The sequence below is a fragment of the Melanerpes formicivorus genome, unplaced genomic scaffold, assembly GCF_026170545.1.
Source record: "Melanerpes formicivorus ecotype bairdi unplaced genomic scaffold, bMelFor1.0.p_v2 SCAF_19, whole genome shotgun sequence".
NCBI lineage: Eukaryota > Metazoa > Chordata > Aves > Piciformes > Picidae > Melanerpes > Melanerpes formicivorus.
Genome location: NW_027142371.1, coordinates 9,793,645 through 10,866,604, shown reverse-complemented (window position 1 = coordinate 10,866,604; position 1,072,960 = coordinate 9,793,645). Strand labels below are relative to the sequence as shown.

Sequence of the window (1,072,960 nt, the reverse complement as noted above, 5' to 3'; positions counted from 1 at the left end):
GAAGAAAAGAAAAGAGAAGGAAAGAAAGAGAAGAAAAGAAAAGAAAAGAAAAGAAAAGAAAAGAAAAGAAAAGAAAAGAAAAGAAAAGAAAAGAAAAGAAAAGAAAAGAAAAGAAAAGAAAAGAAAAGAAAAGAAAGAAAAGAAAAGAAAAGAAAAGAAAAGAAAAGAAAAGAAAAGAGAAAGCTTGTGGCAAATGGAGATGCAAATTCTTTTGAAAAATGCTTTCTCTTTCGAGAAGTAGCAGCAACAAACATTATGTGAAGATCAAAGAGGAACGAGGCTGCACTCAGGACAACTCAAAAATAATATGGGGCAGTTGCTGAGCAACTCTCCAATGCAAAGCATTGCCTGTCCTCTGGAACCTTCCCCAGCTGGTATCCAGAGAAAGTCCTTGTGATTGCCCTGAGCACAGTTAGATCTGAGGTATTTGCAAACAGGCTCCTATCAATCAGCTTCAGGCCATTGATCTTACATCTAAAGCACTTACTGAAAAATAAACTATGCTTTTTTGATCTAATCAACTATTAAGGATTATTTTCAGAGGCTGGGTAAATAAAATTCATCTATCAGAACTTGCTTAATAATTATTCTGGACACACAACGGACCAAATTCTGAGTGCAATATGAAGCAATGACTCAGGAACCAGATGCTGATTTCTTTTTCTCTGGTCCTCTTATTTTCCCTGTTGGAAAAGCTAGTCTTTAACCAGGCTGCTGACACAATTTGTTGCACAATGCCAAATGAATTCTCTAATCAGGGCATTGTCTGTTATCTCCCAAGCACGTGTGTCATGCGGGTCTGCTGGCTTCAGATTGGTACCCTAGGATTTTACCTTTCTCCTCCTGCAGTTGCTTCATCCCTGTCCTGCTTTTCTGAAGCTGTTCCTTCTCTGTCTAGATGCAAAAATGCTGTTTGTCTTCCAAGGAGGGGCAGCAAGTCTCCATCCATGGGGATCTTCCAGCATCAGGACTGCACTAATGCTATCAGGCAGTCTATGGCCACAGAGGCAGATGCCATGACAACTCCATTGCACCTAAGTCAGGTGGTCACCATCCTTTGCTCCTACTGGGGTCTCTGGGGAAGAGATGCTTAGATCCCTGATAGCCATGGAAATATGTTGCTTCCTCTCATTTTGTCACAGAAGTGAATAAACTTGAACCTTCAAAAAGGGAGGAATTAGCAAGGCTGCCTTGGGGCTGACACAGGTGAGCTGGGCTGGCAAGCAGATCTGTGTGTTCAGCTCTTCACCAACACACATGTGGCTGTGGAGGCTGTGGCCCAGTGCCTGCAACTGCATGGCATACACGGAGCAACACAGAGGAAAAGCCCAGAGCTCTCCTGATTTCCACCCCAGCCCAAAGAAACAGAGGCATTCCACTTTTCCATCACCCTCTTCAACCAGGCAGGATGGAGATTAGGCTCAGTACTACACCATACACCCCGGGAAGAATCCCCATGAGCATCCCTGGAGCAGGGTCAACCACAGGATCAGGGACTCGCTGAGACCCCACACAATGCTTCTTCCCAGGGGATAGACTGGAGGCAAAACAGATGCTTGACCCACACTGACACTGGGAGGGCAGGGCTTGCCCTGCTATTTCCTAGTGTTGGGTTTTCTTAAACTACCCCTTTGAAGGCATCACAGCAAGCTCAGCTCTGCCTCTTGGATGCTGGCATGCAGCCACCCTTTAATTAAGTCTGCTATTATGTCTAATGCTGGTGGCAGCGCTTCAGGGCAGCACCCAGCCTGTGGGAATCAGTGCAGGAGATCAGGTGCTGAGGAACTGTGTGATGGCTTAGACATTTGGGCTCATATGCCAGAGTAAGAGTGTCAATATCATCACCCTCACTCATCAGATCAGCTGGTGAGCGCAGATCCAGCCAGAGCACGATAAAACTCCTTTGCCTGCAAAGAAGAGAGTGGCTGGAGCAGAGAGCATTGGTTTGAAACCCAGCTCTTCACTTCATGGCACAAGTTGTGGGGAAATGTGCTACAGAGCCCTCTCTAAAGTCCCCTGATACCAAAGTCTGTGCCCACAGTGTGAAGCCAGCTCAGCAGTCTTGCACAAGCGCCCATGCCCTGTGCACATGGACAACCCACACAGCAGGGGCTACCTCTGGTCCATGCCCAGCTGAAGTGGGTCTGAGCTGAGCTTTCAACCTGGGTGAAACAAGCAGGGACTAAGGAAAACACAGGTTTGGTATCTCTCACTGCACTGGAAACCAGACTACAGGTCAAGCCTGGGTAGTTTTGCCTCCACTTGTGGGTGCTCTGCATGCAGCAGCTCAGGTTCACACTGTGTCACAAGCGCATTGGTGATATTTGAGCCTGACCATTTCACTGCTATGCAGCCTCTCTTGCAAAATGCAATTTTCTTCAAGTGCATTCTTCAACCTCACATCTACTTGCACAGCCTCCTGGGAGGAGAGGTTTTTTCCTCTCCTGTCCACTCAGCTGCTGTGGTTGTGCAACTCTAGGGCTGCATTTTTTTTCACACCAGTGTACAATGACTTAGCGCAGGACACGTTGCTGAGGCACAGCAAAGCGTGTTCCACCTCAAACCCAGCTTTGTAGCAACCACCACACTGCAAATCCTGGTCCCCACTGTCAGATGTGTCCTGCAGAGGCTGTCAAAACTGACTTGGAGGCTTTGGAAAATCACCCTCATGCTGCTAAATGTTTTGGGATCCTGGCTGGGATGTGTGACTCTGCCTCCACCAAGTGATCAGCAGAACGAAGAGGAGGGAAAAGGCTGCACTTGTGTAACTGCAAATTGGTGTGCAGCACCCAGTGATTTGTATTCTGCCTCTTGATCTTCATCAGCTGTACCCTGCTGCCCTGGAGGAGCTAATGGCTCCCTTGTCCCCACCAGGCAGGCTGATTTGATCTGCTCTGCTCACAGATAATGCCACAGAGAACGCTGTATTGCAATTAAATATTTTCCTCTCTCTGCTCAAGAGAAGCAGGAAGAGCTAACAGAATGTGTAATGGAGATAATTACAGGCAAGAAATTACAGACACAGCCCTCCCTCCTCCTTGTCCTCACACTGCTCTTGCCACTGCTCCACACTTGCCATGAGTCTGATGCGGTGACTGGAGTTGTGACGATGATGAGCGGAGCAATAGAAAAGCTCTTTGAAGCACACCCCTTGAAGCTCCATCATCTCTCTGATCATCTCTCCAAGGCATACCTCTGCAGGGCTCCATGGCCAGGGCAGGCAGGGGAGGTGGACTTCAGGTGGGCTGAGCCTGCCTTCACAGGAGAGGTGCTCAAGCCCTCTGATCATCTCTGTGGCCCTCCCCTCTGGACCCACTCCAGCAGGTCCATGACCTTCCTGTGTTGAGGACTCCAATGCTGGCCACAGTACCCCAGGTGAGGTCTTACCAGGGCAGAGCAGAGTGGCAGAGTCACCTCTCTCAACCTGCTGGCCACACTTCTTTTGATGCAGCCCAGGATGTGATTTACCTTCTGGGCTCAAGTGCCCATTGCTGAATCATGTCCAGCCTCTCACCTACCAGCATCTCCAAGTCCTTTTCTGCAGTGCTGCTCTCAATTGCATCATCCCCCAGCCTGGACTGATAATGAAGCTTGCCCTGACCCAAGTGCAGGACCCTGCACTTCTCCTTATTGAACCTCATGAACTTATTTAAACTTTCTGAAATTCAGCTGCCCCAAGTAGCAACCCAGGCACTTTCCCAGTTGCTTTCATTTCTTGCTCAGTATTTGGTTTCTATCTAGGAACTGGTTTTCAAAATACTGTGCCCTTTGCACAATTAATTCAGCTGTGAAAGCCTTCCAGTGTGTGCCAGTGCTCCAAAGAGGGCTGTGACAGGCTGGGGAGAGCACACCTCGACGTGTGTGAACGACAAATGAGCACATTTTGGTGGGTGCAAACTTAGAATTGCTTTGAAACTGCTGAAGTGCCTGAGGACAATGCCATGATATTCTTAAACACTGAGTGTCCTGTGAGATGGCATTGAGCATCACTTCCCTCTCCTTCCCAACCTGCCTGCAAACAAGTGGGATTCACAAAGGCTGTGGGCACTGGGAGCAGCACCAGCTGTGTGTGAGACATTATTAACAACTGGAGTTATTAACCCCATTTCAGAAAACTGCTCAGAACTGAACCTGGTGCCCCTGCCCACAACTGTGAGCAAAATGACAGACTGTGGTTTGATTTGGCCAATTCCTCTTGTCCCTGACAATGCTGACAGACAGCAGAATACAAAAGAGAAGGGGAAATAGCACCTGAAGTGGCAGGTAGAGCCTTTCTCACAAACCACCTAACTCACAGAGTCAAAGTGGAGCAAGACAAGTGGAAATTAAAAGAGAAGTTGTGCTGAGGTAGAGGTGGGAGGTGGTGGCAGAATAGCGAGGCTTGGGCCCTGGTGAGAGATGGGGAGAGTCAGTATCCCAGCTCCTCACTTTCTGCCAAAGCTTTTAGCCACCAGAGAAATGCTAAAGACAACTGGTTCTAGTTTGGTCTCTCCTCTAATGCCAGTTGCCCTGACTGTGCTTCTCCAGCTGGCTCCAGCTCCAGGGAGCACCCCTCTGCCCGCAGGGAATCTTTGCTTTTTCTCTCCTTCACTCTCTGATTAGGAAATAAGCAAATCACCTCTGTGACCAGAGAGATACCCCCTGGGAGCTGTGTAACCACAGAAAACCTCACCAGCCTCAGCCTAGGTGCAGGTCTTCATCTCATTTCTGTTTTTACTGCTCTACTCTGTTTTCTGAACAAATTATTGAGCAATCCTTCACCTACCCGGTATCAACCCAGCCCTCATCAGTTAATGCCACCCACAAAACTGCACAACAGAGTTTTGTGTCCGGTTGACATTCATTTTCAAGCTTCCCTGGGTCTTGTAGGCAGCGTGAAAGAAAGGAAAAAAGCACAAAAGAGACAGGTAGGGAATTCTTCCTCGCTTCAGTGCCCTGCTAACAGGCGATGTTTTACAGCCTCCGAGCAGCACACAGGTGTGGGAAGTGACAGGGTAAGAGGAGTTTCTGTGGCCACTGCTTATGGGATTAACAGGCAAGGTTTATTGTGCAGGCTGAAAGGAGACCTGGCACCTGATATCCCCCAAGTTCTTGCTCCTGTGCACTCTTGCACTACAGGACGCAGGAAAATCACTGACTGATTGTCTTCTTCTGGAGGTGCAGGACCCAATCAGTGACCCTGTGCATTAGCAGCCAACAGCCAGAGAGATGACAGAAAACATCCTTCAGAGGGAAGATGCAGCTCCTGCACATCTTGTTTTCCCACAGCTCTCATGTAATGCAGTGCCTCAATTCACAACAGAGACATCTAATGTTGTTCCTTGTTCCCAGCCTCTCCCACCTCCCATGCAGCTGCACCCTGGTTGTGCAGAGGTGAGACTGGCAGGACACATTACTGACTGCACAGGGAAGGACTCTCAGTTTCCCTTTTTTTCCCCATTATTTTTCCCAAGATGTTCTGAACTCTGCTAAGATTATGGTGACTGTTATGTTCAGTGGAAGCTCTGCAGCGTTTGGCTTAGCAGAGGGGTTTGATAAATGCAGCCAGGAAGATGAGAATCCTGTTACTTACAGAAGCAGCAAACCCTTCTTTACAGAGGAGCAGCTCACAAACCTCAGCAAACGCTGGTCTGGATGGTCAGGTGGATTTTGTTGCTGTAACACTGCTGCAAGCCAGCCCAACAAACAAACCTGCTGTGGTTCAGCTCCTTTCTAGACCCTGGAGTGTTCTGGTTCTTTTGCCTTGTAGTATTTCTCTCTGAACAAATCTGACTGCAAACTGGCTTGTCTGGAGGCCAAAGCAGCTCCAGGAAAGTTGATTTAGGCTTGGAAGGGTAGGGCAGCAGACAGCAGCACAGGCAAAATCATCCCAAGCATCGTTGCAGCTTTTCCTGCGGTGAGCTGATGCTTCCTAAATGCTTTGTTTTCCTCCTGTCAGCGTGTCCCTTTTAATCCCTCTTTCCCATGCTTTTGTAGTCAGATGCCTGACAAACTCTCTATTAGTCTCTGCTGCCTTACAACAAACATCAAAAGGAAGCCTGAAGAGATGAGGAATCAGAGATCAGGACCTAGAGCAATAGCTAACAGAAGAGAATACATTAGGCATGCCAAGGCTCAATAAGAAATACATTTTCTGTCTGCCTCTGTTAGATGTAAGGGCAGGCTCAATGCTGTCACAGGCAGCCAGAGATGGGGTTGAGGATGAGTTTTTTATAAGAAAATCCAGAAGTCAGGGGAAATCCTTGTCCAGATAAAGGTCTTTCTAAATGATTCTGATCTGGACACTGCAGGCGACTGGGGCTTTGGAAAGCAGTGGGCAGGGGTGGGGGAACCAACATCCCTCTGCCAACAAACTTGTAACAGGGAAGTGGAGCACAGTCTGGCCTCTTCAAACACATAAAAAAAAGGGTCATGGTGGATCACAGGGAGTGGGGCAAGGAACTTGGCAGAGCTGCTGAGGGCTGGACGGACAGGAGGACTTGGTCCCTTCTCCCCAGGGTCTCTTCCTTCAGAGAAAAGCACTTGATAACTTACTGTGAAGCTGTAAGACCTTGCAACCTTTCCCAGAGTGCCCTTGAAAGTGCTTTAGAGACTCAGCCACTTGAAATTCCTGCTAAGAGTGGCAATAGCAGATCCCTCAGGACAAGGGTCAGCTCAGGACCAGCCTGCCTGATGAAGGTGCTGGTCACAGCCCATAACTATACAGCAATTGTTTGGACAGACAGTTTTGGTCCATCCAAGCCAGTTCTGCCTTTTTCTTCACTTGTACCTCCACAGCATCTCCTCCCTGCCCTCTTGTGCATCAGAGCTGTCCTGTCCCCACTTCCCAGGAACAACCCGCACACCTCAGATGAGGTCTCCAGTCAGCATAGAGGTCACTGTTGAGAAGCCAAGAACCCATCCCACAACTCTAGGAGTGCAGGGTCAGGTCATTCTCAGGGGCTGCATGTGAACAGAGGCCTCTTCTGTTTGTCATGGCTGGCTCAAGCAAAGCATCCCCTACTCTGAAGAAGTGCCGTCCAGCCTGCAACAGCAGAGGCTGCCTTGCCTGCATGGCAGAGGGACTTCTCCTGAAGCAGGTGTTTTGGTGAATGGGAGTTCTGTCCACAGGACCTGGAGAAATGCTGCTGCATCATTCCATGGAAGCCACTGGAGAGGGAGAGAAAAACAACAATCTGCAGTCTCTCTTGGCTAGACACTGTCAAGCAGCCTGGAGATATCAGGCCTCATTATCAGAGACTTTGCAGAAGTCAAACAGTCAAATAAACAAGTTAAAGACAGCTATACTGCTGATTTTCCTCATCTCAGCAACAAAGATCTTGCTTGCCTTCTGCTCTTCAGAGAAATACCTTTCCTCCTCTGCTGGGCTGCTTTTACAACCTCATATGCTTGGGAAGATGTACCAGAGAGTGAATCCAGAGTTCTCTAAGTCAGAATTTTCTGACTTACAGAAAAATCCCTCAAATATTGTGCCAGAAGGACCCTCCAGCTTGTAAGATAACAAGAACTTGATGGGAATATTTGGGAGCAGCTTCTCTGTCACCTACACTGGCATGATTCTGAAGGCACTCTTGCTTCAGTCAAGTTGTGCAGAGACAAGAGCAAAGTACTCCTTACTTCTGCTTGGAGATGACCTGGCAGAACAAGGGCTGCATTGTCCTCCCTGATGCACACCACAAATTAATGCAGCTGCATCTTTGTAAGGGAGAAGAGAATGGGGCCCATGTTGAGCAGCAGTAATGAATTAAACTGAATTAAATTTTGATACATATTAGGGATATGTTAGTTACTATATAAAGTAATATTCTTAATTAGCCCAGGAAGTCTGTTGAATATTACATGAAGTTACCAATGGGTTCCTTGCCTCCAGGCCCCCGTGGGCCAGCAGGAAGCAAGGGAGCTGACATTTGTAAGGTCTTCTCCCATGAGAACCTCGTGGTAGCTCTGAAGAAAACCATGGACTCCTCAAGTGGGCTTGAACTCTAATTGCTTAGTGTCACAAAGTTGTATGAAGTTTGATGAACATTCAGGAGCGCACAGTGCTGCAGCCTGAGCCAAAGCCCAGAGCAACCCAGCTCATTTCTCTACAGCTGCTCCATTTTTCCATCTGCCTGAGAACAGCTCTGGCTTCAGTTAGAAATTATTGAGTCCTTCTCAAATGTCCTCACATCACTCCTAACCCACACCACTTAGTGCCATCAAGAGTATCAGGAATGAAGCCCAGCCCTGCTTCTTAAACCATCCCCTGATGGAGTACCAGATTTAATAGATAGATTTTTCAGCAGAGCTTTAACATTTACTCCTCGGTGTGCCAGAATGCTTCCAGCATGGCTGGTAGCCGCCGAACATCGATATGATGTTGTGTTACTCACACCCTGCTGTCTCTCCCTGAAAACATCTCTTGGTCTCAACAGCTGCCACCAACTTGGTCCAAGCTGACAGATGCAGGATGGCTTTTGTTTTCATTCACCTTGTGCCCTGAAACTTGCATTTCAAAAAGCAATATTGAGTTGGCCTTGACAAGAACCAGGTGTCAATTCTGATCAGACAGTGACTTCATTACTAATGGTGTTACTCAGCCTGCTCTGCTGGCTTTCCTCCCCCAGAGTAGCTAAACTCAGCATTTTCATGCTCACAAATTGTGGTAGGTTTGCAGAAGACCAGAAATGTGATTCTTCTCTGGTGACAATGTGATTTGTAACTGCAAGGAGCAAGAAGCTAAAACCAGTCACAGCAGTTTGGGACAAGTCCAGCTACAAACAGCTTCCCTGCACAGAAAGACATATTTTTGGACACCTTAGGAGCATGGATTTGAGTGTTACAGCTACATCTGAGAACAGACAGAGAGAGGGAAGGGAGGAGAGAGGAAAGATAGAAGGAAAAGAAAGTACTGAAAAGGTGCTGGGCTTATTCTGAACAGAGACGGACACTTAGCTGAGGGCAGTTTCCTTCCAGCATTTGTGGTCCTTCTCAGAAGCAGGGTGTCTTTGCTGCTGGTGGTGCTGTGCAGTACAGCTCTCAGCATGTCCTGCTTTGGTAATAGAGATATTCATGCTCTTCCTAACTTCCAGCTGATTCACTGGGTATTTGCATTTCTGAAGACTATTGCTGTCATTATCATCTTTTTCCAACACAACCTTGCTTAATTAAGTCCTTTGCAGTATGGTAGGAAAAGACCTGGTCTCACCAGCAGAAGGGCAGCAGGATGAAGAGCACCTAGCAACTGATTTTGTGATGTCCCATCCAGGTTTGGATTGCCATGCTGCTTTTCTGTCCTAATAGCTCTCCAAGTTTGACAGACAAGTTGCTGTTTGGTTTTAAAAGAGAAATATATATCAAAGAGTAGCATTTCACATTCTACTGATGCCTTGGCATTTTCTGTGTCCTATCCTCTTATGGTACCTGTGAAAAATTTATATCAGGGGTTGGCTTCTCTGTTTGTGCAGCAGCTTGGTGGTCTGGCAAAACAGGAGCTCCTCCAGAGATTTAATCCTCAGCCACTCTTGGATCTCTTTTTTCTGTCACACTGCCCTTACCCTCACCCATGTGTGCTGCCAGCTTGCAAGGAGATCTCAAAAAAGGGATTTTTTCCAAACTGAATAAACATCTCCTATGATGAAAGGCAGAAGAAAAGGAAATAAAACAAAGGGATGGGTTTCATAGTGACAGGTACTTGTGTGAATGCCAGAGCAGTATCACGGTATCACAGTATCGCCAAGGTTGGAAGAGACCTTGAGGATCATCGAGTCCAACCTGTACCTTTCAACCTCATCAGTAAAGACATGAACACAAAGAGGGTTTTTTTAACCATCTCTTTCTTTACAGTTTGTTTCACAGAGAAAGTAGTTTCCTGGGACAGAAATAAGCAAAGGGAAAACTACAATTCACGCACAGCAGTAAGAGCATCCCTCCTGGAGGTTTGGAACTCACATTGCCTCCAGCCTTGCACGGCCTCATTGCACCATGGATGAGCAAACTCCTCGGTGTGGAAACTCTGCCTCCATGGAAAAGCAAAGACAGACACAGATCAAAGAGAAGGTGTCAAGAAAGCTCTCATTTCCCTAGTCAGTGTTACAGATGCCAATGTGTCTTCTGACATCCACAACTCTGGATTTGGGACACACTTGTACTCACTGTGTGATTGCAGTGATGTGTATCAAAACCTGTACCAAAGTGCAAACTCCTCCATTGTCAGGTGGGAGGAGGCTGATCAACATCCAGGGACCTTTACTTCTGTCTGTACTGATTATTAATAACTCCTCTTCATTAGCACTTCATTTACTGGCTTTATTTGATTTATTCCAGGAGAGACAGGAGCTTCTATCTTTCCTCCTCATGAAGAAACAGGTGAGAGCAGTGCCTGGATGGGCCCAGCACAGCTGAGCTCATCCATGGGTGGGATGCTTTGCCCACTCATCTGTGCCCCACAACAGAGGCAGTGCTGATGTCAAAGCAACATGGGATTCCTGAGCTGAGTCCAGCACATCACTGCAAGCACTCAATTGTAGATGTGCCAGGAGTAGAGGGACTGGAGTAGATTTTTGAACCTTTTCAGCCATCTGCTGCCTCATGGAGTCAGGGCCATTTGCACATAGAAACTGAGTGCCACCATCTCAGTTGGCTTGGGCTGGGATGCCTGTGAAACTGATTTCAGGACATGCCTCTTAGAGTGGGGAGCAATCCAGCTCCTTACAGGTGGATTTCTTGGTTCATTAGAAAGATAATATCTAGATATCTAGGTGGTAAAGCATGGTCAGAGTCATGGGTTGGGTTGAGGAGGAACTTCTCTACAAGGAGGGTGCTGGAGCCCTGGAGCAGGCTACCCAGAAAGGTTATATGGAGTGTCCTTCCTTGGTGACTTTCAAAACCAGCCTGGATGCATTCCTGTGTGGATTGCTCTAGGGGATCCTGATTTTGGCAGGGGGTTTGGACTCAATAATCTCTGGGGGTCCCTTCCAACCTCTAATATTCTGTGATAAGGAGGGTCTAACAGATGCTAGGAACTTGATCAAGCTTCTAACAAATTCTTAGCATTCCTACATCGCTCCTCAGGAGCTGAAAACAGGGTTTGGATCATGGCTCTCCACATCCAGTGTTTTGGCATATGTCATCTTGAGATTTTCATGAATTGCAAATAAATGCATGAGGCAACCAGTGACAGTGGCCCAAGACAAAAGACTGCATGTGCAATAAGTTCTGATTTGACATGGACTATAGCACATGCCTTGTAGCTCAAAGAATCCCTTAGGTGAAAACATCTTGACCTGGGTGTTTAATAAATCTGTAGTATATTTATAGTCTGGAAATGATGGGGATTTATTAAAACTAAGGATGCTAAATTTCACAAAGAAGGAGAAGCTTAAACCTGGCCTGTTGAAGAAGGTGCCCCACCAGGAAGAGCAGAGCTCAGCACTGTGTCTTTGGTGGCCAGTATAATCAAACTTATTGGGACACAAGTTCTTGGAGAAGGCAGAACTTGTCCATATCTCCTCTGTCCAGCTTGCAAATCTCTGTGCAGTTCTGCAAGTCACAGGAGAAAACACAACTGAGATGCAGAACAGAGGAAATATATCTGTGCAAAAGAAACTTCAAGCTGGTCCCCAAAGGACCTCCAGACTAAAATGATAAACAGCAGACACAGAAGCAGTGGCACTAAGCCACATGCACACAAAGCATGTGCAAAACACCCCATGAGTCACACTGGTGGTGTCGCTCCCCACAGTCACCAGTACTAAGCAGAAAGGCAACGGTGACCAGCAAGGCTTAGCAAATACAGCAGCAGTTGCTGGTCCTCAGGCACTGCTCTGCAATGTGCCAACACAGATTTTTCAGTGCCCAGAATTGAGAACAGGGCTAACTGCTTGAGTTCCCTAAGTACCAAGGGGCTGCAGAAGCTTTTTATCTCACCCTGAAGGTTTCACATCACAGAGAAGCTGCAGAGTGCAACCATCTTACCAAGAGGGTTATTCACTTCTTGTACATTTTCTGCTTGAATGCGAAACAACCTTCGAGTGCAGACTTCTCTTCCACTACAATGCAGCCTTAGAAATCCATGTAATATCCTTGCCTCTTGTGGATGATATAGAAGCTCTGCAGAACCCGAATTCAGGCTAAATGCATCTCAAAAATAATGTAGGGAAGGAAGCAGAGAAGGGAAGAGAGCTCCCAGCAATTTGCTCAGGATCTCCCCAGGAAAAGAATTGCTTTGCAGCAGCAGGGCTGGCTAGCAGGCTTCACCCTTCTGGGGGGCTTCTAGGAGTTGTGTAGCTGAGCCATAAGTGTTCATTCAGGGAACATTGAATTACCTCAGCACCCAGACTGGGAGCTGCGGCTCTTCCATTGCCCCACTGAAGCCAGTTGGGATGTCCTGGCAATAGGTCAGAAGCCCTTGAGAGCAGGTTCAGCAGGGAGCTCTGGTTTGGGATCTCTGTATCCACTGTCTCTGGTTTCTTCTCAGTCACAACCTCAAAACAAACAGAACCCAGAATCAGGAGAGCTTATAGCTGAGCTATAGCTCTGGTGCCCCAAAAAGGTCCCATTTTGGTCCCTCTGTCTACACAAGGATTAGCAGTATTCAGGTTCTGAGGCTGTGGAGGCATCCTATCCCAGAGGAAGACCCCATGGCCTGACTGTAGGATGATCAACACACCCTATGTGAGCATATATAAAGCACATATGGGATATCTACATATGGCATATGTACTGCTTAAGCCAGGTCAAAATGTTAGCTATCATACCATCTGCTTGCATGTATGTCACCCCTTCCAGGCTGAGTGATTTCCTTTGTGTTATTACCATGAGAGCACATTTCCTGAAACTTATTAGAAATAAATTTGCTCTTCTGCTGAAGCAAGAGAGGAATATCACATCCAGGAAAACTATATTCTGCTAAGCTCTGTCATCTCTTATCCATCTAACACCCCTGGCAAATTACTCTGGATAAACAACAAGTGAGGTTTGCCTACCTCTCATTTTGCAAATCACTTTATCAATTACCTGAGGTACAAAGTAGGGCTTCCACTTTCTGTCTGGATGCTGAAAACTCTGAATAATGAATGACAGCTAAGAAACAGCAAACAGCTCCTAGGGATAGTGCTGCAGCATGCACACAAAACATCTGGGTGCGTACTGATTACTGGATAGCTAAAGATTACAAACACCACCAGGTCACAGTCACAGAATGAAAGTGGTCTGCAGGTTCTTTAAACACCAAGAAGTGAAGCAAAAAAAAAAAACAACCACTTTGTCCATCACATCTGAGATGAGATGCACAAAATTCAGGTCCTCTCTGCTGTGGCCGTGCTGCAGCTGCACAGCCTGGCTGCTCATCGCCTTGCTGGCAGTTCAGTCGGGTGTGTTGTTAAAGCTGATCTTCCTCAAAGCAGTACTGAAACCATGCATGAAGTTCCTCAAAGCCTCCCAAGGGCACACTGTACCATCCAGCCATTATCCCACCAACCAGGAGTTCCTCCAGCTCTTATCCCCCTGATTGCATGCACAGCATCCTCTGCTCTCCCACGGGCCCACAGTGACATCCTCCGTCAGGACACAGCAGCAGCAGGGACTGAGTCCTCTGCTTCATGGAGTGGCTTGGGGACACTTGGCTGCCTGAGGAAGGAGACACACCATGTCCAGCAGCTACAGGCCTGCCTGCCTGCACTGCTCCTTGCACAGCTCCTGAAAGAAGTAAGCCTGGATCTGAACGTGGAGTCAGAAAGTTGTCCTTTGCTGGGAGAGTTAAGGCTGTTTTTTGCTGGAGGCCACCCTTAGATGGGTCCCACCACAGGTCACTCTTGTAGGAGCTCTTGGCAGGCTGCCTGCCTGGACTACACTGAGAGATGCTCTTGCCTCCCAGCTCTGCTGGTTGCAAATGACTTACCATGCTTTGAAAAAGCCCTTCCAGCCTCCTGGTGATGGTGTGTATGAAGAGGGATTCTGTGAGGCTGTAACAGGTCCAGATGTGAAAATAGCTTTTGGAGCTATCAGGAGGTGGCAAACCCCCTGGGCATTATCTTCATGCATGTTGATGGGTTTGCACAATTCTCCTGTTTTGCTTTTTTGATCTCTGTCCCTCAAAGACATACGCAACTTATCAGACTTCCCCAGAAAGAAAGGTGCTTGGCAAGGGTCTCTAGTCAGTATACTTCTCTAGTTTGCAGTGCTGCTGCCCAGCACATCCTCATGGGATTCTCCAAAGGGGGGATTGTAGTGAGCCCATAGTGCCCATGACATGACACTGGTGAAGAAGTTTCCAGTCCTGCAGTCTGGAGCAGGTGCTGTGCACATGGGGTTTTACTGTAGTGGTAGCTTCATCCTGGAGCATCATCAACTGAAGAAAGTATTCAAACAAAAGCTATTCCCTTTAGCTATGAAAAACTAAGCAGGAGGAAGGAAGAAGGAGCACGATTCACCTCCCAGGAGCTGTGACTCTGGGCAAGGTCTCTCTGGTTTGAAGATCAAGTGACATGTCCATTTGGTCAAGAATCTGGTGCTCTCAGGCAGCTTTACTTCTTCCTCCTGTTGCCCGTGAGGAGCATGGGAAAGGATATTACCCTCCTCACTCCAACTGCCTGAATGACCTCTGATTAAAAGACAACTTAAGCCTTGAGCTCTGCTCCTCTTCATCGAGGCAGAGACCCCAAATCAGGAACCAGAAGCACCCCCCATGGGCTCTGACTTCTGGGGTATTCTTTGGGGAGATGCAGGAACATTCATGTGGGGAACGCAAGGATACTCTGAGAGAATTCAAGGATGCTCCTGGGTTGAGGGGGAAGGAGAAGTGTAAGGAAGTTCTAGAGGGGTGCAGGGATGCTCCTGGGTTGAGAGGGGAGTGAAGGATGTAGGGATGTTCAGGAAAGATTCAGGATTGCTCTGGAAGGATGCAGGGATGCTCTAGGGCGGATTCGGGGATGCTCTGGTGGATTTGGTCTAACTCTGGAGGGATGCAAGGGTGCTCTGGGGGGCGCAGGGATGCTGAGGGCTGGAGTGTCGGTTCCACCGTCGCAGGGCAGCGCGGGGCTACGGCCCCCGGCGGGGCGGGGAGGGGGACGGGCCGGGGAGGGGCGATAGCCCCGCAGCTGCGGTTGCGGCGCGGAACGGCGGGGCCATGGAGAGCGGCGGGGGGCTCAACGGCTCCGCTGCTGCCACCACCACCGGGCGCTTCGCCGCCGGCGGCACAGCGGCTCTGGCCGCGCTGATGGCCCTGCTGATCGCCGTCACCGTGGCCGGCAACGCGCTGGTGATGCTTGCCTTCGTAGCGGACTCCAGCCTGCGTACCCAAAACAACTTCTTCCTCCTCAACCTGGCCATCTCGGATTTCCTAGTAGGTAAAGTGCTGTCCCCGAGGGCTCCGCGCCCGCCCCGCCGCTGCCCGCCCCAGCAGCAACTTCTCGGCGGGCAGAAGCACCCGGGGCTGCCGCCTGCCTTGTTGCCCTGTGGTCCCCACACCGGTACTCTCGGGGTCCTCTCCAGAGATGTTCCGCTCCTGCCCCTCACGCCCTCCCGCACCCCCTGGGTCCGGCGGTGTCCGACTCCTGCCCCTCGACACCCTCCCGACACCCCCCCGGCTGCTCCCTCCAGGCGGGGAGCAGGGAAAGGATTCCGCCCGGAGCCCGAGGCTCCCCGCCTGGGCAGCCACCCTGCAGCCTCCCTCTTGTCGATGGAAACGGACCCCTCTGGTTGCAGGTGCCTTCTGCATTCCTTTGTATGTGCCCTATGTGCTGACGGGGAGATGGATCTTCGGGAGAAGCCTCTGCAAACTCTGGCTGGTAGTTGATTACCTGCTCTGCACCTCTTCAGTCTTCAACATTGTCTTGATTAGCTATGACAGATTCCTCTCGGTGACAAGAGCGGTGAGTCCTGTCATGACAGTCGAGAGGGGAACAACACTCCTCCTGCTTATTCTCCAAATTCTCTGGAATAATTAAAAGCTCTTTAAATCCTCCAGAAATTATGAGTCTTTCAGGCTGGTGATGGAAAGCAATAATTATCCATAAAAACATAATTCAGCTGTGGCTTCAGATTAGTTTTTCTGGTATACCTGAATGATTGAAGGTTCAAACCCCATTGTGCAGGTGTTCCCAGATGAAAGGACAGTAGCACACAAGAGAGTCAGTGAGGTAAGCAGACGTGTAACTAACTTGCAGAGGCTTATTATCTACAGAACAAGCAAGTAGATTGCATTTGGACTCCCGAGTTCTCCCTGGCTACTGAGGCAGCAGACTGCAGTGTCAGCTTCAGCCAGGCACAGGTGTGAGGTCTCTGGGTAAGTGACAAGGTAAAAACGCTCAGCCTCTTGAAGGAGGTAACAAACAATTCCCAGGCAGATCAGATCCATTGTTGTCTGCTGGTCCCCCAACCCCAAATACACATGGATTAGTCACAAGGCTCAGAGAGAGCCCACCTAGCCCAGAAGATGTGTGCCTCTTGCTGGCAGCCACAGAGAGCAGCTGGGGACAACTCAGGTAAGTGCTGGGCTCCAACCAAATCAGTACATTTCCACTAAGCAGAAGCCACATCTGGTTTTGGAGCTGCTAGATGAGGGTTCTAAGTCTTCCCTGCAGGAGTGTGATCTATCTAGTGATTGATGCTCCTGTTGCCTATAGCACATGAATTTGTCAGGCTGCCGGCGTATTGCCTAGCAACTTTACCAGGAGCACTAACCGTTCATTTCTGCAAAGCTTCCACCAGCTGGGGTGTGTGACCGTACTTAAAGAGACGATTTACCCGTTGCAGGTCGCCTACAGAGCCCAGCAAGGCAACACCAGGCGAGCAGTGCTGAAGATGGTGATGGTGTGGGTCCTGGCGTTCCTGCTCTACGGGCCTGCCATTATCAGCTGGGAGTACATCTCGGGCCAGAGCATCATACCCGCTGGGGAATGCTACGTTGAATTTTTCTACAACTGGTATTTCCTCATGACTGCCTCCACACTGGAGTTTTTCACCCCTTTCATCAGCGTGATGTTTTTCAACCTGAGCATTTACCTGAACATCCAGAAGCGCACCAAAATGCGCCTGGATATCTTCCACGAAGTGCACAACCAGTCCTTCACTGAAGAGATGGAAATAAGCCCAGAAGCAAAGCTCTCTTTGAAATGCTGTAAGTGGGAGCAGAAGGAGACAGCTGAAACCCTCGACCTCTCCAAGAGCAAAGCTCAAGCAGTGGTTTCCACTGCTAGCCTGGATGCCAAAGACCTGCTGTCAACAAGCTCTGAGAGCTCTGGGAAATCCAAATGTTGCAACAAAAAGAGCTGTAAGAATTCAGCATCCACTCTGTCCTTAGAGAAACGAGTGAAGGTAGTGTCCCAGAGCATGACTCAACGCTTCAGGCTCTCTAGAGACAAGAAAGTGGCTAAATCCCTGGCCGTCATTGTAGGTATTTTTGGGATTTGTTGGGCACCATACACTCTCCTGATGATCATCCGTGCTGGTTGCCACGGCCACTGCATCTCTGACTTCTGGTACGAGACCTCCTTCTGGCTGCTGTGGATCAACTCAGCTGTCAATCCTTTCCTGTATCCTCTCTGCCACAACAGCTTTAGAAGAGCTTTTATTAAACTCCTCTGTCCCAAGAAGCTAAAGATTCAGCCCAACGACCCCCTTCAGAAGTGCCAGAAGTGAAGCATGTGGATGAGAAGAGCTTTGTTTTTAACATGAGGAGAAATACTGGATACAAGGAAAAGTTATGGGAAAGTACTGTACCTTGCTTCCTTGGAAGAAGCTGGGAGCACTGATCTGGGGCATGTGGGGAAGGCAGCAATGAGATCACTGTTTATTTATTCTAATCCATCAACTACAAAATCCTACAGAAGAGAAGGGTGAAAGGTTTTTGACGTGAACCCCAGGCGCTGAAATCTGAGTCCTCCACTTTGCAGGTGCCACAGAAGAGCTCTGCTGCCACCTAGTCAGCCAGAGCAGCACCAGCATTTTGCTGACATAAAAACCCAAACATACAAGCTAACAAAAATACTTGTCTCACTTGAAACTACTGGACTAAACTACAGTTTACCTGTTTGTAGGCCTGATTTTTCCTGTAAATGGGAGCATTTCCCCCCTTATACTTGGGATGTTACATATATGTGATGACATGGAAAGAAAAGAACAAACCTCAGGAGGGAAACACCTCATTCATCATTGTTTCTACAGTAGCTGCAGTGATAATCTACACCCCTGTTGCATGTGGGAGAGACCTCCCACTCCCCAGGAAGGGACAAATCTCTGCACGAAGGAATTTACAGCCAGACTGGGAGGCGCTGAGCATCCCAAAGTGCTGTTGGCATTCCCTGCTTCAAACCTGATCCAATTTCCCTTGTGTCCAGCCCCACACTAACCAGTGCTCCCACAGCACACAGGAGCATTTCCCTCCTGCCTGGAGCCATGCAGCTGGAGCAAGCCCAGGCCCTGATTCTGGCTGACCTGAAGAAGAGGCTGCTGTACCTACATGAAAGGTCCCAGCAGCATATCAACTTCTCCATGGGCTTCCTCATGATGACCCAAAGACATTTTAAAACCCCTTCTGCAGGATCTTAAAAACTCTCTTTTGGCAATGTGTTAGAGAATGACAAGCACTGAAAGAAGTGATTACTGTGTTTCTTTCCCCACCCCCCCCACCCCCCCTTGCACTGATAGAATCAGAATCACAGAATTGTTTTGGTTGGAAAAGACCTTTAAGGTCATCAAGTCCAACCAGTATCTAACACAATCAAGTCTGGAGCTAAACTGTGTCCCTCAGCACCGTATCTCTGCCTCTTTTAAGCATTTCCTGAGATGGAGACTCAACCACCTTAGTCTGAGACCTCTTAATTTTAGCAAGTTGCAGAACTCTTGTATGCTTCCTTTTAAAACACATACAATTGGAGACCTAGCTTCCTTAAACCAGTCAATTAATGCCACAGATAGAGCACCAGATTCAGAGCTCCAGACTCAGTATTAGCATACAATCTTGGTCATTTTCTCTCTGCCTCCCAGCTTGTGCTCTTCATCACTGAAGATTCATCCTGTAACCTCTTTGGGAACAAAGGTAGTATGACCATAAAAGAGAAGATTTCAACTGCCCATCTCTGCTGGCACTGTGATAGAGTAGTAGAAATACGTAATTAGTTGCCATGGCAAATGCTCATATTTAACACTATTGTACAAGGAAGCTCAAGATTACAAGTCTGAAAACTACATTTAAAATAGCAACTCAAATGCTGTAAAGTAGCACCCAAAAGCTTATGATGTTGTGATTGCAAATTATGTTTCATTGTTGTAGGCAAACTGCTCTTTGGCTGCTGCTAGCGGTGAAACAAAACCCTCTCCAACTTTATTCCAGTGGTGTTTGTTGTGTAAATCAGCGTTGCCATCTGAAGTCAGGTTTTAAATGATGTCTTGGTTTGTGTCTGTGATCTATCAGCCTTGTGATATGTTCAGACAGACCACTAAATATGAGTTAAAATGTATCCTTTGAAGTAAGTGTAGTAAGAATTGACATGTGTACTGTTGAGCCTGGTTGTACCTTTCCTTGTGTCTGCTCCCTTTGGAAAACCTCAATAAAGTATTTTTATAGGAAGCTTGCCAAATGTTTTATGACAAACAGGGTGTTGCTGGAGATGATACAATCCATCTGAAAGCCAAATATCTGAGGAGACAACTACAGACTGTACCTTTCACCCCACCCAAAAATAGCTCCTGAAACAGCTGAGTTCCTCCCACCTCTGATCAGCAGGTTCCTGACAGCACACTAGAGGTGTGGTGAGCACACATCACTGAATTTTTTCCTACTTCCTCTCTTTTCCAGAGCACATTACATGCAACTTAGATCTGAAAAGGCTGCATTAACACTAACACTCCCTGTGATTTATGAAATCCACTGGCCTGCCTGAAAATGACAAAGTCATGATGTGAACAGGGTGCCAGCTTCCAGCTGTGGCTCCTTTCAATTGTTCATAGAGAGAAGTGGAACTGGTAGATCATTAGTCTGACAAAGATAAAAGCTGCCAGCTGTGTCAGACCTTCGGTAAAAGAGGTAGAGAAATCGTTGTGTCTGTCTAGCAGTTTTGTGTGGTTGGTTTTGGAGGGGTTTTTTTGGTGGTGGTTTGTTTGTTTGTTTGTTTTTAAGCTGGTATGAAATAATGGTTACTTTCTCAGCCCTCAGGAAAATGGGTTTGTATTCTTCTTTAAAATACTATGCTGCATCATCCTCTCTGGATCTGTGGGAGGTCTCTGAAGTACAGCAGAAGGTAGGCAACTGTTAAAATGACACTAAATTGCTTGTGAAAGGAAAATAGGCCCCATTTCATCTGCTCTTCCAGCATTCAAAGAGCCAGCTTTCTCCAGGAAAGTCATGTCCCCAACACTTGCTCCCATGCCACTTCTTTTTCCCCTCCATGACACAAAAGTCTGTTTCTTGTATCTGCAGAGCACACGTCCTGCTGTTATCCTGATTTCTACTCACCACTCCTCAGCATGCTTGCAAATAAACGTTGACTGCTGTCTACTGCCAGCAGGCTACAGGTGAAGTCAAACCAGAGAGCAGGTGCTTAACAAAACTGAGCAAGACTACAGCATAACACACCTTACCGGGGTCCTTCCCTTCTCCCTTCTTGAGAGGGTTGCTTCTTCACAGAAATAACCTGAAACATAACTGAAACTCAGGAATCTTACTAGCACAGACACTTTGCTTTCCATTTTAAGAGAGAAGAAATTTAACAGAACAGATGGAAGTTCATCCAAGTAAACTCTGACAGCTTTCTGTGGTTAACAGCTGAACCTCTGACAAATTACATCTTAGAATAGCTTCCATGCAACAGTGTTGTTACTTCTGACTAAACAAATGAATGAACAAAGAAGTTATCAGTCTTTTCTATACAAGAGATTTGCCTAGAGCAGGGACTGGTAATTTGGCTTTCTAGCACAATAAAGGAGGAAGATGACACAGGGGGGTGGGTCTGGTTTGCTTATTTCCTGCACACTCTTAACATGCATATTAAGAACATTAAACTTGTTTAGGCAGGAAGACCAGAGTGAAGCAACAGGGAGCATATATTAAGTAATTTTAGGATGCTTCTTCCCCCCCTCTTCTATAGATTTCCCCTTCTTAGAACATGAATTTACTGAATCAAATTTAAAAACAATCAAACAAACGAAAAAACTAAACCAAAGCCACTGCCCAAACCCAACAAGTCAACAGTCCTAGCTCCAGAGCCTGTGTTTCCTGCACATGATGAACTGAACAAGTAGCCATATTAAAAGGGATTTCCAACTGTTTAAATTCATTCCATGAATTTTTTCCAGATAGTCTGAGCCTCTGGTCTCAAATTGCCAGCTTGTGAGTAAGTATTTACACACTGAAGGCAAACAGCACATTATCCCTAACATCGGGGCTTGGAACACAAGCCCTATGAGGAGAGACTGAGGGAGCTGGGGCTGCTTAGCCTGGAGAGGAGGAGACTCAGAGGTGACCTTATTGCTCTCTACAACTACCTGATGGGGGGTTGTAAACAGGCAGAGGTTGGTCTCTTCTCCCAGGCAGCCAGCACCAGAACAAGAGGACACAGTCTCAGGCTGCGCCAGGGGAAGTTCAGGCTGGAGGTCAGGAGGAAGTTTTACACAGAGAGAGTGATTGCCCATTGGAATGTGCTGCCCGGGGAGGTGGTGGAGTCGCTGTCACTGGAGGTGTTCAGGAGGAGACTTGACAGGGTGCTTGGTTACATGGGTTAGTTGATTAGGTGGTGTTGGGTGATAGGTTGGATGTGATGATCTTGAAGGTCTCTTCCAACCTGGTCTATTCTATTCTATTCTATTCTATTCTATTCTATTCTATTCTATTCTATTCTATTCTATCCACTGGCAGTAACTTTGTTCAGAAGTTAAGTTTCAAGGTGATTTTGCAAGCACATGGGCTAGGAAGTCCTTCTTTTTACCTGTTCACACAATTAAACAGCTAAAGCTATAAGCAAAATACCCAGTTTTAAGAGCCTCATAACATTCAGAATACTTACAGGGAGATAGAGACTGGTTTTGCTGTCAGTGGTCCACAAGACTATGATCATAGAATCATTTAGAAGGAAAAGGACCTTTAAGATCATCAGGCCCAGCCATTAACCCATCACTACAAAGTCCCTTGTTATACCAGTCCCTCAGCACCACATCTACATGTCTTTTAAATCCCTCCAGGGATGGGGACTGCCCCACTTCCCTGGGCAGCCTGTTCCAGGGCTTTACATGCCTTCTGGTGAAGAATTTTTTTCCTGACATCCAGCCTAAGCCTCTCCTTATATAACTTGAGGCCATTTCCTCTCGTATGTCAGTTGCAGCTTGGCTGATGATGTACCTGCACAGAAGCACAGATGCCATCTGTACAAGCACCACACTTTCCTATAGTCCCAGTAATGACAGCAATATATTTCTGTGTAATTTCAAGTCTTAATGCTTCTTTTCCGAGCTTCCAGAATGTGCTTTTGCTCTTAAAATCCTTTCCTGAAGAGGGAAGGAATGGACACATCACACTACCAGCCTTTTGCACAGTATTTTTATGGTCTCTGACCTCTGTCTGTGCAGAATTACCTACACTTGGCTGAAAGTAATTTTATTCATTGTTGGATTTTGCAGGGAAGATACTTATATTCCTTCATGAAAAAGAAGAAAGAGCTCTTGCCTTACCAAATAGAACAGAACAACTACCACTCTGGATGTGAGGTCACACCTGAGCCTGGTTTTCATACTGAAAATTTTATGAGCTGAAGTTTCCAAGTGGCTGATGAGTAATTCAGATATGTTTAAATGAGTATTTGAATTCTGTTGGGGTTTTGTGTTCAGAATGCAAAAATCTTCATGCATCTGGAGGAAGCAGGGACTAGGGAGCTTCTAGATATCAAACATGAACTGAGGAAATACATACCATCAGACAAGGCAGGCAGACTTACATATATATATATATATATTTTGTTACCATATTGTTAAAAGAAGAGCCTCATTCCTATTGTCCAGAAATAAAGCAAGCAAGCAGGACCTGTTTCAAAACCTATGAGAGAAGACTTGCTGGAATTCTGAATATGCATCAGATACCTGTGGAAGCAGACAGGCTTCCACACCAAAAGGAAACCCAGCTACTTCCAAAGAGTTGTATCCAGTTTCTGCACAGAGTGTTGGTAAGCAAGGATCATGCAGCTGCATATTGTACCCAGGAGCTTTGTAAAGAAACAGAGCTAGTGACTTGCCAAAAGACCTGTGAAGGGGCCATGCCAGTTCCCTTCTCTTAGTACAAGCCTACACACCATTAACTCAAGGATGTGAAGGCCATAATAACAAGGTCTGTGGTCCTTCCATAGAGCAGCTTCTGCATATTAATAAGCTGTCAAAGAACATTTTTCAGCACAGCTACTTTCTTTTTGGCTCTGTAATGCTTCCTCCCTAATCATCTGTAATAAGAGATCTCTTTACAAAGAGGGAAACTTTGCTCCCACAGCCTCTCTTCAGTGCCCTTCCTCAATTATGATTCCTTATTTGTTCTCTCCAACCTGTAGTTATATAAATTGCTCCATTGTTCCAGAGACATCACTGAAGCTTCATTAGCTCCAGTAGGAGGCTAGAGAAGAAAGAATCAAGAAGGAGCTTTTGTTGAAAAACACCTGTCTGGGATAATTAATGAGATTTGCTGAGAGGAACAGGCTTTGAAATCAGGGAGATGCGATTCTATTTTGACTTGAAAGAATGCTCGTGGTTTTCCTCCCATGTTTGTAAGTGAACATTCATTCTCACAGGAGAACTGGGATGGACAAACAGAAGAGAATTCAGGGGGAATTAATTTTTCATAACCCCAGTTCCCATGCAGTGGCACCAGCACAACTTTGCAGTATAGAGCTGGCCCTGAGAGAGAGACCTTCTCCACTCTACATAACTCCTTCTGCAAATAGATAGGAGACAAGAAGCAGTGTCTTTACTTCTGATGTGGAAATTGCAGACAGGAATAAAAACACGTTGCTAGCTGCCCTGGATGAGTGCCACAAAAGGGAAAAGCTCTCTTGAGTTCCAACACCACAAAGCCAACCTTTCAGGCAAGACTTCAGAGAGATGCTTGTGGGCAGCAGGAAACACACAGCGTTTCTGTATTCCCTTAAGCTTGTCTGAAATCTCCTTTCCTTCTTCCTTATCACTGCACAACATACTCTTCTGCCAGTATTGTATTTGCAGGGATAAAGAATCATAGGGTTTAGAACACCAATTAGGAATTCTGCAGGGCAAAATGTGTTATCTCTAACCTTTATCATCATTCCATTGAGGTATAAAACTACCATTAGCATTCACTTAAACCCACCACTACCTGGGACAGAAAGCCTTGCACACACACCTCAAAGACAAGAAAATCCACCTCTGTCCCTAAATCTCTCCTCTTAATGATGATTCATTAAATCAGCACTGGCTTTACTGCTATAGTCCCAGATGCATAAGTATTACTTATTACTAGGTATTTACAAACCCCATGGGTTTAGTCTATAATTTATGAGCCGCTTGCACAGTCTGGGGATAAAAGAGAAGTAGTATTTAATCCCATTTCCAGACACAAAAGGTAGAGCCAGGCATGCACATTTGTGGGGGAAGAATGAAGCTATTATTTTTTCCATTTGCAAACTTCTACAACCCAAAACATTTTCAAATGACTCAGGTGCACCAAGCAGGACTTTTTGTTGTGTTGTAAAGGCTTTTCTTTTACATCAAATTCCTATTAACTACTCCTTGGACACCCTGCCACAATGATTATATAGTAGAGACGGGAAGGAAAGGGTATGAAGGTAGGTAGCTGCGGTGGGTGTGTGTACAAACACAATAAATATCCCTCCTGGGCATGTAAATGCACATTTCACAGCAAAAGGTTTTTATAGGCTGACTGTGCCCACAACTCAGGCAACTCTTCGTACAAGCACAAAAATGCATCTGTGTGGCACTGGCTCTTGAATGGTTTTTAACACAATATCCCAGGATTCAGCAGCACAATTAACACTGAAGAAAAGCTGATTGTAAAGTAGTTAATAATCTCATTCAAGATCTCTCTGTGCATTTACAAACAAGAAGCTCACTGCTAGAAGGGCAATGACAGTTCTGGCAAAGTTGTTAGCTGTTAAGTAACAGCTGACACACAGCTTTAGTCATTAGGAGCTGTTTATTGAACAACAAACAATAACGGGAGTTGCATGTATAATTCCTTGAGCAGGAGGTTGCATGTACACCCTGCAGTGTTCATGAACTGATGATGGATTGACAAAGCAAAGCAATTACCCTCCATTAGGGAAATAATTTATACTCTAAGAAGCACCAATGTAACAGACAGTCTGTAGTGAAGGATGCTTATGATCAGAATATATTTCTGTATGTGTTAACCCTCCTTTGTCCCCCCCCTCCTTTCTGGAGGCAGCAGGGGGGATCCTGGCGCCACTGAGTCCAGGTAAACAGCCTACCTGGGCGTGGTCTCACCCCTGCAGTACTAGAGGCAGGCTATATGTTTGTTTCCCCGAGTATAGCATATACTCAGGCCACATTTGGTAGCTGGTAGTTCATTGGTTAATGTTTGCGTTGGCAACAGATGCTTATTGGGCCAGTATTCACTGGGGCAAATGGTAAATAGGGGTCGTTTGGCAAATGAGCCCCCCACCTCGGTGTTGGAGCCTGTGTGTGCGTGCGTGCCAGCCAGTGCTTCGGGAGGCCTCGTGGTCCTTTTGCCACCGTCCCAGCTGTGTGCGGTGCCGTGGACAGCACTCCGTGGGATCAACCGCTGCGTGATCCATCGTAGGAGAAAACCTGGTAGACCGTGTGAACCAGCGTTGCTGACCTGCCACTGCCCCCCTCTGAGCCAGGAATTTTGTATCCTGGGAGAGAACAGCAGAGCCACGCGGTGCGGCCACGCGGCCAGCGTCATTTCCTGCCTCCTCATTACGGCACATCCGTGCCACGTTGTCTGGATTATAAATATTACTGAGGAAAGACTCCACGAAGTTCTCAGCTTGTGAGTAAGCCAAGCCCTTTGTAGAGCTTCGGTTAGGATAGCGTTTATATTGCTCCGGGTGGAGGGTTGCCGGTCACTGACCAACCCCTCCCCCGCCACTCTCTGACTCAGTTTAGGTTCTAAGTTCTGTGAATCATTTTGGTTTAAATGCCCATACATAACATTCTGTAAAGATAGTTCCACTAACCGAATATTGATACCTGTGAAGGGCGATTGTAAATACCCCGTTACAGAGTTTGTATATATATAAATAAACTTATTATTTTTCGTTGATGGATCTGCCGTGCATTTCTGAGGGCATATCCACGACACAGTCACAGCTGAAGCACTGTTTAATATCTCTGATACAGCTTGTATGCAAAATATAGAGAGGTAAGATAGTATAAAACTTGCATGAAGTCTATGTTAAGCACTGAGAACTAGGAATTAAGCTGTTACTCAAGTCAAGAGCTTTCATGAGAGCAACAAGCAAGATATTTTGTTGTCGCTGTTAATGCTTTTAATGGAACTGAAGGTCACAAAATACTTCACAGGACTCTGTAGACAGAAGAATGCTGACATATGGCTAATTCTGAAGTAAAGGAAAGACTGAAGCCCAACATGCATTGCAAGTATATGTCTATAAGGTCAATTAGAACCTCAGCAGTGGACCAAAATGCCCAAAAAGTCTTTTCTGAATTTCCCACTGGGAAGAACTTGTGCAAACTGAAGTATGGAGAACAGTTCATCTGTTTCAGAAAGACAAAGTGCTGACATTCCTGAGAGGCTTGCCTCAATAGCTACATTTTCACCTCAGCAATTAATTCACTGAGTCCCATCACTATGCACCACTTCAGCAGAGTGTCCTTCAATCACTGTTTGGAAAGAACAATTTCTAATCAATATCCATCCCTCACAAGCATGGCACTACAAGTTATCAAATCAGGAGGTAACACAGCAGAATAATTGTCTCCTCCACGAAGCAAAGCAAAGCAAATCACAGATTTTAACCTAAATGCCACTTGTACAGTGATCTCTGAAGACACATTTGTGTGCTGACAGGATCTACCACAGTGCCTCAGAAAAAGCTGCACTAACTGTCAAAGGCAAGAATAAGCATAAAAGATTTTCTGAGAAAAATCTGAACAAGTTCCTTCTTTATTCAATTATATTTGTGACCATTTGCAATTATCTCCTCCATCAACACAGCAGCACTCTGTCTTTCCTAGCCTGCAAGTGGGACTACAGCTATTTTTCAGCTTGAATATTCACTAAAAGCAACTTTTCAGCTGGACACTCATTCATCCAGAGACCTGGTTAGCTAAATGCATTATTTGGTTTGCTTCAGACTAAACATATTAGGACATTAATTTCTGTAGCACTACCTTAATTTAGTCTTAATACACAATTCCAGGACTGCTCTGTGCTGGTAGTTTTCATAAGCTACTTCAGTAAGCATTAAAAAAAAATAAACCCACTATCTTTAGCACACTTAATTAGTGATAATTTACATTAATTAGCAGCACCAGTTAATAAACTGTACACGTTTCACAAGGCAATTTGTCATTCATCTACTAATCAAGTTTTATTTACTGTGGAAAAAAATTCCTAAGCGCCTTCAGAGAAAGATGAGAGGAGTTGAGTTGGCTCCTGGATGCTGAGCCAGGCTGCAGCACCACAAAGTGACTGGAATTCATGTAATAATAATAATAATAATAATAATAAACAACAACAACCAGGTTGGGAGAGACCTTCAAGATCATTGTGTCCAACCCATCAACCAATCCAACCCACCTAAACAACTAAACCATAGCACCAAGCACCCCATCAAGTCTCCTCCTGAACACCTCCAATGATGGTGACTCCACCACCTCCCTGGGCAGCCCATTCCAATGGGCAATCACTCTCTCTGTATAGAACTTCTTCCTAATGTCCAACCTAAACCTCCCCTGGCGCAGCCCGAGACTGTGTCCTCTTGTTCTGGTACGGGCTGCCTGGGAGAAGAGACCAACCTCTGCCTGTCTACAACTTCCCTTCAGGTAGTTGTAGAGAGCAATAAGGTCACCCCTGAGTCTCCTCCTCTCCAGGCTAAACAACCTCAGCTCCCACAGTCTCTCTTCATAGGGCTGTGTTCCAAACCCCTCACCAACTTCGTTGCCCTTCTCTGGACTCATTCCAGCAAGTCAACCTCCTTCCTAAACTGAGGAGCCCAGAACTGGACGCAGTACTCAAGGTCCGAGGTGGGTAAGGTGGATACTGGGGGATTCTGTGGAGGGCTGATGTGAAGCAGCACACTGTACCGGGTGTCTCTTCAGCGAGTGAGCTGTGTGTTTCTGTGCTTCTCTGCCCACTGGGTGAAGCACTTTGAAGCCACAAATGCAAATAAGGCAGAGATGGCTGGCTGGAAGTTGTGGTTGTACCAGGCACACGCACACACACAAAAAGGTAGTGTCACAGGACTAGCACTACACTGTTATTTCACAAACTCCAGGCCCTCTGCCTTGCCACAGCATTTCTGGGTGACTGTGCAAGTCACTGGGTCTATGTCCAGACAGATACTGAAATTCTAATATCCATCAGGCTGCAGGCTTTTCACAGCCTGGCTAGATTTGTACCTCAGCCTCTTGTGATTCAGCTTCTAGCAGTGAAAGCCAAATCAATCACTCCCAAACAGAAGGTATTGTACTTTATAAAAAAATAAAAAGCATGCAAAACACATTAAATTTTCATCCCTCAAAGCCATTTTCCTAATGGTCATAATTACTGCAGCTAGAAAAACCTGGTTGATAGAGAAACAGAGATAAATTAGCTCAGCAAAATAAAATAACACTTCTTAACAGCTGGAGTTACAGGGATCACAAGGACCTTGCATGGGTAGAATCGTAGAATCATAGAATCAGTAAGGTTGGACAAGACCTCAGAGATCATCAAGTCCAACCTGTCACCCAACACCTCCTGACTAACTAAACCACGGCTTCAAGTGCCACATCCAATCCTCTCTTGAACACCTCCAGGGGCAGTGTCCCAGTAGTAACATCCCTAAGTATCCCTAAGTATTGTCCACTGTATAAAACTTGAAGGCTTTGGAAGAAGCAAGCAAAACAAAGCATCCACCACAGCAAGCAACATGGCTGGAGATCTCTTACAACCATCAGCATCCTCCTAAAGTGTAGAGAGCAGCTTCTCTGCCACTCAGTTCTTGGCTTTTGCATCTTACTGCTGATGTGGCAGTGGCTCACACGAGCTCCTACACAGCTCAGGATCAGGACAGTGCTGAGCAAGCAGATCCTGATGCCCCCCCATTTAATCACATTATCTGTGCAAGTTAGGCCAGTCTGCAGCCCCGGAGGACTCGCAGGAGTAGCACAGTAGCGCAGGACTAAACCCACTGCAGAGATGGGCAGGCTGCAAACCCACAGCTTCTGGCACTGAAGTTACTGCTACCAGTTTTTGTTCTTCTGGGCAGAGCTGAGTGTCCCAGTGAGACCTGTTACTAACTATGATGGTACATGTCCGGTGTGAGGGTGGATGAGTGAAGAGAATGAACGTTACAGAGCAGTAAAAAGAAAGTTGGTTTAATACAATGACCTTTTACCAGGTTATTTTCTAAATGTGATTAATGTGTGTCCTGTCTGGACAAGGCAACCTATCTGCCCAAACTCATCTTACTGATTTGTAACAGAGGAAAACAACAGGAAATCAATAGCCACAAACCAGTATGGTTTCATGAATAAGATAATCAAAATAGATACTTCATCCACAATATCCCAGATGTCCTGTGGATAACCAGTGTTTTAGCAATTACACTGCCTCATGCAAGTATTTTTCTTCATAAGCATTTTCCAATTATAGTGGAAGACTAATTTATCTAGATTTAGCCAGTGAATAGCTAACTTCTATCAATGGCTGAGTAGTGTGTGTACAAAGGATGTACTGGGTGGGGGAATCACATATCTTTGGAAGACAGCAATGTTCTAATCTCAATGCTAATTAAGCACTGAGGAACTAAATGTCAAGATCCAAACGAGAAATCTTTAAAGCTATGACCAAGCTTTTCCACAAGCCCAAACTGATCCCAAACTCTAGATGTGTTCTAAAACACTGACTCTTATTTACGCATTGACTACTGATTTCTCCAGTCAAAGACAAAACGGCACCACTGAGGATCTGAATAACAAAAGGCAATTTGGTCTGCAGTTAGTTTTCAGTCCTGCTTTCCAGCCGGTGCTAACAAGTTTGATCTAAGTGCATTTCCAAATCATGCATTTTAAATGGCAGTTTAGTCTGTATAAAGCATTTTCAGCAGAGATGAATAAGCACAAGGCTCTCCATGTTTTGGCCATTATTTTACCCAATAACCATGACATAAAATAACAGCATTTGAGAATCCTGCAGTGCTACACTTCGGTTAAAAAACCTCAGCCTGGGCTGGGGGTCACGCCTGCATTACGCCAGAGTGCCTGCAATTAAAATTAATGGAATGTTAGGAGAAAAAAAATGGGTTTTAACAAAGTAACCAGCCATAACCACTACCTTGTGCTGAAATTGAGCATGCAAGAGATGAGTTAGTGATTAAATCATAATTACGTGGTTTAGAAGCATTGTTCTCACTCATCCATCAGGAAATACACATCGAACACACCAATAATTCCACCTTGGTGATGTAACAGTAACAGCAATAAGCAAAGTAGAGAAGCCTGAGCAAGAAATGCACACTTCAAGGAACCAAAATGGTATTTTAGATAAACAAGGGCAGAGAACAAAAAAAAACCCACCAAAACCAAACCACTAAAACATAAGCTTGTGGCGAAGAAATAAGCAGCTGTTAAAGGCCTCCTTGGCCAATTCTGTTTCAATCTGGAAAGAGGAGATGAAAAATTACTCTCAGTGGGAAAACGAAGGACAAACACAATCTCAATATTAAAACAAGGCTGATAAAAATCTCTCTGCCTTTGTCCTACCAGCTATGCCTTATGTCTCAGAAAAATGGGCACATACCACATAATAAATTTCAGAACTGCATAGAGAAAAATCCAGAGTGCAGCCTGAAGGCAGCTTTGTTCTCTTATCATGGGTTGCAGAATCTTCCCTTATCATTATTGGCACACATATATAACCTCCTCTCCAAATACTAATAATTTCAGTCGTTTTAGACCTCTGGTGCAGCCACAATTAATCCCTGTTTAACAAGATGGGGAAATTTGCTAATGGGAAACAGCCCTGGAAATTGCAGTATGGGAGACAAACAGTACAAAACAAACCTGTTCTTTAAAGGCCAAGCACACACCAATACTGGCATGAGTTTAGCAACTGCAAGATAAAGGTTTAATTTACAGCAAACTCAATTTCACAAAGGTGATGAACTTCATTATTAATGGAAGTGGTCCACAGCCAAACCATAACTTTCACAGGAATGACAGGGCTGTAGACCCACTGGGAATGCTGAGCTCCAAACTTACTGCTTCTCCTTATAGACACTATAAAATGCATCACCTCTCCCCAAAAGCCTCATTTCTCCTAACTTGTATGCAAGACAATGATCTACAGACTATGGCATCCCCAAAACCAAGAGCTTCCAAAGCAAAGGTGATGTTGCTACTAGTAAAAAAAAGAGAGGCCTCGAGCACAAGCCCTGTGAGGAGAGGCTGAGGGAGCTGGGGTTGCTTAGCCTGGAGAAGAGGAGGCTCAGGGGAGACCTCATTGCTCTCTACAACTACCTGAAAGGTGGTTGTAGCCAGGAAGGGGTTGGTCTCTTCTCCCAGGCAACCAGCACCAGAATGAGAGGACACAGTCTCAAGCTGTGCCAGGGGAAGTTTAGACTCAAGGTGAGGAGAAAGTTCTTCACAAAGAGAAATGGTAGCCATTGGAATGTGCTGCCCAGGGAGGTGGCGGAGTCACTGTCCGTGGAGGTGTGACGGGATTGGATGTGGCACTTGGTGCCATGGTCTAGTAGTCATGAGGTCTTGGGTGACAGGTTAGACTTGATGATCTTTCAGGTCTTTTCCAACCTTATTGATTCTATGATTCTAAAACATTTTTGCACTACACTGATGTTGGTAGAAAGATTAAACCAAAACACCTATTAATTGTTTTTAATTTCCCCTGCAGTTAGTAGAGTGAACAACAGAGCAGCAAGCCTGTCTGGTCCCTGTTGATGTTCCACCTGTCATTCAATTAATAACTCATTAAGCTGCACACCTGCAACACACCAAGCCTCTAGCCCAGGGTTAAAATTGCATCACAGGTGTTGGCCACTGAGCCCAGTTAGCAACAGACTGTGGAAGACAGCAATGAAGTTGGACTGGTGTTCTGCATCCAGTAGCTCATACAGACATGTGCAAATGATGGAAAGGTCCTGTTCTACTGGCAGCAGCATCTCTGGTTCACAGCCATTCCTCTACTTCTGTAATTTGAGTCAATATTTTAAACCAGCAGGTCATGAGGTTTCAAGCATGTTCAAGTCAGAGCACCTGCCACTAATTTACTTGCAAATAAAGATCACTATGAAGAGGCTTAATAAAACACATACAACAGTGAAAGAAACATCCCTTGCAATGGAAGAAGCTGAGATCTGATACTTCTGGCAGCCTTTTCATTGCATTCAAGCACTTGTGACCTACCATCACTTTAGTATCACAACTCTGAGCATAGATCTGATCAGAATGAAGGCAGGCATTACACAGCATCTGCTGTCACATCCTGCACCTCCCGCCCCGTGCCGAGCACCCGAGCAGCGCCATCTGCATGGCTTCCCCAGCACTGGAAGCAGGGTGGTGGTGGTGGCAGAACCACCAAGCACAAGCTCAGCAAGGGTCTAATTTTTTATTGCTGTCAATTCAATCAGTTGCAAACACCTCCTGATTTAACTAAAATATTATGTAATACAAAAAACCAAACCCAAGATGTTACAAACCCATAAGTAGCACACCTCAGCACTGATTCAATGTTCAGTTTATGCACTGCAATGAGCTCTCAACAACCATGTTCAAAGTTGGTCCCTATTAAGGGTTGGTTTTTACACCATCATTTCACCTTTTTCTGTTCATTTGCTACCACCTACACTTTCCATGTTACAAAGAGGGAGGACTGCAAATAAACATAACACACACCCCCACACAATTAGCACTAAAATACTGTGGTCATCTTGTACTAAAAAAGTGTACTTAAAAGATGAATGCTAGAACTGTGAGGTGCTAAAGCAAATTACAGCTCAAGCTTTTCTAGGAAATACGATGCTGGCTGGATTTCAACTCACATTGAAAGGAGGTTTGTTGTCAGAATGAGAAATTAAATCTCCCACCTCTTCCCTCTTGTTAACTTGAAAACCAAGGACAATGTCAAAGGTTGCAGCAGAGGAAAACATAAGCTAGTTAAGGAAAAGCATGCAGAAGAAAGCCACCAAGTCCCCCTCAAAACCTCAGCCAAAACAAGCCCACCCATGCCAACCCCAGCCAAAAAAGAAGTGGGAAAATGCCCTACAGCACAACATTCTTCTCTGCAACAATTCATCGTTCACACTCTTAACCTGGTTACCTTTTCTCTGTAACCTGATTACTTCTCCTTCTCTGTTCCTAGACTTAAAACTAGTTTCCCTTTCAAATACTTCATTTTCAGCAGAACTGGAGGTTAGCCCTCAGTTCAAATGGGATGCAAGAAGTCTTCCTGCTAATGCTGTAGAGAAATAGGACACAAGCTGAAGTGTTTGTACACTGCCAAGCAGCACACAGCCTCTCCTGCTCAGCCTTAACACAGGGACTTCTAATGCAAGGTTTCTTCATTTAGTGTGGATGTAAATTGACAACAGCAAGCTCAACAGTTCCAATATTAAAGTTGGAGCTAGCTGGCACTCTTCATGGACAAATGAAGGAGTATCTGCTCCTGCGAAACCTCCCTGAACCCTTTTGAACACGTGGTTAGGAACTCCTGTCATCTTGGAACAGGTGGCTGAAATGTTAAGAACAAAGAAACTAATTATATGATCAATAGGACGTTCTGTTAAGCCATCCAGCCACCCGCTGTGCTTTTTGCACATCAGTGCACAAGATACTCTCAGCTCAAAACCAAGAGGTTGCCTGAGCACTAAGAAGGAAAGGTGAGAGCTCCTGTGAACACAGAGGCTTTTAAAACAGCCTCTTTCTCAAATACTGCAGATACTAAACCAGAGAAAATCCAGGGTATTTGTAGGTATCAAACATTCTGCAAAGAAGCTGCACCAGCTTTTGTGTTCAAGCAGTCTTCTTCTGGCTTTATTAACGTGCCTGGAAAACATCTAAGCAATGAAAGGAAAAATGAGAGAGAAGCTTAAAAACGCTGCACAAAACCAAGCAGAAGGACGGAACCGAATATTAACTCCCATCTAATTCAGGTGGGTAAAGCTCAGGGATGAAGTTAAGGATGAAATTGAGCATGAGAGGGACTTTGGGAGTTAATATTTGTTTTTCCCATTTTTTTCCTGATCATCTCTATAACTGTACCACTGCTTATGATGCACAGATTACTTTGCTCACCTGATGACAAATCAAAATACTCAGAATGGGAATTTAGGAATGGTAATTACCTGGTTGGCCCATATTTTTATATCATAATTCAGGCATTTGAGTCATCCTTGTACTTTTCCAGAATAAAAACCTGCTGCTCTTAAAAAAACAAAAAAAAGAGGAGTCTGTATTTTCTTTTTATCCAGGGAGAGTTAGTTCATCATCACAGAGCTGATCCCAACACCGCTACAGCAGGAGGCTGTGAGTGGAACTTTAATTTAGATATTGAACAAGACCACCCCTTTCCAGCTGTAAGTAGTCAGGGGAGAAAGTCCATTGTTCATGGAATCTTTCGAGGCTGCTCCATTTAGCATTAGAATATTAGAGATGAAATCACATAAAATGTGCAAAGTGATAGCAGCAGAGAGAATTATCACCTTTCCTGGAACCTACAGACAGGACTAGGGGCTACAGACTAATTTCTTTTAAAACCCATCAAGTAATTCCCACTACTGCTGGCAGAGTAGAAAATAGCCAATTTAAAACAGAATTAAATCCTTATTTGAAAGCTAACAAAGCTCAACAAAAGACAACTGGTGGATGCATGTTTTGCAGTGCACCAAACTGTCCTTAAGTGTTGCATTTCCTGAGATAATAAACCCAAGCTTACAAACATCTCACCTTCCTATTTTATGGCAGGGCTAATGGAGTTTACTTTGTACTTGATCTGCTTCTCCTGCAGATCCTCAACTTATTTCCACCAGGGAGCATTCTCTTCATTCCATAATTAACTAGCTAATGCCAAACAAGACCCAGGTTTCCAGTTCAACACCCATCATGATTAGAGTCTTCACATTTTGCTGTAAAACACCTGAGACTCCAAAGGTGAACAAACAAACAAATCTTTCCAATGCAGCAGTTCAGGACAAATCCACATGCCGTGCCCCTTGCATTTAAAAAACCCCAACCCATATACCCCCCCAAAAAAAATCACACAGATGCAATTTAATCAAATTAGGATTTATTTATTGTTTTTCCTAGTACAGTTCAGAGTGGTTGTGGTTTCTACCACTTGACTGGGCTCTGCCCTCGTGATTGTTCTGTCTTCACATAAGTATCATAGAGTTCTCTCAAATACAAGAACAGTTCTTCCAGGTTGTCTCCTCTCAACGCAGACAAGGCAATGACCCGGTCTTGCACCTGCTCTTTGAGGAGTGGCAGATTGATCCTGGACTCAGCAAGGTCAATCTTATTCCCAATGACAACACAAGGCCTCTCAGACAATCCTTTCTTGTATTGCTCCAGTTCATATTTCAAGTCCTGCAGCTGAATCCATGGCTGAGACACTGAGAGATCCACCACATATAAGAGAAAGCGGCAGCGTTCAATATGCCTGAGGAAGGCCATCCCGAGGCCCCTGTTTTGATGAGCACCTTTTATTAGGCCAGGAATGTCAGCAACTGCAGGGAGAGAAATGTCACAGTGAATCCAACATGTCCAAAAAAAAATCAAAACCACTCTTACTGGCCTACACCATGTACTTTTAGAATTACATCTCAACATGCCACTATAAAGCACATCTCATGCTAAGTTGAGTTGCTCTTAGCTTTTAAACCTGCTGGATTTAGCTTATTCCAGTGAGATACAGATTGCTGACCTGACATTAAGAGCACAGATGATGAATCTGAAATAAACTTTCATTATTGTTTTGCTTGAAGTTCAATAGAATCACAGAATAGTTTGGGTTAGAATGACCTTAAGGATCATCTAGTTCCAATTCCTCTGCCATAGGCAGGGACATCTCCCAATACACCAAGCTTCTCAAGGCACCACCCAACACTTTGACCACTTCCAGGCTTGGAGTCTCCACAACTTCTCTGGGCAACCTGTTCCAGTGGCTCACCACCCTCATGGGGAAGAATTTCTTCCTAATGTCTAATCTAAATTCAGATTCTTCTAGTTTGAAGCCATTACCCTCCATGCCTTTGTCAAAAGTCCCACTCTAACTCCCTACTGCAGACCTCTTGGAAGGCTGCTCTAAGGTCTCCTCAAAGCTGTCTGTTCTCTAGGTTGAACAACCACAACTCTCTCAGTCTGTCCTCACAAGAGAGGCACTCCAGCCCTCTGATCATCTTTGCAGCTTCCTCTGAATGCACTCTAACAGTCCCATGTCCTTGTGCTGGGGGCCCCGGAGCTGGACACAGCAGTTGATGTGGGGTGTCACCAGAGCTGAATAGAAGGTCAGAGTCACCTTCCTTGATGCTCTGCCCATGCTGGTTTTCATGCAAGGAACTAGCAAGAATTCTACAGAACTGTTAAAGTTCCTTCTGCAGCATTTCAAAGAATATCCCAGGTGACAAACTGCTATCCAGGTGCACACAGCATACCTGCCACTTGTTCATAGTCTTGATAGTGGACAATGCCAACGTGGGGATTCAGGGTTGTGAAAGGGTAGGCAGCCACAGCTGGCCTTGCACGGGAGATGGCTCTCAGAAGCGATGATTTGCCAGCATTGGGAAAGCCCACCTGGAACAGAATCATTAAAGCCACAGTTCTGGGTTAATCCTGATTTTAAAACACCAAAACAAAACCACTGGAAGCTTTTGCAGATGTGTCAGAGTTCTTCTAGCTTCAAGAGAACATTAATTTTGCAAACTTAGTTCTGAAAAGCATCCTGCTTTCCCTTTTTTCTCTCCCTTAAACATTAAATTGCTCAACAAAAGGTCCCCTTAGCTGGTTTTGTACCACCTTCAGTATTTACTTTGTTCAGAGCCAAAAGGGTATATGCTGCAAGATCTCTTTTACCCTGAAATAACATTATAACACTTTGTCCTGCACATCTTTATTTGTGTTTTCTGACTCCAATTTATTATTTTCCACAAGAATTCAGAATTGGCTTTGGCTCTGACTCAGCAACATAGTTTGACCTGTAAGTAACCAGAATGCCTACAAGTTTGGGATTTTCATAGTCTTGACATCAAAGAATTAAGCTGAAGCTTGGCCTCTGACAGAGAAAAATTTAAACAAACATATCCCAGAAATGAAGTTACTCTGAGATACACCAACAGCTGACATACAACAGCTATACAGCTAATCCTAAATTCTATGTGCTGATGTCAGACACTGCAAATTCTTGTCAGAGGAAGTAAAGTACAGAACAGATTCATCTCAGATTTCTAAATCAGTGCCAAGAGTGTGAGAAATGGACCAGTGTCCAGGTGGTTAGAGTTAAATGTATTGGTCCACCAATTCTCTCCTTAGTTTCCAAATAAATGCACAAAATTCTGCTGCACCAGAGAATCATTCTGCAGTTGAACATCAGCAAGAACTCTTTGCAGCAAAGTGTTGTTGTAACAGCTTCACCAGCTGGCGTTAAAACATTTCCATACTTTATGGAAATGAAGACAGCTTAAACCCTAAATTGACTTTGTATTCAGGTCTGTTTTCATTTCAGAGGATGTTAAATCCGGAACTAACAAAGTCAAATGTTCACTATTTGTAAGGAGAGAAATACAGGGATGAAATACAAGGTGATTTGAGCTTCAGCCACTTCTTTTCCTGAATACCAAGGAAACAAAAACTAATTCAGAAGAACTCTCCATTCTGTACTTTTCATCTACAGACAAAGCCTGCTCATCAGTGAGTCTGTTGAACACTGATCAATCTTTCATGTGGCTTTCCTACATGCAGCATTGATTTTAGCTAAAGTAGGATGACATCAAGCAGTAAGAGTGACAGCTCTGTAAATCACTCTGGACACCTTTCTACCAAGTAACAGCAAGAAAGCATCTAGTTGCATGTCTAAGCAAGTGAGCCAAAAGGCTAACAAAAATGTTATCAAACATTATATCTTCAGTCAGTCAAGTGTCTTCCCACAATGGTAAGGATGTTGAAGGACCACAGTGACTCACCAATCCTGCATGAGCTGTTGTCTTCAGTTCCAGGTGGAGAACTCTGTCCTGACCTGGCTCTCCTGGAGTAAAAAGTGTCGGAGCTCGGTTTTCATTGGAAAGAAAGAAGCGATTCCCTTTCCCTCCAGCTCCTCCATAAGCTGCAACATACTCTTCACCATCCTGTGTGAGGTCAGCCATAACATTCCCATCCTCTTTAACCAATGTACCTACAGGGACCTGAAAGTGAAGGGAGGTACAAGCATTACACTGATGCTCAAAGCCTACAGCAGAGCTGTCTTCAGCTGCTCCTTTACCAGGCAACTTCAGATTTGTTGAAAATCATTCCTCCATATCCTCACACTAGGGAATCCAAAAGAGCAATGTACTTCATGACACTCACTTTATGGACCCAAATGGCACTGCCAGACATTTACACTTCATTAAAATGTTAACAGTACTATAACCCTCCTCCTCTCCTTTTATGCAAAGGAACCTAAGCACAGTAGTGACCTAAGAAATGTATTGTAAGTGTGCACCAAAACAGGCATGCTGAGGTTAAAAAAACAGAAAACTATAAAAGGAAAAAAAAAAGAAGTCTGCTCCTGTTTAAAAGTTCTGTGTTGTGATTGCATACAACCCCTAGAAGGAAAGCAAGCTACAACTGTATTTATTTTGGCCAGATGTCCAAAGAAGTCTGATTTTTGTAAGCACGTTAAAAGCAGCTTGACCTGCCCCTGTGCCAACCAGCCCTGTCTCAGCAGAGACAGCACAAGGCTCCCTGAAAAAACACACATGAGGTTCTCTCACAGTCTGAAAATCAGCAAGGTTAACACAAAGCTAACAAACCAGCATGCAACCTTAATCTGCTTACTTTAACATACACGCATGCACCGTTGGCTCCGTAACAGTTTTTGCTTCCTCCTCTCTCTCCATGGACACCCTGATAGAAGGGGAGGACTGAAGAAAGTGATTTTGTTTCCCGGTCAGCTGTGAAGCAGAACATGTGTATTTTAAACAGATGAAGAATCAGAGGAGAGCACCTTCTTGACTGTTCTTTCCCTCTGAGTACTGCATGAATCTACTACCTCAATAATAACATACTAAGGAAGACTAATACAAGTTATGAAGTAGTTTAACTGCCTTTATTATCTGCTGAGCTTTATTAACCACACACTTTATTAACTGGCCACTCTAAAATCAGCCACTACAAAATACTCTGGGAATTTCATTTGCTACCTTAGCAGATCTTGCAGCAGGGTGGTGGCAGGAGCATCTTTATCCATCTTCAGAGTAAAATTTGATCAGAGCCCAGCCTTACTATAACACAGGCAGGCACCAGCCACTAAAACCTATCTGTAACATATTTTGATTTCCAAAGTGATTTCTAGGGCTGTATCACTTATGTCCCTGTTACCACAGGATAAAAAGCAAAGAAATTTCATATAGAAATAACCACTTCAACACTTTTGAGTCACATTTACCATTTCCTACCATACATGTGAGTTGGTTTGGCTGGGGTGGGGCATGGAATAGAGTGTTAAATGTCATGAAACAAACCAGATTTAGTGAGTTTTACCTTTCAAAATGACATGACCACCATCACCTCCATTTCCACCATCAGGACCTCCAAATATCTTTCTGGGCTCACTATGAAAAGAATGTCCCCCTCCTCCTCCTCGTCCTCCAACCACACGCACCCTCCGGTGATCCACGAAGTAGCGTGTCTGTAACAAGGATGGGGGTTGGACCCTTTAACTACAGTTTAGCAGAGTCATCCCACAAGAAACTGATTGTTCTGCAAAACTCAGTAGCAGGTAGACCTGCTGCTTTTAAGTCATGCTGAGTTCATTCAACAGCAAAACAAAATAATCTCCTGCTGATTCACACTTTCTATACCCAGTGATGAAAACAAGGCAAATTTCAATCTTCTGCTAATTAAGTACTAAAGACAAAAGATAGAAAGTATTTGCAAACATCATAAGCAGAGAAAATCTTAACATATGCCATAATTTGTTGCTCAAGGGCTCAAAAAAAAAATACAGTGTAAAGAGAATTCCAGATCTTGGCTCTATTTCTGGCATTAACATAGTATTTGACTACTGGCAAATGAATTCTATTCATTGTGTTCCAGCTTTTCTGCCAGCAGAATAGGTTTGATGATATTTAGCTATCTCCAGGAAGCTGCCTGAAATCCCCAAGGGGAAATACTAGAGAGGTAGATTCATAGGAGCAGGTGAAATTGTCTATATATCGGGGTGAAAAGAGAAAGCACGACCTTGACTGCCCGGGGAGGTGGTGGAGTTGCCGTCATTGAAGGTGTTCAGAAGGAGACCTGATGGGGTGCTTGGTGCCATGGGTTAGCTGTTTGGGTGGGTTGGATTGGTTGATGCGTTGGACACGATGATCATGAAGGTCTCTTCCAACCTGGTTTGGTTTATTCTAATAAAGGTTTATTCTAATTCTAACAACCTAATCCTGTCAGACTTCATAATAAGAATGAACAATAAGGGTCACTTCAATTAAACAGCCCAAACAGCAGGTGAGGGGGGAAAAAAGGTCTTATTGGCATTATGATATTAGTATCTAAAAGCAACCAAAGAGTTAATACTATGACCAGTGACGACTTACAACAAATCCTCTTTTAGAAAAGCATTTGGCACCACCACACGGTGAGACAGGAAAGCATCGCTTTAAACGGGAGGCGATTTATTGCTCATCAGAAAACGAGATTTTTGCGAAGAAATACAGTTAGAAGAAGGATGTCAAAGAAAAATTCTAGGGAAAGAAAGTGTCTATTTCCAGCTAACTATTATGTAAGGCTACACAAATAAGGAGAAAAGGCAGTATTTTAAAAACTCTCTAAGACTTTCTGCTTTCTCGACCCACGGATGCTTTCAACCCAGGTGTTGCAGCTGAAGGCTGTCGCCGCCACACAACCCCTCTGAGCACTGGTAATGTCACACAGCAGACTTATTTAAATCCTCGCTATTCAGCGAGCTTGTCACGTTTTAGACGAAGATTTCCTCCCACCAACACCACGCGTTTGCAGTGGGAAGGGCACGGAACAGGGCAGCTCTGCTTTCTGACGCCTGCCGGGTGGTGCCCGCCCAGCCACGTACCCACACACGCCGACCGCTGATTTACACCAGGACTTACCAGTTTCCGTTCCGAAATGGCTCTTTTTTGCCTCAGCCTCCTGTTTTTCGAGCACTTCACGCAGGTGGTGGAGAAAGCCGGCTGCCGGCCCGGCGGCTGCAGCGGCACGGGGTCGAGGAGGAGGAGGCGGCGGGCCGGCCTCCACTGGCACCGGCTGCCCAGCACGGTGCTGGCAGCCGCCGGGACAGCCCGGCCGCCCAGCACAGCCCAGCACCGTGGCAGCATGGCCACCCAGCGTGGCCTAGCACCTCGGCAGCACCGTGCTGGCAGCCACCAAAACAGCCCAGCTCAGCACCGCGGCAGCCGGGCGCCGGCAGCAGCTGGGACGGCCCGGCCGTGGCGCAGCCGCATGCCGTCCTTCCGCCGCGAGCGCGCCTCGCCGCGTCGGCGCAGCTGCGCTCCGTGGGGAAAGCGCGGGAAGCTGCGGTCCGCCGGCCCTGGCCGTTCCTCTCCCCTCTGTCTACAGCCTCCGGTCCCCCCCCGCATCCCGGCGGCTGTGCCGCCGTGCCTCACAGCCGCTGCTCCGGGCAGTGCGTCGAGACCGGACACTGGGCTATGTGCAGGGGACCTTGTTTCTACATGTGTCCCGGGCTCGAACCTCCCGTCCGCAGCTCGCTCCCGTGAGGGTTAAGCTAAAGCGCTGAAAGCGCGGTGCTGCGCATCCCGAGATTGAGCGCTGAGCAAGGGCGGCGGGAAGCCGGTTTCTGATCCTTTTCGCTCAGGAGAGCGCTCAGTGTCCTGCCCTCTTCCGTCGTAACGGCGCTAGAAGTCGCTGTCTCCGCAGGGAGCCTGGAGTGAGCGGCTGCGGCAGCTGCAATAACGCCCGTGGGGCTGGCAGGCTGACCGAGGGACGGAGAGTCATAGGATGGATTGGGTTGGAAAGGACCTCTCAAGGTCATGCAGTCCACCCGCCCTGGCAGTGAGCAGGGACATCTGCAACTAGAGCAGGTTGCTGAGAGCCCACATCAACCTGACCTGGAATGGGGCATCTACCTCCTTTCTGGGTAACACAGGTCAGCGTCTCACCATCCTAATAATAGAAAGTATCTACCTTATATCTGGTTTAATCTTCTCTCTTTAAAATCATCACCTTTTGTTCTGTCACATCAGGCGCTGCTAAAAAGATTGTCCCTGTCTCTCTTACAGGTCCCCTGAACGGCATCTTGGCCTCCTGAGAAGTCTGTGACCCTGAGGAGTCCATGAGCTCTCCTGCACCGTCAGGCAGTGTGCCACATGTTCCCTGCTCTGCTGCTGTCTTTGAGATGAGCTGTTAACTGCCTGCATCCACTCTGCACACACTTGATCTTTGCATATCAAATAATTTGCAAGCCAGGACAAGCTTTCATCATACACAATTATCTATGAAGTGTATCAGAGAAGTAGGGGACAAGGTGCAGCTCTAAAGAGCCTCCCTTCATCTGTTGCTTCCACTCAAAGGTCTGTGTTGTAAGAAAGGTACCACCAACTGCATTTTCAGGTAATTTTTAACCTAAACAATTTTCAAGCAGTTCTGTATTACAAAACAGAAAATGATACAATTAATGGAAGAAGTCAAAATGCTGGGATCACTTTGTTTCCACATTAATACATAAAAATGGACAACACATTAAATAAACATTTTGTTATTAACAATTAGAAATATTAACACCAAAAATCATGTATAAATTAGGAAAGAAATGTACAAACTATTTCCAAAGTGCTCTTTCAAATACATTATATACACAACATTCAAGAAGTTCTTAATGTAAGACATTTCAGATTGATGTAACGTTGCTGTTTTGTTTTAAATGTTGCTCATATTCTCTCAAAACTATTTCAGCACTTTCAAAAACCACATAAAAGGCATATTTCCAAGCTGGCAAAGAGCAATATTGCATTCTTCTGGCTACCTGTAATATTAATATATCATAAAGGAAACAATCTTACTCTTTTTCTCTTCCTTGCTATTTGAGAGAACTTATTTGCATGAAAATACCAGCAGGGAAGATGACATAAAGGAGAGCTGACTGAAAAAATGCCTTCATATCAGTAATTAAAATTATTAATGTAGCAAGGGCAGTGCTTGGACAACATTTAATAGAAAATTCTTCAGTTGTCCAGGTAGGATTTTACAGGGAAAAGAATACAATAAACTGAGAGATCTTGTGTTTTCCTTGTGGTCTTGGTTTTTCAGAGTATAAAGTAACTAGAACTGGAAATCTCATAAAGACACCAGTTCAAACAAAGAAAAGGAGACAATCCTACAGAGGATTTATTTACTCTCTAGTGTAAATTGGCAGTTAATCTCATTAAAAAATGCTCATGGAGTATAGTCATCCTAGCCTTTTGCCTCTGAGAAGGTTGGGCATGGTATTTTGTTCAACACTTAGATAAGCACTTTATAAGTGCTTTTTTTCCCCAACACTTTATAGCAACATACAAAACCGAACAGAAGTGACTTACATTGTTCATACTGCCTTTTACATACCACTAGGCTTTACTCCTAAATTCTTCCTCTATAATTATTCTCTCACTGGCTGACCCCAGTAATAGCTCCCCTCTAAATGCATATTGTTTCACAATTAAAGCTGAATGTAGTTGTTTATCTGCAATTAAAAAAATGCCTTTTCTTTTTTTCCCTTTGACTTCTGAACTATTTTCTGTCAAGCAACATGAGAAAAAATAAAAGTGATGATGAGCTGTAAGAACACTAGACCCAAAAAATCTGACAATATTTATGGTTCTAATACTTGCTGGAAAATCTGAGCAAGGGCACTGGAAGAATTAGAAGTAAAGAAGGATGCCAGCCACCTGCCTGTGAAATTTGGCATGAAAATTTATATGCCAGCTATAAAATTTGTAGTTGTGTACTTAAGACTGGAGTTTTGCCAGGTGTTTTTATCAGCTAAGCACAATATGAAGCAATATTGATGTCTAGCAGGCTGACACTGCAAATCTCAGAGCTTCTTTCTATTTTTCTTTCCACCACAGAAATACCTTAGTTTCCATGTCTACATAAAAGGTGCCTCTAGGGATTAACCTTGACTATAGGGTTTTGATCTTCTTTCTGTGGTTTTTACAACAGAAACATGAATTTGTGCAGATCATTGGATTGTAAGACTTGGGTAGTTAGCCCTGGTAGGTATTGCCAAAGCTGCAAAGAATTTCAACACGTAGCATAGAACTGTCTTCACATAAGAAATGCATCCATCCCGTTATTCTTAAGAAATAAAGTGAAGAGCTGTGGATTTTGGAGGCTGGCAGGTAATCTTCAATGCATTCAGTTAAAAAAGGTCAATCACCTACCCCAGGACGTGTCCCTGGACATGATATCTGATGGAATGACTTTGTGTCGAGCCAGACTGCCAAATAACCTGGCTGCTTTCTATAGCGGGGCACAACTGCAATCAAATGATGCTAAAGCTATTTAGAAACATCAAGAATGGGGCAAGGAAGGGGGGGTAAATGAAAAACTTCTGCGTTGTATCAACATACAGTACTATACACAGCACCAAATATCAAACCATTAAAGCATTGTCTTGTTACCAGTAGTGCACTGCTTCATATCCAGCATGAAATGAACACTGTTCACATACAGACGCTGCTTTGTGCTAAGGGGTAACCAACATATTACAATTAATCAAAATTGCCTGTACATCCAGTTCAAAAGATGGAGATACTATTGAAGTGTATCTGGCATCGAATTCTTTTATTGCTGGTAATTGCCATATTGTCCCTGTAAGAAAAGAGAAAGAAAAATGTTGGAGAATTATGTGTCAGAGGTTTAAAACAGGAAGTTAGATAACTTCCTTTTGGTCTATGGATTTTGAAAGACCCACTGAAGGATCACCCATCTGCCTGCACCAAATTATCAGCTGGCTTTCTATGTGGAGCTAACAGCTAAATCTGCTTTTTCACAGCAGAGATGTAGAGTTTACCTGCTCGTAGCCGTAAGGCCTTTGTTGCTGAGCGGACGGGCCCGTCTGGGAAGCTCTGTAACTTCCATATTGCTGCCCCTGCCCCTGTTGGTAGCTGGAATACTGTGAAGAGGCTCCTTGTGCAGGACCTGAGAAGACAGGGAAATGTATTACCATGGCTTGATTTGCTTATGGTTAAAAGTAAAATGTGATGGTAACAAAGCTCTATGAGTGCAAACTGTGAGTAAATTTTGCTTAGACCTCCCCTCTAGCTTCAGACTGGGAAATATTCATGCTAGTCACAGTGCTGGTGACTTCAGTTTAGGTTTTCAGCTTTGCTCAGAAAATTTTATATACTTTGAGGTGATTTGCTTCTCTGAAATTTGGATTGGCACAGCCCAGTATTACCTAGATGCAAGCTAACTGCCTTTTATTTTAGTAACAACTGCATGTCTAACTTCTTGTTTTAACCTGGCTGTGCCCTGTAAGCACTGCTGACCAGGCACAACCTCTGAGAAATCTCTTTGATACATGTAAATGAGACACACAGCTGCATGGGGATATTGATTTCCTTTCAGTTGTAATGTGTGTATAGCAGCCAGTGTGCACTTTCCTTTTGGCATTATTGGTGGATTTGTATGAAGGAGAACTTTTATGAAGAGGAAGGCCAAGTTTTAAGGTCATACACTGAATTTTTGGTTCAATTTCACAAAATTTGTCTGGTCTTAGTAGTCCAATCTACTAGTGCTGCAGAGTCAGCTGCTGATGACTTTCTTGGCTTTTTAGGCATGTGAGTTCCATTTAGTGTGATCTTGCATTGCTAAAGTGGGTTTGCTGTTTATATCAATATCAGTTCATTGACTCACAGATTCATAGAATGGTTTGGGTTGGAAGGGACTTTGATTTATCCAGTTTAGTTAAACTTGACAGTTCAAGGTCAAGAGATGAACCAGAAGTCCCTTGCACTGAAGCTAGCATTTAGATTATTCCCATCTCTCTGGCATGTTTCTGTAATAAATAACCTGCAATGCTTTCTTTCTCCCAAAGCCTAAGGAAACATGCAAGCAGCCTCCAACTGGGCAGAAAACTCAGAGTCTTGTGATGGTAGTGGGGAGATCTGCCACTGGTGACCTGAAGGGTTTGAAAGCTCTGTGTCAGTGTTATCTACATGTTCACAGAACCTCCACTTCTCTGTTTTCACCTCAGTCCCTCACCAAATCATAACCCCTACTGGGATGTTGTAAGGAATCTGCATGGGGGAGTAATGATTTTCTGGACTGTTGATGTTAGTGTCTCCTGTCACTGTTAGATGTGTGGGAGGTCTGAGAATCCAGGCAGTGATCTCGGGCAGACACTTAGCAGGAAGTCAACATGAAGCAAAAGTATCTAACTTTGCAACTTTCAAAAGAGAGAGGGATTCAGCATGCTAACATAACAGTATGGAATGTAATGATACACTAAGAGATGTTACTGCCCAGAATCCATCCTCATGCCACTCTCTTTGGCTAGTTTTGGTATGTAGATGTCCAAGGTTAATCAAGGAAATAGCTTAAAGCATATCTTAGTTTAGGATTGGAGGTGTTAGGATGAAACACTGCAGACACTTGACTGGTCAGTGACAGTTTTCTTACCATATCCTTGCTGTTGTCCTGGGTAACTTTGTTGATTTGGGTATTGCTGCTGGGAATATGTTTGCTGTTGTGCAGCTCCCTGTTGGTATCCTGCCTGCTGCTGGCTGTACTGGGAATTTCCTAAAGAGGGAAAAATTGAGAAGTTTGGTTGCAACTGAGGCACGTATTTCACTGTGGATCATAAAGAAAAGCAAGCTGTGAGGAGCCTTGGTCTGAAACTCACAGACAAGTACTCTTTTCTGACATAGGTAATTGCATTTTGCCAACGAGGATGTTTATTTCTTCAGTGGATTTTAATTCTTTTGAGCAGGAGAGGGTTGTTTATTTATACACATCAGCAAACAATCAAATGCAGCAGTTTCCCAAGGGATTTTTTTTTCTCTTATCACAGTATCACAGTATAACTAAGGTTGGAAGAGACCTCGAGGATCATCGAGTCCAACCTGTCACCCAACACCTCATGACTAGACCATGGCACCAAGTGCCACGTCCAATCCCCTCTTGAACACCTCCAGGGATGGGGACTCTACCACCTCCCTGGGCAGCACATCCCAATGGCCAATCTCTCTTTCTGGAAAGAACTTTCTCCTCACCTCCAGCCTCAACCTTCCCTGGCACAGCTTGAGACTGTGTCCCCTTGTTCTGGTGCTGGTTGCCTGGGAGAAGAGACCAACCCCTTCCTGGCTACAACCACCTTTCAGTTAGTTGTAGAGGGCAATGAGGTCACCCCTGAGCCTCCTCTTCTCCAGGCTAAACAATCCCAGCTCCCTCAGCCTCTCCTCACAGGGCTTGTGTTCAAGGCCTCTCCCCAGCCTTGTTGCCCTTCTCTGGACACGTTCAAGTGTTTTGATGTCCTTCTTAAACTGAGGGGCCCAGAACTGGACACAGTACTCAAGGTGTGGCCTAACCAATGCAGAGTACAGGGGCACAATGACTTCCCTGCTCCTGCTGGCCACACTATTCCTAATGCAGGCCAGGATGCCATTGGCCTTCTTGGCCACCTGGGCACACTGCTGGCTCATGTTCAGGCGGCTGTCAGTCAGTACCCCCAGGTCCCTCTCTGTCTGGGAGCTCTCCAGGAGCGTTTCAGAAAAAAACCTCAAAACTGTCACAAAGATAAGGATGCCAGGGTAAACAGCTGGCTTCCCAAAAAGCTCTCCCACTGCACTTCCTTCTAGATAACTGTGTTTATTCTTATGTCCCAGAAAGACCTAGCTAGTTGTTACTGGTAGTTTTTTAAACACCTTTGATGAAAATTCCATTTGCACTATCTTGAAACAACAAAATGAATTATACAGAGGACACTGCCTTTCCTACATGCCACCTGGCTGTATCATAATTAAGCTCATCTTTTTGCAGTTAATTTAATTTAGAGTTCAGCTATCTTAATATTGTCACTGAGTTTACTGATGTGCTACCATTGAGAGGCTTTTAATGGCAACATTGTTAGCTCACAGTATTGCTGTTTTTCAAAGATCAGTTTAACTTAACCCATTGGCTTTTGCAATTTGTGAATTAATTAAGATTGCTGCTGTATTAACCAGCATGCTTTCTTACTTCAGAGAATTTTCCACCTATGGCTGCTATGTTTTTCCAGCTCTGAACCCTATTTCTAACTGTAGCACATTAGTTTATCTCTGTCAGCATAACCTTTTATGTTAATGCAGCCACTTTTATTTGCATTATATAAAATGTTTGTTAAACAAGCTTGCAGGAGAGGAGGATACTGATATCCTGGAAATCTTTTCTCTTACTGCAACAAGAGTCCACTATCCATAGCTGTAATTCCAGCTGGCTCAGGTACAACCAAGAATAATTTTTTTTTAATGGATATGGGGCTACACAGAAGTTGTTAGTGATCCCCCAGTGCTGCACAGCACAACTGCCTCACAATACAGCTACTGACATGAGTCTGAGACAGCCTTGCTATAAACCATTAAGTCATGCCTAAGTAGGAGTTAGTGATGCAGAAACTGCAAGTAATATTATAGAACTTCATAAGCATTTCATTAGTATTTTAGGGGATTAGAGCTCTGGTTTACAAAGACTGCCAATGTATTTTCCTACCTCCTTCATAATAGTGTTGTGTAGAGTCATCAAATGACCTGTCATAGCTCTGCTCAGTATAGGATGACTGCTGATAGGCATAATCACCATGTCCTGCAAAGAGTGGTCAGATATGCATTGTTAATATAACTAGAAATATATTGCTGAACACCATATTATGGAGCTGCTTGTGCACAAAGGTGAGGCTAAGAGGAAACACAGACCCCTCAGGTACGAGGCCAAATACATGGCAAGAAAAGACACCCAGGGATAAATCTCCTGTGTTCATTAATCCATACTTGGCTTTGTGCTCTTTGAAGCAGCGTGGATAGCAGGATGCACTGATGCGTGTGTTTGTGCACCAGCCTCCCGTGCCCTGGGATTAGAATTTTCTAGCATTTAAATTGGAAATGAATTGTAATGGGTTTGCCATGCCCTTGGATGTGGCAGCCACCCTGGTCTCCAATTTATCAGTGTCACACTGACTGCAGCTCAGAGGAATTACCATCTGGGTAGTATTGCTGATTCATGGGTTCTGAGGAGCCTTGCCCATGGCTGTACTGTTCACTGTAATATTCTTCCTGACCCATGTACTGCTGCGAGGAACCTGCAAGGCAAAGACAAGAGAGAGCAAACTGAGCCCAGGCACTCCTAAGGGATAGCTTTTTCTTATCTATTTTTTCTTTATGAAAACAGTGTTTACACCTGAATAAGCAGACAAGTTATCTAAGTTGAGAGTAGTTTCAAAGATGTTCTGCACCTGTACTCTCAGAAATGGTGCAATGGTCAGTAACATGTCCCAAACTCACGCACTCTGTGGCAATTCCAAACTTGATGGCTACATTTCATTTACTAATCTGAGTTCTTAGAAAGCTCAGTAATGCATTCCATGCTCAAGAACCCAGACAGAATTCTATCTATTTTAATTAATGCATGAATTTGTTTCCTAGCAAAATTCAGGTGATGTTAGAATTGGCCTAGCAGCTTCATTACCTGTTACAACTTTTTCCAGACAGGTCTTAGAGCAAAGTTGTTATCCTCTGGCATTTTCCTCCCCTTGGCCTAATTTTTCATACTAATTGCTAGCAAACTACCTCTTCTTTGCAGAAATGCTCTGTGTGTTCCTTGTTAACTGTGCCACGTTACAGCTGGTACAATGCCATTTGAAACAGCAGAAAGGATTCCCAGTGAGCTGTGCATCAAATCATCTTTTCATTAGAGATAGATGATCCCTTCTAGAAAGAATTATTTTCATAAATCCCTTAAGTAGATATATCTTAAAAAGAGATTAAAGTTTGCCTGATGGTCATGATCACTCCATGATTCAAGGTTTCCTCTGTTCCTGGATGGGATTTGCTGTTCATGAACATGACTTGGAAATCTTGTTGAATTACCTATCCCACAGGATGGACTGAACATGATCAATCTGCTAATTAATTATCTCAGTAATCCAACACTAGATCTTACCTTGCTGTGAAGCTCTGTAAGGGCCCATTGGTCGCTGCCCCATCATGCTGTTGCCTTGGTTGCTCTGACTCATCATGGCAATGGAGGACTGCCCCTGGTAGTGCTGGCTGCCACCTTGTGCCGAGTTATAATGTGACGTTGCTGCTTGCTGGTGCATCATGGAGACTACAATGTACATGGAAAACACTGTTTTCTGACAGGATGTGACAGTTTTCTCCCATGTCTCTTTGGAAACAAGTTAAAACCTTTAACTAACATGTACCCTCATAATTCTGTGGAATTTCCACAGGGGAAGATGATTTCCCAATACATGCATGTACCTCTTCTGCACTGTGATGTAGAAAGGATGTTACTGCATGGTCAGTTCTTGCCCTTTGCTTCAGTAAAAAATGCATCTAGCCTTGATTATTGTTAGGTCATTTAAAAGAATGCAATAATCATTACAGTAGGATCTAAGAAAGAAATGAGAACTGATGCTTGTTCCTCTCTATCTCCTGCTGCATTTCTTTTCTAATCAATTCATTCATTGCTGCATTTCTTTTCTAATCAACTCTTTCTTGTACTTCCATCTTATTAAACACCTGATGATTATACAGTGTAAATAAACTGACATTCTAAGATTTATTTGATCTCTACATTTCATATTGTTGGAAAGAATTCTTAAGCATTGGACCCACACCCCCCCCCCCCATTCAATACTCAGTAGCAAACATATTTACAAATCAAGGGACTGATTCCAAGTTGTGTGCTTGTATCTCTACGTCCTGCAAGCAGTGTGAAGTATCAATGAAATAACAAAAGTAGGGCAGTAATGCACAAACAGCAAATGTGTAACACTCCTTGGCAGGCCCTTTCAGCTAGGATAAAGGCGCTGCTCAGATCCTTCCCACAGTAGTGGGATCTGCTGCCAGGGCATATCAGATAGTACTGCTGCACTTTTAGCTCACCCTCCTTTCCCCAACTCCTTGCTAACCACAGCAAGGTGGTGTGAGGTAAAGCAAGTCTGAAACTGCTCTGACTTACACTGGGGGCTGACACCTTGGAATTCAGAGATGTCTTAAAGCTGTCTTTCCCTCTTGAATGTTTGTGGCTGTCTACCAAAAATATTTACAGAACAACTTCATGTGTGGTAAACCTTTGAGGTCACTGAAAAGTCAAGTTGGCCCAGAAGGAGGAAGAAGGAGTTTACCTGGATTAGACTGCATGTTGATGTTTGTTCGAGAGACATAATTGCCTATTGACCCCTGGCCTTGCATTGGCACATTCTGAGATGCAGGCACTGTATGGCTATAGCCAGGCCCAGTTCCATGACTGCTGACAGTCATACTCAGAGAGGTTGTGGGCATAGTGTTCTGGCCTGACTGCTGCATAGACACGTGATTAGGACCTAGAAAAAAATAAAGAGAGCAACAAGAAAATCTGTGCTATTATTGGCAATGTCCAGTGACCATTAAAGCCCTTGCAGCCTTTCTGAAACACCTGATGAACAAAATTTTCCTCCATTATTCTTTTATCTACAGACAAATTAAAACTGCCTACTGCAGTGGGAGTGAGCCTCCTCCCTGGCAGCCAGATCCAGGCTGTACAGAACTGCAGACAGGAAGAACAAAACAGGCAGCAATGCCCTACAACCAGTTCCTTGCAGGCAGCAGGACAAATTCCAGTGATTTCAGACACTCCAAAAAATGCATGGACTCTGGAATGTGTCCTTTCCCTGCTCAGCGCTGCTGTGGACTCCTCTTCCCCTTCACACAGAAGGGAACAAAAGGAAAACACAGTAGTGGCTGAGAAACACTTTACACACTTCTGCGTCCATTCAGCTCTCTCAAGTGTGAATTGTCTGTGCATATTTATCCACTGCCCAACAATATTTGACTGATGTAAAACAATCTCTCAGACTCAAAGTCTCTCTACACATCCAGACTGCTGTGTCACGCAGCATGACTGTGCTAACTTGTTTCTAGCTGGCACAGAGACAGAGGTGGTAGAGGCTGGCAGCCAAGGGGAGTGTCCCCAGGCCCAGGGGTGTAAAAGTGCCATTCTCAGAGCGGGCACTACCATCGGAGCACGTGCCATCACTGCTGCTAACTCAGCAAGCTACGGCACTCCCAGTCACACCTTCCTTCTGAACTGTAGCTGTGTCCTCAGTCTGGCTTCCAGTGCATTGATATTCCCACTCTACAATACCTGGCACTACCCAGGTGACAAATTCTCAGTGAGAGGGCAGAGAGTGAACTGCCTTGAGATCCCCACAACTCAGCCGGGGCTTTACTACTGGGCTAGGGCAACAAGAGGTAAACTTGCAATAGGAGGCAAACTGGCCTGGCTGCTTCTGTTCTGCAGATGACTCAAGTCTTCAGGACTGCCACTCTGGTTCTTTTAATCAACACTAAATTACTAAAAAGAACTGGAGGGTGGGGAGCAACTTAGAAAAAAACAGAAACAATACCACTGAAAATGGAGATTCCTAGTAACACAAAACAATGTTTTGACTGACTCATTACAATACAAACACTATGTAATAGTTCTTTCAAAATGAAGGGCCCAGATGAAGTTGGTAAATTCACTTCTTCACAAGCTGTTTAAAGTAAGTCCTTCACCCATCAGTTTCAAAAGTACTATCAGCTTGACCACAAATGGCTTTTCAAAAAGTCAGGAGTAATTTCACAGCTTGCATCTGCTCTTGAGTCCTGCTGCCAAGGCCTGTGATTTTACAGTCAGATATTTCTATTTATAGGAACTGTTTTCCCTCTCTGTCACACTTGGGAAAGCCCCACAGGAAAGAAAAAAAAAAAAGAAGAAGTGATGAAAGAACTATGTACAACAAAACAAATAGGTTATTCAGATCATAAAATGCACAGAGCAAATATGTGTATATAGAGTAAAAAATTGTTGCTTTTAATTAGCTTGTATTAGTTGCAGGAACAAAACCAAAGAGACAAAGCTTATTGTCCTACTGATATGAGATGCCTGTGCAAACTCTTTGGCTATGAGAATCTCTGCAAGCTTCTGCAGAGGACAAAGAGTGAAACAACAACAAATTATTTTCGCAGAGGCATGTATCCTGCAAGGTCTTTGTAATCTAAAGGCTGGGTTGTGTGGTTAGTCATGCAAGCAGTTCCATTTTTACCCTGCCTAGCCCCACCACTTTCAAGATAAAAATAACATAATATCTATTATTTTGTGCTAGAAACTTGGATGCAGCTTTACTCAGTGATTTTCATTATACATTTTAAACCAAATGTGTTTAATTTCCCCTGTAGGAATACTAATAGACTGGAGACTGGCAGAAGCCAACATCATTACTGACTGTAGCCATTTTGTGATGATTTCAGCATGTGCCTGAAATCCCCATATGCCTGAAAGGTGAGTTAGGAGAGGTCTTTTACAGCTCTCTAAGTATATTCTGCATTAATGATTTAGTTGCCAAGCAACAGAAAAGCAGCACAAAGAGGACTGAAGCTCACCATTGCTAATCTGACTCTGCATGAGGGAGGAAGGAGGCAGGCCCGTCCCAATCGCATCGCTGAGATTGCTCTGTGAATGGAGAGATTGGTTGGATGCGCTCTGAGTCATTCCTCCTGGGCCCAAGTTTATGTTTTGCGTTGGTGGCTGCAAATAACAAGGAGGAGAAGCAAATTTTTGGTTAGGTTTTTAATTAGAAAAACAATAACCCCCAGATTAGCTTGACTATGACTAAAAACTGCCTCAGCTAAGTATGTGCTGCTTTTGCTTTTAGGGCTCGCTTGCATAAACCTCCTTCTTCATTTGACTCCTCTGTGAATGACATCCAGCTTGGGATGGAGAAGCCAGCAGGGAGCACAGTAGAGATCTTAAAATTGTGCTTGTAACAGAGTCTGGCTTCTGTGCCCATTCTTCCATACTCATATGAATTTCATTTTGTGCTGGTCAGAACATAATTGCTGAGGGGAGATACATTAGCAGAGGCAAGACAGGAGCATGTTGACAAACTGACTGCTGTCAAGCATAAAGCCATGCTGTATTTTGTGTGGTACCTCCAAAATCAATCCATTTAGCAAGAGTAACACGGTGTTTAAAGACAACCTAATACCCAAATGCTGAGTTGCATTTTTTCATAGCAGCATTTTTTTTTCCCTGAGTAAAGAATACAGTAAGAATAGGTAAAGAATAATGGATCTGGAACAGAAGGAGGCTGTTCAGATCTGTGCCACTGCTCCATTTATAGTATACAGAATTTGAGCTATGGGTTCAGAAGTTAACACAAACATCCCAAATAATGCATTTTAAACACAGTAAAAGTAACTTTTAATTTGGTTAGTGGCCTACTTGACCACTCCAAAACTTTTAGCTGGAAAAAGCCTGGTTTATTGCCAGTGATCAGTAACAGAATCAAAGAACATTTCCCTCTGGCATAGTCAATGTATCTGATAGGAGCACTGGTACTTACAGCAGGAAGCAAGGACTGCATATTCTGGTTAGAATCTGCTATTGTTGCCAAGTAAACCAGGTTTCTGTGCAAGATTTGTTGGTATCTACAGAAGAAGGAGCAAAGCTTATTTGGAAAGGGTTAACAGTGCAGAACATTCCAAACCCTTATCTTTTTTTTTTCTTTCTTTTTTTCCCAAATGATTATTAAATTACATTAGCCCACTTTTCATCTGTCCTAATAAATAGCTACAGTGGTGACCTCTATCTGCACTGTCACATTGTTCACCAAGGATCAGCGTGTTCAACACCTCTTTTACAAATGGGTCAACCTGGGGGAAGGGAGAGATAAAATACACTCTGCTGTGAAAGCACTTTGAGTGAACTGTGAGGCTGGGACCTGTCTTTGAGAACTGACACCCGTCAGCTGCTCTAACGATTAGCCACTTTCTCTTCCTCTCTTTAACAAGGGTCCTAGTGGCAATGAAGTTCCAGAGCTCCAAAAATCAAACCTGTTTGTCCTGCCAGCAAGATGAGAAGAACAAAATCTTTTTCAAGAGTGCTCTAACTGGAGTGTTTGCTCAAGTAAGCACTGCCAGAACCATTTACACTTCTTCACAGTTCTTGAACTGGAAAAGCTCATCATAAAGAACAGGAGAGCTTCCAAAAGCAATCCAACAGCTGTGCCTCTCAAAAAAGGTGAAGAGGCAAAAATTTGGAAACAGGGAGGGTTCCAAGAATGCAAGAGAAAATTATTTTTGTGGCATGAGTTGTCTCCTGATGAGGGGAAAGCTGCTGGGAAGTGGGCAAAGGTATCTTTCCTTGGCAGGTTTTTGGAAAGTGCAGCTTTCTGGGTTTGACCCCAAACGTGACCTTTCATGGGGTAAAGTGGCTACTATTCCTGACTGAGATTTAACCCCTAGAGTTTATACAAGCATTTTGCTTTCAAGATTAGGAACAGTAAACAGTGGCACAAACTGGCACGTCTACATCCCTATTGGTTTAGCCCTAGATAACCACAGGGCTGATCCTTAACATTTAATTACTTTCTGATGAAGATCTCCTATTAACTTCGCACCTGATTCTGCTTGCATTTGGTGAACCTGCATACAGCAAGTGATTCAATAACCATCATTATTTTGAGTTATTTCAATAAATGATCTGTTAGAAATACTGTAAATCCTAAATACTCAAACACTTCAGCAAAATGTTCCAGGACCAAGCCACATTTCTCAATGCAAGTGGATCTAACAAAAAATAGTCCAAGTATTTTCTCAGCGATCAGTGAACAGAATTGTTCCTGGGAAAAAGCACACCCAACATTTCTAATGTACCCCAAAACTCACAATACTCACTGAGTACATTCTGCAGTTTTCCCCTTGCTCTGATAATCCATAATACATTGTATTAGGTGGTGATTTTCATCTAGCATCTGCATAAAAGAAATATGATCAAAACGCATTACTGTGAGGATCTAAAGTCCCGTGCTGGTGTGATGCTCCACATTCACCCTTCTTGGCAGTGGAAGGTGCTTGTGCAGTTTTGTTGCCTTGGGATATTACAAAATGCCTCCACGTGGCTTAGTTGAGCCACAAGACTCTGCTTTTCACATCATTTATTTGTGAACAGCTATCTTTGAAGGAGGCAGATCAAACACCCACAATTAACGGACTTACCTTTTATGCTCCTTAAATAGCAGATAGATCTTTATGCTGAAGAAGGAAAACACTTTCACTTAGAAATACCTCTGTCTCCTTCCAAAATATCACCCAACCCCTTCCAGAACTCCAGGTTTGACTAACATACCTACTTCCAAATTACAAAGACACTTTCCAACAATTTGAACCTATTATTTTCCTGCAGAGGAGTGAGGTGCAGACTGCTGCACAGGAGTGCAGACTGCTGACCCTGATGGAGTAGAAAATAGGCATTGCTGGATCTACTGAAACCACATTTGAGAGAATTCCATCCCAGTATGTCCTTTTGCATAGTCCAGTTCCAATTAATTCATGGAGAACTTCAAATGAAAGCACAGAGTAATTGTTGTCAGTTATTTGAACTGTGTCAGTGGCTGCCAGCTTGGCTTCCCTCAGTAAATTTTAGCGACAGACTTGTTCCAAGATCAGAGCTGCTGGACAAAAATGACCACTGACCTCTATTTAATGAACTTGTAATACAATTAAAAGCTTTAAAATATCCCTGATTTGGTTGAAAATTTCACATGCAATAGTTTGTCTCTTTCCCCAGCTCCCCTGTGAATGAAGCAAGTTTTCTGCAGGTGAATGGGTGCAAAAATAACAGCAGCATTTACAAATTTAGATCTGCCTCTGGCAGAAGTTCCCTACATAAAGCAGTTTGTAAGCACCACTGCTGTTGAGTACAAGACTGGACCTTTGAATCACTGTATCATCAGGATGGAAGAATTCTTGAGGGAAGAGTAATGTTTTCATAGGAATTGAGTATGGATTAATCTGTGTAGGTATGTGCTCTGGTCAGTACAAATTCCTGACCTGCTGAGATGCAAGGGGTGATGAGGAAAATGAGCAGAAGAGTCTTTGTGATGCAACTGCAATCTAACTGGTCCCTCCCTTGGAGAACTCAGCTCATCCTGCTTCTGGCTTGTCATTTGCAAGCTGATCTTCACTTTGCTGGACACCCTTGTCCATCACAGGCTCTGACCGCTGGCACTGGCAGCGGTTCCCTGCAGTGGCTCCAGCCCGCGAGGTCTGAGCAGCAGAGGTGCTGCTGTGGCCTGCGCAGCAGGTCGGACGCTGCTCTCCAGCGCTGACAGGGGACGTCGGGATGGTGTCAGTCAAGAATCCATGTTCTGCTGCGTGTGTGCCTGTGCTCACATGGCAACCCGAGCACAGCATATCATTTTAGGGGAAAATACTCCCGCCTGATTCACAGTGCAGCTCTTTGTTTCCTGCTCTGTACTTGCCGTTGGATAGAATTTTCACCTGTGTCACTGGAAATTCTGCACAGAGAATTAGCAAAGAACACAAACCTTTTCTTTTTCACTTTCCACAACAGATACCACTGGCAACATTTTCATATCCAGTTATGATCTGCACTCAACAGCAAGAGTCCAAGTGACATTACAGATCTCTTTGTCAGAAAAGGGCTATGTTTCTACAGTTAGCTGAAGAACATTCTGCTTCCTGAAAAAGGAATTGGGAAGAGCTCATTACCCAGCTTAAGTGGGGGGAAAAAAAGGACCAGGTTCTGATCTCCATTACACAGAAGAAACTGAAGTTTGCTGCCTTGTAGATGCTATTTGATGAACTATTTTGAAGCACCATCGTTGCTACTGTACTGTCAAAGCTCCAACTTCCTCCATGTGAAATCTGTTTTAGGAATAGTTGATACTGGAATAATAACAGCTTTGCAAGGCTATCAAAATTGAGTTAATAAACAAAAAATAAGCTGCTTATATACTACAAATGCAAATCAAAGTAATATTTTTTTTCAGTGAAATTTGTATGTGTACTAAAGTGCTAATTTTTATGAAGATTTTTTGAGTTCCTAGCCCAGCACCTGCTCCTTCTCTCACTGCCCCATTTCTTGGCTGCAAAGCCCACCCAGTTCCTGTGCCTGCAAGTCTCCCCCTCAGCATCACAACTTGTCAAAACAAAAAACACTGCCAACAGCCCAACAGCGATGAACAGTCCTGAAGTAACATGCCAGCAAATGTACCCAAGATGGGAAATGTTTTTACACGTTATTTGTAATGAAATAATATTGTGAAGCTTCCATAAAGTTTATGAATATGCAAAAAAGGAAAGGGTTTGAAAGTCAAACTGAAGAGACTTTGGCTGCCCTTTGTCTGTGGCTAGTCACAGATTTAAGTACAAACTGCCTGAATTGTGAAATTCTGCCCTAACCCAAACCAGCCTGGAGGCAGGAGAAAAACTTACCCACTGAGCCTGAAATATTTTAGTACTTAAACCAGTTCACAATACCACATGTGCTGCAAGTGCTACACGAAATGGGCTTAGTTTCCAAACAGTCTCCTGAGATTCCAGTCACCTGTCAGCCTCACTTGTGGCAGTTTGTTCTGCCTTAACCTCTGTTCTGTCACAGCCTTACACTGAGGTTTTCCCCCCCTCAAAGCCGTAAATTAGCACCAGGTAATGGCTTGGTTGCAAACCCCACTGATGAGCAGTTAATTGCCATATGAGCAATGACACTTCTTCACTGGTCACTACAAGAGGACCACGCAGAACATACACACCTGGCTGCCACCACACTGCATAACTCCACATCAACAAAACACCTACGCGGTGGGGAACGCGCCAAGAACACGGTAGGAGTACAAATGACAAATAGCGGTCAAAGTAAAACCATGCATGTTCTTTATTGACATTTCCAGCCTCTTCCTCACTGACCGTCACCTGCTGCAGGAGGAAGGGGTATCGGGCATGTGTGCACAGTCCCTGCTGCCAACCCTGCGGAATAGGAGACAATAACTTCCCAACTAGGAGCCTTCTGCTCTGGCCTCCACGAGAGACCCACGCAGAGGTCTCCTCTCCAGAGGAAATATTCCCAAACCTTTGTTTGTCACTAAACATCACTAAACACATCACAAATAACGGCAATAGTGTACGAAAAATACCGGTGGTCGGTGCTCCCTCTATCTTCTGAGAGATTAAAATTCTGCATCCAAGTACAAAAGAAAACCCTTGCAAATCCAGTATTTTATGGTATTTCATTTTGGAGGTTGGCTTTTTTTGAGAGGGGGCAGAAGCTGACATACCATCAGAAATGAATCATGTATTTGCAGATTTTATTGCAATTTCCCGATGTATTATTGGCAGCTTTCCTCCCCTTTGCGAGCAGTAGACCCCGTTGCCATCCCAATTTTATTCCCCAAGTCCTCTCGCTCTGTCTTTGCAGTGATCTGAACACCTTTGCTTTGTTCCACCTCCTCCTCCTCCTCCTTCCCCCACCTCTCTCTCCAGCTGTCCATCTCTGCAGCCCTCGCAAATTCACTAGTTTTCCTGCTCGCCCTAGAAATCAGCCTCCTTCCTCCGCTGCGGGAGCATGGACGGAATAAACGTCTAGAATTGTCTGTAGAAAAGCATGCTCTTTTACCTTCTGGATAGTTTGCTGGGTGACCTCCCCTTTGCCTCTTGGGCGAGCAGAAGCAAAGGCAACCGACATGGTGGGGCTTTTTTTATGTCTATAATATATCGGTTCCCGGCTCTAATAATATTGTTATTATCTGGCTGCTATTGCCGTGCACGGATTCTCCGCAGTGCACGGCGAGGGGAGCCCGGCGCAGATGGTACGATCTGCGCCCCGCAATCAGCCGCCGCCACCGCAACCCCGGCCCGCCACGCACCGCCCTAGCCCTGCCGCCCGCGCCGCCGCCTCGGGGCGGGGAGGCGGCGGCGGCGATTTGAGGAAGGGGCGGGAGGCGACCGCCACAGCCCCTCCGCCGCCTCCTCCCCGCCTGCCACACATGGTGCGTCCCTGCCTCCGGGCTTCCTGTGGCAGGCGAGCGACGGCTCCCTGCCTCCGCCGCCAGCCGCCAGCTGCGTCAACTGCGTAGGGCGGCCGCCCTCTACGCCAAATGCACCAGCGCGAGGCTGCCTACGCCAGCTGCGTAGCGCGGGCTTCGTACGCCAAGAGCGCAAATGGAGCCCCACCTCCCGCCCCTGTCTCCGCGCCGGGCTTTGGGGGTGCAGCGTACGGAGTTGGCGTAGGGGGCGCCGTCGACGTGAGGCGGGATGGCGCGCAGCTGCGGAAGCGGCGGGCGGGGGATGAGTGTGCTCTTTTGAGGGAGGCGGCTGGTTCCGGCCCCGCGGGGACGCACGGGCGGCAGCCATGAGCTACGACCGGGCCATCACCGTCTTCTCCCCGGACGGGCACCTCTTCCAGGTGGAGTACGCTCAGGAGGCGGTGAAGAAGGGCTCCACCGCGGTGAGTGAGCGAGCGCGGGGCGCCGGGCTAGCTGGCGGAGGGGAGGCCCGCAGCGGGGCCTGCCCCTCGCCGCTCTCCCCGGCCTGCGGGCCGTGGCACCAGTGGGACCGGGCTTGTGGGGAAGGGCGGCCCGTCACCGTGTGACCTGCTCCCAGAGATCTGCCTTGAGGCCGTAGCAGCGTTCGGGTTCGGTGCTGGGTTCGGAGCTGCCTTAGCGATCGCCGTTTTCTGCAGCGTGGATGCCGTGCTGTTTGGGAAGCTCTGGCTCTGTTTCAGGCCATTGCCGCGCGGTTATGGGAATGTTGGGAGTTCTTAGGCGTTGAGCCGCTGAATAGGAGGCTGGGTATAGGTGAGCGTTCCTCCCATGGTCTTGACAGCCATTGCACTCCCTGGCTGCGCTCAGCCCGCAGGCCCTGGAAGGCAGAGTTAGCAGAGCTGCCTCGGAGGGGAACAAAGCTGCAGCGATCCCGCAGGAGAATAACAATCCTCGATTTCGTTATTCTGCATGATGCAGACTCCTAGTGGATGGGGGAACGTGGCAGTCAGGGCATGCAGAAGCAACTTTCTGCCTCCTGGCTTGCAGTTGTCCCAAGCTTTTGCTCAATGAAATGTGGATGTATTTATTTATTTGATTTATTTCGGCGAGAGAAAATTATTAATACCCAAGTAACGAAGTACCTCGAGGAAAACTTACTGCATTCAGGATGGAAATAAACGTAACAGGATGTAGTGCCATCACACTGTGAGAAGCAGTGGGAATGACTGTGAAAAGTCAACTTTTTTTGTTCTCCCTGATGTTGGAAAACATATTCAAAGTATGAAGCGGGATGGGAAAGCAGCAAGCTGCTGACAGGCTGCTCATAGGTTTTTATTTGGTCTGAACTTCAGAGTTCACTGTCGAGTTCTGAATTGAGCAATACCAACAGACAAGTTGTCGAGGGAGTTTTGGTATTGATCCTGCTGCTGTGGCTGCAGTATTGGAGAGAGTTTCATAGTTTCATAGTTTCATTCAGGGTTGGAAGGGACCACAAGGATCATCTAGTTCCAACCCCCCTGCCATGGGCAGGGACACCCCACACTAGAGTTGGGGAAAACACAGTTGGTAAGAGGAGTGAGAATGCATCCCTTAGACATGACAGGGATTTAAATTGGTGTAAGCTGATTGTGAAACTGCATCTAACGCAATTTTTGTTACGTCTGTCTTTTCTGGAGGTTGTGGCAACACAAGATAAAATCCTGACTTCCAAGTTGAATTGCTGTCCATGGTGTGGGGAGTTTGTGTTGGTTCACTTGTTTCAGCAAAGTTTGCAACTCTCAGGTTTTTAGAGCCTAGCTTAACTTTTTCTTTCTTCTCCTTTTAATGCATTGAAGGTGGGAGTTAGAGGGAAGGACATTGTTGTTCTTGGGGTGGAAAAGAAGTCTGTGGCAAAACTTCAGGATGAAAGAACTGTCCGGAAGATCTGTGCTCTGGATGACAACGTCTGCATGGCATTTGCAGGTAAATGAACCCTTCAAGGGGGGGGGGTGGCAGTTAGTGGAGCACCTTTAGCTATGTTTATGGATTCTGAGAACATGAAATACTTGGCATAACTGGTTGAGGATTATGGTGAAGGAGGATATTTCCATGGCTGCTTACTGTTTCTTAAATAGGAGTATCCTAAGTGGATAAAGGGAGAGAGACAGCAGTCTAGTGAAAGGAAATAGGTGTTAAAGTTACTGAGGTCTTCTAGGTTTAATGGGAAGATGACAGAACTGATGTGTCATTAGCATATGCATCCTTTTAAATGTAGAGCTAAATTTATATGTATATAAAATTAAATATTTAAAACCTTCTGTATAAAAGACCTATTATTCATACATCTCACAGGAGCAGGTTGTCCAGGGAGGTGGTTGAGGCCCCGTCCCTGGAGGTGTTTAAGACCAGGCTGGATGAGGCACTGTCCAGCCTGATCTAGTGTGGGGTGTCCCTGCCCATGGCAGGGGAGTTGGAACTAGATGATCCTTGTGGTCCTTTCCAACCCTGACTGATACTATGATTTCAGAAGGTTTGTTCCCTCTTCAAGTAGTTTAGAATCATAGTGTCAGTAGTGCCTGAAGGGCAGATCTGCTTTATAGCCAGCAAAAACAATGGGGTTGAGGTTTGGTGTGCAAGGTTGATGGACTCAGAAGTTTCTCTGTGGCTCTCTTAGCAAAGGGTTGAGATGCCTGCAGGTGGGTTCACAGCTTTGCAAAGAAGTTCTCTAATGGAGACAAGGTTGTAAATGAAAATGGCATCATTCACTTAGTACAATAAGACATTAATTCTTTTTTCAAGTTCATAATAATTTTTGTTACCTAACATCACAGAGCTGTAGCCTCATCAACTGGACAAGATTTGATGTGCAGATGGAGCTGGTGTATAGTTAGGGTGATTGCATGAGAAACAAACCCAATGTATGTGAACGCTGAGATTGCTTTGCTACTTTGCTCTTAGGTGGAGTGCTGCCATTCTGCCAGCAGTATTGTGGCTACCCTTTGTTATCACAAATAAGGAAGCTGCTCTGTGTGTTTTGATACATTGGCTTCTTTCTGCTGCCTTAAAATGCCTTTTTTTGTTCAGCAAACCTGAGAAAGTGTGATCTCATTCACTGTTCTCATTGCTGTTGACAGTGACCCCATGAGTTTCAGGGCAGGGCTGGTGGCTTTATTGTGTGTATGGTAAGGAGCACGAACCTGAGAGCCCACTCTTGTTTCAGGGCTGACAGCTGATGCCAGGATAGTTATAAATAGAGCTCGTGTGGAGTGTCAGAGCCACAGGCTCACTGTGGAGGATCCTGTCACCGTGGAGTACATCACACGCTACATCGCTAGTCTGAAACAGGTACGTTGGACCACACAGAGGTGCTTAAAAACATGTCCTGACCAACAGCACTTCCAGATGAGTATGTAAAGTGTCTGTCTGGGCCTTGTTCTGCTCAGATGGTAAAAGTCAGCACAAGAGTGTGCATTGTGGGTGTTTATTGCAAATGGGGATGCAGTAACAGAAAAGGATTGGTTACTGTTGGGGTTCTTTCTCCCCAAGATGAAGAAATTAATTAGTACTTGTAAGGACTGCGTGACTGTGTGTGTGATACCATCAGGAACACTGCTCATCTACAGCTCTAATCGCTTCCAGAACCATGGTGCTATGTTACTCTCAAAATGTCTTCAGGGCTCCTGTTCTTTTCCTTACTAAGCTGCTGCAGGGAGGGGTAAGAGGGGAGCAAATCAGTGCAGTACTCAATGTGCTTTTCTCTGGGTACTCAGGAATTCAAACAAATTACAGGGTCAGATTGCACCAAATTGTGTTCTGTGATAAAACTTTCTTTGCCAGTGCATTCAAGTCATGTTCAGCAACTAGTGGGAATTGGAACAAGTCTCATTTGCTTATGCCCAGACAGGTGTTACTGTGGTGATGGTGATAAGTGTCATTCCTGTAGCACTCAACAGCCTGCTAGAGCAGAATGCTGCTCCCTAGAGTTTTCACTTTGTTCCTTTACAGTAACCTCAGGTTCATGTCTGTTATTCTGACAAGTTCAGTATTGCTTTAAAATGGTTACAAACCATGAATCACACAGCTTATTCCTGCTGGGGTGATGTGCAGGTGTGGGGCCTTGTTCCTGTGCACTTCTGGTGTGCAGTGTGGCAGGGACTTTGCCAACCCACTGTAACACTGTTGCCAGTTATTGCCACAGAGGAGGCCCTGTTTTCCCATGGAATTGGTGCAAATCATTGGTGAAAACTCTGTCCAGGTAGTGTCATCTAATTCCTTAAGTGTGCTCATCAAAGCACAGTGGTACACCCAGCCTGACAGACCTGGCTTTGTGCCTCCAGCATCACCCATCAGTGGAGAGAGATGTCCTGAGAGCTGAAATCACACAGCAGACTTCAGTGGGTGTTAGGAACAGGGTTGAACATCCATCAAATCATCACCTCTTACTGCCTTGCTTAGGATCTTCTGTGCTACTTCAACTACCTGAAAGAGGTTGTAATGAGGTTGGGTGATGGTCTCTTCTCCCTAGGGACAAGTGATGGGATGAAAGGAAGTGGCTTCAAGTTGCAGCAGGGGAGGTTCAGGTTGAGTATTTCACTGAAAGGGTTCACAAAGCCTGAAACAGGCTCCCCAGGGAGGTGGCTGAATCCCCATCCCTGGAGGTGTTTAAAAGCCACAGAGATGTGGTGCTGAGGGACACAGTTAAGCAACAGGCTTGGTAGAGTTAGAGAATAACAAGGCTCTGAGCAACCTGAACCAGGGGAGGATGTCCCTGCTGACTGCAGGATGGTTGGACTAAAATGACCTTTGGAAGGCCCTTCTAACCCCAACTGTTCTGTGATTCTGTGATAATGGTTGGACTCAATCTTGCAAGCCTTTTCCAACCAGATATTTGTATGATTCTGTAAGACACCAAATCCTAACACATTGGTGGGAAGAGCCTGCTAAAACTGGTACTTTCCTGTTTGTTAACTCCTGCAGTGTCTGCTCTAGAATGTGTTCAGAACCACTTCTGAAGTATTTCTTCTTTCTGTCAGAGGTACACACAAAGCAATGGTCGCAGACCCTTTGGTATCTCTGCTCTTATTGTGGGATTTGACTTCGATGGAACCCCACGGCTGTACCAGACTGATCCCTCTGGCACATACCATGCTTGGAAAGTGAGTTGATTCTGTCTCTTGTGGAGAAGTAATGAAACACTTGTGAGTTAGTGCCTCCTTTGAAGAGGCATGGGTGTAGAAAGGAGAACTTGCTGGCCAGATGGTGCTGGCTCTCAGCTAGAGAAATCATTAATGATGGCATTTAGTGAGAGTGGCAGCCTGCAGTTCAGCTTTCCTTGGGAAGTTTTGTCCTGTGCCCAAAAACCCATCTGTGCCTGAGGACTGTCTTTTTGTGTGACATTTGGGCAGTGACATGTGCAGTCTTCTGATCACAGAATAGGTTCAGATTATGTAATTACAGGACTCTTACTTCTTGCTTGTTCTGTAAATGAAGTCTTTCCTAAATGTCATTATCCTTTCCCTTTTGATGTTCCCAGGCTAATGCCATCGGCAGAGGAGCCAAATCTGTGCGTGAATTCCTGGAGAAAAACTATACTGATGAAGCCATTGAAACAGATGATCTGACCATTAAACTGGTCATCAAAGCTCTCCTGGAGGTGAGTGTTTTTTGTTCCCTGCTCTGACCTCACTGTCTAGGTGAATTTCTCAAATGAGAGCACATGAAAATCACATCACAGGAGAAAGCGATGAAAGAATCTGTGAAAACTACTTGTTGCAGGCTGTAGGTGTGGGGTTAGTTTGAGGCTCAGAGTATTTCAGGTAACAATTTCTGTTCCTTACCCAGAATGTCCTAGCAGCTCTCTAGGGAGGGAAACAGACTTCAGTTCTGGGCATTAAATGCACCAAAGATGTACTATAACCCAGATGTAGTATAAACCAATCCATAACCCATTTTGTATTGAAGCTTAAGATCTAGAAGATACTAGCAGTTGGGGGTGGAATGAGGTGTTCTTCAGCTACCAGACACATTGCTGCTAGCAGAAAGGCCTTTATTCCTTGAGGGTTACACTGCTACTGGAATGAAGAGCTTAGGGCTTCTGAAGGAAATATACATACCCTTCACCTTCTAAGCAGACTCAGAAGGGGTTTGTTAATGGATACACTCCTAATACCCAAACCTGACTCTCCTTCAGGTGGTGCAGTCTGGTGGGAAGAACATCGAGCTGGCAGTTATGAGGCGAGAACAGCCACTGAAGGTACTGCCTTTTGGTTTGCCTTTTGTCTCTTTGTAGCTGTTTGTCCTTGATCTGCCCTAGCTTCCAGCCCTTTATTTGCCATTCTGCCCCAGCAAGGGCTTGTGTTTACTGTTAGTAGCCAAGGACCTTGTGTCCAGTCAAGGTTCCTGCAGGCTGGACAACCACCAGTTTGCTTTCTTTCCCTGGCAGAACTGGAATTGCTGCAATAAAAGGCTTAAGTTGGACTAGTGTCTACAGGGTCACCTGTTGTTTCTGTTTTAGATCCTCAACCCTGAAGAAATTGAGAAATATGTTGCTGAGATTGAGAAAGAAAAGGAAGAAAATGAAAAGAAGAAACAGAAGAAGACATCATGATAAATGAAGTTTAACTGCTTAGCTGCTTTTTAATTCAAGTGATGGGTTACTCTGTATAGACACCATGTAGGCATTCCACTTACTCATACTGTGCCCCTCTGGAGACCTACAATAAACCTACTGAGTTTTTTTTTAAAGCTGTTATTTTAAACCAATCTGTCTGTTCCTTGGATTTTGAGCCTCTAAGATGAGTTGGTTGGCTACAGAGCAGCAGCGGTGATCCATTAAAGGACAAAGATTCTGTCTGCATTTTTTCCTGGGACCCTTCACTTTAATGATTCTCTTTCACAGTCTCCCTTTGCATCTCCTGTTTTTATCTGGCTGGCTGAAGGGTTGTGTTGTAGCCTCAGAGCTAATAGGAAAAATAAATGCAAGTGTAATACAAGTTAAGGAATAATGCTTTTAAGGGCCAGCATTTGGGCATCAGCCCTGCAGCAGGTGTCAGCTTCACCCCTGCAGGACGGTAATAGAGGTGGTGGGGTCTGGTTTAGGGCATGAGAACAGGGTGCTGCAGACATGGCATGGCAACAGGGGTGCATGACTTGGTGCTCACATAGACCATGCATGATTCATCTGGTTCAGAATAACATGTTGTTGCCCATGAGGAGATTTACAGACCAGTAAGTAACTGGTCCAAGTAACTTGTGCTAAAAATAACTCAACAAATGTTACATACAACATGGTGAAACCATCCAGCTCTGCTCCTTTCTCCTTTTGTGTTGCACCTCAGCTGCTTTTGCTCTACACTTTACCACAGGAGCGTGGTTGCTTCTCCCAGGCCCAGCAGTTGTGAGCCCATTCTCTCTTCCTCTGAGCAGAGGGAGGTGACCGACATGCTGTAAGGGATGTAGGGACCTGGCTCTAGTGCTGGGGACCAGAGTGGGGAGAGGCAGGCTCTGTCCTGTCATCTACTCACTGCATACATTAACATACAGAATGTAATAAACTTAGAGAAATCTAAAGGTGTCAGGTGAAAAGTGTTCACTCGGATGCTTTGGATCCAAGCCCTGGAGTGGTGGGTAGGAACAAGGACTGAAAGCATCACAGAACCCTGGAAGAGGCAGCTCAGCTACAGGCGTCCCTGCCCCAGGACATCTGGGGCGGGTGCTGCTCAGGCATCCTTGGACTTCTCCAGGCAGGAGACAGACCTGTAGCAATCCTTTCACTCCCTGGCCTCACTCCATAACCACACTTAAGTCAAAGACTGCAAAGGAAAGTTGGCAGAGGACAGAAGCCATGGTCCTGCCAGGAGAGTGTTGGACCACATCAGCTAGAGAAACCAAGCTGCTGGAAGCCTCTGTGAGTTTATTTTTCAGTCCCTGAGTTGAATTTGAGTTAAAAGAGCTATTTGGTTTCCTGCACAAGTCACCTCCATCATTCCCTCATGTTGGGAATTTCCACCTGGAAGCTGATGGGGCTGCATCAAAAGCCCAGGGACAGCAGTCTGCTACCCCAGTGCCAACAGGAATGAACATACATTCCCTTTGGGGAAGGACTTGAGGTGAACAAGCCAGGGGCTGAGCCACAGACACTCAGTATAGTCATTCTGCACTGGAATGAGCCAGCTACAGCAAACTCGGAAAGGCTAGGACACATCCATAGTACAGTAACTCCAGCAGTGCCAGTAACAATGACTTCATCTCATGCTAGATCCCTAGGCTTTGCTGTAGAAACAAGGGGAATTACTGCCTTAAAGTAAATGAAAAGGCATTATCACACCTTATGAGTTCTCATTTTGTCAGAGCCACCCTGGACAAGTCAGTTGACTCTGGCAGCACAATTCCATTCCAGCACTCACTGTCACACTGGCTGTTTTGCCAGCAGAGCAATTAGAGGCTTGCAGCAGCCCTTTCAGCACACACCCTACTCTGCTGGTAGGAGCCCAGAGACCACAGGCTGTTGTGGCTACTGACCCAGCATGCTGCCACCCAAAGCAAACTCAAGCTAAGCCCCAGCAGCCCAGGGACTTGGCAGCCTCACCATGAGGTGAACACGCAGGGCAGTCTGGGCAACAGCAACGCTTGGCTGATTCCTCTGCAAGAGTAGAGCACAGAAACAGGGTAGCAGTGACAAGGGGGGGTGTCAGTGCCCGGATTAGGGGTTTTAAGCCCTTTTCAAACACTCTGTAATACCCTGCAGCCTGCCAACCTGCTTTTCTCTTACATCTGAGCCCCGCTGCCTGGACAGGCGCCTGACAAGCTGTAGGAACCGATGTTACTGAGCTACGGCCAGAACAGAGCAAGAGAGAAACATTAAACATTTACATGTTTATTGTAATTACAATTTACATTACTCCAAAGAGCAGCCCCACTGCTATGTTCTAATTCTTAGCAATAAGGTCCTACAAAAATAAATCCAAGCTTTTACAGGAACCTAGGTCAATGCATAACTAAAAACTTCTAGCTATGTAAGGGGTTCAGTCGTCAAGGTGCTTTTTCAACAAAATTCCCTACCAACCAAAAAAGGGACACATGCCTAGAGCAATTTAACCCACTTAGTCATGCAAACAAAGGTAACCCCTCCCTCCCAGCCCTTCTCCCCACATACAGGTTGTTAAAAACAAAAGGAAAACCAACTAAACTATTTACAGTATGGGGGGCACAGAGGAAACAAATAAACATGCCCATCTGTTAAGCTTCATTATATGGACTCCCGTCCCTAACTTAATGAAAACATTCCAAAGTGTTCCACCACACTCTACTAGCGTACAGAACTGTGTGTTTGGTACTACCCATGAGTGAGGTACAGACTGAGGCCAAGTCAGAGCTACAGATCCCCTTCCCAGACAGTCAGCTACTGCCAAAAACTCTGCTGTGAGCAGACAGTTACATTTGCTGCTCTTGTCCCACCACAGATGCAGCACTATCCCCCAACACTGCCCTGACCCAGCAGGGAGCTCCCAGCCTCTGAGGAGTCCCCAGCACTCTCCAGCTGGAGTGAAAGTCATAGTTCTGTGTGAACCTGCAGTACCTCCCTGTTAGTACCAGCAGACAAACAGTTGTACAATCACTTACACTACTACATGATCAACAATCCAGTATTCCCAAGTGACAATATACACAACTCCTTCAGCACCAGGAATCCATTCTTCCAGATACCAAGTGCTACTTCACACCTGCTGCCATGAACAGTGAGACCAGCAGCACCAAAGAATCCATTTGGTTCCTCAGAACAAACAAATTATAGCTGGTTTGTTTCAAGTGAGCTTTGGTTCCATGTTCAAAATAGCATGATTTATCTTCTTCAGGGTTCAGAAAAGGAGTCTGACTTTAAGCTTAGACTGTAGCAGCCTTTGAGAGACCCAGAAAGAAGAACCATGTAAGTTAATCTGCACTTAAAAAAATAAACCAAAAAATAAACAAAAAAAAAAAAGACACCCTGAAGAAGGTACCCCTGAACACATTCCCTCTTCCAAAGAATACTCCAGCTGACAGTTGCTGGTCCAAAATAAGTCCAGAATATAAGCAGTAGTACATGAAGTTCTGTCGCTTGAGCTGAGACAGTAAACAATATGAACCATTTTCCCACATTAGTGCAGCAGTTGGTTGTTTTCTTTCTATATACAGTTTTCATCCTCTCAGGAGATGTGTGAGAACCTATTCAGAAGGAGAAGCAGAATTAGATTTGGCATCACAGGGGTCTTCCCGAGAAAAGCAGCAAAGTTCACACCCATGTAGCAGCTGAAGTGTACGGCTAGAGCCTCAGCTCACACAAGCAGCTCTTGCCTTCTCAGACAGAAGGCTAGCCCAAGAAATCAACAGAACAATCAACATAATGAACACAACAGAACAACTCATACTGCCTTCTGCCACTTAGGACTGATCAGATCAAATAAGGACCAACTCTTGTTATATCCATGAGATTGAAGAGGAAGAGGTTGCACAGATAGTTCAGGCAAAGAGAAGAGACCAACCTGACTCAGACAATTTATTCCAACTCAAAGAAAAACTTGCCTCTGAAGTTACACTCTGCCAGTACCAGCTCTGTGAGCGGTCTGGTTTCGCCGTGCTGCTCCATTACCCCTTCCACCTCGAAATCCACCACGAAAGCTGCGGCCACGGAGGAACCGTCCGGACACTCCAAATGTCTCTGTATTGAGCTTCCTTTCTTCAGCCCATGTGGTGCGCCTGGAACTGAGCACCACTGCATTCAGGTTTCATCTAAACATTAGATGGCCACCAACCCAGCTAGCCAGGAAGCCTCAGGCTTCCCCATTTTCTTGAACCAAAGTACAACTAATGCCATTCACAAACTCACTAACTCAATTCCTCTGCTAAGCACAGATCTGAAAGTGATACCTGTTGGTTTTCTTTTCACATTGGAAAACTGAAGATGGGCCTAGAAAAAGGGTTGAACACACTCTTACTGACACTTCTAACCCTGTCTTTTCTCAAAAACCACAGTGAAGCCTCTCCAGAGACCCAGGAAGCCCTGTCATAGATGAGGTTCTGCAGTGCTGCTGAGATAGCTCTACAGCTCCAGCATGCTGCTTCCTTAGCAGAGCTGCCCAGTCCTGAACACCTTCCAGCAAGCACTTAGTAAGAAAGCTTTGCTGAAGGGAAGCAGAGCCATTACCAAGGGAATTTCTCACACTGACACTGAAAGGAAGTCGGAATTCACCAGGCAGTTGATAATATCAGTGTCTGCAGCAAAAGATGAAGCTTTAATACTCCCAAAATTTAAACCTGATGCATTCCCAGAGGTAGACCTGACCTCCTCCCTACCCCAACTGCAGGCTTAGCTTGCTCCTGTCTGCAAGTGGCACTATCTTCAGCACAGTACAGCCCTGATGCCTCCTCTCACAGATGAGGTAAGAAATTTGCTTGAAATCAATGGGCTCAAAATGAGTTCCAGGAAAGAACTGGAAATTCCTATAGCATAGTTTAGGCAAGTGTATCAGCATCAGCTGAAATCCTTGGGTTTCGTTTGATCCCACTGCATGAAGTTAAGATCAGTTGTGAGCCACCAAACCCATGGTGACACTCCCTCCTAAAGACCCTTCTGCTGACTTTGTGTGACATACATCTAGAATTCTACACTTAAAATTGCATTAAAAAAAAAAAGCAAGCTTTTAGAGCACAACTCACCTAGATTTCAGTTCTGAAGAAATGTTGTCAAAGAAGGACTTGGATTTATCATAATAGCAGTTGGGCCCCAGAAGGTCCTCCTCCGCATTACCATCATTGTTTTGAGTTGCCACTCCAGGGTCCCCTTTTTCTTCCCCCGTCTCTGCTTTGTCATCTGAAGATAATAAAATGCATTACATTCCCTTGATGCATTCTGAAGAGCCATCTGTTCTCCTGCTGCCTCAAACAAGATTTGAGATGCTGCCACATGTAATCATGCAGTTTCTCAGAAAGTTTTATCTGGGCAGTGTTTACTACTAGCTCAGCAATTCATATTTAAGGAAGTCACAAACCTTTAAAGTTTAGCTTCTTCTTGAATTCTTTGTCAAGTTCCTCTCTGTTGAATTGTGCATTTGCACTTTCAAAGTCAAAGTCACCTTCAAATTTTATTGTATTTTCCTTCACAGTAGTTGGTCTGTTTTGCCCTCTAGAACGGTTTCTGGTTCTCCTGTTTCCTGAAAGCAGGAGAGTTTAAACACTTGGTATCGCACAGGGAGGTTAAATGACTTGCTCAAGACCAGAGGAAACCAGGGTTAGAACTCAGGAGTTTCTGGCTTCCAGTCCTGTGGTTAGGCCACACCTCTTTGAGAGTAACTTCTGAACTTGGCTGTAGAAGACACATTACAGCAACACTTTAAACTTTCTGAAAAGCATTCCTGGATGTCAGTCTTACCACTAAGACAGACCAACTTCCCTTCCAGTGTGAACACAGGAAATCAGAACAAGTATTACGCCAACTGAAGCTGAGGGAAGTGAGGAAAACTATCTTGCCTGTCTGGTCTCCATCTGCAAGCATAATACCATAATTAGTCTACAACCCCATCACAATGGGTGAAGTGGAACAGGCCACTGGTTTCAGAAAACCCACCCAAGACTCATCCACACACAAAGGGAGATTGTACTTCGTATAGTTACTAGTTTCCAACTGAGACACCAACAACAACTTCTTGGAAGGGCTATAACCCCTTCTACAGTGCTGCTTTGAGGCAAATTGAAGACCTGGGTCTGCAGTTCTGTTGCCCAACTCTTATTATTTCGCTTGGGCAGAGATACTTGTTTGATTTTCATTTTGCTGCCTTCTTAGCTGTGCTTAAAATGCAGTCTCGAGATAGGAACTCCAATCTCTGGAAGCAAGGGCTCCATAGCTCCTCTGTTATGGGAGCTCTGGAGATCCTTTAAAAGGCTGCTCTTCCCAGTAAATGTATTTCAGGTTTCAGAGAAGCCAACTCAGAGTACCCATTTTTATAGTGTACCTTCAAGCCTCTAGAAAGACACTAGAATGCAGTCCCTGTAATGGTCTGGACTTCTGTAACTCCAGAACCCACTTTGTCAGGGAAGCATCTCTGGATGCCCAAAGCCTTATCAAGTTTTATTTGGTTCCCAATATTCTGCCTGATAATCCTTCACTGAAGTTAGCAATATTTGCCTTTATGAACTAATCTGACTTCAGTGTCAGGTTAACCTACCCGATCTTCTCCTTTGAGGTCTTCTGTTTTCATCATTCACCTGTCCTTGGGTTTGCACAGGTGCTGGCTGGACTGTATCTACTGAACAAGAAGGATAAACTTACAGGAGCACAACAACAAAACCAAACCACTTCAGTCTTGCTCTGCCCCTTTGGAGGATGCTTCAAAACAACACTTCATGCTGCAGTGGTGCACACCTACCATTTGTCTTACCGCTGCCCTGCGGCACCTGCCGACCATTGCGCTGGACCCCAGGGGTCACTTTCACTGGGGGTGGCTTTTGTGAATTCATGTTGTCAACGGGGCCAGTCTGAACTGCCTGCTCTACCATGGGGCTTTTGCGGACTGGGTGAACAGAAGGAAAGCCAGCACCTGGAAAAAATCCCAATGACTAAGTGCCTCTTGGAAAAAGTCTGTCAGCGCTATTCAAACCCTACCCACCTCTACGGAGAAACCGTTTTGTCAGGAATTACTCAAAGCTATGAATGTTTATCATTACATGTGATGTTTAAGTGGCATATACAGTAGGTAAGGCACTGCTGCCATAGCAGCTGTGGCTCTCTAATCCAGAGCCTTAAAGTCAGGACATCTACCCATTTATTTCTTAAAGTAAGTTAGACATACAATGAGATAAGCAAGTCAGGTCAGTCTCTTTAACAGTTTATACCAAGATCTATTTTGTAGGTGTATCCTTGGTTATGTAGGACTTTACTTTATACACTACTTTAAATCTGAGGCAAAAATTCACTGTTTTGGAACTGCTCAAGAAAGCTTCCCCACTTTGTCAAAAAAAAAAATAAAGAAAGAAGAAAGAAACAAACAAAAACCACAAACATTTTGCAGCAAAAGCTTAACCACCTCAACTCTATCCCATTTTGTAAGCCGCTTTTAGAAGTCCTTCAGTTTCATTGCTAAATTGTTAGCTGTCAGACAAAGAAAACCTGAAACCAGACCAGGATCTCAAAGTTACCCTTTTAAATTCCTTCTTGGTCAAGGCCAAAGTGTTACCAAGACTTCTGTTGCTCTTCCATCCAGGCTTATTTATTCACACTACAAAACACGTAAATACTTTTCATGGTTTGGTATACCTTACACCAATGATATTAAAAAGTGACAGTCTTCAGTACTCAGAAGAAACACTGCATTCTAGACTTAATTAGAGCTTTGGGGCTACTACAGGTTTATGTAGTTATGCATAAGAACTGCTTGGAAGCAAACTTTTAATGGAATATACTTAAGAGCAAGAAAAGTGAAAAGCTGAAGAGTACACACAGACCAAGCCACTGACACTTCTGGGTCACCCAAGTCCACATGAGATATACCCAGTAGGTAACATCATGCAGGCTCTCAGTTAGTGTACACCTGGAAAACTTGCAAGGAAGACAGACACATCCTAAGGATTATTCAGTAGGACAAAGCTGCTGTGCAAGTTTAACACAAGAAAGTTTTGAAGCTTAGCCAGAATATTGAGAAAGTATGTACAGATAGATGGCCAAACCCAGGGTAAGTACAAACAGTTTCATGCCAAAACAAGCACACATGCTTAAGTTAAAAACAGATTAAACTAATTACCATGTGTAAATGCAGGCTGCACCTGGTCTCTCTGCTCTGAGGACAGTCAGTCTAGTATCTCTAGTCAACCTTCTTTAAAAGCATTTTACACAAAGAAGCAAGCACCCAGAACTATGTTATCTCAACCTACCACAACTCAGAAGTTGCTGTTAGTCATGCTCTACTAATTGGGAGCCTTGACAAGGTATCATGCCCCATCATGCATGAAATGTATCCTGATGTTTCCTCAATAGCAGCAATACTCCTGAATTTTCTGTTAACCTCAGTCTCTCACAATGGGACCACCCATAATTTAAGCAGTATGCTAATCTTTCCAGGAAAGGCTAATTTATTCCTCACCCATTCCCTGAGGAGACAGGTTCCTGGATAGGACACAGCACATGAACATCCCTAAACCTTAGCCCTTAACCTTACACAGGAGGATCCACTGTTCTGTATGGCTTTTTTCCCTAACTGATACTTCTAGGACAGGTGAAATACTTCATGTGATGAAAGCCAAAAAGAGCTGAGAACAAACTAGTTCTACTAGCATTACCCACATAAGTACTATCATTCTAGGAGGGGTTAACAAGAACAGAGTGTTTGCAAGTGTCATGCAGTTCTTCCAAATATTTGGAGTCCTCAAACTGCTGTTACCCTTGGAAGAGAGCTGATGGGGCTCTGAAGACATGTCAGGTTCTGATACAGGTTGTGGAGACGGAGAAGAACTAGGGCTGGAAGCAGCTGCTGATGCTGGAGGGCTTACCAATTTCTCTGAAGAGATAGAAGGAAGAAGAGAGAGCAAAGATACATGGATAAGATACAAGGTAGTGAAACATCTGAAGGACTTGGAAAGAGGTACAAGAATCTCTAGAACAGCATTAGAGCGGCTTATTTACAGACCTCTCTGGGAATACAATGGTTTTTCACATGTGATGTGTGTAAGGTGTGTTAGGTTAGAAATGGACTGGCTTCAACTGTTAGGTGTTCACGTTACTTCCAGCTGTTTGGACTGTTTCTCCTTCGCGTGCATGTGTGTGCAAGTGAAACACAGGCCTCTTTGCAGCAAGATCACTGCAAAAAGCTGTTAGCTACTTATTTGCTGCTTATTGCAGACCAAGACTTGGCAAAGAATTTGGCATTAGTCATTTGGTTTCACAGTAGCTGCATACAAGGACTGTACCTTTATTTTAGCAAGTAAAGTTTGTACTTACCTAAACCTAAGGAAGCTGCATACTGCTGGCTAAGCAAAGAACTGGCAGCAAGCTGGCTGTAAGGTGGCATACCTCTAAACGGGCTGTAAGGCACATGTGGCTGAAAGGATGATGTAGAGGCAGAGCCCAGTGAAGACTGTAACAAGACAAAGTACATTTCCATTTACAGTGTCCAGAAGTCAGATTGCTTTGGCAGTGATTCTTTACTTCACATACAGCATTACTAAAGCTTAAGTAAACACTGAGGAGGGTTAGTTTACCTCTTTACGATTTTCCTGCATTCTCAGCTAGGTAAACTAGCTCTGGCTTTTGTTGACTGAAGTCTTTAGTGTTGCTGCTATTTTAAACATTACAGTGAAATTCAGGACGCTTCAAACAATCTGAAGATTCCTGGAGACACTTACTGGCCTTCATTTTTACAAGTTCATACCAAAAGTCCAGTCAGCAATGTTTTATCACAGCTTTCTACCAACATTTCAGGCTAACTTACTTGAACAATGGCAGGATCTTGTGGCAGAGTATGCTGAGCTTTTGGAGGTTCACAGACAGTGATGTCTTTGATGTCACTTCCTCGGAAAATAATGTACTCATAGATTTCTTCTCTTGGAGGAGCAGGTCTGTCTGTGGGCCGGTCCTCGGTGCCGAAGGAGCGCACTTCATGGAAAAGATGATTGCTAGCTCAGAATTACCACTGCAGCGCCGTGAGAATTCACATTTAAGCAATTCAAAAGTCCTTTTGCAATACTTGCCAATTCCAACAACAACAACAACATGTTACCTCCAGAACCCTGAATCTCCTTATCATGCACATCTGTTCCCTCAAATGCCAAATTTTTCAGCAGCCTGTATAAACAGTTTTGTTTACATCAAGCTGTGAAGGTAAAGACCACAGACCAGCTGGAGTGAAGAATCCTGCTCCAAAGCTGAGGACTTCCCTACAGCACTGTGCTGCCACGTTCCCCTTCTCTCCCAGCACCTGTCCCATGCAGGCACTCAGCTCAGGACAAGCGCTGCTGCAGCAGCCCACAGAAGAGGCCCCCAAAGCAGCATGGAAAAAAAGAATAAAATCTTAGACTTTAGAGCTCAAACTTTCACCTTGGGTTTCAGATATTTATTACACAGAGGTAGTTTTATCAGTTACAAGAACTTCCCACTAAAATTCTCTCTACTCCATGCCACTGGTTTTATCATTAATAGCCACAGCTTAGTGATTAGTCTAAAACCTCAGTGCTACTGAGGTTTCAATTGAGTGCAAGCTGTCAGAACCCTTGAGCAGGTACCGACCAGGGATGTCACCCAGGAGAGTGGAAAGAAATCTGCAGTTGACTGTGTGGCAGATACCAGGTAGAAGTATAAGTGAACTTGAGCCATTAAGAGGTCAGATTGGGACTTACTGGACTGTTAGTGCAGTACAACAGGCAGCATGGTTACAACAGACACTGACACCTGAAAGCTGCAATGGGCTAGAGAATAAGCATGTTCTGCACAAACAAGAGATGTCTCCAAGTCACAAGTTTATGGAGTGCACTAGTCTAGTTATTTTCTGTCTTTGTGAGGCTTTGCCAGCTGAGAAACACCAGCACATACTGGTTTGATGCACAGTTTCTGCAGTTGAAGAATCCTGTATTGGAGTTGCATCATTTGCTTCTAACAGGTTACCCACCGCTGAATTAACTTCTCTGCCAGGACATGCCATGATTCCTGCAGTACCCTTACAAATGACATCCTTAACAGACCTTTCACAAGCACTGCCATGTCACAGTCTGTGGTGACATGCCAGCCAGTTGCCATTCCCACTGTACAGGTGGAAAGATAAGCAGACAGCTTTATCACATGGATGACAGGGAACACCACAGTTTGGCCAGAAAAAGGGCAGAAAAAGTGGGTCCACTCAACTCCAGTGCTCAGCATTCCTAGTGTACTATACTGTTAATAACTTTCTGGGACCACTGATGGTTGTGGACAGGGCTACTCATCAAGACCCCTGTTCCCAGAGACAGGTGGTTCCATTACCAAGCAGCAGTTCGTGCTGCAAGCAGTCTTCACCTCTGTCCAACATGTATGTAGTCTCTCAGGGAGCAGCAAGGTCAGGGCCAAACGTTGTTTCTCTCATGCTGATGCTGTTTAGCACCTCAACACCTCTAACTGGAAGGGAATCTTAACTGGAACAAGGAGAAGCTGTCAGTCACTTCCTTTGAAAGGCTGTCTTCCATTAGTTCCTAGGGTCTATAACCTCTCCAAGTTATTTTAGACCTCCAGCTGCTGTTTGATCACGTTACAGCTGTAACCTAGTCAACTAGAAACATTATAAACTGCAAACAGTCCTTGTGGCCTTTTAGATGTGAACTGTACCAGTGATACCCATGTTCAAGATTAGATTATTGCAGCACACAGCTCACGGCAAGACCTACTAAGGTTATCCAGGGCATACTGCAGAATCTCATGGCTTGCCTGGAAAGAACCACGTCGTCTTTGAGCACCAGGATCAGCCTGTCAACTTCCACATGGAGAAACACATGACTGGCAGAGCCTGAAGCTCAGTTGGCTGGTCCCAAGGCCTCCAACTAAAAGACTGAAAAACTATATCCTTGTTGGTATACAAGGCAGCAGTGAGAACATTTCAGAGGGCTTGAGCATGCCTGCCCCTGCTTTGAAGTGTTTTAACAATTTCCAGCCCACCATGAAGCACAGCTTTAAGTTCCTGAGGACATCCAAAGGGTTGTGTCCCATGAAGAGTTACAGGGACTATTGTTTTCAGATGAACAGGAAATCAATCCCACGCCACACTGCAGCTAGTGTTTTAAAACGTTATCTGTGCTCATGTGTAGGGAGGGCTCAGTTGAGCTGGACCTCTGAAGGGTCAGGAAGCATAAATTTAGTGACTAGCTGTCTAGACAGCAGAGCTTATACAGCTACTTCTTGCTCAAAAACTTTAGTTTCCTCAGACTTCTATAGGAGGAGTAAGTTTCTGACATTCACTACCAGCAGGACAAAGTCCCTTTGTTTGCAATTTAAGTTTAGCACCCAGCAAGCCAAAACTTCCTTGCAGTGCTTAATCAAGCACATGGAATGTCCTTATCCAGTGTTTTAAGATACTGTGCATCTGTTGAGATTAACCAGGAATCAAATACATTGAAGTTAGTCCTGCTCTGAGCAAGAGCCTGAACCAGATTCCTTCCTGAGGTCTCCTTCAACATAAACATCTCTTTCTATCACTCAGATGATAAAAATCAGACTAGCACTTACATTACCTACTGAAGTTACCTGAGCCCTAAACAGGTAGTACATTAAGTCCTAGATGCCTCTATCTGAACAACTTCAACTGCATGCCAGTAATTCACAGTTCTTCCCACCCTTTAGAGCAAATCTTTCAAACCACTGTCACCAACTTGAACATTGTTGCTATGTTCATCCTTCTCACACTAATTTTGATAAAAAGTCTCCAAATTCAAAGAGCTCCCGGAGCTAAAATGTAAAGCAGGGTTTGCAAAGTTTATAGACTAGCACTTCAATAAAGATAAATGTATTCTCTATCTAATGAAACAACTACTTCTCAGGCATTCCAGGCCATCAAAATTGAACACTGAGGCCAGAAATATTACACAGAGCATGTGCTTTCTCACACCATAAGGCACTTTAATCATATATGGCTTTGAAACAGACCACTCAAGCTCTGAAATAGCAAGTGTCATGGGAAAGTCAGAACCTTGTGAGAAGCCATTTCTACTTGCTTCTGGGTAAAAGTGAAGAGACTTTCCTGCATGTGCAGTAGAGGAGCTTCATCCTTCTTCCAACCTCTCAATGATTTTGAGTGAAGCACTAATAAACAGCTCCAGTTGTATATTTAAATAAGAAGCTGGAAAGTGAAAATTCACACTCTTAACTCCAAAACACACACACAAATAGATGTTGAATACTCATGTCCAGCACCACATAAACATCGTTATACTGAATAAACACTTTGGCACAGGCTAACTTGAGGCTAATGGAGAATCAAGTAAGTTCATGTGCCAGCAGATAGTCTTTCAAAACAAAAAATATCTGGTTTGTGGACAATCCTGATGGGTTCCTGAAGGCAACAAAGAAAGTGTGAACTTCTCAAGAACTGGGAAGGGCAAAAGTGAGGGAAAGAAAAAGCTGATGTACATTAGCTAGAGTAACCAAGCTGGACATTAAAAGCAATGCAGAAGTGAGACCTCGTTTGAGATACCAAACAAGACAGGACAGGTTTTTCTGAGGGTAAATATGGGAGTTCCCAGCACAGGCAACAAATGACACCACCTAAGCAGAAGATAAAGATCACTACTTCTACAGGGAAACAAGACACAAGGCCTTGATGAGCAGCCTGCAAAGGCAGAAAGAGCCAGACACACGTGCAGACAGCCCACAGTGCCCTGTACATGAGTTCTCACTCTCTTCACCTGAGCAGAGTCCAGTTATCGATCACCAAAGGAACAAAGACACACCAATAGCAACTGTGGTTTTTTCCCAGCACTGGCCTGGGGCCCTGCTCAAGTCAAGCATGGAGGTACTGCTGGGCATCAACGTACAGAGAGGAAGCAAACCATGAACAGCGATGCAGACCATCACCTTTCTAGCTCTGACAATAGTACAATGAGGCAGCACCGCTGGCGGCTCTCCTTTCTCTTCAAGAGACTAGGAAACTCAGCGTGAAAACCAGCGGCTGTTCAGCATTGCGGGCCCTGGCCGCCCCGCCGGCTCGAAGCGAAGGCAGAGCAAACCCCCTTCACGGCTCGTCTCCGCATCACGGAGCGGCCTCACAAATGCTGACTCACGGAAACCACCAGCGCCGACGACGCTGTGCTCCAACCCCGTCGCCCCTCGCCCCAAGAGCGGATAAGCCGCGGGCCCCGCCGCAGCCCCCCGCGGCGGGCTCCGGCTGCCGCTCACCCAGGCCGGGCTCATTGTTCAGGGGACAGAGGCGGCGGGCGAGGCGGGCGGGCCCCCTGCCTCCCCTCAACGAGCACCGGGCCGCGGCGCTAGAGCCAGCCTAGGCCCGTCCGCACACCCCCCCCAACACATACACCGCCCGGGAGGGATCCGGAGCGCCGCCTCACCCTTGGCCAGCGCCACGGTGGAGTTCTCTGTGTCGATGGTGTAGAGGATGCCCTCATAGCGGATCTGTGCTTTGGAGATCAGGCTGATCTTGCTGCCGATGTAGGGGGTCCCTGAACTCATGGCGGCGGCGGCGCCGCGCTGGGCCAGGCCGAGGGGAGAAGGAAGGCCGCGCGGGTCCCCGCGGAGACACCGCGGCCGCCCACGCACACTGCGGAGCCGGGAGTCCCGCCGCGCCCGCCTTATATAGGGCGGAGGGAGACGGGCTGAGGGGAGAGAGGCAGGGTTGGGGAGTGCTGCGACCCTGCCGCGCATGCGCCGCCACCGCCTGCTATTGACCAGACGGGAGACGGGGTCAGACGCGGGGGGGCGGGGGGGGGAAGCCTAAGGCCTGAATCACGTGACCGGCCCAGGCGAGTGTGCCACGTGCGCTGGCGGGCGGGGCGGAGCGAGACGGGGCGGGGCGAGAGCTCGTGCCCTTCCCGCGCTGCTGCGGAGGCTGAGGGGAGGGCGCGGGCAGCGGGGCGTGGGCTCCGGTACCGATACGGAGGAGCCGTGTGTCACTGTTCACTCACCCGTGTGACAGAGGTTTTGTCACGTAACGCGAGGGGAGGGGAGAATTGTCTCCTTTCCCGTCCCCCCTCTCCGCTGGCAAGCCAGGCTCTGAGAGGAGCGTTTCCCGCCCTAAGAGCTTCCTCACTTTATCCTGCTCCACACCAGGCATACCCGGAGGTTTTGTAGCGAAAAGGCTGCTCCAAGCCTCCACCAGACCTCCCGGGGATCCTGCAGCAAAGAGACCTCTAAGGCTTCCCACGGATGCCTGCTGCCCCAAGCTGCAGCAGCATTCCGAGGGGAAGAGGGATGGCTGCCTCCTTCCCTAGACCCTTTTTCTCTCTCCATCTGAAGAGGTTGGTTTTGTGCTGGAAAAGCCCTCGGTGCGCGGCGGGGCCTGCCCCGTGGGGCGCACATCGTGTCTTTGTTCATCGGATGAGATGGGATGTACCCGGTGTGCCGATGGCGGCGAGTCACATCGTGACAGAGGGACCACAATGCTAGGCCGCAGCTGGAAAATTAATCTTGCAGTGCTGTGTCTCCTGGGACTTCTGCGGCTCCCCAGCCATCTGCGGGTCAATGAGAGACAACTGGTAGCATCTGGCAGACATAGTCACAGGAGGTGAAGTCACTAACCAACGTGAGGGTGGATGGGGATCAGGCAGGGCAGTTACATTTGGGGCAGCAGGTCAGAGTGCACAAATCTCACTAATTTGTGTGACGCAAATGAATAAGATTCAAACCCAGCAGCTGGAGACAATACAGCGGGAGCCATTGTCTAAGTGCAAAAAGGTCTGCGGGAGCTGCATGGGCCCATGCCTTGGTTACATGTTTCCATCAGTGATACAACAGTGACACAGTAGTATCAGTCCACAGGTTTATCCTGGCGTCATGAGGACCTGCTTCCTCGAGCACTGTGGCTTAGAGAGCTTCTTCTCCAAATGCCCCAAGCTGTCTGCCCTGTGACCTTACGTGTTTTATGGCACTACTCTTCATGCTGTTTATACAGCCTGGAGAGCAGATCTCCCTGTTTGAACAGGGAACACACCCTCCTTTTCACTCTCTCTCGTGGACACACTTGAGCAGTCTTTCTCTAGTTAAATTTTCATTGTTCTAGCATGGAGAGAGTGCTAAAAAACAGTTGAAGCAATTTGCTATATATTAATCGGGCAAACGGTGTATGTGAAGAGAGAGTCAGCCCCTAATGCCAATCTTTTAGTTCAGTCTTAAGTATAACCTATAGAGAGCAAGAAAAGATTCATTCCTTTTACTGCAGTAAACAGTGCCCTTTAGTGGGCAAACAGCTGGTTAGAAAATTCCCTGATTAAAAAAATCATCTGGCTCCCCTGGATGAGGAGTGTCTAGTTTAAGAAAGTGGAAAAGTTCAAATGGAGAAAACAAATGGGCAAATAATAACAGTAGTAACAATAATAATTACTCACTTTGGGGCAGTCACAAATAATTATTTTGAGTGGGAAACATTATGTCACTATGGGCAGTGTCAGTATGAGAAGTACTCTCTCTTTTGGTTCATATTCTCCAACTCCACAATATATTGAATTTGATCCTCCTTGTTTCCACTTTAAAAAGGCTTTTTGGAAGTGGCAAATGGGCCTCTGAGTTTTTCAGATCAGGTGTTTGGGTTTTTTTTCCTGTATACACACTGAAATGTCACTGATTCATAAGCACCTCTAATTCCAGTGTTTTATTCTATATACAACAAAAGAGATTAAGATTGCCTTATCCTTTTACTGTTTTATTTTTAATACCAGGTAAGAGAAAGAGACAATCACATGCACCAATACAGCAATATGGATCCTGCAGGAAGACTAATTAAAGCAATGTGGATAAAAGAAGAATGCACCAAAGTGGCATGAACTATACACTGGAAAGGAGAGGTGTACAAACATACAGAATTTTAGTTATAATCATCACAGCCATAAATCAACAGCCTCTGGGAGATGCTCTTACTGTAATGAATTTCCTCAGAGTCTTTTGTTTGACAACAGTCAGAGATAGCAAGCGATCAGCAAGAAGAAATACAACACGGCATTTTGCATGCCCTGTCAGTGTTTTTAATTCTGAAAAAAAAAAAAAATACAGGTCTTCATCCATTATGTGTAGAAAGAGGGATGAGAAAGCATCTTTCAGTGTGTAAACCCATGATAAGTGTGTGATCCTGGGCAGTCCTCATATGAAGAGGGAATATCTGGGTTCATACGAAGATGATGGTACTGGGAAGAAACCTAGCAGAGTTGCACGTCATGGTAGCAGCTGACACAGCTTTCACAGCATGTTGGACCACTAGCTGTGGGCTTTGGAGACTGACAGATTATGTAACTACAGAGCTAGCTCATTTCTAGGAAAGCCTGTGCTGCCAGAACTGAGAAGACTCCCACAGCAGTTGGAAGGCAACTAGTGGCATCTTGGATGGTCCACACTGACCATCTCACGACATTTCACAGCAGTTAAAAGAGAAACCTGTGACTTACAGCAATGATGAAAATTTGTGATGCATGATGGTGAGAGAGCATTTACATGGTGGCTGATGGCTGTGTCCATGGTAGTGTGAATCAAACTGACATCTGGCAGAGTTAATAACAGAGGGCAACTGTTAGAAAGACATTTCCAACTAACTGCCTGATGAAGTGAGCTGGGCACTGGCTGCTGAAGCAGCCCCTCTTGCACCTGGGGACAGTGGGGTATGTTTGCAGTTGGTGGCAAAGAGGAGGACAGAAAAGAGACTATCATGGAAAGCGCAGGAGGTGAAAGTGGAACAGAGATTTGAATTTTGGCTACCAAACAGAAAGAATGATACAGAGGAAAGGAGAAATGTGTGAGCCATAGAGGATGACAAGTTAGAAACACGTGAGGAGTTTCAAAGCAAAATGTGGTGGCTGCAAGGGATGGAGGCTAAGGTCAGCAAGTACAGAACACAATTCTGTAGGGGTGCAGGGAACGGGTAGTAGAAAAGATCCCAGGAATGGAGGAGGGACTAGAAAAAGATGGAGAAACTGAAAAGATGCAGAGAAGATGAGAAGGATAAAACAGATTTAGATTTGTAGTCTAAATAAAGAAAGCAGAAAAAGCAAAATAAAGCATGAAGGAAACCAGAATAAAGGGAAGAGAAGAGGAAGGAAAATGGATTAAGGAAATGAAAAGAAAAAAAATTATAGCATGGGTAAGTTAAAAAAAATGAAAATGTGGCAATTTTGATATAGATTAGGTATGCTTCACACAATTTTTTTCTCCCATTTCCCACCGTGACAAAGAGATACAATGATGTGTGTAGGAACTAGGGCTTAATTACATTAGTTGGTCTTGCATCTCAGGAAAAGGGGTATCTCTTTGGAAAAAAAAATCCATCATAACAATAGTTGTTGGCTTCTGTTTCATTCCAGGAATAGATCCATGCCCTACTGTTCTGTCCTCTCTCCCCTTTCTCTCTTTCTCGGCTTTCAGTCTGTGCCTCAGACATTTCAATTTTGACATCTTTCATTCCGCCCCCATATATCAAACTTAAAGTTAGTTTAGCTACTGGATTTAAATCAAATATTTTATAAAATGTCATAGTTTTAGGCTTGTGTGGGATTTGCTTTCTTAATTAGTGCCTCGACTGTGTTCATAAATCTGCATTGTTCCAGTGCATTTCCCAGCAGCCCAGGGGCATTGCACAGTCAAGATAAAGTATATTTCACCACAGAGGTGGCGATGGCAAAGAGCTTAAACTTCTTATTCACTGGGGATTTCTGCTTATTTCAATGCTTAAACTGCATGAAATACAAATATAAGAAGAGGAAATGTTTGGCTGAAAACAAGTGTGATTTTGTACAGGTGTGGTGTCAGTATTTGAAATGAAGCTTTACCAATGGAGATTTAAAAAGCAGCATTTTGAATTACATGTTAGATTTAACAGGCTCTTGAGCTATACTTAATAACTGGCTTTATTATAAATATACTCACATTAAAATAGTATGTCTTTATGTATGCATTCAATACCACTTCTCACACTGCAGGTATTTCAGTCTTTTCCCTGTAAATCAATCATTTTATACAGGGCAAGACAGTTCTTTGCTGTAATTCCTTTTTGTGTTTGTGAAACTCCAATGTTAAAATTACAAAGAAACACTGGAGAATTTTTTCTGTTTGTGTAGCACTTCTATATGGAAGATTCAGACTCCCATGTGGGGATTCAAATTACCAGCCTGATTTCTAAACACTTCAGGTTTTTTGAGATAGGTTCTTCAGATACCCACTTAAATTTATTCCAGCCTGTTCAGTATGTTTGTACCTCATGACCTGCTTCTAAAAGTTGTGTTCAATTGCCTGAACCCTATAGAGGTTAGAGGTCTCTGGGACACTTTTGAGGCAACAGAATAAGAAGGAACATATAGTTACTTGAGTTACTTGTTTTTATAGAACTGAAATATCTTGGGCATGTCTAACATATTTTATTAGAGTAAACTCAAACTGTCACTCCAGACTTTTTTCACACTCATACTACTACACTACAGTGTCTACTTCACAGTCTGTAAAGATGAGACTAAAAATCACACTCAATTCTAGACATAAGACCGAGAACACACCCAAAATCCTGTCTGCTGCTGCCATTCATTTCATGGTTGAAGCACAGGGGAATTGAGCAGTCAGAGAAGTGCAAATACCTTTCCTACTGAGGCTTTCTGCAGCACAAATGGCAAGATGAAGTTATCCTGGATAACTAGGTGGTGATTTATTCATGGCTGTGGAAACTGGAGATAATTTTAAGAGATCCTTTCTTGAAGACAGGTAAATGGATAATGTATGTGATATGAAAAAGGTTGACAAAGATGAAGTTTGCAGTTTGGTCACAGAAAACAAAGGATGAAGTCTTAAAAGCCAGACCTAGATTCTAAAAAAGGTGTTTAGACATCTATCTCCCATTCAGATGAGTAAAAGGATTGAGACCTAAGTTTAGAAATAATTAGGGCATAAAGAGAGATAGTTGTCTATCTAGGACAGTGGGGAGCACTGAACAGAGCCTAAAATACAAAGTTCTGTTAGGAAAATATCTGACTTTTTTCTTTTTTTTTCTTCCCTGCATAAGCAGCTTTTTCTGTTGGGTACTGTTGTGCTGAGGTGAGCTCAAGCATCTGCATATCCTCATCACAGCTGCACTGGTGTGAGGGGATGGGATGAAAGCGGGATTTCATAAAGGATTTTTCAGGCATGAAGTGAGCAAAAGGTGGAGTGAAGAGCATGCTGAAAGGTGAATAGGAATAATAAATGGAGAAAGGAGGCAAGAAATGGGCTTTATAGAATTAAATACTGCAAAGGAGGGATTAGACCTCAAATATTTTTGCAGGGTTTCAGGTTTATGCATCAACTGGGATAGTAAGAATCTAAGCATTTAGCTTTGTGCCCAACTTTCCAAGAGGTTCATGAGCTGCAGTGATAACCAGTGATGTAAAGCACTTCTAGGCTGATAAGAGTCCAAGTTACAATTCGACTATCACTACTGACCTACTTGGTGCACCTGACACTAGTCTCAGTGGAGACTCTAAGGAACAGATGGGAGTATAGCCTGATACCTCTCCCTGTGGACAGTCAGAATTGTGTTTTGGAGAGTATAGGTTGTATTCAGCACACACTTCAGACCCTCGGATGTTGCAGACTAGGAAATTTCATCATGCTATGCACAGAAATCTATCTTTACTAGTTGGGTTTGGCTAAAATTCCAGAAGGCTCCATAGCAGTGTTTCTTCAAGAGCTTTTCCTCTCTTCCTATTTCCCTCCACAAATTGCTGAACATGCTCAAGCTATCAGCACTAAGCTCTATTTCGTTGGCACTGAGGCTTGAACGGGATTGAACCAAGCCTCTGCTGCCCAGTTCTTGCTAGTGCAAATCAAATCACAGGACAACATACATCACTAGGCTGAGAACATAGAGGAAGGAGCTCCTTTGTTAGATATTTTCACAATAATTTGCAATAATTCTTTCTTTCATGTGGGCTTGACTCTTGAGCCAAAGAAATTAATCACCCTCTCCTTACCCATTTTATAAACCAGCTAGTAAATTCTGCCTCTTTCTGCCCAGCCAGGCAATAGATTGTTTTACCTAGGCTTGGCAAAGGACTGTTCTGTCCCTGCATGACATCTGCTGCACACTTCATAGTTTAAATTGTTCATGACTTCATCTTGGTCTCTGCATTTTACTCCTTAACATTTACTGTGCCCATGACATCACCTGTGACAAACTTCTAAAGGCTATCTGAGATGTACAGCTGTCAGTAAGATGCTTTGAAGACAAAAGGTTGAAGACAAAAGGGTTTTGCAAGTATAACTCAGACCATAAACTGGTCTGAGGAATCTTAATAACTAGTGAAGGAGAAAGAACCCCATGTAGAGTTGAGGGTGAGGCTGTGAATTGAAACAAAACATACCTTCTTTTAGTCTGAACTGCAAGATATCTCATATTTGCATCTGAAGGAGAATGGCCTGGAAACCCAAAGTGACATAGCACTGAATAACTTTTCAAATGGGCATCTGAGCTGTGTCAGGATAATGATGCACTGTCTTCACAGGGCAAGAGGTGGTGATTCAGTCCCTGTGAGATGAAGGTGGCTCCTTACCCCACCTGGATATAAAATTGGATGGTGTAGCTCATATAGGAGAGTTGAGCTTTCTGATAGCTTGCATTTATGAGTGCCTAGAGAGTGACAGGAAAGCCTTAGGAAGGGGGCAGCTTGGTTCTGCACTTTCTCTTTCAGTCAGTGGAACTGCTGGCAATAGTTGAGGGGTAGGAGCTGTGTGGTCACACCAGCACCTGTACCAACATGCAACTTCATAGCTTTCAAAGTCACAAAGATGTTATGTTTGATGGGTTCTTGCTGGGGATGAAGGTGTAGCAGGGATGGCTTCAGGCTGCCAAGTTGTTCAATTCTACTTAGATCACTTCATGTCAAGGAGTAGTAACGAATGAGCAAACTCACTGACCCAACTAAACTGTACACAGCAGCAAATCTAGATCTTTCTTTGGCTCTGCTGAAAAGAATGAAAAGAAACAAGTTTTAGTTTCATAAAACCAATTTGTCATTCTTACACAAGGACAAGCTGTCTGTTGCTTCCTTAATGACTCACCTTTCCTAAGCGAGATGTTACATTTGTTGCCTGCCATTTTGTCTGGTCACTAATAAATGGTTAAACAGATGGATGGATTTACTGTCCTAGCTAGAAAATTAAGTAATAGTACCTGCTATTTCTGTTGTACTTCTTTCTGTGCTAGTGAAAGAGTGCTATGTGCAGCCCCATACAGAGAAAAACTGACAATAAGGAACAAGTTACTCTAAAAAATGCGCCCTTCTGAGTGTGTCATTTCCTTTGGATTGAAAGTTTTCCCCATTTTCTATTTTGAGAGGTAAAATATTTGCCTGACTTGCTTCAAAGCATGCACTAGTTTCTTCTGTCAAGTGTAGGAACACATCCCATATTTAATTGAATTATTGGATTTGTTTGGAGTTTCAAAGGAGTTTCAAAAAATGAGCAAAAGCTCATTAAAGGAATAGGGGCAAGTCCTTGAACTCTGCCTTCGACAGAATGTATTTTAGGTAGTGCAAGGAAGTAACCTATAGTATGGAATCACATCTCCAGCTATTAAAGACTGCTGGAGAACTCAGAAGCACCCCTTGTGTAATAGCCTTTCGTGCTGCGTTTTCATTAAGTCTGGGCAGCTCAATAAAGAAGCTGCAGCATGATTTATTTTAATCAGTTATTACAGAGAAGTCATTAAAACCCCAACTTGGCAAAATCTTGCTTACCTATTCTTTGCATTCCAAATCCACAAAATGTTTAGATACAATCTCATTTTATTTACCACCAAAACAAACCTCCTTTAGTAGATTTCTTTAATTTTGTTTTAAATAATGTTTTCATAGCTCTTCTGTCTATACTGGCTTCTCAGTTCAGTCTCTTCCGTGTCTGTGTTCTTTGTAATGTTCTAAGATCAGTCAGGTTGCTCTGTGGAATCCTCTCATCCCATACAGATTAGTAAGGACATTTAGGAGACTACGAACTAGAGATGGAGAAGGGAAAATGATTTGGGCATTTTTGTCATCTAAAAACAACATTCAGAAACATTTGCACTTGTTGTCATTCTTTCAGTTCAGATCTGCAACAGCCTGGATTTTGACATATGTATTGTACATATGCTGAAAGGTTTACCAACTTTGTGGCCTGTTTGTTTCACTTGACAGTTCTTGTTGTTGAGTTCTAATGTGTGTGTGCAGGCACACACACAATCCTCTTTTTAACTAAATCCTATGTTTTAAAAGAGTACCACCATGGGGCTATGGAATGATTTAGAGAGGGGCACAGAGACAAAGAAATGTGCTCAGCTCTGTTCCTGTAATGTACAGTCTCTAGGCATGGTGATAAAACAAATGCCTATCAAATTCCATAGGACAAATGTTTTCGTCTACAGCAACTGCTACTTCACAACCAAAGTGGCATTAGCTATACCTGTTCTTTTCACTGACCAAGAACAAACAAAATGAAGATTTGTCTTCAGCTCTTTCACTTATTTTTATTAGTGGACTTTTGAAGGGGAGGGAGGGAAACACACAAAAAAACAAAGAAAAAAAAAAAAAGAGAAGATAACATCAGTTGCTCTAACTGGTCAATTGTTAAACAACTGTCCAATAAAACCTCTTTTGGATGGGGCAAAAAGCAATGATCTAAGACTGCTGTGTCATGGTATTGACTGGAAAAAACACAAGCAGTCATCAGTTCTTGAGAGAAGTTCTAGTTTTCAGAGCACATGCTGCTCTGCTTTGGGTGCACAGAGCAATGAGTATAATAGCATCACAACACTGAGGGTCCCATCTCCCCTGGCTCTTGGTTTTATCTGAGATATAGAAGAGTATTAGAGAGGAGAAAGCTGCACACAGCAGAATCACTGACAGAACAGTACATTGACACCAAAAAGCTCATTTTCTGTGGTCTTTACACCTTGATTTAAGCCATCCTTACTATACCCCTTAAGAGTGACCCAAGTAACTGTCACTGTATGCCCTATATGAAGCTTGACTGAGCTGTGAGATGAACAGAAGCTACCTTCTGACTATAGGAGGATAAATGTTTGTGTCTAGAGGCAATGAAACATTGTCCATTGTTGTTTGGTTTTTTTAATTGTTAGGAGATAGAAAATTGCAGCCTAGGAGTAGAGGAAGAGGAGCAGTGATGTGCTCTGCTCAAAAAGTAAACTGTGGAGAGTGGTGGAGGAGAAAGTGAGTGATGCTGGAAAGCTCAGGGAAGAAGTAGAACAGTTCTTATTCAAGAGGTTGCAAAAGAATCCAGAGGTGGAGTATTGTGCTAGAGTGTGCAGTCAGAAGCTTCCACCTTCCTGTAAAAGTGCTCCTTCCTCTGAGCAAAGTTCCCTAGCTCTTCCCTTATCAATGGCACTGGATTTGTCCAGTTCTGGGCCCCTCAGTTTAAGAAGGACATCGAAACACTTGAACATGTCCAGAGAAGGGCAACAAGGCTGGTGAGAGGCCTTGAGCACAAGCCCTGTGAGGAGAGGCTGAGGGAGCTGGGGTTGCTTAGCCTGGAGAAGAGGAGGCTCAGGGGTGATCTCATTGCCCTCTACAACTACCTGAAAGGTGGTTGTAGCCAGGAAGGGGTTGGTCTCTTCTCCCAGGCAACCAGCACCAGAACAAGGGGACACAGTCTCAAGCTGCGCCAGGGGAGGTTTAGACTCGAGGTGAGGAGAAAGTTCTTCACCGAGTGAGTCGTTCATCATTGGAATGTGCTGCCCAGGGAGGTGGTGGAGTCACCGTCCCTGGAGGTGTTGAAGAGGAGATTGGACATGGCACTTGGTGCCATGGTCTAGTCATGGGGTCTGTGTTGATAGGTTGGACTCGATGATCCTCGAGGTCTCTTCCAACCTTAGTTATACTGTGATACTGGATATTGGTACTTCCTATCTTGGCAGGCACTAACAAACATCACAGGATAGATTAAAAGCAGTTGGGAAAGAAAATCAGTATTCCACAGCTTTTCTATACTGTAAAGCCTTGAAAGCCTTTAAACAATAATCTTAATCCCACAGTATATTCTCTACACATCTTTTGGGCATAGGATGTTGAACTGCATGGACTTTGCAGAGTCATACCCAATTCTATTCAATCCTATCTCACTTAAATAGTGGGGGATTTTGCCATACCTCTTCCACAGCAGCACTGTGCTAGGTATTCTGTCCAGAATGCTGAACTGCAAAGGGTTGGTGCTTCTGTGGCTACCAGAAACAGTCTAGTACAGATTGGGATATGCTATCTTTAAGTGGAAATAGGAGTGTGGGTGGGGATGGTTATTGTAAAATGAAAAGGGGCTGAACAGCTCCTTTCTGAATCTTCAGTTCATCTCTTTATTTCAGAATGCAAGGATTAAGGCCTTTTCCTGGAGCCTAGCATACTTAATTTTGAATATTAATCCCTTACTATTAGGAGCATTAGACTTCTTCAGGGATTTACCTAAGGGCAGTTGAAGTACAGGGGATGATTTTTAAGAGCAAGACTTTAACAGTATTTGATATTCCAAGGAGAGGATGATAAGGACTGTAGACTGCAAAGCAGCACTGGTTTTATTCATCTCCACATGCACACCTGTAGTAAAACCACATGTGCCTCTAAATTCAAAGTTAAACACTTAAAGCAGGAATATTTTTCCTATTCCAGATACACATGAAGTCTTGCTGGCATTGCTTAATGCTTGTTAGCACTCAAGCCCATTTGCAGAAGGACAAGCACATAGACAGGATTGTATCATACTCAACCAGGGCTCTACTCCACCTCCTCAGGACGCTCTGTATTTCTCAGATTGTACATTGAGCTCTTGAGCTCCCCCCCAATAATTGGAAATAGTGTACAAGTTAGAAAGGTGGGGTGGGATACTGACTACAACGACAGTGAAGCTGTCTGAATAAAACCAAAATTTGTGTGGACTCTGTCATCTTGTTTGAATGAATTTGTGGAACCAAGGTATCACTGGTTAAAACTCAGCATTTTAAAATCAAAACTCAGCAGCTCTCAGCCAAAAAATCACCAGTCAAAACCCTCACTAAATCAGTGTTTCATCTCTTTATTGATGGGACTTTAGTATTCTGACTCATAGGAGTATAGTATTAAGAATCATAGGAGCTGCGTACAGACTTTCCTTCCCACAAACCTCTGAACCTCTGATATGTCCCTTATCACCATAATTCATACTGCTGTCATCTCTGTCAGGGGTTCCTGTAATGAATTCTAGGCTAAACACATTTTTAGAAAACACATGGAAATAACTGCATTTCCACTTGTATCTTGAGACACAGCCTCTATGCCATCATCTACAGAGAGGGGGGAAAATGTGCTTTAAATAATATACTAAAAGGAGCAGGTTCAAAGAACTAGTAGTCCCCCCCTTTTCCTGTATAGCTCCTGCTAGCTTCTACACTTTGACACTGGAGTGAATCCACAAATGCCTGTAACATTCAAGATCTTTCCATGTAATTGCTGATAGGTGAAATACAGCATTCACCATGCATTGAGTCTGTACATTCTACACCAACATCAACAATTACCAGTAATCCATTATCAGAATTCTTATGCAAATTGGGGGTTTATACCATTTAAACCAGGTGAGCAATACAGTAGAGCCATGATGCCAGTCCTGACAATCCTGTCTAGGAAGTCACTTCCAGCATCAGACAAGAGGCAGAGCATGAAAAGATAAATTATTCAGCAATGAATCCTACACACTTATAATGCACAAGTTGTAATGAACCTCAGTTACTCTTGTAATTTGGTGAAGTTGTTTACCTAATATGGTAGCTACACCATATGGCACACTACTGAGAGCATCAGAACAAGGATATGACAAGTTCTAGGGTTTTATTTCCAGTTTAATATGCAACTGCAAACTACACCCAAACTGTCCTAGAATGCAAACAGTAGAAAGATACAGGCTGCCCTGCCTCTGCAGAGTGGCTACTGCTACCACTTGATAATCTCATCTCTCATGTGACCCGCTTCCTCCATCCCTCCTGAGACACCATGGCCCAGCAATGGGCTGTGCTCCGAGTTAAACACCCTGAACAACAGACTTGCAGCCACTTTGCACCTTTAAGCTGTTTTAGCTCATGTCTAGCTTTCTGTCCTTAATAAATCATGTAAGCAGCTAATGTAGAGTAACTCTTCCCCTGTTTAGGGAATGTGACCAGACTTCTATTCTAGATAGATCTTTGGTATGTTGCTGATAGAATTTCACCATAGCTAAAACTAGCAGCTCCACTGTGGCAGCAATTTGGTTGGGACAACAGTGCTTGAAGCAGCATTCCTGCCTTCTAAGACACAGGCGACAGGACCTATGGTATCTGTAAAACTGCAGCTACTTGGTAGCATTGTAATTTGGAAAAAATGATTAAATGGAAGTTAAAAGTAATTTGTTTCACTCCACTTGAGTTTCAAGTGATGACTGAGAAATGCTGTAGAGTACAAAATACTGGAGAGCAAAAGATTAACATAAAACTTCCCAGAAGACTGAGGCACCCCTTCTAGTGATGCCACCTGGTGAAGTGATCCAAGCCTTAGAAAAGCTCAGCATTATAATTTTTATTCAGCAGCTCAAGTCTACTGCAGGTGAAAGATGTGAGAATCAAGAACAGTAACATCCATTTACCACAGACTGAATTTCTAAGAGCTTTAATTTAAAGACACTTACTCACCCTATTATTTGAGGCCTGTATGTTAAAAACATACACCTGCCAGTTTTTCTGTTTCACCTGCAAGCTTTTGGTGAACAGCTTAACCTTGTTGACACACTCAACTATCTGGGACAGGACAAGGTGTGGGGCAGTACTTCAGCACCATTCCCACTGCTCATGGGGCCAGCTAGCAAGCAGAGCAATTTAATTCACCTTACAGTACTACAAGTTAGGCGATCACCACAAATACGTAATGCAGGAAGCGTTGACACCCATGTTTGGGCAACTCTAAGTACAGAATACTTTGTCTCTGACCTATTTAAAGCAATCCCTCTCACAGGTAACTCATAGCTCTTATGCTTCAGTCTCCACCTCCAGAGCCCTCAGTCATGGCCAGTCCTCTCTGACCATCATCAGCCAGGACATTAGCAGGTGCTGAGTTGATTCCACTGCAACACAGCTCTAGCCTTTAATTCCACCCATTCCCTATACGTAAGAGCAAAGCTTATTTTATAATACTGAAATAAGAGGTGCTATTTTAAGCTTCATACCCCTTTAAAGCTTACCACATGCTACGATTTATCTTTCAGTTAATATTGTTCCATTAGTTCAGTTTTCAGGAGAAACAGTGCCTGGCAAAAGAGAGCATTTATTAAAAGGCAGGTTGTATTTTTACTTTAACTATATTTACTTCCTTTATGATGGTTGCACAATAAGGTCAAAGTGCAGCTCCCTACAATAAGGCCAGCACTGAGCAAGACGTGTCCACCTGCAGCCAGCGCCCGGCTGAACACGGCCGCACCCCTCCAGTCGCGACTGAGGCTCCGGGCCCAACCCCGGCGCGGTAGGGACGCGGGGGCAGCCCTGGAGCCGGCGCAGAGTGCACCCCGCCTCGGTGCCGTTCTGCAGCAGCACGGCTCTCCCCCCCAAGGGTTAAGCGGCAGCGGGGGTGTAACGCACGCTGACACACAGGCGGGGATCGTCCCCGGCGCGGCAGGGCCCCCGCCTTGCTGTGCCGGGCTCGGAGCTGCGAGTGGACCGTTTAAAATTGTCGTCTCCCTCTCTTTTCTCCCCTCCCCTCTCCTCTTCCTCTTTCCCTTCCTAGTGCTGAAACCGCAGCCGCCCGCCCTTCTCGGGGCTCCCCTCGGCCTCCCCGCGGCCCGTCGTGCTGAGTCAGGCTGCTCAGGCCGCTGAGGCAAGCTTGCGGCGACCGCGCCTGACACAGGACGGGCGGCTCCCGCCTCCGCGGCTCGGTCGGCGGGGCTACATCGAGGGGCTGCAGCCCTCGCGGCGGGCAGCGCTCCGGGCCAGCCTGCCTCTGTCAGCGGCTGAGCAAGGCGCAGCGGCCGGCGCGCTCCTCCTCGCCCCGCTGCCCCCGCCCGAGGCTGGGCGTGGGGCCCGGCTACCCTCCGCCTCCTCCCCCCCTCTCAGCCGGTGGATCAGTTACACGCAGCTGGCACAGGTGTGGGGCGCCCTTCAGACTCGCGCTGGCGGGGGAGACCCGGACGCAGGGAGCAGCAGGGAAACATGCAGCCATTTTGGGCCGAGGCAGACAAAGAAAAGCGGCCGCCCCCGCGGCTCCGCCGGCCGCTCCCTCGGCCTCGCCCGCTCCCACAGCCGCGGCCCGCCAACCCTGCGCCGCCCGCTCCTCTTCTCGCCCACCCCCGGCCGCCTCGCCACGCAGCCGCCCAACCGTTGCCACCCGACTCCTTAACTAAGAGTTCGCAGCCATTTGCCCTGCCTTTTATAGGCGGCCGGCGGCCAATCAGCGGCGGGCGGAATCCCTCTCCGGCCGGTGATGTGAGGCTGGGCGCTTGCGCCTGCGCAGTTTGGGGGAGCCGAGTGTGTGTGTGGGGTGGGGGGAGGGAGGGAGGAGTGAAAGGGGAGGGGGGGGAGGAGGGAGCAGCTCACAGGAACCCTCCAAAAAAAAGATGGCGGCGGGCTCGGATCTGCTGGATGAGGTTTTCCTGAACACGGAGGTGGATGAGAAGGTGGTGAGCGACCTGGTGGGCTCCCTGGAGTCCCAGCTGGCGGCCTCCGGCCACCACCACCAGCACCACAAGGCGCAGGAGCCCCTGAGGGCCGCTGGGGGGCTGCTGGGGAACCATGTTGTGAGCAGCAGCAGTAGCAGCAGCAGCCCTAGCCCTAGCCCTGGAGGAGTAGTAGTAGGAGGCAATGCTAATGCCCAAACAGAGAGCAGCAGCAGCAGCAAGATGGGACTGAGTGCCCCAGAGATCACAAAAGCAGGTAACATGGGCAGGGGTGGGGGGCTCTGAGGGGAGAGGGGCCCTCCCCTCCCCCCACTCCCCAGCTCCGGCTGCCTCCTTCCCTCACTGCTTTCCCCCCTTTCCCCTCTCTCCTCGTTCTGGCAGGAGCGGGAGTGCAAAGGGTGGTATCGATCATATGGGGGAGAGCCTCCCCTCATCATGCCCCCTCGGTGTGTATCCGCGCCTCTGCTCCCTCCCCTTTATTTTCCCTCCTCGCTTCTGCTTACTAGAGGGTGTTTTATCATGTGTGTGGGCAGCCTCCCCGCTAAACAAGCCGGCAGTGCCCGTCCGTGACTCTGCCGGTCCCCTCTTCTTTTCCTGCCCTTGTTGCCGGAGAGTAAGGGGGTTCTCTTAATCCCGGGGGCTGAGGGAGGCAGAGCCCACCCCCTTGGTAATGGCTGTGCCTGCCATGCCGTCTGTGACGGCTCCCCTTCCCTTCCCAGGGACGGAGGTTATGGGGGGGATTCCCTCTTAATAATGCCGCCTTAGCTGTCTGTGTAAATGCTCCTTCCCCTCCCCCTTCTCTGTTGCCGAAGTGCAAGGGGGTGTTATTAATCATGACACCTATTTCCTGTAGAGGAGGAAGCGAGGGGGGATTTCACGGGGAGGAAGTCCCTCAAAATGCTTCCCCCCCATATCTGCCTGCCTGGATATTCCTCCCCCACCCCTTCCCTTGTTCAAGGGGCTCGGAGGGGGCATTCAACACCTCCCGTTCCTCCTCTGCCCTCAAGGGGGTGTTGTCACAACACCAGGTCCCAGGAAGGGGGAAAATTCAGGCCACAACACCCCACCTCGTACAGTGTCTTCTCCCACCCACCCATCGCCCCGTTACCAGCCTGGGAATATTCCCTGTCTTCGTGTCGTGAAGGCTGCAGGGGGATAGTGTGAAGCCTGAGATTGAGGGCTCACTACATGAGAATGGAGGAAAGCTGTTTTTCAGGGGAATTTAAAAAAAAAATATGTCTCCCCAGAATCTCTCTGCAATTCCTCCCCTCCCCCCCCACCTTTTTTTTTTTGCTTTCTTTCTTGTTGCTGAAGTGTAAGAAGATGTTACAGACCTTCCATTATGGTTAATGCAGCTCTTCCAGGAGAATCTCCTTAACCCTTATAAGATGCATCTCAATATCTGTCTGTCACTATTCTTTTCCCATTTCTGTCTCCTTAGGACCAAGACCTGGACTGTATGTGATTGTACTTGTGATAACACCAGGCCTCATCAAGGGGCATGAAGATTATTCAGGACAAGAAGCTACATCATCTTGTCCCTTCTCAAAACCAGCTTTGCTTGCTTATTTATCTGTTTGTTTTCCACTATCTCTGGCTGTGGGAACTTCAGGTCCAGAAGAATAAATTCTGTAATAAAGGGGAGAGGTCTTCTGGTTAACCTACTCCAGGCCTTCTTATCTTGCCAGGCCAACGTTTTTCTTTCCTTTCACGTTTTCGTGTTTTGCTGTTGTTGAGCCTGCTGATCTAACTGACTTACTCTGTAGGAGATGAAAGAATCGGAGGGTAACATGTGCTGGACACAGTGTATATGTCTTATTAATGTGTCTTCCATTGCCATTTTTCCCTCCTTGCAGTTGCAGTCCTGTTGCTAAATGTTATGTCAGGCTCTAGAATGGGGAAGAGGTCTAAGATGATCTTCCTTCTCCCTTCCCTTGCTTCATATCAATTCTGTTTTCCCTGTTCTGTCTTATGTAGTGCTGAAAGCAGGGGTGTTACAATTAATATTGAGTATGCCAGTCTTTGAAGGGACATTGGAGGCTTCAAGATAATGTCTTCAAAGCCATCTTCAATTCATACTCTGTCCCATTTTCTTGGCTCCAGGCAGGCAGCCTGGGAGGTAGAGAAGATGAGGGAGAACATTCTGTCTTCACTAGACTACTCTTTCTGCTTATTCTCTCTGTTTAACCTTGTTGTTGTTTTGCAGGGGCAGGAGGAGTGCAAGGGGGTGTTATTAATCATAACACCAGGTCCCAGACATCAGCTCTGGATGGAGCCACCACAACGAGCACCAGCACCACCACTGCAGCGGCAGGAGGTTCTGAAGTCACTGCTGCTCCAGGGACCCTCAGTCAGGGCAAATCGGTGGTTATCAGCACCATGGCAACTGCCTTGTCCACCAGGAATGGCAAGATTGGGACCACAACAGTGCAAACTTTGAATGGGAGTAATGTGGTGATGAACTCTCACCATACAGGAAGTGCTGCTTTCTCTGGGACTCCTGTGACTGCTAACCCTGCTTCTGCACCTGCTGTGGCCCCTCTTGTTAACAATGGACCTGGATCTGTGGGGAAAGGAAGTACTGTTAATGCTGTTTTGCCATCAGCTTCCAACACTGTCATCCAGACTTCTTTCCTTAATACTGCTGTGTCCTCTGCATCTTCCTCCTCACCCACAGTTATCTCCTCGCAGCCACCACCAAGCATTGGAACTGGGGCTCCTACGGTGACGCTTGTGAGGCCACCGATTCACACAGCAGGACCCACAGTAGCTGCAGCTGGTGCAGCCACTCAAAATGGGAGCAATACTGTGATCAATTCAACCATCAGTGTGGGGAGTTTTCCTGCTGTTGCTACAGCCACTGTGGGATCTGGAGTTTCCCTCCAGACATCACTTGTGAACAGCCAGTCTGGCTCCACTGTGCCAGCAGCTCCCACCGCACAGGTCATCAAATCTGAGTCTCCTAAAACTATAGTCCAGGCAGTATCCCAGCAGCAGACGCTGGCTACTGGTGGCCAGCCTAGTACTACAGGGGGTAATATGATTATTGGGCAAACTATGCAAGCTGGGCTCTCCAATGTTGCTCCCAATCCTGGTGGGATACCTCCTGCAGCTCCGGGCACCCCTACAGGAATGGCTAAAGGCACTGCCAATACAGTGGCACAAACTCTGCCACGGACTCCAACAGCAACTACAAGTGGAATCAGAGCAACTTTGACTCCTACAGTTTTAGCACCTCGTTTGCCTCAGCCACCTCAGAACCCAACTAACATTCAGAATTTTCAGTTGCCACCAGGTAAGAGGATTGAGGGGCGTTGTTTTGGAAGTGTGTTCCTGGCAGGGAAGGAAGGATCCATGTATGATTTCTTGCTGTTTGATGGTGAATTGTGGAAAAGACCTCGGATTTAACAATAAGAATAGTCTGGTTTTGAGCAGTAGCCTAGTAGCATTCTGCTACTTAGTGTATCATTTTGGGTGACCAAAAAGTCTTTTCAGTGGTAACAATTTGAAAATCATTCTGCCTGGTGTCATTGTTAAGCTGTGAGTGCAGATGAAGCTGCAAACTGCCAAAGCCTGACAATGGAATATTGTCAAATCAACACTGCTATTGCGTTTTTACGTAAGGCATTGTGACGTTGCAGGGGGGTTTGTCAGTAGTTCGTGTAACCTTCCCATGCTGTTCGGTTCCCTCTCTGTCCCTGCATGCCCCCAGTACCACAGAGTGCTGCTGAATAGAGAAGCAGCAGATACAGCACGAGGAAACTACCTTCTTTTGCTTTAAATACCTTCAAGGTCTGACTTAAAAATTCACAGATATGAAGCTTATGATCAACGTTTTAGTCACTGGAGCTCTGATACAAAAGGCAGTCTTCCTATGTCCTTACCTCACCCTGTTGTGTCTGGGGTTGCAGCTTTTGTAGTAGCTAGTTCTCATGCTTAGTGCTGAGCATCTCTGGACAAGAAATCTAGTCCTGAGCTCAGTGGGTGAGTAAAAAGCAGGATGAGAAGCATTTCTTTTCTAAGAGCTGTTCTGTCCCTGTATAAATATCCTAGATTTGAAGGTTTAAGGTTATAAATTTGCTGTTATTTTTAACCATGCTTGTACTTGTATCCACTTTCATTTTTAACTGAAAATACTTGTGTGAACCTACACATAGTTTCCTATCTTTTTAATAGCATAGAATAATAGCTGTACTGATACTGTTCACTGTTTTCAGGGCAGTGTACAGAGAGCACCTAAGTGTATTTTGCTGCTAGTACTGAGTGAGATCAGTGATGGTTGTGTATCATCTGTTTCAGCTGGTCTTAGTGAGAATACATCTGTTGAAACTCCCAACCAGCCTTAAAGCACCTGTCACCTATGGCAGACAAGGAACTGCACTGTGTCACCACACACCATCTCCTTGTGTGATGCACTATCTATGGGAGATGATGCCATGTGGTTTGATGCAGCCTGTCAGGCATCCTGTGTATCAAAGTTCTAGCTGGCATAAATATTCCTCAGTGGTTTGCTTTTTTTTGTATGGAAGATTATTCCCTGTATGAGTAATTTGAATGACAGGTGTTGCTAATCTGAAAAACAGCAGTAAACCTCAGACTGTGAATCCCAATGATTAGTTTGGAGCTACTAAACTGATAGGCTGGAAAAACCTTACATATTTATTTATTGCCATAGAGTATCAAAGGATTTTTCAGGCTTGCAGTCTATTGCCATGTGTACCTACATGTTCACTAATACTGCATTATAGACCTGATTATGGGCAAAATGCCACTGCTGAGTCCAGTGGGACCTTTTTTCCAGGTAGCTGATGTTTTCAAACTGCCATAGCATGCTGAAATGTGTTACTCTTAGCAGCAGTGTTGCCAGTCCTTAAGCATAATTGGGCCATAAATTGCTCCTTTGGAGGTCTTGATAGATCAAAGCAAAACAATATAGGTTCTAACCACTTGAGGTTTTTTATTAAGCACTTTTCTTGTCTGTCTTACGCTTTAAAACATGTTTATAACTTCAAAAGAGTAGCATGACTCTCTAAATGATCAAGTATACATGAGTGAATACATAGAAATTGAGTTCTTGCATGATAAGGCAGACTTAATATTGCAAAGGTCTTTTGTTTAGTGGAATAGATTATTAAACTTTGGTTTATGTTTTCATACTGTGCAAAAGTAGCCAACTTGACTCTGTTTTGCATAAAGCATTTCTTACGGAATACTGAAAAGCATTGAGTTCTTACAAAAATCTCAGAGATGCAAGGGCTGAGCACCTCTGAAAGTGCAGCCAAGTGCATCTGCTTTAATCCTTGGTAGAGTGCATCTGCATCCATAGTGAGAGGAGAATAGGTGACTGCTTTTGAAGTTGTATTTCAAATTACAGTGTCACAGGCTGGACTTTTAAAGGCAGTTTGGTAGCGTGAAGCTGCAACTGCAGTGCTTGTGTGCTCTGCGTGTACCGCAGGCATCAAACCTACAGTCATAAGTTTGTTTTAAAAAGTTCAGAGTGTGTGCTGATAAGAGTTTGCAAAACATGGTGCTCAAAATAGCTTGAGCTCATACACTGCACGTGTCACTTTTTACACCAAGATTTACAAACACTTGGCAAGGAAATTCTTGGTGGAAGGTTTGACCAATAGGCAGCATACATTCCATAGTTATTTTCTTACCCTGAATTACTGCTTCGAGCTCTCCAAAATAGTTACAGTTTCACATGTATGGAAAGCAGGATATAAAATGTCAGTGTTATTAACCTGGGACTTCAAAATTGGAAACCTTGAACGGTTTCAGATGTTCTCTTAAAAAGAGCATGTGGAAAATAAGCTCAATCAATGCTCTTTAAAATATATTACTTTTAGAATTATGCTTTGTATTGCATCAAGGCTGTTGTGCAACAAACATGGGCTGACCAAATTAGAGGTGTTTGAAGAGCTAATGGGCCCTTGTTGTTTTGACCTTACTGGATTCTGGTATATTGCTTCTCAAAGAGATGGGACTACTCAGAGTATCTGCCCAGTAATAATTGTTTCCCTCAACTGACATCTTTAAGGATGAGGACTGCTGTGCTTAGTTTTTTGTTCAGGAGTCCATGTTTGGAACTTTGTGGTCCAATTGCACAGATCCATGTAGTGAAGGTCCAAAATATCTGAGCAGATATAAAAATATTCAGGTGATTTTTCTAGGGGGCATGAGCACAAGTTTCCCTTTATACAGGGCTGCTGTAAAGGTGCAACATCTTTGTGACTGAAAAGAAACTGTATGGAGTTCTTTGTTTCTGAGTACTTCAAGAAATAAGGTGAATTGTGTTGTATACAATAATGTGATAAGAGGTAGGAAAACTGGTGAATTTGTTAAAGCATTAAGTCAGTGTTTTGCTATTACAGATGCTGATAAAAGCCTGCAGAAAAATTGTTGCTGAGATTGTGTCCCGAGATTAGTCTTTTGCCATGTAGGAGTTGATTAAGCATTTAGAGGTCATTGTTGACACATGGTAGAATCATCTTGTAAAATGACAAAACTTGTGTACTTTAAAAACACTGCTCCAAGTACTGTCTTCTCCAGCAATGCTGTAATTTCAAAACCAATGCCTGTGCATTCTTTAGCAGTATTGTCAGCTTGAGGGTTCAAAGTTTTGGTTTCTGTTTTTTTGCAGATGCTTTGTTGTTACTCTCTCCTGATTTATGCTTATGTACCAGCATCTCATACTAAGTGTTTCAGGTGCCTGTTTAAAGAAAGGAGGAGGTTGGAGAGAGTGCTGTAGGTACACGGTAAGGACAAGATAGAGTTGGTACATCTGGACAGTTTTCTCTGCTAGTTTAGTTGAAACTGAAATCTAGAAACCTTTCCTTTTTCCTGTATCTCTCCTCCTTTTTTAACCTGCTGAGTGAATGTTAGTACTTAAGAAAATTCGTTAGCTTGATCCTAAAGATTAACGTTTTTTTCCTGAATAAACAAGATCCTATGACACTCAGTTGGACTTGAAGACAGGAGCTAGGAGGATAGGTTGTCTTTTTGTGATTATTTTTATGTCTGCACTCATGATCAGTATTCCTACTAGCAGGAATGCAGCTGTAGTAGAACTGCTAGCAAAGATTTGCTATACTTTGTTTTAAATAATGATAATAAATCTTTGTTATTACTTCCATCTAACTCAGTTGAACCTGCCAGTGGCTGATGACAGGGGATGAGACTAGGTCTCAAGTTGTGCCAGGAGAGGTTTGGGTTTGATATTAGGAAAATTTTCTTTCCCAAAAGGGTTGTCAAGCCCTGGAACTGTCTGCCTGGGGGAGTGGTGAAGTCCCCATCCCTGCAGGTATTTAAAACATGTAGATGTGCTGTGGAGGGACACAGTTTAGTGGTGGATTTGGCAGTTAATGGTTGGACTTAATGATTGTGAAGGTCTTTTCCAACCTAAATGGTTATTTCATTCTGTTCTATAATTACTGAATCGTGAGAGTGTCTCACATGCCATTTCTGTGATGACTACATGATGGGCCCCTTCCTGACTTTAAACCAAGTGTTCCAGAATTCAGAACTGATACAAATGACCTCTCAACTGCAGTTGAAACTTACTGTTGGTTCTTTCTAGAAGGAAAGTCTTGGGAGGACACTGCTGCTGTACTCTGCAGACCTAGGAAGATATACCATATCTATTCAGACCTTCAAGGCTATCTTTAGGGCCTTAGAGGCTGGAAACTTCATGTTGTGTTAAGCAGAAGCTTAACTCTTATAGAAATCAGTGTTTTTTACCTTGTCCCTAAAAAAGGATTCTAACTTAGACCTTTGATTGTAGCAGCTTTGGGAAGGGGAAACCTACCTGAATGCATAATTTAAAGCATGAGTTCAGGTCCTTTAGACTTGAGCAGTCATAACCTTTTAGAGCTGGCATAGTTGAAAAATAGTTTCTGCAGGAGTAGTTCAGTTTCCTTCAGTAATGAGCTGGAGTGCTGGGCTGTCAGGCAGAAGAGAAGGGTGTCAGGCTGAGAAGAATCACACTATCTTTTAATCATAAACTAATTTGAGTTACCTTTCGTTTCCATACTACATGCAGCATTCTTTTGGTTTCTTTGTACTTGAAGCGTGTACCCTGGAAGTGCCTGAAGTAACCAGGAATATACCTAAATAAGGAAATCTACATACTTCATGATTTAAAGAAAAGTAGAAAGGAACAGAAGAAATAGTATGAAGTAGTGGAATGTACTTGTTTCTATTTCTCATTGACTAGCAAGCGAGTTCAAACATATCCTGATTATAGTTTCCCTGTATGTTGCATATGCTGCCAATATTATGCCTGTTAACTGTGTTGGCATGGCTCTATTTTGTTAAAAATAATGCCTGTAATGTACAATGTTAATAGGAGCTTCTTGTAGTACTTAGAGTATGCTTTACTCTCAAAGCATTTTACAAAACTTAATCCTTGCAGCATGCCCGTGTGGTTGGTAAATAAAGTAGTATGAACTCAGTTTTAGAGCTGGGGGAAAGAGCAAGTTGGAGAAGTTCTGACTTGCCCAAGGCCATGAGGGAATCAATATTTTGCCAAGACTGGAGCTCAGAAGTCCCATACTTGGCACATAAAGTTCTGTCTCTCTTTCTGAAAGATAACTGTGGATTCTTCTGAGGAGCCCTTCTGGGTGAGGGGTAGGTTTTATGTTCAGATCAGCAAAAGGAACATTTTGCTTTGTTTGAAATCTGCCACATCAGATCTACCATATGTCGCCAGACTGGGAGTTGTGTTTGTTCTTATTGCAACTTCCATAAGTGAGGAATCTTGCACGATTAGCTTTGAACCCAAAGAACGTGAGACACTCAGAGCTGTGTAACAGAACTTGTGTGGTGGGGTGTGTGTTTGTTTTGGTGTTTTGGGGTGGGGGTTTTTTTTTGGTTAAAGTGATTGTCGTGAGGTGTTTTGCATATCTGATAAGTATCCCTTGAGGTGATGGGATCTAATGGGGATTTGGTTAAGCTATGAAAGCTGATAACTTTTCATATTATTCAGTTCTGTTGTGGAAAACACTGTGGTTCTCAGCAGCCTTTGGAAGTGCATGTACAGAGTTGCTTCATGTGCTTGTCTGCACTTCAAATTGTGGTTTTTCTGGGGTTTTTGGGTATCACTGGGCTTAGGATCAAGGTTGTTGGTCAATGACCAGGAGTGAGTGACTTATTTCTTTTGAGCCATTTTTCACTCTGCTACTCTGGGAGTTACTTGATGTTTCTGTATTCAGTGAGCTAAACAAATTTTCCCTCTCTGACTATATGTGGGTTACTTCTAATATGCAACGTCTTGGTTTGAGGACCACAAACTTGGATGCTGCCCAGGACTTGAATCACTTCATAACATAGGATGCTGCTGCAGTGTTAGCAGTCTGAGGTGGAAGAGCAACAGTTTTGGGCACTGATACGACACAAATGAGTAGGTATCACAAACTCTCCTCAAATGAAGTGTTTCAGTGTATAAAAAGTCTTATTACTGTTTGTCTTTGCTCTTTGGGGAAATGGCATGTAAATAGAATCCTAAAAAATGTATGAAGTAGTTCAGGAATGCATTTGAAAAGGCTGATACTAGCCTTGCCTGGGTTTTAGCAAAGGGAAGATACCTGCTTGTGGAAAGGTTGCTTTCTGTTCTCAAAAACTGTGTGATCAACCACTGAGCGTCAGCTTAGTAGGAACTGGATGTAGAAGTCGCTTAAGGACATAGAATCATAGAATCAGTGAGGTTGGAAGAGACATGTTACATGTTTTTTCTTACTATGTGCAATTTTTGTCACAAATACCTGAAATTGGCATTTTTACTTGAAAAAGACTAACTTTTGACAGGGTTGTTCTGTGTTGAAACTCTGAATGTTTAACTCCGTTTATCTGACTGAATCTATTCCTGCAGTGTGATGCCATTGCTTCATGTTAAAAAGAATGCTTTTGCCAGCTAGAAGTCAGTAAGTGTTAGCATGTTTAATTTGTTACTCATACTGTCTTTTGTGAAAGAAGATTTGAAGAGGTAGTGGTGTGAAAAAAAATACTTTTTCCCCCAGCTGAAGGCAATAATAGAAAAAGAATTTTTAATTGTACTTTGTAGAGAGGTTATTTCAGTTGTGTTACAAGCTGTAAAGCTGTATGCAAAGGAAAGCCAAACTCCAGAGACAGTCTGTGGCACTCCCAAGTTACAAAGGGCTTTTTCTGTGCACAGCCACAGGGATGTTCCTGTGTACAAATAGTTGTGTGATCTGTGAATGTTGCCGAAGTTTCCCTGGTGCACTTCTGGGACTGAAGCCTCAGTGCATCTCTGTCCCTTTGACAGGCTGCACAGAGTTGTCTTACAGAAATGGTGGCCGTGGAGATATTTAAGCTTTGGGTTTGTGGTGTTGTTAATTCATTAGATTTTATACTAATGAAGGTCTTGCCTGAATGCAAGTTTATACTGACACAATTTCTTGAAGGTTGTAAAACCTTTCTTGTCAGGATACAGTTTTTGCTCTATCAGCCCTCTTGCATACTGCTTCCTAATAAGACAAGGAAAATAATTTATACAATAAGCATCTTATGCAAAGATGCAGTTGTGTCCACACTGGAGATGGCACCATGAAATTATTGGGGCAAAATGATCCAATTTCCAGCTCAAATACTGAGAGAGGTGTAAAAACCGGTGCACAGACCAGGCTGTAACTACACAGGTATAAGGACTGTATGATCACTGCTACTTCAGAGTAGATGAGATTTTATTCTCATTGAGACTGTGGACACAGGAATAGAGCAAACTGGGGGTTTTTAACCTTTTTAGGACGGTTTTACCTCAGCTTAATTTGGAATTTCTTACCCCTGTTCTATTCTGTGGTAATTTCTTTCCAGAAATGCTGGTTATCTTTTGGAGGTCAAGATGTTTCAAGGAACTAAGTTTTTACCATGAAGCCTCCTGTCTCAGTAATTTTCTTCTGGTGTCATTAATGTAATACTTAAGGCCTCAGCAACAGTTATTTCAGATTATATTATTTATAGATTTAAGGGTTTGTATAATATAGAATATTTCTTGGTGAGAACAAAACCTTAATTATCATCACTGTATACTGGTATAGATTATCAATAATCGAGAAAGGTGATAATTACAGGGAATGGATACCACTGTGCCCTGTTCACGCAAGTGAGATCTGTACAGGCAGAGTGCAGCACCTCAGTAGGTATTGTACAAATGTAGATCATCTTTGGCTCTGTGACCATTGTCAGGCTAGAAATAACATTCAAAAAGATGAGTTTCTGTACTTGTATTACCAGTCATCAGAAAGTTACACGCTGAACATAAAAGACTGGTTCTCAGCGAAGTGCAGAAATAGGTTATAAATCCTTTTACCCAGGGACAGTTCTTTTACTGTCTGTTTGTACAGGATTTAGTGCAATGTTCAACTCAGTTGCCAAGCTCTTTTTGTGGGATTTGGAATAATATAGTGATAAAAAATGAGCAACTTTTTGTCAGTGCAGGGCTCTGTTTATAAATGGGAAGGATACATGGAACATGATGTATCTTTTAATTGTGATGCCTTTTTTTTCCCCTTAAAATGCATTACTAAGATCCTTTTTATAATTTTTTCCCCCCATAAGGTACCAAGACAACTAGTAACATAAAACTCATATTACTTTACACAGCTAGTGTGACTGTTCTAAGATGTGTATTGAATCAAGTAAGTCTCTGTAGTAAAACTGGTCTAACTTACCAGCATAACTTGATTAATACATACTTCTCAGAGTAGCTGAACTGTTAAAAACTATCGCTGTACTTTTGTACTAGATAAAGCTGGGTAGACTCTTTACAGACAAACAGATCAAACAGAAGAATGTGTGCTCTAGATATTGGACTATAAACAAAAACTATGTAATGAGTTGTGGTGCCATGCTTTAGTCTTTCTAAGATTCTTCGAGGGGGCAGCAAGGCTATAGTTGGCTGTCTCTATGCTTTCCTTCCGTTTAGTAATCAAATATTTCTGTAAGGGAGGGTTAGATTTAGTGCCTTTCTCAGAATGTAATAACATCAGGTGCATCCAGCAGAGGTGGTGGTGTGGCAGGTGGGACCAGTTGTACTCAGATGAGTCAGAAGTACCAGCTCCAAGGAGCAGCACTGAGGAATTGCAGCACCTCTGGCAACAGTCAGCGAAGAAGACCAGAAGAGCGTTGGCTGAGGAATCAGTATTAGGAGGTGGTCGGAAGAAAGTCTGGAGTAGGATGGCTGAGAGTGGCTAAACTCTGGAGAAGTTTATGGGAATGTGTGAGGAGTGGTTAGTTTTCAATACACGTGTGTGCAGTCAGGTTTAAGGGTGGACTGGAAGATAAGTGTTCACACCATGAACTTCATCCTTTTGCTTTTGTTCTTCTTTCCGCCCCCCGCCCAGTGTATCACTTGGTTTTCTTTCCTTCCCTCTCCTCCATGGGGGAGGGGAGAGAAGGCGCTAATTATTTGTAAGTGTTAGTCATACCCAGTCATTAAGCTTAGTCATTACTCAGGACTGTGCATTTGATGGTTGGTAAAAATCAAAATAAGACTTGATTTTTGTTAAAACTCTTTCTGAATTCAGGCTTACAGGTGTGAAAATGCTTTCATTTCTGTGTTCAGACTACCTGAAAAAGCAGTTCCATTTAGTAAATGTTGCTGTCAGCCAAGTGATGCGCAATGTCATGTCCACACTGATAGTTTGTGTTTGAACTCAGAGGCATAGTGTTTGGCTTACCCTCAAAGCAGAGTAAGTTCTCTTTCAGCAATGAGAGTCACAAACTTGCAGGCTGTGTCTGCAGAGGAGGATTTGAAGGGAATGTTTGCACTGAGGCTGTTCTGGGCAGCTGTTAGCCAGTGGAATTGTCTAATGTTGGGACTCTACAGCTCTTGGTGAAAAGGTGGCATCATCAAAGGATTTCTGGTCACTGGTAAAATTACAGAGTGTATACCTAGAGCAGGGTATTCACTGTGGGGACAAATTAAAGAGATGTATTTACTGTGTGTATTCAGGTACTTGGCTGGTTTAGGATGTTGCTTCTTAAAGGAGGGTAACATGGGTTTAATGTGTTACTCTTCAGTATTTTTGTGCAGGCTGTGATCCATGCAGTGTGGTACATTCCCATTTCATCAAGTGCTTGAAGAGCACAATTGCTGATATGCCTTGGTATAGACAAACTGCCAGAAATGAAGACAAGCAGAGTTTTAAAATCTCCTATTTAGAGTATCAGATCAAAAGAATTAGTGACGTTTCACCTGTGTCTTCCTTTCTCAAAACCAAATCCGACTTTGGTGAAACAGCATCTTTGATGTAAGTGCACCAAAATTAATGGCAGAGCTAAATCTGAATCACTTGGAGATCAATAATTAAAGTAATTGGTTTAGCTCTTGATAGTGTTTTTCTTAGTCCTTTCTCATCAGACTAAAGACAGATTTGTGTGATGACTGGGTTGCAGTTTGACAGAGTGCTCTGGTATTTTGGCTTTGTATGCTTGACTAGTAAGGAATGTTAACATGCTTTCAAAGAAGATAGCTTTCTAGAAAAGCTAAAATAGTTTCACATCACACTGTTGTGGAAGTGTTCGTCAGTTGTTGCTATATAAAATGACATATTTCCCAGAACACTTGTTACACATCCTCTTCAGCTGAGCAGGTAAGATTGCCGCCCCCCCACACCCACCCTGGGGTCACTTTTAAACACAGTGGCTTTTTGGCACTCCAACATGACGTTATTCCCTTAATAGTGTTCTGAAAAGGCTTGTGAATCAATAGGTTACAAATGATTCACTTCTCTTTTTAGACAGAGTTCTGCAGTTTACCATGCAAGAATTCAGTTTCAAAAGTAAGCAGAAGCTTTTACTATGAAGTTAATCTCTTCTGACTCTTTAGTAGGAAGATCCAAAAGCAATTTTTCATCATGTGAACTTGTGTCCTTGATTGTACAAGATACATTTTCTGTGCACTGCAGTCAGGATTCGTGATGATTTTTAGAATGTCTTTTGTCTCTGTTGGCAATAATTGTAACTCAGCTATTCAACAATTAGTGTTTCATAGACCATAACTGTTAGTTATGATCTCTGTGTGTGCAGATTGGGCATGTGGGGAGGGTGGTGATAGGCAAATGGAGTGCTGTAGTAAACTATTGCTGTCCTAAAATTTATAGTCATTGTATCTGGGGAAAATGTGATTTTATTTATGTGACATGAGTTGAAAAGTGAAAGGACTGATGTGCTTTTGTAACTCTGTACTAAGTTCTTGTCCAGAACTCTGTTCCATCCCAGTTTTTTCTGTGGTGTAAAGTTTAGAGCCTGTCAAGTGGTTTGTGTCAAAGATGCTCTGAAGCAACAGCTGACAGTCATGTTTTTCATTGCAAGCTGTAGCTCACCTGAGGCACAGCAGGTGCTGAACATTTAACAGGCAGCTTTAAGATGTTAGACATAGTGTGCACAAGGTGCTCTCCATATAAGCATTAGCAAAACTTCAGCACTCATTGCTTTAGAGTGCCCACTACTGATACAGGAGGTGAGGGGATCTGGTACAGTATCTCAGGTTGCTTCAGCGTGTTGGACAGCTCTGTCACTGCCTGGCTGGTTTAAGGCCTGTAGTCCTGCAACTCAGCAGGGGATGTGTCTGTGACTAACTCATATTTGTACAGGCTGACCTCATCTGTGCCAGTGCAGTGCAAGCACTCCTGGAGCAGGTGAAATCACAGTTGTGGGTTCATCTTCAGCTGGCTGGTTAGCAGGAGCTGAAACCTGCACTCTGTAGACCTCTCTGTAAGCACTTTGGCTTAAAACAGCTTTACAGAAGTCACAAACCAACCACACTTGTTGAGAATCCAGAGGCTGGATCACTGTTAGTGTCAAGGGCTTTGGCAAGAAAGTTGAAGTAAAAGGTTTTGGCTTTTCTTCTGGATTTGTTGTGCAGTACAAATCACCTGAGGTTCTGAGCACTAAACTGAGATAGTGCATCTACTGTGATGGTGCATATGGCTTATAAGGTACAAAATAATGTGTGTTCAGTAATGCCTAATTGATAGCTGTGTGGCCATTTAAAGTTCTGTGCTATTCGTCTTGACTTGTAACCATTGTTTTTCATGAGTTGGTGTACAGATTGTCCCTCATGAGTTGATACACATCTGATGGTTTACTATAGAAGCTCTTCTTTGACATACATAATTCTAAACTTGCTAGAAGTTGTCTTAGTATTGGAGAAGATTCATAGAATAATAAGATGGTTTGGGTTGAAAGGGAGATTAAAGATTATGTAGTTCCAACCCCCTGCCATGGGCAGGGAGGCCTCCTGCTAGACAGGTTGCTCAAGGCCCCATCCAGCTTGGTTTTGAACACTTCTAGGCTTGGAGCCCCCACAACCTCTTTGGGCAACCTGTTCCAGTGCCTCAGCACCCTCATGGGGAAGAATTTCTTCCTAATGTTTAATCTAAGTCCAGTTTATTCCAGTTTGAAGTTATTGCTCCTTGTCCTGACGATGTCACTACCAGGTTATCATTTCCTTTGGTGCAATAACAGACCCTATCACCCAGTTCACTTCTGCTGATGGTTCTTCCTGGTATAGACAGTGATCTTTTTCTCCAGCTGTCTTCAATATTCTTCTAGCTTTTTTTATTGGGAAGATCTTAGAAACATTGTACTTCTGTAAAGGTTTCATCATTCCAGGATCTCAGTATAGCCTGATCCCATCATCTACGGAACGTTGACTCATCCCCTTTTGCTTTATATGGCTTTTGTGATCTTTATGAGATCAACTTGCAGAACCTTATGCGCCCTCGCTTCCCTTTTTGTTGCAACAGAATACCTACTGACAGCACAGAAGAGATACTATTATACAGCTTTCTTCTGGTAATACGGCACAGCCCACTTCTGATTACTGTCAAGGTTTTTTGTGGTGTCAAATGTTTGCAGCATCTTGCTACAAATGAGTATGTGCTTGAGAGCTTAAGATATAAACTGTTTGGACATTGCCATAACCTCTTAGTGAACTTCCCTAGCAGATCTAGTTGGGATTTGAAGGTTTGTGTTGGTGGACTTTATGATCAATACCCATCTTTTTCAGAGGTATTTGTTAGGGCTCTGATTTCCTACACCAGACCTCCAGTTATTCTTTCAGGCTTGGACATTCTTTCTGAATATCATCATGTGTGTTTATTGAAGGTGATGCTTTGCTGCCTAACAGTTTTCCCTGACCCTAACTGCTTTTACTCTGAAAGTAAAGTTAAATTACTTTTTTACTCTAAGAAGATAATTTCCTCAGGAGAGACACCAGAAGAGGGTATTCTCCATACAATGTGAAGATCATGCATCCATTCATTCGTCTGTCATGTCTCAGCTACTTAAAAAAAAGACCTTATTAAAAGCCTGAGTTCCTTAGTAATGGATCTGCATTGATCTGAATTAGACCATGAACTACATTGTAGGTAAAGAGCAAAATCTATAAGCTTGAGCCTTCTTTTATTCATTGTCTTCATCAGAGCTATATTGTCACTTGTGATCCTATGGGATACTTTCTAGGTTTTATATTTGCCAGATAAGCAAGAGCTTCATTATTTCATGCTGGTGGGCCCAGTGCCAAGCATGGGCATCCCTTTTTAATGATCCTCATGTTGGGTGCTTGCTGACGGTAGCTGAAGTCTTTCAGTATGTCACTTAGTATAGGAATTGAGTCTCTGAGAAATAGAGCATTTACTCTGAGAGAGACTGACAACTAGATAGGTTGCTGTTTGAGTGGCTACCTGCTAGGTGTGATTGTCAGAGGTGCCAATTTGCTGGACTCTGTATTTCCTCAGAACACTAATCTGAAGGCGCCTGCTGTATCTGCAGAAAGTTTTCACTCTCAGTGGCAAGGCCAGTTCCCATAAATGTTATTAATCTAGATTTACCCATGAAAACTGGTTAAAACAACCAGGAAACTGGTTTGGATGTAGAGATTCTCTAGCTAGAAAGCTGTATACCTCAGGAATTATGCAGATAGAGGGGCCTGCAAAGGCTACAGAGGTGGTGTGTTGGGTTGGTGTGGATTTTTTGTGTGTATGGGGTTTTTTTGTTGTTGTTTTGGGGCTTTTTCCCCCTTAGTCTTTGCTAAACCAAGTTGTGTTTCAAAGAAAGAAAGAAGAGCAATGCATTAGGAAAAAAGGCCTGGTTTATATTTTGTGTGTGATATGGCTTGGCCAAAGCTCTTAGCTTTTTATTGCATTGCCTGATTTTGCAAGTTTTATTAATCAAAACCCCTCCAAACAACAAACAAAACCCCCAAAGCACAGCACTTTGCAAATGAAGGTATTAATAGAAAAGGGAAAAAGCTGACACAGTGTAGAGTTGTGCACCTACATTGTATAATGAACTTTTCCATTCAAATGCTCTCAAAACCCAAAGAGACCCAAGAATGTCTCCACAACAAGGACACATGAGATGACCATTTTACTAGTCAGGAGCACCAGGTTTTTTTTTCCCCCATGAGGAACAATCCAAGTCAATTATTTTCATCCTTCATTTGGAGCCCTGATGAATTGTTTAATTCCAACTAAAATACGAGCCTCTTTCAGGATTCTTTTAAGCCTCTAACTTCTAACAAAAATGGTAATTAATTTTAATTTTAATTAGTTTTTTAATGAGGGACTTGGAAAGAATGCTTGAATGTTTGCATTTTTAATAGTGAATATGATTTTAGAGTACATGGAATCAGACTTTCTAGGAAAAGGAAGGCAGAGATATTTGAAATGGCCAAGTTCTGTAGTCACTCTTCTAATTGAGCTTTTCCAATCATCTTTATTAGCTGTTTGGTCTCAAATAACAAGCCATGCATTTGTGGAACAAAAACCTGGATGGTAAACTTGAAATAGAAAGATATTTTTCATCCTTAATATAAATATGTTGCTGAATTTAATTAGAGAACTGAGACACCTTGGTACAATTCTAGCTGTCTTCTGGTACCTGGGACTCATTTCTGATCTGCTTCATAGAGTGTTTGCACCCTGGTGCATTGGAGTTTGAAGTTATTATACTTATCTGTGTTTAAATATTTAAAATACAAGTTTTGCAACATGAGAGAAATGTTTTGCTTTGGCGTTTTTGTTTGTTTTCCTACACACATGGATGTTGTTTCCTCCTTTTTTCCACTGCAACAAATGAATCAGCAGAGAGGTGGTTAATGTATCTATGGAGAGAGGGGTTAATATGGACTTAATGCTGACTTTGTTTAGAATTGAGAAATAAATGGGACTTTCTTTTTAATTCTTAATCAAGTTAGCTCCAATGAGCCTTCTGAACTTCACTGTAAATCCACTTAATGCTAGCTTGGGTATAGTTCTGGGTTAGTGAGTTGCTTTTTTATCTAATTGAGTTGGAAAAGCATCTGTAGCTGGGTTGCATGGAGAGGAGCTGAGAGAGCAGTTCAGCTCTGTCTTCCTCTTTAAAGAATTCTCCACGAGGCTGGAAAAGTGTTGAGTGTTCAGTCAGAAGTGACTTATGTTCAGGCTGGTTTACTGGTGAATTTCTGCACAGAAATTGCAATGGAGAGGTTCATCACAATCTGAATTTTTACATTATTTCTTAAATCACCCGTACACTAATAAGATATAATTTAAGGCAGGTAAAATGTCTCATATCATCATACCATGATTAAAGTTCATGCAAGACTAGTCTGATGTTTGTAATTGTCTTTAATGCCTGTCTATAGCCCATTAAGTGTGCACAGCTATTTGTCTATCAGTGGTAGACCCTAACTTAAAGACATGTTAGAAACTGTACAAATTGAAAGTAACTACGTGTCAGATGAGTGCAGTCTGGAAGAACCAGTTAAATAGGGACAGATAGGAATGTAGCTCTGTGTGACTTTTTTATTCTAACTCAATACTTGAGGGGCAATTCAGACTTCCTGGAGTTAGAAATTTAACAGGATAGTGCTTACAGGCAGGGTTTGAATTACAAATGATTGTTTTGTCTGTCTGCTGCCAAAAATTAAACTTCCTTGATATGTTTTCTAAAGCTCACATTAATATGCTTTTCAGCTGTCTGTTTCAGCAGTTGTGCTATGTTAACGTGTAGGCATGTTCTAATTTTGCATGTAGCTCAGGGAGAATGTTTCATTGTTCAGGCATTGTGCTTGCTCTTCAGCGGTAGGCAACCTTCATCCCGTGGTTATCTCCCATCTCTCGCTCCTCTCATTCACGTTTTGGGAAGCAAAACAAAGAGTTGACAGTGCTGGTGTCCCGAGGGGTGGTTGTGCTGTTGCAGGACGCTAACTGCTTAGTGCAAAGCCATTCCCGAGCCTGATGTATGTATTGAGATGGAGAGGGAGCAGGTAGAATAGGGCTGTGTGCCGCTGCCTGAGGCTATGAAGGTTCTCATGTGCGGGTGAACTGCTTTGAGTTGGCGCTTTCAGATAACTGCAGTCGCTTTTAGATAACTGCAGTCGCTTTTGTGCTGAGAGACGTCTAAAAAGCAAACAACTCCCCTTCCCCAAACTAGATTTAGTATCTCTTACGTTGCTTCTAGAAGGGGAAAACTATTTAACTCTTTGAAGCATTTTAATGGTATGTTAGCTGTGGAATATCCCTAACCCCAAAAATGGTTTTAAGCAAAAAGTTTCTTATGGGATGTCAGTATAATTTTGTGACATCTGATGGCTCCTGAAAGCACAGGCTTAAGTAGCTGCATTGGACTTTTTCAATTGCTAGAAACTAACTGGCAATCAACAAGCCCTGATGTGTGATGTTGCCTTGAAAATAGGTCTTCTAATCAGACTTCCACTGTACTGATGCTTTCAGTTAAAGTAGTTTTGAAGATTTCCACTGATTCAGTGTATAGATTATTCAGCTGATTTTTTTGGTGAGGGGTGACAAAAATGGGCAACATGAGTTCATTTCCCAGGATTTTTGGTTTGTACATTGGAAGAGAACAGCAAATTCTGTTTGTGTAGGTATGAGCCTGATGTAGTAGCAGGGCACTCCTCAGCCTTTAATATATTTAGTTTCTTTGGATTTTGTTAGTAGCCCTCTCCCCATAGTGTGAAGCTGATGGTAAAAGAAGTAGTGATGATAGTAGAGAGCTGCTGCTAAGATCAAACTTTGTATTCACTATTGGGTTTTTTAAATTTCTTGTAGGCTGTGGTAGTGCATGGCTTAGCTCTTCTAATGAAAATGCTTCCTCCTGTCTAAGTTACAGGAGAAAATAACTTTCTGGGATGACTTTAGAAAATGTTGTTTTATTTTTGGACTTGTCTACTAAACTTTTTCTCCAGTCTGTACTGTAAGCTTTCCTTTTTCCTCTTTTCCTACATAAAAACAGTTTCAGAATATTTGTTATAACACTTGTCCATAGCATGTTGCAGTCCCACCTTACCACTTAAGTAGGGAAGTCACCTTTTTGCTGTAAATTAGTTTGATGTCTGTTTGTGACTCTGCTTCATTAAAAGAGAGTTAATGTGAAGAATGTAAGGAAACAGTCAGGAACAAATGAACTAATAGGGTCTGGTTTTCTTTTGAGCTCATTTTGTGGAAATCAGTATATGGATATTTGCAGTTTAATTTTTGAACAGTTTAAGGTGTTGTCTAGAAACATTTCAGTACTTCAATTGAATACAGAAGCAAATACAAGCTTGATTCTTTTGAAGGTGCTTTGAGGTGACATAGAATACATCTCCAGATATTGCTGGGGAATGTGTAGAGTTTTATTCACTGAAAACAATTCAGGTAAACTTTCTGATTTCAGTAGTGCCTCTTGATTTTCCTGGTAGCGTTTCCTCCTGTAGTTTGGTGCTCAGTGTACCTAATTTTGAGTGCCCAGTTTGTTTCCTTAGGTGGCTTTTTCAGAGCTGATGAGGTCCTAAGGCTGTCATGGACTAACTGAAGCGTGCCGAATGAATGAGCTCTTGGAAAGCAGTTCATGTTGTCCAGATCCTGTTTGTGCCTTCAAGAAAAACAGGCTATCATCTGAAAATCTGCCTGTTAAAATCTGCTTCCCTATAGCTACCCAGTGGGGTTGAGTCTATTGATCTGAGTGAGTGAGCAGGGAATGACTGCCTCATTTCCCTCTCCATTTTATTTTTCTTTTGGGGTGTAGTGTGGCACAATGCAGTCTGTTGCAGATGCACATGAGAAAGATTATGATTTTTATAGCCACTTTCATTACTAAATTTGTTATGGGAAATTAATTTAAAACTTGACAATTGTGTTCCTGTTGATGGTGAAGCCTATGTTTGGTGAGATTATTTTTCCCCTCTTAAAGAAAAGCTAACAGGAATCTTGCCTAATGGCAAGGTTTTCTTTTATTTGCAGTGCTTCATAAAACAAATCTCTTACTAAAGAGCAGGTAGTGTTTTTGCCTGACTGCTAATTGCAATCTCTAGTGACATGGAAGTTTTTGGTTGGGCTACATACAACTCCTGTGTTCTGATGCACACCACACTGAAGCTGTTTGATAGAGAAGGAGAATTTCTGTAATTAAACAATTCTAAACAAAAAGTGATAATGCAGCTGGGGGGTTTGCTTTTATTCGAAACCACATTTGTTATCTGTGTAGTCCTTCAACAGTACATTAATTCCATATGCATCCAACTTGGATGAAAACAAACTGAAAAAAAATGTGTTCTTTCATATTTGAAAAGGATGTTTGTCTCTTCACCGGTTTCTCTTTTGACAGGCATGGTCCTTGTACGCAGCGAGAATGGGCAGTTGCTGATGATCCCTCAGCAAGCCTTGGCGCAGATGCAGGCACAGGCACATGCCCAGTCTCAGCCTCAAAATACAATGACTCCTCGTCCTGCTACACCTACCAGTGCTCCTCCAGTGCAGATATCGACAGTGCAGGTTAGTTCAGGAATTTGTAGTCTTAAAGCTGTAAGATTTTTTTTTTTTGCCTGTGAAGAGTGTAACAGAAGGTGGGGTGTGATGTTAGTGACTTGAAGAAACCATTGGTCAAAGTGGCTGTTTCCACATGGCATAAGGATTGCCTCTTGTTCCTAATTCTGTTACAGTTTGGCTGCTACTCATCAATAATACTTTTTCCTAGCTGAATGGCATTAAGTTCAAAGCTGTTTACTATAAAGATCACCATTCAAGACTATATATGGTTAATGTGTAGAACTCATTTCCCCAGTGAATCATTACTCTTTATATAACCAAAAGAAAAAGTTGCATATGGGTACATGTGTACTGAGGTCATCACTACTGCATGAAGTTAAGACTTAGAATCCTTCTCACAGTTTTATAGTGGTCCAGATGTGTTCATTTGTATCTGTTACACAGGCAACTATCCAGAGGGGAAAGTTCTAGGTAAGGCAGATTATATTTAAATACAGGACCTAATACATTTGGGTTTTTTCCTCTTCCCCAGGCTCCAGGAACACCTATTATTGCACGACAGGTGACACCAACTACTATTATCAAGCAAGTGTCTCAGGCTCAAACAACAGTGCAACCCACAACAACACTACAGCGTCCTCCTGTTGTGCAAGTGAGTTTGTAAAATATAACATTATATGTGAGATGCATCTGTTGTTGAGGTTAGCTGGAAACCTGCTGGAGAAAGACAGAAATATAGGAAATGGAATTGCCAAGTGCATGGAAAACATGCCTTCTTGATGTCTTTTCTACAACATATGCAGATCTCAATTTATTGTGTATTTTGGGTATGTAATTTGTATACAATTCTGTTATGATACCTATTTCCATACATCTTTAAAGGTGTGCTGTTATTAGTTTGTATAAACACAGAATTGACTAAAATAAAGTACTTTTATGCTTTCTGTCTCAAGAAAGTGACAGCAATTCCCTTTTGGATTTGGAGCTGTGATCTTATTCCTCTGATGGATCTTTGGTCCTCTGAGTTCTGCAGCAAAATTCACCATTACAAACTGGACCTCACTGGCAGCCTTCTTTTCTACTGGCTTTCTCTCTTACATGAGTCTCTGCTTTGGTCTGTGTGCTTAGGAAGAGTCTGATAGTGCGGGAATAAATAGTGGTCTCTTAGCATGTGGGCTCTTCTGATTGCCTGCCTTGTATTAATGATAGGCTTCATTGTAGACTTTTTATTTTTTCTGAGGGGTAGTGATGTGAGCTTAAAACAGTGCAAAAGTGTGAAATTCTCCACATGGCTTCCAGGCAACAGTGATACAATATGATTGCTGTCTCCTAATCTGTCTCATTATGCTTTCTTCATCATTTGAGTAGACAGGATTAGAGAGTTTTAATTTAAAACATGCAGGTTTTGCTGTGCATCCAGTTAACCTTTTTCTCCTCAGAGAGCCTTTCCCCGTGCCAGTGATCCTTCCAGATCTAAGAGTTAATTTACCTAACTGAGGCTTCATAATTTGCACTGCTGTTACATTGGACAGGAAAATCATTCCATCTGCATATCTTTTGCTGTAATGAGCATAGCAAAGACTTCATTTATCCTGATTTTGAAAAATGAGACAAATTAAATCCTTGTCTCCTTTTTTGTCTCCCAAAATACCAAGAGAAGTTAGCTTTGGCAGCACTGGAGCCTCTTTGCTTATGAATCTTTATATGCTCCTTATAACTAGCAAGTTTAGAAATGATTTGTTAAAATCCTGAGAGCCAGCTTTAGCTTGGTAAAAAATTGCTACCTGGCTGACTGTGGTGGTGGTGGTAGTAGTAATTGGACTGTGTTGAAAGTCCATGAGTGACCTGTGTGTGTGAAAAGGTCTTGTTTACAATGTTGATTCTGTGAAGGTGGTATTCCTACTTTGAATTACCAACTTGTCTACAGAAGCAGGATAATGTTTTGTCCCATTGTTAACCAAAAAGAAATAGATAAATCCTGAGATTTGTCTGTTGTGCCACCTTAAAAATTCCTCTGTTTGGAAGGGGCATTTAAGGGAAAGGCAGGAAAAAAGCTCTTGCATTCACATGTGGCACCTGTTTTAATGAGATTTTGAAATCACAGTAGGTGAGGGTGTGTTTATTCTTTTGCTGCTTTATTCAGTAACCACAAATCGTGCAATTCTTAATCAACTTTTAGGATTCCCGTTTGGAAGGTGCAGTATTTTGTGCCATCTGGTGGCTTTTTCTTTCCACTGCAACAGATGACAGATTAGTAACTTCTTTTAATAGTAGCTATGAAAGATGTTGTGCTGTCTTGTAGGTCTGTTTCTTTTTGATGGTTTGGAAAAACAGGTATGTTCCAAGTAAAATAATCTGTTTGCATTCTCTGCAGCCTCAGATTGTTCTGGGTGGTACTGCACAAACAACCACGTTGGGGACAGCAACAGCTGTACAAACTGGAACTCCTCAGAGGACAGTGCAAGGAACAACAGCAACCTCCACTATTGCCACAGTAAGATATTGAGTGCATGTAGAATCTTTGTTCCCGTTCACATATGTGTGTGCTTGTACATAGATACGTGCACATGAACACAGATTGGACTGAAGGGTGGTAAAGATGCAGGAGTTCTGTGAACTGTTGGTCTTGAAAAGATAAACTTTGGTAGAATCATGCAGTTTACAAAGCGTGAAATCAGGACACCTGAATTTGAACATTTGTCAAAGTATCCATTTTGATTTCAGTGACAGTTTAAAAGCATTCTTTTTAAAAAATACATTAGCTGTGTCCTGGAGAAGAGTGAATTGTTCAGCAGTGCAGAGTAGAGTCAGTATGGGAAGGGATAAGAAGTTGGCATGAACTCATTGAAAAGGAATCTGTGCACTAGGAAGGAGGAGCCTTGCTATTTGTTGCCCTGCTAAAATATGTATTTTCCTGTACATGATGTGCTGGTGTTTTCTAACTTCATCAAAAATCATTACTAGATTTTGATAACAAATGTACAATACATTTATATACACACGCACATATATATTTATGAAGGACAATAATAATTTCAGTCTGTCTCTCAAGTGATGAGGGACATGAACCTATAAATATTCTGCAGTAATGAACTAGAGGGGGGTCTGTCTTTCTCACTTTATATGGTTAGATCGTGTATGAAAAATGTTTATCTTCTCTTTGACTGTTTCCCTTCTCCCCCTCCTCCTTTCTGTAACAGGAAACTATGGAAAATGTGAAGAAATGCAAAAACTTTCTGTCCACGTTAATAAAACTGGCATCATCTGGAAAACAGTCTTCAGAAACTGCGGCTAATGTGAAAGAATTGGTACAGAACCTGCTGGTAAGAAAAAGTCATTCAAGTTGGGAGAAACAGCAGAAAACTGATGATTTGGGGGTTTGGGGATTTTCTTTTTCTTGAGAGGAGGGAGGTTATAAAACTGAGAAACTAAAACTTCACTTTTTCTGAATTGAAATCAGTGTATTTTTCTTCAAGCTTGTACATGACATTACTGCTTGTATTCATGCAGGAGAACATGAATTGAAATATGAGTAATGGAGGTGGGGACTCCTGAAAGTCTATATTTTTTTTATTTTATTGATAAAGCAGTAAATGGATGAAATACTCTACAGCTGGTGCAATAGATTGGTGTAGGAAATCACAATTTTTCACAAAACTGAAGTAAGCAATATTGTCTGAAGCTCAAGTGAAAGCTTGACATCCTCAGTACTTACAGAATGACTACTAGTATTGCTTAGCCTAGTTGTTACCAACCTTCAAGTGAAGGTAGAGCTGTGCCTTCCAGATTTTATCATGATAGCCAGAGGTTATCACAAGACTGAAAGTCAAAGTGTATCTTCCAATGAGTGTCATGCATTTAGGTTTGTGAGGGACATCTGTCTTTTGAAGATATGATGGGCACAACTTTAGTTATTTGAAATCAAGGAACTGTAGTGCTCAACACCAGAGATGGGACTGCCCAATTGTTATGAGCAATGGATAGCTGGCTGATTGCAGGTCACACAAAGTATTCCCATGGGTTCCGCCTGGCTTTTTCATCTTTAGACAGGATACTCCTGTAATGGTGAGAACAACTGCAGATACTTCTTAAAATTATCTGCAAGACGGGGAAGAAAAGGAAAGATGGGACTGTACTAGTTGAAATTTGTCATCAAATTAGTTTCTAACACAAACCTATTGGTAACAAAAATAGTGAGCGGTGATAAAAGCACTGGTTTTCAGTAAATCTTGTATTCTTAAATTTTTGGGGTGTTGAATATCTGTCAAAGTTAATTTCTATGAGTTCATTCACTTGGATTTTCTGTTTTGAAGGATGGAAAAATTGAAGCAGAAGACTTTACCAGCAGACTGTACAGAGAACTTAATTCTTCACCTCAACCTTACCTTGTGCCTTTCCTGAAGGTAACTTGATGACTATATTTCTGTGTTTAGGTGTCAGCAGCAACGAACACAAGCACATCTTTTACCAGTAGAGATGAAATTCCAAAATGCTGTAAATGGAGGTTTTAAATGCTACCTGGATTTTTTTTGCTCCCTTAAAAATATTTCTACTCATTGGTATGATTCATTTGCACAGTCAGCATTGCAATTTCTATCATAGTGTTGCTTAAGTCAGAAAGTAAACTGCAGATTTCTTAAAAGAGCTACAATGCAATTTCTTTCCATAGCACCAAGCCTATGAATTGGTTTATTATCCTCTTTTTAGTCTTGGAAAGAAAACAAGGGATTGAATGATGTCTCTGCTGCGTACCTGTTTGCATAAGCAGGAAGTTTGTCACCTCTCAGTAATAAATCTCATTTGTCATAAATTTTGTAGTATTTGAACACATCTCAAAATAAAGTTTGTTCTGAAACATTCAGTATGTGAAAATCAGAGAAAGTACAACAGTGCTGTATGGTAAGAGTGTAACTCTGCTTGACTAATGTGTGATTAAAGGATGTAATTGTAAATGTGTGATGTTCTGGCTTCTTAAATACTTGTTCAACCTGGAGCTGTTCATGAGCACAAAAAATGTTACCATAAGAGAACAACTACTGTAAGAATCCAGTAAATCTTCCAGGATCTCTTTGAAGCCATCATGTGTTGTAGCTTGGTATGTATGTAGGAATAGAAGCAAGGAAGGCAGCATGAGCTTGGATTGTTTTAATACATACCAGAGGTTGCAAGTAGGCTTACACAACAGGCCCATGACATCTAAGCTTCCACAACAAAGGTACTGTTGCTCTGTCTAGCTGTAGATGGCAAGCAGCATATTCCTGTGTGCACCCTGTCATGTTTGCTCGGGTACACTGTTTGCTATGATGGACCAAAGTGAAATGCATTGCTTTTTACAATGAATGTTTTCTTATGTGATCTAGGATTAAAATACTCAAGTAAATTCTTTCCTTTCCATTTTTCAGAGGAGTTTACCTGCCTTGAGACAGTTAACACCAGACTCTGCAGCTTTCATTCAACAAAGTCAACAGCAGCAGCCAACAACGCAAGCAACGATAGCAACAATTCCATCCGCAGCAGTGATTCTGAGCTCGGCAGTTCAGCGCACTGCAGGGAAGGCAGCTGCAGCTGTAACGAGTACTCTCCAACAGCCTGTAATCAGCCTAACTCAGCCTACACAAGTTGGTGTTAGCAAACAAGGGCAGTCTACACCACTGGTACGTTAGTTGAAGTGCATCATCTGTTGTTGCACAGGGGGTTTTTTTTGATAACACAATGACTTTCCCTCTTAAATTGCTGGTTTGGCTCAATTGATGATCTTTGACCTCTTTAGAGAAACTAGCAACTAAGAGAAAAAGAAATATAATTTAGAATACATTCTTGATCAAAGTACTATTATTTCCTATTTTAGCATGAAATAATACTGGCAGATTGTGTCAATCAGAGCAGTGTTCTGGAGGATCTTTCATTTTCCATTTCATGAATCTCGCAACAGATTATCCCAAAGGAGAAAAAATGTTGTCAGTCCTGGATATAAACCAAATAAGAACAGTATGGTGTGCAGCGTTTTCCTTTTTTACCTCTTGTAGCTGAGCAGTGCCTGAGTATAAGCTTTTTCTAGGATGTGTGTTAATTAATATACATTGTTACTTTACTAGTACTGTGTGGTAGTTTTAGGCACTTCAGCGTTACCTGTAGAATGCTTGGCATTCATCTGAGCTGCTCTCTCCAGACATTTCATAATAAAAAGGAGATATCTCTTTGTCAATCTACAAGTATTTTTCACCTATCTTGAGAGAAAAACTAGTGATTATATTTGTCTTACTACCTTTATAACCTTGGTATTACAGAAAGAGGAACAAAAACTGAACATTGACTAATTAGTACTGGATTTACAAGCAAATAGTTTGGCCTTTAAATAAATATATAAAACAGTAGCAAAAGTACAACGGGAAAAAAAAATATGACTTTCAGAGTTGTGGATGTGGAGCTTGCAAAACAGGCAGAGTTGGTAGAGTTCTTTACAATAGTTTGAAAGTGAAGTGTCTGAAAAGTAGTTGAGGCCAGAAGATGAGTTTGTGTGAATGACTCTGACATTGCAGTGTAAGGTTCACCTTCAGAAGCCGTGTGGCTTCAGTTTCCTGAGTCTCGGTCTACCCTAACAATCCAGTAGTACAAAGCTACATGGCTGTAGCTTATGCTGATTCTGGATGAAGACAGCATGTGTGGTACCAGCTGGTTTGTCTTTATCGTGTCTCCACTTAGGTTTAGAGTTGGTTCAGGCAGATCCAGTTTGCTTTTATGTCTCTAATATAGAAACCAGATGGAGAAGTTTTAACTGGATCTTTGTAATTACAGGTGGATGTTTGGTTTGTAAATAGAAATAGGTTAGCAATTTCTTTTCTGTATCACAGAAAGTGCAATATTAGGTTTCCTATAAGGTATAATTTATCTGAAGAAACTTCTAAGTACCTTTAAAATGTGCTGATTAAAACAGGCAGATGTGTTAAGACCCTGTCGTACAAGTTGATTATTAGGGTCTGTTCTTCCTACCGGTTCTTAGCCTTAGGCATTTCTAAGATTGTTTACAGTTCTCCCTTATTATTTGCAGGTTATCCAACAGCCTCAAAAAGCAGGGGCATTGATAAGGCCTCCACAGGTAACATTGACACAGACACCAATGGTGGCGTTACGGCAACCGCATAGTCGTATTATGCTCACTACTCCTCAGATTCAACTGAATCAACTTCAGACAGGTAAGAGGTCAAGATGTTTGACAGCAGTAACTGAAGTCTGGTTTATGAATATTAGTTCTTAAGTGCCATGTTATCTATATGATGGTTGCTGTATTACTGCTAAAATCTTCAGTGCATGGTGCCGTAGTGGCTGGGGATATGCATGTGTCAGGGCAGCATTTACAGTTTGGGTACTGGAACTGTGTGGGGGGCCCTGTTTCAGATGGATGACATGCAGACAGAATATACTGAGGTAAAGGCTTTGCACCAGACTTCGTGTGTGACTGCCCACGACTGCCTTGTAAATCTGCACTCTGATATAGATTTGATGGAGTACAAATGCGTTCTGTCTTCTTGCAGTACCGGTGGTAAAACCAGCAGTATTACCTGGAAACAAAGCTATTGCCACTATTTCGACACAAGTAGCGGCGGCTCAGAAGAATAAACTGAAAGAACCTGGGGGAGGCTCTTTTAGGTGAGGAACCAGGCACTGATTTGTGCTTGTGCTGCCTGGGCGGCCTGCTGAGCTCAGTGGGAACCTTTCTGTGTGCTGTAGTGCTGCTGTATCAGGCTGGGTAAACTCACAAGAAATAGAAGTGGATTTTCTGTGGGCAGGTTTCCTGCTTTAATGAAGACTTTAACAAATAACTGTGGACATGCTTGTGCCAGAATGGTTTTAGCCCTTAGCTGGTATTAAGGATAAGCATCAAACCTCACAAACACTTTCATCCTGGACAAGCAAATAAAATTAATTCCTTTGTTCCTCCCAGCTCTGCTCAGGTTATTTGGGTATACAACATGTCTTACAGTAATGAGTGCAGTTTGTTGTTTTGTGGTTGTGATGCGTCTCTTGTTTCTCAAGGTGTTGAAAAATTACCTAAGAAAGAATCTTGAAAAAACAGGAAGTACTAAACTGCAAAAATCCTGAGTGCTCTTTGGATACAAATTGTGTTAGTTTGATATTATTTCATTTTATTTGCTTCATATAAAAAAGTGTTGAGGTTTACTGTGGAATTCCTTATATGCAGCTGTGGTATGAGGAGAGACTGAGGGAGCTGGGGCTGCTTAGCCTGGAGAGGAGGAGACTCAGGGGTGACCTTATTGCTCTCTACAACTACCTGAAGGGGGGTTGTAAACAGGCAGAGGTTGGTCTCTTCTCCCAGGCAGCCAGCACCAGAACAAGAGGACACAGTCTCAGGCTGCGCCAGGGGAAGTTCAGGCTGGAGGTCAGGAGGAAGTTTTACACGGAGAGAGTGATTGCCCATTGGAATGGACTGTCCGGGGAGGTGGTGGAGTTGCCGTCACTGGAGGTGTTCAGGAGGAGACTTGACAGGGTGCTTGGTTACATGGGTTAGTTGATTAGGTGGTGTTGGGTGATAGGTTGGACGCGATGATCTTGAAGGTCTCTTCCAACCTGGTCTATTCTATTCTAGCAATGTGTGCAGCTAAACTCTTTATGGTTATAATGAGTTTTCCTTTCTTAAGGGATGATGATGACATTAATGATGTTGCATCAATGGCTGGAGTCAACCTGTCAGAGGAAAGCGCTCGGATATTGGCAACAAACTCTGAACTAGTGGGTACTTTAACAAGGTCCTGTAAAGATGAAACCTTCCTTTTCCCAGCACCTTTGCAAAGAAGGATATTAGAAATAGGTATGTTGATTTTTCCTGAACTTCAATAAATAATTTTCATTAGCCTTGGGTTGAATTGAAGGCATTTTCCACAGAAATCATTTAAAGTCGCTGGAGTCATTACCTTTTGTATATCCTGATGCCTGTGGGTAATCATTCAGCTGAGGAATGCAGAGTAGTGTTTAAGGGGTAGCAAACCTTTTGAGCTGCCTTCTAAAATGATGGAAACATCAAAATTGTTTAAAATTGGTTAAAATTCTGACTGTCTTAGCTGGCAAGGTGTGTCATGAGGTCTGTGGCGATAGGTTGGACTCGACTATCTTCGAGGTCTCTTCCAACCTTAGTTTTACTGTGATACTGTGAAAAATAACAACATTTGGTTTTAGGAAAATAAATCCAGAAACACTTTTCTGGTGTTTGCTTGTTTAGAATTGATGGTGCAACAAAAAAATCTCTTAAGTTATTTGTGATGCTGTAGTATACAGCATTTATGAATAGGTGGTAGGTGTTGTTAAGCTAATTTAAGTTTTCATTTGTAAGCCTCTCCTTGTTTAGTGCTTGTCTGAGAAATACCCGAGAGCCTTATTTTGCAAACAGCATTTATACTTGCATGACTGAGATTAGCCACGTGTTGGGCTGCATTATAAAATCACTTTTTACAGCTGTCTTCTGTCCTGCTCATAGGTAAAAAACATGGAATAACAGAAATCCATCCTGATGTAGTTAGCTATGTATCACACGCTACACAACAAAGACTACAAAACCTCGTGGAAAAATTATCAGAAACTGCTCAACAAAAGAATATTTCCTACAAGGTAACTGTATGTAACTGCACAAACAAAGTGGCAAAATGGCACAAATTCAGCAGGGTATTGTGTTGGCTGTAATGCAGGAGTTCAGGTGCTTTTCATTCTGTGAAGTGAGGTTGTTTAGTCTTTGACTCATTTATCTTACATTAAGATATCAATGCACACGAATGACTAGAACTCCTCAGCTTGCATATACAAAATGTTTTTAAAACAAATGCAGAGGAGCTGTATCCTCCCTTTATTTATTATGTCAAACATTTAGAGTCTGGGTGATTGTACAATTGGGCATGCAGATAAAAGTGCTGCTTTGAATTCTCAAGAGACTTATCTGACAGATGTATGTTCTTAATAGATGCAGATGCCTAAAGAGCGTTTAAAAACCCAACAAACACCACACACAGCTCTCTGAAGTACATTCGTGAGGTTAAAGCTGTGATGGTATTAGTTTAGAAGTCAAAATCTGATGATTCACGCAATAGGACAAAACACTTTCAAGACCTGCAGCTGGTTTGACTGGTGTAAATACACACTTGCTGCTTGTTTGAAAAGGACAAAGCGAACATTTGCGCTTTAAATGTATATGTTCTCCTTAAAGTACAGTACAAGCTAACAGCTTTGTTTTTAACCACCCTAATGAGAAACACATTTGCCCTGTTTGCAGGATGATGAAAGATACGAACAAGCGAGTGACGTTCGGGCACAGCTCAAGTTCTTTGAACAACTCGATCACATAGAAAAGCAGCGTAAAGATGAACAAGAAAGGGAAATTTTAATGCGTGCGGCAAAGGCAAGTGCTTGGATTTCACACGTGGCTCCAAAGTGTCAGTTTGACGTCAAAACCACACACTTTCTTTTCATTCTAAAGTGCTCACAATGCAGGGGAAGACTAATCTTCAAAGGTGGAGCTTGATGAATACATTCTTTAGCTAGAGCTGTGCTCTGCTTTTTGAGGGTACAGTGTGTGAGACAGCTTCTTTGCCAGTCTCATTGCGCGTTCCTGAATTAGGTCTTTGCCAGTCTCATTGCGCGTTCCTGAATTAGCTCTTTGCCAGTCTCATTGCATGTTCCCCAATTAGGTCTTAAAACTTAGGTTTTACGCTTTGCACGGTGGAAAACGGGAATTTGGTGTCTCGGTGGTACTCTTAAATGGAATAAAGTGGTTACAGGTATTTCAGAGGCTGGAAAGACTTCAGAAAGGGTTTTTACAAGCTGGAGAAGTACAGTAAACAGGAAGCAGTTGACGTAAACACAAATGTAAGCATTAGATTTTGTGGCTTTGGTCAGTGACCCTAATATAGGATGACTGTGACTAGGCAGGAATGCTGTAGAAATTGTTCACAAAAGAGGTGAGTTAGGCTTCTGTGGGGTTTGTGGTCTGGTATGAGTTGACAATGTCAAAATTCAGGGGTTTTGCTGCAATATTAACGAGTTGTGAACTAACACTTCCAGTTCAGTTGGGTCCTGTTAGACAGCTGAATACTGTATCCAGCTTTTGTGCCATACATCAAGGAGACTTCAGAAGGAAAGCAATTTAAAGATCTAGAAAATGTGCCCTGTGAGGTGAAATTAGAAAGTAAACCCATTTGCTTCAGAAGAGGAAAGACTGAGGTGATGTTAAATCTTACGACTGTCGCATATTCTTGTTATTCCCTGTGCCTAAAGTGCAGCAGGGAAGACGTAGGTTAATCATTAGGAAAAGCCTAATATTTTAAGAGTACTTGAATTAAAACTGTTTCTAAAGGATGTATGGGATTAACAATAGTCAGAATTTGTTTGAATAGAGTTAGTCTGGAGTATAGATAGGTGGGTGTCAGTCACTTCACCAAAGCAACAAGTGGAAGGAAGAGAAAATGTCATCAAGTTGTGCCAGGGGAGGTTTATGTTGGACATTAGGAGCAATTTCTCCTGCAGAGGGGTTGTCAAGGCCTTGAACAGGCTGCGAAGGAAAGTGGTGAAGTCACCGTACCTGGAAGGATTTAAAAGTTGTGTAGGTGTGGTACTGAGGAATGTTGTTTAGTGGTGACCTGGCAGTGCTGGGTTAACAGTTGGACTCTATGATCTTAAAGTCTTTTCCAAGCAAAATCATTCCATGATTCTAAAAGTGTGGTATGTACAAGTGAGTGAACTGGGCAATGATGTAAATGGTCTGTTGGTCAGTTAGCTGCAGCTTGTTCAAAGAGGAGTCTGACTTGTGTGTGCAGGTGGAGCAGCTAGGGAAAGGATTCTTCCAAAAAGTACAGGTCTGTTTCCTTTTTCCATATGCAAAGTGTGTGAATTTAAGTTCTCAGATCTGTGTAACTTTTGCCTTGTAATAGTTTTAAGGCATAAGTGCTTAGCTGTTGCTTTGTTACTTTTAACAAAGCTGAAAAAGGAGATCCTTTTTCCAAACCAGATATCTGAATCTAAGGAATGGAAGACTGCTTTTAATCTCTAAAAATTTTCCCCTGTTGCCCTTTCCAGCAGTGGTAGGTGTTCTCCATTTCCTGCTGAATTTTAAGGAAAAAATGCATATTCTGTGTAAATCTTACACTCTTTAGCTGCTTTTGTAACCAAATTGCTTTTTCTTTCTTTTTCCCCAACCATTCCACGTTCATCCTTTGTCAATGCAGTCTCGATCTCGACAAGAAGATCCAGAACAGCTTAGGTTGAAACAGAAGGCCAAGGAGGTAAGTGTCTGTCTTCACCTCAACTCTTCTTTTGGAAATGGAAAGAAAAATAATTAACTGTACTTGTTCTGGCAAATGCAGATGCAGCAACAAGAGCTAGCACAGATGAGACAGAGGGATGCCAACTTGACTGCATTAGCTGCGATCGGTCCCAGAAAGAAGAGGAAACTAGATTCATCAGGATCTGGATCAGGGACAGAGGTACAGTGTCATTGTAATGTTTGGTTTTGCAGCATCAGCCACATAGAAACTTTTCTGTTCAGAACTTTTTTCCTAGTTTGTGGAAGCTTTGAGTGGCAGAAGTGTTCAGATTTGCTTGCTCCAAGGTCACGATCAATTTTTAGCATCTGTGCAGTGCCATGGGAAATAAAACTTGGATTGTTGTTCCCTAATTCTTGGGGCAGGAGGAAATGTTGTAAAACCCATTGTGTTCTCTCAGGTCTCTGCTCTTTTTTGTCCTCTATAGTTTTGGGAAGGAATTGTTGTGGTTGTAGCCGGTCTGTTCAAATGATATGGGTGGGTGCAATGATAGAGTTGAATCACTGCTAAATTTGACAGCAGGAGCTTCAGGTTACAGGGATGTCCTTGTTAGAGCAGGATAAGGAACTTGCACAATTTCTTTCTTCAGCTGTTGATTTGTCTTATTTTTAGTGTCACTAAAGCAGATCAGCTTGACCACTCCCACCTGATCATGGTGTTCTTGCATATACTTTGAATAGTCTTTCAATCTACCTGAGTTTAAGTTAACATTAAAATAATTAGACACTGACCATACTGATACTTAATCTGCAGAGAGATTTTTGAAAGGCCAGATGAAACAGCAGAATATCTGGTGTGCTCCTGAACAAGTTAATAAACATGAAATGGTATAAAATTGTTTCTGCATGGAAGACATTCAATGTAGTGTTTCTCTGTTGTTTAAAAGGAATAAAACCTTGGAACTCTTATTAATTTCCAAGGTCAAGGGCTTTCTTCATAATATGAGGATTTTTCTCTGCAGAGTTTTGTGTCTAATAGCAAGTGACAGGAGAGAAATAATTTAGTAACGCTGTTCATAACTTCCTGAGCATTCCAAATGTTTAGTGCTGAAGCATTTATGCTGTAGAAAAGCCTTTTGTTTCTAAAGAATTCACCTTTTATACTGAATTGCTAGAAGCAACAATTTACACATCCCTGATATGTTAGAGAACAATCTGAATACCAATTGATGTTATTTTTATTTCTAAGAATCAACCCTCTTGAGCGTCTTTTAAGGTAAATTTCAGTGTCAACATTTACTGAGATGTTTGTGACTGATAGTAAGACTCACACAGTAATTTGTTAACTTATCTAAAAACACAAATGTGGTTTAAAGCTGTAAAAATAGCAGAATGGGGCACTTCTACAGAGATAGATGTGCATATAAATGAAGTCCTCTCTGAGGAATACACTGAAGCATCACATGCAGCATTGTTGTTGGCATTGCTTACTTAGGCGTGCTCAAGTGTGCGCCATTAATGCTCTGTTAATGTCACTTAGGTTATGAAATGCATTTTCCATCTACTGTGAACACTTGTTTGTATTTCATCTAAATTTGGCTAATTTAGTTATCCTAGATTAATCCCTTACTGGTTAACCAATTAACTACAGGTTCCCTTGAAATCTAATCTTTTTGTCTGTTTAATTAAGAACCAGCTGCTTTTGATCTGATAGACTCACAGCTGTGCTTTTTGCTGCTCTGTCACTTGACATTTTTAAATTGAGCTCCACTTGCCACCATTTGTGTGCAGTTTGTAGTTAAGGCATATTGCAAGTGTGGAAAATAGGGTTTGTCATTGCTTAGACACTGATTTGTAAATGTAAGCTTTTGATATCTAAGGATCCTGAATCTTAATTACAGGGAAAATAATATCTGAGTAGCAATTGTACTGTTTTGTTTCAAGATTCAACCAAACAGGTTTCTGTCACTTTCAGAGTTTTCTGTCCATGTGATTTTATTGACTTACTAAGATGCTTCTTAACTTAGGAGTAGCATAGTTCAGTGTCTTAAAAGACTCCTGAAATTTTACTCTTGTACTATGGCAGAAATGGTAAAATCAGGCTTGAGCCTGATTTTGAAGCCCCCAAATTAAAACCCTTTCCACCCATTCTCTTGTCAGTCAGTAGTCGTGTGTGTATTTGAGGGAATTTAATTAGCATCCATTGCTCTTCTGCACGATGGAAATGTAGCACCTAAGTTGTGCCAGTGCCTTAAAATAACTACAGGATTTCAAGGATTTGATGTTTGCTGATTCAACAGCTAACTAGTCTGAGAAATAGAAGTCTGGCTTAATTGTTAGCAAGAGCCCCTGCACTGCATACAGTGTAACTCAGATGGTAATTCTCAGCTCAAGTTACATTGCTTTCTTAATCAATGTTGTACACTGATCAGAAATACACTACCTTCACACATAGAGAGGACTCTGTTGGTGAGAACCTCAGCAGGATATTCACATGGCTTTTGCACTATTCTAAATCAGGGCTTCTCTCAAGTCTGAGGTGTTCTTATTTAAAACTGTCTTTTAAAGTTCTCCAGGCTCTCAGGCAGATAAATATTTATTGACAAGTGAAGTGTATTTGGACCTTCATGTGTCACTAAATATTGAAGTTTCATGAAGCAGACAAAAAAAAAAAAGAACTTATCCTTATAAATGAAATTGGAGGAAAAAAGAATCCATACAATTGTAGAACGGTTGATGTTGGAAGAGACTTGATGGCATCACATCCAACTGCTCACCTAGAGCTTGCAATGCCATGACTACCACTAAAACACTACCACTAAAACACTACCACTAAACCATGTCCCTCAGCACTGCATCCACACATCTTTTAAGTATCTCCAGGGACGGTGACTCCACTGGCACCTCCCTGGGCAGCCTGTTCCAGGGCTTGATAACCCTTTCTGTGAAGACATCTTCCCTAATATCCAACCTGAGCGTCCCCTAATGTCTAAAGCCACAGAAACATAACCTATTCCAGTTCCCTTGAAACACCTTCACTATTCACAAACCCGCAAAGAGCAAGTTGTCAGCAACAGACGCTGCCGGTAAGATTGCTGACGTCCCAGTCTGCGGTGGAATCCGGCCGGCCGGTCTCTGCGTGCCATCTACTGGTGACGAGGCCTTACTGCTGCCATAGGCAAGGAGCGGCAGGGAGGCTGCTGCTTCAGTCACAGAATGTTAGGCTTTGGAAGGGACCTCGAAACGTCATACGGTCCAACCCCCTTGACAGAGCAGGATCGCCTGGAACAGGTCACACAGGAATGCATCCAGGCGGGTTTGGAATGTCTTCAGTGAAGGAGACTCACCAACTTCTCTGGCCAGTCTGCTCCAAGGCTCTGTCACCATTACAGTAAAGAAGTTTTCCTGCACGTTGAGGTGGAACTTTGTGTTGCAGTTTGTATCCACTGCCCCTTGTCCTGTCACAGGACACCACTGAGAAGAGACTGGTCCCTTTTTCTTGACACTTTTTCTTGGCTCTGGCCAGCCTGATCTAGTGTGGGGGTATCTCTGCCCATGGCAGGGGGGTTGGAACTAGATGATCCTTGTGGTCCCTTCCAACCCTAACTGATACTATGGTACTATGACACCCAGCCTTCAGATATTTATAAACATTAATAGGAACCCCTCTCAAGCCTTTTCCTTTCCAGACTAAACAGCCCCAGATCTCTCAGTTCTGGTTAGGCCATAACTTGAGTACTGTGTCCAGTTCTGGGCCCCTCAGTTTAGGAAAGATTTTGACTTGCTGGAGCGTGTCCAGAGAAGGGCAACGAAGTTGATGAGGGGCTTGGAACACAAGCCCTATGAGGAGAGACTGAAGGAGCTGGGGTTGCTTAGCCTGGAGAAGAGGAGACTCAGGGGTGACCTTATTGCTCTCTACAACTACCTGAAGGGAGGTTGTAGACAGGCAGAGGTTGGTCTCTTCTCCCAGGCAACCAGCACCAGAACAAGAGGACACAGTCTCAGGCTGTGCCAGGGGAGGTTTAGGCTGGAGGTTAGGAGGAAGTTCTACACAGAGAGAGTGATTGCCCATTGGAATGGGCTGCCTGGGGAGGTGGTGGAGTCACCATCACTGGAGGTGTTCAGGAGGAGACTTGACAGGGTGCTTGGTGCCATGGGTTAGTTGATTCGGTGGTGTTGGATGACAGGTTGGACATGATGATCTTGAAGGTCTCTTCCAACCTGGTTTATTCTATATTTTCTCTGCAGATCTTTGGAAAACCTCGGGGAGGGTTGCTGACGCATTCTGATCTCTCTCCTCCTCTCTGTTTCAGGGGTCTGGCTCGAGTGCAGCAGTCCCGGGCAGCTCTGGAGTCGGAACCACCAGTCAGTTTAAGCGACAAAGGATAACGCGGGTGAACCTCAGGGACCTCATATTTTGTTTAGAAAACGAGCGAGAGACAAGCCATTCACTATTGCTATACAAAGCATTCCTTAAGTAAAATGGAGAAGATCAAGGGTATTTTTGACGGAGAGACACCTGAGGACGTTTTTTTTATAACCTTTGCAGATTCCGCCTTTTTTTGTAACGAGCAAACGGGATATTGTTTGAGAAACAACCACCTCTTTACACGGAACAGTTTTGTACTCCTGTTTCTAAAATAAACTCTGCAGTCTGAGAGGAAACACATTTCTGTAACAGTGAGGACACTTGCAAGGCCTGTGGATGCTCTGAAAGGACAATGACATTTTAACTCATCTCTTGATTGAGTGGCCTTCTTGCCAAACAAGCCATATATAAAGACTGATGGAATCGTTTAGCAAATAACTAGCTACCCTTTGTCAGCCCTGTAGCAGTTTCCACCTTTAATTGTGCATTTTTAGTTCAGTTTTACTCAACTAAATCGATTCATATAGGCGTATGTCTACAGCAGATGACCTCATTTCATTTAGCTTATTTTGTTGGTTGGTTTTGTGTTTGTTTTTTTTTAAAGCAATCAGTTTAGCAAAGCAAACTGATTTATTTTTGGGGTTTGTTTTGGTTTTTTTTTTTTTAAGGATATTTATCTTCCCCTCCCCCCATCCCCCTGAAAAACATTCAAAAACCTAGAGGGATATACAGTTAATTTTTAAACATAACCTCAATTTTAATCACATTATTGCTTATTAGAGGCCCTGAACTCCCATAAAGGAGGGTTACTTCTGAATGTTTTAGCAGCATCTGTAAAAAAAAAAAAGAAGTAAATGCATTTTATTTGCTATAGTTTGTAAAGCTGTAAAGTTTAAAAAAGAAAAAAGGAGGAAAAAAAAACAAACCACAGACAAAAAGGAGACAAAAAAAAAAACAAACAAACAAAACAAAGAGAGAAACCTTTTCAGCATAAATATATTTTACTTGCACTGTGTTTTTTTTAGCTAAAGTGAGAGCTTAGATTAAATAAAAGTCAAAAGTGGAGAGGAATCATCACAAGACTGTTTCTCAGTGTGAATCAAGTGTTGGAAAATGGTTGGTGTATTTTGTCAGTAATTGTACATAATTTTTTGGCACATAACATTAAACAAACAAACAAACAAACAAAAAAAAAATGGCTATGTAAACTATAATTATTTTGCTAAAAGACTGTATGCAAGCTGTGGGCCTACTTTAAAGACGTCCAGAGCAAAGTCCTTCCTTTGTACCTATTTTTTTATTACAAAATATACTAATTGGTTCTTTATATTTTCAGAGGTTATTGTATTAAATTGTCTATTGATAGTACTTTTATGACTGTAAATACTTTTGGCTTTCTTTGTGTGAACTCTCATGGTAGAACTTTAACTCTCTTGCGTGTAAACTGAATGCTGATCAGTATTTTTATCGACACCTGACAACTGTTACACCCCCTTTTATTTTTGTCTCTTAGGAAATCCTGTCTTTTCCATTTATTTTGGTGTTTTTGTTTTGGTTTTTTTTTCTCTCTCTCTCTCTCTCCATGTAAATTTTGCACAGTTACTTGTTCATATGTAAATATTTTACTTTCAAAAATGAAGTTTTTAATTGCTATTGTTTTATATAGGATTGAAAGAAAATTAACTCCTTTATTAAAAACAAATTTATCTGTATTTGCTAATGTATTTTTTTTTTTTGGTCCTCTCTAAACCTTTTCACCTTTTCTCCTCTTGGGGTTTGCTTTTCTTGGTGCAGTAAAAGATTGGTCTACCTGAGGGGATGCTGCTTCCTGATGATGCACTTTGGGGTTTTTACATTGTTTTGTTTTGGAAGTGTGTACCTTTATGAATCTTGACATTTCTTTGTTGTCTTGGGGATCTTGGAGTAAGATCAGTGGAGAGTCGGGTTTAGTTTGTTTGTTTTGAAGCAATGAAGGTTTCTGAAGAGGTCTTAAAAGTATTTTGGTTTTGTCTGGTGAAGGTTTAATACGACACCCTCTCCCCGAGGGCATCCTGCTTCTTCAGACACAATTAGCTGCCATGGTTTTCAGGAGAAGGTGTGACCTAAACCACAGACCTTGGAGCCCAGCTATGAAAGAATATAATTAGGGACACACTCTTATTAATGTGAAAAGCTGAGAAGGTGCATTTCTCATGCTCTGCTCTGAATGTTTAGCTTTTGGGTTGTGGGGTTTTTTTAATGCCTGCTCTCATGAGTAACATAAAATAAATCCACAATAGTGAAGCCCTAATCCTGCTATTTATTTAATAGCAAAAGTCACCTTAATGGGTAATTATGTCTTGCATACAGACAAATCTATCCACAGGCTCCAGCTCCAAGCACACCCCTGTTGAACTGGCATGCAGCTGGCACTGGCTTGGTCCACGTGAGGTGTTTGTGAATGCCTGGATTAGCTCCATACACTCACCTGGCAACATGTGCGATGCTTACTTGAAGCTTTTGATTGTTTGCAAACCCCAAACTGTCTTTCAGATTGTGTAGTGTTATTGAGTGGAAAGAAACAACTTTGACTTTTGGTCAAAACATTGTCATAACCTTCCTTTAATTGTAACGAGTATTGGTTGTTAATACTGATCACCACTGGCCATCCAGTGACCAAGCACAGTGTCTGCAAAGCTGTGGCAGGTAAGTTGGGGAAAAACCTGACCTCCAGGTGTTGCTTGGGGGTAAGGCATGTTTGAAAAATGTAAGTCATTACGTGGTGTGTTGTACTCTGCACTCCCTCTTCAGCAGAGGTGGTAGCTTAGAAATACACTGGAGAGGTCAATCAAGACAGTTGGGAGGGGGGGAAGATCTTCTGTAGGACCATAGCCCTTGGTTTTGTTTAAATAGCACATTTTAGAGCACAGTCAGCCCTTGGCTCCATGTAATTTTTCTCAGCTTTAGGAAGTTCCTGTTCTTAGTTTGACAAGCTGGTGGTGTCCATCTCCCTCCAGTAGTCTGAATTAATGTAATTTTGGGCTGTAACAGTGGCGCTTCAGTCCTGCAGCGGACACTGCCTCCTGTGGTCGTTGGCATACTTCTGAGAGATGTTCTCACTGCAGATCTGTTGTTGCTTGTTTGTTTTGTTGGTTGGGTCTGTGGTGTTGTCTTTGTTTTGCTTTTCAATGATAAAGTAACTATTTTTGAAGCTGCCCAGAAGCTCTTCATTTCAGAGCAAAGTCACAGCTGAGGAGGGGTGGCACTGATAGAGCAATACAGGTGTGCAGAAGCATTTTTTCTTGTGCATTAGTGGCCTGGAAAGGGAGAAACTGTGATTCCTTCTGCCCCCTGAGCTTGTGCAGCTCCACCAAAGAGGGAAGGTTAAGGTGGAAGGGAGTTTTCTGCCCCTTTCCTTCATCCTCTTCCTTCAGAAGTTGTGTAGCTTCTTTGTAGGACCTCAGAACTGGAGGTGCATGCATTGAAGATAGCCGCAGGTGGATGGCTCTCTCCATGCATGAGTCAGTGATGTTTTATTACATCCTTTGTTTAATCACACTTTCAGTTCAATCAAGGACAAGTTGCTTCTCTCTTGCTTGTAAGTTTACCAGCATTTGTCTGTGTGACCTAGAGGTGGGCTCTCCACCCTGTTTTACAGAAGTCTTGAAGGCTCTGTATTTTTTTAACACCTTTTATTGGGTAGTGCATAGCTCTAGTGTTCATTTTTTCTAGCAAAATAAAATCAATCAGAAGAGAGAGGATTTGGTTAGGCACCCTGAATTCAGCCTGGTTTTAATTTTTCAAGTGTATAATTAAATAGGTGTGTTTTCAGGCAGCCTATTGAAGTACGTACTGAGACACATGCCTGAGTGCTCTGATAAATGCCATCAAATCTGCAGTAATTAAGACCTTATTGGAGATTTTCATCTGATTCAAGAAGTTTCCCTGTGTTTGAGACTGTCTGAATTACAAATGATGACAAGGGAAGCCTACTGCAATGATAATTGTAACTCTTCTCTTAAGTTTGCAGTTTAATTGTCTCAGAGAAGAGTCTGAACTTTTGAGGGTAAGTCAGGTAGGACACAGCTTGCTTGGGTACCCAGTTGTAATGACAATGTCAGCAGTAATGAGCCCCTGGACTGTGTCCCTGGGTTGAGGTAAGCTTCCAAACCCTTATGCTTTCAGTTCAAGTTGGGAGGAGTCCCTTCTTTGAAGACTTCCAGTGTTTGTACCAAGAATTTTAACAGAGCAGGGCTTTAGGCAAGTGCAGGCCAACCTAATGTGCTAAAGTGTGCTATAAAGTGCAGAGAGGAAAAGACTTGGGTGTGGTGATCCTCCTCTTTAGCCTTCTGGAAGGGGGTAAGGCTTGCTTCTAGGTGTTTGGGGAGATGTTTTAGCAAGTGACACTACCCTGTTCGTGGCAGCTGCCAGGCTGACACACTGGGGAGGTGTTTGTTCATTGAAGGGATAAGTGGGGAGGGCAGTACAGCAACGCCTGCCCTGCCTATCGCTCAGCTGAGATGTGCTGCCTCTGTAGGCATGTGTCCAAGTCCTCCCAGTTTGAACATCCTGCAGGCTACCACTTGGGACTGGGCTTCAAATTGCATTTTAAGAGCATGGATCTCTCCTGCCCCTGCAAAACTGCCATGGCCAAAACCTGCTTTCTCAATTCTCCCATTGTCACCCTGGGCACGATTTGCAAGCCAGAGGGGCAAGCCAGGACTCCTTCACATGCAAAAGCATGAGATGCAAATTTGTGAAGTGTTCCAGGTTTTTTCCAAGGCTCTGAGCAACCTGATCCTAGTGGAGGATGTCCTTGCTCACTGCAGGGCTGTTGGTCTAGATGACCTTTAGAGATCCTTTCCAACCCAAATAATTCTCTGGTTCTATTTTGGGTGTTGTTATTACGTGTGAGAAAGGGAATAAGTTTTTTAGTACGAGACATGGGAATTAGGTAATGAATGATTGGACTTGATCTTAAAGGTCTTTTCCAACCAAAACAATTCCAAGTTCTTTAAAGCTTGCTGTTAGGAATTCAGTCCATGTATTCCTGTGGCTCCTGAAAGAACCCTGCTCTGTGCTGCTGATGATGTGGGAGCCAGGAGCTCTGGAGGTGCTGGGATGAGGCTTCATAGCCACTGCCCTAATCTTTTGTTCTGCTACTTCAGAAATAGCTCATGAGCTGCTTTCCACGTGAAATGTTTTCCTTTTGTTTTCCTGCTCAGCTTATTTACTGTTGTTTTCTGTAAGGAGCTGGGTTGCACCCTGTTTGGTTTCCTCCTGGGAGTCTCCCAGTTCTGAAGTCGATTAAACGGCTTGTACAAACACCGGGAGCAGCATTTGGTCTGTGATATGCACCACACTTCTCTGGAAGTACTGAATAAATGCATAACAAATCTCACTTCTCCCGCCCTGTAAAAGCACTCTCTGCTTTCACTTGAGCACTTATGTACTTTTCAATAACAAATCTAAGTTGCCAAATAGAAGGGGGGAAAAAAAGGTGCAAGCGCTTTCTAGTTTACTGTGATGCATTTGGTGCTCTAATTTCAAGCAAACATCTTGGAGTGTTGCCCAATTATTGCAGATTGGGCTGTGAAGAACCATGTATCTAATTTCCCAGGAGGCCAACTCGGTGGTGTTTAGCTACAGCCTCTTTAAGAGAAAATGAAAATCATAAAGTCGTCTCAGGTGTGTCACTGTTTAGCAGCCAGGCTCTCTTAACTCCACTCTGAGAGGGACAAGAGAATAATCTGGGTAAGTTATGGGTGAAGCCCTTCACATGGAGGTGGATTGGTGTGGGACTGATCATTTCCCTTTGAGAAATAAGAGGTACCTAAAAAACCCCTAACACCCACCCAAACAATAAATAAGTGAGATGTTCTCACTCTTGTCATAGTGGTGCCCAGCAGAGGTGTGTTATTGGATAGTGTGGGGTTTTGCCTTCATTTAGTAGCTTTTCTTCCTTGAGTGGGGGGCAGGATGTTTTGTGTATGTATGCTTATTCTTAATACAGATATTTCAGGGTCTCTCTTCAGAGCACAGCCCTAAGCCACTTGTGCTCTCCTCCCAGTGGAGCTTTGTCCCTCCTGTCCCTGCAAGGGCAGTTGTGCTGTGACTCAAACTCTGCAAACACTCCCCAAAACGTTTACAGCAAATGCCTGAGAGCTCCTGTGGGTAGGGGTGAGAGCAGGAGCTGGTGCCTGGGGAGGAGGAGACAAGACCTTTTCCTCTTCCCCAGCCTTGTAACCCATCTGCAGGTGAGACAGTTGAGGTGTGAGGCAGCACAGTGGGACAAGTGAGCTTGGAAGCTCTGAGCAGCTTCACCCCATGGAAATGTGCCTGAGGCTGCCTGTAAATTAGAAAAAATAAAGACATTGAAACTTAAATACCTCCACAACATAAAGCAGGTCTGTGTGAGCATCCTCTTGTTTCCTTGGCAACAAAAGCAGGCAGGGAGTGTGGGGAAGGGTTGGGTGTGATGGGCGAGTGGGGCTGGCCTGGGTGGGCAGCTGTGGAGGAGAGAAGGAAAGGGCTCAGCCCCCAGTGCCAGCATCACATCTCTGAGAAGTGAACTGCTCTCTTGGAGGTTTTCTAGGCTTGAACAGATTGTTCTGGGAGTTCATGAAGTTGCTTTATCAATGTGGAGGAACGTCAGGAGATGTTGTGTGATCCTGGGCTCCTTGTGGCTTGAGCTGCACCAAGCCACCACCTGCAGCCAGACTTGTGGCTGCTCCTGCTCCCAGCTTGCTTTATTTATTTACACACATATATACATACACTTAATATATGTTTGTATATAGATTCTCTCTATACTTACATATAAATACACTTGTGTACATAAGTCTCTGCAGGGAGGTTCCATTCTCCCTGCAGTGGGGCCAGCTCTGAGACCCAGCAGCTCTCCTGCATCTCTGCTCCTGCCTGAAGCTGATTTTGCAGAGCTGGGGAGTGCAAGGTGTCACCCAAAGCTGCTTAGAGGTGTAAGAGGGGATCATTTTGTAATTCTGTAGCAAGGAGCCTCTTGGATACTTCATCCTGCACATGAAAGGTGTGCAGTTGGGATGCTCACTCCCAGGACACAGATACTAACAGTAACGTCAAGGAAAGCCATTCTTTTCCCCCACCCCTATCCAGTGAGCATTTCTGTTGTACTTTGTGGCTGGATTTGGGAAAGGGGTGGGGGGAGTGTGTGTGAGAATCTGAGACATAAGAATATCAAAGTGTTGACAAAGTAGTTCAACACTCAGCATGACTTTAATGGCAGAAGCCTTGGGTCAGTGTGGAGTCGGGTGGGAGGGAGGAAAGAGGTCAGTGCCGAGGGTTTGGTGCCCTGTGGTTGAAAGAGAAGAAGTAATGATTAAAGTAAGATAAGAGAGGAGAGTGGTGGAGGCAGCTGGTTGTTATTGCCCTGTGCTTTCACCCATCAGAGGATGAACACTGCATCCCATTCCTGTCCCAGCTGCATTTCTACTGAGGGGGCACGCAGAAACCCTGGGCTGGGAAATGCTCTGTAATTGCTGTGATTTCATGAATAGGGCTCTGGGAAAGGCTGGGAGCCGTGCACGGGCGACTGGCTCACCCGGCAAGCAGCAGATGGTGCTCTGAGCCCAGCTACGCTGCAACCAAGTCCTCCATCCCTTCTCCATCCCTCCTCAGTGAAACGGTCCTGTTGAAATCGCAGGCTAGGGAGTGCGTGTGGGGGATGCTTTTCTGCTTAATGCAAAAGATAAATTATTAATTTCAGTACTAAATAATAGAAAATAGGAAGGGGAGGAAGGGGGATGCAGCTCAGTTGATGTGGTAGGAAAAAAATAACCCAAGCTTCCAATTTATGAAAAAACAAGAAAAGAAGACAGCCCTGTGTGCTCCAGGAGACTTTGATCAGAACAGGTGCCCTGGACTATTTATTTCTCTATTTCAGTCTTTTTTTTTTGGAGGGCAGTTGCAGTAGCAGATGTCTGGGAGTTACAAGTGCAACGGCAGGTACAAGCTGGGGGAATTAGTTGAGATGCAGAAGAAAGTGAGCTGCCGATTAGAAGCGTTTACAAACAGGACACGTGTTCAAAGGCAACTTCTGTGGTGGCAAGATGTAAGAAAAGCAATGTCAAAAAGCACAGTACACGCTGAACCAACGGTTTAACCACTGCCTCTTAATTTCCCCCTCTTCTTTCAAGTGCTGTGATTCCTACAAGCTTACAAACTTTGATACAAGATGTGTTTGAAGACGGTCGAGGTAAGCTGAGCCAGGAGCTGAGGCTGCTGGAGGTAGGAAATCCTAAATATCTGAGGAATGTGCTCTGGGAGGGCTGGCAGGGGTGAGAGCATGGGATGGGAGCAGGGTCTGTCCTGGTTCTTGTCAGGATTAGCTTCACTGCTGCTTTGTGCCTTTGCAACTTGTGTGTGGGGAGGAGGGGGTTGGTGAGAGTTTCCCTGCTGCATGGGTTTTGGCCAGGCTCCCTCTGGCTCTTGACCCTAAATCTCAGTTAATCTGCCCTGAGCTGAGCAGCTGTGGGATTTTTTTCCCCCCTCATCCATCATTATGAGATGCCAATAATGGGGAAAGGTGTGCTCAGGGCTGGACTGTGGGGACCCTCCTTCTATCCTATCCATCCACACTACCAGCAGCAAGTGGAGAGTCAAGCCTGCCCCTTCTCCTGTCTCCCTGGTTACTGCAGACCTCCAAGCTGCTTCCAAACCCAGCCTTTAATGTCATCCCACAACTCGAGGGCTGGCTTGGCCCCAACTGCAGCACTGTGTTGTCCCAGCCCTGCTTGCCTCATCGATTCCAGGTCAAGCCACCCCACGGGCAGTGCCCTGTCAGAGAATCACTGCCTTTTCTAGGTTGTTAAGTCCTTTGCTCTTTAATTCTTTGCCTCCTGAACACCCCCAAGGTGTGTTATAATCACCCCAAAATGCAGCCACTGATTGTGCAGTGTTCCCGGAGGGGAGGAAAAGCAGAGTCACATTAAATTGCAATAATCAAGAGCTTCTGTAGCAAATGAACTCGAACCTCCTTGACAGGAGGAAGCAGAGGTGCTGCCTTGTGCTCCACAAACGGCCGTGTTCAGTGGTAATCTTATTTGTAATCTAATCAATATGTTTACTGAGGGGGAGAATATCATCAGGTATTACTTCAAGACAGTTAGGGGATGTGACACCATTCACAACTCTAATGCAAACATGTTAGTTGACTGCATCTGCTAATAGGAAAAACACACAGTGTTTTGTTTGGACTGGCAGAGAGGTTTATTTGGGGAGTAGGGGAACCCAATTTGCTCAGGATGCCAGGGATGTGCTATCTTGTCTGAATCTCTCATCAGCTCCCCATCCTACCGTCTCCAAGTGGCCCTTTCCTGGGCTTGTGGGCAGGCAGTCACCTCCAGTAAACTGGCTGATGCTGATGCCTGCTCTAAGCTGAGTCCATGTGTCCTGTCCCATGAAGCTGCAGAGATTCATCTCATGAAGATGATGACAAAAGAGCTTATGTTTCCATAAGAATTCAACAGGTTACAATGCCCCAACCAGCTCTTTCCACTGGGGAAAGACAAGTGATGGTGTTTTGCCTTCAGCCTATACTCTGCTTTTGCTGTGTTTCTTCACACTGATGCTGGGAGGACCCTTTGGCCTGGGTCAGCACCAAAGACTGTGAACCTGGAGTGTGGCTTCAGGGTCACTCCATGCCAAGCAGAACCAGGTTGGTCTCATGGGCATGAGGCTGGAGAGACCAAAGGCAGTAGGAGAAGGAGGACAGGCAGGAGCTGTGGGCAGGGTCTTCCCCATCACTGAGGACAGCTGCCGCAGTAGGCACCCACATGGGCAAGGGTCTAAAGCGATCCTGTCTTTGAAGGATGAGACTGCTCATGTTCTGCAAGAAGGAAATGCTTCTGGGCTCTAAGTCATTGGAGAGGGAAAAGGTTTGCAGCTTTGCCCCCAGCTGTGGGCAGGGCAGAGGAGAGCAAGGCTTGTGCCCACAGATGAGAGTCTTTGGGCAGTCTGTTGGTTTCAGGACCCTCCCTGGAGGTCTCTGTGGGAGCTCAGATTTTGTTCCAGAGTTCTGCTGAGGGAGATCTCTCAAAATCCCAGAGCTGTGCCTTTTACTGGAGGAGCAGCTTGTTGGCAGCCTCATATGTAGCTGTCAAACATCACTGTGGCTCAGCAGCAGCACTGCAGGAGCTGAGGGCTCTTGCTGGCCAGAGAGGATTTGAGGACTCTGTCCCAGCCCAGTGCTGTTGTGTTATGGCCACCTCAATACCACACAGTGGTCATCCCCTGAATGCTGAATGGTACTAAGGAGCTGTTGCTAAAACAAAGGGGGCTTGGGTGTTCTGAGAACTGCTGCTTCTTGGTCTCTTGGAAGGGGTTAGGACATGCCTGAGCCACCAGAGTTACACAGGCACAACCTGCCAGTGCCAGTGGTGGAGGCTGATGAGGGGTAAATGACAAAGGTGATCAGGGACCATGCCAGCCCTGGCAGCTTGGGGACATGTGACTGTGGGGATAAGCAGGAGTTGCACTGTCAGAGCTGGGCAGCCTAAGCTGAGATATGACTCAGAAATGTGAACAGTCAAGGTTTTTTGGTGGTTTGTTTGTTTGGGTTGTTTTTTTGGTGTGTGATCAGGAAAGTTTGGAGGCTTCAGTGAAAACCAGCAGGGCAACACACAACATCCATAACGGACAATTAGGCTCTAATGCACCCAGTGGAGGAGTTTCCCACTCACCCCAGGCAGTTAGAAGGTACTTTTTATCCTGAAACATGGGGGTTGTGTGTATAAACGTGTGTAATGTTTCTCTTATAAAATTTTTAACCTCTCTAATGTATCCCAAAGCTCTTTAAGAACTGAAAATGGAAACTCCAGAGGTTCAGCTGCAGTTGCAGGGGAAAGGGATGGCTGCTCTGTTCAGCACAGCCCCTCTGGACTGACAGCGAGGTAGGACGTTGTGTGCTACCAACGTAGCAAGATTGGCCAAGAGAGGTGAGGCAGGACCATTCTGATGGGTCTTGGCTGGACATGCCAAAATCCTGGAGCATCTTTCGGGGTCTGGGTCCCACAGTGTGGCACAGACACCCACCTCACCGCTGCAAAGCACCACAAATCTGAGCTAAACTGACAAGGAAGCCGGTAGGAAAATAAAAACAACGCAAAAAATAAATGCTGCCTGTTTAATTATTTAAATTAAGACTTATTTGAGAGCTGTGTTTGCAGCAAACACTCCCCCCCCTCCCCTTTATTTTTTAATGAGCTTCTGTGCATTGAAAAGGGGGGAAAGAATCCAATAATCTCCCCCTTGCAGTTTCTTAACATGTTTAATTAAATAGGTAGGAAAAGCCCCTCCATCCGCTGCTCCTGGAACAGGCAGCATCAGCAATCCCTCACCAGCACATTATCCCTTGCCTGTAGGAAAAGGCCCTGGGGGATTTCCAGCAGGGCTGGGGGGATGCCTGCTATGACCCAGAAAGCATCTTGGGGTGCAGAGCTGAGGGCTCAACGAGTTTCTCCCTGGGGAAACTGAGGGCTACCGCCAGCCCCACGCACGCAAAGGTTTTCCTGCGTCCCTGCGGCTGACGCGGCAGAGGAACAGACTCGTCCCTTGCCTAGGCTAAAGGAAAGAATCACCGAGGGGAACATATGTCATTTCTACCCTCCTTTTGTCATTTTAATTGAATTGTGTCATACTGCTTTACTTTGCTAAAAATGGTTAATTAGCAGCTCAGAGCAGCAGGCCAGCGGAAACGGGGAGGACTCAACTCACTGACGTTAATGCGGTACTGGAAGGGCTGAGCTGGGGAGAGGAACGAAATAAACCAGCTCTGGGAGTAATGAGATAGTTGGAGATGGGGAAGGAGGTCAGATGTGAGTTAGAGCCATGTCTGGACAGTTGTTTATGTGAAGAGAGGTGGACAGGTGGGTTTATGTGGTCTCTGAGCACGGTGGCAGCCCCAAAGGACTAGCAAACAGCAGCTGATGGGATGTGCTAGAAAACGAGGATTCTTTGCTTGTTTGTTCTTGTCTTTGTTTTCCCCCCAGAGCTGTGCTTTGGTCTAGTTTGGGAGGGACTGGCTCTCCCTCTCTGTACCTCACATGGCCAAGCCTAGTCTTGGGGAGCCATCAAGTTATTAGATAATTAAAAATCAAAGGAGCTCGATGCTTTAGTTTGATCTGAAACACAGAAGGGTAGTGCAGGCAAAAGGGGAATCACTGAGATCTGTAACGTGGATCTTGTGCTTTGTGGCCAGGAAAGCCTGCATGCACTTATTGGCATGCCATGAAAGCTGCAGAAAAATGATGCCTGCAGCTCTGCACTCTTGTCTCTGTGCTGTTTCCCTGTGCCTGTCCTCTAGAGCAGTCACCTGCTCATCCTGTTCTCTATTGACCCAGGTGTGTGGAGGGCAGGAGAGAGGGGGTTGGTGTTTGTCCCATGTCATCGTGTGCCAGGTCACCAAAATGATTTGAGCTGCTGGTGCTTGGTTCTTTCCCATCACAGCTGGAAAGGGGTGACTGCAGCTTGTGTGTCCCACTCACCATCCCTGCATGTTGGCCAGACTGGGGCTCAGACATGGATCTGTCTGTCTGGGAAAGGTGGGGATGAGGCCCTGCTGATGTGAGGGCAGGATCCCAGGAGACTGACAGCAACTGTGGTGGGATTCCAGCAATTGCAGAGAGGCATGTTCTGGGCTGGCAATCTCATCCCAAAGCCCAGCACCTCTCAGGCATCAACACACCCTCCCTGAGCAGCCACCATAGCTGCAGGGGCTTGACTGTGCAGCTGGAGGAAAAAAAAGATCAGAAAGGTGGGAAGGATTGGGTGAGCTGGTCAAACCATCTGCAAAACAGCACTTGCCAGGGTCCTGGGGAGGATGTGCAGGTGGTGGGGGCGTAGGCACCCAGGCAGCAGGACCATGTACACCCTGGAGCATCACCTGTGTGTTAGGTGTGTATGGCTTGTGGTGAATGCAGGGACTGTTGGACCATGCTGGCACAGTGCTCCTAAGGTGGCTTGCTGGGATTTGCTTCACTCTAGGCTTTTTGGAAGTGGCATATTTTTGTTTGAATACCATAAAGAGAAGTTTAATATAGACCCCACTCATCACAGATGACAGGGCAGCTCTAAAATCCAGGAGGGAAACGCCAACACAGGAGCCCCAGGCGATTGGAAAAGCCGATGGGTAACGGTGGGTGGCTGTGCTGGGGCTGGTCCTGGCACCAACCTGGCTGTGAAGCTGCTTCCTCCTGCCAGGGAACAGGGACAGTGAAGAGGGTGAAGGCACGTCTGGTACAGGGAGGTGCAAGTCTAGGTGCTTTTGGCTGTATGGGATGGGTGTGTGTGATGCAGTGGTGGCCCTGCCTTTACCTGCTTAATGTCCCCAGGGCCCATGGGGTGAGCTGCCTGGAGCAGAATGGGAGCAGAGTACAATCTGATAGGTTTCTACCAATTCATGCTGCACAGATGCTCTGGAGTTGACATCTTGGCCATAGCATTCCCTGCCAGCTGCTCAGTCTCTGGAGAAGCTGGGCATCTTGTTCCCCTGAGCACCCACTGCTAGCCACCAGGAGTGAGGTTTGGGGTTCCGATCCCTTAGTTTAAGGAACACTGGAGGAGGAAAAGTGGGAGATGTGTGATGTTTCAGGGGTGTCTCTCCAGAGGTCCTGCCGGGGACAGGCAGCTCATTCCCCCACGCTGGCTCAGACATTCTCTTTCCTTCCAGTCTCTGCTCACCTCCCACTGTGCCTCCCCATGCTGGTGCAATGGGGCCATACAAACTCGAGCAAGCCATGAACGGCTGCTGGCATTCCTTGCAAGGCAGCAGCACAGAGCTTGTCTTCCTGCAGTCTGCAAGCAGGGAGCAGTGTCCCCACACTGATGTCTCTGCAAACCTTCCACCAGTGTGCTTGCACTTCCATAGCAGAAATGTTGTCCTCAGTCACCCTGGGCACTGTCCCTCTGTCCCTGCTCATGTCCACTGCTCGCACAACCACCAGCTGGGAGGAGCTGGTCCAGGTCTAGTGTATCTTGACCTGAGCACTACCACTGTCTCCTGTGCAGGGAGAGAGTTTTGCTTTAATTCTGCTGTTATCAGATAGACTGAGTCACACCAAGACAAATTCTGCAGCCACTGTGGTCTGTGTGTGCCTTAGGAAGATGTATTTGGATGCTAACGTTGCTGGTTGTCACCATGCTAGGAGAAATGCTGCAGAAATAGAGGAAAATATAACAAATTCTTCAGATTTGCAGCCTTAATAGCTTTACAGCACATCCTAATTATTATATATCCATCACATCAGGATGCTGCAGCACTCGTGGTATTTTTACTCAGCTCCATCTGGTGTATGCTAACATGCTCCTGACACCAAAACGAGCACGAATTGGGGGGAAAATGTGATGTATGGTGCTGCAGAGAGTTTCCTCAGAAATTCTAAAGCAAGCATGTGTCATGTAAAGACAATACTGAAGTTGGGGCAAAGACAACACTCCTGGGTGGAAGGGAGGGATGTGAGTGATTGGAATTCCACACGCATGGAAGCTCTGGTCTGGGTCTTTTGCCTGTGCCCTGCAAATTGGGTGTTGGTGCCATAATTGCTGATCTCTCAGTACTTAGCCCTTAGGGGTACAGGGGTGCAGGCTGATTTCAGGTTTTCTCCAGCTTTTCAAGACTTATAGGAGTGGAAGGGACAGGCAAAGGGGCACTGAAGACTGAGAAATGGGAATGGTGCAGCAAACCCCCCTGTGACAATGGGAATGGGGAAAGGCATAAATATTGAACAGTGAGAGAGATTCTGTTTGATGCTGGCTCCTTTGCCAGAAGTTTCTGACTTCCTCAGCTGTGCAGAGGAGAAAATGACTTTGCTTAAATGGTAAAAACAAAGTAACTTCCCTGCTTGCTTCTCTCCTCCCTGCCAGTGCACCCTCCCCTGGGCCAGCAGTGAGGAGCTGGGTGTGCAGATGCCGCAGCCATTGCTGAGCCGCGGGGTAGAAATGGAGCCAATCTGGGGAGTGTGGTGGGATGCCTGCTAAGAGGCAGGAAGGGGTTTTGTGGAGGGAAATCCCTTCCCACGCTGTGTGGGGAGAAGGACATGCTGCAGGTGCCTCTCTGCAAGCATCCCTTCCTGGGGAAGCTGCCTGCAGAGCCTTGAGGATACAGTGGGGCTGAAACCCTCTTTTCTCCTGCTCTTGCAGGTTCACATTCGTTCTCACAGATGCGGTCTAGGAAACACAATTGTAGTGACGAGCTCCAGGAATGAACTCCTGCTGCTGCAGCAGAGAGTGATTTTTATAGCCAGGCCAGCAATGGGCAAGTATTAAGGGCCTGGCTCCATCCAGCCCCAGGTGCCCTCCAAGCATGTTGGCACATCCCACTGACCCTCCAGGCACTGCAAAGACAGTGGCTGCAGCTCTACCTGTGAGAAACTGTGTGAGGATCCCAGAGATTGCTCCTAACTCAAGGTGTGATATGTACGTAATGCAGGTGAGAGAAGACCTCCACAGCAGGGTATCTGCAAACTGAGGAGGGATGTTTCCAAGGAGATCTCTGCCTCAATGGTAGGACATTGGTGTCTTCACAGACCCAAGTTTTGTGGTCAGGAAGGATAAATATATCATAAGTTTCTGTATAAACCCAACCTGGTCCTGCACTGAACACAGAGGTGTTCCTGACCAACCTGCACTGCAGCAGACAAAGGACTTGGCTATATTTACTGCTGGAGTACTTTTAATCATCTGTTTTCCTCCAAACAAGGTGTTGCCAACTTGGTACTTGGAGATCAATGCATTTTATTAATCACCTCCAGGCAGACACCATCTCCTATTAATGTTTTCCCCACTTTACTGCCTAATTAAGGTCATCTGACCAACAGAATGCTGCTGTGTTTGTTTTAAACCACTCTACCTGATTATGTTGTTTTAAACCTTGCATAGAGCAGCCTGTGTCAGACCAGCACATCCCTGCTGCAGGCTCGGTGTTGTCTCTCACCTGCTCAGGGCAGAAACTAATACCTGTGGGGACACTGAACATCGTCTCTGGTGCTGCATTTCCTTGTTTTAAGGTTTGGGAGCTCAGAGGAAGCCCTGGAAGGTGTTTGGCGACTACCCAGCCTTTTAGCATGGGCCAGTAGCAGAACATCTTGCTGTGGAGTGACCTCTGTGTGGTGGGAAGCCCCATCTGAGCCCAGTGGTCCAGAAGCACCCAAAGAGTGGTGCATCTCCCACAGCCGCCTTTAACGGTACCCCCCACGCTCTCAGCACTGGTGTCATTGAGCTTGACTCAGTGTCACATCTGATTTTGTCTCAAATAACCTTAAAATCCTTTGAAGGGCACAGCTCCCCCTAAACAGATTGCAGGACCTCTGTCTACCTCTCTGCTACATTTAAATCAAACTTTTCTGAATACATTACACTGCAGAGCCATATGTTCAGTGCCACTTCCCTCAGCGTGTCATGCATTTCATCGGCTCTAGGCTTCCTGAGATCCATGGACATTGCCAAGAGAGGGAGTGGGGGACGAGCCCTCCTCCCACTGCGGCAAGAGACACATTTTCAGCTGGCTGAGGAGGAGGTGGGGTGGAAGTGGGCAACTGCTAAATGCCATGTATGAGTAAATGCCTTAAATTTTGCTCTGTGGAGCCCATCTGGTGAAGGCTGTGAGGGTGACCCTTTGGCTGGTGCTGGTGGTCCTCCCTCTCACAGGAAACCTCCCCAGCTTTCTCTGTCTCTCAACACTCAGAGCTTTATGGCTGCACTATGAGGTGGTTTGGCCACCCAGCTGAGACAAGTGGGTGCCTTTGATTCTTTGCTCCTGCTGTGTTTGTTGGTTCCCCCAGGTCTGTTGGGTTTTTGAGTCCTGCTGTGACCATCCTAATACCCAATCCCCTCCTGTCCCACTTGGTGTTTTCCATGGTTTCCAGTTTGCATGTACATGGCTAAAGAAAGTGGAATGTGTTGGGCAAAAGGCATTAATGAACTTTTGCATCATTGGAGGACAGCTGTGTTCCATTCCCATCTGAGGAGAATGATCTTTTGGAGAATGGGATCTACTAAAGACCCAACAGATTTCATGGTTTAATGGTGACCTGGCAGTGTTGGGTTAACAGTTGGGCCTGATGAACTTAAAGGTCTCTTCCAACCAAAATGGTTCTATGGTTCTGTATTAGCAGTCTCTCCATGGCGTTATTGGGTCCCCACTCCATGGTGAGGACCAAATCTCCTGCTCTTGTGCCGATGTGCCCACCCCAGAACGAGTCCCTCCCCAGTTCTATTTTGCAGCTCCCTTTCTGTCACCTTGTTGGTTTGTTTTTTTTTTTCCTCCCTTTGGCTGTGGAAACTTCTGAGAGATGCTGCCAACCCCAGGGGTGACACAGCCACCATGGCTTGGTGTGCATGGAGATGTTGGACTCTGGTGCTCAGCCATGGGGTTGCCTGGCCCCATGCCCAGCAGCAGCTCCAGCACAGGCCTCGCTGAACGGGCAGCATCGGCTGCAATTACAGCTCTGAAATGCACTTTCCTGTGAGTGCCTTCCAGCCCCAGCTAATGTATGCTCCGAGATTGGCACTGTTTTCCCTAATATTCCTGCCAGCCAATTCTCTGCTCTGCTTGAATATTCATGGGAAGTGAATGTGAAGAGAGGCACCAGCCTAAATGAGGTGAGCTCAGTTAAAAATTCAGGCTGAGAATTCAGCGGCTACTCCTCGCAGCACTCACCCAAGCGTTAGCTCCTGCTCTCCCTTAATTTGAGTCCCTGGTTTTGGACTTCTGAGCAATTTCTTTGCCCTGCCTTTCTCCCTCACTGAATCTACAAATTCTTACCCACCCCACCCCAAGGTCAGTAGCTTTGTATGAAACCAGCAACTCTCCATGCTGAACTTGAGAGTCAAAAGATTTGTTTTCCCCCACCCTGACTGAAATTACTCTGCCTTCCCCTCCCTGTGCATGGCTCTGAGCATGTGGCGGCTCTGCGCTGGGAGTGAAACGATTCTTGCTTGGGCAAACTCTCGTTTGAACCTGTCAGAGGGATGCGGTGTGTTGGTAATTAAATGCCTCTCACACCTTCTTTAACCTCACTTACACGAAGTCAAGGCGCTACAAAAGCCTGTAAGAGGCAGGAAAGGCTCATTTGCACCTGGAAATGCCCATGTTTTTGGAGATCAATGCTGTCTGCGTGGAACAAGGCTATAAGCGACTGTCGAGTGGTTTGCTTGGTTTTTTTCTGTAGTGCCTTTTCTGCATATTTGGTTTATGTCTGATGATGCTGTGACTGAGGTGTAGGATGATAGGGGAGCAGCCTCTAATGCATTAGTTCCTTTACACCTGCCGTGGCTCGAGCTGGCTTGGCTTTGCTTTCTTCTGCTCACTCTCTCCCAAATATAATCACAGCCAGCCGGATGATGGAAGAGAAACATTCCCCTTACAAAGCCAGGCGTAGGAAGTTTAGACTGTATCGGAATTAGGGTAATTAGTGTTTGCATTAGGCTGTTTCCCAGCTGTATGACTAACTCCAGTTGCAGGAGTGGTGGGGGAGGCAGGAGGAACTGCTGCTGCTCTCCTCTTCCTCCCGGGAGGTGCTACTGAGTTATCAGTACAGGATGACTGCTCAACCTTGTCCTTGTCCTCTGGCTCAGGGTGGTTTGAAGCACGCTGCATTCATGCTGAGCTGGGAATTGAGGAAGCCTGAATTTTGCCCAGCTACCACTCTGCCCATGGTGCTGTCAGGGTCAGCTGGGAGCGGGTACCTCAGAAATCATCCGTGAGCCACTCGTGACGAGCTGTGAAAATTCTGATTAGCTTGGAGAAAGTGTAGATAAGCATGTAATTCTCAGCCCAAATTGAATCAAGCATTCAAGCATGCTCTTCCCTCACCACTCTGTTGCATCTACCACCACCATCTCCCCTTTGCATCCTTTAGTGGGGGATATTTTTCTTTTTAGCTGTGACAAACATCATCCTTATAGTGCAAACTTTGCTAGCAGATGGAAGGAAGGGGCTGTCATCTTTCTTTGATTTAAAGAAAGGCTTTGCTGCTCTGAGGGTCTAATGCATACACAGGTTTTGGGTTTCACAACCAGTCTCATGCCAGGCTGGCCATGGGTTCAGTCTGCTGCAGCAGGGGAAAGCAGGAAGCTTAACTTGAGGTATGGCATCACATTGACTCAAAGAGGGGAGTCCTGGGTCTGGCTCATCAGGAAGCTCAGGCAAAGGGTTTGCATTAGAAACTCATCAACAGTTCTGATAGGGGAAAGTCAAGGGGATATTAATGGCCCATTTATTAACAATCTCAAAGGCCATTTGGGATCCCATGGAGACCCTGAGTAAATTAGATATTAGAAGACAAACTGGTGCTGTTGCATATGCAACACTGCATTTGTGCAGCCAGCCTGGTCCAGGTAAAGAACATCCTATGCTGCCAGCTTTCCATGAGAGCCAGACCCCCAGGGCTGCTGTGCTGCTAATGGTTCCCAGCCCCAGTGTGGCACAGACTGCTATAAAAATAAGTACAGGATGTATCAGGCCTTGGCTTGCCTCACTGGAGCAGTATTTGGGGTGCTTGGAGGTGCATTTATAGAGGGCAGATGAGCCCAGTTCCACTGGGCACATCTAAAAAAATGCTGATCAATTATTTTTGTGCCTATGAAACAGTTGCTCCTAATTGCTGTCATTGTGCACCCTCTGGTTTTGAGCATGGCTGGTGAGAGGTTTGTGCTGGGTTGTAAGGATGCAGGCTTCTAATGATCAGAGAAAGCAGCAGTGAACTGAAAGTTCACAAAGCACTGCTCTTATTACTGATTTCCAGTGTGAACTTCTCCCTTCTGTGGCTCCTGCAATTTAATAACGTGGGTGAACCCAGAGCCAGGTGGAGAGGGTGCAGTACAGATGATGGCTCAGCTGCAAATCCCTGTGATGGAGGTAGAGGGCTCCTCAGATCATAATTGAGATTTCTGTCACAGAAAGTGGGAAGAGAACTCACTTTCATTACTAACCTGCTACTTCCAGCCATGGGTCTTGTTCTGCAGGGTAGACTTGAACGTGCTGCTCTGGCTGAAGATACCTGTGGTGGCACAGCTGGGAAGGGCTGGAGGAAGGAAATGGTAGTCTCATGCTGGAAGAAAGCACCACTCCTGCAGCTGCACACCCTGATTTTCTTGTGCAGTTCTTTGGGAATAGGGATGATTGTTTGTGATTAAGTAGGTGGGTTTTGGTGGAGAGCTTTCATCCTGCCAGCAGAGATAGGAGAGTGATGGAAAGAGAAGAGTGTAAGGAAGGGAGTGGGGAGGTGAGAAGCACTGTCAAGATGCTCCTGGCAGACTGGGAGGAGGTGATGAGCACAGAGAGGAGATGTTTTCTACTGTGGCTCAAATAGGCAGAGGAAGGAATGGGAGCCTGGTCTCCTGCTCAGGGAGAGTTTTCTCTTAAACCTACACTGTGATACAGATTGGTGGCATGAGATCAGTCCAAGATGCTGGCAAGAAGGGCAGTTTGACACAATGTCCTGCAGCCCCTTCTTGCCTTGCTCTCACAGCAGCCCATGCAGTGTGTTTTGGAGATGGATGGGTTTGACTTGCAGATGTGATGTAGAGCAGCATATTAGGCAGTGTGTTGGTTTTGGTGGTGCTCTGGGTGTTTTAGTGGGAGCTGTGGCCTCAGTGAGGGATGGGCTGCCCAAATCTCTGTTTGTAGGGCAGTGATCCATGCATCCCTGGAAGTAGCAGCTGGCAACACTCAGGACATGGGGACAGAGCAGGCAGGTGATGGCAAGCTGCCTGGTGCCAGCCCATCCTTCTGCTTTTGTTGAACCCTCCTAAAATGAAGGATCCATAGGCTCATGGTCATTGATAGCATTGCTGGATGTGCAAGTCCCCCAGGAGCTGTAGGATAAATAAACCCAATGCAAGATCTCCCTCCTGACCTAGCTCTCCTTGCAGGGGAGAGCTGGGGAGTGCTGGGCACAAGGGTCTCACCCTCTGCCTTCAATGCAAAGCCTGGGGCCATCCCACTTGGGCTTCCCCAGCCTCAGTGCATCCCGGAGGATGAGGCAAATGTGTCTGGATCAGATCATCCTTGTAAAGACAACCTCGACACCCCCACGCTTTAATACAGCACTTCAGTTCTCTGCTGGAGGTTTCATAGTGGAGGCTTCTTTAAAAAGGGGAATTTCTGGCATTATTTACAGTCAGAAAGATTGGCTTTGACACATTTATGGCTGAGACAGTAAATATGACTTACGACAAATCAATCTGAGTGCGGCATCTGCGCTGCCAGGGATTTGATTGGGCATTGACAGGCTGGAGGGCTGGGAGGTGCCACTGCTCTCAGCTTGTGGCTATCCAAGGTCAGGGCTGGAAAACCACAACTCCCACAGTGTGCCAAGGGCTCAGCCCAGCTGGCCCCACCAAACCTCTTCTGCTCTTCACAAACCCTGGGAATCGCTAGCGGGGGTGGGGTTGGATGAGACTGGAGTGAAGCCTTTGTGCTGAGTTGGCATTTTCTCAGCTTTGCTAAACTTTTGGGTTTGTTTTCTGTTTCTTCCCCCTCCCCTCCTTTCCTTAGAGCCCATTTGGAAACAGAGAGACACTGAAGATGGAATTTATGCAGCAAAGCAAAGTGGTACAGATAAGGGGGGTGGTGGGGAGCTGGAAAGGCAGCCTTTTTTTTCCCTGTGTTTTTAATTTTGTCACTGGTGGCAAGTGGTAAGAATGTTTTATTTATGTATGCAGAGAGCCGCCAACGTTCTGTTTTCCTCCTGACTGATGCATGGGCTGCAATGACAGCTTACACCAACTGCCTGTGCACGAGGCTTATTTCCCCTCCACAGACGCCTTCCCCAGACTGGCAGGGAACTATTCTGCACCGTGAACTGCTGCTCCATTACTACAATGCAAATTGAACCTCTTCATGTAAAGGGTATTTAATTTATTTTAATGTGCAAATGAGATTCCCCCCCCCCCCCCCCCCCCCCCCCCCCAAAAAATATACTGGCGTTGGAGTGTAGACGTTTGTTAGGAGAGAGGTGAAGGATGTGAAGGATGTTAGGAGAGAGGTGAAGGATGTGAAGGATGTTAGGAGAGAGGTGAAGGATGTGAAGGATGCTAGAAGAGAGGTGAAGGATGTGAAGGATGTTAGGAGAGAGGTGAAGGATGTGAAGGATGTTAGGAGAGAGGTGAAGGATGTGAAGGATGCTAGGAGAGAGGTGAAGGATGCCAGGAGATCGGTGAAGGATGTTTGGACCTTTCTTACTGCTTCCACTGTTGGAGTGGAGCTGGATTTTGCTCACCCCGTGCATCCCCTGGGCCCATCCCTCCTTTCCACTTACTATCACAGAATTGCCTTGATTGGAAAACACCTTTGAGATTATTGACTCCAATCACTAAGTCCTTGACTAAATCATATCCCTAAGTACTACCTCTACATGATTCTTAAATGCCTCTAGGGATGGAGACTCCATCACCTCCCTGGGCAAGCCCTTCCAATGTTTGATAACCCTTTAAGTAAATAAATTCTTCCTAATACAAACCTAAATTTCCCTTCATACAATTTGAGGCCATTTCCTCTTGTTCTGTCACTTGTAATTTGGTTGAATAGGCCAACCTCCACCTCTCTCCAGCTTCCCCTCAGCTAGTTGTAGAGAGTGATAGTCTCCCCTGAGCCTCCTTTAATCCAGACTGAACAACCCCAGTTTCCTCAGCTGCTCCTCACAAGTCCTGTTTCCTAGACCCTTCAGCAGCCTTGTGGCCCTTAGAGTCATAGAATCAATAAGGTTAGAAAAGACCTCAGAGATCATCAAGTCCAACCTGTCACCCAACACCTCATGACTAACTAAACCATGGCTCCAAGTGCTGCATCCAATCCCCGCTTGAAGACCTCCAGGGACGGTGACTCCACCACCTCCCTGGGCAGCACATTCTGATGGCCAATTACTCTTTCTGTGAAGAACTTTCTCCTCACGTTGAGTCTAAACTTCCCCTGGCACAGATGGAGACTGTGTCTCCTTCATTGAACGTGCTCCAGCTCTTGATGTCCTTGTAGTAAGAGACCAAATGAATGGTGAACAGTCACCTGTCTGCTTCTCTCCAAAACACTTTTTTGGGTCCTGGTGTTTCAAATTAAATAAGAGCACAGGTCAAGATACAAAATGAGAGAGAAATGCCAGAGGGCAGCTGCCATGGTTCTGCAGCTGGAGATGGTGACCATTCCCAGATGCGTGTGCGTGAGCACACGAGTGTTTGGGAGGAGCTTTCACCAGCAGATAGGTTCGTGCTGATGCTGGTCTGCTTGTGTCACACTCCCCACCATGGCATGGCTTCAGTCCTGCTTCAACCTCAGCTTGGGAACTACTTTGGCAAAATCATCACTAAATGAGGTTTTGAGCAGCATGTGGTATGGAAGGCATCCAGGATTGTGGTTTTCCGAGGTAACAGGCAAAGGAAAAAAAGAAGAAGGGGGGGAAAAAAAAGGTAAGAGTGAGCCTTTGTTAAGTAATTAAAGAATCCAGGCTTGCTGGAAAGCCCCAGGGCTGCTCTTCTGTGCCTGATCAGGAGTCTTTGTTTGCATGAGGTTGGTAAACAATTTGCAGTTCTTGGCAATAACCTGAATTAAGTTGTACAAAAATAGGAGTTGAGAATGCTGGGTTTAGAGAGTAATTTCTGGGCAGGGGCAGGAATCAGGGAGGTTTCTGGTGGGGGTGACGTTCACTGAGGTCAGTGTGAAGATGCCTTCACTTCTCTAGCTCTGTCCATGGGATGCTTTTAGGTAAATAAGTAAAGTTTAGTGAGAACAGAGAGCCCAGGATGAATCAGCATCAACACTCCTTCCTTCAGACTAGGTCTAGCCTCTGCTTCTCAAGCAGCAGGGCTCAGTGCATGGCATTAATATGCTCTATGTGTATCCTGACTGTGTGCTCACAGCCTGCAGATTTGCATCCGAAATCTCTGCTCCTGGAGCCTCTACACCCACATCTTTAATTAAGTGATGCCCCATGTTCCCCCTCTATAGGATAAGGGAATATATGCAGCTCTAATGCACAGGAGAGAATTTGGTGATGATTCTGCTGTTTGTTTAAGCGAGGAGGAAGTTAACTTGGTGGGTTAGCCTTACCCCAAGCTATACTTCCTTGGAAAAATAAAACAAGCTCTGATTTCCCAGTTGGCACCGGCTGCCAAGGCAGTGCTTTTGCTGGTGTGTATGGAAGAGGTGGGTAGTGCTGGTCTCATCTTCTTCTGGTAGGGTCAGCAGCTGCCTGGCCAGTGTTAGCTCACATCCAATGGTCTCCAAGGCTTTGGGCTGGGGCATGGTCAAGGTGAGAGGAAATGTAACAACTGGAGTTAAGCGGGAAGTGCATCTAAAATACACACTGCATGGCCCAACCCTCTGGTGCTCCAGTCTGCAGCAGAGGCTGGGGGATCACCTCCACCGGTAGGTGCTCCAGCCCCACAGCCCTTTGTGCCCACATCTCAGCCATGCCATCCCATGAGCTACCCACTGGTGCCTGGCCTGCCTGCCACAGGGGTCCTGCCTTGGGTATGGGATGGCAGGCAGCAGGACATGCACTTCAATCCCCTTCAGTCCTGCAAATGGCTTAAGAGAGCTTCTTGGACACCTCTTAGGAGGTGCTGCTTCTATGAGAGTCTCATTTTTAAACACTGTTGACTCTGCCCAACCTTGAGTCAAGTGGTGTTTGATAGCATGGTAAAGGACACACTCCATGGGCTTTGCAAAGCCACAGGAGTGGCTTTATTTTTTTTTTCTTTTTTTTGATTAGTCACAGCCACTGAGACTGAAAAAAAACCCAAAGCCCAAAACCTAGAGAGCAGCAGCACCCTTCCGTGCCGCACCGCGGAAGAGATCCTCTGAATTAACATGAGCTCCTTGGCTATTAAATGGAAATCTTAAATGGGAAGAAAATTCTGCAGTGCCTGCTAAATTGTGTGTCAGCAGAAAGGGAGGGAAAGCAGTGCCTGTCATTCCTATTATCGTCTCCAAATCCATCTTCCCTCTACACGCCATGACGGTGGCTAATCCCCCATACGGTGCCTGCATCGCTGATATTTGCAGAGGCAGGATTCTTGCTTTGGAAGACTTTTGTTCTGCACATCTCACCCCCTCCCCCCTGCCTTGCAAAGATGGTTTGAGGTGATCTGAAGCCCTGAACATGCTGTTCCTGGGGAGTGAGTTTTGACACCGATGGCAGCAAAGTGGCTTCTGAAGTCCAGGGAGTCAAAAGCTTCTTGGAAGGGGAAGTCACTGCCTGTGTGTGTGAGGGGCTGCGACCTTTCTGTCTGAGGTTTGGGTAAGATCTTGTGTCCTCACGTGCTGTGTGCTCAGCTGTGGAGTTGAACCTGCTGACAAGGACGTGGGATATTTTCCTTACAGAAAAGTGAGGCCAAGCCTAGTCAGGATGAGGATGAAATGGCAACTGTGTGTACCTAGGGCTGCAGAAGAGCATCCTCAAAAAGACAAAGAAAATCTGTGCTGTTTCTTCCTTGCCTGTGGACAAGCAGGGAGATCAGACTGGAATGCCAGGGCATGACAAATTTTGCAGCACCTCTGTCTTCTTAACCCCTTGGTTGGACCAGATGCAATTGGACACTTTGCTGTGATGGTTTTAGATGTGAAGCACATGAAGGTGATGTGGGGATCCTCACTGCCAAGATGCCTCTACAAATCCCACAGCTCCTCCTTGGGACTGGGGGCTCTGGCTCTCCCTGGGGCTGTTGTGGACATCTCAGTGGTGAGACAACCCAACTCTGGGGTAGGCTTAGCACCCCACATGGTTTGTCATGGTCATTAGCCAACTGGGATTGGATGGACAGCCTCCTACTAGTGGGAATTCAAAGCAGGGCATCATGATTAAATGGGAGTGCACCGCACACATTTGTTAGCTCTGGGGATTAGTTAATGGTCTGCCATGAGTCTGCTCTCCAGCAGATATCTTGGTGGGTTGAAGGACAACCTTGGCCTCTAGCTCCCTCCACCCAGTGGACAGGCACCCAGTGAGGAAGTGGTGGCTCTCATCTTGTCACAGCTTTGGTTTTCCACGCCAGGCTTTGGCTCTTTCATGATGAAAAGAGGCTGTGTGTGCCAGGTATCGGCAGGCAGGTTCTGCAGACTGGTGTGCAGCCAGTGACTTTGATTTGGCACTGACACATGGTCTGTGAGAGACTCCTGGGCAGATGGAGAAGTGTGTGTACAGCTGGGGGTAAAAGCCTCATGGTCTGAAGTCCTGCAGCATGTTCTCCTGGAATAAGATTCAGTGTGAAGGGAAATTCCCACCTGTGCAGCAGCTGTCTGACAGGTAGGAACTTTCAAATGGCTTTAAGTGGCTCAGTGTAATGGGACTGGTTTTATCCTTTTACTCTTTGCCTAGGGGAGGTTTGAGCTTTATCCTGCCTTGCAAGCTTGAGAAATTTATGTAGCTATCTTTCTGTTCTCTGGCTGATTTCCTCCCTTTTGTGTACCTTCAGGAGATGGTTTCCTTCATCTTTTCCTTCCCCAGCACCATTTCACTGCACACTCCTGCCCAGAAGAGCTTCAGTCACTGCTGTGATGGAGGATAGCAATGATGAAAATGATGTTTCTGAGCACATACCTGTTACTAAGGATGAGGTATGGAGGATCCTTCATCCGTGCCTTTGCTTGGCTATGTCTGGATCAGGGATGCTGTGACAATAAGGTAAAGCCCAGTTAAAGCATTTCACTGGTTGACCATGGACTTCACAAAGATGTTACCCAAACACCAGGGGAGAGCAGGGAACAGCTCATGGGAGTACAGGGATGACTTGACTAGCTATCTCCCAAGGCTTTTGTACTGTTTGCACTGACATGAATTTTCTTAGCTGTGTCTCTGATTAGAGATGTCTAAGATGCCAATCACTGAATTCCCAGAGGCAGAGATCTGATGCTAGGAATACAGCTGGACCTCCCTATCTCCCTGGGTGTGCAGCCTCCCTTCTCCCACCCTGATGGACTACTTTTTGCTGAGCCAATGGCACCAGACATCCCTTCATGCTACAGTAGAAGGCAGGAGGTGGGGAAAAAAAGCTTTTTATCCAAATGAGCTTCAATTAGGAGCTCAGGGTCTGTCTGATTCCATTGCCAAATCCCCTCCTGGCGATGCAGTCAGGAGCTCTGGGTCATCCTGTCCGCATTGTGCCATGGCTCCTGACCACAAGCTGAGTCCAATCCTGCTCTGAGCCTCTGCTTTATAAATGAGGGTGTAAAAGAAATGTGAGCGTAACACAGCTTCCCAGGAAGTTATTCTGCAGCCTCTGCAGATGAACTCGCCATCTCCTTAGCTTAAGGCCTGGGTAAAGAACTAATTATTTGGACCTAAGCTTAAATCTGTTTCCACAAAGATGGATTTGTGACTCTTGCCAGCTTCCCCTAGAGGATTGCAACCTCATTTTGTTCCTCATGAACTTCTGCTGAGGTGTAAAATAACAACAATCTGAAGAGCTAAAATCGCTGAAGGATGGATTAAATTATAATGCAATCAGTCCAAAAGACCTCCTGTCTGCAAGCAGCAGCATCAGACTGTCCTGGGAGCAGGATTACCCTGCCTGCGCCGCCCGCTTTGTCTTCACCAGGAGACTGCATTCCTTGGGCAGAGAGATGACAGTATCAGCCATGTGTGTTCCTTGGGTGCCTCAGCATCACCCTGCCCAGGCCAGAACTCCTGCTGAGAAGAGCTGTGTAAGCCCAAGTCAAAAAAAGAGTCACAGACAGCAATGGCTATTTTGAGGTCTGCAGCACATTCCCTGGCTTCTGACTCGCCACCTCTGCATGGTCTTTAAATCCCAGCTTGAGAAGCCAGCCCTGTCTGGGCTCTGTTAATATGTGTTTGTATAGGATTTATCATAGCAGGACTCCAATCCCCATGGAGATTTTCAAGAATAAGCTCCTATAAATAACTATGCTGGAGCCCAGGGGATGATTTCCAGGTATTTGAAGCACCCTGGGCTATGACCTTGCAGCCTTCTCACAGCTTGAGGAGCAGCTGAGAGAGCAGGAGCTGCCCAGCTATGACTGACCCTGCCAGGTCTTGCCCTGCTTCTTGTCCTGCTGAGGCCTTCACCCTGGAATTCCAAGGTGCTGCTCCTCTAGGCATTCCAAGCCTTTGTGTCTTTTGCACTGGGAAAATGAGGCTTGTTTCTCCAGCAGTGACTTGGTACTCCGAGTGCCTGGTGCCATGCTGGGTGGTAACCTTGTAAGAAACAAATCATTTCACAAATGCCAGTGCAGAGATGTTGGGGTCCTGATGGTTCCTCATAGATGGCTGCAAGCTCTCTTGGAGGTTTTATCTGTGCTTGGGGCAGGTTTTAGGTCTCTTTGGCAGGGAGACTCTTTTTTTTGCCTATATAAATTCTGTTTTATCTGCTCCTTGAATGAAGCATCTGAGCTTACAAAGCTCTCCTTTAGCCCTTTATTTTTCACAAAGCAGGGACTTAATTATCCTTCTGGCTCTGTCCAATTTAGCTGCTCCTCATCAATGAGTTCAGTAGTATGTGTGGAGAAGGGAAGCAGAGGAAGGGGATGCAGGCAGAGCAATGCTGCTTTTCCTTAAGCAAGTATGCCAAGAAGCCTGGAGATGACCCAGCATTGCCCTCTGCTCCATGCTCAGCCCGCAAAAGAGCCTCACCATTGTTTGCTGGATGGATTTAGAATGCTTTGAGAAAAGTGATCCTTGAGGACCCTGCTCTGGTGCATTCCTGCAGAAGACAGACTGAGCCTGGCCTTGGCCCTTTGGCTGTTCAGCTGCATTGTTCCTAGGCAATGAATTTGAGTTCTGTTTAACACCCCTGCTTCTGCCTGAGCTAAAGTCTGGAGGTTTAGTACAAGCTCTCCTGAGGAGGGAGCTCAGATGATGGGGACTAAGCTTCCATTTGCAGAGGGATAGCATGGCCAGGGGCTCCCCCAGTGACTACACCTCATTTCCAATTTATCTGAAGCCTTACTTCTTTGGTTCCTGTTAAGTCTGGTTGAAAATTGTGTTGGCTTTTGGTTCTATTTTCATTTACTTTTTAAATGCTGGTTTAGGCTTTTTTACCTTGTGTTTTTCCCCATGAAGAAGGCACTGTGCTGAAGTGGGCCTTGCTTTACAAAATGGCCAGGTCCTTTCCTGTTGCATATGCAATTGCCTCAGTGCCACCAGGGTGCTCTTGTAGCTGCAGAAACATAAGAACAGAAGGGAGAGAGACACAGTGAAGGGAAGGAGGACAAATGGAAACCCAAGATGCTCAGTGAGATACTTAGCAAACCATTTTGAGCAAGGAAAGGTTGTTCCTCTTCTATTTGTCATGAGATTTGAAAGCCATGCACTGCCTGCTTGCAAAGAGCTGAATACCTGCAGCAAAGCCTTGTTTTCTATTTGCACATTTCTTTTTTGTTAAGGCAGGGGAGATGGTAAAACACTTTTGATCAGAGTCACTTTAATAGCAGAAGACTCCTATACAAGTGCGTTTGCCTGCTCTGATGTACTTAGGAGCATGTCTCAGCCAGGGCTGGGCGGCTGTGATGATGTGTGGCCCATGGTTGTGGTGACATCTTGTGCTGGCAGACCTAGGACAGCCCCTCCTCAGGAGCAGGAGGTAATGCAGGTTTTGTGTCAGCCTTGTCCCAGGTCCCCTGGGCCAACGTGGCTGCTGTGCTCAGCGATGTTTGGTTGTTCTGGGATGGATATTTGCTCTTGGCTGCATGTCTTTTACAAGGGCATAAATGTAACGGCAAAAGGAACCACTTTGGTGATGTGCTCAAAAGTTAAATATTTCATGCAGTGCTGTAGCAATGGGATGGAGTTGCTGCCTTGACATACTTTGGTTTGCACTCGAGGTCTGCAAGTTGGGACTATTCACAGGGCTGGATTCCTGTATCCTTGCCTCTCCTGGGTCTCATGTGCCTTTTTCACAAGGTGCTGAATATCTCCATGTCCCTACAAAATGGTAAGAGCAACTCAATCACAGCTCTTGAAAAAAGTCAATTCTGATTATATGATGTTATTGTTTCAAGTGTTCAGGATCAATAGTGCTGTATTAAAGCAGGGCACTTGCTCCTTCTTGAGGTGCAGTGTGAAAGGAGATCCATAGAATCATGAGATCATGGAATATTTTTGGTTGGGATGACTCCAGCTGTTAACCCAGCATTGCCAAGTCACCACCACACCATGTCCCTCAACAGCATGCCTGCATGTCTTTTAAATACCACAGGGATGGTGAATCCATCACTTCTCTGGGCAGCCTGTACCAGGGCTTGACAACCTTTTCCTCATGTCCAACCTAAACCTCCCCCGAATGAGTTGAGGCTCTTTCCTCTTGTCTACCACTTGTTCCTTAGGAGAAGAGGCTGATCCCCACCTCACTCCAGCCTCCTCTCAGGAGCTGTAAAGAGTGAGCAAGGTCTCCCCAGAGTTTCCTTTACTTCAGGCTGAACAACCCCAGTTCCCTCAGCTGTTCCTCAGAAGACTGGTGCTGTAGACCCTTCACCAGCTTCATTGCCCTTCTCTGGACAAACGTACAGCAGCCTTGCTCTGGCTGCCAGGGGCCTCAGCTGGGGAGCAGCTTAGAAGGCACGAGCCAGTGAGTCTTCATGTAAGTGTATATACACCTGTATGTCTAATTTGCTCTGATTGGGACCCTGGCTGCAGGAACTGGGTGATGAGTGATTGCCTTAGCAACTTACTCCATCATGGAAATGTGCAAGACAGCTCTGGGAGGCTCAACCTATAAGCCAGCATCTGCAAGACCCTAAAGGTATCTGTCAGCTCTGAGTAATCAGCACAGTGCCTTTGACCAAACCCGAAGTACTTGCACAGCACCAGCATTACCATCTCATCAACACAGGACATCATCAGTGGTGTCTGGAACTGGTTTTATCCCATCCTATGTATCTACCTGGGGAAAGCTGTGTGGGATGTGGGCAGACCTCTCACCCCTACCTTGCCCATGCCACAAAGGCTGGTGATGGGATGTTAAACCCCTGGTGCAAAGGGCTGGGTATTGTGCAGTGAGCACTGAGCACTCTAAGTGCAGTTTTGCAGAGGACTGTAAATGCTCTCATGTTACCTGGAGGTTACATTCCAATCAATATGATTTTTACAGACCAGGATTAGTTATGTCACCTTTTGTACTCTAAGGTAACTCCAAGTACTTCATAAAGTAATGAGTTTAGCTATAGATAGCACAGGTTAATGATGCAGCCATTACGTACTTGGAGATAAAGCTTCCATGCAGCCTCAGATATTATAAATCTGGTTTATTAAGAAGGGAAGTATTGACAGAGACATGGTTCTGCCTTATTCCTTCTGCAGCCTCCCAGGGATTTGTGACAATCCACTTCTGGCAGCTTCCACCACAGACAGAGACGTTAATCTCTCGGAGGAAAACTGCTATTTTGGGGTGAGCATTAACCCATTGATCTGTATTTGCAACCATTTGCAAGTGTTGGGAGGCTAAAATGGGAGCCAGGATAAGCATACCCCAGAGGGGATTCTCCAAACCAGGATAGGGTTGAACTGCTTTGAAATGATGCTGGTTGGACATGGCCAGCCCAGCTCTCCATCCTTCCCATCTCACCTCCCAGCCTGAGCATCATGTGCTGCTGTCCAACTTGGTCTAGCAGCCACTGAGTGTTAGATGATGCTTCTTCCATAGCTTTATTACCAGACCTAAAGGCAGATTTTGAAAGGAGGAAATAATAAACAAGACCCAGCACCAGGGAAGTCCACAGCATTGTATCTTGGTCACCAAGGAAAAATAGAAACAGGAGCCTCCTACACAGAATGACTTAATGACTGAAAGGGCTTCTAATGTGCCATCAGAGGCGTTTCCAGTCGTTAAGTTGTGGGTTTAAATTAAATTCCTGGGTGGAAGTTCTGTGAGGAGACCAGGCTGGAACTGGAAGAGGAGAGGTTGTTCAGGAGGAGGCAGGAGCAGCCCTCAGCCCATTCTGGAGAATGGAGCAGCCCGTTTCCCCTGTCTGAACAGCTCCAGGGCTTTCCCCATGCTATTATTTTATTTGTTGCCTTCAGAACAAAATAGGTCCTAGTGAGCTTGGGTCTGACATCTGCTCCCAAGTGTCCATCATGCAGTGCCAGATCATGCTGGACAGCACTCAGCATCCAGTACTGAGCCTGCACTGGAAACAAAATGCCTCATCAGAGCCTTCTGTTGCTTTTCCCACTATGAACAAGGTATTTAAAGCCTGCTCTGCACCCCCCTTCCCCCCTCCCATCATTTTACTCTTGGTTCCAGGGCAGATAGAGTGTGTGGGTTGGGGTTCACAGCCTTGCAGACACAAGACCCTGGCTCCAAACTGTGAATCCCCAATTAGCTGGGCAGGGACAGCTTCCCTGTCACTCCAGGTGGAAACGACCCTTCCCAAAGCCACCGGGTCACTAATTAAGGCAAACTCCCAGTGTTACTTGAAGAAAGGCTTCCCCTCCCAACCCTGCCAGCCAAGCACAGCTCACCAAAGCCTCCAGGCATTTCAGAAAAGATTTGGGGTCATTTGGGTTAGGCTGGCTTAAAAACGACCTTCCTGAGGAGGCAGATAAAAGGTGTCAGCTGAGGTGTCCCTCTTCCTGCTCCTCTTGTGTCTGTCAGGATGGGGCTGGATGGTAACAGCTGGGAGGGAAAACCTGCCAGAAAGCCATGGCCTTTCAAGAAAAAAACCCTAACAACCCAGGAGTAGCCAGGAAGGTACAAAAATGGTTATTTTTTTCAGCCCTGGCCATTGCATGAGGCCATTGTCAGTGGGCTGGCAGCGTGCTCCATGGCAGCCCATCATGAGGAGACTCTGACACTACTCACAGACACCCCCCACCCCCTAGCTGCTGCCTCCTTGGTAGCAGAAAAGCACACACACAAGTCTTATAAAAAAATGGAAGGTGTGGAGGGGGAAGCAATGAGCAGGGAGATGGATTGTGCTGTGGCAGTGAGATGAGTGCAGTGAAGCTATACATTAATCATTGCAAGAGAGGAGGGGGAACTCCCACAGTTCTATCAGGAGAAGGCACTTGCTGTTGTGCAACAATGCTGCTGCAAAGGTCCCACTGTGCCTGCAGCTTGCTCCTTGCTCTGGAGCGTCCAGCTCCACTGCTGGGTGGGGAATCCCCAGCTCCCAGGCTGCCATCCAGTGCTCTCTCTGCCTTGCATCTACATACAAATCTTTAATGTCTAACGCTGTCTCCCCACAGGATCTGCCCTGTATGGGAGAGGAGACCATAATAAATAACAACCAGCTGAGAAGACAGAAGAGCCCTGCATGTGCTGGTGATGCCCATCCCTTTCAAGTATCCTGGCTTGTCCTTCATGTCTTCCAATTCACACCAGGATTAAGGAGGACACTGCTACTCTGGCTAACAAATGCTTGTGGAGTGGTACTGTGGCTGGAAGGAGAAGCACCAACACATTTTCAAGGTAATTAGTCTAAAGAGCTACTTAGCTGGGCACACAGTTGCTGCAGGTGTCTGTGTCCCCCTGTGTTCTCTGTCTGCCCCATACATACCTTGGTCCTTTCAGCACTTTTGACCATGCTTAGAAGGAGAGACATTGCTGCACAATGCAGCTGCTCACTGTCTTCTTCCCAATGCATCTGCATACAGCAAAAGAAGCCAAAGCTCCTTCTCAGGGTTCTGTTAATACCAGTGCATCCTGGTACTGGGCAGAAGGGATGCCCACACCAAGGGACCACGAATTGCTCAGGAAGGTGGTGGAGTCATCATCCCTGAAGTTATTCAAGGAATGTGTGGGTGTGGCACTTTGGGACATGGTCTGATGGCCATGGCAGTGTTGGGGTGATGGTTGGACTCGATCAGAGCTCTTTTCCAACGGAAACAATTCTATGAGTCTATGTAAAGGTGCTCAGCTGGAACACACTTGTCCTCACACTCAGGACGCATTCGGGAGGGGATTGGATGTGGCACTTGGTGCCATGGTTTAGTCATGAGGTCTGTTGTGACAGGTTGGACTTGATGATCTTGGAGGTCTCTTCCAACCTTGGTGATTCTGTGACCTCATCATACCTTTAGTTACAGCCAATAAATCTTCTTTATATGGCATTGAATTGAAAAAAAAACCCAAACAACAAACACAACAAAACCAAACCAAAACCACAGGAGGACTTAGGTTTATTTTATGTTTTCTTTTATTCATTTATTTATTTTACATTATTTTTTTCAAGACAGGGAAGTAACTTGGCCAGTGGTTAATAAAAGCATTTCATCTTCCCAATGCTTCCTCTGCCCCCACCCAGGGGCCGTTTATGACAGCGATGTAAGATTGCAGACAGAGTCTTGGTTGGTCTTCTTACTTTGTTACCTAAAACTGCTTAATGTGTAAACTCAGGTTTTGGTTAAAAACCTGCTGTTTAAAAAGCTGGGGGTGGGGCAACAGTTGTAGTAATACACAGGTTTTACTCTGGAGAACAAAGAAAAGCTCAGTTATTTCATTTATTGAAAAAATAAAAGTCATAATCCCTGCAAGCTTCAGTTAGATCTGAACCAAATTCTGCTGCAGATTCCAGCATCTGCCTTTGACTTGGGAGGGGAAAAAAAAAGCCCAACCCAAGAGCCTCTGATAATAACTGAAATAGCAATTGTTATTATTTTTACTTTTTGGTACAAAAGTCCCTGGATTTGAGGGAGGGCAGCTGTTTCCATCAGCTTAGTGAAACTATTCACATGGTCAAAGTTAAATCATTTGAGGAACAAGACTTTCTGCAGGCAGATAAGAGCCTAATAACGCAACGATGAGAGCCCAGACTTACACAGATAGCAGAAACTAATATTTGTGATGCAACAGTCTTGCATTATTCAGTAGTTAAAGATAATTCTAAGAAACAGAACAGCTTGAGAATTAGCAAAACTAGCAATAAAATATTCTTAGCTGACTCTGGGGGGAAGTAAATTGCCATGTACAGGATTTGCATTCATCTTCATGTTTATTAAAAATGAGGCAGAGCTGCTTTCCATGTGCTTGGCTGGAAGAGCTCCTCAGCTTGCTGGATCTACTTGTCCTTCCTCAACCCTGGTTGGCCATAGGACCCACTCAGGCCTCTTGCTAACTTGTGGTAGATGTGGGTTGAAGTCAGGGTGAGGATGATGGAAACTCAACTATCTGCTCAGGCCCTGGAGAAGTCCCCAGGATGATCCTAGCTGCTAGCTGCAATCGCTGCCTGGCATCACAGCCAAGCACAGCTGGGTGCTCATGCCTTCTCCCAGGGCTCTTTGTGAACTATTAAGGGAAAAGCAGCTGAAGAAAAGCAAGAAGCTGATGGCCCTAAAAGAGGTGCACACAGAGATGATGCACAGAATTCCAGAAACCCAGCAGGGTGGGGGCTAGATGGGAGGAGAGAGGGATCACCCAGAGCAGGTTGCCCAGCATAGCAATGTCCAGACGGGTTTGGAATCCCTCCAGAGAAGACTCTCTAGCCTATCAGGGCAGCCTGCTCCAGGGCTCCACCACACTCAGCAAAGATTTTTTTTTTCCTTATGCTTAGATGGAACTTCCTGGGTTCCAGTTTGTGCCCATTGCCCCTTGTCCTATCACTGGACACCACTGAAAAAAGACTGGCCCCATCCTCTGGACCCTGCCTTTGCAGCTGCTATGGAGGTTAACAATGTGCTAGCAAGCAAAGACCCCTGAGTGTGCCTGAATAATGTGAATGCACAAAGCTTGTGTGGCAGGAGAACAGTCACCCCCTGTCTGGTTTGCACCAAGTTTAGTGCAGCACAACCTTATATGCATGGGGCTGCCGGAAGAACCTGCACCCGTGTCTCCCTGCTGCTCCAGACAACTGGGCTGGTGATGAGCCACACAGTGCTTTAACAAATGTAAATTTCCTACCACCAGCAAGCCCAGAAGCACCTGGGATGTCACCTGGGATCTGCTTTTTGTGCTTGTGGAACTATGGTGAAACCAGAGCCCCACTGATGGGCTTGATGCAAGGATGACAGCTATCACAGAATGGTTGGGGTTGGAAGCCTTCCCTGAGCCTTCTCTTCTCCAGGCTAAGCAACCCCAGCTCCCTCAGCCTCTCCTCATGGGGCTTGTGCTCCAAACCCCTATCAGCTTTGTTGCCCTTCTCTGGACACTTTCCAGCAACTCAACATCCTTCTTAAACTGAGTGGCCCAGAACTGGACACAGGACTTAAGGTGTGGCCTGACCAGTGCTGAGCACAGTGCAGAATGACTTCTCTGCTCCTGCTGGCCACACTGTTCCTGATCCAGGCCAGGATGCCATTGGCCTTCTTGGCCACCTGGGCACACCGCTGGCTCATGCTCGGCCTACTATCGACCAGTTGGCAGCGAGTGGGCTGGGATGTGCATGTGGGGCAGGAAAAGGAAAGAAATGATATTATTGTTGTTATTAATCATAAGAACAACACCAACTGACTAAAAAAAAGCAAGTGAGACTATTCAAAAGGGGGACTTTATTTTTATTACACTGGAGCCAAGGCGTCAGTGCGCCAGTTCAGCTTTGATACACAATAAATCAGCAAAGCTGTCACTCAGTTTGGAAACCAAGATTGCAGTGGCACTAAAAACACATTGAAAACATTTACTTGCCTCTTCTTTTTTTGTTGTTTTTTTTCCCTTTTTTTGGGTGTTTTTTTTCCTTTTTTTTTTTTCTTTTCCCTCTTTTGTTTTTGGTACAAAAAATGGTACAAAGGACAATACAAAATATTTGTGCTGTTTGACGGTTACAAAAAAAGGTTATTCCGGACTGGGTTCGACGGACGCGAAACTGCTTTTGGCGCTTCAGCGTGAACACGGCGAGAACAGCAGAAGTCTTCCTTGAGAACAACCACAGTCATGCGGGGCTGCTACACACAGCTCATCCCTCCTTAAAAGGAAACATGCAAAAAACCAGAATCCCAATGAAAAGAAAAAAAAACCCAACAAAAAAGAGAGAGAAAGAAAGGAAGGAAGGACTAAAGTGCTCCGATTCTACATCTATTATGTTGCTGTTGCTTTTCTTCCCCTATCGGTCCGAGCTGTCGCTTCAAGCACTAGCTAACTACATTATGTACACGGTGTGGGAGCAGTTGGATGTGGGGTTGGTGTGTGCTGGAAAAGAACTTTGCCCCATGGAGCTGAGTTGGCTTGGTGTGGGACACACGTTGGCTAGCTGCTGTTTTAAACATATGCATTCCTTCTTACACAGCATTCCCCCCCCCCCCCCCCAGTTTGGTTTCACATTTACAATAAAGAGTTCCAAAAGACCTCACAAGGAAATGTCCTGTGTTTTACCTTAAATATGTTTTTTTTTATTTTCTTATTTTTTCTTTTTTTTTTTTTCCCTTTTTTAAACTTTTAGACTAAACAAAGTTGCAATCTTGGCATATTGTGTGGTACAGACCCTGCACTGACCATCACCACTCTCCAAGGCCCCAATGTCTACCCTACGTGAAGCAGTTGCAGGCGAGACAGCCATCTCCTATGTCCCACTTAACTGCTGGAGGCTGGATTTGGACCCAACTGTCCCTAAAAACCCCTGAAAGAGGCCCAGAGTGGCTCAGTCACGGGGAAGCAACCCATGCCCCCCGCTGCGTTACAACCACCGGCATCGCCTGGTCCAACCAAAACAGGAAAAAACCATACAGTGGAAAAGAAAATACAAATCCAGAAGCCAAACCATGACTAGCACACAGGACACCTAGAACGGCATTGCCTATTTACTGCCATCAGTTACGTGCTGGATCTCCTCAGTGCCTTCCAAAGCCTTTCCCTGACTGATGCTGCTCCCTATTTACAGGCTACATAATAGAGTGATGGGGCTGCATTGAGGCCATGGGGCCATGGTCTGCCCAGGGTGGCTGTGGGCACAGCAGTGACATCAACCCTGCACAGGTTGCACAGGGATGTAAAATCTTCCTGTCCAAGAGGTGGAGAGGCCACAGGAGGGGTCTGGTGTCCTCAGTGTCTGGGGAGCTCACTGTCCCTGTCCCTTTGATAGCATGGAGAGCTACGGTGGTGTCCCCAGGTAGTGCTCTGGAGTACGGGGTGTGAAGCTGGTATTTTGGGGATGGGCTCCCTTCCATCTGCCTGAAAGCAAGTCCTTTCCCACTGTCTCATGGCGTGGGGGACTTGAATGTGTGGGCACCACTTCTTTAATTAGTTTAATGCCTTAGATTAGTCAGAGAACAAGGTTCCAAGAAGCAACAGTGACTACATGTGCTGCTAAAGTCACTGCTTCCCCACCCCAGCTCCTCTCAAGTTGTCACCTCCAGCTGCGAATAGCAACAGCATGCTACATCCATGAGGATCAGAGCACAGAGATGGCACAGTCGCTTTTTCAGTGGGACCCCTTGGGTTGATATAAGATTTCCTAGCTGGGTTACATAAGACCACAAATTTTAACAAGAAAAAAGGTTTGCTAACAGTGACCTATTTTCATTGCTTGACCTGCTCCTCGCTTACCTTCTGCCGGTCCCACTGCGAGGAAAAGGGCCTGATGCTGCTGATACTTGTGGAGTTGTAAAACTCAGTGGTGGAGGATGCAGGGAGGAGGAGGAAGAAAGGAGGAGGAGAAGGAGGAGGAGGTCCTGCAGGGGGAGGCTGAGCAGAACTGGGTCAAAAGATAATAAACTAGTTGGTTTGATTTATAGGCTTGTGGGGTTGGAATGGCTGGATTGCAAATGCTGCAGAAAAAAATATCTGCTGATTTAATAAAAAAAAAGTTGCCAATGGAAACAGGTTGGTTTATTTTTAATCACTCAAACACTTTTGTTTGACTTACATTGCATAAATGTTCTTAAAACCTGAAATGTTTAGACAAGCTGAAGTCTGACAGCATCACCTTCACAGCCAAGCGCCTTCTTTCTCTGCACGTCCTGTCCCCTCAGGTGACAGCAGGGTGATGCACACTGCTGACCAGGTCCTACAGCCTCAGGTCATGGCCCTGAAGCAGCTATCCCACACCGCTGCCAGCCCCTTCCCTACCTGAAATCCATCACCCAAAGCTGAAGCCGACACGAAGCACCAAGTGCTCTGGAACAGGGATTTAGCTGCTGCTCTCAGTTAAGTGATGCCAAGTAGATTACCTGGCATGGCTTAGATTGGAGACCCAGTGAGTCTGCACCACAGGATCCACATGAGCATCCCAGGAGCTGTGTGGAACTGGCAGGCAGCATCAGCAACCCAACAGATGGAGAACCATCAGCATCGCCCCAGCCCTTGAGCCACATCCACCTCCTGAGTTGGTGATGAGATTACAGTGATGGACACAGAACATGGACAGGTAGTCATCAGCCAGGAACACTAAGTGCATTTTTATTATTCACTACTTCTGCTGTGATGGGGAAGCTTCTGCAGAGGGGCAAAGCCCAGATGGTGAAATGCTCTAGCCCATGGCTTTTCCAAAAGAACAGGGAAAGAATCAAGCCTGGCCATGGGTGAGGAGCAGAGTCTACAGGTCAGCGCAGCCCACCCATGCCAGGCAGCTGGGGGACAAGGGCTGCAAGATTTGCCAGGGGTGGCCAGGAGTGGGTCCAGGGCAGTTCATGGCAGAAGCAAACTAAAAGATGTTCACAGAAGTCACATTAGGTGACTAAGTTCCCAGCTATGAAACAGGAATTTGGAAAGGGGTCAGGTACCAGCCAGCCACTGCGCTTCACCCCACCCAGAGCACCATGAAGCAGGGTCTTCATCTTGCTGCTGCCATCGGAGCCATTCCCCTCCTGAGGGCTGAGCCATCACCTGCTGGTTTCCTTAAGAAACTTGGATGAGTATGTGTTTGCTTTCCGAGCCACAAAAGGACAAACTGACCCATCAACTGACTGACCAACCAAGACAAACAGGAAGATCATATCCTTGGGAGTCAATAACATACCGGTAACGCTGGAGTCCCCTCGGGCAGACTTTTACCACATTCCACTTCATACAAGACACATTTCAAATGCTCGTTAATTTACAGAAATTGCATTTTATAGAAAATATGATACAGTGAAATATAAAATGCACTAAGAGCATTTCAAAAGTTCTAGAGAGACGATCTTGCAGCCTAGTTTACCCTCCGAAACGACGACCACTCATCACCGCAAGCTCTCGTCCTTGCATTCTCCCGCTCTCTCCCCCCGCCCTCCCCACCCCCCCCTTCCTTTTAACTCTTAGCATTCAACTTGAGAATTAATAGAGATATAAAAAAGAAAAAAAATAAAGAAAATAAAGAAAAAAAAAAAGGCATGATTATCCCCTGGATAATCACCTTCCAATACTGTGCACATTCTTGGATTCAAAGGAAAATATATCTAAGCACTTTTACAAGTTTTAGCGAACCCACTGCAAAATCGTCTGCAGAATATAAAACACAGGTAATCCAAGATTTCATAGCACATTAATTAAGTGGCTCATAATCCATTAAATGTGATTTATATTACACATCCATGCAGTCTAAATCTTTTTTTTTTTTTTTACAAACATTAGACATAAACCCACTAGTCCAAATCAGTAAAGGAAAAATGTAATAAAAAAAGCTAATAACTATTTGTTATTGGTTAAACTGACCCTACATATAAACTAGGTAGTATGCTACCACTTATAATACTGATGTTGAATTACGCCTGGATGCTGCAAAACCTCTTGCTTACTTGGCAATGCTTGAGCATATTAACCACAAGATACTTAATAGCCCCTCCTTGCACCACTTCTCCAAAAGAAACATTGACTACAGATAGCAGCGCCTACCCATTGAAGAGAAAGGACACACATTAGCTGAGTTACACGATGTTGTTGAGCTTTGGCTACTAATGCTCCAAGGCATTAATCTTGTACTAGACTAACTTCATACTTATGGATGGCAAAAGTGCTGATAAACTCTTCCTGCCCTTAGCACTGCCCTGGCCTCCGGCGGAGCCGCTGCGCAACCCCCTCCTCGCGCCAGGAGAACGTTGCCGTTGGCTTTTGTGTTAGCGGGCATCCCCGGAGGTGCAGGACACCATCCCCTCACCCAGCCCGTGGTATTTACATCACTCAGGAGGTCGTGGGAGCCAAAACACGCCGAGAGCATAAAAACAAACAAATGGGCCTTTGGTCATGTCACGATTTACTTTGTAGGGTTGAGGCAAGGGCTGTTGGAGATTTCTGTTGCGATAACCAAAGGCTTTATCAATGCTAGAGTTCTATGCAGCTACATTGAGTGTGACCAGGTGACAGCAGAGCCCCCAGTCTGTATTTTGCATCTGATAACACTGAATTATATACAACATGATGACTAGTTCACCACCTGCTGAGGCTTAAAGATGGCTGTTAAGATTTTGACTCGAAACTATGTTCCACCCACCCCCGAACCCCCCATCCTCTTCCACCCCAGAATGAGTCAACCCCTGAAGAAAAAAAAAGAAAAAAAAAACCCAAAAAAAAACAAAAAAGGAAAAAATAATAAAAGAGAAAAGGCGAAAAAGAAACAATCTCCACAGTTCCTTTTTGTTAACTCCTTCCCAGCTAGGACTGGCTTAGGGTCACAGGGAGTGCTGCCCAGGATGGTTGTATGTTTGTTTACATCACTCCTGAGATTGAAGGGAATCTGATACATGCACCAAAAGGCACTTTCAAATATATATATATATATATTTTAAAAACAGTGCTTCTGTTCTAAGAAATTCAAGTTAAGACAGAGTGCCTTTCACTCTCTTTAGTCATAAAGCAGATAAACGAGCAATATCCCAGCTGACATGAAAAAAAAGAAAAAAAAATTCAAACCAAACCAACAACAACAAAAAGAACCCAAACAACCCCCCCACCCCCCTCCAATAACTGCAGCAGAGACAAGTGTTCATGCGAGACAGCTCAGTAGCCTGAAAACGAAATGAAACGAAAACTGGAAAGGCAAAAAAAACCCAAACCAAACCACCACAAAATAAAAGGAAAAATAAAAAAAATAATAAAGAAACATCCTATATCACCACTAAAAATAACAATACAGTCAGCAGGGGATATTAATTAATTAAAAAAGCTGCCACATCTGTACAGTTCTTGCTTCTGCATCGGCTTGTGTTGTTGTTGTTGTTGTTGTCGTCGTCGTCATCTGTGGGTTTGTTGGTTTTTTTTTCTTTTCTAAATTGTTTATGTTCTTTGTTTCTTCCTTTTATTTTTTTTTCCTTCTTCTTTTTTTTTTTTTTGTTTGTTTGTTCCTTCTTTTGTTTTGTTTTGTTTTGTTTGTTTGTGAGTAACGTGAGGTCAGTTTAATCTTCCTCGCCTCCCCCGTACATGTCCGCCAGTTTCTTGAACCTGGGCCCCCAGTCGTTCAGGTAGTCGTAGTCCTGGTCCCCGGAGCTGGAGGAGTTGAGGGAGCTGACGGAGCCGGCGGTCGAGCCGCTGCCCTCGTAGTCGAAGACCAAGAGGGAGTCGTATGGGGGGGCTGTGGGGTCGTTGTCTGCTGCACGCAGGCCCTGGTTGGGGGCAAACACATGGTGTTAATGCCCACCGTGGGCTTGATAGTGATGGTACCACAGATGGGGGCTTGGGTAACAAAGACACTAACAAAGTTCACCTTTCTTGCCAAGCTACCTTCTGCTAAGAGGTTTTTCAGACATAGTCAGGTTGGAAAAGACCTCAGAGATCATCAAGTCCAACCTGTCACCCAACACCTCATGACTACCAAACCATGGCACCAAGTGCCACGTCCAATTCCTTCTTGAACAGCTCCAGGGGTGGTGACTCCACCACCTCCCTGGGCAGCACATTCCAATGGCCAATCGCTCTCTCTGGGAAGAATGTTCTCCTCACCTCAAGCCTAAACTTCCCCTGGCACAGCTTGAGACTGTGTCCTCTTTTTCTGGTGTTGGTTGCCTGGGAGAAGAGACCAACCCCCACCTGGCTACAACCTCCCTTCAGGTAGTTGTAGACAGCAATAAAGTCTCCCCTGAGCCTCCTTGTCTCCAGGCTAAACTATCCCAGTTCCATGTATTTCTTCAGGAACTCTTCCAATCACGAAGGGTCTAGGGGGGTGGGATGTTCGGGATCCCTGCAGCAGTGAGGATGATGAAAAGCTCAAGGATGGTGTGAAATGCTCAAGGATGGTGAAAAGCTCAGTATAGTGAAAAGCTCTGAAGGGATGGTGAAAAGCTCTGTAAGGATGGTGAAAAGCTCAAGAATGGTGAAAAGCTCAATAAGGATGGTGATAAGCTCCAGAATGGTGAAAAGCTCAACAAAGGTGATGAGTACGAAGGTTCTGAGGCTTCCCTGTGTGTGGACACTCCTCTCTGGGTGAAGCCCTCCCAGCTGCCCCCAGCAGAAAACTCACTAACTCCCAGTGCCTCTGTAAAAGAGAATGGATCAGGAGGTGAATTATTCCCAAGGATGTAACTCTGGATCTGAAAAGCTTTCGGTTCTGGACAGCATGTCCTCTCTGGGGTTGCCTGTTAAGATTTCCAGCTTGGCCAATGAAGGAATGAACAGCATCCTTCCTCTCCTACTAGCAGCCACTATTTTAATTCTGATGATTATGATTCCTTTAGGAAAAGAAAAAAGTTCTGCAATTAGGAAAGATTTGGGCTATGAAACCCTGAGCAGAGGTTTGGGAAGCTTTGCTGTTCCTGAGTGTTACAGGCAGCAGTGCAGGCAGGCCACGGAAATAGCCTCAGATTATGGAGCCTAAGAATTGTTTCACAGCAGCCCAGGGTCAGGAAAAATCCCATGGGATGAATCTGCAATGAACCAAAATGTTCTGCATTCATACCTGCAGAAGCCCAGTCTGAGCATGGGGAGATGCAGCAGGTTTTACTGCAGTGATGAGCAGCCCAAGTGTGTGCAAGAGTGAGTCTTGCCAGGCATGGATGTGTGTGGATGTGAAGGATGGGCAGGAACCAAAGAAGAAAGAATTTTAATGATGAAAATGAGAAATAGCACAGCAGGAAATGGATATAATAACAGAATTAAATAGCTGCAACATTAATTTTTCTGACTTGGGAAATGGATGGTGTGTTTTCTCTCAGAGGAAATAACACATTGATTGGTTTGTAACCACTCAATCACTCAAAACTAAAACAGATAAGAAATACTAAAGGGTAAGATATTTGCACAAGCAGATAAAGGAGCAGCAATGTAACACAAAACACAGAAACCTTCTCTGATCTGAGATGGATCTCTCTGTTCTGCAAAACTCTCTGAGGCTTCAGACCAAACAGAGCTTATTAGGAGAGCATAGACTGAATGACAATTCCAGGGGCCACAAATGGCATCTTTGGCTTTCGGGATCCCCTGCAGCTGCCTGGTCACCACCTCCCTGTGAGGACCATGCTGCTTTGTCCATGTCCAGACAACAACTGCAATACCCACAGCAATCCACAAGGAAGGGGATCAGGGTGCAGGGTGTGTGTGATATCCACGTCAGAAATCTTGGGATCTTGTTGCACTTCAGCTTTCTACAGCCTCAGTGCCTTTATTAGGCCAAGTCTTGTGTCCTTTGCTCATCCCAGTCATTCCCCTGGCTTTGATCAGCCTCCCCACGTGAGTAATACCATCACTTGGGACATGCAGCCAGGAAAACATTGCAGGGCTGATTTTAGTTGGCTGCCCAAGCTTTTAAGAAGCGACACAGGACACCCCACAGAACACACCTCGTTAATAAAGTCACCGATATCCCCTGGATGTGGGATTACTGGTCTTATAGGATACTGTGGTTCAGCACCAATAGGTCTTTCATCCACCCTTCTGACTCCAGGTGTCTTGTTCAGCACATGATCCATGGTCTCTGGCTGCTGGAGCTGGCTTAAATCATAATCCTGTGACAAATGGAAAGGCACAGAGTGAAACCAAGAGCTTTCCTTTCACATCATCTACTCACCCAATGTACAAACAAGTCGGGGGGTCTAAACCTATTCCAGCTGAAGTTTGCTGGCAAGTCTCAATCCTGGCTATTGCAGCACCTCTAACTATCTAAATTACAGGTAAACCTGACCTCTGAGCAGCTCATAAAGTCGACCTCCTAATAGTGCATCTTAAAAACCTAGTTAAATCAAACATTCAACTAATTCCTGAATATTTTATGTGGTGTCTAAATCTTTGGGATAAAAAATTAGCCCTTTTGGTTTTTTTTTTTGCATGTGCAGAGGGATGTGCATAACTCTCTTTGATGAAACACCTCATATAATGGTAAAGACTCACCGTTGGTAGATGCATTATTGCAATTACATTTGTACAGAAGTAAAAACATTAGCATGTGTATTGCATTTATGCATGCAGGCCTTTCAAAGTAATTATGTTCTTTCTGCTTGTGGAAAAAACCCCAACAGGATAGGTTTCTATCAAGGAATGAGAAGCAGGTAATACTTCATTAAAAATGTATTCATGTAGGTAATGGTGTTTTGCTGCTCTTCCTTTGCTGTTATTTTTAACGAATCCTTTCTTAAATATTTAAGCCTCCAGTGTAGTTGCCTGAAACCAGATCCTTCAGCTCCTTTGAATGCTTATAACAGTACTTTGTTCTGCTGCTGAAACTATCCTTGTGCTCAGACAGGGCTGATTGAACCTCCAGGAGCAATATTTATAAATAACTTGTCAGCAACAAGAAAAAAAGAAATGCTAATTGCAATGACTTTTCTGTTGAATAAGAAATTCTCAAGTTTTGGGCAAAGCCCCCGCTTCTGCTCCCCGTGGTGACTCTTGCCAGGCTCATCTGTCTGCCCCTGGATGCCACCAGGATGTGCTGCTGGAGTTTCATCTTGTCCTTAAGCACCGCCACCAGTCACTGACTTTGAGACTCACTGACACCAACCATGAGCTCAGCACCCTCTGCACAGACCCATGGACCATGCAGTTCATTTAAACAAGCAAGAATAAAGCCATTCTGTGATGCAGAGTCACATACTTTGCATGTCATGGGATCTTTACTTGTGTTAGGTAGGAATAAACCCTCCCAGTGACCCAATGGTTTTAAACTGGAGCAAGTTGGACATTAGGAGGAAGTTTTTTACAATGAGGATAGTGTAATATTCGAACAGGTTGCCCAGGGGGTGGTGGAGGCCTCATCCCTGGAGACATTCAAAACCAAATTTGACGTGGCCTTGGGGAACCTGGCCTAGTTAAAGCTGTCCCTGCTCACTGTGGGGGAGTTGGATGAGATGACCTTTGAGGGTCCCTTCTAACCTTGTGCATTCTATGATTCAATTACCAAACATGAGTGACCAAACTTAGCCATTTTAGCTGAGGAAATACATCTGTAGCAGAGGGACAGCATATCCCAGGAGTGCAGGCCAGGGAAGTTCTCATGTGACATTAGCAGTGGTGAATGTAAGTAGCCACCACAGAAAAGCTGACACTTTCGGGCAGGCTGTGGCTTAGGGCTCTGTCACAAGCAAAGCTTTGCCACTGCAGACTTGGTGGTGGAAAAAAAAATCCTCAAATGTATTCAGACATCCCTCACAAACCACATCCAGAAATTAAGAGAAATTAAAGACCCATTAGAGATGATTAAGTTAATGCAGGGAAAGCCCACAGATGCTCAGGCAAGTGCCTGCAGCCACATGTCCAGGGGAGAGTGGTAGCTGCTAGCTGGTTTTACTAAGATCTCCAGTGGGTAATGGTAAAATACACAATTTTAACCACCAAACCAGCAGAAATAGTGTTTGCATATGATTATTTAAAGGTTGGTTTATAGCCACTCTGCAGGGAGCTGGTCTGTAAGGTAGCAAAATCCACATAGCATTGGACTCCCTGAAAAGGAGAGAGTCCCAGTGAGATGCTGGACCTCAGCTGGCTCTCACTGATGTCCATGCCACACTGGGAAAGCCAATAAAGCTGCCTGGACATAAACAAGAGCAAATGCAACCCTTTCCAAGTGCTTTAGTGAAAAGAATGTGGGGTTTTTTTGGATACAGATTGCATGGCTGCTCTTTGGCCAGGACCTGTGGGCTCTTCTCACCTGGTCTTCCTCTCCACCTCCCTCTTCGTCGTACTTCAGAATATTGTCCCTGACATCATCCTCAGGGTCAATGAGGAGCTGCTTGGTGTGGCGCTCCTTCTCCCGGCGTTTCATCCACACCACAAAGAGCAGAACCATGGCTGTAAGGGAGAAGAAGCAGGGTGAGCCTGGATCTCACAGTGTATGAGGTCAAGCTGCATGGAGGTCAGTGCATGGTGGCATGTCCCAGCACCTCACCTGCCCTTCTCTGCTATGGAGAACTTCACTGGCTGATAGTATGAGGAATAACATTTTATCCTATTGCAGGTTCTAATTTATAAGGGGGAGCTTTGAGAGCTGTAAATACTGTGACAGGCCTCCACTACAAACATCTCTAAGATTCATCAGGAATGCTGACTGAGCTGATGTTTATCACACGTCAAACACATCATCAAAGGAAAAGCAAGCAGGAAAGTGCAAAACCTGACGCTTTCTGAAGACATCTGATCCAAATCCTGAGTTTTCAGCATTAGATCTCTACCTTTACTTTATTCAGGGGCATAAAATAAAGGTGGAGGAAAGAGAGCTGCAGAGGTGATGAGAAGCCAGCAGGTGACTAGCACTTGCGCACAAGCAGCTGCTCCACCAGCGTGATGCAGTGATGCTTGTGCAGGTCACAAGCCTGCAGTATGCTGTGTAAAGTGATCTGGGTGGCGGGTGTGTGGGTAATGCCAGGTCACATAGTCTGATTTGGGCTCATTTATACTCTTTTGGTGAGTGAGGGAGGCTTTCTACACTCCCCAGAAGACATTAGCACATGCACTTGGCTATTGACTTGCAAAGCAGATCTAAGATCATTTGAAATCCTTCTGGGGAGCAGGGCTTGCTTTGCAGAAGAAAGGAGAGCAAGTCTGGTAGCAGGCAGCCAACCTCCTCAGGCATCAGCACTTACATGCCAAGCCCTGGCTAATCTCTCTCAATGAGGTACCAGAGAGAGATGAACAGTTCTTGAATCATGAGACATTTTCCTCCTCTTAAACAACTTTACCTAAAGGGAACACTGTCTCTCTGCTCCACAACCTCATCCTTCAAAGGGCCACCCGTGTCCCAGAGGGTGTTTGCTCTCTGAGACTGACTGCATGGAAGTCCCTCAAGGAACTGTGTCTCCATTAACATAAGGGGACTTCTTCAAGAACCTGCTAATATGTTTGATTTTATTCTTGTACTCAGTAGCTGCAAACAATGCCATCAAAAATTACATCAAGCATGGCCAGCTGAGGTAGCTGTACCTCCCTGTGTCTGATTTCCTTCCATTCTCCTTGCAAGCCGCACATGAAGCTGTGATGGTGGCAGTCTGCAGAAGGGAGTGATGGATGGACAGTGGAGGTGGGAGCATTTGGCCATGGGAATGTGTTAATTTCACTTAGGGCAAGCCTTGACTGTGTCAAAACAATTCACTTAACACAAGTGAACCTAGGCAGGACATAAGACATCAACTCTCTGTGTTGTTCAGCTGCATAAGGAGAAGGAATAACTGTTGGTTCCCACCATCTCATACTCCGCAGGGAGCTCTTTCCCTCTGCCTCTTCATGGAGCCTCAGTGTGGCTTCACTGAAGGCAAAGGTGGAGAAGAGACCAGACCTTGGGGACACGGGCAGGCAGCCCAGCCTGCAGCCCCACTGCATGGTGACTTGGTTAGGAGGATCTGAGCTTTTCCTCAAAGCACCAAAGTGTTTATACCCAACAGGAATCCAGTGAAGTGAGCAGAAGAGAACCGGACAGCTAATTACCACCATTGTGTGCCAATTGGCTGCCATCCCTGCCTGCCAGCTAACAGAATTGTTTTCAGATAGTTCAGCATTTCTTTAATGCTTATCCTAGATCTATTCAAGGGAGGAAAAAAAGAAAAAGGGAAGAAAATGTAACTCTTATCTGCAATATAAAACCTCAGCTATTTAGCCGACTATTGAAGTCCTTTTCTTGTCGTTGCTTTTCAAGTCGCTCACAACAAGATACCTGCCTAGTCCACAAAGACAATATTATAATGGTTACCAGGATTTATCTTTTTCTTTCCTTTTCTTCCTTTTTTTTTTTTTTTTTTTTAATAAAATGCTACTTTTTTCATGCACTTGTGGAAAAAACTGTGCCATTAACGCCTTTACAGCTACCCTGAGGAAAAAAAAAGGCCTTCAAAGTGTCAATAGCGGATGTGGTGCACTCTCCTTCCTTTTATTCACTCTGCAGAATGGGAAGTGCAATTACTGCTGTTAGACCCATTTTCACTCTGCATGTAGTTTTCCTTGAAATCTATTGTCTTCACCCCTCACCATTTTTTTTCCCTGCGTTGCTCTTCTAAATGTGTTATTTGTGCAGCTAATACATCAGGCGTCGGGAAGAAGAAGAAAAACCCTGGAGCAAAGGTAAAGGCAGAAATTTCCTTCACCTGAGCACTCAGATCTGTCCTCTTGCTGCTCCTTCCTTTTAAAGCCATCAAACTTTGACCTGCTGGCTCTAAAATGGACAAATAGCACAAAAAAAAAATAAAATAAATCCCTGCATCTGCTTTTTTTTTTTTCTCAGGCTATTGTTCAGAGGTGATGACATAAAACAGATAGAAAGGAAGCAAAACATCAGGAGGATGTAACTGGGAAACTGCTCATTGCAAATTACATTTTTCATCACTGATACAGTGCTTTGCAGCTCTTGAAGATTAAAAAAAAAAAGGCAATTAGAATGACAATGAATGTAAAAATAAGCTTTTGTAATAAAAACCCTAATTTAAAATGGGATAATGTATCTGAAAATGAAAAGAGGAATCTCTTGAATCAAACGTCCTTCAGCCGAAGTTAATTTCAGTCAATAGGATTTTCAGCTGTTTAAATCATATTTCAACACTGGATTTATACAAGAGCAGCAGAAAGAGGCCCCGTGTTGAATCACCTCTGTGGCTTCCAGTGCACATCTTTAGCCCATGAGCATCATGCTTTCTTCTGGGTGTGTGACTGCGGTGCTTTTACAACTAAGGCCTGTGCTGAAGGGAGCAGTCTAAAAGGTTTTGCTATTGGGATCCCACATCCAACAACGGACATCATGGCTGTGGATACATTGAGGATGCACTGGGGATGTTTTCAGCGGCTTGGATGAGATGGATGAGGAGCGAGGACAGCATAGCCATAAACCCCCATTTTTTTTGCATGCTCTCCAAATCAGTATGGGAAACCAGTTACACCATGAGATGTCCCCATCCCTGGCCTAGGAGAGTGGAGGTTTGCCCAGAGATGACCCATTCTCTTAATGTACCATATCACATCCACATTAGGTGACATTCGTAGCATACGTCGCTCTGTCTGCTCTCTGTTTAAACACATTGGGGGTAAATATTAAATGTGATTTAGCACCATAACTCCCATTAGCTTTAATGGGAGTCCCGTGGTTTCCTCCTGTGTTTATTGATGAGTATTTACCTCATTGTTCATTTTAGCACTCATTTTTATCTATTCCTACTGTGCCAACTCCTGCTTGAAGTTGTAATGATACCATTTTTATTTGTAAGCGTGTGCACACATGGTTATTGGTAACGCTCATGGAAGCCTGGGACTAACAGTACTGCTGGGCAAAAAGAATGGCTTTGCCTCAGGCAAAAGGATGGCCAGTCCTTCTCTGTGTGCTCCCCAGTCCTCCAGTGCTCCTGACAAACTGGGAACCCTTCCTCCACAAAGGCTCACAATCTACTACGATTCACCAATCTGCTGTCATTTTACAAGGGAAGAACAATGGCACCAACTACCATTCTTCTCTTCCTTTGAACAGAAAACTGCAGCTATGCACTGGCTCTGAGAGAGACTCTCATAACCAGCACATCTGTAGCTGGGAACCAGTACACCCACAGACACCACAGAGTCTACCACAGAATTTTGGACAAGTCCTTCAAATTTTTCCTCCAAAATGTGGACAATTATTCCACAACAATTACCCGTCAGTTATAATGTTCATACAATCACAGAATCCTTTTGGCTGAAAGAGACCTTTAAGATCATCAATTTTAACCATTAACCCAGCATTGCCAGGTCATCACTAAACCCTGTCCCACAGCACCACATTTACATGGCTTCTAAAACTCTACATGTGTGGGGACTTCACCGCTGCCCCAGGTAGAGTATTCTAGAGCTTGAAAACCTTTCTGGGGAAGAAATTATTCCTACTATTCAACCTAAACCTCCCCTTGCCACAGCTTCAGGCCATCTCCTCTTGTTCTATCAGTTGTTCCTTGGGAGAAGAGACCAATGTCCACCTCACTCCAACATCCTTTCAGATAGCTGTGGAGAATGGGAAAGTCTGAGCCTTTTCTCCAGTCGAAACAACCACAGTTCCCTCAGCCATTCCTCACAAGGCTTGTTCTCTAGATTCTTCACCAGCTTCACTGTCCTTCTCTGGATCTGCTACAGCACCTCAATGTCCTTCTTGTAGCGAGGGCCCTATATCTGAATCCAGTATTCTGTGTGTGGCCTTACCAGTGCTGAATACAGTGGGACACTCACTTCCCTACTCCTGCTGACTAGACTACTCCTGGTACAAGCCAGGATGGTGTTGGCCTTTTTGGCTATGGCTCATATTTAGCCAGCTATTGACTGACACTCCCAGGCTGTTTTCCAGCAGGCAGCTTTCTAGTCACTCTTCTCCAAGCCTGTGGCATGGCACAGGGTTGCTCTGACCCATGTGTAGGATGTTTGTAAAGTTGTTTTTCTCAGAAAAAGAAGCCCAGTGCATGCAGAGTGCTCCACCTTGCTTTCCTGATGCTGCAGTGAAAGAGGTTCAAATACAGACGTGTGAACCACCTCCTCAGCCCAAAGCTCATGGCTCTGTCCTTTGCATGGAACTTCCACTTGAAAATACCCTGTATCGCAATAGGACAGCAGGGACCAGGATGGGAAATGTGTTGTGCCCCAGCAGCATCAGCCCCAGGGTACTTACTTAGCAAAATAATGATGCAGATCAGGATGGCGATGATGGCACCGGTGCCCAGCCCCGCCGCAGCCACCGCCCCGATGGTGGTGCAGTCGCCGTTCTCGTCGCAGGGGCACACCTTCACTTTGATGATGGAGGTGTTGTACAAGGGAGGGTTCCCTGAGTCTGTCACGATGATTGGCACGTCGTACACACCTGCTTCCAGGTACATGATTCGTAAACTAAGCTGGGCATAATCACCTGGAGAGACCGAGACAGACAGACAAACAGATGACAGATGCTCTGTCAGAGCCTTGCAGCCCCACGTGTACAGGCTCCTCTGCCAGAGCAGGCTTCTCAGTCCCAAAGTAGAGGCTATGAACAGCAGGACTGACCAGGACAGTGTCAACCTTCTCCAAACAGGCTAGCCAATAAACAGCCTGTGTTCTGCAAAATACTGTGTGTTTTCACTGCTGCACTAACTTAGCTTGATGCCATTTGCAAATACAGCTGTATGTGTTTAAAATGGCATGAAATGCAAACACTACAGCATGGATGATGCTCCTTGGCTACTGTGCAGGCTCTCTGCTTGCCCACTCTCCCACCTTGGGATTATCAGGAAGCCCATGGCCCAGTGATGATGCGCTCAGCCAGCTAAGAGCTGTGAGGACACAAGCCACTGCCCCTGGCAGAGGGTGCCAGCCCTCAGCAAGGGGGACCAGCTTTGAAGATAAAACAACCCCATGGCTCCACGGTATTTTCCATTCTCTGCTGAGACTACCAGTAAGAGGAGTAATTAGGGCCATTTGTGGTTGCAATACAAAAATCCTTCACATACTGGTAATCTTCACTCTCACCTAGCCCTCCTGGTTCCCTGGTAAATTAAAAGGCTGCCTTTATGCAATTATGGTCAGAGAAATGAACATTGATCCTGATTGTGGCTTATGACAATTACACTGGAACATAAGGAAGACTGATAATAGCTTTTTTCCCCTTGGCCATTATGGATGATTTATACTCCGTTCACTACTGATAACTGTTCATAATTATGAACTGCATTAAAAGGAGCCAAGTGCCAAGGCTCTCAGAGTTATGCTGCAGGTCTGATACAAATCATTTCTGATTAACTATCTTGTCTATAATGTCAGCCATAATGTGCTTTAAAAAAATAAAAAATCAGACACACACACACACAAAAACCAAGTAGGGAAGTTTGGAAGTTTGAAGCCGCGCGTGGCCTCATTAGAGTCCACATCGCCTCAGCAGCGCCTGCCCCATTTACCGTTCAGCCGCGTTATGGTCCAGTTCTTCCTCACCGCAGATGGCACACTTGGCAGCTCGAAGACAAAAGGCCCAACGTTTGGATCGATGTCAGCATCCGCGGCTGTTATGTTGATGACATTCAGGTTTGGCTTTTCACAGATCTGCGCCTCCTTTGGCAGCAGCTCAGGAGCATTATCGTTGATGTCGATTAGGTAGATCTGCAGAGTGCCGGTGCCGCTGGCCGGGGGGATACCTGAACGGGAGAGGCAGAGCCAAACGCAGACCGATGACCAGCAGTGGGAATGACAGCACTGTGGACCAGCATCCCTCTCTGCCTTCCAGTTTCAATAATCCAGAATTTTTCACCCTTCCTCCTTGGACCTTATTAGGGACATACTGCACTTTCATGGTCCCTTGCTTTAGGAGCTATTATTAAAGCTTCCCCAAGCCTCCTAATGCAGCTGTTTTGTCACTCCTGCAGAACACGGAGGTTGAGCTCTGCAGATTTGTAGCCTACAGCGATGTCCTTGGTCAATCTCTAAAAATACAAGGAGGTGATGCCAAGCTGCTAGTGCAATTTTAGTAATGGCTGTTTTGAAGAGGAAAACCCATTAGAAAGATATCTAACAAGAGGAAGAAGAAGGCTGAGAGGGGAAAATTATGTAAGTAGTGTAACCCATTGGTCAGCATTTACTACAGCAATTGTTAGCCACTTTTTAGATTTGCAGCCTACTAACTGCTTCAGAGAAAGCCCAAGTCTCCAGCCCATCCCACAGTCAGCCCTAGATTTAGTTGTGAAAGGTCCTTGCTCAAAGTCTATGTTATGAGCTAGCCATCAGCAAACACGCTGGGTGATGCTGCTAACCCCTGGCAGCAGCACTATGTCCCAACATACAGTTCCTTACCCTCTCTACATTGTCCCAACCAGCAGGGATGCCACAGCACAGCAGTCTTGGTCCTCCAGCCTCTTAATGACGAAGAACCACTTTTGTCTGACTGATAACCACTTACACAAGGTAATACCTGCCCTGACAGAACAGCCTTCCCAGAAATGGCACAGGATTTTTTATTTCTCTCCCCACAGACACATCTGGCAGCTCCATGCTGGCCTGCCCACTGCTTCCCTTCTCAGGCAGTGTCGTTTCAACAACTCTTTTAGTTTGTATTTTCAGTCCTGGCTCTTCCTCCCAGTGCTGGACATAAAGCTGCACAATACACTTCCCCACCAGGCTTTCAAACATTCCTTCTGCTTCCACAGACTTTCCTTCCCACACTCCTTTCTCATTTCTGCTCCATTGTTCAAGGGAACCTTGAAAACTTTGAAGGAGCCCTGAAAGTCCTTCTTTTATAGTTCCTACATAAACTATTCAATCATTGATCTCATCCTTTTATGTAGTAACCACGGGGTAGGTCTCCCTCTAAAACAAAGTCTTTGATCAGCCTTGAAAGTTTCTAGAGAGGCAGATTAGCCCATCAGGGTACTGGAGCTGAACAGGAAAACGGACTTTTGGGACCAAGCAAAGTGATTTCACTGTTTTGACATTACCCAAAGTATCTTCTGGGATGAATTCAAGGCCAACACTCTAACCTCTGAGACAGACTGAACGCAAACTAGCAGTTCTGAGAGACACTAACTGGCATGTGGCTGACATAATCTGCAATTGCTGCACATACACACATGAATTTGTGGGGCTATTGGGTACTGTTGGGCTCTGGTTCCTGATATTTTTGGTTCTTTGAGCTTCTGAGTGCAGTTCTGGGGCAGTGTCAGAAGAAATGAAAAGTAAATAATTTTTGTTAATGTCCAAGCACTACAAACCATGGAACATTTCAAATTCTTTCAGCTGCTTTAGCTGGAGAGAGCAAGGACATGGATAGAGCAAGCACTGCTATACTATAAAGGGTCCTTGTACTCTATGTTCAGGAGATGAGGACTATCACAGCACCACAGACTCCAGTGGAGAAGTTGATCCATTTCCTGAGATTAAGACTGAAATACAAATGACAATATTTCTGAAGAAAGGTAAGTATAGAATCATGGAATCATAATAAACATTGGGTTGGAAGAGGCCTTTAAAGCTCATCTAGTCCAAACCCCCTGCAGGGAACAGGGACACCCCCAACTAGATTGGGTTGCTCAGAGCCTCATCAAGCTTGATCTTGAATGTCTCCAGGGGTAGTGCTTTCACCACCTCCCTGGGCAACCTGTTACAGTGTTCCACCACCCTCAAAGCAAAGAACTTCTTCCTAATGTCCAATCTAAATCTACCCTTCTTTAGTTTAAAACCATTGCCCCTTGTCCTAGTGCTACAAGTCCTTTTAAACAGACCCTCATCAGCTCTCCTGTAGGTCCCCTTCAGGTGCCAGAAGGCTGCTCTAAGGTCTCCCTGAAGCCTTTTCTTCTCCAAGCTGAACACCACCAACTCTCTCAGCCTGTCCTCATAGGAGAGGTTCTCCAGCCCTCTGAACATTTTTCTGCTTCCTCTGGACCTGCTCCATCAAGGTCTTTTCCAGCCTCAACGATTCTATGATTTCCATTCCCCATTGTTATCTTTTCCACAGTGCCAGTGTCAGGGCTCCAGGAGCAAGGTACCAGCCAAATGGCTTTTACATTCAGCTGTAAGCAGGAGTTATTCCCATTCTGCTTGTGCAAAAATTTCTAAGGAACTTGGTCACTGTCCTGACACATGATGGCAGAAATGAAAGCTGTGCCTGTGGCTAATTGGCATCTTCTTGTCATCTTGTGCCTGCAGAAAAGCAGAATTCTGCATGCAGGGCCACTAGAGCAGCTTGGCTTCCTACAGACCTGGGCCCCAAGGGTGAGTTCCCATGGGTTGCTCCAACATTGAGGCAGGGGCAGGACACTGCTTCCTTCAGCTACAGAGTCTCCCTCCCCTACTCAGCTCCCTGATTCATGAAACCTGTTGGAACACAATGTATTTGAGTTTTCAGCTTCCCTGTCAGACTGGCTGAAACTGGCTGAGGTGTTCAAACACTGCCAGGCTCCACACTTGTGTAGACATAGTATGGTCCAAGAGCCTCTCCTGGGAAATCAAGCTGAAAATACGTTGCTGATTGGGATTCCCCTCTTCCCCTCTTATATTGCAGCCAGGATGCTTCTGCACTGTAGCACAGGAAGAGAAAAGAAGCATGTCCAAGAGCTATTTGGCTAAACTTCTCCTTTATCACACACTGAAAACAGCAAACACAACTCCAAGGAAACAAGATGTTGCTGCTTCTTCAGGAAAGAAAAATCTCCACCAAAACCCTTGATCCAAAGCCTTGATGAGTGCATGATGCCAGAGAACTTGCAAGAACTGTGGGAAGAGTCTATTAGCCTCGATGAAACTTTAGCTGTTATCCTAAGCACTCTAGACAGAATTTTAAATCAGGTGTTGCTTTATGTGCATTTTAATGGCTGCAACATACCCGTGATAGATTAATTTTTCAGAATAAAGAGATTTATCTAGGTCCTCACTTTCTGAGCTGCTGAATGATGGATGTGGCGGCACTGATGCACTGCAGCATCAGCACCAAAGTCAAGGAAAGGGGTTAACTCCAAATCACATTGTACTAAGTGCCTGGCATTTGCAAGGTTAGATGGTGAGGATTATTAGTTTGATGTTCAAGCTCTACCACTGCTTCTGTGGATAGCCTTGGTCAACTCATTTGACCTGTTGTGTCCTGCAGCTTTTGCAGATGAAGACTGCTAGATCCTCCTGAGACTATTTTGGATTTCACTGTCCCAGTTACCTTTGCAGAGGGGAAATTAGAATGGGGCTGTGGGACCCCACCAGTCCTACCACAGATGGGGCATACAGATGGGGCAGAATTTGCTTCTCGGTACTGCTACTCCACATTGAAACTCTTCCACGAGTTTGTTTTGCCTCTGTGACCCAGGATGCAATTACTAAAGTGAATCCTGAAACTCCAGATAGAGCAAGTTTTCCACAGACCTCAAGCACCATCACAACTGCTCATAAGAGACATTGGACCCTTCAGCCTGAGGGGTGACCAGAGCCCACATGAACAATGTCCTGAAAATACCTACAGAGTATGATCAATTTCTATAGGTGCTCACAGCCAAGCCTAGATTTAATTTTGTTGCTGAAGCATGGCTCTGGTTTGATGTGAGCATTCAGCACCCTGAAAGGGGAAGGTAAAGGTGGGAGAGGGGGCAGAAGGCCCTCTCATTGAACAGGGAAGCTACTGAGCCCTCTGCAGAACCTCTTCCAACTGAAGGAACTGATCATGGTTAGGAAAAAGTCATCATTAGCTCCTCCAAATCAAAACTAGGAGGAGAAATCCAGGGCAGCAGCAACGGACTGCTTGCCCTTGCGTGAGGCTAGCACTGAGGCTCGTAGTGCTAATTTGACCAAAAGCACTGTGTGATCTTTAATGAGCAGAGAAGAACAAGCCTTAGCAGGACCTCTCACAAGAAGATCTGTACCAGCCTCAGTGCCTTTGATAACAAAGTACCCCAGCATCCAGGCGCTCTGATGATGGCTGGACATTTCAGAACTGGTAGAGGACAGAGAGAGATCAGCTCTGGTGACAGACACACACCTTCCATGAAAGCCACAGCAGTTCAACGGCTTGGCTCATTCTTAACACCCTCCTGCCATCCCCTACAATTATTCCTGGTTTCCTGACGGAAGGCTTCCTGAATGCTCTGCTCAGTGCCTGTGGGGCGATGAGCAGGGCTAGTGTGCTCAGAAGCCCCTGGAGAGCACATCCCCTTGCTGTTTTTTTAAGTTCAGGCTGCACTGCTACACTGAACTCCCCAAATCGATTTTCCATTTGCCCTCCCTTTCCCTTAATAACACTCTCCGTATACTGTGCACATTTAATTTACTCCAGCAATTTCCCGTCCCACTTTCACATTTTTGACCATAAAAACCTGGGAAAAAGATAACTTATACTGACAACTCTGTCAGGGCATCATTTCTCTTAATGCATCACATTAGAGTCTTATTGAAGCATGAACAATGTGAAGCCTGGGCTCACCGTTGTCAGCCGCCAAGAATGTGGCCTCGTAGACATTATTCTTAATGTAGTCTGACTCTCGATCAAGGACAGCAGCAGTAGTGATCTGACCATTTGTGGCATTAATGTTCAGCCAGTTTGCAGGATCTGACAGCTTAGAGTATCTACAGAGAAAGGAAATAAATACATGGCAGTCTTTGCACTGACATACCCTTAATATTGCTTGAAATAAGGTTTTCCTGGACTCCTGACCCACAAGTCAAAGGACCTTCGCATATCTGGTTTTGTTGACAAACAAAACACTAATTGAGCATCTGGGGTTTGACCTCTACAATTATTCAATTTTTCTATTTCTTTCATTTTAAAGGTTTTTCTTTCCATTAAGTGCCACATGCCAGCTTCTCGCTGCTGGCAGTGGACATAGCCTGAAGTCTCTACAGCTGAGGAGAAATGGGGTCTGCAATGACCACTGCCTTTGTATGCCTAAATTAGAGGATGGATTCCTGCTCTCTCCTTAATGCTATTGCTCTAAAGCCATGGGTATTCCTTTTTTTCTGCCCCACACTAATAAACAACACTTTGGGAAATACCACACTGGAAGCACAGCATTTTTCAGGCCACTCTTCTGTATCACAATCATATCTTCAGCAGCAACTGCCTTGAGGACACTACAATGGGAACTCACAGCTGTAGCAGATTCAGGTCTGCTCTCCTGAAACATTTTTCATGCAGTCCTGAAATAGCAGGTAAGATGATCCTGTGCATGTGGGAGGTTTGAAGACAGCAGTGACAAGGGGGTCCCCTTGGCCTCCCCAGTGTGCCCTGGGCTGTAAGGACTCACAGAACCACAGAATGTTAGGGGCTGGAAGGGACCTTGAAAGATCATCCAGTCCAATGGCCCCTGCCAGAGTAGGATCACCCATACCTGATCACACAGGAATGCATCCAGGTAGGTTTTGAACATCTCCAGAGAGGGAAACTCCACAACACCCCTGGGCAGCCTGACTCAACAGGAGACTCACCTCCCAATTATTTCATCAACTCATAGCCCCACTCTGGTCATGTCCTGTGCAGTTAGCTATGACCATGGTTTGTTCTGGGCTAACTTTCCATGTCATCCAGATCAATGTGTTCTTGTTTACCTTTCTCACTCACTTGTTTTTGCTTGGTTTTATTGTATTGATTGGTTTTTATTTCTGCTTCTCAGTTTTGTACAGTTTGAGCTGGACCCTTATTACCTAAGCTGGAAGCTAATCAATGGCCAAATTACACATTACTGAAATAAGAAAACAAAAGCTTTTATATATATATATATATATTTTTCCTGCAGGCAGGAGAACTTCTGGCTTCTGGTGAAATCCCTTTCCAGAAATGGGCTGTTTGAAGCTGAAACTCAAAGTGAAACTTGAGTTGTGTCAATTCATGTGAGCAGGAAAGCAACACATAGCTGCACAAGTCCCTGCCAAAGGGAAGAATTACATTTCATGGAGCTAGACTTCTTGGGATATTTTCCCTTCTTTTTAATATCACTGCAGTGAGTTTCCTGCCCTTTCTCTGCTAAATGACCAGGGATCCAGTTTCAAAGCTGGCTTTGTGAATGTGTCTGTGGCTAATGAGGATAACTTGAGGTGTGACATTGGCCATGCCAAGCTGTGCCTTACTGGAGATGCTCCTGCTTCCTCATCTTCTATTTGTAAAAACTCTATTTTGTTGCTGACTATTTAGAGAGAGACTGAAAACTGTCTGCAAGGCTCAGGGCTCTGCAAAGTGCTTATCATAGATCTGTAGGCTTAGCTTTTTGGGTTTTTTTTCCTAATTCACCAATGCTAACTGCGAAGAAACCCCAAAATATCCTTTGCATAGCTCACAAAGACAGGACCACAACAAGCCCCACTGCTTCCTGCAAAGCTTTGGCACTGGAGTGTCCTGATGAAAAGTGGGTTAAAGATGTTGTACTTGGGTTCAAAACCAAAGTGCTGTAGATACATAAAATGTGAGTCCTGGAAGCCCTAGGAAGAAGCAACTCACGTAAGGGGCTGTCCATATTCACAAAGGAATGGACTGTGAGGTGACAGGAACGACTCTGCAGAGCCCATCCTTCTCCAGAAGTGGCAGATGCTCATTTGGATTACAGATCATCCACCTTGTGGTTAGTGTATTCACTCAAAAATGAGCTGTTATCTCCTCTGAAAACCAGCCTTGGCACAGATGTCAGGGAAATAAAGACCCTTCAAGGGCAAATATTTCAAAAAGAATGTAAGAAAAACAGGCTTGTTAGTTAGGATGATCTCTCTCCTCAAAAGCCACAATGCCTGTCTAAGGACAACAAGATGAGGCAGTGACTAAACTATCATTCTCTAGACCAGACAGCTCTGTGCCAGGTGAAATACTTCAAACTCTTCCTGACACAAAGTGTCACAACTGATGTAAGTTTAAGTGGCCTCAGCTGTGGTCACATCATATACTCAGGTTTTGCCAAAAATACTGCCATCCTTAGAGGCTGGGAGTGAAAAAGAAACAAACTTCTGTGGATGTACTAGTACCCAAGAGTAGAAAACACATCTCCTGGCTGCACGGGCAGAGGCAGAAATACTTGTGAAAGGTGTCACAGACGGGTGTTTTGGCCCATGTATTTCCCTGTGATAAGGTGTGTGAGATGGGGGCCTGAACTGTGGGTTCAGTCCTCAGACTGCCCAGGTGGGACTAAACACAGGGAGTGCCACCCTGACAGCCACAGCATGGACTAAAGCTGATCTTAAAGTGTTTAGTCAAACATCTGACTTCAGAAGGCTAAAACTCTGCCATCTGAATCTCATCATAGGGAAAGCAGCTAATGAAGAGGCGAGGTTTGGCAGGTGGTCTAAAGTGAAAGGGAAGATCAGAACATATTCTGTGCACCGCAGAACAGGCAAGAGCTGGGGTGGGTTATATGGACTGGCATTAGTCAGATAAAGACTGAGTACCAATGGCATGTAAATGGGTGTTTAACTGCTCAGGCAATTTTTAACTATATGACTTTAAAAAGCCTGTTCAGCAGCTGTTTGTAACCAAGCCAGCCTTGCTCTGAACAGGCTGACTGCTCCTCTTGCTTTTTAAGCCAGGTTGGACCTAAATCCTCTCTCTGGAAGCAACAAAAGACACGATTAAAAATCTCTCTGGAAATTTAACCCTAGCCCTTTCTATGTCTCAGCTTCCCCCTGTAAAACAGAAATAATAAAGCTGCCATTTTCTAAAGCACTGTGTTTGTAAAGTGCATGAACCACACAGGTCAAAGCATCCTTGACAAGGCAGAGACAAAACACAGCACAATACAGCCCTGACCTCTGTCTTTGTAACAACACAGGGACACCTTGCTATCAACTGCTGACATCCAAAGCTGTGAACTGCCTCTCTGCCAGCCAGTAAGGTGGGCTCCAACCTTGTGTGTCCTCCTGGGCCCTACCACTCACAGTCTGGCTTACCTGCAGCAGGGAGGATTGTGAGTTTACAAGCTTGCAGGATACTCTGCAAGCACTCGATCGAGGGTGTCAGTCCCTGTCAAGCATTTTACACATGTCACACCATGAGTTTGTGGGTTAGCTTCCCAGACTTCTGCAGGTGAAATTCCCCTCCTGTGCATGAGCTCTGGGCTGCCTGATCTCCCACCTTACTGCCTGCTGCATGAAGCGATCAGGATCCACCGCTGAAAACGTTGTCAGGACTGTCCCCGTGGGCACCCCTTCCTCCAGCCTGATTAACTTGTGGTTCGTTGGGAAATACGGCGCTTCGTTGACATCTGTGACTGAAATGGTGACTCCTGCTGTTGACTGGAAGGACATCTGGATGCCACTGGCCAGGGGAGCTTGGTTTGATACCATCACTGTCAGCATGAAAGCTCTGTTCATCTCATAATCGACTGCCTAAAACAAACAAACAAGCAAGCAAGCATAGAGCCAAGCAGAGAATAAATTCTACCCTCTAGCTGAAAGCTGCAAGATTCAGAAGGCAGATGATATCAAAGTCATTCCCTCATCCAATTTCCTCCTGAGCTCAGTTCTTTTGAAGGTATAAATCCAGACCAGCTTCAGACCAGTGGAGGATTTGGTCTTCTAGTATTTGGAGGGTCAAATAATTAAACAAAGAACAACACAAAAACTGCACAGAGGAGAGGGGATCAGCCTTCTCTCACTCCAAAAAAGAACCTGTGTTAGCTGAGCATTGAACAAATAAATCTACCAAAGGCTGCTCTAAACACAACTGGTGAAGCCTGCTCAGAAGGACTGGACAGGATGCTGTTAGCAGCTAAAGCTGCTGACTAAGTAACTAGGACAGACTATGTGGACTCAAGAGCCTGAAGTGCTCTTCATTTGTCCTCTTAAGTGAGTTTATAAGCAAAGGTGGAGCTGTATGGAACAATGCCTGGTCTGATTAATCAGGCAGTCCTTCCAGTGGGACCTCTTGTCCTCTCACAAGATGCCTTGTGACCTCTTGAGGTTGCCTGCATGCTCCTAAGGTTGCCTTCACACTCCTACAAATAGATTCTACTGCTGGGTGGCCACAGATCTCATTTCAACAGACACATAAAGATGATGTGTCTTGAGAGCCAGAAAGAGTGAAAAGCCTTTGCTGGCACAACTGACTGAACCACAGTATTATAATAATTTCCAAACCATCCCACTAATTATTATAAGGGAAGTTGTTAATCATCTGCCAGGGAAGCTTGAGTTATGCAGGGACACACCTCTGTGTGTTAAAAAGTGCTGGGCTGTAATTTGTCAGTTTAGAAGGATAACCACGCTCCCAGTACCTGCTCCAGGGCTGACTCTGCAGAGTGCACTCTGATGGTGTAAAATGCCACCCTTACATGGACTTTGGCGGTGCTGCACTGATTTACATCAGCAAGATCCGGCTCCCACATTCTGTTTAAACCCCAGTATTGTCAGGAGAGAAATCAAATCATAGGAGGCTACACGAGAGAAACAAATTTCAGGGGCAAAAGGTAAAACCGTGCAATCCCTATTCGACTGAAGTGCAAATGTTCCTGTTGCTAAATGGTTTCCTGACAGGCAGGGCCAACATTTAATAAATAAAAGGAAGCCTAAGGATTCCCAGTACGTCCACCAGCACTGACTCACAGACTTGTACAGCATTCAGAAAAGGTGCATGGTGAAAGTTCCCTTTCAAACGCGACTCAAGGCCTTGAAACAATCTGACTAATGCATTTCCTCAATTTCCTTTCACACCCTTCTAATTGATATTCCCCCCTCTGGTCGTTTTTGCTAAGCTTGCCCACAGCCACTCTGCACCTTCCTCCCTGCAGGGACTTAGAGCCCAGCAGGGCTGATCTGAGCAGCTCCAGTGGGGATTGATGTGGGAAACCACTGGGTTCCCTGCATGAAGATGCTCAGAACACACTGGCCATACGCACATCTGCTAGGATGTGGCTTGATGTAAAGGCATGGCTTTCCCTGCCCCCTTGAAATGTAAAGCTGCTTACTCAGCTTCTTTTCCTCTCTTCTCAAAGCAACAAAGCCAGGGCTGCAGAAAACCAGAGCAAGGAGTGGGGCCAGACCAGGATCATCCAGTAATGCCCATCCCACAGACTGTCCTGGAAGCATCAGTGCCATATGCTGGCCTGTGGTGGCACAGTAAGAGACAGCCAATCTGCCTCCTTCTCTTTGCTGTCCATCTGAGTTCCCTTTCACATATTTTTTTGAGGACAATAAAGGTAAAATCATGTGGCTGTGCCTTCACAGCAGTGTTTGTATTTTCCCTGGTGGGACAGGAACACCTTGCAGTTGGACACAGTCCAGCCCTAAGCAGAACCTCTTTCACATATAAGCAGTTTCTACCAGGACAGTTCATGCTTTTGCTCCCTGGAAGTGCCTACCCCTGAGGCTGGCAGAGCATACTGTGGTCTTCACACTGCACCAACCCCTGCTATCTCCACACATCACACTGAAGAGGCTGCATATTGCTCAAGCCAACAGCAGAAGCAAAAACACATGGAGCTGCTACATACAGGACAAGGAGTTGGATTGTTACCTACTTTTTAATTTCATGCCCAAGAAATATGTGACATTAAATTTAAAAGCAGCACCTTTGTAGAGACTTTGGATGTTCAGTGACTGATCTAGCACAAATGGCTCTGAAACATCCACCCAGGAGATGCTGCACATCCTCCTCCTTCACTGGCCTCTCTGACCTGGATGCAGCAGACTGAATCCAAGGGCTTGCCACATGCCTTCCTCTTCTCAAGGTACTTTTAACTGATGAGAACAAATTTGCCTTATGTTATTGTTGAGGCAAATAATAGTGGAGCTTCTGAAGCATCTCTCATAAATTCCCAGCTCTGATCCATGCAGAGTTTATAATAACATTTTACTTAGCTGGCTCCCACAGGGCAGTCACTGCTGCTCTTGGAGATTGTCTCCAGACTCTGTGGTGTCTCATCTGAGTGGGAAGTTTCTCTTTCCCCTTGATCAAGGCTTTCTTTGAAGATTAGGGTCTTGCATGTTATGGAAATGGTTTGGAAAGGCATGAACAGAAAAAGGGAATTCTGTTTGGTGATTGGACTGGAGCTGCAGATGAGGTTTTGCTGAGAGCAGCTGCAAACCAGGCCCCATGAGCATCATGAGAACTCCAAAGGGCTTCTTGCTTTGGAAGCATTTCTGGCCCTCTATTTCTGGCTTCCAAACTGCTGGTGGCGGGGTGCAATTCTTCATGGAATGTCCTTCTCTGTGACTACCATAGCTGAGTTATGTATAAGCAGCTTCAAAGAGCCACATGAAAACCCAGCATTGTAAGGTCTGTAAATAAAAGGTTCATTACTTGCCAATTTTTTACCTATGTTTTCAACTTACATCAGGGATCAAACCAGCTAGAGGCTGCTCCCATGCCATGAAGAACAAGCTCTGACTTGCCACCCAGTTTGCACACATTCCCCAAATCTTTAAGCATATTCACTTATTAACAGAGAACAAAATATATCAAAGAAGAAGGTGGAATCCTAAGAGTCTTCCCTTCTTCACCATGAAAATTTAATCACAAGCAATTTTACTCATTCTCCCTGCTGAAAATGCACCAAAAAGCCTCCCGGCTTGATAAGGGTAGGAAACTTGGGGCGCCCAGGAGGATCAGGTGAGGTTATACAGTGAAGATATTCAATGCAATTTCAAGCTCTGAGTTCAGCTTGACAAGATAGGGATTTTCATGTGGCTCTTTGCATTGTGATCAGAGTGGGTTACACAGCAGTGGAAAGTCAACACCAGCAACATGGTGTCTTGACAAATCTGCCCTGCTTTCTGCCTGCTGAGTGCTGAGAAAGGGATGGTTCATTATGCAGAAGTCCTTGTGTAGCAGTGATGATCACCTAAGTCCCCTGTTGTTCACTCTGACGTGCATTTAAACTGAAGTCATGACACTTTACTAGATGAAGTGGTCCTCCCCTGCTCACAGTGACACCATTGGCCTTTCAACTTCAGACTGGCTGTTGACGTCAACAGAAGTTAAACTGTTGCATTTTACGTTGCTGAATGTTGCCTGTTTAAGTAGAAAATACATATCTATGAATACATGCATCGATCCATACATGTCCAGAACTACTGCTAAGCTTGCAGAGGTTTTGTACCATTGCACTGGGTAAGACTGTCAACCATCATTACAGAGCAAGAAAGAGTGATAAATAAGAGGGCCCTGTTGAAATATCACCTGGCAGGTAAAATGATGTCTCCCTTGAAGTTTCAGCAAAGTGGCAGCTGCAGACACACACACGTAGCCTAAGGGTCAGAGAGCAGGACAAGCTCACAACCTCACACATTCCTACCAGCATAACCTCATTGGCATTTCACTGATGTCATTTTTCCTAATTCCCAAAAGAGTATCTATGAAGAATGACTGCAGCTTATTAGTTACAAGGGAGTTGAGCTGCTCTTAAATCATGTTGTTCTTGAAACATCAGTGTTTCATCCTAAACTGTTGATTAAAACTTAGCAGAGAAGGCCAGCCCAGCCTTATCCAAAGCTGCAGGCTTTGTCCCTCACAGCAGTGTTATCCTGTTCAGGTGCAGTGCACACTGCATGTTGGGTGAGCTCCTGCAGATCACAGCAGCCTATTTGTGATGACTTCACTCTTTTGGTAGTGAGAGGCAGCAACTGTCGGCATCTTATCTGGGAAGAGGCTCAGGGACTGCTGAATGGATCCACTTATGCTCTGGCTGTGTGTAATGACTGCAGAAGTGTTCACTACCTGGGCTGCTGGCCTCAGTAGCTGCTAGGGACATGAGCACTCAAATGAAAATAAAGTCACCTTCTTTGGAGGCAAGGAGGGAAATGGAATTGATGCTTGCCGTGGTTATCTTGAGGGTTCTGGCTCTCCTAATGCTGAAGGCAATGGATGAAAGAAAGAAGGGATGGTAGATATTTACAGTCTTATTTCTCAGAGTCCCTGGACAAGATTCTTTGCTGAAATAACCTGAGGAGTGGCTTTCACTTGAGAAGAGCTATTCTGAGTCCAGAATCTGGCCCACACTGTGTGTTTATCATGTGATATTAGGAAAATTTCTCCATTTCTTTTTTTCTGCTAAGCAACTCAACTTAGGGTAGAATCTCTCCTTTTCTTCTGTTACCAGGAAACTCACTCCTCCTGATATCTCTCCTCACTCCTTGCTTTCATGGAAGATTACTTGACTGAGCCCCTGCAGTGAAGTGCTACCCCTGATGCACAGCTAACAGGGGGATTTCCAGCTCAAAAGGAGAAGGTGCAACCTCTGCCCTAAAGCTGCCAGGCAGGGCAGGGCTGCCCAGCCAAGGTGCCATTCCCTCTCAAGCTGCCCAAAAAGCAAAGGAGGATCAGGATGTGGAGGTCAGGCTCAGATGCTAGGAGGTGCCTTCAGCAGATGAGAGTTTATGAAAGCTTACAGGCTGGGCTGAGTTGGCAAACCCAGAATCAGTGGTAAAGGCTTGGAGTAAAAGTAGTTAGGACATCTGCACAGAGAGAGATGGGAATGAGATTGGAACACTCATATTCCCAGGTAGAGAAGGCATGAAATAACTGCAGGCTTCTGGCAGTCCCTGTAGCCTTAGCTAAGTGAAAGAGTGACAAATCAGGCTTTTCCTTGGCTTCCCCCTTACCTTCACAACAGTTACCATGCCTTCGTTGGTGACGGGGTCTGTCCGGACGGTGAAGTGGCCAGAGGGGTCTCCACTGATGATGCGGTAGATGGCATTCCAGTTGGGGGAGTGAGGCTGGTCCCGGTCCATCACTGTCAGATTGGCCACCACAACCTCCACTCTGTTCTCAGGAACTTCTCCTGAATACTGCAAACGAAGGACAAAAATGGTCATGGTGGGAGTTTTTGTGTTGGGCCCCAATAGTTGCCACCCCTCTCCCCTACATCAGCACACCGACTGGCACATCAGTCCCGTGAAGGCCACCACAGGGTTCTGTGCTTTATTCTCACTTCTGGTCTTCCTATTATTTTCTTTGCATGTTTTCCCAAACCTTTCAAAGCCTCATTTCACCTTTCAGCCCAAAGAACAAACCCATTAGCACTCAGCTGCTGCCAAGTTTCAGAAAATGCTCTAAGTAAATGAACTAAACCGGTTCTTCCTATTCTCATTCACACACAGCAATCAGAGAGTTAATTGTCAACAGCAGGGGAAAAATGGCAGACTAAAATGTGCATTTTTTAGGATGATTATGTCCCTTTAACCTGAGGTATTTTGCCTCACTCAGATTTTTAGTGATAGCATTTTATTTCTTCTTCAGTGATTTTACTTCGTTCTCTTTCTTTCTTGTCCTTGATTTGATTTTTGTCTCATTATCTAAAGTGTTCCTTGCGATTCTGCAGTAGCCTTTCCTGGTGCCTAATTCTCTCATTTAGCACTGATTTCCATGGAGCATGTCCCGTTCAGGCATACCCTAATGCATTAGCTGCATTCTTTCCTGCTTTCCAATCCTTGATTTATCATATGGCTGATCAGGGACCCTGGCCTGTGAATACTCCCAGTGTTTGGGACTCAAAAGCTGTCAGTAAAGACACATTCCCAAATTTTCAACTGTCCTCATCTCTCAGCACTGCCTATTAGGAGCACTTGCAAATCACCACTCTGATTGACATATGGCAAATGAAACACTGGGGAAACGATGGGAGCGGCTGGCTCCGCGTCTGCAGCTGAAATCCTGGCCCCAAACTGCAGGAGCAGAGCACTTCTGAAAATCTGGCCTTCGGTGTGCCCAAATGCCAGGTTATGTAAATGATAATAAATCATTCCTTTGTTAGCACAAGAGACCCTTTCCACTCCTAACCCAAACCCATCCAGTGGAGTCTTCCAGTTCTGTGTTTATATTTAGTATATATTATTTCACCTCTGACAGCAAAAATATTCCATCTGCCTTATCTCTGCAAATTCAAATTTGCCCTTTAGTGGTCTCCTGAATGGCATTTTGCCCTCCTCGCTGTTATGCACCTGTCCTAAACAAGTTTTCATTAGTGACTGCAGATGGCATCTCTTTCCAGCCATGCTGAGTGGTGGGGAAGAACAGTGGGAAGCTGTGGGATAATTCAGGTTCCAGTATGTGCTACAGCTCTTCTTTTCTCTTTATTTCCCATGAATTTGCTTTTTTTTTTTCCCCTTTTAAACCAATTTTCTTCCCCAATTTGGAATCTCTGCAGCACGTGGCTTATGCAGGGGAAATATATGGAAATTTATCAAAAGCCTCTTGAAAAATCCATTAGATTATGTCATATGTACACTCCTATTATCAACCTTTTCTGAGACCTGCTCAAAAGAACTCAAGGAGATTTGTTAAGCAGGATTGTCTCTTACTAAATCCACACTAGTTATTGCCCATTACATTAAATTAATGTTGTATGACATGCCAGCAATGACAAGCTGATGAGCCCCCAGTCTCTTCTGGGAGCTGACTGCACTGCTACCATCAGGGGATTGTATGGTAATGTCAAAGGAGTTAAGTACTTTGTGCAACCATCTCACATCTTTGACCTAGGACCACAGTTTTTGGTCTGTTATTAACAGGCTTATGTCCTATTCATCCAGAACAAGCCACTGGCTGTATTTAAGAGGGCTGCTGTAGTTTGCTGCTCCTTTAGTTGATCATAACCCAGGTGCTGCCAAGGAGTTTGGTTTAAATGGAAAAACCCTACACAACTGCCAAGAGAGTTTACAGCAGCCCTTGTAAAAGCCATCACATCTGTTTTCAGATAGTGGTGATAATGTTTACTACAGGATCACAGAATGATAGGGGCTGGAAGGGACCTCTGGAGATCACAAGATATATTTTAAAAATAAGAGCTGTATTAAGAATTATAAATACACAAGCACATCTCAGTACAAAGCCTGGAGGAAGACCACAACAGACTATCAAGTTTTCCACCTATGGCAGATCCTGCAATGCTCAGCATATTCCATTGCATTCCATTGCATTCCATTGCATTCCATTGCATTCCATTCCATTCCATTCCATTCCATTCCATTCCATTCCATTCCATTCCTGTACTGGGCAATCCAGGAGTTCATCCAGTTGCTATTGATACCTATTAGGTATAGTTAGGGAATGATCCACGCTGAGGGTGGATGCTGTCTATTATGCCTATAAAGCCAAGTATTTTTCTGATGAGAACACTGTACCTTCACTGGAATCATGGTAGCCAATGGATTCCAGGACAAATCCAGGATTTCAGGAGGTAGTTCCTCCTGGAATCAAAGGATCAAAATCATCTAGTCCAACCCCCTGCTGGAACAGGATCACCTGATTTACTCTAGGTGATCCTGTTCCAGCAGGGGGTTGGACTAGATGATCTTCAGAGGTCCCTTCCAACCCCCAACCCTGCATTCTGTGAGCCATCCAAAGCTCTTCAGATTAAGTTGCGAATCTTGGGGAGATACACCATGAAGAACAGAACAATTTTCAGCAGCTGCTGGGAATCCAAACCACAGCCTGCCTTTCCTCCTCCTAACACTCCTCCGCCATCATTATGATAAGTAAACACTGTAACATGTATTGTCCACAACTGTCTTTCCCTTTAATAAAATTAAGTAATGACTTTAAATTACATCTCCTAAAGAAAGGATGGCAGCTCAAAGCTACCCACACTTCTCTAATGTCATTCCCTCCCTACCCTGGAGTAATTTAGGATAATGAACAATGCCATCTTTCAGTAGGCTGCTTTCCAGCATTCCCTGTGCTGTGAGTTCTCTTTCACAAGATTACGATTGATTTTCAAACAGAAAGAAGCACATCCATTGAAACAAGGTAAAACAATGAGCAACGGAGGAGCTGTGGGAGTAAACATCGAATTGATAAAGCAGTGCTTGACCTGTACCTGTAGCATTTACTCTCACTCCCCTGTATTTCATTTAGCTTCCCTTTCAGTTGTTGCATTTGAAGTCCTTAATTTCCAGAGAGCCTTTTAAAAGCCCATTCACAAGGATTTCTATGGCTGATTGTTACACTCTCTGCTTCCCTCCTCAGATAAGGATTTGTTCTGAACCTCACATGTTCTTAAATCCTTAAATTCTGTAGAGTCTTTTTCCTTCCCCTCTTATAAAAAGACTCTGCTGGCAGAAGTCCCTCTCTCATTCCTCTGGAGCTGGTCTGTCTGAAGTCATGTCTTGCTGATTCTGATGTTCAGGTTGCATCAGATTATATTAAAATGGGCTAATCCCAGAGTTTGCCTTTCATCTCACTTGCTACCTGACAGCACATAAACACACAGACAAATATCACTCTGGAGGAGAAAGGGATTGATGTGGGGGGGACAAATGATGAATTCTCACAATGACTTGACTTTTTGCAATCAATCTGGAGTCTGGGTGGTGAAGCCATGCACGGCAGAGTAAAACCAATTAGCTCATTGCACCCACTCCTAGGGAGGTGTGGAATTGAGATGGATGAATACAAAGATAATTATTCAGGCTTCCTTCTAAAGGGAGTTCCTCCCCCCCCCGCCCCCCAACATTCTTACTTTTTTTCAAGCTGCTTTTGCTGAAAAGCTCTGCAAACAGTGGCTTTTTCACCTGAATGTCTGCAGGAAAGATTTCTGTGCTGTCTCCAAGATTTGCTAATGATGTCACAACATTTGTTACAGACAGAAGCAGTTTATGAAGGCTGAATTGCCTGGAGAAATGGAGTATTTTATGACCTATAGCTAGGATTAACGTAGAAGCATAAGGGCATCTCAGTTCTCTTATTAGACTCTGAGCCCTTCCCCTGACAGCTATGACTGCTGCAAAGCGTTGCATCTTCTCTTGGGTTCCCTTAGGTCAAGAGAGGCTGCAATGAGAGTGAGTGAACATGCATGGTGGGGGGTGTCCCATCTCCCACCACTTTCTGCTGCCAGGCCACTCCTTTATGCAGCAAGCTCTGGCCACGATGTGATATGCAGCTGGGGAACCCTGTATGAGGGCTATGTTTGTCCACACAAACTGTGTGAGCAGGGACCCAGCCTGGACACCAACCCACAGCTCCTAGACCCTTAAGGGCATACTCCCAACCAAGTGCAGGCATGTGAGCCAACTGTTTACCTTTTCCACACAATATTTAATAGACACACTTGAATACTAGGCAAATTAATAAACAACTGCAGTCTGGCTCTAGAAATGTGTGTAAAATGGGGGGGGGGAAGGATGAAAACCTCCTAATAAATCATTAATTGTGATGTGCCTACCCAGCTGCAGCGCAGAAACAAGCAAATGCCATCCTAATTGATTGCTTCTTATTCCATCTTTATAGGCCTGCATGTTTTTTTTTAGTGTGGGGGTTGAATAAGCCCAGAGGTGTAAAAAACCTCTAGATTGTACTCTGTGTATCTGCCAACTTGATATTTAGATCAATAATCCTCTTTTTTTTTCTTCCCCCCTTACTCCTACCACCAGTAATTTAGCTTTTCTTCCTAGCAGCCTAATTGCTGTTTTCTTAAGCCTTACTATCAATTCTCTGACCTTTAATTTCCAATATTGTTTGCTGCATGGATGACTGTACCAGGTCTGCACATTATCCTACTCCCTCTACTCCATATGGGTCAGACTGGGCTATCAGTCTCTGTGACAGTCAAACAGTGACCTCCAGGTTCTTGCTCCACCATGGCAGAGACCACAAGTTTGCTCAAATTCCCACAAAATCACCGTATTTTGCTAAGCAGATTTTGAGATGCTCATTTCCTAGCCACATTTTATTAAAGAACTCCTTGCTCTGGTGTGGTCTTGAATGATGATCACCTTCTGACTCCCAATGTTCTCGCTTTTTTTCCTGAGGCATCCCATGCTCTGCATTAAACCACTCAACAACCCCTTCATAAGCCTCTTTGCTGCTGGCTTTTCAGGCTCATGCCCACAACATCCTCTGCACTGCAGCCTCCCTGCTTCAGTTTCACATTCCCTTAGGTCTGCTCTACAGTCCATCCATGAATGCAGATCATACTTCAGACTAGGTACGTGGCATGTGGCAAATGCTTCCCCAAACGTTATCTATAAAGCTCACTGTGCTCTTGCCAGCTCACCGTCTTGCTCTGCAGGCGTCGCCTTGCTGTGGTTGGGCAGGAGTTACCCTGGCCCAGCTGAGCAGAGGGAAGTGCAAGATAATTAGCTCACAACTTTAAAAGGATGCTTTGCAAGTTCTGCTTCCATCTTCAGTGGTTTGTGCTATTCAGATGTCTCACCTGCCCGCAAAGTAACTCCCACAGCTCTAAGCATGGTGTGGTGGAGCCAGGCTTATTGACTGGGAGTTTATACAAGGAACAATGAGTGATGTGCAGCATGGTCTCAATGTGCTGGTTTAATTCTGCTGCATGAGTTGAAAAACAAAAGAAAGCCCTAAACTTTTCCACTTCTGAAGCTAATCTTACAATGAGGTGTAGGCAACCTCCATGGTGTTCTGCAGCACACAGCAGCCATCGGCTTTATGCTTTGTCTTTACTGATGTTATTTGGTCAGAATTGCAATTTGGTCAAAATTGTAATGAATGGCTAGTTTTGGATTGAATTACAACACTTACTCTTTGAATATGAAGACAAAGCAGGAACGGAGAATCAGAGGATCAATAAGGTTGGAAAAGACCTCAAAGATCATCAAGTCCAACCTGTCACCCAAGACCTCATGATTACTAAACCATGGCACCAAGTGCCACGTTCAATCCCTTCTTGAACACCTCCAGGGACAGTGACCCTACCACCTCCCTGGGCAGCACAATCCAATGGCTTACAACTCTCTCTGTGAACTTTCTCCTCACCTCGAGCCTAAACTTCCCCTGGAGAAGCAGCAAGCTAAACCCTTTCTTTCAGAAGCAGCAGAACAAACCCCTCTCATTTCAGCCTCTCTGAAGAAGAAGTGTGCAGGTCTCATTTCACCTTGGTTCAAAGACTCTTAGAGTACTTGCCGAGAGTTCAGAGATGAAAGCACGCAACAGTAAAAGGATATTAAAAAAGAAAGGGAGTTTGCATGTCTGACAATGAGCACTAATTTTTTTTCATTATCAGATGTTGCATTCTTGCGACAGTCTGAAAAGATGCCAGAGAAATGATGACACATGACACTCTCCTGCTGCAAGATAACCATTCCCAGATAAATATATCTTATGAAATGAGGTTCGACGTTTGCATAGGAATGTAGGTATTTTATAAAAGTGCATTACTACACAAAGGAGCTTTTTACAACATCCATATGAAAGGTTTAAAAAGAGATTAAAATTATGTCCTTGGAAAGGCATACAGCCTTGTCAAGAAAAAAAAAAAAGGAAGAAATCATCTGCATTAACCCCATGTAGGAAAGCTGTACTTTATCTGTATTTCAAAGGCTATAAGGAACCACTTTAATCAACCTACTTGACTCTGGGGACTTGCACATCTCTCTGAAACTCGTGAAATCTGGCATAGTGTGGTTTCCAGAACACAAAAGCCTTTAATCTGTAACCCAGTACCCTTGTACATTCAAATCCTGATACTATCTCCTTGTTAGGAACTAAAATTGTGTATTTATCCAAAATGGGATCTCATCTCGTCTAAATGATGTAGCCTTTGCAACAGTGACCTTTAACAATGCTTATACTCAACAATAAAAGATTTTATGTCAGGAGCCAGTGGAAACAGTCTATGTTAAAATTCTGATCTGATAGCACAGCCTTTTATTTTCCAGTTTTAGACAAGAATCCTTTGAACATTTCATTTGCTCTCTTGTCTAACATACCTTTGTTTCATGCCTACAGAATTAACAGCAGGAAGAGGTAGCTGATACCTTTCTGCAGACTATTTGATTGTCAGGTGTAATTAGCAATGCTATCTTTTAAAGAGAGGCATAGATTTTAAAACAGCTGGAACCACCTACAAAGCCCCATTCTTTTTAAAAAAAAATAATATACATACATTTATGTAATAAACCATTTTTGCATAGACACATCATTGCTTTACAGGGGCTGACAGCCCTATGCTTTCCTTCAGCTGCAAAAACTAAAGGCTAAGTGACATGTCCATGTCTCCCGGGGCAGTCACAGAGCTGGGGCTGGAGCTGCGTCCTGCCCTCCGCTGCCTGGGTTTGGGCAGGATCCAGAGAGCATCATTAATTCATGTGTTACTTGATAAATCCATTAGGTCAGCCTGGATTAGTCTATTGATCTCCCCAGTGCGCTGCCATGTAGCCCTGTGATCCTCGCTGAGCTACCAAGATGGGAAAACTCCTGGATGAGAAGGCTGGCAGAGAATGGTGTGCCTTTCACTGAGACACCAGAGCAGGTTGTACAGCTGGGGAAAAACTGGCCAAAAGAACAACCTGTTGTGAAGCTTCACCCTCCCAAGGTCAACAGCAGTTTGGCCAATGGGTCAATTTGTGGACCTCAAACAGTGCTGCTGTCCCATGCCTCACCCACCGTGGGAGGAGGAGAGCTTTCCATGGGCAGACTGGGCTGCCTACCCTCTCCAATGCCCCCCATCTTCCTTAAAAGAGGGTGAAATTCAGTCATTTGTTGAAACATCACACATCAGATCTCTTTCTTCAAACTGCACAGCAGCAAGAACTGTGCTGTCTTGAACAAAACTTTGAAAGCATATTTTCCCCTGACGCACACATAAGCCAGACTGACAAAAACTGTGTGACAGAGTTCAGCTCCTCAGTGAGCAAAATGTACTCCACAGGTCTGACTCTCATTTCTTGGTGAAATGTGTAAGAAGAGGATGTTTCAATTCAGTCACCCATAATAAAGTTTCATAAAGAAGGGCCTTAAGCTGCTAAGTCTGGTTTAGAATTTTCTTATTAACTGCCCACTCCTCATAATGAGTTTTTAATTTAATTTTTTTTCCCAGACTTTAAGGCATATAAAAGCCACTCATGTGCCTTTGGGATGTGAAGGCAGGCATTTGGGAAAGGGAGAATTTTAAGAGTACTGAATCAGAATTTTTTATGTGTACTATAATCCCGGTATTGAGATTTTTAACAAGTTTCCTGCATAGCACTGCTCAGCTTGTCTGCCTGATGACTCCAGCTCAAACCTCCTCTGCACTGCAGTGGAAATCTCTCTGGTTTCCAGATTAGTCTCAGAATTAGCACACATGGGATTTTATAAGTTTTTCTCCTTTTTTTTTTTAAGGACTAGATAGATTGGAACACCACCATCAGATACTGGAAAGCCCACAAGGTCTGGTCAGAAACAGAATGGACAGATGATCCTTGTCGGAGAAAGGCACTGAAGCATAGGATTTATTTTACAAGTGCTGCTGTAGTGGTTTAAAGATGTGATTTTCTGAGCTGATGTCATGATGGCCCATTTTTTATGTCCTTACTGCTGCCCAAAGTGTTAATGGCAATGCCTGTCAGTGGGGTGAGAGCCTGCACTGACAGGGAGAACTGTGTGTAACCACACAGCTCTCCTGAGCCATGGTTTCTATGGGAAGCAAATCAGGAGTAAGAGACACATCTCCACGGTGCAGGAGTTGCCGAAGGGCACTTCTAGTTTGCAGACTGGGTTAACCCAGATGGTTCAAATGTAGCCCTGTCCTGAAGCAAGCTGAGGAAACCTGCCCTTTTGAGCTCACTTTCAGATAGAGTCCCTTAAGTCATAGAGTTACAGTATGGTTTGGGTTGGAAGGGACCTTTAAAGGTCATCTAGTCCAATCCCTTGCATTAAACAAGAGAGGTCTTCAACGACTTCAAAATCTGGCATTACAGAAAAATGCATGCCCACCTGCTTACAGTACTGAAGAGCACAGAATGAAGGCTATGTTAAATGCTGTGCAATTCATCAGACTTGCCATGAGAAAGGGGCTTCTTGCTGAAATTTTGTTCATGACAAGAAAGTTTGAGTGTATCGAGAAGAAAGTTTGAGTGTATCGAGAAGAAAGTTTGAGTGTATCGAGAAGAAAGTCTCAGTGCATGTACCAGAGAAGAGAAAGACAGTGAGAAATGGGAGGGTATTGGGTCAGAGAAAAGAAGGAGTCACTATGGTCTTCTCTCTTATTTGTTGGCAGTGAAAACATGATATTGCACAAAGCCAAATTGTTTGAAAACCTACCATGCTCAAAAAAAGCTATGTGAGATTTCTTCACCATCCTCGTTTGAACTCTTGGCTGTTCTCAGTGTCCTGACCTCTTCTTCTACAATTGGGAAGCATTTAAGACACCCTCAACAGTTAGAAGTATTTGATAGAACTCACAGAACTACCAAATCCTTTGCTAAATCTCTTTCCCCCCTTACCCCCACCCCACCATGTCACTAAAGATTTCATAAGTGAAATGTGCTTAATGAAATTCCAGATACATATCCTCTTAAAAATGACATCCTTTGGAAGCAACTGTTTTTAAGGCAACAGAATATTGAAGAATTAGAAAGCTGCTGACCCAAGGAAGTTAGCCAACTTCCAAAGGGGATTTATTTCAGTGCCTTGCAATAATGGAGTTACAAAAAGTATTTGAATTTCTCAGCCTTGCATCACTGCCTGAGATGCTGTGTACCTTTAAGATAATGAAACAATCCACTACAACTGGGTATTTCCCTGGCACATTTGGCAGACATGGAGATACACCTCCACAGGGCGGTGTGGATGTCCTACCTAACTAGGGACCTCCTGGATCATGCAAAGTGTCTACATTCAAACAACTGAATTGGGCCCTTCAAAGCCAGGTCTGGGCTTAGGAGGAGAATCAGGATATTTAATACATATCCAAAAGCAGAAAGAGGTGCACAACCTGGAATAAATCATGAACATTTGAGAGAAATGCTACAGGTGGAGAAATGTTTGACAAGAAACAGGGGTGCAAGTAAATATGTGAGATCTGAGAGCACTGATCTCTCATTTCTCCTCAAAATTTTAGCTTGGCTGACATAGCAGAGATAATGACAACACAGTCTAGTCCACAAACTTGTATCAGGTGATGGAGACCACAACACACCACAGAATAGGAAGGGTACTTCTCTGCAGCTGTTTCCTTTGACTACACCTAGCTGTGTCACACCTTGCAGCACATGTGGTTCACACATCTCCTGGCACCTCTTTCTCGCTGGACAATTCCTCCACAGCATTATGGCAGGCATGCTTTGGAGATGTGGCCTACAGCTCCTCCCTCCAGACCTCAAACAGACTAAACAAGGACAGAGAAGTAGGAGAGAAGTCCCTGCTAAAAGAGACATGACATCAGGAGACACAGCACTGCCAGATGTTGCAAATGGAACAGCTCATGACAAATGGGTTATGGCAAGCAATAGCTGATAGGTGCTGTCATACCGCATGGGCTGGGGGTGGTCTTGCCAGCGTACAGATATCATCTGTGTTTTGACAGGATTAACTCGACTGCATAAAGCAGCAAAACAGCAGGCTAGAAAATCCAGCGTCAAAACAAATTACCAGGTCTCACTCTGACGCTGATGATGGATATGCTCAGCCCCAGTACGCACAGCTACCTATAGGCACTGTAAGGAAAGCAGAGCACTGTGCTGTATGTTACAGGTGGGCATATATATGTGTGAGAGGGACACAGGCACAGAGCTTGCGCTGCTGCTCCTTGATTTCAACTGCTTCCATGCTGAGAAGCAGGCCATGAGCAGCATCCTGTGCAGTGCTGTAGCTGTAATTGGTTGGGATTGTGCTCTCCAGCAATGAGAGAGAGGAGGTTGTATTACTCTTGATTTTACACTAAGCAGTACATGTGTCCAATATGAGAGAGACCAATAGAGCATTTCTTATATTCCCTTCTTCTTCTTCTTCCTTTTTTTTGTTCCTTTTTTTTTTTCCTTTTTGGTGACAGAAAATTGAAATCTCTAATGAGCCTATTGTTCCCATTTTTTAAATCACTGGTCTCTGGCAATTTGAAACTCTGAGCTCTGAAAAATTCATTACTACTAACCTCCGCCAAGGGTGTTCCTGAAACCAAAATTACTTAATCAACTCAATTTAGCTTCTTGTGTAGACCTAATTCAGAAAAAAAGCTTTATCTTCTTGAATTGTTATTGCAATTAACTCCCACCCCACCTTCTTATTTTCTCTTTTTTTTTTTCCCTCCTTCTGCAGCAGCAGACATTTCAGTAATTAGATATTTTATAAAACGGAGCTATTCGTTCAGGGCAGCTTCACTTTTATATTTGATTAAGCATATTACCACCAAGGTCTGGGTTTTGTCTCCGAGGAAAGTTTAATGACCTCATTTTAATCCTCCTTTTAACCACCAGGCAGGTATCAATGAAGAGAAATAAAATTATCTTCTTTTTATTTTTCTTCTTGCCTCCCCTTCTTTTCCAAACTCTTTTGGGCAATCTCAAGATTACATTTGATATATATATTTTTTTTTTTCCCCCAGTGACTGACCCCTTTACAATCAAGAATCCAGCTGATTCCAATGAGGCTCAGGACAGAATGAGGCTAAACAGAGCCTTGAACTATGCCTTGCTAACTAATGCTCAGTGTAACAGAGAGGAACCAAAACTGTTTCACCAAATGGCAGTTGGTTTGAAGCGCTGCACATGATTGATTTGGTGGTAATTTGAGAATGAATGGACTGAAAGGAAATAAACAAAACCAAAGCCACTGTAAATTCAGGTTTTGATTAATGGGGTCTATTAGTATGAGACTCCTATCAAGGTGACCATATTTTTCTCTATCAATGCATATATACCCACACAATGTAATGGAATAATTCATTTAACCTACAATTTGTCTGGGAGTAGAGACCTGGATATTATTGATGGGTGTTTGCCTTATAACAGTATCTGTGTATGCTCTGAATCTAGCTATATGCATATCTATGCTTGTGCACTTGTACATCTTTGTATCTATCTATCCATTTTGCAGACTACTCAGTCTCAAAGGTATTTCATCCTCTTTGTCATATGCTACACTGGTGTAAAGACTTCACAGAAATCACAGAGGGGACTTAGGCTCTTTTCATTAAGACAGGAGGAATGATTGTTTTCTCATAAACTGAGAAATATCTTTCATTTCAGATGAAAGAGGTGACAAAATCAGGAGCAAAAGCTGAGCGTCCACGAGAGAGTATGAAGCGTGTTGTGTTTTCTACAGCCCCCAGGCACTTCAAGATGCCTGCAAGGAGCTGTCCTGCTCACAAAAAAATCTGCACCCTGAGTTGGGGACCTCACTCATTCTGTATCGGAATCAAAAGGGTGTAGGCACCACATCTCCTATGTTCTGTTGGACAGGCTTTGCACTTAGGTTGGGTTCTGTCTCCAAAGCTCAGTTTGATTCCAAAGCCAGGTCAAGATGCAAGTCAAGATATAAATACTTTCCTGACCATGGCTGCAGCAGCAAAGCCCCTAGCACTCAGTGTGGCAAGTACTGGGCAAGGCTGAGACACGGTGGGAAGAAATAACACAGATTCTGCTTGTGCTGTTTGTTACCACTATCCCCTGACCTAACACCCTTGTCTAATTCATTGTTCATGCCAAAGATTTTCATCAGGACCTGCACTGGGATGCAGAAAGCCCATTGCAATTCATAAACACCGAGTTCCTAGTCAGGAAAACTAAACTGAGACTTTGCACATTTAATTGAAATGCACCCAGAATTAGCTAGGTGCTCCTCCACCCAAATGCTACTGGGCACATTCATTTCACTGGAAGGCAATAATTTATTTCAGTTAGATGATGACAGCTCTGTCACAGCCCCAGCTCTACTGTGGAGTTTGGCTGAGCTGCATTTTGATTGGAAAATTGCAAGGAAACAGAGTCACCTGGGATTCTCCATGAAAGCACAATTGATTTTTAACGCTAAAGCCTGTCTGCAGGACTCTACAGACCTCCTGGGTTTGTTTCAGCTGTAAAACAATGCAGTCCTGCAAATAGCCTCACTGTGGTACTAGGTCTTCCCCCCTGCTAGCTCTGACCTGTGCTGTTCAACTTAATTTCTACCTCTTCTGACAACTGCCTCTTAATTATGCCACGGGCAATATGTTGATGATCTTTTAAATTCTGTAGCATCCAGGCTAATCTATATTCAAATGTTATTGTGGACCTTGTGGACTTTCTGAATGGTACAGGTGCAATAAAGGGAACCTTAAGAGCCGAATGGGCAACTACATATGCAGCTTTAGTCTATACTCTGGGAAATGAGGTACATGGCTCTCAAGATTTAAGTCCTTGATCATTTCTGGATCTGAACACACACCCAGCTCCTGTGTGGTAAGTTAGATACCCATTTCTACTGGTTTTCCCTGGACCAGTATAACAAGACCTCTTTTTAGGATGTCCTTAGTAGGCAACCTGGTCCCTTTTTCTGTCTGCAGACTATCCCACTGAAAAGGGATTCTCCCTTCACAGCATTCTTTGTATGCATGTGTGCACAAGGGATTCCTCCTCATTCTCACGTGTCCTGAAAGCTCCTGGATACATCTGCCTATAAATGTGCTAAGGAAACTCCAAACCACTGGCAGGCTGATTTGGTTTCCTACCACCATTGTTTCCCCAGGCTAGACTTACTTACATCTTTTCATCACAGTCATTTGGAAGTCAGTGCCTTTCAGCCTGAAGGAAAGGCTGAGCATTTTCCTTGCTACTTTGCTATTCTTGAACTCTATTAAAACCAGAGCTCAGCAAGATTCAGCTTGGGGGGGGGTGGGTGTGGAGATTAGGTGAAGCCTTCACCCCAAGCTTTGCCACTTGCAAAAAAAAGTCATATTTTTACAGCTCCTATCAGTTGTTTCTGCAGCTCTGGACAGTGTTGTTCTTGTGTTGGTTGATGCACAGCTATATTTTGTCCTTTAGCAGCATTAGCATGAGAACAAATGCACACAGAACAAGGAATACAATTTTGACTTATGCTTGTTTGCTTTGCTGGAATTTTGGCAAATTCACAGAGCAGGAGGGCTCAGAGAGCTCTACGCCACGGCTGTCAAAAAGGCAAATTTGATCCTAGCAAATATTAGTGCTCTTGCTCAAGACACTGAAAAAATCTCATCTGGATTACTATACACAAATTGGGTCAGAAGAAAGAAATCTGAGCAGAGCAGGGTTAGCCAGATAACCAGGGGAATGGAATGCTGTCACCTAAAAAGGGGTTGGAGAGAGCTTGGCTTGTTTAGCTTCACAAAATGATGTGCACTAGAGTATCATGGTCGAGATGGGAGAGAAAATGGGAAAGAAACATCAAAGCAGGAGAAGGAAGAACTATTTATGGGAAAGGACAATGCTAGCATGGCAGTGATGTGCTGAGAGCCTGCTCACTTTCAGCTTTCAAAGCACTGCTCAGAGTTGGGCTCATTACTATTTCCCAGAGTGTTCAGAGGAACCAGAATACCTGCACAAAGGTCACACATTTTGGCAATGCAGTGCCAAACCCCCCAAATCCATTTTAACTTGGGCACATCTCCATGCCATTTTGCTCATGAAGTGGTGTGCTCTTCACTGCAGACTTGGCTGCTGACTGATTCAGTCCAGCACCAGCCAGGTAACTAACTCAGTGTTACTGCAGCAGCCAGAGATGAGTCTGACCTGACATTATTAATTAAGAAGCCCAGTTAAACACTGGCAAGAATTGCCTTTTCCAACATACTTGCAACAAATATTTGCTTCTCCGCTGATCAGCCAAATCCACTTTGTAACTAGATTAACCTAACTCAGCACCACATCCCTTCTGCTAGATGAGCATCTCTGCATGCAGTTATCCTGTACAAGCCACTCTGCTCTGAGTTCACAGCCAGCCTTTGGCCAGATTGCCTTTCCCACCACTGCCCAGGTGCTGTGAAGCATCCACCCATGCCTGATAGTCCAGTCCTAAGCCTTCAGAGCTGGTCCTAATGGGAGTCAGTGCCCAGATTAGCCAGCGAAGCAGCGCGGCGGGGAAGGGGATGTGGTCCTAGAGCTGCCTCTTTAAAACATGCTCCACTGGATTCAGCCTCAGAAGAGGAGATTCTCAAAGCAGTGCCAAAGGGCAAATTTTAAAGTAGCTTTAAATAAGACCTCCTAAGGCTCAGGAGCTTAAAGAACTTGAATAGCCCAGTTTCCTTTTTCCCTTTCTTTTTATTTATTTTTTTTTTAAAGGAGAAGTTGATTGCCAGGCAGGTTTTCCTAAGAATCCACAAGCTCAACTAATCATGGGCACTTCAGCCCTGTGAAATAATATTTCTCTTACCCAGGCTACTATAAAAACAAGTTCTGCACAGTAGGCAAATTTAAAATAACTTTTAATTAACATTTAAGACACAGAAGACTGATCATGCAAATTCATCTGCGTCTCCTCTCTGAGCCTGATTGTTCCTGATTGAATACGATAAAAATAGACTTTATATGAGTAAAGTGTAGGCATGGATTTCTTTAACTTCTCCTCCCCTCTGATTATGCATTTCCTTAGATAAAGTGGAAACCCTTGGATGGCTATTAACAGTATCACGGGGCAGACGGGAAAGGGCATTCCCGCCTGACAGGAGTTAAAGATTTCACTGGAATTAAAGACAGCCCTTCTGTGAGCAAAAAGGATGCTTCCACCTTGCATTGAAATATCACCTCAGACTATCCAGCATTGTTCTGTCTTGGTTTCCTTTTAATCTCTGAAAAACCAACACTAATTTGAGAGCACCTCCCCTGTATCTGAGGTGAGCACCTGGCCAGAGGCTCCGCTACAGATCTGCATTAATATGGGAGAAACGCAACTCGCCTGCACACCAGAGATAAATATTTGAAGGCAGGCTGAGAAATTCCCACATAATTAAGACATGTCAGAGGACATGACCCTCTTATGAGCAACAAGGACTCTGGATAACAGAGGGCACACTGATACCAGTACATTTATCTTGTAACAGTAATGGAGCTAGTTTCCCAGTAAAACTTCCCACACAGTCCTTGTAGCACAGTCCAGCTAAAATGTCACTGGCTTACACCAGCTGGTGATTTAAGAGATGCAAACCCTGTCAACAGTGTCACAAAAATGAACTATCACAGATAATCACTTCCTAAGTACAGTGCAAAACTTGGGCATGGGGAGTTAAACCACCCTCTTCCAAGGCATCTGACCCAGTGCTGTGTGCATGGGCTGGATGGGCATGCGGTGAGGACAGCATTACCTCTGCTCACCCAGAATCCATACCTCTGCTCTTCAGCAGAGAGAAGAATTGTCTCTCTTCATTTATTTTTGCAAGGGACAATGTCACATGAAGAACACAACACAAAGACCAGGCTGAAATCCCTTAGCTAGCCACAAGAGCATTTCCTGGGTCACGGTCCTGCACTACATCATTACAACTGCCCAAAATAGCTGCCTGGGATGTTTATAGCGTTTCATAGGGTGCTCCACTCTTCCAGTGCCGATCTGATTGCTTCCCACCCTGGGGTTGCCTCTCCTGAGACATTTCCTCACTGTTAGCTGCTCTCTGATGCTTCTCAGCATGGCTAGATATCATCATAGATTGAGAAAACCTTCACCACCACAAAATACCAGAGCTGGACAGGACTTGAGGAGGTCACCTTTGTCCTTGACATACCCAAGTGCCTCATGGCTTGATGAATATAGTCTTGGTCATGAGAACCAGGACTGGTGGTGACTTGCTGATGGAGACTGGACATATTTTTTTGTTTGGAGACTGTGATTTCCTGTCCTCTCCATATAATTTCAGAATCCTTGGTATAAGAAAGGTTGCTTCCTCCTCTGCTATTGCATAGGATCTTCCCACAGAATGGTTTGGGTTGGAAGGGACCTTTAAAGGTCATCTAGACCAACCCCTGTGATGGTGATGTACTAAAGGGTATGAAACCACCCCTGATCCCCTTTCATGCATGCAAGCAATAATTTTGGAGTTTTATCAGAGTATCTTCAGTTTGTACATTTAAGGATCTTCCATGTGGTTTTTATTGCTCTTTTCCACTTTTCATCTAGCACTACATTTTGATCACAGCCCATCTGGTATTTGGATGGCCGTTAACCATCATACCTCCTCAGGTCATCTGCTCCTCTGGACGTGTGATTTTGGCTCTTGTACTCACGTGCCTGCAATTTCCCATCCTCCATGCATGCAGTCTTCTCACCCCCCAGCACAGAACACACAACTATGGACGTGACCTGACTTCCTTGCTCATCACAGTGGCTGTTTCCTTCTCTCCTGTCTAGTTGTTAAATTTTACACAGTAACATTAATTCCTGCTGCTGAATACATGAGCTGTGACACCAGCATGGTGCAGTGTCCTCCTGAGCTACATTCTTATCCAGAAACGATTAAGTCTGAAACCACCCTGGCTGAATGACAGGTAATTTAGGAGCACTATAGGGTGGGCCTTTGTACGTGTCTGTGCTGAGCACAGTTCCTTGAGTTCCTTTTGCCTGGCAGCTCTCCAAGAGCAAACCACAATTTCAGTTATTCAGCTGGTTCTGTTTTTACAACAGCATCTCAACACAGAAGTATTTAATATAAAAATATACTGTATCTCTCCAAACAGTCCCCAGGCTTACAAGAGACCCTGGGTATGCTTCCCCTCTGAGGAGCTGTAGCTTTCCTGGAAAGAGATTTTTGCTATTTCTTTTTTAGAGGTGTTAACATGCAGATTATACTATTTGAGGACAGGAAGGAGATTCAGCTCATCTTTAAAGAGAATGATCAGCCTGATGCTGTTCTCTCTGCCAGTCAGGGAAAAAAAAAACCATGTTATACTTTCATGCTCACATGAAATTCATCCTGGCTATACCCAGAAGTGTATCAAAGGTATTTGTTTCCATAGAATCAGAAAATATTATTGTAAAACACCTTTGGTTTTCAAATCTTTATGAAGTCCCATGTGCTACTGAGTAAAGCCCTTTGGCCCTTGTGAAACTCTTCTTCAGTGATTGAAATTAGAGAAACAATGGTAAAACACCAGCCCTGCTCAGAGGAAGAGCAGCGTTTTCTAATCCATTTAACACAATCCTGTGGGTAATTCTCTTGAATGCTTTTATTCCTACTAGGTCTAACACACATTAACTAGACATTAAATACTCAGAATTCACCTGTAAGCAAATTTCCATTATCCCACCTTCCATCAGATTCAGCTTTGGAAAGACATTAAGAGACACCACATCTGGAGGCATGCTGCCCTCCAGAAGGCACTGACGGGTGCGTGTGACAAATCCTGGTAGAGCTCATCCCCTTACCCCAAACCTCACCTCCTAACTTCCATTGGGAGACAAGGACCGGGAAACGTGGGGCAGCTGGAACAACCTGTGCTTAAATGACATGGCCACTAGATGTCATTCCTTTTTCACTCAAATGTAGGTTAAACGAGTATTTACCTGGCAGAATAAGGTTCCTCCTTGCAAACACCAGCAAGATGGGACACATGTAATGCTGTGCTGAAAAGTCCCATGGCCCAACACCCTGTAAGACTGGTTGCTATAGAATTTTCCCATGCTGGCAGGAGAAAGGACTACATAGCCCAAGACTTGTATCAGATTCTTATGGTTCCTCCCAACTGTATGTATCATACATAAGGAGATATTTAATGATAGCTTTACAATACAAAGCTTGGCGTGTTCATGAGGACAGAAAACCTGTTGGGTGCCCACTCTTCTCTGATTCAGAAGGAATAGAGTGTCTGTCTTTTTCTGAGAATCTAGAGCAAATTCACTTTGTCAGAAAATGCTGGGGCAGCTCGGGAGCTGAGTGCATCACATCCACAAGCCTCATCTCGATGGAGATGTGCGGGCAGGACCCAGACCCCACAGCTGGCATGGAGTGAGTCTGGGTCTACAGTGGCATAAATTGGGCTCTGCACGACTTCCCTGAGTTCTGCTAACTATTTGTAGTTTGTAAGGGCAAGACTAAGGGGAAACTTTGGTACTACATGAAGAAATATTTGCAAAACCTCTAAGACAGAATGAAAACTCAGAATAATCTAAATGATAAAAACATTTCTCAAAGGATGTTCAGTGACTTGAGCACAATGCAGTTAGACCTTCTGCACCTTTAAAGATTTGGCATTGGTTAAAGATACATCATTGACTGCTCCTTGTTGACCCTCACATGAATAGTGGCTACACAATGATTCCTCATTTATTAGCACGTGGACTGTAGTGCTCTGTGGTTTCTAAATAATGTGGATCATAGAATGGTTTAGATTGGAAGGGACCTTAAAGATCATCTAGCTCCAACCCCCCTGCCATGGGCAGGGGCAACCTTCCACTAGACCAAGTTGCTCAAGGCCTCATCCAACCTAGCCTTGCACACTTCCAGGGAGGGGGCATCCACAACTTCCACAGACAACCTGTTCCAGTGTCTCAACACTCACTGTAAAGAACTTCCTCCTAATACCCAGTCTAAAAATTCCCCTCTTCCAGCTTCCAACGTGGATGTTCCACGTCTATGGATTACAAAGGGTACTAGACCACATCATTTCACCTTCCAATTTTTCACTTTTACCTTAACTGGCTCTACAAAATTGTCAGTTAAAACCTCTTCATTTTTTTCCCCTTGTCCCCTGGTAACAGCGGTGTGGAGCACGAGAACAGAATAGAGAAATAGTGTCCTAATAAAAGAGAGCTCTTCAGCTGATTGAAACCAGATGTGCTAAAGAATGTCTGCACGTTTACTGCTGGCACACACAAATACATCTGTTAGAGCTATCAGGGAAATACAAATTTTAGTGGATACCTGTTACCATTTAGAGTATTTACAGCTTCCTTGAAATCATATCCGAGCTACGGAACCCAAAATATCTCTGACTGCTCGGGATTTCACTCATAAGCAATAACTACTCTGATATGTCTACAACCAATTGCTGTGAAACAACTGCATCCTCTTTGGTGCAATCAGAGATAGTCTCTTTGCCACATTATTTCATCCCCTTTAGCACCTCAGCAAAATTGGTCACCAAATCGTTTTGCTAGTTCATGAATCTTTCCACTTTTCTTTTTCCCCCTCCTCCTTTCTCCCCTCAAAAATCTTTGTTCCATGGCTATCTGTCAAGTTCCTCCTATCTGCCAAACCAGCTGAGAGAGAGGCTGGCTATCAACATCCATGAATTACAAACACATTGTGTGTCCATGCATCAGCCTGCTGAGGTACAGATACTCACGGTGCTGGTAGTGAATTCGGGAGGGTTGTCATTCACATCTGTCACTGTAATGATCGCTGTTGCTGTGTTTGAGAGACCATAGTTAAGATTTCCTTCCATATCTGTGGCTTGAACAATGACTACATACTGCTGGACTTTCTGGAAAAAAAAACCAAAACAGAAACAAACATCAGGAAATAAGTAGATGGGCAACAAAAATGCATCCTGTAAAAAGTCTTGGTTAATATTTCATGTGCAAGTGTAATCTAAGAGGTTCAAAGCATTAGCCAAAAAGATAGAGGCAAGTTTTCTGTCACAGTTTTGATGGGGTTTTTGCACAGAATGGTTGATATCACCTGTTTTATAAGAAAACAAACATCTTATGGGCAAAAGTCCTTGGTTGAAACAGACATTGCTGTTGATTGTTAAGCCACATTATTTTTTTCCCAGTAACATTAGTTTCTGTCTTCTGAAAAACAGCAAAAACTTTGCTAATGTGTTTCCACTGAAAACATCACCAAGAACATTATACCCGCCCCCCCCCCCCCCCCCCCCCGCCTCTCCAAACTGACAATAACATTGCCTGGCAGCCTTCCAGCTCATTCTGCTCACACAGATGTCTGCGTAGCATTTTGATACTTAAAATACCCTCCATGCTTCAATCCTTAATGTAATATTGGTAAATAAGGAGAACTGAAGTCCAGCATGATTAAAGTAAAACTATTCAGTCCAATAAACAGAAGTTCAGTGGAAGTGATTTAAATTCCTGAGCACCCCAAACGACACGGCCCTCAAAGGAAAAAAATCCTGACACAGCCAGCCAGAAAAAACACCACACATTAAAGTTCTAAAAGATGCTGCATGTCAGTGCAACTGGAAAATAAACCTGAATAAAATAGGAGAGGGTGTCTGATCTTGTGTGTGTGTACATCTCCCTAGGATGTCTCTGTACTCGGGAACATCTGCCCGCACTGAGAAAAGCCTCCTGATCTTTAGAACTAGCCTCGACAATAAATATTCATTTGGAGGTGCAGAACTTACTCTTGATGTCTACACGTGTCGTGCACAGGCTACACAGAGCACTTGACAGGCAGCTAGGAAAGAAAAGCTCCTCTCCTGAAATCTGGGCAAAGAGATGTGCTGAGGACCAGAGAGGGCTGCAGCCCAAACTGGGGTGACTGAAGGCAAAGCTAAACATTTCACCCTACTCCTCAAGGTTTAAGGTGTAATTCCAGACATGAGCTGGGGATGCAAGGACCAAATGGCTCTGACCGCACAGCAGACAGCCCAGAGCGTGGGGAAACCAAATGGAGGCACAACATGGTGCAGGGAAAGCTGTGTGTGAAGGCAAGTGAGGGACTTCCCTGCCACAGGCTGGATTGCTCCTGTGCTCCAAACACAGTCCAGGGGACTTGGGAGCTGCCCTGGTGTGCGTTACATGTTACAACTGTGTGTAAGCTGTCAAACATCCCATGGAATTGCAAAGGGCAAGAAATTAGGGCAGCCAGGTCTCCCTACTCCGATATAAACATTCTTGAAATACTGTAATTGGCTCAATTCTTTAATTCTTCTGAGTTGCTAGAATAACTCAGATCTGAACTTTAGCTTTATCTTCAGTCCAGGACTTTTTATTGGCAGGTATTAGCTTGCTAAATTGACAAGGCATCACACAGAGGGATCCATCAGCACCTTGCAACTGGAGTGTATTAGGGAAATGCACTTTCATTATCTCGTGCTACCTTGCATAATAAAACATGAGGGAGAAGCTATTGTAGGCCCTTGTTCTTTTGCTCACACACATAAAATGCCATCCTTTATTCCATTTGTAAAGCACTGTCAGGCTGTAATGTCTTTATTATTTACACTTAGTATTTTCCTTCCTTCTTCTCTCTTACAGACAACTTGGGAGGTGGACAGAAGTAACTCTGGTCAAAAATTAGTGAGGCAAGTTAGATTTAAATCATAGAAGCAGGGGCAAGTTACTTTTTTAAAGGTCTTTTCCAAGTGAAATAATGCAATGATTCTATGATTCTAACACCTGCAATGAGGACAGGCTGTGAGAGGTGGGATTGTTCACCCTGGAGAAGAGAAGGCTTTGGGAAATCCTTATTGCAGCCTTTAAATATTAAAGAGGGCTTTTAAGAATGGCAAAGACACACTTTTCACCAGGGTCTAGAGTGACAGGACAATGGTTTTAAGCTGATTTAGATTACATACAAGGCAGAATTTTTTACCTTTTTTATGATGAGGATAGTGAGGCAGGGGAACAAGCTAAGCAGAGAAGTTGTGGATACCTCTCATTGCAAGTTTTCAAGGTCAGGTTGGACAGGGCTTTGAGCAAGCTGATTTAGTGAAAGATGTTTCTGCCCATGGCAGGGAGGTTGGACTAGATGGCCTTTAGAGGTCCCTTACAACACAAAGCATTCTCTGATTCAGTCAGATTCCACATAAATTAGAAAGAACAAGTTGGAGGCCATTTCAGAAGTGCATTGAAGGGGCCAAGCCACCTCTGCTGCTCCTTGTTGCAGTAAGAAGCAGACAAGTAATTCACAGCATCTGATGGCACAACTGTCACACCTTGCTGTAAGAGCTTCAGCAGCCAAGAGGGTAATGGAGCTGGCTCCTTCACACTGGGCTTCCCTCCGAACTTGGTGTTTTTCTGTTCCCTGTGCTGGCAGACTGACCTCTTTCCAAGGGAGCCCAGGGGAGCTGGTACAGCAGTGTGCCTCCAGCGAGGGCACAGCAAAGGCAGCTCCCTTTCTCTGTCAAAAGTGATGCTGGAACCTGTGACACTGTTATGCAGACTTTAATGAGAACTCTGAGAAAACACTCCAGACCTTGGGTAAGGTCACTTTCTGTCTGCACAGCACTTCCTCATACCTGGACCCAGCCTGCAAACCTCCAACCACCTTCAGCTCCTTTCTAGCTTGCTTCACTTACTCTGAACCAAAACTTCCCCAGAAAAATGAACCCTCAGTCTCCTGGGCAACCTGTTGCAGTGCCTCATCACCCTCACAGCGAAAATCTTCTTCCTTTTATCTAATCTAAAGCCACCCTCTTTCAGTTTAAAGCTATTACCCCTTGTCCTATCACTATAAACCCTTGCAAAAATACTCTCTCCAGCCCTCTTGTAGGTTCCCTTTAGGTAATGAAAGGCTGCTATAAAGATTCCTGAGAGCCTTCTCTTCTCCAGGCTGAAACCCTCCCAGATCTCTCAGACTGTCCTCAGAGATTCTTCAGCCCCTGATCATCTTTGTTCCCCTCCTCTAGATTTGCATGAGTAGGTCCATGCCCTTCTTGTTTTGGGGCCCCAAAGCTGGACCCAGCACTGCAGGTGGGGTCTCAGCAGGCTGGAGCAGAGGGACAGAATCCCCACCCTTCACCTGCTGCCCATGCTGCTTTTGATGAAGGACATAGTTGGCTTCTGTGCTGTGAGTACGCTGCCTGCTCACGTTCAGCTTCTCACCCACCAGCACCCCCAAGTCCTTCTCTCCAGCCCTTCACCCCCCAGCCCAGGTGCAGGACTTTGCAGCTGGTCTTGTTGAACCTCAAGAGGTTTGCACAGGTTTGAAAAAATGAATCCTCTTGTACAAGAAGGGGTAAGAGTCTAGGAAGTCTCAGTTAATAGTTCTGATAACTTCACTCTTTTCCTGCTTATTAAATTATCCCTGCTCTGCTGACAGGAGCGTGTCTGTGTGCACTCAGACTCTGCCTTATTAATCTCAGGTTTACAATAAAGTTTTTTATTTAACAAAGAGCCTTTCACTGAGCATCGCAGCACAATGTTAATGAAAAAACCCACACAAATCCAGAACACTGAATTAAAGAAATGTACAAGAAAGATGGTATCAATCAGATAGCACCACGTCAAAAATGAAGAGGCCCAGAATTTAGTAATGTACAGAAGTACCAGCCTCAAAGAGATGGTGGATGAGAGGAGGGGAAGGAAGGCAAAAGAGGGCTGCAAGTGTACCAGCAAGCGCAGGGAGTCCAAGCCTAGTGAAAGAGTGTGTGAAGAATTAGAGCAGATCTCAAATGGATGGAGAAATCAGGTGAGATTGTTACAGAATGACCACATTTGAGATGGGTGCTGCAGCTCAGGATACTGGAGACAGCTGCAGCAGTTGTGGACATGAATGAGGCGAGCTGCTGGTGGAAATTCAGAGACATCACCAACATTGCATTTCATCAGTGGAAGATGTAACTATTGTGTCTAGAGCAGAAGTGTAATCTGACATAGAGAATGGCTTTGGTTTGTATGTAAAGTTGCATAAACCACAAAGACATATAAATCATAGAACAGAATCACAGAAACACTGCAGTTGGAAAAGACCTTCTAGATCACCAAGTCCACCTACAAACCTAGCACTTCAAAGTCCACCAAACAGAAGTGGCCTGTGCTATGTCAACCCTTTAGGCACTCAGTTGCCATCCAGTTCCATTTGAAAGGATCCATCATGGGCATGCAAGGGTGGTGCTTTCAAGTATGTACTTTCAGTTTATAACTAATTCAATCTTCACTGAGATTGGCCTCAGCAGATAACAAATTACTGGGTTTTTTTGGTTTGTTTTCCTGTAGCTAACCTTTTTGCTTTTGTGCATTAAGCTGATTTTATTGAACTATTCAATCAATTTCAATTCCAACATGTCCTTCCAATTTGTCACATCATCTCCAGGGGCATCTTAGTTTGTTGTCCTAATACTATCATTATTGTTACAGCTATTAGGGAAAAAAAAAAGGCAGCTCTGTGCCCCCAAGCACCAGAGACATTTTCTTGATGGCATTTTGATCATATAGAATAATTCTCATATTCACTTTCTTTAGAAAAAGAACATTTTTTTTTTAATAGCACAGGTCAGAAACATACAGCATAGAGGTAACACAGAGACATTAAACAGTTACTATATGTTCACTCTTGTAATGATGCTACAGAATCAAAGAAATGAGCCTTTGCCCCAGGGGGGTCTAGACTGAAAATCCAGCCCCACTGAAGTCCCTGGTTGCTCCAAGGCCAGTATTTTTTAATAAGTCTAACAAACCTTCATGCTAAAGGAAAATAAATGTGCTGCCTCTACTTAATCTAAGGGAAAAAAAATACTCATCTTGGTAAGCACAGAGCTTTCACCCTGACCTAACAATTAAGAGCAGCTTTGGAAGGAAAAAAAATTACAAAGCAAAGAATAATTAAAGGAACTGTGGCAGATCTAATATGTCTGCTCTTCTGTCAATCATCTGACACAGTGTCATCAAGAAATACATCAGCTAAATTGCAGAAGACAGGAATTAGATGAAGAAATTGGTTAAGCTGGTTAACAGGACGCTGATCAAGGGCTTGGTTAAAAAGATAGCAGTGCCTTGTACCGGAGGAAGCAGCAGTTTGGAAGAAGGGTAACATGACAATTAAATAGCAGAAACAAGGAGTGATGTAATAGTATAAACCACAACATAATCCAGAAAGAGACCAATAATAAAACTTTCCTTGGAAGTTGGTTTATTGGGGATGAGAAAGGACTGGCATCATGTCCCACCATCTCCCTGCCACTGAACAGGTCACAAACACGGTCGGTAAATGCATCATGCATGGTATTAGCATTGGAGATATTAATTCCTTGTGGCAAGCACCAAGGGCTCATCAGGATGCCCAAGCCCCTTGTATTCACTGCTGGGCACAATCCAGGCCCCTTGTGTTCACTGCTGGGCAGCCCAGATCCGTCCAGGTGCTGGCAGTGAAGAGCCTATCACCAGAGAAGAGCCTAGAAGAGCTCAGCTTGTTTAGTCTAGCAAAATGAAGGCTGATAGCAGATATGATTGCTGTCTATAAATACATCAGGAGGATAAACACTAGGAAGGCAAAGGAGCAATTTAAACTAAAGGACAATGTTGACACAAGAGCAAATGGGTATAAACTGGCCATGAATAAATTTAGGCTGGAAATTACTAAGTCCTTCAGCACTGAAGGAGTGAGATGCTGGAACAATCTAATACAGGGTCTGGGGAGCAAAAATGTTCAAAAGAATATATTAAATTAGGGATAAAATCCTTTTGGTTTAGGTAGAAATTCTGACAAATGGAAGTAAAGCAGAATTCAGATCTCTCAGTAATCTCTGTGTGTAAACAACTTTTTAGGAAGGAAAAAAACGCCAAACAACCAAACAAAAACCTTTCAGCCCAAATACCACAAAACGCTGGTGTGAAAACGGTTTAAGACTTAACACCGATCGATATCACCGAACCAGCCCATTCCATTGCATCGGCACACACAAAGGAATAGGTGCCTCAAACAAAATTACAGTTATTGCAAGTGGCTCTCCCCATCCAGACACAGGCTGGCACCAGAGACACCGTCTCAAATCCCTGGCTGAGCTGAGCATCGTCTTGCTGAGAGAGGTTATAAACAAAAGTAAATCACATTCAGAGAGGAAGTCTCAAAGAACAAAGTGTTTCAAATGAAGTCCTAGTAACAAAGTGCTGTCTGTGATCCCAAATGTGCCTGCACAGTGTTGTAGTAATGTGGCTGCTCCTGGTTTATACAGGCAATGATTATAAATCACACACAAGCTGGGTAACTGTGGATACCAAAGTCCAGAAATGTGGTAATTATGTGATTAAATTAATCTGCATTATGGACAGAGGGTTTGCAGAATTAGGACCTACAGCTTCAAAACTTTGTACAAATATTGGCCAATTAATTACCACTTCCTGAGAAATGGCTGACCAGCTAATTTTAGCATCATGTCTGGTAAAGCAAATAAGGTTACCAGGATGTTGCTGTAGGATATATTGAGCAGGAATCTATTGGTGAATGAGATAGAAAATCTAAATCCCATTTCCTCCTATGACTATCCTCACATCTGCTTTATATTTATGTGTTTTTCCATCTCCCCTTACTTTGCAATATCAATAAGAAGAAAATGCAATGTTCTGCTGGTTTGTTTTCTAAACCATTTCTCTACATGCTAGTGAAGCTCTGATGCTCACTTTGTTTGGTGTAAGATAGTAGAAGGTGAACACAGGAGTAATAAATATTGTACCAGAGCCAGGAAACCTGATGCAAAAACAAATAAACAAACTCCTGCCAAACACTCACTTGACTCTAGCAGAAACACTTTCCCCCAAAAGCTCTGACTAGCCCTCATTTAAAGAAAGCTCCCAGACAGGCATTTTAAAGCACACATCCCCTAATAGCCCCCACTTAGCCATGGCTGAATACAAGCACAGATTTCCAGAAGAAAGCCCTATTCCAGCAGCTCAGTGAAGAACTCAGCTTTCACAGAACCAGAGCACCCAACACCTTTCACAGCCCCTTCCCCAGGGACAGTGCTGGTGTTCAGTGAGCTTCACCTGCATGCCAATCAGGCAGAGTCTCTGATACACCTTCAACCTTTCATCTCTTACATGCAGCACAGCATCATGTTGTGTGTGCATCAAACACTGGGCCCAGGAATCTCAAAGCACAAGCTGCTGCTGCTGCCTGAACTAAAAGAAGCAGTTTTACTCCATCTCAGCCTCACCACACAGGACTATTAGAGGTGTTCATGCTCCTGCTGGGACAGGGCTATAGCAAGGGAGGGGACCCCCTTTTAAAAACCAGCTGGGCTACTTACTCAGTGCTGCACCACCAGGAACACTGGAGCAAATGGACAGGTTTATTTTCTCCATTTGGCTGGGGTTATATTGGCTTTTCTTCCAGCACAGCATGGTGTCCCCCATCCATGAGCATCTGGCTCACTTGATTTTATGAGCAACCTGTGACTGCAGAGTTCCTGAACAGCAGCAGTGTCTTGGTCTAACTCTATCAATGCACAGCTGACTCTCCTGCAAGTAGTGGTGACTTAATTATTGAGATGGCTTTCTTCCTTAACCAAGGATGTAAAACATCCTGCCCTCTGACATACAGGTTAGACCCCAGGAATCCCTGCTACCACCTGACTGAACCTGCCTGTCACCCAGATACTGAAAAATGCCTCTGGTTCAGGAAAAGCCTCTGTCCCACAATCCACAACTCTCCAAATCATACTTTGCAACCTGGCCTCACCTCTCCGGTGCCATTAAATCCAAAGCAGTGGCACTGCCCAGCTGCTCAACATCCCAAAATTTCATCCTGCAGGCACTGCATGGAGTGCTGGGTTGGGAAAGCTGGCACAAGCCAGGCAAATGCTTAGAGGAGATTTTCCTCTGCTGTCCTTAAAGGATGAAGCACCTCCATGCTAGGGGCCATCCCCAGCTCACCATCCCCCACTTGCATGCCCAGTATACTTAACTGGAATTTGAAGAGGAGTCAGGCAGGGGATGTCTTCTTGTGCTAACCCTCTGCAGGGAGGGGGATCTCTGCTGGCAGAGCTGAGCATGTGTGACTCAGAAGGAAGGAAAATATTTATTCAGGAGTCGTTCTGATGAGCCCTTCTAATGTTTGCTCTGACTCACTGGCTGAAGCAGGGGTGGCTTTCACCCACACCACCAGCCTGGAAGAGCTGTTCCACAGAGCTTTAGAAATCAGCCTAACATGGGCCAATTATTTCTGAGGCAAATCAAAGTCCTAAAGCCAGAAGCCAACCTCAGGGTTTTCACTTGGCACTGCACCTGTATTGACAGCCAGCCTTAAAAAGCCTTCCCCTGACAGCCTGATTAACAACCAGCAATTAACTCCTTTTTAACACTTTCCCTCTCAGCACCTGAGACCTATAACCCATGGGATCTCACATCTCTTACTATTCTTTTTCTCTCCTAATCTACTTCAGTTTAAGACAGTACATTAATATGTTACAATTTACACATCTTAACCCATTCAGAACCAGCAGACACACAATCAAGACTTCCAGCTTCTCCCAGGATGGGAGCTGAGCCTCCCACACAGGTGTCAACAGGACCTACTCCAGCTTAGCAGCTATTTCCTCCTTTGTGTGGTGGGTTCTGAGAGCAAATGAGTTTCTGGAGGTGGGTACAACACCCAGCGATAGCTGACTGAGCCATCGTATGGAAGTGAGAAGAAGTGCTTTAAAAGTTATCTGAAATACAGTGACTATGATCTTTTTATCACAGAAAGGTTAGGAAATCAAAGAACACCAGAAAGCCTTTCAGGAGTCTTACTCTGTTTGGCCTTTCAGTAGTGAGAGACCAAATAGTTCAGTGACTGTTGCCCCTGGCTGCCTATTTTTTGTGTTATTCAAACTGTGAAAAGTGGTGGAAGTAGAAACCATTCCAAAGGATGCACTTAGGTGCGGAGAAGACACCAGCAGTCATACCGAGAACCTTCCAGCATCCTCTATCTCTCTGTAGCCTGCAGGACAGAAGAGATGTGAACCAAACCGAATTGCTCATCCACCTCATTTCATTGTGAGCAGGATTTTGCTGAACAGCAGCTCCAGGAGCAGTGTTATTGACTGAGAATCTCATCCGAGAGAGCGAGCTGCGAGTTGTCAGGGATACAAAGGGAACCTTAGAAATAGAAACTCCAAACACCAAAAAGCCTTGAAACAAACCCAGATAAAACCCCCAGCAGACAAAAAACTGAAAGTGGTAACAGAGCCCTGGGATCCTAGAGAGTAATTTTCATGATTTTCTTAATGCTTGGTGCTAGCAACACTGTGCAAGGAAGGGCTGTATGGAACAGCAACAGAGATGCTTTCGAGCGTGATATGCTGCAGCCACATTCATCTGATATATAGAGAGTTATCTTCATATCTGCTTTTTCAGAGTTGGTTTTATTCCTGAGGGATCAGACAATGAGCCTGGGCTATCCAGGTTTTGTAAAAACACCCAAGCTGAAACCCCACTGTGCTGGAACACACGAGGAGTATTAAAATGCAGCCATTTCCATCTAAAGAAAGGGACCTACTGGAAAATACATCCACCAAAAGAGTCAACTGACCCAAACACACCTTGCAGAGTGTTTAGAATTAGAATAAACCAAACCAGGTTGGAAGAGACCTTCAAGATCATCGTGTCCAACCCATCAACCAATCCAACCCACCCAAACAGCTAACCCATGGCACCAAGCACCCCATCAAGTCTCCTCCTGAACACCTTCAATGACGGCGACTCCACCACCTCCCCGGGCAGCCCATTCCATAGCGCAATCACTCTTTCTGTATAGAACTTCTTCCTAACATCCAACCTGAACCTCCCCTGGAGCAGCCTGAGACTGTGTCCTCTTGTTCTGGTACTGGCTGCCTGGGAGAAGAGACCATCATCCACCTGTCTACAACCTCCCTTCAGGTAGTTGCAGAGAGTGATAAGGTCACCCCTGAGTCTCCTCTTCCCCAGGCTGAGCAGCCCCAGCTCCCTCAGTCTTTCCTCATAGGGCTGTGTTCCAAACCCCTCACCAACTTTGTTGCTCTTCTCTGGACTTGTTCCAGCAAGTCAACCTCCTTCCTAAACTGAGGGGCCCAGAACTGGACACAGTACTCGAGGTGTGGCCTAACCAGTGCAGTATACAGGGGCAGAATGACCTCCCTGCTCCTGCTGGCCACACTGTTCCTGATGCAGGCCAGGATGCCATTGGCCCTCTTGGCTGCCTGGGCACACTGCAGGCTCATGTTCAGCCTACCATCGACCAGTACCCCCAGGTCCCTCTCTGCCTGGCTGCTCTCCAGCCACTCTGACCCCAGCCTGTAGCACTGCATGGAGTTGTTGTGGCCAATGTTTGCCATACCCTGACCCCAGCTGGCCACCACTTACGGCAAGAGCATCTTTTGGAGTATGCAGTGTACAAGGTTAACAGCAAGGCAGGGGCTGTTTAACCTGATCCTTGTTCTAGATGTCCAGTTGCCAGCGGTGGGGATTAGAGGTCACAACATTTTTTTAATCTGATGTTTGAGCACAGTTACTTATCACAACTTGAATGTAGTTTAAGCCCAAAGAATTGTTCTCATATCTGAAATTGTGCTTTAAAAATTGTCCTCACTCATTAAGGCTCACCTAAAATGTACATAGTACCTCCGCTATTTAAATCTGTGAACAGTATTCTCCAGTTTTGGACAGTTTCAGAAGGTGAAGATAACATTTCTTAAGATGGTTTTGGGTTGGTTTTTTTTGGCTTTTTTTTTTTTTTAAGTGAGCCTTGGCAAATAAGACACCAAGCCTGGAGCAAACACAAAATAAGGACTGGGCTGTTTTGAGAAGATAAGTATGAAAAAGAGGCCAGTGCTCTGTAGCGTTTCTTTTCTAGTCTTAAAATGGTTTATGTGCCGGTGCTGCCACTGAGGGACCTAACAGATATCCATGCCTCAAGGAGTCCAATAAAGGCACCTGGGATGTACACAGGCTGCTGAGGCTGTTCAAGCATGATGGACAGACTTCAAAATTATTATCAGAACGATTATCAAAATTATTACCAGAAGCTCTACTGTAACAATATGTGTCCTTGGATAGTATTGACTTTCCTGTTTAGAAAGACTGTCAGTTAATGAGCTTCTCATATGGTTCTCTCATTTAATGCCAAAATTAGAATCACAGAATCATTAGAAATAGGTTACACCTCGCTCTTCAGCGATTCAGAGTACAGATCAGACATAAGTCCACAAGGACACGGGAGAGGAATAAGGAAAATGAATTACGTGTTCTGATTGCCACCACTGATAGTCATGGAAGGGGGTGGCAGAGAGCTCCTATGAGCAGCAAATAAATTTCATTAAAAAAAAAAAGAGAGATGACAAATATCTTGGATAATGTATTTTGATTCTGACTACAGCCACCGAGTCTGTGCCAAAACAGAGCAGGGTTGTGATTAAAGCTGCAGGCTGCCGCTTGGAAGACCTGGATTTCTTTTGCATTTTCCCAAATGCTCCCCAAGTGACCTTTAGTAGGTCATTTAATTTTTCTGTGCCTCAAAGAAATTGGAAATAACACTTCAAAATGAAATGAAAACACTTTCTTATCTCATAGTGATATCGTGAGAATAAAAATCCATTAGTTCACTGAAGCACACAGCCACTCCGACGTGGAGGGCTGCAGAAGCGCCCATCTCCAGCACCCTTCCTGCAGGTGGCAACAGTGCTGAAGCTGGCATCCTTGCACCCTGGCAGAAACAAGCAGCAACTCAGACCCAGCAGACAATGCTTTCAATTCCTGTCTATATTTTGCAGGCTTTTACATCCTGAAATGCCAGGTCATCTTGCAAGGCACTTAAAAGGAGACCTGAGGAGTAAGCTGCCTAACTTTTGGCTGAGGTGATTCTTGTCAAACCATGAAACTACATTTGGCTTTTCTTGGAGAGAAAGAGACGAGCAATAGTTCAGTGTCTAGGTGGTCACACAGCAACCATAGCTGCTGAGAGGTGCCCTTTGGTAAATAGGCCAGCGTTAAATTGATGCTGTCTGCCACTTTCTGACAAAAGGAGTGAATGCTGAGGGGAGGAGGAAAAAAAAATGCAAAAACCCCAGGCAGGCCAAGAGAAAGGGAAACAAACAACAACCTGAGAAACAGTTCTGAAAGTACAAAATGACCTTCTTTGGACTTGTGCAAACCAAATTCTTCTTATCGTGTGTTAACTTCTTGGTGATTACCCAAAGGCCAGGCTTTGGGGAAAAAATAAATACCCTAGTTACGTCCATTGCACTCTTATAATCCCCCAAACCTTTGCTGTCAAATGCTGCCAGAGCAATTTAATAAACAGGGAGAATGCCTTAATGCATTCTGAAACCTGAAAACCACCCATCATTAGCCCCACATGCTGTTTTCCTGCTTTCTCTGCTTTAAGCCATTTAGCTGCTACAGCTGTTTTTCTTGTAAGTCTGACTTCTGTTTGTATCGGCTTGATTTGTTTTCTGGTATATCTTGCTTGATTAAAAAGAGGGAGAAAAGCCTTTCACAATTCAGGTAAAACTGCCTTCTTCTTCTCTAAGCTCCGTTAGGCTGGAAGCTTGAAAAAGATGATCAAGAAGATCAGTGCAGGTGAATAAATATTCATAATATTGCTCATAATTTATACTTGGTCTCATTTTCGCAGATAGGGTTGAAATTTCCTGCTCACGGCAGTGCTGCTGTAGTCAGACCTTTTTACTCTTAGGCACACACGAGGTTTTCTGAATCCATCAATGCAGCAATTAAAAATAGAGAATCAATGTAATATATTCAATGTAATGTATTCAAACCACCTCCTCTAATCCTATACCTATACACCTGGTGTGTATCACCGGATCCTGGATTTGAAAATGAATGGCAGTCAGGAGCAAAAGGCAAGCCTGGGGAACCTGCACTGTGTTGACTCTTGATGTTCTGGGTAGAATAAACTGATGTGGTGTCATTTGTTATTCATTGCTGGGAATTATTTTAAGAAAAGAGCTTGGCTAAGCTCTTGCGAGCTGCATATCATCGGTGCCTTCACCATTATGAATTGAAGGGAACATGCAAACAGTGCAGGAACAGGTTATAGTCGGGGAAGCAGCTGATTTAATTAAATTTGGCAGAATGAAAGGTTAGTGGAAAACAGTCAAATAACTGAGAAGAGATTAATGTGAGGTGCTCCCTATTGTATTTCGCTTAAGAGCCGTTTCACCCAGTATGGGTAGGGTCAGGTTGTGTCGATCTGCTGAGAGAGAATGTGATTGACAGAATTGCCACAAAAGAAACTTGGTTTGGTCGTGAGGTCAGAAATGCTGATGGGGGCTTCCATCAAACCCAGCTCTGCCTGCAAATGGCTTTGTTTCCCTGGCTTTTCAGAGGGCCATGCTCTTCCAGGTGCTGTAGCCAATACTCCAGACATGATCCACTGGTCAGGTTATCAGTGTAGGCTCAACTGGAAGAGCCCCTTGTTTAAAAGCCATCACAGAGACTGTGCCTTGTTTGCAATGCTAATCTTCAGTCTACTGGATTTGTGCTGGAGACTGAGTAACACAGGTCATAGAGCAAAAATCCCTGCCTGCCTTCCCCATTGCTTGCTTCTGAAAATTTGACCCTCAAAGCTGTAGTAGTTTGCCCACTGTTTTGTGTCAGTAACAACTACAGAGTCGCTTTGCATGGCACCAACCCAACCCCTACTCTGACTGCTGTATGGATGATACCTGAGCTAACCTGCAAGCCTTGCTGAATATGGAAAAGCCAATTTTTATGTGAAAATGGATGCCAAGGAAAAATCTTCAGTGCTGTGGGAAAAGAAACCAGAAGTTTATCCTGTGAGCAAAGGATTTCAAGCTGGCTGAACATTCTGACCCACGACATCAAACAAAGACATGAACATGAATGAGATTTGGTCTTGCTCACTTTGTGCATATTAGTAACGCTGAAGCTGTAAAACATGATAAATAAATATATGCAGTTGATTCAACACTTGATTGTTGTACTATGTCTTGATGTAGAAGATGAAGGGATACAGACTGCATCTGATGGAAGAAACACTTAAGTCAAGAGCAAAATACGATAATAAAGTTTGTGATCACTTACCAAATGCTACACAGCTACAATTACTTGGACAGTACAAATCACTCACTGAACAAGATCTAGGATTAATGGAGGATAAAATGCTATACTTCTTCAAAGGAGGCATTTCATCTGTTTTTTAGAAGCTAATGATCCCAGTGTTTATATGTAGATGTATTAGACAAATAGAAAAGAAAGATTCTTCATTAAACATTGTATTAATGGATTTGAGTGAAGTCAAGAATGGATTATCATGTGTTCTCTTACAGAAGAAAGGCTACCAAAATAAAGCAATATTTGCAGGGAGCAGTCTTAACAGCGCAGAGCTTCCTGTGGAGCTTACCAATGGTGCTGAACGCTCACTGCACTCTGGGGTGCAACATTTGGGGAATGAGAAACAAAGAGACTGCAAGAAAATACTGACTGCTATATTGAGCAATCATAGGTTTGCAATGAAAACTGGCTGCAGGGCACTTGGGCAAACTTAGTTCGGGTGATGACGTCTGCATCTTTTGGGTTCAATTGTGCCCGAAGACTCGGCAGAGAAATACTGCAAGGAGATCCGAAACCCAACCTTTGGTGATTCAGACACTTAGCAAACACCTAGGGGGAATGGAATGAAGCTGGAGGTGGGGAGATTCAGGCTAGATGTGAGGAGGAGGTTCTTCACCATGAGAGTGGTGAAACCCTGGAATGTGCTGTCCAGGGAGGTGGTCGAGGCCCCGTCTCTGGAGGTGTTTAAGAGCAGACTGGATGAGGCTCTGTCCAGCCTGATCTAGTGTGGGGTGTCCCTGCCCATGGCAGGGGGGTTGGAACTAGATGATCCGTGTGGTCCCTTCCAACCCTGAATGAAACTATGAAACCTTTTGAAGGATGCAGTGGCAGCTGTATGGGAGCCCAGCTTCAGCAGGCTTTCACCACCCTCCAGGGTATGTGTTTTCTGTTCTGGAGAGTGAAGCCCTGTACAACTCAATATACTGCCGGCTTGGAGGGTTTGAGACAAGAGATAAAACTGGGGAAATGAGGAGCAGGAATGAACAGCTTCATGATAAAGTGAAAAACTGCTGATAAACTAAATGACTGAGAAGCTGGGCTGGCAGAGTGCCACCACAAGAATTCACTGTGATGAGCAGGACGTTTTCCTTCCCATATTGGGCCTGTCAGCCTTAATCAGATCTCTGTTAGCAGAGCCACTGTATGTCCAGGTGAGACTACAAAGAAAGCAATCATTATCCTCCAGGAAACAAACTGCTCAATGTCAGCAGCAGGAGAAGAAGGTCTGGTCAGAGCAGTTTTTCAGAAGGCGCTCCAGAAGAATTGGTACATGAAGCATGAAATGTAAATGCTGTGTTTATTGATTGGATCAAGGAGGGAGCAAATCAAGAAGACTTTTTGATAATTCTAGACATGTCCCAGCAGTACAGGGAGACCTTTGCAGGGTAACTTGGGCCCTTGCTTGTGACCCTATGAAAATGAGCACTGAGCAGTAGCCACAAGCCATTTCAATAATTGATGACAGGATTTAATTTTCTCAGATCAGGCCTTTAATCAAGCAGCATTTAATTTCTTTGCTTTTTTTGTCATCTAAGGGATGCATGGGATCTGTACAAGTGTCAAAGGCCTTTAAGTGACCAGAAACAGGTTCCATCTTAGCAGGGGAAATTTTATAAAGGAGGCAGCACAGTAGAGACTCCCTTGACAACCTCCCAAGTTCTTGTAATATGGAATTAACTTTGTGGTGCCTCGAGGTACGAGAGAGGAACTTGCCAGCCACCTTTATGTGATGAAATGCAATTCTTGTGGTTATAAGGTTGGAGGAACGTAGCAGTTCCTTGGATATTTGCTACAAGAGGGAGTTTCAGCATTTCAGTTCTCTCCAGTTCTGGCTACATTTCCTCTTAAAAAACATTTACGTATGGAAGTGCTGAACTTCATACGAGAAGCAAAATGACCCTGAGTTTTAGTAGCCTGCATTATAAAATATTCAAAAGTAGCAGACTGAAATGAAACACTGCAAAGCATAACTCTGCCAAGATAATTAATCCTCGTTAACCTGTGACCTGATCATCTACGACGCTGCTCTGACGAGCTTACTGAAATGCTATAAATAATGCCAGCATATTTTATTTTCTTTGTAGGCATAAATATTGACAAATTCATACTCATTAAACTTCTGTGAGCTGGGAATTATCCCCGTTTCTCAAATGGGGAACAGGCAAAAGAATTAAGGCTATTTTTTTCAGAGGCATTCATCAGTTCAGGGAGTCCAGTTTGAGATGCTGAATAGAGTTTTAAGCCTTCTTTAGGCACAGAACCTTCAAATCCATCCTGGCAACATTACTTTCTTTCCCCACACCTTCAGCTGAGACCTGCTTCTACGTTTAAGAAGGTCTTTTTACTGAGATACACCAGCTTCCTAAGCAGAATTTCAGCAGAAAGACACTTTTTGCCACCGTAACTAGATTGATTCTAAGTTCTGGGCAGCAATTCATCCTGTTTTACTCAGTGACAGAACTAGCCCAGTAAAACTAACTGCAGGATATCAGGACATCAGTACACAGAATAATTACTCTGGGACATGCTGGGGTATGGATTTACAGTGCACATGTTCCTCCCCAGAATCTGCTTCCATGCTCCCCTTAGCTCCAGTTAGCCTGAGGTATCTTATCCCACTTCAGGCCAACAAGTGCTCACTGTCAGTTGCTCAGGTTAAGTCAGTTGTAGTCCTTACCCTAGTACTGATATTTTCTGAGAGTTAGAAAGCAAAGGGCTATTGTGGTATGAAGAATTCCTCTAAACTACAAATTTTTTACTTGGGTTGTGCTGTGGAATTCAAGCAAAACCATCTCAGCTGTCTGTGGCCCCATGCTCTATAATCTCAGGTCCCTGAAAAACAGGAAGGAAACATCACCAAAACTGCATTGGTACTTCCTTCAGAGTCCAGTTTAACATCTCAGTCTTGTAGCAGATTTAGAAGGGGATAACAGGTCCTATGTTTAATGTTCTCCTAAATACTGGTGTACTTTTGGAAAAGAAAATGTTTATTATTCAACTTCTACTGCAGTACAGAATATTAAACCTCTGCAGAGCTTCTCACCTCAGGTTCTGGAGGCAGTGTACAAGCTTACACTAAGTAAATGTTATTTGTGTGTTGCTTTATTTCCTCCACTTTTCAGGCAGAGCTGTGCTGTGAAAGTAGAAGGTCTAGAAGGTGATATACCTCACTGCAAGCAAGAAGCAAGGCTGTAAGACTGAGATCCACCTGGACCTGGTGGGACCGTCCTCTTCAGGAAGGATGTGAAAGGATTTAGGACTCGTGTCCATGGTCTCTGTTAAAAAGAAGCTGGAGGCTGTGATAAGTATGTGTCAAGATTTTTCTGAGATGGATTAAGTAACTCCCTGTGGGGAATAAGGTGAGATCATGAAATGTATTTAATTTTATCATAAGTTGCACTCATTTGTGCCCCAGAGGTGAAAAGGTTTTATCTCATCCCACTTACTGCAGCGTTTACCTCGCTCTCAGTTAATGGGAGCTGTATGGATTTTTTATTTCTCTTTTCTCCTAGCAAATGTCAGAACAATCCAGGTTTAGAAACATACTCTCTGACAGCAGAAACAAAGTGCTAACTCAAACCTGATTTAACAGGTCCCCACTTTGAATCTTAAAGGTCTCTAACTAAACCATTAGCCCATGGAGTAACTTACTTAGAGGACAGACCTTGCCCCATATATAGTCAGCCTGTCACTTTGAAGGGGTAGAAGCAGAAAACACAGTGCACATCACAGACATCCCATTTTCACTGCTCCATCAAACAGAAAAGACCATCTTAGGCTGGCACCTTCCTCCAGTCTAAAGACTTGAAGGTGTGCATGGAGGAAGGGGGATTATCCCAGTTCAGCTGCACTGCCTGCAGAGAGATGTGAGCCTGTGCCAAAGCCTGGCGTGCTGTGAGGAGGGTGGAGTGGGTACCAAGGGGTGTGATGGGTGCAGGAACAGCTCTTCAGGCAGTTTTCTCTTAAGCTTCCCTGGAGCCTGCTGTCCTGAAGGCCAGCTTTAGCTCAGCAGATGAAGAGAGAACATCCATCCTAAGAAATCTTCCCCTCTCTCCCTGAAAGCTGCCGTGGCTCCTGGCTATGCTCTGAAGGCACATGGTGGTGAAGATTCTGGGTTTTCGGGCTCTGCTTCTGGAGTGGCAGGCAGGGTTTGGGAGGCTCTGTACATTTGCCTGATGTTGTCACGTTCTTTTCCTGTGGAAGGGGATGTTCAACCCCACCTGCCCAGCACTGCTCCCTGTGCAGCATGTGGCCCAGAATTGGGCCTCTGTGCGTTTATAAAAGGGAACAAACAAACAAAACAAATCAACAGATGGAGATCCTCGGATGGAAAGAGACATACTGCTTATTTATTTAAAGCGCTGCTAAGGTCTACGGGAAATTTTCAAGAAGCTTCAATTCCACTTAGAACTAGCAGAGGTTTATTCAGCCCATATTTTCTGTTTGTTTTCAATCATTTCTCATAGCAAAGCACATTTGCCACAAGTGCTCATTCCTAGCATCTTCAATTGTGTATTCCCTAGCTTACCCTGGTTGCTACGGAGACAACTGAGATGCTACAAACAATAGCTAAGCTCTCCTGGTGCTGAAGCAGTGCACCCAGGACAGAAACATCCCTGTGAAACACAAGATCTTCCACAGCCCTGTACACAGGCATGGAAAATGGGTGAGATCTATAGGACATATAATGTGCTGGACTTTGAGGGTAGCCCACAGAGCATTCCCCTAGAGTTCTTTCCCTGTTGCCAGCTGCTTATCAGGCTGCACAAACCATATTAGTGTAGACTTGATGCCAAAGAACATTTTCTACCTGGATTTGAATAATGTGAATATATTAATTAAAGTTGATAATGGTTGATAATGATTTCCATCAGCAGTAGAATGTTGCTATATTTATCATTACCTATGTGATTCTTGTACCTAACCATAATTTATACAGAGAAGACTCGAAGTAACGTGACTTGCCATCTTAAGAACTTTCCTGGTAACATCTTTAAAGTCACAGAACATTGTTTTCTCAGACAATAAATCAAGTTGTCAGTATGTGAAGGAAAGCAAAGTGAGGGGACAAAGGCCTCTGACTTTTGCTTTGAGCAGCTTGCCCTTGAAAAGAGTTGGTCTTGAGACTGGTTACAGCACTGGCAAAAGTATGAAAACAATTTAACATTTGTATTTAATATGGGCATTGCTTTGCAGAAATCTGATACGGTCTGCACAGAGAAGTAGGGCTTAAAATAAAGCAGATAGGGAGAGGGAGAACAGAAACCCTGTGCCTTAGCCCTTTCCAAAATCTAACAGGAGATATCTGTGAGGCTGAGGGAACTGCACTCCAGCTTCCCTGGCCTGAGTGTTTTGGGGTTGGCAGTCCTAACAGTTTCTCCTTGGATTTCAGGGCAGAAACATCTGTCCTCAGGCTGTGCTCAGGAGTCCTTCAAAATGAGAGCTTTGGCAGCCAGAAGTAGTAAGAAAAGTCTTGCAAAAGCCAGAGAGGATGCAGGAGGAGGAAGGCAGGACGATGTCTTCTGCAGCCCAGCTCTTGGCCTGGAAAGGTGGAAAAGGACTGGACTATCCCTCAAGGAAGAAGAGACTACATCCCAGTAAGGAAGGATCCAAATTCTGACACAGAGGTGGATCACAAGGACTTGCAATCCAGTGGGGTAGAATTCATGGGATGCCCTCACACTGTCTTTAAAAAATATCAGGTCACTGGATAGAGACATGCACTTGAAATACCTGAAAAAAAGTATCAAAATCAGCATTTCCTATAAGATAGGAATGCATAAATTATGAATTCATAAAAGATGCAAAACATTCACTTTCAGCTAGTATGGACAGAACACAGAAACATAAGTAACAGACAAGCAGAGGGCAAAAACAAAAGCAGTTTGCAAAACAAAATAGGTAAAAAACACCTGGGACCCCTAAAATGTCTCCAAGCTCCAAGCTGATGACATAACTGCTTCTGGTTTCAGCAGACCTAGATTCAAAGAGAGAACAAGAGGAATCTTCTCAAATATTTGTTGTTAAGGTAAATCTAAAATGATTGTCTGGCACGATGTTAATTACATTGTACAGCAATCAAAACAGAGACGCTGAGTCTAATGAATCCCTGCTCTCACCTTTGGAACAGAACTGGAGTGTCTTGTTCACCTCCTTATTAGCCCATAAATATTCTAATTAGGAAGCAACTCCAGATGAATAGGATTAGCAATAAGGACATTTTAGACTAGGTACACAAGAGATACTCAAAACTCTCATGTCTTATCTAAGGCTCTCCTGACATTTATAATCATGTAGAAACGCTGAATTTACATAGCTCTGCCTAATTAGACATGGCTGCAATTATGTTTGTGGGCTTCCTTTTTTCCTGCCCAAGTATAACTTAGACTGTCAAAACAGGAAGCAGGAACTGAAGAAAAGCTCAGCAAGTAATAAAAGTATTTTCCACTATTTATGTTTTGCTGGCTTTAATTTGAAATTCATATTTCATAGCTTTATGTTTTTGCCTTTTTTTTTTTTCCTTCTAGATCTCAGGCAAGAGCTGGCTCTTATGGATCCAAGGCCAGATCACTGCTGCTTTAGATGCAAAAATTGCTTCTTTTTATTTTAGATCAGCCACATCTCAAGAGCAGGTGATGAAACAGCCCAAATTCTGCAAAAAGGTCATGTGCTCTGCCTCTAGTTGGTGGGTTGCTCCTGCCTGTGATGAGAACAGAAAACAAAGAAGTTTGTTTCTTTGAGGACTGTAAGCTCCCTAAAATTCATCCTGCCTATGTATTTTGCTGACTGCCCTGTGGTCTTTGCTTTCAGCTCCTCCCCCCAGCCCGAAAGAGCCTGAGTCTGACATTTCTGAAGTAATTCTGTGTTTGCTCTTCTTGGCCTTCAAAAGGATGGTGAGAAGCAGGTAATCCATCAAGCTATATTTTCTGTGCAGCAAATGCTGGCATTATTGGGCAGGGATTTGATAAATGATGTGTACATTATAATAACTGAATTTCAATATATTGTCTTTGATGTCTATAATCACATACAGAGTTCTTTCACCTTAGCTCAAACATAAATCAAAGTAAGTGATACCCACTCAATTCAATGTGCTTACCAATTCCCATTTCTAAACTAAACCAGGCATTGGAACAAGCTGCCCAGGGAAGTGGTGGAGTCAGCATCCCTGGAGGTGATCACAACCCCTGTCCCCCGGCACTTTGGGAAGTGGTTTAATGGGCATGGCAGTGTGGGGTTGACAGTTGGACATAACGATCTTTGAGGTCTTTTCCAACCTCAGTGATGCTATAATCATGAAAACTCATCTATGTTGGCAGACTCCACCTGCAAGGAGCTCTGGCTTCATTCATGGAGATGGCTATACTATGTATAAACTCTCTGAACTGGGTTATTAGGAAATTCCCAGGCCAAACAACCACAAATCCACTTTATTGACTCCTTAAGGTCTAATTCTCTCTGCTCCTAAATACTTTATTAGCAAACCAGCATCTTATCTGCCTCCCATGCCAAGTTTCAAGCTCCATGCAAATGACATCAGCAGAATAACAGCGCCAGGCTTCCTTGTGGCAAAGCTCAGTGGATATAGGCACAGCAGCACTAAAGAATACCTTCTTAATAAAGACTCACAAGGAGTGAGAGAACAACCAAAGAAGGGTATTGAAACCCCCCTGTTTACAGCTTCACTGCTTGGAACGTGGGAGAGGTGAAGAAACAACACTTCTGCTAGTGCACATTTGTAAAGGCCAAAATTAATCAATTAAGAAACTGGGCAGCAAACTGAATAAAGCAGATCAAGCAGCAAAGTGACTCACATGAGCACACTCTGACTGTTTAACACACAGCCCAGATCAGTAACATCCACCAGGTCGGGGTCAACCCAAAACCAGCTGAAACCCAAAGCCTGCAGAAGCCTCACTGCAGCCTTCCAATGAACCTTCCATTGAGGTTCCACAGAGCTAGAAGGAGCTAACATGTTTCTGAATGCCTGCATGAAGTGCAACAGCCTGCTTCTAAAAGGGTACAACCAGCGTGTTTTCTCTGGCTGGGGACATCAGCCTCATGCCTGCTTTTTTTATCAAGCTTTCTGATGAGTTGTATCAATCAAGATAGCTGGATCTGAAAGCTCAGGACGACAGCCCAAGGAGCTGAAACAAAATCAATAACTGTACAAACACCACTCCCATCCTCTGCTCTGCTATATTTAAGATCAATCAATATGCATAAATGACTAGTGCCAGGCACATCTGCACTAGTCTAGCACATAATCAACTTTGTCTTGTCTCAGCTTAATATAATTTTCCACCATATTAGCAGTCTTTATGATATCCTGTCTTTTCAAATAGACATAATTCAGAATCACCACATAGTTCAATTGGATTATTTGAGACACACACAGACCCACACTTGTGCACACAGAGACAGATCTGCTCTTCAGCGACAGGCTCTCTTCACTCCACTGCAGTTGGGATTACAGCCATGTTTAAAGTGTTTGCAAGGAGGTGACATTTGAGGCTGCAGCCAGCCTCTGCCAATACCTCTGGCAGAAAAAACTCTGTGTGTGTGTATAGGTATACTTAACAGACTGGGGAAAGAAATGAACAAACTTACCAAATGCCATGCCGAAGCACCCATTAAAAATTGCACACACTTTTAATGACTTGGGTGAGGGTTGCTGTTGCATAAATTTATTTAACGTTAATGTCCCTTGTTTGCTGTAAATTTCACACTGTGAAATTACCAGGGCAATTCTAATGGAGCTGAAGCCTCCAGCTGCACTCTATGATAAAGGAGGAAATAATTATGAATTCCTGTGGGAAGCCAAAGAAAGTCAAAGATCTCCTTCAGAACTGCTCCCAGATGAGCTGCTCATCAGCAAGCTCAGGAGGTGCAGAGCTGCTCTCCAGCGCCAGGGGAAGCAGAATGAGCAGGACGCTTGTGCTGACGACTACTCCACCATCAACTGACATTTAATTTGAAAGGATTGAAAGCTGGTGTCTGCAACAGCTTCTGCCAAGAAACATATGAAGAGTCAAGACAGAGCATGGCAGTGGTTTTATGTTTCAAGTTAGGATACTGTGTAATTTTACATCTAATCACCTAGCGCGAGACATAACCACCAAACACACAGCTCCAAGAACTCATGCCTGAAGCTCTGACAGATGGCTGTATCATGAGAGGATTCATCCAGAACAGCATTTCTCTATCCCTTTGAATCTAGAGCCTACAGCCTTCACCAGAGTTCACATTAAGAGTGTAAAAAGGATTTAAAATAGTAACTGAACCCTTTGTGCCAACCTCCTGCAAACATCTCCCCTTCTTTCTGTTTTATCCCCACCTTGTCCTCCTTATGTCTCCCTGTTTCTGGAGAGGCAGAGGACTGCAGGACAGATGTTTCTCTTCTTTTCCCTTCCTCCACTTTTCTCTTCCCTTCCGTTATGGTCTAGGCTGGTCAATGGTGCTCTCTCAGCAGTGGGAGAGCCCACCTCAATAGCAAGCAGATGAGGGAGATCCCAGTCCCTGTCTCCTCCCCACCACCACACTCCTTGCCTGGCAGTCAACATCCCCCCTTTGGTCAGCTTTGAATTTAGACACAGTAATGAGTGACACAGTAATTGGTCAAACTGCACCTCTGAAATGATAAAACTCATTCCTGGGAAGGAAAGCAGAGGAAGGCAAGAAACAGCATCACCTAATGGAACAGCCAGGTAGTATTTATTCAGTCGCTGCCCTCGCCCGTCACTCACAATGACGTGTAGCAGCCTACTTCAGGCTTGTTTCCCAGGAACAAATAGAATTCTTATTTATAATGCAACAAAGGATAAAGCAGGTTTCCTGATTCTGATAAGTGACTCTGTGATTATTTCTTCAGTAAAAACCATCACATCTTTCAGATGATTCTTTCACGTTTCATTCTGGTGTGGAACAGAGAAGGCACAGATGAGCCTCTCTGCGCTTTATTTTCTCATTTGTAAAACCTGGGGACCCACTGGAGAACACTTCAATGGCACTTAAGGACTTCTGAACAGTGGATTGAACTTTGTAGACTGGACTCGCAGGAGCACATAACCAATGCACAGCTAGGGAGAGCGTCACCGTTTATCAGGTAATTGCATCCTGTGAGATGATAAGGTGGTGGCGGCGGGCGCGCGGCGTTATCACGGCGCATCATGACACGGCACTCCCCTTGAATAGCAATCACCCTGCCTTCTGAAGGAGGACTCAACCAACGTGCTGCTGGGAAGCCTGTCAGCAAAATGCCTCTACACTGCATCAGCATGCTCCTGACGTTGGCTTGCTGTACCAAAGAGGGGTGAGAAATGTTAAATGAGATGTAATCGCCCGCTTGGACTTTTGACTTACGCTCACATTTCTCTGACAACAAAAAAATGTATCACATTATTTGCCATGTCTCCTTTTAAGGTAGCTGTCACCATCCGATTCAGAAACACCAAACATACTAAGAATGGGATTTACTGTGTCAAAATGTCCCATTGAAATTCAGACACCTCCTTCTCACAGTCTGTGCAATGCTGCGCAGCAAACAGGGCCTGGACCTCAGTGGAAAAACATAACAAAAAAAATCCCCAAACCAATTCTGTGTTTATGTAATGAGGTATTTATTTAGGGCGACTCCAAACAGATACAGCTGGTTAGACTTGAAAATAACTGCCTGTGAGAATGCAAACAATAATTTATGTAACTTAAAATGAGTTCTTGCAAGACTTTCTTGATGTGTTTTCTCCTGAATGCTCCCCTGCACATGTGGCTATTAGGGATGCAATTTAACCTACCTCATTTCCTACAGGCGCTGCAAGAAAAGCCCTGTGCCTGTGCTCCTCTCTAAACCTGCCCTGGTGCAGCATCTGGGGGCAGCCCATGAATGCAAAATCCATTTCTCCAATCTGTCAGTCAGCCTTTGAAGATGCTAATACTGCAGGCAATGGTCACTCTGAGTTACATTAATAGGCTCTTACTGCGAACAGTGGAATTAGTTTTGAGGAGAACATCTCTAAATACCCTTTTTGCTATGGTAGGATGACAGCAGTGGCAGAGACCATACAGAGAGCTGAAGGGGCCTGAGGATGAAAGCTGGTGGAGAGTATTATGACAAAGTGGTTTTTCATCAGAAGATGCTAAGAGTGAAGCTGCTCCCAAGCAAAGACATTTGGAGCCTCTCCCTCACTTAGAGTTTATTTTCATACTGCAGAAGAGCTCCTTTTAAAATAGTTTTAATGGTTTGAGGTAAGTTTGACAAAAATTGCTCTTGTAACACATCAATCATTTTAGAAGACCAATATCCATGTGACATTTATGCAGCTATTACAATAAAAATATTGATTCTCTCTATTATTTTTTTTTTATTGATAATAATGATTTAAAAAAATATAAATCATTGCCTTGTCTTAATCTAGGGGTGGGAAACTGTTCCTTCCTAACTGCTCCTGCTAACCAGGGTCATCATGGGTGACCATACAGCAGCCTTCCAGTATCTGAAGGGGGCCTACAAGAAAGTCAGATAGGGACTTTTTACAAAGGCTTGCAGTACAAGGATGAGGGGCAACACCTTTAAGCTTGGGGAGGGCAAGTTTAGACTGGGTGTTAGAAAGAATTTCTTTATGGTGAGGGTGGTGAGACACTAGAACAGGTTGCCCAGGGAGGTTATGGATTCCCCCTCCCTGGAGGTGTTTAAGGCCAGGTTGGATGAGTCCTTGAGCAACCCAGTCTAGTGGAAACTATCCCTGCCTATGGCAGAGTGATTAGAACTAGGTGATCTTTAAAGTTCCTTCCAACCCAAACCATTCTCTGATTCTATGACCTACATAAAAGCTTGCTACTGCTTCAGTTTCTACTCACAGGGATATAGATGAGAGATTCTCCAGGTTTCTGGTATGGGCGTTCAAAGAAATCCTGCATGGCCAAAGAAGCTACAGGCAAGGCACATACCCACAGATCTATCCAGCTTTTCCTGGTCTTCAAGCTGTTCTACTAGCACCAGCCAAGTTTGCTCACAGAAGGTCAGTTGGATCCCTCTCTATAGGCCATGGTCAGGGCAGTCACAGCTTTGCAAACAGTTGATATGGTGAAGTCAGGCAGACATTTGGTGATTCTCCAGCACACGCTGATGGAAGCTGCCTCTGCTTCTCCCCATAGGGCTGATTTTCTGATAGTGAGGGCACTGGTAACCCTTCCAGATTTTCTCTTTATGCTTAAACATCCATGCATGCAAACCACATCTAGCTGCTGATTTACAAGCAAATACTGCTCATTACCTTTCCTGTCAAACATCAGGTTTTCTGATATCAAACATTAAGGGGGCAAAATGCACATAATTTCCAAATCCAATAACACATTTCCCATCACGCTCCTCTGCATTGCCATGGCCACAAAAAGATGGAATCAGCCAAGATGAAAGCATTTTCAGGGCTGAAGTTTAATGGCTAAAGTAATTGCAGAAACATACACATCTCCAAAACAAACCACTTCCAGAATGAATAATGCGTAGAGCATCCTCTCATCAATACTTCACCTCAGTGCAAGCTCCCCTGTGAGCAGAACACACACAATATATGGCGGGGTATTTCAAACACTGTACATCTCTATGGCTTGGGCCAGCTCCACTCTGCTGCAGGCAAACCACAGGGTTTGCAGAGCACTAGAGAGACAAGGAAGCTGCTCCTCTTAGATCTCATAAATTCACCTTTGGAAGGTGAAAACAACACTTCCCAAGAAGGCATTTTCTTCGGCATATGTTCGCTTGGGTGGTATCAAACCCTCGTTTTAGAACAGCAGATATCTACCAGAAAAGCTTTACCACTTCTACTAGACTTTGACTTACAAACCCTGCTTCCCACCCTCAGGCAGAAATCAGCCTGGCCACTTTACCCATTTGAACATCTGCCCAAACCTTTAACCATTAAACCAAGATTCTTCCTCATAAACTGAGATGAATTCCATGCTGGTATGAATGTGAAACTGCAATCTATTTATTTTTCAGAGCACTGTATAAATTCAGACTGGAAAGGCCAACTTATTCAGTGTTTGGAGAGTATGAGTCACCACATTTTTATCCAATTAGTTCCCTTTTTAAATTTTAGCCAGCAGATTTGAGGTCAACTCAGTATGTGATCTGTTTACTTTATCTGAAAACTACATTTATTTGTCTAGAAAGGCATTTGGAAGAGAAAGCATATTAAGTGCAAAAAAATAATAATAATATAAATACATAGCTTGAATAAAACATCATTGGACTGACACACACTCTACTTAATGAGGATTTCTTACACCAAATCTTCAGAAGTTTTAAAGAACTGGAACAACAAAACAACAATGAAAGGAAAATATTTAGCCTTAAAATGGGGAGGTTACCAGGACAAAAGAAAAAAACACCAAACCTCCCTGCCCTGCTACTGCAAGCTTCTAGATACCTTAATGTGCAATTCTGGGAAAAATAAGACACAGCTCCTTCCCACCTGCACATGACACCGTGTTGGCCTTGTCCAAAGAGCCTCTCTCAACGTGCAGTGAATGAAGAACGCCCCAAATCATGGCATCCAACACTGTGGTTATTTACAGACAGCCTAATGAAACTTGCAAATGTCCAACAAGAACAGTTGTTTTCTCCTTCAAAAAGCCACCTTCTGCCACCTTTTTGGGTACTAATTACACAGAATCACACAGAATTAACCAGGTTGGAAAAGACCTTCGAGATCATCAAGTCCAACCTATCACCCAACACCATCTGATCAACTAATCCGTGGCACCAATGCCCCAACCAGTCCTATTTATACACTTCCATGGTGACTCCACCACCACCCTGGACAGCCCATTCCAATGGCCAATCACTCTTTCTGTGAAGAATTTCTTCCTAACATCCAAGCTAACCTCCCCTGGTGCAGCTTGAGCACAGATTTTAAGGCATTGAGACAGTACTCATGGTGCAGCACAGGAAACTCCCATATTTTTTCCCTGTGCACACATTTCTGCCTCCTTGGAAGCATTAAACCCTCAGCAACTACATACTCCATGATCCTGATACTGTTCTGAAGCTGTGGTGAGGTGAACCACAAAGACTTTAGATATATCTCCACTGAAATTACATTTTACAAAGCACAGACTAGTTTCTCTATTGTTTACATTGATGATTTTCCAGTTTAAGAATACTTTCAGAATAGAAGGCTTTATATCTGCTCTTCTGACAGTGGCATTCCTTTGCATTATAGCTGCCTTTTTCTTTTACTCTGATAAGAAAAGTAGCTGCCACAGACTGACACATCCTCTAAACTCACTCATGCTCTGGCAAACGTATTGATGACAGTATTTTAGCCAGAAATTTAGCCAAAGAAACATATAGGAATGGGTTGAGTTATTTAAAACCCCACTTTTAAGTCTAAGAAGAAGAGTTAAAGTCTTTCTTTAAAATGCTAATAACAGACAATGGTCTGTGGATAAGTTAATTAGTGGAGCCAGCTTGTGTTTAATTATTTCACTTGACCCAGTGCAGATTTAGACAGTAATCCCTTTAGAGAGGGGAAGGGGCTGTTGGAAAGTATGTGATGTACCAGAAGAAAAACTTTTAAATCTGCCTGAGCTGAGCAGGTAGTTTTCTATCTAAAATTGGGATGATACACTATTCTTCGCTGTGAGAAAGCTCAAATGGAAAAAGAAAGGCAGGGCTGAACGAGAGAGATTATGATAAGGACCTGGTGAGCCTTCCGCTCCAATACTTAACTTTTTCCCCCCCTTTCCTTATTCTGGTGGGATTTTACTATTGAATAATGTATAAGCCAACCCACTGTAGTCAGAGGTGGGATTTGAAACAAGTGCAAGCACACTGTACCAAAACTCTCTGAACATACTAAAGTGTGTGTGAAGAAAGAGAAGGGTCTAGAGACTATTAGTGGATGTGGCATTTTCTTACAGCAGAGGCTATGAAGATTTCCACACTGTAAAAAAGAGAATGGATTAAGTTGGGTTTCAGTCTTATTCTTGCTCAGACTCCATAATCGGATCCAATTAAACTCAAAGGTTTGTTTTATCTGAACAGGTCAACCCCAAATCACGTAGCTTTTCAATTTGGTGACATCTCTTCAATAGCTCACCCAAATATGAACAAGAAATCATTACAGTTTAACATGTGAATCACTCCAATCTCTTCCAGAGGCTCTAGCATCTGAATGCTAGCAATATGCAAAGGAAGTACTATGTCCTGGAGCCTGGAGTCCTTCATCCAGCTCTGGAGACCTCAGCACAGGAAAATTATGACCCTACTGGAGTGGGTCCAGAGGAGACCACAAAAAATTATTAGAGGGTTGGAACCCCTCTGCTCTGAGGACGAGCTGAGAGAGTTGGAGTTGTTCTGCCTGGAGAAGAGAAGGTTCCAGAGAGACTTTCTTGTGCCTTTCAGCACTTAAAAGGCCCAATCAGAAAGCTGGGGACAGACATTTTAGCAGGGCCTCTTTTAGCAGGACAGGGGGTGATGGCTTCAGACTGAAAGAGGGAGATTTAGACTAGAGAGAAGGATGAGATTTTTTTTTTTTTATTATGAAGGTGGTGAAACACTGCCCTGGGTTGCCCAGGGAGGTGGTAGATGTCCCATCTCTGAAACCATTCCAGATCAGGTTGTTTGGGGTGCTGACCAAGCGGCTCTAGTTGATGATGTCCAGGCTAACTGCAGTAAAGTTGGACAGGATAACCTTTAAGGTTCTTTCTGACTCAGACTATTCTAGGATTCTATGAAGCCAGGTGTATAAAGAGAGTCTAATCCAAATATAAAAACCCCTGACTGTCAGGCAGTAAATAGCTTCACATACACTGTCTGAGTGGGAGGAACCTCTTTGTTTCAGCAAAGTGTAGGACCCATTGCTGGTGGAATCAGCTACACAGGATGTGTAAACTGGTTGTAGGTTTGCTTTTGTACAGCGGCTGAAGCATCTCCACAGGGACTCAAAGTGAAAAACATCACAGAACAACTAGACTGACAAAAGCTGCACTACTGTTCTATTTGAGTCTCTTTATTAAAACCATAATTTAATTGAGAATACAATGTCCTTGGACCGGAGCAAGGCCATGACAAATGCAAGCTGCATGTGGCAGATCACCTTGTCAGATATTTACTGCAGAGGAGCACTGTGGTGCCGAAGTGGGCGCTCCATCAGCTCCTCTGACAGCTACATTTCACTGGGGCACAGTGATTGTCAGCCTCATCAGGAAAGATGAAGCCTGCTCAGCAGCAAGTCTGCAACTCTGAAACCAACTTCTCAAGAGGACTGGCATGACCACAGGCCCTTCCCCATCCCTCACAAAAAGCTCTGACACTCTCCTCCTTCAAAAGGCAAGAGGAATGGCAAAGATACAGAACGTCCCAGTCATGAATAAGGTGTTTTGACAATGTCAGCAGCAAGACAAAGAATTACTGAAGACAAGTTCAAAATTAGCACTAAAAAAATGTTAGGACTTGCTTAAGCTGGCAACAGGTTGACCACCAGTTTCTGAATCCCATAGGGTTTGTGTTGTGTAGACTGAAATAACAGGAAGAGCATCATAAGTTTTCATGGAAACTATCAGGCTGAGCAGCTTGCTTAACCAAACAGGCTCTACTCTACCATGTTTTTCCAGAGCATGCAAAGTGCTCCTTCCCCAAAAAGCAGAGGTGTCAAGGATTAAATATTACACATCTATCAGTCAAGGATTAGCAATACAGGTGGCCATAAAATGTGCTCTGCCTGTCCAGACAGCATGATTAAATACACATTTGCTGTGTTGTCTTCCTTCCTTGATTAGTGTTTCTCTTTGCTTGTCAATGTTATTTAGTTCCTAAAACCCCCAGTGATGACAGGGCCATTAGTGTCTAAGCAGATAGAGGATAAATGAGTGTATGTGTGTGGATGAAACCACAGCTAGGCAGAGCATACACAAACTCACACTCAAACTGTGCCAACAGATCATCACAATTTGTGTAAGCAGTTGGTCTCCAGCCTTTTAAGTCTGAGTCCTTGGTAGTGATTTTTTTTTTTTGGATGGAATTACCATGGATATTTTCCTATCTTCTCAGTGGACAGGTTCCAAACTATTTACCAGCTCCTTCTATTGGAAAGCTCTTCTGTTCTTTAAGAGTTTCTCCTACCATCTCCAAACACTCTTTTTACTTTTTCTTTTCCACTGAAACATGTACTTTTGGCATTGTCTTCCAAAGCTCATGGCTAAAAGTCCTTCCTCTGTCAGTCTCACCATTGTACCGAGCCATCAGATTGTTATCAATGAAAAATAACTTAAAAAACCTTCCACATATATGAGCTCTAAAACCCCATACTTGTTAAATTGCATCAATCAGGCAGAAGACCAAAAGGTACAGATGATGTGGAAATGCCTACCACAAAGACATGCAGCCACTTCTAATCGAGAAATGCAAACAAGGAGGAATATCCTTTCCAGGCTTCAAAGCCACTGACACAATTCCTTTCTTAAATAAAACAGGTGGCATTATTTCTGTGAGGTAGCTTTGCTCACATCTTTCCCATCCTGCACTCCTGCTGAAGAATCCATTAAGCAATGCTGGACCAACAGCACTCAGAGCAGATTCAAGCCCTATCTGCTAAGTGCTGGTATCTCAAATTACTGCGACTTGCCTTCCATTGGGCACTAAATGGGGTTAATAAAATGAACCTTCTTCACTGATGAGTGGTAGGGCTCCTCGCTGTAATTTGCTGAAAAAGGTCATTCTTGTCTGTAACAAGAAAATGAAATGCTGGAATGATGGAGCAAGCTCAGATCAGTCCCATGTACAATGCAGAAACATAAACTAGAATCAAGCATAAATCTACTGGCTAAATTCAGCTTATGGTTAATCAGCTCTCCCTTTGACAGGATATGCTGCTGTGGAAATGGGATAATTTTATAATGGCATAATTTAACCAGTTTTATCTTTAAGTAAATGATTCCAGGCATATTAATATATAAAGCTTCAATATTTACATTTTTGTTACATGGGCCTGAAAATTTACAAGCTATCAGGGACAACCCAGCATTTAATGATAAGTGACATTTATAGAGTGGTTTTCATCCTCTGGAATGACTTTGTGCTCCACAAATCCCTGGGATGGTGTGTGGCAGCTGGGCAGACAGTGAGGGCAGAGCACTGCTGAGTGCAAGGGCTGGTGAGAATTGCTTCTCAAGAGCAAAGGAAACATTAAGGCCATGGCTAGAAGGGACAAGTACAACACAGAATCTGACCTGATGCACAGAGGATGCTTTAGTAGTTCACCTGCTTACCTATGTTAAGACTCCAGTAGTTTATGTCTGCCTTAAAGACATGTTCCACAAAGACTTCAAATCATTATCTGAATGCTGGAGAAGTGGAAAAAGCCACTTACCCTTGGAAGTCTGTTACAGTCCATCATCTCAGTCACTTTGGGAGCCTGCAAGTCTGGAAGCTAAATAGAGGGGCTTGTGGTCCAAATTCAGAGAAATGCCCCACTGGTAAAAGCATTACTAATCTCCCCCTCTTGTTCTCCTCCTGTGAGTTCAGCTAGGGATGCATTTTTCTGCACGTTCTAATGCAGTGATACAGCAACTTCACCCTTAGAAACAAGATCCTCGTGGCTCAGCAGAATCTAACCACCTTGTTTTAGTTCTTCTCCAGAAAATACAATGGAGAGAACATGAAAATCAGAATCTCTCTCACTTTAAAGAGCTGGTCTAATAGATACCAACAGCAAACCAGTGCATGCTGGATTGTGCCGGTCAGAAAGTGACATCCTCTTACCAATTTTGCATTGGTTCTCTCTGCTTCTTGGAGATGACTAATTTGAGTGAGGAAAATGGGAAACAGAAACTCTAAGGACACAGTCAAGCCATTTAGATGTCACTTCCCTTTTTCTTTGTATTTTGTCAGTACCCATACATGACTGATAATCTGCACAGACTCACTCATCTATCACTCTTATCATGTCGAGAGCCTTCAGCCTCATGCTGCAGCAGATGTTCCTCCAGCCCTTCTCAGAGGAGGAGGTGCAGCTTTGCAGAACATCACATTGATATGCAGTGAAGGGAAATAATTAACATAGGCGATAATAATTTAGAACAGAATAAATTCCCTTTGTTACATTCCAGGGCTGGAAAAAGGATTGAAAGCTGCTGGACCCCCCTGTCAGCGGAAAGTTTCCTGGTACAGAAAGCAAGGCTCAGCCTGTGTTCCCAGTTGGCAATACTTAAGAGTATTGGCTGGCTGGAAGAGACAAGTCCAGATTAAACCCACTGTACTTCGGCAAGCTCAACCTAGTGGATTGCTCCCTATGGGACTGCTTCACAGAGGCTGAATTACAGTAGTCTTACTGGCTAAACTAATTCCCATTATCAGTGTGATGCCCTGTTTATTCCTGGCCAGCATCTGAAACGTAACAAAGAGGTTTTGAAAAGCTACTGCACTGACCTAGAGATAAATGTGCCCAGAATAGTTGCTGCATATGGTGAAAGCCAATCCCTGCTTAGTTTTTGGAGGAACAAGAGTACTGTTGATTTGGTTTTTTTTAACACAACACCTCAAATTTCTGCTCTATCAGAAATGTCTACTTGCACCAAAACCAGAGAGCTGGAAAAGAAATCAACTGTCTCTGCTAATCAGAAGAACTTCTCCTCTTCCCCACAAAAATCCTGCCATTTCATTCATAAATAAAATAAGCCACTAACTCAGTTGTTGGCAGGCTCTCCTTTTTATCTTTCACTCACTTGAGAGAGACTAGCAACACCATGTTTTTGGAAAGCCAAGTGTAGTAATCAGAGAATCGGATTTCATGTATTTTTAAAAGCACTTGCAGCAGCAGAGCTCCAATCACTTTGAAAAGAAATATAAACATGGCAAAATTCGGAAGAGGCAACTTGGAGTCCTGACTTTCTTCATTCCTTTAGCACTGGCTGAATATGCTGGAAAGGGACTCCTTTCTGAAGGGGATCTCGAAAAGTTAGCAACATTACACTACAAGCACTGCAGAGCCAAAATACTTATTATCTCAAATAAGCCTGGACGACATTTGAGATGTCTCGACATTTATCAGCCTGCCAGCAGAGTGTGGGATCAACCAGCTCCTTTTCTCTCTTTTTTCCCCCCTTCCTGCTTGCTCAAAGTCCATGCTCATAAAATATTTAGGGAAAGCTCTTCACAGGATGATATTGCCTATACTATAGCTCCAGTGCAGGTTTACTGTGCTATTGAGACAGATATTCTGCCACCAGAGAAATCAAAAGAGCTGATGAGGTTGAATTACTGCACCAGGAGCTCCATGTCAGACTGACAGTCTGGGCTCCATCCCAGCCTGGGACACCAGCATGAATGGCAGTGGACAAAATAAGCTGAGACACACAACTGATCTGGCCCCTTTTGCACGGGTTTAAGGAGAAATGTTACTTTTCAGAATGGAAAACAGCGGTATGAAAGTTCTGTCTGATTCTAAGCCCCAGCTGGGGACAGCTGACCCTTTTTTACCTCTTGTTATCTTCTTCCCAGTGGAAAAAAAGAAAGAGCAATGAAATCTGGCATTCAGACTGCTAAATTAAGCTATCAGTTAGGCAGCATCTCCTTGTAGCACCACCCATTTCTGTAGCATAAGTTAAATAGGCTACCATGGTCCCCTCCTACCCTCTGAACTTTGTTACAGCCTGTCCATCTCATGTTCATCGTAGCCTCCTCTATTAATCCACACAATTTGTGCTCCCACTACTATTTGATCTTTCTGTCCCAGTTTCATTAAATGAGTTAGAGATTTCCTAAGTTTCCCTGACGTTTTCCTGTATTAGAGCAAGCATCTGCTTTTAACCTTTCCATCTGTGCCTGGCTCTTTGAATGCTCCTTTGAACCTCCGGTGCACTCTAAATACCTATCATTTTCCCTATTAGTTCAAGGGATAGCTGTTCCTTTGTTCCACCTTTGGCATTTCTCACCCTTTGGTATCCAGGAGTTTAATTCAGGCGGTTGCTAAACTGTCCTCCTTTAATAATTTTTATGAAGTGCAGTGCAATTATCTTTATCTTCCTTGGGGATCCATTCAATTAAGTGCAGTCGTAATGAGTGAATGGACACAGAGCATTGTAACCATATTTACATCCAGATTAATGGGAACCAGGTAAGATAACTTTAAAGCCATCAATATTTTAATACCTTGGCTTTTCATTTCGCTATCTTCAGTGTCAGACACATTTAGAGAGACCAAGCACAATTTGAGAGGTTGTGTTTTTAATTTCCTCCTTGGTTTGTGGAAATGAGGGCTTAGAAACAGCAAACTACAGGAATCTGTCTTACAATAGGTTTCTTGCAGGTTAACTCAAACAATTCTCAAGACACAAAACAAGCTGAAACACTTTGTCCAGTTTCTTGGACAGTTCAGCAATGGAAGGTAATGTAAGAAACCAGCAAAGAACCAGTATTAAGTGGAGATGCTGAGAACACTGAGAAGCTTTATTTAATGAGCATGCAACAGAAATGCTGAGCTGGAAAATACCAGTTCTGGAGTGACTTTTCTCCCCTCTGAAATACGAATGCTGGATCTGGAACGTGGACCTGTCTCTTGGATACAGAATAGCTTTGACAGTTATTTTCACACCTACTGTTAGGCACCTTTGCATTGCAGGAAAAAGGTAGAAGGGTCCAGTGGAGACTGAAAACCTGGTTCTGTTTCAACACAGCTTAACATAATAGTGTCACAGGCACTGATAAATGTGTCAATAAGCATTCGGAGAAATAACTGGTATCCAGGGAATTTATCTTGGTTGTAGTAGTTTCAGCTCAATAGGTCAGATTTGTTAACATTTTAATTTACACAAATCTGCATTCCAAATACTGCTCTTCGAATCCTTTTCCTAACAACAAGGAAATGTCAGCAGCAAGACCAAATTTACTCCTCTAATAGCTTTCACAGGATTTCAGGAAAAACAAACAAAAACAAAACCCTCGTCTGTGGTACAGCTATGGGACTGCTTAAACACATTTTTCAATTCAGACCTAATAGAATTTTATGTTAATAAGTCGAAAACTTTTGCCAATTCCAGACACAATCCTGAAATGCAGCAGAAAGCGCTGGGAATAAGCATGTCCCATAGCTTCAGGGCAGCCCCAGGACTGTGCCCAGAGCTGGTTGTTCTGCCTCAATCCAGGTGTCCCTTGCTCAACCTGGTACTCAGCTTGGGACACTCAACACTGTATTTCCATACACAATGTGCCAGATTGCCTTGACTTTCCAAACCTAGCGCAACGGGGGAGCTAACATAAAACATTCAGTTCCCCTGCAAGTTTTTTGAGTACTTCAGATGCAATGAGATAAATCTGAAAAGAGGAAACTGTTCTGCCTTATCCTTTCCCCCTAATTATCACCTGCCTCTTTTCTCAGCTGATTTGCTGTGATTAAAACTTCCCTCCCACCAAGACTTCCCAATCTATGCCTTTGAAATTAATACAGACCAATGACCTTTTCCTACCTGTAAAGACCTACATTAAAATGCTGGCCCCTACTGATGTCAAAGGGGCAATAACAGTTCTGTCATTTCCATAAAATCAGCATTTTCCTGCCAGAATTCTCCTCCGAGTACATTGCCACCCTTCCCCCAAGGGCTGCCAGCAATCTCTACAGCACTTGTTTCTTCTCTTCGACTGCAAGCATGCTGCAGGCTCCAGCATTGCATAGGATGATCTACCTGCTTAAGATTCAGCTAACTTTCTGGTTCTCTAAATAAAAAGAGCAGGGAAAGGTCAGATCTGCCCTGGGTTGTGTTTGCAACGTCTGCCATATCATGTGGGAAAGAACAGGCTCTGGTGCTCCTCCTGCTCTCTCAGCTCTCCTTCTTGTCTTCACATCTGGATAGTGCTGCACACCCGACCTTCTCCTTGGAAAACTCTTTCATACAGTGCTTACCCCTGGGTCAGCTCACCCTGAAACGGTGCCTTAGGCAAGCCCCAAATCTGTGCCATTCCCACTCAGCAGCCCCTGTCCCTGTGCTGGTCCCACTGGCTGCCCTGGGGCACCCCACTTGCTGCTGAGCTGCTGCTGGTGCTTTTATCTGCTCTCAGCAGCAGCTCTACAGCTGCATTTGGGATTCCTACCAAAGCCATGGTGTAGCTCTGAAGCAAAAAATTAGCCCCAGACATGTGATTGCAATGGGCACAAACCCCAGGAGAGCAATTCCCATCGGCCAGCACTCAGCAAGAGTGCTCTGCAGTGGGGCCAAGAAACTGCCTCTGGGGCTGATGTGCAAGGGAAAAAAGTCTCTGAGGTGCTGGAGGCTTTCACCCCTCTGAGTTTGTTGTCCCAGGCAGAAAACCCATGCACTAGCCCACATGTGGGGCCTCCTGCTTGCTCTGTTCCTGCCATTGGTCACAAGGGAGGACAAGAGAGAAAGAAGAACAAAACCAATTTCTGGTGCCTTCCCAGAATGCAGCTCTCTGGGCTTGCTCAAGGAGGATTTCACTGGACTTGTTGACTCTGGGGACTGTCTGAACTTAAACATCTGAGCCTAGACTCTGTAAGTCCTTACTTTCATGTTTGCTGCACAGCCATGCTATCTGGGGCTGCTTGCTCAATGGAAAAATGATCCTTCCCATCATTTTGTTGATCAGAACCCCTCAGTGCATTGCACAGGTGACACTCCAAAAAACGGCACAGTCCATAGGGAAAAACCCCAGAACCAAAGTCCTCCCTCACCCCTCACACCCATTGCCCACTGCCCCTTCTGTCCCAGCTACTCCAACTCACAAGTGATGCTACTTTGATTTTTGTTCATTGTGAGAGATATAAATGCTTTGTCCTTGAGCTCTAGTCACAACTAGGGAAGGCAGAGCTCTGAGAATCATCCTTACACAGGCACAGTATGCTTTTGTCAGTAGAAATGAAATTTCTTCTGTATTTAGAAAAGCTGTAAAATGCCAGGAAGGAGAGGCATTAAAGGCTGTGCCTTATACAAATCCAAAATCACTGGAAGACATTTTCCTAGCTTGGAAACAACACATCATGAAACATGCAAAGTGTGTTAAGTATAGGCTGTGTAACTGCTTCCAAAGATAACATGCAAAGAACTAAGCAAGACAGGTCCAGAAAGGGCTATAGAAGTCTGGCACTATATTTGTCCCTCAACAGAAGGGGGACAAATGCCAATTTATTCATTCCTCTGCTCCTTCTGGAGTATTTTCTACATCTTTGAGTTGCACAAATTTATGCAAGGAAAATATCAGCTTCATGAGTTTGAAGATTCTCCCAGGCTTTCATCGACTGATATGGATTAAGACAAAAATATCACATCAAAGCCATGATGCCCCTCAGTTGCTGCTGAAGCTAAGACTGCAATCTCCACACTGCAGCCCAAACTTTTAGAGGCCCAGTATTCAAGAGAGGGTTTGGGCTTGGCGAGTCAGCAGCCCTCAACAACAGGCATGCTGGTATGTGGCTTCTAAACTCACCTCTCTGTCAAGTCCAGCAGCCACGGTGACGATGTCTCCCGTCTCGCTGTTTATAGTGAACATGTTTTGCGACGGGCTCTGCGGGGTCTGAGTCACGATTCGGTACCTCACCATCCCGTTGGCTGTAGTACTATCATCTGCATCATTGGCTGTCACTGTCATCACGTAGGTACCTTGGAACAAAAGAAGATGAGCTATCAGGACTACCTCATTGCAGAGCAGATTGCAGTCCTATTGACTTGGGGTCATGTGTTATACTCAGAAATGCTCTGGAGCAGACATCCCATTTCAATCCAGACAGCTAGGCAAGAAGAGGATTATGAAAACAGCAACACTGCTGAGACAAGATGATCTGTAAGCATACTGATTACACATGACTGGTATACAGCGAGAAGTCATATGAGGATATCTATGATTAACTTCTAATTCTTTCAGTGCTTATAAGTTTTAGGGCAGCATTTTTTGTCCTGCAATTTCATGTAGACTCTCACAGGACATTTTTTCCCATCCAATCACTGCATTCACACATACCCAAATGTGGAGTTTAATAGTGGTGAGCCCATCAGACTTCTCAGCAGTTTCAGAAGGCCCCCATCAACATACTCATGCTCAATGCAGGAAGCAACTGCCTGTTGCTCCAGTTCTTGGAGAAACGTCCACCTTTCTGGCCTCTTCTGGAGAAAAAACCCCAGATTTCTGCCGAGCAAATGGAACAGCTGCTGCCCAGCAGGACAGAAAATCAATGATTTGGTATGTGTGGCCAGCAATGTATTGAACCGTTGGTTTGTTTCTTGCTAATCATCAGTGTCTTCATTTGCCTTGCAAAAAACAATCCCCACTTTCTAGATACTGTTGGGAGTGCACTGATGCACTGACAGGCTCATTATCACTGGAGTTTGGCAGCAGGGTGTTCTGCTAAAGTGGGAAATTATCATTATGAGGGTAAAAGATGTTACTTGATTGGATGGACTCCTGCAGCTGCATGGTCCTGTGACCCCCCAGAGCTCATAGGGCCCAGCTTTATGCTTGTTATATTGGTAGGAGAGGATGACTAAAAGGGCAGGCACATAGTGCTTACAAAAAGCAATCTGCAACAGTGGATGAATCTAATGATATGAGACCTGAAAGGAGAAGTGGGAGGTAAAGAGAGACAGAACCTCGTTTATTGACCATCAAAACCCAACAGCATCAATAGAAAGATGGAAGGTACTGCTTGAGCACTGCTCATTTGGGAACTCCAAACAGGATGAGCCAACTCATGAGCCTGCTGTGCTGGAGGAGATGTAAATTGCTCCTGACAAGAACCAGAGCTAATTCAAGACAGAATGATGTGTTGTCTCACAAAAAGCTGAGGTTGTTCTGCCTACTTGGTTAGATGTGAGCCACTGACAAATTTGAGGACTTGTAGCTACATTACTGCATCACTCCTCATCTAATAAGCCCAGATGCCCACCTTCATCTAAAAGCTACCAAGCTTCCAGTTCAGAGAAAGTAGAGAGCTGGAGAGCTTGCATTTGTTTGCAAAGGAGCTCAAAAACATACCCCACGCTCTCAGTGAGCAGACCTACCAACTCAAGTTTTGTACCACAGCCAAGTGTCCTTCAGCCACTCAGCACATAGGCAATCCCCCCAGTATCTCTCCATACATTTCCCAGTATTTCTGTTTGTATTTCTGCACTGTGGAAAGTGCTTTGCTGATCTCTTCCCATCTGGCTCAATCAGGCTCTTTTTGTTCTCTGTGGTGATACATATCCCTCTGAGTTTTCTTAGTTCAATAAGAATTATAGATTAAAAAATAAATGAATGTGTAAAGCAAATTCTAATGATGAATACATTCCTATCTTTCTGCAGTAATCCTGGTTCACAGTTGTGAAATGAAAACAAACTATTCAACAACTTTAACATTTTTCCAATCAATAAGCTGCAGGAGAGGGAAGGCAACACGGAATTGAAACAAGGCTCTGCAAGCAATGAATCTTCTCCTTTCTCTTGAAGCGCTCTTCTATTGCTCTTTTGCAGAACCAGTTATCATGAGACAACTGATACAAATAAAGCCACCCCTTAGATAAGTACAGGGGAAATTTAAATAGGAAATCTGCTGAATGGGATGTTTGATTTGGAATTTACATTATCTTAATGCATTCTGTACTGAAAATATCTCTGAAGAGAATGTCAGAACCTAGGGCTAATGAAAACAGACGTGGAAGAGGAAAACAGAATCTATTTTAGGACACATGTGGTCTTCAGATGTATTCCAAAAACCAGGTGGTATTCACATGACTGACACCCCACAGTTCTGGTCCCTCCTCACCTGTGATCTCAGACTGCACTGTAGTTTCCAAAATAAGCCAGGACACGTGGGAGATGGTGGCTTCCCAGCTTGGAACAAGAACCCAATAGGCTGCTGCTATGGTGGGCATGGGGTGAGTTGACAGCAGCTATACTGTGGATAGAGTGTATGGTAGGTCTCTTTCACTCTTTCCCTGACCTTTTGCTTCTTTCCTGCAGTGCAGCATTGGACTGAGCACACCTGCTCTAGAAAAGAAGACTATTTCAACAGTGTTTGACCTACATCGCCATAAAGGGAGATGGGACTGGACTAATGTCTCTGAAGTCGTGAACTGAGCACCAGGGAGCTGTATTTCAAGAGGCAATCTGCTCCCTATCTCTTATCTTTAATTTTGATTATGAAACCCAACCGCAGAGAAAATAAAGAGAGGAACCTGGCATTAATTACTAACTTGTAACTTAATAAAGCATCCTTTGCAGAGGGCCCTGTGTGGCTGCAGCATTGCAGCACATGATGGAATTGCAGCAGCCGCTTCCTTCCGCAGCTCTCCGCTGCTCCCTGGGGCAGCTCGTCTGACCACAGTCTGCTGTAAACCAGCTGCAAATTACTTCTTCCTCTGCAGTCTGGATGGTGGTTGATATGTCTGCTCCTGTTCCTATGCACACACATTCCCTACCTCACAGTGGTGACCTAAGAATAAGAGCGTGATGGCATCTCCTGCTGCCCATGCTGAGGGTAGCACTCCTGAGGACTACTCCCAGGGGACAAGCTGGTGCAACCTGTATCACCTTTTATATTCCACTGAGATTTCTGCATATTTAGGCTGTCTTTAAGCAAGATATATCCTTTAGATACCTGTGTGCCGCAGTGAATGACATAAGCATATATCCATGTACAAGAGTATTCAATAGAGCAATGCAGATATATACTGCTACTGTGTCTAACATCTTCTGGGTGCCATATAAAGTCTTTCACAATCCTAAGATGGTTGGTGATGATTTACCTGCCATAAAAGCAAATAATGTCATATTTCTATGTCCTATGCATGGGGATATATCTTCATGTGCTTTATATTAGAAGAGAGGAAATACATCCCCATATCCAGCCCCTATTACTACACAAATTAGGCAAATATACAGTGGCAGACAGTGCAGTTCTTACACGCTGGAGGATTGAGGCTGGCATTGTTAGTGCTTAAGTGAAAAAGTACAGACTGTCCAATCTGGGCTGTGTGTTTTGTGGAAATCAAAGTATTAACCACAACATCTTTAAATCCCTATATTCTACCCAAACACAGACTGAAAACACTTACTACAGACCAGAAACACTGGGCAAATTCCTCCAAGGCACACCCAAGAGCCCCACACTGCACTCTATTTCTGGGTCAGACCCTGCCAACAGTGATGGAGCTACCAGAGAGATGTATGAATGGGACAAGAGGGACTTTATGCTTTCAATGTGTGAGGGAAGCATTAGCTTTATTTTTTTGCTCTGAAGAGCTTGCTCAAGCCCACTGATAGCATTAAATGAATGCATGAAGTGCTGAAACCCTGAAATTTGCCCCAGTTCTGCACAGTGCATCACCTAACGAATACTCAGTCCAGATGGTGATGGGTGTAACTGTATAAACTCCACACCTGGCCTACCAACTCAGGTAGATAACCTGTTGAAAGAAAAAGATTTTTCATCAAATAAGGCACATGGTATGTGTAATGAAATACCTAACCTAGTACATCATGTCAATATTAAATCAAATTTGTTGCATGTTGAACAGCTCTTCTGAGAAGCAGATTGAATTATCATGCACAGCTAGTGATGACAAGATTACTGTGCATTAGCTTTCATTAACTAATGTGCCAGGTTCATAAATCACCTGAGTTAAAATACGTGGCATGATGAAGGAGATCTATCAATAAAAGGCAGGAACCCAAGAATCTGCAACTTCACAATGCATTCCTTTTGATTTCCCAGAGACCAGGATCTCCTAGATGTTTTGTGAAACAGGGTACTTTTCAGTCTCACAATGGATAAGACACATGAGAGGGATGCTTGAAAGCAGCCTCTATGGAAAGTATTCCCATTAGATTAATTAAAGTTTCTACAGGATAGGCAAAATAATGCCTTGCAGAACCTGGAGACAAGGAAGCAAAGTGAGATATTTTTTACCTGTATATACAGTTTCGTTTATCAGTTTTAAAATGAATTGCATCTGCTTGTAAAAGACTGCAAAAAGATTACATTATGTTCACTGTATCTCCTTTGATCTCTACATGTTAAGCAAAAAAAAAGCAGCAAAACAAGAGAGAGAGCTGCCCTCTGTATGTTTAGGCAGATAAGCATATAGTTGTAAATAAATGTTCCCCCCAATCACTTTGGAATCTAAGAATCAGCTCAATTCTTTCTGGCCCAGGCAGTCCCAGAACATGCCAAGGACTGCTAATTCCCACCACGTTGTGTGCAATCTCTGCTCTCCCATCCATGCAGCTTCATTTCTCTGTAAAGACTCAGCTTTCACAGTTTTAAGGTGTACAAACAATATCTTAGCACAGTTGTGGTGCTCCCAAAGTCTTCGTAACAATTGCTTTATAATTACCATTTTTCTATGCTGGTTTGATATCCATTAGTTAGATTTAATGCATGTTAAAAGAAAGAGCTAATGGGCACTTATCTGCAATACAAATTAAAAAGAAAAAGACAAAAACCCCTTTCACTTTGCCCTTTATACCACATATCACTATAAAAATACTCCATCTGCTCTGTCTGCTCCTGTAATATAAACACAGAAAGCCAAAACTTCATCCAGGTTTTACTGATAAGGCTGATTCTCCCCTTCAGCTCCATCTTACAGTTTGTGTTTTTTAATGGCTGGTAAATGGTTGTGGAATCATTAAAGGTTGGTTAACCTTCTCAGTCTAATTTTGACCTACAAGATACTTAATTTAATCATTCCCCCATAGAAAAGGATTGAATCATTATGTGCAGACATGTGGTGATGGCCATATTACATTAGATCTTCATTAACCCAAGTTAATAATGGCTTTGTACTAATGGAAACCTCCCTATCCTCCTAATTTTTTTCCCCCCAAATTGGAAACCTCACTAAGTGAATACTCTGCATCTGATGCTAGACAGGGAGAAGACAATAAATAATGGAAAGATTAAATACTGAGAAGCAGTGTAAAATTTACAACACATCCTTAAAATAAAATTTTCTGTTCAGAAGAGTTTCCTGGCAGTAGTTTTTTCCCCCCACTGAGGATGGGAGTCTTCTGTCTCTACTCAAATAGGAACACTTCACCCTGCAGTGTGATTTCATTCCTTGCAACAAGGTCTAGGGAACAGAAAGACAGTGCACTAGGAAAGCAAATATGTCAAAACCAAGTTGCAAAGAAATATATGATGGGATCCTGAACAACTCTTCAGAGTACCACTATTCACATAATTACTTGTATACAGCTTCCCTATGTAAAATATGCTCTTTCTTACCACAAACATGCTGAAGTGTGTGCACTACTTGTGTTTTAAATTGATCAATACAACTAATCAGATTCTTCTGTTCTGTACATGGGGGGGATGTGAGAGGAGGGGAGGGAGGGGTTTGGCCCCAGGTCCAGAGGCCACAATATGGCTGAGCCATGCCAAATTAGCCTTAGTTGCCTTACCTGACCACTGGCAGCCTAAGCAGCACAGCACAGAGCTCCTCATGTGTGAATTCACCTTGGCAGCAAGTAAAAATTTGAGAATGGTATTTGGAGAATTGCTTTAGCATTAGAGACTAAACCCTCTCAGCCAACAAACTTGTATCCTCAGGCAGAAAAAACAAACTGTATTCAGTAGGTGATTTGAAGCATTTTCACATCCTGGCTGTTAAGGGTTTCAAATGAAAAATGAGGAGCTGACTCACCAAAGGTGCTGAGTGCAGTTATACAGGGACACAGGAACGTGGGCAAGGCATCAAGATGACAGAAGTACCTGAAACTACGGCAGATGTAATAAATTGCAAATATGCTTCAATTAAACTGCATCCCACATGCTCTAGAGAGAAAACTAAACAGAAACAGTATTTTCCTTCTGAATGATATTCTTTGAGTCATAACTGATAGCTACTGTCATACTCTTTCACCATTATTTTTGTAATCACTGGCAAATTCTGACCTTTCAAGCAGCTAACCTAATTCATAAAGGAAGCCACCTCCTAATTAGCAGAGACAGCAGATTCTCAGCATCAAACAAGGCAAGAGCCAACCTAATGAGAATAAAGAGTGCAAGCAGGTTTGGAGAAATGACTGAGTGAGTCAGAGGCTGTTGTCACCCAGCACTGAAATAATACCTTCTCACTGTTAAAAAGGAAATAAATACCTCCAGAGAGAAATGAATAGATGCTCTGAATGCACCACACACATGTGGGTGGCCAGATTTGAAGGTAACTCTTGTCCAGCAGCCTGCACCCTACACAGCCTGTGCAGCACAGAGAAATAGCAGAAGTCAAACTTCTGGATGGGCAAAGGCACATCCAGCCTTTGAGCAAATAGTTTTGACTCCATATACCAGTGAGCTTCAGCTTGGCTGAGTTCCTACAGATGAATCCTCTTGATTCCTACAGGCTGATTCAAAACATGGAGAAAGTGTGACTCAGGCCAAGGGATCCTGAACACCTTCACAGCACTGTGCTTCAAACTATGTCTAGGCTTCATGATTAATTGAAAGCATATGCAGCTACTGAAATCATTCAGACCTGGCTGCACAAAACCTGAGACTTAACACATCTTCCACAAGGCTTGAATTCAGTCCTTGAAGTTTGAGAATATAATATAATGTATTATAATATAAATACTGCAATACAGATAATACTCTGTTATTTGTCACTGCTGGTTAAAAGGATGCAGAGTGCACTAGTGCAGTGCTGTAACTCCCCTCTAGAGTGGTCTCAGAACACGATTTCCACATTTTATTTCTTTGAGTCAACTTGGCCTTTTTTTTTCTAGATGGAAAAGCCATCAGTCTGGGGATTTGCATTTATTTCTCACCTACAGTCCTATAATTCACTTCCTTGCTCTTGGGACTGGATGTTTCTGAAAAGGAAATTAAGAGGACAGATTTCATAACCACTCACCTCGAAACAAAATGGAAAGCACTACCAGATGTGTCTGCAGAAAAACAATTTCTTATCTTAAAATTGTGCTTGGCTGAGCAAAAGAACCTGAAAAGAATATTGTGTATCCTAAGTCTGTGTGTAATGTGTGAGAGAATAGAGTTGGGCTGGACAAAGCCGTTTTTAACAGCATACAAAGCACAAGGATAAGAGCAGCACCTACTCAAGCTGCAGAAGATGGCATGGCATTGATGCATAGCTTTAGGCATGTGATGAACCCAGAAGTAATGCACCCAGCCTGGGAAGAGCTCTGGGATGACTGGAACAGTCTGTTGAGACCTGCCCTGGCTCTTGAAGATTTGAACTTTATGTGATCTCTCTGAGATACAGGGCACTGGCATGATTTCTAGCTTCCAGTGCTACCAGCAGGAACATGCACCAGGCATGCAGCCAGCTCACTCTGGGCCATGTCACCATCAGTAGCAGTCAGCCCAGGTCCAGGTGCTCAGGTGCTTTGCTGAATTAGGTTCTTCCTAAATAAAGAGTACTAAAACTAATACACCTCCAGGCTGGTAAAAAAATATTGAAGGTTATAATTATGAGCAGCACCACAGAGTTTTTGGGATGGGTTGTAATGGAAGAAAGGGGTTTTCACTCAGTGTCCTAGGAATGTTTAAAAATGAAGTGTCTTCTCTTCAGATCTCAAGTGCTGCTACTTTCTTTTCCTCCCTGGCCACCCAGCAACACTGCTCCTTCACTGACAGAACCCCCTGCAGGACACCAGCCACCTCTTTATGAATGGTACTGCCAGCAACACTGCTCCTTCACTGACAGAACCCCCTGCAGGACACCAGCCACCTCTTTATGAACGGTACTGCCAGGTTGGAGAACAACAAGCCAGAATCCAAATTCTCCACATGAATATATATACAAATGCAACTATATGCCTTAAAAGATTAATTTCAGAAGCCTTAAATTGCAGTTTAATTTGAAAACTAATTCAGCCTCATAATTGGCTTTCTGTTCAAATCACTGAGGCTAAAGATTTAAATTCTTAATATTCAGATGACTTTCAAGTTTCTGGCCCCATCTGTGCGTTAGTCCATGGTGTTAATCTCTGAGGGAATCTCTGCTGGCATAGAAATAAAATAAACAAACTGGGACACTGGTAGAATAATCAGCTTTTAAAATACTTGTTTTGGGGTTTTTTTTTTGTTATATACTGCTTATTTTTATGAGATTTCTTTAACTCAATTTGCCACATATAGATTTGGCTCCCAGCTATTTAATTTTTCACGTGGCATGCTATCAACAATTATTGTATCAGAGTTCCATGAAACCAGGAGGAGATGGGGAAAGTTTAAATTACAACATTTCTCATCTAAGAAATACTCATGTGCCTTTATTTTGGAGGACTGTCCGCATTTGGCACTCTTTCACACCACTCCTAAGGAGGGTGGGAGGACTAAACCATCCTGCATGACACCATGAGAAAGGAACTAGATGGAACTCTAGGTTAAAAGAAACCACTTGGACTTCTGCTGTTGATTTGAAAGGGACAGAGAGTTAGTGAAGTGGAAAGGATGAATGGGAATAGAAAAGGCCAATGTGACAGGAACAAATTGTTTTGGAGAGATGTGTTAATTTTTGACAATCCTTCTGTTAAAACAAAAGAGATACAACCCAGAGCAAAGCACTCGACTTACTGAGGAGCATTTCACATTGACCTTTTCAGAACTGAATGCTTCAGTTGAGTAAGACGTCCACATCCAACCATAAGGTACATTTTGTGGTGGTTATATCAAAACTAAGCTTCTGCAGTGACCAAAACAATCTTTCTCCATCACATTTTTGTTCCATGATTAAATTACCTTCTCCCATCCCCCCTCTCTTTCTCTTTTACATTTAAGCATTTTCATTCTACCTTATTGAGTAATTTAGGGGTTTTTAATGGAAGCTGTAGAATTTCTTTTGAAATAGCTTTCCCCAAGGACATCCCTGGAAGGCTGCACAGCCAGCAGTACCAGTGCAGGGGCTGGGCTTATGGCAGGCAGTAACTGGTGTGGTACAGAGAGGAAAAATCCACTCCAAAGCCCATCTCCTTTCTGCTGTAAGGTGGTGGAGTCTTCATGGTGCAGCTCGGAGCTGTGGGCTTTGACAGGGCAGCAGAATCCTCACAGGGCTGGCAGTGCTGGGCAGTGAAGCTGTGCTACCTGTCCTGCTTTATCAGTGCTTGAAAGGCAACTTCTGCAGTGCTGGGACAACTTCACTGATTAAGGCTGCCAGAGGGACCAGGGGAATTTCAGCTTGAGCTTGCAGCTGCATTTTTAAAACTTGGTTGTGTTCTTCGTATGGAGGTAAAGTTCAAAGAGGCAGAACATTATTCAATATGAGTAAAACATGGTCTTTTAAGATACACTTTCAAACAGTGGCACATTAAATCAAAACAACTCATGGAGAGGGAAAGCATGGAAGAAAAACAGTCCTGTGGAGGAGAAAACCTATCATCACCATTCCTGCTGTGCAGTTTCGGCAGGGCATGCATTTGCCCATTTATACTGCCCAGGTGCATGACCTTAGAGCTACATTTAAACGTTTTGCAGAGTATCAGAAATGGGAAAATGCATGCAATTCAGTCCAAGAGCCAGCACATGTTTGAGGATGCAGAGGGGCCAGGCTGTGCCACACGTGTTCACACTCCAGAGAATGTCACTCCACCAAGAACGAGCTCCTGATTTCAAGAGCACCATGCTACCGTGTAAGACACTATTTCAATTAAGTTATTATAATCTTAACCAGCAAAAACATCCCATTATAATTAATAATACTTGATGATTTCTTTTCTATTCCTGTCAAGGGCTGCTTCAAGGTGACTTGCACACTGCAGAGAGCACGCTCCTTGGAAACCCAAGCAGTCTGAGTGCTCTGCAGTCTGGGAAGCCCCTTCACTTAAACCTCATCAGACTGTCTCTAATGAGTCTCTTCACAACGCTGCCAACTCTTACAGCTCTTAGACAATCCCCTTTGAAGGATATTTGTATTTTAGGCTAAAGCAAACTTGCTTCTTTCATGGGAGGCTAAGTGCCCAGCAGCATCACACCGTGCTGCAGGCTGGAGTACGCATCCTTCCTGTGTACTCATTTCCTTGGTTCACTCTACCTCCTTTTGGCTTATTCACTGTCAAGTCAGTAGGTCACATCTTGCTCTGCCACCCTCCATCCCCTGACAGGGCCAGGCACAATTTGCAGCTCTCCTGCAGGGTCAGAGAGGAGACACAGTGCTGTCTTCCAGCTCACTGCACCCCGGCTGCTCAGAGGGGATCACACTGTCCTTGGTGATGCAGCATCCCTCGGAGCACAGCCCTGCCTGTGATGTCTTCTCTTTGTCCTGAACTCTGGACTGTGCTGTGACAGCACTGCAGAGCCCTTTCCTGTGCAACTTCAAGCTGGATCTGCTCTATTGATCCTGTGAAAGCTTTATAGGGGCTTTCCCTGCAACTCAAGGTCACTGTGCCCTGCTCAGTATGTGCTCCACAGCATATTTTTGACAGTCTTGCTCTGCAAAATTTGCATGGATAGAGCTTGAGCTCCATATGTGCCTTTTTTTCTAAACCTGGGCAAAATTCCTACTGACTTCAGTCACTGGCTGCTCACACTGCTGCCCTCAGTCAGCATTTTTTTGGAGATACTCTAATACTCCCGCTATTTTCCTCATAAGAGGTGTGCAAAATGATTAAGAACACTGCAGATACAGTGGTAATTGAGTAATGCTGCATTTTTAATCACAGCCATTATAAATGGGCATATGGAAGATATGAGAAATAACAACTGTACAGGATATCCAGAGAAGCATTTTCAGTCCTCAGGCATAGTTCAATAGCAATGAACAGTGGAAAACAAATGCTGAACTCCTGTAACATATAATAAGATATTCTCTTTTTGTTTGCTGGAAGCAAGTCTGCACTTTATACATGGATACACACACACATATCTATTTATAGATGCATATACACATGCAACTTACTATTGAACCAATACTGAACACATTTTGCTGTTACCTTTAAGAACATCCAGTGTCTTTCATTTGTTGACCACTTCCACAATCATGAGTTCTGGCCAGATAACTTTTTCTCTTGGCTGGTGTGGTACTTTCTTTGCTAATATTCTGAAGCATTGTGAACTATAAAATAGTTTCCAAATCTTTCCACTTAGGATCTGCACTTAGTTGAACACATTGTCTAGGTTTGTCCCAACACAAAAGAAGGATACCTAACTTTGAGGCAAAGGGGGAGCATGCAGACACCCTCAGTAACTCTATGACCTCCCTATCACTTTCTCAAAGACATAACATGATGATTATTGCCAAGTACACGCAATGAGGGCCTCAGATATCCAAATTCCCAGGAGGTTCTACAAAAGGAAGGAACAGAAATTCAATACTAATAAAAACCTTTAAAAGAATACTGATTAAACAGGAAAGAGGGAAAAGAAAACCCAAATACATCAAAGACAAATGTAATTGCTTTTGAATAAAACCAGATTGCTTTCTACCTACCTGCCTTAAAGGCAAGCACTCCAGCCTGGGATACAGAATACCAAAACCCAACAGTAGAAGCAGAGGCACAAGTGTTTTGTAGGCAAAGTTATCCTATTCTGATTTAATAGCTCAAAGGCTTACCTGGGTGTCAGACAAGAAGAGGATGCAATTTACTGCTTCTTTCACACAAATAACCAGAGCTAGTTAAAACATTTGGGAACACTGAATATTGATCTGTCCTACAGTAAGATGTAAGAAATTTGATTTGCTATGGAAATGTTGTATCAATCTTCAAACCCAAAGTGGCCTTCAAATGAAAACCAGAAAATCTTGCTGGAAGACACCAGTAGAGCCACCAGCTCAAGGAGTTCTGCGTCCCCTCTGGGGAGCAGGACTGGGATCATCACTTGGAAGCTGGTAGATCATCACCCAAAGCATATCAGGAAGGGAGCTGTACCTACTCTTTCCTCCAAAATAATGTCACATTCTGTCCCCACGACGTGTCACCACAGCAGCCCATTCCTCACAATGCTGAGACAATCAATCATGACTGTGAATCACCTTGTTAAAAACAGTGGCCACCGGAGACTTCCCTGTGACACCTCAGGCAGCACAGAAGCCATGATAAATGTTTGCTGACACAAAACAAAGTCAGGCGGTGCTTAACCCCTCAGCTGGCAAACAACTGAGGATAAAAACTGCCTGGGAAAAACCTCCCTCACATTTCAGGAGGCTTCCAGTTGCACTGGTGACAGTTTTCATAGTATAATTTATGTTTGAAGAATGAATCTACTCATATTAGTTACGCTTGGCAATAAGCTACAACACCCCATTTGCCAAATTGGAAACTACATTTTGGGGGATGCACCCTACTTAACAATAAATCCTTGACAGAGTTGAAAAGAAAACATTAAAGACCTCTGTAATTGTATTCTTCCAAGCATATAACTGTGTTCAAATAAAAATAATCATAGAATAGTTAGGGTTGGAAGGGACCTCAAGAATCATCTAGTTCCAACTCCCCTGCCATGGGTAGGGACACTTCACACTAGATCAGGTTGCTCAGAGCCACATCCAGTGTGTAACTTACACCCTCACTCATTTTTGACCTGCAAATTTTCTGATGTTCTGCAATGGCTTTTTCCCCATTTCACCTTTTCTCAGAAAAGCCCATGGGGATGGAGGCTGAGGCAGTAATTTCACTGGGAATAGTCCCACTTGAATAGCTTTGCACCAGGCCCCAAATAAGAAAGTATTTTCTTCTCATTTTGGGAAACACAGACCTACTTGGACTCTGACTGGGTGCCAGATACTGCATTTTCAAACAACTGGATTAAATATCAAGGTGGCAGGTATTGAGCACTTCAGGCGTGGGGTCAGTGAGAGGCCACTGCAGTGCTGGTTTTCAGTGCTCTGAATAAGAGCCCTGTCCATGGGCAAGAAGCACATGGAATGGTAACAGAGAGCATTACTCTACACGACTGCTGCTTTTGAAAATTCCACATCTAGCGAGGGAACACCAGGATCCAAGTTCCCTCTAACCCAAATCTGCACTTTCTCACTGTCTAGAGAAAGAGACACCAGTTGAATTGCTTTCATCTCCTTCCACAAAAAGCCACCATCATCAATCTCTCCTACATTCTCTGTTTCAAGAGAAGACAGAGCCACCATGCCAGATTAATGTTTGAAAGCTGGTGGTAACTCTAAGACTTTTTTCAACTGTACCTGGTTTAGAGCCTTCATCAACGGATCCGTTATAGACTTGGTTTATAAACTCTGGTCTGTTGTCATTCATATCAATCACATAGATGTAAAGGTCAATAGGATTCTCCACCTTGTTTCCATTCATATCCACTGCATGAGCCCGGAGCTGGGAATAAGCACAATGAAAACACGGTATCAGCGATCGGTTTGATGCAGAGCGAGAGACCATGTTTTGTAAGAACTGACTTCACCTCATAAACACGTCCCCAAAATTGAACAAAGTGGGTATCTAATTGCAGCAGAAAGCAGTGAGATGGTTTCCATCCAGACTCTACACACAGACAGCTTTTCAAAGCTTAAGAGAATATTGAAATAATATTTTAAAGCAGTAATTGTCAGTGGAAGTGCTTTATCTCTGGTTAATAGAATCTGCTAACAGATCACTGTGTTTTAGTTTTGAAGATGTGGTGAATCTTGTCTGGCAATCTGGAAAGCAAATTTTGCTTGGTTCCAAATGCAGCCAGGAAATGAGTTTAACTTGAGAGGTTTCTTACGGGAACCTGCAGCTTTTCATACCCACAGTACCAGGGATTAATAAGGGAAGAGGTTTCAGAATGACATTAGTGTTGTTTATTCCTTGTTTAATCATGGTCTCTAGAAACAGCAGCAGCGACCAACCCCATTGCTCTACGCACAAAGAGACATTAAAATAAGTCCCTTTCTTTCAAATGATGGCAGCATTTGTGGCACTAAGAATGAAATATTTTGCTCAGGCTTGACTAAAATATCCGGTGATGAAGCATTACAATAACCAGAGCCACAGTGTTAAGTCCTCAGTTAAACTGGAACTGCGGCTTTATCTTATTAGCAATAACCATCAGTAATAATGCTCGTAAACAAGAGCATCTGTTTTCTGAACAAAAGGGACAGATACAGCATGTCAAAATGAGTAATTAATAAAACAAAGCAATCAACAATAGTCTGGAACAATCAGTAATCAGGTGAAAAAAATGGATAGCTTTCTCATTAAAGGGAACAGATGGCTACTCTAAATGGTGTGTGCGCTGAACGGAGCTGCTGCTGCCAGCTTCAGAACAAACCCAGACAAGTGAGGACAGGGTGGCACAGCCCTGACAATGGGTGGGTACTGGAGAGGCATCACCTGGGTGTGAGCATGGCAGATGCCCTATGTCATCCCTCTTTGTTTCAGAGCGTGCAAGCACTACTGGACCTCCACAAAAACTGGGGATGGTGCTCAGGATGACTGTGACATCCCTCAGGGCTGGTGGGATGAAGAATGAATGCTTCAGAGGATGTCAGCTTGGTGCAAAGGCTGGCTGGAAGAGCAGGGTTGAGGGACAGGGGACACACCGGCTCATGCCTTCAGAAGGACTGAAGCCTCTGGTTCCTCCCAGCAGCTCCCCGGGCCATCAGGATGCTGCCAGGAGTCAGAGCTCCTGTGCCAAGGAGGTCTCCAGCTCCTCTGATGCATGACAAATAAATGTGCTAATTGCATTAGCACTGGCTTCCGTCTTGCGCTCTCGCTGTGCCTGTGATTGATGCAACTTTCTCCTTCATCTATGGTGTTCGGAAGTCCAGAGCTTAACAAAAGAAACTGCATACTATTAGGTTGGGCTGGATTAACATTTAATCAAGCAAAGAGACCAAACTGCCACATGAAATGAGCTGGGAGCAAAACATTCTTTTTAAAGGAAGTTAAGCAGCACATTTTCTTTAAAGCCTGAAGAAGCCCAGCTCCCGTTTCAATACAGGATGTGCCATTTGTATTTCATGACTTGTAATGCTCTTACTATCTGCATTCCTTGCCTGCATACAAACTGCTCTGACTCCCACCTGTTGAGCTATCCTTCATCACGTCAGACGTAGCAATTCAATAACTTTACCAGTCAGAGGTCAGGCTGCCTTTGAAAAAAAGTAATTCGAAGCTAAAATTAAAGTTATTATCTTCAAACTGAGGCAGCACGGGGCTCTCTCTCGCTGCATTCCCAGCAGCGGAAACGGTTCCATTCAGAGATAAAGCAGAGAGCAAAGCTGGTATCTTCCCCCTCAGATCTAACTCTCCCCCTGCAAATTTTTAATTACATTTGATAGCTTTTGTTTGAAATCTCCGAGAGTAAGGGGTTTCTCAGCAATGCATGTCTATCTGCTTGTTGCACTCACTAAGCACATGTACCCACGAACGTGCTCCTGCCTGCACTCAAGGAAAAAAAAGATTCAATAAGCAAGGCTGCAGGAGTCTCATCAAACCGGCAGTGACACGCACAAGTGTCCCCTCTGTCCTGAGCCCAGTGCTAGCCGCTGGGGAGATATGGGAGGGATGACAGTGACTGAGGACATGGGTGGTAGTGCAGGCACTGGTGCCCTGACTAAGGGTTTCTAGGTAGTCAGGACAGCACGTGCTCCTCAAGCCCAGTACAAGAGACCTCTCACCTTTTTCTCCTGGACTGTGCTGGTGTCTGGGAATTCATACCTGCTCCTCTTTTGCCCTCTATCACAGCTGTTGCTGCTGCCCTGTCTGCCCACCTCTCTTCTCTCTCCTGCTACTTTTTTTCCTGACTTCAAAAAACTTTTCTTCTTTTTCTCTCTTGTGCTTGCTTGAATGAATTTCCTCTGTTCGTGTTCTTTTAACAATTCTCATGTGCCAATGCCTCCCTATCCTTCCATAACACATTGCTCCTCTGTGGTCAGTGCCAACTGCAGCCAAGGGAGAAGAGAGGCTTGAGCCAGAGGGCTGAATCTCAGCTGAGCTCAGTGGGAGCTCTTCCTCGCTAGAGACCATTCCCAGCTGAGAAAGACAGGAAGGAAGGAATCCAGTGGGGCAATCTCTCCACTGGGAAACTAGTTGTATCTCCAAAGCAGATCAGATACTACATTTCCTTCCTTAATTCATCTTCTTGTATTCATGTGGCACTCTCAAGATGGACAAGACAATTTGTTCTGGAGTTGTTCAGATGCCAAGGAAGAACTCATTTGTGTGAGGCATAGTTTTGAGTCTAACATGATACTCTGCCTCTCAGGCTGCCATCTGCTCCCACCTATGACCAAGAGGGTGTTTTGGTGGTAGAGTGATGAATGGGATGACAAGCAGATGCATGAGAGTGCTCAGAGGCACCGGGAAAGGTGCTGGCTGTGCTCTGTCAGACACACAAGTCATTTAAAGTTGGAAAAAACACCAGTGAAAATGCCAGTGAGCCCAGCCTTGGCCACAGGATGCATGCCAGACACAGGTCATGCATGAGTACTCAGATGGGAGCTGGTGGCTGGCTGGAAACACAGTTAAGAAACATTTATAAAGTTGGTTTGAAATATTTATGTTGTCCCCAACAGGGAGAACAAGACAGGAGAAGGAATAAATAAAATCAAATGAAATACCTTGCAGAGGATTTTGAAAAATTAATACAGGTAGCCAGTGAATCTCTAGCTCGTGGATCACACCACTGTGACCAGCCAAGGAGCTGGATCCATATCCTTTGACAAATATTGTTTGAAAGTATGACACTCATTGCTATCACATTCAGCAGCAGCTACCACAGGTCTCTGAGGTTTTTTTCTACTGACAGTTTCCAGTGCAAATGTAGCCGCTGGCATACAAATGATTCAGTATCATGATTATTGATTACACTGGAGGCTGGTGGTATCTGAAGGTAGTTAGTCAAAGTCAACACAGTGAACTGTGTTAAATACGAATATTACTTATGCACTAATACTACTAATACAAATATACATGATCAATCAGTGACAGAGCCTCCAGGCAATAAGCATACAATACCATGCCTAATTTGTGTGCTCTTAATTGTGATTAAAAGTTCAAATTAGAGTATTGTGACACCAATGGCTGCCATTACTCCCTAGATTTTGGTTCATAATACTGGCATTTGCTCTTGCATCCCTTAATTTCTACCAAACTTTTTTGTCTCCTTGCAGTTCAGATCTTTCCTTCTCAGACTGCAACCCACCTGTTCTGGCCCAGCCACATTTGAGATAGTATTTCATCAGTCTGATGCTGAAGGCATATACATGTCTAGGACTGGATTAGGACTTGCTTCAAAGTTTCCCCATAATACACATTACTTGAGTATCATAAGCAATGACTACATAGTGACACATTTATGTTGATGTCTTTTGAAAACAGAGCTTGAAAAATGCCTTGGAAAACTAACCTGACAATTTACTACCCCTTGGTGCTTGCCAGGCCTAACTGTAGCTGGATATGAAACCAGTGTCTGGATCAGAAAAGACATTCAGTCACTAATTCTGTCAGCAGCACCAACGGGACTTTGGGAAGGCAGTTAAACAAGGCCAAGAGAGCTCATGCATATTAAATATCACTACCTGCTGAAACTTACTTGGCATGCAATAAACATTAAGGGCTGACTACAAGGGGAGATGCAACAACACACGGCTGCCAGAAGCAAGATGGGGGGAACCAGCTTGTGCTTGAGCTGGGGGCATGCCCCAAGGCTGCGTCCCCAGACACCGGCACTAAAGATGCTGGCCCAGCTCCCATGGCATCACTCAGTGCAACATGTGCAGTTCTGCACCACAATGTGGTATTGGTTAAGCGGCTGCAAAGCCCTTCTCATTTTTCACTGCTCATATTTGCAGCTGACTCTGCGTCTGGGATGTCTGCAAGGTCCCTGGAGAATTTGTACTCCAGTTTGTAGTGCAGAAGAGAAAACAGATGAGGCCAAAATACAGCTGAAGCCACGACCGCTACTAGTGCCCGCTGTGCTGTGAGGCTGAGGCAAGAATTCCAGCATACACCACACCTGGGCCGACGCCGTGAGTCCCAGAGGAGGGTTCTTGTCTGCATACAGCAAGATTGGAATGATCTTCCCTAAAAGTTCAAGAATGATGTTGAGAAGTTGTGCTGCAGAACTCCCGATCTAATTAGAAAAATCTCTGTTTCACCTTAGGGAGAAAGGTAGGTTTCATCAGACAAATGGCTCGCTAAATGCGGGGAGAGTTAGAACACCAGTGTTTTAAAAATGGCAGTCCTGAAGCAATGCAGATAATTATGCATAAGAAAATACATGTTGAAAATGTGGGAGTTAATGAAACAGAACTCTTCATATGTAGCCTCACAAACACTTGCAAATTATTATTATTTTTTTTTCTTATATAATTAGTTTTCAGATTACCTGGGAATGAAAGCGGCAAGGACAGCACTCGACAGTGACAGAGATGCTGGAAAGATCTCATTCTATTTAAGGCTGCAGAAAACTTCAAGCACTCATCGTCAGCCAGAGTGGTGAGCCCACAGCAGACAAGAAACCCACGTCCTACTGGGTAAAAGGGACCAGGGATGGTGCCTTACAGCTCCACTGACGCCCTTTACCCCAGATTAAGGGTTAAATTGCTAATCTGAGCTAAAGAAAACTCTACAGCAGATGTCAAACCAATTTAAAGCTGGCCAAGCACTACAGTTCAGATCCAATCCTACACCTCGATCACTGCTTTACTGTTCTCAGTGCTAGCCTAGCTCCAACTCTGCTCTTCCTTTCAATTAGAGTCTGAGCTATATGAAGTGGCATAAACTCCTCCACTTCTTGGAACCTTGCAACAGTCAAGACTTTGGACCGTATCTTCTTTCTGGAAGCTGGCCTAATTTCTCTACTTTCTAGGACTGTCCATTTTGACTCCAAGTTGCTGCGGCAGTGTTTGGGTCATTGCTTTGTACACGGTGCATTTATAAATGCTTTGTAAAGGATTATTAAATGAACAATTGATGTTTCAATAAATCATCCATCCATTACCATTGAGGCTGAAGGATCTAAAGGTTGTTTACAGCCATGACTTAAAATGTTCTCCATCACCTTCTACTGCTCTGCTAACAAAGATTTTCTATCACTTTCTATTTCAGTCTATAAAGTCTCGTAACATACTTGCCAGTTACTCACTCTCTATGAACTGCATCTTCCTGTAACCTTCAGAGTGTGGATATGCTTATTTACATATGGATGTTCCGTAGGGAACAGAAAAGGGTGGAAGTCCTTGGAAGACTTACTGAATTCACCAGAACCAGCAGGTTAAGTTCATTAGTAGGGGGCATGTAATTTGTTAGTATGAAGGACAAAATCTTCTTCATCTTTTGCTTCTGACTGAGGGTGTCTGAGAGTAGACATCACAGTGGCACCATCAAAAGCTTTAACTGGTGTATTGTGTTATTGACTGCACTGTTATAATAACCTGGCACTGCTGAAACAACATCAACAATGCCGAGATGACAAACACTGTATCTCAAATATTCCTTTTTCCAAACAACCTCTCTTCATATTTTCCTAGGCACAGCAAACAAAATAATTGGTCTTGTTCACAGAGGATAAAATAATTTTCCTTCAGATCTTCTCTTTTACCCAGGGGAAATCTCTTTTTCCACCCAACTAAAGAGGTAATCTATTTTCTTTATCCTTCCACCCCAGTCCAGAAGCTGTGTCAACATGGTTAACTGGATACCTGATAAAGCTGACAGAATGTGCATCTCTGACGGCGCAGTTAGGAATATGGTGTCAGTGGAAGTGACCCGTGCCGCTTCGCTGACACTACAGCATCCCTGGGAAGGGCTATTACCATGCCGAGAGATGTGGCTAATGCTGATACAAAGCAATCCATGAAACAACCTTTCACAACCACTCCAGCAGAGAAGGGAAGCGTAGATGCAGAAAGCATTTTGAAATTTTGCAGGGCTATCATGCAAGGTGCCACACATTTTTTTAGCAATTTGTGGGACTGTATCTGCTGTGCAATTACACCGTGCAGCATAGGGGCTAAGATTGATATCCAAACATAACGGCCAATTACACTCTAAGTATTCTGCAGGTAGAGCATTTTATGAACTAGGATAGCATAAGGCACCACTTGCGAGTGTAATTAATCTTAATTAATTTCCTCATATTTAATATCAGCCTATCTGCATATTTAAAAACCTATCTGACACACCCCCATCATACTGCCTGAACATCTCCCAGTGATTTAAAATGAAAAATGACTATACCAATTATTGCATGTTTAGCTGCAGTACTGATTCTCAAATTAGTCATTTCCCAGGACGTGCTAATGTAGCAATTGGCTTCTCGCGGTTTGGGGGGGGTTCAGTCCACACATCATTTTGCATGGATTTAACAAGTACCACTTTAAACAGACAGCTCTGACTTTGTGTCTGAAAGGACATCAGCTTAATGCTGCTCTGCACTGGTTTGCCAGTGCAAATAAAGAAACAAAGCCAGCATCTCCACAGGCACAACTCACAGCGTTGGTTCAGCTCAGGCACTGTTGTGCTGTCAGCTCCTCAGGTCTCTGCTGGCACACAGAGCCAGTCCACACTATGAACTAGCCTCTGATTTTGAACAAAGTTCCTGGTCTTCTCAAGGCTACACATCCCTACTTCAACCCAGCAATTCTGGTATGCTTTTGTTTTGAGCTTGTGAACCCAGATAAAGCTCCAGACGTTTTATGCTTACATGGTAGGAAGCTCTTTCTTCTCTGTCCATCGGGCGAGTCACATACATCCTGCCAGACACAGGGTCAATGCTGAAGACTTCCATCGGCGGCTGGTCGGCTCCCACTCCAGTGATGCTGTATCTGATATGGATCTCTTTGTCCTTATCAGAACGAATCTGGATGAAATAACAAAGACAGCAATCGGTAAGCTTTGAACAAAAGCCATATGGATGTTTAAACAACTTTAAAGATTGGAGCCTAAAAGCTACATAAATGTAATACTGCTGTCAATTCTGACAAGGGAACTGTATACCAAAGGTTTGGGGAAAAGCCAGGGAAAGTGTATTCCACATATTTTCAGCTCTTTTCCTCCTCTTTTATTCATGATGATTCTCTAGGAATTATTGAAATTCTAACTCTTTGCCTCAGATGTGGAAGAATCTATATGCAACAAAAAAATGTTGTTTACACGGTTTTGAAACCCTAGGCTCCTAAAGTGTCCAAATTGTTCTGCCATACTCCGAGTCTCTCAGCTATTAATCACTTCTGAAAATGCTGTCTGCAAGCTCCCACATCACGTTCTCAGTCCCTGTGACTGTGCACACAAACACTCTCAAGAAATTCGAAGAACAGGGCTGTTTGCTCCATCTTTCCTCAACCCATCTGGATCAACGAGGCAGGAGCAGGAATGCCCGGTGGGATGTTATCAATTCATCTGACTATTTGTTGAGGAAAAGTGTGCTTGGCACATCGCTTCTGAAACCCCTTCCTTCCCATACTTTGAGAACACCACCACAAGCTGAATACAGCATGACAAATTACACGAACCTGGAATGCAGAGCTGAAGAAATAAAAACGGGAGGTTAATATGTTGTCCTAGCAACCCTGACTATTTCTTTAAACCAAAATTTAATTTTCTGATCAAATGTTGAAAGAAGTTCTTGCAACAGCATGACTATTCCTGAAAGAAAGTGCAAGGTACAAATAAATTACCACCCCCTGCACCACCACAAACTGTCTTGGCAGTGTAAAAGTGACATGCATAATTTTTTCCTTAACGGGTCTATGAATACAGGAAAGCAGTGGGAAGATAATAGAAATCTCGTAGCTGAGTGCACGGCTGCATCTCTGCTATGGCAGCTGCATGCTCAGAGAGGTCTCAGTGAGCTCAGTGGGATGCAGGAGATTCCCCCCAACCCTCAATTTGGGGAGTGAAGGTGGTTTCCCAAGGGAAGAGAAGGCAAAGGAATTGGGACGGGGCTGTGGGCTGCTCTCGCACTCCTCCTGCATGTGACCTCCCGCTATGCCTTTCCCTCCTGACGTGGGAGGCTGACAAGATGCTGAATGTGGAGAACAGCATCAGATCCTCTGGCTCTGAGAGTCTCCTTTGATACCTTTGTACAGATCACTACCAAGTTTGTACACTGCTCCCCTTGTACTGCCTCCACCAAACCCTCTGCCCCTGTTAACAGCTAATAATGTCAGTTATTGCTAGACACTGCCAGGATTGATTCGTGCTGCACCGACACTTCTGGAGCTGAAGGTCAGGGAACAGAGACAGTTTCATCTGTCTTTTCTCCACAGGATTCACTGCTTGTTTAGGCTATTAGTACCAAGGAAAAGTGATTGGACTTACACTGGTATAATCACTTAAAAGAGGTACTGGGGACATTGTGACAGTGCCCTCATGCTGCACACAATAGTTTAGAGGGGTTTGTGTGCCCAGTGGGTATTTGTAACAGGGACACAAGTAGACAGGTACAAATCCAACTTTCATTAGCACATCTGTGGGTGAAAGAGTCTATTAAAAATCAAACTTTGCTTGCACAACCATGGTTTTAATGATGGCAACCAACTCACCAGTTCAATAACTGGAGTTGAAAGACCCCATTTTTAGATGTCAGCTCTCATCCGGCAAGGTAGAGCTGAAAACGGAATTTATGTGAATGTGCAAATGCATAGCTCAAGTCAGGGAGTTCAAGCTCTAACCCACAACCCACGTCTGCAGCTAGACTCAAGGTATGTGGAAAATGTAGGAAGCTGCTTCTGGACCTCCAGCATTGAGTCAGTGTGGCATTTGCAGATTAGAAATTAGAAAGAAAGGGGGGAAAATGGAATCTTGGGGGGTGGGACAACAACAGTTGCATGTCTGCTTATTAAAGTGTGTCTGCACAGCTCCTGTAAAGTGTCAGGATAAAACCAGTCCTACACCCTAAACAAAGTTTTCCCTTATCAAAGACAGAAGGGGAAAAAAGCTCAAGCCCAAAGTATCTGCATTTTTCCAGCACTGAAATATGGAAGCTGGGTCACCCCAGCTCCAGCTGGGCTCAACTATATGACTTGAGCACAAGTACCAACAGTGAAACGGTCACTCTCCAAGGATCTAAGATGGAAGCAATTTAAACTTGAATCATGGAAAGGAAGAGTCTGTAAGTTCTTCGTGGACATTTTTCTGCTCTATTTCCTGTTGCATATAGTACCCAGATGTCATTGTGATAGAGGCATTAGAAATGCATAGAGAGAGACGGGAAAAGGGAGAAGGAGCCTGGATTTAAATATTCAGTGCTAAAGGCACTATAGTTTATTTTCAGGAAATGCAGATAAACAGAAACTCTCTAAGAAAGCCATGTACAGTTTAATAAAGTGTATGCTATAGGATGTCCTTGCAGCACTTTTCTTAGCATTAATAGGGTCTGAGCTGTCTGTATGTAAATCATTGCTGATCTAGGAGATGAAATATATCATAAGACCCACGTGACTTATTCAATTATACTAAGAAAAATCCATGAGCTAATTACATAGCATTGAGCAAAACAAAGATAGGGAGAAATGCACTGCAAATATTCAGCAGTGACTCATTATTTGTTGCTAATTGCCATCACACTACAATGGTCTGCCTGTTACCTGTACTTAATTCCCTTTCCAGTAAGAATACAGAAGAAAAGTTCAGGAAGAAAAAAAACACCTAAGAATGGCACTTGTCACAGAAAGTTGCAAGGACCATTGACAAAGAAGCATAGCACATATCACTACCAGGGAGACATTCACCACACAAAGGTGCATGCTTTATACATTGGAACATGTAATTTTAGCACTCTTAATGAGATTGCTTAAAAAATAAAATAAGTTTGGGTTGGTTTGTTCCATTTCCACCCCCCTCCCCCAGTAATCCTGTAACATTTTGACCAAAGGTTTTGTTTGTATAATTCCCAGGGTGCAATTTAGTAAATCTTGTTGAGAAGTTAAGAACATTATCCAAACACAATGCAAGGTTTACTTCTTTTGTTGAAACAGCTCCTGCAGCAGTTTACCATAATAATAATAAGAATAAAACCCCCTCTAGTCCCAAGGAGCTCACTAAATCAGGAGAAAAAAAACCATACTGGTTGGGGGAATTTACCAGCTTAGGAGGGAGTTGCTTTTTGCCTTCACTTATGCTTGGGAAATGGGAAGATGGTAACATACCCGTACGATAATCTTCTGCCTGCAGAACATAGACATGAATTTCTTCCATTTATCTTTCCTTTTATAATGCAGTCAAGAGAGATGCAGGTTCTGGGTTACAGAACAGATGGCAGAAGGATAGTTTTCCTCAGATGCATTTATACATTTTTCACTCTGAGAACCCTTAGAGCTTTGAGCTTCTCCAGTACCAGGCATGGCATCACACTGTGTGCAGAATGACTGATGATGGCTGATGATTGTCATAAGACAAATTTGCTTGTAAAGCAGCTTTCATTCTCTAAAAAACTCCTCTGGGATAGAGCTTAGAGCGGATTGTTACACTGGTGAGGGAAAATGACCCAGATCAAAAGGCAATTTATGGTGAAAGATGTAATCCCCTGATCCTATCCTGTCTCATGAACACAGATGAAATTCTGCACACAGGAACCCTGGGATGCTGAGTATCCTCACCTATGCTGACACATACAAATGCACCATCTCAAAACTGTGGGACTGGCCACCAAAGCCCAAGAGGGAACCTGCAGCAGAGCCCAGCATTGAACTCACATTGCTAGAGCTCTGATTGGCAGTGGCAAGAACATGGTGGTCTTGTAGTGCAAGAGTGAAATAGGGGGCTGCCAAGGGGTCTGTGCTTGAAGCATTGATGCACCATCTACAGACAGTGTTTGCAACTCAGAGCCAGAACACCAAGAATCTGATTCAGTAATCCCAGGAATGGGAGAAAAGAGTGCAATTTCTCAGGTGGGTATTTTCCACTGCAGGTTCTGATGTAATAACTTAAAGGTGTGAAAATAAGCATTGCACCTCTTGAGATAACACAGAGCTAAGCCCTTCAGAGCTGGCCTTCTCTTCTGTAGCAATGTCACATCTAGATGGGCTTGAAAAGCTGCCTGTGCTTGTGACACAGGACTGTATCCCACTTTCACAGATAAAATCTTAGGGTTCCTGCATCTCCATCAGGATTTACTGAGTAGATAAAGTGTATCCACAGGTTTTACTGGTAGGCAGAATTTCAGTTGATGAGCTTCTCTGAGCTACCAGGTGTTATCACTGTTTTCCTCCGGTTGATCCATATGCTTCTTGTGATCTTCGCAATTCCATTTCTTGCTGAAGAGTTTTGAGCCCTCTCACTGTAGCAGATGACAAGATCCACCACAGATCCCTGTAACTGTCCAGTGCCAGCAGCAGAGACAAATCAGACTATGGAAACTTGTATGGTCAGCAGACCGAAAGAGACTGGTAGGTCCTTAAATTATGCAGGTTTTGGAGCATGACATTGCCAGAAAGAAGTGGTCCAATGGAGACTGTTTAGGTATCAGTAAAAGAAGTGCCTTGAAGCTAGGAAATGGTGTGGGTCAAGAAATGCTGGACAAAGGAGGACAATGGAGTATACAGAAAACAAGGTGGGACTGCAAAAAGAATATTCCTGTACCTAACACACTATATTTAGAGGATTTCACCAAGCTGTATGTGGTCAGGGTTCTGCTGATCACCATGCAGTGCTATATGTAAGTGCCTGGGAATGTATCTAGAGAAAGCAAAAGCAGGGATTTATCCTCTGCTGCATTTTCTATTCACAGAGCAAACTAGAAAAGAAATTTCTTTTGAAGTTCTCCAACTTGCTGTATAACATATGGAGTTGAGAATGCTCTCAAAACCCAGTTTCCTAAATCTGCCATGGAACACTATGCAACATTTGCACTAACATGACCTGGGGAGACTTTGACTTGATTTTTTTGTTTTATAAAACCCATTATGATTATTAATGAACACATAAAATAATGTAAATGATAAGCAGTAAGTGCCTTTTATTATTAAGCTCTTAGCTATTTTGCCCATTAAGAAAACCAAATTAAAATAATTGAAGACTATAATCTGTCATGCATTCAAAATGCTCAATAGAAATTCAGACAGGCAAACATATTCAAAGTCTTTAAATGAGCACACTTAAGAGTCAGTCTAAGCATTCCAGGATTGGCTCATTAATTTTAGTGGAAATATTTTAATTCAGCTACTCTTACTGCTTATTGAAAACCTTGCTAAGGACTTATTTATTTTTAACTGAATCTGCAATATGTTTAAGACTCATTTGTATAAAAGTTCTTAACTCTTATTTCACAGTTGTTTTAGAAGCCAGTAAAGAGACGCAATCTCTAGCCCTGTATTTCCAAACAAATTGCTGGGTGCTGCTTAAAGAATCACATATGGATTCAATAAATAGATTCAAAAGTCAAATGGACAGAGAAACATTAAGATATATTTGGAGGCCCAACCAGATTAAGGTGATATTTAGCAAGTTCTGTCTTCTTTTGTCACACTTGCCAATGATCCCATGCTACTTCCCAGAAAGAAAGTAAAAAAGAGAACAGAACAACTCTCTTCAGAGAAAAACATCTATTCTGTGCCTTGCAAGATGCTCTGACACGACAAGGGCAGCTGTCATGTCTGGATAAAAGGGATATTTCCACTAACTCCACCACTAGGCTTAACAGTAGCCTGCAAGTCTTTACTACTGGACGAAATGACTATCAGTTAAGCTGAGTTTCCCATGGCACAGGCATTTGCAAACACAGTTAAGTAGGAAAAGATTTCTATTAGCAAAGAAATGAAGGATGGAAATACATGTTTGTAACGGAGAAGTTCTTTCTTCCCTCAACTGGGACTGGTTTCATCTCATACATAGCTTTCTAAAGCCTTTCTAACTGGTCTGAGATAGGCAGATAAAAAGAAGTCAAGCAAGGCTTTCCTGATTGGAATCCATCTTCCTGTCTTGAATGCTTAAGCACACATCACATTTCCTGGAAGAAGTTGTTTCCTCTTTCCACATACTGTATAAAGGAGTATGCTTAGACTAGATGCCCAATTTTCACATGGCTGAGATTCACTGCGATGAGTGCCACTCTTCCTGCAGTTACAAAGAGCAGTTGCCTACTATCATTACTACTATGCAAGAGCTTCTTCTTCCTCTTTAAAATATAAATCCAAAGCCAGTGTAAAATCATTCCTTTTGTCCCAATGGTTGGATGGCTCTTCTGTCAGCTTGAATCTTCCTCTGCTCCAGTTGAAATCTGTGTAAAATGACTTATAAGGTATTAATTTTGATGATAAAACAGAGTAAAATTAGCATGCCAGAGATAAAAGCTGTCATTTAAGTCACTGATGTAACTGCTGATGCAGCCTGTGTTAGAAACTCTAAAATACTTGAACCCAGAAGAGAAGAATCTTTCTCGGATGCCTGGCTTGTGCTCTGCAGAGGAACCCACTCCCCATCCAGCTTGCCTGCTTCTTAACAGGAGGAGTTTGCTTCCTCTGCACTGACCCTCCGAGCACTTGGCGAAGGCTCTTCACCAAATGTTCAGTTGCTGAAAGCTTCCAGCTTTTCACAGGTCCTTTGGCTTTCACATGGGTCCCTCTGTCCAAGGGCTGCTGTCCAACGCAGCAGCTCCCTTCAGGCCAATTACATCCACGTGGATACGTTTCTCCGGAGCTTTCCCTATGCCCATCAGTAGCTTTGATAGTCTTCACTCCCTCTCTCCCTTCCAGGTTTTTTTGAATTGGTTACCAGGGTTTTTCTCCTCTGCCTGGATGAAAATGTAACATTGAGCAGATGGAGAACAGGAGAATGTAAATCAGGCTCAATAAGGAGACCGTAATGCAGTGGGAGAGGAGAGTTTCTGCCTGCAATTCTGGCCAATAACTGTGTGTGACCCCATGCATAAGCACGGGGTGAAAATGAACTTGTCAGACTCCTGGTCCAATTCAAAGCTACCATTATTCTGCTTGGGATAAAAGCAAAACAACCATCACTCTGCCCAGGCAACTGAATTTTGTACATGATCAGATGAGAGGCTACCAGCACAGAATAAGTGGCATGCAGCAGTGCAGCCAGGCTCAGGATCAGCTCATTTTAATTTTGCTTTCCCACCTCCTGGAACAGCAAAGAATTTATGTTTTAGCATGAGTTGCCCAGACACAATAAGACTGAGGTCTGCAGGATTTGTGGGGCCAGTCTGCTCTCTGCACAACTCCACAGGTGGGCCAAAGTTTTCAAGTGGTGGCTTGCTAGTAGCAGCAGCCCCACCAGGTCTCTGTTTTTACCAGTGAAAACTCAGTAAATTGCAATTTGTTGCATGGTCTTCATGATTAAATAATTAAGTGATTTTCATTACTTGCTATTATGAAGGTCAAGAAGCTAATGTGCCTATATCAGGAACCGGCCAACGCTAATGGATCTTCCACATCTCATGGTAATTGATACGGCAGAGTAATCTCTAAAGCAACATGTGCCTCTCTTCAGGCCTTCTGCAGCCAGTTCTGATTTTCTGTTCTCCCCTGTGGAAATGCTTCAGACCATACCAAGAAAGTAGAGAGGGAGAAGAGCAGCTCTGAGAGGAAAAGATGTACCTCCACATGACCAATGTCTTATCACTGCCAGAACACTGATAGTAGAAGCAACAAAACTCATTTTTACTACTTTTTCCTCACTTAAAAGAGAGCAGATTCTTCAGTGTAGTGACTGAAGGCACCCCAGGGGAGTTGCAAGTGCTGCTGGCAGGTGAATTTTGGCCCTGAAGAACTGAGTCTGGTTCATACAGTGCAAGATGCAAGTAGCTGATACTGACTGTGGGATTTGAACCAGATGCACAAGATCTCCTCTGCTGCAGAGCATGCTCCATGACAAAAGGTCAAAGAGAATACCTCTGAGAGTTCAAAACATACTTTCCTTATTCCTGTGCCAGAGGAGTCAGGCAGGCAAGAGAAGATCATCCTCCATTATTTATGAAGGGCTACACACTGTTATCCTTGCATAGGGTATCAGCCTGCAGCACCATCTTGCAGCTGACCCTGATGCTGTCTGCTGTGACTACACCTAAATGAAGACCAAGTCAAGAAAAATGCATCACAGTAGTGGAACTTTGTCCTCATTTTTTTTGAGGTGTGCCTGACCTGAAAACTTATGTCACATCTGCCACAAAGCCAGACTGGAAAATAGAATCTAGCATCTCTCTGGGTAAAATTGAGGAGGAAACACAAGTGCTCAGTGCAGAAGATAAACAAAAGTAGCAAATATTGACCTACACAGGAGTAAGCTGATCACTGTAACTAATGATGGAAGCCCTCAGCTAGTATAAATCAGAGTAGACTCACGGGCTTCAGAGAGAGGCACACTAATTTATTTCAGCTGAAAATCTGGTCCATGGCATTTAAAAATGAAGCTACACAGCAGAAGAACAAGTGAAGAGCAATCTTTGTACAACCACATGCAGCAATTTAACACAAGCAGCATTCCTCTCAGTAGGACAGTGAGTTTGGACACAAGGGAAGAAGTATTCTGTCAGGAACTTGTGTCCTCATGAAGGGAGTTTTTCCTAGACTCAAGGAATATAATTGGTCTTTGCTTTTATAAGGCTCTGGCTTCCCCAGTCATGCATAGCCTTGAATTGAATTCACATTCTGCATGACACCTACAGATATTACTGATCATGGAGAAGTGGTGCTGTGGCATGATTGTGAATGCTAGTCACAACATAAAACTAAACTTCTGGACCTGTCTGCAAATAGCTAACAATAGGAAACAACAATAAAACCCTCCAGCGTGTGTATTTTGGAAAGCAAAATCCGCTGAGGCTCATGTTTGAGACACTGCTTTGCGAGGCTTGCAGAGCAGGATTTAAAGCTCTGTGGTTCTCAAAGTCTCTCTAATAAGTTTAATTATAGGAAATGCAAACCCATTTGTTTGTTCTGTAGGGTAGATTACATGGCACAGTTATAGAAGTTATTTCAACACTCAGTAAAGGGAAGCACCAACTGTGAAGAGGCAGAAAAATGAAGTTCTCTCTGCGCACTACAGGAGCAAAGCTAATGGGCATCAGTGCAGGTCTACACTCGATGATCCTTATGGGTCTCTTCCAATTTGAGATATTCTATGATTCTGTGCTTTATCATCCACTGAACAAAGTGAAATAGCACTCATCCCAGGACTAATCCTCATGTGTTATGCAGACAAAATATTGCATCCACTGTAACTTTTCCCTAATGGCCAAATTCTGCCCATGGATGGACACATACACTTCCCTCTGCAGCATGTAAGAGCAGCTAAGAAGGACATCTGAGAACTTTATTTTTCTTTCAAGCAACTGCTGAGCAAGACACCACAAGAACAGGCTGAAGTCAGGCATGTGCACCCCAGCCCATACCACACAACCCAGCAACATGGCCACGTGTATAAATTTGCTGTGCACGTGCACAGCTACATGCACTGCACCAGCTATCCATGCTAAGATCATAGAATCATAGAATCAATAAGGTTGGAAAAGACCTGAAAGATCATCAAGTCCAACCTGTCACCCAAGACCTCATGACTACTAAACCATGGCTTCAAGTGCCACATCCAATCCCTTTTTGAACACCTCCAGGGACAGTGACTGATGCTGCATACCAGCTCCAGGAGCATGCTACCATATGGATGCCAGCTCCATTTCTTACCATCTACAACTGCTGACCACCTGCATCCTTCTCCCCAGCAGCTCTCCTCTTCCCCAGTCATCCATCTCATTTCCCTGCAGCTTGGTGGCTTTGCTAAGAGTCCCTCCAACAGCTGCAGCTCCTGCACTTGGGCTTCACTTTGCAGCAGAACCTTTCCCTTTGGTGTGGGTGTCCTCCGAATCAAACACCCATTCCTTCTGCAAACCTGCTTTGTGCATTAAGGATGGGAGTTTGCCTTCTAGGGAATTTCAAACCTAGCTGTACTCTGCTCATTTGGAATGAATTCACAGGGCTGAATTTTTGGCAAGCTTTTCTCTTTCATTAACCGTACTTCTGTGGAGGTTAGATCTGAGACCCTGGCTTCCTTTGACTTAAATTCACGTTAGACTTATGACTTATTGATGTGCTGCCTTGGCCACATGCTTCTAACACAAGAGCCAGATGTGGCACTATATATTAAAAAAAAAAGAAAAAGACAGTTATTTCTGATATGTTCTAGAGCCTTTTTGCACCCCAAATCCATGTATGGCACATTTACACTTTGAATTTAACCATCCAAAGCCAGGAACAGTTCCCAAGAGTCACAAGCACAGCCAGAAGCTGCTCTCCCTCCAGAAAGTTCATGTAGGTGATTCTGTTTGCAGAAGGCAGAAAGCACAGACACCTGAACAAGCAGCTGAGCTGCCACACTGCTGAATGAGTCTCTGCAGATATGCTCATGCAAGTCCACCCAAATACCTTGCAGGCAGTTGGAGGGGGTGTACTTGTGTATGCTGGCGCACGCGGCTCTGCACCACAGGGAACAGGCACTGTGAGGGAGCCTGGAGCTTCCTGAAATGCTCCAGAGACCAGTTACTTCCCATGATCTCAAGAGGCTCACCATGAGAAATCATCTTATTACTAATTTTTTAATTACTAATAATTTTCAGGGAGGACATGTTAATTTGCTGGTGCCATTTGCCTTTCCAAGCGCTTCCACAAATCGGTGCGAGGTGCAAACCACTCACTCAGATTTTCTGTACAAACCTGCAGCTGGGTGGACTTGGCTAACAAGGGTCAGAGAATTGTTTCATTTGGAAAAGACCTCTAAGATGGAATGGAATGGAATGGAATGGGAACGGGAACAGGAACAGACCAGCTTGGAAGAGACCTTCAATATCATCGCATCCAACCTATCATCCAACACCACCTAACCAACTAAACCATGCAACCAAGCACCCTATCAAGTCTCCTCCTGAACACCTCCAATGATGGTGACTCCACCACCTCCCTGGGCAGCACATTCCAATGAGCAATCACACTCTCTGTGTAGAATTTCTTCCTAACATCCAGTCTGAACCTCCTCTGCCGCAGCCTGAGACTGGGTCCTCTTGTTCTGGTGCTGGTTGCCTGGGAGAAGAGACCAACCTCTGCCTGTCTACAACCTCCCTTCAGGTAGTTGTAGAGAGCAATAAGGTCACCCCTGAGCCTCCTCTTCTCCAGGCTAAGCAACCCCAGCTCCCTCAGTCTCTCCTCATAGGGCTTGTGTTCCAAACCCCTCACCAACTTCGTTGTCCATCTCTGGACTCGTTCCAGCAAGTCAACATCCTTCCTAAACTGAGGGGCCCAGAACTGGACACAGTACTCAAGGTATGGCCTAACCAGTGCAATGTACAGGGGCAGAACGACCTCCCTGCTCCTGCTGGCCACACTGTTCCTGATGCAGGCCAGGATGCCATTGGCCCTCTTGGCTGCCTGGGCACACTGCAGGCTCACGTTCAGCCTACCATCGACCAGCACCCCCAGGTCCCTCTCTGCCTGGCCGCTCTCCAGCCACTCTGACCCCAGCCTGTAGCACTGCATGGGGTTGCTGTGGCCAGTGTGCAAAGAGGTCTGAGGAAGAGAAAAGGGACACAGATAGTGAAGTCCAGTCTGATCGGGGACGTTAGTGCTCAGCTGCCCCTTTAACTGCAGATCCTCTGACAGCCATAGCGAATTTCCCCTGTTATTATTATTTTTTTTTTGCAGCATTATTAATTGGTAATTTAATTTCCGATCTGGTGAATTACATGCAATTCCTTCACCATCAGTTAAATGACAAGTTTAGAGCAGAATAGTTTAGGTAAGCAGATTGCCAGTGCTTATGGCTGTAAGACATAATTATGTACAGCCGACTGTGTAACGCGCTTGAAAAAATTATAAGCCTAGGCACAGAAATTAAAATTATTTCGAGATGGAGTTGTACAAATACAGCTGCAAAAAAAAAAAAGGAAAAGAAAAGGGGAAAAAAAGAGGAAGAGAAAAAAAAAGGCTGCAAAAATCCTATTAATTTATTCCAACTGCAGTGGGTAGTGCAGCAGGGTTCCAACCGCTGCTTAAGAAAGTTTAACTATAACAACCAACCAATCAAAGCTGGATGTTTGAACCTAAAGAGGGCTCCAGAAAACTATTTCAGCTATTATTTATGTCCTCATAAACTTCTGGGCATCAGCTGGTAACTTGGCGTGATGACTCCTCGGCATAGCGGGCCAAACATTAAACACTAAATTACCATATGTCAGCTTAGGGTAGTTAATAATTCCACCACATCTTGGACAACTTGAAGGCTTTTCTGAAACTGCTGTCAAATCGAATCTTTCCTTCGATCAATAAAGCAGCACAATGAAATAAGCTATTTGTGGTGTCTGAAGGAATAGATTAGCAAATACTGTAAATGCAACTGGCAGGGTCTAACTCCATTTCTTAACTGGAGACTCCCGGTACAAACGTCAATACTTGAAACGAGGTGACCCACACGAGGAAATGACAAGTCTGCATGTCACCTATTTCTCTGGTATGTGCACTTCTGGCTTGTCGCTAAAGTGCCCCTGCAACCCCAGAGCTACATGTCACCTGCGGATCTAACAGGCAGCAGTTAATTACGGGAGCAATGTTTGTTCCACACCGCTGGGTCTATCAATCGCAGCCTGAGGAGTAAAATAGAGAAAGACTGCAAGCATAGAGAACCCGTCCGACCTTCTGCCTGTGTTCCAAGCTGTGTAATAGAGATATCTCTGGCAATACTGAGAGCAAGGACCAGCAGTAATCTCTGGGAACAGACAAATAAGGTAGAACATGCAGAAATCTGCATGCTGGGGTTATTTAAAGGGCTACTAACAACCCAAATCATTCTTCTGCTGCCACTTTCAGTCAAGTACAGCTGCAACTAACACATGCTCCTGCAGTACGTGAAACAGATTGGAGGGAAATGTTATTTCCTTTGTGCATTTGACAGCATCAGTGACACATTTCAAGAGACACCACAGTGACAAATCAGGCCAGATCATCAGTGCAATTGTGTTCCTGGCAAAGCAACCTGAAACCTAAGTCAAATTAGTTCCAGGGCTTGCTGTGATTATGCATAAACTCTGTCCCTGAATTCCCACAGTGCAGCCACAGGTCATTTGTAGCCTCTCTGCGAGTCCTTGCAGTCCTGGAGGAGATTTTTACTTAACAGAAACCAAAGGCAACAGCACAGCACCCAGCCTGGTGAGCAACCCTCCAAAAGCCATGCTGAGAAACCCTGCACTCATTTCTTTGTTGAAAATAAAAACAGAATCTGAACTCTTACAGCAATTCTGTGTCTTCTCTTGCTCTCTGGTCTGTTCACTAGATCCACTGTCATGTTAGATTGTGTAGTTCAATTGTACATCAGTAATCCGCCCTGTAGTTCTTATAGATCCATCCCATCTAGGATAGATATCTTTTTTAAGCCTTGCTGGAGACAGGTAACAGCAGAAATGGACTTGAAGCCTGGTGGTCCCCAACAACCTTTAAAATTATCAGCAGCAAGTAAAGGAAAACCATTTCTTATTGAACATTTTTTTGAGCATGGGGGTTTCTTGTAATGCAGGTCACTCCATCTGGTCCTCCGTTGCTGGTAGATTTAGCTGCAGTGGCTGTGCTTAGGCTGCAGGGCCCTGAGAAAGTGATGTGGAAGCTGCTGGTGGCAGGAAATTGCCTTCACAATACTTTCAATTTACAGAAGTTGATAATGACGCAGGGAATAGTCCTGTGGGAACTGGGAGGGATGAAAATAATCCACCACTGAAAGAATTGTGAACTGCTGACTTAGGGCATTTAACCAGGATGGAATTAGAGGTCATCTTCCTCTATCAAACCCATGCATACTCAAAAGGTGATACTAAAAAGGAATGGATGATTATTATTTCATGCAGTAGCTTTTTCTGTCAGAGGAAATTTAAAGAAAACAGACTGTCCCATAGCAAAACCACACAGCTGCTGTAAAGGCCATGCCTTGCTCTCCAAGCCAGTGTAAATCAGGATGACTTCATTAGTTCAGTGGCTTTACACCCCTTTTCACTGGCTGACAAGCCAACCCAGTATTTTCGTGGTGATTAGAGTGGGATATCACTTCATGTTTATTTCTAGGAAAGCTCAAAGTTGGCTCTCATGCCTTTGAGAAGCTCTGTGTACGTGGGGATGTTTCTTCAAACTCTAAATCTTCAGGGCTTTTATTTATTTATTTTAATAAGAAGCAGGAGGAAGATTTCCTGACCCTCTGAACTATCCCTGGGTTTGAATATGCTACATGGTATGTCTGTAAACAGGAGAAGAAAGCCCTTATGTGGAACTTCTTAAACTGCAGAGGATGACGGACAGCAAATGGGATGGAAGCCAAGGAACATGACAATTAGCACAGAGAAAGTTTTCAGGGTTTATTCCATCAGTCAGCACTTAAGGAGGCTTTGAAGGGGAAAAAGCATCCTTTTATATATTAATCCACTACTTCTGCACTTTCCCCCTATTCCATGGATTTAGTGCTTAGCTGCTAAATATCTATATGCAGAGCTTTATTAAGAGGAGTCGGTTTACTTCTTGAAAGATTCCACATCCATTCGTTTAGAGAGAGAAAAAAAGGCAAAGTCATTTTGCCTGCTGCAATATCCAGAGTTTAAATGACTATTTACTCTTCCTCAGCTTTCAGTGCTTAAAGACGAGGATGAGAGAAGCACGAGCACTTTTTGCAATGTTATTTCTGGTCATCACCTTACTAAAGAGTCAGGTTGTGCTACTGATGATAAAGGAACTCAGTGAAAGCAAAGGGAAAATCCTCCTTTCTCCCATCCCACCCCCTTCCTGTTCTGTCTTGGCAGACTTCACATCTGAAGCGGCACCTTACTGTTCCAAGATAAAATTATTTTTTTTTTCCCCCTTTAAAAAGAAAAAGTTCTCTCAAGCAAGAAGTTGGGCAACAGCAGGGGACAATGCCATGCCAGTATTAATTAGCAAATTCCAAATGAATCATAGTTTGTGCTTAGCGGGGTATGCTTGAAAACCATTTGAGCTTTTAAAATGCTGTGTTGAGCGTAAGAGTTGCAGCTTATTTTTATATATTTTTTAATCAGACTAAAAAAGAAAGAGTAGCTTTGGAAAGGCATCTTATTCATTCCCTCCATGGCCCTGTTACCAGGCACTCATGCTCTTGCCGTTCTCTTTATTTGGAGGATGACAGCCCTCTTAGCTCATCCCTTTCGCTTTGAGGCCACTACTAAGGGACAGCATTTTTCCCTCTAATTAAGAGGTGGCATGTGTGGTTGTCCACACTGTGCCCTGAATCATCTAGCAGGGGGTACCCTGTGACATGCCACACTTGTCATTTCCTCAGCTCTTTGATCCCGAGTCCCCAGGACTCCAAAATCTGCCACCCCTGCAGTGCAGTGGTGCTCTGTGCCAAGGCTCCCACTGCTCCCCAGGTTGGTGCTTTCATGCACCCAACTGCCTGCCACAGCATGGGAGGCAGAACTGGCCAGTGGCTACATATGGCAGCGACTGCAGCAATGGACTCTGATCTTAATTTGAGGATTATTTAGGCTGTGATTGAGATGGGGCACCTGCCTGTGCAAGGCTCATCAGTTGTCTTTGATTTGCTGTGTCAGACACTGAACTTCAGTGCAGAGCATCATTGCTGCTTTTCCTCTCTTTCACTTCCATATTGAGTTTATAAGACACAGGAGAAAATAAATTGGTGCACTAGGACGCAGTAAGCAGCAATAGGAGGTTGTGAGCATTGATTCAGGTAACATGCCAGGGGAAAAAGATGATCTAAGGAACACCAGATCAGGGTAATGGTAAGCAAACAACAGATCAGATTGAGAGTGTCTCTGACCACTTGATTTGAGGACCCTCAAAGGTTCAACAGGTCAGTACAGAAAGGTGTTACTGCCTACACTCGAGTGGGTGACAGAAAGACCACTGGGATACCCAGGATGTACCCAGACCAAATCTACAGCCGACTGGGACATAGTGTTGGTGATTCAGCTTTGGAGGGGAGGCTGGATGAAATAACCCAGCTGTCCTTTGTGCTATAGAAGACCAATGCCACCTTCCAGGGAAGAAGCTCTTTCAAAGTGGGTAAAGGCAAGAAAAGACACAGAAATTTTAAAAGGATTGTGATCTAAACACAAAGAATGTTCCAGAGCAATAAGAAAACTGACACAATTATTTTTCTCCCAGGCCTGTGTAGCTCTTGAACCAGCTAAAGAAAGGGCAGATTCAGGAACTAACCCAGTCCCAGGAAGTGTTACTAACCCTGCCTGCTTGTTGGCTGGGAAGAAGAAGAAAAAAAAGGAAAACAATGAAAATACAATCCCCTGTACCAGGATAACCCTGCTGGGGAAGGATTCAGCCACTCCCCTGTACATCACATAGGGCAGGATTAATTTAACTCAAACCTGTCCGCCATGATTTAGCAAGAACAGCAATGATTGCGAGATTCACAGCTCCTTACTTTTTCCCTTACTCTGGCAAACAGAGCTGAGAGTGCATGGAAAAGCTGGGGGGCTATTGCAACCTAAAGAACAACTGCAATGTCCACTGGGATCCAGAACATTCAGAGCTATTTTAATCAAATTACTATCGATTAGGGACAAATGAGTCTACTGAAGTTAATGGACAGATTTCCATCGACTTCAAAGGGCTCTGGAACAGGCTGTAACGCAGAAAACAAGCAAGCAGCAAAATGAGAAAATGTATTTTAGTCTAACCCTAATTGCATGAGATGAAAGAACTGTTTCAGCCAACACTTTTGGAAACTGTTCTGCCTGAGACAAACATCAAACACCTCAAATGGTCAAAAAACTCCAGCAAAGCTACCAGCAAGTAAGGGAAGAGCCTGATAACAGCATGTGTGGCTAGCTATGGGTACCAGAGACCTACAGATATATTGTCTCCACAAACAGCTGTATAAGACCTTTACTAACTTGAAGAGAAAGAAACTTCACCATTCTGTGTATGTATGGGTCTATACACCAACCTAATTTTACTTTCCACTCAAATGTATTTTTTTCCTAAGAGAAAGGAGATTTATTTTCCTTTTTTTTTTTTAACAAAAAGAAATATTTTTTGGTCATCTTTTCCTCTGGAAAACTGTTAGCACCAATTCCACTACACCAAGGTGTAATTTGCCCTTTTGTCTTCACAGGACCTAATCAGCTTCTCTGAGGGATGGTTATGAAATCATGACACAAGCAGTTTCTTTACACTAGCCTCCCTTACTGCCTAGAACATTGCATTGTCTTTAAATCTTTATATTTACTTGACAGGCAGACATCCATTAAACCCCAGAAATGTTAAGGCCTAAGAGGTATAAAAGCAATTTCTTTTAAATTTTATATGGGAAATATCAGGCCTGAGTACTGGAAGGTCATGACTTCACTAACTTTCACAATATTGGGGTCTTCCCAGAGCTGGTGTAATTAAGTGTTAAGTCTGTGGAAGAATTTTTTCCACCCCCCCCTATGAAAGAAGCTAAACTAAGAGAGCACTTTAAACAGCTTGTAGGGACCAGCATCATGGTATTGTTGTCAGCTCCAGTATTACAATTCCCCAACTTCATTCATTCAAGAGGTTTAGCAGGTAAACAGATAAATCCCACTTGAAGTCACTTGTGCTGTGCTCGACAGGCAGTGGAGCCTGTACTGGCTTTCTTGATCACAACAGCTGAGAAAATCTGAGGTAGTAATTAAAGGAAGAAATATTTTGGGTTTAAACACTTTATCCTGTCTTGTTCCTTCTTTTGTCAATGTTTGATGGGATACTCTGCTCAAAGTGTATCAGGAGTAAGTACCAGAAGCTGTCTCTAGATATGTATAGATATACACATATTTTTTTAATGGACCAAGCACCACCATTACCATAAGAATGCAAACATCCAACATGTAGGTACCAGAGCCCTAATCACCAAGTCTTTAGGTAAAAAAGGACACAGAATATTGTCCAGCCAGCACTTCAGGCCCAAGGCATTCCAGACAAACCCTTCCTTCACAAAAACACTCTGAGCAGTACAAAACCAAAGCAGAGCAGTAGTGTCTGGGAGCTCCAGCTATGCTGCCATTTTAACCACAATGTTCAACCATGAGAGATGCCGTTTATCGCTTGTTTTTTTTTCCCACATTGCTCCCAGCTGAGCATCACCTCAGTGGTCATTTCAGAATGCAAGAGGGGAACACTGCCCTAACAGTGTGTACCTCCACAGTGCTTCAGATAACCATGGCTGGGTTTGGAAGATACAGTTCAAGCATCTCTTAACGTTCTATTATCTGTGGATCACTGACAGGGTTGATTATAACAGTTTGACATGACTCCAAAGGAGCTGTTATGGTCTATTGTATCAATAGGTACCCAGGGAGCCTTTAATCCTCAGATCCACATGTAATAACAGCATACTAAAAACACTGTTGTTTTGTGTTTTTGTGGGTTTTTGTTTTCCTTTCCTTTCTTAAGGTTGCTACTGCTAAAGCTGTAAAAGGAAACAAAAGGAAAGCTCATTGTAAAAGTAAAAACCCTGCCATTTTTCACATGACAAGGGCACAAAAAAAAAGACTGAAACCCAAGATTTCTCCCCTTTCAGTTGTAATATAAAAATGATCCAAAATGTTTACGCCACGAGACAATTTGGAATGACTTGTTTTCCTGCTGAGCTGTAATCTTGGTCAGCGGGAATGCTACTGATGTGACTCAAACTGTATTGCAGCTGTACTGCGAAGGGAAGAAGGGGTGAGCTGTCATAATTCTTAAATTAGCAGAATTTTGGTTTTTATGTGTGTATGTATGATGTGTGAAAATAAGCATGGGGGAAAATTGTTTGTTTCCCTTGGAAACTGGTAGATGGGCTTGATTAAGAAAAGCCTATTTCCGTGTTAGGTTCTCATGAGCTTCCTGGATACTGCAGAGGCAGGCATGGTGTGGAGGAAGATACACTGTTTTAGCAACAGAATTGAAATGATGCATAGAATATACAATTATCACTTATGAAGTCATAGGCTCTTGCTTCAAAACACTTATTTGTGCAGTGAAGTCTATGAGATGCCATATACCCAGAGAACAGAGGCATTTGGATTTGTTTTCCTGCAAAATGCTGTTAAAGAAAAAGATTTGCTTAATAAAAAATTCTGTTTACAAGAAAGGAGTTGGAGGATGCTTTGGAAACATTTGTTCACTCGTTCTTTAAGCAGCATCTTTTTGCAGATACAAGCTAGGTTTCAAAAAAGGGTATCAGGTACACAAACATCCAGGATCTTTCATGAGAAGAACACCAACTGTTCAGTCCTATTCCCACTTAGTCCCAACATAGAAATGCATCTATCAGGAGTTTTGCAAGAGAATAAACATCCATTATGGTGCTGATTAAACCTTGCTTGTACAAGGGTCTTAATATTTCTGCTGACACTTGTGACAGAAGAGGACCACTATCTCCTGAGAACTTGGATAAAAAAATATTACTGGCAGTAGAACTGCAATTGTGTGACTTGGCACAGCTCAGTCCCCAGGTCTTTAGGGGAAAAAAAGGCTGAGTTACAAACCCTATACAATAACCAAACATTTGACAGTATACTTCAAAACATTATTTAAATAGAGACTTTTGTTCAAGTTATTAATGCCTTTAATATGGATTCTCATCTCCTCTTCTCTTTTTATTACTTTGTGTGTCTTTTGGGTTATTTAAAGAGTTGTGAAAAGAGCAGGTCAGCATTTCAGGGCTCCCACTGCTCGTCAGTGACAGATGCCAACCATAAAGTTAAAGCCAACACAAAGAAACCCCCAACCTCAAAGTCTTTTCTCTCCTCTGGGGGTAGGGGGGAAAGGCAAACACATTCATCTCTCCCTGTCCTGTTCCTCCCAGATTTCTACTGGAGAACAACATCAAGCCTGTACTGAGCTCACCAGCTTGTTTTAACTAAGACTATAGATCAGATCATGAACTCTTCGCTACTATGAAGCACTGTGTTACCTTGACCAACTCTGCTGTCCCATTAGCTCCCATGGGAGTATTAGAGCATCCTCAGAAAAACAATCTGCAGGTGCCTGAGCAGCGTGTACTCCCCTCCCTGGTACCAGGCTGCCCTCTCCTCGGGGCAACAGCTGGCTCTGACAGACTGTGTGTTTGATGGTGTGGATATCACACACAAGGGAAAAGGGTCACAGCTTCCAGATCATCTGCTGGAGTAATGGGAGGAGACAGCTTCCCAGCAGCAAGAGCCAGAACATCTCTGTGCTCTGACATTGTGTCAGGACACTGGGACAGTCAAAAGAAAAGCAGAGATCTCCTGTGCCCTGAAACATCTGGTCATCTGCATCAGACCAGTGGTGGTGTCAGATCGTGCCAAATGCATCTGGGCTTCTTTCTTGTTTGCTTCCGCACCTTCGCTCTGAACTAATTCAAAGCAGAGATCAGCTGGTGAATTTTTAGTGATCATGAAAGCTGGGACCATTAAACAGGCAGAACAGGACAGACACAGTCCAAATGTAAAACATTTCAGGCCTATCTTCTAATATACCTACTAGTGTAGTCCCGGGCTCTCTCAGAAACAGTTCCTTACCCTGACATGCTGAATGTTTAGCAACATTTTTCACATTAACAACACAGCAAGGAAATAAAGAGCCAGACAGTTCATGGTCATGAGTCAACTATGCATACACAGAGAGAGAGAGACCTAATCCATTTGGAGTCTGAAATCAGATCTCCAGGGATGCTTTAGATTATAGCCTGACAGGATGCCTGGAGTCTTTATCTAATGTAATGGTTTCCTAATACCAAAATTCTACTAATGAATAATACGGCTGGATGAAAAACTTTTATAAAGTCACTTGCAACTGGTTTAAGTGTATTGAGATGTTTTCTTTGATACTGTCTTGTCAGTTCCTATCAAGTGACTCTTCCATGCTTTCATGTCAGGTAATTCCCAAGAAATTCATGGCTACACTATAGAATAAATGTGTGACTTTCAAATCAGTGAGAGCTGAATGATAGGAATTTTAAATTGCTGGGATAAAACTGCCAGCTACTTCATAACACTCATGCTGCTTCCAGATTTAATACCTGTCTTTTCAAACACTATCAATTCACTTAATATGGCAGTGGGGAATAACATTATTTTATTTTATTTTCCTTTATAAGGATCATGAACCGTTTCCTCTGACAGAAATGTACCAATTACCCACATGCCAATTGTCCCAGACACACTCTGATCTTGCAGCGTGGACATTCAGTTCAGACATGCACAAAGCTTTCTGATGCTACAAAAGAACCACTATGGGCTAAATTCAGGGCTGATGTAAGCAGGCAAATTTCTGCTGACATCAATGGAACCACACTCCCTAACGCAGGTTCTGAGTTTTGCCCTCTGCCCTATGAATCTGACAAATGCCGATGGAAGTCAGAAAGAAACCTTTCATGTGAAAAACACCTAATTTAAGGAATTAGCAGAGCAAAGCCATTCAAAGAAAAAAAAAAAAAAAGGAGAGAGAGAGAGAGAGACTAGAAATAAGAGACTATATTGTTCCACTTATGCTGGGATAGGCAAGTTGTGCCTTACTCCACCACTTGGGACATCAAGGATGGGGAATTACTGCTGGGCAAAGCAAACGGTGTTTGGACTGCTCCCAGTCCTTGGAGGATCATTGACAAGAGAACTGCAACAGCAAAAAGTCTTCAAGAAAGGCCATGTTGAAGGAAACACTGAGGGGTCAGGTACCCATAGTGGCACGGCTCGACCACTTAGTATGGAATGCGAGCTGCAATGTCTACATGCACAGTTAGCTAGTGGCAGGACTGGAAATGGGTATCTAAGCCTGCCCTTGTTAATTGGTCCTGCTGAGAACTTGAATCTATCAGCCAGGGCAGAGTACCACAAATAAAGCTGTACTGTTTCTGGGACCAGTGCTGCTAGCTCTGTTGGGTACTGTCCTGTGCTAGGCAGGCTTTCCAGGCCACCTCCCTCCGCCTGCTGCTGCTGCCCCACGCTGCACTGGCATACCCTGAGACCGGGCCATGGGGAGCTGCAAGTGCTGGTGGTACAACAGGCTGTGACCAGATAAAGGAGCCTCCTTATCGTGAAGCTGCATTTAGTGACTCCACCCCAGAGCTACCAGCTTGCTTTACCTTCTGCAGGCTCCCACGGAGGAGCACTGTGCTTTGATCCTGGGAGAGCTGGCAGTGCAGGGAGCTCTGCAGCAGGTCCCTGCCTGCGTATCTCTGGTAATGAACTGTCCCAATGTTTGAGCACTGTTCACAGTGATTTATTCAGAGTATATCTGCATATATACGCATATATGCAGCTCCCACCAGTGCTTGGTAGACCTTATTCTGCATTGATTGGGATGTGCTGGGAGATATGCCAAAAACAGTTAGCAAAGAGTACCACATGCTTGAAAGCATTTACCTTGAACTTACCAATGCCTTTCAGCAAGGAATCCTCACCTGTCCTGTTCTTCTGAGATCTATTAATAAAACTGCAGTTAGGATGTTACCTGTGCTAGTGGTTACAGACATAAATACTGTTCTCAATGGACTGATGATCTAACTATGATATCCTAAACACTGGGGGATATCAGCCCAAAGAAATAAAGTGGTTTTTAGACTTTAAACACTATTTTTGAGATCTAGGTGACACATTAAGAACTGAACGAGAGAAGCCAGCATTTAAAAACCAACAGTGCTCTCCTCCTGGGGACTGAGCATTGCATGATATCCCTCAAGGGTAAGAAATGATGAGATCTGAGGACTGAAGCCATCAGAGAACCACAGTCAAATTTTGAGCTCAGATGGTGTTCTTTACCCCAGCAAGGTGTCCTGCAGCCGGCAGCCCATATTTATACCTGCAAGAACAAACGCTATTCTTCTGTAAAATCTGCTTCAATCAGTGGAAAGGTTAAAAATAATTGGGCAGAATTCCTTAAAGAAACAGAGCTAGAACTAAATCCCACTAAAATTATTCCTCTGATTTCTAACCATTCAGATGCCTCAAACTGACCAGCCTGACTGAGCTGATGGTAAGATTGTGAGCAACTCTCCAAAACCCCATATAACCAACCATGCTGTAATAGCTCTGGCCAAGTTGATCTGACCCCCATTTGTAAGGCTACTGTAACATCAAGATGAATTCATGGAGCAAAACCATAAAGTGAATCTAACAGTGAATCAAACTAGGCATTGGCGTGATACTATGGCAGGGAAAAATTAGGAAGAAGAGATGGAAAGGAATCAGTCACAGCTGCCTGATAAAGGAGGAAGATCACACTGTCTGCAGACTGTAGTGTAAAACCTCTATGAGCCAGTAAGAAAGATATTAATGAGCATAGGACAAATCTAATAGGAGGTATCAAAAGCAGATACCGAACAGGATGCAAATAATGAAAGAGAGAAAAATGTGCACTAAGAGAATAATGGCACTAAAAATGGTGTTTTATCTCTCTTGGACCACAAGTAACAATTTAATTTGCACTGACCTTCAAGAAGCAGTCACAAATTTGATTTTAAATAAGCAGGCTGCAGTCTTAGTGCTCAATTCACAGAGCACTAACTCCTGCTTGTCTCCTCTTAGCAGGCAGCTGAAGATGAGGGATCCACAGGACAACCTCATCTTGAATTTTTCAGCCACTTCTGGCAGACCCAGGACCAAGTGATAAACCTCACTGCACTGCAGGAGCCAGGGATGTGCTGCAGCCAATTTGTTCTCTTACAACCCAGTTGTTCCCTGGCATATTGCTTTTTTTAACAGGTTGCTCTTGTATTGAGTCAAATCAGCCAGAGTTGCACAGATCCCCCAAAGGGTTTGAGTGCTACATAGGAAGAACATTTCCAAAGACCTGATCCTCCTTATTTTTCACACTTATGCCTGAAAACGCAACAGGAGAGAGCTCGAGGCTTCCTCCATGTTCCTCCCTTTTACTGCTACGCCTTAAAAACATTTCAGAAAGTTATCCTTGGTTGGAGGAGCACATTGGGCAGCTGAATTTCTCCACATTAGATCACCTGGTGACCTCTCACAGTGTGGCTTCCTTGGATGAGTGCTCTCCAGGCAGGCTGGCAGCCCCCATGGCCAGCAGCCAACCTCCCAGGACTTCTGCTTGGACGGGGCCCTTCTTTGTTTTATTGGTCTTCATTTACCTTTTTTTCATTTTAATGTGACGGTAAAAATTTTATCTGATAATCTAAACAAGGTAATGATTCTGGGCTATAAAAGTGCCTGTCTTCAGTTGTTACTGCCACCATCATATATTGGAGAGTAATATTTGCAGCATTATACAAAATTGTTATTCTATTAAAATGATAAAATGGCAGCGGTTTTATTACATGAGTGATTTTTCCAGGCACTGAGATGCCCTTTACTGCAGGCACGAATAATAAACACATTATTCACCAACACATTAGGGAACAATCCTGTGATTTTGGAAAACAGTTGTAACAAACAAGTGAGTTATTACAGTGACATGCTCAGGAAACATGGCCCCAAATCTTATCTGCTGTAACTAAATACTGCTAATAGCCAGGGACTCTGCCTGCTTTGCACTTCAGCAGTCAGCTCCCAAGAACTTGGCAAATCATAAAACAGACTGAGAACTGTTCATGCACTTTTTGCAATCCCATCTAATCCAGGCCTTGGGATTTTAACCCTTTATTCCTACTGAAATCCTAAGGATTTACCATCTGCTGCTGCAGAATCTGCAAGGATGAAGAAGGGGAGAGGATTAAATTAATTAACAAATTCTAATCCTAAAACAGTGCTGGCTATGTGAGGGCTCTTTGAATTCTAATGAGGATTTAAAGTAACACTGACTACTGCCCCACTGAAAAAGAGAGAAATAATCTCACACTACCACATTCTCAAGCTCTGCCCACCCTGCACAGCACTTGCAGCGTGTTTTATCTGACGGGGTCTGATACAAGGATTGTCTGGTTATCTGAGGCACCTTCCAAGCCATATCTGCAACCAGGAGCACAAAGCCACCTGCACAGGTCAGGGCTATGTCAGGCTGTTGCTTGAAGACATTATCAAGGTTATATATATATATATATATATTACTGTACATCCTCCAAGCTCTTTATAAGTTAATCCTAAACCAGGGAACATAACCTGGTTATCTGACAGACCTCAGATTTCATTCCCTCCTCTTCACTAATTGAAATGGAGTTTGTATCCATTGCTACCCAGAACTGGACAACAGACTGATTCTGCAGGAAATGAATAGGAAGGTCAAAACAAAATAAATATAAGTTTGAGATGTCTCACATTGCCAGTGGCTGCAGTTTAATACCAGAATACAGCAAACACAACATGGAAAGGCAAAGCAAATCTGGGAGAGCCTTGGTGGGGAAAATACACAGCATTGCCCTCCCAGTATGCTTTGTTCTTGCTGTAAAAACCAAGCATGGGATAAAATTCAGACCATCACTTCCAGCTGAAATGATGTCTACCTACATGCAAGGCAGTGATGTACAAGATGTGCTTTCTGCAGCAAGGTTATGATGTGGAATAGATCAAAAGTTCATGGACCAACACACCATTAAAAGCACTTGACTTCTTGGGGGGCGGGAGGAAACAACAACCAACAACAAAAAAAGCAGATGTAAGCAATGCTGAGAAGGGGATTTCACCAGAGGAGCTGGGTGCTTTGCACTGGGAAGCAACTTTAAATTTTCTGACATTGCTGTGAATTTGGAAAGGAAACATATGGAAACCAGATGACATATTTCACAAACTGCCAAGCAGATTTTGCCTGGTTTGAGAGAACGTGCACTCCAGGGACTGTCCACAGCAACTTGATGGTCTTGATGGCTAACATGTGTTTTGCATCTCTATGCAGAAGAACTGAGACATGATCATTCATCTGTCTCGAGTTTCCATACAGGTGCACACTTCCCAGCCATGCTCAAAGGACAGATGTTGCTAACAAATGTCTTTTAAAGGAAGGAAAATAAGGGGAAAGGAGGGGGAGCAACCACTGAAGCAGATCAGAGGGTTGGTCTGCTCTCTCTCCCAAATAGCCCCGATGGGTAATGCAGATGTGCTGGCTGCAGCAACAGCTCCTTGGAGCACGGGGTCTTTATGGAAACCCTGCACTACACTGCAAATGAAATCAGTTTTCTTATTAGTCTCCGTAGTGGAATAACAAACTACAGAATTCATAATACCTAGAGACCAGTGGCTACATTTTGATTTTCAGGCTTCTGAAACCTCTGTGCGCAAACAAACCCTTCAAAACAAATGCAAATTTGGCAGTTTATGCAACAGCAGAAGCCACTTGGGGGGATTAAAGGCTGATGTACTATCAGCTGAGAAAATGAGTAACCCTGAAACACACAACTAGAGCTCCAACATTTGTATATTGATCCTCTATGAACTAGAGCTGCGAGTAGATTCTGAAGGACATCAATTCCTTAGTTTGTAAGCATATTTTTTTTTTCAGTAGGAGGAAGCTGAAGGGATTTGACTGCTTAAATGTTTGTGAATCTCATTTGCACAAGCAGAGGCTGAGTTTTAGAACAGCTTGTAGCAGACAAGCTCCCGATTACATTGTTAATATGTACTGATACCAAATCTACCAAAGTCAATGGGAACCCTTGGAGGCCCTGGCAACAATTAAGCCAGCATTTTATTTACATTTTGTTGCTTTAGAGGAATGATTCACTGCAGAATGTGATGCATTGGCAGATGTTCTTCCATCTCTGCACCCTCATTTCAAGGGTGATGACGTTGCCTGTATCTTGACCAGATTAGTTGTTCTTCCTCCATAAGGATGGCTCACATCCTCTTCAGGATAATAGAATCATAGAATGGTTTGGGTTGGAAGGGACCTTAAAGATCATCTAGTTTCAACTCCCCTGCCATGGACAGGGACACTTCCCACTAGCCCAGGTTGCTCAAGACCTGTCCAAACTGGCCTTGAACACCTTCAGGGAGGAGTGATCCACAATCTCCCTGGGCAACCTGTTACAGTTTTTCAACACCCTCACTGTAAAGAATTTCTTCCTAATATCCAGTCTAAATCTCCTGTCTTCTGGCTCAAAGCCATTCCCCTTCATCTCATCACTACAAGCCCGTGTAAAAAGTCCCTCCCCAGCTTTCCTGCAGGCCCCTCTCAGGTACTGGATGAAAACATGTAGTCGCCAGTGAGCTTAAAAACATAGTTTCAAAAACTATGGGAAAACTTAGGCAACAGAAACCTGAATCCCATTCAAATTAGCCTGTCCCCTTTGAGACTTACCGCTAGCCTAGTAAGAATAAAAAACAACTCTCCCTTCTGTACGTTTGCTTCAGCATACTGTTATCTTTAAGACATTTTTGTTCACTTCTTAAGGAGGCCTTATCAGGGAGGCACAGTGTGTTATAAAGCCTAAGTAACCATGCACCCAGAATGTGTGTGTATGTGTGTGGGTACATATCCACTGGCAGAACTAAAACAGATTTAAAAATACTTTCACATAGCCAAACAAAGCTGGAAGATGGGCTGGTAATTATATGTGCATTCCAAGTAGACTACACACAGTGGGGGGTTTAAAGCATTCATATAAATTATACCAATCAGCACAGAAAGGAGGAAAAGAAGCACTGAGGACATCAAATATGACACTTCTCTACAACTGATACACACAAGTACTAAATCATGGCAAAACAGTGCTTTAGGAAACAAGGACTAAAATGTCATCTTAAAATGAGTTCCATCTACAGTTTTGCTGCTTCTATAAATGCATATGATCCTCCTAATTATGTTATTTTGAGGAGACATGATAAATCACAGAATTGAAAGACCCCACAGAATGTAGAGATATTCCACTGGAGGGAAAATAAAAAAACAACCCAAACATGTTTCATCAAATGGAGTACTGCATATTGCAGAGATTTTCTTTTAAACTGTGTGGTTAAAGATGGAGATTCGACAGCTTCTGGTATGTGTTAAGATACTGGGTGTGCTAAACCCCATGCAACCAGCACATGGGATAGAGTGGTTCTGGAGTGCCTGACCTACATGCCAGGGAAACCAGCACGACAGTGTTTTGTTAGGAAATCTCCAGTCGTGGAGCCCTGGGACAAGGGAATTAGAGAAAGAATTAGGATAATCTTTCCAGACAGAAGATTTAAAGTCTGCTACAGTTATTCTCAATCGATCCCCCAAAGATTGCCAGGAAGTGTGTATCTTAAAAGTGCTGCTAATTAGAAGGTTTTAAGGCACTGTTATAAAGTACCTTCTGCTTGCCTTGTAAGGGAAACCATTTAGACTAGTAGTATGGAGAACAAAACAGTCATAAAATGTTATTTGTAGCTTCTATTATATTACCATTACACTATATTATCACCAGCATAGTTACATACCTAACATAAAACCATCTAATGAAATCTTTGAACTTTCAGGAGACCTACTAGTAACCTTCTTATTTTTAGCACTGCGGATGACATTTGTTGTTTGCTGCAATACAAACAATAATAATTAGACATTGAGATGCTAATGGAGATGAAAGCTAATATTTAGTGCTGCTGTCTGTGCATGACCATGCACACAAATATACAGAATCCAGGATTAGTAATTTAAGAGGTTTTAGTTTTGTTTTGTTAGCCTCCCTGGCTAACAAAGGTTACACCAGAAGCAGTGGCAGACAAGCAAGCAGGCTGTTTAAACGAATACACATGGGCAGACTTGATTCTGTGAGCTGAGAACTCAATGTTCTTTTCACTCCTGCAAGAATGGAACAACCTTTAAAAAGTTTTCATGATCAATTTGCACTCTATGCATTATGACTGCTTTAAAACATGTATTTGGAACGCACAGCTTCTAAATGCAAGCTGTGATGTTGTCTGAACATTGATGGGTTTTCTTTTTTTTTGTAGCCTGAAAAGATGGTTAATCTCGCCTGGCCAAATTGCATGACCTTTAGCTGTTCCTGAAAGGGAAGCTTGCAAAAGTCCATCCCAGACAATTATTTGAGATGCCAATAGGAAAGGTGGAAATATAATAAAAATGTTCCCTCATTTTTTTTCCATGCTTTTTCTTCCGCTTTGTGCAATTTGCACTTCTCTCCTTGCTGCTTTGCTTCTCTGAATTTCCTTAGTAAGCCAAAGGCTTCTGCTTTTCAACTTAGGCATCGGAACTTGAGCTTTGTGGGACGGTGATAGTCTGGTATTCATGCTATGTAAAATACCACTTAAAACAACCAGATGAGACAAAACACTCAGAAATAACATAGGTTGTGCCAAGAACTGATGGGGGGGGGGGGGGGGGGGGGGGGGCTTTTGTAGATTGTTTATTCTATTTCCTGTTTGTTTTCCTGCAGTGGCTCACAGAAATAGCTCTCTTAAGACTTGTGTAAATGGGAGAAAAAAATCCACCAGTTCAAGCAAACAGAATTACGCCTGATCACAACACAAGTCCCATTTCTAGGAAGCAAGGAGGGTGCAGACAGCAGGTCTGACTTGACTAGCCATTTGAAAGCTCAGCTCCTCTGATGTCTTTATGTCTCTTTTTTACATGTTTTCTCATGATAATTTAGGATTAGCAGCTTTGAGAATCAAAACCCAGAACAAAGTTTCTTGAGCTTAAATTTAATTCTGGCTTGATTCTGATCCAATGCCTTTGTACATTTGCCAACTCTACCATACAACATCACTGAGTGGATGATCACTGAGTGATCTGTTAGGTCTTGCAGGTTTGGGGTTTTTTTGTATTGTTGAAAAAAAGATTAAGGAATTATGTGGCCTCAGCACATTTCAAAATATTTGACTAAGAGTTTAATATTACAGGGTTTATCCCTTCTTAGATCCACTAAAGAGATTGCATTTTAATACTCAATCACTGAAATCACCTAGTATATAAAGACTGGGTCAACTCTTGGTCATGAAGCAGCAGTAAGATTGACAAGCACTATTGTGTTGTGCTAGTGATTTATAGGTGTGCCAGCTTCGCTTTGCAGACCACTACAGTACAAATAGAAAAGAGAGAGCCCATCAAACAGCAAAAAAAACCCACACATATGAGATTAGTCAACTCAAATGTAACAATTTACTGATCACCTGGACCACAGCCATAAATTCTAGGGCAAACCTCTCCTCCACTTTGATCCAGAACACCGGTGTATCTCAACGTCCTCCTTTCCTCCCTTCTGCTTTGTGGCTATTTCCTGGTATCTCGCCCAGGGGTGCTATTAGCATTAGAAATGTCACTGTGGGAGACACTTTATTCCACTTTTATGGTGAAATACTCCTTGTAGAGTGCCTGTGTGCAAATAATGAGGGTGCAGTAAATTCCTGGTCCATCTTACTGCACACTCCCATTTGATCCAGGCTAAGCTTGTAGCCATAATACAGGAAATAAATACTCAGAACAGCCATCTCCTCCCCTCTGAGAAATCACCAACCTGCTACAAGGCAAGGACAAAGCTGCTCCCTCAGCAGCCTCCCTAGATGCCCAGCTGTACCAACACCTCTGTACACCTTCTCCTCCCAGCACACCAGAGTTCTGTGGTGCTGTGTGTAAGCTGTGGATGGGTTATGACAAACAGGACACAACTTGATGTTGGGGCAGCTGGAGATAGGAGAAATATACGAGCAGGAGCTGGGAGTTAATCTGGAGGAACCTGCTTCAAGTTGGGTCAAGGCTAACCCCATTCCTGTAGCACTGTAGCTTGTCCTGTAGTACAGAAGAAGGGAAAAACCCAGAGCCTGCTAGATCTGCTAGCAGGAGACGTTGCTGTGTACTAGAGAGATGCCAAAGGAGAGAAATAGTGAAATTCAGAGGGAACAGTAGCTTCTGTGAAAAGGATTAATGCAAGAAAGCTATGGGTTTAAAATAGCCTAATTGACCCAAGCATAATGTAGTTCACTGTCACATGGTGAAAGTCAGGCAGTATTTGAATGCCTCCTCATCATTTAATATAATATTTCTAGTAATAGAATATTTAAATCCTATTTTATCAAAATCTCATCATTCAAGTGCAGGAGCCTTTTCCATTGCTGGAGCATACAGGGTTATAAATTCATGAAGGTCATAATTATGAGCAGCTTCAACACTGCAAATGTGTTTGGCAAAGATATTATGCCCTTTCTAAACAAGATTTGAGTGACTACAGCACACATTCACGGTTACAGGGTTTTTACTTCTCATGTGCCTTGCAAGTAGTAGACTGTTCCATTTTCCCTGAGATTCCCACTTGGGCAGAAATGTCCCACAGCCACAAGGTCACTGCAAAGCCACCAATGCCACTTACCCCAGTGAGCAGACAGTGGAAACCCAGGGAAGGAGCATGTTCAAATCCTTACTTAATTCAGCCATTTCACATCTGAATAAGTACTCAGGCAGAAGTCACTTCCCAGGACACACGCACTGATTACCCTGAAGTGGGACTGGAGCTGCCTCAGACTAGCTCTGTAGGGCAGTTGGTGGCCGCAGCACATCCCCAGCAAGCTTCCTCCCAGGAAAGATGACTTTATTTTTGCCAACTGCTCATCTGCCCATCTCCAACATAAGGATGTCCCTCCAGAGCCACCCCAAGCTCTCAACATTTTCAAGCAGTGCTCAGATCTGAGCCAGCCTCAGGGCTCCTGGGTCCCTTTGCAGCAGTACCTATTTAGCTCAACACTTCCTGGTGCTGCTGGGATGGTTCCATGCTCTGCTCAAAGCTGGACATCTGAGCACTACCTGAAATACTGCAAAAGGCAACACTTGGGTGGTGTTGGATGATAGGTTGGACACGATCTTGAAGGTCTCTTCCAACCTATTCCATTCCATTCCATTCTGTTCTATTCGTTACAGATCCCACAGTCACTGGGTTTGGTGGCATGCTGGAACTGATAGAAATATGAAGTTGCATACAACAGGCCATAGTTTCCTCTCTGTAACACCTGGGCAATCTAAAATAGATTCAGTTTGGGCAGCTGAGCTACTCTGCATTAACACTGTAAGAAAGGAGATGAAACTTCTGCCACAGTTTTGTAGAGGGCTGGCTCTGAGCAGAAGGCTGCTGCATGGGGAAGCCAGTTTGTGAGGCTGTGACAAAAACAACTCTGCTCCCTCTGGCCTCATTTAGCTATTTTTAAGCCCTGGAAAACCAGTCTGGCTGCTGCCAATGTTACCAGAGAAGAGGAAAAAAAAGAATGAATTGCAAAATGGTAGTGCCAAAGCCCAGGGCAACCATTTCCATGCATATCCATCTTTCCCTGCAGGAACACAGCTTAGCACCTCCTGGGCTCCCCACCCTCTTCCCAGCTCCGTCCCCTCTCCTGTGATGGGAGGAACAAACCACTTCACCTACACTGTTGTGAAGTCTTTAGCTGTGCCTGCTTTAGTGTCCTGCCTAATGGAAGTACCTTCCCAGTAGTTTGGGAAGGAAAAAAGTGCTTAAGAGTTTCACTCTTCAGCCACAGTTATAATTATTTTCAACTAGGATGAATTGTCCTTCCATGGGGAAAACTTACCAAGAGGTTGAAGTCATCTGCATAAAATTCAAAGGCAAATCAGTGGTGGAGTCAAGATTACATTTATGCAGACTAAGATTACGTGTCTTTTACAGCCTTGTGCTTTATGCACTTGAACCTGAGTGTGAATGAAAATCAGACATGAGACTTTCCCTGCTCCCTAGTTGCTCTCTCTGACCCAGGTCAGGCAGAATGTGGCTCTCTCTCACCAAGTATTCCCTCAGGGAACGTCACTTGGGAGCCTCTCAGAGAAGCTATTTGACAAACTCTAGCACAAAAACTAAATCCTTACATTTCATCTGGTGAGTAAAGCTCTCACCCTCTGCCTGTTGTTTTCTGCTGTGCCATGTGCATACATCTTGGTACCCAGCTCTGATCAAATCAAATTGTACCATCAGCTGTACTGGCTCTTGTCACCACCACCAATACTGAATTTTACGCTCAGGGAACCAAGTTCACCCACCAGTGACACACTTAAAACCTCTGCATTTGGGAGTATGCAAGAACAAAACCTAGCAGTCCATGTGTCAGCTGAGAAGTTAATGTCTGCTCTCCAGCATCCCATTGCATGGTAACACACCTCCAGAACCTGTTTTATTTGACCAAATGTTCCTTTGCATTCATTACAAGAACACAGTCTTTATTGGAATTTCTCATTAGGGTTGTATAATTTGCCAATTCTACAACCACTCTAAAACTACTGAAACCAATGGAAATGCTCAAATGAGTAAACCAGAGTTGGTCTGGATCCTTATTAAATAGGAATTGTCTCATGCTGATCAGGAGAATTGTTTTTATTTGAAGAGGCTCATTCTTAAATAAACCACATGCATCAGGATTTGACTGATTTTCCTACTCACATGCCTAGTAAGCTTGGTACAGTACAGTGTCAGAGGTGACCACCCTTTCCATTCAGATCTTCACTTCTGCACACAAATGTCAGGTATATAACTTTTCTATTTCTACTATCAATGGTAAAATCTGTCATGAAACAGAACAGGAAATCAGATTTAAGATAAGAAGATCTGCAGATGTAAAAGGCAGCATACATAAAAGCTACCACACTAGTATTTTTTTTCTTCATGGTCATGACTTCTAGGTTGCTTTCCAGCAGGATATATCCTTAAAAGCCTTTTGTTCACATTCTTTATTCTCTTCTTACTTGCAAACACTTAACAAGAATCAAAGCCAGCCATGCACACAAAGAACAGAGCCAAAACTCTCAGATGCAAATACAGGTTTGAGATACGTATTTTTCTAATAATCAAAGCAAGCTTCTCAGGTCTGAAGTACAAAATTCCAGAAGAAATAAACCTAAACCTCTGGTATTGAGCTATAAACACGGGGTGAGGGGACACAGGCTGACAAGTAAATATTGGATTATACAGAGCCCTTGGTTAATATTCATGTTCATGCTCTAGACAGTCTTAATATAATTGATCAGATCTGCATTTTAACACAAAATTCTGAACATACTTTTCACAATTGGTCTCTGCTGAAAGCTGAGGTTTTGTGAAAATATTCCCCAGCTCCAGCATTTTCTTACAGAAAAGTGTCCACAGTAATGAGCCCCTTGGTCACTTCTCACCAGAGAGAGAAGAAAATTCACTCTAACAAAAAAGTGTCCAAACAACATAACCTTTTTGATTAAAAAAAAAAAAGAAAGGTAGAAAAAAAAAAAAAAAAAAGAAAAAAATGAATGCTTCTATGCAGCTCAGCTTCCCCAAAGGAAAGATGTCTGAAATGTTTTACTTTTCTTCCCACTATGAAACAAACACAAATTCAGAAGCTTGGGAAACTCTTGCTGTGGTGGAATCAAGGACACAAATGTAATAACACCCTATGAGGAACCTGTTCCTAGCAAAGGACTGTTCCATGGGGAGCTGGTTTAGCATGCTGCAGGGACTGTGCACACAGACCAAGGCAAGTCCCTTGGTGATTTCTGGACCATTTCTGCTGGGATTGAGTGTGCACTTTGGACAGGCATACCCTCAAAGATGGATGGAAAACTGTGGTGGAATGAAATGATTCAGAAGAGACTAGGAGAGGCAGAGAAGGTCTTTGTTTAACCTGTTCTTTGTAAAACACCACCTCCAGCCAGCACTAAGTGTAACCACTACAATTTTATTATATTTTAAAGTGGCTTTTGGAAGGCTTTTATATTTATAAACTTAGCAGAGTAAAATTCCAAAGAAGGATGTGCAAGTTGTTATACTAACAAGACAAAAACCAACATAACCCACTGAGCTTTAGAGGCTGAAATCAATCGAAGCCTTTCCATTGACTTCAGTGAGAGCTGGATCAGGATTTAAAGAGATTACAATTCTGAAGTTCATCTCTGTTGCAGTTCAGAATTTTTCTTTTGTTTCACATCACATTAAAGATTCAGCATCTCTTCTCCTAATGCTCTGAAATATAGTATGATCTATAAGAGAACAGAAAACAGAACTAAAGGGGGAAAAAAAAACCCTCCTACACCTCATTAAGATCTGAAGTTTGTCCTTAATGTGCCTATGAACTCAAAATGAGTGTCTAAATGGAGACATTTTTTTCTGCTACAGGGTAAAGTGATTATAAATGTCTCTTTGTGCAAAAGCTTAGTGGTATTTTATGCAGCTGGCACTGCAGAGTTTGAAACAAATCCAAAAAAACAGATTGTATCTTTAAGGTTAGAAATCAAACTTTCCATTGCTGGAGTGCACATTTCCTGGTAACGGACTAAGCTCTGACACCAGAAGCTATGCAAACAGGATCTCTGCTGCTATGTTAAGTGAAGTGTATTGCTGTCTTTATTCCCTATGGCCTTTTTATCTAGTCATTCCACTCCCAAACTACCATTAAATGGACATTATAAAGTCATTTTCAGTAGTTTTCTATTTTGTGTATTTCTTACCATTTTTTCCCCACTGCCCATTCAGGAGTTTGCTAGGACATCTTTTCTTTAAGATTTTTAGCCCATGTTTTCCTATAGACCAACAAACACCATAGGTGCCTTTGTCAACCATAAAAGGACTCTCTTCAGCTTGCAGGTAGAAATATCTCATGCTGCTAAACCTTAACTTCAACAAGAATAGAGAAAGCCTGCATCCACATATCACAATTCTTCCCAGGCTCTGGAGGCATTTCAATGCCAAGCACATATTTTGTATACATTCTTTCCAGCTGATTGAATTGACTCAAAAGCTTAAGAAACCCTACATGACTACAGAAAAAAATTCCACCTAGCCTTCTCTTCTAAATCCTGCTCTTGCCCAGGACTTGTGAAAAGGGTCTGCAGGACTCCTGGGAGGTGACTGCTATCAGGCACGGCAGGAGCAGGCAGGCTCCTGGCATGAAGCAGGCCTGGGAGCAAGCAGCTTACTCTCTAACCCTCAAGCAAGCCGTGCTCAAAATGTTTGGTGATGTGTAAGTTAAAACCAGACTCTGGAGGTTTGTTTGACTCCCATACAGTTGTGGAAGCCATGAAGTGGTCTGCTCTCTGCGTGATGAACTACCCAACGACCGGCAGTTGTGTTCTAATTTGAGCTCCTGACTAGTCCTAATGAATAACCTCATGTACAGCACAGGGCGCAGAGAAGGATTGGTCTCCTATTGCTAGCTAGAGGCAGATGAGGGGGGAAAAAAAATATCCTATTTTTGGCTCCAATTGCCATTTGATCTTCCAAAAGCAGCCCTGCTTCTAATAAAACTCCACACTCAATTGCGCTCAGTGGGGACACCGCAGTGAAGAGCGGAGGGCATGGAAGACGTAAGCTTGGAGAATGGCAAATGAGTCTGTGAACCAGCTGGATTTATGACCTGCAGTTTGATCCAAAGTGGTTTGTGGCCAGTAATTCCTGCCGGTACTGTACAGTACTGACTTTTAGCGCTCTCTGTGCTACTCCTGCAGATGAGGGGATTCTATTCTTTCCGAGATCTGTGATTGCTACTGTGAAACTTCCTCTGTGCTGTCATCTCACCTCTAGGACTAGATCTGGTGTGTCAAGCATAGGTACAAAGCTTATCTTCCTTTTAGGCACATATAGCAGGAAGAGGTCGTACTCTTGCAGCATACTGCTATTAGTATTCCTTACATATTTGTAAGTGCCTGGGTTCAGAGAGTGTGGCAGGGTAGCACACAGCTCTGTGACTAGTACCGCTGGAGTCAATGAGAGCAGCTTCATGATTATGGTTTGACTCGGCACAGGTACCAGAGCCCCAGCCCTGCCCTGCAGGATGCGCTCACAGGAGCATCTGTGCGAGGTACTGATCTCACCACATCACATCCCCTAACATAAAACCAGCTCCACTGACTCAAGTTTCCCTGGAAAGCACCGAAGGGAAAACCAAGCAGATTACATTGCAAGTTTACCCACTTGGCCTACGACACAGGAAAGGTGAGCTCAAATACACTGTATCTCCCCGCTGGTGTAATTCAGAACCACAATCTCTCGTCACAGAAACCTGCTCAAACATGACCTTGACTCAGTCCCTGGCACTCGTGTGCCACTAATAACTGACAAACAAACAGGCATATTTACTTCATGTTTACCTTTCTCTTTACCTCTGCTGCACAAGCTAATGCTGCAGAACCAGGCTCCCCCATCAGTCCTGCTGACTGCAGTAACCCCATGGCCCTCGTTAAAGAAAAGCACCTCGAGAAACTGTACCTGTTCCATTTGCTATCATCAGACCTTTGTGAAAGTGGGATTGAAAGCACCTTGCTGATAAATCTACCTCTCCCAAAGGTAAAATGCAAAGAGCAGAGAATGATGCTCAGCAGCCTGCGAGAGGAAGAGATTAAAGGATAGAGAGAACGAACAGAGGATGAAACGTTGCCTTTAAGAAGAGATGCTGGGAATAAATATTGAAATTCTTCATTTTCAAAGAGGTGCCTTTGTTTTGTCTTTGCTTCAATGAAATCAACAGCACTAATCCCAAAAGCTATGGCATGAATTAGCCTGTTATCATTGAGCAATCAGAGACAGATTCCTGCTTCCTGAGAGTGGGAACTTCACCAATCCCACTAATAATTTCAAGTATCTGGATCTTCCTGTTGTATTTGCTGTTTGCATAAACTGAGATTTGCCTTTCTAAGGAAAAGAAAAATGAAGGTAAAGAGTTCTGGGGGGTAGCAAAGATTAAAGGCAGACTGTCAGTATGACTGCCTGGTTTGTATTTTCACTCCAGTGAGTGGAGCGTGTATAAATAATGCCTTTGATTGCTTCAAAGATGGGGCTGGTGTCACCACGGCATTTGAATCATGGCACTCTTTGTATTGCTTCTGTCAGTCAGGAACAATATAGAACTTTTTTGTTAAAGAAGCCTTTAATTTCACATAGTAATTACCTATTTGATCAGACAAAAGGTGCTGTGAATGAAAGTCATTTACTTGTTTGATGTGACTGAGACTGAGTGTCACTACAGCTGTGAGACTGTCAGAGAAAACACTAGTGGCTGATTAGATAAGTAGTCCTGCATGGAAAAAAGGGTGAAAATGGAGCAGGGGGAAAAGAGTCAAGCTCTACCTGATTTAAATACAAGAAAAATGAGCATTCCCTCAGAATATAATTAATGTAATTATCAGAAGATACAACTCCCATACAGCTTCGTTGGGGTCAACTTCCCAGCCACTGGGTTAAGCGCGCTTTTCTCTCCCTCCCATCCATCAGACAAGGCTGGTTTACAAAGCATCTAATGATCTGCTGGAAACTTGCTGAACACCTGCTGCTGCATCACACGCTCATTCACACTGCCACAGAAACCATGCTACAAGGATACGAAGAATCATCATCTGCTTCAGCCAATCTACTACTATTCAGATGAAAGTTTTGTGTTTGCAATCAGAGACGTTGTCTCCTTGCCAAGAAGTGCCTTTTTGTACCTTCTGGGTCACAGTGGGGATGAGTTCAACCTGTCTTGCTGGACTCTCCCAGTGAATTATATGAAAAGTGTGGAAATCTGGGAGGCTTGGGTAGGCTTTGGACTCACCCAGGCCAAAGCACAGAGAACCTCCCTCCCAGTTTCAGTTCTGGCTCTATCACAGACCCAGTCATGGATGGAAGGCTGTGAACCAATGCCCTACTCCAAACACATTGTCTGCTTCCAAGTATCCAGATTGGGCCCATCTCTAATCTTTCTGCACAATAATCAGGACTTTAGGAAGGGAAGGACCATCTTCTGGATGGGAAACTAATAAAATAGAACGTGCAGGGTGAATTCACTCTTCTGATCATCTCGACTTCACACCAATAAAACCATTACTCCATGGCAGCAGAATCACCTCTCCCCCTTTTCTACACAGGAGTATGTACAAAGCATGTGGCTGGCAGCTTCATCTCCCTAAGATCTTTCTCCTCCCTCTCCTTCTCTAAAAGCTCTCTCTTCCCACCTCTTTCCTCTTCCCATCCTCTGTGAAAGCAGCAAATGAAGGGACTGCAGTTTCCAAGCAGGAGCAGTTTGGGATGCAGGCTCTCTCATTCATGCTAGCTGTTGGCATCTCTGGTTAGTGCTGCACATGTTTTAAACATTAACTGGAAATATTTTATTCTGTTGGATAACGTATCAAACAACAGAGCAATGAAATTTTCAAGGGCTTAGAAACTGTGCCTGGAGGTACTTGAGAGGTCTGATGGACTCCTTCAGCAGCACACTGATGGAGTGCTGCAGCACAGTCCAAGAAAGCCCAGAATGGATTTCCCCCCCACCTCCACATCTTTAAAGTGACTCAACACAAGTGACTCATGTAGCACAGAGCCTGAAAGCCCTGATTTCTCTTTCTACACACTCAAACAAGGCAGAAAGGGAAGCCCTCAAAGAGCTGAAAATGTAGTACTGTTTAGTGCATCCCAAATGTGGAAGGCTACTAGTGTGATGCATGCAGTGCCTCAGCCAGCAGGAGGGTATGCCCTCAGCTACATATTTAGAATAAACCATATTTAGAATAAACCAAACCAGGTTGGAAGAGACCTTCAAGATCATCGTGTCCAACCCATCTACCAATCCAATCCACCCAAACAGCTAACCCATGGCACCAAGTACCCCATCAAGTCTCCTCCTGAACACCTCCAATGATGGCGACTCCACCACCTCCTTGGGCAGCCCATTCCAATGGGCAATCACTCTTTCTGTATAGAACTTCTTCCTAACATCCAACCTGAACCTCCCCTGATGCAGCCTGAGACTGTGTCCTCTTGTTCTGGTACTGGCTGCCTGGGAGAAGAGACCATCATCCGCCTGTCTACAACCTCCCTTCAGGTAGTTGTAGATGCACGTGAGGAGGGGAATCTCTGCTCACTTCTGGCCTTCACCCAGCACTGCTCAAAGCACTCATCTGTGTTACATGATCCAAGGTATCCCCATTGCCTTATCCCCACACCTTGCTCTTCAGGTGGTGGCTTTCCTAAACAAGGGGCCTCTGCACTGCTAAGTGTCTCCTTAGATCACATGTTCCCAACCTTGGGTGGGAATTGCTTTGAGGAGCTGCTGGTACACTGTCTCCTGAGGAACCACTCTTCGAGCTAGACACTCTCACAAAGGCAAAGCCCCACAATACAGGAGCAATAGCTTTCTCTCAATCTCTCTCTCTCAAAAAAAAAAAGGCAAACAGACCTCTTATTTCTCTTTAAAGCCTGCTCGCAAAATGTAATTTTACAGCATGATCAGTTACTGTGGTGGAATTACTTGCTTTCTTATTTGAATAGCATAAAAACGAACATATTAAGAAATAATACTCATAAAATTCACTGGACAACACAATAGGAAAAAATTACACTGCATGAAGAAGTAGGTTAGAGAAGTTACATCATCATCATTTGAATCAGATGTAATATGCATCAACCCAGAGAGCCTGCACATAGAATTAAAGAAATAATTTAATTTTAAAGTAATATTTTATTCAGTGCATCCCTCAGTACATGTAACTGCTAAATGAAATGCGCTGCTTGCTCTACAAACACATCACCACCTTGTAAATGAAATACCCCTGATATTAAAACTGATATAACATTTATTAAAACCATTATGCAGAGAATGAGGTCGGATACTTGAACTGCTGAAGGCAAGCACTAGTTCTGGCCTCTCACATGTGCACGTGCTCAAGCAGCTTGTGGCTCTGAAACAAAGAAGACTATTCTAAAGGTGAGAGTCCATTCAGGTGGAAAGAAATCCACCACTCCTTCACTGGGAGGAGTAAGGAAACGTGTCGGTCCATCCGGCAGAGCCGTGTAGGAGAAGCGATGCCACAGGCTCTGATGAGCAGCGGGACTGCCCCGGTGCAGGGCACCAAGGCGGCTGCTTTGTTCCACATGAGGTCACTGTAAGAGCATGTTAAATCCTCCACAAAGCAGAGCTCTTTGGTGTGATATAGTTTCTTCCCTCTAGACTAATAGGAAAGTAATAGTAACATGTTTCAGGATCAGACCGTGACCTGTTTTCTCAGGAATGCGGAGGCTGGGGTACAGGGAGGATTTGGTCTCTCGCTCTTACAGATCTGCTGTGATGGCCAAGGGATATTACAATCCCCAGACTGAAAGAAAGTAAAGGAATCAGTAATTTGTGAGTCTCAAAGTGGATAAGAGTAGAGGCTGTGTGCCAGAGGGAACATTGTGCTGAACCCCAAAGGGTTCATGCCAGCTTCTCCAGAGCAGGTATACGAGGGAGGGATGCGTGTAGCTCTGGACCATGCTTCTGCTTGCTCACAGAGTGCTTTTGCTGGTTACTCTCTGTGTGTATCTTCAAGACATTTGGCAAGTTTTTCAATGCAGCCACCTTTACCATCAAAATCAAGCATTGTACTACTAATTAATCTGTGGGGGATAGGTCTGACTGCTTTAAAAGCACAGCTCCATTGTGAGTGCTTGAAGCATATTTTTAAAGGGAACTCTCAGAATTTTACTTTAAACTGTTACTTCATTCTAGCCTATGACATTTTCAGCTTTCCACAAAAGATGCCTCTCTGCAGAATGCTAGCAGTTCAGCTGAGTTACACATTATAGAGCCCTCCTATTTGTCACTGCCTTCAAGCCTCTTCAAAATGAATTCTGGTTAGGGTATGTGAATGTAAAATGCTCATTTCCTAATGAAGCACTTTGAAATGTGCTGTAGGAGAAGCTTGATTTTTTTACCCTTCCACAGACACAAAGAAGAGTTCATGCCTTTAAATATTCTTTCCTGAAAGATGAATTCACACAAACCACATACAGATCAGGCTGCCAAAAAGGGAAATATAAACTCTCTTCCCCATCCCTTTCAACAAATCTCAGTCTAGAACAGAACGAAATGAAGCAAAAAGGGATTAAAGGAAAAATGAGGGGAAAATCCTTTTAAATACTAATATCCACTGAAATTAATCTCCAATCACATCACAACAGAGACAAATCCTTGACAAAGAAAAAAAATGCACTTAAATATACTCCGTGCTGCCAGCTCTACATCTTTCTCCAACCAATGGTACAGAAATCTCCATGTACCTATAGAAACTTATTACCACAGCCCTGGTGCAAGCTGTGACTTTGCTACATAGGTGCCACACGCTATGCTCCCCTTTTGAGGATGTTGGGACTCAGTTATCAGAAACAGCTAAACAGCTGCAAACCCCATCATGGTCACTCTTAAAACCAAAGTAAATCTGGCATCTCTACATTTGTAATAAACCATTTAGGGAGCTATTGAGGCTTTGGAAAGACTTCACGCTGGGATTTGCACCAGTTTGTGAACACAGCAGGCAGTGGCTGAAGTGGGAAGGTGAACATCCTGTGGTGATGCCTGCTTGCTCTGCAGCTCCTGTCTGAAAAATGCCTGTGCCTGTATTTGAACTGCTGCCTGGCATGCTACCATACGCTGGATCATCTGCACCAATCTGGCAGGGACCTGCCAAAATTTTACACCCATCTTGGTGCCAACATCCTAGCATCTTTGTACAACCCCACACAGGACCAATCCCTGGCATCGTCAAGCTCCCACAGTACACAGCAAAGCAGGACAGGCTGATGTCTGACAGTGCTGATTCTCCACTACCCCAACAAGTAATCAAATGACAGTTCTCTATTTCTAAGCAAAACTAAGCAGCTGAATTAAAACATCTCATTTGAGAACAAGCTTAAATTTAAATGCTGCATGCATAAAACTATTAAGATTTTTGACTTTCAAATACTTGCACTGGGAAATTATACTGTAGAAAATGTGCCTGGACTGACTTTTTCAATAGCACCATCATTAGCTGCTCACTTTTGTGAGTCACATGCAACATCCTGAAATATTGGAAACTTTCTGGTCAGACATTTCTAGTCTGATCAAGAGAACACCATGACATTTCATATGGCAACACGTTGATTAAAGCTCTCCCACACTTTGCTATGTAAACAGGTATAGCTGCTAATTAATGAATTAAAGTGGAGAAAGAAACTGTCGGCAAGACTCGAAACTTGGCCCAAAATTTCCCTGGAGTAACGTTCAATCAAGTGAGCTAAGCCCTATTAGTGCTTGCTGGCAGGTGCAGTCTTAGCATCCGCTAAAGAAAGCGGAATTTTTGCAACATTCACATTTTTTTTTTCCCCCTTCCCTGTTTTCCAGTTACTAAGAATTTTTAAAGCAATTTTGCTTTTCTACCACACAGCTGATGGCATTACATATGCACAACAGCACTCCACATCAGGCATGAAAACAAGGAGTTCGGGGTCAAACAGCACCTCTCCGTAGAGGGCACGTATCCGAGCGGTGTCGTCTTCTCCTAACCTCCTGCCATTCAAACACGGCAACATGTTCAAAACATAGCGAAGCCGTGAATGCGGCAAGCTGTTCAGATACGGCTTGGCTGCAGAGAAATCTTAAGGAAATTAAAGAAGGTTTGGATTCAAGCAGAGTTTTCACTTCCCTACCCCCCTCTTCCCTGTGCAGGAAGGAGTAGGACAAAGTTATGAGACTGTTCAGAAATCTTTGGACGGTGGTAGGGAATACAAGCTTCTGTGCAAGTGGTGAAGTGTTAAACAGCAGAGTACGAAAAATGAAACCATGCTGGTTGGGATCAGGAAAAATTCCTGTCTCTTAATCATACTCCAGGTTGCCTGGTTGTTTTTTTTTCTTTTTTTAATGTGATGATATTCCTGTTTAGTTTAGCACAATTTTACACATGATGAGGATTTCAGAAGTGCAATTAAAGTGCTATCATCAACATGAAAATCAAAATCAGCACAGTTCGCCCAATACTGGGAAAAAATAGTAAGTGCTATACTCTCTCCAAGAGGAAAGTGGTTACATTTTCAGTACATACAGTGTGGAAATCTGGGGTTGTGTGAATGTGAGCTGAATGAATGAATCTGAGCATTACCAAGTAGTATTTCAGGAGCACAACCCAAAAAAAGAAAGTGGTGGGCTTTTTTATTTTTACCTGCAGAAAGTTACATAGAATTACATAGAATAGTTAAGGAAGAACAGAACCTACATGCAAATTAGAGCCTTAATTTCAGCCAAAATAAGTCATATTTTGAACACTGGGCCTGCCTTCATTATGGAAAGTATAATAGTGCTGATGGTATGGAATGTGAACACCCCAAATAAGTTTCAGTTTGGATGAACTTTATTTTTAAAGCTACATCTTGTAGGAATACCACTCAGCTCTGCTTTCAGGCTACCACCAGCAACATCTTAACAACTTCAGAGCAAATGCACAGAAGGTGAGGTGGAGGGATTATGTTAGGGATTTCTGCTCCGTTCTCAAAAATACCCTGGATTTCCTTTCTGACTTCTGCCAAGTCATTTAGCCTCCCTCAGCATCAACAACATTTGTGCCTGCAATTCCATTGTGAATTGGAAGTCTACAGACTACTAAATATCTAAGAAGAAAAGCCAGGTAGCTACAGCTATGGACTAAGCCACAATTCAATTTGAACATGAGAACTGGAGCCACAGGAAGAGAGGCTAGACCTCAATGTTGTTGGATACTTTACTGCTTAATTTCTATCAGTTCCTTGTTTTAGGCTTTACCAGGCATCGTCCATAACTCACCTGCAATTGGCTTTGTGTACTTGCATTATGAATATGCCACGCACCGTTTGCTACTCAAGAACAGCAGCAGCAACTTGGATTTATACAACATTTTAGCATATCTAGTGCTTCAAAGAGCTTAACAAAAGAAGATAACTCACCAGGACGGCGAGCCAACCTATCCATTACAAAATAAATAAATCAGTTTTAAGTTCAGACTTCAAAAGGGAAGCAGTAGATGCCCCATGAAAATCTCTGTAGGCACAGGCTTCCACAGAGCAGGAGCTGAGCGGCTGCTGTGGCAGCATCCTTGGGTGACACATCATGGTCCTTGCCCAGTGTAGATTAATGAACAGTGGGAATGGAAATGCTAGTAATTAAGAAAAGGTTAAAATGTTCACACTGCGTGAGAATGATGCATAAAAGGATACAACTGCTAAAAATCACTGCAGCAATGCAGAAGTTTTTCAGCAACTAAATTCCAACTGGGAATATATTAAGAACAAGAAGAAAGAAATCCTCTAAGTAAAAAACCAAAGTAAAACAGCCAGTGAAAACCAGTCAGCTCTGCAGCATGCAGGCTCTATATACATTATAAAATAAAAGCCATCTGAAAAACAAATTCAGGGAAACATCTAGACCTGACAAATCCCCAAACCACTCTCTGGAAATCATTTGGAAAAAAAAAAAATTGCAGAAAATCAGGTATTTTCTATAGGAACAGTTTGTGTTCAAAGCAGCATTTGTCCTTTACAGCCCTCCTGATGCAGCTCTCCTAATTCAGACTAAGGAACAGGGCCAAATTTTCAAGGCACACAATCAGCCCAACCAGTGACTCCAGCATCACAAACAATCAAGTGATCAGCTCTGCATCGATCTAACTGGTTGAGTGGCCACAGAAGAGTTTGCATGCAAAAATTGGAGAGTTTTCACTGCTATTCTTATTCTTTTTAAACCCCTCACCCTTCTCCCATAAGAAAACATCATTTATTATTTAACTGAATGTTGAGGAAAACAAAAGCACACCAGGAGGTGCACTTGCCAAAGCCTCTCTGCTATAGCACTGGATTTGATGCAGGCTCCAGGAAGCCACAGCTACTGTTCACCATAGATTTGGGCCCCAGCACTCATCTTCTGTCATAGATAAAGTTGGTTCTAGCTGCCAACCCACATCTTGGATGTGATATAGACCTTCCTTCCTTTGTAGGTGGCACAGAGACCAAAATCTTGATGAACGTGTAAAAAAAAATCTCCTTTACACCTCAAGGGTCAGGAGACGTTTCAGAGCAAGCACTTCAAGAGCAACAGCAATAGCCCGTCTCATCTGTCTTCAGCTTGTGCTTGAGACAACCTCAAGGGTCTCTGCTCTGCACAGGCTGGGAAATATGTCTTTTTGTCCTTGTGGAAGTATACTTAAAAGCAGACAGAAGATAAAATTACCCGATACTGATATTCTCTAAGATGCTGGGTCAAAACCCCACCTTTGATCTCTCTTCACAGGTCAAGACCTTTCAGCTACAGAGAGGAGAATAATGCCATGGATCCTCTGACAGCCCCAGTGCTTCTTCCTGTCAGTGCTTCCAACTCCTAGTGATTCTTCCTGTCAGATCTGGACTGGTGGACTAGTTCCATGCCCCCCTGGGCACACCGGGACTGACAGCTATAGTGTACATTGACTTCATATATCCACATGCCAATATTGTCTCCATTCACCATGGCTGTCTCCAGACATACACCAAAAAGATCATTTGACTACTTCAAATCCATCCAGTTGATGTGTACATTTAGAATGCACTATAAACTGACCATTAACCTGCTAAAAGAGATCACTGTGAGAACTGTACCAGACTTCCCATCTTCACCTTACCCAAGCCTCCAAAATTTCATAGTCCCATTTTGCTACCCATGAACTGCTTTTAGCAACAGAATTTAAAGAAGGAATTTCCATAACTAATAGAAAAGGAACATAAGGAACAGTGGTGGCTCTTCAGATAAGCACATTGAGAATTTATTCTGATACTTTACTATTACTTTCATACATTTCTCCAATACTAAATGTGTATCCTAAAACTTTATTTTTACACACAGACACACAGTTAATTTTCACTTGCTTAACAACTGTTATTTGCAAACCACCAGTCTTGAACATAGAAACCAGCACATGAAGATTTTTTAGTCAAAGATAATATTAGCATGGTGCCAGAGAACACCTAAAAGCAGAGTAGGGCTTGTAAGAATGAGCTGTCCCCACCTGTCCGAGGGGTTCTGTCAGCAACTGGTTTTCTAATCACCACAAATTCAGTTTCCATTTGCTCACTGCAATTATGCTATTGAAACCTGCAGGTTTGAGTTTTTTTTCCTCCCCTTCCCTTACTCTAAATGGAATTAATTTTTAAATGTCTACTGCAGAAGGCCAATATGATACAAAACCCCCAAACATTTCACTACTCATGCACTCTTATTCATAATATCACATCAAATTGCTGAAGTAGTACCATATGGCGCTTGAGCACCAAGCCAGAACAAGTTGTTCAGCTTGTCATAATCTCAAAAGCTGCATGAAACTTAAATAATTTCTCTATGAAGTGGAAGATCTTTGGGTTTAATATAACTCATCAGAAAGGGATTCTGCATTTTCCTCCTATTATTCCCCATGTTTTTTCTGATTCACATCCCATTTTCCAGTGTGAGCTATCAGTATAAGTGGTTATAACTATGGGGCTGAAAGGCTCTAAAAGCATCCTGTCCATGCTTTCTTCTTGATCATTCATCATGTAATTGAAAGGATAAACATCTTTCTCAATCAGACAGATATATAATTATAAATAATAATAAAAAAAAGAGCTCCACCAAAAAGACTGAATGAAAAAGATAAATGAAATCTCCAACATTTTGATTCAACTCTTAAATCAGTACCCTCAGTTGTAAAACGTCCACACTTCCACCCACACTGTCCCGTAAGAAAATACAGCAGCCTTTCAAGGCAACTGGAGCGGTGACATTTAGCTGGTAAATAAGTCCAAGGAGAGACAATAGTGGAAATTCTCAGAGTTTCCTGACAGATGCTCTGTATTTACATTCTCAATTTGTGGAATCACTACAAGCCTACCTGATTTTTAATTCCACTTTTTTTTAAAATGTTTAGAGTGACAAAGGATTAGAGATTGAAGGTGCAAGAACTAGAAACAAATGAGACTTCAGCCAGCCTCACAGTTTTCAGGGACTGTGAACAAATCCTGATTTTGAATGGTTGAGCAACAGTGTGGGTAGCAGCCAAGATGAAGCAAATATGTGGGGAGATCTTCCCAGGAACACACAACAAGAACAATTTAAATGTGAAGGCAGAAGCAGGTAAGTGCCAAAAAAGAGGGACAAAAGACAAGCCTAAGGCATCACTGGGAATGTCAAGGCATGAGGACTGCAGGTATGTAGGCTACAGTAGCGCTCTGGAGGGGAGAGAAAGGTGTTTCAGAATTCCTCAAAGGGAACCTTTATTTTAGCAGTAGATTAATCAGTTGAAGAATAAAAAGAACATCGCCACATCAAGCAGGATTTCCTAGGCTTTCATAGCATATATGTTCAAGTTTCATTCACATATGGGATCAGAAAAGGCAAGAACTGGTGCTGAGAACTGTAGGCTGGCACAGACAGTACAGAGACAACTATTACACAACCTTTTGCTTTAAAATAAAACTGGGACATGTCTTCTGCAGCTAGCATGAGTTGGGATTTTCCAGAAAAACATTTCTATAATGGTTACATATGTGATTGTTCTTTTTTTCTCAGCTATATGGAGGAAAAGTGACTCGTCACCAGCCCAAAGGGTAAAGCATTTGGCAGCACAGGGGGAAGACAGGAGTTGCTACATCTGTAGCTTCACAGAAGGAATGGAAGAGCTTGTTAAAAAAAAAGGAAAAAAAACCAGAAAAAAGAGAATATCTAGGATAAGTTAGTGAAGGGAATCAGTTCTCCTTCCCTGATGAAAAGATGATGCCAAAATATCGAACCCCTCCATGGCTGCACATGTGGTAACAGCTACCAACAGGCAGCAGTAGCTTATATCAACCCTCTCACAGAGCTGGGAAAGCTCAACGTCTGCTGAAGTCTGACTGGGGAGGATGGGATCCAGTGCAGATCTGCATGAGGTGGTTTGGACACTTTCAACACCTTTACCAAGAGCTTGTTTTCTTTCAAAACCCCACCCTGATGGCATCCATGCAACCTGCTCTAAATGAACCTGCTCTAGCAGAGTGGGTTGGAAGTGACCTCTGGAGATCATCTAACTTCTGTGATAAGTCCCAAGCAAGTCTGAGTACCAGCTTGTGTGTTATCCCTGTCCATATGTATTGATATTACTCCATGATCTGTGTCTGAGCCCACAATCTCCCTTATTCTTTGTAGCTGGGAGGAACTGTGAGGGCACTGGAATGGCTCTGCTGCCCCAGAACAAGGTTCGCTCCTGCCCTGCAGATGTTCCTGTGCTGCTAATGTATTTCTTTCAAGGGCTTTTACATTTAAAGCTCAGAAACAGCACCAAAAGCCAAGGAATGCTATCCCTATTTTCTGGTTTGGTTTATCATAAGGGCCTATCTCCTGCCACAGTGGAGAAGAAATGGAAAATGGTCCTAAGCTATATAGGTCCAAGCTTTAAAGGCATCTGGGCATGCGGAAGGATTCACTAAGTCACCCAGCTATCTAACTCCCATCAGCACATAAGGGAATCTAAATCAGCAAGGATCAAAGCTCTGTGCTTTATCCTTCCCCACACACTACGCGAGGTGGAGATGTAGCTTCCATTGCTGCACTGTCCTGACACAATGAGCTCCAGGAACGTGTTTATCTGCACAAATCCATGGCAAGGCACAGCAGTGCTCTACCCTGGTCCTTGAGACAACTCATCTGGGGAGGTTGAGCCCATACTGTGTTTGCTCAGCTGGCTGCATGCAGAGTCCTGCCATGTGTCAGGGTTTCAGAGGAGTGAGGGGAGAAGGAACAAAAACAAATGACAGGAAGGCTGCAGCAGCAGAAGCCTGGAGACCAGGGCCATGCACAGCTCTTCTGTGTGCTGCCTTCCTCTTATCCTGGACCCTGCAGTTCCCATCTAAAGCTCTTACTAAAGGCAGCATCTCCAAGAATTAAAAGTCTTAAAATCCAGAGAGGGTAAAAAGGAGAAAATAGAATAAAATATTGAATATGGGCTGCTTTGACATGCCCTGGTGTAGGTCTTCTATTAGCACAGCCTCACGGGGATATTACAAGCAGTCCACAGAAATACGGAGCCAGACACAATGACTCGCTTTCAGCAGGCTTACCAGCATCAAGAATTCAGACAACACAACATTTTAGGTTCCTTTAAATGATGTGCTGAAAGCACCTCATCCCAGAGAGGAAAAAGGGAAATGAATAAGCTGTTGTGTGCAATTAGCAGCTCCCTTTGATGAATCCTTTCCAATGCTACCACCTTTTTGCAAATATTTTGTTTCCTGAAGAACAATTTTGATGGAGCCAACGCAGGCAGAACTTCAGAATGGAATTACAAGAGAGAAGATGAGTTCTGAGTGACAGCAGCCATGAATCTGGGCCAGAGAACTCTCCCCAAGATGCATTAACTCCTCAAATGCCTGATATATAGTTAAAGGCTGATGCAAAGGGAAACTCAAGTTTTCCTTACTTCAAGATCATACCATTCAGCATTTATTCTCTTCTTTCAACAATGTACACACTCAGTGCTCAGTACTTATGAATACCCTCTATCCAATTAATACCCCATTAAGCTGCCCGCCTGCAGTGACTTTATCCTCAGACCACTGTATGGTAGCTTTTAACTCCATAATACCCTAGCATTATTACCATATTAGACTACCAAGGGATTGATCCAAAGCTCACAGAGGTTAATGAGGGCTCATTAAACTTTGAATTAGGCCCTAACTGCTCAGCAAACATGAAGCAAAATGGTATGTGTCAGATAAGATGACAGAGGGTGCAGTAAAATTTAAGGTGAAATATTGATGTTGCTCATGGCAAAGACAGCCAATAACAGGGCATGTGTGGGGAAAGCAGCTGTGGGAGAGAATTGTGATTATGTTACACCCAATATCAAGTAGAACAGATCCATGCCTATATAAACAGTTAGTGCCTGGTTTAACTGATGTAATTTTGTCATCATATGGTTAGACACAGCATAATATTGACATTACAGCTTTCTTTTAGATTTCAGTTTTGGATTTCAGCTGGAGAGTATGATACTAGAGACTTGAAATCAGTATGACTCCTTCCCTAATTACTGATTAATCAAGAACTAAGGTTGCTTACATAAAGAGTCATGGGGAGAAGGAGGAAGTCTCATTAAGAACAAGAGGTTAAAAAAAAGAAGAAAAGAAAAAAAAAAGAGGAGGGGGACATTTAACAACTGGATGGATACAGAAAGAGAAGAAAAAGAGCCCATTTCCTAATAGCATGTTAGACTTGAATGTTAAATTTTGTATTCATGTCTGATTAAAAAATGATAAGAAAATGTTTTAATACTTGCAGATACCATGGGTGGGTTCTAGTTCAAAAGGAATAACAGAAAGTTCTTTCCCCCTTTTAACGACTTCAGGAATACATATACATCGTGTCATTCTGTCCCTTAGGTGCTCAAAAGGCACAGCAGCTGTTTCATAAATGTTGAATTGCCTTTTCTTTCAGCATACCAAAAAAAAAAATCTACGCCATAAACGTAATGCTGTCTGAAAAATACTCGGTAAACCCAGAGAGTTGCTGGAAATGCTTCCTTCGATATTTAAACTCCTCTCTTAACAGGAGTTTCCCTGCAAAAACAGATGCTAACCAACAGTGTTTTTGCCATCAAGCTGAATGTGAATGCTTCGGTGCAGCATTTTCTTCTTCCCATGGAGACATTAGAGGGCACATTTCCCATCACTGAAAGAAAACTGCCACCTTGCTTCTCAATTCTTCGCTGTCAAATAACAAATAACTGCTATAATCCTCCGTAAAAGATTTATGCTCTGATGATGTTTGATTCTTTCCCTCTAATTTCTTTCTGTTAGATGCAGTTGAATGCCATTTACTGGTAAGTAAATTGTGTCATCACTTCACTGCAAACCACACCACTGCACACGTAAGCTGCCCAAACGTTTCTGTTTTGTTTTCCAATTTACAGAAATCCCTTCAGAGGGCTGTGGATTAACTAGCAGCATTTTTTAGTTCAGATCCTTAAACTCAATTTCTTTCCCTCTTTCTACTACTATGCTCCCTTCCAGTGATACTACTTCAGAAACAACTCAGAAGAGCTACCAGTGTGGTAAGGAACACTGCCTTTTAGCTGCCACACTTCACACATTGACTTGGAAATCCAACCAACTGGCCATTTTGTAGGGCTGCAGCAACAGGGCACTGCACTAACAGAGGGGGTTGCTGGAGGACCATGGGTTGCCAGTTCCTCTAAAGGGGCAAACCACAGGCCCTAGGTCAAATCTTCTCAAAACACAATGTGTGCCTTTCAATTTTTGGTGAGAGACAATAAGCTTTCACAGCCCTTTTACTTCCTTAAACTGCCCCACTTTTTCTAACAATAAAATTAGCTTCTTTGCTTAAATAAATGTTACAGCTCACAAAGCCTTGAAGCACAAATCAAACAAATAAGTCAACTGCAAAACAGCCTGAAAGGGGAATAAACCCAAGCACAAATGCAAAACCTCCTCAGGTCATGTAATGTTTTGATTAAAATGAGGGGAGATCACAAGTGAATAAAGGGAGTCAGGAAGGCAGCATCCCAGCGATGCCTGCTGGCGCTATGCCATTTAAGGCTCTCTTAATATTCCCACTAGAAACTTTTGGTTTTAGGGGTTTATAACTTGAGTCATAGAGGCTTAGTCTTAGTCTCCAAAACCCGATCCCCAAGGTGGAATTACTGAGTCAAACCTTTGCAAGGGTAGGGCATGCCTAGGTGTTTTGTTATGACAAGGCTGAATGCTCTGTATGACTTTTTCTCCAGCTCTATCCCACATATATACATGTACACAAGTCAGAAACCATACACAGACCTGAGGCAGGCCAGAGACTCCTTCTACACATTACACAAAAGTCTTCTAAAACATCTTCCTGCCATGGTAGCACCCTCCAGCTGCTATGCCCCTGCTTACCTCTTAATGTCCAAGAATAAGCAGCATGACTCCTCACAATGCAGAGCCTCACCAGGGTCATACAAAGCTTGGTGGATGCTCAGCAGCCCTTCATCAATATGAAATGACACCACAAGCCACACAAACCCTCATTTTCATTCTTTTGCTAGCTAACTCTCAAACAGAACATCTGAGCTTTGGTCATAGCAGCTTCCCTTGTTTTCCCCTCTAGCTGCTTCTACATGGAGTCCTTCCCTAGTTCATCTTCCTCATGAAGCATAAATAGCCCCTGATCTTCCCAGAAGCTTCTTCCAGAGTACTCAGGGTCAGCTGCAATCAAACACACCTCATTTCTCCACAGAAAAGATGACAAAACCTCCTGCACCTGTAGCCAATTCCTGTCTTAAAGGGTGAACTTACCCCACCCAACCACTGCAGGGACTTTCAGGGGCTCCAGGAGTTGCTCTTGGTTCTCAGAGACAAAAGAAATAAATCTCTCTTTACATAGTGCCAAAAATATGAACTCAAGTTCTACTGGCTGTTTTTTCAGGGCAGGCTTCTGACTTGGTGTCTGTTAGGGGAAAAAAGGGAGTATGCTTGCATGACCTATGGTTTGGATGTGTGTGTACATCTGGAATTGTGGTCTCTCTATGCTTGCAGTGTGCCCAAAGGAATGTAAATAAAATTTGGAATCAATGAAAAACTGCAAGCGTGGCCAAAGAGGTTGGTGCTGCATAATGCTGGATGCTTGGTCTTAATCCAGTGAGGCACTATCTGTGTCCTTATTTTCCCATCTGATTAGACTCAGAAGAGCCACTGGAGCTACTTAAAGGCTCAAGTTTAGGCACGTACTTAAAATCACTGCTGAACAAGGGCCAAAATGTTCAGTACCATCTGCAGATACCCAAACTGCCTTGGGCAAAATGTTTCCCTTAATATAATCCAAGGTTTTGTTTGTTTGTTTTTAAGTTGTCTAACGGTTCAGATAGGAGAAAAATGTCCTTTAAATTAAGGAAATTAGCAACAAATATGAGTGTTATTAAAAAAATATGGTAATTATTAAAAATAGGGTAAGAACTATGGGAGAGAACATATTGCAGTGAAATGGGGCCTTTAATGAAACTGTGGTGAAGTGCTGCACATCCACTCTTTGCTGCCCCATCATCTAACCATGGCTTACACCTCTCAGCAGTCTGCATTAGAGACAGCTGAGAAAGGATTTAGATGGTGACACCTTTATCACTGGAAATCTTGGCAGTTATAAACAAAACAATTAATTGCAGCAGTGAAAGCTTAAAATTAGCCCAGGAGTAAATTCTCTAAAATCTTAAGAGCTGACATCTGAAATTCCAGGGTGCTGAATTTAATTCCTCAGCCAGAACATATGCAATAGTAGGAAAAGAAAAAGCGTGGATGGGTTTTTTGCTTCCTATCTCATTCCAGCCTGATACAGTGAGTTTCAGCAACAGTCTAGCTGTCAAGGTTATATCTGCACCATCATTCTGCAAATCCAAACTCACACCCACACAGCTCCACCATGTCTTCGGGACTCCATTTCAACATAGCAAGGAAGCCAAGTCCCACAGTAACCTATTACTAATGTGGGTGATGAGTGTTAAATAATGAACCACTGCAGCAAAGAGGCAGATTGCAAGTTCTTTGTCTGTGTTCGTGTCTCAGCTTTTTTTCACTATTACTATTTTTCTTTGGAAAAGGCATGAACAAAACCAAAAGCTTTTCCTAAGCAAATTAACCCACTGTTTTTGTGTACACTCTCTCCTTACAGATTTTCAATAGCTTTCATGAGCTGTGTACATTAGCTCTGCCTATGCCTTCCTGTCGTTGCCTTTACACATAACGACAGCCATACTGAGTGGCTATTACAGTTATCTCACTTTCTGGAGAGGATGGGGATGTAATGATATGTTGCAATATGTGCAATGGAGTATTACAGCTAAATACTCTTTGGAGTGATTGATGAACTATTTTGTAGCATGCCTGGTAAGACAGTTCAAGGCGAGGGGTACTTATCCTTCTGTGATTCCTGCTTTTCTTCCTCCTGAGGTGAACTTGGAGCTAAAGGGTAAGGGCTGGGTGGTGGAGGAATCACCTGAGACCCAGCAGAGAAAGAGAGCTGCTGCTGCTTAGTGCGTGAATCACGGTGGATGAGCACCTTCGAGTCATTGTAGAAACAAGCCTGTACATTAGCAGGCCTGACGCACAGATGTAGCAGCTGAATTCAGAAACAAAATGAAGTGACTGAATACAACCATCAACAAAAGATTTCTGAATACTCAATCAAACCCAAGTCCATTATGAGATTCTTCAAATAACCCAAGGACAGACCCAGATGCCGATATCTGGAGTGCTGCTCATGGCCATGGCAACAGCTCTACAATCCTGAACAAAGCCACTCATCTTTTCTGCCTTGGTTTCTTATTTGTAACATGCAAACAAGTTGAAAAGATCAGATCCTGTAGAGAAAAATATCTCAGCAAGGGCTGTATGGATGTAGCTTATAATTTTTACCAAGTAGCAGTTGGTGGTAGGATCACAAATATCTGCTACAATATCCCACCCCACTGCCTCAAGGAGATACTGAGCAACTGCAAACCAGTTAAAGACATCATACATGAGGTGAGAGAAAGGGTCTGTTATCCCAGCACACTCTCAGTTGGACTTACTGCACCCCAGATTTTTGCTGTCTTTCATTTTTCATCATGTCTCTGCCTCTCATTCTTGCACAATTGGTAGCTGCCTGTTGGCTTTCCTTTCTAGAAATGTATCAGCACAAATCTGATCAGGAATTGTACCAACAGCAGGTAATGATACTTGTACACAGATGCAAGCTTTAAGACACCAAGCGCCAAGGACAAACACTGCTGCTTGAATCACAATCACAGAATCAGAGTCACAATCACAGAATCAGAGTCACAGAAGGCTGGAAGAGACCTCAAAGATCACTAAGTCCAACCCCTCACCACAGACCTCCTGACTAAACCATGGCAGCAAGTGCCACATCCAATCCCCTCTTGGACACCTCCAGGGAGGGTGACTCAACCACCTCCCTGGGCAGCCCATTCCAATGGCTAACAACTCTCTCAGTGAAGAACTTTCTCTGACCTTACTTAAACCCATACTATAAAAAAAAACCAAACCAGCAACCAAACCCCCAAAAAGTAACATCCCAAGATTCTTCTTAAACTTGAAAAACAAAAAAAGAGAAATGTTGTCAATGAATTATCAGACTTTGAAATGTCACACCGATACCTCCCAACCAGAGTGGGAGCAATCACACTGCTGCCAATGGCTTCTGAGAATCTCATTTATATGTTGTGTGGGATATTAAAGATTGGTTCCATTTCTTTCATGCAACTGGGACCATATCTGATAGGAATTTATCACTTCCAAATCATATGCCATTTAATGATTTAGTGGGGTTTTATTATTTATAGTGGGTCTTTTTTTCCACTCATGTTACTATTCCCCAAGCATCCTGGAAAATGGCAGACTATCAAGGGCAGCAGTTTCAGCTGAATCGGGCAACGGGAGTCCTTGATGTTTGTCTGTAACGTGTCAATCACCTTAAAATCCCAACCTCACTCGTGACGGTTCTCCTTGAGTTGCTAACAAGGCCTGGTAAAATGAAATCCTTCAGTAAACCAGCAACAAACTCAGAACCACAAAGCGCCAAATTCCCCTTCAGTCTGGATTTGAATGCATAAATAAATAGGGGCTCTTGCATTTATTTCTGCTAGAAGATTGTATTATTCCATTCTGCAATTATGGAAAAATGCAGAGCACAGGCAAGATTTAGTGTCGGAGCTTTTGCTGCAAGACTTATGTCAGTAGAAAGGCATTTGTGCTCTTGGGAATCAAAGTGAGATTCACCCATTTGTGGCAGGTGTTTTAAGCACTCAGCCTAACAATCTACCCACGCATGGCACTACAGCAATTCAACGACAAAATTAAATCTCTGAATATTAAATTAATGATGGAAATCTAAAATATTAATATATTCTAATTGAATATTCTCCGATAAATTATCTAGGCATTCTCAGCAATTTGATTTTACTTTCATTTCTTAAGGAACTTTCAGCTGCATAAATACAGCTATTAAAGCAATTCAAAAAGGGAACATTTTCTGCTCAGACAAGAGAACTCTAAACACAAAGAATCTAAAAATTTCTTTCATATGATTGATTAAATCATAGAGCCCAAGACAGCTGAATCATTAAATGACTGCTTTCCTTCAGTCCCTCTGGCTTTAGCAAGGACAATATAAAATCCCTATGGGTCTGAATACAAGGAAATACAATATGTATAATTACAGTATAGGCTTGAATGCTGTTGTAAGAGAATTTCAAATGGCACATTTATGCTGTAGCTGCACTTTTCAATCCATAGTGCTCTGTGTGCGTGAGCATGCGAAGCCCACAACGCGCTGGGCATCTGCTCGCCTCGACCTAGATTCCCACATGGTATACACTGGCGTAGCCCCACCAGCTTTGGCAGAGACATGTGAATTTACATCAGGATCTGGCCTTCTCTTTCTGGGAAATGCTGGAGGTTAAAATGATGTCTTCGTACACCAGGGAAAACACAAAGAAGCGTAGTTTGAAGAATATATAGCTCAGGAGCCTGGTTTAAAATGCACATTTGTAAGAAATTTCAGATGGATGTGGTGGGAAGGTAACAATGTGTTGCATTTCCCTTTCTCCAGTCATTCCAAGCATGCCAAGTCCTGGTTTGGTAACGCACAGAGAGGATAGGCCAATACCAGAGCCAAGACCATGACAACACAAAGGCTTAATGAATCATTTTCCTGCTAATCTTTCTCTCTTTGGTGTCAGAGTGGTTTGTGGTGTGAAATTACAGTCAAGAGCCAAGAGCTGTTGCAATCTCCATCCTTTAACCAGCTTTCAGAGAAAGACTCTGCCTCTGAAGAGCAACACAAAGTGAACAATGTCCAATTTCCTCTCCACCCTCTGGGACTGCTCCTTCTTATCTCTGTCTGACTGCCACAATAAAGACCAAATCACCTAATTTCTGAATTTCAGCTGGTGATGCTCACAGGGGTACCACAGACAAGAGGTGCTGAGAGCCAGAACTAGCAATTTTTTTGTGGTTGGTAAGGCAAAAGAAACACCTGCTCCCATGAAGAACAAGGAAGATCTAGGACTATTTGTAATCAAGGCTGTCTGCATCTCTCTCAGGAAAAGTAAGGTCTGATGTCCTTTGGGAAGCATTTGCAAGGCCTTTTCTCAACAAACCTTCTCTCACTACAGACAGATGCCATCTGTCTTGCAGCTGGGAGTTAATGGATTCTGAACTGCCAATTTCACAGCAGTAAGCAACGTGGTTGATAGAGGAGGCATGAGGGATTTCCTACAATAAAACTATTTAACACAGCCCAAAGGTGCATGCTGAAATGGCCATGATGAGCAAAGGAAATGGCAATATTGAAGGCTGATGGTCCAAGCCAGTGGGGATTTTGCATCTCAGCCTCTCTCATGTGTATTTTCAACAATGGGATTTTAGACTTTTGGAGGACTGTCTGACTAGACCTATTTCCTGCACCAGGATGAGCTACGGCACACAAGCAGGCTGTGGAGCTCCTGTGAGTGCTATCAATTTTTTTTCATATTAAGTATCTAATTACATTGTATAGCTTAACATGTGCTAAACCCACCCATGAGTCCACCATGGGGTTTTGTAGTGCATTAAGAAGAGCTCTCTGCTCCATTAACATGCACCATGCTGCACAAAACTCAACCAATCAACAACACCTCTGCTAAGGAGCAACGCAAGAGTCTTCAGGTATATTATATTCTGCCAACTTTCCAAACCACTTCAGGACTTTCTGATTAAATTTACATAAAATGCATCCTTCCCTCTTATTCCCTGTTATACACAATAGATTATTTCTAGTATCCTTGTGTCTGAGATTACCAGTGCTCAGATAGGAGAGAGCATGCTGTGCCTGTAGCACGCAATCAAGGCAGTTTGTAAGAGCACCAAGGTTCTGTCTTGGTCATCTTCAATGGATTTTCATGGCCATGTAATGAGATTGAACAAGTTGTTTACTGTAAGAGATCTCATGGGCAAACATTGCATTTTTTTCAGTTCCAAGTTTAATGAAAGCAAGCTGGAAAAATTAGGCTCTATGCAGATCAAGTCAGAGAGAGGCAGCTCCTAAGAGCTCTAGAAAGATCTTGAAGATAAAGTTGGAAGGTTGAAGCACTGACAAAGGTAAATAAAAATGCAGTAGGTGACAGAGAAGACCTTTATTTAAACATGGCATGACCAAAGGCTGGTCCTGCATGTGACTGTCAGTCTTTTAAATGAGTAATTTTCATGCAGCCCAGTGAGATGGGCCAAGACTTCAGCCTTGAAAACTGACTCAAGATTCCTGTTAGGAAAAGCTAGAGAATTCTAGCTTCTGTGGGTCGAAAACTGAGATAATTCTGGAGTTCAAAAGAGGATGAAATACAAGATTAGATAATAGATAATTAGATAATAGATAATTAAGAATTAGCTACACATGTAGCTAAAAAGGATGAGTCAGTGAGAAAATAGATGGCACTCAGCAAGGGCACAACTATTTAATATATTATCTTAGTTGATCAGTGTGCCTGCATGAGTCATTTGCTTGGAGAAGGAGGGGGATTTCATGTTGTTTCTGTATTTTTAATAGGCATTTTTATGGACCTCGTAGTTATAATAATGAGAGTACCTGACAATTAGTAATGAAATTATCCCCACTACAGTAAAATATTTCACAGCACGTAACAGACTCCTAATACAGAGGTGGAAGTGAAGCACAGGGAAATTAAACCAAAGACTTTCACGAATGTTTGCAAAATAAGTAAGTGTATATCAACGACATTTGATATCTGTTTTCTCAGCTCAAAGACAAAGCCAAAATTTGCAATAAAAATGGTGTGTAGCTTAAACAAATCAGATGCTTATTTCAACTCTCTGAAGAATAGCTAAATCTTTTCAGCAGCCAACACTAATCAGAAGTTCCTATTATTATTGTTTTTTTTCCTTTTTACACATTATTTTTCTGCAGTACATTGCCTAGTTGGTGTGGTTGATGCATATGAACAGACACGGATGTTCCTTTGAAAGCAAAAAGCCCTGTAATTAACGGAGGGTTGTTTTGGCAGGGATAATGTTGTGACGTCTTCCTTTTCTCTGCTTCTTTTTTTTTTTCCTTCTTTCTCTCTCTTTTTTTTTTTTTATTTCCCTAAAAACTTTTCCATTTAATATATTTTATCAGAATGAAATGGTTTAATGAGCAGAGAATTAGAGTTGATCCCAGCTGAACCAGAGAGGGCTGCATTCTGAAGTATGTGGCTCCCCATCAAGCTGAATTCACCTTTGCTATGATTTAAACTTCATTCAGCCACAGCCTTGCTAAAAATACTGACAAGTAACTAATCAACTTCCATAAAATGGAATTTTTACCTTCACAATAGGAAGCAGGAGTAGGAGGGAACCCAAAAGATTTGCCTATGCATTTCAAATTAGTCTGACTTCTAAAAACGCAAACAGCAAGTGGTAGTAAGAAAATGTACTTCTGGTAGGGCTTTTTGGTTTTTTAATATTCAGATTTTTCATGCCATTCCTTCCTCTCCTTGGAGGTAACCAGAACCAAAGATAGCATAATGGGGGGACTGGTTTCCATTAGCTATACCTATCAAATGTAAGCTCAAGCAGGGCTCTTGGGACCAAAAAAAAGTTCTGCATCCAGGAGCTAGGATTAGGTTTGAACATATTATATATAGCAGCAGAGAAAACCGACAGACTTCCTTCTGTACAAATAGGATCTGAGCTGTAGCTTCACATGTGCACTTCTAGCTCCAGTTTGTGAGCAGATGGACACAAAAATATTCAGCGCCCAGTGAGCAAAAGCATAGGAAATCAGATCAAAACTGTTACCTAGATCTAGGAGACAGCAGAATGCTCCAGGGCAATCTGAAGATTATGTGGATGGAAATAATCAGATAGTGCTGGTCTTTGAAGACATTGATTTGTTCTATTTGGGATAATTAAAGAGCAAAGTCTAACAGAGGAAGCTGTAACTCCTGCTAGGAATCACCCAAGCTTCACATTCAGGGGCCAGCAAATGGTCCAGATGTTGGAGATGACCAGAAACTCAACTCAAGCCTGAAAGATCAGGGTCTCATGCTTAACCAAGCTGCACTCTTTGTACAATCTGCCCTGTCACTGTGAGAGAAAAGGGGAAAAGGAAAGCAGCCCTTTGTGAGATAATTCTTTCTCTCCCACTCTGTTATTTATTTCAATGTTTCCTCTAGCATCTCTATTTAAAAACGGCAATAAAATGTATCGCTGAAAATCTGGGAGTTCTGTGTTTCCATCAGCTGGGTTATCTTATCAAGGTTACTGGTAGTTTAAGTGATGAATATCAATTCTTCTGTACCTATATAAAATTTATTATTTGTCACTTTCATTAATACTGGAGTTTTGCATTCTGGAGTCCTCCTGTTTCATCTCCAGACTGTAGGGGGAAAAAGTGCCACAGAGATTTCAGTCCTTATAAATCAACAAATTTGCCATGGTAAGCTGGTGCCAGGTTGTCCTCTTGCTGTCTAGTCAAAGCTCAAAAGAAATCAGCAGGGAGTGGGACAGGACTCTGAAAGTACTCTGCTTATTTTCCACAGGAATTTAGGAATTAATATAAATCATTAATCTGATTTAGAAAGATATTTTTGACACATCAGATTATGCTCCTCTTCAGATATTTCTTAAACTTAGTAGAACAACAGATCAATGCATTGCTCTATACCCAGCACTGCTGGGCACACAAAGACTCCCTGGCTTCCCTTCTTGTTTTTTCAGGGCAGACATAAAAACATTTGTCACCTGCTACTCTTTAATTCCTTGCTGTAGTTCCCTAACTGCACAAAGACATGGCATCAACAATTACCCAATACTTGGTGAATTTGAAGCATACAGCTTCAGACATCACATGAGTTACTGCAAAGTTCACCTCAGCTTGTAAACGACCTAGCAAGCTTGTTTCCTCCTACCAGACATGGGCTGTGCAGAAGAGTATCAGCTAATCAGCGTGAAACTGCTAATGATGACAACTCATTTCAGTCCAGGCTCTGTTTCAAGTGGACTAGGTGAAATTCCTGAGAAGGGATGCCAACGACACACCGCTGTTGCTAAAACTAAGTTCTCAAATGTTGTAATTGTTGCCATTTTCTTCCAAGGGAAAAGCTGAAAAAGCCTGCCAGGAATTTTTTTTTTAATTTTTTTTTTTTTTTTCAGCTAATCTTTCTACTGCTCCAAAAATTGAAACCAGCACCAGCAAGAGGAATGGCAACATGTATTTGTATTTTGCTAACACTTATCAACAGCAGTAATATATCCACCAAATATGTCTGTCAAAGGCCCCTTTTCCCTTCTTTTTCTTTTCCTGTCAACCAATAATCGTTACAGAAACCATATGGGCAAACTAGATCTCAGAGATCATCCTTGTAAAGAAAGAAACTAGCAACAGAGAGAGGATGAGGGATCCATCTGCAGTGGCGGCAGGCAGCCAACCTCCTCGGGCCTCACCATGCATCTGTACTTGGACGCTGCGAAGGGAGGGATGCAGCACCCCCTCATTGCTGGGTGTCACCAAGCCCAGCTTTACACCTGCAGCTGCTTTCTGGATGAGAGTGTGGGCAAAGTGCCATCTTGGCAGCAGTGCCAGTGTCTCTCGAGGGACTGGCTGGAAGGAGGCGATTAGGCTGTTGTTCAGCTGGGGGAGGAAAACTGGGGCAAGTTGCTTTGGAAAAGACGTGCTTCAGCAGCATGTAAAAGGCAACTTTCCTTGCACAAGAGAGGGAGAGCAGAGAGCATGTGCTTTGAGCCAGACTCAGAATCATTGACTGGTCTGGTTTGGAAGGGACCTTTAAAACACATCTATTCCAACTGCACCGCAGTGAGCAGGGACATCTTCCACTACAGCAGGTTGCTCAGAGCCCCAGACACCCTGACCTGGAATGTTTCCAGGGATTGGGGCATCTGCCATCTCTCTGGGCAATCTGGGCCAGTATTCCATCACCTTCATAAAAAAAACCCTTTTTCTTGTACCTAGTCTAAATCTCCCCTCTTCAAGTTTAAAACCATCACCTGTCCCTGCTAAAATCTGTCCCCATTTTTCTTATTGGTGCCTGTCAGTACTGAAAGACCACAAGAAGGTTTTCCTGAAGACTTCTCTTCTCCAGGCTGAACAATCTCAAATCCCAGCCTTTCTTCACAGCAGAGGCGTTCCAGCTTTTGGATCGTGTTTGTAGCCTCCTCTGGTCCTGCACTAATGGGTTCATGCCCTTGTGCTGAGGACTCCAGAGCTGGATCCAGTGCTGGATGTGATGTCTCATCAGAGTAGAGCAGATGCTACGAGCTAGGACCACACCTACTACTTCACTAGACTCACTACAAGATTACCATTGTTGTTGTTATTACTATTGTTTCAGTTTCTTTTTGTACTTACCCGAACCAGCTGCTGCGGAAAGGGCCCTCTGGAGTTCTCTGGCACATTGATGGGGGGGATGACCCAGTCTCGCTTTTGTCGCCGCAGGCCGTTGGCACTCTGGTGCTGGCGCCATGGGAGCAGAGTGTCGCTTTGCTGCAGTCCCGGTTCTCCAGCCACCAGCTTCCTTCCTTTTGGCTGGTTTGGAAACAAGAAAGCAAAACCAGTTAGTTCCTTCCTCGCTTCTCAGGACTTCTCCCAACAGCGGCGCTTCCCTGCGTGCAAACGGCCACGTGTAACTGTGAAAATCATTGTTATTAGCATGATATATTTCTGCATCACAAAGACACAATATGCTTTACTGGCAACTCTGCTGCCACTTCATTTTCACAAATATATGGAGCTGTCACTCTCAAATCAAGATGTCTCCTATAATATATCGCCTTCATTACACCAACTGCAGGAAGATTTAGCAGCACATTGGAGTAAAGAGCTTTCTGCAAATTTCTTTATATGAGCTGGGTTTTGAACACAAGTCCCACATACACATCTCCCCACACAGCCTGGGAAGTATAACACATCTCAGGCAGTAAACATTATTTTCATTTTTTGAGGCACCTTTGAGTCCTTCTTTGTGATTCCTCTCCTCTCCTCTCCTCTCCTCTCCTCTCCTCTCCTCTCCTCTCCTCTCCTCTCCTCTCCTCTCCTCTCCTCTCCTCTCCTCTCCTCTCCTCTCCTCTCCTCTCCTCTCCCTCTCCTCTCCCTCTCCTCTCCCTCTCCTCTCCCTCTCCTCTCCTCTCCCTCTCCTCTCCCTCTCCTCTCCTCTCCCTCTCCTCTCCCTCTCCTCTCCTCTCCTCTCCTCTCCTCTCCTCTCCTCTCCTCTCCTCTCCTCTCCTCTCCTCTCCTCTCCTCTCCCTCTCCTCTCCCTCTCCTCTCCCTCTCCTCTCCTCTCCCTCTCCTCTCCCTCTCCTCTCCCTCTCCTCTCTTTTTTTTTTTAATATGGATTCTGCTTGTATCCTACTTTGGTGTTGGATACATTAAAATGCTGTGGCATGCAATGGTGGGCCCATGGTTAAGACTTAATGAATCTACTTGATTATTATAAATGTTCTGCCTTACAGAATGATGAATCAATGAAATTTAGATCATAGAATCATAGAATCAGTCAGGGTTGGAAGGGAGCACAAAGATCATCTAGTTCCAACCCCCCTGCCATGGGCAGGGCCACCTCACACTAGATCAGGCTCGCCAGAGCCTCATCCAGCCTGCTCTTAAACACCTCCAGGGATGGGGCCTCAACCACCTCTCTGGACAACCCATTCCAGGGCTTCACCACTCTCACAGTGAAGAACTTCTTCCTCACGTCCAGTCTGAATCTCCCCACCTCCAGCCTCATTCCATTCCCCCTAGTCCTATCACTACCTGCTATCCTAGGAAGTCCCTCCCCAGATACTTAATACTTTGTGGCCTTCTAGGATGCTAGGCATTACTTCTGGGAAGTCTGCAGAAAAGATAGCTAGTAAAGACAAGCTTTTTTTTTCCTTTTACATACAGTAACTTGCACTTCCACCAAAAACATTTTAAAGTTTCATAAATCAGAAAGACTTCACCTGATGTAAGATCCAGTGGGAAAGCTGTTCTCTGAATTTTACAGTTTTCAGCTATTTTTCTCAAAAAACAACTCATTAAGAAAAAAACAATGCCCCAAACCCAAGAACAGCACAGGAAAAAAAAAAAATCCAAGTATTTTCTGATACTCCTGCAATTTGAAGCCATGCTCACTTTTTGTCTTCCTCCAAACACACAAACTCAAACATCCTCAAAGCATTTGCAAGCAGTTGTCTGTAGGCACTGGTTTCAATGGGAATCACTGCTTCAGGGTTTCTAGTTTGATGTAAATCCATCTATCAGCACATTTCAGTTCTTGATCTGGAAGTGCAATGAATCAGACAATCACCTGAAGATTATATAGCATATGAAAACTAAGCAGTATATGGAACTGACTGCTGGCTCCAAAGCTGTGTGGACCTTCTGGGTGTTGAAAGTTGGGCCCAGCAGCAAGCAGACAGTTTTCACAGCTTGGTCATGGTTCTGATCTGTGTTACCTGTGGAGGGCAGACATTCACTGGCTGCAACAGTTGAAAGCATTTCTGCAAAAATGTAGCTATTTTTACTGCAAACCTTAAAAATGAGCCAGTTTCAGAGCTGAATTTTCACAGAACAGACAAATGTGGTCTTTTTTTTCCAGTCACACAGTGTGTCACGTTTCTCAAAACCTCCCTCCTGCTAACGCGTGCCACCAAGGTGACTGCTGTTTTGTGTTTGCCTGAACGCTGCTTTACGCACCTTCAACAAGGATCATCACTAAGCTGCTGCAAGATCACCACAGCACTGTTCAATATTTAGGTGTTGTTCTAAAAATACTTGCTTAAATGTGTAATGAACAAAGAAACAGCATCCTGATGTGACACTGGGAAGCTTGCTTGGGATATTCAGGATATGGGCGGGTACTGTTGAGCTCATCCTTCCTATGAGATGTAATAAAAATTAAGAGTGAAAGCAATTTAATCTAAAGAAGATACCCAGAAATAGATGTAAACATGACATAGGACTACCAGACATGAGCTACAGAAAAGTGGATAGCCCTCTATTTTGTGTGTTTTTTTTTTAATTGGTTGTGATTTCCAAATGGGGATCCTTTGAGAGCAGGTATTTGGATCAGTTTGTATAATTGGCAAGTGAGCATTGGGACAGATTATGAAAGGATGGTCAAATAATTTGTGCTCTGCTGAGTTTACACAGTGGAATGAGTCTGAACTAAAGACAGACTTGAGAATTAACACAAATCCCAAAGCTCCGTGTATACTGAAATAATTAGTGTCAGCTCAGCAAGGCAGCTCCAGCCTTTTTAGTCTTTCTGAAATATTTGCTGGCAGGTGACTAGACAGTGACTAGCTTGCTTGTCACTCTTGATGATGTTTTCCTACATTAGAATAAACCATCAACATGACTCTGAATTTGGTATGTAGGATTTCAAAAGTGTCTTGCAACAACAATGTTTTTTCTCTTTTATAAACAACAGCTCTTTTTTATCTTCATTTGTTGACGACGCAGTTCTCATGACCTTAATTTCTCTAGTGTTGTTTAAATACGTTGTACATGTTTTCTGTGGTTTAAAAGCTGTGAGACAAATGCAGTAACAAAGTCTGGTGAGTATAAATGCCAGAACTATTCAGATCCCTGACTGAAACATCCAAGAACGTCGCTGGAATGACAGCAACGACTAACCGCGAGCCCCAGGAAACTCTCCTGTACTTTTGAGTTTGCAAGGGTCTAAAGTTCAACCCAAAAGCAGAATGTGGCGCCACAATAAAGTAATTATAAAATAGGGCTTCCAGTTCTGTTTTTGCTGAATAACAGTTTTTGCTGAGATAATAACTGCTCCTTCTCTCATGGCCTTACTGGCCATATGCTCTTCAGACTTTCAGGCAGTCATATTCAAAAGATAAAATACTCCTCTACCTTTTGTAGTGTCATCAGAGCGCAATCTGTCCATAGTCCTTCTCACAATCAAATTAGGCACCTCTAGTGCTACTGCTTTAGGATGGTTTCCCTCCTGTAGCTTCTATGAGGTGCCACCACCCTCTTACATATGGTGGAAAGATGACAGGCAGCAGAAGAGAAGCTAGTCCATGAAACATGTGCTCAGAGGAAAATTCCAGTCTCCATTCTCAAAATTACATGGTGACATTTATCATTTGGTAAAACAATATCAAACACCAAACATGGGCTTTGGTGATATTCAGACAAATAAATTAGGATAAACAGACATCTAATTCCATAATTATGCCTCCCTATTACTTTAGGGCATCCAGTTGGAGGCCAGTCACTAGTGGTGTCCCCCAGGGATCAGTGTTGGGCCCAGTCCCATTCAATATCTTTACTGATGATCTGGATGAGGGGATTGAGTCCATCATCTATAAATTTGCAGATAACACCAAGTTGGGAGCAGGTGTTGGTCTGTTAGAGGGTAGGAGGGCTCTCCAGAGGGACCTTGACAGGCTGGACAGATGGACAGAGTACAACTAGATGGCATTTAACAAGTCCAAGTGATGGGTGCTGCACTTTGGTCACAATAACCCCATGCAGTGCTACAGGCTGGGGTCGGAGTGGCTGGAGAGCAGCCAGGCAGAAAGGGATCTGGGTGTAGTGGTTGACAGCTGGCTGAACATGAGCTAGCAGTGTGCCCAGGTGGCCAAGAAAGCCAATGGCATCCTGGCCTGCATCAGGAACAGTGTGGCCAGCAGGAGCAGGGAAGTCATTCTGCCCTGTACTCAGAACTGGTTAGGCCACACCTTGAGTACTGTGTCCAGTTCTGGGCTCCTCAATTTAAGAAGGATATTGAGACACTTGAATGTGTCCAGAGAAGGGCAATGAGGCTGGTGAGAGGTCTCGAGCACAAGCCCTATGAGGAGAGGCTGAGGGAGCTGGGGCTGCTTAGCCTGGAGAAGAGGAGACTCAGGGGAGATCTTATTGCTCAAGGTAAGGAGAAAGTTCTTCACAGAGTTACTGACCATTTGAATGTTTTTTTGACCTATCAGTTAAAATCAATTAAAAGTCAACCATCAACCTTTCACTGAGATGACAGGGCAGCCTCTCAGAAAGCAAGGGGAGCATGAAGGAGATGCAGCCTCATCTGCAAGGATTGTGCAAAGACCTTTTTTCTCAAAGGCTGCTCTACAGAAGGTGTAAGGCTTCTTGAAGTCAATGCTGGTAACTCCAATGGCCTCTTATGAGAGTAATTTCCAGTCACTTCTCAGTCTAAAATTGCATTTAATGATGCTGAATACAATCTGCATTCAGAAGAGGACATATAGCTTAACTCCCAGGGACTGCCAGACTTTAAAACCAAACACATTTAGGAAACGCAAATGATTGGTGCTCCAACTAACACCGTTTATGCCATGGCACAGAGATCTCAGGGATTCTCATCTGCATTTAGTGCTGGCAATGAAGGGTAAGTCAGGACAGCCATCTAGCAGGTCTACAGCTCTGTGGCCTGTCAGCCTCCCATTTTTGGGACACTCAGACTAAATCTCTGCTTACAAAAGAGGTCAAAAATATTTCACTGAAAGAACAGGACGTGTGGGATGCCTATAGCCCCTTAAGCCCTATCCTGCTTGTGAAAAGAAGGCTGTGAGCCACTGACTTTTCAGTAGCCCACAAATAAAAGCAGTGAGTGTGAAGAAATACCAGCTTTCACCTTCCGCTACACTTAGCAGTAGCCAGTCTCGCCAGCTGGCACGTCTCCCCTCCCAGCCAACCTGCCTTTGATATCCGTCAGCCTCTGGCTACAGAGACATCTGGAAGTTATTATCCAGCAGAGCGTATCACAAACCCATTTACATAATATAATATCATATTTTGTGTTCCTGCTTAGCTGAACATTTTGGATCACTCTAATGTTTGGGTAAATAAGCCACCATTCTCTGCATATAAATAACAGTGAGACTTAGGGTACATTTGCTGGAGATTATTCATTTTATAGGGCTCAACTCAGAAACCAAAATGCTCCAAATTCAACAATAAAATGTATTATTCTTGCATAAGTACCTACAATTGGGGGAGAGGTAATAAGGCTTTTACTTCCCAAGTATCGAAATGATTTATGATTTCACCTGTGTTTTATTTATATGCCAGTCTTATCATTTTCATAGGATCTTTACCACTTCACACCAGACATTTTTGCAAAAAAGAAGGTAACACTTGCCTTGTTTTTAGCATCACTCCCCAGGTTTAAATGAGGCAAGGTGATTTTAATATATTTTTATCAAACCAAGGGGATATAAAGCCACCTTTAGTCCACTGCTCAAAGAGATTTCCCTTCATTTCCTATATAATTTTGAAGACCGGTACCATTTTCAACTGGGGGGGGGTGGGGGGGGGGGAGGGAAGAAAATCTATTTAAAAATATTTAAACTGAAGCATTTTTGCTTGTTTCCATGGTAGCTGTGGAAAGGACAGGAGCAAATGTATTTATGAAACAGAAAATAAGACAATGAAAATATGGCTTAGTTCTTTAACAAAAGGAACACAAGAACGCTGCTAAAAAAAACATTTGCATGCATTCTGTTCTAAGGAGACAACATTGTGCTGACATCAGGGATGGCAGTGGAGGACAAATGAGCCTTTTTACCCCCCAAAAAGCACCATTTCCCCAGTTTTTGATCTTTTAGCAGAGAGAGGTATTTCATTTTGTGTTCTCATACACTGGAAGGAAAAGGTTGTAGAACAAAGAGCACATTTATTTATTTTAGGGTAATCAATTCTTTTTTATTTGGGTCATTGCTGAATTTGCCAAAGTTGGAGACATGAAAAAAAAAAGTAGTTTTAAGAAGATCAGAGTTTGCATTTTAGACTTCCATTTATTCAGTATTCAGTATCACTAAGGTTGGAAGAGACCTCAAAGATCATCGAGTCCAACCTGTCACCACAGACCTCATGATTATCACAGTCATTCTATGAGAAGGTGTTCTTCAGAACTAGTAAGGAACCCATAATCTGTTTCTCCCCTTACCCCTCTTCCAGGAATCTGTTATGACTATCTAGATTAGGTCTATTTGCTAATAGTTGTAAGCTGTGGTAAATTTAATCAAAGATAGCTTCATGTCACGTCCCATTAGCATCACAGCATAAATTGCTGTTCATGAATGATTTGTGTCAAAGTGCTCTGAAAAGTAGTGTTTTAGCAGCACGATGCTCCGATGTGCACAGGTCTTCAGCAGGGGCATTAAATTAATGTGTTTGCAGAGAAGCTACTAATTGACAATGAGATGTGATTTTGGCAGTAGACTTCCACTTTAAAGATAATGAACAGTGTTCAGAGACAGAGAAGAAACCCCTCTGCTCCTAAAACCATACTAATAATTTCTGGTATAAACAGGAATAGAGGGAACCAATCCTGACAGGATATTTCAAGTGCCAAAACAAGCTGTTTGATCATCACGACTTACAAAAGCAAACAGTGGAATCTCAGCATTTGTGACCTTTATCAAATCTGGCTACACACAGTCAGGAGTGTTATGTTTGGCTAGGAACTCATTAAATAAAATTACCTCTCCATTTATAGAAGCCATACAAGTACAGTATAAAACATTTTAATTAAATCAGCTAGTTAAGCAAAAATTCATTACTACCTTTTTTTTTATCAGCTAGCAGTGGGGCTGCACAGAGCAGTTCACATTAGAGTCAATTAGTAAGAAAAATTGTCAGATTTGGCAAGTGCATGAGCTTCCAGAACACATCAGCTGACAGGGAAGAAAAAGTTTGACTAAAATCTAACAGAGTTACTGCCCTCAGAGGAGGGGAATGAGCCACGTAAAATGCACACACATGCATCAGCCATGGCAAATGCTCCTCTCTCCCAAGGAGTCTGTGTCAAAGCTGAACGACCGCCTGTATGTGCACTGTTCCTTGACAGCTGAAAAACGAGGCACACATGCAAATGTCAAGTTGTTAGGTGTCTGCCTGTCTTTGCAGGCTTTGGAATAAATTTATTTCTTATAACTAATAAAATGTGATCAGTGTGACTGAGAAATCAGAACGTTCCTCGGTGCTGTAATACTGCAAAGCAAGAAAAAAGCCGAAGAGGAATAGCAGGTAAAGGTGGGTAGTTTCTAAATAGGGAGAGCACAACACTGGCTGGTAAGGTCAGGCTGAAAAAGATCCTGCCTTCACAGAAGATGCAGCAGGGCCCTTAGTGGGCAACAGTAATTAAATGCTAAGTCTGGACTCTAGAGAATAGAGACACTCTCTAGCTCTGGGCATATCCACACAGTTGCCATACAAGTCTCTTATTTAAAACAAACAAATACCATTTATCCTCTTTGATCAGAAAATCTAACGAGGCCAGTGGCTCAGATAAGGACTCTGCAGGCACAGACTGCAGTTAACACACAAGCTCACAGCCTGAGCCAGAACATGGCTTTTTGGGTGGCTGCTAACCAGGTGCCCCTCGCTGGGACAGACGACGTTGATTTCCCAGTACAATTTAACTGAAATTCAGAAATCACTTGAACTCTCCCACATCTTCTCTTTGCCTAAATGTTTGGTAAATGATCACCATTTTCAGCTGAAACCTTGTAAGTCACCAGAGCACTTCAGTGCGCTTTGCTTTTGTACCAGCTGAACAGGGAGCCCTGCAGGCACCGCATGTTCATGCTCATTACTGAGCAGACATGAAATGCTAAAGGTATCTCTAGGGTGAGGGCTGTTTTGGCTGGGGTAGAGAGGCAGAGCTGTGTTGAAACTTACGCTGTGGTGCCACACCACAGTGATGATTAGAGGTGCCTCCTGGACTGCACACCACTTTCAAGATTTCAAATTATGCTCTTCCTCTTCTGCTCTCTGGGAAGAATCGCATACCAAAGCAGGGACATAAGAAATCCATCTGCCTTTGGTGGAATCTTTTAAGTTTCCCACAGGTTTCAAGCACCTGTGATACTACTTTTGTCATTGTCAGGCCCTGAATATTGCAGGAGGCTTCAATGAACAGAAGATGACATCATCCACAAAGCACAGCTCTTGATGTACTTTCTTACTTGTTTTAAGTCTCGAACATCTTATCCCAATACGAAAAGTTCTGATGAGACTGTTTCCTTGTAAAGCTCCCCACATCAACTTGACCTTTTCACATTCCCATTGTAAGATCTGATCTTGCAGTGCTGCTTAGGTAGGATTGTTTCTTAAACATCTAAATTGCTGTTGTACTCTACACTTTCTAGTGTTTACAAAAAGACACTTCTACCTTCAAGTTAGTGTCATTCTCCTAATTGGAAGAAGCCATACACAATGGCTTCAGAGCTACAAGTATTTCTCAAGAGCATGGCTATTAGATTACAGCACACTTGTTACCTGTTCAGATACCTATAGGACAGGAAAAAGGTGATAGTTCTCATCATACACTATACAGTAAAAAACACTACTGCAGCTTGATATTCCCTCTCTCATCCACATGTATCTTGCCAAGAAAAAAAATGTATGAAATGTCTGGGTTGGCAAGCCCAAGTTCTGCCACCCAGATAAAAGTTCTAACAAATAACCTGAAAAATTGTTCCAAACCACGTTTCTTTTGCTTCCAGAGCTCAGGCTACTACAATTGTTCTTCCTCACAGAGAGAAGCAGGAGCAATTCTACCCCTTAAGAAGCCTGAGAAAAATGTTAATCTCATTTTATTTTTCTAAAGCCATGAGGTTCAAAAGATACATGAATTAAAATAATCATCATGAATTAAATGCAACAATATTCCTTCTTTTCATAATGTTTGCAAGTAAAAAGATCACAAAAGATTTAAGAGATCACAAGTACCACTGCTATTTTAGCACAAAGCAAAGTAATTCATTCTGGTGCTTCTCCCCAGTGCCAGCCTGTGAGTTTGCCCTTTCAAGTTATCCTTTGGTTGTTTCAAGAGGCTCTTGAGGAAAGACTGTTCTTCTTTTATTCCCCAAGGCTGGAGTGCACCTAAGCAAATGCTTAAATCTGAGCACGTGAACACATTCAATTTACCTCCATTTGCATGAGGAAATGTAAGTGTATTGAAATGCTTTGCTGGATGGAGACACTGTCCAAAATCCCATTCCTCACCGCTGGCCATGCTGGACACCCATGCCTGGCTGCCTCACCTTGCTCCTCCAGCCAGCAGTGCCAAAGGGGCAGAATGTGATGCAGCTGTGCTGCGGTGAACCACATCCAACAAGCAAGGACCTGACCTCTGGAGGCTGGGAAGAACTGGAGCTCTTCACCCTGAGCTTGTAACTACCAGTGTGCCTGAGCTCACTGGGCTAAAGACAAGATTTAGAGACACTCAGGGTTCTAAAAAATCCCTTTATTTTAATGGCTGTGTCCTCACGAGGTAGTTTTTTGTCTTTCCTCAAGCTCATGTTTACACATAGCTGTCAACGGGTTATCACAGCCAGGGAGGGCTTCTTTAGGAAATTCAGCCCAAAATATTTTTTGGAAGTGGCAGTCAGACTTCAGCAGTTAACAACAAAGAACATGAAACCAGAGGTCAAAGGCTTTGATCTCGCAAGGGCAAGGCACACATCACAGGCAGGCAGTACGCAGCAGTCCAAGGGTTTTGTTTTATCAGAAAAAAACCCTGATTTCTGTGTAGGCAGTTCAATCCTTAGGACTTCTTTTTGTTTGAAGGAAGGTAGATCTGGAGTGAATTTCACTTACGGATGATCTTTCTAGTATGGCTTTGAGCCTGACCCTTGGTTAGATGCTGACTATTTAAGAACTAAATACAGCCAAGTGCAGTGCTTGGAAACTTCCCATACTGGGCTGATTTTCCAAGGCAATGAGTACCTGTATGTCATATCTTATCTTGGTTTCAGTGCAAGGCAAGGCAATTGAATACACCTGAAAATCAGGCCAAGTACCTTCAGATGTTTTCATAAACATCACTTCTCATCTCATGCACCAATTAAATGCTAGATGCTCTAATCCACTTAAGCGTGAGGTCAGACAAGGCCACCTGATGGATCTTCATTAGACTCCCACATGCAGTCTTACTGGTAACAATTACATGATACTAATTTATTAGTCATTCACTTTCTCATCACTGACCTGATTTGTTAAAACCCCAGACAATGGCTGACAAGTTACCTAAAGAAAACAGAACCCTCTATCTACCCTCACTGCCTGTGATCAGTCAAGGCTTCATTTCAGTCATGAGGACACAGAAATAAAAATGATGCTGGCTGCCATTTTATTGGACTTAGTTACTGCCTTGGATCCCACAGTGGTGGACAAACAGGACAGCCCCAGTGTAACAACCCAGTACTTAAAACATGCAGAAATATGGCCAGGAAAAGGCAGGATGAGAAATACAGCCTCATTTCTGCAGGCCCTCTCTAGGGAGAGCACAGTTTGATGGGGGAAACTCCATCACTCTGATGCCATACATCACATGTCATTCCAGTGAAGGGGAAGAAAGGAAAGGAAACAAATGCTACAGCTCTTTTCCCCATTTCTTCCAGGTGCACCCACTTGAGAGCATCAGGGAGACCAGGAGCACTGAAACCACAACTCCCACTTAAGCCGTCATTTATCTTCCATCAAGGGAAGGTACATCTTCATTGCTCCCAGGCCTCGTGCAGAGCATCCTGGCTAGCACAATAACTGAGGTCATAAAGAAGATCAGCGCTGAATAAGCCTTTCATTGCCCAGAGACCTTTGTATTTGTGATCAGTAATAAAAGGCTGTAGTAGAATTTAAATTCTCAGACAGGTAAAATGCCAGAGATGATTATTTAAAGGCATTAAATGAAAAAACAAATCACCTCTGGCTGTAAGAATCAGCGTTTCACATTCATATTGTATGGCTGTGGACTCATACCTGGGTTATGAAAGAAGCCCAAAATAAGATGAGACATAGTAAAACACAAGCTGGGCTTAAGGAAGGATTGATTTCTGGCAGTAGTTCTCAATGTCTGGAACACAAGCTGCACAGCCATGTATTTGTGAGATTTTAATTGCACAATTCCCAGTGATTTAACATTGCAAAATTTACATATTTCCATGCTCAGAATTTGAGACGCTAAGACAATGAGAAACTCAGGCTGACATAAACATGACTCAAAGAAAACAGTATTTTTCTTCTAAAATAAGCCACTGGCAGCAGATGACTGGCATCCTACGTGTACTGAATATACTCTCTATCTCCAAGCTCTTTGGCTGAGCATTCCTTTCTATGCTGTATTCCTATGATCCCGATTTTAACTCATGAGGTGAGAACTACAGAAAAACAAACAAACAAACAAACAAAGTTTGCCAGATGTGTCTTGGACACCTACAAGCACTGACAAACAAAGTAAAGATCCAAAAGAGTGTGGGCCAGAGCTTCAGATGGGACAAGGCAACAGAGGGAGTGGAGCATTTTGATTTGTGAGGAGTTCTGAGGAGAAGCTCAGACTGTACAGACTCAGAGAGCAGTGTGGGAAGTGAAGCACTAATGACTACATATCTGTTCAGGTACGTGGGGAGACTTGAGTTTCTGCAGGTAAGATGTCATCAGCATTGTCACTGTTCACAAACATAATCTTCATTTTAACCTTCTGGTTGTATCATTATCCAACTGTTACAAATAATAGCACACACTCTTAGAAAAGAAGACATTGCACTGCTAATTCCACGTAAGTCAAGTCTGCTTCATTTTCTTTTCTCCTGGAGCATTAACCCACTAAAGTTTGTGTTTCAGAAATGCTGACACAACTACAGGGACTATATAAAGTGTCATCAAAAATTTATTTTCTTCTTCTTTTTTCTCTTTTCTTAGGGTCACAGAATGGTTTGGGTTGGAAGGGACCTCCAAAGGTCATTTAGTCCAACCCCGCTGCAGTGAGCAGAGACATCCTCCACTAGATCAGGCTGCTCAGAGCCTTGTTGAACCTTGAATATCTCCAGGGATGGGGCCTCAGCTACCTCCCTGGGCAAGCTGTTGCAGTGTTCCACCACCCTCATGGCAAAGAACTTGTTCCTAACATTCAATCTAAATGCACTCTTCACTAATTTCAAACCATTGCCCCTTATCCTATCACTACAGGCCTTTGTAAACAGTCCCTTCTCCAGCCTTCTTGTAGACCCCCCTCATGTACTGGAAAGCTGCTATTAGTTGTCCCCAGAACCTTCTCTTCTGGCTGAACAACCCCAGCTCCTTCAGCCAGTCCTCATAGCAGAGGTGCTCCAGCATCCCAGTCATCTTCCTGGCCCTCCCCTGGACTTGCTCCATCAGGTCCATGTCCTTCCTGTGTTGAGGACTTCTTTTCCTTTTCCATTTTCCCTTTCCCCTCTCTTCTTTCCAAATTATACCCATGGGTCGAACTGATATTTCAATTGCAGCAACAGGCAGCCAGACAAGAACAGTACAAGAAACTGTATCTTAAGTATTGATTGTTATGCTGGAATATTGCTCTGATTCTTCTGGGGTAATTCTGCACTCCTGTGGGAAATATGTGACCTCATTTGCATTTTCTAATTGAATTGCTATCAGGTTTCCTGCAAGACTGAACAAAAAAACAAAAAGTTCCTAGAGTGACTAACACGACTTCTATTAACCAGAAAAAAAGTTTATGTTCAAATGTTTGCTGGGGAGGTGAGGAAAATGTATGCTTCATGTACCCTAAAATACACTTGTTAAATATTTACCTTCTTTGCTATCATTTTGTCCCCCTGGCATTAAACTTTAATGTAGTGGTTAGCATTCTTTCATTAGTGTCTACCAGTGAAAGTTTCCAGGTTTGCCTAGGTTATTCAGTCATCTGAAGCAATTAGCACATTTATAAGGCCAACACTATGAAGGAGGGGAAACCGTCATTGTATGGGGTCACTCACCATTTAAATACCAGTTTGCACAAAGAGTAATAGCAGAGCTGTGTGATCTCAGCTGCAGGCAGAGACACAAAACCCTCTGATTTGGCAATGAAAGTACAAAAGGGGACGACTGTTCCGACAGGAGCCATCCTGAACTAATCTGCCACTATGCAAGCATGCTGGCCACCACCAAAGCTCTCCCGGCCCATTATGCAGATTTCCAGTCTTATCTGCTGTGATAATACAGGATCACAAATCCAAAGGATCATGTGCTGAGGGGTTTATCCTCTACACCCCCCTGAGAAGTAGACCAGTGCCTTCATTCTGCAGGCAGGCCATAAGAGATGGGGTTTGTTCTCCCAAGAATGCACCAGGAATCTGAAGCAGAGCACAGACCTCACTTCTAGTCCACCAGGACCTCAGCCATTATGACAGTGCTGACTTCACCTCTAACGTTTATTCTGTATTAACCTCCATAACAAACCAAAAGTCTAATAATGGACATTCCAGGAGGGCTCATCAGGTTCTCATGAAGGTTTAATCCATGGGTAATTGTGAACTAAATTCTGATTTATACTTTCAAAGGTGCTACAGAGGAGCAACAAGCTTTGCATCACACTGTGGCTGCCCCAGTCATGGAGAAGGGGCATCAGCTGTGGAGAGACCCACAGAAACACAGAGGATGGGTGAGCAAGGCAGAAGCACACGTTTGTGCTGTAGATGCCACCAAACAGAGATCAGCAGGTGTGGTAAGGCAGATTTCATGCTAATTATTTTTAATGGTTGGGAACTGTTCAGCATTTCCACAAGAGCAGTCACAAATTTAGAAAGTAAAATGGAAACGGATGCACGTGCCAGAATAGAGTTGGTCTCTCTCCTGCTTTCGCCTCACCTTCTCCTTTCTCTCCCTTATTTGCCATCTCCATATCCTGAATATAGCACAACAGCCTGAAATGCCTTGAAAAAACGATGCAGTTCTGCTGGAGTCATATTATACTACACAAAACTAAATGTGAAATCTGTTTCTAGTAAAAGCCACGAAATGTAGTATATTAGGGTCATGGCCTGAAACACATTGAACTGGATATTGTTAGGTTTTGGCTGGGGCTTTTTTAGCATAAACACTATTATTTTTTTAAAATAATCTCATAATCATATTTATTTCTTTAGTAAGCAAAGGATTATTTTTGCTTGCAAAAAGCATAAGCATTTAAATAAAACAAGCTGGATGCCTGCTTATAGGGACCCACAATAAAACTGCTTATGACCTTGTCATTAGTCTTGTTTTCCATATTCCAGCCTCAAACTACACGCTAATAAGGCTTTTAGAAAGGAGGGGTATGAATTTTAAAAAGCTTAGCTCTCTCTGTTTTGAACCAGAGTTCAGCCTACATTAACATTAGATGAATTTCCAACCAAATATTTTACTAAAACAGAAATGTGTGCTTATTCAGTTGTCTTTCTGCTGCACTGAGAAGAAATTTAAAGCAGTATATAAGACATCTTACTTTGTTCCTTCAATATTTAATTACTTTTAGAAGGAAGCACTATTTCTTTGGTTAGAAAATGGCAAATACAGTTGACATAACATACAGGGCTTAATTATATCTTGCATGAGCCAGAGCCTTACTGAAAAGCAGCAGAAGTGTATTTATACAACTCTAAGCCACGCAAAACCTCAGGGGTCAGCCCATTGGGCAACTGCTAGATTTAAGTCTCTCCAAGTCCTTTTCCTCCTTGTCTCACGTGTAGCAAAAATTTCTCCCACATGGCACAGACTCACAGGGCAGCATTCTGACAATACAGCACAAAGTCTTTTTCTCCTTCCCTGCCCTGCCCTCCAAACCCAAGCACTGCAGAAAAGAAGAAAAGAGAGGCCAGTCTTGCTATTTTGACAACTACTGTGCTGCATTAATCCAAAGTACAGCCACAGCCAAGTTATGCTGTCTGTCCCTGAACTAGCCATGGCTGCTTCCCAGGACTCTGCTCTGTAGGTCTTTGGGTCCAGACAGTGAAAAGGAAGGAGGAGAAAATGAAAAGATGAACTGCTGCTACCAAAGATGATATGGAAGAAAAAGGACAGAGACAGCTACTCAAAGGCCAGAGAGACGAAATGTGTTTTCATGGAGCAGTCCCCAGTTACAATGGCCCTGTGCAGCCCACTGATGTATTTAAGTAAAAGCAGCACTGCACTCAGGTTGTTGGGCTGGGACAAATTCTTTCTGCTTTTCAGCTATGTGTATGAAACTAAGGCAGCGAGCAAGCACCTGTAACCTTCTGTCTGAAATACTGAACAGTGTTGGCTTTTCACTCTTCAGCTATGGGGAAGGGAAGATGCTGGCATTGAGCAGAGGGGACATTTGCCACTGCAGTGCCACATTGTGTTTTGCTGCCCTGCTGGCTCGTGCTGCCTGTGAGCATATGTCCCTTATCAGGCAGCAGCAATGCTCCCTGTCCTTGCTGCAAGCCCAAATCTCTCCTCTGGAAGACCCCCATGGAGCTGCAGGGCCACACAGATGGCTCACAGACAGAAAGGAATCACTGGAGATGTCTTAGCAGCAGGCAGAAGCAGCCAGTGCGTGACTCCAGGTCCACACTGTCAGAAATCTGGACTTAACCTCATAATTTCTTAAGAAGATGGTTGACTTTACTCTGGAGAGGGGGAGGCAGCCTTTGTTTGCAGGTTTTAGTTCAAGTCAAGAGAGAGTATTAGCAGTGAGATGCAAACATAAGATATATGACCTGCAGCATGTAACAGAGCCAAGCAGTCACTTAAAAATGCAGAAGTATGAACTTAAAGAACATTTCCTACGCTGATGACCTTAAATCTTTGGTGTGGGAGAGGTTCAAGGATAATTTGCAAGAAATTTGACACTGCACATGGTATCTTCTACCTGGACACTTAGGACGCAGAAACCAGGCAACACAAACAATCCAATGCCACATGTACAAAGATTTGGGGAACACAGGCAAAGGAAGGACAAAATAACTTTGAAAACTTACCTTGTGCCCATTGTGCTGCGACTTCTCTGTCACCAGAAACCTGACAATTGTCTCCCATCTGCCCAGGGTCTGGGGATCCCAGGCGGTCACCACCAGGATCAGCTGCTTCGAAGGCATCTGCACGTGGTGGGCAGCATACAGGGTGCCATCTGCCCTCACCTTGAAGTCCAGGCTGTTGGTTTCATACCGAACTCCCTTGTTACTGGCACAGTTATTAAATTTTACTAGAACAGAGAGTAAGAGAGAGGAGAAACGTGTGAGATTGGCGTGATAAGGAAAGCAATCAAACACAAGTTTCAGACATTTAATTTTCACCAGTGTCTTCCTATATCTCTAATAACCATCAAGGAAATGATTTAACTGTTTCTTCGACCTTTCAGGAGTGCTCTTGTGCTTTATCTCCATTCCCCAGGGCAGACGTTGTAAGCCATTTTTAAAGTATTTGATACAGTTTCATTAGATCTCAAACACAGCTGTTCCCCATTTCTACAAGTGGATATCTCCCTTGTCGCCATTATCTTTTAAATTCGACTGGAGTCTATTACCCACACTGTGGGTATTTTTTTTTGTTGCACAAAATGTTCTCCATTTCCCTAACCCTTCAACAACCTCCTTACCAGATAGCCCATTTGCACATTCCTAACTGAAATTCAGGAGCCCATAACAATTCCATTATCAGAAATATCAAAACAAGAAGCAAAAAAAAGAAAATAAAACAAAATAAAATTAAACTCTTCTGCAGAATGCATCTCACTGCTGGAGCCAGGCCCCCCAAAACCATGGCTGCAATCCCACCCCTGGCTGACCCCTCCACACATTACAGCTACTGCAAAGAGGAACGGTAAAACTTCCTTTCACAAACCACAGCGTGTCATTTCAAAGCCTACACTGTCAGATCAAAGCTCCCCGGTTGCTGATATTTTTATTCGGTCAAATTCTTTCCAAGACCGGTTTGAAAACTATTTTTATTGGCATTTTGAAACATGTCACATATATTAGGCTGGGGAAAAAAAAAAACAAAACCCAAACCATTCTATGACAAAATTGAAATTGAACCCGCAGCTAATCGCATAGGAAACAAAACACTTTCTGCCATTCGAGTAATCCACGGGGTGGAACACACATGTGGTGAAGGAAAACATATTGTACCCGTAAAAACATCTCAAGTGAGTGAGAATGGATGCACAGTTCTCTAGCTAGCTTTCTTACTAAGGTTCTGGAAGCTGTGGCTTTTGAGTGCTCAGCAGCGATGCTCCTGGTCTGACCTGAGACAAGGAAAACCTGCTGGTCCAAGCCTCATGCAGCTTCAGCAGGCACTTCATTTTTGCACAGGGAAAGCTAGGTCAGATGAATCCTACCTAGACTGGCTGTGGTGGGACAAGGGACGCAGTGGCAACCCGAGAGAGAGAAGCTCCTGAACAAGTTTCACCCCAAATGTCCTCTACAACTACCTGAAAGGTGGTTGTAGCCAGGAAGGGGTTGGCCTCTTCTCCCAGGCAACCAGCACCAGAATAAGGGGACACAGTCTCAAGCTGTGCCAGGGGAGGTTTAGACTCGAGGTGAGGAGGAAGTTCTTCACCGAGCGAGTAATTCGTCATTGGAACGGGCTGCCCAGGGAGGTGGTTGAGTCGCTGTCCCTGGAGGTGTTCAAGAGGAGATTGGACGTGGCACTTGGTGCCATGGTCTAGTCATAGGGTCTATAGGTTGGACTCGATGATCCTCGAGGTCCTTTCCAACCTTAGTTATACTGTGATACTGTGAAATCATAGATGAATGCTTCTGCAGTGCTGCTTTGAGGTGAATCAGGGACTAATCTGGATTGAAATAAAAATATCTGAGGGATGGCAAAGGCAAAAGAAAAAAGCAGCCAGGAAACTGTTCTACCAGTCCTGCTGCCAAAGGCCCTGGTGCCATCGCAGTGTGGAGAAATGAGGAGCAGAATGTGATGGAGGAGAAAATCTGTCCCCTCTTTTCACCAAACTAACCTCTCAGTAACCGGGTGCTGTGCTTATGTGTAACTACCCATCTTCCAAAGGCTCTCTATGCTACATATTTATTTAGACCACATTTGTACATTTTGATGTCTGTGTGGTGGGAACTGTTGCCTAATGCTGCAGCAATTATTGGGCACAAACAGCACATGTCACCCACTGATTTGTAAAAAAGAAGATGAATAAAGTTATCTAGTGTATAAAACGCCCATGGGTATTGCTTTTCAGCAATTTCATTGTCATAGACTACAGCATTAAAGTCTTATTTAATGTGGAATCCAGGGCAAACAAAGGTTTTGTTTCAGAAAATGGGAGGTTGCCCATCTTTACTTTGTTTCCTGTAGCTTGGATAGCAGCAAACAACCTCCACACCTCCCTCTTCTGAGATGGTTTAGGCAAGGTATCTGACCAGTTATCTCTGCTTTCTATATCCAGAAGCATAATCAAGGTTTTTCAATGTAATGAAGCAGCATCTCCTGTTATTACTTTTGAAGTTTGAAGTTTCATCACCACAAATTTAAGAACATTATTCAGTTGCTACTTTGACCACAGCTTGAAGCTCTTGGGACTCTTGCTTTCAGACACTGTCAGAGCACAGGGCAGATATTCAGTGGCCTGGAGGAGGGGACCTGTCTTAGAAAGGTGAGAACACCTTCCAGCTAAAAAAAAAATCAAGAAGAAAGCCTATGGGACTGAGTCTTCCATAGTTTTCAGAAAAATCTAGGAATTACCTCAAACTTCAAAGCTCAGATGTACAAGTTGGAAACCAAAGTTTAGAGTGTACATGACAGTGATGATGCTTTGAACTGCAGTGTCATCAGAGGCGGAACTCTGGCCCTTCTCAACATGAAGTTTCCCATGCAGCGCATCAGACATCCCAGCCAACCCCAACCAGTGCTGGGGGTTATCAGTCCACACTAGCAAGCCAATGCTTGAGGTCAGCCAAAGCACAGCAGCTCATCTCCTGATGGTCAAAATTTCTCATGCCCCCAAAATGAGGTTTCGCTTCTAAATGCCCTGCTGAGGACAACATGAAGTCAACACTAACTGCAAAGCTCTGCAGTGCTACCATCATTCTGACCATATAAGCAATCCTAGGTCAGTTCTCAGACCCACTCTAGGTCCTGCTCACTTTAACAGTGATAGCTTTTAGACCAGTCTGAAAAATAAAAATTGATGAAAGCACTGAATGAGGTTAAATACACACATAGCTTGGTGGCACCTACAAGAACCAATGCTGCACACTGGAGAAACCAGGATGGCCTCAGAGATCAGTGAGGTGGCTGGCTGTTAGAAGAGATCCCCACAGGGACCACTTTGCTGCAAGATCTCCTTCAGCTCTCAGGGATTTCTGCAAATCTCCCCCATACTCACAACTATAATCAGTATGTGTGAACACATTGAGTGCTGTGCTGCTAATATGTTATTTATTTTCAGCTCCATGCCATCAGTGTTGTTAGAAATGAGGTCCATCAGCTGGAGTATTATGACACTCCTCTGCTATGTAATGGCAACTCAAAAAGCAAGTGCCATCAATACCTCCTGAGGTATCCACATGTCATCGACTGAAAGAAATTTGAAGAAGAGGGAAAGGAGTGATAATGACTGCGCATTAAAAACAATTCAGACCTTACTTTGATTTTATTGAGAGTAAAAGAAAGCCCTATAGTGCAGCAGTTATCTGAGGGGAAAAAAAAAAAGAAAAGAAAGAAGAAAAAATCCCTTCCTATCTGAGTATGTAGTGATTTCAGCATTCAAAGTACTTAAACATCTGCTTAAGACACAGCGCATGGCTCCAATATGCTGCTCTAGTGTCATATGTCACCATGTCGACTTTTATGCTCCATTATCTAAAAATGGCTACCTCTTAGACAAAGTCCCTCTGTGACTTGCTAATTACTTCCATTAGTTTAAAACAAACTTGACTAGAGACAGAGAAAATCCTGAGAGAAATTAAGTCTAATTTTTTAAACAAGCGGCGTCTCTGCTCCTCTTTGCTCTTCTCAGGTAGCACAGGTAGATGAATGCTCAGCAATGAATTAACGCAGCCAGCTCCCACCAAAGAGTCCTCAGGAGCTGCATGCACAAAAGGGTTTATAGAATCACAGAAGCACAGAATGGTGGGGGCTGGAAGAGGCCTCTGGAGATGGTCTAGTCCAGCCTCCTACTAGAGCAGGTTCACCCAGAACAGGTTGCAGAGGAACATGTCCAGGTGGGTTTTAAAAGTCTCCAGAGAAAGAGACTCCACAACCACTCTGGGCAGCCTGTTTCAGTGCTTCAGCACCTTCACAGGAAAGAAATTTCTCCTTAAGTTCAAGTGAAACCTCCTCTGTTCTAGTTTGCACTCATTATGCCTTGTCCTATTACTGGCTACTGCTGAGAAGAACCCAGCCCCATCCTCGTGACCTCCATCCTTTGGATATTTCTAGTCTTCAATAATGTGTGGATTCTGTAGTATTTAGTCACTATGAGGGACCACACTTTGCACAGCTGTCTGCAGAGCACCTCACCCGGGTGGCTTTGCAGAAGATTTCAGCCACACAGGATTTCAGAAACTCATCAGGACCTGAGTATTTGGGATCACCACATGCAGCTGCTGTCAGGGCGAGCTGCTGTTACTGCTCCAGGCAGTGTTTATGCACAGCATAAAAAACACATCTGCAACACAGTACAGATGAACTGCTCACACTGTGATCACACGGCTGCAAGGACTCTCAGCAGAAACCCTGTGCTCATCCTCCTTGCTGCCCTGTGAAAATGATTCCTGGGGGTGTTACATGACTACTGAGATGTGCTCTGATATATATATACATACACATAAACATAGCTGCATCATCTAGACATCATTCTCATATATATATATATCTAAAGAGATAGATAGATACACACAAGATATTTTTCTCCCCAGTATAGGTTTGGAAATATTTTTTCCAAGTATAAGTTTGGGAAAAAAAAATAAATTCAAACCATTGTTCTATAATAAATAACAAAGCTCAAGGAAAGGAGAGCTCCTCCATAGCTTCAAATCCCACCTTTTACCTCCACTCTTTGCTCTCAAGGAAAGAGAAATTAAAGTTTCATCCAATGGCAGCAAACTTTTGCTATTTTCTTTTTCTTTTGCTCCTTTGGAAAGCTTTCAGTCCATGTAATTTGCAGCTGATGCAACTCTTGACTTGAAAACAATTTAATAAGTAACCAAACATTGCCTCTGTTTACTACACTTAGATGTCTCTGTGGACAGAAATCCATCTTTCTCTGACCAGTTTGAAGTCTGAAGAATACTGCATGAATTTAACATTCAAAAGCTGGAGCATCAGTAATTAGGATTTCAGATAAACAGCAGAGCCACACATCTATCATTTTTACAGGATGGAAAAAAAAACCCCAAAACAACCCACCAACCAACAACACCACCAAAAAGGAAAGAAAAAATGGGGTTTTTTGTTAATATACTCTGGAAGAATGTTCAGTGATGCTTATCGAAAGCTTATGCTGAAAACAGCATCAAATGCCTGATAAAAAAACCACCCCACAACACCACCAAGAAGGCACCCTCGTTAGCAGGCTTTTAGGTTTAACCCTTTACCCTCATCATTTTTAATTGCTTCTTTCTGGAAGGAGGAGGTATGACAATTTGATGTACTGAAATGGGTATTGAGTGACGGGCTGTAAAGCTGCAGGAGTCTGCAGCAAACTGCTGCGTATCTGAGGGGGGGGGGGGGGAAAAAGAGAAGGTATTTTTCTTCAAAAAAAGACACAGGGTGAGAAGAAAATTCAACAACTTCTGCATTGTTCCCTTTTATTAGTTAGCTTGTTAAGCTAGCTGGACAAGAGTCAAATGATCAAGAGAGGACCTTGAAAGATGTACGAATACAGTGAACTTCCTTGCCCCCCAAATGTCTGAGAAATGTATTGAATTTAATAGGACTATAAATGGTATAAACCCAAGAATTCGCTTGAAGTCTTATCCTTCTGGATTCTCCTTTAACTTCTCCCAGTCCATTAAAAAGTGCCCCCTCTGGCAAGCTGCACAGGGTTGTTAGAGCAGGAGGGATAATATTTATTAGGCTATGCCCCCCGGCAGGACATCATCCTGCGGTTCAGGATATGGGTCCCTTCAGGACTCCGTTTTTCGCCATGGTTTTGAGGATTATTGCTGCCAAGATGCTCCTTCCCTGATGAACTTCAAAGCAGCAAATACACACCACTATTTACAGCAGGATCCTATCTGCTTTTCATGTGGTGTCTCTTGAACAGCTCCTTTTACACCCGGTGCGACTGTGATAAAGCTAAGCCACCAAATCCAGTCCTCACACTGCTTCTGCAAACGCTGTTAAGATGAGGATGGCTTAATGGCAACTTCTGGAAATTTCAGATATTCAGGTAACCTGCAGAGTCCTGAGCATGTACAGGAATGTCCCTTTTGTGTGATCTTCAGAAAATCACTTGTATTCATACCCTGGCACTTCTGGCCCAATGCTTCCATACACCTGCAATCATCCATCTTCTCTGGCTTCTGCAGAGTAGATGGCAGCCCTGGGGAGCATTCTCCTGTGTGACACCACATCAGATATTGAAAAATAAATCCAGCTCCTTAGTAGATAGGAACCTGCTGTTTATGAAGAGGCATGGGATTGAAAGCAGCCCTGTGGAGAAGGACTTTGGGGTTACTGATGGATAAAAAGCTGGACCTAAGCTGGCACCATGTCCTGGTCTTAATCCAGTTCTAGAGTCTTCAAGAGAGGAGAGACATCGACCTGTTGGAGTGGGGTGGGAGGAGGCTACAACAATGATGCAAGGGCTAAAATCCCCTAGCTGTGAGGCCAGGCTGAGAGTTGGGGTTGTTCAGCCTGGAGAAGAGAAGGCTCTGGAGAGAGCTTATGGTGTCCTTTCAGTACTAAAAAAAGGACCAGTAAGAAAGATGGGGACAGATGTTTTGGCAGGGCCTGCTGACAGGACAAGGGTTGAGGGGTTTAAACTAAAAGAGGGAGATGTAGGCTAGATACAAAGAAGAAATCTTTTACACCAAGAGTGCTGAAACACAAGCCCAGATTGCCCAGGGTGGTGGGAGATGCCCCATCTCTGGAATCATTCCAGGTCGGGCTGGGGCTCTGAGCAACCTCTTCTATCACAGAATTTCAGAATCACAGATTTTAAGGGGCTGGAAGGGACATCAAAAGATCATCTAGTGACAGATGTCCCTGCTAACTGCAGTGGGGCTGGATGGGATGAGATTTAGAGGTCCCCATTCAACCCAAACCAGTTGAAGATTCTGTGGAACCATCCATTTAACCAAATGGTGAATGCACTCCTGTGGGGGCATCACATCCTCATGAACTGATTTCTCCATTAAGTGCTAATGTGAAACAGAGCACACTGTGCCTGACTGGCAAGCTTCATTTACTTGAGAAAGTAAGTATGTAGTACAAACTTTTATGCAGCCACAGTTTTGAGGCATCTTTCTTTATGTTCAAGCAACCCCTCTGTGATTCTGTGAGAAAACTGTCATACACCTGCAGGAACAAACTGCAGTCAAGTGAATTCCCTGTGGCCATAGTGGAAATCCCCAACAAAGCTGGGATCTGAATCCTAAAATACAGGCTCCTCATTTATCATTCAGACATATAGGTTAATCAAATACAAGAGATAAAAATCCTAAATGACAAAACCAGGCTTCCACAGGCCCTTCAAAAAGCAAACAGAGGCAGATTCTTCTTCCTACAAAGCACTGGCATATTTCCACATTAGCACTGGGTAACAAAATTAAGAAATGTCACACAGCTTATTATTGCAGTTGTTTTGTAAAATGAAGTCCCATGAACAAATGTCAATACATGTAAACACTAAAATACCAGGCTAATGCTGAAAGAGGCAAGAGGATTCTGTTTCTCTTGTACTAAAGGAGGAAAGTGTCCAGGTTCCACAGGCCTTCTGACCACTCTGAAGCAATCTGGAGATGTTGCTCTTACTGTGTTTTGTGGAAACCAAACCCAACTTGAGCCATTACACAATGCTACATAGTATTCCTCAGTCCTATTTTTGTCCTACTCCTGTTCACAATAATTCCCATACTAACAGACAGTATCACAGTATCACAGTATCGCTTAGGTTGGAAAGGACCTCAAGGATCATCGAGTCCAACCTATAAACACAGACCCCATGCCTAGACCATGGCACCAAGTGCCACGTCAAATCTCCTCTTGAACGCCTCCAGGGTCGATGACTCAACCACCTCCCTGGGCAACCCATTCCAATGACGAATGACTCGCTCGGTGAAGAACTTCCTCCTCACCTCGAGTCCAAACCTCCCCTGGCGCAGCTTGAGACTGTGGCCCCTTGTTCTGGTGCTGGTTGCCTGGGAGAAGAGGCCAACCCCTTCCTGGCTACAACCACCTTTCAGGTAGTTGTAGAGGGCAATGAGGTCACCCCTGAGCCTCCTCTTCTCCAGGCTAAACAATCCCAGCTCCCTCAGCCTCTCCTCATAGGGCTTATGTTCAAGGCCTCTCACCAGCCTTGTTGCCCTTCTCTGGACACGCTCAAGTGTTTCGATGTCTTTCTTAAACTGAGGGGCCCAGAACTGGACACAGGACTCAAGGTGTGGCCTAACCAAAGCAGAGTACAGGGGCACAATGACCTCCCTGCTCCTGCTGGCCACACTATTCCTAATGCAGGCCAGGATGCCATTGGCCCTCCTGGCCACCTGGGCACACTGTTGGCTCATATTCAGGTGGCTGTTGATCAGCACACCCAGGTCCCTCTCTGTTTGGGAGCTCTCCAGCCACTCCGACCCCAGCCTGTAGCTCTGCATGGGATTGCCGTAGCCAAAGTGCAGCACTCGGCACTTGGACTTGTTGAATGCCATCCCATTGGACTCTGCCCATCTGACCAGTCGGTCGAGGTCCCTCTGCAGAGCCTTTCTACCCTCTAACTGACTAACATCTGCCCCTAACTTTGTGTCATCTGCAAACTTGCTGATGACTGACTCTACCCCTTCATCCAGATCATCAATGAATATGTTGAAGAGGACAGGGCCCAGCACTGATCCCTGGGGGACACCACTAGTGACTGGCCGCCAGCTGGATGTGGCACCGTTCACTACCACTCTCTGGGCCCGGCCCTCCAGCCAGTTCCTAACCCAGAACAGACAGTACACAACCAGAAGTTGCTCCTTGCAGGAACAATACTCAGACCTCTTCTCTTGTACAAGAAAACCAATGCATGGAGAGGACAAAACGACGGCTGTAAAACCTGACAGAAACAATGTATAATTTTTATCCTTCCATTACTAATTTTATAGGTTACATTTTCAACCATGTCCCCATAAAAAAATATTAGGCTAATAAACTCTTAGTGTCTTTATTTAATATTTATACCACCGGGGAAGAAGCAAACTCTACGGGTAAAAGGTAAAACCAGCAATTCAAACAGCTACTTCAGAGTCTAATTGACATATCCCCAGTGATCAAGTTTAAGAGTACATAGTTTAAGAAAATGCTTTGATTCAGAAAACTGTTGGGGAGAGAGGGATACATGTTGGTTAGTATATGAATGTATATAAAAATGTGCATGCTCGCACCCTCAGCTTCACAAAGCATTGATTATTCATTAAGTGTTCTCAGAGTGAAGAACCAAAAATAATGAGTGAGTTAGAAGAATAATGAACTGCTCTGCAGTCTCTCATCTGCTAAAAATATTTAGCATGATTTAGCATGTTCTTAATGTTATTTTCTTGCAATTAATGGTACAGACATCTGCTCCAGCGTTACCCATTTCCCATATCTCAGGTCAATGTGAAACATTACATCCAATTTTCCAGTGCATTATTTATGATCTCTGCGCTATGACTGCTAATATTTGACTTACTGGAACAATAATAAATTACCATAACAATGCACCATATGTAATTATGTTAAACAAAATCCTTCTTTATTTATCTTCTTGTAATCTTCAGTTACAGTGGATCCTCCTATGCAGAATATGCAATAACACAACATTTGCGACATTCCCATTATACGCTTGTTAGAAGGGCCTCCATGTGCTAGTCAACTGGTGACACCTCTGAATCAGCAGATGAGCAACAATCTATCTCCAGCAGCAAGGGAGCTAGATTTCAAATGGCACATAAAAGGAGTTTACACTTTAAAGGCACATTTTGACTTTCCACCTTTTACATTTCAAAACTCGGTGCCCTCTGTGATCACATCACTCGTGCAGGTTTTGGGCACACACTAGTGAACTACCTACTTCAGGTACATTTGCAGGCTCTATTGCTTTTCCAAAACCAGGACTGCACATCCAATAGGCTACACATGATAAGTCTTGGTCATGCAAAGTAATTTATTAAAAACATATAAAACATTTCTGTGGGCTTAACAGAAGTACATAGAAAATTCATCTTATCCCGAGCCACCTAAATGCATTCACTTCTTCCAGCTTTATATTTGCTTTCAACAGTTCTTGCTTACACAGTGTTTCTGTTTCCATGGCCAGATGAAAAGGAACAATGCATTTCAACAGACTGAAATTGGGATCCTTTAGAAAGTCATTCTGTCACCTGTACAGCCAGCCAGTAGCAATGAGGAGTTGAGAGTACATTAAAAAAAGATCTAAATCCCACTGAAACAAAACAAAATCAGCCCTACAGTAAACAAAACCCAATTCCCAGACACTGCCTGCTTCCTTCATATTCCCACCAGTGCTATTTTTCATTTACTGGAAGCCAATCCAACTAAAATACATGTTTTTAAGGAGGTGGGGGAGGGGGAAAGAAGCATATTTCACTTTTGGTATTGCAATTGGAGGGGAGTACAGACCCCTGGAGAGAAGTACTGTAGAACATGATAGAAAAGATGAATCACTCTGGCAACAGCCAGTCAGCCATTAATTTTCAGCAAGCCAGGAGTTGGTCCAATTAAACCAGGCTCCTTTCTCTACATTAACATGCTTTACTCGGGTTTTTTTTCCCAAGCTAAAACATCAGCTCGAGACCCCAAAGGCTTTTCTATTTAGGATCAATCAATCTACCTTGCTGCACTGTAAAACATACACTGTCAGCTCTAAGGCTAGCTCAAAAAAGAGCAACAGTGGAAAAATTTGATAAATCGACATGTTCTGGCAGTTAGTAGCAGGATTCTTCCTACACTGTCACTTATTTTTATCTGATTAGAAACAAGTATTAGTAAAGGGAATATTCCCCTCTACTCTCTTCCTGATATTTAGCATCGGGTTAAGAGGAGTTGTTTCATCTCCAATTTTCTAAATACAAGCCAGAAACTTCCTACCACAAAGGCAGAGAGATACTACCCAGATTTCAAAGGGCAGCAACTTCCAATTGGATTTTCATGATGTGGAACTCACATCCAAGCGTTTTCTTCAGCACAGGAACACGAACCCATCCATGTCAAAGACATTTTTCACTTCTTTCCACATTTTTATGCTCAGGGCTTTATCATGGGCATGCAAGCTCACCTCTGAGTTTCCAGCACCTGCTTTGGCAATGACTGCTTTATTTGGGATTTCATTGCCCATTTGAGATCCCCTTATTCTCTCTCTACCCAATTGAGACATTTCAGAAATGATTAAGTAATAAATGAGCCAGGGACTGATAATAGAAGCCAGTAAGAAGAACACTTATATAGTCTCAGGTCCACTGCAAAGCAGCATCCTGAGCTGGGATAACTCAGGATTATCCTTTTCCTCAGTGCATGCCACAGTAACTATGCTGTTGGCTTCCATTCTTGTTGTGAACAGCCATCTTTACCCTTGGATGAAAAAAAAAACCCTTTTACAGTAGCTTCAGTATGACAGTCCAGTCCTCCTCTGTTCTTAACAGTTACATCTACCAAAAGACACTGGGATGTGCAGCTGATATTTTAGCTTTGGATTAAAAGGATAATAAAGAGAAGCCTGGTTTGAGCTATCTTGCAAGCACCAACTGCACCACTGTTGGTTAATGTTGAGTTTTTACAGGCAACCATTTTTGTTCTTTGCTCCTTAAATTCCATGTATCTGTAAGATAGTACTGAGATTCACTATGGCACTAATGAGATCATTCTGCAATTAAAGGCTAAGTAGAAACAAACCTCTCACCACTCTACAGGAGAGTTTGGGTTCTTCTGATTAAACAGCAGTAAATAAACCCATTTCACTCTTAGTGCTGGTGCACAGGCTGCCTATGATTAACTCTCAAAACAAGATAGACTGACTGACCTCATGGATTAATCAATGAGTTTCTCAGCTTCAGAGCAAACTCCAAGTTGTGGGAGTTACATGCAGCAGGATGTGTTTTAATTATTATTACTACAGCACAGAGCAAATAAATCCCAGGGCACTTTGTCTGAAGGTTTTACACTTAGTGCTAATGATTTTCACAATGCTCTCCTCTTTCTCAAACTACCTTCATGGAAGAAGATTTTTTAACACCACTATACATTACTTGAGGAAAACCCACAGATTTTATGGTAGCTTAATATGATAATTATAAAGGGAAGAGGCTGTATAATTGTAGGGCAATCTCTGGGTTGTAACAGCTGCTCACCCATCTTCACCGTTGGCAGAAGCATCCCTGGAAGAAGCTATCAGGAGGCTGGGGCTGTATTTGAGACAAACCCTGGGTGTGCTGCACCAAGGACCTTCTACCCTGCACTCCTGGGCAGGGCAGAGAGCCCAGCCTGCTGTTCAGAGGAACAACCATACACTGGGAGCAATGCTGGGAAGCTGGCAGGCACACACGGCTCCCACAGAACCGCAGCCATCCCTACCAGCTCCCACCCACTCCTCTGACAGCGACCTGACAGCCCTGGGGCTTCTTTCTCTCTGCCACAGATATCTTTTCAACTTGCTAGAGCTGTATTTGAAAGACATGGGGAGCTGCAGGAAGATTTTATGGAGAAAGAAAACGTGAACACAGGCCATTTGCAGCCTAGGAAAAGAAGTTGAAAGAGATGCTCCAACCGTAGCCGTGTCAGATAGCCTCAGGCTCATCTCTTTTCACACTCTTCAAAACAAACAAACTCTCAACACCTAGAAACAGAGGGTGCACATGTCAGGGAAAAAAAAAAATATCAGACACACCAGTGAAGACACTGAACTCCTTATGGACTTGGCTTGTGTGTAAACACTGACAACTTTGGGCTTGACTGTTCTCGTTTTCCTTAGCCTGGCTCAGGAGCAATGGGCACTGAAGCAGGGAGTCAAATCACAATGCCATAAATGAGTAGATGTTTCAGGCAAGAACATTAGAAATGGAAAATTCTGTTATCTGTAAGAATCAAGGCAAGGTAGCTATATTTAACTTGCAGCTGCTGTGCACCTCTGCTTGTCAGCCTGCACAAAAAGCAGCTGCAGTCCTTACTTTCAGCTGTAGCCTACAGAAGTCTTCAAGTTTCAGGAGAAATTAATAGTATGTAGAATAAACCAGTTTGGTACCTGGTGGGTTCAACTGCTTTAACATTTGGACAAATTTAGTGAGTTTTATTTACAGATGGAGGCATTGAGTTCTGTTTCTAGCAGTGGGTCAGAGGGAGCAGGAGAGGAAAAAGCGTCCTTGATGCCAAAGCTGTGCTTGTAGTGGGTAATAAACATTGGGTAAGTCAAGAGATGGTAGGGCTACATTGCAGCCACATTATCCTGCCCCAGGGCCAAGCTCCAGTGTCCACTGAACTCACCCACAGAGCAGGAAATTAACTGGAAAAGCAAAACCACAATAAAAACACAGCTCCATGCTCTCTAGTGTTGGCCACCACTGAATAAAAATGAACTTCCTTCCCTCCGCAGCCACCCCTGTACAGGCCACATCCTGACAACTGCATCGCTGCAGGCTCAGTGCTCAGCTGCTGATGCAGTTCACCCCCTCTGCCTTTTCTTACTACAGCGTTCTCCAACAGAAAGGCAGCACTCTCCTCACCTGAAAACGACCCCAGGATTCAACTAGCAACCTTAAATTTAACAGAGTGCTTTTAGCAGGGCTCAGTGCTGCCAATTAAAACAGGGAGAGAGTAAAGCCAGTAAATTACAGAACATGACAAATGCAGCACAAAGCACTGATGATCCCAGAAGGTATCAAATTTAGTGTTAAAGTAAAGAAACAATAGGGAAGTCCAAGACATTTCAGAGTGTAGTGAATCAAATTAAATTGCCTGAAATTCCACATGGAATACATTTGACAAATTTCTTTCCCCCTCTTCAGCTTTCTGTTTGAGATGAACTGTCGTCTGGCAGCTTCAAACGTCTGGCACAGCTTCAGCTTCAGTTTGCTGGGGCTGAATCCAAACACGAACCTGAACTTTACCAGTTCTGCTCTTTTTGTAAACATACTTGCTGTGGCTGCCAAATGCTTTCCAAAAGCACACAAAAACCAGAATCCAAAAGGAAAACATTGTCTTGCTGCAATAAAATTTGCATTTTACCACCTATGGGTAGCGTTCTAGGTGCAGAGCTGTTGGTTGATCAGAGCCCACCTGGCCCTCAATTTCCCCCCACATTTTAAAAGGGGATTGGAAGGATGCATCTGCCATGTACCCAGCACAAGTCCATCCTGCCACTGCTTCCCCAGGGCTGCATGGGCAGCTCATCATATGATAATCATCAGCAGCATTCCACAGTCATGCTGGGTAAGACAAGCAGTAAAAGCTCATGTGTCACTGATCACAAAGACCTGCTTAGATTACCCTGGTGAGTAGTCTAGGAAACAAATTCATTTTAAGGTAGGGAACTTCAGGTAGAGGAAGAGACAGTCATAAAGGAAGTTATGATCAAATTGCTCCTGAGCACAGACAGCATCAGCTTTGATATATCAGATCTTTCTCATTTTGCTTTTAAAACAGAATTGGTTTTGGAAAATGCTCACAACAATGGCACATCCCTTTGAAGTAGGATGCAGTTCCTCACCAGCAGCATCCCACTACCTGTGTGGATTCTTTCTTACAGAAAACAAATTCTTTCCTTCTCTACTTTAAAACTTCTTAAATATATCAAGCTCCATAGACTTCAGCAGAAGGCTGATACAAGGCCACTTCCAGGCTGAAGAACAGCAAATGACAGAGGTGTGTGAATTCTGGCACAAGATGCACAAGCAGATGTTGTTAGAAAAGCATATTTTATTGTCCACAAAGTATCAGCCTCATCTCTGAGAGCCACATGGAGTTCCACCACCACCCAAAACAGGCAACAGCTGGTTTGTATAAACTGATTTATTGCATGTATTCTCTCCCCTTGGATTCTAATTATGAGCAGATCTTGTAACCATTGTATTTGTATTTGTTTTATCCATTTAGATGTTTTCCTATGCTTTTACTACAAATTGAAAGTTCTTTCTAAAAATAGTCAAGAAGCATCCTTACAAATATGCATACAGCCTTTATTAAGGAAATCCCTATTCTGAATTTTTAGATGAAGCAGAAGCACCACTGAAACCACTGATTAGCAAGCAAGCTTCCACCTGATTTCCTGAATAGGATGAGACTGAAAAAAATGCTTTTTATTACAATAAAACCCCAAAGAAAACAAGAGCACAAAACTGAGTGCTGCACTTAATCCTAACCAGTGTGGTAATGAATAAAAATCACTCCTTACTGCACCACCCTGACTGCTCCTGGGGGTTGTTGAACCACTTTCAGTGGTCAGGTGCTGACATTTTAAAGAACATCTATATGGTGGCCCTTCCTCAGCAGAAGAGACAGATCCAGACTGTGCCTGAAGAATAAAACATTAGGCTCAAGGTGAGAAAATTCTTCACAGAGAGAGTTGTTAGACACTGAAATGTGCTGCCCAGGGAGGTGGTGGAGTCACTGGCCCTGGAGGTGTCCAAAAGGGGGACTGGATGTGGCACTTGAGGCCATGGTTTAGTAGTCATGAGGTCTGGGGTGACAGGTTGAACTTGATCTTTGAGGTCTTTTCCAGCCTTACTGATTCTATGATTCTTTCTCCCTTGGGAAAGAGTAATACAATAAGGAATGCAATAGCTAGAAGTCTTGATACTGAGAGGGTTTTTTTTTCTGTCTAAGTTTGTTGGTTCTTTTTTACAATGAAACTTTTGATCTTTCTGGGAATAAACTGATTTAGAAGTGACTTTTTAATTTGTATGGTTGAATAACTACCACCATAACAGAACAACACACAGTGCAATAAATAAATACTGCTTGCAAACTTCAGAACTCTCTGCCACAGCTTCATCCATCAAACCCAATTGCGTAACAAAGAAAGGACGTGGCAAACCCAACCAACCTTATCCCCCACCTCACACAAAAGATTGAAATTTATTTCTGGAAATGTCACAACATTTCTGGTAAATGATGGAGTCCTCCAGAAATATTTAGCAGTCCTCCACAAAGACTAGTGTAACCCTAATCTCTAGAATAGAATAGAATGGGATGGGATGGGATGGGATGGGATGGGATGGGATGGAATGGAATGGAATGGAATGGAATAGAATTAACCAGGTTGGAAAAGACCTTTGAGATCATCAAGTCCAACCTATCACCTAACACCATCTAATCAACTAAACCATGGTACCAAGTGCCTCATCCAGGCTCTTTCTAAACACCTCCAGTGATGGTGACTCCACCACCTCCCTGGGCAGCACATCCCAATGGCCAATCTCTCTTTCTGGGAAGAAGTTCCAACACACTGACTGGGCAGCTCATGTCCAAGCCCTTATGCAGAAATCTTGTCCTATTCATTGCAAAGGATTTCTTAGAATATAATGGAGGACAGAAATTGTCACAGATGTCTCAGTTGCTGACACTGGAAAGCAGAAAAGGACAGTATCTGAGTTTCCTTTACCTGCATGCTGAACCCTCCTCCTGCATAGCAATAAAGCCTTGAGTGGACTAATAAGAATGTAAGAAATATCCTGTCTCCATGGCTGTTTTTTAATTGAAAACTTTTGCATGTAAACAGATACCTTTTCTTCTTCCAAATCCACACTGACATCCACCACTTATCATTCTGAAGAGATCACTAGAGGAAACATGATTAAAAAATATCACATTCCATGGAAGTTTTCTTACTGCCCATCATCATAGATGCTGGTCCCCTTTTCTGTCAGCTCAGTTGTGAGAGTTTTAAAGTAGCATCAAAAAGTCAGGTCATTTGGAGACATGAAAGTCAACAAAGAGGTTGTAGTCTTGTTATTTATTTACTGATTGATGGCTTGTAAAAGAAACATCAACTGGTTGATATATTTTAAAGGTTAAATGAGTGTGATGAATGACATCAAAGAATGCCCTACCAATCCTTGATTCCCACTTCTTTTACAAACTACAGACATCAACAACCTGAAGATACAATGATCCCAATTTACTGATAGGTACCACAAAGTGATGAAGATGCTTGAACTGGGGACTCATCCTCTCCTGACAGATGTCAAGGGCAGAGTTGGCACCGACCCTCAGAGGATGGTACACTGTCTCTTATGTCCTGTTACCAACATGAGTAGCAGCACTTCAACACTTCCAAGTCACACATTTGCAGTTTTTTCAAGACCAGGCCTTCAGTAAGGACTGTCAGCTACTGCTGTCAGTGATGTCTAGCTCAATGTAAACACTTCGTTAGTAAATGTGATGAAATTACACCTTCAGCTTTAGTCGAACTACTAAAATACATCTTTCTCCCAGACACACAGGCATTCATTTATACTGCACTGCTATGACCACGAGTTTAATTTTTACTATTTAATTATTCATCACGGATCAGGTCTCAATTTAAGTTAATATGCAAAGGTGAGAAAGAATGGGCTCTTGTTTATTTCATCTTTTTCCAATTAATGCCAGTTGTTCATTAATCGTATTACTTTTCTGGTGTGTGATAAGAAAGAAAAAAGCCTCACACATCAGCCATCAAAACAACAAGAAGACTCTCTTTCTGGAAAAGGTAGGCTATTCTGCAAAACTTACTTGCATGAATAGACTCCATTAAAGCAATTAAAACATCTGCATATAAAGATGCCTTGCATTATTGACTCAGCCTATAACGGAAATTTTGCTTCTCTTTTGCCTCTAATGTCTACAATATCATGAATGAATTGACCTAAAAGCACATTAGACAATGGAGACTGACACAGGTTCATGAAGAATTTTCCCTGAATACATGAAATTGTCCTAAATGTCCCTTCTGTTCCACTGCATGGTACATCAACCAGCAACTGCCTGTCTAGTACCAGGTGCTATACCTGAATTAATCCAACCCAAAACTTTCCACCACCCAAAATGTCTACTAAAAGAAACCACCTTCTACCTTTCTTTAATAAAAAACACAGGAGAAAGTGAAATCTGAAACAAGAAAAATATTATCTAGTCCATTTCTGACCTTTCAAGCAAAAAGCAGGAATAACTCAGAGAGACCACTGGGCAAATAGAAAAGGCAAGAAGAAAAGCCAGGAAAGAGGAACTAGCCATGAGGAATTTTCTGTGGCTCCAACATCACAACATTTCTACTCTGTAAAAATGAAACACTATCAAAACTATCTCAGCCACTGCCCTCACTTTGGCTAAAAAGACTTCTTTCTGCTCATCCAGTTGTTCTATTGATCATTCTAATCACAGAATGTTAGGGGTTGGAAGGCATCTCCAGAGATCATCAAGTCCAACCCCCCTGTCAAAGCAAGGTCACCTAGGGCAGGCTACACAGGAACACATCCAGGTGGGTTTTGAAAGTCTCCAGAGAAGGAGACTCCACAATCTCTCTGGGCAGCCTGTCCCAGTGCTCCATCACCTTCATCATAAAGCAGGGGCTCTTCATGTTGAGGTAGAACCTCCTGTGTTTTAGCTTGTACCCATTGTTCCTTGTCCTATCACCGGGCACCTCTGAAATGAGACCAGCACCTTCATCTTGGCACCCACCCCAAAGATATTTATAGATGTTGATAAGATCCCCTCTTAGCAGCCTGAGTCCCAGATCTCTCGGTCTCTGTCCAAAAGTTTCTTGTAAGTTGTGTGTACTAAGGAAGTATCACTGATCAAATGTGGCTGGCAGGAGAGAGTATTACTTTCTTTTTCTTGCATTTAAGTACTAGCAAGAACCCACAGCCTGTCATCTGAATTAATTACTGAAAATTGTCCAAAAGTGGATATGAACATCGAGCCCTTCTGACTCATGATCACTGATACACGAACAACTTTATCTTGCCTGTATGAAACATTAGGGTAGTGGGCTTCTAGAGATACCCCACATTTCACTACTGAAATATGTGGCCTTGATTATTTCAGTTCTCAAGTGTAGGTGTTGCTTGATGATTGCTCACTAGACTTACATGCAGATGCCACTTATTTGTGCTGCAAATTAATCCAATTAGCCACGTGGCATCACTCTTGTCTGACTGGAGTATATGGTTGGCATGGTGAGCCACCCTCACAAACAGGTCATTATATGGAGGATGGGGCACACATTGAGCTCTGCTATACCTCAACCAGCCATCAGCACCCTGAATGAGGATGACTAAGAGCTGTAGCGTTAGCCTTTTTTATGGAAGTTTAGTAAGAAATCAAACAAAAATGGGCAAGGTTTTTGTTGAAGCTGGCTGCCATGGTAAGTCCTCCTTCTTTGCAGGACTCTCCCCTGTGAATGTACCTCCCAAAACATTGTGGCCTGTGTCCTCATGTGGTGAAAATGAGGTCACGGAGCTGCGCTAGTTGCCTTCACTGCATGTGGATGGGTAGGTGAGTGTGAAACAGTGCAAACAATATTGAAGTGCTCTCCTCTACATGCACGAAGCCAGGACACCTGCATGGAACCTATCTATAGCATGCTTTGCTTGATAGCGGCTTATTTCCTTGAGAACCAAAGGGACTGAAAGCATAAAATGAAAAGGTAGTAGAAAGGAATGGAACTATCTGAGGAAGATCCCCCCCCAACCAGCAGTTTCAGCAAGAAAAATACAGGCTGTCTTATTTAAAACCACTGTCATACGTTTACTCAGCCCTCCTCCTTGGGTATTTGTGCTACACAATGCCCCTGTGGAGCAGCAATATTATATGTTAGCTCTCTACCCTGTTATTTCTGGCTGCTTAAGCCGCAAAGGACCAATATCCTGTTCGGCTATGCTCAGTTGGTGCAAAAGAAATCAGTGAGATATGGCTCTGCAGCTCACTTCACACACCTCTCGTCCTTGTGTGGCACTGCTTGTTTCTGACAATGATTGACGACTTGCACCCAGCCCCTGCGTTCGCTGTTAGTAGGAACCAAATGGATGCTTCGTCATGAGCTAACCCTTGTTTCACAAACTCTGTGAGCTTTAAGGGTAGAAAGCTCATCCTCTGGAACAGTCTTTCACTGCCCAAACTCCTACTTTCTCTTGTGATTTACTGTTCATATATCTTTAACTAGGAAGCTGATATTCCTGGTTTGCAAACTGCAGACATCTCAAGTTTACAGAAAAGCCAGCCATGGAAACCTGAGAAATGAAAAGCCAACACTCCCCATCAGCATATTAGCTGGTTTTAAACCATAGTTAATGAGCTGTCAATCATCCACAATTCTACACTAGATTCATTTATGTTCAAGTCACAGTGGACTGAGCAGTGGTGTGCATATCCATCCACCAGTATCCAGTGACCATCAATAATTAATAGCTTCTGTTCACCCTATAATCTTGCTTCCCAAATCCAGATTGTCATCTATCAGGCAGACTAGCTGTCAGGACATTATTTTCCCTAGAAACAATTCACACCTGAAACACAGAGGAAACACAAGTCCATTCTTTTAGTGACAGTTTAGTTCCTTTCCAAAATTCCCTCTCTGTTTCTGGGTGCAGGAAAAGCACTCAGATAATTTTGATTCAAAAGGAAACTTCAACCTGACCAATGCAAATATCTCAGATGAGGAAGGAAATAAACTAAAGGAAACATGAATTATATTCACCTACTACTCAACAGCCCATAGAAGAGCCACAGAAAGCGCTTGTGTCTTCTCCAGACTCTCACCCCAACGCTTGGTGGTGACAATCTTGAAAATCCTGGTTCCATGTGACATGGTATGCTGTGTCTGGTTTTCATGTTGAGATCTCAAGGGAAGAGCAAAGGTCCTTGGGCTGGGCCTAACCATACTGATTACGAAGTCACATCACTTGGCAAATACCATCACTTCATCTTCTGAAACTCAACCTGGCCAAAGAGGCCAGGGATAAGGCCCCTCAGATTAACAAGCATCCAAAGGACTGGTAGGCAACAACATTGCAGCCTCCTGACCAGGGCTTATCTCCATTCTTTGTGAATCTAGCCAGTTTTCTGACACTGTTTAAGCAGAAAATGTGGGAAAAAAAATATGATCAAGCCTACAAAGAATACACTAGGATAAGCAAAGGAGAAAGCAGTAACTCTTATTTTATGGATGCATCCTTGCTAGCTCCAAGCCTTAAAACCTGAGCTAAACAATATTTAGTGATTTATTCTGCTTAGTTTAGATAGATAGAACATTCTGTCCTAGCAGCAAGGCAGGGTGTGAAGACATGAGGTGAAATCATGTCTGTTTATGCCACCTTTTAATTTAGCTGATTTGGGCTAAAAGGACTGCATTAGGGATTAATTATGCCACAAGATGTTTCTTTAAAGCATGGAACTGAAAAAAAGTAATCTGAAAAGCTTAAGGCCTCCTAATACATGTGATGATTTTGCTGTGTTTCAGCCCTGGCAAAGAAAAATACTTATTGAAGCAACAAAACTTTGTTTCTTCTAGTAATGAACAGTAAAAGCTTGTCTGGGGGAAAAAATAGCGATTAGATTGCGACTGTGAGCTACTTCCAAATGTAAAGGCATTTTGCTTGAGACAATATTAAGATGCTAGGATGCAAGGTTTGATCATTAATTTTAGCTAACACTACACATTAGTGTTGCTGCAGTCTTAGATTTTTTTTTTATTTCTCCCCTGGTTTTAGACAGCCTTAATCATGCTTACAGCTGATTCTAATTGCTGAATCGTATCACTCTCCACCTTCTCGAAAATGCTTGGAGCAAAAGAAATAGTGAAGATTAATGACAGACGTGTAATTAGAAGAATATGTAAAGATCTTGTGTTAATCATTCAGAAATAATTTGATAAATATGAAATTCTGAAGAGCTCTCAGAGTAGAAGATGATAAAATGAGCACTGCAGCACAAAGCTAAGCAAATTTATATGTACCACACTCCTTGCAACTGGAAGAGGAGAGCTCAGGCGAGCACGCGCGTGCGGGTATGCAAGGGAGGCTCTATTAACATAATGGAATTCAGCATGGAAGACCATCTGTTTTAATTGAGTGAGCTTATTCGTACAATGCTTTGCTCCACTAATCTTGTTTAGATTAATGTTAATGTTCTATTAAAAGGTAGTTTATCATCCCACAATACTGAGTTAAAGTCATCACACCCATAGCAATACCCTCAGCTCTTACCCAGGCAAAGCTTGCTCATTACCAGGCTATTGATCATCTTATGGTGCAACATTTAAGGCTGGGAACTTTGGTTGGAAGTAACCAGAGGTCTTTTTTTTTTTTTCCAGTGAGGGTGAAGGCACAGATAACTAACTTTTATTTAATTAATTTCAAATACAAAAGAACACAGTCTGCAAAATGGTTCCAATTATGCCTTTGGATAACTGCAGGAATGATGCTCGAGCTAATAATACCCTTCAGGTTGCGAGAAAGAGAATAAGTATCAAACTGAGATGGGTTTCTCTGGGTTGCTATTTTTTCTTTTCTTCCTGTGACATGTCTTATCACCACACACTTGATCTGTCCTTAGCCTTTGCTTTTAATGAGAAAGCAGGAAGGTGAGTGCTAGTTGGAAGCACGCCTATCATTAAAAACACAGACACAGAGCAAGTCAAAAACGTGTAGCAAAGCACATTTTGTATAGGGATCTAAAATACCCAAATCGTAGGAGGCATTAGTGTATCCTGAAGGTTTCATTTTTTACTTCCCCCCCCCCCTATAGCAGAATCTAGCACCTTCCATAGCTGGAGAATATCATACCTTCATGTTCTGATGATTATCATTTTTAGAAGGTTATATTTTTGTCACAGAATTACGTGCCAGTCAAGAAATGAATCATTCCATCATTGTTTAAGGTGGGGTTGGCTGTTCGATTAGCAGAATGAATTACAAGCAACTGTATTTACAACAAAAACAGGACTGTAATCAGAAAAATAAATTCTACACTCATCTGAGTTGGTCATATTCAGTGACAAAATGAGTTTTCCTCCTTCAAATACCTAGTACTGCTTGTAGAGCTTCATCCCTGCTTCTCTCATCTTCATAAATGCCATCTTGCTATGCTGAAGCCCAGCTTCAAGCCCCTGTGAGGACCACATCTCTTGGCTGTCCCTTCCACCACGTCACTTTGTTTCATTGCACACTGCTGGGTTTCCTTTCTCCACTGCACTAACCAGCAGCTCCATGTCTGACCCCTCAAACACTTCTCTCCTGTCTCCCACATGTGTTCAGAGCCTTGGCATTGTTCCTCTTGTCACTGAGTAGCTTTGTCCTTTCTCCCTTGCTGTTCCATCACTTTGGGAGAGCTCCTGCTGAGCCACCAGCAATGCCAGCTTTAGATTTCCCTCTTTGGAAAATGTCCTTTTCCAGAGCAGTTAAAAAAAATCCTGACAGTGGCTAGGCAGATGCTCTACTGGACAACTGCCTCTTGTACAGAAATTGTTGTCTCTGTTTCTGAAGACTCACCCATTTGCCCACTTCAATTCATCAAACATGTCCTGTCTCACGCTGAAATGGCAAATCCACATGGGCAAGGATCAAGTTTTTTGTGTTTATTTTGTACAGCTCCTAGTACAATGGTGTCTACAACTGCAGCTGCTGTGGTACAAATAAAGTAACAAAAGGAGCAACAAAAATAGCCCCCCCATCCTCCCCAGATTTCAAGCATGGCTTGAATGAGTCCACTTAGAATTTTTATTTCCTAAGGGAACATTTTATAATTACATTTTGGATGTATGAACAAGGAAAGATGAAGGATACCAAGAGAAGATGAAATATATGTGAAGAAATTCTTCACATGCCATTCTAAAACCAATAATCTCACAAAGCAATAATTCAAGTGAGACTTCTTCCCCGAATACCAAAACATGCCAGTCATTAATTAAAATTCAGGAAAGTTACTTTGTGGTACAAAAGCATCACCATTCCCACCCTGCAAAAGAGGGAACCTCAGAAGGAGAAAAGTTAAATGCTTCATCCAAGAAAACCCAGCTGGCAGCTGCCAAACTGCAAAACACTCCAAGCAACATCAGACACTTGTTCTCACCCTGGCTATTAGGATGTTGAAAGTTCTCCATTTTAGCCTGGGCTAAGTTTTAAGTTTCTGAAAAAAACCCTAAACCTGAGTAGCCCACGCTCTGAGCTTTCGGAAATCCCATCTGAGCTGACTCCAAACTACACTAATTATGTGGATTATGTAGGACATAAAGACATCTTCTCATTAAAGAGCCACACTCTGAGATGAAATCCTCTCTCAAATTGGTTTACTCCAGTGAAAATGGGACCAGCAAAGGATGCATGTATATGAGCCACAGTTTTTCTTGGCCATGTTGGAAGAGACTTAAATGAACCCCTTAATTTGCAGAGTGGAGTTGTTAATGCTTCCCTCAGAAAGACAAGATGCATTTCTACCTCTAACAAGCGATATACATCTCTAGCTAACAAGCCATACAACCTCTGAGCAAATGTTGACAACTTCACAAGGGAGACGTGCAAGCCAGAGATTACACTGGGAAAGCTGATAGTGATCAGGGTTACAAATCACTGATTTCCTGAGTATTTGTCAAGCGCCCATTCAGTGCTCCAGGCTGTGTCCAACACGTTGAAATTACAAGTGAGAAAATTAAAATACACTGACATCTCTGCCCCCCATCTGTTTTCATCCTTTATTGTTCTTTCTGAATAACTTCCCGTGATGAGCAATATCTCCCCGGCCTGACTGCCCACATGTGACCCATCCTTTTTTGCAGAACAGCTCTGCACTGGGGATGTGAGGGGCTTGCCTCCCTGGCTGAGTGTTTTGTAGGGCATTAGCTACAGTTTGGGGACAGTTACCTTGGCACAGAAAAGAAAGCTGCTGGGATCTGGATGGAACAAGGTCCAATGAGAAGTTACAGGGCTGCTTGCCTTCAAGCCCACTGTTTTTTTTTCTGCACTAACCCAAAAGAAGTGGGAGAGGCAGCTGGGGAGTGACAAAATCTGGGGCAGTGTGAATTTGTATGAGAAGTGTGAAAGGACAGCAAAAACACTCCTGAAAAATCCCAGCTAGCAGACAATTAACTTCCACGTGCTATTTGCTTCCATCATCAGCTGTATTCATCATTACCCTGTTCCAACCATTTATACTGCACAGCACATTTGCAGCAATGTAAACTACCTTGCACCTCCCCTTAGATTTCCAGGCTGCTTCCTACATTTTCTTATACTGAGGGGAGAAAGAAAGCTGCTACTCCAGAGGCAGCATCCTTTGGGATTGCTCCTCTCCAGTGACAATACTGAATGAGGAGCCTGCATGCAGATCAGGTGAATGCATGCACCTACATAAAAGGCACAAACCTAAGTACCTTGTTTGGTCAATAATGCAGAATGTGACTGGAGGAGGTTTTTTTGTCTCTCACAACAGAGAAGAAATGCATTCAGGAACCTGTGAGTAAGCAGCATGGGCTGTTAGCCAACGCACTGTATCCACACATGACAAATTATGCATTCACCCATTGTTTGAAAGTTTTGAATTCACTGTTGGTGGTAAACTTTTTACTAGAACACACAGATGGTCCTGCCTGATCTTGTTAATGAAAAACTCTCACACAGCTACAAAAACAGACGTGATCATCTGTTTTTCAACATTCTGAAAAAAAATCTACAGAGGTGTAAGGTGCTATACAAATGAGAATAATTAGCTTGTGCCATCTGTGGACATTAAAAAAAAAAACACAGGGTATCTGTATTCCTGTGTTTTATAATGATAAGCATTATGTCTCCAGCAAAGTATGCACTTAATAACTTTTCAATTGATTGTGACCTTCTGCTCCAGTTTACCTAAGGAACTATAATGCTGGCGGTGCCTCACACCTTCTTCACCTCATAATTAGCAAGTAATAAAAAATGCTATTAAAAAGTAATAACTCTGAAGCTCTCTGACAATTCACTGATTGATGCTGAAGATTTTAAAGCATGTTGGAGCATACTTGGCTGAAATATCAATTTTACCCAGTCCTCAGTATCGCTAATGACTGGTGGTGTGTGATCAAGTCTCACAGCTCACCTACACGTAATAGCAACAGGAATGGCATTGTGCAGTTTTGTATGGCTTGGTGACAGGATAACTCTTCCCAGGTCTTTCCAATCTAAGTGTAGTGGTGAGCTGTTTTCTGTCCTTGCACATGCAGTGCTGCATGCCTGGGGTCTTCAGGAAGAAAGCGCACAGCACTGCAGCAGTTTGGGAATGGATGCCCTCCTCATCTAATGATCTCCCTTAGAGGGAAAATAGTGAAATCTGATCAGCATTCAGGACTGGATTTCACCTGATTCTGCATAACATCCCCTGGAGCCATTTAAACACACTGTGGGTAAAAAACTCAAGTCCCTTAGCCTGCAAAAAACCAGGGAGTACCCAGGAAGGGTGGTCTTGTAGGTTGTGCTGGCTTGGATCTCACCAGCATTTATGTAGCACGAGAGAAGAGATTATTACTGCAATAGGAGTCAGGTCACTTGCTCAAAAAAATGAAGTGCATTTCAAATAGCACTGTACAAGCTCATGCTGGCTGCCCCCAAGGTGAAGACTTGGATAGGAAAGAGGAAACCCAGTGAGGAAGGTTGCTTGCATTCCACAGACATATTCTGAATGCCAGGAGCATTCCAAGAAGCTGCTACTCCCAGTCCACTCCCACCCTCTCTCCCAGCAGGCATGGGTGTGAAATACATGCCATTCAGCTCCTCTCTCTGAAGAGTGTACTGAAACACTATCATATTAATGGGTTTCATTTCATACTAAGTGAAAACAAATAACATGCAGTGGACAAATGCCAATTCCATGCAACGCTGAGAGCTGGAATGCCAGTGCCTTAAATCCAAGTAGACTACACACTGCTGCCATCGCCATTTCCAGTGCTCTTCCACTCAGGAGCTGCTCTTAAAGACTATTCACACAGAGAAAAAGACAAACAGCTTACAGCTTCCAAACTGTTATCAAACCCCAGTACTTTTCTCAACAGCATTTTCTATGCTGAGCTCCAAAACTGACCTTAAGCCCTGAGCACTGGGTCAACAAATGCTATGTTTTATTTATTACTTCATGGTCTATCATTATTTTGTTAGATGCTGGTAGCAGATCCCTGGTGGACAATGCAGGATCCTGACCATAATTGCCATGCCCCAAACAGCCCATCACCTAGAGAAGATTAAAACATGTAACACATCCTGTGCCCACCTTGTAATCGTAGCACGAACACTCATGGCTGCAAGTATAAAGATACACACTCCTTACTCTTATCAATTGCATGTTTTAATATCAGCAAAGGTCTACCTCTATTCACATTTAACTTGAAGCCAGGACAACTGTATGAGGGAACAGGCAGCAGACACTGAAAGCATTTTTCATTTTAGTGCCTAGTCCTGACACAATTTTACAGTCTCACTCATTTAAAAACCATCCTGTACTCTCTGCTCTTTTGGATTTGTACTTTTTGTTTTGAGCTACTGTTATAGGGCTTCACCCACTGTCTTTAGAAAACACTCATAGATTTAATCTTAACCATCTGTAACAAATAAAAGAGTGAATAGCTCAAGGCTAACTTACAAAAGCAACTCTTCCTCATCCATTTTTGAGCTTTCTTAGGGACACAGCTGGGGTTAGTCAGTCTTTGCTGTCAGTCCAAGGGTTTGGTATTGTTTCACCTTCTAAACATTATTTCCTTCAGGTGACCCATTTCCATTTATTTTCCAGAAATACTTCCTATTTTCCTTCCTCTGACTGAATTTATTTATGAGATGTGAATCACAGAATCCTAGAATAGTTTGGGCTGGAAACTTTAAAGGTCATCTGTTGCAACCCCCAGTGTATGGACCTGTTCGTTTAGAGCACCTGCCTTTATCATTATTGCTGTGCTCATTTAAGCTGCAGCATCTCCTAATTAATTTACTCTAAAATGTGGGATTTTTCCAGGCTCCCATTGGATAGAGAACAGTGTAACTTTGCTGTGAGATGACTTCGAAAAGCCTGCATGCATTGCTATCTCCTGAGTGCACTCTGAAGTCAAATCATGTTCATAAAATGGGAAATGATAAGAAAAAGGATGAGTTCTGTTATACAAATTACCAGCAATTCAGTGTGGTGCTTTAATGTCATTCCTGTTCTTCAAGGTTGTCACTGAACGCACCAGGCAAGTAAAAGGCCCATATGAAATTAAGACACTAAAAGTAAATGTTTGCTCCTATATTGTAAAGAGCCTCATAAACGTCAGAGGTTTTTATTTCATGCACACCACAGCTTGTAGAAACACCAGGAAACATTTGGTTCTAATGGGAAACTGATGTTCACTGCAGCACCATGCTGCCCATTAGTACCTGTCTGAGTGATGTTCTCCTGCACATCTGAGCAGCCAGGCACCAGCCAACCAGGAGAGTACAGAAACACATTTAGTTCTACATTGTTTTAAGTGCCAAAGTGATGACCAATTCACCTACAACCAAAACCACAGTGCAGCAAGTTCAGAGTTCCTTAACACAGAGGCAAGCATTTTAATTAACTGGTTGCTCAAAAGTTCATTAGTTTTGCATCACCCCCTTTTCTACCCTTCTGTGTTTGACAGCCCACCTCTGGAGCATGCTTGTGCAGATTAAAGGTGACAGGTTTGTAGTGGCTGGGCAGGGGGCATGGAAGACTTGAGGAAACATGCTCTGGGTGCTCCTGCACACGTCTACTTTTGTGATGTGTTTTCTGTCCACATTAGGGGCACAAGAGTTGATGATACCATCACTCCTCCAGTCAGAGAAGGCCTTCTCACCATATTGCCACATATGCTGGAAGTCCCCCACTTCCTCTTCCTCGCTTCCACGTCCTTCATTCCCATTTACTCAACAAAGGTGTAACTTGGAATACATAGACGGGAGACAAGGAGAGCTGGGGAAGCACATGCTTGAGGTAAAGTGGGTAACTACAAGAAGAAGAGAATATGGAGCTGAGGCTGGTGACCTAGCCCATCACTCCTTTGCTGATCCACTCTAGGAATGAGTTTTGGGTTATATGAGCATTTCAGATTGTACCACTTGGTTTAGGATGAGCTTGGCTGAATACTCCTACCCTGCATCATGATTTAAGCTGGACACTGCTATCACATCAAGTGAGCTGTGTTTATCAGGTTTTTTTCAGTATCTCCTGGTAATGCTGTAAAAGCCCAGTGTGAACACACAAGAACCAGCTTGGCAAGAGAGACCAACATCTCAGCACTTTCTGCTGAAACATGAGTAACAAATAACTAAGGGCATTGGGTAAGAGATGCTCCATTCCCAGCACAACATATGCAGACAGATGGTCAGCCTCCAGTGATCCAAACCATGCAGTAAACCTGGTAACTTCATTAGGTGATTCAAAGGAGGCTCCATCCTTAAAAATCTGGTTTCAGCTACAAGAAAGGACACATCTGAACATCTGGAAACAGAGGCAGAGCCCTGCTTAAGATCCTGGGGAGGAAAGCAGGGAGGAAAGCTTCAGGCAGGAGTTTAGCCTACTCAAAAGCAGACTCCCCTTCCCAAGAGGCAAATACGCACTGATATTGTATGGATTTTAAACCTGGAAATGTTAACAAGATTTTGGTGTTTGATTTTTGGCTTGAAGTGAGTCAGATTACAACTAAGGAGTTTCCATGTGTGACACTGAACACACACTCACACACACACTTTTGCATAAGGGATTTGTGTTTTGTAAATTATACCCTTCAGTCATATCACTAGTCATTAACCTAATTTAAATTTCAATAAGGAGATTCTCCCCCTTTCATCATTAAAATTAACTAGCTCCTCACTGTGGAAGATACAATCAGGAGGGTGAGGTGAATGGATATCACCAAGTAAGTCTGATTAAATCCACTTTTTATTCAGCAGCAACTTGTACTCCCCTGCAGTGCTACAAAAGCAACTCCCAAGCGACTTCCCCTCACTGACGGATAACGTGTCAAAGTATCCCTTTTGCAGAGTCTCAAAGGCCACTCTGCCTGCTGTTTCTGCTAACTGCTGTCTGTCATGTACTGCTAAGATTTATAAAGACACTGCTGGGATCATCTCGCAAGTGCCTTCTTACAATGTGTTCAAATGCAGAAGGTCATTCCAGGAATTACCTGTGCAAGTAGCAAAGGTAATCCTCGGGAATAACTCTGTTGGCTGACTGTACCTGTCAGGTAGCTGTGGCTGTGAAGTTATGTGATCATTAGAAGTTTGCAATCAGAGCATGGAATGACCCCCTCAACTGCTCACTGATCCCCAAGGCACTGAAGGACGCAGCTCAAGTCAGACAAAGAAGGGAAAAGCTTTATCTGCCAGGAACCAATAGGGCAGGGCTTTTGAAAAATAACAGTAGAAAGATACTGCCAGGTTCAGAATTATCCCAGAACAGGAAAATCTGCATGTGCAGAGAGGCAGTTTGGATGGAAGAGGAGAGCTCAGGGCTCAGCAGTACCTGGCTGAAGCAAAGAGCCCTCCAGTTCCAAACAGCAGCAGGGGCCCCTAGGGTTGTGCTGCAATTTAGGAAGAAATTAGCAGGCAGGCACTGCCAGGGTGCTGAACAGCAACAGTGCTCCTCTCATTGCAAGCAGGAATATTGGGCACTGAAACCCCAACCGTGCTGTTTAACAGCATTTCAAATATTCATTTGGGAGAACACTTTGAGCCCTGATGTGAAATGAGCAGGTAAAGTGCAAGCATCCACATTTAATAAGCCTTTTTTTTTCCTTTTAAAGTTACTAGGGAACTTCATCTAGCCAAATTCTAGGAAAAGAGGAGCTGTGAGAATAATAAATCAAGACACAGTGATGTCCAGCTCCTCTATCGACTTGCGTCCTGCATTTCTAGACCAGCAGGGGAGAAGCCACAGGACTTTCAAAGCTGATTTGCCTTGGAGCATATTCTTCTGCAATTTTTTTTTCCTTCCAGAAGCAGCTTTAGAGCCAGGGGCCAGCAACAACAGACAACAAAGACAGAGTGTTTAGAGCAAATACAAAGATAAGATGTTTCTAGGGCTTCATCCAGAAAAAGAAATTTCCTGTCTACAAAAGGACATCTCAGAACTAAGTGAAGTGCCTCAGATTTCATGGGTCCTGGTGATGTAGTAGAAAATTAACAGGAGCGTGTATTTCACAGAAAACAGGTAAGAAAGGATGTTGAAAAGAAATGTTATTTTAATTGGATTTCTTTGTTCTCCTGTTATCTTCAGCACCTCAACAGCGCCTGCAGTACTCAAAAATCTTCCGGGAATTAAGCAAGCTCCATTTCTTTGATTCCATTCTCATTTGAAACTTATATGAGAAATCTTACTGCTATGGAAGGAAAAAAAAAAACCAACCATACGTACAAGAGTAGGCAAAGGACACACTGCACTAACCGCGGTAGGGTAAACCTGCGCCACACAACCGGTAACAGATGTAACCCAAGAAAATTCTCCATTCCAATCAAATGAATCTGAGGATTAATTGCAAAATCCATCAAAGCACTTTGGGGAAAAACTGGTAAACTGTACACAAGCATTTGGGGACTTTTGCAAATTCCCACAGCCTATAATTAGATTTACTGAATGCCATCAAATCCAAGGCTCCAGCGCAAACAGAGACGGGTTTTGTTGTTTTAAGATGCGCACACAGATACGTGAAATGTGTCTAATTACCAACAGTTGGTTTGCTTCCCTGTTTAATTTCAATAGCACAAATCCACTCAGTGTAAGAGTTTCATGCACACTGAAATAATTAACTGCAAAATCCGAATGTCTACAAAGTTAAAGAGCAAATGGGTGGAAAAAAAAGGGAAAATAGTTGTAAGGGCTTGATGAAGCCATTTTATCAGCAAACTCAGGGTAGGGATTGTGGTGTCTGTATGTCTCACACAGTTTATATTCAGACTGATTAAATTCTCATCTTTACTTTTTCTCATTACAGAGAAATATAAGCAGAAGCCCCTAATCCTGACACTTCATCCAGGTGAACAGAAGAATTTGCATGAAGCCCTTTGGAGTTTAGTTAGATTCTCTGCCTGCGACAGCTCTCTAAAGTCTGCAGAACCAAAATAGGTCATTTCTAGTCACAGGATATATAGAATAGAATAGAATAGAATAGAATAGAATAGAATAGAATAGAATAGAATAGAATAGAATAGAATAGAATAGAATAGAATAGAATAGAATAGAATAGACCAGGTTGGAAGAGACCTTCAAGATCATCGCGTCCAACCTATCACCCAACACCACCCAATCAACTAACCCATGTAACCAAGCACCCTGTCAAGTCTCCTCCTGAACACCTCCAGTGACGGCGACTCCACCACCTCCCCAGGCAGCCCATTCCAATGGGCAATCACTCTCTCCGTGTAAAACTTCCTCCTGACCTCCAGCCTGAACTTCCCCTGGCGCAGCCTGAGACTGTGTCCTCTTGTTCTGGTGCTGGCTGCCTGGGAGAAGAGACCAACCTCTGCCTGTTTACAACCCCCCATCAGGTAGTTGTAGAGAGCAATAAGGTCACCCCTGAGTCTCCTCCTCTCCAGGCTAAGCAGCCCCAGCTCCCTCAGTCTCTCCTCATAGGGCTTGTGTTCCAAGCCCCTCACTAACTTCGTTGCCCTTCTCTGGACTTGTTCCAGCAAGTCAACATCCTTCCTAAACTGAGGGGCCCAGAACTGGACACAGTACTCGAGGTGTGGCCTAACCAGTGCAGTGTACAGGGGCAGAATGACCTCCCTGCTCCTGCTGGCCACACTGTTCTTAATGCAGGCCAGGCCAGAAAGTGCCACCATTTCCCCCTAAATCCCAGCCCTCTCTTGTGAAGGGGAGTTTTAAGGAAGATGCTAGAAAGCAAAATTCCCTTTCCCATATGCATTACTCATACAGGTTGCCTAAATGAGAAGGAGACAAGAGGATGTTGCAGTGCGGATCATACCCTGTCCCCGAGCACATCTCTGCTTTGCCATTGGAGAGGAATTTAACTTGTCAGCATTTTCCCTGCAAAACAGGTGCTGAATCCAGAGCTAAAATGATGCAAGATTTGCTGTCTCTCATACACAGCCTATGTCTGCAGCTATGTGCTGGAATAAATACATTATTACTTTCAGTAAATGCACAATTATGTATCACTGTAAGACTAAAGTCACAGGATGCTTAAACACACACACACAATTATAGGTGACATCCTTCAGCCTTAACTGTTCCATGCAAAATATTTCCCAAACTTGAAGGAGGAACACACTAGTCAGACTTAAAAAAAGTAGATTTCACATTTTAAACAACTAAAATCTATGCATTTTAGAAGCACAGTACAGAATACTATATTAAAAACCATTTTCCTGCAAGTTCACTGGAATAAATCCATGGGCATCATCTTCATATAAGTGGTTGAGCATTTTGGCTTTCAGTGAAGCCTTTGTTAGGTTAACAAATGAAAAAAACAGGCAAATAAACACTTTCCCTATGCTCTTTGGTGCCTGCTGCACCCATGAAATGCACACATCCTGGCTAAGGGCTGTGGGCTTTGGAGCACCTCAGCACAGGCAGCAGCAGACCTGTTGCATCTACAGTGCCCAGGGCGTGTGAGAGCTGGGGCACATGGGCAGAGCACTTGTAAGGTGCCAACTTCAGATCCAATACAGTCACCCTGGACATGCTGCCTGGCTGCTCCCCAACCACTGTGCATGACAGAGACAATGAGAGAGCACACCAGCAGTGAAACAAGCTGTGCTGGGTGGAAACCAATCCAACAGCCTCTCTGGCTTCACCATGGTCTCAACTAATCCAGATTACTCTGCCTGTGTCATGAGGTAATGAGGCAGAAAGAGAGAGTGATAGATCAGCTGGCACATAATAACTTGTAACTCCTTTATCTCTGAGACTTCAAACCCAAGAAAGGTGCCTTAAGACATTTTACACTCCACAGTGACATCAGCTGGGATTCAGAAGACAACATATAGGTTACAATAATTTAATAGCATTCAAGGACAACATTTTTGCCCCCACTTTTTCTCTGATGAAACAGTAAGTTCCAAGGACAGTGTTTTTCTGCAGTCCTAGTTCTAGGATCAACAGGACTTTCCTGGAGGCAATGGAGAAGACAGTTCCCAAACATGCACCTGAGGTGTCCTATACAGAGGCCATGGTCTGTGGGCAGGACACTGGCACTGGAACCAGACAGGGCTGTCATACATGTGAAAAAGAAGTCCTGGGGTCACATAATGTAGACTGAGAGGCTCTCCAGGCTGCAGAAAACCACCAAGCACTGTGAAGAACTAGAGATTACTTTCACAGAATCACAGATTCACCAAGATTGGAAGAGACCTCAAAGATCATCAAGTCCAACCTGTCACCCAACACCTCATGACTGAACCATGGCACCAAGTGCCACATCAAATCCCCTCTTGAATACCTCCAGGGATGGGGACTCCACCACCTCCTTGGGCAGCCCATTCCAGTGGCTAACGACTCCCAGTGAAGAACTTTCTCCTCACCTCGAGCCTAAACTTCCCCTGGTGCAGCTTGAGACTGTGTCCTCTTGTTCTGGTGCTGGTTGCCTGGGAGAAGAGACCAACCCCTTCCTGGCTACAACCACCCTTCAGGCAGTTGTAGACAGCAAGAAGGTCTCCCCTGAGCCTCCTCTTCTCCAGGCTAAACAACCCCAGCTCCCTCAGCCTCTCGTCGTAGGGCTTGTGCTCGAGGCCGCTCACCAGCCTCGTTGCCCTTCTCTGGGCACGTTCAAGTACTTTTAGCCTTTACAGTCACAATAAACTTCTTCCATAGAGGATCTTTGCCCAAATCTCTTCTCTGGCTAAATGACTAAATCTCCTCTCTGTAGCTAAACAGGTTTAACAGCCAGACAATTTTGACTGCTTTCTCTTGCTTGTCTTGTCCCCTTGTGGAAGAGAATCTTCATTGCCAAGTTGAAGTAAACTGATAGCTACACAAGATAATTTCTTATAAAACACTTATCATTTCATATTGCATTAATAGGCTTAACATAATTTTAGACTTTGTTAGAAATTAGACCCTAAGGGAATTAGAAGCCTAACTCACCTTGACTTTCCATTGTATTTTGAGTCTAATTGGCTTAGCTTCTTTTAAATAGTCTAGCTTTAATTATTTGTTACATTACTTCTTAAAGCTACAGTTGAGTAAGAGAAGTGAATCAAAAGCTGCTTATGCCACTTTCTAGGCAGGGTAACAACCTTGCAACCCCATGAGCTAGGCCTCTTCTAGAGAAGCTCTTCAGCCTCTCCAGTTTTTGGGTTCCAGGAAGCCAAGTGCTTGGATCATCCTGAAATCCAACAAGCCAAAGAGCAGATGCAGTGAACTTAATCTGTACTCCACAAGCTCAGCTTGAACAAGTGGAAAATTTGGGTATCCACTAACCTCTGCAACATGGAGATGACTTTCTAAGTAATCTGTTTAATGACCTAAACTAATTCTGTAATGAGACTAACATAATAAGGCCATTTTCACACTTGACTGCTCTAGACTTATTACCACCTATCTAGATCCATGACAAAGGATGCTTCTTTACTTTGTAAAGTAACTTAGCCCTGTGGTTCATTTATTATTCCATCTTCCGAGACTCTGGGTGTCCTTCTAAGCAATTTTCACGTTCAAATTGTGCTTTGCATGGAACAGGAGCTACCTGTCAGCAGAACTGGTAACCAAACCACGGAATCTGTGCATGCAGAAAGGCCATGATGCAGTAACTCAAGAGGAAAACAAGCAGTACAATGCAATCAGCTGGCATCCGTGTCTGAACTGATGGTCTGCAGTGTTTGAATTACATATATTGATGCCTCCAGTACTAGGAACACTCTGTCCAGGCTTTTCTCAGTACTGCTCACTAACATCCACCATGGTCTTTTTGCTGTTTGTATAGTTCCTTTGACACTGAGAAGATTCGTTTTTAAAAAAGAACAAACCCAGCATGTGCCATGAACTTCTTCCTGCTGTACACTGGCAAATGCACAAACTGCAAAAATCAATGAGCTGCATGGTTCTCTTTGCTTATGGTGCTTTTACATCTTGCACAGCTTCTATCATGGCTCAGCATCCAGCCTGCCTGAAGGTCATAACATGAAGATACTTGGAGGAACAGAGAGGAAGAAAGGGTAGTCTGTAATCATGGCATGTCTCTCAGAGACCTACAGTCCCCTCCAGTGCCAGTGGGGATGCAAAAGAAAGCTTTCCAGCCAGCTCTCTCTTCCACTGTCACTAAAATACTTTCATTGAGTCTGCTCTGGATTTACACGTCCATCTAGATTTAAAGGGGAGTATTCCATGTCTAGAGGAATGAAGATAATTAAGTGCCTGAAGAAAGTTAACAAGTTCCCATCTACCCTACTGCCTACAAATTTCACTATACACGTGAGCTCAGATTTACCCACCACTTTCTGCCAAGCATTTATTTAACAAGGTCAGCAGGACACCAAACCCAGGCTTTAATTCAGTGTAACCAATATTGGTTTTCTACTCCTTCTCCTGACAGCAATTCTAAAGAGAGTCAAAATGAGATTGGATCCCAGAGCCATAGGTAAGATGCAGGTACACATCATAAAAAGCTGTAAAAGAAACATTATGGGGTTTCCCCCAACATTTTTCTCCAATGGTAATGCTATAGATTAAACCATTTCTAAAGAGATGGAACATAGGGTGAGAGAGAGGAAGGTTTGTATCTTAGATGAGAACTGGACATAGGATGTTATTATATGACTTACATCCTTTTCCACAGCATTACTGAGCTGTTAAACTAAATATCAGGATAGAGACCAGGTTGCAAAAAATCAATACTGAGATAAAATATTTTCCTACTTCATCCACCCAGTGAGAGCCAGCCTGGATCAGCAGGGACTGAAAGCTAGAGCTGGGTTAGTCCGATGTGGAATTACAGCTGGCTCTGATGGGCAGGCTTCCAAGCTCAGCTGGAATTAACTGGCAACTTTGCAGGCAGCTTCATTTGCTCATAAAGTGCTAAGCAGAGAAATGGTATCAATCAGCTATACATAAATGAGGTGGTTTGTAACCAAAAAGGAGAAATAAAGAGAAGAATACACTCTGAGGTATCTGTTCCTTTGGGTTATTACAGCAAATAGCCAGGGCACGTATCCATAACTGCAGCTGGAGTCTAATTTCTCTCTTGTTTTAATAGTAGCACATTCACAGCTTCCACAGGCATTATTCCCAATTTACATTCCAGTAAACTGCACCATCTCCATTCCCTGCCTCCCTCTAGGAGCAGAGTTCCCACAGGTTCAGGGCTCCAGGAATCCCTACAGAGGCTACATTTCTGTCATCCTGTCTCTCCACCTGGGAAAAAGGATGCCTGCCTAAAGCACAGGCTCTAATCCTTTGGTATCATGGCCCAGGGCAGAGCTACTTTAGAGAGGGGAGGAGAAGGAAGAACAAATTTGTCCCTAAAGCTGGCAATTTAAAGCCTTTCCCCTGCTGATATATGGTCTATCTTTTTGTACAAGGAGTGCTACAAGACCAAGGTGAAATGCATTTGTGGAATGCCTTCAAATTATCCAGGTTAGAAAGCACCTCTCTATAGAAATTATTGCTATTATTATTAGCCTCTAAAGTAGGCTCCATCATGCAGAGATGCTACCTTAATAAATCTGAAGGTGATTCTAAAATGTAAACAGTTTGTTGGAATATTTAGCATTCAAACTCTTTCTCTGATTGCAAGAAAAGTGTGAGTCCAGGAGAAAGGCAGAATAAATCCTACAGCTATAATGAAAGCAAGTTAACATCATACCTCTCCCCAGTCTTATTGCTATCCATGGCACAGCTATTAACTTGGGGGGACTAGATCTGTTTTCATTACCAAGTGCTTGAGGACAGCAGACTTTGAATGCTCTAGACATTTCCTGAATCATGGCAATGGGCTGCCTTGTGTTGGGCTTTTCAGTATTCTCTGCTTTCTTTAGCTGGACCGTGCCCTCCTCTGTTGGCAGTCTGAGGAACCTTTGTAGAAAGCATGGAACCAGCAGTTGATAGCTTATAAGAGACTGAGAAGGTCGAAGTGTGTCCTAGATGACCGCATTTCACATCAAAATTTAAAGACATCACTGTTACCAGGTATTGTACTGAGAACAGGAAAAAGCACAGAAGAGTGTTTTTGTGACAGAGGTACAAATAGAACCATTTCCCCATATTCTGTGAAAAGTGAAATCTAGTCATACTTTGAGAATAGGACATCTTAGGTAGCAACCCTACTTTCAGAGGCATCTGATTTCCACACTCACCAAAGAGAGGCCTTTTACATTTGCATTTTCTATTGGGAACGTTCCCACTGAGTGTTTCTGTCACCAGCTTGCAGGTGAAGACACCTCAAAACATGTGTCAGAGAATTTTCCTTAAACCACATGCCAGAAACAAACAGCATCTTTTGTACCACTGGGTAAGAGGAGCTGCTTTCTGGGGGACAGCACAAAAGCAGAGCAAAAAGTCAGTCCTGGTCTGTTGAGCATTCTAAAATTCTGTATTTCTATATCCTCTGTATTATCATCACATATTTATGTACTGGATTCCATGGCTGCTTGGTTGTTTTGCCTGTAAAGTCACAATAGCTCAGATCTCCTGAGAGAATGAATTTCATTGATCCTAAAATATAGAGTTATGAGTATAGTTTTTAGCAACACTGGCATCAGAGAACATCTGTTGAGTTAATCAAGACTAATATTTTATCTTCTGTCTGGCTAGAACACCCACCTATATGAAGCATTTTGCTTCAGCTGTGAAGATGAAGTATTTAAGCAACACAGTATTAAGCACATAGCAAATTTTTGACAGGGTTGTATCAGGGTAATAAATGATTTAAGACCATTTTGTGTCATAGTCAATCCCATTTCAACGCCCTGAGATACCTCAGGAGCCTGTGATGCGTACAGCCGCACAGCGGTGTGCTTCCAGAGACAGCAGAGTGGCATCACCAACACCTTCCAGTGATGGAGAGAAAAGTTGAGTCAGATTTGGAACTTTCCTCCAACTTAATTTCAACAATAACTTTGGCACAAGGCAAGTGAGGGCAGACAGGGAACTCCTGTGGCCTCACTGACCCACCCTCTCTCCAGCTGTCACTGCCAGGCTTATGGAGAATCCCATTAACTCTTCCACACAGGTGCCCATCACTAATATGGGCAATCTGGATGTGCCATTTCAAAGCCTTCAATTCCTGCTCTTGGAAAACACGTCTGTTTTGATCTTTCTATGCAGCCAACCAGTAAAAATGTTGCACATATTTTCTGCACCTATCCAAAGAAATTTATCTTTCACACCCTACTTCATGCCATATGTTGGAAGCTGAAAGAATGAAGGATTTAGCTGTCAGTCTCTGAAGGCAGCACAGGCCCTCTTCCAACTGCACACGGCGTCAGATCTGAAAGTATGACATTTCACTTTAGCTTCTGTCAGCACTATCTGCAGTGTATCACTGGTGCACTGTTGAAAATATTCTTGATAGGCAGCTCATATGCACTGGATAAAGTGCTCATTAATCTTGCCTTTAAAGTACTGAGAAGTTGGGTGGTAAAATTCTTAAGTGAATGCACATCAACTGATGTTCCCACTGTATTTCCCAGCCAACAAAGGGAGCCTTCAAAAAGCCGCCTGTGAAGTGATTTCAACTCTGTTTGTTTGCTTTAAGTATGCTGCTTTTCCTTGCAGAAAATCTCCTTCCTCCCAGACAGTTTTGCACAGCCACTGCAGTCACTCCAGTGATACTGGAGTGATAGAAGGAGAGGAAACGACCTCAAGTTGTGCCAGAGGAGATTTAGGTCGGATATCAGAAAAACTTTCTTTACTGAAAGAGTGGTCAGGCATTGGAAGAGGCTGCCCAGGGAGGTGGTGCAGTTGCTGTCCCTGGAGATGTTCAAAAAACATGTGGACATGGGACTTTGGGACATCAGGGTGTTGGGTTGATGGTTGGACTTGATGATCTTAGAGAGCTTCTCCAGCCGAAACAATTCCATGATTCTGTAACGCAGAGCACAACCCCCAGTGGGGTACTGTCTGGGGAATGTTTTTATCATCCTACATCCCTCTGCAGCACACCCAGCAGGGCAGGGGCCTTAGGGTACAACCCTGGCTCACAGCAAACAGAATTAATCCTCTCACCCACACAGTGGAGGCAACTTTTGAAGGAACGCTTTTGAATTGCCTCAGGAAATAAATGCATGGGGTGGCTTTTACAGCTGCTCTTCCCCTCCATGCCTGAATATTTTGCTGGTTAGCAGGACCAGTTCAGCCTGCAAGAACTCTCCAACAAATATTTAAAAAAATGTTTCCACAAAACAAGGACACTTCATGAAACATTTAATGAAAATATGGATTTTTGCTTGTTTTTAATTCCTTCCCTATTAATAAAAGATTGAGGGTGGTGGTTGGTTTTTTTTAAGTTTCTCTATTTATTTTTCTCCCACTGCAACCTACTACAGTAGAAGCAGGCAGCAGGTTAGGCATCTGCCAACAGCAACAAGAAAACAATGAAATGAAACAGAATAATATTTCTCAGCTGCCCCCTGCACCTAAAACTCCTTGGGCAGAAAACATTTGATAAGATATTCATTTTGACAAGGCACTATCAATCACTTCTGGTCATGATCCTCAAATTTGTTATAAATGTTAAACTATTTTATGCTTCTATCAGTGTTCATATAAAAGAACCTGGCTTCACAGCAGAGCACACTAAATCCTTCACTGATAGCTGAAATGCTGCATTTGATAATAGAGTCAAACCCATGGTTTGGATGGAACCTTCCAGTGCAATTCTATTAGGAATAAAAAGGCAAAGTGGAAAACATCTCAAAGAGACCAACCATTCTCTCAAGACAGATATACACTGTACTAGATACCCATAATTTCATAGTTTCATAGTTTCATAGTTTCATTCAGGGTTGGAAGGGACCACAAGGATCATCTAGTTCCAACCCCCCTGCCATGGGCAGGGACACCCCACACTAGATCAGGCTGGACAGAGCCTCATCCAGCCTGCTCTTAAACACCCCCAGGGACGGGGCCTCGACCACCTCCCTGGACAACCCATTCCAGGGTTTCACCACTCTCATGGTGAAGAACCTCCTCCTCACATCCAGCCTGAATCTCCCCACCTCCAGCTTCATTCCATTCCCCCTAGTCCTATCACTACCTGATATCCTGAGAAGTCCTTCCCCTGCCTTCCTGTAGGCCCCCTTCAGATATTGGAAGGCGACAATTAGGTCACCTCGGAGCCTTCTCTTCTGCAGACTGTACAGCCCCAACTCCTTCAGTCTGTCCTCATAGGAGAGGTGCTCCAGCCCTCTGATCATCCTCGTGGCCCTTCTCTGGACACGTTCCAGCACCTCCACATCCCTCTTGTAATAGGGGCTCCAGAACTGGACACAGTACTCCAGGTGGGGTCTCACCAGGGCTGAGTAGAGGGGGAGGATCACCTCCCTCGACCTGCTAGCCACACTTCTCCTGATGCAGCCCAGGATCTGATTGGCTTTGCGGGCTGCAAGTGCACACTGAGAGCTCATGTTGAGCTTTTTGTCCACCAGCACCCCCAAGTCTCTCTCCTCAGGGCTATCCTCCAGCCAGTCACTGCCCAGCCTGTATTTGTGCCTGGGATTGCCTCGACCCAGATGCAGGACCCTGCACTTGCTCTTATTGAACTTCATGAGGTTGGCCTGTGCCCACCTCTCCAGCCTGTCAAGGTCCCTCTGGATGGCCTCCCTTCCCTCCAGCGTGTCTGCTGCACCACACAGCTTGGTGTCATCAGCAAACTTGCTGAGGGTGCACTCAATGCCACTGTCCATGTCCCCCACAAAGATGTTGAATAAGACAGGTCCCAGGACTGATCCCTGAGGGACTCCACTTGTCACTGGCCTCCACTGGGACATGGAGCCATTGACAGCCACTCTTTGGGTGCGGCCATCAAGCCAGTTCCTTATCCATCTAGTGGTCCACCCATCAAACCCATGTGTCACCAGTTTGGAGACCAGGATGTGGTGCGGGACAGTGTCGAAGGCTTTGCTCAGGTCCAGGTAAACGACATCAGTTGCTCGCCCCTCATCTATTAATTTTGTCACCTGCTCATAGAAGGCCACCAGGTTGGTCAGGCAGGATTTGCCCTTGGCAAAGCCATGCTGACTGTTCCCAATCACCTCTTCACTATTCTTTTGAGCGAGTAGTGACTCCAGGAGGATCTGTTCCATGATCTTTCCAGGCACAGAGGTGAGACTGACTGGCCTGTAGTTCCCTGGTTCCTCCTTCTTGCCCTTTTTGAAGATGGGGGCAATGTTTCCCCTTTTCCAGTCTGTGGGGACTTCACCAGACTGCCAGGACTTTTGAAATATAATAGAGAGGGGTTTAGCAACCTCATCTGCCAGTTCTCTCAGCACCCGTGGGTGTAACCCGTCGGGTCCCATGGACTTGAACACTTTCAGGTTCTTCAGATGATCACGAACCTGATCTGCACTTACAATGGGCAGTTCTTCCTCCCTGTCCCTGGCTTTGGCTTCCATAACATCAGGAGTGTGGCTAGAGGCCCTTGCAGTGAAGACTGAGGTAAAGAAGTTATTAAGTACCTCAGCCTTTTCCTCATCACAGGTGACCATGTCACCATTTTCTTTTCTGAGGGGGCCCACACCTTCCCTAGTCTTCTTCTTCCCATTAATATACCTGTAAAAGTTCTTAGTATTCCCTTTAATCTCCCTGGCTAGATTCAACTCAAACTCTGCTTTGGCTTTCCTGACCAGGACTCTTGCTGCTCGGGCAGCTTCCTTGTATTCCCCCTGTTCTACCTGTCCTTCCCTCCACTTCCTGTAGAGTTTCCTTTTAAGTAATAGTGTGTCCAGTAGCTCCTTGCCCATCCAGGCAGGCCTCCTAGCATTCTTACCTGCTTTTCTCTTTGTTGGTACACAGAGCTCCTGGACACAGAGGAGGTGGTCCTTGAATACTGACCAGCTGTCCTGGGTCCCTCTTCCCTCCAGGGCTTTGTCCCAGGACACTTTGGCTAGCAGATCCCTGAAGCGATCAAAATCTGCATGCCTAAAGTCTAGGGTCATGAGCTTGGAATACTTCCTCCTGATTGCCCTGAGGATGTTAAATTCAACTGCTTCATGGTCACTGCAGCCAAGGCCGTCTATGAGCCTCACATTGCTTACCAGCCCTTCCCTGTTGGTGAGAACAAGGTCCAGCATAGCACCATTTCTTGTTGGTTCCTCCACCATTTGGAGGAGGAAGTTGTCTTCTATGCAGTCCAGGAACATCCTGGATTGCTGGTGCCTTGCTGTGTTGTCCCTCCAGCAGATGTCCGGGTGGTTGAAATCACCCATGAGGACCAGGGCTTGTGACCTGGAAGCTGCTTCTATTTGCCTATGGAGGGCCTCATCTGCTTGGATCTGCTGGTCAGGTGGCCTGTAGGAGACCCCCACAGTAATATCTTCTTCCCCTGTCCTGCCTTTAATTTTGACCCATACACTCTCAACTAGCTCATCATCCCTCCCCAGTTGGAGCTCCACTGATTCCAACTGGCTATTGACATAGAGGGCAACACCTCCTCCTCTCCTTCCCTGCCTATCCTTCCTAAAGAGTTTATACCCATCTATGCCTACATCCCAGTCATGGGATTCATCCCACCAAGTTTCAGTAACAGCCACTATGTCGTGGCATCCCAGCAGCACAGTGGCCCTTAACTCATCCTGTTTGTTGCCCAAGCTGCGCGCATTCGCATAGAAGCACTTCAGCTGGGCTGGCTCTGTCCTCCTCTTGTGCCAAATCCCCTCGGTTTCCACAGAATGTCCTGGTGGATCATTCGTGGCTTGCCTCAGGGTAGCAAGTTGAGAGCCCTTGCCAGCTCTCCTTCTCTCTCCTGCTGGTGAGCTGCCCCTCTGTTTGTCACCAGCCAGCAGGAGACTATTAACCCCTTCCCCCTTCAAATCTAGTTTAAAGCCCTATCAATGAGCCCTGCCAATTCCTGCCCCAGGATTCTTATTCCACTCTGGGACAAGTGTGTCCCATGAGTTGTTTTCAGCTCAGGTGCCTTGAAAACCAGTCCATGATTGTGGAACCCAAAGCCCTGTCGATGGCACCAGCCCCTGAGCCATGAATTGATCTGTCGGCCCTTCCTCAGTGTGTCCTCATCCATTGCTGACATTAGAGGGATGGCAGAGAACACGACTTGAGCCCCTGATCCCTTTAGCATTTGCCCTAAGGTTCTGAAGTCTTTCTTAATAGATTGTGAGCCTCTCATTGTTACATCGTCACTGCCCACCTGAAAGACCAGCAGTGGGTAGTAGTCCGAAGGACTCACGAGGTTGGGAATTCTATCTACAACATCTTTTACTTGGGCACCAGGGAGGCAGCTGACCGCTCTATGAAATGGGTCTGGTCTGCATATTGGGCCCTCTGTTCCCCTCAGTAGGGAGTCTCCTATGACGATGACCCTGCGAGGTTTCTTTTCTGGGTAATAATGGAATACCCATTTATTTTAGCTCTACTAATCTTTACAGTCTGCAAATATTGCTACCCTAGGTAGATATGCTGGTTAAATCCTGACATGCCCACTTAGCATGCACCACACCACATGATATCAACCTGTAATGACCAGCTACAAGAATAGAATAGAATAGAATAGACCAGAACAGGTTGGAAGAGACCTTCAAGATCATCACATCCAACCCATCAACCAATCCTACCCACCTAAACAGCTAAACCATGGCACCAAGCACCCCATCAAATCTCCTCCTGAACACCTCCAATGATGGTGACTCCACCACCTCCCCGGTGCTGCCTGCTGAAGCCTCAAAATCTTCTTCATTTCCAACAAAGGTGGTAGGAAAGGGGCTGCACCAACTCCCTGTCTTGTAGGAGATGCAGAAAGATGTTCTTTGAGTCATTCATATGATAGTATGAATGAATCCAAGAACTTACCTAGAAATGTTCCTCAGACTCCATTCATGCCTGCGAACAGAAGCAGAGGCTCAGCTTCCCACTCAGTCACTAACGCCCATGTTTCATTTTCCCATGGCAAAGCAATTTTGGTCTACAGTCTGACTGTCCACATTTATTAACATGTAGAAAGATCCATACCATGATCTCCTATGCACGTAAAAGTCCTAAGCCACTTTACTAGGGGACCTCGCCCTGTAACAATATTCAGCCACAAACTCTAACAACTTAATGTTGCCAATATCTTTAACATATATATCCTTCACAACACATCTGCTTTGGAAAAACCTGGCAGAGGAGAAGCTCTGGCAGAGCTTATGAGCTATGCCCTACAGCACATGGAAGATATAAGGAATAACCCACGGACAGAAGGTTCTTTGACAAAAATGTCCTGTCCCCCTACACAAGCTGATTGACAGCTCAAGCCTTGTAGCTGTGCAGTGGCTGTATCAGGAGAAGAAAGAAGCTCCAAGTGTCTGCTGAAAACCACCCTGTCTTCATTCCTACCTTCCCTATGAATTTCCAGGTCCCAAGACCATATAGCAAGAATAATCAGTGGGCTACTAATGGTGTTGAAAGTGCATGAGTGAAAGGGGTGGCAAGAATGCCAGAAACTTACCTCCTTTCAGCATCCCACTGCAGGAAATCTGGGAATGAGCCATGGGAACACTGAATCTACTGCTCACCGCTAGCCTGAGAATGAAGGCACACAAGCTCTGAAGATGACCACCTACTCAGTGAAACTCCTCAGGATGGAGCTTTGCCATATTTATGAGCTGGCTGGCACCATAGGGAAGGAAGGAAAAATGGCATTTTGGAAATACCAGGCAGACAGGAGAAAGTGAAAAAGAACACTTTAAGCCCCAGAAAACATCTGCTAAATCAATACCTAATTACCACCCAAATGACAATACTTGTATTTTCTGCCATGTCTCAGGATAGAAGAGGCTCAGACCAGCCTGTGCAGTGGTACATAGGAAGCAAAGATTGGGAGCTCACAATACCTCCATTGAATGTCTGGAATTGGGAGTTCTGAACAAGTACAACTTGGCTTAACCCTAGAGAAAATGCCTTTTAAATGAAACCTGTTGAAGCTTTATACCTCCATATTAAGTCTTCAAACACTCCACCTTCCAAAGGTCGAGGAGCCAAAGAAGAATTTGACTGATGTACAGATTTAATGGCAGATGCTCACGTACACTCGGTGTGTGCAAGGCAGAACAACTGTTCCGTGCATCAAACTGCCATTGGCACAAAGAGATTCCCTGAAACCATCACAACCTGCAGGTGCACAGCTGTGCAGGGACTGCTGCCTCCATGTTTACACACGTATCTTAACAAAATGCAGCGCTTAAATAAATGTTCTCAGCAGATACTACTTTGCCCATGGCATCTAGTTTTGGTTCCACCTGAACAGTAGGCTAAATAGAGAGGAAGGTAACAAGACTCAAAAGGACCAACCAGCAGGAGACCACTGAGGAGCTCATTAGAAAGGCACTTCTATTATAGAATCATTAAGGTTGGGAAAGACCTCTAAGATCATTGAGTCCAAACATCAATCCAAAACCACCATCCCCATTAAATGATGTCCTGAAGTGCCACGTTTACACATTTTATTAGCAGCTCCAGTGATGGTGGCTCCATCATATCCCTAGGTAGCCTGTTCCAATGCCTAATCAATTTTTCAATAAAGGAATTCTTCCTAATATCCAATCTAAATCTCCCATGGTGCAGCCTGAGGCCATTTCCCCTCACTCTGTAGCTTGTTACTTGAGAGAAGAGACCAACACCCACCTCAATACAATCTCCTTTCAGGAGACGTGGATATCTGGTGGGTCTAACTTGCCTGAGACAATTTAATTGTACCACACAAAATAAACAGCTCTCTCTGCCATGTCAAAGTGTGTAGCCTCACTTATCAGCACCTAAGCCATTTTTGGTGAAGCAGAACTGAAGTGTTTATGTGAAAGCTGCTTATGTGGCCAGCCACTTGAGAGTTCTCCCTTTAAAGTACCATGAAATAGGCACACTATTATGGGAATTAGGAACATTTCTCAACAGAGGGTCAGCTGGCAATCACAGGAAGACTAAGCTTCATCTCCAGTGTGATTTTTGTGCATCCTACCCTCACCCATCACACATCTGGATACCTCCAGATGTAAATTTGCCTCTGTGAAGACCATAAGAGACTCCTGGCAGTGCCTTTGAAAGGGAGAGCCCCACAGGAAGGGACATCAGAGCAACCTTGGGATGCTGGAGAATGTTTCATGAAGCTGTAGTTGACACTGTACTGTATTTTTGATTCACTACTATTTTACTTAGCAGACACATTTGGAAGTGTTAGAGTTTCCTCTGTGAAGCTTAACCCACACAGAAGGCTCTCTGATGTATTACAAATTTCAATCAAAAAGTTATAACTTGCTGGAAGTGCCACATACAGTATCCTATTAATCTTCCAGTGGCTGCCATCACGATAGGCTCTACAGGAGATTCGGTTGCATTTATTTCCCTGAGAAGATATTCGTGCTACCACAATAAATAAAGCTGGCTTGAAAAATTCTGAAAGAACCTGAAGTATAAATGTCCCATGATAAAGTTGCCATGAAGCATTTTGACTTCACTGAAACAAAACCTTACAGAAAGGATATTTAAGTATTTCCAGTTGAAAATTTTCAGACGCACAAGTGTGTGAACATTTGGAAGAGGTTGCCCAGGGAAGTGGCAGACAAACCCTCCCTGGAGATGGCAAAAAAAAATGGTTAGACCTGGCACTCTGGGACATAGTTCAGTGGACATGGTGGTGCTGGGTTGACAGTGGGACTTGATGATAGGAGAGGTCTTTTTGAACCCTCATGACTCTACAAGTAATTTCCACTTCCCAGCCATTTAAAAGCCGTATTTCCTGTTGAAGATCCTCACTAAATTCTTCGTGTCAGTGACACCTTGTGGCAATGAACTCTTTGCTGCAGCACATGGTAAATGTCGGTAGCAGAGGGACAGGTACAAAGCTCAGGCACAGGCAGAAATCCTGACTGCCTGGCCATCACGTACCAGTTTGGCGCAGAGTAGTCAGAGTTTATAAGTCCTTTCAGGCTTCACACATCACACAGATTCAGGGTTACGCCAAACCCAGGAACTACTTCAAATTTCTTGTCCTTGGTACTGTTTGAACACTTGGGCTTCTGAAGTTTGTATGAATCATCCCAAGAGCTTCCCAGCTCAGCATGCAAATTTGGCATAAAACACATTTGAACAAATTGTTTGAGTTCATAAGGACTCGAATAATTTTGTTTTCTCTTCTTCTCATTCTTTTTCCTTTTTTTTGTAGAATAAAAAGGGATTAGTCCATGTCCAGCTATCTAAACGAAGCCCTTTTAGCAAAAAATGTTGACAAAGGAGAATGTGTATTTTTATAGCTCTGAAATCCATGCAGAAAATAAGTATTTCTAAGATAAATACCGCAACTTCATCACTTCAAAAAGTATTTGATGAAACAAAATCAATTTTCTTTAGCTGCGTTTCATTTCCTTCTGTTCTAATACTTTCTTTCTTTGAGTTTCTTCTGTTACTTTGTGTTGTTGGTCTAGTGAGTATAAAAAAAACCCCACCACAACTGAAAATTCTATGGCTTGATACACAGTCTGCTTAAGCAAGTGGGACTCTTCTTTACTCTCAGCAAATCTGAGGTCAAGCCCTTTAATAGCCTTAAAGAGAAGAGCATTTTTGCATTACGCTTGTTTCTCAAACACTTGCAAAGTTCATCTTATTTACACATCTCTGCAAAGATCAGCACTTGCTGCAGTGGCAATTCTGCATCTCAGCACTGCCATGACTTGTGTGGGATTTTAAAAGTTATGGGCAAGGAGGATCCAGGCAGCAGAGAAGCAAAGGGAAGGCAAACTAGCACTAGGTAATCAGGGACATTCAGATTGCTGAAAGGTCATAATAAATGACATGCATTTAGAAGCATAAAAGACAGACAACAACCAGCCTTTCACAGCCTGAGAAGAAAACATGTAGAAGCAGCAGACATTTTAACAGGCCAATGGTACAGCATCAGGTAATTCCAAGTGCCTCATAGTCACTTCTGTTTGGAAAATTGTCTGAACGATCTGCTCAGTGCCTAATACATTTCAGGCACTGGGAATCTCACTGCTATTTGCCACTGCAAGCCATTTAAAGATGTTAATTTCTTAATGCAGTCATGTGTCAAAGCAAACAGGGAATGTTCTGGAAAAAAAAATCCTAGGCAAAACCAAAATTTTTGTCAATTGCTATTTAAACATTTGCTCAGACTCTCCCCATAATTGTTTCCCATTCAGACAAGTAATTAAAAAGCAATTGTGCTCTTATACATGTGTTACCGTCAGTTTATTTTGCTACTGCCTATCTGAAAAGATGCAAAATGAAAGCCTGAATTTAGACAGTATAAATTCCACTGAGATCCTGCACCTCGTGCTTCCAATTAATGAGGTGGCTCTTCAGACCCAGCAACCAGGAATCAGGAGCCAAAAAGCCTAAGCCCACCTGAATCTGGGCCTCTGTGAAAGCACCTTGCTGCAAAAACATGTCCTTATTGGTGGGGCCTCGAATCAGCAGAAGGCTTTCTGACCTGAGGCACTGCTTCCATACACATTTTCAGTCAAGGTTATTTTGCTGATCTAGGTGTACTTGTGTTAACAGTAGAAAAATATATATATATATCTCCACAACCTGATGCAGAATTTCCCTGTGGCATTCATGTAACTGGTCAGTCTTTCAACTGACTCAAAGAAAGTTGCACTAAACAGTTGTAAAAGATGGCTTTAAGAAGGCCTTTTGTTGAGGAAAACCTTGTGAATGGAACTTTTCCTATGAAGAGCAGGTATCTGGAGCAGATAAGAAAGGGTTTCTGAGTGAAGTTTCTGATCTGTACTTATCAGAAATCATGAAGGAATGTAATCTATCCCCAGTAGGATGAAGATGAAATGTTGGTAACAGAAATCTGGAAATCCCATGCCTTCAGAAAGCCAAAGCTCCATACATTTGTCACTAAGAATTGGATTCACGTCCATGCCAGATCATGTTTGTTTTGCATGTGTTTGCTCTCAAATAATATAGCACTAATTACAGTCGCCACACACCTTCCCAGCTGGGTGACAGCCTGCTCTATCTGGGTGACAGCACTCTGTGTTGTACAGGGCTACTAAAATGAGATGGGCTGTAGGCATCTGTGGCCTTTGGAAATGCATTAAGTAACAGAATATAAGAAGGAAGTTAGGCTGTCCACAGACAGCACAAACCAGAGCAAGGAACATAAACTGTTTTTTGGGAGAACACTAGGAATACGTGAACTCTTCTTCTGTTACTCACTGTGGTCAAGAGGGACACAGCAAGGGTGGCATTTAATTTGCCCACAGACAATAGTCAGGATTCGACCTGTGCATCAACATCAAAGGCAAATACAAAGCTTGCATGTAACAGAAAGAAAAGCAGTGTCATCTCCTGAGGATTGTTGAATCCTGTGAAGTCACCTGCAAAGCCTTCCAGGAACAACTCAAGACTCCACAGACAATGCAAGTGCGTGGGATCGGCTCAGTCATATTCAGGAAAGCAAATCACTGTAATTCCCTTTCAAGGCAAAACAATTTCAAACTCACTTTCTGAAAGTTAGGCACCTACACACAAGTGGCCTTATTTCCAACAGCAGCAAGCACTGAGGCTCTCAAAAAGATGAATGGAAGCTGTGATTGCTCACCACTGCTGACAATCAGGTGGCTTGTAGTTAAGTGTCTACATCTGCAAAAGAAAAAAAGCTGTCTCAAAGGCTTCATTTTTACTGCAAGTGCAAGCTGGGGTATTTGAGTGAAGCCAATAGTCTGAACGCTTTCCTTGCAAAGTCTTGCAACCTCCAGCAAAAATTACTAAAAGCATGGCATGGGTAATGCTCCTATTTGCAATTTGCTTGTACCTTCCTAAATATTTCACAAGTTTGACATCAGTTGCAGACACAGGTACCCACGAAATGTGTGCCTTCCACACTGCAGGGTCCCAGGGGATCCCAGGACCAGGCAGCTCTGTACTTACACTGAAGGGAACACTGCTGACTGAAGCCCTTTTGCTGTGAGGGGTGGACAAGAAACTAAAAATTTCTTTAAATAAATTCTTTTAAGTTGGTTCCATTAGGCTGGAGCTCCCTTAGGCTGTACACTGTTGCTGTATTTGGGGTGGGGCTGTGACATGTCAGAAATGCTTAATAAATCTTTCCCCCATTTAGTCCATTTATTTTAAGAATCAGCTGCTCAGTAAAACACAGAGAAGGATCACTTCTCACCGGGAAAATAGAATCAGCATTCCTCGCTCTGAGATCCTGTCCTTCATGCCTAGAGAAAAGTGCCCATAAATCTAGAATGGTAGATCTGAGAAGCTGAAATAGGATTTATTTGGATGCCTTCCACACACTGCAGCTATATTGCATAACCACTTACAGTGCTCACTACATTTTAACATGGCTGCTCTTTTCATAGGGGGGCATAATTAACTGCACACCTTCTACCCACTCAAGAACTATCAGACTGACTACTTTAAAAGCAATATATGAAATCTGCTGGTACTGCACTGTAACTCTTCTTGAAAAGGTGTTTAAAGTTCTAAGCATGAGGACAGTTCAGGTATATTTAAAAACACCACCTTGGCATTCTCTCCAGGCTCTCAGTTCCCATGTTACCTCCCTGTTCACTGTCAGATCTTCTGCTGCTAAACAATTAACATGAGGATGCATTATTCTGCAAATAGGGAATGTCTTGACATCTAAATCAAGTTTATGAAGAGAGAAACAAAAATTGCTCTTCTGGTATTTTTTGGAAGGGGAAAAATAAAATCATTTCATCACCTACAGCACAATACACTGGTTCAAAGCCTGACCTCAAGGAAAGCAAGAAAGAAGAAAGTGAATATTGAGAAGGGTGTCAGCTACTATATCCAGGAATTAAATTAATGAAGAGAAATGAAGGCTGAATATTAAGACAGAGGAGGGATTCACCATAGAGAGGCTTCTTTCGCACAACACTTGGATGCATGCTTTGGGCCTTGTGGAAAGATTGACACTGGGAATGTGTGTATTAGGTGCTTGACATCCTATGGCTTTTGAAAATAATTAGATGCCCTAACTGTCCTTTGGAAGTCTTCTCCTCAGACCCTAACTAATCCTTATTCATTTCACTTGGTCCATTTCCAAGATGAACATTAAGCACTCAAGTGCTTTGCATAAGATTGTGGGATGATGCTGCAGAAGCAAGGTTGAAGTTCCACCATGTGGCACATTGCAAAGGACCAGCAACCTGATAAATGCACAAGAGTGGCCAACCACCCTTGTTCTGCAGGATAGGCCGGAAAGAGCAGTCCAACACCTCTCCTCCATTTCTGTTCCTTCTAACCAGAAATCTGCTTATGTAATGCCAAATCCGTAGTTTCAAAACAGAGTTGCAGCTTTGGTGCAAACTTTTTTTTTCCTAAAGAGATATTTCTTCATGCTCAAAGTACAATAGATACTCATGTAGCTATGAACCACCATTTTACTTTTTCTTTTTGCCTCATCAAGTACTTACTGAGCAGAAGGTACTACCTGTGATAAATGCTACCTGTCAAGACTTTACTTTGATCATGCTTCAAGAAGGAAGGGTTTCCAAATCATTTGCTTGGAAATTTTTTAATTCTTAAGTGGGTTGTTTGTTTGCCTCAAAGGAAGCAGTAACCTATTTTACATTGTCAAAAATCTATTTTTAAACAAAGTTCTCCTTTGTACTTTAAACATTCCCTAAAAATACTTCTTAGGCTCATTTTGTAAAATTAAAATGAAGTAGATGTTTAAACTACCGTCTGATTCAGCAGCTCTGTCACTGTGCTTACACACTGCCTATGGGAGGATCAAATCTGGCCAGTGGCTCTGTTCACCTGAATTAGGGTGCTGAATTAATTCTGTCACTTGTCATGGCACCAAAGTCCTTCTAACTGTGTCAAATCACAAACAGGAGAGATTCCTTGTTTTGCTTACAATTCTGGAAGTCAGGAGCAGAGCACAAGCATTACAGCCCTCTCTCTGGCCCATCATATGGTTTATACTTAGTGTCAAAAATAAAAGTAGGAGGCTTGGTGTGGGAGATGGTTTAAAAGGTCACCTCTATAACTTACAGAAAGGGTTTGCCTTGCTTCACTAAGCCCCAGACACTGTACTTCAATTCTACCAGTTAAATTTGACTTTGCAGGACTGGGAGGGAGGGGTGCAATTTATACAGTGTGGTCAGCAGAATCCACAGGGCGATGCATCACCGCCGCACCACTGCAGGAGCCTCGCTGGGCTTGGCTCTGCACAAGATAACTTCACAGGAGACAAACCAAAGCAGCCTGGTCATCTTGGAAAATGGCAGATTTGGAGGCACATTGATATTCTGAGCTGTCAGGCTGCGAGCGAACAGTAGCCTTTTCATGGGAGAAGACAAAAAAATAGCCAGGATGCTGTTATCATCTAAATATCCCCTGTTAACAGAGATCCTAGCACTAATATTACCTGTTTTAATCAACAGTAAAAGCAGTAGCAAGAGACTGACTCTGCTGGTAATGGAGACTTTGCTTTCTGCATTTGGCTGATGCTCTTTTCCACTCCTTCTTGTCATATCTGAGGGAATTATTCACAGGAAACACAGGAGGTAGACCCCTTTGTTTTGCACTTGCTGTTCTGAGACTCAAGAATTTCATTAAAACCCTTTCACGTCAAAGGAAGGAAAATCTTGAAGGAAGGGAAAAAAAAAAATAAAGCTTTTTCCCCCCCATTTTATTTACAGACACTGCTAAGCCTCCTTAAGCTACTTTTGACTTGCTGTCTTATACCCCGACAAAGCAGATGTGAAGAAGGCAGATATATAACAGTACAGCACGCACAGCAGGGCTGCCAACTGTCAATAAATTTACGAACAGTTTGTAGATCTACAGGAGTTTGGGGAAAATTCTTATTCTTTCAGTAAAAACTGGCAAGCTTTCCTTCACCTTGGGAAAAAAAATAATAATAATTACAATTTTAGAACATACTGGTCTACTTCCACCTAGAAAATAAACCCTCTCACATAACATGACCCTGATGTTGCTGGACCAGATCATTTCTGCATGGAGCTCTCTTTCAAATTCCTCTGGTGTTGGAACGGGTACTGGAATTGCCAATGTTTAAAAGTAATTGGCAAATGAGTCCTGCAGGATACTGAACACTGTGCAACAAAACGTGAATGCAGTTTACTTAACCACTAAAATAGAAATACTTTGTTTCAAAATAACTTACTGACACTGGAGTTTTAAAAATAGCCACCTAGAAGTACTTGTGTGACTAATCGCATGGGATATTTCCCTTTCTGCCCCCAAACTGGGTAGGTTGATATTCAAATGCTAATCTGCACAAACAGCTATGAGCTTTATTTTTCACTCATCAACTTGAATGAGCAAAATCTGTGCTTCCAAATGTAAAGGCTGTACTGAAACTGTTTTGCATAACTGGCTTAATATGCATGAAATTATAGGGGCATCCTACAAATTAGTCATGGCATGCTTTGTACTTGCACCTGCTTCAGTATCTATAACCTGCCATTTGCCTGTATGGGTCCAGCAGGCAAAACCACACACCTGGACACCCAACATACATAAACTGCAGCGTGCAGATCAGGGCAGGTGTAATTACAGAGGTCAGCTTGTTGTCCAAAGCCATTTAAAGCATCAGGCCCCAAGTTCCCTTGTTCTACAGCTAAATCTTAGCTTCAGGTTTGTGCCTCTCTCCAACTTCCTGGATTGCCAAGGTTTGATTTAGAGAAGTGCAGCAAGAACACTATTGGAGAGAAGCCTTGCTTACCAATTTATACTGCAACAGAGCTGAATTTATTCCAGCTGGCTGTCTGCAAGTGCAAACAGGACAGCCAAAGATTTTACATTCAAGATTAAGCAGAATTTTAAAGGCAGGAAGCATGTCTGCCTTCAAGAGCATCTCAGGAGGTTCCACATTTCCTAGTGTGGTTGAAAAAAATTATGAAGATGCTACAAAATGTCCATTTTTGTCAGTAGCTTTCCTGATCCTATAGCTGGAAGTAGAAAATTCTCAGGGCTCACGTTATCAGTCAGGCTTCACAATCATTTTGAACACTTCCCTCAACTACTAACCATATGTTATCCATGTCATGTTTCTATCAGCTAATTTTATCAGCACTAAGCATTCAAGGTCAGCTCGAATGGAGCTGAGAGCAACCTGATCTAGTGAAAGATGTCCCCTTCCTGTGGCAAGGGGTTGGATGAGGCGATCTGTAAGTCCATTCTAACCAAATCATTCTACAGTTCTATCAGGGACATAGCAAAATTAAGGAACTGAGGCTCTGTCTTCATGTTCATAGTATCATAGTATCATTCAGGATTGGAAGGGACCACAAGGATCATCTAGTTCCAACCCCCCTGCCATGGGCAGGGACACCCCACACTAGATCAGGCTGGCCAGAGCCTCATCCAGCCTGCTCTTAAACACCTTCTTCCCTTTATTTTTTTGGTTTGGGTAATGATAAACATGAGCATTCCATAACCATCTATTTGAATTATTTTACAAAGTTATTTTAAACATGCACATTTGAATAGCACAAGTGAATCAACTGGGATGATTCTTAGCATCCTGAACGTCGGAAATGGTGTGTGTGCACACAGAGACCTCACCCGAGCAGGGGAGGGAAGCAGGGAGAGCAAGAGCACACATACAGACCCAGACAATCATTCTGGTGGGAAGCAAAAAAAGAAAAGCCTTATATCAAACTGAGTTTAAGTGAATTTCTGCCACTGCTGAATGACTTGGGAACTCTATTCGCTTTAATGTACTATGAGCTGTCATTCCCATCTTTATACAAAGACGCTGAGTTTCTCAAGAGCAGCTTGAAGAAGTATTCAACATCTCCTGTACTTTCTGTAGGCATTTTTTCCCATTAAGCTGATACTGCTGCATGTTAGCTGGAATAATACAGACCTTGTCTCCCCTACTTTTCTGTTTGTATATATTATTTATTGGGAGAGCTGCCTCCAACCCTTGCATTTAGGCAACCTAATACTTGCCATTATAAAGTATTATTGTGACCTTTTTTGAGGTCTTAACACTGTCATTGTTTGCAGCTAGCTTTAGACATTCAGAAAAAGCCCCGAAGGCTTTTTCTTGGTCCATGAAATTCGTCTCAGATTTGACGGGTAATGATTTGGAAATCTCCATTTCCTTCTCTCCCTTTGTCAGCAACGGTTTGGTAGTCTCCAGATAACACCTGGACACATGGAAGTGCTGCACCCAAGGCAGCAGCATTATCTGCAGAGGCAGCAACACATTGAGCTACCCTCCTAGAGCTGAGTTTTGAACTCCTCTCCTGCCTGGCCCAGGGGCACAGTTTTTGAACCCACATGCTGGGACACTGCTTCTAGCCTGTTCAAAATGAGTTCCTCAACATAGCCACTGGTCACAGTGCTACATAGTACCTTGAGACTGATGAACTTTGTCTTCTGATGCACCCCTTCCTACTGTTGACTTTCCAGTGCCATGCCTGGGCATTATGTATGACTTCACATTAACAGACACTAACAAAGATTCCAGGAGACCAGCATTAACCTTTTGCCCATTTGAGCAATATGAAGAAAGGGCAGAGCATTAACAGTAGTTTAGTTCTATGTGGTCATGAGTCCCCACATTCTACCACTAGGAGAGCAGACCCAGCTCTTGCTTGTGGTGGATCAGAAATGGAGTTAAGAACAAGCTGCAGTTACGTACAGGAGGCAGCACTGAAAGCTGGTTTGCAGCTGGTGTGTACCTACAACACGAACACTTTCAGCTCCAGTAATTCTCTTACACTACAGGAGGAACAAGATGACAAATCTGATTATTTTCAAGTCCATTTTTTCACCCAGCTTTCCAAAACTTACAACTTCACCATAGGCTTTAATGGCAGAATAGCCTGCCTCTTTTTAGGCAACTATCCTTTCAGTTTTAATGGATTCAATCCTCTCATGCGTGCATTGCCACAGACACTGAGAAGCTAGCTCCTGTATATTCATGGGCACAGAGCCTGTTTGCCAAGACCCTGTGCTCTACCCCTGGTATCCGAGAGACAGCAGCTACATAATGTTTGCCAATGAGTCCTCTCCATTTAGGGGTGTTTGAATCTAAATCTTAAAAGATACTCAGGTGTTTATTAATTATGTAAAATTAACATCAGAAGGTTATATGTATACAGGGAGAGAGAGGAAGACAAACACATAGAGAAACTGTCTAATGCACTTTGACACCTCACACTTTTACTGTGTGCTACTACATCAGATCATTATCTTTTTTTTAATTTCATAGAAAACACATTGTTCAGTTTGTCAGTGAGACAAAATTCAGACCAGGTGCTGCAAAGAGCTCCTGACTGACACTGCATCAAATTTGCAGGTAATTCCGATTAAATTGTATCTCTCCCATTCCAATGTGCATTACCGAGTAAAAGCTATGCCTGCAAAAATGACAATGCTACATCTGCATACAGACTCTGTGATTATTATACAGTAAGGCATGTCCTTCCCACACACAACTTGTGGAAATGTGGATGATCTAAATCAAGGGCCACATTATGATACTACTGACTTCAATGGGATGTTGACACTAAACAGGACAACAGACAAATTTGTCTTCCGATTACACTGAATATAAGAACACAAAATACATTGGGATGAAGGGTGATGGGAGGTTTTTTCCTTCTCTCTTTCTCTTTCTCTTCTTTTAAGAAGGGTAAAATTACAGATCTAGTCTACTGTTATTTCTTTTTCTTCTGGTGTGTGGGTGTCAGGATGTCACAGGTTCTTCTTCATCTTATGAAGTAGGATCTTGCTAATGTTTCCCTCACACTGTAACAAAAAGCCAAGTAGGTGGTATGTACTGGCTTCCAGAAGTGAGAAGCCCCATTATGTTTTGTAATGAATTCAAACCTGGTCTGCAGGAAACACAAGAGTTTATTCTTGATAAAGAATGATTCTTTTACTCTCCCTCACCAGCTTGCATAAACCCACACCTGTGTTTGCACATGTGCCTACACCAGCTGAGAGAGGAATTCCAAAGTAAGCATAAACAACAGCAGAAACCATGTGTTATACTAATCCAGGAGAAAAGTCTGGGGTATGTAGGTGTGATGCTATTTAAGGGACTTCCAAAAATGTCAAAATGTTAGCAGATTTATATTTTTATGCACCTGCAAAGTGAGTGTTCAAAAATAACACAATTTTCAGCACATGTGGAGGCAGTGTTGAGGAACAGGTAAACATTTGGAGTCTGTGTCAACACTGATTTTTTGTTCCCTTCCTTATATAAAGAAGAAAAAAGGAGAATAGTGGCTTATCAGAAGGATATTATAGAAACCCAAAGTCAAAATCCAGAGCAGTCTCCTGCATTTAGTGGAGCAGCCTTTCCTAGTGTTAACAACAGAACCCTAAGTCATTTCAGCAAACTCTCTCCTAGGGATATTCAGTCTACAACTGAGAGACATTCACCCTCAGGTAGGTGCCATCCGCCCCATCGGATAGATGTTAGGGACTCCACTGTGAAGGAATTGCTGGTTCTTCCTTTTTTTTTCCTGGTGAGAAAGTGGAAGAAACAAGAATCCCACTGGGATTGCAGGAGGAATATTGCTATTGGCCTCATCACACACGCTCGCAGAAGTGGCTCTGCATGACTGTGAGATCTCACCAGGGCCATCGCTGTCCCCGGGTGGGGTTTCAAGGAAAGCCCTGTAAGCATCATCTGAGAAATAAGCACAGGAGGAGGTGAATATTTTTGAGAGAACTTTTCTTCAACTCTACTTCCATCAAATATAGAAAAGATCAAATAAACCCCCTAATTACACCATGTGTATACATGCTAGCTCACACATAACTAATCCCTCTACTAATGAGTGCAGCACTTCAGCATTTGAATTCCAAGGAACCAGGTCTTTAGAGAGCTTTTTAAAAACACCAAGTAGTTGTGGTGCCTGATGTTCTTCCTCCTGAGATTTTGTCACTAAGCAGATACATGTAAAAATGCCCCTTTCCAGAGCAAGGCCCCAAACAAAACTGTTGCCCTGAAAGCCATCCTTCATAATTTGCATGTAGTTAAAGGCTTTCCATTTTCTGTCCATTTTAACATTATTTACAGTACAATGATGCTTAGTTTTAATTGAATATTTAAATAAGTGCTTTCTGACATAGGAATGCTTAGTGGTTTGCAGTAAGAAGAAGCAACCTTGTTATAGATAATTACGTCCTACTTTGACTTGGAGTTTATTTCAATCATAAAATAACTGAAGGAATGGGAACACAATTTCAGCTGGAATTGTATGTTTACTCATATATAATTAATATTCTAACTTGCATTCCAAACTCCTCAAATGAATCTGTTTAAGCAAGAAATAATATATTTAATTGATCCAAGTGAACAAGTTACATCCTGTCAAAAAAACCCCTTCCTTCTGGCAGATGAAGCTCCTCTAGCCCACTGCACTGCATGGGTAACTCTTGCCAGGACATGTGGGAAAGGGTTGTTTTGAATGGGAAAAAGAAAAAAAGAGGACAGTTCCTAGAAGGCAAACAAGTAAGAGGAATAAATTCCCTTATGCTTGAATATTAATCACTTATATGTGAATAATAAACATGCCCCATGAGTCTAAACGATCCATTCATGTTTGTAAATGAGTTATCCACAGAGATTACTCCCATATAAGCTTCTGAAGATCCAATCTCGCTGCTACCGAAGTCAACAGTAACATCTCTATAAACGTCATAGATTCATATAATCAACAAGGTTGGAAGAGACCTCAAAGATCATCAAGTCCAACCTGTCACCACAGACCTCATGACTATTAAACCATGGCATGAACACCTCCAGGGATGGTGACTCCATCACCTCCCTGGGCAGCACATTCCAATGGCTACTAACTCTCTGTGAAGAACTTTCTCCTCACCTTCAGCTTAAACTTCCCCTAGCACAGCTTGAGACTGGGTCCTCTTGTTCTGGTGCTGGTTGCCTGGGAGAAGAGACCAACCCCCACCTGGCTACAACCACCCTTCAGGTAGTTGTAGACAGCAAGAAGGTCTCCCCTGAGCCTCCTCTTCTCTAGACTAAACAATCCCAGCTCCCTCAGTCTCACCATGTAGGGCTTATCCTTGAGACCTCTCCCCAGCCTCGTTGCCCTTCTCTGGACACATTCAAGAGTCTCAATGTACTTCTTAAATTGAGGGGCCCAGAACTGGACACAGTACTCAAGGTGTGGCCTAACCAGTGCTGAGTACAGGGGCAGAATGACTTCCCTGCTCCTGCTGGCCACACTATTTTTGATGCAGGCGAGGCTGCCATTGTCCTTCTTGGCCACCCGGGCACACTCTGGCTCAATTTGTCAGGAAAAAATATTATGGTCTTACCATTATGGGATAGCACTTCTCAAACTTCACTGTCAGTTTCTCTGAACTATGGACAACCAATCCTATCCCAGCAAGGCTTTCATGAGTTCTTTTCAAAATGCATACACTTAGACTCATTATTCAAAACAACTGATTTGGGGAGCTGCTCTATCCAAGCTAATACCCTCTGTATACAACTCTAATCCACATGGATACGTGTTCAAAAGAGCTGCCAGTGCCTGGGAGAATTTCCAAGTTACTTACATGTAGTAAAACTCACAGAGGTGCCGTCTTACTTAAAACACTGCTGCTGCCAAATGTGCAACACTTAAAGCTAAAATGGTGCCATATATTACCAGGTTCACCACCACTCCGCCTGCCGGAGTTGTGCAAATAATTAAAAGCCACTCTAAGTTACATAAGAAGATTATTCTTTGAGGAAACAGTGCTTAAAAAGCTTCAGCTTGCTTCCACAGTGCTTAGCTATTTGTTTTGTTTCTTAGAATTGCTTTATTTTAATAGGTACAGCCTCATATGGGTTCTGCTGCTTTAATGGAAAACACATGAATACCAATGTGCAGTATTTACAGGAGATTCCCCCCCTGCATTCGGCTCTATTTTGTCATATTGTCTGCAGCAGATCTGTGATTTTTATTTTCCCTTTAGCAGTGAGGTAATTTGCCCATGTTATTTGCTCTGTGGGCATCCTCATAACACATTCTGAATTTATTTCATGATGTCTTTTGAAAGCACTGTGAATCTGAGACATGCCGAATCAAACTAATGAAGTAACCTCTGCACTAACAAACCCTCCCTGTCTCAACTCTGTTAGAAGCAGAAAGGACATAAGACTGATAGACAAATATTAAAGATATAATCCTTTTGGACTTGGTCCACATGTTCACAAGATAATGAGACCTTAACAAAGACACAGATACTCATATGAAATATTAGATCTGACATTTCATTTGAGGTGAAAATTGCCAGTCGTCCTAATGACATCTTTTCTTACCAGGTACAAGGGGAAAAAAAATTGAAAAGAAAAGAAAAAGCACAGAACTGTAAAAACTTGCTTTCCTTCACAGATTCTAATCTTACCACACCAATTGTCATTGAAGAATTTCAAAATGAATACAATCAAAAGCTGCAAGGCAAAAAAATACAATAAAATACTGAAATACAAGAAAAAGGGAGCTGCGGGTGACTCACCAAGAGTTTCTTTAATTTTAAGAGATCAACACCATGTAGCAACCTTGCTGATACCACCACTAATTCATGTCTGGCTGAGGCCCCTTAAGATTTAAAATGCTCTACAGGAAGCAGAAGGGCTGAATATAAAGCCAGAATGTGCCTCCTCCAAGTTAACGCTATTTATCTTGAAATACTGAGAGGGTTAAAACCAGTTTGCATCAACCTGGACATTTTCATTCCTCAAGTTGCATCTTCAGCTCAGTTTGTGACCCTACAATGCAATGTGTCAAAAAGAAGAGGCAACTGAATCTTTTATTCCAGCTGTAGTATTGTGTCCTGCATACATTTATACATTTTGTTTATGCTCCAGTGTCACATCCCATTCCACATTGGTCACTCAAACACAGCTGCCAAAAGTTATTTTTATTAAAGCCTTTCAGTGTGTTGGTAGGGGAAGGAGGTCAGGGCTGAGATGCCTTCTTTTTTTGTATGCTTGCATTTTACTGGGTTTTGCTGTGGTTTTTTTTTTTTGAGAAGAAAAGAGAAAATATCAAGAATGCAGAAGAAAGAAAAACTTCCCAGACAATAGTGCAGAACAAGTAAACACCATGGCAGATATTCACTCCAGAAAGATAAAAGAGACACTCAAGGAAAAAGTTCCGTTTCACATATTTATTCTTGAAGAGATGACAAGAGTTCTAAAGCAATAATTATAACTTCAATAAGTCTGTGGCTTTATCCCAGCAAAGGCAAGGGAACTTTAAGTGCTGTGGATAAAAGTTCTGATATATCCTCACAACTGGATTTTTGCCTAATCTACAGCCAGGCTGCTGCAGTTAGTCCTTAGGGTCTCTGTAGAGCTCCAACAGGGTTTCCTGAGGCTTGATCTACAAATCACTGTGCAAAAGGTCCTAATCCAGTTGAGAATCTAACAATGCTTTTAATTTTAGTAATTTATTTACTATAACTGCAATTATTGGTATTCATCCTTTCTTCTCCTCCTCAATCCTTCTTGAAAATGTTGAAACGTGGGCAGGCTCACCCCCTACACAAGACAATGTCTGTGCCAGCCCTTAACTCCATGACTGAGCTATCAATGGAACTTGATTGTATCCTAAAGCTCTGACAAACATTTCCAAGCTTTCCTGAATGCAAATCCCTGTTTCAACAGTTATGCAGTGTCCTTCAGATCCCTGCGTTTTCCAAAACCATGCCAATGAGCAAAACCAACAATGAAACAGGAACTAAATCCCCTTGCTGAAACGGTAGCAGCACATCTCAAGAAAGCAGTCACCAAGGTTGCAACTCCATTACGCCTACTTGAAGGGTTAAAGTCACTCTCCTCTAAAGACCACCAACCTAACAGGATTAAGGCACTGTTTAATATCTTTGCTGGAGACAAGGACATCGGGATTGAGCTGCTCTGAGCAAACTGGTCTCGTGGATGATGACCATACCCACTGCAAGGCAGCTGGGATTACATGATCTTTTAAGGTCCCTCCCAACCCAGACCACTCTGATTGTTTAGTTGCTCATCAAGTTGCCCATTAGCTTCTCTAATAAAAAATAAAGCTCATCGTAAACCGATATAATCTTGGAGGATTCAGAGGGGAAAAACAAATGACAAAACAAGGGAAAAAAAAGACAGTGAAGGGGAAAAATGACACATGACAGCAGACTGTGCCAGTGAAAAATGTAACCTTTGCACACAGGAGCAGCATGGCCTTAACATTGTACACTCGAAGGTCTTGGACATGTTTGATGTTAAACGACCGACTCCAGTGAATCCTAAAGCAACCTCTCTCTCCTTGGCTACACAAGCTTCATGAAAGATGAATAAACATAATCTGGTCTGCTATTGTGTGTGTGTGCTCAGAGTAATCTTGAGGTATTACTGTGAATCCTTCCAGACTGTCTAAGCCCCTACGAAGGGCATGTTATAAAAGACATTCATCATCTGCTAAGAAGCTACATCTGGGACATTCCAGCTCCTAGGTAGTCACTAAAACCATTTAACAGGGAGAAATGGCAATCAGCAAGATAATCAACTTGTACCACCCAAGAGAGAAATCACCCAATCCTTCTTTTTGAACATTCGTGTCTTCCTAAGGAGATTAAAATCTGAAGTTGATTTTTAAGTAAAGCTAGAGACAAAAGAGGGATGAAAATATTTTTTAATTCTTCCAGAACATTACAACGCAATCTGGAATGATCAACACCAGTAAGAACTCAAAGCACTTTGACTGGTTATGAAAAAACTGGACTGTTAGATGCTAAACTGCAGAGTCCCCAACCCCCCCAACTCAGGGCTGATTTATAGCATCATTCCCTGGACAGCTGGAAACAGCACCATTTCCATGGTTATAAGATGCACTGGCATGTGCTGTGATTCATTCAGCACAGGTCACTAGTTAGATCCAGGACAGCAGAGGAGCACGTGCTTAACAAGAGGGTGTATCTAAGTCCCCAGAGCTGCCCTCTACAGCAGTAACACTGCTTTAGAATAGAATAAACCTTTATTAGAATAGAATAAACCAAACCAGGTTGGAAGAGACCTTCAAGATCATCGTGTCCAACCCATCAACCAATCCAACCCACCCAAACAGCTAACCCATGGCACCAAGCACCCCATCAAGTCTCCTTCTGAACACCTTCAATGACGGCGACTCCACCACCTCCCCGGGCAGCCCATTCCATAGCGCAATCACTCTTTCTGTATAGAACTTCTTCCTAACATCCAACCTGAACCTCCCCTGGCACAGCCTGAGACTGTGTCCTCTTGTTCTGGTACTGGGTGCCTGGGAGAAGAGCCCATCATCAGCCTGTCTACAACCTCCCTTCAGGTAGTTGTAGAGAGTGATAAGGTCCCCCCTGAGTCTCCTCTTCTCCAGGCTGAGCAACCCCAGCTCCCTCAACCTCTCCTCATAGGGCTTGTGTTCCAAACTGCTGATACACCTCAGTATTTGACTAGTATCCTTTACAGAAGAAGAGAATTTCTTCTGCCTAGATATAACTATAAATACACCGTTCTCCCAAACTGCTGGTGATTCTTAATTATTTTAGTCACTGTTAACACGCTGGACGTATTCCACTGAATTTCATAGCCTACAAATGGAAGAACTGTTTATCCTGAAGTGTAAACTTTTGCTGTGAACAGAAATATTGATCTACCAGCAAACAGTAATTTTATTTGCTCAATATGCAGAAGAACAGCCTTCCAGAAGCAATTTTAATTATTAAGTCTACGTTCAGCAATTATATGTTAGGTGCAAATTTCATTAATTTTGTTAATTTTAATAAAAAGTCCATTCCGTGCCTGCTGTGTTTCTCTTCCATAAAGGCATTTAAAAGATTAGTCTTAATTATGGGTTTCAATATACAATGTGAGGAGGCAAAAAAAAAAACAACCCCACAACAAAAACCCCAACAATGATGGATGGACTGCATGGCTTTGTGCTAATTTCTCAGCAGGCACAAACCCCACGGCACTAAAAATACAGAAAGAAAATGACTTCTAAAGTTACTGAAGGAAAAATACCATCACAAAGCAAACTCGTGCAGTATCTCTCTCATGCAGTGCCTACAGCACAAGGCAAATCTTCAGGGTTTTCCATGTGCACTTAAGTCATACTTTAGATGCTTTTTTTTTGAGGTCAGATTTCCAAAGAGCATCTTTCTGGCCCAAAGATTCAGCCCAGTGCCTCATAATGAGTGAATTATGTACCTGATCAAACTCATTTCACTGGGTGCTTGGGAGCCACCTGGTTCTGGCATTTTGCAAATCCCACCAGGCACCTGCCTGCATCCTTGGGGAACTGAATCCTGTTAGACAGCTGGATGAATGCTAAATGTGTCCACACATCTGTGGAACTACAGAGAGGAAGGAACATGCACACATGCATCCTTCAGGGACATGGGCTCTGTGAAACAGCACCTTGCTGGGTCTTACAAATTTAAGCACATCAGCAGTCAACATCAATAGCTTTTTTCACTCATCTGCATTCGAGTAGCATTCCTCCATGCACTCAATGGGAGGAGTAGTTAGCAACAAACATTAATGAAAAAGATATTAGGATGATGGAGCTTCGTGAACATTATCTGGTTGGAAGGTGTTTGCTGCTGCTCCCATGTCCTTATCACAGAGAAGCACCTGGAAGCTGATGAACATGTGAACATGCCAGTATCTTGGTGACAGCTCAGGAGAGCAGCTCTCAGCTTTACATTTCCACTGCTGCTGTTCCCCCAGTCATGTCATTTATGGGGCCCAGGTGGACTTTACTTACTGAGAGATACTGCTTTATCTGCTCCCCATGCCAAGTCCCTCCAAGCTCAGCAGCCATGCTGCCTGCTTGAATTGAATGATTCATCAGCCCCTCTCTGTTTGTCCAAGATCTCAATGTGCACAATCTTTTCTTCTCCTCTCTGCCCTTTTTCTCCAGTCTGAATTTCATTACAGCCTTTTTCTCCCCCAGTGTCTCAGTACATCCACATTCATCCACATTAACTCTGAATGGCAAAGTCTCGCTATCTGTTGGGAATGCTGACAACAGATTGTTTCATAATTAATTGAAAGGCAAAACCTGGACATTCTCAATCAATGCTGATGGGAATTACTTTGTCCAGCTTCAGTAAATCAGCAGTGCATGCCACAGGGAAGCCAATGCTCAAGTTAAAAGCTAGTTATTTCACTGTGAACTAAACATACAATTTAAAAATTATTCTTCTTTTAAGGAACCTTTTAAAAGCACTGCTTCGATGGTGAATAATGTAGACATTTGGGGGTAGATTATATCTGGTTAAATTAGCTAATATTTGCCTTCAAGACAAGGTTATGTAATATTATAGCTTCCACTTTCAAAGTCAATATTGATGTGCAACAGGGATCAGACATCCATGGTACACAACTACCCTAGCAAAACCATGGAAAAAGGGCTCTGCTCTTTACAGCACCCATAAAAAAGTAAGGAGCAATTAATTGCACATTTCATCATTTTGGTGCCTCATGGCTCTAACCTACCTGTGACTCAAAGGGTATGGGGTACAGTATTTAGGGTATGTGCTCCTGTTCCAACGACTATGGTCTACACTCTGGTTTTGTAAAAGATGAAATAACCCTGAATGAAGTTACTCTGTAAGAATCTTAATGCAGTTTATACCTGAATGCATTTTGTGAAGTGCAAGACAAAAACTCGCATTTGAGATAAGGCCAATGGTCTAGAACCTCCTCCCCAGCTGCAGTCCACCCTGCACTGCAGAGCCCAGCTAACAACCTCCCAGCAGTCAGCTATGGAAGATATTATCTAAGATGTTGCTCATTACTCCCTTAATTGGAGTTTGCTCCAAAGGATGAAGGTTTATAGTCTTTACCAATGCAACTCTGGACATCTTTCTTACCTAAGTAATCAGGGCTCTCACAAATCTTATCAAGCTTTATGTCCTGTAAGATTTAATACACTGGATGAGATCGAAGGTCCTGCTGTGAATTGCATCTTTGCCAGCAGCCAGCACTAGATACTTTGGATGTATAACACAAAGGTACATAAATAAACACACACATATATTTGTTTCTATACATTCACATGTGTGGCAATCCCTGCAACCAGTATGTATACCTATAGGAAAACCTTGCAGTAATGAACAATTTGTAACCCTTCAGTAATCCAACCTGCGTGACAAAGCAGCAATTGCACATGTGCAGGGGAAAGCAAGCAAAAGCCAAAGCTGAACAAATCAGCTTCAGAGTTTCATAGGCTGTGCAGAGCTCCTGTATCAGCCCAAGTCTCAGGTTAGCACAGGGCACAACATTCTCTTTCTACTCTGTTTTCCAACAGCCGTGCTCCAGGGCCACATTCACTGAGTGGCAGCAAGCAAATGACTGCCATGGTTTAAAACAGAAGGGAAGAAACTGGGAAGAAGGGATGTGTGACACGAAGAAATTCAGCACATTTTTATGTCAGCTAAGAAGTTATGTTTCCAAAGGGGATCAACTTTTGTGTGGAACAGAGTACTGAAATACTTAACCATTAGGAAGGCCAAAGCTTCCTGTATCACAGTTCTGCTGCTTATGCTCTCACTTGACCCAACCACAGAAACAAAAGAAGCTGTATTCTCTTAACACTGTGTCAAACCAAGATACCAGTGATTTCAACTAATATTTTTAAACTGCTTCCTTTATTCTGTTCAAGATAATTTCTTAAAATACACGTTAATCTCATACTATATATTATTGTACCTAGAGACAGTATAGTAAAGATCTGTCAAGTTTTTCATTACAAAACCCTATTCTAACTCACACACACACACAAAAATCCCTCTGGGCTGAACCTTGGTATACAAGAAACTTGAAAGAAATAAATTTTGTGGGTTTTGAATTCTAAGAGTGCAAAGAAAATTGATTTAAAATGTTTAAGAGACTGTGTCATGCTTACCTAACTCAAAAAATACAATTCATGTTTCTAAACAAAACCTTGCTGGATTATTAGTCTCTGCCATAAGCCAAGTGGCCTTGCTTTTTTGAAAAGCACCCCCTCCCCAAAATTTAAGATCTTCCACCTTTCCCAAATGTTTTTCCCAGATATAAGAACTTGTACAAATCCTACATATTATCTTACCAAACTCAGATGGAAATATGCCAGCTACATCAAGAACAGGCTCAAATGGGTAGACATAAGTGATTTTAAAAAGACATGAGAGTAATGGGAAAGGAAGGATAAGGATGACAGCAATTCTGGAAGCCACATGAAAACAGTCTGATTGCTGCCTTTCAAGGAAGAAGGGATATTTACAAGAAAAAGTGGCTGTAAATGTTCTCAGCCCACCAGTCTCCAAATGTGGACCCATTCTTGTGGCTGATGCTACAGAGTACTGAACGCTCCCTGCCATGACAGAGCACTCAACTCTCCTTCCTGGTACCTCTTGCTCACCACTAAAACAGGCAAAATGTTCACATGGCACTTTTCCTTCTATACACTGGATTTAATCCAGCAGTGGCTGTTATGCCTGTAACTGCAGCAACTACTTTGCTGTTCTTCTCTGCTGATAGGGGTTGCCTCATGGCCCATAAAATGCCCTTTCTCCTCTACAGGCCAAATGTCCTCCCCATCCCTCCCTCTGCTTTGGCTCCTTTTAACTTTCTGTGGCCTGAAGCCAACATGACCCCTGCTCCATGATCAAACCTGTCACAAAAACAGTGGCTGTTTCTTCCCTGAAGTTTTGAAATCCTCACTCAATGGGCAGATTAAAGGAAGTAGACATCGACTCCTGGCAGAGGACTGAGGGATCTTGACTCAGCCTTTCCACTGACACGCTCCTGCTGAACTCAATGGGAGTTAATCTGTAAAATGACTGGTTAGAAATTGAATCAGGATGTCAAAAGTCAGTTCTTTATCTTCACAATCCAAAATCTTTATTAAGTTCTCACTCAACCAAAACTTGGCAAAATCAATGGGGCAAGTCTCAAAGTGCTTACTCAGTTTTTATAGTGTTAGGACTAAAGTAAATTTCTATTGACTCGACTAGGAGCTTATTTGAAACAGGACTCAAAAAACAGAGTGAAAACCCTGTGAGATGCTCAAAAGTAGTTTGAGGTTTTATCCCCAGTACCTTTTTTCTGAGGAAAACAGGATATTCACATCCACAGAGAGTCTTTAGAGACGTGTTCTTGCCAAAAAGCTTTTGCAAAACCCTCAGTTTTTCCTTCGTATCCCTGTTTCAACCAGTGCTGTTGTTCACCCATACACCACCTTCCTTACAAGCCTTCCTACACCATGAACAAATAAACATTCTTCACATTTCCTAACAGATTTTGAGGCAGGAGCAAAAGGCTGTGAAACTCCTTGTAAGGCAGTTTTGTAGCTGTGACTGGTGCTCTTGTTTCTTATTTTCATGTCAGATTAGCAAACTGTGCTCTCTCTCGTTTATCCTTCCTGCCTCCAAACTTTACTGTGCAGCATGATACCTGGAGGTTTCCATTTTGTCTCATTCCCTATTTCCCCTGCTTTTCCTCTCCCTTTGCAGTCAGGTTAGATTTTTCTGTCTGGTGGCAACAGAGATTTTGGACTTTTCAACTTCCTCTTTTTTCAAGCTTATCAGTGAAAATTACTAAATCCCCTGGTACTAAAACTACTTCTAAACTGCATGGTAGGGCCATGACAGAATAAAGACATCAAAGTACCTCTGGATCCTGCAAAGCTGTGATCTGACTCCCACGTGTTTAGGTGCAGTCCCTAAGTCCTCCAGCACACCCCCAGCGCAGCATTTCTTCCTCATGATTTCTAAGGAGGCATGTAACTGGCTACATCAAATGCTGTACTTCTGATACTACATTGACAAAGGTGCTGGTAGAAGTTCAATTACAGATTCCCTTCTTGTTCAGTATGTTTACTCAAAGGACAACTATGCCTCTCTTCATCTTACAGTTTTATTCACTGCCAGAACAAGGTTGCAAGGTTGGGAGCTGATGAAATGAAATCCATCCTAAATAATCACAAAATGCACCCTTTGCAATTTAATAATCTTGTACAATAGGAGTATTTGTGTACATCCACTGAAATCAAATGGGAGCACAATCATCCTCTGATACCATCACAGGGCTGTTGGAAGTCACTCTTGAATTTAAAGGATGTTTTATGCAGATAACTCTACTAAGTACATAAGGAATTTAGGCACATAGTATCAACAGTTTGCCGAGACGAGAGTTCATTCCGCAATGAAGCAGCTCATTTATCTCTCTCAGTAATGCTCTTTGCACTATCCACTTTAATTTTTCCAACAGAAAGGTGAATAATAGAATTATTCAGATAATCCTCCTCAACCCCTCCCCAGGTCCCAAAATCAATACAAACTTTGATTTGCCTTGAATTTGCACCCTAACGTACAACGAACACACAATTCAAATACTCACAGGTACGCGCACGTCACACAATAGGCAGCATTAGTGACTCATGCTGACTTTGATTTGGCATTCTTCTCGTAGTGTAGGAGCTGCCTGGATGCTCTCTCCAATGAGAACAGGCGCTCTTACGCTACCAACCTTCTTCTATAAGCTGATATTAAGAAACACTGAAGAGACAATCATTAGTCTTTGTCTTGTTTCTCATTTATTCTGTGGCTGAAAGACTCATTCCAGCACAAAACTCTCCACCCAGTATGAATGCAAAGAACTACTGAGAGGGTGAGCAAGAAGGAAACATTTTAATCTATGGATTCCTCAGCACTTATATATTTGTGGTCTGATAGAAAATGTCTTTCTTTGATTAAAAAAAACAAAGGAGTAAATGAGCTGCACTAGGACACTACTCAGTTTATTAAAAAGCAGGAGTAGATGAGGCAGTAAATTTCCCCATGCCCCAAGTTCCAGGATCTTGTATCGTGGTACAGAGCTATTCTACTGGCTTGCACTGTCAGCAAGACCAGATGGGTCTGATTAGTTCCAACCCAGAAATACAAATGGTTGACAGCCTGTATGAGACAACAGGGAACAGAGAACTCAGTGAAGTGAAATGCTAGAAACCTCCAACTGCACACAGATATTTGCTGCTCCTCAGCCTACAATGAAGGAAGCGCCAGGAAACGAGTAAGTTTGGCTCTTAATCAACAAGCACGCTGAGCTAAAAGTGGAATTGCAATCCAGTTACTGCATGATTTCCTTTGTCTCATACATCAGTTACTCAAAAATAGTTTACATGCTAAATCCTGATGCCATACAGACTGTAGTGATTGGAGGAGTCCCCTGGTCGATGACATGGACATAATTACATTTTCTGCTGTAGATGGAGCTGAAAGACCTTGTGGTGTAAGACAATTTTTTTCATTTACATATCTCAGTGATGAACAAAATCTGTAGAAATGTGCACCTCTCATTTACAGAATCAGATAGGGATTACAGAAGTAAAAGATTAAGTCTGCTGCACCTGATATTAAGAGTGTGGCATCCTTCAAATTGCTGCAATTCTGCAGAGTTGCTGAAATCCTTCCCTGTGATGAGCAGAATTATGAAAAGTAAATGATAAACTCTCAGTAATTGTGGAATACTTGTTTTGTTTCATAAGCTTAAATTACTTTTAGAGTGTTGCACAGGAGGGAAGGCCCATCTGCTTCTGAATATAGCCACATAAATATTATGAGACAGCAATAACTGCAGTAGGATGGATACTTGCTTAGGAGTCAGGATATCAGAGTAGGTCTCAATTCCCCACTCTTCCAATCACTCATTTCCTCCCTGTGCCATCTATATTCCTGGAGATGTACTGAAGATCAGTACTCAGTACTGGAGATCACGTAAATACCTTAGAGAGAGAAATATAATCATACATTAAAAAAAAAAGGGGGGTGGGGGGAGGGGAGGAAGCTGTCTCAAGGACAGCCTAAGCAAGCTCAGAAACCACTTTAAAGACTGATAAGCTCATTAGTACCAAGGACTGGATATATGCATTTAAATCCCTATAAATACAGGAGGATAATGCCATGGATAAATATCTTCCATTTTACTTTTAATAAAGAATTCCTATGGCCCACAGATGACAGGATGTCTGGCTTCCTTCTGTGGTTACTCACTTCCCAACAGCAATGTATAAATGGACCAATTGTAGTTTCATTTACTCTTTGCTGGTAGAAACGGCAATCCAGTTAGAGGAATGCAAGGGTAACACTGTCAATTTCCTCACCTCTTGCTAGGAATCTCAGTGCAATTTTCTACAATGAGGTTATCCTTCCTTCAGTAAAAGTGAGGAAACCTGGCACAGAGTAGCTACAGCTGAGAAGCAGTGGTGAAGTTCTAGAGCCTTCACTTTAGCCACCAGATGCCTTTTCTTAGTGAAAAAAACACCATGTCACACCATGTATTATGCATTCATAACCCCAGTTCCCACATTAATTCCAGTAAGATTCATCCTCTCCACCTGAGAAGGTGTATCAGCTGCAGAAACACACAGAACCACTGGAGGTGTGGTTGCAGCCTCCTCACTCCATGCACCCAGACACTGCAATGGACACACCAGATGAGTAGGCAGATAGCCCAGGACCAGGAAAAGGGGCACAAAAATACCACTACAGTATGAAGAATGATACCACTTACTGTTTGCATTTCCCCCAGAAATTTAATCTCCACATGTGGTTTTAATAGGATTCTTTTATTAGTCATGAAACCTGATATGTGTATCATGACCAGTCCCTGAAATATTGCCAGCTCCACCCAGGAGCCATGAGTTTTACACAAATCCGACCAAGTCAATGACAGCATCTCTACCAGCTTCAGGGGCACAGGATACAGCCCCTGCCTGTAAATCTTGTGAGAATTTGTTAGCTTTTCTGAGGGGCTCCAGCCTCAAGACACACGTGATAGCATTTCATCACTCATTACAAGGGAAGAGGTTTTTAGTATTCCTCACTGTCAAGAAAACTTGAAAAAGTAATCTCTGAAAGCTCTAAAACTAAGGTATAAATATAAACAACGTTAAATGTGTCAAGTCCCTTCCCATCACTCTCAGTTTTGGAGGTCTGATGCTTGTTTTGCATCAGCAGTACTGCAATATGTTATCTCCCGGGCAAAACTGCATTAAAGTAATAACTACAATATTTACCTACTTCACAAGGGTGTTGTGAGAATGACTGCAAATGTTTCCATTCTGTTTGGAATATGTAAAGTACTATATGTTTTAAATATTGTTCTTATTTGCATATGACAATGCAAACAAGCCCTATCCTGGCTCTCAATCAAAAAATACAATAAATAAGATAATGCAAATGAAACCCAGGACCAAGCTACCAGGACTGTAAATGAAGGAAGCCCAGGTGACAATGGTAATGCAAATCTAACCTCAGTGCTGCATTGTGCTTCAAATGGTCAAGTAAGGTCTTTGAAAAGAATAGAGACAACTACCTGCATATTCTGCATAATTATTTAAATGAACATTTAAGTGTTTTCCGAAGGTGCAGGGAGCCTGTCACTCCAGCAATGCCAAACACCACATCTGAATACTTGTGCTTACACCAACATAGCAGGGCTCTGCCATTTATCTCTGCAAAGAAAACAATGATTTGAAGATCAAGGGTTTGCATTCAGCACATCATTCACAGGACAACACTGTAGAAAATCTTTTAAAATGCAGAAATGGTTCTTCTGGGGGACATTCTTCCTTCTGTAAATCATTAGGAATGATTTAAAATGGGGTGCACTTTATTGACTGGTGCTGCTGCTATTCCAATGAATGGCACCAGAAGCTGTTTAACCCTGCCACCCTGGAGGATGATGAGTTAAGCGCTGTTCTCAGAACAGATGAAAGGCAATCAAACATCAGAGGTTAGATAACATTTATGTATGGATGTGTGCTTCCTGAGGAACCACCCATAGACAGATATATAGAATTGGTGTGGTGGGAAGAGACCTTTAAGATCATCAAGTTTAACTGCTAACCCAGCATTAAACCGTGTCCTTCTGCACCACATCTACATGGCTTTAAAACCTTCCAGGGACAGGGACTCCCCCACTGCCCCGGGCAGCCTGCTCCAGGGCTTGACAACCCTTTTGGTGAAGAAATTTTTCCCTAATAGTCAACTGAAACCTGCCCTGATGCAACTTGAGGTTCTTTTCTCTTTTCCAGACATTGCCAAAGAAGAAGTAGAACCATGGCTGCAAACTTTTACTCCTGGGTTGCCCTGTATTTATGGGTGGCTTTTATCCAAAGCCCTGGTTTGGATCCTGTCTTGAATTATTCAAGACAGTAGCACTGTATAAATCTGAGTCTAGTAAAGCCAGGGGGATCTCTCTCCATAACATCATTACTAAGAGAGCAATAGATGGGGGTTTTGACTAGAATACAAAGATGCAGAAATACCTGGAAGAAAACAGTAATTATTATAAAGGGTTCTTGTGGCAAATGGCTGTAGCTGCACTACCATTACCTGAGACCCTTTGAGTGCAGAAGCCCTGCTGGCTTCAAAGGAACAGGGCAAATGCAGGAGGATGGTGCAGATATAAGAGACCAGCACAGGGAGAGCCTGAATCCAGGGCTGGGGGCAGGCCACAACAGTGCTGAGCTGCCCAGTCCCGCCTGTAGAGCCTGGGAAGACGAATTACTTCCTCAAATGTTTCTGATTCATCTCTTCATGTCAGTAAGTTCTCATTTATGTTTCATTATTCTTCCTTCCTGAAGCAAGGGAAAGAAATCACAGATCCATGTCCTTACTCCTGCTGGCCTCTGCTTGTGGGAAGACAGTGCAGAAAAATAAAAGCAGCCACATTTCACCCTGAGGTGGCAAAATTCTCCAGGCTAGCAGCCACAGAACCAGTTTGGCACCTGCCTTTGCAACGGTCCCATAATGCTTAAATCCATTCATCTAACATAGCTCCTCCTGGCTGGAGGGATATTCCAAAACATGCTCAGCCCATGTTTTTGCCCCAGGCACATCTACAAACACCCTTTCCCTCAGCTGACACAATGTAGGCTGTGGAGGCTACCTCCAGGCTGCACATGGATTTCTGCACACCAGACCCAACAGCACATTCTTCCTCGGTGCTAAGCAAGAGAAAAACAGAAGGGAGAAAAGAAACACTTGTTCCAAGAAGCTACTTATAAAATAACCATGGAACTGTGTGCTAGAGAGAAAAAACTGCCACCTGCATCGATCTCCTGAAGCTTTATAGTGCAGAAGGAAGACAGGAAGAAAAGAATCCCAAGTAGGTGGTTCAGAAAGAAGCATCCTGGTGAGAAGAGGACCTGCTGAGTTACACCTGGGTCAGCCCTTGTACACAGGAATCCTTTTGGGAACAGCTCCATGCCCACTAGCCTGCACCAATCAGCAATGGTTGTTCTGCAACACTCAAACAGAAAGCCCCACTCCACAGTGAATATAGGAAGAAAGTTGACTTGCTAGTGACTTCTCTCAAACTACAGCTTCATTGGGGAAAAAGCAGAGTAGGAAAGCACAGTTTCTACCACTCTGGATAAGGATTTTCTCTGCTAGGCAGTTTTTGCACATGGAGAACTCTTTCTCTTCTTTGGGTAAACTTCTGTACACAGGAAACAACAACAGCCAAAGTCACCTTTGGAGAGAAGGAAAGTAGCTGTCTCTACCTGGACCAATCCAAGTATTGTGTCCACATGTGCAGAAATATACCATATGTAGAAGAAGATTGTCTATAATGCTGGTTCTAACCATGAGTTACTTCTGGTTGTGATATACAAATTCAAATCCACACCTACAAGTAGGCAGGAAAGACAAATTTTGTGGCTGACCTCGAGAGGGTCACCCACAATCTAATACTTCTGCAGTGCAAACCCAGCTGTACTTAAGACTGCAAAAGAGAAAGATGGAACAATTAAATTTAATTCAGAATCCAGCATGAGGAACAGAAGGATAAATCTTAATAGGAACATGGGATTAATATCTCTAGTGTCAGGAATCACGTTTTGATGATTCAACAGTTCTGCTATAAATAATTCACATCAATAAAAGAGAGATAACATCAAATTCAGCTGGAACATTGGTTAATCTGAGCATAAAGTGAAGGACTTCACTCAGACTAAAGGACAGTCATAAGTAACTGCTTTACTGTATGGGAATCAGCACTGAGTATTTTCTGCACATTCATGTGCGTTACAAATTGCTTTCCAAGGTTACAGAAGAGTAGATAAGGGGTGAAGAAGGATAACAAAGCTGGAGGTGGATGGAGCTTAAATGCCTACACTGTGCAACAGAAAACCAACACAGAACAAACAAGTCTGCTGGGTGATCCCTCCAGTGCAACAGTGAGAATTACTTCATCCTTTCTAATTTAGCAAAATATCTGCATTCAGCGTAGTGGCAGAAAGGGCAGTGACAAACAGGATAGCTTAAACTTGAACCCACATATTCAGGACTCTCTGGTTACCCATTCCAGCCTGCCTTCATGGTTTCCACCACAACAGCACAAACAGAACGAGCCACCCACGCTAACAAAAAGCCCTTGTGCTGAAGAGCATAAAAATTAAATAAGCCACACAGCAAGGAAGTCCAAGGGGTAGGTGAGGCACACAGGGATAAATGATTTGTCCAATCTCACAGAGGAGGCTGGGGTAGAGCTTGATGTCACACCCAGGCTTCCTGAGTCCTAGGGTATAACACTGACTGTTAAGATTAACCTTCCCCCGGTCCCCGCACCTGGTTTTGAATGCAATCAATGACGGGCTCAATATTAATAATGTATTTGTAAGGCTTATTATTTTTCAATGGTGCTCTTCACCCCAGGGAGGTTTCCAAAGCACTTTAACAATTATTTATATATGAAAGTCATTTTTCTCAAACAAATGCAGCCATCCTTGTGATAGAGTGTGGCAGCTCTGCAGCAGTGCAAAGCGGCAGCATATCTAGCTGAGGCCAGAAACTACAGAAAGAGACCGGGCTGAGCAGGAGCTGCAGGAAGTATTTGAGTAACACTGCAAGATTTAATTACACAAGTTGGAACCAGGCCAGCAGGCAGGAACAAATGTTTTCAGTGTGTTGTGTTTAAATATTTTAATTTACTTTTTTTTATAAGCGTTATTGCAAAAATAATGAGAAATGGAAAAGGATACTTGCTAGACAGTGCATTCCCAGGAAGTGGGAAAAGTTGATATTTTAATCCCCCCAAATGCTGTAAAATATAGAAAACACTTCAACTACTACTGAGATTTCCTGGAAACGGGGCCTAGATTCTTTACACAAAGAACAAACACAAAGGACACCATCATCAGAAAAACAGGCAGCCCGCCCATCACTGTCTGTGCTGAGTACTAATGATTTTTCTTTCTTTAAGCATAATAAACCCTCCCAGATTACCTTGACTTCAGTAGATCACCCCTTGGACCCTGTGTCCTCAGTTCATTTAGTAACTTCACTTACAAATCCTTTTTTTTTCTCCAAGTTCTCCCAAAGCCATTTTGTTTTAATGAACTGATATTTAGTAGGTCAGAGTACAGCTCATCTGTCCTGACCCTACCCGACTGTGTCCCTTCACAGAACTTGTGTAAGCAGAGCAAAGGTCACTAAGACACATTTGAGATCTTAATTAGCACTACAGGGCCCTTCACAGTAACTGGCCAATATTCTACTGTTCAACACATCCCTGAAATTACCCATTCCATCAGATGAATGTAGCAAGCTACACGAGGGACCATGCATCAAAGCAACACCAACAAAACACAGAATCATAGAATTGTTTCAGTTGGAAAAGACACCTAAGATCATTGAGTCCAACCATCAAACTATCACTAAGCATGGTCACTAAAACATGTCCAAACTGCCATGTCCATCACCTCCCTGGGAAGCCTGTTCCAATGCCTGACCACTCTATTAGAAAAGAATTTTTTTCTAATAGCCTATGTAAGCCTCCCTTGGCACAATTTCAGACCATTTCCTCTTGTTTTATCACCTGATACTAGAGAGAAGAGATTGAACCCCACCTTACTACAACTCCCTTCCAGGAAGTTGTAAGGAGTAATGAGGTCTCCCCTCGGCTTCCTCCTCTCCAGGCTGAACAACCACAGCTCCTGCAGATGCTCCTCATAAGACTTCACAATGTATTCCCTTGGAAAGCCCAGCTTAAATCAAGATATATCCTCCTTGACCAGAAATTGTTGTTTCCTGAGAGTGCTGGAATAAGATTAGCTTGGAGAAAGAGGTTTAGCTTTCTGCAGATTGGTATTAGGGCAATTAGAGAGGATAGTAGAGATATAGCAACTTCTATCTGCATGGAGTGGAAATAAGCTATATTTGGTACATCATGTCTCAATGACAGATGAGGCTGGGATCAAACGATGTGATAAGCATGCACTGAACCCTTATTACTGAGTAATGGGTCAATGACATATAATTAGGAACAAATAACATACGTCATGGGTGATTGATAACACCCCAACCCACCTACAAAAGACATGCATTCTTCACCGTCGGTCCAAATCACATCCCATAAACAACTTCAATCATTTGTTTGCTATCAGTTTTTCATCTCACACTTAGCCAATCGCCTTGACATCTGTCTGTCACTTCAGTATCAAAGACTCTCTTTAGGAAAAGCCTTTTTGTGGTGAACTTCATTAGACATCAATGGAATCGTATCTGTTTACAGTCTTGAACATCTTGGGCTCGCGAAGCTGTGGATGCCTGCACACACTGTTAACCATGCATGCACCAGCATCATTTGGGTTTGCTTGATATTGTACTACGGTACTCTTTATTTTCCTGTGCAAATGCAATGATAAAACTTGCATGAACACAGTACCTACTGAAAAACTAGTGTTTGAAGGCTGGGTATTTTTTATCTTTTGCTTCTTTTTAATATCTTTTCCCACAATTTATTTTATCATGGCCTGTTTTGTCTTGCTGTTCACTCCTAAGGCAGCATAAAAATTTGATTAACAGCAACAACAATGTTATTTTAGAAATCAGAATTAGCAACCTACTTGTGCAAGAAACAACATGAAACATCTTGTTGCTGGTTCCTCACTTACATGTCATGTTCTTCATGGATGTGGTGCATAACTAACACAAGCCCATGGTATCCCAAAGTTCCCAGTTCTCTCAAAGGAATCTACTGTTTAAAGTATAAATGGAGAGGATTTCTTTCCAGTATCCTCATCTAACGTTTCTCATCTCTCCTGCTAGATGCATGTGAAAAGCCTTCTACACCAGAGGCATGCCCAGGCACTTCAATCAGCTTGGCTTCATGCACGTATTTTCAACTAAGCTTTAAGTCACAAGGACAAGCCTGTATTCAGGTGGTGTCAGCAGCACATAAAATGAAGGTTCAGTCAACAACACTTGCTGGGTGCCTTCCTCCTGCTGCCCCCACCTCATTTCAGAAGAAATGTAGAAATGCAAAGTAAAGGATGGAAGGGGAGCTAAGGAATGGAAAGCAGTAAGATTAGAGAAGACAGCAGCTGGTGACACAACCATATTACCATTCATCCTCTCCCTGAGTACCTCTTGTTTCTGCTGCCTATCCTACCTTCATCTATCTCAATCCTACCCCAAAAGTCCTACAGAGGATATGACACATCTGACCCAACTCCCACTTAAGTCAAAGGCATTATTCCCTGGATGTCCTGCCCTTCTTGGTGTCACCTGGAAGATGAGGCAAACCATACTGCAGCCACTGATGCAAAACTTTGTCCATTTGTAAGTCCGAATAGGAATCACAGCCAGGGTACCACACCATGGGGGATACCAGGCCCTGTCCCCCTTTAAGCCCTGCTTTGTTCACCACCTTACTGCAAAAGCCACATTGCTGAGGCCACCTCTCATGTCCCTTAAAGCAGTTGTTTGTTTCTGCTAATTCAGACCCGAACAATGAAATATTAAGAAGATATTAGTTGGAATACAGAAAAGTCTCTCAAAATAGTCCAGTCCTGTAGCCACAGCTTTCACTGGTCTTCATGCATTAATCAATAGTTCATATTTAATTAATTAGCACCAAGTTCACTTGGTGATGAAAGTATAATTTCCATGAATAGGAAAACAAATTAATGTGAAAATCCAGCTACCAGGCTGTTCTGAAGACTCTTTCCCACTGACTTACATGTGATAATGGATATCCCTTCTTGATATTATTAGGCTTTTTGAGCTTTTTAAAATTTTATTTTATTTTTTTCAGAGGGAATGAAAAGAGCTTTTTTTTTTTCCCCCACCTGGGCAAGAAATACCTCAACCTCTTATTGCAGGAAAGCCACCTTCCTATAAGGGCAACATCACCGCTTGATTCACTTAGATGGTATCAGCAATCTATGTATCACAAAGCTGTCTACAGTATAGACTTCAGAGCACACCCAGAATGTATGCATCCTAACTTCTCAAGGCAGCTCTTGAGTCTCAAAGTACAGAACATTTACCCATTAGAAAGCCAAGCCAAATCATTTATTTACAACCAGAACTTTAATAAACTGCTTATATTCTATAGAGTAAACACCTCTTCTGCTGCCGAGAAAAGTATGCTTAATACTCAGGATCTATCTGCAATGTTATCATGTCCTCTTCATTAGAGCATCAGTTTTGTTAATTAGCATTTACTCATGTGAGTAGTCCCCTTGACTTTAATTGATCCATTTTCATGAATAAGTAGAACATAATTTAATAGTTAAGGAATTCAGTTCCTAGTGAATGCAACCAGCCGCCGTCCTCAAAGTTTAATTCTTTGCATAATAAGGATATAAAAATGAGTACAACACTTTTCATCAGATAGAAGAGAGATGTGTGTAAGGCAACAGCAGGAACCAGAATGAGTCCAAGACAAGATACCTGGCTATCAAACCTATTCCGCTTGCTCCCTCAGCACAGCAGAAATGTGATGCTAAGAAATACAAAATACTTGGCTAGAGATAAAGTACCATCTATTATAACAGCAACTCCTTCACCAGCAATGCTTGTGTTTTTTAAAGAGCCAAGAAGCATCTGCCCTCCAAATTTTCAGAAGTTAACAGACCATAAGATGATCTGCTGAGAACTAAGGTTTTAGAAGAAAGAGAAACAGTAAAAGTTCCATCTGCTTCCTAAGGATTTGTTCTCAAGCTCTCACTTTTCATATCTGCTTTGTGCTGCTTCTAACTGAACCTCCCTGTTTATAACTCTTTTATATTCTTCAAACTTAAGGCTTCAAGGTGGATTATGGAATTTTTTATAATGATCTTTAACAGTAGAACAGTTTAATAAAAGCCTACAGTCGCTGCAATTTGGAGGCTTTCTTAAGGGTGGTAATTAAAGATGGTAGCCAGCGCTTTTCTTTCACAACTCCTCATCACATTTCAAGACTATCAGATTGCAGATTTAAAGAGAGATGTGAGCACTGGGTCACTGTAACCTCCCCCAGGCTGACTGAGTGGATGGGGGGCACTAGATTGCCTCCACTCATAAAAAACTGTTCACAGCCCTCGCTGGCAGTTGTTCACATTTCATCACAGGCTTTACGTCCTTACTTTTATACTTAATTCAGAGTCTGAGGACACGGAGTGCAAGATCGCCAATAAATCTTTAACTTTATAAACTAAAAAGAAGTAACTTTAAATAATTCAGAAAGAATGAATATGTTTCAGGAAGCAAGCCAATTTACTAAGCTAATTGCTCTGTACATTTTTTAGAGGCTACCTTTGAAAAGGTGGCTTTAATCACCAGGTGCCTTCAGAGTTTTCTCATGTGACTGATTAGAGCCACACAACTAATGGGCTGCAAAACCACGAATGAGAAATGCTGGTCTTTGAGATGCACTGCTCCCTCTGATTACTTTGTGACCTTGCCATTCCCTAATTTTCATATATAAGGTAATGTTCTCTTAACAATATTCAGCAAACGTCTAAAGGGACAGAACTGGGTTTATGTGAAATTAAAAAGCTGAGGTCTCTTCAGCCAGCAGCTGCAGCTGATCTGGTTAACCCCATTAAACATCACCAATTTTTTCCAACAACATTTGCTTCTGAGAGACTGACGTTGGTTTTGGTAAAACAGCTGACCTAAGACCTGAAACAGCTGTTATGTTATGGTCAATATGTAAAAGCTTTTTTAAACACAGTACGATTCTGATGCTTTAAAACTATTCCCAAATCCTTAAGGAGAAACGGAGCAAGTGATGCGGCATCTCTTTGAAGACTCAGTACAAAGCTATTTCCTTTAGTTTGGCAAGGAGGTAAATAGCAGACCAAACCAGGAAAACAGCTCCTTTCATGTGACACAGATGGATCACCTACCAACTCCGTTTCAGACCACATTATGCTTTGATATATTAACTGTAACATAGTATTTATCAGCTAGTGCTATAAATTGCTTTGAAGATGAAAAGCCCCCCAAACCAAGTTTGGGTGGTTTTGAATACAATGGAAAAACATGTATTTTGAAAACATTGTTTTCTCAAGTGAAAGCTATTTAAAAAGCCTGGCAGGGTGGTATTACAGGGGCTGTGGGAGGTAGAGGTGTAGGGGATGATGGAAACGAGGCCAAGCGAGCAAACAGTAAATCTCAAGAACCGCTCCTCAGCCACAGCAGGCTGGCAATGGTGGCTGGCAGGTTCATGGCAATGAGCAGGCATAGCCTTGATGCACATGCTTCACTATCTTCTTGTCTGGCAAAGTCCCATGAACCATCTGGCAGAGAAGAATTCTCCACTGTGCTGGAAGCACACAACCCTTTGACATGCAGGTGCTTTGCAGGTTCTCAACTTGTAGCATAGACAAGGTGGAAGACAGAGGATGTGGGTTTGCTCTGAGATCTCCATGGCTGCTTCATGTGAGATACAAGTGGGATTATTATTGATTACTTATTTTATCATGATATGTTATAAAATAATATCCCCTTCCTTGCCCTTCAAGACCTGAATGCTTCAATTAACATATTTTCTTTTACTTTAGCATGCTAGAAAGGCACAAAGTATTCACTAAGCAAACAATACTAAACCACCACAAATCAAACATAGAGCCAATAAAGGAAATCAATTAATTCAATGAGACATAAGATGTTAAATTACCATGCAAGTTGATGTAGCCAGTGGTTATTATCAATAGCCTGTCGAGTAATTGGCTTTGCTACTGCTGGAGTAGGATGTCAGAAAATGCACATTATATAATTTAGACACTTTACAGTCTGGATCATAAAGGTATTGATTACATCTTCTAGAGGTCAGGTAGACAGATAATAAATCACTCTTGATCTTAGCATATTTAGTTCATTACTTTTGATGAACTCCGTGAATGGTTTCCAAATCCCATAGACTGGAGTATTTTTATTGGGGCACATGCTGCAAGTACATAATGTTATTTATTTATGGATCACAATACCTACTCCTGCTGCTTTCTTCTTCCCCTTTTTTTTCCCCCTCTACTTCACTATCAGTTGAGCCAGACTTGGTGGTGTCATCAACAAGTGGGGGGAAGAAGGAGGGAGTGCAGATGCTGCAATCAGCTTTACACTGATGATGATTTCCTTATCAGAAAGTCAGAGAAACTGCTTTGGTAGGTAGTAAAGTGGATGACCAAAGACAGCATGAAATTTGGATTACAACTGAGTACACAAAAGGAAGTGGCAGCTACAGTGGAGAAAGTAGCATTTCAGTTAGCTGAAGAACAGCAGAGGGAAAGTGGAGCTTGCAAAAGCAGTTCTCCTACTAGGATACTAAAGACAGGTCTAGTGGCAATGTGAAGACCTCCTGGAACAGTCAGAACTGAGCTTTGGGTTGCTGTTTCTTCTCAGTCTCAGAAGGGGATGTATCATTTCAGTGAAATAAAGACAACATGCTCAAACATGGAAGTCATTCAGGAAAAAACATCAACAACTGCAGAGGTACCCAGTGAGCCACGGTATTGAAAAGTCATTAAGTATCATTACTGAGCATCCAAAGCTCATCTGCAGTCCTCCAACACTCACTGCTCCCTGAATCCATACTTCTCCTCTGGATGCTCTCTGACACTTGACACCCTCCTAGAGCAACACAGCTTCTCTTCAGCTATCATTCTGTTGTGATGGGTTGTGTTGAGCTGAGATTTCTAAGGTCGGATGAAGCACAGAACTAACCACCAAAGTCACACCTTTTGACATTCCTGCTACTAAACACACACACATAGCTGCATGCTGTCATCACAGCAGAAATTTCAAGCCACTGTATTGCTTTTAACCACCCACCAGGAGTAAGAGACTACCCGGAGCCACCTGGAGCTCACTGGTCATCATGAGAATTCAAGGACAGTTTATGTGTGTCCACTGTTGTAAGAGCTAGTTAATAAACCTCTGCCTTTATTTAATACTGCTTTTAAACAAAATCAGGAGGATATCCTTTAGATTTTCCTCCTACCCAGTGGAAGATTTGATTCTGATGGAGAAAGAAAGAAATAAGGGAAGAAAAGCAAGGTAAAAAGAGTATGAACTAGCTTGTTCATAGCTTTCCACTACATGTTCTGGGAAACAAGCTCTATTATCCATATATCATTGTCTCAGCTAAGTATGATTATTTAGCATATTTCAGCCCAGTTTGGTCCATGGTGAATGCCACTTTGTCTTACCATGCAGACACAATCTCTACCCCTACAGGCCTGTATCAATGTCTGGCTCTTCCTTTTCTATTTACCAATGATGGCCTGACTCAAGGGAGAAGATACTTGCTGGTACTTCAGCAAAGTTTTCAATTTCATTCACATTCTATTTCAGCTTCTCCAGGAACCATTTTATTAGTTGAGAATGAGAAATCATCATTTGATGTAGAAGATAATCAGTTTAAATGGAAGGGATGCAACCAGATGACAAACTATGTATGGAGAATTAGAAATATCTATTAGACCAGGTAACTAAAAAATGAAATGCTGGAACACTCTATTTATACTGGAGTCAGGCTACCATAAGAATGGGGAAAAAAGTAACAAGAATGGCAATTAATGCAACTCCTGCTGTATTAGAGACTAACATTAATCAGTAACAAGAAGAAATGATGAGATTTTAAACACCCACTGCTGTCTCACAGAATGGTAGTTAATATAGGAAATATACAGCAGGGTGATTTGTATCTTCTTTTCTCCTTCACCACTTTCCACTATTTCCTTTTCCATTATAAGAAACACTTAGACAGGAAACATCTGGGGCTTGCCCCTAGGTAAGATAGTTATAGCAGGATTTTATGACACGATTCTAAGAAGAGCTGGCAATTGATATTAATTGAATGGCTTCCACCCTCTCCCCTCCCACCCATTCACCCCCCCCTTTTTTTTTTTTTTGCTCCCCCCCTGATTAATATTTTAATGGGCAGAATACATTACTGAATAAAAACAACTGATCTGTCATTTAATAATTTGGCAAGCTGTAGCACAGGTAGTGGAAGGTATCAGAAAAAACCTTAACTGACCCAAGTAAGTCATAAAAGCCAAACTAAAAAGCTCTTCACAAAATACACAGTCATGCTAGAAGCCTGCATCCTCTATACCTTCTTCTTCTCCTTGCAAAATGCCCCAGAGATACTGCAAGCAGTGACAAAACCATCCATGGAGGTGCCAGAGGAAAGTCACAAAGAGGAGCTGACAGTATACGGTCAGGAAGATGCAGCTCTGACAGCTGAACAGGTGAAAAAAAAAAAAGGCAAACCCAACTGCTTTGATTGAAAACAAACACAGATAAACTAGAAATGAAGTTAACTTGATTGTGCTTGTGCATGTCCACATGAGCAAATGGAAGTAAATACAGAATGCGTGGTGGTGTGAAATCCAGTATTACACCTATACCAGTAGCTGCCATGGGAGGTTCAGAAGGTTGTAGAACATAACCACAGACAAGCTCACAAACACACTGTAATGCCCTCTTCTGAATTAAACAGGTTAGCCACTGCTCTGAGAAAGGACATCAAAACTAAAGAAACACCATCTTTGGATTCCTGTCCTGACAATATTGGTAGATTAGTTTCAGCGTGAGTATTTTTTGGCCAAACTCCTGTGTCAGAATTCCCTTTCTCATGCAGGGAGTTTTCATTTTTTTCTCCTTCACATTTTCAATGTTTTCCTTTATCACTGCTGAAGAAACAAAACAGGGAAAGAAAAGTAAAATAAATGCATGTAAGAGAGAGAATAGAAGAGGAGAGCTGTTACTGGACCCTCTCACTTTAGTTTTGCTGCCATTTGCAAAAGGAAAAATGCTTTGAAGAAGAAGCTCTCTCACAATTGCAAAGACTGAACAGCTACAATAGCTCATAGAGTTGGTCTGTATCCACAGCTCTACCTGTGGGTTACTGAATAACCTTGTACACCTGTTTCTGCCTCAGTTTCTCTGAATGCAGAGTAACTGCAATGACACTGACTTCCTGAAATGCCACAGGGCCTCAGTATCTACTCATGAAAAACACTATTAGAAATGGTGAGCATACTTATTGGCAGTTTCCAAGTTGTCTGCTGTAAGCTGGTGAGGTAAATCAGCTGACTCAGCAATGAAAAGTCAGCTTTCCTCCTCAAGGTGTTACATTAAATTGTTATCTGAAAGACGTAGGGCTTGACCTTCAAAAGAATTCAGCTCCCTGGAGTTCCAATTTCTGGCACATTTTTAGGCGTTCAGCAATGGCTGTATTTCCAAACATGCCTCTCCCACAACAGATCCCATCTGCAGGAAAGTTCTTCTGCATGTCCCAAACTCTGCTGAGCTACTGGAAGCAGAAATGTGGCTTCTACAGAGAATGCCTCCATCCCTCATTATCACCACAGGGCAGATGTCAGTAACTGAACCTGTGTGTTATCACATGAAAAAAAGACGGCACACGCCAAACATCTCCACTCCTTGCTCTAAAAAATACCTGACCAAATGAGCAGGGAGCTTTCTTCTGCCCTCCTCCCTCTACCTGTTTTAATCTCACAGACAGCCCCAATTAAGGAAAACAGTAGCAACAAAAAGTAACTCTTATGAAAAGACACAACGAGGACCTTAGGGCAAAACAGATATTTTTTTCCCCTACAGTATCTACGTGGTCTTATTTCAGCAAGAAAGTGTTTTTATCCTAGAAGGGGAATGTAATCCAAGGAAGGAAACCAACATTCAGTCACTGTCTCAATGTAGAGAATGTATGCATGCCCATGCAAGTGTCTAAATCTGATGCTGTCAGCAAAACTTGCTGTCTTCTGACAGACACCCTGTGCAGCCTTCAAAACTCCTACAGTCAATCCTCTCCTCTGTCAGCCTGAAAGATAACCTGCACTGGTCTTCCCTTCTTCCTTTTTCTGCAAGAAAATAACAGAAGAGGTACGGTGCTGTCATTTGAAAATGTGAAAATTTGGGGATTCTCAGGCAGAGCCTCTCTCTGAGGGCTTATTTTAGATAATTTTATCTTCTAATCCACTTGAAAATGTAACAAATAAAACTAAATGATGGTGTTAATTTTGTCTGCTGCTCCACGTATTGCTGAAGTCTTCAGTCTTATGCTGCGGTCCACCCTCCAGCAGCAGTAGGGCCTGAGCTGTCTTGACACCATGCCTCAGCTAATAACAATCTGTCAATTTATCTTCCTCCAATGTTCTCTACTTCTTTCCACAGGGGGTAACAAAAAAACGTTACCAAAGCTTCTCCTCCCCCTCTCCCCCCCTTTTTTTCCCCTCTCCTGCATACGTGTGTCTATATAATTATCAAAGCATCACTTAATGTTCACTAAGACAGATCAGATCACAGAACAATTCATTTCCTAACACTGCAGCCTGGGCTGGCTGGGCCTTTTGGCAGTAATTGAATCCAGTCTACTGCTGTCAAAACAGAGAATTTATGAATAATAAATTGATTGTAGCCAGCAAAGCTCAGTCTCAGAGATAGCAGGTTATGTCAAGGAATAAGAAGAAATTTTAAAACACAATAAAGATTAATTTAGAATCAAACCTGCAATGCTTCCACAGTGGACAATAAAAGCAAATAAAACTGTCACTCTTATACGACATAATCTATAGTGCCACGAAGTGCAGGAGCCCACAGACAGAAATAGCTGAAGCAAAAATGTATGGATACCCAAAACGGTGCAGAAATAAGATGCAACATAGCAAATCTGATTTAGGTGAACCTGCTTTAGCAGGGCATTGACGACTAGATGATCTCCAGACACGATTCTGCAGGTCAGCAAGACACTGCCATGGCCGTAATGGCTTTCAAGTTCATTTGACATGATCTATAGGTAACGTGTTTTATTAGACTGACTGATACATAAAGTAAGAGCAGGCAAGCTTTCTGGCATGTATTTGTGAGACTTTTGGACTTGCAACAATCACATTTCATGCTTTCTGTACAACCAAGAGGCAAAAATACAGATACAAAGGAACTCCACCCAACAAAGAAATAGCAAGAATTAATGGCCACAGACTGAAGGCAGAAAATAAAGCTGTAGGGTGCGACTTTCTTTACAGCAAAGGCACTTATGAGATGGAACAAAGGGTCAAAAGGAGGGGCATGTTCCACATCTTGCTGCTTTCAAATCATGACTAGCTGTCTGTCTGGAAAGAACATTTTAACTGCAAAGAAGTTACAGGAGCAACAGTGTCACTGGGTAAAATCCTGCAGCTTGTGATCTACAGAAAATCGTTCAGTGCCCTACTAGACCTTCAGGGTCTCTGACTGTGTTAACCTCGGCACGTCCTGTGAGCCACCCAAGGCTTTGCAAGTCCGGGCTCCATGCTGCAGTTCATCGCTAAAAGGAGCTAATTAAGACAGCATGGTTGGTTCAAAGAGGATACTCCAGTAATTTCTCATACAGCTCCTGTTTTTTTTCTGTTTTCTCTTCAGATTTCTCTAGCTCCTTGCTCTGATCACAGATTTAATAATCCCACTAAGCCTCCATAAATGGCTGCTTCTGAATTCCTCCCAAATGCAGATATGGTCTGACTTGATGATCTTCAGTACTGCTACAACAGTTGTGGCTCAGAATTTAAGGCAAAAAGCGCAAGCCCACACCTTGCCATACCTCCAGCTTTTGACACTTTGCACAGGCTGGCCAAACTCCCTGCACTTCAGCTGCAGGTCAAACCACAGGAATGGCATGCATGGACTAATAGCAACAGATGGTCTTCTAGCTTAATGGTTCCCAGGGAGCGGATGGACTCAACAAAGTAATCATTAGCATCACATTATGTTGGTTCTATGAGAAATTGTCCTCCAGGAATGCAAAGTTAACACAGTATCAAGACCTCTGTTCAAAAGTTGGTTGTTAACAGCTGGTCAATTATTCTGCTTTTAAATAAAACCAGTAATCATAACTAAACTCAATTTATACAAGCCACGGAGAAAATGTTCTAACTGCCTCCAATTCGTGCTTGATTGAAAACAAAAAGTTCAAATAATCTAAACAAGAAAAAAAAATGGTATGACCTGGAATCACCCTCTTTCACACAGTAAATTGGAAGTAGCCAAGATCAACCTTACACTTTTAAGCAAACTGGTGCTGGAATTAGAAGAAAACCCTGTGGGGATGAGGTCTCCTCTGGCCAGTTTGACTGACCTACACATTACTTTTTTAATTAGGGTACATCCTGATACCTAGCATCCAAATTTCCACCGACTGTATTTCCAGCCTGCCACTGCAGTCACATCTGCAAAGCTTTGCAGAAACCCACCACACCTGAAAAGCTCTTCTTTGTAGCTGTAAACTTGGTAAAAAAAAACCCCAATCTGCTAGTAAATGAAGCCCTAGGTCTTATTGGCAAGTTTTTCAATAAGAAGTGGTTCTCAGGACAGGATTGATTCCAGTGACAGGATACAGTAATTGGAGCAAATGAGGGTAAACTTTCAGAACTATACTTCATTGACTACCTGCCTGAAAACATCTGTGAATTTGGAGATACTCAGACAATTCCAAAAGCAAAAGCCACAGTTTCAGGACAATGAAAATAGTAAAGGTTTTCTGCAAACCTCTGTTGGTTTTTGCTAGGAAAAAGACTGAAAAAAAGGAGAGAGAGAGAGAAATCCAACTGTACGTTTGCATGACTGTCTGTATTCAGGAAAAAAATTCTGTGTGCCATGACCTCTTATCATAGATGATCTAATTATATTCTTTTTGGATGGTATTGAGTGGTTCTATCATTGTTAATAAGACATGTTGATATGACATTAATAAGACAAGCTAAGTTCTCCCCCACAGCCTGACAGAATACAGAGTAGCTGACAGGCTTATGCTCTTCCAAAATTGATGGACTTTTCTTATTGCCCAAGTCTTCTCCCTGCCAACTGCTCTCGCTCCTCATCGAAGAGGCCTGGAGAGAAGCAGGGCAATGTGGATGTGGGATAGAATAAAATGTTCCACAAATTTATCTCTACCCACCTGGTCCTCTCTTCCCTGCCACCCACTGCAAAACATCAGGATGAGACAGTGACAAGGGACACAGAAGAGCTTTGTAACACTCTCCCCTTCACCAGACACTCTCTTTAACACACATATGTTTGACTTCACTGAAGAAGTTGCCAGGGAACCCAGCCATGATAGGAAAGTAAATGTATTCAGGAGGAGGAATGATGCTTTTTTTCAAGGAAGGACCAAAATAGGATTAATGCTGGTTACACTTCCACTATCTTTTAAAAGAGGAACCTAAAGTGCTTTGCAAACAAATAGCCTGCAACATCTCTCTTAGTTTGTTAAGTATTAATTTGCAAGGTCAAGACTCACACGCTGCATCAGAGAGCTTTAGCCCTGCAAATGGTCAGGAAACTCTCACACAGAGGAATGTGACCTTCTGGATTTTACTCTTCTTGTTTATGTTTATCATTTCTGGTCCTGTCTTGCAGTGAACCTCAGACATTTCACATGCTTTCATTCAAAAGAACATGTGTTGTGCTTCCAAAGGTGTAATAGTGCATGGTCACTTGTGAAGGATGGGACATATGGACTCATGGCCCTTCTCTGCCAGTCTCTCATGTGCCTGGTCAATATTCAGCTACTGGTGCTATCTGCGTAGGTATATGCAGAAATACCTTGAGAATTCCACCCCTGAAAGCTTTCTGAAAAGTTCTATAATCTGATGGAAAGTTTCAGTGTTCATTATCTGATAGGAGTGTGATAAAATCCTTCCCCATCAAGTATGCTCTCCAACCTGGTGCCAGCTGGCTGTGATTCCATGGAACAGCAAAAATAAATGGGCACGGGGCAAGGAGCTCAGCAAGTCAGCTCTGCAGCTGTGGGAAAGCGCTGCTTGCTTGGCTTGGTGGGGAAGAGGAGCAGGAGAGAATGGGCATAAAAAAAAAAAATAAACAAGCCAAAAAGAGAGCAGCCTTCCATCCTCTTCAAACTCTGTTTCTCCTCTACTCACATGCCCCATAAATTTACCATTACTACAATTTGGCCATAGTGTGCTGGCACCATACCACCCTGCAAGCAAAAACCTTAGAGTCTCTTGCATCCTTCCAAGATGATTATACCATAAACCAATATGGCCATACCATATAACAGTTCAAGTAATATACTGATTGAAATCCTGGTCCTATTGGACAGGATTCCTATCCTGTCCTTGCTTACATGTATCCCAAATGCATGGTTTTAAGACAGGCTATACATTTTATCAGCTCTACCACATTCCCTCTGCACAGAATATGCCATGCATTTAGTACAAAAGAACAAGTACCTACACCAGCACTGTATGAATCAGTGCCCCTACCAAAGGATGGAGAGCATCTGATTCTACTTACAACTCCTACTACACATATCACAAAATTCCAGCATGGAGGGCGCTGCAAGGGACCTCTGGGAATCAGCTAGTTCAAGCTCCCAGCAAAATATGGTCACTCACACCAGGCTGCCCAGGATCACAGCATCCAGGTGGGTTTGGAAACTCTCCAGAGAAGGACACTCCACCTCTCTGGACAGCCTGGTTCAGCACGCTGTTGACTGTATCTGTGGCCTAGCACACATGAAGTCAAATCATGAAGACTTAGTTTAGGAAGATTACCACTTTACAGACCTAAACTGTGTGACAGAAAGCAGGTGTGGCCATGAACAAGAACTCCTATACGAGACTCTCTTCTATTCAGCAGTTACATATCTCACACAGGCACTTGGGTATTTGTAGTCGTAACAAGAGACATTTTCAAGGAAACATTTAAGGAAGCTCCATTTTTCTTAGAACTAGTGAAAAGGTAGAGATGAAAGCTTCTTTTTGGATACTGTAATGCCTGTCACATCTCATCCCTTAAGTTCTGTGGCTCTGGATGTTTCTGGTCAAATTTTACCCTCTTTTCACACTACAATAAATCTAGGCTAAATCCACTGATTTAGCTGGAATTATGGGAGTTCTGAGCTCATTTCCTAGAGCATGACAAATGTTATTTGTAAGGAAATGAAGTTGTTGTATTTTTCTCTCCATTAGCATTGATGTGTTTCATATAACAAACACTGGATGCAGTCACTGTATGCACTACCAATGATGAGAGAAATGCGGTAGAAGATTGGAACCTAATTGTTAAATGATCTTTCTGATTGTAAGAAAATTAATGGCACACTGTGGGCCATGTAGTGCATGCCTTGGAAATCTCAGTGCAAGTTCCCAAGTCATTTAAATAATTTTAGTTCATACATTTAATTTGCTTTTAATGCAGGCATTTAATTTGTCTCTGTTTTGGTGTGGGTTGGGTTTTTTTTCTTACAGACAAGCACCACGTATTAGGCATCTTTATGCAGGCACATGCACACACACAGTTGCAAAGAAAGTGCTGTTTTCAAGTAAATTGTATGAAATGTAAAATTAACTAAATGCAAATAATATAAACAATCCAAATTAAATATTAAAACAATGCTATATCTGAATGACTGAATTTTATTTTCCTAGGAAGCTCAACTATAAACCATTCTTACCAATGCAACACCCAGCTGTTTGGTGTTTAGCATCGGAATAACATTATTCTAGTGCAGCTGCTGTTATTGTTTGCTGTATTTCTGCCAACTTGTGGAAGCCAGAGATGTTCATCTCGCAAAGAGGGACAGCTCTGATGAAAGCTCCAGTTTGACAGATGCTCCCATCAACAACTTTGTTACTCTGATTGACTACATGGTATTTTAGGCAAATTAACCTGTCCAAAAAAAAAAAAAACCAGAAGAAATTCTTTATTGCTATGCTTGTGGCACAGATGGAAATATGAACTTGACAATTCTGGGTACTAGCTTAGCAATTAACTGAGATGTTTCAATAGACTAATGAACTTTCATTCAAAGCATGCTCTCTGTCAGGAGAAGAGACAGGCTGTTGTTTGAGAAAGTGTTAGAGAATGTCAAATAGATCTCAACAGCGATGCTACTATGAAATCTGAAATATGAGAAAGACACAGAAAGAAAGTCATTTAACACCTTTATAATCTCAAGAGATCTAAGATGGATCTTTATTACCAAAGTCTGAAATTCTACCGCATTTTACAGTGCTTTTGCTGTAATTCACACCATGTATAATAACAGTTCTCCACTCATTAAGGCTGTTCAGTTTTGAATGGCTACCCTTTATGAGGAGGAGGAGGACTAAAAATAATCAAGCTGTCATTCTTCTGTTCCATAAAGATATTAACATCCAACTAAAACATTATTTGAGCCTAAGAAACTATTACAGGCAAACCAAATTACCTGAAAGGGGAGCTACACATAATTTGTATATGTTGACAACTACCAAAGGAATTCATTTGTTTGGGGGGAAATGAAATGTAAGGTTCTGGGATAGCCTGCAGGAAACATACAGCAATGACTTAAAATACAGATTTAATAACAGAACTGACCTTTCTGGGATCTGGTTTAATTGTGTATCCAGCAGTCTTAATGCAGTAACACTGGACAAATCACATCCTTGTTCCATCCGCTGTAATAAACATACTCTGTGGTCAAGTCACAATCATTTGGCCACTTCAAACTGCACAGAATGACTGTGATATCCAAAATCACCAGATGCAAGGGTTTTCTAGCCATCAAAGAGCTTCTTGCTGGTGCATGAATTCAAGTCTACCCCTGGGCAACAGCCTTCACCTCATTTCATATTTATGCGCATTACCAGGAATAGGGACAAGCAGAGCAGGACAGAAAGTAGCACTTTGCTAGATCAGAACTGAAAATCTGCCTGTTCTCCTAAGATTATTTTTTGAGTCATGGTACTTAACTTAAGCAATATGTTCTTTAATTTTTGACAGTGACATTGTATTTCTTGTATTGGGAAGAAGTGAAACCTGTCCCATTATAGCAACCTTGAGTGAAAACCTCCACTGTGACAAAATATAATCCACTTTTCCTACATACCTTGTAAACAGCTTGACTCTCATCATAAAACATTAAAGTCTAATATTGCAGTTGGTTCCTTGTAAGTATCAAGACTTGGAGTAGCCCCAAGCATGTCAAACATGCATTGGAAATGCTACATTTTTAAAGCAAGGCAAGGTTTTAACTGATATACTTTAATATTTAGTCTAAAAACCCTTGAATAGTTTTTAAGTCTTTAAACCATTAACTACTTGATGACTTAATAGATCTAAAATGACCATTAAAATTTAAAGTGGGCTTTTTAAGAACTAGGCAATAAGTAAAATAATATGAAAATACTGTGCTTCCTCTATATTTAAACCTTCAATGAGTAAATCACTTCTCCTACTTAAACTAACTGCAATATTCCCACTGGTTTCAAAGTAATTCCATATATTAGCTTGTAACTTGGACAACTGCCATACCACAGCAGATCTTTGAGCTGACAAATTAATAAACCAGGTAAGAGGGCCAAACAGCCCTGACCTGTGCCTCCACTTCACTTTCTAGGTATACCAAGGGCAGGGTTTGAGCTCTGCTGCCATTTGCTCACCACCTGAGCCCTGTGAGGGCAGAGCAAAGCCCAACTCCTTCTCAATATCAACTACTGGGCAAAACATTTACCTTGATTCCTTTCTCAAATAGTAATATGCTCCTTACTTCTGTTTCTCTTGAAATTATGCTCATAACCATAAGTAGCATCATTATTTATGCAGCTTGTCATTGCACATGGTGTACCTATTTCTTACATGTAGCCATTAGAGTAAGCTGTGACAAATGAGAATATACGATCACAGTGATCTACTTGTTATGGACAGAACCACAGAATTGTAGGGGCTGTGAGGGACCTCTGGAGGTCATCTAGTCCAACTCTCCTGCCAAAACAGGGTCGCCTAGAGCAGGTTGCACAGGGTCATGTCCAGGTAGGTTTTGGATGACTCCAAAGATGGAGACTTCACCACCTCTCTGGGCTGCCCACAGGCTATTTCTGCTGAGCAGAATCTTGCAGGAATGCTTTCTATCCACTATCTCCTGCCAAGTTCCTCCAAATATTCCACTTTACATGATTTCTCAATAACAACCTAGAAACATTTCCTGACCTCTTGAGACAACATATGAAACCTGAGGCAGCCAGAAGGTTCATTTAACTGTCTTTGGGCCACTATACATGATATTCACCAACATGTTCCTCACCTGAAAGCCTTGCCCTAATGCTACTAGATCAAATGATGAACACTAGAGCTCAGAGCTAAGGGGGCCAATTCAAAGCAAATAGAGTTTGGGAAAGAGACTGTGCAAAGAATTACTCCAGCCAGAATGGTCAAGGTAGGTTGAGTCCCTTGAGAGGAACAGCAGTCTTGTTAGCCGTGAGTTGGAGGTCAACCAATAGCCTTGTAAGAAAACAGAAAAATAATGGGGATCGCTTTGTTTAAAGGTGATATTTGAGCAAAAAGCTCTGCAGAGCACAGAAACAGGACCTCTGGCTTACCAATGCACCATGCTGAGATCAGTCTGGTATTCCTGTCTCAACGTATTTGTTTTATATTCTCCATCACACAGGCCAGGAGCAGAATGTTATGCTGGAGCTCACCAGAACTGCTTTGTCTGCGAAGGCTTCATCATCGAACAGGGAGAAACAGGCAGACGACCTATTGACTACACAGATCAATTCCTTTTGTTATCCTGGCCCATGAAACTCTGCCAAATTTTAACACTAGTAAAATCATCTGAAATTCCCTTTTAACTTGAGGATGAGGTTTCCAGCTCTTTAAAACAGTCTGCTCTGATAGCAAGTAATGGAAAGACACTGCTGAAAGAAACACTGTAGTGAAAAGGCCAAGAAAAGTCCTGTTTGCAGAGAAGTGGAGTTAAAAGGCTTGCCTTGGTAGCTGTAATCAAACAGCCAGATTAAAGGCAGCACTGGATGTCCTGAAGTCCACAGAAATTCTCAGGAAGGCCCTGCTCATGCCCCGAGAAGGCAACAATTCAGTAGCTGCTTTTTCTGTTTGAAAAGCTTTCCCATTTCTCCCTCCATTTTATTCCTATCACACTGAAGATGAAAGACTTGGTGACTGTCACATGTCTGGCATCTCCTACGGCAAGGGGTGCAGAGAGTAGAGAAAATGATCTTCATAGCATTTGAAGAATAATAAAGCTGGGAGGACTGGTGAGGTACTGCCAATGTAACAGAGCCATGGTGGAGCATTGCAGCCCCATCTCAAGAAAGTAATGGGAGCAAGCATGCAGGAGGACAAATTCTGAATGCATTTTATGATGCCCTGAATCGATGGAAAGAGGAGGAGGAGAAGGTGTTACCTGAACCAGAAACGTATCTACAAATAAATATATATACACATATACACATCAAAATATTTACAGCTGTAAGCTGTCAATAAATCACTGCACTGCCTTGAGTCTGCAAAACATTTTGGGTGGTTCCAAGAACTATTTAACTGGTATTTTCTCCCCTCATTTTCCTAGTTCTTTATTCACTATAAAAATGACAGTCAACTCCTATGAAATGTTGATTCAATTCAAGACACTTAGTAAATTTACCACCAACACTCCCAAAGCAAGACTAAGGACCGCCCTACCAACCTGCTCTTCGGTTATAGAGAAATTGTACTTCTGACACAGGAATTCAATGTGTTTTGGTGGAAGGAGGTGAACTGCAGCCAGGCTTATGTTTTATGTAGATCTATGACAAGCAGGCTAATAAGATGTTTTTTTTTAACTGTGTTTTTGAAGACACCACACCAATTTCACCTTTGCATTTGCTAATTTGCTACATTTACCAAGTTGCATTATTTTCTATACAAACAATATACTGCGTAGCCAAATATTCTGAGCCCTCCTTTGCAGATAAATCTGATATAAACATCCTTTTTAACTACTAACTGATCAAAATCAGCTAATTCCTAAAACCAAAACCCTAAGTGACACTTCTCTTTGATTTATCACACCAAAGTCTTTAACTTCCTGGAAACATTAAACTGACAACTACAGCTCCATTTTGGTGGAAGTGCTAAATACTGCTTCAGTGCTTGCTGTTGTCCATGAATGCTTATTATGGGTGTAAATGTCTGGTCTTGTTTAGAACTGAGAGTTGAAGGCTGCATCCTGCCCATCCTTTTTATCACCATAAGGTCACCTATTCCTCCTGCCTATTACAGTGATGGATCATACCTCATACTACACTTGTAATTTTTTTATGTAGGCACCATTTTCTGGTTTGCATTGTGCTGAGCACTGTAGGACTCTACCCCTATGTGGTACCATAAAACAGTAAGCATAAAATACTAGTAGTAATTATCAGCAGGAAATAATTAGATGAACAAGACTGTGACCTCCCAGTGACAAATCACAATAAAACACCAGTATATAAAGCGTTCAGGTCTCTTAAAAGCATTGGCACCAGCAGAAGCTGTTCTGGTGATACAGATAAGGCAAGAAAGCACAGACAGAAATACTGTAATGCACCCTAGGAGCATTTCCATCCACTGTCTGTGCTCCTCTTTAAAGGAGAAAGACAGGCTCACCTGGAGGTTGGTGAATCATCCACTCAAGGAGCAACTGTCTGCATTGACTACACAGGACACCTGGGGATAACAGGCTTCTAACTTAAGTCACCTCATTGGAGACCAACTCTAAGGAATCGAAGCACTCCCCTCTGATAAATGGGGCATGGATTGCATGACAGGAGCTTCATTAAGAAAGGTTTGCTTTATGGCACTAAACCTCTTATGTTTTGCTCTGAACTTACATCTATCAGATGATGAGATAACTCACTATTATTACAGAGGCTTCTTAGTGATTCAGGAAAGGAAATACGAGGAAGCAATGTGCACCTTGCAGAGTACTTCATGCTAAAAATCAGAGACATTCAGAAACAGAAGCTTGTCAGAGAGTCAATGATAAGCCACAGCAGATACCCAGAGTGCTGCCCAGATTCCCTGGTGGTGTCAATCAACACAGCTCCACCGATTACAATCACACTTTAATATTAGACTTGAGCTGAGAATCCATCTCATGGTTTCTTTTGTTCAGAGGTCTCTATATACTTATTTCCCATTTTTCAGTCAAGCAACATGAAAACACTAATAGAAAAGAAGCATCCCCGTGAAGGTGATAATGAGATGGTAAATCTAGCGATTCTCCCGGTGTTCCTGTAAGCAACAAAAAAGGAGCTGTTTGAAGTAGAGGTTTCCATCGGAAACACAGAGGGTAATCTTTTAAATACTGCATTTATTTAATAAAAATATGCTAGTGAAGTTGCATAGGCTACATTCTTGTAAGGGATGCTCTCAAAGCCTTTGGGTAATGAGTCACAGTTATGGCCAGGAACTCCAGGATCATGCTGTGTTTGCTCCACAGACAGAAGGTGCAGGGGGTGTGACTCCACCAATTCTCAACTCTGGGGCAGAGGCCCTATGTGGCTGTGCCACTGCAGAACAGCTCCCTCCACCTTCACTTTCCTAGCCATAAATTTAGAACTTTCTCTTTTCCCTGCAATACCTAGAAATGACCTATTTATTTGACGTGCAGCTCAGTGCTTCAATAACTTTCCCTTTGCCATTATTGATGGAATTTGCATCCTTACTAATGCTCGGAACGGGGAATTATCAAAAATACCATTAAAAATATTAATGATTCTGTCACCAAATGGCACACTTTTAATGGCACCTACTATATTAAACCAAGTATTCTACGAGCAAAATAGATATTTATTGAGAAGCATGTCTAGTTTGCAAAGCTTGGGTGTCATCCAGCACAACTGGCTGTATGCATTAAGCAAATCCCTGTCCGTAGATTACAACACAATTTCCCCTCATTAGTGTAAAGTGAGTGACATTTTGAACTCTTGTGGTAAGACATATTTCAAGAAATAAGAGAAGCTGGTGTCTGGAAGCTAACTGCTGGGTCATTACTGCAACAGCGCTGTGCAATAACTCAATAGCAGCTATGCGAACTGACCTAGGAGAGCTTTCAGGGAATAGCTCCTTCCTGCCAGTTACAGCACAGCCAGGGAAATGTAGTAGGTAACTTGGGAGACAGAAGCTGTTATCCAGATATGCTCAAAACATGGACAGTCTTCTCTATGCTACTGAAAACAGAAAAGGTTCTCTTTGGAGGCAGGAAAAATATCTCCCTTTAACAACTCCCCTCCTGATGATGGGGAAGAGATGGATCAGTACTAGACTGAGACTGCCTAAGTCTGTGGGCTCTGCTTTCGGTAGGAGCAGCTGGCTTGCTTGCTTCCAGTGCCTCGAAGGGATCATTCCCTTTATCAGCTGGAATGGGAAACAACTTTCTCTCCCTGCTCCCTTCTTTGAAAAAACTCAGTGATTACTGGTATTCCACTGCTTCCCTGGAGCCCCTCAGCTGCTGTATCTCAGCTGAGCACCATCCACTGAAACAATCGTTTGTTTATATTAAATCTTACTTCAAACATGATAATGGTATCATTTTATATTTATACAGTGCTATTCGTCCCAGAGGATCCCCAAATGTTTCAGCTACTTATGGGCAGCAGCTGTTTAATAGTGGATAGTATGACTGCACAGCAGTGCAGGGCAGAAGCAGAGCTCTGCATCCAAGAGAAGCTACAGGGGGAATTTAGGCAGGTGAAACAGAATTACCCAAATTGCAATTTAGCCAAGACGCCTGGGGCTAACATCTCTCTGCTCACAAAATGTTGCCCTTAACAATTCAGAGGGCATTCATCTGTTGACAAATAGAGAAGAATGTCTTTGGGTATTCATGCAGCTTGCTCAAACTCAGAAGCAAATTGAAAATTATAATAAAACCCGTTCCACATTCTTCATTCATTAAAACTGTGTTTGTGCCATGTTATTTCTGAGCACATTAGCATCTGCTGGGAAGAGCTCATTAAATGACCATTAGCCTGGTCTCCTTTCCTTCCAAGAAGGAAGCTGAAAGTCTGTCCTCCCTTCATGGCACCACACATGTAAATGGCAGCAAGGCAGAATTTCATTTTGGCAAGAAAGGTGAAAAAGAAAATTTATTGTTGGAAGCAACTGTGAAATAGAAGGAAGAAAGTGCAGGGCAGAAGAGCTGCTGAAGCTTAGGAAGAAATACTGCCCATGATCATTGGGGAACGACTGCTGTCACCCACAAAAAAATTCAGGGACAATCTTGGACACTGGTATCTATAGAGATATGCCTGACAGTCATGAAGATCTGGTCCATCAACATGTCAAAAAATAATTTACAGTGTTGGAATAGCCCTCAGAGCAAAGGTGCTAGAAGAAACATTGTGTAGCCTCAGAGTTGTGGGAAGAGTTGAGGACAGAATGAGAGAGAATCAGATTTGACATGGGAAGCACCAAACCCCAAAGTAATTCTCAAGTTCTCATGGTTTCCATGCTGCAGATTGGTCCTGAGACGACCTAAAGATGACACATTTACATTGCTTTTCTTTTTAAAACAAATTACTTCTCACTCCTACCAGCAGATCACAAAATATGAGAGCTGGAGTTAACTGTCACAAAAGCAGTAATGCATCTGGAGAAGTGAAGAGATGGGAAGAACCTTGCACCCCAAAAAGACTTGGGGATTTTCATGTTACAGAAGGTTTTTTGAGAACAGAGTGCATTAGGGAACTGTTTTTATGGTTTGTGTAATCATCATTGCCTCATGGCTTCTCTCTCTTGCTCTTTTACCCATTTTAACAAGAATACTTATTAACAAGGCAATACAGCAATTGTCATACAAGCTCAGGGCACTACAGTCTTCGCCCTTGTTATTGTGTCTGTCATATGTTTTCAAAACGTCTAATTTGGACCAAAGTTCAATCAAAATCATCAGTTATTGGCAGCCATGGAATAATCTAGCAACTGTCCTCACGACCACTAAGCAAACTTTGTACATTTACCAAACCAGGAAATTCTCTCTTTCCCTTTGGTACTTAGCCACATATCTGAAAGAAACAGTAAGAATCTCTACAGCTAAGTGCCACCATTATTATTCACTCCCCTCCAGATACCTTCAAAAGCTTTTAGCCCACTTCAGCTGAATTTGCCAGAAAGACAGGGATCTCAAGAACTTTGTTTTCTAACAAGTTTCAGAAAGAACAGGCAGCTGGGGAGAAACTTTATTAGTAGCTCCACTGAGGAAAGTTGCCATGCGAGCTCAGCTCCTACCATATTCCCAGCAACCCCCCTGGGAGAGAGTCCCCATGAATGTTCAGTGACAGGCAGTGTAGCTGTCACAGCATGGGCTCTGGAGAAGACAGCTCCATGAGATGTCCCAGCAGGAAGCCCAGCTTCTGCAGCTCACCTGCTTATAACTGCTTGCTAATCTTTGCTGTCACAACTGCTCTGGCCAAATAGCTTTTGGAAACTTCCCAATGATATTGTGTGTTGGTGAGCTCTACAGACTAATTAGACACTGCAGAGAAGCTTTTCCTTCGGGGTGCCTTCAGTTCCATTGACTATCCCCCCCCTTCCCTGCAACCCAGAAGGAATTACATAGTCTACATCTCAGACATTAATTACTATCACCTTTTCCTCTTAATTGATCTGGCTCCAGTGAGCAATAAGAAATTAAAATAATTAGCAGATACGCCTAGTGTTCCTAAAGTCTCACCTACACTTTGTAGTCTATTTACTCTAGAATCAGCTGAGTCCATCAGTTTGATGGGAATGCTGCATTGTTCTGGCTCAGTGAGCTGCTTGACCAGCCAAGTTTGAAGAAGTTTCTCAGCTAGCACACAAAGCCCAGCTGTAGCTGTTGCAATCGGCAAATACTCGATCACCAGCACTCGAGCCCTTGTGACACAGCTCTTTCTGAAGCTCATTTGTGAGGCTCACTGCTCTCCTGTTCCCTGGAGAGACAGAGGATTATGAGGAGGTCTTCATGCTGCCAACATTTATACATTTGCTCCACTTTCATTGGAGACAGAGAAACACATACATGCAAGTTGGAAAGAGAGGCTAAAGTCTTGGAATAAAAATAGCATATTTTAGGGATTAATTTCATTTTTGTTCCTAGTGATTTTGGCATTGCATTAATTAATGTTCCATCTTGACTGCTGAGCATGGACAGATTTATTTTTTTTTAATAGGAAGAGAGAGCTTTGAGCACCATGTGGTTTTTCCCAAGCACTTTTCTCCTCCAGCAGCTAAATGTGGAGATATCACTTAAAGCAAATTGTGCCCTCTTTCTGTCCTTAGCGAATAGTCACTGATTCTTTTTTCCCCCCTCTTTTTTTCTTCTGTGCACAAATAATCTGCATCTATTGCCCTCCTTTCAAGAAACAGAGAAAATCCAGACCCCAGCAAAGTTCAATCTTTCCCCCTCTGCACTCTGTAAATTTAGTCAACAATATTAATCCACATTGAACAATTCTGCAGAGTACAACAACAAGCTGGTTACACAGACAGGGATGCATTTGGAATTTAAATGAGTTCCTGTTATTCTCATTCTCTTGAAGCCTGCACAGTGCTGAAGAAGCCTGTCTAATATCTCTTAAACAGTGGGGGGAAAAAAATCAATTTAAAATATTTTAAACTATTTGGCTAGTACTATTGTCTGTACTCCTGAAGGAGAGAGTGCTTCTTGATTCACCTTCCCCTTCCAATTAGAGGCAGTCATCAAAGATACACATTACCCTGGTTGTCTTGACAATGCTTTATGATTAAAAGACTCAAACACCTTCAGCTTATCATGCATTTAAAAATATAAGGAAAACAAAGAATAATTTGGCATTCTGCAAGTTTGTTGTTTCTTCATTCTTTCTACTTTAAAATCCTTTTATTAACATGATTTATTACTTCTGTTGTAACACTACTAATGAGGCCAACTCATATTCCCATCGTGCTTGGAGCTGCACAAACAACAAAAATAATGACAGTATATTCTAGTTCTTTAACCTGCATTCATACAGTATGCTCTCCCACTCTCAACTCAAAATACTGTCTAATGGCTGAGCTAAGGCTGATCAGGGAAACAGTGGATGTTTGAACATATCTCTTTAAGGTCAATCAGATCACAACCCACAGCCTGTACTTCCTGCACAACATTCACTGAATTAAAACACATTATTCCTTGTTTTCTTTTCTCCAACACATCAAGGGACAATCTGTCAAAGTAGGTTCATTTGTCCATTTGCCTTCTCAGGAACTGCACCAGGTTGCATAAATTAATGTAGACTGCATCCCTCCGCTTCTGGCTTCAAAGCATCTCCTCCACTAAAGCGCTCATTAAGGCACTCTGCGACCCATCACCAATAATGTCTCTTCCTTGCCCTCTTCTATTCCTGAATATATCCTCAAGTTCCAGCCTGCTGTCTTTAACATTCAGGGAAACCTTTTTATTGATCCATGTGAACTGGACAGATGAACAAGTATGTCACTGGACAAGCAGAAGTGCTCAGTGCCTGCAGACTCCCCTTCAGTGGGTCGATAACAGAAATGAAGGCTAAGATTGAAATAAATGTTTGAATACTGACACTACAAAATACAATTAGCTCTCAGGCTGCAGTAAAATCCCATCATTAGAGTCCCTGGCCTTAGATAAAACTCTGATCAAATTCTAGCTCTGCAACACCGTACCTCCAAACAAAGACCCTTACATAACTTAGAGTGGGCATTTTCACAGCAAAAGCTGAGTACCCTTTGTACACTGAACTGACCATGATAAAAGAATGTGCTTGCTTTCCAAGACCTAAATATTGAATAGCAGTTTCTCTGAAATCTTCACTCAGGAAAAAAATCTTTTGCTCTCATCTGAGCTAAAATTTTTCTCAGTCTTTTCTCTTGGGCTGCCTTTACACATTTTATTGTAAAGAAAGAAGAATTATGGAAATGTAATGTTTATTCTTCTTTGTGAACCACTCTCAGCTCTTCTGTATAAATAACTAAATGCTCTTATTAGTCCTAACATACTGAGAAATGCACTCTATTCGAGACTGTCTCAGTGTGAAATCTATGGAAAATCAGCTTCTGTCTCTCACCTTTATTTTTCCTGCAAGAGTTTGATATTTGCCTCTACTTTCTTCTTACCTGCTGTTCTGACAAGCAGCACCCCTCCAGGTGTCAAGAACAGGGAAGGACTGTGCTCTTACCGGGACAGCAATTTTCTGTTCTACGATCAGACTACTCAGCCTTTGTACTTATTTCAACAGTGTGTGTCTATGAGCACACAGATCTGTGCTGCAAGCTCCACCAGCCTGGGCAGACAACAGGAGAGAAGAACCAGCAGCACCAGGAGCACTGATACCACTCTTCCTAGGGACTGCTGCTAGAGATGTTCCCAAAACAAACCATCATGAATTGCAAAGCCCTTGCCTCAGCCCTGTAACTCTTATATCACATGGCCATACCCGTGAGAGCGGGGTAGCCAGGATGATGAGCATTGCAATAGCACTGAGGAAAGGTGGTAATTTCTGAGGAAAACTTCTCATCTCCAAAATATCTGATAGATACATTCCCCCCCCCCCAAATCTGAAATTTCCATGCACTTCAGGCCAAAGCACTTTTAAAAGAGCAGAAGGACACATAGGCTGCTTGTGAAGTCAAGGAAGAGAAAAGTGGTAGTTCAGATTTTGAATGAATTGAACTGCCCAGTGGAGATCTCTCTCACTACTCAGTAACGAGGTGGAAAGCTGAGAAGCAACTGTGCTCCTCACTCAAGTGAAAGAGAACATGAAAATTAAGTACAGCATCTGCTTCAGCATTGGCTCTAGAGAACTCAGCAAAGAGGAGCAGAGATCAAGCCAACCTGAATTTCAGCATGGGCTCTGAATGTGCCTTTTTGCCTTGGGGAAACTACAGATCCTCTCTGCTGCCATTTTTTTCGCATCTGAAAAATGATGATGATAATATAAATTACCTACCTGAGACGGTTATGCCGAGGCACAGATTTTATCCCCACAGCATGGCACATTTCTGTAGAGCTATAAAAGCAGAAATGTTTGAGCTTTTATAATCTTTCCCACACTACAGCTGTATTTGTAAGCACCCAGAGCTCAAATTGGCAAGTATTTATTCTTTATTCTCATATTGATTTCAATAGGGCTCCTGAACAGAGTATTTTCAGGAGCAGTTTACATGCACAGGTCTCAGAGTAGCATGTCATCAGTGAACAGAAATAAATACAAGGTAAAGAATAGGAGCTACAAAACACAGGAGGATATATCCTACATCAGAAGCAAATATCCACAGCCTCAAAAGAAGAAAACAGTTCTTAAAAACTTGTTTGTTTGTGTTTTTTTTTCCTTCTATGGAGTATGGAGATTAGCAGACATTAAGCACAAATACATAATGTTAAGCATGTATCTCTATAAACACATAATTTTCTGCCTTTCTAAAACCATTCAAAGTGGTAAAGCAGACTACACAAGTGACTTGTTGATTGCACTGTGAATCTAAGAACTCTCGAATTACTGCTGCCATCTATTCATCATTTCAGAAGCTATGTTGTTTCAAAAAATAAAGTCAAATCCTGACACTCATAATTGGATCTTTAAAGTTATTTTTCCCCCTCTCAGTACAGTAACTGTTTGTGTGCATTAATGTTCCTTTTCTATTTGTTTTTCTAATAGTTTTACAAACACATGCAAATATTGATGATACAAACTCCAAGATCAGAAAGCATTCTTCAGAAAAGGACATAAACATCAGGAAAAGGAAAGAGAAATGCTGGGCTCAGACAGCAGATGCTGAAGACTCATTTCTGTTTAAGAACATTTCCATACAGTCGAGGTGGGGAAGTTGTGCAAAGTCTCTCCCACTCTTTGTGGAGGACAGCCAAGCACCATGCTGCTGAATGGCTGGGTCAAATCCTGAGTCAGTTGAATCTGGGAGCTGCTCAGCTATAAGCTGTCTTTGCCAGCACACCTAGTTATGAGAGATCCCTCCTGGCTCAAAGATTGGAGCCAACAGAGCATGTAACGCCAACTGCAGCCCATAGTTCTTGTCGGGCCAACAGGCAGTATGGAGAAGTCTCCCTCACGTGGGCTTCAGCCCCTTTGGCTTCGGAGCACAATTTTGGGAGTCACAAGACTATTGAGCATTAATATGAGTGCAGAGATAATGACAAATTCTCACTGTTTGCCAGGCAAAGAGGCATTTAATACATGCCAGACAACAGCAGTAAGGAATATCCATCCACCTTCCTGCCTCAAAGAAAGACGTTCCTTTTCTTCCTTCCAAAGAAGTTCTCAACAGGAAACTTTCAAAAAGAAAGGCGGCAGCAATTTTCCTTCCCATGTAAAGGAGAATAAGCCCTGAATCCTCCTTTCATGTGATATGTTCCTTTAGAGCCACATGACTGCAGTAAGAGTTTTTTTAAAGAGCCATCATTCTGCATCGTGCTGAGAGGTGAATTTGTACTGATGTTTACAAGACGGTGCTACAGAAAAACTCCCACAGCTGGGCTTTTGCCCAACAAAGTTAAATGCTTGATTCTTATAAAGATGGCAGTTCCTCAAGAATGTCATTGAGGCTGGATCAGAGAAAGGGTGAATGCCATGAACTCCTAGTCTTCATGCTGATCAAAATGCAACTTGTGTAGAAGGGGCTGGATGAACCTCAAGTGCACAGCTGCTTGTTTTACAGTTTTATTTTTTACATTCTGAAAGTTTATGTGATCTAATTAGCCATTTTATTTCACAAAAATACATTTTGGCACTGTTGGACTTGGAACCACACAAATGCAAGGGGTTTGCCTACACGGGAGAGAGATGAGTGCGTGGAAAATAAGCATTATGCTTTCCTTTCAGAGACGTTACAAGAAGGAAGCCGAGCTAAGCTACACTTGCAGGAAGATTGCTTCACTGATTTGAAGCTTTTACAGACTATAAATTTGTTTAAATCTAGCCAAGAAAAAGCAGTGGCAATGCCTAGAAGGAGTGCCTAAGTGTTATTCAATCTTAATGAAAAGGCTACCAAAGGAAGAGCTATGAAAACCAGCAGGCGTTCACCCGCATGGACCTGGGTTATCTGCACCACTGACCTCCTGACCCCACTGCAACCGAGCTGCAGCACAGGTGGCACCAAGGGACTTTATCACAGAGTCATCTTGCTCCCTAAAGCCCTCCAGTTTCTCATCACACACCGCCTGGCCTTTCCTGCTGCAGCTCCTCTGCCTCTGATTTTATCTGGTTACCAGAGAATGCGGATTATGTGACTACTCATTTCCAAGCACCCGCACTGTTAAAGGGGTTATGCAAGGTGCAGGTTTTGCCAGAGAAAACACAGCAATTAGGATCCTGTATCTGCAGTTATTTGGCAGCACAGACACCCCAGGGAGGACATCCTGGCCATGAATATATCCAAGATACACGGGTAAACAAAAACATATCATCTCCAGAGCCAAATGTCAACCAGTCACTTTTAAAAAGCACTGAGATAAAATATCTACCTGTGCTTCGAGAGCTGACACAGGCCTACAAACTACTTGACCCAAATCAGCACTTAAGCAGGACCCAACATGCTTTCAGCTCCCACACAACTCTCTTCTGAGAAAAACTTTTGTTGTGGCCAGTGGACAAAACCATGCCCTTCCTCCCCTGCATCAGATTTGTATTGTGAAGCAAAAACACCTACATTAAAGTGCCAGAACTGAAACATTACCAGGTCATTTGGAGAACGAGACAGTCTCTTGTTAATGTCTTACTGTTTTCACACCACTATTCATGATAAAAGTATTAAAGCATAAATTAGTTACAGAACAGTCACAGACTTAAATCATGGTTAGCTTGAATTTACCTCCCAGAGTCCTTCCCTATAATCTGAAGTCCTAGATTCATCATGGTGTGATAAAAGCTAACAGAGAAGGGGTGAATCTTCACAGTTGTCTCCATTCAAAAGCCCATACTTTGACAACAAACAGGCCAGGTATCCTCTGGCTGCGAAACCCCACCAGGGATACAGGATAACTACTGCTTACCGCTATTGCTTCCTTGCATTAAAACTGTAATTTGAGTAACCTGAGGCAAATCATTACACTACAGAACGTCTTGAAAATGTTAGAGCAATAAGCACTTTGTTTAAAGGATTTGTGAATGCAAACACATCTAATCTACACACTCAGGGAGAAACCCTCAACCTCTTTCTGCTTGTCCTTGCTTTAATCCAGCTCACAGGAAATGTCATCCAGCCCCAGCTGACAGTGATTGATAATAAGGATAAAATACTTTTTATCACTGTTTAGAATATGAATGTCCCTTGATGATGCATGAAGGTGCATTTGCTTCTCTTAAACTGTTGACGGATTCATTTCTTTTCATTGAAAGAATAAATCTTACTGTGTGTCTTATTGTTAGCAGCAATACGATTGTATCCCAGCTTGGATCAGGCCCTCTGTATTAGACAGTGCACATGTATTTGATGAAAGACAGCCCTTACAAAACAACCTGCAGATCATGGGAAAATAGCATAATTCTGCATGGAGCCACCAGAAAAATAAAACCCTACATATTTGAACATACAGATGAGGAAAGGTATCAGCTCCTTTCCTACCATTTCACTAGCTTCTCCAAGATGCTTGCCCAAAGTAACGTCAGCGCACTGACCTCTAAGTCTCAGCTTCCTTGGAAAACACATCAAACACAAGTTCATTAAGCACCTTCTATGAGCAAGCATTAAATACACTTCTCATCACTAATTCCTATGTTAACCACTTATGCAGGAATAACTCAAAATTGGCACATGAATTCTAGTTTACAGTAGTGTACAGGCAACAAACACAGTCTCTCTGCATTTATTATGAGATGCTGTGATGTGCTGAAATGGTTTTCAGACCACTATTTGCTCTACTCTAAAACTCTAGACCAAGGAGGTTCTAATTTTCCTGTACCATTAAATCCCAGAGATTTTTTCACACCTTGCAAGGTTAACCATCAATTCACGTTTCCTTGATCCCTTTTCTGGCAAACTTTCAGAAAGACAACAGAAACAAGCACTGTGTAGGAGATCAAGTACTGAATAAAACTATTTTGAGTGAAAATCAGAGGCATTACACAGGCCACTGAAACTTTTGCTAAAATTATGTTCTTCAGATGGGCACTGGAGGTGATGACACATTACCTCATATCCCCCACATGACTGACTGCTGGAAAAACAGCTGCAAAATGGGATAAGCTTCCCAGGAGAGACAGGACGTTAAACATACAATTAATTGCATGTGATGATGTGCCAGATGTTCGACAGTCAGTTCTGGCACGCACCAATTCCAGCTACTAGTTGGACTCTTGCCTTACATTTGGTAAGGTCAATTTTCAGTGGTGAGTCCCACAGATACTCCTTATGCAGCAGTATGCATTTAAACTGAAGAAAGCAGCAACACACAGCTCAACACTACGAGTGACATCACATGAAGATCTGCTCTGCTATAATTTAGGATCGATACTTAATCCATTGTCTTGATTTACTAAGCTTTACTGCTTTCTAAATGAGTAGCAATATATAACACAATTTTCAGGCCAGTTTTAGGAGCCTTGATCATTTACTCCATTAAATCATAAGGAGAAACACTGGCTGCTGGTGGGAGCATGTTCTGTTTCTTATATGCAATTCCGTGACAGGAAAACACACCGTAAAAATGCATTTGCTGTTTCAGCTGACATATAACACAATATTCCAAAAGAAAATATTAGCCTTGCCACTGCTACAGCTAGTGATATGTCCCCTCGAATTTAGTACATGCAATAGGCCAGAGGATAAAAACATCCCAAAGATACCAGAAGAATTTATAAGTCAATGATCTGCTTATGAGGAATGGAGACTGCTGATGCAAGCTGCAGTCTTGCTGATAAAAAAATGGATTTCCCATAGCATTGCCGACAGCACTGGGAACTAATTGGCCTGAGTTTACTCCTGCTGACTATCCTGTGTTCATTTTGGCTTGCTCTGGAGGACCCGATCAATCACAAGCCCAAGCTGCATCTGACCCGTAGGCAGCCACAATTAAAACTCAGCTCCTACTTACTTAAAGGTAGAAAGTGAATTTAACCTGATCTAAGTACGGGAGAGAGGGCTTGAAACCACTTGCAGTCCCTAAGATGTTATATCACTTTAGACAACCATTTCCCTTGTAAGCAGTGCTTTTCATTGCCCACAACCTTCAGGAAAGCTCACATCCCCTCTTCACAGATGCAAGGTAGATATGGCAAGATGCTACTGCAGCTCAGAATCCTGAGGATCTGATCTATGGTTCTTAAGGAACCCACTTACTTGCTTTAATAAATGCTCTATCTAAAAGTAATTATGTGCTTGCACTCACAGCACTTTTCAGGGCATTTGACAATTTATTTGCCTATGTGCTAGAGAAAAGCAATCCACAAGAAAAAAAACAACAACAACAACTCTTGGAATAAGCCATGGATTGCAACACATTTAGAAGCAGCTTGTGCACATCTTTGGAGCCACAGACAGAAGCACACTTGGATTGTGGTTTCTACCCAGGTGGCTTTTGGAGAGACAAGTTTTATGGAGCTTCATAAAGATGGGGATAAGGAGATGGCACAGAAAGAAGCAGCAATCCCAGCACCAGAGATAGCATTTCATCCAGGACACAACAGGCAATATATATTTCCAGCTATTGCAAAGCTTTCACATCTGTGCTTCCAAGTGTTTCTTCTGGCTATGGCTGCATATCATGTCTTGCTACAGAGCGAGCCTTGCATTCTCTTCCTGCTGAGAAACCAGAATTTGTTTATTCACTAAGTCACAGTCTAAAACGCCTCTTCTCATATGGTGCAACTTCACTTCTAGGAGTTTACAGTAGGGTTAAATTTAGTTCAGTGGTTTCTAAACGTACAGCATACACATGAGACAGAAATTGAACTGCTTCAGTATCACTACTGCCCCAAGACAAAGCTGTACTTAAAAGTGCAGGTCATAGGAAAGTCAAAAGCAGTTACACAGGAAAAAAAATGCTATTAACAAGTGAAAAATAACTAATCTCATAATGGCTTGGAGTTACTAGCTCTGTATCTTCAGAGGCCTCATTAAAAAAAACCACAATAAATGATTTTTCAATGGATGCTGAATTTAAAAAACTTTCTCCACTATATACTCAGCCAGGCACCCCCTAAAATCTCTTCCCCTCTAATATATTTTTCAGACTGTGCAGCTTTATCATTCGGAGAGCAGCGCTGTTTTTCTCAAAAGGAATGAGTTAAGGGACAAGCAAGTCATATTTCAAGCTGGTCACATTTCTGGCCACCTTCAAATCTCTCTGTAGATTCTTGTCTGAACCCTCTTCTCCATATAGAGCAAGAAATGCCTGTCTGGTCAGGTTAAAGAAAACAACCAAGCAGTCAAGACTAAATGGAAAAGTTCCTCTCTGAAACAGCAGGCATTAGCTTTGGATGACTCTGCTTAATACATTTCTTTGACTTAAGTGATCATGGAAGAGATTCAAACAGAAAAGAAGAAAACAGAAATTGGTATTTCACTGTCAAATTAAAAACCACAAAAACCCTGGACATGGTGGCCTCTCCTCTAGCTAATAATGTGCATTTTCTCAGCACTAAAGTCCCTTCTCCTTTGTAAATGTCTAGAAAAAGACTGCTTCTGGTAAATGGTAAGAGGATTTTTAGTACCATGTGTACGCTCACCTTTTAGATCTGCTTTGAAACATGCAGCATTTCCCACTCATAAAGTTACGTGAGGAAATTAATTGCTATTTAGATAAATCAGGACAGGACTTAACCAGATGCTTGTCCTTCAGCACACCGGGATGGCCTCCTCCTGTGCTGTGAAGACTTCCCTCTTGAACCTTCCCAGCCAGACTTCCTCGATTCCTTTGCCCTGGAGCACTGCCTATGTCAACAAGTCTCATAAGAAGGTCAAACTCTGCCCTCTGCATCTCCAAAGTAACAGTTCTGCTGATCCCCTTCTTTACTTCTCCAAGAATTGAAAATTCTTTCATCATCACTGTGCCCAAGAGAGCCTCCAACCATCACATCACTCACAAGTCCTTCTCTGCTCACAAAGAACTGGTCCAGTGAGGCACCTTCCCTAGTTGGTTCTCTCACTAGCTGTGTCAGGAAGGTCTCTTTCATACACTTCAGGACTCTCCTGCACTGCTTTGTATCTCCAGCAGACATTTGGTAAATTGAAGTCTCTTAAGGGAACAAGACCTAGCAATTGTGAGACTTCTCTCAACTGCTTATAAAATAGTTTGTCTACCTCTTCATCCTGATTGGGTAGTTTATGACAGACTCCCACCATGAAGATCTTGTTGCCCTTATCTCTGAGTCTTACCCACAAATAGTCAACCTTATCCTCACCATTGTTAATCTCTGCTCAGAAGGTCATTCATCAAAGATATTCAGAAGTAAGAAAATACAAAGAAATATATGTGGGGAAAAAATCATCATCAGAACCTGCCTTTTAGAACCCTCCTGCACAGCAGTGGAGCAATCATGAGAGCTGGTTTCTAAGTATAAATCTCTCATCTTTGGGCCAGGACCTGGCACTATAGTCAGACACAGTAACTCTATATCCACTATTACATGTGCTGTCTGATAGCAGGTATCTTGTTCTTATTTCTCGCTGCTTCTCCCTGCTTGGTGCAGACAGGTCTGGGTTTATAATTGCTGGGCCCTTCAGGAGACGTGTGTGAGGCTAGGGCAAACCTAACAGCTCATCAAAAACAACTCTCCATTTTCCCAGCCCCGTTGCCCTTTCCATTAATGGGATTCTGCTTTATTCTGCTGTTCTTTGCGCTTAAATCCCTTGGGCTCCCCAGGCAGTGACTGCTAAACGATAAAACAATTTTGAGAGGTTTGGAAGATGTACCACCTTGTTACATGATCTCTTTTTATAGGTATCATATGGATAAACGCCAGTCCCTGAGGGTGCCACTCTCCCAGTCCCTACCCTCAGCTCTTTCAGACCATAGGATTTTAAGCAGTTTCTGTGCTGAAGGAAAAAAAAGAGGGGAAAAAAAAAAAAGAGAGTTTTTTCTTCTTCTTGTTTTAAGTTTATTAATACTGTCACATCAAATCTCAATGCAAAGTGATGCAAAATGTCGTACACTAAAAATAATGTGTTGGAAATGGGTCAGTCCTGAAATACTTGCACTGTCTAGAAGCCAGTTTATTATTTCCTCCAGTCTCAGGCTCTTTTAACACAATTCCCAAGCATACTGACACAACAGGGAGTTAAATTCTGATGGATTTTAGGAGCAATACAGACAGATTATTTAGGTCGCTGTTAGGGAAGTTATTTTGAGGGAATTTCATCATTATTGTGTAAAATAATGAAACCGCTTGCTTTTGACTTCACCGCTCACAGTTCCATACAAATCGCTATGGTGCTCAACCGATCCTTGGAAGTAGGAAGACTGACAGGAGGAGCACAAGTGGAAGACCATTATTGAATAATTCAGGTTGGAAGGGACCTTAGGAGGTCACTTGGCCCAACCTGCCACCCAAATAGCTTAAAAATAGTGAAGAAAAGAGAAGAAAGGTGACCGGCAAGTTTTATAAACTTGGAAGACATGCAGAGAAAGACAGAAAGCCAAGGTGGCTTGAGAGAGAGAGAGCAGAAGTGTATCAAAGCTTTACCAGGGAAGTACTCATCGGACAGGAAGCACACAAGACAAGGAAGGGCATAGCTCTCGCTACCTTTACATGGAGAACAGAGGTACACAACAAATCAGCCGCAGGGAGCTTATCAAACAGCAAATAAACCAAGGGAAGTTCCCCTGGTTCATGTACCATGTACTTCTGTGAGGTGCTAAGATGCAGGAATGGGAAAGTACCTCTGCTGGAAGAGACCTGAAATAAACACAACCATGGACAGCAATATCCAAGTAACTGTTGTTGGTTTAGTAAATAATTAACATAATGCTGGAGTATTACCCTGGGAAGTAGCTGGCTTGGGCTGTGCTGGGTATTGAATGACACTCTCAGTCCTTCACAGCAAGGACAAATGCCCATGTGAAGTTATTTACTCCTTTATACTGCACATGCACATCCTTCAAGGAATGGCTCCAGTCCACCTGGCACCCAGAAACGTAGGAAACAGTGTCATAACATTTTAGAGTTTAAAGTGCAGGCACAATGTGCCAAATTGAGGTAACAGATGGGAATCCAAACATTGCTAAGTGCTACCTAGCAATGGAACATATGCAGTGCCTGGAAATCATGACATCATCTAATGAATGAAGAAGTTTGCACTGATATTCAAATTGCATGCTTAATCAAGACAAAAAATGGAGCCCAGGAAGAAGCAATAGTACCAGAGGTAAGAAAGGTAATAGTGCTGGGAAGAGAAAAGATAGCCACCCTGGTATCTCTGAGTGACAGAAGTGTGGATTCTTCGCAGTCCTCATCTCTTCCCCTTTCCTGCTTCAAGAGTTTTTGGCAGGCAGATAGAGACAACCTGTGAGATAGTTTTGTGTTGCGAGTTTTGGAAGGGTAGGCTTGTATCCAAGAATTTAAGATAAAAAGCTAAGAGGACTTGCAAACACATCCGTCTCCTGGAAGCTAAGTATGCACTGTACAACTGAGGGTCATCAGCTGCAAGTATATTTTCTTTTAATGGGTAAGCATGTAACAATTTTATGCAGTCTTTTATTTATATTATTTGGGGGATTATGATGAAGAAGAGGCAAACTGGTACAGAATGCTGAACACCCAGCTTGAAAATTCTGGCTTTCAGTGAGAAGATGAAAACACTTTTTACTGATTCAACTTTCATTCTAAACTCATGTAATTTAATCAGATATGTTCACAGCTAGAATTGCTGCATGCTGGAAATTCTTCCTGGCAATACAGAAGCTACCACTTTACCACTCCACAGATAATTTTCTCATTACATTATATACTACAGTTAGAAAAAGCTCAGTTATATTTACAAGCATACAGTACAACCAGTGATTGTAAAAATATGCATAATGCATAGCTAGCTTGCCCAAGTAATTAATATGATTATGCATGCAAAGCAGGTAAGTGCAATAATTGGGTTGCTATGCAAGCTGTGCAAGTGCATGCACAATTCTGCACACCTAATGTTTTGGGAGGTTTGCCCACTCGGAGATTCTGAAGTTCTGTTTTGCCATCACAGCCTAGAAAATAAGGATAATATTATTTCCTGTGCCACAAACTGACCTAAGCACCAATGCTATTTTCCCCAATATAATTAAATGTTAAAAACCTTTAATTAAAGAATATAAATCAGAGTGAATCATTCCAGACCAAAGTAGGCTTGCGATCCAGGATGCATTTGTTGCGGAAAGTCTGCATGAGAACAAAGCCATAAAAATGCCCTTCACACCTTTTAATTGGGACATTTGAGTATTCCTTTTATTGCTCTGCCAAAGCAGCAAGGGTACCACTTCCCTTCTGAAAACATTTTCAGACCCTCTAAACTTCAATCCATGTGGTGACGATGACAAATGACGGCCTCTGCTTCCCTGAAGTCCCATCCAGAACGCCACAATTCATTGTCCTGAAATGCCTGAAGCATACCTGAGGTTTGCATTTAATTCTCTTCGATACTGTATTTCCTCCCATCTTGAGCTCTTAGATAGGGATTTCTATTTGTTTATGCATTTATTTTTTGGGGTAGAAAATTTTATTGGTTCCCTTGGTATGGTTGGGTTATAGCACGCTGAGATTACACAGCAAAGCAGCCATGTGGATGGAAAGCAGGGAACAGAGCTGCACTTGTGTCTATTGAAGGGCAGAATAATCCCCACCTCTTGCCTTCTCGTTCCCCTGTGCGCTCTAAACTGCTGTTGTGCTCCCTCTCAACGTGATGGGTATCCACATATTGTTGGCATAAAAATGTAATTATGGATTGTGAGCACAGACAACTACAGTTGGGTAAATGCAATCAGATTTCCAGATAAACTCAAGGCCCCTGAATCTGAACTACAATAGAAATTAGAGTGGGAGAGAAAGAGTGCAGGGGAAAAAGGTTTCTTGAATCTGAAAGCCAAGATTCAGATTCAGCTCAATGATACTTATAAGGCTTTTGTTACCACTTTCTACAGACATTCAGGTTTTGTAGCACTGAAGAATAAAGCAGCAACAGATTTTGAGCTTGTAAATAATTTCCAGCTGTGTATTCAAACCTAAATTTCAGTTTACACTGCACTGGGTAATTGTGTAACAGTCAAACATAGAAAAAGAAAACTAAAGCACAGGATAATAGAGAAATCCAGTACCACAAAATTTGACAATAATTGCCATCCACAAGGAAAGCAAAACCCCAGAATGATGCATCAAAGACTTTCACAATAATTTCAAATATGGAAACACTCTAAGGATTTTGTGGTCGAATCTTTAATAAAGAACTCCTCAAAGGAAAGTATCTAAATTATTTGCTCAGCCTTGATCAACTGAATAGAGAAAAAAGGAGGTGAAAATAAGTAATCAGAAATACTTCTTTTATAGTTGTGCTCTAAGGGTAGAACATGGCTAAATAACAGTAATTAATATCCTCATAACTGTTACATACACATGAGCAAGCATGCCAGCTCTCTCTCCATCCTTGCAAGCACAATATGGGTTTACATCTGGTCTCAAGAAGCAATGGGAAGATCTCAGGCAGTTTGGCTCCTCAGTTCAGATAAGCGCCCAGAAGCATGGGTCCTTATCCAAAGCTTACTCAACCTACCTGAACCTTCTGGGCCAGCAAAATGAGCTTGGCAGTCTAGTCAGAGCAGGCATTTGCTTAACACTTCTGGCGCTTACTGCTTCCAGTTGGGCTAGAGATACTGCAGGAATAATCCTTCTCTTTTGACATTTCATATTGTTGTAGTGGCAGGAAGCTGGGAGTGTGGAGTTGCACAACATGCAGAATGAAAGAGAAAAACATTTAAACAATCTGAAGCTGACTAAGCTGGTAGCCAAGAGCTGCATTCTGCTCTTTGTCATCCATCCACGGCCCTGCAGCCACATAACCAAATATTTTTTTTTCCCCTAGCCCTTTCAATCCTTAGGTAATCATCACATGAACAAGTTGCTTCAGTATGTGAAATCTAAGAGCCAAATGGTGCCTCTCACTGCAGTCTTTGAGGAGTGCACTCTACTGTCCTCAAACATCTGCATCTGATACAAGCATGGGGAAGCTCCTAATCTATTTGAGAGGTACAGAACCTCACTAGCTGTGACCTGGCAGAAACCACTGCTGGACTATACACACTGCATCAAGTGCAGGGGTTTCAGTTCCCTGATCGTCCACACCAACTATGCAGTGAAACAGGGTGTGGATGATGGATATGGGATTCATCAAGGTCTCTATCTAAAGGGGGTCTCACTGTGCTACAGAGAGACATGGTATGATGGGTCTGGGGAAAGCATCATGTACCTGCTGATGAAGCCTCCCCTGCAATAGCAGAGGAAGTACACATCTCTGGAGTGAGTCAGGAATTTAAGTGGTGAAAAATGTAACTGCCTGTAACAGGAAGAGGCAACCTTTTCAGCACAAAATATCTCTGAAAAATAACAGCTTCTTGTGTATGTCAGCAATGCCTATGATGATATCAATGCACCACCCACCATTTGCAAAGCACCTGTTTACTGACCATAAGGTATGTAGAAAGAACTGCTCTTCAGCTAGCCTGTGATTTCCCATTAATGGCATGGTGCAGAGAAGGCTTTCAAATAACACATGAACAATGAAAGCTACTTCACACCTAAGGATTTTCCAGGTAGTGTATGAATGATGAAGTATCATTTATGATCAGCTAGGTGATGCTGGGAGGACCAGGGGAGTCATCTGAGAAACTGAAATAACAGTTAAAACTGAATCAATAAATGTAAAATAACCAAAACATTCAATGGTTTGATTGTGCTGCGAGGACAACAGACTTTCCCCTGGAGATGGGAGAGAAGATTTTCTGGCTGGGAGAGCTCCGATGCAAGCAGCATGCATGACCAAACCAGTCGGCTGGGCAGCACGGTCCAGCAGACCATGGCAGCCACTGCAAGCCAAGAACTCACAAACTCTAATCTGAGATCTGTCACCATTCACTGCACAGCCTTGGGCAAGTTACTTAACCTCCTTGTGTCTCAGTTTCACCATCTGTAGGACTGGGCTAATGCTAACTTGGCCAGCAGATAGGGGCATTCAGAGGCTTAATTAAGGAGAGCTGGAGTGATTAAGTTCCAGCTGCTCAGTTTGTGGCTGTAGAGACTCACTGCCCAGCATCAAGTCCCAGAACTGTGGCACACAAGCCAGGCACAAAGCCCTCAGAGGAGGGCAGGGAAGGAAAGCACTGCTACAACACAATACATGGGTCAGCATCTTCCAGCTCCAGCAGCCGGAGTGCTGACTTGGCATCAGTGTCCTGTGAGCCTTGGCTGATGCACACCAGAGAAAGCCTGTCACTCCCAGCCCAGTGGAGCTAGGAACAGAGCCAGGTTGTGCCTCCAGGCAAAGCCCCAACAAGAAACAACTGGACTGCCCCTCCACACGTGGGAAACTGGAGCCAGGTACACCATGCTCTGACTGTGTGCTACAAGCAGCGATGGAAACAGAAAGGCATGAGAGTTGTGCTCCATCTGCCCTTCTGAAGCACTGCCGACTGGCACTCAAGTACCCCTGGCCACAAGCCCAGGCAAGATCTGAGCACAGCCTCTGCTCAGGTTGTCTGAGATTTGCTAAAGGAGCTGCCTGGTCAATCTTACCCAGGAGCAGACTCATGGACTGAGGCCACCAGACAGCACCAGAACAGAAAACCAGGAGGGTACTGCATGGAAATCTTTGCCAGCTCCAGTTCACTTCTTGCTTATCCCACCACATACTCCCTTTAGTCTTGACCTCAGTGCCTGAATGCCCTCCCAGAAGTCTCTCCACTTCTGTTTCCTGCATCTCTCCTCATCATTTTAATTTAGTCAAATACTTCTCCCTCTTCCCACATGTTCTCTTACTTGCCAAGCAGTTTACAGTAAATTTTTCATGGTCATCAAACATCCAGTAAAGTAGAGTTCATCTCTCAGCTTTCCTCTCGAGACAGCCCATTTGAAAGATGTGTTCACCCCCTTTTCAGTATTTATAGGACTATTCAGGCTGAAGAGGACCCATACACACATATATAAATAAGTATTAAGTGCATCTTGGAATAAATGTCAAGGTACAAGTGATTACAGAAGTTGCAAGGAGACTCTTTAAGAAGAAATTCTTTCACCTGCTATCACTAATCATTGCATCAACAAAGAATGCCAATAAGAAGACATAGCAAAATGGCAGGGTTATAACTCAGTCCCTATATATTCATGAACCAACCTCATTTCAGAGATCTATGCCAAGAATTAGAAAACAGATAAGAAAATCCCTTTAGTTATATGCAATTTTTTTTTCTTCCAGTGCTCCATTTCCTTCCTGTGACCTTTTTAGCATGACAAATCCATTTGCATTTTTCCCCCAAACCGAGCATGATCAGAAATGCACAGCTCTACAGGACTCACCTATAGTAATGGAATGCTTTGATTTAGGGAAGACTACAGAGCACTATCCCTCCACTCACTACACATTTGGCCTAGGAGTATGCACCAGTATTTGAGCCTCTCACACCACCAGTGTGCACCACCTACACAGCCTTTGCCCACTGGGAAGAAAAGCTCCCAGACATGGCATGCTGAACAAAAGGAGCTCCTGCATGAATATTTTTGTCAAATCCCCCCCCCCCCCCTTTTTTTTAAATCCCTTTACTATTCTACTAACCTGCCACATCCTACCTGACTTCAGCAGACAATGAGAAATGTCAGACCAACCCATACAGAGCAGCAGAGAGAATCAGGAAGACCAGTCTCACAGGTAGAGAAAATCATGATGTGTTGGTGCATGTTCATTTTTGTGTTGGCTGGTATCACCACAACACTGCACTATGGGTGTCAAGAGACTGTTATCAACCTTTCCCATATGAGGCCAAATAGTGTGTTGCTGACTCTGAACCTCAGCAGGAGCCATCTAGAGCAAACACCAAGAGAGGATTACAATATTTGGCTCTGAGTTTTCATGAATTACTTTATTTTTCCCTGTGCCCTGTAATCTGAGTAATGAAATAACATTTAAAACTCAATTAGGACATCTAAAATACAGATCTCTGTTTTAACATGCAGACATTTGCAATACTGCAGACTTAATATGGCAATAACTGAGCAGATGCTTAGGAAATTGTCTATGCTAACTGATGCTGACCAACAAAGGATTCCTATTTCAGGTGTTTGGCTTCCATGGGTTTGTGCATGCCACAACCAAAAAGTCTGTTTTCTGCTGAAGAAAAGTAGCTGCAAGAGTCTCTGTACTTTGCCTCCACAGCAAATTAAAGAGTTGGACAAGTCAAGAGTAAATCCCTCCTCCATATTGAATGATTTCCAGTGAGCCAACTTTTTTATATGTTTGCACCACAGTGTAACTACCACAACACTGTTCACTGACTCCAGACTAGCGTAAAAACTCAGTTCAGAGCCTAGTGCAAGCAAGACAGGAAAACACACAAACTGGTTTTAGAACTCCACATCCTGTAACTGCACTTTCTTACAGAGTGATGCATGCCACTGGATTACAGGAGACTGCTCCCATTAGGAAGCATGATTCAATACAACAAAAGATTGCAACATTGAGCCAGGACTGATCAAGAAGATTTAACTTCAAACTGACAATATTGCTGAGCAGTGAGGCAGGGAGCGCAGGCATAATTTGGTTTCCTGCAGCACCACACTAAATGATGGCTATCAGTATTCCAATCAGTGGCTGATAGTTTTATTTCCCCCATGAGTTTCTCCAGGTCATCCCTGACAGTTAGAAAAGTGCTTAGTCGTTTGGGCTGCAATGAGCAGATGGTTACTGATCAGAGATTAGTACTGGAGCCTGGGGTCAGTGGACTGCCAAACAAACTCATCCAAGGGCTGTCTATTACTGTCACCCCTAGGACTGTAGTTTGCTGACCACTATAGCCAGGTGACCCACTACCCATTGTTAATGAACATGTTCAGGCCTCTCTATAGTATAGCCAGAGCTGGCCTGATATATAATTCATATCACTGTGACTTCACTGCCTGGTGCTACAAAATCACTTGTAGCTTTGGGTCACTCAGTACAGACTTTTGAAGGAAATGGTGGGCACACAGAGGTGGTGGAAGAGAATGTCTGAAAATCAGAGCACCCTAGCTTTGCAAGAGCGAAGAATCAAGGTATTATGGCTGCTGTTATACACCATGCTATCTATTTTCTTTCTCTTGAGGTGGCTCAAAGGTGAGTTTTTGCATTGACCTGATTATCATGGGAATTACGAGCATATAAACAGGAAACGAGCCCCATCTTTGCCTGTTTGGACTCTGAGTGGTGCTTGTGTTTACTTAAACAGGAGGACTGAGTCCTTCTAAACAATGTGTCTGTATTGGTTTTGATTTGAGGTTCTCACAGTTTAATTAGGTTTTTGCTGCCAGTGATGTTATGCCATAAGATCCTAGGTCAAAACCGCTTTTTACTAGGAAGGGTGAAGGACAAAGCTGAGCTTTGCTTTAGCACAACAGTCATTCTAAACACCACTCCTCATACTACTAGAACACAGCAAGAACTATTCCAAGGACAAGGGCCACGTGTACTGTGCATATCACACAAACACACCACAGGATGCCATGCCCTCCCAACCTGGGTCTATACAGAGCAGAGGAAAAGAAGAAGGGAAAAAAAAAAAGAAGTAGATGGAAGCAAGTTGCTGAAAGTAACCTGGAAAGACACTAGCAGAGCAAGAACTCTCTCTTGACCCCTGTCTTAGTGCCTTCAAAACCATCTGCACCATAAGACCAAGCAGCTGTTTGCATTCACCTTGCTTCAGGGAGTTGAAAAGTACAGGAAAAATATATCAAGCCGTTTTACACTTTTGAGGAAGAGAATCTTATTCCTTCCAATGACAATATCCTATATATTGCTTAGACACAGTACTACATATGCAAAAACAGGTTCCTAACTGTTTTCAATTAAGAATTATGCAACCATTAGTTTGGGGACACTTTCAAGTCTTGTTTACTCGACCCCATTTTAATCTACTTCCTCATAGGTACTTCAACTTGTATATGCATTTAATCATGCAATTCTCTGACACAGTATTAAGCCAGATCTCTATCCTGCAAACACTTACATGCATGGTTAACTTAATGCACACACAGCCTCACCATGAATGTATGGATGTCAAATTGGAATGACCAGGGTTTCATTGTCTCTCACTTATAGTGATGTTTGTCTTGTTCATTCCTACTATTCTTTGATATTCTTTTATTGATTTTTTTTTTCCCTGACATTCAGCATTTATGTCCAATCCAATACTTCATTTGAATTTAGAAGACAGTGCTCTTCAGGAAAGTAACACAATAAAAACCAAAAGATTTGGACTTCTTAAAGAAAAAAATGAAGAAATTATCCTCATGTCCTAGAAGCGTATTTAACAATAAAACAAACCAAAAAATACACCAAATCACATCTAACCTCCCTTGAGAGCTATTTTATGGTCACAGCTTGAAATCCGTTTGGAATTACCATGACAGCAACACAACTCCTCTCTTCACAGCCTTGTCTCTATGTGGCTAACAGATCTCGGAGGCTTGGGTTCTGAGCCTGGTCCTCTTAATCATCCTTTGTCATCTCCACTAAGTAAAACCATTCAGGAATATTCAGTAAAGTGGAAAAAAGAATATTACACATCATATACAAACCATACTTTAACATCATAACCTACAATATTGCCCCAGTAGCAGCTGATTTGAATTCATAATCCACAACAAAACTCGTTGCTTCTGAGCCCTGAACTAGCAAAATGAAAAAACACCTGCTGATAAACAGCATCCTGATGTCCAGCAACCTCTGTGCAAAATTCCTGCCCATCACTGACAAACATTTCTGACTACATTTAGGACTTCAAATGGTCTCAAGTGTTTAGCCTCTGGCTTTAGGAAATTGCACAGCACTGGTCAGCAGGGTTTCTTTGGAAAACTACCAATGAACTTTAGTAGACAACATGCTGCAGTAGCAGGGGAAGCACATATGTGGTTTGAAGTCTTGAGAACAAGCACAACTCCCAAGTACATTCTCAGTTTCAGTTTTCTCTCTACAAATTTCTACTTCCTTGCAATCTTGGTGATACTGGAAATTTTCCACATTTACTTGGGGTTTTCACTTCTTTTTTTGTGTCAGTTATTAAATAACCCTCATCCTTCTCAACACATGGGCAATGCCTCCTGCATACCAGTTTTGTTTCCACCCACCATTGGTACAGGTGACCCATACCAGCTGTCGCATTACGTGGCAATAGCTAACGTCCTGTTTCATCCCAATAGTTACCCAGAAACTTGCACTACACCTCAGCAGCCACAACAGATAATCAAACCCTAGGCTCCAACCGGAGGATCGCCGTGCAGTAAAGCTGCCATGTTTCTGTGTAGGTTTACCCCAGGACAAATATTGTACACAAGCACTGCACAGGAAGCAACACCGCTGCCATGCACATCCAAGGGAGCTGTTTAACACACCAGCCTCTAAGGATGACTTTTGCTGTACTAAAGTAAGAAAGCACTGGAGAAGGCTGGATGGATTTCAGACAGTAGGTCTGCTCACACCTATTGCACAGGAACTCCTACCAAGTGCCAGATGTATGGAAAATTTGGAAGTGATTAAAAAATAAAGAGAGAAATAAAAACCTTCTCAGACAAATACACTAAGGCAGTAAAAGAAGGCACTGAAACTCAGAGAAATTAAAGCCCTGTGTGTTAACTTGAGTGTCATTGTGTTGCTTTCTCAAAGTTAATAGAAGAACATTAAGAGAATTATTTCTCTCTGTTTTATCAGACAGCCCTAAGCAGTGACTTTTCTGTGTAGAAGAAGGCCTAAACAGTGCCTTTCCAGACACCCAGAATACTTCCTGAAATAACCAGCATCGCTAACTGAAACTGGATGGATGAAAGCAAAAGTTGCTCTTACCAGATTCTGTGGCTTTTTGTAACATTGCTGCACTGCTTTGTCTTGCTGTGGCTTACTCAGCACTGACATGGCAACAAGCACCAAAGGTTCAGTTCCATCATCAGGCTCCTGAATGGGAACCCACAAGCCAGCAAGATAAAAACCACACCTTCCCCAGAACACAAACTACAGCAAACTGAAAAAAAAGTGTATGTCCATGCACTAACAAATACCTGCTGAAGCTGCCAGTATGTACTACCTACCAGAATTACTACTTGGAGTATCATTTATACTTTGAATTACGTGTTGGGTAACCGTTTGAAACAGAATTTGCTTTTGTTCCCTAATCTCCAAAAGAACTTCAAAGCCACAAAATTCTCTGATGCAAATGCTTGCTTTTTTTTTTGCTTGAGTATTTATGAATGTTTCCTCTTATATCCATGAGCCACCTTGGAAGCAGGAACTTGTTTGAACAAGTATTCCTGGACAATGAAAAATAAGTTACAAAGATGATTGTTCATTAATCTCTTTTCATACGTAATATTCAAGGAGTTCTTTCAAACGTGCTTTGAGAATGAATTCATTCACTTGTACAGTGCTTCAAAGGTGTAAACTGCTCTCTAAATGTTAGGTATTATTACACTACCAGGGTCTAGCAATACTGTGGTCCCTCATGGAATCATTCACACTGAAAGAAGGCAGCAAAAGCACTACAGAAAAGACAGCTGAATATCTGCATACATTTTTTCACCCAAATATTGCTTTTAATGTGTAATCAATCTTTATGGTCTGTTGCTGCAGGGAAAGTGTAATAGAATCAAGTTTTCATGCAACTGCAAGTTGTATGAATCTTTCAAAAATAAGATTATAGCATTCTTCAATCCAAATCAATATCGATTATTCCTTAAGTTACATATAAATTGCTTTTAGTCTCAGACATTTCATGTCATATGAATATACTTAATAACAGGAAATATCCTTTCTACCACACTAACACCATCCTACTTGCTGGGCTCATTTAATGAGAAAGATTATTCTCACCTTTTTCTCATATATTATTGTAAATATATTTTAGCCAACCTGTGTGTCCTGTTACAGCTTATCTGTGCAGAACTGCCCAAAAATAAAGTACTTTGTGACACACAACTTGCTGGTCCAGGCCATTTTAATTTAATGCTGGTATTTCCCTGCTTAAGGATTGAGCCCATTCTAAAGATACATTACTCAAACTCTCTCAGCAAGAAGCAGAATTCAAATTATTTATACCAAGGAAAAGAGTCATGAATCATGCAGGAAACGAGTCAGAGGAGGCTGCCCAACACTCTAAGTGCTGCACAGGCTTTTGGCTGGCTGGAAATTCACACATGGGTTGAAAGCATGAAGGTAAGTGAAATCTCTCTTCTATCTTTCTGCTGTTTTCTCTCCACTTCCCAAATATGCTTAAGATAAATAAAACCCCTCACAAAAGCAACATTTATATTCTCAATAGACTGTAGGGAAGACATGGGGCAAACAGCATGAAAAGTAACAAGTCACTTAGATGAAAATCAGGAATTCACCAAGTTTTCCTCCTTGGTTGGCTACTCAGCCAGAATGGTGCAGTTCGCTGAGTCTGATCTGGTGGTTTGCCACTGCAGCTTTAGACGTGGCCAGTGCAAGAGTCTGATCATCAGTTATCAGAGTGTGTTTCTGCCACAGGAAATACAAAGTTCCCTTTGCAATAAAATGCTTTGTATTATCTTTCATGGTTTTCAACCACAAAATACTCCTTAGGTTTTATCTCAGCATTTAATGCTTTTTAAGTTAACATTTGAGCTGTGATGATTAACTTTAAGAAACAAAGCAAACTGCATGTGCTTTTTTAGCCCCTAAGGACAGTTATTGCTTGGAATATGATTGCAAAGATATTGTTACATTGTAGAAAACTGAGTATAATGTATATTACAGCTCATTTTCCAATGCTGGATTGCATCATAAATATACTTTAGGCTGCCAGTGTTAAAATGATAGTGGAAAATTAAAACAAGCATAACCCGCATTATTTAAGATGAATTTTATAGCCAAGTAAGAATGAAAACGAAATAAACCCACAGTATCTGCATCCAAGAAAATTTGCTAGAAATACTATAAAAAACTGTTAAAGATAAAACCTACTTAGCCAAAAAAAATGAAAAAAGGTAGATGAAAACATTTGCCATCTGTTGAAAACATGGAACTGGTTTCTCTATCATGAGCAGTAATCTTAAAGCCAGGGATTAATATCTGTAGTACCGTCACCTCCCGCAAGTCCAAGCAGAAAGATTCAGAGCTCTGTTTGGCTGCAGCAACCCTCAGCCCCCCACAAAACCCAGCATGCTGGCTCTGCACCAGAGCAAGCCATTCTCCAGGAATCTGGCCTGGCCAAGATGTCTCTGCAAGCTCTCACACAGGCTGGGGAGCAGAGCTGGCTAATCAGGAGGTGAAGATTCAAATGTCAACAAGTCTCTGTAGCTCACCCGGGATAGAGAAAAGACAGAAATTGGATGGAAATGACTGGTTCTGGGAGTTTGCTCTGGTTTGCTTGCTTGTGTTTTTTCTTTTGAAGGATGTGAACATGAATTCATCTCAAGCCTGAAGTACTTGTGGCATAAACTTTTATCAGACAATGTGGTGAACTAGAAAGGCTGAGGAGTATTTATTTTAAAGCACAGATGATCAACATTACAGTCTTCTTTTCACCAGCATTACACTCCTCTTTTCACATATACATGGACATACTTATAAGACTTAGAAAAGCCTTATATTAATTACTGCCTCTAATTAGAGACCCCAGTTAGCTTTAACAGTGCATGAGCACATCACACAACACAGCATTGCTTCCTGCCGCCACGGGAGAGAACAGAACATCGTCACACTGAAGTATACATGATTAAAATATATTGGTCTTGTCTAACACACTGATGTTGGTACCAAAGATCAGAAAGGTAATGAGGACTTGCAGGTCTCTAGACAGTGAGTTTGAGAACACTGATGACTAACTGTGTCCAGGAGCCTGATTTTACGTCAATAAACCTGATTGCTGCAAGGAGCAAAATAGAAAAGCTGCAGCTAATTTGAGACTTTCAGTACAAAGATGGATTTATGTCTTGACATCAAACTAACATACTTAATAATATTGTTGTTACTTAATAACAGTATCATGGCAACTATTTTTTTCCCCCCATTTTTCAATGTGTCCTTAATGGTTCAATATGTATTGTACTTGTTTCCATTCACTACCTCCAAAAATATCTTTAAAGAAACGACCAAAATTATACCCAAAAGTATAAATGGAACCAGACACTGGATTTCACGTGAGATCATCATCAACAGAGGATTTTTTAACAAAATGCACAAATCACTCAAGGCATTTATCAGGGAAGAATCAAACTCCTCTTACTCATTAAGCATGTGTAGAATAGAATAGACTAGACTAGACCAGACCAGGTTGGAAAATAACTTTGAGATCAAGTCAAACCTATCGTCCAACACTATCTAATCATGGCCCCAAGTGCCCCATCCAGTCTCTTCTTAAACACCTCCAGTGATGGTGACTCCGCCACCTCCCTGGGCAGCACATTCCAATGGCCACTCACTCCTTCTATGAAGAACTTCTTCCTAACATCCAGCCTAAACCTCCCCTGGTGCAGCTTGAGACTGTGTCCTCTTGTTCTGGTGCTGGTTGCCTGGGAGAAGAGACCACCCTCTGCCTGTCTACAACCCCCCTTCAGGTAGTTGTAGAGAGCAATAAGGTCACCCCTGAGTCTCCTCCTCTCCAGGCTAAGCAACCCCAGCTCCCTCAGCCTCTCCTCGTAGGGCTTGTGCTCCAAATTTCTCCCAAGCTTTGTTGCCCTTCTCTGGACACATTCCAGCAACTCAACATCTTTCCTAAACTGAGGAAAAAGATCACCTCCAAAGAAATGTTTGTGGGTTTGCTGAAATTTTGGGCTGGTTCAAGGGACCAGTTATTTTCATTTGAAAAGTTCATAAGGAATAAGATTCTCCTCTTTTTAAATCAGAAATTTTCATTGACTACATGGTCTGGCCATGAAAGAAATAATTGGTTGTTTTTTCACGGCATATCCTTTAAAAAAACCCCAAAACAAATCAAACCCACAAAACCCAACCTGTGTGGAATTTGATTCTCATTTTATAATTGTGAAGTTGTTTCTTTTCTTTCTTCAGACAGAAGATCAGTGCCTTTTACTCAACATGGTTAACCATGAGCAACGTCATAAACAGATCATGTGTATCTCATAATCCATGCCTAAGTTATAAAATGATCCCATTTGTTGGGTTATGTCTCTTTCCCTAGTCACATGTTACATTGCTCTCAACAGTTAAATGTCATATCATTTCCAATTAAAATTCTCACATTTAAAGTTAGCTCATCAAAGCTTAACCTGATTTGGTATTCCTCAAGACTCATTTGGACATAAAGTGCTTACATAAACATGCCCCCAAGTCTGCACCTTGCTTGCTATTAAACTGATACAGTCTGACCTCATGTTGCTTCAGAAAACCAGCTCCATTTATAAACTGAACACAAATCTTAACCACTTACCCACGCCATCAGCTAGAGAATCTCAGCTTCATACTTATGCTTATTCATTATTATAAATATCTCCTTGCTTGGTGAACATGACACCAAAATATTTTTAATATGGTACTGAGCTAAAAAGTCTTTAAAATGTTTCTGAAGCTGGATGTATACCTGAGTGCATTCTCTGTACATTTTCCACCTTTAAAACTTTCACAATCCAGGTCATTTTTTCAGGAAGTCACTGTATTTGTTGAGCTTTCACTCACTTTTTTTGTATTTAACTCAAAGACCATAAGCAGAAAATATATAGGAAAACAGGGGGTGAAAAACAACTTTGTTATGATATAGAGTATTTTAATTAGTATTTTACTGGTTAATGTAAACAGGGTGGAGAGGAGGAGGAACCCCATGTAAATGAAGGAAATATTTCAAGAAGGGGACAACGAGTATAGTAACTTTTCTAACACTAACTGCCATTACTTGATATACAGAAAACATGCACATCTCTGATGAAATCACAAAAACAGGAGGATTTCTGATGCATTATAGTAATGTCTTGCTTCCATCCTTATCCACTGCCTCTGTAATATACTGGGTATGATCTTCAGATGCTGTTGATCAGCATCAAAGCCACTGCACACCAATCCCAAACCCTAGTGTTTTCTGGCCGAGTTGCTCTCCTCCCCTTACCATTCCTTGTACATGCAAGCAAAGCAGTTTTAGCAGCAACAAAGCAGTTCAAGAAGCCCAGTGTATACTACACACAATCAAGGGGGAGTCACCACTCTTCCCCATCACACAACAGTTTCCATAAACCCCAGGCCAGTGGTGAACCCAGGGAACAGTATCCTTGTGGTCTCACCACCTTTAAAGAGTCCATCTCCACTAGCATGCACCCCTGGGCATGCTCAACAGCATATAAAGGACCACAGGCTGTGGATAACCTTTTCTTTCATTAGGGCCAGTATCAGACACCATTGAAGCAGATCCTCAGCTAACAGCTGTTATGATCACAGTGCAAGTAAACACAAAGGTTGCACTGACTACAACACCAGCTTCCTTCCAGAGATGCACATGACCCAAGGAGAGGCATTAAAATAAGCAGCAAGACATTAATAATTAATTCAGAATTCACCATAACAATACTCATTATGGTGTGTCATGTGATATTAATGAGAACATAATACATGTTTCTACAGGAAATTAATTGTGATTTGCCAATTACTGTGGTGGTGTGAAATGTGTTTTTACCACTGCCCCTGGAATTTTAAAGCCTGACTTTAAATCTTCACCTTGGTGACATGTTTTCTGAAAGCAGAAAAAGCTCAGACAGATTTGATGGCAATTTTATCTACATGAGATACAGGGCTGAGTTTCTCAGCTAAGTAGCCTACAGGGAGGGGGATCAGAGTTTTGTTGGGTATTTCAAAAGCCATATGTAATTCTTCTGCAAGGCTTATTTCTCATCTCCTGGCTAGACCAAAGGATCTAAGAATGCCTCTCATTCAAATCAAGCATCAATCCAACTCCTATTGTTCCTTGTCCTATTGGAGATGCAATCCCCTTGATAAAGAAGGATGCACAGTGCTTTAAGCACTTACCAACACTAGACCCAGAGCAGACAGGAGGCACATTCAAGGCTAGCCCTCTCTGAGCAACACAGACTGATAGAGGCTGTAAAACCTGCATTTATAAAAACAAGAATAAAAAATACTGCAAGGCCATGGGTGGTTTTAAATTCCACTTTCAGTCCACAAAGTCCAATCCAGTGACTAATCTGAGCAGGGAGTCTCATATCCCTGCCACACAAATGCCCAAGTAGAGTATCACGCAGCACAGCATATTTGATTAGATTGCAGGTGAGGAAGAAAAACCTTCAAAAAAACATGAGCAACGTGTTTCCACATTCATTTACAACCCTCAACACTGTTGTTTACCAGGTTGTTTTGAGACTGATTCTCTGATATCCTCTCTGGACAGCATCTTCAAGACACTACAGGTCTGAACAGCTCTCAACTCTCCCACGCAGGCAAGGCAGGCAGAAGTCCCATTTTCCAGACAACTGCACAGGAATGATATGTCCTTAAAAGGTGCAGACTCAGAAGTTCATTAATCAATCATTCCAGGAAACATTAATACAGGACCACTTATGCCTGGAGCTCTATGCAGATAACAAGTCAAAGAAAAAGCCTCTGAGAAAGGGAAGGGTGACTTCCTCAACAGAAAAGGTAAAGAATTGAACTGCCCAGTGCATAAAGAGAGACTGACCCATGTCATCTAAGAGAAACATCCTAACTCACAAATATCATTCTATTAAAAACGCCTCACAGGATACCTTAATAAATTTGTGGCTTTATTAAGCCTGTCTCTTCCTTCTAAAACCCCATTTCTAATTCTCTTTTCAACTGCTTGTATGTCTGGATCAAAGAAAAGATGGATTTTAGTGTATTTTTAAAAATGCTGAGTTTGGAAGCTGCTCCTAACAATTACTAATTGTGTCTAGCTAAAAAGCTGAATCACACTTCTATTTAAATGGAGAAGAAACTCCCACTCCTAGAAATAGGAGGGATAAGCAAACATTGCCATCTCCAAACTTCAACCAGAGCAAAGCCTACATGGCAAACAAAGTTAGAGGTTTTTTTTGCATTAATTATACTTCAAGTCCACTGACAGATTAAAATCACAGCATTTTGCCTCAGACTGCAGACCTGCTGAACTCTACCCAATTCCCTGCTCTCTCTCCTCAGCAGCACTGAGGAAGGGGCAAGGTTGCCTCTCTGCCTCCCACCAAAACACTCCCACTCACCTCTGCTGACATTTTGGCCTTTTTGTAGGCCAAGGGACTATTTCTCCACTCTTACCTCACAACAACAAATGCCTGCCTGTCTGCAGCAAGAATATTGGGGGCCAATGCTGACAGGGGGCATCAGCATCGCACAAGGGTCCCCAAGGAGAGGGAAAGCCCAAAACAAAGACAGGGAAAACTCCAAACCACATCTGCTGATAGAGGACACAAGTGCTTTAACAACAGGACCACCATGAGGTTTCCTTACACTGAAACTGCTGAACCAAGTCATAGGAGTTGCACTAAATTGGCCCTGTGGTCTAAGACCTGTGGCAAAGGAGCCATATTTCAGGCTTTCTGCATTGATCCTTAACAGGCTGCAGTTTCCTTCCTATAAAACAAGTTAAAAAACCCTTTCTCACTTCACAGTTGAGAGAGGGGTTGAAAAAGATTAAATTATATTGGGGGGAGACAAAGAGGGAATAGAATTTCTTAAGAGTTCTACAGGAGGTCTGTGGTGACAGGTTGGACTTGATGATCTTTGAGGTCTCTTCACCTTGGTGATACAGTGATACTGTGATTCAGCATCACAGTGGCTGAAGCCCCTTCATCATATTGTGGGGGCTAAACCTGGAGCTTGAGTTAAAATTACACTGGTAGTGTTTGATGCCCCCTGTGAACAGACAGAATAGCTCTCATAAGCAAGTCAGAAGTGCAAGTCAGTTTGCTGGGAAAAGGGGAAAAAAAAGGTTTTGTTTGTCAGACAGAGCCGTACTATTGTCTGCAAATGCCAAGGAGGGCAAAACTCTCTGAAGACATGTCAAGCCCCTGATCCAGCTGTCAATTGTTCTCGTAGGCAGAAAATGAAGGATGACATGTGAAATGAATTCATACACTGCTTGCTCAGTGGAAGCCCTTCTCGTCCTCCCCGGCCAGCCGCTCCCCAGCCAGGGACTGGAGGAGCAGGGAAGCGCTCTGCAGATTTCGCTATTAGCATGATTGACCTAATATTGGATGACTCTGTACCCAAGTGCTTATGCGAAATAATAAGCCTGGCTACTGAGCAATTATTAAATACAAGGAATTGTTAAATCCTTGCATTGTACATATTCTAAAGGAAATTAATCATTTTGAACTCTGGAGAATACAATTTTATAAGAAGAGAAGAAATAGGAAATACACAATAGGGTATTTAAATGCTAATACAGTCAAACAGTTTAAAGCCTAGCATACATTTTAATATTGGTTTACTGAATACTAATTATGCTCTACTAAGTAGCAGTAAGTAGCATTTATTATGATTTGTTGAAAGTATCGATCCAGCTAGTGACAAGGCACAATTTCCCTTTCTGCATACATCCTTAAAAATACATATTATCAGATTACTAAGTCTTCTTAAAACATGTTTTTCTTGGAATATTCTGCTGTAACTATCAGTGGCGGCTTGGTATGTTATAGCCCAGTATTATTTCAGCTCAATGGTGTGAGGCAAAGAGACTCTTATCAGGGATCTAAAATTTATTCTCTTTTACTACCCAAAGCGAACAACTCTGCACTTCTTTTTTGCATCTGGTCATGCACTAGACTATATGGGATGGAGAAGAGCCTTAAATAACCATTCCCTATGTTTCAGCAGCAGAACTAACACTATAAAAACAAATGGATCATCCCACATCTGGAAGTGTTTGAGAGCCAAGGATAGTGGCTCAGTGGGTAGTGTATAAGACCCTTAATGGGAAGGTCGTGAGTTCAAGCCTGCAGTGGGCAGTAGTGTCCTCCCTACTCTAGTCATGAGGTCTGTGGTGACAGGTTGGACTCGATGATCTTTGAGGTCTCTTCCAACCTTAGTGATACTGAATACTGAAATGGTGAGCTCTGCAATGAGCTGACTGTCCTGCTTAGTGACTTGCAGCATGAAAGATGCCCCCAGGTGTGGGCAAGGCAGACAGGCAGGTATTCAGCAACTCAGTGCACCTCAGTTCCTTGTATAATGACTATAGAGAAGCAGGCACTTCCATAGCCTAAATGAACTCTGTGTGCCCATGTCTGTTTTGAGAAGTGCCAGCCTGTGAGCAATTAACTGATTTTAATTCAAAGAAATAATGCTAAACAATGCAAATTTCTACCACACTGCTACTAAATCAAAGAAAGATTGTTGGGACAGAAACTAGCACAGAATATATTCCTCTGGTCTATACTCCACAGCCCTTCTAAGTACATCAGGCAACAGCTGCCAAAAACCACGAAGCACTTAATTCTTAATAAATATATTTAACGGCAACGTTCAATTTGATTAACACACAATACCTGCTACATTAAATGCAAATTAAATGTGGACTTGAGAAATTGAATTCAAAGTTTTTCTTTTTTTATCTGTTACATCAAAGATATATGTATATATAAAAAAAAAAGAAGTAGTTTTAGGTTTCTTTTTCTCCATCTGCTTCAGAATCGTAACGTGACTAGAAGCGACTCAACGGGAACATGAATGCAAAAGTAGATTCAACTCTATTAACTTCTCCAATTTGGCTGTAGAAATTGTTTCTCTTGATATTTTAATTTCAACTTCGCTGATCGAAGAAAGAAGGGAGGTCAGAACCTCTGCTGATGTTCCTCAAGCCGGCGCTGGGTCACTTAGCATAATTCAAACAGTTGTAAAAAAATTAGTGCCGCATGCTGCAATAAATGGGTTTGTGTTTGTGCCTGTAATGTAACAGGATTAGGGTAGCAAAAAAAAAAGAGTACCATTTCTGTGGCTCAGCTGAAATAAACATTACAAAAGGGCAATTTGCACTTCCAAGATTACTTGTAATCACACAATGTGTAAGAAATTATTTCAGCCTAGCATTATTCTGCCATATAGCTGTAAAGTAGGCCATTCACTAAAATATCTTAGCCGTTTTTCTTAGCAGCAACAAATCACAGATGTTGTACCATTTATTTTCATCGCTCAAATGAAAGAGGATAGTGCTGTGTTTACACTGACACTGATGAAATAAGCATTATCCTTGCCTGTTAAAACTTACTGCTAGAAACTTTACGATCAGAAATATCCACTTTTAGATCAGTTAAGTCAATACTAAAAATGAAAAAAGATACGTCAAACAACAGACAGATTATGAATAGTCCTCTAATAATATGTTGATTCTGATGAGGTGAAAATTCACCCTTTTCCCCCCACCCCTTGACAGGCTTTCAGTCTGAAACCACAACTTTTTTTAACTGCAAAGGCATTTGGGTATACACAATTAACAAGTTACTTTGTGCAAGCAAAATGGTCAAATCCCCTTCCTACACTCCCACTCCCACTTTCTTTTTGGAAGAGATGTTACTCATGGCAGGTGATGCACAGAGACAAAATGGCTTTCAAGAGATGGGCAAAGAGCTTTAAACTGAATATCCTGTTTGTCTGATTACGACTATATGCAACTGGAAGTTGGTGTGATAACAGTGAAGCCATTCAATTCCATTACTACTGGAATGCTGCCAAAGCAATTAAGGTTGCTGACTTAGCCATGAAGCTGAGAATATATAAAATAATTTTACACCCCATCATACTGTGGTAACGGGTACTTGCACCCATAGCTGAAGGAGAAACAACTCTACAGCATGGATTAAATGAACTGATGGAATATTTACCAAGAGTGAATGGCTTCCAGATGAGAGATAAAGTCCCTGCCACCAGTTTGACCACAAAACTGGGAAGGAATTTAGGTCCTGTTAGACTCATCGTTTACGCCAACATATGGAAAAGACTCTTCCCCCATGGGCCTCCAGCACAGGGTAGGTACCTGCCTGATTCTATTCTTCCCTAGACACAGAGACAGTAGTGGCTGCAGATGGACCCCAGGAGTGAGAACAGCCTACATTTCTGAACAGGAGATGTGATGGAGAGCCCTGGCTTGTACAGCCATGCTTTAAAAAAAAAAACAACCAAAACAACTAAACAAACTAACAATAATAAATGAAACACTGGAAAAGACACATCCATGACACAGACTCTCTTAGAAGCTGCAGTGAAAGACAAGCTCTTTTCTAATAAATGTTACACTTTACTTACAGTCCAGTATTCCTATGTGGTGCTGAGACATGCTGCTGAGCAGATGCACCATCCTCAAGTCAGAAGCCTTGCTTTCTGGTCCAAAGAAGGATGGGTAAATGCTGGCTCATTTGCCTTGTTTTCCATTAATATATTCAAATGGGAAGTCCCCAGAGGGAGCAAGCACTAAGCTACAAGGCTGAGGCATAGCCTTACAAATCTGGCAACACTCATGTAGAAACATACACTCAGCTTACAAATCTCTCAGCCCAGATTCACTGTTCTTAAATTCCTATTTGAACTTCACATTCTCCTCTCAGCAAGCCTGTATATGATTAACTAGCCCAGCAGGCAAAGAAGCAGCTAGCAGGGGTATGGGAAGGTGCACCTCTGAGAAAACCTCCAAAAGCAATGCTCTTAGACTTGGACTGAGCACAGAAGAGAAACAAGCAGGTGATGTGGCAACTTCTGGGAAAGGTTACATGAAGACAACCAAATACACACAATTATTGTACAGTTCAGCGTTGCTTTGTGCTGCATGACTGGCCAGTCTGCACTGATGGAGGACAGCACAGCACACCTGAAGGGACTGCAGCTCCAGGACAGCAGTACAGCTCTACACCAGCTAACAGCCTTTACATGCTCCTTAATATAATTATCAATATATGGGAAAACAACAACAACAAAAAAAGGCAAGTAATTGAGGAGTTGCCATAGCAACTGCTACCTCCTAGGAATACAAAAGATGTGGGACCACCCTCACTGAGGGAATGTTTTATTTATTGTTTCCTGTATTAAATGTTCAGCAAAGTTATGCTGCTGGACATTGCTGAGCATGTTGGCAACCTTCACTTGGTAGCACTTGCTTTTTGTTGGCTAGTTCTGCCTTGAGAGAGAACTCTAATTTCCAGTGCTGAGAAGCAAGACTAAAAGCAAACTCTCTGATCAGCATGGTAACATCTGCTCCTAATTCAAGCGCCTGCTGATGGTCAGCACTTCCCCTGCTAAATTACAACATGCTCCCAATTTACAAACCATCTAAATAACAATTGAAAGTGGAAAGACAGAGAAACTCATTTCAATCTTTGCAATGATAAGCATGTAAGGACCCATGGGGTTTTCTGTTTGTAGTTGTTTTTAACACATGCTGGTTTTCCCCCAGATCACTTATTGCACTGGTAGCTGAACTTTCATGCATTGAAAGCATTTTGAAGCATATGCCTAAACCCCATGGGTATTAAGGGGCCAAAAACACATGTCAAAACATTTAGCTATATAGGAATGGCACTAAGTACACAATTAAAGTTAAGTATAAGCTTAAGATTTTGAGGAATTGCAGCCTTACGCTGTCAAATTTAGGCACATGACCATAAAATGTTGTTGGTCTTGTAGGGAGCTGAAAAGGGTGACAATATTATTTCATGATCTCAATCAGTTTCCAAAACAGAGAAAGACACACTACATAGAGAGAAAAACATGGCTTACAGACTTGCTTCATTAATATCATAAACTGGAGGTCATCTGTAGAGTACACAAAATTGTATAGATATGCTAAGTTTTATGAATGGACACCACAAGAGAAAGGAAGCGAGACTGAGACACCTAGGGCAGTTTAGTCTTGAGAAGACTGAGAAGGGATCTTATAAATGTCTATACATATCTGAGAGGTCGGTGTCAAGATGAAGGTGGCCAATAATAGGGCAAGGAGCAACGGGTACAAGCCAGAAGACAAGAAGGTTCCACCTCAACACAAGGAGATGCTTCTTTACAGTGATGGAGCCCTGGAACAAGCTACCCAGACAGGCTGTGGTCTCCTTCTCTGGAGACATTCAAAACCCACTTGGATGCATTTCTGCATGGCCTGCCCTAGGAGATCCTGCTTGGGCAGAGGGTTGGACTCAATGATCACTGGAGGTCCCTCCAACCCCCTAGCATTCTGAGATTCTGTGAGGGTGAAATGCAAGATTTACTAGGTAAGCAGTAACATTTAGAAAAAAAACCAACAACCCACAACACAAAAAGCCCCCAAAATCCCAGCCTCCATGCAGCCATCTCTATAAACACAAAGATTATAGAATAGAATAGACCAGACCAGGTTGGAAGAGACCTTTGAGATCATCACGTCCAACCTATCATCCAACCCATCTAATCAACTAAACCATGCAACCAAGCACCCTATCAAGTCTCCTCCTAAATACCTCCAATGCTCATGAACTCAGAAAATCATTTAATTCCTCACCTTTGTTAAGACAAAGCTTTCTCACTCTGACAGCAGCAGAGTGGAGTTGCCGTCATTGGAGGTGTTCAGGAGGAGACTTGATGGGGTGCTTGGTGCCATGGGTTAGCTGTTTGGGTGGGTTGGATTGGTTGATGGGTTGGACGCGATGATCTTGAAGGTCTCTTCCAACCTGGTTTGGTTTATTCTAAATAAAGGTTTATTCTCCATTTTATCTCCTATTCAACTTAGGCATTTCTCTTTTTATTTCTGCTGTAGTGCTCTTTAGAGCTATACTGCTAATTCAGCCAGAGACAACAGGATGTTCACTTCCATTACCTATCATTTCCTTGAATAACGTTCTAAACCATATTTCTAATCCACAGAGTAAAATCACATTAGTGCAGTGCAAATACACTTGCATAGAATAGGAAGTAAAAACTTCCCCCCCCCCCAAAAAAAATATCACTATTACCACCTGGAGGTAGAAATAGGATGAGAATAGTGATTAAAATGAAACACAAAACCCACATAAACCAAAACACAACCAAACCAAACAAACCAACCACAAAACACACAAGCCCAAAAGCAAACCAACAACAACAAAAAAAAACCCACCCCAAACAAACAAAACCCAACAGCCTCCACTACCTTCTGCATTTCCTTGTCTGAAGCAGCCTGGATTTAAATCAATCTAAGTCTGTTTTGAGTTTTTAAAAAAGGAAAAAATTGAAGCCTGTGCTGTCTTTTGAATGAAGAGAAACAGAATTCAAATTATCCTTCAAAAAAAAAATCTCATTTTAAAAGTGTTATGTATGGAGCAGAGATATCTGAACAGCTGACAGTGGCAGTGTAAAATTCAGTTGGTTGGGTTATGCCATATGAAAGGAATTCACCCTATTTTTCTACCTTGAAAAAGGGAGCTTTTTCTTCCTGCTTCACAAGATGCCTGCTCAGTAATGGAATAGAATGAGACGGAAATTATACATGTGTGGAAGGGCGCTAACAATACTGCCAAGACAGCAGTGGTTTTGCCATGGTTTTGTTCTTAAAGAAAAAGGGAGAAATAAGAAGCAGAAGTGTGAGGTAAGAGGGTAGGAGTGAGAAAGAGGTTTTCTGCAAGGAGGATGCATTACAGGACAGTCATACAACACACTCTTCCCTCTAGGCAAAAGACAGCCAGTGAGTAGCAATAACAGCTTTTACTGCGACAGCAGCTGTAGCCTTAAAAAAGACACATTCCTGTTTCCTCTTTTCCTACTATTTCCTTTCCTAACTTTCTAGCTTGCTTTGCTGCCAAGGCTAAAATAACATGGCTCTGTGCATCACATCAGTTTAGAGAGAACTGTGAACTCCTGCACCCTTCTGCCAGACAGGAGAAGTGAGGCGGAATATGTCACTAGCACAACTCTCTGAAAATGTTGGCGCAAATGGTAAATTTGCCCCTTAAACATGGCTGAATTCCTATCTCAGTATTCAGTGCAGAGTGGAAGAGCTCCAAGAAGAGATGCTCAACCCATTGAGATGCACCCAAATATAACAGACCCAGCAGCTGGCATACCCAGAGCCTCTTGAATGAGTATTTGATTATTTTATCTAAGCAGAACAGTGGCAGAAGCAGCTGCAAGCACCCTCTTCCCAAACCCTCAGAGATGTGGGAATCAGGATGATCTTCTAGAATGTGAGATAGTTGAGCTCCAGTCTCATAGGAGGAGAAGGGAAGGAGAGCTGGCAACTTTCACATTTTGAGCTCTGTACTCTTCTCAGGGGAGGACAAAGATCACTCAAGCATGACATCCTTCCACAGCTCTGTTCCTTGAGTTTTGTGTTTCACTGCTTCTCCCACAAGTGTCTGTAATGAACTATCCTGTATCAGGTTAGATGGAAGGGTTTGTCTGACAAAACTTGTTTGCTTTTTTTTTGCCAGCAAGGTTTATTTGGTTAAGCCTTTTTTTTTCTTTCCATTTTAAATGAGGAGAAAGAGAAATGAGGAGGAAAAAATGTCAGTTCAAACATATATTTCTGCTGTGGTTGCCAACTTGGAAAAATCAATTATAAAGTCAAATTCTTAAGCAGAACAGGATTGTCAGCTGAATTTCCTGATGGGACACCACAAATCCTGCATTAGCCTGTAAACCTGTCAGCTGCACCATTTACTGAACCTCAGTCTAGGTTCCACCATGGATGACTTCTAGCCATATCCATGTCTGACATCTCTACAGATGGGCACTAGAAACTCTGCCCTGACACTCACCTCTGAAGCACTGCCATATGACACAAGCAGTCACGAATTCACTCATGAGGAGAACAAGGGCACATCCAATTCACCCTACCTTTATTTCAGCATGGGGCAGAGCTCCAAACAACTGAAAGGCAAAGCAACAGCAGCAGCAAGACTGTGTTTACACAGCCATGAGGTCTTTTTGATGTCAAATGCACACAGTGACTGATAATGGCAAAAGCAGATGTGGGGAGAAGTTGTCAGGATTTGATCATTTAAGTGAGAGAGGCTTCAAGGGGAAAAGAAAATGCTCACATTATAAAAGGGCCCATTTCAATCATGCACTTTAAAACTGCATCAATCCATTTGATGTCAAAGAGGAGACAAAAAATATAATAAAAGAATCAATAAACAATAGGAAAGATGCTCTGGCTTAGAATTTTACTCTCTTTTCTGCAAACTCTGTAGCCATTTCCTTCCTGTTCTATTATGAACCTTCATAGATGTAAAAGCCCTCAAGCTACAGACAGGTTTCAGACCAGTAAGGCTGTCTGTGGCTTTTTACAGCTGAAGATCCATGATGAAGGACTCAAATACCCTCAAGTTTGCACACTTGAACAACATTAGAGATAAGAACAAACTTTAAAATCCTGGATAATCCTCACTTTACTAATAAGCAATTTTATCTAAATCCTCCTTTAAAAAATCGTGCTTCCCTGAGTGATGCTAGGGGAAGTAAGTTACCACGTCCAATTTCCAGCTCTATTCAGCAAGTATTAACCTCAGCCCCTGCCAAGTCATGGGGGCTTTTTCATCCTCCTCATCTCAGCTGCCAGGAGTTTCATCCTCATCCTTCCTCTTGACAATTTGAGGTTTAGCTCTCTCCAGACTCCCTCCTGTGTAGCACTGGATATCCCACTTCCACTGGCTACCCTACCCTTCCATCTCTCCTGTCTCAGTACCAGTCTGTAGTATTACAGAACATTCATTCCCTCAATATCCTTGGGATGTTAAGAAGTGCAGTTAGGCTTTCATGGCTCTGAAGCTGCAGCAAAGGAAGGTGAATGGATGGATTTGCAAAGGCACTTACATTTGAGGCTCTCAGCATTGACTAAACTTCCATCTTAGGTTACCCAGAGCAGAACTCACAATATTCAGTGAATCCCCAAGTCCTCCTTGTAACTCCTTCAAAGTAAAAAGCTTCTTTCTCACACAGGGTTTTGGGTTCTCTCCAGGTGAGAATTAATCAGAATTCTTGGAGGAAGCAAAGTTTCCTCCAAAATACAACAATTAACTAACCAGCACATTCCAAACCTTTTGTTGCACATACAGCACTTACCAAAGGACCCTCCAGCAAGTATCACCCCAGAAGAGGACACAAGTACACAAAAGAAAATTACTTTTTTTTTCTCTTATTTACACCCAGAGAAGTCTTCTGGGAGGTTTGCTCCATGATAAGATAGCCAGAAAACTACAATGACTTTACACACACACAAAACCAAAACATGAGCCAAAGTGAGTAACTTATTCTAACAGGAGGAACTGAGGTTCTATCTTTAAAACTAACTTATGCCCAGAGCACCAACACAAATAACATAAAAGCAATTAATTGAGAAGCAGCTAAGTAGATAAATCTCACTGCTCCCAAATTGCACAGGTGGTCACAACACCAGCGCAGTGCAGCCACACTTACACATCTAAACTTACTAAATCTTGACAGCACTAGAGGGAATTACCCTTAGTAAAGTTGGGGAAGAAAAATGGGCACTGCACAGGTTGTCCTCTACAGGAAAGCAAACAGGGATCTTGTTAAGGTGAGTCAGGAGAGGTATGCAATTATCATATTGAATTTACTTAGGCTGTTGAGGTATGTATTGACTTGCAGTAGCTGTCACTGTGTAGCTACGATTGTAAGACAGTTTCTCAACTGTTAGCTGGAGTACAATCACAGCTTGAAAAAGTTTTCCTTGTGGAAACACTGCCTGGCTTCAGTTTTAATTTTGTGCCCTGTTTAGAAGATTAACTGTGAACCACAGTACTGTATTCCAGCTGGCTCTGCTCTGAAGAAGCCAATCCAACAGCAATCTAGGACTTCTGCTCAAACCAGGATCTCCTAGAAGCATGCTGCACTTCCCCATGGCTCCTAGAACTGTGGGCCTAATTAATGCAGCCACGTCAAAGGAAATGCGCACGAAGGTCAAGTCTTTGCATGTGCAAATGTGGCTGGCAGGTGTCCTGCATGGGGAACAGCACTGCAGCAAGTGTTAGGTATGCAAACTTTTGCCTGGCTGTCTTTGCTACCAGGTTTGGGCAGCACAAAACCAGTGAACTGTATTTGTGATACAAAGGATGAAAGACAGTAACTGGTACTGAAAACAAATTGAGCACAATTAAAAATCTTCTTGCTGCAATCCGCAATTAAAAAAGTTGGAAAAAGATTGAATGAATAATTCTTTTTCTCCTCAGGGAATAAGGGAAACCAGATCTTCAGAAATGGGGAGTATAAACAGCAAGGCAAGATCTATTCCTGAACAAATTCATCTGTAGAGCAAATACATTAAAAGTTTTTTTCTATTACAACATATTTGTTTCTCAGCTTATGAACTCAACAGAGCAAATTGCACATACATTTGAAATTCTGCATTAAAAATGTGTACAAACATTTCCAATAATCAAGATGACTGTGAAATGTTTGTGCCAAGTATTTCAACAGCTCTTCTTCATTTGAAGATGGTTCATATCCGTCACATGGTATTGGTTCGAGGCCCAGTGTTTCAGCCTGAAGTACTGAAACATCATGAGTCAGCTCCCCCTCGAAATCACTTCAGAGACACAATACCTACAAAACTGCTGGGTTCTTTTTACACTGCTTTTTATCTTACATGTACCTGTATCATGTATTTTCAGGTTGCTTTTTTATAACACCAAGATATTTGCTACAAAACTAAATACATTAAATGAAAAAGTGCATTTTCTCACACTCATGTTGCTCTGGGAACTGGAAGATTAAACCATCACTGATCACCAGGGAATCCTGAAGGTCGGCCTGCTGCTTCCCTGCTCCTGAAGGTGAGCTGAACCCTCCCTCGGTCCCATGAGTACATTCAATTTACTAGATGGCAGGATGATGAGACAAGCAGAGAGTAGAGCAGTGGCATTCCAGGATGACATGGCAGTAGCACTGCATGGGACACTCTTCACCTTATGTTATCAAGCTGTCAAGTAAATAATGCCCCTGGCTGGTGGAGGGAACAGATCCCTGGCATGTAGCATGTCAGGGTGCAAACATACCTCAGAAAACTGTTTCAGCTTAATGTGGGTTATGCCTTTGCATTGATTTCTCTATTTAAGATTCTAACTTGTTACTTCTGTTTATGGCATTTTCTCAGCAGCCATCACCACCCCATCTTGAGCCCAGCCTTGCCAGGCTGCGCCAACTCCAGATTGCCAGAGACAGTCACTCTGCCTAAACATATCAAACAACAAAATTGTGAAATTTCAGCCCAAAAGAAAGGTTTCACAAATTGAAATGAAAATAACACAACACACACCCCAAAACCAATACAAACCTCCCCCAGCTCTCCAAACAAAATGATAAAGAAAGTGCCAAGAGCTTATCACGCATATGAAGTAAGTGGATGCAGAGTTCTGCAGGGATATTACTTATTTTTAAAGTCAAATGCTCCCTATCTCTTTGATGGGCAGAGCCTGAGCCTCTATCCTTCCAAAGATCAGCATACAGGTGGTGAAAAGACAACCAGATTTCTTTCTTAATCTGAGCCTTAAGACAGCCTTATGTCAGTTTGGTTAAGGCCAGAGAAGCTCAGGATCAAAATATTCCAACAAAGTGGAATTCCAGCTGTGTTCTGCAGCCTTTTGGACAGTAATGTTTTAAAAAAGGAAATGAAAAAAAAAATGAAGGGAAAAAGAAAGCAAGGGGAAAAATCCCCTCCTTGTACTCTCCAGTGTTCATGGAAGAGCACTGCACAGAATTGTCACAATAAGTTAATATGACACTATAAAGCCAATACCCACCCTGGGATTACACAATAAATAGACTCCATTAAACTACTCTGTAAACTCTCCTGTGAGAAATTTCTCTTTGATCCAGAACTTAATAGGAATTATTTAATCATAATGAGATGGTAATAAAACAGCATCACCTGAATAAGCTATTTTATTCCCTGTTTTATAATTAGCTTTTCTTCATTATCATTCTTTCGGATATTTCAAGCCTGTAATGTAAAGGGCACATATAGAAGTATCTGGAACAGACACATTTATATTTGTGCTAAGGAAGCCTTTCTACAGCATCTATTTTTATATTTATATAGTTAATGTCTGCCCTCAAGAGAGACTTCCTAAAACAATCTCATCACAGAGATGACAGAGAAAGAATGTTGTCCTCTCCCTATAGACCATGTAGCAGAGAACAGGATAGGTGAGCTACCTTTTATCTTGCCTAAATTTTGGGTTTTACTGGCAAAATTTACTCAGTTCAAACCTAGCATTGTCTGGTGGGTTTTGTTGTTGTTGTTTTGGGTTTGTGGTGGTTATTTTGTTTGTTTGGGTGTGGGTTTTTTGTTGTTGCTTTGTTTTTTCCTGGACTACTTCTCAATACTGCAGCTACACAAACACTTGTGTTGGCATCAGTGACAGCAAAAAAGAAAGGCAAGATCCATCCTGTCTGGTTTATATCACTGAATCTGTGGTATAACCCATCTCTACTGACCACGTTTGCACAAGCTGGTATTTTATTATTTTTTTTTCTAAAGACTAAGAAAATCTGGTTGCAACTTCAGTAAGAAATAGTGCCTCCTCTGCCTTCTCCAACTTTGTGCCAAATCTCCAGTTCCAGCACCAAAGCAGCATCATGCAATTACAGACTGGAAAAGTGGGATGGCTTTTCTAAGCACATCATCAAGAGTAGACAACCATTACTGAGGCTTTCCAAAAACTGCCCAGCACACACCACAGAAAATACTCAAGTCAGTGATGTATTTCTACTAGCTAAAGTCTCAGGCAATTGAAAGAAAGTCTTACAATGGAAAGTGTTGAGAATCCTTAATTGAAAGTAAGGGTGCAGCACATGCATACACGGAGATATTTAAGAAGTGATGTAATTAGATTCTACACTTGTGGAAAGGGGTTTTTGATCACACATGTATAACCAGATGCCTTTACAGAATATCCTACAATCTTTACTGTTAGAATAATAATAGAATAATAAACCAGGTTGGAAGAGACCTTCAAGATCATCACGTCCAACCAATCAACCAATCCAACCCACCTAAACAACTAACCCATGGCAACAAGCATCCCATCAAGTCTCCTCCTGAACACCTCCAATGATGGTGATTCCACCACCTCCCCGGGCAGCCCATTCCAATGGGCAATCACTCTCTGTATAGAACTTCTTCCTAACATCCAACCTAAACCTCCCCTGGCACAGCCCGAGACTGTGTCCTCTTGTTCTGATACTGGCTGCCTGGGAGAAGAGACCAACATCCGCCTGTCAACAAACTCCCTTCAGGTAGTTGTAGAGAGCAATAAGGTCTCCCCTGAGCCTCCTCTTCTCCAGGCTAAGCAACCCCAGCTCCCTCAGTCTCTCCTCATAGGGCATGTATTCCAAACTCCTCACCAACTTTGTTGCCCTTTTCTGGACTCGTTCCAGCAAGTCAATATCCTTCAGACACCCTGTACAGCTGCACATCTCTTAAAAAAGTCTGTAAAAAGCAGAGTTTCACTCTTATTTTCCACTACTCTGCAATGTTAAAGATGTGAAGTCTTGTGACTGCTATGAATTTTCTCTCTCTACCTTCTGAGTATTTTAATACAGATGCTATGAACTAGAATAATTTTGTAACACTTGGGTACTGCTAATCAATTCCTTTAGTGTAACATTAAGTCCATCACACTCTGTTTTTTCTTAGGGCTGTCTTTAACACCTCAAAAAAACCCCATTAATAGATAACTTGACCACTCTTTAAACACTGTCAAGCTCGTAAAAAAAAATCATGCCAGAAACCAAAGCCTTGGCTGAAAAGACCACTTCACTCGAGTAGTAATTGGATTAAAACACATCATTTGGTAATTTTGCAGTTAATCACTGAAATAAGCATGAGAGCAATTGCAGTTTTGCAGAAAACTAGTCTTCTTCTACAAGTGGTAGAAGATCATTCTTAGGAAACTTGGAAAGACTGCACTACTTCAAACCATGTCCAAGATGCAACTGGAGGGGGGGTGAAAAAAAGGTTAATAAAAATCATTAAAAAAAAAAGAGTTGTAAAAAGCTCTGTTAATATCTCAGTTTGTGAATTGCACAGCTTTGATATTCAACTCTACTGGAGTGATTATGGGCTAGGGCCAAGTAGGGGCATGTGTGATAAATATCTGTCTTTTATGCCTACATAAAATACTCTTATGAATTAAAAAAATAAAGAGTAGATAAACAATCTGGGATGACAAATTAGCACTTAAAATTTCTAGGCTATCTAACCTCCTCTGCACGTACTCTGAACAAACACTAATAAAGCGTTCAGCACTACAATGTAGCTGTTTTGGTAGCTAAATAGTAATGGAGCAGATGCTTAATATCAGCCTTCAAGCCTCAAAACGTACAAATACAATTTACTGGCAGCCCAGTTTTGGAGGGTGGGTTTCAGAAAAAGAAGCATCTGAAATTCTGACTGTAGGCAGATTTTCTGTGGGGAAAGCGAGCAGGGTGTTATCTTTAACATAATTAAAACCTTCTTTTTGGTGCAACTATCTCCACTGCTGTTCCTCCCATCCAAGGGTACTGAAGTCTACTTATTTCTATTCTTGGTACGTGGAGAAAGTCGAAGTGTGAGCAACCCCCCTAATAGTACTTTTTAAATGGACAATTGCACTATTCAGCTCTTAACAATGCAAGCAATTTGAGGTTATCAGTCTGTTTGCATGTGTTTTCACTGTGCTCAGCACAATGAAACCTCGATCTTAATTACTGGCTATCATCACAAAGATACCACTTTACTGAGCACTGAGTCAGAAGCATTGTTTTATACATGACTACTAGAAGGTGAACCTCTCCGGTCTCACTTCCCTGATCAAGCTGAGTGAAGTAATGCTGAAAATAAAATAGCCTTTTAAAATTAAATCAGTTTTCGTACTCTAAAGTGCTGCTGGAAATAGGACAACGTAAGCTATTTGTTCCCAACAGTGTTTCTGTGAGTACAATCTATGCTTTATAATTAACAGATATACAATACTTTTCCCCTGCTACTCCTTTTTTAAGCTCTCCTACATTTATGACTGTGCTAATTCCCAGTGGAAGTGCCTACACTGCAATGCTGCTGAAACTCCCCTTGTAGCAGTCCTGCTAATACAAGACATTGATCCAGCAGCAATTACTAGCAGGGTTGTAGAAAAGTTACACTAATTCCCTGCCTTTATTTTTCCCCTATGCTGTGGGGTACCTGTTTCTCAGATTGTGAAATCCGTGCAGCACCTGCTGCTAACTTTGAAATGCTCTCTACAAACAGGGCAAGCCTCGCTGCCAAGATGGGGGGGTACTGCAGTGAGGAGGAGGATCAGGGGATCTGCTCCTGGCTCTGCCTGATTTTCCTCCCTAATGTTGCCCATTGTGACCCAGATTTGGAGAAGAGGTCGCATGCATCTAATCCAAGGCATGGTGACCTTTCAGACAGGTTGATGGCCTTTGTAACCAAGTGCATTACCAATGCACTTGGAGTCTTAGCAGGTGTTGTCCCTTGTGAAGGCACTTGACAAGGTGATGCCACCTCAGTAAGTAAAGAAGGGCTTAAAGAAGATGACCACATCCACATCCCTTTAGGAGGCAGCACATTATAGAAAGAGAACCAACCTGACCCTGCTGAGGAAGATTCCCTCTCCCTGTCACATCACTTGGCATTTGACCAATATAAAAACCAAAAAAAGCTATGGATTGTAGGGAGATCTGTTTCATGCTGCTGCTCAGTCACACCTCTCAAGAGAGGAAAAGAAAATAAACAGGAAGGGTTGAATTACGCTGTCTCGTACATCACTCTGAACTCTATCAATTTCCTCTATTTCTTCTGTAAAATGAAGAGCAAAGTACACACCTTAATTCTGCTGACACTACCCCTGCTCGGTAAATAAGCATTCTGTATCAATATTTACTTCCCTCTGCACAAGGCAATAAACCATTGTTGGAATTCAAATCTTCCTCACTCCCTTTCAGAGGTCTTGGCCACTCTGAAAAAAATCAATCATCTGTAGCAGCCACTCTTGAATGGTTTATAACAGCTCAGCACTGGCACTGGGCAAACTTGAAGATTATCATCCAAAAGCTAGTTCTCTCTGAATGCCATCCAGTACTACAAATTCTTCTTAAATTTACTACCAACTATTTTCAACAGGCATCAGATCCTGCTCAGTGTATTTAGCAAGGCTCAGTCAAGACCCAGACAATAGGCTCAAAGGCACCTCCGTACAAGCCACTTGGAGCTCACATGGCCACACTCCGTGGGGAATGGCCAGAGCATCCTTCCAGCTGGTGGTCCTTCAAGAGCCATTTCAAAACATGCTTGAAATGATGTAAATTTCTTGAGAGATGCAACACACAGCAGGTTAGGGGCTACCTGTTTTGCTACCCAGAAAGAGAGCACTCAAGCAGATTATAGGAGTAGCAGTCACCCAGACAGCCAATTAGAGTAGCTACTACAAATAGTGGCAAGGAATACCCTGGAACACACAGAGAGCTCCTGGCTTTCAGGCATACTACTGTTTTGGATTTTTTTTGTTTTGTTTTTTGTGTGTGGAGGGTTTTTTTTCCCCCCCCAAATACAACTTCCAAGTGAAGCTTTGCCCCTGACAGAAGGCGAAGAGAGAGCGATTCAATTAACAAAAATAGATTACCTTTTACCACGTTAAATAAAAGCTAATAAAAATGAAATACCAATGCACATGGCAGATTTATGCTAACCACTTCATTGCAAGACAGAGACACCTGGGTATGATATTAAAAAAGATCAAATTAAACTCTAGTGACTGCAACAGCAGGTGACAGAGCAGCACATTCCCTTACAACATCTTTTGACTATAAAGTACATACTTTCATTCTGCCTGAATCAACTTTTCCACCAGCTCTTCATGAGACAACTAAATGCTATTTCCTGCACTTCTCCATGTCCTTGAACATACCTGTGGTGAAGCAGAAAGCAGCACCAAAACCAGTTCCCAAACACAGGGACTATTTTTTCAGGAGTACTTCAGACTTGATTCTAGACCTACAGTTCTGAAATACTGGAAAGGCTTGCAAAGTACCATGCTACTGCAGCTGAGGTTGTGGTGTAATAATACATATATAATGAAAACACAAAGCCATGTAAGGAGCCTTTTGTTTAGACACTATGAACAGTTTGACATCTTTCATCATAACCAGCACAATGCCAGAATTCTTTTCTGCGAAAAAGCCACAAAGATGTAGAAAACAGTAAGATCCCATATTATGTAAATGCTAACTGGGGACAAACAGCTAAATGTCTAACTACAACAGCAGGCACTGTAAATTTAGCTGCTTGGGGTGAAGGGTGTTTGCTTATTATTTCTGCAAAGTCATTATTACTTTAACCTTATTTACACACACACACACACACAACATACACAGCTGAATGCATGGGATTCTCATTAGTATCATGCAGAAAACGCTTTTCCCCCGTTTCCCAGAAGTGGAATTTTCCACTCTGCACCACAATGATCTTCAAGGATACAAGATGGATATAACCAACCAAAGGCTGAAGGGTTTGGGACTCCAGAAAACCTTTGGAGTGCACACAACCAGCTCACGAGCATGGAAGTTGCTGGATTATTTGCAACCCCTACTCTTGGAGTCACTATCAAACATTCTTTGATGCCAGCTCCCGCAGCCTGTGCCTGCACAAGCACTCACTGACTTCCCTGAGTGTTTACTACAAGAGTAGAGCCTTAGCATCAATGAAAGAACCACTTCTCACCCCTGCCTTGATTTTATGAAACGTCTAAAATTCAATTAGTTATGCTCTCTCTCTTCTTCTACAGTCTATGCAGCTGATCTCACACTGTGACAAATGCAGCTTGGCTTCGAATTTCAGCAGTAAAAGCTGACTGCCCAAATGCATGCAGACAGCAAAAAGCAAAGTGATGCAACCATGGCCAAGGTGAATTCATTTAAATATTAGATGATCACTTGCAAAGCAGTTTCCAAACACTGTTCACCTTGTCCTTCCTACCTCAGGGTGGGGGAGGAGAGGAAAAAAAAAAGCACCATTTTAAATGATCAGAAAAAGAAGTTTCACGCTTCTAGTTCTGGATGCAACATTGCTATTTTATATCACCACATGCTGGAGAAAGCTGAAGATTAAGTGCCTCTTTACCTTTAAGCATAGTAGTAGGAATGTTTAATGTGAAGGCAAGAAGTCCAAGGTAACAAGTTGAGGACAATCAGTCTTTTGACACATCAGGTACTTTCACATGCAAGCATTCACATTATTTCAGGAACAGTATAAGGAAAATTGTCACCATTGATACATTTGAGCACAGAATAACATTTTAAAAAATGTGATTTTGTTTTAGTGTGTATATAAACTCTATGTATAAACCAGACAATAAGCAAGTAGAACACAAGGTCTGTACACAAGAGCCACATAAAATAGAAGTAACAAGTGCATGCTCCATACAAGCCTTCCCCCTTAGATCATGCTCCCACAAAACCAACCCCATCTTCTCTGGACAGAAGTTTTTCCATTAGCCATTAGAATAAACCTTTATTAGAATAAACCAAACCAGGTTGGAAGAGACCTTCAAGATCATCATGTCCAACCCATCAACCAATCCAACCCACCCAAACAGCTAACCCATGGCACCAAGCACCCCATCAAGTCTCCTTCTGAACACCTTCAATGACAGCAACTCCACCACCTCCCCGGGCAACCCATTCCATAGCACAATCACTCTTTCTGTATAGAACTTCTTCCCAACATCCAACCTGAACCTCCCCTGGCGCAGCCTGAGACTGTGTCCTCTTGTTCTGGTACTGGCTGCCTGGGAGAAGAGACCATCATCAGCCTGTCTACAACCTCCCTTCAGGCAGTTGTAGAGAGCAATAAGGTCACCCCTGAGTCTCCTCTTCTCCAGGCTGAGCAACCCCAGCTCCCTCAGCCTCTCCTCATAGGGCTTGTGTTCCAAGCCCCTCACCAACTTTGTTGCTCTTCTCTGGACTCGTTCCAGCAAGTCAACCTCCTTCCTAAACTGAGGGGCCCAGAACTGGACACAGGACTCGAGGTGTGGCCTAACCAGTGCAGTGTACAGGGGCAGAATGACCTCCCTGCTCCTGCTGGCCACACTGTTCTTGATGCAGGCCAGGATGCCACTGGCCCTCTTGGCTGCCTGGGCACACTGCAGGCTCATGTTCATCCTACCATCAACCAGCACCCCCAGGTCCCTCTCTGCCTGGATGCTCTCCAGCCACTCTGACCCCAGAATCCACAGAATCCACAATCTGGTCCTATGTTGGGATACAAAGCACACGAGCTTCCATGCCAGCACACTTCACATTTGCTAAGTGTAACCAAAGTCTTCAAACTTGGAAACGGCATGTACCTATTCAGACCTGCTTAGCAGGAATTAAAGAAAGAAGTGAGAAGGCCCACTGCTTGTCTTCTCTTCCAAGGGGGAAAAAATGTAATTACAGTCCATTTATTTATAAATGGTGGTTTGGAGGTTGGGTTTTTTTTTGATTGGTAATGGAAATAAAAAATTAAGTGACATAGAGCAGCCAGGCAGTCTTGCTTAGCTCTTAAAGCAGCTGAATCGTTGCAGATGTGTCCATGAAATTTCAGTGCCAGCGACATCCCTACCTAAAGCACACAGCTCAATTATAGCTGCATGACAAATACCTAAAGCTGAAGGAAAACACTACAAACCATTGGCATTTGCAGACAAACAAGCTGGGAGGGGTAGAAATTACAGCACTTGCTATTCATTGATACATGGTACGTTTGATTAGGTTTGGGAGTTTCTGGCTGAGAGGAAAAAAAAGAAAACAACATTATTTAACTGATCAGGACATCAATTTCAAGAAACACCTTGAAGCTGGGAAAGAACTAGGATATAGAGGTATTACTGCATATTGAGATAATGATGTGCTATTGTTATGAATCATCATGTAGTTACCTCTACTTCCAGTGCTTTGCTTTGTTATTGCGATATTGAGTCTGATGGCAAGACTTTGCCTTCAGATTTATCTGCAAAACTGCACTGACTTCAATAGAAGTCTTTTATCCAAGCAAATTTTTTGGTGAGATGATGTGTGTGGGTAGAGTGGAGGCAGTAAGAGAGGAGCAGACAGAAGGTAAGACTGGTAGCATGAAAACAAAATCATTGTCATCTCACCACACTGCTCTTTTACATCATCACTGCGTGTCGAACCTTGCTGTGCAGCATTTGCCTGTTAGCACTGCTGCAACCCAAGGAGCAAATCAGAGGCCAAAAGTCTGCTTCTGACTGTACAGAATCATTAACTTCACTAACTTCATATAAGCAAAGGGATTTATAAAGCAAGGGGTGAAACATACTTATGCTACCTGTTTCCTCAATGACATAATAAAGGATTTAGTGTAATTAATAAGAAACTATGCAAAATGGTCCAGTCCCATTCTGAGCACAAGGTCTTTATTACAGATGTGCCCCTGGGACAGAACCCTGAAGACATCTCTTGGTGCTTCTCCATGTGAACACACTGATTTGGCCCATGCAGACAAGGTGACACGCTTTGGGTTTCTGCATACAGAATTCGGCACCTGCAGCTTTGAAAACCTTTGCCACAGCTTTCATATGGGACAAAACATCAGTAACTTTGGGGTGAAATTTCCCACACAATTCAGATCCTCCTTAACTGTTCCTCTCAGGGATGTACACTGATGGGATACTTACTGCTATCTTGCCATGCTCACGGATAGAAGAAGCATCCAAAGCAATATGAGTGGGACAACATAGAGAATGTCTTATAGTAGTGTTTCTCTTCATGATCAAGTTGCAATGGCACTCAACACAGAACTCTAAGGACACCAACCAAACAAGGTTCAGAGCGGTGCCAGGGGTAAGGAGCTTTCCTACTCATCCAGGTAAGTGGGGGCACAGAGAAGTCACATAGATTGTAGCCAAACTATGAGCAAAGCCAGGACCCCAGGTCCCAGCACTGCCACTGCCATGACCTTCTGAAATTGTCCTGCTGCTCTTGTAAGCAAGCAACTACAAGCAAGCACTTCTATACCCCACTTACAAGCGCCATGATGCATTTCTCCAGCTACCCTTTTATCTGAGACTCTGTATTAAAAAGGCTCTTTTGAAAATTACTTTTGTCTAATTAATCTTCTGTCTGTATAAAAATCTTAAAATGATTATGAACACATTCAATTTTACTTCTATTGATTTATCTCCATCCAATGGCCTATTTTATCTTTTATAAGGCTCACAATAGCAGAACTGGGTCATAATGTAATATAGTAGTAATGTACATTTTAGTGAACCCTGTTATTAAACCTCTCATTCCTCTCTGCTCTGTTCAGAATGAAGCTTATTACAGCAATTGGACTTGTACTGCTTGGATAAAGCTTAGTCAATTGAACTGACTCAACCTAATTTTTACTGTCTTAACTCTGACATTCAATGCACCAAAACCAGCCCCACCAAGGGAGTCCTCATACAATGCTTTTGCATGAAGGTAGATACTAGCACAGTGGTCATAGTAGCTTGATGAGAGATTTTAGAATCATGGAATGGTTGGGACCTTCAAAGCTTATTTAATTCAACCCCCTGCAGTCAGCAGAGACATCAACTAGAGCAGGTTGCTCAGAGCCCCATCCAAATCTGACCTGGAACATGTCTAGGGATGGGGCACCTGTCTGGGCAGCGCAGGCCTGTGTTTCAGCACCCTCAGTGTACAAATTTTCTTCTTTATATTTAGCCTGAATCTCTCTCTTTTAATTTAAAACCATCACCCCTTGTCCTGTAACAGGCCGGCTTTAAAAGTCTGTCCCCATCTTTCTGGCCAGCCCCTTTCAGTACTGAAAGGCCACAATAAGATCCCCCTGAAACAACCCCAACTCTCTTAGCCTTTCTCCTAACTGAGCAGTTCCAGTCTCTGAGCATTTTTGTGGTCTCCTCTGAACCTGCTCCAACAGGTCAATGCCCTTCCTGGGCTGAGGACTCCAGAGCTGGATACAGTACACCAGGCAAAGCCTCACCACAACAGAGTAGGGCAGATGCCATGAGATTGGACCACACCTACTACTTCACTAGACCCACTGCAAGGTTACCATTATTATTAGCCTCCTTTAACTGCAGCAATACAGGAACACAGAAGCTGGATATGTTAGTGGAAAGTCCAAGGAACATCTGACTTTGGACAGGAAATGAGTTCCAGGAAAGTCAGTGCCTGTGAAGGGAGCTATTTGGTTTGAGGCTAAGTCTCAGAGTCCCAGAAGTCAAGTGCTGCAGTCTGAAATCAAGATAAAATGAGCTCGATCTACTTTGCTGCAGGCTGTTTATCAGCAGCGTGGAGACATCCCAGCGACTCATTATATACAATATACATGAGAGATGTAGAAATAGTTCCTTCCAATTTATTGTAGTATCAATGTCCTTAGGTGGTAGATGCTGTCTTTGTGAACTATTAAGAACATCAGCACATGACTTCTGAAGACTTTTTTTTTTCCTCCAGGTGAGATCCACCTCAATTAACCCAGTGAGTACAGGGGAGACAAATTATATAGGCTGCTATTCAGCAGTTGCTCAAGTTTCATTTCAAATGGAAATTCATCATCATGGGTGAACTCACCCACTTCAGTGGGCTAATAAGAAAGCACTCACAGACCTTTGGCATCTTCACATAATAAGACCTTTAACTGAAGTTAAAGTCTTGCATCCAACTCGATGGTTCATTGGGAGACCATCATTCTCCAGCATCTTTCAGTGTATACTTTAACAAATACTTATGAATGCATTCATCAGTTAATAGGAAGTTAAAAGGTAGTATCTAGAAGTTAACTTTAGATTTAACATACCCTGCCAGTTTACATGAATTAAATGTTCAGCTGCTGCTGCATTTGGTGTTGATGCAATGACGGTAATGGATCATCATGGCTCTGGAAACAGGAGCATTTCTTCTTCAGACCTTTTAATCACAGACCTCTTTCTGAGAGCCAAACAGAGTATTTTTACAGTAACCACCAGTCTGCCTCCTCTTGCTTTACAAACCAGAAATTTGAGGAAGTCTTGTTAAACACACATATTGAGAAATGCAGTTTTCTCAGTGTGTGGCCACCACAGACTCCAGCACTACTCTGGCTGGACAAGGCAGCAGGTATGAAAGAACAGTGCGGGGTTTTGTGCGTATGAGCTTCCCCAACTCTCCCCTTTCCACCCAAACAGGGTTTAATCCATCCTTCCCCATCCCCACAACTTCTTGTTCTGAGTCCTATGGCTGGACCTCCGGACTATCTCTCAACACCTCCAAAGGCATGCAGAGACCTGCACAGCCTCTTCCCCTGAATTCAAGAACATCTTTCTGACACTACTTCCAGGTCTATTGTATCACTGACAGAAAGGGAAAAGTACTTATCCCTACCTGATTAAAAATTAATGTTACTCTGAACACCATACAGAGGTATTATTACTTAACCTAGTCTTCAAGGAAAGAGAAAATCCCATCAGCTTTGCTTTGTCAATCTTTGCAAGAGTCTGTAATTCTTATTAATACCTCCTGCTCGTGGTACTTCTGGAAACTGTTAAAACTGGAACAGGTCCCCAAGTAGCATGGAATAGCCACAGCCACAGAAGATATTCTGAGAACATGGAAAAACTGCATGTCCTCATTTTATGTCTAATTTATGAAATAGCTTCAAGAGCCCCTCTCTAGAACTCACTGAAGTGCAAAGGGGAAAGAAAAATCTTCCAGTCACCACGCAGAGAGATGTGTCTTAAGGCTTAAAACACCAGAGAGGCAGAGGCTCTTGTTTTTCTTGTTTAAAATATAACTTGTATATATACACATTGCTCTGTGTGTGTGTGAGCATACAATGTATACATATATTAGCATATTTTTATACAGAAAGTGGGTAGACAAGAAGAATTCCAGCCCAGAACTTCAGCAGTTGACTTCATCTGTATCAACCCATTTATGGGAGACAAATGTATAGAACAGAACACAATAGAATAGACCAGGTTGGAAGAGACCTTCAAGATCATCGTGTCCAACCTCTCATCCAACACCACCTAATCAACTAAATCATGGCACCAAGCACCCTATCAAGTCTCCTCCTGAACACCTCCAGTGATGGTGACTCCACCACCTCCTCGGCCAGCCCATTCCAATGGGCAATCACTCTCTCTGTGTAAAACTTCCTCCTAACCTCCAGCCTAAACCTCCCCTGGTGCAGCCTGAGACTGTGTCCTCTTGTTCTGGTGCTGGTTGCCTTCCTGGCAAAACAAAGTCCTCACTGCAGCAATCCCCAATTAACAAAATTACCTGCTTCTAATGGCTCGCTGCTTTGTTTACCTTTCACATTCCTGGTATCACAGTATCACTTAGGTTGGAAAGGACCTCGAGGATCATCGAGTCCAACCTATCAACACAGACCCCATGACTAGACCATGGCACCAAGTGCCACGTCCAATCTCCCCTTGAATGCCTCCAGGGTCGATGACTCAACCACCTCCCTGGGCAACCCGTTCCAATGATGAATGACTCGCTCGGTGAAGAACTTCCTCCTCACCTCGAGTCTAAACCTCCCCTGGCGCAGCTTGAGACTGTGTCCTCTTGTTCTGGTGCTGGTTGCCTGGTTGCCTGGTAGTGTTGCATTGTCTGATATGTAAGAAAAATGAATGCTACAGGCGTTCTTTAGAAACATCTAATAATGCATCACAGAACCTATGAGTTCATGAAATAATGATGCCACAAGGGTTCATACTAGAGTATGAATTGCATGTGATCACTTCTAATCTACTACAGGTGTGACTGTCTCGCTCACTAAAAGCAAGATGAGTTGGAGAAAGTTAAGTGTGCTTTCCATTATTATGGGAAACAGAAACCGGCATTTTATGCTGGGCTGTGTTTTGAGGGGCAGAGCTGGATCCCTCATGAAACACCACCAGTACTGTCATTTTGACAACAAACATCTTAGCCTTTTTCAAAGATCTAAGAAAGGCAAGGAGAAGGAAGGTAGAAGGAAGCTTTCATACAAACTAATGTGTACTGAATATCTGCTGTCATCATTAACTCACATCAGGTTATCAGAGTGGTTTTTGTGCAGTACGAACCATTAAAACAAATGCTCTTATGATCCAAAGCTTTATTTTATGTCTCATGCATGTGGTACTTTTCAGATGTGTTAAAACTTGCCTAGTATTAAATCTTTCTTTTGTAAATTCCTGTTTCTCAGCTGTTTTGAACCAAAGCACTAGCTGGCTGGCCAGGATGTATCTTTCCAACTGCCTGCCCCAGGTTGAAAGCCCCAGCTGAAACGGGTCAGCTGGTTTGAAGATCAAGGTGAATAAAACGTTTGTATGCTTTAAAACAAGCTGGCAATATTTCATTTGAAAAGATGTAGTATCTGCATGGTTTTGAGTAACAACTGGGAATTTAACAGAGTGGGCTTTGAAGAGGAGCTATGCCCTTTTCTAGTCCTGTGAAAACTGGAATCTCAGTTCCTACACACTCAGCAAAATGCTCCTCTGTATTTAACTGTTCAATATTTCATACATAACAGGTCAGGCCTGCAGGGAAAACACAAGTGACTGACATGAAAGATGGAATGGGTCAGGGCAAGGCAAGAAGTCAGGCAGAGGAAGGTTAAAGGGGTGTCAGAGGTGGGGAGGACAAGAGTGATGAGGGGCAGAGGCTTGAGAAGAGAAAGGATGTTCACAAGTAGAGAGGGAAGAAGAGGAAAGGATGAAATGGGCAGAGAGCTGATGGTTCAAGATTACAGAGTGCAATCAAATGGTCTCCAGTATGCACCTAATTAAGAAGCTCTTGCCAATGGAGTCCTTCCTCACCTTCATCAGTGCCTGCCTGGATGAAGAAATGCAATCTTTCCACTGCTGTCTGTGATTTCATTATCTTAAGTGCAGGGGCTAAATATTCACAGCTGCAAATGGACTCAGTGGGAGCTGCAATTTGGTAGTGTAAAGTGCTGTATATTGCTAAGTAGGCTGGAAAAAAAACCCAGGTCCAAGTTATCTCAGATTGGACACCTGAAATTAATGGGTAGTTTTGACCTTAATCTCTTGTTGGTCAATTCAATCCTACAACACTGGGAAAAACTGGAACTCCCTTACCTCACAAGGAGTTTTAATTCAAGAAAAGAAACTCCCAAGTGCTTACCAACCAGTCAAATAGTAAAATGATGAGCACTACACAAGAGCTCAAAAGGAAATTAATAATCCTGTCTTCAGAACACAGTTTGAATTATGAGCAGAAATAAGGCATAGGGGACACTACTGATTAATGAAAGGAAAACAAAATATTGAATAGCCTCTCATTAACTGAGCATTCTACTTTCTGTGCACTGAATGAGGCCAGGGTCCTGTGCAGAAATCGTGTAAGACCATATAAAGGCTTTACTGTAATGCAGAGGCACACAAATGCAAATAAAGGTTGCACAGACAATCTTAATTTGAGGATTCCTTAAGGTTTGTGTGCTCTGTTTAGCAGCCCTTCTAATCTCCTTTAATGCAGGTATTTTTGTCTGTAACATTTCACCGAGGAACACATTCTGTGGATGCTGAAAGGGCTGAATATTTCCACCAGATAAATCAACTGCCTAACCTCACGAACACTGGTGTGGACTGGAAAGTGTATTTGACACATGATTTATACAGATGCAGTGCTTTAAATATCCAAGCACACTCCTGGTGCTTTCTGATTAACTAATTCAAATAACTCTACCTATATAAAAGCTCCCTTGAACTGGCACAAGGATAAGGGCAATATTTTTACACGATATGGAAAACAACAGTGTCTATTCAATTAGGGCGAAATGAGCGTTTAAAGCACACTCTGCACAATGTGACAGCATAGTGTTCTATGTGCCATTAAAGATACTCAGCATCAGTGACTTCTGAACTTGGTAATTTTCCTCTTAGTATGGTCATAGTGTTATACTTTTAAAATGGAAATACATTTCAAAGAAATAGCCCAGAGGTTATGGAATATATCACTAAGCTAATCACAGTAAAGTAATATCGTAGGCAGTATTAAAACCCCAGTGATAACTGCCCCAGGTATTTAAAGTAACAGCAGCATTTTCTGTACTGCAATCAGAGCAAGGCAACCACTGCTAGAGCTGAAAGAGAAATGAGACTATGCGTTTTCCCCCCGATTTAAGGGCTTTTATACTGAAATATGCTGACCTCTCTTCATCTAACTCAGTATAATAGCTGAATATACATGTCCCCTTTACTTTCCAACTCCTTCCCCCAGCATGTGCATCTGTCAGGCAGGATAAAGACCAAGGCAAGGTGGTGCCTGTGAAGTCTTTGAGGTAGAAAGAACTGTGTTTACTCACGCAAGGTGTGTCCATCTCAACCCCTTCACCCCAAACTGACACACATCAACCTTGGGCTCATCTAGGAATCTTCTCTGTCTGCTGAAGTGAGAAGCCAGATGAATTTCATTGCACTTGTTTCTTCTGAGGTTCTGCTAGGACTGAAGAGCATTTAGTTGAGGCTGATTTATGCTACACTTAAACCAGAAAAGTAGTTACAAGACCTTCTTTATCCCTCCAACCTGCTGTCTGCTCTCGAGGTTCACACATAATGCTTGAACACAGAGCCTCAGGAACTACAAAGATGGGCCACATGAGTCTGAACAAAAGAGACAAAGTTCTATTTCTGTGGCCTGTAACATGTTGTATGTGGATCAGCCCAGAGAGAAACTCATACTGTTCATACAACAGGTGCTTATAAAATCAATGCAGTAAAATCACACTGAGCCAAGCCCTGGTAGTGCCTCAAAGCATGGGCACCATCACCAGCAGGAGGGCCTGAAACAAAAACAACTAGAGGCAAGGCACATGAATTTGTAACATACTCAAATGGCCAAGGAAGGAGCAATCACTGCTTGGAACAGTTCTGCAAGTACATTCAGAAAACTGCAGAAACCCCAAAGTATTCCTCAGCCATTGACAAAATCAGAGCCACCCAGCTGGCTAACACCCAAGATGTCTACCTTTCTAGAAGGGAAGAGTCTTCTCAGGCTCCCTTTTCCCTGACAGTATCACTTACTACTAACATCTGCCCCCCTCCCCGCCCACTATCTGATACTTCCAAAAAGACAACTAGACGGAATTTCTTTGTTATGGTCAAAAGTGTAAGGCACTTTTATGTGGCTTCTGCTAGGAACCGAAAATAAAGCAAATCTACTTACAAAACAACTGTAAAGCACTAATGTAATGCTGTATTATCTGAAAGATGGTTATTATAATCAAGACAGCTCTGCTTTACTCTGCAATCTCCTAATGAGAGACACTAGCAAATGCTATTCCAGATTTTGTGGAGGAAAAAACAACCTTTCATTATTTTTTTACTTTATGCATAAACCAGATTACTCAGAGACTCGACAAAAACACCACACACTGCTTCTTAAAAGTCGAAGACACACCTCTTTCCAAAGGGAGATGTTAATATGATGCCATTACTGGTGTTTTTCTTGTTGAGACTGAAAACTGTCTTGACTTACTGTTTCAAGAGCAATACAAAGAACTGTTCCATGTTTAAGCAGTCAGAAGCATTTGTCTCCTTAAACAAGACATTGTAATCATTCCTTTTGTAGCCTACTAAAATAAGATTCCAGAAACACTCCTCTCTAAATAAGGATAAACAACATGGTGACTTGATCACAGCATACTGCCAGAACAATCACACTTATAATCTTAGCACTGACAGCATATTTAGCAATCTCAGTTACAATTACTGTGGTCTTATTTTGCAATATCCTCAGGATTATGACTCTGAGGATGTTAGAAAGAAACCAGGAGCAGTTTCCAGAGATACGACCACAACTCAGCAGTGCAGACTAAGGAACAAGAGCAGTCAAGAGAAGTAATTCTAAAGGAATAACATTTTTTAACAGAAGGTACATTTCCTTAAATGTTTATTTGTGACCATTTTTTCTTGATGTCTACCTGCTGGAAGAGCGTGAGGCAAAAGTTGTGAGGGGTTTCTACCCTTCATTGTGAAATGAAGCCACAAGGCTACATGAGAAGCAGAAATACCAAGTGCTTTTCCTCATGTTTAGCCCCTATTTTTATGACATACATTTGCCACTAGTGAAAAACTGCAGTGTTCAAGGTGCCCATGCCCAATTTCTGCCCTTTCAAATAAAGGCTCTTTCCAATCTGGTAATATGAGGAAAAGTTTGGAGGGTGGCTTGATAAATCAGAGCAGCACAATAGCTCTTACTTCAGTAATAGCCATTTCCGAGATCAATGAAAGCAGATACATGTTTTTAAAATCATTCATATAGAGAAAAGAGCCTGGCATCATATTTTTCTTAAGCAAAATATTAAAATACAAGCAATGTAGTCTGAGGAACGTAATCAAAGAGAAACACCTTCTTTGACATTAGAAATGCTCTGAACTGCTGTCTGTGTTGTTTCATCATTTTTTCCATTAAATCAGACACTTCTTCTAAATCAAGCCCTTGGGGAGTTAGAGACAAAAGTGATGAGAATGCAATGTGTGAATATAAAAGTGGAGCATGTGTTTTATAACTAACTCTGTTCAGAGATCAAGGGAAATGTCACTGTTTATAGCCATCAGTAAAGAATCAATGTAATTATATTTGTAGTATCAACTCAGGTCGTTATTCTAATACATACACCGTAAAGCCACAATTACAATTCACATCTGCACTGAACAGTGCATTTACCTCTTAACCTTACATAACAAACAAAACCAAACCCTCTTCATTTCTTTTTCCCTCTACATGCTCATTATTTCAATCTTGAAGCAAGATGCAGTTCAGCCACTGGAATTAAGTCAGAAAATAACACAGTGCGACTGGATTTGCTCTGAAACCTTGGAGATCTGGGTCCAGGAGTGAAACCACAGCACTAGGTCTTTAAGCCTTTGAGACTTGGATGCAGTTAAAACCTTCACCTCAGGGGAAAAATAGAATTCCCAGACTGGAGCAATTCTTACTTCAAAAACTGTAACAGCTCTGCAGCAGGATAATCTTCTCCCTTGCTAACCCAGCCACCACCCACCCATTACTTTTTGGGAGGGCTGAATTTCTGAGGAAGTTGTTCAACAACCAGCCCCTGCTGCTACCACCATCAAACTAAAAAGCTTTGCATACCAAAGTGTATGCAAGAAAAAAAGTTTGACAGCCCTTCATCCTACTTACAGTGCTCAAAAACTGTGAAGGTTGAAATCACAGATGTTTACACTACTTCTGTGGCATTGTCAAGAATCCATTGAGATGAACTGGCACCAGAGAGTTTCAGCCTGCCTGAACACTCCCAGGCAATCTAAGAGTTAACATGATTTTGTAGGCAACAACAAACATTCTAAAACTCCACACACTGCAGCAGGTGATGTTCTGCTGGGAGGTGACTCTTGGTTTTACTCCATTCAGTCCTTACCTACAGTCAGACTCAAGCACATGAGTCTACCTCCTCCTTTAAGAGCCCATCAACACCCATTAAAAATGCACAGAAATTATATGGAGGAAAACACCATGTTTACAAACTTAGAAAGCACTGCTAATCTGTCACAGATTTTACCAAGATCAAAGGGCCCAGGAGCTTTACTTGTTCAACAGGCATCCAACTTTTCAGCATTCTGAGAACTTTCCTGGAGTTTCAGGATGGAGAGACTTACCTAGAGAAAAACAACAACAAAAAATAATTAGTGAAGGACACATCAGGCAGAACTAAAACTTCTGGCAAAGTTTTTCTTTTTAAATTATGAGATGGCATTGCACAAACTTTCATTACAGATTATAATTACATATCATAAATACTTTATTACAGTAAGGTTTCATTGATAAACAGATATCAAGTATTAATACACCATTAATTTCTATTTTTCAGAATGGCTAACCCATTCCAGCAAAACTGGAAATTGCTGATGCTTATCACAACTTTCAGCAGGGATTTCTTAATACTCTCAATTTAGGTTTAATCAACCCCTTGTTCACCAGCTAGTAAAGCAAGCCCCATCTCCACACTTACAAATCTATGTACACTAGGCAAGCTGAGATCAAAGTAAAACTTTATTAAGGTTCAAATTCAGGGTGAAACCCAATTCAGTCACTCTAAAACACTAGCTCCACCTCTGGAAGCCTTGTCCCAGCAATGAAGTTCAGCATGTTCAGATGCAGCACCCAGAGCAAAGGGCTGAGCATAAAACAAAATTCACTAGAGCAAAGGGCTGAGCATAAAACATAAAATTCACTGGAATGAAGAATGGGAAAGAATCTCACAGGCAGAAAATGTAAAACCCAATTTTAATTATCTGCCAAATCCATTTATTGTTGTTATTGCCTAGAAAGGGCTTCCCTGCAGCACCACTTACCATGGACATTTTATATGTCCAAAGTATCTTGTGATTAGAGCTGGTGGAAATCTGGGAGAAGAGCTCAGCATCTGTGGCTTCCATTCATTAATCCTCCCATTCCAGACAGAATTTTAGCACAGACTTAAGTCCCAGTGACTCAACTGGACTTAAGTAGATAAGTAAAGCTGAACATCAGCTTAAGGGCTACCTGGAAGGGAAGTCTAATGGCTTACATCACTCTCATGCTTGCTTTATTTTTTTTACCTCCAAACAAGCTAATATTTCCAAGTTAAAAAAAAAAAAAAAAAATTAAGAATAGAAAAAAGAGAGAGAAAGTCTGCAAGACTATTTTTATCCTTCTAAGCCTTCGGGACAAATGCTTTACAGACCTTCCAGTCTTACCGGGTGCAATTTATAAAGATTAAAGATTAACATTTATAGAAAAATGCCTTTCCCTAATACTGTAGAGATGCCATAAAAAGTAATACTTTTCATTATAATACCACTTTATGGTACATGAGAGCTTTAGTACCCCACAGGTCTTTTCCTTCTCAGTGTCTGGAGGGGAAAGAACACAGATTGCAAAAAGCAGAAGCTTCTTTCTTTCTCCAGCTCAGCAAATATACACCGTTACTCGAGTCCCTTCAAGGTGAGCTTTGTTGTGAAGAGAGATAAGGCCCAAAGCACAAGCAAGGTCTGAAGGAAATTGGTCACTGCGTGTACATTTGTATCCCTTTTGACAACGCAGAATTTTAATGAAGGAATGCTACAAGGATTCTGCTCTGAAACAAGCAGTTTAATTCTCTCTGTAGTTCAGAAAGCAAGTTTAAGTAATGACTTTATAATTTTTAATTATCATGGAAGAACCCTTTTTATGTTTGCTTTTGCTTTATTACTCCAGTATATCCTATCAGAAATTTAATTTGCTTTTCCAACCTAGGCAATAATATTTTTCATTATTTGGCAAATAAAAAACATTACAATGAACAAATTAGAAAAGGGCACATGCATGAAATGGCATCATCTAGAGAATATTTGTTTCAGTTTTACATCCAAGCCACTTTTAAAATGCTGTAGTAGTTGTAACAAGCGTGTTTCAGCCTTCATTCTCTTAACGTGACAGCTCTCCACCCAGCATCAGTGACCACAGCCTGTACAGCCACCTCTAGACCCATCTACACAGTCACTGGTTTCAATGCTGCACTACAAGGGTTCGTGACCTCCATCTCTACTCTGTCCCTCAATGAAAACAAACCAAGAAAAGGAAATTCAGAGTATGCTGAAGACAGCTGATGCTTGGGAGGAGCGTAGAAGTGACAGGATGGGTTTACAATCAGGTCAGCAAGGAAAGTGTCTGCAAAAGTCTGTTCTCATTTTGGCTACAAGAGTTGTTAGATGTCCTATCCAACCTACCCTGCTGCTGGAGGCGGACACATTTGCTTTCAAAATAACAGCTCAGATTTTCTCTGTTCTAAATCTATCTTTTTGATACATCCCGTCAGTTCTCAGAGGTTGGAAGGGACTTCTGGAGATCATCTAGTCCAACCTTCCTCCTAATGCAGCTTCACTTAGATAAGGTTGCACAGGAAGGTGGCCAGGTGGGCTTTGAAAGGCTCCAGAGAGAGACTTCACAACCTTCCATGGCAGCCAGCTAGGGTGCTCTGACACCATTAAATCAAGTAAGTTTTTCTCCAGTGTGGTGGGTTGAAGTTTCCACCCCAACATGGGGTTATTGTGGCCAATCTGTAGAACCCGGCACTTAGAGGTGTTAGATCTCATGCTGCTGAATTCTGCCCATCTGTCCAGCCTGTCAAGGTCCCTCTGCAGAGCTCTCCTACCCTCTCACCGATCAACACCCGCCCCCAGCTTGGTATCATCCGCAAAATTTCTGATGATGGACTCAATACCCTCATCCAGACCATTGATAAACATATTAAAGAGCATGGGGCCCAGCACTGATCCCTGGGGGAGATCCCTGCCAGCTTCATCTTCATGCCTTCCACCTTTTACAGTTTTGATAATTACTTTGTACTCATCTGAGTGAAACTGAAGTAGACAACATGTAGCAAAAACCTCTTCATCTCTGCCCATGCAGACGTTAGAGTTTAGTACCACAACAAAAAAGCCACCACCAAAAAAAAAACCAAACCCAACCTCCAAACTAATTAGCTGCAATATGTATTCTTATTTTTATATAATTTTGATGCTTGCCATCAAAATACCATGCTCATAAAAAATAGATTTGCCTCCTGTACAGATGATCTATTGCCTCCACAGCTCGTGTTATTTCCTCAGAAGAAAATGAAAAGCTCCATTTGAAACTCACTTAGCAGCTGGTTATTCTGCATTTCTTAGAGAAAGCAACACCCGTAAAGGTGAAAATGAATAATGATACATTTGTGAAGAAGTCACAAAAATTCAAATGCAAGATTCATCCAGAGCTTTGATACTCCGATCCTCTTACAGAGTTTATAAAATAATGCTCTGCCCACAGTGGGGAAAAAAATAAAAATTCATTCCACCCACTGTATGAAAGCAAAGGAAATTCACCTTGTAAAAGAAAAACAAATTAAACAGAACCGAGGAGGCCTAGCAGGGCTCTAACTCATTAGGAGCAGCCCTTGGGTCCCTCGGGAACAGCCTCACACACTCCGCAGAGCTAGGAAATGTGTCCTTAGAGGAAGCTGAGACTGGAATCCACTGAAAATCTGCATACCTCTCTGCAAATCTCATGAGTTCAATTCATTTTATTACTTTGGTTGGCTTTGGTAGTTGCCTTCTCCCTTGTTCTGCACCTGGAAATCTACCCTTCTCCTATCGCTCCACCAGTTCTGAGGTGATGGGTAATACTAAGCCACTACCTCGGTACACCCCTTGTAAGACCCCCACCCCAGTGCCCTTCCCCCCACTTTTGGGTGAAGGGCTCATGTCATGTCAGTCTAATGACTTCAACTCAATCCTTCACATAGAGAAATATCTTACTCCCACCACAAGGGTGGTCCTCACGATATTGAGGAGTGCAAGTCATGTTCCCATGTACCTGGCAGACATCCAAGGAACAGGAGCACAGGTGGTATTGCAAGTGATTCACCATTCAAGTGAATGAGAGAATTGCTCACTAGCACCACACTTTGTTCCTGCTCTGAGGAGACAGGTAATACTAAGCCATCACCTTGGTACACTCCTCCTAAACCCCACACCCAAGTGCCCTCCCCCCACTTTTGGGTGAAGGGATCACATCATGTCAGTCTACTGATTTCTTCAACTCAGTGCTTTGCACAGAGAAGCTGCTGCACAGTTTGGTTTCCGCATTGTTTCGCAGCTTCGTCCACCACCACACCACCTCCACACAGAAGAAACCACACTGTCTTTTAGATCCTCACAACCGTGTGAACACAGCACCCTAGAGAGTGTGAGGTCCCTGGAGAGCAAGGTCACACCTCAAAGCCATTTTGCTGGTGCTAAGGCAAGACACAGTTATTAGCAGCCCAGCCCAGACTGACAACAGCAAGCTACAAAAGATGGCAGAGAGCTCTCTGCTCCACCAGCCATGCACTATGTGCTAAAGCAACCCTTAACCTGTGGTGGCACTGACTGATGTCAGGTCCAATTTTTCTGGACCCCCTTCTTGACCTGTGGTGCTTCATGGTCCTATCAGACTACAGAGACTTAGCTCAAATATCTGTGTCCCCCTAACAGAAAGCCAGCACACAGCACCCTGCATTATAAAAAAATAAAATAAAATAAAGGTAGAAAAGATTCAGTCTCTCCTTCTCTCCAAATGAACTTCAGACCATTCACTGAAGGATAGCCAACATGATCTTCACTGATTGAGCTCCCTGCAGAAAGACTCAGTATGTCAGAAATGAGACAAGACACCAAAGTAGCAGTGAAAAGGAGCCTCAAAAGCAAGTGCAAGCTGTTGTGTTTTGTAGAAAATTCTGTTCTTGAGAAATATTTTGCTCCATCTTTACAGTTTTCTAAAAGGACTCAGGTGCCATGTTAAAGCTTTTTCTTCTTCAACAGAGCTTGACCACAGACTTAGAAGCAAGAAAACAAACACATCCTTGTCCAGCAGAGAAGCTGCTATGCGTGACATTTTATTGAGACAAACTCCATCAGGAAAAGAAGTTGTGTGGAACACGGCAGGTTTGGTCTGAAAACACCAGCAATAAACATCTGAGAGGAATTTACAGTCCAACAGCAATACAAATGGTGCTGAACACCTCTCTGAAATATGCCTGGTCTAACTCAAGCTTGTCAGACTGAAAACTTGCATAAGGATTTGTGTGCAGCATCCAAGATTACCCACGAGATGACAGGAGCGCTCACAGTTTGGGGTGGATTGCTAAAGCAGCGAGGCACAGTTTGACTGGCAGAGATGGGAAAGCTTTTGGAGTCTGGACACAGACAGCAGATCAGCTGTGTATGAAAGACACGATCCCCCAGCAAAGACTCATATTACTCCTTTATGTATCTACAATATGGAAAATACTGGTTGCATTTTAAATTTTTAATGCAGCCCATGTTCACAGAATTTCTGATTTTTGCTGGAAGGGAGCTTCCAGGCAATGCTGCTGCCAGTACACCTTGAAACACACCATCTTTCTTTCTTTAAACAACTGCAATGAATGGAATGATGCACATTAAGAAAGTCAGACTGCTTCTAGTTGCTGGGATAAAATAGGTCAGAAGAGCAGAATGCAAGGACACTAACTCCCACCGATTGGAGTAACATCTAAAACCGGTGTTTGTACCCCGTATTTTTCAAGCTGCCCTTCCATTAAAGCACCCAGCTCATACCAGAAGCACAGAACAGCGTGTGACGCAGCTATAAAGGTGTTCTGCTGTTTGAAATAGGTGATAAAAGCACTGGGGGAAATAAAAGCTCTCAGGCACCTCATTCTCAGCCAAAAGAGAATCATCCTCTGAAATGAAATGAATTGATGGGGACAAATGTGGCCAGGGTCAAGAGGAACAATCTGTATTAACTGCTCCCACATCTGAAATGTTGCAGAGCACAATTCAAATGATGAGGACGTACACAGATGTTTGGATTACATTGAAAATACATTCCTGCCAGGAAACAAAGCACGAACTAACCCATTCTCTGAAGCTGCAGTAACTTGAGAGAAAATAAATAGATCTTAAACCAATTCTGTTCTAACTCCTTAAATTCCTGGGGTTTGCAACCGTAAAAGCTTAGCAACCATTAAGAATAAAGTACTTGGGATTTGTGTGCATCCTGGGGGATCTTCAGTCCCCAAGGGACAACCTGTACCAAGACAAGGTAAAGTTTTCAAAAGGGGCCCCACTCAAGCTGCAATGTGCTTCCATCTTCTGAGAATGACAATAAATGAGCTCCAGCTGCCTGATTAATTTGTTCCTGAATCAGAAAAAGATTCTGGTCAGAAATGGGTCAGGTTGACCAGAGTTAGCTGTTAGGAAGAGAAGAAGAGACAGGAAGGATGTGTGAAATACCACAGCATTACTGGTATCAGAACCATACTCCTCCAGAGAATAACAAACTACTTGACAGTTACAAGATCACAGTTTTCTACTGAACCTATAAAAAATATTTCCTTTTGGCCTAAAGAAGTATTAATTTTTCAACATCCCATTAAAAAAAAGGCAAGAAGCGTGGGGGAGGGGGGGAAACACCTGTCAGTCACAAAACCCACAGCAGCCTTTACCATACCACCTTGCAAGACACGTTCCCAATAAACGCACATATAACATCCCCTTGTGACACCACACTGTCACTCTGCAATAGCCACTCCAGCTGATCCCCCCAGAGAGAAATGCCACAAAACCCAGCCAAATTACAATGGGACTCTGTACAGCAGGGCAACATAACACACAGTTACTGTAGCCCTGCCCTGAGGGACTTCACTGGGAGATTCAAAAAATAAATAAAAATAGCCTGCACTTAAGTATTTAACAGTTATTCCTAAGAGGGGAAAAAAAGAGGTGGCTCATTTTCCTGATCCCTGCAAAGCCGGCAGCATTGGCTGTATTAATTAGACGGAGGAAATCAGAGTGCTGGCTCCCCTTGGTGATGGAGAGGTTTGCTGGGCAGATGCTAGACATCGCACACGCTGGTTTCCCTTTCATACTAATCATAGGGTCACCTTATTGGAAGAGACTTTAGGATCGAGTCCCACCATAACCTAACATCTCCCTGTACACAACTGTTAAACTAAATGAGTGGGAAGCAGCACAGCGAGGAACTGCAGCAGCTTGTTAGTGAATGAGAGAGGCAGATAAAGCCGAGAGAATGCAGCTGCCCCTCATCCAGCCAGTGACCATGCTCCGTTTTGGAGTAACTTTGCACAATCTGCAGAAATTGGTTCCCTAAAGACAGTTGTGAGGATCTTAAATTATCCCTGACACTATCCCTGAGGTGTCTGCCTCTCAATCACAGCCACACTTTGCAACACATCTAGAAACACCCTGTGCCCAAGGCATAAGAAAATGGATGGCACTCAGCTATTTATGTCAGCAGGCAGAGACCCAACAGCTCATTTCCTGACTATAAGGGTAACTGCAGCCACCCAGGTGGCTGGATAGACCAGGCAGAGATTCCAGAATGGAGTCTGGAAAGAATTAGCCTCTGCTGTGACAGAAAAACTTGTAGAACTTGTATTAGCACATCCAAATCTCCTAATAAAAACCTAATTTACTTGTTTCTCCTAAAAATGCTGCAAATTCCTATTTCCACTCAAATACAAAAGCTCGGTTATCAAGCACAACTGGCTAATTCTCCCTTGGTACGTACTTCAGTCTCGTTCAACGGTATCTCCAACATCACCTTCACAGTTGAGCAACCAACCGTGAGAACAGCGATACTCTTCAGTACTGCTTAAACAAAACATGGTCCTTAGCTTATTTTTGTTTTAATTGGCAAAAGGGAACTTATCTCCATGGCTAAAGATCATCCTGTCTAGACAGCCATCGTGAAGTCACTGCTACAGACCACTTCATTACACACACAGACACACAAAAGCATGTTTTCCAGACTATCAGACAGATACAATACTGCAACATGTTGTTCAAATCTACTGGGCATTAACGCCAAGCAAGGCTCTGGAGCACACAGCCAAAGCCATGCAGCTCCGTTTAAAGAAATAAGTGCCTGGACTTACTGGAATTGTAATAACATCACCTAGTCTAACTAGAATAGAATAAACCAGGTTGGAAGAGACCTTCAAGATCATCGCGTCCAACCCATCAACCAACCCAACCCACCTAAACAACTAAACCATGGCACCAAGCACCCCATCAAGTCTCCTCCTGAACACCTCCAATGATGGTGATTCCACCACCTCCCTGGGCAGCACATTCTAATGGGCAATCACTCTCTCTGTATCAAACTTCTTGCTAACATCCAACCTAAACCTCCCCTGGTGCAGTCTGAGACTGTGTCCTCTTGTTCTGATACTGGCTGCCTGGGAGAAGAGACCAACATCCACCTGTCTACAACCTCCCTTCAGGTAGTTGCAGAGAGTAAAAAGGTCACCCCTGAGTCTCCTCCTCTCCAGGCTAAGCAACCCCAGCTCCCTCAACCTCTCCTCTTAGGGCTTGTGTTCCAAACTCCTCATCAACTTTGTTGCCCTTCTCTGGATTCGTTCCAGCAACTAGTGCATCCCTGGGACTTTTGAACCTTGGTCCCCAGAGCATAGACACTTTTAATACGAGGCTGTAGTGGTTTAAGCTGGCTGGCTCCACTAGAAGGAATGAGGGACAGGACTACTCCCTGCCACCTCTGCAGTGGCACAGTGACATCTAGATTGCATATTTTACACCATGCTGACAATGGTCATTGCATGACAGGAAGGGGTTGTCTGCGGCTTATGGGACCTGAGACATATTCCATAGTTTGTGGTGTTTTCTTTTCTAGGGTTTTGAGGTTACTTCTCTGGCTTCCACCAGGCAGGGGTGTGGTCTGTCTTTGTTTGTTTGTTTTTTTCTTTAAATTCCTATTTCTGTTTGCAGGGTTTGAATTAGGGCTCAGGTTTCCATACCTTTTTGTTCTTTCCTGTTTTCTTTTGTGTAATCTAACATCCCTGCCACAGAGTAGAAAATTGTCCTTATCTCACCTAACAACACTGTCTCCCCAGCCGTTTTTCCACCCCTCAGTGTGTGGGGAGCAGGGGATGGTGCTTGTCAGAGCAGCTCATATTAACCCAGGACAAAGGCATATACACAAGAAAGTATTAAGGGCTCCTCCCAGTCCAGCCAGTATCATACCTTCCAACCTCGGTAATACTGTGATACAGAAACACGGCATTAAGAGCAAGAAAAGCAATCAAATGCTTGCACTGACAATCAAGCCACGGCTTGTGCCTCCTTTGCCAAGACCCAAAAAAGCACAGAACAGATTTTGCATCCGGCCCTTCAAGCTACCATCAGCTGTCAAGTCAAAATGCAGGGGAAGGATACACCAATTCATTTGGAAACTGCACCACTGTTCAGAGAAGTCAGGATTATATTTGGTGACCACGACACAAACTCACCTGAAGGCATTTGTGATTGTGATCGATGCTGCAATTCAGAAGCAGACCCAGGAAGTGCACACTTCTGCATTTCAGCCAAATCAAACAGCAAGAGGAGAAAAAAAGAAAACAAACTGCCAAAAAACCCCATGGAGCACTAAAGCCCCAGAACTCTGATCCTCAGAATTAAACTGATTCTCTCTGTTGAGGGGAAGAACCAAATTTTAAAGCTGTGTTGCTGAGACATGCATCCCCTGAGTGCCCAGGTGCTCACTTCCCTGCTAAAGAATAAAACTCTCACCATAGTTATCACATTAAAAATGAATCTTGCCAGTTTATCCTCTGTAATTGAGCTGCTCTTTAGGAGACAGTTGTAACTGCAAAGAACCAGTCTGTGAAAAAACACCCCAACACATTTACAACCACAGTAGTATTAGCACAGATATCTGCTCTTTAAAACAGGACTTTCCACTGGAGAGATTGCCACCAAAGAGGGGGGAAAAAAGTAAATTAAAAGAAAGATCTCTCCTCCTTAAACATCTGAAGATGAAGAACCCAAAAGTCTGTGATACCTCATAATGCAGTACCATCCTCCTCAAGAGCTATTTTATGTAGAAACAGGCTTTGATGTAAGAGGAATTAAAAGGATAATATTAACCAGAAAAATTAGATACTATTTCATCTCATTGTCTCAAATGGTGCCATTAGCAGCACTTAAAATAATGATAATTCAAGATTATTTTAATTATGTTTCATGCTATTTCAGGGTATGCTGATGAAGGAGAGGGATGGATGAGAAGTTGATTGTGGTGGGCACACTCAGTACTGCCCAACGCTCCACACCTGGGAGGCAGGCCCCCAGCTTCTCACACTCTGCTATCAATTCCCTGTTGACACCTCTAAGTCAATGGCTGTCAGCTTCCAGCATCTTGGCCGAATTCTACCTTGGTGATTAGATTGTGTTTAAAGTGCTTATTTATTTCTGGAGTTTTAATTGGATAAACACACACATTTTCCTTTCTGGGTAGTCATGAATATTGCTCAATGCTTTTTTGGTACCTTCAGACAGTTTACTCCATAGTTGACTCACACTGCCCCGGGTCAAACTAATTCTATGATGTTCTAGTTCTATGCTGGCTAATTGTCCACAGATTTCTATCAACAGAAAGAGTACAACTAAAAAGAACAAAGGGTTTCATCCGCCTTCAAAATTAGATCATGAAGCACTTACAAATCTAACTTTCCCCCTCAGTCTTTCTTAATAGTTTTGAAACTGCTCTGTCCTCAAACCTAGCAGCAAATTAATTCTTGGTGTACCACTTGCAAATTTCCTGCAAAATCCCATTATAAAGCAGCCTGCAGTTTAATAGAACAGACTGTCACATAGCAAATAATTGCTTTCAGATTTCACTACCATGCTCTGCAATAATGTTTATTTTATCTTCAATCAGTAGCTAAGATGCTATTATTAATCATTTATATTCCCACGTGGACACAACACCTGAAGAGGTGGCTTTAGATACACAGGAAAATATCCACACCTCCTCACGGGGTGTGAAGTTTAGAGGTCTAGACAGGAACCCAAGCTGCCACTTTGCTAAAGCTGTTTCCAAATGATGAGTCAGAGTCCTCTGGAAACATTATGGACTATCTAAAGAACTCAGGTTCCCAACTCCTGAATTAGCTGCCTGTTTTGAGATGGTGTCAGTGTCTCATGTTTTCTACTGGTTTAATTGGAAAATGTGTCTAGAGGTGCTAGATCTCATAAGGGGAAAAAAACCCTCACTCTCTACTACTCAGTTCTACTGGTTCACAGTTTCTTATGTAATCAGACAACTAAAACTCTAGTTATGCATAAATATTATCATAACTTTGACAATTACTCTGAAATAGGAAATAAAATGCTCATCTTGACTGCAGGCTTATTTTTCTGTTCATAACACACTGAATATCTCAGGAAATCCAAAACTGATCCTTTGTGCAGTCACAGTTTCGTACTCACAATTAAACAGCAGATTTTGACGTACAGTAAGCACATCAGACAGGCAATTAATTGCCTTTATTGCACAGAGTACTGTTAGAAATATCTGTACCAAGAAAAGTGAAATACCCTTTCTGCTGAGCATAACTAACCCCATCAGAACTACAACAGAGCAGAGCATTTTCACTGTCCTTCTCTACCCCCAAATATCCTGCTGAGAATATATTTAGCTTGCGATGGATAAAAACCATAAATGTTGAATCATCACCACATTCTGGATGATCTTCTTTTAACCTAATCAGCCTAAACTAGGAACAGTGCTGCTGACAAGTGTGTGTGTGTGTGTTCATGGAGCAGAGGCATCACCATGCACATCAGGTCCAGCAGATGAAAGGGCTCTGAGGCACATCATTCTACAGGAAATGAAGCGTCAGCGATGAACATCAGTTTCTCATTTTGAATATTAAAACAGGCCAAGGGACTTTGCCCTGTCTAACTGGGTCTGAAGAGACAATGTGAAAGGTTAATTAAATGACTGACACGTAAGGGGGACATGGCACAGGATCTGTAGAGTAAGGTCTGTCCATGGGAAGCCACAGCTTTAAGTCTGCAAGCAGCAGGGAGAGCAGGACCAAAGGCCACATCAACACAAGGACCTTCAGGAAAGTTGAGGCAAATCAACTAATGGTGTGCAGCCAACGCACTGAAGTCACAGTGCATTAAACCCCAGTATGAATGCTCCCAAGAGAGAGCACAGTCACCCTCCTGGGTTTTAGCTTTAAAGCTGTTTTTCTCCTGAATGTCAACATCCACACATCATTTAATATGCTTTAAGTTGTGCTTCACAACCACCACAGAAAAACTTTCTGGAACTTCTTAAGGCAAATGAGGATGTGGTTTTACTGCATACATCTCACAACTGTTGGTTTTGTTTACTCTGCATCTGAGCTTCTCCTTACAGAAGATTTTGTTGTGAAGGTATTGCTGGGCATACAGCAGGTGTGATGGAAGGCAATCCTGCCCCATCAGTTCTGCCCTGAGAGCTCCCTGCTGTAGTCTTCACAAGCATTAGTTTCAGAAATGAAACACAGCAGGACTTTTGCATTTTACCTGACTTGGACAAAAGAGTGATGGACAGCAACATTTCTGAAGTCACAAGCTCAAACCAGGCTTCTTCATGTCTGTGTCTCTGTCTCCACAAAATTCAAAGGAAACCTCACCACTAATTTCAAAGGTACCTGCATGTCCCCAGTGCAGTACCTGACTCTGAACGTCCCTCATCAGCAGTTTGAGCAAAGGTTTGTGCACCACAGGTTGCCCCTTCCCATTACAGCTAGTAGAAGTGTAAGTGAATTTTAAAATGAGGCACTTTTCATATGCAGAACTTACTTTTTATACAGAATTTATGTGCATGCATATATAAAACTCTTCCCTTATATCTTCATATGTTTTGACTGATGTATAAACACCCACATGAACTTTTGTTAGCTTTCCACCTCACGGGCTTTTATATCACTTATTAAAGCAACTATCAATTGTATAAGATTCAAGCTATCATCTCCAAGAAGCCTTTTTCCTCCCTCCTTTTCCTCTAATAATTTCCTCATTTTAAAGCAAGCTGGTCAAAAAACTGAAATCCACACAAAGATGACAGAGATTTTTCATCCTAGTCATTTGGTAGAGGGGGGAAAAAAAAAATCCATACATTTATTGGAGGCTTGGATTCCTACTACAACATCTTGAAGTGCTCAATAATTCCACAAAAGCTTTGAAGGTGAGAAATATAATCTGCAATACAGCTACTAAGATTTTCCTCTATTGTAACACAGGCCAGAGGAGCAGTTCTTTGAAACAGCAAATAAAAAATGCTCAAGGCATTAAAAAATAATATCTTGAGAAAAAGAAGGGGGAAAAAAAGGAAAATAAAAGAATTAAATGTTGGAAACAATCATAATTATGTTTTAAAGAGAGGTTTTGATTGCTTAACCTATCTCACCTAGGGCATAATGATTACAAAATTCATAACTCTTCCCCATCAGAGAGTAAATGGAAAAGTCTTAATAATCTAAAAAATATTGCAGTCTCTTTCTGTGTTTGGAGTGAATCAATGATATTTATAGCTCCACAGGTATTGAATTTCTTTTGTATCAAAGAACACCAATAATAATGTACAATTCCATTATGGAAGTGCATCTCAAGAAAGTGAGCACTGTCTTAGACTACAAAAAAGGAGAAAGTCAACGCTCAGTACCTGTCACACCAAGAAAACATGCCAATCTTCTCCCAACAGATGGAATGATCAAATCATCTCAGGTGTTCATAGCTCACCGTATGAAAATGGGATGAAAAACTGAGGCTAATAACTATGTGTTTTATGCAGGTTGACAGGGAAATTTTACAGCCTCAGTCCCCCCCAAAATATTCTGATCAAATCAGCATGACCATTTTCAGAGGATGTCTCAGAAGCAGCATTGCTAAGGGCTGTGTGCTAGATCAAAGCTAGGCATTGCTATAGATGGAAGTCTTTTCTGGCAAGGGGCAGGCAGGGGTTTCAAGCTGATGTGGCACCAAGGGGGCATTGCTCCCACCCAGCACAGGCTATTTGAATGTCCCTAGGGAGTGCTGGCAAACCAGAACACTGGGAACAGGGTGGGCAAAGGAAGCATGGCACAGGAGAAATGGCGTGGTATGGCACGGCAGGAAGGGTATGGCACGGCAGGAAGGGCATGGCTCAGCAGTTTGTGCAGGCAGGGCAAGATTGCTCTCCCAGACCAAAGGTAAACCAGCATGCTCAGCAGGAGTGAGGAAGCTTAACCATGGTGTCCACTCGCAGAAAGGGCACATCCTCTTCTGCAGTTGTTACAAGGGATGCATCAGCTCAAAATGAGCTGTCCCAACAACACGCAGCTGTACAGGGCTCTGGCTTCAGGGAGTGCCACAGCCTCTCTGGAAGCAGCTGGAATTGGGGAAATGTCTGTGTGAGATAGTGGATAGGTTAACGAACATTAGCAAGTTGGAGAAAGAGACAGACATGTGAAACCACACTGTGATCCGTGGGCAACCAGAACAGGGATGGGAACAGTCACCACAAAATATTCATAATCAAAGGTATCTGGCATCCTCCCCCACAGTAGGATGTAGGTAGGATCTCAAAACTGAGTGATGAATGGAAGCAAGTCCCCATTAGGGAAAGCAAGAGAATCCTCCTCTTGCCCACCATGCCTCCCCAGGAGAACAGAAGATAGCAGAGAGTCTGCATTGATTCTAAAATCCAAATTAATTCAGGGGTACAAGTATACTCCAGGAGCAGGAGGAGAAGGCATGACTGGCAAAGCAAAAGGGAAGTGTCTTGCCTAATAACTCCGAAGACCTTCAGTAAAACAAGTTTTTGCCTGCAAGAAGAGTAGCTCATTCTCTGGCTGCTCTTTGGCTTTATTCTCCCATCTATGAAGTGTCCTCAGGCATCATCCAGCAGTTACTGAGGGGCCTTTGGGAGTCATTAAAGTAATTAGAACTTGAATGTCAGCAGCAGATGATGCCATAGAGGACAACACATCCCTATCCTACTGCTAATATGAGATGTTAATTTTGTGAATCTTCTGTGTTCTGGTTTCTACATTAACTATATAAAACAGAGCCCAAGAGATAAAACCTACAAAGATCTCAGCAAGCAGGATATCAAACCTGGCTTGGTTACCATGATATTAGTATCCAAGTATTCTAACTTTAAACTACTTAGCATCTTCTTCCATGAGACTCTTTAATACGTGGTAAGGCAGTCAGCTGACTCAGATAATGGGGATTTAAACACATGAAAAGTTAGACTTAGCTTGCTCCTTTTAAAATAATCAGCATCTAACTTGATTCCTGCTTGAGGGATGAAAATATTGCCATAGCTGAAAGGTGGCACAGGCACAACACAAATTCCTGACGGTGCCAAAATCAAGCTCAGTACCCAAGCCTGACATCAGCCTGAGACTGGGAGCTCCTCTCCATCCTGGGCAGCACATGCCAAGGAAACCCACCATGGCTGGTCCTAAGCTTAAAGACAACCAAGTCAAGAGTTACCTCAAGAGCTTTAACAAAGACAACATTTTCTATTTAGATAACAGATATTTGGGCACAGCTAAGCAATAGGTGCTGCATGTATTAGCAGTAGTACTAATTTTAACAAGTGCTACAAAAATCACCCACAGTGTTGCTGGCCTTCTAGGACAGTAACTGGTTATTGTGAAACTGTGAGAAATCATTATGCTGTAAAGGTAAAAAGATCCTGGATATTAAAAAGGGCTAACACTTAAATCTAGAATAGAATAGAACAGAATAGATCTATATGCAATATGCATTCATTTTTGTTTCTCTTTATACTTTACTATTCTTAGACAGATAACTGCTTCATGAGACCTAATTTATTGTCCATATGTATCAAAATAGGAATGTGCTCATACGTTTCAAAGCATTAAATGAGATTTACTCTACAGTAACTTCATTCTGACTTACCGAAGCAGGATTTTCTATGCCCGGCACTTCTGCCACAATAGAAAATCTTCCCCAAGAAATGCAGAGCTTAGTGAAAAAGTTACTATTACTAGTGTCATGATACTTAATATTGACAGCCCAGGCCATCAAACACAACCAGTCTATGACCAGAACTGTCTGAGGGAAATAATGGATTAAAGGAGTGGAACCAGCAAAGTACAGCTGAGAAAATCCAAGCTGTGTCCCCAGTACTCCTGAAGACTCTGAGCATCCCAAGCTGCACGACCATGGTCCCTGCAACCAAGGCTGCTCCTTGCCCAGTGACAGATCAGGAGGTGATGGGGACAAACTGAAATACAGAAAATTCCATTTAAACATAAGAGGAAACTACAGATCTCTAGAGGTGACTTCCAGTCTCAACTCTCTACGGTTCTGTGACCTCCAACGCGTCTGCTGTTCATATATATGAGTGTTACTGGCACAATATTTAATAACTATATCCTTAGCTACGTATTGATTTTGAATCCAATGTAAGAGAATGATAAAACATCTTATATTTTAATAGGTCCTCACAGTGACAGTCTGGTCAATACAATCCCAGATTCATTACTCATTGCATTCTCTCGTTCTCGCAAAATAAATCATGCCAAAACAACACAGCAGTGTTTTATATCTCTTTAACTGTTGTATAAAAAGTTATTTCAAAACATACCTATGAAAGAAAGAATATATTTCCTATGGCACAAAACCAGGGGAAGCTCAGAGATAGCTTATAAAGTGATTTTCCTATGGCTCTATATAGCCAGGATTAACTGGCATGATCATGAAAAAAACTAAACCAGCAACAACAGGAAATCCTCTAGACAGCACACACTCATGAAGTACCTTATTAGCTTTGGTCACTCATTCAACACTTCACTCCTGGACAAAGGGAAAATTGAGATTCTTGACTGTGTGTACAGTTTGGACCTGCTGTCTGGATTCCATGGCAGGTGCTCTTCAGTACCTATTTGCTACTTGTTTCATGGATCCATACTATGTTATACGCAAATAGCTATACAATTACGCAGTTGGAAGGAAAAACAAGCTGTATCCATCACTTCAAATACATGCAGTCATGAAAAGATGTTGCTCCATGCAAGCAGCATCTCTGTCCTGATTTCCTCTTTACTGAACTCAGGGATGGACGCACTGCAACACACTTGCTAAGACAGCTGGACAGTTTGATCCTGATCTGTTTATAATCAAAGCTTCCTTTACTCCAAATCCCAGCTCAGAAAGTTGCATGTTTTGCCCATTACAACAGGATCCAGCAATGTCTGACTCTGTCCAACTACTTTCTTTCCAATACCATTTTAAAGAGTTTACATAATAATGAATGCATTGTTTAATACGTGCTCAGGAATGGTTCATACAGCCTTCAACAGTGGGGTTATCACATCCATTTCATATGTTTCATGGGAATCTGTAACATTTCCCTGGACTGTCAACAAAGAACAGGTTGTAAGTGAATGAGGTCTTCCTGAGGAGCCCATTATAAAGGCAGCTTTTATGATATACAGTAATGGAGGTCAAAGGCAAGGCTACAGCTCTCATTTATGAAGGGAAAACACTGGATCATAATAATGGCATGAGAACGATGACAATAATAAAGTCATTCCCCTGGTTCAGGCAAGATTAGCACATTTTGCCCAGTTAAGTTCTTTTCACTATAGAAGTACTGCCTAAAGGTGCCTTTAAGTACAGATTTGCAGAGATGTAGAAGGGGGTGTGTGTATCACATCCATTGCAGGAGGTGACATTTTGCCTAGGAGTTACTAGGAACAGATATCCCACTCAGAGCAGAAAATCAATTCAGTGCTCCTGGCACTTCTTGATTGAGAAGACGTGGCTCTTCAGATAGAGCACACAAGCAACTCAAAAAGTAGACCAAAGCCTAAATAACCCTAAGTGTTAATTTCTACCTTGGATTGGGAAATTCACATGCACAGTGACAGTTCAAGTTTCTTTTTGAAGTTGTTAGAAACAAGCACTGACCCATGCCTTTGAGGTCGTGCTAACCACCGTTAAGTACATACTTGTTACTCATATAATTCTTTTCTAAAGTACTTCAAGATAAAGGCAGCACAGAAATAGCCACGTAAAAATCAAACATGATTGCTTCCTATTAAATGGCTGTCAGTTCCACCAGATCTGCACCAACCTTGGATCAAAGGAAGTCACACTTGGACACTTCCTTTAATAGCAGCATTCATGCCCAGGCAGTGCTGGAAATCTGTAGCTTTGTTCTGATGCTATCTCAGTCCTTGAACGAGTAACACATACTGTACTTAACGTCTCTGGCTTCATGCCTTCGGTCAGTTTTGAATGAGTACACTTCTATTGATAGAGAAGTACAAGTATCTTGGTGAAGAACAGCTACTCCCTTACAACACACCAAGCCCAAACTTTTTGCCACTTAAGTTTCAGAAGAAAGAGTACAGACATGCACAACACTTACAATGCCTCCTGTAAATATTCACTACTCTTGGACTGCCCACAGGTCTGTTCCCAGTGCTACACTAGCTCAGGAACCCCATCTGAAATTGGTCAGAAGAGCCATTAGAACAATGATGCCTTAAACTCAGAGTAAGTCAACCAGTTACTGCAGCACTTTAAAGTGGCATTATACTGTAAGGTTTAAGTGTGATGGTGAAAGCAAACTTGTCAAAACCATTGCCTTGACCTAAAGCTCTGCAGTTAGAAATGTCTAGCTGAAAACTCTTCCTGAAGAAAAAGGAGAATTACCATCCTAATTTAGAAGGGTCTTCAAACCAGCAGAGGTACCTGCCAGTACTCTGATCTCAGTTGTACCAGATAAGTAGACAGGAGAGCACCTCAGTGGATCTCATACATATACATTATTAACTTTTATCTAAAAGTATTAAAATTTGGAAGCTAGTGTGCCAGGTTTCCCATTTAAACGAGACCAGAAAAAAGCCTGTCCCCTGAATATTCTTCTTGGGCATTCATTTCCGTGCTCCGCAAGAGAACGCCCACTCTGCTCCCTCAGCAAACACCCCTGCCAACGTTCAGTGTCTATGATCAAAGTTTCTCTTGGCTTCCAGTGGGGATTTGGAAGCACAACCTTTAGATGTAAAGCAGTGTTACAGAAATAAAACCCCACACTAAAACCAAACCCCTCGTGTTTTGAAGACCTACAGTAACTCCAAAGACTTGCCTAATACATGCACCAAATTGCACTTCTCCAGGCTTTAGCTTATTAAATAGGGGAAAATGTAAAAATGCATGACCTGGACGAAAGTATCAATTAATTTCTGCTGTATTCCCAAGATCTTGAAGTTGAGGACTTGGTTCTGAGCAAAACTACTTTGGGAACAACCCCATCTCCACTGGATGAGAATCTACATTGTGAAACTACCTGACCTCATTTGGTTTCACTGTCCAGTTCTGCTCTAGAAAAATTGCTGCTTAAACTCAGAGTTATTCCACACTTCTTTTGGTGGTTGAGGCATTCAAATTAGCTATCATATCCTCAGTAAAGTTGGTATGAATGTCATGCAGCTCTTGTGCTAACTCAAACTAGTAGATATATAGTTTCTAGCATTACAGAAACCAATTAACCTTCACCAGCATCATGCACTACAGAGAACTAAATATTACAAAACATTTTAAAAGTACTGTTTCATTCATACTAAGAGTGATTTCTCAGAGATAATCATGAGCTGATATGCACAGAATCACCCCCTGTCACTATGTTGTTCTGTGTTGATATCTAAGGTTCAGATTTGACTCCCTCAGATATGGAAAGCTGTACACAAACCCTGGCACCTGTTTCTCCCAGGTTAGATAATTCTGCAGAAAAACCTGGCAAAAAAAATATCACACCAAGAAAAAGAAACCATCCTTCTGATGCTCAGGACACAGTGAGCTTAAAAAAGTGAGTCTGTCTTACAGACCTGTTCACTTCTATATTGAGCATATGTATGCAAGTATCGCAAACAGGACGCATTTTTGGGTTAACAAAGTAAGTGTAACCTGAGCTTTTCAGACACTGAAAAGAAAGGTGGGTAGGTGGATAGGGAAGATGTATGTTTAACATGTATTACTGTCAGTTCCTGAGTTTGTACAAAGGCAGATATGTCCAGGCAAAACAGCATTCATGGGATTCTCTGCATAAAAAAAAGATACTCCTGGCAATGCCAGATAAAATATCTTACTAGCATTGGTATGGGGGTGCAGCCTAATTATTATCTCCAAGATGAAAACTATCAACCTGTAAAGTTTTCCCCTTCTGAAAATCTGAAAACATATCTTTGGAAGATACTGAAATATATTAAGGCTGCTCAAGCATGTTCAAGCACTAGGCTAACAACCCCCAAAGATCAGAAGATACACATCTGATACAGCTCATCACATACCCCCTACAGAAGTCACATATGCATGCAGAAGGCAGACTGGAGCCCGATGGACCAAGTAGGTGTTTGAGCCAAGAGATCATTAAAGCAATCCAAAGTGTGTATGCTCATGAATTTCACCAGTAGTATCAGCACACAACCTCGAAAAGATTTGCCAAAGAAATTACCTGATCTCCCCCTATTTAACAAATTGGCTAAATCACAGTGATATTTCAGTGTCTTACTAAAGGCCTATTAACTATTTCACTGTTTTTCAACAAAAAAAGTTTTTCATCATGCTTCACCTCCGAGTGATAAATCAAAAGAATTGGATGTATGAATTCAATATTGACTCACAGATGCCTGGGATCCAAACTATCTCCTGTGTGCATGGAGCTACACACAGCACTAACTACCAATTATATGGATACACAACATCACATGGAGAAATCCTCAGTGTGTAGATAGCACTTTTGGGTGTGTGCTTTTTCTGAATCAGCCTTTTTATTTTAATTGCCAAAGTCATTCCTTTGTTATAGCAGGATGTTCTATTTGCTTCCTTGGTGCTTATCAGCCATCAAGTCAAATTCCAATAATCTAGTCTATTGAATTTCCCAGTCACTCCTCACCACCTACCCCCCTCTAAATCCCTCAAAATATGGGAGAAGGGGAAAAAAAGAAGCTTCCAGCTGACCATCCAGGAGTATCTAATCTAATGGGAAAAGGTGAATCCTATATGACATGCATTTTTTGGTCGGGTTGATGGGAAGCCTGAGGGTGCCAGAAATGCAGACCAAAATCCTTAACAAATGTATTAAGTGGAAAAAGCAACATCTGCCCATGGAAAGATAGGAAAAGCAGGGTCTAATACAGACTGACACATCATAACTACTGTTTATGTGCATTGCCAAAACCATTGCCCTCTGAAATCTCTAAGTAAATTTCAGATTTCAACTCTTAATCACTTCAGCATTCTGCTCTTGTCCAAATGTCTTGTCAAAAGGCATTACCACGACTTAAAAACTTTAAGTTCAGAGGAATGCTAGAGAAACTTGAACAATGTCTATGAAACATGGCACTTCTCATCTTAATTTCAAAACAGATTCCACTTTCATGATATGAGCACTATGTTCTGTGCCCTCAAAATTTAAACCACCTCCCAGGGCTGGAATAAGAAAGCATGTTGAATAATTCCTCTCTTATCACTTACTACTGAAGTGTAAAGTAAATTCGCTGCTGTTCAATAAAATTCCTCCCTGAAATCGCTGGTCGCTCAGTTCCTCTTTCTGTCTCAGTGGCATTGAGTATTCCAGGTCACTGCACAGGTTAAGTGAACAACCTCACAAATGCAGAAATAACACAAACTGAGATTGTTCCAATTTCCCCACAGTAGCCCTTAAAAAAAAAAAAAAGAAAATAATCGGATCTACCCTCTCCCTCCAGATCCACAGCCCCTACACCTTTTATTTATTTAAGATTTGGGCACTTATGGCCTCCTTGCTCTGACTGCCTCTCCCTCAGCTCTCATTTCCTACTCGGTTGTTCCCATCCACAGCATCTCCGCTCTCTCCAAGCGTTCCAGTATCCTCTCAAAGCCAGTCTCATCTCATCAGGTTTTGGTTACAGCTCTCCCCGATACTGGATTTGCTGAGTTCTGACACTCAGTACAGTTTTGAGTTTGGGGGTTTCCCCCCACACACATTATTCCCCCTCTCTTTACTCTTAAGTAGTTCATTAACCCCGTGTAACTACCAATTAAGAGATTTTCTCCTCGAGAAGGAACATTCCTCTCCATGAAATCCATTTAATTACAGAAAAATGCATAGCTTAAATATAACAACCTCCTCTCCTGTTAATTCAGCTGTGGTGAATTTTGCATGCTCTATTTTATCCCCCGGTTAAGACATTAACAGAATGCTGGAAAACACTCCTTTTACTCCTCTCCCCTCCCCCCTCATTCCCCCCCTTTTTTTTGTTGTTTTTAATTATTCAAAATTTCCTGCAAGTTGGGTAAATCCTGATGGTTTCACTCCTTTGGGGATTGTTCCCACTGCGATCAGAAAGCACAACTTTGGGAACTGCCACAGGTGTTTATTCTAACAGCATTAACATCCCAAGACTCCTGTAGCTCAATGCTTACATATAGATCACATTTTTCTCCATTTTTGTAAACAAAAAAGTTCTTTTCTATTTGCAGGATGATTATGGACTAGGCTCCTTCTCCAGACTGAGACAGGACACATGTGAATAGGTACAGGACCAAAGCAGGTACAAAGAATGAGGTCACCCCCTTGTAGTAGGTGAACACTCCCAAATCCCAAGAGACATAGTCCCACAATCCCAAAGAGATTTTCCCTGACAATCAGCAGCTCTTCAAGGGACCAAGCAGACAAGAGGCAGGAGAAAAGAAATTCTCACATTAAAAAGGTAGCAAAAATAGTATCACTGTGCTTCAGAGATCTTTGTCTATTTGGCATAATTTAACCAGATGCAATGCTAGCTAGTGCGGGGTTTTAACAAAGTAAACCTCGTTTGGTTCTAAAAGCATGTTCAGAACCCTAAACAAGCCACTGACTTCTCAGGGTTGCTTTTCAAATCCAATTCTCAGCTAGCATAAATTGATAATGTTGCTCTGATGTAGTTCTTTTTATGTCTGCCACCCTCTCTACAGTGTTCTTGGCATAAGGCACGGTGATCCTGGGGTTTTCCACATGAAGAGCGAGCATCCAGCTGATGACATGAGATAAGCAGAGCAATTAAAACTCTTATTTAGAGCTGTGAACTCTGGTAAGAAATGTGTGCAGTCCAACAGTTATCAAAATACAGCTTTTAAATGAAAACAGCTGCCCTAGGTGTTCCTGCTTTGGCAGAGGGATTTGAACTCAATGATCTCCAGAGGTTCCTTCCAGCCCTTACCTTTCTATGATGACACAATTTGAATGTATTTATTCACGGGCAGCAGTGGTCATTACAGTGCCCTTTCACTGCATGAAGGAAGGATAGACAACGGCAATCACATAGGAGTTTAATCAACAGTATTAGATGCAATAACCTTCCTGCTAGATAGGGCATGGAAAACACACGTCCTGCCATTGCACTGGCTGGTCCATAGTGTTCCAGCTTCCAATATCCATCTACTGTGAACGGCTTCGTGTGCAATAACTCTTCCTCACTACTGCTACATCTGCCAGTAGATAAGTAAAAGTCAAAGTGCTGCTTGGTCAGCATGACCTCACTCAGAGATAAAGCAAACAAGCTGAACATATCTGCCCGGTGTGCTCCCTGTCAGATAGAGCCCTAAAGTAGTTCCTGCACTCTAGTTTCCAGCCGAGCAGTGCAGCACACAAATCACCAGGTGGCTGTATTATGTAGCCATCACTTACCACACAAATCCAGCCTTACATAAGCCCCGGCTCCCATCGAGTGTAACGCTGCATGATTATTTGAATAAAAATGCCCTGTTTCCCATGGAGACAGCTCCCTGTGGCTTACACCTTGTTGGGGACAAAAGAAACGATCTGGAGATGCTGTTAACCTCTGGAAAGATGTGAGAAAGGCTCAGCTGAAGACAGAGAAGTAAACGGGTGGCAATGGCTAATTGCTTAGTGTAGAAATCATCAGGGTTACCAGCGTATGAACTCTGCCTTCAAGAAATTCATCTAGGGTATTTTCCTCTCCAGAGCCTGCAGTGGGATAACCGAGATGAGAACTGACCCTCTACACAACCTGGAAAAACAAAGTGATTAGTCCTACAATGTCTTCCCAGTCACTTTGTTGGCAATTGAAGCAATTTGCCTCATATTTCAGTAATCAGATCCCAACTCAAAACAGGACCATAAAGACACCAATTCTCAATATATTACAAGTTTAACTACCCTAAGCTCAGAGCTTCTACAAAATTATAGATGCACATAAAGAAAATTCTACTCTTACATCCCAATTAAAAAGGAACATATTTTCAAGTGCATTATGTCTCTCCTGTGGACTCTGTCACTAAAATATGCAGGAAAAGCAACTGGATTTACAGACCCAGACTACTTGGGGACAAGTAGGGAAGTCCCAAGGCAAGCAACAAATGTCTTCAAAACTGGCACCAGCACTGACTTTTTGTACTGTTATTTTACCTATTCGAGTTGATGTGATCACTGCCAGTGCACAAAGCTGAACATCTGCCCAAGCTCTTACTTGGTCAGGACTTTGTCCACAGTTGCAAAAGTAGCTGCCATAATTAACATCAAGACATTCTGAAAGGACAGGATTATGCACAGCTAAGTACTTTTTTTCAAGGATATAAAAGACCAACTTTATACATAAGTAAAAAACACCGCTGGGAATTTTTGGATGTACTACATCCAAGTCACTTGGCACACATTAATAAGGTAAGCCAATTTTCCAACAATCAGCAGGCACACTGATAGAACTCAGAAGCCACTCTAACTATAAAGGAAACCTCCAAGAGCCAGAGATTAAATTCCATTTGCCTTAGGTCAAAAGAGCTGCCTTTATCCCTGGTGGCTGCTTGTGTACATCACAAAGCCATTGCTCATTTCAGCAGAATTGGCAGCCAGAGGAGAAGTCTTCAACACGAGGATACCAGAGGGATTATAATTCAGAAGTGAGATGCTTTAGCTCAGCTACATTAAGGAAGCTTCTTCCTCGTTTACATCTGCCTGTAGCCAGATTGTACAAACCTGATGCATTACACCAGCATCCAAGAGCTGCCCTAATACATTAACAAGAGAACACCAAAATATCACTCTATCATTCCATCTACTTTTACATCAAAGGGTCCTTATCAAAGGAAAGCACAAGTTGTATTTCACTGCAAGGTTAGGTACCCAACTGAGCTTCTTGGATTACCACCTAAGACAGAATCTTGTGCTAGATGTAGAAGATACAGACCACTAATATTCTCTCACATTAAAGTGACATTTTAATTGCATTGCATATTTTAAAAGACTTAATTTGGGCTTTAGCAAAGTTGACTGTTTCCTGATTTCTTTGTGGTATGTAGTCACACACTGACATGGTCAATTCTCAAAGTGTCATTTCTTTCTCTTCTTGCTATACACTCAAAATTTGATGGACATTTGCAGTCAGTCAGTCAGACGTTTCCATATACAGACAACAGAACCTGAACATCCAACACTGATGTCAATGCACTAACACAAGAACTAGCATCACAGCAGCAAAACAAAACCAAACCAACTGTCAGAAGAAAATCACCACATTAAAATTTGAATCAGCGCTGCCCAGACAAGATCCAACACTCACAGGTTTATGAATATTAGATGATTCAGAACATGCATTGTAACAGAAGTCTTCATTTCTGTATGCAAATGTTTCCACCAGATAAATGTGTCTGCATGTAAGCAGTAGATGTGAATTCTGCTACACATGCTTTGTAAGAACATTAACTGAAAATACACTTTGCTTGCTCTGCCCTGGAACACCTGTTAATGCTCCCATCTTGGCAGTTAGGGAAATCATGCCCAGAGAAATAACCAATGATTTCCAAACTTTCACTGCAATAGAAAACAGTGTTTCACTTAATTTTACACTGTAGTTTCTTGGATTCATTTACTGAACAATATGAAAAGCACAGTGATCCTACTAATAAAGAGCTCTCATAATCACCGACTTTCACAGTTCAGAAGCCCCTCAAATTCACATTGCTATTTAAACATCAGCAGAAGCTGTTCCTAGCCACGTGTTATCCTTCCAAGAGCACTAGTCCTCACATACTTTTTTTGTTTGTATGGAAAGATAAAAAAAAAAAAAACCACCAGAATCTACTTGAAAAAATTATGAAGAGGATCAGTACAAATACCCACAGTGCATGAAACTACAGTATCCACTTGCTCATTTATTAATCACTACTCCAACGCTTCAGGCGCCGCTCAAATTAAATCATCCCCTTGGTTGTCTATGCTGAACAACAGCTAGAGCCTCCAGTAGGGATTTGGTCTTGGTTTCTGCTAGTCAACAACACTGCACCTCTATGTCAGACATTCAGCTAAAAGTGTTTAAGCATTGGCTATACTACAAACATTTTTTCTGGTTCACTTTGACTTTATGTCCCTAAACCACCCAACACTGCTTTTTAAGACATGGAATCCTAAAATTTGTTCAGACTATTTTTTGTGGAGCTCAAGGAAAACCATCTCAGCCCGTGTTATGTTATTGGTTCCTATGATCACCTAAACAGTGTTTGTTCTCTCTTGTATTTGTTTCTGTAAGTTCAAAACTAGATGCTCTCACACCCACTGCTCCATGGAGACCCCCAAGGTGCACTGCTGTGGCCAGCAATTCAAACTGAACTGGGAACCTGCAAAACGAGCACAGGCTGCAGCTCGAGCCCATGAGCTGACTAGTGCATATTGCCAAGGTTGGGTGCTTCAGCTAGCTAAAGAAATAGAGTCAGCATCTCCATTCGTGATGATACAAGCACACCTCTTGCACATAGCCCTATCAGAGTCTTCCCTGTAGGTCCCTTATGGTCAAGGTAGTATTCCTGACCTTAGGAATCTCACCAGCAGGGCAGTGAGAGGAAGCTTTTTGCACTTTAAAAAACTCAAACCTGATATTATGGTTTAACAAGCACAATTCACACTGCCTAGTCTGGGAAAACAAAGCCTAGACCAAGCAATTTGAAAGCAAACAGTACGGGACAGAGCAGTTTTTACACAAAGAGCCGTTCCTGTTCTGCCACTGGGTTAATGCAATGGCGGAAAAGAAAGGAAGCATAAAACGATCCTTGCCAAAGTGCAGCTTGTCCTGGATAATGAGCCTAAAATGGAAACTTGTATAATAGGATACTAAAAGCTATAATTACTCCCTTTTCTTCCAGTCTGATGGCATCTACCTGTAGCCATCAAACATGACCTTTGTTAAATCCATCCTTCCCTCTTCTCAGCACACATCTGCTGCTGTGAGGAAGCTTCCTGAAGAGCATGCTGCTGATACCAAGGCTGTTCACCCCTTCCTACACTGCACTGTAATGAAAGAATCCATCAGCACACACCCCTTCCACCCCCAACTTCTTTCTTTTTAATAAGCCCTTAGTGAAAATTACTCCATGTGTCACGCTCACAGCAGAAAGCAAACTACCAGGCATCAGAAGAGTTGTATTAGAATTTTCAGTGACTTCTAGGAACGTCAGCATCTCCCCTCTGCCACTTGACTTCCAGTAAACATATAGGAGACTGAAATTTTGTTTTCCTAATAATTCTATCATATGACTCATGGGGCAGGAAAGCTATTTCAGATGTTCCAGTGTTCCTATACAAACCATTCCCATACAACAATCTCTTCCTGTGGCTTGTTTGTTGTTGGGTTTACTATTTTTATTTCCATTTGATACTTCGTTCTCAGGATACACGTTCTCTTTGAATAACAACTTGAAAAAAAATTATAATCTTCTGCTTGCAGCAGCAATCACAGCACATTCCATTTAAAAAGAGCCTTGAACAATACCTGTGATTAAATCAATTTGGCTTGCCCTTTTTAAAATACTTCTGCAACTCTCAGAAAACATATTGCACGCATTTATCCCCAAACTAACATAACACACACAAATGAAAATAAAATGACATTATATATTTCAAGAGATTAGACATGAAAGAGGCAAATGTAATTAACTGTACCTAGCTGGACTGTAAATGGAAATAACTCCATCCTGCCTTTTTGCTGAGCACTCTTCATTTTCTATTTTGTGTAATCTCTCTTAGAAGAAAAAACAGAATATCCATGAAAAACAATAACATCACCGCTGTGCCAGAGCCCAGGATTGCCCATTGAAACCTCTCCTAGGGAAACAATTTAAAAAGCATCTCTTTAATCAATGCAGGAATGACAAATACTCAGAACCATGGTCAACTCTTGCAACAGGTAGCTTTTCAAGTCTTAAAAGAAAACTCTCTAGCTATGGCTTAGAAGCCAGTGAGTTAAACAGCCACTAAGCCAATTTTCTCCGAGAAATCCATTTGACAAACCATTATTTTAGTTCAGGCCACAAAACACTGTCATTTTCCTATGGGACTCAGCCAGACTGGCACTGAGAAAGGATGGAAAAGCCACTGAAATGGCTGTGACAGGAAGGACACAGCACATGTCTGCCTGCTCAAGAGCAGGCAGGGAAGAACATGGACATCCCTGCACCATGATGCTGCAGGGGGATGGAGAAGGAAAAACTGGAGAGGAAAAGGAGACAAAACAGGCAGAAATAAAGAGGGAAAAGTAAAGGAGGCAAAACAGCAAGCAAGCTATGAAAAGGAGAACAGTGAAAATGTTTACTTGGTGAACATGCTGTATTTTATCCTTCTCCTAGAAAATCAGTTAATAACACCATGGAAACATATGCATAAGGTTATTAAGACCTGGAATCACCCTTCAGCTTTTTTATGAATATTGATGATTTCGGAGAAATAAAGTAGCAGCCTTTTTCTATGACACAGCTTACAGAACTTTGTTCTTTTCCTACCATTTTGATAATTATTGCTCAGTTACAAGCCTAGCACTTCCATACACTCTTAACCAATGCAGTTAATATTTTCCAGGATTTCTTTAATATTTCACATTTAACATTTAGTTTGGTAACTAACAGCAGAAAAATCATGACTGGCAGGTGAAGAGAGTGAAGAGATTTGAGGTTTCATGACTGTCTAAGATTACTACATACAGTAGAGCAGTATTGTATTTATCTTGCTGACAAAAATGATTTACAAAGGAGGAATGACTAACACATCACTGACTACTCTGAATATTGTTCCTCAACCTGACGGAGTGGGATAAGACAGACAGGACTGGAGGCATCTCCATAAGACAGCCAAAAAAATCCAGTCACCTCAACTGCCAAGAGATGTTACAGCAGATCTTTGCTACAAAGCAAATGAGTCTGAGTCTTCAGTTATTTTTATTTTAATACCTTTTCCAGCAGTGTCTTCATTTGAAATTAATATATCTGCTCTAGTGGCTTTCAGCTTTCCTTGTAAAACAATGACAGCTAATAGGAAAGCACTGTCATGTCTTCTGACTACAGGTAATGTATATGTGACAGCTGTGTGATCATCAGTAGGGGAGTATTTCCAAAAGACAAAAGGAATAATTAAAATGAGCCTGCAGTCCTAGCTTTGGATTTAAATGTTTAAATGTTTTAATTTAAAAGAACAATGGCTCCTTGAAGCTCCTTCACAACCCGTACTGACAGCCTGTCATTTCTTAACCAGTGGTAAATAACAGTTGTGCAAACCTGAGCACTAAACAGCAGATTATGCCTGATGATCCTTAAAACAGCACCACTGCTTCCAAGAGAGCATCAGAGATGAGCAGAGATTTGCAACCTTTTGAAGGATTTATTCCAGTAATGAAATGTTGGAAACAAAGCTAAGGAGGGAGCCTGGATTGCACTTAACTCTCTCTCCACATGCAATTACTTAGAAGACATGTAAGTAGTGGAGCTGAGGGATGTGGTTTATTGGTGGACTTGGCAGCACAGGGTTAGTGGTTGGACTCCATGATCTTAAAGGTTGCTTCCAATCAAAATGATTCCATGATCCCATGGTTCTCAGCATGCTGTGAATGACTGTCGTGCCTGCTGACACTGCACGTGTGCATACAAACACACAGCCGCTTCCAGGGCTGGTGACCTCAATTTTTCACCTGAAAGATAATCTCAGGACACATACCAACTCTGAAGCCATGGGGTAGGCTTAGGAATGTACCCATGTGGACCACGAAGTCAGGTGCACTATAAGTGGCAAAAAATTTGCAACTACAAGCAGACGAGTGTTTGTCATGGAAAGGGAAGGCTTCACTGAAAAAGAATCAAAAGTTTAGGTTGAACAGGGCTCTGAACAACCTGTTCTAGTTGCAGATGTCTCTACTCACTACACAGGAGTTAAGTTAGATGACCTTCAAAGGTCCTTTCCAACCCAAAATATTTTGTGATTCCTCTGTGACCTCCTCCCTCCAAAGAGAGGTTCAGACTATAGCAGTAGACAGTAGCAGAAGAACAATTACTTCTATTAAAGAAGAAATTCCAAGTGTTCATCACCAAATAAAGGCATGTGCATGTCTGAAGTGTTTTCCAACTAACTACAAGACAGAAGTAAACACACAGAATCAGGACCCATCTGTGCAAGAAAGAGAATAAATAACCTGGAAGATAGATAGTTTGATTGCACTTCAGTGACATTAGTGTCATTGGAAGAGTTGTGACTCCACATGTTTCTGGATCCTGCTTCTCCTCTGCTTCCATCCCTTCATCATAATGAAAAGGAAACAAAACAACACAGGTTTTTAATATAGCAGATGTTTATTAGAAAAAAGGTCAAGCATTCAAAGAAAGATTGAGCCTCCAGACAGCAAAGTAATGCATCACCTGGCTGAAATAAAATGCAACATTCCAACTCTGCTGAACTGCCTTGAAACACACAGCCAAAAGGGATTGTTTCTTTCATTTCAGATTATACGATTCCTAAAAGAAAACAATTCCATAAATGCTGCCTTTAAATAAAGAATTTTGATGTGACAGATTTACTGGTGACTAAAATAAATCTATCACAGCAAAGTAAGAGGGGGAAATACAGAAACGTTTTCCTGTGATTTGGGCTTTTGGCTTCATTTAGCTGTTTTAATTTTACTAGTGTCTGAATTATTTTTTTTTCCTCCCCTCCAGGGCATGAACATCATGTTTCAAAACCAGTAAGAAGAGCAAAATCAATTTTGTTTTTCTTCTAGTTTCTTATTCAACTCGATGAGAACCAGAGTCAAACCTTGTATAGCCTGGGAAATTGTACTCCAGTGGCAGAGTTGGAGTTGTTAGAATAAACCTTTATTTAGAATAAACCAAACCAGGTTGGAAGAGACCTTCAAGATCATCGTGTCCAACCCATCAACCAATCCAACCCACCCAAACAGCTAACCCATGGCACCAAGTACCCCATCAAGTCTCCTCCTGAACACCTCCAATGACGGCGACTCCACCACCTCCTTGGACATGACGGCGACTCCACCACTTCCTTGGGCACGTTAATCACGTGGATGAGGAGATGTGGCCATGAGAACTAACAGAAACATCTGCCTGATATTTATTCATCAGCAGATGCTTTCAGAGCCCAATTTAGAGTCCAGTGGTACCAAATGACGCCTGCCCAGTGCCGCTCTGGCCAAGAGCTCAACATGACAAGATTCCTGGTGGGACCACCTCAGAGAAGGTACTTGAAACCACTGATTGCATGTGGCCCTAACAAGCAGATTGCTGGCTCCCCCAAAGCCTGTTTGCTACGTTTGTCTTGTGTTCTCTTAGTAGGAAAAAAGAGGAAATGTAGTTTGCTGCATCCTCATGATGAAGGACCAGATCCTCAAGGTCTGGTGTGTCACACTGCATGCTCTCTGAAGAAGCCTTACACTGATACACTGCCATTGTATGAGCAGCTGAGGACTTGTGCTGATAAACCACACACACACAAACATTCTAAAAAAACATCACCACCTCATTAGAGCTCAAGAGCAGAACTCCCACTCACTTCAGTGGGTTTTCACCCAGAATCCTTCTGCAGTAACTGATTTTGTTTCTCAGGTTTTCTACACAAAATCAATCAATTCTCAGGCAAGTATTTGCCTTTGCTTACTGCAGAGGATAGCTCACTCCAATAAACATTTTGAAGATATTATTGAAATACAGATACCCAGATTAGCAATAAATTTTGCATAGGAGGTGATACACAGTAATCAGGAGAAAGCCTCCACGGAAAGCCAAATTACTTCAAGCGTGTCACTTTGCAACTTTTCAAGTGTTCAACAAAATATAAAGTCTTCCAAAGAGTACTCTGTGCATATAATGTTTTCCTTTCACTATAAAATGCATCTTATTGATTTATAATGCACTTCCAAGGAGAACAAAACCTGGGCTATAAAACTAAAATTTAGGAGAAAGCAGCATTGTCTGTTGTAAAGGGAACTCCACACTAGTAGTGAGGGGGATAGAGATTCTCATAATTCCTGGTAAATGTATTATACTCCACCATTGTTCACCTCACAAAAATATGAACTAGCACAGAAAACACAGTTATAAATGTACAAAATAAATCAGTACTCATAATGTAAAGCATAATTCGTAGTTTGTTATGTAAGATGTTGAAAGCTACATGTGTCAAAACTACAAGAGAAAAGGATCTGAGTCTTAAGCAGGCATATAAAGAAACCAGGTTGTTTGCTCTTTGATTAAAACTGAAATCCTTTAATAATTTACCAACTCCTCATAGGACTGTAATCAAGACTTGAGCATATTCAGAACACTATTGTTGCTGGTTTTCTTCTCTTAACATTAACTTTTATTTCAATATATTATCTTTATATGGTGTTTTATCAAAATAAAGCACAGCTAGATACGAGGAAAATTCTTGATTCCTGTTATTCCATTACAGCAACAGCTATCTTTGTGCAACTTAAAATTACCTCTACCTTGGGAAGATGAGATCTGTTCTGATGTTATTCAAGCCTACAGAGTAACTGCATTTGTTCTCATGATAATCAGTGCAGCAGAAAAGAGCTTTTCTAGTAAAGCATCCCAGAGCAATGCTGAAGAGTCCGTAGATAAAGTATCTCTGTTGCTCATTTCCTAAAGAAATTTTACTTAAGTTTACAACTGTAGTGTAAAGAACTAGCAAAATATTTACAAGTAAGAGACAGTCATGCTTTATTGCTCAGAGACACTAAACACATACATAAAAGCCTCACCCTGTTACTGCTGCACTTACAAATCTCACACTGAAGACTTTTAGTAGGAAGTTTTTAGCCAGTAAAATTGAAGTTATGAAAGGTGCAGCTCCTGAATTTGCAGAGACCTTGGTGTGTACAGATAGGATTGGGAATGCTTTTAACACAGCATATTAATATACACTGTATCACCAGTCCCTTTATTCTTGACTTATGATGTTATATATCCCAGAAGATGCATAAGAACTCCAGAAGAGCTGTTGTTCAGCTTATCCCTGGCATCCTTCACAAGCTGCTCTGCACAGCAACACACACTTAGGGAGGACCTTCTTAGGTTTGAAATGTTACAAATCAGCAGCAAGTCAGTCCAGTAGCACTGCTCAACAGGTCAGATTAAGAATGCAACATTATCTTGTACTCACTGGAACAATAGTTTTGCTAAATAAATATAGTTCAAAAAGGTTGCCAAAATTGAAGCCTTTGAGCCTATGAGATAAAAGGAAAGCTGGTTCAGTCGCATCCTCTAACAGGAGAGAGAAATTAATTGAATGCCCCACTGGAAGCAGGATTCCTCTACCATGGTTCACTATTTCTATAGGATGTTTGGCAATTTTTCCCCTCTCAAGCCCCCAAGCAGGATGCTCAACTTCAATGCACAGGATTAGTCTTTACACCAAGTTTGCCCCTTTTTACTGAAGCAGGGTAGCCTTGGCAGGGACCTGAATGACACAGAAAACAAGTGAAAGAAAACTTCTGAAAGTAAGCCCAGAACACGCTACCTGTAACAGGCAAAGTAGTATTTGAGGGCAGATTTTGAGATGAGGGCAGTCTCCAAGTAGGTATGGCAAACAGTCCTCCCCTCTGAAAGCACCTCTGACCTGGGAAGACACTTTCATAACTAATCCTTACAATAAAAGCAAAAAAAAAAAAAAAACCAAAACAGAACAACAATGAAAACCTAAGCAAATCCCAAACCCAAACAAATTAACAATGACAACAACAAATTACAAAGAGGAGTGGGAATGAATTCCACTCAGTGCTTTCAGGCTTTTCTCATGCAAAACATACAGTTGCACAGTCACGTTGCCCATAAACAGCATACATTTCATAGTTGATAGCCTGAATTTCAAAGTCTAATTACTGATGCTATTAGTTGCCCTACATGGCACAAGTTTTGCCTAAACCCAGCATTTAAGCTGTTTCCTTTCCTTCAAACTATCAAATTTAGAAGCTTATTAGATCAGATTTTTATTTTTTTTCCTTGAAGAATAATAAAACTAAATTGAGTTTATTTGAAAGATCAAATTCTAAGGCCAAAACTGAAATAAATGGTTGGTCACAGCAAATGACCTGCTATATACATCAAGCTCAGAAAGTATATAAATAAGGAACACACACCAGCTGCAGATTCAGCTTAAGAAAACAAAAACTATAAGAAGGAACCCACAAGAGAAGAAAAGCAGCTGCAAGAGTTGAGCAAACATCAGCTGAAAACCAGGTTCCCTTAGTCAAGATTCAGGTCATTGCTCTGTAAGTGGAAGATAGCCCCACTGCAAAATCAGTTGTAAAACACAGTAACACCAATATCACTGTATTTATCATGGAGCAACCTAAGTCTGACCTAAAAAACACACCAAGAGACTCGATACATCTTTGCCTTAGATGTCCTCTGAGGGCTACATAAATCAATGCAAGTGGCATCACCCCAGAAGATGAGCTGGAAGTCTGTACATTCCATCCAAAAGACATTGTGGTGTTGGTACTTCGGGTCCAAAAGAGATGCACTGTTATTTTCTTTTTGCCTTTGTACCAGTCACAAGTTTGGCTACTTCTGTGAGTACAGTTGCCACCTACTTCTGTTTCTAATGACTTCTTCTGCCTTTTGGCAGCTCTTCCATGGACCCTGCTATTTGTTGAACGTTCTGTTCACTGAGTAAACTTCCCAGGACATTTTACAGTGCATCGCATTGTTCCGTAAGGTGGAAGATAAATAAACATAGACCCTAACTCCCAGTTATAAATATTTATTTTGCATTCCAAATGAACTTTCACTGCTAGTTCTTCCATATGTAAGTAATTCATTGATATGGGGATATCGCATTAGAAGCATTATGTATTTTAAAGTGTACAGATGCAAAACGCGTGCTGGCGAAAGAGCTGATTCCAAGAGCAGGTACAGCACAGAACACAATTCTGTAAATTATTTACACTGCATTTTTCCATACAGCAGAAGAAATACTCCATTTGAATAATTAAAAAACACTTTTTCATCCCTGCACTGCGAGGCTTGATCTCAAGTTCTTAGCCTGGACCCCCGTGTCTCCTTCGTACAGTATGTTCCATTTCCATTTTTTTTGAGTGCTAATAGTGGCCCATATCTTCAAGTACTGCTATTCAGAGTCAGTGCATTTTCTCTGATTAATTACTATGGAGAGATGATACCTCTGGGAATCAAATACATCGTGCGCTTAACTCCAGCATAGACAGTTCCTGTCAATAACGTATCCAAGCAGCTTAAAACTTCAATAGCCCAGTTTCTTATACAATGTAAGTGGTGCTGAATATTCCGTTTTATTTCTCTGTTTCCCTGCCAGTAGGAAATAAAGAACACACTTTTAGCTAAATGAGAACTGAAGTGCATTGGAAGAGTGCTATAAATTATATGCAGGCCACCAAATAAAATTCAATTTTCAGGTAATGTGAAGGTGTAATGCGTCTGGAGAAGCTGTTTTGCATATCACACAAGACAGCAGGCAATAAGGCACAGGGAATGACTAAAACCTGATCTGTCACATGCAACTCTTTGATTGTTCCCCCTACTTTACCTACTCTAATCGCACTGTTGCAGTGTTGATTCAGAACACGGCGGCCCATGAAAAATGTCACCGTTCTGTCGATGTTGCGGATCCGCTGGCAATTTCAGCAAGCACTGGATGCACATAAAGGGTGATAAGGCACTACATCCTGCCATGCTCAGCAGGTTTTCCATTTCCTCCTGCAATTACACATCAAACTGTTTTAGCTTCACAAGCTTCGGCACTATAAATGGCCTCAAGGCAGAAGTCTGCTTCGCACACTGATGAGTCTATCTTCAAAGCAGAGAGCAAACTCAGGTTTTGGGGAGAGATTTTTTTTTCCTTTTAAATACCCTTTTTCCAGAGCTTTTAAGAGTTTACTTAGAGATTATTCCTACCACTATCTCCATGTACTCCAATTAACAGGCAGTTTTATATCAACATTAACTGGAGCTGCCTCTAAGAGAAGATGAAAGCCATGCATACACTAGGAGCAAGTCACTGTCTGTGTAAGCAGCCTGTTAATAGCATTACATCTTTACATACTGAGCTTTGTCTTTTGCCTTTTGTTTGATTTCTTTTCTTTTTTTCCCCCCCTACAAGGCTACCTAGAAATCCAAACTAAGAACAGGCAGATGAACATGGCTTTCAGATGCTCAAAACCTTGCCTCACACTACAGCAATGCTGCCAAGACTGTTTCTTTGTCCTGTTTGCTCTGTTTGAAGCCGTTCATGCATTTGGTAGAGATATTTCAGACAGTTTAATTTCACAAATGTAACTGCCCTTTCCCACCTCCTGCATGCCTGTGCTCCATCTACAAATGAGAGGAGGCAGCTCCTTACCCACCTTAGGCAAAGCCAGCACATCCTTATGGACAGCATGCTGCAGATCCAGCTGCAGCTGCTGCTTTTCTCCCTCTCCTGAATCATTTCATCTCTTTAGTAGGCAGACCCAAGAAGATACATAGATAGCACCAACAAGTCTACTCCAATTGACACTGCCAGAGAGTTATCCTCTGATTTCATACTTGCTTCCCAAAGCATGCTTACACTTTGAGACTACAAATGTAGCTCCTGCCTTGCTGATAGGCTGAAATCCTTAGAACTGGCAAAGTGATCACAGCAATTGAATTTCCAACATGCAAGCTGAAGGCGGGAACTGAAGCTGAGGGAAACAAGGTAATACTAAAGTCACAGCTCTTGACTGTGTTTGAGTAAATCATGCCGCCAATATAGATATCTAGCTCCACATAAAATGATGAATCCCAGGATGAGCTAAACAACTGCAGTGGAATCTGGGGACTCAGAGCACAAAACCCACCCAGAAATTACAGTTTTCACCTACTCACACTCCTCATGCTGTCCATAGAGCTGAAATAAGGTATGGCAGAGTCATAATCCCCACCAAATCATGACTGGCCATGATTGAAACAACCCTCATCCACCTCCAAGCTTCAGAGCCCCCAGGAGGATTCCACCAAACTTAACATCCAACAGCTGTTACAACATGCACCGTTCCCATGATGTGTATTGGTCACTCACACAGGTTCTCAAAACCAAAAATGCACAAAATTCCTACAGGTGCTGACAGCTGCAAGACACTTGTAGTTTCTCCCGTGGTCTATCCCTGTGAGAAGGCATTCAGACTAAGAGAAGAAACCACCACTGTCAAGGTACAAACAGTTCTGTTCTACCCATCCCCTCTCAGACAGTCACACTTCAAGGAGCTGAACTGCCTGAATTACAGCCTTTGCCAAACGATGGCAGCGGGAATATGAGAGACAAGCCTTAAGATGGGTCTGAAATAGATGCTTTGTGTGCCTTCCACCTCTGCAAGACAGCATGGCAAAAGGACTGTCAGAAAACACAAAGCAGCAGCATTTAGCCACTGAAAACGAACAGGGACAGCTTCTTGCATACTGTAACTGACAGCTTGTTCTTCTGCCTCCCCAATGACCCTATCCATGAAGAACATGGACCTTTTTAAATATGCCTCTGGGTATGTTAGTATTCATTCCTAACCTCTGAAATGCTCATCTGTCACTGCTGCCTAAAATGAGCTTTGGATTCTTTTTCAGGGGGAAAAAAAAAACCACAAAAACTACACCACCAAAATATCCTGAACTAATGATGTTTAACATACACCTAATTTTCTGATTAAATCAACTCTCAAAAGCACATGCATGTTTGCCCTCCCACCCAAGACTGCAGTGTATTCACGTTAAAACATCTCAACTTCCTCAGCAGTCAAGACTTTTCAGGAGGTAGACAAAAGCTTCAGGCAGTAAATACAAATACCAGAACGATTACTGAGATGATCTGACTTACAGAGAGAGTGTTGCATGTATGGAGGGCTCCAGAACCACAGGCATCACCAGCCCAACTAATCCCACTGCCAGGAAGCTGTGAGATGCCAGCAGGAAAGACAGAAGAGGGTGTTGATACCTTAATAAAGGTTACCACATCTTTGTGTGTTGGTTAGTAAAACACCACTGAAACAAGTCAGTAATAAGCCTGAATGAGAGAGAAACCACTGGGAGAGCAGGAAATGCAAGGAAACACAGGGAAGATTTAACTACCTCTTTGAATGCGATCTATGCCTGGGCAAGAGCTGCATCTGCCCTCAATGTTTGTCATCATTGCTACCCACATTTTTCACTCTAACTTTGCCATCTCATGACAAGATGTTTTCCAACCCTTATACTTACTGTGAGCTCCTATGTTTGACAGTTCTTGCTACTCTCACTGAACCACCTGCTGCTTGTAATAAAATTACTATCTCCTCCTTTCTTGGTATCTTCTCTCAGGTGGCATTGTTACACTTGCTGCAGTTCTCAAGTACTGTTCCAGATCTGCTCATGAAGGATATCAAAAACCTCTTCAAAACTCAAAAAAATGAGCAACCATTGAAGTGCATTCTTTTGGTTATCCTGGGGGGCTTTTGAGGCAGTTCATTCTTTTAATTTCTTTGGTTTGTTGTTTTATTGTTAGTCCTTCCAGTCAAAATGACAAAAGACAAGACTGAGAGGTGGCAAATGCAAACGGGAGACACCAATCTCCTACTCAAAGCCCAAAAGATTTCAGATCTCGTAACAGCTGTTCCTGCGCAAACTCCAGTTGTTAAGAAGCAAATCAGGACTCACTGCATTAAGAACTTGTTGCAGAAAGCCTCATATATCATTGCTTACTGTGGACTCCTCTAATCAGTGCTGAAGTGAAACCACAGCCCATCAGAACCACATGATCCCAAGTTTGTCTTTTGAATGTAAGGCAAGTCCAACCTTGCAAAGAAGATGACTATTTAAAACATATCCTCTCAGAGACATGGTTTGGTGATTAATGAGAAAGATTAAGCCCTGAAAGGCTCCTTATGAGGAGTGCAAACAAGCTGTGGTCAGAATTTAAGTGGCCTCTACTAAATTTATATCCTATCATCTGTGAATAACCCTTGCCCCACCATGATTAATTATGTGGTTGAGAGAAGCTCCTACCTCAGCTGCTGCTCTAAGGTTTTTCTTTTTCAGTTATTGATGCTGGTCAAGTTGATATCTATCAACACAAAGAATATCACCATCCTTCCATCTTTGAAGTATGGCTTTTCTGAGAAACCAAAGGATCTTTAATGGGCTATTAAATACTACTGAGGAAAACTTAACCATGATCACTTACTTAACCAAGAACTGATGAGCATTTTCAAGCAAATGACTTACCACATCCGCATCAGTAAGTGATTTGAGTGAGTAGCTCTGTTTGCTTTATTCTAATGTGAGCTTTCTACAATCTATCTGCAGTATATCTTGCCTGAACAATTATGTCAAGCATATGGAAACAACACTGGCAGGAGGGAGAGAAGCCACAGCACATCAGCCAAACAGGATGCAGAGCAATGGGAAGAGCACCTACGTGAAACCAGAGAGACTAACTACCGAAGGTTCTGCAAAAGAAAATTATGTTCCTCATATTTTAGAATAATTTGAAATTCAATGCTGTTGACGGCATAGTTCAGCTCCTTCAAAGCATAAACTGCAAGAGATGATGTTCAGCTTACTTCTATTACCCTGACACACTTGACAAATGCACCACTGAATGATTTTATCACTACGCAAACCATCAGCAGATCACGACTGGTAACGAAAAGCACTTTATAAAATGCCCTGTGTGAAATTTAAAATGTGGTATGCCTCTATCTGACAGCCACCATGCATTAAACTCACCTTTTAACTATGGTTAAAGCCAGCTGAGCACCCAAGTACCCTTGGATATCTGCACTGAGAATACCTAAGCAGATGGAGATCAGAGAAGCTAAATAAGAACATTAACATCATCTACGTTCATAGAGTGTATTTCCTTCAAGTGCAACACATTATCTTCAGGTTCAACATCAACCATTTATATGGATCCCAACAGGCAGTGTAGTGACAGCTGAAAACAAGAACTGATGCAGGTGGCTCTCCTATTGGAACGTATGTTGTGCAGGAAAGGCAGACAGCTCTTCATCCTGCCTGAGTGTGGTGCTCAGTAACGCTAAGAAATTATGAGGGCACAGACATCTTTATGTTTTGCCTACTTGGCAATCTATATTTTTTTGTACACAGATTTATTGGTATGGGATCCATATGCATACCAATCCCCCAGTTTGCATAAGGCATGCTTCAGTAGCCAACAAAATAAAATGACTCAGGGTGTGGAGAAGGGCAGAAAAGGGAAGGCTGGCATGAGGTGTAATTCAAACTGCAGGAAATAGTGGAACGGGCTCTAAAAGCAAACAGACCATTGACACTAAGAAGTGATGAGTTTGTTAAGGGCTTTTTTGTTTCTTTGCTGTTTTTATTTAGTATATTATTATTATTATTATTATTTTAATTATCATTAACTGCTCATTAAAAAAAGTCCCCAACAACTTGAGGTGCTTCACAGAAATCACACCAAGGAGATGGGGACAGTTTGGCTGTCTCCAGCCCTGGCAACGCTGGATAGCTCCAGCAGTTCAGTTCATGCTTCTCCCCCTTCAGGACTCAATCGCCTCTGTGTGAAACAACATCTCCGTATATGAAAACATCTAATCCACCTAAAGGCTATAAATGATGAAACAAGGAATCAAAATTCAGGTATTGCTGGATGAGCCAGGCAGTAGGTCCAATTTGCATCCTGCAAGCAAACAAAACTTCTGCAAACTGAAGCCTGGAGAAACGATGATACCTGCAACGCGCACATTTCTTGCTGTTTAATCAAAATTGTTTTCTTTCATATTTTTGTGTATGTTTGATGCAATTACTGGAAAAGTTTTTAGCTTGTTATGCAGGTTGTCAGAATAGATGATCTAACAGTGCCTTCTGGCCTTAAACTCTATGCATCTTTGATATATTTCTCAGGAGCTGGTAGAATATTACCATTACTTTTAAAATGCCTAGGCATACACTTCTCTGGCAATCTGCAAGTTATTACTCACATTTCATTTGCTTAATGCTCTACCTTCCCAACAGTTTGAATTAAACTTTCTATGGGGGAGGCACGTCAGGGTATGCTCTCTAGTATTTCTTTGAAATTAAATTCTAATTGCAGTGTATTATCTGCATTTAACCGAACAATTTAAACTGGAATATTTAAGAAGCTAAACAGTCTTGCTGAGATTAATCCACCCAAAGTGTAACTAGGCCCTACTTCTGTTCATCTAAGCCTAGCTACACCAAAGGAATTTGCTAGGATTGACTGGATGCACCCAGGAGTCAGTCAACCCTCTGACCCTGTTCTCACAACCAGGGCAACTGCAGCACGCAGTTTCACACAAACGCAATTTCCTTCCACCCAGATACAGCACAGACGCAGACAGGCTGGGATTGGCAGTTAAAGCAAAAAACTTGGTTTACAGGGGGGAAAGGTGAAAAATAACTGAAAAAAATAGTAATAATCCAATACACCTGTTTGGAAGCTGGTTTGAAATGTGCATCTGAGGAAAAAGCTAATTTTTAATGCAGAGTCCGGTCCCTTTCTGAGCTACTAACACCACTGCACTTGGAAATCTGCAAGCTAAAACACATTTCTAGTGCACTGCAAAGCCACGTTTTTAAACCATTTTCTCTCCTAGTTCTTTTGTGTGCCAGCTCACTGCTGTAGAGTATTTCATGGGCTTATTAATATTGCAGCTGCACAACAGGAATTACTATAACCAGCACCCAAAGTGAAGCTACACGTAAGGGGGGTCAGTTTGTCAAAGTACCAATGAACATTTCTAACAGCTGAATGAGAGATGCCCTGAACACTTTCCTGCCAGCAGCAAGTCTCTGCCTTATTAACTATTGACTTTGTTCCAGAGTTGTCCACTAAAACTGCATTTTTTTCAAACCTAATCTGCATCAACCAGAGCTATCCACAAGCAGAATATTTTTTTGACTACAGTGCTGGAAGTAATGGGACTATTTCCTCCATCATCAGAATTATACTTTTCTCTGGAAGCTAAGCAGCTTTCTGTGATCAGCAGCAGCTTTATAGCACTAAACATGGCTTTTTTTTTTTTTTACACTTTACAAACCCAAACCATACTGCTTCAACATAGCTTATTTTAATAGCAACATGCTATAAAGTTCAATCACTGTAAACGTTTTAAGTCCAAGTCTGAGACTCATTTCAAACATACCCAATGGCCAACTGGAGATTTGTGAGACATTTCCAGCTTTTCCTTAGGATTTATGTTTGCAAATCTATTGTTTTCATCTTTCCCACATCTGTCCAGTATTGATATCCTATAAAGAGCAGAAGTCAATAGCAGAAACAAGTTGACACCACCATAAAATACCTCCAGAAAGCCCTGCCATTCCCCTACCAGCATGAATCAGAGCGCAGAATTTTCCTCCTCACTTGGAAGACCATAATCTTGTAAAGAGGCAATTTCTCACAGGTTTTAACCAGTCTTTCTTCCACTTCAAGTTTACCAGTTGGGTAAACAGCTTAATTTTAACCTCTTTCATTATGAGTGTGTTCTGCTCGGAATAGTTTCTGAACAGATTCTTCCCCTTCTGTATTTTCAGTTTGGGAAGATAACTTCCAAGTTGAATGACTGCAATCAAAAGACATCACAAAGTAGCATGGAAAAGTTTTCCCTGGAAAAAAAATGAGAAAGGAAATAAGAACTGAGAGAAGCAAAAGATGGAAAATAGTGTGGTTTTTTCTCATGCCATTGTAAACCCAGATAAGATTTGCCATAGCTGTGGGCTCAAACAGGGGACAAAGGTAAGGTTCTCCCTTGCCGGTATGAACATTCACACAGCAGCACTGATTCTAAGGCAAAGGCCCAAAGCATGGTAAATCCAACACCCACTATGACCATTCCTTCCCTGTGAAAGAATATCCTTCCTAAAAGAGATGATCCAGATTATGGGAAAAGCGACATGAATTTTCAATAGATCTTTCTCTTTTCATCATAAAAGCAAGCTCCAGCAGCTCTCCCATGGAATTCACTGTGAAATAAAATTTGCAACCTGGCAGCAGAGTCTGATGAGCAATATACAATCCTCCCTGAAAGGCCCAGGAGAATTCTATTGTTTTGAGGCTTAATTTTCAATTTGCATCTTTAAAAAGGTATGATTTCATCCAAATTCACTGGTCTGCTCATTTATATTTATCTGTAAGAGACCACATTTTAGCTCCTTTGAAAACAAACACAGTAAAAAAAAAAATCATGTTCAAAATTATTCTAAAAGCACTAGTCATATTTCTTGTTTTATTGCAATCAGCTTGGACAGAGATGTGACTAATTTGTTTTGAAGGGCCTGATTCTGCAGGCACTCGATAGTCAGTAATCCCTTTGTGTTCTCTGTGTAAAGCAACAAAAAGAGGAGGTCAAGTGGCATAAATCGGCACAGTTTCATTGCAGTCAATGGCTTTAGGCTGACTTACACCAACAGAGGATAAAATCCTGTATGTCAGGATGAAAAATACGGAGATATTTTGCCCCGTGCTAAACAAGTCTCTCCTGAACAATGACAAGCTGCAAACTAACTGCAACTGGAATCAATTAAAATTCATCGCAAAGCACTTCGTACCTTGCTTCAAACCAAACAAAAAGTTGTGCCTCGCAGCTTACAATATCTTGGGAATGTTCAAGCCAGCTCCCTTCAGAAAAGGCTCTTGACTGTGTTTCTATAATGAACAACTTAAGAACTGTAAATGCAACATGAAGTAGTGCTAAAACCTTCAGGATACACAATGATTTTGAAAGAGAGCAATTAAATGACTAGTTACTGTGAACCCGTGTCCCCATTTAAACTATTTTTCTTGTGGTCCATCTGCCAGAGAGCCTTTAAGGCAGACAAAAAGATGCAATACCCATCGTAGAAAGTTTCTATTACACTAACATTTCCAAAAGACCAGCAATGCTGACTACCATGAGTCTCATTAACACAAGATGCTCTACTATCCTTAAATATATTAGTTCCATGGGCATCATACATAGAAACGAGAAGGAACTCTTAAAACAAATGCAACCAAGACCCTCCACCCCTGCTGTTCTCCTCATATCTGGAGGAAAAAAAAGATCAAGGTCCTTGTAATGTAAGCCTGGCCCCATCTTGGCCATTTCCTACTCTTTTTTTCCACAGAAACCATTGTAATTGAACAAAACACAGCAAGGAGGATGGGGGGAGCTTTCACAGTTCTCTCAGCAGGAATGAAGAGTTTTTCTCATTCCTGACTACCAGATGGCAAAACCAATTCCACGAGGGAGATGAATTTTAAGGTTGATATTTTTACTACGCATTCCATAAAGTAAATAAGGAATGTGAAGGAATTTATGTAACTCAAAGGAGATTCTCAGCACATAAAGCTTCAGGCATAAATTTAATTGCTGTACCTGAAGAAAGAGGAGATACTAGTAAGGAAAATTCATTACCTTACACAATGGTCATTTTATTATCAATATCACAAATACTGGGCAGCGTTAGCTACTTGCATCAAAGCTCAAAACACTAGCAGTGCTCTGGGGTAAAATGTGAAAGCAACAGGAATGTGATAACTTTGGTATATGCAGAATTACAATATATGGATTTGATGCACTTCCAAAGATTGATGAATGCGATTCCAGACTGATTTCTAATTGGAAACCTTCCCACCTGACCTTTCTCACTTCCTCTACAACACTTTTTCCAATGCCTTCATTGGCAATCACCCTCAGAAGGCAAAGAAAAATCAAAAGGTCAAAGCTTTAATTTGTACAAATCATAACATGTACAACTGAAAATTTACTGCTAACCAATAACTGATTACCCGATCTTTTGAAAGCACTAAAACCAAACAAAACCACAGAGAATACACTTTAAGGTTAGTGGGATCACTGTTACCAGTGACATCAAAAGTCCTGCAGCATTTGTTTTTTCCTCTAAGTCCCAGAAATGAGAGGTTAATGATAAAAGTCTTCCTGTCAAACAGATCTATAGAAACCTTGGTGAGATGCAATAGAAAAACTGGAATCCATGAAATTCCTGTACATCTGAAGTCCTTGAAATCAAGGAACAAAGTTTAACACACAACTGGGAAGTTCCTTCACCAAGCTCACAAACATCTGGAGACCGACTCATGAGTTCAGCTGGAGTTTTTTTGTGTATTTTGAAGTCGGCACAACCCTGATGCAACATGTTAGGATTTTGAGTAGGAGATACTAAAAAGGGTAAAAGAGATTAGATAAATACTATTTTTATGTATTTCACTGACTTTTCCAGTCCATGTTATATTTGTGAGACATTCCACACTGCAACCTTCAAGCAGATCTGTAATGCCATAGCATTAAGTAAGTGAGACTCGAACTAAGAGAGTTGAAGTACTCAGCAAAACCTATCACTGAAGCTGCTCCATCTGCTTTTACTTATTTAGGAAACAGCAGGTTTCACATATTTGAGATGAAACGAATGAGAAAACATTACAGCAACATAACTTCCTTCAACTGAAAATATCCACTTAACAGATTTTAAAACAGATTTCTAATACATGTAGGAAGGGTTCCCTGATTTTTTTTTTTTGTTTAATTGGCTCACTGAAGTACAAAGATGTTTCATTTCTCACAGGTTTACTTCTATAACACTTATTTGTTTAACAGTTTTGCAGTGGAAGTGGTGCTGCCAGCTCATGCTGCTTCTTCCTACACAATGTTGCTAGAATCCATCCTTTAAAAACAAAATAAAGTAAAACGTGGGCCTCAGTGCTGTAAAGTGTTTATACAGGTGATTAATCTTACCCACAAGCAATGCCAAGGAGCAACTCCAAAGACCATATTCCTCCCTGCCTTCTCCCACCTCTCATCTCTTTGTGCACCCATCCACGTGCTGCTTCCCACATCCCTGGCTGCACATGAGTTTCACTCGTATCAAATTTTGGATTCTCCAACCTGGCACCCCACGTGCTGCAGACCCTGTGCTGCCCACAGCATCCTCCTCACCTCCCACTCCTCTCCCACATGCTGCAGGTCTGGGTGTGTTGCTTCCCGAAAGCTGCTGCACATCACCAACCTCTAAACAAGCAGCTCTTTCAGGTTTCTAAACACAACTGCATCTACACTGCTCTGTTTGGTTTATGTCAGGATTATTTCATCTGCCAAACCAATTCACGCATTCAGCCTTTGAAGGCTTCACCCCAGTAGGACAATTTGATGACAAAGGCCAAGATACCACCAGCCCTGTTTCTGTAAGTTAACCATTCATTCAGTACCACTGCACAGAATACCTGGGATTAGAAAGGTACCTCTGGAGATCATTTAGTCTAACGCCCCTTGCTAAAGCAGGGTCACCCAGAGCAAGTTGCCCAGGATCACAATATCCAGATGGGTTTGGAATCTTTCCAGAGAAGGAGACTCTGCAGACTGCTCCAGGGCTCCAGCAGCCTCCCAGCAGAGAAGATTCTCCTTATGTTCAGGTGGAACTTCCTGTGTTCCAGGTTTTGACCCCTTGTCCTATCACTGAACGACAGAAAAAGGAGCCAGGGTTCCATCCTCTTGAACCCTACCCTTCAGATATTTATATGCATTGGGAAGATCCCCTCTCAGTCTGCTCTTCTCCAGGATAAACAGCCCTATCTCTCTCAGCCTCTCTTCATAGAAGAGATGCTCCAGTCCCCTTGTCGTCTTTGCATATTCTGCCAGACTCCCTCCAGTAGTTCCCAGCATCACCTGAACAAGGGACATGACACAATACTCCAGATATGATGTCACTAGGGCACAGTTGAGACATACATAAGCACACAGAGACATATTTCTTTATATATCAATGGAGAGAACTATGCACTCACTAGAGCTGAAAATGGTCCTTTGACTTCAACTCACCATAAGCCACACAAGATCCTCACTCAAAAAAAAATAATCTATTGCACACTATGGACTTTTTGAAACATAGCCTGAATAGATCTGTAGTTTTCTTTCTTCCATGTATTAGATATCTGTAGACCCTTATATGTGTAAGAAATTAACAGTGAAACTACAAAACTGGAAGAAAAACATAAACCAGTAAACCCTCCTTCAAACCACCACACACCTGATAGCATTACCATTTGCATCTGCAGTCATCATCACGAAACATCACGTAGCTTTTTTGCAACCATCATAATTACAATTAAAGAATTACCTCCAAGCCAGGTGCTATGTACAATTTTAACGTCACTGGTCATTTCTGAAATGCCAAGCAGCATACCATTTTTCTGATGCTTTATGTGACAGCAGCTCACCATTGCAACAGAGTGTGCCAACTGTGAAAATTAAATAAATTAGCTCAATCTTCCAAGGGTGGCACTGTTAACAATGCTCAGCAACTGCAATGTTATTGCCTATATGGGGGGGGAAGGAATTCCCACTTCTGGAAGTAAAATGGAGTTCTCTTTTTCTACACAGAAAACTGAGTCAAATTAAAATAACTAGGCAAAAGAGTAAAGCAACAAACACCTTCTCATTTTCAGGCTGCCAATTTAAAGCAGTTTGGTATTTGTCACAATTCTGTAAGCTTTATGGTCAATTTAAGTGAAAGCAGTAGAGATCCCAATCATGTTCATTTGCCATGGTTGCCAGTCTTTCATTTATTTCAAGAAAAATAATTGCAACAATACATGAAGATCTACTTTCTAAAAGTTATACATTATGATCACAGTATCACCAAGGTTAATACTCAGAATACCAAGGTGATACTTAAGATTTCACTTCAAGAGCAAATCCAATAGCTAAGATCATGGAAGCACTTAAGTGAAGAGGATCACGGTGTACAATTGGGGAAAAATCATTCAAAAAGTTTATCCATACACTTGTTTAGTACATCCATAACTTATTTACTACATTAAACAAAAGAGAGCTAATTCAATTATATTTGTCCATGTTAACATGTTCTCCTGAGAGGCCTTGAACACAAGCCCTATGAGGAGAGGCTGAGGGAGCTGGGATTGTTTAGCCTGGAGAAGAGGAGGCTCAGGGGTGACCTCATTGCCCTCTACAACTACCTGAAAGGTGGTTGTAGCCAGGAAGGGGTTGGCCTCTTCTCCCAGGCAACCAGCACCAGAACAAGGGGACACAGTCTCAAGCTGCGCCAGGGGAGGTTTAGACTTGAGGTGAGGAGGAAGTTCTTCACTGAGCGAGTCATTCGTCATTGGAACGGGTTGCCCAGGGAGGTGGTTGAGTCATCGACCCTGGAGACGTTCAAGGGGAGACTGGACGTGGCACTTGGTGCCATGGTCTAGTCATGGGGTCTGTGTTGATAGGTTGGACTCGATGATCCTCGAGGTCCTTTCCAACCTAAGTGATACTGTGATACTGTAATTATTATTATTATTTAAAACAAATAAAACTTTTTGCTGCAAGTAAATTAGAGCTTGGGAAGAAAACAAAATCATAGAAATCTAAACCTGTAGCCTTCCATTCAACTTTAAGCCAATCTTTCTGCTTCAAATACTGGGGCTCTGTCTATCTGAAACTTAAACAGCCAAGAGTGGAATCACAGCTCCTTAATGCTACAGATGACATGAGCCAGATTAATTAGAAGAAAAAAAACCAAGCAGAAATAATTTGCTTACTTAGCGCATCAAAGCCGACTGAGAAGTTGAACATTTAACCCACAAGTAGATGATCATTTAATAATTCATCCTACATTTTAAGGGATTATTTGCAAAAGTAAATTACTGCTTGCAAAGTGATGTGGTAGGGTTTTCATTTTCTATTCTAAATCATAGAATATCATTCTGGGATTCTGTGTGTGTGATAAACCAGCTGTTTGTTTCAATAAGGCTTCCAATATTCTACTTGGATCAGGATGGAGCAAACACCTCAGTATCTTGTGATGAGCATGTCATCAAATCCTAACTACCATTCAACACTTGGTTTTACCACAGCAAAATTTACCATTGAATTTAACTGATCTTTTCACCATTCCCACAAAGCTATCTTGTTGTAATATAAATTCCTAATAAAAAGAAAAGCCAGAGGTGAAACCAAACAACTCTCCTACCTCGAGAAAAGTCTCAGTTCCCCCCATGCTTTAAAGCATAAAGTCAGGATCTCAGGTAGTGATAGGACTAGGGGGAATGGAATGAAGCTGGAGGTGGGGAGATTCAGGCTAGATGTGAGGAGGAGGTTCTTCACCATGAGAGTGGTGAAACCCTGGAATGGGTTGTCCAGGGAGGTGGTCGAGGCCCCGTCCCTGGAAGTGTTTAAGAGCAGGCTGGATGAGGCTCTGTCCAGCCTGATCTAGTGTGGGGTGTCCCTGCCCATGGCAGGGGGGTTGGAACTAGATGATCCTTGTGGTCCCTTCCAACCCTGAATGAAACTATGAAACCATTTCCAAGGAAAAACGCTACTGCTACATAAAACTGCACTGCACTCCAGAAGTGACGGTCAAGTAAGACTGACCTTGATTCTGTCACAGCATACTCGTGTTAAGCAACACTCAAGTCCATCCATGCATAATAAAAATGTGAAAAACCAGGAATTCATTGTCCAGAGTTCTCTAAAATGCAATCCTAATGACTGGAAGCACATCCATTGGCTACAAGATATGTACAAGTCACGGTGAATGTCTAATGCTCCTGCTGACATCAATGAGGACTCTAACAATCCCACAGTATTAAAGACAGGAACACAAGAGAGGCTGGGCAAGCTGGTAGAAAAATCAGACAAGCTTCTCCCTATGTTTGTGCTGAGGTTAAAGTGTCAGCAACACCAGCAGGTTATCTGTGGAATGCTTCATTTTCAGCAAATTATCAACTACTTGCATGCTTCTCAGATTCTCTGCAAGCCATTTAAGGCCTATGAGGTGCACAGGAGTTCAAAAATCAAATGGTCAAACCATCAGGTTTCATTAGCTGGCCATGGAAGAGCTACATCTCACATCTCTCTCCTGAATGCATTAAGGCAATACAGCATCATTCAAATTTAGGTTTGTCATTTTTCTGCACAACTTCGTGTGTTAAGCATGTATTTATCTCCCTTCTGAAATATATTGCTAAAGGCTAAAGCTCGTGTTTTATTTGTGCAGACAGGAGATACTTCCCTCCACAACTGAAAAATATGTTTGAGGTTCAATAAAAAAAAGCATTAGTAACAAAAAAAGGCTAACTGGTTGATAATTGGCATATTCTGCATAACTCCTTTAATTGCCAAATACATTTTACTCAGACAAGGAAGCATTACATGGATGTAATGGCAAAAGATGAACTGTACTTGTAGGTTTTTTTGTATGTTTTTTTTTTTTTTCCCCCCTATCCTGCATGGCAACAAAGTTCTTCTTAAGTCTCATGAAAGTTTCCCTCAATGTTTTGGCAACCAAAGGGGTGTAAATCTAATTCCATCTTCCTTGATGCTATGGATCATTATGTTTAGTAAAGAGACGTAGCTCCTTCAACAAGCCTCATTACAAACAAGGTTCTGGTCAGATTTATTTCAAAATGATCATGTTTTTCAAATCAGCACATGGATAAAGGTCCAGCACAATCTGCCTTTTGCCTAATGACCTAAAAAAAAAAAAAAGACAGACATTATTTTGATAAGTAGAGGAAAACAGAAACCCCTACTAGCCACAACACAATGCAGTGGCCCTGTCCAAACCCTCATCCTCTCTGCAGTCCATTCTGCCATCCTTGACCACTCAACCAACAAAAGGATATGAGATTCAACTTTAATGTCCAACAAACAAAACTAAGAAACCTTAAGAGATACCACTAGAAATGCCTTTTCACCCTCAAAGAAAGAGGAATATTTTAGGGCACTTTTGCAACATCTATGTAAGGGAGTGAGCAACAAAATCACCCGAATCATGATAAAAGTCACATAGGCTTGATCAGTGTTATGCAAATCCCAGAGGACCATGGACACCACATCACTAATTCATGGACTCAAATACCAAAGAACTGTCTGGAAACCAGAAGTTGACACATCCAAGCACTGAATGTCTCACCAAGTCAAGTGCTGGAACTCAATTTCACATGCACTGGTATCAGACAAGTAGACCGCTCTCTGACATTGTTAAGAAGTCCAGTGCTCAACTTGGAGTGCACCACAAGGAATGTGGCTTCTAAAAATCACACCAGCACACACAAAAGTCCTGGTCTCTCTCCCATCAACCTCAGCCATACGTGAGCAACCAGCCACACAGTACTTTTATCAGCAATACTAGAACCAAACTTATCACTAAGACAAATACTATCTCAGGAAGAGTTATACTAAAATGTACGAGAAAAAACACCCAAATATTTACTTCCAGTAGAGATCACCAGAGAAATCAAAATAAGGCACAGCTGCAAACATACAGAAGAAAACTTTTGGTGAAAACACAGCATGGTCTTTCCAACATATTTTCTGCTTTCACAGGACTTCATAGCTCTTACTTTACAACTAAAACATGGTTAGAGAAGTTCATCAGCCTGACAGAGTCACTCATTAAGAAGAGAAGGAATCCTTTTTAATTGAAGCAATAATGCTGGAGACACGTACAGCGTCTGACCTCCACACTTGGCTTTAAAACTCCAGCATGCTGTGTAATTCCTGCATGAAGCAACTCATTCAGGACTTACTGTGATGCAGCCAGGTTGTCCCAAGACACGTAACATTATTAGACAGATCAGTAATAGATTACATTCCATAATGAAGCCCCAAGAAAACCAAGCAACAAATCTGAAGCTACATGCAGAACAGCAGCAGCTGCTATTAATGCTAATGCAAAACTTTGGTTTTGGAAAAGGGAAAATATGGACAAAGAAAAACCACTCTCAAACAGTCCAAAGGCAACTATTTCTACATGACAAGTGATGGTTTAATTTACTAGCCATGGTGAGTTTACAGTGAAACAAAGTGCAATCTAATTACTTGCTGCAAAACAGAGGCTAGATTTGATTTTAGGAGAGGTTCTCTCTAATTCCTTGTTATTGTTTTGTCACTGTAAACTTAGAGGTTGCTACGGGGTGAGCAAGCTCAATTTTCAAATCAATCCTTGATTTACACACACTCCCCAACTTGTGTGCATGTGTAAATGGCACATCCCCAGGCATGACTGGTATACAAACGTAACTGGAAAAATACCTACCTCATATCTACATACATGAAACTTGGGGTTTAAAAACAGTAATTACAGAAAGCCCTCAACCACTTGCATAAGGAGAAAGTAGTACTGAAAACAAGAGCCCAGAAAATGATAAGCACCTGGCACAGAAAATGCACATGAGTAAATAAGGAAATCTTAGATGAAAGCTAGATTTCCAGAACATCTACAGAGCCAGGTATCCATAGGTATACATGAGAAAGAAGAGTCATTTTGCATAAGCTACAGAATGCATGATAAGATTTCTGCTGAGTTCTGCTAAATTGTTTAGAAATCATTCACTTTATGACTCTGAAACTTATTTGAAAGTCATCAAAGACCAGCAGGTCAATTTACCACAAGATGCTCTTGCTACATTGCTCTAAGTGTAAGAGATCACATGCAACACTGGCTACATTATTTAAAAACTATTTTACACAGTAGTTCCACACATTTTCAGTTTGAGAACATGAAATACAACAGCTGAAGGCCTCATGCAGAAAAGTAAGGGCAGCGAGGTCCTCAGAAACTATCTCAGGATACATTCTTCTCTTCTCTTCTTTGAGGAGTGCCCAAAGGAAAGCCAGGCTTATCCCCAGTCTCGTACAAGGCTCTCCATAGCTCATCAACATTTAGATGCCCTAAGTGACCCTGGCATGGACCTTGTCTTCCAAAATCACAGTTTCAGTGTCTCACACAACCAAAGACATCTCACAACGAGCAAAGGGAGCTCTACAAACAGGAACTGCAGCTGATAATTCCCCTCGCAACTCTTTTACTTTGATAAACCAAAGGCATAGAAGAACCACACATCTTTTAATGACAAGGAAAGGCAATACACACATCACCACCTGCAGGTTATAACCAAAGGATTCAAAAATATTTATCTGACCATTTAGAGAGTTTTAAAATACTGCTCCCCACAAATTTTGCCTCAGTAAAGACTCAAACTCCACAAGAGAGAACTTTGGCCCGTGACACCAAATATGTCAGCAGTGAATTCAGTATTTGCTGTGTTTAATAAGATATAAGCTACAACCAGAAGAATACAACAAAACCATGATTTGGAGATGCAACCTCTCTCTGCATTTGAAGTTTCATCTTATTTTCTCTCAACCCCAGCCAAGCTCTCCTAGCGATGAAACATAAAAGCAAGAACAACTTTAGACACAGAAAGCCCAAAGTGAGCAGGAACACAATAGCAAAGGAATCAAAAAGTCCATGTGCTCACGAGCGAAGGAGCAATGTGCACTGAAATGCTGCTAAGAAAAATCACAATGGCATAACAAAATTCCATTTTGGTTGACTTGAAAGAATGAGAGCAGAGCTCAGAAATGTGAACAGTTCAGGTATTGTGCTGGGTAACCAGAGCAAACTGACATTTTTTTTCCCCTCAGAAGCATTCTTCTCACCTACTCCCTCACATACAGGTAAGTCTTCTGTCAAAAGACAAAAAGTTATGTCTCTATCAATCATGTATAAAAAAATAAAATATATATATAGTGCTGTTGCTGAGGTCAAAAATTATGACAAACATGAACTAATGTGCCCCAGCTTATTTAAATACACTGACTAAAAGTTCAGGTTTGTTTTTTTATGAAGAGTCAGTTGAACAACTTCAAGGAAACTAAAACAGCAGACATCGTCGCCTAACAATGGTAAGCGAGTCCTGTGAAGAGTATTTTAATAACACTGGCTTTATTCTGCTTTCAAGAGAATGAGAACAGCTAGCTTTGGACAATGCTCAGTTTTTGATAGCAGTAAGCACTCATACCAAGTTTATCCACTGCTATGCCTGGATGATGTAAACAAAGGCAAAGTAAAATGATAGCTGGCTAAACGGATGAGCCCAGTACACTTGACATTTCAGAAGGATGCTCTCTTGAAGTCCCTGGCTTTCTTCTGCCTTTCTGAATGGAACATGAAACAGGGAGTCTGTGGTGAATATGGAGACAGTCCGAGATTCTTTGAAAATGTCAAATTTAACAGCATGAGAAAACGTCTTTTGACTCAGAAGATGAGAACTCAGGGGAGTTAAATTAACAACATAGCACAACATTTTACCAAGTAATAGCACTATATTTTTTCTTTTATGGAGCACTGCTCAGGGCAATATTTAATCTCTTGAGTTTAATGAACTTTTAAAACTACTCAATAAATACTCAAGGCCATGACAAGTACAATCATAAGATAAATTTAGCCCTGCTCTAGCAGACTATATCACTTTTTGTTATTAAAAAATGTTAATTTTAATATACTAGGGGACTTCATTTCTATAAAATAAGGTGTCAGGATTTCTAAATTCATATCACAATGGTTAGTTTTCATTAAAGATGTTAAGTACATTGTCATTTTTAATAAAAATACATGGTGAGCCCTTCTTTCCAGGCTAATAATAGAACTTTGGATAAATAGTGCTATCTATAAAATGTTCCAGCTCTCAGCAAGGCCTCCTTTAGTCACTATAGAGGTTAAGATTTCAGGAAATTACTTAATGAATTGAATGCACCCAGCTAAAGAATTTGTGATGGACCTCAAAGTGAAGACTTAGCTAATTCTTGCATATTGGTGCATCATGCATATGAAATAACACAGCTAGAATAAACAAATAGACACTACATCTACAGAACACTGAAATAAAATTACATACAACCCCCCACAGAATTCTTACTTCAAAAGTAATGGGGGGAAAAATATTAAAAAAACCAAAAAAATCAGACAACTGAACTCAGTCAATGTCTCTGCAAGATCCTGCCACAGGCTCGAGGTGAAGAAAAAAGTTCTTCACTGAGTGTCCTTCACCATTGGAATGTGCTGCCCAGGGAGGTGGTGGAGTCACCATCCCTGGAGGGGTTCAAAAGGGGATTGGCTGTGGCACTTAGTGCCATGGTCTAGTCATGAGGTCTGTGGTGACAGGTTGGACTTGATGATCTTTGAGGTCTCTTCCAACCTTGGTGATACTGCGGTGTACCCTAAATGCACTAAATTATTTCATGGCTTTAAGACTCCAGAAGATGGGCAAAATTAATTGTCACAAAGAAGCCAACAGGAACTTCCCACTGTCTTCAGGGGAAAGTTTAAGCTCGAGGTGAGGATAAAGTTCTTCACAGAAAGAGTAATTGGCCACTGGAATGTGCTGCCCAGGGAGGTGGTGGAGTCATCGTCCCTGGAAGTGGTCAAAAGAGGATTGGACATGGCATTTGAAGCCATGGTTTAGTAAGTCATGAAGTGTTGGGTGATAGGTTGGACTTGATGATCTCTGAGGTCTTTTCCAACCTTGTTGATTCTATGATTCTAATCAGGGGCCAGAGATCCTTTTTGGATCACCAAATACACCAACAGAGCCACACTCTCACAGCAATATCACTCACAAATAACACCTGGGAGTTGCGTTATTCCTGTTAGCACGCATCCAGTAGAAATACATTCAAAGAACAAAACATGCAATGTCAACTAGTCAAAAGATAGGAGGACACTTAAACTGAGGTTCTAAATGCAGGCTGCCAATTATCTCCAATTCCAAAGTATTTTTAGTTAGCACTAGAAACACTATCTGTGCATGCAGTTGCTCAGGAGCAGCTCACAATTCTCAGTTTACACTATCTCCTGGTATCAGGATAGCCTATCAGAGAAAACAAAATCAAAGCATCAGGAAGTTTTGGTTACTTGCATGAGAGCATCAAGGAAACAGAACTCAACACACACAGGTCATCACCCTCCAAAGGCTGTTTGAATCAGTACATCCAAGGACACTGTGCATGTTGCCTTCAGACATAAACATGTTGCTCCTTAAATCCCTTCCAAATTGACTACAGTTTTGTACATGTGCTCTGTGAGTTTCCAGACATGAAGTACTAAGTAGTCTTCCCATTTATTTTTCATTACCTCCCTGGAAAATGGAGAAAATCAACTGCTGCAATTCTTTTTGAAATATATTACTGAATACCTGTGTATTGATTTAACCTCTTTCATGCCACATTTCTTTCAATTCCCAGGAGCATGCCTTAGTAAAACATCCCTATTAGCTTCAAATAGCAGCCATGAGTTATCCAAAAAGTCTTCTGATAAGAAAGATCTAGCTTCATAGACACCATGTGATGTTCTGCTTCCTTTAGCTCTGAATGTATAAAAAAACCCCACTGCATTTTATTTTTTCCTGAAATCAAACTTTCTAGGGTCATTCCCCCCAAAAAAACCCAAACAAAAATAAAAGAGGAAAAAAGAATGGTTTAAGACAGCACACATTTTTCTTATATAATATATCTGCAGAAGACCTAACTGCACAAACACTCTGCCCTGCATTCAGAGAGTTACGTAGGGAGACTCCCAAGCTGTACAGATAATTTATATTGAAAGCATCCATGAACAGCACTCAGGGTTACAGAGAACTCATTTCACTGCTTCCTAAATTTTTTTCTCAGGCTGATAAGGAGGTTTGACCGTTTTTATGGGGCACAGGAGGCTGTCATTCTAGTCCACTACAGGGAGTGACAGAAGTGCCATGCCTAATCAGTCACCACTGAAAACTGTTGTTATTCCCAGCAGTGCTCTGTCAACACACCAGTGGGGCCACGCACCCGCACCTGGGCCTTCTTCATCAGCTGCTGTTGTCACATTTAATGTGTTCTGCAGGTACCACAGCAAAGCACTGATACTTTCCATTTTCCCTTTAATAAACCTCCTATGCACCTTCTTCCCACTTTAAATTATGTTGGTTCTTGACTGTTTCTATGAGCTGCTCTGCCAGAAACGCTTCCCTTGTGAACTGCGGAGAGCGGCCAAGGAACAACTCACATCTCCACAGCTCTTCTGGGATGTTTACCTTGCTGTTAGATAACACACAGTTACAACTAGTTTTTTAGATATGAGATCTCATAAATTTAAAATGACATTTTACTGACATGAACCTAACTTAATATTCAACCAGTCTCCCGGATGACCTCTTAAAATGAGGAAAGCCCCTCCACTTCACCTTCTCCCTGATCCATACCTGCTTTGGCAAGAGAGGGCAGATCAAAAATCACTGTATGGTTTCGTAAATGTATTTTAGGACTGGAAAAGGTACTGGCTGGCTTCTGCAAGCCATAGGACCAACAGTATCTGATCTAGACTATTTTCTCTTCTCTGATCCCATTACTCAGTGGACAGAGACGTTGATATCAAAGCCTAAACACTAAATACATTTACTGCATTAGCCATACTGTACTCAACATTTCACATAGAGCTGAAAAGATGCACTTTCAGACTAGCCAATTATCTTTGCTGAACATAATGCTACCCAAAATAATTGTGTGCATTCGGTGCAGTTTTCCTAAGGATTTCTTCCCTTTAATTACATTAGAAGGCTGCTGACTGGAGCTGATGATACAGCTTTGTCAAAATGAAGCCAATGCCATCAGAAGTAGAGCACAAAAGGCAAGCTGACCTTTCTGCTGTGTATGTAGCAACAGACCGAACTGAAACAAATTAGATGGAAAATGAGACTAAAAAATGAACCCATTATTATTATACCCATGCAACTAGGTAGAAAATTTACACAGGAAAACGGTAGTTGTGATGTCCCTTCAAACAGTGGTGCAATCAAACAGGTAACACCTTCAGTATTCTCCCAAACTGAGCTAAACAAGTCCCTCTGTTTGTAGACTGCAAGGTTGATGACTCAGCAGATTCATCACTAAGGAAAACCAATAAGCTGAGTTAATCTCATCACATGCTGTCTTACACTTGAGCTACCTTAAAGAGTGCCTATGATCAAACACATATGTATCTTTACCAACTAAAATCCATTTCTTCCCTTTTCAGATGGAAGTTTCCAGTCTCACAGGAGTATGGGACACAACCACTGACATTATAATTCAATAAAAGGAAAAGAAATCATATCTGTCAGTCCATCTTTAGATCACAGGGCCTTCGTTCTTGTTCCTCCCAGCTGACCTCTGCAACAAAGCTGTCAGCTTGGAAGAGCTTAATATCTTGAGAAGATAACCTCTTTAAATTTCCACCCTGGCTCACTGACAGTCTGTCAACTAGGAGAAAACCTGGCCAAAATTTGGGATCACTGGGAATTCTTTCAGCTTGCTCAGTTGCATGCCAATGCTGTGTGCATATGCTCAGGGTAAACTCCCAAAGAGCCTGATTCTGTATACTGTCAAGAGTCCAAGAACTTCACTAATGCCTCTTAGTAGCACATTGCTTAGAAATTAGGAGAAATTTGTGGGCAGAAAATGTTTAAGTGTTTTTGGGCTTTTAAATACATAAGTAACATCACAGTAGAAAACTCCAGCTCACCTACACCTCTCTGTTCCCAAGCTTTATCAACACAGTCATCAAAAGACAAAATTCATTGTCCCAGTGCAGGGACTTGTAGTCCTCCTTGACCAAAATGGAGAGTCCACCATAGACATGGACCTTATTTTAATCCTAGCAGTGCCAAACACCACTCTGACACCAGGAAGTTAAGACTCCAGCTAAAGAGCCTGTGCCTAGCAAAGTCTTTCCTCGTATTCTTCAAAAAGGTTTTCTGTTAATTTACAGCAGCTATGGTTCAGAACAAAGTTAAAACCCTTTTCTTCCCACTCTTTCCTGTAACTCCCTCCAGCTACTGTACACAAAAGCAAGGTACTTACACCTGTATGGCAGACCGTGACCTAGAATCCAGACACTGAACTGTTTGTTCAAACACGGATTTTGACATGAACAACTGAGCACACGGTCAAGACAACTTCTTTTTAATTTGACACTCTGCATCCCGTCCCTCATAAAATGCTGCATTTGACAGTGAAGGTAACTTCCAGGGCCCTATGCTCAAGCTCAGCCAAGCCCAGGAGTCCCAAGTCCCACTTCTCACAATTCTGCCTTTGTTGGAAACCTTCTCACCCCTCTTTTTAACAGAGAAACGTGTTTTGTAAAGTACAAAGCACTCACACAAGAGTGGTGGGAACCACTGGAGATTATTGGTCTTCAGACAAAAGCAGCATCTACCTCTGGCACACCTATTGAATACCATCCAGTACAACCCCTTTCAGTGTTGTTTTGCTTTCTTACTTGGTGAAAGAACTTATGAGGAAAAACCTTCATTATTCATATATTGTTATAATACACAAGTATTACAGGGTGTTACTAAGGAATTCATGTAAGACTAAAGCTACCACTACTGGTTCTAAAAATAGTGAAAGAAACCAAGATTTTTGGACATTAACATTTGGGCAGTCAAATTTGGGCTTTTTATTTCCTGATTTTGCTAGACTTTTTAAGAAGTCTTTACTATGAAAATCACTCACAGTCTTAGGTCCAGAATCAGTCTCTCATTATCTGAAGCCCATTTAACTAAATTTTCCACAATCATTTTTCAGTAAAATACAGCTTTTAACTTTTCCCTTTTCCCCTCAGCTGAGCAATTTCCAATCACCTTCTGCATGGTTGCAATTTCAAACACTGAGTGGGTGATAAAGAGCCATGAGTGAAAAAAAACTCCAGACTGACAATCAGATCCAAAGACATTATTTATTAAATTATATTAAGTGAACTTGCACCATTTGCAAATTCAGTCCTAACAGCTGACATTTGCCCTTTGCTATGTTAATAGTCAGGCAGGAAATTCCTACCTGCCACCCTGATATTGACACTTGGCAAATAGTATGGGTTTTAAAGTCAGGGCAAACCTGATCAGTTTTATTGTAGAAGAATTTTAATTGAAATTGCCTGCTGTTGGTGCAATGGATTATTAGTGCCTGTCTTTGCTGTGGCAGACAAAACAATATAAAGGTTTCTGGAGAGGAAGTTATCAGAGGCTACAGGGTATTTATATTTCAGACGACGTGCAAGGCAACACCACACATTTTGTGGATCCAAGAACCCCTGAGTAGCACTATTACCAGCCTCTGACATTAGGCTTTGCATACAGAGATGGCTAGATTATTACATCTCTATCAGGGAATATGGCATTATAAACTTAAGCAAAGGAATGGGATGATGAAACAGAGACAACAATGATTAATGTATGAATAGTGTCCACTCAACCATTGAGGCAGTAATAAAGGTATTAATTTGGTTGCAAACATTAAAATATGTACAGTAAGATGGATTTTTGAACAGTGCAGTGTGGCATAACCTTAATACAGTACATTAAAATCATTCATTACAATGAATAAATAGCTTAATGAGATTTGAAACATCTAGCACTCTGTGCGAGCGGGTGATGAAGTGAAGCCTGATATCAGCACCACTGAACATAAATTATGCAAAAGTAATACTTTTAATGTCATCTATTCACTGGTATTGTTGCTTTTGTTAAAGATGCAAGTGTACATCTTTCTGGGACAATATTAAATTAGTCTGCACCAGAGTTTACAACAAAAATCACCTACCGCAGCCTGATCAGCATGAAAGTAAACAACACTAAAATATGCACGTAGAACGTGATTTCCTTCTGTTGATTTATTTTGGGGAGGAAGAAAACTACATCTTCCCAGGAGTTTAATGCCTCTCTAGTTCAGTGTTTTGAGGTTTTCTTTTTTGATAGTGGTGTATTACTCTCAAAAACTCAGCTGCCACACTGAACACAGTATGTATATGTAACATACCCCTGCAGTTAACATGGTGTAAGATCAACTGCTGGAGCACATTTCCCCTCCCCTCATTAATTTAAACAACTTATTAACAAATCAAGGCATTTTATTTAAATTACGTGCCTAATCATGTAATTACTTAAATAAAACCACTTAAAGAGCATTTTTCTTCCCCTTTTAAACTGCCATGTTGGACCTGTTACATGTTCAAGCAGAAAGCAAAGCAATTACTCCAACAATGGTTTCTTCAAAAAGGCTGGTACACAAGTTCTGTGCAGCACCCACAAGGCTGTGGGGTTTGTATTTCTTTGCTGTGTACAGACACAGCTCTGAGTTTTGGATTCATTTCAATAAATATAAAAAAAAAAAAATCTTTATTCTAACTGTTCCAAAGCATTTGTTATTTAAATTTGGAAGTGCAGGATTACTCGTGCATGGCTGCCTGTCAATTAATCCAGTATCACCCTGTGGATTTTCCCATTTGTAATTGGAAAATGGAGCTTTTTGGGCTCTCTGCAGAAACAGCAGTCATTTAACTACAGGTGGTACTTGCACTGGCAATGCACACACATTTTTCCAATGTTTGTATATAAAACTTGAAAAAAAAAAACCAACCACCACACTATTTCCTCCAGAGACAGTAAAAGCATTTTATAGGTTATTTTCCTGTCTAGTATTAAACTGAACTTTTATAAATGACAGAATGGAAGTCAGAATAGCAGCAGCGGGTGAAAGAAATTAACAATCTTAACAGCATCAGCGTAACTTCTTGAACTAAGGCAAACCCACACAAGAAAATATTAAATGAGGATTTCAGGATTACTTTGCAGCTTTACCAAGGATGCAATATTTTACTTTGCCATTTACATGCTCCTGAAAGCACTCAATTCACTCTTCCACCTTAGAAAAAAAAAATTAAGTGTGCTTAAAAGACTAATCTCCAACGTGTGCCTGATGTTGACAGCCTGGCACTCAAGCACAGTATTTATTATGGTGCTGGCATTCCCAGCAGGTCACTGGCCTCTCAGGGCCCTAAGCCATGGCTATTACCAACTCTAAAAACCATTTCCACTCTCAAACAATGCCACAAGCAGTGGCTCCTTCCCTGGGGATGCAAGTGCAGTCTCTCCACAGGAGATGAGTGATGGCCAGCGGGTCTGGGAGCAAAGTCACCCCAGGTCCACAAACAAGAGCTAACCCGTCACAAAGTCTGGGAAGAAACTGCCCAGCTGCCATGTGTGCTTCAACACAAGCTGACTCTCATATTAATACACAATGATAGCATGTTGGGATTTGCCCAGAGAGCCAAATACTGCCTCCAGAAATCAGACTGGACTTTTGGCCAAATCCAAGAGGATGCTACATTTTTGCTTCCCTGCTTCAGTAAGTAAACTACAGTGGGATTTACTACTAAGCTATTCCCAATAGTGCATGTGAATTGCTGATCCCTTCTGCTTGCTCCTCACAAGCACCAGAAGCAGAGGGGATGTGACCCAGAAGAGCACTCATCCAGGAACCACGGGGGAGATGGTGGCAGAGGGACTAGGAACAGTCACATAGCCAGGCTGCATAAAATCAAATGGAAAAGCTGATGGATTACTTTGAACACTGCCTCCCAGAACTCCTACATATTCAATAGAATTAAAATAATAATAACAACAACAACAACAAAAAGTTATTTGAGAGTATATTCCCTCCTGTGTCCTAAAAAACTTGGTATTCTACCAAGTTCAAAATCCACCAAGTTTTATTGTGCGGCACCAACTCATCAGCTACAAAGTGGCCTGAAAGAAGTTATCAACATTCTTTGCCTGTCACCCATGCTCACTCCTCCAACTCTCTCAGATTCATAAGGTAATCCTAGTCAATTATTTACAGCCCCTTCTTAAGGTACTTCCTAAAGAGAAATCATACAAACATTTTAATCAGTGGATATGTGTCCAGAGAATTTCAGTTTTACTGGATGCCATTACATTTATCAGTCTCTGTTCTACAAGCCTCGGTATGAGCTATCACCTAAATTTGGGAGGGTTGTACTTGAGAGGATGCTGTAGGGCAGCACACGAACTCTTAGGATTCTGAAACATCCAGAAAGAAGCAAATGCTTCTCTTCTCATTCAAGAAATCTGAATTGAGGAGTCAAGGATCTCAGTGTCCCATCTTCACTAAGGGAGGTCAGAAAAGGAAAACAAGTCAATCTAGACCTGGGTGCTATCAGGAACCCTCTTAAAGTTGCATTTCCAAACTTCATGGAAAACACAACAGCTCTGATTGTCTGACCCAACCAGAGAGCAGTCTTTAACTAATAGCAGGTGGGGGAGATTTACTTGTAGAGTACACACAGCAGGATATGTCACATGCTGCAATGAGCTAAATACAATTTAATGTACAAATTCATATGAAATTTAAAAAACAAACACACACACACAAAATATGCCTCACCACTAAGCACTGAATTTCAAAAGGTAATTTTTGGAGGAGATAAAACCCGAGTTCAGCTCTGCTGCAGGACAGATGTGTGTTTGCCTTCACTGAAGGCAGAGCTCACAGTGGAAGAGTCATCTCAACTAGCACAATAGCATTAACATCACCTAATTATTCATCAAATGCAGAAGTGAAGCTTGCTGACCCAGTCAAACATCTTTCTTTTCTCCTTGATGCTCACTCTGTCCATATCTCTGCAGCACACAGCAGAGCACAAAGGTAATCCAGCAGCTGTCACAACAGGGGCCGTGGACTCATGTTTGCAGAACACATCCCAACCCCATTACATGCTTCAGCAGCTATCACTTTTCAAAATTCAATAGAAATTAATTTCTCAACAATGAGGGCAATTAAAAGGTCTGCACAGTACAAACTAAGAATACCTGCTGACACACTGACGTGATTTTTTCCAGCAGTGCCAACAGAGCTGTAGACAAAGCTGAAGCCAAATGATATTAAAAGACAGACATCAAACTTCCATGCTCTGATTATGGGACAGTTAATAGGGTTAATGAAACAGTTACTAGTTTAATACAGCCTTAACTCCAGCACAGCTTGTTGTGCAGTAAGTTAACATGTAGTAACTAAATTTTGTCTTTTAATTAAAGGACTTAACGTGAAGTAAAGAAGAAAGCTTTCATTGTATTTGCAGTAAAACAACGCTGTTAGATGGTTCAAAACAATCAATGCAATCAGTAGTTCTGGAGCTTATTTGTAGCCTTGTTTTCAATCATTCAAGACTGCTTCAACCTCCAACCATGTCTGAATATGAGCCAGCAGTGTGCTCAGGTGGCCAGGAGGGCCAATAGCATTCTGGCCTGCATTAGGAATGGTGTGGCCAGCAGGAGCAGGGAGGTCATAGTGCCCCTGTACTCTGCTCTGGTTAGGCCGCACCTTGAGTACTGTGTCCAGTTCTGGGCTCCTCAGTTTAAGAAGGACATTGAGACACTTGAGCGTGTCCAGAGAAGGGCAACAAGGCTGGGGAGAGGCCTTGAACACAAGCCCTATGAGGAGAGGCTGAGGGAGCTGGGATTGTTTAGCCTGGAGAAGAGGAGGCTCAGGGGTGACCTTATTGCCCTCTACAACTACCTGAAGGGTGGTTGTAGCCAGGAGGGAGTTGGCCTCTTCTCCCAGGCAACCAGCACCAGAACAAGGGGACACAGTCTCAAGCTGCGCCAGGGGAGGTTCAGACTCGAGGTGAGGAGGAAGTTCTTCACCGAGCGAGTCATTCGGCATTGGAATGGGTTGCCCAGGGAGGTGGTTGAGTCATCGACCCTGGAGGCGTTCAAGGGGAGATTGGACGTGGCACTTGGTGCCATGGTCTAGTCATGGGGTCTGCGGTGTCAGGTTGGACTCGATGATCCTCGAGGTCCTTTCCAACCTAAGTGATACTGTGATACTGAAACCTGAGCAAAAAAAGTAAGAGTCAGCAAAAAAAATAACTAAATGCTTATGACTCAGAGGAGTAACTGCACTACCTGACAAGCAGCAATTGTCTGAGAGCAATGTAAATAGCGGATACAATGATGGATCCACACTGACTTCGTACTCTTCTCAAAGTAACCAGAATAAACCACCCATGGTTTTGTTCTCTATACCCAAAAAATGCCAACACACATCACTCTCAGGAAGCAGGTGAATTTATTGCCCTGCTCTGCTAGAACTAGAGAATGCTAAACCAAGAGGAAAAACTAAAAATAAAATATTGGACATGGTCTGTGCAAATCTAGGGAGGTAGTCTCTGAAGAACATCCAGAGAAATGCCTTTGCACCCCTGGAAAAGCTGTAAGGAGGGAAGTGCAGTTCCTCCCATGCCCCCCCAGGGAAAGGGGCTTCCCACACCCTGTGCACTCAAATGGGACTGCAACTCTAGACACACGTCTGCAATTCCCCCCTCTTTGCAGAAACAGGCTGAAAAGCCTTCTCTTTAGCTAGCTTTGATCAAAATTAAACAGTTACCTTTTCAGGCTTAAGCAGCAAAATTAACATAGGGAGCAAAAGAAAGGAAAGAGCAATTTTGTTGTAGGCGGCTTGGCTCACCCAGTCATCTGGCACAGCTCCCAGTGACCCCAGAATGGACTTCTTTTGAAACACCTCCTGTGAAACACTTTGGCCAATATCAATTCCTACAATGTAGTCTTTGTATTTTTTTTTTTAGTGACAGAAATTCCTTGTGCCTTAATCACAGAAGTGAACGTCTTACTTCAAATCAGCAGTGCCTGTGCTATTGTAACTATTCTGGCTAATGCACAGGTAAACAAGATACTTGTATTCAAACACAGACCACAGGGAATCTCCACAGAGAGAGTGTCTTTTCCCTTGCTTCAGAAACACCCCAAACTCTGAAGTGTTCATGCCGAACATCTTTGGCTTTTGACAGATTTTCTCAGTAGCTGCCTCAGACCCTGAAAGAAAGCTCCCACCATCATATGACAACAATAAAAGGAGTATGACAAAGTGCCTTTCCTTGCCCCAACAGCTGGCTTTAACTAATTTACGGTTATTGAACAAGCTAGTGCAGGTGTGGAACGTTTGTGGGAAACTTAGTGGCATGCAGATAAATGAAAATACCAGCTTCCTGCAGCTAACAATCACAGAGAATAGCGTCTGTGCCGGCTGCCACCACTGCCGTCAAAACAGAAACCGCAGGGTGTCATCAGAATTCAGGTGGAGTACACACAGTGGCTTTCCTTTCCATAATCATTTTATTAAGCAGTTTTCAAGATACCTAAACTATTGCTTTAAGGACCCACAGCCTGGATTGTCTTCGGCCACACTTTCTAGCATTAAATCAGAAGAAACTGTATGTCACACCAAAGTTACTGTTTAAGGGGAATCATCATATTTAGGTTTTTCTCCAAAACCAGAACAAGGAAATCATGCTGCCTTTGCTGGGCTCAGGCAGGTTAATGGCATGGCTTGTCATGTTTGATCCACAGTTGACTACAGCTCAACTCTTCTTTAACTTTTAGTGCAGCTAAACTACAAGGCCATAAGGATATTACAGCAATGGAACCAAAACTCCAGCGATCACAAGAGAAATACTCAGAGCCAAAGATTACTCCAGGAAACTTCATGAAGTATGGGGCTTAAAATTCAACATGTTTGTAAATAGGTGCAAGTTATGTAGGAAATCAGATCTCCATCATGTGACCTTCTGGTTGCAATGTGAACATGTGAAGATTTCAACTGCCAGGAAAAACCATCAGTCACCTAATGCAAAACCAAGTCTAGTAACTTCTGTGCCTAATTGGGAAAGCACAATGCAATGCTCCACAAAATTGTTTGTGATATAATCTCATTTTCACATACAGAAGTGAAAGGATCTCTTTGAAACTAGGCTAAACAGGCAAATGTAGAATTTACTTGCCAGAAATGGGTGCAATTAAAGAGGCAATCTTTCCTCAGAAGCCAACTTTAAATTTACACTCTCTTTAATTTGGTTAAGTTCAAAACTGAAGCAGATTTTTCCCCACTCACTAGTACCAACATGTGCTTCAAAATGTCTAATCAGAAGTTCTGCATCAGGGACAGATGCTAGCTCTATGTGCCAACTGGTCTGTGTTTGCCAGCCATCCGGCCCCAAGGTCTGCTAATTCCTCTCCCTCCCTCCCATCATTATCACAAAGGTACTCCCCAAGATATATGATCCTTTATTCATTAGGTCTTAACTCTATCAACATACACTTAAGAAATAATTAGGCTTGCAAGTCCTTATGCTCAAACTTGTGGGGTTTTTCAGTTTGAGAAAAATAGTAATTTTCAAAACTCCTCTTGGGACTAACTCCAGGAACTCAGAGAATATTGGAGTCAACAATAAACAGGACTTTCCCCTAATAACTTGTGGGGGAAAGAAGGAAAAAAAAAAATAGCAAAATTCAATGAGAATGGGAATGAGAAAGCCCTCTGAATAATGAGCTGACTGTCAGCTGACAGCAATCATTCTATTCCAGAAAAATTCCTCTACAGTTGAAATACTGACACACCTCTCTGTCCACAAAAGACAGCTGCTTTTGCTCTTTGTTTCATTCATCATTTTTCTTTAATGAAATACAGTGGCAACTAATGAAGAGCTAATATGACAATGAAGGACTAGATGAGACAAAAAGTCTACCTCAGAATTCCTTTACAGAAAAAGATCTCCTGAGGCAAATTGTGTGATAAGAGAAGCAACTCTCTATCAATGAAAATGTGCATTGCTGTTGAAAGATTTGAGGGCATCCCTGGGAGAAGATTCAGCTGCTGGTAAAATCACTGCATGGCTGTGATCAAACACTGAACTTCTTCATTTTATTTTGCAGAACCTACAGATGAAGTACCAAAGTAATCTTTTTAACAGGTGTTAAAACAAACACAAAAAACCCAAAACATTTTCTCAAGTCAGGGAAACACTTTCATTTTTGTTGGAGATGACAAATGGCACTTGTTCATGCAATGAACAACATATGAAATTCTGGGCACTCCCCTTAGCAGCATATTTTCCTCACCACTAGTGAAACAAATCAATATACCAGAACTAAGAAAACTTGGCTTCCTCATAGTTAACCATGAACTTCCAGAAGTTTCCTGCAGCTGAAGCGGTGCTAAGGTTTTGCCTGCTGCTGAGATGCTCTAGTATCAGATAAAGCATAAGTTACAGATTTTTCCCTTTGACAGAAGATTTTTGCTCACATGCCCATCTACAGTCCTTGCAGGAACTTTATTATCTTGGATACTTCCACTTCTTACCAGTAGGATATGGAATGGGATAGTGAAACTGGCCAGCTGCATGAAACATTACAGGGAAGTCAAGCAGGGAGAGAGACAAGGGGCGCTCAAGCTTTGTTTCATTAAAGCAGGTTGAAAAGTTCTTGATGCAATGCTGCCTACTCAGAACTGCCACAACACAAAGAAAATACAACTTCAATTATTTATCTTCACCGAATGTCTAGACTATTTATTTCTAGACTAGACAATGAACATGAGCTTTAAAATAATTTCTTTTGATGTTCAGTATTTACAGACTCCATCTGTGTATGAATTTAACCAAAGTTCCTCCCCCAAGACACACCTTTACCTAAGATACTCTAGCCTGAGCAACAAGGAGAGCTGAATCCATTTGACCTTTTATTTTTAATTAAAATTCCCCCTATTTCTGCCATTCCTTCTTCTCAGTGGGATACAGATGAAACCATTCTTCTCTACTCATTATTTTCCAAATCTTGAATAGATGTCTCATAAAAGCCATATAAGCTGTTTCAGTTCGTGGGGCAGGGGAGGGACAGCAGCAAGTTGTTTATTTGGCATTTTTAAAGCAAAAAAATCCAACAACCCCAAACCTTGAAAACAACCTGCAGAATAGATGTGCCCACTTCATTGGCAAGCACAAATGCTTAAATTGCACCCAGAGCCCAACTATACAGACCCAGACATTTTTTCACAAACTCAATTAAATGCTCCAGTGCTTTTCAATATTTTTCTGCTTGTCAATATAACGAGATGCACACACAGAGAAACCTCTGCCTTTCCATCAGCCTTTTTATCTAGTCCCATTACTTTAGTACCAGAGCTGTGTTTTGCCACCTAACAACACAGTGCTACATTAACAGCCACGATGAGCCACTGCGATACTGTAAGGTATTAAGGGCGGGTTTAGATTGGAATCTTACAGGTTTACCCCTAGTCCATGATAGGGACCCTCTTTGAAGGCTTTGCATCTTAAAGGCTTTTCCAAGAGGTTACTAATGGATGACAATTACAAGATCTCAAATCCAAGATTAAATTCAGACTGAAGAACAGGGCAGTATTTTTCCTTCCTTACAGAACTAATTTGCTCACTCCACAAGAAACCTGACTTCAGGTCTCTGACATTTCCCCCTCGACTTGTTTTGGTTTTGTTTAAATAATCCTGAAAGATCTCTTATGACAGGGCTCCCCCCACCCTCCCCTCTTTTCTTTTTGTTTTTCTTTCTTTTTGTTTTTATTTTCTATTTCTGAATTCAGTAAATTTTCTGCTATGGGCCCCATTTCATGCTTCATTCAAACAAACCTACTGGCACGCTGCACAAAAGCTCCTTTTTCAGGAACGGGAAACCTAAACCGGAAAGGAACTAGGTCTATATGAGATTATTAAGGAAACATTTGTCTTTAAATCACCTTAATTCCCAGTTTGCTGCTGTACTGTAACACTAGGCTCATTGCTTTCTCTCTGCCTACAGCGCAATAGGTTGTGTGAGTACCAAGGGGACTAAAGTAAATTCTTTGTTATGTCTACACAAAGTAGTAAATGAAGCATGCAGCTCAAACCTCTCCTGCAGCGGCCAGATCCTCACTGCTTTTCCTTTTGGAGTGGGAAATTTAATGCTATTTTCTTTCCTACATGTTTCATCTCAGCTTTAGCATAAAAAGGAAAGGGGGTAGGGGGGGGAAATCTAAAGGCTTCGTTTTGCACTAACTGCTCCCTTCAGATTCTGAGACATGTCTTGATGAAAGCTCAGTTGTGATGGAGCAAAATCAAAAGAGGAGGAAATTTCACCCCGTGAGATGATACTTAAAAGAGGGGGAAAAAAAGGCCTCAAAAAAAAGTTCTTTCTTGAGTAATTAGCCATAATCTTAGATAAGACAACAGATCAAACAAGTCGTGATAAAAGAGTTGCTGTGGGAAGGAAAGAGAGGCTTTCTGCAAAGGTTTACAAATAATGCCAAAAAAATTAAAAAGCAGAAACACTGGCAAAGTTTTACATCAAAATTAAAACAAATCATGGAATCATCTCTCTCAACCATTTCAGGATGCAAAATGGGTCTGGGAGAGCTCCAGAAGGAAAAAAGCTTTCTCCTCAAATGTGTAGCACAAGTAGGTTTCTGTTTCAAAAGGATTTTTAGTTAACGTGGGGCCACATGTCCAAGATTATTCAGTATTCAGTATTCCTAAGGTTGGAAGAGACCTCAAAGATCATCGAGTCCAACCTGTCACCACAGACCACATGACTAGAGTAGGGAAGACACTACTGCCCAATGCAGGCTTGAACTCAGATTGGGCCTCAGGAGCTGGGGCAGGGGGACACAGAGCCAGGGGAGACCAGAGATAGGTCCCAGTATGCTACTTCTCAGTTTTGGGTTCACTGCAGAACTCTGTCCTTTCCCTCTGTGGGCTCTCACTGCCAGGTTAAAATAAGCAATTAGGAATTCTACATTTTCCCCATCACCACAGCACCGCAGGGATAGTAATTCAGTGGAATTTTTTGTGTACCTGCAGTCCCCACTGCCTTAAGTGAGACCAGCTTATAACATCCACAGGTGTCATCTATGAACTACCAGGGCAGTGGACTCCCATGGACACCTGTGTCAACTCTAAAGGAACTCTGGAAATACACCTGGATAAGCTGCTGTCTGAACCTGTTGGCCTAAGTAAAGCTTTAAGAAACACCACACTAAAACATCAAACTTGTTTTAATCACATCCCTCCTTGGGCACATCCATACTACATCTGAGTAACTTCCCAATCTCAAAATAGTCACACTCAATGCATGAGCTAACACTTACCAACTTGCCAGATGCTTTACCTCAGATGACAAGTTTTGTTTTATCTATGTGAAGAAGACTCAAATCAAAACCCAACTATAAATATTTTAATGAGACACTTTTTATCACGTCTTGAAAAATCTAATTAAAGGGCTTGTTACAAGTGCGAGTAAGCACTGTCTAAATAAAGCAGGTGTCATCTTGCCCAGTGCTTGTTATAGACCCAAACTAGAGAATCCACCCCTACTCCCAACCCACACACGGCTCACTGTCCTCTTCCCAAGTCTGAAGTGTCACCAACTGGTCCGTAACAGCTATCTATTGACAGCAAGTTTGCTCAGGCTGCTGGATTTGGGAGAGCACATTCTCCACATTCAGTAGCAAACCAAAAGCTGGTAATACTGTGATGTATCCAGCAAAACCAGTTTGGTGCTGCCTTTCCCCCTCAACCAAACTGTTACGTGCTTTTGAGCCAATTGAGTGCAGATTGCTGGAGCTCTTTGCAGTCTCTTTGTGCTGTCATTTTATTTGTGTTGCTCTCAGACATCTTAAAACATTTCAGACAAAGAAATAAACATGCACTCACTTCAATGGCAGTTTGTTTCTTCTTAAAATAAACACTTCTAAGAAAGGTACTCTTCAAGGCATGAAAACAAAACAGACCTACAGCTGTAATTTGTTTGTTTGTTACTTTTTCATAATAGATTTTAAAATCCCAACTTCAAAAAGACTACAAGCAGAACTATTATGTTTAACTAAGTGCATGCCTGACCTCCTCCATGAATATTTTGCCCCTTCCATGGAGTTCCCAGAGATGTTTCAGAGTTTAAAGCCCAACTAACCTTCCGTGTGTCTGCTCAGATTCATTTACCAGTCATTGCTTCTTGCCCTTCTCTTGTACCAAAGTGTGGTGATACTGAGCAAGCAGGGCCCGAGGCCATGGATCAACCCATGGTCTCAAGAAGAAAATCAGAAAAGGCGAAATTGATTCTTGTAGACTTATTATATGACTAGTTTCAGCTGTTATTTAAATGTTTATACCTATAGAATATTTCCCTCAACACTGCTTTAAATGGAAGCAGGAATCCTAGGTCTGCCACCTTAATGTAAATCCTGAAGTACTCAAAAATTATGAGCTAGACCATGGACTGATAGGTCCAAAAGCAGCCTTTATGTCAGTCATTAATGATATAGCACATCTTAGTAGATGAAAGGCAGGATTGTGACAATGAGTGAATGTATAATGGCTAAAAGCAGAAATTCACATCCATGAAGAATGTGGAATAAAATGGGCTTTGTCCTCTGAGAATGCCTCCACATTTTTCCAAGGTTTCAGCTCACACGTGTATTTACTTGAAGAGGCAATGCCAGCCAGGACACAGAGATGGTCACTTTAAGTGCTTTGTGTTCTTTAATGGCTATGCCAAACTTGGCATTTAGACTTCCTAAACTGAAAACTCACAGCAAAAAGGATTTGGCTAGCTGGAGATGAAAATATCTTTGGTGCCTCAGAATATCTTCTACACATCTACACAGACAGAACATATTTCTGTTCCTAGTTCCATACCTGCGAGACAGCAGCCAGTGCTTGTTTCCAACAGTAATTTACATTATTTACAATCAATATAAATCCATTTAAATGTAAACCTGTAGCACATTGCTATTTGCCATCTCTTCTCAGAGAGGTTACAAATACTTAAAAGGCAAAATGCTCTTCAAGGGAGTTGACACTCAACAGATCTACCAAAGGCATCAAGAAATCAATATGGGAATGAAAAGCAGCTGATCCAAATTCAGCCCACAACAGAGCTTCAGTAGAAAAAGAGAGATGATATGGAAACTAAGTTTTCCCTAGAAATCACAGGAACTAATGAGATCTGAACTTTTTTCCCTTTACCCTGTATTCTTGGTGTTGATGCCATTAAGAGAAATGAAGCTGACTTAATTTCTCCCCCATGGTACAACTATACAAACAAAAATATTTTACACACACACAGATCTCAGCTAGCCTTTTGTTAATGGAAAACTACAGCTAGAAGCACATTGTATTTGTCTATTTGCATTAATTTTAAATAACAGCTTCCTTTTGATTTAAGCACATGTTTTCTGACTATTTTCTTTTTTCCCCATGTGCCTATTTTCTTGAAGGTTACAAAAAAAAAGAAATTGTTCCATTCAAAAACATTAGTGGGAATGCAACTAAATCTTTCAATCAATGACAGACACAGGCATTACTGGGACATTAAATATAGTTATTAGACTTTATACAGGAATAAATGGGTGACACATTCCTTGACGCACTACAAAGGTAGTCTGAAAATAAAAATATAAGATCTAGTTGACCCTTTTGACCCTAATATCCATGAATCCACCAACTTCATTTCACATTCACTTGACTCACTAGCTTCCCCCATGTTTATAGCTTAAGTAACAAACTCTATGCATCAAGGTCTTCGTCACTTCAAGGTTAGACAACTCTCAATCAATCAGTGTGCCTCCAACTGGTTACAGTTCAACCAGAACAGCTGATGCTAGCGCTCGTCACAGAGTATTGACAACAGAAATTAAGCCCTTACTCAGGACTCCCTATTTGCTTCCCTACAAACTGAGCTTAAGACTCTAATGTAAAAGATGCTTCACTGGTCTGGGAACAAAGAAATTCACTATTCTCTCTGTATACCAATAGGCTGACTGGCCTCCAGTTTATCTGGATAACGTACAAGGAGATGCTTTTGGTCACAGGATCCATGATCCCTTCCAGGAGATTGGACCGAGTCAAAGCTGAGTAGGACTCACACCCTAATGAGATCACAAATGTTTTAAACAAGATAGTCCTAAAATTAATGGTCTTGGAAATACACAGCACAAAAGCTTCACTTGGATGCTTTTCTACTCTAATTTATGCAATACTTAAATCTCAAGGTGCCACACAAGATTAGGTAATTGCTATTCGGGAGGAATCAGCAGAGAGCTTGACAACACCATCCAGTCGTGCATGTCCTACCTAAGCACTTCAGCATGCTTTGGACTTTTGTTGTTTTGTACATTTAGCATCCAAGCTGTGCATTCCTTCCAAGTGATGCACTAATAACATTATTGCTCTTTAATGGCATTTCTGATTATATAATTATGCCAGAAGCCTCACAGACATGGAAAATATATGTGTACTGGCATTTAATTGCTTTATCATCATGACTATAATCACAAATGCGGACCTTCCAGAACTGAGAGCCAACCGAGGCTTTTACTCATTCAGTTCTACCTGTCACCATAATAAACACTCCCTGGAAGTCTCCCATATGTTTGCTATATTTTAAAGAATTACACATCAAGAGTCTCATTTATGTATTTTGAGTGGGTGGTTGCTTTAGTGCAAAACCGTTTCCATTTCTCAGGATGAAGTACACTGGGCTATGGGATGAATAAATGCAGGTGTAGGTATTCTGACAAATCTGCTTAGGGCACACATGTCAAGGCAAGCTGCCCATCCCATGCTCTGGGTGTTGGTGGAATTGTTTTACCTGTGCTGTAGTACGTGCTCATGAACCCTTGCAGCTACAGATGAGTTCGCCCACATAACACCTCGTGTGCAGGCTGACTGGAGCTAGCCTGCTCACATCCAGCTTGGCAAGCAGTTCTCAATTTCTCCCCATGCTTGTGTTCCCATTCCACTATAAGCATGGGAATGAGGAGGAAGTCCATGCCAGCTGATGACAAAGTCAGATGATATTACTATCTCAGTCAAAATATTACATGCAGAGTCCCCAGAAGAGTACTATTTTGAGAGGGAGAGGTTTTTTTTAGTAAAACCAAAGCCCCACCAAAAAACTCCTTTCACAACAGCGCACTGAAGCAGACAGGATTGTTTTTTAATTAAGTACAGCTTGCTTAAATAGCAGAAAAGCTATCAAAATCTGTAATTTTAAAGAGCTGGGTTCTTGGAGTTAGATGCCATTTTTATGAAGCTGTAATTGAGTATCAACTTTTCCTACATGAAGGAAAAAAAAAAATATGGGAGAACTCTTTTCAAGGCTATTTGAATGTAAAAATTATTTTGCATGAAAGCAACAATTAATTAGCACTCAGCAAGGTTCCCTCTACTCAATGCTGTGAAGTAAAAGCAGGTCACTTCTGCAGCCCCTCACACCTGTTACAGGTCACAGATCCTTACCTGAACACAGTATCTTATTTGCTGTTTCAGCACCTCAAGGTTAAAGCCTATTTTCTTTCCAAAAGAATAACAGCAAGTAAATTTTGCTTTTCGAGTATGACTGTACCAAGGGATGGAATCAGAGACACTTCTGCTTGGGAGCTGAAAAAATTCATTCACTGCTCCAAAAATCTGTAGATTTTTAAGAGCTAACCGTTTGTGCTAAGTTACACAGACATGTTCCAGCTCTCAAGACCTGCACAACTCAGCACAGCTTTCTTTAGGCTCCAGACAAAAGCTGCTTGCTTCTCTTTGTATCCTCCTCAACAGTACATCTTTAACAGAAGGGCCACCACCTTCTATAAGCTCTTGCCCAAAGATGAATTCTTTCTTTACTCAATGAGTCAGGGAGCAATCTCCTAGCTGGCAGATTTAAATTATTTGTATATCCCTACTGATGCTGCTCCACGTTTTGTGCAAATGTAATTATCACCAGGGTACTTGGAGCTATCAAAGTACTTCGAAGAATATCAATGCTCAAGTAGAAATAAATGCATGCACATACACACATGGACTCATACCATAATACTCTAAAAAAAGGTGCAGAGTGCTGGTCTACAAGACATTTTAGCTTGCCACAAAGACTGTGTGACAGTGCAGTTCTTCACTGAGATCCACGTCACTTCACTTGAGCTTAGAATGCACATCTAAACCACTCTCCATTACCAACAGAGGAAGACATGGTCAAAGAAAGTATTTAGATCTCCTTACCAGGAGAGGGCAAACAACCTTCAGGGCATTTCTCCTGATCCCCGCTGACCAAAGGGGAACTCACAAAACTAACACTGGCTACACGCCTAGCTCATGGTTAATCCCAGAGGAGATAAATCCCTCAGCCAGGAAAACAGAGGCAAAAGCAGTGCCTGCTACCCAACAGTGCTAGGAGTCCAAGTGACCTGAGATAGATGGTCTAGCAGATAGATTACTGAAAGGGGTTAGTGGGCCAGGTCTCCATGGAGCACAAAGGTACTGCCAAGCTGCCACCTGAAGATGCAATTTATTCCAGAGAAATAGACCAGCAAAGGATGAAAGTAGATCTCTCAAACCAGATTCTCCCTACTTGACTAAACTGGGGGCAAAAACCAACCACCTAAATAAACCACCAGCAAAAAGACTCTAAGCTTCTGCCCTCTAACACTTTATTCAGAGAACTAACTGCATGCTGCAAACAGAGGATGATCCCCACCTACAAAGGAAAAAACCCATTGCCCTGAAAAGTAAGAATTTAATAAAGCCACTAGAGCTTTTTTCATTGCACTGTTAGTGAAGATTTTTGAATACATAAGTGAGAATTATTTGACTGACAGCCTCTTTATCAATGGTATAATCAGCTTTCTATTGTTGGAATAAGTCATTTATTTCAACAGTAGAAACATTTATTTTAGCTGTAGAAATATAACCCTATTTATTTCCAATCTGCAAGAGTAACCCTTGGTAGTATAAACTAATTTCAAGAGAAAGGAGATTTCTTATCTGCAGAGAGCAGCAACAACACCAGCAAAGGACAATGGTCTGCATTTTTATTAATGCCAACACTAACCTTCTCTTTCTGCACTAGAATTTCTAGCCTCAGAACAATATTAATGCCTACAACGGAACTAAATTTATGGTAATCTAATTTTGTCATACATTATTTAAGTATCAGGACATTTATCTATTCATCTATCCTTTTACCTCGTTAATGTTCCTATTCTCAGCCTGCTTACAACTTTCAAGGGCAAGTCTGCTTCATCACCAGCTGTCATCATTAAAACAACTACTTCTTGTATTTATGAAGAAAGTGGTGAGCTCTGTCACAAAAGCTAGACAGGGAACACACTTCTGCATGCAGTCATGCGCCGATTCCTACTTGACTGAACATGATCATATTTTTAGGTTCTATAATTAAGAGCGAACAGCTTTAAAAGTCTCACTAAATATTCATTATTAGAAGGAAAATTGAAAGGGTCTAATCCATTTTAAGTGTCTCTGACAGCTGCCATTAAAGCATCCTTGTGCAACTTGTCATAGATATTTATATTTAGTCAGCACAGAGATGGATCGTAGGAGTCCACATCCTGTGTTGTTCCTCTTCTTTGTTAAGTATGAGTGGAAGTGTCAAATGTTATAAAAACACCCTGTACTCTTAACCTCTCTCCAAATACACACACCTGTGTGAGTGACAGGGAGGATGCCTGCTGCAAACGAAGCGCACTGGTGCTAACATTAAGGCTGCAGCATTTATCACAGTATCACTCATGTTGGAAAGGACGTCAAGGATCATCGAGTCCAACCTATCAACACAGACCCCATGACTAGACCATGGCACCAAGTGCCAAGTCCAATCTCCCCTTGAACGCCTCCAGGGTCAATGACTCAACCACCTCCCTGGGCAACCCGTTCCAATGCCGAATTACTCGCTCAGTGAAGAACTTCCTCCTCACCTCGAGTCTAAACCTCCCCTGGTGCAGCTTGAGACTGTGTCCTCTTGTTCTGGTGCTGGTTGCCTGGGAGAAGAGGCCAATCCCTTCCTGGCTACAACCACCTTTCAGGTAGTTGTAGAGGGCAATGAGGTCACCCCTGAGCCTCCTCTTCTCCAGGCTAAACAATCCCAGCTCCTTCAGCCTCTCCTCATAGGGCTTTTTATCTGCTTTTTAATGCTGCCCACAGGGCCATCAGGATGAGTTGAGTGGTCACACAGGAACATGGAGGTATCACCTCATTTGCTGCTTCTTGACCAAGAGGGACCTTTCTCTCAGCTCAAGAAAAGCTGACTTCACCAGGAGAGCTTGAGGTTGCCCTTCTTTCCTGGCAAGGCTGATTCTCCTGAAGGTGATGCCAATGTCATTCCAGCCCTTAAACAATAAAGCTCATGCTTGCATTTTTGTAACAATTAATACTTTTCCCTGATGCTTATTCAAATTTTCAAAAGCTAGTGGCTTAAAAGCTCATTTTACATTTGACTGGGATTTTGTTTGGTTCCAGTAACAAGCTTTGCTGAGTCTTGAAACTGTTCACTTCCAAGTCTACAACTCTCTCCATCTTAAGGGGGGTTGTAGAGAGGCAGAGGTTGGTCTCTTCTCCCAGGCTACCAGTACCAGAAGTAGAGGACACAGTCTCAGGCTGCACCAGGGGAGGTTTACGCTGGAGGTTAGGAGGAAGTTTTACACAGAGAGAGTGATTGCCCATTGGAATGGGCTGCCCAAAGAGGTGGTGGAGTCACCATCAGTGGAGGTGTTCAGGAGGAGACTTGATAGGGTGCTTGGTTGCATGGTTTAGTTGATTAGGTGGTGTTGGATGATAGGCTGGACGCGATGATCTTGAAGGTCTCTTCCAACCGGGTTTATTCTATTCTCTTTGAAATCCACTGCTCATAAGCACCATACATGATCTTTTTGGTATATATTTTTCAAGGGTTATGATTTCATTTTATTCCTTTTCTCATGAAATCACTTGGAAAGTTATGCTGCAAACCTCAAGTGAAGCATATAGCCACTGTGAATTCAGGAAGCCCAGGGTGCCTGGTACAAGTAGTTTAAGTGATACGGACTGCTCTTACAATCAGCGCATTCTCAAAAAGCTAAAACTCAATTTTTGCGACTGAAATGCACGACTGGCAGTAATCCATAATCCTGACACAGTGTCATGGGTGCCAAAGGGCCTCCAGTGAGTGCTGCCTTTGCATTTTTAAAAATGTTTTATGAGCTCAAGCCCCTAGAATTAAGTGTCTTCACTTTGCAAGCAACCTGCCATCTCTAATGCTATAGGAAAACCAAGCCAAACAAAAAAAAACAACCCAACAAAAAAACAACAGCCGAGCACAGAACAAAGGATCTCAAACCCATACATAAAGTCTCTTTATTCTCAAAGCCTCCACTTCAAGGGCTTGGTGTTAAAAGCTAAGAGCTCTCAGCTTCAAGCCCATTACCATATGCTCTTTTCTATCTGTACCAACTTGATTTTGTGGCAAATGAACATTAAAAAAAGAGAGAGAGAGAAAGCCAGGTACAGCTGATTGCTTACAAATGACCAGGTTTCCTATTAAGGATACTGTAGAATTAAGTGATAAGGAGATATTTACAACCCTGGCAAAAAAATGGACTGTGTTCTAGTGAATTAGGTCCCCAATCAATTTCCTAATTGCCAGACTGCAATGTTTACTAACCTGATTCCAGAATTACTACATTCCCTTCTCTGAATAAAAACATAAACCACCCTACTGGTTATTTAACTAAGCAAGCTGCTGATGCAGCTTCCTTTAGCAGGAGGGCATGATATTTTGTCTATCTGCAAAGAATATGGAGGCATGGAGTTCTCTACACAGAACTATCATCTCCACTGCCATCCAATCAGTAAAGCAAAGAGAGCATAAGGGCAAGCCTGGAGGAGCCTCTAATCAAGAGCAGAGGTGCTATGAGATGACCTCTCAAGGTGCCACACAACTTTAATTATTCTATGATTCCTGGTCTCAGTAGGACTGAAGGTCCTTGTGAAGGGAGGGCAGCTGCTCAGTGCTTCCTTCAGACACCTTCTTTTCCCCACCTCTCTTTTATTTTTCAGATCTTCCAAAGCAAGATACTCATGAAATTGGAACATTAAGAAAGCTGGAATTCATGAAAATTCCATTCTTTTCAGTGTCCTCTCATGACTCCAGGTATTAAAACCCTGAAGATATCATGACTGATGAATCTGTAGCTTCTCAGGTAACACAAAAAAGGACCAAATCCTACTGTCAAATGGCTGTCAAGTATCTACCAATACTTAAACGTGAAAACCTAACAACTCAAATTCAATTATTCCAGGTTTGGGTCTTTTTCCTCTGTCTTCCATCTGTTGGTATCCCCATAATATCTCACAGCTGGATTAGTGTTTCTTTAGTCCAGAGATTATACATCCTTCTGGGGGTTTATTCTGGGCTAAACAACGAGGCTTTAAGGCACTATTTCAGCACAATGTTATTGTTCCTTAAGACATCACCATACTAAACCTGGGAGAAGTGTATTAGAATTCTGCATGTGCTCCTTCCATTAAACCATGACAACCACCCAATCCCTCCCACTGAGGTCAAATGTCTGTCCTCCTCTACCTCAGATTCCCTCTACCATCCCATAATGACTCAGACAGCACACAGCATGTTAATTTGGAAATTGAGAAAGAAACATTTAAAAACATGAATAACAAAGATTATTTTTTTTTTAATTAATTAAATGTAAGATGAGTGAAAATTATTGGTCCCAGAGTAGAATTTATGAGTAGTCTAGCAGCTGGCATGGGGAGTTTCTGCCCATTATGATTTTTAATGTCCCAGCTACAATAAAACTAGAGAAATTATGAGTAAGCAAGAACAATTAGGCCAAATAATCCATCCCCAATCAAGGCAGGATGGATATAAACTGTTTAAGAAAAAAAAGCATCCCAGTACACAATGGCAATAGCCTTGCAATGTGACATCAGGGCTTTGGAGTCAGCAGGGAACAAGATGTCTGGCTGAAAAATACTGATTTTGTTTAATTGTACTGTGGCACCACACTGGGAGCTCAATATTCTGTGATTAGCACCTGTAAGTTTAGCCCAGTGGAAATTTAACTTCTCAGTATTGTAAAGCATAATTAATGTGCCTCAGAATACAGAAAGACAAGGGATGAAGAATTTGCACTGTTGTCATCAGAGATACATAATCAGGGGAAGTTCACATACAAAGAAAGCTCAGCATTTTCTGAAGTAACTAATAAGTCCACTGGTCAGAAACAGGCTGAGTCACAGATACTGAAGTTGCATTTTAATCAGCTGAATTTATACATGAACTATCACAAACTTATTGATCATAAACTGAGATGGCTACTTGGAAAGGCTGGTCTGCCCTGCCCTCTACTCATAGCTCTAAAAGCTATTCTTGAAGAACATGCTTATACACAGACTTATCTTTTAAGGACACGACAGTTCTGCTGCAGACAATGTACTCAAAGACTCCATCCTCCAGGAACTGAGTTCCTAACAAACTCCCACAAGTGATAAGAAGTTGTGGATATTTACATTACACGATGCCAGTTAATCACTCATCCTGAATGTTTGATAACCTCTTCTCAAAGCTTTCATCAAACCAGTGGTTTTGACCCCAAAACAGTTCACACATTTAAATTAACATGCAAATTATACACTTAGATCACCCAGAGTCTGGCTTTGAGGGGCAGAAACTGTTTGACAATCTTTATGATGGCATTTCCAGAATGATGTAGGGCATTTAAGATGAGAGGAAGCAGCATTTATCTGCACAGCCATTCTGCCTGTGTTGACGGCTGGCTAAAACCTCATACTGGGGAAAAAAGCAGATTTTTAATATCTAACTCCTAATCATTATCACCTGCTAGAACAAAAAGTTTCAGGTGAAAATTATATTGTTAAATCCAACAGCTGGCTTTGAAGATTTTGGTAGCACCTCTAGCTGCAGAGATAATGGAACACCCTCTTGGAAGAGGCTCAGAAAGCAGGGTTTTAACAATAGAAGCTCAAACACTTTTTCACAGATGCCTCACAGATGGGTCCTCCAGAGATCCAGACCAGGCAAAAGGCACTCAAATTCTGGGAGAAAGAGCAGTACAAATTGCCAGAAAATGTACTGAAAGAGCTTACAGACAGAAAGAGCACGCAGACATCTCGAGCAGGTATCTGAATATATGACAATCCCTCTCCCAAACAATTCTAGAGTCAGCAGCATTCAATGTGACATCAGAGCTTCCAAGCCAACAGGGAACAGGATGCTTGGCTGAAAATTGCAATTTTTGCTTCACTGTACTGTGTCACCTCACTAGGAGCTTGCTACTCTGTGATTAGCACCAAGACAAATGCTCCCTCAACATAAGCAAAACTGTCCTGCATCACTAGGAACAAGCAGAGGATACAGCTCAGGATGCTGAGGTTTGCATAGGCTTCCTATGACTTTCAAAACATGCATTTCAGATCATTGGAAGTGCTAGAAGTGGTCTTACCTTAACAAAAAGAGTATAAAATATGAAAAGGATGATTGAGAGAATCTTAAGACTATGAACCTTCTCTTTTCTTCTCTGATCATGCTTCATAACAAGTGAATTTGCATTGAGTAAACCTCACAGAGTGTAGCCTTTCAAACACTAATACCCAGCAGCAATGAAGAAGACACAAATATCAGGCCCATGGCCAGACAGGAACATCTCTGAAGAGATTTGTAAAACCACAGAATCATAGAACTGTTTTGGTTGGAAAAGACTTCAAAGATCAAGTTCAACCTAACACCACCATGGCCATTAAACCATGTCCCGAAGTGCCATGCCTACATGTCCTCTGAACAGTTCCAGAGACAGCGACTCCATCACCTCCTTGGGCAACCTATTCCAATGCTTAGCCACCCTTTCAGTAAAGAAAATTTTCCTAATATTCCTCTCATTCTATTACTTGATACTAAGGAGAAAAGACCAACACTCACCTCACTACAACCACCTTTCAGTTTCTAGAAGAGAAAAATGTAGGTGCTCTGCCTTCACTGAAGTTGTCTTTAGTATTATTATTATTTTATTTTAAGCTTATCTAATTAAATCAATGCAACTACCCACAAAGCCAGACTTACTTCAGTTGAAGATGCAGTTAAATTTCTTTTAAATTAACTTGGAAAAACACAACTGTCAAATAGATTAGATACACATACTCCTCTGGTTAAATTAAACTTCAGTTAAACTGGGGGAATAATTAATCTTGAATGTCAGGAAAATAATAGGAAGTGTCTCATATGTATACACACAACCAAGGCCTGAACTCAGAATTTCTGTCGAACATCTAGCTTCACAGGTAGTTAAGTTACGTGGTTACTACCAATTTTAAACTCAAAATTTTCAAAGAATTTATTGTTTTGCATAATTAAAAAAAAAAGTATTACTTATAGCACCCTAGGGTAGCCATGGTGATCCACAGACAATCAGACTTGTAGGAGATTATGGGTTCCAGCTGTTTGCCTTGCCTAGTAATCTCCCTAAGGTGCCGTTTCCTCATGATTCCAGTAATCACTTTTCATGGGTTTACATAAAAGGTGCTGTATATCATCAAATCAAACCAAGGTTATTGCTCTTCTTGTTATGCTGAATATGTAGCTTAGTCCTAAAACATAAAGCCAGAATAAAATGTGTATTTTTACATTACAATTGACCTACTGGTTTTCATTCAGTGTACGAAACCAAGTGTTCAAATTGCCCATTAACAAATTGGCTTCAATGTTGCATATCAATCATTGTAAATATATTCACGTTTTCAAGTCATACTTGTGCAGGATTGCTGACTTTTCAAAGTTGTACTGAGGCTGAACAATATGAAGCCACGACTTGTCATCATACTTCATCTTACTAGTTTCCCCTCAGCAACAATCTCTGTCATCATGTTTATTAAGCACAGATTGTTCTTGTATCCTGTTGAAAACTATGGGAGATTTGCCATGGCAAAAATTCCCAGTGCCTTGTAAGATCTTTGAAAGGTTGAGTGCAAACTCAAGCATTTCCAATCTCGTCTCTGCATCTGACAGAAATAAACCTTGCATCACTTTTTTGAGGCACCAGAAACAGTCTACAGTTCAGGTCACGCAGTCATGAAAACAGCCAGAAACAACAAGAGATTTTACTGGACAGTTCACTCTGTTCTGCTGTCAGCAGTGCTTGAGCCACCGCTAGTGCACCAGAACTAAGTGTCCTTCCTAGAATTTGGAGCTAGAGACTCAGAGAATCAACCATTCTAAGCCATTTCCCACTTGTCCCATCTGGAAAGCTGAATTTCAATGATGTTACATTGATTTACAGTAGAAAGGAAGCTGAATATGAGGAAGCTACTCCTGGGTAATGTCCATGGAACAAAAATCGCTCTGGGCAACAAAATCCTAGTTAGAAATACACATCTTGTAGACAGGCAAAGGCAAAGTCAATAGCAAATGGCATCTCCCCCAAACAGGAAAGCTGCACATATAGTGCCAGGCTTGACTAAAGGGCTACTATTGTTTCTTCAAATCAAGACAATGACCTACCTGTACACTAAGTTGTTATTGATGCTCACCCAGAAAACTCTAAATCAGCTCAGCACACCAACTGCACAGCTGCCAAAGTCTTCTATCAACAGGTCATTTTTGTTTTAACTTAGCCTAATGATTAGATGTAACACAGGGCAAGAGGATGGACTGTCTTGGACAACTGGAGATGAAACTGGAGAGTAGGAGAACTGAAGTTGTTCATTGCCACCTTTGAGACTGAAAGTCCAGCAGCAGGAATGTCCATTTCAGAATGGGAAATTGTGAAATGCAAAAGGGAACTGGTACCACAGATGTCCTCTAAGGGCATTCTAGTTTTATGCATCATACTTTCATACCATGTTTCATCTGACAGCCTAGAGCAGAAGCTTTAGTCAATACTCATACTGGTTTATACTTCTTTTCCTCTGCCACACTGCCCCTGAAATATTGACCTTGGACCTATGCAAGGCCAGATGCAGCCCTAGGTGGCTGCAGTTCTTCAACTATTTAGCCCCTTGAACTTGCAATACTGGAATCAATTAGCACATGCTGCTGGGATCAAGTAATCATCCTTACATATTTCAATACTTTTTTCCAACAACTTTTCCACAACAACATTTGTCCCCTCATCTTAACCAATCCATACTGCATTTTGGCACTGGACAAAGCATCATCTAATTAATAGAGAGACCTCCTTTTGTGGAACAGTTTGCTGCCACTACTGCATTAGCTTATGGGAAGTAATTCATTGCTCCTACTCATAGTATCATCATACAGAACACTGATTAGAGCTTTGCTTACTGCAAGGTTTCCTTCCTAATTTTTTGATAGCAACTCAACAATCTGGCATTTAGAAAACATTGTTACAAACAGAAAACCTACTATCTTATACAGAGATTGTCTGAAGGAATGGGAAGGACAAAAAGAGATAAAACACAGAATTCTGTGGTCTAAACAGATTTTCACTGATGAGATCGACACTATATATATGGCCAGACAATGTGAAGAAGCTGTGTTTCTAAAGAGCACAATAAGGAGACATTTCAACAAAACACACTGTTATTTACAAGGTAGATCTCTTAGTGTCTACAGTTTAATAATTAAAACTACATCCATTACCCTCTGATAAATCCATTTTTAAAGCAATCCTTGTAAAAAAAGCCCTGACAGCATGTATACAGGTCCTTTCTACTATCTGAACAATCTTCTATTAAGCCTAAAACTACGATAAGGACCATCCTTATTGTCTCTCTGCATTGGTAGTATTAATGAAGACAGTGGAAGCACTGGCTCATTTGTTACACATGAGCTAGGTGTTGAAGAGAAACTCTCCAAGAGAGGCTCTCCAGTGGCAGTTGCTCGGAGTTCAGCATGGACATCTTTATTAAGATTAAGCTACATGTCCCATGGTGAAGATGCCAGAGAAGCCAGTTACAGTGAACTAGTAGCTGGTACACCAGAGGCAGCACACATGACAGAGGCAGGCAGAATGGTGAATACAAACCATGGCTAGGGAAACGTGCTTGGGGTTTTCAACAAAAGAAGCAAACAAAAGAATCAAGTAACATGGGTTTTATAATTTCCTACTTACTTTCTATCTATTTTAGCATAAAGAACAATGCAGCTACAACCAATAAGGAGTTCTGTTGTTGACTGTCACAGAGCCCAGGTTTCACTCATATCTAAGCAGACTCAAATACAGATTTTAATTGTTCTGGGGTTTTCCCCAATCCCAAGTACTTAATAAGAATGAGCTATCCTCCTTATTTTTGACAAAGCTAGCACACACAAATTGTGGAGTAACTTGAATAAGCTGTCTTAAATTGACAGATTACAGTAATTTTGTCACATAAATGTCTTCTGTGACAGTGACACAGGCCACATCCATCAGCAGCTCCTAAGAGGGCAACCCAAGCACACAAAGCCCTACAGACCTGCCTAAGGACACCAAGGATAAAAGCAGACACTGAGAACATCAGTTCTAACTCCCAAACAAGCTTGAATCCAAAAATCCTATCATCCCTCCCTTCACTGCCCTGCTAAAATAAGGGCAAGAAGTTTTGTGACCAGCAGGGATGCTGTCTTTTTTAAAGACACTTTGGAGGCAGCAGGGGGAAAGAAAAAAAAACACTACCACAACAAATAAACAAATAAAACAACTCACCAGATTTGGTGTCAGTCTATACTGTCAGTGCAACTAAAACTCTTCAAAATAACAAAAGCTCCACAAATGTTATTAGCAAAAAATTCACACTTTTTAATGGGTATTTACAGTTTGAAGCAGGCTTTTAATTACTTTTGCTATTTGCATCTGATGGTTCTGGGAAATGTTGAATTCAGATAGTAGACTATCAAGGACGGCTGGAAGTAGTCCAATAAGAAACTGAGATCAGACTAGATAAATTAGCCATCTGTCCAAAATAAACACAAATCAGAACTACTTTTTAATATTCCTTCAACCCCATCTTAAGTGAAAAAAGAACTTCACAAAAGGCAGCAATTCTGATAAGGTAGGCTCCAAGGAAGTTTACATCCATCTGGTTTACAATGTAACTTAGTCCTAGATATGGCAGAAGGCGGCCACATGATAACCAGATTTCAGTCTTTAAATTGTCATAAAAGTGAATTAATGAATTATATTTGTACCAGTTACTGCTCCAGTTAAATTATTACCAGGAGAGTGGATTTATAATGTGCTGGTTCCTGTTCTCATTACAATTCATTCTCACGAGAACTTATAATCAGAATTTTAATGCCTCCTTCATTCTGTGAAAGATAGCTGTAAAAATATATTAATTTGACCTTTACAAGTTTTTGTTATTTGATTTGGTGCCTATTCTTATTTGCCCCTTTCTACAGCTCCTACATTTGCTCCTATCTATAAATTACTGGAAAATGGAAGCATGTCAGTAAGTCAGGAGACTTTTCTGTTAATTTTTCGCACCCAGGGTGAGGAGTACCATTTTTATGACACTCCTTCAATAACCTGCACAGGCCAAGGAAAGTCAGTGCCTTAAGCAATCATCACACTTGAGTAACATTTCATCAACAGTAAAGGAACAGTGGGATGCTGAAAGTCCAGGAAAATACAATAAAGCCCATTCACGGTGGGCGTAGCAAAGCAGCCCTTCCAACAGACAGTCCCCGAGGATGACCTAAATCAGACACCTATCCTGAGACAAAACTAATCTCTCTGGAGATTCCCAACCTCTCTGTACTGACTACAACAGGAGCCTTGAAGACTAACTTAGATTACAACATAAAGGCGGTTTTAATCCTCCTAATGGTCTTTGCTTGTGAAAATACGCCAAGAAGCTGAGCTCCCAGGGACCTGGTATTAACCTGATACACTTCTGCGCTGAGACAGACCCAACAACCTGCGCCTGAGGAGCTGGTGGGAAGCAACTAGCAAAGGCACAAAGAGACATTACAGTACTAAAAGGAGTATTTTCTCTCTTACAAGCAGCCCACAGGGACTACTCCCTCTCCTGAACTATGCACAGACTTGGAATCATTATGCCAACCCTCTGCCCACCAAAACATTCCTTGATGACTTCATCTGAATTAATCTTGATTTTATAGCATACAAGGAGGTTAACAGAAAGCAGATTTATCAGGCAGCAGAACTTGACCTTTATTTCATAACCAATACTGTACAGTCAATCTCACTGTTCTATCTGTAAATATGGCATCGTGCTACACAACACTGCAGTACCAATGACAGGTTGAGGACCACTGGTCCCAGACAACATTCAGATGCTATCTTTCAGGCAAACTGCTGATCCGCATTCACAAGTTTAGAATAAAGCAAAATGTGACACCAGATTTGAGGCTTTTTTTTTTCAATTGGGGTTATAACACTGAACAAAATAGTATGTCACCTTTCAATCACTGAATTTTCAAATGCTCCTGACAGTTTCACTTAGTCAGTGCAATATTAAAATTACACCTAGCTAACTACATGTGTGCTGGCCAGGAAATATGCCATCAAATTCAGCTGCTGTTCCATAGCAGATGCTGTAAACCAACAAGAGATGACATTTTCAACAGCACCATGTCATACAGGACCTTGAAGTAAACCTTGTACAAGTCCAAGACATTAGGTCCAGGAGACAAAAAAAAAGCCCCCCCACCACCAGATAACTCTTACTCCTTGTATGGTGTAGTTTTCAGATTCTACTCATCATAGTCCATTTAAATCTTCTGCTCTCACAGCAGCTCCAGTTACGATTTCCCCCTTTTATCTACTTGGTGAGCAAAGCCTTCTCCTGTACCACCCTCTGTAATTACACATAAACACACACGAAATGTAGTTGGGCAGAGCTACATACACACACACTTCCCTAGGCCCTTGGTTCAATTTCAGAGGCACAAACCAAAACTGTGATAGAACAACACTTTAAGAAGCTGGTGATGTAGGAACCTGTGATTCAGTGATTACACCATTGATGGATTCTGGTTCCTGAGTTGCTCAGGTACTTCTGAAAATGATACCCATAACAACTACCTCCTCATTACATAAGTAAAAGATGTTTTGAGCCAAACCTGACTGCATTTTCCATCATATCCATCAGAATGGCGACAACAACGTTCAACCCCAAACAAGGACAGTAGGCAAGACAGATACCCCCCTGTCTCCAGTGAACTATTGCTCAGAGAGCTTCAGAACTGCAAGTCACACCTCTTATCCAGCAAGCCAGCACCTCTGGGTACAAGTTTGAGTAACGACACACACACCAGCTAAGAGAACTCAAACTTCCTTCTCTATTGCACAGCCATCTCTTAAGTCTTTTGTCTCCATGACTTACTGGGATCTGTGGCTAACTTATTTATTTCACATTAAATACACGTCCTGCTCCTAAAGACACATCATCATAGTTTGGCATCTTTTCTGCAGCTACTGCAAAAAAATAATCCTGAAAGTCAAAGCTGCACTGTGCAGAGATGATGTTCCTGTTCCCCTGTTACTGATCCGGTGAAGGTACCACTAGACACTGCTGTTATAGTGAAGCTTTTGCGACCTTGAAATGTTAATTCCCACAGACACCAGGGACTGGAGATGTCAGCATGGCAATGTTTTTGGCTTCCACAGGGGATGGAGTGTGTTCACAGCTCTGCTCTTACAGCAACCCCTACAGTTTAGCGCACGGAGTGGAACTGATGCCTGTCTCCATAGAGACCTCCTGTCCTGCTTTTGAAAACGGAAAGAAAATGGGAACTATGACAACAGACAAACCTGTGGGACGAAGAGGCGTAAACAAGTCAGCAGGAAGCCCACAGTAGTACACTGGGACCAAGCCTAGTGTTTTCGTTCTTATCAGCTATTAACATAAACAGATAACTAGAAGTACTCTTTGCATAACCAGCAACACCAGAATGCACAGCATCGTGGGGCTGAGCAACAAGACAGCATCTCGACATGTCTGGATGCTGGGTATTCAGAATGATGGAGAAATACCTTGACTTTCCTCCTGTAAAACCACTGGCCTGGCAGTGATATTGTTGTGGCCTTGCCATCACACAGAGGCCAAGGTAAACATTTGAGACACTACTAGACTTATCATCATCTTTATCCAAGTTCATTTTAGGAAAAGAAGGTGATGCAATTAGTTAAAGACAACCAGTAAATAAAAATCTTCATTTACCACACTTTCTTTGAGACAGCTTAAACCAGTCTGATGATGTTGCTCTTCTAGCCAGATCTAGAGAAAACGACCCCTGCCTTCTCAGTATAAGCTATTCCTATATACCTCACTGGACTGAGAAAACTTCTCCACTGAAGGACATAAAAATATTCCAGACTTTTTAATATAAAAACATCCCTATCTAAAGAGCACCCTTGGTATTTGTAAAGCATTTTTCCAAAGTAATTTGCTTTAAGGATGATAAAGTCAGCTCTTCATTGTTTTATTAGAACAAATCCAGAAGGTCATTACCTCTAGCACATGGGGATCCACCTCCTGAATAGTAGGAGAGATGGCAAAAGGCAGCTGTTTCAGCAAGTCCTGGAAGTGTTAGAGCTCATAATCAAGTTCTGGTCAGTTGTTTGGGGTTTTCTGCAGATGCAGCCTAGATACATAGGCTCTAAACCATGGTGCTATGTCAGTTTCAACCTCATTTCCCAAGTGGCAATATAATAAGATTTTTTTTTATGTATATATATATGTGCAGTATTTGTTCAGTGACTCCAGACTTACACACCTATGCCCTTTTGCTACAATGGTAAAAAAAACCAAACACTCCACACAGACCACCACCAAGATATGCTCTCATGGTATGGCAGACACCTAAAATACAGGTCTGGGCATTTAAAAAGAGAAAAAAAACAACAACAAAAATCCCCACAAAAACCCACAAGCAGCCTTACTGGAAGAACTGGGTCTCTCCAAGATGAACAGTTTTTTTCTGTCCTCTGTACTATCTCTACATAAATATCAGAGCCTGATATTTGCTCTTTAGATGTTTCGCTATTTCGCCAACTTCACTCAACGAATTCATTAGCATTTCACCAGCTCTTTGGTAGCAAACACTCATCCTACATTTAGGGGATTACAATTCCCTAACTTTTCCCAGTGTAGCATTGCAAAAATCAAGTTGCATGGGCTTCGAAGTGGTGCTTTGTCCAGAACTGTGCATGCAGAAGCATTCTGTACTCGTTCCATTGTCAGTAATTAAATTTGCTGTTCCCATCTGGGACACAATCTTCCCCGAGTTTGCAACAGAATCTCTTTGTCTGATTTGCACTGCTAGTCTGAGGTGATGTTCTCCTCATTATTGTATACTGCAGATAAAAAGAGAGATGGGAAGGGACCGCAGCCAATGAGGTCACATAATAAACAATGTATTGAGTAAATAGACTTATCTAATCACAGCCCGAGATGCCCTTTCCTAGATACATGCTACAGTGCAAGTAGCATTTTACAAATTTAGGGATGGGAGGTTCATTAACTGGTAGAATAAATACTGTAATTAATCAGCTTTTCTATTCAACCACAAAAAGCAACAAAGCTGAATAATCTGCTACAATATACATTATAGATCCTCATTTTAAAGGAAGCCGTTCCAAATATTACTCCTTCTTTAAAACTACACATGTTCAGGTGAAGATAGCTAAGAACTGCTCCCTGAATGCTTTCACCAAACAGACCTTTACATAGAGAAGCATGGAACAGAGTTGAACTCATGAATGGGTATTTCCAGGCTGCTCCACCAAAACAATATCAGCAAGCAGGTTATATGATGGCTGCCCCACAGAGCCCTGTATGACTTTATCCACAAAATGCCACAATCAGATAAGGAAGCTTTATCATCTCTGCCACATGCAGAAGAATTGCACAAAAACCTCCTGAGGTCACACATGTAATTTATAGATCTATGAAAAGGGGGTGCTCAGGGCAGGCATAAGATCCCCACACAATAGCAGCCTGGAAGGAGGTAATAGTGTGTAGCCAGGGATAGATACCACAATAAAAGAGGAACCCATTACATCAGATCTAAGCCATATCCCAGAATGCAAATCAACGCAAATGGTAGATGATCCATGACACAGACTCATTTTTCATGGGTTTACAGATAAGGAGCTATTGAGACAGACAGCATAGCAAGAAAATTTATATTTTTGAGAAGTGCTTCTGTTCCTGCAAATATTAGCAAGATAGGCAGGGTGTTGGAGACCAAGCAGCTCCTACTTCTCCACCTTTTTTGTTCGTTATCAAAGGTCATGTTCATAGGCATAATCATCAGACAGCTTTCTAACAGGCTTGAAAACCCACAGAATTATCTGTAAGCACATTTTATTGTAAATATGCTTAACCAAAAGGCTGTAAACAGTTTTAGTCCTGTTCCAAAGTCTGTCAGAAGAGACTCTATAGACTGCAATGGGCATTCGTTCAACCCCTTTTCACGCTGGTGAAAAACTACAGAAGATATTAAATTACAGTCTCATGTTTATTTTCATTTGATACAAAGTCATTTACTATCAAATATTGGAACCTGCCACTGCCCTGCTTCTATCACCATCAGCCCCCAAGATCAGCATCTGGAACTGAACCACTCCCACGGCAGTTTAGTGGAATGGCAGCACTCGGTGGATGGACAGTGCGTGGTGAGAGTAGTCCCACATAAACAGGTAGGTGTCCGGGCCCCTAGCTGCAGGGAAGGATTTATGATCTCAAAAGATGCTGCATTTTTCAATGAAAAGGTGAACTCTCACCAAAAAAAAAAATAAAACAAGATAAATCTAACAGCCAAGATGCTGATGAGTTTATCTTTCCTCTTTCTGCCCTTCTTCCTACCATATACCAGACAAAGATTTAGCCAATCTCACTTACAACAAATAAAGTGTTTTGTTACCACTGACTGTTTAGGAGAACTGCCCAGCAGACACAAGTAGAACTGGACTGACTTCCTTCACAAACATCCCAACTGTCACAACAACAAAAAATAACTACAAGAGAAACAACAATAGACAAGTTTGAAATTATCTGCATGAAGATTTTCTTACGGCTGGCCTATGCAACTCAAAGTGTAAAGACACTACCACTGTTAAAAAAAAAGTGGAACCTCTCTCAGATTTACACTTCTCATCTCATCTACTTACACAAAAACACAGGTGTATGCCTGAATGATCTGTGATATGCAATTTGACAGGAAATTTGGGGCAAGTTAGCAGCTGAGAAACTTCAAACTACTTCTCTGATTCACACTGGCAAGAGGATTTTCACCCCCTAGTAGATCTAATGATACTGAAACCTATTACAGGTCAACATGAGCACTGTGAACATCTTAAGAGGTGTGAGACTTGCGTGCCATGGAGGAGACCAGAATGATGCAATTGCTTTTGTTAATGAGTGGTCCATCTCTTAATAGCCAAGACTTGCCTTATATGATTTATGCCTGTTGATCTGTGATTAACCGCCATCACCACAGCAAGATTTACTGCAGTTCATACATTGGAAGTAAATTGACTGCTTATAATAATTAAAAAAAACCCCACCAACACACCACTGAAGCAGCTATACTAGCAAGTATGGCATTTCCTCAGAGCTTTTGTGAGCCACATGAGTTTGCCTCATCAATCAGAGCTGCATTTTCACGTCAATCAATCACCACATTAACGGGCTGCTCCATCTTCCATTGTAAACATGTATTTACTTTGTAGAGATGTTTATAGAAGGTGGGAATCAGCACTTATCCTTTCAAAGGGTGCTTGTCCTTGAAGAATTAAGAAAGTCAATATTTATCTAATGAGGGGAAAAAAAAAAAAAAACCACCTAAAACACAACCCTGCAGTAAATGTTCTCTGCAGTAGGGAGATGGAACAAGCAGCAGCTGGTTTTTGATAGCTTGACTCACACTGCCACTTCCCTTGTGCACAAAAGGCTTCAGTCAGGAGCACCATTACATGAATATAGTGTTTGCACAAGATAATGCACACCACAAATAATCAGTCTACTCAGGATGGGATAAATTTCTGTTCTCACTCTTTGTATCTAATTTTCTTTAGTCAGCTTAGCTCCAGGTTGTAAGTTCATGCCATATGGCCACTCCACAAATATCCCTGCCCTTCTTCGTTCAGCATGCTTGTACACCAAAGAAGTACAAAACAGGCTTATATGAGCAAATGGTGGAAAGCCTGCTTGCCTTCCTTAAAAAGCCAAGAAGACTATTTATAATTACCAGTAAATACATAGACAGTGTGCAACCAACAAGTTGCTGTGTGGCAGGAATCAAAGTGCAGTGCCAACAGCTGAATATCTAGAATAAATAAATACACTATAGGAAGTTTATACAGAAGGACCTTAGGACACCATCCTTTGTATAAATGCATAATGTGCTGTTAGAGCATTTTTTTACATCCCTGCAGACAACAACAGAGGACACAGAGCTGAAAACATGGACAAGATGACTGCTAATATACACAGGCAGCAAATTCTCAAATTAAATCAGAATAACAAACAACAGCATATGTGTGAGGGTAGCTTTAGTTCACACCTCAGAAAGTTACACAGGTTTTACAGGACTATTTACTTTCCTAGCCAATATCCAACCACTGAGTAGCTACAGCACAGCTACAGCTCCTTTATCACATGCCACCTATGCTTTCACTCCTGAAACACAGACCAGCTTCCCAGACTAACACAGCTTTTTGCATGCTTCATAGTGGTGGAAGCACTGTAGGTTCATATTTACAGCATCTTCTGCTCGGTACTGGCACTCTTGCAGTAGATGCTGAGCATACACCATCTTCACCAAAGCAACAAACATAAATGCATTCAAAATCTCATAAATGAACATAAACATCAAAAGAGTAGAGGTCATGAGGATGGGGCTGAGCTCTTTTCAACGATAGCCAGTGATAGAACAAGGGGCAGTGGGTACAAACTAGAACACAGGAGGTTTCTCTTAAATGGAACAAAAAACTTCTTCACTTTGAGGGTGCTGGAGCACTGGGCCATGCTGCCCAGAGAGAATGTGGTGTCCCCTGCATTGGAGACTTTTAAAACCCACCTAGATGTGTTCCTGTGTGATCTGATCTAGGCATACCTACATCAGCAGAGCAATCAGTCTAGATGATATCCAACCAACCAAAATCTACCATTCTATGACTCTATAACATCATGGCCCTTTACAAATTACTTCAAAAACTTAGTTCATAGAGCTGTGATATTCCACAGAGGTCACATCCAGCAGGACAGGACTAGTTAAAGCTGAATTTTAGGTGTCACATCCATGGAAAGGAAAGCAAAACATCATGCTAAGCAACCGAGTGCTTCCTCACATAAAATGGACATCCTAAAAGCATGCTGAGCATCTCACTGTTAAGAGCCAATCAACGAAATCAGCAAAACCCAGAACTGAGGCTGCTGCATGAACATACCTGTTTGAGAGCTACAGCCAAGCATCGAGAGTAGTTTCCCTCAACTTTCCATAGCAAGCACTGGTTCCCAATACCCACTGGCCTCCTTAAAAACAGGTAACCACACCTGCACTCAATGAGGGAGCAGCCACCTTCCAACCCCACAGCTGTCCCAACTTTCTGAGATGATGATAGTTCCAGGTGCCCATTTTAACCTTCTAATAATGTGTTCTTCCATTCTTATGGTGTATAAAGATGAAACATGGCTGAATTTGTAGGAATAGGTAGCTCATTCACATGGGAAACATCAGTACCTCGTTATAATGGGCTTTTAATTAAGCAGACATTGCACAGTGCATGGTATAATAAATGCTGCTCATGTTTCCCCTACTATTGCCCCATCCTAGTACAATGTGTCACGAAATCAACTGAGACAATAACTATTGTATTGAATTTTCAGATTTATGAACAATAACAGACCCCAAAGCTCTTACCAACCAGCAGATGGCAATCTTCAGATATAGTAAAAATTTCTCAATAGCAAGTGCAAAATTTGAAATTAAATCAGTATAAGAAAAAAAAATAAAATCATCCATTACAAAGAGCTGAAATTGCTCAGAAGTCATCACCTGAATCACTCAAGTTTCACTTACTAAAAAAAGAGGATAAAGAATGGTTTGGTTTTACTTTTCATCCTAAAAAAATCAGGTTTATCTATTTATTTATTTATTTTTAAGTTTTGCTTTGTTTTTAAACAAGTTTTGAAAAAAATGGAGCAGTATGGAGACATACATTAACCTGAAAGCTGAGTCTTATTTTCTGGACAACTGAAGTATTTGAGCATTTCACTAAAATTCATGTTTATGGCTTCCATGAAAGTCCCTCATCTGGCCATAAGCATAGTCAGGTTTACTTGAGCAGGTGTGGCTTACAGCCCCCAGTTGTGTAACCCACCTTATAAGGGAAAAGGAGAGGGGAAGGACTACACCAATGGAAATGAGAGATGTTTGAATATTTCATTGCTCTTGGGAAGTAAAACTCTCTAGTGACCTTTAAAATTCGACTGCCATCTCCCATCTCATAACATGTGGTCAAAGAGTCATCAGATATGGAAAGGAGTACAACAGTATATATTTACTTTCTGTTCCTCAGAAAAGCTGCACTTGAAATTCTGCTTACTGCTGGTTCTTGATTTTTTTTAAGACCTCAGGACATAAGTGTAATCACATTTCTCAATAGCAGCAGAAGAAACCAAGTAACACTTCCAATATCCATGCTGATCCTAGCTCAATGTGCAGCCACTGGAGTGCTGCAACACATATGCCACTCTACTGTGTCCGCTGATAAAAGAACACCACAGCACATGGCAAAGTGTATTTTTCTGATTTGACATCATCTTTTTAAATATGAAGTACTTGTAAGATGTCAGTGAAGCACTAAATATTTCTTACACTGCCAAATTTAAACATAAGACTTGCATGAGATTTATTCCAAAACAACTCCTCCCATATTCACACAAAAGTACTTCTTCCACTCACTCAAGCCTGATTACATTTTTTCATGTCCATATTCCTCTTCTACTCAAAACAGGCCCATTTTACTCAGACACAGAACTCCACTCTCACTCTAGAGCATTATTTCTCTTGTAGTCACAGAGCTGAGATCAGAATCAAGCCTCACATAATGCTAATGCAGTTGTCAGGAACACCCTACTTGACCACCAGGTCTGAAGGCCTCTTCAATTAACTCTACAAAGATTGAACACAATTATTTACCACCAGATCTGAAGGCCTCTTCAATTAACTTTAGAAAGATTTCAGCTTCTTTGAGAAGCCCAACTGTTGTCGCCGTATCTCCACAAGAACCACCATGCCCTACATCAGCTCTTAGCAACATGTGCTCCACCAAAGGGAATACACCCAAATGAAAAAGGGTTCCTGCTACAGGATCATACTGTGAGGTGGAATTACATCCAAAACTGCACTTGTAAAAGAACTTGCAAATTCACTGCCTGTGGTGGTCTTAAAAATAAAATCATCATCATGTAGGCATAGCTCAGACACAAAGCCCCTCCAACCTGCTAGGAGAACTCTCCAAGGGGAACTCAGCTTCCAGAGAATAGAAGTGGGACAGTTTATAAGCTTTCAAGAGAGTGACAGAAATGGAAGCTAAAACAAAATCCATAACAGCTGGAGCAATTTTCTTGGAATTAAAATTAAAAAGCCTGACAGTGTCATAAAAATAAAAGATCTCAGAGAAAAAATGATGCAAAGGATATTATTAAAGTAAGGTTCATGAAGTTTGAGAATAATTACAGATAATGTGTATTTATTACTCCTATAAGATCAATCTGTGGCAGAGATTTTCATATCTGAAGCCAAACGTACAGATACTTATCATATCTGTAGTTATCTTTGCTCTCAACTCCCACTCATCTCCCCAGCGACACATTTACTCTTTCCATTTGTGATATATCAGTATTCTTCATTTTTATTTATTTCAGTTTCTTCTTCGTGAGAAAAAAGAGAAGGAAGCTTATTTTAATCTTTGGTAACAGCCCCTGCATTTCTGAAAGGGCCTAAATCCAAGGAGTAAAAGCCTACATACAGTTTGTCATACTGGGCTACCTACATAATGGCTGATCCATTTTAAGATCAGAGAATAAAATCCTAGAGTTAAAGACAGACCTCTAAATACTCAATGTCTTCTACAGTCAGAGAAAATAGCAGATTTTCTGCTCTTTTGAGGACACCTATTCCAGCACAGAGCAGGGCAAATTAAGATCTCTCTAGCTGAAATCCTGGACACCTCAGACAGGGCTCAGCATCCACATTAGAAAGGTTATAGCTAGATTGCAGTTTATTGAAGTCATAGGATCAGCGTTAGACACAGAAAAGGACTCAGCCCTGCTCCCACTGATGCCTCTAAATAGGAGCAGGCTGAGCAGCAGGCATAGTGCAAAAATGTTGTGTCAATACTGCACCTACCTTGCAGGGATAGACTGGTCAGTGGTGCTTTTGGTAGAGGGTTACTGTAAGACTTTGCAGACCTCCATGAACAGAGGTTAAGAGTTTTTGCCTTCTCCTTCCCTCTTCCTGACATGACACTGTACTGCCCAAACTCCCACTCAAAATGCACTCCTCATGCTGTTCACCTAGTCCTGCAACATGGATGGCTGATGCTGCGTAGGGCAGAGCTGAGGCTGTCTGCAGTTTGCCATGCAAGAGCTGTTCAATGGAGGCACACCACAAATGTTCCAGCAAGACAGCCAGCAAAAAAATGAAGGAGCCAGGCAGCCCAAACATCCCTTGTTTCTTTGGCTAAAAATAGCACCTTAATTTCCCCCAGCAAAAGTTAACACCAGCTCCCCAAACATTAAGAAATTTCACTACTGCAATTCAGTAGAACATTTCCTTTTTATCATTATAGCATTTTAAAAGGTAACTTGATCAAAACACACCTTTTAAATACGTACAGGCTGCCTCTATGTCTTGTACCAATTAGCCCACAGTACTACAACACCTTTCCAACATTTCCAAGGGAAACATCACCATCTTAAATACCCTCAGTCATTTGGAAAATACTCCTATCTCCACATCCTACAGTGGCACCTAAGATCATTAGAACTGAATAATTAAAGAGAAGGAAATCCATTCCAGCTTGAAAAAGAAAATTTAAACCAGCTAAGAATCTGACCTGGGACTTAACTAGCAGATCCCACAGTGCTGTCCCCAACCTTGTGAAACCCTGCCTGGTGGCTCTTTGTCAGCACCCCTGCTCTCTCTGAAATACACCCAGCGTGACACCTATTCCATTATAGAGAAAAGGGGAAAAAAAAAGTCATGGAAAGTAGAAGGAAAACAATGAAAAAGGGAAAAGGAAAAAAAAAAAAAAAAAAGAAAAAAAGAAGTCCTTTTCTATTTCTGAAAAACTTTCAGAAGAATTATTCTTGAGGAATTAATGGAAAGAAACTATTTTTTATACATAGCATTAAGTGATTAAAAGCTTGTTCATCACTTTGCTTAGTTTAATTTTAGAAAGGCCTACTTGCAGATTCTTTGAAATGCATAATTAATTGATAGCAGCGTGGTTACATCAGTAGAGGAGTGAATGTTAAATGTGAAGTGGGTTTTCCACACACAAAAAGAAAAAATACCACCAGCACAGGTCACCATTACAATATCCAAGTCACTCTGCCCTCCAATGAAGCTATTTGATCTGCATATCTGATTGCACCATCATCCATAAATATCACCTGCATTGAAGTTCTTACTGGTTTGCAACTCATTGTGATTTGAGCAGGATTTTTTTAATGTTTGTCAATTGGATCTGACAGAAAAATTAAAATAATCCTCTTTTACCTCTGCATTATCCTTTAAGTACTTAAGTTTTAATTATATCTCAAGTCTACCTGAAGACGTTTCGGGCAACTTCCAATAATGTGCATAAGCAGTTGAATACAGTGTAAAAGTGCATGTAATTTCCAAGTCCCCAGTTGTTAATGAAATCCCAAACATTCAGATTTTAATTGAACTAGATAAAGATTAAGAAGCTTAGCAGCAGCTGGCATTGCGAATTAGTTCTCAGCAGATTTTTATGTTGTACTCTAAATCATTGCTTTTGTAATCTTCCTAAATTGTCCTTTATCTTGCTAATGCAGATATGATTCTCAGAAAGCATTAGGCTTCCACTGTTCCCATTGCCTGTAAAATCTTGAACTGTAAAATCTTAATAGTCTTTTTTAATAAGTATTATGATCTATATGTATAATGTGCATTCAATAAAATTTTACTGTAATTAGAAGAAAACTTTTTAGTTTTTTTTACGTGACCTGTTTTACAGATCAGATTTCTTAAAGCAACTCCAACAGTTTGTGCTGTTTAAGACCTATTTAGAGCCGTCTGGCATCAGATGAAAAATCAGCTCTAGACCCAGTGCTTGAGGCTTGGCTTTCCAGGATGTTCATGAGGAGGTTTCTTTCTTCTCCTGGTCCTGAGAGCTCATCATAAACACAGCTATGCTGCTTACTTAAATGCCTAGAGAAGGGCAACAAAGTTGGTGAGGGGCTTGGAACACCAGCCCTATGAGGAGAGACTGAGGGAGCTGGGGCTGCTTAGCCTGGAGAGGAGGAGACTCAGGGGTGACCTTATTGCTCTCTACAACTACCTGAAGGGGGGTTGTAAACAGGCAGAGGTTGGTCTCTTCTCCCAGGCAGCCAGCACCAGAACAAGAGGACACAGTCTCAGGCTGCGCCAGGGGAAGTTCAGGCTGGAGGTCAGGAGGAAGTTTTACACAGAGAGAGTGATTGCCCATTGGAATGGGCTGCCCGAGGAGGTGGTGGAGTCACCGTCACTGGAGGTGTTCAGGAGGAGACTTGACAGGGTGCTTGGTTACATGGGTTAGTTGATTAGGTGGTGTTGGATGATAGGTTGGACGCGATGATCTTGAAGGTCTCTTCCAACCTGGTTTATTGTATTCTATTCTATTCTAACAACACAACAGCAGTGATCCAGTAATATTTTGTTTGCAAGAACTTTCCAAGGCTCAGGAGAGTATTTAGATGAACATCAGTGTTGATGGGTTGTGCCTTTCTCCCTGTCCTCTGCTTTCAGCTGAAACTCAGCACAGAAGACCCTGCACACACAAGTTCTATCTGCAGAGCCCAGATACTAAATGCTGGAGCGCAGGTCTGTATTCAAAATAACCATGACAAATGTTCTCTCAGGACTTGCTCATGGCTTGTGACAGCTCATAAGAGTGCTACAAGTGCAATTATTACTTGCATAGCAAAAGGAGCTATATTTATGTGTCTCAGTTGAAGATGCACCTCTTTTATGCATGTTCATTTAAATAAAAGTGGAGTTTCTGTTTTTATGGAGGGGGGAAGTGTGAGGGGGAAAACAACAACAAAAAATTAAGACTAATAACAAAATCCATTTTCCTTCTTCAGTAATTTTCCCAGCTAAATGGTATTGGTCCTTCAAGTCTGTTAGTAAATGACCAACTAATGCAGTTACATATGCACTGAATAAGAAAATTATAAAGAGATAATACAGCCAACTGGCATTAAAGTTTTGAACAGAACAGAATTTTAACAGTTCTACTAAGGTCTTCTAATATTAAGAATCTTGGCTGCCCCAATTCTTTTCCTAATAAAGGGAACTTTTGGCAGAGTAACAAACATGACTGTCAGAAGAAAGGAAATAACTTCACTTGCACACTTGATTTTTATTTTTTTTTCTAATTACAAGCATGGTGTCCAGACTGAGCTGATGGTGTATCAATGCACCAGCCCCTTCCCAACTTCAATTTCTCTACCTCATATATTGAGCTACAAGGTAGCATTGACACCAGCTGCCAAACAGTCAGCATGCTCCACTGCTGAGACTGCTGCATTTCAGTGATGAATAAAGTGATCATTAGTCTATACCTCCCTTCAAAGAATTATGTTTGGTTCAGCAAGCTTTGAGATCTTTGAATGAGAGATGCTCTAAGTAGTGCTAAGCAATTTTCTCTCCCTCAAACTAAAATGAAGCTGCTAGCTTTTCATGTCTCTTTAGGCCCCTTATTACTTGCCATTTCCCCTTAGCAATCTTCTCATTCCAAATACTGACATCCTGGCAGCCCAGTTATTTTCAGAAACTATTATCTAAGTTTGAGATTGGGAATTTTTTGCTAGGTGTTTTTTTCCAAGCAAGCATTTTGCTACCTAAACTTCAGCAAACTTACAAGCAGATTCAGAACCACAACTCCACTTATACTTTCCTTTTTTCTTTCTCCCATAAAACAAGGAGTTAACTTGCTAATGTTGACTTCTCATTTATGCTATTTTCCAAAGTATGGTGCTAGTTCCAAGAGTGACTTAGATAGTTTAGCTTCAATTTTCTAAGCTTTTTATCAAATCTTGACTTTTTTCCCCCCCCAGCATTAAATAGCACTTTCTTTGGATGTTCCAAGTTCATGTACAGTTTTTCGATGCCTGCTGCTGATTCCAAGGTGCCCTAAATTGAGCATTCACTGAAAAGCCTGTTAAGAATTTTGTTCCTCATATTACTCTCATAAGAGCAGAGGAACTCAGTGCCCAAATTGCTTCCAAGGCTGGAGGGTTTCTCTGGCTTCAAGATAACCCATAAATAATGACTTTGATTCAGTTTTTTAAGAGGCAAAATAAATTATGCAGAAGCAACTGGAACCAAAAGGAATTTTGTTACAGTATCTTAGAATCTTTAAGGCTGGAAAAGACCTCTAAGATCATCAAGTCCAACCATCAACCCAAGAGCACTATGCCTGCTAAAACACTTTGGGACGTGGTTTAACAGCCACGGTGGCAGTCAGTCGAAGGTTGCACTTGAGCTTAGAGCTCCTTTGCACCTGAAACAATTCTATGGTTCTCTTCTATATTCCAAAGTGCCACATCCACATATTTTTTAAACACCTGCAGGGATGGTAACTCCACCACCTCCCTGGGCCACCTGTTCCAATGTCTGACCACTATTTCAGCAAAGAAAGTTTTCCTAATATCTAACCCAAACCTCCTCTGGAGCAACTCAAGGCCATTTTGTCTTGTCCTATCATAGTATCATAGCATCAGTCAGGGTTGGAATGGACCACAAGGATCATCTAGTTCCAACCCCCCTGCCATGGGCAGGGACACCCCACACTAGATCAGGCTGGCCAGAGCCTCATCCAGCCTGGTCTTAAACAGCTCCAGGGATGGGGCCTCAACCACCTCCCTGGACACTAATTACTTGGAAACATACTCAGCTCCAAACCCAAAATTTGGCCAAATTCCTGTAGCCTTAGCCTTAAGTTTCTTCAAAACTTACCAACATACTGTCAGAACATGAGTACTGAAATTCAAAATATTTAATTGAGGACAAAAAATGAAACATTCAATTTTCCTAAATACACAAAAAGGTTGTGCGAGATGAATCATTCAACAAAATGTTTGTCTTACTGCATGAAAATAGGCAGGGTGGGAACTGCAAATAAATTACCATTATTTGGACTCCTGTTAAACAGACTAGTGAGCCTTATAATTAGCAAAATAATCACTTTAAGACAAATACACTAAATAAAATAATGGATCTTCAGCACCGCTCGGCACAATAATGCAAGCAGTTTATGATTTATTAAACAGCTTGTTGCTTTACCAAAGTTTGGAATTCTGAACTTTCATTCATTCAGTATTCCTAAGGTTGGAAGAGACTTCAGAAAGTTACCATTTACACTGACCAGAGGATTCATTCCTGATTCAGGAGATGCACCAGAGCACAGAAGAACTTCCACAGAGTTCTCACAGTGCTTTAAAACCTGCTTGTGGAGATGGTGATTGTACAGGACAATTGATCAATAAAATTCATGTATTTCAATCCTTTCCTTCTAGCACTCCCCCACTTCCCTAATTGATTTTTCTGCTGGCTAATGACCAGCCCAGATGCTCACTGACTTGAAAATGACTGACCAGTACTAGAAGGTGTTGTGGCCATGTCAAATGGATAAAAGTAATTGAAAAGAGCTAGACAAGGTAATTTTCTGATATGTAACCACCAATGCAACTACTCCTGTTACTCGAATCATAAGGTAAAGAATGTTTCATCAGCTGACCATCAGAGTTAGTGGAATGGCTCAAAAGAGAAAAGGGAAAAACAAAAAACCCAGTAATGACCTGACACAGGGAAGATCTGCACCAGCCCAAGCAGTTCAGACCAGAGCTTGGGTAGCAGGACCAGGGTGGAGTGGATAAGCTGCCATTTTCATCACTAACATGCAAACATGTAAAAATACTCCAAGATAAAAGTTCATCACGTACCAGGGTACTTCAGAGTACAGCAAAAAGGTCCAGTGGCAATTGCACATTAAAGGGCCAAAACCCCTAGAGAGGAATTCGGTAATGACAATTATTTCACCTAAAGGCTCTTAAGCCTAAGAGAAATCACAGGTTTCAGCAAGTCTCCACAGAGAAGCAGAAAATTACATTTTAAAATGCTGAATAAAGTTGAAAGATACACAAGCAATACAGGGCCCTTAATGTGGGGTCTCATATGAACAAAGGCCATGCCACAGGAGGGTGGGGATCTGCAGAACTGAGCTGTGGAGAAGGCTCAGTATCACTCAGAAAAGAACTTCTCAAGGAAGTTCAGGCTACTGAAGTGTAAGTTCCTAGGAGTGTTTGTGCCTTTTTCATACTATCATAGAATAGCCATGTTTGGAAGACACATTGAAAGTTCATCTTGTCCGCCTCAAAATTTTTATCGACTGCTCAGTAAATCAGTCTATGACTGCAGTTAAAAACACAAGGTATAAACTGCACCCAGAGCTACAATTTTTGTTGTTAGAATGATTTCAGGAATGCAGATCTCAAACACAGCATTTCTCTTCTGAGAGACAGGAATTAAGAATTAGTTGACTATGGGCACAACTTTTATTGAAATAGCTTTCTTCCAAAGACCTTCAGAAAAGGCTCACTGTCCCTGGGGGTGTTTAAGCCCAGGCTTGATGAGGCTCTGGCCAGCCTGATCTAGTGCGGGGTGTCCCTGCCCATGGCAGGGGGGTTGGAACTAGGTGATCCTTGTGGTCCCTTCCAACCCTGAATGATACTATGATACCACCAGGAGGTATTATTGCCTAGCTTATTCAGCTGGAGACAAACACTCCACCTGCCATCGAGACTACAAAACCTGTGCTTGCTGGAGACACATGAAAGCTTGTGGCTTTTTAACTATTAAATGAAACTCAGTACTTTTTTGCTTCTGTTTAGCTCTCCCTTCTACTATGTGAAAACAATTTACCTGCTTTCAGATTCCGGCTACGATTACTTTGCATTCACTTCATCTAAATGCAATGAATAATTTTGATCACAGCTACAAAGATAAAAGCCAAGAGAATTCATTTGTTGTTCCACACAGCCACAAGATGTTGGTGACACCTGCAACACCAGGAATGCAACTGCCTATTGAAAGGACAATCTGCTTCACACACAGGCCTTGACTTGCCTACCTCCCAAAACCACGTTATTCATTTTTCTGATAATCACACCAGTTTTGGGGACAAATACATAATGTTGTAGGAACAGATATACACTGACAACCAAGGCCAACTGGATAATCCTCATCTAAGTGGCAATGAGATTCATTAATTAGGTTGCTGCTTTAGAGTGTTGTTCCCCTGCAGCTATATTCAGCTCAAGGGTATTTTCAATAGTATTGAATAGATGAAGCAATTACTAAGCAAAATCCACTAACTGATGGCCAGCATCAGATTCCTCAGGCCATACTTTCAAAGGGTGCAGAGATATTTACTTGAATGAGTGATTGAATTTAGAGGGAAAAAGAGGCAAAGCAAACAAAAATTCCCCAGTGAGACAGCTAATGGGTTCTTCACTTTTAGGGGTATGATCTTTAAAACAAAGTTCCCATTCTGCAGACACAATTAAGATGTAGAAAGGCTAGCTACAGGATACCTAGCTGCCTGACTGAGCATGGAAATCAGGTTGCTTGCTATGTAAAGGCACATACTTGCTCTCAAAATTAACAGTAGGCAAACTCTAACTATGTTTATTTGCACACTTTACTGACAGCAGTATAGCAACTTGTAAAAAGAGTAAAAGCTTGAGTCCAGCAAAGTATCTCCTGGTCTGGCATCTGACTTACATGGGACTTAGTGGTTTACTCTACTAATGTAATTTTTATAAGATGTCATAGCCCTGAGCATTTAAGTTAAATAAATACAGTACAAATATTCTGGCTTTGCTGTAAACATGCAGAAAGATTTTCTTCCGAATTGTTGGGTTGGCTTCCCCCCTCTCCCCCCCCGCTTTCTGCTGCCTGAGTTACTATGATGTTTAGACTTTGCCTCATTAAAGTTGGGAGCACAAGTAGAAAAGTGTTCAGGCAGAAGCACTATTTTGAAAGATTAGGATATCTGTAATTCTAACTGATCTTCCACCTGGCATTAAATCTTCAAAGAATGTCAGAAAGTATCTTAAAAACTTGAGATGCTTGACTGTACACAGAGGAGGAACAGATGCACCTCTATAATTTGCCTATAAATAAGTAAAAATGAACCCATCAGCTATTGAGGGATACTTGCATGCAAGCAGCCAAACACATCCTTTTTTTCTTTTTCTTCTTTATTTGTTTTGATTTGGGTTTGTCTGTGGATTTGATTTGTTTTGGTTTGGCTTTTTTTCTCAGGGTTTGGCAGGGGTTTTTTGTTTTTGTTTACATTTCTAAACATCTTTTGAAACACACTTTACAGAGGGCTGTTAAAAAAAATAAAAAGCTTTAATCACTGCTGTGTTTGTTTTTAGAAACTTACCATGCAGAAATGCCATCTCCCAGCTCTCATCCTTAAATAAAACCTCTAACCACTGCCCTTAGCCTCCAAATTCAGTGGGGTCCATATATGGCAGCAAAATGCATACACAAAATACGCAACTACTTCTCCAGAAATAGTGAAAGCTCAGCATGCAAGCTTCCTTTAAGGTCACAGCAAGTCAACTGCTGAAAAAGCGTTAGCATCACAAATTCAACTGTTCCTCAAAGCCAGCAGATGCTTAACTGTGTTCTCCTACTTTCCCCACCTCCCACCTTTGGTCTCTGGTTTTAGGAATGCCTTTGAGCAGAAGTGCATACCCTTCTCTAAGCATTGATCTAGACGAGCAAAGAAGAGCAAAAGGATAAAATCCAATAATTTGAAATACATTTAACTGAAGCTTTTAATTGAGACAAGTTTCAGAAATAAACAGCTCTAACCATGGAGTTTTGGCCAGTCCAACACCCTTGAAAGCATGCAACTTAAAGACTCCTCTTTGTTCTTTACAGATGAATATGTACATCCCTAAATCCTTATTTAGGACACTGGGCTCACTCCCTCTTCTTCCAAATTATTTGATCTCTTCATCTAAAAAGCAAACACAACCATGGACAGAACAAAAGTGGACTAAAGGACATGAATTCAAAAAGTCTTCAGAGTAACTGCAGAGAAACGACACATCGTGCAACTCATGAACCCAAAATAAGTCAGCTACAGAAGGGCAGGTGAAGAATTCACATAGTAAGAAATCCTCTGGCTCCTAGGGCTCCTGAGCTTGATGAGTACATGTCTGGGTAGGTGATCAGATGAGGTATCATGCTGATATCTGATACTTTGTTCTTTTCAGTAGGCTGTGCTGGTTTCTGTAATGAGCCAGAACAATGACATTTGAATTACACATCTATGAAATAATCCTTTCATTCTTTTATCTAGGAGGAGCAGAATGAAAAGAAACTAAGAAATCAGCTGGTTTCCAACTAAAGATTTTCAGTGCAAGTTATTAAGCCAAGAATGGAGTAAGATGTACATCAGTGGTTGACAGCACATGAGCTCTTGCACTGTACTATATTATTTCCCAGTTATCTTGTGTCATGATCATGGCAGGCAGGCTTCTTTCCCTTTTCCTTGGCATTTTCTAGTCCTCCTTTGAGGCTGAACAATGAGACCCACTGAAAACTTTCAGTGCTGTAGTACCAGTCATGCTGATCCCTGCAACTTCAAGTGGTCAGCTCAGGTTGTCCATCCCAGTCTCAAGGTCAGGCATGTGATCACTACTGCCTCTTCCCTGGGTGTGGATATATAGAATCATAGAATGTTTCCATTTCTCTTATACTACTTTCTCCCATTCCCAGAAAATCAACCCTGAATAGTCCTCTTTCTCAATTATTCAAACCTAGGAATTGTCTGTCTTCTGCTTCATAGTCCTTTCTGAAAAAAGAAAAATGTCCTTAAGGACAAAAACAAAACAAAAACACAAACAGACAATAAAAATCAGAAGTTTCTAGAGAGGTTCTCTTATCACCTTACTCTAAAACATATCTGAGCAGGAGACCAAACAGCTACCCAAAGGCATCTCCTATTTGTTTTATCAATCATTCATTTCAAGATATAAGCTAAGAGACCCCCACACCTGGCCAGGATGCCACTATGCTAGATGCTTTATAAACTTAGGTCAGGAAAATGTGATCTCCATCTCAAAGAAAGAGGCAGATACAGAGAGGAAGCCAAGAACACAGTGAAGCACTATTAGGCAGTTGTGAGAAACAGAATATATTCTGTTTGTGGCTAGGTTGCAGTTGTTTTTCTTTATTTGAAGACAATTAATTTCCAGCACATCCTCAGTCATCTCATACAGACCTGAAAGGGAGCAGGCTAACACCTGAAAGACATTCATGACCACTTTGGCACAACCTTTTACAGAAGAGTCCTCATGCTACAACAGGGTATGTTATCTCAAATCTGTATGCGAGGAAATAGTGACGAGCGGTATTCCCCTCCTTCTACAAGCTTTGATCAAGGAGACCTACAAAATATGTTCCACCACACTTTGATTTCACTTGAGAGCTTTTTGTTGTTTAAAGCAGTGAATAAAGATGACAGGCAAATAGCCTAATTAGTGCAAATATCTTGTTTCCTGAAAGTTTTGACAATTTTTGTATGTCTGTTGCTCATTATTATTATGATGCACACCATTACCAGCCCTGAGCGAGTGTGGACCTTTCACATCGGGTTGGAAGAGACCCTCAAGGTTATCTTGTTCAGGACAGTTTCCTCTACCATTTATAGGAAGAAACAAGCTCTTCAGGCCTGCATCATTACTGAACTCCCAGGTGAAATGCCCTCACCGCTCCTGAAGCTGAAGGGCAGCAGGACCCCTAGATGCTCCTGCCTGCACACATTCCACAGGGTCAGAGGATTGCTTCTGGCTAAAGCACATCTGCTGGCAGTCACTCAATCCCCATCTGCAAAGCTCAAGGGTCAAATCGTATTTCATTTCACTCGGTGGCTCCCTCCAATGGCAAGTTCCCCACCTGTTAGAAAATACATCAGGGCTCTTACTCGAATTAGAGTGTTTTGGGTCCCCGTCGAACTCTTGTTATTGTTTCCTTTACGGAGAAGGAAATCAACACTACCACAAAGAACCCCTGTGGATCAGCAGGACTTCATGACAAAAAGCTTCTCACATTTGGCTAAGCATACACCAAAACAAACCAGGGCAAGCTTTATCAATGTATCAAAGAGACCACTGCTGGAATGTTGTCAGCTGGAAGCACAAAGGTGAAAGAGTCCTCTCAGCTTCAAGTGCCTGTGAAGTCTGAAAATACTTCCCAGACAGCTGAAATACCAATTTATATTTAAGGAATATATTGAATTACCACAGATCACACAAAAAGTTGAGAAGCAACATGCATTTTGTTGTTGGACCTTTAGCTTAGCATTTGATGAAAAGTCATCTAGTTTTAACCTAGATAAGTCTAATGGCAGCTCCAGTGCTAATAAGGGACTTTAATTAGATGGATAAACCTTGACAGCAATCCGTTTCCAATGCACTTAGTACTGAAACAGGTCTGAGTGTTCTAAGATTTATAGAAGAAATTAACTCTTCCAAGTTAACATGGAAAAATATCTGAAAGTTTTGACTACTCAAGATCTAGGCTCTCGTTTTTCTGATTTCATTTGTGACATACATCACATTACAAACAATTACACCAATTGCACAGATGAAAGCCCTGTTCCAAATCCTATAAAATCTGAGCAGAATTGATTTTGCCCAAGGTGTTAGTAAATCTCATGGATTTCCTGGAAATCAGCGCAGGACAACACACCATGCAGCAGCACCTCTGAGCAGGACACCATCCATTTCTCCCACACAGCACCCAAAGCCCCAGGATGGAGAACTGCTGTGCACAAAGGCATGGTACAAACACAAAATGCAAATCTCTTTTAGTGCATTTACAATAGAAAAAGACATGTGCACTCATGAAATACATGGGGGGTGGCAGGGAGGGGAGGGGGGGGAAAAAAAAGCACAAAGCCTCATACTTAAGTCTAAAATTGCAGAGGGAACAAGCCTGCCAGCAGGCTGATGAAACACTTGAGATAAAGTAGCATAATCAATAACAATGCTGCACCTTTAAAAAATAGCAAGTACAGTGTGATCAATTCATATCCCAGCGAAGCAGCGTAATAAAAATCTGCAACTACAATAAGCTAATTTAATGACACTTTATCAAACGCTCCCATTTTCAACTACTGTTGTTCACGGCAGAGTGAAGCCTGTGTAAAAATATGTCATGAGTCAATATGGCATTCTACTGAAGAGAAAAGCCCCACATCATTAAAATCTTAAGTAAGCCTTCATTAAGCAAAATACATGAAATTAGCTCCTTCAAAAGAATTTAATTAGTCAACACATGCAGGTTAAACTCACAATCTGCCATTGTGGGGTTTTTAAGCCATTCAGTTCCTTCAAGCTTTGTTGTAAGAGGGATTATTTTTTATTATTATTTTTATAATATGGTTAGAAACCACAGATCCTTTGTGAAAAGGACAAAGTATCCCTTGCAAACAGCAAGACACATATTCATTGCTGCTGTATATAGAGTGCTGCCTTGTTAAGGCAATTTCCATCATTTTACACATCTTCATTAAGTCAGAGATACAGTCCAGCTTCTCACAGAGAGAAACCTCAACAGCTGCAGGGAAAAGGAGGGACAACAGATTCTTAAACAGAAAAGAGGAATTACCAGTTATCTGGCTTGAAATGAAACCTCTGGGAAGCCCCATCTGCGGTCTCAGTCGTTACAAATCACAATAATTATGTGAGCTCTCAGCCCATATATAAAATTTCAGTACCTATGAAGAACTGCAATACTGCAATGTCCACAACACAAAAACATCTCCAGCTCATTTTGCAAAGCTTCAGGCTACTTGTAACACCGAGAGAAGATGAATCAATAAAATGTTATCAGTAAAACAGTTTGATTCCAGCACAGTTAAGCGCATGGCCACTTCTATATTTCAATCCCCTTAGGTCAATATAATTTTACACAGTTACCCAGTTCTCAGCAGTGAAATGATACTGGTGGATGTTTCAGATATTCTAGAGCACTTATTTCTACATGGGGGATTAAGAACAGAAAAAAAAAAGGGGGGGGGGGGGGGGGGGGGGCGGAAATCCAACCCACAACAAAAATCACTTTTTCCCCTATCTGGTTCAAAAACTTAGATCTTTAGGACAGCCTTAAATGCTAGCAGCCCTTTACTCCAGACCCAGCAAATTAAGTTACTCTGAACAGTTAACTCGGCCAAATCCTATGTGTCCTATTCACCCAGCACTTAAATACAAGGGGACACAGGCTCAAGCTGTGCCAGGGGAGGTTTAGACTCGAGGTGAGGAGGAAGTTCTTCACCGAGCGAGTCATTCGTCATTGGAACGGGTTGCCCAGGGAGGTGGTTGAGTCATCGTCCCTGGAGGTGTTCAAGAGGGGATTGGACGTGGCACTTGGTGCCATGGTATAGTCATGGGATCTGTGTTGATAGGTTGGACTCGATGATCCTTGAGGTCCTTTCCAACCTAAGTTATACTGTGATAAATAGGAGTTTTGGGGGAAAAGCAAGTCAAATCTGGATTTGGCCTTTCATTTAAAGCAAATCTGAGACACGAAGCAAGATGTAATTTCTGCCTACTCAAGAAAATCAACCCATTTAAGCAAATTGAACTATTCACCAATAAATTCTGCTAGGTTACTCACCACAAGGACTGAAGAAACTTTAAATGCTCTAAATACTGCTGACAAAGACTAACTGCATAGTTAATACACCACTTTTCCCTATATCCATATAATTCTTCATGCATACTCTTGATTTCCAGCTTCCTGCCTGGGTATGCAATAAAATAATGCCTCAGGTTAATCACATACCTCTAAGAACTGTATTTTTTTGGTAATTAAGAGCAACAAGTGCACCTCTAAACCCAAGTTAGTAATAACCACCATCTCTAACAAACTACAGTGTGCCAGAGACAGCAACACTCACAAGCAAGTTCTTTTTAGACACAAGTCTGCTTCCCTCGATTTAATTTGACAACGTCTAATGACACAGTATAAACCTATTCTTGGACCAGTCACAAGCACCATGAAGTCAAAGGCAACTGACTTAAGAGGACTGTAGTCCCAAAGAGGCTAAAACATCTTAGTTGGTTTGGGTTTTTTTTTCCTTTAGCATCTCATACACTTCTTTAACTCCTGCACTGCAGACAACAAAGAAATACTCAAAAGGCAAAGTATCTGTGGTTGGGATTTTTTTCTATTGTAATAAAAGACTCTCTCTTCCTTCATTCAATTCTTAGAATAAGGAAGGAACATTTTAGCAACTAGAATGTCCATAAAGCACCATCTACTCTCCTGCTGTAAAACTCCCTTAAGAGTTTTAATTTCCTTAAATGCTAAAAGGATGTTGGAAATATGGAGGGGCAAAGCCCATCAGCATACATAGTGCAACTCCCTTGCCACATTTCTCTCACTGGGAAATTACAATGATGCATTTCTAGCACTGCATTTTATTGATTTAAAAAATTAGCACAAAAGGCCTAATTGCCAAGACATGGAGCACACATTTTATGAAGAGACAAAGCTGCACTAAGTCAGTTGTATCACCAAAACTGTTCTCATAGCTTTCCTCTGAACACGTTTCATAATGGCAGAATCTCAAACAGCAAACCCTAAACAATCTCTGCACTCTGCTTTCTCCCTGAACAGTGACCCAGACCATCATGGATATGCACAGGAGGAGGAAGCCTGTTTTAGTAGAAGACTGAGCTCATGAAAGTCCAACTGCATCAATCCTTCTTCTATTATTCTTTCAGAGTTCCCAAATCAAATAACTTTCCTGAGCTTGGCTAGAGCCTTCTGAATAGAAATTCCACTGGGGAAAGAAGTTTTAGATTAACAGCACAATGTATTCCGAAATCAATAGGTAAACCCTTTGCTCAGCAGCACGACCCAACACCAAGAGCCTGAACCGAGTCTATGAAAACAGAATAAACCAATCAGAAACTTCCCTAATCTGCCTGCACTGAAACCAACATGAACTTCACTTCTGGATCACATGCAGGGACTTCCCTGTTTGAAAAAATGTTTCAATTCAATAATACTTTTTAATTGTAAAGAGACATCCATCTTTCTGTTGAAACAAGGAGGTTTTGCTTGGAGGTGCTGGGTTTTTTTTGTGGTGGTGTTTGGGGTTTTTTTTAAACCACAGAGATAAAGCTGAAAAGCAATAAGGAAACACAGAGATAACCACATGTATTAGGTGCCCATTCTTCTGATATAATGCAAGCCCCTTAAAGTGAGAAAACAATGTGATGAGATAGGTGAGGGAGAACAGATGGAGTGAAACTTCTCAACTTACTGTGACAACTCTTTAAGCCTGGTTGCCACTCAAACACCTGGCTTAGATATGATCAGCTTAGATTGTTCACTATACTAGAAGCAGGATGGCTTTTACTTTTTGATCTGTTTGACCTTTTCTCTTGTCATTAACAGTGCTGCTTTCTCCAGAGAGTCCTTTTTGACTGGATTGTGAGCATTGGAAGGGAGAATGTGAGTCAGAGTGACATCCAAATTCAGCCAAAGCAAGCCAGAGCAGTTTTGCTATGAGCTGCAGTCATAAAGCCCAGCTAGAAAGCACAGCAAAGCTGGCTATCCTTTTAAATACACAAAGCCAGTAGTTGTCAGTGAAAAGAAAATAGGCTTTTTCCTCTACCATGTGCCTATTCTAGTAGTCAAGACATCCCACTTCTCAGCTCCATAGGATGTGAACAAGACAGCTCACCACAAAATGCATCCCACTGTTTCACCTCCTTGGTTCAATTCCAAACCTGCTCAGAAGTGACAAGAAATGTACATATAATGGAACGCAAAAGGAAACACATTTCCCATAGTTTTGGTTAAGTCAGTTGAACAGCTCTGGCACAACCCCCTGAACTTGGGTAGAGCATGTCACAAGTGCTACTGTTGTGTCATATTCATTAAAAATTTACATTCATGACTTATTACCCTGCAATTCTTAAGGCAAACGCAAAGAAACGTTGCCATGACAAACACACACAGTGGAGGTTCCATACTAACCTGATCCCTATGATATTCCTTCTTTCAATTAACAAAATCCCATTTTATTATATCTCAGTCAGACAACCAAAATATTTTCAGTACTGCTGGCATGAGCCTTACAAAGGAACAGGTCACCAAATCTAAAAATCCTTTGCAGCAAAGCAGAAGAGCTTTACACACAGCCAGACCTCTCAGATGCCATGGGCTAGGATACCATGTTATAAGGCTGTAAAACTGTGGCCTGTGGCTCCAGTCCAGGCTGCAGAGTAATTTAATCTAGCTCACAAAGAAATCAGGAAAATGGCCTCTGCTGTGCTGAATCAGCAGTGCTGGAAGCCGTGCCACCCTCGATCAGCTAGTAAGAGAGAGCTTTGTCTGCGGTGCCAACTCTGTGTAGAGCAACCATTGGGCAAAAGAAAAGACCAGCAGGAATATTATGTGCCAGATTTTCAGTAGATGTAAGTCAGAATAGTTCTAATGACTTCAGGAGCTGTACTGATTTACATCATTTTGGGATTATAAGAATTTACATCGATTGGAAGTTTCACTTCTCTTTTTTTGTCTTTTTAATTAAAAGAATGGTGTGGACTTGGCAGCAGTCCAAGGCTTCAAGAGACTCAGATTTGGGAAGGATCTTGAAGAAGTTTTGTAAAGCTCAGGGAAAGGCAATAAGCCATTTTTAGTTTTAAAAGATAGGGTGGCTAAGTTAAAATTCACAGGATGTATATAAATTCTGATCTATACCCAGGCAATGTACATAAATATACACTCCCAATCTTCACACTGGTGCTCCCTAAATATAACAATGGCAGAAGAACAGCAATAAACAAAAAGTTTGTTCATTCAATCTGGTTATATATCATGAAAAACTATCAGCACAGATGTTATCTCTATTTATGAGTCATGACTAGGGCCAAAACAAATGCCATGTATTACTTCACTTTACTTCCCCACCCCGCCCCCCCCCCCCCCCAGCTCTAAAGAGCCAAAAATACGACTGCCATTGGGATTAGGAAGAAAAACCAAGTGGGAAAAACAGGGGGTACTGCTCATCAGGAAGCAGGCCAGCTGGGAAAAAAGGCTGGTATGCTCTCATTTCCAAATAAACTTGCAACTACTGACCTCAGAGCAGTTTGTTGCTTATCTGCTCAATTCCCAAAGAAAGATCCATAGTAACAAAAGATCTTTGCGCAAGACAAAGCATGCCTAATGCTGCCCTCAAATGTGCACATACCTCATTTGTTTCCCATAGGTGACCATGAAGGGGAAAGAACTGAAGGGAAGTGAGAATCATCTGGTGCTTGAGATCCTTAAACAGGCAACAGATTCATGCTTTAGGACTGAAAATGAGCAGAACATTGAGGCATAGCTTTGTGGAAAAAAATGTTTGTAGTTACTCTTCATGCTGTTTCTGTGGCACTGTGACCCACTCCCAAGACAGCTGAGCCTTCGAAATCACTTAGAATTAGGCTTATTTAAACAAGACACTGTTTACTAGTGCAATTAGGCTGAAATGTTACACAAGACCTTAAAAATAAACTGTTTCAAAAGCCACCTAAGAAAAGCTTAAACCAAAATGCCTCTATATTCAAGAAATGTAGCCTCATTCCATCCTATCTTCTTCAGTACTTACCTCAGAACAGGTCAGTGTTAAATCTCCTGCTTCCAATGAGTCCAATTTAAAAGTGTTCTTCAAAGACTTCTGCAATTTTAGGAGTATTAAATTTTATACCTCCTAAGCTATTTATTAGCTGGGGAAGTACTTAATTGATATTCATCAGATATTAACTTCTTCTGAGCATGTGTTACTGATTTTGGTATATAACCTTGAGCTTCCCCACCACTTTCTTTTTCAGGACAGCTCTTCTAAGAGCAGTAGGTTTCCTGGTGTGTGGATTCCCTATAAATTTCTCTTGGAGGTGCAGACATACATTGCAAAGGCGAGACTGTTCACAGGGTACCCCAATGTTGATGAAACGTTGAAAATCCCTTTGACTTAATAAACTGCTGCAGAAATTTTGTCTTCTCTTTAGGCCTTCAGAATGCATTCCGCTTCTGGAATAGTCCAGACCCAACATGGACCATGGCCCAAAAGTTTTATGGGGTACCCAAGTCTCCAAGCACTCAGTATTCCACATCTCTTCTTCCTACCCATGTCTATTTTAATTTTCTATTCTTTCTGCCAGAAGCAGCCCCACTCTGCAGATGTTAGACTCTCCCTCTTCCAGTTGTGTTGCCAAAGGACTCAACTGCTGCATTATAACAGAGCTTTGCTTCATCATCATGTCTTCCCAGGCAATGAAACTTGCTGTACTGTTGTAAAGGTAGAACCAGCTGTACCACTACCTCTCAGTTGGGCTGCTATTTAACAGGATACAGCCAACATTATGCTTCAATTCACAGTAGAAAGGGAAAATCAAAATTTGTTTTATTGAAAAAAACTAAGAAAATTCATTCCAGTAAAATGCATCATCTGCACTGAGCTCTGCCAACCCTCAGAGTTATCCACTGCTCATGGAAACTCCAGCAAAGGCTTGTACAATGGGTGTTCACTGATCAGCATGGGATTAAACTTCTGTTTTACAGCTAACCCAAACCCCCAACATTTCTAACTGCCCACTGCCTCACACAACCTTTCCACATGGGTTTCTTCTAGTCAGGGAACATCAAAAACATCCAGCGCTATTGCTTATTACCAAGTATATCCAGCCTTTTAGCTTTCCATTTCTCTTATGTCTCCAGGCAAACAAACAAAACAAAAAAAAATCCTCTTTCAGTAAACTTTGCACAGAGGTTCAGTTATTTGAACAAACATCGAGAATTTAGTGAGCTAGAGATCATTAAACTTCTCCTGGTGAGGGCTTCTTGTAGCTTGAACACAGTACAGGGAAATCTTGGGGTGAAATCCAAACAGTTTTGATAGTTGCCATCCTTGAAGATATCAATACACCAAGCCTTGCCATGACCTATAGTTTCTCCTCTGTTCATGCAATTGTACACATTTTTCTTCATCCCCAACCTCTCCCTTCTCTCAACAGTAAAGGAAAAAAACCAAACATAAAAAATCCTTTTGATTTGCAATGCCATTTACCCACATTTCTTCATCCAGCAGAGAGGGTTAAAAGGCAAAAAGAGGGCATTGAATCAGCAGAAAAATGTTCAGAAGTCCGTGGAAGGACAAATAAATCAAAGTCATAATTCACCCAAGTAATTCAGCCACTAAGTAAAAATACTTAAAGCTTCTGGAGATGAGCAAAACAGTTGCATTTAGTGTGTAATTGTGCAAACCTTCTGTTTTCGTGGAAGCTAAGCAACCAGCCAGCAATAATTAGGCTTCTGAAAGACAAGTAGCAAGGCATACAGAACCTGAAATGATGACTTTTTTTCAGTTCCCCAGGGAAGCACTTTCACTGGGGAGGGAAATACTCTATAAATAATTTTCCATCTGGAAATCCACTAGCCCTACTGTCTTTTTCCCCCTGAAGTGAAATGCTCCAGAATCAGATCTCATCAGCAGAGGGAGTCTCTTCCTCTAACACAGAGATCAGCATGCATCTGGCTTTCTTCAGTTACCAAGAACACACAGGCATGATGGGCAAAATTAAACAGAGATGCTGGGCTGGGACTTCTAATAAGCTCTATGAATAATAGAGATACGATAAAAACAGGCAGTGCAGTACTGAACTGTTCTGTGTAGAGGAAACACCTTGCCCTCAACGCAGCATAAGATCAGACAGACGACAGTATGGGAAATGGGAGGCAGAAAAGGTCAAAATCCTTCAGTACTGTGAAGCAGACTACACAAGAGTCCATCCATACACCACATAGAGATACAATACTCCCATTTACTAGATTAGCTTTCATTTAATCCTGTTCTTTCAGCTCATGTTGGGATTAGAAACAGTTCCTTCAACAAAACTGCACTCAACTGAGCAGATATCATGAGAGTATTGGGGCATGAAAAGCATGTCCTGCAACCTGGATACAGACCTCTGGTGTTAGCCAGCAGCTGAGTTGGTGCAGTTAAAAAAACACCTACAAATTAAGAACTGAAGCAGCCCTTCCCTTCCAGTGGCATTTTAGTTAACTTCCACGAACCTAGATCAGGCTTTTATCTGGCACATTTCTAGATGGTGAAATTTCAAACATCCCAGGGTTTGTAACTCTCAAGAGCCAGGAGAAGTATTGACCAACTGAAACATTTAGATTTGTGCTCCTGCAGATCCCAGATACGTAACACCAAGACAGAAAAACCTCAGCTTATTCTTTTTCAGCAACTTTACCCAGAGCATCAGTTTTACTGGTTCATGGTCAAAGCAGAAGGCTCTATCACATGGGCACTGCGACAGCCTGTTCTGAACCAATTTTGTTCAATGCTTTTATCAACACACCAGATAAAGGAATGCAGCATATGTCTGGTACATCTGCAAACAATACAAAAGCAGGCGGCAACTGCAACTCCGTTGGAGGTCAAGATTAGAATTCAAAACAATCCTAGCAAGTCAGATCAGGCCAATCAAAAACTAAATAAAAAAATCCACAGAAGAGGCACAAGGTAGCTCAATTCAGGAGGACTGATCAACACCACATAGAAAATGACTGGGTAGGTAGCAGTTCTTCGGGGAAAAAAAAAAAGGATGTGGGAGGTTATACTGGATCACAAGCTGAACATGAGTCAACAGTGTCATACTGTTAAGGAAGGAAAAAACAATCATCACATTAGATAAATCAAATGGAGTATTGCCTGCAAAACAGGCAAAGTATTCCTCTTTGTCTGCCCAGCATGGTGAGACTTGGCTGGCATCATGAGATCAATGTGGAGCATCAAGTTAGTACCAAAGACAAGGGCTCAAAAGAAAGGAGCTGAGTCACGACACACAAAAGGGAACAAACAAGTGGTTCAGCCCACAGAAGCCGAAAAAAAACTATTTTCAAGCATGTTGGGGGAAAAAATAAATAAATAAGAAACCAGCAACAACTGTTCTGGTTTTATGATGACTAAGACAAACAGCAACAGGTTTAAACTGCACCGAGAGAGCTTCAGCTTAAACATGATGGAACTGAAGCAATATGATAGATTGGCTGTGGTCCCTATGACTGGATGTTCAAGACCACACTGGGGACAAGCCCATTAAAAAGGAGCTGCTCATGCCTTGAGGAAGGAGCATGCAGTAGACATCCTCCTGAGTTCCTCCAGCCCAATTTTTCTACAGTTCCTTGAAACACCAGTGAACAGATGGTAACAAGCAGGTCCAGGTAACACCACAAACTGCTCTTGGTGAAATCAGTGAGACTTCTCAAAACCTTTACAGCCCGAAGCAACTACAAGACAGATACCAAACAATTAGGGTAGAGTTATCCATTAACCACCACTGACTACATCAGGAACAAGCAGCTTATTATATTCTATGCTTAAAACTAGTCCAAATTTGCAATTTTACAAGTGCAACTATTTTTTAACATCTTCAAGCTCATTTCTTGATTTTTTTTCTTCATGTATCGAGAATCCAAATATGCTTTCACTGCTACAGGGTGAAGTAACCAACATTTGTTTCATTGGCCTGCCTTTTATAGTCTCTGGGCACTAACCAGCAGAGCAAGCCAGTGCATAGCTTTATGTGGAACAGTTTTTGTAATCTTGACTATTTATCTTTGGATAATTGCTATATTCATAATTATTTTAAAGACAATCTCCTTTAATAAGGACTGCAATTGCTACTAGACAAACTCAGTAGAACAAAATGTTAGACTATAAGCAATTTTTGTGACTAACCTATGAACTGCTACAAAAAAACTGTGATTTATAATAGGTATGGTAATAGCCTTAATGATTGCAGTGCTTATGGGTATCAATGAAAGACACAGACGGGATCATTTCAAGGCAGAAATGGCTTTTTTTTCCTCTTTTTCTCCTTCATGGGTGGCCCACATTTATCTTCAGGGTCCTTGGAGGAGCTTCCAACAGTCCCACTGTGCATTTCCACAAAGTGGCTGCTATTACCATGCTAATGTTAATAGGCTGTAGCTTATGTGACCCCTCCAAGCAGTAGCTATTGCACAGCACAACTAGCACCGAGCGCTGAATTACTGCCACTGGCTCTCTGACACAAAACGCTGGCAAGTGGTGAGGAACAGTGGCAGGAAAGTAGTGAGGGCAAAGCAAAAAATAATTAAAATTGTGTATTGGAAGGGAGCAGAAAGCAGGATTCTAACCAGACTGGCAAAGAGATGCTGGAGCCTGGGGTCATGAGGCATGGGGCAGCAAGAGCAGCTGAAAGTCGCTGTTTCCAATGACAGTGCAGCCCATATGCCAGAACATTTGCCACTTCTGTCTCCCTCTGTGCAACTGCAATTCAAAATTAATAAATAAATTAGGGACAATGAATACAAGCAAGGAAAATCATAAAGCCTGTGGCAAAAAGAAATCATGTTCAACCCAACTATTTTTTACATAGCGGAAAACTCACTTGGGAAAGATTCTGCTGGAAGAAGGCAGCAGCCAGCACTAATGGCTTATTTTGGGAAAACAGAAACTCCGTATGTTCTCCTTTTATTCTACTAAAAATAAATAGGAAACCAAGAGCTTTTTGAATTTTAGTGCAACATTTCCTTATGCCAGAAGACAAACTATGCCTAAGTTAAGTCTGGACATTAATGGAAGCAAAGAGCAGAATGCTGGTCCCTGGGGTTTCAATTATTCTCTCTTTAGAGGTTATGCTTCCAAGAAGTTACAGAAACACAATTTCCATGTAAGGATCATTTTTTTTTCAGGCTGTTATAATGTTTTTATTTAAAGCTATTTCATCTGTATTTGCAGAAAAGTTCAGTTCATCACTCTACCTTTTCATATATTCACCTGTGAAGTGTTTCACAGGATTACAGTGCAGTGCAGGCTAGAAGGCGTCTCTGCAGAGCACCACATCCAAATCCCTGCTCAGCACAAGGTCAGCTAGAGAAGGCTCCAGGACTCTGTCCAGTTGGGTTCTGAGTATCTCTGAGGATGGAGACTTCACAACATCTGAGCAGCCTCCTCCAGTGTCTGATAACCATCACACTGAAAGTTTCTTACCTTATTTTAGCGCAGTGTCCTGCATTGCAGTTTGTGCCTGCTTCCTCTTGCCCTTTCTCTGTGCACCACTGAGAAGAGTCTGGCTACATCAATCAGCTCTATACCCTCCCATGAGGCCTTTACACATGATGAAAAAGCCTTCTCCTGAGACTTCTCTTCTCCAAGCCAAACAATCCCAGCTCTTGCAGCCTCTCCTTTCAGAAATACTACTAAATAAGTATTTAAACAAAATATCAAACCCAATGTATCACATTGTACTGAGCAGCAAGAAGACCCTGTGATGGCATAGCTGGCCAAGGACATCATTTAAGTATCAAAAGGAAAACTGAATGAGAGCCAAAAAAAAAAAAAAATAAGCTCTTCAAGAGCTGTGGCTAATGCACTGAGAGTTTACATACAAAAAGAAAATATTAACAAAAATAAATATACACATGGAGTCCATGAAGCCAGCACAAACTCCCTGCTCAGTGCTCAAGACCAGGTTCCTGGAGAAATCACTCTCTAGTCATGGACACAGGTTCATAGAATCAATAAGGTTGGAAAAGACCTCAGAGATCATCACATCCAACCTGTCACCCAACACCTCATGACTACTAAACCATGGCACCAAGTGCCACGTCCAAGCCCCTCTTGAACACCTCCAGGGACGGTGACTCCACCACCTCCCTGGGCAGCACATTCCAATGGCTAACAACTCTCTCTGGGAAGAACTTTCTCTTCACCTCGAGCCTAAAGTTCCCCTGGCACAGCTTGAGACTGTGGCCTCTTGTTCTGGCACTGGCTGCCTGGGAGAAGATACCAACCCCCTCCTGGCTACAACCACCCTTCAGGTAGTTGTAGACAGCAATAAGGTCTCCCCTGAGCCTCCTCTTCTCCAGGCTAAACAACCCCAGCTCCCTCAGCCTCTCCTCGAAGGGCTGTGCTCGAGGCCTCTCCCCAGCCTCATTGCCCTTCTCTGGACACATTCAAGAGTCTCAATGTCCTTCTTAAATTGAAGGGCCCAGAATCTCAAAACTTTTGCCAAAGCATTTGAACTGGATATCCTGGAGGCACATATTGGTCATCATTTTTCAACTACTGCTTTCTGATCTTAGTTCTCACTACTTCCATTTGCCTATAAACCACAAAAAAGTAGATTTTATAGAAGAACAGCACTAGTTCTGAAGACACTAGTAACCTCAAATTGAACAGAAACTCCCTTCTTTCCCTGTTACTCAAATTCAGTCTATTACATGAAAAAATATTAAGAAGCAGATTTCCAATCAAATCCCATCCTCTGTAGTTTTAATCCCTTCCTGGCCTTCAAATAAGACTTCTAAATATTATCTATATTACTAAAATATTCTATGAGCTATGCACATGGCCCATGCTACTGTCAATTTAAGTACCAGCTTGAGTTTGCAATGAAATAAGCTACCTCTAGAAAAACATTACACTCATTTCCAGGGTAGACATTAAGGCAGAAGGAGGATTGCACATAAATATCAATGAAATTAGGCAACGAGAGCTGGCATTAGGTCAATGAAAATTAAGCAAGAAAATATTTTGCTGTTAGAATAAATAATTTTCATTTACCACACACAAAACAGAATTTCCAGAATGCTTTCAGCATCTGCCTGTGTGAGATCAGAGCTCATGAGCTCTGTCAGCACCAGTTTCTGAACACAAGAGTGACTTTAAAATTAACATTTTTCAGACCTTAATAGACTTCACATTATTGGTTTGGAGTTCCAAAAAATCAGGCAATAAATAACAAATTGATACTGTTCCAGTCATAGCTTATTTCCTGAAAGTCTAAGCATAAAGAAAGCAAGGAATAAATAATTCAGTAGAAATTGTTGTTTAATTTTCTTCCTTAATACCTTTTCTTAGAGTACCTAATTTGAAGCAGCCAGTTCTTTTAACAGACAGATTCCTTACAAACAAACAAAAAAAAGAGGAAAGAGAGAGAGAGAAATTCAGAGTTTGTTGTTGGAGAGGCAGATAAAAATCTGATAGCTCCCCAGAATGCAGGGGGGGAGAAAAAAAAAGTAATTTTACTTGGGTTTGAGGAATTTGGTTCAAAGCTCTGATCTAGAAAGCAATATATACAGTTATTAAACAGCGTAAGGGGATTAACTCTACAGAGTGTTATTGACTACTCCAGTCTCATTAACTGCAATTTTATTTAGATAAAAATGTCATCTGAAACATCATTTTTGTGTCAGAAGTTAGATCTGAAGAAAAACATTAAAAATAAATAGGCATCAGCAGTTCCCCAATCTGTGGCAGCTCTTTCTGGGGTCTCCTCTGGAACTCATTGAAATTATGGTTTTGATTTGCAACATGCCCATCAAGAGGAACTGCTTTTAAAAGAAGCTGTCCTGTGGAATGGGAGAAGTGTTTTCTGAGAGGCAGCTTCACTGGAGCATGTACAAGCTTAACACAGAAAGCTGATATCTGTCTGACTCTTTTTTGCTCCAAGAAAGGAATGAAGAAGGGTTAGGGAAAGAGTTCTGGGTTCCCAGTGGACTTTCGCCTACTTTCAGATTTTATTAAGGAACTGTGAAGCTAATTACGTGTATGATAAGTTCAGCAACTGCTTTCATGCAGAATCACAGACCACAAAATCATGAAAGCATAAATGGAAAAGTCTCTATCTTTTAAACTGGGAGCAGTTCAGAGAAGGTACTGGATCTCTCAGAGGTCTGCAGCCGAACTTTCCTACTGCTACAAGAACCGAGCAACCCTCAAGAAATGCTCAAAACCCCACCAAGTAACAGAACAATCCCAACATCCCTCAGGGTCTTCACTTCCAAAAAACACCCATGCAACACACCATAGGGCACTCAGAAGACTTGGGCAGGACTGGGTGCAGAGATGGCACTGCAGGCACCCCACAAGCAGGACATCCTCAGGATGGAACATCCTTCTAAGCATGCCTCAGAGGCAGATCTCAACCTACAGGTGTCTTTAGGAACCATGCTCCTACTGAAATTAACAACAAACAAGTACCAATGTATTCTTTGGACTCTAGACCCAGGACTAGTGGGAAGCCAGATGTATGGACAGGCAGAATGTCCCCATCAACTGATTCATATATTGGGGCCACACAATAATGCAGATAGCACTTGCATGCCAGGTCACTCTTCATTACCCCAGGAGCATGCTCCTTCCCTCTGGCACACAAAGCTATTAGAATTCCTCTTCAAAGGTCTGTCTCATGCTTTCACAGGGGACAAATTTCCTGTATGCAATAGTATTTGGGGGCTGTGCAATTATTTTCAAGCAGTACATTTCACTAACACACCACATTCAAGTTCCTAGATTACCTTAACCACAAGCATACAGCACATGTATCCCCCAAAAGGAAGTACAGTCTATATCCTTACTGTTACTACTACATGAATTGTTAGTAATCAGACAAACAGTTTGCAAAGGCTTGCTCAAGTTCTCCCTCTTCCCTTTTGTTATTTAATGTTTGCTTCTACACTATCCCATGAAGATTTGGAATGTTGGGTGACTTTGATCTATCTGTTCTGTACTTTCTAACCACCATTTGCAGCCTTTCTAAGATTTACCACTGGGGGTGATGAGAGCTGAATAGGTCTTTTCAAACCAAAATAGTACTGATTCTAAGGCTTTGAAACTTCATCAGGGAGAACAAAAAGCTTTGACCATGAAGAAGAACATGTTACCTCTTAAAACAACCACTTTTGAGAGATGGCCTCCATACTGAGTACTTATGAAAAAAGAACAGGCATTGCAGTAAAGTTTAAGTACTTTGTTTTTAACCAGAAATAACACTAGTAAAATTCCTAGCATAGAAGCAATTACGTTTTTATACATTTGCATGAAGCTTGGCTACCTTTGGTTTCATACACTCGCTTAAAGCAGAACACGCTGGCAGAGTTTATTCATCTTCCCGTATGAAAATAAGCTGCTTCCACGCGCTGCTACCCAAACGTAACTGCCTACACAAGTGAAGTTATCCTGCTACATCAGTATAGGCACTACTTAGGATGGGCAACAAAAACATGAATCACTGCAGATGAAGAGATGTACAGAAAACCAGAAGAGGGGCTGTGCATCTCAACCGTGGATGTCGTCTCCCAATTGCAGGGAAAGCTGAACGATGTTTGGCTCTGTTTCTGAGAGATGACCTGCTAGAACTGTGATGGCACTAGGCTGAAAAAGCAATGCATTTAACATCATGATGTCATTCCACCCACTAGCAGTTGCCACGGCCTCACAGCATGCCAATAAAACCTGGATTTCTAATTTAGAAAAATGAGGGGTTAATTACAGTTTTCAACAACCACCTTACAGACATGAGAGAGAGCATAAACCCAATATCAAGAGTTATCAGCTCTTGGTTTTCTTCCCAATTCAGGCCACCATTGGGTGATGAATGGAGGCACAAACCCCACTGCCATATAGCAACAAGACTTCAGAAACGCAGAGAATCTCAGAAGTCCTTCATTGCTGCACTGTAGAATCCCTAGCATCAGAGTCTCAGAGTCCCACTTACAGAAGTCCCAGAAGTTCTTAAGAGACGAAGCAGCTAACAGTAGCCCTGAGCACATCCCTAGCAGCATCCCTACACTGAAGCCCTACCCAGAAGTAGCCAACTGACAGAAGAAGTCCCTAGCAGCCCTAACCAAAGTTCCCAACCTAAGTCCCTAGAGAAGCCCTGACTCAAGTCCCTAAGCAAATATAGCTCAGAGTGGCTGTTTATATATTCTTTGTATTTTACTGGTTAAGGGATTGATAGCAACCCCATATATAAGCTTAAATCTTTTCCAAATAAGAGGTGCCAGCACGTCAAGGAGATGGCTTCTGCTGCATGTCCCAACCAAAGGGTGCCAACGTGAGGATGTTTTTCCTGGCACACATGGAATATTACTGTTTTGCTCTACACAGCGTGCTAAGGAATTGGTCAGCTAAGGAATCATGCACCCTGCACACATCCAGCAACTGCCCTCAGAATAGCGCCTGCAACAATCAGCCCCCACCCAGATCATATTGGTTATCACTTAAGCATCACACTCCTTATTTCTCTCCCTCCCCAGAAGGCCACTAGTCACTGTCATTCCACTACACCTGAGTTCATACTGAGGGATCAGATCCTCCAAGTCAGTGCAGAACAGTCTTCAGCGTAGCACTGCACATCGTTGCTCCCCACCCCTCAGGACCAATGTTCTCACCATTTTAAGTTAACATTAATAATTAACAAAGAGAAAAAGATACCCGTGCCGTAATCATCCTCTGCCATACTGCAGGCTTTGAGATTTCTCCTCAGGCTAAAGAAGAAAATAGTTAACAATCCCATTTTAAACATTATCATGCATCAGTGATCAAGACTAAGTTTATTATCCTACAAACAACCACCAAAAAAAAAAAGCAAGAAAAAACAAATTACACCCTAGTCACTTTTATTAAGAGATGCAGGGACAGCATTTCTAAGGAAGGCACTGGGTCCACAAATCAACTGAGCTAATACCCCATCATGAGGCTACAGCATTGGCAGTGTTGTGTCAGATGTGGTATTTGTGGCACTACTGGGGAAAATTATTTTAAGTCTAATTTACGTGAAATTTTTAGAATGCAGACGCTTTTCATTTATACATAAAACAAAATGCCGTGACATTTCTCCCATCCATTTATCATAAACAAGTTAATTACTGTGTAACAAATAGCTCCTGCTAGAATCTGTATGTTTTGGGGATGTTAGTGAGCTGACTCAGGCAAATAAGAGGAACCACAAAGTAGTAGCTAATAGCTTATGACATACTTATAATAAAACAATGACTCTGTAAATGCTCTTGTTGTCAAATTAAGGCTAAGCTATTTCCATTGGAATAAGTAAATTATAAGCAGTCATTATCTGTTTAACTTGATTCAAACCTAGAATACTACAAGCACTTTCATTTTGATACATTCATAACGCTGCATACATTTGAGAGCTGGATATTACAAAGCTTAAAAGGGAAACGCTAGGTTTATTGCCACATAGCTTATCTCTGAACCATAAAGCATCTAAACTTCCTAACGCTGGCTGAAGCTCATCACTGTGCTGAGGTCTACAAGGTGCCTGATTTCTGGTGAACAACCCTTCAGGCAGCACAAACTGCCCCAGGACTCCCCACACCTCCTTCACAAGGACAAAGTGTGGGTTACGCAGCATGAAGAATTGATGCATGCCCACTCTTCCCCAGCAGCCATCTGAACCACATACACACTTCTTCCCCCACCCAATTCTGTGAAAGCACTGACAGGTGAATTCCTACCTACGTTTTTCAGGCACACAGACCCATTTGGTCTGCAGATGAATTACTGAATGCTGATGAATAAGATGGTGGTAGCTGGCAGCAAAGCTTTGCGTGGTAAGATGGTGTGAAACAGTACATATGTCAATCTATCAAACATGATAATGTAAGCAATCTGAACCCATTTTTGGTCTGAACTATTGTACAATACTTCACCCAGATGGAAGAATGAGATAAACATTTGATGCTTCAGACATATCAAGTGTTAGGAAGTAAAATTAAACCTAAACTGGAAAACTACCAATTTTTCATGCTAGTGCATATATAAAGAACAACATAAGCATGAAGAAGAATTTCATGCAGCAGATTTTCTCCCCCATTATTGTACAAATTATTTAGCTGTGTTTGTTTCCTATGATGAACAGCAGCACATATTTGATTGCAGATTAAGAAGTGTAAAGATTCTAGTTTACTTATTAGCAAACACAGCATTTGTACTTTTTCTTTCTCCTCCTGTTGACAACATGCTTACAAATCACATAACTTGTGACAATCATTATCAGGACATTAATCTTACAAGTGGTTCATGCATACGTAATATCCCAAGGGCCAGTTCAGCCCTAAATCTCAGGCAGGTTTGCCATAACTGAGGTAAAACTACAATTGGCCCCTAAAGGATAAATTTAAAGAGAGAGGTATTTTCATGCAAATCAACTTGACAGCCTATCTAAATATAATTTCCTGGTTTAAAATTATAAGTTAAAATAAAAATGAAGTGACAGCCACTACACTGTCTTCAAACTCATTACCAGCCAACTCCTCTAACAGACCTTTGCTCCACCCCTATTGTCCACTTACATAAACAGGCAGCACAATTTATCAAGCACTAGACTGCAAAATATACTCCTCTGAGCAAATATATTAATGACATGACTTTCCCCAGCGTTGGAGGCCATTGTTTAATCAAATAATTTTCAAAGCTAAAAAGCATGACATCTACTCTGTTTACAGACTGAGCTGTAAAGCTCTACAGTGTACACACAGGTTTGGGAAAAACTGCTACTAAATGTGTGCTCACTTGGTACTTGGTCTCTTCATATGCTGCTGTATTTTGGGACTTGTCTATGTCAAATCCCTATCTGGCTATCTTTCAAACTAAAAATAAACTCCCCAATGTCTACTAATTGATGCCAGGCCGGTCAAGAGAATTCCTGAACAGCAGAACTAAGACAACTAGGCTCAAAACCAAGACTGATTGCCAACTTGTGGAGAGGAGAAAAGTGTCCAGTCCTGGATTCTGCTGAAACTGACAACTCTCCTCTTCTGAGAGAAATCAAAGTAGCACAGCAGGTGTTTGCTCTGGAGGAAGACAGAAATCCCAGCTTTCTGGCAGAGACACACATGTGAGCAGATGTACTCAGGAGAAAGTAACGAGGGTTTATAAATCCTTGAGTAGTAAAGCATCAGGTTCTGATGTGCGCTCCCCAACTTTCACAGTAGATTGTGTTTAGAACTGCTGCAGTGATTTAACTCAAGAGAGGTGCTGAGGCAGGAGGGGATTTCGATCCTCAAAAATTCTCTTGGAGAAAAACAATCATTTCCTACATCATGCAAATATAAAGTTTAATTATTTTTAACTTGAAAGGGAAACAGATCAATACTCAGGATAATCTATTGTTATTTGGATTATGAAGACCTCTTAGAGTTTACAATCACAAAAGAGGTTATAATCCTGCAATTACTATAAAGCTAATTGGTAGTTTCTTCTTGCCTGTGTTTTCATGTTGTCAGTGGGGCAGTAATGAAAATGAATGCCACATTTGTGAACAGAATGTCTGTAGGCTTGTTTACCACATTTCCAACAACAACGTCTGCTTTATCATGCATTTCAAAGCAGAGATAATTTAAGGATCTTTGAATTTCATACATAAAAATACTTTCTAAAATATCAAATGCAGAGTTCCTTCAGACGGGGTGGGAGTGGGAGACTTAAAAGTGAAGTGATGACCTCGCATACTACAGCAAACAAGCCACCTGAAGCAGACAGCACGCGGACTGTGAATGATTCATCTGTATTCAAAACTGCGTGCAGGTAAACCACTTAGTGCTTCTTCCTCCTACAAACATAATTCTGCAGAAAATTTCACCATCAAAACCTGCATCTTTAAGCCTGCTTTCACCTCTCAAAAATACAGTTATTGCAGAACCTATTAAGCTTTTGATTCCACGTACCTTTGAGTAACTTCTGCCCTTCCGGGATGTTCTGAGAGACAAATGCTGTGTAGTCTTCTTCTGAAAAGCCAGACTTGCATGTGGGTCTAACTGTAAGATCCCCATTGTGCAGCTGCAAAAACAAAACAAAGAAAACACACACCATGACTTCTTGTCATTTGGGAAAACGTTTTGCACCCAACTACTAGGTGTCTAGGCACGGGCGAACCTGAACAGTAAAGCAGTGTGCAACTAGAATGTGCTTGTGCTTAAGTGCTCGTCTGTTGGAGTGGATCCATACTGTAGCTGCAAAAATAAAATGGGCCAGAATATAGTTGCCTGACTACAATAAAGATCATTGTTTGTAGGAAAGCTGGGATAGTGGGCACTGTCAGAAGAGGAGAGGAAACAAAGAGCAGCAATTCATCAAGGCGAGCTGGGCTCGCACTGGAGCCACGCAAAGGCCTGATGTTGCAACATCCAAATCACTGAGTTTTGCTATTGAGAAACTGGGCAAGTCCCGGGCTGAAGGAGAAACATCCCAGCTCATTGCAGCCTCAGGAGCTCGTGATCAGCTGAAGTCCCCTTCCTTCCCCTTCACCCTGTAGCAGCCTTCATTATCTCTGGCTCCTGCTCCTTCTGTGACCCACCAGGCTCTGCACTTGGGGATGGAGGGGATGGAGGGGATGGAGGGGATGGAGGGGATGGAGGGGATGGAGGGGATGGAGGGGATGGAGGGGATGGAGGGGATGGAGGGGATGGAGGGGATGGAGGGGATGGAGGGGATGGAGGGGATGGAGGGGATGGAGGGGATGGAGGGGATGGAGGGGATGGAGGGGATGGAGGGGATGGAGGGGATGGAGGGGATGGAGGGGATGCCAAATCAAAAGGTAACAGTGCCACAGAATGCACTGCCCCAAGCACAACCTGCCAGGATCCAGGAGGAAGCATTCAGCTAAACACTCAGCTGCTCTGCTGCAACTTTAGAACGCACAGCAGAGAACCAGCCCCGGATACAGAGACAGGTTAGTCCAGTCCTGGCACTCTGGACTGCTAAGGTTGGGGTACACATTTCCCAGCATGAAGGGTCCCAGACCCCTACTCCAACCAACTTACTGAAAAAGCACAAAACCTAGTGATTTGTGCCTAACAAGCACCAGGTGATTTACGCACAAACAAGTGCCAGAGGCAAGGGATTGCCAACGCTTCTGGACCGTCGGCAGGGCTATCCACAGCATCGCTGAGCGAGGCAGGCTGCATTTCCGACACCTCTAGTCCCACCAGCGCTGGCTGAAGCCAGGGGACTGGGAGAGTCACTTCCCCGACAAAGTGCAACTCAAGGCACGCACCTGCTTCCCCGGGGAGAAGCACAGCTCTCCCGGGCTTCCCAAAACACTCCTGGGCACCAGTGATGCTGCATTAGAGAAAGAGAGCGAGAAGGGAAGAGGAGCGAAGGGTCCTTTTGGAGGAGCTTAGTAAGCAGAACGCAAGCCAACGCACTCTGCTCAAAATCACGCTCGGGAAACGGATGCCAGCTACTGCAAGGGAAGCGCAAGGAAGCGGCGGCTCTGTGGGCTCTGACCGTCGCTGGCAAGATGTTGCCATTAGCAAACATTTCAGGGGGGCTGACTGAAGATAACAGGCTTCAACCTGAAATCACCCTGTTATTTATAAGGATGCTTGCTAGATGAGAGCGCACCGGGGCTCCTCCTGCACCACCACCCCCCAGCCTCCGAGGACTCGGGACACCCGCACAGATACAACTTGGCACAGGGGGATTCAGGCAGGGAAATAAGCGGCTCTTGTTCCTTCAGCCAGTCCAATACCAGCTCCAGCAGCCGCCCCGCTCGTACCGTACCGCTGCAGCCACGCGTTCCGGCATTCGCTGATGCTCGCCAGACACCCCTTCACTTAAGGGGAAGGAAACCCTAAACCCCCCAAACTTTTCAGACCGTTACCCCTCAACACGGTTCAAGTCCACTCAGGGTGTTGACGGGCATATAAAAATTAAAGTTAAAGGCATGGCCACGGCACCGGCGGTGCGGGGATGGGTGGCACGGACAGCGCAACGCGGCCGCGCTGGGGCGCGGAGGCTGCAGAGGATTCGCGCAGAGCTCCACGCACGGAGCTGTTCCGCCGCCGGGACAAGTCGCTACCCCCCGAAGTTTATCTGGCGATGCGCAGCACGGAAGGCAAGTTTTACCGGCATCTCTGAGCCAAGAAATTGCAAGCGAACAATCAAGCTAAAAAACAGTAACTACAAACTGTATAGGCAAAAAATGCAGGAAAAACGGTGAAAAGAACAGAACTGCGGGGACGTCGCTGCCGCACACTCACCCACGCCGGCTGCGCGGACCGGCTCCGCTCCCAGACCTCCCGAAGTTGCCGCGGCTGCCGTGCCCGCAAGCGGCGGGTGAGGAGCGGTCGCGGAACCTCCGCGGAGCGCGGAACACGGGGATGCTGTACCCATCCACCCACTCATCCACCCACTCACCCACCCATCCTCCCGGGGCGCCCCACTTACCGCCGCCAAGCCCCAGACTGGAAGGAGCAGCACCAGCAGCACCCGCGAGCCGGTCCTCATCGCCCCGGCGGCGCCCGCTCTCCCGCCGGGCTGTCGCGGTGGCCGCCCGGTGCCGCGCTGCGCAGTGCCAGGGCCAGAGGGTCGCTACCGCCACCCCGCTCCCACCGCCGCCGCTCAGCGCCCGCTCTGGGCTGCAGGTGAAGCGCCCGCCGCGCGCCGCCGCCAAACCCCGCCCCCCGGCCCCGCGGCGCGCGGGCACGCGCCTCCTCAAAGCGACAGGCGCCGCCCCGCGGCGGGGCGGGAGGTGAAGGGGGGGCGATTGGCGGCGTCTGCGCCTCACTCAGCCCCCTGCGGGACTCCGCGCCCGTGGACGGGAGCGCGGTGATCGGCTGTTCGGAGACCAAGCTTACATGTCCAAAGACATGAGACTAATATACTGAGGGAAAATAAGCGGCATATCCGGAGGATAGACATACTCACTAAGATAAAATAGCGTATCCAGAGGAGAGCACTGAAGTGCTGCGAGAGCGCTGAGGTTCTTCAGCCTGGAGAAGAGGAGGTTGAGGGAAGATCTCATTAACACTTGTAAATATCTAAAAGGCAAGTGTCAGGAGGATGGAGCTAGACTCTTCTCAGAGCTGTCCAAGGACATGACAAGGGGCTACGGACACAAACTGGAACATAGGAGGTTCCATGTAATCATAAGCAGAAAAAATGTTTACTTTGTGGGTGGCAGAGCACGGGAAAAGCATGCCCAGAGAGACTGTGGAGTGTCCATCCCTGCAGGCATTCAAACCCCACCTGGATGTGTTACTGTGTGATTTACTCCAGGTGATCCTGCTTTAGCAAGGGGCTGGACTCAATGATAGTCAGAGGTCCTTTCCAACCCCCACCATGCTGTGATTGTGTGATTCTTTATCCGCAGAGGAGAAAGTAACATATACAGGGGAAAAATAATATGTCTAATGGAAAGAGGTACCCATTGGGGTGGGGGGGAGAAGGCAGGTCCATGTGTAAACCAAGCATGTCCAGTGAGGGAAAACCTAGCATGTCCAAAGGAAAAGCTGATGCATCCAGGGGATGATGGGCATGCCCAGAGAGGACAGTCTAGCCCAGGCAGTGAAGAAAAGGAGTAGGGGAATGGCATATCTACAGCAAAAATTAACAGGCAGGAAGATATCTTCTTGCAGCTTTCCAGCATTTTAAGGGAGTCAATACAAAAGATGATGACAAGCCTTTTAGCAGGTCCAGATACAACAGAACAAGGGGTGATGGTTTTAAACTAAATGAGAGGAGGTGAGGTATAAGGAAAAGCTTATTTATAACTGAGGATGGTGAGACACTGGTCCAGGTTGCCCAAAGTGGTGGTAGCGGCCCCATTACTGCAAATATTCCAGGTCAGGTTGTCTGGGACTCTGAGCAACCTGCTCTGGTTGAACATGTCCCTGCTCACTGCTGTGAGGTTGGACTAGATGAGCTTTAAATGTCTCTCCCAATCCAAAATATTCCATGATTCTATGATAGAGACCACCCACTCCTTCACCTGCAAAAGCCTTTGCCTAATACCACCTCGTTTGGAAGAGAAAAGCCTTGCTGGGCAGACAGTGGGACCAGGGACTGTGAAGTGTAGGTATGGGTGGGCTTTGGTCAGGCGGGAAGTAGGGGTGCAGGTCTGTGAGTACCCAGGGTCAGGCTCTGTGCTTGCATTAATCAAACCTTGGGCAGGGAGAGGGGACGGTGATGCAGGTGCCTTCCTGAGAAGAGAGTAATTTGTATGGATGTCAGTTTCAGGATGAGGTAGAAAAATGCATAGTGTCTGAACTAGCTCCCAAGTTGTGTTCATGAGCCAGTCTGAGCTTGACCCTTCTTAGAGGAAAACAGTCATGTCAGACCTAGTCCATGTTCACATCAGTAGCAATAAAGCTAACTTCAATAAACTAGAGGTTTTCTGGTGTAAAAATAAAGGCAGTTCAAAGCAGGACCAGAAAGTGAGACTTAAGTCAATTTAGTTTTCCCAGAATACTGAAGAAGGAAAGCAGCGGTTTCATGTGCTAAGTGTGGTCCTGCTATTTTCCTGCACTGTGACCCTGGCCTCCAAATGTGATCTTTTTCCTTTCTGAATGCAGCTCAACACCACAAATAGGAGTTCTCAGGCATGTGTATTTTGCGCATATAAATCCAACAGCGATTTGCATAAATAGATGCGTGCTATCTGATGTACGTGCAAAATCAGACATCGCAGCTGAAAAATCTGGCCATTAAACTATTCTGTTAGATTCACACATTTCCAAAGGAATGAGACACATAAATCCACTGACTGCATCTTTTGCTATTGAGTAGATTTAATAGCATTGTGTTAACACCTAGAGATGTTAGCAAAGAACTGAGACCTCATTGTATTAAGCTCTGTAGGCACGAATAATGAAAAGATTGTTCCTACCCCACCAATTTGCAGTCTTAGTGGATTATGGGGTTTAGTTTCTTTTTTTTTTCAAACAAGTATTTCTGAGTTTGTTACATAACACCAAATAAATCCCATCATTGTAGTGAATTTAGTGGGTACCTTTTTTTTTTTTTTAACCAAGCACTTTCACAAAGGCTGAAATCCTAACAGAAAGAGAATCCTTATACGTCGAGGTAAGATCTGAATTTGCTCCTTTTCTTTTCAGCCTAATTTTCAAAGTTTGGGGTAGATTGCCCTGGGTTGAAGGGCAGCAGCAGTTGTTGCTATTTAAATAAAGCTGCAAGCACTCTGGGGCTATTTTTTAGCTTATTTTACAACTACAGTGTGGATATTTCCTTGTGAATACCTATGGCCAGTTATTTTGACTCTTGCCGGACTACAGCTGTTGCTTTGCATGTGCTCACTGTGTTTGATAACTTTGTTAATATGACAACTTCTACAAGTATTGTCAAAATAAGTCTAACACTACAACAGATTGTGAAGAAAAGGCAGAGCAGTAGTGAAAAAAAAAAAAAAATAGAATTCTTCAACATGTTTACAGTTGATTTCTAATCTGATGGCAAATTGATTTTTTTCCCAAACTAGTTTGCCATCCCTCCTTTCTAAGCTGTGTTGACTGACTCTGTAGTTGGGGGATAAGTCTGCAAATGGAGTGAGTACACTTTCCAGTTATGTTTCGAATAACACTGGCCTGTGTGAGATACTGGGTACCCTCCCAGACTGAAGTGGTTCCAGAATGATCAGAGGAGAATACAATGTATTTGTTTTGACTCACATTTTCCTTCAACTCTCGACACTGATTAATTTTGGAAGGAATTAAAGTTTTGCTAACTGATTAGCTACTATTTCAACTACCTCCTTGTTTAGAAGCACTTAACGTCAAGTGCTTGTAAAATATCTCCCTTCAGATCTTCAAGGAAAATTAAAATATGCCATTTACATTTTTGTACCTAGTGAATTTTTCACCAACTGCTGCATTTAAGCATGGAGGTCTGAGCTGGGCCTGAACATATGCTATTTGGGAGAGCTAGCTTCAGACTCTCGCTTCACTTTCAGTCTGCTGGGAGACTGGTTAGGAATTGGTATTCTTGCATAAAAAGGAAATAGGAAGCTCTATCATCTAATATAGGAACACTACAAGATGTGGATTTGGCTGGATGAAGACATTTGAGAGTGTACGCATGCACACTAAATCAACTTGCTAAACACCTTGAGAGCAAAGCTGCAGAGCCTAAGAGCCAACTCGCTATAGTGCACAACACTCAAGAGAGTAAAAGGCTCATAGATGAGACATCTAGAGAACTGGCTGCCTGGATAATGAGGAGCACAGAGTACGCAAGGGATTTCTCTCTCCTTGATGCACGCATGTAATTCCTATTGACAGCAGTGGGAGTTACACGTGCATATCAAGGGGACAATAGAACCCGTAGTGGTGGAGATGAGTATCAGATGTGAGCTGTGTTACCACAGACAGGAAATAAGAGGGAGGTGTGATCGCTGAGGGACAGTACAACATACAATAAAATTGTCAAGCAGCCATCAAGTATGTGAAAGCATGGGAATAACAAATTAAGTGGACAGGAGGTGAGAAAACGAAGTCTCAAGAGACCTTTGCCTTCCTAGCTTAGGGCTGATATCTGAATTCCTTATTTGGGAAATATTCCCACTGGCTTAACTTGTCTAATTCTCTGATAAGTAAATGTTTTGCTGAACCTGAACAAAGAGTTATGGCCTAGATGGTAAGAATAAATAATTGTTCTAAAAAAAATATCAACAAACAAGGAGAAATGAAATGAATACAGTGGGCAGACCACGCCTTAGGTTTCTTCTGTATGATCTGATTATTTTTGCTTCTTCTAGCAGATAGCTAGCTGACCAGTGATATAGAAAGTTGTTATTACTAATCTGGGTTTGTGTCACAAGTAGTAAAAAAAGAAGGAATATATATACAGATCCAGAGAAATGATGATGATTCTAGACTGGGAGATAACAGAAAATTATGATTTCATGTTCAGTTCAAAACTGAAGTGAACGAGAAATGCTTCAGATTTAATCCACATTGGGGATCTTTTTGGGATGTGTAGGGAAGATGGGATGAGATGGAACTGAACAGTAAAGTGAAAGGTAAATCAAAGCTGGGGAGAAATTAATGATCTGGAAAAGACATAAGCACCCTATCAGACCCAGACAGAAGCCAACAGAGGAGATAAAGATGCTCCTTAGTAGAAAGACCAAAACCACAGAGGGAAAATAACTAACAGTAAAACCTAAACTTTGGTACACTTATGTAATTTTTTTGAGCAACAGCAAATCACTGGGACGACATGAATGGGTTTGGCACAGCTCAGAATTCTGGATTACTTATGATCTGGCTCCAGTACAAAAATCTAAAGACAAAATGATGAGTCACAGAGGAGAAAGTGACTTGAAAGAGGAACCCACAGGAAAAAAAGCAGCTCCAAACAGGAAAAGAGTGTGCATTAATTAAGGTGATTCTTTACCACCCTGCATGTGCTACCTATGTGCTGGGATGCTGAGAAAGACACAGCTATCTTCCTGGTTAAACAGAGCTTTTGAAGTCACATTTTCAGTCCTGCCAGGCATGCTGCAATGCCAAGGAATTTGAACTTTCTCTCTTTTACACTATCTACTGATCAGTACATTGTGGCTCCTATTGATTCTCCTTCTGAGTTGGTAATGCGAATGGCAATGAGGAAAATCCAGCTTCAGAGGCCCTATACAAAACCTTCCTGCACAGTTAATTACCCTGGCCAAGGGAGGCCAACGTCGGTGTGGTCTGACCTCCAATTATGACACACGTTGTGGTCTCCTCATTGAACTATGCAGGCATTAATGGCAGCATGCCAGCAATGGCTATATTAAAATCAATTTTAAAATCCCATTTCTGTGTCTCTTTCACCTCAGGTGAGGTAACACACCTTATACTAATGTAACTCCTATTAAAATACTGTAAAACAAAATTGACCTATGCAAACCAGTATTATTTTTTTTTAAAGCCATTTATTATATTGCAAAAATTAAGAAAAAAAAGTGTATGGAGACTGAGGGGTTTAATAGGTCTGTGCCACTACAGTGAACTGCAAATTAAAGCAGTGGTTTTGACAAATATAGAAAAACAGAATTAAGTTTACTCTCAGAAGATAGAGGGAGTATCTCTTTATATCCTTATACCCCCTGTAACAGCTTCAGAAGAAGGACCTCTCTGGTCTATTTGCCAATCTGTGTGCTTCAGACACAGAAGATCACCATAGCTGCCAAAGCCCCCTAACATAGCAGGCAGGCAGCTCCTGGATGCAGTGTTTCATGTGCATGGAAAAGCAAAGCCCCACCACATTTAGTAAGGAAAGAAATTAATAGCCATTGTGCCTTTTCACAGGTAGGGGGAGGGCCACAGATTCCTAGTTTCTCCCAAGCTTTCCTAAATTTACTGATTTTAAGGTGCTTTTCATACAAGCATGTGTTTAAGCACAATTCTGCCATCACCTCAGAAACAAAGAATTAGCTAAAATAGTTGTGTAAGATGGTTGCATTCACAGTAAGCATTACACAAGAGCAGCATCCAGGAAGAACATCACTGAAGTGATATAAACCAAGCGATCTTCTCCCCATCTGCTCCATGCATCCTCCTCTGCAGCTGAGGAGGAGATGCTTTTTCTCACAAGTCCTGTCACTGCGACCTCCTGTACCACTGGGTAAGTTCACGCTGACAGGTTCACCAAGATATCAGCGGAATGGGGCAGGATCTAACCTATGAATCCTCATAGTTCTGTAACCACTCCTCACACACCAGAAAACTCCAAATGAATATCAATGTAATGAAAAGGTTTTTATAGGAACTACTGAAGGGAAATGACAGTTTTTCAGACTTACAGATTTTACTGGTTTCTAGCAGCACTTCTTATCACCACTGCTTTTCTTTCTTCTTTTGGGGGACATGGCTTCATCTGCACTGAAATGTTCACCTTAATCTATATTACTCCAGTTATTTGTTCAAAATAAGTTAACACTGGTGCAAGCAGCCATATTAATGAACAAACACTCTTCTACATAGCAAAAATGTGAGGTTCAGATCAGACTTTGTTCTCTTACTGACAATGCATGCTTTTCTTCTTTATCAGAAAAAAAAATAGTGTGTGTTTTCTTCTGCACAGATTGGTAAAGCATAAATAGAAGTCATATTCTGAGCTCTCTGCCTTTTGTGGCACCCAGCTTGTTTGTATGCCTCCCAAATATTTCTTCCTCCTGAATACATCCAACAGTTTTAGCAGCGCAGCAGATACACTAAACTGTGTGTGTGTGCATGCTAAATGCTGAGGCAGAGCTCCTCAGAGAAAGCCCAAGTTACCTTTTTAATATGAAGTCATTTTCTGGAGCTGTCAGCATCTTGGTCAAAAAACCACCTGAAAGACAAAGCACTTTACAAGAGACAGCTTTGACAGTCTATGGATTTGAACAGTAGAAATGAAAAGAAGAAAAACTTGGAGGGAGGGGAGAGAAAGGAAGAGATGTGCTCTTGTAAGAGATTACCTTATGACAAAATACCACACACTCAGATTCCAATTTAAAAAGGTACTGAGAATTTTACAGTGTTTGTCTCCATACAACTTCAGTGAGGCTAAAGCTGCATATGAAATTTATTTGAATATCAGAATCACTAATTTAGTTATAAATGGGGATAATAATATGGCGTGGAGGAGTCCTAATAATAATACTATATGCATAAGTGAAAGCAAGCCTAGAGATAATAGAAAACGAGTTATTTAGGAACATTGTATTCATGGTCAGCTGAATCATATGGACTGACTCTAGGCCAAGGAAAATAAACCCAAAGTCCTACACACACACACAGAAACAGAATAAGAAGAAGGTAGAGTTCCAGGAGTTACAATTTTGGTAACTACCACTGGTGGTTTTCACCTGCCTCTGCTCTTGGCTGATCTAGGCTATTTTTTTTCTTTCTGTTGGCATGGTTCTTGCATGAGCCCAGAGAATTCTATATACAAATTAAATGCTGCCTTTTTTTGCCAGGGTCTAGAAATATCTGAACTTCAAAGATTAATTTTTCAAGTTCATGCATTCATCTAATGAGATTATCTGCAGTTATCCTATTAACTCTGATCAATAGCTCCTGTGGTCTCACATCACCTAATCTGTTCCCAACTGCATACATGCTTTCAAGTCAGACTGTAACTGTGCCTAGGACACATGCATAGGCACTAAAAATATCAGTACACCCAAGACTGTGTAACCCCCAGATAAAAAGTAACTGCCAGACAGCGTGTAGCTGTGTGGTCTCCATCTCTTGGAGAGGGCAGTGCTATGGGAGAAAATCCTGCACCATCCTCCATTATGAGCATTACTTCAGTGATTCTGATTGGGCTAATCCATCAACAGGAAGAGGCAAAATTGTGTCACAGGTTTGATTGTAGCCTAGGAAGAATCAGAGGATTAGATGGGACATTACTACTGTTATAAAATTCTAACAACAAACACAAATTATATCTGGTGCAAGTTACAGGCTGAATCAGGTTAAGCTGTGCTTCCCCTATTCCGATATTTCAATAGAGTGGTCATTTACACAGCTGATCCTTATGTATTTTAGGAGAGATAAAGCTAATAACCTTTTGTTGAAAACCTCAGCAGGATGCAGACACAATAACAATCCATATGCAAGCTACCACACTGCATTGTACGCTGTCAGACAACTCAATTATTTTCTTCCAGATCTAACATAAGCTTCTGTTTAGTAAACACGATGAGAGTCAAACTTTTACATATATATATATAAAGTGCTTAATTTGCATGCAAAATTGCCGTTAGTATGTATGCAAATAGGCAAACTCATGCACAGATGACTAATTAAGTGCATTTATGTGAGAAATTACCCAATGCACGCATGGAATCTCAGTAATTGTACACACAACTCAGAAGTGCGATTGCATATGCATCTTGGACACAGAACTGATTGAAAAAATTGTTTCTCAGCACTCCGTTGGAATAACTGATGTGGAGCACACCATCAGAAAGGGGACAGTTTGTAGGGCTTTTGGAAGAAACTGCCAAAGTTTGTGAGGAACTTTACAGTAAAATGGAATTGATCGTTTCTACCATTACTGGTTTCCGAGTCACTTGTAAGCATCAGATGTAAGCAAGTACTGTAAGGAAACACTTGGCAAAACAAGATTAGTTGTGTGGCACACAGGTTGGTGGCACTGAACTTAAACCTGACATTCGTAGCCTGCTGTTGCCTGACCACTCCACATTTTGTAGAAAACTGGTAAAATTCACTCTGTGCATCTTGATCAAGTACCCTTTTTTCTCACCTGAGCAGGGTTTGTAGTGTGACAGCAACAATATCCATTTGGAAGCTTCAGAGAGATTTGGTTCAAGAGGGCTGTTTTACTTTCCAGGCATTTACGATGCTATAGGTTTCTTTACCCCTGCACACAAATAAGTTCTCTTTATATGCCCCAAGTGAGAAAGTTTGTGCTAAAGTTGCTAAAATTGTTAAAATTCAATACAGTAAACAAAATTTCAATGTGATACAATAAACGTCCCTAGCATCAATGTCCTGTAAAGAGAAACACCTGTCCATGTTGTTTTGATACTGGCTGCTGAAAGCAGGGATGCAACCTCAGCCTGCTTTCTGATGTTTTGCTGCTTGCTGCTCTGTTCATTGTGTTGAGAACAGAGTTTAATAGCAGTTAGGGTGGCACTGTTTTATTTACACATGACACATAGCTGGAGGTCAGATGTTTCAGTCAGTCGTTAAGAGGCAAAAGATACCCCTCTGCCTTTGTGGGCACAGGGACATGAGGAACACACACAAGGGGAGCAGGAGAAAAGAGACTGGAAAGGGATCATGCTGTGATCGGTTTGCTCAGAGCCAAAGTGCTGTGGTGCTGGAGAGACAGACTGACAGCAGAGTTGTGAGGCTCTCTGGATGTGGAGAGCTGGGGAGAAGAGAAAAGCAGTGTAATGGTTTGGTTTGACTAGAAACAAAGTTCCTCAGATAGCTTTCAGAAAGGAGCATTTGAAGTAGAGTTCTGCCACTAAGTGGTGCTGTATACAGTACAGCATCTTTAGGATACTACAGTTTACAAGAAGGAATAAACCAGACCACTGTCAAGCTGATTAGAATGATGTAGACACTTAACAAGTGTCCATTGTGCTGATTTAATCCTTCTGCAGTGCTGGATAAATCAGGAGAAAGAACAGGCCAATCCAAATGATTAAAGAAATCCAAAGATTGAGCCCTGGCATACAACATCTTAAGTGGAGGATTACAGAAAGCAATTCTAACATTTTAAAAGCTTTATATGGCTTATTTTTGTTCCTTTTTAATTATCAGCATTGTTTTCTCCAAGTATGTGGGTGTTACTTCCCAAACAAAACTTAAATAATTAAATAATCCTTGCTTTTAATTACTGTTTGCAGTTATTCCAGGACTAGAAATCTTATTGTTTAAAGCAGATGCCTTATTGTATATCAACTGACAATAAAAAAGTAGAACATGTTCTTTCTGAAGCGTCTATCCACATGTGCATTTCTGCCTCCCACCCTCCAAAAAAAAAGATGCAATTTAAAAACAGGATGTAAATTTGGAAGGAGAATGCAAGCTTGCAAAAGGCAGCAGGCAGAGGAGCTGTTTGGACATTTTGACACCCACATGAGCTCTTGCCCCAAGCAACCACATATCTGTGTTGCCTCTCCACCATGGCTGCTGTGATCCACCCCTGGGTGAGGACAAGTGGACAAAACTGCACAGTCCCAGGGATGGAGAGACTGGGTTCACAAATTACAAAGATTCCCTCAAGTTTTATTGTAGGAGAAGGAATTTGTTTAACCACAGTTTGTGAAGCAGCTTCCTCCTTTTCTCTGCCACTGGTCTGTCCTAGAAAACAAAGTTAAAATGGGGAGGAAGGATAGAGCAATGAACACTCACTCATGTTCCAGGAGCCCACCTGCTCTGTTGGTGCATCTCTTACTCATGACGGAGCAAGTTCAGGACTTTCTATTCAGACACCCATGTAGCCAGGCCCAGACACAAGCTGGGAATCAGCGTTCTTTATCATACCTAAGAGCCCTAAACCATGGCCTCACGCTGAAATGCAGTGAAAGTGAATGTGAATGTCAGTTGCTGTGCTGAGCAAAATGCCTTACAAAAAAAAATAAAGAAAAAGAAAAGAAAAAAAAGAAAGAAAAAAGAAAGAAAAGGTGGAACTTCTGGGGAGAGAATTAGTGCCTTTTGTGGACTGTATTTGTGTGCAGGGTGCTGGTTTATTCACAATATTCCTAGAGAAGTGATTTAAATCAAGAGTCAAAAGCCAAAAGGGTATCAAAGCTGCACAGGAACTGATTACTGCTGTAAATTTTGCTGAAACAAGCTGATGCTTTGCTGATTCTTTGGTCCATTTCTGCTAAAAATATTCAGAAGATGCCAGAGTTAACTCACAAACATTGACTTCTCTGTATTTTTTCATTGTTGCTCCAGGAGATTATCCTTAGCTGCTGTGCATTAGCTCTGCTTCTGGAAAATATCGATAGGTAGAGGCTGCAGGTTCTTCTGGAAAATAAAAAACAATTATTTATTGACAGAAACTCGATGATACCAATACATCCATAAAATTAATGCTCACCACCATTGTTTTTGAATGATGTTTAGAAACATGCTCACCACCACTGTTTTTGAATGATGTTTAGAAACAGATGCTAGAAACAGCTGTGAATTTCTCAGGAGAGAAAGAAATATCACAGGTAAACCAGTTTTATACCAGAAAATCAGATAAAAATTAATATAACAGCAGAAAAATAAGTAAACTCCTAAAAAAAGAAAGCACACTGTTCATTTTTAGAGGAAATGACAACACCCAAAGTAACTTCATTTATACTATGCCATAATTGTTGAGCCCCAAACAGAAGCTAGATGCAAACACATAAGAAGAAATGGTAGCTGTCCAAAACATCCTCTGGAGAGTATCACAGTATCACAGTATCGCTAAGGTTGGAAGAGACCTCGAGGATCATCGAGTCCAACCTGTCACCACAGACCTCATGATTAGACCATGGCACCAAGTGCCACATCCAATCTCCTCTTGAACACCTCCAGGGATGGGGACTCCACCACCTCCCTGGGCAGCCCATTCCAATGACTAATGACTCTCTCAGTGAAGAATTTTCTCCTCACCTCGAGCCTAAACTTCCCCTGGTGCAGCTTGAGACTGTGTCCCCTTGTTCTGCTGCTGGTTGCCTGGGAGAAGAGACCAACCCCTTCCCGGCTACAACCATCTTTGAGGTAGCTGTAGAGGGCAATGAGGTCACCCCTGAGCCTCCTCTTCTCCAGGCTAAACAATCCCAGCTCCCTCAGCCTCTCCTCATAGGGCTTGTGCTCAAGGCCTCTCACCAGCCTTGTTGCCCTTCTCTGGACACATTCAAGTGTCTTGATGTCCTTCTTAAACTTAGGGGCCCAGAACTGGAGTGCAGAATTAAAATGTCACAAGCAGGGTCAGTCACAAATCCAGAAACAATGTGATTCTTCTGACATTTGCTTCTTTTTCATGCACCACCAAAACCATCAGCAAATCAGGAGTTTGCAGTGACCTAACAGGTAAGTGTTAGATGATACTATAAATTATTCTCCATTCATACTAAGCTTTCCACATACTAAAGTAATAAGCTACCCCAAACAAGGAAAAGCATGAAAACTCAACAACAAAAAAAGTCCTGAATCAAGTATATGAATTAGTTAAAATATTATTTCACCTTCTAAAAATGTTTCATTGACAGTTTTTAGACATCTATTTGCATACATGAAAAGAAATTTATGGTGGTTCAGGGTTTCTCTGTGAAGGCTTTTATTTTATCAATGGCTTTGCCGTCCCATGGAGCAGATCCTCAGCAGCTCTGCAATCATCCTCAGGTTTCCCAAGATGTAAGCAGGGTATTTCATCATTGACATATTTCTTGTGGTACAGATCATTGTAATATTTTCCAAGTGTTAGAATTAATTTCCCACTGTGGCATCAGTTTGGCTTGCTTGTGCTTTTGGCTTTAACTTCTTTATTTAACCAGCTTTTTGATCAGAATAAACCAATCACAAGTAAACTTTCTGAGTTGACAAAAGCTTTCTGTTCCTTCTCTAAGCAGATCCTACAAACTCAGTAGTGGTGACATCAGTTCCTTAGCTGAGTTTCAGATTGTTCTAGACTTCCTGATATTAACTTTGGTAAATTTGGCCTTGGATCTTGCTCCATCCAATTAACATTGGTTTCTGACATCACTGTCTCTGAATGTTAAGCTCAAGCAGTGACAATGTTCGATTTATGACTTCTGGAGCTTTATCCTCTCTATGCACAGCCTGGATTTGACACTGCCCCCACTTCTCCAGTGGAAACATGGAGACGTTACATCATGATGGTTCCATCTATCCAGGTCCCTTGTTCTGTGAAATTACACTGAAACAAGGTGGCTGATCCACCTTGTTCCAGGCTGGAGCTGCAAGAAGGTTCACACATTGGTCTCTTTGTTTAGGAGACACATGCTCATGCATTAAACTGCAAACACATTCATAGACTGTTTGATCTTTGGTAATTACTTGGAAAAAAACTAAATACAGCTACTTATATTTGAAAAACAGTCAAGAGAAAATTCTGGAACCATGTCATTGTCTTACTTAGAGGGTAAGATACTAATTCTCAGCATTTGCCTCATTCACTAAAAACTTGTTTACATGTTAGATATAATTCCTACAGTGGTAGAAATGGATAAGGAACTTGAGAGCTCCAGTTGAAATTTGTGAGAAGCTTTTTGCTAAGTAAAATAAAGATAATACATTTGGAATATAAATGAAGCACTGGGTAGGTTTTCCCACTGGAGACCTTGTACATCTTGTATGTGTATTAATCTACAAACTACAGATCAAATATTGATTGAAATTTAAAATAAAATATAAATGTCATTTATGCCAAGTATCATAAACAACTCAATATCCTTTCATCTCTCTGAGTTTATGAAGGATGGAGAGAATAGCATTCCCTCACAGAAACTATAAAGAAGTTGCAAAGTTGGATCGATACTGCATGAGGAACTTCCAGATGCACGTATTTTAGCTGGCAGCAGAGAAGGGAAACGTTTCTGTGAAGCTCACTGCATAGAGCTTTAAATTGCCATATACTATCATGCAGTATGGACTATATTAATTACCTAATTTAGACATTTATGTGGTCATCAGACAAGTGGGGACCTGTAGAGAAATCCCTAATTAAGAGTTTGGAGTCTGATAAGAGGTTGTTGCTGCACAGTGATAAAATATTGGTTTTGTCTTATCTTATGAATGTGTCAGGGCAGATTATGTTAAATGCTACCTACATGCAGAATCAGATGACATATCTCTGGCAGGGCCCACAGGTAGCAGTCTGCAAATGCACATTTATTATTTCACAGTTCAGAGTATTAAAGGCAGAACAAAACTTGTAGGTCCAGAACTACTACACATCCACCTCAGGGGTGTCTGGTGTGTCACACCACCAGCATTTTCCTTGGGATCTGGGGACAGCGGATTTGGTCTGCGATGACAGTTTACAACAGCTGGAAGCCTGCTCCTGTTCACAGCACCTGGAACTATTCTGTTGGCTCTGTATTGCTGAACTCTCTAGGCATTGCCTTTCTGCTCCCTGACAAGCTTTTTATGCAATAAACCATTGGTAGGTGGATTAAAGCCATCAGAAATTCAATTATACCTAAGGAATCCCTATCTGATTGCTCAGGTTAACCTTCATTACCTTTACAAAGAGCAGAGAGCAGGGCAGGGAACCGGCCGTTCGGCTTTCAAAGCTCCGCATTTCATTTCATTCAGATTACAATCCACGTTTTTTGGCATTATGAGTTTGTTGTGAATGCTGAATATATAGTGCAAAAATATCAGCTCTGAAGATCTTTTCTTTTTCTTTTTTTTCCTTGACAGGCTTTCTGGGAAGAGTCAGAGCTGCTCTAATTTTTGCACACAGCCTTCCCATCTTTCTTCTCAACTGCAGGATCAGCTGGAACAATAATGTTTGCTTAAGGGCTCTTTCCTCATTAGATGCTTTGACTTCTTGAGGAGGATGGCCACCTCTACCACCACAGCAAAAAAAAAACAAGTAAACTTCAGGGAGCAAACATATGTGACAACAAAACAGTTGCCTTTTATTTGCTCCTCTTGGCATGATCCAACATTGTTGACATCAATGGCAAAAGTCCTGCTGTACTTTACACTATTAGAGTTTACCTGGTAGTGGAAAATGAGATGTTTACAATGTTTTATATAATATTCATAAATGCATAGAAAAACATATAAATATATTTAATGCATATATGCATTTATCCACACACACTAAGTTTAACGCTATAATTATCATCTAGGATTATTCACAGCCCACAATGTAAAACTTCCATGACCTTCTACCTGGGTAGTATCTTTTTTTCATTTTCTGTTATTTACAAGTATGCATAATAGAAGCTGACAAGTGCTGTAGCTGAGGAAAAGAGGCGAGAAACAAGGACCAAAGGTCCTTGCTAAGTAGCAGGATGAAAGATGGCTCAGTGTAATTCTGCAGGAGGGATTCGATTTCAGAGATTTCCATACTAGAAACGTGGATATTAATGGGGGTTTGCAAACAGCAAGCTCAGTAACAGCCCTATTCAATTAAAAGTTCATAAAGTGTTAATGTATTGCAGCCCAGTTTAGGTTTAAGAGGCTGTAAAGACTAATGTCTCAACCAGAGGAAAAAAGCCTATTGAGTTGCTCCTGTGCTTGAACCCTGTATTTGTAGGTGTCATCTATTACCAAACAGCACTTCATTAACATGCAAATGTTTCTACATATTTCCCATAGTGCTGATTAGGTTCAAGCAAGATATTTAGGAGACTGGAGTTTACCCAGACACTCTAGCCCAGAAGCCCAGAGAAATCTCAGTCTTCTCCTCTCAGCTCAACAGTTTGCGTCTCCATGAGCAAAAAGGAGTTGCAGCACTGCATGGGGGTGTCAGGATCAATCGGTCAGATTCTGAAGGGCTGGATGCTGCCATAATGAGGATCAACAAGGTCTGGAGCTAACAATGTTTGCCAGATACATAGTTCTGTACCTGGAGAGCTTGGCAAAAATGGAAGATTAATTGAAAGCATAAGAGAAAAGTAACTTCAAAAGGTACACATACATGGTTGAGGTATAAGTCATCAGCTATCACACTGTGATGGCCCAAGCATGAAAGAGACCTGACCACAACAACTGGTATGTATCCAATTTCCAGGTTTGAAGGAGAAGAATAAAACCAACCACTTGTGAACACTTCATGACCCTTCCACAGCTTGTTTAACCTGATCACTGCATGTCTGCATGACTAGGTGCCAGAATGAACATGATCCAACAAAGCCTATGTGGGTTTGATTAATGGAGTGCCCCAAAGTGAAACAGTCATGCTGAAAATCTGAAGAGAAATGCAAACTTTTAATAACATTTTCAAATTATTTAATCATACAATCAGGCCTGACCTTGTTCAATATGAAACTTCATTACAGCCTGGAATGTTAATATAGAGTTCCAAATGCATCATAAATTACTGGTTCCTTCAGTGATGCATGGGCCTGTCCTGCTGTGGCCAAGTGCAATTTTAATATTTTCTTAAGAAATGGAGAAATGAAGAATTAGCAAATAATGGCATGATCCTGAAATTACTGTTCTAGGGATCACAGGTTATTAATCGGCTAAAAAGGATAAAGACATTACTCACTTCTCACAGATAAATGATGCAGCTTGTCTTTTTTCTCTTTCTTTTTCTTTTCTTTTCTTTATTTTCTTTTTTTTTTTTTGGTAGAAACAAACCCTAAATGCTTCTTCTTGATAGATCCATTAATAACCAATTCAACTGACCTACCTTTCTGCAACATGACAGGTCTGACAGTCAATGAAGGAATTACTGTGTGCAACTGGCAATTTTAGCATCAGAAGCATTAGTTTGTGTACAACTGGTACCTTGTAACGACTTAAAAATGGTATTTGCTGTTTGAAAAGGGTAAAATAAAAACACTTGCAGTGTTGACTGGCAGAGATCCTTATTTGGAGCTCACTATTTAACAACAAAGGATGAAAAGTGAGTGGACTGTTGAAATAGCTTGAGAAGTGAGGGGAACAGAGAGGCCTCTGAACTTTCAGTTTAAAAATACCTTTCATAAATGATCTGCAATAGCCACACATTTTTCAGAATTAAGAATTTCTAGAGGTTTGGTGGTCTTCAGGAATAGTCCAACCCACTCATCCAGTTCGCTAGTGCAGTTTAATGGCTCCATTGATTTCAATATGATTGGATTGAAATATAATTTTCTTTGCTTAATCAGTCGTTAAAGCATCACAAAAAGCTGCTCAGCAGTTCTGCTGCGGATGTGACCACTGGCCTAGGAAACATTTCACTTCATGTATCAACATGTCTGCCTCCTCTGAGGGCTGCAGGTGCATGTTGTGCATTGTGTATCAAAGAAGAACTCTGCTATCAGTACTGAATAGTAACAGGGCCATTATGGAACTAAAGCGAATACAACGTTTTGCAGCAATTAAAAGCATACTTTGCTTTGCAATATGTCATAGAATTTTCATAGAATGGAAAGTAGGAACAATGTGAAGATTCAAGTGGCTTAAAAACTCAATTAATAAATATTTTAAAATCAGTTCAATTATAATAATGACCAGCACAGTGAACTTTTCTCACTCTTCTTTTCCCTCACTCCCTGTATCTCTCTGCTTGTAACCTCTTTTGCAATCTTTTGAATCTCTACCAGATTTCATTCTGAAAGCATTTAATGTAAATAAAACACACACCAGACAGTTCAGCTCTTTTTTTTTTTCTAGGATAGGCATCCAAAGCTTTGCTTGCCAAGAGGCAACAATACTGAGCAATATTGTGCAGAAGTCTATAATTTCCTCTATAACAACCTCAGTTTGCTTGATTTTTTTTTATTTCTTCTGGCCATGAGACATGTCAGGAGTTTTCATGGGCAGCCCTATTGCCCAGAACTAATTGGCTGGAAAGCACAGTAAGGGAAGGCTTTCATTGTTTTCAGCCATAATATTAAACAACTGTTTAGCAAAGCTAAAGAACAATGCAGAGTAATTATTAATTGAAGGAAACATTCAGAACCCATGAAACATGGTGAAAAAACACTATTAAGTCAAATTATGGCACTTCTGTGAACACTGTTATGCTGTCTGTAATGAACTCACATTTTAAAGCTCAATTTTATGTTGGGCAATGGTTCAAAACCCAGAGACACATCAGTCCCAAGCACTAACTCACAGAAAAGTGCGAGACTGTAACTGACTGACAGCACTTCCCACTGCAATCTGGATTTATCTGAAAGAGCTTCTATTCAGCTCTGCCTCAAATCAAACTTCATTTGACTAAGGAAATCTAGCAAGGTCACAATGCAAGATAGTCTGCCTGCAGACATGAGCCATCCTTTAGTCTACTATACAATCACACATCAGAACAAAAATGCCAGATACCTTCTGTAGCAACAACCTTATCAGACAGAATTGCCGTAAAATCCAAAATGCTGAATCCATGACATAGTTTGTTTGTGAAGGTTGCTACTTGAAAACATGACTATGAACTTGGTGCAAAAATATAATGGGAAGAACTAATGTAACCAAAAATATGGCTGGACAGGGGACTGTGTCAATTATAGAGCTTAGAATTAATGTTACAAGTGAAAAAAAAAAAGTGGGTTTGTGGGAAAACCATCTCTAGAGTTACAATTAAGACGAAATTTATTGCCTGTGCTTAACTTCTGTTCTACATTTATTCATTCAGATAAAAAATTATATCCTGAATCCAAAGCTTCAGCTTCCAACGTTGCAGAATAAATGTTAATTAAATATTTGATATAAAGTCTCTTTAAAATCCACTAAACCGATTCAGTTTACTTAAAATAGGAGCCAGCAAAATAAAAAGAGTGGTATCAGATTCCATAATGAAGTCTTTCAGTTCCCTTGAATTCTTTGCATTTAATGTGAAATATAAAGGACTAACTTTTATATTTGTTTCCCTCTGGTATAAACAGACTGCATAATGAGCTGCTGTGTGATATGAACTGAATGTCACTCAGAAGGCAACACATTCACAGCTCTCTGCTGGCTTTACCTCTTGTAATCTTCACCTCAAATCTGAGATGTTCTTTCCCTTTTGCATGGATGCTCATTATGTATCTGTTATTCATTCACTGTGCCGGGTCCCAATAAGTATGGACTTCTAGGTATGACATAATGTACCAAGAACTACTAGAGAAGTGAATGTTATTTGCTGAAAAGCCTCTTGCTCCTGAACAGCTTGTCAGTCTGCTGGCTCCTCAGAGGTCTGTTTCCCCATTAGTGCCCATTTCCCCAGTTGAAGATTTACAGACTTTTTTCCCCCACTGTCACAATAAAAAAAAAAAAGAGAGGAAAAGGAAGCAAGTGGTGTCATTTCTAAAGTCCAAGTGTTTTTAATGATCATTCTCCATTTTTTCAAGTGCAGAAATTTCAGTTCTGATTAAAATGAAAATATGACAAGCCACTTACAGACAGACCTCCATTCTCCAAACGTTCTGCTCTGAATACACAATATGTTTTCCTATACAGTGCATGCACCATATTTCAATATTAATTATATACAGGTCTCTTTTGGGTCACATGCTAATTATATCTATTTAGAACATATCCTGCTACTTCCCATAATGTGCTGTCATTGTGTCCTGTTGTTTTTCATTGCCTGAGGCACAAGGAAGCTATGATAAACCTGAAATTATTGGCAAGATACATTCATTTTAAAACATATGGAGAAAAGCTGCACCAAAGGCTCTGTCCAATGCTCCTTGAAATCAACAGGAATCATTATATTAACCTCAAGGGAAAACAGTTTGAACCTGTTAAATGTCTCCAGCTCTATATGATGAAGCTGCATGCATCTCTCACAGCCTAATGAAACAGTTGAGCTATAACCATCTGTAAACAATCAAGGAAGAATTCAGAATCAAGCCAGAGAGGACAAGCAGAGAGAGATTTGAGCTTCTCTCACTCTGAAATGGTTTGACTGGTACTAAATAGACACAAAATAAAGAATCAAACCCTCTGTTCCAAACCATCTCAAATGGAGCTGTTTCATATGATCATGTGGAGCATTTTGTGATTGCTGGATCTGTGTATCAGTGTGTGAGGGTTCTGACCAAGTACTGGATGTCACAATGTAAAAATCTTGCTGTATTGCAAGCACTAAAGATATCAGTATGTTCACCAAGCTTGTTGACTATCTTTCCTTTTACAATGACTGGTATAAGTCACTCTGCATTTACCAACCCATGGTATCTTTGTGTGAGGAATATTTTAAGTTTGATGCATGTGGTGGTTTAGGCTGGGTGCTGGCCCGAATGCCACTGCACAGACCACACCTGGGAGGTCCCTATGGGCAAACCAACCCGAGGGGTGGTCTCGGATGAGGGTCCTGGTCACACATACTGAGTTATGTTAGAAACTGGGGACATTCAGTGTATCCCACAGCAGAATGTGACTCTGGCTGAGAGAGGATGAACTCAGAGGATGCAACACTCATCAATGTAATTATGTGAATAGTTATAAGTTGTTCTAAGTTTCTCCATCCTAGCTTAATACCAGCCCAGCATCCAGGACCCAACGTACCTACTGCACACCAACCCAAAGAGCATAATCTCACCTGTACCCATTCCTGATGTCCCTACAGCAACGGACTGTTCCCGATGTCCCTACAGCAACGGACTGTTCCTGATTTTTTTTCTTTCCCTTTCAAAGACAGACCGATTCCTGATTCTTCTCCACATGCCTGCCCAGTTCAAGCACCACCTACAGTGACCATCACCAGAGAGAGAGAGAGACTTCCCTGGGAGAGAGCAAGCCGGGATAGCAAGAGACTTGCACCAAGGCTTCAAATACCATGTGTCAAAATCACATGAAGGGGCTGTGGCAGGAGAGAGGAAGTGGAACAGAGGGGTGGATTGTGGTGGGATAACACCTTTTTCTGAAAACAAAAGAAGAAAGCAGGGTGGAGGGCTTGCGGGTACTTTACACCCCCTGAAGGGCGTTTCCCCCCTGGGAAAGCTGAGTCTGTTCCACTCCCCCCTCCCTGCCCAGCAAGGGTATAAAAAGCAGGACATCATAACTGTTGGATGTCCTTTTTGGCTCCTGCCTCTGCTGGATGAGAGCTACTGCAGCTGCCCTCCTGATCCTCAGCCACGTGGCCGGACCTGATCCTTCTCCCTGCTGCCTCTGCGCCTCCTCAGATAAAGACTGGTTTTGTATTATTCTTTTCTGTCCCCCTCCCATCCATTCTTGTTCCTTGCCCTTGTGAACCTTTTTTTTCCCTGTTATTGTTATATATATATATATATATAATTTGAAGAAAAAAAAATTATTTGCCTCTCTACTTCCAAGCTGACTCCAGATTGTTGCTTAGTGGATTTGCTCCTTCCACTTTTTTTTTTTTTCTTTCCCTCCTCTCCCTGTTTGGAGGGAGGAGGTGGGGGGAAGTGGGGAAAAGATTCTCAGCCTTTTCCCCATTTGAGCCTTTAACTCTCAGTTAAGGCTCAAACCACTACAATGCACAAGTCACAACCAAAGTTAAATGGTGCTCCCTTTGTGCCACCAGCTTATCAACAGAGCCAAATTTTCAGCAGAGTTATGTGCAATTATTAATGCTGAAGATTTGCATCTGCTTTCAAGAAGTAAGTGCAGCAGTACTAAAGATAGATAACACAGAAAAAATGCAGGCACTGAAAATAAGCATCTTGGACCAAAATGATGCCCCTCTAGTTTGCTTGCCTTCTGAGTTGTTAGTGCCACATTACTAGTCAGCAACGACACAAATCAGACAGAGGCCATGAGTTATGTCCAATATGCAGGAGATTACCTCATCCAAATTGCCATGCATCCTTTTAACTCACCTACCCACTGCTACTCTCAGTCCGTTTACCTTCTGTGAATTTCTGGCTCACAAACACATCAGGACTGTTCTACATGCCACTCCTCTCATGACTTTGGTAGTGCCTGTAAGTAGCCTAACTCACAATACACAAACGTGAAATGGCATTTACATATCTGTATGTCACTGACTTTCTTTTAATCTATGAGATGTCTTCAGAATAAGAAGAAAAAACATTAACATTTAGCCCAATAACTTTTGGGGTTTGGGTTGTTTGTTTTTTTGCTGATAGGTCTCTAGCAGAGAGCAAACTGATATTCAGGTACAGAAAATGAATTATCTGAAGCCAAATGTAATTTCATTTTGGTGGGCCAACAATCAATACAGCAAATGCACAGTCATTTCAGTAACTGCCACAGCTTATGACAAATACTTACTAGAAGCTCATGGCTGGGTAATCTCAGCCACCTGTATTACAGAGGTGCTCAGGACAAACAGCAGTATGTATCTATAATGTATTTTAGCTCAGCTGCTCAGAGACACATGCAAATTAAGCAAGCATGTATGCAATTATTTTTTTTTCTTTAATATCCAAGGTCCTAAATCAGATTATCTCTTCTTGTGCAAAACCCTTATAGTGGAAAAAGAAGCTTAAGTCTGAGAATTTGACTTTACTTACCTACATAAAAGGTGGCAGGGCCCATTAAGCTGGTAAAACATGAAGACTCTTCTCCCAAGATCTAAAGGCACAAGGCCACCATTTCATATGGAGCTTATTGTCTCCACTCCTGCAAGACATCATCACTGTAGGATCCCTTTTGCATTTAGCTCTGCCTCATGAAACTGCGGTAGCAACAGTAAATCCTGCTTTGATAACCATGAGCAGAAGAGGGCTCCTCTCCAGGGTCTGCATGCTTCTTTCATCTTCTAGGCTCTTGCTTAGCCCAGAAGACTTTGTTCAGCACAAAACACTTGGAGAGCAGATGGGAGAAGCATACCCACAAAGGAAGAGATGTTGTTATAATAATGATGATCTATAATCAAACTGCCAAATACCTCTGTCCATAGCTGATCTTTCAAAGACTGGATGACCTGGGCTGTATTTCATGGGAGCAGCTCAGGGTGATCCAAGATGCTGTCTATAGATTTCTGTTGTCTGATGAGGTGAGAAAGAATTTAGACTCAGAAATTATGCAAGAGAGGTGAAACTAAAAGCTGCATCCCTGGGGTGAAAGAAGTGGCTGTTTTAATACACAATGATCATGAGTTTTAACTATGGTTCAGCACGGAGGTTTGGAGCCTTTTGGAAGACTGAATGCTGCTCTACTTGGGGACATTCATGGCCTTTTCAGGGCCTTTTGAAGCCCGTGTAAGACCTGATAATAGTCTATTCTAAAATGCCTTTTAGGAAACAAAGAGCTTTGCAGTCACCAATTGTGAGGAGGATTACAGAGGGAAAAAATGTAGAAAGTACATTTTTCAAATGTGTATGACCTACTAATCCACTTTCTCTTAATTTGCCACAAGAGGTGAAATCCTGTTATGCTTGCACGCTGCTGGGTTTTTTACCACTGGCCATTCATCTCAGAGTTTTCAGCCATGCAGATCAGACACCTGGAAAATGGAGAAGATCTTAATTTCCTTTTTTGTTCTGAAACAAGAAATATTCTTTGTAGTATCAGAAGGAACCTCCAAACTATGAGGGAGACTTTAGATAACATTTTTCCTTCGAAGAAAAGCCATTTTTTATATAGGAAAAAAACCAAACAAAACCCAAACCATTTGATGAGTGTTCAGCCAAAACAAACTTAGCCTTGGGTGTTGTTGGGAGAATAGCAATTTCTTCTGCCAGACATCTTCCCTAAAGGTAATACTATCTTTGAGCCTCCTTTTTCAAATGTAGCAGGAAGAAAAGAGTAAGGCCTTTACATGTAGCATAATTAGCAAAGCTTGCAAAAAGAAAGGGAATAAAATATTATACACTTTTTTTTTTCACAGTAGAAAATGGAAAGAAGAAGAAAAGCACACCTCAGCTTTAATTGTACATTAAAGAAACATTGTCATGTACCTGTTTGTACAAGAATGACATGACTGCAGTTGGTCAGACCCAAAGAAAGAGACAGGGTTCATTGATCTAAAAGAACATGAATGCCTACAAAAGCACAAAGATACCTTCAAGCAGCAAGCAACTGATGGCAGCCTTTGGAAATTGTTTTCAAATCCCCCACTGTGAACACAGAAGTTCAGAGTTACAGACATTTCCTAACACCTAAATCAGGAGCACTGTTAGCCTGGTTCAGTGTCAGTGTATAAATGCAGCCAATGTGCTTGGCCTGTTTCCTTGTTCACTGTTGTCTCACTCTGGAGCAAAGTTACTTTAGCCAGAAGATTCTAGACCCGAAACATTTATGGGAAAACCTTCCTGCAGGCCAGTCTTACAGAAGGGTGTCTGCAATGAACCAGATTATTTTCTGCATCCAGGTTATGCTGCACTCAGCAACAAGAGGGGGCCTTTGGAATCTCTCCAGTTTGTGTCCTTGCCTAGCCACAAGCTAATGCTCTATGTTAGTACAAGCAATGCACTATCACCTGTGCCATCCTTCTTACACTTACCTGATCTTCCTTCTCTCAGTGCTGTTGGATCTTCAACGCTACAGGCCATAGGAATGAAAGCTGGCACACTGGCTGGGTCCATACTTGTAAGGACATGAACCCCATTTGAGTTAATCCCTAAGGACCTGAAGACAATATATGCCTTTTCTGTCATGTCTGACCACAGAAGAGACAATATTTGCCCCATTACCTAATGACCAAATCTGGAATAAAATCTCAAGCTGTCTCTGTCCACAAGCAGTGTAGGACTCAATATGGCTGTTCTAGACAGGCCAGCATTCAGGCTCCCAGCTTTTGCATTTACTTATTCTGACTGCATACACCCAATGGATAACAAAATGCACAAAGTGTCCAAGCAGATTTATGCCTGCAACTCTGCAGATTTGCATATGTGGCTGCAATAACAGTGCACATGACAGAAACACAGCTCTGCTCTGCAATATGCTAGCTGCACACACTGTTTTCCTAACCCATTCTTAACCAAGAGTCTTCATTTTACACTGTGAGCACAGACTACATTTGTTCTCGCTAATTAAACAGCATAACTAAAATAATTATTGCAAATATGATAAGCTGACTGTTCTGTCCTGAAATAGTCATTCTGTGTACAAAGGAATTTTAAATTAAAAATAATAATAATAATAAAACCCAATCTTGTTGTGTTTGGCCACAGATAGCCACGTGAACTGGGGAAGAAAACCAAACAATGACTGATTAGCACTTACATTTCTAAAGTTTGGGTGCTCTACCATATTTTTGCTCTCACACTACTGAATTTGAGCTGCTGCCCTGCAAGCTTGTGCATAGCAAAGTATGAGTAAACATTTTCAGAATACATCTCTCACCCTGAGGATCCACACTCGGTTTTGATATAAAGTGTTATTAACTTTGGTTCCCAGCACAAAAGGTCTTGATCAATAATTGTTTCTACCTGTCTGTCTTATTTCTGTGTATCTTCTAAAACACTTCTGGGCTGCTGCCAATACATTCTGGTTTGTAAGCACATAACAGTGTATCATACACCTCAAATCTGTGTGGGTTTATCTTATCTTTTCATTAGGTAGAAGATGAGGTTTTTTTTATCTACATAGATTAGATTAGTTTAAGGTCACCCTGAAAAGAAAAAAAAAATAAAAAGTAAAGGAAAGAAAAGGAAAGAAAGAAAAGGAAAGAAAAAAAAGGAAAGAAAGAAAAGGAAAGAAAGAAAAGGAAAGAACTGAAAAGAAGAAAAGATAGGAAAAGGAAAGGGAAGAGGAAAAAATAAAAGTAAAAATGGGAAAAAAGGGAGAAAAATTGGGGTAAATGGGGGAAAAAGGAAAAAAGATAAAAAAGGGGAAAAATAGTTCAGAAAAAAAGGGGGGTGAAGGGCAAAAAAGGAAAAAAGGAGGAAGGGAATAAAGGGAAAAAATGAGAAAAAGAGGAAAAGGAAAGAAGAAATGGAATTTCATATATTAAAATAATGACACACATTCTGATGTCTCAGCAGCCATCAGTGGTTCTGCTATCTCATCCATTTATCCAGCTCACACTCATAAATGAAACTTTCTTGGTGCATTCCTTGTTCTTAAAGTTCTGAACTCAATCTGTTTTCACCCCCATGGAGGACTGCCTTGGTGACAGCACACCAGAGGGTGCATATTCACTGGTAGCTACGATGAGAAAAATACAACTCTATGCCACACTATTGTGAATATATTTTAAAGCAAGTCTCCTTTGGTAGTGGAGAAGGAGTTGTGAGCAAGGTGACTGTAGGCAAGGAATGCAGGAGCCAATGTGCCACCTGCATTCAAACTTTTATCTTGAAAGGACAGAGCAGGAATTACAAAGCAGAATGAATTGCACACAACAGATAATTTTTAAACTCACTAAATCTATTTCCTGGTACATGATACTTTTGCCATAGCTACACTTTAGCTAATTTCTGGGTGAATTGTAGTCTCTGAGTGATCTGCATTCAGAATATTAGTAAAACATTGAAAGTTCTCCAGGGTAAAATAAAAATCAAAGGAGAGTCGACTGTTTGGAAAACATTACAGAAAAAGGAAGTGAAGAAGAAAAAGCAGCATGCCTGGAGGTAGCAGGAGAGGTAACTCTTCTCTCTATTCTGGTTGATAAGGGAACACTCGGTTTCAGCATTCATTCTACTCTGCTAGCATTTGAGGCAACTTTCTGAGACAAAGCATAACATGAGTCTTTGAAGTCTTCAATGTTGAGAGTTAGTCACTACCTCACCATAACGGGCAAAGAGCTTCCTCATAAAAATGTTGCTACCAAGACACAAATATCATCAGTTGGCTAAATGGGTGGGAGAGGTTAAGGGAGCGGGGCACACACAGAAATCCTGCTGCAGAGCAAGAACTGGCATTTCTTGTGTGGTGTCCTAACCACACATTAGACCAAAGGTGTTCAAAGAGATGAAATCCATTTCTGTAGCAAGAGTCAAGTCCTGTACGAATCTTCAACCTGTAACCTCTAATTCAAGCTTCAATGAATTTAATTGGAACATAGTCCTGAAAAGTCATCGATCATTGACTTGTTTTTTAAGACCATATATTTAAGACCATTATGCTTAACACATTACATTTCAAAGAAGCTCTGCGAAGTACAGGATCTAGATTAGATTCTCTTTCCCGTGCTCTACATTGTTGCACAAGATCAGCTCTAAAGATGGAATTTTGGAGGCAGAGCGAGTGGGAGGCTGTGAATAGTTTATTCAAAAAAAAAAAAATCTAATTGGAACTGAAATTATTCAGCAATTTGAGTCAAATTTGGCAAATAGCTTAGGCTGATTAAAAAAAACCACCCAAAACAAAAATGTGGAACTTGGCTGACCATTCACAAAACTAGCAAGGCAGAGAAGTCTGCAATACCTACTGTGTCTTGGTGACGATGACATACATCTCAAAACAGGGATGTCTGGGTTCAAGCCTTCCTTCTGCCTGGTTCAGAGCAGGATTTTGGCAAGTGCAGTCTCCCATGTTCCAGGTAAATGTTGATTACTGGTCTATGAGTGACATCAGCAGCCAGGGAGGTTTCTTTCTCTTGTGAAAAGAAAGGAAAACATTGATGATATTGTGAGTTGAAATATTCATCTGGTCTGAAACAAATGAATTATTCCAATTTTTAGATTGTTTCTTTTGAAGTGAGACAATTTCACTCCCTTCTTTCCCTTAAACTTATATCTTATAAGGCATTTACCTTCCTTTCTAGGATGAACCTCATAATATCAAAAAATGGACTTCTCATTTATTGTCTTAAGGGTGATTCATCTCACCTAACTTCAGACCTATCTTTGAATTTAATCCTCCTGAGATCATTTTTATGGAGTCATTCATCTAAGCTTTTCCACATATCTGCTGTCCAAAAAAGATGAATCACATGTATGTGTCCTACTTTCCCCAGTAAACTATCAGGGGTGATGAGCAGGGGGTGCATTTCCATGGTAGTTGTCTGTCATGAGTCCCATCCTTGATGGAATCCCTTTTTTCCTACCTAAGACTGATGTGAAGAGCAAACATAAAACCCTTTCATAATCCTGTAGCTTTGCTCTGATACCAAGATACTTCAGGAAACAGACAAATTGGTAACTAGTTATTCTAGCCCTCCTTTTGATTTCATATATGCAAATTAAAAATACTTATCTGCTGTATGAAGACTGGGCATGTTTAAATAACTATTATCCTTTGAATATATTCCAGTGATGTAGGAATCATTATTGTAACAGATAGAATAGGCATTAAATCCACAGGGGAGTCATTAAAAGATGGCTATTTCTCTCTGTTTGACTGAAGCTGCAGTTGTAATGTATTTATTCAGGATTTAGCAAATGGAATTCAATTAGAACTGAAATGGTGTTAAATTGAGTAATTCCTATTGTATTTGTCTGACAGACAGGAGTGGCATGACCTGAAAAGTTAAAAGGAATAGTACTCAGCCAGGAGCTCTGTGTTGTGCAGCACTTGTTGACAGAATGTCACTAAACAAGTATATACCCTGCTTAACTTCTTAATCGCCTGCTTAACACCTGTACTAAAACATAAGGACCAACCAACATTTATTGACATTATGTGAGGAAGTCACACCTTAATATGAATAATCTCTTTTATTCACAGTGGCTGAAACAGAGCTTAAAATTCAGTGCATTACAGTCATGTTTAGATCGAGTGTTGTGATATAACTCCAGCCTATGCCACAAGGATTAAGTGTTACACAATATCTTGTTTCACTAGAAGAGTTGTTATTCTAGGACAATGCAATTTTAAGGTATGCAGCCAAAATGTTGACTTTTCTTCTTAATATACTATGAAGATAATTTTTAACACCTTCTGTATAAGTGTGAGCATCTACATACAGAAAAGGGAGAAAGCTACAAGGACATGGAATGTGTATATTGATGAAGAGGGTCAGACATTTAAGATACTGGATCTAAAGCAAGACATTACATGTGCAGTGTCATACAGAGGCAGGTACGTGACTTCCCTATTTTTGTAAAACCTCTTCAAAGTGAACAGATGGGACTGAGGTGGCATTCCCTCTGATTATCCATGGGGAATGCAGCCTGATGCCATTGAACACCAGACGCTGTTACTCATCAGCAAAGTTGCATCCGTTTATGCATTTGCTTGGCTGTCCCTCATGTTGTGCATCTTTCACACATACACAAAAATCAGTCTGGAAATGACATCTGGCGCACGTTGAACATAGAGGAAAACAAAGAAAAATTACATGAGAACGGACTAGCAAATTTATGAGGCTTGTTAAGGAAACAGCCAGGACAACAATCCACTCATGCTTAACCACTGCCTTAGATCTTTCACAGTAAAATACTGCATCATCACCGTAAAGGACTTTACACAATGTGGATGTAAATCATTTTTTTAAATCATAACAATGAAATAGTCCTTGTGTTTTGGTTCTGAACCACAGAATATGACCTCAGATGAGGGAAACAATTATATTTTACTTTTCTATTATTTTTATAGTTCAGATCTCTCTAGCCTAAAATACCTACATGGTTTCACTCTCATTTGTATTTCCACTAGTTGCCAAATCTCTAATTCAACACAGTACTAAAGCTCATGCTTAAATTTGAGCATGTGCTTCACTGCTGGTGGCTGAAAGGGACTGGGCTGTTGGTTGGACTTAGAGGAAACAAAATGTCAGTTGAATCCTCACCCATATCCCGCTGTGATCCCGACAAAAGGGTTTTCTTGTAATTAGCATGCAAGTAACGAATTTTCACAGGAACAGAAGTTGCTCAATCAGGTCAATAGAATTCACAGTTGAATAAAGCTAGATTTCATTTGTTCATTTTTAAATGTAGATCTGATTGGTGATATTAAAAGGCAATTCTGAAAGCATTTTGGTGAGCAATTTTTAGGGGACCAAATCCAAAGCTCCCATTTCACAAAAAGGGTCTGTTGTTTGCCTAATTTAATATACTAGCAATGACTGCACCAGAAATTGCTTTTGATGAAGGTACACTAACTATCCATTATTAAATATGGAAGTGTAAAATTTGTAAGAAGCATTTTGCAACTTTAACCTCAATTTGCTGAAAATGCTTCCATGCAATTTTAATATATAAAGAAGTAAACTGTTTAGGAGGCAGAATTATGCCTTTCGCTGCTTTCTGAAATATTCAGATGTTCAGAAAAAGGAGGCAAACATATGATTAAAATCCCACTGGACACCACAGTCCCCTTTGGAGCACTGGAAAGCAGATGGTGTCTTTAAAAAACAAGACAAGATAAGTCTTACCAAAACCCAGATGCTATCCATTTTCCAGGATGATCACTGGCAGCTAATAAGGTGACACAATAAACTTCTGCTGACTCAAGAAATGTATTAAAGACTTTAGAATAAAGAAAATTAGCTAGAATATTTTCAAGGGAGAAATAACCTGAGGGACAAGAATTATTATTTTTTTTCATAACTATTATCATCTTTACATCTATCCAGAACTGTTTCCATGACAGATGATCAAACAATATAAGCTCTAGGAAATGAAAACATCATCTTGAAATTCAGCAAAATAAAACAGTACTGCTGTAAGATCCTTAAATTAGAGATAAATCTGGAAGTGTAGAAGATAAAAAGTTGCAAAGCATTAAAAGATGAAATTTTGGATACAAACACCAGATATTAGGTATTTCTAAGTCCATAGTTTAAAGCACAGAGCAGTTTCCAGGGTAGCTGCTGGACACTACATGCAATAATCATTTGCCCTGTTTGTGGATTGTCATTTATGACTCCACACAGAGAGCAACAGCGCTGCTATTATAGTCTATGTATAGATTCAGCATTGCATCGCTTTTTGTCCCATATGCACTGAAAAATCAAAACCACTCCCCAACCCCCCACCCCCCCTTTGGAATACAGCAATCTGTGGACTTCACTAAAGCAGGAAAAAGCTCGTGGAGTCAAATTCTATAATTGGATTTTATAAGGGAGAGTAAAGTGCAAGAGAGTAACTGATGTACATTTTACAGATGCTACAGACATTTCTACTTATATATGCAGAAGGAGAGAAACTGTAGCTGTGAAAGTCATCTAATCACAGCAGGAATGAATTTTCATTTGTTGTTTCCATATGCAGCACTGGATAACTGGCCACTTGTGTTATTGCAAGGGATTAATATTCCCCAAAAATGTGAGATATGGACATAGCACAGAAAATCTCCTGAGTAAAACACTCCCCTGATGTACACTGGCGCAGTTCCATTAATTCCCATACAGAAATTACAGTCTATATAACTAAAAAAGAATCCAAATTCCCACTACTAAACACCAAAAAGCATGGCCATGTCACAAATGGGCTTGTCCTTCTCTGACATTGAGATGCACAAAGCGGTAAAAGGAGACACCACACTTTAGGGACCATTTGGGGGTAGGAAGCTAAGAGGGCCACATACTGCTGAATACTGAAAGCAAGATTTAATGAGGCAAACAGACTTGTGCTGTTAGGAAACAAAACACCAACTGCTGTAAGAGGTGGCATGGAAATTTTAGGTCCCAAAGCCCTATCCTAGGTCCTGATCTGAATCCATACAGCTAGACAGTATGTTTGAACCCGTGTCAGTTTTAGCCACTCAAGGGAGCTGCTACTATTAATGGAATAACCCTGAAGTCTAGGCACAATTTTTTTGAGGTTTGTAGGTAGGTATCTGCAGGTAGACATCTACAAGGAAAAGAATGGCCCATGACAAAAATCTTTTCCCCACTCCTTTCAATATGACCTTGAGGAGCTTTTATCTGTAACATCAGGAAAATAATAACAACATAATATTTACAGAAAGTTTATGAAAGAGAAATTCTTCAAGTGCATGTAGTGCTCAGATACTCCAGGACCAGATGCATAGGAACATTTAAGATAGGTATTTTTCAGCCTGGCATAGACAGTTCATAGAATCTAAAACTAATAGAGGAAAAAATGGTAGAAGAAAAAATAATAGACTATCCACAGAAGTTTACTGACTGCCACATTCCAGTCCTGCAACAGTAATTTGAACTGAAAATCATTTTCATTCTGGACCTTTCACAGGGCTCATTTTAGCTTCTTCCATAACAAGTCTGCATTTGGCTCATTTTCCCCTCACTCCTTTCTTTTAAATCACAGTCAAACTTAGATAACAAAAGTCGAAGATAGGGAGATAAAGACTTTCTGCCACATTTTCCTCATTCAGGTTAGAAGATAATTCTGTTTACTTGGTTGAGGTAATATTCCTGTTGTATTGCAAGCTGCCACAGAGGAATGAAAAATTGATTTATTTTTTTTCCTGTAAAGTATGGTGTACATGAACACCTATAATCTTTATACATTTACAGTGATTCTTTAAAAGGCCACACAGCACATAAGCATGTTAAAATCATAAAATATTTTACTGGCCATCCTATCTTTAGGGTCCTTTCAGCTGAGGCAGTAATATCTGCAGATGTGAACCCAACATGCAAGTTTACCTGTAGGAAGTGGGTGATGTTTTGCCTGCCTGCATCTGCTAAAGCAGCTCACAAGGGTATGCTGGATGCAGAATGCAGTTGCATCCTTAGGTACTAATTGCAAGCTACAGCACAGTTTTTCAGGAGCTCCAGAAAATACATGAACACATAGATGTACACCTGGAAAGTGCAACTGCCCACAGTTGTTATTGTAGTCTTATGTTAGTGCTTTTCTCAGAAGCAGAGGGACAGGTAAGCAGGCATGAGGTAGCTGTTTCTCTTGACCCACTGCTGCACATGGATTCAGCACAGACCACTGATTGGGAGATGAATTTTTCCTTTCTCAGAGAGTAAGTGAGATTTAGTCAAGTGTGTTACGTGCCTGGGAAAGAAGTGCTGGATCTTTCCTTTTACCTCATTCCTTCCCAGTCAACTGGATTTCAAACTCTTCTTATCAAAACATGAATCATGAAAATTACCAACTCTTCGCAAACACAAAGCTCTGAGTTAACTTTTTATTCAAATGTCACCGAGATACAATTTATCAACTTAATTAAGGTGTAGAGAACAAGAGACTCATTTTTCTTCCTAGCAGGCAGGTTAAAGAATGTTAAAAATTATATTATCGTGATTGGAAAATATGCCACAGTAAAATATAGCAACAGAAGAGTTGTTTTGTGTATTATAAACCTGAATGCATTCAAATGGTATTTACCATGGGGACCTGCCACTTTTCAGCACGGTGTGTAACACCCTGAACAACATCATAGTTTATCATTTGGCTTTGCCTCCTTTTGTAGCATTGCTACAGCTATTGCTTTCCTTTTGCTGGGCAGAGGAGAATAGCACAGCCTGGTGCAAAGGCAGCCAGGCAGGAATGTGGCAGCAGACCATCAAATGGTTTAGAGCTCGTCTTTGTGGGCAAATTTACCACTGTAACTACACCAGTGCAATTACGCCACTGGAGTTAGAGCTGTGGAGAATCATCTGCAATCAGTGTGCCTTTTCTTTGTTCAGCTTCTGCTGCTTTGAAAGATATAATTATACCAATATAGTTACATTGATGAATTTCTCCATGTAGACAAGTCCTTACATAATGCCAAACTTGTTTATTTCCAATCAAATATCACAACTGTAAAAGCTATCATTGTTTCATTTGCTTGTTTGGCATTTACCTTCTTTTTAATGTTGATATTGCTTGACATATTATTCAATCCCTTGTTAGAATGAACAATTATTCCTCCTAACTGCTATTAGAAATGCCATCTACTTTGTTCTGTTAATTAATCTGCATCAAAGTTATTCACTATACAATCAACTGATGTTGTAACTACTGCACATCTCACTGCTGAATGATGCATGCTTGCACCAAACTGAAGAGGCAAACCCTGACTCTCTTTCACAGACACCAAGTCTTCTTCCCACTGGCTAATATTCTTTGCATCTCACTGTTATTCTGTGCCCACAACTTAATGACTAAATGAATTTAAATCATTTGATAAATATATATATATATATATATAATGAGAGAATCTGTTACTTTTTTTCATATACTATCAAGCATGGATCCAAATGCAGGATAACATCCCACCTACACCCTCCCCCCCCCCCCAAACTATGTGGAAACAATTTTGAATTATTTTCTTGTAAAGTATCTGTGGAGATGCACATTGCCACTGGTGACAGATTGTCTGTGGCAGTCACTTCCTTTAGTTCCCATTTGTTTCAGCAAATAAAGATGGTAATATAAAAATCAGAGTTGAGATCATAGTATCATAGTATCATTCAGGGTTGGAAGGGACCACAAGGATCAGCTAGTTCCAACCCCCCTGCCATGGGCAGGGACACCCCACACTAGATCAGGCTGGCCAGAGCCTCATCCAGCCTGGTCTTAAACACCTCCAGGGACAGGGCCTCGACCACCTCCCTGGACAACCCATTCCAGGGCTCCACCACTCTCACGGTGAAGAACCTCCTCCTGTGTGCTCTCCAAGCCTTTTTAAGCTATTTCATGTGTAGGTCACCACAGTGTTTTGGATATTGTAAAAGATGGATTGTTGCAAAAGGCATGAGGTGGATTGAGCGGTTTGCACAAAGTGAATTCCCTGCAAACTAAACCATAAATGAAACAAAAATATTCAAGTTTATGGAGCAAATCCAAAGAAATTAATGGCATCTTTAGCTACAACAAGCTTCAGGACATTTTTCCCAACTTAACCCAAGTACTGGTAACATGCATAATGCTAAGCAGTAATTGGTCCATGTATCTAGCTGATTTGACTAAGATGAAATACCCTTAGCAAAGCCACATACCTTCACCTAACATTAAATATCTGGTGTCCCACAAAAGCAAGTCATGCTAAAACGCTTCCTTAACTGGTTTGAGCATTAGGGCAGATCAGGTAAGTGAGTGGTCAGTGAAATAAAAACAGCAACACTTTTCCCACTAAAAAAGTTCAGTATGTTTTATAATCACAAGTCAAGTATCTGTATTCTCCTTTTCCAGGTAGTGACAGCAAGGTGCAAAGAGCGATTAGTCTGGTATCGGTAGTCATAAAAAGGTTAACCTGGTAGGACCAAATTCTTCTAAACCTTCTAGTTGCTTCTCTGACATTAAACATCCAAAAGATGTGGGGGGAAAGAGCAGGCAGGTAAGGGAGAGAGGAGGAGAAGCTGGCAAAGACAGAAAGAATCTCAAATGAAGGAAGGAGTTTGTAAGACAAGAAGAAGGAAGGAAAGCATATAAAATCACTGTGTTTCTTTAAATAACTATTTAATATCACAGGCTGATGTGTTTATTTGTCAAACACATATTAAGCAATAAAAGTGAAAATGAAGGACTTTGTCTGGAGAGATATTAAACCCTGGTCAAGAACCACCTCCTAGTAAAAACCTGTCCATTTCCTTTTCAGGTGTCACAGTTTCTCTAGCTTGTTTGTCCCTAACATTTTGTTCCTCTCTCTTCTGTACACTTAATTGGCCTTTACACTTAAGCTCACTCCAGTTTTGCCAAATATAATAAATATCACTTTGCTATTTACCAGTTCTCAGTACGTTAGGGAGTGCTGAGTTCCCCAGGAGCAAAGCAGTTTTATTTAGAAGCAACTGAGGGCAAAGACTGCTGTTTCCTAGGCTGGGAGGTGAAAAGGACTAGCCACACCATGCTCAACTATTCCCTGTCACTGACTGAAATGTGTTGGGTGACCTCCTTCTAAGTAGCTGCTGCCTAGGATTTGTCTGTCAAAGATGAGGTAATCGAGAAGAGCACAGGAAGGATAAAAAGAAAAACCAAACACCCTGCAAACACTGAAGTGTTCCCCAAGAATAATTTGATGGAATTTCCTATCAGCTGCCTTACTGGTCCTGCACTGGGGTCTGGATCTGCAGTAAGAGCAGTACAAACTCCTGCAGTAACAGAACTGGCAATACAATATCTCTCCCTCTTTCTTTCTTTATTTTTTTTTTAATCAGTTCTCAGGAGGAAACTTCATTATCACAATGTAAAGAGATACTGATAGCCAGGTATTTATTGATTTTCACTGCAAAAAGTTGGTTCTCCGTGTCTCAGGAGGTGTCCCAGTTACCCTGGAGAGGTAATTCTAGCATTTTAGAAGTCCAGGACTATATGACCTGACCTTCCCCATCCCTAATTGGATCTTTCAATATAAAGAAATGTTATCTCCATTTTACAGCTTCAGCAAGGTGAGAAGTAGCATCTTCTGATTTACTGTCTTCCTTAGCAGTGTAGCATAACCCAAGTGCCATCCATCTCTGGCTTATATACTGTAATATTAGCCTCAGCATGGATGTGAATTCATGACCTTCTCTATACATTAAATACTAGGAGTTCTTGAGTGTAACTGCACTTTGTCAAAATAAAATCATCTCTCCATAGAAAAGGGACATCATAAATTAATATGAAAACAAAGTTGCTCAGCAACTTTCACAAGCTAGGATCCAGCTGAAGACAGCAAGGCAAAGCAATAGCCCCTTTGCATTCCAAGCACTAATGTAATCAGACAATAACTGCTGCTATTAGTGTGACTTGTCAGGTGTTCTTCCAAAGCTTATCAGAAAACCTATGACAGGTTTTGTTGTGACTTTATTTAACACCCTAATCAGTCTGTCGTGATTTGCTTCTTAGTTATTACTGTAGATGTTCCAACCTCTTGCTGTTTGATGTTTCACAAGCTTTGCAAGCAATAAATTGGATTTGTCAAACAATTCTAAACTTGCCAAGTTTCTGACCATAACTTAAACCTGTTTTTTCCTACCTTGAAAGCAAAAAAAACCAAAGAAACATAAAAAAGAACAAGCCCAAACTCAATCCCAACTCTGAATTTGTACCAGTGAATTCTGGGTAGCTAATCTAAATTAACTGCAGTTCACCTAAGCACTTATAATCTGGGGTGAATCCACTCACGTTCAGCACTCCCAGACAGCTCTCCACTTGGGCGTTCTTGGACACAGGCTGGAAGTGGAGTTGCTCACACTGCACAGCAGGCACCGGGCTGGTGTAGAGTCATTAGCTTGCACTATGTTCACGCTCTTGATACTTGAAGCAAGGGTGGTTTGTGCAAGAGAAAGCAGAGCTTAGTTTCAGCATTACTTAAGCATCTTGTCTTCTCCTCATTTCTCCCCCACTAATGCTATATTTAATTAGCAATGAGCTTTACCTTTCTCAAAGCCTGCTTTCCCAGAGCTGACTGGGAAATGCAAATGCTGCTTCAAAACCTGTAAGTGCCTCTCTCACCAGTCCAAACAGTGAATAAAACCACTGCTCTGTTCTGCAGAGATTGCTCAAGTCTTCACCATCCATCAGCAACCCACACTAGGTGGAACATCCTGCTGAGCTCCTTCATACTCAGATCTTCAGATTGCAAATGAAGCTCCTTTCATATTTGCAATCTTTCTTTTTTCCCATTTAAACGTACAACTTGCTAATCAATTACATAACTTGAATTAATCATATTCCTGACTCAGATAAAAGGCTAGATGTGGTGATAGTGAAATTAGTTTGGAATGACAGTGGATCTGAGCATGGCTTCCTTCCAGCCCTGTGTTTATGTCAGTTGTCTGAAGCAGGAAGATCTCTAGAAACATGCTCTAAAGGTCACAGTTACATATGAAAACACCAGCTGATCATACTGAGCTCTGGATCCAGTAGTAGATCCTTCCCTTCACAGAGCAGCATACCACTAAACCTCACTGTTATGCTTGGTGAGAATTTTTTCTGCTTGCCCTGCTTTATCTTGCACATGCCCCTTGAAAGGCACATTGAGCACTGGATCTTAGAGCAAGTAGCCCTCACAAGTGACTGACCCAGACAGTGATTTACAAAGCTCTCAACAGCAATGTACAGTGATGATATTTACAGCTGGCTAGGGACAGGAGAGATACAAACAGCTGGGCTTAACAGCCCTGACTAAGATATTAAAGAAGGCCAGACAGTGGCATTAGCAGTCAGTTAATAACATCACAAACTATCTTTAGGGAAAAAGTGAGGCTAGGAATAATTTGAAGGGATTTGTCTTTATTTCCATCTGCACAACTTTCCATGTGTTATTTTGTAAACCACAGTCAGCTGGACAGTCTAAACCTAGGTCAGATGTAGGCAAATTCAGAATAATCTCAAAGTCTATACACTGCTGACTTGGGGATTTGGGAGAGCTCAGAGGTGTCAGTATGCAATTCAGTGCAGGTGAACTTACCACGTGGGAAGTGTACATGCTGTGACTGCAGGGTCTGAAGACTCTATGCTGATCTACTGTGGTGCTGCAGGCATGGGTAGAATAAAATTTCAATTTCCAGGGCTCAGGTGAAACTCCTAGCAACCATAATTGACTTTTTCTTTTTCTTTTTTTCCTCCTTTGAAAGAATCAGCCTCCAGTCAGACACCTGCAGAAGGGCCATGTTTCTGTAAAGGCCTGCTCATCCAGGTATGGCCCAGTTGTCAAAAACCTTAGCAGCTATTCAACTCTCCTGAAAATTCAAGCCCTTCTTCAGTGCCTGAGCAGAAATGTAAAAGCCATCTTTGGTAAATGCATCTCCTTCATCTTCCCTTAATGCAGGTGAGTGCATTTAATAAGAACTCACCTGTAGTAGGTCTTGGTCATCAGGAGTGCACAGCACCTGGAAATAATCAGGTTTAACTTGAAAAGCAATATTGTCCTAGAATACACTGAAGTGTGTTAGACATGGGACCTTGAGTCTCACGAATTGGTCCATATTTTGGGGAGAACAAGATGGACTGAAAATGTTCAACAGACCACATCCTGCATATCAACTATTATGAAGAAAGTACAAAGTAGAGAAGTCATTTGGCATTTATTCTCATGTGGCAGGCACTTGGTGCTGGACTCGGCATCAATAGGAATCCCACAGCATACAGATTACACAGCTTGGCTTTTCTTTCCAAGTACTATTTCACAAATGTCTTTGTGTTAAACAGAGTAATTAGTGCACTGGGAGCCCCAGCACACAGGCATTTACTGTACTGTGGGACAAGTGCCTCTATTAGTGCCACTATCTGCTAAAATCCAATAGCATCTAGTGATGATGCCAGCAGCTCTAGTCAAAGACCTTTCTCTTGAGGACCCTTTTCCCTTCCTTTCTTCTTGTCCAATGAAGACATTCCTGCTTGGGTACTAATTATACATCAGTGAGATCTAAATTATTTTCTTTTCTGTAAGTGATGCAGAAAACTCTACTCCTCAGCCCACAATCCTGTGGGCCAGTTTCTAGACAATACTGTACGTTTTCTATGCAGATTTCTTTTTCAGGTGCTTCAGTACTCAAGTGTAGCAACACTGTGGAAATTACAGTTTGCAAATGAACAATGGGAATTTGCATGGTGATTTATAAAACAAAGACTGCCTCTTATTCTGTGGAGACAAGAAAGAGAACAGAGAGGGAAAGCTGAAGGCCATATGAGGGTAATTAGTGAGGCTAAATCATGGCTAAGTCTATGGTTGGATTCTGTGATCTTAGAGGTCCTTTCCAACAGAAATGATTCAATGTGTTGGTGTCTTCTCCCTAGTAACAAGCGATATGATGAGAGGAAATGACCACAACTTGCACCAGGGGAGGTTTAGACTGGATTTTAGAAGGAAGTTCTTCACTGAAAGGGTTCTCAAAGGCTAGAACAGACCACTAAGGGCAGTGGTTGAATCTCCATCCCTGGAGATGTTTCAAAGATCTGTAGGTGTGGCGTTGAGGCACGTGGTTTAACACCAAACTCGTCAGAATTAGATAATGGCTGGACTTGAGGGTCTTAAACATCTTTTCCAACTGAAATGATTCTATGATTCAACCCACCACATGGAGTTATGAATTTTGCATACTAAATCACAAGCAGGTTAAATAGCTCTGAAGCACGGTGGTGTAAAACCCGCTCAATAAATGGAGCTCCATGCAAAATATGTCTCTTGCTTTGAAAAGGGAGCACATCAACAATTCCTGCCCCTGCATGAAGCCAGAAACTTGAAACAAAATCAAGACCCTTACTAGTACCACTTTTTAAAGCTGAGACACATGGAGGGAAAGGCAATGACTCTTGTTTATGAAGATTTATGTGACAAGAAAACCAAAGAGAGAAGGCAGAAGGAAGCACTACATACAGCTTAGAAGAACTGGCAGGCTGAGAACCTTAATGAGCAATTGGGGGCCAATTAATGACTGGAAACAGCCAGGAGTGATGAGCAAAAGAACTTTCCAGTGGTGATGGTGAACACTGTGTGTTCTTTGTGGAAAAGGAAAAAAAAAGGAAAAAGCCAACAAAATACCACCAAAAAGACTGCATCAACAAACAAAATAATCTGCATTCATCTAATTTTCTTGCTAAATTAAATAATCTACGTCATCTGAATCTTGACTAATCACTTTGGTCAAGTAAAGACCAGTGTCTGTATAGCCTATCTCCACTTTTCTAGATAATCCCTGTGACAGACCAAAATAGATATTTAGGGCATGAATTATGTATAAATATACATACATACATACATATGCATACATACATGTATACAAGACTCTGATTTATTCATTATTCTTAGACATTCTGGATGAAACAAGTGAAAACCAGTACTGGAGGATGTGCATTTACATTGACAGAGTAAAAACTGATGCACATTATTTATGAAGCCTGTTCTGTCAAAGTATGCTGGTTTTGATGATCGTATTCGAGTGAATGCCACCCTTATCTGTCAAGTAAGACACACACCAACCTACTACTTCTCTGAAGGAGAAAAAAGTGCTCCCAAAAACTGCACACCTTCTTCTTATAAATATGTATTAAGGCACGGTCAGATAAAACCATAAGCCTTGATACATATATGTTTTTAATTGGCACGGTGCAAAAACTGTACCCAGCATCTGTGTGCACAATCACACAGCCACAGAGAAGTATTTGTGGTTTTCAAATCAAGCTTTTTATCTTTATTTCTGATGGCACTGGAGAAGGCAGAGAAATAACTGTCAGACAACTGGAAAGCAGCACAGGGAGAAGTAAAGATATTCTTCTTCTTTGTCAGAAAATAAGAAGTTTAGATGCATCTTGTCACTGAAACAGTTTTGTTCCTAATGCTTCATTTTTCCTCCTTGTAGTTGAAGACCGTTATAGAAACTAATAGAGGTGGGCAGCAATCTGATTTTCTGTTGTATGTGTCATACTGAGACTGTGACAAGCTTTAGGTTTTTATAATTAAACAAACCCAGAAAAGAAGTGTATTGGGAAAAAGAATCTGATTTGTGTGTAGTTCAGATGTGCCGTTCAGGTTCCAGAGATTTACATTTTAGAACAAGATAATCTATTTTCAGTTTTTCACAAAGAGAATGCTCAGAGCTCGTGCTTCTGTGCAATGTGTTGTTTTGATTAATGAGAAAAAATGGAAAAACATTTCACTGAAGTATTTTTGCTGTCTAGAATTTAAATTTTATGTTATGCAGGGACTCTGGCTCAGTGTTGATATATAGCACTAGAAGAATGAAGGAAGCTCCATGACAGTGTTAAGTTAATTCTGGATTTACTCCAAAACAGCTAAGAGCAATATTTACTTCTGTATTTTAATAAGAAAGTATGTGCACGAGGTACAGAATAGCCTCAGAATCACTAATAAGAAGGAAGAATAAATAGAAGAGAGGACTGAAAAATACTGCAGAAAGGGAAGAATCCATACATGAACCACCAGTTCAGATTTAGCCTGGAGTTTAATGAAGCAAGCATTGGAGATTTTAAGAGCTGACAGCAAACATCCATTTTCTGTATTTGCACTACCACAGTTTCTGAAGGAACTAACTGGAGATCAGAGTTTTCTTGGCTGAGAAAATGAGGAAATATTACAGTGGGAATAGGAATTACTTTTCCCCTCAAATATGCAGGTATTCTTTACAAAATTAAGGCCTCATATGCTTGCCACTCTTTGTATCAATGACAGTCTTTCCCATAGCCTCCCAAAGAAAGTGTTCCTAAGTTGGAAATGTGTGTGAGAAAATCCAAACATTGTCTCTTTTTAGTTAAAATAATTCACTGTTAGGCAAAATTTTGCTTCCAAGTTGCACTGGCTCAAATCAGGGCAATCCCACTAACCCTGGAAAGCACAAAATCTGTTCTCTCTCTAAATCCATAGCTACAGTTGAAATCAAATGCTGTGCTGCACTCTTCCACTCACCTAATCTTGAATCTCCATCTGCTTAAAACCATTTTGCATCAACTTTTACAATTTCTGCATGCAGCTCTGTAAGCAACAATTCAAACCTAAATTTTGCTCTGAACCAGCAGATTAGAACTGCTTACTCCAGTTGTACAATACTAACATTTCAACAGGCTACACAGATGCATGATGAGAATACACAACATTAATCAGGACCATAATGTCTGAATATATTAAGCAACCCCAAGTTCTTACTCCATTATTCCCACCAGCCAAAAGATGGCTAATAATTTGTAGGTCACCCAGACTTCATGCAGCAAACTGTGAAAGCTCTAGAGCAATTAGGATACAAAAGTTCACTAATGATGAGATGACATTTTTGAGCTGGGGTTGGAAATAAGTGCTACGTGGGTGTTGGAAACAACCCAGTGAGATATGACTTCCTTAATTACTCATTGTATTGAAAGCCATTTGTGAACAAATGCCCATGCATAAATTCTCTCTCTTTGGTTGGTTATGTGCTGTTTTAAGTCCATTCAGTAATAGAAACAAGCAATTTTTCTAGTGATTCATGTTGCAGATGCAAGTGAAGCCAGATCTTATTAGCACAACTGGTTTCCCTTTTTTTCTTGCAAACTTTGAGCTCAGCAGGTCATCTGGTGTACAGCTAATACTTGTTCTGCATAGATTGTATTCAATTTCATAAATGTGGTTTGATAAATGTAAAGAAAAGGAAAATTAATTTTCAAATAAACAGCAAGTGAAGATTATTGAGTATGGAAATATTCAGGATTTCTTTATCTTTTAAAGCTAGGACTGCCCAGAAATGTTAAAAACCCCATAGTGCAAAGATCTAATCTAATTTTATAGTCACAGACATGCTCTCACCTCATGACACACAGATTCCTGCAGTGGAGAGCTTCAGTGACTGGAGACTGGAGTGAGGATTTAAGAATATGAATTCAGGGTCCACTTGGCATAATGGGAGACGTGGCTTTGTAGAAAGGCAGCAGGTAATGGTGGGTAAAACTCATAAGTATGTTTTGTGAGCATTTGCTTTCACTTGTTTTGGCATTTTTTCAGCATGTAAAAATGTATAATATATTTTTTATTGAATATTGAAAAGCAAAAGCCCTGTCTCAAGCTGTGCCAGGGGAGGTTTAGACTCAAGGTGAGGAGGAAGTTCTTCACTGAGCGAGTCATTCGGCATTGGAATGGGTTGCCTGAGGAGGTGGTTGAGTCACCATCCCTGGAGGCGTTCAAGGGGAGATTGGACGTGGCACTTGGTGCCATGGTCTAGTCATGGGGTCTGTGTTGATAGGTTGGACTTGATGATCCTCGAGGTCCTTTCCAACCCAAGTTATACTGTGATACTGTGAGATCAGATCATTTCTCCCATCCTCAAATGATCTTGGTGCCTGAACTTTGGTTTACTTGTGCTTCCATTAATCAATAAAGACGAAACACACCCACCTCTTAAAATGGGTTTCAATTACAAAGATACTTATTGGAACCAAATGTAGCTTTCATTTTGAAGTTACAAAAATCAGCTGAGACTGTATCAGATGACACTGGAGAAGCTGAGCAACTATGACAGTTGTCTACATGTCTAATGAAAAGAACTTCTGATCTAGTGCCAGCTGGGAACAAAACAAAGCAATTATCACCTCTGTATTTAATAACCAGCGAAAGGAAAACAAAAACATAACTGTGGATCTGTTCTTCCTGCCATTTTGTTAACAACAATCCCCTGAAGTAGTTGCCACTTATTTAGGAAACATTTTCAACCTTCACTGTGACATTTGCAATAATATTTTAAACTTTAAACATAAGTGTAATGTTGAACTTCATGAACAGCAAATGGCACTTTTCAAGGACGTCCTCTCTATTGATAGCATTGTCCAGAGAGTATTTCAAGTCAGATGGGAAAGCAAAATTCACTGTACGAGAAAAAATGTTAGAGAACAAATACAAAGCATGAAGAAGATGCATGTTAATGTCTCTATAAAAGATAGTAAAGCTGTTCATTTTATTATAGCCAAGTACTTGCTAGTGACCAGAGGTATAAACTTCCTAAACAAGTAGAATTTGTTCAGAACAAGAGCTGATTTCTGTTTGCTAATTTAGTCTAATGAAAACAACTGCCAATCATGTTTGTTCACAAGAAAATATCTGTAGTGGCTAAAACTGAACTATAACTTTAGAAGCATTTCAGTGCTAGGTGCTACATGTTATGAGAATACGCTGCATATATCAAGCAAAGCTGCTAAAATGTGCCTGAACTCAGCTCGATTACACTTAGCAAGATGTCATCGAATGGCACAGAAGTCAATACTGTCACCTCACCCTCACAGTAGCACGCCAAAGACCAGAATCTGTTCTCGTGTTCTAACATCTCAGTCAATAATATATACACTTTCATTTCGCATTCCTGGTTTTAGATCACATATGCTGCAGTACAAACAGAAGCAGTGACATTATTGGCTATGAACCGTACACCATATATTACTGTAACTGCTGTTATCATGTGACAGTACTGGAAATGCTGTTACAGGGAATAGCTGAGCAAATAAAAACAGCCAATAGGTGGAAAATTAGAATGGGACCACAGAGGATTTGCTGGAAATCTCTCATACAGCAGCAGACAATGAAAGCAACTGTTGACTCGAAGACAGGTTGCTTTGCTGTTTGCTTTAGCTTTGGGATGTGTAACAAGCCTCTCATACCCTTAGAGTTCTATTTGCATTTCATTTGTTTAAGAAAAAAGAGTGTGGGGGCTTGTGTGGGTGGTTGTTGGGGTTTTGTTTGTTTGTTTGGTTGTTTTTTTGTTGTTATTTTAATGGTTTACTTATGCCAGCTCTGATTGTTATACTCAAGGATATCTTGTATTATCGGGAAGGCTTCCTCAATTCATTGATACTGTTTGGGCAGTGCTGCATGGCACAAGGTACACTTATATTATTCCAAGAAAAGAATTTTGATCTCATGTCCCATTTCTTCCAACTACCCCATCCAGTCTGTCAGCAGTAGTAATTGAAAAGAAAGCAAACCAAAAATTTTTGCAAAAAGTAGGAACGCTTCATGCCCTCTCAAATGAGCAGATTGGACTTCTTAATAGATGTCTCTACAGAACTCTAAATCATGTGCTCAAGTAATATTGCCATAAAAGTTTCCATGTGAGATCACCATAGTATTGCACAGGAAACTGGGAGTAACCTGCAGTGTCCACATTACTTTTACCAGGCTGCCAGCAAAATTTGGTATCTGTGGAAAATTCAGACTTTGTGCCCCTGTTTTGTATACACCTTGCTGCCTTGGAAAGTGATACTTTCCCCCTTAACTTTGTCCTTTCTATTTGGAGAATATTGATCTTTACCTGCTCTCTATTTTTCATGGAGCACAGCAAACACCTTAACATTTTATTTATCTCCTTTTTTTCTAAGCTGCATCTTTTTCCCAGTGTGGTCAATAAAGGACCTGATTGTCATTCTCTGAATCTTATCTGAACCTCTAATTGACCTCACTGGGTTACCCACTCCCATACCATTGTGGGGTAACTTCTTCCATAATAGCCATTGTTTCAACTCTGTATTCTCTAATCCTACACAGGATTGCAGTGCCTTTACCAGGAAGAGATAAATCCTGTTCCTAATACCATTACAATACAAAGAACAAAAATCCTATTAAAAGAAGAAGAAAAAAAGAGTTCTGAATCAAGTCCAGAAAAAATACCTTCAAGTGAGGAAAGAATCAGCTCAAAAAGGAATTGGTACAAGGGTGAATTAAGAAAAGAAAATTATTTCTTAATTTATGTGATGCAGGAAAAAGAACAAGAGACCACTACTGCATGGAGGAGTTCCTTGTCTTTCTGAAAGAGAAGGAACTGGTGGAGTAGATGTGGTTCATGATGGCCCAGTGCTGAGCCTGCAGGTAGGAGAGATTCCTCACACACTGCTTGGAATGCATAACACGGGCTGTAGCAATGGCTGTATAGGATGCCACAAAATTGCACCAGTTCTGTACATTTCCTTAAAAGTAAGCAAGGAATAAGGATTAAAACCCTGGAAACCTCTAGAACACAGATCCCAAGTCATGTGTCAGAAAAGTTTGTTCAGCAGCAGCAGCCTCCATGCACATATGACCAGTTCATGTTCAGCTGGTGGCTGTTTGAGTAAAGGCCACTAAGAGTAAGTTCCTATTTTCTGATGTGCTGTGCTGGGGCTTGATACAACCTCACACTACTTTTATACCAGATAAGCAAAAATGTCAAGTTCTAGTCATTGAAGAATTAGGTCCAGTGGCTTCCAAGTATAGACAGGATTGGAACAATCTCCTCTAAGCCCCAAAAATGTACTCTAGCAGGTAACAAACTCAGAATGCGAACACAACATAAAGCTGAATTTAATTCCACAGTGGCATATTATCACCCTGCATAACATTTTATCAGTTCTACTAGCCTTCTCACTATTGGAGGGTTCCCTCCCTCCCTTCCTTTCTTTTCTGATGCCAATGATAACTACATTTGGCTTTTTTTATCCCGGCATGATAATTCTGCAGTAATCTTTCATAAATCTCAGCATGTTCTCAGAAAGTAAATGATGGCATAATTTATCACTATTGAAAATGCATTTTGTGCCATGACAGTATAATTAGACATTCTTTCCACGAGACATATTAAGTATATACCAATGTATTAAAGCTACTGTGCTGCAGATCCATTTAGTTGATTTATTCCTTGTCTCTGGCTACCTTGCCTTATCATGATACCCACACAATCATGCATCCTCATTGCAGGGAAAGAAAAAAAAATGATGTGGCAGGGAAGCAACACATTGTAAGAAACAGTATCTGTAGGTTAAGTAATTCAAGTGGGAACAGGATGCAATTTGGCTGCACTTTTGTACCAATTCAGAACACATTAATTATGCAGTGATCAAAATAATTTCACATGCATAATGCTGACCTCATTCACTAGAGGGCAACAAAACCCCAGTTTAAAAAGCCTCCACCTTCTACTTTCAATGACAGAGCACTTTTAATAAGATGCTGCATGGATTTCGTTATGAATACCCTATTAATTTTACATAAGTGCAAAGTTACTTCTGAAAAGCCAGTTAGGCTGTTGAATATACATGATCTAGCCTCCCAACAGGTGCCAGGAAGATGTTATTCGAGTCATAGCCCCCCCCCCCCCCCCCCCCAGCACCAGATCAGTGGGTGTGTTCATTTGTTCAAGTATTATTGTTTGACTCAGATTACCCTACTGAGCTCTGTTTCATAAAGCCCCCTTGAACGCTACACTGTTTCTGCAGATCAAAGCATGTGGGCTTATCTAGACATCATAGAGCTACTGATATTCAAGATACTTAAACTGCAGGAATGAAAACCCCTTCTCCACCTGACTGGGCTTTGCTTCTTGATCAGCATGTTTTGAGGGGCTATATTCTCTTCCCCTTTGCTGCTCCTTATGACAAAACCTCATTTTGACTAAAGAGGATGCATGTTTTCACGCTGAACCGAAATACAATACGAAACCTCTGCTTGTAATTTTTAAGGATGTTTGTTAGGAAGCCTGAAAGAGTTGATACTATCTCTGCCAACAGTCTAACAACTCATCAGTTTACTATGGGCCACCACGTTAGCTCTGCTAATTTAATTTGGAGAAGTTCACTCTGCATAATAAAATCGGGTTGCTGGTTTTTCTCCTCAAGTTGTAAATAAGAAATAGCTATTACTGTTATGGTCTGTTGAGAAAGGGCTTCATCTACTGTGAAAAAATGATTACATAGACACAGGCCCAACCAATTGAAAAATAATTAAGTGAATTTGTCTTTTGTCCTTAGATGCAAATAATGAGTAATGCAAATAAACTGCCAGAGAAGTATTTTTATGTGCTTTTTATAGCTTAAATAAGAATATATTTAATTCATTTTTGATGAATGGTTGAATTTTTTTTTCCCCCCACTGGTTTTGTTACAGAAGATGATTATTAGGACCAGATGCAAACACCCATCTTCTAAAGTGATTGCTCCCAGGAACACATCCTTGGCTTCTCCTTTAAGGGGGTTCATGCCAGGAAGTGACCAGATATATACAAATGCATTCCTGTGTTTCGGAGGCAGTGCAAAGAGATTAGGAAGGAGGAGGGGGCTCAAAAGGGGAGAGATGTACAAATACATTTTTCTATTACACAGTTGACAGCCCCTTGGGAAAATAAGTCTAAGAAATGTGCAACCTTGAAATGTGTGCATGCTGCAAGGGATATTTTCAATGTGAACCCTGTGTTCTGATTTTCAAAGTCCTTAATCATTTGGCTATGCTATGGAAAAGGGGTATACTGAAGCTCCTAAAACAAACAGAAAGGTTTGATTTAGTTTCCTTCTCCTTGCAGAGAGAAAGAGTATTCCATCCCTGCTGCACCATCTTGGCAGTGCGCTGCAGCCTGCACGCTGCATGCCTAGTTAGCAATATTCTCCTCTCCGAACAGTACAGCATGACATGTCCCCCTTCCCACCAAAGTATTTAACAATTTCCTTTGAAATGCAACTCATTATACAAAAGCAGAACTAAATAAAAAATACTCCAGAGAGAGAACAGATTGCTAGATATAGATTGGATGTGCAGTCTAATCCTTCACAACCATTAAATATTTAACATAATCACACCACAGGTGACAGGAAGATGTCTGCATTGTTTAATTAGACTTAATTAAACATAAGGAAAATCTAATACTAATTCAGGTCTAGCTTTTAAACAGATTACAAAACTCCCTTTTTAAACTGCTTTTGTATCTGGAGAAATGTATTCTTTCTGTCATTAGCTGGGGAATCCTCGCCATGTAATGCTCAAAACCCGTGAAGAGACGATCTGTTGTGTTCAAAAGCCCATGGATGATGCTGACTTTACTCTACTGGGTTAAGGACAAAGCCAAAGGACTTGGCACTTCCAGCACACTGTAACACTGTGATTTTGTGGCCATATTTTGTATAAACTATTACACTTGGGACATAATTTTTTTCTATTACCTCTTTTATGGTCTTATTGTTTACAAGAGAATAGATAGAGCATTTAATTATGAGATGGACTTAATGTTCTATAACAACTCCTGTATGCAATAGATTGCCTCTGGAACGCTGCTCACAACTCACATGAATGCGACAAATGAGGAAAAAAAAACCACAACAAAACAGTGTAGCAGAGGAGATGTGCAAGAGGAGGGCAGCATCTAATGCTGTGAATCATTCCCTGATAATATTCCCATGTCTCCCAGCAGAAGTTATGGTTCAGAACTGTATTTAAGCAGAGATGAATATAACATGTGTTGCCAAAGCATCAGAGACTATTTATGACATGTCACTTTGTTTCCAAATCACCTTAATGGCTTTAGGTGGAATGGCCTGATAAGGGTCCAGCCTGAAAAGTGAATTCTCATGATTAGATTAGAACCTAAACTATTATTTCCTCTACAAGCTAAAAGTTAGATAGGATTAAAGAAACCAAACCATAAACTTCCTAAGAAATAAATTAATCAGTACAGAGATCTCCGGCTCTGCTGGGCAGCCAGTCACTTCATGATCAGCCAGGAGTGAAGAAGATCAGACTCATAACTCTTACATTGTTGGTCCAATGCTAGGTATTATTTTGGTACCTTAGAATTCATGTGTTGATGCAGTGTTGTAACTAAAGTACTACAGATCTAAGCTCTTTCTAAAAAGCTTTGTTTGCCTCATACTGTGCCTCCTTTCTTCACCCTCTCAGTTTTCTGCGTCCCTGCAACTAATTTTTGGGGTTTTTTGGATGGGAGTTGGGGGTGGAAAATGCAAATTGTGGAAATGGTACCTGCAGAATTTTGTTTTCCAGTTGTGTATTCTCTGAACATGAGTCCTGGAGCTACTGTCATTCAGCCTTACTGTGCAACTGCATCTTGTATACATGAAGGAGAGTTTTACACTGAGCACATGCATAGGGTTTTTGTCTGAATCTACAGGACGGAAGTTTAAGCCTCTTTTCTCTTTTAAGAAACAAGATATGCATCAAAGTACTGCTGTAAGTTTAGAAGACAAAGTGCATCTCATGAAAGAGCAAAACACCCATAAAATTACAGCAAGGCACATAATGCAGGTAAACAACACAAAATCTTGCTCTGGTCACACACAGCAAGGGACTGTTTTGTTGTTGTCTAGTTGTGGGGATTTTTGTTTGGTTTTGTTTTTTTCCCAGATATCTAGCTGTCACCGGTTGGGGCTGTCCCCTTATGAAAGGGAATATGGTGGACGGAAGTTGGTAAATGACAAGAACGATCTAAACTAATTTCATTGGTAAAGTGGGAGGAAGCACCTTCTGAACTGGGAGTGCAGGAGGGTATACTGGGCATTCCGGCACTTTATCTTCAGTCTTGCTTCCGCTCCTCCACAGGGCAGCAGCTTTCTGTGCTGGGCTTTCGGCCAAGGCTTTGGCCTTCCAACTGACAAACCTGATAAGGCCTGTATTAACTGCTTTCCAATTAACACTGCTTCTGACCTTTTTTCTCTCTCTCTCTCTTTCTAACCCGCTCTGGGGAAAAGGGGGAGAGAGGGGAAGAGTGGAGGTGGGGAACCCCCTCAGCAGAGGGGGGGAACTCTCATTTCTGTGCTACTCTGTTGTATATCTTTGTATATATTGTAAATTTGTATATATTTCCCTGCATATCCTACATTGCTTTGTAAATATACAGCTCCACTGCTTTGCTAATTCAGCTGTGAGTTTTTTTTTCCCTTTCCCTTCAATTTTCTTTCCCTTTACTTTACAGGGGGGAGGGAGGAGGCTTTTTGGCCTTACCCTTCCAACCCTATGACACTAGCAAGAGGAGGGGAAGGCTTTTTGCTAACCTTTGTCATCTGGTGGTGGTGAATCACACTCTACTTATCATTCTGAGTCCTGTATACAGTTGTCTGACATGTTTCTGTCTGCTCTGTTAGATAACACAGCTGATGAAAACAATAACCACATTTATAGAGCAGTATCTTATTCACTATTGTCCCAGTCAAATGATGGCTTATCTACAGAGAATAATTGGGTCAGCTCTGGAGATGGCCACACTTACAACAGAAAATAGATAATAAGTTTATAGAAAATACATTTTAAATGATGTAAATCAAAGACAATTTCTATTTTAAGCAGATTTTTTTTTTTTTACTGGAAAAGGAAAAAATAATGAAAACAAAATTCTACAAACCAAGATGGACATAAAGAATGTCAAACACAGATAAAAGTTGGAGGGAAGTTCTGTGACAGGAGGACACTAATGGAAGGAGTGAAAATGAGTGAGGAGCACAATCCCTCCCTGTAGAAAGTATGAAGCATTTTAATTCTAGAGATAAGAAACTAAATTTTGTGAGTTGAAAACTTCTTATTCACAGTAACTCAGTAGAAACTGGAAGCGTTAGCACCTAGCAGAAGCTCTTCAGCACCTGAAAGGAGTGAATTAGACCATGGAGGTGATTAATTCCCAGTTCCACAAACTCAGCTCAAGGTTGATGTAGTCTATGTGTTTTAGGACTCTCCTCTATAGAAGGTACATTGATAAACTAGAGACACTACAGGAGAGAGCAATAAAAATGATAAAGTGGGCACACTTCTTGTCCTAGGTAGTCAAGTTGAATGAAATGGATATGTGCAGTATGGAAAAACAGTGACAAAGGGGACAGGTTACTGGCATATAAATAACTGAAGGTTAGTAACTGATATGCCAACAAGAGATCAGTGCATTTTAAAGAGCTGAAAGGCAAATTCCAGAAGACTGTGATTCAGTAATAGCATTCTCTAGAGTGCTAAGACCAGCCCACAAAAATCCCCAAGTAAGATAATACATAAATATATCATTACCATTACTTCCCATGTGTCCTTCCCCCTGGAGAGAAGGGAGAGGCAATGAGATCCTCATCAGAAGGAAACCTTGATTAATCCTCTCCTCCCCCAAGCCTCACATAAAGGCATACTTGTATGAAGACACAGATGGGGAGCTGCCTATCTATCCCACCCAGACCCATGGAGGTGCAATCATCAGACAGTTCTCGTTCTACCACCGCATGCCTAAAATGCCAAGTGATGTCCACAGGTGAGTACAGGCAGTAAATGTTCCTTTCAGACAGGCCAGAAATTATAGACACAGTGTGGGCATAATTTTAAGCCAGAAAAGGAAAAATGTCAATATAGTAATGGGAGACCAACTCTATGCAAATTTCCCTGTTACCAGCCCAGAAACAAGAGAGAACAAACATTAGAAATGACTGAGCATGAGGACTGCAGAGACATTCTGTGTACCAGGAATAGTGCTAACAATTCAGATGCCTGTTGTCATTCATGGCTAAAGTCCCAAATATCTTTGATAATGTCCTCTTACATATGTTTATGTTACAACATGTGCATAATCAGCACATTAATACAATGATTCAACTTTCTCTTTCAGAATGTGCCATAATCTTTGGGGTCTTCACCTTCTACAAAGTGTTTCCAGCATGAAGACATCACTGCAGAGGAAGCCACAGATAAACATTAACAGATTTTACACATCCTTTCTAGGTTGGTTTGCACCAGGGTGTAGGTTTCAGCTCTACCACATCACCTCCCAGAAAGACATCTGGATTCCACAGCTTTGTACCAGACTTTGAATGGAGAAATATTAGTGTTTAAAGTGCAATGGGTCTGATTTAATATGATTTCATTAACAATTTATTAACAGCTGTGTCTTGGCACTCATTTTAATCATTTAAGTATATTTCAGGTGTGGGGTGGGAGGGTTTGGGCAATTCAGGGGCAACGACAACTGAAAGACAATTCAATCTGGCAGTTTTTGTCAAGCAAAACTCATATACAATTAAAGTTAAAGTGAGTTGGCCATTACCAGGACACAGCGTGTGCTGTATAAATGTCTTCTGACAGCATACATTCTTCCTGAACGTCAAACCCATGAAGAGTGACATATGCTGGGTCTGCGCTAAGTCCCACCGGCATATAACCAAATTAATATTTATAATAAAACCCCAAAGCCTTTCTGACTTTTGAATTGCCAACAAAGACGTTTTGAGGTAAAACCCTCAGTGCACTAGCATTTATCACAAAACCCTTATTAACACGAAAAGACATCTCGTCTTTTGATGAATTTTGAACTGTTGAACTTTATGTTGGCAGCAAAACCAGCTATAGATCCTGGTTCTTCTAATTACTAAATCACAGACATCTGAAGACTTGAAAAAGACCCCTTAGCTTTGGCTGCAGTTCTGAGACAGCTGTGATGCTCTGATGCCTTCCTGTCGAAGGCAGTGATGTGCAAACACACCAGACACTCTTGTGCAGAGAAGCTGCTTCTTGCTGGCATCGGATGCCAACTTTAGCATCTGGTTTTTATATCACCACTATATGATGCATGGTCCTGAGTAGAAGAGGAGAATGTGAGAAACATTTCTCTTCTACAGGTGCAATCCAGCTATTTACTTGCTAAGTAATGTGCAAACGAGTGACAGAAGTTACCAACATCATTGTTGCAACTAAAATCCAATACTTCAACAAAATACTTCAGTACTTCTTCATACTTCTTAAACTACCTCCAGTTATTCTGAAGCTCCTCAGCTTTCAGCGTGTCATAACAGAATTACTTCTGTATCACAGAGAGGAAAAAAAAAAGTATGCACTATACAGCATTGTAAGAGATTGGCCTACAGGAAGGCTGGGGAAGGACTTCTCAGGATCTCAGGTAGTGATAGGACTAGGGGGAATGGAATGAAGCTGGAGGTGGGGAGATTCAGGCTAGATGTGAGGAGGAGGTTCTTCACCATGAGAGTGGTGAAACCCTGGAATGTGTTGTCCAGGTAGGTGGTTGAGGCCCCGTCCCTGGAGATGTTTAAGACCAGCCTGGATGAGGCTCTGTCCAGCCTGATGTAGTGTGGGGTGTCCCTGCCCATGGCAGGGGGGTTGGAACTAGATGATCCTTGTGGTCCCTTCCAACCCTGAATGATACTATGATAGATTCTGACATTTTTTAAAGACTAAAGGACTTGAGAAACCCTCTGGCCCCCTCAGAAGACAACAGCACACAACCAGAACTAAAAAATAAAATGAAATACAGTTTATCTCCTCTATGACATATCTATCATATACACTGAACTGGAAGACATTTACAATAATCATTTACTGTCTGTAATACGATACTTATTTCAAGCACTTGGAACCAGAAAGGAGCTCAGAACATTCTTGCTCCAAGCCTCAGTCCTCATTTTGCCTTAAATTTCAGCCTTAGTCATAATTCTCCTCCTGGTTTACTCAAGAGAAAGCACTCCATCTCCCCCATAAGTTCTTCTGGATTTCCAAGAAACATAGGTGCCAGCAGAATTTGCCAGTAGTAAGTAAACCATGGGTTTGGAGAAAGATTTCTGATACCACAGTGACTTATTTTAAGACTTAAACTGCAAAAAAATAAGCTAAACTTACAAAATGCAGGCATCTAGGAAGCATTCTATGGAAGTATCTTTTCAGGTAAAACTGACCAAATCAGTATTTTTATATTTGTACTTCTAAGAACAGATTTTTTCCCCCTTGCCTCCTTGCTTATAAATCAGAACAGAAATTCCAGAGCCAAATGCTCCTTTTAGACACTTCAGTGCTCAAATCTGCTCAGCACATCACCTGTATATGGTTTACTGAGGTCTGCAAACAAGAGTCAGAGGACTCTGAGTCAAGCGATTCTGACCTGCATCCACTCAGTGGATCTTGTTATCACTGCATCATTCCTGTTAAGCTTGGTACAGCTTTGCTTCTCAATACACATTTTATGAAGTACCTCCACATATTAGAGGGATGCTGCTAACACTGTTTACTGTCAAATTAATGCTGTTAAACATCAGCTCTTTGTTTAGAGTGTGAAAATAAGCTAGTGTTGAACAAATGAGCAGGTAAACATTGACAAAGTCGGAGAACAGACCGAGTATCTAAAGCTGGGGCAAGGGTGGTGAATGGCTTTCTCCTTTAAGAAAAACTAGCACAAAATTATTCCAATGCAGTAGGCTGAAGCAGAATGACTTTTCGTGCTTAGTTTTCTTCATGGAACTAAGTGAACTTGAGTAAAGCGCCAGAAGGAGCACTGCCTTCTGAAAATATTTAACTTGAAAGCAAAGATGCTTTCTGTATAGATAATGGGCTCATTGAACAGACATCCAGATAACACATTTACATGAAGACTGGGCTGAATATAGCACAGCATAAAGAAGAGGCAGCGCGTTGTTACCCTTAGAAAGCTCCTTAACATCTCTGCACTCCTTCACATCAAATCCTCCACAATAGTTCTCTGTGATACCACCAAAAAAGGAAAGCCTCACCTCCTATCCCCAACAGGTATCAAAACCCTCCAAAGCAACCAGATGCAAAGGGATTGTAAGGCTCCATCATGAGCACACGGATTCAGACAGAGATGAGAGTGAGGAAGGTGGTGGGAAGCTTTGTGTAGCCTCATTTTTCAGCATATCTTTGTGAGCAGCTTGGGTTTTCCTCAAAGCAGTGGTTTTGTCAGGGTCTTATTCAAAGCAGTTTTCTATTGCGACCTCATTTATGTCAACGGGACATAAAGGAGCAAAGTAAAGCAAATATATAGAAGCTGTATTTTTAGCAGGCTGAACTCAGACCTCCTTTAGCCAACATAATTTTGGAATTGAAGTTCATCCCCATGAGAGCCTGTCCACGTGAGGATATTATTTCAAGGAAGGAAAAGAATACTGCTTGTCATGTCCTGAGCTTACTGCACTGACAAAATGTATCCTGCCACAGAGAGCATCTAGAATTATGAAACAGGTGAAAACCCAGAGATATTCATGCTTAAGATAAGGCATCATGGACCAATTAGAAAACATGCCATTCATCCTCTCCATACCACTACAACTGGATTGAATTTAGTACCAGTCGTCTCATTGACCTGGAGTTTCTTCTACTATTGACTGACTTTGACAAACACCCCATCACATTTTGGAAAAGCAAAGGCTGATACTGCTGTACTGTGCTTCCTGCCATGAGCAGCACTTTAGCATTATTGATACCATAGTGCATCATTTCTCATGAATGTGGCATTGAAAGCCCACATACATGAAGGTATTTTGTTCTCTACAGATCAAATACAGGAAAAAATGAACATCTAGCTGTTTGCCTTGACTAAATCAATCATCTCAGCTATATCAAAGCAGAAAATTTCTCACTGCCATCAGAGAAATGAATATGGCCCTGTCAGACCCCAGAGCACACTTTTTGGCAAGGAAGGCAAGCTACTGACACACAGCAAAATGCAAGGACTAATCCAAGGTTATAGAACATGTTGCTCCTCCTGGCCACTGAAAGTAACCGTTCTCATTTACAATGGACGCTGTTGGCAAGAAGGACATAATGAGATGCTCCTTCAGCTTCAAGCCCCTGCCTGGTGAAAGCCCATGTCCAGCTGATAACGAACTGGTCATTCCTTAAGATCACCATGTTTCTCAGTTGTTCCAGCTTTTCTGTGTGAGATGGATGCATAGGGTTTGCCCAGTAAACCACAAGAAGGGCCACTGTAAAAGACAAATACAAGCTTGGTATGAACAGATCAGTTTGGGGAGTTGGAAGGCTTGGACAATAACATCCAACTTATTTATAGACAATAACCTGCAGATATGTGTGAGTGTGTGGAATACCATTAATAGAAATCAGCTCATAATATTTTGGTGGTGGTATCAGCCTAATTTGAATTTTATATTGCACTGTGGTATTGGGTGCTAGACTGGATCTTTTTTTTTATTAAGTAATTAATGATCTAAGCTACCTGAGAGAAAAACAAAATGATGATTATAATTAGAAGTGTTCCATGGCTGCTACCAACTGTTTAGACATACTTACAGGTAGCATTTATAATTAAAACCCTCTTGATGCCTAGACATCTCTCTGTTCATTTGTTATTAAAAAAAAAAAGGGATTTTTTTTTTTTGCATGAAGGAATCCCTTAATAGAAAAATAATAGAAAAAGTTACCTGTAATTACATTCTCTGTGCTATTTGTGGTGAGTAGTTCCTCTGAGAAAATGAGCTGCAGGTGTAAGTGTAAGAAGTGCCAGCACCGATTCCACTCCTTTAGTGTATTCCACCTGGAAAGAACTTGGAATTTAGGCTGAGATTCTCAAAGGAGCCTGAAGGGGGCTAGGGGGGTTCCAGGGAAAGCTGTGTGCCTAACTTGCTAGAAACCCTAGGAAAATTTCATTATTTGGTGGGGAGATAGGTAGAAAAGTAAGTCACTCTGAATTATTCTGCTCAGAACAGCATAAACCCACAGCGAGTTGCAGCGCAGTTCAGAATCTCTTACAATGAGCCTAGGTCATGTGAATGTCTGACACAGGCTTGCAGTGAATGAGGTTGATCATTGTTTTCCCAGTCAAAACACATTTCAAGCCACTGCTTTCAGACAAAAATTTCAGTCATTCATGAAAATGAAATCTGTAATGCTGCAGCAGTGCTCAGTTAGATTAGCTGACAGCCAAAAGACTTCACTATTCAAATTGACAGTATAAGCTTAGCTATTCTACATACTGGAGCAAAGAGAAGCCTCCAAACCCCAGGAACAACTAGATTGCCACATTTCAGGGTTGGCAGTGAAAGTTTCAGTTATAGCAAGGAAATTTCTTTCTGCTATTGCCCTGACAAGCCTGTGTGTCCTTTCTTCTCCCACACTGAGGTCTGTGTCACTTAGATATGGATGGTTGTCATTGGTGCTCACATTACTGATGCAGTTATGTTTATGATTCTGAAGCTCATTAACTTGCAGTCATAAAATGGACTAATGGAGTAGCTCTTCTGGAGATTCAAACTGTCATACCTTCAGTGACTTCTCTAAACTGATGCTGATTTATATCATATGAGAGTCTCATCACACAGTTTGCATTGTAATCCTTTGTGAGCAATAGCACTAACATTAATAACCTTTAGCAGAGGTAGATTTTGTCTCCCACTTAACGTCAATGACAAAAGGTGATAAGGAAGCTGAAATGAGGTATAATTCAGTCCAGAACTGTATGTTTGAAAGAGGAATAACAGATTTAGATCATCTGAGAAGCTGGGAGATAAAATCTTTCCCCACCAAGATCTCTTTCAGGGCCTAAGATTTGGCCCTGAGTATAAAGGACTCTGAGTATAAAGGACACAAACCCAGAGTTCTCTCTTCCTCCAGGTTGTACTTCTACAAGCCAGAGGATTTGTACACATTTGCTGTGTTCAATCACTTCATGATCATTAGGTATGAAATTTTCTTTTTATTTTCTCTCTTTTCTTTACTTTTTTTATTTTAAATTAAAAAAAAAAAAGAAAAAAGAAAAAATTTGAGGACAACATCTTAAAAGGCTCTTGGAACAACAGATGTGACTTTGAAGATGAGTCACAGAGTGCAGGATGTTTGCTCCTGTCTCCCAAACCACCAGGAACTGTGTTGCCAGAAAAAAATAATAGCATAGTGTGAAGTGATGGAACCTGTTTGCTTTGATGGTAGATGTCTTGCTGTCCACAGTTTGCACATTGGAGAACGTTGGGACAGGATCACATGCACTGGGCTGCCAGAAAAGTCAAAGTTAGAGAGAAGGGTAGGAAAAAGAAAAGAAATGGGTGAAAAAACCCCACACAATATTGCTTGCTTTGGAAGGACAGGCTTGTGGAAAAGAACAATGAGTGAATAAAGCCACCCTGCTAAGTTTAAAGGGCTCTTTTATGATCAAGTATGCCACTTTCTCCTGTAGGAAAAATGAGGAAAGACAAAACTTTGATGATTTCTTACTGATTTAGAGGGGTGGGTTTGCAGCTTAATTAGAATTAGTTTTCTTTCAGTTCATAAACTCCAGATTGTCAAAACAGTTCTCAGCCACAATCAAGAATTCAAGACTTTGTCTGCTTTGATCCGGGTCAGCGTATCCCAGAAGAAAAACTACCTAGACAGATGACCTAGAATTTTTGTTAGTTCATCTAAAATGTTATGCTTGCTGCTAGAATAGGTGTCAAATGCTGCAGACAAGTGCTTAGATTTATGTTCTAATTAACTGGTTTTGACCTGGGTTTGGCTATGAAATTGCAATATTCATAATGTGAAGCCCTTGGCCTGATTTCTGAGATTCTCTCTCTTTTCAGTCACATGCAATATGCTTCCTTATTAATCTGGATCACAGTGGCACTCGGTCTGCAAACAAAGCAGAAGGTGGCTGGCCTTCTAAGCAATGGAATGCTTGGACACATGTAACATTGTACTCACTCTCTTCTATACCCATGCATCTGGTGATATGTGCCTGTCCAATGTGACAAGTAAAAGGCTGCAGTTAAATATCGAGACTAATAAGGAAATAAATTTGTTGTGCATGTCTTCAAAGTCAAGCAAATCTGATGTGAAAAAACTTCAAGCTGTTTCATTTAAAATAAACTGGTGTGCAAAATGCAATATGGTCTCCCTGTCATTTGCATACTGTGCAATACATGCCCTGTATAGAAATTAATTAGCCATGCATGACATTTATCTACTGATGTATGCATCCTAACATCATGATGCAGGTAAGATAACTTTTCACTAAACAGAACTAAAATCCTGTGCACAGCTGGTGAGTCAATGAAACAGGGACCTGTGCTGTACTGCTGTGTGACACCCATCAGCTTCCTGCTATGAATTAGCTATGAAGCACCTTCCAGCAAGATGCACACTCTTATTAAAGTGTTGCACTATGTGTAACAACAGAACTGATCTTTAATCTATACAAACTTCTTCAACTACTCCTCTATCTCAAGCTGATGGCTTAAAAACCAGGAGTGATGCAGGTAATTTAATGTGTTAGAAAAAGAAGAGAAACAACTTCAGGCTGTAATGGTATAATTGAATCCTTTGTAAATCCCAGGATATGTTATATACCCATCAGGAGCTGACTGTAAGCTTAGTATTAGAAGGGGGACTTAATTAAAGGGGAATGCCTACTTCTGGGTCTGATTAGAATAGAGACAAAACTTTCCTGTTTCAGTCATGCCAATGAAAACTCCACAAAGAGCTACCAGAGGTAAATGTGAAGTAATCATGTACTACAGCTTTTTGTATTCTGTTACTGATGACATGGAAGGGGGAAAAAAATGAAGAGAGAGAGAAGGAGATCTGATTCACGAAGTGAGAGTTTAGCTCCAAAGCTTCCTCAGGAGCAAGGACCCGGCCTGGCTTATTACACAGGCTAAAAGTCATGAAATTTGAATGGACTTTCCAAGGTTAAAAGAAGTTAGGTTTCAGGCCAATCTTTAGTAAAAAATGTTTCAAAGGCATGGAAGGAGGTTATGGAATAGGGGGTAGTGGGTAAAGGAGAGGCTATTATACTATGCCCTTTTCTGTTGCCAAGTGCTCTCTATCTTACTCTACTTTTTCTCTTGAAGCACCTTAATATCCAAGGCTGTGTGTGAGCCGTGGCAAAGGGCACAATGGCAGCTGCAACCGTGAGTGCCAAGGAACTACCAGAATTTCACTCCTCGCTTCACAGAGCGCACCAGGCTGCCCATGCATAGAAGTTTCTGTGAAATTGAATTCTATTCTGAAATTCACTACATAAAAAGGAGATTTGTTCCTCAATCCTCAACATCACAGTCTTAGCTCCATTGTGTGTGAAATCCAGGGTAGCACACTGCCTTGCTCAAACCAAAGTGACAGCAAATTTTGCTTGTATGATTATTGAGATGTTCATACAGATTCTAATAAAAAATAGTCCTAATTCTAGGGCCAGGGATAGGAACAGTTGTAGGGAGCATGCAATTGTGGGGCTCTTTTTGCAAGCAGCTAAGTTTAAATTCAGGTCTGTAACACGAAAGCCACACCAAACATAAAATACGTTCTGCCTCCTGTGAATGCTTCAGCCTACAAGTAATGTATGCACCTGGTCCTGAGTGTCAGAACTACCTTTGTGAACACCTTTCAGTTTAGAGAATCGTGCCACAAAAGAAGATATAAATCTGGAGTTATTAAAAATATGCCATAGAAATACAATTCTCTGGAGTGTCATTCAGCTTAACAATGAAAAAGTGAAAATCTGGAGAAATGATACCCATAATCTAAATTAGTAAAGCAAGCTTATTATTCTGATAACCTGGGTGCAGGGCCAAGGTAAAAGCCAGTTCATTTATTTTCTGTTCTTCTGAGCCAGCTGAAATTCAGAGTTCTGATTTTCATGAGCAGACCTGAAGAAGTCAGCAAAAGGAACTTCCCTTTGAAATTATTTTTCATCTGAGGCAGCACTGAATTATATCTTCCATGACACTACACAGCCGTGTTAATAACAGAATTCAATGTAAGCTCTCTACACTGTTCATTTCCTGGAGAGCTTCTTTTAGTGACTATCGAGCAGCAACAAAAAAGAAGCATAAGCTTCTTTTGTATTGCAGCTAATGAAACCTAGAAACTATGCACCATGATCTTAAGTGGATTTCTAAGATATATTGAAAAGTTCTTGGAGAGTAAATGAGGCATACACCAGTCAGCCATGGTGACAATACCCACCAGAACAGATATTGCAGCCAGCCGTTAAACATTACAGAGGCAAAACCTGGAAGACAGCATTCATGTGACATTTTTGTGAGGAAGGTGGACTGGGATTTAAAATAGTTAAATATTCAGTAATGAAGCATTTGTTTGGCATCCACCACGTGACAGCTGCTGTTATGGGCATTAGTGGGCTTCACCAGAAATTCCCAGAGTAAGGCTGTGAGGTACTACTCTCCTTATGGGAAATGTTTGCAGTCAGAAAAGCTTTCCTTGGTGTGTTAATTTTTGCCTGTTGTTGGCCACAAAATTAACTACAGACAAAACACTTCACAGTGTGTGCATGCACAGTTATGAGATTTGCACACTCAGTCAAGCAGTTATAGGTCCCAGGGCTCTTCCTATGCAGAAATGAAGGTGTGAAAAACTTCCAAGGGAAGAAAGTCACAGCTGGTACTGCAGCCAAACAACTCTTACTGCAGAAATGGTGCTCCTTTGTTAGACTAAACATGAGAAGTGGGGAATAAAAGGAGAGGTGTTTTGGGCTATTCCTTCTTCAGGTTAGATTGACAGAACTAATATCTGCCTTAAAAAAATAATTCCTGAATGTTGGTACATTGGTTGAATTAATACAAGGTATTAGCACTCCCTACAAGTGCAGGAATATACTTTCAAAATATTCTGCCAAGTGCTATTGCCTACAATTTCTGTTTATACATGAGCAGTACAAACTTGTTAATAGTTGGGCACCTAAAAATTTCTGATAATTCATTTTGCACTGGCTTTGCTCAGCACAGCAAAATGCAAAGGACTTTCACTCTTTCTTTGTCTTGGCTGCCAGGGGCTACAGCAATACGAAACATTAGATTTGAGAGAAAAAGTCCCTCTGGCAGAGCCCGAGTGGCACAGGGAAAAGAAGGAAACAGACGCAGTGAAATTCTCAGGGACAGGGAGCAGAGAAAGATGAGGACCCCAGGGGAAAAGGATAGGTTCTGATGCTGATTCCACTGAATAATCATTCAGTAGACCTCTGTAAACCATTTGGGAACAGGACCTAAATATAAAATAATACAGCAGTCTGGAACTGAAGAATATGGTTTGAAATAGTATTTGTAACCATGCCAGAGTAGATATTTATCGTAAGAGAAGTGCAGCATAGATCTGCTATATATGGGTGCTCTGGGTGAGATAAGTAACATTTCCAAAGGATCCAGTAAGACTTTCATAGATGCCATTTTATCACTATCATCATCTGTATTGGTTCCCAAAAGCTGCAGCCATAGATCACAATCCCAAAGTGCAAAGCCTTGCACAAAAGGCCCACGACAAACCTATGTCTATGCCTCACACATCTTACAACCTCAGTGGCAGATAAACTCCTTTTCTCAGCTCTAATCTGTTTTGCAGACATTTTTACAGTACCATGACAAAGAGACACAAGGAACTTTCTGCAACAATACCAGGAGTTACACTAGTGTGGTCCACTGACACTCTGAAAGGTTTGGATTATGACCTGGCGGCACAATGCAGCATACATAAACCCCCACAGAACCTAGAGAGGGGGCAGGTTATACCCAGCACATCCATCAGCAGCAGAAGCCAGAACAAGCAGATTACGAGCAGCAGCAGCATATATTGCAACATATCTCTCTTTTTTGTCACTAAGCCATACGAAGCATTTGCTGTAGAATTATTCTTACATCTCTTCTGTTGATAAGCTACTTAGCAAGGTAGAATTGAAGCTAATCTGAGTACTGTGTGAGAATTGTGATGTGCTATTTCACTGTGTCACTGTTTGATATTTGCTTGCCTTTTTCCAGGCACTTTTTGTGACTTACAGCTGCTATCTCAAAGCTAAATTCTTAGGCCCCTACACAGGTCCTGTAAAGGCCCTCAGCATAGAAGCATCTCCTGAACAGAAGAAGGATAACACAGTTTTTCTTAGTTTGCATCTGGGAGCAATTGAATGATTTTGATATTTTTAAACAAATTCCTTTGGAAACTCACAATGAAGCAATAATATTCTGCTCTGCTCAAGTTTGATAAATGACTTATTAATACAATTTACTTCACTACATGAAATCTATTTCTGAAGAAGAAAGTTCTTGTAAATATATCAGGCATCATTCCAGTGGCCATATGACAGATATTCCACAGTGCAGGCTGCAATTATTTTCTACTGTAAATCTTTTGACAGTCTAAAATAACTCAATCAGAGGTTTTCAGCCACTAAGTTTATAATTTCAAGGTTTTCCCCTCCTCTAATCAGCAGTTTTATAACCTACTGATCTTCCTTCAGAAAGAGCTGGTGATGATCAGTGTTTATTCCAAACCATTTAAGAAGGCAGCTGTTTATTAAAGTGCCAACAGCTATGATTGATTTCTGATGCTCATGAGTGCATCTGTTTTCTAGTTAATGACATCATTGCAAGAAAAGAGATATTGCAAGCTGGGGCTCTAATGGAGAACTAAAGCAGCCATGCCTTCTCTATAAAAAATAAATCTATTTCACTCAGAAAAAAAAAAGTATTAATATGTCAAATGTTCAAGTTACATTCATGCCAATTGGCATTCTTAGTGCAACTGGCATTTCCTCAAAAAGAATCCGTGGGTTAACAGTGTTTATATTAAAATCTCTAAAGAGGACATCTGTTAGTTGCAATTCCAAAAGTGGTGACTGATTTATGATCTAGTAAATCACATCTGTACAGGGGAAAAGAGAACTGAACTGCAGTGAAACTAACATCTGTCATCAGGCAAATACAGACCACGACAGTGAATGAAAAATGAAGTATTTCAGGCTGGGAGGGATCCCCTTAATTCTCCCCACTTTGTGGTGTTTGAGATAAGGAATAAAAATGAGCATGCTCCAAGCTCCACTGAAACTTGCAAAAGTAATAGCATTTTAAACCTCATTTCTTAGGACTGAATTCCCATCTGGTATGAGCTAGCCCAATTTTTACTGGCTTTACCGTCTCCTGCCTCCTCAAGAATGTACTACAAACCGTATCATCAAGAAAGCACTGAGGTTATCTCCTGTAAGAGTCTCTTTTAAATGTAACTTTCTGTTAAAGATACTAAAAGCATACACAACCACTTCCTTGTATGCAAACAGGGATATGGACCTAAGAGCACTGCTGCCTACCTGCCTCAGTTTAGAGCAAGACTACATACAACAGTACAAAGCATATACAATAGACAAAATCCATAGTCTGGGCTTAACACAGAACCTCATTAAGCCTCTCTACTTCCCCATACCAAACCAATGTGACACAGTTAAAATTCAGCTTGGCAGCTCCAGGCCCCGATTAGGCTGCTCTCCTGACCCAGTTGGCAGCATTGCCAAGCCTGAAACCAGGCTTCACTCCTCCACGAGAGATTACAGCCTGGGAGAAGAGAGGGAGGGAAATAGGAAAGAAAACTCTGCAGCCAGTTTTATAGGGATTCAGGACTTATGGGAATGAAATACACTTTCTGGTCCACCTCTTGGACACTCTGGTCCTCCTGGAGGTCTGTAACATTGTGGTTCTTAAAAGCACCTAGCCTCAAAACCATCATGTTGCCTGTTCCTTGGAGGTGTCTCAGAAGTGCTTTATATTTTATGACAAATACGGTTTGACCTTCCCCAAGAAGAAGGCAATGACTCAGGAACTGCAAGATGTGAAGCATCTACCCTGACCAGAGCTTTAACTGTGCCTTTTTGAGGATGCATCAAGAGCCAGAATACAGATATCATCCTTGTGAGGAGCTCTGCCTCCTGCTGCACATACCTTGGTGTTGGTCCACCTTGGCATCAGCATTTCCTTCAGAAATCCCTTATCTGTCTGTCTCTTCAGCACACACTTCTTTCCACACACATGCATTTTGCCTGACTTTGCAATACTGCACATTGGTGAGAATTGAACGAGAGTCACTAGGCCTTAAAAATCAGCCATTTAAAATGCTACGCACTGGAAAAAGTGTTCCTGGAAAATAGGAGAAATAGTGAAATCGCAGCTTGAGGTCTGAAATAAAGCCTTCAAATTTCTTGGCTTTTGAGTCCTTTTCTCTTCTTCCCTGGCTCTTGACCTGAGTAACAGTAGCTTCTGAAATTTGGAAACACTACTCTAGCAATGCCTGCTTTCTCCTTCTTCTTTCATTGTCTATGCTTTTCTTTCTACCCCCATTCTTCTACAGCAACACCAGGGAACATCACTGTTCTCTTTACAGAAAGCAGCAGATCACCTACTCAAAGCCTAATGAGTCTCCTCATTCAGGTTTAAATCTTTAGCTTTGAGACTAAACCTAACCCTACCCAGCCAGTTTTCATCCTTTTTTATTTTATAAACTTTCTCTCATATAATAACTCTGCATCTCAGATCTTTTGTTAGCTTTTATTAGCTTCACTGATAAATTCAATCCAACTACAAATAAAGTGTGTCATTCCCTATTTCCTCTTATCTTTTTGCATCTTGAAATAATTAGCAAAGCATATCAGAAACAGCAGAAGGCACTGGCAAATCACTTGGCTGCTATAAGCTATCCACCATGTTAGCTCCTTTGAATTGAGATTGTAAAGCTCCTCATCTTAAACCAAAGAGGCTTCCTACAGCACAGTTTGGTCCACAGCTGACAGAAACATCCTAGGGACACCAGGGAGCCTGGAACCAGGTCTCTCTATTGATCTATGTAACAGTTTGAAATGTGCAGACGTCTTAACTCATCAATGGCTCCACAAAATCATTCACAATCAACAGTGGAATTATAAAACTCCATTTGTTTCAGAGACAGGTTTTGTGTAGTACTATTAATATAATCATGCTAACATGTAAACCCATCATACACCCTAGAACAAAACGCTTCCACGTCATCCACAGACCTGACTTTTGTAACCCCAACTATTTTCGATTTCAAATAGGGAAGTAAGTCTAGGGAATTGCCTGAGACATCTCACCCTGTGTCTTCTGGGAATTAAAAAAGCCTGAAATATCCTTTCCTATGAAACAGTGGAAATATTCCAAACAGAGGGGAAAAATATTGTTTTACAGTTGTATTTGATAGTTCATACTTACTATCAAATCCATGTACTCATTTTGCAATGCTTGGTACGATTTCGTGTTATTAATTAGACAACAGCACTCAATAATGAAAACACCCTTCTTACAACTTTGGAATAAGCAAAAAAGCTATACTTGCTTTCTCATGGCTTTTTGTTTTTTTTTTGTTTTAATCTATTTTTAATTTGTTCTTCATGAAACTTAGGGGAGAAATTCGAAATTTTGACCTTCTCCACAACAGCTTAGTGTGTTATGCTGCCCTTTACTCCATGGGTAAGTGCTTTTCTAAGCATCCCTGATGCTGAATTTGATATCCTAAACATTTTCATTAAAATCACTTTTTGGGGCATGCATTATCACTTCAGGTAGCCGAGCAGCAAGTGAGCTTCCTGCTGTGATTATGCTCAGCAAGCCATCCGATGTATTCAGGATACGCGCAGCAATTATGCAAAGCGAGGTGCATCGAGGCAGACCCTGCTTAAAGGTGGTTTGGAGGAACAGAGTGAATGAGATATGGCTGGGGAATTATCTAGCTGCCGAAATAGTGACAGCACTAAAGCTAGTTAGATCATTTGAGAAATGATATTGGCAGGTTTTTAAGTCTTGTAATTTCACTGCCATCATTTCCCAACAAACCCGAGATCTAGTTTATGGGTAATGAACACACAAACAGGTTGCCACAGAGTAAGATGTTACTACAGGTAAGTGCATCAGCACAGGGTGCTTCTGCAGAGCAGATGACAGGAATTATGTTTACTCATGGGTTTAGCCAATGGTAATCAACAGACCTGAAAAACCAGAGGGACAGAAATGACTTCAGAGGCCTGAACTATAGGAAATCATGTCCCATTAATTCTGCTGCTCAGAGAACAATTTAGGGGTTTCAATTTAATTTTTGTCTCATTCACAGATGACATATGGCTATGGTTTCTAAATATAGCTCAAATTTAAACATTGGCTGTATAAAGAGAAAATGCTCCCATTATTTTAAAGCTTTAGGGAGGATAATTTTGCTGCCCAGTTTCCTCTGATTTTGAGGTGGGGAATTGCCAACTGTCCTGAAGCAGCTGACCAGGGTATCCAAACAGATGCCTTCGCTATCAGCACATTGCACACTTTCAATGCTGTGACTCGAATGAGGGATAAGGAATGTAGAGGAATGTATTATTTCTGAAGCCATCATATTAGTAATAGCTGGTTGGGTGGTTGTTGGTTTTTTTAACATATTCCTAATAAGGAGAATGTGCAAGTTCAAGACTAGAAGAAAAATGTACAACAAGGTAAACATATTAGTCTGATCTCTAAAGCACCTAGCACCATACGCACATGTTTGTGAGGGATTCTGCTTCAGTGAACAGCTCGAACAACACATAATTTCTCTGATCCTGTCTGATCCCGGGAGAAACACTTGCAGGTCGCTGTTTAAACGAGGAGAAAATTGGTTATAAATCAGCTTAATTTTCAAATGTATTAATCCAAAGAGAAGCCAATTTTGTGTGAAATGGTAGCATTTAGAAAGGAGTGTAAGAAAATCTCAGTAAGAAAACTTTAATCTCAGCTAGTACCCAAGTTTTAACCTATAACAATGCGTTCTCTCATTTTTCAGGTCTCCAAATTTCAGCAGTGATACAGAAGATGAAGGCATAATTAATCATAAACAAATTATTTACATGTTTTGCACACATAAGCATGATGGAATATTTGATCTCACCCATTCTTGTCTTACTTTGGGGTAAAATACAGGCTATCAAGAGTAGCTGTTACTTGTAATTTTTGAGGCCTTGTATTTCTTCTGAGAGGGAGTGGTTTTAAACCAGAGCAAGGTGATATGGTTATAATAGTACCGAAGTTCTTAACTAGCAAAAATAGAGGTTTGAATTTAATGGCATACCATATTTTTCTCTCTATCCTGCCGTAAATCCACTGAATGAAAAACATATGTGCAGTTGTGTCCTGCACTAGTATACAGGAATACTCATCCTCAACTCCTCTCCCCAGGGAACCTTATAGCAGTTGTAGCTCTAAAAGGCTTTTGCTTACATCACAGAACTACTGCACAACTATTCATCACAATCAAGCTGTGTTCAAAAGAAAATGAGCTGCTTTGGTATGTCTGCAGAGCTTCTCTTTTTGCTTCCTTCCTTAAATGGAGAAGCACAACAAGTTTTCTGACCAGGATCCTGCATTTGTGCATTCAGTTATTGATATAATTTTTCACTGAGGGGGCTAATCCTGCCAACCGCCTGCTCTAGTGAAGTGGAGAGAGGTTGCCAGAGATGCTCAGCATCTCACAGACTATACTCCAACTGACAGCACAAGAACAACATGACTTCAAGGTCAGAGAAATGCAGAGAACTTAAATCTCTGCATGCCTCAGACATCAGCTGTGCAGAGTGCCTAGATTTCACATTAGAAGTTGCCACATCATTTTAATAACAATTTCTGCAAAATACAAGGAAAAAAATATCAGCAGAAGTACAAAGCAAATAAGCTTCAAAGGCAAGAAACTCAACATTCCGGTAAATATATACTGAATCATAGACAATTTGCACTGTATAGTTTTCTTATTAGCTAGAGGACAAATTCTCCTCTCTTAACACTGATAGAGCTGTTTTAAAGTTAATGAGTAAGGTCTGGTCCAACTGACTTCCTGAAGCCAGCATTTTTTCACATCAATATGTATCATGCTGATACTTAGAAATGTGCTTTTATCTCTAAACATACCAGCATCTTAAAAATACTCATAAACTGGAAGCTAAACAATCTGTATGAAAAATCCCAACCGGTGTTTTTGTGATGCATGTCTGAACCCACCAGTACTCTTGTATTCCCAGAGGCTAAATGTCCACCTATTAAAGCATACAAATAGGGCTAAAAATCTCATCTCACTACTGATTTACTGGCTGATCCTCCCCACCTCCTTTCAAGCAAATTATGTAGTTCCTGCCACTTTTTTTATACCACATGGTCAGGAAAGTACTATTCCCACATTTCTATAGCTCTTACAAATTGTGAGAACCAATTACCATTTGTGAAATGCTTTGAATACATATTATGTGAAGACAACTAAGAAAAAGGATGCTAATTATTCATAGCTTTCATTTTCCAGCACATTTAAAACAATTTTCTGTGCTTCAGCTGAAGTGATCACACCCAAACCTGATCTTCCTCAACCCCCTTGCTCCCTACAGGCAAACATTATAGTGTAAATGTATGAAGCAGACCAAACAAGTCTGAAAGTCTTTAGTGAATCTGTTGGCTGTTAGATAAGTTGAATTACAAAGGTATTTTTTTGAGCATTTGCATTTACAACACTTTCATCTAATTCAAGCCATTTGAACACAGCCTGTCTAGTGTCCTTTGGATAATGGTGTCTATCAAAGTATGCTAAATGCTTCAAATGGCATGAAGATCTTCCTGAAGGAAAGAGAAATGTATATACATATTCATTTATATGTACATCCATATAAAACACGTACAGATATATGTAAGTTTAGAAAACAGGAGCGCTTCAGAGAAATCAGGTATCTATAGTAACAAGACACTGGTATTCTGATGTCACTGTACTTTCTCATAATAGAACCATTAATGAAATAGTTGTTTGATGTTCCATTGCATATAATGATAGCTTTTTGTGCTGTAAGTAGACAGTGCTGCAGACACATTGTTATTGCCAGAAAAATCCTCAGCAAGGCCATTAACACCCTCCCCCCCCCATTCTATCCTCGCTTTCCTTGATTTATAGCTGAAATATTCCCAGAGCACATTCAATACAAAAAATACCTGCAATTCTAAGAATGTTGTGGTTTCCCATATGCTGCAATGAAAAAAAAAAATATTAAAAAACCATTCAGCTGATGACAAGAATGTATTTGATCTATGGAATGAGAATTGACAGATGAACATATTGACATCCTCTCCAATTCTGGCACCCACCATATACTTGCTGATCCTAGAACTCTCTCTCATGCCCTGGAAAATTTGTATTGTGCAGGCATAAAGTGTTGTAGTTGGTGGCTTTTTGTTGTTGCTGTTTCGGGGTTTTTCTGTTTGGTTTGGGTTTTTGTGGTTTTGTTTGTTTTTGTGGTTTTGTTTTAATCACAAAGAGATGGAATGTCTTTTGGGGTAAGGATCATTCAATACAATTATTTCTTTTTAGAATTTGTTAAAAGTTCTCTGGTTGCTTCTTTCAGGTTTACTCTTCAGCAGATAACACTCACTTCAGCACTCACATTTGGACAAAGATCCCTGGCTGATCAGACTGTCTCATCCTTGACTGGCAGGAATGTACACATTGCAACACAAAAATCTTCCTCTCTGGGTGGTGGGTTGTTTGCTGTTGGTGGTTGGGTTTTCTGTGGGTTTTTGTTTGTTTGCTTGTTTTTTGTAAAGAGAAAAAAAAAAGTAGAATAAGGCTCTCTGCAGCACACATTAACAAAGTATTTAAGATGGGCTCATTTTCACTTTTCTACAAACCAAGGTCTAATGCTGTAATTTTTTCAAAGAGAAGAAGCTTCCTGCTGTTCTCAGACTCTACTAGTGAGGAACAGATCAGCTCATTAGGTATTTATGACAGCTATTCTGACATGGAAAGCATGGCAGCATCCTATCCTCCTCTTCACTTGGACTTGGAACTTCTGTGACAGGCAGTGATTTGTTTGAAAATATTATTACAATTATTTTAAGTGTGTTTTAAAGAAATGAGAGTTGGAAATTGTTTACTGCAGATGGTGAATTATAAAGGGTCATGTACATGATATAATAAGCTGCCTTTAACAAACAACAGATTTTTGTCCTATTCTCCAAACTGTCTTGTAAGCGAGACTTCACTCTGGCTCTGAAATTTCACTTTGATTTGTAAAGTAATATTTCTCAGCAAGGGTAAAGCTTCCAAAAAAACATAACAGCACATTGAAAACAAACCCCAACATATTCTGGTATCTGAGCAAAGATATAAACAAACACCTTAGAGACTGAACAAGATCAGTACACACAATTCACATAAGTGTGTTCCGAGGAAAATGACATTTAAGTGAAGTGTGTGCATAGTGTCCCTCATTCTCAAACTAGTAGGTCCTCAGAAATGACCCACTTCTGCCTGGGTATTGTTCTTCCTCACCCACACTATAACAGCAAGAACACTTTTCAGTAACAAGGCTCTTAAATTTCACACACTGATAAGCTCTTCTAGCAATGACGCATGCTAAGCCTTGTTTACATATAACCCAAAAGGCATTCAGACCACATCCACGCAGATGCAGCAATCTACCCCAACCCCAACCAACCCCAACACACAAGATGACAAGAGTTTCATGTCACCAAGGAGAGCTGGAGTGGGCGACCAAGGGGGCTGCCCAAACTCAGAGTCTTTCACTGACAGACTTCAATTGCTGGTATTGAAGTCCATTCACCTCTCTCTCCTACTTTCTTCATCAAGATTGGGCTAAGCTATTACCACACAACCTAGAGGTACACATCAAATCAACCAATACCAACCAAAGAGGGTACAGTTCCTCATGACTATACTCACAGAGACTTTTTATTCTGTATTTTGCACAAGACCTCCCTTACTGCATTTTTACTGGCTAGAAAATTAATTATGGAAGAGTGTTGTAGCTACTAAAATGGAAACATGAATTTTTCAGAATACATTTTTTATTCAATGTTCTACTGCACATATATGTTAGTATCTCTGCAGGAAAATAAGGTAGTAACAATGTTTCCAAAGTAAAAAATATATGCAGAGCTTTTATAACAAAGCAAAAGATGAATGTTTTACTACATATAATACATCCTCACTGAGGACATTTTCACCTTGAATCCCATCAGTCACCACTTTCAGCTGAATTCTATTATTGTTTGTGTGCACTCAAACAGCAAAGGATGTTTTACACAGCTACAGGTTTTATAACTGCTTGCCCTTGGCCTAGGCCCATTGCAATGAACAGAACTGGTAAACATCCTGCACAAACAATGCTTTGCTTTTGCTATCTGAATTTAGTATGTAATGAGTCAATTCTTTTCCTAATTACAAAGCATTCCAAGTCTTCATACCTTTATGACATACAGCCAAAGAGGACTTACAGCAGAGAAAGAATAATAAACGCTCTCTAAAAATTTATAGCTTCCCACATGTTGTAAAAATGCCTCACACATTCATTATATCTCCCACTAGAAAATTATTCCCACAGTATGCTTAATGAATCTGGAGATGGTTTCGACATCTAGATTTTTGAGAAATAAAACTATTATTTTTCCTATTGGTAGACTGAGGCAACTTGTAAGATTTCATCCATTTAGTAGCTGGAATATTTTCAGACACAGAGCTAAATACTGCCCTTTCCTTGTAAAGAGGAAAAAGTAAAGACACTGTACATTCAGTGCTAAATTTTGCCCTTTCCTTATAAAAAGGAAAAAGTAAAGACACTGTACATTCAGTGCTAAATTTTGATTTCTCAAATATGGTTAATTTAAACAAAAAAGAAGAAGGAGAAGAAGAGAAAAAGTGGGGTGAAGGAAAGCTACAACCTGTCCAAAGCACTGACTGACTGAATTTGGAATACTGAAATTAAAATAGAGAATGGCACTTGGTGCCATGGTTTAATCATGAGGTCTGTGGTGACAGGTTGGACTTGATGATCTTTGAGGTCTCTTCCAACCTTGGTGATTCTGTGACTACAATTTATCTTAGCCCAACATAACACGTCTTTAGGTTGACTGAGGTATTAAACAATATTTTGTCCCTAAGCCTGAAAACCATAGCATGGGGTCTAGTCAATGACAATTCCAGTTAGCTCATCTAAACCCATATTGAATCAGGGTACAGATGTTTTTCTCATCTGTGTGTGCAAGGAGAGGTACCTCTGCCCAAAGCAGAGTCTTTGGGTGTCCTTGCAGAGTAAAGAGCCATGCACTGCAGAAGTGGGTCGTGTATAACTGCTGGTGTCAGTAAGCTTGTGAGAGTTTGAGTGACTGAATAACCAGCTGCTGCTCTGACTGAAGTGGAAGAAAAGGAAAGTCAGAACAATTGAATTAACTTTTCACTGTCCAAGTCTGTCTAACTCTGGTCACAGCTGACCAACCATACGATCATCTCCCAAGCAGCAGCCCATGCTATCGGACTGTCTCTTTCATGTTCTCCAGATCCTCAGTCGGCACTCGAGGCTGTGGCAGGGTCAAACTAGTCCATACAGACTATTACTGTTATGGTTACAGACAGAATCATACTTACAGGGCATTCTAATGCCTAGGATAGTCTTAAAAGCAGGTAAAAATTGAAATACTGTGTTGATTTCCAGTTCCATTTGCAGGAGTTTTCAATTATTTTTACACATTATAAGAATGGGGGAAAAAAATTCCCAAAGGGCAACTCCTATATTACTTTTTTTCCTGCATAGTGAAGGATTCTAGATTAATAACTTTTCACCAGCACTAAGTTCAGTTTATTTTCTTACATGTTTTCCTAAAAGTCTAAACACAGCAAATAGCTATTCTAAGTATCTCTGTGGAGATTAATTGTTATTAAGGCTTTATTCAGCTCTGTCATGAAATGCAAAGATTTTCTTTGAGCTAAACCAGAAATAAATCAGAAGTACTACACGTGATGTAATTCCAATCAGGGTTTTGTGACATCCCTGAATTGTATGGGGGATATGAAAATGAAACGTTGTCTAAGAGTAGTTTATTGCTGTGAAGCTCCTCTTTGCATCTTTGTTTTCTGCTTCCAAGCTTTTTTTTTTTCTCCTTTATTTTTACTCCCTCCCCCGCCCCCCCAGTAAGTTAAGCAATGTGATACCAAGAATACTGCAGTCCAGCTTTTCGAACAGGGCTGTTTCTGGGCCCATGCACATACTTCTGGCTGTCTGGCCTAAGCTGGACAATGCTTCTTGTCCTTGTCCCTAACCTGCTTGCACAATTTGGACCCCTTGTCCACATCAAGATAGTTCTGCAGATCAAAGCCAGATGTGCTCTAATGCAGACATACCTGCTCTGAATATCTGCAGCTCACAGAGCAAGAAAGAGCTGAACTCCTGGTAAGGAACTGGCAGTAGCCTGTGCTCCCAAGACTATCATCTCAAACAAATGATATTTCTCCCCATCAACATTATTAAAGCCTTTGTGTCCTCTGATCTATTTATCACTGCCTGTCTTCCTTTTCTCATATCACATATCTTGGTCTAACCAAATTCCTAACATTAAGCATCTCTCACGAGGCAGCGGTTGCAGCCTTCCCATCTTTTCCAGCTATACACACACATAATTAATAATAATAATAATAAAAAATAACTGTGTGCAGATGGATGAATTATTCATAAGCGAATATACCAAACTGCTTGACATTATCTTCATCTTCATCTGTATCCAAGAAAGATGACTATGTATCTTTCAAAGTCATTTTTCCATTAGATAGAAGACAGTTAAATACAGCCAAGTGAGCATAATGCAAAGCAAAACTTACCCAAACCCCACAGAATTTTCTCACACCTCGCAGCTGACTGTGCAAACAGAAGCCTTTGCACATGTTACAAGAGGAGTTATGCCTCTATCTTGCCCACAAATATAGATGAATTAGTTAAAGCTGGGCAGATATGCCCCGTTTTATTTCTTCTTGCATGTACGCTACTTTGCCTGGCAATTTACCAATGTTTTTATAGATAACCACTCACTTCCCCTCCTTCTGCAGAACTACAGTCTGGGATACTGCCTAAGTAAGTGATTTTATCCCCCCCCCCCCATTTCCATTATGCTGGGATCACTTTACCAGAGTAGAAGAAAATACCATGTAGTTCATAATTCCTTATTCTGTCTTACACTTTAAAACACAATTATAATCAAAACATGAATCTAAAAATGGACTCATGGGACCAAAGTCTCAGACACCCTAAACTGGCACAGATTCTTTCTTCAGCAGAGAATTTGTCTTAGAAGCTTTATTCACTTAAAACTGCAGTAGTTCCTGAGGAAAAAGTTCTGCTTAGCAGCTTAATAAACTTGTACATTTACTACCAGTGTCCTTAACATTCTATATGTAGCTAGAAATGATTCTGTAATCAAAACAATTAATTCTGTTGCTGATGTGTGAGCCAGGTTCAAAGCAGATCCCCCCAGCTAAATCTTCCTCCCCTGTTTGCAGGGCCTTGTTTTGCACAGTAAACCATGCAAATACAGCAATGAATTCAGGCAGCAATTTACACTGGTACCCCAGAAAAATCTATCATTAATGTTCTGACTTGACTCTGGAACATAACTGTACTTCCTGAGTTTCTATCACTAATTTCTCTGGACTTAAGTATTTCTTTCTGTCCTGCAGACCTCCCACAATATTTATGGCTGTCCTCAGGTAAAGACAGCAAGTGAAAGGTAAAAAACCAGAACACTTTTCTAGTGAGTGGCCATGAGTATACAAATAGCAGTGCTAAAGCTGGTGTTAGAGAAAACAGAGACTACACTGTGGGATACAGTCTCCTGAAAGGTAAATTAAGTCCTTGTTTAGATCTGCTGGACAAGCAAATAAAGCAATCTGGTCACCAAAATGAGCAACCCAATGGAGAATGGGAGACAGCTCCAGACTGCTGAAAGAGTTCCTGTCCTGACCACACCTCTGAGCAAATCTACTACATCTCTCTAGTCCTAGCTTTTGAGCAAGTTGTGTACCAATAACTTGCAGTCACCTGCTTCTGACTTCCCCAGACAGTTAACTAATAAACCTCTATCTTCTCTGTAACAGGAATATGGAGAACAATTTCTGTTAAATAAAAAAACATGCTGAAAAAACTCAAGTGCATTCCTGCATCTGTTTTTCATTTCCATGAAATGGGATCTACCAAGAGCTCCAATACCTCCAGACTTCTAACAATAGACTTCTAGTATCAATGTATGCTAAAAGCATGCAGAATTGTGTATGCCAAATTTTCCACTGTATTTAAAACGTTCTAGTGATACCTTTACGTGACATAAACAAGTGTAGCTCCACTGATGGCAGTGGTTCTAAAGCAGGATGAGGGCTATGCAACACTGTTAATAGCCTAGAGCATCTAATAGCATTTCATAGTATCATAGTATCATTCAGGGTTGGAAGGGACCACAAGGATCATCTAGTTCCAACCCCCCTGCCATGGGCAGGGACACCCCACACTACATCAGGCTGGCCAGAGTCTCATCCATCCTGGTCTTAAACACCTCCAGGGACGGGGCCTTGACCACCTCCCTGGACAACCCATTCCAGGGTTTCACCACTCTCATGGTGAAGACCCTCCTCCTCGCATCCAGCCTGAATCTCCCCACCTCCAGCTTCATTCCATTCCCCCTAGTCCTATCATTTGGAAACTTACCTGTGGAACCACTGTATTCCTTTAGTACTGCTTTTTATTTCAGGGGCTCTTCCAACATGACTTATCATAACAAAGTCTTCTGTTTGTTAATAATTGTCATTATTACTATAGAAACAAGCTAAACAAACAGAAATTATCTGTAATTTTCCTTTGCTGAAGTTCAAATGCATGATGGTACTACTGAAGTAAATCCCTAGGAACAGTTGGAAAATTATATAATTACCTCCCAAATGTGCTAATAGCCCTAAAGCAAATGGCTTTTTATTGCATTTGTTACTTGTGACCCCTTAGCTCAACAATTCAAGAGAAGGTGACTGCAGCCACTTTCAATCTAATGGAAGGGCTAAATGGTGTTTGATTTGTGGTTATTTCTGGCAATCTCAAATAATTATTTCTCTAAACCACAGAAAGTGATACTAGATAGAAAGATGCACAGCCAAAATGCTTTGTAGCCACAGGAAAATTTGAAGTTATTGCTTCGCTGCAAAACAGAGAGACACTAGCAAAGAGTGACAGCTCAGTGCAAAAACGGATGTTGCTTCTTCAGAAGGAAAACAACCTGTGCCAAAGCCACATCTGATTATTAATGATTGATAATCAACATGAATGATTACTGATAAGCAACAATTAATTGATTTTTCTGATGGGAACAATTCAGAGAGGCTCAAATCCACTACTTCCCAGTGTGTACCACTAGGCACCAGCACAGAACCATGGCATTTAAAGCCTTGCCCAACACAAAAACATCCTCCATGCTCACTTACTGAAGAGATCTACAAGTCCACAGTCTTCATCCACAAAAAGCATTGTCCAAGTGAGAGTCTGGCACAGTAATTGGACCTTATTCCTCAGATACATTATTGCTACTACCATAGCATCATGACCTTTACCCAGTAACCCTGTTTGGTTTCACCTGACCATCAACAGGCTCAAGTGTGACATTTTGCCTGGCTCTCAGAAGAGAGGGAAAAGAGTACTGTTGCTGGCAGAGGTGGTGTTTGATGAAATATAATTACAGGGAATACAAATTCTGCGGACAGGAAGCACGGGCTGAGCTGCAGAAGCAAAACTTACTGGCTTGCAGAATATGTGCACAAGCTATGTGAATGTATATCTGCACATCTATATACTGTCATACACAAACTAGCACCTATGCATGTATGCATGACACCAGGTGTCAGAAAGCACTCCATTTGCTAATCCCTTTACAATATACTTGCTAGCCCACTTCTTCATCTTGTGCTGTTGTCTTCACTGCATCTTGCAGTTCAAAAATGCTGAAGAAAGTTATTGTTTGTTAACAAATTTCTCTTGGGGTGGGGCTGGAGCTATTTGGGGGTTTGGTCTGCTGTAAAAATAACAACAAATATTGTGGTAACAGAGACCCCAGCAGACATCTTCCTGTCTAAGGTATCACAGTACATTAGAGGTTGGAAGGGACCTCCAGAGATCATTGTGTCCAATCCCCCTGCCAAGCAGTATCACCTAGGGTAGTCTGCACAGGCATTTCATCTGCTCTCAGATCTTTTCATTAAACTGTTCATTGTCTGATGAGGGGAGGAGAAGACAGAGAAGAAATCGATTTTTTTAATTAATCATTAGATGCCCTTGGGTTTTTCCCTTTTTTTTTTCTTACCACCCCCTTTCCCCCTTTGTTTTTCTAATAACAGTACGGCATTGTCTGCAGAAAGAATCAAAGAGAACTTCAGACAAGCCAAATCATTGGTTGGTTGATGCCTATATGTGTTTTAAAGCTTGAAGCTTATTATACAAGGTACTTTCTGGGAACCCTTCATAGAAACTGATTTTTCAGTGCACAAAAATATCCACACATTCATGCACAAAATAAAAAGAGATTTTTTTTGTTAAGTGCTCCTGAAGCGTATGAGCTGGGATGGCCTTTTCATCTCCACTGGCTGCAGGTCAACTGCCTTACTGCAGCACTAATATGGACTCCTAAAAGCATTTTCAGCTTTATGAACAAACTGATATAAAACATGTTAGCTCTGACCCTGCAATTATGTTGCATTGAACAGGATCAGGACAGACACTGCTTCTTGCAATCTTCCCTTTGTTGGTTCAAATGTAAAGAGCATTTACAGCACCCAAGCAATAGCTAAGCTCCAACATCCATTTTTAACCCGTTTCAATAAACAAGTCCAGGGACTGCCACTTAAGGATAATGAGGCAGCTGTCAATGGCATAGATGTGTTATAATCACTCAAAACTACATGGAGAACGGGGAAATTGGCAGAATGTCTAAGTTAATTTTATAAAGATCCCAGTGCCTTCAATTATGTTAAAAGTGTCTCATGGGAAGCACTCACTTTTCTGGTTTTGCCTAAACAAATAAATAAACAACTAAACCAAAACATGTTGGTGTGCCCCATCATAGGGATTACCTGGGGTTGTAATTTTGCAGAATCACAGAATGATTTGGGTTAGGAACGGACATCTGGAGATCATCTAGTCCAACCCCTCTGCCAGAGCAGGTTTGCCTACAGCAGGTTTCACAGGATGGCATTCAGGCAGGTTTTGAATTACTTCAGAGATGGAGACACCATCACCTCTCTGGGCAGCCCATTCCAGTCCTCCACCACCCTCAGAGTAAAAGAGTTCATTCTAGTGTTTAGATGGAACTTCTTGTGTTCAGGTTTGTACTCATTACCTTTTGTCCTGTCACTGAGCACTACTGAAAAAAGACTGGCCCCACCCTCCTTAAACACATCTTTTAAGTATTTATAAGCTTTGATAAGATCCTCCCTCAGTCTTCTCTAGGCTAAAAAGCCCCAAGATGCTCAGCCTTTCTTCATGAGAAAGATGTTCTAGTCCCCTAATCATCTTCATAGCCAACCATCTTCAGATAAATATTAGCAAGTAAATGTAAATATGCTTAGGAAATTAAGTTTTCCAGCATGGACAGAACATATGTCTGGAGAAATAACATTGGACTCTCTGTGAGAAGCAGCCCTTCTGTGCTGCAGACAGAAAAGCCTGATCTGGCCCAGCCTGGATCACATTACTTCAGCTGAAGCTGATAGAAGCAGAGAGAGCCCAGCAGTATCACCCTGAGTCAGTTCCCAGCAGCTGGCCGAGCAGCAATTTCATAATGACACCTAGAAGACCCCTTACAAACAGAGGTAATACCACAGCCTGAGTGCCATCAGAGCTGGTATTTATTCTGCAGAGTACACACAGCAATTAGTGGGATCCTGTCAAACTGTGCCTGGCAAATTACAGTCATCAAGAACTTTGGATTGTTTCACTCCTCTTTTCTAGATCATTAAGAACTAGTTCTGGTCTCCCAAGACTGCATTTTTACACTGTAACTCTGGCATATAATTTCTGATTTGTTTGTGAGCAAATCACTTTAGATCTAGCTATAAATTTTGTGATTAATATCACAGTAGTCCATTATCTCTTCAAAAATAGCAGAAGGTATTGGGCGTCAACTGAGCCTTCACCCAGTATTTCTCTGATTCTTGCTTCTCATTTGGTATTATATCTGCAATTTCTATGTCTCCACTCTGGATCTGTGGACTGATCTGTAGATTTGCCTGAAACAGAGATTTCAGGACTTCAGTGTGGAGTAATTGCTAAGAGTTGTCACAAGTTTACCTGATTTTTGTGAGCATTTGATCCACATACACTCTTTCAGGCTGTCCTGACGTTTGCTCTAGATGCCACTTAATAGGATGTTTTTGAACTGAAAGCAAGTGCTTTGGAAAATGGCTCCTCAAAGCATCACCCCCTTCAACTCTCACATCCTCTGATTCAAACCTACAGCTTTTCTCAGCAGCAAAGCTTTGCATTGCATGCCAGTAATGTTACCTGCCTTCGTACCTATCAGGATCATTGTGTTTGCAAATTTAAAGCAGTAATTTTACTTACACTTGAAGTGGTTATTACACAGTTTAAAGACTTCAGTATCAAGACTCAAAGAAAGGCCATTAAACACTATTTTTCAGTTGTGGTGAACAGAAAATAAGAGAAATTGGAACTAACAAAAACCTTGAAGCTGGTTGTGAAATCAAAAAAGTCTCCCAGGGTTGCTGATAGCGGTGATTATTCTTGTAAATTTTAAATCAGTTATTATTGCAGGTTTGTCTATCAGAAAGCATGATTTTTTTTGGCACTGTATGTACAATTACTGAAGTTTGTTCTGTTTTGCTTTCAACTTAAGCTAATTACCATGTGAAATCCTACTAGAAAGGTAAGACGCAGGACAGGAGTTTCTCATTCACAAAACGTTTAGAGACACATGGCAGAAACTGGATTGACTAAGACCTGCTCTTTGAAGAGCCACTGGTCACTCAAATCTAAATCTATTCCTCAGCTGCTTCCAGAGTCTCTTTCACAACATTTCTTTATATTTAAATCTGGCTCACAATTTGGAGGTGATGGGGGATGCTGAAAAATCAGCATCTCAGTTGTGCGGCTTTACAGCTGAGCTCTTGTAGCATGGGAGCCTGTTCAAACCATAATGAAATGCTAACCACAAAGGAAGGACTATTTGTATATCTGGTTTCTAAAATGAAAGCTGGGACCTGCCTCTCCTGTAATTGCTGTCAGGTTGAAGCTATCCTCCTGTCAGAGCACTTTCCAAGGCAGCTGGGAAAAGCTGTAACCAGGCAACAGGCAGTTCCTGGTCCTGAGCATTTGCCCATGATTGACATGAGGATTTTCCAGCCAGAACCAGCTGTCATTGCTGCTGATGCAATGGGCACAGCCATGCCCTACCGATAAGGACCATCTATCATCATCACCTCATCAAGTGAGTCCTCTGAACATGAATATCAGCACTTAAGAACTCTGATGGTGCTGACCATGAGTTGGAAATGTTATAAGTCAAGCATTCCTTCTTCATCGAACTGGTTTACATGGATGCTAGTGTGGGATTCAACAAGTGCAGAAGAGCACTGAGGAGTGGAGAAGCAGAGGACAAAGAAACTGTAGTTTTGCCATGTTAGCCAGTGCAGCTCCAGCACAAACGAGGCTTCTGCATCAGTATATTGTAGCTTATTGGTTATCATAATGAGACAAAGTGTCTTTATCCATTTCCCCATAATAAGCACGGTCTGCATCCCAGGGTATGGCCTAGGAATGGTATTACATGTCTCCTACCCCCAAGAAAACTCTTATCTTCTTTCTGCTGTGTCCTCAAGTCTGAATGCTACCACAAAATATGTATGTTTTAGTTTACCCAGACTCTAACCAGTAAGGCTATTTCTTAAAGAACAGTTCAAGCTAAAAACATACAGGAATTTAAATCATGTCTATGGTGTAGCATGAGAACTGGGAGTTGTGATATTCCCTATCTTACATCTTGTATCTGTTTTTATCCATCTGTGTCAATGAAAGCACAGAGGGATCCAACAACTCCAGCTATAGTTGGTGAGAGCTGTAGGTACAAATAAACCCCAGTTTTTCTCTTTAGTATATACAACATATGGAGCAGTGCTGAGGTCAGGAGAATTATTTCTTCATGTTCTGTGGGTAGGTTTCTGATAGTGGCTTTCTTTTTTTCAGTGTTTCAAGCTTTAAAAGAGTTATGACATTATTGTTTCATTCTAGATTGCCTTGATTGAGATCAAAGTTCAGGGGTTGTATTATGTTACCCAAAGATTGCTTTGCTCCTGTTGTTTTCAAAGAATTGCATGGATCTGTACTGAGCAGCTTAGGGAGCAGTAAGCCTTGACTTCACTCTTGCTAGTATTAATGAAAATCAGGAAGAAAACAGTGAAACACAATTAAGCTTGTGTAAAAGAGAAGAGACTCCAGCCCACACAATTCTTCATTGTTTTTCTACTTCATTATTTACAGAATGCCTAAAAGGAGGAAGTTACAATAAAGATGTTGTTTCAAACTGTTTCCATTGTTATTTCATCTTTCACTTGCTCCTGCCTTTCAGGCCAGTGACTTTCAGGGTAATTCTGACTTCAATGCCCTTTATACTTATCATATAACTCCACAAGGGAGTTATTATATGCAGTGGATAATTAAGCATCTTTGCTGATGGTAGTCTTTGACTATGGCAAGATTCTTACAGTACTAGTCTTATTTTCTGAACAATTCTGTCATTTGCTAATTAGAATCTGGCCTTAAGGTCTTAAGAAACATTTTCCTGAACTCATCTTATTATCCAAAACTTTTCTGTGTGCTTTCCTAGCCATCATATAGCAGTTAATTGCTAATGTATATATTCAATTACAAGAGAAGCTTTCTCCTAAGTGAAGAGTCCTCTCCTGTTGACCTCTTTCCTGCTATGAAATTGGAACTTGTTGCCCTGAAAAGGGCAGAGAAGCAACTTGTCAAAGAGGACAGTATTCTGTTGTTATTTTAGTGTTTGTAAACTTAATTCTGAGGATGCTGTGTGTGAATGTCCTGAAACCTCCTAGGTAGGAGCCACCGCAAATTGAGAGTTATGCACAGCTGAGATGTGTGCCTTCAAATATAAGATCACTCCAAGGTGGAATCATGATTTGGAAGCTGCAGAGCAAAATTCAGGCAAATGGAGTAAGATTTAGAGCTTAACTGTGTCAAAATTCTATACTGTTTCATTTTACTCACATGGAATTTCCCTGTAAAGCTAAAGCACTACTCGAGTATTTAAAATTAAGAACACAATTAAATTCTTTTCTGGATTCTAGCCAGACTGCTCAGCAACTTGCTGTATTATCCCTCTGGAGAGCAGTTAGTTTGTCTTTTGAAAGCCAATTTGTCCACCCTTAATGAATTACTTCTTGCCTCTGTCCTGTGTTTTATTTCATTGGTTTTTACATAGACTTTTATGAGACAAAACGACCATCCTGCCACCCTTGAAACACTTCTGACAACCCAAATATTCAGCCCAGGGTAGCACTGAATCCAAATTCATGGCGTAATCAAGATCCATAACGTTACCTCAGGAGTACAAAGTGTGAAGTGCATAATCACACTGTCTTTGCCAAACTTGAAAAAAAAAAATGAAAACACAGAAAATTGCAGCTTAGGAAGATGAGAAGGGAAATAAGACAGCCACCATCCCAACTTCATCACAATTCTGTGTTTTTGTTCTGTTCTATGAAAATACAAAACACAAGAGAATATGAAGAAAAATCATCACTAACAGGCTTATATACTTCATAAACACATACCTAAGAGAAATTCAGCTCTGCAAACAATCTGCCTGTGACTGACAAAACATTTATTAAATCAAACAAGATGCTCTTGGCACTTCCAAACAGAATGAAATGAGAGGAGAAAGGATGAAGTGAAGCACTTGGGCCTAGTAAAAATGTTTGAGGCGAAGAAAGCAGAAACACACAAGCCACAGGGTTGTCTAAATGTTATTTTTCTTCATTGTCTAGTAATTCAATTTGCTTTAACACAGGCATAAAAACTGTCTTACCCACTAATTATTTTTCACAACACAATACAATACACGCTGTATAGTTCTTGGTTCACCCCTTCCCTTCCTCACTGTACTGAAATCTCTGACAGTTACCAGAGATATCAATGCATTTTCAACAGCAAAAAGAGTTTAGACAAAGTAGAACACCTTTGCAACTAGCAACTATCTATAAACTCAGTCTATCAAGAGGTCAGTTAAGCCTCTGAAGCACCAGAGAATCAAATAAAACAATCGGAAAACCTGTCCCACCACAGCAGCAAAAATTAAGCTCTTCCTTTCCATCTCACTAGGTACCCTTCTGCTGCAGAGACTGCATTGGGGACATTAGAAAGAGAGCTTCCCATCTGGCTGGAGTGATCACAGAGATCTGAGAGCCTGAAAGGCTCTTGGGGAAGTTACAGGAAAAACAAAGGGGAATCAGGACGTGAGTGAGGTATTTAAACAGCTAAACCAGTCCCTCTGTCTGATTTAAAATGAGGCTTATAATACAGCTGTTTGTTTTTATACCTCCAGTTCTCCTACCTGATCATTATCAGACTGCTAAAGTTGGTGAGAAGCACTCATCTGCAGTTTAATCTGAGATTAACAACTTTGTAGCTCAGGCAAACTGGCAAAAGAATGACGACACAGTTCCATATCTTTTAGCTTCTTAAAAATTGCTGCTTGGCTTTCTATGAAGTAATTCCACCACATGATATATTTTTCAGGAGAGGCATGTCAAATCAATAGTAGCGACTCACATTCTGTCAAAACAAGGAAACATTTTGCTTGCATTACAGCAATGGAGCAACTTGCTGAAACACCATCTGAAACAGAAGGCTCCAGCTCATCAAATCTACTTTGTATTCATTGTATGCATGAATACTCCTCGTAACAACAAAAAATAGCCTGTGGCTATGAAGAACGTACAAGATGGCAAGGCAGATTTGATCCTTTTACTCACTACCTGACTTATGGTGGAAAGACAAAGCAGATGTTGTAAAGACCATATACAAGATCTTACACCATGCCTACAGTCTAGAAGAACTGGATGCTTGGATGCAGATGGACAGCATTGCCTCTCGCTGTTTCATAACTTTGTCTCTCCTAATTGGATATATCTGGTCACCTGCAAGAGTTTTATTTGACAGCCTTTAGAATTAGCTGTGCCAGGAAAACTGCTGTAGGAAGCGTTAGGAGTGTCCATAGCTGAAATGGAGACTCTAATACTGAATGACATTTTGTATTTTTGGCACAAAAATGGCACTTAGTTATTTTAAGCTATCACATTGCACCATGCAATGGCAGAGGGAGCCAAGATGATAAAATACCAGCTACAAATTCTAAGGTCTGTTCTCTCCATCTATTTTTAGGCATCCAAGTTCCTATCAGCTCTTATACCATTACTAGGGGAAATAACATGACAGACCAACAATTCAGTGGAGGGACTTAGAGCAGCCTGTCAAGCTCAGGCTGTCAGAAAGACCCAGTTTGTTGGTATTAAGATTACTAGCAAGGCAGATGACCTGAATGCAGTTCAAAAGGCAAAAAAGAAATCACCTACCAAATAACCAAAGGAAAGTAATTGCAAGAGAGGTTTGTAGGAAAGAAAGTACTGATGAGTTTACCACCTTCTCCCTATCTTCAGTCACCAAAAGAAAATCGAAGTAATGTTCAGGTTATTGAATTCTATACAGACTTCCCTCAGATGGAGACTAAATAGCTGAAAAGTTACTCTGGAATTCTACTTTTGAAGTTTCTAAAATCAGACAATTTCATAATTGGATCTCCAATACCTGTGATCAGCTGTGACACTTGCTGTGAATCTGAAACACACATTTTTGAGTGAACAAGAGGAAAAGTTTTTAAGAGGTTAGCAATAAAATAAAAGGAAGGAAATTGCTCTCAACCTCCCTCAAAAATTGTATCTATTTAAAAGTTCTGGCTATGCCTCAGCACATGTACACATAACCTTTAATACCTTCATTGTTAAGATTTGCCAGTTAACAGCACTTTCTTCTCTGCCTTTTATAGACAGGGAACTGTACAGAGCAAGCCTGACTAACTTGTTCAGTGTCATAGAGGGATCATGTATTGGAGCCAAGAATTAAACTTTGTTCTCATAGCTCACAAATAAATGCCATTGTTCCTGAGTTCTTTAGATAAATAGCATTTAACAGAAGAAAAGAGGAGGCAAGGGAAGAGGAGTATTGTACCAGTAGCGATAAAGAATTGGAAGTTTTAGCAGGAACAAAACTCAATACAATCTAATGTAGGAAAATACTATTAGAGAGTTTTTGTAGATATATCAATTTGGCCACTTATTATTTCTAATTCCACATTTAAATGGAAAAACAGATCATGTTTTTAATAGAAAACAAACCAAATCTAATATTAGTCATTTCCAAATAAAGCTGGAAGTGATATAGGAATGTATTATAGAATAGAATAAACCAGGTTGGAAGAGACCTTCAAGATCATCGCGCCCAACCTATCATCCAACACCACCTAATCAACTAACCCATGTAACCAAGCACCCTGTCAAGTCTCCTCCTGAACACCTCCAGTGAGGGTGACTCCACCACCTCCTCTGGCAGCCCATTCCAATGGGCAATCACTCTCTCTGTGTAAAACTTCCTCCTGACCTCCAGCCTGAACTTCCCCTGGCGCAGCCTGAGACTGTGTCCTCTTGTTCTGGTGCTGGCTGCCTGGGAGAAGAGACCAACCTCTGCCTGTTTACAACTCCCCTTCAGGTAGTTGTAGAGAGCAATAAGGTCACCCCTGAGTCTCCTCCTCTCCAGGCTAAGCAGCCCCAGCTCCCTCAGTCTCTCCTCATAGGGCTTGTGCTCCAAGCCCCTCACCAACTTCATTGCCCTTCTCTGGACTCGTTCCAGCAAGTCAATGTCCTTCATAGCATTTAAAAGAAAGCTCTTCAAACTCTAGCATTTAAAAGAAAGCTCTTCAAACTCTGTCCATTTTAAAATGTTAATTTTAAAATGTGAGTTCCACCCTACCTACACACATTTGTTACATTATCACTTATAGAATGATAAAAGCTAATCAGTTAGGAACTGCCCTGTAAGCATTCATGGTTGAAGAGAGTCGTTTTCAACTTGAAATAATCAATAACTTAGTTTTGATCAATTCTAATTCCTATGCAAATCAATTCTGTAATCCTAGTCCATCTATTAACTGAAGCCCAGAGTGAATAAACTTGATTGTTCAAGTAGTCTAAATTAAATTCAGGCCCATAACTTGATGTTAAAATGAAAATTACTCATGATGGCCTAAAGCTGATAGACGTCCTCAGTCACTTAGATACCAGATGTCTGGCCCACTGATAACATCAGAAATACTGAGATCCTGAGAGTCTACCCAATATCCAAGGAGAAACTAAGCAGCACAGTGGGTGATGGGATTTTGATGTCTTGACAATTTTTTAAAAGGTATTTTCTGCAATATGGTAATTTCCATCAGAATACTGTTACACAGGGTTTATTTATTTATGCATACCACACATTCACGTCTGTCAGGAGACATCTGCACAGAGATTATTTTAGTGGGTATGCTATAGTATCCTTCCAAATGATACCTCTTTTACCGGTGTTGAAACACAATCAGCATAGCTTCTGACACTTTAAAGTCATCCTAATTAGCACAACCTTCTTAAGCAGTTAATTTCTGCTCTTGAATGTATTTGTAGTATGGCTGTTATATGGCTTAAGGAAAAGTACTATAGAAATCTACAACCTGGCCATTCTTCAGTTTTCTCCTCCAGCAAATATATTCTGTTAGCTTCCTCATTATTCATCGGTTATATTCTCTGCTCTAACATAATTCACACAGATTGGTTTACGTTTGTCATCATCTTGGACTTCTACAAATAAAATCCTTCACAGATAGTAAATGTTACCACTGATGTATGTTCACTAAACAAGCATTGCAAATGACCAGTGAGGAAGGGAGTACACACACCCAGAGTAAGAGACAAGAAAAGAACACAGAAGCAATCCTGTGCACTTTTGTCCTTAATTCACAATAAAGATCATAAAACCCTCACAAAAACAAAATAACAATCCTGAATATCTAGAAGCTGACACTGACAGACTACATGAAATCTTCCCTCTGGTTCTTGCTACCTCTCCTTTAATTTAGTTGTAAATTAGCTTGGAATAAATTCTAGATTCTCCAAATGTGTCTTTAAAAGAGTATAACATAGCGGGGGGAAAAAAATCTGCTTAGAAATAATCTGCATGTAAGGCTGCATTGTTCAAAGAAGAATTCTTCCAAGCCGTACTCTGACTACACGTCCCCATGAGAGAGATCCCCGTTCATCATCTAAAAGGCTGTAATTAATTGGGGAAAAAATAACTGAAGGCGATTACTGGGAAACACATGGGAGGTGAGATAGACGATTAAATTTATTTCCAAGAGGAGTTGTAGAAAGTATTACATTTCCCTGTCCAAATAACCTTAGTTAATATACATTGATCAACTACTGCTTCAGTTATAGGCACGGCTTACCGGTTTATCAGCATCTCAAGGTTTTGTGTCAATTGCTCTGACATGTTCTCAATAAATATAATAATAACAAAAGGACAAAAAAAAAAAGAAAAGGAGAGATCCATCTTTCAGTGACTACTACCACCTCAGTAGATCAATACGTGGTATAATGCACTTATCGTTTGAGAAACAGGAATCTTTTTATGGCAATAAAGCTTTAGTGTTTTAGGTTTAATTTAGATCATCTGTGGCAGACCCAGGAGTTCTCAGACCGGTGAAGAAAACCACAAAAGTTAGCCAAAATAACTGTGGAAAAATAGTTGTGAGCTCAAGTGAAAACTTCCAGCTTTTGTGTGGGTTTGAGATTTGTGTCCAGATTTTCCCCTCTCTATTCCTAAGGGGTCGGATTCTTATTTTACTGAGAGGTGGAATTCTGTCCAATAAATAAAACACAGCCATTAAAGTGTTGCTTTTCCTAGCTGGGTCTATCCTGTATTTGGGAATCCAAAATTCTCCTTTCTCAAAGGCAAAAAAATCAAACGCATTTCTTTTTGGTGGGAGGGTTGATACTCCTTGCAATTTGATCTAGTGGCACTGGCTGTCGTTATTATGCCTATAGCTATTTATTTTTGTAACTATGACTATATCTATATGGTACTTTTTATTTGGAAGTCCCCAAGCAACAACCAATTATTGATTTTTCCAACTTGAGTGAGAAATGAGTTATTAAACCCTTTTGACATATATGGAAGCTAAGAAACATGAGGGTTAAAAAAGTTTCCCCAAATAAGTAGTTGACAAATAAAATCCAGGTCGTTTTAATATTGTAGCTCACTCAGCATTTTTATAGAGCAATAAATGAACCATTTTTTCCCTGTAAAGATAAATTTAGCTCATTTTTCCTGATTAGAGTAAACATTGATAGCTGCTGTCTGTCTGTGCTGAACAGTGATCTGAGTATTCCTGTCTGTATTTGGCAATTAACACAGAATAACAACCAGGTTTTAAGAGTTAAATATGTGTAATTCACTTTGAACCCATGAGCTGACTGCAAAGGCTGGAAGGAAGCGTAGGAATAAAAAGTATATATAGATTGTTCATGAAAAAAGAAGATGATATAAAATACACTCAACTTTTCTCTCACCCAAGGACTGGAATTTATATAGGGCATATTTCAGGGAAAGACTGTGGCTGTATTTTATATTTGGCTGTGCAACCACAGCAATACTAATCTTTGGCACAGGGGAAAAGTGTCATGCCAGACAAACTCCAGCTGTCCACTCCGCCTGTCACTTCCTTCAACTTCAAGTTTGTAGCAGAGGGATGGAGGGCTGTGTGACCATGTTAGCGAAGACTCAGCAGTGAGTACCCAAGGGAAATGAGTAGGACAGGAGTTTGTTGAGTAGGGAGGAGGGAATGGGCAGAAGGGGACAAGCAAATTAGAAATGAGAAAAATGATAGGAGAGGGTAGGATGGGCAGAAAACAAAAGCCTGGCAGGGAATGGAAAAGGAATAAGAAATACAGAGGAAAAAGCCACAGGATGTCCCTCAGGGATATTTGGGTTCTTTTTTTTGGAGAAGAGGAAGTTGATATACATTTGTTTTCAAATGTCCTCAGTGTGCAGGTTCTTTTAAGGTAAATCTAGCTGGCTCTCAGTGGGCTGCCATGCCACTCTGAAAATATTCCCCTCTCCAGAGAAATGACATCAAGACATGCATGATGGACTCCACCTGATGTCATCAGCTATGGCTTTAAGCCATGTAACTCTCAAGAATGGCAGAGCTAAAATTTGTGGAAGGCTATTCGATGAGCAGAGAGAGTTTCAGCAGAGACATTTACCTCTTGAATGGGAGATTATCTCTTTCTATCCTTAAGTACACACATGTACAGGTGAATGAATCCTAAAAATCACCACACTTAGGTGTTCTGAGTTCATTAACATACAGAGAAACACCAGAATTTTAGGTTTGGATTCACTTGTAGAGCCTTGGTACCATGTTCATGAAAATCTGTTTTCTAGATCTTTCTCTAATTGGATAGAATAATCATGAACTGCTGACCAGAAAAAAAATGGTGTGAGCACAGAGGTGAAGGCGCAGGTAACAACAACCTGACTTTGTTCTTGCGTGCACACAAAGAAAGGAATCAAGAACAAGTAATTGATGTTGAAAGATATAGTTAATTGAATATGGCAAGAGCTAGCATGTAAAATACTACACTACCTGACATCTTTTGGGTCTCACATCAGAAAGCCCAGGGCCTCAGTGCTCACCTGAGCTGACGACATTGCTCACCTCAGCAAGGAAGTCTGGCATACTTTCTGGTAGTGTAGTCATGATGAATAGTAGAGATAAGGCAATATCAATTTCCAGTCTGTGAAGAGTGACTTGTAGCATTTTCATAGTCTGTAGATGAGTTTCTGTGGTTAGGAAGCTGGAAGAGATTTTTGATATGGGTGTTCTTATGCTTAGTTACAGCAGACCTCCTTCAAAGACATAATTTCTTTGTTAGAAGAAAAAAAAAGCCCTTTGAAAATACATGTTCACTTGGTATATTCGGCATAAAATATTTCTCAATTCTTTTTTTTCCATATGTTGAGATAGAGATGGATGTAACATCTATCCACATTTGAGGGCATCTTCATCCAGAGATAATGGAACAAGAAGCCCAAAGATTCTCTTTCCCCTGAACTTCTTATCAGTGATACTGCAGCTGGTCTTGAGAAAGAAAAAAAGGGGGGGGGAGAGGAAAGTAATAAAAAATATGTACTTGGCTTTGAGAGTTAAACCAATGAATGTTCCTTTGCAGCTTAGTCTACTACTTTCTATTTCTCTTGGATTGATAAAACTTTGGTCTATAATTAAGGGCCTAAGAGTATCATCCCAGTTTTCAGAGGTCTGGAGTATACTGCTGGATGCTCTTTTGGGAAATTTTTAATTGCCTTCCAATCTTTTGTCATAAGTTTTATGTCCTATACCACTGAAAATAGTTGTGTTTTTTCAGTGATATAGGACATAGTTTATTTTCAGTTTAGATTATTTATTAATATAGAAAATTATTTATTAGTACTGTGTCCAGTTCTGGGCCCCTCAGTTTAAGGAGGACATCGAGACACTTGAACGTGTCCAGAGAAGGGCAACAAGGCTGGTGAGAGGCCTTGAGCACAAGCCCTATGAGGAGAGGCTGAGGGAGCTGGGATTGTTTAGCCTGGAAAAGAGGAGGCTCAGGGGTGACCTCATTGCTTTCTACAACCACCTGAAAGGTGGTTGTAGCCAGGAAGGAGTTGGTCTCTTCTCCCAGGCAAGCAGCACCAGAACAAGAGGACACAGTCTCAAGCTGCACCAGGGGAAGTTTAGGCTCGAGGTGAGAAGAAAGTTCTCCACCGAGAGAGTCATTCGTCATTGGAATGGGCTGCCCAGGGAGGTGGTGGAGTTGCCGTCCTTGGAGGTGTTCAAGAGGAGGTTGGACGTGGCACTTGGTGTCATGGTCTAGTCATGAGGTCTGTTGTGACAGGTTGGACTCTTTGATCTTTGAGGTCTCTTCCAACCTTAGTGATACTGTGATATGCAATATTTAGTGGTGGTTGGTTTTGTTTTGTTTTCCAGGAAGGGTCCTCTGCCTTCAGTTGAGCTTTGGTTTACCTTCTTAGAACTCCATTTTAACTTTTCCACATTTGCAGATTTTTTTCTTCCACTATTTTATCAACTAATCATACATTGATATGTGATGAAACTCAAAGGAACAAATTACATAACCCTATTTAAAATATTAAAATGACAGTCAAGATCCAAATAAATCTACTTTTTGGTTCAAAAGAAAGCAGGATGTTGTACTTCCATAATATTTCTGTATTGCTGTTCTCCTATCCAGCAGGCTAGAGACTAATCTTAAAGGAGCTAACGACCAGCCCCATGGGCTTTTTTTCACAAAGGAACACAATAGACTGAACAATACTTGAACAGAGAGTCACAAATGCAATGCAGAGATCAATCTGTCTCATTCAAAACAGCTAATCCAGACTATAGGACTACATTACAATCACACATTTTTGCCGAGATAATGACAAGTAAGTCTCTCAATATTTTTAACTTCCAGTATGCTTTGGTGTCCACAGTTAGTTTTCAATAGCTCCATAAAAACCCCAAACTAAATGGCTCTTTTCAGTGGTGCTTTAATTAAAATATCAGGATGGCATCCAGAATATTTTTGCTAATTTAGGACATGTTCACAGTGCTTTTAGGGAATTTCATTAAAACTCACTGCAGGTGTATTAAATACTTTGCAGTTTTATTTTTATCTCTTTGTTTTCTCTGAGTGATGTTTCAAGGGCATACCAGAAACATACTAAATCATAAAAGACTCCATTCAGCAAAATTAAGCTTCTCCAGTGCTGAGTAATTAAAACTCTGCAGGCTTCCATGGCTCTGTACTGAGCTTAATCCTGAGTGAAATTCAAAATCAGAAAAAAAAAATAAATAAAATCTGTTTACCACCATTACAGAAAGTCTTCATTAGCTTTGCAACCTTGACCCTATTCTCAAAAAGGGACCAGAGGGACCTTGACAGGCTGGAGAGGTGGGCACAGGCCAACCTCATGAAGTTCAATAAGAGCAAGTGCAGGGTCCTGCATCTGGGTCGAGGCAATCCCAGGCACAAATACAGGCTGGGCAGTGACTGGCTGGAAAGTAGCCCTGAAGAGAGAGACTTGGGGGTGCTGGTGGACAAAAAGCTCAACATGAGCTCTCAGTGTGCACTTGCAGCCCGCAAAACCAATCAGATCCTGGGCTGCATCAGGAGAAGTGTGGCTAGCAGGTCGAGGGAGGTGATCCTCCCCCTCTACTCAGCTCTGGTGAGACCCCACCTGGAGTACTGTGTCCAGTTCTGGAGCCCCTATTACAAGAGGGATGTGGAGGTGCTGGAACGTGTCCAGAGAAGGGCCACAAGGATGATCAGAGGGCTGGAGCACCTCTTCTATGAGGACAGACTGAAGAAGTTGGGGCTGTTCAGTCTGCAGAAGAGAAGGCTCCGAGGTGACCTAATTGTGGCCTTCCAGTATCTGAAGGGGGCCTACAGGAAGGCTGGGGAGGGACTTCTCAGGATCTCAGGTAGTGATAGGACTAGGGGGAATGGAATGAAGCTGGAGGTGGGGAGATTCAGGCTAGATGTGAGGAGGAGGTTCTTCACCATGAGAGTGGTGAAACCCTGGAATGTGTTGTCCAGGAAGGTGGTCGAGGCCCCGTCCCTGGGGGTGTTTAAGAGCAGGCTGGATGAGGCTCTGTCCAGCCTGATGTAGTGTGGGGTGTCCCTGCCCATGGCAGGGGGGTTGGAACTGGATGATCCTTGTGGTCCCTTCCAACCCTGAATGAAACTATGAAACTATGAAACTATGAAAAAGGCATTAGGAAGTCTCATACTGTTAACACAACAAGGGAAGACGGTCCAGTAGTCAGTGCGCTGCCCCAGCCTTCAGAAGATAAAATGCTCTGGCTTCAAGTGGCAGCTACACACATTGTGGTTGGCCTTTCCTTTCTCTATATCCTAACTCCTAGTTGTCAAAATTAAATTGGCAATATATTGCTAAGTTAAAGAATGCCAAAAGGCCTGTAACTCTGTAACCCCTTGAAAAGAGGGGAAAAACAGATAAATAAACAAACAAAACCCCCATGGCTTTGATATATTTATGACATATCTAAAAAATCGCTTCATATTTACCATAAGGACCTAGCAGCTAAAGGAACAGAGTTCTATTCTGTCAAAATAAAGTAATGCCAAGGAACACAAATAGTTAATAATTTTCCTTGCAAATTGGATGTGGTAAAGTGACTGTGTTTATCATAAAGCATCTTTTATATCTTTCTGTGGCTTTCTATAGCTTCAGTGTTGCCAATTCTACAAAATGAATGTGTAGACAGAGCAAAAAGCCATTGCATAAAGTTAATATAGCTTAGCCTCCTGCAATATATGAAAACACCCACAAATTTCCTTTCACAGTTTTTCATTTCTCCAAGTCTAAATTAAACTTCCAACATCATACACCGCATAGAGCCTGGAGCTTCCACTAATAACATGATTCCACAGGAAGGAGCAATTGTTTCTCAAGAAATGGTTGTGAAGCAAACAGAGTGGTGATGAGTTTGCCAAGGAAGACCATGGTAGAACTCAGCCATTTTTCCATGCTGTATCCTGCTTTGCATCCTTATGCCATGTAAAACATCCATAATCTACCTATGTTGCCAAAAATGTGCAACTACAACAAAAGAAAACAAAAAATCCCTTGCTTCTCACACATTCAGTAGGTCTTAGTGAAGCCCAAATTAAGTGATGGACACAGTTTAATGCAAATCTGCCTTTGGGTATTCTGTCACCTGTAGTCATACAGCTACCTGAAGGGAGGTTGTAGCCAGGTGGGGGTTGGTCTCTTCTCTCAGGCAACCACCAACGGAACAAGAGGACACAGTCTCAAGATGCACCAGGGGAGGTTTAGGCTGGATGTTAGGAAGAAGTTCTTCATAGAAAGAGTGATTGGCCATTGGAATGTGCTGCCCAGGGAGGTGGTGGAGTCACTGTCACTGGAGATGTTTAGGAGGAGACTGGATGTGGCACTTGGTGCCATGGTTCAGTTGATAAGGTGGTGTTGGGGGATAGGTTGGACTTGATGATCTTGAAGGTCTTTTCCAACCTGGTTAATTCTATTCTAAATATTCTATTCTATTTCCTGCGCAGCAGACAAAACTCCCCTTTCTATGAATGCTCACAAACCTAGGTACAACTGCTTCACTGGGAGGGTCGAGTGTTATTGGAACGTACCGTATTCTAATGGAGGACATTTATTACTGCCTTGTACACATCATTGCCTCTGCTTGCCTGCAAAAGGCTTTCACATAGCCATTTTAGCGTCAGCTGTGCTGACTGCAGACTGACATTAGCATTGGGAAGCAGGACCACTGGCAGCACTAAAGGAAAGAACTCAGACGATATACCGTAGAATTGATGATGCATGAGTTGGTTGGTAAAGCAGAGTTTAAGACCAGGCTGGATGAGGCTCTGGCCAGCCTGATCTAGTGTGAGGTGTCCCTGCCCATGGCAGGGGGTTTGGAACTAGACGATCCTTGTGGTCCCTTCCAAACCTGACTGATTCTGTGATGTAATATTGCTGAAAGAGACAACAGCATCCAACTGCTTTGCCTGCACCCATATGAAGACAGACAAGAAGAATCACTGAAACCCTGCAAACTCTCCCCTCCCGGAGCATCTGCAGCCAGTACCATTGGAACAGCACACCAAATGTGATCATAATTGATGAACGAGGCCCTGCAGCTAGAGTAAATCCACCCTAACACATGGATGGGAGCACAAGCAGGTGACAGTAGAAATAAACATTCTTACCCTTGCCACATTTCTGCATGCCACTGAAATCCTGGTAATTCAACAGTGAACAGTGGCTGGAGAAAAGCCTAGATAAACAAAATGTTAAAAGATGTTTTGCTTGAATTCAGTCCAACAGAGAAGGGAAGAGAGTGCCCAGACAATAAAGGAATATATAGATTAGTCACACACTTTGTTCATGTGATGCCTCTGTTCAGTTAAACTTGCCCTTCCTGACCTGCCTTCAAGATGTGTTATCATATTTTCTCTCAGTATTATTTTTGAAAAAACAAGACAAGCAATTCTTTTTTATTGATTTCTTCTGCCAGGTTTCTTGATGCAGAAGTACATTTTATGATCAAACTTCAGTCTTCACTTTTATGGCGGTAAACAATATATGGTATGCTTTTTAATGTTGGGGGTATTTTTTTGTGTGTGTTTGGTTGGTTTTTCTTTTACAGAAGACTATGCACAAATGTAATAAAGGCGGTAGAAGAAAGGAGTTGTAGTGAATTGTTCAAAGTTCATTCTCTATGTATTTCCTGTTGTGCTACTTCAACCTACTTTACAACAAAGCATCACTAGGGGTTAACAATCTAGTATTGCCCTGAAGGTATACAAAAGTGGAAATCAAGTTCTTCAAAACTTTCTTTCCTAATTGCCAATTAAATATGAATTAAGTCATAATTAATATGTATATCTGCAATGCAGCTAAATACTACCCGAGCATGAATCACAGCTCTCTTTGATACTGGCTAATAAAGTCACCACGATGGAAGCCTCCATGCACACGCATGCAAAAATTTGCAGCTATTGAATTTAACTCATAATGAGTTTATCCCTTCTTGAGAAATTGCAGATAAGCTTCCCATCCTGCCCTTTAAGACATCTGCAGACATTGCTGTATCTCTAATACAAACTGAGGGTGAAGGCTTGGCAAGAAAAGGCCACATGGTTTCTCACACAACTTCGAAAGAAAAGGACTGGCTAAAACCCAAAAAGATGCAGCAGGTGTGTTTGCTGCCACCTTTAACTAGAGACAGATTTGATGTCTCCCAGAAGAATATTCAAGCAAGTTATTTAAAGAAACAAAAAGAGAAATCTGTTCTTCCTTGATTGTAAGTACCGTAAAGGAGTTGAAAACAGTTAATATCTACTAGACAGGTTTACAAAATAAAGCTAAAAGAGTGCCTATACTGAAACTCAATCTTGCATTTTTTCCAGGGAATAAGCAAGGATGGAAGAAAGGATTGTACACAGCACCTGCCTGGTACAGAATGTGGAATCACAGCATTCATCTATAATTTACAAGTTACTGGAACTGTTCATATATGGTTAGATCATATAGTTTTCACCCCAGTAGCCAGACCAGCTTTCTCTGCTTCACAAAATGGTGATGATCATTAGTTGTTTTTCTGTAAAATCTGAAAAGAAATACAGAGGTAGGCAACCCTGCAGAGTTTTGTAAGCATTGTCAGGCAGCATTGACTAACATAATTGCTTCAAGACCACTGAATTCTTCTACAATTCTATGTGGTGGTGACGGTGAAAGTAAAGAATCGGTTCAGTTTGAAAAGAGGGGAAGTTACATTTCAAGAAATCAACCCAGTGTTTTTCTATAGACACAGCTACTCTAAATGCATTGAAGCATAATTTTGCCTAAATTGAAATTGCTTTTTAAAGTGAATTATAGCTACAATTTTAGGAGAAAAATGAATTAAATGATTGGGTATTCTAATGATGGATTCTTTTCTCCACAGCAATTGTTGAGTGTTAAGAAGCTACGTATCATCCAGCTCAGTCAGTAGGAAGATGCATATAGAGAGAGGTTCAATACTTCTCAATGTACATGGAAAAGTGTAGATTCTCTCTAACAAATATCTTGGGTAAAGAAGTTTTTTGTTGCCAAATATTAAGTAACCTAAACAATATGCAACGATAAGGAAACTCATTGGTTATGGAAAGCAAGAGTTCATTCTTCCAGTGAGGGACGAGCAGTAGGTTTATTTTTCCTTTCCAGCAGAAAAACTATCACAATACTGACTGACCTCAGCAAAAGCCCTCATGTGCATAACATTGAGGAATTCATGTCAAATACTTCAGTATCTAAAATCTGACACAGAAATGCCTCCCTTTCCTAGCTTCAAGCAAGAGCAGCCCTGTATTCCTTCACAGGTTAGAGTATGCCACAGTATTTTCATGGTTTAGGAATGTTTAGAAACTTCACAAATCTGCTACCAATATTTAGAAAAAAATAAAGCTAATTTGTTTATGATGCACTTCTAGCTTGCAATTTACATTTAATGTCATTTACATAATGCAAAAGGAAATAGATGTGTCCATTTCCAAGGTTTTCTGGTTTAAAATACAAATAGAATAATATAAATACCATGTTATCTTTGGTTTCTCCACCACAAATGCAGCAAAAAAGCTCAACATGAGCTCTCAATGTGCACTTGCAGCCCGCAAAGCCGATCAGATCCTGGGCTGCATCAGAAGTGTGGCCAGCAGGGCAAGGGAGGTGATCCTCCCCCTCTACTCAGCTCTGGTGAGACCCCACCTGGAGTACTGAATCCAGTTCCGAAGCCCTTATTACAAGAGGGATATGGAGGTGCTGGAAGATGTCCAGAGAAGGGCCACAAGGATGATTAGAGGGCTGGAGCACCTCTCCTATGAGGACAGACTGAAGGAGCTGGGGCTGTTCAGTCTGGAGAAGAGAAGGCTCCAAGGTGACCTAATTATGGCCTTCCAGTATCTGAAGGGGGCCTACAGGAAGGCTGGGAAAGGACTTTTCAGGATCTCAGGTAGTGATAGGACTAGGGGGAATGGAATGAAGCTGGAGGTGGGGAGATTCAGGCTGGATGTGAGAAGGAGGTTCTTCACCATGAGAGTGGTGAAGCCCTGGAATGGGTTGTCCAGGGAAGTGGTTGGGGTCCTGTCCCTGGATGTGTTTAAAACCAGGCTGGATGAGGCTCTGGCCAGCCTGATGTAGTGTGGGGTGTCCCTGCCCATGGCAGGGGGGTTGGAACTAGATGATCCTTGTGGTCCCTTCCAACCCTGACTGATACTATGATACTTCTTATAGCAAACAAGAAGTATTTCCCTGACAGGTACTTTGTTGATTCTTCTGCTCAATTCTGCTTTTAGGATATTTTTATATTGGATGTATGTATGTGTGTATATGCACACATATATACTTTTCCTACATCAGGGATCTTTTTCTCGGTCACCGAGCCCTTGCCAAGAAGCAGCAGTCCTGCAAATAGTAAGAAAAAACTCTGTTGCTACTGCCGAAAGCCTCAGTTTCAGGATGCACAGAGTAGAAGAGGGAAGTACAGAGAAAACTGAGATCACTGACAGGTTCCTAGTTATCAGAGAGGTGCCTTCACTTGAGCATGAGAAAACTAAGGAACAACATTCCCAATAAAATTCAGAAAGCTCCCATCAGTCTTTTCCATGAGTAGCTGTCTCTTGGAGACAGGACTAAGCTCCTGGCTCCCCTACTGTCCTGGTGGTACATCTGCAGACTAGGACTTCATCAGGATTGAGCATCTTTCCTGCCCCTTGTAGCAATGCCTGATTCTGTTTATAAATGGCATCACATAGCTTAATTTTAAGTAGGATTTTGATGCTCCTCCAAGCATTTACATAGTGAGCAGACTCTTCGGATTACCTACTTTGCATGCTGCCTGATCAACAAGGTCACACTTGCTGACATCATTCAGAGGTAAATGCTATTCTTTCCCTGTGTCCCTGTGCAGGCAGGCAGACAGCATTCAGCAGACAGCAGTCTGAAGAACTTTTTCCATAGGACTCTTTCTTTAGACAGAATTAACGGCAAAATTCTGGAGAACAAGCAAATGTTTCAAGAGCAGCAGTGACTAGAGACAAGATGAAGAGACAGTGATGTCTCTAAACGGCTTGCACAACGAGCCACTTCCCAAACAACTGCCATAGCATCTACTTGCAAAGTGCAATGTCTCTGCCAGCCACAGCACAGTTCTAAAATCAGTATATCTCTCTAAACCAACATTTTTGTGCTGCACAGAGTCATAAAACATGGCAAGACTAAATATATGGTGCTACATCTCAAGCTGACCTGGAAGCTGATTTGTACCAGCTGCTGCAGGTGCCATCCCGGCATTCAGAGAAGCCTGCTGCTGCCTTCCCTGCTGCTTAGCCAAGTACTGACAGAACATTTTGTCAACAGATACATATGGTGTATTTTCAAAACTAATTTTAAGTTTGCCTGGAGGCCACTTGACCTGCCCTCCAACCAAATTATTTGTTGGTGAAAATTAAGATCCAAATCACTGGAGACTGCCAAATGGAAGGTACAGCTCCCCACACATCATTTTTTAAAGGCAGAAAACAAGCCAAATGCAAACTGAGGTTAATGCAATATATACAAGAAAGAGAAATAAGATTAGATGTGATATATGTGCCAAGAGGCCTTCTGCAGGCAAGGGAAGAAAGAGAATAAGGTTAACATCTTTGATTTTTTTCTCCCCCTCCCCCTCCACAAGATCTGAGAGAAGTCTTCATAGCAGCAAGGTCAATTCTAATCTTATTTCTCCCAGTTATTTCATTACCTTCATTCCCATTTCTTAAAACTTCACAGCAAATATTTTTTTTTTCCAGAAATCTCTGCAATTCAAGATCAGTGAGATTGCACAGCAGCTCACTGTAAATAATTAGCATCAAACATACAAAGAAAGAAACCTCTTTAAACAATAGCCACCTGCAACAAATATCCTGAGAAAACACACCCCCTTTTTTTTTTTCTTCCCAGTGGCTGCTGCTCCTGATGAAAATATTAACATTTTGTACACAAAGAAAAAGGATGTAATTAACAAAAACTTTCTCTATTTCTGTTCTCATTATGGCTGATTACCAGAAATTATCAGGCAAATAATGCCTGCTTTCTCTTTTAATGATCAATTCATCCACCCTCCGTCTGATTTCTTTGGTGATGAACTGAAATGTAGGCTCTTATGTCTGCGGCACTTTGTAATAGAGAGAGAAAATGGGGTGAGGGAGAGGGAGAGAAATTAAGCAGCAAGTATGTACAAAGTGTCAGAAAGCATTTCAATTACGTGTGCTAATTTATAATTTTACTTCATGCCCTGCATATTTTTTCTTTTTTTTACATTTTTATCAAAATCACAGCTCCCAGAATCATCTGATTAGTCCAGACTCCATTTGTTAATTATAACAACAAATAAAACCAGCTCCTCACATAGCGAAAAGATTCAAAACATGTTTCCAAAATAAGTTTGACATGAGTGAAAGGCTGAAAAGGGAAATAAAGCTATTCCCCACAAAGTCTTTAAAGAGAAACCCCAGATCTCATCATTTCCAAAGCACTCTCAATTTGGGGGTGATACCCTACTGTTGGAAAATGGGTAAGACTCTGTTACCATGGCAGCTGGCAAGAGATGGGGATTGCCTCCACTGAAACTCCAAAGCCCAGCCAAGTTTCAGCAGTTACAACACAAGCTATCTGAGAACACTGCTGAAAAAAACCCACCACCAAACCCACCCAAAAACCTGTGCTGAGATCTTCATTGCCAGAGCTGTTGCTACTGCTATTACTATCCAACTACCTCATTCAGATCTGTTTGGCATACATCTTTGCTAGCTGCAGTCAGTCTTTGGTCCATTGCATAGACACCCTGTTGCTTATGAGGGTTTGGAAAGATCTCTCATGCCTGAACCACTTCATACCCTGTTATTTAGGGTACAGGTAAGTGGGCTTATTTTCTGCCTGGGAGGGCAAGGGCAACCCTCAGCCCCCATCCCAGGAGCTCTTCCCTGCAGGCATGACTGCAGTTCCCCTACTTAAGACCAGGCAAAATGATTTGCTTTTCAAAATGGAGAAGAAAAAAAAAAAAAGGCAACTATTCTCAGCCTGAGACTTTGCATTTTAAGCTTTAGCCTGGAGCGAATTATTAAGGCAGAGTTACTGTCTAAATCCCTGGAAATAGGGGTTTATAGTGAAAATACTGACAGATTCATAACTATAGCCATGCAAATACAGCAGATAAAAATATGTATAAATGATAATGTAATTTAATGGCTTTAAGAATTTTTACTGGGGAGGAGGGTAATGTCTGTTTTATTTTGACAGTGTAAAATGTCAGAGCAGAATCCAAGGATGTAGCACAGTCATACTCTATACTTCTTGGAGATTATTTGACAAGAACAATTTTAGTGTTCTATTTAATGCACTTATGACAAATTTAAGTGATGAATTGATGCCTGAGAGACAGCGTGGCTAGAATTTGGAGAACAAATTTTCTTGTTATGGGAGCAGCTACAGGCCAGTTGAGTGCTGAAAGGCATACTAAAAGTTAGGTAAAGGAAATCTGAAAAGAGTATTCTGTCAGTGGCAGTGAAAGTGGAAAGCTATATATTTATTAAACCATAATGTCACCAGGTTATACTTTGAAGTACCTCAGAGGCACTGACTCCTCAAAGTCTGTGGATACAAGAAGAGGATCAAAGTCTTTCTGGAAAAGTTGGTTTGCTCACAAAAAAGCAAACATTACTGTACAAGTCCAGATGTCAGTTTTAGTTAAATATCATATTATATTATTGATCTCCTCTAATATGGAGAAAAATTGAACAAACTACTCTGTAGAAATGAACTTTTGCTTAATAACAGAGGCATAAAGTCAGACAGCATTCACAGCAGGTCTCGTTTTTATGTCATTTTCTGTGCTCAGTAAATAGCTACAGCCACTTTGACATCTGCAATTACTGGAGGTCTAATCCCACCCATGCTCCAGACACAGTATTTCAGGGGGAGATACACAGCCATAATCAATATTGTACTGGACAGTTTTAAAGCATAACACAGAGAAAAGCCATATTCAAGAAACGTTTTGTAGAACAACTTAAAACCAAATCATGTCAGCTTCCCAAGATTCTCTGGACAGAAATGTTCTGACTCAGGCTCCATCAATACCACCAAAGGCATGAAGATATCTCCCACTGGTTGTCAGTGCAGGTGAACTGGTGACCTGCTTCTAGAGAATCTTCATCTTGAACTGAGAAACTGTATTTGTTTCAAAGGACATATATGTATATATATGTATATATATATATATAAATATATCTTTGGGATCTCAGTAAACTAGGCAGCAGTGAAAGACCTGCAGCTGGTATTACAGAGCTTGCAAGACCATTAGAATTTGTTCAACCATGTGTTTTGAATGAACTGGTTTAAAATTATTTTCCACTACAAATGAAACATCCCTACTTGTAGTACTGAAGCAGGCAGCTACAACAAAATGACTAGTTCAATATGCTGCATCCTTGAGACTCACCATTGAACTAGCATCAGCAGAGATTTACATTAGAATAGAGTCCAATGTGAAGAGAGAAGAGAGATGCACATTGCTCTCTTTCATGCCTGTCAAAGAAGGAATAAAGCAGTAACACTTGCTATTGGAATAGCAGCTTGGCTATTAATCAGAAAAGAGTACACAAAATAACCTGCTACCCTCCTGTAGCAGATTTTGTCATCAATATCTTGGATTTCAGGTAAAACATTAAAGCTGTTTCACCAGACAAAAACTGTCAAACAATGACAGGAAAGACTGGACTGCTGAGTTTCCATCAAATTTAGTAGGACTTAAGACGTGGGTCCAAAACACAAGTGTAACTCTTGCCTCTCTATGAAATGTGGATAGAAAACTCTTCACTCTGAAGACTGATCCTCATCCAGCAGATAGGAAGTATTGGTACCTTATTACACACTGATTACAGCTATTGCCTGTTGCCCTGATACATCATGGTATCATAATTTGTGCAATTACTGCCTCAGGCAGATCATGGAGTACACCCTGGGGAGTGGTGATTTAGGGAGCTGAGAGACATTGCTGATAAGTACTAAGCATAGAGCAATCTAAAATGCAGAAGTTGTAAACTGCTGCCTGTATATACTCAAAATAGTCCACATCTGTAGAGAGCTGTTGAAAAGAAAGGAGGGCCATTTGGTGAAGGAAAAGGGCTCAGGAGATCTGGATTCTCTTAGATCTGTTAAGATGTGGCCTTAGCAATGTAACATGTTGCAGTTTTCTGTCCGTTTGTAAAACAAAAATTCTCTTTCCCTCCCAGAGTCTGGAGAAATACGTGAATGCAAGTTGCAAGAGACCACGTATTCTGCACAGCCATGCCTAGGCTGTGGATCTGCAGGCATAAGCAGTTTGGTGCTGACATCCTTTAGAACACTGCACGTGTAAATTAGGGATCAAGCTCTGAGTGCAGACTCAGGCTGAGAATCAGACTAAATTGAATAGGAGAACAGCAGATCCTGCTGCTGTTATTGTTGATTCTAAGCTTTAAGCATTAATGATGTTAGAAGGCAGGATGAAATAGATTACATCTGCTTGTAAATAGTGCAAATGCAGACAATGTTCAGATTTTCTACGTTTTTCATATTTAGGATCTATTGCAGTTGAAGAGTTATGCCAGATATAGTTACTTGTTAAATGCAAGTAGGAAAACTAGCCTCTTAAGAAGAAAAATGAGCAATCAGTATGCCCACAAAATCTTGTGGAATCCACAGAATCTGCTGCACATGCTTGTGGACTTTATGATCTTCAAACCCAAACCTCTGCTTCTCCATGTACATTCATGGTCTGGTGAATTTTCTTCCACAGAGAAATAAACCATGGATCTCCTTGATTTCAGGTCATTATACCAACCAGAAACAAAGTTATAATTGTATACACTCAGTTTACAAGTTGGCTTACTCTCTCTATTCTCAACTATTGAATTGTTAAACTATTAGGTGATGACTCCTGCCCTGGATCCAACCCAAAAATTAAATCTCTGAAGGTCAGTTTGGCTCCCAGTTGAAGACAACACTATTGTTCCATCACTGGAAGTTCCTATGATGTTTGGATTAGCAACAGATTTGAAGCATAATGAAGTTATCCTGGAACAAATCTTTCTCCTTGCTATTGTCTATTAGCTTTTTGGTTACTCTGGATGGATGAATTTAGAAGAAAAAACTGGAAGCAATTTCTTGATTTCTCCCCATCCCTATTCCTCTCTCTCTTCTAATGGTTATTTCCACTAATCTTTACCTTCAGGCACTAACAGTATAGTTGATATTTTCACTGTTTGAAAAAAAATGGATAAAGTGTTTAGCAATTTAAAATAAAAGCCAAACCAGGATTCCTCCTGAACCATATTAATACTTAGGGATCTGAAATCAATCAATTAAAACAATAAAAAATTACCATTAGTATATTTTTTTAATTCCCATACTACTTTATTTTATCAAAAGCCATGCACTAAGTGATCAAATTAATCTGAGGCATTTAGAGCAGGGACCATGTGGTAGCTTGTAAAGCATTGGTTATTCACGATAATTTGGATATGGCAAGTAGCCAAAGGACTGCTCACAAACACATGGTTATTTATTTCCACTAATCAGGCACTAATACAGCCTGTTTGCTACATTACTTTATAAATACAACAAGATTCAAAAAGAGAAAGGACCACAAGTGCACAAAGTAATTAATGAAAACAGCTCAAAACAACATGTAGAATCACTTAGCGTCCCAAATCCCAAAGGGATTTGCGAAATTCTTTATCACTATCACTCAATAAATCCTCAAAGACTGGCTCAGGCTTAATCTGCTGCAGTGTGGCTGACTCCTTTGTTTAACCACATCTGAAATGGTGCCTTCTTGAGTGACACACCAGCTGAGAAAGTTTAACTGTTGTTCTGAAAACAGCATCGATCTATGTTTTATTATAAAGGCTGTAAGAGGCATCTTTCTGGGAGAGGAAAAGGTGAGGGACTGAATTTCATGTAAGCGGCAAGAAGAGCTCGGTAAATTTGTTTTGGCAAGAAATAAATTAACTTAAAAATGTATTTCTTTGTTCCAGCCCTTATCTATGAACTTAGATTCTTTGCCAAGTGCCACAGAAGAAAATCTTAGTGGCCCATGGAATATTTGAAGCCGTACAAAATAATTTTTGAAGGAAAACTAAATCAGCAAAAAGTATATATAAAAATAACCCCAACAACACAACACAGCATGGAAAATAAAAGGAAAGCCAGAAGAGAGATTAAAGGATTTCACAAGCAGTAATGTCACTACTAGTTGTGTCCTTGTAAGGAGAATCTCACTTCATGACTTGGATTCAGAAAACTTTGCTTGGCCCCATTTAGTCTGTAGGAATCCTCTCCTTTCATCACCACAAATGTTGATGCTGTAACTTCTGTGAGCAGTCCTGATGTGTGCCAACCCTTCCCTTCCTTTGCTTCCATCAGGTTGAACCCACCCATCCCTGCTCATCAGAGTATCTCCTGCTTCCAAAATGCCCTACTTACCCAAGGAGGTATAGCTTTCTAAAAGGGTAACACATGTGCTGAAGGAAAACAAAGGTTTTTGCCACTTATTCCAAAACCTTTAAGGCAAACCCCAAGAAATTCAACGTATTTTATGGCACAGTTTTCCTAAGACAGTTGTGTAGTGAAAATCAGGAGGGCAGGAAGCCAGCCTTCTGCAGGGAAGCATCAAACTTTCGGACCACTAGAAACATCTTCATTTTTTTTTTAACAGATATATCTTAGGTGAGAGGAGCAGGCGTTGCGTTATGGTCTTAAATAAGAGCAATGCCTTCTGATGGGATCTCACCAGGGATCCTCAATAGCTCATCTGAAACCACTGCTGCACAAAACATCATCATCACGAGATCTGTTGTATGCTAATGAAGAACACTGACTTTACTGTTCAGCTCTTCAAGATTAAATGACATGATTTACAATCAGAAAATGCAGCTGGAGGTTATAGATGCTGAGGCTGTCTCATTGAAGCACCAGCAACAGACTAATGTTTGAATTTGGCATTCAGTGAGGATAAATATTTAAAGGAAAACACTGGGAATAGGTTACAGAATATTTTCTGTGTATATAGAATAGCTATGTGACCTACAATGTCACAACCATTTACTTCTTCAGACTTTTGCAGTATACTAACAGCTGTTAAAAAATAATGGCCTAATACTTCATTTTTAATAGGAGGAGATTTTTTTTTCCCCTCTGTTAGAGAAACTAAAAAAAAAAATCATCATGATAAATTGGTCAGCAAAATATTCTTTTACTGAAAAATAACTGAATGTCTTTTAAAGAAAATTCTGGGAAGTATTCAGTCCCTGTCTGTATAAAGCCTGAGCCTCATCATAAACTGATCTGTTTCATGGGGGTTTAAGATACAGAGAGAGAGGAAAAAAAGTTTACTGGATAAGAGAGTTGACACACCTTTATCCACTGTAACTCAAATAATGTGCCTCATCAGACTGGATGATATGCTGGCAGTTTAGAATTTGCATCTACAGAATGCTTATTAAAGGTGATTAGTAATTTTCATTTATCAAGTATTCCCTTAACAAATTCTACATCTTTTGGAAATAAGGAAATGAAGGTAAAAAAAAAGGAGAGACAGGATATCAAATTTCCAGTCCTGAGCGAGAAACAATACAGCTTTTGCAGCTAAATCTTCAGAAACATGCAGGTTATCAACACTGAGGGATTTTATTACCCAGCAGTGGAAATAAATGGGTAACATCTGTGATTGTTGGATAGTGGACATGTGCCAAAGCTTCACAAAAGCATGAGACATCCTGGAGAAGGAAGTCAAAAAAAAAAGAAACCTATGCTGCCAAAATGCCAATAATGTTTGTAAACTAGCACTGGTGTAGCAGACAGCAGGACTGCAGAGGAAATTCAAGGCAACAGTCAGAACAGTCAGTGACCTTCCTAAATTATTCAGAATGTGTCACTTGTTTGCAGCCTGAAAACTTACTTGAAACCCACAATCAAGATTTGAATCACAATTCTGGTTTTAGTTAAATTAAAACTATTTCTCCATGACCCATTGAGCCTAATTTGAATCCTGCTAAGGGACTTTCCTAATTAACCCATTGGGTATTTCCTTACATTTTCTTTAAACCACTATTGATGTTTGGCTTAGTGCATCCACACGTGGGAACGCCAGTCAGACTCTTCTTTGCTTGCATAAAATGCCAGATTTCAGTAACAGCAAAGCAACCAAACACATCTGATTTCAGGAAAACATTTTTTTCTCTTGGGAAGGTTGCACCTCAAGTGACATACTGATAAACCCAGCAAATCAATTAATTATGTTAAAGCCATAGAAATGAAGATGCTAAAGATCAAAAGAAATTAGGACTCATGAAAGTAAAGAAGTTCTGACCACAGTTAAATAGCACTGAGTATGAACATCCACACACCTAACATGAAAAGCTAGGTCAGTTGTAAGGTATGTCTGGTACTGCCCTTTCTGACATACTCTGGCACAGAATCAAGTTAGAACCTAGCCTGTACTTATATTCCTCCTTCCAGTAATCCAGCTGGGTTTTACCTTCCTTGGTGACCCTTGGTAGGCACTGTCACTCAGGGGACTGGATGGTGGAAAGCAGTATCAGTTTAATGGAATTCAGAAAACAACTTGGGCTCATGACAGCTTGCCACCTGCTCTCCAAGATCTCCCACAATAAGGACCACATTTTAATAAAAACCCAAATGTTGTGCAGATTGTTGAGCATTGGTACTTCTGGGTCTAGTTAGAACTCAATAATCTGATTATTTTTGTTTTTCAAAAAGCCAAACAACTACATTGTGTCTAAAAAGAAGGTGACTCATCACTATTGCTTGCAGTAAAGCTGAGTTAGAGCAGATTGATTGCCACTGTAATCAAAAGCTGTTTGCCTTAAGATCCTGAAGTTCTTTCAAGCAGAACTTGTTTTGAGGACAAGGAGACTTTGCCTAAGAAAAGCTTTAATAGTTGACTTTAATGCTAAACCATCCTAAATTGGAAGAGCCCTAGTTCCAGTAGGATAGTATGTAAATTATCATAATGCCTCTTTTTCCTTCACAAGGATGGGCTGGACCTATTTCCCTGCAATAAAGTGTACCCAGATCTCTGGCTATTAAAAAAAAACCATAAATTTACTTTCTCTCCACCATCTATTTACACTTACTTGCAGTTAAGTATGATTGGAATCTGATGAAAATATACTGCAAATACCTTGAAGACTTTCTTTTTCCTCCAAAGTTTGTCAATGTATAGTTTTTTACTAATTATCAACCACTAGCATATCTGAGCTACAAATCTAACTTCCAAAACACATATGCTGCATCAAATACATGCAGCACTTCACCACACATCAAAAGTTAAGACAACTTGTTACCACTTCATTCTTTTTTACTAACTTCTAAACTCAATCCAAGGTTTTTCGTGCCTTTAAAGGCACAATTAGTTCAAATTTCTGAAAGTGGGCTTTTTATCCCCATTATTCATAGTTAAATTAGGTTCCCTTGAGATGGAAGAAAAGCAAGGAATTCTTATCAAGAGACTAATAATATAGCCAGAGGGAAAAAAATCTGAGCATTTTTATATTGAATTTATAAATCATACTAGCAGTAACCAAACTGTTTAAATAATATATAGAGTTTAACTATAGCACACTTATCACCATAAGTAATTTTAGTGCTTATCGATGTAACAGATCACTCAGAAGGTATTCTCAGTTAATCATTAACATACTCAAGTCTGGAGAGAGGTATGTATGCATTGTTCACTTTGTAATGTGATAGGAATGGCTGAGTCATAAAACCTCATACTTGCAATCTCCTGAAGATGTTTGGGTCCCTGCCAAAGCATCAGTCTCTGCATTACAAGTCACTACTTGTAGATAGAATACCATATAATGAAAGTCAGGAGCAGGAATTAATTCAAGTATACATGTGTGCCAGTGCATAGGCATATATTTGTATTTATTATAGAAAGAGCAAAACACCCACTAGCAGAGATAGAGCTGAAGTTAGCCTCTTCCACAGCATGTGTGTTTTCTACTGTATTTATAGAATAGAATAGAATAAACCAGGTTGGGAGAGACCTTCAAGATCATCGCGCCCAACCTATCACCCAACACCACCTAATCAACTAACCCATCTAACCAAGCACCCTGTCAAGTCTCCTCCTGAACACCTCCAGTGACGGTGACTCCACCACCTCCCTGGGCAGCCCATTCCAATGGGCAATCACTCACTCTGTGTAAAACTTCCTCCTGACCTCCAGCCTGAACTTCCCCTGGCGCAGCCTGAGACTGTGTCCTCTTGTTCTGGTGCTGGCTGCCTGGGAGAAGAGACCAACCTCTGCCTGTTTACAACCCCCCTTCAGGTAGTTGTAGAGAGCAATAAGGTCACCCCTGAGTCTCCTCCTGTCCAGGCTAAGCAGCCCCAGCTCCCTCAGCCTCTCCTCATAGGGCTTGTGTTCCAAGCCCCTCACTAACTTCGTTGCCCTTCTCTGGACTCGTTCCAGCAAGTCAACCTCCTTCCTAAACTGTGGGGCCCAGAACTGGACACACTACTCGAGGTGTGGCTTAACCAGTGCAGTGTACAGGGGCAGAATGACCTCCCTGCTCCTGCTGGCCACACTGTTCTTAATATCACTAAGCCAGACCATAAAAGCTACGTAGTAGTTACTGCATGGAGACACTGAGGGCAAGGGGGTATCAAGGTCTTTTGTTTGCTTCCACTTTTGTTTTATTTTCGCTGCTTTGTACCCCAAAATGGAAATATCTACAGAGAAACAGACCAGAATTACAAGGCATACTTGGAAAGCAGAATAATTGGATCTCCCATGAAGATATGTAGTTAAGCAGGCTGCAAAATTAGAGGCAATACTTCTCCAATATTTTAGAATTTCTCAAGTATATATTTTCAAACATTGTGATGTCTCTTAAAAAGTTCCTTCATAAGAAACCCAGTAAACACACAGATGATGTTTCCCAGGTATTTTTATTTTATTGATTCCTGGCTGATAATAATCCAAAACTGGGCATTCTCTGCATTATGCCCATCTGTAATTTCTCTGATGCCTACCATCCAGCACATCTGCCTGCACATAAAATTGCCTTTTCTCAATACTTTGCTGACCTTTCCACTGTGATTCCCTTCATCTGTTACGGAAAAATGCAATTAATTTTCATTATAAGTTCTAGTGGACAGGAATACTTGTCTTGGTTTTATTTTAAGGCATCAGGGACACATGTGATGACCAATAAATAATATTATAACCTTAAGTTCACATGGTCAATAGCACTATGGTAACTGGAGGCAATAAAAGGGCATTAGTTGAATTATTCTGATCCTTTCACCTCACTCAACTGAGACACCAATATTTTCATTGAAATGATATGTCATGCTTACAAAGACAAATCTTTCAACTGTCATCTTTTCTCCTTGGCTAGAAAAACTTTTGGATGCCAGCTGTGAATTTCTCTATCCTTCAAGTCACGTCAATGGCTTCAGCAAGCCCAGTCACTTTGTCCAAGTTGTTCAACAGTCATCTATTAATTTCAGTGTGATTGGAGGATACACTCAAAATATCTCAGGGGACTCTTATGACCTTGTTATATTTGCCCTTCAAATGGATATAAATTTTATTCCATGGTTCAGCAGACGTGGGTTCTATTCTTGGTTCTGTGATGTGAATCTAGGAGAACAAAAAACCATACTCTAAGGGCCCTCATATTCCAAAATAGAAGCATTAAGGAAGGCTTCAAATCTCTATGCGTGCTCCTGAAAAGTGGCCAGAAAATAGTCCTTGTATTTTCTTACCAGAATTGAAAGAGAACACAGAAAGCACAATTTCTTGGACCACCTACATTGATGAATAAAACGGATGTGAACAGCCTCCAGATGAAAGTGACCACACCGATGCATCCCTTGCCTGCTGGAGTGTGCTCCAAGTCCTGTGTGGGACAAGACCCATGGGATCCCAGAGTGACATCCTTGCATGGCAATGGCCCTGGCGCTTTGGGCAGCTTTTATCAGTCTCACCTACCTTTAGCTCTGTCAGAATGATAGCTTCATAAGAGAAAACCATTATAGTTTACAGATAACTACATCAGGGCTTTTAATAAATATATTTTTACATGTCTATGTAAATGTAAGTAATTTGAAATGTGTATTCTGGAGAGATAAAGGATCCATACAGCTCTCTGAATTCAATAGCCCAGCTAAATCCACATCACGAAATGAAATTCTAAGCCAGACTTTCAAAAGATTTGTTTTCAGTTTAACTCGGTATGCACTGAATTCAACAACAGAAAGCCTGGTCTTAGAAGAAGTTTTAGGTCAACATAATTCTGTTTCTTTCTGCACACTTTTCAGAAACATGTACAAATACTTCCCTCCAAGCACATTTATAGTTTTCATCACCAGAGCTGCATCTTAATATCAGGAAAAATTTCTGTTTAAAACTGAATGGAAAGGATAGGCTGGATATTCTAAAGTCTATCCTCTTCTGCTTCCCTGTCTGCAAACGCACACGTCCTGGGGACAAAGGATTTATTACAAGCTAAAGAGGAACATTTTTGTGGGTGCCCTTTGACAAAATGTACCAGCACTACACTGCACAAGGACAAAATAATACAATTTAGCCTATTGTATTCCTGCAAAGGAAAAGGTTAGAGTGGATATTGAGTTTTTATGGCTCAGCTCAGAGGAAGGATTAGCTAGGAAAGGTTGTTGATACCCACCGAACAATACCTTCGGTTGCCTTTTGTGCTGTACTAATTTTCAGGATGGAACAGCAGTCAGAATTATAAAAGAACAGCTGGACCCCCAAATGACTGACAGCTCTGTAACATTCAGGTGATTGCTTACCAAAGATTAAACATGTTATAAGACAAAATAAGAAGCTGGAGTAACATCTTGTCCTGTCTAGTACCAACAAACAGTCCCAGAAAGACAGATATTAATCTTAGGATAAAAGCTGTTTAAGAGCTTCTGCTAACTGAAGGATGTGGTCAGAGAACTCAGTGTAATCCTAAACCAATGTACAGTTCTGAAGGCTTGGTTTGGGACATTTCAGAGGCACTTTAGGTTTTACAGAATGCTGAAAAATCAGCACAAAATTGAAACAAGGAAGACGATGGTAAGGAGGGGCACATGAAAGGGTTCCCCCAGGGATGATCAGGCAATAAACTTCTTATGAGATCTGCTCTCTGACAGAGGAATATGTTTTGAATGAGTTCTCTATAAAGTAGAAGTGAAAAGTAGCTGAGGAAAAAGTCATGATCATCACACATGGTCCAATCTTTTTATTAAAATAAAATAAAACCAGTTTCATGAGATGCCTCGGCTTGAAAATGCAACTATGGCACACAGCCCAAACTACTACTGAGTCTCAAAAATCACAGCCCCAGAAGGAAAATGCAGTAAGATGCTTAACAAGCTTAAGAAGAATACTTATTTATGCATTTATCTTGTTTCAAGAAATTAGATTTTTTTTAAAAGTATCTGCTATAGGCCATATAGTATTATGCTTCCTCTGCTTCAGAAATTTAATTTAGTCCCTATCTTAAATGTTTTGCATGCATGATGGTTTGTTTCCTAATCTACCATAAAAGGAACTCAGGAAATGTTTATATTTATCTTATTTTAGGGAAGAGAAGGGAGGTAATCACAGCATTGTCTCTAAGGTAGTTTCATGCTTTCCTTATAGGCATTATTAGATTAATCTGATAGCTCTCAAACAAATTTTGCCACCAGTGATGATCTAAAGACATTTTCAATTATAACCTTCCAATCTTATGCATATCATGATTATGACTTAGTAGATGGAAGAACCGTGCAGCGAAAGCCTTCACTGAGGATGTGTTCTCATATCAATGCTGAACACATTTTCACAAAGACTGATTAGAACAGAAATTTGTCTATCAGCTTGCATCCTTAGTCTTCTGCTACTGCTGCTAGATAAAATTGTCTCCTTTTTTTTGCCACTACATTTCTTTCCTGTCAAGAAAACAATATTTAATTCTTTTGAAGTACATGGATAATATCGAGCAGATTATGCCACATTGGCCCCCTTTTCTAGCCAGACTGGGATCCAAAGCTGCCTTTGCCTCAGCAAAATAACAACTCTCAAAGTATTCAGTGCTTGTTTTTCTCGCTGCTGAAAGTTCATTCTTAAATGAATGGATTTTGAGGACAAAATGAGTATAAGAAGTTGTATTTTACCTGCCAGCATGTTGGCCTTCTTGTTTGTGGAGTCTAAGAAAGCTTGTGCTCAGGCTTTCTTTTTTATCTTCTCCCAGAGACAGGCTGATACCACAGTTGTTACCTGGTCTTTCTCCTTGAAAGGCTTGAGCTGTATGTTAGTAAGCAGCTCTGCCTGATGGATTCTCATTAAGCTGCAGCTTTTGTGAAGGTTTCACTGCAACTGCCATTTATCTCACACCTGAAAGGATATGCTTCCTGTAAGACAGGTGGATTTTAAGCATCCTTTTTCTGTCTCTAGTGCTTTCACTCACTTGCTAAAAACTTGTAGCAGATACTATAAGTTATTAGGAGTCACCAAACAGAGGGATATACTGGGTTTTGCCAAGAGTCATAAAAATCTAGGGTTGAATACAGCAAGTTGCAGGGAGATCTAAATTCCGGTGTCAACAGAATCTGAAGAAATGGTGCATCACAGGATCTGGTTCCTAATGCAGCTCAAACCAAACCCACATTATTGTTCATCCTGGAATAGGTGGAAACAAATCCCTTGTCTGGCTTCAGCCTGCATTTCAGGCAATACCCAGAAACCAATGATTTTCTTCAGAACTTTAAAGCCACAGAGAAAGAGCAAACCAAGCTAGTCTGCCTTGTTTGGAGCCAATGACATCCTAAGAAATTAGAATTGATCTTTTTTTTTCTCTTTATAAATCTCATGAACAAGTAAGAAGAAAACAATGGAAGAAAATTCAAGCAATAAAGGGACATATGAATTTTAGCTCATGGCTAGAAAGCACAGTGTCAGCATGTCAACATCATCTGCAGCTTTTGCCTTTTTTGCAATATACTTTAAAAAGTGTAGTTTCACCCTCTGACTTTAAATGCTTTTAAAACACAAGCTTCAACTGTTATTCATGGAAATAAAATGGTTCCAGAGAATTCAACCAGCCTTCATATATTTGTCAGTTGTAACTATAATCCTACTGCTCTCTCTCACAGTATGTTGAGGGCACAGTTGTTTGAAAAGTGATATTGGTATCTTTAGGTCTCTATGTTTTAAATACTGGTAGTTCCCCAGAAGGTGGCAAAATCTTTCTCACAATAAAGAAATGATTAAATGTAGTAACTGCAGCATAAACCCAAGCAATCAACCATCTTTATCAAGTTGTTTAATAAATGTGCTTCTGGGTAACTTTACACAAACTCAAGAAGCCTATGTGCACACAGGTATAAGTACATGTGTGTTTGTGTGGCCATATATTAAATCATTAACATTCTGTACTCATGTCAGTCTGATCTCAAACCCAGATGCTGAAGCTCTCTGCAGGTACAATACAGCTGTAGAGGTTCACTTGCGGAGATGAGTGCAATTCAATAGCCATTATCTGTGGCAGGGTTTAGATGGCAATGCAAAATCCCTGACAATCTGTCATCTGTCTGGTGTGATAGCACATGATTCCTGATGTTTACAAGGAGCCCTGAAATAACTACCATTATATTACAAATGCACTGATAGCGAGCAGCCAGCAGAATGGCTTATAACATGAATAACAAAACCTAATATATTCATGGGAGACAATTTGAGAAATATAGATGACAGATACGTCAGAATGATACCAGTGATCCAGCTGAAGCTGAAAATCATCTCAGAGATCAAGACCACAAACTTGTAGAAGTTTATACATGTGCCTTATTTTGCAAAATGATAGTTTTTCCTTTGGCTTCAAAGGAAATAATGACTATAAAAATCGCATGGATGTCTAAATCTGTGCTGGATATGTTCCCCAAAACTGAACAAAGAAGCCAAGAAGATGGACCAGTTGGGTAGTCCAGAATAGACAATTCTAAAAGCCAGAAAAAGATTATTTTGTAAGAAAACGTTCTCAGCTTCATCCATAATTTGAGCATGAACAGCATCTAACTATGTCAATACTTTGATCTTGTTCACCTAAACCTGTTTGCTGCAGTATTCAGAACTGATCTAAAAAAAAGTTGCAGTACCCTTCCCCTTTTTTTCCCTCCTTTTTGCTGTATATAACCAGTCTAAGACAGGATATGTTACAGAATAATTGCTTATGTTTAAAATGCACACTTTCAAATGCTAGGCTTTATTTTGGGGGTACAATTTATACCTCCATCTGCACATGAATTGATGATGTAAATGTTGACATTTGCATGGAAAATGACCTGATTTATGAGTATGTGTCAGCTTGTTGGCTCTGCAAATGCTAAATCCATATCCCCAATTCCAAGAGCAGGCAAATTCACCAAAGCCATACCTCAGCCAGAACAGAAACACGTTCTTTAAATATCTGTAACCACTGATGGCAAGGTGCAATTCTGAAAGGCTACAGATGGCTTATTCAAAAATAGTAAAACCAGAGGTTTGGGGCACAAATATGTTAAAAGCAATGTTTTGACACTGTTTTACTACTTTATTTCTAGGAAGAACGAAAATGAGATTAAGAAGGCAAGTTCAGAAATGAAGGCAGTCTCCATTCTAGATGAGAAGTGTAGGCTGCCCTCTTAGTGTGATGTTGCTTAATTGCAGCTGACTTTGGTTTTAACCTGTCCATTTGCAACTCCACAGCCTACAGCTCACAAACTTTGCCTTTACATTAATTCCACTTTGCCTTTACATTAATTCCTTTGCCTCAAAAGTTTAGGGAAACTCAGGCTCTTTCTGTGGAACAGTTAGGATTACATAGAAATGGAAAACTAAGGCACAAAGTGGATCTCAGGTAGTGATAGGACTAGGGGGAATGGAATGAAGCTGGAGGTGGGGAGATTCAGGCTGGATGTGAGAAGGAGTTTCTTCACCATGAGACTGGTGAAACCCTGGAATGGATTGTCCAAGGAGGTGGTCGAGGCCCCGTCCCTGGAGATGTTTAAGCCCAGGCTGGATGAGGCTCTGGCCAGCCTGATCTAGTGTGGGGTGTCCCTGCCCATGGCAGGGGGGTTGGAACTAGCTGATCCTTGTGGTCCCTTCCAACCCTGAATGATACTATGATACTATGAAATTCTCTATGAAGCTTCTATGGTCAGGTTTAAGTATTTCTATTTTAATTTCCCCTTATTTTGGATTAATTAACTTTAAGTATGCCAAGTACTTTTTCCCCACAGTTGGAAAAAAAATATTTACCTGGAAGTACAAATCTTACACAGAAACTAAGGAGGTTTGAGGTAATGACATCTAAGTTCCTTCACTTATAAAAAACAGAAAACTTTGTTAACTCTCCTAGTCGCTGAGCAAGTAACAAGAGTCTGCAGAAATGTAATGAAAAGAACAAAATGTGACATTAAGACTGTAGAAAAAATTAACCAACTGCACAGCATCAGGAACATGGAAAAAGAAGAATATGTCTCTCTCTGAAGAGAGAAATGTAAGAGAGCACATTCATGTAGTAGCAGATCAAGAAGTGTCTGAGACCTCCGTGTGCACAGAAGTAAAAGGCATATCTGTGCTGATTTAGGCTGTGCTTTGGGTTTTAGTCAAAAACATTCTTGCAGTCAGTTCTGGATGCCCACACAGAGTTATCATCTATCGTGGGTAATAATACAGATTTTATATAGATGGTATATTTACCTCAACCAATGCTTTCAGGACAAGATGTAGCAGGCAAAGACATTTATTATGTTATACAGTCAAATTATATAGTCTATCAGAAGGCACATGTGTCACATCTCAGTTGGTCATTTTCTACTGGCATACTTGTAATTAAGGCATACAGTAGGTCAAAATAACAAATTCTGCCCAGCTTCTCTCCTTCAGTTACAAGTTGTTTGCATTACCCTCAGAGTCAAAGACAAAACAGCTTTCTCTAATTCAAGCAAAGGCAAATCTTCCCTATAGTCTTCTAAAGCTATCCAAAAACAACATCTTCCCACAATCATGGTGACATAAGTTTCCTGGTAACTGGCAAAAGTAGATATGCCAACAAAACTCTCTAGACTGCCACCCAAGATTCACTCATTTCAATAGTCCAAAGGAACTCAAGTTACCTCTTTGATTCAAAGGGTGTAGGAAAGAGTGTAACCTCCAGCAGTCCTCAGTCAGAGTAGCAACCTTCCTCAAAACAGTGGGAACAAAGAAATATCTCATCGGGATAGTGGAGCTGTGAATATTCAAACTGCACAAGAGAAGAACACAGCCCTTATTCAGGCTTTTACTCTCACAGATAAGTAGTTACATAAACTCTTCTATAAACCCCTTTCTAATTAAACTTCCAAGAAAAAATACCAATTACTAAGACCACTTACCCACAATTATTATGATTACTTATACATGTTTTCTTCAAATATTAGCAAACTTGACAGTATTCCAGTTAAGAAATTAGAAGCCTGCCAATAAAAATAAGGGAAACAAAAGACAAGATGATGCAAAATACTTCCCATAGCTCTTGAACACCTTCTAGAAGATAATAAAGTCTATTATTGAACAGTCAATCTGCCTTGACTCAGAGCAACAACAACAGCAAAACCGATGTGCATCTCTTGTCTTCTGGTTTGATATTTCTGGTGTATTTTGGAGCTTCTTTTTCTTTCTAACAAACTATTTCACCTTGGCAGAAAACGCCAAGAACACAAAGGCTGAGAGACAATATTATTTTACTGCACACAAGTTTAGTAATGAATTATGCTTTTTTCCAGTTTTCATCAGTTCAGACTTTTAAGAGCCATCTGATTCACATTATTATTAGCCCTGAGGAAGAATATATTCATCCCAGCCCAGCGTAAATCTACAATGAACAATCACCATCCTGCTCATAGGCAAACAGATCTAAAATTTAAAATTCCATAGATGAAGATACTTAATGCTGAAACACATTCACTGAACCACCAAAGGAAGCAGTGGGGAAACTGCTCTCCTGTTGAAGCACAAAAGTATTGCTTAATCAGTCAAATACATGAAATAACTCTTGCATCTAGTGAAGTGTGAAGTGCCTCCCAAATAAATGAGAAAACATTTCTCTTCTGCAGGGGAGTGGCAAGTTATCTCCAGAACCCATTGGAGGGAAGGGCTGTTAAGACTGACTGGACCCTCAATAAAGTTCCAAAAAGAGTCAGTGGGAAAGCTCTGTTCAGAAAGACTTTGCTCTGATGGATGCAACCCAGCACACCCAGGGATGCAGGCAGATGGAATCTCTAATGAGGTGCATGTCAGCAGCTGGATGCAGGGAGAGACATCTTTCAGATTTAATCTAGATATTAGTAGGTTAAATAGGGTTTTCTCATCCTTTCTCACTTGTCTTTAGCTGTGTTACCTTTTAAGAAAGTTGCATTTAATGCAGAGTTAAGAGCCTTTTCAAAGAGACTTACTAATTACCAGGCATTCTTCATCTGTGGGTGCAGAAACGTTTAAAGCAGAGTGCTGAGGCACCAAAAATCATGCTCTCATTAATGCAAACCACCACCATCTTGAGTGGGTATTTTTGTTTGGTTTTATGTGGGGTTTTTTTAAGATATCCATGGAGTATCAGTGGTGTGAAACGTTTTAAAGCATTGAAGTTCTCAGAAGACTTTGTGAGTGGACATTGTAGGGGAAAAAAAGGTATTATGTTCCTAAGATTCTAAATACATCTTTATTTCATGCCTGAAAAGGTCTGACACTTGATTAAGCTGAATCAGGTGATGCTGTCAGACAAACTTCACTCAAACAAAGTCAACAGTCATGTCACAGATAAAAGTTTTATGATCACAGAGGTGTTGCATTTCTGAGGTGAGTTGTGACATTAATGAAAGAATCCAAGTAGATACTGCAGTTCATAATGCGTCCCTCCATGGACTACTGGCTATTTTTACAGTCAAAGACCAAGAGACACATTAGCTAAATGCAAAGATGTGTTAGCTTATTCCACTTACCAGAACTGATTTGATTTCAAAATTCTGAACTGAACACATTTTGGAAAACACATAACTAATTATAGCTCAGATATTTTGCAGTATTTAATGCATAGACTGACTCACTACAGGAAAGTGTTCATTCTTGGGTTGATCTTGTATCTGAACAAATACCTTAAGACACAGTAGACTGAAAATAAGGTAAATCCATGCATTTCCCCATATTTATAAGAAATATGCAGAATCCCACTGATAGTTACAGCTGTAGAGTAAAAAGAGCAGTAAACCCCTGTTAAATCAACTACAGCACTAATGAAAGTGATGCTACCTACAAAGTCCACCACGCAAGCAGAGCTCTGACATGCCAAGGTAAGCATTCTTTCACCAAACTGCTGATGCAGTTCTCCGCTGACCTCAGAGAACTCTGCTGTAGACTGGCAGATTATTTCATTGCTCTGAATTGACTACTGAAAACATTTATTTTTTTTTCCCCTAGTCAGTTTGGCTCTGAGTCTCTTTTCTGAGGATATCGACTCAGAGGGCTGATATTCTAAATTATGCCACTGTGATTTTCTGGTGCATGCACTTATTACTCCCCCAGCTTCTAGCAAGTCTTTTCACTGCAAGCCACCAAAAGCCATGAGGATGATCCATTAGAAAAAAGATAGTTCTTCTTTAATCTGATCCATACCACCCCGTTCAGGCATGAAATAAATCTAAAAACACTACTAAAATTATAAAAAGCACAAGATGTTAATATACTTATGTGGTACTTCATGTGCTTGGCCTGAATATCGTTAAACCTGAGTAGACAGAGCCATATAGTATCCCAGGGAACTAACTACTGAGGTAGGACCAAATGATGTAGGTGAATGTGTCAAACCAGCCTGCATTCTACCCCAGCTAGATGTCTGCTGCCATCCTGATAATCAACAACTTACTTCTGGAGATTTTGGCAGCCTCACCTGGTTACATCAATGAATCACACTGAATCTCATCTGATTTCTTATTGATTTCACAGAGGGTTATTTGAAGAAGAAATTTTAAAGGCAGATCTTCAGAGTGGAAATACAGAGCAATGGAAAAGCTTTGCTTGTAGGGAGACTCAAGAGGTCACACTCTGATAAGCTGAATTCAGGGGATTTTTACAACTGCAGCAAGAAAATCTTTGCAGAAAATCTGCAGTTTTAGGGAAAATGCAAATAGTTTCAAACACATTATCTGCTTTACTAGAAGTCTGAACTACTTCAAATTCCAACACCTGACTGTTAGCAGATCTGAAAATAGGTATCTTATCTTAAACCTAGCATATTTGTGACAGCTGTCATATTTGCTGACATACCAGACATTGAACTGTGGAGCTGTTGAAGCAGAAAAATGAAGGCTGATATAGCCTGAGCTAATAATCTCTCGATTGAGCTGCAAGCAGGTACTTTCTAGGTAAGCCATAAAGCAAGTTACTCGTTCAGTTGTTAATGCCAGATACGGCATTATGACATCTTCTACAGGAGAGTAAAACTGCTAACATTCAAGTGGCTTGAATGCAAAAAATTCAATGTACTCACACTTGTAGAGTATCAGAAGGCATTAGTAACTGAGGTGGCTGTGGCATAAACTGTTTTAAGATTGAGTGCAGTCTTTTAATCTGACTTCAGAAGAGCAAGAAGCATGGAGAGCAATCAAAATTTCACATACAAGAAAAACACAGGGTTGCAGCAGAAACTGCCAATGGATAACAGGCAGAAAAAGATGCAATAACAAGGATCCTTTACCACACACACAAAAAAGAAAGATCTTCCCTTTTAAAAGTTTCTATAATGATCTATAGATACAGGATTATACTACAAGAACCACTGTAATATTTAGTGAAGAGCTTTGCCTAAGAAAGCCCTTACACACAGGTTCCTATATCAGAGTTTAACTTTGTTAGTAGATTGCCTACACATACCACTATTTTTTTCTAGGTCAACATCAAAGTTTTAGATAATTAAATCAAAAGTAAATGTGTAGCAGTATAAAATGTGACAGTTGCACATATGAGAGTCTACACATAAACCAAGAGGGAGGTGTTTGTTTTGGGTTTTGGTTTGTGGGTTTTGTGTTTTATTTGCTTATTTGTGTTGTTTTTTTCTTTTGTTTGGTCTTTTGTTCACGGTTGTTGTTGTTTGGGCTGTCTGTTTGTTAAATAAAAGTTCCATCTGCTTTATGAGCTTCTAAATTTTACAGTCATGAGAATTTTAGATGGCTAATTCTAAGCTTTCTATGCTGTTGTGATCATTAAATCAAACATATGTGATGTATGGTGATGCCTGGTTTTGAAGGCTCTGAATTTTAAGAGAGCAATTCTAGAACTGTCAACTGGTGAACAAGACACCTTTGCACACTTCCCTTTTCCTTGCTACTCTCAATCCTTTGCCTCATGGTGGCTCTACCAGTCACTACCAAGAGAATGTTTAGGAGTTGAAATGAATTTGTCCTTCTAAGCTTGTGTCAGATCATTTCTCAAGTAATAACCTATTTTGTTTAATTGAAATGCATGAAAACAGCTTTTAAAACATCTTACTATGGAGTTTAATCCTTCCCCAGCAGAAGGGGGAGTAGTGAAGATTGTTGCCCCTGTTTACATATGACAACACTCAAAATAATCGCAGTGCTTACATTTGGCCTCACAATACTTGGCAATGCTTTATTATTTTTTCAGATTTTAAAGTGTTATAGAAATTTCTCTCCCTTACACACAAAAAATTAGCCAGAACGGAGGATTGCAGATCACAGATGAATATAGTGAGCTCTGGAGGAAAGCTGCCATGACTATGTGGAAACACTTTTGTTTATATATGCAATACAAACTAGGTAATAAAGGAAAAAAAATGTAAAAGAAATATTTTCTTGAGTTTGTTTCTCCTATCATCTGATGTGTCATGATTTCACAGACAGTTTGTCTCAATTATATCATAATGAAGACAAAAAGTCAAAGTCTTTCAAACGCATCCTTTTCAAACACTAATCAAATATTTAACCTAATACCAAGTGGTACAGAGCTTTCCCTATTCTTTGTTGCTCTAGTGGAAGCTTTATCATCCTAAATGTCATGCCTGTGACCTAGTTCTTTAGGTAACCAGAAAAGTCTCCAATTTTACCCCATATGCTTTTCTACGGTGTTCTGTTGATTTTATCTTGTCATTGCTGGACAAATATATATATAGTAAGTTGATGCAACAGTTGTGATAAAACACTCCATGATAATTACACAGATTCTGCTATTGTAATTCTCTGAACTAAGATCTTCAATTCCCACATTAATATTTATGACATATGGACTGAATGGAAAACAAAATTTAATTTGTCAAGGAATTTCATTTAGCTACAGTATTTAAGTCAAGACATACAGCCATGCACTTCTCATATTCATGTTAAGACCTATTTTAAAGCACAAAGAAAATCACTATACACATACTTTCTCACTATTCTGTGAACAACTTAAGCTTCCATTTAGTTCAAGTGAATGCTTTATGATTTCTGCAAAATTGAATTGCAGTAATTCTTAGTTGCAAAATGTGGATTTTACTGCTTCTTTCTGAGGATTTGCACTCAATAGCCATTGCTTCACTTTAAGAGTTATAAGCCATTAGTTTCAGTGTGTTTACTCTTGGTTTGCAAATGAGTAACTAAGATGAAGTTTGATTTCTCAAGAAATTTCAGATTAATAAAACAAGTGGAAAACCAGCTTGGTTTTCTCCCTTAGTAACACTGACTTTGAATGAATGGAATTCATTCAAAGCTGCTTCCCTCTTCATAGAAAAAGGAACTTCCAGAATTCACAGCTTTGAGAAACACAAATTAGCTTGGAATTTTAGCTAAAAACATCACACCGTGGCATGTGATGTCAGACTGCATCAGCCTTGCTTTTTTCTATGATACAGTTCATCAGGAGTGGCACAATTCAAAGTGACGTCAGGCAATCACAGATCCACAGAAACATTCAGGCTGGAAAAGACCTTCAGGATCACCAAGTCCAACTGATAACCCTACTCTGCAAGGTCCGCCCCTAAGCCATATTCCCAAGCACCGCATCTAAACGACCTTTATACACATCCAGGGTTGACGACTCAACAACCTCCCTGGGCTGCCCATCCCAATGCCTGAAATATAACACAACAGCTAAAAAGTCATTAAACAAATTACTTTTATCAACATTATAGCTTAGACAAACACACTTCTGAGAATTCATCACCTTCAAATGAGAGGGGAAAAAAAGGATGTGGCTCAAATATTTAGAAATCATACAATAAAGATGCATACACAAGAGATTGCTAGAGAATTTTTACATCTCTCTATCATCTATATGTTTTAGTGCACAACTCTCATATTTGTCATCTGCCAACTCCTTTGTACACATGAAAATCTAATTTGGTAGAAACACAGGTGACCCTTGCCAATACACAACTGCACCCCAACTTCTTAAAATTGAAGAGAAGTTGTTTTTACAGATAGGACAGATCAAATGTCACCACAAATCATCCCCCTATAAACAGAGTTGCTGCACAACTCATACATAAAGGTTATTAGCAATTTTCAAAACGTAGTTTGCTCTGATTTCTCTTACTATATTAGGCTCTTGCACTGATTTTTGAAACAGGAAGCTTACTTTCCTCTTATCTCTTTGTGATACTGGCTGTATTTCTATTCATGTAACAGGCATAAGGCAGAGACAAGAATCAGGTTCACAGGAGGGCTTATTCGGTCAAAACAGCAAGTCACACATACCTAGTTAAAAAGTTAATTGATGTATTATAACACTACCCAAATTTCTGTTCTTTCATTTCTCCTCATGCAAAGAATTCCTTTGTGTTCTCCCTCCACCTAAATCCACAATTTGCCCAATTATAAAACTCAACTGAAGCAAAATTCAAAGTTTGTACATTAGCGCAGCCTGTGAATCCATTGCGGGCAGGTGTAATGGGCACTGGGTCAAATGTTGAGATGAATTGTGCTTGACATCTTTCAGGGACATTCTTGCACATCTGAATTGCAGAATGTGCTCTGTGCCAACTTAATTCAATTGATAATAGAGGCTTCATACTGACCACGACACATTTCACATGTACAATCATTTAAGCACAATGGCATTTTCTTCCCAGTACATTTCTGGAAACATAATGACTTATTAAGAGTGTGATACAATACAAGGTTAAAATCCAAATGTTATCTTTAGCGTTCCTGGGGGGGAAAAAAAGGCAAATTTTATTGTTTTAAGAATTATTCTGCATTAAAATGCATTAAGTTACCTCCTCACTGCTCAGACACTAAATATATTCAGTAAGAGGTATAATTTGACAGATATTTACAGATATGTATTCTGTAAGTGGAAATACAGGAAACAATTGTATTTTCTGCAACCTATCTGGACCTGGTAGAAAATGTCCTGCACAGTATCTAGAAATACTGGTTGATATTAGGGCCTCAAATGCCAGCCTTAATTTATGCAAACATCCCTGCCCATGGCAGGGAGGTCAGAGTAGATGATCTCTCATGTTCCTTCCAACCTAAGCCATTATAAGGTTTGATGAGCTGTACTTACCAATCAGCAGTCACTTTTCAGAAGAAAATAAGAAACCATTTTTCATCTAAAAAACAAAGCATTTAATTCTACAGAATCATCAGCCTTTTAAATTGTTATCCCTAACTTCCCTCCCACCTATAAATCAAAAACTAGAAAATGTACCAATATTTTATGCATTGCACCGTAAGAATTTAAAATCAGATTAGAAAACACGGTTGCCATGGTACCTGAGGACTACACTTTCATGCAAAGCAATTTAACAGATGCAAAAGAATTGAACCTTACAGTAGGCATGGTATAATTTTTTAGATAAACTTAAGAAGAAGCTGTACAGCTATTTCCAGCTCAGTCTCATGGCTGGATAGCTTCTTGTTCTGTATTTCAGGAAGCTGCATCTCTACGTCTATAACTGCTTCTTCAAACTCTCTCTAAGGGCTGAAATGTTCCTAGGGTGAAATCTTGATGTTATTTGAGTCAATGGGGGTTTTGCCACTGACTTCAAACAAGACAAGTTTTCCCCTTGGCTCTTTGAAGATAGATGGCAAAAAGAAACATTTAGGGAGAACAGCGGTCTCAAGCCAAGAAGGTCAGGCTAAACCATGGTACAGCACTGCATCTTCGCTCAGAGAAAATGTTCATGCAGCCTGGTTCCACAAAAGCTGCTTTCTCTGGGTCCCCTGAATTAAATTTAAGGGGAAAAGGTTCACAGATAAATGAGGTTAATTTCTATTTCATTGTCTGATTGTAGGTGTTGCACACCTTATTTTTTTTGCCCGGGGTCATTGTTAAGGAGAGAGAAGAACAAAGAGAGAAACATCAGGAACATTCTGCCAAATAAAAGACAGAAATAATAGGGACTTAAAAAAAAAAAACACACCACAGTTTTTAATGCAATTTTGTGCCAAAAATTGGCATCTTTTTGTATTGCTTTTACAGGAACATTGTGTTGGAGAGCTCCTTCTCCTGACTTCGTTGAAATTTGATTCACAGAGACATCTAAGTTGCCCGAGAAAAATGTGCTCCTTTGACAACTAAGAACCACATCGACAGACTATTAAATTACTCTTCAGAAGTCAGGGCTAGCCTTTCAAATTGTTTAACACCTACTATTTTCTGTTCTGGCAGGTGAATTAGTGGTCAGGAGAGCAAACTGGTCATTTTTCCAGATTTTTTTGTAACCTGGTCAAAAGACCATTAGGTTCAATGCTTTTTAAAAACAGAGTTATTTCAGCATGACTAAATATCAGAAAGGTTGTTTAATAAAATCTCTTCCCAGCAGTTTGCTCTGTGCAATTTATAAAGCCTGGCCTGTGAGCACATTAATAGCAAGAGCTGAATCTGAAGATGAAAAGCAGCCTCCTATTCTGCCATGCCACCAAGAGGCAATGCTCAGCCTCCTACTGCACTCCATTACACGGTTTCTGTGCTCATCCAGGAGCAGGAGATGTGGCCAACATGCAGCTAGAAAAAAAGGGAAAATGGCAACAGCTTCCTTCACCGCTTCAGTGAGATTATTTACTCTGAAAGGCACACTACTGAAGCAGACTTCTGATCACATCAAGTACCACAGAGGGTTTTGTACCGTGAAAGAGTTTCAGAAAAAAGCAAGCCAACAAACAGGGAATCTGCCCCAGACAGGTGACTTGATTGCTGTTATTCTGCAGCCCAACGGGATTGCTGAGCAAGAGAAAAGATAAAAGAGCCCTTTGTAGATACTTGCAATGACATAGCACACATATATGCACATCGTGTAACACCTTTCACTTCTTTATCCTTTGCTGCTGGGGTTTAGTTATGAAAGAATTAACTCTGTAACACAGAGGATTGCCAGTGATTTAAGTAAGGCTTTTAGGAAGGTATAACTCCCTTTAAAAATATCATTTTAACAGACAAAAATATCCAACCCATGTTCACAGAAGTCCCAAATCCTCAATGAATCATCTAATCTTGCCAAGAAAAAATAGGTATTGTACTGGGACAGCAGCATAGTATGCTGCACCAAGTTGTGAATTACCAAGGCAATACCCTGATACCAATCTTGAAGGGCTTCAGATTTTGCTGCTCAGATGTTTCACCACCTCTCTGTACAGCCAGATCCCACAGAGCCACCTTCTGCTCACTGTGCCCTTCTTCACCAGGGAGGTGGGACGGTAAGGAACAAGGACACCCACCCATAGCAACCAGCCACTGCAGTGTGTTGGGGTTCATTAGAGCACATTTGCATGGCAAATCACCCTCATTTTAAATGCTGCTTGCTATGAGTAGATCATGAATTGAAGAAAATTTGACACACAAAGATGACAATGCCTTGCATATTGTGTGTATTCCTGGTTAAAAGGATATGCTGAAACTTTGGAATTTTTTGTGGTTTTTTTTTTTTTTCCCCAGGTTACAAGGAAAGAAGAGTGGCCATTGCCACCTGCTGTCCATCCCTGCAAAATAAGGGAAAGGAGTTACTAGCTGTTTTCCCCTATTATGCCTCTACCTGGAGGCCTCAGAGATTCTGCCATGTAGGAACTCAGGTCCTGGGACAGTTGCTTCTTGACAATGTGGAGCTGAGGGGTTGATCCTTTTTCTATGCAGAACCAGCACTGACAGGACACAGAGGAAAAGATGGGATTATGACATATACGTGCTGAAGAGTCTCATTTACAGTAGAACAGGAGGTTGTCTGAGGGTTTTAAAGTGCTATAAGAGTACTAAAGGCTAATTAATTTAGGAATTGAAGATGAAAGAGTTTCCTGAATTTACCAGAACAGGTGAGATGCCATAGAGACTGTTTTTGAAGGGACCACTTATTTTGATACCTTTATCTGTTATTTGTTTGGATCTTGGCAGTACACAACTTCAGTTTGAAGCACACAGAGAGAGTGAATGTGATGAGTTACCAACAATGAAATGATGGCTGTCTGCAGTCCATGCATTCTCTTTGTACTAGAGCATCTCAGTGTATTTCACTTAAGCCTCTGTTGCTTGTATGAATAAGAGCAAGGGTCGGCCTTACAGTTCTGGTTGTAATTAATAAGTGACATACTTTATTTTAAGGGAGAGGAAACAAACCTTTCAATTTCTACTTCTTTTCTTCTCCTTGTTAACACTCAGCCTACTCAGAAAAGTTATATAAGGTTCAAACTGTTTAATTCCATTTGAAGACTGCATTCAACAGCACTTAAAAAGTGATACCATTAGCCATTCATTTTATCTAATACATTTCATATTAACAATAATCTATCACGGTGCATAATGACTATTAAAATCCAAGCAACAGGAGCTTTAGAATAAATGAACTAGCACACTTGACTAACCTTGAAACCTGCCTTCTAGATTAAAAATACTTTTTCACCATGAACACTTCAGTCACTTCACTTTCCTTGTATTCTTCATATCTGAATTGTATTTCCTACTTTCCTCTCATACACTTGATTCTATTCAACAAGCCAAATCATTCTGAAAGCAGTGAATATACACTCAATCACTGAGTTTTCCTACTTTTAGGTCATCAACAATGGGCTCATGCTTGTGCTGGGGTTCTCAAACCTCCACCAGTGAAATACAAAATCTGTGTCCATGAAGACACTGAGGACTTTGTAACATATTTCTCTAGGTGGTACCTTTCAAATGTTCATCTAAAGAAATTTTCTACTCATTTACTTGTTCCTAATTTTAATGCTGACCTCGAAGTCTAAAATGGAATCACAGTATCACAGTATCACTTAGGTTGGAAAGGACCTCGAGGATCATTGAGTCCAACCTATCAACACAGACCCCCATGACTAGACCATGGCACCAAGTGCCATGTCCAATGTCCCCGTGAATGCCTCCAGGGTCGATGACTCCACCACCTCCCTGGGCAACCCGTTCCAATGACAAATGGCTCGCTCGGTGAAGAACTTCCTCCTCACCTCGAGTCATTTATAACATTTGCATTAAGGTAACATAGGTAGAGAGTATTGTATATAGTAACTGCAGTATAGTGTGAATTGCTACAACAGTCTAGAATGGAAAACTTCTACTACAGCAAAACCTGGTTTTCTATTAGAAAAATAGAAGGAAATGCCAAAAAAAGCCAGGAAACAACAACCATGAGATACTACCAAAGGCTTATAATTTACAGGGCACTGGAAAGACACTGAAATGAAGATAACTTGGATAGGGCATAGCATGCAATACACTGATAAAGGAGGGAGGAAATGTAACAGAAGTGAACATAAACACACATCTGGATGACTTGCATACACAAACTGAAAGGTAAGCGACCAAAATGACATGGGAAGTCAACATTTTAGAAAGGGTACTTGGAACAAGATAACAAGCAAAATCGATGTAAAGCCACTTTAAGTCCCAGTTGAAATGAAAAGGAATAAAATAAAAATCAATAATAGTAAAAGGATTAAAAACAATGGGCCACATACAGAACTTAACATCCAGAGCTAACATCACAGGTCACAGTGCTGCAAGTTGCAATTTTCTTCTTATACAAAAGGCTCTCAAATTTATTCATCTATCTCATTATAAAACAAACCATTCTGTCAGAGATGAAGACAGAAAACATTCTGAGCCTGCATAAAGTGCACTGGTATTGGGTTGCCATACACAGAGTTGCAGATCATGAGCGCTGATGTGTTTGTTAAGAGATAATTGTTATACAACATACAGATAGATAAAGGTCCAAAATTCCTTCCTGCAGGAAGTTGAAGTGCTCATGTTCAGTTGCAAAAGGCATTGGGAATCTTAGCTTAACCCACTGCTCACCCATAATTGAGTATATTCCTGCAAAGGCAATTGGTTTCCCCTGTAAAGCAAGAGAATAGCTAAAAGCAACAGATCTGGGTAGCCACAAATCAGTCATTTTTACTCATGGTCGTTCTTTCAGCTTCTCTGGTCATTACTTCCAAACTCTGATTTGTACTGGGGTGTAAGTTATGCATGAAGTATGACATGTACAAGACAACAACCCTATTCTGCTCTCTCTCTTCCATGGAGAGGCAGCATATTTGAGTCCTGCAGAAGTCAGGACCTTTGCCTATTATAAGAGGGTATAGGATGAGACTGCTTATTTTGACAAGAAAGGGAGAAAATTAAATCATAAGAGGAAGGTCCAGGGCTCATATTTAACAACCACAGTTCTTCATATATTGTAATCATAAAATACTCCCTCATGTTCAGTGATCCACATCCTGTTCTGGAAATAAATTACACTGATTTTACTCCAAGATCCAGCTTATTTGCAAGTCCATGTAGGAAGCTGATTCCTGGCACTATCTGGCCAAACAATGACTAATTGTTACTGACTTCCCAGATGGTCATTCTAATAACTGGAGAAGGGCGACCAACCTAGCAATCAGGTTTCATTTAGCTGAAGACAGCACAACAGCTGTCTTTTTCTTTCCTACACACTCAGGCAGAGCTTTCTGTTGTTCCAGTGCTCTCTTGAGCTTGCAGCAAATAGAGCTCCAATGAGCTGGAAAGTCCTGCTCTAGGTGACGCTTTACTGAGTTCTCAGCCTCTTCTCCTCCTTCCACATTACTCCACATTTCTCTCCACTACAGCTGCACAGTAGCTTTTGTTGGGAGAAGTGACTGAATGCGTGTGCTGTTCTCCAACCTATTCAAAGCATTTGAGTTCAAAGGAAAGCATTTTATGAGAGAGTACCCAACCAATACAGAAATCAGTAAAAGAGTCTCTGCAGATTGCCAATTCAGTTCAGTTAGTTCTCGCCCAACTCAGGATTAACTAGTTAGTTCTCCAAAGTGACAGCAGCTAGCTAGCACATAGTCAGGTAGTACCTCAGGTGTGTAATGAGTAACAAAGTTAAAATTCAAATTTCATCAGCCTCACAGAAGTTGGGATACTGTGTATGGATATAAGAGCATTTTCAACTAAACCTGAGTTGCAGTGGATTCTTCTATGCTGTATCTACCTAAGTCAGAAAAACTGAAAACCTAATCCAATTAGCTGGCCTCCATTAAATGTGTTCACAGGGACTAGAAGGGCATGGAGCTTGTCTGTTCCTGCAGCTCCTGATATCACCCTGTAAGAAAAGCACACACAGCTCAAATGCATAGGCTTTTCCTGAAGAGTGTTACAGCAATAGAAAACAAGAGAGAGCAAACCTTTCCCCGGTACAAACTTTTCTGGCTTAAAGGCCAAGTAAGTCAGAGGAACCTGAGGCAGAGATAGCATAGTCTGGCACTCACTCCGATATAAACACTGATAATGGGGGTGATGTTCCCTTGAACCGCTTTGGCCACAGAAAAATTAGAAGTCTTTCAACTGTGTGTTTGCACTTAAGCAGAAAATCATTTATATCCTAAATATATCTTCTGAATGTGTTATGGTCCATGATTTTCACACTGAATACATTTCAGCAAAGTTATCAATTCACAAAGTTATCAACTACGGAGTCTAACTTCATCTCAGGTGAGAAATCAGACCACCACGGAGTTTTAATTTGTCACATTTCTTTCCTTGGCTTTCCACTCTAACCTTTTAGATAATGTATTTTGGTCCCATATTAGCCCAGGAGCAGCAGGCTTAACAGACCACATGTACAGGAGGAGACACAGGATACACACCTCAGAGAACAGAGGAAAAGGAGCTTGTTCACAGGTACAACTAAATGAAGGCTTGCCAGTGACCCCAGCCATCATCGCATTGCTCTGTTTTAACTGAGGAGCCAGTTCCTAGCAGCGCTGGCAACAAAAGCCCATGCTGGCTGCCTTCCTCCCATGGCTGGGATTTGGATTACCCTGCAAGTCCTGTAACAGCAGAGTTCCTCTACTAATCACATAATGCAGCTATACCACTGGAAAGTATCCCTCCTAACAAGTCTCATGTGACCTACCCTACATTAGCCATTTGCAGAACAATTACAGTGGTAAATGCTACAAATGGCTAATCCCAGCACACAGATTCTCCTTTCTTTCCCTCCCTAAAAATACAAGACCAATGAAGACTCATAATAGAACGACATTCCATTGCAGTTTTCTCATAGTTCTTTCCTCACAGATTTTAATTGCAACCGTGTTGGAAATAGGGAACTGGCATCACAAATTGTTTCTGAAATCCTTTCACTGTGAAATGCTACTATGCAAATACCAAGGAATGAATTAACAAATAACAGAAAAAGTTGCTTGCACATCTGATTACCCTACATTTTTGAAGCAAGCTGCAGCCATGTTTTGGGCTAGTGCATTGCTTTCCAGCTACACGTGATTTCTGTGAACGTGCCATATCAGATGGTCTGAACAACTGATTTTCAACTGCTCTTTGTAAGCTGCATGGCTTCTTTACATACTAATTTTTAGGTATAACATTCCCTATGAAATCATATAGCTACATCATAATTGCTTACCAGAACTAGGATATCTTGAAGTATCTGACATTTGGAGATTCATAAATTATTCCACACCTTCCCACTAATTATCCAGAATTATTAATAGCCTTAGTATGGCTATCAGTTAATAAAATATTCACTAACATAAAAACAAACAACAGCATCAGTGTTTTTCTTTCCTTTTGGCATCTTTATAAAAATACCATTGGTGCTAAAGTTTCTGAGTTTCGCTCTGAAGACTATTTTAGTCACACAGACCCCAGGGAGGAAGGAGAACATAACCCCAGGGTGTATGGATTTTCATGACTGGAGCTGAATGTGCAATCTTCAACTTAGAATACCAACATTTACCAGCTGGGCTCAGAGTCAAAGGTATTAGAATGGGAATGCAAAGATTCAGCACCTGTATAGACCAGGCAAGGCACTCAGCACGGTGTAGTAAGTAGATGTGTTTAGGGAGATTGTTAATGCCCAATAAATATTTATTTCTTCAAAAAACATCTCCAAGTAGGAGCCTAGCTCAAGCCAAACATATTTGAATCTGAATATGAACATAACCTAATAAAGTGTTTTTATTTTTAAATTATACATTGCTTTTGGGATTTTAGAATACATCTAAAATTCTCTTTGTTAGCTTGGATTAATATTTTAAAACTGGAAGTATGACAAGGAGACAAAAGGAGTATTGTAGCAGATTAAAAACACCCTTGCCACATTAAAATAGCTTTTAGAAATAAAAGGACAGCTGTTCACAGGATGAAAAGATGTTGGAATAAATGAAACAACTACATGATGTCTTGATACCCTGATGTATACACTCCAATGCCACAGATCTCTCTTTGTACAATATTTATGTTTGTTTCTCAGCAAGATTAACAGTGCTCTTATTCATTTGCATTTATGACTCAGTTTCAGCCCCCCTCCATATCTCAGTTTTGCCTCTAAGTGTGATAGGAGAAGGAAAACAACACCTGTGCCCTGCGAAAGAACTGAGTGTTCTCCTGGAATAGACAATAATGGGAGGTCAGGCAATTATTTTTTTTTTCCTCTTTTTCTAATAAGAAATACTCTGAGCACTGATAAGTTTTTCTAATTTTATTTCCACAACAAAAGAAAAGCTAAGATTTTCTGCAAGCTCCTTTGGATAAGTAAAGTAGTATGCTGCGACTGTATCCAATCGCCCAAGGGAATTCTATAAACATCAGCACTCAAGCTAAGGATCGCTCACGGCACAGAGGCCACAACTCTATTAAAAGCTAGCACACAGACAAGTGTGACTGTGAGCTGGAGAGGAAAATTAACATATTTCCTGAAATGTAGTTAGGTCAAACATGAGCCACGTTTTTTTCCCAGATGGCTACTTAACTTTGATTTTAGGGCTGGCAGTTCACTCATGCAGCTTCCTCAAAATAGGTAGCTTTGTTTCCTGTAAATCCTGTGCACGTCATATTGTGGGTGAAGTAAAGAAAAGCCTTATTGTGACCTGAGACCCTGGCTGCTTCTCCCAGCTCAATCTGTACTGCATGCACAGAGAAGACGCCTTCTTAAAGGTGTCCTGTGATTCACCAGACCCTTGCAATAGGCCCTGACATCCATCCTGCAAAACATTCAACAAACAGCTGCTGGGGGTTCACGTGAGGCACATGCTCACTGCTATAATTGCTGCATCTTAGTCCCCGAGTATTTTAGCAGAGCCCTAACACCAGACAGTTGACAGTATTACTACTAAGTCTCCTTGGTACATGGAATTACTATTCCTGTAGCACATATCTTGGGGGATTTTCCCATGGGAAGAATTTCCTATTGTCTGCCAGTCTTAGAGATTATTCTTGTCTCAGCAACTGGCTGACATTGTGGAGCTGAAGACAACCCCCCCATCTCATTCATCTGCAGCAAAGAGAAATGGGCACAGCTTGTAGAGGGAAGCAGGTCTTCCTTAGCACAGCACTAAGGTGAATAATCATTGCCTATGAAGTATTGCAGGTACCTTCCTGCGACAAGCTATTAAGTTATCTCAGGTGGTATTTACCCCCACAGCAACAAGACAGACTGGCCTGGAGAGCTCTACAAATGAAATCACAGACTAAGAAGGCGAAGCGCTGTAGCTGAGGGTTGCACTAACCCAGTGGATCTCAATCACCACCCTTTGTGCAACCACACTGTATGCTGGAGTATCCTCTCCCAGTGTTGGGGTACCTGGGTGGGTCTGGGTCTTTCTGATACTATAACTGAGACAAAACATTTTGTAGATAAGAAAAGTATGGCAAGACACGAATAATTTAACCATTTGGTAATAGTTAAGGGCCTCAATTTCATGTCCAGCTGTACTATAAGACAAGACATTGTTGAAAATACTTCAGGTTTTTATCTGTTCCCACTTTTCCATATTTTATTCAAGCAATACAGGTTTACTGGCCCATATCCCTTAGTTCACTGCAAAAGGGATTTGATTCTGTCTCTGCTAACCAAATTCTCACCAGTTTACCCTTCAGAAACACACCAATTTTGTCAGCTCGCAAAATTACTGCTTAGAATACTGATCCATACAGTGTTTTGTTCTGAAGTTATTCATTAGGAAAGGATTAAGGTGGACAATGGGGGGTGGGGGTCGGGGGGGAAGTAACATTCTTTGGAGTATATAAGCAGTCAGTTAGAAATTAAACACCACAAAAGTGAGTCATAGGGTAGAACAGATCGATGGTAAAATTCAAATGAATGCACTTGCAGCTAACAAGCAATCCAGAGATGCTGGTTCTCACTGCAGGGCAAGTGCTCTGCTATAAAGAAAACAAGACAAAAATGAATTTATCATAGTGTTCTTCACTTGAAGAAAAGCATGAATTCTTGGTAATAAAAAATGTATAAAGTTGAAAAATAAGATTAATGTAAAACAATTTTGCTTTGCTTTTTGTCCTCTTGCTCACAGTGAAGCAACACTCTACAAATTATTAGCCCAATATAAAACAAGAACAAAGTTTTGAGAGAAATCTCCAGAGAAGTCTTGAAGGCAGATGGGGGGGGAAAAAAAATGATCTGACCAAACTTGATTTCCTGCCCTCTACCTCGCTGGCCCAGCACTGCCTGTGTATATACTGCTTCAGACAATCACTAGCAGAAGCTGCTCTTTACTGTTGCCTCCATAAGTAGGAAATGTGCCTATCTGCTGAGGCCTTATGTTATCACTGTGTGAGGCTCCTTAAAGCAAATGACATATCTGAACATACAGTAATACAGAAAGAAGAGGCTGCTCCTAGAAGCCCAGGCTCAGGAGGGGGTTTAGCACAAAGGAAAACCTGCAGAAGAATCTTTTCACATGATCATCCACATCCAAATAGGCAGAATGCTGAACCATGATCTTTCATTTAAGATAAACAAGCAAACCACCAAACCCTTGTTTATTATCAGTAAACAGAAGAATAGGTGAGTATCGCACAGAATCACATATACAACAGATGAGGTTAGCAGGCACCTTTAGAGATCATCTTCACTCAAGCAGGGGAAGCTAATGTAGATTGTCCAGGAACACATCCAGTGAGGGTGGCCTCTGTAACCTCATCAGGAAAACTGTTCCAGTGTTGGATCAGGAAATTTGAGCAGTTAAGAGGCAGGCACACAAGGTCTGTGCCAAATCTCTCTTGGTCTTTAGCCAGAAGGACTTTTCAGGGAATCCTCTGGCTTGAACTGTCCCTGATATAACTGGGGGAGATGAGAGCAGCCTTAAGGCTGTTTTAAGTTACATCATGGGATAAAAAGGTTACTAGCTGTCCTGAGGCTTGAGAATCATAAAGGTGGTTTAGAATTGGTGGTTTGTTTTGTTTGGTTGGGGTTTTTTTAGTATATTACTATATTGTCTCCACTACATGGTAGAGAAGAGGATACCCTGGAGGATAACTCATATGCAACTTCATGGACATCAGTACTAATGTTTGGAACTACTTTTGCTCAAGATCTTTCAGCAAGCGTGTGCAAAAACAAGAACTGGCTAAAGCCTCCTGATTACCCAAGAAATTACTCCATGGCAGACACAGATTCTAAAAGTTTGCCATTTTTCTGCAAATGAGAACAGTTACTATATGATTTAAGGCAAAACTATACATTAGCAGAGTATGATGTGGGAATAGTATTTTCCCCACTTCCTGCTACACAGATTATGAACTAATATGTTACTGATTGATAGTCTAACATATGCATGGCACATTATACCATGCCTGGTGCATGAATCTCACCAATTCAGTGCCTGCAAGAGTAAGGAACACATGATAAACACGTCAAGGTTTGGGACACTTTCTAAACAGAATTGGCAGAGTTGTTTTTTGTTGTGTTCAGATTAAGCTCTTTTTCTTCAGCTATGCTAGAAACAAGCAGCAGAGACAAAATGAATTATAGACTTTTTTGACTGTTATCTACTTTCATCCACTGAATGATGATAATGCATCGCTTCCTTCAGGGTCTTATTCTAGCTTCATAGTTCCCATTAATACTTTTCATGTTACTTCCAGAGTTCTCTCTAAATTGTTCAATAGGATTTTCAGAAAGCTTGAGACATGTTGAACTATTCCTATGTGTAATTTGCTTTAAAAGTAAGAGTGAAAAAGAAATTTAGCTTGGCAGTCCTGTGGACAATTACACAAACGAGTTGTAATACATGATACAGCTAACTAAATTATTTACAAATTCTATGCTACAGATATAAAGCCAGAAATAAATAGTTATAAAATACTAGATGCAAGACTATGGCTAAGAGGGACCATTTGGACTGTCCATGCTTTAATGCCCACAAAGCCAAGAATTACTCCCATATCATGTCAATATCTCTTCATTGAATTTGCACCTTCATTACAGCATCACGAAGAATCTGTACCATCTCTAGCTACTTGGGAAGCTGCATCATCAATTCATCAACTAATTCTAGGTCATAGCTTCTAAGCATAATCAGTAACTGTATGATACCATCCTTTTTAGAACTGTAGTTCATTGCTTACAAAAAATAGAGTTTTGCTTCTGACTAGAATTTCTCTGAAACCTATTTGTGAGATCATGTTCTTTTCTCTCACAACTGAAGAACATTTGAATCATCAAAACTTTTTTTGGCTGTTGATGTTTTTGGGTGGTTTGGGGGTGGTGGTGTTGTTTTTGTTGGGTTTGGGGTTTTTTGTTTGTTGGTTTTTTTCCCCAGAGGCAGGTCTTTTCTTAATGGCCAGTGCATGATGGAGGTTATAGCTTATTTGTGCAGCCATACACAATGTAATAAACAGCTTAGAGTATGAACATTAGTATGAAACAAAATGCTAGGTGCAAGCATCTCCAAAATTTATATGGTTCAAAAGTCTGGGGAGGCATTACAAATGCTCTGCTGGCTATTATTTAAGTCTATTCATTTACTTTCAGGCAGAATACTTTAATTATAGTCATTAGGCAAGAGACACTTGTGAGAGAAGGAGGATAAGGAACTAAATGAGTGGGCTTGATTAGTACATCCACTATAAGGCAGAAGAAACAGCAAGGTAGGTAAAACTGAAGGGAAACCAACAACAATGCTCTTACAATATATTTGTGTCCCTTGATTTTCTGCATGACTGTGATTATCCTGGGATCTTATGCCATGACTTGGAGTATTTTTTGATGATTTCCCCCAATTTTTTAGTGTTTGATTCTTTTATGAAGATATACAAACAAACTATAAACCAACAGATTTTAGATAAGACCAGAGTTTGTCCATATATTAAAAAAAAAAAAAAACAAACAAGAAATGTATACCAACATGTATTTTTAAATCTGAAAATAATATGGCAAATAGATTAAAGAAAACCTGACTGAAGTTCAGGTTTCCTCTGGGCATCATGATGTAAACACACTTGTTCTGCATCACAAATAATACATTCGATCGATGTTCAGCCTTTGAAAAACCTCGAACCGAGTTTCTTTCAGAATGATCAGAGGCAATCACACTGTGGGTTGCTGCTTAAAAGCTTTTATAAGTGTGTTCACATTCAGTTTCATGTGGCTTCAATACCTCCTATGGCTACCTTAGGAATTTAGTGATGTTGCTGCATACATCCCACAGATATTTGGTATCTCTGAAGCTGGTTATCCAGAGAGAACATGGCAGCTATGCAGACTGATGCTAGAATGCATCAGGAATGTAGGAATTAAACCCCAGCACTAGACTAAGCAATTACTAAAGAAAAGCCAGCGCCTGGCAAAAGAATTCTAGAGATCTAGATTTCTGGGTTCCAAAAACCCAGGGCCAAAATACAGCGCTGACAGTATAGTAAAATCCAGAAATGATCAACCTCCTGATTATAGCAACATCACATAAATAACATACACATTATAGAGACACTTGTGAGCCCCCAGGCAGGAAGATTAGAGTTTTTTGACAAATGTGTTTGATTTCTTTTGACACACACTGAATCTGATGCCCTGGTTCTTTTTACATTGCATAGGGGGATACATATGCAAATACAAATACCAACAGAGTGCCTCTACAGCTAGCCTTGAATCTAACCCTAAAGTGTCTTCTAGCTCAAGACAGTGACAAAATACTCCTTCAGAGACCAAACGTGCTGTCTGTTGAACATTGCACAGTCGCACCCTGCCTTTATTAGAAAATCCAGCTACTCAGCCTGCAGCCTGCTACTGATTTGCCAAACAAAGCTGACTTCAAATAAGCATGATCAGCACTCACTCCCTTCATGCTGATATAAAGTTAGAATTTAACTCTGTGACATTGCTGCAGTTGGCTGCTACTGTACTGCATAAAAATTATTGACCAAGACTTGGAGGGGCAGCCCAGAAGACCTGAGCATGAAATGCTCAAAGAAAACATGAAAATTCCACAGATATGCACAGGAGGATAAATAACCTTCCTCTAATGCTAGCTACTAATTTAAATAATATCTCAATTTAAGCAATAGAGATGGAACTCTATGATAAAGAATCTTCTTTACAAATGAGGAGAATGTGGTCCTGGAAGAGAACTGTCTTCAAAAATTCTGTTAATTCAGCTACTTTTTAAAGTACTTTTAAAATTCAGCTTCTTTTTCCTTTGAAGGATAATAGCTATAGCAATGTTAGTCCCTTTTGCACTTAAATTAATAAAAAAGGGGGAAGAACAGTCACAAACTTAAAATGTAAAAAAACCAAACAAAACCTTGACCATAAATGACAGCCACACTAAATACTCCCCAGATGTTAGTTGAGCCTTGCTGTTTTATTCACAATAACCAGAAACTAAGGCTCAGTTACAGGGTCTATAATCCAAAGATACAGCTATCCAGAGAGATGAATGATTTCATTCAGTTATTCTTAAAGTGACTTCATGCAACATCAGTTGTCCTACCACAGAAGAGGCAATCAACCTGCACAACAGAGCAAATGCTCCACATAAAGCAATTAACTTTTCTGCACAAGGAAATTTTGCTGCATATGACTGACCCAAGCTGCAAGCTTGCCAGCACACTGGGTTAATAAGAGCTTTTCTAACAAAAAAGCTTCCATTGGAATTTTGATGGCCAGAGGTGGCCAGGGCTTTGGTTTCTTACTTTGCATCTTAAAGCTGGCCCTTGCCTGGAAGGGCTACTCTGTGTGTTCTGCAGTGAAGCTATGACTCTCAGAAGCCCTGGCGGGAGTCAAACTCTGTGCCCTACTCACAGGCATGTAATGAAGGTCATAGTTACAGCTCCCTTGCTAAACACAGAACCGCAAAGTCCCAAAGATACGGCATTAAGGGGAGTAAAAACATGCTGTCATTCATTTCAGATGTTACTGGGAAGACCACACTGCTCTTGAAATATCAGGGTGGTATTTAGATACCACAAAACCAAACAACAGTTTCTTTGATAAGACCACAACCAGCACAGTAAACAATTTTGGTGACCTTTCCATTAATGCATTGCCCAACAGACAGAAAAGATTGCTCCATGAATTGTTCCTTGTGCTGGTTTTGGCTGGGATAGAATGAGTTTTCTTCAATAATAGCTGGTATGGGGCTGTGTTTTGGATTTGTGATGGAAAGAGTATTGATAACACAAAGATATTTTTGTTACTGCTGAGCAGTGCTTAGAGTCAAGGCCTTGCCGCCTTCTCTTCCCAACCCATCAATGAGTAGGCTGAGAGTGCACAAAAAGCTGGGAACAGGGCCAACCAGGATAGCTGACTCAAACTGACCAGAGGGATATTCCAGAATCACAGAATTATTGAGACTGGAATAGACCTCTGAGATTGTCAAGCCCGGCCTGTGACCTCAACACCCCATGAACCAAACACCACAAAGCCTTCCTATTCTGGAGGTCTACAGGTACAATGGAGATGAGCAGACCCATGGAGTACCCTGGACTTCCACCAAAATTTCAAGCAACTTCTACACAGCCCACTATAACCTTCTGCCTCCATCAGTTTGGCAATCTCCCCTCTCCTTGTCTAGCCACATCATGATCCAAGGGTCCCACCTACCAGTCCCCTTTGGCCTCACTGACTAGGGGCCGCCACAGCCTGCATCCAGCAACAGCTATAACGCTCTGCCCTCACACTTCCTTTCATTCATGTTTGACCTCTGCCACTGCAGATGAGTTCACCTTGCGTCCTACTGCCTTGAGTCTCAGTTTACAGAGATTTTCCCCTTCCTGATGTGTCCAGGAAACTGCCTCTGAGCATGAGTTGCTTCATCACCAGGTCACACTTGTCCTCTAGAGAGGTTGTGGAGTCTCCTTCTCTGGAGAGATCACGTGATGTCATGTTCAGCATATAAATCCAGGAGAAGGAGGAAAGAGTGCACATTCAGATTGATGGGATTTGTCTTCTCAAGTAACTATTGCTCATGATGGAGCCTGTCTTTCATGGAGATGACTGAACCCCTGCCTGTCCATGGGATGCAGTGAATGAATTCCTTGTTTCACTTTGCTGGTGTCCACAGCTTTTGCTTTACCTATTAAACTGATCGTAGATCAGCCCAGCAGTTCTCTCACTTTTCTAATTCTCTCCTTCATGTCACTGAAAGAGGGAGTGACCGAGCGGCTGAATGGGGCTTAGCTGCAAGCTGGGGTTAAACCACAACTCTCCTTCTACTGTGTCTGTCCTTACTGAAGTAATTCCTAAGAATAAATGTTGCAGCTGTGTGGCAGTGTATGCTTGTAATGCCTCTGTTACAGCAATCGCAACATGAAACTCTCCTATATACCAGATTCTGTAGTAACGACCAAAATACTCAGTGCATGCTTGAATAAATGTCCTTAGGTATTTTACTCCACAAGTCCTAAACCCCTTAAATTTACCAAGTTATATTCATTGGTTTAATAATCAATAAACCAGCACTAAACCCAGCAATTCTTGTTTTCAGTCAATACTTGTCTGAAATGTCTTCTTGTACTGCTGTCTACAGCATCTTCATTGGCTTTTGTAAAATGAAGAAAAGGTATAGGCTGTGGAAGGATTTTAGCGTTAAGATCATTTTATTGTTGATTATTATGCAATTCTCCACAGCCAGGAAAAACAAAAATATCAGAAACTCTTAAAGAGCCTTATTATTCTTCCAGTTAATCTACACCAACAGTGAAATGCACTAGTCATTTAATTATGAGCTTCAGGAGTATGTTTTGAATATTAAGAACAGACCTAAAAATTATCCCCCCCCTACTCCATCCTACTGGTCTGCTTTTGGCTCTACCTGTCAGTCTTCAGACCCTCCTCTAAAATATAAGGATTCTTGATTTCTCCTTACTAGCTCATGCCTGCATTTTCTTTCTACCAAAGAATTTCAGGTAAGGTAAAGTGCCTCTGTCCCTCTTCCCTCTGGCAGTTAGTGGAGAACACTGTGTCAAGGAGAGGGACAGCAAAGTACATAAAAGGACTCTATCTACTCTTTCTATGTATGAGCTATGCTCAGAATAATGGAGATGAACAAGGAAAGACTCCTTTTCCATTTTAACAGAGTATAAAAGGAGGAAGTAAAAACATAACAGTTCAAAGTGAAGTTTTACACAAGAAACTAGCTCATGTATCATCCCTTTGCAGTTGCTCTCAGCATGCCCATGATGCACTGTATGTTGTAAATGATAAATGGCCTAAACCAGACCTCTCCTAGGAGCTGGCTACAACAGCACCTCCAAATGCCACTGTGAGAGAATGTTGTCTGCTTAATTTTTCCTCCCAACTGCTACATGTCATTTTTGGAGTAAGACAATTTTTCTTCTTTACAGGAGCCACCCCAAGTACTAAGCAATTTTGCTGTAAAACCAGTAACAGAAGAGAATGAATCTCATTGAGAATCCTGTGTTGTTTGGTGCTGTGTTTTGTTGTTTCTGGTTGTTTGTTTTTTTTTCCCCAAATTGTCTGAAGCCATAGCTCCTCAAAGGAGATAAACACCTGGCTAACTTTAGAATAAACACCAAAGCAATAAAGTTTCATTAGCAATGCCTAGAAGTTCTTAATTCACTGGCCCTAATTTCTCTGAAAATATGTCTCACTTGCAGAGTACCCCCTCTTGCTACTGTCATCTAAGAAGTTATAGCTTCCTCTGTATTGCTCCACTTCAACATTTTGACTCCTGCTACTTCCTTTGGTCTACTGTGCCATAGTTCGCTGCTGCCCACAGCTCACTTGGACCATTCCACGGCAACCATGCCACTATCTCAACTCTTGCCTCCTGTTCACCTCCAGAAAGTCTGTTATCTTGGACTGATTTCAAGTATGGGCTCACCTCCTGAAGGTCAAACACCTTAAAATCAGTAGCATTCTCCTTTCTCACAAATGTTTCCTTACCCAGGAAGTTCTGCAACAATATCCCAATTCTAGGACAAATTCTGCAAGATTGGGATCTTTCTACTGGTTTATTTAACAACATTTCAGCAAGCCCCTGTAGAAAGCAAGCAAGCTTATCAGAGATTGCAGGGAATGGTGTAGTATGAAGGACTAAAGTGTTGTGGTTTTTTGGATCAAATCATCAGATAAGATTTAGGCTAGGGTTTCTGAAGTGTTTAGCCCTTTTCAATCCCCACAACACATCACGTTGCAGATTCTTCTATAAATTAAATACTGTCCTTAAAGTGAGAAGCAAGTGAACTGCCTGAGTGTATGGCTTTCCAACCCCCAGTGGGGAAGATTGTGAAACTTCATGGTCCTAATTCTCTTTGGGTGTCAGGTAGAAGGCCTTAATGCTATGAGCAAGTCACATTCTTGGTCTAGACTACATATGAATGTCTGAAGATCAAAATAAAAGTTTACAAATACTAATTTTCTTAGACAGGAATTTATCAGAATAGTCAGCATTCGATATTTAACATCTCCCTCCAAATTTACACTGAGGTTGAAGGTGTGCTTAAAATAAAACATTTATGTGCATAGTACCAGAACCACCTGCTCAGTGCAGGGGAAGAGAAAATAAAAAAACAGTGAGATGTTGAAACTTAAATACATCATTATTTCTTGTTGGCTTCTTTCATGTCTCAAGTTTTGTTCTCTAGGATACCCATAGGCTATAACCCCTTTGTATAATATACTACTGTGTTGTTTTTTTCTGCTCTCAGATTTTTTTTTCCAATTGATTTGAGAGAAAAGCAAGTTTTAATGTTTGTTTTTCTCCCTAAACCAATTTTTTTTTCTACTTTCAATTAAACATTCTCAAAATCCCACCTCTGTCTTCAGTGTACTTATTTCCCTTATATTTTCTTCTATATCCATATAATGTGGAAATTAAGCATGGGGTTAAATAATACCTAACTTTGTATTCTTCACCCCATATGAGTTAAACAACAACAACAACGGGCATTTGGCAGGTCTACCTAGTGAAATCTTGCCATTAATGGTTACAGTTTAAACATTAGAAAAACCTCACTTACCACATACTATATGAAATAAATATCAACAGTCTGCCTGTGAGTTGAAAAATGCCAAAGACAGAGTTGGCTTGAGGCTTCAATTAAATCCTCCAAACATTGCTCACAGCAGATGTGATTCTCCTTGGTGAATAGGGGGAAAAAACGAAGTTCAGGCAGACTGAGAAGAAACAAAACCATTTTCGTTTGGGTGCAGATCCAAATTGTATCAGGATTACCAAAACAGATAATGCTTCTTTAATGCTTATGTTCCCTCCTTTTTTGGGGGGCTCCCTATATTTCTCTACTTTTCTTTCTACTTTCCTATTTACACCCTCAACAGTGAGCACATCTTTCAGCTGTGTGACAAAAACACAGGGATATAGAAAATTGTTTCACATCATGCAGAACAAATGACAGAGAAAAGGACATTGCTAATATTTCATAGCTAACACATCAGATTTTCACATAACTGAGTAAATTAGGTACCCACATTTAACTTTCAACCAAAAACTGGACAGTTATAAAACCCTGAAGTTTCGAAACTATGGCAAAGTAACCTCCATAGCTGCAAGTGCTTAATACTAAACACAAAAACCTGCATAAGCATTAGGGAGAATCTAATTCTCTCAGCTGGTTGTACAAGCAGAACACAGTGACAGAGAGTTACTGCCACTGATTAGGAATGAAATTCTATAACCTACTGAACCTATGTTTTTTCTTTGGCATTTATGCATGTTAAGGTCATTTCTATGCTGCTTTAGAAGAATTGATAACAAAGAACTTAAAATGCTTGAATGACTATAATTTTCTAGAGAGAACCTCTAACATTATAAAAGAACTAATGCTGAATAGGTAAAAAAAATAGAGAAAAAAAAAGAAAATAAATTGGTCTAGCAACATCTAAATGATGGCAAATGTAACTTTAATATAAAACCATATTAGAACAATTGAGAATCATGAGAGGCTGATTTATTATTTATATAGCACACTAAAAGTTATCTGTAAAGGAAATTGTGTAATATGCAGTAAATTAGACAAAGCTGCACTATAAATTGGGATTAAATCTTAAACTGGTTTTAATATTTAATGTACTATCATGACTCACATTTTCAATAATGGTTGTTCAAAGTTCAGGAAGAAGCTTGAAAGCAGACAGAGGGGGATCAGCTGCAAACCCCCAACTCCTGATGTTACAAATGATATCAGATCATCTCTTCATTGCCAAACCCAGGCAAAACTAAGAGCTGTTGTCTGTTGATAACCTGGGTCCAAAAATCACCAACGAGACTGGGAAAACTCCTATTAAACTCAATAGAGTTGAGATCATAGTCACTGCAAGTTACCTAACTATTAGGGCTAGATAAATTATATTACACAGGAATAAAATTTCAACTTCATGTGGTTTATTTTTAATGATTGTCCCAGCGGAACACTGGCAAAATTTATCCTTTGATGGAAGCAAAACCAGCACGTTAAAAAAATAATTATCCCAGAGGAGCATTTGCAATTATGCTGTTTGACTTGAATAAAGTCAGAGCTGAAGTTCAAGTGCCCATTTGGATTTCAAACTGCACACTGAAGTAGGCAAAATCTGGGCATGATGTGAAACGACTATATTTTTTCTAAGTATGCCACAAGATGAGTTCTTATGTACATTGTGATGTGTTCCAAAAGTTAAAACTAGTTGGTTTACAGTGGTTTACTTATGGACATATGGAACACTTATTTTGATCTATATGACTTAGTCCTGCCTCAGACATTTTTTGTTTGCACTACTGTGAAAAAACAATTGCCTCACTTACAGTCCATGGCCTTAACACGCTGTGCAAAGAAAATAAATCAAAGTCCTTGACTGAGGTGGTTTATAACTGAAGATGTCAAACAAGAGACAAACCAAATCAGGGACAGTTCAAGGAAACCATGACACAGCTTTGGTCAGCAATTTAGTCAGTGGTCTCAGCACATTGGCAGCCTAACTCCTGTCAGGAGAGCTTTAAAGAAAATATTTGTGCTCCGTTGAGGATTAGAGAGCAGCAAGGACAACATGGAAAAGGGACCAAGAATACTACAAGCAGTCTATGGGACAGCTGTCAAGAGGGAGAAAGGAGTCAAGCTACCAGAAGACAACAGGAGGAATAGGATGTGGCTTAACAGACAGAAAACAATTAATATTCAATTCAGTGTAATAAGAGAAGACAATCACATATCCAGGGTATGATTTCAGCAACTACAGGCTGAGTGGAAATGTTGAGTGTCACTATTGGCCAATACCAGAGAAAAGGATGCTGCGCCACAGATCAGGACATGCAGCAATTCCTTATCTGATGCAATGCTAAACTTGTGGATTGCTCAGAAAAATCAGGTATGTTTTATGGAAAGAACTTGCAAAGTATATTTATATCTGTGTGTAAGAATAAAGAAAAGTCAGGGTAAAAATGCCTCATACTTCAGCTCTTCTTTAACATATTAAAATGTCAGATGTCTAAATGTATCTATGGATCAATATGCTGAATCACCCCTTGACATTTGTCTGGATGTCAGTAGTATAGTTGGATAGTTCCATGTTAAACCAGTTCTGTGTTCCTTGTTGACCAAGCAAGCCCTCAGGAGTTTTGTTTGAGAGCCTGGGTCACGGTTTAACTCCTCTGCCCTGCTTGATGCAATGTCACACCCCTAAAAACCATAAGAACTGTGAGTGGGGTAGGTTTAAAAGTAAAATGTTGGAATTTCCAGCTTCGACTTCACTAATCTTTTTAAGGTTAAGGTGCTCTGCACAGGAAATTGTATTTAGTTGCCTGGAACGTTTGAGCTGTTTAAAATGCTTAATTGTCATTTTGATGAATGCAAAATAGGCATAGAGCAGATAAATATGGTCCACAGTGAATTGGAATTACAAATGATAGCACTTCCCAGCACTGCCATGGTAAAAAATATGTCAATTCAAATTAACACTTTACTTTAAAAGACATTGTTTTGCACATGACACATTAAAAAAGGTCTCCTTATCTACATGAACTTCAGGCTGCTGTGCTAAGCAGCTTGCCTGGAGTTTTATTTTAAGAGTGAAGGAGATCCTCCCTTCACAACTCTCATGGGGACATTGCCATTTAGAATAGAATAGAATAAACCAGGTTGGAAGAGACCTTCAAGATCATCGCGTCCAACCTATCACCCAACACCACCTAATCAACTAACCCATGTAACCAAGCACCCTGTCAAGTCTCCTCCTGAACACCTCCAGTGACGGCGACTCCACCACCTCCCCGGGCAGTCCATTCCAGTGGGCAATCACTCTCTCTGTGTAAAACTTCCTCCTGACCTCCAGTCTGAACCTCCCCTGGCGCAGCCTGAGACTGTGTCCTCTTGTTCTGGTGCTGGCTGCCTGAGAGAAGAGACCAACCTCTGCCTGTCTACAACCCCCCTTCAGGTAGTTGTAGAGAGCAATAAGGTCACCCCTGAGTCTCCTCCTCTCCAGGCTAAGCAGCCCCAGCTCCCTCAGTCTCTCCTCATAGGGCTTGTGTTCCAAGCCCCTCACTAACTTTGTTGCCCTTCTCTGGATTTGTTCCAGCAAGTCAACATCCTTCCTAAACTGAGGGGCCCAGAACTGGACACAGTACTCGAGATGTGGCCTAACCAGTGCAGTGTACAGGGGCAGAATGACCTCCCTGCTCCTGCTGGCCACACTGTTCTTAATGCAGGCCAGGATGCCACTGGCCCTCTTGGCTGCCTGGGCACACTGCAGGCTCATGTTCATCCTACCATCAACCAGCACCCCCAGGTCCCTCTCTGCCTGGCTGCTCTCCAGCCACTTTGACCCCAGCCTGTAGCACTGCATGGGGTTGTTGTGGCCAATGTGCAGGACCCGACACTTCTAAGGTCACCAGGACAAAGATGCTACATTAAAAGATGCCTCCTTGAGTCACCTCAGCTCTTAGAGTTTATTTCTTCATTATCTATAAAATGAACCCATGGTTCATGGGTAGTTGTCATTCTAGTCAAATGTGAAACAAATCAGAATTGTGGCTTACACCTTTCTTCCATCAAGTCTGATTAATTTAGCATACTGACTACACTATTACTACAATATCTAGGCCTAAATAATATGATGTTATCAGGAGATACAAATATAAACAAAAAATTCAAGCCAAATGTACATATTTTGGAATGACTGACTTTGGTAAGAGATGAAAATGTTCCACTAAACACATTTTACTCACTTCTAACAGCCTCTCATTAAAACTCGACAAGAGTACAGCATCTAGATTGTATCTTTGAATCTCTTGCCTCCCAGTTTTCATTTATTTCCATTCTTGTTACAAATACCTGGAAGCCATCAACAACTTTTGGGAGTTGGCTTCCTGTAAATGCATAGCCTGACTAGACTGCTTTTCATTATCTAGTAACACTGGTAAAAGAGATGAAGATATCTTTAATTCCCAAAGCTATCAGATCACTTCATTTGTTGTGAAAGAGAAGTGACAAATTCTTGGTTCTTAAGGGAAAAGAAGATGAGGAAGTTAAAGTTTCCATTAAAAGTACATCATTCTCTTTCTTCCTTACTAAAGTTCATGTTTATCAGGTGCTATTTATCAATATTTTTTTCCAAGCAATATTGTAACTAAAGGTTTATTGATTGCTAGAAAACACAGGCTGCACTGCAGGCTATGAAAAAAACCTCCTGTATTTCTTTTACCTAAAGACATCTAATGCTCAGAAGTCAAAGGCTTTTAAATTAAAATTCCAGGCAATTTTGCACCTGCTGACTCTAGACTCAGTCCCAAGACAACCAACTGAAATTACCCCTAGCAGTATGAGTTTAACAGCAGTGAGGATGAGACCTATGTGTCATACAGCAACTACCTCCATAATCAGCTGTTTGAAATGATATTTCTACACCCTAGGAGTCCTATTGAGCATGTCAGCTGGTGGACAGGGCAACTGGACCAGGTTTGTCAGAGCTCCACTGGCTTTGGTTGAACATTTGGCAAGGCAAATCACACAGGATGGTAATCAGGATGTACATTCTCCTCTACCAGACTACTTTTAGTGCAAAAGTAATCATGTAATCTCCCCTATGGCAGAAGAAACTCTGGGAGTACCTCAGTGTCTGTTTATTCCTCAGGCCGAGAGCTGTAAATCTCTCTCACAACAGATGAAAGATGATAGGATAGACAAATAGCTCATTAAAATATTTTCAGGTGTGTATCTCTATATATTATTACTGGTTTATTGACAAAATATGGCTCAGATAAATGTCAGCCAGGCTTCTTATGGGAGAGCATGCTCTGAAATATATTTTTGGTGCTGATCACAAGCAATAAAGATAATTTACTTTTGAAAAAAACTCTCAGCAAGAACATATCCAATCTTTATCATTATATGAAAAAAACATTATCATTTCCAGTCTGGTATTATTTTTATGAGTTCCATTCTTTCTTAATAGAAACTTGAATAAAAACTGGCCTGCCCAGACCTTGCTATTTTATTTCTTTTATTGTAACCATTAAATCAGCTTTCATTTCATTACTCTAATTGTGCCTGGGAGCAGCAACTGCCACCTTAAGGCACATAACCTAATTTAAAATGCTCACAGCTCATTCCACCTTAAAATATATTGCAGTACTTAGGATCAGCACAGCAGGTCAAGCTATACAACAGCACTGTTGTGATCAGAGGACTTTCTGGCAGTTAAATCAGGAGAAAGACTGAGGCAATGTGGGAAAAAAAACCCAAACATTTCTCTTGCTTAAAAGATACACAGCAGTTGACACAGCCATTTTTTATTTGTACCTTAAGTGTCTCCAGAGTATTCTTATTTAGGTGGAGATTTCTCACATAAGGAACATTTCTCAGCACAGCACACAAACATCTAATTCACTAGGATGATTCTTACCATGGGGATTATACATGTAAAGGGCCACCTTGCTGGGCTGTGAGGGAAAAATCCATAATGATGATACATATGTCTGTTTGTGCTACTTCTGTGGGCCATTTCTCCCATTGTTTCTGACTATCTCTCGAGCTCTATCTATTCTAAGTCTTCAGGAAATTGCATATTGCCTCTGTTTTACTGGTGGGGAATTGAGAGACAAAAATGAAACATCTACCTAATGTTACATAGGGGTACCAAGACAGAGTTGGGACTTAAATTTAGGACATTTGATACCCGAGTGAGTGCTCCATGTAAAAGCTACTGTTATCCCAACTCTTTTGCTTTCTCTTTATGTAGTTACCAGACTTACCAATATCTCTGCTTCCCCTACAGCATTGTTTCTAAAAGACTTACCTCTAGCTAAATTATTCCAGATCCTGTGAATAAAACCATAAGCTAAGTACTCTGCTAGAAGAGACATGGGACAGATCTTCAATAGAAAAAAAGCGCAATTATAAGCCCAAGTCTTACTGTAAGGTTGACTAAAGAGGCAAACCAACAATTACAATCTTTAAAGTCCAGGAAAAGACCAGAAACACATCCTACTTACCTTGCCTTTGTTAACTGAATTCCCTGCCCACAATGCTTTATAACCTGGTGCACAGTCCCTACAAGATCAAAGGTAAAGACACTAGTGATGCCAGGAAGAAGACAAATCCAGGAGAGAAAGCAGGGTTTGTGTGATTCTCAGGGTCTAAGAGAATTCAGTATAAACAACTGATGAATATCTACTGTTTGTTTGTCTTGAAGGTAAAAGGAGGATATTTTCCTTCTTGCAGTGAACCAGGAAATAACTCAGTACCATTCTTTGGAAGACACCAGCTAATTAGCCGCTCATTTCACTAGCTAAACAGATACTAATTGTATCTCAGAGGCACTGCAAAAGGACCCAGTAGTCAGTGAAGTGGACCTAAAGAATGACTGAATCCATTCCACATATGCTGCTGTTTTGGACGCAAGAGCAAGTAGATCCTGACCCAAAAAAAAGCAAAAGAATCCTACTTTGTACCTGTGCTAGAGTGGAACATCTCTATAAGTACTTGCATAAAAATATATACATCCATACTTCCACCACCACACACCCTCCAATCATTTATAAAAGATTTTCAGGAAAAGTACTAAAATTTCTCTTCAAATGTCTTCAAAAAGGGAAAAATACAAATTTCAGAAGTTCTCCAAACCTACTTCTCACAAATACATTTTACCAATTTTTCCCTTCAAACAAATCAGCATATTTTAAAAATTCTTCAGTTGAAGTGTCATTGATGAAATACTCTGGGCTCAGGAACTTCTCTAAGTGATAAGAATGACTTAGCTGTTAGCTTAGGCATTCCAACATGACAGTTTTCAGAAAACCCTGATGCTGTTTTCATAATGTAAATCAAATGATTGAGTGGCATATGGTTATCCTGTTGTTATGACATAAAATGTGTATCTTTCATTTCCCTGCATCAATAAAACTAGAACTTTAAAAAGGCACTCATTTCAACTGGAACAGGAAGAAAGCGCTAGATTAAAACAGATCATGCTTCTGCAGATGAATATGCATACACATAAGCTTGATATATATTTCCTCTGACATAACTTTAACCTGCTTCAGAGGTAAAGAGGAAATAGGTCACTGGAAATCCAGCATTATCCATCAACTAAATTGCTAAATGCTTCCAGGATCTGGTCATGGATTTCATATGATATTCAGTGCAGGAAGAAATTACCTTTCAGAATGTGGCATTTAATTATTTGATGTGCTAATTCTTGGGGGCCTCATTGTAAACTGGCATTTTTGAGTTGTTGAATTGTTATCCACAATAGTGCCAAATGTGGGCAAGATACTTTTTCTAAACCTTCAGTGCTTTCCCTCAAATACTGTTGCATCCCACCTTCACATCCTTTGATGAATATTTAATTATTTTTACAAAGTGCAACAGCCCAGTTGTCCCCACAGGTACTTCAAGGGCAGAGGTTCAAAAAGCTGCTACAACTGTTCCACATCCACATGACTACTACAATCTTGATATCCAGCAGTGGGACACAAGCATCTTCTCCCTCCTATTTGATTGTGTCTTATGGGTACTCAATACATACAATTTTAACATGTAATCTTCAGCAGTAAACCCAGCAGATCATTAATTTTGAGTATCTCCATGGATCTTTTATCTGAGCAAGTTTGAAGCAGAAAACAAACATCTAATTCATGAGGATTATTTTTTACCACAGAGATTATACGTGGTGAAATGTATTATATAAACTCTCTGTGCTGTTCAGATGGGATGAGGGTACAGGGAAAATGCTTATTTTGAGAGTGTTCCTGGAATGTAAGGGGAAAATATAGTTACCTGGAAAGGCAGATGAACCTGTGAGCATCAAAGCTTTTAGCCTACATTCCAGCAGAACTGGCAATCATCTCAGTAACTGGCTGATGGTTTATGTGATGCAGTAACTTTCCTGTGTGCATATTGGCAGACTGCTTCTACAGTAAACTTTGTAACCCAAGTCTCTAGTATGTTTAGAATTGCAGATGTGTGTTCTGAGAATTTGCAGTGTTTGCCAGAAAGACACTATATGATATTAGCACAGTTGGTTCTGAATTTTAAACCCAAATCTGATGTGCTGTGACTCACAGCCTCAGGAAAGAATTAGATGAATGGCTCACAAGGGGAGAGACACTGCCTGAATATCTTTATAAAGGAGATATGCTAAATAATCATCATTATCTCCCTACCACAAACTACCATTCTATCTAGGATGTGGTGTGCTGCTATACAGCAGTGAGTACCACACAGTCATATCTGAATTATCTTTAATATACCTAGAGTACCAGAAATCAGTGAAACCGCAACAGCACAGACCCTGCCACTGGCTTGTTCTTTCACTTCAAACCCAGGATGCCTTACTGACACACTTGGACAGTCCATTGTTAAATCCATGCTATAACAGCAACTCCACAGCTGACAAATCAAAGCCAGCCTAAAGATCCCTGTGCCTGACATAATCACACCTGTCTCTGTAACATGGGCATAATTTCAAATTAGGTATGATAAAACAAACCAGTATCTGTACTACAGAGGGTATTTGTAACACTGTGTCCAGTATGTCATTCACATGCAGCTTTTCCTTGTAGAAAGAGTCCCTTCTGTTACCTAAAAATTGTAGGTATAATGTGAATCTGGCTCCAAGCAATTGTGCATGTAAATCTCTGTAAATGAAAATGTTTAATACAGATGGTTCTGAAAAGTCTGCATCATCTCATGGACTCTGCTTATCACTTAATCTAAAGGGTCAATATTGTCAGGGTTTCCAGATCCCATGATGTGCAAGGATTTGCACTGGGCATTCTTCTTGTTTCTCGGGCTCAGAAGTACAATCACTGACTTCAAGAACATTAGGCAAGCTGTGTCCAAAGAGTTATAAACACAGAAGTGAACAACAGCTTATGGCACTGTTAAGACTTGTGGTCCCATGCAAGTCAATCTGCTCCAAGTATCACCATTATAATTCTTTTTGAAAGACCCAATAAACGTTCATAGAAGTTGATTATAAATCAGAGACCTCTTAACAGCTTTGCATGGAGGGGAGGAGTGCGTTTTTTACTTGGCTAACTTTACGACCTAACTAGCCTCACACCTGGAACATCATTATTTATGACACATTCTTAGCCATAATCCTGTGAAATAACATGAAAACAGTACAGCACATTTTATGTGTCTAGAACATGCTGACAGCAAACAAACAGCAGCTGGGTTTCTCTCCTCTGACTTATGCTTTTTATGCTACTTTCCAGTGAGATACTCCATGACATTGTCCTCAAATTCCTATAATTCTGCAGTAGGACTTGATGTAGAATATCAATACTTGAATAACATATTAGTTGCTGCCTTTAACACAACACCACCTAAAATTCCTACCAGTGGAAGCCCCACTGTGCCTCAGTGCTATAAAAATATAGTATAAGGCACCCTTATTCTGGAGGTTGGTAAACTAACTACAAAGTCACAACAGAATAGAATCAATAAGGTTGGAAGAGACCTCAAGGATCATCAAGTCCAACCTGTCACCCAAGAACTCATGACTACTAAACCATGGCACCAAGTGCCACATCCAATCCCCTCTTAATAAAGAGCTTAAAAGAGAGAGGGTGGGTCAATTTGTGTTTTGTAGCCTTTTAAGGATGGTGTTCCAGTGTGTGCTTCTTTCCTCCTTCCTCATGTTTCCTTATCCCATTGCCTCATCAGACTGAGTCAGACTCAATTTCATATATACAAGGAGGACAACACTGAATTTCTGACCACAATTATTGTGAAAAGGCAGGGAGTTGGAATAGGTATGTTTAAACAAATATCTGACACTATGTCTGGCTCTGTGCTTTCACATCTGTTAATGTTTCCGGACCATACCCAGGATGAGTTTGTGTGCTAATGCTTGCAGATTTGGCTTGTGAAATATGTCTCCATAAATAGAATGTATCCTTTCAACATCAGTTGCTCTTGCTCCCTGCTGTGCAGCATGTGTTTCCACAAGGTGCAAAAAAAGAACCCACTGATGATAATGTCCTTTTGCTCCTGTAGAAAAGGAAACTCTTAAGGCCCTGCAGCAAAATATGTCCCTATTTAACAAGTTACTGAATAAATGCAAACTCCACAGGGCTGTGCTTAATGTGGTGAGCAAGTGTTTCTGCTGAAGAAATCATGGATGCTAGCTCAGAAATACTCCTTTCTCCTGAAGTTTGACTCCTCAGATAGAATCCAGAAAAACTAAGCTAAAAGAACCACACAATTTTATGAAAACCAATAATCTAAATTTCAGGTCGTTTTTTCTCCTTATGTACCTATGCTCCATTATTTTTATTATTTTTTTCTAAGATTATATATACACAATAAAGTGTGGGTTTTATTTTATTTTCCCCTCCATTCTTCATTTCTTGTAAAGGTACAGAGCAGAAAACGGGAAAACAAAGAAAGAGGAAGTGGAAGAAATAAAGCAGAAGAGAAGGAAGCGCAGTACCTGAACAGCAGGAGGCAAATAAAACCAGGAAGCCTTAGTAACAAACTAAATATCTTAAAAATACTTTGCTACAGGTATATAAATTAAGTGATTTGTCTCAAATGAAAAAGCCAGGACTTTGCATCAGAAAGTAAGCTGGAATACAAAGACCTGACTGACCCTATGAGTACAGTAGTGTTAATAAAGCATAACTTGAAAGTTTTTGTCAGTCCTCTATAAACTACAGCTAAGCCTTCTTTATTTAATACCAAACTTTCAAAAACCCTTTTGTTTTCTCCCATGTTGCTCACCTAAACAGAATGATTAGTAAACAGCTGCAAAGGCACTCATTGTTTCCCTTTACATCCCTCCTTAAAATCTCCAGTGCTGTAATGGACCTACAAAAACAACAACAGCTTGACTTGGACAGCTGAGTATCAGCACTGCTGTATTGCATCTGAAGAAATATTGTCTCCTGGGTAATTCAAGCTCTTTCATAAGCATATGTGGTCTTTTTCTTCTCCTGAGAATGCAAGATTTAGGGAGGAAAAAAACCAGGAATTTTTCCTACAGTTCTTAGCTGAAAAGCACTTGAAACATGAAAACAGCAGCAGCAGCACCTTAACACCTCTCATTTCTCTGTCGTATTGGAGAAATTATAATGAATCGCTCTCCTGCATATAGAGAGCAATCCTGAAAGTGCACACAACACCCATAGTGAACAATGGGTGCCAAATGGCAAACCCACTTCTTTTCGGCATAGTTTGTTGTTGTTAAGGGTCTTTTGGATGTTATTTTGAGGTGCTGTCCAGGTGTTTCAGGTACCAGGCAAAACATGTACGGCAGTGTCATAGAGAGCTCTTCAAACGAGCACAGTTTCTGAAGCAAGGGGAAAACATTAATGTAAATATTTCTAAGGGAAAAAAAATAGTGATAAAATGGTAACAAGATTTAGTTAAAGCTAAGAGAGTTAGATTCATGTTAAGAGATGTGAGCAAGGACTTGCTTTGGCAACAAATGCATTTACCCAAAGCAAGAAAGAGTAATAAGCCCAAATGTGTGCTTGCTTAGAGGAAAGATTTTCTATATAGAAGTAATTAGACTGTCAAGAAAACAGGAAAAAATGGTACCAAGTGGCTTGGAGCCACATGATAGGGGGGAAAAAAAGTATGTTCTCCTTATCCATGACATACACAGTGGACTTATCAATCATCTTTTATCACAAAGACTTGTATTTTCTAGTCATGAATGACTGGATTCAATTAAAATATAAGCTCACCTGTCAATTAACTTAAAATAGAAACTCTCTTGGCATTCAGAAATAAACATTAAAAAAAATAATCAGCAGTTACAATCAGAGGCTGCTATCCTTAAAACTGTTCCTACAGAGGAAGAGAATATCTAGGCATAGTAATTTCAGATTGTCACATGCCAAAGGTTCTCTACTTGTTCAGATTTTCATTCAAACGTTTTTAGGTGGTCACTCCACTATATAGGCATATGGAACCAGGACCACTAGTGTGACAGAACATTGGAACAGGCTGCCCAGAGAGGTTGTGGAGTCTCCTTCTTTGAAGGGATTCAAAACATGCCTGGACACATTCCTGTGTGACCTATTCTAGGTGATCCTGCTCTGGCAGGCATGTTGGATTAGATGATCTTTTGAGGTCACTTCCAATCTATAATATTCTGTGGATATATTCTGTTACTAAATTCATGTAAGATGTGTAGTCTCCATTACCCTGTTGGGTGTTAAAGAAAAACAAAAATGTAGCCTTTTCAAAGGGCTACAGATCACTTCACCCCCTCCTTCTAGCAGCAAGTATTACAATAGCAGCACAAAGTATGTATGGCAAAGGTATCATAAATTATAGAGTGAGTTAATAAGGCAATAGGAGTTTGCATCTACACTTAAAACCTGCCAGTTCTTTAGTAAGTTTATTTACTTAAACTGTCATTTCATTCAGTGAAGTTTTGGTGACATCTCAGCTTACTTAAATTAAATCTTTTTCCATTTGGGTTCTTAGCTTCAGGCTGACTCCTAACTTCTTAGAGTATGTATATCAACACATATCTTACTTAATAAGTACGATGTTTCCTTCTGAATTTGATCTTGGAGCTGCACTAAAGCACCTTTTTAATCTCCTCCAGAGAAAATAAATATTAACATTTCATTTGTTATAATTCCTATGATCCACAGAAAACACAACAGTACAGATTTCCAACGGGAGGGCCTGGGTTACTGAGATGACTTATGCAGCTTTGGTCAATACCTGCCTCACAGTCACCTATTGTATACTTGAGCTGTTAAGGACCTATGCCCGTGGTGTGCTGTTGCTTTGTTGGGGCACAAGTTATTTATCCTACACCTGCAGAAGAAATGTTTCTGCTCACTCTACTATCAGGAGAGACTTCTCTTTAACAGCAGCAGGGATAGCAAGGGACATGGCAGTAGAAGTTAGTCTCTCATGGGAAACTTCACTCCTCAAACAGTATGAAGTTATTGAAACTTTATGAGGATTTCTCAACTGTCAGGAAACAGAGCTGCAATTCCCTTGTTAATAATAAGTGCTAACAGACACACAACGGCCCTGGAAAGCAGTGTGAGGTTAAACTGCTTGGAGTTTGCTGTTGCTAGACTTGGGGGGTTGTCTGGGGTCCATCCTCCCCCCCCTTCCCCCCCCCCCCCCAGCCTTTAGTTTTAGTGCCTTTTTAAAAGGCAGACAACCAAAAAGGTCACTTCACGCTTCTCAGTTTTTCCTTTAGTTTTGGATTTAGTAGGATTGTTCTTTATTCCTTCCATTCCTCTATCGATCTGGGGGGAGAGGATGCACAGAGGGAAAATGACAAATAGGCTGCTTTTGTCCCTTCTCTTCTGTCATTTGTTTCACGGGTAAGTGAGTAGAAATGAAGACGGCATGGTCCATGCTGAATACTGAGAGCATAGAATATGGCCCCTAGCTAAAACACAAATAATTTCTATGCATGATGAATCCTTTCAATAACAAGAGCCCTGCTAATGTGGGATCAAATCACAGTCATTAGCTCTTGGCACTGTCCTTAAAAAGATGATGTAGAAATCTGAACAGCATCCAGCCATGGTCCAGTATCACACACATTAGCCAGTATTTCTGTTGGTAATTTACTTCTCATCAATGTGCTGGTATAATTAAGAAAAAAAGAACAATCCCATAGGATAAACTCCTCTAAAAGCTATAGCCTGCTTAAAAAAAACCAAAAAGAAGGATCATTCTGAAATAAGGGGCTGTGCTATATAATTCTATTGATGGATTAATTGACTGTGGGACTATATCAAGACCTGTAGCCCCATGTGATGAATGATTTTCTGTTGAAACAAAAACCAGCTATTCTAGTGCTTCTATTTTCAGTCAGCACTGCCTTTTGAAACCATAGTTGTCATGTGAGTTACACTTACTGCAGCAAAAATTGAGTTCAGGGTCTTTGACCATGATCCTACAGCTTCACATAGTTATTTAGAAACACTTCCCTTTGCCTCAAGCCATCTTCCCCCTGCTCCTTTATTTTCCCATATGTATTATTATCTTTACATAATACCTATTTTCCCATTTAAATTTTTTATTCTGTTGTTCAGTATTTTATCTGCTGAAAAATGTTGCTGTTAAATGTCCTGCAGTGTGTGAATTATATGTTTTCCCAAAACTCCAAATCACTTTTCCTCAGTTTAAGCATACACAGTATTTTATTTTTAAACACTACTTTCTGTAGGAGATTTTTTGGGGGGGGGGGGGGAGATTATTTGTGCTTTCATTCAGTAAATGTGCATCCATAAAGATATTTTACATTTCACTCTTAATGGATTTTTCAATGAAAAGGAAACCAGTAATTAGTAAAGAGCTCTACTTGGGCTGTTTCTGCATTTTCCATGTTACTGTTCTTTAGGGAACAGTTTATGGTAAAATAGATACTACTGTTTTATAAATGAGGTTCCATAGAAAATTAAAGTTCAGCCTGTGTTTCACATTCTTTCAGTCCATATAAGGGATGGCCCCACATGCATATTTATTTATTTTGCCAGTAAATGCAGGAGAACCACTACTGCTTTCATAAATTGTCATGCTGCTATTGGATGTACTAGTCTCATATGCCACCAACATCCTGACTCTGTTCAGAGTTTGTCAGATAGAAATGGACTCCATTTATTACCCAATTAGGCTGCAGAAAATTCTAGTTAATAAATACTCTGTCAGAGCCAGCAGAACAGTAAGCATGTGGCCATTCTGCACCTTGCTGTACAGTGGGAGCCCCCCAGTAGCATATTTGTGACCTTTACTGACATCACAGAATGCGTAGTTCACATCCTACTTAAATCAAAGACAATCAAATAATAAAGACTACTGGTCTAGGCTGTGACAAAACACCTGCTGATCAAATAATTGCAAAACCTGTCATGACCTGGTATCCTGAGCCAACCCTGGGCAGTAGGGGAAGTTGTTCTACAATTCATCCATCACGTCTTGGATCCATAGTCCTTCAGCTGTGGGTGTGCATCTTAGCATGGTCCTCTGTGGTAAATGGAATACATGGACCCTGGAATCTATGGCCTTTTTATGGTCTTTTTGGGGTGTGTGTGTGGGGAATGGTCTCTCTAAACCACAGAGGTGTGCACCAGGCTTCTGCAGTGTCTGTCACATGGCACTATTAAACATGATTTTAAAGAGTGAATTCCTGTCCCTTTAGGAATTCTCTCTTTTTCATTGTTAAGACAGCAGCTCTTCTCCAGAACTATTAAGGCCATCACCCTGTCCATTCAAGACCAGGTATGTCATACACCTTGTTTGAGACTATAGAGTCATTATGGGCTGTCACCTTGGTACTGCCACATGCATTGATTTGAGACAATGGGGGACTGGGCTATTGCAACTCATTGATGCTTAGCTAACTCCAGAACCACCAATAACATGTAAAAAAAAAAAAAAAAAATCAAACACTTGAACAAGGAAGGAGACACAAACTGATTCAGACTGATTTAGTGTCTTATTTCAGCACAGAACACATGGCTTTTTAGATCCAGAAAATAACCTCGGATGCTGCAATTTGACTAGCCCAGACTAAGACACAGATTATGACCCCCCAGGGTCATGTTGTGGTTAGCTGATAATTGTGTATAAACACAGTCCCAAAGCCTTCTGTATTAAACTGAGCCAGAAAAGAGGATCAAGTAGGATAACATTTTGAAGTTGAATCAATACATGCTTATTCTGAAAACAAGTTTTTATGATGCTGCTCTATGATCCCTTCTGGAAAAGGATACATGTTCTGTTTCAAACCTCTTTTGCTGACTTTCTATGCAACCTTGGTTAAAAATATTTGGAATTAATTTCCCATTGATTTTTACTGTTGAAAAAAGAAATGCCAATCTCCTGACTTACCCCTCATCCAAAACAAAAAACCACAAACCAAAACCTCCAAACAACAAAAGCCAACACCACCACCCATAAATGAAAGACATACGTAAAACAAAACACCCAGCACCCAAAGAAACAAAAAAACAAGGCATAAAACCCAATCAACTTTTCCTTAAAAGCTTAAACAGTTACCTACAGCAAAGTATTCAACTTAAATGAAATCAAATAAGAAAGACATAGCAAACACCCAGGACAGAACATCCTTGTCTCCATCTCTTCAAACAGAGGAGAGACATCATTCACATCTGAGTACTTCAGTTTAAAATATTTCAACCGTGGTGCTAATTTTCATCTGTATAACAAAGAACTGAATCACCTGTCCCAGGGTCCTATCTGTCCTTCCATGCTGCTTTCAGACAGTGTTAGCTGCAGACATGCCCAGTCTCTCCTCTGGCACAGCAACAGCACCACCAGCCATTACATCTGCAGGCGCTAAAGAATTTTTGTCTCCTGGTGATTTCCATCACATTTGATGCTTGTTACAAAGTTTAAAGAAGGAACCAGTTTAGGTTCCAGGTGTATTAGCAGAAAATTTTCAAGAAATCTATCCTATTCACTGTACTTATCTTGCTGATAAAATTACAGAACAGAACAAACCAGGTTGGAAGAGACCTCTGAGATCGAGTCCAACCTATCATCCAACACTATCTAATCAATTAAACCATGGCACCCAGCACCCCGTCCAGTCTCTTCCTAAACACCTCCAGTGATGGTGAGTCTACCACCTCCCTGGACAGCCCATTCCAATGGCCAATAACTCTTTCTATGAAGAGCCTCTTCCTAACATCCTAACCCCTGGACGTTATTGGCAACAAGCATCGATTATATCTGTAGTTTTTCTTCTGTAGTTCTAATACAGAAAATGCACCAATACAAGAGAATTATACCCAACAGCAGGGAAACACAATGCCTCTGGACAGCTGATTGCAGGTTTCTAACTAATGACATAGCATTTCCAGAACTATAACTATATTTAGGAATGTCAGCTACTGTTCTGGAAAACACATTAGTGACCCCTGTATATAAGTCTCTTCTGTTGCAAGGTACAATACTTATATATTCTCTTATAAAACTAGCAGTAATTTGGTATAATGGAATGTGAAGATAAAAACTGGAATAATATTTCATCTTCAATCAGTTTGTCTCATCTAAAAGAAAAATCACAGCTTGAGCTATCTAATTTCAGCAAAAGGTAAATCTCAGCTTATTATGTACAAAGTCTTCCTAGTAAGCTATTTGGGTGAATTAACTTCATTCTTCCTTTTTTTGTGACAACTCATGTCATGACATTAAAGGTCACGTTCCTTCCTTTCTGTCATTACAAATTATGTCATCAATATCACAAAGTGATTCAACAGAGTTTAATAAATGCTAGAGAGCTATTAAAATTGCACTAGGTGGCTACTTTTCACATATTCCTGCAGTTCCTTTCATGATTTCAGCTATCTCTTCACATTCTTAACAGACAAACAACACGTGCCTTGAACATAATAGGAAATAAGTTGAGGATGCAATTCTGGGGAGGAGGAATCACTTAAATTCAAGTCACACCATGCCTATAATCACAGCAATAGCACCATGCATATGTTCATTAAGGAAAGGTTCAGTTACCCACTTTGCAATCATATTTAAAATGACTTAGCTCAATACTCTGTCCCCAAAAGCATACATCTGTACTGAAATAAGAAATAAAGTTATAAATGTTTATTGAAAACATTTGCCTCTGACTCAGTCAAGTGCTCAGTTATGTAATTTTCAGTATGGCAACTTTACTTCCGTATCATTCTTTGGTTTGTGTGGGGTTTGTTTTTGCTGGATTGGTTGGGCTCATTTTAATGAGAAATTCAGGGTCTATTTCTCAAATACAGCACCTTTTTGTTTCCCCCACATCAGGTGGAACAGTTAAATGCATTGAGGTTCCACACTGAAATAGATGATGTATGCTATAAGATCTTCAGTATTGTTTTATATTGGTTTAATAATTTATTTGATAAATTAACTTTCTTTCCTACAGCATGTTTTCTTTCCATGTACTACACACAGATCTAGTTATGGTAGTGCAGTATGTCTCCTTAAAAAGCCAGGTGATCAGTTCAGTTATCAACTGCTAGTAGTGGTTTTTTTTCCTTGTATTAGGAGTTGACTGTATGTATTATCTTGTAACCAGAACAAATTTCGCTACACAATGTGCAAACACATAGTAAAATTCAGTCTATTGTGATTAATTCCTTTATTGCTTGAACCATTATCCACCATCATGAACATAGTGTGTTAAATGCTGCCTACATATATAGCTTCCATTCAAAATATATAAAGGAAAACCAAAAAAGAAGATAGTAAGTGGGAAAACATCGCTACAATTAATTTTGCTTCATGAATAAGGAGGCACAGAGAGATTAAATGACTTCATTCAAGGACACACACAGTAAGTGGCAAGGCTGGGGCTGAACTTAATTTCTCAAGTCCTACCTCAGTAGCTTAACTACAAAACCATCCATCCTTTCAGCCTACCTGCTTTTATTTAGACTAATTTGTTGAATACCCAATCAAAGAAAAGCTGTAATAAATGTGCTTAACAAAAGCTATTGAATAAAGAAAAGGGAAAGAAGAGGAGCCTCCAAAATAAGTTACAGAGCTAATCGTGTGTAAAATTAAATGTTTTAAATCTTTTAGTTGCTTAAATAATATTAAATATGCATGCAGAGTTATGGGGAGTAAGAATGTCAAGGGAGAATAACCTTTCAGTACTGCTGGAGTTGGAATGGAAAGGGGGAAAAAACTGAACATAGACCAGAGCAGCTGCTGTGGCAGCAGGACAGTGAATGAAAGGATGCCTAAGTAACCCCAGCTTCATACAGATGTACGACCTGCATCCCACCCTGGTCAAGGGACCCTGCTTATGAAGATCCACAAAGTGAGGTCTGATAGACCTTCCTGACTGCCATCCAGAACTACATTTTTTGACACTGCAGCTTCCAGCAAGACTTTTATCATGTACTGAAACACTTCGAGCCCTCACTTTTTTGTTTGTTTGTTTTGGAATGGGAAGGATAGATCTTAACACTTCACATTTCCTTTCTTCCTAGAGTCATGCTAGCAGATGGACACTCAGGTAACCACTTACTGCAGGCTCTTTGGTAGGCTTTTAAGCAGAATACATACATGGAAAGGGACAGAAAAAGAAACCTTCTCATTGCCTTTTGGAAAATTTTGGTTACTTTAACCCTCATACTAATCTTACGTATTTCCCTTTGCAGCTATGAAGTCCAGTACCTCTGGGGAAACAGGGTTTGCTTCAGATACTTTACACCTACGACAGTTTAAGACTACAGAGTTATACCATGGGATCTTTTCTGTGATTCTGCAATCTGCAACTCTCTGCTTGACTAAACTGCCTGTCAAACAACATTTAGTCTATTGATGGAAAATTCACTTCCACCAGGATTTGTTTGTAGTCAGCACAGCTCCTCCTATGAAAAGCATCCATGTTGCTTAGATACAGTCAATTCTCCAGAACAAAAGCCTAGCTTCAGCACAAAAAGGCAAAAATCACCTCTTGTACATTGGGTTGAAGCTATGAAGTCCCCATTTTTAAGGCATTTGTGATAGTCCTTGCAAAGATTTTGCACACTGCCATTTAAATTTTGTTTTCTTAATCACTCACACTCAGGGTTTCATTGTTACCTGAAATTCATAGACATCGAGCAAGTATCTGAGAGAGAATGTACTGCTGTAAATAAATATGATTTTCAGAATGATTGGTTGTCAGATTTCATATTGTTCAGATCTTATTTGTTAAACTGTTACAGAACACAAAATTGCTTGTTCTGATATCACACCTAGAAGCTCAGCACACAGATATCTGATTTAGCAGTCAAAAATCCCACAAAGAAAATTCACAGCTGTTAAGGGGAAGTTTCCTGCATTCATTCTAAATTATATTCTTGAATAACTCTGAACAGTCAGCTTCAAATCTAGTTTTCTGAAGGAGAAATTGGAATAGCTGTATAGTATTGTTTCATTATGGAATATGAATTCTCTGAATTATTACAAAAGGGTAAATAGAATATTCTTGAAGTGTCATAGTTTTGTATCCAGAATATTCCAGCAATATCCATTTTTAACACATGATGCTTATTTTGTTCACTCTATGATCTTCTCCAATTAATATAGTTAAATCATTGCAACCGATGTATTTAGTTTCTAAAGTGCATGAGAAGAAAACAAGGCAGAGATTTTCCTGTGTGGAAAGGAGTGATCATTGAAGTACCTGTTATCCATCTACCCACTAATTACAGAGAACATCACTTCAGAAAATTAGAAGTAAACAAAGCACAAGGCCCTTCTATGTCTCCCATTCAAGCTTCAGTTCCAGAAAAAGCAAGACAGAACCTACAGACACTTTTACATATGAGTAACTCTCATTGAGGTAAATCTTAAGTCAGTATTTCAATTATAAAGCCAGCAACTGCTCAGACAAAAGGTTTTGTGATACTGAACTCTCTAAAAATATTAGAATGCTACAAAACCATCAAGCTGTATGTATTACCAGCTTATGTCTCAAAATCTTTTACACTGTTTGGCTCAGCTGAACAGCTTCCACTGTTTGATGCACTTTTCCTGAGAAAAAGCTCCGAGTCAGACATATGCCTTTAAATGTATTTTGAAAGGAACATATATAAAAGTGAACTGCATATAGTTTTGGACTTCAAGAAATAATCACAAGTAACTAACTGGACAGTCATATTCTGCAGGGAATCCTACACAATGAAGAGACAAAAAACCTCTGAATAATTTACAGTAAAATCTGCTGATTTACAACCTTCTGTTCTATTACTGTGGGAGACAATGTAAGGGAATGAATCTTCACAGTAAACCGACTTTTAACAGAAAGAAAAGTTACTAAGCTCCAGTGACTGTCTAGGCCAACCTAAACAACTACATAGCTAAATCCCAGAGACTCCAAAAAAGATGACAAAGGCAGAACTCTTGCACTAGTTATTTCAAACTCTACAGACTGACTATTCCTATTCGAGTTACCACAATGCTGTAATGCTCTGAGCCTCATTGTGTCAGGTGCTACACAAAACCAGAACAAAGGCTCCCAGGCCAAGGATCTTACAATCAAAAGTACAAAACAGGAGTTAAAAAATAATATATGGATACAGACTAAAACTAGAGTCCAAGGAAACAAAACCAGGGCACTAGCAAGGGCAGGAGACTTACTGCTGCAGCAAGCTTTCCTATTGTTAAATTACTCATAGCAAAGGAGAGTCTGAAGAAGCACAGAGGAGAGGAATGCATCTGGCCAGATATATACAAGGAGCCTTTGTCAAGAACAAGACGAAAGCAGAGAGTCTGCTTCAAAACCTCATGCTGAGCTGGTTGATGCCGGTATCACTGGCCACTATTTGAAACCATGTATTTGAAAACTTCTAGTTCTGAACACTGATACTTAGACACTTAACACAGGCAAAAGCATCACTGAACTACTGAGTAAAGGCTGAGTGAGACCCTCAAGTCATGTACACTAGCTTTGAGAAAAGATTCCTTTTTAAGGAATCTGGGGGCATGTAAAGCATATTTGGCTCTGTTGGAAAAATAAGCCAAACCAAAGCAACACCCCCAAAAACCCAAACAACTGCAGTTTGGGCTCTTAAAATCCTACTGTTTAGCAAGAGATGCACCCCTGAATATTCATTATCTTCTTGAACTGGAATGAGTGTTTGAGAATGAAAAATCAGGAGATGTCAGAAACAGGGAAAACAGCCAGGCTTCCTGTGTGAAACATATGTGCTAGATTTGTTGAAAAATGAGAAGAAAGAAGTTCTTTCAATTGCAGCTCATAGGTAAACTATTTACAAATACAAAACTCATGCTGAGACCTTTGCCTTTCCTGCAGTCTATTCTTTGAGATCAACTCAGGCATGAATTACATAAATGACCCTGCCGCTAACAGCCCTGTGCAGAACACAGGGAGCAGAGATCATCCTCTATTTGAGAAGACAGGAATTTGGCCTTCAGGAAGCTTCTGACTACAGTCAGCTATTGGTATTGGTTATGTTTAGTATATACCAAGGTTTTTTTTACACTGCATAAGCATTAAATGAGGTTATCTGCTGAACGAACAATACAGCCCATGTGAAAATGGTTTGTAACACCTGAAGATGCAGCTTTCTGAAAGGGCTCTACAGCCTGAGGGACAGTGAAGGTGGTACCTTCCCTTCAACAGAAGGCTTAAAGCACTGATGTAGTTCTCTCTTAAATCTATCCCACTAACTAAATTCTTAGAGATAACCTGCTAAGCATTGTAAAGGGTGCCTATTAAATCTTCTCTTCAAATGCAAAACTGCAAAAAATAGAATAGACCAGACCAGAAAACTGCTGAAGGGAAAGAGTGCAGTATGTGGTGCTGGTGAGGACTCTGAGGAACAATACAATCAAGAATGACTTCCCTAATACAGAGCAGGTTTCAGTGTGCGACTTCTATAGACTGCTTCTCTCAAAGTATAGCACTTTTTGAGTCTCTTGATTATGACAAAAAGACTGAGTAATATTCCCTGCAAACAAAGCAATATAAGGAAAGTGAGGCAAGCTTTGGAAATATCTGACGCAAATTAGTAATGTAAAAGAAATCAGATCCAAGAGCCCTAGTACAAAGCACCCTGGAATACACAGAAATTTCTCTTCCTTAAGCATAATCAGAATGATCCAAATAATTTTTCAAAAGCACATTCTTAGGGGAAAAGTATAGCTCTGTTGTAAAGGCCAGCTGAGGGGAACATTTCTGAGCTCTTGGGCAGCTCAGTAGGTTTTCCCTGCAAAAATCACTTTGGGGAGTTTTTTCCTCTCCAGCCTGTTGTTTTTACTTTGTGTGGTAATAAGTATCAGTGCCAACATTTTTGTGAATCCATAATTTAGTAGTGGAGCTTGAAATTAAGGTATTTATGAAAAAGAAAAGACTAGCATTCTGTATATCTTACAAAATTAGTTATGCATTATAATTACAGTGACTGGGGAACTAAGATCCAGAATAGCCTCTCCCTCTCCCTTGGGCATTCTGATTGCCCGTAGGAAAAAGAACAGGGATATTTTAAAGGAGATATGTTTAGGTTCTGCTAAAATACCATGACAACCTTCATAATTATTCTCTTTCAAAGCTTTTTCCAGAGTAATCTATAAAGAAACATCAAATATTTCATACTATTATGGCAGGAAATAAAAAGTGTTCCATTTCATGCTTAATTTATTTTGTAATTATAAATCTGTGGGTAAACAGTACCATAATAGGCTTTGCTCTGTGCCTGCTTATGCTTTTGAAATATTGAAGTTTTAATATGTTTTCAATACAAACATGATAATAACTGTTCTTGGAAATGACTGGCTAGATGGGGTCATCTCAAAGTAAATTTTAACATTCATCACATGCACCTGTGACTGAGAAACATTAAGAAAAAATAGAAAACCATCCAGCAATTCTTCAACTGAAGCAATCATTTATAACTAGGGAAAAAAACAAATATTAATACCACCAGAACATCAGCCTTTTCAGGAAAAATCAGGAAAGAAGACTTTAATTAAAAGCACTTTTTGCATAAAAATGCAAAGCTAACTTAGAGGCATCATGTTTTACTATTCTCTCTCTGATATACTCCTGAGTGGAAGTGGTTGAGCTTTCTCCTCACATAAGAGACATTACTTAGGCTTTCTTGTGCACTTTGTGGATCTTCATAACCACTTAAGTTAGTGGAGACTGGTATTTAATATAGACATTTAAATCATTTGTATTACCAAAATGAAAGCGTGTGAGTTCATTAGCAGACAGCTTATGCTGTATTTTAGCAGAGCGCCTTCTGTTTGGCTTCACTGTGTAAGGACATTCTTCTCCTTAAAGCAGGAGTAAACACTGTCCATGCAACTACATGCAAGTTAATTATCAAAAGAGCCTTCCTACTTATATATGCAAAATATATGGATAATTACAAAAACATTTTGAAAAGGAGTCTTTGCTATGAGGCTTTTCTCACTTTGGCATTCTCATCACATCCCCTAATAAATAGTTCAGAGTAGTACTCTGTGTAATTTCACATTTGCAGAGTTGTTAACAACTTCAACCCCCAGCCCCCACAAGGGCTATGGATTTGCAGAACAGACAGATTTTGGAACTTCTGTACCAGCAGAAACAAGCATAAATATTTGCAAGTGATCAGGGAGCCCATAGTTCAGTGAAAAGCATTAGGAAAAAGAAGTGGTTCGCATACAGGATAAGTAGTTTCATTTATATGAGCTTATGCACAAGTGCACCTAGATTCCTCTTTCAGTTTGAATGACTAAGAAAGTTCAGAGTCAAATTTGTTTCCACCATTAAATATTTTATCAGCACAACCACACAACAGACTCAAATGTTTTTCCATTACTGTACCCTGAATGAAAAAAGAAAAGCCTACTATACCATATTTAGGTAGAGAGGCTACACTTCCTGAGTGATTAAGCCATGAATATGAGTCTGAAGACCAGACTAGGTAGCTGTTTATGAGGCAGAGTCAGCACCGCAGCAAGTTCTCATCGAAGCCTTGTCAAGACAGGGTCATCCTGAGGATATGCTTTTAGTAAATGAGACTGCAAGCTAGTTGGCACTCAGATAAACCAAAACATCAGCTGCATAGAGCAATTCTGACTGCAGATGGTAATTCCCTTGTAGTCCTCCCTCTCCCAGAAAATCTGTTCCTAAATCAGAAAGTGACTGTGTAGTTCTATAGTGAAATATACATTAAAAGTAGCTTGTAGAGGCTGAGGGAGCTGGGATTGTTTAGCCTGGAGAAGAGGAGGCTCAGGGGTGACCTCATTGCCCTCTACAACTACCTGAAGGGTGCTTGTAGCCAGGAAGGGGTTGGCCTCTTCTCCCAGGCAACCAGCACCAGAACAAGGGGACACAGTCTCAAGCTGTGCCAGGGGAGGTTTAGACTCGAGGTGAGGAGGAAGTTCTTCACCGAGCAAGTCATTCGTCATTGGAACGGGTTGCCCAGGGAGGTGGTTGAGTCATCGACCCTGGAGGCGTTTAAGGGGAGATTGGACGTGGCACTTGGTGCCATGGTCTAGTCATGGGGTCTGTGTTGATAGGTTGGACTCGATGATCCTCGAGGTCCTTTCCAACCTAAGTGATACTGTGATACTGTAATAACAAGAAGAGTGTGCAGGGTTGTGCAAAGATCCTGAAGTCCGTATTCAAGTGAGAATCTAAGGTACGTTTTAAATAGGCACATTCATTGCCCACAAGCCTGAAAAGTCTTACAAATATTTTTCTTGATTTTTAAACAGTTGGTTTTTCACCCCCATTTACTTTATTCCCAAGAACAAATTTACTTCTAAAAATCTTAATGGAACTCTTACTGCACTGTGGAATTAGTATGAACAAAATGATGGTAAACTATGTTTACTGCATTATTTTAAAGAAAAGAAGCAAACTTTTGTTCAAGGAAAGTACTAGGAATGATTCCAGGAAAACAATAATTGTATATCTGCATAATGGTAAATTATACCAATAGGACCACTGGGTTATTAGGAACAAATAACAAGTCAAAGATGACACAGCAGATAAGACTACAAAGATGAAAGCCTTATCCTGGAAATGGGAAAACCACGCATCAAGCAGATTATTTTTAACATCACAAGGAGAGATAAGGGACCAAGGGCTTTTTAGTCTGGAGAACAGAAAACTTAGAGAGGATTTAATAAATGTTTATAAATATCTGAGAGCTGGGGGGCAGGAGGAAGGGGACAGGCTCTGCTCTCTTACTCCCTGTAATAGGACAAGGAGCGATGGATGTAAGCTGCAGCACATGAAGTTCCACTTCAATACAAGAGGGAACTTGTTTACTGTAAGGGTCACAGATCACTGGAACAGGCTCCCCAAAGAGGTTGTGGAATCTCCTCCTCTGGAGACTTTTAAGGTTGGTCTAGATGTGTTCTTCTGTGACCTGAGCTAGGTTGTATGGTCCTGTTCTGGCAAGGGGGGTGGGACTTGATCTCTTTGGGTCCCTTCCAACTCCTGACATCCTGTGATCAGTATAACACCACCTTAAAAACCAAATCTCAGAAACCAAAAACCTCTGTGTAGATCATCTTTAACTACATAGTTAATTTTCAAAGTTTCTCAAATCCACAGGTATCACCTGGGCATTTAATTGCCAACTTGGAGCTTACACAAGCTATGAAGACTCTAATATCTGGAATTTTACAGATGTCACAAGAAATAGACTGCTTCTTCCAGACCTAACATACCCTTATCTGCTGGCACCCGCTCAGAAGATGGGTTGAGATTGCAGTACTAAATATTGGTCCTATCAGCATGTAAAAATGTTGGGATTGGTAAACCAAAGCCTAATGTGCCTTTCTCTGAAACGTAAGCATAGTTCTCCAAGACCTACTATCTTGATCCCCCAGACAGGACATGGTTAAACTGAAACATCACCTTCCATAAGCACAAGAGTCTTGATGTTTAAGTTTCTCATTAAAGAAAATGCAAACTAAAAATTTCACTTGCCTTTGGGCAACAAAACCCCCCAAACTGGACTTTTATTAAGGGACTGGATGGTCAAAATGTGCACAATATTTCAACTGGATTGATTGAGAAAGGCTCTAGGTTTGTTTTCCCTGTATCACCCAAGTAGAAGGTCATTTAAAAATCCTTTAAGCTGTTCATTTTGAATGATTTTGTCATGAGAAATTAATTTACAGGCTTATGGATTTTGCAGAAGTGATAGATCTCTAAAGACTTTTTGCACAGTGAATAATGAACTTTTTCAGCCTCCTCAACACTGAATGATTTAGATTCCTGAATAAGTGCGGCAAGTGGCTGTCTTATCTCTACAGTGAGGTCAAATGACTTCTGATTGGAAGTGGCAAAAGTAAAATACAAAATCTTCCACTTTCTAACATGCAAGAACAGTATGAGACCACATCACTGCTTATTGTACAAGAGCACAGTTGCATATTAATATCTTTAGCAGTAATTCTTGGGAATAATAAAGAGGGGAACATGGCAAAGAGGTTTATTTTCCCCTCCAAAATTAAGAAAAAAAAGTGATGTTTGAGATCTAAAAGGTGCTAATTTTCTTCTAAAATTGCTCAAAATATTAAGAAAGTATTCAGGTTTTGAAATACCACCTCTTATCTTTAGCATTGAAGACTTTATACCTAAACACTGATAAGGCTCTCCTTCAGGGATACTTTTTTTTTTCATTTCATCCTAATATTTCCTTCATTAAATCCTTTGTAGCAGCACAAAGCAAATAAAAGGTAATTCATACGCTTCTGATATAGAAGAATGCTTTAAGGAATTTAATAGTCACAAGAACAACTAAATCTGTGGCATTGGCTTCAGTTCAGTAATAGGCAAAAATGTGAACAACTTTGATTGTCTAGAGATGTTGTCCTAAATTAAAATCAGCAGACAGCATGATCAAGGCTAACATCTGTCTCCTTATATATATATTTATATCCTTCTCAAAAATTTTGCTCTTTCCATTTCCTTTACAGCTCTACAGGTCAGCCGTTCACTATGTTACACTCTATCCGTGTTGCCCCAGTAGGAAAATGTTGTATAAATTCCATGATTCTTGGGAATACATTAATTTATAGCCTCACTTTTGTCCCATAACCAGCTACATCTTGATGAATGAGATCTCAGACTAGATAGGTAAATAGAAAGAGGGTGAAGGATGTAAGCTTGCAATGTATAATTTATTATAAGACCCACAAAATACCAGTGCTGAGAGAAAAATTATTGGCTTCTCATGCAGTGACCATGAGAAGATGATAAATATTTCATTATATGGTACTCATCAGACATTTGAATAGCTCATCTGTCCTATTTATGCCAGCTAAAATGAATTCAACCTATCAGTGGCAAATGTATTTTTAATGTTTCTCTTTACCTTCTGTGGAAGAGGCAGCTAAAAAGTCCATCTTCCACAAGAATTACATTATTCATTTCATTACATAGTGTAAACTGTTTATTCTTGAATAGACTTTTCCTGTTAGAACCAGCCCTTTACATCTTAAGGAAGTTTCTTGGCCAGTGCTCATTCTGCTTACTAAAGCAGAAGTTACCAGAGTTTTCTAAGCTGTCAAAACATGGTGTTTTTATGGGAAACCACTCATCTGATGCTAAACTTCAAAAATATTTGGAGACATCCATGGGGACTCCTTCCTTTGAAAAAGAAAAGCCAAGCTTGAAAACACCACTTAAGCTTTCTAAATGCCCCTTTAAATGGTAACATAGCATCACATTCTTTGTGCAAGAGGACATGAGGTCTCACACAAAACACTTCAAATTATCACATCTGTGATATTATTCCTGGGCTTTGGATGTCACCACCATGAAAGGACCACTCTTTCTAATGACTAACAGGAATCCATGAGATCCCATGAACTCTGAACAGCTCTTTAATAAGTAAACATATAATCAGTTGAGTTGAATTTTATATCTTCTATTACTTCTTAGAAACTCTACACTCAAGATCTGTCCTGCATAGACCCATGCCTTTGAAGAAGCTTCTAAGTGAGAACAGAACCATGGTTTTAATACATTGCAGTGTTCTAACTTCTAGGAATTTCACTTCAGGATGGATATAAAAAGAAAACAGGGAACTAGCATCTGTTAGCAGTGGAGCTTACAGCATTGCTGCAGTACACTAAAAGAGCCCATGTACACCTCCAGTAGCATGAAAAAGCTTTTTGCAGTAGCTGAAATCAGACAATGCAAACCCACACACTCTATTCTGTGCACATATTTCCAAGCAGAGCTGGATGTTCACCACTATGGTCAAAGTGAGGCAGGTTTACAGAATTTTTAACACAGTTTTCTTGCCTGCACTAATGTGAAAATGAGCATGAGATACTATGGGAGCCTGAAAATAAGGTTGAAAATCTACGTGCAAAACATTTGACATAGAATTTGGCTCTAAGACCATATGAGGAATGGCAAACACTGCATCTGGTCAGAGTTAGTTTCTAGCCCTAAACGTCTCTGAAATATAGAAACCAGCCACAAGCAAAGAATGATTAATTCAAGTTTACTCATGCTTATGCATTTGGATTTGTTGGAAATTGTACTTATTCTGATATACAGCCCCTGCTTTCCCTAACCCTGTCTTCATTCTGCTCTTAAATTTAGCTTTAGCTCCACTATAGCAGAGAGAATTTACTAAGGAATCCCAAGCTACTTACCTCTTTAGAACTTTGCTAATACTGTCCACAATGATCTTCCACAGGCTGTTCCTTTCTGGCCTTATCCTTAGAGGTGGAATTGGCAGATAAACACAAAGAATTTCGAGTCATGGAAATACAAGTGCCAACAGCTAATAAATATTAGCTTTTAGGTACAGAAATAGGGAATTCCTTTGATTTCTATAGGTCTCTGATATCCTTAGAATTGCATTAGTTATAATCATCCCACTCTGTTGCTATGGTGCATATCAGACTCACAGTAGTGAAGAGGCTCGCTGTCTCTGCACTGACAATAACAAAGAAAACAGATGGCCACCACTATTATTTTAACTCCCTTCAGTTTGTCCTTGTGCACTTGATGGGATCTGGAAAGTGTCTGTGTTACTCCTCCCGTGTATTATGGACCACCACAAAAGCTGTTGGAGCATCAATAACAAGACTGAGCATGAAGTTGCAAACATTTCTCCCTCTAACAAAAACATGCAAACTCTTACATATTACAATCATAGATCTATAGAATGGTTTGGGTCAGAAAGGACCTTAAACACCATCTAGTTCCCAACACCATGCCATAGCCAGGAATGTCTTTAACTAGAACACATTGCTCAAAGCCCTCTCCATCCTGTCCTTGATGTTTCCAGGGATGGGCCAATCATTACCTCTCTGGTCAACCTGTGCCAGTGCCTAAGCACCCTCACAGTCAAGAATTTCTTCTTTATATTCCATCTATCATTTTTAAGCCAGTACCCCTTACTATCACTAGATGTCCTTTGAAATCAGAGACAGGTCCTATCAAGGATATTGAGCTGAAACAAGCTTGGAAAAACATGTTTTGATACCAAACACCTGCTTTGATAAGGAAAAATTAGTTAACAGTAACCTGGGGCTGTCTACAGGGGCTCAGTTCACTAGTTCTAATTTGAATATAACCAATATAGAGACCATGAATAAGCTAGCATGAAATAGCACCACCAACAAAAAAAAACACAACAAAACCAACAACAAACACCACCAAGAAAGACAGCACTCTGCCAAAAATCATCATCTGCTAGATGATCTGATTCACCAAAATGCAGTGGAAAACAGTTCATCTTTTTATGCTCCCACATTTCAAAGTTTCCTGTCTTTGAGGCATTGCAAAGGCACTGTCTGAGGTATACCTGAAAAAGGGTTTCTCTGGTGGAAGCAGAATATTTTGGACACAAAATACTACTATCAAGTCTGAAACATAAGGTTACTAAATAATTGTTAACCACGCAGTTTTGAAGGCCAAATATATTGTTGTGCATGACCAAATATTTAAATATCAGAACAGCTTAATTTTAGTATGAGGTAGAATTTGTGCCTCAGTATTTTGTGTTTGGACCCTCTGGTTTTGTTGTTTTTCCAATGTACCCTTATGTTGACACTATTTGCTCCTCTTTTCTGCTATATTTTGTGGATGAGAACACAGTTTTTTTCAGCTTCCAGTGAAGCTTTTATTAACTTTAAGGCCACTAAAATCAATGATCAAAGCTCAGTCTGTGTTCTCTTCAAACACTGCAGAATGAGTTTCCATGTGCCTTCTGTGTAAATACAACAATTTTCAGGACAAGACAAATTCCATGGCTGCTTTAAAATAGAAGTGAACCAGGACCTTATGATGGTATCTACCAGCAGCTGTAATTATGTACAGGCCTGTGTTTCTCTTCCAGGGTTTTATTGGACATGCAGAATCTCGCACTCCCAAAGAGCAGTACTAGCTGGATCTAGCTTTCTGAGAGCCTTTACCCCAGCTAACCTCTGTTACCAGTTCAGTAGGTGCCTTTATACTTAAAGAATCTAGCAAAGCTTTTACCATTAAGTTGGCTTACTTCAAGACTGGACCAATAGCTTATCTTTGATTTAACCAAATTCATTGATTCTTGCTTCTGATTGACAATAGAAGAAAGCAAAAGGGAGGCAAACAGTCTGAGGTATTCTTTAACATGCAGAATAGAGTCATATCCACCACTTGCAGTAGAATTTATGATAGACAAAAGTGGTTTTGAAAGTTATTTTCCTTAAAGAATTGATTTTCTTCTTGATGCCCCACTGTTTTGCATTTATTAGCAAGTGATTTATGAAGGAAAGCAGCTAAATATTAGAAGTTCTGTATTTTTATAGTACTGTTTTTCTCTCAACAATTCCATATGCTTTTGTTCTGTTATGACTTCTGAGCTCCATATTCAGTAATCATTCTTTATGACAACCTAAATATGTACTGCATTATTTGTGAATTAGAGAGCAATTTATTTAGGAATCTCAGAAAATTACTTTTCTTCTAGGTGCTATTTTGCAGTCTATCCATTTTCTTTTTTATCTACAATTGCCTCTTCTACGTCAGATAGAGAGATTTCATACAGATGTGAATTGTAAGATTACAAAAAAGTTTCAAAGAAAAAGATTTGGCTTTGATTGTGACTAGAAGTAAAATGAAAGCTCTATAGATACTAAACAACAGCTAATGGACAAAACAGGACCTTGTACTAAGCCAAGCCATCATAAGAAGTACATACATATAAAATCCAAACAACACAAGCCTGGAACTGACAATCAGTTCTTAGTTCCTACTTCAGCAGGACTGCCCCAGCATCATCTTAAAACACCTTTCAGGAATTTCCACACTGAGCTACTATTTCTGTGAATTAGATTACTTCATCTGACCTTAGAGTGTTCTTTCAGTTGCATTTTGTGCTACCTCTTCTTCACATTTAGAAGTAGGCAAAGACTAGAGGCTCAGTTCAAGACTTGCACTTCCACTGGAGACACCTGGTTGCACAAGTTTAAATAAAATATGGCTACAAGAAAAAAAAATCCACATTATGCAAGAAGAAACACTTGGCAATCCATATCATATACATAGCTAGAGAGAAAAAAATATTTTAGCTACACATTTAATGTGCTAATGTGAAGCAAACTAACACAGAGTTACGATAATGATTTAGCAGTTATTTGTCATGTGTATCCTGGGTGCCAAAAAAGGCCACTTAAGTTTCTCTTGCCTTCTCCTATCTCACTCTAATGAATACTTCATACTATGGGAAAGAAAATTATGGCTTTTGTAGCTTCTCATTAAGGAACAAGGTGAATTTTCACATTTCAAGATCTTGAGCTGAAGAATTTATTAACCTGGAAGTAAGGTTAACTTTATCTTTTGCCTCTGTCCCAAGGCTGCAGATTTCACAAAACAGTTTATATAAAGTACAGAAATGCAACATCTGCAGAAGACAACCCACTGGAAGGATGAAAGAGTTCATACCAGCTGGTCTTGTACTAAAAATGAACTCATCTGAAAGTTCAGAGAACTGTACTCAAGTTGGCTGCTAGCCAAACGAATATCCTGCCCAAAGCAGTTTTCATCCCTGCTTGCTACATCCCATCCATTGGCTGAAAGCTGATTTGACATAACTCTTCAATCCTTCCCCCACAGCTGGCCCCTTACACCTGCTCCTGGCATCTTCTATGCTCTTCCAGAAGTCTAAAGAAGAAGGACAAGGTCTTGCACCTCTCTTTTGACTGAAGAGGTGTGTGCCAGGTCAGAAATTAATAGCACTCTTATTTTCTTCAGAGTCACATAAAGCTTCCTGTGACCATGGCACAAACTGGCAAATGACTGTGAATTGGGAAGGGGGGTAAGGCACCAAAGCAGATTCCCTCTGGATTCTCAGAATCTAGGGCATGACAACCACATCATGAATATGAATATTATCCTCATTTGAGGAAAGCCAATGAGTAAATTTTTCACCCATTTGGGGGAGAGGGTGTGAAGCTGCTGCAGAAGCCTAGAGGCTTTACAGTGGTATGCATAAACTGTATTGGAATCTCATTTAATATACCAGGAATCTGGCTTCAGAAATTTGTAGCCAAGTTACAGCCAGATCTACTGACAAATGGGACCTATGACTTCTCTGTGTGTTTTTGGAATCCAAGATTTTTATGGGCTCCTCTGTGACATTTAATTGGAAGTCTGAGTGGTACATTCAGCCTCCTGTCAGCAAAATGCCTTGAGTAAACAGCAATAAGCAAACTCCAACGGGTTTATTTACCACACGGTTAATAACTTGGGTGAACTATTTGTCTTGGATCTAGTATTTATTTTGGCGGGAAACTTGGTACACAGACTTTACTCTGACTCTTATATGTACGTAAATTTTAGAAATATCCATGGACAAATAGCAAAGTTCAGAACCTTTTCTTGAAAATAAACACTGCTCTATTGCTTTTGTATCAAAATGATACTACCCATTGAATTCACTCAACAGAAAACAGACGGTTCTGTTACTGCCTCATACTCGCATCCTTCACTTCTTTTAAACAAACAGTAACACTCCAGAGAGCATGTGCCACACCGAACTACTTTATTTTCCATGAACCCCAGCAGTGGTAATTGTTTTCACCATGATTAAACCAGGAAACCTTCAGAAAGCATGGCATTGTTATTCTAAATTACACTTTGCTTGAACTAGGCTTTATGCATGGCTACTAAGAGATAAAGAGGTCTGAACTGCTACTTGTAACATTCATACTTGTGACATAAGATGAGATTTCAAGAGCAAATACATGTTGCTGAAAGCTTTTCAGTTGGAGAATTTGCAAACTAAAGACACCACCACCAAAAAAACCAAACCAACAAACAAACAAGAACACACACCACTCCTCCCCACACCAAATATACAACAAAAAGAGCAGTGGTCTAGAGGCTACAATTATAGTGCCAAAGACATCCTTAACGAAGAATTTCTATTAAACTCCAATACCACAATGTACTTCCATCTTAATTCTGTAGCAGAAAACTATTTTATTCTGCACTTACATGCTGTTTTCCCTCTTATCACTATTGTTAAGCATTTAATCTTCTCTTTTCTTACTACTGTATTATCTGTTTCCCTGGCAAGGTAACACATTTATTCATAAAGTTGTGATAAAGATGTACAAGGATTATCAATCAGATAATGCACAGAGGGATTTGGACAGCAGTTCTCACTGCAGATTTTGCAGATTGCTCTAATGACACTTTTGGAAACCCTTATCTTCAGCCCATACAGTCACCAGTAAATGTATGTTTTGCATATATAAAGAAGTAGATAGATGTGATTGAAAAATAATATGGATAAAACATTAGACTTCCTCTACTTTACATGGCTGTAAACAAATAATCCTACAGAATACAGACTTGGAGATGGCAGGAAGAGAAATTCTGGGCATATCCAAGGACTTGTTCTCCCCTTCTCTAGTGAGAAAGGAAGCATACAAGAAGGCATTGAAAGCTTCATAAACGAAAGCACATTTGCTCCCTTCTTTCCCAGTAATAGATCCACTAAGTTGACGGAAGAAATAATTTTCCTGTTCTAACAAGCTGTAGTACAGTTACAGTTACACTCTCCATGCAAGGATTAGAACTGAGTGTCTATCTCTCAAGCTTTAATATGACAATTAGTTTAGCATTGTCACACAGTTTCCTTTCAACAACAGTTAATTTTCTGACTACTTGGCCCATGACAGTCCTAAAATCCTAAATGCTTGTATCAGAAAACTTAAGTGCATCAGTGTCAAACACCATTGATTTTAGACAACTAACATTAGCAAAGATTTGAAATGTAGCTATAGAAAATGATAACTAATTTACTTTCTATTCTGACACACTTCATTGTGGATTTTTTAATAGGTAAATCAGGGGGAACAAGCCCCATATTTAACTCTCAGAACTAAGCCATTGCTACAAACAGTTCCTCTCTGTAGTTACAACTCAGCTTTCACAAAGTTGCACTCTTAATTATTCCATGCTTCAATACCCCAAAGGCAATTATGCATTTTTCAAAAGTTATTGGACAGTAATCAGTACTTTCAACAAGACTTCCAGACAAAGCCTACCCAATGCCTTATTTATTAATAATGGCACATACTTTGATTTATATTGTATGCATTCAGCAAAGAAACAGAGTCTCTCTTGTGGAAAGAAAGCTCCCTCATTTAGCGGATAAAGATGTTTCACCTTCAACCTAGACAAAAGCTACTGAGAGGTCATCAACAGTCAAAGAATAACAGCAGCTGTAGCTCTGTAGAGAAAGAACTGCTCCATCAAGCACAGAATAAGTCGAGAACAGAGACTACAGATTGCACAGAAACACACAGAGTTGCTAAATACCATTGTACAGTTATGTGCATAATGGTGGCAGCAGCATTATCACCCAGTCAATAGCTAGTTCTATTTGCATCTCACTTCTCTGCCACTTGACTTCAGTGAGCACCAATTAAAATCCAGCATTTACCATTCTCTCAAAGAAATCATCCCCCTTCTTTATTGTAGTTCTCCGGGGTGGTTGAAGAGACAAGGACACTGACGATTGCCCCCTGAATCTGCTAATAACTCTGATAAACATCTTTCTAGACTGTACTCTCTATAGCCCAGAGTTTTTCTTTCTTGCAAGTTCAAGCCTCTTTCTACAGACAGAGGTGGTTCTTCCATATGCCACAAGGAGACTTCACCTTGAGAAAGCAGATTTGAAAACCACAAGGAAACTGCAATGCACATTTCTCCTTATGAAAAGCCTATTGGTCACTTGGCTTTAGAGACCCCTCAAATACAGTGAAACAATTTGGGTAGTTACAGAAGAATCTGTACAATTATTTAAAAGGATAGTAAAAGTGAAAAGTTGTGAGGGGAGAAGAGAAAAACCATGCCCACAAACTCCCTAAAGTTAAAAATTCTAGTATCCACTTAATGACATCTAACTCTTTGGTAAGGTAACACTTTTATGCTTAATACCTATCACTGACTTTTTTTTAGGCTGAAACACTCTATGCCTTTGAAACACTTGTCTTCAAATACCCAAAAACTAAAACAAAACAAAAAACCAAACCAACACAAACAAAAAACAAACCCCAAACTTTTTTTGGCTTGTGGTGTTATACATTTCTTCACACTGCTGGAGTACCTGAAGGGGTGGCTACATGGAAAAACACAAATGACCCAGCTTCGATCTTCAAGATCGAATATTTACCCAGACTGAGAAACGACAAAGTTCTGCAATGAAGACTTACTCAAACTGTTACTGGGCTGAATTCATGCATCACTTATTTGTGAGATGTTACCATGATGCCAGGGACAAGACTTATGAAGACAAAGAAAGAAGTCACCTTTAAAGCACTTCAGATATTATCTAGGAGTCAACTGGTTGTTAGTAACTGGAAAAGCTAAAACAAGTACAGAGATACTCCCCTAACAAAAATGAAGGCCAAGACAGAGTATGACTATATTCTATAAATTAAATAAAGTACAAGCAATGGAGAACAACTACTTATTCAAGCTAGAGCACAGTTTTGGCCACTAGCATTTTCAGATTTCAATTGAAAGAATTCATCTTTAGAGATATTCAAAACTTGAAGAATCCCTGAGCACCCTAGTTCAGCCTGTCTCTGCTCCAAGAGGGTTCTCAGCCAGATGACATCCAGAGATTCCTTTCAGTCAATTATTCCTAGGATTCTATTTCAAGGTTTATAAGTACTAAAGCCAATCTTTATTAGAATAGCCCTGTAGCAGAGGCAACGAGGACAAAAACTTCACTGCATCAAAACAGTATGGTAAATTCAGGAAACAAACTGTAGATGACAATGCCATCGACAGCAAAGAGCATGACTTAGCACCCAAGAAGGTCTCTTCCAGTCTAGTATTCCTTAAAACAATATTACACCAGCACTACCTCTGATAATTCCAGAGCAACAGATATTAACATCCAATAGACTTATGCATTTCACTGCCATCTGGCCTAAATTTCTTTTCATTCCGTTAAATTACTTGCATTAGTGAGTGGCATTTCAAAGGCAGACTTTCCACACAAATGCTCTCTGTCACTATGATTAGTTTAGCTTTTACACTTTAAAACTCCTTTTTTTTTTGTCTAGAAAAATGTGAATGCTAACTTAACAGCTAATACCTGTAAGGCAAGGAAAACTAGCAAATGGTAAAATATTAGCGTCTGAACAGATGCTGCTGAGGAGTTCATCTTAAATCACTGCAAGGCCAATATATTTTAGGCCTATAATTGCTGCTCAAAGTTCACAGTGGCATTTTGCTGATGTGCCAAAAATAGTCTTCATGGGTGCTGTTAGAGTTGATTTGACAGTAGTTAGGGTATAAGGGGCAATGATCCAACTGAATGCCTGTCCAAGTCATTTTGATAAGTGTGCAGCCTGTGCAGAAACTTCTTAATTGCTCCAATATTCTTCAGTTGTTCCTGCTCACAAAGTCTATGAGAAAGGTCATCAATCATGTTGCATGTGAAGTTTTTATGCTTTGCTTGCTTAACAAAACACATTTTAAAGGAAGCAGAAATCAGCTAATATGAACTTAAGGAGGTTTTGATGTTCCCTTTCCCAATAGCAAATTTGGAACATGAATCATTTAGCATCTGTATTATGGGGAGCCGCGTGGTTAGTGCTAAACCCTGCTCTTACCTTGTTCTTGCTTTGAACCAGAAAACTTTTTATGTCTTATTTAGACACAAGTTGACTTTACTTCACTGGTCAGCCCCTTTGCTTTGCAATAACCTTGAAGCATGAACACATCCATCCCACGAGTAATGCCAGATCTGAATTCAACCCTTTATATCCAATAGTATATACATATCATATCAAGGTTGCCATAGTAACAAAAAGAAATGTAATGAATGGCAGAAAATTAAAAAACATGATGTATGAATCTGGCCTAATTTGTTGACACTAAATATTCATTGCCTGAGGACTGTATCACTTAAAAATTACACATTTTTTCCCCCCTCTCACTAAGAAAGAAATGGAAACCTTGATAAAGCATTTTTAGGGAATACTTGCATTCCCCCCCCCACACTAGCTCCTTTTGTGAATACTTTGTTTCCCCTCCCCCCACTCCCATTCCCCCCCCTCCATCTCCAGTTAGGGATCTCTCCCTAGTTCTGCTTGTAATATTTGTAATTTATGTTAAAAAAACAACCAAACCACTGAAATTAACCTCTGCCTTCTCACTTGCCCTTTACAATTGCCCTTCCAGTCCACACACTCATTTTAAGAGCTTCTGAGATGTTACCTTCAAAGGCTTCATTTCATTCATTTTTCTATTCATCAGCATTAAGTAGCCCAGCAGCTAAATTCCTATTATGCAAGCATTTGCAACAAAAGGTAATATATCTACAGCTACAACACTTCAACACCTTTCCGTATAAACCAAACTGAAACCAGTAAGTTCTTTCCCTCAGTCTTTATTTGACATAGTAACAGATGGAACCCAAACTGTAGAGAGACACCCACTGACTAAAAAAATCTGTATAGTTTTGAAGTGCATCTGTAATGCGCCAGTCCCCACTGCTTTCCACATTCCTGTGGAAAACTATAAGGGAGAGGACTTTAGGCCCCTAATAAAGGATCCTGAAGAAAAAAAGTCTCCCTTTCAAGTGTATTATTTCTTCTCTAAAGGGAGGGAGAAGGACTACCTGCACCTCCAGCTGAAGTTATGAAAATAGACTGCGCAACTCTGACTGGACGGCACTGCACCTCCACTGCTTTACTTTTCACTGACACAAAAATCTGTCCCATTAAAGATGCTATGTTCTCTTTCCATATTTGCTTCCACATCAGCATCTGGCACCACTAGAGAACTCGTGGCACCACACACAGAAATTACTTTAACTGCTTGAAAGAGCAATTGCTTCAATTTAGGAAAGGAACTCTTACCTGATGTTCAAACAGGAACAAATGAAAAGCTTCAGTACAACAGGGGATTAAGACTGTAGTTTACATGTGGGAAACTGGAAACTGTCCATTACTTCCTGTATACATTTACCAGCAGTCCTTTTAGTGTGTTGCAGACATTGACTCACCTTGCAATAGTGACACTGAAAGAGGCTTACCAACACTTTTAGAATGCATGCTGCATTGCCACAGCTACAGGACCAGCTTTGCTGTATAATGAACAACAGAAGAACAGTCTCAAGTAGATTTATGAAAGCAGTAGCATGGAAGTCTTTCCATTGCACAGTCCTAATTAATTGGCAATTAATTAATATTTTATCTTTCTTTGCAATGCAGTTATGTCTTTATTCTGTTAAACTTAGCAAATACCTGAACAATTTTCTCCTGAAGATACTACTTAATTTGTTTCAGTAGATAATGAAAATCACTGTGGCAACTGGCTTTATGGCTCCTTGAGCTTGGAATATTGTCAGGAGCATTGAGAAATGCGCAAGACAAAAGAGACATTTTCATATCTACAGAGAAATTCTACTGACTTGGAGATTTGGTGAATTTTTATTCCATTGAACAAACTAAGAAACAGACTCCTGTAATTGGAACTGATTCAATGAAGCTTTCACTATATACAGATGAGATGAAAATTATGCCTATCTGGAGAGTCAGGTGCAACAACTGTTTCAACACATAAGCAACTGAGGAACTTGCTGCAGTCTTTGACAACAGATACGTAGCCTGCTTTCCAGTTACTCATGGCTGTTATTACCTATCACTGAGTGATAGCAACTCCAGTACTACTGTGATACAGGATTATCATACTGCTGGCACATGCAAGTACAGTTTTTCACATTCTAGTCTGTTACAGCTCTTTGAGTTTCGCAGAAATTTGCATTCCCCTGCACATTTTTATAACAACAACTCACCATAGTCCCATTTGTATTTGGATAATATATTGGTAAGATAAGTGATATTAACATCCAGCCCTTTGCCATGCAATGCTAAGAATTAATTTTTAAAATAATAGAGATAAAGAGCACCTAGGGTGCATACTTGCCTCTTCATGAGTCAGTTTTAAGGACTGCAGGCTGGAATTTTTTGATGACCCATGCTCTATTCTGATATTTTCATATTTTACCAAAGTCAAGCAATCCTTCCCTTAACAAACAGTTCTGCTTCAGAGCATTTGTGCCTTGGTTTGTGCTATTCAGAGGAGGCACTGTTTACTTTTAACTTTACAAACAAATAATTATTTCTTTTTAAAAGCTCTTTAAAATACTATACTAGATGTAAATGGGTTGAACTTTGCCTCTTGACTGATCAAGAATGTCACCTAATTAAACAGCTTTGTGCTACTGCCATAGGCTTAGCAAAAAAGGAAGTAAACAAATACCAAGCAATTGTATTTCCATAAACTGCATGACACTGCTGGCTTCTTTGCATCTAAAGAAAGAAGTGATTACTCAAAGCAGGGACAGAATAGGTTTTCTGCACCAGAAAAGTAATGCCAGGCATAGTCACCAGGTAGAAGGTTATCTGTGTATAGAGGTGAATGAAGCTACATTCTGAGGGAGATACAACAATTCTGTCACTTAGTATTGTTTAACTTATCTATGTAGATTGCAGTTTAACTCAGGGATCAGTGCCAAGTAACTTTTGTATATTTTAGGATAATAATAACAGATGAAGAGTGGAGAACAGCATCAGAAAAACAGAAGTGGCTACACATAAAAGCCAGAACAGACCATAACAGAGAAAGCCAATCCATGCACTGTCCAGAATAGGGAGAGAAGAGGAAAAAAAGAGTTGTCTGCATCCATTTGAAAACATACTGAAAAGCTTATTTTGACAGACATTTGGAGAAGAAATATCCAGTGAATTCAGGGGCTGTTCCAGCTGCAGGTCTATAGATATCTACACATCAGCTTCAATCTCTAATTAACCACAGCAGCTTTTTGAATCCTCTATACCTATAGGGACTTGCCCACACTCTCGTCCAATATTGAGACAATATCTCATGCTGCTCTTTTTTTATATCACATCTACATATGCAGCATATGGTGTTTCTAATCTAGTCTCTGAATTTTCAAAGCATCAGGGCTTACTCCCCTCTAAAAGAGCCAAATTAATCTTCACTTGTGCTCTTAATTCTTATGACAACAGAAATTCATAACGTAACTCGAATGCATGCTCTATCTGTGTTTAAATAACAAGATTCACTTTTTGAGAACAGCATGGTACAAATGTTATGAAAACTTAAACAGCATTGTTTTACCAACACGTTTAAAAAGCAACATTGACATTCCCAGCATGGTTAAGGGGGCTATAACTGAGCAGAAAAATTTGGCATGAAGACGCATCTATCCCCAAAAAAAGTTGCTATATATGGCATTAAGAAAAACTATAACACTAGGTATATGGCTTTTACTAATTCTTTGCAAATGATCTCTTAGTTCAAACCCATAAATAGGTATTGTATTCCAGAAAAACAAACACACACCAAAAAACACAAAACCCGCCACAACAAACCACCAAAACCATCAACCAAAACCACTTAGATAAACTTTTAAAATACTTAATGCAGTAAGCACTTCACCATCAATGCACATTGACCTGCATTGCTTCCCAAGGCTGAACATTTTAAACAATTCTCCCTATGTGAAGGCAGCATGATCACGTCCCAGGAAACAAAAAGGCAAAGCCAAACCCATAGAACTCATAGAAACATGGCTCCCTGTATGGATTGTAAATAAACACCCACAGATTCTTTTGGTTCCAGGGCTTTACCAAACAATGCCAACATCTGAATTACTGTCCTGTTGGAGCCGTATGCATCTGAAGCACACCTGAAGATAGAATAGAAGAAACCAGGCTGGAAGAGACCTTCAAGATGACTGCATCCAACCTATCATCCAATACCACCTAATCAACTAAACCATGCAACCAAGCACCCTACCAAGCCTCCTCCTAAACACCTCCAATGATAGCCACTCCACCACCTCCCCAGGCAGCCCATTCTAATGGGCAATCACTCTGTGTAGAATTTCCTCATAACATCCAGTCTGAACCTCCCCTGGTGCAGCTTGAGGTGTCCTCTTGTTCTGGTGCTGGTTGCCTAGGAGAAGAGACCAGCCCCTGCCTGTCTATAACCTCCCTTAAGGTAGTTGTAGAGAGCAATAAGGTCTCCCCTGAGCCCAGCTCCCTCAGCCTCTCCTCATAGGGCTTGTGTTCCAAACACCTAACCAACTTTGTTGCCCTTCTCTGGACACGCTCCAGCAAGTCAACATCCTTGCTGAACTGAGAGGCCCAGAACTGGACACAGTACTGAAGGTGTGGCCTAACCAGTGCAGTGTACAGGGGCAGAATGACCCCCCTGCTTAACCCTTTCAACTGCAATATTGCAGTGTTAAGAAAGTCTCTGCCCTTGCAAGACTGCCCTACCCACTTACTATGTACAAGATGAGGATTGCAGAAATAGTTCGATATACTAATCCTAACACATCTGCAGCAGCCCTGGCATCAAACTGCCAACAGATTTGGAGTGAGAGGCACTACTATGCCAACATCTCACCTGAAACCCTCCCTCCTGTTGTGGAGAATCCCCTGCAGAGATGCATTCTGCAAGGATAATGTGCTGTGCTGCTCAAAGCCCAGCCAGCTTTGGCTTCCCTTCCACAGCTCCCCATTGCTATCCCTCCCCTTGGCATCAATACTGCGAAATCTCAAGGGAAAGGCTGGGGTAATACATTTCAGCTATGCACAAAAGAACACAGCAATGACCAACATTATTAGCAATGTTAGTGGGAAGTATTTTAGCAACACCAAGTATTTTTAATTCGTTACCTCTTACATGTTAAACACCATTATCACGTATAATTGTTATTATCGCTTTAGTTAATTTTCTAGTTAACTCATGCTTTAGTCAAGTCAAAATTTTACTTCATAATTAGAGTCTTCTATTCTGACTATTAACCTCTTAACATTTTTACAAGTAGTTAAATACAAAGAACCTATTCTTCATAATTAGGAAGAATTTCAGTTCCCAGTTCAAGCCAGGCCAGCAGGAGGGCTCAACAGACCTGCAGAGGTTTATTCGAAGAGAGTTTCAACCTCACATTCAGGGATGCTTCACAAGGAATACTCTGCTGCCCCACTGCAGCAGTAAAATCGCACTACAGATCTTTTGCATGTACACCAGTGAGTGGTCTCAGATTTTACCAACAGTAACAAAACCATGCTTTTCACATGGAGTCAGCAAATCATCTCATTTTTAGCTATTTATCATGAGGGTGACAAAGTTTCAGAGGTTCAGAGTCTGTACCTTAAAGAAATTTTGGACTGATAGAATTTGTGTTGTGCTGGCTTCAGAGAAGAGAAGTGATGCCCCAAAAAACCCTGTCAGATGTCTCATTGAAAAGTGCATCAAATCATAAAATCATTCCTCTTACTTGTACCGGATAAGTAAAAGGAGAGGAGAAACAGTACTACATGTTCAGTCATTACCAATCAGCATTTGCAGCAATGACTTTGTAGCAACCCTCTTCCACAATCAACAGAATTAGAACAAAATAAACTGCAAACTTTGAGTAAATTATACTACCAAATGAAAGTTTTTATCTTTTTGTGGACATTCCAGAGAGGGAAAATAATTTATTCCCTAACGTTCTTGAATGATGAATATTTGGATTTACTTCAGAAGGAATCAAAAGAGTCAGAGTGTGTGAATGTAATGAATTTTGTTGCTGATACTGAGTAGCAGTGCAAATGGAGCTATCATCTTCTTCTTGCCTATTAATGCTAATGCATGTGCATTGGAAAGAGAATACAATCCATAATATATGCACAAAATCTGCATTATTGTTGGAACAGGAGTTATGCTTGTCCTTGGGCTTTGGTAATATTCACTGCCGCTGCTCTTTTGTTTAATAAAAGCTTCCTTATTTTTCCTTTTAATTGAATATTTATACTTCAGAGCAGTATTAGTAAGACCATTCTCAACTGATTTTCTTACTATAACTCAACCATCCTCCTCTTTATGTCTCTTAAGGGATGAGGGAATCTGCCTTTGAAACTTGATAGGAGCCAAATGTGCTGGCATTTGAAGGTTCAAAAAAGTTGAAAAAGTTCTCATATGAAACAATATTCTGATTTCTTCAGCTCTGCATAAAAGATACAAATATCCTGCCAAAGGAAGTGATTGCCAAGAATATCCTTTTCCAGTTGAGCAAAATTCTCAGTCAGCTGGGCTGAGATACTACTCCTTCACATTTTCCTTAAGACAGGTTAAAAATTCATAATTAAAACAAAAACCCAAAGCAAAAACAACAAAAAAGGGTATTTTCAAGCCCAAGAGGACTAAAAAGGTACTGCTTTATGCCACCAGGTGTTTTCTTTACTATTTTAATGTCCTGTCTTGAATGTAGTGTATCAGTTTTCATTGGTGCAGCTGTCACAGGCATTGCAAATTGAAGGTATTGTAGGATTCTTTCCTCTGCAGAATTCGCCTGAATTTGCTGAAGTTGATTCCTCTGTCAGTGATGTTACATTCTTATGTCTGTTGTAACTGCACTGGGGCAGTTACTCTGATTAAATAGGCAAGCAGAGTTTCTAGAAGAACTCAACAATTCATGGAAATGTGAGTAACCCCAATATCAGTTTAAAAATGGCAGTAATAAAGCTACAGCCCCAGCTGCTGCCTCAGATATAAAAATGACAGACATACGCATTCACCAGGCACATTTCTAGCTTGTCCTACTCCTACTGCAACTCAGAGCTCCACCTTCAGCTGCAATACTCTGTCATGGTATCCAGAGAGGACTTTGTTACCAGAGTCAGACTTGCTCTTCCAGGAATGCTTAACCAGAATAAATAAAGTCAATGAGTTTTCCTTTAAAAAAAAAAAAAATAATTAACAAAAACCCCACAACAAATACCATCCAACAAAAAATAACCCAAGCTACCCAAGAATGAGAGCTGGGATAGAAAGAGAGAAGCCATTTTAGAGTCGGGAGTATAGATAATACAGAGTGCCGCTATACATTTCAAGCTTTCCTCTGGCACCAGTATCCTATTATTAAGTAATTAGAATTGAATTTCTTACATGATTCTGCATCTCCAGGAACTGAAACATTAAAGACTGCTGGTCCTGTAAACACTGTTGTTCTTTTTCTCTGCATGTGCTCCCATCTGCTGACACATGCAACGTATAGAAGTTCTACAGCATGCCCCTGCCCTGCTAGAGCAAACCCGATGCAGTGAGTATAGCATTAGCCGTGGCCTCTGTTGCTCTTGTTTTACAGAGCAAAAACAAGTAGCTATTTCTAGTAGCTCAATGCAGAATCTGCACAAAACTGGAAATACCACAAAATGAGAAAAGCTACTCTCAGTAGATAAAGAATTTGCTATTAAACAAGAAAAAAAAACACCACAAATAAAAACCACTACTGCCAGCATAGAGAAAGACAGGAAAAAAACCTCTGTGCTTATTCTTCATGTTTTGTTAGACTTACTAATTACAAATGGGATCTTAATAGTCCACAGCAACCTTTTGCTTGTATCCTAGTCCTCGAGGTTAGGTGGAAATACACATCGACCTTTTCTAAACTCATTTTCCATTCCTTGCTCTTTTAGCAAGACAAAAATTGCAGGGTAGTTTCGCTGTTGCTCTCCCCCTCCTTTTTTCTCTTCTGCAACAACAAAGTAAAACGTTTGTGGCTGTACTGGGGAGGGTGGGGGGAAGTAAACCTCAACTAACAGATGTGAACAATTCCTGGGCAGGGCAGGCCATCTGGGAAAAATGTTTCTAAAAGCAGCACTGGTGGATACGTTCAGGTAAATTACTATATGGCTTCCCCAAACAATTTTACATTTCTCCTTTTTCTCTGGTTGAGGTAGCCAAGTGGCTAATGACTGCATTTGGTGGCAAATAAGTAGAGCAAGCAGTGTTTTCATGAATTTCTCTGTACAGATGTCTGTTAAAAATATTCTGCAGCAGTCATTATTTAACAATTCAGTCAATGGCAGGTAGTCATCTGAGCCAAATATCCCCTATATGCTGAGCTCTTCCAACTTCCAGCTTGGAAGTCCTAGATAGGAACATATCCTCAGAAAGCTTTTCTAACGCACCTGCACAATTAAATCACTTCGGTTGCTCTCCTCCGTGGGATTGATAAACAAAGAAACAATCCCTGTGCTGCACACCTCAAACTGTTCAGTTCAGGGGCAGGTTGAGACAGATGTTGCAAGTAAAAGGCGCAAAAGAAAGCATTTGAAATGTTTTGACTGCAAAAGCTTGCAAAAATAATTTCTTCTCGTTAAAATAAGATGTTAGTAAAAGCCATCTTTCCTCAAAATGAGACTTAAGGACATAGTGGATATCATAGAAATGAATGGGGCAGTGAGATCCTTGCAGTTTAATGGGTAAAGACTCCAAGATTTGATTGCTCACTTCACCAGAAAACAAAAGCAAACTTAACAGATAGGAATAGTTCTTTGGGGTTTTTTTTCCTCCTTAAAGAGAAATACAAAAAACATCTCAAGAACATACTGGCAAAAGTCAGGTGACTGACTTAAGTGGAAGATCACTTGCAGCAGTTCTGTGCTTCATCATAAGCATCCTGCTCCCTCTATTTTCTTCCCTTCTATTCTGCAAAGCTCCAGCAGTGCTCTCCTTCCTTTAGGCCAGGGCACAGCTCATGAGGCACTGCAAAAATTTTACACAAGTAGCAATTTTACCAGCAGAGTGGTGACACTTGGTGCCAGGCTGATGCAAGTGCAAGCAACTCAGTAATGCTAATAAACTGACCTCAAAGCTTGAAGGGCTACTTACCTTATTTCAATTGATCAGCATGTTAAAATCTGAGGGACATTTTTGCATGGTTATGAATTGCAAAGCTTGTGAAGTTCTTCTTGTACTCTCATATACACGTGGCTGAGAGGCCACATACATGTACAAGGGCATATCAATCACATTCCTCCTTTGAAGGTATTTTTCAGCAACTAAAATGACCTCAGGTGACCAACTGATCTGCTAGTCATTAGGGATGCAAAGAAGCTAGATTGTTTCAAACACCTCCAATGTAGTGCCTCTGTGTTTAGGAATGTGTATCTGCATAAGCTATAACAGCAACTGGTTTAGTGAGCACAAACATCAGAAGGGCAGTTAAATGTTTTAGTAGGGATTAATCCCACAGAGGGCAGAATCAATGCTGTATTTGCACAGACCTCCTGGAATGTGATTGTCAACAGCTCCTGTACTGTGTCTTAAATCGTGACATTATCAAAACCAGGATGACATTCTTAAAAAAATCTGCATTTAGATGAATAAATACAGGTTGAGTGGTTGCACTTGAGGCAATCATTTGGGGAGAACTGTCATGTTTCCCCCCCCCAGGAATTTCCAGTTCACACTCTCAGGTTCAGCAAAAGGGAACTGAAAGGATGCCAACGGGCACACAATTAGAGATGATCAGTGTAATCGAGGAAGAAAAGTGTTGGTTCCTTATTTTGCTACCTTAAAGTAATACAAATGAAAAATTGTTCTAATATCCCACTTCCAAAATACATTAAAGAGAACAAAACCTCCTTCCACAAGCTTCCTGTCAGTAATGAGCATTCTGCACCCAGATGTAAAGCACAGTAACAAGATTGATTCTATTAAAATGTAAAAACTACATACAGACTACAGCTATTCCCTAGTTGCTGAGAAGTATTTTCTCCCCAATTCAAAAACCTTTAAAGATGTTTCTGGGCAATTAGTTAACAAGCAAATTGTGATTTTCAGGTTTCAATGACTGCAGGCAGCATTTTAGAGAGAAAATAGGAGCACTGAGGCCCATCAGCATAGGTGTGATTCCAGAGAAGGTGGATAACTTTTCCATATTCCCAGAGCATCACCAAAGGGGGAGGGAAAGAAGCATCAGAATAGAGCAGTTTCTTTCCCCAGCAGTACAGGATCTGCCCATACTGCTTAAATCTCTTCCTTTAGATGAACTTAACATCTGCACTTGAAGGCTCTAGCCATATTTGAGATTTCCTGTCAGTCAGCTGTGTTCCCATTATGTCAGGCAGTACCCAAATCTCCAGGGCAGCTTTGCTGTGTCTCTACAAGCCTGCCATTTCATGGCATGCTAGCAGCTAGATTATTTCTAAGATGTAGTCCCTCCTGGAACACAGACCTTATTGATGGGAAAATAAACTTGACTGGCCAATATTGCCGTACTTGACTGCGTTCAATACACAAGGGGCAGAACACACGCTTCCATGAGAGATTGTAATTAGTCTCATATCCTGCTAAATGACAATATTATATTTGACTCTAACCACATAGAGGTGGGGTGGAGTGACAGGGTGTTTACAAGCGTTTGGAGTGAATATATCACTTTAGAAGGGCTGGGGTTATTTTAACCTCTCACTACCCATTACCACTCCTTTTGGTTTGAGTTAGCTCTTGAGCCTTTTGGTGGGTGACAGAAGTACAGACAGTGTCTGCTCTAAATACAAGTAACACCTGTTCTGGCTAACATGATTTGTACAGACATCATTTACAAGGAAAGTTGATAAAACACTGATGAATTTGGCTCTCAGCTACAAATTGAGATAAAAGTCATTCAACACATGCTCACAAGTTTGGCTACTGGTAGTTCCCATTTAAACAAAAACAAGGAAGGCAGGTGGGCAAAGAGCAAAAGAGAGAAAGAGAAGGAAAAAAAATAAAAGAAAAAGAAGGGGAGGGGGGGAGGAAAAATACATGCATGTCAGGCAGTCCATTGGCTTCTGTTCCAATGCAGAAAGAAAACAAAATACAAATGAAAAAACATATTTGTATCTAAATAAAATAATAAATTGCATCAGACAGTGTACAAGTCACTGTCCCTTTCTATTAGAGGTAGTTGCAGGCAGACCCAGTGTTACAGGATGCTTCATTCTGCAGTTTTCCTTGAGGTGTCACATAAATTAGCCAGAAAAAAAAACATTTAACTTTCCTCAGGAACAAGCTGTCTTTGTCACTTTGTCTTGACTTTATCTGTGTGCATTAGACTCTGCCTGAAGAGTTCTTGAAAGAGCCTCAAAATCAGAAACAGGAGCTTCTCATTTTAAAAATCATACTAACAGCAGTGCCCATCTTAGCTGGCAAAACAGAACTGTCTCAACTGCAGCATGCCTGAGATCTACGCTTGAAATCCTGGACACATGAAAACTAGGAACATTTTTCCAGCCTCACATTCCATATGAAAGTAAGAAGTGACTAAAGGACAGAACTTTTTCAGGGTGGGTTTTTGAAAATAACTATTCATTTATCAAAGACAAAATTATTTACAGAAATGCAATGACTACTATGAGATGTTTGGGGAATATAATTTATAATACCTTCAGAAGCTCTCTCTTGTGTACCTGCTTCTTACATGTCTTCATAATGTTGTGAATAGAAAATATTCTGAGCCAAGCCTTTATATAACAAAGTGAACACAGTATTAATTCGGTAGGTTTTAGCTTACTGTGACTCAGGACAATTCAAGTAATTGAAAAGACCTTCACAGAAGTGAATGATTAGAAGCATCTAGATCTGATGAAAGGCAACAAACAGGAATGTTAAGTACCATTAAAGCAACTCTTTAGAAAGTATTCACTTAAAAAGAGAATTAAAAAGAATAACCATCCACAAAACATACATAATAGTGAGTTAGCAAACCATCTTTAATTACATTGGCTTAACAAGACTAACCACCCATCAAAAAAGAGCGCTTTCTGGGAATGGATTTGCAGAGCAGGCAGCGTGGGTGGGTGGAGGAATGCTCATGTTGATGTTACACCATCACAATGTGTTATTTATCATGTGATGTGTTACCATTACAGTGTGTTATTTCAGTTCTGGAATAATGCTTCCTCTAACAAAAATGTCAAATACAAGATTTTTTTTTTCCTTGCAATTATAGTCTGTTTTGAAAGATAAAATGGATTTGTCTTAAGAAAGGAGTTTGTAAAAGGAATAATAGTCTCTGGAGATTACATATATAGTTACACATGTCTGTATAGAAATATAAGTAGAAAGAACCTCTATCTGAACATTGCCTCCTTAAAATAAGTGTATTGACAAAAAAAACATGTCACATGGTATGTGCCAGATGATGAAATGCATAGTTTACATAAGTATGTTTGAAAAAGGACAAACACTCACAGCTTCTCCACTCTGCTTCCTTCAGCATTCATTCAGTCAGAACCTGAAAGTCCATTTACTGTCTAAAACATCTTTCAGCCATAGAAGACCCAAGTTAAAATCTTTGCTATATATCTGATGGAAAAGTCTTTGACAGCCACTGGCCCCACCCCTGGTAACTGCTCCACACACTGAAGCCTGTCTTCTGCTCTCCCTCCCTCTCATCTTCCCCACCCTACAGCAGAACAAAGCATTCAAACAGTATAAAAGCTTAGGTTTCTCTGCAAAAAACACTTATGTCACTCCATCTGCTGTGACAGATGTACGATCATCCTGACAGATAGTGAGGTATGGCAGCTACAAACAAGGCCAGAAAGACACCAACATGAACTATATAACCCTCACCTGGTCCCTGTGCCAGAGCACAGTAGTGTGTCCTTCAGGTACTAAGAAATTACACCACACATTCAAATGTTAGAGCCTCTGAGGTGACACATTTTAAGTGTCAAAACAGAACACCTTTAAGGGACATACTGAAGAGTATATGGTAACAGGCTGTCATACAAAGACAGGCACCAAATTTTACACTACTACCCATTTTGATTTAATGCCACTGGTTAACAAGTCAATATTTTACTGTATGTTGAACCAAGATAAGCTAGAGTGACCAAAATGTAGTGTTGAGGGGGGATACATTGGATGAAGGTATTTCAATTTCATTCATCTGGGTTGCATCACACGTCTAGAAGGTAAAGAAGTGAACTATGCATACATATGAGTAATAGGGCTGGAAGAATATTCCACTCCACCACTATTGGGAGTAGTTTGCTCTGCACTATTCTGTTTGGAGGCATTAGGAGCCAAGAAAAAAAAACATTGCTCTTCCCACTTATCTCCCATGATCATTGCTAGTGCCTTTTGTGGCTGGATTCTAGGTATGCAGAAACCTATCTTTAAATACAGAAGATTCACCTCATTTGAATGACAGACAAGTAGTGCATAGAACCATATGCATTGGATGTACTGCTCAAAAACCTGCACATAACTGGGGTATACAGGAGGGGTTTTTTTCAGCTGAAGCTCCTTTACCAAAAGCACTTTCCTTCTGATTGTGCTCCACTTCGACAGTCCATACATAATTTAAAAACAATATATTTTCAATTATTTTGAGCTCCCCAAACAAGAGAACTTGTATGGATGTTAAATATAACCAGGTAATCATTAAAATGTTGCTTGTGTTGCAATTTTTTTGCAGTTCAAAAGCAATGCTGAAGTTTTTTAGTGGTAAATGAGACCTCTGGGGACGACTGGATAGAAAGAGGTTTAATCAGGTTTTCCACAAGCAAGAGGAAGAAAAAGCTTACCAAAATAACCTTCCATTTTCCTGCTCTTCTGGAATCAAAGTCAAGCCCAATAACCCATCCACACTGAAGTTACTCCAAGAGCAGTACAGTCTTAAATTCGTGAAAACACACTCTCCAGGCAAAGTTAACTGCATGATGAGAAGCGATTTAGCTTCATTGTCCCAAATGTTCAGGTTTGTCATCTCATTTGAACCTTCTTATTACTAAATTAAGTCAGAGCCTTGTAGGATGTTTCGAAATACCTGCAGAAAGCTACACAACTGACCTCCCAGGAAGTGACATCTTCGGAAGAAGCCAAAAGAAATCAGCTTTACCTTTCTCAACTAATAGTTCAGTGTTCAAATGACTAGTAGGCTACAAATGTGTATGCAAAAATGTACCATATATCAAAGATGGACAGACATCTTGAGTCCCACAGTTCTCCTGTGGGTATAACTGATATCTCACTTAAATCCCACATTTACATTTCATGAAAGTGGATTGTTTGTCACTACAGGGGAAGAAATTGTGCATCGTGCATTCAGATCACCTGCTGCTCCAATTCTGAACCACCAAGTTTTCTCTTTGCAGTTCCCTTTCATATTTCTTGGGGTAGAATTTTCAAAAGCACTGAAATAGTGAAAATTCCTTGGCTAAGTACTTCTGAAAATGCTTCTTTTTCTTTCAAATGGCATTGATGCACTACAAATAGCTTGAGATAAGCTCTGAGTTCTTACAGAACACTTTGAGGCTAGTAGATCTCCAACTTATGAAAGAGTCTTATTTGCTCATAGTAGCCCCCTGAGACTACAGAGCATGATTTAAATAGAAAAACACATCCAAGAATTTTTCTAGTTTTGGAGCCTGTGCAAGTTTGCTTATCTCTGCTTTATGCAGGGGTCTATCAAAAGCCAGATATGTTAAATAGGATGCCTTCAAAAGGCTGACTCAAAGACGTAATGCCCTTACCTCTTGGCATTACTAAGCACTCATAAAATGTGCAGCTATATTCTTATCCACAATACAAATGGTGAACTCCAGCCCTTTGTTATTAAGCATCTTGATATAGTTAGCCAATACTTGAAAGCAAAATACATTTAAGAGAAATTAAAGGAGGAGTAGGACTTATAAGAATACATGCCCAAAGCACCCCTTTGCTGGCTCAGCATATTTAATGACAGCTTTTACCTGCTTGCTTCAGAAATCCTCAGGGAGGAATTAGGAAAAATATATCTCAAGGCACATAGTTACACAGTGCATAAATTAAATTTTATGCATTCTGGGCTAAGCTAAACACAGGGGGAAGAAGAAGTGGCTCTACACTTTCAGAGGGTTTCCTAAAATCCTAGTATCTAAGTGAGGACTGAGCTTCTCCAGATTGGGAGTTATGTTCCATTTTCCACCATTAAACTTGGGAAGAAAACAACCTAACAGAATCTTGATTTAGAAAAGTCACTCAAGCTGCAGCTGAAAGTGCCAGCCAACACTACCAGACAGCCATGAGGCTTTGTGTTTATCCTGTTGTCATGGTTTAATCCTAATCAGCAATTAACCACCACACAAGTACTTGCTCACTCCTCCCTACCCTAGTGTGATAGAGAATAGGGGGAAAACCTTAAAACCCATGGGCTGAGATAGGAATAGTTTAATAACCAAAATAACTATCATCCTTGTAATGAAAAAGGAGGAGGGGAAAAAAAAAGGTAAATCCCATGAAAAGACACAACACAATTACTCTACTACCCACAGAATGACAACCAGCCAGCCTCTGATTAAAAACTGACACCCTCCACCCCCAGTTCATAAATTGAGATTACATCCTATAGTACATAACAGCCCTTCCACTGGTTGAGGTCATCTGTCCCTTCCAGGTTCTTGCACATGTTCTCACTAACAGAACAATGGAAACTGCAATGTCCTTGACTTAGGGTAAGCATTACTTGGCAACAGCTTAGACACATCACAACACAACTATTCATTGGCTACTAGGAGGAAAATTAACTTTATCCCAGCCAAAACTAGGAGATCTGTGCTTTCTTGACATTTAAAAACAACTGTATAGGAGTATTTGGCCTAATTTCATAGATTTATTGGTTTTTTAATTAAGAAAACCCACTGAAGACAAGACCAGCAACATAAAATGAATTCAGACACATCAGAAGTGCCCTTTTAGCATGAAACTCTCCATTCCTATCACCAGAAATAAGAGAAAAAGAAGTGAGCTCCATGAGATAATATGACTGTCAGGTTACTCAGAAGATAAGAGATAGGTGTTTGCTGTCAAAATAAACTTTCTAGACGTCCTATTAATTTGTTTCTTCTACACTGAAAGAATAAGATCTGAGAGGCATTCCAAAGAAGAAACCTAAGCAGCAATATTAATTTTGGTGTGTAAATAGCCTGAGGGTGTAATAATCTCCAGAGTCAGCAGGACAGTTTATTTACTGAAGGAAACAATATATAGTTGCATAAAGCCTATTCATTGTAAGTTAATTTCCTTTTGGTGAGGTGCATATGGACGACTTATTGCCAAGCTCATCGCTGCTGAGTTACACCATTCTTAATCACACCATATCCCCTACCTTTTAGGGGATCAAATCAGAAGTGACAGAATGTAAGCTACCACTGAAACTGAAATCCTTCTTGTAGTGTTTGACATTTTGCAGCTCTATTTCCAGGCAAATTGTTGAAGAGGACTCAGTGTGCCATCATCAAAGATATTTTTTCCATAACAAAAGACCTGCCTAGTTCAGAAGTTGACAGCCAAATTCTCTGCTGCCATAAGCATTGCCATTGTCTTCTGGACTACATTATGTCTGCTGCTGCACAAGTAGGATGATAAAAGAGAGAACTGAAAACCAGAACCAAAAATATATCCAGAGTCTAAGGTTTTTAATAGTTTTAACTTTGGTTGTACTATCTATGAAAGATATTGATGAACTTTATTTCCAAGCATGAAGTTTTCCACATATAGAAAAAATATGCTTAGATTTCTTTATCTGTTTCCTGTTTCAAGCAGTAAGAACTCTCTCATGAAAACTGATGCCACTATTTGACTGCAGATGCCCATCTATTTGTAGGATGATCAAACATCTCTAAGTATGTTATGCATATCACAATAATACTGAGAGTTAAAATTCTTCCTCAGTGATTTCCCCTATGGAACACAGGGATCACAGCAGACATTTAATCAATTAAATTTTCTGTTGTCTTCCTCTCTTAATATTGCATTGGTAAATTTAGCAAGAACAAAATGTTCTAGTAAAGCTTCCCAGGAGTGACAGCTGGCATTGGAATTTGCTTGTGTGAAGCCAGCTTTAATACATACACTTAGTTTTAAGATGGGATCTTAAGAAATTCACTGGAGACATGCTCTACAGTTTCATGCTGGTTGATTTATTTATTCTTTATAAAGCTGAACATACCATTCTGAAAAATAATAGTCAGCATGGCAACTTCTTACTTCAACAGATTTCTACCCTGTGTGCTTTCAATCAGTTCTGCTAACTTGCCAAAACCAAGTTCTGCTGGTCTAGTATTTCAAGACCCAAGAGCACACCTGCAGCAGGTCAGGCTAAGGTTAGACCCATTTCACACTGAACAGAAGGGAAATCTCCATTAAGTGAGATAGTGAATAAAAAAGGATTAGGAGGTCAGGATAGAAATTAGGACCTGGTTAAAACCCTAGGGTGAAGACACCAGAAAATGTAACAACTCTGGTTTGATGTATAACAATATTTTTTTTTAAATAAACAAACAAAAATAGAAACAGAGTAATGCTTCATTACCTCTTCAAATGTATTGATAAATCAAAGTCCAATCTATTTATCTATCTAGCACAAAAGAAACAGGAGAACTGGAAAGAGAAAACACATGCAGAGTCTGTAAATTATTTTCCAATGTGTTGCATAATTTGATAGGAAATTTAGTACTAGGATGCTACAATAAATAGTCCAATAACTATTAACATCACTTTACTAAATTGAACAAGTTGGGACTGGAACACATACTGAAGTTCACGGAGCATAGCATTGTGGGAAAAAGATGAAGAATGACAGAAAACTATTATCAGTATTATAAGTGACATGAGTTTTTAAAATATACATCAAATGGAATGCTGGAGAGATGAAAAAGACCCCTCTTCAGCAGTAAACTCACACCTTACTGCTGAGAGAAGAATGTTGGGGAAACAGCTACCTATGGGCAGCTGACAGCACAGCTGGCTTCTCTCTTTTGCCTTGAGGGATGCTTCCCGATCTATGAGCACCATTTATTTTTGCAGAAAGCAATATCCTAAACAGGCAGTATAATTTGTTCCACTAAGACACAGAAGATTTGCTACGTGAGTGCTAAGGATTATACTCCTAAATTACTTGATTAAATTTTTATTGCACCAAAAATTCAGTCACCTCAGTGGAAATAAAGCAGTGAGTGTGAGTCTCCTGAAGGTCTTGGGCATTTTTTTCCAGGCTGAGAATATAGAATCATAGAATTAATAAGGTTGGAAGAGACCTGAAAGATCATCAAGTCCAACCTCTCACCCAAGACCTCATGACTCCTAAACCATGGCACCAAGTGCCATGTCTAATCCCCTCTTGAACACCACCAGGGACAGTGACTCCATCACCTCCCTGGGCAGCCCATTCCAACGGCTAACTCTGTGAAGAACATTCTCCTCACCTCAAGCCTAAACCTCACCTGGTGCAGTTTGAGACTGTGACCTGAAAGGAACAGTTACACTGATGAAACAAAATTATGTATTTCGGTCATTATGGAACTTCTGTGTTTGATTTAATACCACTTAGGACACTGCTTATTCTAATGTTCACACTTAAGGATTAACAATTAAACATCTCCCATGATTAGAAAATAAAGGCTTCCCACACTTGCACAAAATTATAGCCTACATAAATATTTTTCTGGGAGTGCTATTAGAAGACATTTTGTTGTGCTGTGTTTTATGATGTTATCTGCAATTAAAACTTAAAACCATAGGGAAAAAAAACAAATCACACATACAAAGCAAGAAAGAGGCATGACAGTCTTCAAAGCTCACACTCCAAAAGCAAGCTGGCCAATAGCATATTTTGAAACAGAAGCTGTTAGCCAAATTATAGTTCTAATGAACTTGGCAAAAGCTTAATAGAAGAGTATATTGAAAGGAGTCTATGTCATGAGGTGTGTGTATGGCTGCCTATGGACTGTACGTGAAACTCACCCCAAAAGAATCATGTTATCACTGAACAACAATTGAAACAAAGAATTTTGTGTTCTTTTTCAAACACTAATAAGTCATCAGGAGGCATGTGAAACTTTGTGTGTGTTTGTACATCACAGTATCACCAAGGCTGGAAGAGACCTCAAAGATAGAGTCCAACCTGCCACCACAGACCTCATAACTAGACCATGGCACCAAGTGCCACATCCAATCCCCTTTTGAACACCTCAGGCAACTTATACTTTACGGAACAAGACCCAGGATGTAAATCACTTGCATTTTTCAATTCTAATTTATTTTGTAGCTTTTGTAATCTATTCTCTCAGAACTGAAGCAGGAAAAAAAAAAGGGGGGAAGGCAGAAATGGCAAGAGAACAGCAAGCCTAAAAATTCATATTGAGTCTCCACATAAAGAAAACCATTCAAAACTCATTTTGAGAAACGTGAAGTTGTTGCCCAACTTTTAAGTCATATGTCAAGCTGATTTGATATTTAACATTCAAAGTAAACCAAACAGTGCAAACAAACTTCCTTTAGAACTGAAGATGAAAAGTAGGGAGAAGCTTATTGATTCAGTGAGACTACCATTTTAGTACAAAGTTCAGCTTTAAACTTCAGGCTGAATGACTGCAATGGGAAAAAGGTTATTTATTTAAAACACATGAGTTTGTTTTTTTGGCATGACAGTAGGATGATGACAAGATGTAGGGACACACGAGTGGTGAATTCTGGTTTTATCAAAAGGAAGATAAGTGAGGGAGAAAATCCAAAACACAAGAAAATAGTTTTTTCCTCTAAGAGTATTTTCTTCCCTTTACTTGACATATCTAGACCAAATTTATTTGGCTGAGTTCTTTATAACAAGCAAGCATTCAAATGTTTAGTAGCTCACCTTGAACTACTTCCTCCAAACTTCTTAAACAGCTTTGCTCCTTGAATACAACAAAAGAAATGCTATGAATTAGCTAAAACTCTACAGTCGCAAGGAGCATATGGAGGTGAAGAGCAGGTCAGCCTGTAGCACTCGGATTCTAGCAAGATTAATTCCACTGCTACCAGTTTTACAACCCATAGCCAGAAAAGCCAACCAAAAAAAGCCCAAACCTGAAGGCCTAGCAAAGGTATCAGTACCCAAAGTTAACAGCAGTGAAAAAAGCATGACCTATAAACTCCTCTGCTGAATAGAATGGCAAGTAATTGAGTAGTATGAATCAGTAAGTACTTTCCACAAAGGAATTACTATTTTTCATTAAATATCCTAAGCTGTTTCTATAGATATCAGGCTCAAAGACTACTTGAATGGGGAGAGGCATAAGCACACGATTTCATCATCATCGCAGCACTTCCAGTCTTTTCTGGGCCCAGATTAGAGAGACACAGAAGTGTTCCCTCTTGCAATAGCTATTTCAAGACAGAAACACTGCAAAATGCATGTTGAAAACCCAGTCACTCAGAGTACTTCAGATTCATGTAGTGTTCCAAACAGATTCATTCAATTTTTCACTTTTAGAGCAATGTATTGTTTACTTAAAAGAAGAAAAGTCAGTATATGCTTATCTATATATATATGTGTACATTGCATTCTGAAAACTCTTGCTCTGAGAAATTAAAGAAAACACACTTGAAAAGCTCAAACAGATCTTAAGCATTACTCTTTTTTGTTTTTTGTCTTTTCTACATAAAAGTGACATAAGTGGGAGTCATTGGATACATGGGCACTTGAGTAACTTGGCAGATCCTATTTCTAAGGCTTGTTGTCTCACATAAAAACCTCACAGCCCTTCCTCTCAGTTGTTCCACAAGTTGCGACAAGTGTCCATGAGAGTCAAGTCCACCAAAACTCAGATAACAAGGACTGAGCAGTCCCTCCTGGCGCAGGTCATTGTCCCACAGTGCGTGGCCACACCTTCCAACAAACGACCAGAAACCTCTCATTTCAAGAGTTTGTTTTACTTCAGATTTAGATGGCAAGATTTACCCAATTCCTACTGTCTTTTTTTTTTATGGGGACCATAGGAATTGGGACACAGCAGAACACAACGACTTCCAACATCCAATTGCCTATCAAAAATTACAGATCAACAAGAACATACATTGAAGAAGATCACAACTTTTGGTCCACCTCTACTTTTTTTTTTCCTTTTAATTAGTTTTAAACAGCAAGTTAAGCCAATTCAACAGCTTTCAACTAACTCCTACAATTAATCTGAGCCTGCTGATCTAAACACACTCAATTTCACTAGGCCTTCTGCCTCACTCCTTCCCTTCCTGGAGATAGTCTTTTAATTCACAACATAATGAGAAATGCACTTTTCACCACTGGATATAAAAGAATAAAACAGCAGCTTACACCTTTGCTTGTTCTGTGTTGCTGTTCTTTTCCTTTTATGGTTTGCTGCTCCAATTTAGAATGAAGAGTGCTGAAATCAAGTGCAGAGAAAAAACAAATTCCTTCTATACATTTTACCCACAACTCTGTCATAGACTAATTATAGCCATATTGTGGGAAGTTTTGCTTTTTCTATGGATCATCTGCTCTGGCAAAGGCGGCTGCCAACCAAGGGTGGCCCGAGAAAAAGGATGCCCTAGTAAAACATTTCAACAACAGACAGCTAAAAAATGTGAAAATAGATTGTAACTACGAAAAAAGTCTTAAACCACATCTCATTAGGTCTCTTTGCTTGTGAAGTGAAAGCAATAAAAGTCCCTCTGCTAAGTAATAAGCTATTGTTCATGAAATGCATGCATATTTTGTCTGATTAAAGTGGACTCATTTTTCGAGATAAAAAGACAGAAAATTCTGAATGAGCCACAGAAGACATTCTGAACCACAAGAAATAAAACAGATGTAGCCAGTAATGAGATTGAGCTGTAACCAGTTCTGTAACATTATTGCTGAACTTCCCTAAGAGACTACAGTGCTTACCCTGCTTACCATTAATAACACTAGATGAAAATCTTGTGTTAAAAAGCAGGCAATTAAAAAGGGAAGTTGCATGTGAAGAAGAAAGGCAATCCTTTTCATGTCATGTGCTCACTCACCAATCAACACCTGAAAAACATCTGCCAAGTTTCTGCATCGTTGGAACATGTATCAAATCACAATTAGTCTTGTGCTACTTGGAGTGTGCCAGAGTTCATGATCCCTGAGGACACAGACAAGTCATTATTTTGTGTTCCCATTTTGAGCATGTACCTCTTTGTCCTGGTAAGAACAGAATCTTCTCCAGATTCCTTCAAATCCTAGTAGCGCTCCTGAGGTTGTTAGAAAAAATTATGTTCTAATTTAGGGAGGGCAACAAGATAAGATACTGAACCCATTCTATCCATTCCAAACCAAGTGAGACTATATTGCAGCTTGCATGACTCACATACAAGGTCCCAACCACCTCTAAATGTTAACAATGAGTTTTGGCAAGTCAGGTAGCATCTTCCCACAGTCCTTCCTTTACTGAAGGCTGACAAATACTGCCATGGCTTGCAAATAGACATATTATAAAGACAGTTCTAAATGTGAAGGGCTTATGGTCTGTACCTGGGAGAAAGAACATAAAAATTCATCAGCTAAATTGGATTTTGTCACTCAAGTTTGTTCTGTTTGGGATGTATGAAACTCATACAACAAAAAGAAAAGGAAGAATCTTAACATTTGCAGTCAGGCAAACAGAAGTATGTTGCTCTTCACCAGACAGCAGTGCTACCATGTCATACATTCAACAATAACCATTAAGCAGTCATTGTTCCTGTTGCCTAAATGCCAGCAGAAACATTACCACACTTTCATTTGATCTGACAATGTATCACCTGCAGGTATAGTCACATCTCTCAAAACAAATCTCATAGAAGTTCAGGGTTATGAATCATGCTTATAACTAGACAAATCCTGTCCTGAAAACACCTAGCAGATACAATGCACTATATTAAGACATATGTGGTCTGAAGGACTGGCTGGCTTCAAAATAAGATGAATTTTCAAATTACAAAGTGTACTCATTGGTAATATTTTAAAACAGCACAATTCTTAACATTTTCAATTGTTTTAAAGCTTTTACATGGGAAGGAAAGGAATTCTCAAAGGCAACCCATTAATCTCTCTTCTAGATCCTAATGTTCAAACACATTTAAAGCACATAGTAATTGAAATGTAAGCCTCTTATTAGCCAGGCAACTACAGTAAGCTCAGCAAGATGTTCCATTTAATTCACGTTCATGCACAGGAAGAAAATTATTGATTAGATGTGGGCAATTTATTTATACTATCATTCAAGAGAATTTCCTGAATGTGGCTTGTCATCCATTATGTCATAAATTCACACTTGTGTACTCTATATAAATACTGGCCAAAAAATTGCTTTGTCTTTGTCAGGCTGCAGTACATACAGGGGGGCATAAGACAGTGGTCTCAGTGTGAAAAGACACAAGAAATAATATGATCTTGGATATTAATAAATTCAGTCTGCCTGCCAGTCTTGAACATTACATAAATAATTCCATTCTATTTTTTATCAAACAGTAAACCTTAGAGAGGTGAAACTGTTGTTTGTCAAGAAAGGATCAGTGCAAATGAAAGTGTTCCATTGATTATTAGATGTTACTTGGAATTAAGAAATCATTACATAATGTCTCAATGTTTTAAAAAGCAGCGATTTGTCTTTTTTTCCTGTACTGCAAGATAGCTGGTGGATGAAATTCTCCTTCAGCCAAAAGGCACATGTTCAACAAGATTGTTTTGCTCATTTATCTTTTAAAGCTGTGTCCAAGATACTGCTATCAAAATGCTAGTTCCCATATATATAAAGACTGGAATTGGGAATTTATGTGTTTGAGCAACTCTTTTAAGATAGTTTTGAGTCAAAGTTCTTCAAAACTTTATAGAAAAACAAAGGCTCCTTGTCTTCTAGTGCCATCATTTGAATATTCAGAAGACAGTAGCATGCTGAATTCCTGTTGTGGACCTAAACCAGCTTATTGTGAAGACCTATATAGGTCAAGTGACATAAATAGTCTTCATATTCATCCCTCAAAATCCTGTATAGGGTCCACTGACATGAAAATTCATTTCTGTTTAGGTGTTCAGCTTTTCCCCAAGCCCAAGGGTCTGAAGAATAGAATAAACCAAACCAGGTTGGAAGAGACCTTCAAGATCATCGCATCCAACCTATGATCCAACACCACCTAATCAACTAACCCATGCAACCAAGCACCCTGTCAAGTCTCCTCCTGAACACCTCCAGTGATGGCGATTCCACCACCTCCCTGGGCAGCCCATTCCAATGGGCAATCACTCTCTCTGTGTAAAACTTCCTCCTGACCTCCAGCCTGAACCTCCCCTGTTGCAGCCTGAGACTGTGTCCTCTTGTTCTGGTGCTGGCTGCCTGCAAGAAGAGACCAACCTCTGCCTGTCTACAACCTCCCTTCAGGTAGTTGTAGAGAGCAATAAGGTCACCCCTGAGTCTCCTCTTCTCCAGGCTAAGCAGCCCCAGCTCCCTCAGCCTCTCCTCATAGGGTTTGTATTCCAAGCCCCTCACCAACTTTCTTGAATACTTTGTATGAAATTTGTAGGAATACTTTGTATGAGCAGATCTAAGTTTTTCATGCCACTGTACCTCTTAGAAGATTCCATATGCTCCAGAAAAACACAAGGGTGCTCTTTGTAACAATATTTGAAATAATGTTATTTCATGTCAGTGGTAAAACTGTCACAAGATACACGTGACACAGACTGATAAAAGATCTGTCAGGATATGCTCAACTTACTGTCTAGGCCGTTTTCATTTTGTAATGAAGTAAGATGTAAAAAAAAGAGAAGAGATCATTGTGGTTTAGTTATTCAAGTCTTGCAGTTTTGCTGCCACAATTCATTTCCTTAATTATACTGGAAATCATTTGCCCTGAGTGTTAACAGATTTTTGGGGGTATTTTTTATTTTTTTCAAATGGTAATATATGTAAAAAGCCTTTGGGGCTTAATGAATTATGTAACTTATGTTTTCCTTCATGGGGACTGCAGATCACTTGTGGAAATTCCATAAATACAGGAAATGATTATGAAATCTGGGGAAGTCAGGTTAGTTAAATGCCTGCTCTGCTGCCTTTATTTTCCAATTCCCTGTTAAACAAACCTATTAATAAACCCTCTTCACTAAAACCCAAGTCATGAGGTTCACATTGTCACTTTGCTTCACTTCCTTAATACTCTTAGTCTTGCACTTGTTCATTCTACTGTTCTAATTATACCAACAATATTGAAAAATAGCTGTTCAGATGAAGCTGCAAAGGAAAATGGGCAGGATACCAGCAAAAACATGAAATAAATAATGCAGTGCATTCTCGTGATGTCTCACAAATAACTAGACTCCAGTACTTTAATCTCATCTCACAAAATCTCCACAAAGTCTGCTTTTACAGCTATGTAGAATCACTTGCATTTCCAGAATTCCTTCCTTGTCCCCATTCCCTAAGAAGAGAGATGGCCAATGAGCTGGATTACCATAAATTCAGCAATCAAATTTACACAGCTCTGGAGATGCAAGTAAAATGAGTACTGTATCTTCATTTCCTTTGTGGCACTTTATCAAGCCCTTCCTCTGCTGATGGTAGAAGTCAATAAAATCCTATTAACACTAAGATCTTGTATTAAGTTTGACAGTTTACAAATTGTAGGGGTTTTCATTTCAAATATGAGCAGCTTGAGATACTCTGGAGCCTCACTGTATAAAATTGTTGAAGTTTGAATAAAGTTGATAAAATAATTTAGATTTATTTTTTTTCCTCTGCTTCTAAAGAAGGCAGCAGAAGAAAATCAAACAAAAGAAAGTCTATAATCCTTCCTGAGAGATTTACATTAGTCTAACCAGGAAGATCAGAAGAATCATAACAGATCTATATTTAGAGCAAAACCTTCACCTGATCTCGCTGTGGGCCTGATCCATCTGCTATTGAAAAATAAAACAATCCTTCCTATTGAATCCATGAGCTTCCTATCGACTCCATGAGCTTCCCATCAAGCTCTGTTGCTCTCTCTAATCACAAGTATCCACTCTTGCAAAATGTGTAATGCGTCCTAAGAGAAAAAGGCTTAGAATAACTGAACCTTTAAATAGGTAAATAAATAGAGATACCAGAATCAGGGATAGAGTTGGCACCTGCAGAAACAGCAATCAAGGGTATGGCTGACCAGCTGGTAAATGAATTAGGAATTATGCCAGAACAAACTTGGGGACAACTCTAAAGCTGTTCCTGCAAATGGGCAAACAGCCACAATTCCTGCACTTATCCACCTGGTGATTTAAACTCCTATTAAATATTATTTGAGGAAAAACAAACACCAGTCCCAGCTGGTGCTGCTCTTCCAGTAAAGACTTTCTTCATCAAACAATGTTCTCTGAGAGAAACATGGTAGCAGAAGGCATTTAAGCAAGATCTAAAAGCTCACCTAAACAAAAAACATAAATGCAGAGCAGGTGAGTGGAACCATTAACGAAGGGGGAAGGATAAAAGGACCAAATTTCATCCAGTTTTAGGGAAGCATGTAATACACAAATCTCAGGGATTTCCTGAACAGCCCATGTGGGTAAAAATGCTGTTAAAAACAAAGAGGGAGAACATAAACAGAAGTAGAGTGATACGTAGAAGAAAGTGGAAATGGAGAGAAATGTAATATTAACAACAGAAAAAGTGGGGTGAAGGACACTGATAAGAGACAGCAGAAAACAAAGCTAATCAGTGAAGGAATGAGTGACAATATGGTTAAGAGGGCAGCTTCCCTTTACACTGTCTTTAGCCTCTTCATTTAAAGTGCCTGACCTCACTTGACATGGACTAGGAGCTGTGGGAAAGCTGCTGTTAGAATGAACTGCAAGCAGGGTTTAACACAGCTTTAGGTTAGATTCTGACAGTCTTCTCAAAACCTTCCCCAAACCTATGGTTTAATTTCTGAAATAGCCTTTATTCCTAGTAAGGAATAGTGCAGAACAAAGTCATCCATATATATTCATTCTCCCATACTTTGATGTCATTATCATTGCTTTGATTAGACTTCAAGATTTAGGAATGAAATTTAAGAATGAGGATTCTCCCTAATTTTCTTTACTCTTCTTGTTCTGCTTAACAACCAACTGTTGAAAGCACTTTCCCCCCCTTTCTTTTCTTATACCTTTAAGGGGTACAATCTTAAAGCCTGTAAAAAATTTAGTACTTACTGGACACCCAAAGGAAATGGATTCTTCTGATTTTAAGCTAAATATACTGAATCAGGCTAGCACCACTCAAACAGAAAATGTGGGGTTTGTATCATTACCCTTTTAAATACCAACAATTCAAACATCCCATAATGTTTGTGGCTATACATAGATTTGTCAGATCACCACTCTTACTGCATGGACTGTTCAGAAGACAGAGTGGGAGGCTTTATTTAGGAGCAAACATTGCCTCTAGTAAGGATGTTTGCACACAGCAATAACTTGCCAGTGTTTAAGGCCAGAAACATTTCTAACACCCACTATTTTTTCCCCCCTAGAAACTGTGCTTAATAACAGAAAGCTTTTCCTGCCTCAATTATATCAAGATATGATACCAGGCAGATAATTTTCAGCCATCTATCCATCCCCACGTCTATATACACAATCACATATGCTAGTAGTGCTTCATGTATCCACAGACACTCTAAAGTTTCTGCCCTGACATCTGATGCTGTCTACTCTCCTTCTGCTGCCCTTGAGCTCAAGGTACAAGGACAGAGCGGCAGAATTCTGTGAATTCAGCACCACAGTTAGTTTATTGGCATTATGACTTAGAAGTACAGTCTTGCAGGCTTAAATTTCCCCCTGAACAGCAAAACAAAAAGATGTCCCTCTCAAAGAAAATAATCTGCTTGTGCAGGTAGAATTTCAGAAGACTGAAAATGTGTTATTTATTTTTAATGGAACATATACCTAAATTGCTATTTAAACCTTAAAAGTAGATGAATGATACCTTTATATGATCAATGTACACCTCAGCAGCAGCCACTAAAGGGTCAGAATCATGGGTGGGAATATAAAAGCATCTGAACAACATTTTTCCACAAGAGATTGCCTGAGATTTGCACTATGCCACCTGGTCAAACTTTTACATTCAGAGCTACACATTAAACAGAAGATGTGGTAAGCCACATCACTTTAGTTACAGTGTAGTTTTGAGCAACTGGTGCCTACAGAGAATAGATTGCTTTAAGTGCCAAACCTCTGAATAAAGAGAAAGATCTTCATGATTATTTGAGTCTTGGTTGAGGAACAACATGTGCTGTCAAGTCAGGAGTGAAATATAAATGCAGTGCACAGGCCCAGCCTTCTCTTTGCCTTCTTGGGAGAGGATTAGGAGTGATGCATTTTTAGCCATATATCAGGAGTTAATATCTCAACATCCTTTGGTATTTTACTGCTGTGCTAACAAAATACAGTGTGTGACCCCTTTTGTTTTCTGGTTCATCAGTTTTATGTTCTTATTTACTTGCCATGCATTTTAAATCTGATGGTACCCAGCACAAGCAGCTGAGAATATGCTGTATTGAAAAGATATCATCTGACAATGTCTTTTTTCCCTCCCCCCAGAAAGCCTCTTTCAAAGAAGTTAGCTATGCATGTGTGCATTTTTTTAAAAGCAGTTAATCAAAGGGGAGACAAAGAAGACAGAATTACAGATTCTTCTGTGTTTTCCAACCTGGGGAAACACCCCATTGTACTTTGCAAACATTTATTTGTACACTGTGCTGGAACAGGCATGAACTTTGTTTTCTTGCTACAAAACTTGACAATGCCATGGCCTCACATAGAGGGGCAGATGCTCAGCCAGCACAAAACGACAGAAGCCCATTGATCTTCACATCTGACTTTGTGTGCATCTAATTGCACTCCTAAATTCTACCAAGGAGAGACAAAGTCTCCAGCATACTCCACTATTTCACCAAACTCTGCTTTTGCCCATCCTGTAATTACAAATGATGGCAGGAAGCCCTGATGCACTATTGCTTTGCAGTAAATAATTAAGTATCTTTTCACAGTTTGCCACTATTATAACTTGAATGATTTTGCTTCACCTACCACAGTAATTGATTTTGTATGATAATCAACAACTGCCATATCAACTATTAACTGTTTAGCAGTGTCCTCCTGTGAGTGGCTGACAACATCCTGAATTACTGAAGAGGTAAAAGCACCATGTTGCCAAACAGGAAAGAACAGAATTTTATTCTTCTCACCAGAACAGTTAACATGCTGCAGATAACCCAAAATAATGGGGCTGGAGTCCAAATTGCCATTTCCTGCCACTATTTATTTGGCCCTGGGAGTAAGTACCTCATGCAGAAGCTTCACACCAATCAGAACAATATGCTACCTGTAGATGACAATCTGTTACTTCAAAAATGCTAATAGTAAAAAAAATACCAACACCACCACACACCAACACAACAACCAAACATTAAATCAACGCCATAACTATGGTTCAAATTTGTGGTTGTCTTTTTTTTTATTAAATATTTTATTCTTTCTTCATGGTTAGATTTTTATCTATACAACATTGTTTCAATATACACTTTTCTCTTAAATGCTAATAAAATCAATCTCCATCCTGTCTTGATAATGTTCCACATGAATGTGATGTGCTAGAATCCTTTACATTTGTTTTTTTTAATAGAAGCCTTCACAAGGGAAGTATTCTGTAAAGTAAGAGAGATCTTTTTTTATTAGAATAAACCAAACCAGGTTGGAAGAGACCTTCAAGATCATCGTGTCCAACCCATCAACCAATCCAACCCACCCAAACAGCTAACCCATGGCACCAAGTACCCCATCAAGCCTCCTTCTGAACACCTTCAATGACGGCGACTCCACCACCTCCACGGGCAGCCCATTCCATAGCGCAATCACTCTTCCTGTATAGAACTTCTTCCTAACATCCAACCTGAACCTCCCCTGGAGCAGCCTGGGACTGTGTCCTCTTGTTCTGGTACTGGGTGCCTGGGAGAAGAGACCATCATCTGCCTGTCTACAACCTCCCTTGAGGTAGTTGTAGAGAGTGATAAGGTCACCCCTGAGTCTCCTCTTCTCCAGGCTGAGCAACCCCAGCTCCCTCAGTCTCTCCTCATAGGGCTTGTGTTCCAAACCCCTCACCAACTTTGTTGCTCTTCTCTATATAGGCGTACTTCTGCCTGCCTTGACTTCATAGTGTTTGGGTTCCTCCCCACCCCCATCAACACATCTCCCTCCTGAACCAACAGAACTTATCTGTGGAGTCTTTGACTTCCTTCACCCCTTATGCTTTCACTTATTCAGCAGGAACTGTCAAACACCTGGTGCTTAGCTGTTCCTGAGTAGTCAAATTATCACTTGGATTACATCAAAATTAGGTTTCTTTTATAAATGGCTCAGCTGCCCCCTCTTGAGATTTTTATACTCACAGTGGCTCTCAGACAAGGGATGGTATAGAGCCAGTGTCACCTGCCTTCCTTTCTCTTTTCATATTTCCTAGGCTTACAACTATGCAGATAACATGGAGGGGGAACTATGCAGATAACATGGAGGGGAACACAGTTACTGAGGATGAGGATAAAGCTGAGGTCCTGAACACCTTCTTTACCTCAATGTTTAACAGCAAGGCAGGAGTTCAGGACGAGTGGTCTCCGGAGCTGGGCGTTGGGGTCGGGGAGCAGAGTAATACCCTGGAAATCCATGAGGAGTTAGTTCGGGACCTGCTGAGCCACTTGGATATCCACAAGTCCATGGGACCAGATGGGATCCATCCTAGGGTGCTGAGAGAGCTGGCGGATGTGCTAGCTAGGCCACTCTCCATCATTTTCCTCCAGTCCTGGCTCACTGGTGAGGTCCCAGATGACTGGAAACTGGCCAACGTGGTCCCCATCCACAAGAAGGGTCGGATGGAGGAACCTGGAAACTACAGGCCAGTCAGCCTGACCTCAGTGCCAGGGAAAGTGATGGAGCAGATTATCCTGGCAGCAATAACTGCGCACCTGAAGGATGGCCAAGGGCTCAGGTCCAGCCAACATGGATTCAGGAAGGGCAGATCCTGCCTCTCCAACCTGATCTCTTTCTATGATCAGGTGACCCGCCTGGTGGATGTGGGGAGGCCTGTGGATGTGGTCTACCTAGACTTCAGCAAGGCCTTTGACACCGTCCCCCACAGCAAACTGCTGACTAAGCTGTCAGCCTGTGGATTGGACCACTACACTCTGTGCTGGGTTAGGAACTGGCTGGAGGGCCGGGCCCAGAGAGTGGTCGTGAACGGTGCCGCATCCAGCTGGAGGCCAGTCACCAGTGGTGTCCCCCAGGGATCAGTGCTGGGCCCTGTCCTCTTCAACATATTCGTTGATGATCTGGATGAAGGGGTAGAGTCAGTCATCAGCAAGTTTGCAGATGACACAAAGTTAGGGGCAGATGTTAGTCAATTAGAGGGTAGAAAGGCTCTGCAGAGGGACCTCGATCGACTGGAAAGATGGGCAGAGTCCAATGGGATGGCTTTCAACAAGTCCAAGTGCCGAGTGCTGCACTTTGGCTATGGCAATCCCATGCAGAGCTATAGGCTGGGGTCGGAGTGGCTGGAGAGCTCCCAGACAGAGAGGGACCTGGGTGTGCTGATCGACAGCCACCTGAATATGAGCCAGCAGTGTGCTCAGGTGGCCAGGAGGGCCAATAGCATTCTGGCCTGCATTAGGAATAGTGTGGCCAGCAGGAGCAGGGAGGTCATAGTGCCCCTGTACTCTGCTCTGGTTAGGCCGCACCTTGAGTACTGTGTCCAGTTCTGGGCTCCTCAGTTTAAGAAGGACATTGAGACACTTGAGCGTGTCCAGAGAAGGGCAACAAGGCTGGTGAGAGGCCTTGAACACAAGCCCTATGAGGAGAGGCTGAGGGAGCTGGGATTGTTTAGCCTGGAGAAGAGGAGGCTCAGGGGTGACCTTATTGCCCTCTACAACTACCTGAAGGGTGGTTGTAGCCAGGAGGGAGTTGGCCTCTTCTCCCAGGCAACCAGCACCAGAACAAGGGGACACAGTCTCAAGCTGCGCCAGGGGAGGTTCAGACTCGAGGTGAGGAGGAAGTTCTTCACCGAGCGAGTCATTCGGCATTGGAATGGGTTGCCCAGGGAGGTGGTTGAGTCATCGACCCTGGAGGCGTTCAAGGGGAGATTGGACGTGGCACTTGGTGCCATGGTCTAGTCATGGGGTCTGCGGTGTCAGGTTGGACTCGATGATCCTCGAGGTCCTTTCCAACCTAAGTGATACTGTGATACTGTGATAAACTGAGACTAGCAAACAGAGCAGAGAAGCAAAGATGTGAGAAACCAAACCATAGAGACAAAAAGCCACCATTAGAAAAAAAAATACAAGACAAGAAGACAGCTCTACCATACTTGAGGATCACTGTCTGTAGTACAGGTCAATCTTCTATAGATTAACTGCTAGAGGCACTCTAGTTCAATATACTTCCTGCTGTACCCTTCCCTCCATATACTACTGTCAGTGCAGGCAACACTAGTACACAGCTCCACTCCAGATGCTTTTCAGTAGGAATCCTGAAAACCTTCAGAGAAGGACTTCACCCTTTTTCTAATCATGCTGTCACGTGTAACACTAAGGCAAATAGAGAGTTCTCTTCATGCTGTCATAAAAATCAGCTCTGAGTACCATTCAGCATGGTATGGTCAGACAACAGTAAACTTTTACACAAGAGGTTATGGTCAAATATATTTTCTACACTTTAAACCCCCCCACACAACTATTTTATTCAGAATCAGTTTGAAGGGGCAGCTAATGATCTGAACAGCATTCTTCAAGAAAACACTATGTGTAATTCAAACCACATTTGTGAACAGAAGAGAATGTGCAGAAGACAGATACTCAATTCATCAGTCTTAGGTTACCTGTAGCAGTTCTTTCAAGCAAGTCTCGTCAGATAACTGAGTACAATTTGCTGAAAGAATTGGATAAAGTGGCAAGGCATCTCAGTTAATGAAGTGTTTATGTCCTTGATCAAAATATTATATCAAAGCCACACTTTGGTAAGAAAAATGTTTTCCTAATAAACCAAAGTGCAGAGAAAGTATTTGAGGTAATGTTAGGAATCAGTAAATACATTACTTCTTAAAGGGAGAATCCTAATTTGCTCTTGCACTAATTTCATGCTTTTAGTTTTCTTCACAAATTAAATTACCTTGCCTTTAGAATCTCAAGTTTAATAAACTCTCCTTTAAGCATTAAGCTGCCATAACATGTCCTCATAAAAACATTTTATTTTCAAACTGAAGAGACTTTAGCCTGATTTGATTAATATACAAAGTAAGATAGGCACTGGGATAATTGCCCTGATTTTCTCTAAAAACAATCAAGATAACCAGGCATGACAGTTATGAGGTTGCTGGAGTTTCAAAATTTGCTCATCTGAATATCCAGACAAAAACCAAACCAAACAACAAACAAACCCCCATATCAACCAAACAAACCCAACCTATAAGAAGTTTGGGGTTGGATATTTGCTGCATTCATTTCAGGATACTGTGTTGGGACAGGGTAAGTAAATCCTGTCTGTGAGTTCACAACTGAATCCTCTATCTTAACTATAAATACAATTAGTACAACTTCATCCTCAGAAGCCTTGTGTGTGTGTGTTTTGGTTTTAATCAAGTTATTACAGTGGAATTTGAGGCTGATATTGTGGAACATTTTTAAATGTATTTTGGGCTTTGTCTTTAAACATACATTTTGTTTGAATGTCTTTGATGCAGAGCTCATTTCACATCCAGTGATGTAATGTAATAGTAACTTCCTTCTTTCAATTAATTGAAATCTCCCATTCAGTCATTTTGCACCTACCTTTCAAATGATCAACTACTAGCTTACAGAATTTTAAACAAAACCCAGAAAAAACCTAAAAATCAGACAAAAAATAGGCTTTTATTATGTTCATGTGTACTTCAAGAGAAATTAACAAAAATAATCCAGTGTAATATGTGCAAATATGGCCCTTAAAGTCACCAGCTACAGGAAGATTTTGCTTATCAACAGCTATTTTGCAGCACTGACCATGATTTAAAAGGCAGCTCTTGTTATAAAAGAACATCTCTGCTTTCAATCTCTATTCCCATAAGTTTACACTATCTGTTCAAAGACCTATTAGATCTAAACTCTTTGATATATGACCAGCTACTTCGGCACAGCTTTTTGTTAACTGAAATCTAAACCCAGCAGGGAAAGGGACAAATCGCTTCTTTTATCAAGTGTTTTCAGTATCAATTTGCTATGAACGGGCATGTTCTTTGCTTTATTTTTCAGTGCTCCAGTACATCATGAGTCTAGAAGGACAAGGGAAGAACAACAGAATTCAGCTCTGTGTTAACACATTTTTAAATCCATTATTTGAGTAACATAATCATGAGTAGTTATTTTTGAGCAAAGGTCCCAATGAAAAGCTGTGGACATGTGTTGTGTATAAATATCTATTTCTCTTGACAAACAAAATTCCTGAAGTGAAACCCAGTCTGTTGGGACCTCTTAGTGTAGAGGGAACTCCTCAAATCAGACCATCCTTATCCCAAATACTTAAACACTGCAAAACAAGTTTCAGATTTAGTTCAGATCAACCATAGATGCAAGGAATGAAAGGAGCATTAAATCTGGAGTTACTAAGTAAAAAACATTCAGCAAATATACATTCATTCCTTGAATGAAAAGGGATAGTTTCTCTTTCAGACCCTAAGAGCTTGTAAATTTTGGTGTGACTATGCTTTGTTGCATCTACAGTATCCTAGAGACAGCCTAGGAGACAATATACTACATTTAAAAAAGAAGTATAAATGAAAACCAAACCACCACCAAATCAAATCAACCCCCAATCATACAGACAAGCTCTGATTCCAAAGCTTTAGTCCACAATAAAACAACAATTAAAAAAAATTCATGATCTTCCAACTCAAAGATGAGAACAGACTCAGGAACCGTGCTGAACTCAGCAGTGAGTCTTAAATACGAATACATACACGATATTAACTATCAATCACTGACTGCTAAAACCAAAACCAAACATTGACCAAAAGAATTCTTCAGTGTATTAAAATGAAAAAAAAATAATTCAGTATTAAAATTTGGTGGTTGTTGGTTAGTTGGCTTGGGTTGTGGTGTTTGTGGTTGTTCTTTCTTTGGTTGGGTTTTGCTTTGTTTTAAGTAAGGTGCTTTTCTGAACGCAAACAAAACGCTGTATATAAAAAAGAGCTTCTCCTATGAGTAGTCCTGAACCACATCTACAAAGAAGCATTTAAACCCTGTATTATTTCTTCAGGGAAGGGGTCCTCACACAGATCTCTTGGCCTTTACAGCTCTGAATTTTAATTGAGCAGAGTTCTGCAAACTAACTAAATGATGCATGAATGTGTATAGATTCGAAGTTCAATTTCTTCAATCAAAACTCCAGAAGGTCCTGCCAAAGTAGGCCTAGGGGAAGAAAAAAGAAAAGGAAAAAAAAAAAGAAAACCAGCATCTGCTAATATTAAACTCAGGCTTTGCCACTCCAAACAGAATTACAAAACCTCATCTAATGACAGAATAATTAGGCATACAGAAAGCAATCATTGGCACATTGTCAGAAGTGGAGTCGTCACAAAAAAAATAAGAAAAGACACAAATATCAGCACTTTCAGTGGCATTCACTAAGTCTCTAGCTTTTGCTTCCCCTGACTAGCTCTAATCAATGAGTCAACTGCAGCAGGTCGAAAGCAACTGTGATAAAATGCCACCCTAAGAAGTAACTGCCTTCATAGATCTTACCAAATGAGTCATAAAACTATTCATCAATATCACACCTTGTGCAGTACAGCAGTTATGAGGTAAGCTCAGGGAGTTCTCTGATCAGAAAAGCTTACTCCGTTATTCCATTTGCAGGTTATAAATCATGATTTCTTACATTCAGTACCACCATTAAGTAAGGAATGAAAACCCCCACGACCATTAATCGACAGCTAACAAGGCATTAACATCTTCATTAACAGTGTTGACAAATTCAAATCGATTTTAAAAGCTTATTTGCATCATAACCTAAAAATGTGAATTAGAAAGAAACAGCCTGACAACTTGATTATATGCTATAGCTTAATTTTTTGGGGTTTTTTTTCTGCTTAGGTATAGACATGAAAAGTGTACATCACATTATGTTCTAGGGCCCTCAGATTTTTAGTTTGCAATTACTGTATTAAATTCACAAGCCTTAGGTCAGCAGCTCTGTGATGTTCCAACTTCAGCTTGCTTAAGTATGTACTACCAGTCATAAAAGATGGCAGATAAAGGAAAGGCCCAAAACATTGGCTTTTTGGTTGTTTTTTTTTTAACCTGAGGAACAGAGAGGTGAAACAAAAAAGATGGAGAAAACAGGACCATAAGCTACTCAGATAATATCAGACCTGCAACATCCAGAGACAAAACTCTAGTGGTTTCAAAACACGGAAATAATCTCCTCTCATTCCAATATGGAACAGGTCTTACAAAACAATTCCTCCGCCAACAACGCCTGCTCTCCTTTACCATTATCAAACTTGAGGTCATGTAGCAATTATACATGAAAAGGCAAGAATGAGGAGCACTCAAGTGCAGAGATAAGCGTTCCCAGGCACAGAGAGACTTGAAATATGCCAGGATGACAGCCTTAGAATACATTTAGTTCATGAGAGACCCCAGTTTGAGCTCTCATTTCAGCTATACAGGACCATAGACAGGAACTAGTTCACTCCAGGCTTCCTCTCCTGTTTCATTTTTAATAGGTAGGAACTTTTTCATAGAATCAGGAAGCTACCATCCAGGCTCAGTCATAAAGGAAACAGCCATCCAAACTGAAAAGCCGACAACATACACTAGACACTGGGGAAGTTTTCTTTGCGAATGTCAATAAAATATCTGATATTGCTTTCAAACTTCATTCAAAACCGTTCATCCAAATTAAGCACCGCTACAGAGAAAAAACAAAACACCACCATAACTAAATAACAGCCTTCAAAACAGTCTAATTAAATCATGTTTGAATATTCCACATTGGGTACACGAATACAGTTAATGTGGTTTCCTTTAGGCAAACCCTCTTTCAATACGACAGAGAACAGGCAGTTCTGAGAAACCCATTCATAGAAGTGTGCATTCAGGAAGACCATTATGCAATTTCAGATTTATAGATACCTTAGCAGCAAAAACATATGGCACTTATTGTGGTCATTAGGGAAAATTCATTTTTCAATTATAGGGTGTTTGTCTTCAGTGAAAGCTACATGCATTTGGCAACATGATCTTTTAATTCCAAGTAACAAGAACCTATTACACTCATAAAGGAAATTACAAGATTAAAAACATTGCTGAGCAATTGACCCCTAGGAGACTGGTGAGGCAGCTTTACTGTAAGTCATGCCTCTGAGAGGCCATCCTGAGAAAACTGCATTGCTACTGACTACAAATTGTTGGCTGTCCTTGTTCAACACAAACCCACGCTGTCCAAATTTGGTGTGCTGTGCACAGCCTCCATCAGTTGCCCTCATTTGTTTCTCTAAGGGAACACACAAGCAGGGATTAACAGTATATTTACCTCCTCCCATTTTCATGTGTACTCATCAGGTTCAAAGATGAAAGAAAAATTGTTACTAATTAAGTGGTCTTTGAATTAGATGCTGCTTGCCCAGAACAACTGCCTCATAATTAATTTCCTATACATTCATCTTTACAGTCAAAACTAACATATTTAGGCATATTGGCAACAGGATGCTGAAAAGCATCCAGAGTGTGATGGGGAAGCTGGAGGCTCCCGGTCCCTTGTTAAAAACTGAAACAAAACCAACCAACCACTTTCAAAACAGTTTCTCATTCTGGTTTTATTGACAATAGCAAACACAGGCTTCACTGTGCTGTCTTTCAAAGCACACATAATACTTTAAGACTGAGCCCAAAATATTTGTTTCCTTTAAGAGAGAATTTCTTCGACAGGGTGCAAGGCAGCACAAAACAACCAAACCAAACAAGGAGAAAAATTGATTTAAAAATACCAACAGCACAACATATATTAAAATATTTATGCCAAAGGTTATGTTCCTGATAAATAACCAGCGTTCATTTGAAGTTTCTGCTATTTTAATATTGTTAAAAGACACAAATCCAGACAGTTCTACCTAAACTAGCCAGTTCTTTAGTGTTAACTAATCTTAGTTTCCTAATTGCTTCAATTTACAGGGTTTGGGGGGGGGGGCATATAATATTTTTTAAACAATTTTTTACAAGAGAACTTCAGAAATTTTAGTTTCCTATCTGCCCATGCTTCTGAACCATGCAGTATTGTATGTGCTGACCTTATAATAACTTATCTATATCAGTGTTTACCTTTCCTTACCTTTCTATAATTAAAGTTAATAGGATTCTTGATAAAACTAGTTTTCTGAAACACCAATGAAAAACTATTTACCTTCCAAAATTATTTGAAGTTAGCTGTTCCTGTAACTAGGCACAAGTGTCAAAAACTACACCTTCCCTTTTCTTGAAGATATCCTTAGGCAATCCCCTGCTTTCTTCCCATCCACACCGAAACTCCCGCAGCTTCAATAGAATATACAAAACAATAACAATAATCCAAGTGGTTTTTAACTTTTTACTTGAAGGCTTAATACAGAGTAAAAAGTCAGAACACAGTAAACCCCCATACTGGGTAAGTTTCTAAAAGGAACACAGAGAATTAGTCAATAAAATTCAGATAAAGATGTCTGAGACTGTAGAGATACTGCAAATATGCCTGTGTTTGGGCTTCCAGTTGTCTTTTTCAAAGTTGGACCACAGCTCTGAGTAAATTGTATGTGGGCTGTCATGTTTTTGAAGACTTTGGAGGAACTTAAGGTCTACATAAGACTGCTTTTCTCACTACAGCGAAAATTTAATAAGGAAAAAATGTGCAGAAACAAAGACAAAACTTCACTGCCAGAATAAAGTGGGGGTTTTTTCCCCAACTAGCCCTAACACTGATTTTTGTTATTGTTAACTACTAGTCCTACACCTGGCCTATAAAGGAATCTGACACAGGTTAATTTGTGCTAATGTCAGAGGAGAACAATCTCTAAATTGTCAGTTATTTCATACATATATGCACACACACACACACACGTTATTTATCTATAAAAGGAAACAGTGCCTTAAGCCACCTCAAAAAGTAAAAGGTCAGTTTTACAGAGATAAATTATTAAAAGAAGAAATTTTCCAGAAAAGCTGACTTGGGCTACCAAATTCATTCATTTTTGAAATAAGATATTTTCTGTAAAAGGGCTTGGGGTAATGTAAAAGTATGAGACCCTTCACTAGGATCAGAATCTCTGAGCTCATGATTAGTTTAATGCCAGCTGCCCCAATATGCTTTCCTTAACTTGCATGTGTGACTTCTCACAATGACTCAGGTAAGCCCAAAGTACAGACTCAAAAGTCAGTTACATAGTGGACACATGTTCAGTTTGTGTGCAAAAAAGAGCATTTATTAATTGCTTTCTCTGCAAGAAATCCAAGATCTACTTCAATTCACATCATTTAGTATTCAAGAGAATGAACCTTTTCTCCTGACTTGCCCTAAAATGGAAGTATCTAATAAAAATGCAAGAATTGAACATTCAACTACTTAAGGAAATACAGATCTACACTGGCAGATTTACAGCAATCAGAGACAAATATCTTTATTTGGTTAAAAAAAAGACTTCATAATTGGATTTTTAATACCTCCACAGGAAAGATACTGCTAATTCTTGTTCCACAGGTACTAAATTGCCTGAGATACAGCCAGCTTCTGCACATGCTCCATGGTCAGATTTACTTAGGCTCTAATCAATATGTTCCATGCATCTTGTCTATATTGGAGCTCTTCTTATTACATGCTCAATTGATTCACTGAACAACAGCAAGCTGCAAAAAGCTGTACTCCCCTGGATAAAGCAGATGTTGCTCTGACCTCCACCCACTGGCTCAGATCCCTAGTTTTCTGTCTGCCTTCACTAAGGAAAAAATCTCCCAGCCACACATTTTGCCCTTGAAGAACAGATACAACACCCATTACAGAAAAGTTCCTGCTAATTTCCCCCTTATTTAAAATACCAAATACCCACATAAACATCCACAATGAAAAGCATAGTAAAGTGTTTACTCCTCAGCGTTTTAGAGAAATATCCTCTGCTTAGAAAAACCTGAAATTTCTGAAAGCATGCACAACACACTAGAAGACAACACTAGAGAAAAACCAGACTCAGCTTTCTGAAATGACAGTAAGCTTTAAATTAGACACAGAAACCCTATTATGAACGCCCATGAAATGATACTGACCTCAAAATATTTCTGTTACCTAAATTATCTTTACAATGAAACCAGCATAGAAAGCATAAACAAAGTCCATCAAATCTGGGAGAACAAGGAAAACTGACTGGAAGGAAGAAGGAGAAGAAGAAGAACAAGAATCAAGCAGAAGGTACAAAAATCCTAAAAATAGCAGTGACAAAGGAAATAAAAGTATAAATGAAGAACTGTGAAATGAAAGGATGGGATACTGCTTTGGAGAACATCTAATATAAGAAAGAGCAAGATGAGATACTGATATATCAGCAGACTATCTAATAGTTTAACATGAATGCTGGGAAAGCTGAAAGGCAGGCATGAAACACTAAGCTATCCAAATATACATAGAAAAAGCAAAAGAGCTTTTAAGCAGACCACTATGAAACAATAACACCTGTTTCTGAGAAAGGATGGTTGCTGCTTGGAGCAACAGACAAATAAAATTTGTGAGGGGGAAAAAAAAGGGGTTCAGAAACAACAGTACAAGAGAGAGCAAAATACAGTGTTTAGCACTAGTACCATTGTGTGATTTAGTTAAAGGAAAAAAAAAAAGTTTCATTACCTTAAAGAAATTGTGGTCTCTTTGAATCAAGGCACATTTACTTCGAGAGAAAATGCTGCCAACTGAATCTTGGTACTCAGAGCAACCTCTCCAGTCTACCTGCTGTTTCCACCCACACAAACAATCCCCTGGATTAAGAGCTCAAACCTTTAACCTTAAGAGGACACCTGTGAATTTAAGGACTTTGCTAATTACAACAGCTGAGCTTCTTGTGAAGTACTTCACAATTCTTCACCAGATCAGGGGTTAATTCCTGACAGGTTTCTGTTACCACGTTTGAGGAATTTAGATTGTCACCAAAGCCTTTGGTTTGTAGAATTCTAAGCTGATTAAGATCACCTGGGTACTTTAATTCCGTTTATTCAAGATGAAGATTTAAACTTGCTTCTACTGAAGTCAGTGGATCTGCATCTGTAAATATGCACTTCAGACCCTCATTTCTCCTGAAAACTCATTTGATAGATATAAAACTAGGAAAAAATAAAACCATCTGGTTTCTTCATCCCTAATACATGTCGACAATATATGCCTTTCTCATGTGTTTTGATCTGTCTGCTGACAGATTCCACTTTGTCTCACCCTTCCAGCATCTAGAGTACACAGCGTCTAATGTAAAGAATCAGAGCACTTTCTCTGGGTACCTCAGCAAGCAGCTAGTGTGCCTGTGAAGGTTCTGACCTTTGTTACTCTTACCCAGAGAGACAGTAGAAGAGTAGCAGCCACAAACCTCAAAGTGAGTTCCTGGAGAATTTGTAGCACACTAACAGAGACATTTTTTAGAATAGTTCTGATAGGAAATTCTGCTGTGCACCACACAGCCACTCACTCACTCTCTCACTCACTCTCTCACTCACTCACCCTCTCACTCACTCACTCACTCACTCACTCACTCACTCACTCACTCACTCACTCACTCACTCACTCACTCACTCACCCTCTAGCAGGATGGATGGAATAGAATTGAAAGGATTAGAGTGAGAAAACTTGTGGGCTGAGATAAGAATATTTGTGTCCTCTCCCAGCTCTTGTGCACACCCATCTTACTTGCTGGTGGGGTGGTGCAAGAAGTGGAAGAGGCCTTGACTCTGTATGAGCACTGCTCGGCAATAAAGAAAAGAGCCCTGGACTGTCAACACAAACCCAAGACACAGCCCCATACTAACAATGAACGGCAGAAAGAAAATTCTGGGCATTAAACTGCAACCTCCCTGAGCTACCTTCAAAATACATTATAAAAAAGCTGGAGACAGAAGGAAGACATTTCTTCTCTCCATTCTCTGTGTGTTTTGAACCAGAGCATCAATTTCTAAATATTTTGTAAATTTTAAAGTGAAGTTTAAAAATTTTTTGTGACTAAAGAAGGTTTTGGGCTTAAATTCAGGTACAGAGAAGCAGTTTCATTTGTAATCCTTTCAGGACAAGTACTTAAAATGTATGGTCATTAGATATTCTTCTTTATTGGGTAGCCTGAATGTCATCTTTTCCCCCCTCCCGCTTGTATCACAGTCTAACACTACAAAGCCAGTGGAACATGAAACATTATTTTAGCATCAAGGTGTCTTACTAGAAATTGCAAATAAATAGTAAATACAGAAATCTTTATTCTTTTTTTCCTAGACAGCTACAGAAGCTTCTTCTAGTCCTTCACTATTACATTAATGAGGAAAAAAAGGAACAAACTACTGCAATTACTTGTCACTCCTGTAATTTCTCAATGCTAGTAAGTAGTTCTGTGAGTCATTGAAGTAGGTTGTAGCTTAGATCAGGATGTGAAAAATAGTCTTGTCTTAAGCTCAAGAAAATTCTTATGTTTATAAGTAACAACATCCCAATTCCATCTCTGGAACACATATGTTACTCCTTATTAAATTTGAAAGAAAATGTCTATAATTTCATTCTGTTCCCTCTGTGAGTGTAGGTGTAGATGATCTTAATCACTCCAGTGAAGGGTTGGAGAAAGAAGTACAGAAGAAAAACATACAGCTGAGAATATTGAGAAGTGATAGCTATTAATTATACTGCCTTATGGGATGCTTGTCACTTTCCTTGCCTTGTTTAATGTTGGTAGAAAGATATATGTGCATTTTCCCCTCTACAAAACATTTGGAGCATACACATTTGCTAAAGACCTAATGAAATTTGGTTTAATACATCTAAGAAACTAGAAAAATGAGTGGAAAAGCTGCTTTTTTTTTTTTTTTTTAGATGTGCCTAATGTATTAAGCTGGAGGAAACAAAAAAAACTAACACCAGAAAACCCCACCCAAAACCAAAACCCAAAACTAAAAAACAACCTAAAAAGACAGAAACTAACCAAAAGAACAAAACAAAACCAAGAGAAAACTGTGCTCAAGGGGGTGCTAAAATATCTCTACTGTGTGTACAGAAAGTAAGGTAAAAACCATGCTTGATACTGCTCTCAAACCGTGTTCCCTAAGCTTTGTCAGAGTGTGCTCCAGCAAGAGCAGGAGGATTGTTAGTAGCCTGGAAGTATGGCCAATGAGACAGAAAATCCAAGGAAGCAGACAGGGTCAGGATTAGAAGGAGGGTTTGATGAGAAGATAAAATTCCTTCATACACCAGTCTTGGCTTTTGCTTTGCATTTAGACACCCTCTGTGGTCTAGTTTAAAAGGTTATGATTTACACTTAAGCCATGAGAATAAAGATTTCTCTTTTATAACATATTACAAATATGTATGCCATGGACAACTTGCCACCAAGTTCCTCTAATTACCTTGATCTCTTTGATCTTCTGTGCTTTGCCGAGTCTTTGTGTCCATTACTCATCTCACACTGTTCATTATGTGTTAATCTCTTTGTGGCAAACTCTGTTCCTTAGAAGCAAAGAGAGAGTTCAGTGAAATGAAGGCCTGACATCTGACAGAAGTCAAACTGTGCTATCGTGTTTTAAACAATTATGATAATAAGCAAAATGAGATCTGTCTGATAGAAATTTTATAACATTATAATAGTTTATAAATTCTGTTTCAACTCACCTACAATTTTTAATTAGATGCATTGTATTTAGTATATTTGATCTATTCTTGTGCTGGTTTTGGCTGGGATAGAGTAAATTTTTCTTCATAGTAGCTGGTACCAGGCTGTGGTTTGGATTTGTGCTGAAAACAGTTGTTGATGACTGAGGGATGTTTTCATTATCTCTGTGCAGAGCTTACACAGAATCAAGGTCTTTTCTGCTCCTTACCCCACCAGTGAGTAGACTGGGTGTGCACAAGAAGTTGGAATGGGACACAGCTGGGACAGCCAACCACAACTGACCAAAAGGATATTCCAGACCTTGTGGCATCATGCTCAGAGCATAAGGCTGGGAGAAGGAGGAAAGGGGAGGACATTCAGAGTGACGGTGTTTGTCATCCCAAGTCACTGTTACATACGATGGAGCCTTGTTTTTCTGGAGATGGCTGAACACCTGCCTGCCTGTGGAATATGTTGAATGAATTCCTTGTTTTGTTTTGCTTGTGTGCCCAGCTTTTGCTTTACCTACTGAACTGTCCTTAGCTCAACACAGCAATTCTCTCTCTTTCAGTCTTCCGAATCTCTTTCCCCATCTCTCCAGGGCAGGGGGTCTGTGTGTGTGTGAGTGAATAGCTGCATGGGGCTTAGTTGCCAGCTGGGGTTAAATCATGACAATCCTCTGGATTTTAACTGGCATTAAATGATGATTCTCACTTGATATTTTTCCCTGTTTTTTATTCAAAGGATAAATAGCTTTTTCTAGCTGAGGGTCAGGAAGGGGAAATGTTCCTTTATAGAGCAAAGAGAGAAGGAACTCCCAGATAATTACTTATTATTCTCTTGTCAAGAGCTATCTTTGTCCTGCCTACAAAGTGAGAAGACAAGTAGCACTGAATTGACATTATGATAAAATAATAACTAAAATAATAACCGACACAGCATGGGGTGTATTCTTGATCTTCATTACAAGATCTGGGGATCCAGGGACTCCAAACCTTTAGTTGATTTTGAAAAGAAGTCAGTATATGGTTAATTACCAGGAAATTAGTCATGAGGGGCAGAGTTCTTTTCTATCGAAACTTTCTAATTTAAAGGATGCACTAAGCAAAAGAGAGAACATACAGAATTTAATGTAATTGAGGAAGAGAGTGAAAATATAATTTTCACTTTTCCATCTAATAACACTGCTCTTTCAAGCTCTGGGGATATTGTTTAAGCTAAAGGTGGTGGTTTCCTTGACAATCCTAGGTAAGAATAGATACTCTTAAATGAATAGAATAATAGGGTATGAATAAGCAGCATTTACTAAATTGAGGGTTAAGGAAGTTATAAGAGATCCCTGAAGTAGACTTAACATTGAAGATATAATATTGGAATGAAGAATTAAATGAAGGTTAATCTTGATAATGAAGGACTTGGACCCAGAGAAAATGTCATTATCAACATGTTAACATGTGCAGAGTTAGGGTGAGAATTGGATGGCTTGAGACATCCAATGATACATGTAGCTTTTCATCTGCTGCTCATTAGGAGTAGTGTAAAATTGCTAATAGAATGTCTGCTCAAGAGAGCACCACTGTGAAGGTGGAAGCCTATTCCAAGCAAAATGGGGATAAGAGAGTTTAACAGACCAGCCAATGGCTCCCAGGGTCTTGAAGGATAGGTCTACTTTTGGGGCAAAAGCTGCTGTTTACTTTCCAGCTATTAAAAGCCCTGACCACAACTCTGATCTAATTGAAACACAAACCCATTACCCTGCAATACAGACCAAGTGTGAGAAGACAATTACTGACAACATTATGATCAGCAAACACCACAGGCCCCAACAGATACCTAACTAAACAGCCTCAGAGAACAAAGTTTTACAAAACAACAAACAGCTCATTACAGCCACTGTGTATAATCATGAGGCAGTATGGAATACTGTTTGATTCTAATAAACAGAAACATTGGTCTTAACTGTTATCTGTGGTTACCTTTGAGCTGCTGTTCAAGGATTTATTGAAACAACAGTAGTTATTTGTTTAAATGTTGTTATTATTGTTTTCCTGCAAATGTCTAAAGAAATCCTCATTTTGTGTCCAGTGACTTGCATCCAATTTCTTATTACTTTGTAAGTATTCTCTATTTACTGCTGAATTCACAGCTCAGAGAAGCAACTGACGGGCTTATATGAAAAAAAGGCAAGGAAAATTACCCTCCGTGGTTTAGGCTTTATACTTTGGACAGTTGTATATTTATGAGTAAAAGCTGTGATTTTGTTTAGAAAAGAATGTTAAGGTCTATTTTGTGCTGGAAGACACAGAACAGCCTCACTGCTGTCATGACTGTGGAGAGCTCTGGTAGTAGGTCAAAGACTCACAGTGAAAGAATGAGGTAAAGGGGATGACTTCACTTAAAAACCCCAAAACAACTGAGTAATACTGTCATTAGAACAAAAAGACACCAAAATTCTGTATGAAAGTAAACTTAGAATTTAATAAACGCCTGAACAAGTAAATGTTAGGCCTGAATGATTAAGATTCAGGAACAGAAGAAAACAACAAATGTGCTAAATTGTTGAGACTGGCAAAATCAAATAGGTGTATGCAGTAAGATCATGGATAACACAAAATAAGCAGCCAGTGGGGGAAATTGCCTATTGATTGCTTGTTTGTTGTTCTGTGAACTAGAATTATAAATTATAGGTCTTTTAAATTCAGTTTTATTTCTTACCTTGGTGTTTGTGGGTGGTTTTTTTCCCCTAAGATTTTTATTTCATTCTAAAGGAGATTTGTGGTGCTTTGAAATAGTTCCAGTAATTTGAAGCCAGCCAGGAAGACAGTCAAATAAATTTCCGAAGTTTGAAGATAGTGTTCTTTCTCACCTTCCTCAGTACAATAGAGGGTATAATTTTCCCCAAATTTAAGAATAATTAAATTCAATGTTGAAACTTCATCACTTATGTCTAAGTTTGTCAAAGTTCTTTAAAAAGTGTTCCGTTGTTATGATTTTTATAATGTAACATTATTGGTCAAAAAACTTGGAGTTCACTATCCCAAGCTTTCTAAACATGGTAGCCATTCTGAGTAGAGTCTTAAATGGTACAATCTGAAATACAGCTTGGCTTAGTGCTTTTAATGATGTGGCATCTTAGGAAACCTAAGCAACTCAGAAACAGTTGAGAACAAGATAAAACCCCCCAAACTTTTAACATTATACAACTGCCTTGTAATGATCAAAAGTGTTTCTACGGATCATACTGCGCCTTCACATTCTAGGCTGAACTCTTTATTGATCTCACCAGGGAGCTCTGCTCACAAGTTTGTGAAATATCATGGCCAACAGCAAATTAGGATGTTTTCCCACCTAGCTCTATTACAACATCTTATGATAAGTCACATCACCCCTAAAAAAAAAGAGTTGTGCAGCAGTACAAATTCTGCCCTTATTTATGTCTGCTTTGGGGGTTTTATTTCTATCTGAGGACAGTACAGCTTTGCTGTGACCCTCCGCAGAATTCAGTAACAGAAAAGACAGGTGGAAGCAGATTTTTATCTGAAACTTGTCCTTTAACAGGGACATGAGAAACAGAAAATAATGTGACACAATTCCAAAATGTACATCACCAAACCAGTAGCATTCTGTCATTAAAATCTTTACAAATTGCACTGTAGAGTTTCGAACTATAAAGGGCATGGATGCAATTAAATATTTAAAACCTGAAGAATCTGCAAATATCACTGCCCCTACAGGTTCTTGAATTGCATGTTTCTTTCTGTAAGGTGGAAGACAAATCTCTCATTTCAATTATATCTGTACTGTTTTGTCTGCTAGTCTATTATGACTATTTGAAAATCATACCCTTTGATATTTCAGATATCCTGTTAGAGCAGGGAGGGTTTAATATTTTCCTACACTCTATTATTTTCCTTTCAGAAATATGCAGAGCAACAATTAACAAGTGTCTTTTCTCAGCAGTGTTGATACCTTATGATAGACAATATTTGGGCCTGGAGAATGAGAAGAAAGGTGAAGCACTGCAAAACATTCCTGATGTTGAGGAAGCCTGTAGAGTTCAGCAAAGATAAAGAAATATTCCTCAAACTCTAAGTGAAAAGAATTTGTTTAGTGTGGGACAAAAGAGAAGGTCATTATGAAGTGTTCTTGTTTAGATTAATCAAAAGAGACATCTTTTCACACTGACCTGTCATCTGTCAATAACTACTATGCTAGATGTTATTCAGCCAGGTAATTTTGCACTCTGAGCAATGTCCCCACCAATACAACCAGAATTACCCTGTTCTTCACCAAATATCCAAAGTTTTCAGCAGCTGATTTATCTCTATTTGTGATTTTAAATAAATAAATAAATAAATAAAATGTAAATGTGCAGTTAAGACTTTCAGTGCACTGGAAGTAGTGAGCGAGTGCAATGACTTCCACTTTATCAACCATTCCACCAGGGAAAGCTTCACAAGTACTGGAAAAAAAAGTACAGGTATGATGCATAATCCCTGTTTACAGCGGTGCTCAATACATGGGGAATCCACATTATATAGTATAGCTAACAACCCTCCTGTGCTCCATTTAGAAAGAAGGCTAGGATCTCCTGTTGGGCTGAAGTTCATATCAGTTATATTCATCATCATGAATGGTTTTAAGTTGATGATGCTTAATGAGATCTACATCATTCAGATAGCTTTCAAGCTGCGACTCAGCAAGACTTCCCCAATTCAGTCTTTCTAAACATGTCTTTACCTTCCCTTCTGTGACTACTTCATGACACAAATTAATGTTTCATTGAGCTAATTGGATCCTTGCAGCTCTTAATTTTTTGCAGATATACTATTTTGAAAATAAACCATGCAGCTTCATCTTTGAATACGAAAGCAAATGTTCATTCATGTTCATTCTATTTATCTTCTCAAGGTAATGTGAAATTACATCTCTAGTATGTGATGGAAGATAAAAGATCTTTACTTTCCATTCTATATATTCTTGGTTGGTTAAATTAATTTTTGTTATTCAGCATAAACATGCAAACCCATGGAAATTAGTTACTGGGCCCAGAAAGTGAACACAGGTGAATGTAAGAGCTTTGCTTTCAAACATGGACTTTTATGCACATAAAGGTAATGGTACTATTTATGCCACTTTGGGCCTCTTGGGGTATGTCTTCAAGGTATATTCTGCAGACCAAGTGTATGCCTCAAGCTGCCTGGCTAGGAGACAGTTCTCACCAGTAGCTATGGAAGTCGTGTTAACACGGTAGTCAGCTCAACTCGTGATCATTTCTCAGTCTTAGGTTCAGCACCTAGCTCCTTGTATGGGCCTGACTCCCATCTAACTGACTTCAAACAATAGTCAGATCAAGTCAATTAATGCAGAACTCTTTTCTGTTTCCACAGTAAAATCCTGCCTTCAAATATGGAGGAATATTTGATTTTAGGATGATATTTGTTTCTTGATATGATGCTTACCTGCAGAACAGTCTAAACCACTACTTGTTTATTCTTGAAGTGAGAAGTGAGCAATCTATCCTTTGTGCAGGACAAACCACCTCTGATCAGCTCTGGGCAATGTTCTGACACAACAAACCTATCCCAGTCCCCTAGCTATTTTTATAATTTGGGGTACTTTAAGATGGGAAAAGATTCGGGATCCCACTGAAACAAAGAAAACCCATGGAGTCAACAGTCAGGGGAAAAAAACAACAAACAAACCAACAGGCTGACAGTTCTAATAGATGGAAGTCTTTACAGGAAATCATCTGAAATAAAGTTCACACCCATCATCTTCACTCCTTTTGTTTTCTAACACAGAACCACCCAACTCACTGTGGCATGTGATACAGATAAACCACATACTTCACTATCTATCTTCACTGTCCTGTACTTAGAGATGAAAACAAACATGACAACCAGGCTTTTGAAACAAGCAAAGAACATGCTCGACTGAGCATCTGCTAGTGCTGAATCCACTAGTTTCACTGAGCACTACTTCAATTAAAATTGTATTACCAATTGTAATCCAGTGACCTAAGCACTGATTTTGTAGGCTTTTCTCTGTCATGCAAGATGTTAGGCTGGATGGCTGTGTCCAGTTCTGGGCCCCTCAGTTTAGGAAGGATGTTGACTTGCTGGAACGAGTCCAGAGAAGAGCAACAAAGTTGGTGAGGGGTTTGGAACACAAGCCCTATGAGGAGAGGCTGAGGGAGCTGGGGTTGCTCAGCCTGGAGAAGAGGAGACTCAGGGGTGACCTTATCACTCTCTACAACTGCCTGAAGGGAGGCTGTCGACAGGCGGATGATGGTCTCTTCTCCCAGGCACCCAGTAGCAGAACAAGAGGACACAGTCTCAGGCTGCGCCAGAGGAGATTCAGGTTGGATGTTAGGAAGAAGTTCTATACAGAAAGAGTGATTGCGCTATGGAATGGATTGCCCGGGGAGGTGGTGGAGTCGCCGTCACTGAAGGTGTTCAGAAGGAGACTTGATGGGGTGCTTGGTGCCATGGGTTAGCTGTTTGGGTGGGTTGGATTGGTTGATGGGTTGGACACGATGATCTTGAAGGTCTCTTCCAACCTGGTTTGGTTTATTCTAATAATAAAGGTTTTATCATGTATCTCAGACTCAGGATTTCTAACTGACCAGAATATTCACACTGAGCCCTCAGTTTTTGTAACTTTTTGCTCAGTTTGGTATACAGTTCCTACTCTCCAGACTGTTAGGGATCCTAATCATCAAGAGACAAGCAAATATATTCAATTAACTCACTCATACATCTTTCTTTATAACTGGGTGTTTAGGTAATGGCATGTCCATTTCATCAAACTAAAAACAGTTCAAGGTGTTCCAGTGCTTGTAAACAGAGCTACCATTCCAGAAAGGGAACAGAAAATTCTGCATTTCAAGGGTGCCTCAGCTCTTTGCACCTCCACAGGAGGAAAGGAAAGTTACCAAAATCTTGAAAAGTTTCTGCATAAGAGCTGTATATAGAATTTTTAGGTCTCTAAACTTCTTCCTAAGAGAGCACTCAGCATGATGTGCTGTAGCATGAGAACATTTATAATATCACTATTCTAAAATCCTTCCTATGCTATGCTGAAATATTTCAGATGCTATGCACAACAGTATAGCCTAGAAGTAAAAGCATTTGCTGAATAAGCAAAAGTACACTATTCAATAAGCAAGAGATCACATGCAACCACTTCACATAAAACTTGGAATTCACTACAGTCACTGCAAAGTCTGAAATACAGCATCCACTTCTGCAAGTAGAGAATCTGGTTCATTTTGATATAACAATGCTTAATGGCACACTTTCCCCCAAGTGAAAACATAGCAATTTTATGAAAGCAATAGTTTTTCTGTGCTGAACCTGGCTGAACTAATAGTTTCCCAAGCAAAGTGTTGTAGAACAGTGACAGAAATAACCATTTCACTGTATTTCTGAATAAAGCAAACTTGATGCATAGAAAATGTATGACATAGAAATATGCAGTCCATAATTTGACAGAATCCATTGTATGGTATGATCCTTGGCATATTTGCAGATTTTCAGACTCCTGTTCTGTGCTCTTATCAATTCTTTAGAAGTGTTTCAGATAAGCCTTCAGCTGTTCGAAGCTTTTGTACACTGAACCTTTCTCCTACAGAGTATTTAAAAATACAATGAAATTATCTAGGCAAAGATTCAGAGTTTCTTAGCTTGTTTTTGTTGGACAGATGACTGCATCCCTCAGCTTGGATCATATTAATCCCCCAAAGCCATTCATACATAGAGGCAGTAAACTGAGAAAACCTTTTAGGATATATGATTGTGCATACAACAGTGAAAAAAAAAGTAAAAGAAAAAGAAAGGTAGGTGTTTAGGTTTCTGTTTTAAATTGCTACACTAAGCATCTGTGCACTTTTCCGAGATCAGCTGGGGAAATGACTGTATACAAGTTTTTACCAGTCTCTTCAAAATATAAGGCATTTCAGAATAGCAAAATTTATGGACAACCTTGTCATTACATCCCTAATTCTCAAGCCTTTAAGACATATATATATATATATATATATATATACACATATACACATATATATATACATATATACTGATAATTACAAACAGGATTTCACTGTTATTGCATTGAAATGAAGAGCATCTTCCCAGCACAGGATAAGAAATATCTGCTTTCTTTTCAGACACTATAACATTAAAGGTACTGACAAAAAGCCTGTCCAGATTTTCCATTCATCTTCTGGCCTTCAACACTTCTGTTACGGCATCAATTTTATCTATTATCTTTGATTGCAATTTAGCTTTTGTATCTGCTAAATAATGCAAAGCACTAAAAGAACTCTCTGTCAGCAAGGAAATTGCTTCAGGTTTGGTGGGCTTTTTTTCTTTTTTTTTTTTCCCCCCCAGTGCTGGAAGTCATTCACTATTCAGGGAAAAATGTCCTCCATGATGCAGTAATCATTTAAGGCAGCAGGGAAGAATAGACACATATACTGAAAGTCACACATCCTGAAAGTCACAGTTGTCACCATCAGACTGAAATTCATGAGGACTGGTACCTTTACAGGTATGTCCAGAGATAGTTTTCTTATAAAATGCTCAAATTCTAGGGTCTGAAGGCCTTCCAATATTTTATGAGTCACACTTCAAACCACTACCTTGAAATGTATGTAGAGTGTTTTCAAAATACTGTGAACGATGTTCCTCTCACACAAAACTCTAACAAAATTTTATGGTTTCAGTAACACAGAGCTAAGAACAAGTGGCTATTGGGAAGCTATTGAAAGAGAATTAACTTAGAGGTGGAAAAGGCTGTTCATTGATATACCCAATGAAACTACAGAGGAAGTGTGTAAGGTGGATTAAATCAGTTTCTCGCTCCTTGGTAACAATAAGCTGTACAAATACGGTTTGCAGAGCTGTAGCATTTCAAACCTGCTTTGCATTTTGTTCTTGAATCCAGAGTTTTCTTGTCTGACAGAAGAAACACTGAAGTGGGATGGCTTTGTCTTTTTCATATTGCTGCTCTTTCATAGAAATCACTGGAGTTTTTACCATCATTTTCAAAGCCCGCATAGTAGTATAGCAACATTTCTAACTTCAGTATTCAAACTATTATACAGATTAAAAATCACACATATAAAATCTTTAATTCTGAAAGTATAGCAATATGCAGTGTCAGGCTTGATGGAGCTCTGAGTGATCTGACCTAGTTGGGGTGACCTTGTTTACTGCAGGGGGATTGGGCTAGATAACCATTACAGATCCCTTCCAACCCAACGCATTCTATGATTCAGAAGTAATAAAACGCAGTTAACACTATAAGACAGCATTCTTTAAAGCAGCATCTCAGAATCACACTCATCTTTTTATTTTCCTTTATAACCTACAGAAAGGAGCTGTTTTATTGAGTTGTTCTTTTAAAGAGCCTTTGCCGTACGAATACCGCTGTGCTAGCTACAATCTCATCAACTTGAGAGCTGTTCTTCAGACACTTCAGATGTTCACAGTGTAAACCATCTCTTCCCACATCTACCTGCCAGATGACTCAAAGCTTGAACATATTGCTAAAAGTCTGACTAACTGGAGTATTGCAAGCAACGTTTGTATTTATGCCTGAATGCTCATATGGGGAGAATGAAGTCTTGCACTCTCTATACACCTTGACTATAGGATGTACTTCCTTGTTGATTCAGTGCTAAAAACAATGTCTATCAAAAAATATTTGGTTATAGGGAGGTTCTGAAAACTCTGATTGACTTGTGGTCCAGTGTATCATGGTAAACCAAATCTTCAGCTCTGCTCAGTTTTTCTGATATACTACACCACTTTGCCGATTTCAGTATGATTAGTTCCCAAAAGATCTCCCGTGCACTTGCAGTTTAGATTGCTAGAGCAATATGAACATGATTATTCAGTTAACATTGTTTAATTAAGCAATTAATCAATATAAATAAATTTCATAGCTTGTCTACCAAATTTATTTACTGATTAAAATTACTAGTTTTTAAAATATGCTAATAAATACACAAACATGCAACTCAATTCACATCTTACTGAAATGACATTTATTACCTACATTTGGGGAATTTCTTAATTGTTACATAATTCCTTCCACATTTTCAAATGTTGCCAATGTTACTGGAAACTAATGTGATTTATTATTCCCTCCCCATTTTCCATGTACAGGTATCCCTCCACAAATTGAAATCATTCTACCGGGAAATCCTGAGCTGCAATATTAATTTCCACCCTCAACCTGAGTTTATTTGCCATCCACTGGGGGGCTGGTTTGATTTTGGTTTCTGTTTCTATTTACTTCTGGAAGAAAAGAACCTTAACTTCACCTGCATTGACATACATTGGTTATATCTTATCCTCTGCACAACACAATATGCAATTCAAAATGAGCTCTCTGCAATGTATTGGTCATTCTGCTACTTAAGTACTACTTAAATGGTTATTTTTTAGGGCCATGTTAGTTTCACAACTGCTCTGGCATTAATCATCTTCCTTCTCTTTTTCTTCATGTTTCTCCTCATCTATTGCTCTGAAGAGAGTTTTCGAAATGGCTGGCTTTTATGCAGTGAATCACTGTGTATCCAACCTTCATGTCTGTGTGCATAGATATAAAGAGGAGATTTCTTTTCTTCTCTGCATATATGGTACTGATCCAGCTACACAGACCTCTAAAATTAGTACTAAGTTGCATGTAAAACAGCAATAAAGACTCTATATTTACAATTAAGTAAAAGAAACTTGGTAAAAATCTTAATTAATCTTTCAATTTAAACACAGAATAGAATACATATTGTGGGTATTTACTCAGTACATGACACTTCTGACACTCCTGTGCTCTGATTTTTACTTTTTTTACCTTTAGAGTCCAGCTAAGCAGTACGTGTTGTATTCTCAGCAATAACTTCAGTCATTTGGTTTCTTTGGGGAGACAACCTCACTCATGAATCTGCATGTATAATCTGGCTAACATCCGCACTTGCCAGAGCTAGCACATTCCAAACAGCCTGGCCACATCCACATTACACAGGATTTGGCCAGGTTCTCTCTCAATCCCAAATGTTGCTCCTGAGGCCCTGAGACACAATTTGTTTTGCAGAGGGTTCGGGTTAGAATGTTAACAGATTCACAGTTCTTATCAACTGTGCCATGCTTACATTCAATTGAGAGAGAATTAGTTGATCGGGAAGTCTAGAAAGAAATAAGCATGGAAGCAAAATAAGTCAAATTTACAACGTAGGAACATTTGCATATTGCTCTTTTGAAAAACCCAGGGAGTAGACAATCAAAGGAAACACTGTCACTTTGGGATCTTGATACTGAGGAAATGTTTCAAAGAGCAGTGTCACTATATCCTTTCTGGATCCCCCAAATGAACCACTGATTATTTAGAAAGCAGACAAAGGAGGCCTTCAAAAATATAAAAAGCTTCTAAGATGACCAGAACATGGGTCTCTGCTCCCAAAAGTGCATCTCAGATTTCTAAGGGTATCAGATGTTTCAATAAAAGATATTTCTTCCTGTCCTGTCAAAGAGCTTTAGGTCATAACATCCAAAGCAAAATACCACTGGAATGCTTCAGTTCATCATAATACCGGTGCTCGATGGTCAATCTCTCTGTTTAAGGTGACAAGAGTGGGGCTGAGGGTACTGTTCATTTTTGCCTTCACTTTAACCTTTATTCTGTGCTAGGTGGTATGTGAAAATAGTGCTCTTTCAATGTTTATCGTGCTGGTTTCTATTGTACTAGCCCCAGAAAAGTATTTCTCTACAACATACTCTCAAGGGTTATGTGTGGTCGAAGATTATACATTTGTCCACAGCAAGCACTTTAGGGAAGTGATGATGAAAAGGTGAGGAGGAACTGAAGGTATAAAAACAGCATAGTCCTTGAGGAACAGAGAAGGCACAGACGCAGGTCCACTAGAATATTAAACACAATAAGGCAAAAAAATACAGAATTAGAAGGATGGAGTTTTAAAGACATTTTTCAAGTACATAAGATGCTGACAGAGGAGGGAATAATGCCTCTGAAGGACAGCAAGAGATATTTACTGCTAAAAGAAATATGGGGTTTAATTAATTTTAATAAAGGAAAATGTGCAAGAAGGAAGCAGAGCAACTGCATTTAGTCAGGATTATATGGACACCAAGAGTTCCAGATCCTTTAATCCTTTTCAGTGCTCAATTTATAATACCTCCAACATAAGACACCTTGATAGGAGTGGGATCCAGCAACATCCCATAGGAGGTCAGATGGCTCATTTTCAGAGAGTTAAAAACTACTGTGGTGCTCAGCAAAGAAATACAAGCAGCATTAATAAACCTCATGCTCAGAAAATAAATAGAACCTAAAAACTGTGGAAATTCAATTTTTTTCCTTTTATCTTCTTTCTTCACCTGTTTTTAAGGGTTTGTTTGTTTGTTTGGGATTTTAACTTCAGGGTATGTTTGGGTTCATGCTTCATGCTTTTCCCTGCAGCCATAACAGCCAGATAGTTATCTGGAAAGGAAGCTATGTTTCATAGTCGTTAAATGACTCCTGAAGGTAAATCTTTAGGAATATTACCAATTATTGCAAGAGAAGAGCAAAGAGCCTATGATAATAAACATGTATTTCTACACTTACTAGCTCAGACAACAGATCCTTTCTACCAAATTCTTTAGTTTTCTTTTCCTCTATTCAGAAAGTGCTGTGTGCTTTGTGATACAGAAGTTGTTACACAGGTAGATCAGAACAGAGAATGCAAAATAGTTGCAAAATTTTGAACATTCACTTCATTCGTGTTCCTGACTCCAGTATTCACTTCCTAGAAAAAACTCTTGTGAACAGACAGGGGAGGAATATTTTCACATGTACTAGAAAACATTGAAACTGGAAGTACAGAGTTGCTTTTATGCAATTATTCCACATTGTTATTCTAGTCCTAATTGGAATGAAAATACAACATGTGACATAAATAACCAATCTAACCAAATATTCCCAACTCACTTTCCAAACTGCAGTATAAGCCATAACTGCTGATACTGAAATGCATGAAAAATACTACAAGCCTTTTTTTTTTTTTCTATTTTTCTGTTTTTGTGTGAATAGACATGGAATGCATAAAATCAGCTACTTGTCAGGAATTACTTTTTATTTAAGAATCCCTTCCCTGCTGTGCAGCAGCTAGAGAGTGAAAGGAAAGAAAGGAGAAAGAGGTTAAAGATGGCCTTGGAGCATCTTTTGTAAAAGACCTACAACTGATGACTAAAAGGCCTAAAGCAAAATACAGAGATATTTTCCTCTGGGTGCAAGAATTCAGCTGAAAAGGGTTTTTCGAGTTTGGAACTGGGCCTTTTTTAATCTTCAACAGAAACTCAGGGTAAATTGGAAGTGAATTGTGGTAGAAGAGGAAAATATTGTTATACAACCAACCTAGGGAAAAAGAGAGTTCAGATACAGGCAAATTTCATCAGTGTTAAAACAGACATAAGACAGAGCATATATATAGCTGTCATCTTGTGTTTGTTGGTGTATTGCTTAAGTGTGCATTTTCTGTTTGAAAACACGGAAGAAAGGAAATTAACAGGAGACTTAGCACTCTCCCTTTTATTGACTGATTTATTTGATTTCCTGCAGCCCTTTAAAAGCAATAAAATGTTTACAAGCAAATTGGAGAAACCATATATTTCTGAGGCCTTCATGTTACTATATTGCAATTTCACAGAGACAGGTTTGGATTCTTGAAACTTCTGCGGCTGTTCAAGGCAGCCATTGCTGACTACAAAAGTTAAGTGAGCTGAGCACTCTGTTCCATTTATTTGCAGGACTCTCTACAGTTCCAGCAAATCTCTTGCATCAGGTAGAACCAATACCAATAACCATACTTCCAAAGAAAGCAGTTGCTAATTCACTCCTGCAGTATTGTTCTGGTTCCCGTTATAAGCAAAGTACATTACCTTGCATTTTTCCAGTCATGAAGTACAGAAATAGCTCTTTATGACAACACTTTAGCAGCAGAAGAAAAATCAAAGTTTTCTCCAAACTGCACAGCAAAGTTATATTGGATCATCTTGCAGCAGTACTTTTTCTTCAGAACAGAATAGTAAGATATGCATGCAAAAAAAGCAGTTAACATCAATAAGGAAAAATTATTGCAAGTATTAATCAGGGGAAGGGAAGAGATAGTCTGTTAGCATGAACTGGGTAAACCTATCTTTCAACACTTTCTGTTGTTTTACTTCGGAGTGAGATAGTGGAAAGGCATTAAAGATTACTGACAATCTGTTTATTTGTCCTCCTTTTTTCTACTTCAAACAGACTGATTCCTGTATTCATGTTTTCCTGAGACAAACTACAGATCTAATGAACTGATCTATTTTTATTTCCTTTTTGTGAGAATGTTCTTTGACACGAACAGTTGTTTTAAAAGAGAGAGTTTTCTTAAGTTTGCATTGTTGGGAGATGTGACAATTACACTAGACACTAGACAACTACAGCTGAATTCAGAGCAAAGTTACTTTGAATAATCTTTACATCTTGAATTCCTTACTTCACCACATACTAAAACTGCTGTGGGAAGATAACTATAATTGGATCCAAATTCCAGTTTAAGACCCAATATAAAGCATCTTTCCAAGAATGCATAATTAAACAGCATTTGTTAGAGTCAATTTGAGTGCATAAATTATTGAACATGGTTAATTCTGGTTGGATTAAAAGCACCACCTGGTCACTCCTGTAAAAAAAACACTATAATTTCACGGAAACAGGAGTATTTAATTCTTATATATTTGGGTTCATCCTTTCACTATGCAGTCGGTTTATGAACAGCCTCCAGTACTGAGGGAGTCAAAATCTGTTCCCTTTATTTGCTCTTCACATGCCTGCTAGTGATGCACTACACTTCCAATGTGTTTTCCAGGTACGGAAAACAATAGAGCTCAGACTAGGTACCAATGTGTGTAAGGATACAAGTGGCTGCAAAGCAAACTGCTGTTCATCAAAGAAGTTCAGAACAGTAGTGGCAGTTACTACTTTATATGGCAGCTTTTGATATGTAAGACTTAATGACTGCTAGAAAACAGATGCTAACCAAAGCCTTTCACAGCAGTTGTAGCATTCTGCTCCTTACAACAGCTGTTATATACCAGACTGTTGTTGGAAACACTCCTTTAGCCTTCTCGGGTGGAGTTGTTTCCAAATGGCAACTTAAATTTGGTTTTACAACTTAGAAGTTTTAAAAGTGGCTCAATAGCCTGGAATGAGTCACAAGCAGTCACTATGAAAGTTTCAGCGAAAATCTTTTTCACTGTATCTTCCATGTCTGATGGTATGATGAATTTTTGACGTGCTTAGCATCTGATGAGAAGACCTGAAAATACACAGCTGTGGAGAAGAAACAGAAGATTGCAAGCCATCTAAAAAGTCTATGTGGATCTGCAGGCCTTGGATCCTCTAGTATTTAGTCCTCCTGATTTAATCAGAGATTCACAGCCTCATCTTAAAAAAGAACTTTCATACTCTATTCTATCATTTTAATCTTTAACTAGTGCAGAGTGTCTATCCTATACAGGTCTGTATACCTGAAAGAGGTTATTTTATCAAGACACAAAGGTAAAAGGTAAAGGTAACATTCATTGAAAGAAGGTGTTGAAGGAAAATATTCACAAGATGCAGTCAGGAAAAAATCCCAACCAACAACCAACAAAAAAAAAACTCCTAAAAACAAACAACAAACCAAAACCAAAACTAAAAACCACAGTGGAAGGATTTATCCAAGAAGTTCTCCTTTTAAAAGTATTCTAGGGACACTGTGAGTTCTTAGAAAAAGATAAAGTGAGTTGTAGATACTACAAAAGCATTACTGTCAGCAGCGTGAGATGCTCCAAGGAGAGAGACATTTAAAGCTTTTCAGTGTAGGGGGCACTGTGGGAATACTGTGGAGGCTGGGATCAGAGACACCCTCTTTTTCTAGGTGTTGAATTTAAAACCCCAAGTGTTCAATTTCTTCAGCAGAGATGCTGAAAAAGTAACCCATGAAAACAAGCACAGCACAATAAGAGTAAGTCTGCGACACACGGAGAGAGTGAAAGGCAGCAACAAGATTAAAATGTTGCTCAGAAGAGGAAAATAGTAAGTTCACAACAGAATAGAGTAAAAGCATGGGAAAGCCTGCAAGTGTAGGAACCCTCAGAGTACCTGGCAAGGCACCCCATCTTCCTCCTCCTTCTGTTTATTCCTTTATATTTATATCAAAGTTTAATTCTACATCTTGAGTATTTAACTGGCAGTGAAGTGCAAAGCAAGTAAAAGCTTTATGAAGCATGTGTATGGCCGGGGAAGTAGCAGGGACACAAATGCAGTGAGAATTAAATTTTGAACAAATGTGAGTCACGGTTTTTCTTTGCAGGAGTATGGGCCCTGGAGCTTAAATGTACTGCTGCAGGTAGTTTTATTGCTATAAGCTTAAGCTTGTTATTACAGTTCTGGGACCTCAGTCTGAATTCAATAAACTAATATGTAAAGTATTGGTCCCTCAAATCCCAGAAGTCTTGCCAGAATGACATATCCTTATTCATTAAAACTGTTATCCCATGGAATTCACTTCAAGTCATGAACTCCTAGAAACTCACTCAGCTGAACAAAGACTATAGGCTTTTCTTAGAGCATGCAGTAGAGACTGGCACTAAGTACTAAAGATATGTGACTCTTGGTGATCTCATCCTGTAGTTGTTCATGCAAAAAATTGTTTTTCTTTTTCACTTCCCTCAGATCCAGACCTTTTGATTTTGGTTTGATGTGCAGATTTGAAAACATAACTGTGAAATCAACTTTGTTTCACCTGGCTTGAAGTCAAAACCAGTCAGTTTTATTCTCTTCCCATAACACTTAGAAGCCTGTTCAGGTCAGCCAATCTTTTCTTCGTGACCCTCATGTAAATTTCCAACTGGCTACTGAATGGAAAACAAACATCACTGATGCAGGATGCCTACAGAGCCTCCAGTTTCTCCAAGTGTGATTCTCCTAATCAACACTACAGTTTATAAGCTCCAGCAGCTGTAAACTACTTACCATTGTGGCAGTTTAGGCTCGGTGCCTCCACAGAAGTCACATCTCTGGTGTCCCAAGGGTCCTGCCCAGTGGGGTGGACACAGGAAACAGCATATTTCATACTCATAAATCCTGCATCCTATAAATCCATCTGCAAAGTCATTCTCTTCCTCTTTCTTCCCTCTCTGCTCCCGTGGGAGATGCTCCCCATCGGGTAATGGCTGGGGACTATCTCAAGGCCTCTTAGGCCTGCCTAGGAAGAGCAGCAGGGGGGCAGTCTCAGACCCGGCCAGTCTAAGACTAGCCTGGCAGCGTGGTGGGAAGAGAGAGACCTGGGGGTTTTGGGTATACCCTCAGGTGGGGAGAAGGGAAACGTTGGGGACTTTGGGGTGTGCCGTAAGGGATTCTTTGTCACAATGCAACCAGCACAAGAACAAGACGACACAGTCTCAAGCTGCGCCAGGGGAAATTTAGGCTTGTGGTGAGGAGAAAGTTCTTCACAGAGAGAGTTGTTAGCCATTGGAATGGGCTGCCCAGGGAGGTAGTGGAGTCACTGTCCCTGGAGGTGTTCAAGTGGGGATTGGACATGGCACTTGGTGCCATGGTCTAGTAGCCATGAGGTCTTGGGTGACAGGTTGGATTTGATGATCTTTGAGGTCTTTTCCAACCTTGTTGATTCTATGATCCTATGCTTTGTGGTTTCTGTAAAACACTAACTGCTTTTCCATTTAAACTTTCCGTCACTTTTGCAATGTATTTGTGTGAGTGTCATTCTTTTGCCCCTTTCAAGGGGCAACAGAGGATCTTCCTAGCCTCAAACCAGGACATCCATCTAGGTAAAAAAAGTATACTATGTTTTTTAAGGATATTTTTATTCCTATAAGGTGCCAGGAGAATATTTTAGCATTTTTCTTTTGATGTCAAGTACTATCTAACAGAACAAATCCACACTTCTTTTTTTTTTTTTTTAATTCAAGCAAATGCAAAATAGGTGGAAAGACAGCATTTGTAGATTTATGATTCTTATTTAAGTAGCTGCTTACATAAATCCTCAGGTAGGTATGATTAATTATTTGCTTTCTAATCCCTGTTCAAAAGAATGCATCTGCTTTTATGTTTAAATCAGATTTTAGTATCCTTTTTTAAGCATTTGACAAATTAAAAATGCAGATACCTGTACATTCAAAAGGATTCTTGTAATGCCATTGATAAGCACCTACTACTTAGCACTCCTTTGTGAAAACTGTGAGGAGCTGCCACACATTATCTGTTTGCTACAGTATTTGTCTTGGAGTTAAGTATATTTTCTGCTGCGGTTTTCAGTCACCCATTTCACAGACTGGCATGCCAAGCATTAACATACATCATGGATATTAGGATAAAAACTTGAATATTAGGTAAGAACTATATCTATGGGATCATACTACAAGTTTAACCATTATATTTAGAGGTGACTGGCTGACTAGTCAGCCTCTGAATGTTGCATTGGTCATAAAATAAAATCTTGATAAGGCAAAGCTACACACACAGGCAAGTCTACTTAGATGAACTCTCAAGACACTCCTAAGAATACCTACATCCACTATCCTATAAACCTAGTGGAAAAAGAAAAAACTGTGAGCCTAAAAACACACATTCCCCCAGACTTACAACTCAGGCAAACCATTCTGCTGATTCCTCTTAGCCATCACCTTCCTGAGTTTGTTCAAGTTCACATCATTTCTTAACACTGTAACTCAAAACCAATAGATGTTCTAACCTTAGAACTGCTTATGCAAAGGCCAATGTGCTATCTTCTGAATTAGGCTGCCCTGAATAGGAAGATGTTTTGGAGCAGAAGCCCTACATAGGTTTTAGCACCTGTTCATGAAGAGACACACATGTAAAAGACTCCTGCAGCCAGAAGGTCTCCAAACCACCGAAGCCTCAGAGAGCACCTGTGTTCTATTTTTAAATGGATTTTAGATAAAGTTGTAATTAGGAAGTATTCATTTATATAATTTATTCTAGATGACTTATCTGTGGCTTGAATTAAAAAAAAAAATCAGGTCTGGAATCAAATTCTTTTCAGAAGTCTTCATATTTAAGCTTTGAGACTGACTATAGAACCATAGTTATTCATCATGCACCCCAAAAGTCTTGGAAGAATATTTCCTGTATCTTGGACTTGGATGAGACAAAACTGAACCTCACCTATTCCTCTGCAGAATGCAAGAACCAGAAATAAATTGGCTATTATAAAGTGTATAAAGCAAAGTACGTTTACTAGCCCTTTTTATCAGGTGAGTTATCTTTCAGAGAGCATTTATTGCTCTGCTTCTTCCACTCAAATTCATGCTGGATGTTGATGTGACTGTTGTAATCTAACAGCCACAGGAGTGTAAAAGACAAATTGATAAGAACCTAGAAATATTGTCTAACCATCTTGTATCACAAGGCAGAATTAACTATGTCTAAATCAAAACTCCATACCTGAAACATTGTATCAATAGTCTCTAGTTTCTGCCTAAATTAGGACCTTTCACATTGCATTTGGGGCATGAAGTTTTCTTTACTACTTAATTACTCCACATTTCATTGTGGCTCATTTTCTGAAATGTAATACTTGAGCCGTTGTCTCTTCATGGCATATGTAATACAGGGGCTTGTTACATCAAGATCACTGCCAGCAATAACTCAACTATATTTCATTCAGTTATAGAACACACTGATTTTCCTGCTGAGTCACCTCAAATTCAGTTTCTCATTGAGAATTCAACTAAACTACTTGCCCATGAATTAACAATGCTAAATGCTAACACAGACATTGAATTATATTACATTTCAGTGACTAGAAGATGTAATTGAAGCTGACAAGGTCTGCTTCATTTCTTTTCTCCTTTTCCAATTTTGACATACTGATCTTGTCTTCCAAATACAATAATTATTTTGTGGGATTTAGGATGTATCCCTGCATGTCACACAAAAAATGCTTCATTTCATCTACTGAGTATGGTTCCTCCAGAGTGGTGAGGTCTTCCCCAGAATGATTTGATGGACTGTAGACAAAACAGTGTTACCTGTTGCTAGTTTTACTCATTAAGAAGACCTTTTATCCTCAAACTACATTTCATTGCATGAAGCATCCTTCGGTTAGCACAGTCACCTGCTGGCAAATACACAAGCAGATGACATCCGTGTGAGAACAGACAGATTATCTTGCTGCTTCCTAGAAGACTAAGCATGTAATCTGCTGTACCCTTTTCCTTTAATCTTGAGTGCTTTGGCTCATGTAATAAAACCCAAAATCTTAATAAAATTAAAAATCCAATCCAAATTACAGTGTAACTTCCAAATGCCATCTAGTTAAGATGAGATAATTACCCACAATCCCGGATGCTCACAGTATCTAACCAAACCTGATGAGGTATAAAAAATTAAGCTGCAATTCATTAGAACAGTGTTTCTGGTGAACTGGAAATTATACAAGATTGCTATCTACTGCAGTACTTTGAACATATTCAGTAACTCAAATAATGGTGCACACACCTGAATGCAGTATTACCCAGAAACTCCAAAACAGCAGGCTGTCTAGTTTGGCAGTTTGATTTTGTTTTTAAAATAAAATTCCCTGCTTAAAGCAAATTCTGCCTTTAGCTCATACTGGAAGAGAGACCAAAGACTGCATAGCTGTAGGTCTGTTTGAGAACAGCTGAACCTGAACAGATATGTAGAGCACTGCTGTGTATATGAAACAGGCTCCAGTGAGACTGATGATGAGGCTGGTGAGAGGCCTTGAACACAAGCCCTATGAGGAGAGGCTGAGGGAGCTGGGATTGTTTAGCCTGGAGAAGAGGAGGCTCAGGGGTGACTTCATTGCCCTCTACAACTACCTGAAGGTTCGTTGTAGCCAGGAAGGGGTTGGCCTCTTCTCCCAGGCAACCAGCACCAGAACAAGGGGACACAGTCTCAAGCTGCGCCAGGGGAGGTTTAGACTTGAGGTGAGGAGGAAGTTCTTCACCGAGCGAGTAATTCATCATTGGAACGGGTTGCCCAGGGAGGTGGTTGAGTCATCGACCCTGGAGGCGTTCAAGAGGAGATTGGACGTGGCACTTGGTGCCATGGTCTAGTCATGGGGTCTGTGTTGATAGGTTGGACTCGATGATCCTCGAGGTCCTTTCCAAACTAAGTGACGCTGTGATGCTGTGATACTGTGATGAGTTAAAAACATGGAGTAGAGCTGATTTGGTCTAGTAGGCATTTTTCAGTTGCTGTCTCTTACACTGGAGTCATTGGTGTGTGGTGCTGATGATTAACTAATTAGCAGCAGAATAACACACAGGTATTAAGAACCTGAATAGTAATAAAATATTCTGGTACTGAGACGTTGTCCATAAATACCTGCAGCTTTCTTTGATAATGATGTCCAGTTCAAGTGCAAACTGACTGACACATGGACTTTGCATTTAGCTGAAAATTTCAACAAAATACTTTGCAACAGCATTTGCTGTATCATCGAAATTCAAACATTTTTACAGAGTAGCTCAGTTTCAAACAGAACAAAACTCACCTAGCTTCCTGGCACTTTGCCCAATTCCAGTAAAACTGGCTGGAACTCTGGAGCAATTGCCAGTGGACTCTGGAGTATTTGCAAAGAATTTCATGTTTTAGTTGCCCAAAGAATCAAATGAAAGTTCAGAGTACTGAAATCTGAGATAGGGATACATGTTTTACCCAAGGTTATCCAAAGGAAATGATTCAAACAGGAATTTTCAGGCACAATTACTACATAGGTACATTTACAAGTGCAGTTCCTCAATTTCTAATTACATTTCCCTAAACTATGTGAAGAGTGCACAGAGCCAAAGAAACTTGGCTACAGTGTACTGAGGAAGTTATTCTTCCATTTAGATTACAAATGCAGGTAATTTCTGAAGAAAAAACAGAATCCTTGAGAAAAATGTGTGCTCTTTCTTTCATGTTAATATTGCTCTGGATTTTAGCATTTTCTGCCTCTAAAATCAGTGCTTGACATGTTTTATTCTGCCATATTCAGAAATTGGTGTGCTACTATAAATGGCTAAAGTACTGTTTTTAACAACATTTAGCAATAGATGTCAACAAGTTACTGATGGCTGTGGCACTTCGTTTTGTACGTTTTCTAGCTTTGTATTCCTCATGGCAAAAAGTTGCTTTTCCTGGTTTTACTCCTTACTATCTATGGATAATTTGGTAATCAGAGAGGAAATTCCAATCTATTTTTATTGGGGTTTAATGGGATGATCTGCAGTTTTAATAGTTTGAGTACATTCTTCCATTCCTAGCTTTGGAAATGCTTCTAAGTGATATCTTCCAATACAGATAAAGCATTGAGACAACTAATGTTAAAAGCTCAGTTATAGCAAGAGACTTGAGGAGGCATCCTTTGAGGGCCTGCTGTTGATTCCAGAAACCAACTTAAACACTGTGTGAGTATCTGCTACTAGCAGGCTGAACTGGCAACCATTCTGCTTCTACCCTGCTGCAATAGTGTTGGCAGAGACTCCCAGAGCAATTGATCTTGGAGATCTCCAGAAAACTGCTAAAAAAACTGCTAATGTTACTGCTCAAACATGAATGTTGGCCTATCAGAATGTCAGCTAAAATTACATATGTCTTAAGCCATGAGGCAGAAAAGCAACTTTCCATCAAGATACATCTTCTTGTGGTCTTTCTGTATTCAAGCATTGCAGGCTTGTGAATTATTACAAATGTTGGCACTTGAGGACTAACTAAGCTTGTGGGAACAATGTACTTCTCTAGATGATTACCAACCATTCATCTGGCTAATGTGAGGCCAAATCTGGCTTGACTGCCTGGCTCAAGGGAATATAATTAACTCTGCAGTCAGGTTGCATTTGCAGAGCAGGATGAGCCCCAGGAGGTGCACTCATGAGTGAGAGCTTATGCTGCCACCGAGTGTGCAAAAATGGACTTGCCATGAAAATCATGCCTTCTTATCAAAAAATGTGTGTACACTAAACACTCCTTTACAGCAATCAATATTTAAAAAACCCTAGAAATATACATATATGGATTTTTATTATTTCCCTACATCTTTGACCAGCTGGGAAATGATTCTTTATATACTTTCTCCGAACCATCCTTACCAGTAAGGGGTGACCTTAGGAAACCATGTTTGAAAACAGTTAAGTAGATTTAAATACTATTGATTGCAGAAGTAATAGCACCAAAAGTGATTACACAGTGTGGTACCTGCAAAAATAATTACACTTCAGAAAATCAAAATTAATTTGTACACTTCTGCTACACTTTTAAAGTTGTTGACATTTCATTGTAGTGCTCCTAACGAAATGAAAATTATTAATAATTGTTTCTACTTCAGTGTGACAAATGTCATTTAGATTAGGATGTGAATTTGTCAGTAACTCATCAGATCACTAAGTTGACTTTTGGCTCATATTAATATTCGAAAGGGGAGGTTATTGATGTTGATCAGTTTCGAGTTTACATAGGCCAACCATATGATCAGTATGTATGCTGATTCCTAACAGTGAAGCATCTTGTGTGGCATAGTCCTCTTTTCTTACAAATCACTCTGAAAAGTTGTAAAAATAATGGAAGATGAAGTTGCTTGGATGAAAGATAAAAATTTTTCTTCTTCAAACCATTCTAACAGTTAAATACTATGAAATAAACTAGTGCAAGTACCATAGCACCAGGGCCTCTACCTGAAGTATCATTTCCTTTTTGTTCCCCTACCAAGCAAATTTAGTCTAATTTTAACACATAGTGAATCACATTGTTGAAGAATGGAGAATCAGCAAATGGATAGCAAAAGCACTGAGTAGGAAAAGATATCTGTTGTGTAAAATAAGAATTACATTATGCCTCAGTGTTTCTCTCAGGCAACGTCACTCCTACAAATAGTTACATAATTAGTACAAATAAAGTAATAAGCTTTTAAAAGACTGTAATAAAAATATCAAAAGATCATAGAATCCCTTAGAAGCATTACAGAATTAAAATTCACACAAGCTACACCTGAAGACCCTTACAAGTCTAATTTAAGTCAGGTGAACTGACAGCCACATCGTTTGCTTTGGCAATTATTGCAAACCAATGAGAAATCTGCAAAGAGTTTTAGAAGACCTGTCTCGAGGCTCTTCAGGTGGTTCTCATCTACTGCCCTTAAATTTCACAGTAGTCTGCCTCAGGACACTATCCAGATTCAAGTTACATTCCAATAACTCCTCTAAAAGTGCATGGAATTAAGTATTGGGGGGTGGCAGTTTAAAATTACCTGTGAAAAGAATGTAGAACCTTTATTATTGAGAAAATCTCATGAATTGTGCACCATTCATTTATAGATGGACAAAAGTGGACAACTTCTATTTAAAGGTGAGTGCAATTGTTTTGTCTAAATGTTGTTTGAGCAGTACCTTCAGTCATGCAGAAATGCCTTTGTTAGTCTAAGATAACTGGCCTGGATATGTGGTGGTTTCCTCTGAAAGAATTATCAAGAGCCAGTTTTGTAAAATCAAAGCCTCATGAAATGATGGCTGCATTAATATTTCAGAAGTTTTCTCATTTATCTGGAATATATTTTACTAGCTCTGATTGATGATAAAACTCTTGGTTGTAGATGCCACACAGAATATAGGAGCCTGCTAGAGATCTCCTTTGCCTGCACTTGGGGAATAAGTACTCCTGCTTTTCTAGTGGCTGCCATAAATCCAAATGGCATATTGGCAGGTTTGAAAGACGGGTTTGCATAAAGCCACTCATGGCAAACTTCTCTTTGTTTACAAGAGAACCTGAAACAAAACCAAAAGATAACAGCAAATATTTTTCTAACAACTTTCTCCTAGATCCAAGTAGAATTTTTATTCCTTATTTAACATTGCAGACACATCACCAACATGATAAGCTTTGATCTGATTTCTATTACATTTTGTTTGCAATTAGCAACAGCAAAAAAAAGGGGCTATTTAGGGAACTCAGTTTCTCTGAGATACCAACAGATATTCCACATGGTGACAACCCAGTTTAAATGGTGAAACTACAGTAGCAAGTAAGTAGTCAAATAATCTAGCACAGCCAGATATCTTTTGGTTATAGGAATGACCTGCTTCTTGCCCACTCTGATAATAAGCTGTTTCATTTTCAGTACACAAGCATAAACCTCCCCAAATAAAATTCTTGCCTCAGTTCTACCCTCACATTCTCATCAGCAGCTGCACATTTTCAAGTGCAGAAGAGAAATTAAATACACCAGAAAGTTAGAGTTTTATATGCATCCTATGTTTTCTTCTTTTATACCATTCACTCAAAAAACCTCTGATTTATCCCTGTTCAGCACTATCCCACTCAGGATATTTAGATTTGTGTTGTTTATTTCTCCTACACTTCCAGTGTTCAGACTCTTAAGACTATTTGAGAATCCCAACTTCAATTTAAAAAATCCTTATATTGCTAGCTCTCAGGTTCTGGAGAACAGTATGAAAGTATGACTCAAGTGTACTCTAAAAGCTCTGTGTGAAAAGCAAAAAAATAAAAGGCTGCTCTTTGCAGGTTTGCTTCTGAAGGAGCTGCAGTGTGAGGGAAGCTGCTTTTGTCTGTAGCTGTGTTCAAAAGGGATGTGTATCAGGTTTATTCTGCTGAGTGTGGAACAAGAAATAAAAAGAAATATGACAGTTTGGTTGTGTGAGAAGTTTGGAAGGTAAAAAGGCCTGGATTTTAGCTACATAGAAGTTGTGACATAATAAGCAAGAGGGAGGGGGAAAGAATCCCATCTCAATTACCACAATGAGGAGACAGGTGCTAAGTGTTGTATTGCTTTTTCTCTGGTTCAAAATTGCTTTACTTTCTTGGGGTTGTTTTTCTAGACTTTGCAAAGAAACTTTAAGCTCTACACAAATGCCTGTGTCTGGAGAACTTATAGGCTGGCTCACTAATTACAGAACAGGGTGGAAAGGTTATAGTTAGAAAGCTGCAATACAGGCAGACCTGCAAACCTTAATTATCCTTTAGTTTTATTCCTGTTCAGGCTAGATTTGGAATATCATTTAGAGGTTAGTGTATTGCTTAGAGGTATGAGTAAAAAAAGTCCTAATTAATACAACAGCAAAGAACTTTGGTTTCTCACTTGGTCTGGGTTAGCTGAGTAATGATATACTCCCCTGAAGTGAAAAATTAGCACCTTTCTAATATTTCTTTCAAAACCTCTTGATTTTAAATTAAGAATAGTAGTTTTATGATTAAATCCCTGGGTAGAAATTCAGTACATTTGAATTCCATTCTCAGATCTGAGACAGACTTATTATGTGACCCTGGGTTGTGTGTTAGTTACCAGGGCTAGCATTTCAGCACCCATCTGCTTTTAATTATGAGACGAGTGCAGCTGATAAACCACCACTGGGACTAGTAGGTCTTTTTACATTAGCTGCAGTTGACTTTGGATGAGACCCTTTTATCTCTCTGTTTCCTAAATGTGTTTGTATGGAAAACCAGCCTCTGCCTAACTGGGATATTGGAAGTGTGTACATTGGTCAGTGAACAAACCTGAAAATACTCTATGCAATTTTAAGTATCTTGAGTATTTTAATCTGTTGTTGCTTCTTGCTGTTTACTGTCTATGGTGTTGTGACTTAGGTATTTCCTAAGTATTTTAGTGTAGTGTGATTAGGTGGTCCTCATATCCATGCTAGAGAAAGCAAGTATGAGTGTTGTTGTGTGAAGGGGTGAGCACCTTGTAAGGCCTGTTTCAGCTCCTCCATGTATGGAGTTCCTTGAGTCTGGACTGGATGAAGAGAGAAATAAAGTACATTAGGAAGTAATGACTAGAGCAAAAAAAATGTGTGAAAATCTTTTCACTCTTAGATCAGGATCATTATAACTAGAGTCTCAGAAGCCATAATTTCAGGCATTAGTGTATAATACAGTACACTACATTAAGTTTTATGTACAGCAGTTGGAACCTTGGGATGACTATTGTAAACTTTCCATCACTGCTAGTTTTCACAATGACCTTTTATCTTCATTAGGCAATACTCTGAAACTGCACTAAGTATACCAGTATGGATTCTTTGGTAGCATAAACTAGACTACATACTGATGTTAATGGAGCTACTTAACATTTATTAATGTAAGTCAGTTTTAGTATTCTCTCACCTCATAAATCATGATGGACAACAGGAAAGTCATTTGGCAGCACTGATGTAAAAACAGTGCAAATGAGAAAGCAATTGGCTCTATTACTCAAAGTTTAATAGCAGAAATGTGTGAACCCTCTCAAGCTTCACCTTACAGGATATGAAGCAATGAAGGGACAGAAGAAGAGTGATTTTCATCACAAGAGGACAGCATTCACCACTTTTTGACCCTTCAGTCTAAAATCTGATTCTTGCATTTGTTGTATGTAGGCATAATGACACTAATCACCTATGTGTGCTTGTATTTGGGTTTGGCTAGGAAGTGTACTGACAGCTCAGGTAATGTCTGTATTCTTACAGAAATTAGTGAACTGTTACAGGGCCACTTCCAACTGCTGGGTCATGAAATCTGCTCAGTAGAGTATGATAACTATTACTGAAGTGGATTATTTGAGAGGTGAGGTTATATTTAGGTTTTTTAGGCTTTAATTATAAAAGAAAGCTGGACAAGAAAGGATATCCCAAGTCTAAATCTAGAGCCTCTATTGTTACTGACAACCACATGAAATAATTTGAATTTTTGGGGTGTTACTGTAGAGCAAATACATAATACAAATAATAATTCATAGGTAAAGGACAGCTAGTCAGGCGAGCCTGAACATCTGTTTTGTAGTGAATGAACACTGAACACTTCTGGCATCTAGTGCTCTATTTTTACCCAGAAAATCCATACAATATTTAAACCCTTTTCATGCAGCATTTTGATGACTCGTTATTCCATATTGATATCATACAAAGCTATGATTTCCTTAGTTATAAAAAAGACTTGCTGGGTTTATTTGTCAAGGGAATTCTTAAGGAGAACTTCTATAGAATACAGAAATTGTGAGATAGCAGAAAGTATTTAATCATGACAATGGCTTTTTCAAGTGATTTTTCTTTGTGACAAACCAAATGTGTATTGTATTATTTGTGGATCAGTATATCTAACGTCAGCACACATTTCTGTTTATTGACTCATTTTATCACGCTGAACTGTCACAAGATTCTTATTAATCTGTCTCTGAAGGATCAAAATGCTTTAATAAATATGTTCGTTCCTTTAGATCTTAGGCTGAAATGAAACTGTTAGTTAAATGTACTGTGACTTTGAGTGAAGATACTTCTAGAGAGATTTAAAATGGGAGCATGTTATATAAATCCAAGACTGACAAAGGAGAAGGCATCTTTCCTTTAATGGTCAATTAGAATTCAAATGAAAATATTCAAGTAAAAAGCTCTTTCCTGTACAGAATGTGAGACAACTTTGTTACGTGGTAAAAATGTTTTACAGAAAGGATAATTTTGCAATTTCATAGTGAAAACTCATTCCTTGCGTGGCTTTTCATCTGTATGAACAGACAGATGTGCTTTAAAGTCAGTATTTGTAATGTATGCATGTATGGCACAAGGGCTTAGGAAGGTCTCCACCTTTCATTGCTTTGAAGAGAGATGTGTAGTTAAATTGAGTTTTAACTTAATGCAAGGATATGAAAAAGCATACTACTTTCTTAAGTTGGCAGGGTCAAAAAGGATGGTGCTTGAAGGAAATGCAGACACTGAAAGGACTGTAGAAACTGCATAGGGAAATGAGTGTATTTGACTAATAAGAGAAGGCTAGAAGCAAGTCAGATAATTTTAGATGAAAATCCAAATGAGGAAACAGAATTTTATTGCTGTACAGTAGCGAACACATTGCAGATGATCATGTGTGAATAGTCACGCCTGTAGAACTTCAGTATTGCTCTTGAAAACCAAGTCCCTGATGGCTGGAATTATTTTTCTAGTGCAAGTGTATGTGTTTGTGCAGCTGGAACCCATGCATTTCTATCCAGCGGCGTTAGTTTGCGTACACCACCCATCCAGGAGTTTCTTTCCTTAGAGATGCTAACAGTTTGGCACTACTTCCTTCCCCTTAAATCTTAGCATCAATCCGTGATATCGTTACAGTACATTACATGCTTTTCCTCTGTGTTATCATATATTGCCATTGGGAAATGAAGCATGAAAAGGCTGCCATTAGAGCACGCCATTAAATAAGACTGCATGAATTCCAACTGCTGAACAATTTATCAGTTCCATTTTGAGCCCAAGATATGTTTTATCCCTATTCAGTTTCTTTTAGCACTGAAAACAAAAAAACCCACCATATTTTAGTGATGCCTTTAATTTCCTTTAATTTTTTTTTTCTTTTAGAAATTCTGCAGTAAAATATCAGCCCCTATCTTGTAATGGAAGAGATCAAAGCATACCAGAACTTATGTGCATGTGCTAAATGTGAGAAAGTTAGAAATTAACTCCCAAGTGCTCTGAGTTTTTGCAACTCCCTGAAAGTAATTTGTGCTGAGGGGCTGTTTTAAGATGCCCTCTTTTAGCCAGATGCAGAGAACAGTCACAATTGTTCAATTAACTGCAGGAAGGCAGGCTGGATATACCTTTCATAATTTTAGACAGAAGGGATTTTCAGGTTTTTGAGTACTTCAAATTAGAGTCTAACAGTGAAGGCAATAAATGAGTCAGATTCCAAACCAGTAATGATGATGATTAGATGACTGTGTACTGTCAGTTATTGTAAAGTGTACTGCGATATTTTCAATCAGGAAGTCTGAATCAGGACTCTTGCCAAACTTACTGTTCTTTGGATTCCTTGGAATCCATCTTCTTTCATGCTGTATGTCAATTGTCTTGCTGCATTGCTGATGAAACTCAATGACTCAAGAAAAGGGAGCTAATAAAGAGAATATTCTCTTCTCAAAAATTCCAGCAAATGCTAATGTCATCTATCTGTCTCCTGGTGCTCAGAATTAGCTTATCACAGTAATTGCTCAGAAAGTGCACTAATTTATTGAAGTGAATTAAGTTACAGAGCATAACTGACCAAAACCACCACCACCAATGTTCTAATAATTCCCTATCAAGAAAATCTCTTCTGTTTTCCTTCTTATCTTGTTGGTTACAATCTCTCCCATGCTCTGTATTCATATACTGTGTTATAGAAATTCCATACACATGCCTTCCAGTCTCACAAACTCTAATATTATTTCTAAAAGCAATATAATCTTGATGTGAAGTATTTAAATGTCTGCTGCTTTCTCTATGAAGATCTTCTGCCATGTGAATGCATCTGAAACGGTGCTTTGTTTTTCTATTAATGACTCAGGAGTCAATGATCTCAAATCAGTGAAGAGATGCTGGAACTAGCTGTTTTAATGTCTTTGATCTGCTTAGTAGCATTCTCTTCTCCCAGGCAGCCAGCACCAGAACAAGAGGACACAGTCTCAGGCTGCGCCAGGGGAAGTTCAGGCTGGAGGTCAGGAGGAAGTTTTACACAGAGAGAGTGATTGCCCATTGGAATGGACTGCCCGGGGAGGTGGTGGAGTCGTCGTCACTGGAGGTGTTCAGGAGGAGACTTGACAGGGTGCTTGGTTACATGGGTTAGTTGATTGGGTGGTGTTGGATGATAGGTTGGACGCAATGATCTTGAAGGTCTCTTCCAACCTGGTTTATTCTATTCTATTACAGTGCTTATGACACCACTATTGCCTACAGATGTTGAGAGGCCCAGAGTGTAGCAAAATGTTCTAATGTATCACTCTTCTGAGTTTTTTTGCTGTACCTTCTTTTTGACAAGAAGCTCTGTGAATGCTGAAGCTGGAGTGCAATACTACCTACAGAGTATTTTTTTTCTTTCTGTGGAGTGTTGAATTTATTAATGTTTGTCCCATAAATAATGAAACTTAGTGAGGCACAAATGGTGTTTTTAGAGAGAGTGTTCCTTATGGTACAGAGGCAAAAGGAATATAATCTAGATTCACAGTGATATAACACTCATGACTATTGCCTTTGTTAGAAGAACAAATATTGGCAAAGGTTAAAGGGAAAAGTGTAATTCATCCACATCCACAATTCAAGTCTTTATTTTCTCTGAACACTTTGATCTTTTGGCATGTGAAAAGTAACTACCATATTTTTGACTGTATGGAAAGTTCCTCTTTAAGGTCTAGAAGTAAGCTGCAGGAGGAGGAAAAAAAAATACACCATTGTTAAATCTTCAAAGAAGAAGATTCAGGGATGAAAGTAAAATTGAGATACAAAAGGTGGTTTAAGATATGTAATGTTTCAAAATGTGAGTCTTGCCCCTGCCTACTGACCAGTTTTGAATTTACTGTCTAAGAGCTGGAATTCAAAGGTGATTTGGAAATGCCTTTTATTACGGCATTAAATAATGTGAGGGCATATGGCCCTTTAGTCTGAATGTATGTCACAAAAACTGTGTGGAGTGCTTTGTTTCAGAGTCACATTTTTCCTTTCATTTGTTTCTGAAATCAAAGTTTTTTTGTGTTCTTGAAAAGAATGGGCCCGTGTAATGTTATGCTTTGAAATACTGTTCTCTTGACATAAGACCATGTAAGGCAGGACTTTGACTAACTTGAATTATTCCTTCAACTTAAAGAGACATTATCACATTTTCTGGGCTCTAAATATGACACACCTAGTTTTGTTTCCTTTAGGTCTTATACTATTACAAAACTTATTTGATTCTATTCTACATGAAGTGCTTCCAAGCTTGCTTTTCTTCATCACTTAAAACAAATATAAATCCAGAAACTCATGTTTCAAGTGACTTCTGCATAATGCAGATCAGTGTAGGCAGGTGATTGCAGTTTTTGAACTTCATTTCAACTGACTAGCGCTTATCAAACAATCAGAGAAAGTAATTTACACTGAGTTATGTCTTTTGATGTACGGGTGTAGTGGTGATCAAAGTCAGTGATAGCTGTTCATGTGAATCCCAGGACAAGCCTTGTCCCCATTAAAAATATATTCCACTACAGTAATTGTCAGACAACCCCTTTCCTTAATTTTAAAGGGAGAATTTTAATTTGACCCTTTTGTATCACAAATGCAAATAAAGGAGGGGGGGAAGCTTATTTTTGTTTTAAAACTGATTGGTTTCATCTACCAAAACTAAATCCCTAATGTTTTAATTACCTATAATGATCTCCTTCACAAATATTCTGTTTATTGTGGCCCGGAAAATAGTCTTATTGAAAACCACCCACTACCTTTAGCATAATCAAGTTAGTGTGGTATATACAAGCTCTGTTGCTCAATAGGTTCTGCAGCTATGAAAGATACTTCCTTTTAACCAATCCTATTGTCACTTGTATCTGAACATCTAAATGCAGTTCTTGGTACATATCTGAGTTCACTTATGTAAATAGCTGCATACAGCTGACAAATTAGGTTTTACTGACCAGAAAGTTGTAAAAGTTCAATTTCATTTGTACTTGCTAGATGTTGAAAATGAATTTTGGGAACTTAACATGATAAGAAAACTCCTGACCTCAGTAAGATCCATTTTCTGCCTAAGAGAAACAGGAAACACCCAAGGCTTTGCTTTGAAGTCCCTGAAACCCAAAGATCTGAATGAGTTTAAAATATCCAGAGTCCTATGTAACTACAATTATGTACTTCAGGGTCTGTTGCACGATTAAGCTCTTGGTTGAATATGTATTAGATCAATGCTAAGAGAACTTCATGGATTTTAAATAATGTGCAAGTGGGCCAGTTCATGGAACATTCCTTTCCCGTTGCCCTCCTGAAAACACAACCAAAACAGAACTTGAGTGCTATTTGTCTCAATGTTTCTTGTGCTTGCATGAATGTTGTGTTTGGAGGAGCTCCATGACTTGCCAGGTCTTTAAAAAGAAAAAAAAAAAAAGAAAGGAAAAAAAATCCTTCCAGAGGAATGTGGATTAGAGAGTTGCAATATCTAGGCAGGCAACTGAGAAATTAATCTCATTTCATAAATTGAAGATTTACTCCCAGATTGGAGTGAACCTTACCATGAAGTTTGGTGATAAATGAGGAAAAAGTGGAGACAATCTTCTTTGGTTCTACTATCTAAAATAAAATTGAAGTGACATTTTTCAAATGAAAATACATTGTCTGCTGCATTGCCTGGTTCTTTCATTTCGGATTTGTTAGATCTTTTGTTTCTTTGATGCTCAGAATATTGCACCATTTGGCTCTAAAACCTACATTAGAAGAGCATTAATTAAAGGCAGACACAGTGCAATGGAGACACTGTTAAAATTATGCTTGAAGGTACAATGTAATTAATTTTGTACAAGCGAAACATAAAAGGGAGAATTAAACCAGAGGAAATAGCAGCATATCCCCACAAAATGATAATGAGAAATACAATTGCAAATCAGACAAAATAGGAACAGACATATGGAATAATTAGACTTTAAGAAAGGCATCAAAATAAAGAGTAACCTGCTAAGTGCTCATAAAAGTTAAATGAAGAATGTACAACTGATGTTCAAGGTTCTTGGGTTTTGTTTTGGGGTGCCTTTCTGTGGAGTGTAAGATCTACAGCGAGTACTTGCCAGTAATGTGAGGATGTACATTTGTACATCATAATTTCCTGACAGGAATGTAAAGCATTGAGTATATTGCTTCACTTATCTGGTATAAACTCTCAGAGATAATAGGTTGGAATCTGGGTTATGGTTCCCTGGTTGAAAATAAGGGCACATGACAGTATTGCAGTTAATTATGTCTGTACAGTCGAAGAAAAAGGTTTTGGGAAACTACTTAATTTTAATTGGTCATTTTAAGTAGCAATTAAACTTCTTCAATTCTTTTTAGAACCCCTGCGGTTCACCTTTGATTGTGAGTATTCATCAGTAAAACAGTTTAAAAGGTACAAAAATGTGGCTTGAACATTTCCCCTGTACTCCAGAGTTGAACTGAAACCAGAGGTTTCCAAAGGTCTATGATAGCAGTCTTAAGTTTAACATAATGTAACATAAAAGAAATGAAAGGCTATAATATGTTTAAAGATATCCATTCTTAAGGGGGCCTACAAGAAAGCTGGTGAGGGATGTTTTAGGGTGTCAGGTAATGATAGGACTAGGGGGAATGGAAAAAAAAATATAGAAATGGGTAGATTCAGATTGGATGTTAGGAAGAAACTCTTCACCATGAGGGTGGTGAGACACTGGAACAGATTGCACAGGAAGGTGGTAGAGGCCCCATCCCTGAAAGTTTTTAAGGCCAGCTGGCTGTGGCTCTGAGCAACCTTATCCCCCCATGGCAGAGGAGTTGTAACTAGGTGATTCTTGGGGTCCCTTCCAACTCCAACAATTCTATGATTCTATGTTGCATCTTTTGGTGGCTGCAGATTGCAGAACTGCTGGGTTTTTTTTCTGCAGAGCTTTCATTCTAAGTGTGTGGAAACTGTTTATATGTTGGGATGCTCATTCAGCTCCAGCTGTGAATTGTTGATATCACTTGTACTTTAGTGGGACTGGATTATAGGTAAGTAGCAAGTGATTTTGGTTCCTTCTGATTTAAGGTTAAGCAAAAAAATACAAAGTGTCAGCACATTGATCCACACCCATTTGTACAGTGGCACAGCGTAGATCCATTAGATGTTATACAACATACAGATTTCAGGCATCTGAGAGAAAGCAGAAACTCACCTGGCAGGTTCTCCAGCACTTCCCTTGCTGATGAACAAACAGAGCAGATTTTTATAGTGATAGAGGGAGAAACCCTGGAACTTTTTTAAACATTTTATAGAATTATAACCTACTATCTTCCTGGATTCTATAGTTTACAACTTCTTGTGAATTTCAAAACTTTCCAAAATTGGTGCCTACCTGACTAGACTAATAGTTGAAGGTTGGTTTTACTTTCTTTGGCAATGTTTTTAAGTTACTGCCATTTCTACAATTCTAAAGCTTTCTTAATTGATCACAGTCTCCTGAGCTTGAAAGCAAGACAGCCTATAGCTTAATAATGTCTTCTCTGTCATGTGCATTGTGGCATTTATTTGGGTGAAGCAATATGCTAATTTAAAATCTGTTAATTACAATGTGGTCTGGGGTTTTTGCAGCAATGCAGAGGACACCATAGGTTTCAAAACAGAGCATATTTTCAAGTAAAACATACTGAACTGCTTCCAGTATGAGATTTAACACATCCAAGTGCTGGGTTCTGCACATTGGCCACAACAACTCCATGCAGTGCTACAGGCTGGGGTCAGAGTGGCTGGAGAGCAGCCAGGAAGAGAGGGACCTGGGGGTGCTGGTTGATGGTAGGCTGAACATGAGCCTGCAGTGTGCCCAGGTGGCCAGGAGGGCCAATGGCATCCTGGCCTGCATTAAGAACAGTGTGGCCAGCAGGAGCAGGGAGGTCATTCTGCCCCTGTACACTGCACTGGTTAGGCCACACCTCGAATACTGTGTCCAGTTCTGGGCCCCTCAGTTTAGGAAGGATGTTGACTTGCTGGAACGAGTCCAGAGAAGGGCAACGAAGTTAGTGAGGGGCTTGGAACACAGCCCTGTGAGGAGAGACTGAGGGAGCTGGGGCTGCTTAGCCTGGAGAGGAGGAGACTCAGGGGTGACCTTATTGCTGTCTACAACTACCTGAAGGGAGGTTGTAAACAGGCAGAGGTTGGTCTCTTCTCCCAGGCAGCCAGCACCAGAACAAGAGGACACAGTCTCAGGCTGCGCCAGGGGAAGTTCAGGCTGGAGGTCAGGAGGAAGTTTTACACAGAGAGAGTGATTGCCCATTGGAATGGACTGCCCGGGGAGGTGGTGGAGTCGCCGTCACTGGAGGTGTTCAGGAGGAGACTTGACAGGGTGCTTGGTTACATGGGTTAGTTGATTAGGTGGTGTTGGGTGATAGGTTGGACGCGATGATCTTGAAGGTCTCTTCCAACCTGGTTTATTCTATTCTAATTATATTAACCAGTCCATATTCTTTCTTTCTTTTATTTTTTCTTTCTCAAACCATACCATTTAAAAATCAAACCAAAGGGAAAATTCATAGGTCTTTTCTTTTGGTCTCCATGGCAAAAGTCTTAACTGCTACAATGCAAGAATCTGATTAAAAACAGGTCTTTAGGAAGCACGGTGTACCATAAAAACCAGAAGATCCTTGACCTTGCAAACTGTCTTTTTCATCACAATTTGCACAAAGTGATATAAAAGCCATGCTGTAGTTGTTTGTTTGGGGTTTTTTTAACATCTTTAGAGACAATTCTTTTAACTGAAATTTAGTCTTTATTCCAGTGTCAAGACTTTCAAAAGTGTTTTCCATAGGCCAGTTTGGGTAGAACATATGTAAGAAATCGGTTCTCTGATTAACTTTAGTTCACAGGATTTTTTGGTAAGAGCAAAATTTATCCCAAATGATTAATCTCTACAATTTTTTTTCTTCTTTTGTTACATGAATGCTCACTGAATTTTGGTAGCATGTAGCTCTAATTCATTGCTTTGTGAAAGGGCCTTTTAATCCATTACATTTTACACTATTTCTCTGAAGAAAGCCGAATTTCAAACCAGTTGTTTTAATGCTATCCAGGTAATATTTTGAAGGGTAAGTATCTTTTGCTACTCTTAGTGATGAAAGAATATCTCTTCCTAATAAAAATTCTGCTGTTAGTGTTGCACTAAGGTTTTACAGACAGGTTGTGGGTAGCTATGTGAAATTCCAGTCTTGTGCAAGTGTAATACACAGGGCTGGCTTGCAGGGGAACACACCTCCATCCACCTCTCCATTCCAGCCACATTCCAGAGATCTATTTTTGCATAGCCTCTTGATTTACACAGTAAAGATGGTTATCTCAAATAGCTCTGTAAAATGACACATTTCTTCATTGCACCTAAACATCTGAATGTGCCTGCAGTTGTGGAATCCGAATTGCAGTGGAGAATTTTCTCTGTGCTAATATTGCTGAGGCAGAGAAACGTTGAAATACCCCTCATGACTTCAGAGTCTTTTTTGCATAGCAGAGTGCTTAAATTCGGGCCCTCTGAACATCTGAGTAATGCCTGTACTACTGAATGATTTATTTCATTTTTTTTTTTCTTCATAATTAGGCTTGGAAACAGTGCATAACTGCATGCAAATAAATCCAGGTATTTCCTTACCTGACAAATTCATAACACTTTGACAGCCTCATCTACTGTAAAACTTTGAAGTAGATAAGCCGGGGGTTTTTGCACCTTGCAATGTCAGCCTCTAGCTCATGTACCTGATCTTCTCCTGTTTTGGCAATCTTAGTTATGGTAACAGATGTTGGTAAAGTAGTTTTTCCAAACTACACTACTTCATAAAGTAACTGCAGAAAAATGTATTTTCATTATTTCTCATTCGAAGTGGATGCTTTTGATTTTTCTTGTCCAGTGTGTGTCTGGTGATGAGGGCATGGTGATGAAAGCCACACTACTGCAGCTGATGGCATTGTGTTTTTTCCTAATTCAGTTTCTCAAGAGCCCGTGTCCAGTTGCTAATGCAATTGTGTGATATCTTGTAGAATTCCTACAATGACAGTTTTCATTTATCCTCCTGAATTAACACGGAATGAATGCTTAGCAAGCGGCAATGCTGTTGCTACTGTTGAATAATATACTCACTGAAGCAGCTGCTAAAGGCAGTGTCAATAGGGAAGGTACATCAAGCACAGCACTCAAAATTTACTGTAGTCATCTCAATTAGATTTCTCACTTCATTCAAAGAAATATGCTTTGCAGAATTCAGTGTTATATGTCTTCAACCAACGCTGTAACTTGCTCTAAATTAGGTTGTGGTTGTGGCCACCTGTCATTACACTGCCAGCTACTATTAAACCATCAAAGCAGTATTTTAGGTGCTTTGATGTAGACTGGAATTGTATCTACTGCTGAATGATGATTAGATTAAATGTTACAAATGTATCCAAAGGGACTAGAAGCACTAGTCTACCCTTTATCCACCACAGTTTCATTTTAAGTGTTTCATTGTGTTTCTGTTATTGCTGATGCATTTCTTTGTATTTATGTGTGCTAGTACAGCAGCAGCAACCTCTTAGAATGTCATTAAAAAGCTGCCATTAACAAAGTCTATTCTATTAATATCATGTTTCATACATCACAGATTCAATAAATCAATCAGTAGATTAGATTAAATGTGATTTTTATTTTTTTATATATTTTTATTCCTGGAAAGACTAGCTAAATCAGAAAGCTCTGGAAAATGGATAGGAGAAATGTCATTTCCTCCATTGTGAATGAAAGTCTGTGTTCTAATACATATGGAAAAAATATAGAAATGAAGGGTTTGGTTCAGCTTTGGTAGAAAAATCTAACTCCTATTTGATACTCTCAATATTTGATATTGGCTACACTCATGCTGTACCTGCTTAGTCAGTTAGTATTGGACTATGATGTTTGGGCTTGGGCCCAGATTCCCAGTTTCTCCTGACAGTCTGAGTGCACTTTTTCCCACTAGTCATCTTATATCAGATTCCTTTTGAGGAGGCTAGGGCATGGGTATCTTTTCCTTCGTGCGTGGCATTGTCCTGCTTTTAGGTGAAACCAAAAAGTTTTGGAAAGAACTTTTATGAGATGTGGAAGAAATTCTGGGTTTGAGACATCAGTTCAGAAAGGGATTTGAACTTTATCTCTCATAAGCATCTCATAAGATTCTCTGTCCCAGAATAAATATTCAACATTTTATCCAGTAAGGAAAAACAAAATCAGCAGGAAAGATGGAAAGGAAAGCACTTTAAGTCCTACACAAATGTAGACTAGAAAACATTGCAGGACAGAATTGTTCCAAATCTGAATAGTCCTGACTGTACCTTCCATACCCGTGCAGTAATGAAAAAAACACCACAGGTTTTATAAATCAGCTTTAATGGTAAAAGAGAATTCAACTAATGAATTCACCAAAACAGGCTTTCAGCTGTGCCAGAAATGGTTTGTAACCAAAATCTTATCTGAATATGTATTTGGTATTTATTTGAGCATGTAGCTAGACCCTGGCCATGGTCTAATGGTTCATGACTTCCTAGAAAATGTAATTCAAAACTGAATGTTGACAGGTCCTTCTTCTGGGAGTGCTACCTGTATCCGGGTTAATGGAAGGAAGACAGCCATTAGCAGCTAATGCTGGACTTGATGCTTTTAGCAGAAAATCAGTCTGAGATCAGACCCTGTGAACATCTGGCTTTTTGTCTGAGGAGAATTAATGTTGCATAATTACAGAAGGGCAAAGATCCAAAGAGAAAGGAAGAGAAGAAAAATATTACTATAATGAAATGTCTGCTGCTTGATGCATTTCCTTTTACATATGAACATTTTAAAGCTCGCTTCTGTGTTTCAATGTTTCTGATTTTCAACAAATTGCCAAAATACAAAGAGGTTAAGTGCAGAATTCAAATGAAGTCTGTTTTTATGATTAGCACTATAGAAAAGGCATTTTTTTTTCCCTTCTTGTTTCTGGCTGATTGCAATACAAAGTAGACACAGAGCCATTTCTATTTAGATGCATTCATTTTGTTTTCTATGGCAAGAGTCAAGTGTACTTCAGACTATCCTTCCAAGCAGAACATATACTTCATGTTTAGCAAGTGGCAACATTTTAATTGTGGTAGGTCATGGAAATCTTTCAAAAAGATACATGAATAGGTCTCCACAGTTCTTGCTGTGATTTGTCAAAGTGAATTTGTTTCAGCTGAAAATGGGTCAATTAAAATAGTGAATAAAAAAAAGTAATTGACATCAATCCAACCTCCAGGTATGTGTTCCTGATGTCAGTGCAGTCCACAACAGTGTGGACACTAGGGCTATGACATCTGCGTTTCACTGAAGCCTATGAAAGTCTTGGGATTGCTTTGAGAATTATTTGGAATGGTTTTCTTGTAGTGAAGCACATGATCACAGCTCAGACATGCTGAAATAAAGATAGGATTTTACAGTGATCTTTGTGTAAGCAGCCTATAATAGACAACATCTTTTGTGCAGGTTTTCAGTGCCTAATTCATGTGAGAGGAGCTTCTGAGAAGCCTTATCATTATTTATTTTGTAGAACTACATGGAACTGAAACTGTAAAGTTGCATTTGCTTTTGAAGAAGAAATAAAGTTGAGTCAAAATATATATTGTACAGAAAACGCGTGGCAAATCCTCATCACAATTACATATTTAAGAAAGGTATGAATTTAGATTAGTTAACAGAAGATTGGAGGGGTTTTACAACAAATTATCTCTGATGCTGTGGAGCTGTACATAGGATTGCTGTCAATTTTTTTTCTTTACAATAGGAAAAGTAATTTCCAGTTGCAAAACTTGCCTTGTTTACAATATCCTGAGGTTACAAAAAACGTCAAATGATAAGCTTTCCTGCAACTGTTTAAAGATAAGTCTTAACTGTTGCTACTGTCTTCTCTATGTAGTGAGAAGCTTAATCTGCTACTTATGCAAAAGAAAATGATGGTCCATTCCACAGTTCCCCATGGCAGGTTTGCATGGTGTAATATATAACTGATTTTTGTGCAAGAGTATCAGATTCCCATGTCTGAAAACATAATTGACACTCTAACAGAAATAAGCTGCTTGTTCTTACATTAAGGTGAAATGTTGCCTCTCTCCATACAGAATAGATCAAGTAGTCCCACTACTTGTGGTGTGGTGTGTGTACACCTAAAGCTAATAAGCAATATGAGGAAAATAGAAAGGACCTACTAGTGACTAAGTCATCTCTCTTTCCATGGAGACTTATGGGGGGCAAGCAAAAATGAATGAAGTTTCGCATCTACTCCAGTGTAGCAGTCAGGCTTCTGTTCAGAGTAGGCACCTCCTTCAGCTATTGGTCCCAGGTGGAACATAGAAATACATTTTATACCAACCACAGTGGGGCCAGTCTTCTTGCCTGAACTTAGTGCTTATTCTATCTCCTGCACTCACCCAGTATTTAATATAACTCTGTTCTGCTAGTTGCTTTATTTTAACCACATACATCTTTCATCTCTGTTTTCAAAATAAGGAAATATGTAAGAAAATTAGTCTCAGTAGCCCTAATAAATGGAATTTTAATGTTTTCATGACTTGAAGGAGGAACAATTAAAAATAATTCATTTTTTAAACAAGAACATTAATCTCTCTTTAATGAGAATTTAGATGAGCATTCATTTCCTTCATTGCATTTACTTTCCCTCTGTAAATCTGAAATCTATGGCTTAACCACTGCTGAAAATAAGGGTATCTGTATTTTAAAGTAAGACAGAACTTCCTTTCTTGCTTCTCCTCACTTCCACTTTACAGGAGAAAGGATGATTATTGTTTTTATTTTTTAAGATTTTCACAAATTTCATGCTGTAATAATCTCTTTGGATTGCTCCAGTCAATTATGTCCTTCAATTTACTGAACTCAGCCTTGAACAGTTTGCCATCCATCAGCAAAACTTATACAAGTATTGAACTGGAGTGATATATTTTCTCTCACCACTGAAATCTTCTGCTGTACTTATCACGTTTAAAAAACTAAACACATTTTTGTGTGCTGAGACCCTCACTTGAATGACTCTTTTCTATAGTAAGCAGTGAATGCATGATGTATTTAAAGTCTAAAGTATTAGCTGCTGTGAAGGTGAACAATGGAAGGAGAGTGCTCTGTTTAAATGAGTTGTTAGCATAAGAAATGTCTCAAAGCAGTGGAAACATTAGGAGCTTCACACTGTTCTGCTTCCTTCATGATGTAAGGTTTCCCTCTTACACATCATCAAAAATGATTATAAAAACATATATATTTATATTGCTTAATAGTTATGTGAGAGCTCATGAGTGATGTATGAGGTCAACTAAAGAGCTTTCCTGACGTTTTCTGGGTTAATGCGAGTTTCTTAAATTGGTGTGTGATATCTGCTATAAAATATACTTCAGTTTCTCAATCTACATATGAAAGATTTTAAAAAACAGAAATAAAGGCTCAACTTGTTGGATTTTAGTAGTGGGTCTGTCATGTCGACTTCTTCATACTTTAGAAAAGCTAAAAATACTAAGAAGAGTCTGCTAAAACATAGGGGGGTTCATGTTATAAATCTGTAATGAGTTGACAAATTTTATTGTCCAAACCCAATGGATATGTTTGTAGGTTAGGTATAAGAGGTATTTGTGTTAGCTGGAGAAAAAAACAACCAACAGTGGGTTGTCTTTTTTTTTTTTTTTCTCTCCCTGTAACCAAGAGATTGTAAAAGTCTAGAAAACCTGGAAGGCTTTCATAATTGCTAAAACCCAGAAGTCAGAATGCAGTGTCTAACAACCAGGCAGAACGGACTAGAAAATGTGTTTTAATTGCCTCACAGGAGCAAAGCACTAGCCAAATGTCCTTTTGGTATAACCTGCTCTATTTACATGTGTGGCTGATTAAATCTGGTGAGGGTCTGGTTTTCCATATTGAGACATCCATAAAATCTTTTCTGGCTTTTTTTTTTTTTGTAAATTTGGAAACTCAAATCCAAAGGCATTTGCCTAACTCTTCAGGAAATGTGAAGCCTGAAAGTCTCCAGCTCTATTGCAATCACCTTCAAATCATTAATGCTTTTCTGCCCATATTATTCTAGACATTTTTACCACCTTGCATATGTTAAACTGTTCATTTTTGTTCACTGAAACATTAGATTACAAATAGCAGTGCTCAGCACTTTTTCTTCAGAGTAAAATGCTGGGGGAGAAAGATTCATAGCAATTTTAATCATATTGTCAAAACCAGAATAAGCTAATGTATGAAGCTGAGTTTTTTCCAGGTTTATGACATAATTGCTTCTGTATTAGGGCCACAACAAAAATAATAGCTCTGCAGTAAAAATGTTTGAAAAACTTTATTAGTACTGTTTGCCTGAAGATAAAGTGAGTAATTACCAGCCCATTAAAAACTGACATGTAGCCAGCTACAGAAAAGATGCTGTCAAGTTATTTCACGTAAGTAAAATCAATCTTTCACTGTTATTCTTAATTTAGGTAATTTCATCCTGGCTCTTATGTAAGCTCATTTGGAATTCAGGAAAAATAACCCTTGTAAAAGAAACAATATTACTGTAGGTTGCAGCACACTGCAATTGAATGGTTAATAGGTAATTGACTTGGGCCTTTCACAATGAGATGCACAACATCAGATGACAAATGTCTGAGAATCAGCTTGTTTTGTTTAAATTTTTAGAAGTGCTGGCTGCATGAGTAGATTCATGCCTAGGGCTGCCAAATTCTGAAATTTGCAAAAACCTGGTGTTTGAGTATAGCTGGGTTTCTTTCATTCTGAAAGGACTAGAGATTGGAAAGGAGCTGATGTGTAACACAACAGCAGTGACTTCAGTCCAAATTTACAGTAGTAATCCCTTATTACACTTCCAGCTTTCATACTGCTGGACACTTACTTTTGTGATGAAAATTATGTGGCTACAGAAATCGCTGTGAATGCCTAAAGCACATGCCCCAGTGCCTAATTTTCAGCACCTACCACAGCTGCAAACTACTTTAAAATGGAGATAAATTAATTCATAGCTAAGCTGTTATCAATATGAAGATACAGTCTGTCTCTCTTCTAGCGGAAGCTTATGTCTTAATTCTTGCCCACATCTTTGAGATGTGTTTTATAGTGTCTAGAATAAAAAGTAAGCAAATAATCTCATTTCTTAAATTCTATAAAACTGAACATCATTACTATAAAATTACTTTAAAAATTATTCTGGTGATTTTTATGTAAACAGACTGTTGCCTGCACTTGCATAGAAAGGCCAGACATTTAATTTGATGCAGGGATGAACTATTTAATGCAGTCCTTGAATAAATGTTTCAGCCTTAGACAGCTTGCAGAGTGCAGTTAGGAGAGGCCTGCCAAGGAACTGAGGCACAACAGTTGAATCAGATTTGGAGCCTACTTAACATTGTCAATGAATATTGCAGTATTATGGATGTGAAAAAGCATTACCCACTCTGCTATGCAGAGATTTCACAACTTGTTGAAGTAAGTAGAACCGCATATGCAAATTCAAAGGTGATTTTACTTGCTTCTCACAGTAAAAAGTGGCTATGCTGGTGAACTCTAGACTGCCGTTAAGAGACACTGTGAATAGGTAGCTGTTGGTACAGCCAGAAGCACTGTTGGTAGGACAGTGAAGTGAAAATGTACATGGAAAAGGTTTATGTTGATGAGATCAACTTTTTCTAGTATGAGCTCAGTGACCTTTTCAGGCAAAGGCATTGAAGTATTTTGAGTTTTGGCAATCATTCTGACTGCTAAGACTTTTCAGTCAGTAAGCTTACATTGCATATTAACTTATAATTAGCATAATGTGTGGTCCATGATCTTCACAGAACCTAATTAATGATTTTGGGATTACATGGGGAAAATATTTGCAACTTCATCTTTGCTTTTCCCCCACACCTTGTAATGCTGATGTGTTTTCTGCTTGTCTTTATCTATACAGCATCACCTTCAGTGAATCCTGCACTACTTCTGTGATGTAACATACATCACTGCTAGGAAGCTTTCTCTTCAAAATAATTATATTCATGGATAATTGTTTATTTTCAGAGACTATTCCATATTGTCTGCTCACTCCCATTCTAATTTTATTTTGATGGACTAGAATATCAGCCATGCTGTTCTCAAGCCTGAAGTAAATGTATTCATTAGTTGTAATTGCTTCCAATGTGTCCTCACCAGTCTTAGTCTTCTGGTTACTTAATGATTCTGATTGGATGTTCAACACTTTTATCTGAGTTAATTTACTATTCATAGTACAATGATGGATTATTCATTTTGTTACCCAGATTACAACTGTAAATTGAGTTATACATCATCAATGAGAGCACCACAGAATCATTTAGCTAAAAAATGCCTTCTAGTTATCTTGAAGCAGCAAAGATAGTCAGCCACATAAAAACTTTGTGGCTGGCAGTACTTCCTGCACAAAGACGGCTGAATTCATTAGCCTGCTATGAATTGCCATAAAATTCTGCAAATGCTACATTTAAACACTTTTTTTCATGTCCCTAAGTGCACACATGTGTGTACAAATAGCGGTGAGGGAAACTTAGTAAGACTAAGCTGATGGCAGCAGAGTGTTTATAAAGGCAGTGGGTTGGATATTAGAACTCCTGAACTGGTGGATTGAAGGAGGTGAAGAAACATTATAAAACTTTTCAACCAGAGCTGTGGAAGGAAAGATACTTTAAGTTGAATATCTCTTTTGCCATTCACATAACAAACCCTTTAGCTATAACAGTGCTGGCAAGTAATCTGTTAAGGTATATATCAGTCTTATCTGTGTTAATTTCCAGTAACAGGTGAGCACCTTTGACTTATGGAACTAATAACGTACTGGTATGTTTTGGCAAATTTTGCTCTCAAAGAGCTTTGTACTTACTGCAGAGGATGGTGAAATTGTGACATTTGTTTATCTTCTTTCATGAAAATATTCTAGGATCTTTTTAAGTTTGAGGATTTTGTAGATTGAAGTAAGAAAGAAGGTAATTGAGTGCAAGATCAGGCTCAAATGTGTCCCAGACAATTCTAAATCCAACTTATTTTCTGAGACTTTTACAGATTACATCAAGTGAGGCATGACAGAGCAAATCAATGAGATGCACTAGACTTGTAGATAAATTTATTGGCCCTGTACTAGGAGCATTGTGGAGAGTCAATCTTCCAAGAAGTCTGAATGTCCAATGAAGGGCAAAGCATAGTGATTATAATGTTTAAAGAAACAAACAAAAAACCCCAAGTAAATAAAACCCCCTAAGCTTTAGAAAGTGAGATGATGTTAAATAATGGAGCTCATCTCATGGGCTGTGATTTACATTTCCAAGTATTTTAAAGGCCTTCTACACTTCCAAAATTGTGGGATTAGTAGAGGCCTTCCATTTTGAAAGTAATTAGTCCAAGCATTTCCATGTGTTTTCTGTAGTTACTTGTCGCTACCTGCATTTTTCTAACATGATGGTCTGAGATGATTGCAGTCTTCTGTTCATTTGTGATTTGAAAACCACACAGCAGGTCTCATTAAGATGAAAATAACCAGCTTCTGCTCATGGCCCCAGTAGACATCTCTTGTTTTGAAGTGTTGTGTCAAGCAGGACCCAAAAGCTGGGTAATTCTGGTCACCAAAGATAATGCAGGGTCCTACAGAAGCAATAGCTAAGGTTTAACAGGAATTTGTGTTGTTCACAAGTGTGTGAAGAGAAACTTGTTTAAAACTTAGTGAGCAGTCTGGTAGCCCTGTGTCAAAGTTAGTTTCATGAGGAGAGGATAATATTACTAAATTAAACTTAGCTTAAGTGGCCAATCCAGTAGAATAATTGTGTATATATACCCCTTAAATGAGCTACTCTTCCTTTGGGGAGTAATTATCACTGAATGAATTTCACTAGACTTTATCTGTCCTATTCTGCATGTCCTCAGTTTTAATTGAAGAAAAATAACTGATTGTGTTCAGGAGAGAATTACTGTAAAGGATCAGCAGACCTATTTTATGCCAGCTAATGACCCAAAGGAGATACAGAGCAGTCAGTATGATCTGTAGTGTGCAAACTGAGTAAACATTTCATGGGCAACACGTTGCTTGTCATGCTTTATCAAATAGTTACCACCCAAAGTTAGAACCCCTGCTGTAGGTTACATTCATAAATAGATAGTTTCAGTCTAATTGTACCTCCCCAGAGCTTTTTTGGTAAAATAACTTTTTGAGTTCAAATAAAAATATGTTTTCTGATTATAGGATATTAAACTGTGTCAAAGACGTACTTTAAATACAGGGGGTCCAGGAACTTCTCATAGGACTTGCAGCAGTAATGTGAGACACATCTTGCCTTTGCTTATGGTCCTATGTTCTAAAAACATAGGAAAATGAGGCCTCACATCCACCAGTAACTTTACATTTATTCTCTTGTGTCAGCCTATGCTGCATCCTAACTGTGGACACAACATTTAAGAATAGCAACAGTTCTACTGTGTATTTGTGTGGCTTTTGGCTTCTTGGAATGTTGATGCTTGTAACAAAGCATTTATTATAATGTGTATCAAATAAAAATACTGGATAATCATTGAAGTCAGGAAAATGTCTCCAAGAAAGAAAGGCTATTTCATCATTAAATATCTTTGTCTCTTTCCTCATGAAACACACAAGTTAATTTGGGAATATTTAAGTAGCTGGTGCTGGAGTTAAAAATTCAGAGTATTAGGGAACTTTTCACAATTAGGAAACCAACATGGATAAGATCTTTCTCTGTAAACTCTGTACCAGTCAATATTTATTTCCTGGCTTCAAATTCTTGTACAGGAAGTATTGATTATATGCATTTCCCCTTAAGACAAGAGCTAAGACATGGGGAAAAAAACAAACCAAAACAAAAAAAGCTTATGAATTTCAATATTGAGCTTCAGAAGCTGTGGGACAAAGGAGTTCTAAGAGAAACAATCTTTTAATTAATAATTCAGAATAAATATTTCTATTTTACTTCTTGGAGGTTCATTGCCTCAGCACTCTATTCAAAAAACTGTACTTGTTCTTCCAAATAATTTTGAAATGTTAGCAGGAAATACTGCTCAGAAAATTAGTATTTTCATTTAATGAATACCCAGCCCTCTCTCAGCTCTTGTGTACAGAGGCGTCACATGTCTTGAATTCCCATTTGGTAAATATCTGACTTGCTTAGTAGAACACCATCATTTCCTGATTGAGAAGATCAAACCAGATGATCACTGTGCTTTCTTTGCTCCTAATACCAGAGACAGTATGAGCTAAGAATTGTTGAAGACATCACTGAGGAATTGAGAGTTTCAAAAAGCTTTTCCAAAGATGTGTAAATTTAGCAATGAACAGATGTTCTGAAAACTGGAAAATGCCCTCATTAATCCCTACTTTTTAACATTGCCTTTTATGCTTGCAAGAGTTTATGCATTTAATTTATTCTTCGATGTCATCAATTTTCTTCAAAGATGTATTTCTTTAATTTAAAATAGTTATTATAGCTGTCACTGATGCAACATCATCTTTAAGTTCCCCTTGGGTAGCATTTACAGCATAGCATTCATTGGAAGTATGACTGTTGTCAGTTTGGCATTTGAAGTCTTGTAGCATTCTGGGACCATTTCAGTCCTTTTGCAAGTGAGCCTAGGGGGAAATAATTGTGCAACGGAAGTCTTTCATTGCTGCACTTTGTATTAAGTGCTGTAGTTTTACCTGACAGTTGGTGAGTGGAAACAGGAACGCAATAAGTGTGGAGTCATGGTAGAAGGCAATGGGGAAAGCAGCAGCAGAAGTAAGGAAGTCCCAGCATTTGCATTCTACTCTGATCTGGTAACAGGTTCTAGCAGTTTACTGATGAAGTAATTTGGTTTACATTGAGTTTGAAGCTTGTGGGATACAATTCTCTTGTGATGTAAATTAAGAATAAATTATGAGTAACACTGTAGTAGCCACAAATAAAGTAAAATAATGGCTGCATCACTGGATCACACTGGCATTTTATTCTGTCAGAAGCTAGTGGTCAGGTGTGTTACTAAGAAGTGGATTGGGCCTTGAATGAGCCTAATGCATTACAAAAGCACAAGACACAAGAATTGAACCAGTCAGCAGATAGAGTAGTGTAGGATATCTTTTTCCACCTCTGGGTAACTTTTTGAAAGAGAATGTGGAACCATTCTTTCAAAAACTTCTAGTAAGCTGGAATTTATTCAAAATTAATATAAAAGTGAGAAAAGGTCAGAAATCTAAATTCAAAGAGCAGTAGTAAAACCTGAAGCAAATCCTGGAAAACTACAGGGGGCTGATGCCAGAAGGTGTAAGTCTGAAAGACAGAATGTGCCAGAAGAAGAGCATTAGGCAAGAAGAAACACAGCAGCATGAAGGGTTTCTTGGATGTTTCAAATCTGGATGGATTTGTGGTGAATGATGGACAAACTTAAACTTAGTTGCCTTTTTATAGTTCTCTAAATACTACTGTATACTGTTAGATTCTGCAGTTCTGAGTGGTAGTCCTCTCAATTTCAAGAGATCTGGAAAAAAAGAAAGAAGAAATTGGATCAGAGTTCCTGCTCTATGTAGGAAGCAATTGAGGAGCTGCCTTTGTAATTATGTGTACTTCACTTCTAGTGTTCACAAGGAAAGCATTCATGCTCCTTACAGATGCACCCCGCTCGGAAAATCACTGGCTTGATAGAATGTAATAGGCAGAGAGATGAAGAAAAAGCACGTGTAGGACTTCTGAAAAATACCTTTGTTATCCTTTGCATTCAACCTGCTGAGTTTGGCAAAGCCCAGGGAATAGCCTCTGATCGCTTAGAGATGGTTCTTGAGCCATGACTGTATACAAGGACATCTGATTGTTTTACTAGGTGCTAGGAGCCAGCCTAGCACAAGGTTTTGGTGTCTGCTTTTTTTAATTTAGCTTCTAACCTTAGGGTAGTGGGGATTTGGTTCAGCAGGAAGCACATACTTAATAGTGACTTAGAGGAAACATAATTTTACAGGGATGTAAAGGATATAAAATCTCATGGATTTGGGTTCTTTGCAAAAACGTGCCTGAAAAACACCAATATACAAGAAGTTTCACTTCTATGAATTTTGCTTTCTTTTAATCCAAAGGTAGTCCCTGTCCTTGAAAACCACAGGAGCATTTTGGGATGCTCCAAATTAATTTTTGCATTTTAATTAGATCTATGATGTTTAGTCTATATTGGAGGGGAAAAAAAGAGGAAAATAGCAGTCGCTCCACCAACAGAAACTTGGGCATTTTTGGTGATTTTTAATATAAAGGACTATTAAATACTGTAGAACTTTTTCTCCATAACATTGTTGTAGTTATGAATAAAAAGCAGCATTTATCTTTCTTTTGCATTCCTTACACTTTCATTACCTAATACTTTCACTTGATTACTACACACATCCATTACTCTGTCCCTGGTTTGCTTCTCTGAAGTGATGCTGACGTTGGCAGTATGCTGGAAGTCAATACTTTCCCATCAGAACTCAAGAAACACCAATAAAGTCGGGAATAATTTAAAGGCCTCCAAAGGTGCGACCACCTGTGTTCTTTTTCCTTCTCTTTGTTCACAGAGAAGTTGTTGACTCTCCAAAGAACATGACCCAGGCCCAAAATGCAGACAGGGCCTTCCCATAATTTGCATTTAAGTATAAAATATCTTTGTATGAAGTTTAATTCAATGCAAAGGTAAACCAGGGAAAGGGTATTACTATCTCACAGATGTCCTTTCTCAAATTTTACTTGCTTGTTTGTTGCTGGCTTTTATTTTTGTTTGTTTTGTTTCATTTTTCATGCTTGTGAGGAATCCAAGCGTTCTGTATCTCCCTGGATGTTGTTTATTTTCTCCCCCATAAAACAGCCCTTATTGAGGCCAGTACAAAGAGAATTGTTTATGTTTTGCTGAATGAATGCCAAGAAATAAACAACCAGAAAACAAAGATAAACCTCTTCTTGAATTTGCTGCTTTTATTTTCTGACAGTCTGTCATGCAGAAGCGTGAAAATCCTAAGAATTCAGTTTGTGTTTCCTTTAAACTGTTTGGAACAGTGAGTGTGCACTAGTCTTTGAAGAGACTATAATCTAGGTTGAAAGCATAAGACGAGGCATATTAGAAACTTTTTCCTTCCTTTTGTTTTCTCTTAGAAATTGAATGGGACAAATCATCACAGTACTGTTTTCTCCAATGCAATCAAACATCTGCCACAGGATAAGGATTGTCAGCCTTTGTGCTTATGTCTGTAGAACTTTCACACCATGTTCTCTACTTTTCCCTGAGAGTTACTATTCGTAAGAGGACAGTAACTCAGATTCCCCTCTTCATCTTTTGTCCATCTATTATGCAGCCCTTCTAGTGACTTTTCTACTCCTGTCTTTTCTAGATAGCAAAAGGCCTTGTAAAAGCTACTTTGACCCTTTTGGTAACAACACAAGTGGAATTCCCCCAGATGTTGAGAATTTGGTACTCTTTTAGTTTATTGAAAAGAAGTTTCTTCCAATGCTACCTGTAGGCAGTTTTGCTGTTTTCTTTTGTTTTTCTCATTATGGTCTCAATGGTGACTGACCAGTTACCTGTCTTTGGCACAGTTTTGACAGGAAAAGCTGGCATTTACTAGTTAGAACCAAAGGAGATGAGTGGGTGTTGTAAGAACAAACATGGGCTGCTGAGGGAGGTGGTGGAGTCTCCGCCCCTGGAGGTGTCCAAAAAAAGATTGAATTTGGCACTTGGAGCCGTGGTTTAGTTGCCTGGAGGTGTAAAGTATTAGGTAATAGGTTGGACTTGATGATCTCTCAGGTCTTTTCCAACCTGGATGATTCTGTGGTTGTGATAAACTCATGCTTTTGTTTTGGCCAAGTAATGTGAACACATTTGCCAGTTCATGAACGTGCCTGTGGCTCAGAACTGTGTATTGTATACACAAAAATGTACGTGGGTTTATGTAGTACTTGTAGTACAGACATACCATATAACAGTTACCAGAGATCAAGCATTATAAATGTTCAAATAGTATCAGTATCCAAACTATCAAGTTATTCAAAGTAGATATTTTTTGTTAGTATAATGAGTGCTGTTCAGCCAAGCAGCTGTTTTTTAATCACATTCTCAGCAGACCAAGGTACAATGGCAAACACCATGGTGGCGTCTGTCACAACATTCCCCAAAAGATCACTGCTGGAAATACTGCTTCCTGGAATAGAATGCAATAAAGCAGATAATTTAGATATCTAGAACAAGCTTGCAGCAGACACAAGGTACAAATATTAAAGAACTCTACTGCTGGTGTGTTTAATCAAAACATGTTAATTTAAAATATGCATTTCAATCTGAGTCATTTCATATTGTCTATATATGTATTGGTAAAATAAATATAGGTCTAGTATTATTTAATAAAAGAATAACAAAAAGATTCCTGACATAATCACCTTTAAGCTTGCCCCTGACCTCATATATTTTAATTATGTATAAGAGCTAGCAGATCTCCTGTGCAACAAGGAGTCCTTCATTACCTGTAATTCCTATTTTATAACTTTTTTGTTTGATCTGTTCCAGGATTCATTCTGAAGAATTTCAGCAGAATAAATTATCGTTCTCCCCAACCATTTGACTGTAGCTTTGAATATATAATGTAGCCACCCATGTATATTATTTATGAAAGATTGATTATTCTTTCATCTCAATATCCCTTTTATGCCAAGAGAATTTCAGATTTAACACTTTCCTTTCGAGGCATAGATTAGCTGTCCAGATGTGTGACTGCATCCCACATGGGCATATTAAAGCTAGCTGAAAGCTCATTTGGGTACATCAGTATGAGTTGCAGTTATGCTTTTGACTCATTGTAAGCTAATGACTGGAACTTAAGAGATAGGAAGGTGAATAGGTGAATGGACATCTATGCCCTGATTGGTGAAATATGGGCTTTTAAAAATGGATCAACATAGAATTTTTAACTAAACCTTTCACTCTTATTTTCTGCTTCTCTGTATCACTTTTAAACCCATTTCAGCACTGAGTTGAAACTGTCAAGAAAATCGGGCTAAACATCAACTGAAGGTGTATAGATGGAAGCCGTTTGGATTTCACTGCATTTCCTATGCTATTGTAAAGAGAATGAAAATAGTGATCGAGTTGGGAAAATTCTGCATTTGCTTTTACCTCCAGGTTTTAAACCAAAGAGATCTGTGTTTCTCAAGGACAGATGGCTTCATTGCCACTTAACACTGCACTGCTGTCGCTTGACGTCTCATAACAGAGAGTACGGTGATGTCTTCTTATCAAACAATAGTGAGAACTTCTGTTTTGTGAATGCGTTATGTTTCTTTAGACTCTTCTTGGGATGGTCTCACAGAAAAGAATTAACTAAATACACTTATGTTGGTACAGCTTTCCAGACATGCATGTGCATGCACAGCACTCAGCTGTAGATCAGATGTAATTTAAGGTTACTTTCTTATAGAATATTGCACCAGTTACTGATCCTGCATGGATATAAAGAATGAAAACAGGATGGTTGAGAAACCCAGGAGCACTCTTTAGTTATAAATTAAATAGTTCCATCAACCAGGAAAATATTCCTTGTGACTTCAAGTTTGCCAAAGTCCTTTCTTTCATCTACCTTGCAGCCTTTGTCCAGTTGGATTCATCTTCAGCTATCTTTTTTTTAATGCAGATGCAGATCTTACCTACAAGTGATTTTAATGAATAATATGAACTGTTATGTATATGAAGTATATGAGCTGCCTCATGGTGTTGACTACACTTATTTATGAGGGTTGGGTTTTTTAGAGGTACTTTTTATGATTTTCTTCCTGTTTGTTCACTATATTTTAGATCTAAGATGCCAAACTTGATTGGAAAATGAATGGTCAAGGAATAGTTCATCTTGTTATTAAAGGGTGAACATCAAAAGGTATCACTACTACTCCTTTTAGATATATCTATTTGTACTAGTGGGTCCTTCATAGGTGTTTTGTCAAGTGATGGGCTTTGAAAAACATGCAGCTGTTTTAATTTTTTAAGACTTCTTCAGTACTCCTAAGGTTGGAAGGGACCTCAAAGATCATCGCGTCCAACCTGTCACCCCAGACCTCATGACTAGAGTAGGGAGGACACTACTGCCCACTGCAGGCTTTGAACTCACGACCTTCCCATTAAGGGTCTTCTAGTGGTCAGTTATTTTCACCCCTTTTATCTTTTCTCTTCAGTACAATTGAAATTACTCATGGCTTTTGTAGAATGTCTGTTTCAAGTTGCTGGGCAAAATAATTGGATTTTTTTTTTTTGTTGTTGTTGTAAACCTAATGTGAAATCAAAACAAAATTACTTTCTGATTAAATGGAAGAGGAGTTTCCCAAATAATGACTTCCAAAATAAAAATAATAAATATCATAAGGATGCTTATTTTGCAAGTGGTGGATTATAAGTGTGGTTTAAAGGTATGCAATAAAATTATTTCATAGCGTGTTTTATGGGGGGAGAAAGGAGTTTCTTTCAATCAAAACAACTCTTGGTAGAAAACTGAAAGGCTGCTGCAGGTTTTAGTTAAAAATGATTCATAAAATTTCACCTAAGCTTGTTTTTGCATTTTATGATCGAAACATGTTGTCAGCTTGTCCAATAAGGTTATCTTTTGAAATGTGTTGCCTAAGTAATAAGTAGAGTAGGAATTATTCAGTCATCACCCTGTCAAGGACTGCGTGATTCCCACTGGCATTTTGGAAGATGACATGTGCAAACCATGGCCCTAACTCTGTAGAGATAAATTTTCAAGTTTAGACACAGAACCAGCCTCAATAACTTCCATGGGGCTATGCTGGGAAGAAACTGTCTTTCCTATCTGCTTTCCTGCAAGGTGGTGTAGTAAAATTCACTCATAAACGCTCTCTGTATGACTTAAGTCCTGCCAATTCTGAAAGCCATATTCCTATCAATAGAAGACATAGGATGCCAATAGCTTAGTGATCTGCATGCTCTCTTGGTGTTTAAAAGAACATATTTTCTTTCCAAACTTGCCATCTATTTTTTGGTGACCTCAAGTGACTACATCTAACTGTGTCTCGGTTTCTTCCCCTTTAAAACTCCTCCTAGTACCTCTTGCACAAAACCACAAAGAGCACCATCTGCAATGAGTCTTTTATTGGTTTTCAGCAGTAAATATTTCAAGACCACCTGTAATACTAATAGCTCATGTAACAGGGAATAAAATCCTATTACACTGCAAGAACATGCATTTGCCTTTCATATTAAATTGCACCAGAACGTGTGTGTCTCTGGTGAATGTGTTGTCCACTAATAAGATTGGTTTGGATCTAGCTTTCTACTGCTCTTGTAGCAAAAGCATTTCAATGCTTTTCAGCTTTGTAAGTTTACATCCCTTGGTTTCTTTATTCCATTAATCTAGTGAGCTTTGTCCCATTTCTGTGCCCAGTCATCCCGTTTTCTTTGCTTGTTCTGGTTATTTACTTTTTTTTTTTTAGGGGGGAGGGGGAAGAAGGCAGAGGGGAAGTAATAGTTTGGGGGGTTCTAGGTTTCTATCCCACTGAAATTCTTACAGCTTTTTCCAAGAACAGGAAAATTCCTTGCTTTTTTTTTTCCAATCAATACAGTTCTTCACTCATATGAGGAAAAGTTTTCTGTGTGAGATTTGCAGAGTAAACTAGAGGAAGGCAGTCCCTTCATTAGTAATATCTCTGCAAGGCTTAATCTGACTCACCAGAGGTGAACTTAGCTGAAGTGGTTTATGGCTGGAGGCTATTATTCCTCTATCAGAGACAGGTTCTGAACTGCAGTATTAGACATTGCTTCCTGGGGATCTTCTCTTCAGCAAACACAGTCGATGCTCAGACATAGGCTTTTGGCTGGCTGTACTGATCCCATCTGTTTCCATGGCACAGTTCCTGGTCACAAGGTGATACACCAATTCTAACAGAGCTGGAGTGCCAAGTAAAGATTGGTTTGGATAGATGGACTCACTCATGGTATGAGAGCCCTGTCTTATGCAAGAACTACCCCCTCTATTATAAAAATGTCATGCATGCACTGTATTTTTTTCCATTTGCTCTTGCTAGCATCTTTTTAATGGTAGCTTCACTTGCTAAAGACTTCTCTCAAGCAGAAGTCAAGAATGCCTCCAGGCATTAGTACATCCTACTGAACTGGAGATGGTGTCTAATTCAGGTTCAGTGAACTGTTTCATTTGTCTTAATACCTAACCAAGAATGCTGGGGTGGATTATGTTCTCGTATCCTGTTAGTATATCACACTGCTTCTCTTACTACATGATCCTTGTCCTGTTTCTTAAATAAATATTGCACTTAGTTATTTGGAAAGTAATTTTGTAAATAACTGTGAGTAAAAGCCTTTCCTTTGTTTTTTGAGACTAAATTGGTGTCATTGTTTTAAGGTCCTCAACCCATTCTAATTGATCCCAAAACACTTAAGGTTAAAAATTCCCTTCTTTCAAAGATATCCATTTTAATAAGTTAGCTGTTACTCCTCTAATATACATTTCTTTTTTAACTTGTCTCATCTTTCATGACAAAAGGTAGTTAAGAAGGGGGGGGGAAAAAAAGTATTTGACTGTCTTAGGCTCCTTTGTCTTTTTTTTTAAAGTACTTTCTGTTCTATCACTTTTTTTGGTAAATCTTGAAGAATTTGTCATTTTGTGTCTGTCTGAAGTTTGCCATCATCATGTTAGATAGCTGTGCTATGGATGAGAAGCTCAAATTTCCATGTGGATCTGCTCTCTATCTAGATACATTCTAAAGCTGCTTGGAAGGTCTTCTGCCATTGTGGTAGCACTGGTGCAGCCTTCAGTATTTTAACCATGATCATGAGACTGAGAAATCAGTGAGGGTAATTTTAATTTTAAAAGGAAAGGGGAAAAGGCTGTCCAGAGAAATGGTTAAAAATAAAATATATCATTTATTGCTGAAAGAAATTAACTTGTTTTATGAAAAATGAACTATATACTGTTAGACCAAGAAAGGAGACTGAGCAATTGCTCAGAACACATTACTTTGCAGTAGCACAGTATCTCTGGCTCCCATACTGTTATCATCTCTCTTTGTCTCTTAATTTTATTCTTCCACAGAGATTTGTTTTAATTGCCTTTTCTTTATCCTCTTCATTCAAAATTAATAACTGAATAATTATTAATTGTAAATTAGTATGCCTGGAGATGGAGAGACCAGCACTGAAACATCTCAGGACTGAAGTAAACCCAAGGCTTTATCACTTCCCCACAACATTCCTGGAGATTTCCAGTTGTGTGTCACAGTTTTCAGCAAAAAGAAATGGAGACTATACCCTTTAAAAAACACAGTTTCTCTGTTAGGCCTTTGTGCAGGTGGAGAAAAGGAGCCTTCTCCTAGGATACCACATGCTTCAAGAGTTAACAGTGATGATAAAACAAAAGCCTGAACATACTCCAATGTCCCTTTCCAGTTCTACTCTACAAATAAAGCTATACCAGCAAACTTCATGTCAAGAACTATGGCTTTGTTTAGTCTCCATTTATACATCATGGGATTAGCTAATCAAATTACAACAAACCATCTGTCTTCACTGACTGTCATAGAAACTGCTGGAGTGTGGTGTTCTAGTATCGAGCTTCATGGGTGTGAAAAACAATAGCTATTCACCCATGAGTGCTTTGGGAAACTGTAAGCAGGTGTTGGCTTGGAGTTTGGTGGGGGATTTTTAGCTTTAAAGCCATTCTCAGGAGCATGGGGAAAACTGGACTAGGCTAAAAGAAACAAGTGGAATGGGTTTGCTGGTTTTCTCAGATGCATAGGGAATGGCAGATCTCAGTTCTGTGGGTCCCCCAGCTTTTATTTTTTTTTTGCACAGAACAATATTTGATCAGTTGCAAAAACAGGTGGAGACCAAAAGAAGCCTATTTAACTTCTAAAATCTGAGCTTCTAAAACTATGTCAGTTAGCAACGTGCAGGAATAAGTAATGAGTTGAGAAGTTCTGAGAAGCTGTGCTGCACACAGAGTTCTTCTGAGATATGCATTAAGCACAAGCTAGCTGACAGGTATCGCTGCTGAGTTTTGTTGTCAGATGCCATGCAGGAATTTACTGATATGTCATCTATGCACTAACTTATAAATAACTAATATGCTTGCTGGGAGGAATTGTGAATGATCAACAGAACATAGAATGTCAAGTGCTGTATTTCTTCAATAAAACTCCTGATATGCTTCATAGCAGAGTATCAAGTGCCTAAAGAAGTCCTATTCCTCTCTCAGCAACAGAAGAAATTGTTCATGTCATTGCTATAAAATTTCATGTAGAATAGAATAGAATAAACCAGGTTGGAAGAGACCTTCAAGATCATCACGTCCAACCTATCACCCAACACCACCTAATCAACTAACCCATGTAACCAAGCACCCTGTCAAGTCTCCTCCTGAACACCTCCAGTGACGGCGACTCCACCACCTCCCCGGGCAGTCCATTCCAGTGGGCAATCACTCTCTCTGTGTCAAACTTCGTCCTGACCTCCAGCCTGAACCTCCCCTGGCGCAGCCTGAGACTGTGTCCTCTTGTTCTGGTGCTGGCTGCCTGGGAGAAGAGACCAACCTCTGCCTGTTTACAACCCCCCTTCAGGTAGTTGTAGAGAGCAATAAGGTCACCCCTGAGTCTCCTCCTCTCCAGGCTAAGCAGCCCCAGCTCCCTCAGTCTCTCCTCATAGGGCTTGTAGACTATGATGGGTTTTGAGCTTTTTGTTGCTAAGTCCTTTTTTTTAAAAAATCCACATGATAATTTATTACAATTGAGTGAATTATTTGAATTGTTAATTACGGTAAGGAAGGAACCCAGAATACTATCTGAGCACTGCATGTGCTGTAGTGTAATAAATGACAGTTTTTAAACATGTTGTTTAGATAGTTCCTGTACAAATGTGTGATTCACATCAGCTTATGTTTGTGTATTATCCTTTAAATACTACCAAGGTAAGACATTTCAATTAATAGCTCTTGTGTGATACATCTCAAGCACCTTCCACTGAGGTCATGGTCATTTGGTCAACTTAAATACCTTGCAAGCAGAGATGGAAGCGAAGAAACGATGGACAAACCAGGTGATGCATCAGCAAAAAATATTTTGAAGTAGCCAATCCTGCATTTGAAACTGTACAAAATTCAAATTAAATGCAGAAAAAGATCCAAATATGTTGCTGTTCATGGAAAAAAATAATAGATTACAAACAAGTTTCATTATTTCCTTTCTGCTATTAATATACAGCCTTTCTATCCTATCAGGAATACTGGAAGAGCATTTCACTTCCCTAAGTGATGACTTTGGCATACTCAATTCTTAAAATAGACTAAAGATATGTTAATTATTCTTTTTTTTCTGGGGCAATTGGGAAAATTCTGGTTTTCTTTATTCTCTCAGAATTCCATATATAACAATTATATGACAATGTGGGAGCCTTAACAAAAACTTTGGTGTATATGTTTGGGATGACCACATTACTGAAGTGAAAAATGCTGATGAAGCATTGTGTCAGCCATCTCTTAAGCAATAATAAATCAAAACCAGAATTAATATTTGAAAGCCTTCTGAGTTAAGGGGAAGATTGTAATAGATGTTTTCACTGAAATACTTCTCCCACCATAGTAGGTTGTCAAATGTCTATAGACAGAATAACAGAGCACTTAGAATTCTGACTTCAGATATGCAGTGCCCTAAATATAGATGGATCGAAAATCTCAAGGAATTTCAAGCAAAGAGAATAGGCCAGACTTTAGCCCCTGTGTATATCTTGTGTGATCTTTCCCAGTGTCCTTGATAGTATGGTTTTCATAGCACATTCTTTCTTACTAAGACACTTGGAGATCTTTGAAGAAAATGAGTTTATTATTGATCTATCTATCCCTAAGCACCTACTTCAAACCAGTATGGGTACTGAACTTCAGTTTCTAAATGGTTATCAGAATATTTAGAATAGCTACAGAATAGCAGCAGATCCAGGATATCATTCCCTTCTAATGACATTTGTGCTGTGTATGTGAATCAAAGAAGTCAAATAACATATTTCATTTTCATCACAACATGATTTGGCTATCTGACATTAATACAAGGTCAAATAAACATCGCATGGGAAGGAAATAAATCCAGATTTGAAGTTTGAAAGGGCAGTCATATTTCTTGAATGCTCTGAATGTCAGAGTTTTGATAGAAAGCTAATACAATAGCAAGGAGTGTGTACATATATGCCAGCTCGAGTTGTCTTTTGTATTCATATCCAAGTTTAATTTCTTTGAATCCTTTGTGTTTCCTATTCAGCAGTATCTTATGGCATTTATAATGTTTCTCTTAAACTGCAGCAAATGAAAGGCTTTGAAAGGTCAGACATTCTTTGCCATCTAAAATAAAATGAAGCTAAGTTAATAGGTATTATTTAATAAACCAGAAAATGATGTTTTACATACATATTGTTAAAGATGAACTACCCTTAGAGTTTTGGTACCATACCGTGTCTCAAATTTGAAGTTCTTTCGACAAAATATTCCATTGTCAAGAGAAATAATAAGAAATAATTTTTTTTCCATTTTGCCCTGTGACTGTAATGGTGAAGTTGTTATACAGAAGCAGACAGATTAATACAGCTGGCCTGTGACCTGAGTGATTGTTTCCTATATTGATAGCCAATCTCTAATTTAATAGGAAAGAGACTTTAGACCTGCAACTCCGAAGCTTTAACTGATATTATAACCAATGAGGCATTTGAGGAAAACAACTCAGTTACATTTTCTGCAAGTTCTCTTAAAACATAGGACAAGAATAAGAATTGTGCCTACTGAAGAAGTAAAAGAAAAAAAGAAGAGACAGCGTTTTCTGATTTATACAATCTAGTAGGCAAAAATACTCCCGAATCCCCAAAAAACATTAGTCTAAATTCTCAGATGAGCCAAGTAAGCTCTGAGAGCACAGAGAAGCTCTTGAAGTGGTCCCCAGCCAAAGAACAACCTCATAGTATGCCAGCCAGGGGCATAAACTGCGCCTTTTCAAAGGAACACTGATGTGAATCCCTTTGTGCTGTCCTGATGCTCATCCTGCTTTGCACTTGCAGGTTGGACGCTGTAGTAACAAGGAAGGGGAGGTTGGAGAATGTTAGCTTTAAGGTTCTGATATAGAGCAAGAATTCTTTTTTTTTTAAGCACTTCCTACCTCTGAAAAGTAGACGATCATTTTGGGAGGCATCTGTTTCTAACTTCAATTTTGATGTGTTAAAAAAGATAAAGACCCTTCAATCAATATAGGGAGAATTTGCACTTGAGGATTTTTCCCCTAATTAGGCATTCATTGCTTTTAATTGTTTTCATTGTTCTGAAAGCAGAGAAACAACTATGTGTGGAAAGAAAAATCTTCAGAATCCCTAGCTATTTCTTTAAATAAAGACCTAGATAGAAGGGACTTAATCTCATCCTCTTTCATTATTGCCTGTGAAATGAGGTGAGAATATATAATCCTCCTACTTCTACCAGTGGCTCAGTCAGGACACAGTGCAAGAACCAATTGTTACAGTAATTGAATTTCAGCAAAATTTATGAGTACTCTTCAATAATGTCAAGTTTATTGAAATCTAAAAATGAAGAAACAGAATACTCTTCTGAAGTATGACTTAAGAATTGTAATATATACAACTTGCGGCACCATTGTTAAGAAAACGTACTGTACTTCACAGGAAATTAGTTTTCTAACTGTTTGTGCTATTGTGAAATGCTAATGCATGTAATCAGTTGTAAAGAATATTTTCCAAAATTTATCTTCGGCACATTATACAAAACACCAAATGAAGATCAGTGGGGATTTCCACAGCTTTGTGATGGCAGTGAACATGGGAAACTGAAGACAGAACATAAAAATCTTTCTATCATAATCGTATTCTGGCGAGGGGCTGGACAGTTTGAGTTCATGTGAAACAAGCAATTTGAACATGCTGAAGAAACATGCTGTGGTTTACATACACATTATTACTGCCTGTTGTTTGTGGATTTGCAGTGCTGGATGTAGGAAGGAGAGAGAGGCTGTGATAACATATAGGATCAGTTGATGCCATGGATGATTTTGAAGGGAGGAGTGAGCAGAAAGTGGTCCTAGTGGTGAGCAGGGTTGGCAGAGAATCTCTGCGTTCTTCCTACGCTTCTTTTACTTTCTTTCCTATATGTTGTACTTATCTATTCCTACCCTGCCTTCCTTAGACCCTGTTGCTACATGTCACTTTTCAGCACTGAAGTCTAGAAATTGGCATCGGTATCTCTTTGACTTTAAGGATTCCAACTTTTATGTGGTGCAATGTCAACTGCAGTAGACCGTTAGGCCATCAAATTGGTTCTTTTTTTGAAGTACAGGATGGACTTCTTCCAGAACTCCTAGCTTAGGAATAGGGGGAGGGAAGACAACTGAGAGACTGATAAAATAAAAGTAGAAATAGCAGAGTGGGAAGAAGGAAAGCAATGATGCAGGTCTGCTTTATCCTTGCAGTCTGGTCACCTGTGAAGCAAGAGAGACTATTGATGTCATCCTCACATTCCACTTTTCCTCTTCTGTAAATCTTTGGTGATAAGGAATGTAAGAAGACATTTCTTCCATTTAGGGATAAAGCCAGCTATCTGATGTTGGTTTGTGAGGCTGTTTTCCAGATCTGAGCAGGCAGTCTCCTGTAGAATTCTTAATTTTAGCAGTGTCACAGAGCTGATCTGTACTCCCATTTCATAATATCTGCAAAGCCTGACCGTTTGTATGGTTATTGATACAGACTAAGACGAATCATAAAGCTGATTCCAAAGGAAAATTGATGTGAGAGTTCACAGCTCAGGTCATGTGTAACTTCACTCTTCCTCTCTGAAGACTCAATAAGAGAATATTCTAAGACATCCAGATTTGCAATGAGGTGTTCTCTAAGATATGGTTTTTATGCAGACTGAAGTTGGGGGTTTTTGGAGACCCCTGATAAACATGACACAGCGTCCTCAATTTGAGTTAGTTCACAAGTTTGCTTCCGTCAAGAATTCTACTCCTTGGATGAAAAGTGGATCCACAAACTTGAATTTTAACACAAAAAATGCAACCAATTTCTTCAAAACAATTATACTGGAATATATAACTCAAATAATGAGGATTGGTAGAAATAAATGTAGAGTTTGTGCTTCTGTTTAAATCAACAATAGAGAGAAATGGAAAAGGTCAATTGTAGTGTAGTAATCAATGTATTTCCAGTCCCTGCTTGCAGTAGGGCTCAGCTAGGGGCTGGATCATTATTATTTCACCTGACTGATTACCTATGCTGTTATTATTTCATAGGTAATTGTTACAGTATATGTCATATTAACATAGTTTGCAGCAGTGGGCTTTTTGAAAAATGGAAACCACTGCACACAAGATGGTTTGGTTTATCAAGGAGCATATACAGCTCAGTAAAGAATTTCCTGTTGGCATGCGGATGTTTAGAAGAAATATCAGCAGAAACATCACTTCAAAACATTTAACATTACAGTTCTCTACCCTCTGCTGTACCAGAGGAATTAATAATCAGGTTATGAGGACTCAAAGAATGATTTAACTTTTTATAGGTATGTGAGCTGAACTGATACTTTCAGCTCCAAGGTTGAATCACAAGGCTGAACATTTGCACTTTATTCTTCTTTTTTAGCCAGAGGGTCTGAGCAGTAGGTGCAGACAATAAGAGATATGAAGCCAAACTCCACTGGAATATGACTCTTATGGTTCTGAAGTCCTCATCCAAAAACCTGATTCATTCATGAACTTTTTAGATTCAAGCTGCTAACAAAAAGATCTAAATGTTCTTCTGTATGCATTGTGCCTGGAAGACAGAACACATTCTCATTAATATAGCAGTGTCACCTATGTTTGTAATGATGGAAATGATTTACAGAGGATTAGGAAATCTTGTTTTACCAGTAAACAGTGTTACATTATCACATCTCAATAGTTAATTCTATTGCTGTGCCTTTTCTCTTGAAAATTAACATGATTTTCAGAGTGAAAACAATTATGTGTCATTCATAATCCATTAACCAGATTTAAAATAAAATAAAATTGGGTGCTTATTTTCAGAGGGAGACATCTGGAGTATCGACACTTCCCTCATGTGGCATGTCAGTGTAAAGGCTTCTAGTAACCCTGTTAATCAAATGCTGTCTGGTAGCTCACATTTCTCATATTTGAATAGAATTATTGAAGAGCATCAGAAATAGATTTAAGAAAAGGAGCTATATTTGAAGACCGTTGCCAGTACTAATTCTAGTGAATCCTGAAGGAGTTCAGATGCAGAGCGGTTGTGCGAGATTGGTACACAAACTGGGAGGGGGTTGTACGATACAAGCAAACGCAAAAAACTACAGGCAAAGCCACTAATGTTGTTAGTGCCCTTACCTAAAGGTTTTCATCAGCAAGTCTCAGAAGTGTATTTAGAGAAAATATCATCAGTCCCTTTGTAGAGATCAGGAAGATAAAGCACTGGAAAGGCAAGATGCTTGTATTTAGACAGAGGTAATGGCTGCACTGCTTGAGATCTCAGTCTGCTCCTTAGCTAGTCAACTTTGCTGTCCCTATAGTAACACAGGTTACTCCTAATGTGCCTACACTAGCTGCTGAACATTTTTTGAAAGGGATGATTTTGTTCCTTCTTTTCCTCCTTCTTTTCCTCCTTCTTTTCCTCCTTCTTTTCCTCCTTCTTTTCCTCCTTCTTTTCCTCCTTCTTTTCCTCCTTCTTTTCCTCCTTCTTTTCCTCCTTCTTTTCCTCCTTCTTTTCCTCCTTCTTTTCCTCCTTCTTTTCCTCCTTCTTTTCCTCCTTCTTTTCCTCCTTCTTTTCCTCCTTCTTTTCCTCCTTCTTTTCCTCCTTCTTTTCCTCCTTCTTTTCCTCCTTCTTTTCCTCCTTCTTTTCCTCCTTCTTTTCCTCCTTCTTTTCCTCCTTCTTTTCCTCCTTCTTTTCCTCCTTCTTTTCCTCCTTCTTTTCCTCCTTCTTTTCCTCCTTCTTTTCCTCCTTCTTTTCCTCCTTCTTTTCCTCCTTCTTTTCCTCCTTCTTTTCCTCCTTCTTTTCCTCCTTCTTTTCCTCCTTCTTTTCCTCCTTCTTTTCCTCCTTCTTTTCCTCCTTCTTTTCCTTCACTCCTATTAGCCCTTAGGAGACAAAAGTCTGTTTTCTTTTTTTAACTCTAAACCAGTCAGGGAAGTTTAATGATTTTTGAAACACATTTGTTGTTTTTAAACAGCACTTGCCAAAGAACCATTAGAGCTGTGATTAATTCCTTCTGTCAAAGAAAAATAAAATAAATATGAAAATAAGCCATGAAAAAGCTGCAAGCCTTTTAAGTATGAATAATTTGCTGATGGTCTAGGAAGGGATTACCGTGCTGAACACAACAGCTCTATAAATATTAAACCAGATTTTTTTTTCATGAAACTGTACTTCAGGACATGCTTTCAACAGCTAAAATATCTATAAAATTGTGGGGTTTTCCTCTTCTCTGTCAACTTGAAACTGGTGTTTTAGAAGAGCCATCATGCCAAGGTTTTTAAGTCAAGCTAATCTACTTTAATTTTAATCTTCAGAAATCAGCCAGATTTTATTTGGTTTCTGACTTCATCTTGGAAGGTTTATGTAATTCTAGATTGTTATTCTGTGCTTCATTTCAACTGCAGTACTGAATTTGGTGGAGATCTGACTGCTTCTCTCCACGTGCCTCTGTTTTTCCACAGATTATAGAGAAGTATAATCTTCTAATTTGAGTGTATCACTGAATGTTTGGCTTTTCCTCTATGAAGGCCTGAACCACTCAAGGTAGCACAAGTATTGTCATTGTTAGCAGCAGGCTTTGATCCTTCCAGGCTTGTTACTGTGTAGTATTATTTACATTCATATTGTAATTGTATCAGTATAGAAGCTATGATAGGAATTTTGCAGAACTCTCTTGCAAAGAAATAGAATCTGTGATAGCAGACATGCAAGAGTTACAAAGTAGGAGAGAAACAGTCACTATTTGTGTTCAGATGACAGTGTGTGTCACAAAGCAGAACAAATGTCTGGTTATATATTGTGGGCAGGTGTTAGCTTCCACCATACAAGATCAATTTACAGAATGTGTTTTGATTTGGAATAGACAGATGTAGTGGGGATATTTTTTCTCTAATACTTGAAGTGTTTTGCTTCTACAACTTAAGTTGCCAATACTTCTCTCTCTCTCAGAACTATGACTTATGCCTTTGAAATAATGCAAGACTTAATGTGTGAATAGTTCTTTCTTTGGAGTTTGGCTAAGGCTGTGAATATTTCTAAGATATGAAACAGAAGAGCTGTCTTTACTGCTGAAATGTGCTTTTCTTGTGATTTCTGAACACTGAAATAGATTGCCTTTTGCAGCTAGCTTTGAGGTCTGTTAGGTACATAAACAAATTTTAACTACAGCTAAAGAAATTTTAACTACAGCTATGTGGCCCAGAGATGGTTTCATGATAGCAGTTGTTTCTAGAGAATGTGACAAATGCTTTTTAAATCATTTACCCATTTTCTTCACCTGTCTCCCTTGGAAATCAGTTTCCTTTTCAAGTAAAGATATCGGTAAAAATAAGGTACTTTATCCTACTGCCTACAGCTTTACAGCACCATATGGATCATTAAGGCCTACAAATGCTTAAAGCAGGGCTCATGAGGAGAGTACAAGTTGACTTTCACACTGACTGAATAGACATTACTCCTGGAATATTATCATACTGGGGATTAGTTTGTAAAGAACAGAACTATACATTGAAAGAACTATTAAATGGCCAGCAATTGACTGCAAGCTAGCACACGTGCTCACTTGATAAGATTAGATCTATATAGGAGACAAATAATCATAGTTCATTATGGAGAGGAAAAAAACCCACAACATTAACATGACAGTGTGTGATGCAGTGTCCCATTTACCTTCAAGTCACAAACTGAATAAATCAACATGATTGCAAACTTCATCTTCTTATGGTAGACTATGGCACTCTGGGATCCATCCTGCTGTAAGAGAGGTAAATGGGCTTTGCAGTGAAATTTGTTTCTAGTGCAGCTGTTGGCAAGTGGTTGCTGTGCAAATTCCCAGCATCCCTCCTGTCACTTGGTCATTTTCATCTTTGTTACTGGCTTCCCAACAACTGATGTGGCTCTTTTCTGGGTTTTGCCTAATACAGGCTATATTGTCTAATCAGTAGAGAGGGTTATTTTGTGTTATTTCTGCCATCTTAGCCTCCAGGCTCCATAGATCTTGCTTAGTGTTCTGTATCTTACCTAAGTCTAGGCTGGAAAGCTGAAGTAAACCAAATACCAGTGTGATTCAGGCAAAATAATTTATTTGACTGTAGGCAATGTTTCCATGACTTAATCTCTGAGTATACAAATTAAGCTTAGTGGATGTTGTAAGGGCATGCTTAATGGCTAGGAGAACATGCATTCAGCATACCATAGAGGTAAAAGGTGAAATAGCATTTTGGGATTCTGTGTGGTTTGGGTATTGGAATTACTGATTGTGTTCTTTGCCTTACATTCAAAATAACACTAACCCTAATGATCTGCCTAACCCTAATGACTAATCCCAACCTTAAACCTGAAACCCCAATCCTAAATTGCTAACCCTAATATCAAGGCCCTAACTCTAAACCGATCCCTAAACCTGAGGCTCTAAACCTAACACTAGTGCTTAACCCTAACGCTAACCTCTAATCCTAACCTGGGTCTTAACTGGAACCCTAACCTTAAGTATTTCAGCTGGATTTTAAATGGAATGTGTCTGAGCTTCACTGCACTGAATTTCATTGAGTGTTTCCATGAATTTTGGTGGCACCTCAATTGAGTTCTACCTGTGCCTTGTACCTTTCACAGCATGATGAAAGTTGCCTGTGTGAGAGCTTAACAACCGCAAATGTACCTCTCCCTCACCTTGTAAATATTCTCAGGTAGTTCTTTCAAGCCAATAGAAAAAACTGTGGCAGAAGCTTTCTAACTCTTTCAGTTAAAATTATAGGAGTGGAAGACTCTGAATAAATTACCTGCATATATAATTCATGCTCAAAATGCAACTTGTTCATTCTATCTCCACCCACTGTATACAATCTCAATAGATAACTTGTTGTGCCTTTTAAAAGTGTCAAACTTGATAAACAGGCATACTGCAGATTAAGCCTGCTTCATGCCTTCAATTTTGTGTTAGATGTCTTAATCATGGTTCATGACACTTGATAACCTATAGTTAGGTATTACCATAATCATATATGATGTGAACATAGATCTATGTACAAATTATGTTAAATAATTGTTTTGAAATCACAGCCAATCATGAGAAACAGCACCCTGGAAAATACTTCAAACACAGTTCAGGTTAGAGTCCTTGCAGTTACCTAAATGATAACTAGTTTTTCCTGCACCTAAAGAAAATTTTTCACCTGAAGACATAAAGGCCACACAGGCCTGGTGGATCTGTGGCTTATCCATGAAAAAAAGAAATAGGTATTAAAAACAAACAAAAACCCAAACTAATATGTTGGAGGGATTAGCTTATTTTATTCTTTCACCTGTAGCACTTTTCTCAGTGAAGAAAGTAGCAAGATCAAGGCATCAGGGAAAGCACAGCAGCTCCCCAGTGCAGATCAGATTGCTGAGCTGAGGCCCGTGTTAGTAAATGACAGCGCATAAGCTCAGGAAAAAGGCAGCAGACATGGATGAAATGTCCCCCACCATGCAAATACCCTCTGTTTCTAATGCATCAGTGTTTCTGAGTGAATAATTTAGAAAATAAATTTAACCTTTTTTTCCCTGCATTTAGAATACTATCAAAAGGAACCCTGTTTTGTTCACATTTATCTATTATTCATAAGTAAATGCTCCCCTGAGATTGATCACTGTTTGTTCTTTGAAATGCTTGCTGTAATTTTTCCATTGAGGGATATTATGGTTGTATTGGATGAGTGCTCAAGAAGCCCTGCTGTGTCTATTCAAATATAACACTTTTCTTAAAGAACCATGGCTGACTCTTCTGCATGGGCTCCTCAGGTATCCTTCCAGCTTTTGATTTTCCTCCTTAAATGAGAGTGTTTACAAAATTATGCACCATTCTATAGTACAATATACCACTTCAGTTCTGCAACTTTGAAGTTCACCATATGGCAAGCTTGTGGAAATCCTCAGTCTCACTCAATTCTAGCAGTTCAAACATTACAGCTTTGATTGGATTTCCAAATGAAGTATTTATAATGAAATTGCTACAAATATAAAGTGATCTTTAGAGTTGCAACTAAAACATCATTGCTTTGTAGAACAAATTAGAGGTCACTTGGACCTCGAATTTAACACGGTATAAGGAAGGTTACATTGTCTTAATTAACAATAAGCTAGTTAGAGCTGTATTAGAAAAACATGCCAAAGTTAATATAAAACATTAACATGTGAGTCTTGACCTTTTTTTTTTCCTTCATTCCCCCCCCTCCCCCCCCCCCCCCCCCAATAGCATTGTGCCCTTAGATATTTTGGTGCACAGGCCCTATGAGGAGAGGCTGAGGGAGCTGGGGTTGCTCAGCCTGGAGAAGAGGAGACTCAGGGGTGACCTTATCACTCTCTACAACTACCTGAAGGGAGGTTGTAGACAGGTGGATGATGGTCTCTTCTCCCAGGCAGCCAGTATCAGAACAAGAGGACACAGTCTCAGGCTGCACCAGGGGAGGTTCAGGTTGGATGTTAGGAAGAAGTTCTATACAGAAAGAGTGATTGCGCTATGGAATGGGCTGCCCGGGGAGGTGGTGGAGTCACCGTCATTGAAGATGTTCAGGAGGAGACTTGATGGGGTGCTTGGTGCCATGGGTTAGCTGTTTGGGTGGGTTGGATTGGTTGATGGGCTGGACACGATCTTGAAGGTCTCTTCCAACCTGGTTTGGTTTATTCTAATAAAGGTTTATTCAGATCAACACTTTTCCTTTTTGCTTTTGTTGGGTGTGAAACTGTGTAGGTATATTTTCATATCCTTCCTCAGGTTGTCAAGCCATTATTCAAAGAAATCTTTTTTAATGGGTGTGTCCAATAAATAACTTACCCTGAAGGACAGGAATACAAAAGAGAGCAGTAGGGAAACTTTTTGCATTTTCACAATATCTAAAAAATACACCCCAAACCCAACCCATGGAAAAGGCTCTTTAATTACCAGCTGTGAAATTCCTTTGGAAAACCTTGAACAGAAAGAAGAAATCTCTTGCTTTTTGTAAATGGAATTGTAATTTTCAGTTCTATGTATCCTATGAAAATCAACAGATTGTGTAATGTCTCACCTCAATTCCTGTTTATTTCACAGTGTAAAGTCTCATTGAAGGTTCAAATAGAAACATTTTGCCGAGACAGGTGTTTTCCTAATTATATACTTCAGGAGCTTTCTGCCTTTTCTGAAGCATCTGGCACAGATTCCTTCTCAGGAAGGGATATGGGGTCTTGGCTCACGTAGTCCACTTTTCACATGGCAGTTCCACCAGTTTATTCCTGCTGGCTTAAACAAGGCATGTAGTCATGCAAGGAATGCACATTAAGACAAAAGAACACATAAGTTTGGTTAGTTTCTTGACTTGGAAGAGTGGTCAGGCATTGGAACAGGCTGCCCATGGAGGTGGTGGAGTCACTGTCCCTGAAGGCGTTCAAGAAACATGTGGACATGGCATTTTGGGACATGGTTTACTTGCCATGATGTTGTTAGGTTGATAGTTGGGCTTGATGATCTTAAAGGTCTTTTCCAATAGAAACGATGCTGTCATTCTATGACAATTGAGATGAAATCTAAGAGTGTGTATGCTCAAGACAATTTCTTAAATTCCAGTAAAAATGACAAATGGATCTTCTTGCCTTCTCAATACTGTGTTTCCCTAGTTTACAGATGGAAGTTGCAGGGATAATTTTGAAGGTGGGAAGTGTGCAGTCATTAAATTTCTGCAAACTCTAAAATGGTGTCTTGGTCAGGAGCACTGCATAGAAATGCAGAGCACTTCTGCTTATTTATCCTGGCAGCCTTGTATCACAGGATAAAAGGAGGTAATTTCTAAGTAGAGATTAGCACTTCTTGTTTCCACCCAATACATATGTTTTCAATTACACAAAGTGTAGTTCCTCTTTTTTAATATAACTTTTGCAAAATAAGATTTATCTATAGTTCCAGCTGTCTTTCTTGATGTTCCTGTCTTTGAGAGGAAGGAAAGGTTAGAAGAAGATAGGCCAATAGATCTCTCATGGCAAAATTAGAAGCAAGAAACTCAGGAGGATGTTTAGATACAAGCTGTAATTTTAAAATGAAGACAATGAAGAAAGCCATATTTGCAGCATTAGCTTGGCAATGCCATGCTGTATTCAAAGAAAGATCAAATTTTCAATGTAGTGAGATAGCTCACATAACCAGAATGCTGCAATGGAGGGATGGTCCAGGTAAGCAGAGGGGCAGGTAGAAAAGGAGATGGAGCCAGGCTCTTCTCAGTGGTGCCTGTGCAGACACAAAGAACAAAACCTGGAATACCTAAAATTCCATTCAAACAGTTAAGGTAAAAACCAAACAAACACACAACAAACCACACACAAAAAACACCAAACTGGTTTTTTTTTTTTTTTTTCATGTGGAGGTGGTCAAACCCTGGAGTTAGTTTCCCAGAGAGATTGCAGATTCTCCATGCTGGGATCTATTTGAAGCCCAGCTTGATACAGACCTGAGCAACTTGCTCAGTGCAATCTTTCTTTGATCAAGGAGATTGGAATGGACAATCCCCAGACATTCCTGACAGCCTCAGTGAGTTTATGATTCTGTGATATGCGTCATTCCTTAAAAGCAGCTAGAAATTATTGGGATCATGTCTGAGTGTCAGCTATGTTTGTGGTGCCATTCCATTTTAGGAATGTATTTTGTAATTGATTTTCTTATTTTCTACGTTTACATATTGTAGGGCTTGGGGTTTTTTTCCATTATCTTTACTTTCTTGCAGAAAAGGGTATATTTTTTAAATAGGTGTGTTTTATGACTGCAAAACTGTAATTTGGGGACACCTCATAAAGTGTTTTTAAACAAATCCTAATTTATGATTCACGTTCTAACCAACTACCCACTTTGTCATCTTTGAAAAGGTTCCCCTTTGTACACATAGAAGCTTTCTGATAAGAACATGGGGTTTTAATTTTGTTTGGTTGGGTTTTGGGGTTGTTTTTTTTCCATTATTGGAGGGTGCTTTTTCACAAGCCAAGTAGATTTGTTTTACGGGACTTTTATAAAGCAATTACTATTGTGAGGGGCTTTGATTGTGCAATTAAGACAAATGTTCTGCCACATTCTTTAATTACTGGAACATTGAAAACACCAAACAAAACAAAGCACTCCGTCTTGAAAATAATTGAAGAATCACTTAAGCTAGAGCACCCTGCACTGGAAAATAGAAGGTACTAACAAGCAGGCTGAACATCTGCTACATATGTGACTTCCTCCTTCTACCACAGAACAGGTTAAAATGAAGATATTAGAAGTGCTGTCTACCTTCAGCTTCCAAAAAAAAAGGTTTATTAAGTTTGTAATTGCTACTTTATCATTAAAAAACGTAGCTTCTGTTGTGAGGTGGCTTAGAAGCAGGCATCAGATATACAGACCTTTCTCCTGCATACTTCAAATTTATCCCAGAACTACCAACCTAATACTCTTACTGACTCCATCCTGCATTTTCCAAGCTACTTCCAATGAGACTACTTGGCACTCATTTGTCTCAAGAGAATCCAGAACACAGAGATGTGAGTTGCCTCTCCCTACTCTAGTGGTTCTTGTGATGACATGAACAGTGTATGAATGCCTAATTTCAAGTTCCTAAAGCTGACAGTCATTTCTGACTGTTCTACATTCCAGTTTTCACACAAATAAAGTGGTGGTTACCAAATCCACAGTAATCTTCAGATCAGCTTGCCTCATAGGACTGATGTGAAGATTTTCATTCTTTACACCATCTTTTCTCCATGCAGTTCATCACAGTGCCCATGTACTGCATAATGTTTAGTGTATTTATCCTCACCAATCTCTAACAGGGAAGCAGTGTTAAACCAAGGACAAAAGGTGACTGAAGTATAAGAAATATGTGATGGTGTAAAGATTGATTTCTGGTGTCTTAAAGCCATCACTGCAACCACGGGATCAACCATAATCTTCTGATTCTGAGGCTCTGACAGGGCTGTATAATTACCGTGTGAGATTTTTAATTGCAAAAACTATTTTAGTTAATAGGAAGTTAATAGGAAGCTGGGCTTCTTACTCAGGTTTCAGATGAAAGAAATGATGAAAAGGTATTTCTTTGTGAGCAGTAATCCCTGGCAAGCTTTCCTCCCTACCATTTTGCTCTTCTCCTTGCTCCTCATTAGCTGCATTAGACATCATAATCCCATTATGGAAATGAGTTGATGAGCTGGGAGACATCCTCCCCAAACAGCATCTTCTCTAGAGAGTTAAAGGAGAGCGAAACACATAATCTTAAACCTCTTTCCAGCCAATCAGAATAGGAATGGGAGCAATCAGTGACCAAAGCCATATTATAATAAAGGAATTAGAACCAAAGCCATGGTCTTCAGAAAATCCATTTTCCAGCTTTAGGAAAAATTCTTCCCTGATGACTCCCAGTTCTTGAAGCTCATTTGTCTGATAACAGTGAGAAAGTTCACTGTTGTGCTGCATAATGGACTGCTATAGTATACAGCACACCCAAAAAATTTATCTCAGTACTGAAATCATCTGTCAAATGCTGTAATATCTATCTTACACAGCTGAACAAATTTGCCAATCTTTTAGCAGAATATGATAATGGTGATGAATGCATTGACAAGATGACATGTGCTCCAGAAGCAAGCAATATTTCAGAGAGGGATTTTCTTTCTAAAACAAAGAAGAGATCACAATCAACCTCGTGGATAAATTGCTGCATAGAAATGGAGGAAGATTCTTGATGATCCTCTGTCAAGCATCCTTCACCATGTAGTGATTAATTCGGTGGCAACCATTCTGACTGAGAAGCTGTGTATTTCTGCATCTGCTGTGAGCCAAGATTGCCTTAATGCAGTGTTTACTGTAGACTAGATAATCTTGTAGTGCTTGAAATCAGATATGTTCTATTTTTACTGGGCTGAACCAAAAAAAAACAATAGAAATTTGGGGGGGGGGGGGGGGGGGAGGGGGGGGGGGGAGGGGAGGAAAGTGCAGCTGAAAAGTGTTAACATTTTATTTTTCAAGCAAAAGAGAGTGCTTCAGTCTTACCCACTGCGTCTTGTTCCATGTAGCCTTTGCTGTGTTCTCATTGTGCACTCATTCAGCACATCAGCCCCTGGTCTGTATGAATGTGGAATGGGTAGTGCATTGGTGCCATTAGACAGCATAATGATCATCAGTGACAAATTAATTTGGAGACACTACAAGAAAACAGAAAGTTGCTTGTTACTGGAACAATGAGAAGAACATTGTTGTGGCCTGAGCTCCAAACTAAGTAATTGTTTAACCATTAAGGTAGACCTCTTCTTTTTGAAAATGCTTTCCCTATCAAAGTAAGGCATAGACTTTGATGGCATTTTGAAGTATATTGATTGAATTGATTCTCCAGCTGCCTTCCACTGGGAGTCACTAAGAGAATTAATTTGATGCCAGCTAAGGTGTGGGATCTGTTTATTGTAAGAGTCTGAACCTCTCAAGTTTAGTTACCATTTTATTATCATAAAATCTTTAGTGAAAAGGGGAAATCAAATCAGCAGTTTTATCACAGATGACACTACCTAGACATCTTAATAAAGTAGGTTGTTTTATTAGGTTTTTCTGTCAATCTGTAATTTTGAGTAGTGGGAACTACTCATTTGTGCATCATTGAAATAAGTGACTTAGATGAGAGACAACTTGAGACCCACTTTCATTTGCATTTAGCAAGTCAAGCTGTTGTTTTTCACATAATTTATTAAATGAGTTTTTGAAAGTTGCACACATTTTGATATCCCAGGAAAACACTTGTGATTCATATCCTGTATCTGTTCTCACAGATGCCATAGCACAAATCCTACATGTTGGATTTATAAAAATCTATCACTAAGGACTAGGAGGAGAGCTGTGTAAAATATTTGCATAGCACCTTCTTTGTGGGCTAAATGATGTGAAAGTAGCCCTCCTTCAGGTTTTATTACATGTTTGAAACTCATTGCAAAGTATTAATCAAAAGGCTTGTTAAGGCAAAAGAAAATGCAGTGCAAACCAGACATCTGATATTTCTTGGCTCAGGTAAATGAAAGGCTGGAAGATGAATTTGGTTGCTGACCTGAACAAAGCAGTAGACAGTACTAGGCAGCAGAGGCACTGAAAATAAATCTCCCTGTGAAATACACTGTCTGGCTGTTTCTCTTGCTATAGGGAACAAGGTAGAACTTTCTTAGAGTCTTCCCTCTGCAGCAGCTGAGCCCCATTTGCAGCTCTGTCTGCAATTCACCTCCCCCATAGATGATAGTGCTCATTTATTCTGTCCAATTTAGAGCTAGAAATTATTATTTGCTTGCAGCAAATAACAGCTAGAGCCCAGTGCCTCAGTATAGAAAACTTTGCTATGAATATGGAAGAGCACTAGATGACCCTGCAGCCTATTTACAAGCTTCTAGCAGACCCTGGATAACAAACCACACCATGAGCACACAAGGCAAAAATGAGGTGGTTCTGGTTCTGATGTTAAGCAGCAGTCACAGGCTGGCTGTATGTAAAGATTGCAAAGATGTCATAGTCAATTTACACAGACACACACACACAAGTTAATTTAGCTTCTGCAAAAAAGAAGTGCCTTTTTACTGTGGTTCTGCAGCGACTGTCTCTCACTGCTACACAGCATCAATCTGATTTATCCATAGTTGCACAGAATGAGAGTTTAAAACAGATGAGATGTAAACTGGCATCTTCAGAGAATATTTTGTACATCATATTTATAATAGCACTGGTATTTATAGAGTAAATAGCAGAGGAAGATTATTAATAGTTGTAGGAAAGAGCTCCTTTCCCCAGAATAGGCACTGCATGCAGAAGTCTGTTAGCAGAACTGAGGCTATGGATGGATGTGTGTGTGAGGTGAAGATCCTAATGCTTTAGGTGCTAATGATTCTCGCGGCATCTATTCAGCAAGAGAAATGCTAAGCAAAGAGAGGAAGAACAGAAAGGTTGATAAACAAAACTGGTTTAGTAAATCTGATATAGAAATAACCTCCAGATGCAAACCAGGAATTTTCCAGGAAAAGCTGCACTTCCAGTATGTTTCTAATCTGTTACTATTCTGTTAGAAAATAAATAAACTGACTTAGGTCTGTTCTTCAAAACAAAGAAATTAGAAGCAATGCATTTTATTCTTGCTCTGTCCTGACACAGATCCTCAGGGAATTATATTTAAAAAAAAAATAATAAAAATAATTACACTTAATGGCAAACCTCTTGAGCAATCTAATTGTACAAACTGCTTCTGAAGTTTTAGCCCTTTTAACTTAAACAGTTCATTCGTGTCCATCAAAGGCTTTTCATGAGATGAATTTCATCTCTGAATACCATTTCATGCTTCATTATACTACACTGATGGGGATTTTGGGGTACTCATTATTCACTATTTTTCTTTTTTTCTTTTTAAGGAATGGAGTACAGTAATAAATCCATTGGAGGAGTTTTCTTCCTCCTTCCAGAACTATAGACTTTAATATATCTCTTAGTGTACAACAGCTGGTTTGTCTTGTGAACGTTTTCTTCACCTTGCTTGTGAGAGCTCTTGTGAAACACTGAATTGTAGGGAAGGCTCCAACTGGATACTGACAGTATATCATGTCCTAGCTGTCATTTAGGAGCACCAGCATAGTTAGAGGCCAAGTCAGGACACTGGTTTGTGTGTGTGTTTACATCTGCCCTCTCTTGGAGGGAATTTGAATTGTTTGATTACGTACCTCTTGGCAGCCATACGAGGTTGTGCTGTTGGAGTAAAAGCGTTGAAATTTTCACTTTGGTGATACTGGATGTCTGGGCCATGCAGCTGCTTCCTAAATGGTACCTAGTCCCAAGAGAAATCCCACAGAAACACAGAACTCCTGTGTGAATAGTTGCTTCCAAAGAGATTGTGTAACAGACTACAGGAACTTTTGACCATCATTACTATGAGTGTAAAGCAGAGATGACCAAGCGGTAATTAACTCGTTATTGATTTCTTAATAGAGTTGTCTCTTGGTTAAAAATAGGGTCATGTAAGGAAGATGGTCTATCTCTCCTGACAAGCTGCTGGGGACAAATACTCAGCCTGCTCACCCTGAGGCACCTTTCTACATAGTATTGCTGGAAAATTGTTTCCAGTTTCTCTAGACCTTTTCAAGAACATCCTGACCTCCTAAAAGCCTTTTCACCTACAAATCACTCCCCAAAGTTTACATCTATATAAGTCACCATAAATCTGCCAAAATTGTTCAAATCAGAAGTAGCCCAGCCTATGCTTAACCCAGAGTTCACTATTTGTAAATCATGAAGATGAAATATGTGCACTGAAGCAGTAAGAAATGTATCCTCGGTGTAGATCACTTTCTTACAGTGAATATCTTTGAGTCACTTGCTAATTCTTCTGGTTAACTGAAAGTGACTTTTGTGGTCCTTCTCCTTCTATAGAGAGTACTGACTGAGTTTTATCTAGTGCCTGTAGTCTCCTGAAGATACTGTATCCTGGCTTAAAAAAAGTGTCTTGTGTGTAAGGTGAGAAAGAAGTTGTTTTCTCTGTGAACAGTTTTACTGTTGGACACTAGAGTTTATGAGAAATGTGGAGGTGGACACCAGAGATGTATCATAGCAAAGAAGATGCTTTGTTCTTTTGCCTCTTCTCATTAGAACCCGGAGGCAGGATAATATAACCCTGAAGAAAACTGCTTCCCTTCACAGTCGCTGCAGTTGTGGCTGCTGGAGCATGTAATTACATAGAGGGAAAAAGAGCATGCAATGAAAGGTTGTTGAAAGCCTCAGGATTCCTAATCTCTCTGTCTGTTGTGGGGAAGTAAAGCCCTCTGTGGCAGAACGTGTTTGGGTAATTGGAAATGGGACACCTACTGCTTTCATTAGCCTGACTGTACCTATGTTAAATAAATGTATAGTGGTAGTGTTTTTCTAATGCCTAGAAAGATCTTATCTCCAAAGAACGAGAAACAGAGACAATATCTTATACTGTGTACAACGTTCTTAAAACTATCAGTTTAACTGTGCAACTGGCAATGAAAGAAGTGAGTGATATCCAGAGGATACAATTGGACAATGCTCCTTTGAAGTTCAAGTGATAGCAGGGGAAAGGAGGGAAAACCAGCAGTGTGGTAATGTCAGTATGTCCTGTCACTGTTGTATATAGAGAAGCTAGAGTGAAAGCTTTGTCTGACATTGTGTTAGGCAAACATGAAAGCTTTGCAAAACCAAGAACAAAGGGAAAATTTGCATGTTGCTAAGTTCCCCAACCTTCAAACCAACAGAGAAATTAAGTAATAATTATTTTATATATATATATATATATATTTCACATATATAATGAATAATATTCTAGGTAAAGGTAAAATTGGGGCATTTCATTCTGTCCTGAGTGTGGAGATGGAATATATGAAACCCAGTGGAAAAAAACCAGAAAGCTACAAAATAGCTACACAACCCCTACGATCTTCTCTGTTCCTTAAACATCATCCTATGATGCAAGAAATAAATCTGGGGCAGGATAGCCAATACCACAGGATTTGAGATTTGGCTTTAAAGCACCAAATAGATTAAAACTAGAGCCTTCCCTTCCCTCCTTCAGTGATGGGAAATGATGCAATCTGACACTGGGTTTTTTTTTTGCTGGGTTGTTTTTTTTTAATGCACTCACAAAAGGAGGACAAGAGGCATAGTTCCATATGATTTAAAAAAACCTGTAAGATGTGGTTCAGCCCACATACTATGCAGAAGTATAAATGGACACAAAATGTGTTTTACCCACTCCTACAAAATACCTTTTTATAAATACTAGATCAATGTTTTCTCAAATACTTGATCACAGCCTTCCCAAGTCTCTAAAAGGGGTCATGAAATGTTACTTGGCAGAGTCAGCAGCATCTCTGCTCCTGTAGGGCAGAGGAGTGTGAACAGGCTGTAATTACTGGCTTCAAGTGTTCTTAGTAGTCAGGGACCTATTAGCTGTCATTAATTGGTGGCAACAGTTCAGGCAGTTGTACAAAGACATATGAGCTGAAAGGATGTTGTAGGTTCCAAAAGTTGGAGGATCACAGCATCAGAGCCATAGACCACTTTTGGGTAAATTGCAAACATCCCAAACTGTCCCAAAGACATCCTCACTTGTACCAATCTGATTGCAGAGGCAGCATGTGTTTCTGCCATTAAATGAATGTTGTATAACATTGCCAGCTGCACTGCATTGCCATGCTGCACTTGAACAGTGTTAAGGAGACCTCATCAGCTAGTGAGAGGCCCAATAACAAACACCTCCAACTGGTGTGTTCTGTATATGTTGCATTCCATAAGTACTAACACAGCTATCACAGAATATCTGAATTAAACAACTCATTGAAGAACCAAGATAAACCCCAGAATAGTTTGAGCCAAGTCAGCCTTTTTTGAAGGAAGACAAGAAGGTAAGAAACTGCATGTTCTCTAATACACCAAGTTCTCAGGTCAATTGTTTGGGGCCATCCAGAAAACTAGGGATTCTCTTGACCAAGTGGAGTCTCATGTGTCAGAGATGCACTCCAGCGAAACACACTCAAAGTATCTTGATGCTGATCTTCCCAGTATTGACACCCATTAAACTACTGACTTCTGAGGATAAAAGGGCAGGCATTGAACTTTTGGTCACTAAAGAGTGTAGGCTCATTCAGGACTCTACACTGAAATACTACAAGAGCCTTTCCAGGGCTGATTGCTATCTAGTACACATCTTTTAAACCATTTCTTCCTCACCAGTTTCACTAGTCTTTTTTTCCTAACAGGGCAGAATACTCTGCTCACCATTTGACTGAGTTAAATTGTTTGATAGTGTCAGTACTCAAAGAAGAGTTAAGATTAATCATAAAGTCACAGGTAATTCATGATGCAGGAATAGTAAAGACAGAAGACTCACTTGCATTTTTGCTTTGCTTCTTTATAGATTGCTAAATTCATTGTTTATTGTTATTTTACTATAATTTATAAATATTTTACAGTCCTTGCCAAGATTCACTAAAGACATACTACACTCTATCCATGATGAACAGAAGTTCCTGTTAATGTTAGTGAGAGCTCTGAATCAATAGCAAAGTATAGCCACAGGGGTCTTAGATACACTGTAATAATCACAGCGTCTCCTTCATGGGGGTTAGAGGGCTGAAGGAGGAGAACTGCTTTAAGTAAGGAGTATTATAGTCAGATCCTGTATCAGGCTGGTCAACATCTAACCTCAGGTCTCATCATGACAGAAAAGATTTCTTCTAGAATAAGAACGTTAGCCAAGATTTTAACACTGAACTTTAAAGGCACCACAGAACTTAGATCTTCTAAACTCTGTGTCTCCCTTAACTGTCTTTCAGATTATTCTTCAGATTTGCTCTTTGTGCAGGCCTGTGATTAGGGAAGCCTACCTTATGCTCCCTTCCCTTTTTCTTCCTTTCCTGCCTGCCCCCTTTTATTTTTTCTTTTTTTCTATCTTTTCCCTCTTCTTTTTCTCTTTTTAAAGAATTTATCTTTCTAAAAGACCATATCATACTTTGACTTTTATGCCTCAGGCTGGGCATGAAGTCATGATATCTACTGGGAGAAGAATTGAGGTACTCGAATGATCTTTCTGGAGGAAGGACTATATTAATCTAGGTCTTGCATAGCTCTTTATATTTTTATGAGGCTGTTTAATGGATAATTAATGAGGCCTATTCAGATCTTGCATGCTGTCATCATATTCTCCCTGTTTCACCAATGATGCCAGCTTTAAGAGATTTTTAGTAGAATTTCCTACAAGCACCTTGTTTCCTTGCATGCCTAGAATGTGATCTCAGTGACAGTATGTGAAGTTCCTGCAGTGCCCTTCTTTGGCTCCACTTTGTAGCTTGCATCTACCATGAGTCTGTGTAAAGGGTTTGACAATGCTGTCATTCCTGTTACTCTTACTAAACCATCACACCCCTACTTTGTTCAAAGGGCATCTTGTTGTTACATAAATGCACAGTATTGGAGGAACTGTGTGGTTTCAGTCTGAAAGGGAGCCATTATATAGGAATGAAATTGTGATCTGTGCTGATTTTAGTCAGCAAATTAATAGTGTGTTGTAGTTTACAAAATTAATGATCAATGTGGAATTCCATATCCGTTAACAGTTTTAAAACAGCTATTAGTGTAATGTTTGTGCACAGATATATTTCCAGGAGGCTCAAATGAATTTTAACGGATGCATCTTTTCATCTGTCACTAAAAATGTCATTGTTGGTAATTTTTGAGTCAGTTCATGGAACATCCTATGCAGCTGTGCCTCTGAGAGCAATGGAACTGTTTAATTTCTGTTAGTCTCCCTGGCACCTGCAATAAGTATTTCTCTGGGATGCAGAGAAAGAAGAAAATACAGTCTATGAGAATGGATGATCTACTTTCAAATAGAACACAAAAATATTATATAGATCTGTCAGTTTTGAGAAAGGGGCAGGTCACATCCTCACGCTCATGAGCAATGGAAAAGCTGTAAGTGTTTAAATTGGCAAAACAAGCCCAAGTCATGAATTGTGTCATGGTCTTCACAGACCACACAATCTGAGGACAGCAAGACCAGAGGCTTGTTCAGTCACTGAAGGCTTAGCCCTAGTGGAGACGATAGTCCTTTATTTATTAACCCCTAGGTCATTGCTCAGGTAGAATTACTGTAAAATACCTTTCCTAGCTGCTTGGTACAAGTAAAGGCCATGATTTTTCTTAGCCTCATCTCCCACAGAAAGCAGAGAACATATCCCAAACACCTGTGAATTTTTGAAACTCTCATCTGATTTTTATCTGACCTTTTCCTGAAACATTAACACACAAACATATTTTTCCAGTCAAACCTTGATTTTGAATGCATAAAAGGACCAGAGAGAAAAGAGGATGTTTCATTTGGTTTCTTGTTTGGGATTTTATATGTATAAACCTCCAGTAAATAAATCTCTGAATGAAAAATTGATGCAGGTTTTCTTTTTCTTTTTACCTTTCTCCCCTTATCAGAAATGCACTGAGCCTTATCTCACTGAATATATTCACTGATCTTGGCTATTCATTAAAAGTAATAGAACAGCTAAGTAACGTTGGTACACAGCAGCTCCAACATCTTTTGTTTAGTTTCTTCAATAAATCATATTGTCAGAGGTTACTAGATTTTACTATTGTGTCACTGTAAAAGAATGAACTATATTTTGAAAACTTCCATCCCTGTTGTTTAAGCTCTGCTCTACTAAGTTTAATACCCTGACAATTCCAGACATAATTTACTCCTTGGAACAGGTCATTAAGTACACATTGCTGCTTCAGACTTCCTCTTTGATCCATTGCCTTTTATAAAATATAGAAAGAGCCTAAATAGTCTCCATAGAAAGAATTTTCTTCTAAGTTGGTATTTAACTATGAATCATAATACATAATTCACCCACCCATCCAGAAAAATTTCTTGCACCACACAGACATGTTGCTTTCATTCTCAGAAAGCCATATGGTGCTTCATCATTTGCCACAGTGGACTGATTCAGAAATAATAAGGTTAATCATATTACCATAGCTAAGTGGGCAGATATGCTGGTAAAGCAGGTAGTATCTTCTGCGTTACCCAGAGATAACACAATTGCTCTGTGGAAGCCCGCCAGGGACTGTCAGAGTCACTTAAGGGAATCTGATGTGATGTGGTGTGTAAAACTATCAGGGTAGCGTGGTTGGAGATGCATGATAGTGTTATAGGCTTCTCCCATGGGCAGCTCAAAGCAGTTAATAACACATCAGGGAATGGTCACTGTAATGATACAGCTAATCTCTGAGGAGGAAATGTCATCTTTTTCCTCCAGAGAATTTTACTCAATAGGCACAAAGAAAGATCATTTATGAATGAAACAGGCGTGTTGCAATTATGGGATCGCCTCCACCTCTCCCAAAAACTTCAGCCTTCAGAGCACCCCGTTTGAGTCTGTTACATTAGTTTAGGTATTGGCGGGATGCTGCACAGAGAAAGCATCTCTTTCTACAGTGTTAATGGGTCAAACTGCATTATCCTTATTATGTTGATAATATCTCTGTCTAGGACAGGTCTGATTCAAATAACCACCCTTAAACTGTCTACAGAGACAGAGTTTTTAAGTTAAGGGAGCTATTTTCTTTATTTTTTGGAGAAAGACCAGTGATGTCTATAAATAAATATGTGATAACTGCATAGGTCATTTCATCCTCCTAATGTATAGACAAATTTCATTATCCATCATCTAAATAGACCATGAATCATTACCTTACACTTCAATTTTATCCATTTTTCATGTTTATTTTTTTCATAGATATTAATCATTTAAATCTGTTTAGAAAGGTAATGTATTTACATGTCTAGACATCTGAATATTCAAGCTCCATTTCTCACTTCATGCAGCAAAAATTGATTAGGCATACCTAGAGAAAATTTGTCAGAGAGTAACTGCCAATATTAACATCTGCCAGCCAATCTTTATAATCAGCAGCTAAAAGAAGTGACTTGTTTTTTTTGCCTCTTGGGAGAGTTCTCAGTTTCTTGTCCCAGTTTGCAGTTTGTGTCTCCCAGGGGTATAAGTATGAATAATATTACAATTCTCCATAGCTTCATCTATCAAATGTGTAAACTGATGACAGGATCCCCATAACAAAACACTGGGACAATGACATCCCCTAAACTGCTTTATCAAGAGTCAGCTTTAAAATCACGGTCTGAAATGAACTCTTGAGGGGGATTTGACCCAAGGTGGGCAGGGTGATAAGAGGAAAAAATTCAGTGGAAATACAGAAACAGTTATTATGTCTTACTGAAAACAATATTGGACCTTAGTAGCAGTATGCAGCTCAGGGTGTGTACACTTCAAACAACAAACAACCAAAGAAACAGAAAGCTGGAGCTGAGGTATTAAAACTACAGAGACTTGGTGAATGTCAATTCCTATTAATTTTAATGGGCTCCTGTAGCATCCAGATTCCTTGGAATCTCTTGAAATTTAGCACAGAGCATTAATAAATGCTTACACTCCCTCCTGTTCTCCATATTCACATTAGCAATGACTCTTAATGTGGAAACTAAAACCAGAATCTAGCCAAAGGAAAGGTAATCACAGAGCAGCAGAAGTATTGTGATGCCCTTTCAGACCATGGCAACTTGGGTAGTTCAATAAAAGTGTCATTCCTTTATCTTGCTCAGAATAGGAATTGAGTAAAAGGTGAGCCCCATTTGCTGGAATGCTGCAGTAGTCCTTGGTATGCTAAAGAACACCCAGGGGAGCATAAAGGAGGGTCTTCATGAGCACAAATTGTCAGTGTGGGAAGTTGCCATAAAGTGTATGCCAGTCACTGACAGTCCTGAATGTTTAAATAGCTGTTGTATACAGATCTAAGGTAGGCATGCTCAAGCTAAAGTACACATACCTCTGTTAGTCAGAGTAGGAACCTTGAGGAGCTGGCTTGTAGTAAATGTTAAAAAATAAAATTAGAAATCTCCCTCCCTGAACCTTCCTGCCCTGAAAATTCATTGCCCCTGAAAACAAAGCTGTGCATCCTTTCTTCCGAACACCTTGTAAGGCATCAGCCTTCCCTGAGTATGGCAAGACACTCACCTCTACTATGCCCACAGCATGGAAGAAAATATGTAACCACATCCAGGAAGGTTACAGTGCCTAGTTTCCCCTTCTGTAAGCCTGAATATTATGAGTACTGGACTACATCAGGGAATTTGAACTGTAAACTAAAAGGCTATTTCAGAATTCATACTGATGTCTCAAATGGTACTTCACAAAGCTGTTGGAATATTCTCATCCTTTATGATGATCTATTTAAAGACCGCATCTGCAGTACTTAAAGCAACTAGCCTTAAAGCCTTTTACAAAAAGAATAATAGAATTTCTTCATTTGTTGTATTAATTTTCTGCTGAACCATTCAATAGAGGAGTAAAAACCTTGAGTCAAACCAGGACTTATTGGTCATATACGGTATTTATTAAGAAAATGCATTAGAAGATAAGTTTATGTTCCTTGGTTATTTTGAGTTGCCTGCAAAGAATTCTTCATCATACTTGAATTCAGATTATAGGAACTAATCAGGGCATCACAAGTGAGAGCATTTTCCTTGACTGTAAATGTATTTGCTACCACTGCAATAGACACTAGGAAAGGTAGAAAACGAGTAAAATGACTGAACTCACTATAAAAGATAATTGCTTGTAGGCTAGCCATCACAATCAGAAACTGAACAAAACATATCCTCACAAATAGTTGTAAATTAACATAGCCTCATTGACCTCTGTGTGGCCAGACCAATTTACAGCAGCATTTTGTCCTGTTAGTCTGTAAAGACTAAGCAACTATTTTATTCAGAAGCATTTTTTATGCTCAAAGATTAAAGGCTATCTTTCCATTTGCCCTCCCCTTATTTTTAAAGAGGCTGTTGGCATATTATTTGAAAACCCAACTACTGACTGAGCTGTGCTCAATATACAGTCATCATTTATACTTCAACTTGGAAACATGTGCACCAAGATTGGAGTTATTTTACTCCCACAGGGGTAACACTCTATTTTAAGTGCCCATTAACTAATCCTAAACAGCAGCAGAAAATCAGTGGAAATACATGTGACATCTACATGAATACCAAGTGAATTCATGAAGATTACTGCTGAATACAAAATTATTCCACTATAGAGGGATACTTGAAAGAGAAAGTTGCTGAAATAAGGATCTCATCATAAAAATATGTCCTTCAGTAATAGTCCTTTTATATTATCTTGCTCTATTCATGGCAGTTAGTCTGCATTTCCATTATAAATCCCAGCTTTCAGGGACTTAAAATTTGCCTATTAAAACTTAGTCCCTGACTTGGTAGTTACATGTGTGTGCCTAGGATTAAATTTAGTTTAAATTTAAAACAAACCCCAAACAGTAATTTATTTAAATTGTTAAAAGATGTTAAGGGATCTCAATGCCATTTTGCATTGTTAATACCTTGCTTTTGAAATAAAATTAGATATATACTTGGTTCTGACTGCTCCCACAAAAACAACTGGCAGGAGAATTTCAGTAAATGTCTGACTCATGCCAGTGACTGCTTGGTGCCATCATTTCTTTGATGCCAATAAAAGAGCATAATCTATACATCCTGCCAATATGAGAGGCAAAACCCTAGCTATATATTTAGCTCTCAGCATCTAGGTGATTGTTTTCATAGAATTCACAGAATACCGGATTGGAAGGGACCTCATCTAGTCCAACTTTTCAGTGTAAGAGTATAGTTTAAATGCGATGGCCCAGCACTCTGTCGAGCTGGGCATTGAAACTGTCCATTGCAGAATTGTTAACAGACCTCAGTTTTTCATGAGTTGGAACTGCTTTGCCACCAATATTTATATGCTAAACTTGTATGTAGGAAGCTTGGCTTGGATTTTAGAAGTGCTAAGTTCTCCCAGCACCCATTGAGGTTAAACTGGATCAACAAAAAATAGGTGCCTCATTTCATGTTCTAAGGTTTGACTATGTAGTCCCTGTTAATTGGAACCGTTGATGTTTTGTCTTGCTGGACGTGATGCTGAGTATTTATACAATTATCTCATCAACTGTGCAGATCCTTAACCCACTATGTTAGCACTAGCAGCAATAAGCAGGAAGAGAGGAAAGGAGAGATTTGTACAGTAACTTCCTCAAACAATTCACAGGACAATTGCATTTTGGATGTAGAATCCAGAACACAATATACAGCATGGGAAAATGCGTATTTATAATTATAGCAAAACCAGAGTGGCTGTAATCTAGACACATTCAGAATGATGAAACACATTTAAAATCTGCATTGTTATTATCTGGTAACCCAATTTACTGCACAAGTTGATTTTCCAGTCAATTTCTCTGAGTTAAAATGACTTGGATGGAGTACATGAGACATTCACTCACATTTATTCCAATATTTGTATACAAACAGTTCTCATCTCTAAAAATTAAAGATATCTCTCACACACATACTTGTTCTTTTATATCCTCCACCCCAGCAGAGTCTCTTTAGGCAAACATTCTCTGTAAACATTAGCTGATATATTGATGTCCTTTGCCTATTCTAAACACGCTGAGATGATCATTCTTCAGAAAGAAGGCAATGCTGAAGCTCATAAAATCACAGGAAAAGGGCTTTTATGGAAGGTTAAATTCTGTTGGCATGATTTGTTGTAAAGGCAGTCTCCTTTTTTTGCAGTGTCTTTACACTGTGTAACAACAGGAGGTCGCAGCTCAAGACTAGAGACAACATGCTGTCATAATATAGTACAAATCATCTTGAAAGTAAAACTGAAAACAGGTGAAGTGCTTGCTTGTCCTTCTGAATATTTCTACAAAACAGAGAAACTGAAACTAAATTTCCAGAAGGAAAAACATAAAGGACGAAGGTAGCTGATCTTAGGAAAATATGTGATGTTTTGCTGAGGGGTGGTAACCAAACCAGACTGATTTTGGGTGCCTAGATTCCTTGGCTTTTATTCTCAAAAATCTTCTGGAAGATGTTGATTACTTTCTGCTCATTTACTGTGATTTATAAAGTAGACCTCAGACATAATAAAATCTTTGAAAAAAAATTATAATAGATATAGAGATATGAAGAACTCAAGTTAGATTGAAAGGAAACAGAAAATCCCAATTTACGAAGAAGCTTGCAACTGCAATCTTTGTTTCTGGTAGCCTTTACATGTACTTATCTTTTAGAATAGCTGCATACATCTTGATTTTTTTTTTTTCCCCCAAAATTTATCTTTAAATCCAGCAGTAGGGGGTTGTGTGCTTTAGATTGTCTTCTAAAACCCCAACTGTATTAAATTTCGTATTCTACACGGTCTACTTTTCCTGGGGTGTAATTCAGCTCTTGCTCATCTCCCAATGCAGTAATACCCATGAGCATATAGCCCTGGGGTTCCACTTTCTCCAGTGTCTCCTCACTGAATACAGTATCAAGGTTATTGCAGTGACATGTAAAGATTTCCATGGCACAGACTCAAGTTACCTGGAAGGCTGTTTCTCCCTTGGTAGATCTAATCCTCATGGTTAGAAACAATCAAATTATCTGTCCTTACACAAGTTCAGTGAGTTTACATTATTCCAAATATTTTCTGATCCTGAATATTGTTACTTAATACATAGGAATGAGCATGTAATGCAATTTGGTGATTGCAGTCACCATCTGCTAAGCCAGTCATGTTATTTATAAATAAAAAGGAAAATGGCACGTGGAAAAAGGATAAAAATGCCTTCTTGTAGAGAACTGAGTCACTGAAACAGACCAGAAGACTTTGGTAATTTGGTTTATGTTATACTTTATATAAGGGCAACACATTAATCAAGATGGCATCCAAGCCTAGTGAAATGGCAAATCACATTAAGTCCTTGGGCCACCAGGTCAGAATTGGGCCACCAGGTCAGAATTGGGCCACCAGATCAGAATTTCACCACCAGATCAGAATTTCACCATCAGATTTTTCAAAAATTGAGAGAACAGAGTACAAAAAAAAAAATCTGTATAGGTAATTGATTTTTCTACACAGTCCTGATTTTATTTTTCTAATATGAACAGTGATGCTATTATATCTATTGAGTCATATAGTCTCTGAATGCTGACTTGTTTTCTGTGTATAAGTAATGAACCTTGAAAGTAAAGGGTTTTATAACATTGATGCTAAGAAAATCATAAAGAAAAAATTGCTCATGAACAAGAAAAGCATCTCTTAGTGGTATTACAAAAGAGAAGAATGCTCTGTACTTCTGAGTGCCATCTACTGGCATTTCTTTTGTTAAGTACAATAGTCCAACAGCATAACCCATAATCTGTATCACTAAACTTCTTACTTTTCCCATCATTATTTTAATTGCAGCTTTATTCTGCCTCTATAAATACCCACATCTATGATAAAGAAGTAGGTATCAATAATTGTCTTTCTCAATGAAAAATAAAATAAAAATATAGAAAAAGCTCTGACAAAAGAGCAGCTTCTGGCAGGCTTCCTCGCTCTGACTAATGTTTTACTCATAAAAAGATCCATTTTCCTACCCAATAGGGATGTTTTCCTGATATCTCTTGACATAACATTTGCCATTTCATGGCCACAGTCAAACTGATGGTTCATAGTCATTCTGTGATCAGGTAACATAGCCAGGTCTTTCTCTATCTCTGTCACTTTCAAGCTAATGAGCTCACTGGCTGTACCAGAAATTCTTGTTATTCATCCCTAAGTGAATGATTGTGTGTTTTGTGCTATTACATTCCATCCTTTTACCATTATTCTGGTTCTAAATGTCATCTAAATTGCCCTGTAAGGTGTTCCACTCTTCACGCTGATGATGCCTTCCACCTACATTTCAGCACCAAATGTCACAAGCTTTGTCCCAAGACTTTTTGTCAGCTTGGTAATTAAAATGTTAAATAAAATGGGCCCCAACATTAATCCATAAATAAAATTCCACCAGCAATCTCCCTCCCTAAGTAGGCATTTATCGTGAGCAGATGAGTAACTCTGATGGAGTCAGCAGAATAAATATTTTCTTATGGGTAGCTTTCATTCTGCTGCAGTCATGGTAAATGACCAGGGTTCTGAGAAGGAAGAGCTAAAATCAATGGCAACTGTTTAGATAGTTGCAGTTAAGTGTGTGCTCAAAATTTTAGCTATAAATATCAGAGGTAAAATTTCCCTCTTAAACTTTTTGCTATGAGTGGAATCTTGTTGCCTGTGCATCCTGTTGCCAGAGCAACCTGTAATGGTACTAGTACAGTGACAAAGATCAGCTACTGCTCTCAGAACAGACATAATGACATAAATCTGTGCATTAGGCTAGATTTTGTTAATTTATTTTTTTTTTAAGACTCATACCAGCATTATTCAATTCTATTTTCCTTATCTCATAAGACTGGTGGGGTTTTTTCCACATCTGATGTTAGTAGGGAATAGTGAACAGCATTCCCTAGTAAATAACATTCAATATGATAGTCTTGATAATTGTGTAATAATTAAAATCAGTATCATATGAAGGGAGAGGCAATGTAGTGATATCAATCTGATGTCCACACTGATAGATGCAAAACTGATAGGCACAGCTTGTGATGGTGGAAGACTTGAAGGAAAATTTGCAGAAAGCTTTTTTGATTCAGACCTTGATCTTCGGCTGTACTCAGATCACAAGTCCTACATGCCTAAAACTACCTAGATTTAACTACCCCTGAAAAGATAAAGGGAGCTCAAAGAATACAAGATAGGTAATTCCCATGTGAACAGAATTCAGGCAGTACATTTCCATCTTTTGCAATGGAATTTTCACACACACACACACACACACAGACACACTCCACTGCCTAATCAATTAGATACTTGGTTAGAATTTTCCTTCTCCCAGTTTCATCTGCTGCTGTGGAAAAAATAAATGAATAAATAAAAACTATGCCTGAGTGTCTAGCTCCACTGCTTTTTGTGCAGTACTTATGTAATAAAAATAGCCAGTACCAAAAATTGCAAGCCTAACAATTACTGTACTACAGAGAACAAACAATTCCCCACATCTAAATTTGAAGGATTATCTTCTCTTAAAATGCAGTGTGGATTATAGTATAACATATACAAACTTTGAACGTTTAATACACTTATGTCTTCTTCTGTGCTGTAACCTGACTGAGTACAATGGTGAAAAATAACACAAAAACTAGTCAACTCTTCCCAGAAGATTTTGAATTTTTTTTTTTCTGGCTGTAGTGGCATAAATTAGAATGAATTTTGTTTCATTGCAGACAGTACAAAGAAGGATTGACGTGGAAAACTTTCTCAGGGAAAGCTCCTATCATGAATATAGAAAACAGTGCAATGTTAACCAGATAATCTGAAAAACCTCTTGGCTTTTGACATTTTTAGAAATAGTATGGTCTTTCTTTTCAGGACCTCTGACATGACTTTTGTATACTATTGGCAATATTTTTCAAGCACCCTTCTATTTAATCCAGAGCGATCAATGAAGACAGTGATCATCTCTGTTTTATAGAGCTGCAGATACCAGTTGGTACTGTTACCCTTTTTGATGTAAATTGTGTAAATCTTTACTCACAGACAGCTTCATCAAGATAACTTTTTAGTCTGAAATGTATCTGTTTCCCCTCTGTAGAGTTAATCCTATTTCACACCATATGATGAGGCAAAAGATCTGTAAACCAGAAAATGCCTCTTACATAAGCTGTCCAGAATTGATTGTCTTTGAAGTTGGGGTCATGTCTGATCTGGACCTGTTGTAAATGCAGTACTGCATTTGGACCATGCATTCTTAACTAGCTACAACAGTTCAGCAAATACCTGAGCATTTTGCCTGAGCACACTGGGATTTAAAAGCATTTCTGCGCCCAAGCTCTAACATTCACATACAATGTTATTAATTTTGATGCATGAATGTGTGTTATCTTGATCCATCAGATATTTAGAAACAAAATCCAACTCTCATCAATAGTATTACCCCTTTCTCCTGAATCAAACCCATTTATCTGCTTTGCTCAATTTTCCATCTGCCCATTTTTCCCGTAACCGATAAGAAACATTCTTTCACAATTCTACCGGGAAATTTACAATCACATGGTCTCTTACAGTCCACTTTGTTCAATATTTAATGTTTGTCAGCTTATCAGGTCTCAGAGATGTGTTCTTCCCTGCAGAATGGTACCAGGCAGCAGTAACCAGAGGCCACTCTTTATGCTGCTGAGTCAAAGATACAGCTATTCTCCCATGTCATCCTTACAGAGCAATGAATTGTGATGAAAGCAGAAAATAAAGGAAATGTTTTCCCACTGTGTACATTTTATAATGAAAGGCAATTTAGCATTTACCCAAATTGGTCAAAATTTTCACAGTTAAAGACAAAGGAAGACTTACTTCATATCTACTAACCTAAATAAAATAAAATCTTTGTAGGTTATTTGTTTTAAGTCTTCTACAATTTATTGCATCTTCTCTTTTTGTTCATTCATTAAATACAAACCCCAGAAAATAGCTCATTTCACTGCAGCTTACTTGACAGCTCTCAGGTGTGTCACACTCTTAGCTCTTAGCCAGGCTTACAGCATTGGCCTGAATGTGTTTGCAAAGAGCTTAAATTAATACTAGCATGGTTTCTGTACTCTCAGCTTCTTACATCATCCCTTCCATGGATGTTTTGAAAATTGCATTAAAGGTCAGTGGAAAAACCAGCTGCAAATGTGCCTCTTATTCTGAACAGTTCTATAGATGACTTTAAGAACTTGTCTAATATTATTCACCATTTTAAGCACAGTTGCTGAGGTTAATTAGATTTCTGACCCTAAAAATTTTAAGTGTCTCCAATGACTCGCTTTCCAACTGATAATTTTGTGTGAGAAACAGAAAAAGAATAACAAATAGACTATGAATAAATAGACTCTTCATATTCATTCATATGAGGACAGAGAATATGTTTCTGACATTTAATTAAATATCCAAATGTCCACAAGATCTATAATAAACCACTTTGCAAGACATCTAAATGTCAGAGAAAAACACATTTTACATGAAATGTTTTTCTACCACTGGAGCTGTGAAGAAGATACAGCTTGCTGCTTCTTTTCTTTTTTTTAAACACACAGAAACAAGCACATATTTAATTTTGAAAGTGCTTTTTCAAAGGCTTCTGAACAGGTAGTTGTTTGCAGTACGAAGAGCAGAATTATTTTCATTTATCACACAGGAGTTTGAAACATTAGTTTCACAGATATGCCAGGATGTTCTTATGTAATTCAAGTCCTGAGATTTACGCTATTTGATGCATAGCAAAGCGCTGAAAGCATCAAATTGATTCTCTTGCTTAAGTTCACCTGGGATCTGAAGATTTTCCTTTGTATTTAAATGCTGCAGAATAACTGTTCTAACCTATTCCCCGTGTACACATTATTTCTTTCATTCTTTTTTTCAAACTCTTGACAACTCTTCTGACCTGTTCAAGGCATGTGCTATGTCTTTTACCCTTCTAAACCCCCACCCCGCAATGGCTGTGATCTGTTTCATCTAATTGCAGTGAAATGTAAGCTTCCTATTTCCTATTCCTAGGAAACAGAAAACAAGGGGCAACTGCAACTCTTTTCCTTTATTCTTTGTCGAGGGTTGGAAGGGAAAGGCCTCCTCCCCCCGGAAAAGTGAAAGGAAAAAAAAACTCACAGCTGAATTAGCAAAGCAGTGGATGCTGTATATTTACAAAGCAATATAGGATATGCAGGGGAATATACAGAATTTACAATATTTACAATATATACAAAAATATACAATAAAGTAGCACAGAAATGAGAGTTCCCCCCTCTGCTGAGGGGGTTCCCCACCTCTGCTCCCCCTTCTCTCCCCCTTTCCCCAGAGAGGGTTAGAAAGAGAGAAAAGAGAAAAAAATTAAAAGCAGTTATGTGTTAATTGGAAAGCGGTTAATACAGGCCTTGCAGTTTATCAGTTTCAAGGTCAGGCTTGGCCAAAAGCCCAGGAGCTGCAAGCTGCAAGCCACCAAAGGAGGGGAGAAGACAGACTGACCAGAAAAGTGCGGGAATGCCCAGGATACTCTGCTGCACTCCCAGTTCAGAAGGTGCTTCCTCCCACTCTACCAATGAAATTAGTTTATATCCGTCTTTTCGTTTACAAACATCCGACCACAATATTCCCTTTCTTAAAGGGGACAGCCTCAAACGGTCACATTCTTGTATTAATCTGGATGTGGTTGGCCCATCAATAGACAGCTGAATTGCCAAGACAAGTGTTGCCAGATTTGCTTTGACTTGTCTCCCTGCTTTTTAAAGATACCTAAAATACAAGGGCAGTTTGTACAAAAGGTGCTGGAATCACAGTCAGAACGAGATTCATTTGCTAGTCTTTTTTTTTTATGGTGGCTTTTGAAATACTGGGAGGTTTTTGCCTCCCTATGTCAGGAAGATTATTGTGTATTATGGGCATAGGTTAAATGAAAGATCTGCAAGGAAGCTCAAACAACTATAGAGGAAAAGGGGGAAGACAGTGTCACTACAAAGAAAATCATACAGGCATTGTATGGAAGAAGGCTCAAGCTGTCAGTTTGTTTCTCTGGAGTAGCTGCTTCTGTGCAAGCATATACTACACTGTATTTCCTTGCATGAGACATTAAACATTGAATTAAACTACTCAGAAATGAGGTATTTTCCACTTGACTCCAATACACAGAACCAGTACTTCCCATCAGTTTAGAAGTGACATTCTGGCTGCCTGCTTAGAAACGCTGGTTACTACATTTGACTTTTTGGTAAATCCCTCCTTTAAACCAATAGATACAGCATGACAGCATGGTATGGCGTTAGATCATCTCTAATGGTGTCATCCCACCTGACCTGTCATAACATCATGCATATTGACATAATGCAATGTCTTTGTCACTTTGTATCACCAGCCTGGACGGTTAGATGCTACCTCTTTCGGAGGGCAGCTATTGTAAATGTCATTGCATTTGCACACCACATCAAAGCAAATACAGTTGCTTTCACGTGTCAGTCACCACTGTGTGTCTGTTGTTACCTGTAGTGTAAAGGGATAGTTAATTAAATTGCCTTCACAGAGCTTTGTGAAAAATCTGTTAAACAAAGAACCATTGGTATAAACAAACAAACCAGGTCACAGTTTTATCTCTTTGACCTCTTAAGTAGAATTTCTGTTTCTATCAGGAGAGCTTCTTTATGTTTTTTTCCTAATTTGCCACCAATATATCAAAATAGGGTTGTTGGGTTTCTTGGTTTGGGGTTGTTTTGTTTTGTTTTGTTTTTTAAGAAAAAAGAAGGATGAGATTTGCCACTGATTATTGTTAGTCTGCTCAGAATACAGGAGGAAGGTTAATTAGCTTTTCTGACCTGAAGAGTCTAGGAAGGTATCCCTGGTGACTCACTAATTGCTGCTCAATGCATAATAGTGTCTGTGAAGCAAAGTGCATGAAGCTAGACACTGATAATAATGTTACTTTGATTTAAAATTCTATACCTGCAAGGACATAATGCTGTTTCAGTACAGCATGCACTCCACTGATAGATCTAAATATTCCCCAACTATTCATTTATTTTATTGCCAGTGCTGGTCACTAATCTTAATTTGAATTTATACAAAGAACAACACTGTTTCTCAGACTGAAAGTAAAATACTATTTAGGGTGTCATTAAAGCATATTCTGAAGGTATTTTCTCATGCATAATAAACATGGGATTCCATTAAGGCTACTACATATGCTGGGGCTGACTTATTTATTTAGCTGTGCTGATATGTCACACAAATATATCACTTTTAATACATTAATTCTCTATTTTTATTTACCTTACAAAAAATGCCTCTAAACTGTGGGAGACAGAAATACTATGTTATCGTTCATAACGGTGTGAGACCAATACAGCAGAGGGAATTTTAGGAACCATATGGAATCAAATGCACAGATTATTCAAGAATTGTTCAGCGTGTTTGATTTTCCTTTCAATATCTATCAGTTGACAACACATAATGATGAAGATTTTAATAGGCAGCATAAGTATGTACTATTGGTTCCACTAATCAATAGCTGTTAGGGCTGCTTTTTAAAAGAACCTCCTTAAAAGGTCCTATAGTGTAGTTCTCTTGAACCATAAACATATTTTTCATATGAGATTTCTCTTTGGTGCCAGCTTTCTTTAAATAAGTATTCTACAGATGCTCATTGGATCAGTTATAAAACGTTTCTTCAGCAATCTGTCCTCCCATAATAGATTTCTACATGAACATCCTAGTCTGATTTGCACTAAGTATACTAATTCCAGTTTTCTGGTCAGTGCTGGAAGAGCAGGTGTGTCATTCGCAATTTTGACTACATACAATTTCCTGAATCAACAAACTGCCTGCATTCAGTGACAACTGCAGGCTTACTTTACAAAATTCTGGTGTATAATCCTGGAGTTCTGGGTGAACATAAAAAGTAGTTTATGATATATTTTCCCTCTCAGCATCTTAGGGCATAGTTTAATGGGGTTTTTCCCATAGTTACCCTGATTAATCTGCCAGTGAATACACCATGTTCCTTCCTTGCATCTATTCTGTCCTGAGCTAGGGAATAAAATGGAGTCAGACCTATACATTAGGGGGTTGTTGACCCAGCAGGAAAGCCTCATGTACCCTTGCCAACACCTCTCCATGCAGACAGTTAGCAGTAGTGGTATAGCCTGGAGATGAATTAATATCAGTATTCAGACATTTCTTTTGTTAAGGCTGGCACATTACTGTCCTACTTCAGAGCTATAAGTGAAAACAAATAGCTCAAGTGATACATTTGCCTTGCCCCCTGTTTCTTTGTTAGGATAGCTTGCCAATATTTCAGGCACTAATAGGACTACGGATAGTTAATTTCATTAGAATCTCCATCTCAGTCACAGAACAAAGCTCCATCACCCAGACACAATTCTGGGAAGCTTTCTGCTTTCTCTGGGCAGGATGTAAGCCTCCTACTGCATGGTCATGCATGGCCCCTAATACTCCTGTTTTTCAAGGAACATCATCCAGTGCTGTGTAAGGGAATGGGATACCTAAGAAGTTTTGGGAGAAGAGAGGAAGAAACAGCTGGTCAAATCTCCCTTACTTTCTGTTCCCTTGCTCATAGCAATGGTGAAAATGCCATGAGCTAGCATCCTGCACATATTTATAGCTCAGTTCCAGACACAGACCCTAATGCTGCCTGTCTGTTGGCTATGGACAGCAAGAGGAGCAACACAGGTTTCCACCTATATTTTTGGCAAACTTAACATAGACTCCTGGAGTCAATAGCAACTTTGCTTGAGCAATCTGCAGGATGACTTTTACCAAATAAGCATTATGGAAACTTTATCTTTGTTCTACTCTCTTATTTACTGTGACACTCCTGTTTCAGCTCAGATATCCAGAAGCTTGGCAGATAAGACTTTGCCAAATCACAAAAGAACATACCTATAATCTTGAATTTTCTGACTTAGTTTATTAAGCTACAATCTGTTCAATAGAATCACACAATAGATGTGTTCTAATGTAACCTGACATAAGTTACTCCTACGATAAAAGCAGAGGATACACAAAAAGATAATGGTTTTCTTAGCATTTAAGCAGCTCTCAAAGCAATCAGGAGACCAAGTTAGTAGAATCTAGCATGTATTTAATTTAAAAAAAAAATCAAATCAGATAACTGCTAATGTAGACAGTATTATTTTTAGTTTTTTTCTGAGAAGTATTCTGTCTGTAACATAACCCTTTATTCACTACATTTTCTTACTGCTCATTGAATTAGGTTTTCATCACCCAAACTGAAATTCTGCATTCTTGTTCAGGGCCAAGTTTTCTTCCCCATTTTCACCTTAAATATTTTGCATGATGTGACTCTGAACGCAGTTTGCTGGCTGCAACAACAGAATCAAGCCACCAGGAAAAAGCTCGTGCTTTCTGTGAGACATATTCCTGTGGACTTTTCAAACTAAGAGCATTCTGCTACTGAGCTTTTGCTGCTTCAAATTTTCCCTATGCTGCTAGGGAAATGAATAGTAAAAGGGTGCCTCTTGAAGACCAAAACAGTATTGTCCAGTGTCCTGAGACAGTCGGCATTCAAAATCCTACTATGCAAATGTGCTGCCTTGATGCCTTGAAATGGGGAGGGGAAAAAAAAAGAAAAGGGAAAAAAACAGATGGAAGGATGAGGAAGAAATGTTCTGCACAGAGGCAAACAATGTTCCAGTACAACTTAGGCTTGTATCTGTTCTACATCTCCCACACTGGTATGTGGTACAGCAGAGAGAGCAAAAATAACAAGTCAGATGGAGAAAAAAAAATAGGAAAAGCTTCTCTTAATCCTCTTCTATATTGTGGTTTTGAAACAAACATCATGCCTTTTCTTCTCTTCCTGTTCTAAATGTCCTTCTGCGCGCACTTTATTCTCGGAGCTGGTGTCTCTTGAGTGGAGAGATTATGAGTCTGATTCTACACACCTGAAACAATTGAAGCCTTTACTGTGCGCTTCAATATAAGTGGAATCAAGCACTAAACTCTGCAGCTGTAAGCAGAAACAGATCAAAGCTTCCCCTGCTCTCACAGACAGTATAGGCCTTAGAGGTAAGACGTGGACTCTCCTGTGTTCCCAGCCAGGCTTGCAGAGTTGACCTAGACCCAGAGGAGCACTGGCTTTACTCAGACTACACAGATCTTCATCAGTGCAGGTAACTTCTAGCTGAGACACATCATCCCTAACCCAGAAATCTGCTGAACTCAGGAAGTACTGAAGGAGAAACAGCATGAGGAGGTGTGAAAAGAGGGCAACTACCGCTATAATCATTACCTCATTACCTACTACAGAGTGTGAGGAGGGGAGGAGGTTCAAATTGCTGCAAGAATAATCTAGGAACCAGGGCTCTTACCTAGGGGAGATTGCAAGTTTTTACCTGTGGTTTACTGAAATCTCCTTTGTTCTCAATGCAGCATGCTTTGTTTTAAACCAGTAGAGCCGGAGCTTTCAGAAATCTCACTTGTCAAGGGCACCTAGGGGAGGCAATTTAGCTCTCCCAGGTTTACTGGGTGGGGGCTCATGCCAGACTTGTTTAATTTTTCCATCTGGAGCCTCCAGGTAATTGAACCTGACAACACCTGGTGGAAGGGTTCCACCGAGTATCTCACTCATTGTGTAGAGGCATTTTTATGTCACCCCTCATCACGACGTCTGAGTAATGAGGACACATATCTTCTTTGGGGTTTCTTTTTGTCTCATATCTTCCCAAAACACTAGCATAATCCTGAGGTAACAACACAGCAGAGGCAAAAGATACGCACTAAAATAGGGTTCTTATCTGCAGTTTTATTATGCCATGCAATATTCTCACAGAAAATTACTTTCTGAAATGTGCTAAGCTGCTCTTTGGCTCTCCAGGGCTCTGTTCACAATTTTCTATAAGTGATTTTTGTTTAATTTGTAGCAATACAGGGATAGATATCTTTCACCATGACTGCCATCAACTTAATTGTAGCTATAGGAAATGTAAAGGCTATCTAACTGGTTTTATTACTGAGAGTAAAAAAGTGGGGCATTGTTTGCTTTTTCCTTTCTGTGCAGCACAGTGGCTGAACTGGTTCCTAAATTCACATAACTTTGCTCCATATATATGCTTCATTTTAGCATGAATTAATTTTTAGGTAGAAGACCATGTTGCCTGCAGTCCTTTTTCCTCCTAAATGCTAACCTGCTGCATCTAATTCAGTCATTAAGCCATAACAGGTGTCTACATGAAGCCTGCCTTTTGCTGTTTAGTCACTGCTTTAAAAAAACCTATAGAGACAGAAAGTGCTTCAGCAATTAACAGTGACTTACTTTTCACAGTTTGTACATTTGCCTACGTTGCACACTCAAAGCAAGGAAACTAGAACAAGAATATTAACCAGGCTCCCCTGGATAGGCAGGAGAACACAGAAACTTGGCCTGCTCTGTTGCAATTCAGATTTTGCTTCAGACAGAGGAGCAGCCTACATCTCTGCAGCTGGATTTCTGTAAGAGAGTGTCAAGGCACCCACTGCTGGCACGTCTCTTCCAGGCTTCACAGCAGTAAGACAAGGTAGAGGGGGAACTCTACCTAGGCATGGGGTTAGGTCTCAAGTGTCTGGATAGCAGTTGTGTCCAAACAAGCAGAAAGGTGGGGACATTAAAATACAATATGTAGGTTACAAGGGCTTCTGGATCAGTAGAATAAGAAATAAAAGGTTTAAATTGTAGCAAGCAACAGACATTAGTAAAAACTTTTTTAATGGTAAGGTTAGATAAACAATGGCCTCAGCAGGGAGGTTACAAATTCTCTGTCACTGGATTTTATGTTTTTAAGAAACACATAGAGTACAAATGTCTCCTGGAAATGCTGTACATCCCTCCTCTTATCTGTAAGAAAGGACAAGGTCTGTTCATGTTTTGTAGTTATTTCACATCCCATTTTCTTGTCAGTTTTCTTCAGTTTTTCAGATGGGGAACGTAGGTATAGAGAAGCTAAGTCTCTGACTGCCAAGCTGGTCTCCCTCCATAAGATATCTCCTGTTTAAGACTTGTTTTTTGTACTCTTCAGATTTGTGCTTGGGTAAGGAATACCCCAGAAGAAAATCTGCCCTAGCATAGTCTGCCTGATGAGATTCTCCATTTCTTCTTTTAGAGACTTTCATTTTAGCAGTATGTGTAGGATCTGTTAGTTTCATGAAAATGTGCACTGTGAATTTTAATGTTTCAGGATGGTTGCAGATGAAAGGGAAGATGCCTCACCTTTACCATCTGTCTTACGTCTGTAGTATTTTTAGGTAGCATCTAGCAACATGTTTTAACCTCATCTACTGTATAGGACGTTGGGTTTTTCCCCTTATTACACCTTCAAGGTGTTTCCTCCCCCTCCCCCCCCCCATCACACACTTTCAAGAGTAGACTCTTTGTCACATATTATAGAGAAGAGCAATCTTCCTTGCTTCTGGAAATTCTGTGCAGTATTTCAGACTAAAATGCTTTCACACAAAGATACTGGCATGTGGCTTGGTGCACCAAGCCCAAAAAAAGTACGTAGTGAGAGCTTTTGGATAGATTTTTACCCAAACCTTGCGTGTAGCTTTGAAAACAACCCCCCTGCATCCAATGAAAAGCTAAAAATATCTGTGCATAAGTTAACACCTGAAAATGTAGGTTTCTGTACACGGCTTACATAAACCATAAAAGGAAATTCTTCACCATGTTTGAATTTCATGCATAAATCTCCTCAGGAAAAAGTTTCATCCCACTACAGCGAGTTTTAGGCTAAAGTAAACATTTTTCTCTGAAAATGACACATAAAATCCCTAATTCAAAATTACTAGGCCAATATTTGCAGCTCTCTTTTTTTTTTTACCCACAGTTAATCCCCCAGTTCTCAAGTCAACCACTGCCAGAAGCTTTTCCAGCAAACAAATTATGACTTTTCTTTGTTTACTTTCACTGTAATTACTGACTCAATTGCTTTGAATAAACCAGTCTAATAGTAATTGGCATAACAAATGATTTAATTTTTTCCCCCCCAGGTTTCTTAGTTAATCTCTGGTGTCCAGGGTAAAAAAAAAGAAAAAGAGCAAGATTATGGTTTAAGAAAAATATTTGAAGAGAAAAACCACCATAATAAAAGAAACAAATATCCAAACCCCAGGATTTAGTCCACTGTAAGTAAATAGGTGATTGTAGAATTCTTTCACCAAAATGTAACATCAGCCAAACCATGTTTAGATATTCTGTGCTTTTCCTCCACAGTAATTCATCATAATGTATTAATATATATCACCTTTTCATGCTATTAAGACTCCATACTGTGACTAATCTTATTCATTTTTACACTCCCTGAAGGAGCCATTACATTGTACTCAGCAAAAGAGCCTTTTATAAATGTCTCCACAGGGCAGATTGACACAATATAGCCTAATGGCTACTTGGAAGATTTCGTGGTGTGTCCTGGGGATGATCTATTTAATAGCTTATTTATGCTGTGGACTGAAGTCACAAAATGTATTGTGCCAAGAATCTGTGAAGTGGCATTTCAAGGTTACATCAGAGCAGGCTGAGTCATGATGTTCTTTGATGTAGCAAAGCATCTATTTAGAAATTTCAGTGAAGTAGCTATCCTGGCCACTGACAGGAGAGAAAAGGTGAAAAGAGGAACTTCTGCATTCTTCATATATCTTACCTGGACAAAAATAAGCATGAGAGATATAAATCAGCATATGCTTCTATGAATCCCCCTGAGATTTGGTGTTACAACACACCCACTAAGAACAGTCTAAATGGAGAGACTGTTGAAAACCATTTGGTTGGAGTATCTCCCTCCTATGACATTCTGTGGCTTTCTAGAGCTGAACATGTTTTAGCGTAGCTATGAGAATTCTTTAGTTTGTAGAAGCCTACATGCTGGCAGAAAAGTTATGTGAAATTAGTAAGAGCTATCAAATACCAGAAAACTGTAAAATTGTTTCCAATTTTCATATTTCTTGCAAATTACTTGAGCCAACTTAATTTGTTACACTTCTCCTCAAAGTGCTGTCCTGATGTCAGAAACCAGCAATAATAGCACCTGTCAAAACTTGTGTATTAGTGAAGATCACAGGATGTTAGGGGTCAGAAGGGGACTCTGGAGATCACAGTACCACAGTATATTAGAGGTTGGAAGGGACCTCCAGAGATCATGGGGTCGAACACCCCTGCCAAATTAGGACCATAGAATCTAGCACAGGTCTCGCAGGAATGTATCCAGATGGGTATTGAAAGCCCCCCAGAGAAGGAGACTTGATTTCTTTGAAGGCATTCTGTTTACAGAAGGTTTTAGCATGCTCTTCTCCAGCCTGAATCACACACAGAAAAAAAAACCACAGGGCTCAAGTATGAAAAGGAATATTAAACCCCCTCACAAACTTCACTAATATGATAATGGTACTTCCTCTGAATTATTCCCTTCCTAATTTTACAGGCTTATTCAAAAATCCAAGACTCATGTAAGCAAATTTGATTAGGTGTCTAAGCCATGCTGAAATCACATCTTCATTTGACGCTGTTGATATAACCTCTGACCTTGCTAAAGCAGATGGCAGAGCATGTCACTTCTGCCATGCTGAAAATGTGATTATTTCTCTGTTAACATAGTGGGGAAGGAAAGGCAATGTATCAAAAAGTGAAGTTTTAGAACTGGTGAAGTTGGAAACTACCAAACCTCACTTGATATTTTTGAGAGCAAATCCCCAAAATCTTCAAGGCATCATCATGCTTTTTCTAAATAGTCATTTCTCATGGCACTCTTACAGCCATTTGCTGGAGTAAATGCTCCATGTATGCAAAGCCCTGACTGCAGAATGAATCTCTGAACAGTCATTGGAAGCTTTTGTCTGTTCACTGCTCTTCAGTGAAGCTCCTATTCTGTCTTCATCTGTTTTAGTTTTTAAAAGTGTTTTCCACATAGTTTAGTTCCAGTCTGAGTTTTCAGCTCTCTTTAGGTCTATATTTCAAACCCTAATGAGAGTTGCAAATGGTTATATATTATGCATGTATTCACATCATATGTGTGTGAAGTCAGTGGATGTAAAAAAAAAAAAAAACACAAAAGAATTAAAAAAAAAGTCAAATGTGAAGAATTAGATCTTATTGCTGTCTACAGTTGCCCAGTGGGATGGTATGAAGAAGGTGCAGCCAGACTGCTTTGAATTCCACTAGATAAAATTGTCCTGGTTACACTATAAGCAGTTGTGTGAATTCTGCCCAGCTCTATGTAGTGTGCTAAGACACAGCTCACAGCTTTGCCCTGACCATGGTTGCTTCCAGAAAGAAAACAATGTGTAAATCTTGAGAAGGAGAAAAATGGCTTGGAAATGTATTCCTTGAGCTAGTCCTCCATCACTAAATTAAACTTCAGTGACTTGCTGGGAAAATGTGTTCTTTTCATGAGGTCCTATAAATTGTACATTTCAAGGCTGCATGTATCTTTTTTTTGTTATTATTACAGAGGAAGCAAAAAACAACAACAACAAAAAAAATCACTAAAAGCTAAGTCTTCCAGTCACTTAGGCTGTATCAGATCTAAAAGTGGATTATTGTGATTTCAAGAGCTAAAATTAAAATCCTATTAAGACTGTTCCTTTAATAATGGGTATGAGCACATCCTGAGTAGTGATTGAACTATGATATATCATCTTGTAAAAACAAAATACTACAAGACAAGTAAATGTGCCTGCCTTGTATAGCTTTTCTCTCTAATTACTCACCATGATTTTTGAATCATCTGCTGGGTTGCTCTGAATGACTTTGTCATAGTTCTTTAATTTCAAATTTCATACTGAGGAGTGCCATTTTCTGCAAGACATGCCACTCCCTTGAAGTTACTCATTAACAATCTTAGTGGGTCAAAATCAGTTAATTAGCTGAGTTTGTATAACTCATATTTGGATTGCTAGATTATATCTTTACTGTTTTTCTTTCCAGGACTCAAGAAATTGAATACAGATAAAGAATAAATTGTTTCTTACAACTGTGCCCAGCAAATCCTTGTAGTTGAACTAGCAGGATACTTGCTTTGAGCACTGCATGACCAGCTTCTTCCTTCGTCATTTTGCCGCAACACAAATGAATTCAGCACCAGGTATGTTTGTCTTCTAACTCCTTGTCTTGGTCAGTTTTACTAAGATAATTGTTAAAAGGCCATGCTAGGTCAGCAATGTGTCAGTATCCAGAGGCAGACAGGTGAAGTAGCCTCCATTAATACAGATACTTGGAAGTACAGATGACAGAAATTCACATAACAGGAAATTTGTTATCACCTTCATATGCAGAAATGAAATGAGAATTAGGAAGTGACAATCTCAGAATGGTAGATGAAAGAATTGAAGAGCACATTTGTTGAATGGAATGACTTGGTATTATAGTTTGAATGTAGGTTAAGATCTTGTTGCTTACTAAGGTTTTAAAGTTTAGTTGGACAGGTTTAATGATGGATGTCTATGAACTCTTCCCATGGGAATTTAGCAGAGGAGTATAATCAATAACACTTCAAATCTGAATCTTTAAGAAATGCAATTTGCTAGAACTCAACTTATTATGTAGATAGTGAGTTTCAGCAGTTCAGGTCTACAAGTCTCCAATGCACTGATGTCATACTGTCATCAGTGGCACTACCATTTACTAAGCACTGCCAAAACCCTAAGTTGTGTGTATAAATCTGCAGCATTTAATCTTATCTTTTTCTAACCTCACCATGTTTCTGTCCATAGCAGAACTGTATGAAATGTTCATAGTAAAATGCATTTTTGCTACTTATGTCTCTTTGCATCTGTAGCCTTGTTAAAATTGTTAATGAGGACACGCCTACAAGTCATGTTTTGGGAATCAACGATGTAAAGTAAAAGGAATGAAGTATCGATACTTCATCATGTAGCACCAGCTGAAATTATTTGCTGGGGCAAGAAAAGAAAATTACAAAGAAAATGTGTAGACTTTTCTGCCAAAATCTTGGGGCTTTTCTTTCAGCAAATTACAAAAGTTTGTTCTAGACAGGCTTTTCTTCCCTTTTACTTAATACAGTTTCAGCTGTTTGAGGGGAAAGTGCCTTTCTTTTGACTGACTCTATCTTCACAATATAAAATAAAATATGCCTTTGACTTCTGTGAATAACAGTAAATTAATAGATTCTGGCTGCTGCAAACATTTGTGTGGATGCATGTTCTCGTTCTGAAACCTGAGCTATTATGAAGAGAATCTAACTATATTTAATTATGGCAGACTATTGAAAAGAAAAAGATAAGAACACAAGTCCCCTTTGCACAGTCTTTGCAGAAAATTAGGTGGTAGTCTTAAGTTTCATTGGGACTGACACTTTCATCAGACCATCAAGTAGAGTGACTAATATTCATTCTCTCTTTTTCTCTGGCCTCAAAATATAAATGCAAGTTAGAGATGAGGTGTAAAAGATCTTTTTGACGAGGTGGCTTTAAATATTATAAGAGAGCTGCCATTGTGCTAAAGAAATGGTAGAACTCATAAACTTAGTTGGGAAAGAAAATAAGAAATTAAAATTGTTTTCCTTTGAAAGAATGAAAGCTGGAGCTTTTTCCTTTTAATATTTCATGTATTTATATATATATTGCAACTTGTGTTTTAGAATCCTTTGTGATTTACCCTAGGTGATCCTCCTTTAGCAGGGGGGTTGGAATAGATGATTTTTAGAGAGCTCTTCCAACTCCCACCATTTTGTCTCTGTGAATTCCTGAATCTCCCACATCTCTTTACATGTGTATATTTTCTGATCATCTGATAGAATCTCACCTTTCAGTCTAAGATAAGGCTTGGAGACCACATCTGCTCTGTGCTGAGGGCATGATAGAATTTGTGGTTATTTATGAACACAGACTTAACCACTGTAGTTTCATTTAACTCAGTAAATGCTGTGGTATCAGCTTTTACCCAAACTAGCAATGTTTTGTGATTTATTTCCTTTACTCCTACATACTACCAGAATTGCAGCAAAGAACAGTGTAGGAATTTCTGCATGCAGGGATTTGTTCTAGAAGACTACTTTCCCATGACAGGTTGTATCATCTGAATACTTGCCGAAGCTCATTACCTTTTGGGAACAAAACTATTGAACCTTGCTTTTTCCTTGTTTTTCTGTGGTTCTACAAATTATAATTAAACTATTAATTATGGTAACTACTTAAGTGTGACAAATTAAGTTGACTATATGGCAAAGTCACTCAGTACCCTTGAGAAGTGAGGCCTTGGTTTAGAGATATTGCACCGCAAATGGAATATTTAACAATGAACTTCATCCCCTGGTGAAACTATGATTAAAAAATACTTGCTTCACAAAGCACAAGGCCTACACATGACCTTTTCCTTCTCTTTATTATTCTCACCTATGCTCTTCTGGATCTTGATCAAGATTTTGCAAGCCTTTCACACTGATGTCCTCTTACAGCTTTTAAAGGCACGACCAAGAATCTAAATTTCAAAGTTTAGTGCACGGAGAAGGTGGCAACCAGGTGAAAATCATTTATAGTGCATGAAAGTAGCATGGAACAAAAGATGCACTTTTGCATATGGATTCTGAATTTTCACATTTGACAACTTTCTGAACATTTTGGGAGGTCTTTTATGTGTAAAGAGTAAAAAAATTGGCTAAAAATTACCAATCATATTACTACTTGCTTTTAAAGAAAAGAAAATGTTAAAAGTTAGATTTGTCTCTATGTTGTTCGTATGAGTTCTCTGAACACTAAGAAAACCATGTCTGTGTTTTAAAAATAACCAGAAAAGCTTAACCAGTTTTTCCCAAAATAGGGAACAAACTTTTTTTAGTAGTATACTTGTGGCAACTTTTTAAATGTCAGCTTTTCAGAGGCTGATAGAAATCTGTTGCAGGTTTCTTCATTTCTTTAAAGGAGTTAACAGCTTCAATATTATCAGACAAAGAATGTGGTTTCATAGTTTCATAGTATCATTCAGGGTTGGAAGGGACCACAAGGATCATCTAGTTCCAAACCCCCTGCCATGGGCAGGGACACCCCACACTAGATCAGGCTGGCCAGAGCCTCATCCAGCCTGCTCTTAAACACCCCCAGGGACGGGGCCTCGACCACCTCCCTGGACAACCCATTCCAGGGTCTCACCACTCTCATGGTGAAGAACCTCCTCCTCACATCCAGCCTGAATCTCCCCACCTCCAGCTTCATTCCCTTCCCCCTAGTCCTATCACTACCTGAGATCCTGAGCAGTCCCTCCCCAGCCTTCCTGTAGGCCCCCTTCAGATACTGGAAGGCCACAATGAGGTCACCTCAGAGCCTTCTCTTCTGCAGACTGAACAGCCCCAACTCCTTCAGTCCGTCCTCATAGGAGAGGTGCTCCAGCCCTCTGCTCATCCTTGTGGCCCTTCTCTGGACACGTTCCAGCACCTCCACATCCCTCTTGTAATAGGGGCCCCAGAACTGGACACAGTTTGCATGGAAGATGTTTCCTGCAAGCAAATGTTGCTACTTTATGTGTCCCAGGCCCAATAAACAAAATCCATAGGATACTAATGTAAGTTTGCTAGGAGTCCACACTGCTTCTGCAGCCAGCTGGCATTATCACTTTGGTTTGATTGCATTCTTTGCACTAGATTCAACCTTGACTCTCAGGTCACTCCTGGAAAACAACTGGACCAAGATTCAGTTAAAAGAAAAAAATTTAAATCAATTCTCTGTTTTGATTCTGGGGGCTTTTTTGAGGTCCCAAGTATGGCTTTGGATTCTCTGACTCAGTTCTTCATCAAAAAAATTCATTTGGGGTTTGTTGGGGCTTTTTGGTTTGGTTTGGGTGTGATTTTGGTTTTTTTGATAAAAAACCAAACCCACAATTGCTTAGGTTTGTCATACATTTTAAGGAGGATTTTTTGGCTTGAGTAAATGCTCTCATTTTTGTTCTCTAAGTGACTACAATAGGAGTTTAACCTTAAAAAAAAAAAAAAAAAAAAAAAAAAAAAAAAAAGAAGAAGAAGAAGAAATTACTCTGTTTTAGAGAACAATTTTTAAAATGGTTCTGTTATTTCTGCCCCATTTAAACTTCAATAAAGCCATTGAAGTAATTTGATTTTCAGCTGAAGACTAGCAGAAGGCTCATCCTTGGACAACAATATGTCATGCAGCAATTGTTACTTTATTGCAAATGCTGATTATATGGAACTATATTTCATGTTAAAGTCAGAGAGGAAGAAGTAATCTTTTCAGTTCATAGTATGTAACAGCTCATGAATAAAGTACCCTAGCAGCTACCAAAATATGTCACATTTCAGATCTCTTTCTCTCTAGAAAATATCTAGCCCAGCCACCCTAATCAAAGCAAACTAGAGCAGGTTATTCATGGCTGTCTCCATCCAATGGTTGAGTATCTCCAGGGATGGAGATTTCACAACTTCTCTAGGCTAATTACTCCAGTGTTTGACCAACCTTACAGTAAAAAAAAAATCAAAGCTGTTTCTTATGTTTCAGTTAAATTCTCTGCATTTCAGTTTGTGATCCTGTCCTTGTGAAAAGTGAGACTGAGTGTCCTGTAGTTCCTCAGATCCTCGTTGTCCTTCGTGCATTCTTCCAGTCCTCAGAAATCATCCCTGATCTCCACAGTCCCCCTGAGTTTTCACTTTCTCTTCATTAGTTAACTTCTGTTTGAGATCATTTCTTTGGATAGGTAAAAGCCCTCCTTTTATTAGAATAAACCTTTATTAGAATAAACCAAACCAGGTTGGAAGAGACCTTCAAGATCATCGTGTCCAACCCATCAACCAATCCAACCCATCCAAAGAGCTAACCCATGGCACCAAGTACCCCATCAGGTCTCCTCCTGAACACCCTCAGTGACAGTGACTCCACCACCTCCTTGGGCAGCCCATTCCATAGCGCAATCACTCTTTCTGTATAGAACTTCTTCCTAACATCCAACCTGAACCTCCCCTGGCGCAGCCTGAGACTGTGTCCTCTTGTTCTGGTACTGGGTGCCTGGGAGAAGAGACCATCATCTGCCTATCTACAACCTCCCTTCAGGTAGTTGTAGAGAGTGATAAGGTCACCCCTGAGTCTCCTCTTCTCCAGGCTGAGCAACCCCAGCTCCCTCAGTCTTTCCTCATAGGGCTTGTGTTCCAAACCCCTCACCAACTTTGTTGCTCTTTTACTCTGGGTATTCATCCACTGTAATCATGCTGCTTCTGTTTTGAAATAATTTTTTAGTTTCTGGAAAATTCACGTCTTTAAAGGCAAAAAGGGGTGGGGGAATCAAATTCAGAATTCTAGTCTTCCTGTTACATCATGCCAAGTCAGGAAGAGTTCCCACTGACTTCAGTAAAATGCTATTTTTTTCTTTGGTTGGGTTTTTTGGGCTATTTTTTTGTCTTTATGCTTCCATTCTTTTTCTGAACAAGTTTGTCACAGATCAGTCTAAATTTGGATTTCTATTGGCAAAATCTGTTTTCTTCTGTCTTCCTTTTGGGTTACATTTTTCTGAATCTAGAAATAATGAAATTTTAAGGCTGGTTGCCTTCAGTCAAGCATCATCATTAATTATAAGTGTAATAATGATTCATCATCCCCCAGAAACCTCTAATATCAACATCTGTCTGTTAATGAGTTGTTTGGCTGAGTCACAAACTTATCAGACAAGATGTGAATCCTTTTGTGGCTAGTGGAATAATTAGTTCTTTGTTCACTGCACAAACCTCACTTAGCTTTTGCATATCAGAATCCTAAGCAATGCCTTCAAGGAAATGACCTCTCAAAGAATTAATAGCCTGGCATGATATGGCAGTGGGTAGGAGTATTTGTTGAGCCATGCCTAAAATTTACATAAAAAGAAAACAAATAATTACAGAAAACATTTACATAAAAAGAAAGCAGAAAAGATACATTTACGATGAATCAGTTGTTATGCTTGGGGCAGAGCATATGTGCATAAAGGAGTTAATCTTCTTTTCCCCAGTGTTTAAGACATGCATTACAGCCAGATTTAGCAGTGCAAAATTATGGTGTGATTTTTTTTTTTCCTTAAATAGAGTGTTTCTTCCTTTCTTCAATCTACTGTAAGAGTAGGAATTTTTGTTTTCTTTTAAGTAACAATGAGAGTCAAATACTTTGTCTTGGGTTGAACAGAAAGATACTAAATAATGGGCTTAATGGGGTAAAAGACCATGATGCTGACAATGCAAACATTGGCCAAATAGCCTTGTAAAATGATCAAAACACTATGTATGTGGTCCTCTCTTGTCAAATGGCAAGGGGGTATATGTGTGGTGGGGGGTTGCTTGGCTGTTGCAGTGGAATCACAAAGTCGGAACTGACTGGCTGGAGAGCTCCCAAACAGAGAGGGACCTGGGTGTGCTGATCGACAACCACCTGAATACGAGCCAGCAGTGTGCCCAGGTGGCCAGGAGGGCCAATGGCATCCTGGCCTGCATTAGGAACAGTGTGGCCAGCAGAAGCAGGGAGGTCATTGTGCCCCTGTACTCTGCTTTGGTTAGGCCACACCTTGAGTCCTGTGTCCAGTTCTGGGCCCCTCAGTTTAAGAAGGACATTGAAACACTTGAGCGTGTCCAGAGAAGGGCAACAAGGCTGGGGAGAGGCCTTGAACACAAGCCCTGTGAGGAGAGACTGAGGGAGATGGGATTGTTTAGCCTGGAGAAGAGGAGGCTCAGGGGGGACCTCATTGCCCTCTACAACTACCTGAAAGGTGGTTGTAGCCAGGAAGGGGTTGGCCTCTTCTCCCAGGCAACCAGCACCAGAACAAGGGGACACAGTCTCAAGCTGCACCAGGGCAGGTTTAGACTCAAGGTGAGGAGGAAGTTCTTCACCGAGCGAGTCATTCGTCATTGGAACGGGTTGCCCAGGGAGGTGGTTGAGTCATCGACCCTGGAGGCATTCAAGAGGAGATTGGACGTGGCACTTGGTGCCATGGTCTAGTCATGGGGTCTGTGTTGATAGGTTGGACTCGATGATCCTCGAGGTCCTTTCCAACCTAAGTGATACTGTGATACTGTGATACTGTGAATCAATACGGCTGATCAGTATGATCTAGTATTGTTCCTTTATTGCTTTGGCGTTGTTCTGTTATAAAGCAAGCATAGTACAGAGCCGACAGTAGAGCTGACAGGCTAGTAAGAAGTGCGCAGAAGAAGTGGGTACTAAGAAAAACTTTACAACTTATATAAGCTCGGGGGGCATTGCTGGCATGGCTTCATTGGCCCCTCATGAGTGACCGCACACTGTACTACTATGAATTATTGGCTAACACGCAGGATTGTTGATATACTTGTGGGTCCTGTTATTCCAAGATAACTCTCTATGTTTATGGCTACCAGTGCCCTGCTTTGGTTACACAGTGCGGGCACAGCACTGTTCTGCTATAGTGCTAGCCACTTCCGCACTCATGCTGGGCACGGCCTACCACCATGTCACGCTCTAGGCCTACACTACCAGATTGCTCACACTGCTTATTGCAATCATTACCACAGAACCCCATAATAACACATTCTGATGTGTTTAGAGGGAGCACTTTAAAGCCACAGAGTGCATGAAGCTCTGCTTGCCCACACTAATTTTATTTAGAATAAACCTTTATTTAGAACAAACCAAACCAGGTTGGACGAGACCTTCAAGATCATCGCATCCAACCCATCAACCAATCCAACCCACCCAAACAGCTAACCCATGGCACCAAGCACCCCATCAAGTCTCCTCCTGAACACCTCCAATGACGGTGACTCCACCACCTCCTTGGGCAGCCCATTCCAATGGGCAATCACTCTTCCACATTGACTGATAACTTTACTGGTGTTGGTGTCATTCACAGGTGACATGTTTGCTTTACATGTTGCTTTCCGCTGGTACGTTGAACTGAGCTGTGGCACAGCCACATTTGTTGTTTACCTGTGCACAACTCTTATGCTTCACCCTTTAGAAAAATCTCTCTTTCAGTATCAACAAAATGTGATATTCATATCTGCAGTCTTATTCAACCTCCTGTATTGATTTAGTTCCATTGGATAAACTCATGCTAAACTGAGTTTAGGTAAATTTGTTATTTCAAACAGGTATGAATTATTTACTTGCTCATACATGTGGTTCCACTTAAGAACACAGTGGATCAATTTCTCTCTCTCAGAAGCAGTAGCAAATTAGAATAAGTCCATTTAAAGCTTTGGAATAAATAAATTTAGCATAAATAAATCCCCAGGCCAGAAATACATCTCTGAAACCTGAGCTCATTCTTTCTTTTTTCTTGCTTAAAATAATATTAAGCAAATGGTTGAATGCCTTCCTAAATCAGGGGTAAAGATTAAGGTCTCATCTGCTTAAGCTAATTGTTTAAGCTAGGGTAGAAGTGAAACACCTCTCTTCTTTTCAAAGTAGTAAGTCTATTATAGAAAATTAACAAAGTATTTTTAATTTCCCCCCCCTCCCCCTGCTTAATTCACTGTTGATGTTTCCATGGAAGATATTCTTAGCATACACATCCATACAGAAGTGACTGTTTATGTCTGTGTTACCCTGTGTAGTAAGAACAAGCTTTTTATTCCTAACAGTGAATTATTCTTAAGGGAATCTGACATGTTCTAGGAAGCCTCAGCGGAAAAAAAGTGGTAATAATAAAACAGAAGAAATCTTTATCATCTCAAGATTAATGGATAAAATGTTTATGTTGAGGGTTCTCCTCGTCAACAAACTGCTGTTTCCACCTATTTGCATTTTAATGGTTACCCTAGTACTGAAGTTAAAATTACAGATTTTTCCCAGCTGCTCTTTAAATGCTACATTATAATTTTGAGGAAGCATCATACGTAATTATATTTAATAGACACAGAATTGATTGAAACACTTAACAAAAACAAAAAGCCCAGACCTAATTTTGTAAACATGTTATTGTACAGTAACCCCCAATGAGTTTGTTCTTAAATCTCCTAATTAATTTTTAATTAAAAACCTCAAAGATGCTATTATACTTCTTGTTGTAAATGGCAGCCTTATGTAAGCATAAATGACTTAGCTGCTCAGACAAATATCTTCCATTAAAATCCATGTTAATGAGAACTCCTGAACACAGTATTTCACAGATTTAAACAGTAGCAGCACTAAAATAATCTAAATATCATATGAGGGTTTGTTCTTTTTTATTCATCCTTTCTTTCTTGTCTGAGATAGATCTGCACGGAATGTGATAGGCTTGCACGTGACAAGTTCACCAGAACAAGGGGACACAGTCTCAAGCTGTGCCAGGGGAGGTTTAGACTCGAGGTGAGGAGGAAGTTCTTCACCGAGCGAGTCATTTGTCATTGGAGCGGGTTGCCCAGGGAGGTGGTTGAGTCATCGACCCTGGAGGCATTCAAGAGGAAATTGGACATGGCACTTGGTGCCATGGTCTAGTCATGGGGTCTGTGTTGATAGGTTGGACTCGATGATCCTCGAGGTCCTTTCCAACCTAAGTGATATTGTGATACTGTGAAGCTGTCCCGGTTTCCACACAGATACATCAGTCCTCTTCCCATAGCTACTGCCAGGTATATATAGCATTGACTAGCAAATGACAGGGCTGATCCAACTAATCTCTACCTGTGTGAAGGCAAATAGGCATTAGATCAGTAAACTTTTCATGTAGGTTTCCTTCATTAAATATATGAACACTTCTTTTATTAATGAAACACTACCCTAACCAATGAAGAAAAACATTGTCCAGCCAATTCCCAACATTTCAGATAAAAAGGATCCAGTTTTCCATGGTTTTAGTCCATCTTGCCATTAACACCAGCCAGAAGATCTAAGGCAGTAGCTGAAACTCAAGAGTGTTGCTGTGGGGATGGGCTGATGTCACAAATAGAGGATTATTAATAGCATAAAACCAGCAAGTGCTCTTTCAGAGAAGCATCCTTAATAGCAGGGGGAAAACACTTGAGACAAAATCTCATTTGCTCTGTTTCTCTTACATTTTTAACCAAGTAGGGATGGGAGTGGAAATGCAGTGATTTCTATGGTTTAATTATCTGTCTTCTCTATGATTATTAATACTGCACATAGAAGAAGCGGAATTTAGAAGGCTGGAAGTTATAAGCTCAGTTTTGCAAAGCTGCAGTTTCCATTTTAAAAGATGCAAAGCTTTGTAATATATGTGCATATTTTTAAAATGTATTTTTTTAATTATTATTATTATTATTTCACTCACGTGTCTCCTTTGAAGGGTTGGGGGGGGGGGGAGGAGGAACAGGGTGGGATGACACACACCACACTCAGACCTGTATTTCAGAAGTGGAATGTCCCATGTAGTTGGATTTCATACAAGATCTGTTTGTACAGTTTTTGTTCTTGTGTGGAAATAGACACTTGGATAAGTTTGTGGGAAGTAGCATAAGGAGGTGAAAATAAGGCAACAATAACATCTACAAGGCAAAGGTTGCTTATCCTGGAGAAGAGGAGGCTCAGGGGAGACCTTATTGCTCTCTGCAACTACCTGAAGGGAGGTTGTAGACAGGTGGAGGTTGGTCTCTTCTCCCAGGCAACCAGCACCAGAACAAGAGGGCACAGTCTCAAGCTGCACCAGGGGAGGATTAGGCTGGAGGTTAGGAAGAAATTCTAGACAGAGAGGATGATTGCCCATTGGAATGGGCTGCCTGGGTTGGTGGTGGAGTCACCATCATTGGAGGTGTTTAGGAGGAGACTGGATGGGGTGCTTGGTTGCATGGTTTAGTTGATTAGGTGGTGTTGGATGATAGGTTGGACGCAATGATCTCGAAGGTCTCTTTCAACCTGGTCTGGTCTATTCTATTCTATTCCATGTTTCTGGTCAGCAAAATAGTTTATATGTATACAAAATATATACCAAACACATTTCTTCTCTTTTTACCCTATTTGTAAAGAGAAAGTTTCCCTTTTTTGGAAGTGCTTTTGGGGTTTGTACTGGTGCATTGATTCAATCCAACTGCTACACAGTGAAACTTGTCTCAGGGATATTTGAACTCCCTGATAAAACTCTTTTGCACAATTACTTCATGGGTGCTTTTGTCATTCTTTCTTCAGTAAAAAAAAGCTGTGAGAGAATTGGTGTGTTCAGTTTCTGTGTGCTGTATAATGTCATTTTGTGCTTGACTGAAATATAGTTGTATTGGTGACCTGGTTGTTTTGGAAAATCATGTTCAGAACATTGTTCTGCTAAAATTAACACTTCTGTGGTGTTTTCAGGCAACAGTTCCAAAACAAGTCAAATCTTTTTCCATTTCTGGAACACTCCAGCTACTCAGGTATAGCTCAGTGTTTAGTATGTGATGCTATAAATCTCTACTCAGCCCTGGTGAGACCCCACCTGGAGTACTGTGTCCAGTTCTGGAGCCCCTATTACAAGAGGGATGTGGAGGTGCTGGAGCGTGTCCAGAGAAGGGCCACAAGGATGATCAGAGGGCTGGAGCACCTCTCCTATGAGGACAGACTGAAGGAGCTCGGGCTGTTCAGTCTGCAGAAGAGAAGGCTCCGAGGTGACCTAATTGTGGCCTTCCAGTACCTGAAGGGGGCCTACAGGAAGGCTGGGGAAGGACTTCTCAGGATGTCAGGTAGTGATAGGACTAGGGGGAATGGAATGAAGCTGGAGGTGGGGAGATTCAGGCTAGATGTGAGGAGGAGGTTCTTCCCCATGAGAGTGGTGAAACCCTGGAATGGGTTGTCCAGGGAGGTGGTCGAGGCCCCGTCCCTGGGGGTGTTTAAGCCCAGGCTGGATGAGGCTCTGTCCAGCCTGATGTAGTGTGGGGTGTCCCTGCCCATGGCAGGGGGTTTGGAACTAGATGACCCTTGTGGTCCCTTCCAACCCTGAATGATACTATGATACTATGAAATGTGCTACAGTAAATATTTCTAGTTACTAATGGCAGGACTTTACAACTGTGAATGGTTTTGTCATTTATTTTTCTTTATCTCTTCCCTCCCATCCCCCTTCTTTTTTGTTTTTTTTTTTTTTTGGTTAAGATCTGTAATGGTTACAGTTAATAAGTCTGAGATATAAACGCTATTGAAATTACGTGTTCATAAGTTGCTCACAGGAGATATGTGCCTTGAGGAGAGTTTGATTATGAGAGTGTATAGCTCATTGCAACACAAAATAAAATTTGTCCTCTGCATTTCAGAAGTTGCTGCAGCAAATGCAGGTAAACCAGTACTAGCAAACTGTGTCTTGTAGCCTTACTGTATTTTGGAGCTTTATCAAATGAAAGAGGGTTGCACACAGAAGAAGAAACATTTTTATCACTTCTTCTGTTATCCTGGGCTGCTATAGTTGTGGAGGTTTGCTGTTTTCTTCCTTGACAGACCTCACAAAAAGAAAAACTTTTCTGTCTGCAGTGAGAGAGAGAGAGAGGTGGAACACACTTTGGAATTTCCAAAGGCTATGAAAACTGTTTCTACATACTTTGAGACTTTGAGTCAGTTTCTCCAGGTTCTTCCCTTTCCAGTCCATGGATAATCCTGAAGAAAAACAAGACAGATCAGGCTGCTGCATTTTGGTTTGTTTTGTCTGTTTCTATAGCTTTTCTCCAGTTTCTCTCAAAAGGCAGATGCTTTTGTCATCACTGATCTGTGCACAAACCCTTGTGTTTACTACTTCAGGCTTTTGGAAAATCCTCAACTTCCATGGCAAGCCAGCTGTGTTCAAGTATGGTTTAGATGGTGGCAAATATTTGTTGTTTACAGAGAAGATGTTTTTCTAAAGGAAGGCTGTTTTCAGTTACACTTAACTTGTAACAGTGCTTTCTCTAATCTATGTAAGAAAGAAGTTCACCTCCCTTCTTTCCTCACAGAGGCCAGAAGATGTGGTGAAAACGAGTAAGTTAGCAGCAGAAATACTTGAAGTACTGTATATTCACTTGAGTATCTCTTCTTTGCCACTGCTTAGAATCTCCCATAAGAACACCAGCTGTGCAGCTTGTCCACCCAGCTGATAGTGCTTCAAATCTGCTTAGCTTCAGAAATTACTTGCCTGTGTAATCTAATTTTACCCAATGTTCTGTTTAGAAATAAGTCCATTTACCACTCACAGATTGTTAGTTTCCTGATTTAATAGTGAAATGTTGAAGAAAAAGCAGTGTTTCTCCCTCATAACTCATGCTTTCATCCCACTTGTTCATACTCCAGTAATTGAAATTACAGTCTTATAATTGTGCAGACATTGATGATTTTGCAAATGGAGGATTATTAATAGCGTAAAAACAAGAAGGACCTCTTCTCAAAATGTTATTCCAGCAGAAAAGAACCAGAAAAATATGCTTGATTATTTCTTCATTTTTTAATGCATTCTTCACGTTTTAATTAGGCAGAAAAAGTAGATAAGATTTTCTTTCATCAGCATGAATGTTAGTGAATCATAGCGGAAAAGAGTCTTATGGAACATATTACAGGACACGAACTTAGATTTTTGTGAATTCTATTGACTTTAAGTTTTTAAAAAACCTTTCTGAGACAAGAAATATGAACTGAAACAAACACTTCATCTGTGTTTCAGTATGAATTTTTTGTACATTTAAGTATGTACATTAATTTTATAGAAATGCTCTCACTTTGCAGGTGTTTCTGATTTAGATGCTTTCATTTTTACTTTTCCAAACCTGACATTCCTCTATGCTTTGCAACTGGCAGGATCTTCTGGTAGGATGTTTTGGACTTTTACCAAATTACAGGCATCTAATCTACGTATTTCCTAAGTATTTGACTATATATTTTAAAGCTAAGAGCTGGTGGGGAAAACTTTACAACTCATTTTTCTGTGAAGTCTGGGTGCCAGATCATATGTTTGGAGTTCTTGTTTGCCACTTGTGCCACCACGGTGTCTTGCCACCGGAGGTCCAAGCCAGGCATCTACAATGGATATACACCTGAATACCTCCTTCTTCTTTGCACACCTAGCAGCATGGTGAATCCCAAACCCTGATCCACAAAGTGGTTCAGAAGAGACAATGACCAAACTACTAGTTAGAAAAAGATGAAAAGCCACAGGGCAATGAAATCAGCAGGGTGCAGTCTTAACACAAGTATTTTTAACACTTGAATAACTGCACTATGAACCAATGGAGAATACTTCCATGATAATACAGTAATGGTATAAATACATTTTGTGGCTCAGCAAGTCCTGAAATTACTGACAAAATTGAGGGTAAATACTCCAGAAATGGCCACTTTTGTTTTCTCTAGAAATTATCACGTTTCTTATGCTCTTTTCCTGAGTATTTACATTGTTGGATATTGGATATAGAGAAAAATAGAACTTTGACCTAACCAAGTAATTCCTTTCTTATGAACACAATTTTATTTTTCCATTGTACTTGAGCTGGTTTTATCTTTGTTTTGTACACGTATATTTAGCAAAAGCTTTAAAAAAATCTACCATACTATGAGCATCTCATTGCTAAGCAACAGTGTATTCTTCCCTCCCACAAACCTTCTTGTTATTCTGTGAAAAATAAGTATAACAAACGTGCAAAGAATAGAGTACATTTCTCTTGGTAGAATAATCCGAAGAGAGGCTTAGGACTGAGCTGTTCTGGTCACTTATTTCTGAGATGTACTATTGCTGTCATCTGGTTACCAGCTAAAGCAGGAATGGTCTGTATCCTACCACCTCATTTCTGAAAACTTTCTCTGAGATCTCTGCTTGGGCATAAGTTATTAACATTTTTTTAGTTTATGTGTTCTAGTGGCCAAGTACACTCTGAATTGCTTTGAGATGGTGTAATATTGTGTGATCTGCAGTACAAGAAGGTTAACTCCACTTGCAGAAGAGAGGGTTTGTGGCAACTTTTTAGTGAATGAACCTTACAAAATCATTGGCACACTGCGTTGTTTAGGGGCTCTTCTTGTGGAGTGTTACTATTAGCTCTGCTGTATTCTTGTTGATCAGAAGGCAGCAAAGTTATGGTGGGTAGGGGAGGGGGAAAGAGTGTGGTTTTTCAGCTAACTGCACTTCTGGAAAATGTCAAACCATCTGTTGTTTCAGAATCATTCTGGAATTAAAGCAATCTGGAAGCTCCACAGTTCAATAGCTTTAAAAGGTGGGGGGGCTTGGGTTTTGTTGTGTTCTTTTTCCTGTGGTGCTGCCCTGTTGTCTCTTGTGAATGCCTTCAAAAGCTACCAGTGTATTCCATGAATTGTAATTTTACTTTGTAATATCAAGTGTTGTCTGAACACCACTGAAACTGCTGTGGCAAGGTCACTTTGTAGAAGTAAATGCTGGCTAAGTGTTAAATATGATCATGCAGCTGTAGAACAGATTGAACTAGAATGACTCCCTGCCTTACGGTTTGTGCCTGAACTCAGGCTACACATCCATTTAAGAAAGCTGTAGTAGCTGTATTCAAGGGTCCCATAGCAAACAACAAGTAAAGAAAACAAGCAAGTTTTTATTTGGTGACCATCTCTTTCAGGGTACTTGGAGCACAGACTACTCTTTCTAACGTTCTGCCAAGAGTCTCCAATGCTAAGATACATGTAGCTACTTGAATTTTCAGGGATAACATCTTAAAGACATCCTGAATGTCCTCTTTACCAGAAAGGTTTTTGAAGGCGGTGTAGTTACGTGCATCTTAACTCTATCCAGAAGGCAATTGTGAAATGAGCTCAGGTGTGAACTTGAACCAAATATTGCACACCAATGCTTAATGTGGATGTCCTTATTCCCTGTTCAAGAAAGAGATGCATTAGACTGTTGATAACTGTAGTCTGAGAAGGTTATACCACACCTGTGTTCCTTTTTTTATTAGACAGAACCTTAACTTGCACTACGTTTAAAAGATGACATTGGTGCTCCCTAAGACATTGGTGGGGAAAGAGCAGGCAGTTTACTAAGTTCAGTAGAGAGTGCTACCTTCACCTAATGTGCCAGGTAACAACTGAGTTAGCACGGAATGGAAGTAGGTTTCAGAACAAAAGATACATTTTTTTTTTTCCCCTGGAGCAAGGGAGAAGAAGCAGCCACACTTTTGATCTCCTGTTCAGAGTCTAGTTCTCTGTTGTTCCTCCAGTGCAATAACATAATGCACTTGAATCAGAGCAAATAGTTAATATTCTGTTTAACCTACAGCAAAGGGGGGGGGGGGGGGGGGGGAATTGTCATGTACCAATGAGCATATAGTCCATTTACCCATAATTCTTCTATCCACACTCTTCTAATTCATTTTTAATGATCATTTTATGTTTTCTCCTTATTTCTTCTTCCTATATTATTATATACACAAGGGGAAAGAATGAACAAAGTTAAATTGTTTCTTGGGTTTTGCTGAGCTGCCTGGTGGGTAGATAAAAATAGCAAGTGCCAGTGGCAAAGTCTCCCGAAAAGTGCTAGCACATTGTGAAAGTGCTAACACATTGTGCTATTGAATCAGCACTGAGAAATCTGATTTTCCTCACAAGGCTTTCTTTAAACTTGAGGTGACCTTTAGGAATGCATTTGCATCAATGCAGAGAACCTTATTACTTTGTGGTATCAAAGAGTAAGTGCTGTCATCCTCAAAAGATCTCAGCTATGGGTCCTGGAAATTCCCTTCTTTTTCTTCTGGGCTTGATAGGACATTATTGCTTCTGGTGCCAGAATAAACAAGCCCCTAACACACAGTAATGAGAGGTATAGTGATGAGTCTCGGGAAGATATTATTATTCAGTAATATATAGCTCAGTATTGCAGAAAGTTCCTCTTTATGAAAGGCTCCATTGTATCATTTCTGAAAACCATTTCTATATACTTGATAATTCCACCTGCTTTCCTGAAATTCCACGGAGTCCAAGGTTATCTACAGCACAGACACTGATACAAATTTTAAACAGGGTTTATGGCAGCAGAGCTATCTTGGATATGGCTGTTGTCTTGCATATTGATTATGCAGACAAAGTTTTATCTTATGGGGTCAAGTTCATAAGCTCTTACTTGTGGATCAAATTAACAGAGATTGAGAGCTGCTGCGCCGCTTATTGAATCTGAAGCAAGCAGGAGTTGCTCAGAACTTCTTACGGTCTGGTTTGAATTGATCAAAGTTCTTATGGGTTGAAACTTATGAATAGTTAAATAACTTAAATTATTTTACTCAATAACCTTAATCCAAAGCTTATCGAACAAAATGAAAATATTCTTTTATGCTGCAATGGACTTTGAATGAAGGTTTATATTACAAGTTAGACTGAGAACAGGCCATGACCAGTAGAACTGAGCAAATATTTAGAAACTCAGATTCTAAAAATTAAGACTCTTGAGTTAAATATAATATGGAAAAATTAAATAGTCACAGCCAGATAGAGGAAGCTTTATATGGTCAGTGACTTTGAGAACAGTGAGACTTAAGTAACAGCTTAAATGTGGAATTAAAAGAAGCTAGAAGAAAGCTGGAAAAGTGAATTTTTCAATGATTCATAACTGGTTTGTATGTGTTCTTTGTAGACTGGAGGCAGAAGGAATATGATTTGCAAAGACATGTTTTCAGCTCAGCAGGTAGTGGTTCAGTCCCTGTCGTTAACCCAAGATTTCCATTGCAGCAGGCATGTGCTTATAGTGTACAGAAAGAGACACAAAAGCATCAAAGATTAGCATAGAAACAGCTACAGTGAGCTGGAATAAAATTGTCTCTAACTTTTGTAAGACTCCCCATGCAATGTTCCTTCACTCAGATTTTTTTATTTGTACATTTTGGTCTAATATGCATAGCAAAACTGGCCCTGAGAATTCCCTGTGGGAACTGGGTATGTAGCAGTTACTGATCCTAGCTCAGTCTGATGTAGTAGTTTACATAACCAAATAATAGTTGTAGAAGTTTAAAGCAGATGGTATCAACATTTCATCTAATTTATGACAAAGAGCCTCTGCATTCTGTATTCAGATTTAGAATGCAATGATACCATTACTGACTTAAAAGAAATATCAATGACAACAAATGGGTATTTTTCCATGTTAGGGCATTACTTTTATACTGATCAGGGCCTTGTGGTTTCTCATTTAGTGATATTCTTTCCTTTTTCTTTCTTATAGTCTAAGTCACACATTGAAAAATTAATATATTGCAAATGTATTAGTAAGTATTATTTTCCAGGATCTTCAGTTTATTCAGGAAATGGCAGAGATATTTAACAATTACTTAACATTATCTTTACAAAGCAAAAGGATGATTATAAATAACAGTAGAAAGGTTTATTGAAGGCAAAGGAGGTACTGAATTATCTGATGATCAGAGCAGTTGATGAATAATTCATTATCCTTCCCTTTTCCAGAAGCCAAACTTGAGCAGTGGCCACTGCAATTGTGGACACCAGGTGTCATGTTATTAAGCTATTAATTTGCTTATGCAGTGTCACGCCACATTATATCACGTCAGCTCTCTGTGTGTCCCAGCATAATAGGGATTTCTAAGTGTTGTACCGTGGTACAGCGCAACAGGGACACAAATCAAACCCAACAGCACTTCAGAGGATCAGCTGTTCTGTAATGTGTACCCAGGCTATCACTGCAGCCATCCATCTGGAGTGAAACCATTAAAACAGAAGCAGAATGGAGAGTGAGCTGTCTGCTAGGCATCCCCATTAAAATCAGCTACTTTGGCACAGCCCTAATTAAAGACACTACATCTTGAGTTCCAATTGACAAACCACTAGATCCAGACAAAATACTCTCAAGAGTGCTTGAAGGGGTAATACAGAAATATGAGGTGCTAGTCTCAATAATTTCATGGGCAATTTCTAATTATATTGAGAGGTTAACTTGCAAGTCTGATGGGAAACCAGGAAAAGAATAATGAAGTCTTCCACACCAAAACTGTTCTTGCATGAATTTACATGGATTTTATGTTCCTGAAGAAATCCAGACTGACACTTAAAGAAGGATGCTTTTGCTTGCTCTCCTGCATTGACCAGGAACCACCCCTCCCACCACAGCAAACAAGCAGCTCGTGCAGCTAGATGCTGTTAAGAAAGGGTTTAAGTCAAAACAAAACCCTGGTACATTATTTAGTAGTGAAAATAAAGAAGATCTCTTTTGTTTTATTCTATCACAACCTAAATGAAGCCAGTGTTAATTAGCACAAACATTAGACCCTGTGTCAAGGACTATGCAATAAGCATCCATAAGCAAGACAAAACTAAGGAGCTGGGTTTTGCTTACAGAAGTGTATATAATCCGTAAGAATTGGAATTAAATTGTCACAGATATAGTTGCTTCTAATCTGGCACAGGTATTCCAGTAACAGACCAGATGCCACGTGTAAATCCTTAAACACAGTATGCTGAAGATAAGAACTTCACCCACAAGTCATCCTTTTGGTATATATATTTTATTTCTTTTGTACACTAAAGAAAGAACGCATCTCGAGTAGCAAGCTCGCGGATTTGAGTGAGAAAATAAAGGCTTGGAAAATTGCAAAAGTTTTGATAAAAGTTTATTCATGTTCAGTTTATTGTCATGGGGCAAAGAAGACTTTATTAAAGATTTAAATTTAATAAAGTAATAACTCAAGGAAGAAATAAAAATCTTGATAAAGTTGATCCAAAAGAGCCTAACAATAAGAGGACTTAATCTGAAGGCTTACGAAATCAGGAGTCAAATACAAACTATATAGAGCAGACTCATGTAGCAAGTAATGAGCCTTCACCCCTGCATCAGTATGTAGATGAAAGAATTATATGAGATTCTTGACACAAAGGATTAAGGGTTGTGGCATGAAAATAAGAAAATTATGTGAATCAGTGAGCATGTGATGTATCTTGAGCAGATGGCTTCCTCATTCTTAAGATTTTATTTGGTTTTTTAGTACTTTCTTTCTCAGAGGTAAAGCAAGGCTGCAGTTCGTGACCAGGCTTAGCCCATCACCTCTTCCACAGTCAGTCCATTTGCCTGATTGACTGGGGCTGAGTTTTACTATTCTGCATCACAGGATTTCTTATTCTTTCAAGGTTACCATTTAGGCAAGTTATCTCTTAAGTCTGAGCACACCTGGCCTTATTTTCAGAGAGACTCATTGCATCCAGGTCCTGTAGGAGTCAGGCTTCAGAAATTTCATCTGAAAACACAGATGATGCCAGTCAGAGATCAAGTTTGAAATTGTTCACACTGGTAATGGCTGTTATGTTACATATTTATTGAGTAGCACAGGTCCTACAATCTGTCCATTTCCCTCCTTTCATTTTCCATTGCACTCTTTATGTTTACCACGGGAGAGCTAATGTGGCTCAGTGGCAAGGGCAAGCCTGCATATTTTCCTCTGTGTGCATCTGGAAAAGTTTACAGAAAATACTTGACCTTGAAGTATAAAGATGTAAAGGGAATGGATGAACATGATTTTCTTTGATTTAGATTACAGTAACAGTTTCAAAGCTTCCTGACCCTTCTGATTCCTTCTTGTGGCTCTTTCAGCTGGGAAACACTGGTCTGCACGAGCCGCCTGAGACATGCATGCTGCTAAATCAAACCACTTTGTGTGCATAAGAGAGCACGTTTAGAGCAGTTTGAATCAAGCATGGGTTTTGCTGTGTTGAGTGAGGGCAAGAGTTAATTAAAGCCAACCTTTCAATGGAAATTCCTTTAGTGCATTTCTCGTATCTGTGAAGATAATGATTGATGAGGACATATATAGGCTGATTTTACTGCAAGTTATTAACATTCCAGTCCTTGCTGCATCAACACTGATCTCGCTCAACAGAGACCATTCTCAAGTGATATCACTGTATACTTCTCTGCACAATCAAATCAATAAGTAAAGAGTATGATCACTGCAATTACTACTCTCGTTAGCCCACACTGCTACCTGAGGTAGTTAAAAAATAGATGTTTCTCTCACCTAGTGGCAAATCCTCATTGCCAGCCTGTCAGTAGCAAGGAGGCAATATTTATGGTTGTCTTTAGGGAGCTGTATCCCATTGTGCAGTTAATTATGATAAACTGTTTTATTTGTAAAAGAACTTAAAACTGCTTGGCACTGTGGCAATGCATTGCTATAAGGGAACTGCTTAATTAGGATGGTCAAACTGCAAATGTCTACTGCACTATGACAGGAAAAACAGCAAGTGTCTACTCTGAAATACAAAGATGTGATTGAAATATAAAGGTGTGATTGTAGCATACTCTAAAAATACACTTGTGTAACAATAACTGCAGACAAAGGCAGTTTTCTGTGCATTAGCACTACTAACTGCACAGGGCAGGCTCAAGTTTTCTCAACGGTGTAGACAAAACTGGATTACGCCTCCCCAGAGCTGCTAATGCCCTAGTGGGGCTGTGAAATGCCTGTCACATGGCAGTTTGAGACATGGGCTTTCACCTAACAGGGGTAATGGAGAGAGAGACAGTGTATCATGGAAAGCTGGATTGCTTGTTTGTGTGGTGATGGAATGATTGCTGATGGAATTCACTGATCATGCTCAGTCTCCTTCCACTGATAGTGGCTGCCCCACAGCACAGTCCACATCAACTATGCCAGAAACCATTTGGGTTTGCCTTGCTTTCTGGGGCTTTAACGTGGACAGAATAGGTAGCAATGTCACAGGAATTGTGTTTTGTCCTGACATCTGGCTCCTGCAAGTGTTACCTGGACAGCATGCGTGCAGTCCATTTCACCACAGATCCGCTCTGATTGTTTAGGCTCCACACAAGTTCTCCACAAGCAAACTGCTGAACTTGTGTAGCGCTCAAGGACCTTAATGACAATCCAGTTTACAAATGTGGATTTGTCAGGACCCAGGTGTTAAAGGTTGCTACAGCACACTCTGAAATCAGTGTGAGTCTTCATGATGACTTCAGCAAATCCCAATGTTCTGAGATTCATCAGGAGCAAACAAACAGACGATTTATGGATGTTATAATGGAGGCTTCAGATGAGCAAGCTTGCTGGGGCCTTTTATTGGAGGAGATTCATTAGCATTTATACAGTAATAGTTGAAAAGTCCCAGTACTGCCTCTGCTGGCCCATATCAGTGTCTTTCATCATGACACTGCAGAAAGGAAGACCTGACAGGCCATCTAAATTAAGGCTGTGTGAGCAAAAATATTCCTTATCTTGGGGAAAGAAAGAAATTATATTAATATATAATGCCCTACATTTAGCATTCCCTCAGTACCCTCCCACTTCTGAGTTACTGTACTTGGAGATGTGATCATATATTAAACACTGTGAATTCAAGATCTTTTTATTTCTGACAGTTTGTCTAGAGCTATTCCATAGAAAGTGTTCAGCTTTTGTATTCATCTCAAAACTGAAATTTATTGGAATGATATATTGGTTAGTATGACTGGGAATACCTGAAAATATTGTACTTCTGCTCTTCTCTTTTTGTGCTTCACATACCTGTCAGGGGAGCACATGCACAGACATATGTGCTTTCCTTTGCAGTCAATAACGAACTAATTAGGGTATAATTAGAGCAACCGTTGCCTTTTTGTTGCATAAAATCAAAACATCTCAAACATGAGTCACAGCATAAAGATGTGCCCATAGCTTGGTCTGTGCTTAACTGATAGTTTTCTTGAAGCTTTAATTGGTCTTCTTGCTGGCTCAGGGTTTCAGAAATGGGAAGGTAGAGTTATGGGTACAGGAAATTGTTTTCCTGGTCAGCTGCTAAATCAGGGGCAGAGCCACAAACAGGGCTGAGGATTTAACTACAGGCTACAGCCCAGTTTATTGGCTCTTCACTTCTAAGAAAACACAAAACTAAGAAAGTTTGTAGTTCTGCAAAGGAGCACTTTTTAACATAAATGTTTTACTTGCATTTTCCAAATGCTGTTTAGTTTAAAATATTGATACTAACCAGGATAGACCCAAGAACATTTTATATAATATAGCAAATCTAGATAAAGAGGTTCCTTTTTATGAAAGAAAGATGAGGTAGTTAGACAATGAAAAGTTAGGGCTCTTTCATAAAGCTGCCAAAGTTTATGAGGCTGGCTGTCTGAGGGAGGTGGGATTTAAGAGTATGTTACTGAGCTCTCTGTGCAGGGTAGTATTTTTAAAAATCAACAGCAAGAGCACATTTAGAGGACATGTCTCTTCAGGTTAAGGTGCCAGTCTAGCTCATGATATAAAAGAAGTTAGTGCAAGCTCAGGTTGGACAAATCTCAGGCAATTTTTCACAAGGCAACCACTTGCATGGCTGCAGTGATACAGGAAAAGAAAACATGCTGAGAGAGCCCAATTAAAAATTGGGGTTTTATGGAAAAAAATAACATAAATATAAGTGAATAAAGAAAATGTGAAGTGAAATTAATGGGGTTTAGCTGAAAGAGCCTTGAATGTGCTTTGACAGGCTTTGTGTGCACCGGCAAAGAAAAGAAATTAATCTCACAACGCAACGAATATTCACAGTACTGGGGATCCTATGAAGGGTCCAGCTTTTGTTTCCTGTGGAGGCAAGCATAGTTTGATGTAACAAAATAAGCAGTTAAGTTGTTCTGAAGATGTATTTTCTTTCAGTTCAAATAAAACTGGAATCAGCAAGAGCATTGTGGGGGGTTTTAGACCACGCCTTTAAAATTTTCCACAAATCTTGACCAGAAAGTACTAAAATGTAAATAAATCACTATTGGGTGTTAAAAGGAAGAGATAATTAGAAGAGATAAGGGACTTAAACTAGCTGGACCAAAACAATCTCTCTCTCTTCTCCCTTTCTCGGGATGGGAGATACTAACTTGCTTCTGCTTGACCTGGGCTGCACTGCTTTTGTTGTGACTGGAATTAACTTGTCTGCTTCTGTCTCTTGTCCCTTTTGCACAAAGGGGTAAGGGGGACACAGGGAAGGCAGAAGCTAGTAGCTTCCCCTGGTCGTTGGCCAGGTGGGTCTTTGTCCTGTTCATTAATCGTAAATATTTGTAAATGTTGTTGTTTTGAACATGTTCATTCCATTTCATTGTAGATTGTAGCTTTGCTTGTAAATACAGATTTCATTTGCTTCCAACTGAGCTGGTCTGGCAAATTTAATGTTGTGGGGGGGCAAAATTTCAACCCACCACAGCTTAGAGGTGTAGTTTGGGCTGAGCAGGAAAAACCCCAGTTCAGCAATCTACCGCTACGAAGACTCTCTTAGTAAAGTGACTTCACGTGTAAGCAGGTTTCAGTTCTTTGCTCAGTAAAGACAGATGGAAGAATTTACTTAAATAACTAGCTGCATACCTGGGGTATTGTCACTTGGAATCAGCCTTTCATGAAGAAAATGTAATTTTTAAACACTCAGCTAACAGTGAGTGCCATGAAATCTTAATTTGTTCATGTTAAGTGGTTACCTTTGAAAAATCAGTTGAACTTTAGCAAAGATTGCAACAGTTCCCTCTTACTAAACAGTGTACTGATGCATTTTTACAGCAGACATAGTCAGGACTAAAACTTTTTAGGTGCATTTTTGAACACAAAATTCTGCTTCAATACTTGATTAAAGAGCTGAGTAAACTATATGTATTGACCAAACAAGGAAAAGCTAACCTATGTCATGACCTGGAAACATCAATTTTGCAACGTCAATGGGGGTGTTTAAGAGCAGGCTGGATGGGGCTCTGGCCAGCCTGATCTAGTGTAGGGTGTCCCTGCCCATGGCAGGGGGGTTGGAACTAGATGATCCTTGTGGTCCCTTCCAACCCTGAATGAAACTATGAAACTATGAAGCTCAGTGCTGCAATCATCTTGGCAGAAGACAGCACAAGAATAAAGGGGATGGGACAAACAGCATCTCCCATGAAACTGACAATCAGCAGACCTACCAAACACCGATCACAATGACTGTCATGATAATCTGAGATCAAAAGCATCAATCAGAGGCTGATTGCATGAGAATGTAACAGAAAATAGCTGAATTAGGACTGAATATCATGGTTGCTTAATTGTTGTGTGATTAGGGAATATGTTCTCATGGATTTATATGGTAACTCACCAGTCCATCATAATTAAGTAATCATTTTAAATAGTTAAAGAGAAGGTCAAAATTAATTATAGCACAAAAGACATTTTCATTTAGGTTATAAAAAACAGAAAAGGGGGAATTCAGGTATTATGTCACAAGAAAGAATAGTTAAAGCACGTTATGTTCTCAACATTTTATTTTATATGTGGGTTTAAGGGTTATTTAACAAAATTTATGGAGAATATAAATATTTTGGAGGCTTTAGTTGGGAGAAATGCAAAAGAAAAAACAAACATTAGGCCAAAGTTAGAATCAATAGGACTCAGTACATTTCCTTAGCAAAAACAGAACATCAAGAGATCAGTATGCTAGGATGAGTAAAAATGGATTATTGTGTTATGTTCAATTTTACATTGGACAGAACCATGAATATTGAGGATGCAATTCTGACCCAGTGAAGGAGCCTTTTCACTCTTGCTGTTTGCCTGCAAGTATTTTCCATATCTGTGGAGATAGAGCCTGGCCAGCCCTACCCTCACAGATCAAGGGAGGATCTTGCTGACATTAAATGATTCTATGATTTTGACCATCTTTGAGAAAGATAAAGGTGTAACATTTATGCCTTTGAAGCAGATTGTAAAAGACAGTGCTGAAGATTGGGTTTGCTGTATTGGTAGGTGTTTATACCTTAGTTCCTGTGTACAATGTGTTCAGGCTAGAACTGGTGTGGTTGATCAAGTCTTCTTTATTAATAAGAAAAGGGAAATCAAGAATTGGAACTAGTAAGATCTAAGTTCTCCTTTAAGAAATTGGGCAGGTAACAAACAAGTAAGTTCAAAACTGTAGGATGAAACTTTCTGTCTGAAAGCAACTGCTCTGTTTGTGTTTTGACCTTGAAAGATAAGCAGAAAGGAATGTGTGCTTGAGCTGGAAGTTTTGTTATCTTTAACCATATCTTATGGCAGTTGTCTTACAACTAGCTAATTGGTACAGCTCTGAGTATTGTATCTTTTATGGGTTACATCAGTCTGTTAGACATGCTACATTACAGAACTTTTGCTTTTGCTATATAGTTAATTTTATCTTGCTTGCTTCTATGTATGCAAAGAATGTTAGAAAGGTCAATCAAAACTGTGGTTCTATTAGAAAAAGGGGGAGATATAGGAGAAGAGTGTTTTCAGATAGCTTTGGAAGACTATGTTTAGTCTCAGAAAAGAATGTAAACATCTTGTAACTGGAGGAAGAAATTGGGCACAATTTGGTTGGATGCGTTAAAATGTTTTTTTGTTATTTTAGCCTATTGTATGCCTTAATTACACACATGCCAGTAGAAAATAACCCATTAAGATGTGACACATGCGCCTTCTGATAGAGTATATAACCTTGCTATATAGCGTAATAAATGTCTTAGCCTGCTTACCTCGTCCTGGAAGCTGTGCTCAGGGTGATCGAACACCTATGCTACAACAAATGCTGACCCCAACAACAACGCTATACTACTGCAACACACAGGCATTTCTCTTTTGTCTTCTACATCACTTGAATTGGGGACAAAGAAAGTATAGTTGTAAATCTGTCCTTTTAATAAACATGTAACTTCATTGCATGAATGAATAACCAATATGAACATGTTTCCCTGTTCAAAGTAGCATTTGTCATTCGTATGTCCTCTTTGTGTGCATGCTTAAATAATTTGATACCATTTCTATGGGTTAAATTTTATTACAGCTGATATATGTAGGCTTGCACACAACTTGACATGCAGAGGAAAGTGACAGGCAAGGGGAAAACTAGAAATAATATTTTTTATAAATACTAAGCACTAAATAATATTTCCTTTTTCACATCAAAAATTCCCTTCTTTAGTCTTTAGCTTCAAAATAACCTCTCACTCCATATATATTCCCTAATTGCATGCAATATCCCTTTAGTTGTTCATTAACTACTCAGAATCAGCATAAGGGACCTTTTTTTTTTTTTCCCCCCTCTTTCTCAGTGAAAGAGTTCCCATTTCTGGACTTCTCAAAAATCTTCTCCCTGAAGTTGAGGATTTAGTGCAACATCCAGGTTTATTTCCAAGATGTCACTTTCAGGAATGCAATTGCACTTCCAGTGTTAGTGTGTAGATCCTTAAGAATACTTGTGAGAGGTAAATGACTGATCTAGTAGAAGGTGTCTGCCCAGGGCAGGGAGGTTGGAACTTGATGATCTTCAAGGTCCCTTCCAGTCTAAACCATTCTATGAGTGAATGGATCAGTTGATTAATATTATTGTTGTATTGCTGCAGTTAAAAGCAATATGTTGAGCAAAGGTTAATACACAATAAAGTTGGCATCTGAAAGCTCCTGATTCTATAGCTTGGAAAATTCTGATACACCAGGGATGTACAGCTTTGCAAGTATCTTGCTTAAAACATGCAGCTCTGATTTCTTCTTCAGCTGTATTCACATTTTACATACTTACCAGCTGCTTCCTTTGCCCAGGATGTTTACCACTTTCTGGTAACTCTGGCTCCTTAATGTCTTTAAGGATTTCTGCTGCTATCCTGCATATGAGCAGGCATGAGATTTGGGGAATCTTTAGGTTCTTTCCACAAGCTACAGGAACTGCTCTTAGAGCCACACAAAGCTATGTGACATATGCTTCCCACTCAACTTGCCATGATGAGGATTCAAAAAAAATAAAAATTAGCATTATTGCAATCCTCCTGGGCTACAGAGAATAAGAAATAATGCAAAGACCTCTGCTGTCTGCATCATATGGGAATCTCTATGTCCTGTTTTTAATTCATTTTCTCATATTTGTTGAAGGCACTTTTAAAGCAGCATGAGTTACAGTTTGCTTCAGCTTCCACTGGGGAAGGAGCTGGAGCAAAGGGCAAGCCTTTGGAGATTTACACCGTGCTGAATCTTCCTCTGTAAATCCCTAATTCCCTTTACTCTTAGCAGTAGCAAAATCCAGTTGGAGATTCTGATATTTAAATATGAATGTCCTTTTCCTTTCCATAGTCTTCCAGGGGGATGGATCACACCCTGGGAACCTTTATAAGAAAGAAATAAGAATGACTTTGGAATTAGGGATGCAAAGATGTTTTATGGCTGCATACTGCAGTCAGATGATGCTTCATTGTTTTCTCAGTGCAAACTGTCTGCATATTTCTCTCATGACTTGTTCTCTTCAAGCTTCTTGCATGTAATTTGTCAGGGTCTTTTCAAAAGACAGCTCAGAAGTTTGGATGGCCAGAAACTAAAGTTAACACGAAGTTGAAATCCACATTCATCCAGCTGCACACTCAGTTGTGTAGCATCACGATATGACTGATTTATGAGTTGTGACTGCCAGTAGTTACATTCAGAATGCAAATAATAACACATTTGTGAAGTGCTGGTACATCACTGCTCTGATTACATACATGAGCATGAAATCCACTTGACAAACTAATCTGTACATGGATGCACCTCGAGTGAAGTTCTAAGGCAGGCTTACATAACAATGACGGAAGCTGAAGGCATGATCTGTATTTTACAGGAATAGAAACTATCAATATATTCCATTGTTGTTTATGAATAAATAGTTTTTCTTATAAACATGCATTGCTGACTATGAAATCTGTGGAGAGTATTTATATAGGTCTGTAATGTCTTCTCACAATTGAAAGACTGCTTTGTTTAAAATCAGATCATCTTCATATTTTTCCCTCTTAAAATAGCTACATCACTATTCATGTTCAGTGTAAGTCTGGAACTGTTTACACTGAATGAGTATGTTTAGTCTGAATGAATACGTGTGTGTATGCATAAACATACATATAAAAAATTCCATTTCAGGCATTAGGAGAATGAATATCAGCTAGGGCCACACATTAATCTCTTCTCTGTTTTTTTTCTTTAATACAATGACTACGTCCACCTTCATAATCCTCAGCTTAAAATGTAAGTAAGTTGCTCTATCTGTTGTAGTGAACAATAAGCACAAAAGGATTCAGAAAGTAATAACAAAGACAAATAACTTTCGCAATAAAATTTCAGCTCCAGTAATTTCCCATTTATATTTTCTCTCTGAATCATGCAGTCCCAAGCAATGCACTTTTTTACATCTGGGCTGCATCATAAAAAGTAATTCCAGAGCTAATACTTCCCAGTATGTCCAAAATATAACATCACATGCACAATGCATGACGGAGTGGTCGATGTATTATACAGAGCCTTCAAATAATATCACCGTGAATGTGATTTCATAGGCTTTCTAAGACAATCAATCTTGCCATATTATGAGGAATAAACTGTCAGTCAGGAGTGGTATTTTTATGCTACCAGGAAGGTTTCAGAAGCTGTTACTTAATGGTACTTATTGTTGAAGACTGCCTCCTGAACATGTTTTTGCTAGGTGAAATTACTGATGTGTTCTGTGTGTCATAAAGTTTCGATCTTGGTTAGCAACAGCATTTTGCCAGAGTGGGTTACCTGAGGCTGTAGGAAATGTTAATGAGTGAAAAGTGGAAATTTCAGAGAGGAGACAGAACTAGTAGGAGCAACAAAAGAATAGGTTTTGTATATGAAAAGCTTGTCTTTGTCTTATCTAAGTGTAAGTTCTCTTATCTCTCCTCTGTCTCACACCTACTCCCACACACTTGTTTAAAATATGATTTGAAATGACAGTTTCTCCATGTCTTCTGAGAGCAAGCAGATGAAGCTGGACCTCCCTCTTTTTTCTGTGTGAGTGACTGGGATATTTCTCCTTATTGTTCTTAAAATAGTTGCAGCAAAGACAAATACTCCCTGGCAGAGGAGATGTGATTTAGTCTTAGTCAGGTTTTACACTGATGTTGCTTGCAGCGTGGTCCAAGTCAGCTGAATAATTGGTATGAGATACCTGTGTACTCCTGACACAGTCATGGATCATTTTGGGGTTACACCTGCCTAATTTTTTTTAACAGAAGCTTTATATAGGTATTTCAAGCAGTTGTAGCTGGGCTCAGGACTACTGATTCATTTCCGATAGACATCTGAACAGATGTCTCTCTTCGTTTAATTTTTAATGTTACCTGGAATCCAATCATGCTGCGTCAATGAGCCAAGTGTAGTAGCACAAACATGTCAGTCTTCAAATTTGGTTCTCACCTCTGGCTACCAATCATTTAAGTAATTTCTCATTCTGCATCAGTTATTCATTTGGAAAGAAGTGAAGGCTTTATTGACCTCTGACACCCTGACAATTTCACAGCGAACTCACCACCAGCAGATTTCAAAATAAGAAGTAAAAGTGGCAGATGAATCAGACAGTTCTCCATTCATGCCATCCCTTGGAAGATGAGGTTGAGGTTCTAAACTTCTGTTAGATTCTTTTCCTGAATTGAATATTGATTAATTGAAAGGAAAAAAAATAAAAGGATAGCACAAAACTGTCAGAAAAATTTTAATAGAGATGAGTTTTTTTCATGTTGGGGAAAATATAATCTTCAGCTGGTTACAGACAGCTTACAGATTACTGAGATGGAAGAATCCTCTAAGTGTGACATTCTGCTTAGTATTTACCTAGATACTGTCATCTTATTCTTCCTCTAGAGACAAATGCAAATGTGTGCCACAGATTTTAAATATGCCATTAATTACAAAACACTGCCTCCCTTGCATATAGACAGTGAATTCCATAAGATGTCTTCAGTGCAAGGGATACAGAGAAATCCTGCCAACGTTTTTCAGCTTGCAACTTACTGTCACTTCTGGAATCAGCTTGTGACAGCAGATGTTAGGTCTCTGCTCAGTAGAAAGCCTCAGCACTGGTAAGCAGCAGAGTTCGCAAGAACAGTTGTCATAGTTCAGTGAAAACTTAATGTTTATAGAGGATTTTATATTCCCACTCTGATGTGCAGAGGAAATTTTAACCTTGTAAATGGAAGGCAGCATATGTAATCCAACAAATAGAAATTAATTCTTTAAAAACCAAAAACCTAAACCCACAAAAGTACCAAAAAACCCCAAACAAAACAACCAAACAAAAACCAAAACCAACAACAACAAAAACGAAACCAACATCACCAGTCATTGATTTCATTAATTTCATAACAGCAGAACCTGCTTTAGAAGAGTATTATACTACAATATTTGTATGTAGCATCTTTCAGTAATATCTTCTCAGCTGTTTTTTATTGTGTTTGGAAAAGTTCCTCCTCAGCTGTTTCCAAATGGTCTCAAGCTCACAGCATGACACTGTTCAATCACCAAGCATCTCCTGTTTATTGCCAGAAGAATGGGCATGTTAACGTTGAAGACATTGCCTTCATCTTGCATGTTCTTTATTGTCACCTTCCAAAACTGGAATATACCCAAGTGATTTCAATTCTTGGATTACATATATATTGCTTCATTGAACTGACAACTGCTGACAATATACCATGTCATTTCAGATATAGTCTGCTTTCTCCCAGCCTCCACGAAAGTGATCTTTTTCACACTAGTGGCCACATCTCTTAGCCCATCCATTCAGAGCACCAGTGCAGTTTGTAAATGAAATCTTCTATTGTCCACGCTTGCCATGTGTTAGTTCAGTAGCAGAATGGTTTGGAAAGTCCATACTAGATTCTTTCTGAGAAAAATAAATCAGAAGAACTGCTACTGAAGCAGACCGCATGCTGTCCAAAAATCAGTGGGGATGCTAGGTCCAAACCTGCACTTAGTCCTTTAGGCAGCTTCAGTCTCTGTGTGTGATGGGAGGGAGCCAAAAGATCAGACACAGATGTCTTCAGTCTGCTGATGCTTTCCTTTCAAACTCAAAACTATTTGTTGTATAAACAAAGCCCTTGTAAACAAATATTTTTTTAGTGGTGTAAAGGGAAGGGGATGGGGAATTGCTGCAGGAAAACCAGATATCTAACAGCTTGGTCTGCACCATCTTGCAACTGAAAAACTGTCATCTGGCCTTGTATGCAGTGCACCAGCAAAGAATTTATGTGATTCCAGAAGGGCAAATGTGAGGCAAGTGACTTATTTTTTTTTTCTTCAGTTGAGATGCAAATGTTAGTCACTACCATCCCTCTTCATGCAGCTGTTGTAATATAAAAAACAATGCAATGATACAAAATTGGACTGTAGATTTGGACTGAATTTTTTCCTTTTTTTTTTTTTTTATGCATTTCCTTTACCCTGATTTATGCAGTTTACTGGGAAAATGTACATTTTCTTTGGAAAAATGACACTAAGCAGTTCATCAGGCCTGTGTTTAAGACCCTTTATTAAATAGCCAATATTTGTGACTGATGTTCTTCCTCTGAAATGAGTGTGCTGTTTCCTGCTACTTAAAAATAGTTCATTTTGCTTTCAAAGTGCACTCTGTGCAAGGGGCTGCTATTTATGAAGCAAAGCAAACCCAGGCCAGATTATTGTATATCTAGAAGTAATTTCAGTCACTAGAAACCTGGACCTATATTTTCCCCCAAAGCAATTGTTCATTTTGCACAGTTATACTGCACACACAAATATCCAGTAAAACACAGTCTATCATTTTAATTACTTTTTCTGCTTCTTTGTGTTGAAGAGTCTTGCAGGTGTACACACATTGAATTAATATTGAGATACTAGAACACAATGAGAAAATATTTAGATTGTGATCTAGTTGGATTGAGATGTACTCAAAACTTTAATTCTTATGCTAGGAATTTATATTGGCTTCATAGACTATATTTTTAAATGCCTAATCTTCTGTGAGCATCCATATGTTTCCAGTTCTTTTTTCTTTAAGAGTGGTTCTAATGTTTTAATTTCCTTGATCTTTCTTTAAACATTTTGTATTGATCTAGCAGATATTCAAATGATTTACAGTAACCACAGGAACAAATGCACAGTTGCATAAAGATCCAATATATTCCAACACCCTGTTTCTTACTCTGATTATTGGAATGCTGTTTTCCTCACATGCAGCTCATGCAGCTTCTGTTATGTAATGTACTTTAAGGCATTTCAATAGCTACTACATTCCTTGGTGTTAGACCTTGGAGTTAAAATAAGATAGATTTTTTTAATTGCTTGAATACTTTTTTTTTTTAATATTTGGTCATTTCTTTAATGTAGGATTAGACTTTCAAACTCAATCAAACCAGTTAATTTAAGTTTGTTAATTAGAATCAATATTTAAGTATTATTTATTTATAGGGTGCTGTGGTTAATCCAAGATTATTGCCTTGCTGTGCTAAGGTCAAGGTATAGTGTGAAACAAATCATGCTCAGAGAACCATACAATCTAAACAGTCAAAAGAAACATAGGGCAGCTGCCTTCACTCATGGGTGAAGGCCAGTAATAGCTATGCCCAAAGCAAATTTAAGCTCTCCTCAGGCTAAGGCTGGAGCTTTCTTCAATATTTCATGCTGCCTCTCAACTTTTTATTTTTCTTTTTAATTTCTCCATTGTCACTCTTAAGTAAAAATGAAAGCATAAAAGTCACACCATCACCACCTTTTCTGCCCAGCTGTAATCAAAATTCCTGGAGAAGCATAGTTTCACAGGGAACAAGAGCCTCTTGGAAAGCACTGATGGCTTTTGACATGCATCTCAATGTTTTGCTGCTCGTGTGAAGAGGGCAGCAGCTCCGAACTTGCAGAAATTTCCTCACTGTGCCTGCAAAATAAGAAATGGGAGCAAGACTGAAAATGAAACAGTTACAGTATTGTGTCTAAACATCATCTTTATTAATATAGTCTAAAGCTAACATGCAGGCCCTAATTGAAGCTTGGAATCTGATTTAATGTCACAAACTGAAGATTCCTAGGCTATACAGAAAGATTGTTTCAGAAGGTGAGTTGTGATTTTACAGCAGTTGTGTTAAACTGATTTGCACCGCAGAGTGGATGCACACAATCCAGTATAGGAATCTCTTTCTCAGCTTGACATATTAAAGGAAAAAATCAAATGCTAGTCCCTTTTTCTGGAGGGAAAAAAAGGGGGAAGGGGTGGGGGGAGAAGACAATTTCTATGCACAGAGCGCCATACAGGGAATAGTGGTTAATCTTTCCAAAACAGAAAATACCCAAGGGTCAGAGATCATTTATCACCTTAATAAATATTTTAGAGTGTATTTTCAAATTCCAATTCCTGGATAGTCATTACAAATACCACACTAAGTATGAGTTTGCATAATTAAGTGGGGGGGGGGGTTGTATCTCTAAAGCATTCTGTAAAATAGAGTTCAGGAAGCACAGACCAATACCCAGACCTATCAGATTTGTTCTCAAACCTTAGACCTCAGTGCTATTAGGATTCACTGAGGAATAGACTGAATACTTGGTGTGTTTTTTTTTAAAACAGTTGTACCTAAGTACTGACTCCAGCAGCTCTCTTCCTTTTCTGCAGAAATTGTTCTTTCATTCTTTTCAGCCATAAAAGACCACAGATTACTGAGCAAGATGACACTCTATCAGATGCAATCCATTTTGCTGTAGCTGTTTGCTTGTCAGATTTATTTGTAGCAGTATCTCAAAGCAGACAACTTGTACAAGTGCAGTTTCTTACAGGGACATTTGAAGAGAGCAAGATGAATCTTCATGGCAATTTATATGGATCCAGATGCTGGGTATTTGCACAGTTATTAGAGATAAAGTTGTTCTTCATGGGAACACCTTTTAAGAGTTCTGCTTGTGTATCATTTCACTGAAGGATTTGGGATTTTTTTCTGTTTACTGGCTATTTGTGTGTGGTTTCTTACAAAATCAGCATATCCTAGAGTTGTTCTCAAATAGGTTGGAATTATTTCAGGTTTCCAGATTTGAATCATGGTCTGTTAGTGAAGGAGATATCACATACTAAAATTGGCACAAATAATTTTGCCAAGCATGCTCAGTATCACTGGATTTTTATGCTTTTGTGTGCTTTTGGAGATCTGGACCAAAGTATTTGCTACTGAAACACTCACAGACTGCATTTGAGGAAGAGCCCACTTACAAGGTACTTCTAGGGTAATATGCAATATTTCATCCTTTACCTTAGCTAACTGAGAATGTTTTATACACCTTCATCCATGTGATGAACTGTAGCTTTATCACCAACTTTTAGATATGAAGAGAATGGGAGTAGACTGGGTTTTGATTCCTGTTCAACAGTTAGCTCAGAAATTACCGACTTTGCCTTCCCTATACTGCACCACACCTGCATTCACTGAGAGTTCCCAGGACTGTAGGGGAATTATTTCACCCCAGTATGTGTCTGCACACTGCTTAGATTGCTTAGATTGTTACCGGGTGACAGTGGGTAACAGGAAAACTGAAGCAAACACTTGGGTTCTCTGCATTCCTAGCTCAGAAAATACGTGGAACCAGGAAGTGTAGAGTTCCTCTATATACTGTGCAAAGCATTTCTGTTTTATAATTCTTCGGATTAGCTCAAGTACCAGGAGCATGGTAATTGGTGGCAACCTTGATAAGAGAAATTAGCCTGCTCATGACACCATACTGAGTTACCTATACCACTTTTTTTATCTGCACCATAATAATCTGCAAAGCACAGGTATATTCATATTCCTATTGAAATCAGGTAAGACTCCATCGGGTCTTGCACAGGATGGCCTTTTTAACTGCATACAGCATGTTGTAACAAACCATCATTAGTTCAGCAATGAATCTACTTTTAGGTCAGATATACAGCACCAGTCCTGACCTCTGCCTCTGTATTCCATCATCACCAGGACTGAATGACCCAAGCCCAGACCTGTAGGGGTCAGTCACTCATGATGAGTGCGGCCCATCTAATTTATCAACAGTTCTTTTCCAGACTCTGGCAATGCAGACAGTTTTGTCCTGATTTTGTTTCCCAGCAAATACCATTCTAGCCTGAATCCTGAATACGAAAAGTGCTGAACATTATTCACGTCTGTGATATGCAATACCTTTTAAATAAGTAGTCTCTAGACAGACACTTGTAATGTGATTTTAACTCTGCCCAGCAATTCTACTAAGAGGTATGATGCAAGAAGGAAATCAGATTAATTAAAACTATTTCCAAGTAATACAGAAGTGGGAAATAGATAAGCATAATTATGAATAATAGAATTGCTGCTTCCTACCCTATAAGGAGTAGCAATACAGATCATTAGCATGAACTGGCAGTACCTGTGCTTCATGGCTTATGCAATTTGCATTTTTTTCCTGGATACAGATGAGTCAAGGAAATACTGAGTAACCTGTTGTGGCACCATGACTTTCTTTCTGGACCTGTACCAATTCTAAACTCAGCTTGAAAACCTCCCCTAATTGTTTTTCTTTGGCACTGCTTTTACAAAACACCTCTAGTATTTTCTGTGGACTTGAGTATGCATTGTGTTAAACTCCATGGTAACAGCTGAAGTGCTGGGGCTTGAAATTAATAACTTGCACTACCAAACTACAGAGTGCTTTATACTGTGGCCAAACAAGGCAGCAGTTGGGACTTGGGCCATGAGGGGGTTCTCAGAGAGCTGTTTCCCAAAACTTTGCATCCACAGGCTACTTTATCATGTTTTAATGAAGGTTTGGTTTTTATCACCTTCAAGAGTCCCTGAAACATAAAGGAGAAGGGAAAAAAATTACACGGTCATTACAGCCCATCAGATTTTATTCCAGCATCATTCTTTATAAGACTGTGAAAAATTTTGTTCTTCAAGTAGCAGCCTACCAGTGGTATTTAAAAAAAACAAAAATGCAGTTGGAGCACTTCAGTGGACTGCTGAAGTGCCTAAATGTACGTGCATCCGATGCTGAGCCCAGAAGCAGTTCTGACCTTTCTACCTGGAACTGGGTATTGCTTCAGTAATGGATTTTCCCCCTACTGCTCTGTTTGGATTTCTATAATAAAGGGAATTCTTTGGCACAGTGGCAAACATGATTTGCTACAGAAATGCAGAACTGTTTACAGGTGTGATATTGAATTGTGCCTGCTTCCTGGGACTAACAAGTGAGTTGTATTTATCTATAATGGACAAAATAGCCTACAGCATTAAAAGGAACAGGGGACGCACAGGTTAGAGGGGACACAGTGCCTTGAAGCTGTTCATCTACCTTTGTCTGTCTTTTCAGCTGATGTCAAAAATAAAGTCTTTGCAGTGTCGTAAGCAATTTGTTATGAAACTTCAGCTATAAACTCTCCTAAAATGCAAGCATTGCACCCATTGATCTGCCTATATGAATGAAGGAGCACAAAGCTTTCTAATGTGTATGTTTTCACATGTTCTCTGTTCCGTAAGTTTAAGAAGGACATCAAAACATTTGAATGTGTCCAGAGAAGGGCAACAAGGCTGGTGAGAGGCCTTGAACACAAGCCCTATGAGGAGAGGCTGAGGGAGCTGGGATTGTTTAGCCTGGAGAAGAGGAGGCTCAGGGGTGACTTCATTGCCTTCTACAACTACCTGAAGGGTGGTTGTAGCCAGGAAGGGGTTGGTCTCTTCTCCCAGGCAACCAGCACCAGAACAAGGGGACACAGTCTCAAGCTGCGCCAGGGGAGGTTTAGACTCGAGGTGAGGAGAAAGTTCTTCACCGAGCGAGTTGTTTGTCATTGGAATGTGCTGCCCAGGGAGCTGGTGGAGTCACCATCCCTGGAGGCCTTCAAGAGGAGATTGGACGTGGCACTTGGTGAAATGGTCTAGTCATGGGGTCTGTGTTGATAGGTTGGACTCGATGATCCTCGAGGTCTCTTCCAACATTAGTTATACTGTGATACTGCGATCTGTACAGAGAGTAGGTAGGCACCAGCTTTCATGGCACATAAAATTGCAGTATATACAGGACCATGTTCTTCTATGTATTTCTGGGCAGACATGCTGTTCAGAAAGATCTTGCAAACATATTATCCCAAACCTTGTTCTAATGGAAACGTGTCTTCTCCTTGGTATTCAAATTGTATTTAATAACATGTTAGGGTTACATTTTATTGTCCAACAATCTGTTTCATGGGCTTCAGGACTCCACACCAGTTGCTGCAGTGCAGTTGCTTTTGAACATTAACACAAGATACAGGGCACAGAAGAATCACCTGTTGCTTCTGTCTACCAAAAAAACACAGATTGCTTTCCTATATCTGCCTACTCTGTGATACATCTCAGCTATAATGAGAGCACTCTACTCTCACACAATAATTTGTGGATATTTTTAATACAACCATTTTCCAAAAGTTGTTTGGGCAAACACCCTAGTGCTAGGTTGGCAAAGCCATTGCTTTGAAAACATTATATACATTTAATGGGTTAGATATGTTAAAATTGCATAATGATTTTATAAGCAAATTTTTAATAACTTGGTTAAAACTTTGAATTAATACATTTCACCTAGTGGAGCTATTTCTTTAACTGAGGATCTGGTCCTGCAGAGCAGTTAATTGGATGTTTAACTTTTGTACATTGAGTTGTAACAAAGACCTGCTATCAGTCTGTAAATGCCCCATTAAATCAAGTTCAGGAAAAAAAGTAAGCATATGTGAGCAAGAAAAGCGTGCTCTCCAAGGATTTCAACATTCTTAGCTGATTTATGTGCTTGACTAGGCTGTACAAGGTCATCTCATCCTTTTTAAATATGAGCCTACAATGGTACATTTTATTTAAAGAAAGTTGTTGAAATAACTGTATCTGTGCAGACAGCTTGGCTGAGCTGAGACAGTTGAGCTGATCAATTCATGCCCACAATACATTGCTGCTCCTTGGCAAAAGAACTCTGTTTTATCAAGGTAACTAACAGACAAGCCACAAGGTCAGATGCTGCTTTCCAGACAAGCAGGCAAAAGCAAGATTTCACATGATCTGCTCTGGTTGTTTCCTGTGTCACTTTTATTCATGCAGGCCAAGAGACAGAGGTCAGGTTTTGATCCTTCCTGTTTCTGAGAGATCTGCTTGGGTTTGGGGACTTCCCCCACTGTTTCTATTATCTACTGGTTTCTAATACTGGTGTGTTTCTTCAGCCTTATCTATTAATCAGCCTGTTCCTACCTATAAAGGACTTCTGAGTAAAAGCTAGGTGTAAGGGCAAGGCACTCTTAGAGAATACCTTGATATCACCTCAGTTAGAGGGCTTTTCTTTCTAAGCAGCTAAGTAGATGCCTTCCAAAAGGAGAGGGATTTTTCCACTTGGGAAGACTGGGAAGTTCATGGAACAAGAATCCAAACTGTATAATTTTGGATTCTTGGATTTTAAGAGCCAAAGTTTTAAATTTTGGTGTCATATTACTTTACATCTTGTTGTGTCAGCAACTAAGTGATACCACCAATGTGGGCAACTTAAGCTCCTGGTGATCCCCAGTGTCTCTTATTTAGTGTGCTCAGTCAGTATTGACCTCAGAATGTAACACTTCCGTGCTCACTCCCACACATGCATAAAAACAAAATATAATGCAGAACAAATGTAAGCAAATAGAGCTGTAGAACAAATGTCAATGGAGTCTTTATATTTAAATTCACTTTTTAAAGGTATATTTTTCATATAAAAATGAAATTTAAGATAACTATTTCAAGAAATGTCTTGAAGAACAAAATGCCATAATTTGTTTAAGAGTTGAATACAATCTTTTCCTTTCTCCTTAGTTTAGGCAGATCAACAAAGTTATCTGAGTGTGACAGGGAAAAAAGTGAGGGGATTATGATCTTTAGGAGCAACTTAACATTAAAAATACTGTGAGATGACAGTTGATGCATTGTTTAATTTCCTTTCCCTGCTCCAGTTAGGACTTTCCCATTACCAAACCATCAGTAATCACAGAAATGCAATACTGCCATCTCTAGGACAGACTCAACATCCCCATGGTTGTAGGATATGTCAAGGAAGTTCAGTAAAAGATGATAGAAGACACACGTGAGTTCACCCTTAGACTTGTACAGAAAAGAAAGATGATTGGGGGGGGGGGGGGGGAAGACTCGAGACTTTTTTATTTCCACTTGTTCTGAAGTTTGATGAAAGTGTTCAAAGTTTCATCTGAGTTTAGCTTCCCAGACCTCTTAGACTTTGTGAGCTCTTTGCATTCCCTGGGTGTTTTCAATCAGTAAGAACAGACCAGCACTTTTCAGAGCAAATCCTTCCAAGTGTTTCAGGATGCAGCCATGGGTGACAGCAAAAGGGAAGCTCAGGCTGATTTTTCACATTCAGATACAGCTAAAGCACCACAGATACTGTCAAACTGACATGATTGTACATCTTTCCCATCCCAACTTTGTTCTTTAATGGTTTTGTTAGGTTTTACACACCAGCATTTTTGTTAGTTCTATTAGAAAAGCAAAATGCCTGCATTACACCACCAAACTATTTGATCACTTCTGTTCAGACTCTTTCAGCTAATTTTCTTCTAGTTCATTTTTAATTTTCCTCACTGTTGGGCAAACTGTCATCCAAATAAATCTAATTTTTAACTTTCTTTTTAATTCAGTTATGTTTTGATAATTTCTATGTAAGTGTATGTTAACAAAGAACCATAATTTGGAAATTGATGCTCTATATTGCTTTATCAGTTAGTGGATGGAAATATCTGCACTCATTTTCTGTGAAGTTCAAATTTTCTGTTTTCTACAGTGTGCACATTATTTCAGAACTTCTGACACAGGTTTATAAAAATTCTGAGGCTAATTATCTCTGCATGTCTTCAAGTGTACTCTCAAAATGCCCTGCCATATGCTTCATTTATAAATGGTGTAGATTTCTGATTCTAAGCAGCCATTCTCTCTAAATTCAATTGCAGTGCTGCTAAAACCCACATTTGCTGTGGAAGCTGCAAGAATGAAGGACAGTTACAGTGCCACCTGCATTCCACATTAGAAAGGCTCATTTGCTTGAAGATATAAATGGGCCAAAAAGAAGGGAATTTGTATCTAGGAGACTTTTCCCTACACAGGAGGTAGATGATGCAATTAACCTCTCATTTAATGTCTTTGGGAAGAAACAAAGTTTGAGTGAATTACATTTGAGAAAGATAATTTCTTTCTTGTCTCGATGTCTGCAGGAGTTGCTTCTGACGGCTTTACAGACAGAACATTGTGCCAGACAAACTCCTTTTCTGGAATTCCTCTTTTTTCACCTGTTCTAACCTACTTCCAATAATAATATGCACTCCATACAGTATATCATATTGGGTGTGAGAGAAAGATTGATAAAAGCACCCTTGTTTCAGTAATGTCCTAGAAAGAGCATATAGGGAAGCAATAGTATAAGGGTCAAAAGGTGACACCAAACTATTTCACAGGTTCTCTTAAGCTGCAAATGTCTTATGAAACAGGAAAATGTAAGTGTTGTATGAGACATCTTGCTATAGTCTTAAAATATACAGAAAGATGCTTCTGGATCACTACCATCTTCCTTCCAAATGTTGCCAAAGCAACATTTGCTGCTTCTCATGTTTACAGAAAACTCTGCTAATTTGTTTGAGGAGTAAATATATCAAAAAATTAAATAAATTCCTTACATAATGCTCCATGGTTTGAGCTGTTCTACAGAATTGGGAAAATTTGAGCACCAAACCCCTTCCTATTTAAAAATAAATACTGCCACGCTCTCTCTGGCTTCATTTTTTATTTTTAAAAAGAAAAGATCTTGATCCTCACCAATAGACCACAGTCATCCCCCAGTTAAATGTAACATTCTGATGATGGAATATTATCTTAGCCTTTCTTGGCCTTTCCTTGGAAATCAGAAAAGAAGGATTTGGGTTTGCTTCATCTAACTTTATTCTACCCAAAGAAACCTCAGCATTTAGTTTTCTCCTCAGAAGTTTCTATTTCTCCTCCTTCCTTTTATAAGGATTTTGTTAGGAGTTTTTATTTTCTTCCATCAGGTGCATCAAAGAAGGCTACTTAAGTCCTCATTTAATCTTTTTTATGTTGAGCCTTGAGGTCACAGTCCTTTGTTGTTGTTGTTGTTTAAATTTTATTCCCATACAATACAAAGGGAACATAATTTTTTCCTGGTCAATACCAGTAACCATTATTAGATCAGAGAATTAATTCATCTCTTCAACACTACTTCTGTTCATTTTACTTCTGTCTCACCACCATGAGATGCCCCTCATTGACTTATCTCTTTAAAAACACCATAAATGAAAGAAAAGACAGAAAAATACAGTATTAAATCTTTTCTCTTCTCCCTCATCTTAAGGAGGTGGGGAAAGAGCTTGTGCTGCCCTCTTCCCTTGTCTTCCCTTCCCCAACCCCCCTATGATTTAACATTATTTTGTTTTAGAGTTGTGGTTTCTGGTATGCAGACTTTGGACCACAACTACATTTGACAGCTTGAGACTACCCAGACACATTCTGTCTTATGCCTTTAGCCAAACCTTAGTTCAAGTCCTATAGTTTGTCATGGATATAGAGAGCTTGGAAGACTTAAGGGCATTAGAAAAGGACAGCACTGATTTCCTCTGTCTGAAGGATTACATTAATATTTTCTACCAGTAACAGATTAAAGTGTTGGGAACACAGGACTGCAGTAATGAGCTTAATAAAACAGAATTATTCTATTCTGCCTTAATATATTAAAATCACTGCTAACTACCATTTTAATGTTACTTGGTCTGTGTGGTGACAAGACTTCTTCACAAAATGGATGAGTTAATTGTTCTTCTAATTGTTTTACTTCTGAACTGGAATTCCTTCCAGGCCTCACCATTCTTTTATGACTTTATGTTTCAAGCTATATGATGCTGACCAATGTGTGTCCATGGCATCTCTATAATCTACTATCTTTCCAAGATGACAGTTCTGTTTCCACCGTGACACTTTGTCTATTTATTTTAAATGTTCCTATACAACATCTGTCCCTTTGCTTTTCCTTCATCCTTTAGTCCAAACTGTCTAAGTGCTCATTGTCACTTGGTTACATACCTGATTTTCATCTGCATCACAAAGATTAGCGATGCATACAGGGGAACAAGCAGTCAAGTTGTATCTGAAGGATACATTTATATGCATTACTGACAGTAAAATGTTATTTGGACAGCTCTCCAAATACCTACATGCCTGCTTAATTGCCATGTGAATTTTATTTGTTCTGTCAGTTGACATCAGTGGAGCTGTTCAGGGTAATGAAGTTGTGTGAGATTGCAGGTTAGGAGCTAATGAAATAACAGGATTCAGGCAGCAAGCTCTGCACAGTCCACTCCTCCTTGCTCGACTGGAGTGTGAGGTCTGTCTGTATGACAATCTGTGTCAAACCATGGACTCAGACCACAGCACAATTCATCCACTGGCTGTACATATCTCTACAAGTATTTGGCGGACAGGATGGTGTATGTTTTTCCTGGAATGGTTGTAATGTCCGGATCACTGAACAGTGACTTTTAAATACTTTTGACATTCATATAATCTTGAACTCTCAGGAAAGGCAGGTGGTGAAGGTGTCTGTATAGCACCTGTAGCATGATCTTTTCAAAATGCATGCTTTCATTATCTATTACAAGGGCTTTCAGGAATTAGCTTGAAGGACAGTGTACCAATTAAGCATAAAAATAGTGTCATGGGATAGTTAACTAAAAGTTAATTGTAAATGTTAAGTAGAACACCTTATCAAGTTCTCCTCAGGTCTCTCAGACTCTTCAAACAGAAGAGGGAAACATTCTATGCTTGCATTCATGTTTTGCAAGTAGAATATGCCTTCAGAACTTCTACACTTTAATTTTACGATTGAAATGCGTATAACAGATGCCATCCATGAAGGGATTATTATGTTTCTTTCAAAAGTGTGAAGAACCATAACTCACAAGACCCTCAGGTATGAATGAATTATGAAGGGAGTGAAAGAAACGTAGTCACTCTTCAAGGGTGAGATGTTCTATTTATTCCACTTATATTTATTTTAGTCTATTTAAAACAACAACAACAAAAAATATAATATGTTTGAGTCCTAGTGTCTGTCTTTAAGAGGAAAAGGTGACAAATGTGTTAGATTCATCAAAACATCTCTTTCTCTCTTTTATTTTCCCTTTCCTGATGGAAGCAGTAGATTATACAGGTTTGTTTATTGGACTAACATACACCTGTTGAGATGAATGGATTTGTCTTGGTCTTGATTTGAATTTAACTTTGTTTGTTACAACATTCTGTTCAACTATCTGCAGAATCCAAAATGTGCATATACCTGACTACACTGAAGATTTTAAACTGCAATTTTTGATCTCATTCTACATATGACAAGTGTCAGATTCAGAAAGAGATCCCAGTCTCATCCAGCATATCACCCAGCAGACCACACTTCCAGGGGACCTTAAAACTGAACTTGAACCTTGCAGGTACTAAATAATTTATGTCATGTGGAAAATGTCCCGGCTTTGATAATATTACTGGAAGTCACCTTTGCTTGGTATTGGGTGAAAGAGATCTCTAAGTGAATATAGCAAAGAAGTGGATAAAAAAAAAGAGAAGTGAATGTGCAAGCAAGTGATTTATAAATGCCATGAATTTCACAATCAGAGTATCAGGAAGGAACTTACAGTTTACATGAGTTCTGCTGTTCCTCAGAACATCATAAATCCCAAGGTGCTCTGCAGTTTTGAGAATCAGGCTCTTAACCATGTACCTGCAAGGTAACAGTAGTTTCCCAGTACTAAACAATTTCATCTACACCGCATGCTGAGATCTTGTTCCAAGAGTGATCCCAATTCTGTGAAAAATACCTCATCCTATTCCATTTTATCTAGCACTTTGTAGATTCGTACAAAATGCTTACACCTGAATAGCATTGATTTACATATCATTTGTAGCAGTAAAAAAACCCCACAACAGAACAATGAAGAACACAGTCCCCAGCTTTTAAAGCATGCTGCAGTCATTCATCTGAAGTCATATGCAGCGTACAACCATGCAATGCTCAGTTGCTTGTAAGCCAACATGTTGTTGAATGGTGGGTCATAAAACTCCCAGGAAAGGCAACAAGCATATCTAAACCACCTCGCTGTTCTTAGTCTGGCGGAGACCATGTAATAGACATGATTTACAACATTTTGTACAACCTGTGCGGATTAGGAAGAGGAATCTTCATAATTATATAGGCTTGCTGTTATTTAAATATTTACCAACATTAAACACCAAAGGGGCTGTGCAAATGATCCAGGGGATTCATATTGTTCTAAGCTAATATCCGTTGTACAGTATTATGCAAATTGCGTAAACTTTATTTTGTTGCTTCTGCTCTAAGCAGTGTATCCCAAGGCAGCTATTCACTAAGTTGAAACAGATAAAGTTTTAATAATAAATAATGATGATGAATAAGTCAGAAAGTTTGTGCAATGCTAATGTACTTGTTGGCCCCAGGGTAGTTTATTAGATAAACAAGTAACATTTTATAAGTTGCCTGCACATAAGTGGCTTTTGTTTCCCGGAAAATGTTTCTGTGATAAATTATTTTGAAACACTAGGTGTTAACGAACAAATTGTATTCACTTTCAATTTGCCACATCTTTCCTGAGACTTCAGATTTAAAGAGCAAAATTCCGCGTTTGTTTTACTTTATCAAAAGCGTGAGAAATTAAACTGTGCTATGGGATGAGGGGCAAACCCATTCAGCTATTTAATGCAGAATTCTTGAGCCAAGAAAGAGAACTGCAGCTCTTTTCATTAGCATTCTGAGCATTTTCAGGACTGAGGATCATATGATCTCAAGGGGAGCAAAAATTAGATAGTATAGTCCAAGGAATACATGAGTCCCAGCATGCCCATAATGTACTTTTGGCCACTTGACAGTATTGACCCATGATAGATCAGCTGAAAGGCATTTGCATAACTTCGAAAGAAGCCCCCTCCACCTCCCCAAAAGAAAAAGGAATGAAGCCTAAACAAGCTTGTTTAACCAGCATGGTGTAATGAAAAAACAACCAAATGTATTAATGACTCTTCCTGCTCCTGACCCATACAGGCCTCTCTTTTTCTAAAGTACATCTTGAGCATCTGCATTTTAGTTATGCTGAAAATCCCCCTGATGATACATCAGATCTTAATAAACACAAATCACCATCATTTGGATCCTTGCTGGATTTTTTTTTCATGTAAATAACAAAACAATTTTATATCCTTGTGCAGAAAGAGCAGATGGTGCACTGGTGCGAAGGGTCCCTCATTACATTTCTTTGGATTTTGCAGCAGTGGTCTGTAGTCTGTCTAGTTACTGCTGGGCTGCTGTGAGTCAGTCTTGGAAACATTTATGACATGGGAGACAGCTGCAAGATTTTTTGGATAAAGACAGTGTTTCTCTCTGTATTTGCTGTCTTGGTTGACAGCATCAGTCACAAATTGCCTTCTATTCTACCATTCTTATAGCTGGATGGATTCTGAATTATTGCAAAATGATCAGGAATATAAAATCTACAAAAGGAGTCAGAAAAACCAATGGAAAGGCATTAGGGTTAATGGCTGGAATTGTGTGCTGCAAGAGGCAAGATTCCCATTTCTACTTCTGCCAATTTCTTACCACAAGCTAAGTTGTCTGAGTGCTTATGGGTTCAAACAGATGTGGAGTATGTTTTAAGGAATATGTAGCAGAAATCACATTCTAATTTATAGAAAATTCTTTAAGCTTCATAGGTTAGAAGTAGCATAGAAAAATTCTTTTGGGTGTACATCAGCACACCTGTGCTCAAATTTATTTCAGTAAAAGGTATAAATGCAAAAAGTAAACAGAAGAGGGGGGGTGGGGCGGTGGGGAAACCTACCAAAAAATTCTTTGAACTTTGAAGAGTTTGGGCATAACTTTCAGAACAGTGAAAGGATGAAGACAACTTTGAAACCCCCCCCCCCCCAAATCAATTTGGTATTTGGGATATTTGGCTCACACATATGTAAAATCCAACATGCAGTCTGCTTTCCAGCTAAGAGAAGCCTCTTTCTCTCACATCTATATTCTGTACTGAGTTGCTGGTGTTTAGATTCTTGATATATACATACAGAGTGATATCTGGCTGAAAATTTAGACATAAGATCTCTATGAAAGTAGGAACTGAAATTGTTTGTGAAATCAGTTGAGAGGCTTACTATGAGGTCTTATAGAATATCCCTTCAGTGCTTGTCAAGTGTCTTATTTCTGTTTGAATTTTCCACATTAATGGCCGTTGCTATGATACATCAAGCCCACTGGTAGCAGCATACAACATGATTCATTTCATGGGCAGGAGATCCCGTGACAAAGATTTATCAGAGCGGGAAATTAGAAAGATGCTGTTCCTGAAAGACATTAGCATAAGGACATGCTTAAATATAGTTTTCAAATATATTTTTTTAGTAGAAAAAAAACCCAAACATTTTAGTTAAAAGAAATGTCTGGCAAAAATACATCCAATTTGTTGTACTTAGGATAGGATAGGATAGGATAGGATAGGATAGGATAGGATAGGATAGGATAGGATAGGATAGAATAGAATAGAATAGAATAGAATAGACCAGGTTGGAAAAGACCTTCAAGATCATCACGTCCAACCTATCATCCAACACCACCTAATCAACTAAACCATGCAACCAAGCACACTATCAAGTCTCCTCCTGAACACCTCCAGTGATGGTGACTCCACCACTTCCTTGGGCAGCCCACGTTGTGGGAACCATCCTTCACCACACTTGTGCAGTAGATGAGCATAAAACATTTCTTTTGACAGTGTTACATATCCAAACTGTTTTAGTTCAGGCCTTCTGGAAGACAAGGATCTTCTGTGATGAAAACAAACTAATTATGCGCTTCCCCCTAAGTTCTTCCAACATTACTCTTTCTTTGTTGGTACGAAACATATCGCTTTCATTCATCCATCTTCTACACCCTCCTAACAACATTAAAACAGCCAATTTCAGTACTTTTTTCCTACAGTAAAAGGTCCATTAGTTTGCAAATTTCTTCAGAATATATGAGCACACTAACTTTTGTTTTGACATTTGAAACAAAAATGTTCTTCAGGAGATAAAGAACCAGATCCTCAACAGATATATGTCAAAACAAAATTGTCTGGCATAAATGAAAAAGAGATGGAGGGGATGACATGGTTTGGATGATAAAGTGAAGAAAACAGCATTTTTAATGACAATGAAATTGAAACGTTAAACAGAAGCTGAATAATGAGTTCGCTTCAGAACTAGCAAAAGATTATTCAAGAGCTGGTCTTTCATAACATCTGAATGGATGTAGACTAACCTGAATCCTCATCTCAGGGTTGTAACATTTTCCAAAAGGCTTGCACATTTCAGAGTATGGCCCCAGTACCTGAGTTCTGTTTGTGACCTTGACCCTCACCAGTAACACTGTGGGTATTCATCCAACACAGCAGTTCTAGGATACACGTTAGCTTGTTATACCAAGAAGAAGTTACCTTATTCCAGAGTTAAACCTCATGGTTTATGGGAGCTATAATTTTACCAAGAAAAAACATAGTTAGGTAAAGTGAGTATTAATGCATGCTTGCATAGACTTTTATGTCCATGTCCATTGTGCTTGCAGACACACAATGAAGATCACTAAGAACTGCAATGAGTCCTTTTTCACAGCACTCCTATCACAGCTAATTAATTCCACTGCAAACAACAAATCTTTTTCTTTTTAATGTGTGATATTCCAGTCTCTCTGTGACCTCCATGGCAGTTGGCTATTTAGACAAATTATTTGAGAACCAGTTTGCAGGAAGCTGCTGAACTCCACCAAGAGTAAAAAAAAAAAGAGTTTGCAACCTTCTTCAGAGGATTTACTCAGCACTCCAGTGAAAGCAGATAAGATCTGGAATGATAATTCACATTGTTTTCACTAGTGAGATGCACTCTTGAAATAGCTGATAAAATGTCAGTTATGCGGTATGAAGTGTAGTATATAAATTGAATCAAGCCCATACATAATTGCTCCCTTCTTTCAAACCAAACGAATCATGTACAACCCTCAACACCCTGATGCATGCCTTAAGGCTCTGTTTTAACAGCTTGCCTGTAATTTGCATTTAGCAAGCATCAGCTATGACAATTTTGCATTTGGAAATACCACAAGACAAGTACAGTGGGTAAAAGATTCAAGATAAATTAGCACATCTTACCAATGATACAGCAATAAAACCTGCATTATATTGCTAGCTTACATGCAGTACAAAAAAATTAAAGCCACTTTTTTAGCCACTCTCAAGACAGATTCTGAATTTTCTGGCAAAATTCTTGCTTCCTGGATTTCATTCATACATATATATGTGTGTGTGTCTGTGTGTGTGTGTGTGCATAATGCAAATGAAGCAAAATCAGACGGATTGATTTCCAGATTTCAATGCATGAAACTGGTGTAATTACAATTATCACAACTACCTTCCTAAAGTCTCTGCTGCAGAGAAATATATTCTGTAATTTTTGACCAAAATCTCTCTACAAATACATTGGCCTCTCCAAATATGCATGTAGACTCAGGAAAGGAGAAATTCAACGGGCAATGTCTTGAAAGAAGGGTGGTTGTAGCCAGGAAGGGTTTGGTCTCTTCTCCCAGGCAACCAGCAGCAGAACAAGGGGACACAGTCTCAAGCTGTGCCAGGGGAAGTTTAGGCTCAAGGTGAGGAGAAAGTTCTTCACTGAGAGAGTCATTCATCATTGGAATGGGCTGCCCAGGGAGCTGGTGGAGTCACCATCCCTGGAGGTGCTCAAGAGGGGATTGGACATGGCACTTGGTGCCATGGTCTAGTCATGAGATCTGTGTTTACAGGTTGGATTTGATGATCTTTGAAGTCTCTTCCAACCTTTGTGATACTGTGAAAGAGAACCTACTTGTATATGGAAAGACTGAAGAGAAGGAAATAAAAATTATCAGGTAACTGTAAAAGTCCTAGAGTTTGAATTCTCATTTTGCTGGATATTTATTTTGTTATCATGGAAAAGTGAAGAAGATCTGCATCCTTAGAGATGTTTAATCCATGTGTTGCCCAGTTCTTGCTCTCTTGCCCAGAACAGTTTACAGGTGAAGAGGGAATGTCCAGAATTCAGCTTTTTAGCTTTTTATTTCTTGCCTGATAACACATCCCTCTGCTCTTGCTCTAGATCTGTGACCCTCACCAGAACTAGAAACTGAATTTTTGCATTTTCAAAAGAAAAAAACCAACAAAACCTAAACAAAACCAAAAAAGCAATCCAGAAGAACTCATCAGCCACAAAATTTCAAGAAAGCCTGCAATTCTGTAACAGTCACTTATTGGCTAAAGAACTACTGAGCTTTTCACTGACTTTTATTCCCCTAACTGATGTAAATATGAAATATGGGTAAATGTGTCCTTGAAAATAGTTCTTGTGTGTTATCTCTGGGGTATCTTCTACAGATAAACTTAATTGTGTTCAACAGTTTGTACAATGCTGACATTGGCGGTGGCACCAACATCTCATGGTCTGTGTAGTTCATCCAAACTGAGTCACTTTGGTGTTCAACTCTGCACATAAAATTACTCAAGATACCTCCAACAGTTTCAGAATATACTGGATCAAATATTCAACTATTGGTTACATACCATTTAAGAGTGTTTTGTTTCTGTTTCTTATCTTCAAATGCTTCTGTTTCATTGGTTTTGTTGGGATTTTTTGGTTGTTTTATTTTGGTTTGGCTTTTTACATTGGGAAGCAAAGTGAATTATTCCTCTTCCAGTAGTCACTCTTTTGCTGCCATGGTCTACATGAAAACAGGCCTCAGTACTTGTAAAGTGCTCTTGTGATAGCTCCAGAAAGGCCCAGAAGGGCCTGACAGTTATATTCACTACCAATAGATCATCCACAAGTAGGTTAAGATAAAATTAGTTAATTATAAAATTATAATGTCATGGTGAAAACAATATCCTTTTCTGCCCAAAAAAACTTACAGCATATGTCTGAAGTGGAAAATGCAACCCACAGACAATCACTTGCTGAAATCTGTATTGCATATTAAAGAGCCAGAACTGCCTCCTTCTGGGCTATGTGTAAATAAATGATCACAGTATTAGCCTTCAAACAATCTGACTTTAGAGAAGAGAAAAATAAAAGCAGTGTAATGCTGACACAAAAGGCTCTTGGCTCAGCTCAGATGCAGCCTTTTTACTATTAAAGCAAAATAACACCCAAAAAATCATTAGTGGAGCGCTGTTCCCTGGTGACTACAGCAAGGCTCTTGGGGCTCTGTGAATAATTGATTTCTTTTTTTTTTTCCTTTTGGTTCAGCTACCAAACTGAGAGAAAAACAAATTATGCTTGGACTGACCCTACATAAAACTTTTTTTGTTCACATGAAATATTGAAAGTTTTATTTCCATCCATGGATGTTTGTTGAACTCTGCTTGGGACCAGATTTTCAATGCTTTAGTCTCTGACTCTAGAACTGGCCATGTGGTGATACAGTGACTAGGGGATGTGACAGTTTAGGCTAAAGAGAGGAGGTAAGCACTGTGGGACATTGAAATGGTAGAAAATGTGAGTCTGGGCAGGTGAGTGGGAGGAGTGAGATTACATAAAGATGGTGGTGAATGGTGTCACATCCAGCTGGCAGCCAGTCAGTAGTGGAGTCCCCCAGGGATCAGTGCTGGGCCCCATCCTCTTTAAAATCTTTATTGATGATCTGGATGAAGGCATTGAGTCTATCACCAGTAAATTTGCTGATGACACCAAGCTGGGGACAGGAGTTGATCTGCTTGAGGGTAGAGAGGCTTTGCAGAGAGACCTCGACAGGCTGGACAGATGGGCAGAGTCCAACGGCATGAGATTTAACACATCCAAGTGCCGGGTTCTGCACATTGGCCACAACAACCCCATGCAGTGCTACAGGCTGGGGTCAGAGTGGCTGGAGACCAGCCAGGCAGAGAAGGACCTGGGGGTGCTGGTTGATGGTAGGATGAACATGAGCCTGCAGTGTGCCCAGGCAGCCAAGAGGGCCAATGGCATCCTGGCCTGCATTAAGAACAGTTAGGCCAGCAGGAGCAGGGAGGTCATTCTGCCCCTGTACACTGCACTGGTTAGGCCACCCCTCGAGTACTGTGTCCAGCTCTGGCCCCTCAGCTTAGGAAGGATGTTGACTTGCTGGAACGAGTCCAGAGAAGGGCAACAAAGTTAGTGAGGGGCTTGGAACACAAGGAGGGAGCTGGGGCAGCTTAGCCGGGAGAGGAGGAGACTCAGGGGTGACCTTATTGCTCTCTACAACTACCTGAAGGGGGGTTGTAAACAGGCAGAGGTTGGTCTCTTCTCCCAGGCAGCCAGCACCAGAACAAGAGGACACAGTCTCAGGCTGCACCAGGGGAAGTTCAGGCTGGAGGTCACGAGGAAGTTTTACACAGAGAGAGTGATTGACCATTGGAATGGACTGCCTGGGGAGGTGGTGGAGTCGCCGTCACTGGAGGTGTTCAGGAGGAGACTTGACAGGGTGCTTGGTTACATGGGTTAGTTGATTAGGTGGTGTTGGGTGATAGGTTGGACGTGATGATCTTGAAGGTCTCTTCCAACCTGGTTTATTCTATTCTATTCTATTTAGAGTGAGCTGCACATAGGAGCAGCCCTGCAAGTTAATATTTTGCTATTCTTCTCTGTATTTGGTTATTATTTTTATCTTTCAAAAAGTGTGAGTTACCTTAAAATGAGGCTGCTTTATATTTGGACAAACTAGCAGTTTGTCATCTATATTAACTTACTAATTCTGCTGTATTGATCCTGGACCTGAGCTCTAACATGCCAGCCACTATGCTATTGTAGTTGCCAGAAGTGATGTTCTTTGTGTACTCAGAGCTACATGCACTTCATTATAACCTGGAGATGTCAATGCAGCATTGGTGTGGAAAAGAAGACTGCAATCAAGTCATCGATTGATTTGCTATATAATTTTGAAGCCAATTCCGAATAGAGTTTACTCATTTCATTATCTTACATACAAATTATGACAAGAGTATCAAATAGGTTCAGATGTGATTGATTTCCCAAAACTCCTCTATAATCATAACTGATAATCCTTTACAATGGCAAGCTGTTTTCTAAGGGTGCCTAAGTAACAGAAAGCACATTAGTGGGGTATCTCCACTTACTGCAATTGCTTCATGATATAAAATCTGCCCCCAAACAGTTTCTTTTAACCAGATGATCAGAAATTTGTGGCCTTTGGTGTAGCTTGCAAAAATGGCAGTAATCATAATCACCTCTATCAGAGGACTACATGTCCACAAGGCTGAATTCTCATTTTGATGAGACTGGAACAAAGCAGCACTCAAGACAGAAAGTCGACCAGAGGGAGGTTAAAGTAGCATTGGTTTGGGCACCAGAACGGGGATGCTTTGATTGATCACATACACATTGCAGCTCCTACCCGCAAGGCTCTTCTGTCCCCAGCAGAGAGAAAACCTCTTTATCCTTCAAAGTGTTACCCTTCTGAAAAGTGACTCAGTAGGGAAAACTCTACCATCTTGTTTGAGGAGTTCCGAATCTAGCTGAAAGGCAAAACATACATGTCCTTCCTTTTTAATACCAGGTTCAAGAGAATACTAAATGGAAGAAGGCAAATTTCTGAGCCAGCAAGCAGACAAAGACAGATTACCAAGTTGTCTTGGTTTGATCTGAGTCATAAAAATCACAGCTGAGAATGACTTGTTGCTCTGTGCCTTATAGTGTTTACATAATAATATTTGTATGTTCTCTTATTATTAATTAATATCAAGCCTGTTTTGTGATTTTGCAGTACAATCCTTCCTTTCCACCTCCCTTTTTACTTCCCTTTCTACCTCCTTCCCTCCCCCATTTCCTCCCACTGCTCTCTTGTAATCCTGATAAATTCCAAGATGTTCCCTCTCCCTCTTGATCAAAAGAAGATCCCCAACTTGTTCCCAATCCTCATAGAGCTCATCCTATTGAGTGAACAGATGATTCGTATCAGAAATTTATGTGTGTCATCTGCATGTTCCTATGCACTTGATAGTATGCCCATTTACTGCTTGCTGGGAAACACAACCACAATGTTTTTCACCTTTTAACAGGATATCAAAAGCATGTTAAGAGAGGATGCTCTCACCACTACCAAAGGGCTCTTTTCAAGCTGTGACATTCATTCTCACTCCTTTCTGCACTGTGCGTCCTGTGGGGCTTGTCACTGCTTTGCTTGCAGTGCTTTGCTGGCACTGCCCCTTTTGTCTTGCTGTGGTAGGAAGAAAGCGTGAAGGTGAGAAGTTCCGTATGCATATTTGTGTTTCTGACACAGAGAAGCTGACAAAATCTTACCAGTACTTATTTATTTTGGCAGTGAGGGATGTCTTCTCAAGATGCAAGAGCAAAACAGACCTAAAGATAGGCAATTGTCTCATTGCTGTTATCACAGAATCACAGAATGTGATCTACAATCCAGTGTTTTAGACAGTAGATAAGCCCTTCCTAAGGACTCATCTGTAGTGTTGAAGGGAAATATTCATTTAACCAAGCAGTAAATCACAATGATCACTTACATGAAAGTTGAATGTTGTTGCTCTTAATTAACCCTGAGTGACACTTAAAAGATTTCCCATAACAAAACAGTGCTTTCCCTACATGATGTTGTTCCTTGCTTCTTCACTCAATTTGACCTTTCCTTCCTTATTGAAGAGAAGTCTTACTGTTTCCATAAACTTTGCCATCTGTCTGTCTCTACTTACTCCTTTTATCTGCTATTTAGATTGCTGACTCCTTGGACACAGGTGGCTTTTGTACACTTGTATAACAGCCAGTGGGATAATGCTGTAGCTAATGACAGTGCCTCTACCCTAGCAAAACACAGATTGTTGAACAACATTTTCATCACCATTTTTACCCCAGGTGTCAATCTCTTTCAGTTTCCTTGAAACTCAGATTTTAGTTTTCACTTCCCAGACTGCCACATCCACAGCAGGAAATGAGCATCAGCTACTCCTGATCTCTAAATTTACTTTTGCTTCGGCTGGTATAAAGTTTTGCATGGTGGCCTTTCCCTGTCATAAATATTAAATGTTAATGTGTAAGCTCCATCTGGAAGACTCTTCATTCTCCCATTCTCAGCTCTGTTTCCTTGCATAACAACCAATAACGGAGATCATTAAATTAGAAGGTTTTTATTTAGGAACACTGAGGATGTAACCTAGATAGGAAGCATATGCAAAAAAAAAAAAAAAAAAAAATTAAAAAATGAAGGAGTAATGTTTTATTGGCCAATTTTTCTTTATTGCTGCTTATCTATGAAGAAATGGGAGGATAAAATCATTAGCGTAGTAAAACAACTACCGCGCCAAGTATACTGCTGTGACAAAAGCTACTTCACTTTTTTTTTTGGTGGGCTCTTGAAGGAAAAATAAGGAAAATAGGCATATAAAACATTACCTACTAACTTCCTCAGTCTTGTTTACTGTAACACGGAGCTTTAGATATCGTGTGGTCCTATCTGACACTAATTATTCCCCTTAGAATGCTCCATTATGCTCAGTTTTCTTTGCGTGTGTGCTTGCATGTTGAGAGAGATGTAAACTCTGTTGCTGCTCACTGTAAATTTTATTCAAATTCAAGACTATAAATTTGTGATCACTTACACTTATAGAATGCCTCTCCTTCTGGATGACTTTTCTGTAAAGGAAAGCAGCCAGTTTCATGTGGATTGCTGGTACTATTTGATAGCACCTGGCAGTATTACATGTGTGGTTTTAGACTAAACTTGAGTATCCAGTAGCACAGCCATTGCATGGCTCTAGGATGGATGCAGCAGCATCATTTCCAAGATGGTGCCTTTCAAGCAGAAGTACTACTAAGTCTTTAGGGGTGATGACACGGAAGTTGTGACTTCACAGCAAGGACTGAACTCCCACAACTCACTACCAAGAAAAGCAGGTTGTTCCTAATCACACATTTTAGTAGTGCTGCTTTTATATTACCTGTTGCTGATCTATTCCTTTGGTGAGCCAATCAAGTTCACTGAGTTAACCAATCCAAAAGCAAACCAATCCAAAAGGTAATTAAAAAATAGCATTCTCTGTTGGTTAAGTGAACCAAACTGAAGGTCACCTAAGGACTGCAGCCAGGACAAGAGAAGCCCAATTGTGTGGCTGGGAGCCAGGGCATGAAAAGCAGTGCATTCTCCATGTCAGGAACAGAGAAGTGCTAAATTGGCCTGGTTTTCCTGGAAGAGTACCTGCAGCAAGGTCTCCTTTTTAGCACCTGCTCTAGAAATTGGAGTCACATTCCCATCTGAAAAGCACCAGAACTGCTTGTTACAGCACACTTGTCTTTTTCTCATGAGCCCCCAGCAGGCAGAGTGATTTTGCTCTCCTTTGGCTGTGAGATCTTCTGTTAATCCCCAGTGAATGGTGGGACACAGCTGCAATGGAACCTCTCAATGTGTGTTTTCAGACTTCAAGTCCACTAATCATAACAGTGACCCAAATATCCCACTCCAAGCAATGCTAGTACAGAATTCTAGTACCACAGTGGCTAGAGAGTGGCAGATAAAAGGAATACAGTTTGAGGCCTTATGAAAAAGTAATTATCATCATCATTTGGTTTCTCTTGTTAAAGGAAGATAGCTTTTTGAGGGAGCAAACTGTCACTCTGATGAAGATTTAATGTTACTTTTTGTAAAAATTGAGTTCTTCTGAAGCTAATATATAAAGTTCATTATTTTCTAATAGCCATATCTAGCTGACAAGTTTTGCAAACTCTTCCTAATACAGGATCAGATATTCACCATGAGCAGGCAAAGCTATGGAAATGTATGGAAATATTAAGACTAGTGGTAGAAAATTACTTTTCTCAGCCCCAGAGACTGAGATCTGATCATATTCACCAGGGGAAGTTCAGGCTGGAGGTCAGGAGGAAGTTTTAGACAGAGAGAGTGATTGCTCATTGGAATGGACTGCCCAGGGAGGTGGTGGAGTCGCCGTCACTGGAGGTGTTCAGGAGGAGACTTGACAGGGTGCTTGGTTACATGGGTTAGTTGACTAGGTGGTGTTGGGTGATAGGTTGGACGCGATGATCTTGAAGGTCTCTTCCAACCTGGTCTATTCTATTCTATTCTATTCTATTCTATTCTATTCTATTCTATTCTATTCTATTCTATTCTATTCTATATTCTGAATTTCAGCAGCTTTTGTTTGTTGTCTATAACTCCATAGATGACTTCTCCAAGTCATCTGTCAAAACATGTAATACACGAGCATACAAATAGTCCCTTTGAAGAGAATGGGGATAAACACAAGCATGTGATAACTACTTTGTTGTGGAATCTAGCCCTACCATTGATTGTCTTTTTAATTCATAGATTCCGCATCTATTATTAGTTGCCTTTAAAAGAAGAAGTGATGTAATTATTTTTTCCTATGCTTTTAAGTCATTATCTTTGGGTTCACATAAATAAAAGCAAAGAGACAGCAACTCCTACTGATTTTCCAGTGGCTAGATTACGAGCAGTTCTCATTGTTTTTGCTAAATATTTTCTGTAATTCCCTGAACCGGTTGTTAACTTCAGCGTACATCACAATTCCATTAAGCATGACACATAACTGCTGCAAACCACAGCGCACCCATCAAGCTGATGTTTACCTGAAGGCCTTTGAATAGATTTTGTCAAGATCAAAAGTAATTACTTTGTAAAGTTCATTTCCCACCCTGCATCTTTTTGGGGTTTTTTTTCCCTCTTTCTGCTGAATAAATATTGCGAGAGGATGAAATATGGACAGGTCGTTTGCACCCATCACTTTTAAATATCAGTGATAGGCTTATGCAGCTCATTGTTGTGTAAAAATCATTTGGATACATTATCCCAAGTTCAATAACAGAGTATTTCAGATAAAGAACGGAAAGAAGGCTCTCTTTGTCATCTTGTATTGAATAAAGCAAAGGGAAGGGACTGTCTGTTAATTTTATGGCTAATATATCTTCTCTTTAAACGGTTACGCCTTGTAAACAAATATTATTAAAGTACATATCTGATTCAAACACCTATCATGACTTATTAAATACACTAAATTACATGCAAAGATAAATAATGACACATCATTTTATTTAAGTACCAGGTATTTTTAAATTACATTCACTTTTTATTTAAATACTCTTTGGAAATGTAGCTTTTTTCCAATTATTTTTTTGTTTGTTTGTTTTAGTTATTTCATTCTTGAAGGCACATGAAGGCATCAATGAGCCCTTTCCAGGGAAGTTTCCTTCATATCATGAAGGATGGCCGCACCCAAAGAGTGGCTGTCAATGGCTCCATGTCCCAGTGGAGGCCAGTGACAAGCGGAGTCCCTCAGGGATCAGTCCTGGGACCTGTCTTGTTCAACATCTTTGTGGGGGACATGGACAGTGGCATTGAGTGCACCCTCAGCAAGTTTGCTGATGACACCAAGCTGTGTGGTGCAGCAGACATGCTGGAGGGAAGGGAGGCCATCCAGAGGGACCTTGATAGACTGGAGAGGTGGGCACAAGCCAACCTCATGAAGTTCAATAAGAGCAAGTGCAGGGTCCTGCATCTGGGTCGAGGCAATCCCAGGCACAAATACAAGCTGGGCAGTGACTGGCTGGAAAGCAGCACTGAGGAGAGAGACTTGGGGGTGCTGGTGGACAAGAAGCTCAACATGAGCTCTCAGTGTGCACTTGCAGCCCACAAAGCCAATCAGATCCTGGGCTGTATCAGGAGAAGTGTGGCTAGCAGGTCAAGGGAGGTGATCCTCCCCCTCTACTCAGCCCTGGTGAGACCCCACCTGGAGTACTGTGTCCAGTTCTGGAGCCCCTATTACAAGAGGGATGTGGAGGTGCTGGAACGTGTCCAGAGAAGGGCCACAAGGATGAGCAGAGGGCTGGAGCACCTCTCCTATGAGGACAGACTGAAGGAGTTGGGGCTGTTCAGTCTGCAGAAGAGAAGGCTCCGAGGTGACCTCATTGTGGCCTTCCAGTATCTGAAGGGGGCCTACAGGAAGGCTGGGGAAGGACTTCTCAGGATCTCAGGTAGTGATAGGACTAGGGGGAATGGAATGAAGCTGGAGGTGGAGAGGTTCAGGCTAGATGTGAGGAGGAGGTTCTTCACCATGAGAGTGGTGAAACCCTGGAATGGGTTGTCCAGGGAGGTGGTCGAGGCCCCGTCCCTGGAGGTGTTTAAGAGCAGGCTGGATGAGGCTCTGTCCAGCCTGATCTAGTGTGGGGTGTCCCTGCCCATGGCAGGGGGGTTGGAACTAGATGATCCTTGTGGTCCCTTCCAACCCTGAATGATACTATGATACTATGATATCATACTATGGAAAAGCAGAGAAAGAGGATTGGCAGGATTGGGAGGATTTAATGCCAGCCATGTTTTTGAAGTTTAAGATCATACCTGGAAAATTGGCAGGAGGAGTTCAAAATTGTCAGCAATGATATGGCAGAAAACCACTGGAAGGCGCTTTGGCATTATGGTGCTCTTTAGTTTCCTCTAACTGAAAGGGTCATTCTAGTCTGTTCTTCTGACTTGGAGAAAGATGTATCTTGGCTATTTCAATTTCTATGCCCAAAACACTACTGAACACAGAGTGACATGATTTGAAAGTTCAGACACCTATCTGCTTTTGGTTGTTCCCTTTTTTTTTTCCATGCAGATATCCATAATTATGTTAAAATTTTGTTTCCACTTTAACTGAGATCTAGATGAACATAACTCAGCAAAAATGCTTGTCACGTTTTGTCTCTTTTCTCCAAGTAAGACATTGGCATCTAAAGTAAAAATAAAAATGTCACTGAGTGAGAACTAGGAGGGTATGTGGTGTACGAACTTGTTTCATAAACAGTTGCAGTGGGATTTTCAAAAGCCCCAAATCATGGAGGATTTTGCGCATGTCCTGTCTTGTAACAAAAGGTTCATCCATAACATTTGTTAATCTAGGCTGGTGTGACAAATTCAAAGTGTTTGAAAGTCTCTCAGGACAGTTGTTTAAAGTGTGTTTTGCTCTCTTTTTCATTAAAGAGCTAGGCTCATGTTTGAAGATGAGTCCTCAGCTGGAAAGTTGCTTTTCATTTTAAATGGAGAATTGACAGATTTTCTTCAATTAGTTTTTGGCTGCAATCCAACTTTGTCTATCAACCTTTCCAGAACTCCAGTTTCTCCCTCTCTTATCCTTTTCTTTTTGAAGACAAGGAGCTTAAATTAAATAAATATTGTGTGACATTCAGGAAAAGGTAGACTAATGTAAATTTTAAAGCAAAGTGGGAGAATTTTTATACTGGAAAGAGAAGAGATCTGAAGAATGGTCTGTTACAGCAATCTGTGCTTTCAGAGTCTTCATACCCTTAGGGAAATTAGGAGTCCTGCCATGTTTGACATCCATATCCAGAAATACAATTTTGTCCACACAAGCATTAATTAGCAATTTTGGGAATGCTTTCGACATAGCCAAGGATTGACTAGAACACTGATTTCATCCATTCCCATTAAATGCTCTGTTGGGGGGAAAGAGAACACTATATGTGTACTTTTTACTGAGGTGGGCAGGAGTCAAAAAAATCATTATAGTCTTCAGTGGACCTGCAACTCAAAATAGGTTAGATCTAGTAGGTTGAGGTAAGACTTCCCAAGAAACTAGATTCTGGATGGCAACAAGCGTCCAAATGCATAGGAATTCAGATTGAGCTCTAAATTCAGTGTTTTAGTCTGTCATTCCTTGCAAGATGTAGACAGAACAGTTATTAAGTTGCCAGGAGAATGTGAGTCTTTCTTCACCAAATTCTTTGTCCTTTGTTACCTTTCTCTTTCACACACAGTAAGCACTTCTACAGAGACTGGGAGTAACACAAACCTAAACCTGATAACTCTGTAGATTTCTCTCCATTATTGTTAGACAATTCTTGGATCATGCAGTTTTGACTGACCTCAGAGTTCCCTGTATCACTTGACTCACTGACTGTATTCATCTGTTACCTCTTTTGTTTTCTGCTGGCATATTCCTCTGTCCAGCCTCAAGTAAAATTGTTTCTCTCTAGTCATTACATGAATTCTTATGGCAATAACAATCAGAAGAGCCTTTTACTGGGAAATAAACTGTAGGCTAAAATGTCACAGGATTTTATTAGACAGTCTAAACTTAATTGCAGATAAGTTGATGCACTCATAAAGGATGATGAGATGTTTCTATTAACTTCAACATATGGCAACTATTCATGGGAGGACAGCAAATAGAGATATCAGTAAATGTTACTTTAAAGTGATCAAAGTAAGAAGCTGTTTGGGGTTTTTTTCAATAGAAACTTGCAATGTATTAATTACTAGTGAGACTTTACCTAGCATTAGAAATGTTCAGTAGACATTGCTTATGTAAAACTGTGACAGCAATTGGATTGTTCCTGTGGGTTACTTAGAATATTTTCCCGTGATCTATGATAGAAATGGGAGAAAAGCTCCACTTCCTTGAAGAGCTGCAAGACTTAGTTAACACAATGATCTTCCAACCTCAGTAATAAAGTACAGTGCAAAGAAACAAACATACCTGCCTCAGTATTTGATCTCTTGTTATACTGATGATCCTTGAAAACCAAATACCCTGCTTAAAATAAAATAGCCTCTGTTGATTGGAGTGGTAAGCTGGACTGGAAGCTGTGCTTCTGCTCTCAGGTTTGGCACCAAGTTCTCAGACAATCTTGTCGACCATATAAGCTCCCTGTGCTTCAGTAATGGTCTTGAACACATTTCCCTTCTTTCACTGAGGTTCATGTGGCGTTTAATTAATTAATTTTCCAATGAATGATACTCCTAGGTAGCAGACCTTGCAAATAGTACTGCGTAAGTTATTTATGTCATTACTGTCCCTATCTTTAGAAATTTTAGTGATAAACCCTAACAATTAAATGAACTGTATTAATTACAGTGCAAATTTTATTCTATCTTGTTCTCATGCTGATGAGTTCTGTACCATCCCACTTTGCCTTGATGTACACCTGAAATGTGCCATGGTGACAGGTTAACTTTAAAGCTGTTCTGAGTTCATCACATGCTGCTAGAGACCATTGCACACAGACAAGTCCTGCACTAGCAATTCTAACAAAGCATGGACAATTATATTTCATGTTTGCCTCAACTAAGATATTGACTGAATAAAGAGTGAGAACTAAAGCTAGCTCCAACTGCTGCAATCAGTAGATGGTTAAGCAATTTCCATTTTTTTTTCTTTCATTGCAAAAAATCAAGGTGATTTCTGAAGGTACTTAAAGTCTATAAAGGCTTGGCTGAATTACGGTTGTTCTACAGCAAGTGTAATATGTAAGGGAGGACTGGAAAGGATCCAGAATGCGTGTTTTGACACCAAAGATCCTTTATAGGATATGAAATCATGCTGGAAGGGCAGTGTGCCCTGGAGGTTCAAACACCATGGTGTGAGTTCACATCCAAGTCTGTGATTACTTTGACACTGCATAATATTTACACAGCCGCCTCTTTAGAAGTTCTGATTAAAGCTCTCAAATTGTATCATAGATGTATTCAGCAGAGCTGAATATCACCATCCTGAACAGATTGTGAACAAGGCAGTTCCAATTTTCTCTTTGCTTACCCAAGTAGCCAAAGGATGTCTTTAAAAGGTTTAATAGAGCACACCAGTAAAGTCACTACGGAAACATTATGTTTTAGAGACCACTGCTTTTAACAGAGCATCATCTTCCCTCACCCAGTCAGGATTTACAAGTCCTGGCTGGAAATTTTCCTGAAATGTCAGTGAAAAGTATAGGATTCAGGACTCTTATGACCATACAGAGCAGGACAAGGTCCAGAGAATCAAGACATCAGTAAAAGAGAGTAGTAAAGAATGCTGTTACTGGCTGACCTAACAAATTGATTAAAAGAGAAGAAGAAGCAGGGGGGGAAGTAGATTACTAATGCATTGTAGAGGGTTTTGTTACAAAACAGCAAGTTCAAAGGCCAAAAGAAATCCCAGTTACCAGTTAATGGATGATGTGGGAAGAGTATCTTCAGCTTTTATGTGAGGAAGTGGATTGTAATCCCTTAGGCAGATGGTCACTGTGGATAAAGAGCCTACCACAGCTGCCACATATGAGATTTATGTCCTTCACTCCACAGGTAGTCACAGTCTTGCTGCCAGGGGCCAAAAATCCAGACTCCACTTCCCATTCATGTTTATGTTGCCTTGTGTTTGTTCTATTACTAATATTTATCATATTCAGGAGATGCATATTTCTGTCATACTTCCCAGAAATTCTGTGTTTGGAAGGCGTTTGTAGCTATTCAGAAGCTCTTTCTGGACTGCTTTGCTTTGTTTTGTTTGTAATTAATGCCATTAAAGACATGTCATGGAAAGCAGTTAGAAAATTTTAGCCACTTTTCAAAAGTTCTGTCCTGGAATTTTCAAATCACTGCCTTCCATGTAATGCATGATCAAATAGTACCTGATCTGGAATATAAAGCTCATTGATTCTACTTCTATTCACGTGTTAGAGACAGGAAAGATGTCTGCTCCTGCTGTGCTCTTTTACTTCCCTATTTAGTCTGTTTACATGATACAGTCTGCCTCTTTTTCCTCAAACAGGTCTTAGGCATGGGCACTGCAGACTGTCAGAACTTGAATGCAGCTAGGCCAGGTCATCTGCTTGATGATGATGTAAGCAGATGAAAAGTTGTGCTCAACAAGACTTCACTTCATAACCTTATCCTAGGTTATGATCTTAGGTCAATCAATGCAAGTCAAAAGCACTTAGGCATAGGCATGTTGTGTTTAGATGGGAACCAAATAAGGCATTTTACCTGAGTTATAATTTCAGTTAAGTTGGCACTGGAGAAAAACTCTAGACAGAACACCTGCATATAAGGCCAGCAATAGCAAATTCATTTAGACAGGAAAGTCACCTGAGACTGATCTATACGAGTAGCAAGCAGTTTTCCTTGTGGTGTAACTGCATCTCCTCCAAGCAGGTTGTTTTGTTATCTCGTGTGCTCCTGGGGCATGCAGCTGTGCATCGCTATTACTCAGAGCAGATCAGGTTGTGTTGCTGCCTCAAATTCTCAAACACATACCTGAAACATTTGGGTTGAAATAGAGAATTCAGCCATTCATTAAAAAACGAAGACACATACACAATTTGGTGACAAGTGATTGTAATTCAGTGAAGCAAGGAAAAAGAAAAACCAAAAAGGCAAGCTGTTATTAATTTCAAGCGACTTTAAAAGGCAGCCTCTAAACCCCTAGTGTTTTTTTTCTGATACCTGCACAGGCTACAGGCGGTTGGTAAGTGTTTCATAAGGCATCTGCTCAGCAACTCAATTTCCACATGATTTTAACCAAAAGAAATAATTTGAAACCAACAACTTGCATTTTTAAAAGCTCCCAACATGTTTCTGTATGGTAATGTCTGGCTGCAAATGCTCGTTGTTTTCAGCTGGATTGTTTTAGTAGTTGATCCATCATTACAGGAACAGGATACTCTGAATAAACAAAAAGAATTACAGCTCTAGATATTTTGTTGTAAGACACAGGTCCCAGGCTGTCTCTGCCTAATATGCAAAATAGTGTCAGCAGCATGAGCACCTAGAAAAGTGTCTCCTTAACATAAAAAGTATCATTACACGTGGTCAATTAATTGTAAGGGGAAAATGGTTGCTTGGAGAAAAAAAAAGTTCTGCAGAAAAATATAAAATAATTGTCAAAATATTGCATGAGGAAAATAATATTTAGGAAAAGCCCTCAATCACTGGCTGTGTTTACCTGTTTTCCACTACATGAAGGGGTAAGAAAGCTTCTGAAATCAACAATTTTTCTGTCATTTTAAAAAAATAATGTCAAATTTCAAAGAAAACAAAGCCAGGATTATTTAACTGACAGTTACAGGAAAAAGGAATTTCAGAAGTTTTTCTCATCATTAGTGTAAGACTGCTTCTAAAATAAACCTCTGATCCTGCTTTATATCCAAAGGGTAGAACACTCCAGGACTCTTTACTGGCTGAACTGAGAGAGAAAAGTGGACAAACTGTGACACAATGCCCATTTTCTCCCTTTGCTCCTGCATAGCACCAGCTACTTGCTGACCCACACTTCAGACTTTTTAGCATTTATGCCACAGGAGCTAACCAATTTCTTCATAGGTGCAAGATCATATCCCAGTTCAAATTGTCATTCATAAATGGAAAGGGGATTTCACTTACATAGTAGTTGGATGTGAGGAGGAGGGAAGTGGTAATTAAAACAAGAGGAAAATGAAGGACAAGGAATACCAACTAGTCTAGCTTTCATAGTGTGCCAAGACAAGAAATCAATGTCTATGTAACTATTTAAGAATTCAGTAAGTAGAGATAAATTAAGATGCCAGAGCTAAGGGCAGCAGTGAGATAATTATTACTGTTATTGTACTAATTCTTAGTCATGCCTGAGCTAAGCTCCTATTCAGCAGAACAGCATGAGACATAACCTGGTGCAGATAAATAAATAGACTTGAAATGAGCATATGTGCACCTAGTGAGACTTTTCCAGAGATGTTTGCAAATGTTGCTAAGTAGTTGTCAAGTATGTCTGCCCTTTTTTAATCCTGTTGTGTTCTTAAGATACTGTTGTGGCATTAAGTTGACATTTCTTTTCTTTGACTTACAAGTAGAACATAACTTATATGATTATACTAGATCCGAGGAGGTACTTTGTTAGAGTTTCTGCCTAAACATCATTCCGCGCCCCCCCCCTTCCTACATAGGCAGCACTGAGAGATTATTTCCCCACATTACTGAAGTTCCATGGTTAGTGAGGCATTCCTAGGGAAGTGCAGCTAATAGAACTATGTTGTAGCTGTGTAATACCAATTCATGACCCCTAGTATCTTTTAAGTCCATTGTCCAATTTCAGCAGAGGACTAAGGTTGAGAACATCACTTGTTGGAAACTAAGATAATGTACTGGGGAAGCATCTTCCTCTTGCCTTGTTTTTACCCTCTTCCCCAATTACCTATTATTGCTCACCATGAGAAACAGAATACGCAGCAATCATCTTTGAGTTTGTACTGAAGAATCATTTGCAATTGCACTTCTCAGACCTTGAAGCAGTTGTCTGTAGAGCTTTGGAGTGCTTTCAGCAGTTTTTACCATCCACTCTTTTTACTTATCCATTTTTTGCCAGTCACTTCATTGTGAATTGGGTATTTTCTAGCTAGACTTGAAACACAGCCTCTTATCCCAGTTGTGTATACAGGTATGATGATCAAAGTGCCATAAAATGCATTTGAAGGTTTCAAGTGGGTGAACATTTAGGAGAAAACAAGTTAGAGCCTTGTGGTGCTTTCAGTTTGGCGTAGCTCCACCAACAGCCGACTTTGTGCTTCAGTTACCTCTCCTATCAAATAAAGTATCTTTCTTGTCATCTTTAATTAAGGCTTTAGAGATCTATGGAATTTTTATTTGCTGTTATTCTTCTGCCCTTCATTTCTGTTATCTCTTCTTGTATTTTAAAAGCAGAAATGTTAGATCCATCCTACTCAAATAACTGCAGCTTTTGAAGGGTCCTTCACTTGCTATTGATAATATAAAGTGAAGTAGCTGATATTTTGATTCTATTCTGTCTTGATAAGGTTTCTGTGATAGGTAAGGAAAATAAGTGGAGCAGATGTAGAAATAAATTACTATCCTGACAGATTTGACACATCTCCACCCATGTACTGAAGATGAGTTGAGAGCTGCGTGTGTGATTAACATCGCTTAAATGGGTAGTGTCCGAATTAGCATATTGTGCTGTAGGCACTTGGAAGCTTCTATTTTGTAGCAATACTTAGCAATTAAATTGCACTTTACATCATCAAAGTACTCAGAATGTTCCATTACAACCAGGAAGAGATTGTCTGTGGATAGGAGGCAAAGAAAACACACAATGTTGACCATGAGCATCCAAGTGGTAGTGGCAGAGAGACATGCTAGAAAGCACTGCAGTTGTGTATTTTACAATAAGATATTTTTGTCAGTGAATATTGTTACACGAGTTGCCTGGCTGAGTGCTTGAATGTAGGAAGAGCTGCTTATTCTTTCTGGCTTAAGAACTAGTTCCTGAAAACATTTAGGTATGTACCTAGCTTAACTTTAAGCAGAAGGCTACTTCCATTTGATTTCCACGAATATGATCATGGATCAGGGAGAGAAAGACATTTTAGTTTTCTTTTTCCTTGATATGTGCACTGAATGCAGCATCTGGAAGTAGCCAACAGCCTCTAACAGACACAGATCACATCTCAACATTTTTTTTTCTTTCATACACATTTAGGTTTGGGTGGTTGTTTGGGGTTTTTTTTTAATCATTCCTTTGTGTAGTCTCATTCAGGTTCTTGATTTAGGAAAACAGGATGCAAATTTACTGTCAGGTTTTGCAGCAGCCTTGTCTTGACCGTGTTTTGACACAGTTAAAGGGAAACCAATGGCAAACTGGTAGACCAGGGAGGAGTACAATTTCAATACCTTTTGTTTCTGTTGAATGATTTCATAGCAGCAAGTATAATTTCAAAGAATATTGTGTGATAATAACTGGGAGCAAATGAATCAGTGGACAAACCTTGAGTGATTTAAAATATTTGCTAAGAATCAGCATCTCTCACTGCACATAGTAATACTGCAGGAGCTCAGCCTGTAATCCAGGTTGATTTCTGACACAGTTTTAATAGAATCAGTTACTCTAATAGACAAATGTATTGCATTCATTTTTTCTATACTATTGTTTCCTATTTTTTCTTCAAAGACACTTTGTTTTTTATTTACAAGACAGAAGATGAAGCCTTTTGATCTCTACAATGTATGTTCTATTTATACCAGAGATGGTGAAACTTCTTTTGTCTAATTATTTTTGACATCTTGCAAATATTTGCAAAATTCTTCATGGGGATTAAAAAGATCCACAGAGCTCAATCTCTTTATGACACAGAAACACTGTTCTCAAAAGGCAAAACAATTGTTTGTTTGTGTTCTCTTAGAGAGATCCTAGACATTTATCTTCCAACATGGCACATTTTATCTGAGACAACAAATGAATGCATCCCATTTTTAGAAGATCACAAAGATTCTATAAATAGAACTGCTCCTTATGAGATCAAAATAAAATAGTGCTGAAAAAATGGAGTGTGTGTGGAAAGCATCAGTTCCATCTTTTCAGAGCGCTAGACTCCAGCTTTAAGAAACTCTTCTTTGCAAAAGCTTCTATTTTAGGGTGCAAAAGTTTTGAACTTCTGTCAATTTACTTCCGAGAACAAAGTCTGTGAGGTCATCACAGAATAGTAGAATAGAGCCAAGGACTGATTTGTGTCAGAAAAAACCGCTAAGGTCATCTAGTCCAACTCCCCTGCAGTAAGCAGGGACATCCCCACCTATATCAGGCTGCTCAGAGCCCCATCAAGCCTGACTTTGAATGTGTCCAGGGATGGAACCTCCACCACATCTCTGGGCAACCTGTTTCAGTGTTCCTTGACTCTCACATTAAAGGTCACCATGCTAACATCCAACCTAAATCTGCCCTGCTGTAGTTTAAAACTAGTTCAAATACTTCTTCACAGAGAGGGTTATCAAATATTAGAATGGGCTGCCCAGGGCAATGGTGGAACCACCACCGAAGGTGTTTAAGCAGCATGTGGACGTGGTGCTTAGATACATGGTTTAGTATTGACCCTTCAGTGCTGGGTCAAAATTTGGACTGGATCATCTTTGAGGTCTCTTCCAGCCAGATGTTTTCTGTGATTCTCTGAAAACCATTGGCCCTTGTCCTATTGTTACAAGCTCTTGTAAACAGTCCCTCCCCAGCTTTCTTGTAGGCTCCTTTCAGGTACTCATCAGCAATACATCCCTCTTCATTAGCTTACACAGCATTTATTAATTTACATATATTTATTTATTTATGCAAAATTAGTTCCATATGAGTAGCTACACTTCCAGTTCAAAAGAATAGTCAGAGTTACCAATTCTCACTATGACCAAGACTCATCACTTTGTTTCTGGGCTTTTTTTTATCCCCAGTCCCATGAGTGAAGTGAATGGAGTGGTTGTCAGCTTTCCCCCCCAAAAAAATTCTAGTCCTTGCAATTTCAGAATAATGAGAATATGGTCCTTATGGTCAAAAATTAAGAAGCTGAAGTTCATTTTGTAAAGCTCATTATTTTTGGCTTCCTTGTGGAATTTGTAGTATTTGGGATCAGCAATATTAACAAAGTCCATGAAAATCTCCTAAGACCAGGCAGAGGTTTGGAAAGCATAGGTTAGCGATCAGATATGTGGGCTCAGGCAGGAAACACTACCAAAGCCAGAGCTACCAGTGGATACTGCCTGGGTTAAGAGTAGTTCAGCAGATTGGGAGACTTCTGGATAATTTTTCTAGTGACAATGGGTAATTCCTGCTTTTAGCTAGCCTCTTTGCTGAATTTTCAGAGGCTTTTTGTCCCTTTATACAAGTGTGCACTGACAAATCATAATGAAACATCTTCAGTAGCTGCCAAAGCTGTCCTTTTTAAAGTGGTGTACAAAATTTGGAAAAACTGAGTCATAAGTGGCTTGTACTACAAAGTGGATATTTTGCTACCTTCTTTTAAATGCTTGTATTTTGTACATGGAATTGAGAGAAGCACTATAAAATCAAGATACATCTTTAATAAGACAGAAAATAGACTTTATTCCCTTAGTAAACCTCTCCAGCTTCCTAGAAAAGCTGTATTTCTTGGACATGACATGAGTCATACTGTATGAGTGCTGCAGCAAATCCTAGGCAATCTATTAAGAATGTCACACCGTGTTCTTCATTTCATGTCCTTTCCAAGGTGAACAGAAGTGTCATCAGCAAGTGGTTTGTGAAGGTGTCTGTGAGTGTTGGCAGGTAAATAATTTTTTTAAACCAAAGTTAACAGTCCATGTAATCATGTGCATCAATCTGATTTCTGTAGAGGCAGCTGTTCTGCTTAGTCTGCTCTGGTAAGATGTCCAAAATATGCAAGACAAATGGGAGCACCAGGCTGGCAAAGGAGCATAGTGAGAGCATTCAGTGAAGCAGGAAGGAGGTCTTATAAACCTTAAAGGGTAAGAAAGGGGCTATGGTGGATCAATGCAAAAGGAGTGAAAGATGTCAGATGCCTCACAGGTTTGTGAGGCTGTTTAGATAATTCTCCTGTGATTGTTGGAAGAGTCATAAAGCTCCTTTCAGAGAGATAAAAATAGCAAAATATCTAATATCTAAGATATTAGATAATATCTAAGATGCCAAAACTGTGTAGAGAAAACCTATCTAGCTACAAGTTCCATTAAAGCTTCTGATGTCTGCATCAGCTGGTTCAAGAGAGGTGTTTGCTTAATGATAGTCGAGCAACTAGAGTCAAATCCTGCAGAAGACCTGTCTCAGCTCCAAACTATTTTGAAGGGTTCCTTTAGGCCCCAAATAACTTTTGTTCATGTAAGTCATTAAAAGGGAATCTTCCTCAGTATTATGGCTTTGTTTTGCTGCTTTGAAAGGGCTAGCATAAACTACAGAAGAGACCTTGATATTTCTGTGATGGTGAGACGCTGTGTCACATCTTTCTAACCAAGATCAGCCTCAGGAACCTTCCATTACTACTGTAAGAGGTCCCTTCAGCACAAGGCAGAGTGCTCAGCATCATACTGTGTGATCCAATAGATCCTAATGGCAACCTATGGCTCTGCATAGGTTCATTGATCACTATAAACCACTCAGGTTTAATTAAGGTTATTTTTTATCTCTCTGTATATCACCTTGCAATAGTGTAGTACTCCTGTCATTAGGCCTAGAGTGTCCAAAGAGGCCTCTATTCTCTCAGGTTCTTTTGGCATATTTAGACATCTCCTGCACCTTCTCCTGGCAGACTGCATGAGGACCTGAAACTCTTAACACTGCTTTGAGAATTGGTTCCTCTGTATTTCAGATGACATTTTACTGCATTGCCTTCAGCAGAACTGCAGTGCTTCAATCTCCTCTTGCAGCCCATCAGAGCTACAGTTTGTGTGGCTTTTACAAGTGAGTGATGGCCCAGTGCTGTCACTCTGAGGAAGTATTACTCACTCAGGGTATTTACATCTTGAGCTGGACTGACAAGAAGATGAAAAGGAGGCTTGGTTGCTTGGCCAGCTTTTGTTTTATAATTTAAAAGAGCTTTTGTATTCATGGATTGCATCCCTGTTGCAGAATGTCTCTATTTCATCCAGGAGCTGAAAAAATTTATAGCTCCCAGATCTCACCTTGTCTTTAAAACACTGCGTAAGAATCAAAATCAGGACATTGATAAAGAACAATTAAAAAGCTATTTCTTATTAACCATTTGTAGCTTTAAGTTGTGTGAGTTTGGTAGGATAAACTAGGCATAGGGAAAATATAAGATAAATTACTTTTGCCACTTTGATTGCATGCTGTCCAGGTCAAATATTTCACATGATGTCAGAAGTCAGTAAAAATTTCTACAGATGCTTCTGTTTTCTGCTTGGAAGACAAATATTTAAAGCCAGCCTAGATTCATGCTTTGTGAAAGGCATTGGTTATGTTTTAAGAATCAGTGAAGAAAAATCTGCAGTCAGCCATTGCTTGTACTGCAGCAGCACTCCAAGATGCTTCTAGTGCTAAGACCCCAATATCATATAATTGTTTTGGTTGGAAAAGACCTCTAAGATCATTGAGTCCAACCACTGACCTAACACCACCTTTGGCCATTAAACCATCTCCTGAAGTGCCATGTCTACACACTTTTCAAACACCTCAGGGATGGTGACTCCACCACCTCCATGAGCAGCCTCTTCCAATGCCTGACCACTCTTTCAGTAAAGAAATTTTTCCTAATATCCAATATGCTCTAGGGTGTTGTGAGTGTATAGGAAAATAGCATCCATGCAAATAAAACATTGGTGTAAATAAAACAACAAAACTTTTAACTTTGTGGTACGTTATATCAGCAATTCACAGATTTCTACAAACATTCCCCAAAAGTCTCCTTGGCATAGACCCTACAACTGCAGAGAGCAGCAGACGGCACGCAGCAGGTGTCTGCATGAAATGCTGCTCCTGAAGAGATTTCCAAAAGCAATTGCTCTGTCTTTACCTTTGATCTTTTCCCCAACCAAAAGCATGTTGTGCTTTTGGTTTATTTTTTCCCCTCTCTCTCTAGCTCATCCTCAGACAAACTCATTTTGCAGAGTTTCTTCATGTTTTTCAGCTACCACGAGGTATTGGAAAGCTGGCTGGCAAGACTAAATAACTTATTTAATTCTCTATACAGCAATTATTTAAAGGAATATTTTATTCTTTGGGTCATATTGCGTGGCTCTGAATATTAACACAAGACTACACACACCTTGCAACCTCCTGTTACTGACTAGCAAAGCTGATTTTAATTTAAGTCTTCAAAAAATGTGGTAGGCATTTGGAATTTAGATATTTGTCTTCTCATGAATTGCTATAGATACTGTGCCAGATAATCAGCTGACCAGTATTCATATAAAGCATTTACCAACAATAATAAATATACATTCCTGGGTACTGAAAATCTTTTGAGTACTTACATAAAAACATATGTCTCATGGTATGTTTTAGGTGTGCCATCTGTCCTGCTACCTTGTTAGCAAATACAAAGGTGCGATATCTACTGCAAAACACATTCTGAAGTCAATAAAGAAATTACAGTGGTAATGTGAAAGGAAATCTTGTCCACATGGGAGGAAAATCAAGTGTTGTGTACTGAAGAATGACAATGTTTCTCCTGTGTTATACAACTCTTCCCACAGTGAGGGTGAACTGCCTCCCATGTTTCTACAATGAACAGGGAGAATAACAGGGATCCAGCCTAGCATTTCGGTTTATGTTTAAAATTAGATGGTACAGAGCCTTGTTCGTGATGATGGTGTTATTTTACTTTGATTCTATGTATTCATATTCATCATGACAATTGAAACAACTGGATTTTAAAGGATCCTTTTGTGGTTGTTTTTAAGCAGCTGCTGTAATTGCCAGAGGCACCTGAATGGCACCTTCCCAAGAGGAAGGGAAAATGTCGTCCATGCAGAGAGAAATAAAGAAATAGGTGGTCTGTCAGAAGGTTATCTTGTAAGAACTGAGCCATGGTATGAAAAATGTGACAGCCCCCAGGATGGAAAGGAAGGTAACATGTTCCAGATGACAGGGCATGCAAATAAGTCTCTCATGCTTTTAGGCACCGAAGTAATTCTCATCTTTTAACCCAAAAAGAATAGTCACTCACATGATTTCCTTCCTTGGCAAAGGGCTGAGTTTTTAATAGGAGCTTATGCTACTGCTCAGGGTTACAAATTCACATAGGCATTTCCTTCCTTTCTTGTTCAGCCCTCATGCCTTGCCCTTTCCCCATCAGCAGGGAGTCCAGGTCGCTTTGCAAGTCCCTTCACCTTTCCAGCAGACTGCCCAGCAAGCTGTGGTCTGCTGCTCTTGTTTCACCCAATTAGTGCCTCTCAATGCAGCATCTCCTGTCAATCATTGTCATGCCAGTGGTGTTGCTCCCAGCAATGCCAGTTCAACAAAGAAGAGGCAAACAGTCTAATGGTTGCCAGCAGCTGAAGTGAGGCTGAGGCAGAGCAACTATTTCAAGTATTTTAGGCATTTCTGAAATATTGGCATACAGAGGAACATGTTGCTATACACGTATACGAATGGCAAAATGACATCTGAGTTTAGCTCTTTGGTACCAGCTGTAATTCCCCCCCGTTGCCAGCGGCAGAGATGTTCACTAATTGAATGGAAAGCTTCAGGATTTGCCTGTGCATCCTCTCGTCCTCAGAAGTCAGAGTCAGTCAAGTATAATTCCATTGCCCTGACTTTCACGGCTTCTCAGGTTCAGCAGGAAGAGGCTGTGAAGCAGGAGGAGTCCCGCTGCCAGTCTGGCCCACAGAGACTGCCGGCCTCAAGCTCTGCTGTCAGGCCATTAAAAAGAGGAGCAACAGCTGGTTTACATTTAAGAGACAGAAATTAATCATTCTTGGAAGGAAAGAAAAATAAATGAGTCTCCAAACAAACCCACCTGCAAACACTACTACGTACTCCACACAGGTTCTTGTTCCAAGCAGCCTCTGTGCTGTGTGATATGCCACAACAGGGATGTTACCTCTCCATTCCTGTGTTTCTGCAGCTCTGCTGCACTATTTAACTTGTCAATTTAAAGCTGCAGCACTAACTTTTGATTCCATTTTCTTAGAAGTGCCTGATGAGAAAAAAGTGTCTCCTGCTTTACCAAGACTGACTTTGACTCACTAACTTGATGCTGAAGGGCTGACACATTCATTTCTTCCTTCATTGTTTAGAATTCCTGATCACAGACTCCCTAGTCAGGGTATAAATTCTGAAGATAGGGTGGTGCTGTCATACTTTACATGCTTTTTAACACTGACATGAAATCCTTCATCTTCAGGCAGGCAAATTTCCTGCAGACATATGATCTGGTTAATATGTGTGCATTCAAAACACACAAAATGGTTGAGGTGCTGATTGCAAAAACTTCTTCAACAAGTTAAAAAAAAATAAATCCCCATCACCAGTTTCCTGTCTTAACAATTTTTGATTCCTACCATTTATTTATCCTGTGTTGTAGCACTAGCAGTATGAAGCCCACTACCAATGAAACAAAATCTTTGCACTAAAGGACATTAAAAAGTCATTGTTGCTATGGGATTCCATATTTCCTTTAAGACATCTGTAGTCACCTTGCAGATTACAGGTAACTAAAAGTTTGGGTACCTCTTACCTAGTCCATTCTCCTCTTCTGATGATCAGGTATATTTATTGTTCTTATCATAGAATGATAGGATTGTTAGGGTTGGAAGGGACCTCAAGGATCGGACGTGTTTTTAATTATTCAAAGATGATAATCCTACTGTATCTTTAAACAATCTGTTCTCATGCTAAGGTTGGAAAACTGACCATTTGCATTTTCCCCCTAGGAAAGTAAAATTATATTCCTCATGTCCTAGTCTCCATAGACAGGGAGAGCAATTCAGTGACAACATATTTGAAATGCTGATTGTCCTCATCTCTTCTGCAGTTTTCTAAAGAGAAAACTTCAGCAAGCCAGTTTCCATGCTTGTCCCTCTCCTCTGGCTTCTCTTCATTTCATCAGTAGCTTTCCCAGAACATGAATTTCATACCCAGAGATAATATACTTCAGCTGAAGCATTATGGCTAGATGGAAGTAATTGCTACCTATATTTTAACAAAAATGTGTTTATTTTATGTGTTTTCTGTAATAAGATGGCCTTACTGACTGCCATATAATTTATGGTCCACTGTAACTCCAACAAACCTTCTGCATTATGATGCCTGTTATATACTTTTCTGGCTACAATACTTAGCAATTATTAGATTGAATTTCATCTTATATTTGTCTTCTATCTGGTTTGCCAATCATTCATGGAAAATCTCAGCCTCAAGCTGAAGAGCTGTATGATCTATGATAACTATGATAAGGTCTGCCAAGGGGAGGAAATGGGCCCTGTAATGCTGCACCTGACATCAAAGGATTTAAATTTGCATTCCAGGGTTCTTAATAATTTCCTATTAGAATAATACTTGAAACAAAGAAAAATTTAAACATTAAATGCTAATAGAAACTGTTACAACTTATTTGGTGGGATGTGGCTCATTGGTCTGACTAGCTTTATATTAGCGTCAATATATGTGGGATTTTTAAGCATCATCATATACTGTATTGTTGGTGCTTCTCCACTTATTGCTGTGGTAATACATTTGGCACAAGGGACATATGTAATGCTAACATTTCTATGATATACATACTCAATAAAAGCTTTTTCAATTTCATTATTTTGACAGGCAGATTCCATTAATACATCCACAACAATCATGTTCCTTTTCTTCAGAATCTAAGAAAGAGGATTATTAAAAATTACAGACAAAACCCCTATACACTTAATCTCTCCAAATTCACTTTACAATTACTGTCAACATCAATAATGTCAAACAGTATAATCAGGTTTATATAAAACATCAGAACTTGGATAGTCTCCAAAGGGGATTTCTTTTCTCACCTAACAATACAACTAGGGTTATTTTCAGTCAGAAAAAGATGCTCCCAAGTACCTGTAGAGAAGGTGTGTGCTGCATGATAGCCAGGGTACAGCTCCTTCATCTCGTCCCGTTCTCCATACTATACCTTCAGTCCACCTTTCCATTTCAAAAAACATGTCATAAATAATGCAAGGAATATGTCTTCTAACACCATAGAAACTTTTCTTTAGGTGTGGAGAGAGCTTAGAGAATCAATGTCCCTTACTCTTCAGCTGTCATAGATTGTATGTGAGGAGCCAGAAGCATCAGCTAGTGGGAAAATCATCTAAGAGTTTGTTGTGAACTCATTTGTTTGCACTGCTGGTTTACTCCTCAGTATAAGGTGGAAGGTAAAATCATTTCTCTGGACAAATAATCCATCAAGTAATTTTTTTTTCTGGTTTTAGTATGTATTTTAGAGAAAGCTGGTTGCACTGTTATTAGGCTTTGTACTTACAGCACATAAAAATCACTCTTATCCCCGACACATATGCTGTGTGCCAGCTGCTCCAGTGGCATTCTTAAACACAGTAAAAGCTGGCAGAATTTAGCTCTCATGAACTTTGCTACATGGAGCAACAGAATCTGCTTGAAAATCCACATTTTCATTAAGCTGTTTTGAGGGAAAAAAAATCATTTTCATGCACATTTCTCTTAAATCAAAGAGATCTCTATTTTTATTGATATGATTTTTCCAATATCAGTATCAGCTCCCATTCTGACTAACCCTATATGTGGCAGTTATAAAATCAGTTTCTGTCATGATTTTGTATGAAAGAACTGGATGCCCCCACTTCCATAAAAGGTTTATCAGTTAGGCTATCAAACAGAATATAAGTTAGTTTTCCCACTAGGTTCCTGGAAAGCTGAGTTGGAAACTTTATAGGATTACAGGATGTTAGGGGTTGGAAGGGACCTCCAGAGATCACTGAGTCCAACCTAAGTGTGAGCAACTGCAGTTTGTTACTCGTTTCTGATACGTTGTTCCAACAATTCTGTGAGTTGTCAGGAAAGATTACTACCATACAGAGCAATTTGTATCTTAAATCAAAAGTGGTTCAAAGTGGGAAGCAACTGCTGAATGTTGTCTGCACAGGTTTCCAACAGTGTGTTGTTAAGTAGTGATTGCTTAACAGCACCTACTTTAGGTTGAAAAAAGGGCTTTTATGCTTTTAATTCTGTGTTGTCTCAATTTATTGGATGTATCTCTGACAGGGGACACAGATAACAGAGAATGACTCTAGTATTTGAGCAATAATACAACATCAGTAGCATATATGTTTAATATATTTAAGGTGAATAATGATCCCTATTCCCAGCCCAGTCAGGGCCTCAGTCAGATGATTCGATTCCTCTTTTCTTAATGCCCAGTTTGTAAACCATGAGATAGATATGTCAAATATATGCATATGGATATAGATCAAAAGGGTGACTGCACACGTTGACAAGACACTAATTAAATTGATCCACAGTTAGTGATTACCTATTCTGAGCTGTTAATCTTGCAAGTGATAAGATAGGCTGTTTTCTATTGAAACAGACACAGATATTGTATCTGCTCAAGACAGTGAGTGCCATCTGCTGTCCATCACTTCCTCAGACCTGCCACCAAGTCATGATTTAACATGCCTACACTTGAACAAAGAGAATACTCTGCAGTAATACTAAAAGTGCTGCTTCATCAGACACAATCTCTTAGTTCTGACCTATGATAGGTACATGATCTCATAAACTAGACAGAAAATGGATGGAAATTTCTATGTAAGTGTAAAGAAATCTGGTAAGTAATGATTCTTCCATCAGCTGACCTACATGGCCATGCTTGTGTCTTAATTAATAGAGGTAAAGAGCTTCAGGGAATCTAAAAGCTGTGACCATGGCACCTCCCAGTACCAAGATCCAGGTTTTATTGCTAAAGTCTCCATAGATATGCTGTGGTCAAATGATAAAGATCAGAAATTACAAGCAATTGACAGTGTTGGAATTTAGAAACATGGAATGTTCTATTTCTTATAATCAGTTCAGTGAACCAAAACAGGAAAAAGAGATTATAAGACATCTGTCAAAAATTCTTTATTGAGAGAAACATTATGAGTAATTCTCAGAAAAAAATGTGCTTTTTGGGTGTCCAACAACCATACAAAGACAAATAACAGAAGAGTAGTTAGGAGAAGCTGAATTTGATAATGTATTTAAGATTCTGCAATATGCCAGACAGAGCTATCATTCTGCATGCTTAGAAACAGCACTATTGTCTCAGGAAATAATACCAAGAGGGTTTCTTGGCAAACTGTTAGCAGAGAGGTTATGGAAATGCCCAGTGTTTTATCTCCATGCCAAAAAGAGATAGGCATGTCTTCTCCAATGGATGGGATAGGATAAAGTGACTCCAGCCAAAAGGTAGAAATACTGAAGTTTAACTACAATCAAAACAAATACAAGAAAGGAATTCTAGTCAGTCCATTGTCTTTGAATTTCACTCCAGCGGGAGACTTGAAGCTGAAAATGCACTTCAAATGCCTACACAGAAAACTTTCCAACTGTTCTACGAGAGGGATTTGCCTGTAAGCAAAAAGATATTGGTTTATCTACCTTGCTTAGAGTCTGAGCCAATGACCATAGAATGAATAATATTGTTTTTCTTATTTCAGAGAGCTTTGATTGAGATAGTTGGCAGTAAAAAAATAGGGGGGGGGGGGGGGGGGGGGGGGGGGGGGGGAGAAGTGAAATTAAGAAGTAAAAACTGTTCAAGGTCAATAGACTTTACAAGTGATGAGCTAACATAATGGAGTGATGTGTATTTAATACATACTGAACAGCATCTCATGAACAAAGGACTTAGGATGGATCCATACTTTATTGCAAACCTTTCTTTCAGTCTAATAGATTTTTGTGTTTATAGGCCAGATTTTTAATTTACAGAAAGGATTTACAAGAGGAGCCTAAAGGATGTAAGCACTGGGCTGTTTATGAAGTTCAATAGCATTTGAGTGTCTGACTCCCTCAGGCTCTATTATGAATTCTGACCATAACTTATTGACAGTAGTCTTTCGGTTCAGAAAGCATGAAATGGTTACCCTTTACAACAATAGTATATTTGGTTTGTGTCCATAACAATAATCTAGTCTGTCTTCCATGGAGTGTTTTGTGGTCAGCATCAGGATAATTAGCACAGTTTACCTGGAATGAGGAAATGCTACTTTACTGTAGATTTACAATCACCAATTCCCGCCTTAAAGATGTCACTGCCTGCTCCAACTTCTCATAACCAAAAGAAGCTTTTCCCTCTTGCCTGCTCCCTGAGCACATCTATTCAGCAGACCTTCAACCTGCCCCCAAAATGCTTCCTTGGTGTCTCTAACCTGTACCTGATCTAATGCTTCACAGACTTTATTCCCAGCAACCTTTCCCCAGGAATTGGTCTGACTCCAGCAAACACCCCAGTATATCATCTCACTGCTGCTGGCTGCCTCTTAGAAACTAAATTACAGGGTAGGACATAAACCTAAGAGTTAGGTGTGATGGAGTTGGATCTGGAGTGATTAGATGATCAGTGCATAACATCCCTTGACTGCTAAAATGTCTGCTAAAATGTGCAAGAGACAGGGAGGAAATTGAATGTTGTTGCCATAGGGCCAAGACAAGGATGGTGGTAGCTACTATGGGAATACTTAATAAGGTTTCTGAGTTGTTCTAGAAGCTCAGCATATCCTTTTGACACAATGCCTATAAACAGTGATTGGTGCTTGACTGAGGATGTGAGGAGGGAAATTCTAAGACAAAGTTAATTTACATCTTAAAAACCACACCATGGTAACAAAATTTCAGCATTGTAATGATTAATGTCACCACACTGTACTGACTGCGCCGCCTCATAATTAAATAGAAGGTATTCAGTTGTATAGCACTTGATTATGATAATGGTTTATGTATTAACTCATTCACCTTGCAATTTCTTGACCTATTTTTCATTTTTAGAAGCACAGAATGCTGGAATGTACACAATAGCACAGACTCTGAGAGCAGTGTCTGAGCAGTCAGGAAGGAGAGACCCTGTTGCTGCTGGCTTTGCATAAGCCTCCTTATTAAACAGAAATCAAAACCTGAAAGCATATTTTTTTGGAGAACTTCCTAAGTATTCCAGTCTAAGTAAGAAACTATATAATTCCCAGGAAAGGGCTCTAAAGATTTTCCATGAACTGAAAGACTGAATAGGAAAAATGGGAACTGTGTGGTTCCTTTTGTTGTGAATGGCCACTTGCTGGTTGTAGGCATAGTCTTCAGCTGATAAAACACAGAAAGCACTTAAACCCTTTTTCAAACACACCTTCTCCACCCAGTCAACCAGAAAGTGCAAAGAATGTAGTCTGCATTTCGAGCATTAGACAAAATTCCTGGCAATGGTGCTTCTCTGCCATGTTCAAACCACCTACATTGAGAGATCTGGGGATTTTAATCAGTAGATGAGTATGTTTGTGGGTTTTACCTGTTTCTCTAGATGTCTCACTCCGTGATGCAAACAAGTATCTTGAACTATTTGAATACCTAATGTTATCCAGTGAAGTTCAACCAGATCCTCTATTAAATCTCAGCTTTTCAGAGGTGTTGAACTCCCACACTCTCCATTTAAGTGAAGCACACGATTGTTTCACCCTTATCATGGTCTTGTTAGCAAATATCCAGCAACTTCATAGCAGGGTGTCAGTTTTCCTCCTCATTTCTGAAATAACTAGCTTCTCTAGATGAAAGCATAGGCTATAAATAATATTGGATCTTTAGCCTAAAAAATGCATATGCTAATGAATATTTATTCAGCACATCAAAAATATCACCCATGCCTGGCTTTCATTTGGTTCATAAACCTGAATATTGCAAAAAAAAACTTAAAGACAATATTTATTCAGCACACCAGTATGGCATCAGTTAAGGAAAACTTCCTATTTCTGGTTAGGACACTTATATGTTTCCTATTACTGTCCTGTCAAAACACTTCATCTTTGGAAGTACTTCTTTGAGACAGGAAGGACTGTTCCCATTTCACAGCTGGAGAGATGTACCAGACAGATTTATGACATTTAATTTCCACTAATTCCAGTGGAGGTAGATGATTAATACTTTGTTAAAATCTGTCTGCAAGTATCTTACCCAAGGTCACAGAGGAATTGCATGAAGCCTGATTTTCAGACTTACAGAGCGGCAATCAGCCTGCTGGGACACCTAGCTCCTAATTCTTCTCTCACGCTGAGGGTACATTATTTTGAGTGCCATGGCTAGATGTGTAGCTTAGGTTTTCAGCTCAAACTTGAGCCAAAATTTCCCCATTTTCCATCATACTGTAATGACAGCTTGTTCTCTGGCTCTCTTTTGGAGTAACCCCTCTGGATCTTCAACCAAGAAAGTAGATTACGTCTTAATAATTGGCCTTGGCATTGCCTTCCAGCCCCTCTGAGGGATGCATGGTCCAGTTACCTTTTAGTGTTCTCCTAGAACAGGAATACAGCAAACACAAATTGTGTCTTCCATCTCAATTCCTGATTTTCCTGGGAACAGACTCTGCAGTGTCTGGAGAGGCATTTTGCAGCCTGAGCATTCTGCCATGTATTGGAGTTGCTCTGGAGATACAGCACCTCACTAGTACACGTCTAGGTTTGTGTTGCACTCTTCCCAGTACAGTGCTCTGTTAACAAATGATATTTAGCCCTTTTAGCTTTAGTATTGAAATGCTCCAGAATTCTTTGTTCCTGTTCATTCCAGTTTGGATTTTATACTGTGATTTCTAAGAGTATCTGAATAGGAAGTTGCCCAGGCTTGAGAGTTCAGGCTTTCTCAAATACTGACATGATTAGGAAAGTTATGTGGTTCCTTGTCTATAATGCTTGCATCTGTAAGTAGAATGTCCTGGTGATCGTGATGGATACTTTGACCAAGAAATGTCTGGGGCCTCAATCTCTCCACTTGCTCCATTGCATCACACTGGCTTTACTAGAATCATTCTCAATTTTCCCTAACATAACAGAAAGAATGATCAGGCACTGGAGTGAGAAATTCTTTCCACTGTAGATGGAAATAGAAATTCACTTGTCACTGCTGCTTTCAAATGAATTTCTAAATGAAAATACCTTTTATACTGTCAGTACTGTAACATGGAAAAGACAAGTTCTCTTGGTTTTCCATCAGTTACAGCCTGTGTCAGCCACTTTTCAGAATCCAGAGTATGCTCCAGTTTTTGCACTAAAAGCCATTTCTTTATGTTGACTTTTCCTAGGAACAACTGTGAGTGCTAATGCCTTGTAATACATTTGTCGCTCATTTTTCCTTGAAAAACCTGCAACATTTTCTAGAAGATTTGTTGGCAGAGCTTCCACAGTCATCTTCTTGCTCTGTTCTATCTCTCTTCTAAAAGCAATTCAATTAAATTGGTTAATAATGTTTGTATCAATCTAAGCAGTATTCTTGGCATTTTCACAAGCTGAACTGGACTAAGCTTTTGTGGTTTTGTGATAGTCCTGGACACAGATGATGTTTCTTAAGCTAAATGTCTGAAAACAAAGCTATGGATTTTTTAAAATGTGAAATTCCTGTCTCTGGTTAGGTGGAGTCTACTTTGGGCAGGAGGCACATATGCAACTATAACATGATAAAAAAATACCCTTTCACAGATATCCTGCAAATTATGTTGGGAAAAAAGAAATCAGAATCACAAAGAGTAGTTCTGTGTCTGACTGTTAGTGCTTTTAATTGTAGAAGCATGTTGAAGCTCTAATTAGGAATTAAAATCTCTTGTTTTGGGCCCTATCAAGGAATAAAAGATGACACCCACAGAATATGCAGACTAAAATTCCTTGGTGTCCAATGGGTATCAGGAAGTATGGTGAAGTGATGGTCTGCTCTTCTGAAATAAATAGGCAAATTGAGTATATTTTCTTCTCTTATATATAGATATGCTCATCTACTCTAATCCTAGTCATTTTACTTGTATAATTTACTTGGAATTTAATCAGAACTTAGAAACATGACTCTTGCCTTGCCAGCTGTTTACAAATCTCTGTACATAACTGAACTTTGGCATCTCTGAGCTGAATTGCAACAACTCTACAGGCTCTGTTCTTGGCCCTTCTTATGGAGAGGCTTCAGCTATGACATTCTGTGACACTATCCAAATGCTTAGGGGGAAAAAAAAGAAAAAAGGTGTGAATGCAGACACTATCAATATCACTTTTAGCATCTGTGTAATCAAAATTTGACCCAAGGTCCAAGAAGGGTTTAGTTGCATTTCTCCATGCTTCACCTCCGCACAATAACCTTAGCATGACAGCAGATTTAAAGTTAGTGAATTACATACTAATTCCAAGTACACTTGTATCATCAAGAACTCAGACTGACACTCTCAGATGTTTCCCTGAGCCATGATTTAGACATTTAAGAACCGTGAATGAATAGAGAAACTGATCTCCCCTAATTTTTGTTTCTTCTTTAAAGTATCAATTACCACAGTGTGCAGAACATCTTTTCTATTTATGGGACTTATAGGCTTGAATACTGAAAATATGTTTCTGGCTATGCAAATTGCCCATGTAGAAAGTTACACATTGAAGGCCAGCTGCAAACATAAATCCCTTTTTTGTGTTCATTTGCTGGATTCTCCTATACACCCTATGCTTTTAGAAATTATTTGAATAAGACCCTTTGGAAAAGCAAATAGGTTGAAATGATGTAGGCAGGGTACAATACAAATACAGAAATACAGCGATAGCTTTTTATCATTTGTTGTTGTCTCTTGATTGAAAGAAACATTGGAGAAATAGAAAGATTTCTCTACAATGGACATTGATTAAAGTTAAAAACAAGATCATAAATATCTTTTCAAGGTTTTCCCATTACCCTGCTCACATTTTATTTTAACAGCAATACTGTATTTCAAGAAGTGGAACTTTCCTTGAATGATGCTGGTGGACAAGGGGCTATGGCTTAAGAAAGTAAACTCCTCTCCACTGACCATATCAAAATATACATTTTTGTAAGCAGCTATGTTTGGAAAGAAGTTATTAGAAAGCCTTTCTTAGTTTTACTTCTTGGTACTGGAAGGTCAATAACTGACCTGCTTGTGCCATCTTCTGGGTAACTGCAGAACTGCCTTTACCCAGGAAAAGCTTCTAATAAGAAGCAATAGTTACCAGTGCCTTGGAATAATTTGCTAACTGAATCCCTGAAGTAATTTTCTTTCTTATTTTACAGAATTTAGAACAAACAAAAGCCTACTGAATTATTAATAACATCTCATATTCAGTTATTAGGAATAATCAGTAGAATGTAAAAATAAGGTATCTGTAATTGTGATTCCAACAATATTGATATATTTAGTGAAGTTATGCTTTAAGAAAATATATCACTTTTTCATACTGATATTTTGCTAAAGAGAACCTTATTTTCTTAAAACTGGGGTTTTATCTCCTAAGGACAATCAGAAAGAAGGAACAGATGTCAGTCATATTACTGGAGATAACTGGGCTGTGTGGCACTGCTGTTATTCTGATGCAAGTGGGGGAAGAAAGCAAAAAAGACAGATGATGTTGCATGAGCTCCTACAAATTTTAGCTATTCTATTATTTATTTAATTACTCTTGCCTAACTTCACACTGGGTAATTACACCTGTTTTGGGAACAGTGAAAAAGCTGAAGCGCCTCCATTATCTTCTGTACCCTCAGTTTCCTCCATTTTCCATGCTTGTCTTGAATGCTTGTCTTGCACACTGGGGTGTACTGCAGTGTCCTCAGCAGGAGAGGTGGCACAGTCAGAGCAGAAGAAATGTAGAGATTTATTCTTCAGAGTCAAAAATAGTTTGTCAGTTTGAGTTTGAGTTCACACCTCATAGAGTAACTGCATATAGTAGACTCCTACCACAAGTGTTAAACAAAACGAAGTGGGCATCTGAAATATTAAATATTCAAACTTTTCAAATGCCTTCTCTTTCCTGAGAAATGTACCAGTCCATTAAAAAAAAAAGTGCATTCAGGGTAGAATTAAGTAATTACAGTGGGCATGGTGAATTATATTATTCTAGACCTCAAGAATGTATCCTGGTCAGATCCAAGTCAATGTTTTACTAACAGGGTTAGCATGGGAGAGTAGATGTTTCCATTTTGAGGACTTCTCAGCACTTCTGAAAAGTGTGAAATAATGGGAGTGTGAAGAGCAGAAATGGCACAAGAAGTGGTAGGACAGATTCTGCTTGCCCGTGCTTTGCTTGTTTCTTCCCTCACTTTCCCCCAGTCACCAGCTTTCCCAAGTACAATTAGAGGCTAAAATGAAAAGTCATGCTGGAATGATACCATTCTCTCATTATTCTCTATCTTCAGCATCAGCACGTGTTGAGAAAGAAAAATCCTATTTTCAGTGTTTTTGAAGGTGATAGTGACTTTTGAACTGAGTGGAGAAACTTTGCCTCTGTGACAAGTGCAACGTCTGTTCCCTGCTTGCTCTCAGAAAAGCTGGAGAAAAGTCTCCAGCTTGGCTTATGGCTAGGTTTTGTTTTTCTTTTTCTTCTTTTTTAAACACTAATCCTACATTCTGTTACTAAGTGTTTAATTATTAGGATTGTGAAATACAACAACACCTAAGGCATTAATAGAAGGAGCTAATTATAGCCTGCTCAGCATGTGGCTTACCCTTCACTTATAAAATCTCTTGTCGTTTACTTGTCCTTTAAATGACTTCTTGCAATACCTTAATCAGGACAAATGGATCCTTCAGAAGGAAGAAAATGCCCCCACACTGGCACAGAAAGATTTGATTAAAACTTATACCCTTTCTGTCGCAGACTAAAGATCCCGGGGGATCTGCCATTGCTCAGCAGAGCAGAGGAAATAGCAGAGGGGAAATGCTTTCTGTCTGAGACGAAAAGGTTTTATTGCTAATGGGCTGACATTCACTCTCTGTAGGACTATCCTATGATCAGACTCTCTTGTTTCCTTTAAAACTCAGTGTCAGAAGTTTGGTTCCAATGTGATTAATTTCCCTTTTACTGATTGTGTGTCATTTGCTTTTAAGTAAGATTTTTATAAATGAGGCAAAACAAAGACAGAGATGAAGACTGTGCAGAGATAAACATTTGTGCTGCTGGGACTCCCACTGAGTTGGGCACAGCAGGGGCCAGAAGTAATGGGGATTCACAAGCATCGTGATTAGACCTCTCACTGTGAACAGGTAATTGAAACACTATAGCCCATCACCAGCATTTACAAAACAGCAAGCCATAGAGGTACTTAGTTAAAGCAGACCCTGAACAAAACCACACGCTTCACACACTCTCCCTGCCATTACGTGCGAGCACGGCATAAGCTGAGGCCGTTGATAACAGGCAGTGCA

General features: G+C 41.2%; 7 protein-coding genes across 11 annotated transcripts; 3 read left to right on the top strand and 4 right to left on the bottom strand.

The window, feature by feature from the left end:
* Positions 1-15,091: 15,091 nt before the first annotated feature.
* HRH3 (histamine receptor H3) lies at positions 15,092-17,760 on the top strand. The gene is made up of 3 exons (XM_068150389.1): positions 15,092-15,326; positions 15,685-15,851; positions 16,735-17,760. Exons 1-3 carry the CDS (start codon positions 15,107-15,109, stop codon positions 17,617-17,619), a joined length of 1,272 nt encoding a protein of 423 aa, XP_068006490.1. The 5' UTR covers positions 15,092-15,106; the 3' UTR covers positions 17,620-17,760.
* Positions 17,761-35,433: 17,673 nt separating this feature from the next.
* On the bottom strand, positions 35,434-41,802 carry MTG2 (mitochondrial ribosome associated GTPase 2). Its single transcript, XM_068150059.1, has 6 exons — positions 41,484-41,802; positions 39,904-40,051; positions 39,199-39,314; positions 38,346-38,564; positions 36,822-36,960; positions 35,434-35,894 (listed from the first exon to the last, which is right to left on the bottom strand). Exons 1-6 carry the CDS (start codon positions 41,706-41,708, stop codon positions 35,500-35,502), a joined length of 1,242 nt encoding a protein of 413 aa, XP_068006160.1. The 5' UTR covers positions 41,709-41,802; the 3' UTR covers positions 35,434-35,499.
* Positions 41,803-42,995: 1,193 nt separating this feature from the next.
* Positions 42,996-60,240, bottom strand: SS18L1 (SS18L1 subunit of BAF chromatin remodeling complex). Its single transcript, XM_068150058.1, has 11 exons — positions 60,025-60,240; positions 56,286-56,362; positions 54,953-55,037; positions 53,991-54,135; positions 51,713-51,910; positions 50,524-50,688; positions 49,562-49,663; positions 49,078-49,170; positions 47,011-47,130; positions 45,401-45,528; positions 42,996-45,198 (listed from the first exon to the last, which is right to left on the bottom strand). The coding sequence occupies exons 1-11, from the start codon at positions 60,091-60,093 to the stop codon at positions 45,172-45,174; spliced, it is 1,209 nt and encodes a 402-aa protein (XP_068006159.1). The 5' UTR covers positions 60,094-60,240; the 3' UTR covers positions 42,996-45,171.
* A 450-nt stretch (positions 60,241-60,690) lies between these two features.
* PSMA7 (proteasome 20S subunit alpha 7) lies at positions 60,691-67,114 on the top strand. Its single transcript, XM_068150057.1, has 7 exons — positions 60,691-60,855; positions 62,227-62,353; positions 63,591-63,715; positions 65,404-65,526; positions 65,904-66,023; positions 66,561-66,623; positions 66,885-67,114. The coding sequence occupies exons 1-7, from the start codon at positions 60,760-60,762 to the stop codon at positions 66,975-66,977; spliced, it is 747 nt and encodes a 248-aa protein (XP_068006158.1). The 5' UTR covers positions 60,691-60,759; the 3' UTR covers positions 66,978-67,114.
* A 2,115-nt stretch (positions 67,115-69,229) lies between these two features.
* LSM14B (LSM family member 14B) lies at positions 69,230-81,749 on the bottom strand. Of its 5 annotated transcripts, none has more exons than XM_068150052.1 (10): positions 81,413-81,749; positions 76,825-76,988; positions 76,335-76,470; positions 75,778-75,894; positions 73,771-73,941; positions 73,570-73,650; positions 72,397-72,558; positions 72,065-72,218; positions 70,931-71,110; positions 69,230-70,573 (listed from the first exon to the last, which is right to left on the bottom strand). In XM_068150052.1, the coding sequence occupies exons 1-9, from the start codon at positions 81,723-81,725 to the stop codon at positions 70,939-70,941; spliced, it is 1,470 nt and encodes a 489-aa protein (XP_068006153.1). In that variant the 5' UTR covers positions 81,726-81,749; the 3' UTR covers positions 69,230-70,573; positions 70,931-70,938. The 5 variants fall into 5 exon arrangements, with proteins under 5 accessions (XP_068006153.1, XP_068006154.1, XP_068006155.1 ...); XM_068150053.1 differs by having other exon boundaries at positions 73,570-73,647; XM_068150054.1 differs by lacking the exon at positions 75,778-75,894.
* Positions 81,750-96,591: 14,842 nt separating this feature from the next.
* On the top strand, positions 96,592-136,781 carry TAF4 (TATA-box binding protein associated factor 4). The gene is made up of 16 exons (XM_068150050.1): positions 96,592-96,924; positions 98,875-99,963; positions 118,281-118,447; positions 118,974-119,093; positions 120,816-120,935; positions 121,642-121,764; positions 122,755-122,844; positions 123,844-124,095; positions 125,490-125,634; positions 125,974-126,088; positions 127,099-127,268; positions 127,932-128,062; positions 128,718-128,843; positions 130,666-130,722; positions 130,804-130,923; positions 135,014-136,781. The coding sequence occupies exons 1-16, from the start codon at positions 96,609-96,611 to the stop codon at positions 135,179-135,181; spliced, it is 3,309 nt and encodes a 1,102-aa protein (XP_068006151.1). The 5' UTR covers positions 96,592-96,608; the 3' UTR covers positions 135,182-136,781.
* Positions 136,782-176,316: 39,535 nt separating this feature from the next.
* Positions 176,317-656,832, bottom strand: CDH4 (cadherin 4). The gene is made up of 16 exons (XM_068150049.1): positions 656,708-656,832; positions 654,205-654,316; positions 362,046-362,269; positions 345,694-345,870; positions 282,439-282,594; positions 274,979-275,123; positions 261,336-261,508; positions 222,511-222,648; positions 202,165-202,350; positions 196,700-196,953; positions 193,076-193,218; positions 188,088-188,321; positions 186,833-187,066; positions 181,883-182,022; positions 179,580-179,744; positions 176,317-177,410 (listed from the first exon to the last, which is right to left on the bottom strand). Exons 1-16 carry the CDS (start codon positions 656,765-656,767, stop codon positions 177,204-177,206), a joined length of 2,748 nt encoding a protein of 915 aa, XP_068006150.1. The 5' UTR covers positions 656,768-656,832; the 3' UTR covers positions 176,317-177,203.
* Between the last annotated feature and the right edge of the window lie 416,128 nt (positions 656,833-1,072,960).

Excerpts from the sequence above, each read along its gene's own strand:
- CDH4 (XM_068150049.1), bottom strand. The coding sequence starts at position 656,767 with ATGAGGACCGGCTCGCGGGTGCTGCTGGTGCTGCTCCTTCCAGTCTGG. Across the intron at positions 196,954-202,164 it reads GCATGGTAACTGTTGTGAAG|GCAGTCGATTATGAGATGAA; the intron begins GTAAGGGGGAAG and ends TGTTTGTTTTAG. Across the intron at positions 182,023-186,832 it reads CTGCATCATTATTTTGCTAA|CCATGGTTCTGCTCTTTGTG; the intron begins GTAAGTACCCTG and ends TCTCCCTTACAG.
- LSM14B (XM_068150052.1), bottom strand. The coding sequence starts at position 81,725 with ATGCGCGGCAGGGTCGCAGCACTCCCCAACCCTGCCTCTCTCCCCTCA. Across the intron at positions 73,651-73,770 it reads GGGCAGCGGTAAGACAAATG|TAGATACAGTCCAGCCAGCA; the intron begins GTAGGTGTGCAC and ends CTTCTTGTTCAG. Across the intron at positions 72,559-73,569 it reads ACCTCAAAGGAGAAGATCGG|GAAACAGGAGAACCAGAAAC; the intron begins GTAGGTTAACCT and ends TCCTGCTTTCAG.
- SS18L1 (XM_068150058.1), bottom strand. The coding sequence starts at position 60,093 with ATGTCGGTTGCCTTTGCTTCTGCTCGCCCAAGAGGCAAAGGGGAGGTC. Across the intron at positions 55,038-56,285 it reads AAAACTGCAGAATGTACTCA|ATACCAACAAATCTTGCACA; the intron begins GTGAGTATTGTG and ends CTTCTTCTGTAG. Across the intron at positions 49,664-50,523 it reads TTACAGAGCTTCACAGCAAG|GTTCCTCGCAGCAGTACATG; the intron begins GTAAGATCTAGT and ends TTTGCCTTGCAG.
- HRH3 (XM_068150389.1), top strand. The coding sequence starts at position 15,107 with ATGGAGAGCGGCGGGGGGCTCAACGGCTCCGCTGCTGCCACCACCACC. Across the intron at positions 15,327-15,684 it reads CATCTCGGATTTCCTAGTAG|GTGCCTTCTGCATTCCTTTG; the intron begins GTAAAGTGCTGT and ends CTCTGGTTGCAG. Across the intron at positions 15,852-16,734 it reads TCCTCTCGGTGACAAGAGCG|GTCGCCTACAGAGCCCAGCA; the intron begins GTGAGTCCTGTC and ends TACCCGTTGCAG.
- TAF4 (XM_068150050.1), top strand. The coding sequence starts at position 96,609 with ATGGCGGCGGGCTCGGATCTGCTGGATGAGGTTTTCCTGAACACGGAG. Across the intron at positions 121,765-122,754 it reads AATTGGTACAGAACCTGCTG|GATGGAAAAATTGAAGCAGA; the intron begins GTAAGAAAAAGT and ends TCTGTTTTGAAG. Across the intron at positions 130,924-135,013 it reads GATCTGGATCAGGGACAGAG|GGGTCTGGCTCGAGTGCAGC; the intron begins GTACAGTGTCAT and ends TCTCTGTTTCAG.
- MTG2 (XM_068150059.1), bottom strand. The coding sequence starts at position 41,708 with ATGCTGCCACGGTGCTGGGCTGTGCTGGGCGGCCGGGCTGTCCCGGCG. Across the intron at positions 39,315-39,903 it reads TGGTCATGTCATTTTGAAAG|CTGACCGGGAAACAAAATCA; the intron begins GTAAAACTCACT and ends TCTGCTTCACAG. Across the intron at positions 35,895-36,821 it reads AGACTATGAACAAGTGGCAG|TTGCTGACATTCCTGGCCTA; the intron begins GTATGCTGTGTG and ends CTCTCCCTGCAG.
- PSMA7 (XM_068150057.1), top strand. The coding sequence starts at position 60,760 with ATGAGCTACGACCGGGCCATCACCGTCTTCTCCCCGGACGGGCACCTC. Across the intron at positions 63,716-65,403 it reads ACATCGCTAGTCTGAAACAG|AGGTACACACAAAGCAATGG; the intron begins GTACGTTGGACC and ends TCTTTCTGTCAG. Across the intron at positions 66,024-66,560 it reads TCATCAAAGCTCTCCTGGAG|GTGGTGCAGTCTGGTGGGAA; the intron begins GTGAGTGTTTTT and ends ACTCTCCTTCAG.